Genomic DNA, 813,972 nt, shown 5'->3' on the forward strand with positions numbered 1-813,972 from the left:
GTCTTGGAAAGGTCCAGAAGATTTCCCTGGATTACCAGGCAGAGACTCTGATTGTCTTCCCTTACTTTCTCCCAAACAAACAGATTCTCTCTCTCTCTCTCTCTCTCTCTCTCTCCTCTTTTCTGAGCCAACTGGAGCTGGGGGTGGAGTGATACAAGCTCTCCTGTGGGCACCAATACAGGAACTGTGTTGGGTCAGATCTGAAGCCAGCACAGCACTGGGTCTCACCCAAGGCCTCCTGTAACTACTCCCTGGCTATCGCTTGCAAGCTCTACAATCAGCAGGTGGCAAAGTCATCTAGGTGTGTGTCCATCCTTTCATGATGGCAATTTTTTTCAGGACCTGAGTGAGTCCAGAGCTGCCATCTTGGAGCCAGGAACTAGAGTCAAAAACCTTAGAAGTCTACCAGGTATTCTATTTTACTGAGGCTAAGCTGGCACTCAAATCACAAGATGCAGTCCTTCCCACTCTTCTCTCTCTTTCTAAAGTCAGAGGAGCCTCACACCATGGCCACTACCACCACGGGCCCACAAGAAGTACTGCCAGACTACCACTGATGTTCCCTTAAGGCCCAAGGGCTCATAAGTCAGCTTATGGTGAATGCTGCCTGGCCTGGGACTCACCCTTCAAGACAGTGGGCTCCCTTCTGACCCAGGGCAGGTCCAGAAATGCCATCCAAGAGCCAAGTCTTGGAATCATGGAACCCAAGAGCCCAACTGGTGCCCTACCCTTCTGTGGCCAAGCTAGCACATAAGGTGCAAGACAAAGTCTCCTTTGCTTTTGCCTCCATTTTTCTCAAGCTGTAACCAGGGGAGGAATCTCATCATGTAACCACTACATCTGGGAATGTGCTGAGTCTCACCTGAGGCCAGCGAGTCTCAGAGGCTCACCCCCCTGATGTAGTACCTGAATGTTGCTCCTGGTCATTCAGGGCCCAAGGGCTCTTCAGTTAACAGTTGATGAATCCTTTGAAGGACTAGATCATTCCCTTCAAAGCAGCAGGTTCCCCTCTGGTGCAGCATATATCTAGAAGTATCATCCAGAAGCTGGGGCCTGGAACGGGGGGACTCACGACTCTGGCTGGTGCCCTATCCTGCTGTAGCTGAGCTAGTATCCAACATGCAAGACATAGTCTTCCCCACTCTTCCATCTCTTCTCCTTAAGGAGAGGGAAGGAGTCTTGAAACCACGAGCTGTGCAGCCTGAGGTTAGGGGAGGGGTGATGCCAGCACTCTGTTGGTTGCACCTGCCAGTGCCTCAGTAGGTTGCATGTCCCCCCAGTCCACTGGCTCTGGGCCCAGTTCCACATTAAGACTCAGCTAGGAGTTCAGGTGAGTCCTTTCAATCTTTTCAAATTGCCTTTCAAGATTATTTAGGGCCCAAGAGCACTTTAGCTCACAGTGGCAAAGCTTGTGGGCACTCAAGTTCAGACCGCTGGGATCTGCGATTCCCCTCTGGCTAGGGCTGATTGGAATGCTCTCTCTGTGGGTGGGCATCAGCTGAATTTGGTCCAGTTTTGTTTTCTGCTATAATAGGGCAGCACTGAGTCAATCCCTTTCTCAAGTGCACAGAAATGCTCTCCGCACCATGCCACCACTGCCAGAGAATGGGGAAAGAGTGGTGTTGGTGATTCAAGACTGTTTTTCCTACCTCTTCAGTACCTCTTTCAGTTATGTGAAGTTAAAGCCAGGTACTGTGAGTGCTCACCTGACTGTTCGTTCTTATGAAGGTGCTTTTTTTGTGTAGATAGTTGTTAAATTGGTGTCCTTGTTGGGGGGAGACAATCGGTGGAGCTTCTATTCTGCCATCTTGCTCCACTCCCCTCCCCTAACTCTTTATTTTTCAGTTTCTATGTCACCACCTTAAGAAAGTCCTTCCTTGAATTCCCTCTCTATAGTCACTTTCTACTTGCATCAATCTATTTGTTTATTCTGTAATACCAGATTTTTTAAACTTACTTGTTTATTGTTTACCAGCCCCCTCCCACCATCTTCACTAGAAGGATCATCCTCTGTCTTGTTCATTTCTGTGTCTCCAGCTCCTAGAGAAATATTTGACATATAGTGGGCACTCAATAAATATTTCTTAAATTAAATGAAATACAAAGCATAACTTTTTTAAGTATCTGTTTCTTTATCTATATATTGGATACAACATCTGTACTGTGAGAATCAAGAAAATAGTTGTGAGAACCCTCTATTACAGCACCATTACAAATATATAATTACAGTCTTACATAAAATATTAGAAATAGAGAATTGCTAAGTTCTTCAACAGTTATCTCCCAGGCTGTGAGTTCTTTGAGGTCAGGAACCACGTCTATTCCCCTTATCACTGTTTGCTTCATGCTTAGCCTAGTGTCTGCCATGTAAGTAAATATTTGTAGAATGAACAAATAAATCAATCAATGAGCATATCATCTCTCTGCCTCCAGAGAGACTTTCATCTACATGGAATAAGTTTAGTTGTAGTCCTTCACAAAGAATTACATCAATAGTATTGTCTTCTATTCTTCATTTACTCAGTCATAAGAATTATTGAGTACCTACTATGTGCCAGGCACTGTGCCAGGTGTTGAGAATACAATGATAAAAACCCACAAACCAACAATGTCCCTGCTCTCATGGGACCTCATAGTACCTTTGTTTTTGCCATACTCTTTAATCATTTCTACTTGTATTAAATTATGATAGAAAGATGCTTCCACTCTTTCAATGTTATGGGATTTAATTTTTTATGTTTGTAAATATATGGCCAGTTTCCATAGACTGCTACATTGGCAATGAAAACAAGTTTTATTCTGTATTCTCCATGTATATAGCTCATTTTATATTATATAAAATATATAATTTATGAATTAACATAATCCTTTTATATCTAAACATATTTTTTCCCACTTACCTTGTCATGGATGGAGGGAAGTGAAGTGTCCTGAAAGTAGTATATTTCTATCTTTCCTTCTATTTATATAATACCTGCTTTTGGACTGATGAAACTCCTTTTATTCAATACATAACTATTCCAGCTCATTATAATTTTGTAATCTGGAAGTTCTAGCACTATACAGCATCCTTCTTTGTCTTATTTAATGTATTTTGACTTGAATTCATTCTTAAACTGATATTAACTATGACCTTTGCTTTCTGTTCATATTTGCCTTTGTTCACAACTTTATATATGAGCACTTTGAATCTATTTGTATTAGTTGAGCTTGTATCATACAGGATAGAGTGAGATTTGTTTTCTGCTATGATATGACATATATATGGCCTCATTTTCCTCACAGTTTTATTTTAAATTGACAGTTTGTGTCAGAAGCCAAGATGGAATTAAACATGCAAAATGTTTTGGGGGCTAACGACTGACAGGTAATGAAGAGAAGGAGCAAGAGTAGGCAGGAAAGCCTTCAGACCATGGTATGGGTCTGAAACTTGAGAAGAGGGAGGGGAAGGAAAGGACAGTTGGGTAGAAAGATCCTCTGACTGCAGTGCAGCTCTGAAAAAGTCATGGCCAACCTTACAGGGAGCTCCAGAACAAAGATTATGCATTAGAGAAGCCTCACATTGGGCAGAGATGTGGCCTTAATATCCCTGCCCTGCTAGGCACTGGTGGAGTTGCAGGAGAGAACATGTCCTTGTCATCAATGCTGCAACACATCCTGAAAGTATGTAGGTAACTAAATGCAGGCCTGTAGCTAACTGCATGCTGCCTGCCAATCTGACTCTTGGAGGAGTATTCGAGTGAAAAATTGCCACGGCTACCACACACATTTTATAATATTTTTATTCAAGTATAATTTACATGCAGAAATGCACAGATCTTAAGCGTGTACAGTGTAACAAGTTTTGACAAATTAATAAATCCATTTATCCCATCTCAAACAAGGTACCAAACATTTCTTTCACACGAAAAATTCCCTGTGGCCCTTGGATCAAATCAAACCTCCTTCCCTCTGAACACTGGTTTTTCCTCCCCCCTACAAACTGAGGCAACCATTGTTCTGATTCTTATTACCATAGTTTATTTTGCCTGCTTTGAACTTCATATAGATGGAATCATAGTACATGTTCTGTTTTGCTTCTGGCTTCTCTCATGTAACATAATGTTTTTAATATGCGCACATGTAGCATGATCAGTAGTTTAAAATTGTTTTTTATTCCATTACGTAACTATACCATCACTTGTTTATCCATGTTCCTTTTATGGACATTTGGGTTGCTTCCAGTTGTTGACTATTATAAAGTTACCATAAACATTTATTTATTTATTTATTTATTTATTTATTTATTTATTGAGATGGAGTCTCGCTCTGTCACCAGGCTGGAGTGCAGTGGCACTATCTCAGCTCACTGCAACCTCCACCTCCCAGGTTCAAGTGATATTCTTGCCTCAGCCTCCCGAGTAGCTGGGACTATACAGGCACCCGCCACCACACCCAGCTAACTTTTTGTATTTTTAGTAGAGACAGGGTTTCACCATGTTGGCCAGGATGGTCTCAATCTCTTGACCTCATGATCCGCCCACCTTGGCCTCCCAAAGTGCTGGGATTACAGGCGTGAGCCACCGCGGCACAGCTCAGTTACCATGAACATTTTTTATCCTTCTTTTGTGTAGGCATGTATTTTCATTAATCTTTGGTAAATACCTAGTTTGGAATTACTGAATCATATTGTAAGTGTGTGTGAAATTTATGAGAAAATGACAGACAATTTTCCAAATCATTGTTCCAGGGGTTCCCAATTCCCGGGCCACAGACTGGTACCCACTGGTACTGGCACTGCACTGTTAGGAACCCGGCCACATAACCGGCGGTGAGTGGCAGGCGAGCCACCATTACTGCCTGAGCTCTTCCTCCTGTCAGATCAGCAGCAGCATTAGATTCTCATAGGAGTGCAAATCCTATGTGAACTGTGCATGCAGGGGATCTAGGTTTTGGGCTCCTAATGCCTGATGATCTGAGGTGGAACAGTTTCATCCCAAAACCATTTCCCCACATCCCCACGCCCCGTCCATGGAAAAATTGTCATCCGCGAAACCAGTTCCTGGTGCCAAAAAGGCTGGAGACTGCTGATTTGTACCATTTTTCACACAAACAACAGGCTGTCAAACAGAGGTTGTGTTTTGGTTGGCATTTAATCTAATCTGTATACCAATTTGGGGTAAACCATTTTAACAACATTGAGTCTTACAGTCAATGAACATCATACATCTATCCATTTATTTAGGTCTTTTAAATTTTTCTCTCAGAAATGTTTTGTTAACAGTGTAGAGAACATGTAACCATTTGTTAAATACACTCCTATTTGTTTTATACTTTTATGCCATTGTAAATATTATTGTTTTTAAATTTTCATTGTTCAATTATTCGTTGCTATTATACAGAAATAAAGTTAACTTTCGCACTTTGACCTTTTAGTCTGTGAACTTCCTAAAAGCATCGATCAGTTCTGGCTGTTTGTAGATTCCTTTGCATTTTATATGTCCACCATCATGTTGTCTTCCAAAGATAAAAATTTATTCCTTTCCAAACTTTATGTATTTACATGCTATTTCTTTTCCTTCCTTTATCTCCCTGGCTAGGACCTCTACTATCATGGAAGTGGTGACAGCAGACATTTTTGCCTTCTTTCCGATCTTTTAGGAGAAGCTCTTCAATATTTTAACATGAAGTGTTTTCTTCATTATGGATCACACTTTTTTGCTTCATTAAATGCCTTGTTTTAAAAATTAAATTCCCAACATTGAGTATAAGATATCAGTGGTGTCTTGTTTTATTTATTTCCCAAACAGTACAAGCTCTTTCCTTATTTGGCTGTTGGAAGAAAGGCTGTTTATTCTGACTCTTTCTAGAGTTTGAGTAGAGCTTAGGCTGGTACACAGATTATGTTAGGTTGAGTTTACCTACCCTTAGAATGGGAGCTAATATGGCTCTCTGCTTAGCCATAAATAATTCATGTCAGCCTGGGGCAGTGCCATGTGCCTGTAGTCCCAGCTACTTGGAGACTGTGGCAGGGGGATTGCTTGAGCCCAGTAGTTTGAGGCTGCAGTGCCTTATGATAATCACACCTGTGAATAGGCAGTGCACTCCAGCCTGAACAACATAGCAAGACTGTGTTGCTTAAAAAAGAAAAAAAAATTATGTTACCCTTATAGTCAGTCCATCAAGCTTTCCTTAAATTCAATACCCTCTGTAATTCCATGGGAAAGTATAATTTTTGCTTTGTCTCAGAGATTCTTGTTAACACAAACATAAAGGTCTTTTGTAGTCTTTTATATCCTAACCCATTAACATTTCATTTTATTGTTTTTCTTGCATTTGTGGGTATCTGTTGTATGTTTAAATCTTCATACTTGAGAGAGCTCAATTTTGTTCTAGTGGTAGTCTTTGTTTTCTCTTAATTTGTTTTCCTCATTGTCTATTGTTACCTGTGCTTCTTTCAATTTATTTCCATTTTTCTGATGATTTTGCTTTTGTCTTTTGCATTTCCTAAGATCCACTATCTCAGGTTTCATCTCCTCCTCCTTTTGTCTTGTCATATCTTTCCTGTGTTTTTATACTTGATCCATTTCTTTTTTATAGTCATCCTTTAAAGAAATTGTTTTACAAAAAATTTATGTTTATCACATTTTTTATCTTCTTTATGGCCACCTTTGTGTAGTCTGTTGGTAAATTTTGCTGCTCTCTTCCACATGTTTATCTTACAGTATCTATGTATTGAGGCCATGCCAGTATCCTTTATTACTAGTAATTCAATGAGTTAAATTTCCCAGACCAGCTATTTGTAGGAAGATCTTGATTAGGAGGGAGAGGCCGAGAAAATCTTCTAAGCTTTATAACTCAAAGATTCCTTCTTCTACTTCTACAAATATAGCACACCACTGTTTGTGATGCTTTGTTTAGCCCCAAGTCAGGTTCAGTAGGGTTTCTGCTGCCAGTTTTGCTTACTTAATTTTGTACACCCTTGACAATAAGCAAATTAACTCTTTTTCTTTAGAAAAAGCAGTTTTGCTGCTTTTGAGATCCGCTATTATTGAACAGTCTTGCCACTTTTTTCATTCTCTACTATGCAAATTTTCAGGTCTCATCTGCTCTTGGTAGCTCATAGATGTTCGTTAAATTTGCTTATTACATTGTTTGTAGGGGTTTTTTTAACGTCATTTTTCTCATTACTTTTGTGTGACTTCCAGAAGGGGGAAAAATCCCCACTTACACAGCTATGTTCATATCAAAGTCACCTAAAGGTGTTTTGGCAGAAATCTAAATTCTAACTCATGTCTCATAAGACAGTGTTTTATCTAGTCTCTTGGATAACATGAAATACAATTGTAAACGCAGTAGTCAAGGATTGAAAATGCTAAGTTTGCTAATTTTTCTTATCAAAGAACATATACAGAATATTTCCCAGTAGCTCCTACCAAAAGAAATTCTATTCAACTGCAATTGCTAGAGCTATTCAGCTGATTATCAAAATACTTTAATTCATCATCTAAAAACTGATTGCATAATAAAAATAAACACCTTAAAACTCCAGAAATAGCCAGAGTGAACTGTAGAGTAGCCCCCAGCTTTTCTTAGTGCACTAAGCCATGCAAGTATACCTAGTAGAGTTACATAAGCTATGAGGGGGTTATAAGTGCAAGGATATATTTCACTGTGAAATTAGAGCAGGCATTGAAGTTGAAGGATGGCTCCTAGTGAGTTGTCTTTTGGGAACACTAAGTAATCATCAGTACAAAGGTCACAGAAGTATCTTATGAAGCCAACTAACCACCTATGGCTTTCTGTGGCTGTGGAACTGATCAAGTCCAGTGAAGGCTGAGAGCATGGGGGCATGGACCAAAAAGAGAGAGAAAAACAAAGAAGAAACACACGGGGCAATAAATGTCATTTTTATATGGACATCATATTTTATAACATTATTTATTTTTAATATACCCTGAAAATGCAGAATGGTTAATAATAATGAGGAATCTTGCCTTCAGCTTCTTCCTCTATTTTATCTGACTCCATATAGTGTATTGCTCCCCAACTTTTTCCCCTCACATGAAGAAAACGATAATTGTGTCACTCTAAAGTAGACTGGAGAGGATTAGGGGTATTAGTGGGGGAAAAAATGATTACCTTTCTTTACATAATTATAAGAAAAACAAAATACAACTACTAGGGAAGATATTAAGTATAGAATTTGTATAAAATTTCAAAATAAAGTATTTTTGCAATTTTAATGAGACATTCGAGCTTGCTTTTCTGACCATAATACTTTAATAGTGGGTTTTGTGTGTGCAATGGGTACATACACTTCTTGGCTAAACTTAGGATTAAAAGAATAACAGGCAAAGTGTTTGTGACAGTGCCTAGCAAATAGTAAATGCTATTTAACTGCATATAAAATTTTTTGGAAAATTTTAGTCTTCTTTTAGAGTCATCCAAAGTTTACAGCTATTGAAAGGTCCTCCAGGTTCATCCATGTTATAGCAAATGACAGAATTTCCTTCTTTTTAAAGGCTTAATAGTATTCCATTGTGTATATGTACCACATTTTCTTTATCCATTCATCTGCTGAATGGTTGGTTTGTATTGTGGCTATTGTGAATGCTGCTGCAATAAACATGGGAGTGCAAAGATCTCTTCAATATACTTACTTCATTTCCTTTGAATATATGCCCAGTAGTAAGATTGTTGAAGCATATGGTAGTTCTATTTTTAATTTTTTGAGTAGCCTCTATACTATTTTCTATAATGACTGTACTAATTTACATTCCCACCAACAATGTACAAGGATTTCCTTTTCTCCACATCCTTTCCAAGATTTGTTATCTTTCATCTTTTTTTATAATAGCCATTCTAACAGATGTGAGGTGATAGTCACTGTGGTTTTGATTTGCATTTCCCTAATGATTAGCGATGTTGAGCATTTTTTCGTATACCTATTGGTTATTTATATGTCTTTCTTTGAGAAATGTCTATTCAGGTCCTTTGTCCATTTTTTAATCAAGTTTTTTTCTTGCTATTAATTACTTTTGGATATTAATCCCTTATGATATGTATGGTTTCCAAATGTTTTCTCCCATTCCGTAGGTTGTGTCTTCATTCTATGGATGGTTTCCTTTGTTGTCATGGTAATCACCAAGGGTTTTCTCATAGACTACTCCCCTATTACATTTAAAATGCAAGTTCACCAGCTGGGCACGGTAGCTCACACCTGTAATCCCAGCACTTTGGGAAGGTGAGGATAGACTACTCCCTTATTACATTTAAAATGCAAGTTCACCAGCTGGGCACAGTAGCTCACACCTGTAATCCCAGCACTTTGGGAGGCTGAGGGGGCAGATCAAGAAGTCAAGAGATCAAGACCATCCTAGCCAACATGGTAAAACCTCATCTCTACTAAAGATACAAAAATTAGCTGGGCGTGGTGGCACACACATGTAGTCCCAGCTACTCGGGAGGCTGAGGCAGGAGAATTGCTTGAACCCGGGAGGCGGAGGTTGCAGTGAGCCGAGATTGTGCCACTGCACTCCAGCCTGGCGACAGAGTGAGACTCCATCTCAAGAAAAAAAATATATATATATGCAAGTTCAACATATGTGTTCGTTTGTGTGCATCTGCGTGTGTGTGTGTTCCCCAAACCCCAAAGCAAAAACAGGGCAGCTTTTAAAAAATGAATCTGTTTCAATAGAGCTGAAAGGATTATTAACAGATTTAGTAGTTTCCTCAAACCAAAGGATGTTTTATAATATTTATTCTTGCGTTCTAAAAAATTTGATACATAACAATATAAAAGTCCTTAAAATTTATTGAAAGTGTAAATAATATTTTTAGAACATATGTAACTCATGTAACCAAATTCAGGCCAGAAGATAGTCTGAGAATGGAAATTTACATTCCAAACTCACACTGAAATAGAGATGCAAAAATCCTACACAAAATATTAACAAATAATATGATTGATCTCAGAAACAGTATTGAGTAAAAGAAGGAAGACGCAAACACAGACATGTACAATTCCATTCACATAAAATTCAAAATCAGACAAAACTGTGCATTTTTTAGGAATTAATACATGGGTGGTAAAGCTATCAAGAAAAGTAAGAAAAGTATTAAAAAAGTTGAAATAAAGCTAACCTTGGAGTTGAGGACTTGTGATTAAAGACGTGTTCATGAAGGATTTCTTGGATGCAAAGCAGTCTTCTATCTTTTAGGTGTGGTCTCATAAAGTAAGAAACAGGTGGGAGGACTCTTCTTTATTTTTTCTAATCTCAGGAAAGTTTGTGTAGACTTGAATTATTATTTTTTTGAATGTCTAGTAAAACCAACCATTGAACCCATCTGGGACTGACCTTCCCTATATGGAAAAATTTTAGACTACTGGTTCATTTAATGATTACAGGATTATCGTTATAGTATTCACATAACATAATACTGTCAAATTATATTTTTAAATGAATTTTCCATTTTATCTAAACTTTCAATAATATTGGCAGAAAATCGTTCATAATATTCTATTATCTTTTTAATTTTTATAGCACCTATAGTGATTCCCTTTCCAATTATGATATTAGCTAGTTGTAACTGCATTATTTCCATCAGTCTCACCACAGGTATGTCAGCTCTATTAGTATTTTCAATAAGCCAATTTTTGGATTTGTAGATCGTCTCTTCTATTCTGGTTTTATTTCATTCATTTCTGTTTTAAGTTATCCTTTCCTTCTTTCTTTTGATGTTCTATTTGATGTCATTTTCCTAACTTCTTTAGATGGGTGCATAGCTACATAATGTACAGCCTTCCTTCTTTTCTACCATAAGCATTTATGAATATAATCTCCCTCTACATGCTGCTTTAAGTGCATCTCACAAGTTTTGATGTGTAGTATGGTTTAATATCATTGACTTAAAAATATTTTCTAATTTCGTTATGTCTTACTTGACATATAGATTACTTAGAAGTGTATCTCTTCATCTGTAATCACAGCACTTTGGGAGGCTGAGGCTGGCAGTTCACTTGAGGTCAGGAGTTTGAGACCAGCATGGCCAACATGGTGAAATCCCGTCTCTACTAAAAATACAAAAATTAGCTGGGTATGGTGGCACACGCCTGTAATCCTAGCTCCTTGGGAGGCTGATGCAGGAGAATCACTTGAACCCAAGAGGCAGAGGTTGCAGTGAGCCAAGATCGTGCCACTGCACGGGTGATAGAGTGAGACTCCATCTCAAAAAACAAAAAATAAATAAGTGTATCTCTTAATTTCCGATATATAGAGATTTTCCTGTTATCTTTTTGTTGTTCATTTCTAGCCTAATTGTGTTGTGGCAAAAGAATATACTCATATGGTTTCAGTCATTTGAAATTTTATTGCATATGCTTATAGTCCAGTGCATAGTCAATTTCTATAAATGTTCCATGGATGCTTTAAAAGAATGGAGGTTCTGTGGCTGCTGAGTATATTGGTCATTCAGTATACTGTAAAAGCTGCCTTTAAGGTTTTTCTTTTTATTATTGATGTTTTGCATATTCACTATGATGTATCTCAATGTAGTTTTTTAATTTACACTGCTTGGGATTCACTGAACTTCTTAAATCTATACTTTACTGTCTTATTAGTTCCAGATAATTCTCCATGTTTTCTCTTTCTCTAGCTTCCTAACTGCATTCTATGTGTCCTCATCTATAAAATGAAAATAATAACAGTACTTATCCCACATGTAAGTACTTGTTGATAAAATACAAAATGCTTAATACACAGTACTCAATGATTGATAGCTATTGTCATTACAACACTTAAAGTGAATTTTCCCCAACTTTCCTTAAAGTTTTAGAAATATGCAGATAAATTCAGAGATAAGCAGAAATTAATCACTAGCTAGGCAAAGTGGAAAACTGAAGCACTTTCCATTAGAAATCAGTAGAGCAAAGTGGTTATCATCATGGCCTTAAAACCAAAAAAGGCCAGGTTAAACTCTCTTTACAACCTAGAGGAAGCTACTTAACTTCTTCAAGCCCTAGAATCCTCATTTGTTAAATGAGAATAGTTATCATACCTGACAGCTTGTTCTAAATTTTAAATGAAATTCTACAATGCATTTAATATTTCAATAAAAGGCAAAGATGAAACTATTACAAAAGAAAGAGCATTATAATGATACCCAATTTTAATACTCTAAACTTTCTATGAGGGGAAAGAACTATTTCAGAACTTTCTTGAGATGTGTATTCACCAAATAAATTTGCTAAGGTATATTTGCAGTATTCACTCAGCATTTTTAACCCTGTTATATGTCAGGCACTGATAGGTGCTAGAGGTATAAAGATCAATGCTCTTGAATAATTCACAGTAGATGATCCAGATATTTAATCAAATAAGTACAATACAATGTGAGCAATGAGATGGTAGAGAACTATACAAAAGGATATGAGAACACAGATTTCACAGAAAAGACATTTAATATAAGCAGAGATGTTCCAGCCAATGGGAATGGGAGGTTGAGGTGTATAACATGGGAACATCTGCTATTAGGCTGAGCATCTCTAATCTGAAAATTCAAAATCCAAAATCCTCCGAAATCCAAAACTTTTTGAGTACTGACATGATGCCACAAATGGAAAATTCCACACCTGACTTCATGTGATAGGTCACAGTCAAAATGTAGGTGCACAACACATAGTCTATTCAGTGTTCCCAAGGGAAAAATAAATTACCTTCAGGTTATGTGTATAAGGTATATATGAAACATAAATGAATTTTGTTTAGACTTGGGTCCCAACTCTAAGAGTATCTCATTATACATGTACAAATATTCCCAAATCCAAACATATCTGAAATCTGAAACTTTTAGTCCCAAACATTTTAGATAAGGGAATTCAACCTGTATTTGTGAAACAGCTGTAAGAAAGGGTATATACTATGGAGTAGTGACAGACGCCACTTGAAGATTTGGGGCCGTACTTGCAGGTGTAAACATGCTATGTTGAGGGGTTTGGACTGTTACTGCCTAGATCCTGGGAAGCTTCTGAAATGTTCTATGGCCCCAAAACAATGACATTTCTACTTTTTGGAGAATAATTGACATAGTAAACAAGATGGACTGACTAGAGTGAAAAACGAAGGCCACCCAATTAGTACATTATTATAATCATCAAAATAAAGAAGATATAAAAAATAGTCATCAAATGTTTTCAATGCATTGGGAGAATGCTCTTCCAACTTAGAATAACTGCTTCCCAGATTTGCTATTGCCTCCTAAATGTGAAAATTACATTATTATTTACATAGAATAAAAATGTATTTGATTCCTTTGCGATATTTTATAGAAAAATAAATGTTTCCTTTTGAAAATCATATGCAAAAAAATCATTTTATTATAAGCTATCATTCATTTTATTATAAGGGAATTATAAAGGTTATAGAAAAATATCCATCTTCCCTTTTTAGAAAAGAACTCTAGTCCTTTATGTTCCCCTGCCACAGGGGAGGCATTGGAAACAATGATCAGCTCAGATTAAAACCCTATTGTACTAAAAAACTCAGAATCCTGACTTAACTAGTCTAAGGAAATGCCAGTAAGGCTTATTAGAAAAGGGAGGCTTGGTATAAAAGCATAAAGAATTGAGTTCAACCCCCTCCACTCTTCACCCTATCCTGCTGCCCAAACACCCTTAGTTAAGGAGTGACCAGCTCTTTGATCTCTTCTCTTTTAAAATAACCAAATAGCTCTTGTTTTGATTCCATGGCTAAACTCCATCCTTGCAGCAGGAGTTTTATTTCTACATTGGTAGCTGAGTTTCTAACAAAAAAGACAATTTAATATATCTTATATTTTGTAATATGTTCTAAAGACTAAATTTAAATAATTTCATGGCTATTCTGACTTCTTTCCATAGTAAAATTTTTCTTTTGTAAGAGACGGCCTATGTACACAGGCAGAGTAAATTAACTCCTGCCTCAAAGTTGCTGAGAAAATGAATTGCTTAAGAAGATTAGAGTCATTTTGTTTACTTAGAGGTATTCTTGACAACCCACACTGAAATTACACAAGATTAACTCCATTAACACCATTTCTCATTCTTTAAACTAGTAGCTTTTTAGAAAGCAGCATTTAGACTGAATAGTTCAAAGCATATTTTAAGAGGAGATCTCAAGATGCTTAGAAATGCTAAATAAATATCATTTAAGGATTTAGAATGGAGTGCTGAGAGGTCAAGTAACATATTATTGGTCATACAGTGAGCTGTAAGTGAAATGAAAAGATGCTGCTTGTTTTTCTCTTTACCATTTAGTCTGCATATTCCATTTGCAAGTGGCATTTCAAATCAAATGAAAACAAGGGATATTAACACTGTTAATCCCTCAAAGAAAGGGATATTATTTATTTTTGTCTTTCCCATAGCATTTTGTACAGTACCTTTCACATATTCAAATATTTGTTGGTTATTATGCCATATATTTGACGTTACTTTGAGGCCTATTAAATATACATAAATCAGATGGCTTAGAAAAACAGATTAAAACAGTACTATAAGACAGAATCTTTCTGAAACTAGAAAGCAAAATCTATTAACACAGGCCCTAAACTTTAAACTAGTTATCCTAGCTGCCGTTGGTGCCATTAAAATGTACAATGCATAAAAATCTCTCTCTCTCAAAATGTTGTCATGAGCCAACAAAACCATTCTGAACAAATGCAATCATAACCCATTAATTCCCTTAAATTTCCCTCTTTGATCTTTATGTAATCTTCAATGTTTTTAACTGCAAAATAATACACAAATATACTCATGTTTGAAATTCAAACATCAAAAGTAAATGGAGGAAAAAAGTCCTATTTTCCTACCTCCCCATATCTTCCTCCAACCTCTTTTCCTACCCTTATATTAATGTAAAAAACTTTGCATTAAATTATATAGAGTTTCATTTTCTTTTTGTTCTCTTACTAAAGATTGCTCCCAGGTAGAAAACGTTAAGGAACACTGACCCAGACAGCTCTTAAAGATCCTAATTTGAATGAACTACTGAATCCCCAGATTTAAAAATAGTTGTTTCTACTACTAAAAAAAAAAAAACTCTAAAAATATGAATTGTAATTACTTTATGCTAAGACTAAGTCAGATCAGACCTCAGTGGAAAGTCACTAACCATTTTATTATAAAAATTTTATCAGGGAGCATAGTAACGTAATACTAACTGTAATAATACTAGCTGAAATTTACTGAGAATTTGCTAGGCACCAGACATTGTTCTTAGTGTTTCATAAGACTTGCTAAAATCAACTATCAGTAAAATTTTAAGATATAGCATGTGATCATCAATGCCTCTGCTCATAATGTCTCAAATTTGTATATATTTCATAATTTTGTTTGATGCAATACTATACTGGACTGAAAAATGATAACTAACAGTACTTCAAGTCCAAGAATTCTACAACAGAATCAGTGGGTTACTAAAGCCGCATATTAAAGCAGTGGTAGAGCCCATCTCTGATTTCAGGGATTCTCAACTGTACCAGTATATTTCCCATACTCTAATCATTCATGTATTGGTATCATAATTACTGCTATGTCTATACTATTATTTATTTAATACCTTTAAATTGATTCTACCTCTTTAAAATTAAATTTAGTTTTAAAGGAAACATAATACCATTACATAAACAGGAAGCCAGAATTGATTGCCATAAATACAAAGGAAGATAAATTCAATAAAACAATGCAATCCTATTACATTCTAGCTACATATTATATTGTTGCCTGCTGATGTTTCTGAGCCTGAGGCCTGCATAGTTGGCTAAAAAGGTAAATCAGCAAATGTTAATATATGTAAATAGTATCAATCAGCTTTCTCCTTCCCTAAACAGAATGATTGATGCGAGGACTGAAAGTATATTGAAAAAGAACAAGTTTCTCACTATGCTTTTTCAATGATGTTTGTGCCAGGTACCATCTAAAACACCTCCTATGATCTATAATGATTTTACATATTATTGTGACACAAATCCCAAAATACTTTGGGAAAACTCCAAAATGATTTGGGGATTTCCTGAAGGGATCCCCTTTACTTTATATTTTGGTCTCAGAATCTCAAAAGGTATATTGTCTCTCCCAAGACATGCCCAAATATGCCTATTAAATCTATGGCAAGTAATGTCAAGTTGGTAGAAATGGAAGTTATATTTTAATTTTTAGTTTAGGTTTTTTTTTTGAGGCAGAGCCTCGCTCTGTCACCCAGGCTGGGCAATCTCGGCTCACTGCGACCTCCACCTCCCGGGTTCAAGAGATTCTCCAGCCTCAGCCTCCCAAGTAGGCCAGCTAATTTTTGTATTTTTAGTAGAGACAGGGTTTCAGCATCTTGGCCAGGCTGGTCTTGAACTCCTGACCTCGTGATCCACTCGTCTTGGCCTCCCAAAGTGTTGGGATTACAGGCGTGAGCCACCGCGCCTGGCCTAAATGGAAGTTATTATCCAAAAACTTGTTCTCAGAAGGCAAATGTTAGGTAGATGAAAACAGTACTGATTTAGGAAGCATAATCAAGCTCAACCACATGCTATTTTGTTTGACCTTGATTAGGTTAGTAAACTACTCAGGTATGTTTCCAATCTGCAAAATAAGGGAAGATAATACCTCCACACAGGGTGGGAATATGGATTAAAGTGTGAGATACTGACATAATAGATACTCAGAAAATGTTAGTTAAATCAAAAGTTATATGACTTTCAGATTTTTACAACTCACAAAAAAAATCAAGGTGTTTTAATCTTAATATTAGTAAAAGACCTCAATTTGTTTCACCTAACCGACTCCCAGGCACTACTGCTAGCTCAGCTTCAAACAACCTTGGGAATTAAAACTAATTCAAAAATAGCAAAGAGGGAGGCATCACACTACCTGACGTCAATCTAAACTACAAGGCTATAGTAACCAAAACAGCATGGTACTGGTACAAAAAACAGACACATAGACCAATGGAACAGGTTAGAGAACCCAGAAATAAAGGCCACACACCTATAGCTACTTGATTTTTGTTAAAGTCAACAATAACAAGCAATGGGGAAAGGACTCCCTATTTAATAAATGGTGCTGGGATAACTGGTTAGCCACATCCTGAGGATTGAAACTGGACCCCTTCTTTTTACCATATACAAAAATCAACTTACATTTACGTTGGGTTAACAACGTAAATGTAAAACCTGAAACTATAAAAACCCTAGAAGAAAACCTAGGAAATACCATTCTGGACAAAAGACCTAACAAAGATATCATGACAAAGACTCCAAAAGCAACTGGAACAAAGACAATAATTGACAAGTGAAGGCTGGGCATGGTGGCTCACGCCTGTAATCCTAGCACTTTCTGAGGCTGAGGTGGGTAGATCGCTTGAGGTCAAGAGTTTGAGACCAGCCTGGCCAACATGGTGAAACCCCGTCTCTAATAAAAATACAAAAATTAGCCACCTGTAATCCCAGCTACTTGAGAGGCTGGGGTAGGAGAATGGCTTGAACCCAGGAGGTGGAGGTTGCAGTGAGCCGAGATTGCACCACTGCACTGCAGCCTGGGTAACAGAAGGAAACTCCATCTAATAAAAAAAAATTGACAAATGGGACCTAATTAAACTAAATAGCTGCTGCACAGCCAAAGAAACTATCAACAGAGTAAACTGACAATCTACAGAATGGGAGAGAATATTTTCAAAGTATGCATGAACAAAGGTCTGATATCCAGAATATATGAAGAACTTAACAAGCAAAAAATAATCCCATTAAAAATGGAAGAAAGGACATGAACATATACTTCTCAAAAGAAGACATCCATGAGCCAAAAGCATATGAAAAAGTGCTGAACATCACTAATCATTAGGGAAATGCAAATCAAAACCACAATGAGATACCATCTCACACCAGTCAGAATGGCTATTAAAAAGTCAAAAAATAACAGATGTTGGGGAGGCTGCAGAGAAAAGGGAATGCTATACACTGCTGATGGGAATATAAATTAGTTCAGCCTCTGTGGAAAGCAGTTTGAAGATTTCTCAAAGAACTTAAAGCAGACATACCATTTGACCCAGCAATCCCATTATTGGTTATATACCCAAAGGAATATAAATTGTTCTGCCATAACGACCACGCACGCATATGTTCATTACAGCACTATTGACAATAGCAAAGACATGGAACCAACCTAGATGCTCATTACAGTGGACTGGATAAAGAAAATATAGTACATATATACCAGATAATACTACACAGTCATAAAAAAGAACAAAATAATGTCTTTCCAGCAACATGGATGTAGCTGGAGGCCATTATTGTAAGCAAATTAATGCAGGAACAGAAAATCAAATACCAAATGTTCTGACTCATAAGTGGGAGCTGAACTTTGAGTACACTTGGACTCTAAGAAGGGAACAATAGGCACCAGGGCCTACTTGAGGGTGGAGGGTGGGAGAAAGATGAGGATAGAAAAACAACCTATCAGGTACTATGCTCATTATCTGGGTGATTAAATAATTTGTATGCCAAACTCCCACAAAATGCAGTTTACCCATGTAACAAACCTGCACATGTACCCCCAAACCTAAAATAAAAGTTGGAAGAAAAAATAAAAATAAAGCAAAACTTTGGAAATGGGGCTATAGAAGGTCAGCAAAGGGTGGGTTTGAGATGTTTGAGTAGGTTAAGTGGGCATTTTGATGACATAGCTTCTCCTTCGGCATGTTTAATTAGCATGTGATGTTTAACGGACATCCTTGCAGTTTAAGATGACACTTTAAAAATAAATTATCTCCTAATAATGACGTGAAGAAAAAAAAAAACTAATCCAAAGATCATGCTTATGAAGGTCTGAAATGCCCCAGCAAAACTGCAAAAACCTAAGTGACTAGTCATCAGTTGGTCCAAAGCATACTATTAATAATAAAAATCCTTAAACAAAAAAAATTTAACATGGCGTCTTATTGGCATATAAAATAATATTCCACATGAATGATATCTCAATACATTTTATGGTGATGAAATAAACTTAGTGATCCTTTATACAGTGCTGAAGTATTTACTAAATAAATAAATAAATGTCTAAAATTATAGTGCCATCTGTAGGCAAAGAAAGTAAAATCAATGATACATTTTCATGCTTTCCTATTTTCTGATTGCTATTCAAAACTTCTAAAAACTAGGATTTAATAATGTATATAACTCATTTTATGATTACATTTATAGGATATGATTTATCATATAAATAAAACATTTTTTCTAAATTTTTTTTAGTACCTAATAGAGCATCACTTCATTCTTAATATAACATTAAAATGATGGCAGTAATCCAAAGAAAATCAATGGTACTACAATATCCAATTTTGTGTATTGAGAATTATTTATTGCCAAAACATATAACAAAAAAAACTTTTTAGTATTAAAAAAAATCCAAATACTCCATCATCTTAACAGGAAGGCATTTTCATTTATTTGCTTTTCTCTTCCAAACTTGCATCTGCAGACACTTATTTAACAATAACTAAGTGCCAGGCACTTTTTAAAACTGCTTTACATATATTAACTTAGAAAATTCTCACAGTAATCCTATGAGGTAGGCAATGTTCACATGCCCATTTTACAGATGTTGAAACTGAAGCCCATGAGTTTAAATAACTTTCCCAAGGCTTCAGTGCTATACGTGGCAGTGCTCGGGTTCAAACTGGGTTAGTTTGTCTCCAATATCTGTGCTTTTAATCACTATGCTAACATGTCTCTTATTTGTGAAAGATGAATTCAGAGTATTATTGCAGTTGTAATATATGTGTTCTACTTTTAGGGGGCAACATTTTCTCATGAAACTAAATTGTTCATTGCTTTTTTAAATAACTACATATTTTACCATCAAGTTGATACATATCATTTTACTTACTTTAGTTACGTAATGCTGGACTTTGAAAACTGTTTTTAGTGTCTTTAATTGTATATGAAAATATTGCAATAAGCAAATTTTGCATTGCATATAGCTTCTCTTCCTTCTTTTGGATTTTATTTCCTTATGCTAACATTTCCCAAAATGGTTAAACTGGCTTAAGTATATATATATCACATTACTGATATATAATGCTCCATACTGCTTTTTAAATTTCATCATTATATCTTCCCAACAATGAAAGAAATGCTCAGATTTTCCTAAATCAATACATGTCTACATGCCAGTCATTCCTCCCCCACCCACCTCCACATTTAACTGATATAAAATGGTGAAGGATGATTTATAATGTGGGATAGTTAAACCAACAAAAACCAAAATTTTCAAATTGGCACAATGTTTTATTCCTCCAGCAATGGAAAATATGGAGATAATCCTATTATTTGTCATTTATGAAGTTGTAATTGTCTTGATTCTATCAGTAACCACACACACAAAAATCAACAACATACTCAAAATCACTAGTAAGTGTCAGAGCTAGAATCTAAGAATGAATCTGTCTGACTCTAACACCTGTTTTAGATAATATGAAAAAATTACGAACGGTCAAGAGGGTCAGCGTATGCCAAGATATAAAAATTGGATGAGAAATTGTATTTCAATCTTCATCAAAGGTTATTTGTCTCACAAAGAGGTAATAACTACTCCGGGGTACCTATCACAAACAGAGGTATAGCATTTCCCTTGTATATTGTTCTGATCAATAATTTCAAAAATAGGAAAGGAGGACAATAATAATTAGCAAAATGCTTCATCTATCTTTCTCTCCAACATTTGCTTCACTGTGACCTAATTTTACCAGTGTTCTAAGCAAGGAGCTGGAGGATATGAATATTCACAACTTTTTTTCTTAAACGTTATCTTGCAGTATTATATATATTCCTAATGGTTTTAAAAGACTGTAACTTTATGACACAGAATAAAGGTCACTGAAATATATAATAGAAAAAAAAAACAGGCTTTGGGGTCACATGACCCCTGACACTTACATGTCCTCTATAAAATTACAGTATCAAATCTTAACTTCTCAGGATGCTGTGAAAATTAAAAGAGATAACAATTATGAAGCTCCTAACACATGGAAGGTGCTTAAGACATTTTAGCCCCCTTTCCTTCAAAGAGTGACATATATATGGTTATACCAAGGGTATCAGTTTTAAACGTCATGCTTCATTATTTCCTTCAGACAAACGGTAGCATAGCATGAAGCATCAAGATCAAAAGAGATCAAAAGAGACAAAGCTGTTTCATCAATGTGGGAACCTTTCATTTTGACATCAATGTCATGATCTTCCATTAGTTGGTATGAGAGATTACGGGGATGTTTCAAAATCTGTCTATAGCAACCTGGTACATTCAGTTTCAGAGTAGGTACTTTAAACCTACATGTCTGTAGTCCATCACTGCTAAGTATGTCATGGTACCACTGCCCTACTTTGTTCTTTGGGTACTGAATATTGTAACCAAGTATTGGAAGAACCACCTGTGAAAGAAAAGAGGGAAAAAATATGAAAATAGCCTTCAAAAAGATACATGATCATATTTTTAATGTACTTTTATGACTGGGACCTGGATTTGTAAAAATAGTCTCAGAATATAAACATTGCAATCAGCCTAAAACATGTTTTAAATAATATGCTATGATATTTTTATGCTGCCAAAGAAAATAGCTAACTAAAATCAAGGACTCACAATAACTAAGGTAACCAACTCAAATCACATATTATTAAACAATCCACTATTTAAGAAGTTTAGGTACATTTAATTAGCTGATAAAGACTTAATCTCTATAAAATAAAGCCTTAATCTCTATAAAATAAAGCATGTACTTTCTGTAACACAAAGAGTAACCTCTACTGCTCAATCACATTACTGGTATTTTGGTGGACAATTTTAAATTTTCTTATTTCTTCCAAAACAAGAAAGCAAACACATAGCAACATATTCAATGCTTATTTTCTTAGCTGCTTGTGAGTAAACACTGCATTTTGTGGGGTATTCTTCCTTTGCTGGTGTCTTCTAGACAGTTTTCTTGAACAGTACCAAAAGGTAGTCAAGAAAGGAAGAAGGTAAAAAAATCAAATATACACAATATGAATGAATTGAAATTCACTATGCTAAGTGAAAGATGCCAGACACAAAAGGCCATATACTGTAGTATTCCATTTATATGACATTATTTCAAAGGCAAAATCACAGTGACAGAAAACCGATCAGGGGTTGCCAGGGGTGAGGGATGGGAATGGGCACAGGAAAATTTGGAGAGGGGAGGAAACTGTTCTTTATGATTGATGTTTGTGGTGTCCACACAGTCCTACATTTATCAAAAATATGTTTATCAAAGCCTATACTATTGTAAACTAAGTGAATTTAATTGTATATAAATTTTACCTTAATTTAAAAGTTGTTTAAAAAAAAAAGAGGAGGGGAACTAGTCAACATTTTGCTTTTTGGGGACAATGTCTACACTTTGATCTAAGTGATAGTAATTTTTAAGCAAATTTACCTGATGTATTGCATACATATTAGCTGATACCTCCTCTTCAGTTACCAGGTGAATCTAGTTTTAAAAAACATGAAAATATTAATGATTCCCAAATGTTCCAAATTTCCCCCACTTTCAATTTTCCCTAACTCTATTATATATAAATCAGTTCCTACACTGAATATACATAAAGCCAAACAAGATCTTATCATAATTTGTTTCTGGAGGAGTATACTACATAAAAATTAGAATGATTCTTCCTGCTTTAACCACTAATCACTGAAGTTGGATAACAGGGAGAAAGGTGGGCTGCTGAAAACTCTGAGGCAATACTTTCACCTCAATCACCAGCAATCTTTTTCTAAATCACAAAGTTTTTCTTTATTAGGCTGAATCAAAAATCTGCTTCTATAGTATCAACCCACTCCACATCCCCACTAATCTCTGTCCCCTGAAAATATAATACTCTATACAGAACTGATGTTTCTTTGGCTGGATGTGGTAGCTCACATCTGTAATTCAGTGCTTTGGGAGAATCGCTTGAGGCCAGGAGTTTGAGACCAGCATGGACAACATACGCAGATGCTGTCTTTATAAAAAAATTTTTTTTTAATTAGCCAGGTGTGGTGGCACATGCCTGTAGTGCTAGCTACATAAGAGACCCAGGCAAGAGGACTGCTTGAGCCCAGGAGCTAAAGACTGCAGTGAAACATGATGATGCCACTGCACTCCAGCCTGGGTGACAGAGCAAGACTCTGTCTTTAAAATAAAATTGAAAAAAAAAAATTAAAGAACTGGTATTTCTCAGCATTTGTTTCATAGAATGGTAACAGGTGTCGCATACAAGAGGAAAAAAACGTGCATGACAGATGAGCTCTATGAAATGTTGCTCTAGGATATCACAGAATAAGCAGTTCTGCTTTCTTTTATACATGAAGCTCAATCAGAAAGGCAGCTATTCTCTCTCCACAAGGCTTCACAACACTAACAAATTCCTAAAGCATTCATCACATGTTACAGTGACTAAAGTCCCTCTAAATCTACCTTCTTTCCCCACAACTCTCCCTAGTCTTATCAATAATGTTGCTCCTTTTTTGTTTTTAATTTGGGGTTTTTGTTTTGTTTTCTTTTTAAATTTTATTATTATCATACTTTAAGTTTTAGGGTACATGTGCACAAAGTGCAGGTTTGTTACGTATGTATACATGTGCCATGTTAGTGTGCTGCACCCATTAACTCATCATTTAGCATTAGGTATATCTACTAATGCTATCCCTCCCCCCTCCCCCCACCCCACAACAGGCCCTGGTGTGTGATGTTCCCCTTCCTGTGTCCATGTGTTCTTATTGTTCAATTCCCACCTATGAGTGAGAACATGCGGTGTTTGTTTTTTTTGTCCTTGCGATAGTTTACTGAGAATGATGATATCCAATTTCATCCATGTCCCAACAAAGGACATGAACTCATCATTTTTTATGGCTGCATAGTATTCCATGGTGTATATGTGCCACATTTTCTTAATCCAGTCTATGATTGTTGGACATTTGGGTTGGTTCCAAGTCTTTGCTATTGTGAATAGCGCCGCAATAAACAAACGCGTGCGGTCTCGAGCCAAGATGGCCAAATAGGAACAACTCTGGTCTACAGCTCCCAGCGTGAGCGATGCAGAAGAACGGTGATTTCTGCATTTCCATCTGAAGTACCGGGTTCATCTCACTAGGGAGTGCCAGACAGTGGGCACAGGACAGTGGGTGCAGCACACCGTGCGTGAGCCAAAGCAGGGTGAGGCATTGCCTCACTCGGGAAGTGCAAGGGGTCAGGGAGTTCCCTTTCCTAGTCAAAGAAAGGGGTGACAGACGGCACCTGGAAAATCAGGTCACTCCCACCCCAATACTACGCTTTTCCAATGGGCTTAAAATATGGCACACCAGGAGATTATATCCCGCACCTGGCTTGGAGGGTGCTACGCCCACGGAGTCTCACTGATTGCTAGCACAGCAGTCTGAGATCAAACTGCAAGGTGGCAGTGAGGCTGGGGGAGGGGCGCCCACCATTGCCCAGGCTTGCTTAGGTAAACAAAGCAGCCTGGAAGCTCGAACTCGGTGGAGCCCACCACAGCTCAAGGAGGCCAGCCTGCCTCTGTAGGCTCCACCTCTGGGGGCAGGGTACAGACAAACAAAAAGACAGCAGTAACCTCTGCAGACTTAAATGTCCCTGTCTGACAGCTTTGAAAAGAGCAGTGGTTCTCCCAGCATGCAGCTGGAGATCTGAGAACGGGCAGACTGCCTCCTCAAGTGGGCCCTGACCCCTAACCTCCGAGGCCTAACTGGGAGGCACCCCCCAGTAGGGACGGACTGACACCTCACACGGCCGAGTACTCCTCTGAGACAAAATTTCCAGAGGAACTATCAGACAGCAGCATTCGCGGTTCACAAGAATCTGCTATTCTGCAGCCACTGCTACTGGTACCCAGGCAAACAGGGTCTGGAGTGGACCTCCAGCAAACTCCAACAGACCTGCAGCTGAGGGTCCTGTCTGTTAGAAGGAAAACTAACAAACAGAAAGGACATCCACACCAAAAACCCATCTGTACGTCACCAACATCAAAGACCAAAGGTAGGTAAAACCACAAAGATGGGGAAAAAACAGAGCAGAAAAACTGGACACTCTAAAAATCAGAGCGCCTCTCCTCCTCCAAAGGAACGCAGCTCCTCACCAGCAACGGAACAAAGCTGGATGGAGAATGACTTTGATGAGTTGAAAGAAGAAGGCTTCAGAAGATCAAACTACTCTGAGCTAAAGAAGGAAGTTCGAACCAATGGCAAAGAAGTTAAAAACCTTCTTTGGTTTTTAACTAAACCAGACCTTCTTCGGTTTTAACTAAAAAAATTAGACAAATGGCTAACTAGAATAACCAATGCAGAGAAGTTGTTAAAGGACCTGATGGAGCTGAAAACCATGGCACGAGAACTACGAGACAAATGCACAAACCTCAGAAGCCGATGCGATCAACTGGAAGAAAGGGTATCAGTGACGGAAGACAAAATGAATGAAATGAAGCAAGAAGAGAAGTTTAGAGAAAAAAGAATAAAAAGAAATGATCAAAGCTTCCAAGAAATATGGGACTATGTGAAAAGACCAAATCTACGTCTGATTGGTGTACCTGAAAGTGACGGGGAGAATGGAACCAAGTTGGAAAACACTCAGCGGGATATTATCCAGGAGAACTTCCCCAATCTAGCAAGGCAGGCCAACATTCAGATTCAGGAAATACAGAGAATGCCACAAAGATACTCCTTGAGAAGAGCAACTCCAAGACACATAATTGTCAGATTCACCAAAGTTGAAACGAAGGAAAAAATGTGAAGGGCAGCCAGAGAGAAAGGTCGGGTTACCCTCAAAGGGAAGCCCATCAGACTAACAGTGGATCTCTCAGCAGAAACCCTACAAGCCAGAAGAGAGTGGGGGCCAATACTCAACATGCTTAAAGAAAAGAATTTTCAACCCAGAATTTCATATCCAGCCAAACTAAGCTTCATAAGTGAAGGAGAAATAAAATACTTTACAGACAAGCAAATGCTGAGAGATTTTGTCACCAACAGGCCTGCCCTAAAAGAGCTCCTGAAGGAAGCACTAAACATGAAAAGGAACAAACAGTACCAGCCACTGCAAAATCATGCCAAATTGTAAAGACCATCGAGGCTAGGAAGAAACTGCATCAACTAACGAGCAAAATAACCAGCTAACATCATAATGACAGGATCACATTCACACATAACAATATTAACTTTAAATGTAAATGGACTAAATGCTCCAATTAAAAGACACAGACTGACAAATTGGATAAAGAGTCAAGACCCATCAGTGTGCTGTATTCAGAAAACCCATCTCACATGCAGAGACACACAGGCTCAAAATAAAAGGATGGAGGAAGATCTACCAAGCAAATGGAAAACAAAAAAAGGCAGGGGTTGCAATCCTAGTCTCTGATAAAACAGACTTTAAACCAACAAAGATCAAAAGAGACAAAGAAGGCCATTACATAATGGTTAAGGGATCAATCCAACAAGAAGAGCTAACTATCCTAAATATATATGGACCCAATACAGGAGCACCCAGATTCATAAAGCAAGTCCTGAGTGACCTACAAAGAGACTTAGACTCCCACACAATAATAATGGGAGACTTTAACACCCCACTGTCAACATTAGACAGATGAATGAGACAGAAAGTTAACAAGGATACTCAGGAATTGAACTCACCTCTGCACCAAGCGGACCTAATAGACATCTACAGAACTCTCCACCCCAAATCAACAGAATATACATTTTTTTCAGCACCACACCACACCTATTCCAAAACTAACCACATAGTTGGAAGCAAAGCACTCCTCAGCAAATGTAAAAGATCAGAAATTATAACAAACTGTCTCTCAGACCACAGTGCAATCAAACTAGAACTCAGGATTAAGAATCTCACTCAAAACCGCTCAACTACATGGAAACTGAACAACCTGCTCCTGAATGACTACTGGGTACATAACGAAATGAAGGCAGAAATAAAGATGTTCTTTGAAACCAATGAGAAAAAAGACACAACATACCAGAATCTCTGGGACACATTCAAAGCAGTATGTAGAGGGAAATTTACAGCACGAAATGCCCACAAGAGAAAGCAGGAAAGATCCAAAATTGACACCCTAACATCACAATTAAAAGAACTACAAAAGCAAGAGCAAACACATTCAAAAGATAGCAGAGGCAAGAAATAACTCAAATGAGAGCAGAACTGAAGGAAATAGAGACACAAAAAACCCTTCAAAAAATTAATGAATCTAGGAGCTGGTTTTTTGAAAGGATCAACAAAATTGATAGACCGCTAGCAAGACTAATAAAGAACAAAAGAGAGAAGAATCAAAGGGACGCAATAAAAAATGATAAAGGGGATATCACCACCAATTCCACAGAAATACAAACTACCATCAGAGAATACTACAAACACTTCTACGCAAATAAACTAGAAAATCTAGAAAAAATGGATAAATTACTCGACACCCTCCCAAGAGTAAACCAGGAAGAAGTTGTATCTCTGAATAGACCAATAACAGGCTCTGAAATTGTGGCAATAATCAATAGCTTACCAACCAAAAAGAGTTCAGGACCAGATGGATTCACCGCTGAATTCTACCAGAGGTACAAGGAAGAGCTGGTACCATTCCTTCTGAAACTATTCATATCAATAGAAAAAGAGGGAATCCTCCCTAACTCATTTTATGAGGCCAGCATCATCCTCATACCAAAGCCTGGCAAAGACACAACAAAAAAAGAGAATTTTAGACCAATATCCTTGAAGAACATTGATGCAAAAATCCTCAATAAAATACTGGCAAACCGAATCCAGCAGCACATCAAAAAGCTTATCCACCATGATCAAGTGGGCTTCATCCCTGGGATGCAAGGCTGGTTCAACATACAAAAATCAATAAATGTAATCCAGCATATAAACAGAACCAAAGACAAAAACCACACGATTATCTCAATAGATGCAGAAAAGGCCTTTGACAAAATTCAACAACCCTTCATGCTAAAAACTGTCAATAAATTAGGTATTGATGGGACGTATCTCAAAATAGTAAGAGTTATCTATGACAAACCCACAGCCAATATCATACTGAATGGGCCAAAACTGGAAGCACTCCCTTTGAAAACTGGCACAAGACAGGAATGCCCTCTCTCACCACTCCTATTCAATATAGTCTTGGAAGTTCTGGCCAGGGCAATCAGGCAGGAGAAGGAAATAAAGGGTATTCAATTAGGAAAAGAGGAAGTCAAATTGTCCCTGTTTGCAGATGACATGATTGTATATCTAGAAAACCCAATCATCTCAGCCCAAAATCTCCTTAAGCTGATAAGCAACTTCAGCAAAATCTCAGGATACAAAATCAATGTGCAAAAATCAGAAGCATTCTTATACACCAATAACAGACAAACAGAGAGCCAAATCATGAGTGAACTCCCATTCACAATTGCTTCAAAGAGAATAAAATACCTAGGAATCCAACTTACAAGGGATGTGAAGGACCTCTTCAAGGAGAACTACAAACCACTGCTCAAGGAAATAAAAGAGGATACAAACAAATGGAAGAACATTCCATGCTCATGCGTAGGAAGAATCAATACCGTGAAAATGGTCATACTGCCCAAGGTAATTTATAGATTCAATGCCATCCCCATCAAGCTACCAATGACTTTCTTCACAGAATTGAAAAAAACTACTTTAAAGTTCATATGGAACCAAAAAAGAGCCAGCATCGCCAAGTCAATCCTAAGACAAAAGAACAACGCTGGAGGCATCATGCTACCTGATTTCAAACTATACTACAAGGCTACAGTAACCAAAACAGCATGGTACTGGTACCAAAACAGAGACATAGACCAAGGAAACAGAATAGAGGCCTCAGAAATAACGCCACATATCTATAGCTATCTGATCTTTGACAAACCTCAGAAAAACAAGAAATGGGGAAAGGATTCCCTATGTACTAAATGGTGCTGGGAAAACTGGCTAGCCATATGTAGAAAGCTGAAACTGGATCCCTTCCTTACACCTTATACAAAAATTAATTCAAGATGGATTAAAGACTTACAAGTTAGACCTAAAAATATAAAAACCCTAGAAGAAAACCTAGGCAATACCATTCAGGACATAGGCATGGGCAAGGACTTCATGTCTAAAACACCAAAAGCAATGGCAACAAAAGCCAAAATTGACAAATGGGATCTAATTAGACTAAAGAGCTTCTGCACAGCAAAAGAAACTACCATCAGAGTGAACAGGCAACCTACAAAATGGGAGAAAATTATCGCAGCCTACTCATCTGACAAAGGGCTAATATCCAGAATCTAAAACGAACTCAAACAAATTTACGAGAAAAAAACAAACAACCCCATCAAAAAGTGGGCAAAGGACATGAACAGACACTTCTCAAAAGAAGACATTTATGCAGCCAAAAAACACATGAAAAAATGCTCACCATCACTGGCCATCAGAGAAATGCAAATCAAAACCACAATGAGATATCATCTCACACCAATTAGAATGGCAATCATTAAAAAGTCAGGAAACAACAGGTGCTGGAGAGGATGTGGAGAAATAGGAACACTTTTACACTGTTGGTGGGACTGTAAACTAGTTCAACCCTTGTGGAAGTCAGTGTGGCGATTCCTCAGGGATCTAGAACTAGAAATACCATTTGACCCAGCCATCCAATTACTGGGTATATACCCAGAGGAATACAAATCATGCTGCTATAAGGACACATGCACACGTATGTTTATTGTCGCACTATTCACAATAGCAAAGACTTGGAACCAACCCAAATGTCCAACAATGATAGACTGGATTAAGAAAATGTGGCACATATACACCATGGAATACTATGCAGCCATAAAAAATGATGAGTTCATGTTCTTTGTAGGGACATGGATGAAATTGGAAATCATCATTCTCAGTAAAGTATCGCAAGAACAAAAAACCAAACACCGCATATTCTCACTCATAGGTGGGAATTGAACAATGAGAACACATGGACACAGGAAGGGGAACATCACACTCTCGTGACTGTTGTGAGGTGGGGGTAGGGGGTAGGGATAGCTTTAGCAGATATACCTAATGCTAAATGACGAGTTAATGGGTGCACCACAGCAGCATGGCACATGTATACATATGTAACTAACCTGCACATTGTGCACATGTACCCTAAAACTTGAAGTATATTAATAATAAACAAACCAAAAAAAAACGTGTGCATGTGTCTTTATAGCAGCATGATTTATAATCCTTTGGGTATATACCCAGTAATGGGATGGTTGGGTCAAATGGTATTTCTAGTTCTAGATCCCTGAGGAATCGCCACACTGACTTCCACAATAGTTGAACTAGTTTACAGTCCCACCAACACTGTAAAAGTGTTCCTGTTTCTCCACATCCTCTCCAGCACCTGTTGTTTCCTGACTTTTTAATGATTGCCATTCTAACTGGTGTGAGATGGTATCTCATTGTGGTTTTGATTTGCATTTCTCTGATGGCCAGTGATGATGAGCATTTTTTCATGTGTTTTCTGGCCGCATAAATGTCTTCTTTTGAGAAGTGTCTGTTTATATCCTTCGCCCACTTGTAGATGGGGTTGTTTGTTTTTTTCCTGTAAATTTGTTGGAGTTCATTGTAGATTCTGGATATTAGCCCTTTGTCAGTTGAGTAGGTTGCAAAAATTTTCTCCCATTTTGTAGGTTGCCTGTTCACTCTGATGGTAGTTTCTTTTGCTGTGCAGAAGCTCTTTAGTTTAATTAGATCTCATTTGTCAATTTTGGCTTTTGTTGCCATTGCTTTTGGTGTTTTAGACATGAAGTCCTTGCCCATGCCAGTGTCCTGAATGGTATTGCCTAGGTTTTCTTCTAGGGTTTTTACAGTATTAGGTCTAACATGTAAGTCTTTAATCCATCTTGAATTAATTTTTGTATAAGGGGTAAGGAAGGGATCCAGTTTCAGCTTTCTACATATGGCTAGCCGGTTTTCCCAGCACCATTTACTAAATAGGGAATCCTTTCCCCATTGCTTGTTTTTCTCGGGTTTGTCAAAGATCAGATAGTTGTAGATATGCGGCATTATTTCTGAGGGCTCTGTTCTGTTCCGTTGGTCTATGTCTCTGTTTTGGTACCAGTACCATGCTGTTTTGGTTACTGTAGCCTTGTAGTATAGTTTGAAGTCAGGTAGCGTGATGCCTCCAGCTTTATTCTTTTGCCTTAGGATTGACTTGGCGATGCTGGCTCTTTTTTGGTTCCATATGAACTTTAAAGTAGTTTTTTCCAATTCTGTGAAGAAAGTCATTGGTAGCTTGATGGGGATGGCATTGAATCTATAAATTACCTTGCACAGTATGGCCATTTTCATGATATTGATTCTTCCTACCCATGAGCATGGAATGTTCTTCCATTTGTTTGTATCCTCTTTTATTTCCTTGAGCAGTGGTTTGTTGTTCTCCTTGAAGAGGTCCTTCACATCCCTTGTAAGTTGGATTCCTAGGTATTTTATTCTCTTTGAAGCAATTGTGAATGGGAGTTCACTCATGATTTGGCTCTCTGTTTGTCTTTTATTGGTGTATAAGAATGCTTGTGATTTTTGTACGTTGATTTTGTATCCTGAGACTTTGCTGAAGTTGCTTATCAGCTTAAGGAGATTTTGGGCTGAGACAATGGGGTTTTCTAGATATACCATCATGTCATCTGCAAACAGGGACAATTTGACTTCCTCTTTTCCTAATTGAATACCCTTTATTTCCTTCTCCTGCCTGATTGCCCTGGCCAGAACTTCCAAGACTATGTTGAATAGGAGTGGTGAGAGAGGGCATTCCTGTCTTGTGCCAGTTTTCAAAGGGAATGCTTCCAGTTTTGGCCCATTCAGTATGATATTGGCTGTGGGTTTGTCATAGATAACTCTTATTATTTTGAGATACATCCCATCAATACCTAATTTATTGAGAATTTTTAGCATAAAGGGTTGTTGAATTTTGTCAAAGGCCTTTTATGCATCTATTGAGATAATCGTGTGGTTCTGGTCTTTGGTTCTGTTTATATGCTGGATTACATTTATTGATTTTTGTATGTTGAACCAGCCTTGCATCCCAGGGATGAAGCCCACTTGATCATGGTGGATAAGCTTTTTGATGTGCTGCTGGATTCAGTTTGCCAGTATTTTATTGAGGATTTTTGCATCAATGTTCTTCAAGGATATTGGTCTAAAATTCTCTTTTTTTGTTGTGTCTTTGCCAGGCTTTGGTATCAGGATGATGCTGGCCTCATAAAATGAGTTAGGGAGGATTCTCTCTTTTTCTATTGATTGGAATAGTTTCAGAAGGAATGGTACCAGCTCTTCCTTGTACCTCTGGTAGAATTCGGCTGTGAATTCATCTGGTCTTGGACTTTTTTTGGTTGGTAAGGTATTAATTATTGCCTCAATTTCAGAGCCTGTTATTGGTCTATTCAGAGATACAACTTCTTCCTGGTTTACTCTTGGAAGGGTGTATGTGTCTAAGAATTTATCCATTTCTTCTATATTTTCTAGTTTATTTGCGTAGAGGTGTTTATAGTATTCTCTGATGGTAGTTTGTATTTCTGTGGGATAGATGGTGATATCCCCTTTGTCATTTTTTATTGCATCTATTTGATTCTTCTCTCTTTTCTTCTTTAGTAGTCTTGCTAGCGATCAATTTTGTTGATCTTTTCAAAAAACCAGCTCCTAGATTCATTGATTTTTTGAAGGGTTTTTTGTGTCTCTATTTCCTTCAGTTCTGCTTTGATCTTAGTTATTTCTTGCCTTCTGCTAGATTTTGAATGTGTTTGCTCTTGCTTTTGTAGTTCTTTTAATTGTGATGTTAGGGTGTGAATTTTAGATCTTTCCTGCTTTCTCTTGTGGGCATTTAGTGCTATAAATTTCCCTCTACACACTGCTTTGAATGTGTCCCAGAGATCCTGGTATGTTGTGTCTTTTTTCTCATTGGTTTCAAAGAACATCTTTATTTCTGCCTTCATTTCGTTATGTACCCAGTAGTCATTCAGGAGCAGGTTGTTCAGTTTCCATGTAGTTGAGCGGTTTTGAGTGAGATTCTTAATCCTGAGTTCTAGTTTGATTGCACTGTGGTCTGAGAGACAGTTTGTGATAATTTCTGTTCTTTTACATTTGCTGAGGAGTGCTTTACTTCCAACTATGTGGTCAGTTTTGGAATAGGTGTGGTGTGGTGCTGAAAAAAATGTATATTCTGTTGATTTGGGGTGGAGAGTTCTGTAGATGTCTATTAGGTCTGCTTGGTGTAGAGCTGAGTTCAATTCCTGGGTATCCTTGTTAACTTTCTGTCTCATTCACCTGTCTAATGTTGACAGTGGGGTGTTAAAGTCTACCATTATTATTGTGTGGGAGTCTAAGTCTCTTTGTAGGTCACTCAGGACTTGCTTTATGAATCTGGGTGCTCCTGTATTGGGTCCATATATATTTAGGATAGTTAGCTCTTCTTGTTGGATTGATCCCTTTACCATTATGTAATGGCGTTCTTTGTCTCTTTTGATCTTTGTTGGTTTAAAGTCTGTTTTATCAGAGACTAGGATTGCAACCCCTGCCTTTTTTTGTTTTCCATTTGCTTGGTAGATCTTCCTCCATCCCTTTATTTTGAGCCTATGTGTGTCTCTGCACGTGAGATGGGTTTCCTGAATACAGCACACTGATGGGTCTTGACTCTTTATCCAATTTGCCAGTCTGTGTCTTTTAATTGGAGCATTTAGCCCATTTACATTTAAGGTTAATATTGTTATGTGTGAATTTGATCCTGTCATTATGATGTTAGCTGGTTATTTTGCTCGTTAGTTGATGCAGTTTCTTCCTAGCCTCGATGGTCTTTACAATTTGGCATGTTTTTGCAGTGGCTGGTACCGGTTGTTCCTTTTCATGTTTAGTGCTTCCTTCAGGAGCTCTTTTAGGGCAGGCCTGGTGGTGACAAAATCTCTCAGCATTTGCTTGTCTGTAAAGTATTTTATTTCTCCTTCCCTTAAGAAGCTTAGTTTGGCTGGATATGAAGTTCTGGGTTGAAAATTCTTTTCTTTAAGCATGTTGAATATTGGCCCCCACTCTCATCTGGCTTGTAGAGTTTCTGCCGAGAGATCAGCTGTTATTCTGATGGGCTTCCCTTTGTGGGTAACCTGACCTTTCTCTCTGGCTGCCCTTCACATTTTTTCCTTCATTTCAACTTTGGTGAATCTGACAATTATGTGTCTTAGAGTTGCTCTTCTTGAGGAATATCTGTGTGGCATTCTCTGTATTTCCTGAATCTGAATGTTGGCCTGCCTTGCTAGATTGGGGAAGTTCTCCTGGATAATATCCCGCTGAGTGTTTTCCAACTTGGTTCCATTCTCCCCGTCACTTTCAGGTACACCAATCAGACGTAGATTTGGTCTTTTCACATAGTCCCATATTTCTTGGATGCTTTGATCATTTCTTTTTATTCTTTTTTCTCTAAACTTCTCTTCTTGCTTCATTTCATTCATTTTGTCTTCCGTCACTGATACCCTTTCTTCCAGTTGATCGCATCGGCTTCTGAGGTTTGTGCATTCGTCTCGTAGTTCTCGTGCCATGGTTTTCAGCTCCATCAGGTCCTTTAACAACTTCTCTGCATTGGTTATTCTAGTTAGCCATTTGTCTAATTTTTTTAGTTAAAACCGAAGAAGGTCTGGTTTAGTTAAAAACCAAAGAAGGTTTTTAACTTCTTTGCCATTGGTTCGAACTTCCTTCTTTAGCTCAGAGTAGTTTGATCTTCTGAAGCCTTCTTCTTTCAACTCATCAAAGTCATTCTCCATCCAGCTTTGTTCCGTTGCTGGTGAGGAGCTGCGTTCCTTTGGAGGAGGAGAGGCGCTCTGATTTTTAGAGTGTCCAGTTTTTCTGCTCTGTTTTTTCCCCATCTTTGTGGTTTTACCTACCTTTGGTCTTTGATGATGGTGACATACAGATGGGTTTTTGGTGTGGATGTCCTTTCTGTTTGTTAGTTTTCCTTCTAACAGACAGGACCCTCAGCTGCAGGTCTGTTGGAGTTTGCTGGAGGTCCACTCCAGACCCTGTTTGCCTGGGTATCAGCAGCGGTGGCTGCAGAACAGCAGATATTGGTGAACTGCAAATGCTGCTGTCTGATAGTTCCTCTGGAAGTTTTGCCTCAGAGGAGTACCTGGCCGTGTGAGGTGTCAGTCTGCCCCTACTGGGGGATGCCTCCCAGTTAGGCTACTCGGGGGTCAGGTATCCACTTGAGGACGCAGTCTGCTGATTCTCAGATCTCAAGCTGTGTGCTGGGAGAGCCACTGCCCTCTTCAAAGCTGTCAGACAGGGACATTTAAGTCTGCAGAGGTTACTGCTGTCTTTTTGTTTGTCTGTGCCCTGCCCCCAGAGGTGGAACCTACAGAGGCAGGCTGGCCTCCTTGACCTGTGGTGGGCTTCACCCAGTTTAAGCTTCCCAGCCACTCTGTTTACCTACTCAAGCCTGGGCAATGGTGGGCGCCCCTCCCCAAGCCTCGCTGCCACCTTGCAGTTTGATCTCAGACTGCTGTGGTAGCAATGAGCGAGGCTCTGTGGGTGTAGGACCCTCTGAGCCAGGTGTGGGATATAATCTCCTGGTGTGCCATTTGTTGAGCCCATTGGAAAAGTGCAGTATTAGGGTGGGAGTGACCTGATTTTCCCGGTGCCATCTGTCACCCCTTTCTTTGACTAGGAAAGGGAATTCCCTGACCCCTTGCACTTCCTGGGTGAGGTGATGACTCATCCTGCTTTGGCTCACGCACGGTGCGCTGCACCCACTGTCCTGCACCCAATGTCTGGCACTCCCCAGTGAGATGAACCCGGTACCTCAGTGGGAAATGCAGAAATTACCTGTCTTCTGCATCGCTCATGCTGGGAGCTGCAGACTGGAGCTGTTCCTATTTGGTCATCTTGGCTCCACTCTTAATTTGGGGTTTTTTCGTTTACTGGTAACTAACCTCTTTCAATGACTGCCCTCAGAAACAGATACAAAGCTCCAGATGTGATCTGATCAAAATACAAGAGACAGACTACATGGAATTATGATCTCTCTTGCATCATGATTTCTAGCCTTTTCTCTTTCACAGAGTCAGAAATATACCTACATACTGTGATTTAAGTAATTTATGAAAACATTGAATAAACATGGTCAGGTATAAAACACCATGCTTTGTCTTTAGAGAATTCCCTCCAGGTTGATATCCAGCAATTCATGAACAAACATGCTTCCCTTGTATGGCTGCTCCCCAACTATAAATTCACCTGTTTTTAATTGTCTAACTCACATTTCTCCATCTTTCCCACACACACACAAAAAAAGAAAAGTTACCAAGTGATTTGAAATGTAGATACATCTGTTAGTCTAGTAATCCTATCAAAATGAGGAATCAGATTAGTTTTCTATAATTTTTAATTGTAGATGCATATTACATGCCCCATACACCATTTATTATGAATTTTATTCTTTTTCCTTTTCATATTTTATATTTTGGGCCTCTAAGTCCTGCCTTTTCTTTCCTCAGTGCTAACTAATAAAATAAGTGATCGATCTCAAAATATATAGAAACATTGTTTTTGCTGCTCATAAAAGGAAATTCTGCAAAATATGTAGGAGAAAATGTTTTCTCTTCTCCTATAGCTCCAAAAAGAAAGCAGCTAAAATTCCAATCACAAAACTATCCTTGTAAATGTTATTCTGAATGAAGAAGTCTTATAAAACTCATGCATTTCAAAAATTGTTGCTGTATCTTGTCAAAGTAATCTTTAACTTCCAAAAATCTGAATTAGAAATGGATGACCTACTAATTAGTGTGATTTCCAATATTTAAATGGACATGTTTCCTGGGAGGTGTTAAGAAATGATAATGATTTTTTATTATTTATCAAAAGGGGATCATTGACATATTTCTTCTCCCCCACATGAGGTAAAATAAAACTTATAATGCTACTAGATTTCTTTTCACACAGAGTTTGAGTCTGTATCTCAATTAAATTACCATTCTTATTAACATATGCTGCCTCCTAGTGACCATTTTCTTATCATTTCTTTCCTATTAGGTTGGAGCAAAAGTAATTGCAGTTTTTGCCTATTCATCCATTTAATGAAACAGTGAAGCTGACATCTGATGTTCTGGCTTATGCAATCCTTACTCCCTCTTTTCAAGTAGCGGCACTCTCATTTTCCAGGGGACCTCTCCCAGGCACCAGATGTGGGTTAGGGTCCCAGGAAGGAGCCCCAGGAATGCAGGTTTAATCAATCACATACTGCAGCTCACACTTTCTGGTTTGGTTCTGTACATATGATCCAGGCCACGACATTCCTAGCCACTGAGACTCAATTACACAGCTTTTGTTGACACTGTTGGGAAAGAAAAATCATTTTTCTGCAGAGAAGCAAGTCTAGAGTGGTGAGAAATAAGCCTAGAGTCATTAATAACCATCTTGTCACCAAAGGTGTAAGCTAGACTGGGAATGGGTCTAACAGAGAAAAGCAGACCTGAATGATGAAAAAAAGGAGATTGTTTAGGACACTTGTGTCCCAAATACAGCTGCACCTGAATCAATCATGGGCTTTCAGTTATGAGGGCCAATAAATTCCCGTGTTTCTTTAAATTACTGTGGGTTTGAGGTGGGTTTCTATTACTTAAAACCAAAAAACCTTAATTAATATGTCAAGAATTCTGACATTAATTTAGATAAAGTTTCCTTTATGTAGAGTTCAGAGTCTGTTTTACCTCTATTTTTGAAAAACTGGATCATGTTCTAGTTCTCACTACAGACTACTTCTCTATACTCCATGATTTTTCTGGTAGAGACCAAACAGGGCTAGGAGTTAGGCAGCTGGGTCTTTTTAATTCCACTACCTGTGTGACTCTGAATCTGTCTACTCTCCAATCTTGGACCCAATTTTCATTTCTATAAAATGGGAATTAAAAAAGAGTGTCTCTAAAATCCTTTTCTTCTCTAAAATTCAATGATTTTATTATGTTACATATGAAAGTGTTATTCAAATTTTCACTAATTTTTAAAATTTTTGAGACTGACTTATGATAAAGTTAGAGAATAATAATTTGTTCTTTTTGCATTACAGTACTATCAAATGAATTTCCTTGCATGATTTATGGAACACAGTTTCATTAGTTCAAACTGACAGAGATAAAAATAACTGGATGGCTGGGTGCAGTGGCTCATGCCTGTAATCCCAGCACTTTGGGAGGCCAAGGCGGGCGGATCACGAGGTCAGGAGATCGAGACCATCCTGCCTAACACAGTGAAACCCAGTCTCTACTAAAAATACAAAAAAATTAGCCAGGCCTGGTGGCAGGCATCTGTAGTCCCAGCTACTTGGGAGGCTGAGGCAGGAGCATGGCGTGAACCCGGGAGGCAGAGCTTGCAGTGAGCCAAGATTGTGCCACTGCACTCCAGCCTGGGCGGCAGAGCGAGACTCTGTCTCAAAAAATAATAATAATAATAACAATAAATAAATAAATAAAAATGAATAAATAAATAAACTGGACAAGGAGGAAATGGAAGCACCAAACTTTATAATATAAACTATATTATAACTTCACTAATATAAATGTCTCTAAGACATTGTTAAGAGGAAATTATGAATCATATTTAGATAAAATCACATTTCTATAAAAGAAATACACACATTACATGTTCCATATACCATTATAAAAATAATATTCTTCTCCTCTCCATATTTTAAGTTTTGAGTCTCTAAGTTCTACCTTTTCTTTTCTCAGTGTTAACTAATAGAATAAAAATAGATTTTCAATGGATATTTATGTGAAAACATACAGAAAGGTCTAGAAAGACACATAACAAACAACAGAGGTTGAGTCTCTGGAGGAAGCACAGGGAATCACATTAGGACACTAGCAGGGATGGCAGCCTCATCTATAACATTTTTATTTTTATTTTTAGGCACAGTCTCATTCTGTCACCCTGCCTGGAGTGCAGTGGCGTGATCTCGGCTCATTGCAACCTCCGCCTCCTGGGTTCAATTCTCCTGCCTCAGCCTCCTGAGTAGCTGGGATTACAGGCGTGTGCTACCACGCCTGGCTAATTTTTGTATTTTAGTAGAGATGGGGCTTTACCATGTTGGTCAGGCTGGTCTCAAACTCCTAACCTCGTGATCCGCCCGCCTTGGCCTCCCAAAGTGCTGGGATTACAGGTGTCAGCCACTACGCCTGGCCTTGATTTTTATTTTTATGGGCTGTTTTGTGCATTATTTGTGTAATCTTTTTTAAAATGGGTTTTTTAAAGGAAGCTTTACTACCTATATATCTTTCACTCCATACCACTATTTTTATCTTTCCATTTACCAACATGTGTTAAGCCTAAAGTGACAGCAGACTTGAAGCAGGAGATGAGTAAATATAAGTACAAATAAATAAATTACAGGTATGTTTAAAGTGTTTCTATAATCAGGGCTTTTGAAAATTCATGTTCTGGTATAGTAACTACTTTTGGAAAACTCTGATGGAACGATACTTACTTTACTATTTGGGAAATTCTCGTCATCAATATCTTCATCCAAACAGACCAAATCACCCTGCACCACTCTTGCTCCATAGGTTTCAAGTCTGTAAGATACCGCCTCATTCCAAATTTTGCTGGTATATGCATGAACATAGAATATGCGCATGGAATGGGGTAAAGAGAACCATGCCTGGATACAACCTTCCTCGGTCATGCCAAAGCGGTGCAATGCCTCCAGCAATGCTCTCTCGCGCACTTTGAATTCAGGCATCAATGAAAGCGTGCCTTTAGCATCCTCTGAAACAAAGGGTAAATCAGGTATAGTTAGCCACTTTTATTTAAAGGCCAGTTATAAAGGCTCTTGTTCTAATCTCAAACTGAGGCAATGAACATGGGTATTAAGATGATATTCAACTTTCAGTTAAACCTAGCTACACTTGAAGAGCTTTAAAAAAATAATAAGCATAATATGGCCCTACTTTCACTTTCCCTGCTACTAAAAAAAAAAAAGACAAGAATCCAACATTAGTAATAGCTTACTAAAGTCCCTTACCTCAGAATAGAGATAAACTAATGAAGTTATTCACAGGACTGTTAAAACAAAATCAAACAAACAAAAAACCTAAAGGATTAAATAATTTAATTGCTGAGCTAGCAGAGACTAGAGTTTTTTAAAGAGCTATTCTGGACATAAACACATTTTTTTTACTAAGAAAGGGTTGAGATCTGGAGCCTTCAGGCACACTATTATGCCTCACAAATGCACTTTGAAATGTAGATGACTGGAATCTACCACAAAGGTGCTTATTCAGGTATGGCCTTAGAATTGGCATTGAAATAGATGTACCAGGTGTTTCTTATGCACATGAATGTTTAAGAATCATTGCCATAAGGAAATTATCATCTCGGGACTCTACAACAGACACTAACAAATCACTTTGAATTTTCCTTAGTATTACTTAAATTACTCGTAAGAGTTAGAAGTGTCCACACTGTCTACACATTGTGGTGTGGTGCAAAAATACTAGTTTCCTGTGAATAGCTGCACATATGTAATATGTACATAATTAAAAATAATAAATAAATATTTGAAAACTGACATCCTTTATTTCAATGTAAGTGAAATTCAGTATGTCGGTCAGATATCTGAATGAATCTGAAATGGTGTGGTTGCTGTTTTTATTATTTAAATAAAGGTAATATTTATAATATTATAAATAATATTATTTAAATAAAGGTAATATTTATCTGTATGCAGTACACACGAGGCATTATTCCAAGGGCATATCTAAATCTCATAATACTCTTTAAGGTACTGTGATTTGCTTCAATTTACAGATAAGGAAACTAACACAATGACGTCAAATCACTTGCAGAAGATCATACGGTTGGGAAGTATTAAAGCTGAGAGTTAACCCCATGCAGTCTGACTCAAGCCATACTCATAACCACTTTTCCTTAGTGGTTTTCATCAAGCATTCTATATGTATTCCATCATATTGACCTAAAGTTTTAAAAACTGACAGGGCTAATTGGCAACTAGAATGAAAATAATGTGTAAAGTTTGGAATATCATAAATGAACTTTTATTTATTTGTGTTTGTATCTCCCCCAGCTGCAATTAATTATATTGCCATCAGTGCCAGATTAGAATTTGGAACTTCTCTCTCTTCAGAGGATTTCAGCCACAAAAAACTAAGAAACTATTTCTCCCATTGCCCCTACCCCTAGACAAGAGTTAGCATAGACAAAAAAAACTTCCAAATCTGACCAAAAACGAAGTGAGTGCCTAAGTCATGTAATAAAAGTATTCAGTATATAATATACTATAATCTATTTCTTATCACATTTATGTTACAATAAATGCTCTCCTGCTGACAGAACATTTATAGTGTGTATCTGTATCTGCATGGCTATGTACAGGATAAAGAAATGTAAATACCAGTTTGAAGAAAATACTTCTTTGCTCTATTTACAGGATCATCCAAGTCTTCTGGTGTAAGAAACAATTTTATGGCTTTCATCTTAAAAAATCAAGCAAGTAAACATGTGTTAATAAAAATGTCAAATTACTTTCTTAAAAAAAAGATGCAAATTCTCTAGCATCCTAAAAGAATAGGGATTTAATAATTATACTTGATGCTGCAATTTTCTCTTTAGGCTTGCAAAAATTAAACAGTCAATGTTAAATGTAGAAATAAGCCTTCTGCATGAAAGAATTTTATATATAGGTTTAAAATATTATGGACAGAAAAAAGTATTTCCCTATCACTTCCATAATTTTACTTTTGTCATTTTTTTAAATATTAAAGTTAAAATGTATTGACATTCTTAGCAAGGTATAAGAATTCTGAAAAGCTTAGGCTAAATGTATTAAACCTTTATTTTTAAACTGTTTCCAAAAGCAAAAAAATTAGCAGGTATTATAAATAGTAAAACTTTTTTGCAATCATTTCAGGTTCTTAACAACCCACCAGAAGAAGCACCAAGAAAACGTACCATATTTCCTAAGAGTGAAAACTGAGCCCCTTCTGGCCTAAAAATAAATATTAAATATTTCTTTAATATTTAAATAGATGTATTTGAAAATACTTAATATTTAAATGGCTAGAGTAGAAGTAAAATTAAACCAATGTTTGTATTGTTACAGAAGAAAAAAGAAAAAAAAAGCGCAAATGAAAAAGGAAGACAATGTCCAGATCAAAGAGTTAAATATGGACACAAGAAATGCAAGCAGCTGTAAAGTGAAAGATCAAGAACAACTCTGAGGGCTCAGAAGTAGAAACTAGTGAACTCAAAAAGCAACCCTCAAGGAAAAAGAAAAAAACAAGAAAGATTTTCAGTATCCAACTTACCTGAGTTAAAAAAGGGAAGAAGAAAAGAAGTAGCTCTGAAGATGTAGAATGCCTCGCTCCCAGAACAAAAGTAAAGAAAATCGCTCAGAAAGACAACATTAAAAAAAGAAGCCTCAGAAGTTTCCAAAGAAAACACAGCTATAACTTTCAGGTTAGGATTAAATGAATTAATGTTATGTTTCACCCATTTCACAGCCACAAATATCTTTTTTGTTTGTTTGTTTTTTTGAGACGGAGTCTCGCTCTGTCACCCAAGCTGGAGTGCAGTGGCGTGATCTTAGCTCACTGCAACCTCTGCCTCCCGGGTTCAACCTATTCTCCTGTCTCAGCCTCCTGAGTAGCTGGGACTACAGGCACCCACCACCATGCCCGGCTGATTTTTGTACTTTTAGTAGAGGCAGGCTTTACCATATTGGCAAGGCTGGTCTCGAACTCCTGACCTTGTGATACTCCTGCCTCACCACAAATATCTTAACTGGCTTTTTTATTTCTCAAGACTTAGAAGTCCTTGAAGAAGAAAAGGATGCTGGAAATATAAAAGATGGTTCTCCCTTAAAACCAAAAAGGATTCATAAGACAAAAGATAAAGAGAGACATAAAATTGGAGAAGAGGTTATATCGAGAGTACTATCAAAGTAAGTACACAGTATAAATTCTATTGTCATTGGCAATTGACAGACAACCTACAGTTCTGTCATCCTTTATCTCTATTATTGAGCTAAGAACACAAGGGTAAAAATAATGACATAAATTTCAGACTGGACCAACACACATGACAAAAATAGGGAAGTAGCAAGCAGAGGGGAATGGCAAGCCCTTAATTTCATTTGTGCCCTCAATTTCCTGAATTCTTTGGACTTAAAAATAATTGCCAAAATCTTAATGAAAAAGTTGCCAAATTTAATATTTTAAATCCTAAATAGATTAAAAGATGTTCCTTTTTTAAAAAATGGTATCTACTAGTTCATGTATTTTATCACTGTCTTTAGCACTGGGATTTATTTCTAAAGCACGTGTCTTAGAGTAGGAAAGGATCTCAAATAGGTGATTTGACCCAATTTCCCACTCAATTTTCTTTTACAGTATTCATTTATTCAAACAAATATCATTAGGTATCTGCCACATGCTAGGTACTGCATAGGGTATTAGGGACAGAGCACTGAGTAAAAGAGTCATGGTCTCTGTTCAACTAAAACTTTCTGCCTACTGACAAAATTAAATAAGCAATAACAATAAAATATAATAAAACTTAAGATGGGAAGCCCAAGATGATACAGGATCACAAAATAAGAGGAATTCACTTTTTCTTGGGGAGTAGAATGAGAATATTTAAACTGAGACCTAAAGAATATACAGGTTGGGGAGGGGGTGCTTCAGGCAAAGGAAAGAAGATATAGCTTTTTAGCTGCAGGAACCAGCTTCTAAGATGGCCCCCAATGCTCTCCATCACTTGGTCTTCACACATGTTGTAGTCCTCTCCCACACTTATCAGGGTTGGTCTGTGTGGCCAGAAGACAGAAGAAGTGAAAGTATGCCACTTCTGAGACTAGGTTATAAAAGACACTGTGGTATCTGTTGTCTCTCTCTCTCTCCTTTGCATCCTTTGACTTATCACTCTAGGAGAAGCCATGCCACAAATAGTCTTAAAGCAAGAAAATAAAGTCTCCTGCCAACAACCATGAGCATGAGCTTAGAAGCAGATCCACCATCCCGGTCAAGTCTTCAGAGACTACACACCCGGGCCAATTGTGTGACTGCAGCCTCACAAGAGACCCTGATCCACAGCCACTCAGCTAAGCTGCTCCCAAATTCCTGACTCTCAGAAATTGAGATAATAAATGCTTGTTGTCTTCAACCACTACGTTTTGGGGTAATTTGTTACACAGCAATAATTGATTATTACTACTAAAGCAAAATTTTTTAAAAATTCAAGAGCATGCAATATGAGGTTTGAAAGGGGTAGAGCTTTTGCTTAAATGTTATGAGAAACAGGACATTCCAGTTATTTGAACAATTGTTAAGAAAAAGTCTTTCTTATGCTGGACTATAAGTCCCTTAAATATCTAGCCCATCCCATCTATGCATGCTTGTCTGGCACTGTACTAGCTGCCTTCACAAAAGTTCTTTCATTTGATTCTCAGAAAAATCTTGTGACATATATGCTATCTCCATTTTACAGATAAGGAAACTGAGGCTTGGAAAAGTTAAGCAACTTGGAAAAGTTAAGTACCTATAGTAGCACATGTGGCAAATGGCAGAACTCAAGTAGAACATCTGCTGCATCCAACAGGCCCCAAACTATTAAGTTCTTCTTCTGTATGACAAAATTTTAAACATTTTACAAGTTAATTTTCAGAGTTTTCTAGACTGAAGAACCACTGCTGAGGTAAACATTTCTAGACTCTTTATCATATCAGTTATATTCCAGTTGCTAAAATCTCCTTTGAAATGTGAAACCCAGAACTAATTATAGATTTGCAGATGTGGTCTAAATCATCAGCTCTGAACATTTTACATATTTGATATGTAAGATGATGTTCAATGCACTAAGCTTCTCACAAAATCTTTTACTGCTTCTTTCTCTTCCACTCAAGAAATCATATTAGAACACAGGTGAGTGAACAACATACTATCATAAGAATAATCTTGCATTTGTTCAAATATATAATTTTTATAGTTTTGTAGTTTTCCTCCATTATGTGCACTCCATTTTAGTGTAAAAATATGTAATTATATATAAAAATATAAATTAAAACTAGATATACACACATATGCTTTTAATATTTCAGCAAATGCAGCTTCTTAGTTGTAACATGCATTTTTAGCTTCATTTTGAATTAGTCAGATTTTGTTCTCAAATTTGCTGCTCCCCTTTTAGTCTCTGGACTTATGTGGATTCCTATCTTTTATATGATCTGATATCTGATTTCTGGGATTGTAGGGTCAAAATTTCCTCTAAATCTTCTATTCAGTTCACTAAAATTGGAAAGTGATGGTCATTTCTGTGTCAAATCTCAAATATGTACTAACCACAAGGACACTCACACAGTTGGCTTTCTTGTAATGTGATATCAAGGACAGAGCAGCAGCTTACTAAATGTTCAGTGATGTAATATATTTGGTATGTGTGTGTTTACATGCATTTATATGCTAGAGTTAAGAAAGCAAGGAGCTGGATTATGTAGTAAGTATAATTGACAGAAACAGATAAGATTACATTTTTCAAAATCCATACCATTTCATTCTTCAGCAAAGCTAGTCCAATTTGGTCTGTGTGAACTTTCCTTCCCTTCCCAAATCTCTGTGGTCCATAGTAATTCACAAAGCCTTTTTTCTATGTATACAAAATAATCAACAAATTAAGAGTATATAAATACAATTATGTGTCAAAATACACAATTGAATTTTTCTCTTCATAATTATTTTAATAGAATAACTCTGTAATCAGCAGTAGACACATAGGGACCAAATGGTCTGAGAAATGCTGTGCCAATAAAGAAAAGGAAAGAAAACACAGAATTCGAAGTTAGAACATAAAACCAATGAAGAAAACTTTAAAAATATGTCAGCTTTCTATTCATGTTACTGAGGGATTTCCTGGGATGTGAGATTTTCAGTGCTAAAGTCAGAAAAGTTCTGGGCTTCCAAAATGAGTTGATCACCTAATACCAAGATCTGATCCCTACTCTGATGCTCTTTCTTATTTTGAGATTCTTCGGCTGTCTGGAGATGTTGGGAGTCAAGAACAGTCTTACTTTCAAACCCCACACATCCTGGCTCTTTTCTACATAACGTTTGTTCTTTAGTTCATCTTAGTTTCTTAAAGGCTGACCTGAGACAATGGAGCCACTTCAGCAGTACTCTACCGGTCCAGCTATTCCAGCACCTGGAACTCTGCATTCCAGGGGAGGAATACAGACTTTACTTCCTGCTGGAGGTGAACCCTTCAGGCCACGTTTTAAAACCGTCACATTACTCAGAAGAAATAGAAAACTGTAACATACTACTGCAACCATTAAAGAAATTGGTCAGTCTTTAAACATGTGCTCACAAAGAAAACACCAGGCCCAGACAGTTTCTGGAAAGACAACAGTCCCCCACACTTACTTTATGAGGAGAGTATGCATTTATTCAGTCAACAATTATTATTGAATACCAACTCAAGAACTTTTTAATAAAAGATGCTGAGCCAATTTGTTATCAGCATGGTACAAAAGCAACTGCAACTTTATCTCATGTCATTTAAAAAATTAATTGCAGGCCAGGCGCGGTGGCTCACACCTGTAATCCCAGCACTTTGGGAGGCCAAGGTGGGCGGATCACGAGGTCAGGAGATGGAGACCATCTTGGCTAACGCGGTGAAACCCCGTCTCTACTAAAAATACAAAAAATTAGCCGGGCATGGTGGCGGGCGCCTGTAGTCCCAGCTACTCAGGAGGCTGGGGCAGGAGAATGGAGTGAACCCGGGAAGGGGAGCTTGCAGTGAGCCGAGATCATGCCACTGCACTCCAGCCTGGGTGACAGAGCGAGACTCTGTCTCAAAAAAAAAAAAAAATTATTTAATTGCAGATAGAATAAGTACTCCCTGAATTAAATCTCATAAATATTTTTAGTTATTTCAAATTTGAAAAAATAACATCAGATGATGTCCTAGAGTAACCAGAAGAGTTTTAAATTAACCCTTCAAAGTACTTAGATATAACAAAAGGTTTATAACAGAGATATAACCCCTTGAAACAAAACTTCAAAGACTCCTTATTTTCAGGTTTTCTCAATTCCTTTCTCACATCATGAGAACTAATGGAAGTTGGCTAAAACTAAGATTGTTTCTAACGGGAATTTTGTAATAGGCAGCTGTATATTCATAAATAACAAATGAAAGACAGGGAATAAATGCTATCAGAGTTCAAAGAAACTTCTACCTTTTTAAAGATATATCATTTTAGTAAAAGCTTTTGAGGAAAAAAAGTACAATTTTAGGTGGGTCAAGGAAAACAAAGGTAAAACAACATATGATATGGTTTGGCTGTGTCCTCACCAAATTTCATCTTGAATTGTGATCCCCACAATCCCCACATGTCATGGGAAGGACCCAGTGGGAAGTAATTGAATTATGGGGTCGGTTTTACGCCATGCTGTTCTCATGATAGTGACTTCTCACGAGATCTGATGGTTTTATAAGTGGCATTTCCCCTGCTGGCATTCATTCTCTCTCCTGTCACCCTGTGAAGAGGTGCCTTCTGCCATGATTGTAAGTTTCCTGAGGCCTCCCCACCTATACGGAACTGTGAGTCAATTGAAGCACTTTTCTTCATAAATTGCCCAGTCTCGGGTATTTCTTCATAGCAGCATGAGAATGAACTAACACAACATATAAAGAGTATATAATCAGATAACTTCCATATACAGATGGAAGTGCTGGATTTAAAAGATCTTTAGTTGGAAGATATTTTCCTAACTACAAGGCAGATTAATAACCAGTTTTTGTTTGTTTCCCTGTTGGAGAGGTATAAAATTGTGTAAAAAGGTCTTTGTGGTCAGAAACTTGAATCAGTGTTTCTCGGTATTGGCTCTAAAGTAGAGTCATCTAAGAAGTTTTTAAAAAATAAGTACTAATGCCTAACCTGCATCCCCAAATGTTCTTTTTAATTGGTTCAGGAGTAGATATCAATGGGTGAAATTTTTTGAAAGCTCCTCAGGTTGAGAATTACTCATCTAGATCAGGGGTTAGCAAACTACTATAGCCCAAAAATGAAACCTGGTCCAAGACCTGTTTTTGTAAATAAAGTTTTATTGGAACACGGCCATGTTCATTCACTTATATATTGTCTGTGGCTGCTTCCATACAATGGCAGTAGATTAGCTGCAAGAGGAACCATATGTCTAAAAGGTCAAAAATATTTATTATCTGGCCCTTTACAGTATAAAGCTTGCTGATGTCTAGATGATCTAAGATGGTCTAGTCTTGAAAGCTATAGTTGTATGTGCACATTTAAATGTCTAGAAAATGTCATTTAGAAACTTATGCTAAGTAATTTTTTACTGTAAAACATAAAGTTTATGGTATGGTTTGGCTGTGTCCCCACCCAAATCTCATCTTGAACTGTAGTTTCCATAATCCCCAAGTGTCATGGGAGAGACCCAGTGGGATTGAATCATAAAGGTTGTTACTCCCATGCTATTCTCATGATAGCGAGTGAGTTCTCACAATATTTGATGGTTTTATAAGGGGCTTTTCCTCCTTTGCTTGGCACTTCTCCTTCCTGCCACCATGGGAAGAAGGATGTGTTTGTTTCCCTTTCCACCATGATTATAAGTTTCCTGAGGCCTCCCCAGCCATGCTGAACTGTGAGTCAACTAAACCTCTTTGCTTCATAAATTAACCAGTCTCAGGTATGTCCTTACTAGCAGCGTGAGAATGGACTAATACAGTGTGTGTGATTTATAATGTGTATACATCAAAATTTCCAAAAAATAAATTCCCCTGACTAAACACTACTCTACATAGCAGATACTTAAAAAAAATCTCTCTTATGAATGTAGATTGTCCCTTCTTCTCTGGAGGACACCATACCCTGCATTTTTAAAATCATGTTTACATATTTTGTTTTAAATACAAAAATGTATTAAGCTGAAAATAAAATATAAGCCAAATGGCCCTAATTATCACTTTAGAAAATAATTAATCACTTTTTAAAATCCCATAAAAAGGTACAAAAGAAAAAGAAGTTTCCCCTCTTGCCTCAATGTAGAGAAAGAGACTATGAAGATTTCCCTGGATGCTCTTTTAAAATTAAGTTTTCTTACCTTAACATTTTCTATTGCTTCCATAATTCTCTCTCTCAGGTTTGCAGAATCATTTATTTGTTTTTTTAAATTTCTAATGACAATATCAAAGTGATTTCCTTTGAGCTGACCAAGTCTCAGGGAATCATCTACAGACCGAATATTAAAGACATGCATTCTTTTCTTTTCAATTTCTTTTTCAATATTTTTCAACCTGTAATACATCATATAAACTCAGTTAAATTTTACATTTAAAAATTACTTTAAAATAAGGTTTTAAGTGGCAGTTGCCAAGCAACCCCTTATATGAGAATACTAATACAATTTTTTAAGAATATTCTGAAGTTAGTTATTTCACCAAATGTGTGCTTAATACCCATTATTATAGGATTGCATTAACAGAATTATTTTAAAAACTTGAACATATATTACTAATGTTATCACTCTTCCTATGTAGGCCTTCTGACTTCTCCTTAGCTCGAGTGACAGAACCTCCTAGCAGTTCTCCTGATCTTCCTGTCCCCAACTCTGCTCCTTTCCTTCTCAGTCTCTTTACCCAACATTACCAAGAAAAATCACTAGCACCAGAGGATCTTCCTGAAATTCTGCCCTGACCACTTCCTTATTCAAACTTTCAATTCTTCCCAGCACCTAAAGAATTAATATTTTCAATATTTTTAGAGTAACTTGTATGACCCTATAAGGGCTGATATAAAATTTCCTTTATACCCATTTTTTCCATAGTCCTTATAGGAATTATATACGTGACAGACTATTGAGTTTACTGCCCGCAAATATATCTCTAGTTTTTTGCATCTGCTAAAATCTTACTGTTACTTGAAATGTAATTAAAATTCCAGACTCATAAGCTAAATTAAAGTAATCTCTCTTCCTAAGATGGGAGCTTTCATTTTAAATACACTTTAACATCTAAAGTTCTTCTTTCTGCCCTATCCTGCACTTCTTGACCACAAAAGCAAAATCAAACACTTTTTTTTGTCCCCCATATAAGAGCTTAGAAGCACTCAGAAAAGTCTACTTGCACATAGTGGATACTTAAACATGTGTTAACTAAGAATTAATATATCGATATTACATTAATTAGGCTGAATTTTGACCCAATTATTCACATTTTGAAGTTTATCTTAAGGAAATTATAAGTTACAGATTTAAGTATAAGAATATTAATCATGGTATTATTTACAGTGAAAAGCTGGAAAGAATTTCAATTTTCAAAAACAGGGAATGTTAAACAAATTAGTCTATATGATAGACATAATTTATTTCATGATATAAATTTTCATCTAACAATATTATTTTATTTTATAAAGTAAAATATAAACTGTATATGCAGTATGATTTTCATATATATAATAAATGTTGGCTGCGTGCAGTGGCTCATGCCTGTAATCCCAGCACTTTGGGAGGCTGAGGCGGGTGGATCATCTGAAGTCAGGAGTTCGAGACCAGACTGGCCAACATGGTGAAACCCCATCTCTACTAAAAACACAAAAATTAGCCAGGCATGGTGGTGGGTGCCTGTAATCCCAGCTACTCGGGAGAGTGAGGAAGGAGAATCGCTTGAACATGGGAGGTAGAGATTGCAGTGAGCCAAGATTGTGCGTCGCACTCCAGCCTGGGCAACAAGGGCAAAAATCCATCTCAAAAAAATAATAAATAATAAATAATAAAAAAAAGTTTCCGTGTGATGTAGTCTCTGAAAAAGGTCTAGAGAGAAATAGAGAAAAATGTTATTGCAGTTATTTATTTTTGTTTATTTTTTTGAGACAGAGTCTCGCTCTGTCGCCCAGGCTGGAGTGCAGTGGCATGATCCCTGCTCACTGCAACTCCCACCTCCCTGTTCAAGCAATTCTCCTGCCTCAGCCTCCCAAGTAGCTGGGGTTACAGGCGCACGCCACCACATCCAGCTAATTTTTTATATTTTTGGTAGAGATGGGGTTTCACCATGTTGGCCAGGCTGGTCTCAAACTCCTAACCTCAAGTGATCCACCTGCCTCAGTCTCTCAAAGTACTGGGATTACAGGCGTAAGCCACTATGCCCAGCCTATTGCAGTTATTTCTGAGTAGTAGGCTTACCAGTAACTTCATTTTTAAAAAACTTTTTTCTATTTTCTATAATAAATATATGTCTTTTATAGTAACAAAAAATATTTGTAAAATTTGATTAAGCTGACGGAGGCTAAATTTGAGTACTTTACATTCTATTTCACAAGGATTTATTTTAAACGTAAGGATCCATGATAATAAAGGCATAATATAATTAATTAGGAAAACATGATTTATGAGACACTTTTCTGAATATAAATGCATATTTGAATACAGTACAGGATGTTTAGAAACAATTTAGACAATTTAAATCTTCCACTTCTCAAAGTTTCTATCCTAAAATTTCTTATATTTTCAATGTAAACTTAAGACATATCTCTATTTAGAAGATAATTATGAATATAGAATGTGCTGTTCAATAAGCATGTAATCAGTGAATATTGATAGTGAGGTTAATATGCTCCCAGTATTATTCTGAGCTTTTGATCTTATACGTATTTATTGGATGAAGTATGAAAGTAAAGTTCAGTCTTTTTCTTTTTTTTTTTTTTGAGACGGAGTCTCACTCTGTCGCCCAGGCTGGAGTGCAGTGGCGCTATCTCTGCTCACTGCAAGCTCCACTGCCTGGGTTCACGCCATTCTCCCGCCTCAGCCTCTCGAGTAGCTGGGATTACAGGCGTCTGCCACCACGCCCGGCTAATTTTGTTTTTGTATTTTTAGTAGAGATGGGGTTTCACTGTGTTAGCCAGGATGGTCTGGATCTCCTGACTTCGTGATCCACCTGCCTCGGCCTACCAAAGTGCTGGGATTACAGGTGTGAGCCACCGCGCCCGGCCAAAGTTCAGTCTTATAAAGTAATATCTTATTACCTCTCTGGAGTCACTTTTCTAACAACCATTGCTTGATAGGTGATGGCTTTCTTGTCTTTGAGGCCTGCATAACTAAAATCCGAAGGAATAACACCAAGTTTGATAGCTAAAAAACCAATTGCTTCAAACATTTCCAGGTTTTCCTTTCGTAGGGTAAAAGCTGAAACAAAAAAAAATCTTAGATCACAAAAAAAGCAGCTACCATATATCAATTACATTCTTAGCTGACTAACGGATTAGTATAATGAATCAAACTATTAATGTAAGGAGTTTTTGTTGCTGTTGTTGTTGTTGTTTTGAGATGGAGTCTCACTCTGTCACCAGGCTGTGTGCAGTGGCGCAATCTAGGCTCACTGCAACCTCTGCCTCACGGGTTCCAGTGATTCTCCTGCCTCAGCCTCCTGAGTACCTGGGACTACAGGCACACACCACTGCACCTGGCTAATTTTTGTATTTTTAGCAGGGATAGGGTTTCACCATGTTGGCCAGGATGGTCTTGATCTCTTGGCCTCATGATCCACCCGCCTCGGCCTCCCAAAGTGCTGGGATTACAGGCATGAGCCACCGTGCCCAGCCGTAAGGAGTACTTTTTAATGAAAATACAAAATCAGCATGATAGATTTCAGCTGTTATTTTTAAACTGCTGGTTGGCTCATTGAAGGCTTACAGGCAAAAAAATCCAAATTCCTTAATTTGGTATTCATATCTGGCCCAAATCCACCTTTCCTGTCTCCAAGTGCACCACTTCCCTTCACATATCCTATAACCCTGCCACAGAGAACTTCTTGTAATCCCTGGATTAACTAGAGCCTTCAACAGTTTTGTACTTTCATACATTTAAGTCCTCTGTCTAAAACATGTGTTCCCCTTGTATGTTCATTGCAGCGCTATTCAGAATACCAAAGACATAGAATCAACCTACGTGCCCAACAACAGTGGATTTGATAAAGAAAATGTAGCTGGGTACTGTGGATCATGCCTGTAATCTCAGCACTCTGGAGGCTGAGGCAGAAGGATTTCAAGAGCAAACAATCTAAGACCAGGCTGGGCAACATATGGAGACCCCATCTCTACAAAAAATTAAAAAGTTAGCCAGGTGTGGTAGCAAACACCTGTGGTCACAGCTACCTAGGAGGCTGAGGTGGGACGACTTCTTGATCCTAGGAGGTCCAGGCTGTAGCAAGCCACGATGGTGCCACTGCACTCCAGCCTGGGTGAAAGAGCGAGACTCTGTCTCAAAGAAAAAAAAGTGGTATATATACACCATGAAATACTACACAGCCATTAAAAAGAACAAAATCATGCCCTTTGCAGCAACATGGATGCAGCTAGAGGCCGTTATCCTAAGTGAATTGACAAAGGAACAGAAAACCAAACACCTCATGTTCTCACTTATAAGTAGGAGCTAAACACTGGGTACACATGGACATAAAAATGGAAACAATAGACACCGGGGTCTATACGAGGTAGAAGAGAGGAAGGGCATAGGGCTGAAAAACTACCTATTGGGTACTATGCTCACTACCTGGGTGATGGGTTCCATCGTACCCCAAATCTCAGCATCACACAATACACCCTTGTAACAAACCTGCACATGTACCCCCTGAAACTAACATAAAAATTAAAAAATAAAATGTGTTCCTTCCATTTATTATTTGTCTTACTTCTATGCATTCTTGAAGGTCCAACAGCAGCAGCCATTTGCCCTGACAATTTTGGACATGTCATTCAAAAGCTCAGCAATTTAAAAGAAATCCCCAACTTGTTTGAGATATCAGTTTGTTGCTGATAGTAGCCTAGGTGGATAAGCATTTTTTCACCCATAAAGATTTAGAATTTAGTATAGAAATATATTTAAGAGAATCAAATCCATGATATTGTATTAATATTAAACTGTATCTACATAAAAGTTTATGCACTTGAATGTTTAAGAGAATGAAACTTGTAGTTCCAATTTAAAATATTTAATTGATTTGTCTTTTTACATTGAATCTTATTTAAGTTAGTAAGCAATATGGGAACATTTACAAAATCTTAAGGGTCACTAAATTTATAAGTTTAATGTATAAGATTTATAACATTTTCTTAATTACTTGGAACAATTACATATTTAAAAACAAAGTCAATTATACTGAATTTTAAAATTCCATTTTAGAGACTTCCACTTTGAGCCATGTTGGAATAACTGATACCAGATGACCTCCCACTGTGAACAAATAGAAAACTAAACAAAACATATGAAACAGCCATTTTTAGAGACTGGCGAATAGGTACCACAAAACTGTAATCTAAAAGAAAAGAAAAACAAACGAGGGGAGTCCTAAAATACTTTAATTTTCTGCCTAGAAGTACATTCTGGAACATAGCACAGACAGAATCCAGGTAGAGCACAGGAGTTTTGCTGAGTTAAGAGGGTAGATATTGGAATTCAGGAAGGCTGAGTGGGCTGGAATTCACAGGGAGAGTACCTGATAAGACAAAGCTTTGTAGAGAAGAAGTTCCACAAATCTACATAAATGGTTCCTTGAGTTTGTTGCTGATCAGTAATTTGTGCATGTCTATGGTTAAATGCTATGTATTATTTATTGTTGTGTAACAAGTCACTTCAAATCTTAGTGGCTTACAATATTCATTCATCTCCTGTAGTTTCTGTGGATCAGGACTTCAAGAACTCTTCGGTTTGGTGGTTCCAGTTCAGGCTCTCCTGAGGTTGCATGCAGTTAGATGTGGCTAGGGCTGCAGTTATTTATTTATTTTTTTTTTTACTTTTTTATATATATATTTTTATTATACTTTTAAGTTCTAGGGTACATGTGCACAACATGCAGTTTGTTACATATGTATACATGTGCCATGCTGGTGTGCTGCAACCATTAACTTGTCATTTACATTAGGTATATCTCCTAATGCTATCCCTCCCTCCTCCCCCCACTCCACAACAGGCCCCAGTGTGTGATGTTCCCCTTCCGGTGTCCAAGTGTTCTCATTGTTCAATTCCCACCTATGAGTAAGAACATGCTGTGTTTGATTTTTTGTCCTTGTGATAGTTTGCTGAGAATGATGGTTTCCAGCTTCATCCACGTCCCTACAAAGGACATGAACTCATCATTCTTTATGGCTGCATAGTATTCCATGGTGTATATGTGCCACATTTTCTTAATCCAGTCTATCATTGTTGGACATTTGGGTTGGTTCCAAGTCTTTGCTATTGTGAGTAGTGCTGCAATAAACATAGGTGTGCATGTGTCTTTATAGCAGCATGATTTATAATCCTTTGGGTATATACCCAGTAATGGGATGGCTGGGTCAAATGGTATTTCTAGTTCTAGATCCCTGAGGAATCGCCACACTGTCTTCCACAATGGTTGAACTAGTTTACAGTCCCACCAACAGTGTAAAAGTGTTCCTATTTCTCCACATCCTCTCTAGCACCTGTTATTTCCTGACTTTTTAATGATTGCCATTCTAACTGGTATGAGATGATATCTCATTGTGGTTTTGATTTGCATTTCTCTGATGGCCAGTGATGATGAGCATTTTTTCATGTGTCTGTTGGCTGCATAAATGTCTTCTTTTGAAGAAGTGTCTGTTCATATCCTTTGCCCACTTTTTGATGGGGTTGTTTGTTTTATTCTTGTAAATTTGTTTGAGTTCTTCGTAGATTCTGGATATTAGCCCTTTGTCAGATGAGTAGATTGCAAAAGTTTTCTCCCATTCTGTAGGTTGCCTGTTCACTCTGATGGGCAGTTATTTAAAAGCCTGAAAGAAACTGGAGGATCCATTTCCAAAGGGGCTCCTGGAAGGCTGGTACTGGCTGTTGGCAGGAAGCTCTAGTTCCTGTCCAAAGGGCTGTTTGCGTATCCTCACAGTACAGCAGCTGGCTTTCCCAAGAGTGAGCAATCCAAGAACATGACAAGAAGTTTAATACTTTTATGACCTAGCCTCAGAAGTCACTTCACATCCACATTCTCCTTCAAATTCTTTCCAAGTTCCAAGGCTGAATGCTTCCAAAGCAAATATCATGTGTGCTTTACTGACCATTATATCCCATCCACTGGCAGACGAATGGGTAAACAAAATGTGGCATACACCTACCATGGGGTATTATTCAGCCTTAAAAGGGAAGGAAATTCTAACACATGCTACAACATGGATGAATCTCGACAACATACTAAGTGAAATAAGCCCATTACAAAAGGACAAATACTGTATGATTCCACTTATATGAGATACTTAGAGTTGTCTAATCCATACAGATAGAATGAAAAATGGTGGTTCCCATTTTTCAGAGCGGGAGAGGAGGAAGAATTATTTAATAAATATGGAGTTTTAGTTTGGGATGGTGAAAAAATTCTGGAGATGAATGGTGGTGAGGGATGTACAACAATGTGAATGTCCTCAATGCCACTGATACTTAAAAATGGTTAAGATGGTACATTTTATGTTATATATATTTTAACATAATTTAAAATTAAAAATAAAAAGTTTTTTGAACCATCATTCCTCTTTTAACATACGCCTCCAACTATTTACAACTTTAGAAAAATGAATTTAAACTAACATATAAAGTCCTATAACTTTTTTACTCATTAACCCAAATTAATATTGTTAGAATTTCAAGTAGAATAAGATAAATAAGAATTCCTAGAGCTGCTTAAATCACTCACCAGCAATTCCTCTTTCTACGAGTAAAACTAGTATTGTTTTTCCTTCAAAATGGATATATCTGTTAATACTTACTATATGCCTAATATTAAGTAACTATTACATAGTAAACAATTTCATTATTTCATTCAATCCTTAGAATATCATTGTGAGTCAGGCTTTCCTATTACCCCATTTTTCAAGTACAACCAAAAGTTATGAATTATTAAGTAACTTGCCCAAGGTATTATTCTTCCCATTTTTACATTTGTGAAATCAAATCTTAAAGAGGTTAAAAATTTCATAAGTCTTTTTGTGAACTAAAAGTCATAATATCAAATCAAACCCACATAGTTCCAACGTCCAAACTCTTTTCATCTGCACTTGTAGTCCCTACATGGCACCATTCTATTTCTGTGTCACTGTGCAAATTTAGGTTCCTGGTTTTATCTTAAAATACCTTGCTAAATACATTTATTAAATTATGATCATCTGAAACAGTTCTCATCCTTCAAGTAGAATTGAGGCCAATTAAACGTAGTCAGCTGGACTTTTACAGTGAGAGTTCATCAGTTCCAGCCACCCTGGGAATTAAACACAGACCCTAAAACAGTGATTCTCAAAACGTAGCAGACCAGGAAAAAACACTGCCTGGAAATCTGTGAAAGCCCCAGAATCAGAAATTGAGAATGGGGCTCTGAAATCTGTTTTAATAAGACCTTTTCATGGTTATATGCATGCTAAAGTTTCAGAACATCTTGTCTAGAAGACCAGCAGGACCAAGTTTTCAGGTTCCCTACCTTGGGTAGGGAACTATAATTTATTTTGGATTGCAAAGTATCTCTTCACTTTCCCAAGCACAGTAAATATATTCTTCTAATCTCTAAAAACTTAATTTTAATTGAGATGACTTCCAAAATATGAAATCAAGATTTACCTTCAATAAAACTTATTAAACACAAACCAACTGCTTCAACTTTATATATTTGTGAATAGGCTAATATAAATGCCCAGGTTATCAGTAAGGCTAATTTTTAAATTCAGTGTAATTTGAAAGGTTTTATCATCTTCCAGTAAGTAACAGAATAAATAAGAATTCCTAGAGTTGTTTAAATTGCTTATCAGCAATTCCTCTCCCTAAAGGTAAATCATATATTCTTTCCAATCTCTCTAGCCAAGTCTATTCAATTCATTTTCACAATTTTAAATTTAACTAAGCTTATCCAATAAAATGGATGATGATTTACTAAAGTACCTGTATATATAACTTTCCCTTCTTGGCATTCAGAAAGAGGCCTTTTCCCACGCTTGTGTGCTTTTTCCCGAAATCTTACTGTTACCACCACATTCGGATTACCAGCACTGCAATTCATTTCAGGAAAAGATTTGGTTTCCACAAGGTTTCCAAACTTTTTGTTGACAAAATGGTGGACAGCTTTTCTGTGGTCTTTGTTTGCATCAGGTTTAAAGGTAAATTTGGAATTTTCTTTCTTTGCATCCAAATATTTAAAAAAGTCAAATGCTTCCTCTTCAGATACCAAATGACAAAGTTCTTTATACTCAAGATTTGGTTTTACAACAATTTCACTGTTTTTTCCTACAGTTATTAAAAATGGAAATTTCTGCCTAATGGCACTGTGTAAACTAGCCCTCTGGTTTTTGTCAAGGATTCTGCCTATTGAGAATTCAGGAGGCAGTCCAATTAGCTCTGTTTTAGAAAGCCACTTCTCTTTTATATCACAGGCAAAATTATTCAGTAACTCATGAGTTTTTTCATCCAAAAAGGAGCTTAAAACATCAGCTTTTTCTTCACATTTGGAAGTTCCATCAACAATAGTATCTTCCTTTTCTGAACCAGACTGATGATTTTGGTCACCATCAGTGTACTTAATCAAAGTATTAACTTCTTGGTTTCTTCCATCTTCAAAGGACAGATTTTGAAGATCTAGTTTCGGTTTTTTGGGAAAATTATTTGGCTCAGGTTGTATTTCACTAATCTTGAAAACAGGCTCATCAATGGTCTTATTAACTAACTGTCCCTGTTCATCAATTTCAATAACAATAAAGTCACTTGGTGAGCTTTTTATAGTGCCATGAAATCCAACATGATCATTAAAGAAACACAAAGAACTAAACCTGATTCTATAATCTGTATCTTCTTCCATTCTTCTATAATAGTGCCTAGAAAACAAAACAAAGAGGTAGTTAGTTAACAGAAAGAGAAGTTATGGATGACCAAATAGGAACAGGTTTGCAGGATTTAGTTAATTCTGTCTCTCTTTTAATTCTGAGTCTTCTTAAATGGTATCATTAACTTAATCTATAACTATATGTACTTCCTGTGTACTTTGACTCTCCTATACCAAGCTGAATTAATAGGCAAACTATTTCTGGTATAGCTAAAGATTTGTTAACTTGTATCTTCACTCACTCCAGATTTGTACCTATTATCCAGGATTAAAATGAGTCAATTTTATCTTAAAAATATCATTTGTAGGCCCACAAGAAGAGGTGAGAACACAGGACTATAAAACAAAGATTTGTCCAAATTCCATTCCTGGAGCCTAAAATTTCCAGCTAATTCCAGAGAACACGTGGCTAAGTCTTCTTATATTATTAGTGGTTACTGACAGGAGAGGTGACAAAAAGACAATAGGAAAACTGATGGGTAAATGAAGTTCTAAATACAAATTTGTAATTTGATTATATTTCAAGGTAGGATTAAGTCAGTCCTGGGCCTTCTCTAATGCCCCCATTAGGACAAATAGAAGCTTTCAAGGTTGACCTAGAGGAAAGTTCTAACGATATAATTGGCATCAGACAGAAGAAACCCTTACAGAGCTTCCTGGGAACACTATGCAAGAGAATAGCTACTCTGATCTCTCACTTTTCACACAAACCCATGGCTACCATACCATATGGAGCTGCAGGAAAGATAAATTGCCCAGGGGCCCCACACTACTGAGTTCTGTGTTTCCTCCACATTCTCCAAGTAATTTATCACCATCTGGACCATCATCTCATACCTATAATGTATTCTACTAATCTGAACTAATTTAGCAAATCACACCTTCTCAATCCTTTCCATCATGCCATAGAGAAATCACTACAAATTCTCCATATCCTAATTTCCTAAGGAATATATAAGATATATTTACTTTCCTTAAGTACTTAATTCCCTGTACAGTTCCCTCACTTTCTTACCCTAATTGAAACCTGGCTATTTCTTCAGGCTGCTTCTTCTTTAGTCATCTCAAGTGAAGACTATTTTTTCTTTCCCACCCATCTACCTTAGGACCTGGAGGCTGTAAATATTGGTCTATGTTTGTCACTATTCCTTGCAAGCCATTTCTTCCTCTACTACCTCCAAAAACCCCAGTTCTTTTGAAGAGCCTGACATTGGGCTTTACCATCTGCTGTCATCCTCTCTCAGATCCCCAGACAATTCTGCTTCATTCACTGATCTCTGGTTCACTACCTTCTTATCCAAAATGATTTTCATGATCATCTATATGGATCATCCATTCAATGTCTTGGACCCTCAAGTCCTCAATCTCAACCTCAACCTCACACCTCTACTTCATCTTGGTCATCCACTGTCATGGTCATAACTTTGACTTTCTCATCTCCAAAAACTGCATTAACCTTAAGCATCTGATTCTTATCACTCCCAATGTCCTTTATCACACCTACTTTAATACTTCCATGCCAAAAACTTTTAGATGTTGTCAAGGTCCCTAACTCCTGCTTCTACAACTAGCCCACAAACCAGCCAGAATGGTGTCTTAAAAGGTAAATTAAATCATATCACAATCCAGTTTAAAACCCTCTAGTCTCATTTGCAATAAAATCCAAATTACTCACCCTGGCTTCCAAGGATGTGTAAGATTAGGGACCCTGTTTATTCTCCAAACTCATTTGTACCTTTACCCCATTACCCACTATATTCCAGCTACTCTGGCCTTCAACACTTTTGTGCTAACTGTTCCTGTTGTTTAAATTGTTCCCTCCCCAATCATATAGCTGCATCTTTTAGGATTCATGTCCTCAGAGAAGTTTTTCCCGACCAATAATCTACAGGAACCTGCAAGTGATTCTCTCTTTTTTTTTTTTTTTTTGAGACGAAGTCTCACTCTGTCGCCCAGGCTGGAGTGCAGTGGCATGATCTCGGCTCACTGCAACCTCCGCCTCCCTAGTTCAAGCGATTCTCCTACCTCAGCCTCCCAAGTAGCTGGGACCACAGGGGCGCGCCACCATGCCCGGCTAATTCTTGAATTTTTTTAGTAGAGACGGGGTTTCACCATATTGGCCAGGGTGGTCTTGAACTCCTGACCTCGTGATCCACCCACCTCGGCCTCCCAAAGTGCTGGGGTTACAGGCATGAGCCACCGTGCCCAGCAAGTGATTCTCTTTCACAAAACCCTATTTAATTTTCTGCATAGCAGTTCTAGGTAAAGTTTTTCTTTATTATTTATTGTCTATCTCCTCCAAAGAGAATGTTAGTTCCACGTGAGGAGTAACCTCGTCTGCCTTATTTACTACTGATGATCCCACATTTTGAACAGTGTCAAGCACATGGTAGGTCTGCAATAAATACTACTGTTAAATAAATAACTAGTACAAAATAAGAGCTGTAGGAATGAAGTGGAAGATAATTAGGAGAGGCATGATGCAAGAAGTGGCCATCTAAGTCCTCCATAGTTCAAGAGATAGAAATGAGGCAGAGACCTCACAAGTAATGTACAAACAAAACATGCAATGTGTGATAGAAAAACAAGCAGTCCAGATACAGAGCAGTGGGGATGGGAATGCAGGGAGAGTACAGTGCTGGAAAATGCAGCTGAGTTAGTACCAGATTATGGAAGATGTTGAATGCCCTGACAAGGACTTAGAATCTATTGGGTGGTCAATGGATGGCTACTGTTAGTGTTTGAGTAGAAAAGTGACACAATTCCAAAAAAAGTTTTTGGAATTGTAAGATGATTCTGATGGAAATGAGCAGGATGTATCCGATGGAATAACAGTTAGAGAAGATCAAAAACAAAACAGCATGGTCAAGAACATAGCTGTAGGGATTGGCCCCGAAAGAATAATGATCTTTTCTTTCTCCCAGAAAAAAGGAGGAAGACAGACATTCTAAGCAAGTGAAACAGGTAGGGAAACTTGGGGAGAATGTAATTCCAGCATCCTGGTAAAAGAGTGGAACCGACCTGGAGGACAGCGAAGGAGTCCACGTGGCGTTAAGCCTGAAGGTGCAGTATTCCCTCCCATTCAACAGAGACTGCTGATGACGGGGCGGGGGGGGGGAGCGGGGGGGGAGTGGGGGCGTTGGGGAGTAGTTTGCTTGGCCCGTGGTTGAGGAATTCGTTGGCTGAGGAGGGATCCTGAGAAGGTATTAGAAATACTGAACCCAGTCCTGCAGAAGCTACTTAACTTCGCAGAAAACTAGGGCGTCGTTGCCCTCCAGCACGTCCAAAGGTGTCCGCGACAAGGCCAGCAGCGCTCCCTGTTTCTTCTCCCTCCCCTAACTCTGCCTGTCCAAAGGCGCGACACTAGCCCACGTCACCTTTCTTTGGGGGCAAAGGGTATGGATCCTCAATGCCAACCTCGTCACCCCCCCCCCACATACAAGCCCACCATCGCGCAAGAAGCTCGACCCGGTCTACCTCGGTTCAGTGGAAGGCATTCATTTGCACAACGCTGTGCGCATGCCCGGAAGCCTTAAGTGTTTCAGCCTCCGACGGGGGCGTAATTAAAGGGGCAGGCGCGCACGTAAAGACGCGCCCTACGCAAGACGTGGAGTTTTTCACTTTGTGGAGCCGCCTGGAGGCGCCAAGATGAAGCCCATCAGGGAAGTGGGGCGGGGCCAACCCGACAGGCCCCGCCCCTCCGCGGCGCTTCCCAGTTCGGCTGGTTCTTCTGTCGCCGGCTTCAGCAGCCCGCGTCCGGGCAGGTAAGGCATTCCCCGCCTTCATGCCTCGGTCAGACGTCGTCCGAGGTCCGCTTCCAGGCCTCGGCACCTCTGCCCCAGGGTTGCTGGCGTAGGTTGCGGAACGGAAATCTCTTTATCATCCGTGAGAAAAGTTAGAGAGGAAGTGGGTTCCTTGGACAGAGCTTACTCCAGAAGAAAGACTTGGGTAGGTCCCCGGGAATCAAGAAGTTCGTCGGCCCTGAGGAAGAGTCTGAGGCTTGGAGGGACGTCACCCAGCTGTTCTGGGGCGCAGTCGGACCTCAAGTTTCTCAGCTCCCAGGCCCTGGATTCCGTGAACCCGATTGCGAAATGAAGTCTCTTGTCCCCAGAACCAGGAAGTCAGGCCAGCACCTGACAGATGCCTGTGGCGCGGACAGCTCGCGGAGCCTCCACACGATTGTAATTCGCTTGTTTCTCCGGCCTCCAAGCTTCCAGGGAATTAGAAAGTGGAGGAGGCTTATGGGATCAGATGAGTACATTCGCAGATGGGGGAAAAAAGTGTACTTGTCAGCTTGGAAGCCAGAGAGAGACAAAGGGGTAAAAGCAAACCCTGTCCAGGTGCGGTGGCTCATGCCTGTAATCCCAGCACTTTGGGAGGCCCAGGCGGGCGGATCACTTGAGGTCAGGAGTTCGAGACCAGCCTGGCCAACATGGTGAAACCCCGTCTCTACTAAGATACAAAAATTGGCTGGCATAGTGGCGGGCGCCCGTAATGCCAGCTACTCCGGGGGCTGAGGCAGGAGAATCGCTTGAACCCGGGAGGCGGAGGTTGCAGTGAGCCGAGATCGCGCCACTACACTCCAGCCTGGGCAACAGAGGGAGACTCCGTCTCAAAAGAAAAAAAAAAAAAGCAAACCCTGAGAAAGCGAGAAAGCACTTTGAGCATTTAGAATGGGAACAAACGGCGCTGTTAGTGCTTCAAAAACGTAACTGCCCAAGGCCCCTTGTAAGCAGAGGATATTAAACTCTGCCTTTTCCCTTTCTTGGAGTGGTCCTTGAAGAGGGCTACCGGGAAGTTCAAATATGTTCTGTTTTCGTGCAGATTGTTCATTTGAAGTTTGCCTTCTACCTCTCCAAACTGAGCTTCTGATATTCCAGGCCAAACTTGCTCCTTCCTCAGCCTTCTCCATCTCAGTAAATATCGGGAAACTTGGTTATGCCAAAAACCTTGGTGCTGTCTTCTCACTCTCCACATCAGCCCATAGTTTTCTATTGGCTCCACCTCAGACTCCTAGGACTTCTGCACTTGCTCTGCTACGACCCTGGTCCCAGCCTGCAGCACCTCCCACCTGGCTTATTGGTAGGCTCTCCTAAATGCTTCTTTCTTGCTTCTCTGTCCTTACTCCAACATCCTTTATTCCCAGCAGCCCCAGTATCCTTCTAAGACATGAGTATAGAGCATGTCTCTTTTCTCAAAACTTCCAGACTCTACATCTCACCCAGAGGTTAAACAAAGTCAATACAAAAACTCTAAGGCCCTTGGAGACCTGGCCCCTTTACCTGTCTGACCTCATCTGCTACTTGCCTGTTCCCTCCTCTGCAGTCTCACCATGTCCTTGCTGTTTCCCAGTGGGCCCACTTCCAACCTTTGCATTGACATTTCGTTTTGTCCGCAAACTTTTCCCACAGATAGTCCAGTGGCTGGCTTTCTCCTTCTTTTTGACCTTTAATCAAATGGCACCTTCTTATTGAGGCTTCCTCTGACTACCCTATTTATAATTGCAACCTTTTCTCTGTTTCGTTTTGTTCTTTCATTTCACTTGGCACCATCTAACATACTATAGAGTTTATTTATTTGCTTATTGCCTGCCTTCCTCCATTAGAATATAAACTCCATGAATTCAGGTTTTGGTTTTTGTTCTTTTTTTCTCTAATTTTCCTAATGCTTCATCTCCAGGGGCCTGGAGCAGTATCTAGCACAAAGTAGACACTCAGTAAATATTTGGTGAGTCAATGGTATTATATTTTGTTTTTTAAATATATGCAAAGCATTTTCAATTACTGCTGTGTTGGATCAATGTTCAAGAAAGATATGTTAAGTTTAATTTATGGTACACCAGCACATATCCCAGTTTGTAATAGGCAGCCCTATCTAATTTAATAGCTCTGGAAGGCCTCACCAGCTTTTGTTCATAATGATGATGTTAAAGTATCTAAAAATAAAGATTAATGGTTATACAGCATATTTTGCTAAGAATATATGGAAGTAAATAGTGTATTTTAGAAAGGATATAAATATATTAAAATTACCATGGTTGATCAAATAAGACTGCCACCATCTCAAAAGCTTAGCTATTTTCTCAGACTTGTTATTTGTATGCTTTCAGTAGATCCTCACTACTGTTCTGGAAATTGAACCTAAATACAATCTGCACATATCTTTAAAAATAATGTGACATAAGAATAATTTCTGCCAGAAAATAATAATTGCTCCTTTTTTTTGACCACCTATTATGTGACAAGATTTGGCCCTTTGCATGTGTTGATTTTAATTCCTACAGCAATTGTTAGGTATTACTATCTCTGTTTTTCAGATAAAGAAAAGCAAGGTCCAGAGAAATGTATTTACTAGCTCTGGTCACAGTTGGCTTTGGTTAGAACTTAGGCCTGTGCAACCTCAAAGTTCATCTTCCATCCACCCCTGCACAATCGTTTCCTCTGATCAAAGTGCTAATGAAGCAGTCTTAAAACTTTATTAACACATTTGACAAGAATCTTTTGCCCTCCTGTTTTGGGCACAGTACTTTGGGAAGGCATTGGATTCCATAAGCAGGTGCTGATTTTAGTATATTTCTCAATCACCACTCCACCTTTTATACTTGTCTGAGTTGCCTTATTTGAAAATATGAATGGGTTTTCTTTACTATGAGAGTTAGTGGTATGAGGAAACAGTCATGAAGGTATTTACTTATTTATTTGTAAGCAACATATCCTGTTCCACCTGTGTTAATCCTAAGTGTACTAAAGTAAATCTTGAACAGTTTGAAAGAGATGACACTTTTTTTTTTTTGCACAGTCTGTTTTCATTATTGAAAATTCAGAAAAGCAAAATGAAAACAAAACTATCATAAAAATCGTCACCAAGGGATAACCACATTAATATTTTGGCTTATGTTCTTGTAAGTATGTGGTTGGGAGTGGTATATGAATGTACATTTAAAGTAAAGTTTTAATTTTGGGGATTTTGAACGTCTGGGCACATGTGTGGAAGAGTTGCAGAAGGCCTTCTTTTTCCTAGTATCCCTACACTTATCACCTCTGCTGAAAGTCTGGGTGCAGGAGAGCTGCCAAATTTATCCCTGGCCTTTAGATAGTCTGGGTTTTTTCCTCAATTCCTTGTATTTAGCTCTAATTTATAAGACTACTAAGCAGTTCTATCTTTTCTAGCTTTGTCAATCATGTTATATACCTTACAGTAGAGAGAAATCTTAGTAAGGAAAAATAACTTGAAGAGAGCAACTGCAGAGTCTATAGGTAACCTAGATACGATTTCTTAATTAAAATTAAAAAATCATCAGCCTTTCATTCAACACAAATGTTGTGAGTCGTTGCTGAGGTGAATTTGGTTGGGTCCTAGCCCAGGAGAGCACCCATCTAACAGAGAAAGCAGACACATAAACAGTAAAACATAATTATTATTATAACAGAAGAATGACTAGGTGACATTTTGGAGCAAAAGAGATGACAATCAGGGGAAGCTAACAGTGCCTTTTGAATTGGGCTTGAAGGAATAATAGGCATTTACCAGGTGGCCTTTAAGGTACGTGGGCTATTCTTTTACCTGGCCCTAGATGACTTCACTTCCTGTTTCACAGAAAAAATAACAGTATGTGGGAACTCTTCTCCCTTCAAATATATCTGTATTTAAACCTCTGCTTCCTTCTTTCTAGATTCAAAAGAGGTTTCTCTCTATTCCAGGCTGATTTATTCACCCTATATGCTATTCATTATCCCATTTGTATTGCCAAACAGCTTAAGTCTTAAACCCTTAACACCAACAGTTCTCAAAAGTCTGGTTGGAGTCCCTAATGCTCTTTCAGGAGATTTGTAAGGTCAAAATCCTGTATAGTTAAAAGATTCATTCAGAGTGCAATGGATTTTAATGTTCCAAGTTAATTTATACAGCTTCAGATTCCACATTGCAGCTTACCTTTAGGAAGTTATTTCTTGTCAAATTTTAGTGTAGTATCAAAGAGAAATATCTACTACTTTGTGAAAAGGCTATTAAAATACACCTTTCTTTGTAACTATATGTCTGTGTGAAGCTGGATTTTCTTCATATACATCAACCAAAACAACATGCTGCAGTGGGTTGAGTGCAGAAGCAGATACAAGAATTCAGCTCTCTTCTATTAAGTTAAATATTGAAGAGATTAGCAAAACTTTAAAACAATGTTGCTCTTCAGTTTTTGAGGAAAAGGTAATTATTTTTATTAAAATATATATGCTAACATGTATATTTATGATTATTTTAAATGAATTAATAAGTAATTTTTAAGTTTCTCTGCATCAATTTATTATGGTAAATATTGGTAGATATAACCAACATAAACAAAAGCCCTTTGGGGTCTACAATTGTTTTTAAGAGGGTAAAAGGTTCTGAGACCAAATTTGAAAACTGCTACTCTCTTGCATGCCCTCCTCCCTCTCTTTCCCTACCCCTCCACCCCCGTTTTACCTCCCCTCACACTCCTCTCTCTTTCTCCTTCCCTTCATAACCAGATTTCTTGGAAAATCTGTTTTTGCCATTCACTCACTTTTTCACTATAGCTGTTCCCAAGTCACCAATGGCCTTCTGATTTCAGAGTCTAACATATCCATCAGTGTCTATTTGACCTCTCTGAGTCTTTTATACCAACCTGCCACCTTTTCTAGAAGTCTCTGGTATGCTACTGTCCTGGTTTTTTTCTTGCCTTCATGACTAAGCAGTATTTTTTAAAATTCTTCTTTCACGTCATTCCTTTCCACTCTAAGCATTCCTAATAGGCAACCTCATTTTATTGTTGCTTCAACCGTATATGTGTATATGCTCTTAATTTGTATAAGGGCATTTCAAAAAGTTTGTGGAAAAATTGAATTAAAAGATAAAAAATGTAAACTTTGGGTCAGCGCTATGGCTTATACCTGTAATCCCAGCACTTTGGGAGGCCGAGGTGGGCAGATCACCCGAGGTCAGGAGTTCAAGACCAGCCTGGCCAACATGGCGAAACCCCATCTCTACCAAAAATACAAGAATTAGCTGGGTGTGGTGGTGCACACCTGTAATCCCAGCTACTTGGGAGGCTGAGGCAGGAGAATCGCTTAAACCTGGGAGGCAGAGGTTGCAGTAAGCCAAAATTGCACCACTGCACTACAGCCTGGATGATAGAGCGAGACTCCAAAAACAAAAACAAAAACAAAACTGTAAACTTTATTTCTGAACATAAGCTCCATGAAGTTCAAGACACTTGTAAGGGATAACACCAGCCATTTGGGCCATCCCTAAAGAACTGAGAGTCCTGGGAATTTAACCATGTCCATAAAGTCTTTTTTACATTATTAACTGAAGAAAAATGGGTGCCCTATGAAGATTTTTCAAGATTAGGAAACAAAAAGAAGTCAGAAGGAGACAAATCAGGACTGTAAGGTGGATGCCTAATGATTTCCAGTTGAAACTCACAGAATTGCCCTTGTTTGATGAGAGAAAAGAGCAGGGGCATTGTTGTGATGGAGAAGGACTCTGTGGTGAAGCTTTCCCAGGTGTTTTTCTGCTAAACATTTGACTAAAGCTTTAACAGAAAAGTTTTAGTTTAGAAACACTTGGAAAAGCTACTGTTTCTCAAAACACTCTCTAATAAGCAGATGTTACCATTCTTTTTCCCTCCAGAAAGTCAACAAGCAAAATAGCTTGAGCATCCAAAAAAACCACAGCCATGCCCTTGCTTTTGACAGTTTGCTTTTGCTTTGATTGGACCGCTGCCACTTTGGGGGAGCCACTGCTTTGATTGTGCTTCAGGATCATACTCGTAAAGTCATGTTTCATCTCCTGTTACAATTTTTTGAAGAAATGCTTTAGGATCTTGATCCCACTTGTTTAAAGTTTCCATTGAAAGCTCTGCTCTCATCTGCAGCTGATCTGGGTACAACAGTTTGGGCTGCCATCAAGTGGAAAGTTTGCTCAACTTTAATTTTCAGTCAGAATTGTATAGGCTGAACTAGTTGTCTATGGTGTTCACTGTTGATTCTGCTGTTAATTATAGGTACTCTTCATTTAGGGCACAAACGAGATGAATGTTTTCCTCGAAAATCGATATGGATGGTCTGCCGCAGCAGCCTTCATCTTCAACATCATCTCATCCCTTAAAATGAGTTACTGATTTGTACACTGCTGATTTTCTGGGGGGCATTGTCCCCATAAATAAAGCATCAGTGATTTCACCATTCTTCCAACCAACCTCCACCATAAATGTGGTGTTTGTTCTTGCTTTACTTTTAGCAGAATTCATGTTGCTGTGGTAGAGGTTCTTTTCAAACTGTCTTATTCTTCTTAGTGTCTCAAACTACATCCTGTTTAGACATGAATGATAAGTTAGTATGAGTTTATTTTGGAAATATGTTTTGCAAAAAAAAAAAATGGAAATCCATGCATGGTTTTTGCACCATATGCATTTTCCATGAACGCTTTGAAAACCCCTTATATATGAGAATACTTACATAATGAGCATTCTTTGCTGAAACCTCTCTCCTAAGCTCCAGACCACATATATAAGTACTCGGTATGAAGGCTCCTAGATAGTGCCAAAGGTAGGTATTTCACATTTAACATGAGCCAAAACAAAAAATAAAAAAAAAAACTTTATTCTATCTCCCTTTCTTCTAATTGCTCATCTCTAGTGAAATTGTTTTGATTTGGCCTCCTAAATGTTTTGACGTTTTACCTCTCCATTCCCCCACCCTATACTTTTTTCCAAGCTCTCATTTCTGCTCACCTGGATTATTGCAGAAGTTTTCAAACTAATTTTCTTGCCTCAATATACATCCCTTTAATTTTTATCCACAGGAATCCACTTAACCATATAAGATTATTTAACATCCCTCCTAAAAATCCTAAAGTGGCTCTCCTGTAACTTTTAGTTTATAAGTTCAAACACTTTGTCTTAGCATATGAGGTACATGATGATCTGGCCCTGCTACCTTTCCATCCTCATCTCTTGTCACTTAATCACAGGCATCCTGTGGTCCAGCCATAGCAAGCTCTTTGCCTGAGACACACGTGCTCCTACCTTTTCCCACGCTATTCCCTCTGCCTGGAATTTTCTTTTGGGCTTATCCTCATTCCCTTTCATTCATCCTTCCAACCTCCTACTCCAAACAAATCTGTCTTGATATCCCTACTCCAGACTGCCTCTGCTTGATGCCCCTTTTCTGGGCCCCATAATACTCTTGCAGCATTTATCACTCCCTGTCACTGTTTGTGTCCCCTGGTATACTGAACAGCTTGGAAACAAAGATTTTCTCTTCTGTGTGCTCCCATTTGTTAGTACAAAGACTGACATAAATATTTGCTGAATGTATTCATGAATGAAAGGAAAGGAATGGTCTTTCTGAAATAGAGAATGGCATGAACAATGCATTGTGTTATAAAAGCAGAGTTGTACGGCGTGACTTTTGGAGTCAGACGTAATTGTAAGTCCTGAATCTCTGACTTACCACCTTTGTAAAATGGAGATGATAAAATTGTACTGCGAAATAATTTAGTTGTTCCTAAAATAAATACTGAACAACACCATTATCTACAGTATGCAAGTCACTAGGTATATATTCATGAATAAAATTAGCATGGTCCTGAACTCATGGATCTTAAAATCTAATATGGGAGACAGTAAACAGGTAAACAAATAAGTATATGATTACACATACATTGTGCAATGATGAAAGATAATTAGATGAAGGGCAGCTAGACCTATTTAGATGTGGTCAAAGAAGTCCAAAGAGAAGAAGTGAATACTAACATAGAAGCCTATGATACAGAGAAGCTTTTCGCTTTTTACTCTTTTTGATAGTTTTAGAATGTTGTTCCATATGAACACATTATTTACTCTAAAATTGTATTTTTAAAATATATATAGGGAAGCAAAAATAATTGACAGAAGAATATCTGAGTCTATTTGTCTTAATTGGAAGGAAAGATCATTTCCTATTGAGAATGAAGGACACGCAGAACAAGTAAAATCCACATAGAAAGAAGTAAAGGATGAAACAGTCACTAAGGACTATGAGAGAAGACAAGTGGAAGGATTAACGGCAGTGTTGAAGGCCCTTTGGAAAGGGGGTTACCATAAATTTGTATTCACATCAGCAACTCTGGTGTACAAGTAAAGTTGTTAGATTTATCCCTGGCTGCAGCTCTCCAGGGTGGAGTAGCAGAAGAAAAGGGGGATTGCAGAAATAAAGATTCTGTCTAGAGAGTAGTTGAAGTGGTGAAGCACAGATTTTGGCGTAGTAGCAAATGAATTGTGGTCAGGCAGATCTCATGGACTCAAAAAATGTGCAGAGGTCAAGGAAGAGCAAACTATGTGAAAAGTGGGTGGGTGGACCATATCTGTTAATGCTACACAAATCATTTCAGTACATTTTTTTTTTTTTACTTCTACCAAAGAATGTTGCATAAATTTTTAATTGTAAATAAGTACTGATTGAGAAACATATATTAAATTGAAAGGTAAATGTTTTTATTAATAGATTTGATTTCTGAATATGCTAATTCTGATAGTTTGTTGATATTACTCTTAAGAAGAATTTTTCTGGTAAGTTTTTTGCCCCTTTCTATAAATTTTACTTGGAAAATATCAGTGTCAGAAAAAAGTCTTCCGATTTTTATTGCTATTAATAGGTGGAAAAAGGAAGCAAACCCAGAGGATAATTGGACAAATGAATTACAATTTTAATTTCATCTTAGGGTATCAATGACTTGACTTTGGAATGTTTCTTTATTATGGTATAATCAGTTGCTGACATTTCATATGATATAGCAAAGTGTGATATATAAGCTTACAGATGTCATCTCTAAAAGTACTGTAAAATTTTAATGAGATTTTTCCATATTTTAGGAATAGAAGATGAACAAACCCATAACATCATCAACATATGTGCGCTGCCTCAATGTTGGACTAATTAGGAAGCTGTCAGATTTTATTGATCCTCAAGAAGGATGGAAGAAGTTAGCTGTAGCTATTAAAAAACCATCTGGTGATGATAGATACAATCAGTTTCACATAAGGTAACAGATAAAATTCTTTGTATTTTTAAATTCTTACATCACAATATGGAATGATTAATTGGTATAAGTACTGTCTAATATGGCAGTTTAGAAAGTAAACCTCTCCACTATGGAGGAGACATTGGTAGTAGGTAACCTCTTTTTGATTGTTCCTTTTGCAGTTTTGTCTTTGTCCAATATGTCAATACGGCTAATACTGTGATCTCTCAAATAAGTTTTTTGGGTTAGAATGAAGATTCCCACCTTTTCTGTGGTTCCCTGTTTGGCAAGCAAAGTGAAGTTCACTCTGCCTCACACTTCTCATTTCCAGATTAAAGGAAAATAAGAATGTTACAAGAATGTCTAGTAAAAATCTAGAGCTTAAACTTCAAAGTGTGTGAATCTCTAATGCACTCTAACAATGTATTTCGGGAGTTTTTCAATTTGATGTTTTAAAGTTGTTGCTTGCAAGTGTACACTTCTGTGCACAGAATTCTTAAATCTTAGCCAGGATTTCTCAGTGCTGTCTTCAGATAATTTCAATTTTTCCTTTTTACTCATCTCTGCTCGATTTAGTGTAAAATATGCATGCAGATTTTATTTTTGTCAGTCATTGCAGTTAAAACTTATGTCAAAATGTTTCTTTGGTAGCAAAAGGAAAAGAAGACTGTTTGTTATTTTCAGCATTAACCTGGGAAAGAACCTAAAAGCCTTGGCTCCCTTGCAGGAAATGTTTCCTCATAAGAAAAGCGAACATGTTAAATTACTTGAAAGAAGCTAAGTTTAAACTGTGTTAAGTCAATGTTTAAAGATAATTTTTTGATATTACTGTTAAAAACTTATGGAAGATAATTGGGGCAGTGGTGGCAGGAAGATAAAGCTCTTCCCTTTTTTTTCTTTTTTCGAAGACTCATTCCTGTGACAGAAAAAGCTCTTCTTTACAGAATAATACCTGCAAATAATTGTGAAAAGAATGGTAGAATGAGAAAAATACCTATTTGCAACCACCAATGAGTAACTGATTCATGCAAGGCTCATCACTGAACCTAAAAACATAAGGTGAAAGATGGTTGTTCTCAAGCATATGAGCAGGATATGCACAAGATTTTAAGTATTATAGGCTGGGCACAGTGGCTCATGCCTGTAATCCTAACACTTGTGGAGGCCGAGGTGGGCAGATTGCTTGAGCCCAGGAGTTCAAGACTAGCCTGGGCAACATGGTAAAACCCCATCTCTACAAAAAATTAGCTGGGTGTGGTAATGCACGCCTGTAGTCCCAGCTACTTGGGACGTTGAGGTGGGAGGATCACCTGAGCCCAGGAAGCCAAGGCTGCAGTGAGCCATGATCATGCCACTGCACTCCAGCCTGAGTGACAGAGCAAGATTCCCTCAATAGATAGATAAAAAGTATTATACACAAATTACTTGTGAAGTATGAAAGGGAAGGGTACATTTTTAATGAGGAAATCTGAAGTACACTTCCTTCAAGTGATCAAACTTTAGCACCAATAATAATGGTACAAAATGCCAATATGTACCCCTGGATGTGATACAATGGGAAGGGCACATTATACCTATGTAGTATTTCTACCAAAATGCTTAATCTGAATTTAATCATGAGAAAGTAGTCAGATAAATCTAGGCTGTTAGACCCATTCTATAAGACATCTGGCCCGTATTCTAAAACACACACACCCACAGACACAGATTGAAAGAGAGCATGCACAAGAGCCCAGATATGGCACAATTTTATCAATTATTCAATTGGTGAATCTAGGTGAATGGTTGTTTATTCTAGAATTTTTTCAACTTTTCTGTAAGTTTGAATTTTTTAAAATAAAATCTTTAGAGGAAAAACAGAAAAAAACAATATTGGTTAAATTTTTAAGTGTTACTTTTCAAAACTAATTTTTGATTTTAAAGAAATGGAAAGAAATGAGTTGAAAGCTGACTTTGTGATTTTTTTTCAATTTAATTGAATTACAGTTAAGATCAAAGGAATAATTTCCTAAGTTTTTGTGTGTTCTGTTTCTTTAATTAAGCAGGCGGATTTGTTAAAAATTATATAGCTATCAGATTCTTAAGTCATGTGGGAAGTAATATTTCTAGTAGATTAAGAATACACTCTTATGTCAAATGAGATCTGAATTTGTACCTCAACTTGGATACATCATATTGGCTGTGTGGCTATGGGCTGGTTACTCTACCTCTCCAAGCCTGGCTTTTTCACTAGTAAATTCATATGATAATCATAATATCTTTGAACACGCTCATGTGTGTGCATCCTATAACCCACTAAGTAAATATCCAGTAAGTACCCAGTAAATTATTATCATCATCTTTGGCATCTTTTTTCCTCCTATCTTTCCTGTCTCTTTGTAATTCTTGCTGATTCTCTTGTTGTCCCTTTTCTTTAATGTTATAGGAGATGCTGTGAGCAAAATGGGCGGGGGAGATCAACACCTATTTTCATAGGACCTCAGTTTATAAATGCTATTGTTCGAATATGTCCCCAAAAGTTCATGTGTTAGAAACTTAATACCCATTGCAACAGGGTTGAGAGGTAGGACCTTTAAAGTGTAGGTAGGCCATGAGGGCTTTGCCCTTATGAGTGGATTAATGTTGTCATGGCAGGAGTGGGTTAGTTATCTCAGGAGTGGGTTTCTGATAAAAGGATAAGTTAGGCCCTATTTTTCTTTCTCTCTCTCTCTCTTTTTTTTTTCTCTTTCACATGCACGTGTGCATGCTCTTTTGCCCTTCTGCCCTTCCACCATGAGATGATGTAGCAAGAAGGCCCTAACCAGATGCAGCCTCTCGATCTTGGACTTCCCAGCCTCCAGAACCGTGAGCCAAATTAACTATTGCTTATAAATTACCCTGTCTGTGGTATTCTATTATTGCAGCACAAAATGGACTAAGACAATAGACTAATTTTGTTTCTTTGTTACTTACTTTTAAGGAGATTTGAAGCATTACTTCAAACTGGAAAAAGTCCCACTTCTGAACTACTGTTTGACTGGGGCACCACAAATTGCACAGTTGGTGATCTTGTGGATCTTTTGATCCAAAATGAATTTTTTGCTCCTGCGAGTCTTTTGCTCCCAGGTAAACCGATTGTGACCAGGGTGTCCACAATTAGGGTGGAAAGACAAATGGCAGAAATATAAATGTTTCTTCTTACTCTTCCTTTTTTCTCATAGTAGATGAAGCTTACATTTGAGAGTCCCTTTCTTTCTTTCAGCACTCCTCAACTCTTTAAAAAGCAGCACAGACAAAGGACACTGTGGACTCTGCTGCTAAGGTGATAGAAGCTTCATAAGAGTTAGATAGTTTTGTGCCAACAGAAAGTTTAGAAGGAAAGACTTCATACATCTGGCTTAGGCTGTAAGAAAGTAATTATAATTTTGAGTTCTTGCTTTTTTTCATCTTCAACTTCTGCCCTGATGGGACTCTATAATCATAATTTTAAAAAATTGTATTCTGATGTGGTAGTGTCTAGTTGCCTTCCTTATAACCTTTCTTTTTTTCCTTTGATGCCTTTCACACCAGTGGTTCTCAACCTTTATCATGCATAAGAATCACTTAAGTTCTGGTTAAACATGTAGTTTCCTAGGGTCTGTTCCAAATCTACGTAATCAGAATTCTGGAATTGGGTTTAAGGTCTATATTCTTAAACAGGTGCTTCAGTGCCTCTGATATAGGTGGCTCATGGATCACTGTTTGAAAACACTGCCTTACTCTCTTTACCCATCTTCATTATAACTTACAGATTCTTACTAGGCAGCTTCTTGTGTGTGCTATGAGAATATGAGACCAACCTGTAGAAACCGGAATGATACTAAATGAACCAAGTTTCTAGTTTAACTTTTTCACAACCACTTTTTCTTACTGAAAAACCACTTGTATCTTACTTCATTTGTTAGATGCTGTTCCCAAAACTGCTAATACACTACCTTCTAAAGAAGCTGTAACAGTTCAGCAAAAACAGATGCCTTTCTATGACAAAGAGAGGACATTGATGACACCTGTGCAGAATCTTGAACAAAGCTATATGCCACCTGACTCCTCAAGTCCAGAAAATAAAAGTTTAGAAGTTAGTGATACACGTAAGTAACATTTTCAGTGCTTTCCACTAGTGGATTTGTCATTAAGACTACCAGTGCTTTAAAAGGAAGCTCTTGCTCTTTTGTTTGTGCAGCAATCACAGGCACACTGGCAATAGCTCTTTTGTGAGTTGTTTCCTCCTGATATATTAAGAACCATCTTCATTGTATTAATCAGTGATTACAGGCAATAGGAAATGCAAACAACCAGAGAAGCTATGAAAAAAAAAAAGTAAATATTTACATAACTTGGAAGGGTCACTTTTTAAAATAAAATATGTGACTAGAGTTTTGGGTAGGTAGACTAGACCCACTCAAATGTGTGACTAGAATTTTGGGCGGGTGACTATAGTGTTCAGAGGGTAGGATCACCAAACAGAATTCTCAAGAAAAACTTATAATTTGTATTTTAGAAATGGTTTTATCTTCTCCCATCTTGTATAATTCAAAATCATAAATATTTGCATATATGTGAAATCTTCAAATGAGAAAATATTAGAATTATTAAAACGAATTTTTAAAATTTAAGCATGTTTTTCTTATTTTGACATTACAGGTTTTCACAGTTTTTCATTTTATGAATTGAAGAATGTTACAAATAACTTTGATGAACGACCCATTTCTGTTGGTGGTAATAAAATGGGAGAGGGAGGATTTGGAGTTGTATATAAAGGCTACGTAAATAACACAACTGTGGCAGTGAAGAAGCTTGCAGCAGTAAGTTATATTTTCAGGAATAAAAAGAAAGAGTTGCTTCATAGTGTGCTCTATAATAGGTTTTAAAGTTAATCTTTAGGAAATACATTATTTCAGTATGTATTTTCTTTAAACATCATTCTAAATAGTAGTTCTTAAAATTTTAAAATCTGTTGAACACTGTGGACCCTACCCCTAGAAAAATGTGGTTATGTACATGTACACACGATCATACATAAATTTTGGGAGATTCACAAACTAAAGTTGAGAAGCCCTGCTCCACATAGTGCTTCATGTGTAATCAAGATTAAAATGGTAAGATACCAGGAAAACTATTTAAAAAAAACCTTGTTTGCATTACTTTTCCCATTTAAAAATAAAGTTTAGGGAGTATACATTAAGAAAAAACATTAAAATTTTTTTTTATCTGTGTCCTTTGTTGCCATTTCTACTGAGGTGTTCACCTTTTACTTACTGACTCGTTATATTCCAAATCTTTTGTTAGAGCCTAAAAATATCAATAGAATGCATATGTATGTGATAAAGATAGTCACTGTTTGTCATATACGTTGCAGGGCTTTTGTAGGGTTTTTTTTTTTTTCCATTTTGCACTTAAATTGCTTATGTTTTCTGTTTCCTAGAATTTTTTTCAAATTTTTTTGTGTAGTGAAATTTCATGTTATTTCATTTTGTTTCCACAACTCAGTGAAATTTATATATATTTTTCATTCCACTAACCAGCCATGGGCCTTGAGGAAATCACTAGTATTTCTAGATCTCAGTTATTCTGTAGAATTGGGAGAATAATACATTATTGTTTTAAAGAAAGGGAGATGAGCCAGCTGATCTCTTGATCCCTCTGAGCATTAAGAACCTTAGAATTGTGTAGTATTACATTGTATATTTTATTTTTTCAGATGGTTGACATTACTACTGAAGAACTGAAACAGCAGTTTGATCAAGAAATAAAAGTAATGGCAAAGTAAGTCTTAATTTGGCAGTGCGGTGTAGTGGAAAGAAAAAAGACAAGGAGTAAGGAACCTGGTTCACTCTAGAGTATGCCATGAACTAGTAATGTTTGCACATATATGAAATTAAAATAAAGTGTTTAGATTAGAGAAATTGAAAGTACTTTTGGCTCCATAATTCTATGGTTACATATACTCATATGCCTGGAGATTAAATAGCAGTCATTTTTATTTATTTATTTATTTTGAGACGGAGTCTCTCTCTTTCGCCCAAGCTGGAGTGCAGTGGCACGATCTCGGCTCACTGCAACCTCTGCCTCCCAGGTTCAAGCAATTCTCCTGCCTCAGCCTCCTGAGTAGCTGGACCTACAGGTGTGTGCCACCATGCCTGGCTAATTTTTTTTTGTATTTTTAGTAGAGATGGGGTTTCACCATGTTAGCCAGGATGGTCTCGATCTCCTGACCTTGTGATCCACCTGCCTCGGCCTCCCAAAGAGCTGGGATTACAGGCATGACCGTGCCTGGCCTCAGTCATTATTTTAAGTCACAACAAAGTTACGTGGAATTTCACTATCATGTCCTTCATTATCATGTTTTCCACTTCCAGAATTCATGAGAGATCAATTGCAGAGCTACTTAAAAAAAACTATCTATAGAGTAATAGGCCCTTACATATAAAGTAGCATCTATAGAGCAACTAGAGTCATGTTATCTGTTAGGATGCTTAGAAGGCATTGATCCTGTGTGCTGGAAAATTGTTGGACATCATCAGGAAAAGTAGGAGGGACAAAGTAGGAAATGTATTCTAATTATTATAGTGATTAATAGTGATTGATATTTGAGTGTGTGCAACATGCCAGACATTGTGCTATGTACTTTATGTGCATTGTCTGTCTAACCCTTACAACTGTTAACAACTGCCCATTTTGTTTGTTAACTGAGATTTAGAAACATTAAATAGCTTGTCCAAGATCACATAGCCAGTAAGTGTTAGAGATGGGATTGAAATCCAGATCTGTTTGATTGCAGAGCCTGAACTTTTGATCTGAATCCTAATGAGATTTACCAGATTATACCCATTAAACCCACTGCTGTAAATCACCAATCATAGTTACCTAACCTCAAGTAAGAAGAATAGACTAGAACTGATTTATGCACGGTAAAAATGATACACGCTGAAAAAAGATCAAACTTTTTTTTTCAGGATTTGTTTTCTCCACTCCTACCCCTACTCTCCAATTCTAAAAGTAACTTGTTCACAGTAGGTAATCTGGAAAATACAGGAAAATATTTTTAAAATATACAAGCCTATATGCATGCAGGGCTTAATACATAGATGATGGGTTGATAGGTGCAGCAAATCACTGTGGTACACGTTTACCTGTGTAACAAACCTGCACGTTCTGTACATGTATCCTGGAACTTAATAATACAAACCATCTCTCAAATATATCACTCAGAGATAATCACTGCTAATATTTTTATATACTTGCTTCACGATGTGTGTGTAGCATTTTCCCATGTCATTAAAAATAATTTGAAAACATTTTAAATTATTGTACAACAGTCTAGCATATGTGAAAATCATATTTTATTTAACCATAGCTAGGTTTGTTTCTAATTTTCAGTATTAAAAATAAAGGTTCTTTAAGGTTCTTTGCACATAAATCTTTAAATGCAGTTATACTTACTTTATCATCTAGGGTAAAGTCCTAGAAAAAGAATTACTAGGTAGGAATGCATGAACTTTTTAATGACTTTCTAAATACACATTCAAATGGCTTTTGAGATAAGTTACTACCAGCAATGTATTACAATTTCAAACTTTACTGGTTCCTTACCTTCATTTAATATCATTACTTTTTTTTTTTTTTGAAACGGAGTCTCGCTCTGTTGGCTAGGCTGGAATGCAGTGGTGCGATCTTGGCTCACTGCAAGCTCCGCCTCCCAGGTTCACACCATTCTCCCGCCTCAGCCTCCAGAGTAGCTGGGACTACAGGCACCCGCCACCATGCCCAGCTAATTTTGTTTTTGTATTTTTAGTAGAGACGGGATTTCACCACGTTAGCCAGGATAGTTTAGATCTCCTGATCTCGTGATCTGCCCGCCTCGGCTGGGATTACAGGCGTGAGTCACTGCGCCTGGCCTATTATTACAATTTTTAAATAAGTGCCAATCTCTGGATCTTACTAGCAGAATGAACTTGGCCAAGTTTCTTAACTTTCTATTCCTTAATTTTCTCATCTATAAAATGGGACAATAGTACTTACTTAAGTTATTGTGAGGATTAAATAAAACAGGTAAATCACTTGCCACAGTGCCTCGTATATAGTATAAACTCAGCAAATGTTAACTACTCATGTTTAAAATGTGCCCGTTTGGTGGAAAATGGGACACTTACTGCTTTAATTTGCACTTCTTCAAGTATTTATGAGACTAGGAGAAACTGATATAATGAACTGCTAGAATTGTGGATTATTTTGAATGAACAAAATGAATAAGCACTTAAATAATAAAACACTTATCATGTGCCAGATACGTTTCTAGGCTGTCATGTTTACATTTGCTCATTTAATTGTCTCAGCATCCATATTACATACTATTTTCTGCATTTAGCAGATAAAGGAGCTGAGGCTCAGTAAGGCTGTTAACTTGCTGTAGGTCACATATCCAGGAGGGGGCAGAACTAGACTTTAAATTTAGGATGTATAACTCTGAACCCTGTTTTCTTTTGTCTTACCACAGATGCTGCCACTTTATTAGACTGTAGGTCTCTTTAGTTTTATTACTCTCAAGTATATAAAGACACTCAAATTAGGTTATAAATAATCCAGTGTGATTAAAGATCAAAAACATGCAAATTAGATGTGATTCAAGATCATGTCTGTAAATCAGTGCTTTCAGTGTGTTAGAAAATTCTTGACAGTATTAGCATGAAAATTCAACGGACTTCTTGAAATCTTATTTGTGCCATCATTGAAAATTGGGCTAAAGAAAGTGAGCATCAGCCTAGTCCTTAACCAAACTTATCACAAGTTCCAATAATCTGAATTATTTAGCTTTTACTGTAAAATAGAAAGAGGTTTGGCCAGCTGTAGTGGTTCACGCCTGTAATCCCAATACTTTGGGAGGCCAAAGTGGTAGGATCACTTGAGGCCAGCAGTTTGAGACCAGTCTGGGAAATACAGTGAGACTTCATCTTTACAAAAAAATTTAAAAAGTAGCTGAGTGTGGTGTACACCAGTAGTCCAAGCTACTTGGGAGGATGAGGCAGGAGGATCACTTCAGTCCAGATGGTCGAGGCCACAGTGAGCTGTGATTACACCACTGCACTCCAGCCTGGGCAACAGAGTTAGGCCCTGTCTCAAAAAAAAAAAAAAAGAAAAAGAGGTTTTACTTCTAATGTTGATTAATATTGGCTGAAAAGAGAAGTATTTGCAGAAAATTATAAACAGTTACAATAAACATATATAAACATAAACATCAAGTTAGAAATGATATATAACATACTATTTTTTTGCTCTTTTTTTCTATTAAAACTTTGAATAACTTCCAACCTACAATTGAATATATAAGTATTTATTATAATAATTTTGCATGAAAAATTATTTGTCACAGGTGTCAACATGAAAACTTAGTAGAACTACTTGGTTTCTCAAGTGATGGAGATGACCTCTGCTTAGTATATGTTTACATGCCTAATGGTTCATTGCTAGACAGACTCTCTTGCTTGGTAAGCTATTTATTCATCAGATTGTTTGACTTTTTGTTTATATGCTGGAATATTAATATTCATTTTGTTACTGGATTATTTAAACCAAATTAACTTTCATATTTTTCCTGCTCTATGAAAATTATACAGTTGATATGTCAACAAGTGGGTTGCCATTTTATTATGTGGTAATCTTAAATGTAAAATTCAGTTAAGACTATACTAGGAAGATGCTTTTATATATTTTTATCTTCAAATAACAAATGTAAACACCCATTTGAGCTTATTTAGATATTATTTTTAATAACTTAAAAATGTAGTCCTAAATTATTAGTGCTATAACATCATCTTCAGTTGTTGCCTAGAAAAATATTCTGTGTTATATATTCCCTGTAGATTTTATATTATTCTTTCTTGTTTTTAATTTGGTTTATTTCTTTAAAAGGATGGTACTCCACCACTTTCTTGGCACATGAGATGCAAGATTGCTCAGGATGCAGCTAATGGCATCAATTTTCTACATGAAAATCATCATATTCATAGAGATATTAAAAGGTAAATGCTACTGTTTAAAAGCTTTTGGAAAGCTGTCTTTAAAGAATAATTTGCTGTCACTCTATTCACTATTCACATGCATGTCTTAACCTAGAGCATCTGGACTTTTTTCCCATCACTCCATGAAAGCTCTTCTCAATAAGGACATCTGTAATCGCCTTTATTCCAAGCCCAGTGACCTACTTCCAGTACTCATCCTACTTGACCTTTTTTGTTTGTTTTAATAGTAGTTTATTCTGTTCTTCTTGACACTTTTGCCTTATGGAAATTAGTTGTTTTCTTAGTTTATGGATCACTATTCTTTTCTGAATCACCTTCATCCTCCATGAGTACTTTTCAGTTCTCTTTCTTTCTTGTGTATTTATCTAGTTAAATATTTACCTACTATAAGTAACATATTAATATATAGAGCTCAACATCAATCAAATAATCACAAAATATAGAATGTTAATATGTACAGTACACATATATATTATATGTATTATTATATATAGTATAGCACATAGGATTAATATAAAGAAGGGTTTCCAAGAAAGTGATATTTAAGCAGAGATTCAAAGAATGAGCAGGAAATAAGTAGGCACAATTTGAGGGTAACTGTAGAGTGGATGATGGGGAGAAGAACATTCTAGGCAGAAGGAACTGCATTTGTAAGACCAGTGGTGAGACAGAATATGGGAGCATGATGAGTTACAAGAAATGAAATATGCTTTGGGAACCAAGATAGGAGGATCATTTGAGGCCAGGAGTAGCAGACCTGACTATGTTCCCTGAACAACATAGCAAGACCTCATCTCTACAAAAAAACTAGTCAAACGTGGTAGTGCATGCCTACAGTTCCAGACACTAGGGTGGCTGAGGAGGGAGGAGACTTGGGCCCAGGAGTTCAAGGTTGAAGTGAGCTATGATTGTGCCAGTGCTCTCCAGCCTGGGTAATAAAGTAAGACTCTGTCTAAAAAAAAATGAAGTAAATGCAGTATGACTGAGATGCAGAAAGTTATAGGGTGGCAGATTGGAGATAAAACTACAGAGACGTGTAGGAAGCTAAGTCCTATAGGACTTAATGGATCAAGGTAAGGCTTTTAGTTTTATCACAAGTGTAATGAGATGCCGTTGAAAATTTTAAGTAGGAATATAGCATCATATTTAAGTTTTGCAAAGATGATTTTGACTCTAGTGTAGAGAACAGTTTGTAAGAAGAGGCAGTTAGTAGGCTATCATAGGTGGCAGTTCATAAGAAGAGAGGTGAGCAGATTAGAAAGATTAAAATGGCAAAACTTGTTGATGCCTTGGCTATGCAGGGGTTCAGGAAGAGGGAAGTATCAGGAATGACTCCTGGAATAATGGCATCCAGACTTGCATTCTGGAATGATTATGGCATGATTCACTTATATAGAAAGGACTGAAAAAAGACCTGGTTAGGTTGGGGTTAGAGAGATGGTTAGAAAATGTGAATTCTCCTTTGTACATGTTGTGTTTAGGGTGCTTTTAAGATGTAGTAGTAGAGATGTTAGACAGTGTGATATACAGATTTGGAGCTGAAGGTCTGAGCTGAAGATATAAATGTGTATTACTTGCATACAGGTGATAACTGAAGTGACTGTATTCACTTGAGGGGAGATGTAGATTAAGAAAAGGTCACAAGATTAAGTCTTGAGGAACCCTAAGACTTAATGGCCAAATAGAAGAGATGATCACAAAAAGGAATCTAAGGAAGTACACATAAAGAGAAGGGTAAGATGAAAACCTGGAGAGTGTGGAGTCCCTGAAAATGAGGAAAGAAAGTGTTTCCCAAGAGGGAGTAGTCAAAAAGAGTCAAGTGCTTTAATCATTGGATTAGCATCACCATGGTCTTTGGTGACTTTATGGACACCCATTTCCAGGTAGTAGTTGGTTTAGAAATCATGTTGTAGTTGAGAGAGTAAGAGCTAGAGAACTGAGATAGGAGTATAGACAAGTCTTTTTAAGACATTTTACTAGTGAAGGGGACAGCTAGAAATAGATATGTCATTCAGGAAACTTTTTTTTTAAAATGGCAGAGATTAAACTGTGCTTATGTGCCTGTAGGAAGGATCCAGATTAAGAGGGAGAGGATACTATGGAAGACAGAAATGAGATGATGTGTTCAGTAGGGTTCCAGAGAATGTAGAAAGCACTCAAGCAGAGGAACTGACCCTAGATGAGAAAAGAAACACCATCTCCTATCCTTCATGGATTGGTACTTTCTTGTGTTCTTATATATTGTCTCTTTTCTCCCTGTATGTTCTTTTTTTTTTTGAGACGAGTTTCACTCTTGTTGCCCAGTGCAATGGCACGGTCTTGGCTCACTGCAACCTTCGCCTCCCAGGTTCAAGAGATTCTCGAGCCTCAGCCTCCTGAGTAGCTTGGATTACAGGCATCCACCACCACGCTCTGCTAATTTTGTATTTTTAGTAGAGATGGGGTTTCTCCATGTTGATCAGGTTGATCTTGAACTCCCGACCTCAGGTGATCCGCCCACCTTGGCCTCCCAAAGTGCTGGGATTACAGGCATTAGCCATCCACCCGGCCTCTCTCCGTATGTTTTTGCTGAGTAATATTATGTTGATTTTAACTGCTACTTATATGTGAGTGTCTTTTGACTCTGTATTATTAGCTTCCAATCCTGGATTTTTAGTATCCCTGTACCAAAAACACTTCATCTGGGTATCCCACAGTAGCCTTTAAGTCAGCACATCAGAAATCAAACTCATCAGCTCTTCCCAACCTAAAGTCTTACCACATTTCCTTTCTGATCCAATGAAGTCACTATTCATTCTGTCTCTCAAGCTGGAGACGTTCTCATTCTCTATATCATGCTAATTACAAAATTCTGTTGTGTGAGCCTCAAAATTTTCACTCTCCATTTATCCCATGTTATGACCATTTAAACCCTCATTGTCTCTCATTTGCTTTGTTACAAACCTTCGTAGTCAACCTAAATCCAGCCTATCAGTTCTCATCTATTCACTACCACACTACCAGGTCATGGTCCTAAAAGTTAAGTCTAATAACATCAGTTTCCTACTGTGAAAACTTTAGCTGGTATCCTGTTGCTCACAGGATAAAATTCAAATTATCTCCCTGTTTCTTGGACACTCGTTCCATGTATACCATATAATGTTTTTGTCACTTTGTACCTGTTACTCCATTTGCCTGGAGTGCCTTTCTTTCCCTCATATAACTATTAACTTCTAATAATCCTTCAATACTAAGCACACTTTTCACCCTCTGTTTGAAATTTTTCCTACTTTTTCCAGGCACATGGTTGTTCTCTCAGCATTTTGTACCTAATATTACCATTGTTTTAAAAAAGTATTTATGCCTTTGTCACAGGCAAGATTTTAAGACTCTCTCATGCCCAGCAGTGAGCTTAAATACTATACAACATAGGGAGTTCTCAATAAGATTGTGTTGAATTAAAGTATGAAAACACATAATGAATTAATTGAGATATTTTGGCCATATTTTTTTCTCTTCAAAAGCCAGATAGTACAGAACAAAAGAATAAAGAAATGCATAACTGAGATACTTTGGTTGGAAATTTGTTTTGAAATGAATTGATACATACTAAGAAAGGAATTAATAAAGGTGCCTTGGAAGACTTTGTAGTAATTTACCCTATAATAAATGATTTGTGGAATAATGAAAATATCTCTTACTAATGTAGACAGTTTTATTTCATTTTTATTCTCCTAAATGTTTTCCTCAAGAAAAATAAAAAAAGAGGACAGTTGCTTCTCTTTAGCTATAATCTGAATTCTAGGTTTATTTCTGTAAATTTTAGGCTTTTATGATGCATACTATAAAATGTTACACTCTGTAAATATGTATGTACGTATACATGTATGCATATACGTATATACATGCATACATACATACATCTAGCTAAGGAACTGTTTGACTTTTTTGGGGTGGAAAAAACATTTTTTTCTTCAAACTTTATATTTTTTTCAGTGCAAATATCTTACTAGATGAAGCTTTCACTGCTAAAATATCTGACTTTGGCCTTGCACGGGCTTCTGAGAAGTTTGCCCAGACAGTCATGACTAGCAGAATTGTAGGAACAACAGCTTATATGGCACCTGAAGCTTTGCGAGGAGAAATAACACCCAAATCTGATATTTACAGCTTTGGTGTGGTAAGTTCCATATACATAATTATTAAAAATAATCATTCTGCTATAATTGTGAAAATGAAGTAGAATATTATTTAATATACCCATCTTGTTTATCTCTCTTATGTAACAATATAAGTTTTTCACATTAACCTCTACTTACACCAGAAAGTTTATACAAACTTCTTCCAATGTGTAAAACTTTTGAGTTGATTTTTGAAATGACTACAAGAAATGATTTTCTTGCCATCTGTCTTTATGAATTAGCATGACACCTAATGCATTAAATGAATCATGTCATACAGTATATACTTTAGTCTCACATTTTTTGACATTTACTAATCTACCTGTCTATTCTCAATAACTTTTAAGATGGAGCAAGAGATAGGTGTGGGTGGTTGAAGAAACCAGGGGCTTTTTCTTCATTTTATTTTTTCATATGTGTTTCATATATGGAAATTTAACTTCATAGCACTGTGAAAATAAGGCATAGGGCTATAGAATATGCCTAATGTTTAGAAAATAATATTCTCCTAAGAGCCAGAGAAAATTATTCTTGTGAAGAATCCCCAAAAGGCAGGAAAAGGATTGGGAGTTCTCAGAACATATGTTGAGTGGGGCTGACTCTTTAGTAAGTTGCCAATAGAAAAGAGCTGCTTATGGTCATGATGGGGTCCAAGATGTCCCTGAAGGAGGGTTGGTGAGAAATGCCCAAAGCTCATGTTCTTTCCACTTTAATATCTAAAAGACATAGCTTTGTATAGAATGATTAATCAAATTTTGTAAGCAAGATTCATATTCATTCTAGTTTATTTTTGTCTTGAGTATTATATATATAATTTATTAGTATCATGTATAATATATATATTTTTTAGAGAGACAAGATCTCACTCAGTCACCCAGACTGAAGTGCAGTGGTGGAATTATGGCTCACTGCAGCCTCAACCTCCCAGGTTCTAGTGATCCTCTCACTTCAGCCTCCCAAGTAGCGGGGACTACAGGTGTGTGCCACCACACCCAGCCAATGTTTTTTTAAAATTTTTTGTAGAGACAGGGTCTCCCTGTTGCCCAGGCTGGTCGTGAAGTCCGGGGCTCAAGTTATCCTCCCACATCTGTCTCCCAAAGTGCTGGGGTTACAGGCATTAGCCACTGTGCCCAGCCTATCTTGTGTATTATATTAATGATTTTTTTTTGTCTTCATAGGTTTTACTAGAAATAATAACTGGACTCCCAGCCGTGGATGAACATCGTGAACCTCAGTTATTGGTAATTGAAATATTCGTTTTCCTCAATCCTTTTTTCTCTGCTTTTGTAGTCTAAATTTATATGGATAAATTTGACATCTAGAAATAACATTTTCTATTGGCAGTCTTTCCATTGGCTATTACACGATAGCATATGGAAAAAGCATTAAATATTTTTCATTCTCAGCTCTCCCATGAAGCATTTGTGAAACCTAGAAAAGTCACTTCTATATTATTTGTTCTGATTTCTTTGTGGGTAAAATGAGAATAGAACTAAATGATTTCTGAGGTCCTCTTTAGCTTATGTTTATTTTGTCACTTTTGGGGTGGCTACTGTTAATAACAGTGTTTCCAGCATTTTCAGAAGGGGAAAAAAAAGGCTTTCATTCAGATTTCTTTCAGAATAAAATTGCTAGTAAAAGTTATCTACTTATTTCTATCGTGGGGTATTTTATTTACAAAGTTACAATAAAAAACATACCAAATTTGCTATTGTTAGGAAAAATTAATATCATGTTTTTCCTTTGCTCTTACACCACAACAACAATCAACTCAGAAGATTTCTGTGACCAAATGTGAGTGGGGAGGGTTTCTCCCCACCAACAAGCAGGCAATCTACTTGGCAGCGGAAGTTAGCTGGATCTCCTCCAATTTAATTCTGACACTATGTTCCTGGACATAGCATCAGAGTCAGATCCCACAGGTTAAGGTCTCAGTCCCCAAGACTGCCATCTCACCAGACACCAGTCGTAAGTTTAGGCCTCCAGAACTTCTGACCAACTGCCTTCAAGTTGGAGTTCCTATGACCTCCTGTGTGGGTATGGAGGGCTCAAGATTGAACCCAGATTGATTCACTAAGTTGCAGCATATACTTTACCTAAGTTTTCCATCATTTTGCCTAAGACTTTTTCCTTCAAAATATATAAAAGCCTCAAAACTTTGGCTTGAGTAAGAATGAAATGCAGAAAAACATAAGCTCTATCTCAGTCACAAGTTTTGCGTTTCATCATATAATAGTGAAAATCATAAATCTTTGGAGAAGGTTTTACTCTTTCACCCATTCGTAAGGCTTGACTGTGGTGTGACTCTAAAGTAATAAGATTTTCATACAAACACAGTTTAAAAAAAAAATGATCATGTGAAAAACTGTTATGTCACTAGATTCTGCCATTGTCAAACATTTTCAGAATTTATCTTTGAAAGTGTTTTTGAAGAGTTTACATCCTACCTCTCATGAATAGTTTTTTTAATCTGTATTAGTTTCCTAGGACTGTTATAAAAATATACTAAAAACTGTGTGACTTAAAGCAACAGAAATTTATTTGCTCATAGTTCTGGAGGCCAGAGTCTGAAATCAAGGTATTGGCAAGACTATGCTCTCTCTGGAGGCTCCAGAGAGAATCTTGCCTTGCTCATTGGATGTAGGGCTTACCTCCAGGATTATCCATAATCCGGAATGATCTCATCTCAGGATACTTAATTACACCTAAAAGGGCCCTTCTTTTCCTAATAAGAGCACATTCACAGGTTCCAGGAATTATGACATAGACATGTTTTGGGGGACCATGATTCACCCAACTCCACTATCTTATTCCTACACTTCTCTCCCTATTAATTTTTTTTATCATGGCCTGCTCCCCATTTTTCCCCTCCTTTTTTCTCTTTGATTCAACAATCTTAGTACCCATAGAGAAGTTTGTTGGGTACAGGGAGGAGGAGTCAGGGTCCAAAAGTTGGAATTGCGCTATTAGAAGCACATCAAGAAGCAGACCACCCTGTGCTGCCCACCTAGTAAATGCTGCTAATGGGAACATATAAGCAATTAGCTCATAACGTAGATATAAAAATGGGAAGGCAAATGGGTGGAAGTATCTAGGAGGTATAAATAATTAAATATACATTTATATGTATATATATTATATGTATACATATATATGGGTGTATATATATATACACACCCATATATATACACACACACACACACCCCCAGTCATGTGTTGCCTAGTGACAGGAATACGTTCCGAGAAATGCGTTGTTAGGCAGTTTCATTGTGTGAACCTCATAGAGTGTACTTACACAAACCTAGATGATATGACCCGCTACATACCTGGGCTATATGGTATTGCTCCTAGGCTACAAACATATGCTGTACGGTATAATACTGTCCTGAATACTGTAAGCAATTGTAACACACTGGTAAGTGTTTGTGTATGTAAACATAAAAGAGGTACGGTAAAAATATGGTATTATAATCTTATGGGACCACCATCTATATGTGGTCTGTCATTGACCAATTGACCAAAATGTCATTTTGTGGTGGATGGCTGTACTAATTTACATAGGATTTGTCCTGCATGTCTTCAATTTTTTTTTTTTTTTTTTTGAGACAGAGTCTTGCTGTGTCACCCAGGCTGGAGTGGCGTCATCTCAGCTCAGTGCAACCTCTGCCTCCTGGGTTCAAACGATTCTCCTGCCAGCCTTCCGAGTAGCTAAGATTACGGGCGCGCACCACCATGCCTGGCTAATTTTTTGTATTTTTAGTAGAAACAGGGTTTCACCATGTTGCCCAGGCTGGGTCTTCAATTCTTAATAAGGTTTTAAGATAAGATAGTAAAATGAGAGTGCATGTTATTACAAAGTAGATTAATTTAAATAATTAAAATATATATTCTATTTTCTTTCACTTTGATTTGAAGCTCTTAAAGTTTTAACACTCATTTTAAAGCTAGATATTAAAGAAGAAATTGAAGATGAAGAAAAGACAATTGAAGATTATATTGATAAAAAGATGAATGATGCTGATTCCACTTCAGTTGAAGCTATGTACTCTGTTGCTAGTCAATGTCTGCATGAAAAGAAAAATAAGAGACCAGACATTAAGAAGGTATGCATTTTTTATACTTATTTAAAAAGTGAAAGGGCTGGGGTTCATCATATTTTCCAGAGTGTACATTTTAAAGCAACTGTATAATGTGGTTCTTTTGTTTTTTTCTTTCTTTTTAAAAGGTTCAACAGCTGCTGCAAGAGATGACAGCTTCTTAAAACTTTATTGGAATAGACTCTTGACTTTTTATATACACCTATCTCAACCATTTTTTTAACTAATTTTTTTCCTAAATATTCTTCTTTACCTTTAACAAGGCACAGGCTGTTGCAGGACAGTGGTTATTAAAGCATGGGTTGAACTTCCAAAATATAAAAATAGAGCCACTATATCAACACTTAGCCCTACCCATTAGTATCACCCCCAGTTCTTACAGTAATCCCTGAGAAATCTCCTTCAAGCATCACCAAACACAGTTTGAAAATTACAGGGTTAGCAAAAAGAGCCTGGGCTGTATGTAGGGTGGAAGCACTCTGATCTGAAGCCCAACTGACTCCACTACTAATTTGCTGTAAAGCTTTGGACACACACTTAGCTGCTGTGAGCCACTAATAACATTGGGCTAATATCTGCTGTGCTTCTCTGACAGGTAGTCATGAAAATCAAATGATGTAGAATATATACAAGCACTTTGTAAATTGTAAAATGATACAAAATTTAAAGTTTATAGAGCCAGTTACAAAATCCTATTAGTCATATATTTATAGATTGTGTTCACAGCAATCATTTAACCACAAATAAAATATCCCTTGATGATACTGCCATAATGATATGTCCATTATTAGATTATGTTACATGACAAAGTTGAAGGAATTTTGCAGATGCAGTTAAGGTTCCTAAACAACTCACTTTGAGACTGTTGAAAGGGCCTGACCTAATCAAGTGAACCCTTGCAAGAAGGATTCTCCTTGTAAGCCTTCAAGAAGTATGTGCGAGGGCCACATTGGCTAAACCCTAAAGGTGGCCTCTAGAAGATGAGACCTACCTTCCAGTTGTGAGCAAGCAGGAAAAAAAAAATTGGGACCTCAGTTGCAACCACAAGGAATTGAATTCTGCCAACAATCTGAGTGAACTCAGAAGAGTACTCCAAGCTTCAGGTGATAACCACAGCCTGGGCTGACACCTAGATTTCAGCTTTGCGTGATCCTCAGTATGAAAACCTATCTGTGCTATGCTGGACTTCTAATATATAGAACTGTGAGATAATGGGTCACATTGGCCAGATGTGGTGGCTCATACCTGTAAATCCTAGCACTTTGGGAGGCCGAGGCGGGCAGATCACCTGAGGTCAAGAGTTCAAGACCAGCCTGGCCAACATGGTGAAACGCTGTCTCTACTAAAAACACAAAAATTAGGTGAGCGTGGTGGTGGACGCCTGCAGTCCCAGCTACTTGGGAGGCTGAGGCAGGAGAATAGCTGGAACCGGGGAGATGGAGGTTGCAGTGAGCTGAGACCGTGCCACTCCAGCCTGGGTGGGAGTGCCACCAGGCACTCCAGCCTGGGTGACAAAGCGAGACTCCATCATAAATAAATAAATAAATAAATAAATAAATAAATAAATAGGTCACATTAAGCCTTTAAGCTTGTGGTAATTTATTATGCAGTAATAGAAAACAAATACAGATACTCTCCCATGATGTTTTTCCCATGATGATTTCCCATGATATTTATAGGTTCTGCCCACATTTGAGGGGTATGTGGAAATTATACAGAGCATGTACAGTGGGAGGCTTATAGTGTACATACTGAAATGTGGGGTTGGAGCCCTAACACAGAGACCCCAGCAGGGCACTGCCTAGTAGAGCTATGGGAAGGGTGCTGCCATCCTCCAGACTTGAGAATGGTAGAGCCACCGGCAGCTTGCACTCTGAGCTTGGAAAAGCCACAGGCACTCAACTTCAACCATGAGGGAAGCCATGCACCCTGCAAAGCCACAGGAGTGGAGCTGCCCAAGGCCTCGAGGGCCCACCCCTTGCACCAGTGTGCCAGGATGTGGGACATGGAATCAAGGAATATGTTGGGGCTTTTTTTTTTATGAGACACAGTCTTGCTCTGTCGCCCAGGCTGGAGTGCAGTGGCACGATCTCGGCTCACTGCAAGCTCCGCCTCCCAGGTTCACACCATTCTCCTGCCTCAGCCTCCCCAGTAGCTGGGACTACAGGCGCCCGCCACCACACCCGGCTAATTTTTTTGTATGTTTCGTAGAGACGGGGTTTCACCGTGTTAGCCAGGATGGTCTCGATCTCCTGACCTCGTGATCCACCCGCCTCGGCCTCCCAAAGTGCCAGGATTTAAAGTTTAATGTCTTCCCCGCTGGGTTTCAGACTTGCCTGGAGCCTGTTGCCCCTTTCTTTAGCCAATTTCTCGCTTTTGGGACAAGAATGTTTTACTCATTGCCTGTACCACCAACTGTATCTTGGAAGTAAATAACTTATATTTTATTTCAGAGGCTCATACGTGGCAGGAACTTACCTTGAGTCTCAAATGAGACTTTGGACTTTTGAGTGATGCTAGAATGAGTTAAGACTTTGAAGGACTATTGGGAAGGGATGATTATATTTTGCAATGTGAGAAAGACATGAGATTTGGGGGGCTGGGGGTAGAATGACATTGTTTGGATGTTTGTCTCCTTCAAATCTCATGTTTAAATGTAATCCCCAGTGTTGGAGGTGGAGGTGGGGCCTGATGGGAAGTGTTTGGGTCATGGTGGCAGATCCCTCATGAATGGCTTAGAGCCACTGGTGATGAGTGAGTTCTCACTCAGTTTGTGTGAGACTCTGGTGGCTTAAAAGAGTCTGCTCCCCCTTTGCCTTCCACTGTGATTGTAACCTTCCTGGGGCCTTCATCAAAGGCCAGGCAAATATTGGTGCCATGGTAGTGATGCAAAATGGGCTAACAATATGTAAATTTGTAATTTTTAAGTTATAGATTGTTTTCATTAAACACTTATGAATACTGTTTGAAGTGCTTTAATTTTTATAACAATCCTATGAATTTGGTAATAATATTCACATTTTACAGATGAGGAAATTACCCAAGATTATATAGCTAATAAGTTGCATGGCAGAAGTTAGCATCTGGCATCAGTTTGCAATCTTTACCACTAACACTATGTTTGTGCATCATATTAATCATAATCATTTTCTCTGTCATATGTTGAAAGTTATTGTGCCAAACATTGTACTAAGAGTTTTAGAAGCATGATCTGATTTGATAAATCTACAATGTAGGTTCTGTTCTTTTACTTGTTGAGGAAATTTTGAGACCCTCAATGATTAAATAACTTCTTTCCCTTGTTCATTGTATTAGACTGCAGTTCTCCACTCATTATATTTGATGCCTTTTGCAATATGGCTTTGTAATTTTTCCCATCAGGAAGTAAAGTCTATTTCCTCAACCATTAAATCTGGGCTGGCCTTGTAACTTGCTTACAGAAAAAGTGATGGTCAGTTCCAAGCCGAGGCCTCAAAAGCACTAATGCACTACTTCTCTCATTTGGAACCCTGCCACTGACATGAGAACAAGCCAAGGGTAACATGCTGCTGATGACAGACCATGCAAAACAGAGACAAGGCATCTCAGATGAGGTCATCCTTAATCAGCCCACCTGCCAGCTGATCACAAACATATATGAGACATGAGAGGTCAGCCAACTGTAGATTTGTGAGGGAGGATAGCTGTTGTTTTAAACTGCTACTTTTTTTTTTTTTTTTTTTTTTTGTAGAGTCTCACTTGGTCACTCATGCTGGAGTGCAGTAGTGTGATCATGGCTTACTGCCGCCTTGAATCTCTCAGGCTCAAGTGATCCTGCTGCCTCAGCCCCTTGAGTAGCTTGGAGTACTGGTGTGTGCTACCATGCCCAGCTAAATTTTTTTTAAATTTTTTGTAGAGACAGGCTCTCACACTATGTTGCTGAGGCTGGTCTTGAACTCCTGGATTCAAGCAATTCTCCTGCCTCAGCTTCCCAAAGTGTGAGATTACAGGTATAAGCTACCATGAAAATCACATCTGGGGGCTAGTTTGTTATGCATTAGTATGGTATGGTTTGTTATTCGTTAGAATGAAGATTACAGGTATAAGCTACCATGAAAATCACATTGAAAATCAGTTTGTTATGCATTAGTATGACTAAATCATGATTTAGTCATGTAGCCAGTAAGTGGCAGTCAGAAACACACACACACACACACCCACACACACGAGGATGTGGCCCAGCTTGTCTTATTATAAATACAGCTTGGTAATTTAGAAAACTAAGAAAGGTAATCTAACCCCCGTTCATGGCTTGCCTCTTTCCCATTAACCATCCAGAGTTCACTAAGAAACTACAGCCTGGCTGAATCCTAGCAAAAGAGGGTGGTAATGCAGCAGCACTGACAGTTGAGTAGAGGCTGGTCTCAATCTTTTTGGAGGACAGAATCAGCTGAATGAGGATCCCTACTGGAAGGGACCTGATGCTCAGGAATGGGTCAGTACTGGCATTTTGTGTGGTGGAACCCATGGCTTTCACAGGGCAAGAGATTTTGCCAGTGCTAGTGAGTTTTCCTGTGGCCAGAAATAAAATGATGGAGGCTAGATCCTCTGGTGACCTACCACTGCTGGCATGTGCTCCTTTCACAGCTGTTCTTCAAGGAAAGGTAAATTCATTTATTCATTCAACAAATTGAAAAATGCCCACTGTGTCATAGAAACTTCTAGGTGCTAAGGATGAAGCAGTGAATGAAACTAAGCTTTTTGCCCCCATTGAACTTGTATTTTAGTGGAAGAGACAATATATGCACAGATATAGAATACCTAAGTGCCATGAGGAGGAATAAAGCAGGATAAAGGTGAGAGGAACAAGGAGTACAATCAGATTGGGAAATTAGGGGAGACCTCTCTAAGGAGATGACACTGACACTTGAGCAGAGAACTGTAAGTGAGGAAGGCATGTAGATACCGGGTTAGAGTGACCCAGTGTGGGGAACACATTCAGTGCTCTTGAGGCTGTGCTTGGTCTACTAGAGGAACAGAGAGCTGTCAATGAACTGAAGCAGACTGATCAAGGAAGGTAGAGAGCCACAGGCAAACCATGTAGGAGCTACTGGGCAACAGTGAGACCTAAACTTTCTTCTATGAGATAGTGCCACTATCATAACTAGTACAGTGTAAAACTTCAGTTTGTTGGCTGAATTGGGGTGGCAGAGAGCTATAATTTATATGATTTAAGGTAAACTGTTCCCAATCATGGCTAGCCATGAATCATTTGTAGAACTATTTGATTCTGGACCCACCTACTGGGTCAAAATCTAGTATGAAGCCCAGAATTAGTATTTTATTTAAAAAAAAAATTCCAGGCCGGGTGCAGTGGCTCACACCTGTAATCCCCACACTTTGGGAGGCCGAGGTGGGTGGATCACGAGGTCAAGAGATCAAGACCATCCTGGCCAACATGGTGAAACCCCATCTCTACTAAAAATACAAAAATTAGCTGGGCGTGTTGGTGTACACCTGTAGTCCTAGCTACTCGCGAGGCTGAGGCAGGAGAATCACTTGAACCTGGGAGGTGGAGGTTGCAGTGAGCCAAGATTGTGCCACTGCACTCCAGCCTGGTGACAGAGCAAGACTCCATCTAAACAACAAAAATTCCATCCTTAAATATATGGCTCTATTTGCAAAGAAAATGTGAAAGGATATACACCAAACTGTTTACAGTACGTACCTCAGGCACATTATTTTAGCTCTGAGTAGAAATGCCTTAGCTTAAATGTTTAAGTTTTAACAATGAGCCTTTTGTTTTTTCAGACAGTCTCGCTCCGTTGCCCAGGCTGGAGTGCAGTGGCGCAATATCGGCTCACTGCAAGCTCCGCCTCCCAGGTTCACGCCATTCTCCTGCCCAGCCTGTAGCTGGGACTACAGGCGCCCGCCACCACACCCGGCTAATTTTTTGTATTTTTAGTAGAGAGGGGTTTCACTGTGTTAGCCAGGATGGTCTCGATCTCCTGACCTCGTGATCCGCCTGCCCTGGCCTCCCAAAATGCTGGGATTACAGGTGTGAGCCACCGCGCCCGGCCCAACGATGAGCCTTTCTAAAGCTATTTCAGCATCTTTTGTAAACCTGCTACCAAAGACATCCCTTTTGTCACATCTCTAATAAAAAAGATTTGAAACCAAATTGCACACAGGAGTGCATTCAACATTTTTCAGATGAATGAATACAGTGGCAAGTCTGAAAGAGTTTAGTGTCAAGTAAATCGGTACTGGGGTGCTTCTGTTACAGAAAATGAATAACTCGTGGCATTTTTATTATTGCTACAACAGTGGCAAATTTTTAATCTAAGCACTCTATGGTCACAATTATTCCTGCCTAGGTTTAAAGCTACTTAAAATCCTTTTTGGACTTAGGCAGACTAATTAACAAATAAATGAATGGGATTTCTAACCTAACACCAGGTACTGAATTATGCAAAATTACATAAACAATTAACAAAACTATAGTAGAAAAACCAACAGAACATACACAACTTAAAGAGAAAAAATTTTTATTGTGATATAAAATGCACTTATAAAATGTCCACCAGAAGGCATGTAATTCTTCACTGCTATATAAATTTACTGGGAATATGTTATTCACCATCTAGGTATGATAATGCCAACTAAAACATACTGTAAACGATGAGTTATACTCTATAACAAATGCATCACTGATTTTCAGCAATCATTGGTTTAATAATAATTAGTTTAAGACTATAATCACATCTATATTCTGGAATGTCCATTTACTTTAATGTAGTGTAGTGGAATTTAGAGTATAATTGCACATAGATGGTACAGAAAAACATTCACTTCTAAATTATTTTATACCTTCATGACAGGTAGTCTTCCTGACTGAAAATAACAGCTTCAGCTATGGTCTGCTCAAGGATTCTTAATGCAATAATTTGGGTGTATGTGTGTCTGTCTATGTGTACACCCATGGAACAACTTATATCTTTAGTAAACAAGTGCAACATTATTGTCAGTTATTTTGCATGTTTAAATACTATAGTCTGATTATTTGTAAACAAACAAAACCCCACACACTCTAAATTCTATTTTAAAAATCTGTCAACCCATAATTATTCTAATATGCTTTACTTACTTGAACACAAATTTCTGAAAGGTGCATATATTACCTTAGATAACAAGGTTTAGAAATGAGTGCTTCACACTATGAAATGTGCATTTCTGATAAGTGATTTACACAGCATAAAGTTTAGATCAAAAAATTACAAATCCTGGATCCCCACAGTTCATTTAGAAAATGCCTCAAAGTTATGGCTCTTGCAGCAGGTTTAACAGATTAAACATTAAGTGTTCTAGCTCCCTCTATTTCAAGTATCAAAGAAATATGAGGCTCAAAATCTCTCTAGGTTGTAACTGATAATGCAAAGCATTAGAAAACAGTTAAATGTGTTTTGAAATACAGTATTAACTGAGATTATTAAGGTGTTTATCTGTGTTAGCCTGTTAAGTACCAGGACTTTAAAGTAATTTTAAATCTGAGTATTTGCTTGGAAGTGATAAAGAACACAATTTGCCTATAAATGTATGGTTTTAGAGAAAAAAGTCAATTCTGATTTTTAAAACTCAACATTTTTTGTTTCCTTTTGAATGATATTAATTTAAATTTCAATCTGAACATAAATGTTTGGCCTCACAGAGCATTAGAAAGATAATTTACTAAGGCTGTTTAAAGTCTTTCAATGTCATCAGAAATCCTGCAGTATAGAAAATATCTGGTACCCTTAAAGTTTCAGAGTGAGCTGATCTGCAATTTTAATGCTATTAAAAAAAAGTCAAATATAAAAGACTGCTGCAATATAAAGCACTATTTCTAAAAGTTGCAGACATGATCCTACAGTCTGACAGAGCTAGCACAGCTACTCGAAGTAAGCAACTTCTGGCCTTTTCCGAGGCACACTAAGTTTCCAGCTTAGAAAATACTCTAGCCTGGTCCTTAACATATTCATTAAGTAATATGAATATTTTAAGGTCTTTCTGTCCCACAAGAAAGTAGTAAGTTTACCCTTTGAGACATCAGACTTTCTAGAACTGGCCCAACTGTATAAAATTTTAAGAAGTATTTGAAGTGTGGAATCAACACTATGAAAACAGTGTGACAAAATTAAACATTATGTTGAACCCTTTTCTAGCTTTAACTCAAAAATAGAAATCATGAGTCTTCTATAACATTAATTTTAAAAACACACAGAAGTGAAAAGTGCTATTTTCCAAAAAGTACAATTTTTTTTTCCCTACTTTATATCAACATGGAATGATTTCAGTTCTCCTGTACTAAAAGCTGGACTTTTAAAAAACTAGTATTGCAATGTTTAATGTGATGACTTTAATCAGTAGTAGCTTCAGTTTCCGCTGGGCCCCTAATTAGTCTTCGAATTCCTCTTTTTCCTGCAGGACCTTTTGGTTTTGCAAAACTTTGCTTGTGTGCATGCTGCTTGGGATGTACTTCTTCATAAAGGAAGTCTGCAGTCAACTCATCCCCATTGTCTATCTCGATCTGTAAAAGATAAAATTAGAAGCACAACATTCAAAACCTAATACAAGCAACAAGCTGGTTTTCAGGTATATGAATGCTCACAAATAATACCCATTCCAGTAAGGCAGAATCAAGGACCATATGTAAACAGTTTCACTTTCTTCTTTTGGGGGAAGGGGCTAAATGAGTTACTTGAATATATAATCAGCTACATTCACTACCTTCTTGGTTCTTTCTTAGTGCTCCAGTTTAAATAATGTTTAAAACTAGAAGCCACCACTATATTCTCAAGTTGCTGTGATACACTATTTACTCAAGGAACATTTACTCATGACCCTTTCATCACTTGGGTCACTTGAAAGCCCTCTACAAGAGAGGTAAACAAACCAAGGCCCAAAGGCCAAATCTTGCCCAAGGTAAGATTGTTTTACATTTTTTAAGGGTTGTTAAACAACAATAAGAATATATGACAGAGATTATATGTGGCTTGGCAAAGCCTTTACTTACTATTTGGTCCTATGTAGAAAAAATCAGCTGATCCCTGCTATAGAAGGTGCTACCCATGATAAAGTGATTGATTCTTAGGAGCTTAAAAAGCATGAAGGGTTCAGAACCTAAAAACACTGGTAGTTTTTAAGGACCTGTATTTTTATGAGTTTAAGGGCTCAAGAATATCTATCTTTCCCCATGCCTTATCTGTACTTAAAAAATTAATTTAAGAAAATTGGTAGCTTAGTTCCCAAAATTAAAATGTTTATGCTTATTCCTTCCTTCCCCCAAACTGGAAAGACTCCCAACCATCCCATAATTCAGTCATAATGGAGACTGTAATTCCTTATTAATATGGAGTAGAAATAATCGCAAGTATGTAGCTCTGGCAGCACTGTCCAATAGGACTTTTTGCACTGATGGAAATGTCCTATAAATTCTGCACTAACCAATACGGTAGCCAGTAGCCACATTTAGCTAATAAGAATTTGACATGAGGCTAGTGGAATTAAGAAACAGAACTTTAAATCTTATTTAAAGTTAAACAGCCACATGTGGCTTACTAGAAAGTACAGATATATATAGAGATGGGGATCATGATAGGTAGTCCCCAGGCACTTAGAGGAGAGCCTAAGGATTTAGGATGATAACAAGAAAAATAAATATTTTCATTTATAAATCACAGTACATTATAAACTACATAGAAATGAAAAGAAAAATTTAGCAAAAACTGAAGATTTTAAACTAGGTGGGTTACCTTTCTAATTACATCCATTTGTAGTTGTCTTTCTACAATTTCTAGCAGAGGGCTCTTGCAGCTAGAATACAGCATCCGCTCTCTTATACTGCATGTGTATCCAGGCATTGAATAAATAAAAACTGCAAGTTCAAATAATAACAAATAAAATTAGCATATCAATACATAAACTTCATAAAACTACATACATAAACTTCATAAAAACAAGTACAGAAACTTCATAAAACTACAGCTAAGCCCTCTGGGCAAGAAATAAGTAAGAATATAGGGCTGATATACCAATAAACTGAAAGTAACGTGTTAAAAACAATGTATCATATACCTATGGACTCTAAATAGTCTCCTTCATGGGAATGTTTATACAGAAAGAAATGGTAACGAGCTGAATCCTTGGGAATCCTCTTTGGCAAATCTTTCAGTTCTGTATTTGTTGTGTTGGCCAAAATTATAATTTCATTTTTTATATCTATTTCCTGCCAATAAGAAACAAAATATGTTCATTAAAACCAGATATAAGGAAATTAAGTTAAAACATATAATAAAAAGACTAAGAGATAAAGGAGGAACTTAGTTCTGGACTGTTTGACTTTTTCACAATGAACATTTACAAAATGAATTTTAGAAATCAGAAAGCTATTTAAAATGTAAAATCCATTAATAATAAACCCTATATGAGCCATAAACTACCAAAAAGAGCAGCCACTTAATAATCATTATACATCTCTTACCAACTGCACATAGTTGAGCTGTCTGTTATTCAATTTTTCCAAAGCCTGAAAGGCTTCTCGAGAAATGGGAAATGCTACTCCTTGTAGTGTTTGATGCTTAGTGTCCACACCCACGTCAGTCTGTACCTAAGTATGACAGATTTAACTTACAAGTTTAGCAGTTAGCAGTATCCTATGGCAAAAATAAGAAAACCCAACCTCTATAAAATAGTATCACTCAACCCTAGCCCAACCTATAATTAAAATTATTTTTCACATTTGTTTACGGTCCTGCTAGCATTTTGTCAACATGCAGAGTGCATGACACATCTTTACGACAATGTTGGAAGTGAACATTTGAATGAGTGTACAAAGTTAGTGGGGTTTGGGGGGGTTTGTTTTTATGTTTGGTTTGGCACAATTTCTTTAGAGTGTCATCAGATTACACCACTGATTATAAAATTTTACTTGATAGAATTTATAAACAACAATCTACATACAATATGTATAGAACTTTACTTTATTCTGTTGGACAGAAAATGCAACACAAACACCATGCACTGAATTGAAAGGAGTACAAACAGTGTACAAAGACAACACAGCTCAACAAGTTATACTACTGCAGAAGTTCCAGACTTAAGAGATTTCTTTACTAAGAACATGGTGTGCATGTACTGGAAGAGGAGAAGATAAGAAAGCATTCAATGCACATGTTTAAGATTTTTATACTTGATAAATGATAGCTAGTAGAGAGTCTCATTTGCAGTGTTGCAACAGAAAGTCCAATAGAAATTTTACTTTTAAAAAAATGAATGGAGATTCTACAGCATAAATGATATTGGTTAATGAAAACATCATAGAACATATGCGAATGCATACCCCAATATGATCCTCTGGGCTCTGATTGCAAGGAATAAAACAAACTATCAAACTTGTAAAAAAAAAAAAAAAAATCACATAAAAAGCCCTACTCAAATAATATGAATTAAAATAATATGACAGATCCTTGCTACCAGCTTAATATTAAATGATATTCAACCATTCTCCAGACTGATTCCTACTGTCTGTGACTCAGGCTAATGAACAGTGGTTTCAGCTAATGAATAGTGGTTTCAGCCACTTGTTCTTTTCTGTAAAGTCCCAGTAGAAATACAGTAGTTATTCCAGTATGTTAGAATGGCTGTAGAAAACACATTAAAAATAATGATAAACTACAAAATAATATGGCTGAAATTTATTGACTCTAATATGCTCAACAGGTACTAAAATAATAATCTTCCATATATATCTCTATTCAAGTAGAGTTCATAGAAGTTAATTTGTAGACTCTCTAGAAAGCCAACAAAACAATAATCTGCTTCAGGCAACCTTATTAGATACATTCTTTGCACTAAATGGGTAACATACACTTTTTCTCTATATAATATTCAAAGTACAAAGTTCACAACAGTTGTACTTCAAAAGGAAGATTTACTATTCTGACAGGAAGATTATAGGAAAAGCTATTTATAAAATGCATATAAAGTTTAATATTCATTTTAACTTTTTTTTTTCTGAAAAGACATTAAGCACATAGCCTTCTCTCTAAACTAAAAGTAATAAACCTAAGCTACCTAACTTCTTTAATCTCTAGTTATCCTCCCACATCTATTAAGTAAAAATACAGTATTTTCAAACACTTAAAATCTTGCAAAGACTTTGTAGTTGTAACTTACCTCATTGATTTTTATCTGTCGTAATTCTTCCTCAGCTGCAGTCAGTGGGGCAGGGGAACACTGTGACAGCAAGTATTTTTTATATCCATGTAATGATACATCTTCCTGTAAGTACAGAATAGACTATAATCAGTAATTCTCTAGAAGTAAAACGACAGTGAAGTTACTTTAGGAAAAACAAAATCATTAACAGAAAAGATTTTAAATGAAAATAAATAGCATTATGAATTTTAATATCTGTTTACTTTTCTTTAATCCTCAATTTTAAGTTTCAAAACTTTTTAAGGGGAGTACCCACTGTTCATTTTATATGAAGCTTCATAATTACTAAATATTTTGTATGAGTTTCATACTGGCAAAGTGAAATACTGAACCTGGTCATCCCGTACGTCTACAGGACAACTGTAATTAACCTTCTGGAGAAAACTGCCCAATGATTATCCAATAATCAACATATTCAGATTCTGAATACTAGGTTATAATGCTTTATATAATTTCTTTGTAATTATTCATGGAAAATTATTACAGTTTTCATGTCAAAAGAAAAAAATACTACAAAGAGGTCTACCTATCATCAAAATTTTGTGGTTTAGAAGACTGAGACTCATGAAATTGAGAAACTGGCCCACTTTACAATTAATGGTGAAGAAGCAATATATTCCCATCTAGTCTTGTGCTCTATCCACTAGATTATATGATTTTCTGAATCAGAAAAGCTCTAAACAAACAAAAAACTTCGAAAATATATTTCAGTGTTTCAATTGGTGTATATATGTGTAAATACATATATTTACCATACACTTTAGAAGAATCAGCATGTTTCAATACCACTTATTGTCGATGTCAAATAGAGACAAATGAATAAACTCAAAGTTACATATTCATTACAGCTAACTTTAATATCATATGAAATACAGTATTTCTCTTATTCTCATGTTTTCAGATTATCCATCTGAATTCGTATCAATTACCCATTACCTAGGAGTTCCTCTTTAATCATTTTAATTGCAACATATAGAATCCACATACAAATATAATACCTTTACTGTTCCAAATACTTCATCTTTAATGTGGCCACCTCCAAATTCCTTCTTCAGAGTTGCTCTTGTTGCTGCATACAACATTTTTTGACGAACCTATTCAGTTGTGAAAGTTTACTTAGTTTATAGATGAAAACATAACATTACAAAAGCAAGCACATTCTGAATGTATTAATATCCTGAATCACATTAAAAACAAAACTGAGCTAAAGTCCACCCACTATAATATGGTAAAATACGTGTGTACAAATAACCATCATTAACATGGGCATCTAAACTATCAATGGCTATTAAGATGGACTTCAATGTATAATGCCACTTTTTTTGTTTTTTGAGACGCAGATTTGCTCTTGTTGCCCAGGCTGGAGTGTAATGGCACAATCTCAGCTCACTGCAACCTCTGCCTCCCAGGTTCAAGTGATTCTCCTGCCTCAGCCTTCCGAGTAGCTGGGATTATAGGTGTGCGCCACCACACCCGGCTAATTTTTTCTATTTTTAGTACAGATGGGCTTTCACCATGTTAGTCAAGCTGGTCTCAAACTCCTGACCTCTGGTGATCCACTTGCCTCGGCTTCCCAAAGTTTAGGGATTACAGGCATGAGCCACCATGCCTGGCCACATTTTAAAGCTGAAAAAAATATAAATTGTTTAAATTCTTCACTTTTCAAACTCGTAAGTTCAAGAATAAAAAATTAAAACATGAGGAAAACTGAAATGAAGTAACTTTGATAGTGACATTCTTCTCAAAGCTGTATCAAAGATTACGAATTAAGTTGTTAAGAATCAAAATTCACGGCTTACCGATGGCACATACCACTCTAGGAGGGACACAAAGATGGAAAAAAAAATTAAAGAGTCAACTAGTATCTATGGCAAGCTACTAAAGATAACTACCAATTAACAAATAATTTCATAATCCTGCATGGTCAAACCCAGTATTTCTTTCAGATAGAACATGGGGAATTAAAGAGGAATGGAATGATCTTTTGAGAACAATATCTAGATAACTTTAAAAATAATTATTTTTTAATAAGAAAAATTCAAATTAATTTTTTAAATATTGGGCCATATTCATATATTAATTCTGTCTATTGTTCTATATAGTCAATCTACTATCAGCTTTCCTAAAATACTTGTTTGTATGCAGGCCCATCACTTGAATGGTAGCGATTAATAAATGTATGATAATACTAACAAAATTTAATATTATGTTTAATTAGCTCTCAGATTTATTACAATTATTACTCTCAGGGCCAGGCAGTTTCCTTCATTTTTCAGAGGCCCATGGAGTCATTTTAAAATTACCACAAATTAGGTTGGACACAGTGGCTCATGCCTGTAATCCCAGCACTTTGAGAGGCCCAGGTGGGTGGATCACTTAAGGCCACGAGTTTGAGACCAGCCTGGGCAACACAGTGAAATCCCGTCTCTACTAAAAATATAAAAATTAGCTGGGCGTGGTGGCACATGCCTGTAATCCCAGTTACTCAAGAGGCTGAGGCGGGAAAATCACTTGAGCCTGGGAGGCAGAGGTTGCAGTGAGCCGAGACTGCACCACTGCAGGCTGGTCTGGGCGACAGAGTGAGATTCTGCCTTAAAAAAAAAAAAAGAAAAAATTGCCATTGCCACAAATTTTTAAATCTTAAATCAGTAATAATTATTTTGATTTCAAGGGCAAAATTCCCGAATCTAAGCACATTATTCCTGATTCTCCGTTATCAATCCAAGGATTTTCCTCATGATCATTCCCTTCTATGGGAAATAATTATTGCTTTTTAACCTTTATTTGACCTAGAAATTTCAAAAACATCTTTCTAGCATTTAACGTTAAACAAACTATAAAAAAGTTACTTACATGAGAATGATCTGGAGACCATGCAATGAATATCCATTCATATCCCTGGGCATTCTGAGAATCTAACCTGAATAATATATAGCACGGTTGTTTGTCCTCCAACAGGGGTAAAACAAAGGAATCATAATCCTTATCCCAGGAATCTGAAGGCTGACTATATGATCCAATCACAAGTTGCTCTATGAAAAATTATTTTTAGAAAGATAGGTAAATGGTTTGAAATATCAAGTGGTAGTGTGAAGACTAGAAAAATAAATATATAGTCATTTCCCAGTTACTATCATTCACATCAAAAAGTTGAAAAGAAAAATGTGGCAACATAGAAAGTAATTATGACATAGAGTATTATAAAAACTGTTAACTTTTTATGAACATGGTTAAAATTTTTAAAATATACACAGCCTAAGAAAGAAACATATAAAAATGATCATAACAGTTGAACTGAATGGTCAAATAATGGGTGGTTACATTTCTATTTTCCAAAATGTCTGTGCTTATCAACAAAATATATTTAAACTACCATTCAAAAGTATAATTTCTGACATTAACATTGAATTGTACAGTAAGAAATATTAAATAAAACCAAGTTTAACTCCTTTTTATTTGGCCATAATGCTACAGATTTAAACATGTGCCTAGATGCATACACTGGTATAGCCACTTTGAAATGCTATTCGGCAGAATCAAGTAAAATTGTGAATCTACTATGCATACAGAATCTCTTATACATAAATACAAAAGTGTTCACTGCAGCACCATACAGTAACAGTGAAGACTGGAAATAGCCTCAATGTTCATCAATAAGAGAATGGAAAAATAATGTGTGGCATAGTCATATAACATTCTGTTCAGATTTAAAATGAATTATTGAGCTATCAAAACTAATTGCAAATGTAACATTTTCAGAAAAAGGAAAGATACAGAGTAAGAGGGTATCAAGCAGTTTATGTGAACTCAAAGAGCACTATATGCTATTTAGGGATACACGTAAAAACAGACTGCACAAGTATCAGAACTCCCAATTGTAGTTGCCCCAGGGGAAGGAGGTCAGAAGCAAAATTGTTTAAAGGGGATGCTCTTATACCAGAAAAACACTGAATTTTCTAAAATGCTTGAAGTAAATAAGATAAAATGTTAGCAGTTATTAATAAAGGGGAGATATAGGTATTTATGATACAATTTTAGTCTTTGGAATTTTCCTTATTTAAAAATTTTCACAAAACAAAAAAGTAAAACCAGAAAATAATAATTTAGGAAGTAGTGCCATTTTCCTTCTGTAGAGATGCTAGTTAGATTAACTTTTCCATTTTAGTTCCTTAACTAGTCACTTAGGAAGTGATGGCATTAAAAATTTTAGCTCAGTATTTTTAAAATACGCTGTTTTACAATATACACATATTCCTACAGAATGTTATATGTAAACAAATGCACATATTTTTGCAGAATACAAGTATTATTGTATTACAGAATACAGATAATCTGTATTACAGAATACAGATACAGAATATATTGCAGAATACATATATTTTGCAGAATACAAACTATTCTGGTATTTTTTATATAAGCAGAAAATAGAAAACAAATTAGATTTACTTCCAGTTTGTGAAAGAACAAGTTACTTTTCCAAAGCAAAATATTTTCAGATATTTAAGAAATTAGGCCGCTGGAATATTTTAATATATTCATTTGTGACTGAGTAGCTATAACAGTAATTGTTCAAATTCAAATCTGCCTGATTTAAAAGATTCTCCTACTCAACCAGATTCCCTGTTTACAGAATTATTTTTAAAGAATCAATTTGTAGTTTGTTATATTCTCAGAACTTTCCCAAAACAAGAAAGGGTAATGATCATTTCTGTAGCAAAGGTTGCAATCAAATGGAGAAAATGGGAGTTTGAAATCCTTTGTTTATATTTAAAAACAAACTTTATTGAATAATTCACAAGTAACTATTTTTTTTTTTTTTTGATAATCACCTGTTTAGTGATTTCCATTCCAGAGATGGAAGCACTGACATTAGAAATGGACTGTGGTGCAGAAACTAAGACACAAAAAGTAAAAGAGGAAGAAGTCACATCAAAAAACATCTTTCTGTTTCCCTGATAGTCCCATAATTCAGAATGAAATCAGGGGCCCATAGGGACCTGCACAAAATATGAGGAATCCAAGTTACCGTAAGGTAAGATTTGAACTTGCTTCACATTAATTAATAGTCCAAATCACTGACAACACACAGTAAGTTTAAAAATACAACAGCCACTAATCCAGGAACAGAAAATATTTTAAAATATTTAACTAACCATTTTCAATAGATATTTTCAGAAGTCTGTACTTTCCATTTCTGGCTCTGGCAAAGATCTCTTTAACATCTTCACTTGCTGTGGAAAAAGATAAAGAAAGTAAAATTTTTATACTTACATATAAATACTTTCCTATCTATATTGGAAAAATTAATTAGAATTCAAAGAAAAAATCTGGAGCATGTAGCATCCTTATTATCAGTATTATAAAACTTTACCGCATAAAATAATGAAGACTATACAATTAAGAAATATAAATATTAGCATTTTAGAAGTATGTTAATAATTCTAATGTTTTAGCTACATAATTCTGTGCAGAAATAACACTGGGGTGAATATACTGAAGTTACTCAAACCCAATAATGAGCAAATTACAATTTTGAAAAACTTTTCTTGCTCTTTTCAAAAATATTGAAAACCTGCTTTCATTCTCTAATTCGGTTTCAAGCTTATGACAGACACTCCTTCATAAATTCACTTTCTGTATTTTCCCGTTAAAAACAACAGTAAATATCAAATATACTAACTTGTTTAAAGAAAAAGACAATAAAATGCATTCAATCTTAATTCTGGTTATATTTTTCTAACTTGCATTTCTCAAAAGCTAGATTAAACTCATTGAATAAATATGTATTTAATAACTAACCCTTGTGTTCCTATTAAAGCTTCAATTTCGTTCTAATTTCGTTCCTGTGTTGTCTATTAGCAGCAAGAACCGCTATTAGCAGCAAGAACAAGTAGGTAGTGCTTGCTGTAAGGCTCAAGCATGAGAGTCAATAACTACATATTTATATATCGAAATTAATGCGGATAAATAAAACAACGTTTTCAGATTTGAGACTATTTTGCTTCTGCGTGCGTGCAGGGGGATGTGTGCGGTGGTGTCAAAAATCTTTACGAATAAAACATACAATTAAATGTTCATCTGGGAGAAAGACTCGCTATTAACAGTAAGAGCTTGAGTTTACACTAGAACTCGTTAAGTGATCGCGAGTAACCCGGGGATATATTATTTGATTCTTGATTAGGTGAGCACCTGCAGGCTGCCCAATTTCAAACCAGGAAATAATGGAGGTCAGATATAACTGCACATTGAACTGTCTGCACGCATTACATGCAACCATACAGATCAGTTTCCCTTGGGGAGTATCTAGGAAAAAGATCAAAACACACGCTACACTCGAGATTTCTCAGAACATAACTCTCACTTTCCTATTTGGGGAGAAAATGCGGGAGAGTTTTGGGAAGCACCCCTACTGATGTGAGAAAGATTCTGGCATGGTTCTTTTTGTAATTAAAGTCCTGTAATACTCTCCTTTGGACCATGAAAAGGAAAACTCGCCTGGCTCTCGACAGCGTAGGGAAGCCCCAGTCGCCTCCACTGTCCCAGCTCTTTCCTACGTGACCAAAAGGGGGAAAGTTGGGCTACTGTCAGGGACGGTGGAAGGCACGCCCCCTTCAACTAGGCCGCCTCGAAAGCCAATTTCCTTCGCTCCCCCGAATTTCGGATCAATCTGCAACGTGGCGGCAGCAGGGACCGGGCTAGAGGAGGACGCAGGCCGGCAGCGCCCGGGAAGCACGAGCGCGGAGAGGTGCCGAGGCCCGGCTCGCCCCGCGAGACCGACTTCCGGAGATCCCGGCCCGACTCCAGCCCTGCCAGTCCTGCAGCCCTCCCGGCTCTCCCGGCTCTCCCGGAAGCCCCTTCCTTGCGGGTCGCGCAGGGCGCCGTTACCTTGGATGCCGGTCTGGTGGGACATGGCGGCGGCCGCTAGCTCCCGGCTTCGGCGCTGAGTGCAACCAGCGGCCCCGGCCGGCGGCTCCAGGAAGTGGCTGCTCCTCCGCCGGCCCCGGCGCGTCATCCGCCCGCGACCCGCGACCGCCCCGCCCAGTGAGGTTGACTGAGTGCCCAAGCGTCCCCGCCGCCCCGCCGCCTTTCCTGGCCGCCGGGCTGCGGTCCAGCCCCCGGCCTCGCGATCCTAGCTCTCTGCTTGGGGTCCTGCTTCTGCTCTTGCCGCCGCCCCTCCTGCTTCTTCTGGGGGGGAAATGCCGCAAAATCTAGACAGCTCAGTGCTCCGACGTCTGCTCTCTGACGACCCCGCCGACGCCGCCATTCGCTGCCTGAGCAAAGGGATGCTCAAAAACGGAAGTGATCATTTTACCAAATAGGCATTTTCCAGCTTAAAAAAGATGTGCACATTATTTTTCTTGGTTTACTTTTCCTATAATCGATACCGTTTAGTGTAGATCCATTGTTTTGAAAGAATTAATATAGACTGCCTCTCATCAAATTTTCCCACGATTTTAAATTGTTAATCTCAGACTGTTAACTTTTCTTTTCAGCTGGACACATTTGGAGACTCAGTGTATCTTTCTCTTCACTCCAGAAAGAGACAGCCACTAAGAGATTAGCTGATTTGAGTATCCCTCTGTGGTCGATTATACCATTGCAAATCCTGCTCTGCTTTAGGTTGGCAGTTTATTATTTAATCCGGTAATTATTCAGAATTCACTTGGACAGATTTGTAAGGTAGCAGCAGATATTACTTAAAAATCTTTTCTTTTCCTGCTTTTACAAACATGTAGTTCCTTCCTGAAAGGTAATGTTAGTTTTGTGGGGGGTTTGGTTTTTTTGGTACTGCTTCTCTACTGCTATTTTTAGGGCCTTGAAGTGACACATACACAAAATTATAATCTGCTAATGAACAAATAATTTATTCAGGTCAATAATATAAGTGCAAGTTAATCACTGTTCAAATACTATACGATGTATTTTTCATGAGTGATTAACAGGCCTGCAATTGTTGTTCTTTACAAGGATCACAGCAAACAAGGTTATGTTCTATTCCCTGTTATCTGATCTCTGTTTTTCAGACATATTCTCATATTCAGGAATAAACTAAATCTGAGTTTTATGACTCGTATGGATTTAAGAAATGTAGGGAGGAGTTTCATTCTAGTCAAATTCTTCCTGACACAATGGTTCACCCTGATTTACCAGTTTTTGACTACATTGCTGAGCAGAGAGAAAATTGCAGAGTTGACTTGCAGTGTTTTGACTGATTCATGTCCTAGTGCTTCGGGGAAACTGCTTAAGGAAGTTGGCATTGCTCAAAAGTACAGGTGAGCAAAATATAATCCTTCCATATTCGTGCTTGGGAAAGGCCACTGTATTCTCAGTCCCGAAGAAGAGGAATGTCTAGTTAGGTTGGGACCACCCTGACAGCCACCAGAAAGTGCTTATTTACTGCCAGTACAGTAGTTTGACTTAAAAGCTGCAAGGGTCTTGGGTGCCTTGCTCTGCTGTAGCCACAAATATTTTTCCACTTTTCTTCATCTATTGTGTCTCCATTTAGTGAACATTTGCCAGAGCTGTCATGAGAATAATGCCTTAGATTTGTATGGTAGTTTACAGTTTTCAAATAATATATAATAGACTTATTTGAGTAGCAACATCATCCTGTGTGATAAGCTGAAAAAAATATCAGGTTTTATTTTTTAACTCTAAGAGGTTTGGAAATTGAACCACAGAGTTGGGAAGTCAGCAGGTTTCAAGGCTAAGACAAGTGTCTGTAAGAAACAAACCATTTGAAGACAATGTATGCAGATAAGAGGGTTTATGATAAGGATATTGGAGGATCTGATAGATCTTGACAACCTGGTTGTCACCTCTGCTTTTCTCTTCTTTTTCTCCAAATAAGATCTCTCTGCTTGTGCAGTCAAAATGGCTGAATATGGCTACCCTACACTTTCCAAATTGACAGAGTTGTAGCTGCATGCAGAGATTACATAGCTCTTCTAAGTCCAAGAAGTTCCTAAGAGAAAGCATGTGAATGACCCTGCTTGGCTTGTGTCAAATCATTCTTGGCCAAGCTGGCTGGTTTACCCAATATACACTGCCCATGAGTGAAAGGCAATTATCACAGGAGGGGAGATGGATCTTGGGTGTGGGAAACAGGTGTAGAATTCCTACTTTTTACAGTTTGGTAGAGGTAATGTTTAGAACCTAAGATGGTGGTCACAAAACACAAATGCTTATGGGGTCAGTTAAATAACATAAATGAATGAAGCTAATAAATGGAGACTGTGGCAATGAGAGGGAGCACAGGATCCATCTAAAATGAGCTACTACTAGGCCAAGTGGGATGGCTGACACCTGTAGTCCCAGCTCTCAGGAGGCTGAGGTGGGAGGATCACTTGAGCCCAGGAGGTAGAGGCTGCAATGAGCCATGATCACCCCACTACACTCCAGCCTGGGCAACAGACCCTGTCTCAAAGGGGGGGAAAAAAAAGGAGCTACTAGTACTCAATTCAATTCTGACTGCCTGATGCTCTGTGGGAATTCAAGCACAAGGTGACCAATCTTATGTTTTGCAAGTGATGTTGGAAACGGGGATTTTATGTAAAATCTCTATTTCAATTATGTAGGAAAACAAAACAAAAAGAGAACTATAACTGCAAGTCAGGTTTGACCTATGAAATGGTAGTTTAGGACTTCTGACCTAGATCATCTGTGTGGTCAATTGCCAAATAATGACATTTTAAAATCACACCCTCCATAAAGTCTTTTTACGATAGAAGAGACTATGATGTGTGCCACATTAATGTGAGCAGTATACATGTTTGTGTATAGTGCATATACACAGGAAGCTATAAAAAAATCATTCATCCATCCATCTTGTTTCTTCTCTGACTTGAAACCTTTTTGATAGATTCATTTCTTCTTTACTTGGTGAGGTAATTATAAAGAGCTGCACTATTTGCATTAGATTTTCCTGGAGAAGAAACCCTGCTGTAAAATTTTTAAAAACACATAGAAGTTGTATGACCATGAACAACATTAACCTCTGTAAGTGTCCATTTTTTCTCTTGTTATATGCCATACCCATGTCTCATGGTTGTCATCAAGATCAAGTGAAATATGATTTTATGAAGCTCTAACATGTGTGAATGCTCAATGTATGTTGGGCTTCGTATTTTGTTAGAATTAGGTCTAACACAATACATTACAATATAGTATGTTTCAAAATAAAAGGCCATTTAAAACAGAGCAAATGGAGTTAGATTGAATTTCCAAACCTCAAAAGCAGCAATCCAAAGTTGATTTCTTATATAGGTTCATAAAACCACAATATCGCTGGGCCCTGTGAACTGCTGTGTTTTGTGTAACACATCCTTAGATTTATAAAACATTAAATAAGAAAAATAACCCTTTGGGTTATAAAAAATGAGGATCAAGAATTAAGCAAGATACCTTGACTGAAATTAACTTTTATTATATGCATGTAATTATAACCCTCAACAATTCACAATAAACACCTGACAAGATTGCTAAAACTTCTCACAAAATGGAATATATAAGATAAAATTCTTTCATTCCTATTGGACTCAGTGGTGCTTCAGAAAACAGAACAGAGAGTCTGGGTTAAGGAATAGTTCAAGCAAATGATATTTCTTTATTATTTTCCCAAGTAAAATCTAGACTGAAGTAATATTAATAAATGATATGTACTTTCCAATGAAAGAAACAGGGAACACTTTGGTCAAAAGAATTGTTGATAATGATAAGGATGCATATTGGAATCAAAGTGCAGGAAAGCACAAAGCAACCAGCTTTTTGATGTATTATTTATAGTGAGATTTTCACCCTGGGTTGGAAAAGTGCCTTAGCAACAGCATCTTGAATCTCTTTCTCATTATCTCTAACATGTCATGTGGGGTAGGATGGTTTAAACGCCTAATAGGAATATTTGCAAATCACTTTGAACATACTGCTTGCTCTCTTTCTCTGTTTCTCTGTCTTTGCTAGTGATGCTAATTAACACCCAAAAACCTTCCCTAACGTTTAAATAGCATGTACAGGAGATATTATCTCATACAGAGTCCACAAACGGAGACAACCTTCCATGTCCTTTATGTATTTCTGTAATCGCTAACAGGCCACTCCAGACTTTCCATATTAGATAAATTTAGGGCTGGAATCTGCAATCTGGTGGGAAGATGGTGCAAGGGGAACTGTGAGCTGAGCTTGCATAGCAGGGTTTGTTTGTTTTGTTCAGATCTGCTGTATTTTTTAAAATAAATTCAAGAAAGGCATTCATAGCAAATTGACAAGCAGGGCGAGAGGGCAGGGATGCTCAGTGAGATTATGGGAGAGTTAAAGCCCCTTCACTTCCAGCCTAAACTACTCTTTGGAGCTGCCTGAAAATCATAGCCTCATGGTTGGGATCCAAAACAGATTAACCCTTTCACTAAGTGCTGCTCCGTAACAAATACTTAATCATAAAGCTTCAATGTATCTGTTACGTTTTTTCAGAATAGGCTAGGTCAGTATGGTGACCTTTATTTAGGGGTGTGCTAATGAAGGAGTTAATTCTTACATTTTATGTTAATAATGGGAATAGTAATATAATGAATCCCAGAAAAAGAACTGTTCAAAAGTAATTTATTAAGATAATTATATTGGCTCATATGTGTTTGTAATGCTTTAATGATAGTTTTTGGTGAGATAGACAGTTGCTACACAATAATTTTTATTCCTTAACAAAACAACTAATATTTGATGTGGCAGGGTGCTCAGCTAAAAGTTCACATTTCTACTTCCTTTGCAGCTTGATGTGGCCATGTGATTAAATTTCAACCAATGATATGAAAAATTGTTGGGTGAGTCTTCTTGAAAGGCTTCTTAAGTGGGGCTAGATAGTGGATGATCCTTTTCTATTTCCCTTCCTCACCTCCTCCTGTTTTCTGTTGGAATGAAGATGTGATGGCTGGAGTTCCAGCTGCTGTCTTGGACCTGAGGCTATCTAAATGATGAAAACCACAAATTAGGATAGTGGAAAAGAAAGACAGAAAGGAATCTTCTGCCTCCTTGTTGATTGTCACTCTCCCCTACTGGACCTGGCATGCCTCCTTCTAGAATTGTCTTACATTCTAGAAAAATAACTTCCATTCTATTTAAGCCACAGTTAATTACAGTCTGTGTTACTAGCAGCCAAATATATTTTGTAAGTGAGGCACCTTGTTTTACCAAGACTGTTATGTAAAAATATCCTTCATCATACAGTTCATTGGTTCATAGAGTGAAATCTTTCATAGCAGGTTAGTACAACAGGGATGCTGTGTTACCAAATTCATTTGATTCCTAAATTTTAGATTGCAGTTAGTGAGAATTTGAGCAGCAAAGGACACATATAGTTTTAAAGTTGAAATTACAGCAAATTAATCTACATTCTTTGCATGTAACTAGATAGTGGCAAAAGTTTCCTATAAGTTTGCTAAATAGAGAAGCAAATCAGCTGAGACCTGAAAATATTCCTTTGCATAAAAGCAGCTAAATCTGCCTTGGTTATCAGATTTAGAAATACTGTATATCTTTCAGCATGTATTTCTTTATTCTTAAAACTTTAATGAGATTCACTACTACAGTAAATGAAATCATTGTAAGAGATACATATATCTTCTGAATTTCAACATTTTTATTAAATATTGACTCATCCCAAGGTTATATAAAAATCCAAAAAGTATTCACCATCTGCAAAAAAAAAAAAAAGTTTAAGATTCTATTTGTTGAGTAGCTTTGCTAAACAGCTGAATAGTACTGCGAACAGACATCAATAGTCTCTGAATTTATGATGTAATCTTACAATTCTGGTTTGTACTTCATTCTTTGTTACCTACAGGCTTAGACTTGACACTATTCTCTCTTAAATGAGTTCTCAGAGACAGCGCCTAAAAGAAAAAACCCTCGGGAACAATTTCTCTCTGGCCTTTCATTTCAGTTATGTTTGACCTGTTTCAAGCTTGTTAGAGGATTGGGTGGGCTGGGATCAAGGAATCCACAGAAGTATGGAGCTTGACCCACCTTTTCTTTCTGTTCTTTCTCTTTACTCACTGCAATGCAGCACATTTTACTACAATTAATGTGCACCTTGGAGAGAAAGGAAAGTGAAGGATATGTTTACACACTAGTGAGAGAAATGTCAAATTCTTGTTTTTGTGCTATTCAATTATCAGGTTAGCAAAGGTTTCACAAGTTAACTGTACTCTTCCAGGTTCTTCTTGTTTCTGCTCCTGGGTCCACACTAGCCCTTGCACTTGGCAATTTTGATCAATCTTATTAAGCCAGTTGACTTTGATCCTATACTAGGCTGGGCTCTTTTTAAGAGAAGCCGAGGTCAGGTGCGGTGACTCATGCCTGTAATCGCAGGACTTTTGAGGCTGAGGAGGGAGGATTACTTGAGGGCAGGAGTTCGAGACCAGCCTGGGCAACAAAGTGAGGCCTCCCACTCCCCATCTCTACAAAAAGTACAAAAAAAAAAAAATTTGCTGGGTGCAGTGGCATGTGCCTGTAGTCCCAGCTACTTGGGAGGCTGAGGTGGGAGGGTTGCTTGAACCCAGGAGTTCAAGGCTGCAGTGAGCTATGATCATGTGCACTATACTCCTGCCTGGGCAACAGAGTGAGACCCTGTCTCCAAAAAAAAAAGCAGCAGCAGCACCAGCAGCATCTGAGTCTGCCACTCAAGTTTCCAGATTAGATTTTCCCTTCAGGCTCCCAAGAGCACTTTTCTGATTGGATTCCCCTGACTCACTGACTCCATAGGTCCATCCCACTTGCCTTCATAGTCATACTCCTACCAGCCTTATTCATGATCCTAGGTGCTATTTCATTCAGGTTTTCTGAATTGGTTTTCTCTTTTTTTTTTTTTTTTTCTGAGACAGCGTCTTGCTCTGTCGCCCAGGCTGGAATACAATGGCACAATCTCGGCTCACTGTAACCTCTGCCTCCCCAGTTCAAGCAATTCTCTTGCCTCAGCCTCCAGAGTAGCTGGGATTACAGGCGCCTGCCACCATGCCTGACTGATTTTTGTGTTTTTTAGTAGAGACAGGGTTTCACCATGTTGGTTAGGCTGGTCTCGAACTCCTGGCCTCGGCCTCCCAAAGTGCTGAGATTACAGGCGTGAGCCACCACACCCGGCCCTGAACTGGTTTTCTTTCTTACCCTTCAAATCCTGAACTCTTTTTCCCTCCCTTTCTCTGAGATAACATTACAGTTTATTTCTTCACACATTGTGCCAGCCTACATGAGTCTCATCAGTTCATTTCCCTAGGCAGTGTTTTCTACACTCTCAAAAGAAGCTCATTTTAAGGCCCTTGCTTACTCAGTGACTGTTGTTTCCTCCTGAACTGTTCTTTCACAAACAATAGCACAGGTCCAGCTAAATCACAGTTCACTTTCCCTGGCTCTAGTAGGTAACCTCCAATTCACATTAGCCTCAATTTTGTTTCATTTTAAACTCTGTTTTTCCCTCCTCCCTTCCTTTTTTTCTCTCCCTCCCTTCCTTTCTTTTACAACCATTGTCAGTGCCCTGATATTTCCTATTTATTCTAGCTCATTAACAGTGAAGTGGGGTAGAGGGCAAAGATCCCTAGTAGATTTTCAGGTATATTCATACTGTGACAGCACAGCTTAGATGTTTATAATGGAGATGGACTAACGTTGAAAAGGACACAGACCTTTCTGTTCTACAGCTCTGGTCTGGAACAGGAATATGTTTGAAATTATATGTAATTTTCATTAAAAAAAATACAACTGTAAGTGAGCTGAATTGCACTTTGAGGAATTTAAAGTTTGAGTACACATCAGAGAAGCAGTGTTTCCCCTATGGAAAAAGCTCACTTCCACGACTGCCTACTTGTGTGATGTTGAATGGGAGATGGTCAAAGGGAGAAAGAAGGGACCACGGCAGCAGGGTCATCTGAACAACAGTGTTATCCCAGAATTGGTTTTGGTGTTTCATCTTTGCTGGGCTGTTTCTTTCTATTCTCTTCCCTACCATCCTTCTAACATCATAGCATATTTGTGACTTTCTCCCCACTGGCTTCTCTAGATGTTATCTCACCTAACCCTGCTCGTCCTGGCCCTCTGTTCTGAGCTGCATCTTTCCTTTCTCCTAGTACAGCTAACTTGCCCAGACTCTCGCTTGTTCAGAATACTTGCCAGGTAACTGGAAGCCAATCTGGTAAACTAATTCACCATGAGGAGCTCATTCACTGATTCATCAAACATTTATTGAGCACTGCAGCTCCTGTGGAGGTGTGAATGGCTGACCAAGGCTGTTCTGCTGCATTACTAGTGTACAATGCAGCAACCTTGGGTTTTGGGGTCAGACAGTCCTGGGTTTGAATCTTTTTTTTTTTTTTTTTTGAGACAAAGTTTCCCTCTTGTCCCTCAGGCTGGAGTGCAATGGCGCTATCTTGGCTCACTGCAACCTCTGCCTCCCAGGTTCAAGCGATTCTGCTGCCTCAGCCTCCCGAGTAGCTAGGATTACAGGTGCCCACCACCATGCCCATTTAATTTTTGTATTTTTAGTAGAGACGGGGTTTCACCATGTTGGCCAGGCTGGTCTCGAACTCCTGACCTCAGGTGATCTGCCCGCCTCGGCCTCCCAAAGTGCTGGGATTACGAGGCGTGAGCCACCACACCCAGCCCTGGGTTTGAATCTTACCCTGTCACTTGCTAGATGTGTCGTGTAGGAAAAATTCCTTAATCTTTCCAGACGTCTCACTTTCCTCATCTGTAAACTGGGGACAATAATAACATCTTGCAGGTGATGTTGGGTTTTAAGGACAAGTATATTTAGTGGCTAGCTCCTAGTCAATGTTAAGTAAATAGTTCTTGTTATTATATTATTGGTTATCTTTCTCACTTATCATTTATGGAGACCTTTAATGCTTTTAACTTTGGATACAAATTGTCAGTGGCTTAACAGTTAAGAATTTTAAGTCTTGTGACGAGTTGGCAAGAGCCATTTAGGAAGTCAGGGAAGTTTCTGTTTGCCTCTCACCACCACCAGTTGTCTTAGTTCTGTCAATAGAATACCCCAGTATCAGTTGTCTGAGGAACTGATGCAGAGTGAATTGCTGAAGACACAGGAGAGGTGTTATAAGGATACACAGAGGTACATTTTCAAATGAGGCAGCCTGGCAATAAAATACCAGGAAACAGCAACAGCAGATCATGAAGTGAAAAGTAGGTCATTTGTTTGTAGTCAAGGTGTCAGGTAGCATACAAGGTGAAGAACCCAAAGCCGTAAACAGTAACAGGCTGTAAAAATTGCTACTGCAGCCATAAACCAAAGGGCTGCCTTTTCACATATGCTGGATGGAGAGAACTGCTGGTCATGCAGCTGTCTTTTTGCCACACTTGCACACATGCAAAACAACACCGTCAGCCATCAGTGGCATCATTTTGAACACCGATGACAATGATAAATTGAGACCCGATAGCTGGCTCTGCACAAGGGCAGGAAGGCAGTGCAAGAGAAAGGAGGATAAAACTCCATTCCTTTTGTTTGACACTCAAATGTGTTGTATTTTTCAAATGTTTAGGGCTTCAAATTTTTTGCGTTAAATTTTGGAACGTCTAAATAAAACATGCATTTGTTTGCATATTCATGTATATTGAGTAGGCTTTCTATTAGGTAGTTTTTGTTTTGTGAAGATTTTTTTAAATACTTATTTTGTGCACAAATTGTAAGGGTTCTAAGCTCAAAGTCTTTGGCTATCACTTCAAATGGCATTTGAGCAGTTATCTGGGGTTGTCAGTTTGGGGAAAGGGAGGAGGTAGACAAAATGCCATTTGGCTTGTTGGGGGTAATTGTGGGCAAGGTGTTCTGTTCTGCTTCATGATACTCCAAACCACTTCATTTCTTTCCACACCACAGTTAGCTCACTTCTGACTTTACTCACCTCCTGTCCACTACCCACGATGTTACTCATCTCCTGTCCACTACCCACAAATTTACTCACCTCCTGTCCACTACCCACAAGATTACTCACCTCCTATCCACTACCCACAACTTAACTCACCTCCTGTCCACTACCTACAACTTAACTCACCTCCTATCTACTACCCACAAATTTACTAACCTCCTGTCCACTACCCACAAGATTACTCACCTCCTATCCACTACCCACAACTTAACTCACCTCCTGTCCACTACCCACAAATTTACTCACCTCCTGTCCACTACCCACAAGATGACTCACCTCCTATCCACTACCCACAACTTAACTCACCTCCTGTCCACTACCTACAACTTAACTCACCTCCTGTCCACTACCCACAAATTTACTCACCTCCTGTCCACTACCCACAACTTAACTCACCTCCTGTCCACTACCTACAACTTAACTCACCTCCTGTCTACTACCCACAAATTTACTCACCTCCTGTCCACTACCCACAAGATGACTCACCTCCTATCCACTACCCACAACTTAACTCACCTCCTGTCCACTACCCACAAATTTACTCACCTCCTGTCCACTACCCACAAGATTACTCACCTCCTATCCACTACTCATGACTTTACTCACCTCCTGTCGGCTACCTAGTCTAAAACTCTGGAGAGATGGTTGAGTAGCTGGCAGAACAGGGATTTTGATAGGCCCTGCATTTGGAAACTAGCTGCAAAGAAAGAAGATGCTTAGCCATCATATGCCAGTGTTTCACCTCGGTGATTTGATTCAAGCAGAATCCTCCAAATTTCTCAGGCTTTTAAAATTAACTACGCTATGAACTAAACATTCTCTAAAATGAAACATCAGTATTGTTGAAGTTATTGAAAATAAACTACCTGAGACCCAAACTATAATATGATGCCAGCATTAATTTATCTGACATCTGATGTATATTAATTTTATGCAAGATGGTATAATTAACATTTCGCACAACCTGAATGCATTAGGAGTTTAGAATAAATTGAAGTTATTTGGAAACTGGGAACTGTGAAAGAATGCAGAAATATCCTAGCTGCCTAGCTCTTTCAGCCATCAAAGAGCACACTGGATTCTTCAGCATTCTGAGCAGATGTAGGGCCTTTGAAAGGCCCACATTTAAATGAATCTAAATATTGGTTTTAATATGCTCTTCTAAAAATAGAAATAAGTGACAGAATTGAGTAAAAATTCATAGGGTTTTCAATTTTCAGGAAAAACAGTTTGGGTACAAACTGTGCCTGTTAACCTACACTCAGAAAAATAACCTTTATGGATCTCTGTCAAATGTGTTGGCCTTACCTGAAGGGATAATGAGCTAGTTAGGGAAATATATTTCTGCTATAAGAGTTATGTTTTGAAAACACAGTGATTGAATAAAAACTCCTCTTGGGAGAATAATGAGGATGATTTAGGAGATATTCCCTTGATTATATGATTGAAAAGAATATATACATTTGTTTATTTCCATTTGGAGTCCTGAATTGACAAAAGCAAAACTTGAATTTATGACCTTAAATGACTGGAATGAGCTTAGGATTTTTATATATTTAGGCAGCACCTAAGAAACTCTTCCATTACTGAAGGCAGAGGAAACTATTTAAATATTTCAGAGCGGACTTACAAGGAACTACATCATTGCTTTGAGTTAAAAAAAAAAATCACCTTTTATTTTTCAGGCAATAAATTATGTAGTGTATGAACACAGTCATCCTAGAATATTTCTGAAGGTACACTTTATTAGATTAGTTGATTCCACTTAGCATCAATGCAGAAAAAATAAAAATACACTTCTTTTCTAAGCTCAGGATTAGACTATGAATTATTTCATAATTCTCCACTTGCATAAAATGTACTCATATCAGCTATATTAATGCAAGCATAAAAGCTTTATTCTTCAGAGAGGTTAGTTTTGCGAACTAAATTTAGAGTCATATCTCAGTTTATCTCATGAGTGATGAAGCTATTTTTAAAAAATATACAGAAACAAGGAGACTCCATGTCCACTTTTGACTTCTACTGCTTGAAAATATGTACTTAGTTATAGCACAGGTATATACTTGCACTTATTTAGCAGCTCTAAAATGTGGGAGAGGTTTAACTTTTCAAGGATGCCTCTCTGATGAGTTTGTAGAATGTTAAGTCCACCTTCATACTGTTATTGAAATAAAGGACTTTGATTTTTCCCCTCTCCATACACGTTAAAACTTGCAAACAAAGTTATACAAATACATTCTCACTTCTACCCATTTATATGTGATAAGCTTTAAATGTTTGAGTGCATCAAATTTCCTGTGAGAATAGAAAGTACATATAAGTAAGTACTGACATTTTTCCCTTCTATTTACTGGAAAATAAAATGAACTTTTAAACACCTTTTTTTCTAATTTATAAACAATCTGCTCCCCCCACTCCCACATCCCACCCACCTTAACCTAGTTTTCTTACTTTGAAATTTGTATCTGTTTTTTTTTTTTGAGATGGAATCTCGCTCTGTCGCCTGGACTGGAGTGTAGTGGTGCAATCTTGGCTCACTGCAACCTCCGCCTCCCGGGTTCAAGCGATTCTCCTACCTCAGCCTCCCGAGTAGCTGGGACTACAGCCGTGTGCCATTACGCCCAGCTAATTTTTGTATTTTTTTTATCTTTTTTATTATTATTATTATTATACTTTAGGTTTTATGGTATATGTGCACAATGTGCAGGTAAGTTACATATGTATACATGTGCCATGCTAGTGCGCTGCACCCACCAACTCGTCATCTAGCATTAGGTATATCTCTCAATGCTATCCCTTCCCCCTCCCCCCACCCCACAACAGTCCCCGAAGTGTGATGTTCCCCTTCCTGTGTCCATGTGCTCTCATTGTTCAATTCCCACCTATGAGTGAGAATATGCGGTGTTTGGTTTTTTGTTCTTGTGATAGTTTACTGAGAATGATGATTTCCAATTTCATCCATGTCCCTACAAAGGACATGAACTCATCATTTTTTATGGCTGCATAGTATTCCATGGTGTATATGTGCCACATTTTCTTAATCCAGTCTATCATTGTTGGACATTTGGGTTGGTTCCAAGTCTTTGCTATTGTGAATAATGCGGCAATAAACATACGTGTGCATGTGTCTTTATAGCAGCATGATTTATAGTCCTTTGGGTATATACCCAGTAATGGGATGGCTGGGTCGAATGGAATTTCTAGTTCTAGATCCCTGAGGAATCGCCACACTGACTTCCACAAGGGTTGAACTAGTTTACAATCCCACCAACAGTGTAAAAGTGTTCCTATTTCTCCACATCCTCTCCAGCACCTGTTGTTTCCTGACTTTTTAATGATTGCCATTCTAACTGGTGTGAGATGGTATCTCATTGTGGTTTTGATTTGCATTTCTCTGATGGCCAGTGATGGTGAGCATTTTTTCATGTGTTTTTTGGCTGCATAAATGTCTTCTTTTGAGAAATGTCTGTTCATGTCCTTCGCCCACTTTTTGATGGGGTTGTTTGTTCTTTTCTTGTAAATTTGTTGGAGTTCATTGTAGATTCTGGATATTAGCCCTTTGTCAGATGAGTAGGTTGCGAAAATTTTCTCCAATTTTGTAGGTTGCCTGTTCACTCTGATGGTAGTTTCTTTTGCTGTGCAGAAGCTCTTGAGTTTAATTAGATCCCATTTGTCAATTTTGGCTTTTGTTGCCATTGCTTTTGGTGTTTTAGACATGAAGTCCTCGCCCATGCCTATGTCCTGAATGGTAATGCCTAGGTTTTCTTCTAGGGTTTTTATGGTTTCAGGTCTAACATTTAAGTCTTTAATCCATCTTGAATTGATTTTTGTATAAGGTGTAAGGAAGGGATCCAGTTTCAGCTTTCTACATATGGATAGCCAGTTTTCCCAGCACCATTTATTAAATAGGGAATCCTTTCCCCATTTCTTGTTTTTGTCAGGTTTGTCAAAGATCAGATACTTGTAGATATGTGGCATTATTTCTGAGGGCTCTGTTCTGTTCCATTGATCTATATCTCTGTTTTGGTACCAGTACCATGCTGTTTTGGTTACTGTAGCCTTGTAGTATAGTTTGAAGTCAGGTAGTGTGATGCCTCCAGCTTTGTTCTTTTGGCTTAGGATTGACTTGGCGATGTGGGCTCTTTTTTGGTTCCATATGAACTTTAAAGTAGTTTTTTCCAATTCTGTGAAGAAAGTCATTGGTAGCTTGATGGGGATGGCATTGAATCTGTAAATTACCTTGGGAAGGATGGCCATTTTCATGATATTGATTCTTCCTACCCATGAGCATGGAATGTTCTTCCATTTGTTTGTATCCTCTTTTATTTCCTTGAGCAGTGGTTTGTAGTTCTCCTTGAAGAGGTCTTTCACATCCCTTGTAAGTTGGATTCCTAGGTATTTTATTCTCTTTGAAGCAATTGTGAATGGGAGTTCACTCATGATTTGGCTCTCTGTCTGTCTGTTATTGATGTATAAGAATGCTTGTGATTTTTGCACATTGATTTTGTATCCTGAGACTTTGCTGAAGTTGCTTATCAGCTTAAGGAGATTTTGGGCTGAGACAATGGGGTTTTCTAGATATACTATCATGTCATCTGCAAACAGGGACAATTTGACTTCCTCTTTTCCTAATTGAATACCCTTGATTTCCTTCTCCTGCCTAATTGCCCTGGCCAGAACTTCCAACACTATGTTGAATAGGAGTGGTGAGAGAGGGCATCCCTGTCTTGTGCCAGTTTTCAAAGGGAATGCTTCCAGTTTTTGCCCATTCAGTATGATATTGGCTGTGGGTTTGTCATAAATAGCTCTTATTATTTTGAGATACGTCCCATCAATTCCTAATTTATTGAGAGTTTTTAGCATGAAGGGTTGTTGAATTTTGTCAAAGGCCTTTTCTGCATCTATTGAGATAATCATGTGGTTTTTGTCTTTGGTTCTGTTTATATGCTGGATTACATTTATTGATTTGCGTATATTGAACCAGCCTTGCATCCCAGGGATGAAGCCCACTTGATCATGGTGGATAAGCTTTTTGATGTGCTGCTGGATTCTGTTTGCCAGTATTTTATTGAGGATTTTTGCATCAATGTTCATCAAGGATATTGGTCTAAAATTCTCTTTTTTGGTTGTGTCTCTGCCAGGCTTTGGTATCAGGATGATGCTGGCCTCATAAAATGAGTTAGGGAGGATTCCCTCTTTTTCTATTGATTGGAATAGTTTCAGAAGGAATGGTACCAGCTCATCTTTGTACCTCTGGTAGAATTCGGCTGTGAACCCATCTGGTCCTGGACTTTTTTTGGTTGGTAAGCTATTGATTATTGCCACAATTTCAGCTCCTGTTATTGGTCTATTCAGAGATTCAACTTCTTCCTGGTTTAGTCTTGGGAGGGTGTATGTGTTGAGGAATTTATCCATTTCTTCTAGATTTTCTAGTTTATTTGCATAGAGGTGTTTGTAATATTCTCTGATGGTAGTTTGTATTTCTGTGGGATCAGTGGTGATATCCCCTTTATCATTTTTTATTGCATCTATTTGATTCTTCTCTCTTTTTTTCTTTATTAATCTTGCTAGCGGTCTATCAATTTTGTTGATCCTTTCAAAAAACCAGCTCCTGGATTCATTTATTTTTTGAAGGGTTTTTTGTGTCTCTATTTCATTCAGTTCTGCTCTGATTTTAGTTATTTCTTGCCTTCTGCTAGCTTTTGAATGTGTTTGCTCTTGCTTTTCTAGTTCTTTTAATTGTGATGGTAGGGTGTCAATTTTGGATCTTTCCTGCTTTCTCTTGTGGGCATTTAGTGCTATAAATTTCCCTCTACACACTGCTTTGAATGCATCCCAGAGATTCTGGTATGTTGTGTCTTGGTTCTCGTTGGTTTCAAAGAACATCTTTATTTCTGCCTTCATTTCGTTATGTACCCAGTAGTCATTCAAGAGCAGGTTGTTCAGTTTCCATGTAGTTGAGCGGTTTTGAGTGAGATTCTTAATCCTGAGTTCTAGCTTGATTGCACTGTGATCTGAGAGACAGTTTGTTACAATTTCTGTTCTTTTACATTTATTGAGGAGAGCTTTACTTCCAAGTATATGGTCAATTTTGGAATAGGTGTGGTGTGGTGCTGAGAAAAATGTGTATTCTGTTGATTTGGGGTGGAGAGTTCCGTAGATGTCTATTAGGTCCGCTTGGTGCAGAGCTGAGTTCAATTCCTGGGTATCCTCGTTGACTTTCTGTCTCGTTGATTTGTCTAATGTTGACAGTGGGGTGTTAAAGTCTCCCATTATTAATGTGTGGGAGTCTAAGTCTCTTTGTAGGTCACTCAGGACTTGCTTTATGAATCTGGGTGCTCCTGTATTGGGTGCATATATATTTAGGATAGTTAGCTCTTCTTGTTGAATTAATCCCTTTACCATTATGTAATGGCCTTCTTTGTCTCTTTTGATCTTTGTTGGTTTAAAGTCTGTTTTATCAGAGACTAGGATTGCAACCCCTGCCTTTTTTTGTTTTCCATTTGCTTGGTAGATCTTCCTCCATCCTTTTATTTTGAGCCTATGTGTGTCTCTGCACGTGAGATGGGTTTTCTGAATACAGCACACTGATGGGTCTTGAGTCTTTATCCAATTTGCCAGTCTGTGTCTTTTAATTGGAGCATTTAGTCCATTTACATTTAAAGTTAATATTGTTATGTGTGAATTTGATCCTGTCATTATGATGTTAGCTGGATATTTTGCTCGTTAGTTGATGCAGTCTCTTCCTAGTCTCGATGGTCTTTACATTTCGGTATGATTTTGCAGTGGCTGGTACCGGTTGTGCGTTTCCATGTTTAGCGCTTCCTTCAGGAGCTCTTTTAGGGCAGGCCTGGTGGTGACAAAATCTCTCAGCATTTGCTTGTCTGTAAAGTATTTTATTTCTCCTTCACTTATGAAGCTTAGTTTGGCAGGATATGAAATTCTGGGTTGAAAATTCTTTTCTTTAAGAATGTTGAATATTGGCCCCCACTCTCTTCTGGCTTGTAGGGTTTCTGCCGAGGGGAAAAAACAGAGCAGAAAAACTGGAAACTCTAAAAACCAGAGTACCTCTCCTCCTCCAAAGGAACGCAGTTCCTCACCAGCAACGGAACAAAGCTGGACGGAGAATGACTTTGACGAGCTGAGCGAAGAAGGCTTCAGATGATCAAATTACTCCGAGCTACGGGAGGATATTCAAACCAAAGGCAAAGAAGTTGAAAACTTTGAAAAAAATTTAGAAGAATGTATAACTAGAATAACCAATACAGAGAAGTGCTTAAAGGAGCTGATGGAGCTGAAAACCAAGGCTCGAGAACTACGTGAAGAATGCAGAAGCCTCAGGAGCCGATGCGATCAAATGGAAGAAAGGGTATCAGCCCTGGAAGATGAAATGAATGAAATGAAGCAAGAAGGGAAGTTTAGAGAAAAAAGAATAAAAAGAAACGAGCAAAGCCTCCAAGAAATGTGGGACTATGTGAAAAGACCAAATCTACGTCTGATTGGTGTACCTGAAAGTGACGGGGAGAATGGAACCAAGTTGGAAAACACTCTGCAGGATATTATCCAGGAGAACTTCCCCAATCTAGCAAGGCAGGCCAACATTCAGATTCAGGAAATACAGAGAACGCCACAAAGATACTCCTCGAGAAGAGCAACTCCAAGACACATAATTGTCAGATTCACCAAAGTTGAAATGAAGGAAAAAATGTGAAGGGCAGCCAGAGAGAAAGGTCGGGTTACCATCAAAGGGAAACCCATCAGACTAATTTTTGTATTTTTAGTGGAGATGGGGTTTCACCATGTTGATTGGCCAGGATGGTCTCGATCTTTTGACCTCATGATCCGACTGCCTTGGCTTCTATAAGTGCTGGGATTACAGGCATGAGCCACTGCACCCGGCCTGTATCTGTTCTTTTAATCTTAACATTTTAATATTACCCTTATGGTCTCAGTTCAGATTTTGATACACATTTTAATGGAGTCAGAAATAGAAATTAGAGGGGTATGTACATCCATAATATTTTAAAGGAACCTCTTTCCACTTTTTATTTCTTCCTATAACTTTCTTTTTCCTTCCTTGTCACTTGTTCTTTCAATTTTAAATACATCTCAGTGCCACATCACTCTAACAAAACTGATAGGGTTCCCATAATTCTCCATGATGTGATGCATAGATTGAGAACACAGGGTTAATAAGAAACTAAAGATACAGAATTGTACGGGGTGAGGCAACATTACCCCACGGCTACGGATTAAGTCACCGAATACATGGCGGAGGGGAGGAGGGGAAGGAGGGATTTGTTGAACCAGTTGTTTGATTGTAGACCTAAAAATCCACTTTCTATGATGTACTGTAGACACAGTGTATGCCAAATTCTTACTTGCTTTCTTGCTTCTTAGCTTTGGTAAAGGAAAAAAAGAGTGAAGGCCTCCACCGGTCTTCAAGTCTTTCTATTTATTGTAGATATTTCTGATTTTTGATTCTAAAGTTTGATTGGTGGCAGATTCCACTGTAAGCTGAACTTTCCTATCTTGTTTCTCAGAAAAGTATTGCATTTCCCTTTATGGTATTTCAGAAGAGATGTCTGACCCAACAGCATTGATTTTCTCTGTTATAGTACCCATAACTGGGTGGTTAAATTGAAGCAGGCAGCTGGGCGGGATGGCTCACACCTATAATCCCAGCACTTTGGGAGGTTGAGGCGGGCGGATCATGAGGTCAAGAGGTCGAAGCCATCCTGACCAACATGGTGAAACTCCATCTCTACTAAAAATAAAAAAATTAGCTGGGCGTGGTGGCGCGCGCCTGTAGTCCCAGCTACCCTGGAGCCTGAGGCAGAAGAATCGCATGAACCCAGGAGGCGGAGGTTGCAGTGAGCCGAGATTACGTCACTGCACTCCAGCCTGGCGATAGAGCGAGACTGTCAAAAAAAGAGAGAGAGGGAGAGAGAGAGAAAGGAAGGAAGGAAGGGGCATCATTACAGTATGAAACTCTGTAGGCTGGTGCTGAATTCTACAAAAGGGTTGTATTTGGCATCCTAATTATTTTGTGGTTCTCTTCTATATGGAAAGATCTAAGCTTATATTTCCCACATAAAGGGAGTTGAATAAATATGGTAAAATTAAACTTGTAAAAAAAAAGAGAAAAGAAAACTTATTATTATCCATTGCATGTGCTTTCAGATATTCTACCTCTCTAGCTCTTAACAGGATGTAATTACAGGTGTATTGTTTTTTTGCCAGGTGGAGTGCTGTGGCGCAACCTCGGCTAACTGCAACCTCCGCCTCTGGTTCAAGCGATTCTCCTGCCTCGGGCTCCCAAGTAGCTGGGACTACAGGCGTGCGCCACCACACCCAGCTAATTTTTGTATTTTTGTTTATTATTATTTGAGATGGAGTCTCGCTCTGTCGCCCACGCTGGAGTGCAGTGGCACGGTCTCCACTCACTGCAAGCTCTGCCTCCCGGGTTCACGCCATTCTCCTGCCTCAGCCTCCTGAGTAGCTGGGACTACAGGCGCCCGTCACCACGCCCGGCTAATTTTCTGTATTTTTAGTAGAGACGACAGTTCACCGTGTTAGCCAGGGTGGTCTCGATCTCCTGACCTCGTGATCCGCCCACCTCAGCCTCCCCAAGTGCTGGGATTACAGGCGTGAGCCACCATGCCTGGCCACAGGCGTATTTTTTTTTTTTTAATAGAATCAATACATTGCTGTAGAAAAATACGTAGCAAGCATTGTTATTCTGCAGGTGTGCAATTTTATGCATTTTGCCCACTTTACTGTCCTCATAATCAAAAGACAGCAGGAAGGGCACTGCTTACTCACAAATAGAAATTAGTCTCAAACACACATAGACAAGTAATAAGTTAAATGTTTGCCAGACCCTTCTGTCTTTCTATAAGAAGCATAAAGTGGCCAGGCACGGTGGCTCACGCCTGTAATCCCAGCACTTTGGGAGGCCGAGGCGGGCGGATCACGAGGTCAGGAGATTGAGACCATCCTGGCTAACACGGTGAAACCTCGTCTCTACTAAAAATACAAAAAATTAGCCAGGTGTGTTGGTGGACACCTCCAGTCTCAGCTACTTGGGAGGCTGAGGCAGGAGAATGGCATGGACCCGGGAGGCGGAGCTTGCAGTGAGCCGAGATTGCGCCACTGCACTCCAGCCTGGGCAACAGAGCAAGACTCCCTCTCAAATTAAAAAAAAAAAAAAAAAGAAAAAAAAAGCATAAAGACACAAAATGAATAAAATTTGCATTACCACTTGATACAAATTATTTAGGACTATAGAATTTTAGGGACTAAGCAAATATTTTTTAATCCTATACCCTTATTATGTGACTGAAATCATGAAGAAATCTTCTGCCTTAGCGAAAATACACATAAGCACATGGGATGAACCTTGGGTGCCCACAGAGGTCTTAACAGGCTGGAGTGCAGTGGTGTGATCATAGCTGGCTGCAGCCTCAACCTCTTGGGTTATGCAATTCTCCTACCTCAGCTTCACAAGTAGCTGGGACTATAGGCACACACCACCAGACCTGGCTAATTTTTGTATTTTTTATAGAGACAGATTTTCACCACGTTGCCCAGGCTGGTCTCAAACTTCTGGGCTGAAGCAATCCTCCCGCCTTAGCCTCCCAAAGTGCTGGGGTTACAATTGTGAGCCACTGTGCCCAGCCAAGAAGTCTTAAGATTTTGAATATTAATTTCATATTCCCCAAAATGCCTGAATCTACTAAAGTTTATGAAAATGCATTGAGGCTCTGAAAGCACAGAGTTAAGTAACTTATCCAGGATGATACAAATCAGCAGTGGCAGAGCTGAATAAACCCATCTTTCATTATTTCCATTTGTATTCTGTTTGTGTTATACTTCAAATGTGACTATCTGCAAGGATACCAAATATTAAATCATTGTTTTGTTTTTAGTGGAGAAGGGCAGGGATTTGGTTCCTCTCAAGAAAGGTAAGTTTTTTTTTTTTCTTTTTTTTCTTTTTATTATTATTATTATTATTATTATACTTTAGGTTTTATGGTACATGTGCGCAATGTGCAGGTAAGTTACATATGTATACATGTGCCATGCTAGTGCGCTGCACCCACCAACTCGTCATCTAGCATTAGGTATATCTCCCCATGCTATCCCTCCCCCCTCCCCCCACCCCACAAGAAAGGTAAGTTTTTAAAGCATTTTTTTAAAAGTATTATTTTGTGCATTTCTAAGGTGTCAGCCATGAGGGCCTAGAACACTATGTTGGGTGAGCTAGCTGTGGGTGTGACCATGTTGTTGTGAATGTATAATTTTGCCTGTCTCTTTCACGAGGAAGCAAAAGATGATGAGTCTCAAAGAGTTTTTATAACTTTAAGAGGTCCAGACATTTGTGGACGTGGAACCGATATTCAGGATTTCAGGACTTCTCTAGGGTACTGAAGATGTATTCCAATGCATTTATGTGTATTTTTACTAAGGCACAAATGTGAGTTGACTTCAATGCGAGATTGGCTTTGGGAAGACAGTTACTTAACTCTTGCATGAGCCCAGATAATTACCCAACATCCACATTAAAATAAGATTTTTATTTTCATGTTAAATTGGACAGAGAAACTCTCAGAACACATTACAAACTTTGCTTTTGCAGACTTAAGTAAATTTGTATCATTTATTACCCTACATTAATGATTTTCCAGTAATGATTTAACATAGTTCAGTTTGGTGTCAAAATTAATTTGTGTAATTTTATAGATGGCCATAGCCTAGTATTTATAAAATCTTTAAATATCTTTTTTTTTTTTTTTTTTTTTTTTTTAGATAGAGTCTCACTTTGTCACTCTGTGAATCCTTTCATATGTCTAGGTGAAGCTGGTGGTCCAGTACTCTGTGTTCTCATGGGACACTTATTCCTCAGTTTCTACATGGTAGTATAATAAATGTTATGTTTACCAGTCTGTATTATTTTTCTATCAGATGAGCAGGGATGATGTTCTTTTAGCTGTTCCTATAGTAGACAGTAAATTTTTGCTAAGAGGATGAATGAAATATTGATTGAAATAAGTGGCAATAGCCAGGCATGGTGGTAGCTGCCTGTACTCCCAGCTACTTGGGAGGCTGAAGTAGGAGTATCACTAGAGCCCAGGAGGCAGAGGCTGCATTGCAATGACAAGGGATTATGCCACTGCACTACAGCCTGGGCAACAGAGTAAGACCCTGTCTCAAAAAAAAAAAAAGTGGTAATCTACTGAAATTTGAAAACTGTTTTCTCTCTTTAATAGAGATAATTATAACTATTAGACCTATTGTAAAAATGGAACCCACAATACACGTTTAAGGGATATCGAGTCAAAGTCATGGACCCAGAGGGTATGATGATACTTTTCCATTGAATTTATGGCAAAGCATTTATACAGAAATTTTATTATAAAAATTTGAGGACATTTATTAGGCCTATTACCCACTGGAATGAAACTTGATATATTAAGAAGGTAATAGGAGATGTGCCAGGATGTGTTTACTTATACTATTTCATTTAATCCTCACTGCAGTCCACACATTTTATATTATTAGCCAAAAATGTTAGATATGGGTATGTGTCTCAGAGAGGTTAAACAACTTGGCCAAGTTCACAGATAGAAAAAGTTGCAAAGTAGAATTTGAACCCAGGCCTAACTCCAAAAATCTACCTCCTTTCCATTATACTATAGATTTATTAAAGCTAAACGATGAGATGATCAAGAAAAGGATAACCACATTCTTTTGGTGAGGCTGAAAACAATCTCACAGTAGAGAGAACAAATTTGTGTGAGTGTAATTTCAATTTTATTTATTTATTTATTTATTTATTTTTTTGAGACGGAGTCCCACTCTGTCTCCATGCTGGAGCACAGTGGCGTGATCTTGGCTCACTGCAACTTCCGCATCCCAGGTTCAAGCCTCAGGCTCTTCTGCCTCAGGCTCCCAAGTAGCTGGGACTACAGGCACACGCCACCACACCCAGCTAATTTTTGTATTTTTAGTAGAGATGGGGTTTCACCATGTTGGCCAGGATGGTCTCGATCTGTTGACCTCGTGATCCACCCGCCTCAGCCTCCCAAAGTGCTAGGCATGAGCCACTGCGCTGGCCATGAGTGTAATTTGAAAAAAAAGCTTTGTGTGCTGATAGTGATTAAATTGAAGTACTTTCCATATCAGTTCAAATGCTAATTTCCTATTGTTTTCCTTTTTACTGTAGATAAGAAACATTTGTGCCAGCTTAATAGTTTTTAACAATAGTTTGACAAATTACTTACATTAGTATACATATACATTCTCACAGCAGGAAAACAATAAAAATTTCAGATGTCTAGCATTGATATTTTAAAAAATAATTAATTAGCTAATTAGTTAGCTAATCCATTAGCTAATATTGTGATGTAATTAAACAAAAGAGACTTGAGAAAGTTCATTACTTGAAGGAGGGGCAATTTTCTTGAATTTCTCTCACCAAGTATGTCTATCGAATTCTAGTACAGAATCCAGCCTTCCACAGTCCTTGGGAGGCTCTCTGGTCAAACAAGGTGGCATTGCTTTCTCCTGAAGAAGAGTGATTTCACTAAGGCTTGAGGGACTTGCCAGGATTCATTCTGGGAGGCCCAGGTGTCCAGCTAATTTGTGATTAGGAGGGAATCTATCCCTGTTGGTAGAATGCAGAAGTATCAGTTTTGGTGTCAGACTTCACTTGGCCTGAGGTGAGTGCTGCTTCCAGGGTAGCCGCTCTAGTTCTCTCAAGAGGACATGAGACTTTGGCAACTATGGCTCCAGGAAATGGGCTCTAGGAGAAGATAAAACCAGCAGATAAGGTGGAGCCTGTTTCATGTGATTTTCCCAAACCATTGTCACGCTTGCTCAGGGAAACCTTGAGATCTGTGACAGGAGAGGCTGGCGTGGGGCCTTGGATGCAGGATGGCAGATGCTGAGCTAAGAAAGCCCTGTGGGGCTGGGCGCAGTGGCTCACACCTGTAATCCTAGCACTTTGGGAGGCCGAGGCAGGCGGATCACAAGGTCAGGAGACCACCCTGGCTAACACAGTGAAACTCTGTCTCTACTAAAAATACAAAAAATTAGCCGGGCATGGTGGCAAGTGCCTGTAGTCCCAGCTACTGGGGAGGCTGAGGCAGAATGGTGTGAACCCGGGAGGCGAAGCTTGCAGTAAGCCAAGATTGTGCCACTACCCTCCAGCACCCCAGCCTGGGCGACAGAGCGAGACTCCGTCTCAAAACAAAACAAAACAAAACAAAAAGAAAGCCCTGTGGTAGGGTGCACTATAGTCCCCAAATGCCTTCAGAGGCCAGGCAACCAGGTGGGGAACTTAAATGACTGAAGACCTTGTTAGGCAACTGTATGCCATTCAAGAATGTAGACCCTGCAAGGCCAGTTTTTTTGGTTTTCATGAGAAGCTAAACATTCTGTTTTTGTTTAAAGTGAAATCTACTGGTTTTTAAATATTTGCAACTCAGCTAAAGTTTTAAAGTTGTATGAGGATCAAAGAAAATAATCCACAGGAAAAATTCCCACTAGTTTGCATGGGTTGGTGTAGAAGCAGCTATTTGGAACTATGGAGGGAAGGGGCCTGGCCTACCTGCTTTTAAGGAATATTGATTTCATTAGTCTGGCTGGGTGGACCCCAAGCACTGGATTATCCCAATATGCAGCAGGGGTTGATCCCTACTCACTTAAAAGGTGGTATGAAGTGACTGGATTCTAGGCACCACAGGGCCCTATCCATAAGCCTTTCCTGGCTACCTTCTTTCCTCATTCTCTCTATTCTCCTCAGGTGATTTTATCTTCATGTGAATGAATAAATCACAGATGCATCTGTCTGTGTTTGGTTGGCAAATCCAATGACCGGAATACTCCCTTTGACATAAAGAACGTGATTATATTTATTATTAAATATTATGTGATTATATTATTATTAAATATTATACTATTCAAATATAGGAAGAGCAGTAACATGAATAATTCCCTTTCTATGTGTTTCTCTGAATTAAATGTGCATAAGAGTTATTTAGGAAGTTATTACAATGAAGATTATGAAACTCCGCCTCAAGAGATTCTGGTTTAGTAGGTAGGGTTCTGGAATTTGTTTGTTAACACCCACCTGAGTTTACTGTAACACAGATGGTCTGGAGACCACACTTTGAGAAACACTGACTCATAATGGATGCTGATGGCTGGCACATCTCTTATTTCAGCCCTAGTTTCTTGCCTGAGTTGTATAAACAACTGCCTAATAGAAATCTCCACCATCTCTACCTGGATAACTTCTCATTGTCTGAATCCAAATGTATTATTTTCCTCCAAAGCCTGAACACAGACTTTTAAAAAACTCCATTGAAATGCACCATCAAAGGTACATTTCTCTTGCCCAAGCCAGAAATCTACATTTGCACCTTTGGTGGGTGGATGCCAGCAATCAGGGTGCATGCAGTATGTGGCAGGCACCAGTGTGCCCACTGAGGCTTTGCCATGGCTGCTCAGTGAGTCTACCTTGGCTTTCTAAGGGTAATCCAGTTCTTTTGGGACAAGCCAATAATAGCAACCGCTTTATTTATTGAGGTTTACTCTGTGCCAGGCACTCTTTTAAGTGTTTCACATGTATTAACTTAATCTTTTCTTGAAGCCACTGAATTCTCCGTCCAAGTTTTTGGCAGCTCAGTACCCCCTGAGGCTAGATCTACTCCCCATATTTCCAATTGCCAGCTGGGACTGCTGCTTCAAACAGATAATGTCATCTTTTTCCCACAATGAGACCACCCACCTAACTATAGACTTCTAGAGTTGGGGATTCCTGCTACCGTTTTCTGCTCATAATTCCAGGGATATTGGTGGCTGCCTAAATTGGAAGCTATGTAACATATCTGGCTAGCTATTGTAAATTGGGTTGCTGCCTACCTTAAAACAAGAGTGCTGGGGTAAGAAGAAAATTCAGAGATTGTCTAGTCCAATTTCCTTACTTTATAGACTTGGAAACTGAGGCCTACAACTAAAAAGTGATTTACTAAGTGTAAGCGAGGAGTAAGAGAGCTGAGGAGGAAAGCTCGGTTTTCTCTCTTCACATCTCATGCTGGAATGCAAGCCTCATTCTAATAGAGTTGCGTGATACTGGGGATTTTTGTCTGCGTTGATCATTTCTGTATCTGCCTGCACCTAGAATAGTGCCTGGAATGCAGTGACTGTGAAGGAATACATCACAGATGTGTTAGTCTATGGTTGGTTGACGATGCAATGACCAAAATACCCTTTTGACATAGAGGACTGTGTTTATATTACTAAACATGGTTATTTGAGTTATATTCAAATATAGAAAAAATACATTTAATCTAGTACGTGGACTACTTATTGCCTCTAGTAAGAATGCAATGGAAGAAACAGATGTAAAATAGACTTAAGTAGCAAGGAGGTCACTTAATTATTCTGCATAAATGTCACCTCAAAGGAAATCTGCCCTGACCACCCCTTCTAAAATTGTCACCCACATCCTTCTTGATGCTCTGATTCTACCTATTTTTCTTAATAGCACGTCTCATAGTCTAACATTACATCATTATGCATTTTGTATTTACTGTCTGTTCACTCATTAGAATAAGCTGTTTGAACCTTGAGCTTTATCTTTCTCACCATCAAATTGGCAGAACATTGAAGTGCCTGACACAGAAGAGCTTCCTGAAAATGATGGTTTTACATTTTGGAATGGCAGCATAGTTAACATGCAATACTTTGGCATTCAGAGGCCTAACATACCTCAGCAGATAGAAGCAAAATAAAAACCCAGGGCTGTACAATGCTGGAGTAAATGTGAGAGATGTACATAACATTGTTTGGGGGGATATTTACAAAAACACATTATCATTAAGTAAATGACTTCTTTTATGTATTTTTAGACTTCTTTCATGTATTTTTACCCCATATTGAAGAAATGACTGGTATTATAAGTAAAATTATGACATATAGATGAGGGATAGTTGCTTATTTAAAAATGTAATGTAGTGGGCTGAATAGTGTCCTGCCCCCCACCCAAAATTCATGTCCACTTGGAACCTCAGAATGTGATCTTATTTGGAAATAGGGTCTTTGCAGATGTAATTAGTTAAATCTCAAGAAGAAATCTTCCTGGATTTGGAGTGAGCCCTAAACCCAACAATGTGCCTTTCTAAGAGAAGATAGAGCTTTGAACACACAGACACAGAAGAGAGGATGTGTGAAGATGGAGGCATAAATTGGAGTGATGCGTCTGCAAGTCAAGGAATACCAGGAACCACCAGAAGCTTCAAGAGACAAGGAAGATTCTCTTCTAGAACATTCAGAGGGAATGTGATCCTACTGGCACAGATAATTTTACACTTCTAGTCCCTAGAACTGTGAGAAAATACATTTCTGTTTTTTTAAACCACCAAGTTTGTGGTAATTTGTTAGGGCAGCCTGGAAAATGAATACAGTGAGGATAGGAGATATATGCTAACTTGAGAAAAGGAGGATATGGGAATTGTACCTTAGTCTACAATATTTTGAAATATTATTATAATACCTAATGCATATGAGTGCTCACTATGAACAGATAATGTACTCTGTGAGATTCAGCTCTTTAATGGCATCCTAAAACTCAGAAGAATGGGCCAGCCAGGCCTCAGGGCTCAGCAGCTATGATGCATGAAGGGCCTCAGACATGTCTCAGGTAGCTCATTGGAAGAAGGCATTCCAGGCCCCCTACTTTATTCCTTCATATGAAATACTAGGGATAGGGGGTTGCTCCCCTTAACCCTTGAGAGGCAGAGAGACCAGCCCTTCCAGTCCATGGGGAGAGGGTGACTCTTATGTTTTTCATTTCATGGCAACTGGTACTCATAACCCTTGTCATGAAACAAAGAAATAATTTTCGTTTCTTATTATTTAAAATTCCTGGTGCCAATTATTTCCCTTGACTTCCATTTTATCCTCCTCTATCCTGAGTCCCTGCCCCCATCCCCTTACTGATAAAATGGCTGGACCTGAGAAGTCCATTCTCAACACTCTGTTTTTTCCTGCTACTACAAATGATACATTTCACTATCCCCCATGAGTCCCTGCTCTTGTGAATGGACCACAACATTCTGGCTCCTTCTGGCTTTTTTTCTTCGTCTTTCCTTACTTTCTTTCCTACCCTTTTCGCTGTCTTTCTCCCCTGCTTCAGCACTTGTTTATTGAGAGCCTTTTGGTAATTAGAGCCTTGGGCATTGGGATTTTTTATTTTTGTTTTTTAAAGAGACAGGACCTTGTTATTTTGTTGCCCAGGTTGATCTCTAACTTCTGAGCTCAAGCCTTCCCCCTGCTTCAGCCTCCTAAGTAGCTGGGACTATAAGGGCATGCTACTGTACCCAGCTATCATTACTGTTTCTGTGCTGCTCCTCATTGCCTGGAATTTCTTTCTTCCCCCATTACTGTGTATCTAAATTCTCCTTATCCTTCAATGTTTGCTTCAAACTTCTTCTGTCTGGCTTTCTACAGCAATTCTTAGGGATAGTTTTATTTTCCCATTTCAGATTTCTGTAGCCTTTATGGTCAGTACAATGCATTTAGCCCCGATCATCTCTAACCTTGTATTACTATTTATGGTGATTATAAGCCATCTATTGTCTGCTCATTTAGATGATGAGTTCCCTAAGGAAATAGGCACAATGAATTTATATTAGAAACCTCAACATTTTGAAGTGCTTGATAGACTAGTTGCTTGGAGATGTTTATTGATTGGGTGGTGTATTTGGTACTTTACATGAAGTCAAGAGCTCTCGAAAGCCAGTATACTATTGTGTTCCCCCAGATTAAGCCTCCCTTCTACCTTGGATTAGGTCTATCAAACTTGTCTGAGGTCTGTTTTGAAGAAAAAACGTTTTGAAGAAAGAAAAAGATCATTTGTTCTTGAACCAGGAAGAAAGGGAATGTCAGCTCAAAATTCCCCAAAGGCAAATTTGCCATTTAAAACCAGCAGTCACATTCCTGTTTATGAGGTCATCTAAGCACTGCACACTGGAAGTGGGAGACTCTGTGTATGTGGGAGCGAGCATGGGGCAGAAGAGAAAGCAAGAGGCAGTAAAAGGAACCGTAGGCCGGGAGCAGTGGCTCACGCCTGTAATCCCAGCACTTTGGGAGACTGAGGCGGGTGGATCACGAGGTCAGGAGTTTGAGACCAGCCTGACCAACATGGTAAAACCCTGTCTCTACCAAAAATACAAAAATTAGCTGGGCGTGGTGGCGCGCCTATAGTCCCAGCTACTCTGGAGGCTGAGGCAGGAGATGTGCTTGAACCCGGGAGGCGGATGTTGCAGTGAGCTGAGATCGCACCACTGCACTCCAGCCCGGGTGACAGAGCGAGACTCTGTCTCAAAAAAAAAAAAAAAAAAAAGGAACTGTAGGGGGGCAGGGCAGCAGCACAATTGCCCCTCTCTGTCAAGGTAGTAGAAATGGCCCTGTGAAGAAGCTGCTGCATTTATATAGATTCTGCAGGACAGCCCTGTGTATGAATCAGGAGTGATGCTGACCATCCCACGAGGCAAGTAACAGCTGTATTTTTGGTGTGACTGCTAGCCCACCCTCTGTTTGCATGACTCCTTTGCTTTGAAAACTGTTTAGAGCCAGGCGTGGTGGATCATGCCTGTAATCCCAGCACTTTGGGAGGCCGAGGCAGGTGGATCACGAGGTCAGGAGTTCAAGACCAGCCTAACCAACATGGTGAAACCCTGTCTCTACTAAAAATACAAAAAAAATTAGGCGGGCGTGGTGGTGCATGCCTGTAATTGCAGCTACTCAGGAGGCTGAGGTAGGAGAATCGCTTGAACCCAGGAGGCAGAGGTTGCAGTGAGCCGAGATCACGCCATTGCACTCCAGCCTGGGCAACAGAGCAAGACACTTGTCTCAAAAAAAAAAAAAAAAGAAAAGAAAACTGTTTAGAAAAGTACCTTTGCCCAGCCATTTATAGGGTTAAGCCAAGGCTAGGTGAACCAGTTCTTTAGTAAAAGAAACTCTGTGGACATGAAGAATATAAGCAGGGCAGGAGTGAAATGAATAATAATGATGATAAAAAAGAGCCAACATTTATGGAAAATTTAATACGTACCAGACCAAATGCTAAAAGTGTAACATTCATTTTTTAATACCTCTAAGACATGCAAAGCAGCTACTTCTAAAGTACAAAGAGGTTAATTAATCTGCTTGATATCATATTGCTACTAGTTGGCATCATGAGAATTTCAGAGCACAGGTTCTAGTATTCCAAGCAGCAGACATGTGATGGCCATCTTTTCACAAGCAAAATTCAGGATATGGGGCTTAAAATATATCAGTATGCACTGGGCTCAATGAGAATGAGCACTTGAAATTAGGATTGTTGAGGAAAATCCTAGCAGTAGAGTCATTGCCCTTTAAATACCAAAGAAAATTATGGATCATAATTTGTCTGTGTTTGGTTGGCAAATTTCTATTCTTGCCTCTTTGGCAATAAGGAAATTATGCTGTTTATATTCAGAGCATGTAATTAGCATCATCCCGACTGACCTATTGGAAGTTAAAAATAGTTTTGCTTAGAGTCCATCTAATCACTGACAAAAGCATTTCCTGATTGACTTGGTAGAGGTTACTGATGATTACACCTATACTTTCCCCTGGCTTTCAAAATGCCATTTAGAGAGGATAAATTGGTTCATAATGAAAGCTCTCACCAATTTTTGAAATGTACATTGAGCATTGATCTTGTCTTTTTCTTTTTTTTTTTTTTTTAATAAAGACTAAACTGTATTATTGAGGTACCGGGACATGTGAGGTGAACAGAAAAACATCATGTCTCATGTGGTTACTTCTGATTTTTTTTTTTTTTTTTTTTTTTTTGAGACCGAGTCTCACTCTGTCACCCAGGCTGGAGTGCAGTGGCACAATCTTGGCTCACTGCAACCTCCACCTCCCAGGTTCAAATGATTCTTCTGCCTCAGCCTTTCAAGTAGCTGGGACTATAGGTGCGCACCACCACTCCTGGCTAATTTTTGTATTTTTGGTAGAGATGGGGTTTCACCATATTGGCCAGGCTGGTCTTGAACTCCTGACCTTGTGATCTGCCCACCTCAGCTTTTTCAAAGTGCTGGCATTACAGGCGTGAGCCACCGCGCCCGGCCTTACTTCTGTTTTTTTAACTCTTGGACCAGATTTTACAAAGGAATGGTATGTAAACAACACACATTTTAAGCCTATTTGCAGGGTTGACTTCAGATGTGGAGGTGGAGTAGGCAGATGATTGGCTAGTGTGATCTGAGAGTTTTCAAAAACTATTTCTATTGTTACCCTGACACTCTGAAACTGTGGCCAATTTGCTAAACTTCTGCATATAAAAGAAATGGAGTTGTTTAGCCTAAAATATGGATGAGAGAGTGGGAGATTTATGCCCTACTATCTTGGTTTCTTTTTGGAACTTCTATCATACCCTTTGAAAGTCACTGCTGGCCAACACTGAAGAAGTGGTTAACTCTGCGTGAGTAAGCAATCACCACCTGGCTACTGGGCCAATTGATTTTGACCTAGAGGAAAGTTTTCATAGAACGGTAATGTTTGATGGGAAGGAAGAATGGCCTTTACTGAGTACTTATTACATGGCAGACACTACAGGTGTTTTATAGACGTTGGTCATTTAAAACCCCTAATAGGTCTGTGTGGTAGTGATTGGGATGGAAGGAGACTGAAGAATAGGGAGAACAGTAGCTGAAATCCTGAGTGGGATCTCTGTGAACAGATTTCAGTGACCTACTTTGAGCTCCTAAGTCCACATCCAGATCTAACATCTCACCACTTCAGTGGTGAAGAAGGAAGATCTGGAGATTCCTATTGTAATTTTTTAGTAGCAATTTGTATAACTTTATAGCGAGTAAGCAGTGGAGCCAGAATTTATACCAATATTCATTATGTCAGGTCTCCTAACCATAAAACCCACATGTCTTTTCTCTTATATGGGGAGGAAGTATTATGTAAGATGAGAGGTTAAAACGTGGGCTGACAAGCCACATTGCCTGGTTTCTGATCCTTACTCTACTACTATGGCTACTTGTGAGATCTTGAATGAACTACTCAATCTCAGTATGCCTGTCTCCTCAAAGGTAAATGTAGAGAGGGATACTCCGTGTTTAGCAGCTATCTCACAGGTCTTTAATACATGTAATGAGCTTGGTATACAATAAGCCTTCAATAAGTTGAGCTTTTGTCACTAATTGTTATTGTGATCACGCTGAGAGGGTATTCCTCTATCCGGTTCTGAAACAGGGCTGAGCTGGAGATCATGGCTGGCTACCAAGGCAAAGGGCACAGGCTTCTTGGTCAGTGGTTAAAAAGGGAACATTGATGCTGAAAACAAGCCTTGCCCATTTCAGTATTTTGCCTTGAAGTGGTCCTAGAGAACTACACTCTCTAAGCCCTGAGGCTTCTCAACAATAAATAGTAAGCATTGGTAGAGCTTATTCTTAAAATTATTATTATACGAAGAGAGATCTAAAGGTCTAAAGGTAGGCTAACAAGTTCCATGTAAGTGATGCCAGACATTTCGGTTCTGATGAACTGAAGTTCATTTTAGTAGACACTCATGTAGTTCAGTTGATTATGGAGTGGATTGAGTTCTATTTCTTAAGGAGACAGAAGACAAGCTGCTGAATGATTTTTATCCCACTATCCCCTGAAATACAATACATTTTTCAGTCTCTTTCTCAATGAAAGGGAAAGTGCCTCCTCTTTTCCTTTATTTTCCTTTATTTTGTTTTGTCTGGAGGTGACAGGGAGTTATAAATTACAGACCTCAACTGAGTGCTGTGGCTCACCCTGAAATCCCAGCTGAAGGATGGTTTGAGGCCAGGAGTTCACAATCAGGTGGGCAACGTAGACCCTGTCTCTACAGAATTAAAGAAAATTAGCTAGGTGTGGTGGTGTGCACCTGTGGTCCCAGCTACTTGGGAGGGTGAGTCAGCAGGATTGCTTGAGCCCAGGAGTTTGAAGTTGCAATGAGCTATGATTGCACCACTGCACACCAGCCTAGGTGACAGAGCAAGACTCTGCCTCTTTAAAAAAAAAAAAAAAAAAAAAGGCTGGGCACTGTGGCTCACACCTGTAACCTCAGCACTTTGAGAGGATGAGGTGGGCAGATCACTTGACCTCAGGAGTTTGAGACCAGCCTGGACAATGTGGCAAAACCCTGTCTCTACAAAAAATACAAAAATTAGCCAGGTGTGGTGGTGTGTGCCTGTTGTCCCATCTACTCTGGAGGCTGAGGTGGGAGGATCATTTGAGCCCAGCAGGTCAAGGCTGCAGTAGGCTATAATTGTGCCACTGCACTCCAGCCTGGGGGACAGAGTGAGACTCTGTCTCAAAGAAAATAGTAATAATAAAAGAAATAAATTACAGACCTCAGTATTCTGTATAATTTGTGAAGCTTTACTATTTTTCAGTTTTAACTGACTGAAGAGTCCTTGCTTTAAATGGAGATCCAAGGAAAATATAGCATATGGAACCTTTGTTAAACAGTTACCCACGTGTAACAGTTTAAAAATTCTTTAGAGAATAATACTAATTACAGTTATAAAAGCACAGTGGAATATAATGACTAATACGTGGAATTAATCCACTATCTATAAGCCATTACTATAACTTACTATGTTAGGTACTAAGGATACAATCATGAGTAAGATTTAATGTTTGCCCTTGAAGAGTTCATAGCGTAGTGGGGGGAAAAAGAAGTTGCAAAAAAGAACAACAAAAGTGTAATAGTAAAATGTACCAAGTGCTAGCATAGGCAACAACTCTTTCTGGCAAAACTTGTTAAAGCATTACAAAAGAGAACCTTACTAGTTAAGAGTTCTGTAAAATGATCACAAATGATTGACTACTATATATATAGTGGTGTGGGGATGTGGGGGTTCTATTTCTTAAGAAGACAGAAGACAAGCTGCTGAACGACATTTCGGTTCTGATGAACTGAAGTTCATTTTAGTAGACACCCATGTAGTTCAATTGATTATGCAGTGGATTGAGTTCACTCTCATATATATGAGAGGCATATATATATATATATATATATATAAAACCATATATACATGGTCATTCTTGGAAGCTAGAAAAATGTCAAATTAGTGGGAAGTGTGGCAGTGAATTCCCAATTATGCCCGTGCAGATAAGCTACCCTGTGGCACTTGGACATGGCTCTCTCCATCCCATCTTAAAATCTGCGGACACCTCAGTTCTCCCCTTTGCCATCCACCCATTCCTGAATCAGGCTACCAGTCCAGGGGAGGGCCTAGCTCTGCCTTCATAAGTTTGCTAATATGGGCATATAGAAATCCTATTTTCCATTTGATTATACACACTAGTGATAACTTCCATTACCACGAAATATTAGCATGCTGGATAGCAGCTGTTAACACATTTTCAGCAACCGGTAAACTGAGGTAGCAGTTGCTATTAGGTGTGGAAGGAAACAGAGTCCACACATACATGATGGAAAGGAGTTACATTCAGGAAGAGAGGAATTGGTCAAATGTAGTCAAAGTGTCTTCCTGCCCTATGCGGCAGAGTTATCATTTAGGTATCAGAATGACAGGCTCCGGAGAGCCTCAGACTGCAAAAAGTTTAAAAATTGTACATGAGTATGTGTGCTGATGTATATATGTGTGTATGCATGTGTATACGTGTGCTTATGTGTGTATACATATGTATGCATGAGTGTATTTGTGCATCTCTATGTGTGTATGAATGTGTGTATGTGTGCATATGTGTGTGTGTGTGTGATACCAGGCAGGTTGGAAAGTAAGTGGAAGACTTCTCATACTCCTCATGGGCTCTGCCTCTCCCCACCCCCACATCCCCACACCAGCAACAGACAAAAACAGAAATCATGTTTTGCGACCTGAGATTGCTTTCGAAAGTTTGTAGCTCTTCGAGGACATCCCAGTGGGACCCTCATTGGTTCCCTGCAGGATGGTGGATTTTCTGTCAGCCGCCCCCCAACCCCCACCAGGTTCCTGAGTCCGTTCCCCGCCTGCAGCTGCCGCTCTGCAGAGGCGGGCCGGCCCGGGCAGGCTCGGCCCGTGGCGCAGGCGGCCCGCGGGCTGGAGTCAGCCCGTGGTGCGGGAGGGAGGGCGGGGGCGGGGAGAGGCCATGCCTCCAGCTGCAGAGGTTGCACACAGCTGGCATGATCGCGGTCACCTGCGCGGCGCCGGTGCCCTTGCGCTCGCGTTGCCCGGCCCGCGGCCGCGGACTTTGCGGCTGGAGCGCGGCGCGGTGAAGAACCCGCGCGGAGGGCGCCCGGCGTAGGCGGCGGCGGGTGTGGGCCGAGCCGGTATTTATAGCTCCGTGACAGCAGCCGCGGCAGCGACGCCGCCGGCCCGTCTCGCTGCGCTTCCCAGCGAGGCCGCCGGCGCGCCGAGGGCTGTGCTCGACCGCGAATCCCGTGTTGCAGTCGCCCCGCGCCCCGCGCGACCCTTCGGGTGAGTACGTGAGCATGGGCGTTGGGCGAGCCTCCTCAGCCGCTCGGTCCAGCCGCAGCGGAGCCCACCCGGCCCTGCCGCCCGTAGCCTGGTGCCTCCTCGTCACTGCCCGCGAGTGCGGAAGCAGCCGCGGAACCCCGGCCCGGCCCCCGGATTCCCCGGCGCCTCTGCTCCTGCCTTCCTGGGGATGGCAGCCAAAGAGGCAGGGTGAAGTGTCAAGGAGGGAGGGGGGACGCGCCAGCCCTCTGGCTAAGGGCAGAGGAGACTCCCGGGCGAAAGGCTCTTGGTGGGAGTCCTCAAACTCCTGGCTCCAGGGTGCAGAGATACGGAGGGAGAGCAGACCTTGAACTTTCCTTGCTTCAGCGATTCCTAGCCTAGGAACTGAGTAAAAGCCCTATTTTTCTTAATTAAATTAACAGGTTGAAGTTCGTAGGTGTTGTTCTTGGGAAAAAAACAAAGACTTGGGTGTTTGCTAACTTCATCATGACTAAATAAAACTGTTTTTTTCATTTCTGTTTTTGAAAATGCCACAGGCCCACAAGTGTGTTCTACCCTCTGTGGAACAATGAAGTGTGTGTATGTGTGTGTGGGTGTGCGTGTGAGAGAGAGAGAGAGAGAGACATGGGAGTAAACATCACATGCTTATCAGGAACCAAAAAGGAAAAAAAAAATGAGTAAAAGTATGTTGAATATAAGGATATGTATTGCCCCCTAATTATAAATGATGTATTGTCTGAAATCCAAGGAAGGAATTCTAGGAAGCGACAGGGTTTTGTTTTGGTTTCAGAAACAAGGTCTTCCAATTTATTGAATATAAAAGTAGTTGAATCCCTGTAAACCCCATTTTTTTTTTTTTTTTGTAAAGTATTGACATTTGACCATGGATATACTTTCTTTTATCCCCCAAGTCTTCGTAGTTTAAAAGTAATTATGGATTTTGACATTTTGTCTCAGGCATTTATCCCTCCTATTCCACCCTCCATCTGATCCGTGTGATGAGAATACTGGCTCTTGTCAGTTTTATCTATGCTTGTTTAAGCTGTCATTAAAAAATAAACTTTTCACATGAATTCTATTTAATTCATTAAATGTTTTTTTCTTTGGCATTGTGTTTGGAATATGATCATGGCAATTTCTTTTCTTTAATTTCTGTCTTTCTTTCTTTCGTGGAGTCGGGCTCTGTCGCTCAGGCTGGAGTGCAGTGCCGTGATTTCCAGCTGACTGCAACCTCCGCCTCCCGGTTCAAGGGATTCTCCTGCCTCAGCCTCCTGAGTAGCTGGAATTACAGGCGCGCGCCACCATGCCTGGCTAATTTTTGTATTTTTAGTAGAGGTGGGGTTTCACCATGTTGGTCAGGCTGGTCTCGAACTCTTGACTTCGTGATCCGCCCGCCTTGGCCTCCGGAAGTGCGGACATTACAGGTTGTGAGCCACTGCTCCGGGCTCACAATTCCTTATTGCAAACAAATCACTGAAAAGGAGGTCTAACATTTTTAAAGGATATAGTAGTGATTATTTTTTAACTTTATAATGTGCTGGGCTCATAAATATTTTGCCATTTCAATGGAAAGTTGTCTCTGTTCAGAGGACCCCTAGACCTATTTTGCTTTTGGAGTTGTTGTTTTAAAAACTTGCATTGATTAAGCAATTTGTTTACCCAAGGACTGCAGGATAGGAACAAGGGAAGAAAAATCACTTAAAGGTTGAGACAATGTGAAGAGAAAATCTCGGAAGTGATTTATAGATGTAAACCTCTAAATTAGCTAAGGTACCACAGATATTATCCTGGAATCTATCAGAACCACTTATGGTGGTTTTATTGATTGACTTAAAAGGTTGCTTTTTATTTAAAAGCCCCTGTGGTCTTTTGTATTAGACTAAAAGTAAGAAGTTCTAACTTTATTTCTGTTATTATTGCTATTTGTGTTTTTTTTTTTTAACCTGTATTAGGCACTTGCATTATGTAAAATGCTGTATATAATCTTTTCTTGCCTTTTTATCTAACAATTTAAGATAATATACTCAGACCTGTCATTACCTCAGGACTGGTCTGTGTGTATGTGTACATATGTGTGTGTGTGAGACCAGGTAGGTTGGAAAGTAAGCATAAGACTTTTCATACTCCTCGTGGGCTCTGCCCCTCCCCACCCCCACATCCCCATACCACCAATAGACAAAAACAGAAATGATGTTTTGCCACCTGAGATTGCTTTTGAAAGTTTATAGCTCTTTGAGGACATTCCATATATTTGGTTTTTCACCTTTCTTCCATCTGTCCTTTTGCAGATTTGGATGTGTATTATCCAGACTCTACTCTCTCTGGAATGGAGTCTTCCAGTTTTTTTTTTTTCCTCACCCAGGCTGGTCTGTTATCTGTTATCCATACATCTGTTTATTCATTTATTCATCCATCAGCAAATATCTATTGAGGGCCTACTAGGTTCAAGTCATCACTTAGTACTTACTCTTACTTCCTTCCCATTGGAATTTTATTCTGTGTTTTGTACTTCACACAGTGGTAACTAAGAGTAATAACTTTGGGGTTATATAGAGGTAGTCGTGCCTGTTTCTGTCAGCTGGTAGCTTTATGACCCTGGACAGATCATAACCTCTCTGAATTTCTGTTTCTTCACTGGTAAATCCAAATGGCTGGTATGAGGAATAATTGAGAGAATACATGGAAAGTGCTTTCCAAGAGCCCAACCCCTAAAAGCACTAAAAAGTGTTAATTACGAGTTTGCTGTCTACATCTACTGCATCCCTCTTCATCTCGGGAAATGCATTTTCCATCTCAGGAAATGCATTTTCTATCTCAGGAGATGGCAGTTCCATTCTGGGTTTTGCCTAGGTCACGTCTACATCCAATGTATTAGTAAATCTTATTAGTTATTTTTGAATGTGTCCAGAACCAGAGTTGTTTAAACTGCCTTAATTTCTCTCTGCTTGGTTCAAGTTGCTGCATCTTTGGCAACGGCTTCCTCAGTAGCTTCCCTGCTTCTGTTCCTTGCCCTCCTTTCTTACAAAATATTTTCGACCAGGAAACAGACAGGCCCTTCTGACATATAAGTCAGATTGTGTCCCTCCTCTACTTCCTATCCCACTCAGGCTGAAAGCCCCCATAGGAGGGCTTCAAGGCCTGCTCGTGATCAGATGCTACCTCCTGTACCTAATCTCTTTCATACTCCCCTGCACCTGCTCCCCATCCAGTCATACTGCCCTCCTTAAAGATCCCTTAATTTGCTCTAAACGTGCACCCAACAATGGCCTTTCCAACTTTTGTTCTCTCTCTCTGGATCACACTTTCCCCAGATAGCTGCTGGCTTCTCTCCCTTCTTTCATGCCTGTCTTCCAATGTCACCTTATAATGAGGTCTTTAACTTCCCTCACACCTGACACTCCCTGTTAACTTTTCCTTGCTATAATTTTCTCTATGAACTTCCTTAAAAACTGTGTTTAATTTTTATCTGTTTAATATCTGTTTCCCTCAAAGAAACTATCAGATGCATGGCAACAGGACTTTGTCTGTTAGTTACCCTAGCACATAGGCCAGTGCCTGGCAAAAAATAGGCAACTGGTAAATATTGAACAAATGAATGAATGAATGAATGTTATTATGGAATTAACAAATCTGTACATCATCACTTTTAAATGTATGATTGTCTCACTCTTTTGCTCTGAAACTTTTGATAATTCTCTATTTTCAGTAAAATACAGACCAACACTTTTGGATAATCTTTGTTGTACTGGCTCCTAATTATCCTTAACTCTCACAGGGTAACTCCAAGCACCCAGTGTTCCAGCCACACAGAACTACTGATACATCTCTACATCAGTCCCAGGCGCTTTCCTTTGTGCCTTTGCACAAAATAGAAGTACTGTGATTATTTTTTTATATCAGATGGCTTTATTTTTCTAACTAACATAAAGGGTAAGATTTTAGAATTTATGTCCTTGTGTGTGGAAGACATTGCATGGAATGTTGAAGCCAGGTGGCTTGGATTTAAATTGTGGCTCTGATATAAATTAATTTTGTTATTCTTTACAAGGTACTACTGAACTCTAAGTCTCCGTTGCAATATTTGTAAAATAAGGAAAATAATATTTTCTTCATTGGGTTGCTATGAAATTTAAGAGATGCTTGTAAAGCTCATCAGCATAGTGTCTGGTATATAGTATGTGCTTAATAAATGTTAGCCTTAGAAATATTAATTTAACACCTCGTGCTGAAATGAGAGGGAGTTGAGTGGGGGTGCATTAGTATTGTTACTGGCCAAGTCATCAATGCAGTCCTTGGATTGCACTGCTTCTCTTCGCTTTGTTTGCCTTAGCGGAAGTTGAATGGCAGGTTGCTCCACCTTCTTCTCATCTCACCTAAACAATGAGGGAGCTTCTCTTTGTGAGTGTACCACTCAGCTCATCCAGTAGATGCTTACTGATCACCCAATATGAGCCCAGTATTGTGCTGTGCCCTGGCAGTAAACAGCCACTTCTCTGAGGAGCTTATGATCAAGTGAGGGAGACAAACATACACAGATAATTTCACTATAATGAGCCAGGAGCTAAGATAAAAGCTCATTCTCATTTGTGGTTATAGAAATGAATTTTTAAAAATGGAAAGGTTTTGCAGACTATGTGCCCTGTGTAACATAGTCCATTTGAACAGCCTCAAGCCTGCATTTAAATTAACAGTAGATACACCAAATGATCATACTGATTGTAAAGATGTTTTATGTGCACTACAGAGGTGAAAACAGTTTTGATTCTCTGGATAATATTGGGGTACCTAAGGAACTAGAAAGTAGGGCTCAGATGACTAGGCAAACATTTGCAGCCTGTGTACGAAGTCATGAAGTGAGGATAAGCAGAGGTTTAATTCAAATTATTATGTAAGGGTTTGAAATTTGGGACCCTCTAGAAGATATCACTTCAACTTCAGAATTATGAGGCCAGAATAAATTCCAGCCAGCTTAAATGATCAATAATGGGGTCCTGTTTTGTTCTGCTAGTTGAAACTGTTAGTGGAAATAAAGAATGAGCTGTAAGCATGATGGGAAATATCTTACTGGAAGAAACACTTCCAGCTTTGTGGTATATTAGAAAGATTAAGGGCTAGGTGTAGGTCTGGATTCAAGTCCTGGTGTTTCCACTTGTTATGTAAATTAAACAGGCAATAACTGCTCTGAGCCTTTGTTTTCTTCCCTGTAATGTGGCAGTGATAGTAGCATTCATGGCATTACTGTGGTAATTAAATAAGATCATGTACTAGTGCAGGATTATTGCTCAATGCTATAGTTCTCTTTCCCTAAATAATATAAATGCTGGAGAGAAACAGCTGTCTCAGAAATTTTTTGAATGTTCTAATTTAACTTGAGCATGTGGACATTACATAGCCCACGAAGCAAGATTCTGAAGTTAAAAACAACAAGAAAATAAGTATGTGCTAGCCTCCAAAATGCATGTATTTAAAAAAGGAATCAAGATTGTATGTATTGGAATTGATCTGGCCGTCTGCAGGAAATGGTGATCAGGCCCTGGAGTCAGCCTCAGAGGCTCAGATCACAGCTCTTCTGAGAGGTGACTTTGGGCCAGTTACAAAGTCCATGTGAGCCTCAGTTTCCTCTCTGTAAAATGAAGTGATAGGAGTGATAATGATGGTATTTCAGTAGTATTTCTAAATCCTACTGCCTTAGTTGTGTGTGCTCATGGTGGGAGGGGAGGTGGTGGTAGCAACCATATCAGAATTCTTTACTGGTGAAAGAAGCAACAGCAACCTGTAATAGCAGCTTCTTAAATAATAATCCTTTCTAGTTCCGATGGGCATATGGGAACTATTTCTTTTTCATGACTCACTGGTGACCAGTGATGAATTTTTTTTGTAGTGGTGGTCTTTGGACACTTCCAAAAGTGTTATGTGAAATTGAGTTGAAAACCAACCTATTCTGGCATTCTTACACATTGAATATCATGAAAACACATAAAAGTTCATTTTTTTGTTCTTCACTACTTGCTCTGCTCTCTTTGGTGTGAGAGTCACACATTTAAGTTTCTGCTACTATAGCAGGTGATAAACCTCATATTGAAAAATATGAAAATAAAAACAAGACTCTTGAGATAGTCACCATTCCTAGGTGGTCCAAGCTGCAGCCCCTGGGGACAGATTTCAGAGTGTTCACAAAGATAACAAGGGACTTAAAATTGCTTAGAAGGCCTATGAATCCAAGGCACAGTCACTATTTGCTTGGCTGAATTCTATTGCCAATCCTTTTGCATGTTTATATTTCTTTTGTAAAATAGTCATGACAAGTCCTCATTAACTAAGATTGTAGGTTGAATTGGCATTCGTTAGCCCAGAATATTGGATTGGGACTCGGGAACCTTGGAGGCTATCTCAGATCTTCCATTGACTTACTTCAGGCTTGTGGCATGGTCTTTGTGATTTCAGTCATGTATAAAGTGAGAATATTTATCAATGGATACTCCCGCCACCAAGTGTTCAGGGTTTATAAAGGATTCTTTCTCAACACACACACACGTGCATGCATACACACAATTTTTTTTATGCATTAGAAGTAGATATATTACAGAGTTATTATAACTGTGTCTGGAGAAGAACATGTCTCCAGAAGACATTCAAGGGATGGCATCCCTGGGACTGGGACCTGGGCCTGCTCTCTAGGCAAGGAAGGTGCAAGGAGCTGATCTGGCTGTCTGCAGAGAATGGTGATCAGCACCTGGAGTCAGCCTCAGAGGCTCAGATCAGAGCTCTCCTGCTAGGTGACTTTGGGCAAGTTACAAAATCTGTGTCAGCCCCAATTTCCACCCTGTAAAATGAAGTGACAGGAATGATAATAACAGTATTTCAGGGGGTTGTTATGACAAAAATCATAAAATGATACACGCAGACATCCAGCACAGAGCCTGGCATGCAAACTGCTGTAGGCTTTGTAAAGGACCCTCTTCCGCCTCTTCCCCCTCTTCCCTTTCTGAATTCTAACCAAATTGGGAGAGAAGAAAAATGAATTGGCAGATGGCAGTCAAATTTTTGTCTGTATTATTTTTGATATCTAAGATTTAATCAGTGTTACTGCTGAAAAACAGACATAGTTTAGTCTGAGAGCCAAATGGGCTCACGAAGGCCAAACCCCAGAATTATACATAATCATCCACTTACAAGCCCTGGTGGACCCAGACAGATCTCTTCATGTGGAAGTTACAGCTTGTGTTCTTTATGGGCAGGCTGGTTCCCAAAGAGGGAAGAATGAGGAGCTGAGCACGACTTTGGAGGTGGGCCTGAACATTTTCATTTTAAGACAGCTATGTACTTCCAGTGCACATATTCAGGTTAGGACCTACTACTGTGGGCATGTTACATATTTTGCAGTGCTCTGTGCCTTTGGATGTGCTGTAGCCACTGCTTAGAGTGGCTTGCCTTCTGTCTGTCCCTTCTTCACTAGTAAAAGAATTCTGCTAATCCTCCAACCTTAAACTTGGGGATATCCTTTATGAAATCTTCCTCTTTATTCTCATTCACCCAATGCAAAGTTGCCCAGTCCTGTCTGTGGGCTACTACTCTACTGTAGACTTAGCTATTTCATAGAACTTACTCTCTATTGAAATTATTTGATAACTAGACTGTGAACATTTTAATAAAAGTTTATTTACCTATATACATTTGTCAATGTTTAGAAGAGGATCTGAAAGTAATTACACCAAATTCGTAAGCAATCATAATTCTGAGGAGAGGGATTTGGGCAGAGGAGAGAATATTGTTTAACTTTTGTTAATATATGCTCATTTTATCTCTATATTGTTTTGATTTTGTAATAATCAAAAAGAGGAGGCCGAGTATGGTGGCTCACACCTGTAATCCCAGCACTTTGGGAACTTTAGGTGGGCAGATCATTTGAGCCCAGAAGTTCAAGACCAACATGGAGAAACCCTGTCTCTACAGAAAATACAAAAGTTAACCAGGCGTGGTGGCACATGCCTGTGGCCACAGCTACTTGGGGAGGCTGAGGTGGGAGGATCACTTGAGCCCAGGAGGTGGAGGCTGCAATGAGCCATGGTTGTGCCACCTCTGCATTTCCGCCTGGGAGGACCTCTACATGTCATCTTGGTCACCATCCCAATTTTGGACAGTGTTCTGCACTCTCACATCCCGTTGTCTCCCCATACTCTTTCATTGTTTTTCTTTCCTAAGTCCCCAAATGATCAGAGGTATGATTAGATGTTAGGGAAGGGACAGTATTCATTTTCCTCATTCTCAGACTTGTCTTGGAGCCATAAGTAGGAACAGGTATCATCTTTTCCAAATACCTTTTTATGGAACTGTTATAAACCTGAACTGATAAAAAGAAGAAAGCCACTACTTGTTTTCCTCCTCTAACCCTATCTATCTTTTCTTATACAGGTAAACTACGAACTGGGACTTTTGAAGAATGGGTAAAGACTTTCGTTACTATTTCCAGCATCCCTGGTCTCGCATGATTGTGGCTTACTTGGTGATCTTCTTTAACTTCTTAATATTTGCGGAAGACCCAGTTTCTCATAGCCAAACAGAAGCCAATGTTATTGTTGTTGGAAACTGTTTTTCATTTGTTACAAATAAATACCCTAGAGGAATTGGCTGGAGGATTTTGAAGGTGCTTCTATGGCTACTTGCCATTCTCACAGGACTAATAGCTGGCAAATTTCTGTTCCATCAGCGTTTGTTTGGTAAGTACCATGACCCATGAAATGTAATATTGCTAATTATTTAATTTCTATTCTCCAACATACAACTTTGCTATTTCTAAATGCCAATGGAGGAGGCATTTTAGTTTGTCCTCCTGCCTTAAGTTATGCATGGTTGTAACTGGGTTCTTCAACTACTCTCTGTTAATGGTTTACTTTTCCTACTGTCTAAGGAAAATTAGCATGAGGTAAAATTAGTACCAAACTTCATTAAAAAAAATAGCATTAGGCCAGGTGTGGTGGCTCACGCTGGTAATCCCACCAGTTTGGGAGGCCGAGTTGGGCAGATCACTTGAGGTCAGAAGTTCGAGATCAGCCTGGCCAACATGGTGAAACCTCATCTCTACTAAAAATACAAAAAATAGCCAGGTGTGGTGGCGCATGTTTGTAATCCCAGCTACTTGAGAGGCTGAGGTGGGAGAATTGCTTGAACCTGGGAGGCAGAGGTTGCAGTGAGCCAAGATCGCACCACTGCACTACAGCCTGGGTGACAGAACGAGACTCGGTCTTTAAAAAAAAAAAAAAAAAAAGAAAAAGCATCAGAGATAAAATAAATATATACATAGTCATTTTTTTAAAACTTTTTTATTTTTAAATTTTTTTAAAATTATACTTTAAGTTCTAGGGTACAGGTGCACAATGTGCAGGTTTGTTACATAGGTATACATGTGCCATGTTGGTTTGCTGCACCCATTAACTCAACATTTACATTAGGTATTTCTCCTAATGCTATGCCTCCCCCCACCCCCAACCCCACGACAGGCCCTGGGATGTGATGTTCCCCGCCCTGTGTCCAAGTGTTCTCATTGTTCAACTCCTACCTATGAGCAAGAACATGTGATGTTTGGTTTTCTGTCCTTGTGATAGTTTGCTCAGAATGATGGTTTCCAGCTGCATCCATGTCCCTGCAAAGGACATGAACTCATCTTTTTTTTATGGCTGCATAGTATTCCATAGTGATATATACGTAATCTTATTTAGAGAAGATATGAACATGAAAATAGCTTTTCCCCCCATAAATAGTACCGAAGTGTTGTAGAGAGTTTATAAATCATAAAGAAAATACCTCCATATCACAGCACATTTTCATTAAATATATACACATATTGTTCATTCAGGGGGTTGGAACTATAAACTTTTACTCTCTCTCTCTTTTTTTTTTGTTGAACATTGGCTTTAGGATGTTTATTTTGAGCCTATCCAACCAAAGAATAGTATATTAGTAAGGGATCTCTTGATAATGACAGAAGAAGAGACTAAATTAGTTTAAGTTAAAAAGGTAACTTACTATAAGGATGTTAGGATATTTTAGAGACTGAGGATAGAATGAAGTGACAGGGACATTGGGACATTGGGATAAATGAAACCAAGGGCTTGAAATCTGTTATGATGGTATTTGGCTCACTTTCTCTATAATATCTGCTTTATTCTTTAACACTGAAAATGAATTTTTTTATTACCTAGAGAGACTGGGTTGACTTTCCTGGTCTCAAGTTTAAACTGGCAGGGAAGAGTGTGAAGTTGTCTCAGGGTTTGGTTCCCACCTCTGAACTAACCGATTTTTGCCTGGAGGTAGGTGGTATTTATTCAATAAATGTTCATCGCTTATTACATGCCAGACACAATTCTAGACAGTGAATCAAGTAGGCAAGGTCTTTGCCTTCATAAAAACTTACTTCCTACAGGAGAGAGAAAGACTAAACAAATAAATGTATGCTCTGTATGCAGTGGGGGAAAAGAAAGTAGTTTTGAATGCTGTAACTGGGTCAATTAGGAAGAGAATGTAATAATAGAGCTTTGGACTTAGCAGTGGTAAGATAAATAGGTGACTTACTGAAGGTATTTTTGGTCTAGAGGTTGGGTTAGAAACCATGGCAGTGTTTTAAGGAATAAATTAATAAATAAATATCCATACACACACACACACACGTAGTATTATATATGTATTTTTCTCTATTCCTCAAACTATTGCCATCTGTTTCTATTACATAAATATATAAAATGTACATATTTTATATCATCTTGTGCATATATGTATAAAATGCACACATATGTATAGATGCACGTAGTTTCTAGACATTTGGTGAGAAACTAGAAGAAAGAAATGGAGAAGTGCTAAAAATGGAAGAAGGGCCAAGGGAAAATTTTGTTGTTGGTGGTGGGGCAGATAGTTTTATTTGGGGGATAAGATTAATTGACCTGCTTATATTTGTGGGAGAAGGAGCTAGATTAAAGTGGAGATAAAAAGATATAGATGAAAGACAGCATCTCTGAAGGTTTCTGTGGTCTGGGACTTAAGACACAGGTAGAAATGGTGGCTTAGAGAGGACAAGAGGAGAGACCCTGGTTTCTCAAATATAGGCATGGGTGAGATAAAGATTGGTACTATATTAGGTATGTTTGAGGTGTAGGAACAGGAAGGTATTCTTCTCTCTGTTGAACCTGATAACCTGATATCTTTTTAACCTGATAACCTCTGTTTTACTATGAAAAAGAAGATCCGACGATAAAGATGGAGGGGCTTGATGATGCAAGGGGTTTAAGGAAGTGGTCAAGGTTTAGAACAGTGGCCCTAGGGAGTTGGGAAGTGAACTGACTCAGAACAAATGAAAGGGTTGCTGATTATCTTGAAGATTTTTAGCCACTATAAATTTGAATGATACCAATCTGGATTGTTGAGCAGTGTTCTTTTTGAGAGCTCAGTCATCCAGAAGAGAATTTCAGCATGATTCATCTGGGTGGGGACTGCTCAGGCTTGCTGTATTGGAAACAAAGGATGGAAAATAAATGGAGAGTTCTAGTAAAAGCATTATTCATTTGATTGACAGGGGGTTGTGTTTGGACATGGAAAACAGGTGAGGGAGATGATGGTCTGGTATTGGGGGAACCCGCCCCCAATATTTTAACGTAGGTTCTTTCTATTTTCCATAAGTGTCGGCCAGCTGAGAAATAAAGAGAGACAGTATAAAGAGAGGAATTTTACAGCTGGGCCGCCAGGGGTGACATCACATATCAGTAGGACTGTGATGCCCGCCTGAGTCTCAGACCAGCAAGTTTTTATTAAGGGTTTCAAAAGGGGCGGGGGTGTAAGAACAGAGATAGGTACAAAGATCACATGCTTCAAAGAGCAAAAAGCAGAACCACTGATAAGGGTCTATCTAATAAAGATCACATGGCAAAGGGCAAAAGCAGAACCACTGATAAGGGTCCAACAAAGATCACAGGTCAAAGGGCAAAAGCAGAACCACTGATAAGGGTCTATGTTCAGCGGTGCACGTATTGTCTTGATAAACATCTTAAACAACAGAAAACAGGATTTGAGAGTAGAGAACCGGTCTGACCACAAATTTACCAGGGTTGAGTTTTCTCAACCCTAGTAAGCCTGAGGGTTCTGTAGGAGACCAGAGCTTATCTCAGTCCTTATCTCAACTGCACAAGACAGACATTCCCAGAGCGGCCGTTTATAGACCTCCCCCCAGGAATGCATTCTTTTCCCAGGGTATTAATATTAATATTCCTTGCTAGGAAAAGCATTTAGCGATATGTTTCCTACTTGCATGTCCATTTATAGGCTCTCTGCAAGAAGAAAATATGGCTCTTTTTGCCCAACCCCGCAGGCAGTCAGACCTTATGGTTGTCTTCCCTTGTTCCATAAAAATCGCTATTATTCTGTTCTTTTTTAAAGGTGCACTGATTTCATATTGTTCAAACACACGTTTCACCATCAATTTGTACAGTTAACACAATTATCACAGTGGTCCTGAGGTGACGTACATCCTCAGCTTACGAAGATAACAGGATTAAGAGATTGAAGACAGGCATAAGAATTATGAAAGTATTATTTGAGAACTGATAAACGTCCATATTAAGATGAAATCTTTACAATTTATGTTCCTCTGCTGCAGCTTCAGCCGCTCCCTCTGTTTGGGGTCCCTGACTTCCTGTAACAGTCTGGGAGGAGTGGGCAGGAGCCTAAAGATTTGGATGAAACTCAGCAGCTGACATGGGAGTAAGAAAAGGGAAAGGATTGGTGGGTGTGGTCACATGACATGTTGTAGCAGAAGTAAACCATTCTTTAGTAGTGATTCCCAAGTAGGGTGTGGTCTTTAGAGAGTGAGTCCTAAAGTGGAGTGCAGAGATGGGTCATTGACACAGAGAATATTTAGGAACTCAGTTGGATCATCCACCAAACATTAAACAAGCATCATGTCCTGCATAGTAATTATGTCGATAGAAGAGGATAAGGGTGGATAGTGAATGGGAGTGGGTCATTTTCCAAAAATGGATAGAGAGTGCTGGGGAGACAAAACAATAGATACCTGTTACAAGCAATGGCTAGATGTATTTGGATCCCAGTCAAGAAATTTTCTCAGCATAGGTAGCTAAGGCAAATTTAGACCAAAATATCCAGTTTGGAGAAAAGTCATCTGTCTATATTGAAGATTGATTGAGAATCACACCATTAAGCTAATGGTATTAATTATAAACAGGACATTTGGTTTTGTAATTGCTACATTTTGTTAAATTATTCTGTTGCAAACTTTTATCTCTTATACTAAAATCACATTTCAGTTATGGTTTACATTTTAATTCTCCTGGTGGTATAAGTAATCAGCCCTGAAAAAGCACTTTCAATTTCAAGTGATTTATTGAGTACAAATTATTTTAGAATAATGCAAGTGAGTTCTTTTTCTCTCTCTCTCTTTTTTTTTTTTACTTACAGTAGAAAAGATTATATGATGTAGTCAGCTTTATTTCTTCTATTTGGCAATTTCTTTCTCCTTTTTTTCCTTACTAAAAACCTATGAAATTATATGGAATATTAGAGAGGGAATCATAACCTTCTGTAAATCTTGGTGAGGACTCTTGATTTAATTTCCCGATGAACTCCGAACTTGTTCCCTCTCATTCTCTGATCCAATTTCCTAATAAACTTTGAACTTGTCTTCTTCTTCTGTCTCTGCTCATGGCAATTGAGTCTTCCTTACTTCATGAACTATTAATTATTTCCTCCTAATAGTTATCTGCTCCTCTTGTTCATTATGGATTTTGCTAGTGGAATTACTTTTTTCATTTTGCTAAATGGCTTCTACCACTGTTCTGTGGTGAGCAGGTCTGTGCAAACCTATCCCCAAAGACTGAGGAGCTAAGAGGCTGAAGAAAGAGGCTGACACATCCGTTTTCACAGGAAACAACATTTAATAGGGACTTAATAACAGAAGCCGTGTCTCAGTACCTGTGAGATGATGGATCCTTGCCCTGTTATCCTCCAGACCCAGGGCTTATACACCATAGGGAATTTGCCTAAGGGAAGGATTCATGGTAAGTAAAAATCTTAGAGGCCTTCCCAGAACTAGGGTTGATCAGAAGTCAACATGATGGATTAGCATTTAAGATGGAGTTACTTTGACCTGCAGAACCACCAACAGAATAAAATCTAAACTCCTTTGATTGATATCTGAAGCTATTTATGATCTACTCCTTCCTCACTCCAAACCTGATCTTTCACATTCCACATACTGCAGGGAAATATTTGCTAGTTCTCAAACTTGCCATGTTATCTCATGTCCCAGTGTTTTTTTGCCTATGTGCTCTCCCGTGCCCATTATGCTCCTCTCTGCTTTGTCACCTTGGCTAGTTTTCCATTTTCCTTCAAATCTCAGTTCAAGCATTGTCTCCTCTGTGACACTTTCTCTGACTCCCTCCTGTAAGACTTCAGTTGTCTTCTCTTCAGCTCCTGCTTGTGACTACTTGTACCAAAGAGTCACAGCCATGCAATGATATGGAAAATAATTAAAAATTTAATGCAAACATTAGTGTTCTTATTGGCTTGGTATATGGTAAATGTTTCTGCCCTGGTTCCCAAATAATTAGCATTTATTCATAATTCATTTTTAAAAGGACATATTTAACAATTTGTACATGCAAACTTCTGTTAGGTGATGATGATGATGATAATGATGATGATGTTGTGTGTATGTTAGGAGGAGTCGGATTGCTAATGACAAGCACAGAAATTTTTGTTACAGAAATATTGGAATGCCTTACAAAAATGATCAGAATCATTTCCTGAGATCAACTAAACAGCTTCTTTTTTATATAATTCTCTAATAAAATGCCAAATACAAATATTATATAGAATGCCACTATCCCTTTCATTTAATCAACTTGTAAGTCTTCTTCATTTATTTTGTTATGGGAAGTCTCTTAGTAGATTCCAGAAGGACAATACAGTATTGCCAATTTAAGGGATGTGTGAGAAAGAGTGAATGATTCTGTGAGCACGTGATTTAATATACTTCATTGGTTATAAATTTAATTTTTCTGTGAGACATAAATGTTATGATTTTGTGACTCTTTAGGTAGTAACATAATTCAGGAGCAATTCTGAAATCAGAATTGATATGTTTAGAATTTTTTTTAGTTAAAAATGGAATCTTTGGGTATTAGGATTTATAAAAGTTAAATTCCACTGGAATGTCAGTTTATACTCTTCCAGGACCTCTCTCTCTCATTTGCTTGGATGATTCTAGTTTTTTTTTTTTAATGTGTTTTAATAATGCATCCTAGCTTTTTGGGGGATTATACTTTAGAGATATCCATGAATAGAGACATCCAAAATTCTTATGCTGACAATTAGGACTTATCTTCAAGGAGAATTTAATTTCTTGAGCTTATTCATGAAATAATTTTTATTCCAAAAAGGAATTGAAATTATTTACAACATACATGCATAATATAGTAGAAGTAGAAAATCAGGACCACGGAAAAGGCAGGAGCAAATTTGTTTTGATTTCATGAGTTTCAAAACCTTGCTTGGTTTTGAGCTTTCTCAGAGCTGAGCACAGAGGGAAACTACATCACTGTGGTTATCAGCAGTGATGAAAATTGTAAGCTCCACAGAGGTCTTTTTCTTTGCACCAAATTGTAGAACTTCCTTGCTATAAATTTTGGTAAAGCATTTCTTTTTTCTTGTGCTTGGTACAGGAGATGCTGAATGGTGAAGTGGCAAATGCAGAAATGGATTTCATATTCTTGTGTCTTAAAGCAAACTTTCATCAAAGTGTAGAGTATAATATTTAACCAGCTGGGCGTGGTGGCTCATGTCTGTAATCCCAGCACTTTGGGAGGCCGAGATGGGCGGATCATGAGGTCAAGAGATCAAGACCATCCTGGTCAACATGGTGAAACCCTGTCTCTACTAAGAATACAAAAACTGGCTGGGCACAGTGGCTCACGCCTGTAATCCCAGCACTTTGGGAGGCCAAGTCGGGTGGATCACGAGGTCAGGAGATTGAGACCATCCTGGCTAACATGGTGAAACCCCATCTCTACTAAAAGTACAAAAAATTAGCCAGGCGTGTTGGTGGGCACCTGTAGTCCCAGCTACTGGGGTGGCTGAGGCAGAAGAATGGCGTGAACCCGGGAAGGGGAGCTTGCAGTGAGCCGAGATCACGCCACTGCACTCCAACCTGGGCAACAGTGCAAGACTCCATCTCAAAAAAAAAAAAAAAATACAAAAATTAGCTGGGTGTGGTGGCACATGCTTGTAGTCCCAGCTACTTGGGAGGCCGAGGCAGAAAAATCGCTTGAACCCAGGAGGCAGAGGTTGCAGTGAGCTGAGATTGTGCCACTGCACTCCAGCCTGGCACAGAGTGAGACTGTCTCAAAAACAAACAAACAAAATTAATCATGAAAGCAAGCCTGTGATGCTTTATTTCATGAAAACATTTCTATGAAGGGCAAAGTGATAAGGGGGTTCAAGTTACTTTGATTGAATAGCTTTATCTGAGGATGGATTTTAGAACATCAAGACTGTAATAATGTATTTCTCAGACAAACTCCTTTCCCATTATTTGCCTTCTCTCTTTTAGTTTTGTTTTCCAACATGTGCAGAGATCCTCTGTTAGTTGCCATTTTCTTTTTAACACTGCCCTTTTAACACATTGTCAGATGACCTCCACCATAAGGAGCTGTCAGTCTCTCGACAAGAATGATGTTCTTTGTATTCATTGAAGGTATTATTTAGCTGAAACTGGAGTGGTTGGAAGGCAGGCCACCTCAGAATGAGTTGGTAGGTGTAGCATCTGAAAATGATTCTAAACCCGTTAATACTGCATACTTCCTTTTCCAAACATGTGTATTTGCTTATATAGTTATTTGCATAATGTTTCATTAATGTCTGATTTCCCAGCTATATCTGAAACTCTGTGAGTGAGAGATTATGTTGATCTTGCTTACCTTTTAATTTTCAGTGCCTAAAACAATGCCTGGCACAGTAGCATTCCATACATTTGATTGAATAAATAAATTAATGTTTCTTCATCCTTTACATGTTGTCTTTGCTAGTGTTGCCTTTTTTATTTTTTGAGACAGAGTCTCACTCTGTTGCCAGGCTGGAGTGCAGTGGTGCAATCTTGGCTCACTGCAACCTCCGCTTCCCAGGTTCAAGCTATTCTCCTGCCTCAGCCTCCCAAGTAGCTGGAATTACAGGCACCTGCCACCATGCCCAACTAATTTTTGTATTTATAGTGGAGACAGGATATCACCACATTGGCCAGGATGGTCTCAATCTCCTGACCTCGTGGTCCACCTACCTCGGCCTCCCAAAGTGCTGGGATTACAGGCATGAGCCACCGTGCCTGGCCCAGTATTGCCTTTTTATTGTAAGATATACAAAGGTATTTATTTGTTCATTTATAAAAAATAAGACACGGTCTCTGATCTCAAGGAATTTAAAATCTGGTTAAAAAGACAAGATACATATGCATGAAAAATTAAACACTCTTGATGATACAAGAAAATGTGTATCGAGTATCAGGTGAATAGTATGGACTGTGAGTGCTGTGAGAATTTAGGAGAGAGGATCGTAGTGGGCCAGGACAGAGGAAGAAAGCTTTGTTGCCCATGTGGTACCTAAATTGAGTCTCAAGTGTGAGTGGGATTAAAATAGTCAGATATGATGAAAGGTATTCATTATAGATTTCAGGTCATGGGGTAGAAAGTGTGAGCAAAGATGGAGACAACTCAGCTTGTTTTTTGGAGTTGGGGGAAAAGCTGAAGAATTCATGCTCATTTTGACTGAGAACAATTTATGTTAGGAAAGAGGCGTTGCAGTGAAAAGGTAGGTTGGGCCAAAATTCTTTGGTCTTTAAATGCCAGTCTTCTATCTTTAGACTTTATCTCTTCCATTACAGTCTTTAAGTCAAGGAAAATATTTGAACAATGTGTGAGATGATGACAAGATTAATCTTGAAGCAGAATTTAAGGGGAATTGGAAAGGGAGAGATCCGGGGAGTAAAAAGGAAGTAAGAAGGTATTTTAGGGGCTGCCTGCAATAATTCTGGCTTATGTTTGTTCAGACCAGTCTAAAATAAGGGGTGGAGCAAAGGCAAGCAGATTGGGGTATGTGAGGCAATGTGAAACCTCCACACTGATGGGATATGAGTAGGCAAGAGTGAGAGTGTAATGAAAGGTAACTAGGAAGATTAGGCTGGGAGACTGGAGGAGTGATTATCCTACTGAAAGAAAAAAAGTCCATAGGATAATCCGGTTAGAGAAGAAGATAATGAGTTAAGGAAGTGATGGCAGCAGGTCATGAGCACGTAAGTGATGGCGCATTTACCTTAAACAGTTCACAGAACAGCAAAGGTGTGTGTTACTAAGCTTAGTCCAGGCACACTTTTTAAAAAATTTTTATATTTATTTATTTATTTTCATTGTTTTCTGAACCTCGCTCTGTCACCAGGCTGGAGTGCAGTGGCGCGATCTCGGCTCACTGCAACCTCTGCCTCTCAGGTTCAAGCAATTCTCCTGCCTCAGCCTCCTGAGTAGCTGGTATTACAGGCATCCACCACCACACCTGGCTAATTTTTGTATTTTTAGTAGAGACGGGGTTTCACCATGTTGGCCAAGTTGGTCTCGAACTCCTGACCTCAGGTGATCTGCCTGCCTCAGCCTCCCAAAGTGCTGGGATTACAGGTGTGAGCCACCGCTCCTGGCCCAGGCCCACCACTTCTTATCCAAAACCCCGAGGCCAGATGTGTTTCAGAATTTAGAGCATTTGCCTTTATTTAAGGTCACCCTGCTAAATACCCCATCATCAGACATGTTAATATTTCTGTATATATGTATACATATTTACATGAAGTTGGATAAGTAAAGACCACAGACAGACTCAAGTAAGTTCAGGTTAGGTTTTGCTACTAAATGGATTCAGGTTTGGTCAGGTTTCGCGAATAAATTAGTTACAAATATCAGAGTCTTTTGGATCTCGGAATTATGGAAACTGGATTGTGGACCTGTACTTGACTATGATGAGCATTTCTTTTTTTCTTTTTTTTTTTTTGAGACGGAGTTTCACTCGTGTTTCCCAGGCTGGAGTGCAGTGGCGTGATCTTGGCTCACTGCAACCTCAGCCTACCGAGTTCAAGCGATTCTCCTACCTCAGCCTCCCTGATAAGCATTTCATTCATATACATCTTTGCTTACCCCAAGATAGCCAGCTGAATAAAAATCATGATTTTTTAAAAATGCTGTAGTTAAAAGAATAATTTGATAACTAAATGGCTACAATAGATGAATACATGCTAAAGATGTACTTTTCTTGTGTTTATATTACGCAAATCATTAAGGGGTTTGCTATTTTCTATGTACCTATGTCTGTTTTAGTTTGAAACAGGAAGTTTGGGGACAAAAGCATTCTCAATATATCCAGAGATTTGGGAAGACAAATTCTAGTTTGTATATTTCATTTTACTGTAACAAAAAGGATATCTCCCATACAATACCAAGTAACTCAACAATATTTTGTCATTTAATGAATTTAATAAAGTGAAATGCCTGTTTGTCTTCTATTTTCTTAGCTTTAAGCTTAGTTTGAATTTTTTTTGGTATGTTGAACTGCACATATGATTTTATCATTTCAAAATAGAAGAGGTTAAAAGTTTCTGAAAAGCATGGTCAGGGTAGTCATGGTGATAAGGAATATCAAAACATGAAGAATTAGACATTTAGGAATAAAAAACTTATTTTAATACAATGATATGGGTATAGTTTGACTTCGTGTTAATTTGAGATCTGAATAGCTGAATAATATAAATAACCAACAAGTTATCATGGTCGTTGAGAGTATATTAAAACTGTATTTATAACTACTTAGGGTGAATGTCAACAACTGATTATTTTAATAATTGTATTATCAGAGTGCTAAGGACTTTTTTGGGGAAATTATTTGAACAGACACTGTCTATATAGCCAAATGCCATGTAGAATATCTATAGTTTTAAGCTTTGCCCCCTCAAAATGTTATATTTGATACTCATGACAAGTATTTAATGTGTCACCATCTTCATTCTCAACCAGTCTGTACTGAGTTCTGGAATCATACTTCTTCTAGGTGCTTGAATTGTCAAGACCCAGTCCTTTTTCACAGAGTTAGTAATTTTAGAGCCCAAAGTGACCAACAGAATTTAAGTTAGAGAAAAATGTTATTTCAAAGTTTGGAGTGACCTTCCGGCATAAGGAATTTAAAAAAGCAGTTCCTCATGTCTGTCACTGTGAAACAGTCCCTCATACCCATCACAATCCTCCTCCTCCCTCTCCAAACCACCCCTGTCAACTATAAATTAGTTTGCATTGTCTAGAATTTTATATAAATGGAAACATACAGTATATACTCTTTTGTGTCTGGCTTCTTTCATTCAGCATAATTTTGAAATTCATTCATGTTTTATGTATCAATACTTCATTCCTTTTTATTTCTGACTGGTATTGTGTGAATACATCAAAATTTGTTTACCCATGGTATCTGTTGATAGACATTTCTATTTTTTTCAGTTTTTATATATCACAAATCTATGAACACTCATGAAAAAAAAATAACAAAGCAGTTCCTTAAAAAGACGTGAGATAGATTAGGAAAGGTAACCTGGAAAATTATTGATATTTGATGTTTTAAAAAATTCCCAGGAACACTCTTCTTCAGAGGGAGATTTGGTGTGTTGGAGCTACTGAACTTTGTAGCCGTTTTCAAAAAGCTGATCTTGTTACTTTATGTTCCTGTTATATTCTCTCTCCCAGAACAGGAAAGGAAGGTGAGGCTGGAAATCCCAAGTACATGGCCATTTCCTCCCACATCTGCTTATTAGGTGCCTTCATTAGTTTGCAGTGCAGTCAGTTGCACATCCATTAGCGCTAAAGGGCAATGAGCTGCAGCTTTCAGTGTGATAGAATCGTCTGGCTGCTCTAGTTCCCCTAGGACAGAGGATACAAACACTGTAAAAGGATACCTCAAGGACTTAATAAACTAACTTAGGTTAGAGCAATATAATTAAGCAATTATGAACCAGGGTGCCTTTCTAGGTACTTTTTTTTTTATTGTACTTGATACAAATGAGTCATTCAGGGGCCAAGGGACTCTTTTCTTACCAGGTCCAATCATTGCCTCCATATCCTTTTCTCATTTCCTACCCATGGGAGGTAATGCTAGAAGTTTTTCACAAAGGGGGCTATCACATGGAATTACAGAAGGCAGGCTCATATACATGGTGCAGAGGGAAACCACTTCACTATTAGTGAGATGTAACCAGCCAGGGTGGAATTTGACAGCTGGCTAAATAACATACAGTAAAATTGAAAATGAAAAGTGCTTGATTACTTGATTCATTTAAAACCATATTGATAGAGGTCTTAGTTTGCTTATTCTTGAAATAAAGGGGTAATCAGTCCTGGCTGAGTGAGTACTGTGATTTGAGAGGATGCTGCCAGAATTTTCCCTGATTTATTTCCTTTTATCTTTTATTTATTTCTACAACTAGAATCATTTCTTGAAGATATTTTCACCGGGTTTAAAATATTATGCTACTTGAGAGGTGTGATGAACTAACAAGGATGTTAACAATCCCATCATAGAGAGATCTGTGCCCAAAGGATAAATAAGTGGTGGTAGGTGGGAGGAAGTAGGCGAATGTGCTGATACGGTAACTATGTTGCCCTGCACGGTTCTGGATAGAAGCACGGGTCAAAGAAAAGCTGTTAGAAGATTTAGGGATATGCAGAGGGTCAGACTGGAATAAGGGGCTTCTCCAAAGACAGGCTTTAGTTGTTTTACAGTGGTGGCCTTGACACTGTGTATCTGATTTTGAGTATCACAGGTGGTCCAAGCAGTCCTATTGTTTTTAATTTGTATTCCTATCTTGGCTGTGACCCAGAGTTATTGTTGGTGGGTAAATAGAAATGTACAGGGTTGATCTGCCTGCCTCCAAGGTCATAACAGTAGCCAGCAGTAAAATTGGAACATAAACTGAAGCCTCCTGATTCCCAGACAGGCGCCTTTTCAGGCATCCCAGATGGCGAACTGGCAGCCAGTGTGCCTTGTCTGCCTTAGGACTGGATTGTGCTAGGCCACTCCCTACAGTTTTGCTCTGCATTGCCTGTTTTCTGGCATCTTTTTCTGGCACCACCTCCTGCCTGACCAGCTCTCACTTTTGGTTAAAGAAAGTCATTCAGTTGCCCCCGCAAGAAGTTCTATAGTTTCAGGACAAAGTCTGTCATTGCTGCGGAGCCCAGAGAAACTCAGTACAATGCTTCCTGTACTTGTGGCCATCAATAACCTTATGTTCTTTGCTGGACTATACTTTTTCCCTTTAATTTCAGGGAGTGAAATCCAGATATTCTTAGGCTACTCCATGCTTGGTATGATACTTTGTGTGTCCTTGAGGATGTGGCCATTGAAATGGACAGACTAGCTAAGAGTAACCAGCAAATACACACAAACCTGAGAGAGTGAGTTGGAACTTGCTTTTCAGTATCTCAGGGAAGAGTGTTTTTTATGTCCTTTCCAATTTATTCCTGTTTGAACTGTGCTGTTTTTCAACATCATCATTGACAAATGTGTTGAATACCTGTCATTTGCGAGGGAAAGCACCAGGTGCCATGAGCCTCTGCCTTTTAGGAGGGAAAATTATCAAATATGATAATTGCCAGCACTGCAGTGGGAGTGGGAGGAACAGTCTCTTTTGAAGGGGGCAAGAAGTCAAACCCAAGAGAAATCATCAAATAAAGCTTCCTAGAGAAATAGGAGTTTGTGGGAATCATAGAATCTCAGAGTGAATGGAATTGGTGAGAGCTTCCTTCTTACATTTTCAGCCAATCTCTGAGCACTTCCAACTATGGTGACTATCCCCAAAGAAGTCTCTGTGTTTGATTACTGTTTCTGCATTTCCTGTGTGTGAATCTGAGCTTTGCCATACAACTCCAGTGGAATTCTGTTGGAGGGAGGAGGGCCTTCCAAGCTGGAGAAATGGCAAGTGCAAAGTTGTGGGGAAGGAACAGGCAAAATGGTTGCAATGTAGAGCGTGAACAGGCCAGTGTTTCTGGATCAGTAGTTTTGGGTAGACTGGCAGCAGGAAAGAGAAACTTCAGTGCAAATCGTGAAGGGTCTGGAATTCCAGATTTGGGAACTTAAAACTCATTCTGAAAATGATAGGAAGCCATGGAGCATATCCCTCCCTTCTTGATTTGTAAATGTAAAAAGTCATATAAACCTATTGTGGGGAAAAAAACAATATATGAAGTCAAAGAAGAAAAAGTTTTTGATCAAAAGGATGACAAGATCAAAACAGTATTGTAGGAAAATGCATGCAGGCTTAGCTGGCCTTGAGGCAGGGAGGTGTGCCACAGTTGCTGGGGTATACCTGACCTCAAGTGATCAAGGCTTGATTTAGAAGTGGTGGCAATGAGAATGAAATGGAGGGGAAGGAAGGAAGAGAATATGTCAGGAAGACTGATAGTGCAAGTACAGTTTTCTTCTATTCTAAATAACATCATTTTAAGGACTCCTGTTCCCTGAGTCCATTCCCATCATATACTGAACATAAGGCATAACAATCTATTTCTAAAATTGGCAACTTAAATTATCATTAGATCATCTTACTTTATTCTCCAAGTTTGCTGAAAGAAACAAATGTATGGTTCTGGTGGTTATTTGTGACACTAGAAGAGACTTTAAGAAAAAGCAGATTTATGCTCACTGATACTAAGCTATGAAGGTGTTAATGTCATTGAGTTTCTTCTTATTATTATTATACTTTAAGTTCTGGGGTACATGTGCAGAATGTGCAGTTTTGTTACATGGGTATACATGTGCCATGGTGGTTTGCTGCACCCATCAACCCATCACCTACATTAGGTATTTCTCCTAATGCTATCCCTCCCCTAGTCCCCCCACCCCCCGACAGGGCCTAGTTTGTGAAGAATTTCCTTTTCGAAGCTTAGCATTTGTTGAACTTGTGGATTATGCTCATTAATTTGTCTCATTTGCAAAGTACAGGAGCCTTAATGATATAGAACTTGATTTTGTTCATTCAATAAACACTTAGAATTTTCTAGGCCCTAGGGATCCAGCATTGAACCCAACAAGGTCCCTGCTGTGACTGAGCTTACAGTCTAGTAGGAAAAGATGGATAATAAACAAATCATTATATATTATATCAGAGGGTGATAAATGCTGTGGTGAGTAATAAAGCAGGGAGAGTCTAGGGAGGGGTCCAGAGAGTTCCCGGAATTCCCTCTCTAATGAGATGATCTGAAGAAGGTGAAGGAACAACCTATGTAGCTTTCTGGGGGAAGACATCCCAAGAAGAGGGCAGGGCAGCCCTGAAAGCCCCAAAACAGTGGTGTGTTGAGAGTGTTTGGTGAACAAGGTGGCAAGGAGGTCAGTGGCTAGAGCAGAGGGAACAGAAAAGAGAGTAGGAGGAGAAGTGGAGGGAGGCGGGACAGCCAGTCATAGGTTTTATAACAAGGCTTTATAACAAGCCTTCCCTCCTTAAGTAAAAGGGAGACACCAATAAACACATAAATCTGTATAGCTTTATTTAGTTTCTAAATTAAATATGGTATATTTAAAGTTGGTGTTTTAGTGATGCCCTTGAGCTCATTGTCTTAGTTTATTCTGAGAGAATGCAGGACCATGAGTTTTATTCTGGCAGTTCCTTTGCTCTTCTTAGCTCCCCATTATGGCTCCTTTATGGGGCTGTCCACCTCACCTCCCTTCCTCCAGTGGGACATAGAAGTGAAGGAAGATGCTTTTTAGGAAGGCTGATGTATTTAATAATTTTTAAGAGAGATTCTTCTCTGTGCCTGTTCCCCATCCCTGTCAGTAGTGGAGGCAATGCTAACTTTGTAATAGTATTTTCAGCAGTGGAGGTGGGGAGTGTGGTCCTGGAGGCAGCCATGTGGGGAAGTCACAGTTGATTGTCTTTAAAGTTCTAACTCTCAGATCCCCCCATAGAGTAAGAAAAACATCTTTCTTTCTCTAGGGATGACCAGATTTTCTGTCCATGTGGGGGAGGGGGTTGTAGAGATGGAAGTTCACAGACCTCTCAGATTTTTTCCCTGTTATAACCCCAGCCATGAGTCTGCTAGTTCAGGCACATGAAAATGACCCTGTCTGTTTTTTTTCTGGGTTGCTCCCCTGCTTCTATTTAGAGCTTAAACAGATTACTGAACTCTATGCCATCCACTGAATTTTGTAAACACAAGTGCTTAACAATGTATGTTTAAAAGAGGACAGAGAATTTGCTTAACAGCTGAATTCTAGATGACAGATCAAATTGAATATGAAAGAAGAATATTTTTACTCTTCTTTGGAACACTGGCACAGTGGGTGGAGGAAGATCTTTAGATACAATACTTTGAGCGAGTCTAGACATATTTTAGCTTTAGGTATGCAAGAAAGGGTAATAAAAGAGACGTTATACATTCATTTGAGAGATATTTCTAGTGTGCCTATTATGTGGGAGGATTGATTCTATGCACTAGGGATACAGTGGTGAATAATAATAATAACAAAACACTCAAGATTTTTGTTCTTACAAGTTGTGTATTCTGATGGGGGAAAAATATACAATTGTGGTCGGTCATTCCTGCAATTCATCAGATATTTTTGTCTCATCATGTCTGACACGTGGTGAGGTTGTACTTGTGATTAGTTATGGCTGGTTAGGTCAGAGCAGGGGTGATGTGTGGGATTTCTGAACTAGAGCATTTGATTGCACATGCCAGACTCTCCAGCTTTTTTTTCTCTTCCTTGGCTATCAGCAGTTTTCCAGACAGTTGCTTCGCTGTCTGCTCGAGTCTGCCAGAGTAGAGGCAATGTGGAGTAGGGCCCTTAACCGATCCTCAATGGACATGTAGTATGAGAAGGAAATAAACTTTTCTCTTTTTTTGAGATGGAGTCTTGTTCTTTTGCCCAGGCTGGAGTGCAGTGGCGTGATCTCGGCTCACTGCAAGCTCCACATCCGGGATTCACACCATTCTCCTGCCTCAGCCACTGGAGTAGCTGGGACTACAGGGGCCCGCCACCATGCCCAGCTAATTTTTTGCATTTTTAGTAGAGACAGGATTTCACCATGTTAGCCAGGATGGTCTCGATCTTCTGACCTCATGATCCACCCGCCTCAGCCTCCCAAAGTGCTGGGATTACAGGCGTGAGCTGCTGCACCCGGAAAATAAACGTTTATTGTTTGAAGCCACTGAGATTTTAGAGTTGGCATAACTCCAAGCATGGCATAACCTAACGTCCTGAATGCCTGACTGGGAGAAATTAAAAAGTCCTGACTGATATAGAAATTTAAAAAGTAACATTTTAGAAAAAGAAGTACTTCTAGCTAGTGATATAGTCCATAAACAAAACAAAACAGGGAGCTGTGACAGAAAATGCCTGGGGTGGAGTGCAGAGGATACTCTAACTAGAGTGGTCAGGTTAGCTCCCTCGGAGGAGGTTATATTGAAACTAAGACCTGAATGATGAGAAGGAGCTAGCCAAGTGAAAATCTGGAAGAAGTGCATTCAAACTGAAGGAATAGCACATGCAGAATATGAGTGGTGAAAACATTTGGTACATTTAAAAAACATCTGGGAGGCCAAGACAGGAGAATCGCTTGAACCCGGGAGGCGGAGGTTGCAGTGAACTGAGATTACGCACTGCACTCCGGCCTGGGTGACAGTGTGAGACTCTGTCTCAAACAAAAACAAACAAAAAAACCAAGAAACACAAAAAACATTGGCCAGGCACAGTGGCTCGCACCTGTAATTCTAGCATTTCGGGAGGCCTGTGGTGAAACCCTGCCTCTACTGAAATACAGAAAATCAGCTGGGCATGGTAGTGGGTGCCTGTAATCCCAGCTACTCAGGAGCCTGAGGCACGAGAATTGCTTGAACCCAGGAAGCAGAGGTTGCAGTGAGCCGAGATTGTGCCGCTGCACTCCAGCCTGGGCAACAAAGTGAAACTCTGTCTCAAAAACAACAACAACAACAAACAAACAAACAAAAACTTCAAGGAAGTTAGTGGAGCCTAAAGAGTAAGGAAGGAGGAGGTAGCTAGGAGTTTAGTGATGTTAGACTTGATAGATCATGGTATTTCATTTTAAGAATAAGGCATCATAGAGTTTTCAGCAGAACATGGATATGATCTGAATTAGATTTTTAGAATGACTCTTTAGGTTGCTTTGAAAAGATCAGACCATTACGCATGGGGGCATCTCTGACTCTAGAAGAAAGCCACAATTCTCTTGATTTGGGGACTCAGAGCATGGAGTTCAGGGCTGACAAAACAGTTGGAAAGTAATAGAGCAAATCCTAGAAAGGGCAGACCCACAGAGGGAAGCCCCAAATTTTATGTATAAGCTCCCCTTTAATTCTTAACTGGCCCTGAACTGTTCACACTTGAGGGAGTTTTTAAGAAGCCCAGCAAAAGCAATGGCTGAGAGGTGGTGAGAGGTGACAGCGTGCTGGCAGCTCTTGCAGCCCTCACTCGCTCTCAGTGCCTCCTTGGCCTCAGCGCCCATTCTGGCCGCACTTGAGGAGCCCTTCAGCTCACCACTTGCACTGTGGGAGCCCTTCTCTGGGCTGGCTGAGGCTGGAGCCGGTTCCCTCGGCTTGTGGGGAGGTGTGGAGGGAGAGGCATGAGTGGGAACCAGGGCTGCGCGCCGCACTTGCTGGCCAGCTTGAGTTCCGGGTGGGCATGGGCTTGATGGCCCGGCACTCGGAGCTGCCGGCTGGCTGGCCCTGGACAGTGAGGGGCTTAGCATCCGGGCCAGCAGCTGTGGAGGGTGCGCTGGGTCCGCCAGCAGTGCTGGCCCACTGGTGCTGCGCTCTATTTCTCGTGGGGCCTTAGCTGCCTCCCTGCGGGGCAGGGCTCGGGACCTGCAGCCTGCCATGCCTGAGTCTCCCCCACTCTGCGGGCAGTAGGTTCCTGTGCGACCTGAGCCTCCCCGACCAGCGCCGCCCCCTGCTCCACGCACCCAGTCCCATCCACCGCCCAAGGGCTGAGGAGTGCAGGTGCACTGCGAGGGACTGGCAGGCAGCTCTATTTGTAGCCTCAGTGGGAGATCCACTGGGTGAAGCCAGCTGGGCTCCTGAGTCTAGTGGGGACTTGGAGAACCTTTGTGTCTAGCTAAGGGATTGTAAATACACCAATCAGCACTCTGTATCTAGCTCAAGGTTTGTAAACACACCAGTCAGCACCCTGTGTCTAGCTCAGGGTTTGTGAATGCACCAATCAGCACTCTGTATCTAGCTCAAGGTTTGTAAATACACCAATCAGCACTCTGTGTCTAGCTCAGGGTTCGTAAATACACCAGTTGACACTGTATCTAGCTAATCTAGTGGGGAGGTGGAGAACTTTTGTGTCTAGCTCAGGGATTGTAAAAGCACCAATCAGCACCCTGTCAAAACAGACCAATCAGCTCTCTGTAAAACAGACCAATCGACTCTCTGTAAAATGGACCAATCAGCAGGATGTGGGTGGGGCCAGATAAGAGAATAAAAGCAGGCTGCCCCAGCCAGCAGTGGCAACCTCCTGGGGTCCCCTTCGAGGCTGTGGAAGCTTTGTTCTTTTGATTTTTGCAGTAAGTCTAGCTGCTGCTCACTGTTTGGGTCCACACTGCCTTTATGAGCTGTAACACTCACCATGAAGGTCTGCAGCTTCACTCCTGAAGCCAGCAAGACCACAAACCCACTGGGAGGAACGAACAATTCCAGACCCACCGCCTTAAGAGCTGTAACACTCACTGCTAAGGTCTGCAGCTTCACTCCTGAGCCAGTGAGACTATGAACCCACCAGAAGGAAGAAACTCCGAACACATCCGAACATCAGAAGGAACAAACTCTGGACATGCTGCCTTTGAGAACTATAACACTGACTGCGAGGGTCTGCCGCTTCATTCTTGAAGTCAGTGAGACCAAGAACCCACCAATTCCGGACACAGTGGGAAGGGTTGAACAGAGATTTTAGTGCTGTCTACTGCAGTAAAGACAGAGTTTGGGGTTTGAGTCATACAAAGTTAGAAGGATTGGTAAAGTCATGAGCATTGAAACCCCAGAAGGGTGCCCCTTAGAAATAAACAATACATCTTTGGGCTATAGGAGTTGCCGCAGGACTGTGGACAAAAACTATTGTAGATTTGGCCAGGTACAGTGGCTCAGACCTGTAATCCCAGCACTTTGGGAGGCCAAGGCGGGCAGATCACTTGAGGTCAGGAGTTTGAGACCAGCCTGGCCAGTGTGATGAAACCCCATCTCGGCTAAAAATTAGCCGGGCGTGGTGGTGCATGTCTGTAATCCCAGCTACTAGAGGGGCTGAGGCAGGAGAGATGCTTGAACCTGGGAGGTGGAGGTTGCAGTAAGCTGAGATTGCGCCACTGCACCCCAGTCTGGGTGACAGAACCGTCCCAAAAAAAGAAAAAAAAAACACAGCTAATACAGACTCGTACATACCAAGTATCAAATCAAGCCTTCACAAGTTCAAAGTGATTAGCCAGTAATTTTAAATTTAATTTAAAGTGGTTAGGCAAATCAAGCCTTCACCAGTTTGAAGTGATTAGCCAATAATTAATAATAATAATTAGTGAAATTAATACTCTTAGAGGAAGATAATAAAACAACAATGTATCATCTATAAAGTCCAATTTAAAATTAAAGTTTATTATACATACAAAAAACCGGGACAGTGTGACCCATAGTCCTGAGAAAAAGTAGTTAATAGAAATAAGCACTTAGATGATCCAGAAGTTGGCGTTAGCAAAGACTTTATAACAGTGTGCATACTTTGTTCATGGGCAAGGACGTAGAAAACCACCAACAGTTTCATAGTCAAACTGCTGAAATAAAAAAGAGAAAATTTTGAAAGCAGTCAGAACTAAGGTCACATTTCACATAGGGGAAATGATGATATGAATGATGGTTAATTTCTTATCACAAACAAGGGAGGCCAGAAGATAACGTTAAAGTACTGTAAGAAATAAAAATTTCAAGCTAAAATTCTATATCCAGCCACCATATACTTACAAAATGAAAGTAAAATAAAGACACTTTCAGGCAGGAGGATTGCTTGAGCCAAGGAGTTGGAGACCAGCCTGGGACACATAGTGAGACCTCATCTCTACAAAAAAAAAAAATGTTGTGTGAAGTGGTGCACACCTATAGTTCCAGCTACTTGGGAGACTGAGGCAGGAAGATCACCAGAGCCTGGGAAGTCGAGGCTGTAGTGAGTTGTGATTGCATCACTGCACTCCAGCCTGGGTGACAGAGCAAGATCCTGTCTCTTAAAAAATAAAAATAAATAAAAGACACTTTTCAAACAAATCAACAAGACAGTTATCTATAGCAGACCTACTCTACAAGAAATGCTAAGGAAGGTTCTTCAGGCTGCTGATCAGTGAAACTGTATAGAAATATCAAATATACAGGAAAGAATGCAGAGCACTAGAAATCATAAATATAGGGCTCAATTAGAAAGACTGTTTTTTCCTTAATTTTTTTAAAAGACAAAAATGTTTAGGCTGGCGCGGTGGCTTACGCCTGTAATCCCAACACTTTGGGAGGCTGAGGCGGGTGGATCACCTGAGGTCGGGAGGTCGAGACCAGCCTGACCAACATGGAGAAACACTGTCTCTACTAAAAATACAAAATTAGCCGGGTGTAGTGGCGCATGCCTGTAATCCCAGCTACTTGGGAGGCTGAAGCAGGAGAATCGCTTGAACCCAGGAGGCAGAGGTTGTGGTGAGCCAGATTGCGCCATTGCACTCTAGCCTGGGCAACAAGAGCAAAAACTCCTTCTCAAGGAAAAAAAAAAAGAGAAGACAACAATGTTTAAAAGGAAAATTGTAATATTGCATGTCATGATTTTGTAACATGATACTATAAAATATATGACAATAATGACAAATTGGAGGCAAATGGAATTACACTTTAGCAAGATTCTTGTATTTTATATGAAGTGGCACAGTGTTAACCCTAATTAAACTGTGATAAGTTAAAAAGTCATGTTTCAATCTTTAGAACAATCAGTGAAAAATATAAAGAAGATACATAAGAAACCTAAATAGGATGTAAATTATACTAATAAAATAATATTATGCCAAAAGAAGGCAGGAAAAGAGGAGCAGAGGAAGAGTATACAGATGAGACAAGGATAAACAGCAAAGTGGTAGACCTAAATCCAACTGTATAATTTTTTATGCAGAAAAACTAAACATTCCAATTAAAAGGCAGAGATTGTCAGACTGAATTTAAAAAGTTTGATCCAAGTATATAGTGTTTATAAATGATGTATTTTAAATATAACAACACAGAGCAGTTGAAAGCAACAGGATGGAAAATGAATATATCCTGTAAACAGTTAACGAAAGAAAACTAGTGTGAATATGTTAATATCAGACAAAGTAACCAAAAAGATGTTTTAAAATAATGAAAGGGTCAATTCATCTGCACAATAAAACAATCATATACGTATCTAGAGAATCAAAATATCTGATACTAAAACTAACAGAGAGCAAAAGGCATAATCGTAGATAATTTATTGTCCTTCTCTTACTAATTGACAGAATTAGCTATACAGAAAAATCAGTAAGAATATAGACAATTCTAGCACAACATTACTCCAGAAAAAGAATACACATTTTTTTCAAGTGCAATAGAATATTAATCAAGATAGAGCATATATTGATCCATAATAAAAATTTTCAAAAGATAAAATAATAGTATGTTCTCTGACCACAAAGGAATTAAATTAGAATTAAAAATCAAATATACACACACACAGACACACACTCTGTCTGCTGTCTCTCTCCCTCTCTCTTTCTTTCTGTCTCTCCCCTTCTCTCTGTCTCTCCCCCCACCCAACCCCCGCCCCCCGCCAATTCTCTTTCTCTCTCCAAATATTTAGAAATTAAAAAACACACTTCAGGCCATGCATGGTGGCTCATGCCTGTTATCCTAGCACTTTGGGAGGCCGAGGCGGTTGGATTGCCTGAGCTCAGAAGTTTGAGACCAGCCTGGGCAACGTGGTGAAACCCTGTCTGTACTAAAACACACACACACACACACACACACACACACACACACAACGTGGTGAAACCCTGTCTGTACTAAAACACACACACACACACACACACACACACACACACACACACACACCCACCCCCACCCAGGCATGGCGGCCCTGGGCAACATGGTGAAACCCTGTCTCTACTAAAACAAACACACACACACACACACACACACACACACGCACACAGCCAGGCATGGCAGCCCGTGCCTGTAGTCCCAGCTACTCTGGAGGCTGAGGCAGGAGAATTGCTTGAACCTGGGAGGCGGAGGTTGCAGTGAGCCGAGATAGTGCCACTGCACTCCAGCCTGGCAACACAGTGAGACACCATCTCAAAACAAACAACCCCACCTCCCCCCCCAAAAAAAAACACACTTCAAAATGCCTACGGATCAAAGAAGAATTTAGAAGATAAATTATAAAATATTTCTAACTGAATGATGATGAAGTTATATAAAAATGTACGGGATGTAACAAAACAGTGCTTAGGGTAAATTTATATTTTAAATGCTTATATTAGAAAAGAAAAAAGTTGCAAATCATTGCTCTGTTTTTATTGTAAGGGGTTGGGAAAAGAACAAATCAAATCAAAAGTAGGAAGAAGGAAATAATAAATAAGAGCAGAAATAAAAAAGGAAAAGGAAAAGGAAAAAGAAACAATAGAGAAAATTAATCAATCCACATGTTGATTATTTGAGAACATTAATAAGCCTAGAAATCTCTAGAAATATTGGTTAAGAAGCAAAGAGAGAAAACACAAATTACCAATGTCAAGAATTAAAGATGGAATTTCATTACAGATTTAAAGAGATAAAAAGTACAGGGAATGCCAGTTTATGCCAATAAATTCTAAAAAATCCACTAAAGAAATATAATAGAAAAAAATTTTTGGTAGTCATAACTTAACAAAACTGACATAAGAAGAAATCCACATAGCTATATATTTATATAAGAAATTGAGTTCGTTATCAAAAACCTCTTTAGAAAGAGATTTCTTGGCATAAATGGTTCCGTTTTTTTGTGCTGTTGGGGACTTGTAGCTGCCATCCTTCTCTTAAGCAAAAGGGAGAGTCAAGGCTTCAGTTATTTATTTACTTTATTTAATTCTATTGTAGCATTTCTGATGTGCCAGCTACTGTTCTGAGCACTTCACAAATAATAACTTACCTGTCGGAGATGTGATTCATAGTAAGGACATGAAGAGATGAAAGAAAATTTCAGGAATGTTTATTTTCTACAATATATGCAAGTAATGTGTACTTAACAGAATTGTTTTCTACCCACAGGTGACAGAAACTTGTGGGCAAATGGGAATATGCCTTTAAACATGTACTCTGATGGCAGTATCAATCAGTCAGTGGCTTACTCTCATTTTCTCTCTGTATGTCGAATAGAAAACAATTGTTAAAACCTGGAATATGAGGCTAAACTGTAATGCTTTCTGTTTCCTGTTCTTGCTGCATGATTTTCTGCCTTTCAGGCTCATGCTATTTCCTTGGATCTCTACATTTTTTTTTTTTAATTTGTTATTTCCAACTTTTTATTTTGAGTTCAGGTGTACATCTGCAGGATGTGCAGGTTTGTTACATTGGTAAATGTGTGCCATGGTGGTTTGTTACACAGATTATCCCATCACCCAGGTATTAAGCCCAGCATCCATTAACTTTTATTCCTGATCCTCTCCCTTCTCCCACCATCCCCCATACCCTCCTACAGGCCCCAGTGTGCGTTGTTCCCCTCCATGTGTCCATGTGTCTTCATCATTTAGCTCCCAGTTATAAGTGAGAACATGTGGTATTTGGTTTTCTGTTCCTCCATTAGTTTGGTGAGGATAATGGCTTCAGCTCTATCCATGTCCCTGCAAAGGATGTGATCTCATTCCTTTTTATGCTGCATAGTATTCCATGGTGTGTATGTATCATATTTTCTTTATCCAGTCAATCATGGATGGACATTTAGGTTGATTGCATGCCTTTGCTTTTGTGAATAGTGCTGCAGTGTGCATGTGTCTTTGTTTTTTTTTTTCTTTTTTAAGATGGAGTCTAGGCCTGTTGCCAGGCTGGAGTACAGTGGTGTGATCTCGGCTAACTGCAACCTCCGCCTCCTGGGTTCAAGTGATTCTCCTGCTTCAGCCTCCCGAGTAGCTGGGATTATAGGCATGCACCGCCACGCCCAGCTAATTTTGTATTTTTGGTAGAGACGGGATTTCACCATGTTGGCCAGGATGGTCTCAATCTCCTGACCTCAGGAGATCCACCCACCTCGGCCTCCCAAAGTGCTGGGTTTACAGGCGTGAGCCACCGTGCCCGGCCGTGTGCATGTGTCTTTATAATAGAACAATTTATATTCTTCTGGGTATATACCCAGTTATATACCCAGTATATACCCAGTAATGGGATTGCTGGGTTGAATGGTATTTCTGCCTCTAGGTCTTTGAGGAATTGCCACACTCTCTTCCACAATGGTTGAACTGACTTGTACTCCCACCAACAGTGTAAAAGTGTTCCTTTTTCTCCACAACCTCACCAGCATCTGTTTGCTTTCGTTTTCTGAGACGGAGTATCGCTGTTGTTGCCAGGGCTGGAGTGCAATGGTGCTATCCCCGCTCACTGCAACCTCTGTCTCCTGGGTTCAAGCGATTCTCCTGCCTCAGCCTCCCGAGTAGCTGAGATTACAGGCACCTGTCATCACACCCAGCTAGTTTTTGTATTTCTAGTAGAGACAGGGTTTCACCATGTTGGCCAAGCTGGTCTCGAACGCCTGACCTCAGGTGATCCACCCGCTTTGGCCTCTCAGAGTGCTGGGATTACAGGCATGAGCCACCGCACCCAGCCTTGTGTGTGTGTGTGTGTGTGTGTGTGTGTGTGTGTGTGTGTGTGTGTTTGAGATGGAGTCTTGCTCTGTCGCCCAGGCTGGAGTGCAGTGGCACGATCTCAGCTCTCTGCAACCTCTGCCTCCTGGGTTCAAGTGATTCTCCTGCCTCAGCCTCCTGAGTAGCTGGGATTACAGGCGTGCACCACCATACCCAGCTAATTTTTGCATTTTAGTAGAGATGGGGTTTTGCCATGTTGGTCAGGCTGGTCTTAAACTCCTGACCTCAGGTGATCTGCCTGCCTCTGCCTCCCAAAGTGCTAGGATTGCAGGCATGAGCCACTGTGCCTGGGCTTTTTGACTTTTTAATACTAGCCATTGTGACTGGTGTGAGATAGTATCTCATTGTGGTTTTGATTTGCATTTCTGTAATGATCAGTTATCTTGAGTTTTTTTCCTGTTTGCTGTCCACATGTATGTCTTCTTTTGAGAAGTGTCTGTTCATGGTTTTGTGTCTGGAAATCAACTCTGAATAAAATATCTATTAGCTGTCTCTACAACAATGACTAGTATTACAACTAGGTAAGCCATTACAGAGCAGTTTTGCAATATTTGAGAATTGGATTGACTTGTTATTGATCTGATTTGATAATTTTTGTTAATTGATGTATGCTAATAAGAAGCTAATAATGTTTCATAAAAGACTAATTGGAAGTATTTTTCAAACATTATTGAGGAATCTTTTTTCCTTTGTTCACAGCGCAGCACTAGGCCCTATTTAGTCTTCAGCAATTTTTCTAAGTATTGTTCTCATAGCAAAAAAATATACATATCAGTTGATCAGTTTTCTGGGTGCTCTCTTACCTTAAATGGTAGTTGCTCAAAGGTTATGGATGTGAGTAATCATAGCTCACTGCAGCTTTGACCCCCTGGGTTCAGGTGATCCTCCCGCCTCAGCCTCCTCAGTAGCTTGGACTATAGGAGTGAGCCACCATGCTCAGCTAATTCCTTTTTTACTTTTTAATTTGTAGAGATGGGGTCTTGCCTTGTTACTCAGGCCTGTCTTGAATTCCTGGCTTCAAGTATCCTCCTGCATTGGTCTATTCCTGCCTTTTTAGCGGAGTGAGATGTGACTAAGGCATTTCAAAGCACTCTATCTTCAGAACTACCTGCTACCTATCTCAATTGCAGGTTCATTATTTTCTATTTTTGGCTCATATCCTGTAGTAATCAAAGATTGGCTTGAAAACAATATTGGCACAGACCGTCATTATGAGCACCAATACTATTCTAAAAATAAATGAAAAAAGTGTCTATACCTCTAACCACAGAAAACCTATGATGAAGGCATTTTGACTGTTCAGCCAGTGGAACTCAGTGACACAGCAGGTATTAAGAAATAGGGAACTTTTCTGTAAGATACTTTCTTTTGGGCATCTAATTTGCTCATTTTTAGTTGAGAATTTCAAATACTTATTTTTTCAGAGCTTTTGTATGTATTTTAATGTTACCAGAGAATTAGCTTATTCAAGAATGGAAGATCATAAATCATTACATGACATATTGTACAGGAAGACATTGAGCATAATTTGTTGATAATGCCCACTCACAAAGGTATTTTTGAATCTTTCCATCTTCCAGTTATGACAGTTAAGATAATAGTGTGCTTTACCACTCTACCATCAAGTGGTGTGTCATGCCTTATGGTACAAAGAAATTGTCATGAAATAAAATTCAGCCAGTCTTTGAATTCTTAATACCTTAATAGCAATATTAAATTTCTGTAAAATCCACAGATTATAGCTTTCTTTTTCCCCTCTTGATTCTTATTTTTTGGCAAAGAGAGAAAGATAAAAAATGATGATGCAAATGAGATGTTTTATAGCACTGGAAAATATCTTGAAATAAAAGATAAGTCAGACTCTAAAATGTAGGGGCAATACGAGGATGTAGGAAGATCAGTAGAGAATTTCATCAAAGGTGCCATGAGAAATAAAATCTTAGGAAGAGGATGCTCAATAGTGATGGATGCTTGAGGAGAGACAGAGGATTTTGCAAACTGATTAAAGGTGATAGAAATAATAGTTTCTAATTAAAACTGCTTCTAATTAAAACTCCTTTTGATGGAAAGATAATACTTAGTGGATTTGAGTTCTCAAAGTACTGTCTTACAGTTTAAATATGAAAGAAAGTCTCATTTTTCTTCTAATAGGTTTAGTAGAGTATAATTAGGCACATTTAACAAGTGTTGTGCAGCATAGAGATTATTTTAAAAGTTAAGTATTTGAGAATCCACTTTAATCAAAACTAGTATGTGAGAATGTAATTACATTTTACAAATATGTTTGAAATTCTCTTTACTATATGATGAAAAGGTATCAAATTCATCCAACATTCAGAGGTTTAGTACCCTAACGACGTTCTTATTTAACACTTAATTTTAATACCAAAATGCAGTAAAACACATTTAGCTATCTTCTTGCTTGTCCTGGATATTAATAAAAATCTGAGGCTTACGCTGAGGCAGGAAAACATTCGTTAATTTTATGTCATTAAAAAAAGAAAGCTGTACTCACTTTCGTTCTAATCTTAAATTTTGTCTTCCTTTCTGTACAGTTTCTACCTATTTTTACTGTATCTTTCCAGTTAGTTTTAATTTTTTCCTTTTATTTTATTTTATTTTCTCATTTTATTTTATATGTCTCAGAATTTCATTCTGAGAGCCTTTTACCAACAAGGATCTCAGAAGAATACTTTGATAAGTTCTCTTAAAGCTTTGCTATTTTATTTTTGTCTTTTGCATTCTTTTTTCTCTACCTTAAATCTATCTGCATATACTTATTTTCTCTTTCATTTCTTTTATTCTTCCAACCACCTTTTGATAATTTATTATTAAAGCCAGTGAGTTATAATTTTTTTTGTTGTAGCTTGCTTTTAATCTGAACTGAAAAATCCATGTACTTTTTTTCATTTGTTATATTCTAGTCTTGCATTTTAACTCCCTTCTTTTCATTTCTTTATTCTGTTCTGTTTTCCTATCTTAGTTTTTCCCACATTGGTAATTATTGCTTTTTTTCTCTTTGGACTAGATAAATTTCTTACTTCAATAACATTGTAGGAAGGAATGAAAATAGTGAAGACAACAGGACATTTAACTTTTGTATTACAATAAATAGGAAGGAACTACGGAACTTTAATTTGTCTCCTCTTTTCACGGGCAAGGGGTCAGAAAGGTTTATTAAAAGCCATATTAAGGCTGGGCATGGTGTCTCATGCCTGTTATCCCAGCACTTTGGGAGGCCAAGGCGGGTGGATCACTTGAGGACAGGAGTTTGAGACCAGCCTGGTCAACATGGTGAAACCCCGTCCCTACCAAAAGTACAAAAAAAAAAAAAAAAAAAAAAATTAGCCAGGCCCGGTGGCAGGCACCTGTAATCCCAGTTACTCAGGAGGCTGAGGCAGGAGAATCGCTTGAACCCAGGAGGCGGAGGTTGCAATGAGCCGAGATCGCGCCACTGCACTCCAGCCTGGGCGACGAGAACAAGACTCCATCTCAAACAAACAAACAAACAAAAAGCCGTATTAAATCCTGGGAGATAGCCTCATATAGTCTATTTTCGCCAACCATTTTGTTAGTCTACACAGGTTCTAGGATAGTTGATCCTGCACTTTTAGCATTCTTTTTAATTTGACCTGTTTTTCAGTTTAAGTCCTATGTCAGTATAGCACAGAATGAGCACTCCGTTTGTATCAGTTGGATTAATTTGAGCTACTATCTAACGTACTGACTTCATTACCATTTAAATATGCACTGAAATCCTTCATTTCTGGAAGAGTAATGGGGATATCAAATTAGATCCGCTGGGATGAAATGAGGCCAGGGTCACTGAAATCCCTCTGGGGATGCAGGTGGGAATTACATTTTCTCACTAATAAGTAACATTTGACATTTGATAAGTATTCTTAAGTTCAGGGGAGCTGAACTTGTTCATACAAACTGTGTTAATTATCTTCCGTAAAAACAGGTTAGCCTCTATAATTTTGAGCTGCAAGTAATAGATACAAGTCGCCCAAAATTATTTTATAAATGATGTATTTGTAAGAAGTTAAATACAAACAGCTTCTTTACAGCATTAAGATTTGCTTAAACTCAGGACAGGGGGTTGAAAAGAATGGTGGGGAAGTGTGTGTGTGTGTGTGTGTGTGTGTGGTGTGAAAAGAGTCAGAATCGGGTAGGGCAACAGGATAAGTAGAAAGGGTTGTGCTAAAGGTGTGCCGGGAGCCATCTGACTTGTACAGGAAATCCACTAGCTGAATGTCTTTCACTATCAACAGTAGTGAAGGCTCAGAACGCTGAAGCAGATTTACATGATATATTTTTATTTTTATTTTTTTGAGATACCTGGAAATCCACATCTGAGCTTTTGGGATATGCTGTTGCTTTTTGCTTTCAGTAGCTTAAGCAATTCAACTTGGCTTATGTGTTTCTCATTTGTATTCTAAAAGTCATGCAGGACTGTGTCCAATAAAGTTTCTCTCATAAATTCATTTCTCTATCTCTTGATTATTTTCTTTGCCTTTTCCTCTGACTGTGACTTTGGTTGGATTGATTATCTAGCTGCTTAAAATTCAAAGAATTAAATTTGGGACAGGGCCTAGAACAAAAACCTGTTGGGCTACTTTATTTACTGTTGAAAGGAAGAATGACAAATTATCACACCATTATTGGGCCGAGCTAACAGTGAATAAGGGAAAGAAATTAGAGGCTACTTTACCTTGCCCTCATGTCCTACTCTTCTCTCTTCCCCATTATATATTACGTTTTTTTGTTTTGTTTTGTTTTGTTTTTTGTTTTTTGTTTTTTTTTTACCCCGGGATGATATGAGTCCACAAGCTTCATCTGGAAAACCTGCATTTAGTCTCACTTGGTCCACTTATTCATTTGGAATAATTCTGATGGCTTAAACTTTTAGTCTTCAAAATTGAAAACCTTGTTGGGATAGTTTTGATTGGCTTAGTTCTCTGAGTAAAATACTTAGTATCTCAGAATTCTTCTTCCTCTCCTCCAAGATGTCATCTGAAGGTACAAGAGAAAAGTGTGCCCTTCATGATCTGCATGGTATCCAGTGGCTCATCCTGTTCTCATGACTTTGTCCTTTCCTTTCCGGTTACTGTTCACCTTGCATTTATGATGAAGAACAGCAGCTGGTGTAACTCATGATTTGATTTATCTAGGATTGTTCAGGTGTGGTGGCATTCTCTGGCTGATTTTGCTCTCTGAGTCTCTGTTGTTTCCTAGAGTTGGGACACACCTTCTTGCCATGCGGGCCCCAACCAGACTGTGGGCTTTCAACTTGGTTTCCTCTGGTATTGTCTTGTCATTTCTAGGGTCATTCAGGAGCTTAGGTTGATCTTCAAGATGTGGTTTTCTAGGAAACTCAGCTCATATCTAGCTGCCAGATGGAGGATAAGAGGATGGAGGAGACATTCTTATTTGCTCAGTAATCTTAGACAATTTATAGAAATTTTGCAGTGCACTGAATATGGTAATATCTCACAGCCTTGTTAGAATGATTATACAATTTCAAATATTTTTTGAGCCTTTAACCTGTCCTGTCTACCTTCTGAAGCTCCCCTCCCCTCACCTTTTCTGGGCTTCCACTTTCTTCCTGCCTCATAGACACACAGGATAATTTTCATTAAGGTATTGCGTTTTCCAATGCTGTGCTTAGCAGTTTCTGATATATAGATACTCAGTAAATATTTGTTGAATAAATGTTGGATAAACAAGACCTATAAGTAAGTAATTATACTTAGTTTAAAATACTATATAGAAATAAGTATTACTAGTATTTTGTCATATCCTTTCCCTCAATACCCCTCTCTTTTAAATTATTTTATGACAGTGACATGTAATTAATTTTTCTTATTTTTAAACATCTTACCGTGTCAATAAGCATATATTTTCATAATGTGTGATGTATAGTATAAACCCAGTTTTAATGTCTGCTTATTGTTCCATTGAGTGTGTCTAACATAATTTATTTCATAGTTTTCTTGAATTTGGGGTGTTTTCTATTTTCCTCTTTTATAAACAGAGCTTCAAAGAATGTCCATGTACATACATACATTAAAAATTATGCTCACTTGCACAATATATTTAAGAAAAATGCCTAGAATTAGAATTTTTGAGTCAAAGAATGTGCACATTTTTCACTTGGTATATATTTCCAGGTTGTCCAATGAACTTTGATCTTCAATTTGGAGAAATATAAATTTTTGAAAAGAAACTATAATCTTTGACCCACTAGTTGAGACAATCTATCTTATAGAAATATAAGTAGTTTTGGCCGGGTGCGGTGGCTCACGCCTGTAATCCCAGCACTTTGGGACACCGAGGCAGGTGGACCACCTGAGGTCAGGAGTTCAAGACCAACCTGGCCAACATCGTGAAATCCTGTCTCTACTAAAAATACAAAAAATTAGCTGGGCATAGTGGTGGGCACCTGTCATCCTAGCTACTTGGGAGGCTGAGGCAGGAGAATCACTTGAACCTGGGAGGTGGAGGTTGCAGTGAGCAGAGATCGTGTCGCTGCACTCCAGCCCGGGCGACAGAGTGCGACTCTGTCTCAAAAAAAAAAAAAGAAAGAAATATAAGTGTTTTTATATAAACATATATGTAATATTTTGAGGGCTTGTAGCAGCTAATAGCTGAAATCAGTGTGAATGACCACATATAAGAAAAAGTTTGAATAAAATGTGGATCATTCATGTTACATAATATTATGTAGCCCTTGATTTAGATCTGTTAACTCATGGTAATGCCCATGATAATAAGTGAGAAATACCAGTTGCAAAGTAATATGGATAGTATGGTTCTTTTTTTGTAAAAACAAAACACACACACACACACACACACACACACACACACACAATAATACTTTATATATGTTTATGATTTGTTTGAATGTACAGGAAGCTGTGAAGGGATACACTCAAGTTCTTAAAACTGTATCTTAGTGTGTGCATGTATATCTTAGGATTGTTTCACGTTTTACAATGAAAAAATTTTGCTTTTATAAGAAAAAGTAAATAAGGAAGACAAAGAAAAAAATCAGGACCTTAACAAACCACTCTGACTTTTCTGCAAACTGTGCTTTCAAACTAGACAGCTTCCTGTAGTTCTCGGAGGAATTTCAGGGCTTTAAAGAGTGTGTCCTGAAGTCAGGATCACTTTTATAGATAGCTTAATTGGTATATTATTTTACACAAGATAACAGCTAAACTGTTGCGATTTCTCCAGTCATTGATGTCCTCAGAGGTAATCATCCTCAGAAAGGCTGCTGAAAATATGGTCAGCTTACATCCTGGTCTGGTTCATGTCAAACAACCAATTTTTTTAGAAGAGGAAATAGAGGATTAAATAGCAAAAATATTTCAATTTAAGAAATTGTTTTCAGAAATAATCTATACTTTTCTATTGATAAGAGGAAGGAACAATTTTTGTTGCAGCTAAAAATATAGAATAAAATAAGGTGACAACAATAGGTTGTAGCTAAATGCATGCCTTTATTAACTCATTAGATGTATGCTGTGATTTTGATTAAAATTTTGTCTTTCTGAATGAGAGAAGTAAATATTAAAAAGGAAAAACCTTGGTATGTCTTAGAAAATTTTAAGCCTAGTAGCGCTATGTAAAATCATTTTAAAATGAGAAAGTTTAGAAACTTGGAGAACAAAAGTAAAATAAACACTTTATTTAGAAAAGTAAAATTGGTTGTTGCTCATGGAAAAAATCTTGATCATTGAATGTCTCTGAACAGAGATGGTGACACAGTGAATTAAATATGGTAGGTGACCATTCATAAATGTGTACCAATGATATATTGAAAATATCTAGTGAAATAAGTTCCTGGAATACTGTATTTATACTTGATTAGCCAGTAATACTTGGGTTAAATGATAAATGCTATTCATAAATGCTGATAAATGAGTAAGTTTGTCAAGCATGATCAGATCAGGGATCTGAAAACCCTGTATGTTAATATTATTTTTAATATAGGTAGATATTGGATACACATATGAACAGTTTTATCAAAGGATATACTGAAATTGTTCTATTCCTGTGGGAGCCTCAGAATTCAAAATCAAACTATAATTTTGACATAGATCATAAATAAGTGATAAGTTAATGAATAAGGCAGATTTTATTTTATGTTTGCTAAAACTTTATCATCAAAACAGTTTAAAGCGTTGTATTCAATGTCAATGAAATTAAATACTAAAATAGAAACAAAAGTTTCCATGGGGGTCATTGGTGACCACTGTATATTTCGGTGTATAATTGCATATGCAACTCCATTGCTCCCTGTTGGTGAGGTCAGTGTGAGTGCCATATCACTCTGAAGCAAACTTTTATGTCTTCTCAGTGCAGGCCTCAAAGTAGTACGCAAATATATTTTGCTATTGGGTGAGATTAAGTGTATCAATGCATATAGCTAACCAGTAGAGGTATAAGTCGTGCCTCCTCCTAATTCTGGGTCTAATGAGGGCTATGTCATCTCCATAGTTTGATTCTAAACCATCCTACTGTGCCTGCTTGCTGTATTTTTGGAGAGCCCCAACTCCTTTCTACGTATTTCATCAATGTACATTGTATCAGCATGCATAGTTTGAAACACTAATTTATTCAAGTTTATCTAATTCAACTAACTGTTAATTTGTTTCTGCTGCCTTTGGAGTAATCTATCTCCAGGCCTTCCTGTGTTATCTTGAATAATTGAGAGTGTACTGGTAGAAAGAGCCACATTGCTGCAGAAGATGCTGCTAAGCCTCCAAGAGGTTCCCTTCACTTGAGCAAGATTGAAAGTGATTCCAGCTGGCTAGAAAAAATTACATGAAGGCTGTAATAGACCTTTAGGAAGGAAATCTGTTTCTACCAAGACAGAAGAAAAATTCATTTGTAAGGAATATAAGTTAAAGCTTTCTTCAAGTCATTGGAGTGTCTCTAATATTTTTCAGGTAGCATTTTTCATACTTCCCTATTTCATCAACTTTTAGTACGAAATTTTCCAAGCTTTAGTTTTCTCATTTATAAAATAAAGTAATAATGCCTGTCCTCAATTCTACGAATTTATGAAGATCAAATAGGGGGATGTAAAGGCTCCTATAAATTATAAATTTACCCACTATCGTAAGGCATTGTTTTATCAGGGTGGCTTTTGCTTTTTTACTACTTTTCATAACTACTTGCACTATATACTGATATTTGAATACAATAACATAAAACCAACCATGTTACATGGTTACATAACTTTTTTAAAAAAATTTCTTTCTAACTTCAATTTTTATTCCTTTTATTTTTCCTGTGCAGAAAGAAAAATCAGCCTGTCAGCTACTCATGTCTAATTTCAAAATTATCTTGCAGAATTAAGCAGTTAAGGCTTTGTAGAAATTTGGGGAGTATAAGGAATTGCAGATGAATGCCAGCTCCTCCAGGGCATGCTGTTGTTCTTAATGTAAAAGTCCGGTTTTGCGCAGCATCAATTAATGGTGCCTTGGAACTGGGTGCAGGGGTCCCTAAAGAATCTCCTGCAGGCTGAGACAGTCTTCCTTGAGCCATTTTCCACAGAGCCAGAGTGGTGTGACCTCTTGCTGCTGCAGTTTTTCAAAGTGATTGTATTTCACTGCTCTCATAAACACATCTTGTAAAAGAAACAAGGTTGTCTTTTAAACGGTGCTCTTGCTTGACAAGAAAAATAAAACCCAGTCTACTTTCAGGACCTTATGGCCTAATAAGAAGTCAACCCTTTTCATTTTTGTTAAGAATACTTTTGTATCAACTTGCCATTCTTCACGTAAAAGTACAATTTATTATGAAAGAAGAGAATCCGGATGATAAATAGGCCTTTTATGTTCTTGTTAACCTGTGATTCAGAAAATTCTAACTCACAGAGCTGGTTAAATAGAGAATTCCAAAACCGACAACAAGGAGATGCTTGTTAAATCTACTTTTTAATGCTTGTTTATTTTATTATACACATGACATGTACTATTCACTGTTCATCTTATGTATATGGGAACTTGCAATTTTTTGTCTGTTATACATGCTTATATATTTTATGTTTGGTTCTATAAGGAACACAGATATTATTAAACAAGGCTAGGATTTATTTTACTTTATATTTGTAGGTTATTGTGCAGTCCAAAGATTACAGAGATGAAGGGAAATTAGACCAATTATTTTCATATGATATATAGAGAAAAGCATTTGTGCATTCCTTTGTGTCAGTAAGCATAAGAACTCTCTGTCACTCAGGCTGGAGTGCAGTGAATACAAAGAAAATGTAAGATATTTTACTGATACTTTTTATATTGATTATGTGTTGACATGATAATATTTTAGATATATTTGATTAGGTAAAATAGGAAATTAAAATGAATTTCACTCTTGAAAGACTTTAAGGCCGGGCGTGGCAGCTCATACCTGTAATCCCAACACTTTGGGAGGCCAAGGCGGGCGGATCACCTAAGGTTGAGAGTTCGAGACCAGCCTGACCAAAATGGAGAAACCCCGTCTCTACTAAATCTACAAAATTATCCAGGTGTGGTGGTGCATGCCTGTAATCCCAGCTACTCAGGAGGCTGAGGCAGGAGAATCGCTTGAACCCAGGAGGTGGCGGTTGCAGTGAGCTGAGATGGCCCCATTGCACTCCAGTCTGGGCAACAAGAGTGAAACTCTTGTCTCAAAAAAAAAAAAAAAAAGGCCAGGCGCAGTGGCTCATGCCTGTAATCCCAGCACTTTGGGAGGGCGAGGTGGGCGGACCATCCTAGCTAACATGGTGAAACCCCATCTCTACTAAAAATACAAAAAATTAGCTGGGCATGGTGGCAAGCGCCTGTAGTCCCAGCTACTTGGGAGGCTAAGGCAGGAGAATGGTGTGAACCCAGGAGGCGGAGCTTGCAGTGAGCCGAGATCGAGCTACTGCACTCCAGCCTGGGAGACAGAGCAAAACTCTGTCTCAAAACAAACAAACAAACTAAACAACAACAACAACAACAACAAAGACTTTAAATAATAATAATAATAATAATAATAAAAAGATAAAAAAAATAAAATAAAATAAAAAAAAAATGTAGTTACTAAAAAATTTAAAATTATGTGTGAAGCTTGCGTTATATTCCTATTGCACAGTACTTCTCTAAGCAGTCTTGGCATAGAAATATTATGGAAGGCCAAGGTGGGCAGATCACCTGATGTCAGGAGTTCAAGACCATCCTGGCCAACATGGTGAAACCCCGTCTCTACTAAAAATACAAACATTAGCCAGGCTTGGTGGCAGGCACCTGTAATCCCAGCTACTCAGAGGCTGAGGCAGGAAAATTGCTTGAACCCGGGAGGCAGAAGTTGCAGCAAGCCAAGATCACACCATTGCACTCCAGCTTTGGGGACAAGAGTGAAACTTCATCTCAAAAAAAAAAAAAAAAAAAAAGAAATATTATGTTTATATCCTTTATCCTTCTTTACCAAATTACCTCACTTTACCCCATATTTTGAGGACAGTTTAAAGAGGTCTGCACATTCTGCAAGCACTAATTTCTGTTATCTCCATCAAAAATTTCATTAGAAGTACCTGAAGAGTTTGCTGTTCTCTAAGAGGTTTCATCTATAAAAAGTTGATTTTAAATTCACTTTAGTTCAATGAGCATAAATGTTGTGGAGTTTAGCTGTGCATGTATGGAAAGGAGGCTTTCTTCCTTGGGTGAGGGCACCTTCTGGTGGAAGATACTGAACACAGCAGCTTATTTGATGATCAGATGTGGATTCTAAGATTCTGGAATTGGCAAAAAGATTTATTTCAGGTGTTTGGAGGAAAAAAACTAAGATTAACAATTAAGATGTTCATTTCTCTGCAGCATCTTTTATAATTGAAGCACATTTCAGTTCTGGAACTTATTTTTCTTAGTTACACAAGGCTAAGGTTGAGACAATATAATAAGAGCATTCTGATTTGGAGTGCTTTTTAAAATTGCAAAGTTCTTATTTGAGTTTTTGGGTTATTTTTCCCAAAAGTTTCCAGTGGTGGTTTTTGTATCCATTATAAAAGGAGAAGAGTTCTATATTTTTGTTCTTTATAATGTAAAACTTGAGGATGTTTAGGTTATTTAATATATACAAGTAAGCTTCATTAGATAAATGAGGAAGAAGAGGTATAATAAATAAGCCCTATTACATTTTCTCAAGAAGTGATTTTAGTTATTTTGGAGACACGCATTTAAAAAGAGAAACATTGTTGAAAGGCTCAGGATCATGTATTTCTTGTCTTTTTCTGTTTCTTCTTGATGTATTATAGTACATATGATTATTCAAGTCATGTCTCTTCATCACCGCATTTCATATACAAAGCCTGTGGAAAATAACTATGAAATATCTGAGATCTTAAATACTGAGAACAAAATAGATTTCTCATAATTTGGAATTACATTAACCAGAAACAGTAAGACAGTTAAAATATGAGCTAACATCCAGCTATCAGCTAAATAAAGATTTCCAAAACCACTTATTGCCTTTCAGGCTGATGTAAGAATAGTTATGAGTGGTTATAAGGGAATGAATCAGTTGGATTTCCTTTTAATGTAGAGACCCTGGCAGCCCATTTCTAAAATTGTGCTTTAGTTATGCATATTACCTTCTTTGGAACCTAGTAAAAATGTGAAAAACATTCAGATGATGAAAACATAACACAAATACCATTCTTTCTTTGTATGAAAGACAAAAAAAACCCAAAAAACCCCAAAACAAGGATCTAGCCAACCAACTCTATTCTAAGGGAGGAAATATAGTAAGAGTGGCCTGTAGCCAGGCATAGTGGCTCATGCCTATAATCTCAACACTTTGGGAGGCTGAGGTCAGAGGATTGCTTGAGCCCAAGAGTATGAGACCAGCCTTGGCAACATGGCAAAACCCTGACTCTACAAGAAATACAAAAATTAGCTGGGCATGATGGCTCACACCTGTAGTCCAGCTACTCAGGAAGCTGAGGTGAGAGGCTCTCTTGAGCACAGAAGGTCAAGGCTGCAGTGAGCCATGATCACACCACTGCACTCCAGCTTGGGCAACAGAGTGATACTGTCTCAAAAAAAAAAAAAAAAAAGAAAAAGAAAAAATAAAAAAAAAGAAAGACTGGATTACTCTATTAGTGAAAGGAGCCAAAATTTACCCATATTGATAGCAGAGAGCTGAAATGACTATTTTACTTGTATGAAAATATTGTCTTTTTGCTTATTAATTAAAATGCTTTCATGAGTTGATATGTGGTAATATACTTTTAGATCAGTGTATTAAATAGTATATATTATTATATTTTATTATTTATTAGGTAAATCTCAATGGAATAAAAAAATTCATTCAAACCCATTTTCCCAAAAAGTCTATTTTTAGATTTATAGTATTTGTTTTAGTGATAACTTTTGTTCACTTCTCTCTAGCATTTCCAGAAATCTATGCTTGTTTCATGGCCTCCAGTAAAGGCTTCTGTTGATGAGGGGGTTTTGATCCCATGTCTGTCCAAAAAAGACAATTGGCTTTTTTTGGTAGGGAAGGATTCATTTAAGTGGAATCTTCCAAGCAGCTGTCTCTACCATCTCCCATATTCTTGCTCCACTCTTACTGTTTTGTTTGCCTGTTGTGGAGTCCTAATTAGGGAAAAAGACTCAGCCTGGTGGGAACAGGGGAAAGCCAAAAGAAAAAGCAGATAAGCTGTAAGTCTGCCTTTCTTCCTGGTCCAGGACATGTAGCCCTCTTGTACAAATAACTCACAATCTTCCTGCATTCAACTTACCACCAGACCCTACAAGTTAGCACACTGCATTCTTGGCATTATCAGTACTGCACAAAGCCCTCTTCGGCACAATGCACAAGCACCATCCTATAAAATTCCCAGCAAGCCTTTGTCTTTCTGCAGTCAGCTCCACTCTTGCTGACTTGCCCATGGCACCCTCGCAACGTATTTTCATACTTTCTGCTTTCTCTAATAAATCTGCCTTTCTTTACTTACTAATGTCTGGTAAATTATTCTAACTGCCTGTGCAATACAGGCCCCAGATAGTCGCTACCTGAGACACCTATCCCATCCCATTTATGAAAGTGAGGCAGCGAGCCAATAAACACTTCATGGATTCGTAGCAATCACAGTCTCTTGAGAGCAGGATGTCCACCTGACCTCTTTTGGTGTGAACAATTCAGCTTTGTGTGTATTGGTCCTAGTCAGGGCGGGCTGTGTAAGGACACTTTTGAGATCAGCGTGCCCTGTGCCTATGTAGGCTTGTTGTCAACACGTGAGTGCTTCAAAGAGAATAGAGTACAGCTTCCCTCCTGACTTATTCTCTTGCTTTCATAGAGACTTAAGGGCATCACCAATTTTCTTTTTCTTTTCTTTTTTTTTTGATATCCAGATACAGTTTATTTTCATGAGAAAGAACTCTTTAAAAAAAAAAATGTGAATTCATTGTAAAACATTGAGGAAATGCAGCCAAGAGGGAAAAAAAAGAACAGTATCTATAATTTACCATTTTGAGATGACTACTGTTAATACTTTCGGGAGTTTTCTTTTTAGGCATAAATATATACTTTTTTTTTTAATAAAGAAGCTTTATTACTTTTTGGCTTTTTGGCTAAGACCAACTGTAAATAAAAAAGCTTTAACCTTAGTGTGTGAGACAGATATGTATACAATAAATTTCACCATAATATGGTAGAAGCAGTAATACAGATATGCACAGGAAGCTCTCAGAATACAGAAGACAGACATTTACTTCAACCAGAGGTAACCAGGGAAGGCTTCCTGGAGATGGTTACACAAGAGATTAATTTGAAAGAATAGGTAGAAGTTAGCTAAGTACGGACAAGAGAACAAGCATTCCAGGTATGAGACATTTTAGTATGAAACAGTATGTTGAGCACAGGTAATTACAACTAATGAGGTATTTCTAGAATATTGAGCATAAGTTGGGATAGAGATGAAGGCAGTCACCATGACATGGGGGGAACCTTGTGTATCATATTATCTATCCCATATGCTATAGAGAGGCATTAAAAGATCTTAAGCAGTAGAGTAATAATTTAGATAGATGGTATAGATCACTTTGGCAGCAGAAAGAAGGATGAATGGTGGAAAATCCTGGAGACAAGATTAGTGATAGACAAGAAAACATCTAAGGAGGTAAAGGGAGAGGAGAACAGGGACTAAGGAATATAAGGGACATATAGAGGGCGGTGTACCTGCAAAGAAGAGGAAGAATTGCTAGAGATGGAGGAAATATCTAAGAGAGTATGGTGTCATAGGCATCAAGAGAAGAGAGTATTTCAACAACAACAACAACAAAATGGTCAAGTAGGGAAGGACTGGGATGTTTCACTTAGATTTGTATGTAGATCACTTAAGATTTTATAAAAGATAGTTCAGTGGAGTGGTGGGGATAGAAGTCAGATTGCAGTTGGTTCAGGAGTAAATAGTACTTAGGCAAATTCAAACGGCTTGCATAGCTTCAAAAATTGGGCTTTGAAGGTGAGGAAAGAGACAGCAATAATTTGAGGGGGACATAGGTTTAAGAAATGTTTTTTTTTTTCTGGCGAGGTAGCCATTTCTTTTTTTTAACTTTTATTTTAAGTTCAGGGGTACACGTGCAGGATGTGCAGGTTTGCTACATAGGTAAATGTGTGTCAAGGGGGTTTATTGTACACATTATTTCATTAGCCAGGTATTAAGCCTAGTACCCACTAATTATTTTTCCTCATCCTCTCCGTCCTCCCACCCTCCATCCCCAGAAAGGCCCCAGTGTGAATTGTTCCCCTCCATGTGTCTGTGGGCCTCACTTTTTTTTTTTTTGGAGACAGAGTCTCTCTTTGTTGTCCAGGCTGGTGTGCCGTGGCGGGATCTCGGTTCACTGCAACTTCTGCCTCCTGGGTTCAAGCAATTCTCATGCCTCAGCCTCTGGAGTAGCTGGGACTACAGGCACATGCCACCACACCCGGCTAATTTTTATATGTTTCAGTAGAGATGGGGTTTTACCATGTTGGTGAGGCTGGTCTCAAGCTCTTGACCTCAAGTGATCCGCCCCCCTAGGCCTCCCAAACTGCTGGGATTACAGGTGTGTGCCACCGTGCCTGGCCTGGGCCTCACTTATTTTCAGTGAGGGGTTGGGTGGCTGCACCTGCTGTCATTTTTACCTAAAGCAAGAAGCAGAAATACTGCTTGGGACAAAGCTAGAATCCAGTGCTCAGGAAGTTTCCTGGAATAAAATGTTATTGAGAATCTTATAAATAGCTATTCCCTGGGGAGAGTAATGATTAATGCCAGTTAAAAGTGAAGAAGGTACTTCTCTTCCTGCTGTTTTGTGCAATGTACACAAAACTGAGTAAAACAAATTATTGTAGGTTGTTGAAATAGTATCATGAAAAATTAAACAGTTGGAAGACAACCATTGTGGCATATATAGGGGCTTTTACAAGAAACTAAACTAACGATGTTCTTTAAAAGGTGCAACTGGAGTCTGCTTAGGGTTTAGTCTGGTTTGTGACCATGCCCTTCAGCCAGTGCAGACATGTGATCTCAGGACAGGTGCCCCTACTGTAGAAGACCGCCAGCACTCTGACTCCAACCGCTCTGATGCATCTCACTGCCAAGGCCTGGATGGAAAAAAATTCAGCAGAAGTTACACTTGTGACGGCAGAAAGTTCAGCAGAAGTTATACTTATTTAGGATCAGATAGAGGGCTGGGGTAGCTTCAATAGCCAGACAAGGACCAATCTACACAAGAACAACAGTGATGAGAAGACAGATTATATGGACTGGGTGTGGAAGGAAAGGGGCTGTGGCTGTAAGAGTAAATTATGTGGTTGCAGGTGAGACCATTTGTTTGTTTCATAGTGAGGATCAAATAGCAGTTACAGATCCCTTCTTTCTGTGCTATGCTGTGGAAGCTAAGATGGCTCTATGTGTTTTTGTATAGCTGGTGTGCCAAAGTTAGCCTCTATTTGGGGCAAATCTGTAGAAGAGAAGTAAAGCAAAAGAGATTCTATAGTATAATACAAAAGTTTAGGTGCAGAAAAACTAAGTTCAGATGTTGGTTGTGCCACTTACTAGATGTGTAACCTTAAATAATTTACTTCCTCTGAACATCACCAGTTTCATATCTGTGAGATAGGCACAATATCTACCTCACAGTATTGTTTCAAGGATTAAAGAAAATATAAAATGCGAAACACTCCACATTGTACTTCATATATTCTAAAGGCTCAGTAAAGACTAATTTACTATTCTGTATGTGATTCTATGTAGTATGAATAATCCTTTCCCAAACCTTATTGATCAGATATGCCATCCGTTGGCCATACAACTATTTTATAATTATATGCTCTTTGTTAGTAGGGGTTTGCATCATCAGTGTGAATGAATTGCTTATGGAAAAGCAATTGTGAACTCATGCCCCATGGATAATGAATGGAGAGAAGTTAGGGGATATTTATTGAGCCCTTATTGTGTATTTTTGTGCACATTAGTTTTTTTTTTTTTTTTTTTGAGATGGAGTCTTGCTCTGTTGCCCAGGCTGGAGTGCAGTGGCGCCATCTCGGCTCACTGCAAGCTCCGCCTCTCAGGTTCACACCATTCTCCTGCCTCAGCCTCCGAAGTAGCTGGGACTACAGGCGCCTGCCACCATGCCCAGCTAATTTTTTTGTATTTTTAGTAGAGACGGGGTTTCACCACGTTAGCCAGGATTGTCTTGATCTCCTGACCTCATGATCCGCCTGCCTTGGCCTCCCAAAGTGCTGGGATTACGGGCATGAGCCACCGCGCCCGGCCACATTAGTTAATCATTACAACAACTTAATGAGATAGATACTATTATAATTTTTTTAAATCATGAAGAAACTGAGGATCAGAGATTAAGTTGCCCAAGGTAATGTTGATCAGCGGTCCCCAACCTTTTTGGCACCGGGGTGGGTTGTGGAAGACAGTTTTTTCAGTGACCAGGTTTAGGGGAGCAGGAGATGGTTGCAGGATGAAACTTGCACTTTAGATCCTCAGGCATTGGATTCTTTTTTTTTTTTGAGATGGAGTTTTGCTCTTGTCACCCAAGCTGGAGTGCAATGGCATGATCTTGGCTCACTGCAACCTCTGCCTCCCGGATTCAAGCAATTCTCCTGCCTCAGCCTCATGAGTAGCTGGGATTACAGGCGTCTGCCACCATGCCTGGCTAATTTTTGTATTTTTAGTAAAGATGGGGTTTCACCATTTTGGCCAGGCTGGTCTTGAACTCCTGACCTCAAGTTATCCATCTGCTTTGGCCTCCCAAAGTGCTGGGATTGTAGGCATGAGCCACCGAGCCTGGCCTGGATTCTTAAAAGGAGCACACAACCTAGATCCCTCGCATGTGCAGTTCACAATAGGGTTCACACTGTTATGAGAATCTAATGCTGCCACTGATCTGACAGGAGGTGGAGCCCAGGCAGTAATGCTTGCTCTCCAGCCACTCATCTCCTGCTGTGCAGTCCAGTTCCTAACAGGCCATGGACCTGTACCAGTCTGTGACCCAGAGGATGGGGACCCCGATGTAGATAATAAATGGTGTGGTTGAAATAGTTTTGTTTGAAAGTAAGATTTATACTTTTTTTACTTTCTAACGTTGCATTTACTTATAAATAGGAGAACTGTTGAGGGACAGACTATAACCACTTTTCCGAAACTATGAAAAAAGCAAAACATAGATTTTGTCTATATTTAATTCTTAAAACAATGGATGATTCTTGCATCTTTCTTGCAGGTTCATTGGGTAGCGGACTCTGAGAAGGAGGTGCAGGAAGTTCAATGGGAAGTGCTCTTGGGAAGGGAAGAAGGCAGAGCAGGATAAAACAGAGGCAGCAGTTTGGTTGCAATATAGTCACAACAGGGTCCCTATGAGCCCTACACAGGAGCTCTGAAACTAGAATAGTCCTTCAGAGTAGGCCTGAATGGGATGAGGGCTTGGGCTTTTATATAGTCACACAGATCAGCCATTGGTTCTCCTATTTATAAGTAAATGCTGATTTGGGAAGGGAGCATGACCTTGGGAGAGGCAGCTCTCTTCAGGCAAGGGCAGTTCTTGGAGAGGGCTGAGAGCTGAGAGTTGAGATCAGTCAGCTGACAATCTTTCCAGCAGCTTGGAAAATCAGTCATTTGGTCTTGAAAGGGGTATTTGGGAAGTGCCACCCAGTATTCATGACATGTTCTGTAATATATAACTCATAAAAAGGAGAAAAGTAATATTTAATGTAGGAATATAGATTTATTTTTAGTGTTCTCTTTTTGAAGCAGTTATAAAATAAATAGAAATTTAATTTTTGGTATTTTCCTTTCAAATGTTAACAATTCTTTTTGCAACTTCTGGGTTAGGTTGACATTGTACTTTGGTCTGGACTGTAAGACCGTTAGTGAAAATCTGTCAATAAATCTCACCCCATGCAATGTAAAAGTACCTTTTCTCTCTTCATTCAAATGAGAATCATTTAGATGTCCTGTCATTCTAGATGGGTTTTGAAGACAAAAGTAGCATCTTTCTTTTTCATCAGATTTTAGGGCTAGAGAAATAATTTATCCAAGGGATATTTTCTCTTCTTTTTTATTTTTGTTTTTGAGATGGAGTTTTGCTCTTGTTGCCCAGGCTGGAGTATAGTGGTGCAATCTCGGCTCACTGCAACCTCCGCCTCCCGGGTTCAAGGGATTCTCCTGCCTCAGCCTCCCGAGTAACTGGGATTACAGGTGTCTGCCACCACACCCAGCTAATTTTTGTATTTTTAGTAGAGACGGGGTTTCACCATCTTGGCCAGGCTGGTCTTGAACTCCTGACCTCGTGATCCACCAGCCTCAGCCTCCCAAAGTGCTGGGATTACAGGTGTGAGCCACCGTGCCCAGCCCCAAGGGATATTTTCTTATGAATACTTTTAAAGAAGACATTGATTTGTCTCAGTTCACTCAGATGTCATATTATATATATTCTAAAAGTATTTTAAAAATTCATCTGACTTTTTGTTTTCTAAAGAGGAAATCTTGGCAGAAAAACAGTACTTATTTTTGTTACTTTCTTATTGATTCCTAATGATTTCCCCGGAGGTGGTCATGCATGTTTCCTATTCTGTTTAAGGGCCATCCTCCTCCACACCCACTAGCTTCTTACTTTACTGACAGATATGATATAATCATCTTTGACATCTCTCAATTTTATTCCTCCACATTTCAGGATTTATCTACTTTTAAAATAATGGCCCTTCCTTTTCCCTTAACATTTGACGAGTATTTGTTGAGTGCATACCACGTGTTAGGTATTCTTCAAGGTGCATGGAATATGCCAGTGAACAAAACACACAGAAGTACCTGCCCTCATTGAGCTTACAGTCTTAACTTTTCTAGATTCCATTTCTGTTCTTAAGACATCTTCTAACATTTCTTTTGGGAAATACCTCTTGAAATTTTTTTTTCTTTTTTTTTTTTTGAGATGGAGTCTCATTCTCTCACCCAGGCTGGAGTGCAGTGGCATGATCTCGGCTCACTGCAAGCTCCGCCTCCCAGGTTCATGCCATTCTCCTGCCTCAGCCTCCCCAGTGGCTGGGACTACAGGCGCCCACCACCATGCCTGGCTAATTTTTTTTAAATTTTTTTACTAACACGGTTTTTTTAAAACCGTGTTAGTCAGGATGGTTTCGATCCCCTGACCTCGTGATCCGCCCCCGCCTCGGCCTCCCAAAATGCTGGGATTACAGGCATGAGCCACCGTGCCCAGCCAGAAATACCTCTTGAAGTTTTAAGCTTTCTAACTGCTTTCTAGAAAACACTCATATCCTCTTATTTTATATAATTTTCTCCTTATCAGGCTACCCTAAAACTACCATACTCATATTTTTTTCCTCTATTGTTTTAAAGTAGTCTGCACTTACTCTCAGCTTCCTTAGTTCTCTGTTATTCCTTAACCTCTTGTGATCCAATGTCTTTCATTAGAAGTTTGCAAAACTGTCCTGTGGAAAATATACTTTAAAAAAATCCATTTTTTTGGCCTCCACTGCTACACTGTCAATCTCTCTCTCTTGGACCATTGTAATAGCCATTTTCCCAACTGGCCTCTTTGTCAATAATTAGTCATCAAATCTACCTTATAAGCTGCTGTCAAAATACTCCTGGTATCAGGAGGTCAAGACTACCCCTAGTTTTAATGACTCATGAGGAGAATTCACAGGCCTCAGCATATATTAGGACTCATGGCTGGGATTTATTATGGAGAAAGAATCCAAAAGAAAGTCAACTAAGGGAAAAGGTGCGTGGGGCAAAATCCTGGGGAAATTAGGCACAAACTTCCAGAATTGTTTCCCAGTGAAGGCACACAAGACACACTTAATTCCCTCAGCAAGGGACTGTGACAACACATAGGAAATGTTGCCAACCAGGAAAACTTGTTAGAGACTCATTGGCCAGGGTTCTTATTGGGTGCTGGTCATGTAGGCACCCTGTGCCTGGCGTGTAACCAAATTCCAGGCTCCCAGAAGGAAAGCAGGTGTTCAGGGTAAGCCATATCATTTGTATAAACATTTTAAGCATAATGAACCAGGCTTTTAAATTATGGAATAATAGGAACCTTCCCCAAATCCAAGTTCCCAGATGCCAGCCAAGGGCCAACTTTGCAAGCAGGCTTTTCTAAGGACAGCAACTTAGGCCTGCTATGTTAACTATTTTCTGTACACTCTTCCTAAAAGTGTAGCTCTAATCTAACTTCCTTCTTTCCTTCCGGAAATTCCAGAGGTATTTATTGGAAATCTGCAATGCATCAACCACTATTTTAGATACTGGGGCTACAGTGATAAACAAAATAGATAAAATCCTGTCATGTTTTGATCTATAAGAGAAGATAGACTATAAAGAGATAAATGAAAAATGAATAGTAAATGTCAGATGGTAGTCAAGATTATGAAATAAAGCAATTTAATAGGAAAAAGAACAAGGGATGGGGTAGGCACTATTTTAGATAAGGTCATCGGGGAAGGCTTATCTAAAAAGGTGAGATTTTATCATAGACTTAAGGGAACGTCTAGGCAGAAGGAATAGCAAGTGAAAAGCCCAGAGGTGAAATGAGCTGGATATGATGTTCCAGAAACAGCAAGAAGGACAGCGTAGCTGGAGTGCAGTGTGGAAGGTAGAGTGTGGAAGGAGATGAATTTGGTAAAATAGGCAAAAAACAGATTATGTTGGCTTTTTTAGGAGGCCACGATAAGGAGTTTGGATTTTATTTTAAGTATAATGTAAAATTCTCAAAGCATTTTGAACAAGAAGGGACATGACCTAATTTATACTTTTAATTGATTATATTAGTTGCTGGGTCAAAAACGAACTGTAAGAGAACAAGAATGGAAGCACAGAGATAAATCAAATGCTTTTCTAGAAGTCTTAAGACATCATGGAGGCTTGGACTAGGGTGAGAGCAGTGAAGAGGCGAGGATATTATGACACTTTACTGCTTAGAAACTTAAATCACTCAGTTGGCTACAGTATGTAGTTCAGATACCTTCAAGGCATTTTTTGAAACTAAGTTGCAGTCTTGCACTTATTCCCACTAAAAATTTCTCAAAATTCTGCCTTTTTCAGTGCATATTTAAATCAACCTAAATCTCTGTCCATTACTTAAGTATTCTAGACTTTCTTACCTCCATGATTGATTTTATACTCAATTCTCTTTATGAAAAATCACAGTCTCCTTTAGCTGTTTTTTCCATCCAAATGTTACCTGTTCTTCAAAACCACCTTTTCATGAACCTTTCCCTATTCTCTACTTTGAAATTAATTTTTCTTCTGTCATCCCATGTATTTGACTTATCTATTGCTGCCTAAAACCCTAACCCAGACTTACTGGTTTAGAATATCAATTTTACCTTGCTTGTGATTTTTGTGGGTTAGAAATACATGAAGGACTCGGGTGCATGGCTCATCAGCTGAAGTAGCTGGGACTAGAGGATCAATTTTCAAGATGGCTTATTCATTCACAAGTTTGGCACCTCAATGCTTCTTGGCCTTTCTCCACCTCTGCATGGCTCCTTATCCTTCTGAGCTTTGGCTTTTCTCAGCATAACAACTTCTTAAAGCCATCAGGAGACCAAGATGGAAGCTGCCATCCCTCTTAAAGATTAGGTCTGGAACTGACATACCAACACTTCCATGGTACTCTATTGGTCACTGAAATCACAGGCCAGCTCAGATTCAAGAGTGGAAAGAAAGTCTCTGCTCATTGCCGAGAGCTTGGCGTGGACATACAGGGAGAGAAGAAATTAGTGACAGCCACCTTGGAGACAGCTACCACGGCATACTCCCTTACTCACATTTCCATTTTCAAGGTGTCGGTTGGTATTAAATGTATTTTCACAGATGTCTCATCTTCCTTATTAAATTGTAAATTCTTTGAGGGAGAGAATGGTGGCTGGTTCATTTTTGCATCCCTAGTGTCACATTACAGAGTTTCTTTTTCTTTCTTTTTTTAAAAATGTAACTTTTAAGTTTGGGGGTACATGTGCAGGATGTGCAGGTTTGTTACATAGGTAAACATGTGTCATGGGGGTTGGTTGTACAGATTATTTCATCACCCAGGTATTAAGCCTGGAACGTACTAGTTATATTTCTTCCTTCTCTCCCTCCCACCCTCCACCCTCCAATAGGCCCCAGTGTATACTGCTCCCCTCTGTGTAAGTCCGTGTGTTCTCATCATTTAGCTCCCACCTAGAACAAGTGGTATTTGGTTTTCTGTTCCTGCATTAGTTTGCTAAGGATAATGGCCCCCAGCTCTATTCATGTCCCTGCAAAGGACTTGATCTCATTCTTTTTGTGGCTGCATAGTATTCCATGGTGTATATGTACATTTTCTTTATCCTGTCTGTCATTGATGGACATTCTGGTTGATTCCACATCTTTGCTGTTGACATCACAGATTTTCAATGCCCTTTTTTTGGAATAGAATTTATGTGGCAATATTCTTAGAAAATATATACAGAAATAAAAACGAACTCAGTTGAACACATAATTATTGCATATGTACTAAGTTCAATGGGTTTATTAATTGTGAGGATTGAACATTTTGCTTTTTTTAACTTTTATTTTAAGTTCAGGGCTATAAGTGCAGATTTGTTACATAGGTAAACTTGTGTCATGGGGGTTTGTTGTGCAGATTATTTCGTCACCCAGTAGTAAGCCTAGTATCCATTAGTTATTTTTCCTGATTCTCTTCCTTTTCCTACCCTCCACTCTCCAAAATACCTTAGTGTGGTGGGCTGTTCCTTTTTATGTGTCGATGTGTTCTCATCATTTAGCTCCTGCTTGTCAATAACAACATGAGGTGTTTGGTTTTCTGTTCCTGTGTAAGTTTGCTAAGGCTAATGACCTCCATCTCTATCCATGTCCTTGCAAAGGACATGATCTTGTTCTTTTTTATGGCTGCATAGTGTTCTATGGTGTATATGTACCACATTTTCTTTATCCAGTCTATCACTGATGCGCATTTAGGTTGATTCTGTGGCTTTGCTATTGTGAATAGTGCTGCAATGAACATATGCGTGCATGTGTCTTGTTATATTTGAATAGTTTTACAGTTAATAAATGAATTAAAGCCATTATACATTTACTAGGCGAAGTTCTGTGATGGGTGCTGTGGGGAATACAAAGGTGAATGACACCATCTTCAATATAACATTATTTAATTCACGTATCAAAACAACTGTCTGAAGTGGTGGAGAAAATTTGCCAGTCTCATGTTATACATGAGAAATGGTCAAGGAAACTTTTGTTAGATCTGGTGCTATAATTTAGTCTCTTTGTTTCCAGGGCAGTGATATTCCCTACACCATGCTAAAGGTCCATGCTAATGCTAATGCTAATGCTAAGTTTATATTCAAGGCCCTTAATAATATGTCCTTAAACTTACCGTTCCTTTTGTGTCTCAATAGTCTTCAAGTACTGAATATTGTTGTTTTCTAAACAGGCTCAAAACTTTCTCATAATTTTGCTGATGAAGGCTGTAAGACTCAGCAAATCTGCTATTTCATTTTCTCCTGCCTGTTTTATTCTAGCCACACTGGCAGCTGGTTAGATGGGATGGTGCCCATTCAGATTGAGGGTGGGTCTGCCTTTCCCAGTCCTCTGACTCAAATGTCAATCTCCTTTGGCAGCACCCTTAAAGACACACCCAAGAACAATACTTTGCATCCTTCAGTCCAACCAAGTTGACACATAATATTGACCATTACAATATTTAATAATAAAATACTAATATTAATTGAGCTCCTACCTTGCAGCAATAGTGTATGAGGCACTGGAGATATAAAGGTTCGTGGGAAATATTCCTTACCCTCAGGAGGTTCTCAGACTAGCAGTGGAGACTGTGTCTTCTAGATTGTGCCTTTTCCTACCCGATCTCCCTGTTTCCATCTCTTATTGAAATCTTAGTCATTTTTCAGAGCTCAGCAAAAATGTCACGTCCTCTATAAAGTCATTTGTGTTTCCTCTAGTCATCTGATCACTTTTATATGGCAGTTACATTGTTCATAGTTTGTTATTATATGGTTGTCCTCAACTTGCTTTGTCTCCTACTCTGCTGACATTTGGGAAGATGCAACATTTGAGTTCAGTCTATAGCACCTTGTACAGGGTAGGCAACCCCGTGTTTTTGAACATTGGATTAATTGTAACAGTCACTTCTAGGTTGTCTGAAATAAATACATTTTTTTTTTGTGGTCCACACTTCATATACATGCTTTTAAAATTTTTTCTCAGTCCATGGCCTTTGCTGGAGGCTTTGTTGGCCATGGTTATAGCATGTGACTCCTCCCTCACTGCAGTTGACTGGATAGGAATGTGCACATAATCCGAGGCTGGTGAACTCCATTGCTGACCCACAGCTTATCATTTTATCATATTTTCTAATCAGTTTGCATTAAGATGAGGAGGTTTCAGTTTATGGTGGGTGTTTGCCCTATAATTTAATATATTTTTTGTGTCAGGCAACCGTATTGGTCTGTGTGCAAGAAGAGGAAGCTGCTCAAGAAAAAAAATAGAGAAGATGAGATTCATCATATAAACTTCGAGAGAATGACTAGACCTAGTTGCCTGAGTCAAGTGCCTATAAGACAACTTTTTCTTTCTCTGTGAGATTGCCTCTCTGATTATTAAGTAAATTCTCCCTCACTTGAACTATATTGAGTGTTCTTTTGCAACCCAAAATGCTTTGAATTAAACATTGCCACATACAGTCTTCTCAGTCTACATTTTCCTCAGTCTCTCACCATATTCTTAAACTTCTGCTGAGAGCTGCTTTCTTGAAATGTTTCCTTGGGCTTTTGTGGCACTGAATTATTTCGATTCTTTTCTCACCTATCAGTTCCATCTATACTTTCCTTTTGTAATCGTTCTTTTTTTTTTTGAGACAGAGTCTCACATTGTCGCCTGGGCTGGGGTACAATGGCATGATCTATGATCTTGGCTCACTGCAACTTCTGCCTCCTGGGTTCAAGTGATTCTCCTGCCTCAGTCTCCCGAGTAGCTGGGACTACAGGCATGCACCACCATGGCCCAGCTAATTTTTGTATTTTTAGTAGAGATGTGGTTTCACCATGTTGGCCTGGATGGTGTCTCCATCTCTTGAACTCGTGATCCGCCCGCCTCAGCCTCCCAAAGTGCTGGAATTATAGGCATGAGCCACCGCGCCTGCACTTTTCTTTCTTTTTTTAGAGACAAAGTCTTGCTCTGTTTCCCAGGCTAGAGTGCAGTGGCATGTTACCGGCTCACTGTTGCCTCTGCCTCCTGGGTTCAAGCCATTCTCCTGCCTCAGCCTCCTGGGTAGCTGGACCACAGGCGCGTGCCACCATGCCCAGCTAATTTTTGTATATTTTTTGCAGAGGTGAGGTGTCACCATGTTGTCCAGGCTGGTCTCAAACTCTTGACCTCAAGTGATCCATTCTAGCTTTGGCCTCCCAAAATCCTGGGATTACAGGCGTGAGCCATTGTGCCTGGCCTTTGCCTTCATTTTCTTTGTCCGTGCTTTTTCTCTCATGACCCTTGTCTAATTCCCATGGCGTCGGCTGTCAAGGCTATGAATGTGACTAATATACTGCACACACATGCACATGTGTACACACACGCAAACACACACACCGATGTCCTTCATAGTTTTAGCTTCTCTCCTAATTTCTGCTCTTTACTTATTGGCATCTGAAACTTAACAGCTCAAAACAGAATTCCTTATCTTTCCCTCCAGATGAGTTTGTAGATTTGGGATGATGTTTGAAGTACTTCTTCACTCTTAATCCTATGAATCTGAGTTCTTATGACTTTATTTCCTGTTTATGGTGTAATTTTTCTCTTAGTAATCTAGCTAGACATATGAATGCCCTTTTAGGTATTTTAGTGTCAAGCTGGACTTTCAGGATATATTGTGATTAATATATATTATTAATAATATATATTAATTAATAATATATTAATTAATAAATAATACACTCCAGGGCATATTGTGATTAATAATGATTAATAATAGACCCTTTCTATTAAGAATAGATTAATAATTGACCCTACTTGAACCTCACATTTCTAGATCTATTCTAGATCTGGCTGTGGGATGGGAGGCTGTTTTCATCTCATCTGTAATCCACTTTAGATATCTAGGATACAGGAAAAAAGTGCCTTCAGTGTTCCAGGAGTGAGTTAATCTCATTGACCTATTATAGTGTCCCCTACACAGTTTTCCATGGCTGAGAGCAGCATGTGATGTCGGTGTTAAATAACTTACTTCACAATGTCCAACACAGTAGTTAGTTGTATTGTAATAGGGTGCTTCTCTTACATAATACTTTCTTGAAATTCAACTCCTGAACTGATTCATTAGCATTTGCAACAGAACCGGAGAGTCTAAGAAGATCTACTGAAAGTAGGATTGGCTCTGAGACAAAGGTGGCCTCATAAGTTGTTGAAAAAGTAACCGATCTGACAGACTTGAGAACTTCCAGATTCTTACTTCAGCCAAGAAAGACAGCGGTCATTTTCTAGTTGGGATGGAGCAGCTGTCCATCAGTGGATTTCTATCGAGTATATGTTATAGGCAGATAACCAAGCATTATGGCAAGATCAGAAAGATCTTGAGAATGCAGCCCCTGCCCTTGCACAAGAACCTTTCATACTGCTGAGAATTCAATACAAGTCCTAATCTAACCACATGAAAGTAGCTGTTTTCTGTAGATTCATATTGCTTGAAGTCTGATCCTAAAGATGTTTAATTACAAAACCCAAAATATTTTTCTTAGCTGCAATTGAAAGTGGCCTGTTAGCAATGAACTTTGTAAGGTAGTGAAAGTTGGATTATCTAGGGCTCCTTTTACTGAAAATCTTTACTGATGAGTACTGTTTATAAACCACAGTGACAATTTATGTTGATAATTTGTAAAAGATTCTGAACTTTCTTCATCGTTAAAAATATAAACTTATTTTTAGTATGTGGTAGGGGGTTTTATTGTATGTACAATGTAAAACATTGGTAGTTCATATATACATTTTTAAGTGGCAATAATAACCAGCCTCCTATCATGATCATTCTGAAGAAACAGTAATTTGCCATATTGTGAATTCTGCATATTGGAGTCCTGGGGAATTGTGCTTTGTTTCCTTAGTAAGCCACTTCAATTAACAGAAGATCTTTGAAATTCATTTCAGGTGTGTTTCCCTAAATTTTTATTTTTTTTCAAATGAGAATGTACACAAGTTACTAACTTTTAGCAATTATAAAAATGACTGCCATTTATTGAGCAGCTGCCCAATACCCACCACAGTGCAAGGTACTTTACGTACATTCTCTTTAATTGTCCTCTTTTGAATTGGCAGGATCTTTAGTCCTAAGTAGTGTATTAGAAAGAAAATGAGCTTTGGAAGCAGACAGAGCTGGATTTGCCACTACCTAGATATATGACCTTGAGCAAACTGCTTTTCTTCTCTCTGAAGAGGTTTATAATAAAGGTTTATATATACTCATTTTAATCTCATATGCGTATTACTATAAAGTGGGTCAAAATTGGTAAGCACTCAGTGAGTGTTCACACCATCCATGATCATTTCCTGCTAATGGTTTATAATTGAAGGTGGTTTATAATTGAAGGTAAGTTTTAAAGTTTGGAGCCCACTCACAACTATTTTCTCAGCTTATTCTCAAATCTGATCCTCCAAACTGCAGTAAAAATCTACTAGTGGGATTAGACTGCTGGAGTTTGCTGCAGCATATTGGATTTAAATAGGGTACTTGCATATAGGGTTTTTTGTTTTATTTGCTTGCTAACTTTTTCCTTAACATCCGCTTTAGAGATCTGCTGGGACAGTGTTCTGAGGATGGGGGCAGTCATTACACAGAGGTAGTTTAGGAAGTTACAGCAGCGACCACTGCTTTTTGGAAAATTACCCATTAATTTATTAAGGAATTAAAAAGAGAAATCAATTAGATTTTTCTTTATTATACCTGAAGAAACTCTCATGCCCTTAAATTATCTTACATTCTCGGCTGGGCACGGTGGCTCACGCCTGTAATCCCAGCATTTTGGGAGGCCGAGGTGGGTGGATCACAAGGGCAGGAGTTCGAGATCAGCCTGGACAATATGGTGAAACCCTGTCTCTACTAAAAATACAAAAATTAGCCAGGTGTGGTTGCATGTGCCTGTAATTCCAGCTACTTGGGAGGCTGAGGAAGGAGAATCGCTTGAACCCAGGAGACGGAGGTTGCAGTGAACTGAGATCACGCCACTGCACTCCAGCCGGGGAGACAGAGTGAGACTTTGTCTCAAAAAAAAAAAAAAAATTATTTTACATTCTCTGCAATTCTTTCTTTTTGGGGGAGGGGTTATTTAAAGAGCAGTGCATGCTACGTATAGAACATTAGGAAACTACAGAACAGAGAGAAAGACAGAGAGAGAGGAAGGAAGAAAAGAAAGGAAGAAGAAGAGGAAGAACAATGAAAAAGTAAAAGAATATTAAAATCACCTACTATTCAAAGACTCTTGACTAACCAGAGCACAATTTTTTTTCTGGATTTCCCTGATTTCATTAAGTATTACAGCCCATCATATAGATAGATGTACTGTAATTTATTGAACCAACCTTCATTGCTAACTTAGGTTGTTTCTATTTTTCTTTTGATATAAATGAAACATTTTTGTATATAAATCTTTGAATGAATGTCTAATTTTTTTGGAAAGACTCCTAGAAAGAGAATTATTGGGTCATAATGAGTTGACTTTTAAGAAAGCTCTGGAAACAAATTGTGCAAAGGCTTTCTGAAAAGAATGAAACAAGTTATGTTTCTGCTAGTAGCATATGAGAGTTATTTTTCTCCAAATGCTTTCTTTTTCAACAATAGATCATTCATTTGCCCCGTTTTTTGTTTGTTTGTTTTTGTTTTTGAGACTGAGTCTTGCTCTGTTGCCCAGGCTGGAGTGCAGTAGCGTAATCTCGGCTCACTGCAACCTCTGCCTCCTGGGTTCAAGCCATTCTTCTGCCTCAGCTTCCTGAGTAGCTGGGATTATAGGCATGTGCCACCACGCCTGGCTAATTTTTGTGTTTTTAGTAGAGACGGGGTTTCACCATGTTGTCCAGGCTGGTCTTGAACTCCTGACCTCAAGTGATCCACCATCTCAGCCTCTCAAATTACTGGGATTACAGGCGTGAGCCATCACACCTGGCTGGTGCTGTTTAACTTATTTACATATGTCATTTTCCTCACCAAGAAAATTCTAAAGTGAAACTGCTAGTGTACAAAATAGAGCAGAGCATCACAGCACTACTAACCAACTTTTTAGGATTATAAAGAATAGATGAAGCACCTGAAGGCATTTTTAAGATCTCTATTTCAAAAAGAAAAGAAGTAAAATATATATATTCCATGAAATTATGAATCTGTTTGCCTAATTTTTTTTCAAGAGCCTAGGAGAGAGTGGGATTTAGTATTCAGTAAATATTGTACCATTTCTTATAACAATATACAAAATCTGTACATTTTGTAGTCTATTCTGCAGTGATAATGGTGGCATATTACATAGAGAAAGTGATAATGTTAACATTTTATGGATTTGGGAAGACATTTGCTTACTCAACCTACATAAATTTTATAGGTTTATAAATCTATGAAAATACCCTGTTTGATCAATTGTGCATTCTGTTGGTGAATTTACAACTGGTTGTCTTATATTGCAAGGCAGAGTCAGACCTGATGGTGTTAACTGGAACAGAAGTGATCTAGGGAACCTGGAAGTTGGAACTAGACATGCCCTTGAGTGAGGGAGGCTGGAGATGGGTTGGGACCAGGGCATAACTATAGACACTGGGGGAAAGATTATTTCAGGAAGGTACTTTATGGTATCCAGAGAGCTGACATAATGGTTTTATCAGAACAAAGGCCCAGGCACAGAAGGAAATGAGCAAGGGACCCAGTTACCACATCTAGAGGATCAGTTGGGACTTGGTTTCAGGAAAACAAGACAGAAGCCTGTTGTTAGAACTTTGCCAAAGAGTCAGTTTTCAGAATCGAACTAATAGCAAGGTTGACTTGATATCTAGTGCTCTACATTGAGCTAAAGTTCCCTTCTCATGAGGATGCTGTTGGTCCAAAGCCTGAGATAAGATTGAACATCCAGGAAAGCTTAAGTGGCTTCCACTGCAGGGAAAGAAGGGATAGGGGTAGGAGGGTATTGGAACCAGACAGACCATGGTAGTATCACCCAAAGGTGACTATTAATGTTTTAGAAGTAAGAGGGATACATGACGACCCAGAGGAGCCAGTCCTAGATTCAATGCTATTTAACACTTCCATTTAATGGATAGATGAGAGAACAAGCCATTAGTTACTCAAGTGGCATCAAGTAAAAATAGTTACTTGCATATTAGTAAATTAGATTTCAGCATAATCTTAAAAAACTGGATAACTGATTAAAACCCAAGAGTAGCTTAACAAGGACAAATGCACGACAGAACCTTTAAATAGAAAAAAAAAATGCTACAAGTAAATTATTTTTCCTAGAATTATTGACCAAAAAATGGAAGACCTTTATTTTCTGGTTGACCTTTTTTGGAAAACTCATGAGGTATTGATGGAATTTTTAAACTGTGACATTAGTAACTTTACTCTTGCCAGTTTTAAAGTTTTCTGAAATTTACTTGATTTTTAGAGTCCAGTTATGCTTAGAAAAAGAATAAAATATTATCAGACCTCTCTTGGTGCTACTTGATATATACTTTTCAGAAGAAGTATTGTATATATTTTTTGGGTACAAGTCAAGAAAAGTGGATACCATGAAATTATGAAAAGTATAATCTGATTTTTCTAGTGCTGGATGGGAAAAGGTCACTAAGCACTACTATTTACTGCTTCTGCTGGTATTTTAATAAAAACTTTTCTAAGAAATCGAGTGTTGAGGATATAAAATCAATTGAGTCCAAGAGGAACTTATTGAATATAGAATAAAGAAAAAATACAGATTAAAGGACATTAGAATGAGTCGTCTCACATAAAAAATGGGATATCAGTACAGCAGAAAATTTTGTTAGAATGATTTTTATGTTACGTTAATAATTTACATTCAATTTCATTTAAAACTGGTTAGAATATTTTAAAAATATCTACTGAAATTGGCAGCTTTCTTTTTAGATAAAGATAAGATGAAGAGGCAGGTGATAAAGGAGCATTTATAGCCTAAGATGCGGGTTTAGGGGAACTCTGACATTAAAGAAAATATTAAAATGTTTGATATATCTGCACTTTACAAAAGAGTTTCTGCTGGTGAGCTCTTTCTCTTGGAGATTATTCAACCCAAGGAACACTTGATCTTGCAGTGCAGCTCAGCCTGGGCCATTTATATGCCTACCCATGGTTATCTGGTTATCTGACCTCTTGGAACAAGAATCCTGTCCTTTCTAATTTTCCTACCACCAAGAGTGGCTGAGCAAGTGTTTAACCCTGCCTCAATGACTCCTTTATGTACTCAAATGCCATCATTCTGATGGCTTAACTTTTTCTTCCACAAAAAGAAACAAAGCCCAATTCTTTAACTTTCATCACTATCATATTTAATGATCATGCATTCACAGAGTATTATGTTATAAGTGAATGCCTGGTCATTTTGCCAGATGGTATCATTTAAGAAAAGAAGTATTTTGATTTTTCTAAGATCAGTTTGCATGAACAACTTGACATGTTCACAAATTAAAAAGAATGATTTCTTAATTTCCTCAAAATCATACAATAAAACAGATTCATTAAATAGTTCACAAGAAGAAAGTTTATTTCCTTAAAAACAACCTTTTAGGCCAGGCACAGTGGCTCATGCCTGTAATCCCAGAACTTTGTAGGCTGATGGGGGAGGATAGCTTGAGCCCAGGAGTTCAAGGCTACAGTGAGCTATGATGGTACCACAGCACTCTAGCCTAGGGGACAGAGCAAGATCCTGTCTTTTAAAACAAACAGACAAAATGATTCCTAATGATATTAGTGTTTTAAATTCTATTTAACTTTTAATATCTATTTAAATTTTAATGTCCCCAGTCCTACCTTTCATCAGGCCGTTTCACAAAGCAGTCTTTCTCCTGAGGCCCCAGCCAGCTCTTTTGGAACAAGAATTCTGTCCTTTCTAATTTTTCTGCCACCAAGAGTGGTTGAGCAAGTGTTTAACCCTGCCTCAGTGACTCCTTTATGTACTCAATAGCACTACATTGATCCGTTGATCATTTATCACTCCCAGGTTGGTGCCTGGCTTCCATTTCCCTGGTCCTAAACATTTACATCTGGAGAAGAGAAATCAATTATAGAACGAATATTCTCTGTACGCAAGAAAACTTTTTTACATTGTTATACCAAGCAGTTTAGTCCCATGTTGTTCCAGTTTCTTCACTCCAAAATAACATTTGCATCAACATTTGCTTATCAAAAGATCTGTTTTTGGCTGGGCGTGGTGGCTCACGCCTATAATCCCAGCACTTTGGGAGGACAAGGAAGGCGGATCACCTGAGGTCGGGAGTTCGAGACCAGCCTAACCAACATGGAGAAACCCTGTCTCTACTAAAAATACAAAATTAGCTGGGCGTGGTGGTGCATACCTGTAATTCCAGCTACTTGGGAGGCTGAGGCAGGAGAATCGCTTGAACCCAGGAGGCAGAGGTTGCGGTGAGCTGAGATGGTGCCATTGCACTCCACCCTGGGCAACAAGAGCAAAACTCAGTCTCAAAAAAAAAAAAAATTGTTTTTGAGCATGTCTGTGCCTGTGTATGTCTCCCCTATCCTGAAGATTTCTAGTTCCCCTTAAGTTATGCAGAGAAAGCTTAGAAAGGGCAGCTGCAGTTGCAAGGCATCAGATGAGTTTCTTAGTACTCAATCTAGAATACTTGAATATTCTTTCTATTCATTCTCTTATTCCCAGTATGCACTCATCTGCATTTTCTAGGCACTCAGTGGGAGGGGTGATGGACAATCTTGATGGGGAGTGGGGACCAGAAGATGATCACCCTTCTTCTCCTGGCAGACCCCGTGGCTGAAGATATTCTCCCATTAGATTATATTAACTGTTAGTCAATTAACTTAGAATTTATTTTTAAATATTTATTTACTTATTTGCATTTTCACACAGACTCTTGAAACCATAATGGGTAATACCAGAAAGTTATATTTCTGGGCTCTTTGATCTGCAGCTTGAGAGTGTTAGAAATAACCTAAAGTGTTCAGATTAGAGAAGGATGGAGACTTATTTGCTCATTTAACTTAGGAAAATGATTTAGGCCTGGAGCAAGAACTTCCTTTTCTATGAATTTCTGCATGTGGCATATCTTTATATTTTTAGAGAAGGTAGGAAACTCAGTCCTGAGTCTGATGACATCCTTATTTTCTGTTTCCTCCATGTTGTGATCCTGCGCTCCCAAATCCCCCAAATCTTTCTGTAGCTTTTGCTTAGATCACATGAATAAATATAGTTTAAAAGTATACTGTATATTCTCTAAGAATTGCCGAGCACATAATATCATTACTGTTTATTTGTATGTTTTGGTTATAATAATTCTGTTCATTTTAACCAAATATTTATACCAGCATGCTAAACATACATTGTATTTTGCCATCAATAATTTTCTACCCAAACATTATTTTCTCTATAACATATTTTTTAAACTCCTACTTTATTTTTTCTATTTTATTTCTATTAACACATTCATACTTATGCAATACATTTTGGATGAGTTCAATTGTTAAACAAAGATGGCAGAATGAGACCTAGTGCGATGGCTCATGCCTGAAATTCTAGCACTTTGGGAGGCTGAGGAGAGTGGATATCTTGAGGTCTGGAGTTCGAGACCGGCCTGGCCAACATGGTGAAACCTCATCTCTACTAAAAATACAAAAATTAGCTGGGCATGGTGGTGCATGCCTGTAATCCCAGCTACACGGGAGGCTGAGGCAGGAGGATCACTTGAACCTGGATGACAGAGGTGGCAGTGAGCCGAGATTGCACTACTGCCCTTCAGCCTGGGCGAGGAAGTGAGACGCTGTCTCAAAAAAAAAAAAAAAAAAAAAAAAAAAGGCAGAATCAAAGCTCCATGTGGGCAGGGATTTTTATCTGTTTTAACTCCTATATCCTTGGCACTTTTAAGAGTGCCTGGTACATATTACACAGTCAGTAAATATGTGTTTAATGAATGAAAAAAATGGAAATATGTCTTTTTTTTCACCTTGGTTAATATTATCCTTAAAATACTGATGTTTTTATTGGTGCTTTTCCATGTGATTTTCAATTAACATATGTGTAGCCTTTAATGCATGTACCGCAAGAAAATTAGTCTCATTAATTTATAGTTATATTCATTTTATCCAAAAATAAACTACACAGTTTAGGCATCTTCCTGTTGTATCTGTCTGCCATGTTTTTGCATGACTTTAAAAATTGGAGTCCTTCTCCAAGGAAGGCTTGTCATTATTGAGATTATTCATAAAAGCTATCCTAGGCTTTGAAACATTCCAAAGGAAAAGTTCAGAAAAATGTTTTGAGCATCTGGAACTGTTTTGAGAAGTGGAATACTTTATAAGCCTCAAGGCAGTGATTCTTAACTTCATTAGGGCCACCAATCCTTTTGAGAATTTGATCTCTTTTGAACATATGGCCCTGCCAAATGCACATACCAACATGTAAACACTCTGCATTTATTTAAGGGATTCATAGGCTTCTGGAAGCTCATTCATGGACTGTCTATGGGTCCTTGGACTCCAGGTAGGAAGCCTGGCTTTAAAGGCATACCTGTCAAGCTCTAAATCCTTGAATATAGCTACTGGATCTGCTTCATTCTTCACCACAGGAAAGTGCCTCATATTTAATAAACATTGCTTGAAACAATGTCTAGTAACAAAAAAGTCATATTGTTTTATAATCATATTTTGAACTTCTTACTGTCTGTATATTCATATAGATTAATAAAGTTTGTATTAAGTATCTGTCTTGTCATGTTATGGGATAAAAGATCCTATTTACCTGAAGGAAAGGGAACTAACAGAGAGGGACTATTTTTGCCTGATAGAGGGCTGGGGCTATCTGAGTGACATCCCAGAGAAACTGGGGACAGAGAGAGGAGAAGCAGACCATGTCCAACTGGCATTCTATTTAAATCTAACATCCAGTTGTTTTCTGGGTTTATGAGTCATTCCTGTTTTTGCCACTGTGTGACAGTTGCTTTTACAGTATGCATTATATTATCTCTAGAAAATCGATACAAATTGGATTTATGCAAGGCACAGAATCACACAACATGCTTTAATGAAAGAATAAAGCAAAATTTTGGCATCTTTTAATTATTCATTTTGTTCACTTTCATCATGGCAGAATATAAGATATGTTTTATTTTTAAATTTATGTTTACAGAGAATAGAAGTATTACACGTGACCAAATATTAACTATATCATGTCAAGTAGGACAAAAGTTCTCATGGGCTTTTCCATTTATGTTGATGTATTTTAATTGACTTAGTTCTGTTATATGTTTTTGGGATATTAGGTGTAAATGCCCAGATGTGAAAGATAGAAATGCTTTATCCTTTCCATATCTCCTCTGGTGCATCTGAGGGTTGACAAAGTATCACAGGAGAAGTCTTTGGCTAAATCTAATCAATTAAATGGAAACCGTGATCCTACAACCCTATGTATACCAATGTGTGGGAGAGTCGGGGGACATGCAGCGGGTTCAGGAGGGGATGTGCTTGAAGGCTTGGTACTAGGAATGTTCATCTATGGGAAAAACCTTGAGTTACTAAACTTTTTCTGATTCTGCTTTGGTTTTGCTTCTCTTCCCTCTATTACTGCTTACTTCCTTTCTCAGACCTGCAGGTCTCCTAAGAAACTTAGCTCTAATGAACCCTCTCCTCAGTCTTCCCCTAGATTGTGATCACATTTTATTCTTCTTTATCCCTGCACTAAGTCTGATCTGGCAATTGAATGAACTAATTCGTTTCACAAATATTCGTGGTGCCCCTTCTATGTGCCAAACACTGTGCCGGGAATTCAGTGGAGAATAAGACAGACACAGGCCCTGCCAATGGAGCTTTCAGCCTCCAGTTAAATGCATGATAGACAGGATGGGAGAGAAAGACAGTGGGGAACAATGGGTTACTTTTACTGTCCCTGACTGATATGTCTGCATATAAAAGAACAGTCAGATTGGTGAGATTTCATGGTAGCCGTGCCTGCTCTTTATTCTCCTGTCTTTCTTTCATTCATGAAATAAATCAAATTTTGGATTGAGGAGCTGACCAAAAAGCATTTGGGTATGTGGAAACTTTGAGATCAAAGGGAGAGGAAGCTGAAGCCTTCAGAGGGTAGAGATTGATGGCATTTGATTTTGTTCATAGTGTAGTATGTATTAATAGTTCTGTAATATTTGGTGGTATAAGTTCTGGTACCCCCTCCTTCAGCAAATTTATATTAAAAGTCACTGTACATCTGCATATCAGAAAGTCTAGTATCTTGGGATTTTCTTCTCATCTTGATTTACCCAAGAACCCCTGAAGCTTATACTGTGAGAGGAAAATCTGGCTGCTTTCTTTCCCCATGGGAAAGCACTGATGTTTAAACAGTGTTACTGCCATTTCTTCTTTGCTTCCACATGGTGTCAGTATTGAGTGTTAGTCCTTTCCAGGCATACAGACATCTAGGTTCTCAAAATCTAGGTCTTACGTATACTCATTGGAGGGAGGCTTGGCTACCCGTCAGTGACATTTACCAAAGGTGCTCCACACTTAGACTTATCCTTCAGTTAATATTCCCATGATGAGTCATTACCTCTTAGGATCCAAGCATTGTGCCAGGTGGCTGGAAACAGAGGGGCAGACCGAAGTTAACTCTCCTCTGTGGATCTTGGACTTCCTGTCTTGAGTCTGGTTCATCAGTCATAGTTCTTCTTGCCTCAAGGTTATTTTGTTTCTAGAGCTTCATTACCCTTTCTTACCACTTGACCTTGTCCAGTCCACACCTATAACTTTCCTTAATTTCAAATATCAGTGCTTCTTATACAAACTGATCTTCATCCCCTTCAGTGACCAACTTTGCATAGCTAAATACTCTTGCTTGGTCACAGAAGGGTTTATTGCACTTAGTCCCAGGCCAGTGACTATCTGCTGGTGCTAGAATTGTCTAATTTAGAGGCCTGCTCAGGTGAGGCCTAGGAGAATAGAGAAGGCTTGTTTCTATTATTGAAAAGAAAGAGGAAGAAAAAGAAAGGGGAAGAAGGAAAGGAGGAGTGAAGAAAGAAAAAGAAAGAAAGAGGAAAAAAAATCCAATGGTGTTTACTGAGTATAGAGTTTTCAAACTAGAGGAGGAGGCAAGGATAAGGGAACACTTTTTTTATTTTTATTTTTAATATGGGAAGCTATGACCACATTTCACTGCCACTGTTGCAGATATTACAGCTTCAGCACCCCCCTCAACCTCACCTCCGAACCCCACTCTAACAACTGTCTTGTCTGATCTAGCAAAAGGACTGTTGTGGCCATTATGGTAAATAGTGGCAGGGAGAGGTTGATGGTTGGGCGAGAAAAAAGTGAGGGATAAATTCATAGTCACTACTAACTCATTCTTCTTTTTCCAGCCACATTTTGAGCCACCTTCAAATCCAACAGAAGAGGGGAGGCATGGAGGGAGAATGTTAGAAGGGGAAATGGAATGGAGAGAGGGGAGGGATTCCCTGTTCCACCTCTTTATTCTTCCTTGCCTAATATTTTTCAGTGAGTTAATGCCAGCCATGGTAACCTCTTTATTTTCTTCAAAATGTTGTTTAAATTATTAAACTAAAACAAGAACGTTGTGTAGAATTTAGAAAATGTAGCAAAGTTCAAAGAAGAAAAAATTCTCTAGTAATCTGTCATCTAGAGAACACCACCATTAACATTTTGGCAGTTTTCTTATGGATATATGTTTATAAAACATGAATTTATTCTGTGTATTCAATATTTATAATGATTCTACCCCATCTAGATTATTAAATATCATGTATAAGCACATCTTAATGGTTGCATGATTTTATCACTTTATTGTACCACCATATTTAGTTGAACACTTAGGATGTTCACAGGATGCTGCCTTTATTTTACTACTTGTATCACTCTGATATGAACATCTCAGTCCATAGATCTTTGAACATTGTCAGAAGGACAAACACAATGAAGAGTTGTTACGTTACTGTTGCTGCAGTATGAAACTGATGAGTCCTGATGGTCTTCTCTTCAGTTACTGGGACTAAAAAATTAAATGGCATCTCAAAGTTTTCCTACTTCATCCTAGGAATTGAAAGTGCTAAACATAAGCCAGGTAGATATATCTGATTTCTTGTTGGCGTGAAGTAGATCTAGGCTTCTTCTCTGATGTTAACAGTCTCACTGTTAGAGCCTATACTCCCCTCTCTACTCCTCCCAGTGGTCCATCCTTCTCCCCTGCTACAGTCAGATCCATGTTAAGGTTGCAGGCTCCTAGAGCATAATCAGATTACCTGAAGCCATTAGTTACCTTAACCATTTATTTACGACCTCCCTATGCCCAGATTTAGATGTGATGAGTTACATGCAGAGATCAAATCTGATTTATTGATATAGTGATACAATAATAGTACTATGGCTGGGCAGAGTGGCTCATGCCTATAATTCCAACACTTTTGGAGGCCAAGGAGGGAAGATTGCTTGAGGCCAGGAGTTTGAGACTAGCCTGGGCAAGATAGCGAGAGCCTCATCTCTACAAAAACAAAAAACAAAAAACAAAAACAAACAAACAAACAAAAACCAAAAGCGTGCTGTGGTGCCACGAGCCTGTAGTCCTAGCTATTCAAGAGGTCAAAGCAAGAGGATCGCTTGAGCTCAGTAGTTTGAGGCTGTAAGATCTTGTCTCTAAAATCAAACAAAGAATACTAACTCACCTTGAGTGCATGCCCTGTGTCAGGGCACTTTAGTAGGTGGTTTATGTAATTCACAATGTAATCTTCACAGCAATCTTATGAAGTGGTTACTATTATTACCCTCATTTTACATATAACCAGAAGCAGGGAGAAGTTATGTAACTGTCACCCCAGTGGGCAGTGGCAAAACCAGGAATTAAGCCTCAGCCATCTGTCTCCCAAGCCCTCACCTTTACCCATTATGCGTATCATAAACATAAACATTTTTAGCTTTTAGTAACATTTATTTTTAAAAGATCTTGGGCTGCAATATTGGGGTTCATAATTCTTACCTGAATTTTCAAACCAATTCTTTTATATGTGTCTAATGTTAGGATTCTTTTAAAGATTTTTATCAAGCAAAAGGCAAACATTTTTATGAGGATTTATAAACTCATAGAAGGTGGGAGCTGGAGTGAGTGACCTCACAATCCCCTTGTCCTGTCACCCTCTTGCACAGACTTGGGTTATACTTTTTTAGATGTTGGCCAGTTGAGGTTGGTTTAGGTTTCTATAGAAGGACTGGATCTCTATTCCAGTCACTTGGTCTACGGCATTGAGTCATCTTTACTAGTTTGTTAGATTGATTTCCTAGGGTTGTTATCTGGTAGATAGGGAAATCCTTCAGTTGCTATTTCTGCTCCACAAGAACACTCTTATCATCAGGGACATAGCCTGAGATGGAACATAACTGTCAGACACACTCACATTATTTGACAAAAATATAGCCTACAGGGTGCTGCAGACTGCCTGCAGAGTGCTGTGATTATAGCTGTTACAAGGGGGACGTCATTCTGTCGTTGCCTGGAACAGTTCTTTTTTTCTTTTCTTAATATAATTACTGACAGTACACTTTTTGTATATGCAGGCTCCATCTGGTCTAGTCTGATTAAAGTTGATGGCTATTTTTATGTCATCAGCAATCATAATTTTTTGTTTCATTTTTAGAACATCTCTTGCAGGGGTTTTGAATACTTTTTTTTGACTTGTCTTTCTTAACTTGTCACCCAGTTCTTGCCAAGGTTAACAGCAAAGTTTACAAAGGTTAACAGCCAGTCTCACCTGAGAATCACTGCCTAAACAAAAGGGTATTTCACCATGCTAGTCCTTTTGGATAGCTTTGTCTAGCTGCTTAGTTAATTAACCAATTAGAAGCTACTTCTGATATTATTTTTCAAGATACATGCTTGCTTGGCTGTAGGCCTTTTCTTTGAATTTATTTTCCTTTTTTAAAAAACATTAATTTGATGCTTCCTTCATACAGATGCTTCCAGTGGGTCTTGTTAGCCCTTAGCTCTATGCCTGCCTCTTGAACACTGGGAATTATCCTGCGTTCTACTGAGTTCCGCAGCTGTCTGCCTTACCAACACTCAAAAGCATTTTAATATTCTCACCATGCCTCTGAAAATACTTTCTTTAGTCTCAATTGACCATCACATACCAAATCCGCTTTTCTGTCTTAATTCTCTAATCTCTGTACAATTTGATACTGTAACTGCACTTGAAGTTTTCTCATTTGATTTCCATAATGAAAATTATCTACTATATACTCTGCTTTTTTGGTCTCCTTTATTGGCTCTTCTATAATTTCCAGTTTCCTACAAGTATTAAGTGAGCCACATAAGAGAGCTGCTTCCCTAGTTCAAAAACTTCGGTGTTGTATCTCCAGCCCTGCATTCTTTCTTCTCCTTTTCTCCTCATTGCATGCATCTACTCTCTTTTTAAAAATTTTATTTTATTATGGTAATAACACTGGACATGAAGTATACCCTCTTTAACAAATTTGTAAGTGTACAATACGTTATTGTTGACTCTAGGTATAGCATTGTACAGCAGGTGTCTAGGGCTGATTCATAGTTGTTTAACTGGAACTTTATGCCCATTGATTAGTATTTCCCTATTTCCCCGTCCAGAACCAGACAACCACCATTGTACTCTCTGTTCTGTGCATTTGGCTGTTGTAGATACTTCATATAAGTGGAATCATGCTGTCTTTGTCCTGTGACTGGCTTGTTTCACCTGGCATAATGTCCTGAAGGTTCATCCCTGCTGTCTCATATGGCAGGACTTCCTTCTTTATTAAGGCTGAATACTATATCATTGTGTGTATATATTCCACATTTTCTTTATCAATTTATTCTATCAATTTCTCTGTGTGTGGACATTTAGCTTGTTTATATAGCTTGGCTGTTGAAACTGCAATGAACATGGGGATGCAGATATCACTTTGAGATCCTGATTTCAGTTCTTTTGGATAAATATCCAGAAATTCAATAGCTAGATCATATGGTATCTATTTTTAATTTTTTGAGAAACCTCCACACTGACACAGTGGCAGCACCATTTTGCATTCTCATCAGTAGTGTGTAAGGATTCCAGTTTCTCCACATCCTTTCCAACACTTTTTGTTGTTGTTGTTAATTGCCATTCTGACAGGTGTGAGGTGATATCTCATTGTGGTTTTGATTTGCGTGTTCTTTCTTTTGGTGACTTTATTCTCAAGAACTGACTGATCAGCTCTAAATTGATGCAATTCGTATTTATATCTCTAGGTCCAGCATCACTCATGATATTTTCATCTCTCTTTAGGACCTCTTCATTCTGTTACTTTAATGGAAATCCAGACTCAATCTTCTCCCTGTGGCACAACCCATGTCAATAGTTAATCTCTGCAACCTCTCCTTTTTTACTGGCTTTACCATTTCCCCAGTTTCCTGCGTTTGAAACACTGAAGTTGCTCTCTGACCTCTCTCTCTTTACACTCAACAGGATAACAGCTACCAAATTTTATAGATTTTATCTCTAAAACGTCTTTGCACTCCTCTCTTTGAAAATTACTTTTTGTTGGTCAAGCGTCGTGGCTCACGCCTATAATCCCAGCACTTTGGGAGGCCAAGGCGGGCGGATCACGAGGTCAGGAGATCAAGACCACGGTGAAACCCTGTCTCTACTAAAAATACAAAAAATTAGCCGGGCGTGGTGGCAGGCACCTGTAGTCCAAGCTACTCTGGAGGCTGAGGCAGGAGAATCACTTGAACCCGGGAGGCGGAGGTTGCAGTGAGCCCAGATCACACCACTTCACTCCAGCCTGGGTGACAGACTGAGACTCAAAAAAATTACTTTTTGTCATACCAGATCAAACTTAGAGTGCCTTTTTTTTTGACAGGATCTCACTCTTTTGCCCAGGCTGGAGTGGAGTGGCATGATCACAACTCACTGCAGCCTCAAACTCCTGGGGCTCAAGGAGTGATCCATCTGCCTCAGCCTCCTGAGTAGCTGGCACCATAGGTGCACCCCCACACCTGGCTCTAAATTGCTTTTTTTTATTATTTTATTTTATTTTATTTTGTTTATTTATTTATTTATTATTATTATACTTTAGGTTTTAGGGTACATGTGCGCAATGTGCAGGTTAGTTACATATGTATACATGTGCCATGCTGGTGCGCTGCACCCACTAACTCGTCATCTAGCATTAGGTATATCTCCCAATGCTATCCCTCCCCGCTCCCCCCACCCCACAACAGTCCCCAGAATGTGATGTTCCCCTTCCTGTGTCCATGTGTTCTCATTGTTCAGTTCCCATCTGTGAGTGAGAATATGCGGTGTTTGGTTTTTTGTTCTTGCGATAGTTTACTGAGAATGATGATTTCCAATTTCATCCATGTCCCTACAAAGGACATGAACTCATCATTTTTTATGGCTGCATAGTATTCCATGGTGTATATGTGCCACATTTTCTTAATCCAGTCTATCATTGTTGGACATTTGGGTTGGTTCCAAGTCTTTGCTATTGTGAATAATGCCGCAATAAACATACGTGTGCATGTGTCTTTATAGCAGCATGATTTATAATCCTTTGGGTATATACCCATTAATGGGATGGCTGGGTCAAATGGTATTTCTAGTTCTAGATCCCTGAGGAATCGCCACACTGACTTCCACAATGGTTGAACTAGTTTACAGTCCCACCAACAGTGTAAAAGTGTTCCTATTTCTCCATATCCTCTCCAGCACCTGTTATTTCCTGATTTTTTAATGATCGCCATTCTAACTGGTGTGAGATGGTATCTCATTGTGGTTTTGATTTGCATTTCTCTGATGGCCAGTGATGGTGAGCATTTTTTCATGTTTTTTGGCTGCATAAATGTCTTCTTTTGAGAAGTGTCTGTTCATGTCCTTCGCCCACTTTTTGATGGGGTTGTTTCTTTTTTCTTCTAAATTTGTTGGAGTTCATTGTAGATTCTGGATATTAGCCCTTTGTCAGATGAGTAGGTTGCGAAAATTTTCTCCCATTTTGTACGTTGCCTGTTTACTCTGATGGTAGTTTCTTTTGCTGTGCAGAAGCTCTTGAGTTTGATTAGATCCCATTTGTCAATTTTGGCTTTTGTTGCCATTGCTTTTGGTGTTTTAGATATGAAGTCCTTGCCCATGCCTATGTCTTGAATGGTAATGCCTAGGTTTTCTTCTAGGGTTTTTATGGTTTTAGGTCTAACATTTAAGTCTTTAATCCATCTTGAATTGATTTTTGTATAAGGTGTAAGGAAGGGATCCAGTTTCAGCTTTCTCCATATGGCTAGCCAGTTTTCCCAGCACCATTTATTAAATAGGGAATCCTTTCCCCATTGCTTGTTTTTCTCAGGTTTGTCAAAGATCAGATAGTTGTAGTTAGGTGGCGTTATTTCTGAGGGCTCTGTTCTGTTCCATTGATCTATATCTCTGTTTTGGTACCAGTACCATGCTGTTTTGGTTACTGTAGCCTTGTAGTATAGTTTGAAGTCAGGTAGTGTGATGCCTCCAGCTTTGTTCTTTTGGCTTAGGATTCACTTGGCGATGTGGGCTCTTTTTTGGTTCCATATGAACTTTAAAGTAGTTTTTTCCAATTCTGTGAAGAAAGTCATTGGTAGCTTGATGGGGATGGCATTGCATCTGTAAATTACCTTGGGCAGTATGGCCATTTTCACGATATTGATTCTTCCTACCCATGAGCATGGTATGTTCTTCCATTTCTTTTTATCTTCTTTTTTTTCCTTGAGCAGTGCTTTGTAGTTCTCCTTGAAGAGGTCCTTCACATCCCTTGTAAGTTGGATTCCTAGGTATTTTATTCTCTTTGAAGCAATTGTGAATGGGAGTTCACTCATGATTTGGCTCTCTGTCTGTTGTTGGTGTATAAGAATGCTTGTGATTTTTGTACATTGATTTTGTATCCTGAGACTTTGCTGAAGTTGCTTATCAGCTTAAGGAGATTTTGGGCTGAGACAATGGGGTTTTCTAGATATACCATCATGTCATCTGCAAACAGGGACAATTTGACTTCCTCTTTTCTTAATTGAATACCCTTGATTTCCTTCTCCTGCCTAATTGCCCTGGCCAGAACTTCCAACACTATGTTGAATAGGAGTGGTGAGAGACGGCATCCCTGTCTTGTGCCAGTTTTCAAAGGGAATGCTTCCAGTTTTTGCCCATTCAGTATGATATTGGCTGTGGGTTTGTCATAGATAGCTCTTATTATTTTGAGATACGTCCCATCAATACCTAATTTATTGAGAGTTTTTAGCATGAAGGGTTGTTGAATTTTGTCAAAGGCCTTTTCTGCATCTATTGAGATAATCATGTGGTTTTTGTCTTTGGTTCTGTTTATATGCTGGATTACATTTATTGATTTGCGTATATTGAACCAGCCTTGCATCCCAGGGATGCAAGCTTATCCATGGTGGATAAGCTTTTTGATGTGCTGCTGGATTCTGTTTGCCAGTATTTTATTGAGGATTTTTGCATCAATGTTCATCAAGGATATTGGTCTAAAATTCTCTTTTTTGGTTGTGTCTCTGCCAGGCTTTGGTATCAGGATGATGCTGGCCTCATAAAATGAGTTAGGGAGGATTCCCTCTTTTTCTATTGACTGGAATAGTTTCAGAAGGAATGGTACCAGTTCCTCCTTGTACCTCTGGTAGAATTCGGCTATGAATCCATCTGGTCCTGGACTCTTTTTGGTTGGTAAGCTATTGATTATTGCCACAATTTCAGCTCCATTTATTGGTCTATTCAGAGATTCAACTTCTTCCTGGTTTAGTCTTGGGAGAGTGTATGTGTCGAGGAATTTATCCATTTCTTCTAGATTTTCTAGTTTATTTGCATAGAGGTGTTTGTAATATTCTCTGATGGTAGTTTGCATTTCTGTGGGATCGGTGGTGATATCCCCTTTATGATTTTTTATTGCATCTATTTGATTCTTCTCTCTTTTTTTCTTTATTAGTCTTGCTAGCGGTCTATTGATTTTGTTGATCCTTTCAAAAAACCAGCTCCTGGATTCATTACTTTTTTGAAGGGTTTTTTGTGTCTCTATTTCCTTCAGTTCTGCTCTGATTTTAGTTATTTCTTGCCTTCTGCTAGCTTTTGAATGTGTTTGCTCTTGCTTTTGTAGTTCTTTTAATTGTGATGTTAGGGTGTCAATTTTGGATCTTTCCTGCTTTCTCTTGTGGGCATTTAGTGCTATAAATTTCCCTCTACACACTGCTTTGAATGCATCCCAGAGATTCTGGTATGTTGTGTCTTGGTTCTCGTTGGTTTCAAAGAACATCTTTATTTCTGCCTTCATTTCGTTATGTACCCAGTAGTCATTCAGGAGCAGGTTGTTCAGTTTCCATGTAGTTGAGCGGTTTTGAGTGAGATTCTTAATCCTGAGTTCTAGCTTGATTGCACTGTGATCTGAGAGACAGTTTGTTACAATTTCTGTTCTTTTACATTTATTGAGGAGAGCTTTACTTCCAAGTATATGGTCAATTTTGGAATAGGTGTGGTGTGGTGCTGAGAAAAATGTGTATTCTGTTGATTTGGGGTGGAGAGTTCCGTAGATGTCTATTAGGTCCGCTTGGTGCAGAGCTGAGTTCAATTCCTGGGTATCCTCGTTGACTTTCTGTCTCGTTGATTTGTCTAATGTTGACAGTGGGGTGTTAAACTCTCCCATTATTATTGTGTGGGAGTCTAAGTCTCTGTGTAGGTCACTCAGGACTTGCTTTATGAATCTGGGTGCTCCTGTATTGGGTGCATATATATTTAGGATAGTTAGCTCTTCTTGTTGAATTGATCCCTTTACCATTATGTAATGGCCTTCTTTGTCTCTTTTGATCTTTGTTGGTTTAAAGTCTATTTTATCAGAGACTAGTATTGCAACCCCTGCCTTTTTCTGTTTTCCATTTGCCTGGTAGATCTTCCTCCATCCTTTTATTTTGAGCCTGTGTGTGTCTCTGCACATGAGATGGGTTTCCTGAATACAGCACACTGATGGGTCTTGACTCTTTATCCAATTTACTAGTCTGTGTCTTTTAATTGGAGCATTTAGTCCATTTAAAGTTAATATTGTTATGTGTGAATTTGATCCTGTCATTATGATGTTACCTGGCTATTTCGCTCGTTAGTTGATGCAGTCTCTTCCTAGTCTCGATGGTCTTTACATTTTGGCATGATTTTGCAGCGGCTGGTAGTGATTGTGCCTTTCCATGTTTAGCGCTTCCTTCAGGAGCTCTTTTAGGGCAGGCCTGGTGGTGACAAAATCTCTCAGCATTTGCTTGTCTGTAAAGGATTTTATTTCTCCTTCACTTATGAAGCTTAGTTTGGCTGGATATGAAATTCTGGGTTGAAAATTCTTTTCTTTAAGAATGTTGAATATTGGCCCCCACTCTCTTCTGGCTTGTAAAGTTTCTGCCGAGAGATTCACTGTTAGTCTGATGGGCTTCCCTTTGAGGGTAACCCGACCTTTCTCTCTGGCTGCCCTTCACATTTTTTCCTTCATTTCAACTTTGGTGAATCTGACAATTATGTGTCTTAGAGTTGCTCTTCTCGAGGAGTATCTGTGGCATTCTCTGTGTTTCCTGAATCTGAATGTTGGCCTGCCTTGCTAGATTGGGGAAGTTCTCCTGGATAATATTCTGCAGAGTATTTTCCAACTTGGTTCCATTCTCCCCGTCACTTTTAGGTACACCAGTCAGATGTAGATTTGGTCTTTTCACATAGTCCCATATTTCTTGGAGGCTTTGCTCGTTTCTTTTTATTCTTTTTTCTCTAAACTTCCCTTCTTGCTTCATTTCATTCGTTTCATCTTCCATTGCTGATACCCTTTCTTCCATTTGATCGCATCGGCTCCTGAGGCTTCTGCATTCTTCACGTAGTTCTCGAGCCTTGGTTTTCAGCTCCATCAGCTCCTTTAAGCACTTCCCTGTATTGGTTATTCTAGTTATACATTCTTCTAAATTTTTTTCAAAGTTTTCAACTTCTTTGCCTTTGGTTTGAATATCCTCCCGTAGCTCGGAGTAATTTGATCATCTGAAGCCTTCTTCTCTCAGCTCATTAAAGTCATTCTCCATCCAGCTTTGTTCCGTTGCTGGTGAGGAACTGCGTTCCTTTGGAGGAGGTGAGGTGCTCTGCTTTTTAGAGTTTCCAGTTTTTCTGCTCTGTTTTTTCCCCATCTTTGTGGTTTTATCTACTTTTGGTCTTTGATGATGGTGATGTACAGATGGGTTTTTGGTGTGGATGTCCTTTCTGTTTGTTAGTTTTCCTTCTAACAGACAGGACCCTCAGCTGCAGGTCTGTTGGAGTACCCGGCCGGTACCCCAACAGGTGTCAGTCTGCCCCTGCTGGGGGGGTGCCTCCCAGTTAGGCTGCTCGGGGGTCAGCGGTCAGGGACCCACTTGAGGAGGCAGGCTGCCCGTTCTCAGATCTCCAGCTGCGTGCTGGGAGAACCACTGCTCTCTTCAAAGCTGTCAGACATGGACATTTAAGTCTGCAGAAGTTACTGCTGTCTTTTTGTTTGTCTGTACCCTGCCCCCAGAGGTGGAGCCTACAGAGGCAGGCAGGCTTCCTTGAGCTGTGGTGGGCTCCACCCAGTTGGAGCTTCCCAGCTGCTTTGTTTACCTAAGCAAGCCTGGGCAATGGTGGGCGCCCCTCCCCCAGCCTCGCTGCTGCCTTGCAGTTTGATCTCAGACTGCTGTGCTAGCAATCAGCGAGACTCCGTGGGCGTAGGACCCTGTGAGCCAGGTGCGGGATGTAATCTCCTGGTGAGCCGTTTTTTAAGCCCGTTGGAAAAGTGCAGTATTGGGGTGGGAGTGACCTGATTTTCCAGGTGCCATCTGTCACCCCTTTCTTTGACTAGGAAAGGGAACTCCCTGACCCCTTGCGCTTCCCGAGTGAGGCAATGCCTCGCCCTTCTTCAGATCGTGCACGGTGCGCGCACCCACTGACCTGCGCCCACTGTCTGGCACTCCCTGGTGAGATGAACCCGGTACCTCAGATGGAAATGCAGAAATCACCCATCTTCTGCGTCGCTCACGCTGGGAGCTGTAGATGGGAGCTGTTCCTATTCGGCCATCTTGGCTCCTCTCCCTACATTGCTTTTTACTGTACTATTTCAGTGGCATTTTAAAATCCATCCTTTAAAATGTGGATTACTTCCTGTAAAGGATAATTCAGAGAGTATCTCTTCTCTGCTTGACAATCTAGTTATTTGTTATGCTCAAATTTAAGTATAATATCTTAGCCAGATATTTGAAGTCTGTCACCCTCCTGTGGTTCCCTCCCTGTATCTTACACTTCATTCACACTCCTGCTTTTTGTTAGTCCTTGATCTGCATTGTGCTTTCCTCTTCTATGCTTTTACTTATCATTTATATCTGGAGTAGCTGGTTCCTGTTCTTATAAACTTGTCTACCCTTCTTTGTTTCCTAATATGGTCCTATTGATGCTCTTAAAATAATGTGATCTTTTCTTATCTGAGCCCATGACATTTTCTCATTTTTCTTTGGTACTTTTCTTACTAAGCTCTGCATTATTTGTTGGTTTGTCTCTATCTGTCTTATCTATCTACCCACCCATCTCTAGCCTAGAAGCTTCAAAAATGTAGAAAAATATTTTTCTTTCAGATTATTTTTCCCCAGAACATGCATATACTCAGAGAGTCAATTAATATTTGGTGGATGAAGGAAAGTGTTTTGCTTGTTTTCCAGTGCTCAGTTTCCTTTACATTTTTTTTTATTAGTACCTGGTAGAGAGAGAATAAGATTTGGAGTCTACTAGATCTAGATTTAAATCCTAGGTATCCCACTTGCTAGCTGTATGACCTTAGAGAAATCGAGTAATCTCTCTGAGCTTCTACTCTCTCATCTACAAAATGGGAGCAATTATACTTAGTTGCTTATTTTGAGATTTGAAGTATTATGGTAAAGACCTTTGCAAAGAAGAAGAGCTCAGTAAGTTTGTTTCTACCTTCTCTTTCTTCCTTCTGATTTTCTCTATTCTCATATATTAAATTTGTTATACAACTCCGTTATTAATCACATTTTGTTTTAATGCTATTTACCTTTTTGTTTCTATGTATCTCATCTTCTCAACTAAATATCAAGTTTCCTGAGGGAAGGAAAAGTTTGAGTTCACAGCTGCAGTTAAGGTTAGGTTCTACATAGAGAGTCACTCTATGAATATTCATTGAATAAATGCATTCCTCCATTTGCTCAGCTGACATTCTTTCCATTCACTGACTTTCCATGTTGGTGACTTCTCCATTGCTACCTCTGTTTGGCAGCTTTCTAATTATTACCAGGTCTCCCACATGTCCACTGTCAAACTCTAAAAATGGACTTTCTTCCTGAACTCTACGATAAAAGTCCTAAAGCTTCCTTTCTCCAAATTAAACCTCCATGTAAATTGCCCACCTTAGGGCACCTTCTTGTCAGCAGAACCAGCAAAAAAGCACAATAAGGGCTCCTTAGATTTAACCAGTGAGTCAGATATGTCTTACAAACTGTGGTTTCTCTTAACACTTGTGTAGTCTCTCTTTCTGTCTCTGCTTCTCTCTGTCTCTGTCTCTCTCTCTCTGTCTTTCTTGGTATTAGAAGGCAATACGCATGCAGTGGGCTCTCTAAATAGAAAGGGATATAACATTAGAAATTGGAGCAGTAATTGAATTGTAATTATTTCTAGATTTTCAAAAATTGAATTTAAGGATACATTAAGAAATAAACCATCCCTGGTGACTTAGTGAAAGAAAGGAGAATGTTATGTGAAATTAACATATAGGTAAATGTAGCCCTTATTTGTGCTTTTGGTTTAATTATACGGAATAATGTAAATATTTGTGTGCTTTTGTAAGGCAAAAGCATTATGATGGAGTGACACATTTGGTAAATTTGGATTTTATGTTAGCATGACATAGCCTCATTAGGGTGTTCCATTTGGCTTCTCAGGTCTGTTGATGGCTAAAATCACCTTTGCTTTGAGGTTTGGTTAAACATGTTATAGTTTGCTAACTTTACACTTGATTAAGTTATTTGAATCTCTTCATTGTAACTTCAAACAACATAGGTAGTTTACAAGAGAATGAAAGTTGGACGTCATGAAAATGCTGGTTAGTGTCTGGGGTGGTTGTCTTTGATCATTTTGTAGACTATTTGGTCCTTCTCACCACTGATGTTTTTAAGTCCCTTAGGAGGCCCAAGAAGAAGTACCCCTTTTCTCAGCCTATGTTTTAAATAAAGAAAGAAAGAAGACAGAAATAAAGCTTGTGGTGACCAAAATACCACCTTTATTCCTAAAAGACTATACTGGAGAATCTGCAGGCATGGGACTTCCCAATACTAAACTCCAAAATTAAATAGATTTCCCTGGTCCCTGACAATACTGGGTTGGACACACCTCTCCTGGAGGAGCAGAGCAGAATTTGGAGTGCTCTCCCAGGAGAGACTTGGTCTCTAGAGAGAAGATGTTGACTTATATATGCCAAATTTATTCTTTCAAAATGGTCTATCAGATACGTTGCTTCTCCCCTGGAAGTGGAGAGTAGGCCATTCTTTATCTGGAAGGAAACACCTAGGACTAGGGAATAGACATTCCACATAATAGGGCCAATCCTCTTGTGTAATCTAGTTGGTAGAACAAATGAGGTGGCCCGTTATAATGGATTTATCCCAACATATTTGTTAAAAGGAACAGTCAAGATTTCAAGTAATGCTTTGCATTTAATAGCTACCTAAAAATTATTTTTCGTTTGCTAGATGTACAGACCAGGGTGGCTTCTGGTCACACATTTTTCAGTTTCACAAATGTGACAATACTCCTATAACAGGTATCACTGTTTTATCTTATGTGTTAATGATGAACCACAGTAGAATACAGTGTGTTACAGTGAGTCAGTATTTTTAATCACAAACTCATCGTGTTATTACTTCTTCCATGCGCTAATGGATAACTATTTCTAAGACTGTACAAGAGGCTAATTCAAATGATATTATATTTGGAAAGACTTTCCTACTAATCTCTCTGAAGTTGGAGGTTTGCATATTTGGTTAAGTAAAAATGTGTAAGATAATTTTCTGTCATAATTTCAAGTTAGTGTACAATAAAAATTATCAATTTCATTTTACATAGTCATGTAAAACCATTGAGTACAGACGATGCTGGAAATGGAAAGTATTGAGTAATATACTAATATTCTAACCACAGATTTTTCATGTCCTTATATGTAGAAAAATAAATGTCAGTAATAGTCAACAGTGTTTAATTCATAGATTTATTTATGAAGTTCAGGAAGGAAACACAATTTATACTATATGGATATTAAATATTGTTATGACCATCAAGTGTTAGAATAGTGGCTAAGTAAATTACTCTTTAATAAAACACAGAGCCTAGAACACAGCACTATATACATGCTTGTTAAATAGGAACCAAATAAAATAGTGAATTCTGTAGGAGTGGGATTTCAAACAAAAAATGGCACTGTGAATCTTAATGGGTTTTATATACTAATCTCTTTTCTGTAAATACAATTTCTTGGCTCTCCAGAGTGTGGTGTGGTTCCTTGTCTATTCTTTCTATAACTGAGACAAGTTACAAATCTCAGTAGATTTAAACTTGGGAGGAATATTTCCTGAATTCTTAAAGATGAAAGAACCCTAAGCATCTAAATTATAGTGCTTTATTATTCATTGTTTGCGTAGACACTGGTCATATAAAATAACTCCTATGTCTATTATTTTATTGGCAATATAGACATCAACAGTCTGAGTAAAAGGATATAAAATATGGTAAGAAAATATGATACATTATGTGAATTACAGTAGAGATAAAAAATGACATTTACTACATAAAAGTTGCCCTTTGAAATTATTTAATTATTTCAAGTATTTCGTGCTGTGAAGGTTATTTTCACAAATGTTCTTTTCCTCTATCTTAATAAAATGTCAAACATTTTAATAATGTAAAATAAGTGTTTACCCTATGAATATTGTACTTTATTTCTAGTTTGTGGTCTCACATCTCTCCTCATAAAAATTGCATTATCATATTACATTTTTATCATGTTATTTCCATGCTTCAAGTTCTCAAGTGGCTCTTATTCATTTTCAGAATAATTATAGAGCACAAAGTTATTTATTGCTGTGTAACAAACACATCTAAAACTCAGTGGCTTAAAACAAGAATAAACATTTGTGATCTCATAGTTTCTCTGCATGAGGAGTTTGGGAGCAGGTTGGCTGGTTCTGGCTTGGGATCTCTCATGAGGTTGTTGTGACTGTATCAGCCAGAGCTAATAGTCATCTGAAGGCTTGACTGGAAAGTTACCTTCCAAGATGGATGGAAGATGTTCTCTCAAATAGATGGCAGGTTGCTGTTTGCTGGATCCCTCAGTTCCTCAAGTGGAATTTTTCATAGGGCAACTTGATTGTCCTCGTGCCATAATAATTGATTTCCTCCAGAGACAGCAACTCGAGAGAGGGACCACGGTGGAAACTACGATAACTTTCACAACCTACCCTTGGAAGTTCCTCATGTCATTTCAACCATATTCTGTTGGTCACACATGGAAGGCATAATTCAGTGTGTGTGGGGGTGTCTAGCCAGAGGTGAGACTCATTGAGGGCCATCTTGTAGGCTGGCTACCACACTTTCCAAAAAAATTTTTTTTTTTTGGTTAAAAGTATTGAACTGGGTTAAATGGTCACATTTATTATATGTGCAACCCAATTTCACTGACTCTTTGTAACCTCCAATTTCTAATCTTATTTAAAATCTCAAACATTTATTTCTTATCTCCGAGTGTATCACATGGGCTTATAAAGTCGTCTGTCATAATCTGTTCTGTGCCCTCTATTGATGTTGACTTACCGGAGGCTGGTGGAGGCTAGTGCTCCGCCACGGCTGCGGGCTTTAGGACTCCACCTCATCAGTCATCCATGCCAATGGTATGGTTTCCCAGGGTTTCCACATTTATAAGCCCCCAGGCTGCTAAAATGAAGATGAATTACGTGAAATCCTTCCTATTTAAAAACCTGTGCTTATTTCCACCCAGAAGTGGGAAAAATGTTCCCTTTTCTACCTATGAATTATATATACTTATCCCCTAGTACAAGATAGTGTGCTTCTATATCTGGTGGGGCTTAGACCAGGATCCATGGGCTGAGCTTGACCCTGGTGTACCATCATGTGCTTCAGATGCAATGTTGTGTTGCCTGTTTCATTTGACATTTAGCTGGAAAGTAGACTATTGAAATTATTGGAATTCTTTCCTTTCAGTTTAGCAAGTGAGTCTGAGTCCCAGCTTTAAGCTCAAACTAGCCACTTGCCATGTATGTGCAACACAGAACATATTAAACATATATATCCCCAGTGCCATTAGTAGCTGCATAAATAATGTTTGAGGTTAATCTGTATGCTAATTAAATATATGTTTAGAAAAATTCAGTATATATCTAAATTTTGGTCTTATATATCTTGAAGTTATTCATTGCATACATCTGTCAAGGAACTTTTGTACTTTAATGGAATAATTCAATTCAAAATTGGCAGTGAAATTCTTACCTGAAATCAGTAGAAGCACGAGGGTGCTTTAGTCCTAAAACATTGGCTGGCATATCCTTTCCATTAATGGATAATTGATGTGTTCTCCCTTATATAAAGTGAAGTGCTATGCAACTGTGGATTCAACACTCTTCTCCTCTCTTCCAATCAGCTTACTGCTCCTCTTTGTAAAATCCAGGAGCTATATTGCTTAAAGTCTTCTGATAAACATTTTCATAAGCTAGGGAATATAGTCTGAGAAAAAAATAAATGGTTACATCGGAATTTCAGATTTAAATTCACATTAGTCATTCTTATAAATATCTACCCCTTTAAATTTGATTTTTTAAGTGAATTATAAAATCTTAGGGAAGAAGAGTTTGTGAAATATTGGAATTAATTGTTAACTTGAATGTTTGAAAGAACTCCTCTCAATTCATTTAGACATGGTGTTCTCTTTACTGAAAGGTGTTTGAACTACTGAATAAAATATTTTTTAGTAATAGAATAACTCAGGTTTCATACTTCTTTAATCATTTTGGCAAATAATATCTTTATCAAGGTATTTATCCATTTTTTATCTCTGCTATGTTTGTAGTTTTTCATTTCTAGTACTTTTATTACCTTATCTCTTTTTTCTTCATCAGTCATAGTAAGATATTTGTTCATAGTAAGATATTTGTTGGTTTTATAAAACTTTAATGTTTTTGGCTTTATTGATCCTCTATATTTTATTTTTGCCTTTGACTTAATTATTTTTTCATATCTTTTAATATCAACTTTCTTTTGCTTTCTATGAGTTTCTATGAGTTTTGCTTTCTATGAGTTTATTGTGTTCTTTTTCTTCTTAAGTTGGATATATAGCTTATAGATATTCAGCCTTTTGTAATCTGAACAATTGAAGACTAAGTTTCCTATTTTCAACTATTTTTGTTGCATTCCAAAACATTGAAATGTAGTCTCTTGATAATGTTTCTTAATCTCCATTGGGATTTTTGTTTTATTCATGAATTATTTTGAAATGTGTTTTTAAGTTCTGAAGTGTGACGTATAAAAATTATTTAACATTTTGTTATTAATTTCTAATTGATTACATTTGTTTGGAAATGTGGTCTGTGTGATATCTAATCTTTGAGCTTCACTGAGGTTTGTTTTGTCAATTTTAAAGCTTTCAATGCATGTTGGAAGAGAATATGTGTTCTCTAATTGTTGCATGCGGGGTTCAATATGAAGTCCATTAAATCAAGTTTTAATTGTAGTATTTAAATATACTATATCTTTGTTAATTTTTTTTTGTTTTTTTTTGGTTTGCATGACTTATTAAATGAGAGAGGAATGCTAACATCTCACACTGATTATAGATTTTGAAATTCCTTCCTGTAGTTTATCTGATTTTGTTTTACATACAGTATTTTGAATCTATCTTATTTATATAATCTATCTTATTGATCAATTTTAAAATCATTCTGTTTACCTGGATAATTTATTATTTGTTATTATGTAATGATTCTCTTTATTCCTAACATTATTTTTTAACTTAAAATCTATGTTGTGTGAAATTAATACATATTCTAGCTTTCTTTTTGTTAGTTTTATCTGGTATATAATTTTACAGCCTATTACTTCCAACACTTCTGCATTCTTACTCGTGTCTCTTGCAAACACACATCTTTGGATTTGTTTTTCTCTCAGTTTTCTGTCTTCTATCTAACAATTATTGTCTTTTAACTGGCAAGATCAATATATTAAATTTATATTAGGACTTGATTCTGCCAAGTTTTTTTGTGTTTTCTGTTAGCACAGCTTTTCCTTCTTTCTTTTTTCCCTTTTTTTTGCACAGATTGAATTTTGTTTATTCCTTTTCTCTTTCCCTCCTTCACTCCTCTACTAGGTTTAAAAATTATGTATTAAATATCTACTATTTTAGTGGCTACCCTTGATACTTTACTATGTATATTTAAAAACCTAGCTATTCTAAAGCTGATCAATATCTTAATCACCTGCTAAATAATAAAAGTTCTCTAGAACGTTTTAACTGTAATCAACCTCTTCTTACTTCCATGGGATTGCTGTTCAGAGTTCCAGTTCTTTTTTTTTTTTAACTCCACAAAGTAGATGTTAATATTATTTCATATAAACAATGTTTGTCTAGATTTGATACATTACTTACTAGTATATTTTATCACCATTTCTTTTTGCCTCAGATATTTCTTCTGAGATCACCTCTGGAATTAGGTTCATTCTCCTTGAAGTACTTTTAAATGAAGGTATATAGGAGGTATACTCTCTCAGTTTTTGCTTTTTGTTTTTTTCATTTTTAAAATCCTGTGACAAATGTCTTTTAGTGGAGTATTTAGTCCATTTGTACTTACATAACTATCAAATATTTGCATTTAAATATATCACTCTACCATGCTAGTTTTTTATTTACCTTATCTTTCTTTAGTTCTTTACTCCTTTTTGCTTTGCTTGGGATAAATAAAATGTTTTTAATATTTTATTATTACTACTACACTACCTTGTTAATTACACATACTTTTATTCATCTAGTGATTACCCTAAAGAGTAGAACACACATAGTTGACATTAAAGCCTACCTTTAATTAATATTGCCGACAATTTCCAAGAACCTTATAGCACTTAACTTTATTGACCCCTTCTGCCTTGTAGCTTATTTTTGTCACAAACTGAAATTCCACATTTTAAATTCTAAATGATATTATTACTGTTGTTTTAGCAGCATTATTGAGGTATAATTGACATATAACAAACTTCACATACTTAAGTATACAGTTTTGTAAGTTTTTGATATATGTATAACTGTAAAACCACCATGACAGTCAGGATAACCATGTCTGTGTGAGCTTTTGTAACCTGCTTCTCTTATCCTTCCATACATTCACACAATCACTGTTTATTTGCATTTTCTAGAAATTTATATAAATGGAATAATATATTATGTGCATATTTAACAGCTATTAAATCTATCCATTGGTTATTTCTTTGGTAAAATTCATTATCTTTTTATCTATTTCTTTGAACATGCTAATTGCAGTTTTCTGACTTCTACGTTATAATGCCAATCTTTGCATCATCACTGAGTCTGCTTATGTTATCAGTTTTTTCCCCTGGTTTTCAGTAATTTTTTTATGTCTTGTTTCCTTGTGTGCCTAATTTAAAAAATTGAATATTAGAGATAATATCTAAAGAATTGTAGAGGTTCATGATGATACAGTCTTCCCTAGAGAAAATTTTATTTTCTTCTGGCCTGTAGATACTGGGTTCAGGCTTTCTTTGGTTTGATCTGTTTCTGATTTGTCCTTACTCCTATGATATTGCCTTTCATATATCACATCCTAAAGCCTGAACTCTGTCCAGAATTCTTCTACTTTGATGTTCCCTGAATTCTAATTTTTGTTTACTCAGCATCATGAGACTAAAATTTATGCTTAGTTTTTTTTGCTTATCAGCAGTTCTCTGCTTGATCTTACCTCTCACCTACATAGTTTAGTAGGTGTCAGCAAATGATCTATTGGAAATTGTGTTAGAATTTTGGGTCACTTTCTGAGTTTCCTTTTTTTTTTTCTGGTATTTTGGTCCCTCATGTCCTGATTGCATTTGTAGACACGAATTTCAATTTTTATCTCTGGCCCAGTGACACTGCCTCAAGCTCTAAGCCACAGTTTTCCATATGGTCCCTATGACACTGAAAATCAGCAAATCTCCCAAGGGGAAAAAGATGCAATAAATTTGGCTCATCTAAGTGCATTTTCTTTCCTTACTGATCTTGGCCTTTCAAGTCTTGCCTGCCTTGCTTGCTTTTTGATGCCTTCAAACAGTGGCCTTCATTTGATAAATACACTTGCTAGGTACACAGCTATAGATTGATAGTTATTTCCTCTTAGCAGTTTGAGGCACTGTCTTATGACACCCATTGTTGCTGTTGGGAAGAAATCAGTATAATTATTGTTCCTTTCAAATAATCTGTCTTTATTATTGTCTGATTTTAAGATCTTTTTTGTCTTTTAAGATAAATAAGCCCTGCAGTTACTACAGCTTACTTCCTGGAGAGTTTTTTGGCCTCATTGCAGGAAGGAGGAAATCAGGCAGAGGCCAGGGTCTTCCTGAATGGAGGAGATAGAGCTGGGTGTGTGGGGAGGCCGAAACAGCTATTTCGTACATCAGAGTACCAGAGTGAAAAAGAGAGCACAGAGGAATAACCCTAGAGATCTGAAGATGCCTCTTGACTCTTCACTGAGTAATGATCACCACAGGGATGTGAGAACCCACCCCGAGCTGGGGAAAGTATCACTCAAAAGGAACACAGGAAAAATTCTTAGAGCTCACACAGGACTAAGAATAGTTTGTGTCCCTACAAGGCAAAAACACAAAACCTTGTCATTTATTTGCCATCAGGTAGAGTAGTCAGAATGGTGGAAGTGGGGCAAAATTAACCTGAGGGCTCCTGCTGCCTAATAAAGTTTAATAGAAATATTCAATAGCATCAGACTATTTCCAAGTAATTTAAATGCATCCAAGAACAAAACTCAAGAGTACTTACAGGCATACAAAAATATCCTGCACCCAAGAAGGCGAAAATTCACAATGTCTGGCATCCAATAAAAAATTACCAGACACACAAAGATGCAGTAAAATATGACCCATAATCCGGAAGAAAAATAAGTCAAAAGAAGAGCCCAGAAATGATACTGTTGATATAGTTAGTAACAATGATATCAAAAATTATAACTATGTTCCATATGTTTCAGAGGGTAGAGAAATGCCTGTGTGTTAAATTGAGACACAACAGATTTCAAATATTTTACATTTGGTTATTTCAGTATTTAAAGTTCTTGTATTGTCTAAAGTTTTATTTGCTATTTCTATCAACTCTCACTCATGGTAGCACCATGAGTTTAGTGAATTTTTATTTTGAACTGATATTTTGATAATATAACCTATCTGAATTCTGAGGATTTAGATAAAGCTTGTTTTTCTCTAGAGAGTATTCACATTCGCCAAATTTGGAATCCAAGAGATACAATAGTTTAAGGACAACTTTACATTCTTTGAAGGGTCCTGATTTATTCTGGGAGACCTAGGCTTGGCATCTCCACCTTGCAGTGTCCTTGAGCTTACACTTTTATTTTCTCAGTGTTTTTATGGGCGTTTGGTCTGAAAGTAAGTCTAGATTTTAAGTTTGCTTACTGGTACTCTTTAAATTTTAGCTGACTCTTCTTGCCTCTAGCCCTTTTGATGTACATGAAAATCTATGTTTGTTGTGTTTCCCCTATTTATCATCATATTTATAGTACACAGCACTGGCCAGGCACATACTTAGAATTAAGAATTTGCCATATGAGTTACTATCATTAATACAAAAGCCTATGGTGTTTAAAATTATATTATTTATTTCTAGATTTTTTAAATCTTAGGAGTCTAGATAAAATAGAGAAAATGACTACCTCATATAATAATTTATATAAAATAACTTAGATTTTTAATAAAAATTCTTTGGTAGTCAGATTTACTTTGCTTTGATTTCATTAAATAAGTTTTTTTTTTTCAGAACTGGATACTTTTTGTTTGAACACCTTTCAAATACCCTTTTTGATGGTGATCACCAAAGTGATTCCTGCATCCTGTTCTTTTGATTCTACTTTAACTTGGGCTTGGATAGTTATTGGAGAATTGTCCAAAAGATCTTTACGCTTGGCTTAAAAGAAATAATGATTGATAGATTTGTCCTAACTCACCTTAAAGTACATCAAAAGAGTCCTGGACTCTGCCTTCAAACTGTTGTGTGACTATTGGTGGGTTATTTGAACTAGTTACACCTCAGCTTTCTCATTTATTAATCAAAGCAGTTGAAATACATTATTCTTGGATATTACTAGGGGATTAAAAAGCATAGCAACTTATAATTAACACCTCTCTATGATACTCCTAATCTGTCATTTAAACTTGTATCTTATGAATTATTAATATATTTTAGTAAATCTATAAATGGAATGGGTAGAGACAATAGCACATTTGCAGGTACAAGACACCAGTCTGAAAGACTTAGAGAACTTGTGGAAAGTCAGGAATGAAAATCAAATCCAGGATAAAAGGGAGAGTCAGAGAGGTCTGAATGCATAGGTACAAATAATAGGAATACTGTAAATGTGGATGACATGGCAGAATCTTGGCCTTGGCATCCACCCTTTGTGATTGATCAAGATTGCTTAAGACCATGGAAATCAGCCTGCAGGGGATTATTCTTGACAATTTAACTTTTCCTTCTTAATTGCATTAATATAATGCCTGAAGTTAAAGGAAAACCTATTTTAAAATTGTTAAGTATTCTTGTTTTTTAATATTGGTATTAGTATAATGATGAAGATGTAAGAATTTAATAATGGTAGTAATATTAATTTTTTTTTTTTTTTTTTGAGATGGAGTCTCACTGTCGCCCAGGTTGGAGTGCAGTGGCGCGATCTCGTCTCACTGCAGGCTCCACCCCCCGGGGTTCACGCCATTCTCCTGCCTCAGCCTCCCGATTAGCTGGGACTACAGGCGCCCGCCACCTCGCCCACCTAATTTTTCTGTGTTTTTAGTAGAGACAGGGTTTCACCGTGTTAGCCAGGATGGTCTCGATCTCCTGACCTCGTGATCTGCCCGCCTCGGCCTCCCAAAGTGCTGGCATTACAGGCGTGAGCCACCGCGCCCAGCCAGTAATACTAATTTTTAACAATTGTGAACTATACTTTCTATCTCATTGCCCATTTCAAAATACAGAATTCCTTTTTTTTTTTTTTTGAGATGGAGTCTCACTCTGTCACCAGGCTGGGGTTCAGTGGCATGATCTCGGCTCACTGCAACCTCTGCCTCCTGGGTTCAAGCCATTCTTCTGCCTCAGCCTCCCGAGTAGCTGGAAGTACAGGCGCATGCCACCACGCCCAGCTAATTTTTGTATTTTTAGTAGAGATGGGGTTTCACCATGTTGGCCAGGATGGTCTCAAACTCTTGACCTTGTGATCTGCCCGCTTCAGCCTCCCAAAGTGCTGGGATTGCAGGCATGAGCCACCGCTCCCGGCCCAGAATTTCAACAGTGACAATCTCTAATGGTTCAGAAAATATTTTGTTTACTTTTACTTGAATTATAAAAATAGATTCAAAGAATTTTGATTATTAAATATTGAAATAATGTTTCTAAAATAATTATTTTAAACCTATGGTAGCTAGTTATGTTGTATTAAGTGATATCAAATTGCTGATATTTGATGGGTTTTGACCTTAAAAATGCTATTTGATATAATTTCACTTAGTAGTAAAATATAGGCCAAATTGATTCCGTCAAAATTAGAGAACATAATATATGTATGCATAAATTAAGTGTGCTGATAAATTTTATCTTGGGCTACAAGGTAATATGTAGTATTAATTTAGCATTCTTTTTATTTGATGGCTAACTTTTCCTTAAAAGGAAAACTAATAGATTCTAATAAATGAATACCTTTATTTCCTCTTGGAGTCACGTTTTCTCATGTTGAGCAATAAGCAATTTGATTTAGTTAAACTTGAGGATAGTTTAATGGAAAGAGCCAAATAGTAATAGTAAAATATAACATTCAGACTCTCTCAAATGGAAGGTTTATTACTGTGTTACTGAGACTAATTTATGTCAACATGTGTTTATTTAGTAATTTTACTAAACATTTATTTTAATAGGCACACTTTTGAAATTGACATTAACTTTAGTTAAATTGACATTAAACTTTAGATCTGAACACACTATTATTCATGCTGTTTCTAACCATGCTTTTATTTTCCTTTTTTTTGTAGAACCTCTTTTGAATTTCACATTGTAATCTTTGTTAGTATTATATGAGATTGTATCTCAATATTCAGTGTTTGATGTTCTGTCAGATTCAGTGAATAGCCGACATTTCTTGAGTATGCTCCTATTCCTAATAAGAGATGATAACCATCTGCTCAATGTTTTTAAATTCTCTTTGTACCCTGAAATAAGATTTGATCTGAATATTAATGTAATGGTACTCTTAGAGTACAAAAGTTTTATGATCTTACATTTATTATATAAAGCCATGTTTGTCTAACTAGACCATCCTAACCGCCCTAATGATACTCTGGTGTAGTTTGTTAGATAACTTTGTTGATGTCCCATTCATGGAATAATTCTCATATTTTAGTTATTTTTATTCTGTTACCATTTTTTATTTTTTTATTTTTTACTTTTTTGTTTGAGGCAAGGTCTCACTCTGTCACCCAGGCTGGAATGCAGTGGCATGATCATGGCTCACTGCAGCCTCAACCTCCTTGGGCTCAGTGGATTCTCCCACCTCAACCTCTGGAGTAGCTGGGACTACAGGTGCTCCACCATGCCTGGCTAATTTTTTTGTATTAGAGACGGAGTTTTGCCATGTTGCCCAGGCTTCTGTTACCAGTTTTTAGTTAGTGAATTTAAACATAAATAGTCATATCATGTTTTTATAAACTATAAATTTATACAAGCTTGTGATGAATTCTTAATATACTTATTTTAGTCTGACTGGAAGTGAATTTCAATTAATTTTCAACTGCTGTAATCAAATTTCATTTTATCTTTTATTCTCTTCTTCCAGCCATAAGAAATAGGGATTACATTTCTTGCCAAGTATTCTAATATTTAAAATGTTAAATATTAAGTTGGCCTTTAAAGAATGTTATCAGTGTGTTACTTCAGGTTCATTTTATATATTAGAGATGCATACATTGAGAGATAAAATATAAGGAGGAATACTTTTTCTTTTAGTGGGTAAGGATAATATATATAGCAGATTTTGAGCTAATCTCTCACTGACAAAGCAAATCATAAATCCCGGAATTGCTCTAGATCTTAGAAGTCATGTAATCCAGCCCTTTAAACTATGCTTGGCAAGGGCCATTTCTCCTTGTCTGCACTGAAAGGAACTTACTGCCTCCTGAGAGAGTCCATCCCATAAGCTCTTTCTATAATCCCAGATATAAAATATTAACAAAGAAGAGGATCTTCCCAGAGGAGATCATTTCTGACCTGCATTCTAGGCTTTATAGGAAGTAGAGCAGTTAGTTGAGTTATGGAGAAGGAAGGAAGATTATCCCAGGCAGAGGGTTCAGCATGAGCATAGAAAATGCAACCTGCTTAGTGTTGATGGAAACGGAGTGAAAGGATGGGAGTGGTGAGGGAGGAGAGGGAAGTATGGGTCAAATTAATTCATGCCTTGTATACCATGTTAGGGATCTTGGATTTTATATTACGGGAGAATTGTGATTATTGAAAGTTTTTTTAGTGAAGGGGTGACTTGATTTGACCACCTATGATTTTAGTCAGATCTGTTGGCTCTGTGGTGGATGGATTTGAGATGGAAAAGAGTTGGAGTAAGACAGGCCAGTTAAGAGGGCATCTCAATAGGTCTTATCAAGAGGCAGTGAGAACCTAAATTATGAGAGAAGAGTTTGGATGTAAGGACATAAAATGATAGGGCAATTGATTGAAATGGAAGGTGTGTAGGAGTAGATTTAGGTATGGGATGGGTCAAGTTGCAAATAGGGGCATATTGTATGTTGGGGCAGAGGGTAGGGATTTTGGCTTTGTTTTTGTCTGCTGAGTTTGATTTGCTGGTAGGATATCTAGGACTATAGAGGGCAGCTGACTTCCAGTGTGAAGCTCAGGAGGAAAAGTTTCTGCTGGAGATACGGGATGTTGAAACCATGGGAGAAGATTAGATCATATAGTGATATGATGAAGACAAGACTGAGGACAGACCATGGCACATCATTATTTATGGGATAATTGGAAGAAGGGATGCCTAAAATGGTGACTGAGAAAAATCAGGAAAATAGAAAAAGAATGGCATATTTGGTGTTAGGGAACCCAAGGAAGTAGTGTCAAAAGAGACGGAGAACAACTGTTAGGTCAGATGCAGCCAGGATGTCTTGCAAGTTAAAGACCAATATATTTATTCTGGATTTGGGAGTGGTGGAGGTCATTGCATTTGCCAGAACAATTTCAGTGGAATGTTTGCATGGCAAGTAAGATCTCGGTGAGTGGGTGTGATAAAGATTACTCTTTCTTGAAGTCTAGATGAGAAAACAAGGAGAATGGGTGGAAGTTCAAGGACATTATTTTTAGGATCAACTTAAGAGGCCTCAGAGGTGGAGAAAAAAGAATGAAGAGAGAGGGAGAGATCAGACATACAAAAGAGCAAAAGGATGGCTGGACCAAGTCCCCCAAGAGAGGAGGGGGTGTGGTTTTAAAAAGGCACAGGTAGGGTCTTCTTTGGGAGGAGTACTCCATCCTTTGAGGAATAAGGGAAGGAAGTTGGGATAGTCATGAAGGTAGATAAGTAGATGAATGTGAGCAGGTAGGAAGTTGAGGGAAAATAATGTTTGATGACAAGGATGTCTTCTTGAGGTTGAGACCAAAGTCATATTCTAAGAGTGAAAAGGGCTCAGTGGGAGCTTTGAGATGAAATTTGAAATAGATATTAAAGAGATCAGGAAAGAGAATTGACAAGGACGGGGAAAAGCACTGATGCATTAATGTGCAGTGCTGTGATAGCAACTAAACTCTGGATCATGATTATGTAGTGGCTTCTCAACTGTGTTGTGCAGCTTTTTTCCACAGTAGTCAAAATTGGAGAAAACAAACTGTAGCTGTACATCAGAGTTGGGTGTTTGCTGGGGATGTGTAAGACAAATATAGGGTATACAGAAATGTATGTGGTGTTGATGAAAAGGCTGATAAGGAAGCAGGAGCTTCTTGCCAAATAGGAGAGAACAGAATTTAGGAGGTGGCTTATAGATGGGGAGAAAGTTGGGGAGGAGAGCAGTTTAAAGAACTGAAGGGCTCAGAGGGCAAGTATAACAGGACCTAGATGTAGAAAGATGGGATTCCATATAGTGGAATATTACTTGTTCATTTATTTGTATAGCCTTTTTTTTTTTTTTTAATCCATTGGACAAATAACTTAAGACATACTGTGTGCCAGGTACTATGCCATGAGGACATAGTGGTAAAGAAGATCAATCTGGTCTCTACTATGCTACAGTTTATAGACAGGTGTAGCACACACATAGTAGACAAAAAGTATACATATCTTTGGGTCTCAGTGTTATAGACCATAGGCTTTTAGGCTCCCGTGTAATAGAAATTTACGTAAGGCCAAGTAGATTAGCCAGACAAGGCTTTATTTTGGGGCTTGTGCTCAAGCTCGAGGGAGACAGTGGAGGTAAAAGAAATCTCTGGCTGGCTCCCTGAAAAGAGCCCGTAGGGATTTTTTATTAGGCAATGTGCAGGAACTGACATCATGGGGAGGGTGTGCAGGCTGGACTGGGTAGAGCATGTGAGGGCTGGGGTATGCAGGACAGCATATCTGGTTGTGATGGTTTGAGGTAATGGGCCACCTAGTGGTCTGGCTGGGGGCAACAAGGCTATAAATCAGCTGTTTAGCCTTCCTTCTCAAGGTGGGACACCCCACAACCTTGGTTGGATATTTGGATGTCTTAAGGCCAGTTTCTGGAATTTTTTAAGTAAAAGGCCTTGTTAAACATTATGAGAGCACAGAAGAAAGATATAGAATGGCTATTTTCTTTGTATGACTAAAGCCTCTAGGTTAGCAGGTATAGCGTCAGCAAGGTAGTGGTGTGGGTTTTGTGATCAGTGGGACAAGAGAAGAAAAAAGAGAAAATATGTGGAGAAGGAGCTGCATCCCACTCCTACTATATCTCATTAGGACTTCTGAGGTTGAGCAGTCTGAGAGGTAAGAGTACATCATTGCCAGCAAGATGTGTTTTCTTCGTATTTTACTTGTAGAATTTTTCTTTTGGAGGACTTGAGTGCAGGTCTTAATTTTCTTTCTAGAATCTTCCCATCAGTATTTCATTCAGTAAAAATATTTTATTATGTGTTATGCTGAGAACTAGGAAGAAAGATAAAGGAAATAAAGACTTCATGTGGGCCATTTAAACGCCATTTTTTCTGCCTTCTATGGGCCTCTTTCCATCAGTCTTCTTTGATCTAGTAACATAATGGTAGCTGCAGTAATACAAATCTCCAAAATGTACAATGACTGCAGACCAGTTGAATTTCTCATTCACATAAAGTCCAAAACATGGCAGGCACCTGTGTTCTAATCAGTGATTCAAGGACCCAGAGGCCTTTTGTTTGTGACTCTCCCCTCTTCAATACCATGTTTGCCAAACTTAACTTGCATTTGGGGTCAAGGTGATGCTAGGGAACTAATTTAATCTGGCTGTAGGAGTGGAGCAGGTGGCATAGGTTTAGCTAATCCTAAGGCTTAGTTAAATTGCTTTTCATAACTCTGGCTAGGGTAATTGGTTCAGGACCCAAATGAGCCCGAATAGAATGAATCTCATAATTTTCTCTATAAGTGCTAGGGCAAAAGCGTTATCTTTTCATCCATGGACAACAATGAAGAAGCAGCCCTCAGGTTGTTATGGTCATCTTGGGACAACAAAGGGTGTGTGCGTGTGTCTTGGGAGAGAAAGTAGTGGGAGCCTGCTAGGATGAGACGCCACACTGAGGAAATGGAGCTGGGAAATAGAGATTAATCAAGCCTTGATAATATTATCTGAGTGCTGGATCAGGCTTTGCTTGAAGTCATTCTATTCCTTTAGTTAAATTAGATGTACAAAAATTTTGTTTAGAGAACAGACATGAGAAAAAAAGATGGAAAATATGAGAAGGGCCGGGCATGGTGGCTTACGCCTGTAATCCCAGCACTTTGGAAAGCCGAGGTGGATGGATACCTGAGGTCAGGAGTTCGAGACCAGCCTGGCCAACATGGTGAAACCCCATTTCTACTAAAAAATACAAAAATTAGCCAGGCACGGTGGCATATGCCTGTAATCCCAGCTACTCGGGAGGCTGAGGCAGGAGAATCACTTGAGCCCAGGAGGTGGAGGTTGCAGTGAGCCGAGATTGCGCCATTGCACTCCAGTCAGGGTGACAGAGTGAGACTCTGTCTCAAAATAAAAAAAAAAGAAAAATAAATAAAAAAAAAAAGAAAAGAAAATGTGAGAAGGAAGCCAATAAAGAATCCTTATAATTTAATCTAGTTTAAATTTAGTTTTTGTTTTCGCTTTTGTTATTTGCAACAGGAATATTCTTACTGGTATGTGGAATGCCTGCTATGCTGATTTTTTTACTATTATATCTTTTGACTCCAACAAACTAAATATACTCCTTTAAGTAACTGCAGATTCTATTTGTTTCTTGTATATATGGGTGGGCCAAATCATATATAGGTTTTAGAGCAGAAGACTTAATGGACAGTAGTGTTAATTTCAGTTTGGAGTCCTCTTGAGGAATGAATCCCTTCATTTGTCCTTTTATATTTCCTAGTCAGGATCTTATGTGTAATGCCATACTTTTTCCTCTAAATTAAATCTTACTCTGAGTTTTTGCTTACCAAGGTAAGCAGAGAGTACAATATTAATAATATTTCAAATCACCTTTTCTATCACTAAGGTTTTACAGGAGTGCCAGGGCTACATTTACTGAAAAGACTCCTTTAGCTTGTTTTTACTTCTCCATCCCTTTCTCCTACTGCTACTTCAGTAATGGTCTTCTACCATTTTGGCACAATGACTCCGTCTAAGGTGCCTGGGATCTATGCAGGTCATTGTGCACCAAATAGAGGTGGGTGGCTGCCCTAACTGACACCATTCCCCTGGGACTAGCTTAATTTGATAACTCAGACTTCCAAAGCCATGTGTATTAGTCTGTTCTCATGTTGCTAATAAAGACATACCTAAGACTGGGTAATTTATAAAGGAAAGAGATTTAATCGACTCACAATTCCAACTTGGCTGGGAAGGCCTCACAATCATGGCAGAAGGCAAAGGAGAAGCAAAGTCACATCTTGCATGGCGGCAGGCAAGAGAGAGCTTGTGTAGAGTAACTCCCATTAATAAAACCGTCAGCTCTCATGAGACTTATTCACTACCACAAGAACAGCACAGGAAAGATTTGCCTCCATGATTCAGTTACCTCTCACCAGGACCCTCCTACAACACTTGGGAATTATTACAATTCAAGGTGAGATTTGGGTGGGGACACAGAGCCATACTGTATCAACATGACCCTTGATACCTTGGCCTTGACCAACATTCATGTAGTCATCCCCGAATGAGGCTCTGCCACCTTGGAGACCTAAATCCTTGTATTCTTTATGAACCCAGAAGCCCTCAGTCTATCTGATCCCTGCTTTAACAACCTTCCAGAGATAGGGCTCCCCATGTCTCCTACCTGGAAACACAAACACTTCTCCTTCTCCTCTGAGACTCTTTAGTGTATTTCTTTGCACAGGCTCCATGTGAAAATCAGTCCTAAAGAAAAGGGACCTAGAACTCTCAATTAAAAAAGTCTAGCAGTGAGGTAGAAAGGAAATTCTTCTTTCTGTTCTTTTGGTGAAGAGAACACAGCAGCAAAAAGGCCAAGAAACCAAGTGGTTTCTCCATAATTCTCCCTGTCACAGTTGTCTACCTCTGTTTTCCACAACATGTGTTTGCTCATTTTATATATACTTTTTTTTTTTTTTTTTTCGAGACGGAGTTTTGCTCTTGTTGTGCAAGCTGGAGTGCAATGGTGCGATCTTGGCTCACTGCAACCTCCAACTCCCGGGTTCAAGTGATTCTTCTGCCTCAGCCTCCCAAGTAGCTAGAATTACAGGCGTGCACCACCACACCTGGCTAATTTTTTTTGTATTTTTAGTAAAAACGGGGTTTCACCGTGTTAGCCAGGCTGGTCTCGAACTCCTGACCTCAGGTGATCTGCCCGCCTCAGCCTCCCAAAGTGCTGGGATTACAGACATGAGCCACCGTACCTGGCCCATAATATACACTTTTAAATATGCTTTTATATCATTAATCTTGTTAGAATTTTATGACATCTTAGTGATCTTAAACCTACTGTATTTCCAGAAAAAATTCTGAAGTTCTAGGCCATTTCATCTGATTTTAGTCAACATTCATAATCATCAATCCCTGGTGCCCTCCCACCCTCTCCTTCTTCACATATACAGGTTTGTGTCCCACCTTGATGCTTTTGATTGTTCTAAGCTGTATTTTCTAATTTCTTTGACTGTATTGAAGGTGACAGTCTATATACTCCAAGATGGATCTTATTAATAACATAAATACACACTCAGATTTACAAATATTAGTATATCTGTGATTAAAATAATCATGTTTGACCATGTCAGAAATGTATCCCTCTTAGTGATATTTTCACTTCTGTTGGCCTGTAAGGATTGTTGTCACTTGGTTGTCTCCTGAAACTCCTTAAAAGCAAGTCATAAAATTCTGAATTCTGGGGCCTATAGACCTGTGGGAAAAGTGGCACATAATTTATTTTCCAAACCAGCATACCTAAGAAAGGAAGGGGTTACTATTAATACTTATGCCAGGACAACAGTTATAAACCACTACTGTCCCAGGCAAACCACATATATAGTCACCCTAAAGGGCAGAGACAGTGCATTTCCATCTGATATCCTCAGGCAGTTCCAAGGTTCTTGGTCTGATTACATTGCATGGGAGAAGTCCTTCATGAGAACAGTAAGCTGAGGGCAATCTATGTGTATACGTTTCTAACATTTGAGGGTTACTTATTGAGTTAACGTTTAAGTAGCTTATGGGAAATTTTTATGATGTGATTCGACTCAACACTGAAGTCCTTTGTGAGAACAGTAAGCTGAGGCAGTCCATGTATATATGTTTCTAACATTTGAGGGTTACTTACAGAGTTAACCTTTAAGTAGCTTATGGGAAATTTTTATAGTACAATTTGACTCAACACTTGGGTCATACTAGTTCTGGACTTAATATTTTGCAGCACTTTTATTGTTCTCTTCAAATGAATTTCCAGTCATGTTAACCTGCCATTTTGTTCTAATGACACTAATGGCTGAAATTAGTGGCAGACAATGAGCTTGGCAGTGACAGCATAAATGGTACTGCGACATCTCTCTTTTCGCTAACTTTGTATTACTTCTGCCTGTGTACAGTTAGTCCACAATGTTTTATTTGCAAAGCACTGTTAAATCACCAGCATTATTATTTGACTCTTAAAGTACATTTGTTAGTGAATGTGTTTGACATATGCTTATGTTAAGAAAGAAATTTACGTTTAAATCTTAAAGGAACTCTAATTGCCGGTCTTTGAAGTAGTTCATTATCAACTGCTGAATTAAATAAATAGGTCTTGGTCTAAAGCTGAAAGGATTTGCAGCAAAGGGACCCCTGAACAAAGAGAGCCCATGAGTCCAAAGTAAGGTCACAATTCCATTAAATACTCAAATGATAATTGACTTCAAGCACTGTACTGCATTGCTTACAGTTGAATCTCCAGCACCTAGAACTGTGTCTGGCATGTAATAGGCACACATTAAATATTTGTTCAATGAATGAATAAATATTCTTTATAGTGTAAAATATTTGTAGCATGTGGTTTTACTCTCAAGCATTCTGTGGTGAATATATTTTTATAATATTCTTGTCAGTATGTTGTGTGGAGGCTTGAAAATCCTTGGTTTTTCATAATTATTGATTAATCAGCAGGTTCTATGATCTTATAATTTGTGGGGCTAGTATCATTTGTTTTAGTAGAAGGTTTTCCACATTCTTCTTTTACTTATACAGTCACATTCTCCCTGACTTTCAGTTTTAACCTTTGCTTCTCTTGTATAGGCCAAGAATCCATGGCATGATGTAACCAAATCTCCTCCCCTCTCTTTTTTTTTACCCTTCATCTCAAGTTTTAGCTAGGATAATGTTTCTGTTAGCCTGGTTTCCAAATGAAATCTAAAGTACTATTTTCATAAAGGTGAGATATAAGGAAAAGTTCAATAGTTAAATCTTAAAATATTATTTCTTCCTATGCTCAGTGAGATATATGAGAGATACTGTTTGTCGCTAGAGAGATAATTTCCAGATAGAAATAGATACATATATTTCATAACTGACATATCATTAAAAAAGGGAATATTTTCTAATGTAAGAAATTTTAGGACGGGCATGGTGGCTCACGCCTGTAATCTCAGCACTTTGGGAGGCCGAGGAGGGCAGATCACGAGGTCAGGAGATCGAGACCATCTTGGCCAACACGGTGAAACTCCGCCTCTACTAAAAATACAAAAAATTAGCCAGGCATGGTGGCGCGTGCCTGTAATCCCAGCTACCTGGGAGGCTGAGGCAGGGGAATCACTTGAACCCGAGAGGCGGAAGTTGCGGTGAGCTGAGATCACGCCACTGCACTCCAGCCCAGCGACAGAGCAAGACTCCGTCTCAAAAAAAAGAAAAAATAAATAAAAATTTATTGTAAGATTCAGGTCTACTCTATTTTAATTGTAGTTCCTATATGCACATCATCTCCATTATTATTCTTAGGAAGGGAGGTAAGTATAATAGACATGGTTTATCTTGGGAGAAGCCAGGGTGACCTATGCTCACTTCTTTCTTACTCCCCAGGTTTTTTACCTTCCTCATCTTTCAGGGTACTGGTGCCATCATTTCTCTTTGCCATAGATCAAAACATTTCTCTGGGCGAATTCTGGTATTAGTAATTTTTACTTTAGTGTTCATCTTAATATATGTTTCTTCCTTAAAGTGTTTGCATCTTAACATTCTCTCTAACTTTAGCATTTGTCTTCATAAATGGAATTTTATCATCAGGGTGAAAATTATGTTTTGCCCGGAGCCACACCAAGCTTCATTAACACATACACTGTCACCTCTCATATGCACTTGTGTTTGTACTTGTACAGGGGCATGTGTGTTAAGAGTGAGGCTAAGCTGCGTCTTTTATAACAGAGACTTAATTTTTTCTTTCAAGTTTTCATGTACCTTAAACAATTAGACCTTGTAAGTAAGGTTGGCCTTGGTTTTATCATCTGGCCAGTATTGGGAATGGATCTATAGAAGCAAATGGAAACGATATGGGATTCATGCAACTTCTTTACCATTTGCTATGAACCAAAAACGTATTTGTAAAATAAAAAATAGCAGGTAAGTAGGGCTGTAATTCATCTTGTTTTCATGCTAGCATGATGAACTATCTCTGAACACTAGATTCTTGGATTAGTACTATTTACTCTAGGATGAAATGTGATATGAGGATTGTCTTCGACTTTATTTATGATCATTTATTTACAAAAAAGCAAAAAGAACGTTATATTGTGGCTTCACTCATAAGGCAGTCTTATGGCAAAGACTTCAGAATATAGTGAGACATTAAAAGATTCATTAAAATAAAGCAAAGATCCATGAATTTTGAGTTACAATGTACATTAATTTTTAATAATATTTGTATTTCAGGTCAGTTGCTCCGATTAAAAATGTTTCGAGAAGATCATGGGTCGTGGATGACAATGTTCTTCAGCACAATTCTCTTTCTCTTCATATTTTCTCACATATACAACACGATTCTCCTAATGGATGGGAACATGGGGTAGGTTATCTTTCTCCTTTCTACTGTGGTGAGTGTTATGTTTGAAACTCATAAGAATTTAAGAGTTTTTTAGCTTGTAGTAGTCTAAGTCTGCTTTACAAATATTCTACCCTAAGAAGAAGGAGTATTTTGTGTATTTTTCTTACCTAAGACATTAAAATTTTTTTTTCCAGGAAGCATATAGTACATTACAATATTTAGATTTTGTTCTTTATCCTTTAGGACTTTTACATAGGGTGGTGGGAGGGCAGGTACTAATTTCATTATACTGACAAGGGGGTATGAGAATCAGGAAATCTTATTGATTTGCATATATTCAAATGATTCATAGAGTGGGGCTAAGATGAAGGTTTCCAGGTTTGCAATTTCACTGGTCTACAATGTCTGGCTAAATAAAAGTGTTTGGTACAGGAGGCATTTTCTTTAACTCTCTTGACAGTCCCGAGAGAGAGAGACCTTTGTTATAAATAGGTTGTTTTAAAAGTGGGCCACAGCTGGGCATGGTGGCTCATGTTTGTAATCCCAGCACTTTGGGAGGCTGAGGCGGGCAGATCACAAGGTCAGGAGATCGAGACCATCTGGCCAACACGGTGAAACTCCATCTCTACTAAAAATATAAAAATTAGCTAGGCGTAGTGGTGCAGGCCTGTGGTCCCACCTACTCGGGAGGCTGAGGCAGGAGAATTGCTTGAACCTGGGAAGTGGAGGTTGCAGTGAGCCGAGATCGTGCCCCTGCACTCTAGCCTGGCAACAAAGCAAGACTCCGTCTCAAAAAAAAAAAAAAATAAATAAATAAAAAAAGTGGGCCACCCTGTATTAACTCCTAGCTTGTGATATGTACTTATCAAATCACTAAGGTATAAATATGTGCTAACAAGTAGTTGTATAATTTTTCTAACTTTCTTCACTTCTTTCTTTCATTATATAATGAAACACAAGGATTGGTCTTTCAGTATAATTTCCTCTTGGTTTGTTCTCAGTAAGTTTTTTTTGAGAAGGAATCTTGCTGTTGTTGGCCAGGGCTGGAGTGCAGTGACGTGATCTCGGCTCACTCACTGCAACCTCTGCCTCCCGGGTTCCAGCAATTCTCCTGCCTCAGCCTCCCGAGTAGCTGAGATTATAGGCGCCTGCCACCACACCCGGCTAATTTTTGTTATTTTTTAGTAGAGATGGGATTTCACCGTGTTGGTTCGGCTGGTCTCGAATTCCTGACCTCAGGTGATCCATCCGCTTTGGCCTCCCAAAGTGCTGGGATTACAGGCGTGAGCCACTGCGTCTGGCCTGCTCTCAGTAAGTTTTAAGGCCGGAATATAAGGAGATTGGCTTAGTATTAAAATTAGATTTGTGACAATAATAAACCATAAATAACAATAATAAACCATATATAATAAACCATAATAATAAACCATAATAATAAACCATAAATAAATAATAAATAAATAAACTTTAGCTATTTGTTGGTGTTGAAATAGTTACTGAGAAAGATTTTGATCTATTTTCCCCAATAGATCAGAAAGCTAGGTAATATCCTTTTCTTCTAAATGTAGGCTAGGCAGGATTATTGTCCAGTTCCATGGGAAACATGGAACTGTTTTGATGTTACATATAGATTTTGGCTACCATTGTTCAGTACTGAGAGGGAAGCTCATTTAGAATTTCATTGTTTTTCCCTCACCACTAAAGGAGATGACCAGCAAAGGGAAAAATACATTTCACATGTTTTAGTTTATACTAACAAGTGATAAATTCAAGAATGTGATTTTAGATAGAATGTTCAGGCTTTAGAAAGTTATTAGAATACTTTGTACTTATTTCTTGGACTTAGAGTGATAGTTTTAATACCAGATCTGTTTTGAAGGCTGTAACCTATGGCTAGTCAGAATATGTCTCAGCCTTGGAGCAGTGCCTGTAATACTAGAATGGGTAGTGATTGGAGTTAGCTAACACAGCCAAAGGTTTCTCTGTGAGTTTTTTTTGTACTCAGAGCACTGAGAGCAGAAGGAGAAGGAACCTCTGTGAAAACTACATTTTAAAAGCAATTGCTGGAAATAATATATGATATATAAAATATATCTTCAGCTCAGAAGCTGACTTTTGATATAATTCTGTTTGTTTTTTTATCTAGAGCTAATGAGATCTGTGCTAACTGGAAATGCTTATTCTGAGGAAGGGAGCAGATTTGAAAGCAATAAATTAAATGCAATAAATAATTCCTTGTACTCTGTAAAGCACTCAATAGCTGGAAATAAAATGAGAGTTAATAGTTGTTGAGCATTTACACCAGGCATGAATTATCTCAATTAAATCTCACAGTGACTCTATGGAATAGGAGTTATTACCTCCATTTTGCAGGTCAAGAAACTGAGGACTAGAGACGTTTTGCCACTTTATTGTTTAAAGAAGAACACAGGTCTGATTGATGGTTGACCCTGTTACTCATTCACCATATGCCTATTAGCCTTTCTCTGTATTTTATTATTCAAGCTGAATTTGACAATTGAAAGAAGCAGGAGATATGCTTAGGAAATAAGAGAATAGTTATCCTAGAATTTATGTGTAGCCTAACTAAAATTGAAAGTGGTCTTTTTTATTCTCAGACTAAATACAATCTTGCAGATTTTTAGGTAACTGTTGAACTCTTCACCATTATGCCTCATCTTCATAGGAAAAGCGTCTTTTACTGAGAGGATATATTAAAGGTGCCACCTTTTGGACAAATTCAAAGCAAGGGACAAATGGTTTAGCTCTGCAGAAAAAATAAATCAAGGCTGAGCATGGTGACTTATGCCTGTAATCCCAGTGCTTTGGGAGGCTGAGGCAGCAGGATCACTTAAGGCCAGAAGTTTGAGACCAGTCTGGGCAACAGAGTGAGACTTTCTTTCTTACAAAAAATAAAAAACTTAGCTGGGGGTGATGGCATGCCTTGTAGTCCTAGCTACTTGGAAAGCTGAGGTAGGAGGATTGCAAATTGTGTCACTGCACTCCAGCCTAGGTGAAACAACAAGACTCTGCCTCTAAAAAGAAAAATAATGAATAAAAATTAAATCACCATTTATAAAAGATATATTATTAACTTTTATGACACACATCATTTGATCAAGTGAGCACATTGAAATAGGAGTGTAAACTTGGAGGAAAATCAGTTCTTAGAGCAAGTAGATACAACTGTGCTATTGGGGTTGTCCTAGAAGACACCATGTTTTCTGAGGTATTGCTTCATCCCATGTAGCACAGGGAATGATGGAGCCAGAGAGTGCAGAAAGGACAGTGAGCACACAGACATCACAAGTAACTGGTTTTATGTCAGAAGATTCTTGGTAGTAGAGAGGAATTCGGGATTCTTTACACTGAATCTCATTTGCATTACACTGAATTTGTGGAGAGTCCAATGTGTCTTTGTTTATGGGTCTCTCTAGGAATACTGGCCTAGAATTATTTCCAAAAGGATTTCAAGAATATCCTATGATGGCTAGATCTGTGTTAATGTATTTTAGGATTCCTTTCCAAACTGAAGGAGTTCAGGACTAGAATGAATGGTGAGTGGCTGTAGGGTTTCCGAGGGGAAGAAGGAGTTTTCTTAGACTGGTCTGCATTTTGTGTGCATGTGTGCCAATTTTAGGAATGGTATAAATTTAATCTAAACTGGGGTCTCATGATCTCTTACTATAGAGAAAAGAATCCCTAGGTTTATCTAGACCAGAACCTCAAGAGTTTTTAGCCCAGAGTTGCCTGGCTCCTGTTTTTCTCATTACAGTGGATTCCCTGAAGTATGCACTAACTCTTATGGCTTTAGACATTTCCAGGGAGCCAAGCTGAAAGGCAGTCAGATGGAGAGGGAAAGAGGTAAGTTAGCTGGTTGAGCTAAAAAGGATCAACACTCGGACAATCCATATTTGTAGTACCACGAGGAAAAACCTTGTCCCAAATTTGACTCTCTTTCTGCACCTCTGTTCCTTATACCACTGAAATGCTGCTTATTGTAACCTCCTTTATTCTTTTTTTTTTTTTTTGAGACAGAGTCTTACTCTGTCGCCCAGGCTGGAGTGCAGTGGCATGATTTCGGCTCACTGCAAGCTCTGCCTCCCGGGTTCATGACATTCTCCTGCCTCAGCCTCCCGAGTAGCTGGGACTACAGGCGCCTGCCACCACGCCTGGCTAATTTTTTGTATTTTTAATAGAGACGGGGTTTCACCGTATTAGCCAGGATGGTCTCGATCTCCTGACCTCGTGATCCGCCCGCCTCAGCCTACCAAAGAGAACCTCCTTTATTCTTTAAGTCACCAAGATGTAACTAAACTCATCATTTTATAAATGTTGAGGGTTCTGCTGAGGAGAAGGTGCTGATCCTGGGCATAGTTTTGCATCCAGCCATTTTATGAGTAACTTCTTTTTTTTTTACAAGCTGGCAGACTAGGTAACCTGAAGCCTTGACTACTACAAAATCTTTAGAACAGCGGGAAGAGATAATGCAGCTAGGTATACTCCTTTAAAATGCATAGCTGAGTTTACCCAAAGGTCAGGAAAAATCCCAGAGGACAAAAATGCAGAAGGATCTGAAAACTCGGGAAGTAAGACTAAGAACTGATTGATACTGAGATGCTCAGTGAAGGTGACTTAGGCACTTGAATTTTAACCTTTATGTAGGGACCAGAAACAAGGATTTGGCTCATATTAATTGAAAAATTGAAAATAGAAATTTCCACACAGATGGTCCCGCAATGGGCTACAGTGGGAGGGGGAGGTGAAATGGAAAACATGTAACTGTTAGCAGCACTGAATCCATCCGATCTGCAGCAAACTGGATTTTTGCCTTGTTAGAGGAAAGAATTCAGCCAAGGGACATAAGGCAGAGTGAGAGACTGAGACAAGTTTTAGAGCAAGAGTGAGAGTTTATTAAAAAATTCTAGAGCAAGAATAAAAGGAAGTAAAGTACACTTGGAAGAGGGCCAGGTGGGCAACTTGAGAGATCCAAGTGCCCCATCTGACCTTTGACTTGGGTTTTTATACGTTGGAATGGTTCTGAGGTTTGAATTTCTTCTCCCCCGATTCGTCCCTTGGAGTGGACTGTTTGCATGCTCAGTGGCCTGCCAGCACTTGGGAGGGGCTGCATGTGCAGTGTGTTTACTGAAGTTGTGTGCATACTCATTCAAGGCATTTTTCCCTTAGCAGTCAAGTGTTCCCAGAGGAAGGTCATATACTAGTTAAACTCCACGATTTTGTCTGTTACTGCACATGCTTGAGCCCACTAGCCCAGCTTCTGAGATCTTATCGGGAAGCTGCTGATCACCAAGAGTTTGCTATCTATTGGGAGACTGCCTTTCCCTGGCACTGGCTGTGACCAATTATTATTTTGGAGAGGCTGTTTAACAACTGCCTATCACCTGATGGTAGCCTGACATTCCTGAGGAGGGCCCTCTTCTGCCCTGCTCATATCTGCCTAGCTACCTACTCCAACAAAACCACTTAGCACAGGCAAGCATCAAGGAAGCTTGTACTTAAACTGGGCTCTGGGGGAAAAATACTTCCCTGGGAACTGCTACCATAGGTGCAGTTTTGTGATTTTAATATATAGTTTCCTTTGGATTTTAGAACCTCAGAACATCCCCAGCTATTCTCTTCTCCAGTTTCGGGTTCTTACTTTTCTCTGTACACCCCTCCCCAAATAACTTGAATTCCTCTTTTTTATTATGTAGAGCAATTTAGTTTCCTTTTGCCTCAACTTCTATCCACTTTGATTTATCAAGGGCTTTTCTTTTAGTGAAAAAAATCATATTAATGCATTTTCCAATCAAAGGAACCAATACTCTGATTTGCTGCTTTCTCAGAATATGAAAGTGTTGACCTAAAAGGAAGAAACTGAGGCAAAATTAATATAAGTAGAGTTTGTTTAGGCCAATCTTGAGGACTGCAACCCAGGATCATAGATTCAAATGGCCCTGAATATATGCTTCAATTAACAGCAGTTATAAGTGTTTTGTTAAATGAAAAGAAGAGGCAGATTTTGAGCTGTTTACCAAGAATTTACATTAAAATAACACAAGCTGTTGATTGGCTATACAGCTGATCAGGAACAAAATGACTTTAAACAGTTGCTCCCAGGCATGGGGAATGGGTGTGGTGGAGGCTGGGGGTGGGGTCTTGTGGGGTTGGGGGCAATGACTGAAATTTCATACTCATGTCTTTCTGGGCCTGAGTACCTCACATAGCTCAGACTGCTCTGAACTATTTTTTTTCTCAAAAAAAAAAAGTGTACTTTTGTTAAACAGTCTCTCCAAAATAATAATTGGTCACAGCCAGTGCCAGGGAAAGGCAGTCTCCCATTAGATAGCAAATTCCTGGTGATCAGCAGCTTCCCGATAAGATCTCAGAAGTTGGGCTAGTGGGCTCAAGCATGTGCACCAACAGACAAAATTTTTTTTCTCAAAAAAAATATTTTCCTCAGTATTTTGGCTTTGTTTGTTTTAAAAGTAACAATTGTCCTTATTTTTGTAAATTCTACTATCAGTTTAATGATCTCTTGTGGAACAAAGGGAAGATGGTGGGAGGGGCCAAGATGGCCGAATAGAAACAGCTCGGGTTTGCAGCTCCCAGGGAGACCAACACAGAAGTGGGGTGGTTTCTGCATTTCCAGCTGAGGTACCCAGTTCATCCTACTGGGGCTGGCTAGGCAGTGGACGTGCCCCACGGAGAGTGAGCAGAAGCAGGGTGGGGCATTGCTTCACCCGGGAAGTGCATGGAGCCCAGAGGAGTGGGGGGACCTTGCTCCCCCAGCCAAGGGAAGTGGTGGGGGACTGTGCTACCCACCAGGGTTACTATGCTTTTCCCATGGATGTTTGCAATCCATGAATCAAGAGATTCCCTTGTGAGCCTACACCACCAGGGCCCTGGGTCTCAAGCACAAAACTGGGTGGCTGTTCAGGCAGGCACCGAGCTGCAGGAGTTTTTTACATACTCCAGTGACACTTGGAACTTCAGTGAGATGCAAGCGTCCACTCCTTTGGAAAGGGGGCTTAAGCCAGGGAGTCAAGTGGTCTTGCTCAGTGGCTCCCACTCCTGTAGAGCCCAGTAAGCTAAGAACCACTGGCTTGAAATCCCCATTACCAGCACAGCAGTCTGGAATCTACCTGGGATGACCAAGTTGCCCGGCGGGGAGGGGAAGCTGCCATTACTGTGGCTTCAGTAGGCGGTTTGGGAGGTTTGGGCTGGGCAGAATTCCCCACAGTACAGCAAAACAGCTGTGACCAGACTGCTTCTCTAGATCCTTTCTCAGCAGGCAGGGCCTCCCTGTAGAAAGTCTACCAGCTCCAGTTAGGGGCTTACAGACTGAACGCTCATCTCCCTGGGACAGAACACCTGTGGGGAGGGGTGGCCATGGTCTCAGGTTCAGCGGGCTTAATCTTTCTTGCCTGCCAGCTCTGAAGAGATTAGCTGATCCTGATGAGGGCAATTCCCTGAGCACAGCACACCAGCTCTGCTAAGGGACAGACTGCCTCCTCAAGAGGGTCCCTGACCCCATGCCTCCTGTCTGGGTGAGACCTCCAAACAGGGGTCGGCAGACACCTGATGCAGGAGAGCTCTGGCTGACATCAGGTTGGTACCCCTCTGGGATGAACCTTTCAGAGGAAGGAGCAGGCCGCAATCTTTGCTATTCTGCAGCCTCCACTGGTGATAACCCAGGTGAACAGGGTCTGGAGTGGACCCCCAGCAAACTGCAGCAGACCTGCAGAAGAGGGGCCTGACTGTTAGAAGAAAAACAAACAGAAAGCAACAGTAACAACAGCAACATCAACAAAAAAGACCCCACAAAAACCCCATCCAAAGGTCATCAGCCTCAAAGATCAAAGGTAGATAAATCCACAAAAATGAGGAAAAACCAATGCAAAAATGCTGAAAATCCCAGAAGCCAGAATGCATCTTTTCCTCCAAATGATCACAATATCTCTCTAGCAAGAGCACAGAACAGGGCTGAAGCTGAGATGGATGAACTGACAGAAGTAGGCTTTAGAGAGTGGGTTATAACTAATTTCACTGAGCCAAAGGATTATGTTCTAACCCAATTCAAAGAAGCTAAGATCCATGATAAAAGATTACAGGAGCTGTTAACTAGAATAAACAGTCTGTAGAGGAACATAAATGACCTGATGGGGCTGAAAAACACAGCAAGAGAACTTTGTGATGCAGACACAAGTATCAACAGCTGGATTGACCAAGCAGAAGAGAGAATGTCAGAGCTTGAAGACTGTCTTGCTGAAATAAGGCAGGCAGACAAGATTAGAGAATAAAGAATGTGAAAAGGAATGAACAAAACCTCCAAGAATTATGGGACTATGTAAAAAGATGGAACCTACAACTGATTGAAGCACCTGAAAGAGATGGGGAAAATGGAACTAAGTGGAAAAACACACTTCAGGATATCATCCAGGAGAACTTCGCCAGCCTAGTAAGGCAGACCAGTATTCAAATTCAGGAAATCCAGAGAACCCCAATAAGATACTCCACGAAAAGATCTACTCCAAGACACATAATCACCAGATTTTCCAAAGTTGAAATGAAGAAAAAAATGCTAAGGGCAGCAAGAGAAAAAAGCCAGGTCACCTACAAAGGGAAGCCCATCAGACTAACAACAGACCCCTAAGCAGAAACCCTGCAAGCCAGAAGAGATTGGGGGCCAATATTCAACATTCTTGAAGAAAAGAAATTCCAACCCAGAATTTCATATCCAGCCAAACTGAGCTTCAAAAGCGAAGGAGAAATAAAATCTTTTTCAGATAAAGAAATGCTGAGGGATTTTGTCATCACCAGGCCTGTCTTGCATCACCAGGCCTGTCTTCCTGAAGGAAGCACTAAATATGGATAGGAAAAACCATTACTGGCCACTACAAAAACACACTGAAGTACACAGACCAATGACACTATGAAGCAACTACATTAACAAGTCTGCAAAATTAACTAGCCACCATCATGATGACAGGATCAAATTCATACGTAATAATATTAACCTGAAATGTAAATAGGCTAAATGCCCCATTAAAAGACACAGAATGACAAGCTGGATACAAAGACAAGACCCATCGGTGTGCTGTCTTCAAGAGACACATCTCATGTGCAAAGACACACACAGACTCAAAATAAGGGGATGGAGGAAAATTTACCAAGCAAATGGAAAGCAGAAAAAAGCAGGAGTTGCAATCCTAGCTTCTGACAAAATAGACTTTAAACCAACAAAGGTCAAAAAAGACAAAAAAGGGCATTACATAATGTTAAAGGGTTCAATTCAACAAGAAGAGCTAACTATTCTAAATATATATGCACCCAATACAGGAGCACCCAGATTAATAAAACAAGTTCTTAGAGACCTACAAAGAGACTTAGACCCCCACACAGTAATAGTGGGAGACTTTAATACCCCACTGTCAGTATTAGACAGATCATTGAGACAGAAAATTAAAAAATATGTTCAGGACTTGAACTCAGCTCTAGACCAGGTGGACCTGATAGATATCTACAGAACTCTCCACCCCAAAACTACAGAATATACATTTTTTTTTTTAGCACCACATGGCACTTACTCTAAAATTGATCAAATAACTGGAAGTAAAACACTGCTCAGCGAATGCAAAAGGACTGAAATCATAACAAAAGTCTTTCAGACCACAGCGAAATCAAACTGGAACTCAAGATTTAAAAGCCCACTCAAAACCACACAACTACATGGAAATTGAACAACCTGCTCCTGAATGACTCCTGGGTAAATAATAAAATTAAGAAATCAAGAAGTTCTTTGAAACCAAAAAGAGCAAAGAAACAATGTATCAGAATTTCTAGGATGCTGCTAAAGCAGTATTAAGAGAAATGTATAGCACTAAATGCCCACATGAAAAAGCTAGAAAGATCTCAAATTGACACCCTAACATCACAACTAAAAGAACTAGAGAACCAAGAGGAAACAAATCTCATAGTTAGCAGAAGACAGGAAATAAACAAGCTCAGAGCGGAACTGAAGGAGATAGAGACATGAAAAACCCTTCAAAAAATCAATGAATCCAGGAGCTGGTTTTTTGAAAAAAATTAAGTAGATCGCTAGCGAGACTAATAAAGAAGAAGAGAAGACTCAAATAAACACAATCAGAAATGATAAGGCGGATACCACCACTGACCCCACAGAAATGCAAACAACCATCAGAGAATACTATAAGCAACTCTATGCACATAAACTGGAAAATCTAGAAGAAATGGATAAATTCCTGGACCCATAAACCCTCCTAAGACTGAACCCGGAAGTTGAATCCCTGAATAGACCAATAATAAGTTCTGAAATTGAGGGAGTAATAAATACCCTACCAACCAAAAAAAGCCCAGGTCCAGAATTCTACCAGAGGTACAAAGAGGAGCTGGTACCATTTCTTCTGAAACTATTCCAAACAATTGAAAAGGAGGGAATCCTCCATAACTCATTTTATGAGGCCAGCATCATCCTGATACAAAAACCTGGCAGAGATACAACAAAAAAAGAAAACTTCAGGCCAATATCCCTGATGAACATTCATGCAAAAATCCTCAATAAAATATTGGCAGCAGACTGAATCCAGCAGCACATCAAAAAGCTTATCCACCACGATCAAGTTGGCTTTGTCCCCAGGATGCAAGGCTGGTTCAACATATGCAAATCAATAATGCAATTCACCACATAAGCAGAACTAAAGACAAAAACCACATAATTATCTCAATAGACACAGAAAAGGCTTTTGATAAAATTCAACACCCCTTCATGTTAAAAACTCAATAAACTAGGTATTGAAGGAACATACCTCAAAATAATAGGAGCCATTTATGACAAAAAACAGTCAATAACATATCAGTAACATACCAAATGGGCAAAAACTGGAGTCATTGTACTTGAAAACTGGAACAAAACAAGGATGCCCTGTCTCACTACTCCTATTCAACATGGTGTTGGAAGTTCTGGCCAGGGCAATCAAGCAAGAGAAAGAAATAAAGAGTATTCAAGTAAGAAGAGAGGAAGTCGATTTGTCTTTGTTTGCAGATGACATTATCCTATATCTAGAAACCCTATCATCTTAGCCCAAAAGCTTCTTAAGCTGATAAACAATTTTAGTGAAGTATCAGGATACAAAGTTAATATGCAGAAATCACAAGCATTCCCATACATCTACAGGAGACAAGCAGAAACCCAAATCATGAATGAACTCGCATTCACAATTGCCACAAATAGAATAAAATATCTTGGAATACAGCTAACAAGGGAAGTGAAGGACCTGTTTAAGGAGAACTACAGACCGGTCAAGGAAATCAGAAAGGACACAGGCAGATGGAAAAACATTCCATGGTCATGGATAGGAAGACTCAATATCATGAAAATGGCCATACTGCCCAAAGCAATTTATAGATTTAATGCTATTCCCGTTAAACTACCATTGACATTCTTCACAGAATTAGAAAAATCTATTTTAAAATTCATATGGAACCAAAAAAGAGCTCGCATAGCTAAGACAGTTGTAAGCAAGAAGAACAAAGCTGGAGGTATCACGCTATGATGCCTTTAAACTTACTACAAGGCCACAGTAATCAAAATAGCATGGTACTGGCACAAAAATAGGCACATAGACCATTGGAACAGAATAGAGAACTCAGAAATAAACTTGCACATCTACAACCATATGATCTTCAACAAACATGACAAAAACAAGCAATGGGGACAGGATTTCCTATTTAATAAATGGTGCTGGGAGAACTTGCTAGCTATATGTGGAAAATTGAAACTGGATCTGTTCCTTACACCTTATACAAAAATTATCTCAAGATGGATTAAAGCCTTAAATGTAAAACCCAAAACTATAAAAACCCTAGAAGACAATCTAGGCAATACTATTCAGGACATAGGTATGGGCAAAGACTTTATGATGAAGTTGCCGAAAGCAATTGCAACAAAAGCAAAAATGGGCAAATGGCATCTAATTAAACTAAAGAGCTTCTGCACAGTGAATGAAACTATCATCAGAGTGAACAGACAATGTACGGAATGGGAGAAAATCTTTGCAATCTATCCATCTGACCAAGGTCTAATATCCAGAATCTATAAGGAACTTAAGCAAATTTACAAGGTTAAAAACAAACAACCCTGTTAAAAAGTGGGCAAAAGATATAAACAGACACTTCTCAAAAAAAAAAAAAAAAAGACATACATGCAACCAACACATGAAGAAGAGCTCAACGTTACTGATCATTAGAGAAACGCAAATCAAAACCACAATGAGATACCATCTCATGCCAGTCAGAATGGCAGTTATTACAAAGTCAGGAAACAACAGATGCTGTTGAGGTTGTAGAGAACTAGAAACACTTTTACACTGTTGGTAATGTAAATTAGTTCAACCATTGTGGAGGACAGTGTGGTGATTCCTCAAAGATTTAGAACCAGAAATACCATTTGACCCAGCAATCCCATTACTGGGTATATACCCAAAGGAATTATAAATCATTCTATTATAAAGGCACATGCACACCTATGTTCATTGCAGCACTATTCACCATAGCAAAGACATGGAATCAACCCAAATACCCATCAGTGATAGAATAGATAAAGAAAATGTGGTACATACACACCATGGAATAGTATGCAGACATAAAAAGGAATGAAATCATGTCCTTTGTAGGGACATGGATGAAGATGGAAGCCATCATCCTCAGCAAACTAATGCAGGTACAGAAAACCACATATTGCATATTCTCACTTATAAGTGGGAGTTGAACAATGAGAACACATGGACACAGGGAGGGGAACAACAGACACTGGGGCCTGTTGGGGAAGAGTGGGAGTGGGAGAGCATTAGGGAAAAGAGCTGATGCACGCTGGGCTTAATACCTAGCTGATGGGTTGATAGGTGCAGCAGACCACCATGGCATACGTTTACCTATGAAACAAACCTACTCATCCTGCACGTGTACCCCAGAACTTAAAAAAAGAAAAAGCAATAAAAAAGGGAAGATATTCAAAGAAAAAGGGGCTAGGCAATCAACTATATTAAAATGAGAATTATATAGTAAACACAGTTGAACTTTTGCAGTGACTATACAATATGCTGCATTATTTATATGTAGGAATGAAGCCTTGAGAAAATGAGACATCAATAGAAAAGAAAACTATTTTCTTCTATAGTAATGGGATTTGACTTGATTAAAAATTATTCCAAATACATTTTCTAACTTCCTCTCTTTTCAACTATGTACCCTGAACCAGTCTATTTAGAAATTATATATTTGGTATTAATAAAGAGAGGCATGCTCCCAAGTTCAGGTCAAAATCTTTACTGACTAGAAACTGAAAAGGTCACCCAGGGTTGGGAAGGATTTTTCGGTTTTGGGTACTTCAAACACTTTTTGAAGTTGTCTTTCTGAATAATTTCTTAGTAATGTAATTTTTACAGCATCCATAGTATAAAGCCCTAATTTAGGAAAGGCTTGCTTGGTCTTTTCAAATATTCCTGTTCCCTAAAGGATGATAATGTATAATGTACAAGGAAGCAAGTGGTGGGGGAAGCAGTGCTAGCACACCATGACAATCAGAATATTCTGAAAAGAGCCACTTGATGGCAGCAAAAGGCATGTTTTCAGCACTGATTGTCTCATTAATGAATCACAGGAAAAGAAGGGAATCTTCCCCCTTCTGAATTTCTGAAACTTGGTGTTGAAATATTCTCCTGCTGTGTTGTTAATGGGCTTTTTGAGGAAATCTACATAGTGAACTCTATAATAAGCACTTGTTATTTTGTGATGTGCTTGGCCCCTTTTACTTTATGTTCTAAAACAGGTTTAAATAACAGTATGTATAGATACTTATATGCTTGCATATGCATCTATATGTTTATAGACTTATTTTAATATTATAATGATAAATACTGTGTTTAGCACTGAGGGAATTAGACATTTGACTCACTGGTAAAAATCCTTCTGTGAACTGGAATGTTTCCAAAGAGTGCATACTATTTAGGGCAGAATATGAAGAAGCTGATTTTTTTAGTGTTAATCAAAAGGAAAAGTTCCATTTTTCCTGATACCAAGCCTTTTCCAGAGAATCAATTACCAATATTAATACATCACTATGTGTTAAGTATTTCAGAGAGAGAAATTGAGAAATAAGACAGAGTGATGCAGGCAATTTTGAAAATAAATGTTACTATTCATATTCAGGACCTGAACAACGTGAAGGTGTAAGTTAGGTGGTGACTGTAATGAGAATGGAATAGACTCTGTCTCTCTGTTTCCTTTCTGATAAGCTTTAGTAAGAAGTCACATGGAGAACTCATCTGGCTGGGTGTGGTGAGTACCCTCAGTAAGTGTGATCTGACCAGGACGACTGCACCAAGGGAAGTAGCAGGAGAGAATATCTGAAATGGAGACTTTCCTAAAATGTAAAATGCATGGTACTCTGTCGCCCTGGCTGGAGTGCAGTGGTGGGATCTCGGCTCACTGCAAGCTCCGCCTCCTGAGTTCACTCCATTCTCCTGCCTCAGCCTCCTGAGTAGCTGGGACTACAGGCGCCCACCACCAAGCCCGGCTAATTTTTTTGTATTTTTAGTAGAGACAAGGTTTCACCGTGTTCGCCAGGATGGTCTCGATCTCCTGACCTCGTGATCCACCCGCCTCGGCCTCCCAAAGTGCTGGCATTACAGGCGTGAGCCACCGCGCCCGGCCAAAATGCATGGTTTCTATGTACTGAGGGGGCAGCAAAAGCAAGCAAGGATGAATAGGAAAAATAAATGAGGGAGAGACTGGCATAGACTTGGAAGGAAGGCTGAAAGAAATTGTTCAAGATCTAATTAAAGTCCATGCACCAAGCTGACTTAGGCCTTAGCCTCTGGAGCTCTTACATTTATCCTGATTTTTAAAAGAATGACTAATACAGCAGTTCATAAGTATGAAAAGACTCTCTGATTTGTAGCTTCAGTTTCTATCCTCACAGTTGTAGGCTTCAGCACATTAATTTTTCTCAAGGCTGAATTATCATTTAGTGGAAAAAAATCAGGGTGAACTTTTACTTCAAGCAGTAGTTTATTTTTAATTAAAAAAATTTTTGTTAAGTTCACTATTTTCAACACCTTCAGTAATGCTTTCTGATCCCTTACACAAACTTTTTTCCTTTTCTAGTCAATAACGATTGAGTAGTAGGAGCCCAGGTGCACATTTTTACTGATAAGAACTGTGATTTTCACTTCTTATTGCTCTTCAAGTAATAAGTTGGTCAACCTGCTGCCATTGTTTACACCGGTAGCTTCCTTCCAAGGAAGGAATGTTTGTGTGTTTGCTTCTTTGTTTTACTTATTTTGGAGGTGGTATTTGTTTGTTTTGGGAGGTGGTATTTGTTTAATTTATTTTGGGAGGTGGTAAGAAAAAATTTAAATTTAATAAACTATAAGTGACCTAAACTGATGAAACTATTGAAGTACAAAGCTACCAATTGTAGCAAATTAAAAAAAGAAATACAATATGATTTCCAAAGGTATGTAGCTAAACACAGCATTTAGGGGTGGGTAAAGAATGGAGTACTGGGAAAGGGCTCAGGAGCTGGTGTGGGAAGAGAGCCGAGTTGTATGTTTTAATGAAGCCCAGAACTCCTTGATTCAATAGCTGAAAAGCTTGATTGGCTGCTCATACAAGGCTGGATGCAAATTCTGCTGGAGTGGTGCTTTAGATAATTTGTTGGGTTCACTCTTAATTAGGCTAAACATTGACTTGCTTGTACGATTAATTCACAATAATAGCACAATTAATTACTAAGGCTGGGAATAAGGGGCAGAGCTAGTTGCTGAGAATGGGCTGGTGACAAGAAAGGCTGGAAATGAATGGCTGATTCTGGTCAAGGGGTTGACCCAGGGAGGTCCTGGAGAAGGGGGTTGAGTAAGGGGAGAGAGAGAAGGAGGGAGAGGGAAGGGGGTAAGAGGGAGGAAGAAGAAAGAAAATGAGACTAGACTTATTTAGCTAGAGGAAACAGCAATAGGGCACAGTTTGCTGCTGTTAATACTATTGGTTTTGCATTACTTGGTTTTAATAGTACAAAGGTAAAATAGCACAGCATATCCAAATTATCACGAGTTTAGTTAGTGTTGTTTGAATTGGTGAAGTTTTAAAACATTAATGAAAAACATAATCAATGTTGGATCCTTGTTACTCTGTGGGAGTGCTTTATTACCTATTCAGAATGAACACTGATTTGACACACTTAAGAAGTGTTCTGTGATCATTATTCGTGGTTGTTTACTCCAGCTCTCTTATTAAATATTTTATCAGCTTGTTAGAGAGGGAAAATTCTGATTTGGCAAATAAAGTACTTGAATGTTAGCCCCATCTTAACTACATAGAGGCAAAAATAATGCGGAAAAGTTAGACAGTTTTCTCATTTTCTAGAAATGAGTTGTTATATCATTTATAATTAATGATATTAATAGTGATATTAATATTACTGTTCCTGACATCGTCATCATCATTAATCTGGGGGAAATGCATGCTTCTAAAGTGAAGAGGCAAACTAAATTTTTAAGGTCACAAAAAATCTTGGTTGTCTTTGGCTTTATTTTATGTGGGAGGCAGCGTGATATAATAGAAACAGCATGGACTTTTGTCCCGGCATTCTTTAGCCATGTGACTCTGAGTAAACTATACTTTCTGAGCCTCAATTTCCTCAAGTGTAAAATGAGGATGTTAGTACCCATTTCAGTGTTGTTGTGACAATCAAGGAAGATAATAAATGCAAAACAATTGGTATGATGCCCACCATATAATGAACTCTTGATAAATATTAGTAGCTATTATAAAAACAGAAAATATATATTTTAGTTGAAGTACTTTAGCTCTCAATAAATATTAATTGTTGTAATTAAAAACAATAAGTAATTTGGCCAATATAATGAAATGACCTAATTTATGGCAATAATATTATTACATTATCATGCAATTGTAATAATTATTATTAATTTCATACAAAATGCCCAAATGAATACCTGGCTCCAGTAGGTCTTTAATAAATATGAATGTCTTATGCCATAGTACTTAATGTGTAATCTTAAAGATACTTGTGGAGTGAAATTAGCCCATGGAATATATGACACCTGGCTTGAATGCTATTGGAATGCATCTTTATGAATGTAAATAAGCAGTTCCTTATTTGATTTTCCATAAATGAAAAGTAAATATTAAAATCTATAATATTTCATTAGGGTTCACAAGTTATATTAAGTAACTAAATGATTATTTGATAAGTCTTTTTAAAAAGAGGGAAAATTTGATACAATTATGGATGATAGCTTGGGAATTAATAACTCAGTGGCCTGTGAGTATGCACATGTTGTGTGTGAATTTGTTATCTAGAGCCCATACGATAATGAATATCTTTAGATCTATCTGAGTTCCTTCTTCCCAGTGGTGAATATGTAGGAAATAATTACTTTCCAGTCATGGAAAATTGATGTATATTGATAGCCTGAGGTTTCAAGGCTTACCAAAAGTTATATAGTCTGATTTAATAAATTAATAAGAGATCGCCCAGCACCATCTGAGAAAGTGATATTTCTGTGACAGGTTATCCTATTTGTTATTAATTCCATAGTTATTCTTGAGGAATTGATGAAAACAGTTAACAGAGTCCTATTAAGAAAATATTTTAATATTTAAATATTTCCCTCCTAAGGTAGCATCAGTGACAGTACAACTGTATACATTATCCTTGCTCTTGAGTTAGGAATGTCTACAAACTCTTCTACCGTTCTGGTACCAGGTCAGGAAGGTAATATTTTTTTTCATGGTGGTCTTAGTGAGCTGCCTGTGCTTTCTTAAGAAGAGCATCACGTTGGAATTGGTTAACTTTTCTCTATTTCATTTGCCTTTAGACTACCACCAGGGTACCCTGACACTCTACTTTTTCTTTTTTTCTGGAGAAGCAAATATGCATAACATAAGTTAGTGTCAGAAGACGTGGGATTATGGGACTTGAAAGAGCAAAATATTTGCAATAGTAAAGTTCTTTAGAATTGGGACACTCAAAGACTGATACTGATTTAAGTAACATACTAAATTAATATCCTTATTTAATTTTAAGAACCACCATTTACAATAAAAGATCAATAAAATAAAAACAAAATGTGAAGAAAGAAAGGGAAGTATTGGATTTTGATATATACTTTGTAGCCTACATAGTTTAATTCTCTCTCACTAAAATACATATTTTAAAAGATTAGGAGGGGCTGGGCGTGGTGGCGCACACCTGTAAACCCAGCACTTTGGGAGGCCGAGGTGGGCAGATCACGAGGTCGAGAGATAGAGACCATCCTGACTAACATGGAGAAATGCTGTCTCTACTAAAAATACGAAACCAAAAAAATTAGCCAGACGTGGCGGTGGGTGCCTGTAGTCCCAGCTACTCGGGAGGCTGAGGCAGGAGAATGGTGTGAACCCAGGAGGCAGAGCTTGCAGTGAGCCGAGATTGCGCCACTGCACACCAGCCTGGGTGACAGAGTGAGACTCTGAGACTCCGTCTAAAAAAAAAAAAAATTAGGAGGATAGTTCGTAGGCATATTGCAAAGCATACATTATTCAGCATCCTATGTAGTAATAGGAAATAATATATATCACATATAAGATGCTTATATTCTTTTAGCAAAAAACAATTAGTGTTTATTGCTTCAGTATTGCCTCAGATTTCAATGTTGCCTCAATATTTGATTGCTTAAATATGGTTAATACGTCTACATATGCATATTCTGTTATTTTAAATATATTATAAATTATATTTTAAATATATTACTTAATGTATTCTAGTGTACACTATATATATATCTTTATGTATATGTGTAATATCCATTATTAGGTAATAAAATCTAGTTATGAAAGCATTTTACTTTTATTAGAGAATTTGATGTACAAACTTACAGCTAAGTATCCAAAATAAATCACTGATGATAAAAAGTTATGAGTAACAAAGAGATACAGTTTGAACCCTACAGAGGCATTTTAAGTGTGTGGAGATATAGTTCGTAAAACTGAGACATCAACAACATTTCATAGAATAGATCTTAAAGGAACAACAGATGTGTTATTTCTGTTGGGATGCTGTCAAGTTAATACAGGGCTCAGCAGAAAAGAGATGAGCTAGGAAATTTCAGCTCTAGATATAGTTTAAAGACAGATTTCCCTGACATCAAACAGAGTTGGTTCAAGAAGTAGGTCATTGACACATTTTGTCATAGCCATACAATGAGTGATGATGGCTTACAAAGGCAAGGTAAGAATTTAGGACTAGAAGATGCAAGTCAAGGTTGGCATGATTGGAGATCCAAGTCATTAAGATTGTCATTTGTAGTAATAGTCTAAACTCATGGATTACTTAGGAATTAGCAATAAGGTGGAGCTAAAGTCAGGAGTTTTGGAGAATTTAATGAACTCCATGGACCCACTTCCTCCAGCCTCCCAAATTTTGTGTGCAATGTGAGAGAGTTTACAGACTCCCAGCCATTGAACTAAGTATCTCAGAATTAGGAGAGTAAACAGGAGACCTCAATGATAAGCCCTTAAAACTAATATGTATCAATCAGGATAGGTTAGATTATGCCTCAGTAACAAACAAATCCAACAACTCAGTGGTCTGAAACAACAAAGTTTATTTCTTGCTCTCACTAGATTTTCATTGTGAGTCAGCTGGAGGGCTCTGCTGCTTGTCGCTCTCTCTCTGGGATCAAGGCTGAAATAGCAGTTGTAATGTGGAAGGTTGCTAGTAGCTCTCAGGGAGGTCTCAGAGCAGTCAGTAATTGAACATTCTGCCTGGAAGTGACATAAATCACTTCTGCTCACACTCTGATAAGAACTAATTACTTGGCTCCACCTAAGCACAAGGGCATGGTAAGTGCATGGGCCTGGGAGGGGGAGAACCAGAAGCATTTTTAGGAACAACTCTACAGACTACTACATGAGACCACTCCTACTTCTCAACTAGAAAGGGATTATATACTTCCTGATCTCCTACTTCTCTTTCCTAAAATTCTTCTCCACCTTCTAACACACAATGTCTTTCTTCCTATGAAGGAAATATATAGAATATTTTTAAAATCATCCCATCTAAAATGGCTTGACATAAAAGATGTGGATGCATTTCACATCAAAATCTGGTTCTTTTTCCAATTGTACCTAGTGATACCAGTTGGCCAGTCAGGATAAGTGTGCAATAATTGAACAGAGGAGAAATCTATTTCATGAGGAAGGTAAGATGTCAGGATTAGTTAGACACTGGACTGACTGGTGGCTACTACGCTCTGGTTGAGTTCTTATCTATAATTAGTACTGTGTACATTCTGATACGGTCACTACATTCATTCTGATTGGTACTTCTTATGCCATTTGGTTCTAAATACTTCGAATGTCATCCTTAATAGAAATAAATTAGTTAAGTTATTGAATTTCAAAGAAAAGGAACAGGTCAACAGAACCTTATGGAGATATGGATAAAACATGTATAATAAGTCAGAGGAATTATAAAATGTTATACCTTCTTATGTCTACAAATTTAAAATGAGTCAAGAACACAGTTGGAATTTGATCATTTAAAATAGAGGCTCCAACTGTGGCTGAACTTTTGCACTCGTCCTGGTTGCCCTAGTAACAGGGCTCCCTTTCTGTGCTAGTAATGTTACAGTGTGAGTGAGGTAATAATTGGCAGTAGAGACATACATGTTCAAGTCAGCTCCTACTTCTGGGTAAGTTAGGAGTTTGCTGAAGGCAAAGGATGAGGTCATGAAGGGACGAATTTGAGTTAAAAAGAAAATAAGGAAAAGAATTAAGTTGAGCCTTATCTTGAAATTTTCTGAGCAGAGCCCCACACATCGCATGCATTTCTCCTGATCTTGGTTGAAGTCAGGGTAGACAGTAAGCCATGTGATTGTATATCTCTATGAGGTCTTCCATCACAGCCCAGAGGAAGCACTAGACTGGAAAATTGTAACCTGTGCAAATTGGCTTGGATTAGAGCCACCTGTGTGTGGATTACTCTGTCTCTCTTAGAGTTACCCAGAAAGGTCTCATCTGCCCAAAAGGTTCAAGAGGGAGTCAAAACAGGCTTGCTCATATTTTTCTGTAAATGTTATTTACTTTCTATTTGATATTGTCCTTAGGCATATTGTATCCTTGCCAAATGTATCTGTTCGAATTCTGCTTAATGGTCTGAGCCTTTTTTTGCTTTCGTTAAATATATGTCAGATGTACACCACTGCTTGGGCTGAGATTAGGAAGAGTAAGCAATGAGCACTTCACTGTTTTTTCTTTTTATAATTTTGACTTTTATTTTAGATTCAGGGGGTACATGTGCAGATTTGTTACATGGGTATATTGCATGACACTGAGGTTTCGGGTACGATTGATCCTGTCACCCAGGTAGTGAGCGTAGTACCCAATAGTTAGTTTTTCAACCCTAGCCCCACTCCATCTCTCCACCTGCTAGTAGTCCCTAATGTCTACTGTTGCCATCTTTATGTCCATGTATACTCAATGTTTAGCTCCCACTTAAAAGTGAGGACAAGTGGTATTTGGGTTTCTGTTCCTTCGTTAATTCGTTTAGGAGAATGGCCTCCAGCTGCACCCATGTTGCTGCAAAGGACATGATCTCATTCTTTTTTATGGCTGTGTAGTATTCCATGGTATATATGTACCACATTTTCTTTATCCAATACACCATTGATAGGCACCTAGGTTGATTGCATGTCTTTGCTATTATGAATAGCTGAGTACTTCACTCTTTCAATATCTGTTTTCTCTTTATCTAAACCTTTCCCACTAGAAAAAGAAGAGGATAAGAGGTGCTTCCTCTGTTCCACTCTTTAAAATTCCTGAAACAAAACCTAATAAAACTATAACATAAATAAATTAAAATAATACACAACATTACCTAAAAATAGGATGGTTTTTAATTTGTTATTCAAATGGGGACACCTTTGAAAGTGAAAGAAAGTACTGTTAATAATAACACAGAAGAAAAGACATAGATTATGATGTCCATGCCTAACTTAAAAATATAGTCACCATACCTAAAGCCAGTAGGAAAGAACAGAGAGATAAGGAGGGAAGGAGTATTACCTTGGGATACTCTAAGGGGAAATCTTCACCCTGATGCACACTGAGTTTTCATACTCACTTGTAACTAATTTGCAGCCAAGTTCAGTACTATTAATAATAGAGAACATGAAATTATTTTAAGATAAAAGCTCTTTTCCAGGAATAACTTGTATCAGGCTATTTGAGAATGAGTTAGTAGGCAAAAAATAAAGTCATAGAAATCCGTATTCATAGTGAAGCCTCAGAAATGGTCTTAGTAATTGACAAAAGAATTGTCAAAGTTAAGGACTAATTCACTAATTTGATTGCATTTTCTGTGCCCATGACAATAATTTAAGAAAATTAAAATGAGCTCCACTTTTCTTAAGGCAAACCTGTCATGCCCTGCCTCAGATTTCAATAGGACTAAAGAAGAGTCCCTAGAATGTGAGAAATGACTATAACTGTGTAGTGTGCAGCCTCTGAGATGGTCTCAGTGATCCCACTTCCTGGTATTAAGCCCAATCCTTTATTCTTTTCCCCTTAAGTATAGGTTGAACCCAGTGGATCCCGCTTCTAATGAATAGAATTTGATAAAAGTAATGCCATGTTACTTCTTCTTTTTCTTTTTTTTTTTTGAGTGAGGCATCATTCTGCCACCCAGGCTGGAGTGCAGTGGCACAGTCACAGCTCACTACAGCCTTGACCTCCTGCTCAAATGATCTTCTCACCTCACCCTCCTGGGTAGCTGGGATTACAGGCATGTGCCACCATGCCCAGCTAATTTTTTGTATTTTTTGTAGAAATGGGTTTCACATGTTTCCCAGGCTGGTCTTGAACTCCTGGACTCGAGCGATCCTCCCACTTGGATTCCTAAAGTGCTGGGATTACAGGCATGAGCCACTGCACCCAGCCACATGTTACTTCTGAGGTTAGGGTGGCTTGTCTTGCGTGCTCTTTCTTGCCCTCTCTCTGGGAGCCCTTACTCTGCGGGAAGCAAGCTGCCACATTGTCAGTATGTCATCCTATGGAGAGGCTTATGTGGCAAGCAACTATCTCCAGATAATAGCCAGGAAGGACCTGAGGCCTGCCAACAATCTCATGAGGGAGTGGAAGCAGTTCCTTCCCAGATCAAGCCATGAGATGATTATAGCCTCAGCCGATGTGGTGATTATAGCCTTGTGAGAGATCCTCAGCCAGAGGATCCAGCTAAATTGTGCTCTGATTCCTGACCCACAGAAACTGAGATAATGAATGCTTTCTGTTTTAAACTGATACATTTGGTGATAATTTATTCCCTAGCAGTGGATAACTAATGCACTGCATATAAAATAAAATAGTGTGTTCTGAATGATGAAAATACACAGAAACATGCATGTGCATGTGGACACGCACACATCCACAGAATGGCTACAAAATCCTTATGTGTGAAGGATAAGAGTTTTTCCTATGCTCTCCTGCATTCTCTGTGCTGATTTTATTTTTTGCCCTGTGTTTTTATGGATATTTTCTTCTATGTTTATGGTAGGGGGACTTTAAAATGGTTCCACAGAATATTAGCAAATAATAAACAGAAGACTCAGGCTCAGGCATAGAGACCACATGTGATATTATACAGCATATATTTGGGAGAAGCACTATTGATCTTTCTTATTGAATGCAAATTTTTCCTGTGAGTTTTCATAAAGAGGATTCTCTAAAATGTAGAGAACACCTTCAGTGACATTCCTAACAACATTCTTACCGTAAACAGAACAGTGAATTTTACCCAGCTGTTTCTTTTCAAGTCTGTCAGTATGGTCTTTATTTGCAGTTTTAAGGACTAGCCTAATTGTAGCACATGGCACCCAAGTGGAACTTACTAGCCTCCAAGGAGAATATCTTGCATATTTGACTTTTTCAACAGTATCAAGTGTCATGACAAAGGAGTTCATCAAATTTCTTCTGCAGACGGATGGTTGTCTTTTGGGAATGGTTTAAGTTCTACTTGTGACAAAGGTAAAAATAATTGGCAGGTAACACCTTTTTTCCGGCTATATAGTTCTGTGATTTGTGGTCTGTAACTTAACTTTTAAGTTATTTGTTCCAAAAAGGTAAATATTCAGCTTGAAAAAGCTGCTGAAGGAAGATTAAGTCCAGGCTACTTCTCATCCTATTCTGCTATAGGGATAGCTAAAACCCTTTGCGGGATTAAAAAAAAAAAAATCTCTTTAGCACAATACAAATTATTAGAGTTATCAGATTATAGGTGCCATATACCACATTAATTTAGGAATAATGGTGTAATGCTGTTTCAGTTACTTATGAGAAAGTACCTGTATTTAAAACTGTTTCCAGAGTTGGCAGTTTTTACTGCAGCCTGCACATGGGGAAATAATTCTTACTAAAATCACTTAACACTTCCTTATGAGCTTTGTATGACATGCGGATTTATGTGCATGTCCTTTTAGTAGGAAATGAGTTTGAATTTTACTTTGGGAAGTAAGATTTATATTGTAAGCGGAAATATAAAAAGATATAATAAAACTATTTCGGCTGGTAATGTCACAGTATCACTAATCAAAGAAAGCACAACAGAGCCATAGAAATATCTTTTTACTTTACAGAATGAAGTAGAAAATGCACTTTAATTGCTGTCAAGAAAAGATAGAAGCAAAATATTGTTTGTGATAGATATCTGTTAGTGTACAATACAGATTTATCAACCCTTTAAAACTTAATTTAAAATTGGCCAGGCGCGGTGGCTCATGCCTGTAATCTCAGCACTTTGGGAGGCCGAGGTGGGTGGATCACGAGGTCAGGAGTTCAAGACCAGCCTGGCCAAGATGGTGAAACCCCGTCTCTACTAAAAAAAAAAAAAAAAAAAAAAAAAAAAAAAAATTAGCCAGGCATGGGGGCGGGTGCCTGTAATCCCAGCTACTCAGAAAGCTAAGGCAGAGAATTGCTTGAACCTGGGAGATGGAAGTTGCAGTGAGCCGAGATTGTGCCACTGCACTCCAGCCTGGGTGACAGAGTGAGACTCTGTCTCAAAAAAAAAAAAAAAAATTAAAATTATATTTTCATCCTCATATGAAAACTCTTGGAGGCTTCTGGCATTCACCTTGTACTTCTTCCATTCTGTCATCTGGCAACTTGCTGAATATTCCTTCTCTCTCACTAAAAGGTTTCTGTGCCTGTCTCACAGTCTTGGTCTTTGCTTCAAGTCTTGCCATCATCTTGGGTGCTTCTAAAATTCGTACGGTCACCTAGGGACTCTGTCAAATCATCCAGTGGATGCTTCCCAGTCATTATTCTACTTAACCTCTTTCTCTCTCCATCCCTTGACACTTATCACCATTCCTTCCTCCTGGAAATACTGTATTTCCTTGGTTCCTAACACCATTCACTCTCCTCCTCTCTTTAATCTCTCCTCTAGGTATAGCAGTATCTCCTTATCCCCAGTTTTTCTTTGCAGTTTCAGTTACCTGTGGCCAACCATGATCTGAGAATATTAAATGGAAAGTTCCATAAATGAAGAATTCATAAGTTAAGTTGTGAGTCATTCTTAGTAGCTTGATGAACTCTTGTGCCATCCTGCCTGGGATGTGAATCATTCCTTTGTTCAGCATATCCACATTGGATACGCGGGAGGCAGGTCTCGGTTATCACCGTCTTGGTTATCAGATTGACTGGCAATGTACAACAGTGCTTGTGTTCAAGGAACCCTTATTTTACTTCATAATGACCTCAGTGTGCAAGAGTAATGGTGGTGGCCTGTTGTTATAATTGCCTCCTTTATTTATTTATTTTTATTATTTATTTATTTATTTTGAGATGGAGTCTTGCTCTGTTGCCCAGGCTGGAGTGCAGTGGCTCCATCTTGGCTCACTGCAAGCTCCGCCTCCTGGGTTCATGCCATTCTCCTGCCTCAGCCTCCCTAGTAGCTGGGACTACAGGCGTCTGCCACCACACCTGGCTAATATTTTATATTTTTAGTAGAGACAGGGTTTCGCTGTGTTAGCCAGGATGGTCTCAATCTCCTGACCTTGTGATCCGCCTGCCTCGGCCTCTCAAAGTGCTGGGATTACAGACATGAGCCACTGCACCCGGCCTGCTCTACTTTATTATAAAGTATTGTTGTTAAGTTCTTCCTCTGCCTAATTTAGAAATTAAACTTTATCATAAGTATGTATATATAGGAAAAAACAGTATATATACGGTTCAGTATTATCTGTGGTTTCGGGCATCCACTGGTGGACAAGAGGGGACTACTGTACTGCTTTTCAGTTTTCTTTGGGCTCTCATCACTCAGGGTTTTAATCTTGTTTTCTTACTCTAGTTAGGCTACTTGTATGGACCTACCTTTCTAGCTTGATTGACTGTCTTTATGCAGGAGATTCTAAAATATGTATGTCTACCCTTGATTTTTTTTTCAGCTGAATATCATACTAGCTACTAGAAACAGCCATTTGAATATGTCAACAGTATTCAACTTGATAGTCTAAAATTGAACTCTTCACTTCTCTCACCCTACCCTTGCCACCCTCTCTGTTCCGTATCAACAAATAGCACAGTTATGTACCCAGTAGCTAAGGCCAGACTTAGGTGTGTTGTTCATTCTTTTTTTTTCTTCTCCCTTACCTCATGCATGTAGTAAATCACAAAGCCTTATTGATTCTACCTGCTAAGTATCTCTCAAATCCATTTAATTAGTCCTACCTTACTGCTGCTCTCCTTATTATTTCTTTCTTGGATTACTGCAACAATTGCCCTTCCTAGTTCAATACGTTCATGTGGTGGTAATTCCTCTAAAACATTTATGTCCTTGCTTCTAACTCTTCACTGAACAACTTATCATTGTCTTCAAAATTAAGTCCAAGTCCTTCTCGTGACTTTTACTACTCTAAGTAATGGCCCCAGCTTATCTCATTATTCTGCTCTTTTGTTATTTTTGCCCAAAGGCTAAGTTCCATCCAAAGTGAACTTCTTTTAGTTCTATGAAGAGGACTTTCTTTTTCATACCTCTAGGTCTTGATATAAACCCCTTCAGCCCCTACCCTCCATGCCTTCACTGCCTATACCCTGGCAAGCTCATACTTATTCAGGTCTCTGCTTAGACATCACTTCCTCTGGGAAAACTTTCCTAACGCCTTAAGGTCAGGTAAAATGTTTCTTCTGTGTGTTCACATGGAACCATGTGTCACTCACATCATAACATGTAGCACACCATGTCCCTCCCACCTCCAGTACTCTAGATGAAAATTATTTTTTATGTGGCTAGAACAGTTAACATGAGATCTGTCCTCTTAACAAATTTTAAAAGATACAATGCATTATTGTTAACTGTAGGCACAATGTTGTACAGCAGATGTCTAGAACCTAATCATCTTGAATAACAAAAACTTTATACTCATTGATTAGTAACTTCTCAGTTCCCCATCCCTCCAGCCGCTGGCAACCACTACCGCACTCTCTGCTTTTATGTGTTTGAATATTTTAGATACCTCATATAAGTGGAATCAAGTTTTTTTATTTGCCAGTTCTTAATTGGATTATTGGCTTCAGGGTGGAGCCCTTGGAGGAACAGGGCCAGGATAGCATGCATTTTTAGGGCCTAATAGGCACAGCCGAAGGCAAAGACAAATCCCCAAAATTAAGGGTGCCATTTTATACTGGATCTTGGATCCCCAACAGGAAGGAGATACTATGGGAGAAGACAGCACATACCATGCATTTCATAATAAGGCAACCCAAAGCCAATCAACTTATTTTGTAATCAGCCCATCCCCCATGGGAGTCTCATCTCTCAGTGGGGGGGTGGGGATGTTTCTGTGTCCAGAGTTGGTTCCTTCCAGTGGGTTCTTGGTCTCACTGACTTCAAGAATGAAGCCGTGGACCTTTGCGGTGAGTGTTACAGCTCTTAAAGGTGGCATGGACCCAAAGAGTGAGCAGCAGCACGATTTATTGTGAAGAGTGAAAGAACAAAGATTCCACAGCATGGAAGGGGATGCAAGCGGGTTGCCGCTGGTGGCTGGGGTGGCCAGCTTTTATTTCCTTATTTGTCCCCGCTCACATCCTGCTGATTGGTCCGTTTTACAGAGTGCTGATTGGTCCATTTTACAGTGTGCTGATTGGTCCGTTTTACAAACCTCTAGGTAGCCACAGAGTTCTGATTGGTGTGTTTTTACAGAGCACAGATTGGTGGATTTTACAAACCTCTAGCTAGCTACAGAGCGCTGATGGCTGCGTTTTTACAGAGCACAGATCAGTGCATTTTACAAACCTCTAGCTAGCTACAGAGCACTGATTGGTACGTTTTACAAACCTCTTGTAAGACAGAAAAGTTCTCCAAGTCCCCACTTGACCCAAGAAGTCCAGCTGGCTTCACCTCTCATTTGCATATCTTTCAGGTGACCAAGAGCATGCTTCTGTGATTCAAATGTGCAAAGAGTTAAGTATCCTTCCTTAACTGTTAGCTATGTTTTAAAGTATATTTCCTACCTAGTTGTTACATATCAAAGCTCTCTCATAATATGAAGTAATTTGATACCCCCAAAACTAAAAACTTAGATAACACAGTGTAAAACAGAACAGAGCCTATGATTTTGAGAGGGAACTCTCTGCTTTTAATTCCTAGGGTTTCATGAAGAAAACAGGTTTTTTCCCAAAAACAGGGTCTGTGACACCTCCTTTGTTTTTCCCAAGGAGTCCCAGGCTACCAGAATTTATCTTAAGGCCTCTCATGTGTGCTTTAAGAGTGGCAAGACAAAAAATGGAGAAAAATAATTCAGTCGACTGAGAAGGAAAAAAAATTTCCCGAAAAATAAGATTCAAGAAGAGAAAAATGTAAAGGCCTTTTAAATATACTTGTAACTTGAATATCCACTTTTAATTAAGCTGAGCACTCTTTAAGAAAATCCTTTTAAATCCCTTGTTACTTGACTTTTGCCACGCCAAGCAGTTAAGATTTTCGGCTTTTGAACTTTACAAAAAGTAACCTCACAGGTGAAACCAAGAAGCCTTAATTAGGTTATGACTTAACTGCGAGCGTACAAGGAATTTTCAAAGGGGTGATAAGCAGCTTTTGAAACTGTCATTGCATTTGGTTGAAAGTGTGAGACAAGACCAGCAGCTCTTTGCAATGGCATGTAATTTCAGATTATCATATACTTACTGCTGCAAGAGCCTGGTATTCAAAGCTGCTACAGCAATTTGAGGTTCTTGGCTTCGGACTGGTTTCCCAGATGTTATAATTCTTTCTGGGACACTTATTTAGAAGTCTACTATCAAGGAAGCCACATGTGAACTTCTTTGACTATTCCTAAATCACGATCATAACCCATTTTCATATGCCACATTATAGTGACTTTAAAATCTTTTAAGTAGAAATGTTTGCTTGGGTAGTGAGACTTTTTAGAAGCAAAAAATACTATTTTGTATCTTTTTGTCAGTTTAGATTATGTTAAACAAGAAGTCTTTTGGATTATACCAGAATTTACTTGGCTCTTTCTACAGAACTTTTCTAGTCATCAGACCATAGAAAGAGGGCTTGATTAAATTGAATCAAGTAACTTTTTCTATACCCTTCAGTGATTTGACTTGAAGCCACAGTTGGAAGAGAACAGTTTCCTGCCTTTGTCAGGTTCTGGAAAGATTTATTTGTTTCACTACCTATTTCTTCACTTGACACAGAGTGGTGGCACGTTATTGTTTTTTCTTGGGGACTGCAGTGTCTAGAGAAACTCTAATTGTACTGCTCTAGTTGAATCCCAATATTAAAGGCTTTTAAGTATTTTATAAAGGCTTTTAAGTATTATAAAGGCTTTAGCATTTTAAAATCTGACTTTATTCAGAAAACTTTTCCTTTTATAGGAGAATATTAATATTTATTTAAAATTAAGGGATATATAGCTGGGAATGATCCTTTAGAAAGTATATTTTGTAAAGGACTTGTTCTATTTCTGAGTTCTTGTTTCTTTCACATGTTTTAAGAAAGTGCTGAATGATTGATTAAATAAACTTTATATTGGTTAACACCTGATAGTGAGAAGACTGCTCCTTGGAATTTCTGTTTTAATTTCTCTTTATCCTCTTGTTTAATAACTATGATAGGCAAAATTTATGATCTGTCTCTCTATCTCAACTTACCTTGTTCCAGATGTACATTTTTGATGTCTGTTATTCCAGTTGTCATGTATTTAATATAATTTCCTCAAGTTTGCTACAACATGGAAATAGGCTTTTTTACTAAAAATTATAAAGTAATTATGTCTTCTATGTTTATATTCTTAATAATATTGACATATCTGTTAATAATGTGTAATGCTAATGAATAATTTAGTTTCCTTAGTGTTAGTTTCCATGATGTTATAATTAACATCCCTACCTATGAAAATGTTGGGAGCTGTCTGAAGCCCAGGAAGGTCAGGAAGATGTTAAGAACCAGGACAATGCATTTAACCTATCACAATCAAAATGCCATTCAGCCTTTGCTCTCAATATTTGACAGCAAATGAATTTGTCATTGCCTCACAAATATCCTGGCTTGAGCTACCACTTGTCTGCCTTGTAACTCATCTTTTACATGACCTAGTTCTTAACCTGGTTTTTGTCTTTAAGTTGTCACTATAAAATCTCTAACTGGGAGATATCTTGGTTGCATTGTTCCTCTTATTAGTCTCAACACCTCATATTTATTATTATATCTTCCTGACAATTGGTCAGGAAGACAAATTGTATTTGCTAGAGGAAAAATAAAATTAGTTCTGTGTGCCCTTGACTCTATATATTTGTAGTGGTTTTGGGGTCAGACAAACTCTGCTTCAAATCCTGCTTCTGCCACTTCTCAAACTCTCTTGTCCCAGGTATAATAATTATAGATAATAGTTATCAAGACCTAACTCTTTGCCAGGTGCTTTGTTTCATGATTGATGTATATCATTTTATTTAATGCTCATGGCAGTTTAGGAGGAGAGACAGACCACTAACAGAGGTTAAATAGTTTGCTGACCATCATGTAGCTGATATCATGTCAGGCAAAGTCAGAATTCAAATGCAGGCTTTCTCGCTCCAGAGAATTGGCAGTGTTAGTCACATGGAGTTTTCCTAGGTATAAAGTAAAAATGATAATATCATATCTACTTTATAGGATTAGTGTGGTGATTAAGTCATAGAATATCTGAAAAATACATTCTCTTCTGTATAAACTTTTATTCACCAAGCATTAGCAGACTCTCAGGGAACATTGCTTTTATCCATTAAACAAAGGTGATCTTTGCTGGAAACCCAGTAGCTTTGTGATACAATTCATTATGCTGGACTAAAAAGCAGAAAGCATTATGGCTTTAGGATGACATGGAAAAACATACACTGAAAAGACTGATAGCCGGATGACCCTCCACAGTACCTAGCAGCATGCCATTGGGCTCTGGATCTGCCAGATTCCTCAGCCTATCAGTCTTTGGGATGATGGTGAGAGAAGTAGCTAAAGGAATCAGAATTACAAAAAGTATCCATAGGATGGTGTGATGGCTTGAAAGTATCAGGACTAAAATGAGAGACAACTTTAAATTCTACACTTGTATTAAGTATCTCCCCGAAAAATAGAGAAGTTTGTTTTTAGTAAAGCTCTTACACTTCTAGTCGACTGGAGGCTAAATGGGAATCACCAATGTGACATGGCTGTTAAAGGAGCTAATGAGTCATAGGTAGCACTGTTTTCTAAAATAAGGAAATTAATAGTATACTGCAGTATCAGACCTTGTTGCCGAGTCTGTCCTGCAGACTGTGGCAGAGCAACAGATGAAAGGATTTAATCTGTGGCAGAGCAACAGATGAAAGGATTTACAGGTATCCAGTAAAAGAGTGGGCTAGGGGACTGCTGGCACTAGGGTCCCAAGAGAGTTAGTAGTCCCCCTAAGCTGGCAACGCTCACATTTATTTAGTACAGATTTAATGACACAGGCTTGGAGCAAACACAATTTGTGGGTAATAAACATTGTCGACCCCCTGAATGGAGAGCATCCTGAGCACGAATGATCAAAGATTGGTTTCTGGAGACAGGAGTAAACAAATTTATCTAGATAGATTTCTTTACATTCCCTTATTATCGGCCCTCACCCTCTGCCAGGGTAAGAACAGCCGCCTTCAGCTCATTCTTCCCTGAAGCTTTGCAAAACCTCCTGGCCTTCCAAGAAGGTTTGCCTCTTTCCCTATAATTTTTATAACTTTTCCTACCACCCTGACTGATCTCCTACATCTCCCCCTTTTCTGATTTTTGCATCAGGTTTTGTTGATTGAAGAGTATAGAAGCATGCAGCAACAGGTTTGTCAGGTGCCATGGTTATAACTCATGTTCTGGCTTTGCATCCTAGAATTAGTAAATAACATAAGACAAACATGAGTGTAATCAGTAACATTCTTTTCTAATCAAGGAGTGACATGTAGTATTACTTGGCACCTCAGTTCAATGTGTGCCGTTACTAAGGAACCCCCCAATAGGGGTATGTTAACCCCTTTCAGCTAAGCAGTTATGTTATTAGAGACTGCCCAAATAACAGGGTGGAAGAAAGGCAGATCTAAGAGATGAGCCTAATAGAGTATAGCAGGTGCAGGTTGCAGGCAGAGCGAGAGCATAAAAAGGATAAATACCCTATGTGAGTTGTAATGTACAACAGAGAGTATAGCAAGGAACAGATTATCTGGAGTGAATGGTGTCTGTGTCTGGAGCAGGATTCACTCAGCCTCCTGAGTTGTCTTCTTCAGCATCTCCTAGGTAATGTCCGGGGCTTGTGTCATCCGAGGAAGCTGCATCGTCCAGGGCTGTGGGTTCTGCAGGGACATTTCCTTCATTTCTGATACCAGGTTGGGTCCTAGCCACACCATGGTATGGTTTGATGTGTTGTGCTGGAATCCACAGAGGACCTGAGGGGGTATGAACCAAGCATATTCTCTTCCCTATGTTAGCAATTTGTTTGGACCACAACATACATTACTGTTTACGTCTTTCCGTAAAACTGCGGGTTTTATGTCTAGAGAGGTTTTAGCAAAGTGCTTTTCTGTAGCTGATTGAAATTTATTATTTAAATTTAAGAAATTAAGGGTAAATAAGGCTTGTGCTAGTAGTGTTGCAGGGTCCTTACTCATATTCCCCCTTTTTTGTTTTCTGAGCATATTTTTAAGAGTGGAATGGACACATTCTACTGTGGCCTGTCCTTGAGAGTTATACGGGATGCCTGCGGAATGTTGGATGTTGCATATGTGGCAAAATTGTTGAAATCGTGAGCTGGCATAAGTCGGACCATTATCAGTTTTAATTTTTGTGGGCCACCCCATAAATGCAAAAGTTGAGAGAAGATGTTTAATAACATATTGGTTGGACTTTCCAGGAAGAGCGTGTGTGCAAATTAGGTGAGAATAGGTATCAATGGACACATGTACATATGTAGTTTTAGTTTTCTGAATTCAGGGACATGTGTAACATCTGTTTGCCATAACTGATTAGGTTCTAGTCCTCTAGGGTTAACACTCGTTGAAGGAGGGGACATGCCTGTGAGCTGGCAATCTGGGCATTGCAGGATAATTTGTTTAGCTAGTCTTTGGGTAAGTTGAAATTGTTTAGTTAAGTTCCTCCAGTTTTGGTGGAAAAATTAATGTGATTGGGTGGCTTGGTCAAGCAGTGAGGTCATAACTTTCAGGTCTGCTTGATTATTACCATAAGCTGTGGGCCAAGCAATGAGCTGTGGGCTTGAATATGTGTGATAAAAATAGGACGTGTACGTTGATCCAGCAATTGCTGAAGTTGAAGAAAAAGTGCACACAGGGTGGGCTCAAGAGTGGACTTAATGAGAGCTGTTTCAAGGTTCTGCAATAAATAGAGTAAGCAGAGTCACTAATAATATTGATAGGCTGAATGGAAAAGGTCTCCAGGGCCAATATTAAGGCTCTAACTTCAGCTCTCTGAGTGTTAGTAAGTCCAGAATGAGTAAGGGAATTAAGTGGTCTCCACCAAACAGCCACTTTTCCATTTTTACCAGAGCTGTCAGTAAAAGGTGTTAAAGCTTTAGGTATGAGGGAGTGAACTACTTTTGTAGGCACAACTACAGGAGTATGAGATAAGAGCTGAATTAGTTTGTCAGCAGGAAGGGCATGCTCTATATGGCCTGTATAATCAGAGAGTGTTATCTGAAGATCTAGAGATAGGGGCATTATTGCTTCAAATTGCTTTTTACTTAAAGTAATTCTTATGACATCAGGGTCATAACCTAGCAACTGACTGCATCATCTGTGGCCTGTATAGATGAGTTTACTGCCTAGCTGGATATAGGGAGATAGTGTTTTAGTCCAGGTATGTGAGCAAAAATCTCATTCTAGGAAGTATAGCCTTGGGGTCATCTGTCCTATTAATCTTGTTGGGGAATGTCTAGTAGGATAAACAAACAATTGGACTGAATATTTTGGGTCTGTGCAATCTAGTTGCCTCTGAGAAATAGTATGCTCTATTTCCTTAATTTCCCTTTTTGCTGCAGGAGTTAAATGCCTGGGAGAGTCTAGGGCTGTATTGCCTTTTGGGATAGAAAACAGGTTTTGTAACTTATCAGTAGTTATGTTCAAGGAGGGGTGAAGCCAATTAATATTGCCCAGTAATTTTTGATAATCATTTAAGGTGTGTAAGTTGCTAGTATTTAACCTTTTGAGGCCCTATTGACCAGGAAGTTAGTATGTATCCAAGATATTTCCAAGGAGAAGACAATTTTACTTTCTCAGGTACTATGATTAAACTTCCTAACTGTGTGTTCTTTATGACAGAGGCATATAAACTTAAAAGTACTGGCTCCATTGGGGCTGCTAGTAAAATATCATCCATAAAATGAATAATCTTGCAATTAGGAAATTTTTTTTCTACTGCGGAGCAAAGCCTGGTTTACCTGATACTGACATATGGTAGGACTGTTTAGCATTCCTTGAGGAAGTACTTTCCAATGAAATTGGCGAGCTGGCCTTTCATTATTGATAGTTGGTATTGTAAATGCAAATTTTTCTGTGTCCTGTTTTGCAAGGGGAATAGTATAAAAGCAGTCTTTTAAGTCAACAATAACTATAGGCCAATCTTGAGGAATCGCTGTGGGGGAAAGGAGGGCCTGTTGAAGGGGCCCCATAGGTTGCAAATTAGCATTGATAGCCCATAAGTCATGCAAAAGTCTCCATTTGCAAGATCTTTTGGGAATGACAAAAATGGGCGAATTCCAAAGGTTGTTTGATATTCTATATGGCCGGCTTTTAATTGCTTCTCAACTAATTCATGGGCTCGTAATTTTTCTCCCTTTAAAGGCTACTGTTCTATCCAAATAGGATTTTGAGAGAGCTATGTCAGGGGTAGGGGAGTAATAACAGTGGCCATTATTAGAAAGGGGTCTGCAGAGTGACCTCAATTAACCCTCTTGTAAATGGGCTAGTGGCTCTGTTTTCTCTAATGCTTTTTCTTATCTCTTTATAAGCGTCAAAAGAAATGGGTTCATAGACCTGATTGCCTTGTTGATCTTGCATTACTGGGCAGGCTAAGAGCTCCCCTTCTAATGACACTTGCCTAAGATAGGGTCCCACAGCTGTAGTGTATCCCTTGTCTTTTTTCCAATTTATTGGAGGAGGGGGCTTAGGCAAAACCTTCATTTCCTCTTTGTTATTTTTGCCCAGTAATGGCTTGGCTGAGGGAGAAGGAGGAGGTAGTAAGGTAGGTGATAGTTCTTTCTCCCTTTCCCATTTAGGCTCTTCTGTGTAGAGCGGGATCAAAGCAGCCCTAACTAAAGCCCATAATGTTAGAGTTGCTACTGGGACCCTTTGCCTTTGTGCATGATATTGTTTAAGATTTCTTTCCACTTGCTCCCAGAGTTCTACATCTAGCGTACGTTCTTCTAGGAGCCATGGGATATGGGATACAACAGTTTGCATTAGGTCCCTTAATTGAGCCTATGAAACTGAGGCTGTGGTAGCTTTAAGCAGCTGCTTCAATACTTTTATATACTGTTGCTCTTGAGCTGATAACTGTTGTCCCATGATGAAACCCTAGCCTGAATAATTCCCTTAAACTTGGAAATCCTGAGTGGGCACCAATGACTTACTGACTTACTGACTGCACAGTCTCTTCACTTCCATTTTAGAGGGTTCCATTGTGATCTGTTGCAGTATTCCTCACATGGGGCACCACCTGCCAAGTCTGTTCTGCAGACTCTGGCCAAGCAACAGATGAAAGACATACTCAGAAACAGGTATCCAGTGAAAGAGCAGGCTAGGGAACTGCTGGCATTAGGGGCTGAAGAGAGTTAGCAGCCCCCCAAGCCGGCGATGCTCGCATTTATTTAGTACAGATTTAATGACAAAGGCTTGGAGCAAACACAGTTTGTGGGTAACAAACATTGTTAACTACCGAGTAGAGAGCAGTCCTGAGCATGAATGATCAAAGGTTGGTTTCTGGAGACAGGAGTAAACAAATTTATCTCGATAAGTTTCTTTACATTCCCTTATTATCTGCCCTCACCCTTTGCCCCAGGGTAAGAACAGCTGCCTTCAGCTCATTCTTCCCCAAAGCTTTGCAAAGCTTCCTGGCCTTCCAAGAAAGTTTGTGTCTTTCCCTATAATTTTTATAACTTTTCCCACAACCCTGACCAATCTCCTACACCATGTCTAGCACATTTTCACCACATCTCAAGTCTATATTCTTGAAGGTTCATTGGCCATTTGATTATATTTGGAGGCCAGACCACTTGAATAAAGGCTTTTCTGACCATTTTATTTCAGGAATTGTTCAATCTGGGTTTTAGCTTGGGGAATATTATCACTATCTTCAAATACTTGAAGAGCTGTCATGTATAATTGGGTGTAGACTTAATCTGTATAGTGCTGGAGCACAGAAAGAGGAAGGATGAATGGATCATAGTTATAGAGCTTCAGTTGGGGCTTAATATAAGCAATAACTTTTTAACTGTTAGAGCCACATAAGATTTCTGCTTTGAGTGATTGGTTAAACCTTCTGACTTCTAATATGTCTACCTAGTCCAAAATTCTTTAGTATTACAAAAAAGATACAAGTGTTTGCAATAGAGCAAAGTATTGCCTCAAAATGAAATCTAAATGAAGAGAAAATGGGTTCTACTACAAAAATTACTTTTTCAAGAGGTGTTCACTCATATATGGAATTGCAAAGAAAAAAAAAATGTAGGTATCATAGAAGCAGAGAGTAGAACAGTGATTACCAGAGATAGGAAGGTGAGGGGGAGGAGAGAATGGGGAGAGGTTGGCCAAAGAGCAGAGAGTTACAATTAGATAGGAGGAGTAAGTTGTGGTGTTCTATTGCACAGTAGGGTGATGATGGTTAACAGTAAGGTATTGTATATTACACAATAGCTAGAAGGGAGCCTTTGAATGTTCTCATCACAAAGAAAGGATAAATGCGTGAGGTGATGGATACACCAAATACCCTGACTTGATTATTATGCAACATATATATGTATCAAAACACTAAATTGTACCCTGTAAATATGTAGAATTACAATATGCCAATGAAAAATTAAAAAATTTCATTTTAATGTATAAATAGGAATGTGAGTTCATTATTTTAAGGTGAGGCTACAAATGTCAGAGAAACCAGATGTGTGGGTCAGCTAAAATAGTTTCCGTGAGGAATACAAAATGATCAGAAGGGTCCAGGGTGAGTGTGAATCTGAATAAGGGAAATGGGTGCACTATTGAGTGGCTAATGACATCAGGTTCTAATGTATCCATGTTCACAAAAGGGAGATGTCTGGTAGGCAAACTCAGTCTACACACTGGCTTTACGTTAGGTACAGGAAAATATGGTTACTGCTAAGAAACCCCTATACTCTTGTTTTGTAACCATTTTTTTTTTCAAATTAAATGCATTAAAAAAGAATACCTTCTACCTTTTCTACATTATGTAATTATTTAATCTATTTCCCTACATATACTTGACAAATTATTGAGATGGCATCTTAATATTTTCCGCTTAGCTCATTCTGGGAGAAGACCTTCTTTTCCTCTTAAAAATTATCTTTTGTGCTTATCCCTTTCAGGAAAAATCACATAACAAATTCCTCAGTCACAATCTCTCCTGGGAGATAAACTGTGAATAGAATGACTCTTCTTTTACTTGTTCTGTCATACTGCCAAATAGAACACAGAGCGTATTCACATATTATGTATTTTGCTTAGAAGCTCCGCTATCAAAGACTTGAGCTATACAAATTTCCAGAGAAGGTATTTTGACCCCTTCCACATGCTACCTCATTTTCCCTGGCCAATGATATCCTTAATCTATAGCTTCTCAAGCAGATTAACAAATCTCATTTTTAAATTCTTATTATAAAGTTGAATAAATACTATGCAGTTAAAGGAGTTGCATCATAAACCGCCTCAATGTTTAGAAGCTTGAAACAGTGGCCATTTTATTTGATTGCTGATCTGTGGGCCAGCAATTCAGGCTGGGCTTAGCTGGATATTCTTTTGGCCATCTCAAGCAGCTGTTTTCTGACATGCTTTAAGATGACCTTACTCACATGTTTGGTGGTTCTGGCTGTTTGCAGGACTACAAGTCTCTGGTAGGCTTTGCAGGTTTGTTTACATGGTGGCAGCCTTCTAAAAGTAACAAGAAAGAGTTCCAGCACCAAGAGGGCAAGATCCAGTGCATGAGCAATTCTTAAACTTCTGTTTGTGTCATGTTGGCTAATACTTCTTTGGCCAAAGTAAGTCCCATGGCCAAGTTCACAGTCTGTGAGGAAGAGGACCAGGCAGGGTCATGGATACAGGGAGGTGTAATACACTAGGAGTCACTGCTGTAGCCTCTATCACAGTTTGTGCATAAATTTATAGGTTGGTGCAAAAGGAATTGTGGTTTTTGCCATTACTTCCAGTGGCAAAAACTGCAATTACTTTTGCACCAACCATATATACATATATATGGTTGGCATTTAATATTTGGCTTTGATCAACATAATATGAGGATTTACTTTATATATAAGTAACAAAGAGTAGTGTGAACAGGAGAGAATTAATCTACATTGAGAACTTATGATGTGCCAAGTATTTTACATATGTTATCTCATTTAATTTTATAAACTCAGAGTGAAAAAAACTGAGATACAAGGAAGGTAAATAACTTGTCCAAGGTCACAGTTAGCACTTTACACTCCAGTCTGTGGGACTCAAGAAGCATTAAAAAAATCAAAAAAGAACAGAATAAAAAATATCACTAATGCATATATTAATAATAGGTACTTTTTCATAAACTGTATTTGCTTTTTTGTGTTGGCTCACAATGCATAATAAAATTCTTGCCATGAATTGTTTGTTTTTGTTTTTAAACTTGAAAGCCACTGTTACCCCATATAGACTCCCATAAGCATGTGAAACCAGAATGGTCAGAACCAGAGGGGATTAAAAGTATATCATGTCTGAGTGGGGTGGCTCATGCCTGTAATCCCAGCACTTTGGGAGGCTGAGGCGGGTGGGTCACTTGAGGTCAGGAGTTTGAGGCCAGCCTGGCCAACATGGTGAAACCCCATCTCTACTAAAAGTACAAAAATTAGGTGCAGTGGTGCACGTCTGTAGTCCCAGCTACTTGGGAGGCTGAGGCATGAGAATAGCTTAAACCCGGGATGCGGAGGTTTCAGTGAGCTGAGATCACGTCACTGCACTCCAGCCTGGGCGACAGAGTGAGCCTCTGTAACAACAGCAACAACAACAGCAACAACAACAACAAAAGCATATCATTAGCTTCCCACTCCTGATTTAGCTGAAAGGTGTATCATGACTACTATTTTACATTGAGATAGTGTTTTCATCAGATGAACACCTGACTCTTTCCACTGCAGATAATCTCCTTTTATCAATATCTGCTAACATTTCTTTGTGACTTACAGAAAATCATTATAATAGGGAAAGATTTGAATTCTGGGTGGAATAAATTAGAACATCAATTTCCCCTATTGATAGACCCTTGTAGGAACCAATAACTAGTACAAGAGACACTTAAACAATTCGGATGTAAGCCTTGTGTTTGAACCAAAGCATTTATTACTCAAATATTTAGTCCAAAGAGGTAAAGGAAAAGTATTATTTTGTAATCTATTTTTTTTTGTTAATCTTATTTGTCTTCAGTCATGCAAAATGGAACGTTTGTTTTAAAATCACCCCACATACCGAAATGTCTTTTATTTGCAAAATGAAACCATGCCATTAAATGTTGGAGGAGAAAGATTCTTTTAAAGAAATATCAATGAAATGGGAGCATTTCCAATAGAAATTTCAGCTGAAATAAGTTCCTGTGTGATGGCTTTATTTGAAACTTCTCTGTTTGAGATTTTTTTTCATACTTACATAACATGCATGAAGATTGCATATTAATAAACTGGGAATCATTTGATATAAAACAATGGGAGGGAAATGTTCATAAGTTCCTACATATCACTACATGCAAAGAAGTCAAATGGTTACTTGAAATTCTCAAGAATTGTTTTATAGACTGAATAGAGATTTTTTTAAAGCCATTATCTTCTGTGCTCACCAAGTAAAGTATGGGCTAGAAAGTTATTTTAAAGTCATTTTATTGCAAGAAAAACAGCAGGATCCTGCCAAAGCCCAAAAGCTAGTAAAATTGCAATGAAACATTGAAAATTACAAGGTCAAAGCTTTATATTTATGTGAAAGTAATATTTGAACCAAAAAGTGATATACTTTTAAAAAAATTTGGCCTATTCCAAAGAAACACTGAAAAACAAAATAGCTGGGTTATTTATCATTGTATATTTTGATTGTTACCCCAAATTTAAGAAATTATTAATGAAGAGCATAACTTTTTACATATTCATTATGATAGTTATTCATTTAAAAAGTGCTTGCAAAAAATAATTTTGGATGATTATTTCTTACTGATTTTAATTTCAAATGTTTGTGTATGGAACATTGTTTTGGAAGGAAAGATTTAGCAGCATCACTCAGCTTATAATTAGTGTCAGATATGTTAATAAAAACTAATCAAGATGTTGGTAAGCAAATGCTAGAAACTGAAAATGAAGGTGATTAAAAGAAAGTGATTTCTAAAACAAGCTGGGATTAACTGAGGATGGAATCCCAACAGGATTTCTGCTTTTGTTTGTTGGCCTTGCCTGTCACTGCTGACATTAATATGTCATGCTGAAAGAACAAACCTTCAGTGAGGGGTCGGTCCAGAGGACATACTTCAAGTTGAAAGTTCTATGTTTGTTGGTTCAACAATGCTGGGTTAATTACATTTTATAATTCTGCTATACTTGAATTCTAAATTGCAGTCCCATGTCTTGTCTTAAATTGTTGTTATTATTTTTTTGGTCACACATTTTATTGGGAAAGAATCAAATTCTGAATGAATGATATTTATTCTAGTGGGCTCTGAGATGTAATACATCAGGAAAGAAAAATTACTGGTTAAAGTGAAGAAAATGACTATGAAGTTATTCTATTCAGTTGTCTTAACAAAGATGAATGTGTTTTAATTAATTTTTTTGTGTAAATGTAAACTGTTAATGTTAAAATGATAGAGGTTAAAAAATCAACTGATTACAGAAGTTTTTGAAAATACAGAAAAGTATAAAGAAGAAATAAAAATCATCTACAGTTAATGTACTTAGCAGTACTCACGATTAAGTTTTTGATATAAAGTATTTTTCTTTTCCTTTTGCATTCTCTTTTGAATGATAGTATAACTGGGTATAGAATTAGAATTTGACTATTATTTTCCTTCAGCACTTTGAAAACATTACTTTGTTGTCCTATGGCATCGATTATTGCTGATGTCTTTATGATTTTTTTCCTTCTATTACTGCTTTTAAGATCTCCTTGTATTTGAAGTTCTGCACTTCACTACAGTACATTTAAATGTGGATTTCTTTTCATTTGTCTTCCTTAGAATTTCATGGTATTCCTAAATTTTAGAATCAATATCTTTCATGACTATTGGAAAATTCTCAACCATTATCTCTTTAACTATTACCTCTCACTCACTTCTATAACATCCTTTCTGGAATTTCAGTGAGACATAAATTGAAACATCTCATGCTATTCTCAGTCTCTCTTAATCATTCTGTCTTATCCTTCACCTTTCTATTTCTCTGTGTATATTGATGTTATCCACAGGTGTGTTCCAGTTCACTAATTCTCTTTTCAGAACTCCAAACTGAACTTCTGCTGTTTAACCTACCAATTAGATTTTAAATTTAAGGCTATATTTTTTTATTTCCATAAGTTTTATTTTATTCTTTTTTAAGTCATATTTTCTCCCTTCTATACAGTTATGGGCTAAAGGGCTAAATCATGTCCCCATCTCCCAAATTCTTTTGTTGAATCCCCAGCCCCCAGTATCTCAGAATGTGATTATATTTGGCTACAGGGCCTTTAAAGAGATGATTAAGGTAAAATGAGGTCATATGGATAGGCCCCAATCCAATATGACTTGTGTCTTTATAAGAAGAGTTAAGGCACCAGACACAAGCACACATAGAGAGAAGACAGTGTGCACACACACCAAGAAGGTGGCCATCTGCCAGTCAAGGAGAGAGCCTCAGAAGAAAGCGCACCTGCCAACACCTTGATCTCAGACTTCTAGTCTCCAGAACTGTGATAAAATAAATTTCTGTTGGTTTAGTTACCCAGTACATGGGATATTTGTTATGGCACACCTCACCAAGTCGTGCACATGCTAGAGTGATTTTTTAATGTGACTTTTATCGTTTTTTGATATCTTTAATTCTGTTTAACATATTTTAATCTATTTTCTAGCTTTTTGTTTCTGTTATCTTGTCCCTATGATACTCACATTGTCTTGTTTAGAATGTACATTTTACTGTGAATTAACCTCTCAATGAAGCTTTTAGTTAGTTTTTTTTTCCCCTTGGGAGTCTTATGTGCCCTGAGTCAGTTTAAAAAATATTAATCAAATGGACAAAAAATTGAGTATTATTTTAATTTGTGTTATTTTAGTTACTAATGAGTTAGAACTTTTTCATGTGCTTGTTAGCATATGCATTTTTTCTTTTGTAAAGTTAGGAGCAGTGTTCATATTTATCCTCATAAAATAAAAACATGTACATTAATCATGGACTACATTTTGTTCTGATGATTCAGTGTTATCGATTTCTGAGCTCTGTAATATCTGCAAGTTATAAGTCTTTCTTGGCTTCCTCCAGGAAGTTAAAAATTAATATTTATTTCTATATTTGTCAGGAAAACACATGAATGTTTGAAGATGGGCTGGGATCTTGTTTTTAACTCTGTATAATATCTGCAGTTAATCATGGCAAACCACCAGTTTCAATTTGTCAGGGTATTGTTATCATATTCTAATTTTGTATCAACTAAAATAATATATTTCTTTTTGGTTGAAATGCCTTTAGAATCTTAGAACAAGCCTTAGGAAAGACATTACTGCTTATGGAAAACATGAAAATTTGAAATACTGTAATAGAAAGATTTCATTTAAATATCTTTTTATAATAGAGTAAAATAAGATACTGTGTGGTAATAAGCCTTCACAGAATTGGGCACGTTGGATTCACCTATATATTAAAAAATGTATGTATGTATTAGATGCCTGGCAGCATCTAGTAAAATGAGATCTACATGTGTGAATTTGTGTTATTTAACCCTTGGCTTAAAAGTACCACTCACAGAAGTAGAAGTGTGAGTGTTAAGGTTTAGCTTATGTCTGTATATATCACACACATTTTTCATATTTTAATGACCAGAAATTTGGCAGTGTTACAATTAAATTACATTCATATGGTAGTGCTTTATTTCTTCTCCTTCAGGAAAGCTGTTATTAAATTGCAGCAAATTAGAATGAAAGTATGTAGTCTTGAGAACATATGGACTGTAATGCATTGGAAAATTCTACAAAGAACAGCATCAAGTATTTCAATGTTTAGCAATGGGAATTGCATGGTGATAGGTTGGGGTGTGTCAGTAAGAGTTTTGTGGGTACAATGTATATTATTTGGGTGATGGATACCCTAAAAGCCTCTGATTTCACCACGCTGCAATGTATCCATGGAACAAAATTCATGTTTACCCCATAAATTTATACAAATATTAAAAAAGAAAATGTAATAAATATGAGGCTGCTCTGAATGATAGTTGGTATTTTACAAAACATTTACAAGTATGTATTTAAGTGTTTGCTAAACATAATATGTAAATAAGAAACCACTGCTTTTTAATTATAAGCACCTTTCCTTATGAGTTTCTAAGTTGTGGATAGGAAATAGCTGTCACCTCAGAACACAACTCCAGTTGATAGGTAGTGACTAAGTGGGGCAATGTTTTCAAAAGGATTCAAAAACTCTCCCTATGCTCAGTGGGAAACTATCATTTTTCAATAAGTTATGTTTACTGTGGGCAAGGGAAAAGGGAGCAGTGGTACCAGTATGAGGCATTTACTGACTCTTCTCCAAGTGCTAATAAGATAGCACATGTCATGTTCAATTTTTTATTGGTCCTGATGAAATATTTAAAAAGTAGGTTTACAAATAGATAAAACTTTATGCCTTCCAACTTTATATTTCTGGGACAGGTTTTCAGAATCTGTTCCTCTTGGGTGTGTGTTTATATTATTCATTGCTTTCTAGTCACTGTGCTTGATTCAGACCTCCCTGGAATGGGAAGTAGGCTGACAGGCAGTTTTGCAGTTATGCTTTCCTGATGACTCATTTGTATTTGAAATTTAGTTTTGGTTTCATAAATATAAGACCTAGACTCTCTCTACTGCTACATTTTTTTTTTTTAAAAAAACTGCAATCTTATTCTACCTTCTATAATTTGTTCTACCTGTGGCTGGTTTCTCTCTTTTTTCAAAGAATGGTTGATATCCGTGAAAGCAGAGTAACATTTGGATATTAGAAATTTCAACTGCAAGATTCCGATCAGAGATCGATGACCTCTTTTAATTCAAATGTATTTATTTTTCTGGACAATTCTTTTCTCTATTAGGGGATGCTGTACTTAGCTGTTTAAGCCTTATGAGAATGTCATAGCTCTTGTTAGGAATCCTAGATCCATAAAATCTGTTCCTCTTTTCCTTCAGATAATTGTTGTTAATTATTGTTATTATTTTAATTTCTGCCTAAAATTTTAGCCTTAAACAATAATCTGGAGTAATTGATCTTCATTTAAGAGCTTAGATCTTAAAATCTATCTTATCTTGTGGATCAGTGGCATTTTCTGACTCTGAAACAAATGTTTATTTCTGTGTTATTTCTTCATACCTTCCATACAATGCCTTTGAATAAGACAGTGACTGTCTTATCTACTAGCTCTCAGATGGCATTTTAGACTGTATTTCTAAAATGGGAAACATGCCCTTTGGTAAGATTTAAACTAGTACATAAATCAAGGCCAGCATTTACTAATGTGGAAGCTGATCTGCCTTAGGAAATATTAATTATAAGAAAATTGATTTAAAAAACTCTTAAAGATAGTTCTTAAAGTGGAGGATATTAGAGCAACAGATCATCATCCTTTAGTCTAGAACTCTGTCATTCCTGGCAGCTGTTAACCGTCTGCCTGCTTTTAACCCACGTGAAAAATGTAGATGAGCACAGGAATTGAGGGTCAAATGAATCTGAGGTCTTTTTTCTTGCAGTTTAAAAAATTAGACTTTACACTATTTTATTATCCAAAAATGACTTTAAGGTAACTCCAGATTTCCTTTTAAGATACTATCATGGGACAGTTCACTACCCTCTGAAGTTTTAGAAAAAAGATGGAATTGAGCACTACTGGCTTTTAATATAAAAGGAGAGGCATTTATAAAGTGATCTTGTATTTTAATGTTTTCATACCTCACACTGTAAAAGATTTTTTATATAGCTTATGATATCATGGTCCATTCCTCTGAAATATATACATTTAATAGGATTTGTGTGCCTCTTTAATTCTTTAACATTAATTAGGATTTAGTGTGCTGGATCTTTCATCCAAAGATCTCAAAGCATCTTGCCTGTCTATATTAGCTCATTATTTTTTCAGTATGTCCCTGTGAGGTAGCTGTTAAGTATTATTCCTTATTTTACAAATGAGGTACAGATGAAGCTGAGAGAGGCATAAGAGACCTGCCCAAAGTCCCAGAGCATGTTAATATTAGAAAAGCAATAAAGGCACAGTCCTCTGATTTGAGAGATTTTCAACCTTTCCTTGGAATATATCCCTAATTCCATTCTAAAATGCTACATTGTCCATGGAAATTAGCATATTATTATATGCTGGTGATTTAGGAAATTAAAGTGGACTTAAGAATTTAATAAAATATCACTGTGTCTCTATTATACTTTGATTAGGTTTTCAGGGAAATATGTGTGATCAGTGTCCTGTCACACAAAGCCAGGTATTTCCTTTTGCCCTGTCATATGGGGAGCACTGAAAGAGGGCCTCAGAAATAGTAGTCAGAGAATATGGTGACTGCAAGTGTGGGTGACACTAGTGATGATTTTCTTACTGGTGGAGAACCTTGCAAGCTCAGAGGTTTCTCTATTAATGATCAAATCATGCATCCTTTAAATTCCTCCAATTATAAAGTCATTGGAATGTTAGTATTATTAGGGGCCTTAGGATTTTCTGAGAAAAACTTCCATACGATATAGGATTTTGTTTCAAAACATCCTTGACAAATCATCACGTAGTCTCCATTTGAGCACCTTGGGAGATAAGAAATTGTCCAAGAAATTTTGTTCCACTGGATAATAATTGTAATAACCAATCCACAAATATTTATTGTTATCTATCTATCTATCTATCTCTGTCTATCTATCTGTCTAAAATGAAAGAAATATAAGATATTGTCTCTGACCTCCTCAAGGACCTCGGCCAAGTAACTTGATTTCAATCTGTTTCCTAATGTATATAATGAGGAACTGGCTTGTTTTGAGGATTAAAGGAATCAAATATAAAGCACTTAGGAAAGAGACTGCTACATAATATATGCTCGTAAATATTAGTTCTAATTATTATCTATGGACAAAATGAGAGAGAGAGAGCAAGAGCGAGAGCAAGAGAGAGATTGCTTATTACATCTTATTTTGTTTTCCATACTATCATCTTAAATGAGACCGTCATCCATTCTCATTTGAATGACGGCAGCAGCTTCCAAACTGCTCTCTCCGTTTCCAGTCTCAGCCTTTGTGACCCATTTTCCACACTGAAGCCAAACTGAACTTAATGCAAGTTTGGGAGGCCTAGGCGGATGGGTTGCTTGAGCCCAGGAGTTTGAGATCAGCCTGGGCAACGTGGTGAAACCCCATCTCTACCAAAAAATATACAAAAATTAGCTGGGAGTGGTGGCACATTCCTGTAGTCCCAGCTACTCAGGAGGCTGAGGTGGGAGGATCACTTGAGCCTGGGAGGTGGAGGTTGCAGTGAGCTGAGATCGCACCACTGCACTCCAGTATACTCCAGTCTGGGTGAATGAGTAAGATCCTGTCTCCAAAAAAAAAAAAAAAAAAAAAAGCAAGTCTGAGCATAATAACCACTATCTTAAAATTCCTTGCTCTCCATGTACTTCCGAATTAGTTTATTTTAATTTTAACTTAATTTAATTAATTTGTTTAATTTAGAGATGAGGTCTCACTGTGTTGCCCAGGTTAGAGTGTACTTGTGTGTTTCTAACTGCAGCCTCCATTTCCCAGGCTCAAGTGATCTCCCGCCTCAGCCTCCCAAGTAGCTGGGACTACAGGTGCATGCCACCCTGCCTGGCTAATTTCTTTTTTGTTTTTTAAACTTTTTGTAGACACGGGGTCTCACCCTGTTGCCCAGACTGGTTTCGAACTCCTGGGTTCAAGCAATCCTTCCATCTCAGCCTCTCAAAGTGTTGGGATTATAGGCATAAGCCACCACGCCCAACCTGCCTGCTTCTTCAGGCTTGTTTATACCACATATGTCCTCTGACTTTGTCTCCAAATTCTGAAATAGACAGTGTTCCAGCTCTCCATGCTCTCTCAGGTATGCATGTGTCCAGGTCTGGCCCAGGCCCCCAGCTTCACTTCCTGCTTGAGCTGTGGCACAAGTTGCATTATTGGACTCCATTTTGCTTCCTTTCCTCAGGCTATGTTCGACTCATCAGTCAAGGTTTGGTTTATATGCCAACTCCAAGAAGTCTTCCCTGATCCCTTAGGTGTAATAACATTTATGTCCTTCTTCATCTTTAAACCTAAGAGGCTTGAGGTCAAAGACTACGTCTTGTTCACTGGTCTTTCCTGAGTCCAAATCTTGGCACAGGGAAGATACTCACTAAATATATATTGAATGAATAAGAATACACAGCAGTGTGGAACAAATGTTCAGTAGTTCGGACAAAAAGTACAAGAAAAGCTACAGAAAGTAGACACTGCCTTGATTTTGTAGGCAGAGAAAAGGTCACATAAATGTGATACTTTAGCTGAAGTCTTTTGCTTGGTCTTTCTGGAATAAAGACATTCAAGTAAACCTCTAGGGCATCAGTTAGACAAACTGTAGTCTTTGTGCCATAATGCAATCCCAACTGAACTACTTCCTGGCTATAAAATATTGTACATCTGTGAAATGGATGTTATAGTAACACCTACTTTACAGACGTGTTGAGAGAATTTTATAGTATGAAATGTGAAACACCTGGCACAGTGCCTGGCACATAATGGATGCTTAACAACGAGTGTTTGTTACACTTATCATTATCACTTGTACTATATGCCTCAGCTCAATTCAAGGGATCCTTAACTCTTTCAAGGGACAGATTACATAGATGTAAGCATTTCCTAAGCCTAATGATTGAGCACACATATATCCCTGGTGCACTAGACTCTTGTGTTAGGGTTTGGGATTGAGAGGAGAGACTTGGAGAAGGTGGAGGGGGAGTGGAAGATGTGAGGAGAAAATGGGAGGGAGGTGAAAAAAAATCACTGTGTATCTATCTCAGGCAGGCAGCAGATATAGAATTGTTTATATTAAATTAAAAACCACCTATAATTCAGACTTTTTCTCTTTTTTCAATTTTTTTGAGACAGGGTCTCACTCTGCTGCCCTGGCTGGAGTGCAGTGGTACAATCTTGGCTCACTGCAGCCTCAACCTCCAGGGCTCAGGTGATTCTCCCAACTCAGCTTCTTGAGTAAATGGGACTACAGGCATGTGCCACCATACTCACCTAATTTTTGTATTTTTTATAGAGACAAGGTTTCGCCATGTCATACAGGCTGGTCTTGAACTCCTGGGCTCAAGTGATCCACCCACCTCAGCCTTCCATAGTGCTGGGATTATGGGCATGAGCAACTGTGTCTGGACAAGATTTTTATTTTCTTTCAAAGCTCATAAGAATGTTTTCATGAGAATGGAGATGTTAATGTAGAATATTTTGATGTTCTTAATCCTGCTAAGTCAGGGACCAACCTGAGTCCATGGAAGGCCTATAAATGTCTTCTGGTTCAGGTCAGCAATGCCAAATTTCATACTTGCAACTTGTCTGTTTTTGAGGAAAGGGACCATCGTATTAAAAGTTTCCATGCTCTAACAGAGGTAAAGAAGCATTGTTATTTTTGTGCTTTCTCCAGTCAGAACTAAGGCAGTGAGCTACATCTTTGAGGAATGGAGGCATGCTTATTAATAATAGACCCCTTAAAATATTTGGTGACTATAGAATATCATGATTCAACAAGAAAAGTCTTTATCTTAAATTCCTATTTCTCATTATAATAAAAAAGAGTTTCCTAAGTGATTTTAAGCCTAGCATTTGACGATGGCCAAAATTTTTTTCCCATAGAGTAACTTTTGTGCAATCTTTAAGCTTTGTTATTTTGGAGGATCAGAGATTAGAAAGCAAAACAAACATGCAAATAAATAACATGAACAAAACAGTAGTAAAATCCAGGATTTTGTTTATTAGCAATAGTTACATGGTCCAAACATTTTATATAGTTTTTTCTTTTTTATCTAGTAGTGTATTTTATAGCTACTATTCCTTTTCAATTAATTGAAAGAAAGGTTTATAATTATCCTTTTCTCATAGTAAATATATATGCTCAAGAGAAATCATGTTTTGCATTTATTTATTTAACATATTATGTTTGATGGAAAATGGTCTTCATTGGACTGGGAAGAGGAATTGGGATGGAAGGTGAAGGAGGAAGTGAACTTTTGATGAGTGCCTATTGTGTGCCAGAAGCACTACATGTGATAATATCATGTGTTATCTCATCCAATCCAACAGCAATCTTATATGTGAGAAGCATTATCTTTATTATACGTGAGAAAATTGAAGCTTCAGAAATTAAGGAATTTAGTCGGGCGTGGTGGCTCATGCTTGTAATCCCAGCACTTTGGGAGGCTGAGGCGGGCGGATCACGCGGTCAGGAGATCGAGATCATGCTGGCGAATGTGGTGAAACCCCATCTCTACTAAAATACAATTAGTCGGGTGTGGTGGTGCATGCCTGTAGTCCCAGTTACTCAGGAGGCTGTCGCTTGGACCCGGGAGGCGGAGGTTGCAGTGAGCTGAGATTGCACCACTGCACTCCAGCAAGGCTCTGTCTCAAAAAAAAAGGAAATTAAGGAATTTGCTAAAGGCTGCCGACCTTGCAAAACTGGCCTTTAAACTTTGACTCTGAAGCCTGTGGTTTTTTTCCCTCTGACTAGATACCTTTTGTAAAACCTGGTATCTCCTAAAGGTGATTGATTTTAGATGCCTTAGTGTTTACACAGGGATTGACACTGTTGTTACCAGATAGATTGGAACTCTCTCTCCATACTCTTTGAAGCACTGTAAAGAAGCCATCACTAGTGATTACTTGTCTTCTTGTTTTTTAAAATTTTTATTTCAATAGTTTTTGGGGAACAGGTGGTGTTTCGTTGCATGGAAAAGTTCTTAGTGGTGATTTCTGAGATTTTAGTGTACTCATCACCTGAGCAATATACACTGTACCCAATATGTAGTCTTTCATCCCTCACCTCCCTCCCATTAGATAATGCTAGCTAGTGATCTGGACTTTGTATGATCTGTGGAATACTGAATGATCGGATATCACAGGCTACAAGAAAACAGACTAATAATCCACACATTACTGAAACAATAACAGTAATATGATAAATTGCCAGATTATAAAATTAACAACCGATGTGATTTTAATGAATCATCTCTGAAAAAACTCCTTGTTCTGGAGTTCTGTCTCCAAATAAACTCATATATTCTCTGGACAACTTTCACAATTACTGTGGAAGTCACAAGAAAGCTTGTAGAACTTTGTCTCATTCCCCTGGATTTTAACTAGGGTTATGTATGAGCCTGTCTTAATGTGTTGCAGAATTTAACCTGAAACAAATGTAGGTAATATTTTTTAAAAAATGACAACAGAAATCTTTTACTGTTTCATGCTGATTGTAAAAGTAATACAAGCTTATTGAAGAAAAAAATATAGAAGAAGTAAAACATTTAGAAAAAATGAAAGTTATTCATGATTCTGTTATCCAAGATAAACACTATTAATGTTTCAGTGCATTTTCTTACAGTGATTTTGGTATATATTATACTTCCTGAAGTTGAGATTGTTTCCTAGATACAGTTTTATTTCATTTTCACTTAAAAGTTAATGAATCCATTTTCACTGAAACGTATCATTAAAATTTTAAAGAAACATTATTGGCCGGGGCCAGTGGCTCACACCTGTAATCCCAGCACTTTGGGAGGCCGAGGTGGGCAGATCACGAGGTCAGGAGATCGAGACCATCCTCGCTAACACGGTGAAACCCTATCTCTACTAAAAATACAAAAAATTAGCTGGGCATGGTGGCGGGTGCCTGTAGTCCCAGCTACTCGGGAGGCTGAGGCAGAAGAATGGCGTGAACCCGGGAGGCAGAGCTTGCAGTGAGCCAAGATCACGCCACTGCACTTCCAGCCTGGGCCACAGAGCAAGACTCCATCTCAATAAATAAATAAATAAATAAATAAATTAATTAATTAATTTAGTGAATGTCTGTGGGATTTTCTCCCAGCATGATCCTTTCTTCTGTTGTCTACTATGGTTGCTATAGGAGCAGCCATCTTCTTATATAACCATATCCCAGTGGCAATCTTTAGTTGGATCAGAGATGGGCACTTGACTCAAAATGAGCTTAGTGGAGTGCTACCTTAGGAAAAAAATTTTAACTTGGAACCTCCCTGGTAGCTGAAGCAGTGGGAACTTTCACTGGGCATATTTGTTGGTGTCAGTAAGAGGAAATTAAGTTGACGATAGAGAGAGCAGATACAAGAGTCAGAAAAAATATCCAGGCAGTGCCTATGATTCCAGTTGTTCTGGCGGCTCAGTCTTAAGCCAGTAGATTCTTTTTGTTGACACTAGTTTGAGTTGGATTTCTGTGGCATTTTACAAAATGTTCTAATACATTTGCTTTAGAAGGGTAAAGATTAAAAACCTGAGGTCCTGAGAGATTAGGTAAGCTGGAAAGTGGTAGAACTGACACAGAACCCAGATATATTTGACTCCAAAACCTGCATATGCAACCATTAAGATTCATAGTCTTGAAGCAGAGTATTTCTGGAACTTCTCTCTCCATGTGGTTCTCTCCACAGAAATAACAGCAAGAACAGGTGAAATGATGCATAGGTACCTGCTTGATTTAGTTTTGTTTCCATTTTTCTTCTTTTTTTTGGTATAGGGACAGGGGACTTAATAAGAAACAGTAAGCAGATCTTCCTCTTTTTCTACTTGAATATCTCCACTTCTACTTTCAATATATACCCTGTCCATCAAGTTCAGACTACGTATTTAACTGGGACTAGTTATCAGTTTCTTTGCTAAAGATGACTGGTTTCTTTCTGCTTCTTCCTTTGCATCCTCCAATTCTATTCCCCTCAAGTTCTAAAAATAAGAACACCTTAAGTAGAACACCATATATAGAATCTGTAATTTCTCATTTTCATTATCATCATTACCATTGTCACTGGCATTATATTTACTGAGTGCTTGCATGGGCCTGGCATGAATTGGGCAAATCAATATTATCTCATCTAAGTTTTACTATAAAGCCCTGTAGGCCCATCTCTTCTTCACCTCCTACTACCATTCTTATTATTGATGTGCCATTGTTGTTATGGTTCTCTCCATTTTATATGTGAGGAAACTGAGCCTCAGAGAGCTTTTCTGACCTTTCCCAAGATCACATACCTAGTAAGTGGTGGTGCCCAGATTTGAATCCAGTTCAATCTCGTTTTAAAGTTCATGCATGCACTCATGCTAATATTACTGCTTATGCCAGATTCTGTGATAGAGCTGGTTCTCACAACTGCATAGGGCAAGAGAGGGAGATAAACAGAGTGTCTGGCTGCTAGGCTAGAAGTTCAAATCAGTGTTTAAAGCGCTATGGAATCAACTAGGGAAGGTAAGATCTATAGCAAAAATCCCTCATAACTGATGCAATACCTAGATTATTTTGTAGATAGGATGGTGGTTCTGCCTACAAGCACAGGACTTAAATTACTGCTTGGGAATTCCAGAAACAAAATCATCCAGACATTGGCAGAAGGAAAGGCAAGGACTAGAAATGTTGTCAGGGCTCCAGCCAAGAATATAAGTTTCTTTTAATTAGTGTTAGCATAGTATATCTTTATCTATCTATTTACTTTTAATCTATATGTCTTTATATTTAAAGTGGGTTTCTTGTAGGCAACATATATTTGAGTCTTGGTTTTGGATACACCCTGATAATCTTTCTTTTAATTGGTGTTTCTAGACCATTGACATTAAAGTGACTATTGATATAGTTAGGTTAATATCTACCATATTTGTTACTGTTTTCTATTTATTTATTTTGGACATGTCACGTTTTATTTAAGAAATCAATTCCAGATGAAGTGTAAGTCTAAACTTGTAAAATAATACAACTGGAAAATTAAAACATAGGAAATTATTTTCATGATTTTGAGTAGACAGTTATTTCTTCACCAGAACTCCAACAGCACTAATAATGAAAGAAAATATTTGATAAATCAGACTACATTATGACTTGAAACTTCCCTTCATCAAGGGACATCATTAAGTGAGTGAAACAGCAAACCAGGAAGTAAGAGAAGATATTTGCAGTATATGTATCTAACAACTCAAATTTAGAATCAAACAAATCAGTAAGAAAAAAGATAGACATAGAAAGTGAAGAGACTTAACAGGCACTTCACAAGAGAATACTGAAATACCCAAACACATGAAAACATATCTTAATTGATCATCAAGGAAATACAGATTACAACCACAACACAGTACTACAATTCACTCACTAGGAAGGCTAAAATGAAAAAGACTATTTCCAATGTTGACAAGGGTAAGGAAACCCTCATACACTGTTATTTGGAATGTAAATTGGTACATTTTGAAAAACACTTTGGCAGTTTATAAAGAAGGTGAACATATATCAATATTTCAGTCATTCTACTCCTAGAATGCTAGAATGCTGCTATATGTTATTTTTCTTGATCTGGATGATAATTACAAGGATGTTCACTTAGTAACAATTCACTGAGCCTTACACTAAATACTCCTGTTTGTGTGTCATGCTTCCAAAAAGGTTTCTTTTAAAATGCATATAAATAGAAAAAACTCTCTTGTGACCAGGAGGCTGAGTGCTATGTTTCTTCTGACGGAGCTATTACAGTTATTAAATGCTTTTGATCAAACCAGAAAAATGTTATACATTTAAATAATTATGAAGAAAAATTAAAATGTATTAAAAATCCCACTTCTAATGATGTAGATGGTTTTTGTTTGTTTGAGACAGAGTCTGGCTGTGTTGCCCAGGCTGGAGTGTAGTGTTACAATCTTGGCTCACTCACTCTGCCTCCTGGGCTGAAGTGTTCCTACCACCTCAGCCTCCCAAGTAGGTGGGACTACAGGCACACGCCACCACACCCAGCTAGTATTTTTGTTATTTGTTTTTCTTTTTTTGTAGAGACGGGGTTTTCACCATGTTGCCCAACCTTGTCTCAAACTCCTGAGCTCAACCAGTCCACTTGCCGCAGCCTCCCAAAGTGCTGGGATTACAGATGTGAGCCACCGTGCCCTGCTGGATATAGATGGATTTTTGAAATTAGTTCATACCGTGAATTAATATTAGTTATTTCCAGAATAAAACTTGGCTCACCGCCAATTATATCTCTGTTTCTTATTTTCAGAGATGGTATGTTAATGGGAATGAAAAGAATTTTCTTATAATAAGGTCATTCAAAATTTTAAATTTCCTTTAGAGTTATATGGCACAAATTAAATCCTGAACTATCATCAATTTTGCCCAATGATCAGCTGACTAATTGATGAAGTCCTTCTTCAGTTCTGTTGAAAGGAAAACACAGGAAATTATTTGCTATGCAGGATTTCCTTCCCAGACTTTCCTCCTTTCCTGGGCTAGGATATTTTGAAAGCCCCTTTGGCTCCTGGGAGGCGGTAAACTCTGGGGCAATGTACCCGGGTAAGCTCAGGGAAGGAGAAAGTGGTGGAAGAGGTCAGTGAAAGGAAGGCAGGAAAGAACCTCCCTCGAGGTTTCTCTTGGATCGGTCTGGGGAAGAAGTATGTATGGAGCTGAGGATTTGAAAATAGATTCCTTTAGAATTCTTCATGCCCTCAATTCCCGGGACAGTCTTTGTGTACTCCCAGAAGCAAGTGACCCTTGTTTGAAGACAGCTGACTAAGGACTTCTCAGGAGTTGCTCCTCAGACTGCATCTCCAGAGACCTCTCTGGGTCTTAAACACGTGTGCAGCTGCTGACTTGTAGGGGCTGGGGAGCTGCAGGCCCCAGAGGTGAGGACTCTCTGAAACCACTAGAGGGAGCCCCAACTTTCTCAGAGGACTTTGGACAGGCCTGGGCAACTGGGCTGAGTCTTTCTCAGCACACTGTCAACTGTTCGTCCGGGACACTGGATGGATCTAGCCCCTGCCCACCTCCAGAATGAAGCAAGGGCTAAGAGTGCTTAGAGAAAGTTGAATCTCCCTGGAGAGAAGTAGGTCCCTGCACTTCCCTGCTATATTATTTCAGGCTTCTCTGTGACCTCTTCCTGGGTCGGTTTTCAGAGGGGACAGCGTGCAAGATGGGCTGAGTTGCAGAGGGCCAACAGGTAGCAAAGTGGAGGAGACACAGCACTAGAAAAGAGAAAAACCAGTTTGCAGAGATGATTCCTGGGTGTTTAGGTCAGTTCCACCCTTAGAGGCCACCAGATCCCAGAGGTCCTCACTGTGTATCCAGCTTTGAAGTTGTGGTGACTGATGTGCAAGGGCCTAGAAAAGCAGATGGAAGAAGTGCTAGTTCATGAGTTCCTGCTCATGGAGACGCAGAGGTCTTCGAGGAGACCAGGCTGCTGGCAGTCCCGGAGACATCAGGAAAATTAGGAAGACAGGCATTGGAAGCTTCTACATTGAGGGAACATATGGAGATTTTGTACCACTCTTAATTATTGGTGCAGATTTGCCAATTGGATGAAAATAAGGTACATATTAAGTTCACATTTAACCCTAAAATGGTCAGGCCCATCTATTCAGAGAGTGTATACAGATACCTAGCTCTGGGCCAGCCTTTGGTAGAATTACTGGGCTTCTAAGGCCACCCCTCCCCTCTGGAGAAAGTACAGGAGAGGTGCTCTAAGATAGTAGTTCTCAAAATGGGGTTACTGGAACATCAGCATACATGAGAACTTGTTAGAAATGCCATTTTTCTGGCCCTACTCCAGACCAATTGAAGTAGAAACTCTGGGATAGGGATCCACTGATAGGTGTTTAATCAAATTCTGGATTCCAGAAGCTGTTCTAAGAGGACACTATGAAGTGAGTTTGGGGGGGGCTACACAGAGGAAACAGGGTGTGATGCCGAAGAAAGGATTTGGACAGGTCGGGAGGCAATATAAGGGGCTAAAAACAAAGCATAATCGAAGACAGATTCACAGCCTGGTTCAGCATCAAGTATATGTGAGCTGGAACAGAGGAGAGAGAGTGGCTATCATCTGGGGCAAGGCGAAGTAAGGCCTTGAGGCTGAAGGAGGGAGTGGGACTTCAAGGGTGTGGGAACTTGGAGCTGTTGCAGCTTTATGAGGGAAAGAGTGACATTGTGACCATTGTATTTGAGAAAAATTACTGAATATGTGGCACAGAAATGTCAAGGTGGGATGTTTTGAGGATTCTGCCTTTCCAGGGGAATTTCCCTGTGTCCATCCTTTCCTGTGACTCTCCTGCTTCAGAATGGGTAGAGGAGGGGCAACCAGACTGTATACAGGGACAAGAAGTGCTTCTGGAGGACATGGCACCACCTGTTAACAGGCCAGCTCTTAAAGAATTCAGGAGTGAAACCTCTGCTGAGGGGATATCCTGAGAGAATAGGTTTGGAACCCTCCAAGAGGAACAACAACAAAAAGCCCAGACCATCCTAAGAAGGGATTCCTGGCCTTATAGGAGACAGCCAAGAGAACACCTGCACCAGGCTTCAACATAGAGAATGCCACCAAAATAAGGTCTTTACACTCTTGTCACTTACAGCAGAATGGGCCCAAGGTGAAGAAATAAAATTGGAATAACCCCTTTTATGGAAGCTGAGGGCCTCCCTAATGGAGGTCTGGAGATGGGCAGATACACGGGTACAACCTGAAGAGACAACCCCCTTTAGGGATGAGATCTTCTGCTACCAAACTCAGAGTCCCTCTGAAGTGTCTGCTGCAGCTCTCCGGTTGGAGTCAGTTCCTTTTTGTCATCCAAAGTCTCACCCTGAGATACCCAGAGCCTGAGGAGGGACAAGGGAAATCTTTCCAGGCATTGCCTAGCTCTTCCTCCCTACTTCATCCCTAACTCCCAGCCCTGGAGCTGGGAGTTTGCTTCCCAAAGCTGACCTGGCCTCCTTCCCTCCCTCCTTTCCCTGGGTTGTATGGATCTAAGGGTGACATTGTCCTTCTACTGCTCTCAAACATGGCTTCTGACCTCTCCCCTCATATCTCATGATTATTGATCCTTGAGGGTTTCCCTGGCTCCCTGTCCCTTCTTCCTTCTATACCAGTGTCCCTTGTCTGAACCCACAGTGATAGGAAGGAGTGGGCAGCATGGACGGAGAAGAGGAAGGCAAAGAAGACAAGAATGAGAATGGGAGGGCTTTGCTGTTGAGCCAGGGACAGGACTTTGTAGGTGGCTCCCTCCTTTATGTTCCTTCCCAACATGGTCATCGCCATGCCCACCTATCTACCGTTTACTATTTTTCAAGGAATAAAGAGTAGGTAGCAAGGAGGGCCTTTAACTTACTTGACAAAGACTAAGCCATCATTCTTTTTTGTTTATTCTTTTCTCCCCAACCGTGCCTGCCATTCTCAGTTATTGTGCCCATTCTTCTGGGAACAGTAGAACACAGTAACACTCACTAGGCCCTGCCTCTGGGCCCCTCCTCCTCTACTGCCCTGGGAAAATGGAAGTGGCAAAGTGGCAGAAGCAGGATTGGCTTGTGGCAGAGGGAACAAGGCAATGAAGGAGGAAGAGGTTTCTTGGGAGGGGAGAAAGAGCTAGAAGAAACTTTAAAAGGCCCATGGGTAGAAGCCATGTCATTGTCTGCTGGGAGGGAAAGATGGAGACCTGAGTCTAGCACAGAGTAGGCTTGACCCACTCACATGCTCTTGTGCCTCAGCCACCGCAAACAATGGCATTCTGCTCCCTGAATTCCTGACTTCCAACCTCAGGCCTCACAAATGCACACAGGTGGAAAAAGCCTGCAGTCCTCTGCTCTCACAGACCCTTTCTTGTCTTTCTCCGCTCAGCCCATCTTCTCTGGGAGACTGAAATATGAACCCACACCCCCTCACACTTGGTTCAGGTCTTCAGTTCCATCTCTGCCTGTGGGATCTGGAGTTGGAGCATTCCGCCTCTTCACTCTGTCCCATGCATGAATAATCTGTCCATTTCTCTAGTTCCTGAGCTTTTGTATGCTGTCTTTCTCTTGTGTCCTCAGAAAGGCAATGGAGTTTATGTCTCTTAGCCATGTGCTGAGGAGGTGGTGGGCAGATATGCAGTAGAATGACATCTTTCTCCTTTGTCTCATTTTGCCATTTCTTTCCTTACTGCCCATGTCTCCATGGACATATGTTTTTTCTCTTTTTCTACGATGGTAAGGAAATGACATGAGTAGTCAGGATGCATAGGGAATGTGGCCCTGGGAGACTGTATCAGAGGGGTGAAAGGGCAGACTAGGCACTAATGAGTCAGTCAGAAGCCCTGACATTCTGATCCTGTTCTACAACCTCAGGGATGAGAATATGCTTTTTCCTGGAGCCCGTGTACTCAAATGATGGTGGAGTATCTGAACTTGGAATAACAAATCTCAATTCTCTGTTCCTGCTCAGACACATCTAAATGTAATCATTTCCTGCCACCTGCCATAAATAATTGATCTCTGAAATAGAACCATGTTTCTTGCTCTCTAACCCTGCTGGTAATGATGCCAGTGTAGATGGACCTGCACGATAAGCTTTGAAGCTAACAGGGATTATAATAGGGGTAAGCAGCTTTGGGAAAATGGAGTGCTCTTTTGCTGACTTGTTTTTGGGGACTTTGCTGATTCTCATGAGGAGCAATAATTGCTGGGTCCGTTGATCTAGTACATCCTTGAATTTTTGAGTTAACTTCCTTTCTTTCTAAAAGCTACATGAATAAATTCTTTGGAATGGTGGTATGCTAGCAGCTATCCAGGATGCCAGCAAACATGGATTCATACAAAGAGAATGGAGCCCTCTGCAGGAAGTTGAATTTCCCCTTTTAATTTCAAGGGCATAATCTCAGATCATTTTAGGGAGGATGGTGGGACAGTCATAATCTTCAGCCTTTGGGAATGTAATGAGATCCTTTCCTCCCAGATCACTTCCTCCTCTTGGCTTAGCATTTTCATTCTTTTTAGTGGCCATTTTATATGATCACCTCTTTCCTCTTTCATTTCTACTTTATTGGCTTGAGGATGTACCTAATAGCATAAATACTGTCTACAAAAATTCCACCCCTAGCCATCACCTCCCCTCCATTTTCAGGAATGTCAAGTTGGGGGTTTCTAGTATATTTTGGTTTTGTTACTCATGAGCAGTATACCTAGCTGAGTTGGGACATTAGTGTATTGTTTCAGGCTGACTAGAGAGGAGCACCTCCAGAAAGAAATATCATGCAGAAGGCTACCATTCTGACCATTATTAGTGGGCCTAAATACTAGCTAGAAATGTGGGAAAACTCATTAATAAAGGATGCTTAAAAGCCAGACAAGTAGACAAAGCTTATTTTCTAATAACTAGCTGAAAGAAGAATGAAGAAAGTTCCAAATGTTTAGGAAACATCTACTGTGGCCAGTCATTGTCAGGCATGCTCACATGTGTGCATTTAATCCTCACAGTAGCCCTAGGAAGTAGGAATTATTATGCTCATTTTACAAATTTGTAAATAAGATTAGAACGGATTCTTGGTAGAAAAAATACTTGAAGACCTCTGTTTCAAATAAGTGAACATTGGCCATTTCTGGGTGATTTGGTAACAAAGTTTTGTTTAATGTCTAAATTTAACGTGAAACGTCATTTTCATTAAAAAGTACAATTGTATGAAATACTAAATATATAGAAGCCTTGGCCAACATTATAAACCAGGATCTGACATAAATCCATACCTTCCAACTTCCTTTGACATCACATTATCTTTTCATAAGAGATAGTCACATTGGCCAATAGGGTAAAGAAGAAAACCAATAACATCAGAAAACAATTCCATCCAGCCTTGCTCTGACTGGGGTCATCACTCTAGGCCACATGCCTTATTTGGTCTGACACTTCAGGATGTTTCCTACTGGTATTAGCCATGCATCAAGGCTAAGAGGTCACAGGGCTGTCCTTGCTATTCTCAATAAATCAGTTTTGCAAAATCTCCAGGCCTTCTTGCAGAGTATTCAGACAGAGAGGGTGATATAGGTGATATAGTTTTGCTGTGTCCCCACCCAAATCTTATTTTGAATTGTAACTCTCACAATGCCCACATGTTACAGGAGAGACCCAGTGGAAGGTCATTGAATAATGGGGGCGGGTCTTTACCATGCTATTCTCATGATAGTGAATAAATCTCACAAGATTTGATGATTCCATAAGAGGGAGTTTACCCTGTACAAGCTCTCTCTTTTTGCCTGCTGCCATCCGTGTCAGACATGGCTTTCTCCTCCTTACCTTCTGCCATGATTGTGAGTCATCCCCAGTTACATGCAACTGTAAGTCAATAAACCTTTTTTTCCTATATGAATTACCCAGTCTCGAGTATGTCTTTATCAGCAGCATGAAAACGGACTAATACATAGGGTTGTAGCGGATCAGATATAAAGATGGGCCTCCCTTTAGGCTCTGCAGCAGTATGGCACCAGTTTGAAAGCCTCCATCCAGTCCACATAATGAAAATCAGAAAAAGAACATTCACCGCTTATCTGTGCTTTCTACAAAGAAACAGATACCTGGGTGAGGACCAAGACTGCCTTCCTCTTCATGTCATTTTATGTCTGTGTAGACAGAGTCAGCAAGAAGAGAGATATGAAGTGCTTGCAAGGTACCTAGATCTGTCCTTGCATTCAGACATTCCCTTGCTACTTGTAATTCCTTGACAGAAGACATTGTGGTAGTGGGTACTTAGGAGAGAAGCAACTAGAATGGGGCACTTCTCCCAAGGCAAACATTGAATTATCTCTTGCTGTTACAGAGTAAAATTCCCTGAGGCCTGGGCTTGGTTTTTCATGCAGATCGAATGATAGCTTTTAATACTGTCTCTAATTTAGTAATTCTCTGTGAGCTCCCTTGAGAGGGCCCAGGTACTCTTATTTTCCATCTCTCCTCACAAAGAATCAATAATGAAACTAAGTATTGACCATTATATCTGTCAAGCACATGATACCTGAAGAATTTAGATGGCTGGGGATGGGGAAGCTTTGAATAACCAGATACATACATATAGATAGATAGGTAAAGATATCTCATAGCTCCACTTTCATTTTTTTTGTTTATAAAATACTCATTATGTGTAAGTCTTGTGCTAGGCACTGAAGACACAATGCTGAGTAAGACAGCTTAGATTCCTTTTTGTGAAGCATAAGATGTATCCCTCCCAAATGTTCTATTGTTGACAGACTTCTATCATTAGAAGCCTCATAATTTTGTATTCTTTCATCACTTCTAAGGTCAGATTTTATATGGTAACCTTCCTCAGTTTACAGACATACTTGTTTTCTTACTTTTTAGATGTTTGTCCTAGAGTTTGCAGTATACATTTACAAGTAATCCAAGTCCCCTTTCAAATAACACTATACCACTTGATGGGTAGTGCATGTACCTTATAATAACAAGATATTCCTAATTCCTCCCTCTCACCCCTTGTATAATGGATATCATTTGTTTTACTTACACAAAACTATACCTAAGCATATACACATGAACATACATAATCAAATATGTTTTTGCTCTTATTTTGAACAGATTGTCAGATTAAGAATAAGAAAAAGAAGTGTTCATTTTACGTTCATTTATTTCTTGATGATGCTCCTTTTTTCTTTATGAAGATCAGAGTTTCTGACCTGTATCATTTCCCTTGTCTCTGAAAAACTTTTTTCTAACATTTCTTGCAATATAGGTCTACTGGCAATAAATTTCCTCTTTTTTTTCTTGTCTAAGAAAGTCTTTATTTCTCTTTCACTTTTGAAAAATAATTTCACAAGACACAGAATTCTAGCTTTTTTCAAGAAAAAAAGTGAGTTTCTTTCTCTCAACCCTTTATTACAATAGTCCCTCCTATCCATAGGGGATACATTCTAAGACTTCTAGTGGATGCCTGAAACTGAGGATAGTACTAAGCCCTCTAAATAGTATTGATATGGTTTGGCTGTGTCCCCACCCAAATCTCATCTTGAATTGTAACTCCTACAATTCCCATGTGTAGTGGGAGGGACCCAGTGGGACGTAATTGAATCATGGGGGCTAGTATTTCTGGTGCTGTTCTCGTGATAGTGAATAAGTCTCATGAGATCTGATGGTTTTGTAAAGAGGAGTTCCCCTGCATAAGCTCTCTCTTTTTGTCTGCTGCCATCCATGTGAGTCATGACTTGCTCCACCTTGTCTTCTGCCATGATTGTGAGGCCTCCCCAGCCACGTGGAACTGTAAGTCCACTAAAACCTTTTTCCCGTATAAATTACCCAGTCTTGGGCATGTCTTTATCACCAGCATGAAAATGGACCAATAGAGTTGTAGCTGATCAGCCACAAATACAGGCCTCCCCTTAGGCCCTGCAGCAGTATGGCATCAGTTTGAAAGCCTGCATCCAGTCCACATAATGAAAGTCAGAAAAAGACCATTCACCACTTATCTGTGCTTCCTACAAAGAAACAGATACCTGGATGAGGACCAAGACTGCCTCCCAGATTGAATGATAGCTGTTAATACTGTTTCTAACTTAGTAATTCTCTGTGAGCTCCCTTGAGAGGGCCCAAATACTCTTACTTTCCATCTCTCCTGACAAAGAATAAAGAATGAGTCTTAACGGTTATATATCTGTCAAACACCTGATACTGGAAGAATTTAGATGACTGGGGCTGGGGAAGCTTTGAATAACCAGATACATACATATGGATAGATAGGTAAAGATATCTCATAGCTATACTTTCATTTTTTTTGTTTATAAGATACTCATTATGTATAAGTCTTGTGCTAGGCACTGAAGATGAAATGCTGAATAAGACAGCTTAGATTCCTTTTTGTGAAGCGTAAGATCTACCCCTCCCAAATGTTCTATTGATGACAGATTGCTATCATCGAATGCCTCATAATTTTGTATTCTTTCATCACTTCTAAGGTGAAGCTCTATGTGGTAACTCCTCAGTTTAGAGACATTGGACATGCCTTCCTTCTTCTGTGGCTTTTCTGGTGTCTAAGACGGCTCAACTGCCTACTAAAGTTTCTTCTGCATATGATATAAGTATAAGGCAGTTCACCTGTGTGAGTTCTCTGATGTTTAATAAGGTGGAAGTTCTAAATGAATCTTTTTCCACATTCATGACATTTAAAGGACTTCTCTCCCATATGAATTATTTGGTATGTGTGTAGATTTGTGCCATGACTAAAGCATTTCCCGCACCATGAGCATCTATATGGTTTTACTCTTTGATGTGTCGTGTAGCGCTTATTAAGATCTGAACTCCATCTAAACCTTGTGTCACATTGGTGACACTTATAGGTTTTCTGTTGAGAGTGAATTCTCTGGTACTTAATAAGATCAGAGCTAACTGAAGCTTTTCCCACATTCCTGACATTTAAAAGGTTTCTCTCCTGTGTGATGTTTCCCATGAAGACACATAAGTTTTGGAAGCTCTTGTTTACAAGCGGCAAGTTTCTTTACTTCCTTGGAAAAGTTCAATGCTGTTTCTGTACCTTGTGTATATCACCATGATTTTCCCTGCCTGTTGTTTTCTGGGCAATTTCATTCTGGTCTTTTTTGATATTTTGCATCCTAGCATTTGTATTTCTGATGCAGAAACCGATACAGGATGATCATTTCCAGTGTCATATTTTAGCTTTAACCCTAGAGAGATGACAGCTTCATAGATACTCTGCATTACAACATTGTAAAGTCTTCTCAGGAGGATGCAATAATTGACATTCTTCCTCAGAAAAATACACAGCCACTTATTCAAATGTCAACAAACTCTGGGACTCAGGCAGGATGAGCTGAGATGCCATCTTCCAGTCTTTGGTGCTTTTCTGCTCAGCACGGGCTAAAACCTGTTGAGCATGCACAACTCTTTCATACACAGGCTGGGTTTCTTTGTGAGTATTCCAGCCTAGCTGCTATTGTAGCACCCAGTATATATTCCAACATTCTTTCTGAGACACACCCTTTGGTTGGGGCTCCGCTGGTTTATACTTGAAGTCTGGGGCCACTGCTGTTCCTCCCAGGAGCACTGCCTTCTCTCCCAGCTCATGGGCTGTGACCTTATTCTTTGTTTGACCAGGTTCTCTCTGCAAGCGTTTCACCAGGACCAGAGCCTGTTTTGACATTCTGTGGATGATGCTTCTGCACCCAGTTCTGGGTATCCTTGTGCAAAATGGTCAGGAACTGCTCTAACATCAATATTTCCAAGATCTACTCTTTTGGGTGGATCTCTGGCCTCAATCACTGATGGCATAATTTCTGAAGTAAGCTGATAGCCTCCGGCGTTCCAGTTGCTTCATCGTATCAGAAGGTCTGGAAGTGCCTGTGAGTGCCCTCAGGCCGAGATACCCTATTTTTGTGGTGCATTTCTTACTGGGACTGGAGTTCTCTCTCACAGACCCATTAGTCTCCCACATAGCCCCCATCTGGGGGTTCAAGTATGCATCTGCCTTCAGCTCTCTCATCATTGTTTGCTCTAAGAACAGTTTTAACCCTGTGTGTGACACTGACACCCACCTGGGGCCACCTCTGACAAATGAGGGTGCATCAGGTTTGGTACAATATCAATGAGTAGATCTTCCTAAGAGCACTTCAGTCGGCTCTGGCTTCCCTGGAGGCCACTTTCCTCTTGCTCAGCTTGACTACCCTCTGTTGCCATGTCTCCCTGCTGCTCTGGGTATTGAAGCTCTGTTCCTGCGCCACATGGGGAAGTGGTGTCAGGAAAGCGCACTATGCCTGGAAAGTGAAGCTCCAAGATTTTGGGAGCCTTGGAAGGGGCCCTGGAAGATCAGTTTTCCCATTCTATTCCTCCACCTCCCAGAGACCTTACCCGGATTCACTATTCCTTGGTCGACGTCTGTCTATTTTCTCTTTATTACGCTTGTTCTTTGCTTCTGTTTTTGTGTTCCACGCTTTTGCTGCCTTTTGTGGTTTAAATTATTTTATATGATTTTATTTTCTCTCCTTAGAATATTACCATACTTGTTTTCTTACTTTTTAGGTGTTTGTCCTAGAGTTTACAATATACATTTATAAGTAATCCAAGTCCCCTTTCCGAAAACACTGTACTACTTGATAGGTAGTGCATGTACCTTATAATAAGATATTCCTAATTCCTCCCTCTCATCCCTTGTATAATTGCTATCATTCATTTTACTTATACAAAACTATATCTAAACATATACACATGAGCATACATAATCAGATACATTTTTGCTCTTGTTATTTTGAACAAATTGTCAGAGCAATTAAGAATAACAGAAACAAAAGTCTTTATTTTACCTTCATTTGTTCCTTCACAATGCTCTCCTTCATGAAGATTGGAAGTTTTGACCTATATCATTTCCCTTGTCTCTGAAGAACTTTTTTCTAACATTTCCTGCAAGATAGGTCTACTAGCAACAAATTTTCTCATTTTTTTCTTGCCTAAGAAAGTATTTATTTTTCTTTTGCTTTTGAAGAATAATTTCAGAGGGCACAGAATTCTAATTTTTTTTCTAGAAAAAAGAGTTCCTTTCTCTCAACCCTTTATTACAGTAGTCCCTCCTATCTGTAGGGGATACATTCTAAGACTTCTAGCGGATGCTTGAAACTGAGGATAGTACCAAGCCCCGTATATACTATTGTTATGGTTTGGCTGTGTCCCACCCAACTTTCATCTTGAATTGTAACTCCCACAATTCTCATGTGTAGTGGGAGTGACCCAAGTGGAAGTAATTGAATCATACATGGAGGTCTTTCTGTTGCTGCTCTTGTGATAGTGAATAAGTGTCATGAGATCTGATGGTTTGATAAAGAGGAGGTCTCCTGCACAAGCTCTCTCTGTTTGCCTGCTCCCGTCCATGTAAGACGTGACTTGCTTCTCCTTGCCTTCCGTCATGATTGTGAGGCCTCCCCAGCCATGTGGAATTGTAACTTAATTAAACCTCTTTTTCATCCCAGTCTTGAGTATGCCTTTATCAGCAGCATGAAAATAGAGTAATATAACTATATTCCTTACTATACATACGTACATATATATGACCAAGTTTATTTTATAAGTTAGGCATAGTAAGATATTAACAATATTAATGAAATAGAATAATTATAACAATATACTGTAATAAAAGTTATGTAAACATAGTTTCTCTCTCAGAATATCTTACGGTGTTATACCAAACTTCGTTTTGTTATCTGTTCTCTGATAAGTGAGAAGGCTATTAAGTGACTATATACATTTATAGCATATAAACATATATACACTGGACAAAGAGATGATTCACTTCCCAGGAGGGATGGAATGGGATGGTGTGAGATTTCTTCACACTACTTAGAGTGGTGTATAGTTTAAAACTTAAGAATTATTTACTTGTAGAATTTTTCATTTAATATTTTCAGACCACTGTTGACAGAGGGCAACTGAAATCGTGGAAAGCAAAACCATGGATAAGGGGGACACTGTATTTCACCCCAGTCTGTTTTTATTGCGTGGTTTCTGAGGTGAAGTTGGATATATTTCTTATCTTTTTTCCTTTATATGTAAGGTGGTTTTTTCCCTCTGGTTTTCTTTTAAGATTTTTTTCCTTGTCTTTGATTTTCTGCAGTTTGAATACAGTTTGCCCAGGTGTTATGTGCTTTTTTTGGTACTTGTTCTGCGTGGTGTTCTGTGAGCATTGTGGAGCTGTGGTTTGTTATCTAACATTAATTTGGAAAAATTCTCAGTCATTGTTGCTTCAAGTATTGTTTCTGTTTTTTTTTTTTTTTTCCTGTTGCTTCTTTTTCTGATATTCCCATTACGCATAGTTATACCTTTCATGGTTAACCCATGGTTCTTACATATTCCTTTTTATTTTCTTTTTTTTTCTCTTTGCTTTTTGGTTTTGGAGATTTCTATTGACATATTCTCAAAAAAAAAGTTCTGATATTTTTTTCCTCAGTCATGTCCAATCTATTAATGAGCCCGTCAAAGGCATTCTTCATTTCTGATCCACTTGTTTTGATCTGTAGCATTTAAAAAAATCCTTTCTTAGAATTTCATCTTTCTGCTTATGTTATCCATCTGTTCTTGAAGTTATTTTTTTCAATAAAAGCCCTTAGCATATTAATGATAGTTTTTAAACATTCCTGGTCTGACAATTCCAACATTCCTGGCATATGGGACTCTGGTTCTGATACCAGTTCAGTTTTTTCAAACTGGGGTTTTTGCTTTATAATTGTTTTCCTTGTAATTTCTTGTTGAAAGGAGGACATGATGTACTGGGTAGAAAGAAGTGCAGTAAATAGGCCTTCAGTGGTGCAGTGGTAGGGTGTGGGGGGAGGGGGGAAGTCTTTTGTACTCCTCTGATTAGGTATCACACTTTTTTTCTTTTTTCTCTTTCTTTCTTGCTTTTTTTTTTTTTTTTTTTTTAGACAGGGTCTCACTTTGTCACCCAGGCTCGTGTCCAGTAGCGGTGTGAACAGTGCTTGCTGCTGCTGCCTTAACCTCCCAGCCTTAAGGGATCCTTCCACCTCAGCCTCCAAAGTAGCTGGGTCTACAGGCACACACCACCACACCCTAGCTAATGTTTGTATTTTTTGTAGAGATGGGGTTTCGCCATGTTGCCCAGGTTGGTCTCGAACTCCTGAGGTCAAGTTATCAGCCTGTAGCCTCCCAAAGCGCTGGGATTACAGGTGTGAGTCACCGCGCCCAGTCTAGGTCTCAGACTTTTAATGAGCCTGTGGCCCTGGGCTCTGAACTTCACCAGTGCTTCACAGTTTTTCCCTAGCTTAGGCTGGATATGATGGCTAGGGTGGTCTGGAGTTAGGTATTTCCCTTCCCCCAGGTAGGTTAGGCTCTGATAACATTCCAAGAGGTTAGGCTCTGGAGGGCAGGCCTTGCAAAGAACAGAATATCCTTTCTTTCATATTTCAAATGGTTCCTCTTCCTTCCCCACTGCTGAAAGTACAGGGGAATTTTTCTCTGATAGTCGCTGTGAGGGCCTGGAGATAAGACTCACAGAAGGGTGAGGGTCCTCCGTGGCTGGGTTCCCTGGAGGTTTTAGCTCTCAGACTTGTCCACACCGAGCCTCCATCAGTTTATCAGTTGCAGCTCGGATTTCTGTACCTCAGCATTGGTTCCTGAAGAGGTTTCAGCTCATGAATTCCTCCTTTGGTAAGTTGTGATTCTCTGTATTTTCCTGTCTGTCTTTCCAATTTGTGGTGTAGGGTTTGCCCTAAGACTTCATCACTTCACTGACAGATCTAAGAAGAGTTGTTGATTTTTCAGATCACTCAGCTGTTTGCTTGCTATTAGGATGGAGTGGCAACTTTTAAGCTCCTGACATGTTGGAGTGGAAACTGGAAGTTGAAAAAGGGTTTGAAACCCAACAAACTTTCAGGGAAGGGGCACAGGGAGAACAATAGACACCTCAGATACAACTGTGGACTAGAGAAGGAAAGACTTGTGTCCTTTTCATGGTGAAGCCTGGGCAGTGGGAAGCCGTATTCAGAAGTCCCCCTGTCCCCCACAGCACAAAACAATAGAGCTGAACTGGCTGTAGGTAGGTAGGCCATTGCAGGTAGAGGGGCCATGGCAACCTTACAGAGTTCCAGTCACCCCACTGTGGTGCAGAGAATAACAGAATCATTTTCCCTTTGTCACTGAGGGTGGTATGGACATGCTCCCTCAGCAGACCTGATGAGGCCTTGGGGTTAGGATGAGGGGGATAAGATGAGATTGAAAGATGAGGCCGATGACTGTAGGCCAGGTACCTGAGGAGCTGAGTTTCTCATGACCTAACATGAAGTGTCTGCTTCCAGAGAGGATATGAGCCCGAGGTAGAAATAGCTGGGGTATGGCCTGAGAATTTCTAACACGTTCCCAGGTGATGCTGATGCTCCTAAATCTGGGATAACACTTTGAAAACCACTGCATTGTTTTATTCCAAACTTCCTAACCTCCTATTATTTGTTAAGTATAAGTAGATCTATGCATAATCAAAAGATATGTTACACTACCCAATTTCACAGGTGGTGTACTTTCTTGTACTATATAGTTAATCACCTAGATGTAGCAAGGAAAATGAACACTGGTATCTCCCATCTTTTGGTTACTGCTATTTTTTCCCCTTGATGTTGTGCTTTTATGTTGACACTTTTCTTTCTTTCTTCCTTCATTTTCTTTGTTCTCATTACTCTGATCTTTCCTTATAACCTCTATTTGTTGTACTGTTTTTTTCTATGTTCTGTGAAATACTGTGATCAGTATGTGAAAATAGTATCATTTAATTAAGCTTAAGCCACACTACTTTGCATCTAGCCTGAGAACAGCACAAGCCTCTGTAATTTCTATGATTGGCCTCACTTAGGATATTTTATTTGTTGAGAGGCACCTGAAAAACCTTAGCAAACTCGGTTCAGAAAAAAAAATGGTGGCTACAGTAATAATATATAAATCAGAGATTTGAGACACAGATGATGTAGTTACCATAGGAAATTTTTTTCCTCTTTGGCTGTTATTGTACTATCTACAAGATCTGTCCAAGAACAATGTGTCATCTAAAAGAGGGGATGCTGGACTTAGAAAAATAAGTGAAAAAGAAAATTTAAATTAGAAGTCTTAAGTCAGTCATTGTATCCATATTGATATTCTTAATTGAAAAAGAACAAAACCCAGAAAGGCTTTTATTTATCGATTCCATGAAGAACATATTTCTTTTGTGTCATGGTGATCAGTGATTTTTGATTATATATATATAATATACTCAAATAAGATTTCTTGGTATTTTTTGGACTTAAAATTTTTGAATTGTATGATTCTGAGACTTACATGCATACGTTCATCTCATAAGATGGAAAAGCTTTTGCTCAAATTTTTTTTTGTCCATGTTGAAATGAGAATTAAAACCGCTAGAGGGCACTGTGGATAAGCATTTGTAGCAAAGATACCTATAGGAGCTAGAACTTGCCAGAATTTAGTTGTACAGGAAGTCCTCAATTACCCACATGTACTGATCCAAAAATGTGCTTATAAATTAACTCTTCGGAATTCAGGATTCAGAATGTATTTTCCTAATAGAAACAATAAAATAAGTAGTAGTATAATAATTTCCCAAGTTGACCTCTAATAGTCTGTTAAATATATATATGACACAGGTTTGTTTGTTATGTGAAGGTAAGCAACAATAACAAAAACAAACATTATACACCTCATTGAGATATAATGGGATTTACCAAACAACAAATAAGACTATACAACTCATTTAGATATAATGGGATTTAAGAAAATTTTGATGTGGAGAGTTTTATTTTGGTAGGAACTGGCTTAATTACAAAAACCCACTAGCTTGGAAATATTACAGAGTTGCAATCTCTGTGTCTCAAAAACAAGAATAAAACAAAATACCCAGGAATAAACTGTTAATCTGTGGGTCACCCCCGTTGACTGGATTGACAGCACTACCCCCTCCTCCCAACTCCCTTCAGTTTTTAGTGGAGTGGGGTTCACACGGTTCTGCCTCCCCTGCACCCCACCTGGCTGCTTTGTTCTTATGTCCAATACCTCTCACTACTGCTGCTTCTCCTCCTGGTGCTGTTCAGTAGCATGTTTAGCTTCTTTCCCTTTTCTTTAAAGGCATCCAGATATCCAGCCAGTCCCAGCCTCTGGGTGAAGCCATTCCTCCTAGTTCCAAGCTAGCAAGGGTAATTTAGCACTGTTTGCTTGCAGACCTAACTTTGGGAATTCACTCAGTTCACCTCCCAGGTGGAAACGGGACCATACCTATGGCCACAGCAGAGTCTCCCTTTCTCCCTGTGTCCCAACTGCCCTAGGAATGGTTCCCCTTTCCTCTTTCTTTCTTCAGCTTTCTTCCTTCTAACTTAATTACTGTTTTGGGATTATTTAATTTTTTTTCTCTAGGGCTTTCACTACGTAAGTCTACATTTCAATCAATGAGTGTTTTAAACTAGATAAGAAACAATACATGACTTGACAGTTAATTCTTTGCCCTGATTTCTTGCCACACTTCCCTTTATTCTTTAGTGGAAATACAAAGTCACAGTTTTCTTTCATCTTTTACAAGCTAGTGGGGATGAAGGCAGAGGTCAATGGTGAACAGAGTGCCTGAAGGTTTGTGGATGATGCAAAGTATTGGGGGAGTACCCTGAGCCCCACAAACCACCTTTATAATTTAGGTTGCGTCAGTATCACCTGGGTGCCTGCCAAAAATACAGATTGTGTGAGGTGTTAGGTGGGACTCAGAAAAGTTCATATTAATTAAGTATCCTTGATGATTCTGATGAGTGTTACTCTGGCCACAGATATAAATTGATAAATTATATAATAGTCCCTCCATCCTTAAGCTTCCTTTCAGGCAAATGTGTCCTGGATTTTAGAGTGTATCTTTTGTTTATGGGTTTTTGTTTTAAGGTGGCAAATGTGTCACTATCACCAAGGAGATGGGAAAGGTATGATTAGTTTGATTTTTGGTGAGGTTGTGAAAAAATAATGTTTAGTAAAGATGAGCACCAATCTGATCTGCTCATTTAGGAGGATACATGTAGTATTTCCACCTACACTTTTCACAAAAGGAGAAAGCATTATTTATGAAGCCTTCTGTGTGTGTGTGTGTGTGTGTGTGTGTGTTTTAGGTGATAAATAATTGAAAGTAAAGGTTGACATCACTATGCCATATCAAGCTTTTCCTTTTCTTTCTTTCCTTTTTTTTTTTTTTTTTTTTTTTTTTTGGTGATGAGACAGATGGTATTTTTTTCTATAGATGCCAAAAAAGGAAAAAAACCCAAACCTACCAAGTCTCACAGTTGTGGAAAGAAATCTTATATGATTTCTAAAAGCAAGGGTCTGCTGGCCCTCCTCTTACCCCAAAGACTAGGGACGATGAATCACTTGGAAAATAGATTTGTGTATTCTGAGTGCTTGTCACTGGATTGGCTAACTAGAGGGGTTTTTAGTGAAACCAGGGCTTTCTAAGTATGCACTTGATAAGCATGTAAGAAGTAAGAACGAAATATATCCAGCTGATTAATAATGATATGTTTCAAATATACTGGTGTTTAAATGGATATTAGACACTATGTTACCCTCTCCACTACTTCAAAATATTATACCATTTTAGGCTTTATAGTCTTTCATGACATCAAAGGTAATGTTATTATTTAAATAGAATAAGGACATCTGTTTTAGAAAGAGAAAACAGGTTCTCCAATGTGTGCTTTGGCGAGGCAAATGATAGCAAAAAAAACCTCTGATGCATCATTTTTAAATAGATCATTGAAATGACAGTTTTGATTTTTTTCAATGTTCTTTTTAACATCTGACAAGTCTAAGCACTTCTATCTACATAAGTCACATACTAATTAGTAATTAACCACTGTTATTTAATTAGACTATCTAGTTGGTACATCATGCATTAATCACTCCAAATTTGTTATGTGCTGGCTGCTCTTGGTGACTAGGCCACTCTGCTGGGGTTCATTTCATGCTGTGTGTTGCAGCTGTGCCCAGACACAACCTTTTTCTGCCTTTGTCTTGAAATTAGATAAGAAACATAAAAATGTGGAGAATTGCACTAACCCTAGTTAGTCAACTAAATTTCTAAAATGGTTACAAAAGGCAAAAGTGAATTTTTTATTAACTATAGTCACTGTGATGGTACAATCACCTCTTTGCACCTAAGGTAAACTCACATACCCACTTGATGATCTGTCACTGTATATATTACATGTAATAATAAACACCTATATACATTATATATTACAATGCAATAATAATAGAAATAAAGTGGACAATAAATGTAAAAAAAAAAAAAGTGAATTTTTGCTGATTGAATGAAAAAAGGACTCTTTGATTCAAAAATTTATTTTTTTCTCCTTTTTTATGCTTCAGATTTTCTTTCAGATGATTTGATAATGATATATATGCTTTAAGGAAAAGGTCAAGATTATATTTTAGACCTACTGAATTTGCAAGTGTTCTAAGCATGCAATAAAAACAGGTAAAATCTCTACACTATATTAGATGAAACATATTTGAAGTAATTTTAATTAGAAATGGCCAAAGTAATTTAGAGACAGTTGTTTTAATAAAAATAGTACATGTCTTAGATTATGAAACTAACTTTTTGCACTGTTTATTCCATTGGTTGTTACATAAATGGAGACTTCTGCTATTATGAATTCCTTAAACCACATAGTATGTCTTAAGCAACTCCTAGGACCTTATCAATATTTTATCCGGAAAGTACTCTTGATAATTAACTCTACTGTTTTTTTTTTTCTTTTTTTTTTTAGACAGAGTCTTGCTCTGTCGCCAGTCTGGAGTGCAGTGGCACAATCTTGGCTCACTGCAACCTCCACTTCCCAGGTTAAAGCAATTCTCCTGCCTCAGCCTCCCGAGTAGCTGGGATTACAGGCACACACCACCCCACCTAGCTAATGTTTGTATTTTTAGTAGAGATGGGGTTTCACCGTGTTGGCCAGGATGGTCTTGATCCGCCTACCTCAGCCTCTCAAAGTGTTGGGATTACAGGCATGAGCCACTATGCCCGGCCAGTTAACTCTACTCTTGTAGCTGCACTCAACCCTAAGTAGACTTCACCTAAGTCAGTGGTTCTCAGCTCTGGGCAGAGGCCAGGGAAGGAGGAGATTTATGTATTCAAATTGCTTGTAGAGTTTTTTGCTTATTTAATTGTGTTTTTGTATGAAAGAATGTTGTTTGGGGTGGGGCTTTATGATGAATGGCAGCCATCTAGTGTGACCAGACCATCATTTTCCCAGGATGTGATGCATGCAAAACCCTGAGACAAAGACCATCTCGGGCAAATCCTGTACAGCAGGTTGCACACTTCCCTGAAAAGACTAGACACAGTCAATTCTCACTCCCCAGGAGACCCATTGTAGTTTCGCAGAAACACTCACTTACAGCAGCCCTGACAGAGTGGCAGAGGGAGAAACAGAAGCTTCTGGAGGGTATTGGCTCATTCAAATCTGCACCATTAATAAGCACTGGAAGTAGGACCAGGTCTCAGATCTTTAGCTTCCTGATCTGGGGTTCTCTTCTCTACACATTTCTCTCCTCTTCCTCCTCATTTTCTTCTTTCTTCTTCTTCTGGATAAAGACATTTAGGCAAATAAGTTTAATGTGCTCATTATTTCAAGTTTTATGTAATGTTATTTCATAAATGTAATTTCTGATTAATTTTCATTTATTCTAGTTGGCAGGTTCATTAATCAGTGTAAATATGTGTAGATTATGAACTATGCAGGTGGTGCCTTTAATATTACATAGCTATGTGGAAGTCCTTCCTTTTATTCTTAATTATCAAAAGATGGAATTCTGTCTCTAGAAAGTTTTGGAAGCATTCTAATAAAGGCTCTATGAACGTGAGTAATGAATCCCCCAAACTTCTTTGATTTTTCCTCATTCCACATATGATAATCCCCAATTTGAGAAAAAAGCTCTTTTAAACAGAATGAAAGGTCTGATTGTTGATACTTTGTAATAGAATCTGGTTGTTAAAAATACTCAGCAAATAGACATTCTTCCTCCCACTACCTCTGTGTAGCATAGGGAATGGTTTAGTCAGTAACGGTGTTTTCTTAGAAATTTCTAATAATTAACTGTGCATATTAAAAATAAATTTAAAATTCAGAACAAACCAGGATTAAAAAATTCCAGATTTTTTGGTCAAATTCAATGATCAGGTCTATGATATCTTTGATAAAAGAAATAACTCTTTCAATGAAAATAATATGGTCTGTGTTAGCAGTATCCAGATATTGTTATCAGTGGATCATTATTCCCTCATAGTTATTTTATGTCTTTTTTATTATATGGACCCCTATCTGACAAGGGTCAACGTTCTAAAAGTACTACATGGGGCAGTGGTTATGCCTCTTACTATCCACCTTCGATGTATTCTCTTGGTCAAAGACCAACTGTGAAGGATTTATAAAGTGGTAGCATGGCATAGTTCAAGAACTCAGTTTGAGCTAAGTAAGATTCCTGACTTCTCGTCTATTGTTGCTATCATCTACTTCTGTGTCCCTGGGACATCATTTACTCTGATCTATAAATTTAAAGGACTGCCCTAACATTATCATTTGTGCCTTTTAACCCTAAAGTTTTATGTGAGTATTTAAGCAAATATGTTGAAAACTTTGGCCTAAACTTTTGGCCTAAACACTAAACTTTTGCACTAAGGCTATGAATGCTGATTTAAACCTAGGGCTAGGGATTTTTTATGTAAATTTCAGTGATTCCATAAACATTCTTTAGTTCTTGATAGGGTATTTTATAAATATTTTAAGGAGTCAACAGTTTGCCAGAAATAGCTAACAGCCAGAACTCAGCCTACAATCTACATGTCATTTGGAGAAAATGCTAAAGACGGAATAGAGGCTACAATACATAGAAATGGCAAAATCCAAGATCCAGTTTACACATCAGTTGGTTAAGCAAATAACATATACCATGATTTGTGGTGCTGGCTGAGTTTGATGATAATAACTACAGGGCTTGCAAAACCCAGGCATTTATTTCTTTCTGCTTGTAGTGTGAAATCAGGGTAATGAAGTAGTTTGTTAAAAATATAAAGAGGAGGAAAATCCATGGATTTAACTATTGTTTTTCACTGTCTCACAGATTACCTGAAATTCAGTCAGTAGATGAGAGATTTGTGTGTGTATATACATAAATAAACTTATTTTAGGTTCGAGGGTACATGTGATGGGTTGTTACGTAGGTAAACTCATGTCATGGGGGTTTGTTGTACAGATTATTTCATCACCCAGGTATTAAGCCCAGTACCAAATAGTTATCTTTTCTGCTCCTCTTTCTCCTCCCATCCTCCACCCTCAAATAGAACCTAGTTAGTGTCTGCTGTTTCCTTCTTTGTGTTCATAAGTTGTTATTATTTAGTTCCCACTTATAAGTGAGAACATGCAATTTGGCTTTCTGTTTCTGCATTAGTTTTCTAAGGATAATAGCCTCCAGCCTCATCCATGTTCCTGCGTATAGTGTTATAGAACGGGCTAAAGAAGGCCCTGGTGTATTAGCTTGATTTGGCCTCTATGTTGTTTACTTCTTCATAGCAGGCTAGGGTGGTTAGCTAGAACCAAACTCAAATTCTTACACATCCAGTTGCTTTAAATATAGCCCAAATAAGCATATTTTTAGACACTTAGAGCTTGCCTGTTTTACATAGCTTGTGAATCTGCAGCCAGCATCTGCTAACCATAGATAAGACAAACTCCAGCAATAAAGACATGAAACCCTGCTGCCCTTTGATCCCTCTAACCCAAATAGTTTGCTGCTGAATGCCCTAACATAGGCATGTAAGCCGCCTCTCCAAGTTCTCCTCCCCTGGAGATCCCTTGCCCTATTCTCCTTCTGAGTAGTGACCACCTGCCACTGTCTCTGGAAGTACTCTTGCTGGGAGGAACTTCCTCTCTCATGCAACCATAAGTTGCAATAAAGCATGCTCTGTGGTAGTGCCTCTTGGGGTCTTGCCTTTTCTGTGGTCAACCCCCAAATCCTTGAACTTTACCACATATGTGTAATATATATCTATGAGTATGCTATTTAAAAATAATAATCCAGGTAGGTTTGCTTCTGCCTTGGCATGAAGAAAGTAAATCTACATAAAGGATGCATTAAAAATTGTTGTTCCTTCATAGCATGAAATTGTAATTTGGTTCCTGTTTTTATGTGAACATTAAAGACAACATTATATAGTGAAACACCAAAGGACTTAGAAGGCTTGAGTTTGAGCCTTGATTACTCATTAGCTGTGTGAACTTAGACAAGCCATTTAGCCTCTCTGAGCTGTAAAATAGTGATGATACTACCTATAAATATTTTTATTGACCAAACTACAATACAGAGGTGACAGAAAGGGTGTAAAAGCAATGTAATTAAAACAGTGTAATTAAGAGAGTGAACTCTCCTTTGAAATTCTGGCCTCATGACTTGGGTGTCCAAAGGGGAACCTTTTTGAACTTGTTTTTTTAACTGTCAAATGAGGATAACAATACTACCTCATTCATATAGTTACTCTAAGGATGAAAAGATGTCTCCTTTAAATGTTTCTAATGCATAGACGTGCATATTATGTGTGTGCTTCAATGGTAAAATGAAGTACAAGTATCATCTAAAGCATTTACAGGTGTCACGAGGAATGTGAGCATAATAAAGAAGCATGATGTTGAGGAGGGGGTGATATTCAGTTTTAAAAAGCCATGAAGTCTTTAGGCAGTAATTTTGTATTGATGTGAAAAGTGTGAAATATTAGGAAGGGATAACACTCAGCAATAAAAGCTTCCCCAAATGATCAAAATAATTGTTGTATGTTCCTTTCTCATGATTCACATAGATAGACTTCACACATATTATACTCAAACCACAAAAATACTACCTAAGTACAGAGATGAATTTAAAAGGAAAACAAGGAGTTTTCATTTTAATTTAATTTCCAGACAGTGGATTATATCAATGAGGTCTGGCATCTAATCAAAAACTGCAAATAAAGGAAGCAGATCAATTATCAGACTCCAGTTCAGTGGCTTCAACATGATGCCGAGTGCTTTTATTCATGTTACACAGATGAACCCAGCCGTCTTAACAGAAAAAAGCAAAGACTGCCCTTGAATGAAAACAAGGTGACTTAGTTTCCTAAAATCCAGTAGGAAAACCCATGGATTTGACTATTATTCTTTTCCATGTCACTGATTAACTGACATCTGCTCCTTCCACATGAAGACAGGAAGCCCTTTTCAGAAGACTAACATGGTAACGTGAGATCAGAAAAAACAATGAACTGTAGACATTTGCTCCTTGTGAGCCTAAGTGTAATATTGCTAAGTGCAGTGCTAAGGAGATGTGTATAGTTTGTCTTGTGCACTGCATTAGGGTGTGACGGCAAAGAAAATGTAGCTAAAATGAAGACAAGTCAATTGATATATCTACTTAGATTATATGCTGAGCAGCAGAAATGCCTTTGATGGATGATGAAGTCATAAAAGTAAGGTGACCTCAACAATGTGTAGGATAAAAATATGAGTGCTGTATGGGCAGATATGAAAGGGAGCAGTCCTCACCGTTACAGTACTTATTTCTGTGATGAGTGGTACAGAGAGCATGGATTGAGTGCATGTACTGATGAGAACAAGTTAAGAAACAAGAGCAGGGGGATTATTTAGTATCTCATAAACTTTTGGGGAAGAAAGCAGGGTATATAACTAAATAAATGAAAGAAAGAAAGGAAGAATGGAAGGAAGGAAGGGAGAAAGGAAGAATGGAAGGAAGGAAGGAAGGGAGAAAGGAAGGTAGCAAGGAAGGTGGGGTGGGAGGAAGAGAGAAGGCAGGAAGGGAGGGAGGGAGGGAGAGAGAGAAGGGAAACAGCAAATGAAAACAAAGTGGAAGGATTGTGGTGATTGAAAGTCAAATTTACCCAAACGTTTCATATTAGATTTTCTTAACATAAGGAAAAATTATTTTAATGATTAGTCAGTGTAGGTATAAAAATATTATGCCTTTGAATGTATATATACACACATATTGTGTAGATATGTATATCTACACAATATGTGTATCTACACAAATATATATGTGCACACACACATATATATACATACATATAAGTACATATACATACAGAGAGAGAGAGAGAGAGCACCTTCATCTATTTCTAAGTATAGGAAGGTTGGAGTGCTTGAATCAGGAGCTAGATTTCATGTTACAACCAAAAGGTGACTAAGTTGCTCCACCACATACATAACAGGACTCACTGTATGGTAACTGAGTGATTGACCTTAGGCAAGTAACTTGACTTTGCTAGGCTTTAGTCTGCTCCTGTATAGAATGGAGATTATAATGCTCAAATGCTTGTTTTGAGGAGTAAGTGAAGCAATGCCTGTAAAATGTTGATGTGAGTTAAAGACTCCATCTTGTATAATAATAATAATTATAACACAACAAACCAGATGTCAAGTTGAACAGATACAGTTCAGGGGTGCCTAATCACCATACGCAACGGGTGTGCAGCTGACTGGATTCATACTGACTTTAGGAAGGAATTAGATAAACTTCAGATTTGCTTAAATTAATAATTATTCATAATAGGCTTCTCCTGCTGATGTGGAAATAGAGTTTAAACTTCTGAGGAATTTTAGGAAAATAAACTATATAGGTTAATGAAAGATATGGAGGAATAGGTAAGTGTTAAAATTAAATTAACCCTATTTAAAGATAGAAAAACAAGAATGTAGAGATCTATTCCTCTTTTTTCACGGTTGTATTGATTGGTGTTGAAAGGACTTTTTATAAGTTTAGGAACATGTAGTAATGAAATGCTGGGACAATTTGTGAATTCAGCTGTTGTGTTTTCGAAAAAAAATGTTGCTGGCAGCCTGTTGGAACATCTCATTTTTTATTCTACTAAATGAGTATTAAAGAGTCTTCTTCCCTTGAGAAAAGGAACATTTGTAGAGAAAATTTTTGAAGTTTAAATATGATAACAGATGGTATTTCAAATCTTCTGTCAATTACATATGTGATAGAACTCCAAATTTAGATTCATTACACAGCTACAATTCTTGACGAAGAATTTATGAATTTCTGGTATAATCAGAGAATTACCTATCCACCCCCCCACCCATAGAGGTATGTGTATATCCTTTTGGAGGAAATTTTAGGTGGGCCAGGTCACTGTTCTTCTCATTCAAAGATGACTTTAGTTGTCAGCACAAATAATCTTTGTGCTGTGGACCAATAATCTTTTCTACCCTCGGCACTGGAAACCATACTGACTGGTTTGTGGCTATAGCAGGGACCCTGTTATATGAATTATCACATCTTGGTCTTGTGATTATTCTCATTCTTTCACTCAAATGAGAAATTTCATTTCAAAGACTTGGCTTGCTCCTTGCTGTGGTTGTTTTTTAGCCATCTGCAGTGGTATTATCTTGTTGGAACCATGTTCATATGTCCAAAATAATTCCATAGGCTGTTCTGATTTTATACTCCTGCTGCTCTGGTACCCTGCTGCCACATTTTTTTCTGTCTTTCCTTGTAAATTTAGACTGTGATTAAAAACCTGGGGACCCACTTCAAGACCTTTGCACGTGCTGGCCCAGATGCCTCTGTTGCTTTTCCCTGGGTTTCCACGTGCCTCTGAAGAGACGGGTTTTCACATGTCACCTTCTCACTGAGACAGTCCCTGACCTTTACATCAGTGGTTCCCATTAAAACCTTCCCAGTCCCATTATTTCTTAATTAAACACCGTAGGTTTTTTAATAGCATTTATCATGATTTATAATTATTTATTACATATTTTACTTGTTTCTTTATCTTTCTGTTATACTTATGAGAGTAGGACTGGAACACTTTTATTTTCCCAGATCTCTTAATTGGCAAGTACGTGTTTAATCATTTTGTTAATCTTTAATTTGAACTCATTTAGAACTTACAGAAAAGTTGTAAACGATAGTATAAAAACTTTCAAATATTCATATTTAGCAATTATCATCATATTTTAAAATCATATTTGCACTATTATTTTCTGTTTGTATATATCCCTAAATAGTTGTGTTTTCTAAGAACAAGAACATTCTTGTTTGTAAACACAAGACAATTATCAAGACATTTAACACGGATATGGTATTAATAATCTATAGACCACATAGGCATTTTGATAACTCTTTCATTAATGATTGTTCTATCAACTGTTTTACCAGCCCAAGATGCAATATGAATTGCATTTAGTAGTTAGCTAATTTCTTTGGTCTCTTTAAATCTCAAACCATTTCTTAGCCTTTTATATTTTTATTTTATTTTATTTTATTTTATTTTATTTTATTTATTTAGAGATGGAGTCTCTCTCCGCTGCCCAGGCTGGAGTGCAGTGGCACAATCTTGGCTCATTGCAACCTCCACCTCCTGGGCTCAAGCGATACCTCCCAAGTAGCTGGGATTACAAGCATTCACCACCACACCCAGCTAATGTTTGTATTTTTAGTAGAGATGGGGTTTCACCATATTGGCCAGGCTGGTCTTGAACTCCTGACCTCAAGTGATCTGCCCATGTTAGCCTCCCAAGATGCTGGGATTACAGGTATGAGCCATCGCATCTGGCCTTCTTAGCCTTTTATAACCTAGATATTTTAAAAGAGGATAGGATAGGTCAGTAATATAGTAGAATGTTCCTCCATTTGCAGTTATCTGATGTTGCTACATGATTGGATTCAGATTCTGCATTTTTATGAGGAATACTACATGAGAGATGTTTCCTTCTTACTGCATTACATGAAGAGGCACATGATGTCAGATGGTCATGTTTAAATCATATTTCTTAACAGTGACTAAATGGATGGTAGAGGGTTATATTCTAGGACTTTGGACCTATCGTTTGATTGTTAGGATACCTTACAAGTAGTATTAAATAAATTGTTTAAATACAGAGAGAAGACATGAGTATGAGTTCAGGCCTTTGGAGCCCTCGTGTTAGTCTAGAGTTAGCTGTTACACACTCTTAAGTTTTCTGTATTTGAAATATAGGCTTATTATTTACTGTCAAAAAGCTGTTTGAGGCTGGGCGCGGTGGCTCATGCCTGTAATCCCAGCACTTTGGGAGGCCGAGGTGAGCGGATCACGAGGTCAGGAGAGAGAGACCATGGTGAAACCCCATCTCTACTAAAAATACAAAAAGTTAGCTGGGCGTGGTGGTGGGCACCTGTAGTCCCAGCTACTCGGGAGGCTGAGGCAGAAGAATGGTGTGAATCTGGGAGGTGGAGCGTGCAGTGAGCCAAGATCGCACCACTGCACTCCAGCCTGGGTGACAGAGCGAGACTCCATCTCAAAAAAAAAAAAAAAGCTGTTTGACTGAGTGTAGATTTTTTTTTTTAAGGTATTACACCACTTCCATCATTCCAGTATCTAGAACAAAGGCACGCGATGAATGAATGAATGAATGAATGAGCAAATCATTGTTTAAGCTTAATGTTATTTTGTCAGAGGCATGTGAACCAGAGCAATTCCATTTTGAATAGGAGCTGGGTAAAATAAGGCTGAGACCTACTGGGCTGCATTCCCAGATGGTTAAGGCATTCTAAGTCACACAATGAGATCAAAGGTTGGCACAAAATACAGGTCATAAAGACTTTGCTAATAAAACAGGTTGCAGTAAAGAAGCGGGCCAAAGCCCACCAAAACCAAGATGGCCACTAGAGTGGCCTCTGGTCACCTTACTGCTACACTGTCAGCAGTGCCATGACAGTTTACAAATGCCATGGCAGCGTCAGGAAGTTACCCTATATGGTCTAAAAAGGGGAAGCATGAATGATCCACACCTTGATTAGCATATCATCAAGAAATAACCATAAAAATGGGCAACTAGCAGCCCTTGGGACTGCTTTGCCTATGGACTAGTCATTCTTTTATTCCTCTGCCTTCTTCATAAACTTGCCTTCACTTCGTACTGTGGACTCACCCTGAATTCTTTCTTGCACAAGATCCAAGAATAGAGTCTGGATTGGAACTCCTTTCTTGTAACATCTTTCTGGTGACCATGGAAGGGACTATAGTGCGGAAACCCCTGACCCAAATGCTAACTTTGGGTAAGTGGTGGGGTCCAGTAACTTCTTTCTGGCAAACCCCGAAGGGATGATACTGAGAGACCTCTCACCCAAAGGAAATAGACAGCACTTTGGATGACTTTGGGTATATGCATACCCAGGAAAAGAATGGAATTAAGTTAGAGGCTTAACTCAGGGGAGTTACAGTGTCTCCTAAGACAGAGAGGGTTAAAGACTTCTCTCAATAAAAGGCAAGGAAGCTTGACTGACCTTGTGTTAGAAGCCTGACTTAGGAGGGTTGGAGTTCCTTCCAAGATTTAGGAGGTTAGAGACCCCTCTTAGTAAAGTCCCTCTTGGTAGAGTCCTTCTCCTTTAAGTCCTTCTCGGCTAGGAATAGGTTTGGCACTATGGGATGTTAACTGCTATTCTCTTTGGAATAATCTGCTTTGCACTCTTTGCTTATGACTATGGTAAGCCTAATCCTTAGGCATGTACAGGCATGTACAGGATTAGGCATGTTCAGGATCATGGGACATGGGGAGCTTTTTCCTCCCTAAATGGGGAAACTTGAGAGCTATTAGGACTGCTGGAAAAGATTCCTTCACTACTGACAAGCGGCTGCCTGAACTTTTCAGTGTCGGCTGCAATGGGGGGTCTTTCTCTGGCCTCCCTGAGTGCCTCGCTTTCCCTGCTCTGCCACAGGCAATGCTCCTCTGTCTCTCTTTTTCTGCAGACTGGTTGAATGAATGGTAAAAATCATTGTTTATTAAAGTTTTGATTAATGGGAAAAAGGATTTGCGAGGCTAATCTTACGCTGTTGTGAATTTGGTGTGTGTGTCTTTCTGTGTTCTATAATGGAGAGGGGTACCTTAGGATAGAACATGGGCTTAGGACACCTATAAGCCCGCTTTTCAAGATAGCCCAGCAAACTGGTCAGTTAAAAACTTTGCTGCAGTTCCCTGAAAAAACTGGATGAGGTTTCCTTCTTGTATGTCCTTGGGAGCTTGACCTTGTAACCATGTGGCCATGCTTTCTCTTTTCACAATGGAGGCCTGCGTTTAGGGTTCACTTCCTGGTTTAGAGATGAGTCCTTTATCTTCTGTCAGTATGTATATGTATATATGTTGTGTGTGTGATATAAAAGAGCTTTGATTAATTGGCTTAAAAATAAGAGCTTAAATATTTTGTTAGAAAAGTAAAAAGTGTAATACTTTTTAGTTCATGTGACTTAAGTAATCTTTAGGAAATACAGACAGTTTTAAAGATTATTGGTAAAATAAAAATATCTTCAAAAATGTAAACATTTGGTCTAAGTTATACAGGTTCGATATTGGGTTTGCTAAATGCTTTAAGGTCATAAACTGCTACTTTGACTTTTGAAAATTGTTCAATTTACCTACCTTGGAGCATTAAATTCTAGATAAAGCCTGGGGACATGTGGAGTTAGCCACGCTGTCTAGCTATGCTGGAGTCAGCCCTTATCTGCACTTCTGCCTGGTGTGTCCTAGGATAGGCTCCACACCTAGTACATAATTAAAATTGCTTACTAACCAGGATTTTCACCAAAAGTAAAAGTCACTTAAGAGTTAACAGTGTAACGTGTATTTGAGACTACTAAAGAAACAGTTTTACATGCAAAGTGTGTAAGAAAAGTGAAATGTGTTTTTGGAAACGATCATAGAAAGGCATGGGAATGTGGATTTTTCTTGCCTAAATTAAAGGGTTAAAGGATTGTTTTAACCTATATATGCCTAGTGTTCCATTATTGGAACGCTGAGCTTGTGGCAGTTATTTATATCTTACTGCTCAAGGTCAACACCAAGGTCTGATTTTCCCCCCAAAATTTGTAACCTCCAGCATAGATGGGTTAAGTTAAATAGGATCAAGCTGAAGGTTTAAGCAAGTTATAGAAGGCTTGTGAGAAGTTAATATAAAAGAAATTGTGTGTGTGAATATATTGACTAAAGTTAAAGTGCCATTATTCAGTGTTTCTGTATATTGAATTTTGCAATAAAAGCACAACAGGTTTTTCTTAAAGCAAAAACCTGCTTATAATCTGCTCTTTAACAAAACTTATAAAGGGTTATAAAAGGTTTATGAGAATCTTACCTTAGGGTCAAACTAATTAAGATTAAATACATTTGTCTATAAGGTTTTATTAAGAATTGGGTTTGACATCAATAATGCATTAATGCAACAGTGACATTTGGCTTATTTGGTATAAAAATCATGCAGGTATCATTGTCAAATGTAAAATAGTGTTTGCTTTCTTTGGGCTGTATTTGTATAAATGTACTATTGATATGTGGTGAAAATTATAGGAAACTCCTATAATTCTGATATAACTTAGTGTATATTAATAATTATAATTGTTACATAAAATCATTGTGTGCCACAGAGGTAACCAAAATTTGTCAATCGTGTTTTTGACTGGGGCTGTCCTAGAACATTTTGCCATCCACAGACAATTGTTGTCTTGTTTTGGTCCTCTTTACAAGATGGTTTATAGTCAGGTATAGGACTTCGACAGGTGCATTTAAATGCAGGTTTCTGATAACTTTGGAAATTGTGACATTAGAATAAAGGAAACAACTTTCAGGGCTCTCATTGATAGCTGAAATGTTCATGAATATCAAACAGGAGTTAAATACATAAACTAAAGAAATCTGAAGTAATCTTTTTACCTTTTTGCTTAAAATGCTGCTGGTACTTTGTTCTGTTTTTCAGAGTTGAGAAAACTTTTCTTTTGAGCTATTCACAGCTTGTAGCAATTGAGTAAAGTATACTCAAGAACAAAATTTGGAGCATATTTGTTTCTCTCTACCTGATTTGTCCATAATTTAGAAACTATTTGTGAGTGTCCTTAATTTATGGCAATGTAGTTATTTGCATAAGTGCAATAAGAATCTGATTCCTTTTGTAACAGGATACAATAGGAAAAACTGGGTATTTTACCAAGGCTTTGGCTGGAATGGCATGCTTTCCTTTAAGGAATCAAATTTGACTTGTAGAGCCAATAAAAGCCCTTTGGGGAAATGTCTCATACCTTGTCTCCACAGTTCCTGTACAGGGTTTCTGACCTGTGTTAAGTAAAGAATGCCACTTTCTAACAAGTCCAGGAGCCCAAAGTTATCCTGGGACCTCATAAGGAGAGGAATTTACTCAGCTCATAGGTATTTGATGGTACAAACCCATGGCTGTGCTCAGCTTTAAAAAAGTCTTAATTGAGATTGCTTCTATGGAACAGAGTTCCATCAAAGCCAATTTAAAAAGAGCTTATGTGAAAAATAATTATTCTTGCTACACTTTATGCAAATAGAATGGCCAAGTGTAATAAAGCAAATCAATCTTACTGTGATTCGTCTTTAGCAAAGATGGAAAACTGGAGATAGAAATATTATGTTTCAAGAACTATGGTACACATTATTAAATTCTAGTCTCATCAGTTGATTTTAAGTTTGTTTCTTCAATTTAGGCTAATGTTACTTATTCCTGTGAACCATCCAGTAATCTCTGAAATCAGCTCAAAAGAAACAAGAGAGATGGGTAATGTAAAAATCTGGATCAGTATTCTAATCATGGGCACATATTGGAATCATGTAGCAACCCAATATCAGCTTGGTTCCCACAGTTGTCCAGTTCATGGAAAGCCTTCTAGTTTATTTGAGATAATTTTACTTATTTCCCTTTACTGTTGTGGAATATTTTGCTGTTGTATTCTTGGTGTAGGAATGCAGGACATGCTTATTAAATGTTTTCTTAAACACTTACTAATCTTTCATATAGCACCTTTTGTCAAAACTCAGAGTTATGAATGACCCTCACCATACTGATGCTTTCTGACTGAGCTCCTCTCTACCTTGAATACAAGAGACCCTAGTAGTGAGGTAGGAATATCATTGCCCCTGTTCAGCCTGAAGAAGTTACAGAAGATGGATCTTCGTCCCTCTGCAACCCTTAGGATTAAGGGTTCTCTTATAAAAGGGAGGGGAGGAATGTCAGAGGCGTGTGAACCAGAACAACTCCATCTTGAATAAGGGCAGGTTAAAATGAAGCTGGGACCTACTGGGCTGCATTCTCAAATAGTTATGGCATTCTATAACTATATATAGATAGAAGGTTGGCACAAAATACAGGCCATAAAGACCTTGCTGATAAAATGAGTTGCAGTAAAGAAACCAGCCAAAACCCACCAAAACCAAGATGCTGACAAGAGTGACCCTCTGGTTGTCCTCACTGCTACACACTCACCAGTGCCAAGACAGTTTACAGATGCCTTGGCAACATCAGAAAATTACCCTGTATGGTCTGAAAAGGGGAAACATGAATAATCTACCCCTTGATTAGAATATCATCAAGAAATAACCATAAAAATGAGCAACTAGCAGCCCTCTGGGCTGCTCTGTCTATGGAGTAGCCATTCTTTTATTCCTTTACTCTCTTAATAAACTTGCTTTCACTTTATGGGCTCACTCTGAATTCTTTCTTGCATGAGATCCAAGAACCCTCTCTGGGAGCCTGGATCAGGTGGGACCCCTTTCCTATAACAATTTTATAATAATGTGCCAGTTTTGAAAACCGATCCTTTATCTCCATAATATGTCCTTGATAGAGTCATAATATGTCCTAGCTGGAAAGCCAACAAGCTCAGCTAATAGATTAAATAAGAGGCCCAGGATTATGGAGTGATTTGCCAAAGGTCACACACATGATGTGATTTGGATCTAAACATTTCCTCAATGATGGTCATCAGGCTTTTGGATAATCATCTTAATCCCTTCAGTAGAAAAAATTTTCTAAGTGTAGAAGCACATTTTGACATCATCTTCAAAGTTTTTTCTCTCTCCTTCAAGGATGACTGAGTACAATCTAATAAAAATGCTTTTAATATAATGTGCCTTGATTGGAGATGGATAATGGACTAGACAAAGTGTTCTGCCACTGGACGTTACTCATCCTGCCTTCAGCTTAAAGATGCTGGTGATCTTTTCAGAGCAGAATCAAAGACCATTAATGGAGTTTGATGTTTTCTTCAGTTCAGTGGAGGTGGAGATGTAGTGACTGTTTCTTGTGATTCTTGTCTACCTAGTCAATGGCAAAGATCATGTGTATCATTCTTGTGGTATCCATTTACTCTTGATACTGTTAATTTCGTAGAGCATTTTATACATTTCTAAGTCCCTCAACAAAAGCAGGATGAGAAAAACATGGAGATGGAAAACAATTTCTTTCTTAGGCAACAGGTTAAAATTCCTTTAATTACACTGTGATAGATTTTACATCTGAAAAAACCCTCCTGCTACCAACATACAGAAATGCTAGGTTGGCTACAACAAACATCCTTTTATATTAGTAGCCAGGAAAGTAAAGGAAATTCACAGAGGATAAACTATGAAAAAAGAGAAATGTAAACAGGGCAGTGAGGGGCTCTATCCTCGGGTTCTTATGGCCTCATAGGGAAATCAGTAACATTTATCTTTGCATGGTATAGCATTGGTATTAGATATAAATAATTGATATTAACAGTATAAATAATAGTGGTTAAATTAGTCCAAATAGATTAAAATATATGTGTGATGTTTAATGCAATTAAGTCCATGGTGATTACTCCTAAAGTCATGTTAGAATTCTGCAAATGTAGAATTTACAATTTTTGGTAGCTATTTTTAGACTGCAGTCTTGAATTCAGAGTGGGCTCACAAGCTGTCCACTCAATAAATCAAAGTCAAATGAAATTAAAATTGGAGAAAATGAAAATTCAAAATGAATGATTCTTTTACATTTTGAAAAACCTGTATTCTGTAGGAAGGTAATGCTATTATGAAGTACCTTTTAACATTGTGACAGTTTTATGCATCAGCTTGAATGGCCACAGGATGCCCAGATTAATTATCAGTTCTGGGTGTGTCTGTAAGGATGTTTTTAGATGAGATTAGCACTTGAATCAGTGGACTCAGTAAAGTAGATTGCCCTCTCCAGTGTAAGCAGGCACCAATCTTTCGAGGTCCTAAAAAGAACAAAATGGAGAGAAAGGAGGAATTTGCCCCTGTTGCTTCTCGCCTTAAGCTGGAACATCTCATCTCATCTCATCTCATCTTCTCTGGTCCTCAAACTGGAATTTCCACCATCAGCTCCCATGGTTGTCAGGCTTTCAGACCTGGACTGAATTACAGTGCTGGCTTTCTGAGTCTCGTGCTTGCAGATGGCAGATTGTGGGACTTCTCAGGCTTCACAATTGTGTGAGCCAATTCCACTATAATAAATCTCCGTGTGTGTATCTCCTACTGGCTCTGTTTCTATTGAGTTCTCTGATTAGTACAGTAAGGATGCAAATGAAACAACCCTGTAGACGTTTTGAGAAATCTGAATGGTCTCATTTTTCTCACCTGTGAAGCAAAGGAATAGAGTAGGTGTCTGCTTATGTATTCTGTGATTATATCTTTATTCATTCATTTATTTAATATTTATTGAGTGTTACTATATGCCCAATGCTGGACATTTGAAGACGAATAAAATACATTTCCTTTGCTCAAAAAACGTATGTTGTAGTGAGAGAAACAATAGTAAGCAAGTAATTAACCCAATATGTTATTTAACTGGATGTATATGTAGAATTGACTGACTGAATAAACTTGAAGCCTAGGGTTAACATTGAACGTTGATTCTTTCTATTCATTGCTGTTTACCTTAATCTAGGTTGTTAAATTTAGTGTACTCTTTTCTTAAAGTCTATAATCTTTATTAATGTATTGAATCTGGCTTGGATTTTAGATGACTTTTACCTGCTGACAGTGCTGAAGTGTTGCGGTCTTGCAATTAGCTAAATAGGTTATGCGTGATAACAAATTGATGTGAGGTTACACCAGGGAGAGAATGGGACCATGAATTTTCTGTCATTTGATTCAAGATGAAAATGATGGGAATCACACCTGAAGAGAAGGGAAGGCAGCTGCAGGACTGTTGAGGGCCCCTGAGTTTTCTTAGTATCCTTTATCAAATGGAAGATATGGCAGGTGTTTTATGACATGATAGAAGGACATATCTCATTCTTTCCCACTAAGTGTTTTCTAGCTCTTTGTTCTCTGATATTTAGCTCTGTGCTTTTCTACACAGTTTTGGGGCACTAATAATATAAAGTAGAAAGGTAGAAAGTTTCTAGATCACAGAGATCATTACAGATCTCAGTGGTTGTCATCTCACATTGCATTAAAAATAAATCTCTCCCACTGAAGTTGCTATATACATTATCCTGTTTAACAATGATATATGCATTTTGCAATATATAAAGTAAATATAGAAAGAAGTATATAATAGTGAAAGGAACAGTCTTCTACCTACCACTCAGCTTAAGCAACTGATGTCCTGAAGCCTTCTATGGACATCTCTCTGATCTTCTCCCACTCCCTTACTGCCTCCTTCCAGTGGAAACTTGTATAATTAATTATGTGTTTGTAATTATTTGCCTTTCTTCATATTTTATCAGGTATAAATGCATTCAATTAATATCTTATTTTTCATTTGTGGAACCTGATCTCATACTCATATAATATACACTGCCAAGACTTGCTTTTTTCACTCAACTTTATTTTTCTGAGATATAGCAATGTTGCTGTTTATGACTAAGGTATTTGCTTTTATTACCGTATTCTGTTGAAGGAAAATAACATAAAAAATCTTTTTTTGTTCTTAGCGGAAATTCTTGTTGTTTGTAGTTTTCTTGCCATTTCAAGTATTGTTGCTAAGAACATTCTTGTAATATGTCTCTTTGGGTACAAATTTACAGATAACAAATATACCTAGGATTCAAATTGTAAGGTTATATGTTATGTGTATCTTCAACTTTGTTACATAATGCCAAATGATTATCTAGGTTGGTTGTACCAGTTTATACTCTTATCAGCTGCAGGTCCATTCTTATTATGTAACAGACTACAATTTTTACCCATCTATGTAATATGTTATCTCTTCATGGTTTTAATTTTAATTTCCCCGATTACAAATGAGGTTGAAATATCTTTTCATATTTATTGGTCTTTCATATTGATGGCAGCAGCGGCCCACCTGGAGTGACTGCTGCAAACACACTGGCTACAGTGGGGGACGTGTGGCCAGGGCTGCAGCTCCATGGAGCTGGTGGGAGCTGGAAACAGGTGGAAGGCCCGCTCCCTTCCAAGTGGGCAGGTTAGGAGCCTTGCACTTCCCGGGTGAAGCTGCAGCCACCCAAGCCGTGGCTGCAGACTCAGGCATCCCTGTGCTCTTGGGGGCTGGAAGCAGGCAGGAGCCCTGCTGTCCTGGGGTACAGCTATAGCCATCCAGCCACAGCTGCAGTCCAGGCATCTTTGTGTTCTTGATGGCCTGGGAAGCCCCCCTTCCCTGCAGCTTGGAAGTGCCTGCTCCTGCTGCCTGGCCTCTCCCCACTCCTGATGTTCATTCCCATCTTCAAGCAAAGTTGAGGCTGAGCGTGGGTGCTGTCACAACCCAGCCACTTGGGGCAATGCTAACATGCTAGACTCCTGCCGCCTCGGCCCCTCCAGACGCTGGGCACTGACAAGCATGGGAGGGAGGCTAAGGGTGGCTGCCAGGGCCTGCAGGCACTCCTTGTCACAAAGAGCCTGGGCAATGACAGGAGGCAGATAGGCTCCTAGGCAGAAAGGGGTAGGTCCCCTGTGAAGCCCCATCTTCAAACCAGGGAGGGCCTGAAGCCTGGGGGCCTGGCTGACGGACAAGAATGGGAACATACGATGCTTTTTCTGGGCCCACCCATGGCCACCCATGAACCAATTAGTACGTACTTCCTCTTCTTTGAAGCCCATGAAAACTCTGAACTCAGCCAGACTCAAGTAGATGACTGCATGACCTGCCTGTGGAGAGGAGTGACCCACTCCAGGGTCTCTTCTCTGCTGAGATTTGGGCAGACGTCAGGACTACCAGCTGCAGAGAGGAGCTACCCACTACAGGGTCTCCTCTCTGCTGAGAGAGGAGCACTCCAGGATCTCCTCTCTGCTGAGAGAGGAGCACTCCAGGGTCTCCTCTGCTGAGAGTTGGGCAGATATTGGGAGTACCAGCTGCAGAGAGGAGCTACCCCTGGGGGTCTCCTCTCCACTGAGAGCTCAATACTTGTCAGGATGCCCTGCCTGCAGATGGGAGCTACCCACTGAGGGTCTCCTCTTAGCTGTTCTGTCACTCGCTAAAGCCCCTCTTTATCTTGCTCACCTTCCACTTGTCTGCATACCTCATTTTTCCTGGACACAGGACGAGAACTCAGGACCTGCCAAATGGTGGGGCTAAAAGAGCAATAACACAGACAGGGCTGAAGCATGCCCCTTGCTTGCCATGTTGCAGGTGACAAGAGGGAGAGAAGAGAGAAGGAGAGAAAAGCTGTGGCCCCTTGGGGAGCCTATACCTAGGAGCTCACCAAGCCAGGGCTGTGACACCCTCTCTGGGGCTCTGCAGTTCCTGGCAGCTTCAAGCTTCTGGGTGCCATTGTGTTCCCCAGTGCCAGCTGTGGAAGCTGATTGTGGTACACCTGGTCCAGTCACAGCCTCACAGGGAGCCGGCACCCTTCTCAGAACCCGGAGCTAAGCACCCCACCACAGCCAGTGTGCATGGCTGTGCGCAGTGACTGGACCCCATACTTTATTGCTCACACACCGCTCACCACTCGCTCCTGGCTTGCCCTTGACAGGCATGAGAGTCAGACCAGTAGTGTGAGCTGAGCGCAGTCTGCCAGTCTGAGTGGGTGGAATGAGCCCAGCAGGCTCGAGTAAAACCTTGGGCAAAGGTGCCCCTGGTCACAGAGGTTTCCAGCTGGCGAATCAACACCTGAAGGATCCTGTGACAATATTCCTCCTGTGTAGAAAACATATTTATATCTGGTGGCCATTTTCTTTTCTACTGAATCCTTTTTTTCTTATTAACATTTTAGGAGTTGTTTAAATGCTTTGAATATTAGTCTTTTTTTCAGTATGTGTTGTGAATGTTTTCTGCAAATTGTGGCCGTTTCAAACACATGTAAAAGCAGATAGAATAGTGGTACCCACTGCTCAGCTACAACAGTATCCATTTCATCAATTCATGGTTACTCTTATTTCATCAAACAGGTACTCACAATTCACCACCTCCCCGCCAAGCAGATGCCAGACATCATATAATTTTACTGTGGCTTGTTTTTCATTTCTTCAATGTTTCTTTTGATAAACAAAAGTTTGTAATTTTAGTGCGGTTGAATTCCTAAGTTTCTTTCCTCTATGGATTGTGTGTTTCTTATTTAAGAAATATAATAAACCTGCACACATATCCTTGAACTTAAAATAAAACTTAAATTTAAAAAAAAAGAGAGAAGGACGGAGGGAAGGGAGATAAAAGAAAGGAAAGAAGGAAAATCAGACAAAAGGAGGAAATAAATAAATATAGCATGTTCAAATTCTTAAAAATAATTATGTATATAAGTATCATTATATGATTGAATAGAGATTTATGAATAATAAATATTTTAAAACAAACAAAAAAAAGAAATTCTTCTGTAAAAGGTTGTGGAGATATTTTCCTAAGTTTATGTCTAACTGTTTTAAAGCTTTACCTAGACACTAGTTATAATAGCCTTTCCCCATTCTTTCACAGATTTCTTATGCTATCTCTGGCATATCAATTTTACAAATCTGTGAGATCTGTTTCTGGGCTCTGTACTCATGCTAATACCATATTTTATTAATCACTATACCCTTATAATAAATTAATACTATATATCATTGTATCTATAGTATTCTTATATATTATTGTATATATAACTATATTAATAATTATTAGGGCAGGAGTTCCCAACTTTGCTCTTCAGAAACTGACTATTCTTGGGCTTTTGTTCTTTCATGTAAATTTTAGAATTAGATGATGAAGTTCTACCAAAAACTTTTGGGATTTTGACTGGAAATCCATGTATAGATAAATTTGTGATAAAGTTACAGATTTTATGAAATGCAAAAGTATAACACATTCACAGATTAAAATTCCCCAAATTTGAAATATTTTGGGGTTTTAATCTGTGAATGTGTTGTACTTTTCAATTTATTTAGCTTTATTCCTCTTTTTATTTAGGTTTTTAATTGGCTTTTTCCTTCTCAATGAAATCTTTACCATCCAGACTATTTAAAAAGAAACCCCACCCTCTTCTAGAATATTTCTATTTTACTACCATAGTTCTTAACCTCATATTACATGTTGCTTCTCCTTGATATAAATGATAACAAAGAGTTTTATCTGCCTGATTATTTCCTGGAATAGTCCCTGGTATATAGTAGGTGCTCAATAAATTAATTTTTAATAATTTTTTTCCATAAAGGTCTTTTAAATCTTGTGATAGATTTGTTCTTTGGTTTGGTGATGTTCCAGTAAATGTTTAACAATAGGTTACCTGGGGAGTGGGAGAAGCAGAACAAGTTGTAGATTTGCTGATTTCCATGCTGTAAATTCTCCTGCCATGGCCAATATCAAGTTATTGACATGACATCATGGAATGGGGGAGTTGAGTAGAGATGTGGAGTAGTGTGCCATTATATAGTGTTCCCACTAAACAGAAACAATAGATGCCAGTAACCTCAACAATGTAAATAATTACAAAATGTAATAATAATTATTAGTAATTATAAGTTTATATAATTTAATTTTTAATTATGATCATATTTAACAACTGGCTCACAAAATTCTTAAAAATTTAACAGCAACTTCTTGCAAGCTGTACAAACTGGCTCCAGAATTCCACTGTTTGGTTTCCTTATGTTTTCGTGCGACTGTTATAAATATATTTCCTTATATAAGTTTTCTAACAATTTCTTCTTGATTTATACGAATGCAGCTGACTTTTATATTTGTTCTTACATCTGGCAAACAGGCTAAAATTTCTTCATAATTTGAGTAATTTGTATGTACATCTTTCCAGGTTTCTTTGTGGAGTGTTCTATCATGTGAAGAATGACAGCTTTGTTTCTTCACTTCCAATCCTTATATATTTTATATCTTATTGCTGTATTATTGCATTGACATGAACTTCCAGTATAATGTTGAATGTTAGTGGTAATGAAAAGCATCCTTGTATTGCTTCTGATTTTAAATGAGTGCTTTAAGATTTTATGTTTCTTTTTGATATTGTCCTTGTTGGACAAAGTAAGTTTTCTTTTATTTATAGTTAGATAAAAATTTGTTTTTATTATTCATGAGTGGGTGTCGGATTTCATAGCATGATTATTCTCTATTCATTGAGATGGTCATATACTATATAACAAAGATGTTCAACATACCAGGAATAGTTTATGGCATGCTTAATAACATAGTGTCAAAATGCAAAAAGCAATGATTGACAGAAGTAAATGGCAAATAAAAAAATAAGCACATGGAAAAAAGAAATACATGTGAACTACATGACTAGCTACTTGATCTACTGCAAAAGTACAGAACACTCCAGTGAATGCAAAAATACATAGTATTCTTTTTTTTAATTATACTTTAAGTTTTAGGGTACATGTGTACAACGTGCAGGTTTGTTACATATGTATACATGTGCCATGTTGGTGTGCTGCACCCATTAACTCGTCATTTAGCATTAGATATATCTCCTAATGCTATCCCTCCCCCCTCCCCCACCCCACAACAGGCCCCAGTGTGTGATGTTCCCCTTCCTGTGTCCATGTGTTCTCAGTATTCTTGAGCTACATTAATTCTTTACAAAAATTAACCATTTAGCAGATCAGCTATAAAGCAATTTTCATCAAATTTCAAAGAATCTGTATCATGCATGCAATGTTCTCTGACCACAATTAAGCTGCTTGCACTACCTCTCAGTAATGTTTTCATATATGTTTTTCCTTTCCTTCCAACTTTTATTCTAGGCTTAGGAGGTACATATGCAGGTTTGTTACATGGATAAATTGCATCTGGGGTTTGGTGTACACATTATTTCATTACCCAGATTGTCAGCATAGCACCCAATAGTCTTCCGATCCTCAGCCTCCTGTGCCAACATCATTCTGATACCAAAACCTGACAGAGACACAGTGAAAAAAGAAAACTTCAGACCAATATCCCTGATGAACATAGATAAAAAATTCCTCAAAAAATATTAGCGAATTGAGTCCAGGAGCACAGCAAAAAGCCAATCCACCATGATGAAATAGGGTTTATTCCTGGGATGTAAGGTTGGTTCATACAAATCAATAAATGTGATCCGTCCCATAAACAGAACTAAAAACAAAAAACCACATGATCATCTCAGTAGTCACAGAAAAGGCTATCAATAAAATTCAACATCCCTTCATGTTGAAAACCCTCAACAAACTAGGCATTCAAGGAACATAACTCAAAATAGTAAGAGCCATCTATGACAAACCCGCATTCAACGTCATACTGAAAGGGCAAAAGCTGGAAGCATTTTCCTTGAGAACTGGAACAAGACAAGGATACTCACTCTCATTACTCCAATTCAGCATTTCTGGTAGTCCTAGCCAGAGCAGTCAGGCAAGAGCGAGAAATAAAAAAGTCATCCACGTTGAAAGGAATTAAGTCAAACTTCTCTCTTACAGATGATATGATTCTATACCTAGAAAACCCCATAATCTCTGCCCAAAGGCTCATAGATCTGATGTACAACTTCAGCAAAGTTTCAAGATACAAGATCAGTGTTTTAATATTCATATTTCATTTCATAAATTCCCTTTTCAGCTATGTATAATCTGCCTTTTATCCTATTCATTTTTTTCATGTTTGATAATTACAGTTTTCAGTGTCTGAAGTTGTATTATGTTTTTGGTTTTTTTTTTTTAATCTCCTGGGATTTACTTATTTATTTAAAAAAATTCTTAAAATCTTAATTTTTTTTCAAATATTATTAAGCATAGTTATTGTGATGGTTAACATTGAGTGTCAACTTGACTGGATTGAAGGATACAAAGTATTGATCCTGGATGTGTCTGAGTGGGTGTTGCCAAAAGAGATTAACATTTGAGTCAGTGGGCTGGGGAAGGCAGACCCACCCTTAATCTGGTGGGCACCATCTAATCAGCTTCCAGTGAATATAAAGGAGGCAGAAAAATGTGAAAAGGAGAGACTGGCCTAGGCTCCCAGCTTACATCTTTCTCCCATGCTGGATGCTTCCTGCCCTCCAACATCAGACTCCAGGTTCTTCAGTTTTGGGACTCGGACTGGCTCTCCTTGCTCCTCAACTTGTAGGCAGCCTATTGTGGGACCTTGTGATTGTGTAAGTTAATCCTTAATAAACTACACACACACACACACACACACACACACATACACACACGTTTATTAGTTCTGTCCCTCTAGGGAATCCTGAATAATATTGATTTTGGTACCAGGAGTAGTTGTAGAGGAACAGAATATTAAGGATGGAGTTCTTTCATTGGTTTTGGGTTTCTGGAGTTGGCTTCTTAATATGATTAGACCCCAAAATGCTAAGGACTCTACTTCTAATAGTATGGAGAACACTGATTAGTCCTCAATGTGAATTGTTTAGAGAGTTATGCAAAATAAATGCATTTGACACTTTTCTTTCACCGCTTGTGAGAGGCAAGGAGTTTAGTGACTCCTTGACCGTATGTGGAGAACCAAGGAGCATAATGAAGCTGGTGGTTGCTCCTAAGTTTAGTGGACAAAGTGATGAAAGAAAATGATGAAGTCAGGGATTTTGTTTCCTGGCTTCAGAAGCAGATACTAAGCCTCAAATCTGCTAAGATTGTCCCCAGTGAGTTTTATCTTCTGTAGAGAAAGAGCTGAAATTGTGGAAAAACAGATACAAGTTCTTATCATGTGAGTGGCTGACCTGCAACGAAAGATGGATGCACAGCCTCACAAGGTGTCTGCTGTTAAAGTGAGGTCATTGATTGGAAAAGAATGGGACCCTGAAACTTGGAATGGGGACATGTGGGAGGACCCTGATGAAGCTGGGGGCACTGAGTTTGTAAACGCTGATAAAACATTTTTTGCCATAAGGAACAGCTGCCCCATCCTCCGTAGTGGCAACATCCACTTCCCGACCCATGCTGCCATCAGCCTTTCCACTTTTGAGGAGATAAACCTTGCACTGCCTGAGACAACAGTGATGGCCTCCCCGAGCCTGTTTCCAGGCAAAATAATGTTGATTCTCCTCAGAAGTCACCCCCAACACCCCTATTTGCTTCTGGACCTATAACTAGACTAACGTCCCAACGGGCCCCTGAAAGTGAGGTTGAGAGTATGACCCATGAGGAGGAGCACTACACTTGAAAATAACTTTGAGTTCTCTAGTTTATATAAACAGAAATCTGGAGAACAGGCATGGGAATGGATATTAAGGGTATGGAATAATGGTGGAAGGAACATAGAGTTGGATCGGGCTGAATTTATTGATTTGGGCCCACTAAGTAGGGACTCTGCATTTAGTGTTGCAGCTCAGGGAGTTAAAAAAGGTTCTAATAGTTTACTTTGTTAGCTGAAAAGATGGCCTGCTGTGAGTGAGGTGGAAATGCCTGACCTCCCTTGGTTTAATGTAGAGGAAGGGATCCAAAGGCTTAGGGAGATTGGGATAGTGGAGTGGATTAATCACTTTAAACGTGCTCATCCCAACTGGGAAAGTCCAGAAGATATACTGTTGACCAATGCCTTGTGAAACAGATTTGTGAGAGCAGCACCTGTGTCTTTGAAGAGCCCTGTAATTGCTCTTCTTGAGGTGTCAGTGGCAGATAGGGATGCTGTTTGGAGCCTTTGGCAGGCCCCCACAGGTGAATCACACCAGTATCCTCTAGGATTTTGGAGCAAGGCCCTGCCATTCTTCTGCAGATAACTACTCTCCTTTTGAGAGACAGCTCTTGGCCTGTTTCTGGGCTTTGGTGGAAACTGAACGTTTGACCATGGATCATCAAGTCACCATGCAACCTGAATGAACTGGGTGCTTTCTGACCCATCCGGCCATAATGTGGGGAATGCGCAGCAGCATTCCACCATCAAATGGAAGTGGTATATACATGATAGGGCTCGAGTAGGTCCTGAAGGCACAAGTAAGTTACATGAGGAAGTGGCTCAAATGCCCATGGGTGTCCACTCCTGCCACCCTGCCTTCTCTCCCCCAGCCTGCACAGATGGCCTCATGGGGAGTTCTCTATGATCAGTTGACAGAGGAAGAGAAGACGGGGGCTGACTCACAGATGGCTTTGCACGATACACAGGCACCACCTGAAAGTGGACAGCTGCAGCACTACAGCCCCTTTCTAGTACATCCCTGAAGGTCAACAGTGAAGGGAAATCTTCCCAGTGGGCAGAATTTTGAGCAGTGCACCTGGTTGTGCACTTTGCATGAAAGGAGAAATGGCCAGATGTGCAGTTATATACTGATTCATGGGCTGTAGCCAATGGTTTAGAACTTGGAAGAAGCATGGTCAGGGACTGGGAGGAAGCATGATTGGAAAATTGGTGACAGAGAAATTTGGGGAAGCGATATGTGGATGGACCTCTCTGAGTGGTTAGAAACTGTGAAGATATTTGCATCCCATGTGAGTACTCACCAACAGGTGACCTCAGCAGAGGAGGATTTTAATAATGAAGTGGCTAGGATGACCCATTCTGTGGACACCACTCAACCTCTTTCCCCAGTCACCCCTGTCATTGCCCAATGGGTCCATGAACAAAGTGGCCATGATAGCAGGGATGGAGGTTACACATGGGCTCAGCAACAATGACTTCCCTCACCAAGGCTGACCTGGCTACAGCCACTGCCGAGTGCCCAATTTGCCAGCAGTAGAGACCAACACTGAGCCCTCGATATGGCACCATTCCTCAGAGTGATCAGCCAGCTAGTTACCTGGTAGTAGATTGACTATATTGGACCTCTTTCATCATGGAAAGGTTTGTCCTCGCTGGAATAGACACTTACTCTGGATATGGGTTTACCTATCCTGCATGCAGTGCTCCAATACTACCATCCGTGGACTCACAGAATGCCTTATCCACCATCATGGTATTCCACACAGCATTGCCTCTGACCAAGGTACTCACTTTACGGCTAAAGAAGTACAGCAGTGGCCGGGCATGGTGATTCACGCCTGTAATCTCAGGACTTCAGGAGGCTTGAGGCGGGTGGATCACGAGGTCAGGAGTTCAAGACCAGCCTGGCCAACATGGTGAAACCCTGTCTCTGCTAAAAATAGAAAGATTAGCCAACCATGGTGGCGGGCACCTGTAATCCCAGCCACTAGGGAGGCTGAGGCAGGAGAATCCCTTGAACCTGAGAGGCGGAAATTGCAGTGAGCCGAGATCGTGCCTCTGCACTCCAGCCTGGGCAACCATGCAAGACTCAAAAAGTGCAGCAGTGAACTCATGCTAGTAGAATTCACTGGTCTTACCATGTTCCCCATCATCCTAAAGCAGCTGGATTGATAGAACAATGGAATGGCTTTTGATTGATAGAACGGTGGAATGGCCTTTGAGGTCAGAATTACAACATGAACTAGGTGACGATAATTTGCAGGGGTGGTGCAAAGTTCTCCAGAAGGCCAAGTATGCTCTGAATCAGCATTCAATATATGGTACTATTTCTCCCATATCCCTGAATAACAGGTCCAGGAATCAAGGGGTGGAAGTGGAAGTGGCACCACTCACTGTCACCCCTAGTGATTCACTTGCAAAATTTTTGCTCCCTGTTCAAGTTACATTCTGCTGGGCTAGAGATCTGAGTTCCAGAGGGAGGAACACTGCCACCAGGAGACACAACAATTCCATTAAACTGCAAGTTAAGATTGCCAGCTGGACACTTTGGGCTCCTCCTGCCTTTAAGTCAACAGACTAACAAGGGAGTTTCAGTGTTGGCTGGGGTGATTGACCTGGACTATCAAGATGAAATCAGTCTACCACTCCATATCGGAGGTAAGGAAGAGCATGCATGGAATATAGGTGATCCATTAGGGCGTCTGTTAGTATTACCATGCCCTGTGATTAAGGTCAATGGGAAACTAAAACAGCCCAAATCAGGCAGGACTACAAATGACCCAGACCCTTCAGGAATGGAGGTTTGGGTCACTCCACCAGGGAAAAAAAACACGACCTGCCGAGGTGCTTGCTGAAGGCAAAGGGAATACAGAATGGGTAGTAGAAGAAGGTAGTCATCAATACCAGCTATGACCATGTGACCAGCTACAGAAATGAGGACTGTAACTGTCATGAGTTTATTTCCTCCTTTTTTTTGTTAAAAACGTGTTTGTGCGTGTATAGACTTGCACTAAGAAAATATATTCATTTTATTTCCTTTTCCTTTATCATGTGACATAAGATTTATTGACTTTATATCAGCATTTAAGTATCACCACCTTTATGTAATAGTATTTTTGGGGTGGAGATTGGTGTGTTTCCAGTTGTATGAAGGATAATTGTATTATATTAGGCATAATTATGACCTCATTATTGTCTTTATTTGAAGATTATGTATGATCTTAAGAGATGTGTATGGATCCAAGTTGACACGGGGGTGAACTTGTGATGGTTAATACTGAGTATCAACTTGATTGGATTGAGGGATACAAAGTATTAATCTTGGATGTGTCTGTATGGGTGTTGCCAAAATAGATTAATATTTTAGTGTATATATATGTGTGTATATATATATATAGTTCTATTGGTTCTGTCCCTCTAGATTGCCCTGACTAATACAGTTATATTAGATATCTGCTAAATGCAGTGTCAGCAGTCTTTGATTCTGTTATTTTCTGCTCTCTGCATTCTGGTTGCTTATTTCCTCATGTGTTTGATCGTATTTACATTTGAGCTCATAATCCGTGGGATTTTATCTGTCAGAATTCTTTGAACTTCACATTTAAAGTGCTTTACTGCAGAGAGAATTTGAGTTTGCTTTGTCTAAAACTGTAGGCTGTGGCAACCTTGGATTACTAGATATTAATATTTTGGCTTAGATTTTTTTGACCACACAGATCCTGTGAATTTAGCCCCCAAATCACCTACCTCCATCCATATTCAAGACAAAGAGATTGTTTTTCTCTTAGTTTGTTCTGTAGGGTGTATTTGATTTTCTAGTTCACTATTTCATAGAAGGTATTGCTTTTTAAAAAATTCTTGCTTTGTAAGGAGTCAATAATTTTACCAGCTAAATTGAGTAGTCCATAGACTTTGCATCTAATCCTTTATATGATTGTAGACCATAAAACCCAAAATGGTAGGCCCTCAGAGAAAAATCCCCAATTGGTCAAGATGTATCATTTGTTTTATGTATTACTGGATGTAGCTGGTTGATATTTTGTTTAGGATTTTTGCATTTATGTTCATAAGTGAAACTGAGTAGAAATTTTCCTTTTGCACCAATTTATTGTTAGAATGTAATACCAAGGTTATACTGACCTAAAATAAGTTGAGAAAAGTTCCCTTTATCTGTTCACTGGAAGAGTGTACAAAGTTGGCTTTGTTTTTCCTGTTAAATATTTGATAGTATTTTCCAGTGAAGCTACCTGGGCCTGAAATTTTTTGGGAAAAATTTTAAAATCACAGATTCACTTTATAAAATTATTAAAACTATTGAAATTATTGAAATTTTTTGTTTCTTATGTCAATTTTGTTGTATTTTAGAAATTTATCCATTTTCTTTACATTTTCAAATTTCTTATCACACGTTACAGTACACTCTTATAGTTATAGATTTTGTAGTGATGTCCCTCTTTCATTTCTAACATTATTACTTTTCTTTTTCCCTTTTATTCTTCATTCATCTTGCCAAGGGATTATCAATTTTACAGTCATTTTCAAGATCCAATTTTTAGCTTCATTAATCCTTTCTAAGTTTTGTTTGTTTTCTATTTCTTTAATTTCTGCTCTTATCTTTGCCACCTCTCTTTTTTCACTTTATTTGCATTTGTTTTACTGTTATTTTTGTAAATTTTTGGGATGGATTTAGCTCATTAATTTTCAAGTTTTTCTTCCATTCCATTGTATTAAAGGTTAAACATTTTCCTATATACTTCAATAACAGCTTTAGCTGAATCTGGTAAATTTTTCTGTGTACTATCATATGCAAATTTTTTTTGGCTACTATGGATCAAAATGGTTTGCAGTACACAAAATAAAGGGCAGAACTGAGGCTATAGCTAAATAAATAGTGTATGTTTCAGAGTATGTTCAACTCCTAGTAAGTTAGCATATCCATTGCCTGAGAGTATTTTTAGCGTGATAGAGTAATACCGTTGGCCAAGACAGCGTGGGTGTATTTGTCACACTAGGTGTCATTGACTGTGAATATATGTGAGTATTCAGAACATGAGAAATACAAACACGTACTGGACAGAGTATTTCTTTTAAGATAAAAGAAAGCTTTTGGAAATATAGTATTATAACAAATCAGTACTTCAAGGGAGTGGCATTTAATGCTGTAATCATTTTTGTCATTATATAACTATAATTCTCACTACTTTTTTATATAGCAGGTATTAGGAAATATGTCTGAAATGTTGGATAATTCTATCCTGGTTTAAAAGGTGGTCAAGAAATGCCTGGGTCACAGCAATTCCATTACTGGGTATATACCCAAAGGAATATAAATCATTCTACTGCAAAGACACATGCACACGTATGTTTACTGCAGCACTATTTACATTAGCAGAGTCACAGAACCAACCCAAATGCCCATCAATGATAGACTAGATAAAGCAGATATGGTACATATACACCATGGAATACTACGCAACCATAAAAAGGTATGAGATCATGTCCTTTGCAGGGACATGGATGAAGCTGGAAGCCATCATCCTCAGCAAACTAACACAGGAACAGAAAACCAAACACCACATGTTCTCGCTCATAAGTGGGAGTTGAACGATGAGAACACATGGACACGGTGGGGGGAACATCACACACCCAGGGCCTGTTGGGGGGTGGGGAACGAGGGGAAGGAACTTAGAGGATGGGTCAATAGGTACTGCAGACCACCAAGGCACAGGTGTACCTACGTAACAAACCTGCACATTCTGCACATGTATCCCAGAACTTCAAGTAAAATAAAAAACGTTAAAAAAAAAAAAAAAAGAAATGCCTGGTTTAGTCCCTATATATGCATTTATTTCCTTGCATGTGGGACATTATGTGAGAGCACCAAAAGACAAGTTTATGGTATATTTATGTGTTAAGATAATGATTTTTCATTAATTACAAAATCTTTTATCTAAAATTATAATAGTCTATAAACTATTTTTATACACAAGACAAATGGGTTCAATCATTTTAAAAAGTGACATCAAGCATAATAATTTTTGCCCTTAAAATAAAGGGCTGGGTTAATAATGGTTTTTCAATTGGAGAGAATGGCCCAAGGAATTAACTTTAGATTCCACCACTTTGCAAATAACAGCTTTCCTAGAGCAAATAATGATTGATACTTAGTAATGAAGTTTTATTTTATTTGACAAATTTTACAGAAAAGCTAGCTGCAGTTAGTGTTTGATTCTGATTAGCCTGGGGGATTGAGGGACAGATAAGGCAAAACAATCAATAATTCACAATTCTATAGCAGAATGAAGGGAAATGAGGTAGGGCCTCTGGAAGGGTAGGAGCTCAACACGTGAGCAAAGCTATTGGGTAGTGGGAAATCCAGACTACAGTCTTTGTTTGCTGGATTGGATGTTCAGAATAGCAGAGCTTCTTTGTTTTTGAGACAGAGTCTCATTCTGTCGCCCAGGCTGGAGTGCAGTGGCACAATCTTGGCTCACTGCAACCTCTGCCTCCTGGGCTTAAGTGATCCTCCTGCCCCAGCCTCCCAAGTAGCTGGGATTACAAGCGTGCACCTGGCATGCCTGGCTAATTTTTGCATTTTTAGAAGAGACGGTGTTTCACCATGCTGGCCAGGCTGGTCTCGAATGCCTGACCTCAAGTGATCCGCCTGCCTCAGCCTCCCAAAGTTCTGGGATTACAGACGTGAGACACTGTGCCCGGCTAGAATAGCAGAGATTCTTAAGCAGGTCAGAACTTTAAGGGTGATGAGCAACTTCTAGGCACTGAGAAGTTGATATGGAGATGAATCTCTTTCCTCATCAGCTCTCTCAACTCTGCCTCAGTCTCTTTCTCTGCCTTGCCTTTAAAAATAAAATCTAACATTGATGAAACAAACATATGTTGTGGCATTGTGCTTGTTAGGTACATGATCTTAAGGAACTTTCAATCTGGTAAAAGAACACTTAGGAGATCTATTGCTAATATAGTTCTAAAGAGTGATTTCTTAAACCATTTTTTTCTGTCACCTTTTGTTTCACAAAGAATGTCTTATATTCCCTTGAGTTAGGAATTTACATCAGTAAAGACTGAAGATTTAATCTTACTGACAGCCCCGAGGACATGCAAGGGCAATATCGCCCATGTCCTAGGAAGTTTAGGAGTAAGACTGATGGCAGATATTAAGGATATTCAGATTGCAGCTCCTTCTAAATGAAAATTTATTATTTCATTATTCCTAAGACTTCATTTATTACGATCCTTGGGATTTGAGATAATTGAAGACAACAATAATAATCTCTTTATGTGTTACATAGTATGGAGTCATTCATTTTGAAACATTCCCAAGTGTGTTGCCCACTGCATATAAAATTCAGAGTGGGAAGCTCAGGAATGGTGAAGGAAATTTGTATAGACATACACATGGATGCCCTTGAAGTCCTGAGAGGACCTTGTGGCCTCAAAATATGATAAATCCTGTAGAATGTTTGACATGTTGTAAACCCTCCTCCAATTCATAGTAGCCATGGTAATTTGATGTAAGAGGGAGGATACTAATAATAATAATGACTAATAATAATAGATGATATCCACATCTGTTCTACTGAACAACAGTAGCAAAAACTATACTATGTATGTATGCAAGAAATGTCAGACTTCCTTTCATTTCTCAAGAATAAATGAATAATAAAATATACTTGAAGCCCAAAGGTATATAATTAAAAATTATTGTAAAACTAGGTTCTGACAAGACTAATGTTGTAAGGGAAATTGTACATTATATATTCTTTCACTAAATATTTCCTCACCTGTCAAATGGTAAATCAGGCAACCATTTAAAGGCATCTATTTAAATTAGCCATGATCAAGTTATATGACGGTGGAAATCACACCATCTTGATAAAGAAATTGAGATGCATGAAATGGTAACAAGGCTGTGTGAATAGGGGCAGTGCTCAGACAGAGGTGGGAATTCGTCTTCTCAATGGCCATGTCTCACATGCACCCTGTTCATTATTGAAAGTTACCCCACTCATTATTCGAAGTACAAGCGAATGAACTTAAGTATATAATAACAACTTCAAAAGGAATCATATGGGCTTAACCATCATTATGCAATTGGTCAATATGATTTTAAAAACCTATATGCAGTGGACAAGTCAACATGATGCATTAAATAAGGGCACTATCTCTGGGTCAATGAGATCTGGGTTCAGATACCAGCTCTATTCCTCCGTCATGTGCAATATTGGTAAGCTATTTCATTTCTTTAAGTTTTAGTTTTCTTATCAAATACAAAGATGATAATAGTACCTATAGTTGATAGGGTTATCATGTAGATTAAATATGTGCAGCACATAATAAAACAATACATATTAGCAATGCTGAAAAATTTGAGGAAGATCTTTATCTCATTGAATAACTAGGTTTCTTCAAAGTATTCTATTTTTAGCTTCAGTACTGTTGGGCTTGTTCGCCCCTTCCCACCTTCTTTGACCAAAAAGAGGCCACATCTCATGACTTTTCTGACATCTTTTAGGTATAAATACATTTATTTATTTGGTTACTTTTAGTGCCCCCAGAGCAGTCTCAATCCAGTCCAGGGCAATAATCCAGCCTCCCAATGCACTGGCTCCTGCAGAAAAGAAAGAACAAGGAGGTAAGGAACAGGAGAAGTCATAATTGAGTGTAGCAGTCACGGACAGCCCCTCAGGGACACTCCAGGCAGTTGTGGGTGTTTTTGTGGGTTATTTGGAGACCTTCTGTAGTGTTGCTGGGAATCTCTCCCCTGAGTTCCGTGATGTGGGTGAATAAACCTCTTTGGCTGGTCACTTATGTTTCTACCCTCATTTCCCAGACACTGCTGGTATCTCTACCCTGTCTCAAGGACCCTCGGGCAGCATTTAAGACAAAACTGCCGGCCCTCTCAAGTGTGGCCCACGTCTGACCCAGGGGAAATAGTCCCATGCCCTTTGCCCCACACATTCTGTAATTGCATTCTTCCCCCAGTGCAGGGACCCTCTTGGCAATGTTGTCAGAGCAGGTTGCCAGGCAGTCTCTTCCGCTTTAGATTTCTCAGGTGTGGGCTCACTTTCATTCTAGGAGACACATATGAATCTCTCTGATATCCCTTTCCTTGGGCATGAGGTGCAGAAAATCACTCCCTGCCCCCCAAGGAATACCACGAACTGTTATAACTTCACACCTCTCCTCCCAGTCTCTCCAACCTTAGAGGTGCTGTCCAGGTCAGGGTTGCAAAAGAAGTTCTTGATCACCTCCTTTAAGGTCTTTTTGGTGGTCCCTGACACCAACTGGGTGTCCTACAATTCAGTTCACTTCTGACACTACTGTGAGTTTGTGCAGACACCACAGGTTCAGAAGCTCAGTCTCATATACTTGCCTTACCTTCAGATGCGAGCTGGACATCCTGGGTCCCCATGCTACCTGCTCTTCTGCTCAATTTGACTATAAATATGGAAGTTCCCATCAGGTTCAAAAATTTGTTATAATTAATTCAAGACTTAAGAAGGCGCTATAGTTACTATAGTTAAAATGACATTTTATTATAAAGGATACAGATGACCAGCCAGATGAAGGGATACTCAGGGCAGCAAGGTCTGGAGGGGTCCTGGGTACAGAGCTTCTGTGCCATCTCCAACTGGTCTTTCTAACATATCAATATGTTCACCAACCAGGAAGCTCCAAGCCTTGTTGCTGAGAGTTTTTATCTAGGTTTCATTTTATGGATATAATTGATTAAATCATTGGCCATGTGATTGATCTCAATCTCTAGTCCCCTTCCTCTGCCCAGAGATTGGGAAGGTGAAAGTTCCAACCCCCTAATTACATAATTGGTTTTTCTGGCAGCTAGCCTCCCCACCCCACATCCATGAACCACCTTGCTGGCATAAATTCAGGTATGGTCCAAAGGGGTTTGTATGAATAACAAAAGACACTCTTATCATTCAGGAAATTCCAAGAGTTTGTGAAACACTGTGCCAAGAACTCGGGACAAAGACCAAATGTACTTTTAAAAATTATACCACAAACATGGAATTTGGGAGTGGTTGGTACCTATCCAAGGGCCTTAGTCAAAAGTGAGAGGAAGAATATTATTTTAACATCTTATTACAGAATGAAAATGCAACAGAACTATTGCAACATGAATGTTAATTCAGATAGGGCAAATACAACTTTTAAATTTGGGTGTGATTAGTTTTAAATGTTCTTGGAAGTTTTTTGCACCAGGTTAGGTAATTGTAAGTGAAAAGAAGTGACACAGATCAAAGAACTTGTTGAAAAATTGCATCCCTGATAACTAGTGACATATTTTTAATGTTAGTTATATACACCCTGGAGGTACTGCCTTTAGTGAACCAATTTAGTTGGAGATCCCCTGCGTATCAAAGCCATAAGAGCAATGGCGTATATTGAGAAGGATATTTTCCTATCTTGGAAGGTTTGTACTTAGAATCTATGTGCTTATAAATCTTAATCGAGGATTGGAAAGGAATAACTTATCTGGTAATTTCTAAATTTTCAGAAATGTTTGAGGGAACTAAAATGCTTTGAATTTGAAGAACACCTTGGGGTCGTATTGAGACTTCTTGAAAGGCTGCTCTTTTTCATAATCTGGAAATAGATTATATTGCAAATCTCCCTGAATATATGAACAATTGGTTTTGAAATTCAACTGAACTGTGTCACAGTGTTAGTTATGATCATTGTGAAAGCTGCACGGAGAGGTTATCTTAAAACCCACATGGCACATTTCAAAACAGATGTCTCATAAATAAAATTTGAAAACTTTAGATTTTTTGCAAACTGTGTTTTAAATATCAGAAGTACATTGTTCTCATTTGGAGCACAACTTTCCTTTAGGTTTTTGCCTTATTTGTTAGGTTGTGTGTGACAATGATACGTTCCTTATGGATACCAATAGGATTATTATTTTTTTTTCAATTTTATTTTTTTTCTTCCTCATCTTCATTTTCTTTTTTTTTTAAATTATACTTTAAGTTCTAGGTTACATGTGCACAACGTGCAGGTTTGTTACATATGTATACATGTGCCATGTTGGTATGTTGCACCCATTAACTCATCATTTACATTAGGCATATCTCCTAATGCTATCCCTCCCCCCTTCCCCCACCCTACGACAGGCCCCAGTGTATAGACTGGTCTTATTCTAAAAGAATGTCCATGTCCCCAAATACTGGAATAGTATCAGACTAGCCACGGCCATAAACTCACCTCAGTGTTAATCCTACTCAGAATTTTTTAGATTTATTACATGTTTATTACTGTCTTTCTTTATAATAGGTAGGCAATGGATGATCACAATTAAACTGTTAACCTAGAAAACATTTTAGATAAGAAAAGTATAAAAGTTCTGTGATGCAAACTCTATATTATTTTAAAAAACTCTGTAAAAACTAACCATGGAATACTATGCAGCCATAAAAAATGATGAGTTCACGTCCTTTGTAGGGACATGGATGAAATTGGAAATCATCATTCTCAGTAAACTATCGCAAGAACAAAAAACCAAACACCGCATATTCTCACTCATAGGTGGGAATTGAACAATGAGAACACACGGACACAGGGAGGGGAACATCACACTCTGGGGATTGTTGTGGGGTGGGGGGAGGGGGGAGGGATAGCATTGGAAGATATACCTAATGCTAGATGACGAGTTGGTGGGTGCAGCGCACCAGCATGGCACATGTATACATATGTAACTTACCTGCACATTGCGCACATGTACCCTAAAACCTAAAGTATAATAATAATAATAATAAAAAAAAAAAAAACTATATAATTAGCAGGAAGCTCCTTTTTCTGTTAAAGCTAAGAAGAGATAGGAGAATGCAGATTAGATAAAATTATATTAAATAAAAATTTTGTACATCTGAACTGATTATTTATATTTAGGACATTTTTCATGAAAATAAAAACATGCTATGGCAAGAAAAAAACATGTAGCTGTTGGAAACAGTTACCCAGGAAATGTTCTTTTAAAATATATATCTCTCACAATACACTTAAAATCACTTTGATTATAATGAAAATAATACAAATTCACTGTAGCATATTAAACATATGGATAGGCAAAAATCAACCTTAGGAAAAATAATCAGTGAATAAAAGCATGGACTGTGGAGCCAGAATACTTGAGTTCAAGTCCTGATATGTCCATTTACTAGCTGTGTGGCATCAGGTAGGTGTGCTGCTCTTTTTGTGCCTCCATTTTCCTCATTTGTAAAGTGGTAATAATAATAATACTAATATCATTTTCTTATAGGGTTAAAATCGAGATTAAATTAGTTAATATTTGTAAAGTGCTTAGAACAGTATCTTAAACATATTGAATACTATACAGATGTATTGTGAATAAGATATACACAGTCTCTTTAAGTAAAAATTTTACCCTATACGTCTTGCACCTATTTTTTTAACTTTGTATATTATAATTATTTTCCACATCTTTAACATTTTATTTATTATTAAAAGCTTAAAACATTTTATTGTATATTTCTACCAACAATTATATAAACTGTTACACTTTCAGCTTGTTTTTAGCTTTTTATTCTTTTAAACAGTCAGCATAATTGTTATATCTAAGTTAGTAGCAGTTATAATTTTAGAATAAATTACAAGAAGTGGAATTACAAGTATATAGATGTATACATATTTTTTAATTAAAATTTTACATTTATATTGAACAGTTTTCTCTTCTTTTCCTTTTTTTTCTTTTTTAATTTAGAGATACGTTCTTGCTCTGTCACCCAGCCTGGAGTTCAGTGGCATAATCATAGCTTACTGCAGCCTTGAACTCCTGGGCTCTTCCTGAGTAGCTGAGACCATAGGCACACACCACTGCACTCCGTTGTATACACATTTGAAAGCATTTTTTTAATATATTAACCAATTGCTTTTTGTAATGTGCCACTGATGTTCTTCCTAGCATCAGAGGATGAGGGACATTGACACACTTTTCCAAACCTCTTTCCTCAAACTACTTGTTTATATCATGTTGGGAAAGGTGTTCCCAATAAAAACTTTCCCATTTGTCAAATTAACATTTTAACTTTTATTTTAATCTCTTTTCTAGAGAGTAAGTGTTTTAAAGTTTTAATTATACATACTTGAACAGAGTTTTGAAAGGAGTTTTGTAAAATTAATAGTAATTATGGGTGTTAGAATATAGCTCTGAAAAAATGTGTCAACTTTAGAAGGTAGCAAGAACTTGACTCTCTCTTTTGTATTTTAATATAAATTATACATTTGTGGGAAAGTGGGTGACTTGGGAGGAAAAACCAGTAATAGGCTGCCCATTACACCTGATAACAATTACTACTATGAACCCTCTGTACTAGGCACTGTGATAGTGTGTGTATCTCTCTCTGTCTCTCTGTGTCTGTCTTTCTCTGTGTATAACATATATTTTATGTATTTTCAAATCTTCGTATTGATATATTAACCTTATGAGACAGGCTATATTATTACCCAGTTTTACAGATGAAGAAACTGAGGCACAGAGAGGCCTTTTATTCAGAACAGATGTGAGCAGGCACCCACCTATATGTAGGGTAAAGAAATGGTTACCTGAGCTCTGATCACAGCAAGTCTCACGCCTTTGAGTTGTCACTGACTCTCTCAGAGAAAGCCAGAGATCTCCACCTTATTTGTGCTTAATGACCTTCAGAAAGAAACTGCTTTGAGTGATGGCTGTCTTCCATTGTGTAACTTTAAAAGTTATATTTTACTTTGAGGTGTTGAATCTGAGAGGTGGCTATGTTTTGTGAACTTCCGCTCCCTTTAGAAAAGGAAGCAGTGTATCTAAATTGCCCAGTTGGTAAGCGGGTCTTACGAATGAGTCATTTATTCAGGAAAAATGTCTTGATCACCTACTATGTGCCAGTCATGGTCCCATGAATTTCTGGGGTTACATGATTAAGATAGCAGCCCTGCCTTTAAGGAACTTGTAGTGGGAGGCAAATAATATACAAACATGTAAAATAATGACAGACTGGGTATAAATGCTATGAGGAGATAGCAGCATGGTATGATAGAGTAACTGTTCTGTGAATACCCAAAAACTGCAAGCACATACCATTTCTGTCTCCGAAAGGGAATGGAAGGTTTGTCTCTCTGAGTTAGCATATAGTGGCAGAACATTTTACAGAGGTCCTGAGAGAAAATTTGCCATAGAAAGTCTGTGCTATGATTTTTTTGAAAAAAAAATATAGGAAGTATGTGGCCAGCTAATTGATAAGAAAACAATATTTCTCAAAAAAAGAATATGTCAATTGTTATTTAAATTATTGAGGGACAAGCCAAAGAACACCATTCAAAGTTTCTGTCTAGATTCTGGCTTTGTTCTGCCACATTGATAAGCTGTTTGGCTCTGGGGGAACCGTATACTTCTGTTGCTTGATTTATTTATCTAGAAATAGAAAAAATATGTATGTCAGGATATAACTTAATAACAAACCCTGTGTAAAGCTGATTTCTTCTGTATGAAATGGTGTTTATGTGTAAAGCACTGGTGATTATATCCAGTTACCTAATGCCTGTACAGGCTTCAATTCACAAAGTCAGGATTTCACCAGTTTTCCCAATTTTATTTAACCAATAGTATTCTCTGTAAAAGTGAATTATTGCTGAAGCATTTTTAAATTCCAGCATGTTAATAAGAAGCCATTTGAGAGCAGCTGTGCTTCATTATTTATTTTTATTCAATATTTAATTTGGAAAAATAATAGATGTAGAAAATAGAGATTTTTTTTTTCTGGGACAATCATCATACATGTTATTGACATCAGAGAGTGGGCAATTTAACCTTCTCAAAAATAATATATTCGCTAAGAATCTCAGCAGCCTCAAGTCAAAAATGAAAGCTTACGTATACCACAATGGATAGTCAAATCAGTATGAAAAAGTCTGAAACCTGTATTTTCTGGCTGAACATGATCTTCTGTAATCACAATAGAAAGCTATTTCACCAAGTGTTACCCAGGAAGGGATTGGTAGGTGATATTACCTGGATCAATTTTTCTATGCTGTGAATACCAATGTAATCATTTTCTCAGGTTTTTGTATTTTTCTTCAATATCCATTTAAAAGTGAACTAAATACTGCTTCTTGTTCTACTGTAGTTCTTCCATGGCACTGTTTCAAGCAGTTAACAAATTTCATATACTGAAGGAGTAAAAGTTATCTTGGTGACTTAAGAAAATACCCATACAGACATACTCATTCTTAAAAGGGTTTCTTCTGTGGGAAGGAAGTGGCTTCTACAACATAACATGTAATTACTACAGTAAATTGTATTGTGAATATGAAGAAGATGAAATCTGAGCCCTATAGACTCATGGATTTTGCTATTACGTTTTGTCTTCAGTTTCTTTTTTTATTCACTCTGTTGTCAAAGTACTTTGTACATTCTTCTCTGTGAACTTTGCAGATCAGAGAAATCAACTGAAAGAAGGAAATGATATGTTTTAGTTTATTCAAAGGATCTATAGCAGCGGTCCGCAACCTTTTTGGTGCCAGGGACCGGTTTTATGGAAGTCAATTTTTCCATGGATCGGGGGATGGGTGGAGGTGGGCATATGGTTTAGGGAAGAAACTTTCACCTTAGATCATCAAGCATTAGTTAGATTCTCATAGGAGCATGCAACCTAGATTGGTCACATGCACAGTTCACTATGGGGTTCATGCTTCTATGAGAATGTAATGCCACTGCTGATCTGACAGGAGGTGGAGCTCAGGTGGTAATGCTCGTTGGCGTGCAGCTCACCTCCTGCTTTGTGGCCTGGTTCCTAACAGGCAGCAGTATCGGTCTGCAGCTCAGGGATTGGGGACCTCTGATGTATGGTATAGAAATAAATTAGGATAATGTATAGATTTATAAAAAGTGGCTTAGAGGTACCCACTTTCTTGTCACTTTATTAAAATCCCTTTAAGATAAAAAGAAAATGTGTAAATAATTGTGAAAGAATTATATATCACTTTTTCCCCAGAATCTCCATTGTTACAAGGAGAGAAGCTTAGTTTTTGAGAGAATTCTGCCAACATTTGCTGTAGCAGATGTATTTTAGTTGTTTAAGAATGTGTGATAATCTCACTCTTTCATTTTGGGGTGGTCTTTATTTTAAAAATAAGTGTAAATGGATTATGGCATCCATTTTGTAAGTCATTTACAAAAGTTTACACCATTCTACCTCTTGTGACATTGAAGAAATAAGGCATAATTTTCATTTTGTCAGCAAATCTCTCTGACAGGCAAGGGCTTACATAGTGTATACAGCAACATTCTCTAATGGATTGCAGGTCCCATATGAGAATGTTTAGTGTGCTCATTAAAATTACAGCAGCAGAAAAAGCAGAATAAATTGCCACCAAGTATTTAACTATGACATTTATATGTATTTCTTTTTGACATGCCTATGGGCATGTCACTGTAAATTGTCCATGAGGATTGTTGTGACAGCTTTATGGACTAAAGTTAGGGACCCAGCCTCTCACTTGGCTAAAGGATGACAGCCTAAATAAGAAGAATATCGTGAAAATAGCTTATGAATAGCTGTATGATTCTGCTATGATGAAGTTTAGGTAAAAACTATCCCAAGTACCTTGGGAATTTGGAACAAAAAATGAGAAAGCAAGTATCATCGAACGATTTCCAAATATGAGAAATATGAAGGCTCTATCCCTGGAAGAATTTAACATGCAACAGGAGTATCTACCTCTCAGAACTATTGGGAAGATTAGTGAAAGCTGCTAGCCCAGTGACTAGGATACGTGGGAAGTTTCATAGATGTTTAATTTTTTCTTCTCGTCTTCTGGCATTGTCTTTCTTTTCTTTTACCAAACCATCTAAGGAAGTAAATGGGAAAAGAGCAGGTGTTATAGCAACAATAATCATTGCGAATTTTCTGGGGAAAGTTTGGGGCAACTGTAGAAGGATTCAGGAAGAGGTGGAATTTGTCTAGTCTTTGAAGGAACTTAGAATTTAAGTTAAAGTTGCGGGAAACTGGGAGAGTATTCTTGGCAAGAGGGCCCTCAAGAACAGAGGCTCAGCAGCAGAGTTTAACCTGGTGTTTCTGGGGAACAATGCAGGAAACAGCTAAGGTTGGAGGCTGATTGTGGAGGGCTTCAACATGAGAGCTCAGGAGCCTGTGGACTTCATCTTCTAAGCTTTGGGGGAAGTTGTTGAGTAATTTTACTTACTAGAACAATGACAACATTTATAGAGAAAAGTATGTCTGGAGAGGAGCAGGTTTCAGACACAAGATTTATTTTTAGACATATAGAAATTTTAAGAGATGAGAAAGTCACAAAAGCACGGGAGGAAGGTTAGAGCTGTATATGTTGAAGCCACAAAATTGGTGAGTTTTCTGAGAGAGAGACAACGAGGAGAAGGGGGAGGAACAGGAGGAAGTATGAACTCTTAGCTAACTTTGGCATATGCTTATATTTTGTAGATGGGAGAGACAAAACAAGCAAGAAACAGAGTTAAAGGAACGGTCACTGAGAGAAAAGGAGACGTTAACTGTGAAGATAGTCATGTTTGGTGGGGGAGAGTTACTTTTCTTTATTGCCTCTCAGATTTAGGCACTGTTTGGTGGCTTTATGTGTTTTAACTCATTTTATTTTTATAACAACCCAATTAAGTAGACAGTATTTTCACCAAATTATGGAACAGAAAAGTGGGCTTTTGTCATTAAATAGGGCCATGCAAATTTTAAGTGGCAATTGAGTTGAAAATATTTATTGCAGGGGGTTAGGGAGTTGGTGATTAGAAAACAGCAGAGGACATATATTTTCTGGAGAAATTTTGCAGTGTGAAAAAATGTTACAACGGTAGATCTCTGGTATCTGGCATCAGAGGAGATTTTCAGACTGTGATATGAAGAAGATTTTATCTTCTTTGCAACTCATGAGAATTTCTTTGTAGGATGGGAAGAACATTTCTGAGAAGACAGTAAGAGGGAGCTGTTGGAGCTTAGCTGAGCTATGTTTTACATGGAAGCCAAAAATTTTACTCTGCAAGAAAAATAAGTGAGAAAGAGAAAAGACTGGTTTCAGCACTCTGTAGTGGGAGGATTGTGAGGTGAGATATGTTGACTAGGGATCAAGGAGAGAGACTGGAAAGGAGATGTGTTTAATGGGGATTTTTCTGAGTGAAACTCTATGCTTCATGGGACATGACACCTCCTGTTATCCCCACACATTTCTGTAACACTACAAAATCCAGGATGTACTTGGTATGATCACATTTTTTTTCGTGATTGCCTGTAAGGAAGATGAGATTTATATCAATGTTAGTGAAGTACTAAAACAGTCATTCCATATGGAGGAAGACCCATATTCATGGGAATTTAATTTGTCATTGTTGTTTTATATTGGTTTAAGATTAGGATAGTTGAGGTAATAAATTCATGGGGTGGGAGAAGAAAACAGTAGGGAGTGAGAGACTAAAGGTTCAAAAGTGAGATTAGATGGACTCAAAAATAGGTTTATAGGCCACGAATAAGAAGTGGTTATCTTTTCCTCAGAGGCAGAGGAAAAAAGAGAAGGTTGGGGAAAATAGAAGGGCATTTTTAAAGTGAATTGGTGGTTGTGCCTGTGATAATTTTGGGAGAGACACTCAAGATGAGGAGTTATGCCAAGATCAACTTCATCATATCAATCTCTCTATCAAGCAGGGAGCAGTATCATTTTGGGGGATGAGGAAGCAGCATTAAAAATAAGATTTAAAGAAGGCAAATGTTTTGGGCCATCTGATTGAACAATGAATAAAATGATTGCCTAGAGCAAGAAAGGGTTTGAATGCTATCAGATTCATTTTATAAATTTTTCCAGGAATATTGCCACTTGCATTAGAAGTAAATAAAGTTGAAGGATATATTTTGGTAGGAAGAACTAGCTATGCTTCAACTTATATCAGAAGGGTTGTTCCCCACTTTCTTTGTAAGAGGCGGTTAGGTATGCACCAGTTTTCTTAAAAGAGACAGTCCGCCTAACTAAATTTATATGTCTCAGGGTATCTAATTAAAGTATGTATATAGATGTCCATACCGTCTATGAAATAGCTCAGTATTTTGCCTCCAAGACTGTAACCTTGGTGGAATAGTCCAAATATGATTAATTTTCCCATTAACTGGTTCAGAATTTTGCTGATGATGGGCTAAATCAGATATGTTTCATGGCATTTCTCTACCCTTTGTTCCTTGTGAGAAGGACTTTTTTGATTAAAGTTCCCACTGAAGAGATACACCTGGGAGCCATGGTCTTAACCAAATGATCCTAGTTTTCCCTAGACCACAGTGGATTGGAATATGGGAGTCTCCTGACAAAAGAGCTAAGCAGTAGTTACAGACTTATGAACCATTGCCTGGCAAGAAAAGGTGAGGTAGGCCAATACAATTCTCCCTTTCAGGAATCTGATTTGATAAGTGCTAAGACAAGAAACTGCAAGTGATCACTGAAATGGAAAGGTCCTGAAGTCTAATTGTGGCCATAATGGTGGGTTAGTTATGAGTCCAGGTCCAGTTTCTAAAATGACTTTAAAATGTAAACCTAAAAATGTAATGTTAAAAGTTTGTTTTTGAAGAGCATTAACTCTCGGCCTCATGGGTGAAATGATGTCATGCACCTGCTGTACGGAGACACATGATGTCTTCTCAGTTGAACAGTCTGAACGTTTAGAAACAGCACCCTTCCTCCTCCTGCAGAATGTGACTGCTCAGAGAACTCGTAGAGACACCAAGACTGAAAATCCTATCTCCCAAGAATCTTTTATCATCTTCTTTCCTAAAACATGAAGACTGTATATGCGTATTTCTTCAATGTAGAATTATTTCTGTTTTGAAGCTAGAAGATGTTTTTAAAGAGTACAAAAGAATGCTGTGGAACCATTAAATCCCTCATTGATAGTTTGTATTCTCTGCATAACCTTGAATATCTTATTAGCAATGTCAGTTTGCTTTTTGAAATGCAATCTCACTGCTCAAAGTAACCTCCAACACACTTGCCAGTTGAAAGAAGAAAGTTCCTATGTGGTTAAATAGAATCCAAATTTGTCAATCCTAGGTTTGTTTCTTTTTTATTATTATTATACTTTAAGTTCTAGGGTACATGTGCACAACGTGCAGGTTTGTTACATATGTATACATGTGCCATGTTGGTGTGCTGCACTCATTAACTCATCATTTACATTAGGTATATCTCCTAATGCTATTCCTCCCCCCTCCCCCCACCCCACAACAGGCCCCGGTGTGTGATGTCCCCCTTCCTGTGTCCAAGTGTTCTCATTGTTCAATTCCCACCTATGAGTGAGAACATGCGACGTTTGGTATTTTGTCCTTGCCTCTGTGCATTGTTCTTATTTCATTTCATACTTAGAAGATGTTATAAAGCCAATTAAAATTATATGCAGTTTTCTGATGATATAAAAGAATGCATGGCTCTGAGGGAGAGAAGTGGCTAAAGGTGGTTGCTAGGGGCAACCACCGAAGGAGCTGTAAATTAATAGGCTTGTTCCTTTCAGATATGGCATTAATCAGAAGCAAGGAGGGAAATTTAAAATAATTTCTTAGAGCAAAAACCTCTTCCAGTATTAGGGAGATTCTAAACATGTTTTTATGCTAGGCGAATTTATGGGCCTCCTGGGGAGTCTCCTTGAAGGGATTACTGAGAACCAGTTCTGGAGAGAGACCTGCATCTGGCAGGATCAAAAAAGACAACCACAGAGAAAGAGATGATTCCCTAAAAAGAGAGATGATGACGGACTTCAGGAATCAAACCAAAATTAAGCACGTCAGGGAGGAGATGCTTTCTCATTAAAAGCCATAAGAACAGTGTGAATCAGTTGACATTATTTCTATTTTGTTTTTTAAAAAGTTTAAAAGTTTCTGCTTAAATGTTGCTGTTTAAGTTCATTTAAACTTCAGCTATTTGCAATATGTATATATGTATTTTGTTTTTAATTGGAAAAGGGTTTGGAAGCTCATACTAATTTATTACTTCAATAAAGTTTAGGAATTGCAATTTAGACCAAAATTGAATCTTTGATTCTGCCACTAACTGGTGCTAAAGTTATTCAGATTGAAAGGATATTTTATCAGGTGGCTCTTTGAAGGAGTTTGTGTGTGTGCTTTGTCCGTTTGTTAGCTTTGTTAGTCAAGACTTCTATGAAATGTTTTGCAGTGTCATTAGCATAATGACTCGTGATTATTTTTTAAAAATCTGTTTTTTTTAAAGAAAAAAACTTTCTCTCCTGAATGGTATGATTACCAATGTGATATGATAAATTTTTGTTTCTATCCTTGGTTTTGAACACTAGGAATTGTATGCATAATTTAGCGTTCAATAACAATAGCCCTATAATGGAGAGATGTAGGTCAAAGGTTATATAAAGTTGTATATGTATAGGATGAATAAGTCTAAAGCTATGATGTACAGCAGACCATAATTAATAATATTGTATTGTGTTTGTGATAATTGCTAAGAGTAGATTTTAGGTGCTCTTACCACATACAAAAAAGTGGGGGGGAACTATGTGTGATGATAGGTTTTATTTGCTTGACTATAGTAACCATTTCACTGCATATCAAAATATTATGTGGTATGCCTTGCATACATAAAATAAAAATACAATAGCCCTTTTAGTTTAATTTTAGTAATATCATCTGATAAAATAAAGATAAAATTAATATGAAAGAATAATAGTAAACTGGCTGGGCATGGTGGCTCACACCTGTAATCACAGCACTTTGGGAGGCTGAGGCAGGCAGATCACTTGAGACATTCAAGATCAGCTGGCCAACATGGTGAAACCCTGTTTCTACTAAAAATACAAAAATTTGCCGGGAGTTGTGGTGGGCACCTGTAATCCCAGCTGAGGAGGAAAATTGGGAGGCTGAGGCAGGAGAATTGCTTGAACCCAAGAGGCGGAGGTTGCAGTGAGCTGAGATCACACCACTGCACTCCAGCCTGGGCAACAGAGTGAGACTCTGTCTCAAATAAAAAGAAAAAAAAAGAATAATAGTAAACTATAAACTCCCTGAAATGGAGGCTTTGGTCATACCTTAGTACCTAGTACATTACATATCCTTAGTATCTAGTACAGTTTCTGGGACATATTTAGAGTTCATTACATATTTCTTAAAAACAATCAGTAGTTCATAGGGAATTGTGAATATGATTGTAGGATTATATTTTTTATTTGGCAAAATAAAAACTCCACCAAATCACAAATTTTATTTGGTAAAAATCCATGTAAAGCAGTTGTGCTTGAGGGCTTTCTAAAAAGTGCTGAACTTAAATTGTCCTGATAGACAAGAAAGGGAGAATGAGTTCATATGGTGAGCAGCAGAGATGAGATGAAGAATCCCACTCGTGTACAGATAAACATACCTAGCTAATGTTCAGCAAAGTGGGGTAGAGGGCTACATTAAAGTTACCCTTATAATGTGATTCCTCTCTCTACGTTAATGATGCATAAGGAGAATATCATTTGCAGATGAAGTAAATAGGTTTGATGGTGTTAAGAGAAAAACCTTAGTTTAAATTTAGCAGAGTTTAATTGAGTAAAGAATGATTTGTGAATCAGGCTGACTCCTGAACCAGAATAGTCTCAGAGACTAGTGTAGCAGTGGTACAAGAAAAGTTATGGACAGAAAAAGGAAAGCGGCATACAGAAGATAGAAATGAGGTACAGAAACAGTGCCTTATTTGATACAATTTGAACAGTTAGGCCCTTGATTACTTGGTGATTGGCACGAGAGTAGGTTACAGTCTGTTTACACATCCAGTCAGTTACAGTTTCATGTGTACAGAGAAACCTTTGGGCTGAACTTAAAATAGGTAAGGAGGCAACTTTAGGCCAAACTTAATTTAACAAGGGATAACTATAGGTGAGGTGATGGGAGGGGCTTTGGCTTTAGAAGCAATAGACAGTATACTAAGCATTCTCTGGAACTGTTTGTAGAGTTGTTGAATTTCCTGTTGACTTTGTGAGCCATAGTAAACAAGCTAAATGTTTTGGGTTACCTGTGTCACCTGTTGAATTCTGAAGCTATTGCTTGACTGGAGGAACCCCTTCCTTGGGAGATATGCAGGTTCGGTTCTAGACTTCCAAAATAAAGCAAATATTTCAATAAAGCGAGTCACATGAATTTCTTGGTTTCCCAATGCGTATAAAAGCTATATGTACACTATGCTGTAGTCTAGTGTGCAGTAGTCTAGTAAGTGTGCAGTAGGATTATGTCTAAAAGATGTGCATAACTCAGTTAAAAAAACTTAATTGCTAAAAAATGCTACTGATCATTTGAGCTGTCAGCGAATTGTAATCTTTGCTGGTGGAGAGTGTTGCCTTGATGATAATGGCTGCTGACTGATCATGAAGGTGGTTTCTGAAGGTTGAGAGAGCTATGGTAATTTCTTGAAATAAAAATGAAGTTTACTGTATCAATTGACGCTTCTTTTCATGAAAGACTTCTCTGTAGCATGTGATGCTGTTTGGTAGCCTTATACCCACAGTAGAACTTCTTTCAAAACTGGAGTCAGTTCTCTCAAATTCTGCTACTTCTTTGTCAACTAAGTTTATGTAAAATTCTAAATCCTTTGTTGTAATTTTAATAGTGTTCTCAGCATCTTCACCAGGAGTAGGTTCCATCTCAAGAAAATACTTTCTTTGCTCATTTATAAGAAGCAACTCATCATCTGTTAGTTTTATCATGAGACCTGCAGCAATTTAGTCACCTCTTCAGGCTCTACTTCTAATTCTAGTTCTCTTGCTGTTTCCATAATATCTGCAGTTGCTTTTTTAACTGAAATCTTGAGCCCCTCAAAGCCATCCACAAGAGTTGGAGTCAACTTCTTCCAAACTCCTGTTAATGTTGATATTTTTACCTCCTCCCATGAATCACAAATGTTCTTAACGTCATCTAGAATGGTGAATCCTTTCCAGACTATTTTCAATTTACTTTGCCCAGATACATCAGAGGAATCACTATCTATGGCTGCTATAGCCTTATGAAATGTCTGTCTTAAATAGTAAGACTTCACAGTTGAAGTTACTCCTTGATCCATGGGTTGCAGAATGGATGCTATGTTGATAGGCATGAAAATCTCCTTGTACATCTCCATCAGAGCTCTTGGGTGACCAAGATTGTCATTGTCAATGATATTTCATAATATTATAGTGGTAATATTTTGAAAGGAATATTTTTTTCTGAACAGTAGGTCTCAACAGTGGGCTTAAAATATTCAGCAAACCATGCTGTAAACAAATGTGCTGTCATCCAGGCTTTGTTGTTTCATTTATAGAGCACAGGCAGAGTAGGTATAGCATAATTCTTAAGGGCCCAAGGATTTTTGAAATGGTAAATCAGCATTGGTTTCAACCCAAAGTCACCAACTACATTAGCCCCTAACAAGAGAGTCAACCTGTCCTTTGAAGCCAGGCATTTACTTCTCTTCTTGAGCTATGAAAGTCTTAGATGGCATCTTCTTCCAATAGAAGGCCATTTTATTTCCATTGAAAATCTGTTGTTTACTGTAGCCATTTTCATCAGTGATCTGAGCTGGATCTTCTGGATAGCTTACTGCAGCTTCTCCATCAGCACTTGCTTCTTCACCTGGCACTTTTATGTTGTAGAGGTGACTTCTTTCCTTAAACTGCATGATCCAACCTCTGCTAACTTCAGACATTTCTTCTGCAGCTTCGTCACTTTTTTCAGCCTTCACAGAACTGAAGAGAGTTAGGGCCTTGTTCTCGATTAGGCTTTGATTTAGGGGAGTGTTGTGCCTGGTTTGATGTTCTATCCAGACCGCTAAAACTTTCTCCGAATCAGCAAGAGGCTATTTTGCTATCTTATCATTAGTGTGTTCACTGTAGTAGCACTTTTAATTTCCTTCAAGAACATTTTCTTTGCTTTCACAACTTGGCTAACTGGTGCTAAGGGCCTAGCTTTTGGCCTATCCTGGCTTTTGACATGTCTTCTTCACTAAGCTTAATCATTTCTAGCTTTTGATTTAAAGTGAGAGATGTGAAACTCTTCCCTTCACTTGAACATTTAGAGGACATTGTAGCATTATTAGTTGGCCTAATTTCACTATTGTTGTGTCTCAGGGAATTGGGAGACCTGAGGAGAGAGAGAAAAGGGGAACAGCTGGTTGGTAGGGCAGTCAGAAGACACACAACATTCATCAATTAAGTTCACTTTCTTAAATAGGTGTGGTTCATGGTGCTCCAAAATAATTGCAAGAGTAATGTCCAAGATCACTGATCACAGATTACTATAACAGATATAATAATAATGATAAAGTTTAAAATATTGTGACAATTACCAAAATGTGATACAGAGACACGAAGTGAGCCCATGCTGTTGGAAAAATAGCGCTGACAGATTGCTTGATTCAGGGTTGCCACAAACCTTCTATTTGTGAAAAACACAGTATCTGTGTAGCACAGTAAAGCACAATAAAATGAGTCATGCCTGTATTTACTTAGTATAGGTACTTCTGTAATTGCCATCTCTAGCAATGATGGCAGCCAGTTGTCATAGTTAATTATTTTTTCCTGGGTCTTACCAAGGAGTTTGAGCCCACTCAAAGAGCTTAGAGTAAATACAAAGGAGAATCACCATTAAAATCTTTATTCTTTATGGTTTTTAGTTATGTTTATTTAGGTAATGACTGACTATGCATATCGCTTGTTTTGTAAGGTACTTCAGATCTCTCTTGGTAGTTGCCCTGACATAAATAATAAAATGTTTCTTAAATTGTTACATTTTTATGGTTCTGAAAAAAATAAACCCTCAAGTCTTAAATCAGCTTTTTATGTAAAACCTATACTTTGCAGGATATATATGGGATTTGTATTAATTAAAAAGGTTATAGACTAGTAAAACAGTGCTGGGGGCTGGGGAGGTAGTCTGATAGAGGGTGAAATAAAGACCTCACTGAGAAGTGACATTTCAGCAAAGTCCTGGCAGTAGAGAGGGAGAGGGTGGTAAATATCTAAGGGAGGAGTGTTCCAAATTGAAGAAACAGTAAAAATGAAAAGACTCAAGGCAGGAGTGTGCCTGGTGTGTTGATTCAAGACCAAGAAGCTTATTTTGGCTGGAATGGACCATGTCTGGGAAGATAGCAGGAGATGAGGTCAGAAAGTTCACAAGGGGGCCTGATTGAGTAGGGCTTTAGGGTCTTGGAAAGGCTGACGTTACCCTGTGTGAGGTGGGAAACCACTGTAATGTTTTAAAGCAGAGGAGGAACATGATCTGATTTAGGCTTTAAAATGATTATTCTGGCTTCTATCTCTATTTCAGGAATATATTTGGCTGTAAGCAACAAAATATCTGACTAATAGTAATTTAAACAAACAGAGAATTGCTTTTCTTATTGTTTTCTTTGATGCGGGTTTCTGAAATTGATTCAGCCTTTCCATGATGAAATCAGGGATTCAGGCTCTTTTGTTGTTGTTGTTGTTTTTTTCTGTTTGAGACAGGGGACAGAGTCTGGCTCTGTTGCTTAGGCTGGCGTGCAATGGCACGGGCTTGGCTCACTGCAACCTCTGCCTCCCAGGCTCAAGTGATCCTCCCACCTCACCTTCCTGAGTAGCTGGGACTACAGACACATGCCACCATGCTTGGCTAATTATTTGTATTTTTTGTAGAGATAGGGTCTTGCCACGTTGTTCAGGCTGGTTTTAAACTCCTGGACTCAAGTAATCCACCTACCTTGGCCTCCCAAAATGCTGGGATTACAGGCGTGAGCCACCGCACCCAGCCCCCAGACTCCTTTTATCTTTTTTCTCCACCATCCTCCACATGTTGGCTGTCCACATTGTACTTTTTGTTTCATGGTTATAGGATGGCTGCTGCAGCTCCAGACATCACATCCTTGTTGAAGGCAGAAAGGAGGGAAAGACAGCACTAGCCACATCTACTTGGAAAGCTTTACCTCTGTGTTAGAGGCTATCTGGATCTGTAAGGAAAGATGAAACAGTTAAAATATTTTCATTCTTAGCTCCTATAGAAATGGCAGTTAAGAAATGGAGAAGTTGGGGGTGGACATTGGGTCAGTCAACCTGCAGTGTCTGACAGTCATGATTCATGATACTTGTTTTAGTTTATCATTTTACCAGGCTCTTCATGTACATTTTCTCATTTGGGTCCTGCAGTGATCCTCTGGGGGAGAGCAAGGAAGAGATAGCAAGCTTCATTTTAGAGATGAGAAAGCCAAGGCCCAGAGGGAAAGTGACTGCCTCACAGGTCTTTTGATGACAGGGCAGAGACTAACACAGATGTCACTAACTCTCATTTATTATATCCTGGGACCTAACTTTAGCATTATATGAATACCTTGTATGAGGCATTACCAATTGCATTCAGCCTCCTCCAGTAAATGAGAGAAGCCACCTGGTCTCTGCAAGGGTTTAGAGACTATGATTACTTTGTGGCTTTTCTCTAGTTGCCCCAGAGCTGAGCTTCCACAGGCAATGAAGAAAGCCAAGGAGTAAGGAAAATCATTACTCTCTGGAGGGAAGAGGCAGATTCATCTTTCTGGCCTGTAACACAGTGGAAAAGTTCCTGAGAATTCATGGGTAGAATATGTTTCTTATAGAAAAACATTTAAAATGCACCAGAAGAGCTCTGTCTGTAAAGAAAGTATATTTCATAAGTTTTATAAATTGCATAATTCTTTTATCAAGATAACAATGGACCTTTGTTTTTTAACTAACCCTGTGGTTTCTTCATAAGATTTGCTTAAAGCTGGGTTTCCAAATAGCTCTGGGAAGCAGAACAGCTGCGCTCATGCCAGACGGGTGTTTTTCCTCCTGCCTGAGTGGATGCAGCTGGGAGACACTGCTCTTCAGATCCATCTTGTGTCCAGGTGTGTGTTCACCCTTCCCTTGCACATGACTGATGCTGTTTTATCCAACAGACCTTGGGATTGAAATAATGAATGACCCAAGGCTCCAAAATGGCTATGAAAGAATATAGAAAGCCCCTAGGTTTAGGCATAAATAATAACATTAAAGGGAATGGGAATTTTAATCTATGATGCTGAAAATGTAAACTACATTTAATCTTTATAACAACGTGTGAAAGATGTTACTATTTTATTACAATGTCTATTTTACAGATAAAGAAACTGAAATTTAGAGCTATAATTAAACTACTTACAGTTACAATCAGTATTCAACCAAAAACAGATTTGAATCTAGTTGTGTTCTGCTTATGTAGCTGCTAACAGCTTTCTGTAGTGTCCTGGGCACCCTAGCAAAACTCGAGGGAAAAATGAGAAACGGTGATGAAATTCTGGGGCATCTCAGAACCTTAATTTCACAGATAGGTAATATCACATGTATCCTATAAATGGCATGTGTTGTGGCCTGGTTCAAGTCCAGTGATTGATTCTCAAATTCCTGTGTGCTTAAAATTCATCTAAGGAGTGTTATAAAATGTAGGTTTCTAGGTTTCAATCCGGAGGTTCTGGTTAAGCAGGGGTGGTGACAAGCCTGGGAATCTGTAGTTTAGTAAGCATCCAGGCTTCTTTGTTGTAGATTTTCTGCAAATGACATTTCAAGAAATATTGGTTTAATTGAAATTTAATAGCCAGAATGGCACTAGGCATTCAGGAGGCTTCCAGCTTCACATCCAGGAGTTGGTAGATTGATGCACTTCTCACTAATAAAGATAAACAAGTTATCTCCAATGGAGAGTTTTTCCCATTTATTCCAGTTTGGCATTGAGAACTTTGAGGAGATATTGAAAAATCACAGTAGCTCTTTTCTAGGTAATAACAGAGAAACAAACAAACAAAAATATTAAGAGGCAACATACAGCATGCTTTATTTACTCTTTCCCTTTACTTTGGATCTGGAATTTTTTTATTTCTTTTACCTAGCCAGACACACCAGAGGAGATTCTCAGAGGATGCTAAAAATATTGCTCTTGTCACTACAGGCTTCACGTTCCCATTGCTCTCTCTCTGCCTGAATCCTCAGTAGAAAAGATGGCTTTTCTCTTTTGTCTCTTTCTGACAAGAATTAGGTCCCTGGGTTCTGAGTTACTTTTGTGATAAGTTCTTGCTTCTCTGGCCAGACACACTAAGTCCACATTGAGGTCAAGCGTTTAGGTCTCAGGAAGTCATAGGACCCTATATGGGGCCCAGGCTGGGCAAGGCTTTTGTTTCAAATAGGGAGCTCAGTCTGGTAATGAAAAGAAGAAAATAAAACAAACAAAAAACCTCCTGAATACAGCCTGAATATCACAAATAACCTGAATATAAGTTTGTTTCTCCATTCCACAAATGTTTATTGAGTGGCTGCTGTTTGTTAGATATGTGTCAAGGACCAATCAGGTAAATAATTTATGATTAAAAGAAGCGATTTAGAAAACCACATTGTCGGCCAGGCGCTGTGGCTCACGCATGTAATCCCAGCACTTTGGGAGGCCGAGGTGGGTGGATCACGAAGTCAAGAGATCGAGACCATCCTGGCCAACATGGTGAAACCCCATCTCTACTTAAAACACAAAAATTAGCTGGGCATGGTGGTGCATGCCTGTAGTCCCAGCTACTCGAAAGGCTGAGGCAGGAGAATCATTTGAACCCACGAGGCAGAGGTTGCAGTGAGCTGAGGTCGTACCACTGCACTCCAGCCTGGCGACAGAGCGAGACTGTCCCCCGCCCCCCCCAAAAAAAAACCCACACTGTCTTTTGTTTTCTGTTGAAAACCTTTAGCATTTGCTTCCCTATTCTATATTACAAGCTTTTAAAACATTAATAAGTAAATCATTTTTGAACACTTATTGTGCCTGATGCCCAGATAACGCTATTTTCAGGCCATGTAAAGAATATCAGAGCATGGATTTAAGAGGCAACCAACTGTGGGTCACACTTTGCTTCTGCTTTCCTTCCTATTGGCTGGGTGAACTCGGGCAAGTTACTTTGCCCCCACCCCCAATACCCCATCAAGCATTTTTTTTTTAAATGGTGATATAATACCTTCAAGTATGTTTCTAAAGATTAAATAACTAAAGAATGTAAAGCATTTGGCATACATTTAGTGTTTAATGAATTTCAATTAATACTATTATTGAGGTTTTCCAACTGCTCTCAAGGAGACTTTAGTACAGCTGGGAACACAGATACGTCCTTATTTAAAAGTGTATTGAAAGTCAATGTGGCAAGTTTCAGATCAATCGAAGCTGGAGACTGGAGGTCGTTGGAGTGCTGTTGGAGGAAGTACTGTTGGAGGTTGGAGCAAGGAGAACAGTTGTTGGAAGGAACTTGTTAGAAGAGCCACTCTCGAAGATATGGTGTAGACAAAGCCTGAAGCTGCAGGCTTTGGACATTTGGACATCCTGATTATAGTTTTTATTTATTAAATCCCTCCTCATTAGTCTTTTATTAGTTAATACCAGAAACAAATTAATAGCTCCTATGGAAATTAAATTTACAAAGTCTCAGTCATGCAAATGCTATAAGAAAAGTTAAGGGATTAAAATAAAATGAATAAATAAAAGTTAATATTTATTGAATGCTTATTTGCTAAGGGATTATATCTCTCAATTATAGATATAAAGCTCAGAGAGATACATAACTTCCGTAAGGTTCTGTTGCTAGTAAGTAATAGAGAAGAATGAAGCTTTAATTCTAGATTTGTCTGACTTGGGACTTTATCAGAATATACATTTGACTGTTCTGGTCTAAAGCAGAAAGATGTTTAATAACTGTGTTTAAGTAAAAATTGCAATTCTTACAAAAAATTAATGATGTCTCAGAAACAGAGAATTTCAGAGGAGGAGGCAAATTCAACCTTTTCATGAGAGGTGTGATCTTGTTTCCTAGAATCCTTAAGAACATGCTAGCATCTCTTGCTTTGTGGTAATTTAGACAAAATTGAGAAAGGGATGTAAACCCCACTCTTTATACACTAATGCATTAGTGTAACCCATGTACACGAATGCATTATTTTTTCTTGTCATTTTCTCCTCCATGTTAGAGGCTCATTCAGTTTTCTCAGAAGTTGAGTTTTTTCAACATATGAAGAAGCCCTGTGCTTTCTCCTTGGTGGTAAATGCTGATTTTTTTGGACTGGCTTACTCATAACTTTGTCTACATGTAAGAGACTAGACCAGGGTTATTTTGTGATTCCCACCTTAAACCTGAGCTATGCTCTCCTCTTAGGTTTTGGCCAAGACTGGGTACATCTGAAGGATGGTGGGGATGTTGTATTAGGAACAGAGCACCTGGTGGCTTCAAATCTAGGAGCTGGAATCAGCCCTCAGTGTTCAAATCCTGATTCAGGCATGCAGTAGCTGTGTGGTCTTGGGTAAGTTACTTCATTTCTTTGTGCAGAGTTGGCTTCATGAGGATGTGATCTGCATAGTTGCATGGCGCCCTGGTCAGGAGGGCCTGCACTTGATTTAATGTTCTGTAGTTGCTATCTTGAAATGTGTAATATTTTTTGAACAAGGAGATCCATATTTTCCTTTTGCACTTGGTCTAAAAAATTAAGTAGCTGATTCTGTTTCTTAGCCTTAGATTTTTTACTTGTAAAACAGGTATAGTAATATTTTCTTCATCTTTGTGTACATAGGATCCTCCTAGGAAAGGATATGCCAGTGGTAAGGTCGAGTCAGGAAGTGAGTTTAATCTAATTTATTTAAAAAGGAAGGTTGAACTTGGCTATTATATGGTGTCCACCTCTCATGTTGTTTTTTTAGCTTATCTTGCTGTAGACTTGTGCCTTTGGGTATGGGGGGAAATTATAGTACTCTTTTACATGAGAATATCTAGGAGACATTAGGAGCAAACGCAGCCTTGTTTTGAAACTGTGGCCAGGTAGTATCATATGAAGATGGTGGGGAGGGTCTCTTTTCTTCAGTAAAACTGGGCTTTGGTACCACAATTTTGGGATAGCATCAGTGCCATAACTTGGTAGACTGGCATTGTCTGAGTCCTAGCAGTGCTGACAACAATGGGGCCAAAGTTCCCTATTAGGTTTTTGAGGACTTCGGAGACCCAATCAGCTGATGCAATCACTGCCATTACCACCACCTAAATGAACTGACTTTTTCGTAAGAGGAAAATGGCAGATGCCAGGTAGTACCTCAGGCATTGCATTAAAAACATACGTGAGAAATTGCCTTCATTCTCTAAGAAATAATTGGAATGGATTTTGTAAAGCGCTGGAAGTACTTTAAAAATTAGTGAGGAAATGACATCAGAGAAATGTGAGTTATTGATAACATTAAGAACTATATTGTATTGTGAGTGTCTGTGGCCTGTGACACAAAAGTTACCTTGATATATGAGCCTCTTTTTCTTCTATTAATTAATGACAGGAAGAATTGGATTTCAATGACATATATAGCAACATAACATTCAAGCAAATCATACTTGAACACCAAAGGCAAGGAAGAAACAATCTTTAATGAAAAGGTTACTAATTCATCTCTTCTTTATAAAAACTAATAATGGATCATTATCGTGGTGTTAGAAAGGTTTTCATTTCTTGCTCACACCTCCCAGCTCATGAAGTTAAGAGCTGTTTGGCATGTAAGTGAGATATTCTGTTCATGATTCTACATTTATACTGTAGATTTAAATATGGATAGCAAATCAGCACATATCTCCAATTAACCACTGCTGATATATATTTGAGTAATCAGTATCCACAGCAATATGGTAATTTCTGATTATGCATGGATAAACATAGTTGTCCTCTTAGTCGTTGAACTTTACTATAATAAATATAGCCCTTTGAGAATGGTAGTAGATAATGAACTAATGGGGGATTTATTGCAGCAGGCTGTAAAATAGCCCAATGGAAGATATGAAAAAATCAAAACACCAACCATTTCCAGGAGCAGTAGTAGACAGGCCTTAAACTATTGATTTGACAGTTTGGGCCATTAGAATAAAGGCCCAACTAAGAAGCAGATTTCCCAGTCTGCAGAGCCTGCCATGGAGAAGAAATATGCCATTTAACAAGTACCTTGCCCAGGTGTTTTTGCTTCTACCAGCTGGCAACTACAGAATGTGGTACAGTCTCATACTCACCAGGAGACATTACAACAAGTTCCTGGGGAGTTAACAAATAGAAAATACCCAGGCAGGCTCAGCAGGAAAAAGCTTTAATATTCTTAACCTGCTGAAGGCGGTGAAAAGCGCTCATTAGAACAGTTACTCAAATGAGTCACATTTCTATCGCCTTCCAAGCCTGTGTTTCTTTACTAGATGCTACTTTGAAGCTGGCATTTCCACAGGTACAACTTGCTGCAAACAGGTCAAGAACTCTGCTCTAAAGTTGTGCAGAATTTGAAGATCTTTATTTTCATTTAATGTTAGATTCATTTCAGTTTATAGCCTATGTGAGAATATTTGCCAAAAGGAACTCTTTTTTTGTTACTTTGGTCTGATCTAAATTTATTACTTAGAAACATTGAGCTGAATTTATTACTTAGAAACATAAACAATGGCTTGAACTACTACATTTTCCAGCCCTTTAACGTGGCCAAACGTCATGTAACATGTCAGCCCTGAGCTTGGTTAATTTATTGCACCTTTCTGTTGATTAGAAGGGCATGAGTCCTAGAAGATTTTGCTTTCATTTTGAAATACCATCTGCTAAATTGCTAAATTACATTCTAATCACTTATGTTTATATGAAGGGGTTCCTTTCTAAGAACAGCTTAGAAACATTAAGATAATTTCACCTGCAATTGTGACCTTGAAAAAGATGCAAAATGTTACTGCTTCATTCTTTTGACGTAGTCCTTCAAACCAAACAAAGGATTCCAACAGCATAATTTTATTATTCCTTTTGCTGACAGTTCAGGTTCTTCATTCATACTTTATATTTTCTTATTTATAGAAAACATTTTCCTCTCAAAGACATAGCTTTAGAAATTCCCTGATACCAAAATATGTTGTTGTACTTATATTTTACAAACTCAAAGAGAAGGAGGAAAGATACCAGTATTTTTTTTGACATTTCCTACAAGCAAGTAACTCAAAAAAATGCAAAAAACCAGAGACAGAATTCAGAAAGGCAAATTACAGGAATTAAGTAATCATAACTTCTGTGTTGATAAAAACTCAGAAAAAGTAAATGACATAATTATCCAAAATGTTTAATTTTGAGAAATGGAACACCATTTACGTAAAAGACATCTTCATATTATTGGCACTTTTGTTCCCCTCAACTAGTGTTTTGAAGGATCACGCCTTCAGATCAGAGAGATATGCCAACGACAGAAATATTTAAGATTCCACAGAATTTTAGTTGATTTGTTGTTGGAGTTAACAATAAAACCATATCAAGTGATTTGAACTGGATAAGTTGGTTGAGGATAGATGTCAAGCAACATACATGACACAGCTCTTTAACGTTCTAGGAAAGTGGCTGTCTGTCCCCAGCTGGATACAGCATTTCGACAGCATGTGTGCAAACATAGCTGGTTTATCCTTGGTGAGTCATTTGCAGCCACAAGTATACTCTGCAGGCGACACAAGAAACAATGCATGATTGGATGAACCACAGAGGAGGCACTTTGGTGCTCAACTTTCAATATATTCTGTTTTTACGTGTTTACATTTCAATTATTTTTTTCCTGAGGATACTCAGTTTTAATATCTTCTATTTGAGGTGCCTTACAATTGTGTAAAATTCTTAGGTATTATTATTATTTTGTTTGTTTGTTTTTGTTTTGTTTTTATTTATTTATTTTTATTATACTTTAAGTTCTGGGATACATGTGAAGAATGTGCAGGTTTGTTATATAGGTATACATATGCCATGGTGGTTTGCTGCACCCATCAACCCGTCACCTACATTAGGTATTTCTTCTAATGCTATCCCTCTCCTAGCCCCCCCACCCCCCAACAGGCCCCAGTATGTGATGTTCCTCTCCCTGTTTTCATGTATTCTCATTGTTCAGCTCCCACTTATAAGTGAGAACACGTGGAGTTTGGTTTTCTGTTCTTGTGTTAGTTTGTTGAGAATGATGGTTTCCAGCTTCATCTAGGTCCCTGCAAAGGACATGAACTCATCATTTTTTTATGTCTGCATAGTATCCCATGGTGTATATGTGCCACATTTTCCTTATCCAGCCTATCATTGATGGACATTTGGGTTGGTTTCAAGTCTTTGCTATTGTGAATAGTGCTGCAATAAACATATGTGTGCATGGTCTTTATAGTAGAATGATTTATAATCCTTTGGGTATATACCCGGTAATGGGATTGCTGGGTCAAATGGTATTTCTAGTTCTAGATCCTTGAGGAATCGCCACACCGTCTTCCACAATGGTTGAACTAATTTACACTCCCACCAACAGTGTAAAAGCATTCCTATTTCTCCACATCCTCTCCAGCATCTGTTGTTTTCTGACTTCTTAATGATCGCCATTCTAACTGGCATGAGATGGTATCTCATTGTGGTTTTGATTTTCATTTCTCTAATGACCAGTGATGATGAGCTTTTTTTCATATGTTTATTGACTTCATAAATGTCTTCTTTTGAGAAGTGTCTGTTCATATCCTTTGCCCACTTTTTGATGGGATTGTTTGTTTTTTTCTTGTAAATTTGTTTAAGTTACATTTCAATATGTAAAGATATCTCAAGATATTTTAGATAAGGCAGATCTGATTATCTCAACATAAGATTTTATGAGACTAAGGGGAAGCAAACCAAAAAATTGTTTATCTCCAGAGAGGTACTATTTTAAAGGAATTAAAAATGAGGGCCAGGTGCAGTGGCTCATGCCTGATATCCAGAACTTTGGGAGGCCAAGGCAGGTGGATCACCTGAGGTCAGGAGTTTGAGACCAGCCTGGCCAACATGGTGAAAGCTCATCTCTACTAAAAATACAAAAAAATTAGCTAGGCGTGGTGGCAGGTGCCTGTAATCCCAGCTACTCAAGAGGCTGAGGTGAGAGGATCACTTGAACCCAGGGGACACAGGTTGCAGTGCACCGAGATGATGCCATTGCATTCCAACCTGGGCGACAGAGTGAAACTCCATCTCAAAAAAAAAAAAAAAAAAAAAAGAGTGCATATGGGAGTCTTTCTCTACATATACTGAGGTTTGACAGTTCTGTTCAGAGTACCATTGTAGAACCTTTAAAACCATATGAGAAATGCAAAATTCTTTTCTCATGTTGTAGTAGTCTGTTCTCACACTGCTACTAAAGACATACCCAAGACTGGGTAATTTATAGAGGAAAGAGATTTAGTTGACTCACAGTTCAGCATGGCTGAGGAGGCCTCAGGAAACTTACAATCATGGCGGAAGGGGAAGCAAACATGTCCCTCTTCACATGGTGACAGCAAGGAGAAATGCCAAGCAAAAGGGGGAAAAGCCCCTTATAAAACCATCAGATCTCATGAGAACTCACTGTCGTGAGAACAGCATGAGGGAAACTGCCCCCATAATTAAATTACCTCCCACTGGGTCCCTCCCATGACACGTGGAGATTATGGGAACTAAAATTCAAGATGAGTTTTGGGTGGGGAAACAGCCAAACCATACCACATGTTACGTATAAAGATGATGTTTTTAAGAAAGGGACTTTTCTTAAAGAGGATAGTTTTATGTTCTAAGTCAGGGTCAGCAAACTGTGGCTCACAGGCCACATCTCGCCTCCTACCTGTTTTGGCATGGTCTGTGAACTAAGGATGATTTTCACGTTTTTAAATGGTTGAAAAAAAATCAAAAGAAGAAGAATATTTTATGACCCAATGAAGATGATATAAAATGTAAATTTCAGTTTCCATAAGTAAAGTTTTATTGGAACACAGTCATATTCATTCATTTATGTATTGTCTGTTACATATGGCTACTTTTGTGCTTCCATGGCAGAATAGAGTTGTAACAGAGACTATCTCACCTACAAAGCCTAAAATATTCACTATCTATCCCTTTGCAGAAAAAGTTTGCCAACTTCTGTTCTGAATTACTTATCTTCTGATTTTGATACAAGATTGCATAATGAAAATAAGTGTTTTTATAGTTAAATGGGAATTTATGTTATAATTACTTTTGGACTAATATTATGAACAAATAATTATAACAGATTTAATTAAACCATAGTATTATTTTCCATTGGCATTTGCATGGCATGAAATAGGTCCCCAATAAGTATTTTTTGAAGAAATAGATAAATAAATTGACACATGAAGCAGAAAAATATTGGTACTAAAAGAATAATCCATTTTAGCTACTTACTTTTTCTTCTGATTTAAATTCTGTTTTTGAAAACTTGTTTAATTTAGTAATGTTTGTCATGTCTCTGAAGTAATCAGTTGCCATAAATTTGAAAATGATACAGTTGTGGAATCACAAACTATATTTGTGTCTGATTTAATTCAGCTAAATGTGATCCTAATTAGATGCATGGTGTTCCAGCTTTTTGTGTTCCTCAGTTCATTTTTTGTGGTTTCTTTGTGCAGGCAGTATTAAACATATATGCAAATCTCTACAATTATTCACACTGAGAGACAGAAGCGTCTGTGTTCTGTGATCATCCATTTATACATTAAAAAACCTTATTTGTAGGGAATCAATAATTAGATGGCCTTGGAATATAAATCTGAGATTTCTGCTGTACATTGATTTCTTTCTGGTAGAGTCTTAAGTTCTGAGTTTGAAGCTTCCGTGATTATTGATTATAATTATTTTTAAAGTTGATGACTCCTTTGGGGATTTGAGACTGAAGTAAGTCCAACATGCAAAACTTCTAAGTTAGTAAACAAAGAAATCTCCAATCTCATCAAGCAAGTTATTTACTGGAAGCCTTGTAAATTAGACACATGGTGCCCCACAATTCCATTAATAAAATCTCATCAGCATAATTTAATGTCACATGTACAGTATTAGGTTTTAGAGCCAGAACCACAATTACTATGAGAGAGAGTTAACTGTATAAATCTTAATGGAAAAACTTTCAAAACAATTTAGAACAGACAGGTATAACAGAAAAACTCCCCTAGGTAAATAATATTAAACTATTATTTAATTTATATTTATGAAATTATCAGCCAAATAATTGTGATTTATAAGATCGTTTCAACAAAAAGGACAGCAACTATTGCTCATCTGTAAAATAGAATAATTCTATTAGAATGACATTGATACTATATTAATCTTTATTTACACAGTTTGATATAAAATCAAAATTGTACGCATGTTATTTATAAGCATGAAATCTATGGACGTGTAGAAAATTTCCCTATGAGTTAGAGAAGAACTTAACGATTAAAAATTTTAAGAATTTCTTAGTCCAAATTCAACATTTTTTCTCTACGAATGTATGAAACTTAATTGATACTACTGAGTATTTTAACTGACTTCTAATTGTGTTTGAAGGATGTATTATCTATGGGTTCTATAACTACTGTTTTCTATAGGTTTCTGTTCTAAGTCAGTGTATCTATAGGGATATAGACATAGATATAGATATTACTAAATATTTTTCTCATAAACAAAACAGTAAATATCCTTACTTTTTCTTCTTATGGTTTTTAAAACACATATAAATGATTGATCAATAAAATAGAATTGAGAAAAATATGTTACATAAAAGTACTTTCTAGAAAGTAAAGGAGAAAAATTGGAAATAATTACAAATATCAAATAATAATTATGTAACAGTTTTACATATAAGCCTTTAAAGACATTAAAATATACCAATTTATAAATATAATTCATGCAACATGAAAGTATGTTATGCAACACAACAATATAATGAACTCTACCACTCAAATCAGGAATCGGGACACTACTAGTATCCTTACCCTGGATCCCTTCACAAATAGTGATTATTTTGCATTTTGGCTTTATTTCTCCCATGCGTTTATTTTAAAATAGTTTTATGTCATATGTATATGTGTATATGTGTGGGTGTATGTGTGTGTATGTGTATATATAGCCAAAAGTAGGTTGCCTGATGTTGCTTATCTTTGAACTTCTTTTTGTAATTTGTTTTTTTCATCTTTGATGTTGTGACTATAGTTTATTAATTTTCTCATAGTAAAACATTCCATTGTGTGAGTATACCACAAGTTATTTATCCATTTTTCTATTGTTGGACATTGGACCACTTCCAGTTTTCTTCCCAATTTTATATGTGCTGCTATGAATATTAGTGTAAACATCTTCCTTTAAGCATATGCAAAAGTTTTTCTAGGCATACAATGAAGAGCAGAGTTGCAAGACCATGGTTTATCCAGATGTTCAACTTGGATATTGAACATTTATGTTCAGTAACATAAATAACATACTCAATTATCATATAATGACAAATTGTTTTCAAAAATGTTTGTGCCAGTTTACACTATCCCTGGCAATATTACCCTTGATCCATATCCTCACTTAAATTTATATTGGGTATTGTTAGATTTTTTTTTTTTTTTTTTTAGACATGGTTTCACTCTGTTGCCCAGGCTAGGGTTCAGTAGTGGGGTCTTGGCTCACTGCAACCTCCGCTTCCTGGGCTCAAGGTATCACTCCTGTCTCAGTCTCTTGGATAGCTGGGAGTACAGGCATGCACCACCACGCCGGGCTAATTTTTTGTATTTTTTGTAGATACAGGTTTTCGCCATGTTACTCAGGTTGCTCTTGAACTCCTGGGCTCAAGCGATTCACCCGCCTTGGCCTCCTAAAGCCCTGTTTATACCTGGTTTACAGGTATAAACCACTGCACCTGGCCAGATTTCATAATTCGTGCTAATCTCTTGGGTGTAAAATGATCTCATTGTGGTCTTAATTTTCATTTGCTTGATTACTAATGAGAGTGATCATCTTTTTATATTTTTATTACTATTACTTTTTTTGTGTGTGAAATATCTTTTGCTTGTTACATGTTTTGTTCAGTTTTTCCTCCCAGTTAGGTTGTTTGTCTTTTTTCCTATTTATTTGTATTAAATTAATTTTCCTAAATTAAATTCAGTTTCCTAAAAATACAACAAAAAACATAAGCAAAATGTTTTGAGCACAACTGTTTCAAAATGTTATGTGAATTCTCTAAAGCAGTACGTTTTATTTATTGAAATGTTCTCCAACAAGAAAATGTCTAACTGGTTAAATATTGGTTTAAAGGTAGATGACAGACTAAATCATATATATAGATAGGTAGAAATATGTTTGTATTTTTTCAGCCCCAAACTAAGAGTGATCCTTTATTCTAAAGCCTTTAGATTCTAACATATTTATTATTGGAACAAGGGGAATACTAAATTTGGGTCTGACATTTTTATATTATTTAAACATCATTTATATTATACTTGTACTTTGAAAAGTCTTCCAATATCCATGGAACAAAAAAGTTCAGCATGATAACTACCTAAGCCATTACTACCATATCTGTAGATTTTTTAAGCCTTTGTCAGTAGTCTATCATTATGCCATTATTAATATAACATACTATCGATAAAAACGTACTTAAATATCATTATACTAATTATTTTAATTATTTAAAATACAACTTTAAAATCCAATTGTGTCCTAAAGTGATATTTCACAGTAAGAAGCAAATGTATTATATGAAGCATGAGCTTTCCCTGTTGTGTCTTTCATTCTTTCCTTCATCTGTATCAGAAAAGGTCACAGTCTGGGGATAATTATTCACTTCACCTTTTCTACCTGGTGAGATGGCTTGAATTCCCAAGATCTGTCCTTTTCAGGGCTTCATACTGGGATCTCAGGCCCCCATGCTAAGCCTAATTTACTTACTGACTTCATGTATTTATAGTGGCATAACAATGGCCATGTGGATTTTCTGCTAAATATACTCTTACGTTGTTGCTTCCTTATAAAAAAGCACTCAATCCTACTGGTACCATCAGACCAGTGCTCCCCAGGTGGTGTGAAAGTTTATCTGAAATCCAGTTTCTGAAGAATAAGTAAACTTTATATGGGAGGACTTCTCTGAAATGCTTGCTTCTCTGTACCATCTAATATAAGCAGAATTTCTGAAAACTACATTCAGCTAGGGTTGCTATGAAGATTCAATAACAGCACCTGATATATAGGAAGTTTTCATTAAATGTTACCAGTGAGGAAAATGATGTTGATTTTGTATCGTTAGAAATCTTGACACATTTGGCATCATCCATGTTTTGCTATTAATTCGTAAGACTACCTCATTAAACCTTTAGTTTGAATGTACAAACATTTCTCATTTGTAGTCTTTGGAGGCCTACTTTTACACGTGTTTTATTTCCATAATTACTTAAAGATAATTTGACAGGCACTTTGTCTCATTTTTTTTTCTACTATAGTGTCTAGAAACGTGCTTTACATAGTGCTCAATAAATGTTTGATTAAATTAAAACATGGTTACCAGGGCATCTGCATATTATAACCACAGATTAAGAAATGTAGATACAGAACATATATTCATTTGAACTTCAAAGTACGAATCCAAATAATAAAGCTGGTATCAAGGTGGCTAGGGGTTTTGGGGCTCTGGTATAATCACTCTGTCTGGTTTGCTATCACCAAATTATCAATAGGGAGCTTGATCTGAGAACACATGCAAAAGCAGATCACCTTCAGCTCCCCTCTACAGGGGTTCAAGAGTCCATTTTCAGCAATGCAGAAAATAGATTGAGAAGCATATGTTTAGGGGAAAGCAAAATGGTGTTTTCTCACCTGCGAAAGGTAGTTGCTAGTAATGCATTTTAGCTCTTGTATGCCATCTCACTGAATCTGTACTACTTTGAAATTATAGAACATGTTTTCTTCCTGGAAGACAGAAATTATCTTCTTTATCCCCATGCCTGATCATTACTGAACATAACAATTACAAAATGTATAGAAACACTGTCTCTTTGGGCTCCTTCTTTAGCTATTTTTTTTCTAGAGAAGAAAAAGAATAAATAAAGCAGAGCTTCTTTCAAAATTACAGTTTCTTCTGGAATCACAGTTTCAGAAAAAAGAGAAGAGGATGAAGAGTATGAGAAAGGAGAGAGAGAGGGAAGGATACAGAGAATAGCACAGGGTTTTAAATGAATTAATTATTCTCCTTTACTAAGGTTTCTTGCTATAAGTCATCTAAGGTCAATTTACTCCCAACATCAGTTTTAACAAAGAAAAGTGAACAAGAAAGCTAACAACAATGGAAAATGGTGCTAGACTTTGCCAGAGCTTTTATTTCAACAGGATATTGAGTATTAAAATGCTTTGGCTTGGAGAATCTTGGATGTTGCTTCCAAGCCTTTTTTTTTTTTTTTTTTTTTTTTTTTTTGAGATGGAGTCTTGCTCTGTTGCCAGGCTGGAGTGCAGCGGCATGATCTCAGCTCACTGCAGGCTGTGCCTCCCTGGTTCCAGCGATTCCCCTGCCTCAGCCTCCTGAGTAAGTGTTGTGACTACAGGTGTGTGCCACCACTCCCAGCTAATTTTTTTTTCTGTTTTAGTAGAGATGGGGTTTTACCATGTTGGGCAGGATGGTCTCGATCTCCTGACCTCGTGATCCGCTCCCCTCGGCCTCCCAAAGTGCTGGGATTACAGGCGTGAGCTACTGCATCCGACCACAACTCTTGATTCCTGCCTCCATTGTACTTTGGTCCTGTTTTCCATTCCAGATCTAGGTTTGGTCTGCATGCTGGCCTTCAACTTTGTTTCTATTCAAATCCAGACCTGCTTTGCTTTCTCAGTTTCTGGCTCAAGTCCCAAGCAAAATTCTATCTGGATAGATCAGAGATTCCAATGGTCGAGGGCCATTTGCAAGCAGCTGTGCTGTTGCATTTGAGGTTTTGGTAGGCTCTTTCACTATCAAACAAAATATGGAAGCCTAGTTTTTAGAAACAGTTTTTACTTTTAGCCATGAAATGCATGAACATAGTACATGAGGTCCAACAATACTTATGGCTTATATTACAACAACCAGGGTGACTTCCCTTGGTCTTGTTTCCGTCGGACAACAACTGTGATCTCGTTTTAATTAAATTCATTGTCATTATTTACATTATCGTGACTTTATAATTAATGTTGTCTGCAGAACCTAGCCGAAGAGTATGATACCTTTTTTTCTTATGCCTCTTATACACACTGTCATAGATCTATTCCTATCCTAGTTGTTTTTACTTTTGATCTGTGCCACAAAATTAGTACACTTTAGTTCCAAATTATATACAATTATATTATTAATTTTACAAAATAAAATAGCTCAGTCAGAATTTTAATCAATATTCATATTGCCCTAAAAATACTCTTTTATTCACTAATTACTTCAAGGTACTTTGAGTAGGAAGTGTGTTGGATTTTTCTTGTGTGTGCCTTACAACAATGTGCTAAACATACAAAAAGTATTCAATAAGTACCTTAGTTGATATAACTGAATTTGCAGTGTTTTTTCTTACCATTCTTTCTATGTGTGTGTGTGTGTGTGTATGTATGTATGTTGAGACAGAGTCTCACTCTTGTTAATCAGGTTGGAGTGCAGTGGCATGATCACGGCTCACTGTAGCCTCAATCTCCCCGGGCTCTGGTGATGCCCCCACCTCAGCCTGCCGAGCAGCTGCGACTATAGGTGTGTGCCCCCACGCCCGACCAATTTCCCTATTTTATGTAGGGATGGGGTGTTGCCATGTTGCCCAGGCTGGTCTCAAACTCCCGGGCTCAAGTGATCCACCCTCCTCGGCTTTCCAAAGTGCTAGGATTACAGGCATGAACCACCACAGCTGGCCTTCTTATTATTTTTAAATTGCTAAGTTCACAAATGTATAGCATTCAAAAATGTTTTTCTCTGCCTCTCTAATCTTGACATGTATTTACCAAAGGAACATATAATCTGTGCATTATTTGTTTATAAAGTACAAAAGGAGCTCTAAACTGATATAAAATAGTGGTTCTCAAACTTTTTGATATCAGAAGTCTTTTACATTCTTAAAATTTATTGAGCACCCCAAACATTTACCTTAGAAAATTCTGGAAAATACAAATGTACACAAGCACAGCATTCTGTCAGCTGATAGCATGATGATATCATATGTCTCTTAGCCTCTGGAACACTTCACTGTAGCTTTAGATAGTTAAGAGTGAAAAAGTCAAATAACAGCTTAGTTCTGTTACAAAAACAGTTTTGTTGTTGCAGAACTCAAAGGGTCTTGGTGTCTCCAGGGCTTCCCAGCAACACTTTAGGAATTTCTGTATAAATATGAAGTGGTAATAGTAAATATTTTCAGAACAGCTTAAAGTTTACAATGTAGTTTCACAAGTGTTTTCTCTTTGATTTCCCCCATAACACTGTGAGATTAATTAATATAGTCATGACAATATTATATAAGTTTACAGGTAAGAAAAAATTATATTCAGGGAAATTAAGTGATTGTCTCAGGGGGACTCAACTAATAAAATTAACTAAGATCTTCTAATTTCAGAGCTTGTGATTTTTCCATTATATTGTATTTCCTCTTAAAAAATTTCCATGAAACAAGGTTAGTTGAGTTAAATCTAGTTCTATCACAGCCTCTGGAGCATGAGGCTGATTTGAATTAGAATTGATGTCTCCATTTAGATTATGAGTGATCTTGTGAAATCTAATGTGGTCCTGGGTGACACCTGAAAGTTTAATTTGGTTCAAGGTTAACCTGAAGATGTGGGGAGACTTCTTAGATGGATCTTAGGTAGTTCTGGGAATACACCTATCATGAACCTATAATTCTGCTGCAGAATTTACCTGGACTCTTAAGCACAAATGGTTGACAACTGAGCTATACCACTCAGGGTCACTGGATACTTGAACAGACTTGCCAAATCTTCCTGGGCTGAACTGTTGCCTCCAGCACTAGACTAGAATGGCCAACAGCCAGGAGCAAAAGTATCAAATACTATATGCCTGGGAGCTGGCCCTGGTGTATTTATTTCTTTGGAGGACTGCACTTTCTATACTGTTTTTAAGTTTTAACCTTTGGGCAAATCAAAATGACAGCACCTGTACACCCTGTACATCAAAAGGGACCTGGTTAAATGTCATTCTTTTTCTCTGTTGCTGCTCAAGGCTTTGATTCTTCAAGTATTAAACATGAAGGCAATATGGATCATAGGTATAAGGGACACAAATATGTGCTGGGTAAGAAACTATAAATAACAATGTTAAATATTCTTTGAAATGAATGAAAAGGAAGGATGAATTTATAGAAGTAGTATAAAAAACTCCTTGACAATCTTTGCTCTGCAGCAAACTGAACTAGTTAGAAGAAATATAATAAATGCTTTATTGAAATACAAAAATGGTAATATCTTCTAAACTGTATCTTTGGTGTTTTACTTAGCTGCTAAAATAAAGCAAAATAAATAAAGCCACCACCCCAACAACCACAAAGCTCCCCTCTGTTGACTAGGAGGAGAAAGTCTGTGTTTCTTCACTTGACATTTAGGTGCTTTTTGTCAGTCTTGTGCCATTCTCAAAACCACCTTTTCCACTTGGTCTCCTCTTCCCCAAAAATGGGCCCTACCACCTTAAGCCAGGTTGGCTTCTGTATTGTCCCACCCCACAGATTTTCACCTCTGCACTTTTGCTCATGTGACTCTCAGCATAAGAGAGTCACATGAGAATACACTTATCATGAATCTGTAATTCACCTGTAACACCTTTCCTCACTGATTTCTACCCATTCTTCAAGCCATTCTTTCCCAGTCCGGTGAATAGCAATTTCTTCTTCCTCTAACCTTTTACAGTAGAGGATAGCAAACTTTTTCTTAAAGACAGTAAGTATTTTAGCCTTGGTGGGCCATAGGTTTCAGTTGCAATATTGAGTTATCTTGTTGTAAATAAAAACAGCCATAGACAATTCTTAAACAAATAGGTGTGGCTGTGTTCCAACAAATTATCTACAAATAATTTGTAATAATTATTTTTATTTTATTTTATTTTATTATTATTATACTTTAAGTTTTAGGGTACATGTGCACAATGCGCAGGTTTGTTACATATGTATACGTGTGCCATGCTGGTGTGCTGCACCCATTAAGTCATCATTTAGCATTAGGTATATCTCCTAATGTTATCCCTCCCCCCCCCTCCCCCCACCCCACAACAGTCCCCGGAGTGTGATGTTCCCCTTCCTGTGTCCATGTGTTCTCATTGTTCAATTCCCACCTATGAGTGAGAACATGCAGTATTTGGTTTTTTGTCCTTGCGATAGTTTACTGAGAATGATGATTTCCAGTATCATCCATGTCCCTACAAAGGACATGAACTCATCATTTTTTATGGCTGCATAGTATTCCATGGTGTATGTGTGCCACATTTTCTTAATCCAGTCTATCATTGTTGGACATTTGAGTTGGTTCCAAGTCTTTGCTATTGTGAATAGTGCGGCAATAAACATACGTGTGCATGTGTCTTTATAGCAGCATGATTTATAGTCCTTTGGGTATATACCCAGTAATGGGATGGCTGGGTCAAAGGTATTTCTAGTTCTAGATCCCTGAGGAATCGCCACACTGACTAACAAAGGAGCTATATTTTGCCAACCCTTCTTCTAGAGCATCTGTTGTGATTAGCAATACTTACCACATAATGTCTTCTTTTCTTATTGTCTTATGTATTTATCCCATACTTGATCAACTAGACTATAAATTTCACGAGGACAACCATAGCATTTTTTCTGTTCCACACATCAATTCTGATACATTAAACATGGTATGTATTCAGACATAGAGATATTTGTGATTGATTTAACCACCTTTAAACAATTTTTTTAATTTAAATTTTATTTTAGATTTGGGGGTACATGTGCAGGATTGTTATGTGTGTGATGCTGAGGTTTGGGCTTCTAATTATCTTGTCACTCAAGTAGTGAACATAGCCTCTGATAGGTGGTTTTTCAACCCTTGCTCCCTTCCCACTTTTGGATTCTCCAGGGTTTATTGTTCCTGTCTTTGAGTGCAGGGCCCCTTTTATTTTTATTTTATTATTTATTTATTTATTTATTTATTTTGAGACTGAGTCTCACTCTGTCACCCAGGGTGGAGTGCGATGGCACAATCTCTGCTCACTGCAACTTCTGCCTCCTGGGCTCAGACAGTTCTACTGCCTCGGCCTCCCGAGTAGCTGGGATTACAGGCATGTGCCACCATACCCAGCTAATTTTTGTAGTTTTAGTAGAGATGTAGTTTCACCATGTTGCTCAGGCTGGTCTCAAACCCCTGATGTCCTAAGGTGATCCACCCGCCTCGGCCTCCCAAAGTGCTGGGACTACAGGCATGAGCCAACACCCTCAGCCCAGAACACCTTTTAAAGACAAGGAAAACACTTAATTCCTCTTTACTTCCATTCTTGTGCCTTTTTGTTTGTGTGCTAATTCTTAATCTTGTATTTATGTGTTGGTTTTTTTTTTTTTTTTTTTTTTTTTTCTGAGTGCAGGCATCACCTCTTGCTGATAGAGTGTATTACCTCTGATAGAGTGTATTACCTCTCTATGTTAAGGTATACAAAGATACATATTAAAACAGATCAAGATAAATGCTCTAAGTTATATCCTCAGAAAAATATTTTGTGACTTATGTATTAGTCCATTTTCATGCTGCTGATAACGAAGAGATTTAATTGGATTTACAGTTCCATGTGGCTGAGGAGGCCTCAGAATCACGGTGGGAGGTGAAAGGCACTTCTTACATGGTGGCGGCAGGAGAAAAAGAGAATGATGCAAAAGCGGAAACCCCTGATAAACCCATCAGACCTCAGGAGACTTATTCGCTATCACGAGAGTAACACAGGAAAGACCAGCCCCCATGATTCAATTACCTCCCCCTGGGTCCCTCCCACAACATGTGGGAATTCTGGGAGCTACAATTCAAGTTGAGATTTCGGTGGGGATACAGCCAAACCATATCAACTTACTTGTTGGCAGAATGATTAGGATGAGGCCTCATGCTTAGCCTGCCAACATAGCACTCATTTCTGAGGAGAACAAAGTACCATAGGTTGGGCTCCTGATAGAAAGCCTGTTGAGTTTTGCCATTTAATAAAATAGAGTGCACAGTGTAATTTGTACAATGTCAAACTTCAAAGAACAATTTATAACAATAATGTTTCTATTTACAGCATGCCACTAAGGAAGGGATAATAAAATGTCAAGTTTGACAGTGTCTAGTGATTGATATTAAGGTCAGAAGGGGGAAATATTTCTATTCTCAGCATTTTATAGTCAGTTGACACAACAGAGGGCAGAATACAATCAACTTTGCATTCTTTTCAAAGTTCAAGGCTTTGGAAAGGACAGTATTCTAGATGTTATATTTACCCAAGGGAAACTGGAGTGTAAAAACAGAAACAATTTAAAACTGCATGTTTCTAGTTGTTTCTTTTTTCTGTTAGCCTTGAGAAGAATTCTGATAAATGTAGTCCAGTCATAGATTTTTATTCATGCTGTATTGTAACCATATATTTGGATATGTTAGCTGTTCATTTCAAATACTACACCCACATTTTCTGGTGACATAGATGGGGTCAGAGTAGATTAATGATAAGCCATATGATTTGTAGAACTGATGAGGGGGGAAAAAGTATAGCCATCCCATGTGACACAGGAAGATACTCAGCTCAGATGTCTCATCTTGGAATATGAATTAGCATGGTTCACTGGTAACAAAGAATGGTTATGCTGATCATAGTGAAGAATCTGATATGTATCAGCTGCATCTCTTTATAATAAAATAACACAGAGCTAAGTATAGAAATAAGTCATTCTCTTGCCACTGTGTGGGATTAAATGCTTAACTTTGTGTAGGCATTTATTACCTTCTAGATTCTTCACATGTTGCTAAAATCATAGAATTTCTGAAAGCATATTTCCACTCATATCCTCTGAGAGGGTGTTGCTTTCAAAAAGCAGAGCAGTGTTTGGCTGAGCTCAGTACAGTGGGCTAGGTACTGATGGGTACCAATCAGAGCTTGACATTTAGAACTAGGGGCTTTCCTAAGTGCAGTGCAGTGAGATCATCTTGCCTAGGAGGTAGGAGATGAAATGCTTTAATGCTAGCTTGTGTAGAAGACGTTACTTTTATTACCATCTAGGGACCATCCAGAGGCATATTGAAATAACATCACCTCTCACCCACACATAGGAGTGACTTTGCCAATGGAATAGCTGTTCTTGAAGCTAACTCATGGGAATAAAAATGCTGAACTCCTTCAAAAGCAGCCACACACTATAGAAAACCAGACATCTACCCAGAGAACTCAAGTGGCATGGAAAAGCGTCAGCAGTCTCCATGTAGATCCTAAGAGGCTAAGAACTATTCATTCTTTCACTAGTAGTTTTTGAGCTCCAACTCTCTGCCAGGGGGTGGACCATACAAGACAGACATAACTCCTGTGAACACAGAGCATATATTATGACCACATAATTTTGTGAATACAGTTTTCTTAAATTCAATAAAGGAGGAAGAGTACAAAGTATTCTGCACTTCTGCAGTACAGGAAATTAACTTGACCTAGTTTGGAGTGGGGTTTGGAGCAGAAAAATTCCCTTGAAGCAGTGACATTTAAGTTGCAAACATAAGGATGACTAGAAATTAGACTGAAATGGGGATGGGAGGAAGGAGAAGTGTTTCAGAGATAGGGAATAAGACTGTGAAAGTTTGAGATGAGCATAGTAATACTCTGAATCTATAAGAACACTAATTGGGCTTGGAGTTGGATTAGGCTAAATCCTATTTTTTTTCAGTGTCTGGTCAAGGGAGATTTTTTTTTCTGAAGAAAGAATAACATGCCAGAATTACTAACATTATTCAAACTAAATTATATATTCACAGCTCCCCAGAATATAAAGCTAAAGACTTTATCTCTCTAACTTTGTTATTTCTAATTGATACTGTTTTCATCAATCCCAGTTTGATAATTATTAATATAATTGTATGACTTTTTAAGTTTCTGAAATGTTTTTAACCTGTTTTACATATATCATTTCATTCAGTTCTCACAATTAATATGAACAAGAATCACAGTGTCCAGGATCCCTCTCTGGGGGATGGAGGACATTGGCACAAACCTCAAAGTTTTGTATTAGACCAATTCTAATGTTTACAATGAAAATCCGATGATGGATGTTAACAAAAAACCATGTTTGATTTCTCAATCCAACCATGGGAAGTTTCTTTTTCTTATTTCTAGGAAGTTATAAACCAACTATCCCAATGAAATCATCTTTTTTTCATTGAATAGCATTACATAGATCTTTTAAGAAATATTTACTCATTACTTTTTCTTAGATGCTACTAAGAGACAGAATAATCTAAGGGACAGAGGTGGAATGTGAGGAAATTGATCTTTCTTGGAGGAAGGCAGATAGACTGGATGACCACTTAAGATTTCTTTAGCTGTGTGTTTCAGTGGCTTAAGAATTCTTCTGTTTAAAGAAATATGAACTGGTTTGCATATCATTGTGCATGATTTAGTATTGCTGTGGCTCATACAGGGATGATTTAATATTGTTAATTTACTAACAGAGTATATTAATCAACTAATAGTATTTAAAGAGTTAGTGTATGAAAAATCAAGCAGAATGAAAAGCAAAACATGGAAGAATCTACTTTAGCTGTGTCCCTTATGATGTATTATGGCCCTTGTTTGATACATGACTATAGTAAAGCATTGCCATTCAATTAGAGTAAGTTAACTTTAAAATTAATATTGTGCCTATGTTTGATTCAATTTAAAGGGCTGAAGAAAGGGAAGAGAATTTTGAACCATTCACTATGCATTAGCTCCAATGACAGAATATAAATCATAGTGAGTCATGGACTTCTGCCCAGTTCTGATCTCTGTGTGGTGCATGTCAATGTCAAACTTAAAAAATGTGCACTTTGGTTAGAGCGGCATGCATTTGGTTATTGGACAGAAGTGAGTGTAATGAATTGGAGGTTAAACTCTAGCCCTTTGGAAATGTTTTGACACTTTACCCAGAAGCTTGCATTTATTAATAGTAATGGTTCCTAAATTTTTATTTTGGCTGGCTTTCTGATTATATTGAAAGACCCAGAAGGAGTGATGAAAGAAATGCATTAGTGAAAAGTATTAAAAAATTACCTTTGACATCTCTAGCACATGGAGCAAGTCCAGATGGTTGATAAAAGAGCGTAAATCAATCAACACGAATATTCCCTTAAATCTTGTCTTTCATGTCCAATATTTAATTCTTCCCATTCCTAGTATGAAGATAGGAATTCCATTATCGCTAAGAAAATCCACTCTGGGCATCCAAGTCGATGTTTCTAAAAATTCACTCACTATTAATTAATGAATAGAGCAAATTAGGGAAATAACTTGCATATGTGTTAGTGTGTGTTTAGTGGGAATGCTCAACTAAAAAGGGGAGAGAGAAATTAAAATGTAAGTTCTTACTGTGTGCCAAGGACTTTGTTAGACACTTTTTCTAATTTATAAACAACTGGTAAATATTATTTGTCTGAAAGTATTTGGCATTGTTTCATACGTATGTACCATCATATTTTTACATTGGTAATGTGATCCTACAAGAGTAATTAGTTAAGATATTACCATGTTGGTCAACATTTTTTGTCAGGGGTGGGATCAGGGCAAAAAAAATTGTCTGAGCATTAAAAAGATGCATGATATACTACAACTTGTTCTTGCTGCTTCTATAGTGAAAAAGCACTGTAAGGGAAAGGACATTTGTCTGTGCCGTACATGCACATGACCCATGTACAATGCATATTGCACAAGCATATACTAGCAGTTGAGTGAAAGTCTGATCCTGAAGCATTAACACTTGTTAACATTTTTATTTGCTTTATTAAGTTTAATATTCTTAATTCCTTTTGGCTTTTTGTATGTGGAATCCTCAAAACAGATAAGTTTTTGGCAAAAACTTTGAGGGAAATAAGTAAATTCATTCAACGAGTACGATTGGGAAGCCATTTTGCATGAATCTTATGTTGAGAATGGATTTGAATAGAAATCTAAATTTCTGCAAATAGAAATTTGATGGGACCACTGGGAAGTAAATAGCAAAGTGGGGAAAGAAATGGAAGATATGTGTTAGTTTAGTGGAATGGAGGCTGGATAGTGAGTGTGTATCAGTACAGAAGTGGGAAGAAAAAATGAAAGTAGGCCTTTAGATTTAAGAGAAAGTTGCCGAGAAAAAGCCTGGAAGATGAATAGGAGAGAGAGAAGAAAAGCCTCGGTTCAAAGTTGTCACTTATTTTCAGGTTAGGTATTCATTTTCATGACTCAAAGATATAATAGCTTCCAAATCTTCACCAGTGGCCAAGTTGGAATTATATGAGTTGGAAATACAGTAATCTGGAATAGGTCAAAATAAGTGTTGCTGGTGCTTGGAGACAGTTCAGATAGGCATCCATAATGAATTTTGAAATAGGAATATAGGATGACTCTTCTAAGAGTCCAAATCAATAAGTTAGAGCAGAGATGGATAAGGTCAGCTGTTGTATAAAATGGCCCCAGGGTCAGTAGGGTCTATAGTAACTGGATTGAACATTTAACATATTTGAAAATAGAATATGCATTGGTCAGCATTGCAAACATAGAAAAAGATGAGTTGAATTCATTCAGGCAAACAAATATATATTGAATGCCTTCTGGGTGCCAGACAGAGGCTATAGTGATGAACAAGACAGGCAATGTCCCTGACACCTCAGAGGTCTTACAGTCGTAGAGGTCAGTGATGGCATGATGTGGCTGAGCATTGTCCGGGAGAGAGGCTGCCAGTGATACTGTTCTCCACTTTCCAGAACACCTCTGCTTTGAAGACAGAGACAGCAGGCATTTTTGCCTATTATTACAGACTTAAATCATCTCACAAATGCCCTTTTTTTTTTCTGAGACCATGCTAACTCTACAAGTTTCTGATCATAATTTGGATTCTTAGATGTGTCTGCCTATTGAGAATGAATACCAGAGTCAAGCAAATATGAGGGCTTTGGTCCTGGTGATGTTTACATTTCTCTTTAAAAATATGGCCATTTGTATTCTCTGTGTTACATCAGTCTACTGAGGGTATATCCCTAAGGGCTAAACCCCTTCTTAGACTTCTGCCAAAGTCAGATTTTTGAGTCTTGAAGGCTGGGAGCCAGATCCTATACTATCATAACTTTCTTGAGAAATAGCCAGCTGGGCTCATTGGTGACACTCAAAATCTGTGTTAGCTGTTCTTGTTTTGCCTTAACATTTCTAAAAGGAATAGGTCTTAGTCTCTCCAAATAATATTGAACATATATCTGAGAGATACTGCTTTCAAAGGAGTGATGGAATAGATACGTTTATCTTTTCTTGTTTCCTTATAGTGGTTCCCTTGTGTCATTTCTTGATCTCATGGCAGGCATCTCTTGCCTCAGGTATGGCTGGCAAAGGGCCAGCCCATAATCTTATGGGATGTCTTTCAACTGTTCAGGGGATGGAGCAGTCTCATGATATGTTAATTTGCTTTTGACATCTGGTTCTTATCCATCTGCTTAGAAGTCTGCTGTTATTATTTGATTACTGGCAAAGCCAACCTCAGGCTTTTTTTTTTTTTTTTTAAAGTCAACCTGAAGTTATTTCCACTATTCTAAAGTGATCTTAATAATCAAAAGCTAATTATTCTTTAACAAAATAGCAACCTCTGTGCTTTGCAACCTCGGCCTTTTCTTGGTATCAGCATTTTTCTTTTTTTATTTTTTTAAAAAACAATTATTCCATACAAATTACTCAAATAGATTTCTGGCAGGTGACCATTGCCCTTTGCAGATCTCTGTGATGTTTTGATTTTCATGCCCTAAATGGTATGCCACAATGGACTTGGTTGAAGAAATTAATAGTAACACTATACTTTTAACGCTTTTCCATAAGATGGTAAAAATACTTGGTTATATGTGGAAGTTTAATTATTTACATTTTTTTTAAAATGGTGACATAGTAGGGTGTCTAAAACTTTAAAACTTTTTGTTTTTTTCAAACTTTTTTAAAATTAATTAATTATTATTATACTTTACGTTTTAGGGTACATGCGCGCAATGTGCAGGTTAGTTACATATGTATACATGTACCATGCTGGTGCACTGCACCCACTAACTCGTCATCTAGCATTAGGTATATCTCCCAATGCTATCCCTCCCCCCTCCCCCATCCCACAACAGTCCCCAGAGTGTGATGTTCCCCTTCCTGTGTCCATGTGTTCTTATTGTTCAATTCCAATCTATGAGTGAGAATATGCAGTTTTTGGTTTTTTGTTCTTGCAATAGTTTACTGAGAATGATGATTTCCAATTTCATCCATGTCCCTACAAAGGACATGATCTCATCATTTTTTATGGCTGCATAGTATTCCATGGTGTATATGTGCCACATTTTCTTAATCCAGTCTATCATTGTTGGACATTTGGGTTGGTTCCAAGTCTTTGCTATTGTGAATAATGCTGCAATAAACATATGTGTGCATGTGTCTTTATAGCAGCATGATTTATAGTCCTTTGGGTATATACCCAGTAATGGGATGGCTGGGTCAAATGGAATTTCTAGTTCTAGATCCCTGAGGAATCGCCACACTGACTTCCACAAGGGTTGAACTAGTTTACAGTCCCACCAACAGTGTAAAAGTGTTCCTATTTCTCCACATCCTCTCCAGCACCTGTTGTTTCCTGACTTTTTAATGATTGCCATTCTAACTGGTGTGAGATGGTATCTCACTGTGGTTTTGATTTGCATTTCTCTGATGGCCAGTGATGGTAAGCATTTCTTCATGTGTTTTTTGGCTGCATAAATGTCTTCTTTTGAGAAGTGTCTGTTCATGTCCTTCGCCCACTTTTTGATGGGGTTGTTTGTCTTTTTCTTGTAAATTTGTTGGAGTTCATTGTAGATTCTGGATATTAGCCCTTTGTCAGATGAGTAGGTTGCGAAAATTTTCTCCCATTTTGTAGGTTGCCTGTTCACTCTGATGGTAGTTTCTTTTGCTGTGCAGAAGCTCTTTAGTTTAATTAGATCCCATTTGTCAATTTTGGCTTTTGTTGCCATTGCTTTTGGTGTTTTAGACATGAAGTCCTTGCCCATGCCTATGTCCTGAATGGTAATGCCTAGGTTTTCTTCTAGGGTTTTTATGGTTTTAGGTCTAACGTTTAAGTCTTTAATCCATCTTGAATTGATTTTTGTATAAGGTGTAAGGAAGGGATCCAGTTTCAGCTTTCTCCATATGGCTAGCCAGTTTTCCCAGCACCGTTTATTAAATAGGGAATCCTTTCCCCATTTCTTGTTTTTCTCAGGTTTGTCAAAGATCAGATAGTTGAAGATATGCGGCGTTATTTCTGAGGGCTCTGTCCTGTTCCATTGATCTATATCTCTGTTTTGGTACCAGTACCATGCTGTTTTGGTTACTGTAGCCTTGTAGTATAGTTTGAAGTCAGGTAGTGTGATGCCTTCAGCTTTGTTCTTTTGGCTTAGGAGTGACTTGGCGATGCGGGCTCTTTTTTGGTTCCATATGAACTTTAAAGTAGTTTTTTCCAATTCTGTGAAGAAAGTCATTGGTAGCTTGATGGGGATGGCATTGAATCTGTAAATTACCTTGGGCAGTATGGCCATTTTCACGATATTGATTCTTCCTACCCATGAGCATGGAATGTTCTTCCATTTGTTTGTATCCTCTTTAATTTCCTTGAGCAGTGGTTTGTAGTTCTCCTTGAAGAGGTCCTTCACGTCCCTTGTAAGTTGGATTCCTAGGTATTTTATTCTCTTTGAAGCAATTGTGAATGGGAGTTCACTCATGATTTGGCTCTCTGTTTGTCTGTTGTTGGTGTGTAAGAATGCTTGTGATTTTTGTACATTGATTTTGTATCCTGAGACTTTGCTGAAGTTGCTTATCAGCTTAAGGAGATTTTGGGCTGAGACAATGGGGTTTTCTAGATGTACAATCATGTTGTCTGCAAACAGGACAATTTGACTTCCTCTTTTCCTAATTGAATACCCTTTATTTCCTTCTCCTTCCTAATTGCCCTGGCCAGAACTTCCAACACCATGTTGAATAGTAGTGGTGAGAGAGGGCATCCCTGTCAAACTTTTGGTTTAGCAGTACAATGTTGTTTTCAGATAAAATATAAAGAACCAGATATAGTAAAGTGATAAAACTAGAGGTAGTCTAGATGCAGCCTGAATGCATCGGTGAATTGGGTGGAGTCCTGGCTTAGAACTGCATAAAACATTACTTCAAAATCTAGAGTTTAGAATTTCAATATCAAATGTTACTAATGAGGAGGAGCATGAGAGAGAAACAGAATAAGAAGAAATAAACAGAATAAGAATAATAATAAGAGGAATAATAAGAATAATAAGAAAGAAACAGAATAAGAAGCAGAACAGAATATTATTTTGCCATATATATGTGGAGGAGCACTTTGAGAAGTCCACCAAAACAAGTGGGATATTAGTAAAAAGGCTAAAATGAGCCTAGAAGCTATAGCAGATTGGTAGCTGAGCAAGCCATGTAGTGGTGAGGACATTAAGAATGATGACCTGATATTGCTTTAATGGGAATTCTAGTTACAAATTGCAGAGGAACAGTAATATCAGACTAAAAAAAGCCTTTGGGGGTGTTTCAAATTGTATTAAAATTAGAATGATTCTTTTAGAGCAAAGGAATCAGGCATATCAGGACTCCAAAAATAATGACAAAGTTTAATTCAGTTCATTTATCCTCTATAATGGGCTAGACATGGTGCTAGGTATGTTTATATTATGTAGTGCACTGAAAATAATGCTGAAGCTAAAAACTGAAAACACGGGTTATTTTATGCCCCATAAACATACCAGATAGGAATCACTAGCATTCTAGTATCTACTAATATGTGGGATAAAGATGCAAAGTGACATTATATATATAAAAGAATTGAGATTTATTCTTTTCGTTTGGAATACTGGTCATTTTTTTATGGGCAGTACTAACAGAGAGTTTGGAATATATATATAGATATCTATGCATGCGGAGACCAATAAATTCTGTTAAACATCCTAATTGTCTCTTAGATTTACTGCACACGTTAATGCCTAATGCTTCATATCATGGGAATATTTAATGCCAGGTTCTTTCTATTTTTATGTAAAGCTTACTCATTGTCAAGTGATGATGTGTTTTCACCCATAAAATATAATACTTGATGATACTTTGCTCATATTGTGCTTATTCTCTTTTGTCTATAATATCCCCCAAAGCAAAACTCCTCTCTGCCTCTTAAATTTTCCACAAGTTATTGCTTTATCTTGTTTCTCATCATCACCATAAAATTTCTAGTAATAATAGTTTCTATCACTCAGTATTTACTTCTCAATGCACTGCAGGTTTTCTTCTGCATCTCCAGTGCTTAATAAAAGTACTCACTTCAGAGCCATTATTGGTGACCTGCTAAACACCAGCTCTGAAGTGTCTTTGCAGCCTCTCTGCTACTGCTTGTCCAACTGTCAGTTTGGTGCTTGTCTTGGTCCATTGCAGTATTTTGCTGTAATAAAATATGACACACTGGGTGGATTATAAACAATAGAAATTTATTACTCACAGTTCTGGAGGTGTGAAGTTCAAGATTAAGGTACTTGCAGATTCGGTGCCTGTTGAGGACCATCTTCTGGTTCCTAGAAGGTGTCTTCCTGCTGCATCCTTAGTAAAAGGAAAAGGCAGCTCTCTGGGGACTCCTTTAGAAGAGCACTAATCCCATTCAGGAGAACTCTGAATCAGATTCCAAAGGCCCCACCTCCTAATACCACCAAATTAGAGATTAGGTTTCAACTTATGAATATGTTGAACATATGCTTAATACATATGTTCAACATATTCATATGTTGAAACCTAGTCAACATATTAGGTTGGTGATGGTGCCTTCGAGTGACACAAACATTGAGTCCATGGCAGTGCTATTTGCCTTAAGTGTCACTCTCCCGATCTGCTTTCTCCTTCTTTGGCTATTTCCTTTCAGTCTCTTTCATGGACTGTCCTTCCTCTGTCCATTAACGTTCCCTGAATGTGGGTCCAAATCTTCAGTCTTTATAGTTTTTGCCTTAGTTTGGGACTCATCACCTCTCACCTGGTTTACTTCCGGAGACTCCCAATATCCTCATAGCTTGTTGGGCATAAGCCTCTCCCACCCGTTCCACATCATACTACATACTGTGGGAAGAGCAGCTGTCCATTAAAACAAGCCTGGTCTTTCACTAGATTACTTAAAACATCCATTGCCCAGTGGATCAAATGAAAAAATTCTTGCATGGCATGCAAACCCCCTCAGAGACCGGCTGTCATTTTCTGTTTCTGTCTTATGTCCTTCCACTCTCCTCCCTACACCAGCTGTAATGGCTGCCTCTGCACTTGTGTTCCTGAGCATGTGGCTGTCCTCCTTTCTCTTTCTAGCAATATCTAAGGTGTTTAATCCCTGCATGCCTTTTTCTTTTTGATACAGCAAGGGTAACTCTAATGTCTGTATTAAGGGAAGATTGTGATGGTCAAAGGAAATAGGGCCTATGTAACTGCTTTATTTTCTACAGGCATCATAAACTGATCTGTACACATTTATGTGGTTCTTGTTTTTAGATCACTTTGAGGTGGGCTTGGGGGAATTTGTGGAGGATACTCAGGAAACCAATAAAGATAATTAAAAGTTTAAAAATTAGAATAATGAAGAACAGGAAAAGGAACAATTATTCAGCCAGGAGAAGAAAAAGCCTGAAGGGAGATATAAGAAAGAAAAATTATTTCCTAGAGGACAGACTTAGACCATCCTCCATTAATATTGAGAAGAAAGCACAGCAAAGTATGTAGGATTTATGCTTGCTGTAAGGAACATTTCCCACATTAAGGGAATTGGCTATCTAGAATAATTTATTCATTAAACTCCCCAAATCTGTTCATCTATAGATCTAAAAAGATATATTTTCTTCTGTCTAACCCATGTAGGTATGAAGAGGCCTGAATGTGGAGAAGTGAGTTAGGTGATTTCTTGCAGTTCTTTTTTTTCCCCTCAGTAAGTCATTCTTTCATTCTCTGTCTCTCTCTGTCTCTATCCATCTCTCTATTCATCTCTCTGGCTTTCTTTCTCTTCGTCTCTGTAATACTATTTCTCCCTCTCCTTTTTCTTCTATTTGTTCTCTTACCTTTCTCTCACCATTCCTGAATACTTTCTCATTTGAGCTCCTATCCTCCGAGCCCTACAGTACGGTACAAACAGAAGGTTTCAGAAATAGTCCAAACACCACTATTCTACCCTTTTTTTGGTCTTAAGTTCCTCATAATTTTTGGTTGGCATTGTAAATATTTTGGATAAGAGGATGATATGGTTTGACTGTGTCCCTACTCAAATCTCATCTTAAACTGTAGTTTCCATAATCCCCACTTGTTGTGGGAGGGGCCCAGTGGGAGGTAATTGAATCATGGGAGTGGTTACCTCCATGCTGTTCTTGTGATAGTGAGTGACTTCTCACGAGATCTGATGGTTTTATAAGGAGATTTTCCCTCCTTTGCTGTGCACTTTTCCTTGCCACTGCCATGTGAAGAAGGACATCTTTGCTTCCCCTTCCGCCATGATTGTAAGTTTCCTGAGGCCTCCCCAGCCATGCTGAACTGGGAGTCAATTAAACCTCTTTCCTTTATAAATTACCCAGTCCTGGAATGTCTTTATTAGCAGTGTGAGAATAGACTAATACAAAGGAAAATTTTTATTTCTGTAGAGTTAAGGAGAGAGGCACTGTTATGATCACTTACTTTATATTATTTTATGAGGTCTTCTTTCTTCTGCACTTTTCTCATCATAACTCCGTATCTTTTTTTTTTTGAGAGGAATTTTTCCTGTAACTTATGGACAACACATTTTGCCAGTTAACTATAAAGTTCCTTCATTACATGATATTGTAATGAAGTCTGAGGGAAGAGGACATTAATCAGTACCATTACTCTGGGGAGCAAGAAGCACCACAGAATGCCCTGCTGAACTTTGAGGTATATATTTGTAGGTTCAATTTCTAACCATTGCATTTAGTAGGTTGTACTTGTTTCTTATGTTATCTTTCTACTTATGTGTGTACTTCCTGCCTTTCTTTTGATGATGTTGGTGGCAATCTGTCTCTCATTAACTTTGCTTCCTATTTCTCCTCTATTACTTTTTTTCAGTTCTTCTCATTCCTTTTTAATGTTTAGCCTTTTGGGGGCAGATTTCATCATTTACTGAGATTGGCTCCTCAAGGATGCAGTCCTGTAACTTGGCATGCTGATGGATCCCAGCACTTGCTACTGGAATCCACACAACTATGAGGTGACAAATGTTAAACTTGTATTATTTGTGGGAAAGTCCCATGGCTGAATCGATGTCATCATTTTTCTTTTCTCTTGAGCAGCTACAATATCTCATCTTTGACTTTTTATCTAGTCTTCACTAGATTTTCCCCTCAAGCACTTTTAAAACATAATTGAATTTTGTTCCTGTTTTTTTTCTCACTAACTTTCATGTCATAATTGAAGAGAACCGTGTAATGTTCATTATCGCAATTTCATTGTGAATCAACAAACCCCTGAATTAAAACTTTACAGTATAAACTCTAATAAGAAGAGTGAAATTGGCACTTCTGGAAAGCAAGAGAGAGGAGTAGTGGTCATTATAAGCAAGATATGGAGTTAACAGTTTGTAAATGATCACTCGTTACTACTATTCAACAGATGCTGTTAAATGGAAGCTATCCTGGAAAACTTATTTGGAACTGAGTGTAAATATTGTTGCTATAAAGTAGAATGATTAATTAATATATTAACTATAACAGGAATATAAGGTCATTTAAATTATAGCGTTGGGTTTCCTCCCTCCCTTCATCTCTCCATTCTTCTTTTTTCTCTTTCCACTCCTCCTTCCCTTTATTTTTTTAACTAATATTTTGAGCATACACAATCTGATCAATCAAAATTATATCAAGCTTAAATGTTTCAGTCAACTGGTAATTAGGGTTTTTTTTTTTTTTTCCTGTCGTATGTATTGAGCACCTACCATTTGCTCGCTTGGTGAGTTAGTAAATTACCTTATTTATGTAAACTTACATAAGTCCCACAAAGGTCCTGTGACTGGTGTTATTATCTCCAATTTTCCTTAACTTATTTTCCTTCTCCAACACTTTTCCTTTATGTGGCTCTGAGTTTCTGACCTGTATACTTTTTCTTCTCTCTGAAGAACAACTTTTAACATTTCTTGCAAGGCAGGTCTACTGGCAACAAATTCCCTCCATTTTTGTTCATCTGTGAATGTCTTTATTCTCATTCACTTTTGAAGAATAACTTTGCAGGGTACAGAATTCTAGACTGGTGTTATTTTTTCTCTCTCAATGCTTTTAACATTTCACTCCACTGTCTTCTTGCTGTATGGCTTCTGAGGAGAAGTTAGATGTAATTCTTATCTTTACACCTCTGTAGGTAAGGTATTTTTTTCCCCTGAGTTCTTTCAAGATTTTTTAAAAATATATTTTCTATAGTTTGAATATGATATGCCTAGATTTGGCTTTTTGGCATTGATCCTGCTTGGTGTTTTCTGAGCTTCCTGAATCTGTGGTTTGGTGTCTGACATTAATTTGGGAAAATTCTCCATCATTATTGCTTCATATATTTCTTCTGTTCCTTTCTCTCTTTCTCTTTCTGGTAGTCCCACTAAGCTTACATTGCACCTTTTATAGTTGTTCCATAGTTTTTGGATGTTCTGTTTGATTTTTTTTCAGTCTTTTTTCCCTTTGATTTTCAATATGGTAAGTTTCTATTGACATAGCCTCAAGCACGGAGAGTCTTTCCTCAAGTGTTCCTAGTTTACTAAGGAGCTCATCACAGGCAGTCATCATTTCTGTTACACTGTTTTTGATCTCTAGAATTTTTAAATTATTTCTATCTCTCTGCTTACATTACACATTTATTCTTGCATGTTGTCTACTTTCTCTATTAGAATCTTTAGAATATTAATCAAAGTTCTTAAAGAAAATTTCTGGCTTGATAATTCCAACGTTCCTGCCATATTTGACTCTGATTCTGATGCTTGTTCATTTCTTCAAAGTGTGTTTCTTTTTGCTTTTTAGTATACCTGGTAATCATGCATTGGATAAGAGAAACTGCGTAAATCGGCCTTTACTGATATGGTAGTAAGGTGTGGGAAGAGGGGAAATGTGCTACAGCCCTATGGTTAGGTCTCAGTGTTTTAGCCCTTGGCCTGTGAACTTGAAAAGTGCTTTTTAGTATCCTTCACCAACCTCCTGGCCCCTGGGTGGGACAGGATGGGTGGAGGGGTCTAGAGTTGGGTATTTCCCTTCCCCGGGTCAGATAGGCCCTGATCAAATCCCAATAAGGTTAGGCATCATAAAACAGTTTCTCTTGAGAGCAGGTCTCGTGAAGAGCAGAGTGCTCTGTCATATTCCGAAAGGAGTGTTTTCCCCTGTTGAAAGTATAAGGGTATTTTAAAGCAATTTTCACTCTGAGAACCTGGTAGAGTTCCAAGAAGTAAAACTTCTAAATTTTGGGACCTTTCTATGACTTGCTCCCTGTGGAGATTTTAACTCTCAGATGTGTCCATACTGAGCCTCTAGCAATTTATCAATTACAGTTCAGGTTTTTCTGTCCTGACGCTGGTTCCCTGAGAGGTTTCTACTTAAGGGTTTCTTCTCTTTTAAGTTGCAATTTTCTGTATTCACCTGTCTATCTTTCCAGTTTTGGGGGCAGCAGCTTGCACTTCTCTGACAAACCCAAGAAGAGTTGTTGATTTCTTGGCTTGTTCACCTTTTTTTACTTGCTGTTAGGATGGCTTAATGACTTCCCAGCTCCAATCTGAAAGAGGAGCCTGGTGAACTGAAAACCTTGTCTATTTTTTATATTTAAATATATGAAAGCAAGCAGTTTTCAACAAGGCTGAGTAACTTGCTTGAGGTCAAACACAAATATAAGGGATGGAATCTAAAATTTAAAAAAATTGAACTCCAATTAAAAAATGTATTTTAGCTGTTACAATTGGTCTTTTGCTTTGAGTGACAATTATATATTGTTATTACTTTGAATTATATATCTGGGTGCCTATTGGTACAAAGAGTATTAAGTTTCAGTTAAACAGGAGAAATAAATTTTTGAGATCTATTGCACAGCATAGTAACTATATTTAACAATAATATATTGTATACATATAACATCACTTTGTACTCCATAAATATATATGAATATAATTTGTCAATTTTTAATAAAAAATTAAACAAAATTACGTATCTGGGAAAATACATTTGAATCACGGAAAAATTCTTCTATAGATTACATAATCTAAATTAATAATTGATACCACAGAGTTACAGATATTGAGTATTTCACATGTGGAATAAAAGATGAATTCCAATTACAGTGAATAGTACATTGAATATTTCTTTCTTATTTTTGAGCTTAGTTTCTTTCATGGAAATGTATACATATATTTCCTATGTAAAACAGAGTTTATAAAGTACCTTATTTTTTAATCTCTTTTCTGTTTTGTTGCTATTATACTACTAACATTGCATTCATAAGAGGTCATCCTTCAGATGGCAGTGAGGATGAATGATTATTTGGCTGTCCGTCAGTAAAGTTGATGATGGTATAATTTTAAAAACGAACAACAATGCTCAATTTATTGAGTACTTAGTAGGGGTCCGGCACAAAGTTTAAGTGCTTTACAATAAATTATCTCACTTAGTTCTCAAAATAACCTTATATATAAACTATCATCAATTTCTACTGTAAAACTAAGAAAATTGAAGTTAAAAATTAACTTCCTCTTATTTCCCAGGATTGGTAAGATATGGGGCAAGGATTTGAACCTAGCCTCCTTGGCTCCAGGGCTCACAGTGTTAAAAATAACTCCATGTATATTTGTCCAATTAACACATTCTCTTTTAAGAAACATTTATTTGTGACGAGCATCAAAAGAGGGGAAAAATTTGTCTCAAGTTTACATTATCTACTTTTTTAGAAGAGAAATAAAAATTCACCTAGAACCTCGACTCTTCGTGTTTTATTGCACAGTGGTTTGAGAGCATTGTCACATTTAATTAAAGACTCATTCACTGTGTCGCTGTATTTTAATGTGAGTTGACATGGAGATAGGAAACATAGATATAAGTTTAGTATTAAAAATTAACATATAGTAGTGAAGGGTAAACAGCACAGACTGAATTTTTAATTTTTTGACTATTTCTAATGAAGAATATTTAAAATATTTCAATGGTATTTAATCAGCCTCCAATTATGAATTTACATAATATTTACTCCACAAGAAACATTATTTTCCTTCTTTCATGATCATTTTAAAATGTACAATTTTCAAATCAACTTTTCAGAAAACAACTTTGTTTTCTTTGTGGATAGATGGCAAAAATTATATCCACAAAACTTTTTGTTTTCATATTCTGGAAAAGTAGTATGTGGAACAGGGCTTTTAAAAGTTGCACATGTCCTGCACTGAAGCAATTGAATAACACAGCAAAAGAGCCACTAGTGTCTGACCTGGCTTCTACAGACCAAATAAACCCTTTGTATGTTTGTTTATTTTCATCTGTAACTTTGTTTGCTTATTTTTCATTCTGACACTTTTTAGTAAAATGAGTAAAATCTTCTCAACAGTTTAGACTATACTTCCACAGATCTGTTGACATTTGATGAGCACATCCGCTAAATTGAATTTAAAAGGATAGTTTACTTCATCTCTTTCTTTACCTGTGCCACTAATCACTTGTACCAAATTTAAATAAGTTTAAATTTTTATTTTAAAGAAAAATGACAACTTTTTACTCCTTTATATCTATCTTGTGCCTGTTCATAATGGCAACCAAAAATGAGTGAATGGCTATGGAAATAAAACTATTTTATAACTAGATATACGTAAAACTAAGGTGCTCACCTCTGCATTTAGGACTGTATTTTAGCTTAGTATTGGATGAATGGTAAAATTCAGGGGTACTGAACCCAGATCTCAAGAGAACCTTTTTCTGTACAGCTCTGGGATGGCTGAGGAAATGCCTAAATCAAGCCTTCCATCTGCTTGGCCAAAGAAAGATTTCCACATCCATTTCTAGTTTGCTCAGTAGCCTCTGAAAAAGTAATTTATTCTCTCTGTGCTTTGTTTTCTCCATCTAGTCAGTGAGGCCAATCATACTTACCACCAACCTCCATCAAGACCAACTTCTGAGAGAAAAGAATCTCATTGAGCGTCAGGGATTCTGAAAAGTCACCACATAAGTATTAGTAGAAGTATAAGGGGTGAGGGTGGGAGAATACATTATTCTTCTGTGCGTTTAGCTAATAGAACAAACACTACTATTTCCTATAAAAATGCTACTACTTCCACATTTCCTGTATGTGGACTCTATTCTAGACATTCTAGTTTGGTGTTTATAAAAAAAATCAGATACAGGCTATGAATAAAATATCTCTTTAATCTTAAATCCAATTTACTGTAGAATATCTTTAAAAACTTAATTATGAATGAATTTTCAGAAAAAGACCATAAATCATATATAATTTTTTATCTTTAAGAGCTGTATACATGAACTATTTCAGGACTGGCAAATATGTAGCATATGCATCATCTGTTCCTCCTTCTGCATGCATGGCAGACATTGCCAATCCTTTAATATCCTCTACTCTATTGAATAAAGACAGAGCTGCATAATTCTCTGCACTGTGTTTCAGGAAGCTATGACCAACCCATCAGAGTTGAGGATGAGTTAAAACCCTCATAGGTGGGAATTGAACAATGAGAACACTTGGACACAGAAAGGGGAACATCATATACCGGGGCCTGTTGTGGGGTGGGGAGAAGGGAGAGGGATAGCATTAGGAGATATATCTAATGTAAATGTCGACTTAATGGGTGCAGCACACCAACATGGCACATGTATACATATGTAACAAACCTGCACGTTATACACATGTACCCTAGAACTTAAAGTACAATAAAAAAAAAAAACCTTCTATGCCATTCCTGATCAACTCTGACTTTCTTATTTACAGATAAAGAATCTAAGACTCAAATACTGTGGGATTTTTTTTTACTGAAGTCATATAACTTGTTATTTTTGTTATTATTTGAATGAAAAGCCAGATGTGCATGTTCCCACCATAGTTTTATTCTGTGACATCAGGCTGTTTCTAAAATTTTCAAGCCTGTCTGCATTCATTATAGTCATTATATTTTTCATATTCTTTCTGATTGGTCAACTCATTCATTTACTCTTTGATTAAGTAGCATTTATGGAACAGCTACTATGTGTACTATGCCTGGACTAATGTCTCTGCACTCAAGAAACTTAGAGTTAAATAGAGAAATCAAGTCTTTACAAAACTAGCCCTCATACATGATAAAGTGCCTTCTGGATCAGTTTCATCTATTAGAAACACGATCGTGTTTTTCTCATTGCTTAAGCCTATGTTGCCCAGTTATTGGTGTATCTTTCTGTCCCTTTCCAGCCAAGCTTCACATTAAAATAAATGGCTACAGTTATGGTTTTTATCTCCTTTCTTTCTATATATGACCCAACTGACTGCACATTAGTATTTTTCTCTTCTCAATCACTGAAAATATTCTTGCTGAAGTCAATAATCATCTACATGTTAAATTTAACATATATTTCAATTCTTAATTTTCTCTATTTAAGCATTTCATGCTGTCAATCATTTCTTGAATTTCTTATTATGTTCTGTTTTCTTGTATTCTTTGTTATATCGCTTTACAATACTCTCCTAATTTGTTCTCATTTCTCTGAAGCTGCCTTCTCTTTAAACAGTGTGGGTTCTTTTTCTTCTTCCAATTCCTTTGAGGTTGGTTTCCCTGGGATTATGACCTCAATTTCCTTTTCTTCTCTCTGTGGAATTTCACCTTACTATTAAAACTACAAACTGCAAACTGCACTTCTAGCCTGAATATTCTTGTATCTTTCTCTCAATCTCAGATTATGGCCTCAATTTCCTTTCCTTCTCTGTGTGGAATTTCACCTACTTTTAAAACTACAAACTGCAAACTGCACTTCTAGCCTGAAAATTCTTGTATCTTTCTCTTGATCCCAGTGCAGACTAGTATTTCAACTACTTACTGGGCATGTCCTTGTGTTCCACAGGCATGTAAAACTCAACTTTTCCAAAATTGAATGTATCTCCTCTCTTCAAACCTCCCTCACTTCCTGTATTTGCTAATTTGGTGCATGGCAGCACCACTGGTTCACCAGTTGCTGAAGCAGAGATACTGAATTTCTTTTAACCCCATCTTTTTTCTTACCATCCTCATCCTACAAATTCTGTTCTTTCTCATCCCTTAAAAGACTTTAACTGTGTCCCCACCTCCTCATAACTGCTGCTAGTTCCTTAGTTAGGCTCTTGTCTTTCCTTGACTCTCTTCAGTAGCCTCCTAACTGATCTAATTTCATCTCATCATAACCTTATGAATCTCCATGTTGTTGTCAGCTGAGTGTTAATAAAACACAAACTGTATCATCTGGCATCCAAGCTTAGAATCATTGAAAACTCTTTTTAGATTCTGGAGTGAACTCTCTCCCTTGTACTTGGCTCTTGAGGATCAGTTCCCACCTACATTTCCATTTTTTGTTACTCATCACTCTAACTCCCTAGTTTTCCATCAACTGACCCCTTAGTTTTGACTTCAGTTTCAGCATATTTTAAGTGCCTTGAGTTCATCATCATCTCTCTTGCCTCCTTACTTTTGCATATATTGTTTCTTCTACCTGAAATGTTCCCACCTCTCTTTTCTTAGCTATACTGACTCATCTTTTAAATGTCAATTCTGATGCCATTTGCACAAGGAAGCTTTATCTAATCCATAGCATACTGGTTTTTTTTTTCTTTAATTGTAGCATTTTCTTCAGGGCGTTGAAGTTGTCCTCTTTGATCTTTAGCTATTGCAATGCCTTTCACTATTTGCAGGATGTATTGGTCGAATCAGTTACATCATGATTGGTCTTGTCCCCAGAGTCTACCCATTCTGTCCTGGGGCTCTGGACATGACCTTGGCACAGTTCCTCTGCTTGGGTTTGTCACTGCATTGGCTCATGGTGAGCAATATGCAATAGCTTGATCCTGAAGTCATCAGGGGTTTTGAGAATGAAACTAGGCCATATCTTGTTTTTGACCAGTGAAGGGGAAAGAAATAAAGTAATTCTAGAACAACCTACCACTTACTTTAGAGCTTCACTTTTATATCATCTGTATTTGGCATGGAAACCATCTGTGTTTTGTTTTCTTTGTAGTCAGCCATTATTGTTTGTTTTGCCATGATATATGTCGGAATATTATTTGACTCTCCTTTAAGTACCTCCTGCTTCTTTGAGTAAGGAGATCCTACCAGTAAAACTCCTTTCTGTATCTTTGTGTTACAAATTTATTGAGATATATGGACTATCAATTGTTTTGTTTGTAAATAATTTTATTTTTGTAAATTGTGATCTATCTACCTAATTATCTATTAATATCATCTGTCTAAATCTTCTGCCGCATTTTATCCTGATACACATCTTGACTTCTTTATTAAAAAAAAAACATGTACAGAAAATATATTGGAAGGAAATTGCGGCAGTTGTTCTGAGTGATGGAATATCAGGTGACGTTTTCCTTCCAATCTTTAATGCTTTTTATAGATTAATGAAATTTTTAAACTTTCATGGTTAAAAAGCTTTTTAAAAGAAAAAAGGCAAATAAATAAAAGGAAAATGTTTTCATGGGAAATAATTTTATGTTGAGGTCAACCCCTTTCTCATTGAGTAATGATCCAAATTTGATTTGAAGAGAATGACATGCATTTAACCAAAAGAATTCTATTAGGTACCTTCGTTAACTGTGGTTTAGAAGAGGTAGAAATCCATTTCAGCTTTAGAAAGCAGGGGAAGGATGGAAAGAAGAGGAAGTGATATTGGAGCTTTATTTTAAAAGAGAAGCAAGGGTCGACTGCTGAAAATGATAAAGGAAGGTATTCCAAACATAGGGAACAGCAATTGTATAATAACCTCAGAGATATAGCAAAGCAAGGGCAGCTCAGAATGGCTGGATATTACTATGTTTATGAGATGACAAGAAGTAGAGAGATTGTATGTCATGTTATTGGCTGATCCCTAAAGCTTTAGTAGGAATTGGTGAAAGTAAGGATTTTTGTGTGTGTGTTTTTGATGAGCTCTTTAAGTATTACACGATATCTTATTTTATTAAAATCAATACACATTGCAATTTTTCTTTAGCCTCTACTTTTCATGCAGAGGTATTTTTTCACTTCTTTAAACTTAACGCAGTTTATTTTTTATAACACCCTTTAATCAATGAAATCCTGTTACCCTTTGTCACGAGTAGGTTTATTTGCATCTCTGGTTTAAAACACATTTCTTGCATTTTACTTTCTAGTTCTCAGGTGTCATTTGGGAATATGATGCAGCCATTAGCTAACAGACTTTCCCCCAATTCCTAAATAACCTAAAGTAATATGAAACTGTATTTTAGCTCATCTGTACTCATAATTCAAGTTTTACTGTCAATTTTTTTTTCGGAAAGCTGACTCCAAAGTGAACAAAAGTAGCTTGTGTGGAATTATTTTTACTTATGCTCCACTTTGAATGCAATGTGTGCCAAGCACATCACCTTATGATGACAGCTTGTTGCAGCCAGAAGGTCTCTAATTTAAATAAATTCTGGTTGTGTTAATCACCAAAGATATAATTATGTCATCATATGCTGTGTGCTTTTTAAATAAATGATTCTGAAACAGACTGTTCTTTGATAGTTTCATCATTTTTTCATGAGCTTGCAGAGGAAATTTATGTAGTGAAAAGCTGACCACCTCAGCACACTGTAAATGCCTCCTGATGGCAGGAAGCTCACGGTTCTTCTGAATGAGATTAACTATTAATCTAGTGAACACTCAACTGAATGAATAAATGAAGCCATTTGTTGGAAGTCAGGAGAGTGTAAATGTTTTGTTTTCATGAGCCCCAGCCTTGATCATTCCTATCTATCCAAAGGTACTTGCTTGTTTCATTTTAGCGCTTAGGATTCTTACAGTGCTTTTGATTCTTATTGCAGTGGTCCTTTGTAGTGACTTCTGAGACCCTTTGTGGCTTAGTGTGGTGACTCACACCCCAGATTGTCTTCCTGACTACCTGACTACCTGGGGCTGTGTGTAGAAGCTTTAGCCACGTCAGTGACTCCCCAGTCTGACCGTGTGTTAGCATCACCAGGAGGTTAAAAAAAAATGCTGATGCATTTGCTTTTCATCAGCTTAATTAAGTCAGAACCTCTTAGGAAGCCAGCTAGGCAATAGTGCCTCTTTAAAGTGCCCTAAGGTGAATCTAATGTGTAACCAGGATTGAGAATGAGTAGAACATGGATCAGGACTGAGAGGTCTGTGGGACATGCTCACTGTGGGCAGTGGTGAAGGATGCTCAGGAGTCTAGGAAGTAGTATCTTGGAGAAGTGGCAAAGAAAAATCCTGATAGGCTTTTAAAAGATGTTACTTAAAGTCAGTAGAATGGGAACTTTAGGCCTTGAAGAGAGAGAAGACTCAAAGGAGAGGATAGACATGGGGCCTGGAGGTAGCACCTGGGCAGTTGTCTGGTGCCCATGAAGGTGTGTGCCCAGAGAAGGTAAAATCATATTGTGAAGAGGAAATGACAGAATAAAGGGGATGATTTAACTAAGTTGACAAAAAAAAAATACTTCAAATTAGTAGGAATTATCATTTTCCCGATGGCTGTCTTCTATTCTTAATTTTGGGTGCTGCTGATTTGCATGTGTATTGTTAGGCCAACTAAGGCCACTAAAAATTTATCAAAGCAATGTTAATTAAAAAGGTGCTGTCTACCTATTTTTTCCTGCATTATATACTCATAGCTTGACTATAATAATAGTATAAGGTTCACCAGGTACAGACATGGGTATTTATCTAAAGGCCTCCTGTAGGCTTATTCTTCTGCCCATTTTAAACTCTTCTAGCATGCCCTTGCTCACAGCTCCAGGAGCTGGGTAAAAAGCTAGCCATGTGTATAACCAGAGGGCCTGCTTTTCAGCTCAGGAGTTGCTACTAGCTTCCCCTGTGCCCGCCTGTAGACATTGTCTGATTTTATACCCTGATGTCCACATTTCTAGTAAATTTCCTCCCTAGATTTGGTGATTTGACTTTTTCTGTTGGCTGAGCAGCTCTAGCTTGGCCTCATTTATCTGCTGACCCTTACATGCAGGATCACAGTTCAGACTCTGATTGCTTAGGACCTCTTCCTGGTTTCTGGGTGTTGGAACACAGACATTTAAAAGCAACCATAGTTAAGAGGTCCTACTGTGTGTTCCCCATCCCCTTCATCTGTGGAGGCCACCTGTTCACAAGTAATGAGTCATTTCAATTAAAGATTTTATGAAGATGTCTTTATTAGTCCATTTTCATGCTGCTGATACAGACATACCCAAGACTGGGCAATTTACAAAAGAAAGAGGTTTATTGGACTTACAGTTCCACGTGGCTGGAGAGGCCCCACAATCATGGTGGAAGGTGAGAGGCACGTATTACATGGTGGCAGACAAGAGAAGAGAGCTTGTGCAGGGAACCTCCTGTTTTAAAACCATCAGATCTTGTGAGACTTATTCACTATCATGAGAACATCATGGGAAAGACCTGCCTCCATGATTCCATTTTCTCCCACTGGGTCCCTCCTACAACACATGGGAATTATGGGAGTACAAGATGAGACTTTTGGGGGAGGAGTCACAGAGCCAAACCATATCAATGTCTAAAAGTATCTTTTTGAGTATGAGTAAAACTAAAATCTGTAATAAATATGGTTAACCATTGAACAACATGGGTTTGAACTGTATCAATCCTCTTATGCAAACTTTATCCCACCTGTGCCACCCCTGATACTGCAAGGCCAACTCCTCCTCTTATTCCTCCTCCTCAGCCAAGTCAGCGTAAAGATGATGGGGATGAAGACCTTTATAATTATCCATTTCCACTTAGTGAATAGTAAATATATTTTCCTTATGATTTTCTTAATAACATTTTCTTTTCTCTAGCTTAACATATTGTACAAATGTAGTATGTAATACATATAACAGGTGAATTACGTATTAATTGTTTATGTTATCGGTTTGGCTTCCAGGCAACAGTAGACTATTAGTAGGTAAGTTTTAGGGGAGTCAAAATTATACACAGATTATTTTTTTCTTTCCAATTTTTATTTTAGGTTCAGTGGATACATGTGCAGGTTTGTTGTATGGGTAAATTGTGTGTTGTGACAGTTTGGTGTACAGGTTATTTTATCATCCAGGTAATAAGCATAGTACCCAATAGTAATTTTTTTATCTTCATCCTCCTCCTACCCTTACCTCAAGTATGCCCTGGTGCCTCTTGTTCTCTTCTTTGTGTCCATGTGTACTCAATATTTAGCTCCCACTTGTAAGTGAGAGCATGCAGTATTTGGTTTTCTGTTCCTGTGTTAATTCACTTAGGGTAATAGCCTCCAACTCCGTCCATGTTGCAGCAAAGGACATGATTTCATTCTTTTCTTTCTTTTTTTTTTTTGAGACAGTCTCACTCTGTTGCCCAGGCTGGAGTGCAGTGGCACAATCTCCACTCACTGCAACCTCTGCCTCCCAGGTTCAAGCAATTCTCCTACCTCAGCCTCCCAAGTGGCTGGGATTACAGGCACCCACCACCATGTGTAGCTAATTTTTTGTATTTTTAGTAGAGATGGGGTTTCACCGTGTTAGCCAGGATGGTCTCGATCTCCTGACCTCGTGATCTGCCCGCTTCGGCCTCCCAAAGTGTTGGGATTACAGGCATGAGCCACCACGCCCAGCCTCTTTTTCTTTTTTGTGGCTATGTAGTATTTCATGGTTCTATATGTAGCACATATTCTTTTTTATTGCAACTTTTAAGTTCAGGGGTACAGGTGCAGGATGTGAAGGTTTATTACATAGACAAACATGTGCCATGGTGGCTTGCTGCACAGATCATCCCGTCACTCAGATATTAAGCCCAGCATCCATTAGCTATTCTTCTTGATGCTTTTTCTTCTCCCACCTCCCACCTTCTGAGAGGCCCCAGTGCATGTTGTTCCCCGCCATGTGTCCACGCATTCTCATCATTCAGCTCCCACTTAGTAAGTGAGAACACGCAGTATTTGGTTTTCTGTTCCTGCGTTAGTTTGCTGAGGATAATGGCCTCCAGCTCCATCCATGTCCCTGCAAAGGACATGATCTCATTCCTTTTTATGGTGGCATAGTATCATGGTGTATATGTACCATACTTTCTTTATCCAGCCTATAATTGATGGGCATTTAGGTTGATTCCATGTCTTTGCTTTTGTGAATAATGCTGCAGTGAACATATGTGCACATGTATCCTTAAAATAGAACAATTGGTATCCCTTTTGGTATGTACCCAGTAATGAGACTGCTGGTCAAATGCTATTTCTGCCTCTAGGTCTTTGAGGAATTGCCACATTGTCTTCCACAATGGTTGAACTAATTTATACTCCCACCAACAGTGTAAAAGTGTTCCTTTTTCTCCACAACCTCACCAGCCTCTGTTGTTTTTTGACTTTTTAGTTAATAGCCATTCTAACTGGCATGAGATAGTATCTCATTGTGGTTTTGATTTGCATTTCTCTAATAATCATTGTTGTTGAGCTTTTTTTCATGTTTGTTGGCTGTATGTATTTCTTCTTTTGAGAAGTGTCTGTCCTTTGCCCACTTTTTAATGGGGTTGTTTTTTATTTTCTTGTAAATTTGTTTAAGTTACGTATTGTTGCTGAATATTAGATGTTTGATGTTTGTCAGACGGATAGATTGCAAAAATTTTCTCCCATTCTGTGGGTTGTCTGTTTACTCTGATGATCATTTCCTTTGCTGTACAGAAAAGCTCTTCATTAGTTTAATTAGATCCCATTTGTCAATTTTTGCTGTCATTGCAATTGCTTTTTGCATTTTTGTCATGAAATCTTTGCCCATGCCTATGTCCTGAATGGTATTGCCTAGATTTCCTCCTAGGGTTTTTATAGCTTTGGGTTTTACATTTAAGTCTTTAATCCATCTTGAGTTTATTTTTGTCTATGGTGTAAGGAAGGGGTCCAGTTTCAATTTTCTGCATATGGCTAGCCAGTTCTCCCAACATCATTTACTAAATAGGGAATCCTTTCTCCATTGCTTGTTTTTGTCAGGTTTGTTGAAGATCAGGTGGTTGTAGGTGTGTGGTCTTATTTCTGGGTTTTCTATTCTGTTACATTGGTCTATGTGTCTGTTTTTGTACTGGTACCATGCTGTTTTGGTTACTGTAGCCCTGTATTATAGTTTGAAGTCAGGTAGCGTAATGCCTCCAGCTTTGTTCTTTTTGCTTAGGATTGCCTTGGCTAGTCATGATCTTTTTTGGTTTTATATGAACTTTAAAATTGTTTTTTTCTAATTCTGTGAATAATGTCCATGGTAATTTAATGGGAATGGAATTTAATCTATAAATTGTTTTGGGCAGTATGGCCATTTTAACAATGTTGATTCTTTCTATCCATGAGCGTGGAATTTTTTTTTCCATTTGTTTTAGTCATCTCTGATTTCTTTGAGCAGTAGTTTGTAGTTCTCCGTGAAGAGGTTCTTCACTTCCCTTGTTAGCTGTATTCGTAAGTATTTTATTCTTTTTGTGACAATTGTGAATGGGAGTTCATTTGTGATTCAGCTCTCCACTTGCATGTTGGTGGTGTATAGGAGTGCTAGCAATTTTTCACATTGATTTTGTATCCTGAGACTTTGCTGAAGTTGCTTATGAGCTTAAAAAGATTTGGGGCTGAGATGATGGGGTTTTCTAGATATAGGATCATGTCATCTGCAAGCAAAGACAATTTGACTTCCTCTCTTTCTGTTTGAATACCCTTTATTTATTTCTCTTGCTTGACTGCCCTGGCCAGAACATTCCATACTATGTTGAATAGGAGTGATGAGAGAGGGCAACCTTGTCTTATGCCAGTTTTCAAGGGGAATGCTTACGGTTTTTGCCCATTCAGTATGATATTGGCTGTGGGTTTGTCATAAATGGCTCTTATTATTTTGAGGTATGTTCCTTTAATACCTAGTTTATTGAGAGTTTTTAACATGAAGAAATGTTGAATTTTATTAAAGGCCTTTTCTGCATCTATTGAGATAATCATGTGGTTGTCTTTAGTTGTGTTTATGTGATGAATCACATTTATTGATTTGCATATGTTGAACCAGCCTTGCATCCCAGGGATGAAGCCTGCTTGATCATGGTGGATAAGCTTTTTATGTGCTGCTAGATTCGGTTTGTCAATATTTTGTTGAGGATTTTTGCATCAATGTTCACCAAGGATATGGGCCTGAGGTTTTCTTTTTTTGTTGTATCTCTGCCAGATTTTGATATCTTGAGGCCAGAATGATGCTGGCCTCAGGATGAGTTAGGGAGGAGCCCCTCCTTTTCAAATTTTTGGGAACAGTTTTAGTAGGAATGGTACCAGCTCTTTTTTATACCTCTGGTAGAATTCAGCTGTGAATCTGTCTGTCCTGGGCTTTTTTGTTTGATAGGCTATTTATTACTGCCTAAATTTCAGAAGTCGTTATTGGTCTATTATGGGATTAAATTTTTTCTTTTTTCTTGTTTTTTTTTTTTTTTTTTTTTTTGAGATGGAGTCTCGCTCTTTCACCTAGGCTGGAGTGCAGTGGTGCAATCTCCACTCACCGCAATCCCCGCCTCCCGGGTTCACACCATTCTCCTGCCTCAGCCTCCTGAGTAGCTGGGACTACAGGCGCCTGCCACTATGCCCAGCTAATTTTTTGTATTTTTTTTTTAGTAGAGACGGGGTTTCACCATGTTAGCCAGGATGGTCTCGATCTCCTGACCTTGTGATCTGCCCGCCTCGGCCTCCCAAAGTGCTGGGATTACAGGCGTGAGCCACTGCGCCTGGCCTGGGATTCGGTTTCCTCCTGGTTCAGTCTTGGGAAGATGTGTAGTCCAGGAATTTATCCATTTTTTTCCTAGATTTTCTAGTTTATGTGTTAGAAGTATTTATTTGTAGTATTCTCTGATGGTTGTTTGTATTTTTGTGGGGTCGGTGGTGACATTCCCCCTTATCATTTCTGATTGTATTTATTTGAATCTTCTCTCTTTTCTCTTTTATTAGTCTGGCTAGTGGTCTATCTGTTTTATTAATTTTTTTCAGAAAACCAGCTCCTGGATTCATTTATTTTTTGAAGTTCTTTTTCTGTCTCTGTCTCCTTCAGTTCAGCTCTGATCTTGGTTATTTCTTGTCTTCTGGTTGCTTTGCGATTTGTTTGCTCTTGGTTCTCTAATTCTTTTAGTTATGATGTTAGGTTGTTAACCTGAGATCTTTCTAGTTTTTTTCATGTGGTCATTTAGTGCTATAAATTTGTCTCTTAACAGTGCTTTAGCTGTATCACAGAGATTCTCCTACATTGTAGCTTTGTTCTCATTAGCTTCAAAGATCTTCTTGATTTGTAGCTTAATTTCATTATTTACCCAAAAGTCATTTAGGAGAAGGTTGTTCAGTTTCCATGTAGTATATGGTTTGAGTGAATTTCTTAATCTTGACTTCTAATTTGATTGCACCGTAATCTGAGAGACTGTTATGACTTCGGGGTTTTTTTTCTTTGCATTTGCTAAGGAATGTTTTAGTTCTAATTGTGTATCACATATTTATCCAGTCCACCATTAATAGGCATTTAGGTTGATTTCATGTCTTTGCTATTGTGAATAGTGCTGCGATTAACATATGAATGCATGTACACAGATTTTTGAAACTGTTAGATTTTTGCAGTGTCTCTAACTCCTCCATTGTTCAAAGGTCAACTGTATGTGCTTTTGTATCAAATAACTGAGTATAAATGTATACAATGCTTGGTTTAGTTTGATATCAAGTTCCAAATTCTTCTTCACTCATTTAACTGTAGAAGGTGGAATTTCTCTCCCTCCTTTTTAGATTTAACAAATATTCTCTAGACATCTACAGCATTAGGCAATGTGTCAGATTCTACCTGTGTTCTTCTACCTGTATTCATATAATGCCTTGAAACTATCAGGATTTCAGAAATGGTTTCTGACCTTCAAAGTTCCAACAGTTGGTGATTTCATATGATATTAACATTGTACAGTGTTTCTCATAGGCTGATGACTGTTTAGTATACAGTGTGCCAGTTGCAGTATTTGGCTGTGTTCAAGGAATAGTCTATTTTTAATGGGAAAAAATAGGTCATTTGGTAAAAACACCCAACATAAACATGACCTCTATTCTCAAGAGGACTTTAAAGTGAACACCTTGTGGTTTCAGAGGAACACTTTTTAGGTTGGACATGCATGTAATTTACCTGTTATCTGCAGCTGTTAACATGCAAGCAGAAAGTTGATGCTTGACAGCACAAATAATTCTAGTGTAGGAACTTCAAAAAGGAGCCAGAAGAAGAAGAGAGCCATATTGTTCTGTGTTGCAACAAAACTCATGGATTAAGGCACAGGTATGAACTCATGGAAACTGAGTTAAAATTTCAGAAATATTGTGAAATCCCACAGTTTAAATGATAAAATATTCAGGTATGAGTAAGTCTGTTGACTTCTCAATGATAATATTGATGAGAAGCACCATTTCTACTTGATGAGGTAGCTAGGGAAAGTGGAGGCAATTTTACAGGATTTGTGTGTTGAATTCTAAAATTAGGATCATAGAGATTTTAAAATATTGTGTCATATGTTCATAGGCATATTTTTGGATGTAAAAACAACTGTATCTTTAAATGTAAATTATTAACGTGATTTCTATGATAGTTTTATGTATCAACTTGGCTAGGCTATAGTACCCAGTTATTTAATCAAATACAAATCTAGGTGGTGTTGTGAAGGTATTTTGTAGATATAGTCGACATCTCCAATAAAATGACTAAGTAAGGCCGGTCGCGGTGACTCACACCTGTTACTCCAGAGCTTTGGGAGGCCGAGGGGAGCAGATCACCTGAGGTCAAGAGTTTGAGACCAGCCTGACCAACATGGAGAAACCCCGTCTCTACTAAAAATACAAAATTAGCTGGGTGTGTTGGTGCATGCATGTAATCCCAGCTATTCGGGAGGCTCAGGCGGGAGAATTGCTTTAACATGGGAGGCTGAGGTTGTGCTGAGCTGAGATCGTGCCATTGCACTCCAGCCTGGGCAACAAAAGCAAAACTCTGTCTCAAAAAAAAAAAAATGACTAAGTAAAATAGTTTCTTCTTGATAATGTGGGTGGGCCTTACCCAATCCGTTGGAAGGCTGCAGAAGCAAAAATTGATGTTTCCCAGAGAAAGAAGGAATTCTTCCTGAATTTTTTCAATATCAGCTTCTTCCTAAGAAATTCTAGCCTGGTTGCCAGATCCACAGTTGCATAAGCCAGTTCCTTGAAATAAATCTCTATTTATGTGTATGCCTATGTCTGTCTGTCTGTCTGTCTATCTATCTACTTCATCATCTGCTGGTTCTGTTTCTCTGGAGAACTCTGACTGATGCCATTTCCTAAATGGAAAGTCTTTTAAAGATATGAAATAAATAATATTAGGTAGATGTTAGGATAGAGGTTTATGCTTCTAATGTTCCCATTTCAGTTATCATTTCAAGCGTTGTTAAGGCTGTGCAAAGCCTGCTGGGACATATCCTCTGCCTCTCCAGCCTGCCTGCCTGCTGCACCGGACATTCCAGCAGCAGCCCTGAGCTGCCCTCTCCGCTCCTCTCATGCCCTGCTGCTTCCGGCCTTCTCTTCCTTTGTCTGTCTGTTTTCTTCTACTTTAAACACTTTTGCCCTCCTCTGCCCTTCTCTGTAAAGCCTTCTCTTCTCTCTGCCCCCTTCTCTTCACACCAGAAGAATTAGGCTTCTTTCATCCACGCTTCCTCTCTCATGCACAACATTTTACACAGAGGGCTCTGTTGAATTGTTTGCAAGTCTTTTTTCATTTGCTAAATGGTAATGAGTATGTCTTATTCATCTTGGTATTCCCAGCACCTAGCACAGTTCCTGGAATCTAGGAGGTGTTCAATCAATATTGTTGAAAGAATGAATAAATAGCTGACCCTCTCCTTCAGGGATAAGCAGCTGCCTGTAAGTTCCATTGCAGACGGCTGGGAGGCATCCTAAGTGGCTATTCTTTCAGGGCTGGGTATGCTCCTAAGCTTCTTGTTCCTGAGTTGCTTGAAGAGAAATTCCCAGGCAAACAGACCTTTAATTACCACCAAAGGCCTATGCTTTCAGTATTTGTGAGGGATTATATGTATGCCCAGCAGATTTAAGCTGATTGTGTAGAAATATCTGGCATCATATATTGGTGGCATGAATGCTTTGCAAAATGAGTATAAATTTGGGCTGATATATTTTAACCTTTTAATTAACGTCTTGAAGTCTTACTTGCATTCATTAGCAAGGAATCCAATATCCCTTTTGAAGTTATACCCACCCAGTCAACTTTAAACTTGATGCTTTGCCCAGTCCTATGTAGGGTCACTAGGGTCTGTGTTCTTCAAATACCAGCTATAGAAAAAGCTGTGCCATTCTGATTATTCTTCTACTTCATGTGTGTCTTACTGTTACTCTGCTACATGGTGTCATTGTTGAAGCTTGCTCCTGCATAGTTCCACAGACTTCTGTCTACTTAGCATGAGTGTTGTCCCTGGCCCAGACCCTGCATGGGCCACAGCGCTGTTTCTACCCCAGAAGGGTGAGTTCAGAAGAGCTTCCATTAGTCATACTGGGGGCTGAAAACAGCTCTCCTACACATGCCATTTAGTGAGCAGCCCAAGTCAGCAGTGTGGCCATCCACTTTCCCCGCAGTTTTTGTTTGGAGACGTCTCATCATTCTTCTTTAGCACTGGGCCTGTCAGGTCTTTCACAATAAGCCTCTGTGCTTCCCATCTTGGGGAGCAGATCTCCTCTTTTCCTCCCTGGTGATCAGCTCTGCATGTCAGTGTCTTGCAGAGCTTTACTAGAGTCACAGAAGTTTATTACACTCTTTCCCATTCCCCTTCCTCAGTAACTTTCTTATCTTAACCCAGAGAACTACCGGGAAATTACCCAAGTGATTCCTCATGGAACCCAGGGAACATTTGCTTTGAGGTGACTTCCTGCCTCCCTGTCTTGAAATAAATGAAGCAAATATAAATTTTTATGGGTCTTTCAAATGGCACTAGATTTAAGGTCTACCTTGTCAGGCATTATGTATGTAAAAATGGTAGCCCTTTCATTCAGCTATACCATCACTTTCCCCTTAAGAGGTACCAAGAAGCTTGGTCAATTAGAATGCAGAAAGATATTTAAACTGTAGCAACTTATGGAAGAAACTCAAACAATCTAGTTTCCAAATGTGTATTGTTCACATACTTTAAAATATAGGCTAAATTACATTGTAGGCACTCATTACAATACCCTTCACTATATCATTAATTTTCAGCTTCATCGTTTATTATTTTTTTTACCTTGCCCTTGTTCTAGCCAGGATATTTCACTAATTGCACAGCCTCGATCATATTTCAGGAATCTTTGTTCTTCTACTTCCTTTTGTGGCACCATCCGATCCAACATAAAAATAATTTTCTCCCAAAGCTATGTTGATCTTTTACTATCCCAGTGTTTCTCCCATAAAAAAAAATAATAGTTACCATTTGTTGAAACTTTACTATACTAATTGGTTCTTTATATTTTTGATAATTTTTAAAATGTGGAAATAATCTACCTGCATAAAAGTGAAGGCCGATTGCACACAGGTATATCTTAATTATTGTGGAGTAAATTGTTATAAAATATTATTAAGTGAACACTCACGTTGCTCATGTTATTATCACTGATGTCAATCAAAGGAGTATTGTCAGGATCCCAGAAGCTGCCCTCTGGCTGTCCTAGTGATAAACCTCTCCCTTCCCTCCAAAGTAACAACTATCATGTTTTAGGCCCTTTGCTTTCTTACTTTGCTAAATAGTTTTACCACTTATACGACTTCTCTAACACCATAGCTTAGTTTTGGCTATTTCTGAGTTTTATGTATTTGTAATTATATAATGTTTATGGTGAGGCGGTTTTGACTTCTTTTCTGTGACAGTTTCTGAGAACTATCCAGGCTTCAATTAGTAGTAGTTTTCATTGTTGAACAGTCTCCATTATAGGACTGTACTATAATATGCTCATCCATTCTTCTGTTGATAGGCATTTGGGTAGTTTCCCATTCCAGATTATTATAAATAATGATGCTATAAACATTCCTGTACCTTTCTCTTGGTGCCCATGTGCACATCTGGGCCTGGATTTTTCTTGTGGGAATGTTTCTAATTATAGATAGAATTTTGTGAATAGTTACAGATCTACTTTTTATTCCTATGTACATTTTGGTAATTTGTAAATGGTTTTTTTTTCTAGAAACTTATTGATTTCACCTAAATTTTCATTTTTAGTTTGCATATCATTTAAAAAAATGAGCTGATTATTTGTTTAATCTCTGAAGAGTCTATAGCAATGCCCCTATTTCATTTCTGACATTGTGCTATTTCTGTATATTTTGATCAGTCTTGCCAGGGACTGATTAATTTTACATCTTTTCATAGGACTAGCTGTGTTGGTCTATTGTATAATTCCTTTTTTCTTTACTACTTATTTAATTGAAGTCTTTAAAAAATTTATATATTTCTCTCTTTGTGGTTAGTTTTGCTGTTTCTTCTCTAATTCCTTGACAAGGATTTTTAATCATTCAGTTTTAGCATTTCTTATTTTCCAATATATTTATTCAAAATTAAAAGTTTAAGCATGGTGTTAGCTGTTTCTCACAGTGCTTTCGTTATTATCCTGTTCAAAATATTTACTCTGCCTCATTGAGGTTTCTATTTTGACTCATTATTATTATTTGAAAGTGTCTCTCTTAGTTTCCAATGACCTGGGAGTTCTCAAATTATATGTTACTGATGTATAGTTTAGTTATATTATGGACAAAGAATATCCTATGTATGATTTAGTCATTTTAATTTTTTTGAGACTTGTTTATGGCCCTGCTGATGATCAATATTTCTAAGTGTTCTCTGTTGCATTAAAAGAATGTGCATTCTGTAGTTGTGGGGTGAGTTTTTCTCTATATATCCGTTAGGCAGAGTTTGCTCATCCTCTTATTTAAATCCTTTATATCCTTACTAGTTTTTGTCTGCTTGTTCCATTGATTATTGAGAAAAATACGTTATTTCACATTTTCTATGGGAATTTATTTTTCCTTAATGTTTTGCCAATTTTAATTTATATATTTTGATAGCACACTGTATCTTCCTGATAAGTTGACCCTGTTATCATTTGTAAGAATCCATCTTAATTTATAATAATACTATTCACCTTTAAAATTGAGATTAATATAGCTATACCAAATTTTATTTTGTTGTTATTTGCATGTTATCTTTTCCCACTATTTTCAACCTTTATGTAGCCTTAGTTTTAGGTATTTTTATAGCAGCATATAATTGAATTTTTACTTTGCAGGTCTGAAAAATATCTTTATTCTGTTCTCACTTTTTCTGTTTTCTGCATTGTCTGTTTTGTTCCTTGTTTTTATTTCATTTTGAGCTTTTTATTTTCCTTGTTAGAGATTTTCTTCAAATATATGATAATACCTGAAGTCTATCCATATTTAAGGCTGAGCAATAAAAAGATGACTGGGAAGTCTCTGTGCATGGATAGGCTCATTGATGGATAAGAATGAGGGAGAGGGAGGCTGTGTAGGAATTTGGCCATTTCACTGGGAGACCCTCAATTGTTAATAAGCCTTTTTTAAGTGGGAGGGGCTGCTCAGATTTTTTTTTTTTTAGATGAAACTTCTGTCTTTAACCTAGACAAACAATATTGTGGATAATGGGACTCATATGTGTATGTACACAGACACACACACACACACACACACACACACACACACCCTTTGTATTTTAAGGCTCCTTCTCGTTAAGGTACCTCATTCCAGGCTTGAATTCCTTAATGTAGCAAATATCCCATCTAAGTTAGGTGGGATGAAAGTCATTTCCAGGTTTCATTGCATCAGGGAAGATACCTGGTGGCCTAACAACTCATTGTGAAAGATTTCTACTGATCCTCCATTGGAGGATCATTTTCTCTTTCATTCCTCTTCTCCCTTGCCTTCAGAAATCCTGAGCTTCTCATCCCTGAGCATTATTGGGATCCAGAGGTAGAGTTTAGCTTCCTTCTTGTTACGTGCTCCAGAAAAAGTCAATACAACAAAGAAAGCTGAAACTATGACCATCCCCGTTCCTCAATCTGCTTTCTAAAATTGCATTAAAAATTTCTCATGTTCTGTCATTTCTTCTCCTACTCTGCAGTTTTTTTAAAATTCCTACATTGTCATTGTAGTAGATTTTGAAAGAGGGAAACATAATTTCTCACTCCACCAAGTTTACGTGTAATCTTACTTCTAGGGTGCTGTTTACATGTGGCACCAAAAGGCCTAAAAAATAACATCTAAGAGACAGTTGAAGCAGGGGTATCTAGTTCAAAGACACTGGGCAGGTGTTGAAAAAGAAAGGATTATTGTGAATAAAGCACAGCGTATTTTACTCGTGGTCCCAACTACTCACACCTGAATCAGATGGTAAGAGAAAGTACAAGAACAAGTAAAAGTGAAAAGTGACTTTTCCTTAATCTCTTTGGGAATTTGAGACTGCAGGGCGTCAGTGTCCCTGTTGCTATTGGCTTGTGGTAGCACAGGCATGGTACAATGATGTGGGTGTATTTGTTGACTGATTACAGACATTATAAGGGAGGCATCTGTTGTAATAACAGAATTTGCAAAGTTGTCTGCATTGTCCTTGGCACAGACATGAGTACCTTGGTCTTGGTGCACATGTTGACAACATGAGTGGCAGTAGCAGGCTCTTTGGTGGGCATCAGTTGAAGAGAGGGTATCTCTGGAACCACTTTTGGCATTGGAATCAACTAGCCTTCATGACAGTGAGTGGGAAGAAGAGGAAAATAGCACTGTAATAGCTGACAGTACTGCTTCCAACAGCACAAAGGAAACTCTCAGAAAACTTACTGAGTTATATGGAGGAACTCGGTGGGTCTGAAATGTTCACAAGATGGGTGGAATTGTGGCTTTTCTTCTCTCCTCTCTTTTCCTTTTTCTTTTTTCTTTTTTGACCATGGTCTGATAGCTGGTGTGGTGCCGCTTTTGAAACACACATTTCAAAAGCAGAGCATGAAATTCTTGGTGGTTAAGTCAAGAGAAACTATATAATTAGTAAAATTATGAAACAAATTTATGGGGCAATGAGAACTAATTCACTTCTAATTTGAAGGGCATTTGATGATAATGAGGCTTTGTGAGGCTAAAGAGATGTCCCTTGGGCTTTAGAGTTCTTCATGGAAGGTCCAAGTTCAGGTATGGCCAAGCACAAATGGGGAAAGTGCTTCAAAATCCTTTATCTGATACGCCACTTCTGTATTATTGGCAAACTCAATTCCAGGGCCCCTCTCCCAAACTCCTGTGTTGCTCTCTCCAGCTCTATTCTACACTACTAAATGATGTCTGCTTAATATTATCTTCTTGTTACCTTTTTCTGACACTTTGTAAGAGACCTATAAAATACCTTTGGTCTTCAGAAATGCAGCCTCCACTCTCTCCAAGTTACACATTATCTGCCCTTATTTTATCTTTTGTCAACACTTTATATTCAAAATCAGTCTCCCTTTATATTAGCTAGCTAAGTGATGTCAAATCTAACTTTTCATCTATTCAGTGCACAGATATTCCCTCACTTATTGTGACTCAGTTGATACACTCACCGTTTGTCCCACATCTCTCAAAACGGAGACACGTTGGTCTTTTGGGGTTTTTGTTTTTGTGTTTTTGAGACAGGTTATCACATTGTTGCCCAGGCTTGAGTACAGTGGTGCGATCGAGGCTTGCTCACTGTAGCCTTGACTTCCTGGGCTCAAGCAATCCTCCTACCTCAGCCTCTAAGTAGCTTGATCTGCAGGTACGCACCACCAAGCCTGGCTAATTTTTTGGTTTTGTAGAGATGTGGTGCACTATGTTGCCCAGGCTTAACAGATTGGTCTTAACTGGAACATATATCGCATTTTTTAACTGGAGAGAGAGGGGAGTGCTATTCTAAACTTCAGGACACCTGTGAAATTTGTATGCGGAAACAGTACATTAGATTTAAACATAAGTTTTCCCCATTTCCTAGAGCAGTGCCACAAAGTGTGGGCACATCTGTTTATCTTTGTTCTAATTAGGAATAATTTGAGAACAAACCTCAGTCTACCAACTACACTGATGGCTTTTTTCTTATAGCCAATTTAGTGTCATTTATTTCTAAAAGGCTAGAAGAATTGTTGCACAGTTAAAATTGAACAAACTACTCAGAACCACAATTTTAGACTCTACCCTCTTTCCTGGGTGAATAATTACAATGCTTTTCGTTGCAATGAATATAATCTCAGTGAAGTTAGCTCAAGAACAAAGATAAGGTAGGGAACAGTGATTCTTAGGAAGCAACATGGATGTCCCATGGAATCCAAAGTGCTGGTATGCATGTCCCAGGAAGGCATTGGAATTAGACTGCCACACCACCCATGTTTTTTCCTGTCTTCTCTCCTTCTTTGCATATGTCAGCCAGCTTTCATCCTCTGCCTGCCCTCTCACTCTCTGCCACTCTGTCTTTCCTTCTCTTGCTTTGTCTGCAGATTACAGGGGATAAAACTGTGGTCTCCAATAATCACTGGGTTGTTTTCTCATCTAATCTCCAGGAAAGATATTTCCTTCTTTCTCTCTTTTTGTATTGGTTCTAAATTACCAGAAAAGGAAACAATAGCAGAGTTGGGCATTATTATATATGTCTCCATAAGCTTACCCCAATGGCAGGAAGAAATTACTAGAAAAGAGGCACTGAGTGATAATCCAAGATGGGACCACTAGCTCTGGGGTGCTATTTTCTTCCCCTTGAAAATTTATGAGTTTACAAGTATCAGGGTCATGGTCTAGCATGTAGTGAGACATCAGTAATTATTTGTTTAATGAGTAAATGAATATAAATTAAGATAGGTGCTTATCCAATATAAATTTACATGCTGCAATAAGGTTCCTGGGTAAAAAGACAGTTCCCTTTTTCCTTCCCCATATCACTGGAGCCTAAAATTTTTTCAACAGGAATATGGAGTAAATCATTGGGAAATAGTGTTGAGTAGCTACAGGGAAGAGAAAAAGAGGTGGTTGAATTCATATCCGGAGGAAGATGGACAAGAAGAAGAAAGAGAAGAAGGAGGAGGGGAGAGAAGAGAAAGAAAAGAAATTGTCACAATTGCTTTGAATTTGAAAATTTTGTAGGAAATACAAGAACAGTCTCATTTTTCACATTTCTTCATTTTATTATATACAGTGGACAAATTATAGTTCCTGGCAAATGTTAATTATTGTATTTATGTCCCATTGTTTTTATTCCATTATTTTGATCATTTACAACCATGAACACTTGCCTCCACTGACACATACCCATTAAAATTGAACTTGGTTTTTGTTCTACTTTGAACAGCATCAAAATCTTTGCAAAACTTGTTATTTTATGCTCTTCCAATTAGTTTAGATAGAAGCATCATTATATAGGGTAAATTAATGAATGCCATTCTGGCTTAGCTTACAGTTCCCTTTTACAATAATAAAAATTTATGGCAATGCATTGTATATATTTTACTTGAATAGTTCTAAACACTAAATTTTATTTAACATTAAAATGTGACTAAATTAATTATGAAATTACTTTCAGGTAATTTGTGACTCTCTGGATTCCTTTGGGGATTTATTGGGGTTCTCTTAGCAACAAGCTCAGGATTTTAAAGCTTGGTTATCTGTATCATTTTTCTAATAACTTTAATGAAGATAAATGAAGTCTCTTTGTTGTATTTGTTTACTTCATTAGTGGTAGAAGACAGAACTATTCAGAGTATCAAATTAGATTGCATATTCCTGGAATGTTTGGGAAGTTGATAAAAGAAAAAAATTAAACTATGAAAGAAACTTGGGATATAACCACACAAAATCTGGAACTTTAGAATTAGTTTTGAGGCTATATTGTTTTTTAACCTTATAGACCTCTATATTTTGACTTTAAAGGACACACAACAAATGTAGTTTTACAGTATCCATTTGAAGGGCAGTGGAATACATTTTGTTTCCTTTTTTTCACATGGATAAAATAAATGTGTTTTACTATGTAGCTCTGGTATTGTTTGTGCCAGCAAATTGGTGCACTAAATCATGTATTGATAAGTAATCCCATTTAAAAAATGCTTTAATATGATTAAGTAGATTTTCAATATTTTACTTTTTAAATTATTCAACTGATGTTCAAAGTAAGTAAATTTACAGCATGTGTTGCAGAAAGTCAAAGATATGTTCTTTATTTTGATTTATTTATATTCTAGCCTCTAGCTTTTTATTCCAGAAGAGGTAATAAAAATGATACAATAACACTCTATTCTAACTTTGTTAGAGCATCATAATTACATGGCACACAATTTGTCTTTGATGTTTGCTTTTATTTTATCTTGTATTGCAAATCCTTGTTTTTACCTTTTATGCTTTTATACTCATCCTACTTTGGCCCTGATGTCAAATGATTTAAGTAATTTACTACTTAATTCATTTACTTATTTATTGCATTCCTAAAACATACTATACCCTGGGCCAAGAATTTCATTTGCCAAAAAAAAAAAAAGATACATATTTTTTACCCTTGATGAAGTAAATCTTATGGGAGAGGGGGCAATGTAAGAAAATCATTAAAATACTCTGGGAAAATGATTTAACATAGAGGTATAGTCAAAGTATTATGACAACTCTAGAGAAGCAATAACTTTCAAAAGTAACGGCAGTAGATTTCTCAGTGGACAGACTGAGTTAGTAATCTCAAGCCAGAAGACAGGGAATGGCATGGGACAAAGAGAGCATTCTGGGCAGCCATGATAAGTGTATTATGAAATGGTGGTGTATTGGTGAGATTGATTTCCTAGTAGGAGGAGGGCCTGAAAGAAGGAGATTCTGAAATGTAAGGAGATGAGTCTAAAAATGAAGATGCCTTCCAGAGTGGCGGTTCTTCTTATCCATGTTGTCTTAGTCCATTTTCACGCTGCTGATAAAGACATACCTGATACTTGGAAGAAACAGAGGTTTAATGGACTTACAGTTCCACATGGTTTGGGAGGCATCACAATCATGGCAGAAAGCAAGGAGGAGCAAGTCACATCTTACATGGATGGCGGCCAGCAAAGAGAGAGTTTGTGCAGGGGAACTCCTCTATTTAAAACCATCAGATCTCATGAGACCCACTCACCATTGCAAGAGGAGCACAAGAAAGACCCGTCCCACTTATTCAACTACCTACCACTGGGTCCCTCCCACAACATGTGGGAACTGTGGAAGTTACAATCCAAGATGAGATTTGGGTAGGGACACAGCCAAACCATATCACACGCTTTATCCCATGACATTGGGGACCACAATATTATTTTGAAAAATGGAAGCCAGTAGGCCAGAAGTTTACCTTTTTTTACATGCATATTATGAAATAGTTGTACTAGAAGCTTTGCATACTTTATATCACGTGTTCCCCAATAAACCCCTGTGAAGGAAAGATATTTTTATTCCCACTATATAGATAAGGAAATGGATGATATCAAAGTTGATCATTTGTCCCAAGTCATGGGGGTATGGGGTGGGTTGCAAACTTAATATTTTCTGGTTCCAGGACTTCTGCTTCTCCAGTATGCCCTGTTTCTTCCCTAGAAATCCCCATAGTGTCAATAAAGAATTTACTATGGGTGGAAATAGTTACAAAAGAATAGGAAATCATTACTTTAGTTTCAGATTAGAGATTATTATGGACAGAATTTAGATATTGATAGTGGTGATGACAGAAAAAACAGCATAGATTTGAGAGCCTTTCAGAAGTAACATTAGTGATTAATCACTAATGTTGAGAGTAAAGGAAAGGGAGAAATTGATGTGATACTAATGTTTCTGTATACAGCACAAATGAATTTCACTGAATGGGCTGAAGTAAGGCAAGGAATGAAAGAAAGAATTGATGTATGCTGGATATATTCACAGTGAGGGTGGGCTTGGTTAATGATACTCTGTCTCCAGTCTTCTTAGATATGTCTTCCTTATAGAACTTAGAGGGAATTAATGGCTAAAGTTAGGAAATTTGAGTTGGAATTTTATCAGTGACCAGTGTTAGGTTCAGATGCAATTTTAATCATTACAGGCCACAGCTAACAATTGTCTGCAGGTTTTTTGTGACATTCCAGGGGATCTTGCCCCATAGCTTCAAACTATAGGTCTGGCCTGGAAGGTCCTTACACATGTATTGAGCTCCATCAAAGTATTTTAAATCAAGAACTAGAGATTTTGAGCAAATATACTAAAATCTGGTTATTTGGATAATAGTCGAGTAAGTGACTAGAGTCATTAATCTAGTTAATCATGTCATTACAAACACAAAATGATTGAGGAAAGGTTAATTTTAAAAATCTAGGTTTAGTTCCTGGCATTTTGTAGTGACAAATTTTCATTTTAATGCCTTAAGAATACTTAGAGCTTTTGCTTTAGTTTTAGTGTGTTTAATGCAGGCCTGTACTCATGCAAGTCAACTCCTTGCCCATGATTTACTTGTGTGTGAAGCCCCCAATCTTATTTATGTTGCCCAAACATGGCTGAGAGAGACAGCTGTGACATTATGAATCCAACTGGCCACAGATGGGTTTTCAGTGAAGCATGGATCCATATTGGTTTGGTGATCTGTGTGTACTGCCTCCTGTTAAAATTCAGACTCAACCACTAAATCACCTGGCATTGACTGCAACCACTTATGTATGACTAATAGACTGAAGTGAACTGGAACTTTCGTTGCTAGTGATCAAGACCCTTACTGTAAGACCAATTCACTATATTATAGTTTTATCGACTATTTTGCTCACGTTAGAGTCTGTTTAGTTTAGTCATTTTGCAACAGTTTTTAATAGCCTTGGATCTCATGTTGTCAAGATGTTACGATAATTAGCCTTTTCCAGATCTTGTTTATTGAAATCTCCACATGTTTGTTATGGATTTGATGGTTAAGGTTTAAATCTCGAGGAAAAAATAATTGGAATTAGAGGCTGAGAAAAAATTTATTTAGGATCTTAAAAGCCTATATCAATGATCAATAGTTACTTAGAAGGCTGGTAGAACTGCAAGATTTTCTATATAGTGGAAAAAAGAAAACAAATAAAACATAAAAGAAAACAAAGGATGTATGAGTTGTTAAAATAATCAGCTAATGCACCAAACAAAATAAATTTAATTGCGCCTCTTAGCAAATAAAATTTAATTCTGAATTACTTGCCCAAATCATTAGGTATATGAAACCCCACAATTTCACTTTTCTAGAGTCCAATGTGATATTCAAACTGGCTAAAATTGCTGATATAAATATATGCCTGTCTTGTTCTTTACAATCCAATCAGGAAATTTTGTTAAATTGTTAATAGATATGCAAATGAGTGAAATAGTAGCTGAAAATTTTTATGACAAGTCTGCATATTTGTAACGTTTCTTCATATTTATCCAAAGCAGCAAAAATAAGAATAATTACTGAATAATGACTAGTCTTTATATATTATTCTTCATTTTTAAGTATATTAGTTATTCCATAAGTTGTCAGTGCTATCTCATCTGCATTGTTATAGCATCTAGCACTTACCATATGTCCACAGCCACAGGCAAGGATACTTTATTTTGTGCTGATATATTACTCTGGGTGAATACAGGACAGTTATCTTCCAGTCAGTCAAGAAGCTATAAAAGTAGCTGGGGAGATAAAGTGAACACGCAAAACAATTTTTAGAAGTTTTTAATATTTTCCTCTGTGGAAAAGTTTTTCATGATTCAATCTCATTTTATTGCTGTTTCTAGGATTTAATGTATGGAGATCTACCCATGCCATATATAAATAAATATGAATGATTTGGGTCACTTTATTAAATCATAATTTAAACAAATATTTATTAATTCTCCACTGGAGAATCAACAGTAGACAAGATAGCCAAAATAGCTTCCTATTCTTCTGGACAGTTTTTTCTCTTGGTTTTCAGTGATAGGAGCTTGTTTCTTGACATCCTAGTAATTTTTGAATGATGGACAGATATTATATATAAAAGTATGTAGAGGATAAAACAAAATTTTATTTTTCCACAAAACGTTTACTTTTTCCTTTGTTAAGTGGAGAGAGTAGAAGCTGATCACCACAATCCGGTCATCAAATGGACTGGGTAAGGGCTGGTTTACACTTTGATCAAGGATTCATCCATCTCGGTTTTCTGTAGCCCTCCAGAGGGCTGTATTCTCTTGGACCGCATTCTCTGGCTGGTTCTGAACTCTGAGTCCTCAGCATGAGGAAGTTGCCAAACCTCCCTAATGCTTTTTAGAGATTTTATTTAGTCTTTTAGTCTCCTTCCTTTACAAGTTCAGAAAGGTTTGGCAAGTGTCTTGAAAGGCAACCAGCTGTGTGTCATGCTGTCTTCTGGGTTTCTCATTCCTCACTAGGATCTTGGCTCCTTAAATTTCCATGTTGTCTCTTCTTCACAGTTCTAACTTTCCACAGTTCTTTCTAATCTGGTATCTTGATTTTTCTAGTCTTCATTGCCTCATCAATTTTAATTTTTTGATTATTTAAACAGTGTTAACACTTTTGATTAACATATATTCAAATTGTATACACAGGCACAGTAGAACCACATCATTAAAACTCCTTTTGTCAATAACCTCCATGATACCAAATTTGTGACATTTTTTGCATTTTTGAAAAACTTTTAAGTTCAGGAGTACATGTGCAGTTTAGCTATATAGATAATATCGTGTCATAGGGGTTTGTTTTACAGATTGTTTCATCACTCAGGTATTAAGCCTAGTACCCATTAGTTATTTTTCCTGATCCTCTCTCTCCACCTACCCTTTTCCCTCTGAAAAGCCCCAGAGTGTGGTGGTGGTTTTTTTTTTTTTTTTTTTTTTTCAGTTCTTAGCTGGATGATTGATCTGTTGGAAGTGTATCCAGCCACCTGTCTCTATTTTTAGATAGTAAAATAAAAGAATGATACCTTCTCTTATACACATCTATGCAATTACAGGGAATATACCCTAAAATTTCCACTCTACCCCAAGATATTCTAGAACTAATTGGAAAAGTGGACAGGTGGGGCATTGAACAAGTTGTTCAAATTAGGTATCACTGAAAGAGCTGGGCAATTACCAGAGCTAATCCTTTATAGTAATGTTGAGTTCACTGACCAAGAACTGTTCAGTGATCGTGGTACTGAATGGTGCTACACCAAGTTGTCCAAGTGAATAACTTGGGGGCTTTCAAGTGGACGCCACTTCGATTGGTGAATTCAACATGAATTGAAACTCAAGATTTGATGGTTGCTCTAGAGAGCTAAAGGTTCTGCATACTATTCTTGACTTCTTATTAGGATTTATCTTAAAGGGAAATAAGTCTTAATTTTTATCATCTACTAAGCTACTTGTGGAAAGAGTAGATATTTGTTGTGTTTTATATCTTCATTAACACTTATAAGAAGGTGTTGCTTAGTGGTTAAATTTCTGCGTTTGTGAGTCAATCAAGTTTAGAGTTAAATCCTGTCCATTTACCAGATGCTTGACCTTAAGGAAGTTGCAAAAACTCTGTAAATCTCAATTTCATATTGTGAATTGGGAATAATAATACATTTTATTGTACCAGTGTGAGAGTTGATGTATACACTGTATTTAAAGTGGTAATAACTATCTTTGGCATCTTATAAGCATGCAATTTATGGTAGCTATAAATTTTGGGCTACTATCAAAGTCCATGGAATTGGAGATCCAGAATTTTGGGGTTAGTCCTTAAAACACTTACCCAGAGCCTCCAAGGTAGGTGAATGAAGTCTGTTGAAAAAGAGTTATGTTAAGGATTTTTAAGTTTGCTTTTGTTGTTAAATAAAACTAGTTAAATATCTGTTTATTTTATGGATAACAGAACCATCTGAAATAACTCCAGAAAAGAAAAAACTGAATTGGAGACAGTTTACCTCTCAGTGACTTCAAAAACATGTTTCTTCATAATTTCAGTAGATAAATAATGAACAATCATTATCTATTGGATGTATTTTAAAATTAAGAAGAATTAAGTTTTACCAATACTCTAAATTGTACAGGTATTATTATGTATAAGAAAAGGAGCAAAATTTAAGATAAAAATAGTTAAGTGATCAAGAACTTAAGAGTAAAATAAAAACTAAAAGATGGAGAGAGAAATTTGTCACCTAGCTACCTTCGTTAGTTATATGATATGAATAGGGCAAGTTATGTGATCTGAGTCCCAGGTTTTTCAGAGAAATTGCAAAATTAGAAAAATAATAATTAGTATTTTCTTGAATATTAAATGAAAAAGCAGAAATGAAAATGCCTGATGAACAGTAAGCATGGTCTTAATGCTAATATATAATGATGAGTGGAAATAGGAATTAGCTGTACAAAAAGTAAATGGTATAATTACATTTTCTTATTTATATTTCAGTAATAATTTAAATCACACATTTGGATCAAATTTCATACTGCTTTATTATGCATGGAAATTTTTCTTAAATCTTGATATTATTCTGAACATTATTCAGGTATGATGTTATATCTAAAGCCTAATCCCAGTATTTTTCCAATTGTTTTGATTTGATGGAACTGAAGGAAAGATAGCTCTTCTCTCCTCTTTCAAGTTGCTCCAATTTGGGAAGTGTTTCTGCTCTGCTCATACTTGAGTGAGCATGCAATAATACCTTTGCTGAGTATTTCTGTTCGATTTTTCAAATCTGTCATTAGTCTTACAGCTCAAATATGAAGTGCACATGGTAATTGGTGGAGCCACATTCAGTCTTCAAGTGTAATTGAAAGTGACCCAGACACCCTGAGAGCTCTTCTTAGACTTCCAGATTTGTAAGCATATGTGATGGAACAAGAGCAAGACAGCTTGTTGAGAGTGGGAAAAGTCTCTTTGCCTGTTGCTGAACCAGAAAGCCTTAACTGTATGACTCTCTGAGTCCGGACAATGTCTTGTGTGTTTGTTTCCACAGAGCATATATCATTACAGACTATATGGGCATCCGAAATGAAAGTTTCATGAAATTAGCTGCAGTAGGGACCTGGATGGGGGACTTTGTCACAGCTTGGATGGTAAGAAAATTTTAACTTCACCCATTTCAACCATCAAATGGAAGACATGTTCACAGTGTTGGACAGACACTGCTTTTGATGGTGTAGACTAAAATAATTACCTCTCTTTGAGTGAAACAAATTTGTGAGTAAAGATAATTCCAGAGATTATATCTAATATCTGTGGACCTCAGAAAAAAAATCAATGCAATTAGAATATAAGTAATGGCACTCCACCAGAATCTGTCGATCGATCTATCTATTATCTATATATCTATCTAAACACACATGTATGTTTGAGCATATAAACATATACAGTCATAACATTAATAGAAATTCTCCCTATGAAGTTATAAATAACTTTGTCTAAATAATTTTGGCTTTTTTTTAAGGCATGTACAATTTTCAGGTAAGGAATGTGGTCTGGCCTGTCTCAGAAGACCATATGAAATTTTTTTTTAGCAATTTAAGAAATAGTTTTCTACATTTGTTTTCCTCATTGGAACTACTAATATAATGGTAACTGAGTTCTGAGTATTATCTCTTTTAATCTCTTTTGTATTTTCTTACTCCTTGTTACTATAAGCCTGGAACAAACAAACAAACATGTCTCCTGCTGAGCTCATCTGTCAAGAAAGTATCTTCTGTTTTTATCATTGGGTTAAAATTTAAAGATAGCATGTTTCTAGAAGGCTCTGGGTTCTATAAATTTATGAGAGACTCACAGAATGCAAAGAGTATAACTCACATAAAAATGGAGCACTTCATTAACACCGTTCATAAATGCAGTTGATTCTAATTACCTTTGTCAGTCTATTCACTTGAAAATGAGGAGATATACCAGAAGGCAGATAATGCCTGACTCAAACAAGACTTGGCATGGACATGTCCCTGCAGATATGTCCCAGATATTGTAGGTAGATATTGTAGGTAGGAACAAAAGAGTTCCTGCCATTTCTATTGATCGCTTCTTACCTGGAACAGGTGCTTTCCAGGATCAGGAAGCAGTTGTAGCTTAACTGCTCCTACTGAGAACATCCGGGAAGAGTATCAAGTAACTACCAAAGGGTTTGTATGGCCTGTTTTTTGAGCCTCCACGTACCTCTGTTGATTTTTAGAATGTTAACAGAACAGATTACTGTATGGATTCTATTCCATTAACTTTAAAATGTAAACTTGAAAAATGATTTATTTGTAATCTCTAGAAATAGCAATTAGAATAAGCTAGACACTGAGAACAGGCTGCCTCACATGAAAAATTTCTTTTTTCCGGGCTGGGCGCAGTGGCTCACGCCTGTAATACCAGCACTTTGGGAGGCCGAGGCGGGCGAGGTCTGATCACGAGGTCAGGAGATCGAGACCATCCTGGCTAACACGGTGAAACTCTGTCTCTACTAAAAATGCAAAAATTTAGCCAGGCATGGGGGCGGGCGCCTGCAGTCCCAGCTACTCCGGAGGCTGAGGCACGAGAATGGCGTGAACCTGGGAGGCGGAGCTTGCAGTGAGCCGAGATTGGGCCACTGAACTCCAGCCTGGGCGACAGAGCGAGACTCCATCTCAAAAAGAAAAAAAAAAGAAAAATTTCTTTTTTCTATTGGAAAAAGCTTTTTAGGAGGAGATACATAAACTTTGAAAAACGTAATTTCCTTGAAATTTGAGGGGATGTTTAAAAAAAATTTTCGACATTAATTATGCATCGTGATTTTGACACCGCTTTGTGGCAAATCTGCTTAATAAGATGGAAAATATAACAAGATTGAGAGTCCAGGAATTTGAATTATCTGACCTGACCACCTGTGGTTCGACCTTCCACAAATAATAAACAGTTCTCAGAGGCTCAGTTTGCAGATTTATCAAATAGGATTAACAGTTCCTTCCTGTGTTACATATTTTCTGTAAAGCTTAAATGTGTGTCCCTGTGATGTGACTTAAAATGCTAAAGTATAAGGTAGACATAAGCGCTTCATTGTGCACATTGTGGGGCTTCTCATCACTTTAGCTTGGCTCAGTCCTTTGAGGTGATGGCAAGGGCCAAGTCATTGATCCAAACCTCAGGATGCCTAGACTTCCTGAGCCTCAAGTGTGAGCAGCCCACCTTATCCCAGGCCTGGGGTCCAGAGTGTCTGGAGTTTATTTCAATCGCCAATGCTACAGTAGGCTAACATGATATGGTACATTGCTTCCTGACTTTTGTCTTATACTGAACCTGACAAAAGTTAGAGGAGAAACAATGAACCAGCAGGACCTAGGAGCTCAAGTTTGCAGGCTCATGCCAGCCATTTATTACATAAATCATTTTCTTTTCCACTATGGCAACATTGTTTGTTTCTAACCCAGTTCTATCCAATTCCTCTCCAGCCATTTCTTCAAGATGGCACTTTCTGTATCGTATACAGCTCTGCCTCTCTTTATTGGTTCATTATTATTATTTTTTAAATTAGCATTTTTTCTTTTTTAACCATAGGGAGGGGTCCAATTGCTACAGCACCCTTAGGAGGAAAATGCATGGTAGAGTTTTGACCAAAGACCTTTAACCCCTCCTGGTTGGATTTCTATTCTGCACTTGTCTGCCCCTCTCATCTGGCTAAGGGGAGTACAAATAATTCCACAGTTCAGCCTGTGATCTTTGTCTCCTTCCAAAGTCTGGCTGACCTTCATAGTTTCTTCTAATTTTACTGTTTTGATGTCTTATATTTCTACTAGCTAACCTGAAAACTTCACTTTTTTCTATACGAAAGATTACTGCTACGTCACAGAACTAAGACTGGATTGAGAGTCAAGAAAACTGTGTTCTAGGTTGAACCTCACAATGTGATCTTAAGTCATCTAACCCCCTGGGGCCTTTCTGTAAGCTAGAAGGGAATCCAAAGTCTGTTTATGCTATGCTATATGAAACATTGACCTTTCCACATTAGACACAGGGATAGAAATAGCAAAGGAAATACCCAGCGCTCCTGATTTTAAAATATAATCACACAGGGAGGATTCCCAAAGCACATCATTTCTATTCCCATTTCTATTCACTGATCGGGCAGTGAGTTTCTGTATAAATATTTATATGTCTACATATGTGTATATTGATAACATTAAAAAAATAATATTTTCCCTCATGAGAGAAGTCTAAGGTAGCCTTGACCTTCATCTGTCTATAGGATTCTCATCATGAAATGAATATCAATGATGAGGGTGACTGTCATGGAAAAGCAACTATTTACATTGACAATCGAAGTGTGTCTTTTATATATTTCTGAAATGGAGGATTTTTCTTTTATGGAAATAATTCAAAACTTTTTCATAGTTTTAAAAGGCATATCAGTATTGATGTGTTCCAAAGATAAGGATGGTGTCAACCAATGTGAGAAATATCTTTGGCCCTCACATTACAGAGCTTCGAGCTGTACTGGGTCCAATTTCTTAGGCAGCTCTGACTTTTCCTGGCTCTGTGGTACTCCCCATGCAGAGGACAAGAGATACATGACACAGGGTTAAGGGTACTAATTCTTTTGTCAAATAGGTTTTTAAAATAGGTTAATATGTAAGAAATACATAAAGTGCTGAGCGACGTAATCCGCATTGAGTTGGGTCTTTGCTATGGGCAGGATCAGAGAAAAGCTCTGTCATGAAGATGTAAATAAAACAACATGGGGTGTCTCATGAGACACCATTTCCAGGTATCCACCTATGTGCCCATGCACTGTGCCATTAAGTCAGAAGCTGGAGGAGAGTTGGCCAGTTCCATATCACATTACCCCAGTTTTGCCATTGCTGCTTCAGCTTCTGATGAGGTCTAAGGTGGCAGGGGATTCCAAGGACATCATGATGGCACTTGCTTCTGCCCTTAATTTAATACCAGAGAGAAGAAGCACTTCTGCTGATCTATACCTAATAATCCCCTGTTCTAGCCCCTGGTACATCCTGTTCTAGTTGCTTCCATCTTACAGAAGTAAATGGTATGACTCACAATAGAATCAGGGCATCAGACTCTAGGTTTGAGGTTCTTGTTGGGGTGAAGGGTACAGATAAGGTAAAACTGAGCCATGACCTAAGAAGATAATTCTGCACCGGGCGAGGTGGCTCACACCTGTAACCCCAGCACTTGGGAGGCTGAGACGGGTGGATCACTTGAGGTCAGGGGTTCACTAGCCTGGCCAACATGGGGAAACCCCGTCTCTACTAAAAATACAAAAATTAGCTTGGTGTAGTGGCACATGCCTGCAATCCCAGCTACTCAGGAGGCTGAAGCAGCAGAATGGCTTGAACCTGGGAGGCGGAGGTTGCAGTAAGCTGAGATTGTGCCACTGCACTCCAGCCTGGGTGATAGAGCGAGACTCTGTCTCAAAAAAAAAAAAAAAAAAAAAAAAAGACAATTCTGTTAGCCAACACTGAAGCACTGAAGTCATCATAAAGCATCCTTCATCCTGAAAACCATATGCTGTGTATATCAACTTCTAATAGTCACAGGACATTGCATGGCTTTAACATAGTAGCCCTAGGATTATCTGTCAGAATTTATATATATGTGCCACTACTAGCAAAGGCTTTACCATAAAGTGATGTCGTAGACACATAAAATAGGAAAAAGTCAGTTTAGTTGTTTGCTAGTTGGCTTTACTTTTATTTAAGGCATTTATAGTGACCATCTGTTTATAAAATTATCTGTGTTTTTTAACGGACTTTTTTTCCCCTTGAAAGTTGGAGTTTCATTAGAGCCAGACAAGCTTAACCATTAAAGGTACTTTTGGATTAATAAAACATAGCCTTTGTAGTTGGAATATAGTAAGAAATAAGTTGTAATTTTTGCTGAATTATTTCTCTCTGTTGAGGATCTAGCAAGGATATGATTTTAGAAAAAAGGTGTTCATTTTAGAAGAAAGGTGTTTTTTAGAAATATATTTTACCTTTCTATTTTAACTGTGCCTATTTTATGTATAAGTACTACAATATCTGTCTAAATATTTGAGTGACAATTTTTGCTATCTTATTTTTCATACACTTTGTAGTTTTTCAGAGATTTTATAATTAATATTTATACTGCTATAATCTTTGCTTCAAAATACTGTTTATAATAGTTAAGAGAAAAAGTTGAAAACTTCCTTACTTGACTAGAAGCTTCTTGAGGGGAGTTACAATGTCAATCATATTTATAATTATATTCCTAACACCCAACACAGAACCAGGTATAAAATAGGTGCTCAAGAAATATTTATTTAAAGAATAAATAGATCATAACAGCACATAAGCACTGTTTGATTTCTTTTTTCTAGTTCAGTTTTGTGACTTATTATTGTAAAATGAGCATTCTAGAATCCTATAAAGGTGGAAGGAGGTCAGCTATATTGTTCAGGGTATCATATATATTAACCCTGCTTTGCTCCTCTCCCTACCCCACCTCAACCAGGCTATGTACTTCTTCACACTAAATTTGTTCCCAGAACCACAAGGACACATGCTTGTGAACACTCTTGAATGGAAGTGATGAATTGCCAGTGTAAGTCTCCCAAAATGGTGATGTCATTCTTCAGTATAAATGGCAAAGAGTATAAAGAAAATATTAAGCTCTACAGATCCTGCCAGTGCATTCTTCGAATGGTCATTACTGCTCTCAGTGGCACTGTGTTGCTCCCAGCTCTGGGGCAGAAGGAAGCTGGGTTGAGATATGTCCCTCGAGTCATGTGAGCAAGAAGAGATTACTATATAAGACAGAAAATTGGTTAAATTTCAGTGGACAGAGAGAATTAAAGAACGGCATATACTTGAGAGTAAATACCATTACATCAAGGGTTAATATTCATTTACAAATCTAGAACAGAATAGAGGGAGGAAATATTTCTGCAGTGTTTGAGCATAAAGTATTCCTTCTAGCTTAAATATAGATAATGTGAAATAAAATTTATAATTATATAAAGATACAACCTAAAATGTGGTGATTTTTAATTGTTATTTTATGCTTATTGCACACTTATTTAGGAAAGGAGTTAACTGTATTATTTTCATTTTATCAAGTTAAAAATAGTTGAGTTCAAAATTTTCTAGTTTATACATGTCACTATTTTGTGGACTATTTCACAAACACTAAGTGTGTGAATGAACAGTAACCTGGAATATAACCAACATCTAGCTTGTTATTCTGTCTGGAATTGAGTTTGACAATTCATATTATAATCAGTGCCAATTTTCTAATTATTTCTCTTTTACTGATGTTTCAAAATGACAGAATAAAAAGCATAATTGAATTTGATTTAGCACTTGAAATAAAGTAGCAATAACAGTTTTATTGAACTTCATAATAGAAAAAAAATTTAAGCCATGAAACTTGGAATAGAAGGCCAGGGTGAGCAAACTCATTGAACACATGTATATGAGAAATGGAAGAGTGCAAACCAGATATTTAGCCATGGGAGCTGGACCTAAGAGCCGAACATTCCTCTGGGTCTTTCTCTTTTGCTGTCTTTCTCTGCCTGTTCATTGGAACCATTTTGACCTCAATCTACCCCTGATTAGTTAACCTCATGTTTGGTACATTCGTATGTTCCGTTTCATTACTTATACAGTGAAAATACAAACTGGATCAAGCATTTAATTAATACACTATCTTTCTATAAAGATTTCGTGTCATGTGAGGTTCTCTAAGAAAAAAAGCAGGCATCAGGGATTTAGCGGCACAAGATTTAAAGAGGAAGTACTCTTGGGGAATCTGTAAGAGATGAGAGAAACAGGAGAGAGAAAGAGAAGGAGGCAAGCAAAGATATAGTTACGTGGTGTCAGATAAAGTCTGCCCTCAGCCTGATCTCCTGGGCCTGTGCTCTTGGGGAATGGAGTGCTCCAGTAGGTCAAGAGGATGTGAGTGGGGCACCAAAATGGACCATCACACAGACAAAACCCAAGGACAGCAGATTTAATGGCACCCATACTTGCCAAAAAAAAATTAATAATAATCAGTTTGTTTGATCATTTGATTGAAGCAAAGAGCATAAAAGGGAAATTATTTTTTGCATTTCCTTTTTGCTCATTAGGAAGTTTAGAGGGAAGTAAATGTGGTCATTTTGCTTTTGCATGTATAAATATTTTAATGTCTCTATAAATATTTCAGCTTTGTGTTTCATGTTCCTTCAAAATAATAAGTTCCAGCTAAAAAATTAATAAGGCAGGAGAGTCTAACTTCCTGTGTTCAGATAGCATCATAAGTGATGATCAAGAGTCTTTTAATTTTCAGGACTTTTGGAATTAAAAAAATAGAATATGACCTGGAATAAAAAAGGATTTCTGGGTAAAAAAGATTGTACTATAATGTATAGATATTTAAGAACAGAGGCACAAATTCTGGCTTTCACTGTAAGTCTCCTAATGCCAATGCCCATCAAAATATCAAATAATTCTATCGTATGTGATAGGTATATTGTGTGCAATTTATATTCATTTATTAAAAATTTATAGAATATAAATTTTATATTCATATTCACGAAGAATATGAAAGGCACCTAGGAAAATTCACCTAGGTATTGAATTGAACTACATTAAGATATGAAAGAAACTGAGGACATCTCTTATAGAAAGACATTCCCACCAGAGACAAGGGATGCTCATTTTTCATCTTTTTCATCCCCAACTTAGTTTCAGCTTCTTCCAATTCCATTATACTTTATTTCTATTACTTAGTTTATACTTCCTCTAGGTGGGTACCTCCTTTGTCCACATATTCTTTATGATTTTTCTAACGTAAAGTTCCACACCTTTTAAAGCACTATTTATCCACCATTTACCTGAAGAACTTTGAATAAAGCCCAGGAGGCCTTGATACTTGATTTTTTCCTCTTTGAAAGTCAATGATATAATGAAATGAGTGCTGGCTGTTAATATAGGCTCATATTAGAACTTGAAAAAAGAAGCTATGTGCTTTTTTGTAGTACGTTTAGAAGGAGTTGGATGGCTCCCTTAACATTTCTTTCACCTTTTGTTTGGTGCCTCTTGTGGGCCGAGAACTATTCTAAATACACATATTTAGAATAATGTTTATATATAAACATTATATATAATAATAGTATATAATATATAATATTATATATAATATAAATATAAATATATTTATATATAAACATTATAAATATAAATATATTTATATATAAACATTATAAATATAATATATAATATATATTTAAATATATAATATATATTTATATATAATATAAATATGGTATCACATAAATATAATATATGCATTATGTTTATATAAATATAATGTATATATTGTATTTATATAAATACAATATATTTATATATTGTATTTATATATTGTATTTATATAAATACAATATATACATTATATTTATGGAACCATTTTGACCTCAACCTACCCCTGATTCGTTAGATTCTTAAGTATATATTTATATATACTTAATAGTGCATACACACACACACACACACACACACACACACATATTTTAGAATCATGCTGGGCCTGCAGGAGGTGCTAACTAAAAGGTAAAATAAATGATCAGGGGAGTCATTCGACTAATTCCAGAAGTACTACAAAAGAAGCACATAGCTTCATATTTCAAGTTCTAATCTCAGCTAATATTAATGAGTACTCATTTTATTGTATCATTAACTTTATATCAGATACATACTGATTTTCCATTCATAAAAACCCTGAAACAGGTGGAGACACTGAAGCTTGGGAGGTTAAGTGTCTTGCCCTTGCCGAAGGTCATGCAGATATGGCAGTATGAATGGCAGAACTTGGAATATAACCCAGGCAATCTGGTTCCAAAGTTTTTATTGTTCCACATACTATTCTGACAAACTGAATAATTTTCTTGCAAATATTTAATAGTAGATCTTAATCCAATATGGCATATAGACATAGATTTTGGTTCAATTTTTTTTTTCTGCTTACATGTCAATAGAATTTGTTGAATTTTGTCATCAGATGGGTGAAGTGAGTATCTTTTTAGGCATGAAATGATATAACCATCACGTCTCAGCCAAACTGTTGCTTTTCAACTTTAGAAAATTCCAAAATTCCTATATTCCTATTCCCTTTTGATAAAGATGGTGGAAAGCATCTTATTTCTGGAACGGGAAGAAAGTGAAAGAATAAGTTTTATCTCATTATTGTTTAAGATAGATATTGCAGTTCCTGGTTACTTAAGTGCTAAGTGTTTTTATGAAATTGCTGTTCTTTAGCAGTTGTTTGCTCCACAGATTTTTAGAGCAGTAAAGTTTTTTATATTCATAGAGTATGCCACATTTTTAGTTAAATGTGTTTTATCCATATTTAGTTAAACATCAGAAAGAGATTTATAGCAATGAAGTATCTTGTATTTATGCTTTATTGTTGTTGCTTCATAAAAGCTTCATTATGTTTCATGAGATTAAAGTATTTGAGTGAACACAGAGAATACAATATTTGATAAGAAATGGTTAAGTAAGAGTTTTCCTAAAACTAAGTTTGGGATATATTCTTCTCTTATATATCTGAAAGCTGATTATGAAATAAATAACTTCTTTTTTCCCTGGCTGACAAAATATGTTAAGCTTTATCTCAGACCTGGACCTGCCTCCACAATCCTTCACTAGTCTACCAAATTGCTCAGTGAAACATGTTAAGTAGCTTTTGGAACACGATATTGCATAAGGAGTCAATTAAGCATGCAATAGCATTAGAAATTACTGGTCAAGTGTAAGATCAAATAAATATCTCTGCCATTTCCAAAGATATCAGTTAAAACAGAAGAAAAAGTCCACATCAACAGTTTCTTAAATGCTATAGACAAGGACTCACAAAAAGAAAGTAGGACACCACGTGGGCCATGTTAAGAATTCCAGATTGTTCTTGACTACTGACCAGAGGATATATGAGAAGTAATGCCTATGAGTCAAGTGAGTGAGATGAAACAGAAAACCTAGAGAGAAGCCATCTGTTTTCATTGAAAGAACAGCACCTCTAGTAAAGGTTTTAAAATACATCATAAAAATACTATGAACCTGTAGCTATTGAAGAAAAAGGAAACCTAATAATTTTCAAAACCCAAGTGCTTTTTTTCTTATGTTGTAGTTATCCTAATTTCTCTTTGGCATTTTCAGTTTGAACGAAAAATAATAGAATCAAGGAAGATTTTTGGCAAATCTAAGTTGCAGGTTTGAAAAAAAGGCATTTTATTTTACTTAAATAAAATTTAGCAAAGTGAACCAGTTTTCCCCCAAACAATATGCTGTGTATCTAAAAAATAACCCCTTGTTTTGATTATATGATTTTTTTAAAACATAAGCAGAATAATTATTCCTGGTACTTTTGCATACTTTACTTTCTCAGCCCTACAAGTCTCTATTGTAATGCCATTGCTATCTTTCTAAAATTGGTGACACCTTCAATTGACTATCTCTGTAGACCATAATATCTTTGAGAAAATGTTTTCTCTGGTGTCAAGGGATTTGTGAAGTGCAGAGCTTATTCAACTAAATGAGGAATAGTCCAAATTTATTTTTGCTACTGTTTTTGTCCAAATATTTCTTAAGATAATCATCTTTTTCCTCCATTCAGCCACCTTTTTGCAACAAACATTTTGAGATAACAAAACTCATGAAATAAGGTGTTTGATACACTCTCCCAAGACTAAACCAGGAAGAAGTTGAATCTCTGAATAGACCAATAACGATCTGAAATTGTGGCAATAATCAATAGCTTACCAATCAAAAAGAGTCCAGGACCAGATGGATTCACAGCGGAATTCTACCAGAGGTACAAGGAGGAACTGGTACCATTCCTTCTGAAACTATTCCAATCGATAGAAAAAGAGGGAATCCTCCCTAACTCATTTTATGAGGCCAGCATCATCCGGTTACCACAGCCGGGCAGAGACACAACCAAAAAAGAGAATTTTAGACCAATATCCTTGATGAACATTGATGCAAAAATCCTCAATAAAATACTAGCAAACCGAATCCAGCAGCACATCAAAAAGCTTATCCACCATGATCAAGTGGGCTTCATCCCTGGGATGCAAGGCTGGTTCAATATACACAAATCAATAAATGTAATCCAGCATATAAACAGAACCAAAGACAAAAACCACATGATTATCTCAATAGATGCAGAAAAGGCCTTTGACAAAATTCAACAACCCTTCATGCTAAAAACTCTCAATCAATTAGGTATTGATGGGACGTATCTCAAAATAATAAGAGCTATATATGACAGACCCACAGCCAATATCATACTGAATGGGCAAAAACTGGAAGCATTCCCTTTGAAAACGGGCACAAGACAGGGATGCCCTCTCTCACCACTCCTATTCAGCATAGTGTTGGAAGTTCCGGCCAGGGCAATTAGGCAGGAGAAGGAAATCAAGGGTATTCAATTAGGAAAAGAGGAAGTCAAATTGTCCCTGTTGCAGACGACATGATTGTATATCTAGAAAAGCCCATTGTCTCAGCCCAAAATCTCCTTAAGCTGATAAGCAACTTCAGCAAAGTCTCAGGATACGAAATCACTGTACAAAAATCACAAGCATTCTTATACACCAATAACAGACAAACAGAGAGCCAAATCATGAGTGAACTCCCATTCACAATTGCTTCAAAGAGAATAAAATACCTAGGAATCCAACTTACAAGGGACGTGAAGGACCTCTTCAAGGAGAACTACAAACCACTGCTCAAGGAAATTAAAGAGGATACAAACAAATGGAAGAACATTCCATGCTCATGGGTTGGAAAAATCAATATTGTGAAAATGACCATACTGCCCAAGGTAATTTACAGATTCAATGCCATCCCCATCAAGCTACCAATGACTTTCTTCACAGAATTGGAGAAAACTACTTTAAAGTTCATATGGAACCAAAAAAGAGCCCACATCGCCAAGTCAATCCTAAGCCAAAAGAACAAAGCTGGAGACATCACACTACCTGACTTCAAACTATACTACAAGGCTACAGTAACCAAAACAGCATGGTACTGGTACCAAAACAGACATATAGATCAATGGAACAGAACAGAGCCCTCAGAAATAACGCCGCATATCTACAACTATCTGATCTTTGACAAACCTGAGAAAAACAAGAAATGGGGAAAGGATTCCCTATTTAATAAATGGTGCTGGGAAAACTGGCTAGTCATATATAGAAAGCTGAAACTGGATCCCTTTCTTACACCTTATACAAAAATCAATTCAAGATGGATTAAAGACTTAAACGTTAGACCTAAAACCATAAAAACCCTAGAAGAAAACCTAGGCATTACCATTCAGGACATAGGCATGGGCAAGGACTTCATGTCTAAAACACCAAAAGCAATGGCAACAAAAGCCAAAATTGACAAATGGGATCTAATTAAACTAAAGAGCTTCTGCACAGCAAAAGAAACTACCATCAGAGTGAACAGGCAACCTACAAAATGGGAGAAAATTTTCGCAGCCTACTCATCTGACAAAGGGCTAATATCCAGAATCTACAATGAACTCCAACAAATTTACAAGAAAAAAACAAACAACCCCATCAAAAAGTGGGCAAAGGATATGAACAGACACTTCTCAAAAGAAAACATTTATGCAGCCAAAAGACACATGAAAAAATGCTCATCATCACTGGCCATCAGAGAAATGCAAATCAAAACCACAATGAGATACCATCTCACACCAGTTAGAATGGCGATCATTAAAAAGCCAGGAAACAACAGGTGCTGGAGAGGATGTGGAGAAATAGGAACACTTTTACACTGTTGGTGGGACTGTAAACTAGTTCAACCATTGTGGAAGTCAGTGTGGCGATTCCTCAAGGATCTAGAACTAGAAATACCATTTGACCCAGCCATCCCATTACTGGGTATATACCCAAAGGACTATAAATCATGCTGCTATAAAGACACATGCACACATATGTTTATTGCGGCACTATTCACAATAGCAAAGACTTGGAACCAACCCAAATGTCCAACAATTATTATAGACTGGATTAAGAAAATGTGGCATATATACACCATGGAATACTATGCAGCCATAAAAAATGTTGAGTTCATGTCCTTTGTAGGGACATGGATGATACTGGAAATCATCATTCTCAGTAAACTATCGCAAGGACAAAAAACCAAACACTACATGTTCTCACTCATAGATGGGAATTGAATAATGAGAACATATGGACACAGGAAGGGGAACATCACACTCTGGGGACTGTTGTGGGGTGGGGGGAGGGGGGAGGGATAGCATTAGGAGATATACCTAATGCTAAATGATGAGTTAATGGGTGCAGCACACCAGCATGGCACATGTATACATATGTAACAAACCTGCACATTGTGCACATGTACCCTAAAACTTAAAGTATAATAAAAAAAAACGAAATAAGGTGTTTGTATACATAGTTTTTTAATATTTTATCAAATTTTGATGTTGCAAAATTACAGGCCTTTAGTATTCCAAAACCCCTCTGAGGGTCTCTCTTACTTCTTCATGAATCTATTCACTTAACAAATATATACGTAACACATGTAAAGTCATAACAAATTAGTAAGGAGTAAACATTAGACTGTATTAAGTATGGTAAAAATTGAGTCAAAATACCATTGCATTTGAAGTTAACTTTCTCTTATTAATCTCTCAATGGTCTTGTTCCAGCCAGCCCCTCCCTAGACTTGCTGGTTTGGCAAATGGTCATGCTGTGTATAATTTGTTCTGCAATGCCTTTTGGTCTGTTCAAATCTTACCAACCATGTTTCAGTAGCTTAAGTCATCAGTTTGTGATGAGGTCTTAATGAGTGACAGTGGCTTTCTCTGTTAAACTTGCATAAATAATAAATACCAGCATTGCAAATTCAAATGCCCTCAAGGCCAGGCTGATCTAGTACAAGTGTGAAACATCTGGTATGAGATAAAAGGGTCTGTGAGGAGTTGAGGGGAGCTGTGTTGAATCAGAGATCGTGTTTCTTGTAAAGAAGTATTAAAATTCAGTTTACAACAAAAATATCACTAATGCAAAGTACGATATAATTTCAGCAGAAATTCTTCCCCTTGGTCACCTGACAGGGAGTCCTGCTTTGTGCTTTTTAAACAGGGCACATTAATCTGGAAACTGACTATGGCATGAATGTTGCAAGAACAGCACAGCACAGGGCATGAGTTTGGGACAGGTGCCATGTTGTAATGTCTCTATCACCTATCACACCCTTAAACTTATCCATCCTGTAAAAGGTTGGTTCTCCCTGTTCTGTCCACTGAAATTCAGGGGAGACAAGGACTCTCTGCATGTTAATCATAGCTGATAAGAACAACCGGAATCTTTGTACTGCTTAGCACTAATTCCACCCAAACATTTAAGGCTGAAGTAGGCAAAAGGCATTTTCATAATAACACTTACTGAAGTGTTAATTAAATGCTTGTTATAGTAGTCAGGTTAGCCCTTACCAGCATGGATGCAGAGAGACCTCAAGTTCATGCTGTATTTGTTGACTAACTTACTAGCTTTAGTTTATCATCAGGAAATTGTGTGCAGATGGGTACTTAATATGCATTGTGGAAATCTTAAATGAATACAAATATCATTAAGCTGTCAATATTTGTAAATCTCTTAAGCAGTTTATATATAGATTTAGGGAACAGAGCTTATTGTTTAGTTGGGTGCTCTAATCAGTTTTTACCTGAATTTCATAAGGCTATGATTCCCAAACTTGTCTGCATACTGGAATCACCTGGGAAGTTTCAAAGACTACTGATGCCTGTGTCTCACTCTGGGATAGTGATTTAACTTGTCTGCATGTAGTCTGTGTGTTGGAATGTTCAAGAGATTCCTAGAGATTCTAAAATGCAGAAAAATGCGAGGACTGTTTCTCTAAGGTAGTTCCAGGAAGTTTGGCATGGGAATATTTGGACATATTCTGTGTCAAAATCAGATATTTTGGGGTCATACTTACCAGATATTAAGGTTGAAGAGAAACCAAGAGGAAGAATCTTTTGGTGCTGGAAGACTATACAACAAGCAGGCACGAGGGAAAGATGGATATGAAGAGGGTTGGCTTTCTTTTGGGGTTGCAGCACCCCAAGGGCCTGTACATTGCCACAAGGCAATATAAGTGCTCAGTAAATGTTACCTAGCCTCCAGAGTTAAGTCTAGAACTTACTGTGGGATTCTTACAGAGCAACTTTGACTCTGGGTTCCTTTAGATGCTCACAGTGGATTCCCTTTTCCCAAGGCTGGATTCTACCATCCTTCATGGAAAACCTGATAGATGTTACTATGCCCAGGCTTTGGCTCAGATAGTATTTAAGTTTTCCTCTCTCTAGTTATCAGGACAAGCACTGCCAGCCCCTCGCTTTCAGTTCATAATATGAAGAACAATCCTTTTATAATTTTGCCTATTGCAATAAAGTGTCATCTACATAAACTTTCTTCTGATTTACCTGCCCACCGGCAAATGACCTGCTCCGCCAATTCTTCATGTGCTTTAATTTGATTCTTTACTTCTTATTAAACATTAGTAGGTATTGTTGCCATTTGCTCAGGCGGTGGCTTATTTTTAGTAATTATTACTTAGAGGATATGGCTGTGAACTGCTGTGAGATAAAAGATAAAGCATGTGGAATTATGACTGCTAATATTGTTAGTGTTACTTAATTTAAAAAATTACAGTGTTTCATACATTAGAACATCTTAAAATATTGTTCTCAATTTGGATTTTCTGAATGAAGACTTTTTACTAATTTTAACATCTTTTTATTGTTGCTCTAGTGTCATTTCCAAAGCTTAGCCAAACAGGAACTGATACCAAGACTGTATAATCACTATTTTACATAGCAGCCTTTTTAAAAAAATAATGAGGTCAGCTGTAAGTAGGTCACTCTGAATTATAAATATACCTGATGTTAGTGTTAAGTCATTTTACATTTTTCTCTGCTTATAGAAATTAAAATATGAATTATATGAATTATGTGATGAAAACACACAATAAAAAGTTTGTGTTCTGTAAGGAAGGCTTATATGTTAGGTATACTTTTCAAAAGATGGTAAGAGTCTTGAGCAGGCAAATCATTGTCCCATTTATTAAAATAAGTGACTAAAAAGAAGTATTGAGAAATTCAAAACTTTAAAATATAATCTTGACTCAAAGTAGACAATTTGAGTTTTGCCATAAAACTTTGTCTCATAATTTTCTATCCTGATGAGTTCTGCGTTCTAAAGTCTATGAGTATTTGAGGCAAAAATTAGATACTTATCCAAATAGTTTTCTTGTGTATACTTTTAGTCCTGCTTATTTTAGTAGAGTCCAAGTAGCAGATTTTATTAAAGTATGAATGCTATATTCTCTAAAATGGATTATATGCAGAAAAACATGAAGGAAAGGGAGTTTGGGCCAGATATGTAATTCAGGAAGCAAATTTGGGAAGCAGCTGAGTAAAGATGGTATTTTCCTAGTCAGTGACAATTATCAGGACCTCTCCTCTGCATTATGTTTCCACAACATTTCATTGACTTGTCTATAAAAGTAAAGCTTGGAGTCAATTCAGGTGTGACAACAAAATAATTCAATAGTAAACCCAGGGGAATCATAAAGGCAAGTGCAGATTTTAATTCGAAAGTTTTGACAAAACAGCTGCTCAAGGACAACTTTTGATGTGAAGTGGATCCTGACAGAAGCTCAGATCCCTGATATTTCAGTCCTGTTCATTTGTCAACATAAAGGCGAGATAGTGTCTTATGGGATTAAGCAAACTCCATGGCTAAAAATATAGTTTGACATTTCTTGAAAGCACTTGACAAGACTCCACACAAAATTATATTAGTATTCTTTTCAGCTGAGAGACAATTTTTAAGGGAGTCTGAGTTCTATTATTCAAATTCAAATTTAATCTTTGGTTGCCATGGCATCTTAAAAAATTTAATCATATATTGTTGGGGTTTAAATGTTGGGTCTAGGGTGTTTTAGTACAGTTGGAAAATAACAAACTCTAGAAATATTGCAAAAATTAAATTGCATTTGGGAACTTTTAAAAAAAATAGCAGCCTTGAAAAAGTCAGTTACAAAGATTTTACACAATAGGAATTCTACACAATAGGAAAGTGATTATTGACCATGTTGTCAGTAGCCATCAGTGTCTGCCCTGGTCTTTGGCATCCTTGCTGTGGTACAGCTGGCTGGCAGATTGTAGCTAATGTGCAAGTAGAGAAGAAAGGTGAGGAGGAGCAAGGGTTGCAGAATACAAGACGCCAGCAGCCTCAGAGACTGGGGTGATGCACGTTTGATGTTTAGTACTGGGAGGAAGAAATCTGCAGAGAATTTCTGTGGTACTGGGCTGATTGGAGATTGGGGCAGCAAATGGAAAATATTTTATGGGTAGGTAATTATATTGGTTCTAAGATAATATTTCAGCAGCAGAAATGGTGAATGGCAATCCTTAATCACCAAATGTTGCAGCCATGGGAAGTGGAAGGCTGAGTTTGAAAGTGTTAAGTCCTCTTCAGATGGAATATCTGTTACTACCTTAAAATCTCTGTCTTCTTAGCATATCCTTTCCTTTGAAAAAACATTATTTGCCAGCTTGTTGGACTCTAGCTCTTGTTCTGTTTACCTACAGGGAAAACAGACTGCCGTGTCCAATAGCATTATTTACTCTTTAAAGACTTTTTTTTTTTTTAAACCAAAAACTGCAGATGGTTTAGTTTTCTAAAACAAATGCAAAGGTGTGAATGGTTAATCAAGTTGAAACAATTGCAGAGCTGTGCTTTTGAAAGCTTACCAAATGCCAGCCTCACTTTTGATGTTAGCATTTTTTTTTCCTAAACAGTATGTCCATAATTTCTAATGAAGGCTTTGCCCATTCATGCTTGAAATTCATGATAATAATGTGCAGCCAGATAATCACAAGATTTGGTGTCAAACTGTGGGGCATATAATTTCTGCATGCCTGTGAATTAGCACTGATACCCTAAACATAAGTATATTTATGGTTCTCCGTAAACATGCCATTAAAAGTTAAAATGCTGATAAAATCATTAATTACTTTGTAACTTTGTTGAAAACATCAGCAGAATGAACTTAATTCAGATGGTTCTTGATAATACTAAAAAATAATTTTAATAAAGAATCTAAGCTACCAGATGCCTGGTGAGAAACAAAGTGCTGGTGTGGAAATGACAGAGAAGGCACAGGAACAAATGTAGGCAATTCAGGATAATGCTCATCTCCACCCAGGTTCCTAGTTTCAAATCAGAGACAGGATGAAAGCACAAAGGCCCTGGCCAAAGGAGGGCTCAGAGAGAAGTGGCAGATTGTAAATTAGCAGGACCCTGCTACTAGCCTGGAAAGCAACATGACATTCCCTGAAGGTATTCCAAGGATAAAAATAAGTACTGAGAATGTGTAGATGTCCAATCCACAGAGAAAGGCTTATGTATTTGTAAACTGCATTAGCCCTTTTAGATCACCAAGTCAATTCAGTGGTGTTATATTGAGCATCTAAATTATTTTGTTCATGCATTAAGTAAATTACATACACATACATATATATATATACATACACAGACATATAACTCACAGAAAAGTTAATATATATCCAAATTTCTCTACTTTACCATTTTAAAAGATAAGTGACAAAAGGAAATTACTAGTTAGAGTGCAGTACAATCCACCAATGAAGCTTATTTTCAGCAAGAATGCTATTTACTTCATTAAAAATTTGATTTGTATATAATTTTTCAGGAATGTAACTATTGAATAATGTTGGATTTCCTTATACCGTTTAAAAAATTAACTGAGTGTGGTAACTCACACCTGTGATTTCATCACTTTGGGAGGCTGAGGTGGGAGGATTGCTTGAAGCCAGGAGTTTAAAACCAGCCTCACAACATAGCAAGACACTGTCTCCACAAAAAATTTAAAATTAGCTGGGCTCTGTGGTGCATACCTGTAATCCTAGCTACTAGGGAGGCTGAGGTGAGAGGATCGCTTGTGCCTAGGAGTTTGAGGCTGCAGTGAGCTATGGTTGGTCCACTGCACGCCAGCCTGGGCAACATAGTGAGATCCTGTTTCTGAAAAAAAGATTACCCTATCAATGCCTTGATCCATGTTGATGATTTGAAATGAATTATTGTAGCTGCCATAGTAATTATAATAGTAATATACAAAATTTGAATCCATGTGCTAAAGCCTGTTCTAAATGTTTTAAACCTATTGATTTATTTAGAGCCAAATGGTATTAGGTATATTATGATTATTTCTATTTTATAGCTGAGGAAGTAGAGGCATTTTGAGTCAAAGTTACACAGCCACTAATTGGCTATAATCATGAAGTACAGTGAGCACTGGGCAATAGGGTTTTCAGGGATATTGAGTAACATCTCATTTATTTGACATCAAAATACATATTTCTCTTTACTCAATAGTTAACATAAACACAAATTAAACCCTGGAAGTTTGTGACTATAATTGTGTTTTGATGAAATTTTTCTGAAAATTTTTGCATCTGTTCCTATCTTAATAAACAGAAAATTATAAAGATAACCTATTATATTAATAGTGGAAAGAATGATGAATTTGCGTACAGTTGGGTTTCAATCTCAATTCTGGTACCTACTAATTATATGACCTGGGTCTTAATTTCCTTATTGGTAAGGTGAACTGATCCCTACATCCTTGTAAGTCACTTAGCATGGAACTTACGTCATGATAGGCTCTCATAAATGCTAACTATTGCTATTAATTTTATTGCCCCTATTTCCTTAAAAGGAAAGTGAGGGACTAATGCTCACCTTGTAGGAGTTTTGCTAATTAAACGAATGGAATTTATATATGCCATTTGTAAATGCATATGTGTGTGTGACACACCCTAGCACAGTTCTTAGTAATTATCATTCAGTAAGCATATAGTTTACATGAATTAATGCAGGCAGAGCACTTAGAAGATGCCTGGCATTTAGGAAGGACTTATTACATGTTATCTATTATTATTACCATATAATCATTTTGTTTCTACTGAAACAAATGTTGGTTGTCCTATTATACTTATTCCCTATTCTTGGTTTATGGTAGTGGCAAATTAATTAATTAATTAATTTTTGTTACATGGATAGGTGTACCAAGTGACAAGTTGACACTGATCACAAAATCCATAATTCAGGAAGGTGAGAATAATGTGGTGAGAGAGGTAGTGAGGTCAGATATATATGTTTGTTGAGGCATCTATGAAATATCAAGGTAGAGGAGTATGGTCAGCAATCAGATACAGAAAATAAATTGGACTTTATGCAGTCATTTGGGAAGCATCAGAATATGCCTGTTATTAGAAACTACTAAAGTGAGTTTAAAGAATGAGATGTCATATGGAGCTCCAGAGAACGTGAACATTTTAGAGAACTCCCCAAAAATAAAGATAATGATATATATTTGGAGACACAGAAGAGAACCACAGCAACTTTGGGCACTGTATGTGGACAGAGAATTTGTGGTCTACCCCAGTCTTTAAATGCCTATTCACTTCTACAACAGTTGACATAGTGTCCCTTCTTTAGGCCCTCATACAAAGTTTGGGGTGGGTGCCACTTCTTGGCCTTACTGGTCTCAGCTTCCTCAATATTCTTCTGCATGAAACCATGCCCTCAGGGTGCATTTTCTGTCCCTCCCCAGGCAGAGCTGAATGGTGTTAGACAAAGTAACTCATCTCTGATCTTTTCCAGTAAAACTACTCCCTCATCTGTCACTCAACCTGTCTCTTAGCCCTTCATGCTCTGACCTAATGCATATCCATTAACTGGCTGCTTGGGTTTTCTTGGTTTAGAAGCTTATATAGTCAAAACCTAACGCTTTTACAAAGAGTCATTATATCTTGTCCTTTTTCTCCCTCTTCCTTCCAGATGTATCTGTTTACTGTAGCATTAAGACTGAATGAATGAATACATAAATAAGGTTGTAATAGTTATGAGACTGAATGAATACTGATGATGCAGTGGCCTTTGCACTTGTTCCATTGAAAATGTCTCTGATGTTGTCTTGCCTCCATTTCATAAAAGTAGATTAATAACACATGTAGTTGTGTGACCTTTGGAATAGGTATTGCATGATGACCTTTCTCAAAATTAATTATTAAATCAAAGATTTTTTAAAAATAGCCTTTTCAAGTGATTTTTGCTCCCTAGGAAAAATCCTAAGACATGTGATCAGTGTATTTTGATCAGTCACCAACATTGGAAAAATGCATATGCAAAATTCCTACAACACTAACAGGAAGATCAGGCCTTCTGGTCAGCCTTGGTTCTTTCTTCTGCCTCACTTAAGTGTCTGTTGAAGAGTCTTAAATAAGGGATTTGCCATTTGAAGAAATTGAGCTAGAAAACTTTAGAGATGGCTTGCTGCAAAGCTTGCACATTCTTCGGTGGAAGAAAGAATGGTTTAGCAAATCCATAAGATTAGCATTTTAACAGCTATTTCTAGGTATGAGCCACATTTAAGAAATAAGATTAAAATTCTTCAGTAGTGACTGCATTAGTTTTAAATTGCTCACTGAGGCTTTTCAGACCTTCTTAATACCTTTTGTCTACAAGATGATCTCATGACATAACATTTAGGGACATGGAGAACTTTAAAATGCTGTAAAACCTGTTTTATTTTATTTTATTTTTCCAGAACGAGTTCAACATTTATTTAGTAATAATATAAATTTTCTATCTTTAGCTAAGTCTGCATTTCTGAAATGATCTTTTACTGAAGGTATGGAAAGAATCAGGTGGCAAACTTACCTAATGTTAACCAAACTTACCTAAGCATACTTTGCCTTAGAAGCAATAGGTAAATGTGTGACACTTTGGAAAGCACTGTAATAAAGATTTCCTTTAATCATCATCAATTTTATTTATGGGACAAAAGAGAATTTGGCCTTGTTTCACTACAGCCAGAATGATGATTGGAAAAATTATTTCACTGAGTCTTCCTAGGATAAAAATGTGAACATCACCAAAATGTACTAATTTTAAGAGCATTGTTGGATTGCCATTGACTAGCCAGTGTCACAAATGTGACTTCTAAAATATAACATCCTAGGTAGCACCCTGGTTACTTTTTATATTTTAAGACAAACATTGAACCTGCTAATGGCATTTAGAGATTATTGAAGCCACTCATCATAATATGTCAGGTCAACTGGATTTTCCCAAGGTATTTTCTATTTTCATCTAGCATTGAGCCCTATATTGGCAAAACCTCTTTTTTCTCCCTTCCCAGATGAAAGAGATCCTAAAATAAATGGATTGGATCCAAGTGGATCCTGGGGGCCTGGTGCAGGAGCTAGGGTGGGATTGGGATTGGACAAAGCTTTCTCCATCCCCAGTGGTCTTGGAATGAGAAGACTATACAGTGGAATAAGAGAAACTTGAGAGACAGCATAAAGGGGTTGAGACATAAGCCAAAGTCAGAAAAACATACTTCTTTTTTTCTTCAATGAATTTATTAATATCTTATTTTATTTTTAAATTTATTTAAATAGTTTTTGGGGTAAAGTGGTTTTTGGTTATATGGATAAGTTCTTTAGTGGTGATTTCTGGATTTTGGTGCACCCATCACCCAAGCAGTGTACACTGTACCCAATATGTAGTCTTTTATCCATCACCACCATCCCACCCCTTCCCCTGAGTCCCCAAAGTTCATTTTATCATTCTTATGCCTTTTCATCCTCATAACTTAGCCCCGACTTATAAGTGGTAACATATGATGTTTGGTTTTCCATTCCTGAGTTACTTCAATTAGTTTAATGGCCTCCAGCTCCATTCAAGTTGTTACAAAGGCCATTACAGAAACTATACTTTCGTGAGGGGCTGGAAAAAAAACCCTTGTAAAAGGCAACAGCATGGAAATACAGGAACATGAATTTTGAAATGAAAAGAATAGGCTATGAAGATTCTGTAAACTCTGGGATATAATAAGAGGATTTCTGAATTATGGGGCTACAATCTTTGTCTTGATAGAGAGGGCAGTTGAGGCAGAAGGTGTGACACAGTGAGCCTGTCAGTACTCTGAGAATCACTTAAACCATGATCTGGATGGTATATTTTGTATTGATATACAATATTTGTACATACTTATGGATACATGTGATATTTTGATACATGCATGCAATGTGTAATGATTAAATCAGGGTATTTAGGATATCCAGCACCTCTAACATTTATCATTTCTTTGTGTTGGGAACAGCTCAAATCTTCTGTTCTAGCTAGTTTGAAATATACAATATATTGTTAACCATAGCCACCTTACTGTTCTGTGAAACACTAGAACTTATTTCTTCTATCTGTACGTTTGTACCCATTAACCAACCTCTCTCTGTCACTACCCCCTACCACCGCCTTCACCCCACACTCTTCTCAGCCTCTGGTAAGCATCATTCTTCTCTCTACCTTCATGAGATCAACTTTTTTAGCTCCACATATGAGTGACAACATGGTATGAACACACAAAAGTTTAAAAACTCACTGATTGAGCAGACACACAAATATCAAAGAGACAGGAATCAAATGTTGCCACTACAGAAAACCACCAAATCACAATAAACAATGAGTGAAGGAAAGGAATAGATGATACATAAAACAACCAGAAAACAATTAACAAAATGATAGAAGTAAGACCTCCCTTATCAGTAAACTTCAATCTGTTTACAAAACAGATTAATTTCCCCACTTAAAAAATATAGATTGGCTGAATGGATGAAAAAATAATAACATGACCAAACTATATGCAGCTTAAAGAAATTTATTTCACCTGTAAAGACTCATATACACTGAAAGCAAAGTGATGGAAAAAGATACTCCACACAAATGAAAACTAAACACTGACAGGAGTAGCTATACTTAAATAAAACAGACTTTAAGTCAAAAACAGTCAAAAGAGACATAGAAGGTCATTACATAATGATAAAGGGGTCAATTGAGCAAGAGGACATAACAATTCTAATTACATATGCACCTAACACTAGAGCATCCAGATACATAAAGCGATTATTATTAGATATAAAGGGAGAGGCAGGCTTCAATACAATAATAGTTGGGGACTTTAACACCCCACTCTCAGCATTGGACAGATCATCTAGACAGAAAATCAACAAAGAAACGTTGGATTTAAACTGCACTTTAGACCAAATGGACCTAACAGACTTTTATGGAACATTTTATTCAACAGCTGCAGAATATACATTCTTCTCATCAGCACATGAAGCATTCTCTATGATAGACCATATATTAGGCCACAAAACAAGTCTCAACAAATTTTTAAAATTCGAAATCCTATCAACTATCTTCTTGGCTCACAATGGAATAAAACTGGAAATCAATAACATGAACTTTACAAACTGTACAAATACAAGGAAAATAAAAGCGTGCTCCTGAATGACCATTGGGTTGAAGAAGAAATTAAGAAGGAAATAAAAATATTTCTTGAAACAAATGAAAATGGAAACACAACATACCAAAACCTATGAGATAGAGCAAAAGCAGTGCTAAGATGGAAGTTTATAGCAATAAATACCTATGTCAAAAAAGTAGAAAGATTTCAAATAAACAGGCCAGTGACATCCTCTCAAGGAACTGGATGGTATAGCTTAGCCACACATGTTTAGTAGTGCTAACATCTTTAGTTGAGTTAATTAAAAAGGTGAATCTATAACAATGAATTTTGTTGGAGGGTATTAAAAATAGGTTTTGTGAAAGAAATGAAGTTTCACATTGTGTTTGGACCAAATATGCTAAAAAACAACTTGATTTCCTTCATACAAACATTTTAGAGGGAGAGTCAGTATAAAAATTAAAAATATTTGCAATTTCGCAAGAAGTTCAGTCTTTATGGGGTGAATTACACAAGATTGCTCTGTTTCTAAGTGGACAAATAAAATTTTCTAAAATAAACATGTTTTACTACTTAAATGATCATGCTGCTACAAGCCTTGCAGGAAAATGATTATATTTATTAGTCCTCTAGTCAAACTCCTATCTATGTTCACCTGAATTTAAGCATCCTGCAAAATCTTCCTTTGTGAATGGATAAGAGCAATTTCAGCACAGAATTTTAAATTCTCCAAGTATTCCTGTCTCTGAAATTAGCCTCTCTACCCAAATTTACAAGGCTTGTTATCAAATATGAAAATATACCAGTCTGTCAAAATTTAAAACCTATAATTTTTGGTTCCACACTAGTATTGTATGTAGCTCAGTGTTATTCCTTAATAAATATTTGTTGAATGAACAAACTAATTTTGCAATAATTTGTCAAATATGCTCTTTCTTAAAGGATTTCCAGTCTCTTGTGGGATTATTACATCTTTTTTCCACTTGAGTTTCACAGAAGTGTAGGATACATGCGCTAAGATGGCCCCTAGAATATGTATTTTTTCCTGAAATTATATGCAATAAAACATCCTCCATTCTACTTGAGCATAATTTGTTATATACCATATCGAACGTCTCCACAGATGGTTTTGCTGTCAAATCCTTGAGTTTAAATGATTCTGAATGTATTGTAGTCCTGTTGGACATAGAGAGGTTGCCTTCCATTAAATGCCCCCCAGGGATCAATATAATTATTCCAGTGCCCACTGCAATCCTTTTGCCCCAAGTTGAATACACTGGAGACTTGCAGTATAGAAAGAATATAAGCTGTAGGCTGGGCGTGGTGGCTCACGCCTGTAATCCCAGCACTTTGGGAGGCCGAGGCGGGCAGATGAAGAGGCCAGGAGATCGAGACCATCCTGGCTAACATGGTGAAACCCCGTCTCTACTAAAAATACAAAAAATTAGCTGGGCATGGTGGCACGTGCCTGTAGTCCAGCTACTCGGGAGGCTGAGGCAGGAGAATCGCTTGAACCCAGGAGGCAGAAGTTGCAGTGAGCTGAGATTGCACCACTGCACTCCAGCTTGGGCGACAGAGCGAGACTCTGTCTCAAAAAAAAGAACATAAGCTGTAGAATCAGAGGGGTTCTGGTTTCAGCTCTGCCATTTCAATAGATAAGTAAGTTGCTTAGCTTTGTTGAGTCTTAGTTTCTGCCCTAGAAGAGTAGAGGAAATAATGTCTATAGGTTCACAGTTCTGAGGTCTGCATTACATAGTGAAGCTCTAGTGTGTAATTCAGTGCCCAGCACAGTCAGAACTACAAGAAGTTATTTATTCTCCTCTTGAAAATTCCATATAGTCCTGTTATTTCCTACGTGCCCATATTCAGATAGGCCAAGAAGAAAAATCCTGGATTTGGTCAGGCGCAGGGGCTCACGCCTGTAATCCCAGCACTTTGGAAGGCTGATGCGGGCGGATCACGAGGTCAGGAGTTCGAGACCAGCCTGGCCAATACGGTGAAACCCCATCTCTACTAAAAATACAAAAATTAGCTGGGTGTGGTGGTGCGTGCCTGTAGTCCCAGCTACTCGGGAGGCTGAGGCAGAAGAATCCTTGAACCCGGGAGGTGGAGGTTGCAGGGAGCTGAGATGGCACCACTGTACTCCAGCCTGAGCAACAGAGTGAGACTCCATCTCAAAAAAAAAAAAAAGAAAAGAAAAATCCTGGATCTGTAGGATTGATGGCTACCTTGGAGAACCTACTGCTGTTTCCCTCCCCCAAATATTGTTTTATTGAAGCAATAGAAAATATTTCTAGCACAGTGTGAAAACCCATGGTTAACTTGTGATTTATTTTCTTTACAACTTGTTATGCATTTGTACATTATTTTATGACAGTATAATAACATAAGCATTTACTCGTTTTTATTAAAATCTTCTTAATGACTGTATCATAACTCTGTGTGGTCATAACCTACTTTAATTAACCATTCTTTTATTGTTGGACATTTAAGCTCTTTCTAGTGTTGGGCTATTCTAAATAATGATACATCTTGTACAGGAAGCTTTTTTGATTTTTTCATGTTATTTTCTTGATAAAGGTTCCAAAAATTAGAACTGCTGAGCTAAAATATATTTTTTTATTGTGATAAAATGTACATAACATAAAATTTACTATTTTAAACATTTTTAAGTGTAGAGTCTGGTGACGCTGGTTATTCACCTTGTGTGGAACCGGAACCACCATTCATCTCCAGAACTTTTCCCACTTTTCAAGCTGAAACTCTGTTTCATAACAATAATTCCTCTTTTTCTCCTCCCCTCAGCCACTGCCAGCTAGCATTCTACTTTCCATCTCTAGGAATTTGACTACACTAGGCACCTTATGTAGTTGAAATCATACATTTGTCCTTTTGTGTTGACTCATGTTACTAAATAAATGTCTTCAGGTTTCATCCATGTAGAATATGTCAGAATTTCCTTCCTTTTTAAGGCTCGTATTCTGTTTTGTATGTATACTAAATTTTGTTTGTTCATTCGTCCATTGAAGGATATTTGGATTACTTTACCTTTTGGCTATTGTAAATAAGTCTGCTGTGAACATTGGTGTACATTATCTCTTCAAGTCTCTGTTTTCACTTCCTTTGAGTACATACCCTGAAGTGGAATTGCTGGATCATATGGTAATTCTGTGTTTAATTTTTTGAGGAACTGCCATTTTGTTTTCCACTGCTTCCACAATTGCTACCAGCAATGCACAAGGATTCCAGTTTCTCTATGTTCTCACCAACAGTTATTTTCTTTCTTTCTTTTTAAAAATAATGGTCATTCTATCAGGTGTGAAGTCGTATCTCTTCATGGTTTTGATTTGCATTTCTCTAATGATTAGTGATGGTAATTATCTTTTCATGTACTTATTGTCCATCTGTTTATCTTTTGAGTATATTATTTGACTGTTAAGGTTCTTTTCCCATTTTTTAACGGACTTGTTTTCTTTTGTTAAGTTTTAGGAGTTATTTATATATTCTGGACATTAATCCCCATCAAATATAAGATTTACAAAAATTTTCTTCCATTCCATGGTTGCCTTTTCATCCTGTGGATGGTGTTCTTTGATACACAAAAGTTTCTAACTTTGAAATTCAATTTATTTTTTGTTTTATTGCATGTGCTTTTGGTAGTATATCAAGAAATCACACCAGTTAGAATGGCGATCATTAAAAAGTCAGGAAACAACAGGTGCTGGAGAGGATGTGGAGAAACAGGAATGCTTTTACACTGTTGGTGGGACTGTAAACTAGTTCAACCATTGTGGAAGACAGTGTGGCCATTCCTCAAGGATCTAGAACCAGAAATACCCTTTGACCCAGCCATCCCATTACTGGGCATATACCCAAAGGATTATAAATTATGCTGCTATAAAGACACATGCACACATATGTTTATTGCAGCACTATTCACAATAGCAAAGACTTGGAACTAACCCAAATGCCCATCAATGATAGACTGGATTAAGAAAATGTGGTACGTATACATCATGGAATACTATGCAGCCATAAAAAAGGATGAGTTCATGTCCTTTATAGGGACATGGATGAAGCTGGAAACCATCATTCTCAGCAAACTATCTCAAGGACAAAAAACCAAACACTGCATATTCTCACTCATAGGTGGGAATTGAACAATGAGAACACATGGACACAGGGTGGGGAACATCAGACACTGGGGCCTGCTGGGGGGTGGGGGGAGGTGGGAGGGATAGCATTAGGAGGTATATCTAACGTAAATGACGAGTTAACGGGTGCAGCACACCAACATGGCACATGTATACATATGTAACAAATCTGCACGTTGTGCACATGTACCCTAGAACTTAAAATAAAAAAAATTTATAATTTTTTAAATAAAAAAAAAGAAATCATTACCAATTCCAATGTCATGAAGCTTTTCCCTGCTTTGTAGTAAGTTTTGAAATTAGAAAATGTGAGACCTCCAACTTTATTTTTCTTTTCTGGATGAACTTTTTTAAAGCCTGCATTTTCAGTACAGACATACATGCATTCAGTGTAGGCCAAGCAAGGTCTAAATAACCAAGCAAGTTTCTTTCTACCTCCTGGAGGCAGAACCAGTGAATTTTACATCTTGATGGATCAATGTTCTCTTTTTCCTGTGACTTTTTAAAATTAATTTTTAAATTTTTAACTTTTTATTTTGAAATAATTTTATTCTGACAAAACAGTTGCAAAAATGATGTAGAGTACCTTGTACCCTTCAACAAGTTTCCCTTAATATTAATGCTTTACATAATCACAATTCAATTATGCAGTCAGGAAATTGACATTTGTGCAAAGACAAAACTAGAGATCTTATTCAAATTTTGCCGATTTTTCCAGCAACATGTTTTTCTGTCCTGAGATCTGATCTAGTATTCTGTATTTTCTCTTTTTATTAATAAATATCTTGAGGGAGATAACTTTGAGACTTACACAAATATCCTATTTCTCCTCAACTTTTGCCCATTAATCTTAGCATCCATTAGTGGATCTTATCAGCAATAATTATTACTGTGGTGTTTGCCTAATGGTGATACTGTATTTCCCTCTTTCCTTTGACATTCATTGACTGGAATTCTTTTGAAATGAAAAACTGTTCCTTTTCCCCCATTTTTTTCTTAGAACATATTTTTGAAGCCTCTGAATACATTGAGCCAAATGTATTCCTGAAAGATTTCTCCCAAGTTATGCTTCTCAGCAATAGTATTTAATATCATAGTAAAATGGTTTTACCCATTCAGTGGTCCAACATGTCAAGAGGCTGTCCCTAATTACCCCATCTAAGTTAGACTCCTCTTAACTATGCTATTTTCTATGGCAGAAACTGATTACCATAATAGGAAATATCAAGACTGGGAGAGGGGACGGTAACTTTAGAGATGATTAAGGAATGCCTCTTGAGAAAGTAACATTTTTCCTGAGAAGAAGAGAAGCGTGAGAAGGAGCCAAGCGAGAGAAAGTGGAGGGAAGAGTGTTCCAGGCATAGGGAACAGCATGTGCAAAGCCCCAAGACAGCCAAGGCATTTGCCTTAGCTCAAGGGAACTAACATCCCTGAGGAACTCAAAGATGGCCAGAATAAAACATAGTGGGTGAGGCAGCAGTGCTTGGGAGATGAAGTTTGGTTGTAAGTAGTGGCCACATCAGGTAAAAGTCTTGAAGGCTTTGTTAAGATGAATGGATTTTACGTGGAAAGCCACTGGAGAGGATTTTTCATAGGTTCTTTTAGGATTGCACATTCTGTTATTTACTGTCTATATTAGATTCCTATGGCTGCCATAACCAAGTACCATTAAATAAGAGGCTTAAAACAACAGAAATGTATTCTCTCCCAGTTCTGAGGCTAGCGGTCTGAAACCAAGGTGTTGGCAGGGCCATGCTTCCTCTAAGCCACTAGAGGAGGATCCTTTCTTGCCTCTTTAGCTTCTGGTAGCTTGAGACATTCTTTGGATTGTGGTATCGTAATTCACTCCTCTGCCTCCATCTTGATTCACATGGCTTTCTTCTCGCTGTGTGTCTCTGTGTCTTTACATAGCAGTTATTCTTTCTGAATCGCTCTCCTTTTTCTATTAGGACACCAGTCATATTGGATTAAGGGCTCACCTATTCCAGTATGACATCTTAACTAATCAAATCTAAAATGACCCTGTTTCCAAATAAGGTCACATTCTGTGGGAGCTAGGATTTCAATATATACTTTTCAGGAACACAGTTAAACCCGTAACACTGCCTCTGTTGTGTGCATGTGTTTTGAATTTCAGCACACCTACTTATATGGTAGTTTTCTTTGCAAAATCTTTCTCTTTTTTTTTGAGACTGAGTTTCACTGTGTCACCCAGGCTGGAGTGCAGTGGTGCAATCTCAGCTCACTGCAACCTCTGTCTCCTGGGTTCAAGTGATTCTCCTGCCTCAGACTCCCGAGTAGCTAGGATTACAGGCACATGCCACCATGCCCAGCTAATTTTTGTATTTTTAGTAGAGATGGGGTTTCACCATGTTGGCCAGGCTGGTCTTGAACTCCTGACCTCATGTGATCCACCCACGGCCTCCAGAATTGCCGGGATTACAGGCGTGGGCCACTGCGCCCAGCCGCAAAATCTTTCGTTTTCAAGTTATAACTTTTTAAAGCCGCCTGTTTTTGTTTTGTTTTTTGTTTTTAAGATGAGGTCTTACTCTGTCACCCAGGTTGGAGTGCAGTAGTGAAATGTTGATTCACTGCAACCTCTGCCTCCCAGGGTCAAGCGATCCTCCCACCTCACCCTCCCAAGTAGTGGGGACCACAGGTGTGTGCCAGCATGCCTGGCTAATTTTTTGTATTTTTAGTAGAGACAAGGTTTTATCATGTTTCCCAGGCTGGTCTCAAACTCCTGAGCTCAGGTAATCCATCCACCTCGTCCTCCCAAAGTGCTGGAATTATAGACGTGAACCACCGTGCCTGGCAACCTGTTCTTATTTTATCAATTTAATAACTTTCTTCATTTTACAGAGGATATAAAGTAAAATTGTGTTTTCAATGAATTTTTACAGTTGGGAGCCATTTGCCTTGGTGTTTAACTTGATTGCCTTTTGAGTTTGGATGTGGATGGTTTTCATATGTTTGTGAGATGTGTGTAGTTTCATGAATTGCCTGTTTGACATTTTTTTATTCTTTAGTTGCTGAAAACACTAGAATCTTTCTTATTACCAATAGATTCTTAATATAGATAATATATTAATGTTTCTCTATCAGATTTTCTGCATAAAACATCCCAGGTTGTTTTGGGTACTTTAAATACTTATTTTCATAAAATATTTGATTGCAATATTATGTATTTTAGTTTTTTTCTTTGAAATTTATTTCATAAATTTTAATAATAGAAGTTTATCAGTAAGTCAAATAAATGTTTCCCACATATTTTCTTCTAGTTATTTAAATACCTTTAATGCTTATTTTCCCCTAATTATTAAAATGATGAATTATTTATTTCTAAATATAAAACAAATGGTTAATGTCTAAGAAAGTTCAGAAAAGTTCAAAGAGAAATCAATTCTCCATACATTCATGACCCACTGGTAATTGCTTTTAACTTTTTTTTAAAGTTTTTAAGCTTTTTCCATGCAAATATTTTAACCATATTAATTTAACTCTCTGTGTAATATTTGGAGAACCCCAGATTTCTTTTCTTGACATTATAATCTAAGCATATTATAGAACATACTTTGTGAATATCTTTTTTTTAACCAAATGTACTATCATATGAACATTTAATGAAGAGATCAGAGAACTATGACCCTTGGGCCATATCCAGCCTACCATTGTTTTTTGTAAATAAAGTTTACTGGAACACAGCCACAATCATTTGTTAACATATTGTGCATAGTTCGTTTTGGGATAAAATAGCCAGTTGAGAAGTTATGACAGAGAGACACTGTGGCCCCAAAAGCCAAAAATATTTACTATCCAATTATTTACAGAAAAAGGTTGCCAATCCCTGCTCACTATACTTAACTATTTTTTTGAGTTTTGTGCTTTGGGTAGTTTAATTTTTTTGTTTTAATATATAACATGATGATGAAATTTTATCAATTATATTTGTTACTTATCTTGAGTTTTCTTAGGCCGGAACTTTGAATACCTTTAATAAAGTCATTCATTTATTTATTTCTTCTTTTATTCAACAAAAACGTACTGAATACCTATCTCATAACTAGCACTGTGTTAGTTTCTAAAATATGCTTGTAAATAAGATACACAGAGTTCTTACTTTTAGGAAGTTTACAATTTGGCAGGGAAAACAAGTATACTTAAATGTGTTGAGCATTTGATGAACATTCTGTACAGAGTTTATCTAGTGAGATTATCACACAACAGAAAATCCTGACTTAAAAGAAGGAGGTCAAGTAAGACCTCTCGAAAAAAGTGGTGATGCCTGAAGAGTGAAACTCAGCCAGCAGGTTGAAGAGAGGCAGTGGCAATGGGCACGGAGTCTCCTGGAGAAGGATCAGAGTGTTTGAAGCTCCAAAGAGAAAGAGATTCCTAGAAATACCAGGACCTTGAAATTGTATGATTCTGGCTGAAGTTGCATGAGTGAGGAAAAGAGCTGGAGAGGTTGAAGGACCAGGCTTTAAATATTTTAAAGTATGGTAAATATTTTGAATTCTAAGGATATAAGAAACTATTGAAGCAGATTTTATCACTGCTTTGGCTAGGAAATAGGGAATTTTTTTGAGGACAAAGAGTTGCTGCTGAGATTTCAGTTAGGAGTTTAGGCCAGAGAAGATGGAGCTTAAGGTGTTGATGGTGGAGAAGAGAGAAGAGGACATATTTGACAGATATTTTGGAGGTTGAGCTGGTGAGATTTTGTGATACTAGTGGTGGGAGTTGAAAATGGGGAGGAAGCAAGGATGACCCCAGGCTTATAAAACTGGGTTGGTGTCATTCACTGGGTTGTGTCATTCACTGAGTGAGGGAGCACTAGAAGAAGAGCAGTTTGTTTAGAGTAGGATGGGAATAATGATGTTGAGTTTGAGATGGCTGAAAGATGTATGAATGGAAATGTCAAATAAGGGGTGAACTAGATCAGCTCAAGCATGAGGGCACATAACTTGGGGGAGAATACAATTGGATATACATAGTCAAAAGTCTTTTGCCCACAGATGATTATAGAGGTTATGGGAGTTACCTGAGCAGAGAGTATGGAATTAGGTGACATGATGGCCAAGGTAAAGACCCAATGAATACCACCATTTAGTTATTTATTTTTTTGTCAAATGAAGAAGGTAGAGCTGGAAAAGGTAGATTGACAGAGATGGAGGAGGGGCAGCAGATAAGAACAGTATCACAAATCAAAGGAATGAGAACTGTAAAAGGGGGCAGTGGTCAACTGTAACAAATGCTGCTGGAAAGTCAGGTATATAAAATCCTGGACAAATGTTTATTGGTTTAATTGAAATTAATGAATGGTTTTTGTTGATATGTAGGAAGTCAGTTCAGTAGATGTTATGATGTAGAAATAATTTGGAGACAGGTTAAGTGGGAGGTGAAGATAAAGAACAGCAAGTATAGATGATTTATTCAAGAAGTTTGTAATGGAAGAAAAAATAGAAGCTCAAGGGGGAGATGGGAATAAGGAAGGTGTATTATTTGTTTGTCTGATTTTTAAGAAAGAAGTTTAATCTTCTACATATTTCAAAATTTCTTCTCAAACATTATTACTAATACTATGAAGAATAACACCATCTACACATGAAAGTGCTTGCCTCACTTAGGGTTGACTAGACTGGAACATTCTCATTTTTAGTAGAACTTAAGCTCTGCTAGGGCAAGGATTTTTTTTTCTCTTTCATTCTTTGTTTTATACCCAGTGCCTAGAATGGTGCTTGGCACATAGTACATGCCCAATAAATACCTGTGGAATGAACGAGTGAATAATACATCTCTGTTAATATGAAGTATAGAAGTGCTATCTCAGTATTGCTTTAGTGTGCAAGTCTTTGTTAACTAGTAATCTCATGTATAGAGATCCCTATCAAACTGAATTCCTCAGTGGTAAGAGCTATGATTTGTTTATTCATGGATCCCCATGAAGTTGTATAGAGTTTAGCACTTAGGCTGTCAAACATAGTTGTGCCAGATAACTATTTTTTTGCCTTACATATGGAGAGAAGGATGAGAGTTCAAATAACTTAACCTAGAGTCCAAGGGAAATTGGCCATAGAGCTTGCTTTCAGCTCTCAATTAATCAGCTCTTTAATTAAACCAAAAGGAAATATTTTTCCCTTTGAAAATATTTATTTTCAAATAAATATTTGAAAATATATAGAATTGTGGAGAATAAAATCTGGTGGCTCTCACTTGACTATAACCATTTCATTCTCTGCATTGTGAGGTGTTTCTAGTACTATGGAATTGCTACTGGTGATGGAAAGAATGCTCTCTCTCTATATATAAATGTCCTTAAAATGCTATCCTCACAGAATTTTATAAAACAACACAAGAAGAGAGTAACAGTATTAAGAATATAAAAAATGAAGTTTAGTACAGTATAATATCATGGAGGACTAGCTCAGGAAGAAAGGGGTAAAGTTCTGCATGACTGTAAAATACCCAAGCCAGTCATGTTACTCATATTGATAAACTACTGTCCCAGTTGCATTTTTCAAATTAACAAAAATCAAGCTACAAACCATTAAAGAAATATAAGAGACATTTCTTACTGGTTTCATGTAGGGGCATTCAATTTATGGTGCAGTACCTATCACTTCAGGAAAGAAACATTGCTTTAGAAAAGAAAGATATTTCTAACTATTTTGGACTAAATGGTCAAGTCTCTAAGTATGTAAATTTCACTAGATAAAAAAAAAATTGTATGTGCTGGGCAAAATATTATTGAGCATCCATTTTCCTTCTTTACACAAAAAAATTTACTGTTATAGCTCATTGAAGGCTCAATGCAAAATGAAAAAGCTCTTTGCAATCCTGTCACCCGAGTCTTATAAACAATTAGCTCTTTCCACACACATAATCATAAACACAGACTATAATTGGGATATTTATTTATTTATAGCTTATTTGTGTTCTATGTTTATTTGTGGCTGTGCCTCTGCAGGTGGAGTGAAGTGGATTGTTCAAAATTCAGTTAATGGTGGTGAGCTGGGTATACAAAGGCTGAAACGCTGCATATTTCTTTTTTTATTAGATTTTTGTCTCATTGTATTCACCATGCTTCAGGAAAGTTATTAATAACTCAATCTTCACAACTTATAAAGTGGTTACTGATTTGGGTATGAACTGATTAAAATTTAGCTATAAATCATCCATTTAATTGTAGTTTCTCAGTTTGGGAGGAGAATTTCATGATTATTTTGTTAATTTCAGCATTGGATTATTCTTGCAAAAGAATTGTCTAGACTATGCTTCGATGCCTCCAGTAATGGAAATCTCATTGCCTCACAGGAAAGCCCCTTCCAGCTTTTGACAAGTCTCAGTATTTGAAAGTGTCTCCTTACAGTGACACCCAAATCACTTTTCCTGAGCTTACATTCTGTGATTATTGTTCCAACTGTTGAGGTTATACCAAAACTTTCTCTTCCATATGACAAACTGTTATATAATTAAAGACACGTAATGTAATTCACCTAAGTATTTTTTTTCAGGACAAGCATCTACAACATCTTGTTATTTCTTAATTGACTTGAATTCAAGATGCTTCCGTATCTTGGACACTTACCAATCTTTTTCTTAAAATGTGGAGTTCTGCTGTTACCTCTCATGTTTTAGATACACTGTTAATTTAGCCCAATATTACATTTGTCTCTGATAATCACATCAATTTATTGACCCATATTGAATGCACTGACAACTAAACTTTGTCATATAACTCTTGTCACTACTAAGCCATGCCACTCCCATTCTGTACCTATCTAATTTGTTTATTGGCTATGGTAACAGAAACTTATATTTAACCTTATTTACTTTTAATTTGTAAGACCCCAGTCATTTCTGCATTCTTTTAATAGATGTTTTGATCCTTTTCTCTCATGTAGTCTACTTATCTCTGTCAGCTCCCTGTCACCTGCAGGTTTGATATGTAGAACCGTATATCTTCATCCAGTTCATTGATTGATATATTAAACCTCAGCATTCCCTCTAGGTGGGCATCATTTCATTAATCAGGCTCTTTGGATAAGGTCATTCTATCAATTTCAAACCTGTAAATACCACATTGTAGTTAAGAGTTTGGGTTGAAAAGAGATCCTAGACATGGTTCTCAAATCTATTTTGTAAAAGTTACAATATTTTAATTACCCTTGATAAATTATGCAATTGTCTACATTATGGGTTTTTTTTTTCCCTTTAAAAGGAGATAACATATCTACTTCTGAGAGTCTGGGATACACTTTAAATGGGATAATGTATATAAATTGCTTAGCATAATACTTGACACATAGTAAGTAGTTGTATTAGTCAGAGTTCTCCAGAGAGACAGAACCAAGAGGATATATGTAAAAACTGCTTTATATGTCTGGGTGCAATGGCTTATGCCTGTAATCCCAGCACTTTGGAAGGCCGAGGCGGGTGGATCACCTGAGATCAGGAGTTCGAGACCAGCCTGGCCAAAATAGGAAAACCTCATCTCTACTGAAAGTACAAAAATTAGCCTGGTGTGGTGGTGGGTGCCTGTAATCCCAGCTACTCAGGAGGCTGAGGTGGAAAAATCACTTGAACCCGGGAGGTGGAAGCCGCAGTGAGCCGAGATCACGCCACTGCCCTCCAGCCTGGGCAACAAGAGCAAGACTCTGTCTCAAAAAAACAAAACAAAACAAAAAAAACTGCTTTTTATATATATATACATGAAGGGAATTTATTAGGGAGAATTGGCTTACACAGTTGGCTCACATAATTACAAGGCAAAGTCCCATCATAAGTCATCTGCAAGCCGGGGAAATAGAGAAGCCAGTAGTGTGGCTCAGTCCAAGTCCAAAAGCCTCAAAACCAGGGAAGCTGACAATGCAACCATCAGTCTGAGGCTGAAGGCCCGAGAGCTTCTGGGAGTCTGCTGGTGCGAATCCTAGAGTTCAAAAGGCCAAGGAACCTGGAGTCTGATGTTGAAGACCAGGAAGAGAGGAAGACAAGTGTCCAACATGGCAAGGGAAGAGTGAGAGTGGGAAGACTCAGCAGCAAGCTGCTTATCTCCCTTCTTCTACCTGCTTTGTTCCAGCCTTGCTGGCAGCCAGTTGGATGGTGCCCACCAATTGGTGGGTCTTTCTTCACAGTCCACTGACTCAAATGCCAATCTCACCTGGCAGTACCCTCGCAGACACACCCAGGAACAATGCTTCTTCAGCCACCTGGGCATCCCTCAATCCAGTCAAGTTGACACCTAATATTAACCATCACAGTGGTCTATTATTACTGACTATCTTTATCATTGTGTTAGTTTGGGAAATACTAGCTGTAATAACAAATAACCCAAATATTTCAGTGCTATATAACAATCCATTGTGGGCTGTCCTGGTTGGCAGATGGCTTTCTTCCATGTTGTGATTCAGTGGTGCAGGCTCTTTTTATTTGGTAGCTCAGCCATCCCTTAGGGCCTCAGTGTCTTCTTTATCTAGGCAGAAGAAAATAAAAAAGAAGGTTTATAACTAACACCACCTAGAAGTGAAGTAAATCACTTCAACTCACATTCCATTGAGGAGCACTAATCATGTGGCCTCACCTAGTTTCAAAAAAGGCATCAAAAAATGTGGCCCCTGACTGGGCAGCCAATTCCCAGTGTTAACAGTTGGTGAGAGCACACATTTATGGTAGACAGTGTATCTCTGCTGTGATCACCATCACCATCATCATCATCATCATCAGTACTCCCTCATTAAGCCACATGCAGCTCATGTTCCTCTATCTTGTCCAGTGAGATTTTGTGAACAACCATGTAAAAGAACTACCTGACATCTTATCATATCTCTCTACATACTTAAAGGTTTTGAGCCATTGTAGAATTGTTATGAAAGCTCAGAAAAAAAAGCCTAGTGGATAATTCAGACATATATCCCCTGCCATATCTAGAGTTAACCTGAATTTCAGCAAGTGGATGCAGGTACCTCATAGCTTAGTTGTACTGAGTGGCAAAAGTGTGATGAGTCGGTCAGTAGCACCTCCATCTTGTATGCAGAAATAACTTCATTTGATGTGTAGTTAAACAAAAAACCCTTTTAATCCAAACTGTTACTTTAAAATAACTTTCTACATCTATTAGTTGCCTTCTCTATCTTAGTACGTACCTTTACTTGATTTTTTCATATTTAAGGATAATACAGTAATCCAATGAACATCATTATAATCATTTATAACCAGCAATTGTTTTGTTTTTCTTTCACACATGCATACAGAGGCATATATGTAAAATCATTTTGGATTTAGAAAATTTAGAAATTTATAAAGCAATAAAAAATTGCCAATAATCCTCAGCTAGAGATAATTACAGTAAAAATTTTGGTGTATTTCTAATATTTCCCATTCATATAGGATAATTATTATCTAATGACCATATTTAATAGGGATATAAAAATGCCATTGTTTATTTAGACATTCCCTATTATTGTATGTATGTCAATATAATTGTTGCATGTGTGAGAGTACACTGTGGTGTGATCTTAGTAAATGCATTGCTCTCTTAATTTTGGATACTTATTTACTTTGCATAGCTGTTAATTGAGAATACTTACATTTTTAGGTGACATGAAGCTGGGTGTGATTAATTATAAAGTGCTTTATAAAGTACCTTAGCTATACTAAAGGTATGTGCTTAACATGTTTTTGCCTGGTTCCTGCACAATTATCACTATATTGTTTGGTGTAAACATTACCTGGACAATCTTAGAGAGTGCGATGTTGTGGCCTTCATTAAGGGGGCTGGGAAAACTTATTTTAGAGACCAGTAGCAAGCCTAGAGAACACACAGAATGATTTTGTGCAAGTGAAAGTGGGTTTTAAAAATAGGATCAAAGGCAAGCTGCATAAGGAATAAGGTCTCAAAGGATTAATATGCAACTGAGTAGCCTAGTGTGCTGAGAGAAGAGGTGGGAAAGGGGGCGGGACTGCATGTTTGGCCTGGGTGTATCACATAAAACAGTGAGGGAGTTGATAGCTAATAGCCCATTTGATAGAATCCCTCTTTTCTACGTATGCATTGATTGACTACTACCGTCACATTTCACACTCAGCAAGACCTTCCCAAGCCAAGGCCTAAAAGCCACATCCCTGCAGTAGGTAGAATTCTAAACATGTCCCCCAGCATTCCTGTCCCCTGGTTCTTCAACCAAACACCAATCTAAATACTGCTGGGAAGGGACTTTGCAGATGGAATTCAGGTTACTAATCAGCTGACCTTAAAGCAGAGAAACTAGGCCTGGGTGCAGTGGCTTCCACCTGTAATCCCAGCACTTTGGGAGGCTGAGGTGGGCGGATCACTTGAGGTCAGGAGTTCAAGAACAGCCTGGCTAACATGGCGAAATCCCATCTCTACTAAAAATACAAAAATTAGCCCAGTGTGGTGACGGGTGCCTGTAATCCCAGCTACTTGGGAAGCTGAGGCAGGAGAATGACTTGAACCCGGGAGATGGAGGCTGCAAGAGCAAAGATCATGCCACTGCACTCCAGACTGGGTGACAGAACGGGACTCCATTTCAAAAATAAAGTAAAATAAAAAATAGAGAAATTAGCCTGGATTGTTTGGATGAGCCACTGTGATCACATAAGCCCTGAAATGCAGCAGAAAAAGGCAGAAGAGTTAGGGAGATGCAGCAGGAGATATGGGGCAGATGGGGAGGGGAGCCCAGGGAGATGCAAAGCATGAAAGGGAGTTGGCTTATCGTGACGTGCCTTGAAGATGGTAGAAGGGGACCAAGCAGGCAGCCTCTAGAAGCAGAGAAAAACCCCAGCTAACAGCTTACCAGGAAATGGGGACCTCAGTCCTACAGCTGCACGGGACTGAATTCTGCTAACAACCAGAATGTCTTGAAAGCAGATCCTTTCCTAGAGCCTCCAGAAAGGAACTCAGCTCTGCTTATACCCTGTTTCACTTTGTGGCTTTCCTGGTTTTCTGTTCCTGGGTTTTATAATTTACCTCATTTTCTGACTACACAACTGTGAGCTAGTAAATGCATGTTGTTTTAAGCCATTTAATTTGTGGTAATTTGTTCCAGAAACAATAGAAAACTAATGCAATCTCAAATATATGTAAGCATAACTTCCTATGCCAAGTACTCATACCTTTTTGCTTGTACGCCTCCCTCTGCCTAGATGGTGCTTTTGTTATTCCTTAAGGTAACCCCTACTCAGTCTTTGAAATAACCATGTCACCTCTTTCAGGAAGCTTCCCTCAATAGGGTTGAGTGTAATTTAGGTGCTCTTACTCTGCACTGCAATGGAAACCTATTTATAGCTCGATCTTTGAATTTATATACAGGTAATCATTGATTTATTTGTCTGTATTCCCCTTCAGCCTTAAATGCCTTTTGATAAGAGCTGACATCTTGTCTTACTTTGCATTATCAGTGACTATTCTAGTATCTAGTCCTGGTAGTAACACAAAGCATGATTGCCGAAACAATGATTGAAGGAACAATGGTTTCTAAGCTAAGGTCATGAGCTGAATCAAAATGTTCCATCACGAAAATTAGATAAAGATTTTTTCCTATTTGTAGAAAAAATACAGTAATAAAAATTCCCAATTTCAAACCTTTGTCCTATAAGTTATATTTCAGATTTTGCCACCTGCTGTTGCATATCTTCTAAGAAGTGCTAGTCTATAAAAAGCAGAACAGAAAAGCGAGTTATTAAAAATAACAAAACAAAGCAAAAATCATTAGGAAAAGACATTGGTGCTTAAAAAAAGCCTTTGTTTTTTTAAATGAACTCCTATTTATGGTTGTGAATTTATATTGTATACATATTATTTAGTCATGTTTTACTAGTTGGTAAAATTATTCCTAGTTTTCATGATACAAATATTCCAGTATTTCACCATGTGCAATGAATAGCACTGACTTAGTGGTGCTCTGTTCTCTGAATCAAGTAGATGGTCTTTGCTCTATCATGGATTTGGGGTCTTTTTTTAGTAGTTTGTTACTTCTTTTTAACATGATGCTCAAGAAAATATAGTCTGGTTAACGCTTAAGATGAAACAGTTTATATAGTTCTGCTCATTTTCAGACCTAAAAGACATATATATATATATGTGTGTGTATATATATACACACCACACACACATGTGCTCCTACTTTCTTATAGTGTTATTATTAGTGCCTTTTCTCACATGCATTCTACCACCCATTCTAACACAAAGCAGCACTTTTGAAACAGGTAATCAGAATGTTCTGTAGCAATATGTGACAGAAAATAATAACATATCCAATAGAAATTCCTAAGAGTGTTTCAGCAGGTGGAATGCAGAATGATCAGCAGATGATTTGGCTAGAACCTCTGCCAAAACCTCCACTTTTGTGAAAAGGGCCACTGGGAGTCCTGATAATGAGATGTGGTTGGGATTTTGACATCTGCTCTTAAAGATATTACTGGAAGCCCTTCCAGGACCAATACTGACAGCTCAGGAACTCCTTTTGACTTGCCTTTCCAAGGAATCTTATGTCTCAAAGAAAGTAATCAGAAGATTTGTTTCCTCCAGAAAGCCAGGGTTGGCAAACCAAGCAAGACTGGTCTAGGGAGCGTGATATCCTTCATTCTACAACTTGTTTGTTTAATTGATAGCCAACTTTGCAAATTCTCTCTGAGCTGTTAAAGGCACATGGAAAGATGCAGAGAGGGCAGCATACATGTGTGAATTACTGCCAAACATCTCCATATGTTGTGGCACACGTAACCAGTTTTCCTATGGGAAGGGATAGGTGAAAATGAGAATGATTTACTCTCACAATAGCCTATTTTTGCAAGGAGCATATGTTTAAAAAATCTAGTAATAGTCATAACTCTGCTCAGTTTCATGTAACTGAGTTACCCCATGGTATATCCTGGAAGACTAATTTTACTGTGCCTAATATTAGGACTACCTTAGCACTCTTCACTTTATAACGATCCTGTGGAAGAAAAAAAGGAATGAAAGTTAATAATTTATACATAAAAATTTAGACCATAATGACACTAAAAAAGCAAAATGGATTTTGTCTCCATTCTCCCAAAGCATCGTTATCCTGTGCATGTGTTCTTAGTGCTTTGGAAGCACATTAACATTTAAATTCTTGAGAGGTTACTTGGTAGTGATTCCCTGAAGCAGTTACCCTACCTTTAAGCAGGCCTACCCTATTCCTTGGGAGTCATTTCAACAGTAGGAGAACCTGGGAGTATGTATAAAATAATCTTATGCTAAACCAGCAGTAATTTTATATTTAGCCATCCTTACTTAATTCTCAAGGCAGACAAGTTTTCTACTACGTATTAGTTTCTTGCACAGATGGACTCTCACTAGGGAGGTTTCTTAAAACTGTTTAATGTATATGTGCTTTTAAATTATATCCAGACTTATATTTGCTTATTTATTTCCTCCATATCAGTCTAATCCAGATGGACAAATGTAAATAGGAAAAAAATCAAGGTCATCATGATCTTTTCATCTATATGCTTATCAAAACAAAATTTTTATTTCTCTATTTTTAAAAAGTATACTATTTTATATTATTCCCTGTAAGCATAGCTCTGACTGTATAGTTCTTATTATGCCTTTTAGAACTTGTGCTGTTAGCCTGATATTCACTTGTTAATTTAATCACTTATCAAATATTTGAAAGTCCCTGAGGGACAACAGCTATATATTTGTAATGCTTAGCACTCAGTAATGTTTTTGCATTAATACTATGTGCTAAGGAAATTCAGATTGAATAAGATGGGATCTCTAACCTGGAGGAATTTCATAGTCTAATGGAGACAATGGATATGTCGCATTTGTGCTGGGTCTTGAGTTATAAACAGGATTAAATCAAGGAAGCAGCCACTTCTCAGGCAAAGCACCGTGTCCTAATGTTTCAGTCATCTCCTGAAATAACCCTTTTGGCCACCAGTATTTGTTTTTTTAGGTGGCTGCTTCAGGTAAGGGGTATAGTACACACTCTGTAATATCTCTTAGGATATTAGAGACCCTCTGTGATATCCTAAGTGACTCATATGGAGCTGTCACCAATGATTTACTTACCATTGATCTATCTATTCACTACCTCTAAGGAAGAATGGATACAGCAGACTTTCTATTTCAAGAGCATTTGATGAAATTAAAGCTTTTTTCAGGTGGCTCTGAGAATGGATTAAGAGAATCCAACCTGGTATTTGTAAGGAGAAGATGTACCTAGAGCCTCTTCTAGGGACACATTTGAAAGGGGGATATAAAATACAATAAAATAGTTGTAGATAACCTTAATGAGGCAGAAAGGCATAAACACAAGCCTTAAAGATCACATTAAATAAGCTGGCCAGTGTGAGCTACTTACATGTCCATATCTATTATCTATTGCTGATTTGGGGTTCTCTTTTGGGCCTGCAATTCTGTTTTCTCTTTCAGTGACTTTGATCATCTTCTATCTGAACATCCAATAAGTGATTTTGGCTTTGCCTTTCTGCTTATCTTTTGCAGCTAATCCTGATCCATGTTTCCTTATTGTTTTTCTGGTACCAATTTTAGTCTTGCTACATCTTATTGCTTAACTGTTTCAAGGGGCCCATAACTTGATAATGAGACAGGATCCGAGAGTACTGGAAGATTATTGTGGTTTCTAGAGTAAGTCAGCCCTAACTATGCCATTCCTGGGTGCCAGAGGGCAAAGGAGGTTCTTGTCAGGCACAAGTTATATCTTATCTCTTATCTTCAGAGGTCAGTGGATAGATAGAGATAATCAACGCACTTTAGTAACAAGCTTCCTTGCTCCTACTGCTCTGTTTTTTGTATATAATATCTCCCACCTGCTGTCCATTTTGCTCAAATGTCGTCTTCTCAATGAATCTTAGCCTTACCACCCCAGGTACAATTGCAACCATCCCACTCCTCTGCTCCCACCTCCCACAGCACTCCCATTTGTCTTACCAGGCTTAATTTTTTTTCTTTTTTTTCATGTCATTTGTTGCCTTGTAACATATTATGGAACTTATTTATTGTGTTTACTGTTTAAGTATTTTCTTCCCACTAGAATGTAAACTCTGTAATTTTTGTTTGTTTTTATTGATGTAGCCCAAGAGTCTAGAAAAGTGCTTTAGCATGTAACAAATTAATTTTTTATTGGTACATAATAGATGTACATATTTTCAGGGTACACATGATAATTGGATACATTCATATAATGTGTAAAGATCAAATCAGGGTAATTGGGATATATGCCACCTTAAATATTTATCTTTTCTTTATGCTAGGAATATTTGAATTATTCTCTTCTAGCTATTTTGAAATGTACACTAGATTATTATTAACTATAGTCCCCCTATTGATCTGTCAAACAATATGTCTTATTTCTTTTAACTATATGTTTAATTTTTAATACTTATTAAATATATGAATGAGTAACTCCAATATCCACATCATTGCCATCATTCAGAATAGACTTATTTTGCATTCTTAATTCTTATTTCAACTATATATGTTTGCTAAGAATCTTTCTTTTAATCCAGTGTTACTGCAGAAAATGGTATTTCTCTGTTCAGTATGAGAGGATTAGCTATCACAGTGAAAAAGAATATAAAGATATGTGAGAATGGCTTTGAGAAGCTAGAGATGCTAAAAGAATGTTAGATTTGCTTCTATACAATAGTACCCTCCAGGCAATAAAAGTATTTACCTTAGGCTCATGTTATCATGAGTATGAATTTTATTAACTTACTTTTCGTGTACAAAAGGAGATGACAGCATGCTATATCTGAAAGAAAAAATAAACTATTGCCTTGTGTCTCTTCCAGAACAAAACAAAAACCTCAGTAACTTGCAGAGCTTAAAGATCATTTACGTAAAAGGGAAAGAAAAAAGGTTCAGAAACCTTAAACAGGCAAAGTGAAGCAGCAATATATTGCCATTCCTCAGTACTTAAGGAGAGAGCTTAGAAGTCCTGTAAAATCAACTTTTCTGCATCACTCCAAGGAGATACAGTAGTGATTTTAGAAAAAAAATAGTTTTATAAATACAAATACATAGTTTAAGTCATTTCTTCTAAATTCTTGGAAATTATATGCTAGATGAGATGGCTGAAAAATTATATGAAATTGTGGAGTTACCTGTTTTTACGTGACTAGTAACCAAGCATGATTTTTTGACAAAGGTTCACAGGCCTATGCCAAAAGCTGATTAAATTGCTCAATTAAGTAAGAAGAGATGACAAACAAGAACAGCTGTAGGCCAAGGATTGGTCCACATGAGCTGTGCACACAGTATGGATTCAGAGTATGGAAGTATCCATCTAGGGAAAGTAATAATGAAAATAGTCACTGAAAGAATGGCCATTTTCATTCTCTCACTTTTGTAATAGCCTAATATTTTTTAGTAGCACTCAAAATGCTAAGGTTTTGGGAAAGGCAACTTTGGATTTGGAGAGTGGTTAATTTTACACGAAATAATCTTGTTTGTTGAATTTCTTATGCTATTAAGCCACATAGCTGTAAAGCAAAAATAAATTTTAGTATATTGTCTCTTCAAGCTATGCTTCTCAATGAAGGGTGTATAGCAAATCATCTGTAGGAATTTAGAAAAAATACAGAGTTCTGGGTTCTACTTCATAGAACCCAAATGCCCTGGGGTGAAGCTCAGCAACTGTGTGCCAGGAGCATTGCTCAGGTGATTCTGATGCCTGTTGCTGAGTTGTAGTTGCTACAGAAAGAGAACTCACTTAACTTCAGGTCTAGATAAATGGAAAATGTGGAGAAGAAAATAGAGGATAAGTAATTGTGTCAGTTAAACACACTTCTGAGATTTACAGCTCCTTATTCCCAATTCTGAAATCTTGAAAGCGTTGAAAGCCAAAAAAGAAAAAAATACGGCTTCATGAAACCTGCGCAGCCCTCGTCAGTTTCTGGCACAACCAGATCTGAACTGACATGAGGCTTTTCATGATCTGTATTTATCCCAACAAGTGTGAGGAGATATGTGTTTTGTTACAGAAGCATGAATGTACTTCTTATGGAAGTTTTACCTGATAAACTGTATATGTGCTCTCTCTCTCTCTCTCTCTCTCTCTCTCTATATATATATATATATATATATATAAAGAGTATATATGTAATATATATACTAGTAATATATATACTATATATAGGAGTCTATGCTTATATATATATATATATATAAAATATATATATTAGTCTATTCTTACACTGCTAATAAAGACATAACCTGAGACTGGGTAATTTATAAAGGAAAGAGGTTTAATTAACTCACAACTCAGCGTGACTAGGGAGGCCTCAGGAAACTTACAATCATGGTGGAAGGGGAAGCAAACACGTCCTTCTTCACATGATGGCAGGAAGAAGGAGTGCCCAGCAGAGGGGGAAGCCTCTTATAAAATCCATCAGATATCTTGAGAATTAACTCACTGTCACGAGAACAGGATGGGAGAAACCACCCCTATGATTCAATTATCTCTGACTGGTCCCTCCCATGGCATGTAGGGATTATAGGAACTACAATTCAAGATAAAATTCGGGTAGGGTCACAGCCAAACCATGTCTATGTATCTGTCTATCTATCTATCTATGTATCAATCATTTATCTATCTATAAACTATATACATATAGCTGTATATATACCATTTTCTCTTCTAGAATCTAAAGAGTTTTAGATCTTCAAGGGTATCTGGTCTCAATAAGTTTTGAATAAGAGATGGTAGAATTGTAGTAATGGCTTCAGTTGACATTTTGTTCTGTCCTACTCAAATGATTTGAATATATTTTACTGATTCTAAATTTTTTGAGGGCAGAAACTCTGTATGCTCACCTTATATAATAATGACCCTACATATTGGGTCATTTGAAGTAGTACCTCATCCAGGGCTCACAACAATCACGTCACGAATGCAGGGCTCACTGTTCCAAGGATGAACAGCCCGAGGTGAGTCAATGAGCTGTCACAGCGCTTAGTGGAGAGGCACAGAATTAATAATCCGTGAGTATTTAGTAAACTGAATATTGTTTTAAATTGAATTGAACTACTACTTTTTTTTCTGTAAGTAATAGAATACATTCAATGTGTGCTGGTCAAAAAGACCTTAAATGGGAAAACATTTAATAAATACTTTTATAAAATATATAGACATTTTGTAAATCCCATGAGCAAATGTAAAAGGGTCAAGGGATACAAATTTTATTGATGTATGTATGATCAGAGTCAGCTTTAGGCATTAAATTTAATGTATAAGGGTAGGATTGATACTAATCACACTTATTTTGATAAACACTTATTTTTATAAACTTCCCTCTAATGGTATATACTCAATCTTAGAGGAGTATACCAGGAATGTGGGAAGTGGGTTTGGGATAAAGCGTGCAGGGTGGTCAAATGTCAGCCTCACTCCCTCTCCATCAGTGAGGTCTTCAGCAGCCAAGCCAGTGGTCCACTCCCAGAACCCAAGGTCCTCTGCACCTGAAGCTTAACCATGTGATTCCTGCTCTGATTGCACTGCCTTTCAGGACCTACTGGATGCTTACTGTTTTCGGTGTTTGCATAAGGAGATTACCATTTTCCAAATGCTAGTATAAGCAAAGGGGGAAGACCAAATAAAATGGGCTAATTTGGCTGCAGTGCTAAATTGTTCTGTGCAAATCATGAAACTTCTCTGTGCCTGCTTCACCATTTGTGAAATAAAGATTGTCAGACTGGTGTGACACTAAATGGTGATGAGTACAAATGAACTGAAGTTTCCAAGAGTCCTTTGAAAATTATTGTATATTTAATATAGGTGAAGTATTGGTTGAATGCATTGAATAAATAAAATGTTTTTACAAAAAATCTGAAAATATAAAATAATTAGTTTGAAAAAATATTACTTCATTAAATATTGTTAACATTAGTGAAATAGACACATAATCCATTTGCTAAGAGCTTGGACTTTGGGATCAGGCATGATTGTATTTAATCTGCATCCTGGCTCTGCTGTACTGTGACATTGAACCAGCTATCAAGCCTCTCCAAGCTGTATGGTTATATTTTCCTGTTCTATAAAATTGGGAACATAGTAATGCCTGGATCATGGAAAAATATGTTAATTAGTTGTCAATAAATATATTGTAGGTCCTAAAAGGTACAAAGTGAAAACTTGATTAGCCTTTCCCTTCTTCAGAGAAATAAAGGTAGAATTGAGGTATGTGTTGGGAGGGGAGACACTTCTCAAGTATAACCAGACTTAGGATCTGTAGGGCTTATTTGGCTGTGCACCTTTGAAAATCATTAAATGTCTTTATTCTTTCTATAATTAATTATTCCTGGACTTTAAGAATATCTTTCTAGGACTAATGATGAAAACTTGAATTCTTTGTTAAAACATCTTGTGTTCTACAATGCTAAAATGAGGGTGAGAGAAAGAATATGGACAAATTGAACTGTTCCTAAGAATACAGTGGACAAGATAACCAGGAAAAAGCAACAGCAACAATTTCCCAATACAAAACACTTTAGCTATATAATTTTTAAAAATAAAACAGACATAAGAAAAACAGCAATCTTTTCAAAACCATGGTCTTTTGTACAAAAGTAAAGGATATCTTTAGAGACCAAAAATAAAGTGTGACTCAAACCCAGACAGGTAATGAGTGGGACTGTGACTTGCTTGAGGGCACCTGCCAATGCTAGTGACTTAGAGCACTTGTTTTTTCACTCATGTGAAACAAAACCCAAGGGCTCAGACAAAGCATGTTGTCAAATCAGAAGCAACCAATATAAGGCCAGGAACCTTGAATAGCTACACTCTCACTGAAAAATAAAAAAACTACCTTAAATAAAAAGGGTGCTTTGGAAACTTGGTTGTCTTGTCAGAGATCCTAGAGAGAGGAAAACATAATGTATCCCCTGAGAATTCATAATATTCTGTTCCTCAAGTGAGTTGATGGCCCAAAGTCTCACTACCTGTAGGCTTAAAACACTCCACATAAAAATTTATTTTGGAGAGATCCCAGGTTGGAAGTTTCCTTAGTCCCTTCACAGAATGAAGCAAAAATTCTCTCTGAGGGAACACACTAACAAATCAGTCCTTAAAATATCTCCACAAATAAATTACTGTAAACATGACTGCATAATCAAAAATTACAAAACACAGAAAGAAACAAGTGTCATGAGAAACAGCAGTAAATACAACTAGCAGAATCAGACCCACAAAGATTTTAATTATTAGAATTATCTATATAGAACGTAAAGTAATATATGCAAATAAATAAAGAGGAAATTGAAAATATGGGTGAGGAATGAAAGACTGAACCATTTGAAAATGACCCAAACAGCACTTTTAGGAATAAAAATTTTAAATGATTGAAATGAAAAGTTCAGTTGTGGGTTAAAGAGCATGTCAGAAAAAGATAGAGAATATGTTTAATATGTTTTTAAATGTAAGCAAACATTTATCATATTAAACAGCTACCATAGTGATTTCTTTCTGAAAAAGCTTAAGCAAGTGTTAATAAAAGTCAAATGGAACTGAAATTCTGGAAAAATTTCCATAACATTTGGGAAGGAGAGTTAAATCATCACAAATTTTTCAAATTGGTGGAAGTAGAATGGTGATATTGATTAGTTCAGTTTCGCTAATTTAAGTATGCAAAGTGAAATTTCTAGGACAACTTCCTAGTGAATAGAAATTCAAACCAATACAGAAGAAAGGAAGAAATGAAATGAAAATAAAATCTCAGGGCTGGGTGTGGTATAATCCCAGCACTTAATCCACTTAATCCCAGCCTGTAATCACAGCATTTTGGGAGGCTGAGGCAGGCAGATTGCTCGAGCTCAGGAGTTCAAGAACAGCCCGGGCAACATGGGGAAACCCTGTCTCTACAAAAAATACAAATATTATTCGGGCATGGTGGCATGGCACACACCTGTAGTCCCAGCTATTTGGGAGGCTGAGGCAGGAGGGTCACTTGAGCCCAGGAGGCAGAGGTTGCAGTGAGCCAGGATTGAGCCACTGCACTCCAGCCTGGGTGACAGAGGAAGACCCTGTCAAAAATAAAATAAAATCTCAATTAATCTGAAAGAAAGCACAAAGAAAAGTTTGAGCACAGGAGCATATAAAATGAAGTGGTAGAAAAAATCATGTTAGTAAGAACAATTAATGTAATTTTTCGTTAAAGAGCAAAGATTAGCAGGCTAGTTTAAAACATTTCCATCTATATGCTGTGCATTAGTTTTCTGCTGCTGCATAACAAGTTACCATAAACTTAACAGCATTAAACAAGACACATTTGATAGCTCACTCTTCTGTAGGTCAAGTCTATGTGGGCTCCACTGGGTTCTCTACTTAGGTTCTCATAAATCTGAAATCAATTACTGGCCAGACTTGGCTCTTTTCCTGGAGGAGCCAGGGGAGAACCTGATTCCCAGCTCATTCAGCTTGTTGGCAGAATTCAGTTCCTTTTGCTTGTAGGGCTGAGGTCCCTGTTTCCTTTCTGGAAATGGCCCTGGCCACCCTAGGTCTTTTCAAATTGTCTCTTCCATGTCAGCAAAGGAGAGCATCCCTGCATTGAATCCCTCTCTAGCTTCCAATATCGCTGACTTCTACTGCTTTTTAAAGGACTCATATAAGTAAATTAGTAGCACTCAATAATCTTTCTTTTGCTGCTCATCATAGTCACAGGTTCCACCCAGAACTAAAGGGAAGGGGATTACACAAGAGCAAGGGCCATAGGATGTCATTCTCAGAATTCCATCTCACATATACTGTTCTCAGAGTCATGTTTAAAACGTAAAGTAATAATGCCTGGAAAACATATACCAGGAAAATACAACCTAAAACAAAGTTAATATAGTTATATTGCTATCTAGCAAAAATAGACTTTTGACAGGAAACAAAGCATTTTTAGGATTAAAAAAAGATACTACATAATGAACATGTAACAATTTTAAACTTGTATATACCATGTAACATACTTTCAAAATTTTTAAAGAATAAATTAGGCTGGATGTGGTAGCTCGTGCCTGTAATCTCAACTACCAGGGAGGCTGAGGCAGTAGGATCACTTGAGGCCAGGAGTTCAAGACCAGCCTGTGTAACATAGCAAGACCCTGTCTCTAAAATAAATAAATAAATAAATAAATAATTAACTGGGCATGGTGACACACACTTGTAGTCCAAGCTACTTGGAAGGCTTAGGCAGAAGAATTGCTTGAGCCCAGGAATTCGAGGCTGCAGTGAGCTGTGATTTGTGCCACTGCACTCCAGCCTGGGCAACAGAGCAAACCTATGTCTCTTAAAAAAAAAAAGAAAAGAAAGAATAAGTTGACAGAATTTGCTAATTGTTAAATCCACCATCATAGTGCTTATGGTGGAAAAGAAAAAGCACTGAAGATGTAAGCATTAAGCATTAAGAATTTAGAAAAATAAAAGAACAGGTAAATCAGTCAAAAATATATTAGGAAGCAAATAAAGATATGAGCAGAATTAATAAAAATAAAGGTACTATATAGAGGATCGAAATATACAAAATTTGTTATCTGAAAGGCTAATAAAACTAACAAATATAAGATTAATCAAGATTAAATGAGTACAAATAAACCATGTGAAAAAAATAAACTATCAACAGATGCAGCAGAGATCAAAGATGTAACCAATGATTCAATATAGAAAAATATCAGAAAAGTAAAATTAAAATATCTTGGATATGTAATTACATCGGATATATTAACAAAACAACAGAAAATGAAATGGTTTGACTAAAACAGTTTTACTTGGTGTAATCTTAAAAATATGTTCTAAAGCCGATATTTCACTTATATTTAAAATAAAAATATTTGGCTTTATTTTTAGACACTGAATGCTAAGTAGGATTTCTTTTTACAAAGGTACACATTTAGGTCATTGCTTTTAAATTTCTAAGTTTTCTATTATGAATATCACTGAAACACTCATCCCGTAACATTATAATTATATTTGCTTTCAAGCAACAATAAAATATAGAAACAATGCTTACTCAAACTTAGAAACCATGTTACTGGATAGTTCCCTTACTTCTTAATCTTTCAAATTCTGAAAATGGTTATGGTTATGTCAGATGGTTGAGTTACCAGTCTTTTCTTGGACTTGCCATTTCCTAACATTAGAAACAAACATCAAGCCTATAGTTATCTTCCGCACATTAGCCTACAGATTTGGGTTTGTCACCCTATAGAGCTGGCTGAACCATTTTGATAAGTGGTATTATGCAAACAATATGGCAGCCTACCTAGTGGTGCAGGACCTGGGAGACTGAGCTAACTCTTTTGGCTCCATCATTAGGGATAGCATGTAGTAGGCATTTCATTTAGAAAACTGGAATGCTGAGGATCTTTAAGATGAGATTTATTTTCCCTTTGAGAAAATATTTGCTTTTTTGTGTGTTCCAAGGGCTCCTTTTTGGATAATATTTTTTATGATCACATTTCTGAAAACATCCTTTATTTTTCTTTCTATTAGCTCTCCATCCCTGTATGTATTTTCAGAGCCATTATATTATGGTATATTGTACTTAATTACTTCTCTAGTAATGATCAGTTATCCATGTTAACAAAGCAGAGAAGGTATGCATCCTGAAAGCTACTCATTCTTTCAGGCAAAAATAAATGCTCAATCGTATAATATTGGGCTAATATTGTTTGATAATTTAGCCACCCATAAGGAATGGCATGCTAGAAGATGGTGTAAATATTTTTTTTTCTGCTGGCTTCTTGCTCAGCAAAACCAGTGATCATTCTCATTTTTTCCATTTATTCTAAATTACAGTTCAATGTGGTGGAAAGCAAATCGTACTGGGGCACATCATATTTATTTTGTATTTGTTAACACACTTTTTGAAACTCTGCAGAACTTGCCTGGAAAGGTACTTTTTGATTGTGTATATTTCTGTATTCAGATGATTCAGGTGTCTTTCTCTAAATGCTTCTTTATTCTGAGACATGCCCAATTTCCTTACTTAATAATAAAACAGTCCATCACTCATTGTAAATCAGTAGGGATCCAGCAATAAGGTGCAATACATCATAAAAGCAGGGCAGGCTATCATTGAGATAATAAGCAGATGCATTAATATTCATGCATTATGAAATCCTGGTTGTACCTCTAAAAAGCTGTAGAATACATTCCAGGTTTAATGTTCACCAGTAGATGTTTGCCAGTGATTTTAAGATACTTCTTGTGGCAATTTATTCAAGGCATCACTAGGTGATTTAGGAAACTTTCATCTGCAGTTTCCATTCACTTAACTGTATACTCAGGTAATGTTCCTTAGTAAGTATGCATAATCCTTTCTGGTTAGCCTTTGGGTTGTTCTTTGTCTCAGTTGGAAGTGATGTTGTGTAAGACGGGTCATATACGTATGTCTGTGTATGTGATGTGCTGTGTATGGTTAGAATAGGAAGGGCAGCAAAAGGGGGGTAAGACTACATACATACATCCTATATAGTACAGTATTTACATAGTGTCAAAGACATGAAATTTAGACTTTGTTTCCATCTCAGAGTAATTTAAGCGCATGCATAAGAAAATAATGCTATGCTACAGTGGATGCAAAATTACCAACAAAGCAGGGCCACCACAGAGGATGCTTGTATTGCCTATTCCATAAGAAAAGTTAGGACCTCAAATAATAAATTAGAAAAATTAACCAGAAACTCTTTACCTGCCATAATGATGTTGGGTTTATTACTGTTGTTAACATTTTGTATACATAGGATGGACACACACCCAAAATTCATTCAGATGTTGGGACCAGTGATGTCAGACTTACCCCAAGAGGATATAAAAAGATTTATTTCATAAGTAGTGAGGCTTTCTGGGGAGAGCATGGAGGCTCCCAGGCAAATCTGAAAATAACTTGAGCCAGGGCCAAGAAAGGAACCTGGTTTGGAATTTTTATGGTGTACTTGGAGTGAAACCAGGGTGAGAGTTTCCATACATGGTTTAAACTTCCTGCTGGTACCAAAGGAAGGGGCACCATAGTTTTCTTATCAGTTTTCTCAAGTGTCAGGCAGAAAGGGAAGAAGGAGGGGTGAGGCTTAAACGTTGTAAGCAATCAAACATCAAAAAAATGGAGTCATTTTTCATACTACAGTTATGATGATGTTGGGAGAAACTTTGGGAAATATGACTGTAGTGTACTTAGGACTTTATATCAATATGCTTAGAAGCAGAGAAGTAAAATGAACAACTTGAAGAAATACTGGAGCCCTGTTGTTCACCTCACCTCCTCTCCAATTTAAATTCTGACATTTTCTGGTTGGTAACCAGTGTCTCATCACTCCTAGTCAGTGCTCATGTCCTTCATCATGATGAAGAGTCTTTCCTCTTGGCCTGTGTATGTGAAGATGTTCTCATTTTGATGTTGGCTTTGGCTATTGGTAAATCAGTATATCCTGAACCATATTCCATGGGCAGTAAAAGTTCTCAAACATTAGATCTGCTTTTACAAATTAAAAGAAATTCATTATCTTTCCATCCTGTCACTGAATGAACCACCATAGGGAATTTCAAAGCATATGTTAAATTATGGGTTTTCTTAATATTGAAAGCTTGGCATTAATTGGCTATACATACTGAGAAAGTGCCAAATGCTTGCTTATAATTTCACCTAAAGTATTGTTCTTGATGTGAACCAGTATATGACCACAATATACTGACCAATATATGACCACATTTTCCTCAATGAAATTGAATAAAATGATATCAACCAAGTCAGGAAAAGAATATTTCAGTGATGGGGAAATTCTTCCCTAATTGTCTCAATTGACTTTCTTAGTTGCACAAGGAACTAAAAGAATGTTGGCCATGATAACAATTATACCAGGACCTTTATTGAAGTATTTAAAAGATAATTAAGGAAATCTATGAAAATCCTATTTCTAGTGGCGTATTTTGCTGTAATTTTCATGAGATGGGAGACACTACCAATGTGGGACTATGGTATTACTATTATCTTCAAGAGAAGAGATGAAAAATCTACCTACTAAATGCTGTTAAAGAATACTTAGCAGCCGGGCATGGTGGCTCACGCCTGTAATACCAGCACATTGGGAGGCCAAGGCGGGTGGATCACCTGAGGTCAGGAGTTCGAGACCAGCCTGGTCAACATGGTGAAATCCCACCTCTACTAAAAATACAAAAATCAGCGGGGTGTGGTGGCATACACCTGTAATCCCAGCTACACGGGAGGCTGAGAGAGGAGAATCGGCTTGAAACCTGGAGGTGGAGGTTGCAGTGAGCCAAGATCGTGCCACTGCACTCTGGCCTGGGCATTACAGTGAGACTTCATCTCAAAAAACACACAAACAAACAAACAAACAAAAAAAAAGAAACAAAAAAAAACCCTTAGCATTCCATTTATGAAACACTTTTCATGTTTCATTTATGTCATAAAAATAGGTAGTCAGATAAACCCAATGTTTAGTTTACCACATATACTGAATATTAAACAAAACGTTTCTTCAAAATTATCTCTCAAAAGAGCTGAAACGGTTTTATGTTCAAATTCCTACAGAATCTCCTATTACATTTATTTTATTTTGAACAAAGTTGTATTTGGGGAAGACATTAATAGAAAACATTGTTAATTAAAAACTGACTTTAAATGTTATTTAGGTCATCTGATGGATACTGTTAAAAAAGGAAACAAGCCTCTCATGGAAATACTAATTATTTTGGGTGATATATGCTCAAATTCGCCAAAAATTTGTGTTATTGTAAATGGGCCTCTTAGAAATCACTTTAAATAACAATTCAGAAATTTTGTTTTAAAATAGAGAAGTTTTGGCAATCAACCTAAAGAACACAGAGAACAGGAATCAAGACTAAGTGACATATCTAACTCTGAATCAGTCTGTAATGGAGGGTTCCCAAATGCAGTGACGGTCAACTATGTTTCAAGACAATGAAAAGAGGAAACATGATGGTTACTGATCAAAGGCAAAGTTGGTAAAGGACAGTTCTTCAACATAGGTGCCAGACTCTAAAAGCCCTGGCACAATGCGGGTAGAGTGTGCTGGCTGAGTGGGTCCTGCCACGCCTCAACATGAGCCTCTTGGATACAGAAAGTCTGGAAAAAAATCACATCATTCAGATGTCAATCAGTCCCAAAGGAACTAGTGTGAGAATTTTGTCACCAAGAAGAAAAAAGGAAGAAAATAATAGGAAAATCCAGCAGAAGTTGGAAGAGTCCTCCACCAGAAAATGCTACCAAGGACCAGAGGAAAATGGTGACCAAACATATTATATTGAATTTTTTTAAATTAGGGAAGTAATTGCCTTTTAAAATGAGGTTTCAAAGCAATGAGGTTTCAAAGCAATGGCATAAGAATTCAGAGAGGATAATGTGAGACAATAGAAGATGAAACAAGAGATGGTGGACTCAGGAAAGAAACATGGCAGAAAGAAAATTAGATAAATAAAGGTCAAATTGAAATCTCTACAAATATTACTTGACACACTCCAAAATCCTCAGTATAGATCCTAACTCAATGAGCAAAATTGAAAGGTAATAAGGAATGTAGACATAGAGGACAGAGAAAACCAGCATATACATAATTGTTGTCCCTAAAAAATATAACTAAAGTAATGGAAAATAAAAGTCTTGGATTAGGATAAGATTCCAAAAAGACTGAACAGAACAAAGGAAAACTTTGTTCAATCTAAGATGACGAATTCTTAGATTGAAAGGGTAAATCATGCCTAGAAAATTGACACAAGTCAGTAAACTTAGCAAAATTATTCTACTCAAACTATAAAAAGAATACTTTATGAAACTAATTTACCTGGAAAGATGGAAAAAAATAATTTCAGGTTCAGTTTTCTCACTTCTTAGCATCAACAATGTTAAGGCAATAAAGGAATGCCTCCAGTTTCTTAGGGAAAAAATGTGACCCAATAATTTTAAACTCAGCCTAATTATTGGCCAAGTATTTTAAAAATAAACAGGTTGGTTGTAGGCTATATCGTTGTCTTGCCAATTTAGTTTTAGGGTCAAGTTTAAAAGAAATACATAACATCCAATTATAAAGCAGAATGTAGAAATATTCCCAAACCCTAAGAACATAAAAATTAAATATAGTGTAAGAAAGTAAAATATTTTTATTTTCTCATTTTTTATAGATGAGGGGAGAAGATATCATTAAAGATGATAAATAAAATAGGAATATAAGATATTCAAAGAGTTAAATATGTTGATAGGAAAAATAATAAAATAGGGTAGTGAAAGGGAAGAAGACAAAAGGGGAGGAAGCAGAAATAAAATTTTCTTGTCCATGCTCATAGTAGGGAGTAAGTAAAATCTAAACAAATAGAAAATATTAATATATGCCTAAATGAAGTCTAATTATAAAGATAATAATTAGAACAAAATAGAAACCTTTCATATTTTAGAAGAATGCACATAAAAAGCTATGATGGTTCTTTGATGCCTAGTTTGGTTATTTTTAATGTGAAGGCATGTTGGATTTTATCAAAAGCTATTTCTGCATCTATTAAGATGATCATGTGGTACCTGTTTTTAATTCTGTTCATGAGTTCCAGTAAATGGATCATATTTATTGATTAGCATATAATGAACCAAACTTGCATCCTAGGAATAAAGCCTACTTGATTGTGGCGGATTAGCTTTTTGATATTCTGCTGGATTTGTTTGCTAGTATTTTGTTGAAGATGTTTGTGTGTATGTTCATCAGGGATACTGGCCTGCAGTTTTCTTTTTTCACTGTGACTCTTCAAGGTTTTGGTGTCACAATGATGCTGGCCTCACAGAATGAGTTATGGAGATATTCCTCTTCCTTGATTTTTGGAATAATTTCAGTAGGATTGGTACTAGCTCTTCTTGTATGTCTGATAGAATTTGGCTGTGAATCCATCTGGTCCAGGACTCTTTTGGAAGTGGTAGCATTTTTTTTTTTTTTTTTAGATGGAGTTTTACTGTGTCACCCAGGCTAGAGTGCAGTGTCGCCATCTCCGCTCACTGCAACCTCTGCCTCCAGGGTTCAAGCAATTCTCCTGCCTCAGCCTCCCGAGTAACTGAGATTGCAGGTGTGTACCACCACGCCTGGATTTTTTTCTTTTTCATATTTTTAGTAGAGACAGGGTTTTGGTATGGTGGCCACGCTTGTCTCAAACTTTTGATCTCAGGTGATCTGACCATCTTGGCCTCCCAAAGTGCTGGGATTACAGGGGTGAGCCACCACACATGGCCTTTGTTGTTGTTGTTACTGATTTGATGTTGAAATTTGTTTTGGTCTTTTCAGGATTTCAGTTTCTTCCCGGTTCAATCTTGGGAAGTTATATGTTTCCAGGAATTTATCCGTTTCTTCAAGTGTTTCTAATTTTTATACATAGAAATGCTTACAACAGTCTGTAAGGTTTTTCTGTATTTCTGTGGGGTCAGTGATAATGTCCCTTTTGTCATTTCTAATTGTGTTGATTTAAATCTCTCTTTTTAACTTAATCTGGGTAGCACTCTATCAATCTTGTTTACTCTCTTGAAGAACCAACTTTTTGTTTCGTTCATCTTCTGTATGAATTTTCATGTCTCAAATTTGTTCATTACAGCTCTGGTTTTGGTTACTTCATTTCTTCTGCTAGCTTTGGGGTTGGTTTGCTCTTGTTTTTCTAGTCCTCTAGGTGTGATGTTAGGTTGTTAATCTGAGATCCTTTTAACTTGATGTAGGTGATTAGCACTATGAAATTTCCAGTTAACACTGCTTTAGTTTTGTCCTAGAGATTCTGGTATGCTCTTTCTTTGTCTTCATCTGTTTCATAGAACTTTTTATTTGTGCCTTAATTTCATTCTGTACCCAAATGTCATTCAGGAGCAGATTGTTTAATTTTCATTTAATTCTATGGTTTTGATACGTCTTCTTGATATTGATTTCTATTTGTATAATGTTGTGGTTTGAGAGTGTAGTTGGTATGATTTTTCTTTTTTTGAATTTGTTGAGAATAGCTTTATGGCCAAGCATATGGTTGATATTAGAGTATGTGTCATGTGCAGCTGAGAATAATGTATATTCTGTAATAAGAGCCATCTATGGCAAACCCACAGCTAACTTCATGCTTAAGGGGCAAAATGTGGATGCATTCCCCCTGAGAACAAGAACAAGACGAGGATACCCACTCTCACGACTGCTATTCAAAATAGTACTGGAATTCCTAGCCAAAGCAATCAGTGGAGAGAAAGAAATGAAAGACACCCAAATAGGAAGAGAGGAAGTCAAATTCTCTCTCTTCACAGACAATATGATTCTATACTTAGAAAATCCTAAAAGGCTCCTAAACTGATAAACAACTTCTGTAAAGTTTCAGGATACAAAATCAGTGTACAAAAATCAGCAGCATTTCTGTATGTCAATAATGTCCAAGCTGAGAGCCAAATCGAGAACACAATCTCATTCACAATAGCCTCAAAAAGAAAAAAATACATAGGAATACAGCTAACCAGGCAGGTGGAAGATGTATCTACAATGAGAATTAGAAAACACTTTTGAAAGAAATCAGAGATGACACAAATGAGTGGATAAACATTCTATGTTCATGAATAGGAAGAATCAATATTATTAAAATTGCCATATTTTCTGCAGCAATTTACAGATTCAGTGCTATTTCTACCATTTTTCACAGAATTACCCATAGTCTATTCTAAAATTCGTACAGAACAGTAAAAGAGCCCAAATAGCCAAAGCAATCCTAAGCAAACAGCACAAAATCAGAGGCATCACACTACGTGACTTCAAACTACACTACAAATCTACTGTAACCAAAACAGCATATTGGCACAAAAACGAATACAGAGACCAATGGAACAGGTTAGGGAACCCAGAAATAAAACCATACACCTACAACCATCTGATCTTCAACAAAGTTGATAATAACAAACAATGGGGAAGGGACTCCCTATTCAATAAATCGTGCTGGGATAACTGGCTAGCCATATGCAGAAGAATGAAACTGGCCCCTTCCTTTCACCATATACAAAAACCAACTCAGGATGGATTAAAGACTTAAATGTAAGATCTAAAACTATAAAAACCCTAGAAGAGGTTGGAGGAGCCAAGATGGCCAAATAGGAACAGCTCCGGTCTACAGCTCCCAGCATGAGTGACACAGAAGACGGGTGATCTCTGCATTTCCATCTGAGGTACCCTGTTCATCTCACTAGGGAGTGCCAGACAGTGGGCGCAGGTCAGTGGGTGAGTGCACCGTGCGCCAGCCGAAGCAGGGGCAAGGCATTGCCTCACTCGGGAAGCACAAGCGGTCAGGGAGTTCCCTTTCCGGGGTGACAGACAGCACCTGGAAAATCGGGCCACTCCCACCCGAATACTGTGCTTTTCCGACGGGCTTAGGAAACGGTGCACCAGGAGATTATAGCCCGCACCTGGCTCAGAGGATCCTACGCCCATGGAGTCTCGCTGATTGCTAGCACAGCAGTCTGAGATCAAACAGCAAGTCAGCAGCGAGGCTGGGGGAGGGGCGCCCGCCATTGCCAAGGCTCACTTAGGTAAACAAAGCAGCCGGGAAGCTCGAACTGGGTGGAGCCCACCACAGCTCAAGGAGGCCTGCCTGACTCTGTAGGCTCCACCTCTGGGGGCAGGGCACAGACAAACAAAAAGACAGCAGTAACCTCTGCAGACTTAAATGTCCCTGTCTGACAGCTTTGAGGAGAGCAGTGGTTCTCCCAGCACGCAGCTGGAGATCTGAGGACGGGCAGACTGCCTCCTCAAGTGGGTCCCTGACCCCTGACCCCCGAGCAGCCTAACTGGGAGGCACCCCCCAGCAGGGGCAGACTGACACCTCACACGGCCGGCCAGGTACTCCAACAGACCTGCAGCTGAGGGTCCTGTCTGTTAGAAGGAAAACTAACAGAAAGGACATCCACACCAAAAACCCATCTGTACATCACCATCATCAAAGACCAAAAGTAGATAAAACCACAAAGATGGGGAAAAAACAGAGCAGAAAAACTGGAAACTCTAAAAAGCAGAGCGCCTCTCCTCCTCCAAAGGAACGCAGTTCCTCACCAGCAACGGAACAAAGCTGGATGGAGAATGACTTTGACGAGCTGAGAGAAGAAGGCTTCAGACGATCAAATTACTCCGAGCTACGGGAGGATATTCAAACCAAAGGCAAAGAAGTTGAAAACTTTGAAAAAAATTTAGAAGAATGTATAACTAGAATAACCAATACAGAGAAGTGCTTAAAGGAGCTGATGGAGCTGAAAACCAAGGCTCGAGAACTACGTGAAGAATGCAGAAGCCTCAGGAGCCGATGTGATCAAATGGAAGAAAGGGTATCAGCCCTGGAAGATGAAATGAATGAAATGAAGCAAGAAGGGAAGTTTAGAGAAAAAAGAATAAAAAGAAACGAGCAAAGCCTCCAAGAAATGTGGGACTGTGTGAAAAGACCAAATCTACGTCTGATTGGTGTACCTGAAAGTGACGGGGAGAATGGAACCAAGCTGGAAAACACTCTGCAGGATATTATCCAGGAGAACTTCCCCAATCTAGCAAAGCAGGCGAACATTCAGATTCAGGAAACACAGAGAACGCCACAAAGATACTCCTCGAGAAGAGCAACTCCAACACACATAATTGTCAGATTCACCAAAGTTGAAATGAAGGAAAAAATGTTAAGGGCAGCCAGAGAGAAAGGTCGGGTTACCATCAAAGGGAAGCCCATCAGACTAACAGCGGATCTTTCGGCAGAAACCCTACAAGCCAGAAGAGAGTGGGGGCCAATATTCAACATTCTTAAAGAAAAGAATTTTCAACCCAGAATTTCATATCCAGCCAAACTAAGCTTCATAAGTGAAGGAGAAATAAAATACTTTACAGACAAGCAAATGCTGAGAGATTTTGTCACCACCAGGCCTGCCCTAAAAGAGCTCCTGAAGGAAGCGCTAAACATGGAAAGGCACAACCGGTACCAGCCACTGCAAAATCATGCCAAAATGTAAAGACCATCGAGACTAGGAAGAGACTGCATCAACTAATGAGCAAAATAACCAGCTAACATCATAATGACAGGATCAAATTCACACATAACAATATTAACTTTAAATGTAAATGGACTAAATGCTCCAATTAAAAGACACAGACTGGCAAATTGGATAAAGACTCAACACCCATCAGTGTGCTGTATTCAGGAAACCCATCTCACATGCAGAGACACACATAGGCTCAAAATAAAAGGATGGAGGAAGATCTACCAAGCAAATGGAAAACAAAAAAAGGCAGGGGTTGCAATCCTAGCCTCTGATAAAACAGACTTTAAACCAACAAAGATCAAAAGAGACAAAGAAGGCCATTACATAATGGTAAAGGGATTAATTCAACAAGAAGAGCTAACTATCCTAAATATATATGCACCCAATACAGGAGCACCCAGATTCATAAAGCAAGTCCTGAGTGACCTACAAAGAGACTTAGACTCCCACACATTAATAATGGGAGACTTTAACACCCCACTGTCAACATTAGACAGATCAATGAGACAGAAAGTCAACAAGGATACCCAGGAATTGAACTCAGCTCTACACTAAGCAGACCTAATAGACATCTACAGAACTCTCCACCCCAAATCAACAGAATATACATTTTTTTCAGCACCACACCAAACCGATTCCAAAATTGACCATATACTTGGAAGTAAAGCTCTCCTCAGCAAATGTAAAAGAACAGAAATTATAACAAACTATCTCTCAGATCACAGTGCAATCAAGCTAGAACTCAGGATTAAGAATCTCACTCAAAACCGCTCAACTACATGGAAACTGAACAACCTGCTCCTGAATGACTACTGGGTACATAACGAAATCAAGGCAGAAATAAAGATGTTCTTTAAAACCAACGAGAACAAAGACACAACATACCAGAATCTCTGGGACACATTCAAAGCAGTGTGTAGGGGAAATTTATAGCACTAAATGCCCATAAGAGAAAGCAGGAAAGATCCAAAATTGACACCCTAACATCACAATTAAAAGAACCAGAAAAGCAAGAGCAAACACATTCAAAAGCTAGCAGAAGGCAAGAAATAACTAAAATCAGAGCAGAACTGAAGGACATAGAGACACAAAAAACCCTTCAAAAAATAAATGAATCCAGGAACTGGTTTTTTGAAAGGATCAACAAAATTGATAGACCACTAGCAAGATTAATAAAGAAAAAAAGAGAGAAGAATCAAATAGATGCAATAAAAAATGATAAAGGGGATATCACCACCGATCCCACAGAAATACAAACTACCATCAGAGAATACTACAAACACCTCTACGCAAATAAACTAGAAAATCTAGAAGAAATGGATAAATTCCTCAACACATACACCCTCCCAAGACTAAACCAGGAAGAAGTTGAATCTCTGAATAGACCAATAACAGGAGCTGAAATTGTGGCAATAATCAATAGCTTACCAACCAAAAAAAGTCCAGGACCAGATGGGTTCACAGCCGAATTCTACCAGAGGTACAAGGAGGAGCTGGTACCATTCCTTCTGAAACTATTCCAATCAATAGAAAAAGAGGGAATCCTCCCTAACTCATTTTATGAGGCCAGCATCATCCTGATACCAAAGCCGGGCAGAGACACAACCAAAAAAGAGAATTTTAGACCAATATCCTTGATGAACATTGATGCAAAAATCCTCAATAAAATACTGGCAAACAGAATCCAGCAACACATCAAAAAGCTTATCCACCATGATCAAGTGGGCTTCATCCCTGGGATGCAAGGCTGGTTCAATATACGCAAATCAATAAATGTAATCCAGCATATAAACAGAACCAAAGACAAAAACCACATGATTATCTCAATAGATGCAGAAAAGGCCTTTGACAAAATTCAACAACGCTTCATGCTAAAAACTCTCAATCAATTAGGTATTGATGGGACGTATCTCAAAATAATAAGAGCTATCTATGACAAACCCACAGCCAATATCATACTGAATGGGCAAAAACTGGAAGCATTCCCTTTGAAAACTGGCACAAGACAGGGATGCCCTCTCTCACCACTTCTATTCAACATAGTGTTGGAAGTTCTGGCCAGGGCAATTAGGCAGGAGAAGGAAATAAAGGGTATTCAATTAGGAAAAGAGGAAGTCAAATTGTCCCTGTTTGCAGACGACATGATTGTATATCTAGAAAAGCCCATTGTCTCAGCCCAAAATCTCCTTAAGCTGATAAGCAACTTCAGCAAAGTCTCAGGATACAAAATCAATGTACAAAAATCACAAGCATTCTTATACACCAATAACAGACAAACAGAGAGCCAAATCATGAGTGAACTCCCATTCACAATTGCTTCAAAGAGAATAAAATACCTAGGAATCCAACTTACAAGGGATGTGAAGGACCTCTTCAAGGAGAACTACAAACCACTGCTCAAGGAAATTAAAGAGGATACAAACAAATGGAAGAACATTCCATGCTCATGGGTAGGAAGAATCAATATCGTGAAAATGGCCATACTTCCCAAGGTAATTTACAGATTCAATGTCATCCCCATCAAGCTAGCAATGACTTTCTTCACAGAATTGGAAAAAACTACTTTAAAGTTCATATGGAACCAAAAAAGAGCCCACATCGCCAAGTCAATCCTAAGCCAAAAGAACAAAGCTGGAGGCATCACACTACCTGACTTCAAACTATACTACAAGGCTACAGTAACCAAAACAGCATGGTACTGGTACCAAAACAGAGATATAGATCAGTGGAACAGAACAGAGCCGTCAGAAATAACGCCACATATCTACAACTATCTGATCTTTGACAAACCTGAGAAAAACAAGAAATGGGGAAAGGATTCCCTATTTAACAAATGGTGCTGGGAAAACTGGCTAGCCATATGGAGAAAGCTGAAACTGGATCCCTTCCTTACACCTTATACAAAAATCAATTCAAGATGGATTAAAGACTTAAACGTTAGACCTAAAACCATAAAAACCCTAGAAGAAAACCTAGGCATTACCATTCAGGACATAGGCATGGGCAAGGACTTCATGACTAAAACACCAAAAGCAGTGGCAACAAAAGCCAAAATTGACAAATGGGATCTAATTAAACTAAAGAGCTTCTGCACAGCAAAGGAAACTACCATCGGAGGGAACAGGCAACCTACAAAATGGGAGAAAATTTTCACAACCTACTCATCTGGCAAAGGGTAATATCCAGAATCTACAATGAACTCCAACAAATTTACAAGAAAAAAACAACCCCATCAAAAATTGGGCGAAGGACATGAACAGACACTTCTCAAAAGAAGACATTTATGCAGCCAAAAAACATGAAAAAATGCTCACCATCACTGGCCATCAGAGAAATGCAAATCAAAACCACAATGAGATACCATCTCACACCAGTTAGAATGGCAATCAGTAAAAAGTCAGGAAACAGGTGCTGGAGAGGATGTGGAGAAATAGGAACACTTTTACACTGTTGGTGGGAGTGTAAACTAGTTCAACCCTTGTGGAAGTCAGTGTGGCAATTCCTCAGGGATCTAGAACTGGAAATTCCATTTGACCCAGCCATCCCATTAGTGGGTATATACCCAAAGGACTATAAATCATGCTGCTATAAAGACACATGCACATGTATGTTTATTGCAGCATTATTCACAATAGCAAAGACTTGGAACCAACCCAAGTGTCCAACAATGATAGACTGGATTAAGAAAATGTGGCACATATACACCATGGAATACTATGCAGCCATAAAAAATGATGAGTTCATGTCCTTTGTAGGGACATGGATGAAATTGGAAATCATCATTCTCAGTAAACTATTGCAAGAACAAAAAACCAAACACCGCATATTCTCACTCATAGGTGGGAATTGAACAATGAGAACACATGGACACAGGAAGGGGAACATCACACTTCAGGGACTGTTGTGGGGTGGGGGGAGGGGGGAGAGATAGCATTGGGAGATATACCTAATGCTAGATGATGAGTTGGTGGGTGCAGTGCACCAGCATGGCACATGTATATATATGTAACTTACCTGCACATTGCGCACATGTACCATAAAACCTAAAGTATAATAATAACAATAATAATAATAATAAAATTTAAAAAAAAAGAAAAGCCTAGAAGAAAATATAGGAAACACCATTGTAAACATAGGCATTATAAAAATTTTATGATGAAGTTCCCATAAGCAATTGCAACAAAAACAAAAATGGACACGTGGGACATAATTAAACTAAAGAACTTCTGCCCAGCAAAATAAACTATCAGTGGAGTAAATGAACAGCCTACATGATATGGTTTTGCTGTGTGCCCACCCAAATTTCACCTTGAATTGTAATAACCATCACATGTCAAGGGAGGTGCCAGTGGAGATAATTAGTCATGGGGGCAGTTTCCCCCATACCGTTCTTGTGGTAGTGAATAAGACTCATGAGATCTGATGGTTTTATAAATGGGAGTTCCTCTGTACAAGCTCTCTTGTTTGTTACTATGTAAGTCATACTTTTGCTTCTCCTTTGCCTTCTGCCATGATTGTGAGACCTCCCCAGCCATGTGTAACTGTGAGTCCATTAAACCTCTTCCTTTATAAATTACCCAGTCTTGGGCATGTCTTTATTAGCAGTGTGAGAACAGATGAATACAATACAGAATAGGATAAAATATTTGCATAATATCCATCTGACAAAGGTCTGATAGCCAGAATTTATAGGGAACTTAAATAAATCAACAAGCAAGAAAACAAATATATAATCTCATTAAAAAATGGGCGAAGGACATGAACAGACACTTATCAAAGGAAGACATACACATGGCTAACAAGCATATGAAAAAAAAAAAGCTCAACATCACTAATCATTAGAGAAATGCAAATCAAACCACAACAAGATACCATCTCACACTAGTTAGAATGGCTATTAAAAAGAAAAAAAATGACAGATGCCAGCTAGGCTGCAGAGAAAAATGAATGTCTATACGCTGCTGGTGGGAATGTAAATGAGTTCAGCCACTGTGAGAAGCAGTTTGGAGATTTCACAAAGAACTTAAAATAGAACTAATATTTGACCCACCAATCCCATTAATGGGCATATGCTGAGACCAGCTCTGTCGTGGAGACCCTAACTCAGTGAAGCTAGAGGAATTAAGACAAAGACACAGAAATAGAGTGCAAAGTGGGAATCACGGGGCTGACAGCCTTCAGAGCTGAGAGCCACGAACAAAGTTTGACCCACATATTTATTGACAGCAAGCCAATAATAAGCATTATTTCTTTTTATTTTATTTTATTTTGTTATTATTATTTTTTCATTATACTTTAAGTTCTAGGGTACATGTGCACAACATTAGATTAGCTAAAAGCATTCCTTATGGGAAACAAAGGGACAGGCTCTGCCTTGTTATCTGCAGCAGGAACATGTCCTTAAGGCATAGCTCGCTCATGCTATTGTTTGTGGTTTAGGAATGCCTTGAGCAGTTTTCTGCCCTGGGTGGGCCAGGTTTTCCTTGCCCTCATTCTGGTAAACCAACAACCTCCAGCGTGGGCATCATAACCATCATGAGCATGTCACAGTGCTGCAGAGATTTTGTTTATGGCCAGTTTCTCATGGCCTGTTTATGGCCAGATTTGGGGGCCTGTTCCCAGCAGGCATATGCCTAAAGGATATAAATTGTTGTACCATAAAGACAAATGCACATGGATGTTTATTGCAGCACTATTCACAATAGCAAGATGTGGAATCAACCTAAATGCCTATCAGTGGTGGACTGGATAAAGAAAATATAGTACATAAATACCATCAAGTACTATGCAGCCATAAAAAATGATGAAATCATGTTCTTTGCAGCAACATGGATGCAGCTGGAGACCATTATCCTAAGCAAATTAATAAAGGAACAGAAAACCAAATACTGCATATTCTCACTTATAAGTGGGATCTAAACATTGATATATGGAGGCACAATGGTGGGAACAACAGACACAAGGGCCTACTTGAGTGGGGAGGGTGAGGACCAAAAACTTCCACCTATCAGATACTATGCTCACCACCTGAGTGATGAAATCACTTGTACAGCAAACCCCAGTGACACACAACCTACCCATGCAACAAACCTGCACATGTACTCCCTGAACCTAAAATAAAAGTCAAAAAAATTTTTAAAAAGGTATGATGGACAATTAAAGCAAGAAGAAACTATCTAAACAGCTTTGTATGTGCTAATATTGAATGAAGTCAGTATATTGTTAAGTAGAAATAAATAAAATGACATACTATCAAATAAAATTTTATCTATTATATTCATTAATATCCTTTATGTATATGCTTGTTTATTGATAGAATGACATTTGTTTATCTTAAATGATGCTCCACCAATTAGTGGCTACCTCAAGAGCAACACTACATAGCCATAGTTATTTTTCTATTTTGGCTTTGTATCCCTAATAAATCAATATTTTACATGAATATCACATGCTTAGCATACAACTATATCAAATATGACTTTAGATATAGTATATGTAGTACCTGCATGGGAATTAGCTTGTAATCAGGCTAAGAAGATAAGAATGGCAAAAGTAGAGAATCATACAGAATGTCAATTAATACTCAGTTTTGTCACACAAATATTTTATGAAGCCCTGTTAGATGACTGCAGCCTTCAGTGACCTCCTTCCCTCTGATTTTTAATAGCAATTATAGACTGTATCATAGTTTAACATTAAATTATGTCTTTGTCATTTTCTAATAGTTCAGTATATGATAGTCTTGTCTTTATAGAAAAGATTGATTGTCAAATCCTTTGACTCTAAATCCATTTGTGTGTTGTATTATTGATGTGAAGCAAAGTGATTGGATAGAAATCTCAGATACAAACAATAACACACCAATAATTATTATACCACCTGCTAATATACATATTTTGTGCTCATAAGTGATTAATAAGAAAACAAGGTGCAGAGAGGTTAATTACCTTGCCTTAAATTTAAAAAAAAAAAAAACCTACTAAGAAATATATTTAGGGTTAGAACCCAGGCAGGCTGGCTCTGGAAATAGTGCACATAATGGTATAATAGATGTGTGACCTTGCTCTGTTATTTAACCTCATTGACTTCTCTTCCTCCATTGCTGAAAGGTGGAAAATAATGACTTACTTTACAAAGTTGCTGTGACTCTTAATAAGAAAAATCCATTAAGAGCTTTGTAATCCATGAAGCTGTATAGCAAATGTGAAGTATAACTCTCATCATTGCTATTTTCATGCTGTTGTTGCCTGGCATCATATAGGCTCACCTCAAAGGAAAGCAAAGATTTCACTTAGATTTCTGTAGAGATAATTTTTTTTTACAACCATTTACTGACTTTTAAACCTCAAAATGCATGTTTTTGCTCAGATTGCACAATATGTATTCTAAAATAAGTTATATTCTACTGAAAAAGATTATCTGACAAGCCATGATGCGGTGAGTGCCGTAATGAGGTTCTGAGTTCTATACAGAGACCTAGTAGAGAGGAAAAGGGAAGGGAAGGATTCTGAGACACAAAGAGTTAAGCACATTTCTCCCAGCATAGAAAGATTTGCAATTTCAAATTCTAATACCTGCCTGTGAGAGAGGTATTCACAGGTTTTGTGTATTTATGCTACACAGAAACCTCATGGCGTTGTCTTTAGTCTCCCTTTCTGGCATCTTTTCCCACAAAGACTGTCCTTGACCAACATCAGAAATGAATTTGATTTCTCTAATGCAGGAGATAATTGGATTTTTCTTTATGGAATGCATCCCTTTAATGACTGTCTCTGCTTCTGCCAATTTAGCTGCAAGTGACCTGACATTAATCTGATGATATGACTTAAAGAGTTCGAGCTGGAGGTGGCAAAAATCAGCTGCCTGGCATCAGAAAGATTTTTTTTTTTTTTTTTTTGCTTCATCTAACCATTTTCCTGAGAAAATCCTTTATCCTTGAATGTCATTTTTACAAAACATGCAGCTGTAGTAATTGGTCATACAGCAGCAGTTTGTCTCCTTCTAGAAAATATAATAAGTATTTCCCAGAAAGTGCCCTGGAGAAAACATTGAAAATTGAATAAAACCCACCCAGTAATCATTCTGTTCCTTGGAAATATTTATTACCACGTTGATTCTTTCTGGAACAGGATAAATATTGCCTAAGAGAATTAATTAAATCTTTTAAAAGTCTGATGCAACAAGAAATATTTATTTACGTATTTATTCATGTAACCTTTAGATTTTGCTAAAATATTTGACACTAGACCTGTTATTAAAGAAGGTTATAAAGGAACGGTGGCTGAAATTGTTGTATTTGGAAAAAACAGCAATTTCTTCCTCAAGAGAAGTTATGATATAAAACTCTTTTTATACCTAAGAGTATGTGAGATTTAAATTTCTCTATTTTCACCTTTATTCTTTTTTTCCATTAACAATGTAATTCACTTGATTCATGGTTAATTTTTATTCTATCATCTTCCCCTTACTCCTTTTGATAAGTATCATGAATCATTTTGATGGAAAATACAATCCATGGGCATTAGTTTGAGTGAGAAAATATAATTCTGTAATTTAAAAGGATCAAGAAGAAAATAAACAGTTGAAAAAATCATCGATGAACTAGTTTCTCTTTAAAAATAAGCAAAAAGTGTTTTCCTTTTTGAATTCTTAATATTAGTTGCATTCAAATTTATATAGTGATTGACAGTTTAAAGAGAAATGAACTGAAAGTTTATATTAAAACCACACATGATTGTTGAAATCATTTTTGATTCAACAATGAAGCCACAAATTATTGTAGGCCCTATGTTAGATAAAGCCTGCATAAATTTGTAGTGTTACTCAGTGAAAGGGAATGGACTAACTTTGGTTCTCATCAACCAAGAGAATCTTGGGAACTCTATTCCTAGAAATGACATTGAGAAATAATATGAAGAATTAAAATCAGATCTTTCCTGGAAACTGGAATCCTTATCCACCATTCTGATCGTGTCACTTAAGTGAGCATGTGAAGCAGTGACATGCCGGTGAATGTTTCCAGAGACCATTTTGGATGACCCTGCTTGAGAATTGATGTGCCTTCCACAGGAAGTCCAGTACTATTGAAGGGGTCACTGATCTAAAAGGACTCCCACTGAATCACAATCTTTCATCATAAATGATTAAATTTCACCCATTTCAAGGCCACTGTTGAAAGCTATACTTAAATGCAATGATAAAGCTTTAAGCACAAGAGAAAAATTTATTTTAGTGGATGACGAAAATTCTCTCTTACTCAATGCAGTAAACCTCATTTCGTTTCTGTTTTCATAATTTTGAATCTGTCTTGTCTGGATTTGAACATTATTAATTAAAATCATAAGTAATGGAATAGTGTTCTCTTCTCTTGAAGGGAAGGCAGATTTTCTGGAAATGGGAAAAGTGTGCATGTGTATAACATACACACAAATTTATGTAACACTTTTTTAAAGGAAATTTATTCTCCATCCTCATTGGATTTTTAAAATACCTTTCTAATAGATTAACTATTTATAATACTTTGGGCTTCTGCTGAAACCATTAATATGTGATGTGGTAGATGAGCAATGTACTTTGTTAATGGATCTTTAAAAACAGGCATTTATATCTTAATTTATTTTATCATTTCTTCTTGAACAAGTATTTTGGTCTAGTATATAAAAATCCCTTTGACATTAGAAGGGATAGAAAGATCTTCACCGTCAAGGATTTCAATGCCTAATGAAGAGAGAAAAAAGCATATGAGTAAGTAAAAGAGAAGGTAGAAGGTGATACATGACATGAGAAGGATGGGTCAAGAACCACAAGTTTTCTATAAGTGGGAGAGAACAGTGAAGACATCACAATAGTAATATGACTTAGGCCTCAGAAGATGGGCAGAATCTGTGCAGGTGAGGAAAAGAGGAAGAACATTTTTAGATGAAGGCATAGAATTGTGGGTGAGAGAATGCTAGCTAATTAAAATAAATATGCTATAGAACTGGGTACGAGTACTTTACCACACATATAAGACGTAAGGAAGGAAAAGAGAAGATAATATTTTGATTAATGATATCACTAAAAATCTAGACATCAGGGAATGCTTGAGTTTTGGATTTAGACAAACTTTAAAAGAATATAGTATTTTATTTGTTACATATGCTTTGTTTCTATGGTACCATCTTATATCCGGTAATCTTAATATTTAAAAAATTCTTAATATCTGACATGTTGAATGACTTTAAATGTGCTTATTCCCTATGTACAGTCAAAGAAACTATTAAAGTTTTTAATTGAATGAAGTATATCCTAATTTTTGTTTCTGCATATGTTATAATGTTAAAACGTGTACTTATTCTATTCTCAATAGAATGTAAATTATAGGCTTATAGTTAAATCTGATTTTAAGATTTCTGAAAGTGCTGAATAAGTTCCTTTCATTGCTTCAGGTCACTGATATGATGCTTCAGGACAAACCCTATCCTGACTGGGGAAAATCAGCAAGAGCTTTCTGGAAGAAAGGAAATGTTAGGATCACTTTATTCTGGTAGGAAATTGTTTCACTTATTTATTTCTGCCTTGCCTCATTCACTAAAGGACTTGAGTTGGGTGTAATTTTCCTTACAGATATAGAATTCTAACTAGCCGGACATTTTTGGTGGCTACTATGCTCCATTAAAACCATTATCCTAATTATTTTATGAATTAATTTCTTCTTACATATTGTGTATGTTCACATTTATAAAAGAGAAGTTTTGCTAATATAGTGATAGAATTAAGACTTGACCAGAGGTAAGTTCTTGACTCAGCAAAAACAAGCTGTAATTTTCATCAGTGAAATCTGATAGATGAAACTGTCTCCTATAAATACTAAATTGCCTAGTATATTTGACAGGATATGATTTTGCTCTGAGAAGTGATAAAGAAAAGGAACCTCTTTACAAATCACATCTTCTACATTGGCATTTCTTCTTTACGTAGTTTCCTTTAGCTCTGCAGCCCAATCTTTGCAATTAAAAAACAATCCATGTCTTATGGAACTTTGTTTTTTGTGAAGTCACCATTATTTATGTGTATGTGAACAAGTTCAAACAGAAAAGATAGGAATGGAGAGGCAGCAAGAAGGGCACTTTCACATGGCTGTGGGACACTCCCCAAGCACATGATTCTATGTGATATAATATACAGTTGAATAATTATATAATCCCAAGAAAAGTTATGTAAACTAACACTTATAAATGTTCTACAGTATTTCCCCCTTATGTATGGTTTTGCTTTCCCTGGTTTCAGTTACCCTTGGTCGACTGCCGTCTGAAAATATTAAATGGAATGTTCCAGAAATAAACCATACATACATTTTAAATTGTGTGCTGTTCTGAGTAGTGTGATGAAGCCTCATACCCTCCCGGGAGATCAGTCGTCTCTTTGTCTAGCGTCTATCCATGCTGTCGATGCTACCTGCCCTTTAGTTACTTAGTAGCTATCTCACTTGTCAGATCTATTGTTAAGGTAGTGCAGTGTTATGTCCAAGTGATCCTTATTTTAGTTAATGATGGCCCCAAAGCACAAGAGTATTGATGCTGGCAATTTGGGTTAAGCCGAAGAGAAGTGATGTGGCTTCCTTTAAGTGAGAAGGTGAAAGTTCTCTACTTAATAAGGAAAGAAAAATAATCATACACTGAGGTTAACATATCATATGCTGAGAAATATGGTAAGAATGGATCTTCTGTCCCTGCAATTGTAAAGAAGGAAAAATACGTTTGTGCATAGGATATATAGGGTTTAATACTATCCAGGACTTCAAGTATCCACTGGGGATCTTGGAATGTACGCCCGCCAGATAAGGGGGACTACTGTAATTGAGTATAGCTTGCTGTGGCATATATTATCCTGTATACCTGCCTTTTGAAACAGAAGAGAAAAAAATCTGTTTATTCTTGGATTTAATTCTGGCAGTTGATTTTTTTTTTAAATGCAAAAGCTTCAAAAATCATAGTAACTAAGTACTTGAGGAAAATATACACTCTATGTTATCTTTTGTGCCTTAGTACTATCATTAAATGTTGCTGGAGATATATGACATTTTGAACTCAATTCTTAGCAGGTAAACAAAAGTGGATTTTCAATACTGTTAGGAAAATGAATATGATTTTTTAGATGTGTATTCACACCTCATCTTCATGGGTCACATGTGGCCTATGGCACTATTTAACCTCCATCTTTTTTCCTATTTGTAAACTTCCCATATAGCTTTTCTGAATAATATATAATTTAATGATTATAAGAAATATTTATTGATAGTATGTTTTGCTTGAGGCAGCAGGCCAAAGACTTTACATCCTGTATCTTTATTTAGTTAATCATGACAATTCCATAAGATAGGTGCTATTGTTATAGGCATAGGTCTCTGACTCCAGAGCCCTAGTTTGTAATTATTACACTAGGACTACCTCTAGGAGAACAAAAGATACATCAGTGTGTAAATTTCCAAATGATTAATGTTAATTCTTGTTTAGGTAAGGTGCTAAAGAAGAACATACAGTTCTTGGGAGCCCTCTTCCCTACAAAATTCCCTACATGGGTTTTAAAAGTCAGAATTTGAAAGAAGGTAAACTAATATCAAATGTGTTTATAGATGGTCTCTCTTAAAACAATATTTATTTACTATGTTTACACATTTCTTATTAGTGTACTGATACTATCTCACTCTATGTCCCCACCCAAATCTCATCTTGAATTGTAGTTCCCATAATCCCCACTTGTCATGGGAGGGACCCAGTGGGAGGTAATTGAATCGGGGGGGTCACCCCCTTGCTGTTCTCATGATAGTGAGTTCTCAAGAGATCTGATGGTTTTATAAGGGGCTTTTCCACATTTGTTTGGGACTTCTGTCTCCTGCTGCCACGTGAAGAAGGACGTGTTTGCTTCCCCTTCAGCTGTGATTGTAAGTTTTCTGACGCCTTCCCAGCCATGTGGAATGGTGGGTCATTTAAACCTCTTTTCTTTATAAATTACCCATTCTTGGGTATTTCTTCACAGCAGCATGAGAATGGAGTAATACATGTATCTTCAAAGGTAGCTGATTGATGACTGTTCTCTGCTAGTTATCAAGGTCACATGTATACTATTTGCAAGGGTAAGCCATGTATTCTATAGGCCCCTATGATTGTTGTCATTAGCTGTTCTTAATCATGATTGCTGTTTCAGAGGAGAGAAATCCATTAATATGATTTTTTTCTTTGAACATTATCACTCAGGTCTGTATATCGCCAATGTCTTACAAAGTTTTTTTTTAATTTTTTTATTTTCATTATTATTATTTTTTAGACAGAATCTCACTCTGTAGCCCAGGTTGGAGTGCAGTGGTGCAGTCTCGGCTCACTGCAGCCTCTGCCTCCCAGGTTCTAGTGATTCTCCTGCCTCAGCCTCCAGAGTAGCTGGGATTACAGGCACACACCACCACGCCCGGCTACTTTTTGTTTGTTTGTTTTTTGTTTTTGTATTTTTGGTAGAGACAGGGTTTTGCCATGTTGGCCAGGCTGGTCTCAAACTCCTGACCACAGGTGATCCACCTACTTTGGGCTCCCAAAGTGCTGGGATTACAGGTGTGAGCCACCACACCCGGCCTCAAATGGGTTTATTTTTAATATATGTGATAACATAGCCCAGTGGGTATTCTAAAACATAGTTTAAATCTTGTAAAAATGATAATTTAATTAGTCACTGGCAAATAGATAATATTCTTAAATAGAGAGCAAACTAAAATTCACATTTTTTTGTAGTTATTCTTTCTGTAAAATTATTAATAATTAGGCAATATATTAGAGAGATTGTTTTCACTGTTATATTTCAAAAGTAGTATTTCAAATCATTGCATAAAGTAACTGAAGAACAATTTAAATGCCACTTTAAAAATTTTTTCCATTTTATCCATTTCTATACATTTAGATTATCTTGACAATGATATTCATGGTTGTAAAAAAGGAAAAGCTGATGGAAAAAGTTGAATATAGAAATTATGTGGGAAGCAAAGAAATCTTCCTTTTTGTTCATACTTTTCACATAAAAGGGATTTAGCAAGTAAAAAGGGCATTTGGGGTTTTGTTTTGTTTTGTTTTTTTGGCCCTAGGAGATAAAATACAAAACTCATTGGCAAGGTTTTAGATTAAATAAAAGACAGTATTTATATACTTTATGTCGCCCACTCAAAAATGGGTATTTTCCTTTGATTTTGCTTTAGTTAAGGAAAGAGATTAGTGTGAAAAAAAAGTATGGTGGAGAAAAAATTTTGCAAAGGAAATCTTTCTTAACTTGCAGTGTGACTATGCACGGCAGTTTGAGCAGCACAACATGTAATTTTGTTCTAGTAAACATATCTCTTACCTACTTGTAGCTGCTTTAACTCACAAACACCTGTCAGAAACTGAGTTCTTCCTTAATTTTTTCAGTGATAGGTGTCTCTACGTTGAAGAAAATGGTTCCTATTTCTTTCTGCAGTTGTGCAAAGATGAGGCTGCTGTAGCACCTGGGCTTTCATATTGCAAGGGAGCCTAAATAGTGGCAATATTTGAAAGGTGGAAAGGGAGGAATATTTATAGATCTCTTCCAAAGCCCTTTTCCTAGTCCTTTTGATAATTAAAAAGAGTAAAGATCTAAGAATCTAAATGCTATGTGTGAATGCCTTATGCTCTTCTATTTCTCAGAGGCGCTACCAACAACCATTTTCACTGACTTGTGTCTGAAGTAAAAGAACAGCTACATAAAGAACAAGTAATATGATATTCATGTTAGCTTCTATCCCCCTGATTTGTATACTCTCTAGAGACACAATTTGTATGCTTTTGAAGGGAAGAGTTTTAGGATGATATTTCCCAAAGGCTTAGCTCTTTTTTTTTTTTTTAAAAAAAAAAAGACAAAATAGACTTCTATGATTAGTAGAGGAATTGGTGGAAGAAGGGATTGGGAGATGTAGTGGTCATTAGGGCTTCACAAATACTCCAGGTCTTCACCTTCCAGACACGTAAGAGGATTTCACCTTTCTCCCCCCTCTGATTACATGACTTGCCTTGATCAAGGCAAATGTGAATAAAATTAACATGTGCCATATCTAGGTGGAAATATTTAATATTCAATGAGATGCACTGAAAGGAGCTCCTTTCTTTCTTTCTTTCTTTTTTTTTTTTTTTTTTTTTTTTTGAGACGGAGTCTTGCTCTGTCGCCCAGGCTGGAGTACAGTGGCACAATCTTGGCTCACTGCAACCTCTGCCTCCTGGGTGCAAGAGATTCTCCTGCCTCAGCCTCCTGAGTAGCTGGGATTACAAGCACGCACCACCACGCCCGGCTAATTTTTCTATTTTTAGAAGAGAGCAGGTTTCACCATGTTGGTCAGGCTGGTCTTGAACCCCTGACCTCGTGATCTGCCCACCTTGGCCTCCCAAAGTTCTGGGATTACAGGCATGAGCCACCGCTCTCAGCCAAAAGGAGCTCTCTTTTCAGTTGCAATTGTGGAAGCCTGTGTCTAGCTGGAGCACTTGTCATTTGGATTCCCTGAATGACCAGGATAAAACAAGCATCCTTGATAACACTGCAGACTTGTAGTTTGAGAGAGAAATAATCAACTGAGATTTAAGGACTGTTTGATACTGTAGCATAAAATAACCCATTCTGATGTTTACAAAAAGTCATCCCTAGAAATGGGGCGCTGCCATAACGGAAAGCTGAAATTTGTGTATTAAGGGCTGGGCAGCAAATGGCAAGGAAATTGATGCTGGAAACTGGAAAGATGGTAATCTGAGTATTACTGAGTATTATAGTGGCAAGTGTTATAGTATTTGAGTATTATAGTGGCAAAGCAGTTGGTAAAAACTGTGGTCTGTGATGACTTGGAAACTCCAGGAGAAGTTGGAAAGCAAAATGTTCATAGTGTGTTGCTGTGTGTATCTGTGTACAGCAGTTGTGTACTCTGTTCCATCCTGGTACATAGGATTAAATTTTATGTTTCCTCTTTTGGATGTGCAATGTTGTATATTTTTTAAAGTACTTTCTCTACCAGTGTAATGGTTTGGATGGGGTATCTCTTAATCATAATTATCTTAATTCTTAACTGGGAAACAAATGTAGCAGCTGATATTTTTCCTGCTTTGAATATCATAGTTATTAAAGTCTAACAAAAGGAACTTAGTTGTTTACCTCTGACCAGAGAAGAGTTAATCAACAAATGATTATTATCTTAATATACATTAAATATGGTATGGAGAGTAACATAATAATCATAAAAATACAATAAGGTAATAAAAAGACCTAAGAATCGGGAAATATCAGGTAGAAGAGTTTTGGTAATAGTATTAGTAACTAGTAGTTTGATGTCCTCTACAGAGCAACTCATTTACCATTATTAAGTGAAAGTGAATTATTATTTGTTTTATGAGCCATGGTTCAAAACTAAGGGATGTGGAGAGGGCAGGGAAGGGTTCATCTGAGACAAGTTGAGACCTGTGAGAGTCCCCATTGATGAGCAGTCTTTTTCTGGGATTAGACTGCTGCCATTGCCCAGATCCAGCATGAATTCCCCTCAGCAGTGCTGGTTACATAGTGCCAGCTCTTGTTTTCAAAATATCTTTTTTCTTCATTTCCCCTGCTGTCCAGAGCTCCCTTTGTGTGTGCCTTCTTTCTTTAGAATAAGGGATAAATGCATTAAATATATTGAAGTTTGAAATGCTTTGATGTTTGTTTTTGCACCAAGGAAGTTTTCTGAGAAACTAGAGGTAGAATCTATAGGCAGGTGTCACAGGTCAGATGAGTCAATATCTGAATTAGTTCTCACAAAAGTTAAATAAAACCTGATTATAATGGCTGGGTGTATGAGTGACTCATATTCCAGAAACCAAAGAGGAACCAATGTCTCTATGTGTAAGCTGGACAAAGCTTTGCTATTAAGTCAGAGAAAAATACATGCTTACCTTATTTATATATTTGTTCATATTTATATCTTTCAATTGTGTTAGTCCTTCTGGGACTGCAATAGGGAACAAGAAACATACACCCTGATGAACAGAGATGCAACAATTGTTTAAAAATACTAGCAAACCAGGCTGGGGTGCGGTGGCTCATGCCTGTAATCCCAGCACTTTGGGAGGATGAGGTGGGCAGATCTCTTGAGTTCAGGAGTTCGAGACTAGACTGACCAACATGGTGAAACCCCATCTCTACTAAAAATACAAAAATTGGCTGGACGTGGTGGCACATGCCTGTAATCCCATCTACTCAGGAGGCTGAGGCAGGAGAATTGCTTGAACCTGGGAGGCAGAGGTTGCAGTGAGCCGAGATTGCACCACTTCACTCCAGCCTGGGCTATAGAGTAAGGCTCCGTAAAAAAAAAAAAAAAAAAAAAAAAACGAAACAAAAAACTAGCAAACCAAATTCAACAGCACATTAAAAAGATCATGCACCATGACCAAGTGGGGGGATGGGGGGATTTATCTCTGGGATACAAGGGTGATTCAACATATGTAAATCAATCAATGTAATTATACCACATTAGAGTAACAGAATGAAGAATAAAAACCACAGTTATCCCAATAGTATAGAAAAAGCATTTGACAAAAGTCAACATCTTTTCATGATGAAAACTCTACAAACTTGGTATAGAAGGAATGTACCCTCAACACGATAAAGGTCATACATGAAAAGCCCACAGCTAACATCATTCTCAATGGTAAAACCTGAAAGCTTCTCCTCTGAACTTGCCAAGGTTGCTCACTCTCCCCCACTTCTTTTCAACATAGTACTAGAAGTCTTAGAGTAATTAGGCAAGAAAAGGGAAACAAACAAGTCCAAATTGTTGCACCCAGACATAGAAAGACATTTAACCTATCAGACATATGAGACATATTACCTATCAGTCATTACCTCTGTATTGAAATCTCCTTATAATTCTATTCTAGAGCAACTGTCATTGAGTGCTTCCTGTATTCCTGGTACTGGGCTTTTCACATTCGTTGTTTCCTTTAATCCACACTGCCGCTCTTCATGGTAATTATCATTTTTAGCTGTATTTTAAAGACAAAAACCTGCTGTTTAAGTTGCATAGCTAGTGAACCTGGGAATCCAGTGTGGGCAGAGCTTGCACAGTACTGCACTGAATGGCTACAGTTATTCTAAGATTTTAAGATATTTAACATATTTAAAAAATGATTAATCATATTTTCAACAAATATATTTACTATAACCCTTTCTTTCTCCTTGCAAATGAATTTGGGTTATGTAAAGAAAGACAAAATATCCAGGAAACCCTTGGAGTTTATCTACTTATGTTCTATTACCCTTTTATTATTGACAAAGAAATTGAAACAAAAATAAGTTACTTGTCTAAGCACAAAATTAACGTTTCTGTGGCAGTGAGCACCCAGGACTACTGATTCCTGGTCTAGCAGACTTTTGACTGTTTCACATTACCTCCGTATATTCTTTGTTTTTGTTGTTTGTATGAAAGAGTCAATAAAATTGAAACTAAAAGAATTTGCTGATGATTAGATATATTGAGATAACAACTCTTTTAAGTCAGCAGTAACAATGAGAACATTCTGTGTAGTTTAACTTGATATAATTGTATATCATTTTCTCTCAATTATGGAGGTTAAGCAAGAAAAAGATATATAGTATATAGTTTAATTTGCCAGTAAAACATGATGTATTACCAGAAACTTCACTTAATTTCACATATAAAAAGCCAATTGCTGTTATTTTTATTTTGTTTATCTTCAGGGTTTTCAAGGGCTTAATTTCTTTAAAACATATTTGCAAGGTTGAAATTAAATATTACAGTTGATGTCCTAAATGTTGGCTATATTAAGCACAACAAAAGCCCAGCATTCTATTGGGGGACACTAGAAGTAATAAGATACTACACATTATAGCTACTCAAATAATAACTCTACTCCTTGGAAAATAATAAGTTCATTGTTCCTGCCAAAAGCATCTACTAAGGAGATAACATTCCAGCATTGGTTGCAAGAACAGTTGGTATCTAAAGTTCTTTGCATTCTAAAATAATATAATTCTGGGTAGTCTATTTCCTTGTCTAAGGTCATCTATGTGTTCAGACAAACATGAAGTCTTCAGTATAATGATTAAAACAACTCAAAGTAATATCCTAAGAAAATGTTAAATTAGTTTTAGCATGCTCATTCCATAGAACACAATCTAGCCACTATCTTTCCACTATCTTTGGAAAGATATTTAATGACATGGGAGGTGGAGAAAAAAAGATACTAATGTAGGTATCTTTAGAAAACAGTGTGTTGACTGGGAATTTTAAGAATTAATACAAAGGGAACTAGACATGCACAACTGTATTCTAGCTGGTAGAGTTATTTCTCATGGGGTTACCAGTTAACACCTCTGAGCTTGCTTTAAATGTTTGCTGGAATTGATTGATGAGTAAATGAATGGTAGATGACAGAATCCAGATTTCTCACTGTCAAAGACTGAAGTTAACAGAGAAGCAAGGGGTTGGGGACAGGCTATAATCAACAATGTGGTACTGGATTAGAGTCAGAGACATCAGTATGAATTCATGTTTAGCTTAATACATAGAAAGATGGATAGTTACAAGGATAATTTTAGCTATGTTTGTATATAGCTCATTCTAACATAGAAAGATGGATAGTTACAAGGATAATTTTAGCTATGTTTGTATATAGCTCACTCTATCTGCTGAGAGAGCTTAGATAGAATGATACCTCAGTGGTAATGAGCACGCCCACTACCCAGATCTTGGTTTCTGACATTATTCTCCAATAAAAGGAACCAGGACTCCTTGGATAAATGACTGATTCTAAATCTGGGGTAGAGAATATAGAAGATGATCCTGCAGCATCGTGTCATGCCAGAAAGTAAGGAAGTGTTCAAAAAACAGAATGATGGAGCATTTCAAAGGGATGCAAGAGTCAACCCAAAAGAAGTCTCAATGGCCAAAGCTAGAGAAATTTGGTCAACAAAATGAATTACATAGTATTAGATTATAACCCAAACTATCAAGTACTCATGAGTTCATACTTAGATAAAAATGATTAAATAAATAAGTAAATTGGAAAGAAGAGACAAATCTCCTGTACAGAAGAATTTACATAATTTATGTAGATATTCCTGTCCTCAAGATGGTGAAGCTTAATTCCCCACCCCTTGAGTATGAACTGAACTTTGTGACTTGCTTCCAAAAAATAGACTATGGAAAGTGGCGGAAAGTAGCTTTACAGTAGAGAAATCTGACAAACATTACCTTGACCTTGTGATGAAACTTAAAGTTATCAGTGATAAGTCATGTTGATAGAATGTAGGTTATACATCTGTACCATAAAAATGCTGTACCATTATAAATATTTTATATCTATTTGGGCCCAATTTTTAAGATACTATATCCTAGTTAGAATAGAAAGATAAAAGAGAAGGCCATCTAAGGGGCCTTCTCCCAAATTATTCATTAATGTTCAGTTGTTTATAGCAGAAGATTTTGTTGTTGCCTACTTATGCATAAACCTCAAGGCTGTAGCAACCACTCTCTTATAGCCAGTGTGTTTGCCCTAGCATAAGCTTCTAACTATGGACTATTTCTTTACTGATATCATTCAGTATAGGGATAAATCAAATGTGCAAAAAGTTAGAATAAATTTGTGATCTATAGTTGATCATGTCTTCCTCATGAGCATCCACCTAGCTGCTATAATATGGGATAAAGGGGTTCATCACAAAATTTTAAATTAGTAATTAATGATATCTGTGAAACTTTTGTCTAAATGGTATCTTTCAGAGAACTCAGTCTTATTTGGTTAAGTCTATTTTGAATAAATGTTTAGTTTTTTAGATCTCCTTCTTTCTGTTTTTTTTTTTTGAGACAGAGTCTCACTCTGTCAACCAGGCTGGAGTACAGTGGCATGATCTCAGCTCACTGCAACCTCTGTCTCCCAGGCTCAAGCAATTCTCCTTCCTCAGCCTCCTGAGTAGCTGCGATTACAGGCATGTGCCACCACGCCCAGCTAATTTTTGTATTTTTAGTAGAGACGGGGTTTCACTGTGTTGGCCAGGCTGGTCTCGAACTCCTGACCTCAGGTAATCCATCCGCCTTGGCCTCCCAAAGTGTTGGGATTACAGGTGTGAGCCACCGTGCCTGGCCGATCTCCCTCTTTCACTCCATCTTCTTGACTTCTTTACCTTACTTTATAATGATGGAGGAGGGGAAGTCTGTGTATCTTTGATGGTCTCAACTGTTCATTTAGCCTTACTCATGGACAGTGATGGTTGAAGTCCAGCTTCCTGTTTGATCTTTTAATTCCTAGCCTTGTGTCTCTGGTCATGAATTCCACTCACCTACCCCTCCCTTCAGGTCCCCACAGTCCAGGGACTTAGTCTTGGACTGTTGGGACCTAAAGGGTCTTTGAGTCCAGGCCTTTGCAGTCTTCTCATCACCTTTGTATCCTCTTAGTGAATGCAGGAACTTCTGGGTCATCTGCAGGACTTTGTGGCATTGGCAGAGAGAAAAGGAGGGCATCCGGAGCTTTCTCAGTCTCCTGTGCCTACCTATATCCATTTACAAATGCCCTAGACTGTGATAATCATTCTTTTATAGGAAAGGCCTGCCATCTCCCTTGGGCTACAGTCAGAGAAGCCCTGATGCACCTTGGGTGCCTTCATGTGAATCTTGTCACTTCTACATATCACCACTCCCTCCTTAAAGTAGATGCTGGTGGTATAGGGGAATAAGATCCTTGCTGTCTGGCTTTCTCACTCTTCTATCCCTCTTTTGCTGCCTCTAGGTGGAAGGGAAGATTTCCTCCATTTTCATGGGCAGGAGTTTCTTTTACATTGTGTCCATCCTGCCTATTCTCTCCACCTCTGTGGTCAGGTCAGTCAGGCCTCTTCATATAGTAGCTCTGAGATGTTAGAAATTACGAACTACCGAGGAATAATGTATTGGCTTCATAGTTCCAAAACAGAAACCCCATTACATCTCTATAGCAAGTAGTGCTATAATGCCACAAACTAGGCTTTCTAGTAATATACATCTTTCCAGAATGCTACATTCTCTAAATCACATGTTTTGGTGGTTGTAGATCCAAGAAGGTGTTGAAACTATTTAATAGTAAGTGTGAACCTTGATAAAAAGTCATAAACCAAGAATTCAAAAACTTTTCCTTTTTTTTTTTTTAGTGCTAGTCTTCTTCTTTTAACTTTTATTTTAAGTTCAGGGGTACAAGTGCAGGTTTGTTACATAGGTAAACTTGTTTCATGGGGGTTTGTTGTACAGATTATTTCAGTCACCTAGCTATTAAGCGTAGTATCCATTAGTTATTTTTCCTGCTCTCTCCCTCCTCCTACCCTCCACCCTGCAAAATGCCCCAGTGTGTGAACACATGGATGCATAGAAGGGAAAGATTTTTTTTTTTTAACCTTTCTTTTCAGTCCTCAGTTCTTGGGCCATTCCAAATGAATTTCTTTACACAAAGTTCTCCTTTTTCAGCATTATCATTCCAGTGTTTCTGTAGATGACTTGAGCCTTTCCCCCATACCAGACCTTACTCAACCCCCATACTCAACCCCCTAGACCTTACTCAACCCCCATACCAGACCTTCTCCCTTCATGGTGGCTTCTACCCAAATCATCATTTGGAACCAGATCCCTCAGTTTGTATGACTATTTGATTGAGCCTCTTTTTTACCCCCAAAGTAGAAATTTACTTATTTTGTACACATGGTTTCAAAACAAAGGCTATTAAGAGTATTCTGCTTTTCTCCAAATTGGCACTTCCATTGCTCCTAAGAATAGGCTGCTCACATTTTAAACCAAAGCACCCTCTTCTTTATAAACTATGAGTTTTTCCAAGTTTTAGGGTCCTGTTTCCTGCTATTCAGATTGGAGTTTCACCTCAGTTAACTAACTCAGCCAGCCAGAGCTTATACAGGCTGACTTGTGAGGTCCTAAAGCAAACCAATGCAAAAAACAGAAATTCAGGTCAATGATAAGCAAAAATACCAAAGCTGCCAAGAGAAGCTTCTGAAAAGTATAATTGTTTGCCTCGTTCTGCCAATTGGCTTGGCCCTTACAGAAGATAAAGAATTTCTGGGATGTGATCCATCATCCTGGCTGTCAATCTACTGCTCTTCCATATTTTATTAACTCTGTGTGGGCTTTTACTGTACTCTCCTTTTTTGGTAAACATTCTTCCCCACCATGTCCTAGCCCTTATAGCTTCCCTTCTAATGTGAAGAAAAGACCTTCAACTTCATTCTCATTCCATGTTTACCTGTCTCTGCCTTGATTCTCTTACACACACCCACACACACACGTACAACCTCGTATATGCACACACCCAAGCATGCACACACAAACATATATTGGATTGGTTATAAGCCTTGGTTCACTACAGTTTTAGTATTAGCCCATGCAAGACCGTCTTTTATCTATACATCTTTGTACCAATATTAGGCGTTAGAGACTTTATTTGTTAATCTGCCCAAGAACCCAAAATATACAAGTTCTTTAAATTAGACCTTTTTGTCCCATCTATACTTAATCTGCAGATTCATTGATGACTCTTCTCTACATCCTTTATCTGTGCCAACTCTAGCACAAAGGGGAACCAGGGATGAGTAATGATTTTTTTTTTTTAGTTTTTCTTTGCTTTCTTTGTCTTCTTCTCCTTCTCCTCCTTCCCTTCCTCCTCCTTCTCCTCCTTCTCTTCCTCCTCCTCCTCCTTCTTCGTGTTGATATAAAAGTAAATTACCTTTGGCAAAATGCCAAGTATTGGAAAGCATATGAAGCATGATGTGAAAGTCACTGGGAGCTTAATTTTTGTCTCTGAAACTCTATCACCATTTAAGTGTGGTCCCCCAGTCGCTTGATCTGTAAAGCAGTTCTGGCTTTTGAATACCCTTTTAGTAAATAAACTACCCCAGAGGCAATGAGATTTTGCTATAATAAATCAGTGAGTGCAGCTGTCATTGTGGGGTAAACTGGTAATTTAAAAAAATCACCATAGTTTTGCTCTCCCCAAGCCCGTTCATTTCAGTCTTCCTCAGCCCTCCTCCCAACCTCCCCAAAGCCGTGTCTGAAAAGCCTGGGGTAGAGAGACCACAATAACTCCAGCCTGCTATGCAGCATCTGCCCTTTTCCCCTTCCATAAGGAATGAGAATGCTGAGCTCAGTGCCTCTAGATATGCATGATTTATTCATACCTGCAGTCTTAATGAGAATCACTGAATGCTGCATTTTCTTGGTACAGTATTTTTATGTGTCTTCATGTTAGAGTGGCAATTTGGGGTAAAGAGAGGAACAAAGACTATATGTCAAAGAAAAATACTTAGTATACTTTATTCAGTTGAGAAAGAACATACAACTTTTAGGTTTCCCCTCACACTTCTAAAATATAGTGGGCTGGGATTCTCTTGTAATATACCATGAAGTAACATAGTGCTTAATGAAATGAAATTTGAGTATCTCAGAGAGGAAATGATGAGCCAAGAAACTGCCATGAAACTACATTAAAATGTACTTGGCATACATCTGAATTACCCCAGTTGCATTGCAAAAATAGTGCAGTGATACAGTTTCTGGAATTAAAAGAACAGCATGTTGCCAAGGTTGAAACTATCAAAGGCAATTTAGTATGTTTTTTTCTCTATGAATAAATGAACGGATTTTTTTCCTTTTAGCATAAGATGATTACATATAGAATCATATAATCTGAATTCTAATTTCACACCTACATTATATGAAGATACTTTTATCATTTTTCCCATTAAACAATTTTAGTATATAAACATCTTAATCAGTGACTTTACCACAGTATATTTTTTAATGTAAAATATGGTAATGCCAACTGCAGGTCTCTGAGGTTAATGAATTGGACACTTAGCGTCATTGCTTCTTATAAATCCATCCTCGCTGTAGCAGATTCCAGTTAAGCTGCCCATGATTTTCTGCACTATGGAAGTATTATTTAACAAATTTGTGTCCACAGTGGATTAAAGTTATTGGACTGGGTTTGGAGAAGGAAGAAGGATACTAACATGTCTGAGACTCTCTACTAAGGCTGGTGCCTTAAATATATACTCACACTTAACTTGTAACAGCCCTGTGAGATAGATATTACAATCACTGTTGTATGAGGAAGAAACTCAGTTTATCTGACTAACATCACAAAAACAGTTTTAAACACCCATACACATGTTCATTTCACCCCATCATGCAGCTTATAGACTCTACATTTACATGGTGCTCTAACTGTTTAATAAAATAAATAGCAAAAATTAATACAGCTCCTGAGGAAAGCATTTTCCCCCTTTGGGGGAACCACCATGATTTCTTAGAGAACCAGGCAGAATTACTACCACTATTTATTTAGAAATTTTTCTTCTTGCACCTGTTTCACAATCTGTTCAGGTCCCATGGCCATCTTTTCCATGTAAGTGGTTATTGACTGAGAAGTCATCTCTCTGGATAAGAATGGGATCACTGGGGCAGAGATAAAGGTCACCAGAAATGCCCTTGGAATAGCGTGGTGATAAAATTAATTATTTCTTTTAAATAAGGTATAATAACCATTAGACCTCTGGGTTCAGTATCATAGCTTCTCATCTATCCTGAAGTAGGGAGAGTTTACCTCATTTATATCCCAATAAACTATAAATATAAATATGTGTGTGTGTGTGTGTGTGTGTGTGTGTGTGTACGTATATAATATACATGTTGTTATGGGCTACATTTATATCCCCCAAATTCACATGTTGAAGTCCTAATGCCTCAGAATGTACTTGTATTTGGAGATTGGGACTTCAAAGAGGTGATAAGGTAAAATGAAGCCATTAGAGTGGGCCCTAGTCTGATATGACTGGTGTCCATATAAGAAGGTGAAATTAGGATACAGACACACACAGAGTGTAGATTATGTGAGGACACAGGGCAAAGACAGCCATCTACAAGCCAGGGAGAGAGGCCTCAGAAGAAGCCAACCCTGCCAACACCTTGATTTGAGGCTTCTAGCCCCTCGAATGGAGAGAAAATAAAGATCTGTTGTTTAGGCGTCTAGTCTGTGGTACTTTGTCATAGCAGCCCTAGCAGGCTCATATACATGTGTAATATAAATATAATAAAAATTGGCCCAATTAATCCCAATCCCCAAAGCAACTAATTTTTTTTTTTAAATAAAGAGTCAAGAAATACAAACGCAACTTTATTTCATGGATTTTCACAAAGGCAGTTTCTAGGACCTGCATGCCTTTGGCTCAAGACATGGCTTAGGATTGGACTTGTTATGCTCTAATTCCCACATATTCACTATTTGCATTACAGGGTCATAGCAGTAACTTGATTTGCAAAAACATGACCCTGGGAACTTTATTATTTGCAGTCATGAAAGAAAAGATTCACCCAGTACTTTGGGAGGCCAAGGCAGTCAGATTGCTTGCGCTCAGGAGTTTGAGACCAGCCTGGACAACATGGCAAAACCCCATCTCTACAGAAATTAGCCAGGCATGGTGGCATGTACCTGTAGTCCCAACTACTTGGGAGGCTGAGGTGAGGGGATCACTTGAGCCTTGGAGGTTGAGGCTGAAATCATGCCACTGCACTCCAGCCTAGGTGACAGACAGACCCTGTCTCAAAAAAGATTCAGTCATATGTAGTCTATTACACTTACAAAAGCAAGAAAATGGATTATTTGACTTTACTTGCAAGTTGGAACAAAATGGGTTTTGGGGTTGGCTAGACAGCTCTTTCTGCCTAATCATGTGGTAAGGCAGAACAAACTTTACTGAAAAGAAATCTCATACTTCTATATTTGAACAATAATTGTATTTTATATATGTCGCATTTTCATAGTGCTTTACAATGTAGAAAGGTCCTTTTTGAGCATTGTCTCTGCTTCTGTGAAGCCTTCCCAGGCTCCTCCAATAGACTCAGCACCATTTGATTTCAAGTCCCTGTCTTATAGCATTCATGGCACTGTAATTGTTTATTTCTCATGTTGATCTCCTCAAGGGCAGTGACTAAGCCTGTTTAGATTTCTGTTCCCAAGGCCCAGGATAGATTCGGCCACACAGCATGTGTCTACTAAATGTTTGTGGAGCATCTTATGCCTTTCCAGAACTACTATTGTTATAGCTGAAGAACGTGAGATCCAGAAAGTTTAATTGACAAGATGGCTTAGAGAGAGACACAAAACCTGGAGGTTAAGGGTAGGGTGGGTTTGGGAGGGAGGGAGTGATAGGGGAGAGTTGGCAGCAGTCAGAGGTTAGATCATCTCAGGTGAAAAAATTTTGTTCTAAGAGAGATAGGAAGTCATGGACAGTTTTAAATAGAAGCACAATATGATTTCATTTACATTTTTAAAGATTGTTCTGGCTGCTGAGGGAAGCAAGGAGACCAATTAGGAAAGAGGACTTTGCAGTCACCCCTGAGAGAGATCATGGTGACTTGAACTATAAAGGAAACAGAGGAGATGGAAAAAAAGTAGATAGATTCTAGAAATGTTTTGGAAAGAAAACTTTGCTGACATTTTGTGTGTGAGGGGCCTAATTATAAATTTGACAAATGGTTTTTACCTGTTAGGTGTCAGTGACTATTTTAGGTATCGAACATATGTGGAAAAAACAGATAAAGTACCTTCTGTCAGGATCTGCAGTTTACATTCTGGTGGAGTTATACAGACCTAAATAAATAAAAGATCACCAGTCAATCAATCAATCCCATAATGGCATATGTCATAAAGAAGATAAAGCAATGTGGTGATCTGAAGAGACCACTTCAAATTATGAGCCAGGAAAATTCCCATGGATACCTAATCAGAGAACTGAATGACTGAAAGGAATGAGCCATGTGAAGGTCTAGGACAAAGCATCCCATGTGCAGTATATAGTTAATGCAAAGGCTCTGGGTGGGGATATGCTTGGCATGTTCCAAGAAAAGAAAAAAGGCCAGCATATCCTATAGGAAGTGAAAAAGGTGGAGGGTCATTTGAGATATGGTCAGTCCAAGAAGTAGTGGGCAAGATGTGGTGTGGAGCCTATGGGCCACACACAGAGTGTAGCAGAAAGCCATTGTGAAATTTTAGGCAACTTTATAAAATGATTGCTCTAGTTGCTGTATGGAGAATGGATTATAGGAAGGCAGTACAATAAACAGGGATCTGGGCAAGACATGGATGTTGGCTTGAACGAAAGTGGCAGTGGTACAGGTGGAGAGATGTACATAGATTCGGAACATGTCTTACAGGGAAAATAGACATGAGGAGAAATGGAAAGAGGCTGTCTCCAAAGATGACTTAACCTGTGGCCTTAAGCATCTAGTAATAGTGCCATTTAGAGATTTAAAAACTGGTGGAGGAGCAGGTTGGGAGAAGAGAATCAAGATTTCTCTTTGGACAGATGTCTGCTAGGCACCCAAGTTATGATGCCAAATTAGCCTATTACCAGAGAATGAAATGGGGAGAAATGTTTGAGCTTCAAGGCTTCTGGTCCCAGCAATGAAATGTTACATGTTAGATTGAGATGCCTATTAAACATCACGTTAGAGATATTAATGAAGTGTCCTAGCTTAGTTAAGACCATTTTTACCTTAGAGTCACCCCACTATGACCTCCCACTGGTTGAGATGTGATCACAGTTCCACAGTAGCTGCCAGAGGGGAACATGTGCTCATGGGGTCCAGGTAAATGTACCATGCTACAGGAAAAGACACACAGCACAGCTTATGTGCATTGCCCAGGGATTTTGGAACAATTCACTTCTAGATTCTCTTTGCCCCATTTCTCACTTTTCTAGAAACCATCTTTTGACTTCTTCTAATCCCTGGAAGACTTTCCCTCTCATTTGCCGCCTTGCTTTGTAAAGCTGGTAGAGACAATAGATATGCTTGTATTTCCACCAATTCTCCTGTTTAAGATATCTTTTGGGAGCCATAATTAATCTGTAGCATTTAACAAGTGTTAGCCTTAACTACATTGGAAGAAAATTTGTTATAGATTACATGCATGGGCTTTGGGGAAAAATGTTTCTCTTTATTCCAATAATTTTAATATAGAACTTCATTAAGCACACATATCAGTGGGAACATTTGCTTATAAAAATAACATAAACCGAACTAACTTTGCATTTTAAAAATCCTCTTGTTCAGTTTTGTGAGCTCTGCAGTCACATTTCTGATGTGTATGCTAATGGTGTGTTTTCTCACACGTTATGTAAAAGCAACCTATTATCTTCATTTCAGATTCAGATTCCTGAGTCAACCCCTATTATGACCTCAGTATGGTTTTTTTTTTTTTTTTTTTACTGACTCGTTTAATCAGAGCATGAACTTTGTGAAATAATACTGTTTTCCCAGTTTTATACATAAGGAAACAGGCTTACAGTGGTCCGTGACTTGCTGAATATTATGTAGTCAGTCAGTAGAGGGGCTGACCCCTCGATATTTTCTATTTCCTGCTTTTGAAGGGTGATCAAATTAGCTTGGTTTGAAAATACATACCCAAAAGGGAACTCTATTTTCCTCTCAGTTCTGCTTTTCCCTCTTCCCCTCCACCTCTCTGTCTCTGAAATGGCAATGTCATTCATTCATTTAACTTTGTTTTCCATTCTTCACCTCTACATCCAATCAGGTCCTTAAAACTCTTCCTTTCTTTCTTTTCATTACTATGGAATCAGCTATTTGCTATTCTCCCTGCCATTTCCTTGTTCAGATTCTCACCCTCTTTCTCCTGAAGAACATCAACAGCCAACTTACTCATCATCCTGCCTACATCCTTTCTTCCTCTTAGTAAAGTCTCTTCTGTTCTTCACTAAAAGACAGATCACGATGTCTTAAACACAAATTTTATTTTGGTACTTCCCTATTTACAATCATTGATTGGCTCCCCTGTGCTCTTATAACTTCCAAACATTTTAATAGAATCTCAAAGCTGATATTATGCATTTTTCTTGGGCCTTTAGCTTCATTCCTTGTCACTTTCCACCTACAATTCTCTTTGACATTCTTTGCTCTAGAGATAATAGATTTCTTTAATTCCTAGATGGCTGGACATTGTCACTTGCCTTTGGTTCTTTGGATATTTTATCCCTCCTCCCTGAAGCACTTACAAGCGTTCTTTTTGAAAATCATGAAATAAAACACACATACAGAAAAAGATTTAAACACAATGTACTATATAATGAGTAATTACAGAGCGAACCCCTGTGTATCCTCTACTGCCAAGAAATAAAATATCATCAACATTCCAGATTCCTCCAATTCTCTTTATATTACATTCTTCTTATCCCCTTTCTTCCACTCCAAGGACTATCCAGACTTTGTGGTGATCATTTCCTTGCTTTTCTTTCTCATTTCACGAATTGCACATGCATTCCCAAGCAATACAGTTCAGTTCTTCCTCTTTTTGAAATAAATAGCCACACTCTATGTTTTCCTTCTTTCACTCATAATAACGTTTGTAATGTTTATACATGTTTTAGAGTGTATCTCTAGTTTCATCGTTTTCATTATTGCATTGTATTACATTGTATGAACGTAGCCTTTAAAAAAATCCATTCTCCTCTCGATGGGCATTTTAGCTATTTCCCATTTTTAGCTATTAGAAATAATGTCTTCAGGATCATTCTTGCATACATGTCTCTTGGATGATGGGTATCCCCATAACTCTAGAATATGTATATTCAGGAGTAAAGGAGAGATACGTATTTTCACCTTCACTAGATAATCTTTACAGCTTTCTGGAATATCACTTTACACCCCCACAATTAGTGTATGAAAGTTGTCTTTGTTCTACCCGTTTCCTTCACCTAATGTTTGTAGACTTACATTTTAGCCAATCCGGTGGTTGTTCAGTAACATCTCATTATGGCTTCAATTTGTATTCCCCTGATTATTGTATTGACCATTAAAAATCTTTGTTTCTGAAGTGCCTGTTCAAGTTTCTTGCCCATGTTTCCATTGGTTTATATGTATTTTCATAATAGAAGAGTTTTAAAATATTTTCTGCATGCTAATTCCTTGTCAGTTGTATATGTTGCTCATTCGGTACCTGGTCTTTTTACACTTCTTATGAGTTAAAGCATAAGCTTTGATGGAAAATTGTCTGATTCAAATAATGGCTCTATCTCCCTTAACAATTTGAACTTTGGTAAGTCATTAAACTTCTCCATGCCTCTTCTGTAAAAATGAGAATAATGGTAGTCCTACCTCACGTGGTTGTTGGTTAACCTATATAAAGCAGTAAAAAGGGTGCCTGAAACCTAGGAAGTATTATGTAAATAAACATTTGCTCTTTATTTTTATTTTTTGATTGTGATTTCTTAATTATAATATAGTCAACTTTTTAAACTTTAGTAACTTTTAGTGTTTTATTAAGAACAAAAAGGTTCTAAAGTTATAAAGATATTCTTTGTATTATTTTCCAAGCTTACTGCTTTGCTTTTTAAGTCTACAATCCAACTGGTGTTAAGTGGTTGCAGCAGAAGTAAACTTCTATTTTTTCTTTTATAGATAAACCATTGTCCCACAACCATTTATGGAAAAGTTTATTTTTTTTCCACTGGTCTGCAGTGCTACCTTTGCCATAGAATGTACATTTACTTGTGGGTCCATTTTTTAATTGGCCTAGTTACTCGGTACCAATATCACATTCTGTTAATTACTGCACATTTATTATTGATATATGTTGAAGTAGTTCCTGCCACTTTGCTCTACTTCTTCAGGATTATCTTCATAATTCTTTGGTTCTTTAATTTTAACTTTAAGAATTTTTCCATTTAACTTTATGAATCAGCATGTCAACTTCCACAATAAAATTGGAATTTTGACTACAATTTTATTGAGACTATAGATCAATTTGTGAAGAATTCACATTTTAAGAATTATGAACCTTCCAATCTCTGAATATTGATACATATTCCTTTATTTGTGTCTTCTTTAATGTTTCTCAGTAAACAATATCATGTTCTCAATTACATATTCCTTTGTGTCTTCTTTACTGTTTCTCAGTAAACGATATCATGTTCTCAATAGATGTGTTTGAAATATTACTAGCACTTGGTATTTTTAAATACTATTGTGAGTTATAGTCTTTTTTAATAGTTTTCTTTCTTACTTTTGTACATAAGAATCAACTCAAATTTCACATATTGATTTTGTAGTCAGCAAGCTTATTAAATTATTTTACTAATTTTAATGATTTATATGCAGTTTATTTTTGATCTTATTAATATCATATCTCTTGTGAATGACAGCTTTGTTTTCACTGTTTTCAGTTCTTATATCTTTTCTCTCTCTGTCTTGCCTTATTGTGATGGTTAAAACCACCCAAACAACACTTGAAATGAGGAGAGTTGAGTTGTTACTTATTTCAATGAAGTCTTTATTAAGTATGATGTTTGCAGAGACTTCATAGTTTACCTTTATCAGCTTAATGTTGTCTCCATTTCTAGTTTGCTTAGAATTTTATTATGTATGGATGTTGAATTTCATACAATGATTTTCTGCATCTGTGGAAATAATCATATGAGCATATATATTTCAGTTAATGTAGTAAATCACATTTATTTATTTTCTTGTTTTCTTTTTCTTAATTTTTTTTTGAAACTCAAGTAGACAGAATTAGATTAATCATAATCCTTGATTCAGGAAGCTGTTTCTTCTCTAGTTCATTCATGGTCACGTTTAATTATGTGGTTAACTATTTCCAATAATATGTTAAATATTTATGGCACTAACATGCAAAACAATAGCTACATCACTGACAATAATTGACATTTACCTTCATTCCCTGCCTACCAAAGCAAAAATCATCCTGAAATATTTATTTTTCTTTAAAAATATTTTATTGTATCTTTCATCTTTATTTATCTTTATGAAAAGGCATCATAGTGGCATTTTCTTTTCCACATGATATTATATTGCCAAATTTTATCACATTAGTGTCTTTGTCTATAATTAATTGATTTTGACTGCTGAATAAAATTCTGTTAGGTGAATATATGCAAGTTATTTGTTCTCATTTTGAAGAGCATGTAGTATGCTTTCAAGTTTTTGTGATTATTAACAGTGCATTTATGAACATTCTTGTATGTTAATTAATTTCCTAATATTAAAATAACCTACATAATCTGGTATAAACAGAATTTAGTAATCTTGCGTCTTACTCTCCATATATTGCTGTATTCAATTGCCAATATTTCTTAAGAGTTTTTGCCTCTAGGTTCGTATATGATATTGGCCTCTATTTTTCTTTTCTTGCACTATCCTTGTATCTCTTTCCAGATTATGCTGGCATCATAAAATCAGTTGGGGAGTGTATACTCTTTTCCTTCTCAGGAAGGGTTTGTATAAAAATAGTTATTTATTTCTTGAATATTTGGTATAACTCAATGAAGGCATTTGGGACAAGAGCTTTTTCTATGAGAAAATTTTCTTTATTAATTATTCATTTTCTTTAGTTGTTAGAGATGATATATAGTCATATTCTATTTCTGTCTTCAGTTTGTTTTGATGAATTATACCTTTTTCAGCATTTGTCCAGTTTTTTCTACATTTTCAAATTTATTGCATGAAGTTGTTCTTAATTTTCTCTTAATATCTTTAGAGTCTGCAGGATTTGTAGTGATGGCTTTTTTATCATTCCTAATATTGGTTATGTGTGCTTCTTTTCTTCATTATTATTTTCTATAGTTTTTCAAATTAATTAGTAATTTTAAATAAACTAATCTTGGTCTTTGCTGATTAATTTTATTGCATTTTCTTTATTTTCTTAATTTCTGCTCTTTTTTAATTCTCCTTATTTCCTACATTTTTTTTTGCTGTTTCTTTTCATAATACCTTGAAGTGAATACTGAAATAATTACTTCACAGACATACTTTCTTTTTCATGTATGCATTTCAGGATCTAAGTATTACTTTAGTTACATATCAGCATTGTTTACTTATCTATTATTTATTTCTGGCATAGTTAAATTGTGTTAGATTATATACTGTGTGTAATTTCAACATTTTGAAATTTGTCAAGACATACTTTATACCTCTTTATATATCACCACTTTTTGAAAATCTCCTGATATGTTTAAAAATGTGTATTCTGTATTTTGGAAGTACATGTTTTCTATGTATCCATTAGGTTATGTTTATTAACTGTGTTCAATTCATCTATATTTTTACCATTTTTATGTATCTATTTCTTTTAGTTACTGAGAGCTACGTATAAGTGTATTAAAACCCTCAAATAGTAATGGAGTCCATTTTTTCTTATTATGCTAATAATTTTTCTTAGTATTTTGAGGACATCTTAAGTGGTGCATAGAATTTGTAAGCCATCATTTTTTGTCATTTTGAAGTGATTCTCTTCGTACTCTCTCTAGATATATTTTTTTGACTTTAAAGTCTGTTTTGTCTGATATTAATATATAAACACCTTTTTTCTTTTGTTGTCATGGGTATCATTTTGCCTACTCTTTTACTTTCAATCATTTAGGATATTTATGTTTTAAATGTTTCCTCTTAAATGCACAGTTAGATTTTTAGAAACAATCTAAAAATCTTTTTTTTTTTTGGACTGGGACATTTGGCCCATGTACATTTAATGTAAACACTGATATACTTGGATTTAAATCTATCATCTAAATTTGTACTTTAATTTTTACCTTTTTTGATGTTTTGATTGGATCAGTGTTTTTCCACACTTGCATTTTATACTCCCCTATCAGTATAAAAGTTATAAACTCTGCTTTAATATAAGAATTTTTAAAAATGTATCCTTAACTTATTAAAGTCTTACATTCACTTATTTTCCCTTCTTCCAGTTTGCTTTCTTTTATTTTAATTCTGTTCTTCATCCATTAACTTCTCTCTGGGATCATTTTCCATCATTCCTTCTGCTTGAAGTAAGTTCTTTATTATGCCTTAAAGTACAGGTCTGTTAGTTACAAATTCCCAGGTATTGTTTCCTTGAAAATGTCTTACTTTAATCTTATAGTCTATAGTCATTCCAAGGTAGTCTGTATCTGAGAATTCTAATCTTGAAGAATATTGCTGACTATAGTATTCTAACTTGAAATTCTTTTTTGCATTAAACATATTGAATATACATTTCAAATACATCATTTCACTCTCTTCTGGTTTCCATTGTTTCTGTTAAGGAGATGGCCGCTTAGTCTGTCCTTTCTCTGTAGCTGCTTTTGACATTTACTCTCTGTTTTTGGTGTTTCTCTTTTATAATGGCATGCCTAGATGTGAATTTTCTGAAAATTTTATTTATCATTCTTGTGATTTCTTGGGATTATTGAAATAGTAGATTGGTTTTCATTCCTCAGTTTTAGAAATGTTTTAGTTTCTAGCATATACATATATATATATATAGAGAGAGAGAGAGAGAGAGAGAGAGAGAGAGAGAGCCATTGTGCCATTCTCTTCTATTTTTCTATCTGAGATGCCAGTTAAATACATATTAAGCCTTCTTCGTGTATGCCCTATTCTCTGACACTCTCCTTTCATTTCTCCTCTCTTAACATTTTGTCTCTCCATGCTATGCTTTTAATAGGTTCTCCTAGGCTATTTCTAGTTAGTTTTCTTTTCTTCTCTTAATCCTGTTCTTAATTTCAGCCATTGTTGTTTACTTCTAGAATTTCTATTTGTGTTTTTGTCAAAGCTGCCACATCCTTTAAAAAGTTTTATCTCCTTGAAATTTTAAAACTGAATTTTTATTTCTTGACTTTCTTTCTTAGAATATAATAAGTGTGGTTGTTTAAATAGTTTGTCTGCAAATTCTAATATTTGAACATTTTGAATGAATGTTTCTATTGGTTCTCAGTGTTGATATTTTGTTTTCTTGCATGCCCAGTTATCACTGGCCCTATAATAGGCAGTTTATATTTTAAAAACACTTTATAGGGGTAATTTCAGGCATAAGAGGATAGCTGCTTTTTCAGAGTAGATTTTTGTTTCTTTTGCTAGATGCTACAGATCTTCGTCAATACAAGTTCAAGGCTTGAGGTATCAGGAACAACCCAGAATGAAGTAATAAAGCTGGGATGGGAGTTCACACAAGGGCCACTTTATTCAAAGTTCACCTGTCATAAGGATGTAGCCTTTCATGCTCCCAACTTAAAGTCAGGAAGGAATTATCAGAGCCTCTACCCTTGTGGATAACTAGGCTTTCATTTTGAATCATGAGCTGTTCAAGGCTGCTAAAATCAGAGTTAGCAGGTCCCTTCCAAGCAGAACTAGGCTTCCTTGCAAGGCCAGTAATACCTCACTACCATGTTAGCTCTTTGATGCTTTTAAAGAATATTCTTTCCATATGTTATGCAGGCTTTTTAGTTTTTCAGCAAGGGGTTTGATCTGTTTCCTAGTTCCCCATTACTTGAAGCAGAAGTTTCAAGATACATCTGATTAAAACAGTCACATTTCATCCGCTTCGTTTTTCTTATTCTTCGAGACATGACAGACATCATGTCTTCAGTAAAGGCTTCTGAAGCCCCCAGACATTGTTCAAATAGGTTTTTTTTTTTTACCTTCATAGAATATCATTCTTTTCTATTACAGCACATATTCTACATTGTAATTTATACTTGTTTATATACCCCCCATTAGTCTGCAAGCTCCTTTAAGACAGGGACTATAGGCCAGGCGTGGTGGCTCACGTCTGTAATCCCAGCACTGAGAAGCCGAGGCAGGCAGATCACTTGAACTCAGTTCAAGACCAGCTTGGCCAACATGGTGAAATACCATCTCTACTAAAAATACAAAAATTTGCTGGGCATGGTGGCGTGCACCTGTAATCCCAGCTACTTGGGAGGCTGAGTCAGGAGAATTGCTTGAACCCAGAAGGTGGAGGTTGATGTGAGCTGAGATCCCACCACCGCACTCCCACCTGGGAGAGAGAGTGAGACCTTGTCTCAATTAAAAAAAAAAAAAACACTGGGACTATAGCTATTTTTGATTGTTTAATCATCATTATCTGATATAATTCATGGCATATAATAGGTATTAGATACATATCTGTTGAATAAGTGAATGAATGCCCTATTACATCAGGGCACAGATGAAATAGTATCAGTTGAAAATAAGTTAAGGCATTTGCATTATGCATGTAGAGAAATATTATTTTTGTATGCATTGAGAATGTACTCAATAAAACAGTTATATCTGCAGACATTTATTCAGCACTGCTGTGTGAAGAGTTTTAGGACACTAAAACTCATTAATAGAATCATGAGAGAAAAGAGCCATGGAAATAATTCTTTCTTACATATCATCATGGCTTTGACTTCACCATTGAAATGATTAAATTCTCACATCTCTTAAAAAATGTGAGGAAATTACAGATAAGAAGTGTCTGTGTGTGTCTGTGTGTTTTGCAACAAAACAACAAAAAATTTATTAGAAAAGTTAAAAGAGTTGAGCATAGGAAAGAGGGTGAAGCATTACTTAATGAACCAGTTTCGTGTGAAGTATCTTTACAAATATTTTAAGTACATAAGGAGAAGAGCTTTCAAACTGATTTTTGTATGTTAAATGTTGGTTTAGTTGTACATAATAGTAAACTCTCAGTAAAACTTTATGGAAGGAAAAATAGAAGGAAGGAGGGAGGGGAGAACCAGGCTACTAATGTGTTTCATTTTTACTAAATTGAGGGATTTTATACATACATTGCTATGAAAAAACTCAGCCTACCTGGGCACAGTGATGTGTGCCTGTAGTCCCAGCTACTTGGGAGGGTGAGGCAGGAGGATGGCTTGAAACCAGGAGTTCAAGACTTGTGTGCAATGATCATGCTTGTGAATAGCCACTACACTCCAGCCTAGGGAACATAACAAGACCCTGTCTCTAAACAACAACAACAACAACAAAACTCAACCCAGTTGCAACTCCCTTCTTAACGGGAATTCTTATAGCATGTAAAGACAAAGGTATTTTTCTTTTAACCATCTGTGGAGTCCAAAGAAACAGTTCAATCCTGGATTCTACTAACAAACTCAACTGGTTTCAACTAGTTGATTAAAAATTTTTATCAACTTATCTTTTAAGACAAATGCACTCTATTGATCATGGTATACCACATGTGATCTTTCCTTCTTCTTTTCTTCATTATCTTTTGTGCTTGATACTGTATTTCTTTGAATTCTGCCTGAAGTTGCTTTAGATTATTGTGACAATCATGACACATTGTGCATTTAAATTGAGCTTATTGTTAGAAATATCTGCATTAATATAGGTTTCTCCATTTTTCAATCCCAGTGTAGGGTTTTAAATTTGCCTTTGTTAAATATATTTCCTTATTTATTCTAGTTTCAGACTATAATTTCTAGCTTGTCACAATCTGTTTTGTGATTTTGTCTTTCACGGTATTATGTTTCTCAACTTTTTATTAGTCACAAATTTCATAAGCATATCTTCTCAGTATGTATTCAAATAATGGGTGAAAATGTTGAGCAGAACAAGGTTGAGCACAGATCTGGCAACTTATTAGTTCTCCCAGCAAGTATACAGCATAACTTACTGTTTGTTACTTTTTGGGAATGGTAATTCAACAAGCTACAACTGTACCTGTGGCATTAAGGATTGTTCTATTAGAAAATTTTATCAAATACACTGAAATTAAGATGTTCCTGTCACAAATATTACTCTTATTTATCAAGGTTAAACCTTTTAGCAGCACAGAAATTGTTATTTTTGTATGCCTTTCTCTTCTTAAACCCATGTTGGTTCTTAGTGATCTCCATATTCATTCAAAATAGTCCAAATTTGTTCAGTATTCAGTTATAGAAACTTTCTAATGGGAAGTATCAAATTTACCAGAATATTGTTTTCAGAAGTATGCAATGGAAATTAGGACATTTGATGCTTTTCACGCCTGTAGCATCTTTTCTATTGTCCATAATGTCCTATCAACACTTGTCAATGGTACCAGTATGACAATTTATATGCCAGATATTTAATATCACAGGATATAGTCATATGCCCACATGCACACATACACATGCTCTCATACACTAAAGAGTGTTATAAAAAAAAAGATAGTTGCTATTTTCCTCTTTATCTTTACAAGTGGCTGAGATATTACCTCATATGCCTTTTTTTTTAATTTCAGTTTTAAAGATCATTTTTTATATATACCAAATAAATACTGGTGATTTATGCTTTCCATTTGATAAAGTAACATATTCTATTATTTAATAACTTACAGAAATGACTTTTGAATAGAAAATGCATGCAGATGAAAAAAGATCAGATGAAATTAAAAGGTATTTGGGCAAAAGTGACTGCCCTGCTATATTAGGATTCCATTTAACTGAGAGTGACAGAAACCTATCAGCAACAGTGACCTTTAAAAAGTTCAGAATTGGGCCATGTATTCTGCTGCATGATTTATAGGTTCCCAACCTCCTTATATTTTGCTGTACTGCTATCTTTGCCATTCTAATTTATGGGTCACAGTAGATGCTTGAAATCCAGTTTGAATCTTCACATTCCAGGTTGTAGGAAGAAGGAAGGTGATTATGAAAGGAACATGTCTCTTTCTCCTTTTAAGGCCATTTCCCAAAAGTTGCACATATGACTTTCATTTATACCGTGTTGGCTCAAATCTAGTCACATGCTTGACCTTGGTGTGACTGCCACGCACTTATTGAATAATCAAGTGTTCTGTTCTAAGGAAGAAGAGGGAACAGATATTGCAACAACTGGTGGTCTTTGCCATCCTCTCCTTATCTCCCAGTTACCCACTACTTCCCAGAACCTGTGGCTAATTTCTTTTGTATCACTTAAGAAATCGGTATGTATATGTTTGTGTGTGTATGTATATGGGTATTTATAGACATATGTATATGTTAATGCTTTTTTATTTCTTGTATATAAATATGGGAGTATATCATAGAGACTGTTTTGCACAACTCTTTTCATTTAATGATATATTTTGGAGATCTTTCCACATTTTATAGAAAAAAACATAATTTATTAAGCCACTTCCCTATTAATACCAATTTAAGTTGTTTTCAAATGTTTGCAGTGAATATCAATTTACATATATTATTTCACAGTTGAATGAAGCTATATGTATGTTCCTAGAAATTTAGTTCTTGGGCCAAAGGGATATGCATTTTTAATTTTGATAGGTGTTGACAAATTGCTTTTCTAAGTTATACCAAATCTCCCCACTACCAAATCATGCATTGGATTAGAGTCTTCCCTTGTTATCTGTGTGAATTGGTTTCAGAGCCCTTGTGGATACCAAAATCCATGAATGATCAAGTCGCTTGTATAAAATGCCCTAGTATTTGCATATAACCCATGCACATCCTCCCTTACACTCTGAATCATCTCTAGATTATGTATAATATCTAATACAATGTAAAACGCAGTATAAGCAGTTGTTATACTTTATTGGTTTTTTAGATGTACTATTTTTTATTGTGTTGTTTTTTATGCTTTTTTTCCAAATATTTTTGATCTGATTTTAATTGTATCCACAGATGTGGAGCCTGCACATAAGAAGGGCTGACCATATCTGATAATTTATGCTTTTTCAGACACTTTTACCAAAACAGTATAATATCAAAATTTTTAATCCTTGTCTTTGATAGATTAAAAAGACATAGTGATTCCTTGTTGTTTTGATTTGTATTTTTCTTACTTTGAATGAGATTGATAATTTTCTTATTATTTGGTGATAGTGGACAATTTTTTGCCATGCAGAAATATTTTCTTTTTATGTGATCAAATCTATCAACCTTTCTGTTGATGACTTCGAGAATTTGTTATTATTAGAGCGCTCTCCTACTCCAAGATTTTGAAAAACATTTTCTCTTTGGCTTCTTTTGGTAGTTTTGTGCCTTTATTTTTGTGTGTTGAGGCCTCTGATCCATCTGGAATTTGTCATATGGTATGAGATAAGAAACATGTCATGATATTTTAAAGCTGGCAAAACAGTAGTCCCACAACAATTTGTTGAATGATTCATCTTCCCCCACAGTTTTGATATATCATTGGCATTATATACTAATCTCTGGACTTCCTAGTCTTCTCTATAGATCCATTTTTAAAAATCTTTCTATGCATACTAAATTGTTTTAATCAGTGGAACTTTATAAAATATTTTAACATCTGGAGGATTGGTCCCCATTTATTTTTTCTTTTTCAGAATTTGCTTGGCTATTCTTCTCTTTCCTGTTTAAATCTGAGAATAAGTTTATGTTACTTACAAAATAAGGTTGACATGGCTCTGTTTCTTCCTTCTTGCTCTGCATGGAGTTCAGAAATCTCTTTGTGAATATTTAACATTCTCCTCAAGTCTCATCACGTTTTCCAGTCAACTCCCAGATAATTTGTCTTTTTTTTTTTTAAACTTTTATTTTAGATTCGAGGGTACATGTGCAAGTTTGTTATATAGTTAAACTCGTGTCATGGAGGTTTGTTGTACAGATTTTTTCATCACCCAGGTATTAAGCCTAGTACCCAATAATTATTTTTTTCTACTCCACATCCTCCTCCTACCCTCCACCTTCAAGTAGACCCCAGTGTCTTGTTCCCTTCTTTGTGTTCATGAGTTCTTATCATTTAGCTCTCACTTGTAAGTGAGAATATGTGGTATTGGGTTTTCTGTTCCTGAGTTAGTTTGCTAAGGATAATGGACTCCAGCTCCATCCACATCCCTGCAAAGGACATGATCTCATTCTTTTTTTATGGCTACATAGTATTCCATGGTGTATGTGTACCACATTTTCTTTATTCAATCTGTCATTGATGGGCATTTAGGTTGATTCCATGCCTTTGCCATTGTGAGTAGTGCTGCAGTTAACATTTGTGTGTATGTGTCTTTATGATAGAATGAATTATATTCTATCTATATATATTATATTATATCTATATATAGATATCTATAAATATTATATCTATATATAGATATCTATACATATTATATCTATATATAGATATCTATACATATTATATCTATATATAGATATCTATACATATAGATATATTCTATCTATATATTATATTCTATATTCTATATTCTATATATGGGATTGCTGGGTCAAATGGTAGTTTCATTTTTAGCTCTTTGAGGAATCACCATACTGCTTTCCATAATGGTTGAACTAATTTACACTCCCACCAACAGTGTCTAAGTGTTCCCTTTTTTGTGCAACCTCGTGAGCATCTGTTGTTTACTTTTTATTAACAGCCATTCTGACTTGTGTGATATCTCACTGTGGTTTTGATGTGTGTTTCTCTAATGATCAGTGATATTGAGCATTTTTTCATATCCTTGTTGGCCACATGTATGTCTTCTTTTGAAAAATGTCTGTTCATGTCCTTTGCCCACTTTTTAATGGGGTTGTTTGTTTTTCTCTTGTAAATTTGTTTAAGTTCCTTATAGATGCTGGATATTATACCTTCGTCAAATGCCTAGTTCACAGATATTTTCTCCTGTTCTGTAGGTTGCCTGTTTACTGATCTTTGATTTTTGAATCTCTCTTGTATTTCTTTATATGTTACCTTTTCAATGATAGCATTATCAGATTTAGGTCAGAATAGAACTAATGTCTTTATAGAATATCTAGAAATGGGTCAATAGGTCATTAGCTTGTATACTTTAACAACAGACTCAATTAGAAAGCTATACCTGAGAGTTTACACACTCCTGAAATATTTAAAAATTAGATTAAATACTAATTTTAAATAAATAATTACTAAAGTATAAATGCATTCAAACCAGTTATCCTTTTTAAAAATTTTGTTTAATTGACAAATAATAATTATATATATTTATGGGGTACAATGTGGTGCTATGATACACACGTATATCATAGAATCATTAAATCAGGCAAATTAACATATCTATTATTTCACACATTTATTTCTTTGTGATGAGAACACTTAAAATCTCCTTCAGCAAATTTTGAAATATAAAATATGTTATTATTAACTATAGTCACTGTGCTGTGCCATTCTGATTGCTAAAACTAATTCCTCCTAACTGAAAGTTTGAACTTTTTGACTAACATCTTCTCTTTCCCCATACACCCCCCACTCTCCCACCTCTGGCAACAATCTTCTACTCTCTACTTCTATACATTCAACTTTTTAAGATTCCACACATAAGTGAGACCATGCAGTACTTGTCTTTCTGCGCCTGACTTATTTCACTTAGCATAGTGTTCTCCAGATTCATCCATGTTGTCAAGTGACAGAATTTCTTTCATTTTTAAGGCCGAATAGTATTCTGCTGTATGTATATACATTTCCTTTACCCATTCATCCATCGATGGGCACTTAGGTTTATTTCTTAACTATTGTGAATAATGCTACAATAAACATGGGAGTGACATATACCTTTGAAAAACTAATTTCAATGCTCTTGTATATATATCCAGACTTGGAATTGCTGGATCATGTGGTAATTATATTTTTAGTGTTTTGAGGAACTTTCACATGGTTTTTCAAAATGGCTGCACGAATTTGCATTCCCACCAACAGTGTCCAAGGGCTCCCTTTTCTCTACATCTTCACCAACACTTATCTTTTGTCTACTTGGTAATAGCTATTCTAACAGGTGTGAGGTGATGTCTCACTGTGGTTTTAATTTGCATTTCCCTGATGATTAGTGATTTTAAGCGTTTTTCTTGTATATCTGTTGGCCATTCGTATGTATTTTCTCCCCCCCATAAATCCAATAATTTTTATTCTAGAAACACAAAACAGTTCAACATTAGGCAAACTAATTTGTTTGTCTTTTTTGGATAAATGTCTGTTCAGGTCCTTTGCCCATTTTTAATCAGATTTTTTTTTCTTAATATTGAATAGTTTGAGTTCTTTATATACTTTAGACGTTAACCCCTTATCAAATATATTGATTTCAAATATATTCTTCCATTACATAGATTGTCTTTTAATTCTGTTGATTATTTCCTTGGCTATGCAGTAGGCTTTTCATTTGATGTCATCTTATTTGTCTATTTTGTCTTTAGGCAACTGGTGATCGTATACAAAAAATCATTGCCCAGACCAATGTCATGGATCTTTTCCTCAGTGTTTTCTTCTAATCGTTTTATAGTTTTAGGTCTTAGGTTTAAGTCTTTAACTCACTCTGTGTTGATTTTTGTATATGAGGTGAGATAAAGGTCCAATTTTATTCTTCTGTATTTTGGTATCAGTTTCCTCAGCACCACTTACGAAGATACTGCATTTCCTTATTGTGTGTTCTTGGCTTCTTTGTCAAAAATCAATTGACTATAAATTGGTTGGCTTATTCCTAGGCTGTCTGTTCTGTTCCATTGGTTGGTGTGTTTGTCTTTATGTTAGTATCATGCTATTTTGATTATTATAACTTTGTAATGTATTTTGAAATCAGGTAGTGTGATACCTCTAGCTTTGTTCTTTTGGATCAAGACTGCTTTGACTATTCAGAGTCTTTTGTGATTCCACACACATTTTAGAGTTGTTTTTTTCTCTTTCTGTGAAGAATGCCATTGGAATTATAGTAGCAATTGCCTTGACTCTGTAGATTGTTTTGGGAGGTATGGAAATTATAACTATGTTAATTATTCCAGTCCATGAACACTGGATATCTTTCCATTTATTTGTCTTTTCTTCAGTTTCTTTCATCAATATTTTATAGTTTTCAACATACAAATTTTTCACCTTCCTGGTTAAATTTACTTCTAAGTATTTTAATTTTTGATGCTATTGTAAATGGGATTGTTTTTTAAAATATTTTTCAGATAGTTTGTTTTTAGCATGCAGAAATGTTACTAATGTTTATATTGATTTTATGTCCTGCAACTTAACTGAATTCATTTATCAGTTCTAACGGTTTTTTTGTTGGAGTCTTTAATATTTTCTGTATATAATATCAATTCATCAGCAGAGACAGTTTCACTTCTTCCTTTCCTATTTGGATACCTTTTATTTCTTTCAATGTACTTATTTAAGGAAAAAGCTTAGGGAGCAACTAACAAAATGCTGCTGAGAACTCTGGATAGTATAGTAAGATGACTAAAGAGAGTGCTTGTGGTGGATATTAGAATGATTGTTAGGAAAAAATCAGTCAGGAAAACAGAACTTTCTGTAATCCCAAATTAGCCTACAGTTATTGGTTGGAAATGACCATTTAAAAGAAATGCATTTTATATACAATGTACATAGCATCAAAATAACTCCATATGGGAATTATCCAAAACAATTATTATATGCATCATTTTTTAAAAACTACTTTTACTTGTTCTAAATTAGGTTAGAGCATTAAGAATTTTAATTTGATCAGCATCTGCAGACTAACAAAGAGATAAATAAATATGAGAATTATAAGCTCAGTTTCTCAAGCTGAGTCATATTACATTAACATTACTTAGGTATATCTAATTTTTATGAACTATGCATAAAGGTAGGAGTTTTATTTTTGCAAGTACAGTAATGGACACTTTACTATTTTGATATATGTTTGTAAAAGATCTTAAGGAACATTTAGTTTTCCCTCCCTAGTAGAACTAAATAATAAGATATTCTGGGTTTTACTTTTCTGTAATAGAGTAAAATAAATTTATATGTTTTCTTACAATAAATACATTAACCACAAGGAGAATTGGAAGCTGCCAGAATAAGCTATTAATATGTCCACAAATGTTTATGCTCTTCTTAAAGAAGACTGTTTCCTTTTGCATTGAAAAATGTATTTTTCACTACTTTTTTCCAGCATTGTAACTTAATTTGCTGCACACTGTATTTTAAAAAGCCAATTCAGATAAGATGTTTAGTGTCATCATTTAGACATGCCACTTTCTCCTGCTACAAGGAATTTAAGTGACAGCAATATATGTTGAACATTTTCTGAAAACACACTTTTTCTTTTAATATATACACAAACTCAATTAGCGTTCAGGTCAGTCAGTGGAAAGGCATTTATAGAATCAATCATTTTGGGTTAAGAAGTAGACACCCTGCAAGCTTACTAATGGAATGGAAATAATGCCTGGAACCTCTCCAAACAGTAACAGTCTCAATTGAGCAATTAAATATGTATGAAGAATGTTTGCTGAGAAGTTCGAACACATCAACCTGGGGTTTATATTTGTGGTTTAATTTATTCAGCACCTTCCAGTGAGCCGATGCTTGATGGTCTAAAAACATTGCTGGGCCCTGCATCTATTGCATCCTGCACAGAGTTTTGAGTGACAGTCACTCAGAAGCAGTGGTTATTTTTAATCATCTCAAGAAGTACAGGCAGAGGGGGGAGAATGGGAGTTTTTGATTTGCATTTAGATATCCAACACTGCCTCATTAATAAATTTGGCACTCTTAAGAGTATGTCAGGCAATCTTCAGTCCATTTAATAGAAAGTATTGGCATAGGCAAAACTCCTATTTCTGCTCACAGCAGTGGTATTTAGGCCTTCAAATTACAATTCACTTGTATTATTGCTGCAATCTGTATCTTCAGATCATTACTTTTCTCTCTCAAAAGCGAAGTCTGTATGGTAGTAACTAGCTGAACTTTATACTGTTAGGAAATAATGGTGCTGCTGTGTTATAATACCACTGATTAAATTATGGAAAAATTTCAGGGGGAGATAGCAACAGGATGAGATGGCAACATTTTCTTTTATGCTCAAGCTTTGTTTTTAAATGCCAGAGAAACAAGGATATATTTTTTCTTGTTTTATTTTTAAATTTATAATTGATATAACAATTGTACATATTTATGGTGTGCAATGCTATATTTCAATGCATTTATACATCATATTATGATCAATTGGAGTACTTACCATATCCATCACTTTAAACATTTATCCTTTCTTTGTGGTGACAACATTCAGAATCTTCTAAGTATCTTGAAATATACATTACACTGTTTTTTGCTAAATGGCAAACAGATGTATGAAACCATGTTCAGCATCACTAATCATCAGAGCAGCGCAAACCTTGACCTCTTAATAGGCCCTTTATCATCACCTATGCCCCAACTCCATGCCAGGGGGCAGTATTTCACAGGAAAGAACTTTCAGAGGAGCCAACTCTGCCTGGACCAGTCGTTGAAGAGGTTAGTCCTGGGGAGAGGGTGCTGTGATAGCCTGGGGTCTGATACTCACCAGAGGGTTGGGCTGGCAGCAGAATGCTCTCTCTCCCACCCCCTTGCCTGTGGAACCTCTTATGCCAGGCTGGTCTGGAGGAAATGAGTTCTAGCTTCCATTTGGGGCTTGAGGGCAAGGGAAAGATGGGGTTTGAGATGAGAATGAGGACTTGGGTTATGCTAACAGCTTCCAGTTTGGGTCTCAGATTCTGACTCAGAAGCCAAGTATGAGGATATAGCCCCCAGTTGGGCGGGGAGACAGGATCACAGGGTTTGGGATGGGTGGACTCCTCTCAGTCATGTTGATCAGGGAACAAACCCTGAGCAACTAGACCCAGATGGGTGAATTTCTGGAGAATTTGATGCCATTGCCATCACTATCGGCCCCCAGGCTTCCATTATACCCAGTCTTGGGGAGGGTGCACCATTTACATAGACCAAACATGAATGATGCTTCCTGGAGTTGGCTAATTGACCGATCTGTACCCTGAACTTTCCTTCCTATGGCAGACATTGCTCATCAAACACAGTCTATGTTCAGTTTAGATAAGGACTAGAGTCCTTCTCCACATGGGGCTGCAGACAAGCCCTGCCAATTCCTCAAGATCTCCAGCTCGAGAGTCAACGGTTGGCCATCACTCTATAACAAACCTTGACGAGCCCCCAGGAAACACAGAGGCACCTCCAGTAGTCCTGGATGATGCAGACAGCATTGAGGATGTGGCATTAGCGCTGGCAGATGTGGCACATGTGGGCTAGGGACTGCAGTGTGACTGCTGCCCACTCCTCCTGTGAGAAGTCCTCCAATGCTGCCCACTGCCTCATCTCCAGAATCCTGGACAGTATCAACCACCATCAGCACTGAATGATCCAGGTGCTGAGGGCTGTGTGCCACAGTGCCTGATGCACCAGGGTGCCCCACCACCAGGCTTGGATCTTGATGACTGCCATATCTTTGTCAGAGAGCTTCTTTTGGTTTTCTGGGGGTTTTCCGAATTTCTCATTGGCATTATCCACTATTTGTGTCTTAACCAGAGCCAGAGTTTTGGCCTCTGCCTTCAACTTTATGGTCCCAAAGAAAAATGGGCCAGCATGTCCTTCTGCTGAGGCTCATCTTTTGTGTGTGTGGGTTTATTCATTTTTTAGGCTGCTTTTTATTAGTTCTGTTCTGCAAGTTGTACAGGAAGCAAGGTGCTGACAATCTGCACAGTTTCTGAAGAGGCCTCAAGGACCTTTTACTCATGGCAGAAGGTGAAGCAGAACAGGCATCTCACATAGCAGAGCAGGAGCAAGAGAGGAAATAAAGATATTTAATGTAGGGAAAGGTTGGGAGGGTTTGTGTGTGTGTGTGTGTGTGTGTGTGTGTTTCTAGGGGTTTGTATTCAAATGTATGTGGTATACAACTACTAATATCTTATCAAAGTTACATGTTTATTATTCTAGGCTGAGGTCTGCAGGAGATAGAATTAGCAAACAACTAGAATCCATACAATGGGTAAAATTCCAAATATGGTCAAGATTTTGAGAGGGTTCCATGGATAGGAAGTATCAATATCATGAAAATGGCCATACTCTCCAAAGTAATTTATAGATTCAGTGCTACTGCCATCCAAACTACCATTGAAATTCTTCACAGAATTAGAAAAAACTACTTTAAATTTCATATGGAACCAAAAAAGAGCCCGTGTAGCCAATACAATCCTAAGCAAAAAGAACAAAGCTGGAGGCATCACACTACCTGGCTTCAAACTATACTACAAGGCTATAGTAACTAAAACACCATGGTACTGGTACCAAAAGAAACATATAGATCAATGGAACTGAACAAAGACCTCAGAAGTAACACTACACATCTACAACCACCTAATCTTCAACAAACCATACAAAAGCAAGCAATGGGGAAAGGATTGTCTATTTAATAAATGGTGCTGGGAAAACTGGCTAGCCATATGCAGAAAACAGAAACTGGACCCCTTCCTTACACCTTATACAAAAATTAACTCAAGATGGATTAAAGACTTAATTGTAGGACTTAAAACCATAAAAACCCTAGAAGAAAACCTAGGCAATACCATTCAGGACGTGGGCATGGGCAAAGACTTCATGACTAAAATACCAAAAACAATTGCAATAAAAGCCAAAATTCACAAATGGGATCTAATTAAACTAAAGAGCCTCTGCACAGCAAATGAAACTATCGTCAGAGTGAAAAGACAACCTACAGAATGGGAGAAAATTTTTGCAATCTACTCATCTGACAAAGGTTCAATATTCAGAAACTACAAGGAACTTAAACAAATTTACAAGAAAAAAATAACCCCATCAAAAAGTGGGCAAAGGATATGAACAGACACTTCTCAAAAGAAGACATTTATGTGGCCAACAAACATATGAAAAAAAGCTCAGCATCACTAATCATTAGAGAAATGCGAATCAAAACCACAATGAAATACCAGCTCGCACCAGTCACAATGGCTATTATTAAAAAGTTGGGAAACAGTAGATACTGGAGAGGCTGTGGAGAAATAGGAACGCTTTTACACTGCTGATGGGAATGTAAATTAGTTCAACCATTGTGGAATACAATGTGGCAATTCCTCAAGGATCTAGAACCAGAAATACCATTTGACCCAGCAATCCCATTACTGGGTGTATACCCAAAGGAATATAAATCATTCTGCTATAAAGACACACACACACATATGTTTATTGCAGCAGTATTTACAATAGCAAAGACTTGGAACCAACCCAAATGCCCATCAATGATAGACTGGATAAATAAAATGTGGTACATATACACCATGGAATACTATGCAGCCATGAAAAGGAATGAGATCATGTCCTTTGCAGGGATATGGATGAAGCTGGAAGCCATCATTCTCAACAAACTAACGCAGGAACAGAAAACCAAACACTGCATGTTCTCGCTCCTAAGTGGGAGTTGAACAATGAGAACACATGGACACAGAGGGGAACAACACACACTGGGGCCAGTGTGGGCGGTGGGGGGCGAGGGGAGGGATAGCATTAGGACAAATAGTTAATGCATGTGGGGCTTAAAACCTGGAAGACAGGTTGATAGGTGCAGCAAACCACCATGGCACATGTATACCTATGTAACAAACCTACATGTTCTGCGCTTGTATCCCAGATCTTAAAGTAAAATAAAATAAAAATAAAAATAAAGATTTTGAGAGGGTTCTTGGTGACATGATTGCTCTGGTGCACGTCTTCACTCAGCATTACATATCGTCTTGTCCGAGATGCAGTGGTGTCATAAGGTTGAGGGCTGATACTCCAGAGTGAATAACACCTCTGATGGATGCACTACAAAGCCCAGGGATTCATCTTTGAATTAGATTTACAACATTATTAAAGGAAAAAGCTGAAGTATCATCATAATTTAATGGGATACAAAATGAAAACAGGTCTTCTAAAATGGAAACTTGAAATCCCAGGGAGGCATTTAAAGTGTGGTTACTGACAGATCTGTCATGCCAATTTATGAGCTGTGAAAGCTTGTTGCTTTCAAAGCCTCTTTCAGGACACTGGTATTTAAGGCCTCTGAGGCCATCGGTTGGATGCTTTTTTTATATTGACGAAATCCTAAGAGTAGCTTATAAGATGATAGATTTAGCTTCACTGAGAAACGGCGTTTAATCATCTGTGATAGCAACATGAGGCCAAGTGTAGTTTGACCACTGTCCTACATCACTGAGGACACATTTTACAGCTCATTACTTTATGTGTAAGATGGATTTTTAAAAAGTATATATTGGATTAATTTATAACCTAAACCACAGAATAATTGGAAATATCAAATAATCTTATTAGCTGACACTGAATCTACCAACAGTCCTAACTAGTCTTTGAGTTAGTAACTCTATACCATGGGTGGTCAAAGAAAATATTTAAAATCATTTATTTACCTCTACATATGTCAAACAAAAATTTCAGAGGCCACAAAGAAATAAGCAACAAACAAAAACATTCAGCATTAGCTTCTTAAAATGTGGATTGGGTCAGATCACTCTTAGAAACTATTACTACCTTAGTGGTAACTTCCTACCCAGAGATCACCCCACCCCTCCTTCACTACTCCCTTACTGCAGATTCCTTACTTACAGGCGAAAAAAGAAAAAAATTGCATACTTCTTAGCATAATGTTCAAGGCTTTACAGCATCTAGCTCATCCTTCATTGCTAGCCTTTTTTCGTCTCTTGACGTATCAGTACTTCACTTTATCTACAGTCTTCTCCCAGTTTCACAAGCTTGCTGCATGCTTCGTCTCTGGTGACTCTGATCATGCTCTACCCTTGCCTACAAGGCCTTTCTCATTTTTTTCCACGTATTAAACTTTATCCATATGCAAAGATTCAGCCTGTGGCCAGGCCCAGTGGCTCATACCTGTAATCCCAGCACTTTGGGAGGCTGAGGTAGGCGGATCACTTAAGCCCAGAGTTTGAGACCATCCTGAGCAACATAGCAAAACCCCGTCCTATTAAAAATACAAAAATTAGCCAGGTGTGGCAGCACACACTTGTTAACCCTGCTGCTTAGGAGGCTGAGGCAGGAGAATCGCTTGAATGTGGGAGGCGGAGGTTGCAGTGAGCTGAGATCGCATTGCTGCACTCCAACATGGGTCACAGAGTGAGACTCTGTCTCAAAAATAAACAAACAAACAAAAAACAAACGAAAAGCAAAGATTCAGCTTGAATGCCATTTTTTATGACGTCTGCTCCCAATCCCTATTATGTAATCAGGGCTCCATCCTCTTCATTTGCACATCCCTTGGTTAAGTCTTATAGAATAGTTGTCTAGGATTTGGCTTTGATGTTTACACAGGTTTGATTTATACTGGGATGGAATCCCTTTATCAGTTACATAACCTGGAGCACCTTATTGAACCCTCTAAGCTTCACTCGTTTTCCCCACAGGACTGTGGAAAGTACCTAGCAGGCTATTTTTGACACAGAGGAGGCGTTAAAGGGGCAGTATGGACATGTCAGTCCCACTCCTGTCCAGGAAAAATTTCACTACAGAAAAAATGAGGATAATAAAGCTTCTGAAGTAAAATTTTATGGTTGTGGTTATTAATTATTTAGCAAAGGAAAGAAGAGGTCGGAAAAAGAGGAGGAACAGAAAGGAGAAAGAGGAGAAAAAAAGAAAAGGAAAAAAGCAACCCTCTAACTAAGAAATATTACTGCTGTGTGAAACACAATTGTCTATAAACCAAGTGAATTTTTGGTCTGTGGTTTAAAATGATATGTTTCTAACATTGTCTTTCTACTTAATGTGTAATCACCTGTCAAAACACAGGAAAAGAATAACTAATTACATTAATGAATAGGGGGAGTGCGTGTGGGAGGGAGCACATATTTAACCTGTTAGATTTATTTTTTAAATTATACGATGGAAAATTAAAACATTATGGTATCGGTCCAAGAATCAAGAGACAGGATAAATACTGCTAAAATTTTCACCATATTTGAAGGGATGTTCAGGATGATGAACTTAAAATGTGGTCTTTTATGATTTATGCAAAGTTCAGTCTATCCTAAGGGAACACCTTAAAAGGAGATCAGTAATCCACTCAAAATACTAAAGCTGAGGTCGACAGAGGGTAAGAAAAGACCCGATATGAGCCTCCCCAAATTGAAAGCCACAGGGCAGAGATGCTGAATTTCAGTTGTGGGTTATAAGGAGCTCCCTTTTCCCACAGCCAAATCTAGAGATTAGAATCCAGGATTGCTTGATTGGGTCAATTAACTCAGCAGGTGAGCTGGTGCTCTCCAGGTTCCTTGTGTGCTTAGTTTATGCCATTTTCACATTATAGTGAAGCTGACATTATTGTTATCCATGCTTTACACTTAGAAATTGTGGGCATACAGAGATCATTTGTTCAAGGTGATGCACTAGTAAGTGGTAAAGCCAGTTATAAATCCAATGTGACTTCAGAACTTGCATAAAAGCTACTGTGCTATATTGATAATTCCTAAACACACACACACACACACACACACATTCTCTCTCTCTCTCTCTCTCTCTCTCTCTCTCTCTCTCAAAGAAACAATACAAAACTGCAGAGAACATTTCTATCTTCAGTAGAGAAACTTGGAAAATTATCTGTTTGGAAAAAAGTCAAGTTTGATCATCATTTTTTTTCCCTTCACCTCATTTGACCAAAAAAAAAAAAATAGAAGGAGGCTAACCAACTCAATGACAACAATAACCACTGTGAAGCAAAAAATAAAAAATAAATATAGATTACAATGGCATATGTGTGAGGAGTTAAGTTGAGAACTGTGAAAGATTTCTAAGCATAAAAGGAAAAATCACACGTAAAAAGATTTATATATTGAACTACATAAAATATATATATTCTTGACAGAAAATAGTTATCAACAAAATTGAAAATGACTTACATGCTAGAAAGTTGTTTTTAATTAGTATGAAGAGGATTAATAGTCTCAGTAGATAAGAATCAATCAATTAGAAGAACACTATGAAGTAGACAGTTTACAGAAAAATGCATAGAAATGACTTCTAAATATACAAAATGAAAACCTCATTATTGATCACACAAAATGAAATGAAAACTCTAAGTACCATTTTCATCTATCAAATTAGCCCAGATTTTTTAAGTTTTTACTAGAAAAGATAAAAGTAAACATTCTCATACTCTACTGCTAGAGTGTAATTTGAATCATCCTTTCAAAAAATAAATTTTATAATATGGAAAATATCCATAAAATAGTCATACCCTTGATTCAGTAATTATTCTGCTTCTAGGGGCGTGTCTTAAGAAAGTACCAGATTTTTTTTTATTATACTTTAAGTTTTAGGGTACATGTGCACAGTGTGCAGGTTTGTTACATATGTATACATGTGCCATGTTGGTGTGCTGCACCTATTAACTCGTCATTTAGCATTAGGTATATCTCCTAATGCTATCCCTCCCCCTTTCCGCAACCCCACAACAGTCCCCGGTGTGTGATGTTCCCCTTCCTGTGTCCATGTGTTCTCATTGTTCAATTCCCACCTATGAGTGAGAACATGCGGTGTTTGGTTTTTTGTCCTTGCAATAGTTTGCTGAGAATGATGGTTTCCAGTTTCATCCATGTCCCTACAAAGGACATGAACTCTTCACTTTTTATGGCTGCATAATATTCCATGGTGTATATGTGCCACAATTGCTTAATCCAGTCTATCGTTGTTGGACATTTGGGTTGGTTCCAAGTCTTTGCTATTGTGAATAGTGCCGCAATAAACATAGGTGTGCATGTGTCTTTATAGCAGCATGATTTATAATCCTTTGGGTATATACCCAGTAATGGAATGGCTGGGTCAAATGGTATTTCTAGTTCTAGATCCCTGAGGAATCGCCACACTGACTTCCAGAATGGTTGAACTAGTTTACAGTCTCAAACAAATTTACAAGAAAAAAACAAACAACCTCATGAAAAAGTGGGCAAAGGATATGAACAGACACTTCTCAAAAGAAGACATTTATGCAGCCAAAAAACACATGAAAAAATGCTCATCATCACTGGCCATCAGAGAAATGCAAATCGAAAGTACCAGATATTAACTAGGATTTATAATACTGACATATAATACTGACATATATGACATATGGTAACTAAATGTCTAATAATGAGTCCAAGTAAGTTAGATAAATTTATATCATGGAATATTACACAGCTATGTAAGATAGCGTGTTTGAATGATAGTGTGTTTGATTTTTCTTAAAAATATCCACAATGTAAGCAGTTAATTGTAAAAGCAGGATATAAACTTGGACATGGTAGGATCACAATTTGGTAACACAGACACATGCATACACATATACATGCATAGCTATAGAGAAAATACAGGAAGAAAATACAGCCAAAGAATAACAAAATACTGGCAAAAAATCAACCACTGCATTACTGGAGGGATAATTTCATTTTCCACTATACCCTTTTCTGTGTTTTTCTATTAGCATTTAAAAAATATTTTTTAACATGGAAAATATGTTTTGGAAAACAATCCTCATATTTCAGAAAGAGAATGTCATTACTGGACACTGATGATAACTATAGGATTGTTGTTCAGTGAAGCAAATTATTAATAACCTGACTCAGAAAGCCAATCCAGACCATTCCTCATATCCTCAAGCAGATTTTATATTAAATTATTTATGTAAGTCATTTATAACTCGTTGTATTACTAAAAACACTAGTTAGGAACATCATTTGTGGTCAGCATTTTTGTAAAACTTTAAATTAAAAATAAACATAAACACATATATACATACTATGTGCACACATCTACACATACATACCCACAGAATAAGGATATATATAAATTTATGTATACCTAAATTTATATAAAAATTTTATATTAACACATATGTGCATATAAAACAACGTATGTATGTTGAAAGGAACAAGACTTTTGCCTGCTTTTTTATTGCATTGGTCAGATATATGGAATCTCATTATTATACTTAAACTACTTACTATTGAATGTGGACCCAAAATGTCATGTTTTAACCTTTTAAATATGAAGGAAGGAAGAAATATGCAATCACATATTTCAATAAAGTTAAATTCCGTTTCAGGTTTCATCTCATTATTTATAATTTGATCAGATTCACAAGATGAAATTACTCTTATAAATAATACATGGACGTTTCATGTGAATTTTGATGTAGATTTATACAATGTGGAATTTTACTGCTATAGATTACTGTGCATTCTTGAGTTTTATGATGAAAGATATAGCCAGTAGTAATATAATGCAATAGGAATTGATATGATGTCACAAACCCTAAAAAGTGTTTGCAGATGCAATTAAAATGCATAAAATAACATGGGCTTTCATCTTACTTGATTTCTGTTTCTCAGAATAGCATTATTTAGGATAATCAAAGAAATGTTTGTTTTAAAAAATCAATACCCTTAAAGCATCATCATTATTTTTAAAAATGTGCAATTGTTTCTACAGGTTATCGATTTTACCTGTCTCAGTATATAGTGATTGTCTGGTTTTAAGTCTTTTCTAAAAGGGTTTGTAACTTGGCCATTATTTACACATATATGTTCTATGGTTAGTGCCTTCTCTTTTCCTAGTCTGTGACTGGTCCCCTGCTGACCCTGACAAATGACTTTTTTATTTCTCCTAGTTAACCCTTCTTCACATAAAGGAAGAAAGGATTTATGAAATATCTATTGCATACTAGATGTTTATTTGTATGTGACTTGATTGAATCCTCAAATAGCTGATATGCTAGGTCATTGGAGAACACATCACTCAAGCAAAGAAGAAGGAGGCAGAGAGAAGGAGAAGTTGCACACCCATGGGAAGAGTTTTCCTCTTATGGTGGTTTAGAAGTAGTCCTGCTGCCCTGGGCTCAATATTATGTGCTTGAGCGGAGCCCTAGGCATCTGCACTCCTATCCATTTGCTGATTCTTCTCACCCTTTTTGACATGTTGACTCTCTCTCTATATATAGGTGTCCACTCCATTTGTTGTTTGTCTTTACCATTCTGTTTTGGGATTGGAGCTCTGTCTCGAATCCAGATCTCGACACAATGTCTAGTCCTTTTAGCCATCTCCAGTAGAGGAAGGGCCTTGCCTGTCATATCCTCAACTACTTGCTAGGGTTGTGTCTTCAAAGGACTGGTAGCTTGGAACAATATTTGCTACTAATATCTGATTTCAAGTTTCTCCTCTACATAAAACCTTTTCTCCTGACCAGAATTTTCACTGGTATTGGGGCAAATTGCCTTATAGATTTCATTGTAAATCACTACCTTTGGCATCCTACAGCCAAATCAACTACTCCAACATAGATCCCACTTGACACCCATGTCTCTGGTGCTACACCCTGAATAAAACACGTTATACGGGAGACACAGCTTATTTTACATTTTCCTCTTGGAACAAAAATATATCATGTGCAATAAGGAGGAAATTTCTGAGAAAATATGGTGTTTCTATTTTTAAATAAAGTATATATTATGCACATATGTTTTTGGATTTTGCCAGAATTATTTTTGACATAATCTTTCTGAACTCATTGCTATTAAGTCATAACTGTGTTAATTTCAGTAGTATTCTTTAGAATAATGTTAATCCAGTATATTTAAAATAAATAGATTAGGAAACCTGGAGATTATTAATATTTATTACCTTTATGAGAAGACAGAACATAGTTTGAAAATTACCTTTTTCATAATAGAGATTTAATTATCTTTTTCCAAGGAATTTCTTTATCTTGGCTTAGCTTTGAATTCAACTCAGTAGCTACCAAAGCATTAGGTGGGCATTTATCAACAAAATGCATTTTTTATATAATTTTTGATGCTAGACAGTACAAACCCCTCCAAAGCATAAATGAACCTCCCTATTCATTCTATTACATTTAAAAATGTTTTTATATATTTTTGACATTAGTTCCTCTTACCTTAGGTAATTACTGTCTATGTATAATGAGCAGCCGTGGCCTCATTGAATAATGGCTGTTCTCAAGAGTTTAAAAGACTTGTAGCTCATATGGCTGATTATGAAGTTTCATTCACTTATGGAAAACATTTTTTCTTCTTCCCTCATGACATATGGTGTGTATTCTAGAGAAATATTTTTAACATTAAAGCATCACCAGGAAAAAAAAAGATTAGAGTGTTTTGACATTTCTGTTATTTAAATTCTTAACAGAAGAAAAATCAACCTTGTTAAGTGAAAGAATCTATATTTATTCAAACTCTTTTGAAAAAACATTAAAGATTGGTTCAAAACATTTGTAATTACATTTTATTTTGGAAAGTTTTTCACAATTCAGTAGTCAGGGTTTCTTTTAAGTCATCTCAGTGGAGAATATAGCTATCCTTGAGAATCACATATAAACTTTACAGAATTAGCAAATGTGTAGTTGTGGCTGTGTCCAGAGACTGCTGGAACATTGAGATGAATATTGATAAATTCAGCCAGATGTTCATTAATGTTCATTTTCTAATACAGGAGCCATTAGCTACATATAGCTACTGAGCACTTGAAATTTGTCTGAACTGAGATGTGCTGTAAGCATAAAGTCACCATGGATGTCAAGAATTCATTAAGAAAAAAATATAAACTATCAAATTCATAATTTTAAATTGATTTTATTGATTTGTGGCTTGTGTTGTATTTCTGCCTTTGTATACAAAACATTTGAGTAAAATATAAAAATGTACTTCACTTTTCATATTAGTGTTCTTTTATCCCTTTAGCATTTCCCAAGTCATTGTTTCTTACTAAACTGCATAGGAGGTACAGCACCTCCTCTACTGGAGTGAGCTCTCTTGGTATTGAGGTGGCCAGCATTATACTGAATGTTCCAGCTATATAGCAACCTACAATATGAGTCCCTACAATGTGCTGTGTGAATGACATAAATTGTCTCACATACTCTTCACCATACTCTATGATGTGGTTATTATAACTGTAGTTTTAAGATGAGGAAACTGAATCTCAGATGATTCAAAAACGTGTTTAATATGATTATTACAAAGCTTACTAAAGGGACGGAGTCAGGATTCAAAGCAAAGTTTGTCAGTCTTTATAGTCTCACTGAGCAAATACTTTTCTTTCTATCTTAAGACTTTCCAGGAAATTCATGAAGATATGGACTTCTTTCAAGGAGTTATGTTAAATTGATCTTTGGGAATGATGATGGTCATTAGGATGATGTCGGTAAAAGTTACACAAGACTTCTCCAACCTTAGTAGGTAATTAAGTATGTTCCACAAAGAATAGTAAGTGATGGCGTTCACTGAAATAGGCACTTTATCTAAATGTTTCCATGCATCCTTATTGTTATAATGAGTAAATAATAACAGTGGCCATATTAAAAATAGAATTACCCTTTTTGAATTAAAATTATGTATTTGAATTAGAAAAAAAGCATTTGAAACATGTATTTTTAAAAAGCAATAAAAACTCATTATAAAATTATTTGTAACCTGGCCCACATTTAGCACTACTGCTATTTGATGAGTTGAAGAATGAAGGACATCAGTTTATGTAATAATTTTTAGTTAAGAACCAATCGTTTCTTATTTTAAAAACCACCATGAAAAATTTTGAAGATTTATATGATATCTGAGAACATTAAAACACCATGTGAAACCTCCCTTGACTAGGTTCTGCTGATTGGTTTCACTGGTCAGAATTGGCTGTGGACATTTTCCCTACTGCTCCCAGGCCAATGTAGGGACTGATGATACAAGAAGCATCTTTCCATGACACTTAGCTCTTTTGTCCGGAAGACCTGCCTTGGCCACTAAGGCCATTATTCCCACGTTATCCCCTGCAGATTCCCAGATATCTGCAGGTTAGAGAAAGGTGAGAAAGCGCGTTCTTAAGCAATTTGAGTTACCACCATATTTACAGTGGTAATTTTTATGGTAATGAGATTGTGTCTTACAGACTCACTTGTGATTTTTTGACTTGCCCTCTGGCTAAGTGGAGTCTAAACCTTTCCTCATATGCTGCTTCAGCCATCAGGTGCACAAGTACAAAGACTCCTTTCATGATGAGAAGCTGTGTGATTTCAAATGAAATTGTACCTAAAGGATGCTGTAATTCATACTTACAAAGAAAAAGTACTTACTAGTAAATAACTTTCCATTTTCTAATATCCTCTATTTTTAATCCATTGGTAATATCATCTATTATTAACCTCTATGGTAAATACAAAAACAAATAGAAACATACAGTATTTATTATTTGGTAATATAAGGGAAAATTGCTCTAGTCATAAAATTATTTTAAAGTTGGTTACTTTGGTTATCATTTGCCCCAGCATGTACTTCAGACTACATGAGTTTAGAAGGAAAAAACAAATATCTGTTTACGGATAGAGATCAGTTTTGTTTTGTCTTGTTTAAAACCATCCTCCACCCCTTCCCACGCCAACTAGTTTCACAGTGGAAAACCATGTGCAAATCATAGATCCTGGCAGCAAGAGGAGAGGCAGATGGGCATAAATCTTGAGATTTAAGTATCTTAATCAGACTCCACAAGTAAAAAGAGAGACAAATTTTTTTAGCAAGCTGCTTTTAAAATATTCTATTTTGTAATTGTGAGTGGCACATTGAACTTTATATAGCATGTTTCTTCTATAATAATCTCTATTAACTGATAACTATGTCCTTTATAGGACATTATCCAATTATGTCTTGGATTTTTAAAATAGATTTTAAAATTGTGAGTATATACAAGTTACATTAATACATATTGGATCTTTGGTCCATCTTAAAACATATTTTTTTAAAAAATCAATAAAAACAATAATGCCTATAAAACAAATTATTTATGGAGCAATCTTATAGGCACTTCGCATGATTAACTCAGTAAATAACTGAAGGGTGGATTATCGCTATCTCAGATGAAGAAGCTAAGGCTCAAAAAAGGTAAATAGCTTGCTTTTATTATTGCTTAATTAGTAAATAGTAAAGATTCAAACACGACTCTGCCTAACTGGAAAACTAATGTTCTCACATGCTATCTGATTTAAAATATCAAACGATAATGTGGAAAATGCAAAACAATTCTGAAATTTTGGTATTTATGAAATCAGTAGTCTGGATTTTTTTGCACAATGGATAAAAAGCTTTTTGATATTACTGAGGATTTGGGCTGTCTTGGTACTGCTTTGGCTTCAAGGCTTATATTTAAAAAAAACTTGATGCTACAGATTCTTATCAATAGTATCGCTATGGGGAGAAGTCATATTAAAAAAATAAAGCTTAAGGAAACACTCCAATTTGAATAATAGGAACATAGATGGAAGGTACGATGGTGTTGAATAATCCTGCTGTTGCTATTAGGACATTTCGCTTATAAAGAACACCACAGTAATTTTCCCAGTTTAGTGGTAAATTGAGAAATAGGAGTCTCTGAGAAACCTTCACATGCGCAGCATTTTGAATGGTGTTTGGAACAAAGCACTGGAGTGAAATTCAATTAAAGCAAGTCAGGAAGCCCTTCTGAATGAAGTTCTGAACTAGCTTTTCCTTTACACCCTGCAAGATTCATCTTATTGTAATTCTCTATTGATTTGAGTATGAATTACAAGTTAATGACCTTTGTTCAAAGGTGTGGAATTACCTTGTTTAATGAAATGGAATGGAAACAGCCAATGTTTTTGATATTAAAAGGAAATCCATGTGGAGTTTTTATAAAAGAAATACCTGTAAGGATTAATGTAGGTGTGAACCAGCTTCTCCAGAGCCTTTCCTGAATATTTTATGCAAAAAGTAAGTCCTGCCTTTAAAATAAGGAGAAAAAAATGTAAAAGGTTATGCTGACTATAGTCAACAGGCTAAAATTTTGATAGTACCACAAATTTTTCAGTTTGTACACACACACTATGTGGTATGTATGTACATGTGTGAATTCCAGTGTCTCGTATATACTATACTCATACATTGTTTAGTTTTAGGAAACTATGTAATATAAATATAGCAAGAAAACTTTATTTTCCCTTGGCAGAAAGTAGAAAACTGAAGCAGAGAGTTAAAACATGACCAAGGATCCTGTGGTTACTCTGGTAGAACCAGTAAAACAGAGAAGTCTGTTCATTCGTGTTGCTTCCACAAACCCACGTGTTTGATGGAAATGAAGGAGGTTATCTTGTCCAAACTATAAAAGTAATCATTAGATACAAAGACCTTCATACTAAGATAGCCACCAGAGTGAAAGTTTCATGTGATTTGCTGTCATATAATTCTATAGCAGTTAAATTAATGTGATCTACCATGATTTTCATTGCATGAGGTTCATTTACTTATTTATTTATTTTTGAGATGGAGTCTCGCTCTGCCTGCTGGGTTCAAGCGATTCTCCTGCCTCAGCCTCCTGAGTAGCTGGGATTACAGGTGTGTGCCACCACGCCTGGCTAATATTTTTGTATTTTTAGTAGAGATGGGGTTTCACCATGTTAGCCAAGATGGTCTCGATCTCCTGACTTCGTGATCCGCCCGCCTCGGCCTCCCAAAGTGCTGGGATTACAGGCGTGATCCACTGCGCCCCGCCGAGGTTCATTTTTAATATTGCTCTCTTACTAAAATGAAGCAGTTACTTTAAGAATGGAAACTAAGTAAGAAAAATTCTCACAACCAGACTTTGTTTTAATCTCTGCTCTATTTTTTATGCAATAATTATTTATTGAAATTGTGCTTTTTATAAGGCTGTGACTTTTGCTATGTCACAGACAGGCAATGACATTTATAAGTTAACACTTCAAATAGGCTGGTGTTTGAAATAGCATTTTCACTTTGAAAAGTTAATAATATGGTGAAATAAATTCTGTTGCTTTTATCTATAACGAAGTTTTCTCAGAAATCTGCTTCTCTGTGTTTCTTTAATGTGGTCAACAAACATATGAAAAAAAGCTCATCATCACTGATCATTAGAGAGATGCAAATCAAAACCACAATGAGATACCATCTCATGCCAGTTAGAATGGTGATCATTAAAAAGTCAGGAAACAACAGATTCTGGGGAGAGGATGTGGAGAAATAGGAATGCTTTTACACTGTTGGTGGGAGTGTAAATTAGTTCAACCATTGTGGAAGACAGTGTGGTGATTCCTCAAGGATCTAGAATCAGAAATACCATTTGACCCAGCAATCCCATTGCTGGGTATATACCCGAAGGATTATAAATCATTCTACCATAAAGACACACGCACACGTATATTTATTGTAGCACTATTCACAATAGCAAAGACTTGGAACCAACCCAAATGCCTATCAGTGATAGACTGGTTCCTTACAGAATTGTTTTTAAAAAGTGAAATTACTTCTTCATTTGTTATTTTAATCACCTTTAAAGCAAGATAATGCCACTTAGATAAGAGGGGTAATTAGCCATTTGATTGACCTGCCATAATAATGCTACCCATTCTTTGGAATTATTTGTCATTATGCCTCTCATAAGAAAAGATAATGGAAGAACAGACCACTGTGCGTGGAAAACATAAATATAAAATATACAATCTCTTCACTTTGTAAGATAAAATAATCAAGAATACTTTTAGTTCATAATTTATTTCAGTGAAGGTGCATTTATATCCTGGAGGATCATATTAATATTTTCAGAGCAATAGAATTGTGTAATGTTTTACAACAGTTCTACTCAATTAGAATCCCTGTTTTATGCTTTAAAATGTTGCTATGTCAGTTTCATGGTTTTCTAAAGACTTTAGAGTTCTCAGTATACCTACAAATAGCAATGACTGTCTACATATACAAAAGATTCAGTGAATATGGTAAAACTATAAGTTGATGAGTATTTGGGAGATAACCTATTGTTTTCTGACAAGTTTGTTTTTCTGTCTATTTATTTGATCATTGTTTTTCATCTTTGTTGTCTACCTGGATGATCTCCCACTAGCTGGAAATTCAAAATCCATTTCTCAGTGTGCCCTCTCACTTCCTTGATTTTATAACTATTACTGAAGCTTCACCCTAAGACAGTTACTTTTCCCTTACCAAGCACAAATGTGAATGTGGTGTTGTACCTTCAGAATCCCCTATCAGCTATGCTAGTCCCCTCCATATCTGTTACCTTAACTCTGTGGCTCTCAGGACACTGGAGCCAGTGTTTCTGTGAGGTGGGTATTTGTGAAGGAATGTGTAGACTGGAGAAAGCTACTCACAGATCCCTCAGATAAGAAGGATGTTGATGGGAAGCTCTTAGGGAAGGGATAAGGACAGCAGAGATGTCCCACCTAATTGCTGCAAGGGAAGTAAAGGGCTGAGCAACTTTTATTATTTTGATAGTGTATGTATGTCAGAAGGATGAAAAACTGCTCACAGAACCGTAGAAATCTGAAAAAACAGATGCTTTTTCTAGGTAACATAAAACCAACAGAAAAAGAGAAAAATATAAAGATGTGGTTTGAATTTATGAAAATCATACCAAATGTCATCATTTATATGGATGATCACTAAAAGAATTGAAAATAAATAATAATAATAACTAGCATACACTACAGCTTTGTAGCATTTACTAAAGTTTAAAGCATTCTATAAAAATTACCACATCTAAGCTTCACAACAACCTTATGAATTATGTACAGATAATATAATTTGTCCCAAAAGTGACAGAGCTGGGGTTAGAAACCTAGCAGTATGATTCCAAAATATGTGCTCTGGGGATAGTAGATGATAAAGAAACGAATGAGAAACAAACAAGCCAAAGAAAATACCAGCTTTGAAGATGCTTGTCAAGAAGTAAAATACTATGATAAAAAGAAACGAGTGTTTAGGTGGCTACTTTTGCCTGGGAGTTTAGAGAACTCTCTGAGGTTTAAGCAGAACACTATTTAACGAGAAGCCAGTAAAGGAAAGAGACCAACTAATCCAAAGGCTGCACAGCAGAAAGGAGGCTGGTATGATCCAGAAACAAAGGAAGGGCCAGAGTGAAAATGGTACGACACGACTTCGGAGAAGGGAACAAGGTATAGATCATGTAGTGGGGCTAAGGTAGGGTATTCGGATTTCATTCTAAGTGCAATGACACACTACTGGAAGAAATGAGGGATAAGATCTGGTTTAAGTTTAAAAGGTCATTTTTGACTGCTCTGTGGAGCATGTATCATAGAGAGGCAAAACTAAAAGCAGTAATTCCAGTTAGAAGGCTATGTCAGTCGTTTGGGTGAGAGAGGGCAGAGCTTTGACTAGAATGTGAATAGTGAAGATGGAGACAAGTGAACCCGTTTGGGAAATAGTTTCTTTTTTCCAGCCTTTATTTGTTTATTGAGGTGAAACTGACATAACATAAAATTAACCATTTTAAACCATACAATTTAGTAGCATTTAGGGCTTTCATACTACTGTACAACCACTCTCTATCTGATTCTGAAACATTTTCATCACTCCAAAAGAAACCCCCTACCCATTATGCAGTTGCTTCCCATTCTCCCCTTCCCCAGGCCCTGGAAAACACCAGTCCGTGTTCTCTATTTATTTACCTATTCTGGATATTTCAATAAATAGAATAATACACTATGTGGTATTTTTAGCTAGTCTTTCACTTAGCATAATGCTTTCAAGATTTGTCCATTATAGAGCATTTATTAATCATGCATTACTTTTTATTCACAAGTAATATTCCATTGTATGGATAAAGCAAATTTTACTTACCCGTTCATCACTTGATAGATATTTGGGTTGTTTCTACTTTGGGGCTATTAGCAATAATGCTGCTATGAACATTCACATACTTTATCTACGGATATATGTTTTTATTTCTCTTGGGTGTATAGCTAGAAGTGAAATTGCTGAATAGTATGGTAAACCTATAACATTTTGAAAACACTCCTGGGTAATATAGTAACATTTAACATTTTGAAGAACTACCAAACTGCTTACCAAACTGGCTATAGCAGTTTGTAATCCTACCAGCAATGAATGATGGTTCTAATTGCTCTCTATCTTCTTAAACATTTATTATCGTCTGTCACTTTTATTGTAACCATCCTAGTGGGTGTGAACTGCTATCTCATTGTGGGTTTGATTTGCATTTTCCTAATGACTATATTGAGCATCTTTTTATGTGCTTACTGGTCATTTTTATATCTTTCCTGGAGAAATGTCTATTTAAAATATTTACCCATTTTTAAATTCAGTTATTTGTCTTTTTATGGCTGAGTTGTAAGAGTTCTTTATATATTCTACATATAAGGCACATATCTGATAAGTGATTTGCACGTATTTTCTCCTAGTTTGTGGCTTGCATTTTCACTTTCTTTTGATGTCCTTTGAAACACATATGTTTTTAATTTTGTTGAAGTTCAATTTATCTATATTTTCTTTGGTCGGACTTCAGGTATCACATTTAAGAAACAGTTGTCTAGCTCAAGTTGACAAAGGTTTATTCCTATAATTTCTTCTATGAGTTTTATAGCTTTAGCTCTTATATTTAGGTTGTTGATCCATTTTGAGTTATTATGTATGGCACAGGGTATTATCCAACTTCATTATTTTGCATGTGATTTTTCAGTTGTCCCAACACCATTTGTTGGAAAGATTATTCTTTTCCCCATTGTATAGTGTTGCCAGCCTTGTCAGAAATCAGTTGACCATGGATGTATATATATGGGTTGCTTTTTGGATTCTCAATTCTGTTTTGCCTATATATATATATCTTTCTTTATGCCAAGGGTCCCTTGCATTTCCATATGAATTTTAGGATTAGCTTGTCAATTTCTGCCAATAAAGCAGCTGAGATTTTGGTAGGGATTATATTTAATACGTATATCAATCTGAAGAGTATTTCCATCTTAACAGTGTTAAATATTTCAATACATGAACATAAAATATATTTCTATTTATTTTTGTCTTCTTTAATTTTTTCAACTATATTTCGTAATTTTCAGTGTATGAGCCTTGACTTATTATGTTACATTTATTTTTAACTATTTAGTTCTTTTTGATGTTATCATAAATGAAATCTTTTTCTTAATTGCATTTTTAGATTGTTCATTACTAGTGTATAAGAAATAAAATTGATTATTTAAAAATACTCAAGGTATGATTGACATACAAAAAGTTGTACATATTTAATATATACAACTTAATGAATTTGGAAATAAGTATACGCTGTGAAACCATCACCACAATCTATGCCATGAACTTGTTCATCCCCTCTAAAAGTTTGCTCCCAATTTCTTTATTATTATTTGTATGATAAGAATAATTAACATAAGATTTACTTTGTTAGCAAAATTGTAAGTTTACAACACAATGTTGTTAATTATAGGCACTATGCTCTCCAGTAGATCTCTAGGACTTACACACCTCGTATAATCAAAATTTATAGCTTTTGACCCTCCTTTCTCCCTCCAAGTCCCTAGCAACCATTCCATTCATTGCTTCTATGAGTTTGACAATTTTAGATTCATCTTATAATTGGTATCATGTAGTATTTGTCCTTTTGTGTCTGGCTTACTTTATTCAACATAAGCCTGAATACCTTAAAAAAGAAGGAAACCCTGTGATTTTTGACAACATGGATGAAGCTGGAGGACATTATGTATGCCATGTTTTCCTCATCCGTTATTCATCAATGGGCGTTTAGGTTGTTTCTATGTCTCAGCTATTATGAATAATGCTGCATTGAACATGGATGTGCAGATAGCTCTTTAACATACTGATTTCATTTTCTTTGGATATATACCCAGTAGTGGGATTCCTTGATCATATGGTAGTTCTATTTTTAATTCTTAATAATTTTTATAAAGGTTATGGGTCTGTAATTTTCTTTTGTTATAGTTTCTTTGAAAAAAATTCTACTTGATCATGACATCATTTTTTTTTTTTTTTTTTTTTTGAGACAGAGTCTTGCTCTGTCACCCAAGTTGGAGTGCAATGGCGCGATCTCAGCTCACTGTAACTTCTGCCTCCTGGGTTCAAGCAATTCTTCTGCCTCAGGCTCCCAAGTAGCTGGGACTAAGACATGCACCGCCATGCCTGGCTGATTTTTTTTTTTTCAATACTTTTAGTAGAGATGGGGTTTCACCATGTTTCCCAGGCTGGTCTCGAACTCCTGACCTCAGGTGATCCACCCGCCTCGGCCTCTTAAGGTCTTGGGATTACAGGCGTGAGCCACAGCACCTGGCCCTGTGGTGTCTTTTGTTCAGGGGAGAAATGAAGTCATTTTTTAAAATTATGAGAAATATTACATATGTATGAATTTATTATATATAGAAGAGTATATTATAAATATATTTGTTACATCTTACATATGTATGCGTTTATTATTTATAGAAGAGAATATTATAAATATATTTGTTACATATATGTATACTATAAACTATATGTATATATGTTTAATACAGGTATACTAACAACTCTCACATTGTTGGCAAACTGTTAGGTGTATGCAAGTATATCTTTGTGGTTTAAATTTTAATTTCCTTGAAATATAATAAGTATGAGCACTATTTTATATTGAAATTGGCCCATAGTCTTCTTTTTCTAATAAGTGTCAAGTACCCACCACTCAGGTCAAGAAATAGACAGGTATAGGGACCCCAAAAACCTGTATTGTTTCCCTCCCAGATCACAGTTCCTTCCTCCCTTAAGATAGCCATAATTTGTGCTTTGTAATAATCAGTTACTTGGTTTCCCTTAGTTTTACCAACCTTACCTGCATCCCTAAATAATATAGTCTGATTATCCATTTCTGAATTTTATCTAAATAAATACATACTTTTATCTCTTGCTTTTTTTCACTCAACATTACATTTAAGAGATTCATCTCTGTTATTTTCATACCTGTATCTGATATCTAAGGCAAGTTTTCTCCTTTCTCTATTGTCTGACATTCAAACTAGATTGCTTTTGGGTTAGCTATGTGATAATTGTATTACTCTATAAGTAATACATGCAAATGATAAAAACAAAAATAAAAATTCAAGTAACACCAAAAGGCATAAATTTAAAAGGAAAACACTACCACCCAATCCACACTCCTTAATGACTACTCGACTTTTCCTGTAATTGACTCTTTTTGTTTTAAAATCCTAAATTATTCTATTATGCTAATTTTAAAAATTTATCAGTTTCACACAGTAATTATTAACAACACACAATCAGTGATAGGAAATTTACTGTCTTATATTACTACCCTCTACTTTTTGCAATTATTCTTATTTTTTTTTTTAGTTTTGTTTTTTCTATTCTTATCTTTAAATAATGGCTCCATGTTTCTCTCTACCTCGTCTCCCTTCCTCATCCTCTACATTTTTATGAGCTATGTTGTTTTTACATTGTTAAAATTAAACATTCTCTCATTGGAATTATAATTACCTTCGATTTTGTTTATTGATTCAGCCCAACATTTGTAAATCCACTAATTATATTTGTATTATGTTACATTTTTCAATTTGATGAATGATACTTTCCAAGTCCTCATTGGGTCAAAACAGATATTTATGTTTCTATATCAGCATATGCTTCTTATCACTTAATACTACCAAACAAAGCAGAGAAAATTATTGTCAATAAGAAATCTGGTTTTGTGGATTACAGATATCATCTCTGGATAAAAAGAAAACTTAACAGCTTATAATTTGAAAGAAAATTTCCCCAGCTACTTGTTAGTGAGATAATTTGTAGTAGCTTTATCTTGGAATACCTGTGAAATAACCTGGAAAAAGAAGACTAAAGAATGACTAAATTGTTGTCTTTTAAGTGCAATAATAACAAAAATATTTTTCAGTGTTATTTCACATTCATTATTTCATTTAACCTTCACAACAAAACCGTGATTAGGCACATCCAAATAGCACAGTGGCTAAGAGCTTTGGTGTTGGAGTCATAGAGATTAGGGTTTAAATTTAAACTCCATATTTAATAACGTTGTAATGTTAAACAGGCTACTTAATCTCTCAAAGTATAATGCTCCTTACACAGAAAGAGGTTGTTAATAGTTTCTTTCAGCCGTGTTTTGTAGTTTTCCCTGTAGAGGATTTTCACCTCCTTGGTTAGATACATTCCTAAGAATTATTTATTTATTTATTTGCAGCTATTGTAAAAAGGGGTCGTGTTCTTGATTTGATTTTCAGCTTGGTCGCTGTTGGTATACAGCAGAGCTACTGATTTGTGTGCATTAATTTTGTATCCTGAAACTTTGCTGAATTCATTTACCAGTTCTGTAGCTTTTTGGAGGAATCTTTAGGATTTTCCAGGTATACGATCATATCATCGGCAAAGAGTGACAGTTTTACTTCCCCTTTACTGACTTGGATGCCCTTCATTTCTTTCTCATGTCTGATTGCTCTGGCTGGGACTTCCAGTACTATTTTGAATAGAAGTGGTGAGAGTGGGCATCCTTGTCATGTTCCAGTTCTCAAAGGGAATGCTTTGAACTTTTCCCCATTCAGTATTATATTTGCTGTGGGTTTGTCATAAACAACTTTTATTACATTAAACTATGTCCCTTCTATCCCAATTGTGCTGAGGGTTTTTAATCATAAAGAGTTGCTGGATTTTGTCAGATGCTTTTTCTGCATCTATTGAGATGATCATGTGATTTTTGTTTATAATTATGTTTATCTAATTTTTGTTTTTAATTCTGTTTATGTTAATTCTGTTTTAATTCACATTAAACAATATATTAAAAAGATCACTTGTGTTTGTTAAACCATCCCTGTTTCCAGGGTAATGAAACCCACTTGACCATGGTGGATTATCTTTTTGATATGCTGTTGGATTTGGTTAGCTAGTATTTTGTTGAGGATTTGTGCATCTATGTTCATCAGGGATAGTGGTCTGTAGTTTTCTCTTTTTTGTTATATCCTTTCCTGGTTTTGGTATTAAGGTGATACTGGCTTCATAAAATGATAGTATTTACCTCATAGGATGTGTTTGAGAAGTGAGTATATGGATATAGTAATATAATTTTAACTACCTAATAAATTTTAGCTTTTATAATCATTGTCTCCTTCTGCCCATTCTGCTTTTTCTTCTTCTCCTTCTTCATTTCATAGATTAAGAAATTAGGCCTGAGAGCATAACTGTCTTTTCCAAGTACACATAAACAGTACAAAAAATATACATATAGGCCACTGGAACAGAATAGGGAGCCCAGAAAGAAATCCATCTATTTATGGTCAATCAATTTTTGACAAAGATGCCAAGAAAATACAATAGGGAAACAATCATCTTTTCAATATGTGATGCTAGAAAAACTGACAGTCCACATACTGAAGAATGGTATTTGATCCTCCACTCATATCATATTCAAAAATCCACTTAAAATTGATTAAGGTCTTAAAGATAAGACCTGAAACTATAAAACTACTAGAAGAAAACATAGGGAAATGTTCCATTATATTCTGGGATAATACTCAAGGTGATCAAAACACAGGCAACAAAAGCAAAAATAGACAAATGGGATTACATCAAGCTAAAAAATCTTCTGCACAGCAAATAATCAATAGAGAATAAATAACTCATAGAATGAGGGAGTATATTTCCAAATGGAATATGTGATAAGGGGTTAATATATGAAATATATAAGAAACTCACACAGCTAAATAGCACAAAAACAAATAGACTGTTAAAGAAATGGACAAAGGACCTAAATAGACATTTCTCAAAAGAAGACATATAGAAATCCAACACATATATGAAAAAATGCCCAACATCTCTAATCATCAGGGAAATGCAAATAAAAACCATGAGCTATCACCTCATACTCGTTAGAGTGGCTGCAATCAAAAAGATGAAAGATAAGTATTGGTAAGAATGTGGAAAAAAGTGGAACTTTGTTCACTGTTGGTGGTATGTATATTGGCACAACCATTTTGGAACACATTATGGAGGTTCCTTAAAAAATTAAAAATAGGAAATCCAAAACCTAAACAGACTCAATAACAAGTAACAAGATCAAAGCCATAATAAAAGTCTCCCCATAAAGAAAACCCCAGGACCTGACCACTTCACCACTGAATTCTATCAGACATTTAAAGAACTAATACCAAAACACCAAAAGCAATGGCAACAAAAGCCAAAATTGACAAATGGGATCTAATTAAACTAAAGAGCTTCTGCACAGCAAAAGAAACTACCATCAGAGTGAACACGCAGCCTACAGAATGGGAGAAAATTTTCACAACCTACTCATCTGACAAAGGGCTAATATCCAGAATCTACAAAGAACTCAAACAAATTTACAAGAAAAAAACAATCCCATCAACAAGTGGGCAAAGGATATGAACAGACGCTTCTCAAAAGAAGACGTTTTTGCAGCCAACAGACATGAAAAAATGCTCATCATCACTGGCCATCAGAGAAATGCAAATCAAAACCACAATGAGATACCGTCTCACACCAGTTAGAATGGCAATCATTAAAAAGTCAGGAAACAACAGGTGCTGGAGAGGATGTGGAGAAATAGGAACACTTTTACACTGTTGGTGGGACTTTAAACTAGTTCAACCATTGCGGAAGACAGTGCGGCAATCCTTCAGGGATCTAGAACTAGAAATACCATTTGACCCAGCCATCCCATTACTGGGTATATACCCAAAGGATTATAAATCATGCTGCTATAAAGACACATGCACACCTATGTTTATTGTGGCACTATTCACAATAGCAAAGACTTGGAACTAACCCAAATGTCCAGCAATGATAGACTGAATTAAGAAAATGTGGCACATATACACCATGGAATACTATGCAGACATAAAAAATAATGAGTTCATGTCCTTTGTAGGGACATGGGTGAAGCTGGAAACCATCATTCTCAGCAAACTATCGCAAGGACAGAAAACCAAACACCACATGTTCTCACTCAGGTGAGAACTGAACAATGAGAACACTTGGACACAGGAAGGGGAACATCACACATCGGGGCCTGTTGTGGGGTGGGGGGAGGGGGGAGGAATAGCATTAGGAGATATACCTAATGTAAATGATGAGTTAATGGGTGCAGCACACCAACATGGCACATGAATACATATGTAACAAACCTGCACATTGTGCACATGTACCCTAGAACTTAAAGTATAATAAATAAATATATATATATTTAAAAAGAACTAATACCAATAGTACTCAAATTATTCTGATAAATAGAGGAGGAAGGAATACTTCCAAACTCATTCTACAAGGGCAGTATTACCCTGACACCAAAATCAGACAAGAACACATCATAAAAAGAAAACTACAAGCCAGTATATCTGATGAATATTGATGCAAAAATTCTCAACATAATACTAGCAAACCAAATTCAACAATAAATTAAAAAGATCATTCATCATGACCAAGTGGGATTTAGCCCTGGGATGCCAGGATGGTTCAACATATGCAAATCAATCAGTGTGATATATCATATCAACAGAATGAAGGACAAAATCATATGATCATTTCAATTGATGCTGAAAATGCATTTGATAAAATTCAACATTCCTTTATGATAAAAAATGGAATCCTCAAAAAACTGGGTATAAAAGGAACACACCTCAGCATAATAAAAGCTATCCAAACAGACCCCAAACTAGTATCATACTGAATGGGGAAAAACTGAAAGCCTTTCCTCTAAGATCTGGAATGTGACAAGAATGCCCACTTTCAGCACTGTTGGTCAACATAGTACTGGAAGTCCAGGAAATCAGACAAGAAAGAAATAAAGCGTATCCAAATTGGAATGGAATAAGTCGAATTATCCTTTTTTGCAGATGATATGATCTTATATTTTGAAAAACCTAAAGACTCCACAAAAAAAACTGTTAGAAATGATAAATTCAGTAAAGTTGCAGGATATGAAATCAACATACAAAAATCAGTAGCATTTTTATATGCCAACAGTGAACCATGTGAAATAGAAATTTTAAAAAGTAATCCCAGTGGCCACACACAAAGGGAAGTGAACAATGAGAACACATGGACACAGGAAGGGGAACATCACACTCTGGGGACTGTTGTGAGGTGGGGGGAGGGGGGAGGGATAGCATTGGGAGATATACCTAAAGTATAATAATGATAAATTAAAAAAAAAATAAAATAAATACCTAGCAATAAACTTTACCAAAGAAGTGAAAGATCTTGATAATGAAAACTATAAAACACTAATGAAAGAAATTGAAGAGGGCACCAAAAAATGGAAAGAGAGTCCATGTTTATGGATTAGAAGAATCAATATTGTTTAAATGTGCACAGTACCCAAAGCAATCTACATATTCAATGCAATCTCTATCAAAATAATAATGACATTCTTCACAGAAGTAGGAAAAGCAATTCTAAAAATATATGTAACCACAAGAGACCCAGAACAGCCAAAGCTATATTAAGCAAAAAGAACTAAACTGGAGTAGTCGCATTACCTGTCTTCAAATTAGGCTATAGAGCTATAGTAACCAAAACAGCATACTACTGGCATAAACACAGGCACATAGACCAATGGAACAGAATAGAGAACCCAGAAACAAATTCATACAGCTACAGTGTACTCATTTTTAACAGACGTGCGAAGAACATACATGTTGGAAAAGATAGTCTCTTCAATAAATTATGCTAGGAAAACTGGATATAAATATGCAGAAGAATGAAATTAGAGCCCTATCTCTCACCACATTAAAATCATATCAAAATGGATTAAAGATTTAAATCCAAGACTTCCACCTATGATACTACTAATAAGGAAACATTGGGGAAACTCTCCAGAACATTGGTCTGGGAAAAAGTTTTCTGGAGTAATACCCCAGAAGCAAAGGCAACCAAAGCAAAAGTTGGCAAATCGGATCACATGAAGTTAAAAAGCTTCTGCACAGCAGTGGAAACAATCAACAAAGTAAAAAACCCACAGAATGGGAGGAAATGTTTACAAACTACCCATCTGACAATGGACGAATGACTAGAATATGTAAGGAGTTCAAACCACTCTATAGAAAAAAAGTTGAATAACCCAATCAAAAAATGGGCAAAAGTTTTGAGTAGACATTTCTCAAAAGAAGACATGCAAATGGCAAACTGGCAGATGAAAAGGTGTTAAACATCATTGATCATCAGAGAAATGCAAATCAGAACTGCAGTGAGATGTCATCTCACCCCAGTTAAAATGGTTTCTATCCAAATGACAGACAATAACAAATAATGAAGATGTGGATCAAAGGGAACCCTCATACACTGTTGGTGGCAATGTAAATTAGTGCAACCGTTATGGAGAATAGTTTGGAGGTTCTTCAGAAAACTAAAAATAGAGCTACCATATGATCAAGCAATCCCACTACTAGGTGTATATCCAAAAGAAAGGAAATCAGTATATCAAAGAGATATCTGCAGTCCCATATTTGTTGCAGCACTGTTCATGATAGCCACGATTTGGAAGCAATGTAAGTGTTCATCAACAGATGAACAGATGAAGAAAATGTGGTGCATATATATAATGGAGTACTATTTAGCCATAAAAAAGAATGAGATCCTGTCATTTGCAATGACATGGATGGAACTAGAGCTCATTATATTAAGTGAAATAAGCCAAGCACACAAATATGAACATCGCATGTTTTCACTTATTTGTGGGATCTAAAAATCAAAGCAATTGAACTCATGGACATAGAGAGTAGAAGGATGGTTACCAGAGGCTGGAAAGCCTAGTGGGGGCAGGGAGTTGGGAATGGTTAATGGGTACAATAAAGATAGTTAGGAAGAATGAATAAGACCTACTATTTTATAGCACAAAAGGGTAACTATAGTCAACAATAATTATACATTTAAAAATAACTTATATAGTATAATTGCATTGTTCATAACACAAGGCATAAATGCTTGAGGGGATGGATAGTTCAATTTTTATGATGTGATTATTATGCATTGCATGTCTGTATCAAAACATCTTATGTACCCCATAAATATATACACCTAGTATGTACCCACAAAAATTAAAAATAGAACTATCATGTGATCAAGCAATCCCTCTACTGGGTATATATCCAAAGGATATGAAATGAGCATGTCAAAAAGATATCTGCACTGCCATGTTCATTGCAGTAGTGTTCATTACACACACTAGCCAAGATATGGAATCAACTTAAGTGTCCATCAGTGGATGAATGGATAAGAAAATGTGGCATGTATATAGAACAGAATAGTATTCAAGTTTTAAAAAGAAGGAAATCCTATCATTTGCAACAATATGTATAAAGTTGGAGGACAATGTGTTAAGTGAAATAATCTAGGCACAGTAATACAAATACAGCATGATCTCACTTATAAGTGAAATCTAAAAACTTGAACTCATAGAAAAAGAGAATAAAATGGGTATCAGCAGCTGGGGGTGAGGGGACTGGGGAGATGTTGGTCAAAGGACAAAAAGTTTCAGTTAGGCAGGAGGAAGAAGTTTAATAGATCTATTGTATACCATGGTACCTATAGTTAATAACAATATGTTGTATACTTGAAAATTTCTAAGAGAGTAGGTTAAATGATGTCACCACAAAAAATAAGTCTGAGAGATAATGCATATGTCAAATAGCTGGATTAAGCCATTCTACATTGTATTATAAACATATATCAAAGCATCATGTTATATACCATAAAGATATATAATTTTTTTATTATACTTTAAGTTTTAGGGTACATGTGCACAATGTGCAGGTTAGTTACATACGTATACATGTGCCATGCTGGTGTGCTGCACCCATTAACTCGTCATTTAGCATTAGGTATATCTCCTGATGCTATCCCTCCCCACTCCCCCCACCCCACAACAGTCCCCAGAGTGTGATGTTCTCCTTCCTGTGTCCATGTGTTCTCATTGTTCAATTCCCACCTGTGAGTGAGAACATGTGGTGTTTGGTTTTTTGTCCTTGCGATAGTTTACTGAGAATGATGATTTCCAATTTCATCCATGTCCCTACAAAGGACATGAACTCATCATTTTTTATGGCTGCATAGTATTCCATGGTGTATATGTGCCACGTTTTCTTAATCCAGTCTATCATTGTTGGACATTTGGGTTAGTTCCAAGTCTTTGCTATTGTGAATAGTGCCAAAATAAACATATGTGTGCATGTGTCTTTATAGCAGCATGATTTATAGTCCTTTGGGTATATACCCAGTAATGGGATGGATGGGTCAAATGGTATTTCTAGTTCTAGATCCCTGAGGAATCGCCACACTGACTTCCACAATGGTTGAACTAGTTTACAGTCCCACCAACAGTGTAAAAGTGTTCCTATTTCTCCACATCCTCTCCAGCACCTGTTGTTTCCTGACTTTTTAATGATTGCCATTCTAACTGGTGTGAGACGATATCTCATTGTGGTTTTGATTTGCATTTCTCTGATGGCCAGTGATGATGAGCATTTTTTCATGTCTTTTGGCTGCATAAATGTCTTCTTTTGAGAAGTGTCTGTTCATATCCTTTGCCCACTTTTTGATGGGGTTGTTTGTTTTTTTCTTGTAAATTTGTTGGAGTTCATTAAAGCAAATAAATAAAATAAATAAATCCAATTTAAAAATTAATTAGCGTGAGCCATGTCTATTAGCTAGACCTGTTTTTTTCCTTTGAGAATTTGTTCTTTTTAAATACATGAAAAGTTTGTGTGTGTGTGTGTGTGTGTGTGGAACTGGGGAACAGATCCTGGCTAGTAATCTTCTAGGGCTGTGGTGGTTAAATTTAGCTAAGAGAAATTGCATTTAGATATTAGGTAGCATTTTAATATGCCTGGATGGGTTTTGAAGGCATTATTCTTTCTTGTGAAATTTTGGGAAAAGAGGTAGATACAGCCTTCCTTGAACAATTATTTATAAATTTGAAGACAAGTAGCTGGACAAGATTTTCTTTCAATGCTAATTTTTGTTTTCTAATTCAATGATCATTTTCCTGTGAATACATGTTTTTGCTTAAGCCGAGGTTTATTTTCCAGTTTGTGTAGGTAATCCTTCTTAGTTGATCTTAGTTATAGCTGTCGAGAGCTAAACACTTCTTTTCTACATCTGGACTAGGAAATGTTTCCAATGAACAATCATTTTAGGATCCCAAGTATCCTAAATTTCTAAAGCTGTATTAGTTTTCTATTACTGCATAACAAATTACAAGAATTTTGATATCTTAAAAAAAAGACCCATTTATTATTTCACAGTTCTGTAGGTCAAAAGTTTGTTGAGACATGGCTGGGTCTTCTGTTTTGGCTTAAGTAAAATTGTTTTCTGACTATTTATCTTGAGCTTGGGGCTCTTTACAAACTCTTTTCTATTGTTGGCTGAACTCAGTTCCTTGCACTTATAGAACTGAAGTCCCCATTTTCTTATTGTCTGTCTCGTAGGGCTGCTGTCAGCTCCCAGGGTCACTCTCAAATTTAAGCCCCATGATTTCCACCCATTTCAGCAACAGAGAACTTCCCTCCCATGCTGCATCTACTGCCACTAGCCAGACAAAACTCTGAGCTTTTTTTTTTTTTTTTTTTTTTTTTGGACAGAGTCTTACTCTGTCACCAAGGCTAGAGTGCAGTGGTGTGATCTTGGCTCACTGCAACCTCCACCTTCCGGGTTCAAGCAATTCTCCTGCCTCAGCCTCTGAGTAGCTGGGATTACAGGCGCATGCTACCACGCCCAGCTAATTTTTGTATTTTTAGTAGAGATGGGGTTTCACCACGTTGGTCAGGCTGGTCTCGAACTCCTGATCTTGTGATCTGCCTGCCTCGGCCTCCTAAAGTGCTGGGATTACAGGCGTGAGCCACTGCGCCTGGCCAAAACTCTGAGCTTTTAAGGGGCTCATGTGATTGGGTTAGGCCCATACAGATAATCTCCCTTTTGATGAACCCAAGGTTATCTGATTAGAAATCTTAATTAACGCTGCAAAAATCCCTTTGCCATGTAAGGTAACATAATCATGAGAGTGATGCCTCATCATATTCATAAGTTGTACTCAGGATTAAAAAGAGAAGATTACATGAGAGCAAGCATCATTGGAGATCATCTTAGAGTTTTGCCTACTAAAAAGTACTAGTATGTGGGGCAAGCAACATAGGTTTCTGAGGCTATCTGAATATCTGTCTTATAGTTTTCTATTCTCAAACAAGCTTTCTTTCCAAATTCCCTGTTTCTGTAAGTGTCATCCAAGTTTAGTAATAAGTTTCATTAACTTTCCTTTCAAAAATATTTTATATTTGTTCTTTATATCATTACTATTTAGCTGTAAGCATGCCATTCATATATTGCTGCAGCAGTCTACTTTCTGCTCTTCCTCAATGTGAGTTCTGTCTTCCCTCCGTGACAGAATCCATCCTGAAAAACAATGATGTTAAAGAATATTATACTACTTAAAAATCAGTCAATGGGATCTCTTTTATGTAACATTAAAATAAGTCTTCATTGAACAATTTTAAGAATTTAAGAATTTTAAGTCCATCAGAAATATGGTTTTGCCCATAAATATCTAACCTTATTTTGCTTGGATAAGCATGGATCTAACCCAGTCCATATCCCCTATCCTTTTTCTTGTCTAGGTAGATGTATCCACTTCCTCACAACACAATGGTGTTAATTCCTGCTAATTTTATCCCAAGATATAACACGATCCTTTCTCTTGATTTTATTTGCTCTTTCTTCAAGGCAATGGATAATTTTAGTGCCTTCTTGAGACTTTCCTTTATTCTTCATTACAGTTAGAAGTACATGATAGTCTTCTCTAATAGCCCATTTTCCAAATTATGTTATAAAGTGCTTGAGAGTAGATATATTTGTATCTTATAATTTTGTGCCTATATATAATTGTTCCTCAAAATATTAATGCCAACTACTTTCTCTTAATAAGGAAATGATAAAGTCAAAGTTAAAAGCTATGACTGAGAAATGTGTTTCTACAAAGTGGAATGACTTGATATTAGGTAGCATTTTAATATGCCTGGATGAGCTTTGAATGCCCTTCTCCATTCATGAACATAATGGAAAATTAAAGTACTAAATACCTTTGCTTCCGATATTTGGGTAAACTCTAATAAAGTTGTCAATTACTTGGCCAGTTGCAGCCAAACTGTTTTAAATAAATTATCCAAATAATGTTTTTTCCTCTTCACCCTTGCCAAGAGAGACCCTGGGAGCAGAACACAAATTAAGCCCATATCAGAATTTAGAAGGAAAATATCTGAAACTATATTTACATCCAAGTTTGCCATTTTCTTTTCTTTTCTTTCTTTTTTTTTTTTTTTTTTTTTTTTTTGAGATGGAGTCTTGCTCTGTTGCACAGGCTGTAGTACAGTAGCATAATCTCGGCTCACTGCAACCTCTGCATCCCAGGTTCAAGCCATTCTCCTGCCTCAGCCTCCTGAGAAGCTGAGATTACAGGCGCATGCCACCACACCCGCGTAATTTTTTGTATTTTAGTAGAAACGGGGTTTCACTGTGTTGCCCAGGCTGGTCTTGAACTCCTGGGCTCAGGTGATCCGCCCACCCTGGCCTCCCAAAGTGCTGGGATTACAGGCATGAGCCAGCACACCCGGCCTACAATTTTCAAAGCAATCTTGTGTTGAAGAAGGAAATGTCTTCAACAGTGGTCCATCTTCAGTCTTTATCCTATAAAACCTCTATGTGGTTTTTGGAGTTTTGGGCCACTAGTTTGTTCCTGAAATTCTCTCCTTCCCTAGCTTTTTACTGGTTTTCTCTGGATTTCTTAAGCTATCTCTGGCTACACCTTACTAGTCTCAATCTGTCTCTGAATACACCGTAAAAAGCAGTAATATTCAAGGTTCTATTTTTGTTTTTCCCTATATATACTTTTTATTTTTATTTTTTGTACCTGAAAAAATTCGTTCATCACTGTGACTTTAACTTTTATTTGAAGGATTCAAAATTCAGGCCCTGACCTTTTCTTGGTCTAGATTCCTATCTCCAGCTGACTGTTGTTAATCCCTATATAGATGTCCTGCCAGTTCAAAAATTTAACAATCAGTGCAAAACCAAATTCATATTTCATTTCTATTTTCTTTCCTATTTCTCAGTTGAGTTAATGGTTTCATAGTTCTTTTATTCACATAGTCTAGAAACTGTGGAAGTATCTGCCATTTTTCTCCCATGTTATACTACCCACCCACTACAATTTCAGCATTTCCTTTCAAATTTGTCTTCCTGCCTGCAGTATCCTTTCTACTGTGGAAATTGATTTATCTTTTAGGTCCAATTTCATCAGAACTCTTAGCCACCCTTCACACATGGATAAAAATCAATCAGATATTCTTAGAAACTTCTATAGCATCTTTTTTTTCCTGAGGTATGATTATTTGTGTACATATTGGCATCCTTCAATAGGCAGCAAGTTACTTAAGGGCAGAGGTCATTCCCATGTCTCTATATTTTAGCTCTGTGTCTTTATCATGGTGGTTGCTCAAAAACTGTTTCCTGAATTCTCTGTGCCCTTGCCTACATGACAATATAACTTTCAAATTCAAAAAGCAATCCTATTTTCCAATCTTTTACATTACCTGAAGTAACATTTTCGGTTAAGAGAATTTCCAAATTTTGATGAAATTATACTTTTTATATAGCTTTAAAATTCTCCACTGGGTTTACCAAACAAGGTTGATTATTTGCCTTTAAAACGCCAACAATCAATTGTTAATTCAGTCACACTGATGAGTGGGTCCCCCGATCACGAGTGCTATCATGCATTTTCCTTATTTTTGAGTGAAGTATGGTTGTTTTCCCAGTTTTTCCTGAATTAGTCTTAAATAAGTCAGAGTCTTCACAAGTTCCCAAGAGAAATTAAGTATATTTCTACAGTAATAAAGCATTAGATGCTTTAAAAAATCTTTCCCCTTAGAATTTAAGAGTGAAATGTGTCTTACATGAATCCTAATATTAATTTTTTGATCTTTCATTGTGACATGACATTACATCCTTTAAATATTTGCGTATAATTTCAGGTAATTTTTGTGTTACTTTTATTTTACAGTTTTCTTTCACAACAGAAAATTATTTTATGTTTATAATATCTGCCTTCCTAGCCATTATGTCATTCAGCCCTTATCATGGAAAACATTGTCTCTTTTAGGGGTTCTTTTGGGGAGTTATCAAAATATGTTTCTTGGTGGAAAGTCTCATGATGATACATCCTCTTCAAGAGATGTTTGAGATGCAACTCAAACATACTCTTGTTCTTAGCCTTGATTTATGTAAACACTTTGTCTTCATCAAAGTCACAAAATTTTATCAGAACCTTATTTTTAACCCAGTATATAAATTCATCCTATTTAGAAATCAAATAAAACATGCTTTTGTCCTGTTCACTGCCATTTGACGGCATCCTACTTTTTCTTTTCTTTTTTAAAAGTACTTTTAACAACAGGTAAAAGATGCAACTTGATACAGTTAGTTAAGAAAATTCTACTTTGCATTTTTTAAAAGTTGAGACAATGTTTGGAGTACTGTATTTTCACTACATGAATAATAATGGATATAGTTCTTCCTGGCATTGTCTGTATTAACGGGCATTAATCTATTGCCATATCTTTATTATGACTTTCATTACCAATCTTGCAGTAATATTTTATGCCTGGGGTAATGATTAATAGATAATATTTTGTGTATTTCTGATATGATTTGGCTGTGTCCCCACCCAAATGTCAACTTGAATTGTAGCTCCTAGAATTCCCACATGTTGTAGGAGGGATCCAAGGGGAGGTAATTGAATCATGGGGCTGGTCTTTCCCTTGCTATTCTTATCACAGTGAATAAGTTTCACAAGAACTGATGGGTTTATCAGGGGTTTCCACTTTTGCTGCTTTCTCATTTTTCTCTTGTTGCCACCATGTAAGAAGTGCCTTTCACCTCCCACCATGATTCTGAGGCCTCCCTAGCCATGTGGAACTGTAAGTCCAATTAAACATCTTTTTCTTCCCCGTCTCAGGTATGTCAGTATCAGACTAATACAGTAAATTGGTACCATTAGAGTGGGACGTTGCTGAAAAGATACCCAAAAATGTGCAAGTGACTTTGGAACTGGGTAACAGGCAGAGGTTGGAAGAGTTTGGAGGGCTCAGAAGAAGACAGGAAAATATGGGAAAGTTTGGAACTTCTTAGCGACTTATTGAATGGCTTTGCCCAAAATGCTGATAGCGATATGGACAATAAGGTCCAGGTGGAGGTGAGGAACTTGTTGGGAACTGGAGTAAAGGTGACTCTTGTTATGTTTTAGCAAAGAGACTAGCGGCATTTTGCCCCTGCCCTAGAGATCTGTGGAACTTTAAACTTGAGAAAGATTATTTAGGGTATCTGCAGAAGAAATTTCTAAGCAGTAAAGCATTCAAGAGGTGACTTGGCATTCAGTTTTATAAGGGAAGCAGAGCACAAAAGTTTGGAATATTTGCAGCCTATGTGACAGAAAAGAAAAATCCATTTTCTGGGGAGAAATTCAAGCCAGCTGCAGAAATTTACATAAGTAGCATGGATCCCAATGTGAATCCCCAAGACCATGTGTAAAATATCTCCAGGCTGTGTCAGAGACCTTCACAGCAGCATCCCCATCACAGGTCCAGAAGCCCAGGAGGAAAGTGGTTTCGTGGGCTAGGCCCAGGGTCCTCGTGCTGTGTGAAGCCTAGGGACTTGGTGCCCTGTGACCCAGCCACTCCAGCCATGGCTGAAAGAGGCCAATGTCCAGCTCAGGCTGTGGCTTCAGAGGGTGGAAGTCCCAAACTTTGGCAGCTCCCACGTGGTGTTGAGCCTGTGGGTACACAGAAGTCAAGAATTGAGGTTTGGGAACCTCCACCTAGATTTCAGAAGATGTATGGAAATGCCTGGATTCCCAGGCAAAAGTTTGCTGCAGGGGCGAGGCCCTCATGGAGAACCTTTGCTAGGGCAGTGCAGAAGGGAAATGTGGGGTCAGAGCCTGCACACGGAGTCCCTATTGGGGCACTGCCTTGTGGAGCTGTGAGAAGAGGGCCACCGTCCTTCAGTCCCCAGAATGGTAGACCCACTGAGAGCTTGTACCGTGCACCTGGAAAAGCCACAGACACTCAACGCCAGCCCATGAAAGCAGCCAAGAGGGAGTCTGTCCACTGCAAAGCCACAGGGGCGGAGCTGCCCAAGACCATGGGAACCCACCTCTTGCATCAGCGTGACCTGATTTTGAGACTTGGAGTCAAAGGAGATCATTCTGGAGCTTTAAAATTTGACTGCCCCACTGGATTTCAGATTTGCATGGGCTCTGCAACCCCTCTGTTTTGGCCAATTTCTCCCATTTCGAACAGCTGTATTTACCCAATACCTGTACCCGCATTGTATCTAGGAAGTAACTAGCTTGCTTTTGATTTTACAGGCTCATAGACGGAAGGGACTTGCCTTGTCTCAGATGAGACTTTAGACTGTGGACTTTTGGGTTAATGCTGAAATGAGTTAAGACTTTGGGAGACTGTTGGGAAGGCATGATTGGTTTTGAAATGTGAGGACATGAGATTTGGAGGAGCCAGGGGCAGAATGATATGGTTTGGCTGTGTCCCCACCCAAATCTCAACTTGAATTGTAGCTCCTAGAATTCCCACGTGTTGTGGGAGAGACTCAGGGGGAGGTAATTGAATGATGGGAGCTGGTCTTTCCTGTGCTACTCTTATGATAGGGTGAATACGTCTCACGAGATCTGATGTGTTTATCAGGGTTTCCACTTCTGTGTCTTTCTCATTTTTCTCTTGCTGCTGCCATCTAAGAAGTGCCTTTTGGCCGGGTGCAGTGGCTCATATCTGTAATCCCAGCACTTTGGGAGGCCAAGGCGGGCAGACCATGAAGTCAAGAGATGGAGACCATTCTGGCCAACATGGTGAAACCCCATCTCTACTGAAAATACAAAAATTAGCTGGGCATGGTGGCTCAGCCTGTAGTCCCAGCTACTCAGGAGGCTGAGGCAGGAGACTTGCTTGAACCCAAGAGGTAGAGGTTTCAGTGAGCCAAGATCATGCCACTGCACTCCAGCCTGGTGACACAGTGAGACTCTGTCTCAAAAAAAAAACAAAAAACAAAAAAAAGTGCCTTTCACCTCCCACCATGATTCTGAAGCCTCCCCAGCCATGTGGAACTGTAAATCCAATTAAATCTCTTTTTCTTCCCAGTCTCGGGTATGTCTTTAGTAGCATTGTGAAAACAGACTAATACAATTTCCCTCTGTTGAAATGGTGAATTATTTAGCATGTACAAGGTAATTCAGTAGTAAGAAAAATGGGGCTGGTGAGTTTACTAAGAGACACACAGGATTAACATGCCCATTAGGTCCATCCAACCTAATTTTGCAATGCACAGGCCTCTTTGCTTTGTAAAGAGGAATGTACCATTATTTGCAGTAGCATCTCAGCTTGGTGGATGATAAAGGATGAACATTTTCCACCTCAGGTCAAATAGATGAATTTATTTATTCTACTAGTTATTAAGCAGCAGCAATGTAGCAGTCATTGTTAATCAATAATAAATGGCATAGGCCATCTCCTAATGGCTTTGCAGTCTACTAGGTATTTTTTTTCTATTTTTTATTCTACACCCTGCAACTGTGAAACACAGAGAAACTAAAATGGTTCTTCCTAACCAAGATTAACTATGTTCTATACCAATAAGCTACTTTTAAGTGCCTCTCAGTAAACTAACATCCTTCAGATATAGGTAGAGGAATTCAAGCCACTACAATAAATACAATTATTTCAATAACCACTTTTTATATGGAGATTGCCAATGTGCAGGGTCCAACATAGTTGCAGTGGCTGGGCACTGCAGAACTCCAGGGGACATTGTTTACGTAGATTAGGATGCTGGGACGCTGCTCACATACATTACAATCGGAGTGACCAAATGCTCCAACCCAGAGGTATCTTTTTCAGCCACCTCTTTTATGGTCTGTCAAGAACAAGCGTTACCAAGTTGTTCCTTCATTTTATTTTGTTTACACTTTTGAGGTGCTGCTGTGCTCAGGGTTCTTTTCTTGTTGAAGTAAAGAGATATACCAAGATAAATAACACGTAAATGTGTACTTTAATGGACAACATTAGAGTCTAGTAATTTCCTTTACAGACTCCAGATCTCAATGGATCCACAAACAAGATAAGTTCGTAACTGTATCTCCGTTCTCAAGGATGCTATCTTAACAAATGTGTTCAGGTTGGCCAAAAACCAGCAGCAGCATTTACTTACTGAAAGCCATATGGAAAAGCTGTACTCTTTCACCAGGTCACTTGGCAAATATTACCTTTGTGCTCCCTCGACGTTTCCTGATATCAAGAGTAGGAAACCAGAAGGGAACCAAATCACTTCCTTCCCCACTTCCTAAAGAGCAACGTTGACCTTATCAGCTGGGCTTCAGGATTCAGTAAACCCACGTATTTCAGGATAAACTGGCTTGAGTACATGAGTGGTGATTGCTCTTGTTACAGAGTTGAGGTGACAATATTGATCATTAAAACAAGCAAAATGAAAAGTGTTGGCATTCTTTCATGGCCATCTGTGACTTCAGTGTGCTGGTACTTAGTGTTGACAGGCAACTGAATGTTTGAACTGGTTCTTGGTTTTGCAGTGAAAAATGAAGGAAAGCATTCTTCTCCTTTTGCCTGTTTATTTTTTTCTCATGAACAACATGGTTAGAAATTATGACATTTAATTGTTTTAAATTCCATTGTCATGCCATATTTTGTTTCATGTATTTAGCGTTTTCATATGTGACACTATATCATAATTTAATTGTAAATTTAAGTTTGCTATCCCACTTCACTTTAAACCTTTCCATTTAATAAGGTTCACAGATTTTTATTTTTCTGTAAGAAACTGATACATTATTTGACTTTTTTGGTTGCATTCCAACATTTTAACATTAGTGTTGTAAAAAGAAATAAAAGTTATTTTTATTTCCTTTAAGATTTTATAATAACTGTGCAGCATGAACATAAGGAATATGATACTCATGACTGGAATCAAAGATTATAAACATTTAGAACATGAATAATAGTTAATGTATTAAAACACATAGTTTTTTATATATAATATATATAAACATAATAAATGTTTTATTTATTACGTTGAATCATGTGAAGTTTCTATTTTTGATAGAAAAAAATCATCAAATTTTGGCAATCAGCTTATATTAGGTAATTCTGCACATTTTTGCTACCAGTTTAATGAAAATTAAATTGCGTGATAGTTAACCACCATAAATGAGTCAGCCCTTTATGGATTGTCTAAACCTAATACCACTTCCTCTCTCTTTTGATTTAATGACTGCTTTCAGGCTGACTACTCAAGAAGTCTGTCTTAAGTGGTAATGAATGAAAGAAAACAATATCCATAAATTTAGATACCTAAAGTAAAAGTTCTATATTTTATAAAACCCAGGAGTTAGAATAAAGGAGCAGTTAAGACTATGAATTAAATCTTGTTTTGGGAGAATATCTGGATTTATTTACATGTGCTACCATGTCTCTAATCCCATATATAATAAACAATTGAGTAGGCTCTAAAATGCATGTTTCCAACAAATGATATCAAGATGATATTATATTTTTGAGAATTTGTGCAGATTTTTACTTGAACAGAAAAAAAGGTGGTCTACTACAAAACTTGAACTCTACTACAAAGCAAATCCTTAGTGTCAGTAGATATAAATTCTCATCAGTTCTGTCACTGGCAGCCTCTGTGACACAAGCAGGTGGCCTAACCTCTATGGAAGCAGTTTATTTGTTCACTTTACCGAGATCTTAGTGCACATATGCATTCACACTTCTTTAACAACTCTGTGATTCTCAGGAGCCCACCCCAGAGGTTAGGAACCATTGGACTATGAAAGCTCTGTTAACCCTTCTTAGTCTCACATTCTAATTTCTATTAACCTGAGAGGTATTAGCAACAATTGAAGAAAAGGAAATAGACTAACTGGAAATGTGGAATCATTATAATGAAGATTCCAGCCACTCAAGCTGATAATTATGTATGAGTTCTTTCCATTTGACTAGCGGCCAGAAACCAGAGAGGGTGGAATTGATGAGCCAGTGTGTCATGCTGGCAGTGGCTGCAGCCTGAAAGGAAAGTAATACAGATAATTGTTTAATTGGATACTACTTAAAAAGAGAAGTTGAAACCCCCCAAGAAGTATGGTCCAGATTAAACATCTTTTCCACCATATTGGTTAAATAAAAACCCAAGGATGGTGCATTGATGGCCAACATCCATGAGGTTCCATTTTCACTGCCATGAAATTTCCTTTTAACTGTTCCCTGCTGGTCCTTGACAGTCTCTATCAGCTTTACTTTTCAATGTTAAGTACTTCTGGATGATGATTTTACAATAGTGGACTTATAATGAAAAATGAAAATGAATGAAATCCTAGCTACAAACATAATAACAGGAGGGTAATATTCAAGTGCTTCCTATGAAAGGCATTGCAGTGCAGTGCTTATGACAAAAACTATCATGAGTCAGCCTGGACTTGAACCATCTTATATCATTTCTATCTTATATGTTATATAATTTATAAAATATGTGTTATAAGTTTGGTTTAGTTATTGAAACTTTCTGTGATTCAGTTTCAGCACTTTTAAATTGGGTGGGATGGTATTGGGGTAGTAGTAAACATTACATAAGTTAATTTGTGGTTAATTTGTATAAAGACCTTATACTAGTGCTTGGCTTAAGTACCATATGTCTGAAACAGTAATTTGCTATTATTACTATTTCCTTCATGGCAGTTTTACAGAAAAGTGACTCTTTTTATATGACCTAACTAACTCAGCCCTGGCTCTTTCAAAGTAATGGTTTTGGCTGAGTTATCATAGCGTGGTAAAGTCTATCAATTTTACAAGAAGTGGCTCAGAAAAACAAATGGCATGCAATACATTTGCATCTGCAGTTATATCTACATAAGACACTGAGCATAATTTTGGAGATGATATGACCAATTAAAGTATTTTGCTCCCTCTTTTCTTTTTTCCATTCTCTTGAGATTTTATTTTTAGGTCTTTTTCTCTGAGCTGTATGCATTGATATTTAATGATTGCCATTTTTATTCCTTTTGGAGAATTAAATATTAAATATCAGGCAGAATACCTCCTTTAATTTCCCTTTGGAGTAATAAGATGGTACCAGTAACTGTTTCCTGAGATCTGTAGCAATACCCTTTGTCAAAAGGGAAGTACATTATAAAGCCAGAAAACCACTTATCAAGAGCTCTTAGAAAGAGTGTTTTATATTATATAAATATGTCAAATAACGAAAACATCCAAGAGGTGAATTGGTGCTGATTTGGCCTCAGGAATCTCTCACACAAAATGTTACAATAAATTCTAATTACCAAAGTACTTGTCAAATTATAAAAAAGTTTTAATTACTACTTTTAATTACTTTACTCACAATGACATAATTAGCATGAATAAGATTTACTCCCTTTTTCAGCTTTATTGAGGTATAATTAACAAAATTGTATATGCTTAAAGTGCACAACATGATTTGATATACATATGCATATATCAACACAATCAAATTAATGAACATATTCATCATACATAGTTAACCATTGTGTGTGTATGGATGTATGCATGTGGTGAAGACACTCGATACCTACCTTCCTAGTGAATTGCAAGTAAAACTTCAGTATTATTAATTATAGTCACCATGCTGTACATTAGATCCTCAGAACCTATTCACTTATAACTGAAAGTTTGTACACTTCAAACATCTCCCAGTTTTCCCCACTCGTAATCTCTGAAAACTGTTCTTCTACTCTTTGCTTCTATGAGTTCTACTTTTTCAGATATCACATATAAGTGATACCATACGATATGGGTATTTCTATATCTGGCTTATTTTATTTAGCATAATGTTCTTTAGGTGCATCCATGTTGTTGCAAATGGTAGGATTTCATCTCTTTTAAGGCTGAATACTATCCCATTTTGTGTGTGTGTGTGTGTGTGTGTGTGTGTGTGTGTGTGTAACATTTTCTTTCTTCATTCATCCATTAATAGGTACTCAGGTTGGTCTATATCTTGGCTGTTGTGAATAATGATGATATGAACAAGAGAGTGCAGATATCTCATCAAGATACTGACTTAATTGCCTTTAGATATATATTCAGAAGTGGATTTGCTGGATTGTATAGTAGTTCTATTTTTAATTTTTTGAAGAACTTCCTTACTGTCTGCCATACTTGCTGAATCAATTTACATTACCATTCCCACTAACAATGTACAAGGGATCTGTTTTCTTTTCTTTTTTTTTTTTTTTTTTTGAGGTGGAGTCTCACTCTGTTGCCTAGGCTGGAGTGCAGTGGCACAATCTCAGCTCACTGCAACCTCCGCCATTCAGGTTCAAGTGATTCTCCTGCCTCAGCCTCCCGAGTAACTGGGATTGCAGGCGCCCGCCACCATGCCTGGCTAATTTTTTGTATTTTTAGTAGAGACAGGGTTTCACTATGTTGGCCAGGATGGTCTCGAACTCCTTCCTGATCCGCCCGCCTCAGCTTCCCAAAGTGCTGGGATTACAGCCACTGCACTGAGTCTAGGGATCCCTTTTCTTAACACCATCACCAACACTCGTTATCCCTTGTCTTTTTGATAATAGCCATTCTAACAGCGATATGTCATTGTAGTTTTAATTTGCATTTCCTGGATGATTAGTGAGATAAAGCACCTTTTAATACACCTGTTGGGCATTTGTATGTTTTCTTTGGAAGAATGTTAATTCACACCACTTGCCCATTTTCTAACCAGGTTATTTCATGTTTTGCTATTAACTTGTATGAGTTCCTTATATATTTTTAATATTAACCCCTTCTCAGATACAAGGTTTGCAAAACTATCTCCCATTTCATAGCTTGCCTTTTTATTTTGTTGATTGTTTCTTTTGCAGTACATAAGCTTCTTACTTTGATGTTATCCCATTTGCTTATTTTTTTTTTTTGCCTCTGCTTTTGGTGTCATATGCAAAAAATCATTGCCAATACGAATGTCAAGGAGCTTTTTCCCTGTTTTCTTATAAGAGTTTTATGATTTCAGGCCTTACATTTAAGTCTTTAATCCATTTTGAGTTAATATTTGTGTATGATGTAGGAGTCTAATTTCTTTCTTTTGCATGTGGATATTCATTTATTGCAATGCCATTCTCTTCGTATTCTTAGTGCTTTTGTCAAAGATTAGTTGACTGTCTATGTATGGGTTTATTTCTGGCTCTCTATTCTATTGGTCTATGTATCTCATTTTTATGCCAGTAGCATACTGTTTTGATTACTATACCTTTGTAACATAATTTGAAATCAGAAGGTGTGACAGCTCCAGTTTTGTTCTTTTTTATTTTTTAAGGACAAGTGTCTCTCTCTGTCACCTGGGCTGCAGTGCAATGGCTTAGTCATAGCTCACTGCAAACTCAAACTCCTGGACCCAAGCAATCCTCCCACCTCAGCTTCTGGAGTTGCTGGGGCTATAAGCATGCACCATCAGACCCAGCCTAGTTATTAATTTATTATATATAAAAACGAGGTCTCACTATGTTACTCAGGGTGGTCTGGAACTTCCAGTCTCAAGAGATCCTCCTACCTTGGTCTCCCAAAGCACTGATATTTTAGGCATGAGCTACTGTACCTGGCCCTGCTGTACTTTCCCAAGATTCATTTGGCTATTCACCATCTTCTGTAGTTTTATATTAATTTTAGAAATGTTTTTCTGACTTCTTTGAAAAAATGCCCTTGGAATTCTTATAGGGATTACATTGAATCTGTAGATTTATTTGGGTAATATGGACATTTTAACAGTATTAATTATTCCCATCTCTGAAGATAGGAAGTATTCCATTTATTTGTCTCTTCAGTTTCTTTCATCAACATCTTACAATTTTCAGTGTACAGATCTTTCACCTCTGGTTAAATTTATTCCGAAGAATTTTATTCTTTATTATTCTTTTGTAAATGGGATTGTTTTGATTCTTTTTTAGATGGTTTATTATTAGTATGTAGAAACACAGCTTACTTTTGTATGTTGATTTTTTTTGTCCTACAACTTTTCTCAATTTGTTTATTAATTCTAACAGTATTTTGTGTTTTTTTTTTGGTGGAGTCTTTAGGGCTTCCTATATGTAAGATCATGTTATCTGCAATCAGAAACAGTTTTTCTTCCTTTCTGATTTGGATATCTTTTATTTCATTTTCTTGCCTAATTGCTCTGGCTAGACGTTCAGTACCATGTTAAATAGAAATGATGAGAGTGGGCATCTTTTCTTGTTCCTGATCTTAAAGTAAAAGCTTTCATCTTTTCATTGTTAAGTATGATGTTGGTTGAGAGGTTGTTATATATAGCCCTAGTTCTTTTGAGGTACAATTCTTCTGTACCTAATTAGTTGAGAATTTTTATCATGGAATAAGGTTGAATTTTATCAAATGCTTTCTCTGCATTTGAGATGATCATATGATTTGTATCCTTTATTCTGTTAATGTGATGCATCACATTTATTGATTTGTGTAAGCTAACATATCCTTGCTTCCCAGGATAAATGTCATTTGATCATGGTATTCTTTTAAAGTGCTATTAATTTGGTTTGATAACATTTTCTTAAAAATGTTTGTATTTATATTCATTAGGAATATTGACCTATGATTTTCTTTTTTTATAGTATCCGTATCTGGCTTTAGTATCAGAATAATGCTAGCTTCTTAAAATGAGTTTGGAGGTATCCTCTCCTTCTGAATTTTTAGAAGAATTTGAGAAGGATTGATACTAATTCCTCTTTAAATCTGTGATATAATTCACTTGTGAAGCTATCAGGTTTTGGGCTTTTCTTTAGAGGTTTTTACTCATGATTGGTCTATTCAGGTTTTCTACTTCTTCATTATTCAGTCTTGGTAACTTGCATGTTTCTAGGAATTTATCCTTATTCCGGGTTACCCAATTTGTTGGAATATTATTATTCAGAGTAGTCTCTTATGACCCTTTGTATTTCTGTGGTATCTGTTGTAATGTCTTCCCTTTTATTTATAATTTTATTTGAGTCTCTTCTTTTTTTCTTGGTTGGTATGGCTAAAGGTTTATCAATTTTGTTTATATTTTCAAAAAAACAAGTTTTAGCTTTGTTGGTATTTCATTGTTTTATTAGTCTCTATTTGATTTAGTTTTGCTCTGATCTTTGTTACATCCTATCTTCTACTAACTTTGGCATTAGTTTAGTTTGTTCTTCTTTTCCTAGTTCCTTGAGGTATAAAATTTAGTGTTTTATTTGGGATCTTTCTTTATTCTTATTATAGGCAGTTATGATTATAAACTTCCGTCTTAGAACTGTATTTGCTGCATCCTATCAGTTTGGGTACGTTCTGTTTTTATTTTTTGTGGTCTCAAGATACTTTCTGATTTCCCTTTTGATTTCTTCTTTGACCCATTGGTTGTTCAGGTAGCATGTTGTTTAATTTTCATATGCTTGTGAATTTTACAAAATCTTCCTGTTACTGATTTCTAGTTTCATACCATTGTGGTCAGAAAAGATAAAGAGCTGTTTTGTGGCTTAACATATGATCTTATCCTGAAGAATGTTGCATGTGTGCTGGAAAAGGAGGTTCATTTTGCTGCTTCAGATGGAATGTTTTGAATATATTTGTTAGTCATTTGGTGTATGGTGTTATTCAAGTCCATTGTTTCTTTGTTGATTTTGATCTGTATGATCTATTCATTGTTGCAAATAGAAACTGAAGTCCACTGTTATTATTGTATTGCTGTCTCTTTTTTTCAGTTCTGTTAGTAGTTGCCTTGTATGTTTAGGTGCCCTGGTACTGGATACATATATATTCAAAATTGTTACATTCTCTTTATATATTGACCCTTTGTTATTATATAATGACCATCTTTGTTTCTTGTAACAGATTTTGACTGAAAGTCCATTCTGTCTAATTTAAATATATCTACCCCTGCTGTCTTTTGGTTACCATTTGATTGGAATATCTTTTCCCATTCCTGCATTTCAGTATATGTGTGTCCTTAAGAGTAAAATGATTCTCTTATAGGCAACTTATAATGGGCCCTTGTTTTTGCTTTTTGAATCTATTCAGCCACTCTGCATTTTTAGATTAAAGAATGTAATCCATTTACATTTAAACTAATTATTGATAGGTAAAGACTTATGACTTCCACTTTTTAAAATGTTTTGCTATTCTTCTGTTCCTTTCTTTTTCTCCTGCTGTCTTTCTTTGTATTTTGATGATTTCCTATAATCTTATATTTTTAATTCCTTTCTTTTTGTCTTTTGTGTATCTACTAGAGGTTTTTTCTTTGTGGTTACAATGAGGCTTGCGTAAAAGATCTTATAACATTCCATTTTAAGTTGATAAGAAGTTGACTTCAGTTGCATACAAACACTCTACACTTTTACTCCCCAGTCAACATTTTATGCTATTGATGTCACACTGTGCATTTCTTTATATTGTATATCTTTAACAAACTAGGGTATCTATAGTTATTTTTAATACTTCTGTTTTTTTAACTTTTACTCTAAAGTTACAAGTAGTTTATACATACCTATTACAATATTCTGAACTTGATTATATTTTTAACTTTACTAGTGAATTTTATACATTCAGATATTTTTATTTTGTTAATTAGCATCTTTTCAGTTCTATTTAGCATTAAGTTCTACCTTCAGCATTCTTTTAAAAGTCAGAAAAAAAATAAAATAAAATAAAATAAAAGTCAGATCTAGTGGCAATGAATTCCGTTAGTCTTAGCTTCTGTGGAAAAGCCCTTCTCTCTCCTACATTTCTGAAAGACAGTCTTGTTGGATATACTATTCTTTTATAACTCTTCGTTTCCTGAACACTTTGAATATATCATTCCACTCTCTCCTGGTTTTCAAGGTTTTTTTATGGAGATGTTCACCAATAGTTTTATCAGGGTACCCTTCTTTGTGATGAGTCTCTTTTCTCTTGCTGCTTTAAAGTTTCCCTCTTTGTTGAAGACTTTTGTCAATTTGATCATAAAGTATTCCCTCTCTATCTGTGAGGAATACATTCTAAGATCCCCAGTTGATGCCTGAAACTGTGGATAGTACTGAATCCAATTGCTATCAGTTGGAACCTGTTTCTGTTCATGTCTTCTACAAACAAACTTAATGCCTTTTCCATCTTTGCTTATCACACATTGTGACCATAACTTCTGCAGTCTGAGGTGCAACAGCAAATGGAAACTAGTATGAATTTCCATTTTTTCTTCTCAATTTCATGTGTAGAAGATTTGTTCTTACCATGGATCTTGGGAAACTCAGCATACCATTTTTTTTTTCTTTATTAAGTCAAGAGCTTTCACCTTTCCACTTGATGGCTTCTCTTTGGCATATCCAAATTGCCAGCATCACTACTCTTGTGCTTGGTAGCCATTATTAAGTAAAATAAGTATTACTTGAACACAAACTGCAATACCACCACAGTCAATCTGATAACAGATGGCTACTAAGTGACTAAATAACTGTTAGCATACCCAGTGTCATATGCTGGAAAAAGGGATAATCCACATCCTGGACAAGAAAGAGCAGGATAGAGTAAGATTTCATCACTCTGCTCGGAACAGAATGCAATTTAAAGCTTGTGAATTGTTTATTTCTGGAATTTTCCATTTAGTATTTTCAAACTGTGCTTGACTGACTGTAGGTAAATGAAAGCATTGAAAGTGAAACCACAGATAAAGGGGAACTACTGTAATGTGTCTCAGAAAAATATTCTCTGGGTGGGTCCTTCTTTAGATTCTTTGAGCTTCATGAATCTGGATGTCTATATCCCTCTGGGAAGTTTTCAGACATTATTTCTTTAAGCCTTCTCTTTCTTTCTTTCTCTCTTCTCCTGTGACTTTCATAAATCGCATATTATCTTGATGGTACCCATAGGTTAGTATGCTCTCTTTCTATATATATTGTATTTATTTATTTGTTTATTTGAGACAGGGTCTTGCTCTGTCACCCAGACTGGAGTTTAGTGGTGTGATCTTGGCTCACTGCAACCTTTGCCTCCCGGGCTCAAGTGATTCTCCTGCCTCAGCCTCCCGAGTAGCTGGGACTGCAGGCACAGGCCACTATGCCTGGCTGATTTTTCTTTTTTTTTTTTTTTAAGAGACAGGGTTTCACTGTGTTGCCCAGGCTGGTCTCGAACTCCTGACCTCAAGCAATCCACCTGCTTTGGCCTCCCAAAGCCCTGGGATTACAGGCATGAGCCACTACGCTCGGCCTAGTATGCTGTCTTTACTCTTTTTTAATTGTCGTTCTTCTAACTGGCTAATTTCATGTGACTTGTCTTTAAGTTTGATATTTTTTTCTTCTGCATGATTAAATATGATATTGTAGCTCTCTTTGAATTTTTCAGTTCTGTTATTGTATTCTTCAATCCAGGATTTCTGGGTTTTTTTATGGTTTCTATTTTTTATTAACTTCTGATTTTGTTCATGCATTGTTTTTCTGATTTCATTTAGTTGTCTCTCCTCTTCCATCCCATTGATCTTCTTTAATATGATTGTTTTGAATTCTTTGTCAGACAGTTCATAAATCTCCATTTCTTTGGGGTTGTTACTGGCACTTATTAGTTTCCTTTTGTGGTGTCATGTTTATCTGATTCTTTATTATCTGTGTAGCTTTGCATTTGTGTCTGCATTTGAAGGAACAAATACCTGTTCAAGTCTTTACAGATTGGCTTTGGCAGATATTGACCTTCTCCTGTAGGGTTCCCAGCCTGTTAGGATTGGTTCTGGGACCACAGTTGACTGGAATTTTAACTGGGTCACTAGACTTTTGCTGGTTCTTACGAGGAGAAGAGTGTATATGGATCCTGTCTAGTCTCAAGACAGATTGGACTTTGGGCAATAGAACAGACACTAGGGCAATGGTGTGCTTTAGATTCTACAGTTGGCTCCACAGATGGTAGGCCTATTACCAGGTATACTATTTGGTGTCTTTCTCTCCAGGTTCTTAGGAGGGCTCCCACTAGGTCACTAGGTGGATCCTTGGTCAGGCAGAACAGGTCTTGGACTATGGCTGAGAGGGGCTAGAACTGAGTTACAGAGTGTGCTTCAGGGTCCACAGCTGAGTTCAGTGTTTTTAGGTCTCTCTCCAGGGTCACAGACAAATGTACCTCCCGCCAGGTTCTTGATTGGGCAAGACTGCCCCTGACTGCAGCCGAGCAGGGCTGGAGCAGGGTCACAGGTCTACTTCAGGATCTACATTCAGCCTGAGGCCTATTTCTGGGAGCATGGATGAGCATGTTTTCTATAAAGTCTCTTGGTGGGCAGAACTGCTCTCAGATCACAGCTGAGAGGAGCTGGAACCAACTTAAAGGGCTCTTTCAGCATCTACAGTGGGACCAAAGTTGGTGGGACTGCCACCAGGGCATGAATGGGCATATCTCCTGGCAGGTCCCTGTGTGGGCAGAAATGTTCTCAGACTACAGGTGAGAATGGCTAGAGCTGAATTACAGGGCCTCTTTAGGGTCCACAGCTGGGGCTGAGATCAGCCGGTCTGTTGTACAAAGTGCATGTGGGCATGACTCCTCCCTCATTCCTTGGTGGATGATTTTGGTGGCAGGAGGAAGGCCAAATGGAGTTGTAGCCAAGTTCATAGGGGGATAAGGCTGTTTCTGGGTCTGTATCCAGGACCACTGTTCATAAGCCTGGCGACTGGGTACAAGCCTGCCCTCTCAGACAGCCCTGATCAGTCTTGGACTTCGTATCTGAATCCTAAAGCTCGAAAAAGGCACTTTTGTCCATAGATAGCTGCCAAATTATTGTTCTGTGGGAGGATATGAGTAGAGGATCTCCTATTCTGCTATCTTGCTGACTCCCGGAATAGTTCCTTTATAAATATTGTAATAGATGAGGTTTCTAATTTCTCAGCAGACACTTATTCCAAACTCCTAGACTTTCACACCCAAAAATGTGCCTCTGAATAAATATTTAATTTTACAGTATCAGTTTACATTTTTAGACCTATGAAGTAACATTAGAGTATTAATTCTTCTTAATCAACTGTCTTTACTAAAGGGGGTTCCAGGTGAAAATACAGTAATGATATTAAAAATACCACAGAGCCGATGGACTACAGGCTCTGACCAATAGAATAGACACTGACTACAGAACTAGAGTGAGGTACTAGAGTACCCTTGTTTGACCAGAGGTTAACCAGACAGTGCTGGATAACAGGGAGGTGAGAGGCTCTGTGAAGGAGGCTGGGGAGAAAAAGAAAGTGGGACATGAGAAAATTGGAGCCCCAACTATTTACCAACCTATACAGCCATATGAGTGCATCCTGTAAAGTGTATATATTTATAGCATCCTTGTGGGAAATGCATTTGAAAAGCCAAGAATGGTAAGAAAATACCCTTATTACCAAAAGACTTTGAATAATAATCAATATTTATTCTTCATCAAGGTTGTTATATTCCTTCTTGAAAAAAGAAATTGTGGTGATTTCATTCAGAGTTGTTTGAGGTTTCTCAAGCTCAAGAAAACAAAATCAAAAACACATAGACTTAACCTTGAGAAAATTTTGCTTAAGTCCCACTATTCTTATTATATAATACTTGCAATTTCTATCTATTGAGTTATAATTAGTTAGAACTTCTCCCATACTTATTTAATTCATTTGAATTTCTGTGATCAAAGTTACTGTACACCATAGCAGGAGACAATCTGTACTTTATATTTTAGAGGTCGTGAGTCAAATTCTTTTGAAAGTTTGCAATTTTAATAAAATAATGAGGTTGAATAAGAATGTTTATTTTCTAAAATTTTAAAAAATAATGTATTTTTCCATTCATGAGGAGAAAAAAATATAACAAGTGTTTCTTTATATCCATTATATTAAAGTATAACTTACCTCAAATAAGAAATTGTGAAAAGGAAAACCAAATTTTTGACTTAGAGATTTACACTATGTACAATTGAAAAGAGAATTCTATGAAGATTCATATTATTTTTTATGAGTTTCAATTATTATAAGACATTAGAGGGCAAAAATGGTTTTGTTAATTGCCAAAATGAGTATGTGTTCTACAATGTTATTTCACCTCTATGTTTTTTCTTCTGTTTTCCTTTATTTCCCTTTTCTTTCTTGCATTTTTATCTGTTAAATTTATTTCAAATAATTGGTTTTTTTCTTCTTATAATTCTAAACAATATCTAGTCACCAATATAGCCCTGAAAAGCACAGGCTTAACTACATTATGGACAATTCTCTGGCAGATTAAATTTTCATCACCCACATTTCAGATCTACTTTAAAAGTCAGCATTAAAGACTAATTTGAGTAGTTTTCCTGATTTTTAAAAATGCTTTAGTTTCAACTAACCCTCGTTGAACTCCATCTGTGTATACTTATGCAAGATTTTATGGGGGCTACAAAGATATATAAGAGAAAATGTCAGGCTCCTAGTATCTTATCTAGCAGGGAGCAGATGCTCTGACATGGAGAGAGGTCACTAGACCACAAGCCATGGATGATATATGTCCTATGAGAACAGGCTACATTATTGGCTTTTAGAGGTGGTCCCTGTATGGAGCTTATCAAGTCTTAGAAATGGTGATGAGTCTGGTCTAACTATCCCTCTCTTTTGTAGAAGGATAATGGAATCCAAAGATTTCCTCACCCATTCACCATCTGCCTTATCTTCTTACATTGCCTGTCCACTACCCTTGGTAAACAATGTACAGGTTTACTAAGAGCTACACACCAATGTTTTCTTGGGACACTTACTGCACTAACCAAAGTCATTTTTAATATTATTGTTGTGAATTATTTGTTCCATAATTATCTTAATGTTCTTTAGGGAAAATTGCTTTTGAAAGAAGGCATTTAATTTTTTTTTTTTTTTTGAGATGGAGTCCCGCTCTGTCACCCAGGCTGGAGTGCAGTGGCACAATCTCGGCTCACTGAAAACTCCGCCTCCCAGGTTCAAGCGATTCTCCAGCCTCAGCCTCCCAAGTAGCCGGGACTACAGGCACACACCACTGCGTCTGGCTAATTTTTTTGTATTTTTAGTAGAGACAGGGCTTCACCATGTTGGACAGGCTTGTCTCGAACTCCTGACCTCAGGTAATCTACCCGCCTTGGGCTCCGAAAGTGCTGGGACTACAGGCATGAGCCACCATGCCCGGCCAATTTTTTTCATCTTCCTTTTGGCTAATATACCTTAGGGTAGGTACTTGCCAAGGGGCAGACATTTAATACAGCACAGATAACACGCACTCTCTAGTATCTATATTTTATGTCTTATGTTCTTTAATGAGTGTCTTGTTCCTTACAGGACAGTTCTTTTTACTCTGACGTCTGTGGTTGTACTTGTGATTACAACGGACTGGATCAGCTGGGACAAGCTGAATCGGGGATTTTTGCCCAGTGATGAAGTTTCCAGAGCATTCCTTGCTTCTTTTATCTTGGTCTTTGACCTCCTTATTGTGATGCAGGTAAGTGTATTTCCCTCCCCTCACCGAAGCTGCTGCATGCTCTGTTCCCAGTATAATAAACAGGATATGGCAACAGGCTCCATAAATCTACATAAGTACAGCGTTTACAGTTACTATTGATGGGGCCTTCTCTGTTTATATTTTCAGCTATTATACTGGGAGGGAAAGCCAATTGGACTTTTATAAGAGGGGCACCAAAAATGTATTTCATGAACATTGCAAGGTGGGCCCCTAGAAACCATATAGCACGTTGGTATTTTCTGCCTAGGCTTTGGGGGAAAAAAAAACACACTCAGAAACAAAAACCAAAAAACCCTGTCATTTAGTAAATGGAAAGCTGCAGACATGAGGATGATATAAAAGCAGCAAAGCAGGGAAAAGCAATTGTCAAAGCAGCTCAGGGTTTTATAGCAGTTGAAATGGAGTGATGTAAAAATTCTTTTTCTGGTTATGGAAATTGTTACTTTCTTTCAGTATTCACCAGAGATCATTCCATTTTCATGTAAACCATATTTCTGTCCTGCTTAGCAACAGATTTTTCATACAGTAGCATCACACTAACCAGTGTTACTCATGTAATCTGGTGTGACTGTTTGGGGTTTTAGGACTATTCTTTTGAATGGGGCAGAAAGAGACACTAGCTATTTCTTGCTCGTTAAATATCCATCCATTTGTTAGACATTTTCTTATTGCTTTCATAAGGCAATTTTTTTTTTCCCTCCTGAGGCACTGTAGGTCACCAGACCAAAGACTATGGTTACTGAAGGAATACTCCATTGTATTCTGAATTTATGTGAGATTTCACAGGATAGCATATTGGTTTTCTCATTTCTAGAGGCAAAAACAGGCCTTTGTGAGAGATATTCAGTGTTGTCTCAAAAGAGAATAGCAGTTTATTTATTGATTTTTTTTTTAATTTGTTAAATAATATATCTTGGGCATTAGGTTCAAGATGGTTCTTTGAGTATATTACTATTTTAATGGATAATATTTTAAAATACACTATCATTTTTAAAAATTATTTAAAGAGATAAAACGGAATATTTTTGTCGCATTTGAAAATTGATAAATTTCTTATTTCCTGAAATAGCAATGGAAAAACTTTCCAATCTGACTTTGAGTCAGACAGCATTGGCAGGTTCTAGATCTGCCTCGCACTAAGCTGTAGGACGTCCCATGGATAGCTACAGAATTGAATTTTTAACACTTATGCAATAATGTATCATGCATTACTTATATAAAGGATATTTTTATCTTCCTCTATTTCCTAACTAATAGAATTTCTCTTGTAAAATGTCCACATTGCCCAAATGGCCTACTGATACCTCTCTGAACCCATATTAAAGTCAATGGTATTAGTAGCCAAGTAGACTGTTGTCTAATTGAATTTGCTTACATTCATATATTTGAGAGCATAAATTCTTTGATTGTCCATTACCATCCTCATGCTTCTACTCTATTTGTGTAAGTTTTAAGTATTCTTCCAATAAGTTCACTAAAATCAAGGACTTCAAGTGGGAAAATATAACACTGTAATTTACAGATATTATGAATTCACCCAAAAACTGCTTAATAAAGACAGATGGAAGAAAGAAAGGATAGTCAGGATTTACATAGGCAGAGTCAGCAAAGGGGAAGGGAAAGACATTCTAGATGAAAAAATATCATAACAATGTAAAATGTCAATAACTTTCTGGGTTGAAAATTCTTTTCTTTAAGAATGTTCTATATTGGCCCCCACTCTCTTCTGGCCTGTAGGGTTTCTGCCGAGAGATCTGCTGTTAGTCTGATGGGCTTCCCTTTGAGGGTAACCCGACCTTTCTCTCTGGCTGCTCTTAACATTTTTTCCTTCATTTCAACTTTGGTGAATCTGACAATTATGTGTCTTGGAGTTGCTCTTCTCGAGGAGTATCTTTGTGGCGTTCTCTATATTTCCTGAATTTGAATGTTGGCCTGCCTTGCTAGATTGGGGAAGTTCTCCTGGATAATATCCTGCAGAGTGTTTTCCAACTTGCTTCCATTCTCCCCGTCACTTTCAGGTACACCAATCAGATGTAGATTTGGTCTTTTCACATAGTCCCACATTTCTTGGAGGCTTTGCTCGTTTCTTTTTATTCTTTTTTCTCTAAACTTCCCTTCTCGCTTCATTTCATTCATTTCATCTTCCAGGGCTGATACCCTTTCTTCCATTTGATCGCATCGACTCCTGAGGCTTCTGCATTCTTCACGTAGTTCTCGAGCCTTGGTTTTCAGCTCCATCAGCTCCTTTAAGCACTTCTCTGTATTGGTTATTCTAGTTATACATTCTTCTAAATTTTTTTCAAAGTTTTCAACTTCTTTCCCTTTGGTTTGAATATCCTCCCGTAGCTCGGAGTAATTTGATCGTCTGAAGCCTTCTTCTCTCAGCTCGTCAAAGTCATTCTCCGTCCAGCTTTGTTCTGTTGCTGGTGAGGAACTGCGTTCCTTTGGAGGAGGAGAGGCGCTCTGCTTTTTAGAGTTTCCAGTTTTTCTGTTCTGTTTTTTCCCATCTTTGTGGTTTTATCTACTTTTGGTCTTTGATGATGGTGATGTACAGATGGGTTTTTGGTGTGGATGTCCTTTCTGTTAGTTTTCCTTCTAACAGACAGGACCCTCAGCTGCAGGTCTGTTGGAGTACCCGGCTGGTACCCCAACAGGTGTCAGTCTGCCCCTGCTGGGGGGGTGCCTCCCAGTTAGGCTGCTCACGGGTCAGGGGTCAGGGACCCACTTGAGGAGGCAGTCTGCCCGTTCTCAGATCTCCAGCTGCGTGCTGGGAGAACCACTGCTCTCCTCAAAGCTGTCAGACAAGGACATTTAAGTCTGCAGAGGTTACTGCTGTCTTTTTGTTTCTCTGTGCCCTGCCCCCAGAGGTGGAGCCTACAGAGGCAGGCAGGCCTCCTTGAGCTGTGGTGGGCTCCACCCAGTTCAAGCTTCCCGGCTGCTTTGTTTACCTAAGCGAGCCTGGGCAATGGTGGGCACCCCTCCCCCAGCCTTGCTGCCGCTTTGCTGTTTGATCTCAGACTGCTGTGCTAGCTATCAGCGAGACTCCGTGGGCGTAGGACCCTCTGAGCCAGGTGCGGGCTATAATCTCCTGGTGCACCGTTTCCTAAGCCCGTCGGAAAAGCAAAGTATTCGGGTGGGAGTGGCCCGATTTTCCAGGTGCCGTCTGTCACCCCTGGAAAGGGAACTCCCTAACCCCTTGCACTTCCCGAGTGAGGCAATGCCTCGCCCCTGCTTCGGCTGGCACACGGTGCACTCACCCACTGACCTGCGCCCACTGTCTGGCACTCCCTAGTGAGATGAACACGGTACCTCAGATGGAAATGCAGAAATCACCCATCTGCGTCACTCACGCTGGGAGCTGTAGACCAGAGCTGTTCCTATTCGGCCATCTTGGCCCATAAGAGAAAGCAGGAAAGATCCAAAATTGACACCCTGACATCACAATTAAAATAACTAGAAAAGCAAGAGCAAACACATTCAAAAGCTAGCAGAAGGCAAGAAGTAACTAAAATCAGAGCAGAACTGAAGGAAATAGAGACACAAAAAACCCTTCAAAAAATTAATGAATCCAGGAGCTGGTTTTTTGAAAGGATCAACAAAATTGATAGACCGCTAGCAAGATTAATAAAGAAAAAAAGAGAGAAGAATCAAATAGATGCAATAAAAAATGATAAAGGGGATATCAACCACTGATCCCACAGAAATACAAACTACCATCAGAGAATACTACAAACACCTCTATGCAAATAAACTAGAAAATCTAGAAGAAATGGATAAATTCCTCAACACATACACCCTCCCAAGACTAAACCAGGAAGAAGTTGAATCTCTGAATAGACCAATAACAGGAGCTGAAATTGTGGCAATAATCAATAGCTTACCAACCAAAAACAGTCCAGGACCAGATGGATTCACAGCCGAATTCTACCAGAGGTACAAGGAGGAACTGGTACCATTCCTTCTGAAACTATTCCAATCAATAGAAAAAGAGGGAATCCTCCCTAACTCATTTTATGAGGCCAGCATCATCCTGATACCAAAGTCGGGCAGAGACACAACCAAAAAAGAGAATTTTAGACCAATATCCTTGATGAACATTGATGCAAAAATCCTCAATAAAATACTGGCAAACTGAATCCAGCAGCACATCAAAAAGCTTATCCACCATGATCAAGTGGGCTTCATCCCTGGGATGCAAGGCTGGTTCAATATACGCAAATCAATAAATGTAATCCAGCATATAAACAGAACCAAAGACAAAAACCACATGATTATCTCAATAGATGCAGAAAAGGCCTTTGACAAAATTCAACAACCCTTCATGCTAAAAACTCTCAATCAATTAGGTATTGATGGGACGTATCTCAAAATAATAAGAGCTATCTATGACAAACCCACAGCCAATATCATGCTGAATGGGCAAAAACTGGAAGCATTCCCTTTGAAAACTGGCACAAGACAGGGATGCCCTCTCTCACCACTTCTATTCAACATAGTGTTGGAAGTTCTGGCCAGGGCAATTAGGCAGGAGAAGGAAATAAAGGGTATTCAATTAGGAAAAGAGGAAGTCAAATTGTCCCTGTTTGCAGACGACATGATTGTATATCTAGAAAAGCCCATTGTCTCAGCCCAAAATCTCCTTAAGCTGATAAGCAACTTCAGCAAAGTCTCAGGATACAAAATCAATGTACAAAAATCACAAGCATTCTTATACACCAATAACAGACAAACAGAGAGCCAAATCATGAGTGAACTCCCATTCACAATTGCTTCAAAGAGAATAAAATACCTAGGAATCCAACTTACAAGGGATGTGAAGGACCTCTTCAAGGAGAACTACAAACCACTGCTCAAGGAAATAAAAGAGGATACAAACAAATGGAAGAACATTCCATGCTCATGGGTAGGAAGAATCAATATCGTGAAAATGGCCATACTGCCCAAGGTAATTTACAGATTCAATGCCATCCCCATCAAGCTACCAATGACTTTCTTCACAGAATTGGAAAAAACTACTTTAAAGTTCATATGGAACCAAAAAAGAGCCTGCATTGCCAAGTCAATCCTAAGCCAAAAGAACAAAGCTGGAGGCATCACACTACCTGACTTCAAACTATACTACAAGGCTACAGTAACCAAAACAGCATGGTACTGGTACCAAAACAGAGATATAGATCAATGGAACAGAACAGAGCCCTCAGAAATAACGCCGCATATCTACAACTATCTGATCTTTGACAAACCTGACAAAAACAAGAAATGGGGAAAGGATTCCCTATTTAATAAATGGTTCTGGGAAAACTGGCTAGCCATATGTAGAAAGCTGAAACTGGATCCCTTCCTTACACCTTATACAAAAATCAATTCAAGATGGATTAAAGACTTAAACGTTAGACCTAAAACCATAAAAACCCTAGAAGAAAACCTAGGCATTACCATTCAGGACATAGGCATGGGCAAGGACTTCATGTCTAAAACACCAAAAGCAATGGCAACAAAAGCCAAAATTGACAAATGAGATCTAATTAAACTAAAGAGCTTCTGCACAGCAAAGGAAACTACCATCAGAGTGAACAGGCAACCTACAAAATGGGAGAAAATTTTCACAACCTACTCATCTGACAAAGGGCTAATATCCAGAATCTACAATGAACTCCAACAAATTTACAAGAAAAAAACAAACAACCCCATCAAAAAGTGGGCAAAGGACATGAACAGACATTTCTCAAAAGAAGACATTTATGCAGCCAAAAAACACATGAAAAAATGCTCACCGTCACTGGCCATCAGAGAAATGCAAATCAAAACCACAATGAGATACCATCTCACACCAGTTAGAATGGCAATCATTAAAAAGTCAGGAAACAACAGGTGCTGGAGAGGATGTGGAGAAATAGGAACACTTTTACACTGTTGGTGGGACTGTAAACTAGTTCAACCCTTGTGGAAGTCAGTGTGGCGATTCCTCAGGGATCTAGAACTAGAAATTCCATTTGACCCAGCCATCCCATTAGTGGGTATATACCCAAAGGACTATAAATCATGCTGCTATAAAGACACATGCACACGTATGTTTATTGCGGCACTATTCACAATAGCAAAGACTTGGAACCAACCCAAATGTCCAACAATGATAGACTGGATTAAGAAAATGTGGCACATATACACCATGGAATACTATGCAGCCATAAAAAATGATGAGTTCGTGTCCTTTGTAGGGACATGGATGAAATTGGAAATCATCATTCTCAGTAAACTATCGCAAGAACAAAAAACCAAACATCGCATATTCTCACTCATAGGTGGGAATTGAACAATGAGAACACATGGACACAGGAAGGGGAACATCACACTTCGGGGACTGTTGTGGGGTGGGGGGAGGGGGGAGGGATAGCATTGGGAGATATACCTAATGCTAGATGACGAGTTAATGGGTGCAGCGCACCAGCATGGCACATGTATACATATGTAACTAACCTGCACATTGCGCACATGTACCATAAAACCTAAAGTATAATAATAATAAAAAAAAAGAAAGAAAAAAATGTCAATAACATGCTGAAGTGTTCAGAGAGTAGTCAGAGCACCAAATGACCAACGATGAAGAGTTTATGGTGAGGAATATTTAAGTTTGGACCATTTTGGCTACAAGTAGCAATAACCCTGCCAAGCTAATTTAATCAAAGGAGGAATGTATTGCTGCATTTTAGGGATATCCTACCCAATTCAAGAGGAGGGATGTAGTTGCCTCTAGGGACACATGAAAGCAGAGACCAGGGTGTAACAGGGAATCCAGACCTAGCCTTTATTTTCCATCTCTTATCTTTTTTGTTTTTGCCTTCTCTTTTTTTTTCTCTCTTGTTGTAAAGCAGCCTTTCCAGGTTTCTCATTCAAATAGAAGAAAATGGCTACTGCTGACACCTCAGAGGGCAATCACCCTCTAGCTGTCAGGCCTGATTCCATATTTCCTAGGAAGGAATTGGAGAAACTCATGGGCTTAGCGTGGGAGGCTATGGTGATGAGGTCATCTGAAAGAAAAGGGGAGAGAGGTTGGGCTATAACTCCAAATTAATAGGTTTCTAATATAAAGATGAGTAAAAAATTAGCCCCCAAATTTAGGAAATTTAGGTCTCTTCTTCTTTTCTCTCTCCCCTAATACTAAGTCAGCTAGCCAGGGCTACTGATTTATCTTTCTCTATGCCTTTAATATCATTCTTCTTTCTCATTTCCTTGCCACCATTCCAGTCTTGACTCCTCTCTATACTATTGTAATCTCCTATGTATCTTCTGCCACCACACATCCACGTCCCTTCATACCATATGCCCTATGCAGCTCTTCTTCATAACCTTCCAGTTGGAAATGTCATGTTGTACACTTCTCAGCCCTAGATATTGTCCGTGACTCCTCATTGTCCAAGAGGAGAGTCCAGCCTCTGGGAGCTCTCTGAGTGCCCTCCATGGTCTGGCCCTGACTCTGTATTCTCCCACGTCTTCTATGCTCTAGTTCCACCCAGATCAACGTATTTGCTGCTGGGCATTTGTCCACAGCATACTTATTCCCCAGTGTCAGGAGTCTTTTGTTCCTCTACAGATTGTGCCTTTTCTGTTCTGTTCATTTAGATCCTACAATTGGAGACCATTTCAACTCTCTCTTCATTAAAGCCATGTGATCACTTCCTCTTCAGAACTCCTGTAGCACTTTTTACCTGAACTGCAAATCAACATGTCACTTTTTCCTTATAACTCTTCATATCCCTGGAGCTTCCCAAGCAAAGTGCCTTACATGGCAGGAGTAGGCCCAGAGTAATAACTGCTTGATGAGAATAAAGAAGTGACAGCTCAGCACTGAGTCTTGTGCAAACTGTATCCCTCTTTGTGAGCATCATGTAGAAGTTGTAAGAACTAGTACATGTGGTAAGAGAGTTAATTTAAGGAAACAGAGCCCCAGAAAGCATATGTACTCAAGACATTTGAAAATATATAAGACAAATATCCTAACAAGTTCACAGCCAACTAAACTGTCTTCTAATTCATCCCATATTTACATATTTCAGATGAAAGAAAAATAAAGAAGTTAAATTAGTGTCACAAAACACCTGTCCTTATTAGAATTATTTAAATGATTTGAAAGCAGTCGATCCTAGGTTTTCTATTGGTAGGAAAATTCCACTTATACTATAGAAAGGTATTGTAATTTTTTTTTTTTCTGAGACGGAGTTTCACTCTTGTTGCCCAGGCTGGAGTGCAATGGCGTGATCTCGGCTCACTGCAACCTCCACCTCCCGGGTTCAAGCGATTCTCCTGCCTCAGCCTCCCGAGTAGCTGGGATTACAGGCATGCGCCACCATACCTGGCTAATTTTGTATTTTTTTTTTTTAGTAGAGATGGGGTTTCTTCATGTTGGTCAGGCTGGTCTCAAACTCCCAACCTCGGGTGATCCACCCACCTCGGCCTCCCAAAGTGCTGGGATTACAGGCGTGAGCCACCGTGCCCGGCTGGTATTGTAATTTTTTTTAAAAAGAAACCATTAGAATGTGGTGCCACTTTTGTAAAGTTCTTTTTATTATTTTTAATAAAATTAGCAGGCCAGTTCTGAATACTTTTAGAGAAAGTAAATCATTAATTTTTATAGATATTTACTACATAGGATTTTTCTACCTTTATTGTTGTATCACATTTTTCTGTGGTTTTAGTAAACTCACTAGAACTAGGGCATAAACAGACACCAGCAAAATGTAACCTGACTCACACGTGCTACGTACAGGACACGAGAAATAAATTGTAGAGAAAACATTCCTCTATGGAAAACTTTATCTCAGTTTCTATTAAGTATTTGTAATTATGTCATTTGATTTATATATATCCCTTTATTTCTTTGCATAAGTATATGACTTGTAGCATACCCCACCCACCTACCTTCTTTGCTAGGTTAAGGAAAAGATTCAGGTAATGGATACCCTAAAAGTGCTGACTTCACCACTACACAGTCTATCCATGTATGAAAATTACACTTGTACCCCATAAATTTACACAGTTTTTTTTTTAAAAAGAGTTAAAATGTATGTAAACAAAGGAAAAAAGTGGGACAAATGGAGCAAAATATCCAAATAGAACCTTCCAGTGATCGTCCCCCTATAGGAGCATGAAATTTAACAACAATTCATATAAGAAAGCACCTCCATAAGAACCAAAAATCAGATGACTGATCACAGTGCTTGGTTTTAACATTATATTAGGAAAGAGGCACTGAAGAGGGTAGGAGAGACAGTCTTGAATTGCTAATACCTCTCTTCCCCCATCCCCCAGCAGTTGGCCACATGGCACAGAATCTATGTGCTTAGGGGAGGGAGGAGAGCACAGTGACTGTGGGACTTTGCATTGGAACTTAGTGCTGCCTGTCATAGCAGAATGCAACACAGGGCAAAATTCAGCTGGCACACATAGAGAGCATCTAGACCAGCCCTAGCCAGAGGGGAATTTCTGGTAGCCTCCCAACTGCAGACTAAAGTGCTTTGGGATCCCAAATAAATTTGAAAGGCAGTCTAGGCCACAAGGACTTGGAATTTCTTGGCTAGTCCTTGTGCTGTGCTGAGCTTGGAGGCAGTAGACTGTCATGCGACCTAGTGAGACACCAGCCAGGGTGGCCAAGGGAGTACTTGAACCACTCCTTCTTCAATCCCTAGTAGTGCAGCTCACAGCTCCAGGACAGACTCCTTTCCTCTGCTTCAGGAGAGGAGAGGAGACAGTAAAGAGGACTTTGTCTTGCAACTTGGATACTGGCTTACCACAGTAGAATAGGGCACCAGGCAGAGTCCTGAGGCCCCTATTTCAGGTTCTACCTCTGGACAACATTTCTGGGCCAGAAGTGAACCCACTGACTTGAAGGGAAGGACTCAGTCCTGGCAAGATTAATCACCCACTGTCTAAAGGGCCCTTGGGCCTTAAATGAACATAAGGAGTAGCTAGGCAGTACTCACTGCAGCCTTGAGTGACATCCAGAGCCATGCTGGTTTCAGGTGAAACCCAAACACCCCCACCTGTGGTGGCCATGGCGAGATATTCCTTCTACTTGAGGAAAGCAGAGTAAAGAGTAAAGGGGACTTTGTCTTGCAGCTTGGGTACCAGCTCACCCACAGTGGGGTAGAGCACAAAGTTGGCTCCTGAGTTTCCTGACTCCAGGCCTTGGCTCCTAGATGGCACTTCTGGACTCATCCTGGGCCAGAGGGGAGCCCATTCCTGAAAGGAGAGAGCCAGGCCTGGCAGCATTTACCATAAGCTGACTAAACAGCCATTGGATCTTGTGTGAGCATTAGCAGTAGCCAGGCAGTACTTGCCATGGGCCTGGGGCAGTGGTAACGACGAGGAAAGACTCTTCCTTTTTGACATTGGCTTTGGCAAAGAATTTATGACTAAGTCCCCAAAAGCAATTGCAACAAAAACAAAAATTGACAAGTGAGACCTAATTAAACAAAAGAGCTTTTGTACAGAAAAAGAAATAGGAGAGTAAAAAGACAACCCACAGTATTGGAGAAAATATCTGCAAACTATGCATCCAACAGAGGTCTGATATCTAGAATTTAAAAGATACTTAAACAACTCAACAAGCAAAAAACAGATAATCCCATCTAAAATTGGGCAAAAGAACATGAACAGACACTTCCCCCCCCAAAAAAAAAAGACAATCAAGCAGCCAACAAGCATATGAAAAAATGCTCATCATCACTAATCATCAGATAAATGCAAATCAAAACTGGAATAACATACCATCTCACAGCTGTCAGTCTAACCTATTATAAAAAAGATTAAAAAGAGTAACAGATTCTGGCGAGGCTGCAGAGAAAAGGGAATGCTTATGCACTAATGGTGGGAATGTAAATTGTTCGACCACTGTGGAAAGCAGTTTGGAGATCTCTCAAACAGCTTAAACAGAACTACCATTCAACCCAGCAATCCCATTACTGAGTATATACCCAAAGGAAAAGAAGTTGTTCTACCAAAAAGACACATGCACACATATGTTCATCCAGCCTAGGTGCCCATCAACAGTGGATCAGATAAAGAAAATGTGGTACCTGAATACCATGGCATACTATACAGCCATGAAAAAGAATGAAATGATGTCCTTTGCAGCAACATGGATTCATCTGGAGACCATCATCCTAAGTGAATTAACAGAGGAACAGAAAACCAAATACCGCATGTTCTCATTTATAAATGAAAGCTAAACATTGAGTACAGGTGAACATAAAAACGGGTACTACAGACACTGGGGACTACTGGAGAGGGCAGAAGGGGAGAGGGGAATGGACCAAAAAACTACCCATCAGGTACTATGCTGTCTCCTGGGCAACAGGGCCATCCATACCCCAATTCTTAGCATCACATAATATACCCATGTAACAAACCTGTACTTGGACCCCCTGAGTCTATAATAAAATTGGAAATTATTTAAAAAAGAAAAAGAAAAAAATGGAAAGTAGATGATAAACCTAGCAGAAATCTACTCATATTTCTATATCAATAAATACAAATATATGTGTGTCTATATGCATAGATATATATGTGCAGGTGTGTGTGTAATATTTAGATTTATGTGCATCAAGTTCATAACAGAAGCTGAATAGAGGAGAGACTATTAAAAAGAAGAAGAAAGTTTCAAAGATCAAGTTTTGGATCCTTATACTATTGATATCTTTCAACACTTCTCTCTCTTGTAATTTATCTAAGTACTTGCTTGTTACCTGTGTACATACATACCTCCTATAATGTGTAAGCTCCTTGAGGAGTGGAAATGTTTTATCAATTTTTTCATTCCTACAGCATGGTTAGTGCATTGCAGTTTTACCATAAATATTTTGCTTTGTGAAAGAATAAAGGAATTAATGTAACGTTATTTCACATGCGCCAAATAATGTGATTTTTCAAGAGGTGAAATACCAACAGCAGGAGAATGAACTATCAATAATATCACATTTGGTCATTTTCACTGAAGTATGATCTTATAGTAATTAACTATCTAAATATAAATCTGAAAAAATTGCAGTTAGGTGTTAAAAAGCACTCTTTGGTATAGTCAAAAGGCACTTGGAGAGAAGTGATATTTCCTGAAAAGCAATTCTTAATGCACTGAAAAAATAATCATGAAAATTGCATTCCACAAACATTTCACCATGTAACAGATTTAAAGTGTGTCTGTATTCTGTTTTGTGAGTGGCTCTAAGAAGTAGGTTGACTACTTTAAAAACAGACATTGTGACTCTTGGTAGACTTTATTTAAAAACCCCATTGACCTGACGTTAGTAGAGCATTTCTTTTGAGGTCACAGTTGTGGAAAGTGGGTTCAGTCATTTCAGAGCATATGGCAGAGCAACAAGCATAAACCTATGTTAATTAAATAGTCATGGTGTTTTAACAAGTTGGAATATATTTTCAAGATAAGTTATTCCAACTGGTTACATTTACAGGCTACTTAGAAAGAAAGATTTGTTTAAATGTTTGTCCACTAGATTTAACATCTCCTTGAGCTTTGGGAATATTTTCTGTAACTTCTTCAAAGTATTTTAAGTTCCTCTTTACATGTGTTTAACATCTTCATTTTTCCTTACTAAAGGAAAAATACTATTTGAAAACACAATAGTGCTGGCTTCTGTTATAGGGTCCCAAGTGGTGACGTGGAATAAAGGGCTTATCACTTAGGTAATACCTGGATTAACCATAAATGCCTACTTTCCTCATGGTATGTGCTTAAGGGATTAAATCTCAACTTTATTTACTCTCACCATTTTTCCCTTCCCTCATTACTGCTAGGACAGTGGTGAGACAGACTGTTCAGGGAGAATCACGGAGGGGGACTGTATTATGTTTATTAGCAGTCCAGGCAACAGATCTCCAAATAGAAGACAAACTTAACATGGTGAGTTTGTCCATACAGAAGGAAGGAGTCCAGCCAAGTGGGTCGTCTGCATGAAGTGCCAAGGAGGATGTCCTAACAGGTGGCCCGTGGTATCAGAGGAATTTGGCAGAAGGTAATAGTGAGCTGGAAGCATTGGATTTATCAGGCAAAAACTTTTAGGATTCAATCATTGGTACTAGACAAACGCATTCACTTGAAAATGAAACTAATAGTCTGGTTAGCATATGATATAGGTGACAGTTGAAACTGATAGTAAATTCTGTGAGGGATTATCATGAGCGGGAGAGACCACTCGGGTTTTTATGTATAACATGGAAAGAATGTAGTTTGAAGGAATTATAAGATTTGGTTAAGTAAGTGGAAAATAGAGACATTCAACTTTTATCCCAATTTAAAGTAAAATGCTTCAGTCCCTGAGGTATTCGTTTAAAAGAGAGCTAGAACATGATTTAAAAAAACTGGAAAGATATAAATTCTATACTACTGCAGATGGGCAGGAATTTTTTCAAAGCCATCCTGAAGCAGCAAGATATAACTCATTTGCATTTGTATTTTTCCAATGAATGTGCTTTTTCTTATAATTAGAGCTTGACCATCACTCTGAAAAGAATATTTCAGCCCTATCCCTCACTCTCATCTTTGTATGTGTGTCAAGGTTGGCCCTGGAAGTCCTGTGTAGTAGTTGCTACTTGTCATCGTCTCACTTGTACCCAGTAAAAAAAAGTGCAGCATTGAAGACTGACACATTCAGCCATGCTATTGGCATCCAAACTCAGAGCATGGCTGTACTTCAGAATTGTATAGGTGATGTTAAATGCAAGCTATGGTGCAAGCTTTTCTCAGATCTGATGGACTGATTCTTTGTAACTTTTTTGTTTTTTTGAGACAGAGTCTTGCTCTGTCGCCCAGGCTGGAGTGCAGTGGCGCTATCTCGGCTCACTGGCAAGCTCTGCCTCCCAGGTTCACGCCATTCTCCTGCCTCAGGCTTCCGAGTAGTTGGGACTACAGGCGCCCGCCACCGTGCCTGGCTAATTGTTTGTATTTTTAGTAGAGACGGGGTTTCACCGTGTTAGCCAGGATGGTCTCGAGCTCCTGACGTTGTGATCCGCCCACCTCGGCCTCCCAAAGTGCTGCGATTATAGACGCCAGCCACCAGGTCCGGCCTGTAACTATTTTTAATGGATGGTGTCAGGGATATGAAGTATTTCTATGGGCTCCTCTATGAACTTTTTAAGTTACAATGATAAAGCTAAGGAACAAATTACAAAAGAACTTTGTAGGCAATGGAATCATGGAAGCCAGTATAGCAATCCTCTATAATTCAGAGCATTCATTTTAAACTCATGCCTAAAATAAGAGATGAAAAAGAGCTATTGTTAGACTGACAAGTTCATTAATATCATGAAGTCATGACATTTTAGAGCAGGAGGAAAATTTAGGATCACTTTTTCACATCTTGAGTTTTACAGCTGAAGCCCAGGGAGGTTCTTTAATTTACCTGAGGTCATAAAGTCAGTGGCAGGACCTGATGTAGAAGCTGGGTCTTCTGAACCCCTACCCACTACCCCAACGGGCAGTTTCTAAGTCAAGGTTTATTAACTCTAGAGTTGGACGTGAAGAGGCACGTTGGAGAATGTTGTCCAAGAGGCTCAGTGTCAAGTCTAGTTAGATTAAATATGAAATCCAGTAACAGGAGACCATAATGAGAACACTGCACAGTGAAATGAGGAACAAGCTACTAAGATGGGCAGAATGGTGCAATGAAAACACTACTGGACTAAAAATAAGACAGGAGTTGAGGGAGAGAAGAAGGCAGAAAAACTAAAAGGCCAACATTCATTGAGCACTTAGTATGTACTGGGCACTGTCCTGGATGCTTGGATGTACTTTATTTCATTTAATCTTACAAAACCTTCCAATAAGGATAATATTATTAATATTATTTATAATTTTACAAATGGGAAGAAAATGGGAATTTCCTAAGGCACACAGATACAGTCTGGATTCAGCAGAATGAGAATTAAAAAAAAAAAAAAAAGATCTGTCTGACTTCAAAGACCATACTTTTTTTCATAACTTGTTGTACTGTTGTGCATATAAAATGAAATAATATGCTGTATACAGTGTTGAAAACAAAGCACATTGCAGGTGATAGGAAGTTTAGTGAATGACGGGAACACTCTTGCAATACTAAAGTCAGGGCTGCATAGTTCTTAGTGGCAGTGTGACCTTAGTTAAGTCAGCTTTTTTCTAGGAATCCACTTTTCTCATTGATAGCATGACAGTTTTTTCCTTCCTCTTGTTACAAGATTTTTTTGTGATGGTCAATTTTTTTTTAAATGCTTGAATTATGATGTTTTTGCATGTCGAAAGTACATAATATGGATAGAAGAAAATTAATTTAGTTGAAAAATGTTTCAGTTATTCTTTGAATTACAATTGATCATTCAGACCTTTGGTTTTAATTAAGAAAAACTATAGTAATATGACGGTATATAAAGAATTTGGAGTAGGAGAAACAATGTAGCCATAACCTACAAATAGAGGCATACTCTAAGGCGTGATTCTCACTGTTACCTGATCATAAGAATCACTGGGGGCAGAGCACAGTGGCTCATGCCTCTAATCCCAGCACTTTGGGAGGCCGAGGTGGGTGGATCACCTGAGGTCGGGAGTTCAAGACCAGCATGATCAAAATGGAGAAACCCCAGCTCTACTAAAAATACAAAATTAGCCAGGCGTGGTGGCATATGCCTATAATTCCAGCTACTCTGGAGGCTGAGGCAGGAGAATAGTTTGAACTCTGGAGGCGGAGGTTGGGGTGAGCTGAGATTGTGCCATTGCACTCCAGCCTGAGCAACAAGAGCAAAACTCTGTCTCTCACAGACACACAAAATAATCACCAGAACCTTTACAGAGATGTGAGTTCTCTGGATCAGAAGAGCTCCAGAAGTTTCTTGTTTAGTAAGTGGGTAATGGTACCTGGGATATATGTTTTTTTAAATCATTACAGATGATTCTTGCAATCATAGTTACCTGCATTGGAATCACCTGGGTTCTGCTTAAAAATGCAGATTCTTGGGTCTTCCTCTTACATCTAGTAGTATGAGAATCACTAGGGGATTCTGCCTGGAAATATGAGTTTAAAATTAGACTATGATTTCTCAGCTCTCATGTAACTCTGGTAATAAGTGAATGTTTGCTCTTGCTTTGATCAGATGGCTGTACATGATAGAACTGCAAGAAAATTCTAAACTGCTAGATGACAGTCTCAGTTTATTGCATTTGAAGATGTTTGGGGAGTTGTTCAGAATTTTGAATTTCTCCTATAAAACTATATCACTACTGTTGTGTATTTCTGGAAAGCTGAAAAATAAAACAATATATTCTTGATACATTTTTCTCTAATTTTTATGTGTGTGTGTGTATATATATGTATATACATATATGTATGCTGAAAACAATATTTATATCTGAGAGATTACCATTTGTTCAACCTTTGTTTGATTTCAGTAGCTGAGTACATTCATTTGGCAAGTCGAATAAGGTCTAAAGCAGAGAAACAGCAGGAAATCAGGGAGGTACATATATCTCAGTTTTATAACAAAATAAATTTACACACAAAAATGTGTCTAGAAAAAAGATAAGTAGTTGTTTATAATCCCTTCCTGGGCCTTCTAAAGAGGGTGAATGCCAAGGAAGATCTTTTGTTTTAATGAATAGGGTGGTGGGTGTAGATGCAAACTGGAGAAGCTCAGGAATCTAGTTGAGTATTCCTGCCTATGCAGAAGGTTGAGAAGACTTATTACGGGGAAAGAAAGAGGGAGGACATAGAGATGACAGCTGCCACAGCCAACAGAAATTGTAACAATGAGGATTTTCAAAACACTTTTGCTGTATTGTACATAGTGTTACATCTTACATCCAGCTTCAGCTTCCCAATAAATTTTCAGTTAATATTAAATATATATATACATATATACATATATGTATATACACATATATACGCATATATGTATATACACATATATACGCATATATGTATATACACATATATACGCATATATGTATATACACATATATACGCATATATGTATATACACATATGTATATACACATATATGTATAGACACATATACACATATGTATATACACATATATACACATATGTATATACACATATATACACATATGTGTCTATACATATATACACATATGTGTATATACATATATACACATGTGTATATACATATATACATATATACATATATGTATAGACACATATATGTGTATATATGTGTATGTATGTGTATATATACACATATGTGTATGTATGTGTATATACACATGTGTATGTATGTGTATATACACATGTGTATGTATGTGTATATACACATGTGTATGTATGTATATACACATGTGTATGTGTGTGTATATACACATGTGTATGTGTGTGTATATACACATGTGTATGTGTGTATATACACATATGTGTATGTGTGTGTATGTATATACACATATGTGTATGTGTGTGTATGTATATACACATATGTGTATGTGTGTGTATATATATACACATATGTGTATGTGTGTGTATATATATACACATATGTGTATGTGTGTATATATATACACACACACACATACACACACATGTATATATATATTTTTTTCCTCCCATTCTTTTGGCATTTGATGGCCAGGTCAATCCTCTTCTTTACATGCCAGATGGGTTTCTGAGCAAGAGCCAAGGGAAGGAAAAGTTCATGGAGGCCAAGGTACATTCTTTTTTTTAATAATTTCAACTTTTATTTTAGATTCAGGAGGTACTTGTGCAGGTTTATTACATGAGTATATTGTGTGATGCTGATGTTGATGAATGATCCTATGAATGATCATAGAATGATGATCCTATCACCTATGGTGTGCATCATCTTATCACCTAGGTAGTGAGCATAGTACTCAATAAGTAGTTTTTCAGTTTTTCAGCCCTTTTCCATTCCCTTCCCTCTCTAGTAATACCCAGTATCTCTTGTTGCCATCTTTATGTCCATATGTACCCAATGTTTAGCTCCCACTTATAAGTGAGAGCATGCAGGATTTGGTTTTCTGTTCCTATGTTAATTTAGTTAGGATGACGGCCTTCAGATGAATCTATGTTGCTGCAAAGGGCATGATTTTGTTCTTTTTCATGGCTGTGTAATATTCCAGGGTATACATGCATCACATATTCTTTATCCAATCCACTGCTGATGGGCCCTTAGATTGAGTCCATGTCTTTTGCTATTGTGAATAGCTCTGTGATACACATGTGAGTGCACATGTCTTTTTGGTGGTGGAATGATTTATTTTTTATTGGGTATATACCCAGTGATACGATTGCTGAGTTGAATGGTAGTTCTGTTTAAGTTCCTTGAGAAATCTCCAAACTGCTTTCCAAAGGGGCTGAACTAATTTACATTCCTACCATCAGTACATAAACTTTCCCTTTTCTCTGCAGCCTCATCAGCACCTGTTATTTATTTTTATACTAGCCATTCTGACAGGTGTGAGATGGTATCTCATTGTGGTTTTGATTTGCAATTCTCTGATGATTAGTGATGATGAGTATTTTTTCATATGCTTGTTGGCTCCTTGTATGTCTTTTTTTTTGAGAAGTGTCTGTTCATGTTCTGTTGCCCACTGTTAGATGAGATTATATGTGTTTTGCTTGTTAAGTTGTTTAATTAAGTATATTACAGATTCTGGATATTAGACCTCTGTTGGATGCATAGTTTGCAGATATTCTCTCCAATACTGTGAGCTGTCTGTTTACTCTGCTTTCTATTTTGCTGTACAAAGGCTCTTTATTTAATTAGGTCTCACTTGTCAATTTTTGGCTTTGTTGCAGTTGCTTTTGAGGACTTAGTCATAAGTTCTTTGCCAATCCTGTTATCTACAATGTTATTTTCTAGGTTTTCTTTTATGATTTTTATAGCTTGAGATTTTACATTTAAATCTTTAATCCCATCTTGAGATAGTTTTTCTATATAGTGAAAAGTAGGGGGACAGTTTCATTCTTCTGCATATGACTATCCAGTTATCTCAGCACCATTTATTAAATATGGAGTTCTTTCCTTATTGCTTATTTTTGTTGACTTTGTCAAAGGTCAGATGGTTGTAGGTGCGCAGCTTGTTTCTGGGTTCACTTTTCAGATCTATTATTCTATCCGTCTGTTTTTGTACCAATATCATGCTGTTTTGATTACTGTGGCCATGTAGTGTAGTTTGAAGTCAGATAGTGTGATGCCTCTGGCTTTGTTCTTTTTGTTTAGCATTGCTTTGGCTATTCAGGCTCTCTTTTGGTTCAATATGAATTTTAGAATAATTTTTTATAATTCTGTGAAAAAAGACATTGATAGTTTGAAGGAATAGTGTTGAATCTGCAGATTACTTTGAGCAGTATGGACATTTTAATGACATTAATTCTTCCAGTCTGTGAGCATGGAATGTTTTTCCATTTGTGTCATCTCTGATTTTTTTCAGCAGTGTTTTGTAGTTCTCCTTGTAGAGATATTTTATATCCTTGGTTGTATTCCTAGGTACTTTTTTGTGTGGGTGGGTATTGTAAGTGAGATTATGTTCTTGATTTGGCTCTCAGCTTGAACCTTATTGGCGTATAGAAATGGTACTGATTTTTATATGCTGATTTTGTGTCCTGAAACTTTACTAAAGTTGTTTATCTGGTCTAGGAGCCTTTGGCAGAGGCTTTAGGGTTTTGTAGGCATAGAATCATATTGTCTGCAAACAGAGATAGTTTGACTTGCTCTTTTCCTATTGATGCGTTTTATTCTTTCTCTTGCCTGATTGCTCTGGCTAGGACTTCCAATACTATGTTGAATAGGGTTGGTAACAGCATCCTTGTCTTGTTCCAGTTCTCATGGGGAATACTTCCAGCTTTTGCCCAGTCAGAATGATGTCGACTGTAGATTTTTTATAGATGACTCTTATTTTTTTGATGTATGTTCCTTCAAGGGCTTGCTTGTTGAGGGTTTTATAATGAAGGGAGGTTGGATTTTATCAAAAGCCTTTTATACTTCTATTAAGATGATCATACAGTTTTGGTTTTTAATTCTGGTTTTGTGATGAATCACATTTATTTAGTTTTGTGTGTTGAACCACCTGGCATCTCAGGAATAAAGCCTACTTGATCATGGTGACTTAACTTTTTGATATGCTGCTGGATTTCATTTGGCAGTTTTTCTTCTTTTTTTGAGGATTTTTGTGTCTATGTTTATCAGGGATATTGGCATGTAGTTTCTTCTTCTTCTTCCTTTTTTTTTTTTTTTAAGACAAAGTCTCACTCTGTCGCCGAGGTTGGAGTGCAGTGGCGCGATCTCAGCTCACTGCAACCTCCGCCTCCCAGGTTCAAGGGATTCTCCTGCCTCAGCCCCCTGAGTAACTGGGACTACAGGCTAGTTTTCTTTTTACATTGTGCCTTTATCAGTTTATGGTATCAGGGTGATACTAGCTTCATAAAATGAGTTAGGCAGGAGCCCATCCTCCTCCATTTTTTGAAATAGTTTCAATAGAACTAGTATCAGCTCTTCTCTGTGCATGTAGTAAAATTCAGCTGTGAATCCATCTGATCCAGAGCTTTTTTGGTATGTAGGTTTTTTTGACTAATTCAATTTTGTAACTCGGTATTGGTATGTTCAATGTTTCAATTTCTTCTTGATTCAATGTTGGGGCTTATGTGTTTCCAGGAATTTATCCATTTCTTCTAGAGTTTCTAGTTTGTGTGCATAGAGGTGTTCATAATATTCTCTGAGAATCTTTTGTGTTTCTATGGGATTGTTTGTAATATCACCTTTGTTGTTTCAAATTGCACTTTTTTGGATCTTCTCTTTTTTTTGTTAATCTAGCTAGCAGTCTATTTGTCTTGTTTCCTCTTTCAAAGAGCCAACTTTTGGGTTCATTGATGCTTTGTATGGATTTTTGGGTCTGAATTTCATTCAATTCTGCTCTTATTTTAATAATTTCTTCTGCTAGCTTTGGAGTTAGTTTATTCTTATTTTTCTAGTTCCCCTAGATGTGATACTAAATTGTAAATTTGAGATCTTCCTAACTTCCTGATGTAGATGTTTAGAGCTATAAATTTTCCTGTCAACACTGTTTTTACTTCATCCAAGAGATTTTGCTATGTTGTGTTGTCTGTTCGTTTCTTTCAAAGAATTTTTTTAATTTCTGCCTTAAATTCATTGTTTAACCAAAACTTGTTCAGAAAAAAGTAGTTTAATTTCCAAGTAATTGTGTGGTTTTCAGATACCTTCTTGGTTTTGATTTTATTTGTATTCCACTGTGGTCAGAGCATATGGTGGGTATGATTTCTATTTTTTCTCATCTGTTGAGACATGCTTTATGGCTGAGCACTATTGTGTGGTGATCTAAGGCTTTTCATAGGTATAGGAGTACTTGTATTATTAATCTGGGTGCTCCAATGTTGGGTGCACATATACTTAGGATTATTAAGTCTTCTTGTTGAATTGAACCTTTCATCATTATATAATGTCCTTCTTTTTCCTATTTTGTTATTGCTGGCTTAAAGTCTGTTTTGTCTGATATAAAAATAGCAATGATATAAAAACAGCAACCCCTGTTCTTTTTTGTTTTCCATTTTCATGATAGATCTTTCTTTCTCCAGTTCTTTACTTTGAGCCTGTAAGTGTCATTTCCTGTGAGAGGGGTCTCTGGAAGACAGGAGACAGATGGGTGTTACTTTTTATCCAGTTTACCACTCTCTGTGTCTTCTTAGTGAAGCATTTAGACTATTTTCACTCAAGGTTAATATTGTCATGTGTGGTTTTAATCCTATGGTGAAGTTATTAGCTGGTTGCTTTGTAGTTCCTGTTATATAATTGCTCTATAGGATCTGTGAACTATGGACTTACATGTATTTTTGTGGTAGCAGGTATTGTTATTTTGTTTCCATTTTAAAATTCCCTTAAGGACCTCCTTTAAGCCTGGTCTAATGGAGATACATTCTCTTAGCGTGTTTTTTTTGTGTGTGTGGGGGGGGGTGTCTGGAAAACATTGTATTTCTCCTTTGCTTATAAAGCTTAGTTTGATGGGATATGGAATTCTTGGTTGAAATTTCTTTCCCTTAAGGTTGCTGAAAATAGGCCCCCAATCTCTTTTGGCTTGTAATATTTCAGCTGAGACATATGCTTTTAAACTGATGGGATTCCATTTGTGCATGGTCTGAACTTTTTCTCTAGCTGCCTTTAAGATTTTTTCTTTAGCATTGTTCTTGGGCAGTTTGATGACTATATGCCTTGGTGATGTTCTTTTTGTATGGTATCTCACAGGTGTTCTCTGGATTTCTTGTTCCTGGGTGTCTACCTCTTTAAAAATACTAGGAACACTCTTTGTACTATTGCTTCAAATATGTTTTCCAGATTGTTTACTTTTTCTCCTCCTCTCTCAGGAATGCTGGTAATTTATAAATTTGTTTGCTTTACATAATCCTGTATTTTTCAGACTTTGTTCATTAAAATTTTTTTTCTTTATTTTAGTGTGACTTGATTAATTCAAAAGACTAGTCTTCTAGCTCTGTAATTATTTTTTCTGTTTGGTGTAGTATATTGATAAAACCTTCAATTGTATTTTGAAATTCTTTAACTGAATTTTTCAATCCTGGAAGCTCGACTGATTTTCTTTGAAGATGTTTATCTCCTTCTTCATTTCCTGGATTGCTTTAGAAATTTCTTTTTTTTTTTTTTTTTTTGGCTTTCATCCTTGTCTTGAATCTTGTTGAGCCTCCTTGCAATCCAAGCTTTCATTCTTAATCTGTCATTTCTGAGTGTCTGTTTTAGTCAGGGAGCATTGCTGGAGATCTAGTGTGATCCTTTGGTGGAGTCACAATATTCAGATTTTTCTTGGTATGAGAAAAGTTGCACTGGTTCTTTCTTATCTGGAGACACTGGCACTTCTAATTTTTGTAATTATTAATATTTTCATGTGAATAGGATTTTCCCCTTTCTTTCTTTCCCTAATATATATATATATATATATATATTTTTTTTTTTAATTTTTCTTTGTTTTTCTCCCTAGTGGGTATAACTGTAAAGAATGTTGGCTAGGGTCTTTTGGCTTTGCTTCATTTTTTTGTTTTTGTTTTTGTTTTTGAGACAAAGTTTCACACTTGTTGCCCAGGCTGGAGTGCAAATGGCGCAATCTCAGCTTACTGCAACCTGCCTCCAGGGTGCAAGCAATCCTCCTGCCTCAGCCTCCCAAGTAGGTGGGATTACAGGTGTCTGCCACTACACCTGACTAATTTTTTTGTATTTTTAGTAGAGACAGGATTTCACCATGTTGGCCAGGCTGGTCTCGAACTCCTGACCTCAGGTGATCCACCAGCCTGGCCTTGGCTTTGCTTCTATAGCCCTATGCACTTCTGTCAGCTGGTTTTATGTTGGACTGTGTGGTTCTACCTACAGGCCAGTAGATGGCACTTATGGGTAAAAGTCAGCTCTGGCCAACGTGAATGGGTATATATTTCAACCTTGTTTACTGGGAGGTCTCCGTTGCTGCAGGCAATGGGCTGAACTGTTTAGTACACAGTGGTCTTAGCTCCCTACTCACCACCACATGAGGGAACCAAGAGAGTAGGGCTTGGACTGGGCAGGCTCACCTACAGCCACTCAATGGCAGGTACTAGCACCAGCACCTAATGCGTGGCCACCTAGCACCCAGAGGTATGTCTAGGCATGGAGCTTGGTAACCTGCTTGGCCCTAAGTTCTCTGCATGGGGAGGGGTGACTGCCCGAACTCCTAATCCAGTAGAGCGGATGCACCTGGAGATCTTCCTGGGCATGGAGCATAGGGGGCCACACTGCACCACAGTCTCTCCACAGGAAGTGTGGGGCAACTCAGGCCACTGACCCAAGCAAGGGGGTACTTCAGATGCCTGGAGATATGCCTAAGCATGGAGTGGAGAGGGTCCTGTTACACCACAATCTATGCACAGGAGGGGTGGGAGACTCAGGCTGCTGGTCCATGATAGGAAGTGCTCTGATTGTCTGCAGATCTGCCTGCATGCGTGGAACAGAAGAGGCCCTGCTACACTCTAAACTATGTACGTGAAGGTGAGATGGCTCAGGCTACTAGTCCAGGAGAGTAGGTGCTCTGAATACCTGGAGTTCTGCCTGGATGTGTAGCAGAGAGGGCCCTGCTACACCCTAATCTATCCACAGGAAAGGTAGGGTGGCTAAGGTTGCTGATCCAGGCAACAGGGTGCTCCATCTGCATGGAGATTTACCTGGGCATGAAGTGGAGAGAATCCTGCTACAAGCCAATTTATGCACAGGAAAGGTGGGGTGGCTCAGGCTGGTAATCCAGAAGAGCAGGTGTTCTGAATGGCCAGAAATCTGCCAGGGTGTGGAGTAGAGGGGACCCCACTGCATCCCAGTCTATGCACAGGAAGGGTGGGGCAGCTCAGGCTACTGATCCAGGAGAGTGGGTGCTCTGACTGCCTAGGCATGGAGCAGAGAGGTCCCTGCTGCACCACAATCTAGGCACAGGGAGGATGGGATGACTCAGGATGCAAATTCATGTAAGTGGGTGCTCCGAATGCCTGGAAATCTGCCTAGGCATGGAGCAGAGTGTCCCCTGCACCATGAACTCAGGTGAGCAGGATGGAGCTCCCAGCAAGGTCACACACAGGCCAGTTCCAGGTCGCCAAGCTAGGCCTGGCTACTAGTCTCATTGCTCAAGAGAAACTGTCGCTGTAGCAGCTCCCCTCTCACCCTAGAACTACACAGGGGGAGCACAATTCCAGCACCTGCAACTGGGGCACTGTCCACACGCATCATTCAATTCTGGCTATGGAGGCCCCAACTTAGCACCAGAGCAAGCTCTGCAATCTCTGATCCAAGACTATAATGCCTGCATGGCCACGCTGCTGGGTTGTCAAAGAATTACTGACTTTGTATGCACCTGGATTAAAAATGGCATCCTGCTCTCCATCCTGAATCTGGGAAAATGCCTGCAGGAATTCCTGGTATCTTTTCCTCTCAATGTCCCCAAGCCTCACCCCAAGTTAGTCCCAAGGCTTGGGAGAAACAAAATGCTCTTTCTTGTCCTGGGTTGCATGGAGCCCCATTGGACAAGTGACTCACAGAGGGAGGCTCTCTGCCCACCCCCGTTCTGAGTCTTCACTCACTTTTATTTACCAAATGCCTTCTCAGGGGCTGCTTGCCCACCTTCTCCTCCCTGGGGTCTGGGACGTCCTTCACTGTCTTAATGGGTTCCCGTTTTCCTTTTTGAATTAAAATTCATGCATTTGAATTAAAATGTATGATTTTGCTGTTTCCAAGTGGCTAAGACACACTGCAAGCTTCTAATCTGCTGTCTTGGAAGAAAAATAATGCATTTTCTGATGACATAAATACAAAAGTGCTAAGTTCTTACATGTATTAAATGAGTGTAGAAATAAGATCTGGTGGCTGCATTCACTTTATCTTCTGACTACCAGTTAATTCAATATTTAAAATTCATTCTTCTTTGGTTTTCATAAAATTACCTATTTTTTTCTTGGCTCAAAACCTAACTATATGTCTCTTTCTTTCCAGTCCAGTTTGTCAAATTTCCTTCCTCTAGCTGTCCATTATACATACTCTGTGATTCTGCCCTGTGTTTCCTTATCTTCTCATCCAAGTTATTTTTTAAGGCAGTTCTGTTCACTGCCGTGGCCTAACAGCCTCCCAATAGGCTAGTGTTTCTCAAATCTTCCTCAAGCCCTAAGACTGCTGCTGAATTTCAGACCCGGATATCTAACTGGCAACCAGCTCTATCCACCCGAATATTTACATGGGCATCTCTGGTTCATCATGTCTAAAACCAGCTATTATCAACCCTTCAAACAGTTATCTATCCAGTCACTCACACCAAAAAACCTTTAAAAAATCCAAGATTTCTCTTTCCTACTTATCTTCCAGTCAGCCATCGTGCCTATATATTCTTCTTGCCAAATATCTTTTGAATCTGCGCCTCCTTTAGACTCTTATCACCTGTACCTTATAGTTCATGTTACCATCAACTTTCGCCTATGTTAGTACAAAGCCCTTTCTCTTCTTTTGGTCTTACTCCATTATTCCAAAGTAATCTTTTTAACACCAAAATCTGATCTTCAAAATTCTTTAAATAATAATTCATTTGCATGTCATCTATACAAGGCCTTTTATCATCTAGCTCATGCCTAGCTTCTGACCTTCTCTTCCTGGTCATTATCACCACCTTCTCTCTCTTACCCCCACCTCTTGCATTTTATACTCTATTAAATTTTGAAATACTTGTTGATTACCGAATTCTGCCTTTTTAAAATAGTGCAGACCTTTGCATGTGCAATACAAGGGCATCTCCCCAGTGTGCATGCTTCACTGCCCTCAGCCATCCAACCCTCAGCTTATATGCTATCCTCTCTGTGAAGATTCATCTGCCTCTCTCAGATAAACTTTAGTGCTTCTTTTATTATTTGTTCATGGCAATTTTTAGATATTTCAATTAGAGTTATTTTACTGTTCCATTTAAATTTGTTTGGATGTATTTAATTGTTTACTAAAAAGTTGTAAGAATTGCTTAGAATCGTTCATGTGAGACACAGAGAATATTCAACAGATGTTGGCTGAATTTAGGCCAGCACCTAAACTAGTTCCTTTCAGGTCATTGGGACTCAATATTCACATTTTAAAGGAAAGATTTTAGAGTATTGTCAACTGGGAGCAATTTTATTTTTTCATTTCTTTAGAATTTCAGATCAATGTACTTGTATGAGCTATTTTTAAGATAAATTTTCTATGTGATAACTGTATTTGAATTGATCAGAAACTGAAAGATTTGTTTTACAGGGATTGTTTAAAGCCTGTTGACATTAGACAATTCCTGCATTAAATTTACTGTAGGCTGTAGGAGTGTTTATGATGTAATTCACTTTTCATAGTATTTTACAAAGCACAATCATCATAGACCCAGAGTAGATTGTTTGTGCTGACTCTTTTATACATCTCTGAGCGCAGCTTTTCTTCTGGTAACTCTTTCAGTTGAAATTGGTATCCTCTATGCGTGCCATTGGCATATCTCGTAGAGACAGCTGCAAAGAGTAGCAAAATTGGGGAGTATGATTGTTCTTCCCTGTATTATGAAGCAAGCTAGGAAAATTCTGAATGCAAAGTCACCAGGAAGAGATTCTGAACATGGCAGACCCCATGTTGTCTTTGCTAATCCCTAGAAGAAGGAAAAGAGGTAAAAATATTATGATAAAATCTGGATTCATTTTGCTACTGCCGACAGGGATGAATCTGGTGACTCCCACCCAGCGGTGCTTCCTTGAGAATGGAGTGATGGAAAATTGCAATCACAGACTTTCACATTAGGAGTAAAAACTTATATTATGATGGGTGAAAAAACTATGCCTAACGAAGTACAACTTTAAGAGCTCATAAATCTTAAGCTCAGTCATAGATTATTAATTTAGAAAAATAACAACTATGTATTCTCAACTGCAAACTACTCAATATTAATAACGTTAGTGTGTGTTGTATATCCAGATAGAGAATCACTAAAGGTTTCAAGCTTAGTGGCAAATGTATCTTTAAATATGTATTTACTATGCTCTCTGTAATAAAATGAAAATCATGGTTTATTTGATGGAAAGAGAATGATAGTTTGTAGGCTTTCACAATAAAATGAGAGAACTTGAAACAGGGATTCTCATAAAATGAGATTTTTTTCTAAACTGGAAAATTCTCTAGCCATAATGACCTGGGTAGGGATGGGAGGAAGAGAATGAAGTATAACAAGGGCGTAATTTCATTTGAATAAAAGGAATTGGCGACTTATGTCAGAGAAGCTATGTTAGAGATATCTAACTGCCAACCAGCTCTATCCATGGATATTTACCCAGATATTGTTACTTCATAGCATGGTTCGGGTATTAGTTCTCTCTGCATCTGCATGGTGAGTAGCTCTGAGACATATTCTTTTGACCTCTAGGATTCCTTAGGTCATAAAGTGTGTATTTTCTGACCTAATGAGGCAAAAATGTAAATGAATGATAGAACATCTTTTTAAAATTGATTCCCAGAGATCTAGAGTGTTTATACACCCTCTCTGTTTTCTTCTCAGAGTTGCAGAAAGCTTCATTTCACTACTAAAAGGTTTCCTGATTCTCTTATCTATCAGTAAGAGTAAGCCCAATTCTAAAAAATGTTTTTAGAAAATTACTTTCATCTCTGCATGGCCTGGAATTTGCTTGAGGACACCATGAATAGTAGGTCATCACCACTACATTTCAGGAAAGAGAGCCAATGTAAATATTTTTGACACGTCTTTGAGATATGGTTTAAAACTATGCTATAAAAAGGAACTTGCAAATCTAATTAATATTTAATTTTAGTCTCACGATGCAAAGTAACCTACATGGACATTTTAATGCCAAACTGCCAGATAGGTTGTAAGAATATACTGTACACTCCCACCAATAGTGACTGGAAATACCTGGTATAGTAGGCAGAATAATGTGCTCCCCGCTGGCCGGCCCCCCACCAAAAAAGATACTCATACCCTACTCCCAGGATCCTGCAAATATGTTAAGTTGCATGGCAAAGGGAAATTCAGGTTATACTAGAATTAGGTTTGCTAATCAGCTGACTTTAAAATGGGAGATTTCCTTAAATTTCCTTATCCAGGAGGGCCCAATATAATCACAGGAGTCTTTAAAAGAGGAAGAGGGAAGCAGAAGAGAACCAGAGAGATAGCAGTGTGAGAAGGACTTGGCCCTACATTGCTGGCTTTTAAGGTAGGGGTGAAGGCCATAAGCCAGAGACTGTAGGTGATCTCTACAATCAATAAAAGGCAAAGAAACACATTCTTCCTTAGAGCCTCCAGAAGGAACACAGCCCTGTCAACAACTTGATTTCAGACTAGTGAGACCCATTTTGAACTTTTGTCCTCTAGATATTTAAAATAATAAAGTTCTGTTGTTTTCAGGCACTAAGTTTGTGGTACTTGGTTACAGCAGGAATAGGAAACGAATACACTTGATTTTCTCCACATCTTTGCCAACACTGAGTGTTACTGATTTTTTAAATCTTTTGCTAGGCAATAGTCAAACATACCCTATTGCTCTTTTTTATTATTATTAGTTAGATTGAGCTTATTTCCTCTATTAGATGCTTGATGAATATTCATATTGTTTTATGAACATCCAGCTCATGGGCTCATCCTATTTCTTTATTGAGGTTTTAGGGTTTTTTCTTACCCATTTGACCATTTAGTATCACTTTTGCTGTTGGTACCTGCTAAAACATTAAGAAAATAACTTATTGTTTTATCAGGAATTTATGATGAATTTTATAGAGCACCTTTTTACATTCTAGGTAATTTTATGTGCTTTCTTTAAGTATGTTTTCTACTTTGAACTTTTAATGTAACAAACTATAAGAATAGATTTCTTACGTTATCCCAAACTTACATTACTAGGGTATGTCCCACTTTGTGGTACTGCATTATTCTTTTAAGATACTTCTGAATCCAGTTTTGCATCTATATTTATAAATGAGGTGTGTGTATTCTTTTTTTCCTGCAATTTTTTTTTATCATGGTTATGTTAGTCTTATAAATAAGCTGAAGCCCTTCTGTCTTTTGCTGTGCTCTAGAACCATTTACATATATAGGAGCTATTTGTGGTATACTCTATTTTTTTCCTGCCTCACTACTGATCCTCTTTCTTCACCTCGTTTTGACATCATTTCAATAATTTTAATGGTATTTAGAGAGAAAAGAGAAGTAAATATAGTATCTCAAACTGTTATTTTGAGATAGAACCTGCCCCATCTTTTAAAATCAGAAAGCTTTTGCATTCTTGAGCCATTCTCATATAATTATAGAAGGAAAAGGAGGTGAGACATATGAAAGGATTGCTCTGGAGAGTTGTTGGCAAGGTGACTTCTGCTTGCCTGTAATTTCATTAATTTCTTTTCTTTCCCCTTCTTTTCCTATAATGATGCTATTATTAGTAGTACTATTTTCACCATCATCAGTATTATTACTATGCTCTATATTATAACATATTAGAGCCTGTTTACACTGCATTAAATTATAAATAGTTAATCCTTTATACTGTAAACTTGGGCTGTATTAACAGAAGTGTCCAGGGTAAGGGAAATGATAACTTCATGTTACTTTGTCATGGTCAGAATATTTCAGCAGAATTATGTTGAGTTCAGGGTACTACATTAAAAATGTGTTGACATTTTAAGTAACAAAAACATTACAGGTTCTTTGGAAAAAAATTTGAAAGACTAAATAGTAAAAAGGAAACAAAAACGACCCTGATATAACCTTACAGATAAATCTATCATTCTAGGCCTCAATCTGTACACATAATTCATATATATTTTTACAAAAATAGAATCATCTTCTATGTTACTGTTTTGCAAACCTGCTTTTTCAGGTCACAATATGTTGCTAATATTTTTATGTCATTAACTATTCTTTCCCAAGATCATTTTAATGAATGCATTGTAATTTTATCTGTAACTGTATTAACAGATTCTCTATTGTTAAATATTTGTTTCCATTTTATTACTATTTATGGTGCGGCAATGAACAAGATACGGTGATTATTTTCTTGAGATAAATTCCTGGAAGTGGAATTGTTGGTTGAACATTATGACTTATAATATGCTAAGCCAAATTTTTCTCTAGTGGTTATTTCATCTCTCATTCCATAGTAAGAGTAAAAAGGCAACCATTCCTTAAACCAACAAAGAGGACTGTATTTATATTAGTAGTTTCCAATTTGATTGACAAAAAAGAATATTTCATTTTGACGTGCATTTCTTTAATTACATATGTCCATGATCTCTAGTTCAATGATTCTTTTTTTTTTTTTCACTTTTTAAAAACATTTAATTGTGGGAAACATCTCAACAAACACAAAAGTAGATAGTTTAGTATAATGAGCATCCATATATCCATCAGCCAGCTTCAATAATTATTAACTCACAACGAATCTTGCTTGATCTGTGCCTCACCTATTTTACCTCCCATAATATTTTGGAGCAAATCTCAGGTATCATGTCATTTTATTTGTATATATAATATTAAATAAGCTTTTTGACAGTACTGTGTACCTGTTCTTAATTGCCCTAGGCACCTGAATCCATCCTGCAATAGTCAGGAGGCACCTACCTAGTCCAAACATCTCCATATTCATGACCATATCCATTACTACATGTATATTTTTCATACTATACAGTTTACATCTGTATGCATGTATCTGTATCTATCTGCATCCATAACTATATCTCATCTCTATAGGTTTATGTCTATATACCAAGAGGTTTATAACCAAAAGATGTGTTAACAAGCTAGACCGCTATTATGGAATGAGAAGACATATTCTACTATACATCCAGCACAAGCATGATTCGATATTACTAATGACATACGTTCTACTGACTTGTCACTGATTACCTGTTACCCTTGGAGTGATTGCTCTACATGTCTCACTGGAGCCCACGTTAAAATGAACTCTGAGGTCTCTGGCCAGCCACTTCTTTTTCATCTGTTTGTTTTCTGCAAACGTACTGTCTTTTTCCTGCAAACGTACTGTCTTTTTCTTTTTTTTTTTTTTCTTTTTAACTTTTTCTTTTATTATTATTATTATTATTATTATACTTTAGGTTTTATGGTACATGTGTGCAATGTGCAGGTAAGTTACATATGTATACATGTGCCATGCTGGTGCGCTGCACCCACCAACTCGTCATCTAGCATTAGGTATATCTCCCAATGCTATCCCTCCCCCCTGCCCCCACCCCACAACAGTCCCCGAAGTGTGATGTTCACCTTCCTGTGTCCATGTGTTCTCATTGTTCAATTCCCACCTATGAGTGAGAATATGCGGTGTTTGGTTTTTTGTTCTTGCGATAGTTTACTGAGAATGATGATTTCCAATTTCATCCATGTCCCTACAAAGGACATGAACTCATCATTTTTTATGGCTGCTACAATGAACTCCAACAAATTTACAAGAAAAAAACAAACAACCCCATCAAAAAGTGGGCAAAGGACATGAACAGACACTTCTCAAAAGAAGACATTTATGCAGCCAAAAAACACATGAAAAAATGCTCACCATCACTGGCCATCAGAGAAATGCAAATCAAAACCACAATGAGATACCATCTCACACCAGTTAGAATGGCAATCATTAAAAAGTCAGGAAACAACAGGTGCTGGAGAGGATGTGGAGAAATAGGAACACTTTTACACTGTTGGTGGGACTGTAAACTAGTTCAACCCTTGTGGAAGTCAGTGTGGCGATTCCTCAGGGATCTAGAACTAGAAATTCCATTTGACCCAGCCATCCCATTAGTGGGTATATACCCAAAGGACTATAAATCATGCTGCTTTAAAGACACATGCACACGTATGTTTATTGCCGCATTATTCACAATAGCAAAGACTTGGAACCAACCCAAATGTCCAACAATGATAGACTGGATTAAGAAAATGTGGCACATATACACCATAGTTCAATGATTCTTTTAAAATTTGGATTTTGTTTAGATTTTTAGCAAGGTAATATAGAACTGTATATTGTACAACCACCTCAGGGGACCTGAGATTTAAAAGCTTTAAACAAACAAGCCCCTTCATCCTTCTACAGTGAAAACTATGAATATCCACACTAAGTGGGGGCAGACATTGGCCATTCATATTCTCCCTTATTATCAGGTTTTGCCATCAGGTCCAGCTCAGTTTTGCTGCTGAATGAATGATGAAAAATCTTTATTTTCAGAGCTTTTCTATTTCAAAATTGAGGACAAGGGTTGAAAGATGTGCAGTGGAGATTTTTTTTTTTCTTAACTCTATTGGCTATTTATATTTATTCTTTTTGTGAATTGGTTGTTCACATCCTTTACGTAATTTTATCTTAGGATGGTTAATATTTTTCTCATTGTCTTGTAATAGCTCCTTGCACATTAAAGAAATTACCCCTTTTCCTGTTATATATGTTACACATATTTGTTCTCAGTTTTATTTGTTGAGATTGTTTACAACAGTTGTTTTCAAGATTGAATCTACCCAAGAATCACCTGATATGTGTGTGTGTATGTCTGTATGTGGTGTGGAGTGGGTGTGTCCATGCATGTATACAAATTCTTGAACACTGCTCATAGAAAATTTTATATAAAACATATATAAAAGGTCAGGATAGAACTCTGACATCTGAAGGCTGGGTGCAGTGGCTCATGCCTATAATTCCAGCACTCTGGGAGTCCAAGGGGGGCAGATCCACTTGAGGTCAGGGATACAAGACCAGTCTGGCCAACATGGTGAAACCCCATCTCTACCAAAAAATACAAAAATTAGCCGAGTGTGGTGGCATGCGCCTGGAATCCCAGCTCCTCCAGAGGCTGAGGTGGGAGAATTGCTTGAACCTGGGAGGCAGAGGTTGCAGTGAGCCAAAATCCTGCCAAACTGCACTTCAGCAGCCTGGGTGGGCAACAGAGTGAGACCCTGGTTTTGTTTTTGTTTTTGTTTTTGTTTTTGTTTTTTGTTTTTTATTTTAAAAAAAGAACCCTGGCTTCTGAATCTTAGAAAGCCCAAATATGTTATTAATGCAGAAATCCATATTTTAATTTATGAGAGGGTGTGTTCAACATACAGTTGTTTTAAATGTATCAATCTTTTTCTTTGTGATATCTGCTTTTTATGTTAAGCTGAATGTTCTGTGTTTCAAATGAGACAGTGAAGAACTAGAAAGTGTGTCCAGAGGCCAACATCCACGATCTTGAGAGACCTAGAGAATGATATTAGAGGACTGATGGAGGAAAGGGAGGTGTTTAGCTTGAAGCATAGACTTTCAGTAGGAACATGCTCTCTACCCTCATGTATTTGAAAGACTGTCATATGGAAAAGAGAATGTAGCTATTCTGTGTTGCATCAGATCATATGAAGAGCAGTGTGCTGAAATTCAGGGCGTCAAATCCATCTTCCACTGTGAGTTTTCCTTTATAAAACAGCTCTGATCATATCACTCCCCTATTTGGAAAACTTATGTGGCTTTTGTTGTCTTTAAAACATTCAGTGTCCTACAAGGCCCTTTGCAATCCAGGCCTCATTGGGGAATTTCACCACACTATTCACCAAATGTGTCGCCCAAATGAATGGTTCGATGTTTCTTAAAATTCAATAGGTTCACACTTTCCTCCTTTTCAAACTGTAGAGTTTCACAGGCTACCTATATACTGAAGCCTCCTTCTTTCTAGCCTGAGCCGTATGTTAAGCTCTAGTCAAGGCAGAGGCCTTGGAAGTCAGTTTCTCATCAGCCTCTCTGCAGAATGTCACCAATTTGACCTAATACAAAAGATAAGTCATTAAAAAACTTGATAAAGTACTTATATTTGTATATATTTACCTGTATTTTTGTGTATTTAATATTTATTAGCTATACTGTAGGTACTGGGGCTACAAATGTTATTAAATACATATCCTCTCTTCTAAGAACCTTAACATCTCAAAAAAACAATGAAAATTCAATAGGAAAGATTAGTGAATATTTAAAAATTGAAGAGATGATTACAACTCTGTAATTCACATTTCAGCCATTATTGAAATTTGAATGAATTTATAGTACATTCAGGTATAAAACTATCTCTGGTAATACAATGTTTAGGAGGATAAATAAAAGGAAAAGAATTAAACTTGTTTGAGTTGTGTAGAGGAATAACAGGATTGTGTTTGGAATCGAAATGCATAATTTTTGCCAAGATGATTAAGTGGAAGATGTTTATGATTCTGTTGAAAATTTGATTGGTGTTATACAGTATGTTAACTAAAAGACACACTCATTTTTACTTGCTCAGGGATCCTTATAATGTTCATTAAAGTGCCTGCATGTTTTTGCATAACAAAAGAGAATGTGCATAGTTAACCACTGAACATCTTGGGATAATAAACATTTTATATATTTTAACATCTGTTATATTTATGTTTCATTCTGGCCATTAACGGATAGTTTTAACTTCCATGACATTTTTTTCTTATTGTTACATAGAAATATGAAGCAGGATTTCTAGTTTTTCTAGCAATCAGTTACTCAGGTGTATTGCGTATTGCATTTAGAGTCAGTCCTTTCAGATATAAGTGTGCTGTGCAGGAAAAGTTCTGAGTCAGTAAGAACTCCAGAATTGCCAAGATCAGAAGCCCCTAATATTTTAATTCCATATCTCCACACTTCCTGAGCTGGCTAGTGAGCTGTCATGGAATGCGCATTAAGGAAAATGCGTCCCGCCACATTACATACTGTGACTTAAACGTTCAGACCCAGGCCTGAACTTCTGTGACAGATTACAAATGTGTTTTTCTCTATGGAGCAGTGAGCCAGTTAAGTAATTTGTAAATAGTGAACTTGTCAACCAAATGTGGCTCGGTGTTATCTCTAGTTGATCAAAAACCCTAGCTTTTTCTCCAGTTGATTAATGACCCTTTTATTCTTTCACTATAGAACATTCTAAGAGTTGATACGAATTGTATTAGTTATGGCTGATTTCCTTCGGAAGTTCTAAAACAGTGCATAACCCTCTAGAATATGAACTCCTTGAAGGCACAGCCATCATACATATCTTAGTATCACCACCATTTGGCCAGTGTATTGCAGTTAAGAGTTTTCATAAATGTGCGCTGACTCAAATGGAATTGAATTAACTTCATTTGCCATGGAAGATAAAAACTATTAAGAATTTCAGCACTGTTAACATTCTTAGTTCTGTGTAGGGGTTGAAGATTTACAGAAACAGTGCATTTTATTCTGCCAGTAAGTAAATAACTCTACAAGAAAACTGCTAGCTTTTATAGTTCCTTCGTTCAGCTACTTTTAGAAAATTAGTGTCACGGATCAGCCACAGCAGCAAATTCTAGCCAGACAAAGCACGTGTTACAATCAGTGATATAATTTATAACTAAAAGATATCTTTGGTTGGAATTTAGATGTTTTCCCCAAATTTAAAATTTTTCAAATCTTTACCTTTTTCTACCATTTCAATTTGCTTGTTTCTACAGAATTCTAGAATCTTCTTGTAGCAGAAAGATCTTTTCATTACCAGGAAAGTCAGATACCATTCAAAAAAACCAATGTAATGCAGAAAAGAGAATGTCGTAAATAGTTCTTAAATGTAGATTTTATCAATAAACAAGTCTCTTGTTACATCAGTGATTCCTGGAATCAGGGTGAGATGCTTTAAACGTTTAGGGACCTGATATAATACCAGAAATAAAACAAGTCTTGGATAGCTCAAGACAAATTATACTTCTCAGAACCCTAACTTCCACAGAGATGCCACATGGGTCACAGAAGGGACAAGCAGAGGCCATGAAGTGAGTGGTGGATGGGAGATGGACTATCCCACCACAACCAGAACACCTTCCATCTTATTGCAGATTCCTATAAAACATCTCTCAGGGTTTCACTGTGTAAAGTATTTTGACTGCTACAGCTCTATAACAGTGGCCCAAATGTAATATGAAATTACATAGGAAGAATGTAAGGGTTCTGAGTAATCACAGTGCAAACATACAGAATAGAGGCTTAGCAGCAATAGGTGTGAAAATATCCTGTGGCACAGTATCAACCAATACCATGATATGGCTGCCCCCCTACACACACATACCAAAACTGATAAGAACTGGAGCTGTATTAAAAGAAATAAGGAATTTAAAGCAGTGGAGGTGAGCACTAGTCTGAACTGGTCAACTTCCCTTAGCCAGAATAGTCTTCAGAAAGATGTACATGAAACTGTAATTCCCAGCTGTCTGTACAGTATTTGGTGTTTAACCCAATCTTTCTTCCTGTTGTGATAATGTTGACATCTATCACAATGGTCTGAATAAAGTCTTCCTTACCATTTTAAAAAGCGTCAGAATATTATTTTCTTCAACACAACTACCACCTCAGGATGCATCTCCAGAAATTTTTTATCTTGTGACTCTGAAACTCTGTGTCCACTAAACAGTAACTCCCCATTCCTTTTTCCCGTTGTGCCTGAGCAACCACTCTTCCACTTTCTGTCTTTATAAATTTGACTACTCTATGTACCTCGTACAAGAGCAATCACATAGCATTTATCCTATTGTATCTGGCTTATTTCACTTAGCATAATGTCTTTAAGGTTTATCTCTGTCATAGCAGGTGTCAGAATTTCCTTTCTTTTTAGGGCTAATTACTATGTCTTTGTATGTGTATACCGTATTTTGTTTATCCATTGATCTATCCATGGACACTTGGGTTGCTTCCATCTTTTGTGAATAATGCTGCTATGAACATTTGTATGATGGGCATAGAAATGTCTGTTCAAATTCCTACTTTCAGGGTTTTTTTTGGAAATATACTCAAAAGTAGAATTCCTGGATCATTTGGTAATTCTATTTTTAATTTTTTGAGGAATTGCCGTACCATTTACATTCCCACTGTCAACGCACACGGGTTCCAATTTCTCCACATCCTCTCCAACACTGTTGTTTTCTGAATTTTTCAGGATTGTAGCCATCTTACTGAATGTGAGGTGGTATCTCATTGTGGTTTTGATTGCATTTTTTAATGAGGAACCTTTTTTAAAAAAGTTATTAACTTTTTTATGTAAGTTAAAATAAAACCTTTATTTCTAAGTTATTTGGGGCTGTTCCTCCTAATAACCCTAGAAGCCTCCTGACTGTGCTCTAAGGCAGCTCTGTCCAATGGAAATACATTGTGAATTACATGTGTAATGGTAAGTTTTCTAGCAGCCACATTAAAAAAGGAACATGTAACATTAATTTTAATAACATCTTTATTTAACCCAATATATTTAAAATACTATAATTTTACCTGTAATCAATATAAAATTACTGATGAGATATTTTACATTTTTTCATACTAAGTTGTTAGTGTGCATTTTATACTTATAGCACATCTCATTTCTACCTGTCCACATTTCAAGTGTTTAATAGCCACATGTAGCTAGTGACTACCATATTGGACAAGTCCAAGATTTTGATTCTAATTGAATACTCACTAATCCTGTTGACAAATTGGAAGGCAAAAGCAACCAATTATCATATGTGATTTGTAGAAATCGTATGTCCATAGGCAGCTTGTGCATGGAGGTAATGTTTCCACCTCACCAACATCCACACATTGACCATGTGTATGCACACTCACACATGGAAGGAAACCTCCTTCTGGATAGAAGTAGCAACAGGGTCTCACTATTTTGTTATATTACTATAAGGTAATGGCATTGTTTTATACTATTTTTCATTTTTAATTAAAAACTGAGAGTATTTCAGCTAAACTATAAGTTTAAAAACATTGTTTAGCAAGTCTGGGAACCTAACCCCAAATTATTTGATTTCCCAGGAATCAATATGTAAACAAAGTCTAGAATCACAACATTTATGATTTGGTCAATTTCTGTGTAGAGGTGACCACTGAATATTTGATTTAGATCGCCAATAAGGGCTTTTAATTCCGCTCTAGTATTTCTTCTAGTGGGACCTTTTTTAAAAAAAAAAAGAAATCTTTTTTTCTCTTTTTTTTTTTTGTTGGCAGCAGGTGAGCCACCTTAGTAGTACTATTTAAACTCTTTGATCATCTAAGTGACTTTTTAAGTTAAGGCACTACACTACAAAGTAAATAAAGCAACATGGGTGTCAAATCAGACATTGTCACAAGAGAGGTAAGATCCTCTGAGAGCTTTGTCAGCTTTCATAACCATGGTGTTTCATAAGCTGAGAGTTGTCTTCAGGGCCCAGCTGCCACCAAAAAGCCCATGATGGTGTTTCTTGGGCTGGCATATTTATTTCCTCTGTGCACAGCCTCCACACTCAAGAGTTGAAGAGCTTTCAAATGATTAAGAAGGAACTGTTTATCAATTTAAGCTTAAATGTTGACTGTTTAGATAGCAGGGTGATTGTTCATGAATTAATGATGCAGTAAAGTTCATTTACATTTAATGGACAATATTGACTATCTTTCCAAGCTTCCTATAGAATTCAACAATTTTTTACTGCTTAAAGTTTTGAATACCCTTTCTTGTCCACTGGAAATTTTTCCCTTCCTCTAGGGAGTAGATACCTGGAAACCGAATCCATGCCTGCTACTAGCCTTCAGTACCCCAAGCACCCAACTTCACAGCAGTACTTTGTGACACTTGCTAATTCATTGACTGATGAAGAAAACTTCATTCTTGTCACCTTGGGCACATAGGTTTTATCTGTGCTGCCAAAAATAAATTTAATTAATTAAGACAAGATTTATTAATAATGTGTGAGTGCCTACCAATCATCAACTCTGTGCTAGAGATATCACCCTTATTAATCAATTTATCACATATCTGAGGCACATGTAGATGGAACAGCCACTTTTTCCATTACATGTATGCAAACCAAGTCCCAGAGAAGACACATCTTGACTGCATCTGTTACCAGCTCTGGTACACTGGCTATATTTAACCTCTCTGGATTCCAGTTTCCCATATCTATAAAATGGGAGTAATAAAACTAAGTGTTGCTATAAGAAATAAATTGCGTAGTTTTATTTTAATAGCTTTCCTTCTTCACTTTGCAAGAATGGAATAAGTTTGTGCAGAGCATTTCACTTCTTACTAGAAGGTGGAAAAAATATCTTCTTATGTAGAATAACAAAGCCAGTCTTTGGGTTATGCCAAATTGGTCTGTATCAGACAAAGAACTGGACCAAAGGAAAAGAAAACCAAGTGGGCTTATTTAAGCCTACCTTTGAATATTTTATAATAATATGACCACTGATAAAATTGTTCTAGATCCCTGTTGTAATCTAAGTTAAAAGTTATAATCCTGGCATAATTAATGTCTAAATTCTCAAGCACTGTGAGAGTTCTATCAATTCTAGAATTTCATAGAATTAGGAGACGTATGGAATTTATTATAGAATTTTCATAATTCTATGAAATTTATTTTTCAGAGCCAGCTTCCAGCTAGGAGCTTATAAAAACAAATTAAACTACTGTTACTACACACACACACACACACACACACACACACACACACCCCTACACAAGAGAAATTCTTGACTAGAAATAAAATGTCCTAAATTGAATATCAGCATTTCCCAGCATTTTCATAGTAAGGATAATTCTCTGTGTATGTGTATACAGTTTTAATTAATGTAGAGGACTGAAAATATCCATATCTTTAAGATCTCTTTTACTTTAAAATAATTTATATAAAGCTACACCGATTCTGTTGCAACTGACATTAAGAGATTTTAAATGTCTTTGTACATTGACAGTTTCTTAACACATTACATATTTTTATTACAATTTGATAAGATGTAAATGATTACTGGAGAGTGTTCCTTAATATTTCAAAACTGATGGCAATTGTGTTGTCAAAACCACCCAAACAATTTACAGATCTCTCACCACTTTGAGACTGTATTGTTCTTACTGGAAGTGCCTTTGATCAACAGCTCCAGGTTTCTTGCTTCAGAATGCATGGAGTAAGTGTACTGCATGGAGTAGTGTCATTTATTTGATAAGAGCTTTTTAAACACAAACAATATGCCAGGCCCTGGGCATAAAATATGGTGGATAAAACTGGAACTGCCCTTTTGGAGCCTGGAATCTTGTGATAGAAGTACATATTAACTAATGAATTATAGAAATAAATACATATTAATATGGTTTGGCTGTGTCCCCACCCAAATCTCATCTTGAATTGTAGTTCCCATAAGCCCGACTTGTTGTGGGAGGGACATGGTGGGCGGAAATTGGATCATGGGGGCAGTTACCCCCATGCTGTAATCATGATAGTGAGTTCTCACGAGATCTGATGGTTTTATAAGGGGCTTTCCGCCTTTGCTGGGCACTTCTCTTTCCTGCCACCATGTGAAGAGGGACATGTTTGCTTCCCCTTCCTCCATGATTGTAAGTTTCCTGAGGCCTCCCCAGCCCTGTGGAACTGTGAGTCAATTAAACCTCTTTCCTTTATAAATTACCCAGTCTTGGACAGTTTTTGATAGCAGCAAGAGAACAGACTAATACACATAGGTACAAGTTATGGTGATTTGTATTATGGAGAAGTAAAGAGAGATAGAAAAACAGTGAAAAGGGGAGAGACATGGCATGGTCTGGGGAGCCTGGTTAGAGTTTACCTATCTGACTGATCAACCCCATGAAGAGGGTGATGAAAGGAAAGAACTGGGTTTTAAATGGATATGAGCTTGGGTTTCAAATCTGTCTGCTGTATCCTGAGGGAAGATGCTAAACCTCTCTGAAACCTCTGTTTTCTCATTTATAAAATGAATTATTGTATTTACCTCAATAGAATTTTTAGAGACTTTAAAATAGATTTCCTGGTGGCTGACACATAGTGTGCATTTAGTAAACAATAATGTTCTTTCTTGGACTTCTCTTTTGATGACAAACTTTCGCTTCATGCCTAATAAGATTGTGTTCTTCTTCTTAGGTATGATTTCAAATCCTATTCATGACAAAGACTGTCAAGACAAGTAATTATGACATAAAATTGTATCTGCTGTGGAAATACTTATATTCAATGTAGGGCTTTTTATTTCAGGTCAAGTATTTGGTAATATAATTAAGGGAATGGATTGATTGACTTTAGGAAAATAGCATTCATCCTGCATATCGTTAGATTGGCTAAGCAAAGCTATGTGACTTAATGGAAAAGCTACCTTACCAAGAATTAGGAGTTCATGATTGTCACTGAGGCTCTTGAAAAGGCATGGTGCAGCTCTGGGCCTTGGGTGAACCCTAAGTCTTTTTTAATCACCTTGGAAAGCTGAAGAATGTGGTTGGTGCACATTTCACCTGGATGATTCTTATTCTTTCTGAGATTTTTAGCTTGAGAGTCACCTCTTCTGAGACACATGGCATGATTACTTAAGGTTTGGCTTATGTGGCACTGGGCTTCAGAAAGGAGGTTCCATTAAGAGAACCTCCTTTACTTAACGCCTGGGTGTAGGACGGAATCCTCCACCACATGATGCTCTCCACAAGGAGTGGAATAGTGGCCACCATGCTCCTCAACTCTTGGCACAGAGACATTTAAAAAGTACTGTTTCATGAGTATCTGATTCATGATCTAAGAAAAAAAATCAGTTATATGCTCAACACTATAAAAATCTTCTGAAAAAGTATATAGAATGACCTTTCACTATGAGATTATAATTTCACAAGAAGAGCAAGCCAAAACACAAACAAAAAATCAGAGAATGTAAGGGGGGCATTATAACATGAGGTATATTCTGTATGTTCTTCATAGGTTCTAGAGATTGTCATGGAAAATTTGGGACTTTGAAGACTAGAAGAGAATTCACTAAGTAGAAAAGCAGACATGGTATATTGGGAGCACCGTAGGTGAGATATGGAACATTATGGTGATAGGCTTGAGAAGAGCAACAGAGTCCATGATAACTGACAGTGGAAACTAGCACTGGATACGTGGCCTGAAGTCAGATTATGGAAACACTTGAAAATTCAGAGGAGTGTAGAAAGGTGGGGTCAGAAATATGGAGACGTTAGTAGCTTTTAGCATGAAACTAACATGCTTAGAATAAAATATTTAGGTTAGATTACAACAGGTGAACTAAGTCTAAACAGAATAAGTCTCTGAGTAAAATCATTTTAAAATAATACTTTATATGAAAATAGTATTTTTTAATTCACTCTCATTGCTTTTTTCTCATTGATCATCATAGCAGTTCAATCAGGTAAGATGATACTTGTATCTATTTTACAAAGGAAGAAGTACATGCTCAGAGAGGTTAAGTTGTATGTTCAGGGTCATCTAGTTAATTAATGGCAGAGCCAGAATTATCAGAAAAACATCCTGAATTTCAACTGTCTATCATTAAAGTTAAAATGTATCTAATGGTAATAACTATGTAGTCATGATTTTCATATATATTGTCTAAAAACATAATCTTGGTAAAAACATGTAGAGATTTTTGTTGGTGAAGCTTTTCACTTTTTTGTTAAAAATATATGCCTGTTTGTAAATCTGCACAACAGCATTGAAGAGAATCAAACAGATTTTGCTGCATTAACCCAAATTTATAATACTCAAGTACCATAATACTTAAACAGTAGAATATGTTAATTGTCTTATGTATCAGCAATCAGTGACAATTCTTGCCACTAAAACTACATACACTACAATCTAAAGGGGGAAATGTTTGAACTATAAGAAATAAAACCAGAAATATGGATTTGTTGCAAAGATGAGTTTTTCTGTAGAAGAGACGTGATATACCTTCCATAAACAGTCAATTTAGGATGTGGCAAGTACCATGTTTAACTTTTAATTTCGTGAGTGCAGCTATTTGATTCATACTTTGGGCCACATAATAATACATTTGATAATTTATTGCAGAATGTTTTGATGGAAAGCCATATAGTACTGTGTTTAAAAGGACAGATTCTAAAGTCAGCTTTGCTGAGGTACAAATCCTAGTCCCAGCATTTACTCACCCTGTGATCTTATGCAAGTTTGTAAGCCTTATTGTCTTTATCTGTAAAATGAAGAGAATAATAATTCAGTAAATTTTATCTATGATTGTTTTTAAAATAGGAAAATAAAAAAGAAGTGAATTGATGGTAATGAGTAAAAAGGTTCTCATGCCAGCAAAACCACCATTATGCATGTATTTCATACATAGACACATACATATATATATTTTCTATTTGCCATGAACTACTAATTTGTATTCTAGAACATGTCTAACCCATTCAGTTTTCCAACCCTTTACTATAGAAGTGTCAGCATTAGATTTGCAGGAAAATGGAAAGCAAGCTTTTATGACATTTTACTGATTTTTAGTGATCTGTGGTGATTAATGAAGCTTTATGGGAAACCAGAAACAAATAATTCCTGGATTCCTGGTTTTATGTTTTAGAGAAATCCATTAGGCATTGGAAAAGTGCCTGAAGGTTGCATTTAAAGGCTTTTTACAAAAAAAAACCATAGGGTTTTTTTTGGAAAGCTATATATGTAAAACATGATATCACTCATAGAGCAAGCACTTTATAAATGATAAAGTCTAGATTGTTCTTCCTTTCCCTTTTGTCCACTCAAGCTACAATCTACATCTTTTACAATTATTCATTCAAACTGATGTGAGTAAACATCAATCAGACCTACTGTCAGCTAGAGCAATTCCTAAAAAGTAATAATAATTGATGCTGCTGACGGGAGAAGTATTATGAAGTTAAACGTGTAAGAAATAAGACTGATCTTTTAAAAGTGTTTGAAACTCAGTGTCTTCGGTATCTTTTATTCTCTTTTGTGTGTAATATTCCTTTGCAGTTGGGGAAGCTTATAGAAGAAGCTGTCTTAGTCCATTTGTGCTGCCATAACAAAATACCTGAGGCTAGGCAATTAATAAGAACAAAAATATTTCCTTACAGTTAGGGAGGCTGGGACGTTCAAGATCAATGCACTCACAGTCTTGGTGTCCAGTGAGGGCTGCTCTCTGCTTCCAAGATGGCATGTTGTTGCTATATCTTCCAGAGAGCATGAAGGCTGTATCCTCATGTAGTAGAAGGAGCAGAAGAACTGACCCTTTTATAAGGGATGGATTTTATAATCCATTCATGAGGACTATAGCTTCATGACTTAATCACCTCCTAAAAGTGAGGTGATTAATAGTATGACATTGTTGACTAAGTTTCAACAAATTAATTTGGGAAACACATTCAGGTTCTAGCAATACCTGGTTACATTGGTCAGGTAAGAATGTCACAGAGCTGCTTTGTGGGGAGAAAGAGATCCCAGGAGATGAACAGGTGATCCTGCTTCCAGTGACCCACGCCCTTCATCCTTCAGGGACATCTTTCCAATAGACTGACAATCTGACTCCATATTTGCAAAGGACTAAGTCATATAGCTGTGAGAGGAAAATAAACAAATGATGTACCTTCTGATAGAGATGCGGATAACCAACCTTGAAAGAGCTCCTTGGGGGTTAGTGTGACAGCATGCAATCCATTCTCAAACACATATTTTCACATTAAAATGCATATCATAGTCAGTAGTTCAAAGTACTTTGGCATTAATTGAATTAGGGAATGTAGAATATTTGGGGGAAAATGTATAAATCAAGTGCTGATGAAGAAAAATGTAGCCTAACTGTTTCTTTCCATTGCAAACTGTACAACAGAGGGAGCAGCCGTGAATGATTAAGAGCCACTGACCTACATGGGGAAATGCTGACTGAATGTTTAAAGTAGAAGGAAAAGCACTATTAATTTCTGATTTTATGGATCTTATAGGCTTTACATTAGAGCTAAAGCTTTCAGAATCTTGTTTTAAAATATTTTATAAGAAGTATTTTTAAAGATTCATTAAAGCAGAATATTTTTAAAAACAGACCTTGACCCTCTTGGCAATTGATGAATTATTTGAGAAGTTTAACACAATGTCCTGATTTAAATTAAGATAATGTGGGTAAAGATAAAGAAAAAATAAGTATAATTTGGTGGATTTGAAACTGATTAAAGATTGTACCTAAAAATGTTAATAAATAAATCTATGTCAGTCTATAAAGTGATTTGTAAAGGTTTGCAGGAGTTTTTATTTTTAGACCTATCCTGTTTAACTTTTTGTTTTAAATAAATTATATAAATTTGTATTCTGGTCAGATTTACAAATAAAACAAAGCTGGAAGGTATAGGTAATACACTGCATTATGAAATTCTAGGCCAAATCCTTTACACACACATATGCACATACACACACACACGCACGAAAAAGATGGAGGAAAATAGTCCTAAAAGTAACATGTGTAAAACATTTTAAAAATAGTGCATGTCCATATAAATGTGCTATTACAATGGGAAATTAAGGAATCCAAAGATTAAAAAAGAAAAATTAGAAATGAGAAGCGTAAACATCCATGAATATAAAGGAAATTAAAGGAATAATTTCAGAAGTATTTTTAAAATTTCATGCAGATATATTTATACACACACATATTCAAAAACCAGCATCATACTTAGTGATGAAATATTAGAATTATCAATATATTTTCTTTAAAGTTAGGAGCAAGATAATTATGTTTTATCATTAGAGTTTGTGGCAGACAACAGAAACCAATCTAGCTAGTTTAAGCAGAAAGGGCCATGTGGCAAAATTGATTTTGAAATTGTTGGAAAAGTTGGTGGAGCAAGCTCTGGGCATAGCTTCCAGGTATGTCTTATAGAACACCTGCCAAGAGAGCTGCTGCATCAGCTGTGATTATGAAGCTACGGAATCTTGAAGCCACTGCCCAACTGTTGGCTCTATGACCACACCATCTCAGGGAAGACCTACAGTAGCAAAATGACTACCCTACCCACTGCTTCTCAACACCTACAAAACTAGGCATTAAACACTGGTATCTATGCTGTGGTTAAGAAAACTCCAGAAACTCTCTGACCATGTTCTTGGTTTGCCTAATCAATAGAACAGAAGCACAGCCCAATCTGCTTCATTTCTACCCTCCAAATTTCATGGGTAAACATCTGCTTGCTAGATTGCAGGTAGAATCCAAGCTCAAAGAAATCCTGAGAAACGTGATTTTTCATTTTCCAGCTTCTAGCAGACTAAAGTCATACTAAAAAAGAAATGACATGGCTCTGATTGCAATGATCTACAACATCCACCATATTATATCCCCTACACCTGACATTTATCTGAAGTAGTAGCCAATGGAATTAAATTAGAGATATAAAGCAGGATGCAAGATCATCATGCTTGCTGTTAACATGATCCTATACTCAGAAAACCAAGAGAATCAGCACAAATATTATTAGAAAAATTAGGTTTCAGAAAGGTAATGGTTATAACATTAAAATACTATACAGAAATCAAATAGCTTTTCTATAATCAGTAGCTAATTAGAAAATACAATGAAAGATGTTATCTCATTTATAAGCAATCAAAAAAGATACAATAGCTGGCATAAAGTTTAAAAATATGTCGATTTTATTGTGAAGAAGCCCTTAAAAATTTCTGCTGAGGTATATAAGAAAAAATATATAAAAAGTACTTTGCTTTGAATTGGAGGATTCAATATTATCAATATTTTTAATTTTCCCTAAATTACTCATATATGATTTTTATATATAATATATCCAATATACATATATTAACATATCCAAATCAAGAAGTCTTTTCCGAACCTGACAATTCTACATTTAAAGTGAAGAAATACATATGCAAAGTTAGCTATGGAAAGCCTGCAATGCACTGCCAGGTATTAAAATGTTGTAATGAAGCCACAGCTAAAATAGTTTTTGCATTAAAAAGAAATAGAAGTTCACTGGATTAGGATAGAGATTTAGAACATAACTACATATAGAAATAATTTAATATAAAATGAAGGTGGTATTTTACATCAGTCAGGGAGAGGTAAATTATTCAGCAACCTTTGAGACACTGGCTAGGCGTTTGGGAAAAAAAAATGTTGGATCACAACCTAACTCCTTACACCAAAGGAACAAAGATGACGTAAATGAAGCAAATGCATGAAGGTAAAAAGTGAGTAAAGACTATAAAGAGAAAGTTGATTAATATAAATGGCTAATACATTTCCCAAGAAAGGCTCAACCTCATTTATGATTAAAGGAAAACCAATCAAAACAGGGAAGTACTACTTCTTACCTATCAAATCTAAAGGCCACAGGATTGCGTTTATAAACACTGATTTGGCTATGCTTTCTACTTTCCTGAAAAAGTTTGCCAGCATTACCACAGTTCAGTTCTCAGTAACATCTGTGGTGCCTGCCTGCTCTTTTCAGCCAGTCTCCAGCTACAGAGGCCCTTTCTTCTTAAAAATATGTGAGGCTTGGGGAAGAAACAGCTGAGTCTCCCATGCCAAACCATCTAACTACTTAGCTATGCACATCAAGAATTTATTTACTAAAAGAATATCTAGTAGTTGCCTTTACAAGAAGGAGATGGAGCTGGAGGTTGTGGAGGGGGATAGATCATTGATTTTGTGTTATAAGCATCTATATGCTTATAGGGCATGTTTGAATTTCTGATCATGTGAACATTTTTTACATTGTACACATATTTTTAATTTGCATCAATTTATGGCGTACAAGTGCATTCCTGCTACAAGCATAGCACAGTGGCTAAGTCAGGGCTTCTATGGTACCCATCACCTGAATAATGTACATTGCATCTATTAAGTAATTTCTCACCATCCACCCACCTCCCATCTCTCACCCTTCCAAGTCTTCATTGTCTATCATTCCATTCTCTGTGTCCAAGTGTACACATTTTTTTAGACAGGATTTTACTCTGTTACTCAGGGTGGAGTGCAGTGGCATGATCACAGCTCACTGCACTCTGGACCTATTGGGCTCAAGCAATCCTCTTACCTCAGCCTCCCAAGTAACTGGGACTACAGGTGCACACCACCATGCCCAGCTAATTAGAAAAAAAAAATTTTTTTAAGTCAGAGTCTCACCATGTTGCCTGGATTGGTCAGGAACTCCTGGACTCAAGCAATGCTCCCACCTCAGCCTCCCAAATTGCTGAGATTACAGACATGAGGCACCATGCCCAGCCCAAGTGTGCAGTGCCCAGCCCAAGTATACACATTGTTTAGCTTCCACTTATGGGTAAGGACCTGTGGTATTTCCCTGTGTCTAACTTAGTTCACTTAAGATAATGACCTCCAGTTCCATTCATGTTGCTGTAAAAGACAAGGTTTCATTCTTTTTTATGGCTGAATAGTATTCCACTGTGTATATATGCTGCATTCTCTTTAATCATCCATTGATGGACTGTCCAGTTGATTCTGTATCTTTGTTACTGTGAATAGTGCTGCAATAAACATGGGAGTGTAGGGTTGGTGTTAGTCTTGCTCTGCTCTGAGGTGGTCAGCCTGGCCTTTGACTGTGTTTGGGTCTCTAAATCAACTAGAACATGTTAGGAGAAACAACCATGGCATGAGAGAATTTTCAGTCACACCAGATGACAAAGGATCCAAGCATTTGATTGGCTTATATAGCTGGGAAAGGAATAACAGATAGAAATTATAGCAGCGTTCATGGATATCGAATCTAGAAGAGTCAGTAAACATGTTAGCCATGGGCTCAGAGAATATGTTAAAGGAAACAGTTTTGGATTGGTGAAACAGAACGCTAAGCAGTGAGGCACTCCAACAGAGGCTGACATGGCAAGTGAGTTCTCTCATCATGAAAACTGTTCAGAACTAAGCGTATTGTCAGATCGAATAAGGGACAGAGATCAAACCCTGGAATTCTTAGAGGCTACCATAATCTTACTTGTACTTCATAGGAGTTCTCAGATATTTTAAAAGACAAAAAAAAAAATAGTTCCATATAATAAAACAAACTTGAAGTATATTGTAAAACTACAAGTCAGCTATCTAGCTTCTCAGGAACAATTCCAGTGTACTGGCTTTTGAAAGCAGAGCTACAGAAGGTCGTTTGTCATGTCTAAAGGCCATAGGATCACTTTTATTACCTTTTCGATTTAGCTTTGCTCTCTACTTTTATCTGAAGTTAGCCAGCTTTACTACATCTCTGCTTCCAGGAAAATCTAGGGAATCAGCCCTCCCTCTTTTCAGCCAGCTTCCAGCTGATGGATTCTGGGCAACTGCTTAGAGAGAGCAAAAGTATACATGACCTTGGGAGAAGGTGGTAAAGCAGCTTTGGTCTGACCTTTCCTTCCTCACAGACCACCAAGTCCTGAAAGTGAATGTTTAATACCCCTGGCAAGATTGCTGGCCTCTGTTCCAAACAATTACTGAACTAATCTAAATTATACAAACACAAACCATTTATCAAGGTCAGCCTGCAACAATTTGCATATGTAGGCAGAGTGTTCCCAGTACAAAGGGTGAACTGAGGAGAGGTAAAACAGAAATGAGTTGCTGATTAGTCAAAAAAAAAAAAAAAGACTCATTAAATATCTAACAGTGGGCAAGTTTGCAGGTTTGGTTACCTAAATTATTGTCTTCTTATCATGAGACAAAAATGCATATTTTTCTTCTTTACTAATAACTTTTAAAAAGACCATCTGGCAAATGTAGATTGAGACATTTGACCTCACAGGTTTTTAACATTCTTCCTGATAAATAAGAATAAAAGGAAAAAGAGAATGGTTTGCTTTTGTTTTTGTTTCTGAGACGGTCTCACTCTGTTGCCCAGACTGGAATGCAGTGGCACAATCTCTGCTCACTGCAACCTCTGCCCCCCACCTCCTTCACCTGCTTCAAGTGATTCTCGTGGCTCGGGTATCTCAGCCTCCCGAATAGCTGGGTTTACAGGTGCCCACCACCATACCCAGCTAATTTTTTTTGTATTTTTAGTACAGATGCCCACCACCATGCCCAGTTATTTTTTTTTTATTTTTTGTATGTTTAGTACAGACGGGGTTTCGCCATGTTGGCCAGGCTGGTTTCAAACTCCTGACCTCAAGTGATCACCCACGTTGGCCTCCCAAAGTGCTGGGATTATAGGCATGAGCCACCTCACCCAGCCGGAAAAGAGACTTTGCCTGGGGGAAGTGGTGATGAGAATATTTCCAACCCAGGGAACAGATCCAACTCTCCCTTTCAGTTGTTATTTCCTATGGGAATGAGCAAATTCCCTAAAACTTACTGGTTGTCTATTAATGCCCCTAAAGGGACTTGCTTCCAGTTCTCCACACTCACCTGAAAAATTTACATCAAAAGTTAAATAATGCAGTCACAAAAAGAGAAATACTGTATGATTCCACTTTTATGAGATACCTAGAGTAGTTGAATTTATAGAGACAAAAAGTGAAATGGTGGTTGCCAGGGGCCTGGGGGACAGGGGACATGGGGACTTGTTTAATGGGCATGAAGTTTAAGTTTGAGACAATTAAAAAAGTTGTAGAGATAGATGGTAATCAGGTTGACAAAATTTAAATGTCCTCAACACTATTAAGTTATACACTTAAAAATTATTAAGATGGTAAATTTTATGTTATGTGTATTTTATCACTGTTTAAAATGTTAAAATCAATCAATTATATTCATAGATGAAGGAATATTACAGTGACTGAACTTTAAAAATCCAGTTTTACATCCTCAGTGTCAGAGTCTCCACTGGACTATTTCAAGCCTGGGGAGCTTGGTAACGAGCTGATCATCTTTGACTATGTTTGGCTGGCACTGAAGTGGACCATAATATTGAGTTTATGGTCTTGCTCATGGCAAGGAGCCAGAAGCCGGAAGCTGGGGTAGATCAGACAGGTGGGGGCAGCTCATAGTGGTAGGTTGCCTGGCTTGTTCAGTGCTGAGCACAAAGGTAATGGGTGGTAAATATCAAAGCTGGTCTTAAATTGTTGAGAAATAAGTAGGGAGAGCAGGCTTGCATTTAAAACCACAACTACAATGTCAGGGAAATATAGGTAACCTATTAACATCACCTGAGAACTGTAAGGTCTGATGAAAAGCAAACATCTGCTGCTTTACATAGTTTTGATAATAGAGTCATCATATGTTTTTTTATCCCTAGAGGAGAGGCAACTAGGAGTATGGTTTTCACCAAGTAAAGACTGAACAGACACCCAGGGCTAGGTTTATAAGTATGCCACTTGTGCAGTTACACTGCTTCCCATGCTCTGAAGAACTTTGTACTTAGTTTAATTTGTTGCCTTCTTCATATTTGTAATACCTTTTGAACAAGGGGCTCCATGTTTTCATTTCTGCTAGGCCTCTCAAATCATGTACCTGGTCCAGTTGGCACCAATAAGAATATCAAACTACTGTCCAGGTGGTCACGCAAGGAGGTGATGCACAAGCCTAATTTGGGCAGATATGGAGTGTTAAAGAAAGGACCTGGGGTTGGTCTAGATATTATTTGGGAATCTGGGTGGAGATACTATTTCGGAATCTTGGTGGAGTCGAAGAAAAAACACAGATGGAGAAATATGTAGTATTGCATCAATTTGTGACTCTAAGCTTGCCTGTCAGTAAACTGTTGGGGACAGAGTCCTGTGTCCAGTCAGCATCATTGTCCAGTCACATAGTTACATGTCTGCAATGCTCCTCTCCTTTTCTACTCATGCTGTCATTGCTACATAGAGGAGATCCTGGATAGGAAAAGGTCAAGGTTCTGTCTCCTGTTGTGCCCAGTGAGTAGGATTGCAGGGTCTCTTATGCCTTCTATTGGGACATCTGATTGTTTGCATTGCTTCTCCTGCCCTTGCTATCATCTTTCATCTTTATCCCCTCAATAGAGTGGGCCTACCAAGAGAAGGTGCATTAAACCAGTCATCAGGAATCACAACAGGGATTTCAGCTAACTGGGGACTGGGAAGAAGAATGAGATTTCCAAGCTACAGGCTGGGCTGGACTTGGGGGCTTGTGTGGAGGAGCAGAGACTGGCCCAGAAGAGAAGGAGTAGGGCTCCTTTGGTGAGATAACATGTTGGAAAGGAGGTTCCATCCATGCCAGTGGGACTCACTGTCAGAAGGACTGTTTTCCAGGCAAAGTCATCAGAGCTGAGTTGTCTGGAGGGAATATTGAGGGTATTGTGTTGGCTCTGAATTTCTGATTATTTCATCAGCTCCTATTTCTTCAGGGCATATTCCCCTCAGTTCCTTTATCATGTGGAATAGCAGCACCTTGATTTCAGTCTGACACAGATTCAATTTCTAGAATTGTCACTGTATAGATGGGGGAGACCTTAGGTAGGTTACTTTACCTCTCTGAGATGAGTGCATATTTTCTCATTTTATAAAACAGATAAAACACATATTCATAGTATTACTGTGATGATTAAATAAGAAAATATGTAAAATGTGGAGCACAAAATAGATCCCAAATGATTTGGATCTATTATTACTATAATCAGCATTATAACTGTTATTCAAACAGGGAAAAGCTAAAGATATACCAAACAGACTAATACAAAAATCCGTGGAGATTAAGTTAAAAAGAAAGCTAATTGCTATTCATTTACATAGTCAACGTATCATTGTTATTTATTTACTTATTTCCTGGTTGTTATTTTTATTTTGTATGTACAGATGTAATTAATTCTACAGTTTAAAATTGAACATATATATCTGAATAGTGAGCCCTGGAGCTATTAGATTATCTTTCAGGGTTCTGTAAATAGGATTATAATTAGGGACAGTGTAATCTCTTATCCTCCACAAAGGCTGCTTATTTTACATCTATAGAAACAGAATCTTCTGGACCTGCAAGAAATCTTACAGATCATCTACTAAAATTCCCTCTTTTAAAAAATGAAGAAATTGTGATCTGTTAAACTGTATCTTTTAAAGTATTGAATTATTTTCCCCTGAAGTTTTATCAGTTCGATACAAATAAAATCATTTTATTTGTTTAATTTGGTTACCTTTAAGTAAGTTGACTTAAATCATTTCAGTCTAAGTCTTAGCTGGGAAACAAGACTTCTATTATTGTATCCACTGCTTTCCTTTTATTAAGCTCTTGAAATGATTATTTTGAACAAAATGCTTGGTACTATATTTAATTTATAAATGGTGTGTTGCTTTCCACTGCAGTGTTCTACAAAGGTGGATTGAATTAATTTACCTATACAACTTTCTGTTGCTGAATAATGATGCTTTTTCTGTGTGAGCTGTTCATAAATCAGATAAATGTGGTTTTTCATCCTGCTTCAAAATATACAATGTGGTTGCTCATAATCTTCTCAAAAATACACAGGAAACATGCAGCACACACAGTACTCAACGAAGAGTCTTTCTCTCTCTCACTCTTGTTTTTGCTCTCATTCTCACCCTCTTTTTCCTTTTCCCAGTAGGAAAAGTACTCAATGGGTCTATTTGTCTTTCAGACTCTTGCACGTACTGTGCGATCCTATGGTATAGGCAGCAGGACATGCTTTGTTCCTTGTTCCCCAGACTGTGTCACTTCAGCATATGTTGCCAAGTTGTACCTCGTTGTTTCAAATGCTGCTTGACCAATTCCCTTCAGAACACAATTTGAGTCAGCAGAGTGATTTCAGAGTTGAGTGCTTCCTCTGAATGTGGGTTTTAACTGATGAATTTTCCAGCACAGGGGAAAAGATGCCATAGGCCAAAATATCAGTAAAATCTTCAGCTCACTGAAGTGGCATAATGGTTGTCTCTTTGCAAGTGGTTGTATTAAGTAAGCATATTATTGAAAATAATGCTCTTCTGAGGGATGCACTATGAGAAAAGATAATTTTTCTAGGCCAATGAATTAGTTTTAATCACTTTTTTCCTGATAAGGACATTTATTTTTTATTTGTTTAGACAACTGAATATAATTCATTTGTGAATCTTCTCCCCTATAATTTCTATTCCAATCTGCCTTTACACACACACACACACACACACACACACACACGTAGAGCAAATTAGTTAAAAACATTCTTTTTCCCATTGTCTAATCTTCTACTTAAATCAATCCTACATATATTGTAACCTTTTATTCCATGGTGAATATTTTTCTAGATTAAAAGTTTGGAGTTTTTCCCACAGGTAACAGATTCTGGAAGGACTTCAAATGCCATGCATTTTTAACCTCTACTTAGGGTACATAGATGTAGAAATAAATATGAGTGCCAGAAAATTCACAACCTGTGATAGAATCATACAAATCTCAAGTATGTTCTCAAGAATACTCTAGGGTTGAAGGGTACTTAAGTTTTAAGAATTCACAGAGGGCAAAGGTATTAGTTTCCCTGAATGATTCCTATCTTTCAACATAACCTTACAGTTTCAATGGTATATATGTGTTTTGTTATGTAGGAAACTTCCTCACATTATAAACACCAAATCTTTCATACATGAGCATAGGAGCTCTCTGGAGAGACAATCATCAAGATCATTTATGAATTTTCTTATATCTGACACTGTTCCCCCAATAATTTAAGATGATAACAATCTTCAGTGCAGCTGTCCCTTCTCTCTTGGGAAGCTTTGTGTTTGGCTTACTAACAGAGGTGATTTTCTTACAAGAGTTAGTAATCAAGGGGTCAAAATGAGAGGACAGCATATTTTTAAAAACTCAGAGAAATAGTCAAACACTGCTAACTGTACCCTGTCATCAGAATTTTTCCTCTCTTCTTTACTCAGCTCTTAAGTTTCAAATCTGGCTGCATGTTATCATTTTGGGACTTTTAAAAAACTTCTATGCGCTGGCCTTGCTGTCGAGCAATTGAAGTGACTGAAGGTGGAACCCAGTGAGTCAGGATTGAGCACCATGACCTTATAGCATGAAGTATGTGCTGAAGAGAGTTAATCACAAATAGTGACCAATGGAGTAACAGAAACTACTGCTAGTTAGAGTCCTACCTGGACATCATCATAAAAAGAAGCTGAGGGACCTTTAAGGGTAGATTGTGTTTCTCTTCAGGAGGATGTGAAAGTTTTATCACAGAGCTCAACATAAAGTAGGAACATCACGTAACATAAAGAACATCTCAGAAATTAACCAAGGTTGACTTTAAAACAGAACACATTCTGGTTTAAGATATAAAGGAATAATATCTTTGACAAGGGCAATACTCTTTAAGAATGAAAAAAAAAAAGAGAGAGCTATAGAGAAATATACTCTGGCGGGAAAAGGGACCCATTCTAATGATCCCAACTCTTCACCCTCAAACTTCTAACTATGTCTTGGGGTTTTATTATTTTGACCCTTCCTGTCATCATCACCCTTTACCCCAAGGTACCAATACCCCCTTTTCTTAGGTACCAATACCCCCTAGTCCAAAGACAAGAGCCACAAATGAAGCAATATGCCCAAAACACATTCTGATAATACGTTCTTAGTGCCCAGCAGGTGATGGCATAATTTGCTATTTCAGAACTATGCATTTTAACAATTTTTTAAAAAATTTTGTGTTTATAGCTCTTGCAATTTTTCTTAAATTTTCTTTAGAAAGTTAATGCTAGACCTTGTTATATTAAAAAGAATAATGGGAAGGTCATTTTGTTTCATTTGTGGGTTTTGTCTTTGGTCTAAGAAAAGGGGATATTGGTACCTTTGGGTAATGGGTAGTGATGGCAAGTAGGATCAAACTAATAAAACCTCAAGACATAGATAGAAGTGTAAGGGTGAAGAGTTGGGACCATTAGAACGGGCCCCTTTTCCCAAAAGAGTTTGTTTTTCTTAACAGGTCTTATTCTTTTTTCATTCTGAAAGAGTATTGATTGAATGTCAATCAGAGAGGTGATTGTCAGAGAGATGATTCCTTTATAGCTTAGCCTGTATCTCCAGGCTTGAAGTTCTACACCAGTGAGATAATTAAAACAACATGCTTTGGTTGAAAGCCTTTCCCAACCACAGTGAGTACTGAAACTATATTTTTATTAATCAAGCATAAATTTCTAACAAAGATCCACTGGTACAGGAATTCAAACAAATTGCATTTTTGCCCCTCTTAAAATACTATAGGCTGTTATCAATGATAACATTTTCAAAGGCATAGATTGTAAAGTTTGATGGAGTGTGCCTCTTCAAACTTTCAGAGATGTGTGTTTAATTCTTTTCTGTGAAAGTTAACAGCTAATAGACCCATTTAACTCATTCTCCAGGGCTTCTGTTATACAATGATTTTCTATTGTTTAAACAAACAATACGTCAGTTTCTTTACAATAGCCACATGTTGAAAGAAAGCCACCCATTCAGTAAAATATGAATGAGGTAGTTATTTTAACAGCTATGAAAACTTGAATCAAGTTGCCTGGGTACTTCAGCTGAATTGATAATGGAGGAAATTAGGCAGTGCAAGCTGCTCTTTTCTGAGTGCCTGTACTGTCCATCCATTATTAATCACAACATGGCCATTGACATTCCTATCAGATCCACTTCAGAGTGCTGATTGCTGGTCTGTGTCACTCCATGTGAGAATACATTCTGGAACCTGCATTTTATGTTCCCAGAGAAGTGCTGAGCATTCTGTTGGAAGTAGCATCCTTCTTTCCCTGAGGGCTTAATCTGTCAACTTTTCCCAATTTAGGAAAGTGCAGCTGCCTTATGGAATAGAAAGTCATTCATTCATCCACTCACTTACTCATTCCTTTAACAATTTTTTACACATTTGCTATGTTCCAAACACTGTACCATATATCAGAAACATAAAAGATGACTGAGACCTAGTCCTTGCCTTCAAGTTACTCCAATCTAGCAGAAGAGAAAGACAAGTATCAGCCAATTTGCCACATGCAAAGTATACCTGATGCAGCCAGGAAAGGCAAAGGTGGCTTATTTGCAAATGTCAGTTTGAGGAAGTGAGATACAGAATGGGTCCTCAGAGAAGTGGCCAGTTAATGGACTGTGTTTTCAATGGATTCAGTTCTTATCCAAAGCATATGCCCATATCATTGATATTTTCTTAAATTATCTTCCAATTATTTTCTCTCTTTCAGAAGTAATTAATTTCTGGGAACAGCCTGTCTTCACTAGGAAAAGCTTGTCTTACATACTCTTTAATTTTTAATTTTTGTGAGTACATACTAGGTATATATCTTTATCACAATCTAGCAGAGGAGAAAGACAGAAATCAGCCAACTTGCCATATGCAAAGTATATATATTATGGGGTACATGAGATTTTTTGATACAGGCATGCAATGTATAATAATCATATCATGGAAATTGGATTATCTGTGCCCCCAAGCATTTATCCTTTGTTTTAAACACAATCCAATTATATTTTTTAGTTATTTCAAAATGTACAATTAAATTATTATTGACTATAATTACCCTGTTTTGCTGTCAAACTAGTTCTTATTCATTCTTTCTAACTATTTTTTGTTGTATCCATTATCCTTCCCATTCTCTGGTAACCATTCTTCCACTCTTCTATCTTCATGAGTTCAACTGTTTTGATTTTTGGATCCCACAAATAATTGAGAACATGCAATGTTTGTCTTACTGTGCCTGGCTTATTTCACTTAACATAAAGACCCCCAGTTCCATCCATGTTGTTGCAGATGACAGGATCTCATTGTTTTATGGCTGAATAGTACTCTATTGTGTATATGTGCCACATTTTCTTCATCCATTCATCTGCTAATGGACACATAAGTTGCTTCCAAATCTTGGCTGCTGTGAATAGTGCTGCAACAAACATGAGAGTGCAGATATCTCTTTGATATACTGATTTCCATTCTTTTGGGTGTGTAACCAGCAGTGGGATTCCTGGATCATATAGTAGCTCTATTAGATTTTGAGGAACCTCCAAACTGTTCTCCATAGTGGTTGTACTACTTTACATTCCCACCAACAGTGTACAAGGGTTCCCCTAGTCTCCACATCTTCTCCAGTATTTGCTATCACTTCTCTTTTGGATAAAAACCATTTTTAACTGGAGTGAGATAATATCTCATTTTAATTTTGATTTGCATTTCTCTGATGATCAGTGATGTTTTCATATGCCTGTTTGTCACTCATATGTCTTCTTTTGAGAAATGTCTATACAAATCTTTTGTCTATTTTTTATTGGATTATTAAATTTTTTCCTGTAGAGTTATTTGAGCTCTTTATATATTTTGGTTATTAATCCCTTGTCAGACGGGCATTTTGCAAATATTTTCTCACAGTCTATGAGTTGTCTCTTCACTTTGTTGATTATTCCCTTTGCTGTGCAGAAGCTTTTTAAATTGATGTGATCCCTTCTATTTTTGCTTTGGTTTCCTGTGTTTGCAGGGTATTGCTCAAGAAAATTTTTCCCAGACCAATGTCTTGGTCATTTTCCCCAGTGTTTTCTTGTATTAGTTTCATAGTTTGAGGTCTTAGATTTAAGCCTTTAATTCATTTTGATTTGATTTTTGTATGTAGTGAGAGATAGGGGTCTAGTTTCATTCTTCTGCATATGGACATCCAGTTGTCCCAGCACCATTTATTGAATAGACTATCTTTTCCCCAGTGTATGTTCTTGGCACATACTCTTCTGTTCATTCAAGGCCTACATATATATTCTGACTGATATAGAAATCCAATTTGAGTTGCACAGAGAAAATTTCATTACATTTTGCTTGTGGATGTTTGACTTAAAAATGATTTAAAAACCCAAACCTATTGTGTCTGTCAAAATCCAAGTGATTTACAGCAATTAGAATATGGTTCAGAATATTTTTGACAACTCTTCCTGAGTGATTTTTGAAAACTGAAATGCTTCCGGGATGAAGTTCCCATTCTTTACACAGCATTGGCATTAGTAGATATATCACCGTGACGTACCTTAAAAAAAAGCTGAAATTGCATTTCCCAGCAATCGCCCTCAGTACAGCCTTTATGCATTAGGGTCAGATATGAGGCTGATGACTAAATTTATCTTCCTTTATTTTTATTCACTTTTCTTGCCTTTTTCTCTTTTGTTTCTTCTTTAAGACAGACATATATGCATGGTAAGTAAAAGTTGTAAAAAGATAAATACTTGAGGGGATGGACACCCCATTTTTCATTATGTGATTATTAGGCATTGCATGCCTGTATCAAAACATCTCATGTACCCCATAAATATATACACCTACTATGTACCCACAAACATTTTAAAAAATAATTTTGTTTTGTTTTGTTTTTGTTTTTGTTTTTTTAATTTTATTATTCTACTTTAAGTTTTAGGGTACATGTGCACAACGTGCAGGTTTGTTACATATGTATACATGTGCCATGCTGGTGTGCTGCACCCATTAACTCGTCATTTAGCATTAGGTATATCTCCTAATGCTATCCCTCCCCACTTCCTCCACCCCACAACAGTCCCCAGAGTGTGATGTTCCCCTTCCTGTGTCCATGTGTTCTCATTGTTCAATTCCCACCTATGAGTGAGAACATGTGGTGTTTGGTTTTTTGTCCCTGCGATAGTTTGCTGAGAATGATGGTTTCCGGCTTCATCCATGTCCCTACAAAGGACATGAACTCATCATTTTTTATGGCTGCATAGTATTCTATGGTGTATATGTGCCACATTTTCTTAATCCAGTCTATCATTGTTGGACATTTGGGTTGGTTCCAAGTCTTTGCTATTGTGAATAGTGCTGCAATAAACATACATGTGTATGTGTCTTTATAGCACCATGATTTATAATCCTTTGGGTATATATCCAGTAATTGGATGGCTGGGTCAGATGGTATTTCTAGTTCTAGATCCCTGAGGAATCGCCACACTGACTTCCACAATGGTTGAACTAGTTTACAGTCCCACCAACAGTGTAAAAGTGTTCCTATTTCTCCACATCCTCTCCAGCACCTGTTGTTTCCTGACTTTTTAATGATTGCCATTCTAACTGGTGTGAGATGGTATCTCATTGTGATTTTGATTTGCATTTCTCTGATAGCTAGTGATGATAAGCATTTTTTCATGTGTTTTTTGGCTGCATAAATGTCTTCTTTTGAGAAGTGTCTGTTCATATCCTTTGCCCACTTTTTGGTGGGGTTGTTTGTTTTTTTCTTGTAAATTTGTTGGAGTTCATTATAGATTCTGGATATTAGCTCTTTGTCAGATGAGTAGGTTGCAAAAATTTTCTCCCATTCTGTAGGTTGCCTGTTCACTCTGATGGTAGTTTCTTTTGCTGTGCAGAAGCTCTTTAGTTTAATTAGATCCCATTTGTCAATTTTGGCTTTTGTTGCCATTGCTTTTGGTGTTTTAGACATGAAGTCCTTGCCCATGCCTATGTCCTGAATGGTATTGCCTAGGTTTTCTTCTAGGGTTTTTATGGTTTTAGGTCTAACATGTAAGTCTTTAATCCATCTTGAATTAATTTTTGTATAAGGTGTAAGGAAGGGATCCAGTTTCAGCTTTCTACATATGGCTAGCCAGTTTTCCCAGCACCATTTATTAAATAGGGAATCATTTCCCCATTTCTTGTTTTTGTCAGGTTTGTCAAAGATCAGATAGTTGTAGATACGCAGCATTATTTCTGAGGGCTCTGTTCTGTTCCGTTGATCTATATGTCTGTTTTGGTACCAGTACCATGCTGTTTTGGTTACTGTAGCCTTGTAGTATAGTTTGAAGTCAGGTAGTGTGATGCCTCCAGCTTTGTTCTTTTGACTTAGGATTGACTTGGCGATGCGGGCTCTTTTTTGGTTCCATGTGAACTTTAAAGTAGTTTTTTCCAATTCTGTGAAGAAAGTCATTGATAGCTTGATGGGGATGGCATTGAATCTATAAATTACCTTGGGCAGTATGACCATTTTCACAATATTGATTCTTCCTACCCATGAGCATGGAATGTTCTTCCATTTGTTTGTATCCTCTTTTATTTCATTGAGCAGTGGTTTGTAGTTCTCCTTGAAGAGGTCCTTCATGTGGAGAAATAGGAACACTTTTACACTGTTGGTGGGACTGTAAACTAGTTCAACCATTGTGTAAGTCAGTGTGGCAATTCCTCAGGGATCTAGAACTAGAAATACCATTTGACCCAGCCATCCCATTACTGGGTATATACCCAAAGGACTATAAATCATGCTGCTATAAAGACACATGCACACGTATGTTTATTGCCGCAGTATTCACAATAGCAAAGACTTGGAACCAACCCAAATGTCCAACAATGATAGACTGGATTAAGAAAATGTGGCACATATACACCATGGAATACTATGCAGCCATAAAAAATGATGAGTTCATGTCCTTTGTAGGGACATGGATGGTATTGGAAATCATCATTCTCAGTAAACTATCGTAAGGACAAAAAACCAAACACCACATGTTCTCAGTGATAGGTGGGAGCTGAACAATGAGAACACATGGACACAGGAAGGGAAACATTACACTCTGGGGACTGTTGTGGGGTGGGGAGAGGGGGGAGGGAGAGCATTAGGAGATACACCTAATGCTAAATGACGAGTTAATGGGTGCAGCACACCAGCATGGCACATGTATACATATGTAACTAACCTGCACATTGTGCACATGTACTCTAAAACTTAAAGTATAATAATAATAAAATAAATAAAGCAAACTGGAATAAAAAAAAAGAAAATTCTATGCAGAACCATAATCACTGGGGAAAGCTTACAGTTAGAATTAATCTGACCAGCATACTCATAATAAATAACTTTTTATTAATATTAAAACTAATAAAGTTAGCAGACCCAAAGTAAGTGGATATATGATATCCTGTTTTTATTATTATTTCCAAAGGCTAAGGTAGCTAAACTTTCATGTGTGATGTTGTAAAAATTAAATGATGCACAGTCATTTGAAAAATGGATTTTCCTTGGACAAGTTGGCCTTTTCAGCTCTATATATTTGCTTAGAAATATATCTGTCTTCTGGCTGATATTGCTTTAGACTGATCAAATTTCTGTTTGAATATAATAATGGGATAGTGTTTTGAGTTTCTCAAAATAAATGTCTGAGAGATAGCATTAGTTCTTTTTGATTTGACACTTCCTTTCCATTGCCTATTTAGAGGTTACATAGACTTTATCCTGGTTATTCTACTTGAGATACACAGCATAACACATGATCACCCAATCAGTATTTACCTTGAGTCAGGTATGATTAGATGCCTCTGGAGAGTCTTAGAGGACGGGCCTGCCAGGAGCCCATTTGCATGATGGACTGAAGAGTCTTTTAGGAAGTAGTCCATCCTATGGCAATAGAGAGTTGACATAGAGAAACTTGATATAAATTCAATGCTTTGAGAGTAGAAGGAACCAAACCATGGAAGTTGCATGGTTCATTCTGCCACCCTCTGAAATGTAGGCTTGAGTGTGTTGATGATCAAAGCATCCTTTACCAAATTTTTGAACAATTTTGGAAACACCGAAGACTCCTGCTTTGTATTCTATATATAGCACCAGAATGAGCAGGGGTACACAGAACTAAAACAACGACTGCAGCAAGAGGCTGGAGCAGCCTGCTACCTGACGCAATGAAGAAGTAGGACAGGAGACATCTTTGGCGGCAGTGGTTAGCTGGAGGCAAAGCCAGCACAGGAGACATCTTTGGTGGCAGTGATTAGCTGGAGGCAAAGCCAGCCTTGCTAGCACTGGAGGGAGACTATTTCATAAAGATTGGTGGCTAACTCAGTGGCTTTCCAGTATCTTCCAAGCAGGTTTATGGACATTGTCTTCTGCAGTAGATATCTGTTTAGAGTCAGGAAAAAAAAAAAGAAAAAAAGGCAGATGCCACATGGTAAAAGAGAACTGGGTTTATGTGCAATTTTGAGACCCATTGGTCACTTCTCAGAACTTGTGTGTGTGAAGGACCTTATTTTAAGAATATAAGGTCCTGAAATGCCTTAAAGTACTTTTCCTCAAGAAGATGTCTTGGGGAAGATAGAAAAGTCTGATATGATAAGAATGACAAATTACAATACGACCTGTAAAACAGATAAATGAACTGCATTTGTTGCAAACTACAAAACTAAGCCAAATGCAGAATTGTAAAGGAGCAAACCGTTAAGCTCTTTTCATCCATTTTGTTTATATTACTGTCTTCTGAATGAGTTCATAGTGTCAACAGCATCTTTGGCAAAAATAATGGAATTAACAGAATAAGAGAGGTCAGAGTAATACCTCACTAGGTATTCAGCTGAGTTCCTTTGAACTGTTTTGTTCTGCTTATTTTGTCTGGGGTTTTTCTTTCAGTTTATTTCCAACTTTGACAAGCTGCAGATCCACGTTTCCAGCTGTCTTCTGTATATTCCCACCTGAAGATGTTATTACCTTATAATTATTCCCCAAATCTTCTGCCCTCTGTATTTTGCTGTTGATGTTGTTGTTAATGATGTCACCATCCCTTTAGTCTCTCGAGTAAGGAAAATATATTTACTTTTTCCTTCTCCCACTCCTTTGGTTCCCTTATCCAATATGTTAACGTTGGTGCCATTAGTAACTTCTCAAATCTCACTCCTATCTTTCTACCACTGGAGTATAGGTCTTCACCATGTCTGGTCTGGACTTCTGCAATAGCTTCTTAACACAAGACTCTCCCCACTGTAGTCAATACTCTACCTTCGTTATTATAGTCATCTTCCTAAGGACAAATCTGATCATTTCATTTGCTCTTCATAATCCCTGTTAGCTTCATTGCATGGGGCATAAAGCCTAATTTGTAAGCACTGAAAATAAAACCCTTCACACACTGGCTCCTTCAGCTTCATCCCTATCACCCAGATTCAGCCATATTGGACTTCTCACTGTCATTTGCATAAAACTGGCCCATTCACATTTGTTCGTATGCAGAATTCTTTCATAAAATGTCTTCAGTTGGCAAAATCTTAGTCATCTTTTCAACAGAGAACAAAATCACCTTCTCTTGGATTTTGAGCTTTCCTGAATGCTCTCGGGGCAGAAATAGTTTCTCCCTCTTTTCTGTTCCTTGGCACTTTCCTTCCTAACCACAGCATGGCATCTGCCACAATTATGATCATTTCTCTATCTTGATGTCTGTGTCCCCACTAAACTGTGTGATCCTCTAGAACAGAAAGTTGTCAGTAATTCTCTTTGTGTCCCCAGAGCCTCACGTGGGACTACACCATGGGTATAGAATAAGTGTTGACAGAGTGAATGAAAAAGAAGCACAGCAAAGTGACTAAGTCAGAGGAGGGACACTTAGATCAGCTTCAGAAAGCAGAACTACAAGTGGATAGAGTGTGGCTATATGTAGAGTAGAACATTCTAAGTGTCAGAGCTTTTAAAAATGGTAGCGTTTCCATGTTACTAATCATCAGAGACATGCAAATCAAAACCACAACAAGATACCATCACACCAGTCAGAATGGCTATTACTGAAAAGTAAAAAATTAACAGATACTGGCAAGACTGCAGAGGAAAGAGAATGCTTGTACACTGTTGGTAGGAATGCAAATGAATCCAGCCCCTGTGGAAAGTAGTTTGGAGATTGCTCAAGAAACTAAAAATAGAACTGCCATTTGACCCAGAAATTCCATTACTGGGTGTGTATATTCAAAATAAAGTAAATTGTTTTTCCAGAAAGACACATGCACCCATATGTTCATCACAGCACTATTCACAATAGCAAAGACATGGAATCAACCTAGGTGCTCATCAGTGGTGGATTGGATAAAGAAAATGTGGTACATTTACACCATGGAATACTATGCAGCCATAACAAAGAACAAAATCATGTCCTTTTCAGCAAATGGATGCCACTGGAGGCCATTATCCTAAGTGAATTAACACAGGAACAGGAAACCAAATACCACATGTTGTCACTTATAAGTGGGAGCTAAACAGTGGATAAACATGGACATAAAGCAACAAAAGACACTATGGATTACTAGAGGCAGGGAGGGAAGGAGGCAGTTAAAGGTTGAAAAACTAACTATTGGGCACTATGCTCAGTACTATGGTGACAGGATCAATCATACCGCAAACCTAGCATCACACAATATATCCAGGTAATGAACCTGTACATATAACCCATGAATATAAAAGTTGAAATTAATTTTAAAATGAAATAAAATAAAATTGAAAGAAATGAAATAAAGAAGTAGCAAGTGTTCTTTAATTAGAAATTCTCAGAGGATGGTTGGCCACTTGCGAACAAATGGATGAGTGATGTATATCAGGTAGTTGTTGGCTATGCTAAATGACCTCTAATTCTACTCAGAGATTGTGTTACTCTTCATTAATACACAATCCCTTGTGTCACCTGATAATTTCCAGTAGTCAGTGATATCTGCCTTTAACCCTGGCTGTGTAAGTTTATCTTCCATAAATAGATTGGAAATGTATTCAGTTGGAACTAAGCCAGGGGAAGGGGGAGAGAATGAAAATGAGAGTATCAAGTAAACATAAATGACATACTATGGTTTTTTTAAAGATGGTACATGAAAACTGAAATGTTCTGTTTGTAACATTGAGAAGAGCGGAGGCTTTGCATTTTTGGTACTGCAAGTGCCAGGAGGGAGAAGCAGCAACCTCCTCCCACTCCTGGGAGTTTTGTGTAAAGGGACATGGCCCAGCCTGCAACTAACTTGGAGTTAGTCCAACCCATCTACTTGTGCTAAATTGTAGCTCTAATATCTCTGTGGGTTTTGTAATAACATATATAATTATGATGCATTGTTTTTATATAGCACCTTTCTCTAAGGAGCATAAAGTGCTGTGTGGACATTATCTCATTAAGTCTCACAGCACTCTGGGGACATTGAAAGAAGGCAGGTGATATTATATCCCCTTTGAACCCAGAGCTGAAAAGGAATTTCTCCAACCAAAAGTAAATAAAAGCAAGACGGAATGAAAGCAAGATTTATAAGAGGATATAAGGTTAGAGTTTAAAGGAAGATATTGACTATGTTGGAATTAAAGAAAGATTGAAGGCAAAAAAAAAGAAGTAAAAGAATTGCTGTGAGAAAATGAGAAAGTGTCTAGAGTGTGTATATATATATAAGTGTGTGCACAAAATTAAAATAATATACAAATACTTTCAAAATTTGAAAAGCAAGTTATTTTAAAACCATCTATAATTTTACTACAATAATAAAACTAATTTGATATATTACTTTATGTCTTTTTGTTTTGCTTTTACTGTGCGTCTGTGATTTTCCGCATAAAATTATACCATATATTCAATTTTGTATTATGTGTCTTTCACTTAACTATATATCATAAAGTTTGCATACTTATAATTCTGAGTAGCTGTATAATTTTCCATGGAATGATAAACCATAATTTGTTTTACTCTTTTCTCTCAAAAGGCAGTTTCCACACTTTCACCATAATAAATAACAATAGATTGAAAATCTATCTTTAGGCATATGGATTTTTTATTTTTTAAATTATTTCCTTAGCAGAGAAAATTTCCAGGGGTAGAATTGCCAGATTAATATGGATATGTAAGTACATTTAAACATGACTGCATAAACATACTCTCAAATTAACATGTAAGTGAAAAAAAGGAATAAGAAAATTATCTAAAAACCAACTATATTTACGTTACAAACTATGTTTACAAGTTTCCAAGGCAGCTATTTTAAAAGTAAAAGTGTTAGCAATTATTTTTGTCTGTGCGCAAACAAGTAGTTTGATTTTATTTTTATCACATCGTCATTCAATTCAATTTCTTTGATAGTATGAAACCAGATTAAAAATAAAAAGTTGAATCTCAAAGAAAACATAAATTTGTACCTGATTTTTTTTTTCTTTTATTATTATTATTATTATACTTTAGGTTTTATGGTACATGTGCGCAATGTGCAGATAAGTTACATATGTATACATGTGCCATGCTGGTGCGCTGCACCCACCAACTCGTCATCTAGCATTAGGTATATCTCCCAATGCTATCGCTCCCCCCTCCCCCCACCCCACAACAGTCCCCGAAGTGTGATGTTCCCCTTCCTGTGTCCATGTGTTCTCGTTGTTCAATTCCCTGATTTGTAAAAGTAGATTTACTTGGTTGGAACATGTAATTTCTCTGTATTCTTAATTTTAATTTACATGGTTAAATGTTCTATGAAAATAATTAGGAAAGTGTGTATGTGTGTATACTAATACCTAAAGCCCCATTTTAAGAAAGTAAATATAATTGTAAATTTTTCTTATTAATTATGGAAGCATTGGAGAAAATGATATGTGTGTATTACTGTTTTTGGTGACAGGTTGTTACATGGTATCATGTACCAACATGATTACCTCAAGAGTCAAAGATTAGGGTGGGCGCAGTGGCTCATGCCTGTAATCCCAGAACTTTGGGAGGCCGAGGTGGAAGGATCACCTGAAGTCAGGCATTTTAGACCAGCCAACATAATGAAGCCCCATCTCTGCTAAAAATACAAAAATTAGCCGGGTGTGGTGGTGTACACCTGTAGTCCCAGCTACTCGGGAGGCTGAGACAGGAGAATTGCCTAAACTCCAGGGGTGAAGGTTGCAGTGAGTCGAGATCACACCACTGCGCTCCAGCCTGGGTGACAGCGTGAGACTCTGTCTCAAAAAAAAAAAAAAAAGTCGAAGATTAAAAACACTGGCTTTTAAAAACATTTAAAACACATTAAAAACATATTGATATGTAAGGTAAATACTGACCAAGGAAACTGTCAGGCCAGTGTTTTTCCAAATGGCAATCAATCTAAATGATGTCAAGAATATGAAGTCAAAACCAGCTTTGATATGAATGAGGCATACAGCCTTAACCATGGACTTGAGAATCTTGTTTTAATCATTGTTCTCAATAATATTCTTGCTGATCTGAAGTCACATACCCCTTTTTATCTATTTTATGGTTTTAAGTAATGTTGCAAATTGACCGAAGTTAACATGGGACACCAAAACATTTCTACTAGCTGACAGAAATTTTGCAAACCATCCTCATTTTTATGGCTTTAGCAATAGTGTTCAAAGATATGAACTGAGCATTGAAGTAGTGCTAGAGATTGCATTTTCTATTTCACTGCACAGTCTAACAAGCAGGGTCTGTCTTGGGAAAAATGGACTTAAAGTATTATAAGAAAGACATTTTTTCACAGACTCTGAAAGACAATTAATCTAAAGTTAGGTAAATTAAAGCTACCCACTGAGAAAAGTTCATTTGGTCTCTGTTTAAAACTAAAAACTCCACGCTATAATTTGTTTTCAAATTATAGCAAAGATGAGCAATTTATACAGCTACATCCTACTCCTGTAATACAGTGATGAGCTACATACTCTCAACAACCTGTGGTCACCAAGAAAATGGAAGATAGAGAATGATTGGTTAATTTACTCATTCTCTCAGAGCTTGAATGAGGAATTTATTCCCCAACGGGTTCATAGGGAACTTCTTTCAAGACTCTATTATTAATACAATGCTTCCATGTTATCCTATAAGTATTGTTTAACTTGTTTGCCTCTTCCACTAGAGGATGAGCTTTCTTGGAGGCAAGAATTTTGATTGATGTCTTTGGTATTACAAGGCCTTGCACAGTTTCTGGCACATAGTAAACACTTATTAAATATTGGTGAATAATCAAACAACCAAATGGTTTTTACTTCCTACCACACATCTACTATTGTGCTAAGGACTGAGAGAGACATAAAGAAGTGTACCTTCAAGGAATGTATAATTAATACATAAATGTGAAGTTAATGAACACCACACAGTAGTCTGTTGTGAAGCTGTAATAGAAGATTCTTTGGTGCTGGCACTAGGAAAATAGTCAAGAAGAGTTACATATACAAAAAAAAAAAATTGTGCCGTTGTGATAGGTGAGTGATAGATAGGCATGACTGTACAGGTTAACTGAGAAGTACTAAGGTCTATTTCCATTGTTGTTTGATTAGTGTTCAACTCCCTTTCTAGACTCTGCTCTAAAAAGTCAGAGTGCACATGGGTTTTCATTCACCATTGTATTTCTAAGATCTAGCAGAGCACTGGCATGAAGTAGGCAATTGAGCACTTGCTTTGCTCAATATTCTGTACTTTTTCAAAGGCTAGATCATTCTCATCCTCATCTCCCAGCTCAGGTGTCCTTTCTTCCAAGATGCCTCACAGAGTGCCCTCTGTGTTATTTCTTTTCTCAATCCCTAGTTTATTTCCTTTGCAAAACATATCACCACTTATTTGGCTCTTTACTCATTCTTTTACCTGTCACTCCCACCAGACCTGATGGTAAACCTCTGTCCATCTGTTTTGGTCCTGGTTGCAACCATAGCACATATCACAGCACCTGGTACCCTTTCCTTGCAGAGGCTCTTACCTCATAGAGGTCTTTTCTTACCCTATCTAACGTAGCTTCTCCCAATCCTTATCGTGGTTTATTTTCTCTCTAGCACTAATATTTTCTGAAATTATTCTGTGTATGTAGTTATGCCATATTCAAACTATAAACCCCATGAGGACAGAGCCTAGAGCCATTTCTACCTGATTCATTGCTGTATCAAGGCTTAGTAGGGGGACTGACACAAACAGTTCTTGAATGTGTAAATATTTAGCAAATAAAAGGTGATGGCACAAATAAGACAAAATAATGTTTTTTTTAAAAAAAAAAAGCAAAGGAAAGAGATTAATTGTTAACTAGGATAGCAAAACAATTGTTAGCTTAGAATTGTGATGGTAAAAGCAAGATCTATTTTCAATGAAAAATAATGGTGGAAATCAAAGATAGTTAGAGCAAAGAGAAGTGACAAGGATTAAACCAGAAGAGCAATCTGAAGACTTTATCTCGACACAACTGTGGGCAAACATCTCTACACAATTTGGCAGCTTTTTTCTTTTTTTCTTTTATTTTCTTTTTTGTTTGTTTGTTTGTTTTGAGATAGAGTCTCCCTCTGTCGCCCAGGCTGGAGTTGCAGCGGTGCGATCTTGGCTCACTGCAACCTCTGCCGCCCAGGTTCAAGTGATTCTCCATCCTCAGCCTCCCGAGTAGCTGGGACTACAGGTGCGTGCCACCACACCCAGCTGTGGTTTAATGAGAGACACAAATGAAACAATAGTTAGACCAAGACAGTAATGTAAGGTCATTTAGAACCAAGACAAGTTGAATTACTTGCCATCATACAAAAACACTCATGGGACTGGACAGACCTAGGTTTGGCTTTTACTCTTCTATTTATAGCTGTATTACAGTGGGTAAGGCAGGTGCCTTCTGTGAGCCACAGTGTCTCCAACTTCAAAATGAGAAAAATAAAACCTGCCCTGTAGTATCATTTTTAAAATAGAACAAAGAAATATATGTAAAAGGCTGCACCTAGTACAGAATCTACTTCATGTGGGAGATCATTGAATAGTGGTCATTGTTAGAACAGTGCATCAATTACAGTACCCACCTAGAAGGGTGGCAAGCAAAATATTTAATCATATTAGTAAAGGAAGATGTATTTCCTTTCATTTAAGTAACTTTAAAGGACATCTCTTTATTTTAGATTATTGCATGAGCAACCAATTTATCATAATATATAATTGTCAGTAAGGGCATGATTAATCATAAACTACTGACTTGAAAAAGAAAAATCATTAATTATGATAATTATTATTCTTTCTCATTGTAAATAATTGAGGCTTAGGAAGTAAAATTGAAAAAAATCTTTCACTGATTCTGACTTAATTAGCATACCTTGTAGGTATTTACATTAAAACACCCAAATGTTCTTCCTGTGTTTTGTTCTAAAAGAAGAGATTTGAAGAGCTCTCCATTTCAGGCTAAGGCTAATTGAAAGGCACATGATACATGATTAGTTGAGGTATTTGTTTTGAGTGTGTAGTTGTTAGAGTGAATTTTTCATTTGAAGATATATATAGTATTAAAAGTCTAGGAATCTCTGAGTTGGGAATTAGGGGCAGAGAACAGTTAACAAATCATATATTTGTAAAATAATTTGGAACCTTCTTCAGAGAACTGATTTCTGAATAGTCTGTCACCTAAACAATTTCATAATGATGCTGATTTGCCAGCTTCTCCTCCAGCAAGAGGCAATAAATCAAGCATACCTGGGTTTATATGGGGAAAAACATATTAATTGATTTATGCATATAACATTGCAGATATCCATAAAGCAAAGCCTTTGGCAACTGGCAAATGTAATAATTTCACATTTACTTATGGCTCACCAAGTACAATCCACTGCTTGAAGGCAAAACTTTATGTTTTATGTTTAGTTTTTACGATTGCTTCCATATAGTCTCTCTGTGCATTAAAAGTCCATTTTCAGAACCATGGGTTTACCAATTTTTATGAGTAAAAATTTTATGAGATATTATACTGAGGTAGCATAAAATTATTTTCTGATAATTTTTACCACCTTCAGAACTCCACTGTTACTTTGTTTCCACATATACCTAAGGATATAATTTGTAATACTTTTAAATATGACACATTTCATTAGAAATATGATATATTGCAGAGATATTATATGCAGCTTCAACCTCATAATAACATTACAGATTAGTTTTTAATGTTGGTTACATTGACAATTCTATTTAAAATCAAATATAAAGAAGGATATTTAATAAAATGATTAATGATTTTTATACTTATAGGCAATGTGTCATCTTCTGATCATAATTATGAGCAAAAAGAATTAATCCTTTAAGTGAAGTGCTTCTTGTAACACAGTAACTTAAACACTCCATTGATATACAAACAAGGAAGACTTAAGATAAAATAGTTTGTTAGGTTTCTATGCCAAAAAATGTTATTGTTACCCATATAGATCTTGTGTATTTGCACTGCCTTAAGTCATATACGTAATATAAAAGTTTTACCATTTAATGATATGCACAGCCGCAGTGTGTTGGGAGTACAAATCTTAACCATCACATAAGTTCCAAAGAAACATAAAAGCTGTGTCTTTTTAGCAAGCTGTGAAGTTTGATAGCCATCACTAGTGGGCTCTAAATCATCTCAAAAGCCATTCTGTTTGTCCACGCAGTGATATAGGAATCTGACATCAGAGTGCCTATACATGATGAAAAATATCCTCAGGTGAGAAAAGCAAAGTGCAGAGAAGTTAGGGAGATAGTATTCATTACTAGAAATATGATAAGTTTAGAGCCAAATCTATGCATTGGCAGTAAAAATTCTAAGATGGCCATAAACCATCTAGAGTTAAATGCATATCTCAGCCTGCATATTTTGTAGGCTTTGTCAATGACTCGCAGGATAAACATAGGACCACTTCCATTCCTTCACTTTGCAGTGTGTGTTAGACAGGATTCCCTCCCCAGGTGCTCCAGGTAGCAAAAAATTCTGAGAAAATATTATTTCAAGATCAGCTGCAACATACCACTGAAAGTCAACCTTTCATTACAGATATAATTTAGCATCAAACAGAAGGACATATCGGCATGATAGTTGGGCTTAAAGTGGGTAGATACTTGCAGTATTAGGCCTGATGGGGGAAAATGTCATGAAAAATCTTACTATGGTAAACAAAAGAAGTCTTTTCAATCAGACTGTCCTGGGTACAGATCCTTTTGGTATCAATTGTGCAGCATTGGAAAAGCTATGTAACTGCTCTCTGAGCCTCAGTTTACTCCCATGTAAATTAAGAAAAATCCTACCTACCATATATATTTGCGTGTGGTTTACAATAGATTAAATATATCAAATGCCTGGCACAGAGCAAATTCATGACAAATGTTTGTTTGCTTAGTCTGAATTGAATATGAAAATACAGTCAATCTCCTATATAGGATTTTCTTTTTTTATTATTATTATTATACTTTCAGTTCTAGGGTACATGTGCACAACATGCAGCTTTGTCACATATGTATACATGTGCCATGTTGGTGTGCTGCGAAGAGTCCTTAGTAATGTGAAGGGAAATGTATTGGAATATAGTTCGGGGGCTACTTATTGAATTTCATCTGGTCTCTACCAATAATCTGTTGGATGATATGGGAGGATTCCTGTAACCTCATTAACTGTCATTGTCTGTAACTATAAAAGGAAGAGTTCAATTTGATTCTTTATCAATGTTATTTTATATTCTTTGAGAATAGATGCTTTGCATCTAGTGAGCATTGAATAACTGTTGAATTAGTTCAATAATAGTGTGATGCCCTCCTATGGGGAACTTGAGTATATCATTGGGAACTTCTGTGAGAAATGTAGATGTCACAGTCACTCTATTCATGCTATGTGGAATCTATAAAACAGATTTGCTGTAGCCACCTCAGGCTTTGAATGGATCGTGTCGGTATAAAGATAGGCAACTGCTAACAAGCGTGTAAGATTCTTTACCCCAGCATGTGGACTTGTTTTCCAAAAAGACCCTGAGGATGATAGAATCTCTCTCCCATAGGTGTCCAACAAGGAAAGTAATGTATTTTAGACTTTTCTTGGCCATTGACCTCTGGACTAACAATAGTTTCAGAAAATTTTTCAATTCACTGAGGGAATAATTCTCCAACAACAAAATGTATTTTATTCTTTCCTTCCCTCTAACCTGCTCCAGTGTATCTTGTTTTCCTAGTCTTTCCTCTCTTACATGAGGATGGATAATTTTTCTCTAGAGCTCGGAGGATGAACACTCTTGACCTAACACTCATTGAAGAAAGGCATGGAAAGCCTGCCAGTTCAAATCCATTGCTCTAAAGGTTTTACTTTCTGTTACATATTATCATTGGGTGGTCCATAGGGGTCAGAGATGGAGGTTGTTTCAGAACCTGAAGTCTTTACTAAAAAAGATGAAAACAGAAAGAAACCACACTGGGTACAGAGCAGTGAGGATCCAGCCTATGGTTTCCAAAAGCCCGCTACATTCAAGACACAGTGAACTTAACCCAGTTTTGTTTTGTTTTTTAGAAGAACAGCCATCTTGACTTCACAAAGAGTGAGGGTCAGAATATTTAACTACTGGTACAGCAGCGGTACTGACCAAAGAGAATAGATATTGCCCAATCAGAATGGACACCAGCTGTAAACAACCAGTGTATCCATATTGGTGCACACTGGCTTTTAACATTTGCCCTTGAAAAAACTACTGAAAATATTAAAAGGGAATCTCACATGTCAGAGTCCTCTGTTCTACCAAAATTCAACTTATTTTATGCTAACAAAATTATTTGAAACTAATCTAATCATAGTCTCTCTCCAGTTACTGCCTCTTCGCCCTACTCCGACTAACAGCAAAGCTCCTCATTAGAGTTCTTTCTTTATTTCCTCTACTTCTCACCTCCCATTTTCTCTTGAACCAACTCCAATCAGGCCTTTGTCCCCAAAGTCAGCTTCCTCAGGAGCTCAAAGGTCTTATCAATATCAACAACCCCCATATTGCCAAATCTGATGGTTAATATTCAGTCTTTTTATTACTTAAACCTTCAGGGGCATTTGACACAAGTTGATCATGCCTTCCCTTTTGAAACACTTTTTTACCTGGCTTCTAGGACACCACTTTCTCTTGTTCTTCTTCTAATGCATGCCATTTCTTTTCAGTTTTCTTTATGGGATTCTCTTCCAGCTTATAAATGAGGGAGTGCCTCAGTCAGTCCCTGGCCTCTTCTCTTGGCTTTCTATGCTCTCTTTCTAAATGATTATATCCTATTCTGTGGCCTTAGATCAATAGACTGGTGAGTCCACATCTATATCTCCAGCCTTGTGCTCTCCCCGAAGATTCCCAACTGCCTACATAATATACCTCCACTTGGATGTCTAATAAGTCCTTCTATATTAGCATATTCTGAGCTCTCTGGATTTCTTACCCACTTCTCTATTTTCTGCAAGTGTATTGGTTCCCCAGTGTCTCCCTTCTCAGCAAATGCTATTACCATTTACCAGTTGCTCCAGCCATTCATAAATTCAGTTGGTGATGCCTTCAAAATACACCTTGATCTGACCACCTGGCCACCTTTATTTAAATCACTGTCATTTCACACCTAAACTACTGCAACAGTTTCCTAATAGATTTTTACACCTCCTACAGTCAGTTTATAACTGTCCACATCACTCACACTGCCATGACCATTGTTACCTTGCTGTTTCTTCAATACAATTGTCTCATTTCCTGTTCAGGGCCTTTGTACTTACTCTTTCCTCTAGCTGATATGATCCTCCTCCAGAGCTTCTCAGGCCTTTCTCTTTCATATCAATCAGTACTCCACACAAAGGTCATCCTCAGAGAGGTTTTCTTTTTAATAATTAAAATAGAAGCCACGCCCAACTCACTATTCTCCATCCCCTTTCTCTGCTTTATTTGCTTCAGAGCACTTATCACTATTTGACATCACATTATCTTGCTATTTTCTGATTGGTCTGTTTCCCCAAATAGAATATATGCTCCATAAGACATTCCAGAAAAAACATATAATCATAGAACTAAAACCATTGTGAAGAACTCTGGAGGTCATTCACCTCTACCTACCATCTAATATTTAGATCAACCTTGTACTCTCTCCATTATTTGTAAAGTGAATATTTTTATATTGAATCACATTTTCCCACTGATCTCCATCATCGTTATTTTTTCATGGAGAAAAATGACCTCAATATTAAATAAAAATGTTACCAAGGACAATAATACCTACTCTTGACAGTATGCAATTAATTTTCCTATATAGCCCATAGAAGAAATTAGTCATTCAGACGACTGAATGTGACCATTCCTGGCAGCATGTGTGGAGCCAGAACAGATACTGGAGCAGTGACATTTTGTACCAAATATGCAAATATAATAAAGCACCAAATAAGTAGGAGCTATGTGCTATTGAACTGTAGCCAGAGCCTGAACAAGAACACAAATATGTTGTCTAATAACTTTGTTCCACTAGATTTCATTCATTCCTTATTGGAGGAACACTCATTTGAGTAAGAAATATGCCAATTTATATAGTTAACTTTCATTCTTCTTAAGAACTGCTAACTAGATCAAGTTGTTTGATAACTGATGAAGATGATCCAAGATGACTTATCATTGAGTGTGTTTCTTTAGACTTTGCACTAACTTTAGTTATCAGCAACTCTTCAGAGCCAGTTATTTGTACCCCCTTTCCCCTTTTATTGGTGTCTTTAAGATGTTAAGCATTCTTTCCTGTGTACTGGTTAACTATATCTGCCTAGTGAGGGAGTACTGATTTTCCATTATTCCTAGATGCTACATTTCTATTAGTTGTAAACACTTATAAGACTGACTTATATTTTGTCCTTCATCACATCAGTCTGCCAGGGCAGGACGTCTTTAAATGAGGCCCAGTGCATTTCATCAGACACGTTTCTACCTTGGCACTTAAAGAAATGATGTTTTCAAGGTGTCTAGGTGTAATGAAGTTTGTTTTAAAAACCTGCTGCTATCTTGCCAGAGCCTCAAGGCAAGGCCTCTGAAAAGTAACAGACTATACTTACTTTTCAGGCCTCTTCTGGGCTTGACTTATTTGCTTTTTCTATCGGCTCTAAACTATTACTTATATTTCATTTATATATGTTGACTTCAGAATTTTCCAGAAAAATTCATATTGGCCTTTGCAAGTAAGAAAAATGATTGATGAATAAAAAATATTAAACAATCCTATAAAACAGATCCTTAGGATAATTAAATTGAGCAACAACAATTTTGAGAGTTCATTGGTATTTTAGAATACACAAAAACACATAAAAAAGTGAAGTTTTTAACAACATTTCAAGTAAGGGTTTACAGTTTGACTTGGATCTGTTTTAATGTTGAATGAGGTCTGCCATCTTTACTACTTGTTGAAAAAAGCCTACTTGAACCAGAAAATCTAGATTTTTCTCCACAGATTTTAAATTCTTTAAATAGCATAAGTTCCTCCTGAGAGAAAACTCCAAAGAGTTATAGAATTAATTTGCCCTTGAAGGGAAAAACAACAGTGAATATTAAGAGAAAGTGAGAATACAACATATGAGAAAAGGGGAGTTGTCAAAGGACATCTAGGAAGTAACCTCCTGCAATGTCTCTATTGTTCATCCTTCAAATTTACAGCAGGGCATCTCTTAACATTCAGCCTTGCCTTAATGCTCCTCCTGCTGTCATCCGCTATGTGAAATGATCCCCCGACCTTTAAAATCACATGTTGGTTTACATTCTCTTTCCTTGTTCTCTCACTTGGTTAGACGTGTCTCATGAACTTCTTTGTATTTACATGATAACTAAAAGGGTGACTTGGATCAACCCAACAAACATTTTTAACCAACTCTCCAAACATTTGCTGCCTCTTCTCACAATATTTACAATGACTTCCACTCTCTCTAATTTTCCACTCCTTTCCTCTGTGATCAGTGACAAATAGCTCAATCTTTGTTTCACTCTCTGTATAATTCCAGTATACCTAGTTTATAGGGAAAAAAATAAGACAACCACTTTTTTTTTTAATTTAATTTTATTTTATTTTATTTATTTATTTATTTATTATTTTTAAAAAAAAAATTTTTTTTCTTTTTATTATCATTATTATTATTATACTTTAGGCTCTAACAACCACTTTTTAATAATAATTAATGTAAGATGGTGTATAATGTTTATTTACAAAAACAAGTATTTATTGTGTTGTTTCTGTTTACTTATATCCATCCTGTGTTTCCATTTACGTGAAACCACAGAGATTCTTTTTTTTTTTTTTTTTTTTTTTTTGAGAGAGTCTCACTGTGTCACCCAGGCTGGACAGGCTGGAGTGCAGTAGTGCAATCTCGGCTGACTGCAACCTCCGCCTCCTGGGTTCAAGCGATTCTCCTATCTCAGCCTCCCAAGTAGCTGGGACTGCAGGCATGAGCCACCGTGCCCGGCTAATTTTTGTATTTTTAGTAGAGACGGGTTTCCGTCACATTGGCCAGGGTGGTCTCGAACTCCTGAACTCAAGTGATCTGCCCACCTTGGCCTCCCAAAGTGCTGGGATTACAGGTGGGGATTGTTATATATCTTTAAACTTCAGAGAGCTCCATTCATCAATTCAACAAATATTTGAGTTCTTACTATATACTGAGCATTATTTCAGCCATAGAAAATACAGCAGTGAACAAAACAGAAAGAAATTCCTCTAAGCTCCCTGGAGCTTACATTAATAAACAAATAAATAAGCAAAATCTACTATATGTCAAGGTTTCCAGGGATTTATTCGGCCAAGTGATACTAGGGCAACTTTGCCAATTAGAAGAAGTACAGTGTTGCTGAAAGAAATCAGGCGCTCAAGTTTCTTAATAAGAAACAAAAATATCACCCAAAGCCTGAGTACAATTCTTCAGGCCACCACTGCTCACTGTCATCTGAAATTCGGTTGCTAGGACACTGCTAAGCATAGCAAAGCTAAGGACACTTTACAAGCTGGGGAAATTTTTGGTAGAATGATGTTATGATATTCATAGATCTAAATTCAGTTATGAAATACGGGGCATAGAGATTAACATAGAAAGAAATAAATATATCTGTAAAGTTGACTTTTGATATCATTCAAGCTTAATAATCTAATGCCTATAAAAAGAAGATATACAAATTATTACATTGAAAAACTGTTGGTATTTTATAGTAACATTTAAGAATTTATAGCTTTTCACTAAAATCTAATCTATCTCTTAATTTCCTCATAAATCCGGTGGCTAATTTTTAGCCTAGAAAATACAACTTTTGTTCTGATACTATGGCTTTAGTTTTGCAGGGTAGGGTAATCAGTGTCATTACATTTTTATCCTCTAACGCTTCTCTAAATAGAAATGAGATCTCTTCATTTAATTTGGGAAAATGAATGCCAGTCAGGGAATTCAAAACAGTGTTGGTTTCAAGCTTGAGTTCCCCTGAATAGTACCAAATTATTTTCCTTGACCCTGAGGCATGGGTCTCAATGAGAAAACATAGGGAAATTATGAATCCAAGATATCCTGAGACGATCTTGCCTACATATTTAACAGTGAACTGAAATTTTGTGTCTATTGTGACTCATGAATAATAGGGATCAGTAACTGATTTTCATTGCATAGGCAAAAGTAAACCATCCATATATGTAAAAAATAAGATTAGATATATGTCATCACACTGTCCTTTTATTTTTATATGGGAAATGCACCCATATGAATAAAAATTAACTGTTCGTCATATATGAAGCAAGATGCAAAGTTGGAAGTCTGTTCACACTGTGTACATTACCTTGAACTGATGAGAACTGGAGTAGCATAATACCTTGTGCCTAAGTAATTCTCACATCACTGAACCACAAATCTGATAGACCTCTGCAGTTATTGTAAGATTTAATAGCAGAGAACGATAAGAAAGCTTTGAATTACTAAACACTGATAACACTTCTTAAAGAACAAAATAAATGAATATTTCATAATATACAATCCCAGGATTAGCCTCTCTACCATGGGCTTTGTAGCTGAACACCTCTTGCCTTGTCATTCCCTTAATTCAACATTTTTATCTTGTGTTCAGAATATATATTTCACATTTATGTAGAAGGAAAGAAAGCCACGACTCTCATAACACTTCTATACAATCTGTATGTAAAACTGGCTATACATCCATAGTTATGATGCCAAGAGAATCTCAGTGTTTGCTATGAATCACCCATTAGTCAAATGTCTCCACTCATCAGAGTCCGATTAGAAGCCAGCTATCCCTGGGGCAGTTGTTTCTTGAAGTAAATGTTAAAGTTGGTCTTCTTGTTTACATCCGGGTAGTATAAATCAAATGACATCCCTGTGATGAAAAAAAAAAAAAGAAAGAAAGAAAATAGTTTAAAGCCTGTCATGGAACTGGCTTTTGGTGATGACTGCCTTCAGTGATTCTCAATTAGAACACATAGAGCAGGTAAAAATGATTCTAGTTCTGAATTAAAAGCAGGAAATGATGTCACTTTCCATAGTTAAAGGCAGCATGACCTAGCAGAAAGTATGTATTCTTTGGAGCCAGATAAAACCTCACCTCTGCTGCATGGCACCTATGTCACTTTGGACAAGTGACAGCTTCCCTGAGGCAGATGTTCACATCTGCAGGTGGATGTGTTAATTAGCTTGATTGTGGTTATCATTTTATAGTGTATGCATATATCAAGACATCACATTGTGACCTTAAATATATGTAATTTTTATTTGTCAATTATACTTCAATAAAAAATGGGCTAATAATAGCAAGTAGGATGGTTTTGTATGTAAGTATATACATGAATATACAGCCTAAGATAATAATAGAATGTTGCAGGTGCTCCATAATTTGTAACCCAAATGTCCACAGATTTCCTCTGCCATCGGTTACACGTGTTGCTGGCTCTCCCTCCCACCTGCATAGCAGCAGTGTCTCCCTCACACTGTTAAAGTCTTTCACACACAGTGTGACCCACATTGCACAAGAAACCAGTAAGCTCCTGTTCTTCTGTCTTCATGAAGCTAATGCTTACATGTCTCTGAGGGAGGTGCCCTTCTCAACAGCCCTGTTCCAGGCGCCCTCTGGGAGGACTGTGCTCTGGCCCACGTCCTGGGCAAAGGCCCCAGGGGGCCAGTGCTCTGCAATGGATAAGGGCAGAAAGGAGAACACGACTTTCTTCCTTTTTCTCCTGGACCTTGAAACAGCCAATGTGTGACCCTCCTGGAAACATACCTATCTACTTCCTTTGCTTCACTGTCAGGATAAACTTGACCTTGAAATTATGCCAGGAAATAAACCATTTTTGTTGGACATTCACCTGTCTTTCACCTCTGTCTCCAGCAATGTGCTAGTGTTATCTCCTCCTCCCAGGGAACTTGTGAGGCTGACATGTTTAACACCAATTTATAGATGAAGAGACTGGAACCTAGATAGATTCAGAATACCATCCCCACTCTCTCTGCTTTCTACCTCCTTTAAATACCTGAGGTTTCACCAGCCTAGGATGTCCATTTCCTTTTTTTTTTTTTTTTTTTTTTTTTTTGAGATGGAGTCTCACTCTGTCACCCAGGCTGGAGTACAATGGTGCGATCTCAGCTCACTGCAACCTCTGTCTCCTGGGTTCAAGCAATTCTCCTGCCTCAGCCTCCAGAGTAGCTGGGATTTTAGGCACATGCCTCCATACTTGGCTAATTTTTGTATTTTTAGTAGAGATGGGGTTTCACCATGTTAGCTAGGCTGGTCTCAAACTCCTGATCTCAGGTAATCTGCCCACCTCCGTCTCCCAAAGTGCTGGGATTACAGGGGTAAGCCAACACTCCTGGCTGGGATGTTCATTTTCTATTAAATGAGCACCACATGTTCTGCAAAATGTTAGCAATTATCATTATTACTTTTCTGCTCCAAGTCAAATTAGGCCAGAGTTTACACTCACTCAAGACTGATGAGTCTGAAGAGGTATCTAGAGTAGGAATTGAAATGTAAAAATCAGAGTAGTAGAGAGAGAGAAAGGAGGCAAGCCTTTAAGAGATTAAGTAAAAGAGGTTTGGGAAAACAAAATCTTGATTATACAAAGTAAAATAGAAAGGATGGATATGAAAGACTTTATGAATGAGTCATCATCTATTTTATTTATCTTCTTTTAAAAAATTCTTACATGGCACCAGCTGCTTCTGTCACACTTCACACCCCCAGGCTCAAACTGCCTTCTCTGAGCCCTTTCTTTAAAAAAAGACAAAAAAGTAAAGTAATCTTCCAGGTAAAAACTAAGACTTGTTCTTCCCCCTCTTTCCTTTACCCTCCATTTCCGTAACTTATCTTTCTCTGTGAAAGTACAGGTGGGAAATAATCAAGGAACTATTTGTGTGTTTGTGTGTGTGTGTGTGTGTGTGTGTGTGTATGAGATTTTGATCATAGTCTACAAGAAATCTCTAGAGATTGCTTTCAAACTAAAACCAATTTCATACCCAATAGAAAACTTTAGTTTCATTGAAGGAAAAGCTAAATGGGAGCATTCAAAAGTGTCTTTCTAAAAAGAAGCCGGTTCTGAATACACTTGCCCAATTACTACCAAGAAATCTTCTCTTCCTTAAACCCAGAAATAAAAAGAGAAGTGCTCTATTGATAACGCTTCATGTCATTTATCCAGGGCAAGTGAAAGATATTCTGGTTATCAGTCATTTTCTTTGTCAAGCATAATTTTTCATGAGTTATATTTTAGCAAAATACTAAATTCAATGTCAATTATTACTATTATTATTATTATCATTATTATTGCAAACGTCTTCCAAGCAACATAGAAAGAACAAAGGTGGCATTAGTGGAAAATAAAAGGCAAATGCACGTTAACCTCAGCAATAGTTCACATGTGTTATCACCGATGCATCTTCTACTAATATTTTAGATCAAAATGTGCCAAATTAATTCAGCTCTTGTGCTTTGGGTTTTATGAACTTCCCAAATTACATGTCTATTTGCTGCTGATGTCTGAAAGACAAGTGGAGGTGAGACCAACAAGAGATTTACATGTACACTGATAGAAAGGGATAATGTTGAATCGTTCTGTTTTACTTCTTGTATATTTATTTCTTTTTAGCAGCTTGAAATGATCCATAGATCCGTAAACTGGTAGACATTGCAGGCTTTCCTGGTTACTGCCACTCACATATTATCTTCTTCAAGGCCCATTCTCTCTTAACCAGAACTCCCAACAGAGAGGACAGTGGAATGGACATGGAAACCTCTAAAAAGTTTAGGCACTATATTACTAGCACATCCCTCTCAGCTGCATATATAAAAGTCTCAAATAGACTTAATTTCTTTATATTGATGTAATAGATTAAAATCTCAAATTAGTATTTTGTTTCTGACTTCTTCATATTCAAATTCTTTAAAGAATATTAACTAAATATAGGACTGATTATTTGGTGATTATTTAGGTGTTACAAGTGAAAATGTGTATACTAATGTCTATGGATCTATCTCAAATGTTTCTTCAACTTTTGTGTATTCTTTCTTCACATGCTAGTTTTGAACTTTAATTTGGTGCCTCTATCTGAAAACCAAGAGGAGGTGAGACACCTAAAAATATCCTCATTTGCATCTGTTTCCCTTCCTTCGGAGAAGGAGGGTTGGCCCACCAAGTTTTGCCTTGACAACCAGGAAATAACTAATGACAATTTGGGAATTAATTCACTGTTGGTCTCTCATGCTACCATGTCAGGTCTTCCATTATTTGGCTCAAACTGATGCTGAATTGCAAGAAAGCAGGACACAAGCCTGTCATTTTTACATTCCGGATGGTTGCCAGCAGACATGATTAATAAAAGTCACTTGATATGAATCAAAGAACTTGGTTAAGTGAATCAGATCCTCTTTACTTTGTCTTCTTACAGAAAACATGCTATAAGGTTCATATTTTTTAAAAGTCATGAAACAAAATATAACAAATTTACCCCATATTTATTAAATACAGATCACTTCCTTCCTAAAAACATTTAAGTTAAGTTCTCCAGAATGAAAGAGATAAACATGTATAGATGCAAATCAATTCTGTATTGGTTTCTTATTACCACATTAAAAAGAAAATCTGAAGATATAAGTTACGACTTAATTTTGATTTTGAATGCATACTGCTACCTAATGTACATAAAATAACCATCACAGAATGAAACTGATATATCCAACAGCTGGCTGCATTTAAATCATTTTAAAGTAAGTGCTTATAAAAAGTCAATTTTTGGTGTTTTGCTGCTTAGTAATGAAACGAATCACAAATATGTTTTTATTTGATTTTCTCTGACAGGACTGGGAATTCCCACATTTCATGGGAGATGTTGATGTAAATCTCCCTGGTTTGCACACCCCTCACATGCAGTTCAAGATTCCTTTCTTCCAGAAAATCTTCAAGGAGGAATATCGTATTCACATAACAGGTGTGTTATATCTTTGAAAACAATTTGATTATCTTCGTACATTAGTTAAGGTAATGCTAGTTGCTGTAAAAAGCAAGCCATAATATTTGAGAGGTATAAATACAATGTTATTTCTCATTCATTTAACAGTGCAAGGTGGTTTTCAGATCAACAAAGGGCTCTGTACTATCATTCTAGGAACTAAGTTACTGGTGGCTTTGACAATTTCAGTGTTAGCATCCAGCAGGCAGATAGAAATAAAGAGAATGGGGAAAGTGATTAAGAAGGCTTGTCTGTTCCTTAACTTCTTGGGCTTGGAAAAGAAATATGTCACCTTTCCTCATGTTCCATTGATGAAAACTGGTACATAGCCCTACTTAGAGTCAGGGAGAGCAAGGAAATATAGTCCTTAGCTGAGCAGCCACTTCTGGTGTCAGAGCTAGTATTCTAGTATAGGATTATCAAAGAGGGAAGACAAATCTTTGATGTGGAGAGCCATTTCTGCCATACTCCATATGCCACTCTACCTTGACCTTGTTCATTGGATGGATTTATTTTTCACCACATAGAACTCAGTATCTATTTTCAATGTTATATTCTTTATGCTCTTGTTCTTCATTTGTTGCTGAAATTAAAACAATGGTATCCTAGAGCCCCAATCAGAACATATGCTTTTAGGGAGTTAGGCCACTTCTCATTTGATTTTCTAAAAACCTACTTCTGTGGCAAAGCTCAGGTTCGTCTTAAGGGATTCTCTTGTGGATCTTCAGATTATTTTATTTTCAGATATTTTCTGCTTTTGAAATGGCTAAAATATGATTTATTGTAATATCCTTTCATGACATATCAGTCATTCTCATCTAAAAAGGGCTTCCCAGAGCTATGTTTTATATCTCTCTTTCTTTATGACAAGAAGCAGACAGCTGAATGATCACAGATAAAAGATGGCATTAGTTCCAAAGCTTTTCAAATGCAGGTAATGAATGTGTGTCTGTTTTAAGGACAATGGCCTAGGATCCCACACCTGCTATAATAAAATCTGCTGAAGAAATCTGTGCTTACACTACCGTCTGTGCTGCCAAATAAAAATAGTCTGAGCCCAGAAAACATTAACATCTGAGTACTGCAAAAAACCTTTGCTTCCCAGCTAGGAGGCTGTTTTTTGCTTTGAGCATGAGGCAACCTTCTTAAATTGGAGAATGAGCTCATGAATAGGGAAGATGCAGCAGGTTTCTTTTCCTATTCAAAATGAATGAGACCCATCTATTAAATTCACTGGGTAAATCAATCAATTTGAGTTCAGGTCACATAGTCTGGTTTCAGAGTCCCCACTTAATCTCTGCAGCATGCTACCCTCTTGGACTTCTAAAACAGCTATCACACACATGGCATCATCATATCCCTTTGGGGGGGCTTTTGCGTAGACCATCTGTTCTTGCTACCAGCTCTTGTCCCAGGCCATCATTACACTAATATTGTCTCTGACTATCAGAATGCCTTGTCAAAAATATCCTGCTTAAGTACAGAACTTCAGGTTAGAAAAGGAAAAAAAAAATGGAGAGCTGGTTGGTAAGAAAAAAAATGAGCTGCTAAAAATATTTAATTTAGGATTATTTTGTATAACTTTATAATTTACATTATCATTTATAGATGACAGATTTCAGAGTTCAGATTTGTGGTGTCCAGAGTTTACACAATGTGGAATACTCTATTTAAGAAGATGTATATAAAATTACATCTCAGAATTATATTCAGTGCCTCGGAAGGGGGCTGTGCATGCAGAGTCCCTAAAGCTTCAGTGTTATTAACTTTGAGGTAAAGCCTACTGTGCATTTAGATAGAAGCAGATACATGACTTCCATTTGAACTAAAACCCTTTTCCCATCAAGAATTATTTTCTGAAAACCTAAAAGGATGAAAGACGAGTTAAACTTTGGTAGCAGAGACTGCATATTAATCTGGTTTGCCCGAAGGTGGTAATGTATTTTAATTAAGGCTTTGGTGCAGTGTTTGCCATATGATGCTGATGGCCAAGTCATCAGGGAACTTTATAAATACACAGATTGTTGGGTTTCATTCCTAATGTTTTGATCCAGTAGGTCTGGGTGAGGGCCAGAGAATCGAACTTTGGAAAAGCTCCCCCAAGTGATGTTGATCATTGGGGATGTCTCCTTTCTGATTGAGAGACGACAGATGAGATCAGAGTGTCTCCCAGAAATGCGCCATGCAAACAATTGGGTGTCTGGACTTGCCAAAAGTGCTTTTGAGGATTCTGGAGCTTAAATTCAAAATATGAATAAAATACGGGGCTGAACGTGGTGGCTCACACCTATAGTCCTGGCACTTTGGGAGGCCAAGGCAGGAGGATCACTTGAACTCAGGAGTTTGAGACACCCTGGGCAACATAGGGAAACCTCATCTCTAAAAAAAATTAGAAAGAAAGGAAGAAAGAGAAGGAGGGAAGGAAGAAAGGAAGGAGGGAGGGAGGGAAGGAAGAAAGGAAGGAAGGAAGAAAGGAAGGAAGGAAGGAAGGAAGTTAGCTTGGCATGATGGCACACACCTGTGGTCCTAGCCACTTGGGAGGCTGAGGTGGGAGGATTTCTTGAGCCCAGGAGGTCAAGGCTGCAGTAAGCCATGATGGCACCACTGCACTCCAGCCTGGGCAACAGAGCCAGTTCCTGTCTCAAAAAATAACCTAAAATAGAGTAGGTGAGGACTTTGGAGTGAAGGGCTCCACCATAAACAAATTAAATCCAATTTGTGGTAAACCCAGTTTGTTCACATGCATCCACATAGCCATGATAAAAATACCTGGGAAAATGGCACAGGTTTGGAGGTTGCAGCAGTCTGAGCTTTTCTCTCTTGCTTTTGTTCTGTTTCTTTTACTCTCTCTGTTTTGTTAATTGACTGAAGAGATTGCTGAGGCCACCCCAGAGTAGCATCTAGTCTTCTGTGAAGGGGGCTTTATATTTTACCTGACTACATTTGTAAGACAGTTGTTTCTGTGGAAACCTAGGTAAAATTTCCAAAATACTATGCTACATGCTGCATTTCAATATTCTCAATAGTTAGTAGCCTACAAATTTCCATGTGAACTACAAATTCTAGCTTGCTGATCAGCTCCTCCAAGCCCTGGTACTTTTTTTATGGAGACTTCAGTGCTTTCCTTGATAACTAAATATAGTGTCACCACTGGGGTTATTAAGCATAAAACCCTCTAGATCTGTCAGGGGATGACAAACGTTAATGTGTATTGGAATCACCTGGAGACCTTATTTAAAAGACAGCTGCATTAGCCACACCTCCAGAATCTGATGCCTGAGGTATGCAGCAGACTTGGAATCCACCCTTCTGTCAAGCATGGCAAGTGACACGTCTGCTGGCTGGCAGAGGACTGCTCTTTGAGACACACTGCTGCTGAGAGACATTTTCTATAGTTAGAATTCCTCTTATCTCAGCTTTGTTTTCATATGCAACTGTTAAAATCAAAAGCCAAGGGGTAGAATGCAAATTCAGTAGCAGTGGGATGACCAGGGAGAAAGGCACCTGGTAGAATCCTCCTAGGAGCTGAAATTTTAGAACTGGGGCCAGCAGAGGAGACTATGATTGGGGAAAGGTGCTGGTCTGAGTGACCACAGAGGAGGCTGGAGCCAGGGATGGGAAGGGAACCTGTAGAACCCCAGATGGCTCCCTCTTTTGCTTTATCTGCTTTGTATGTTCTGCACTAGAAGAGCCTGGACAAGTACCGTGAAGGGTCTCCTGAGTCAAAAGTTGATTCCACTTGGCCCCAATCTACCATGTCCCTATGATTTAGAAAAGACATCCAGCATACACTGAAGCAATGGAGCAAAGAGGTTGGATACATGGGCTCTAGCTTTGCTACTTACTGGTGGTGTGGTCCTCATGGAGTTCCTTAGCCCTTCAGAGACTCAGTTTCTCGTCTATTTAATGGGCACAGTAATAATACTTATCCCATAGGGTTGTTGTGAGAATTAAATTAATACATGTAAGGCACTTATGACGCTGCCTGCCATGGCATTCAGTAAGCTTTCACTGTTTTTTACTTAAAGCTTTTCCTTTCATCTGGCCAGAGATTGTCTTTCCTATTTAATTCAGAAATGTTGGGTAGCTTGAGAGGGTGCCCTCTTGCCACTTACCCACTATTCTGAGTTTTCTACTGTTATCTGCTGTCCTGAGTCCTTAAAAAGGAGAAAGCTAAGAATGCAAAATTCTCTCTCCCAATGAAATACTCTGTATGTAGAGGGTTATGACACTGATGAGTTCCCATTGACATTTTAAAAGCATTTAGGATTTGAGTATTTTTTTAAATCCTGATTCCAAGCTAGTTTTATTTATGCATGTCAGAAATAACTTGAATTGTTGCATCTGTTTAGCTCATCTGGATCCCCCTTGACAGATGGCTTGCTGCAGTATGTATGAGCTTTCATTTTATAAGCTGGGCTACAGCTTATAAAAATAAATCATTTCTATCCAAGAGTGTTTTAAAATATATTTTTTCTTAGAATATGGACTTCAGTAACAAAGGGAATAAATGGTTAGTGATTAAGTCACACTGGTACTTTTAGCCCAAGTTCATTGTTCTCCTCCTAAAAGTAAACGCCAAAAGCAACTGTATAATGATCTTCTCTGCCCTATTCCCCTTTACCTATAAGGTAAGTGCATAGATGGATTGAAAATGCGATACTAAATCTCTGGAGGAGAGAGAGGAATGGCCTCTCAATTCAGTCTCGGAAGCTCCTCTGAGTCCTATTAATGCCAATCCCGGTGGAAGCTCTGCCATCTGTCATCGCAGCCAGACAAAGGAAGTGTCCCATTGGTGGCCATCATCTGAGTAAATTAGGAGGGGGTTGGGCAAAAGGCCAGAAGGAAGGCCTGTGCAGCCTTGAGAAGAGAATTCACACTGTTGGCACGATGATGCCTATGGGAACGCTTTCGGCAAAAATGGAACATGTAGAAGTAAACGAGCCTGTGTAGTGTCTGTTCTATTCCAGTTTCCTGTGTTGTGTGAGGGTACAGGTGTTTTACAATGGTGAGAATGTGGAAAATAATGAGTAAAAATGAAGGATTTTATTTTCATAGGTGCATGATTTCTAGCAAATGAGTTCCCAGAGACTGGTTTTTTTTTTAAAGAGCTCTCCTGTATGAATCAGGCCATGAGAAGGCTGGGGAGGGGACGGCCAGTGGTTCCTCCAGCAGAATGTTCTGTCTGGCAAAATTAGCAAGGGACTTGTTATAAGGAAATGTGATGCATCCTGTATACAAAGAAAGTCCCCAAAGATCATGAATTTATCCAAAGTACACAAAGACCTCTTGCTCCTCTCTCAGTTGTGAATTTTTCCAAACCTCTCCTCAAGCAATTTTCATTTTCAGCTCTTAAGAGTTAACTATGTTTACTTCTATATAAAGCAGCAATTCCTTTTATTTGTCCAAAACTCATCTTCTTCAGGGCCATCATTTTGCCCATGGCCTGTCAGTTCTTGCTGGCCCTGAGTTTCTGCCCTGCCCACCCTGAGGTATCCTGTCTTCATTTGTACATACATGAGCACCTTTGTAATAAAACTTACATGCCCTTTAGGAATTGTCTCCAGAGCCAGAGGAAGGACTTGAAGTATATAATTACTCATAGTCCTTGAAACATGAACATTTTGCTTTTCACAGTTTTTCAGATTATATCCAATTTTAGCTATATCGTGGAATTCATCAGATAATTATGACACATGCATTTTATTTGAAATGCTAAAACTTCTCTTTTCGTATTTTTCTGGGCACATTGTCTCAGAGTTTACAAGTTGGTTAACAGATATTTTTCTGAGTTAATATGTGTCAAAAACTAGTTGGTATCTGGAGAACACAGAAATGAACATGACACAGTTCCCAGTCTCAAGAAAGTCATAGTCTAATGGTCATCTAATTCAGTATAACCACTTCTCTTCTTCTGTCTATGCTTATGATCACATGTTCCTACCTGTACTCATCACATGGGATTGCTTCCTAAGAAATAGTCTCCCACTTAGGAAGTAACAATGACAAGAGAGGCACTTTGAGAAGTTGTATCAGTTTGTTTTTAAGTCTTAAGAAGGTACTTTGATAACTCAAATAATTATGACTACTTCATAAATTAATAAGTAAATATTTTCAGTTTACTAAATGGCCTCCTCATAACCCAAGCACTTAATGTGGTTTCTAGATATCCCTAAATTGCCTAGGGAGAGACATGAAGAGATGCTAACTCGTGAGCCCTGTTTTTACCGCTCACATCTGGAATGAGGGGAGATTAGGATGGATGACCAAGAAGACTGATATAGCAAATTGCATATTTCTTTTACTTATCCAAAATTCATCTTCTTCAAGGCCATGGTTTTGTGCTGTCCCATGGTGGTTGCTGAATGACTTTGGGGAGCATAACTGCACATCCATACACCTGCACTAGATGTCAAAGTCTGGCCAAGTAATCACACCCATGTGGTAGAGAGGGCCCACAGCACAGCTCAACCACAATGCTAACTGGCACCTCTGCAGAGTAAAAGATTAAGAATATTATATTTGCATATTTCAGCCATGAAAAGTTCATTATATGGTGGAATTATCAGTACCTTATAGTCTTTTTCCTTAGTTGAAAAAAATAACACTTTCCTTCAAATTGTTGTCATTTGCTATTTAAGTGAGGGTGATATTTAATGAAGAATCCTTTTAAATTGACCTATCCTCAGATTCTGTAAACTCCCACAAAGTAAAAAGATAAAATTTTCATTATAATATCATCTCTGACAACCAGTAAGATTCATTAAAAGCCCAAAAACCAAAAAAGAGGTAATCCCACCAACACCACGCAGTGATTTCTCATTAGAGGAGATAGTGAAGTATTTCAACAAGAAGATTAATAGAAAGAATGTATGGATTCTTACCCTACCTCCTTGCTGATTTACATTATGCTATGTAGTTGAAACAACAGGGGAAAATGCAAAAGCTCTCATATGATTAATGCTGAAATACCAACCCTCTGGTTACTGTCGATTGTATATTCACAACAACACACTTGGGAAAATGGCTATAGAAGCACTTTCTATTCTGTTCTTTTTTGTCTTAAATCCTTTCTATCTGGGTCATTTCAGGGACTCAAATTTATTTTTTATGGTAAACACTGTTTCTCAGAAGATACAATTTTTTTTCAGAAAACCTTTTTCCTTCTAAAATTGTATATTCCATCTTCTTTGCTCTAATGTTGAGATTTCCTGGCCCAGCATAAAACACTAAGATTTAGGCAATGTTTATTTCACAGACTCATCAAAGAAACTTTTAGGGCTGGGAAGAAATCTCAAGGATTATCTAGCTCAACTCCCTCACTTTATAGACAAGAACACAGGGGTTGGGTTGCCCTGCCTGACTTCACCTTCTGCTTTGCCACATCTGATAGGGCAAAAGGAATTTTTTAAGGAGGAGAAAGCATTACCAAGGTAACGGCACAGTGTGTGGGAAAAATGGAAAGATGGATGACAGAGAAAGATGAACATCCTTCCTCTGTAAACAGATAAATGAACTAGAGGTCATGTCAGATGGGCAGAAACAAACAAAAATAATAAAAAGGGCCATTTTTTCTACCATTTTAGCAGCTTCAAGTTTCAGCTGAGTGAGAGAAGGACGCTGCTGCATCCGCAGGAGGGAGAAGAAGGGAAATGTGATATGAATAGGCAGCCTGGCTCACTGCATCCCTTCCCCTCTGCACTTCCCCACCCCTACATGGCCCTTCTGTGGGGCAGAGGTAGGGACACAATCCTCTGTTTTTTAGCCTCAAAATTCATAGATATAAAAGGTCTTTCCTCAGGGCCAATACTACTGCAAGCAGTAGACAAACTACTAATTGCTAAGGATTTTTAACATGTTAAATATGCTGATTCACAAAGCATATTTACATAGAGCCACACACACAGTCCTCTTGGATAACTGGTCCCATGTCATCTTCCTATTATTGTTGGTATTTAGTAATGCATACTGTTTTATTCCAACAGAAAAATTAGATAACGTGATCACTTTTAGGGTATATCTTTGTTACAATCCTTATGTGTCCTTCTCTCCCTCTATTCCATCACCAAGATCCTATATTGTCTGGATTGAAGAAGTAGAGAAATAAATTAGAGAAATAATACCACCCTACATTTTCGGCAAACAATATATTTCAGAGAATGTTCCAACACAACATCTCATTTTATCCTCACAAATAATCCTTTGAGGTAGTTACACTGGTATTATTCTCCATTTCACAGAATAAAAAATTGGATTCTATACACGACCAATAAGTAGACAGATTTGGGGGAGAAGGGCAGAATTATGGAACTGGAAGGCATCTAGTTCAGTTTTCTCAATTTGAAAATAGAATAACCGTGGTCTAGAGAGGTTAAACAGGTTACCCAAGGTCATATGCTTTAAGTTCAGTGTTGGGATGAGATGCCCATCTGCTGATTTCCAGCCTGCAGCTTTGTTGCTATGGTGCTCCCTTTTACAAACCAGTAAAGATGTGTTGGAGTAGGTGATGATATCCGTTAACTGATGTTAGGCCATACAGTTTTCATTTGCTCCTTCTCCACCCCATCTAAATGTTCAGACATCAGGACACATGAGAAATAATAAAAAGTGATCCTTGGGTGTGCAAGTTTAGTGGTCAAACTGACCCAGCACTATTCACTTGGTAGAAAAATAATTGAATAGTGCTGGAAAAAGTTCTTCGGGAGAAAGAAACCTTTGGGAGTCAAGAAAGTAGTGGGAGCCAGGTATGGTGACTTGAGCTTGTAGTTCTAGCTACTTGGGAGGCTGAGGCAGGAGGATTGCTTGTGTCTAGGAGTTCAAAGCTGCAGTGAGCTATAATTGCACCACTGTGCTCCAGCCTTTCAACAGAGTGAGACACTGTCTCAAAAAGAAAATAAAAATGTTAAAAGGAGATGGAGATCAGTCATACAAGCACAAGGGCCTCCTCCCCCACCATCTGGTCTGGCTTTGTAACATGTACAGTTTACAGCAAGAGAATAAATATAAAGCTCCTACAACAGAGGAGAACCCTCCTTCAACTTGCTTTCTGTCATGGAATCTACAGATTAGTGTCTCCTTAATACTGGATAAGAATCTCTGAACTTTTTCATTTCTCCTGTTTCTCATCCCTTTCCTGCCTTTTTCTACAATAATCTCCACTCTTTTCCTTTTCTCTCCCCTCAGCCTCTTTCTTCCATGTCATCTCATCTTTTTATATATGCTGTTCTATCTACAACATACTGAAAGCATAAACGAAAATAAACACAAAATTTTCCAAACTGTTTTCTGTCCTGTTTGTTCTTCAAGGACCACATGAATTGTTCCTTCCTCAAAATCTTTCCTGCAGAAAGTATCCTTCAGTTTTTTTTCCATTTCCTCAATATTTACAGCATTTATGGTGTGTATCACTCATTTCGCACCTCTCAGATGTAGCCTCTCACTATTTATTTGTTGATCTCTGTCCTGTTCCCCTAACGAGATGATGAAATCCTTTCTGAAAGGCAGAGACATATGTCTTCAGCATCTACCAGTGTGTTCTACACAGAGTCTGTTATGGTTGATCCTTAGTATGAACCTGGTTTAGTTTTGAAGATCTCATGAGTGGTTTGAGCTTAACAGCACCAGATGCTATAAATATTTTATCATATCTGAGACAACATTCCCAATGTTCAAAATTACTTTCCAGTTGGGTATGCCCAAAAAAAATCATTCAGGCAAGAGTTTTCATTTCAAATATTATAAACTCTTTTTTTTTTCTTTCTTTTTTTTTTATAGTTAATGTAAAAGTAACTTTATTTTTTTCTTTATTATTATTATTATTATTATTATTATTATACTTTAGGTTTTATGGTACATGTGCGCAATGTGCAGGTAAGTTACATATGTATACATGTGCCATGCTGGTGCGCTGCACCCACCAACTCGTCATCTAGCATTAGGTATATCTCCCAATGCTATCCCTCCCCCCTCCCCCCACCCCACAACAGTCCCCGAAGTGTGATGTTCCCCTTCCTGTGTCCATGTGTTCTCATTGTTCAATTCCCACCTATGAGTGAGAATATGCGGTGTTTGGTTTTTTGTTCTTGCGATAGTTTACTGAGAATGATGATTTCCAATTTCATCCATGTCCCTACAAAGGACATGAACTCATCATTTTTTATGGCTGCATAGTATTCCATGGTGTATATGTGCCACATTTTCTTAATCCAGATATATAGCTGAACAATGTCAGGACAAGCAGAGTTACTATTTCCCTTCATATAGTTTAGGTAAGCTCTCTTCATAGAGGAGCAAGTTGCACCTTCTCATGCAAATAAAAAAATTATCATGGTTTAGGCAAGGCTTTCGTGATGATAATTATAGCAATTACTGGGCCCCTGTTATGTACCAGGCACTGTCCTTAGCATCTAGTAATCGCATGAAATTCTGACAACTTTAGTAAATACTATTATTTTCTGCATGTAAAGAAACTGGGCTTTAGAGAATTTAACAACTGTCTCAAGATCACACAGCTAGTAATTTTGGAGCCAGGATTAAAAGTATTTAGCCTTACATATAATAGGAGCTTTAATAAAATATGTAATTATGATGATAAAATACTTCCCTAAACTCCTTGCAGTTATGTCTTTTATATTTTTATGTAGCTAGATATTTTGTTAGATTGTATATTGCCAAATACATAATCATATGAAGCAGTAACAATAACGTTAAATAATGTTACTTCAAATACAAAAGAAAACAGTTTTGGCATAATACATAAAATTATTATAACTAAAGCTTCTGGAACCTGGTACATACATCCCCTAACTTGCTACAGCAAACCTATGAGGCAGGTATTACTGTATTATTATAATATACATGATGCTGTAAAACTTGCAATAATTTATAATAAAAAATTAGAATCTAGTATCACTTGAAAGTTTTTTCACCTTTTGTCCATTTGTAGAAATCATAATAAAAATTATAATGGACTCTAGTATACCTGAAAAGTTTTTCCACATTCTTTCCATTTGCAAATGTAAAAATATCATTTGATAATAGATCATTAAATATTGTATTTATATAAGATTTTAAATATTAAAAAAAGAAATAGTAGTTGCAATCTCTTCAAATATATCTTTTCAAGCAGTTCATAAGGTATGGTTACATTTATGTCTGATAAATGCATTTTGTTCAATGAGAATTTGATGCAATTATTTTTGAAGTGTTGAAATGAATGCTCAAGGATTATTGATCTGAATCACATCAACTAATTGTTTAATCAACAGGTCACCTACAAACAGCAATATGAATTCATTTGATATACTGCTGTGCTTGCATTGCAAAATGATTTATTTCTTGCCCAGACATAATTATAAAACTGTAAGAGATGTTCAGTCATACATTGAACTTTTCTAAGAATTTCATTAGACTTTGTTTTTTCACATTAATTGAAATGTTCTAGAGGATAACCTACGTGGAACCAAATTTGAGTATAGCTGTGGTGCCTATAAAACAAGGAGACTTAATCTTGTTAATACAAATGCCATAATTTACTGGCTCAGGGACCTACAGTTGTGTTTTCATATGCCCAGAATCCATTTAGTAAATTCCCTTTGCCAATTCACTTAATGGCAGCACAGCACCCTCAAAAAATTAATTGTTAACCAGTCTAAAACATTAACAATTGATGCTATTATACCATTATCCTCATTTTATTGTAGAAAACCTTATTGCAATTTTATGGCCCTTTGATTAATGCAGTATTTCTTTTTTAATGCAGGCAAATGGTTTAACTATGGAATTATCTTCCTCGTCTTGATTTTGGATCTTAATATGTGGAAGAACCAAATATTTTATAAACCTCATGAATATGGGCAATATATCGGCCCAGGGCAGAAGATATATACAGTGAAAGACTCAGAAAGTTTAAAAGATTTGAACAGAACCAAGCTATCCTGGGAATGGAGGTCCAATCACACTAACCCTCGGACTAATAAAACATATGTTGAGGGAGACATGTTCTTACACAGCAGGTTCATAGGAGCCAGTCTTGATGTCAAGTGTCTGGCCTTTGTTCCAAGCCTGATAGCCTTTGTGTGGTTTGGATTCTTTATCTGGTTCTTTGGACGATTTTTGAAAAATGAGCCACGCATGGAGAATCAAGACAAAACTTACACTCGCATGAAAAGAAAATCTCCATCAGAACATAGCAAAGACATGGGAATCACTCGAGAAAACACCCAGGCTTCAGTAGAAGACCCCTTGAATGACCCTTCTTTGGTTTGCATCAGGTCTGACTTCAATGAGATCGTCTACAAGTCTTCCCACCTAACCTCGGAAAACTTGAGCTCACAGTTGAACGAATCTGCTAGTGCAACAGAAGCTGATCAAGACCCAATGACTTCTAAAAGTACACCCACGAACTAGACTCGGAGATAGACTTGGAGATAGCACAAAAAGCAACCTTGAGTGTAACTTTAAAAATTTAGTCTTTCCTTTTGTATATGTAAGGTTTACGTAGTGTGAGGTAAAAATATGAACAATGCCACGACGGTGCTCAACATGCTTTTTCTAGGATTCATTGTTTTCTATTTGTATTATAATACACGTGCCTACTGTATACTTAACAGTCCTCTAGAGATTGCTTTTCACAATTGCACAAGCTATTACTGACTTTACAGCATAGTAGAAGATTAGCTGATGACCCATGTATCTGATGTTCAACCATAGTGGTGCCTTGAGACATTAAACTGTTTTTAACTGTACCAGAAATGAAGTGTGGAACAGTTACCTAACCTATTTCACATGGGTGTTTTGTATACAATTATTTTGATCTACACTTGATGTCTGAGCAGAAAACAGAAATAGCTAAATGTGACTCAGGAAGTATCTCTTGGTTTCTTATTCAGCAGCAGAGTTGGTGACTTTGACAACTGGACTGCAGAGAAACATGGTGATCACCTTTTAATTTTTATTGGCTGTCCGCCAAATATAAATACAGATGCAAAATTCAGTAATAGGAGATCTATAACCCAACATGGGTCACTACTCGTGAAATGTGACTTTCTCCCACCAGTAATTGCAATTAGGTGATAATACCTAATTATGTTTTCCTAATTAAAGATAAATTGCTACTTGATTAAAAATCCTGCCCTTCACCTTTGGGAACAAAGGTTAAGAGACACAGTTGGGTGAACTCTCAAATTTACTGGCATTTACACAAAGCCCCAGACAACCAAGGAACTGAAGTTTTCATCGTATGAGAGCAGCACAGCCCACCATTTACAATATTCGTATATCTTTCTGCAGATATGGTTCTGGATAGTGAAAATTGAAAAACATATGCCAACCCTGAGCAAGGGAACTCCTCAAAAAATCATGCAGCGGAACCTTGTCAGGTAGAGAAGCCGTGCATGAAAGAATTTGTTTAATGTCTTGTTTTGCTTGTGTGTTTTTTGTTTTTGTTTTTTAAGAACTAAATATTGCACATTAATAAATAAGAATTATACAGCAGTGATTATGTGATGTAGTTTTTTGTTTAATTGTATCTTGGCTTAAGAAAAGTCCATTTACAGGGGATTTTTAAAGCTTGATGCCAGGCAAGTTAAGAAAAGGCACACTGCCAACTTGCTTTCAATTTTGTTCCATAAATTGTGGTTACGTTTCTTGAGGGGGTGAGGGAGATCACTTTTAAGGAAAAATTATTTTCCTGTCACACACTGATGTAGCTGCATTTTTTCTTTATGATTTTTTAATCTCTCTTGTTTTGATCTATCTACTTTTAAGCTTGCAGCATACTGAATTTAGCATGCATAATAGAACTATGCATTTATCTGCCACTTGAGAGCCAGCTTTAATAAACATCTTTACTAAGCATTTGGAACCATGCCCCTGCTGTTACTTTTACCTTTAATAGCCATGCATGGTGCTACTTAGAATCATAAACATATCTGACACACACACACACACAAATGCAGAGATCAAGCTCACTATAGTAACCCATTGCCCATACTATCTAAAGGAACTTACCATGTTATGTCTGATAGGTGGCAACACTAGCTATTACTAAATTTTGGCAGCCTAGAACATTCAACTTTTAGCTCTGGGACATGTAAATAATAACACCTAGTACCACATTTTTATTTATTCTGAAAGTCATTGTCTTGTAGAATGATGAAAGAAGTTGATTTAGAAAGTAGATGTTTATTATCAATATGCATGTCTTATAAAAATATTATTTCAGAATTTGTACATGGGTATTAATGGAAAATGTTTTAATGAGAAAATCTAATTAGCAGAAGTAAGACAGAAAAAAATAACAAACCTAGAACAACATGTTTATGTGTTTCTAGGGATTAGCTAGAAAAACTATTAAAAAAATGAAAATATATATTTAAAGTTTTCATAAATTTAGTAACAAATGGAATAATTTCCAAGGACATTTTAATAGTCAAACAAGACTTCAGCCTTCTAAGGCTTCCACTGTTGAATTGTATATACTGATAGTGACCTTTTCTTACCTACATATGGATCTACTTTCTTCTTTTGCTGCCTCTTTTGGGTATTGCATTTATACCAAGTAAAGATACTAAAATGAAATAAAGTAAAAATTAAATCCATTCACATTCAGTCTTAAATCCTGAGTCATATCAATAGACTGAGACTCTACAGAGCTTTTTGAATACCAAACCTTTTAAACTATCAAGGACATTTTTAAAAGAGATGTGTAGCAATCTCAGAAATTGAGGTTAAAAAAAGGGATTTAAAAAATTACTAAGCACAGATTCTAAAGAAAGCTTAACAAATGTGATGTCTTAATTGCAGTGATGCTTAAGTACTATAAACAATTATATTTCTACTGTTCAGTAATTACAGTACTTTCTTCCACACAGTGCAGAATTTGAACTAATTTGACATAATTTTAGTATCCTACATTTATAAAGTACTTCATTAGTAGTTTAAATGGAAAATTAAATAAACACTATGAATTTGTGCCTGATAATATACACTTAGACATAAATCTCATCACCACATGTCTATTTGTATTGTATAATCATAATTAGTTACCCCATTTTCTCCCCATGGTAGCTACTTATGTTACCTTATCTTTTAGCATAGCTGAGATCTCTAGCAAATTCTATTTAAAATGTTAAGAATTATTTCTTCTCCATCTGCCCTAAGAGTCAACCAGGTACAAATTTTTTTTTATTTTTGTAGCATCAGATTTCACACAAGTAATGTCCAAAAACACTGCGCCACTGGCTGACAGTACAGTGGAAAGAAGTCCAACACAGGCATTCAGATTTGAAGGAGGGAGTCAATACATGGCAGCTCACCACTGGGCTCCATAAGCAATTTTATCACATTATTTGGCTTCCCCATGGGTCACCAACACAGCCCAATATGAAATATGAGAAGGATAATGCTAATAAATCCTAACCGTCTCTATAACTGATAATTCGGGAGGTCAACTGGATTATCTGACATTCAGCTAAGACCTCAGTACCCTGCCATTGTTTCTCATCTGTCTTCACTCTGAACTGACCCTTATTTTAAATTTCAACTCATGCTTAGGCAGCTACAAGTAGGGTATTATGCTTATATTGGTTTTTCCCTCTGAGACTGACTTGGCTCACTACTCTATCTGGCCTGATTTCTTCGAGCTTTGTCCCTCAGAACCCAACTCTGACCTATTAGCCAGCCCGTACCTTTAAGAGAGCAAGAGCAACTCAATTAATTCTGAAGCAGATAAACTGGCACTTTCCTCATTTATCCCCATTTAGACATTTAAACATGTTTGTGTGCATAGAGTTGTAATTAGTGAGTATAAATATAGGTAACAGAGTCAAGCTCAGAAACGTTTGGGTTGCTTCCATTTAGACTGGCCTAGAACTGTCTTATTTGAACAACTAGGGAAGTTTAGATGTAGTATTTATAACTCACAAGTCACTCTTGTTGAAGAAACTAGAAAAAGAGGTGGATATTTATAATGAAAAGAGAAGGTTAGGCAGATGGTGGAGAACAAGTGGAGGTTTCAGCAATGAAATCTTAGAAATAAAAACAGCAATTTTACTTTAAACAGGCTTTAAAACTGCAGGGAGAGAATAGAAGCCTCTATGAAAGGAACTTTACCATAAAATTCTCATTAGGGTAGTACTCTTACGTGTCGTGTAGAGGACTCAAAAGTTATGTTCAACATAGCTGAGTGAGGGTATTACATAAAAGGCTGGTTGGTTGGTTGGTTGGCTGGTTAGCTGGCTTTTTTTTAATTATTATACTTTAAGTTTTAGGGTACATGTGCACAACGTGCAGGTTAGTTACATGTGTATACATGTGCCATGTTGGTGTGCTGCACCCATTAACTCATCATTTAACATTAGGTATATCTCCTAATGCTATCCCTCCCCCCTCCCCCCACCCCACGACAGGCCCCAGGGTGTGATGTTCCCCTTCCTGTGTCCATATGTTCTCGTTGTTCAATTCCCACCTATGAGTGAGAACACACGGCTTCTTAAACATTCTAGCATTGAAATTACTCTATATCTGCCCCAGGGAGCATGATGAGACCTGGGAGGGGAGAAATGTTACTGTGAAAGAAACTACAGTAGGCAACATGAGAAGAGAAAGAAAAATCACATCAATTTAGAGAGACTGGAACATCCTTGATGGAAGAGCAAACATCGGGGCAAATTTGGCTTGTAAGCATATTATCAGCATATAAAAGCTGATATCCTGTAAATGAAAATATCTTCCAGGTACTTTCTCCTAGAGAGAGATTCTGAAAAAATTTAATGAGAAACAAATTTGGAAAGTATTACTGATTTGATATGTATAAAATACTACTGATAATATTTTAATTTAGTGTGAGTTATCAATTATTTTACTTTAGTGAATATAAAACATATATTTCACAGGTTTATATGTCTACCTCCAACATAAGCTCTCCTAAGGTCTAAATTCCTTAATACCAACTGTACTATTGGGCTTTTTAAGGACTTACATAACTGAGAAGGACCACGATAATTTATAATTGAGAATTACAGTAACAAAACAAATTTATAGATACTCCTTACTCTAATAAACTTTTTCACCCTATCCAGATCTTTGCTCAATTCTCATATTAATGATACTACCATTTTGAATATTTTCTATGTGAAAATAAATATTCCATTCAATACTCACATTAACCTTAACAATTGAAGGTAAGTATGGTTAATTTCACTATACAGATGGTGAACCTCAGGCTTAGAGAGGTTTTTTTGACTTGCCCGAGGACTGAAAGCTAGCCAAATGCAAAGTCAAGATTGGAATTCAGGCTTGTCTGACTCCAGTTTTCCATCACAAACATCTATAAACACCCATCAAAACCAGAATATCTGTATCAAATGGGATCTTTGGTAAGGATAACCTGGGAAATGGTTGTAAAGCCATAAATATGCTTAACTTCTAGCAATTCTTACCGCTCAAGAATCTAAGTTAAATATTAATTTCTAATAGCTGCCTGGATGCAATTTACAATTTAAAGCATATGATTGAAACAGATAAGTTCAAATTAAATGGCAAAAGCAGTCAGTTCATTGCCCAGTGTTTTGATTTAAGCTACATTTTTAAAACCACAACACAGATTTGTCTCAATACAATTCCTAGCACTGGAATTTGTTTCTTTTGTCATTTCACTTTCTTTGGGGAAGGGACACTGGAGCTCTGCATGTTTTGAACACATCCCCAGGAGAATGTTAGAGGAAGAACTGGTAGTTATGAATATTAAAACAAGGGAAAAAAAGATTAGCTAATGGCCAGTTCTAGGAAGCATAATTTGAATATGGCCTCTAGAGACAACCATATTTTGAAAACCATATTTTGAAATGATGACTCCAAATTTATTATTTTTAAGAATCCTTATCCAGGTATCAAAACTGGCCATGAAGATGTTTCCCTTGACATGATGAGCCCTATTCTCATCCCTGGAATGGAAATTCCTCACAGGGTTTTGAAGAGGACCAAAGAAGACTGTATATATGTGAAAGTATGCAGGTAGCTGCAACAAGTCATGAAGATGTGAGGTGAATATGACAGGCATGGGCTACAGTCCCCTCTAGTGCCCAGCTTTCAACAGAACCCCCTCGGCTTCTTCCAAGCTGATGCTGCCATTAAACATGGTTAGGCCATTTGCTCCCAATTTTCTGTCCCTGTCGGTTGCTTTGAACTCTACAAGCTGCAATGTAATCCCTTTTCACTTTTAACAGAAGTTCAGATCCCTTAGTTTAAAGCAAGCAGCTATATTGTCTGAAATCAATGGTCATAATCCCTTGGAGCCGCTGGGCCAAACTTATTCCTCAAGGTTTCCTAGGCTCTAGAGTTCTAAATTACTTTCCTCCTTTTATGATTGCTTTACTAGCTTCTCTTATCAGGACACTCTCATCTTGCTAGTAATCCACCACCTTTCATAAATCCTGAAGTGAAAGTGCTTGTGTCTTCAGCATTTAAAGAAAGCTGACACATACACCTGAGCCCCTGCACTTTAGGATCTTCCAGCTGTATTTGGATGCAGTTGAGGTAGCCACTTCTGAATTGGGATGTCACTCTAGCCTTGCCTTTTAGAAAGCTCACCTTGGTAGTCTGTGGAATCAGGGCAACACTTCAGCCAAGCCACAGTGCGTTGTAGAATAAAATTTTAAAACAGTGTCAGGGTTTTCCATTCACCATATAGACTTATTTGCTTTGAATACATCATTTTATCTGGGTAGCAGTTGACTTCAACCAAACCACACTAGAAAAGATCTGCACTTAAAAACAGTTACTCTTGACTGAAACAAAATGTGTAAGATGAGACAAAGAGCAATGGCCATATCAGGAAAGATAACTCTAACAATTACTCTTTAAGCTTGATAACCATGAAATTACTATAAAATTATCTTTGAACAAATTATAATGTTTTTGCATTTGAAGCACAACGTGTTGAACTTCAAATACACTAGAAAACTCAGAGGCTGTCATTTACATATCCAAATGGTCTCCAAAATGAATAGATTTTATTTACTTCTGTCTCCTATAATTGGTCCACTATCCTATTCTCCATCATTATCACTACTGCCATGCTGCAATCTCATATTCTATTCCGAAGATGACTGCAATTAATCTTAATTGGTCTTCCTGGCTGTCACCTTTTCCAGTGCTATCTATTCTCCACACTTGTACCAGAATAATATTTCTGAAGTGTAAATCCGATTGTAACACTTCACACTTTCAGTAGCCAGTTATTGCCCAGCAGTGGTTTTCAAAAGTATTGTGTACGAGTCCAAAATCCCACTGGCTTAACGCAATAAAAGTCAATTCCTTGCTCATATGGCCACTGAACTGGGTGTTCACTGGGTGGCCTTAAATACAATGACTCAGGGACTCAGACATGTTTCAGCAATAGGTTCTTTGACTTTCTATGGTCTTATGGTCTTCGGCATATTCAGCAGGCTGGTGATGAAGGAGAGCAGGTGAGGAAGATGCTGTAAGAATTTTCAGGAATAGACTTGGAAGTGGCATATATCACTTCTTGCATTCCATTGGCCAGAACTCAGTTACAGTGTCTGCCTAACTGCAAGGAATGCTAGGAAATGCTGTTCAGCTCTATGCCCACAAAGGACAGGGAACAAGCTTCGGGAGTTTCTGGTTAGAAGAGCATTTACAAAATATGCCCAGCCATGTCTCACACTTGTAAGTACATTCAGTGGGTTTGGGATGGAGCTGGAGCTGAGCTGAGTTTTTAAAGTTCCGTAGGTGATTCTCTTACAAACATCAATTTGAGAACCACTAATACAATGCAGATTACTGCCTGGCACTCAAGACTGTGTGCCAGCTTCTCTGGTTTTCTCTCCCCTGTCCAGTGACTTCTAACCCTGCAGCCATGTTGAACTACTGACAGCTGTCCATTGCATCACTTGTACCACTCAACTCTGCTTTTGCTCAGTGTCTTCTGTTTGGAATCCCCTTTTCCACCATAACCACCAAGACCAATTCAAGTATCATCTGTTTTATTAAGTCTTTCTTCATCTTACAAAATAAAATGTACTGCCCCTCTATTGTGTTCCTATATGATCTACCTTTTATCTATTATAGTATCTTTAGCATTTCTTCCACTATATGTTTATATATCTGTGTCTCCTATTAGATTATAAATATTTTGATCCTGCCTATAATGATGACTTGGTGTGGGGGGAGGAATTATACATTAATTAGCTTTTATAGTTTCTGACTCAATAAAATTTGACTGAATAACTACATATTAAGTGAAATAATGTACTTAGAATTGATTCATTTAGGCCGGGTGCGGTGGCTCAAGCCTGTAATCCCAGCAATTTTGGAGGCCAAGGCAGGCAGATCACTTAAGGTCAGGAGTTCGAGACCAGCCTAGCCAACATGGTGAAACTCTGTCTCTACTAAAAATACAAAAATTAGCCTGGTGTGGTGGCGGGCACCTGTAATCCCAGATACTCAGGAGGCTGAGGCAGGAGAATCACTTGAACCAGGGAGGTGGAGGTTGCAGTGAGCCGAGATTGTGCCTTTGCACTCCAGCCTGGGCAACAGAGTGAGACTCCAAAAAAAAAAAAAAAGAAAAAGAAAAGAAAAAAAGAATTGACTCATTTATGTAGCATAATATTCTCAAATTATCTGATCCTCTCCATGATAGATGTTGTAAGGGAGTGGACTCTGCCAGTCAAATCCTTTCAGTTAAGAGGAAGGCACGATTATTTCTTACATTCAATATGGGAAATGAGGGGTAAGAATAGCAAATTTAAAAAATCCAATTTAAAGCGAGTATCCCAGTTGAGCCAGAAAAACTTGAACGAAACTATCAAGTAAGGGAGGCCCATGGTAGGGAGTGAGAGCAAACCAGGACAAAGCATGAGAGAGTTAAAACAAAGAGCAACAAGTCAGAGGGGGCAGCTAGAAGTCCCCTGCACTAATTTCTGAAACAAGTGCAATATCCTCACCTGACTCTTCAGTTTCTTCTTCTACTAGAGCTTTTCATGAGTGAATTGACTGTGATTGATGGGAAGGCAGTTATGTGATGACTGACTCTGTATCTTGAGATGCCAGTCTTTTAAAAGAAAGGAAATATAATGTCCCCAATCTTATGTTTTTCTACAGTTTGTATCTCTGAGTGCAGACCCATAGCACTTAGTAAGTTTACAAGCAGGACCAGACAGAATGAAATTGAGATGATGAAACAGGTTTGCATTTTACATGTTGCTCTCTGAAAGCCACAACTGGAAAACAAACACAAGTCGGAAGCTCTAAAACTCAGACGAACTGTGATTATAGCTGTACTTTTATAACTGGTATCTCAGAACTCCCTAGAAGCTTATTTACATGTTGAAAACATCAATTATTCCTCCCATTTGAAATACATAGTTCTTGTAATCAATTGCTTTGAGTCAATGTTTAGAATTATTCATGAAAGAGTTATATTTTAATGGCATTTGATGAGAACCAGCAGCAGCATCCATTAATTTGATTAGTTGTTTATGGGCTGGAAGAGAAGCCTGGCACCTAGCCCTAAGCAAATCAATAGTGTGAGGTCTAAGTGTAAGTATCCATCCAAGCCAGCCTTGCCAGCCAGGATTCTACACAGAGTGACAACAGTGGGGGGGAGGGCAAAACGTTAGACAAGAAGTGTCTTACGGCCCCTCTTTCTGCCTGCTTGGCATTTTACCATCAGTTACCTCTTATCTAAAGGCAGGGAGTGTAAGCTGTTTTTCTACTCCATCCTACTCCAGTCCCACACCCTGTTGTCCTTTCTTAAGGACAGAGTAGAGGGATTTTTGTGGGTGGTTGTTTTTTTTTGTTTTGGTTTGGTTTTTTTGAAACCTAAGGACTTAAATATGTATCATCATCCAAGCCTGAAAACAAATAAATCTGGACATTGAAGAAAACAGGAGCAAGAGCCAGGGGGCCCAATTCCGCTGCAGCGTTCCTCTATTTGAAAGGGTTGAGGAGTACCTGCCAAAGAAGGCAGAAGAGCCCCTGATGCAAGGGATCCAATATGGAGGGAAGTGTGGCAGCAGACACTGCTGGAGCTGGCAGGGTGTTGTCATTGTTCCAGAGAAATCTGTCCAGTTTGACGCAGGAAGCATTCCTGGGAGAAGCCAAAGGAGAGGCATACAGACAGCCCAAGCTGGGACGTCAACCAGTTTGCATTTTGTGATTGACCAGTCACTTGGCCTCCAATCAAATGGTCTCGGGTTTTGGGCAGAGTACCAGTAGAAAATGGACTGCAGACAAGAGACCAGGCTGTATTCTAGTCCCAACCACCAGACACACCATATGGGGGAAAGTAACACCTCAGTGCCCACCCCATCCCCACACAGGAGGAGCTGGTTCCTGAGAACAGAACTAACTGCTGGGGGCAGGCTGCTGGGACACCACTGGATTTTGGTAGGAGTCACTCAGTGACTGAACAAAGCCGAATCCACAGACGTAAGGATGCTCCTGCACAAAAAACCAACTGAAATAATGCCAAAGAATAATGCTTTGCTAAGGCAGGAAAGATTGCATTTGTTTTTATAACAGTCTACCTTCAAAAAAAGGTAGTCCTTTCTATAGCTATAATTAAATCATTATTTGTGTCATTATGTGTTTTAAGTGTATCTTTCCCTCTAGTTTTTTGTATGGCTCAATCCTGTATATCTAGCGCCTCTCTCAGGATATATGATAAATATTTGTGAGGATGGATATGTTAATTAGCTTGATTTAATTATTCCACATTTGTATTACAAAATCATAGCATCATTTTGTACTCTATAAATACATACAACTATAACTTGTCTATTTACAATAAACTTTTTTTATAACAAGGATATGCCGAGATGGGAGAGGTGAGCAGGGTTCAGATCATGCTTGGGCCTCATTGACCATGTTGAGGACTACTTTGTACTTTCTTCTGAAGATAGCGGGAAACCACTAAAGAATTTGGAGCAGAAAATGGCATTATTAGCTATAGCATACTTAAAAAAATACTCTGACCAAGAAAAGATTTCAAGGCCCCATCAATACAATAAAATAATTAAATCAATTTTGGCTTGATTTTGGTGTCTCAAGATTCCCTCTCCACAACTGGATGAAATTACTCACCACCTGCTTGTAGGAGGATGGCACACCAAACTGGCTCCAGGGATTCTTTTTCCATGTACTCGCTCTAGGCAGCAGGGCCATGGTGACAGATGATGGTTGGGCCACCCAGCTGAAGGACCTCAGAAAAGGCTCTTGTAAGTCAAGTCTTTATAAGGACAAGAAGGATTACCTGCAAAGATTTCATTTCATATACTAAAGTGAAATATATTCTGTTCTTCAAAAAGTTAACCTAAGCCTAGACATACGGAAGAAATAGGCAGATATATCTGGGTTTATATGTACAAATAATATACAAAAGTAGAAAGGTACTCATAATGTCCCAGTTCTAGCTCCTTAAATCAAAACAAAACAAAAGAAAAACTTCAGATCTGCAAAGAGTTCTCACAAAACAGCAAGAATACCAATACAAACCCTCTTAATCACTTGTGGTAGACATGGAGATGTGCTGCCCCAGATCCCTTACAAAGCACTTTCTGTTCAGCAGCAGGGGATATACTCAGTGAAAATAGCTTCCAGGTGTCAGCTCCTTTAGGGTCTTCCTCAGCTGTAGAGAGCCACCTTGCCCAGGGACACAGTCTCCCTGGAGCAACACACATCCTGTCATGGAGCTATGACATAGGCCAGAAGAGCCACTGGATGATTAAGCTCCACAGGAAGGCCCAGGAGATGAACACAGACCAAGAACAAATAAACGTATTGGTAAGAAAGGCAATGGCATCATCTAAACGTAGACAACCACATACTTAACCCAACAGTAGGTCCAATCACAGCTGCTGTGCCAGATGCAGTATTTTTGTTAGAACAGCGGTAGCTCTAGCAACCACCAGAGCTAGAGTGGGCCACAGCTGATGGTGACAAAGTTTGCTATTTACTTGACTTATAGCAGTGGAGTTGATAACACCCTAAAACAATTGAGGCCATGTGGTGGTGCTTAAATAATGGAATCCAAGGTGTGGTGATTAATTGTGATTCCCGGCAAGGTTAGAGTGGCTTCCAGTGGGCAGATCTATAGAAAATATAGGAGATGTGTCTTTACAGGCAAAGTAAATGGGCAGTGGACTAGGGTAATACTCAGCCTGCTGCAGCAAAAGAAATTAAGTACAGAGGATCAGCAAACTAAGCATAATCACCCTAATAAGTCATTACTCTTGTTCAGTTTCTAGACCTGAGCCAATTTAAGACCTGAAGCCTGTTGATTAAAGAGAGAACTGGGTCCTCAGGAAGAAAGATCCTAAAACACCATAGCATGTACTATGGCAATGATTCTACCAAACTTTCACATTTTACACACTTACCTGAGTAAATGGCTATAGATCCATCTGGAGGAAAGTATGGGAAGTATAAGGACATGGTGCCTCCTTCTGATGAGAGCATTCTTTCTGTGCCATAACATGGCAGAGGGTATTACATGGTGAGAGGGCAAGAGTGTGTCAGCTCAGATCTGTCTTCCTCTTCCTATAAAGCCATCAGGTTTCCATCATGGGGCTCTACCTTGATGACCTTGTCTAATCCTAATAACCTCCAAAGGCCACACCTCCAATCAACATATGAATTTCAGGATTAAGTTTCAACATGTTAAATTTGGGGATATGTTCAAACTACAACAGTGTCATAATAGTCTGTCGTTATATTGAGGAGCACTCAGAAACCAAGTTATAAATGGAGTCCTGGCCAAAATCCGGCTTGCAATAAGTTCACTGGCAATAAGTTCATGGACCTGCTCTGTAGTCATTTCTCTCATCCCAGAATGTATAGTTGAGATTGATACACTTAACACCTGAGGTAAGCTCCACATTTTGTCCTTGGCCTATAGACTGAAAGCTATCATAGTGAAGAAGGCCAAGCAGAAGTCTCTAAAACCAATCATCTATGCCCAGCCAAGATAGCAAATTAAAAAATACTGCACCAAGTGGAGAAGGGTGGAAATTAATGCCACTCCTGAAGACCTCTAGATCCCAGGGTAGTCATCCTTATCATATATCTGCTTATTTTACCAGTCTGACCTCTGGAAAAAGTAGGTGGGTCCTGAAGGTAGACTACTACCACAAATTCAACCAAATTATAGTTCCAACCACAGCAGCTGTGCCAAATTCAATATTTTTGCTAGAGAAGATTAATATGTCCTCAAGTACAGCATATGCAGTGATTAATTTATCAGATAAATTCTTTTCTATCTTAATCAAAAAAGATTATTGGAAACCACTGGCATTTACATGAATCAGGCAAAAATATACATGTATAGTTTTACCCAAGGATAACTTTCCTACTGCCTTCACAATATAGTCCAAAGAAACCTGGACCATGTAGATATCCTAGAGAACTTCACATTGATCAATATCATCAATGTTACTATAGTTATAGGGGCAAATAAGCAAGAGATAGCTAGCATACAGGAGGTCTTGGTAGTAGATATATGCCCAACAGGGTAGGATGTGGACCCTGAGAAAATTGTGGGGCCTGAAACATTTATAAAATTTCAGGGGCCCCTGTGGTCAGTAACATGCTGACATCCCTTCCAAATTAGTGTACCTTGCACTTCCTGCCACCAAAAAGTAAAATAAAACAAAAAGAAGCATAATGCCTAACGAGCTACTGTATTAGTTCATTTTCATGCTGCTGATAAAGACATACCAAAGACTGGGCAATTTACAAAAGAAAGAGGTTTAATGGACTCACAGTTCCACTTGGCTGGGGAGGCCTCACAATCATGGCAGAAAGTGAAAGGCACGTCTCGCATGGTGGCAGACAAGAGAAGAGAACTTGTGCAGGGAAATTCCCCTTTTTAAAACCATCAGATCTCATGAGACTTGTTCACTGTCATGGGAACAGCACCGGAAAGACCTGCCTCCATGATTCAATTACCTCCCACCAGGTCCCTCCCACAGCACATGGGAATTCAAGATGAGATTTGGGTGGGGACACAGCCAAACCATATCATTTACATTACACACAAAAAATACTTCTCCAGTTGATACACTGGGCAATGGGAAAGGCTTCCAGGTTTTAGTGGGATTGTTAAGTCTAGAACAGAAGAGGACTCTACAGCAAGTCCAAGATGCACAGCAAGCAACTCTGCCACCACTTGGGCCATAGACAGGTAAACCCAATGGTGTTGGAGGTATCAATGGTGAGAAAAGAGGCCAGTGGAGCCTGTGTCATGCCCCAGTGGGCGATCACAACACAGGTGTCTGGGTTTCTGAAGCAAGGCCATACCTGCTGTGATGTACAGCAGGTAATTACATGTTTTTTGAAAAACAACTTCTGACATAGTACTGGCCCCTGCTAGAGATGGGGTACCTTACCATGGCACAACACATGACTATACAATTCAGTTGCTCATCATGGGCTGGGTCCTATCAGTCCTAGTCATAAGGTTGGGCAGGACCAGCAATAGTTCATCATAAGATGGAAGTGGTACATCCAGCATCAATCACAAGCAGGACCAGAGAAGACAAGTAAGCTGCATAAGCAGGTAGTCCAAGTCCAGGCACCCAGAGCTTCCCCCTTTATTATAATAGCATTCCTTTTTCAATTCACACCTCTGGACATATGCTGGACACCAACTGACCAACCACTAGAAAGGAAAAAAAATTAACCTTGGTTTATGGATGTCTTGGCTTTGTATGCAGACATCAACAGAAAATGGACAGCAACCATAGCATATTCAGGGATGACACTGAAAAACATTGAAAAGGGGTATTCTTCCCAATGATCAATGCTTTGTTTACCTGGTCATATCCTTTGTGTGGAGAGAAAAGTAACCCAAAGTTGGAATATATATGAATTTATGGACTGTGATAAGTGGCCTAGTTGGCTGGTCAGGGGTTGTGGAAGAATACAAATGGACATAAGTGAGTGATCACAAAATATGAAGATCCTTACAACACATGTTAATGCCTGCAAGAAAGCATTCACTACAAAGAGGAATTAAACAACCAACAGACAAAATGACTCAGCAGTGGATATCAATATCTGTCATCAGAAAATGCTAAGGCTGAGTCATAATAGCAAAAAATTAACTAGGAACAAACTGCATTCGGCAAGCTAGACTGTCAGCCCCTACATGAAGAAACCAGAGCAGCCCACTAAAGACGTATCATGTTGTGAAAGATGGTTTGTCTGTTATAATCCAGAGAGATTTTTCCGCAAAATCAGTTAATTTGTGCTCGTTAAGACAGCAAAAACAATCTGTCAACCTGACCCTCTCCATGATCTTTCTGGGAGCCTTGGGGCTGTCTGGAAGCTATGGGGAGAACTGCCTGCTTGACAGCTGGTTAGAATACTTCCACGAGATGCTGCCATGAATAGGAATTTTTAAATAAGTGCGGTGAGGTTTTTTTCTCATTCTGCCTAGGTATTCAAAGACCATCTAAGGATATTGGAATGATTTTTCAAAGCTTACATTAATTAAGGAATATTGGATCAGATGCCCTCTTGCATCCAAAAAGCATGTTTATTCTATCATCTTGGGACCAAAAAGCAAATATGGAAGATTAGCAAAGGAAAAAGATAGCAGATCCAGATGCAGTCCTACTTTAATTGTACTGTTAATAAATACCTTTGTTGAACAGATGCAGAAATATATGATAATCCATGACAGATGGGAATTCATCTATTCTAGACTCATAAGGGCTAAGGTGGGTGTTCATTACTTGGTGACAAGAAAAGCTGTCTTCATCAGTATCTCTTCTGATGTGGTCAGTTTATGTTTGTCATCAGAAGAAAAGACAATCGGGGCTTCATGGGAGCCAGATCTGATACTGAATTGCAAAAATGCATGTCTCCATTGACAGACGAGGGAGAGCCCACCAGAGCATGCTTTCTGAGGTTTTCTTCTCCAAGTACTGGTAGGTTTTGGAAACTTTATATTGTTTTGCAAAACAAACTTTCACACCAAATAGCAGTCACCACACTAAAACTAGGCAAAGACTGGCATATTTTGTCATTCTGAGAATCTGTAAACACAAATGCTTGTATACACACACACCCCACACACACACATACACACATACACAGAGTGAAACATTTAGCACATATAGTAAGGTGATGGCTAGGCTTTTCTGAGTATACAATGTTTTATTGGCAAAATAGTAACAAATCAACTGGAATGATAGTCCTTCATGCATTATCCCATTAAACATGTCTCCCTGATATGATTATTGGCCACTTGGCAACTAAAACCATGACTTATAAAGCTCTCTGTTTTAAACAGCACCTGTAAAAATGCAAGTTGATGGGTGAATTAAGGAAGGAGTAAAGGAATGAATGAATGGATAGATGGATGCATGAATACAATGTAAGTAGTATGGTAGCTTTGCATAATACGTGGCCTTATCACTTGTATTTTCTTAACTAATCTCTTAAAATTTGCTTCCCCATATTACCCAGAATCCAATAATACCTCCCTGAGGTGCTCTCATTTCAACTATTAACCCTGTGGATCACTCAGCCCCATGGGCATTTAAGAGCAATTGTAAGTCTGCTCAGTCCATCATTGTTATTGATTCCTTCATTGCCATACGTGGTTACTGTTGGAAATTGGTCCCTTGTAGTCACATGGGTTGTTGGACACTGCTGACTAATCTCAAATTATGGGAGTTCACCATAGAGTTTCTGATAATATTGAACATCAAAATAGGTGACAAAGGTCTCTCTTACTCTAAGGAGGCTTTTTGGCCCCCATATGCCAATTTACTCACCTTTATATAGCAGGGGATGTTGACAGGGACCTCCCTTGTCAGGCTACCAAATGTTCTGCTCTTTCTTCCTCAAAGGAAATCAGCCTTACTTTCACCTAACAAGTACTATACTGCTCAACTGATTCCTGCCTGAATACAGAAAACCTGAGGCAAGGTAAAATGTGAGTCTACCCAATGAAGAAAATACAAAAGCTAGTTCTTTCGCAAAAACAATTTAGAGTTCTCACTCACCCAATACTATCCTGCAATGGTCTCATTAACATATACTAAGTACCATGTTCCAGCCCTTTGTTAAGCACCTCACATGCATTAACTCCTGTAATCCCCACACAATTTCCATGACAGGCACAATTCTTACCTCCTTTTTACAGAATGGAAAACTGGGTCAAGTAATTTCAGGACCTTGGACTTGCAGAACCAGTTAAGGGTGAAACCAGATTCAAATAAAGAGCATCTAGCTTGTGTGACAGCCCTGTCCTGTGCTGTCCAACTATGCTTTGTGCAAGCAGCAGAGTGGGCAGGCAGCAGGAGGCATGGAAGGGAGAGATCAAAGATAGGCTACTGGTGCAGGTCGGGTCATTCTGTCTTTTTTGCCATCATGATCCCTTGCCATGGCTCTACAGACAGAATTATTTTTCATGTACCCTCTGAAGCTCCTCATTGAATTTAAGGTGAAGAAGTCTCAGTCTCACTGAATCAAATTGGATTACAGACATATTGCATACTTTCATTTTCTGAGCATTCTATGAGAATCAACACATTTAAAATCCATACATGTTGGAATATGTTGTTTCTCTGGCCAGTCTTTGTTCTGATATAACTTTGCCTTATTGCTTGTTTAGAAAAACCAATTTTCTCAAATGCAGAACCTAGGAAAAAAATTGCTGGTGGAATGGCCACTTTTAGCTTTTGCTGTATTCTTCTATTGGCAGAGGATTTTACATGGTGCCAAAGATAAGCAAAGAACAAGTAGATTTGAAAAGAGATTTTTTTTAATGGTCAAAAAATCTCCTATTATGGGTAGTTGTATATTTTTGTAGAATGTCAGGATTTACATAAGCAAATTATTCTTCTTTCTTTGAAATCATTTCTTTCCTTGAATCCCAGATCTTGGTCTACCGTGTATGCAACTTACTTTAAAATACTTCACCCTAGACCGAGTGACGTAAATATGTGCATGTTTGTTTAAAGAACACTCTAGGGAAGTCAGCTATCCTAATAGGAACTATCATTTCTTGGATGGTCAATTAGAAAGCTACCATCATATCAGAAAGGCGACACTCTAAAGTACCTTCTATACTGTTCTAGCTATGTTGGCCTTGGATATGATATTGTTATGTAGTATAATGAATTTCAGAAACAAGACCTCCTTGGTGAAATTAATGATAGTTAAGATTTGAGGATACTTTAAGGATACCTCTAATTCTTGCATAAGCCTGGAATAAGTGTTCTAACAAGCCCTTTGGTTCCACTTTAGAAAAGACACTCAAAGGCCGGGTGCGGTGGCTCATGCCTGTAATCCCAGCACTTTGGGAGGCCGAGACGGGTGGATCACGAGGTCAGGAGATCGAGACCATCCTGGCTAACACGGTGAAACCCCGTCTCTACTAAAAATACAAAAAAAATTAGCCGGGCATGGTGGTGGGTGCCTGTAGTCCCAGCTACTTGGGAGGCTGAGGCAGGAGAATGGCATGAACCTGGGAGGAGGAGCTTTCAGTGAGCCAAGATCACACCACTGCACTCCAGCCTGGGCGACAGAGTGAGACTCTGTCTCAAAAAAAAAAAAGAAAAGACACTCAAGACTTGATCCCTAGAGGGCCCCCTGTGTCCAGCCACTGAATCAGAGGATCCAAGTTTCCCGACTGTTAATAAAAAGGTGCCTGAATCCTGCCTCTGTTATTCAGTCAGCCTCAAATGAACATTTAATGTAAGCTTGGGTCAGTTACTTAAAGGACAGACAAATGGGATGTCAACAAGGTTACAAGACAGGTTGTATGCACTATTTTATACCCACTTAGAAAATATTTAATAAATGTCTAAATGTGTGGCACAATTTGATCTGAGAGCTGCTTTCATTATACATTCTATCCTTATTGCATAATAGCTAAACTTCATCACCTCAAATTTTTCGAGGCTACATTTATCTACAAAAGCACCTAAGATGGGTACACCTTCCAATAGACTTGAGTCTATTTATACTTGCTTATTGTCACCACTCATCCACTTACACAAACTAGAAACCTGAATCAACTTCAACATTACCCTATTTCTTTTTAAGAGGCAGGATCTCTCTCTTTCTCTCTGTCACCCAGGTTAGAGAGCAGTGGCACAATCGTAGCTCATTGTAGCCTCAAACTCTTGGGCTCAAGTGATCCTCCTGCCTCAGCCTCCTAAGTAGCTAAGTCTACAGGCAAATGCCACTACACCCAGCTGATTTTTTTTTTTTTAAGGACAAGGTCTCACTGTGTTGCCCAGGCTGGTTGCAAACTCCTGGCTTTAAGTGATCCTCCTACTTTGGCATCCCAAAGTGCTGGGATTATAGGCATGAGCCACCGTGCTTGTAGTACGCCTTTTTTTTTTTTTTTTTTTGGTAATAAATTGGACCATGCAGCAAATCTAAAACTTTCTAGTATACTTCAGATTCCCTCTTCTCTGCCTCCACTGCTGCACAGATTAGCTTTTTGTTACGGCAGCAATGTGAAAGGAAAGACTAAGGTGAAAGACAGTTGGGGGCTGTTGCCACAGCCCCCAACTGTCTTTCACCTTAGTCTTTCCTTTCACATTGCTGCCGTAATATTTCTCAAGGGTAACCATGTCATCCACTGTTCAGAAACCTTCAATAACCATTCCCCTCTTTAATAACAGAATAAAGCAGAATTCCTGCAGTTGGAATTCAAGCACTGTCATAGCCGCAGTTTACTTTTTGGCTTCATCTCTTCCTCTTAGTTCTCCTACATTTGCCACACAACATGCCAGTCATTGCCAAGGTCTTTGCTGTTGCTCCTGGGGCTTCCTCTGCCTAGAATGCACACCTTTCCTTCTGCATGCCTCAGAGCTTAATGTAAATGTCACCTTCTCCACTAATCTTTCCTGATCCCCTTAAGTAGAAGTAATCCTTGCTGATTCTATTACTACATGTCTCTAAATTTGATGAGTATTATAATTAGATGTTTTATCCTATCTCCCCTAGTAAATTGTGTTTTGAAGGCATTGATCATATATATCCTTCCTTTTATGTTCTTTACAACACAATAGTATTCAGTTAATACTTTTGAATTGTACAGTATGCATGCATACTCAGTCTAACTTAGTGGTTTCTTAAATGTCTACTCCAAGAGCAGTAGGATTCAAATTTAAGTGAATATGAGAACCCATGGTGGTTGTGGTGGTGGAGTAGGAGCAAAAGGGATTTATATTCACAGATTCTGACACCCGACATCCTAAGATCTTGACTCAGTTCTAGGACATGAACTTTTAAACACACATCCCAGGTAATCCTGAAACAGATGGTCCCAAGACCACATGCTAGTCTATGAGTCAATGGCAGAGCATGAACAAGGAAATACTAACGTGAATTGGGAGAACTTGCTGGCACTGGCAAAGGAAGCTAGTGGGCAGAGCAAATAGCTCTCTGGGTTCTGTGTCCTGGAATCATGCCAATCAACCCAAATTAGTGTCCTAGGGTTTCACTGTTTTTCAAACTGATCTACAAAAGCATTCATACTTTTGAACTACACTTAAAGAGCACCTGCAGGAATTCATCAATGGTGATTGTTTCCTTACTTTGAACATAACATACTTGAAGTTGTCAAATAGAATGTAATATTTGGGCTGGGAAGTGGGAGATGGGGTGGAACGGTAGAAAGAAAGCCTAATAGAATCCTGTCTCTGAAGGCTAAAACAATTTGCAACAATCAGTGATCGTCCTTCTGTTATCACTAATTCAACTGATTAAATGCAATTGCAGGCTGGGCATGGTGGCTCACTCCTATAATCCCAGCACTTTGGGAGGCTGAGGCGGGTAGATCGTCTAATGTCAGGAATTCGAGACCAGGCTGGCCAACATGGCTAAACCCTGCCTCTACTAAAAATACAAAAAAAAAAAAAAAAAAAAATTAACCAGGCATAGTCCCAGCTACTTAGGAGGCTGAAGCAGGAGAATCGCTTGAACCCGGGAGATGGAGGGTACAGTAAGCTGAGATCACGCCACTGCACTCCAGTCTGGGCAACAGAGCAAGACTCCATCTCAATAAATAAATTAATTAATCAGTAAATAAAGCAATTGCATTATACTAAACAAATGGAAAGTTGATCATCAAAATGTATAAAACACCTTCAGTTTCAACTACAACATGTCAAAAGTTTGGAAGTCATTACTTCCATCCTTATAAGAAAAAGCCCAACGTATTGAAAATCAATGACTTTCCTTCAATTCATCAGAGAATTGAGTTCAGGGGAAAAACTGTGCCCCTGAAATTTAGAAAAATAGATGAATACATAGAATTATGGCCGAACTCAGAGAATCATAGCCAAATACAGAGAATCACAGCTGAGATTAGCTTATCTGCTGCAGAAGCCACAAGAGCTATAAACTGGTAGAAACACTTTAATGATTATTTTGATGAATTGCTAGAGGCCAAGTGTAAACTGGCTTAGAGTAAGACTTCCTGGGCACCCAGTCCTAGAGGGGTTCTCACAATTTTCTGAGTTTTATCTCCAGGAATCCTCAGGTTCTCATGGTAAACAAGCCATGGAAATTAAAAACAAAAAAATTCTTATTTTTGGTAGGAGGAGGGGAAAATAAATCATTTTGAGAGAAACCCAAAACATGCTCTATGACAAAAGCCTAATCTCTAGGAGAAACAGTTTTACCAAATGCTTATAACACCAGTGAGAAAGGTGTTTATCCAATCCCAGTTTCCGACAGCCTTTCCATTTCACCTAAGGAGAGAATAAACAAGTTTAGAAACACTGTAAAAGTCGCAGTGCAGACACACAGACCCACTAAAACACTGAGATACCATCATAAAATTATAGAATATTTCTCCTCTTGTACCTTATCACCAACAGGGCTTCAGTATAATAAGAGCGGAGCACTGCAAGACACTGATTCTATTTAAGGAGTAGCTCCTTGGGAAGCCAAATACAAGAGGGGAGACATAAATGAGGAAAGTGAAGGCTTTGGCAACTACATCTGCCATAAACATGAAAATAGCCCAACCCCCAGCTGGATAAGCATAAAACCTTATACTAAAGGCCTATTTCCCTCAGTTCCTGTTATTCAATACATGTCCAGATTTCAACAAAATACTACGAGTCATGCTAAAAGTCAAGAAAAAAAAAATAGAACCTAATGAGATAAAGCAATATAATAACAAAATTCAGATATGACATAGGTTTGGGGATTATTAGACAGGAATTTTAAACATTATGATTATTATGTTAAAGTCTCTAGTATAAATGTAGACATGTAAGAACATATGGGTTTGTAAGCAGAGAGACAGAAACTCTAATAAAGAGTGAACAGGAAATGCTAGTCAAAAACACTGTAATAGAAATGAAGAATGACTTTGATGGGCTCATCAGGAGACTGATCAGGAGACTGATCGGGAGACTGGGCATGGACAAAAAAAGAATCAGTGGACTTGAAAATATGGTAACACAAACTTCCAAACAGAGATACAAAGAGAAAATACAAAAGATAATAACAATTTTAAAAATAGAGCATCCAGGAACTGTGGGGCAATTTCAAAAGGTACAACATTCACGTATTTGGAATGACAAAAAAAAAAAGAAGAAGGAGAGGAGAACGGAAGAAATATTAAAAGTAATAATGTCTGGGATTTTCAAAAGTTAGTGACAGACACCAAATCAAAATAAAGGAAGCTTAGAAAACACCAAGCAGGATAAATATGAAATAATCAACACCTTGGCATATCACATTAAAACTGCAGAGAGAGAGAGAGATCGAGAGGTTTTTTTTAAAGCCGGAGGGAAAAAAATATGTCACTTCACCTATAGAAAAATAAGGATGAAAATTACATTGGACTTCTCCTCAGAAACCATGCAAATCAGAAGAGAGTGAAGTGAAATATTTAAAGTATTAAAAGAAAAACAATACCACCAGCCTAGAATGTTATACCCAACAAAATTATTTTCAAAAAAGGAAAAATAAGGTTTTCTCAGATAAATAAAAACTGAAGTGGTTTATTGTAAGTAGGCCTTCTCTGTAAGAAAGATTAGAATTTCTTCAGAGAAAAGAAAAATTACGTAAGTCAGAATTTTGATCTACATAAAAAGGAAGAGTGTCAGAGGAGGAATAAAGAGGAAATCAAATAAAATACTAAGAAAATGGAATTATATTGAATGCTCAATCAAAGCCAGCCAGAGAAGGTAGAAAAAGAGAGCAATATATTTTTAAATGCAACCAATAGAAAACAGTTACACACATAGTAGTTATTAAACCAGTTAAATCACCGTATCGGTCTTATTTGGGCTACTATAACAAAATAGCATATACTGGATAGGTTAAACAGCAGAAATTTGTTTTCTCACAGTTTAGGAGTCTATAATTATATGTGGTCAACAAGAAACCCCTTTGACACATACAAACACACATGCGTGCACACACACACATACATATATATAAAGGAATGGAATGCTGATGCTAATCAAGTGAATGCTAGAATACCTATATTAATTTCAGACAAACTTGACTTCAGAATAATGAAAATTATCAGGGATAAAGAAGGACATTACATAATAATAAAAGGACTAACTCTTCAAGAAGATATAGCAATCCCTAATGTGTATGCCATGAACAACAGGGCATCAAAATACATGAGGCAAAAGTTGATAGGGCTGAAAGGAGAAACAGATAAATTCACTCCTATGGTTGGAGAATCTCATACCTCTTTTTCAGTAATTGAAAATGATTCAGCAGGCAGAGAATCAATAAGGATATAATCAAAATAAACAATACCATCAATCAACTTGAACTAATTGACATATGTAGAATATTTTTATGCTTCCCAAGCTCAAGTGGAACATTTAGCAAGATAGACTACATATGAGCAATAAGTAAAATGCAACTTAACATATTTAAAAGAATATAAATTATACAGAATATGTTCTCAATCACAATGAAATTAAATAACAATAACAGAAAGATAACTGAAAAATCCAAAAACACAAATACATCTCTAAAAAAGGGTCAAAAATAGTCTTAGACATTTAAAAGTATTTAGAAATACATAAAAATTAAAATACAATTTATCAAAATTTGTGGAATGTAGCAAAAGCAGAACTTAAGGAAACAACAGCAGTAGCTGCACATATTAGAAAAGAAGAAATATTTATAATCAAGAATGTACGCTTACACCTTAGGAAACTATAGAAAGAATATAAATTTAAGCCCAAATCAAGCACAAAATAATAAAATAATAAAAACTAGAAAAGGAATTGATGTCATCGAAAACAGGGAATCAATAGAAAAAAATCAACAACAGCAAATTCTGGCTTTTGGAAAAGAACAATAAAATTGATAAACTGCTAGCCAGATGTCTTAGTCCACTTTGCTTCTACAACAGAATACTTGAGACTGGGTAAATTATAATGAACAGAAATTTATTTTGCACACTTTAGGAGGCTGGGAAGTCTAAAATTGAGGGGCCAGATGATGGAAGGTAGAAGGGCAACACTGGACAAGATGCAGCGAGGGTAGACAAACTTCTCCCTTTTTAACAAACTCACTCTGACATTAATTGAATAATGAGGGAAGAGCCCTTATGGCCTAATCACCTCTTAAAGGTCCTACCTCTTAATACTGTTATAATGGCAATTAAATTTCAACATAAATTTTGGAAGGGACAAAGATTCAAATCATAGTACCAGGCCAACAAAGAAAAGAAAAGATGATAAAAATTGCCAGTATTAGAAATGAAAGAGGAGTCATCATTACTGATCTCGTGGTCATCAAAAGGAGAATAAAAATATATTATGAACAACTCTCTCTCCACAGATTTGATAACTTAGATGAAGTGGACCAATTTTTTAAAGACACAAGCTACCCAATTCATACAAGGAGGAAAAGATAATCTAAAAGAATCCACATCTCTGAAAGAAATTGAATCAATAATAAACTTCTAAAACAGAAAGTACCAGGGCCAGACAGTTTTGCTAGTAAATTCTACCAGACATTCAAAGAGAGAATACCAATTTTCTATAATATGATCCAGAAAATAGAAACAGAGGAAATTCTTTCTAACTTATTCTATAAATCTAGCATTACCCTAACAGCAAAACTACATAAAGGCATCACAAGAAAGAAAAACTATAGACCAATATCCCTCACAAACATAGATATAAAAATATTAACAATCAACTCCAACAATGTATCAAAAAAATTATACACCATGAGCAGGTGGGACTTATAGGTATGCAATGCTGGCTCAACATTAGAAAATCAATTAATGTAATCTGCCACATAAATAGGCTAAAATAAATTATATGGGCAATTGATAAAGAAAAAGCATTTGACAAAATCTAACATATACTTAACGATAAAATCTCTCAGCAACGTAAGATAAGAGGAGGACTTCCTCAACCTGATAAACAACACTTACAAAAAACCCTGAAACTACATAATACTTGATGTTAAGAAACTGGCCGCTGTCCCCCTAAGATCAGGAACAAAGCAATTATATCCCCTCTTACCACCTCTATTCAACATTGTACTGGAAGCCCAGCTATGCAATAAGACAAAAAAATTAAAAAGGGACTTAAAAGTTTACATTTCGTATACTGCAGCAGGCCAAGAGCTGTTTCTCAAAGGAGCATAGTTATCTTTATTAAGAACACCACCATTTGTAATAGCACAAAAATGAATTAAACACTTAGGTATAAATCTGAGAAAATTCACATAAGATCTATATGTAGGAAACTACAAAATTCTGATGAAAGATATCAAAGAAGATATAAGCAAATGGAGAGATATTCCATGTTCAAGGATTGGAAGACTCGATATTGTTAAGATGCCTATTCTTCCCAACTTGATATGCAGACTCAACTCAATCCCAATAAAAAGTCCAGCAAATTATGTTTTGTGGATGTCAACAAACTAATTTGGACTCTAGTTTGTGTGGAAAGGCGAAAGACCTAGAATTGCCAACACAATACTGAAGAGGAAGAACAAAGTTGGAGGGCTGACATTACTGAGCTTCCAGACCATGTAGTTATATACTTATAGTTATTATATAGTTAATCAAGCTCATTAGTGGAAAACACAGACACACAGATCAATGTAACAGAATAGAGAGCCAAGAAATATACCCACAAAAGCAGCCAATCAATCTTTGACAAAAGAGCAAAGGCAACCAAATGGAGAAAGGATAGCATTTTCAACAAATGGTGCTGGAAAGATCGGACATACTTATGCAAAAAAAAAAATCTAGACACAGACCACATACCTTTCACAAAAGTAAATGAAAAATGAGTCATAAACTTACATGTAAAGTGAACAATTAAAAATAAATATTTAATATTTATTAAAGAAAACAGAAGAATGTAGACCTTGGGTTTAGAGATGAGTTTTTAGACACAACACCAAAAATATGATTCATGAAAAAAAATTGATAAGTGAAACTTTGTTAACATTAAAAACTTCTGTTTTGCTAAAGACACTGTTAAGAAAATAAAAAGATGAGCCACATACTGAGAGAAAATATTTGCAAAACATCTCTGATAAAGAACAGATGTGAAAATATATAAAGAACTCTTGATTTTTCAACTTTAATTTTAGGTTTAGGGGTACATGTGCAGATTTGTTACATGGGTAAATTGCAAGTCACTTTGGTTTGGGGTACAAATGATTTCATCCCTCAGGTAGTGAGTATAGCGCATAATAGGTAATTTTTTGATCCTCACCCTCCTTCCACTCTCCATCCTCAAGTAGGCCCCAGTGTCTACTGTTCCCCTTTTTGTGTGCAGGTGTACTCAATGTTTAGCTCCCACCTACAAGTGAGAACATGTAGTATTTGATTTTCTGTTTCTTCACTAGTTCACTTAGGACAACGGCCTCCTGCTCCATCCATGTTGCTGCAAAGGACGTGATCTCATTTTTTTTGTGGCTGCATAGTATTCTATGCTGTATATGTACCACATTTTCTTTATTTAGTTCACCGTTGATGGTCATCTATGTTGATTCCACCTTTTTTTCTATTGTTTATTATTATTTTTTGCTATTATTTATTGCTACAATAAACTACTATAGCAATAAATAATGCTGCTACAATACAATAAATAGGCATGCATGTGTCTTTATAATGAATAATTTATATTCCTTTGGGTATATACCAGGTAATGGAATTGCTTGGTTGAATGGTAGTTCTGTTTTAAGTTCTTTTGAGAAATCTTCAAACTACTTTTCCTGGTGGCTGAACTCATTTACATTCCCACCAGCAGTGTATAAGTGTTCCCTTTTCTCCATAGCCTCACCATAATCTGCTGTATTTTGATATTTTAGTAATAGCCATTCTGGCCATTATGAGTTCTTGTCTCATTGTGGTTTTTATTTGCATTTCTCTGATTAGTGATGTTGAACATTTTAAAATAGACTTGTTGGCTGTTTTTGTATCAGTGTCATGCTGTTTTGGTTACTGTAGCCTTATAGTGTAGTTTGAAGTCAGTAGTATGATATCTCTGGCTTTGTTCTTTTTGCTTAGGATTCCTTTGGCTATTTGGGCTCTTTTTTGGTTCTGTATAAATTTTAGAAGATTTTTCTAATTCTGTGGAAAATGACACTAATCGTTCGATAGAAATAGTATTGAATCCATAAATAGCTATGGGCAATATGGCCATTTTAACAATATTGATTCTTTCTATCTTGAGAGTGGAATGTTTTTCTATTTGTTTGTGTAATGTCTGATTTATTGCAGCAGTGTTTTGTAATTTGTAATTCTCCTTGTAGACATCTTACACCTCCCTGGCAAGCTGTATTCCTAAGTATTTTGTTCTTTTTGTGAATATTGTAAATGGGATTTTGTTCCTGATTTGGCTTTCAGCTTGGATGTTATTGGCATATATAAATGCCAAAATACCCATTTTTGATCATATCCTTTGCAGGGACATGGATAAAGCTGGAAACCGTCATCCTCAGCAAACTAACACAGGGACAGAAAACCAAACACTGCATGTTCTTAATCATAAGTGGGAGTTCAACAATGAGAAAACACGGATACAGGGAGGGGCACATCACACACCAGGGCCTGTCAGGAGGGTGGGGGGAAAGGGGAAAGACAGCATTAGGACAAATACCTAATGCACGTGGGGCTCAAAACCTAGATGACAGGTTGACAGGTGCAGCAAACCACCATGGCACATATATACCGATGTAACAAACTTGCATGTTCAGCACATGTATCCCAGAACTTAAAGTAAAATAAAATTAAAAAGAAAGAAAAAGAAATGCTACTCATTTTTGTACATTGATTTTTATATCCTGAAACTTTACTGAAGTTGTTTGTCATTTCTAGGAGGCTTTGGGTACAGATTACGGGGTTTTCAAGGTACAGAATTATATTGTCTGCAAAGGGAGATGGTTTGACTTCCTCTCTTCCTATTTGGATGTCTTTTATTTCTTTCTCTTATCTGATTGCTCTTGCTAGGACTTCCAGGACTTTGGTGAATAGGAGTGGTGAGAATGAGTATCCTTGTCTTCTTCCAGTTCTCAAGGGAAATTCTTCCAGCTTTTGCCTGTTCAGTGTTATGTGGGCTGGGTGTTTGTCATACATGGCTTTTATTTGAAGTATGTTCCTTCAATGCCCAGTTTGCTAAGGGTTTTTAACATGAAGACATGTTGAATTTTATCGAAAGTTTTTTCTACGTCTATTGAGATGATCATGTGGTTTTACATATTAGTTGTTTATGTGATCAGTCACATTTATTGATTTGCACATGTTGAACCAACCTTGCATCACAGGAATAAAGTCTACTTGATCATAGTGAATTATCTTTTGGATGTGCTACTGGGTTAGGTTTGATAGTATTTTATTGATGATTTTTGTGCCTATATTTATTTGGGATATTGACCTGAAGTTTTCTTTTTTCATGTGTCTTTGTCAGATTTTGGTATCAGAGCAATACTGGCTTCATAGAATGAGTTAGGGCGGAGTCTCTCCTCCTTGATTCCTTGGAATAATTTCAGTAGTATTGTTACCAGCTCTTCTTTATATGTCTGGTAGAATTCAGCTGTGAATCCATCTGGTTCAAGGTTTTTTTCTGGTTTTTCAAGGTTTTTTTTGGTAAGTTTCTCATTACTGATTCAATTTCAGAACTTGTTATTGGTTTGGATTTCTTTCTTCTTCGTTCAGTCTTGGGAGGTGATATGTTTCCAGGAATTTATCCATTTCTTCTAGTCTTTCTCGTTTGTGTGCACAGAAGTGTTCATAATAGTCTGTGAAGGACTTTTGAATTTATGTGGGTTGGTGGTAATATCCGCTTTGTCATTTCTAATTGTGTTTTTTTTTTTAACTTTTATTTTAGGTTCAGGGGTACATGTGCGGGTTTGTTATATAGGTAAATTGTGTGTTGCAGGGGTTTGGTATACAGATTATTTTGTCATCCAGGTGTGCACATAAGCACTTGATAGGTAGTTTTTCAATCCTCTCCCTCCTCCCAGCCTCCGCCCTCAAATAGGTCCAGTGTCTGTTGTTCCCTTCTTTGTGTCCATATGTACTCAAAATTTAGCTCCCACTTATAAAACAGACATGTGGTATTTGATATTCTGTGCTAGTTTGCTTAGAATAATGGCCTCCAACTCCATCCATGTTGCTGCAAAGGACATGATCTTGTTCTTTTTATGGCTGCATAATATTCCATGGTGTATATGTATCACATTTTCTTTATATAGTCCACTGCTGATAGGCATCAAAGTTGACTCCACATCTCTGCTGTTATGAATAGTGCTGTGATGAACCTATGTATGCATGTGTCCTTATGGTAGAATAATTTATATTCTTTTGGGTATATACCCAATAATGGGACAGTTGGGTCAAATGGTAATTCTGATTTAATTTATTTGAGAAATCACCAAACTGTTTTCCCCAATGGCTGAACTAATTTACATTTACACCAGCAGTGTAAAAGTGTTCCCTTTTTTCAACAACCTCACCAACATTTGTTAATTTTTTGAGTTCTTAATAATAGCCATTCTGGTGTGTGAGATGGTATTTCACTGCGGTTTTGATTTGCATTTCTCTAATGATTAGAGATGTTGAGTATTTTTCCACAGATTCATTGGCCATCTGTATGCCTTCTTCTGAAAAGTGTCTGTTCATACCCTTTGCCCACTAGGTCGATCTTATTTATTCTTTCAAAGAAACAACTTTTTTGGACCCGTTGATCTTTTGTATAGATTTTCATATCTCAATTTTGTTCAGTTCACCTCTGATTTTTGTTATTTATTTTCTTCTGCTAGCTTTGGGGTTGGTTTACCCTTGCTTTTCTAGTCCTATGTGTGATGTTAGGGTGTTAATTTGAGATCTTTGTCTTTTTGATGTAGGCATTTAGCTATAAACTTTCCTCTAAACATGCTGTAACTATTTCCTAGAGATTCTGGCATATAATATCTTTGTTTTCATTAGTTTCAAATAATTTTGTGATTTCTGCTTATTTTCGCTCTTTACCCAAAAGTCATTCAAGAGCAAACTTTTAAAATTTTCATGTCATTGTATGGTATTGAGAGATCATCCTGATATTGATTGCTATTTTTATTGTGCTGTTGTCTGAGAGTGTAGTTGTTGATTCCAGTTTTTTTAATTTGTTGAGAATTGCTTTATGACCAAGTATGTGGTTGATATTGGAGTAAGTGGCATGTGAAGATGAGAAGAATAAGTATTCTGTTGTTGGGTGGACTATTCTGTAGATGTCTGTTAGGTCCATCTGGTCAAGTGTTGAGTTTAGGTCTCAAATATCTATTAGTTTTCTGCCTCAGTGATCTGTCTAATAGCATCTGTGGGTTGTTGAAATCTCCCAATATTATTGTGTGGTTATCTAAATATCTTCATAGGTCTAAGAACTTGTTTTATGAATCTGGGTGGTCCAACACTGGGTGCATACATATGTAGGATAATTAAATCTTCTTGTTGATTTGAACCTTTCTTCATATGTAATGCCCTTCTGTGTCCTTTTTGATCATTGTTGAGTTTTTGGTAGATTTTTCTCCATCCCTTTACTTTGAACCTTTGGGTGTCATTGCATGTGAGATGAGTATCTTGAAGATAACAGACAGTTGGGTCTTGCTTCTTTATCCAACTTGCCACTCTGTCTTTTAAGTGGTGCATTTAGCCTGTTTACATTCAAAGTTAATATTGACATGTGAGGATTTGATTCTTCTATCATCTTTTTTAGGTTGGTTGTTATATAGACTATACATAAAAAATAAATATCCTCCCCATACTCCATGAGCAATAGAAAATGGAGCCCACTCTAATGATGATCATCACAATGAAAACAAAGCCTTCAGAAATGGTAAACAACCCTGACCACTTCCATTTCCTGAAGTTTCAAGATATTTAAAAAATAAGGATGGATCAAAACAGTACCACAAAAAGTTGTGTGATCCAAAGAACCACCTTAAGGAGGAAATGCACCACACTGCCCCATAGCCTATGTCTGACTCTAGCAAAAACACCATTTGAATTTGCTGTCTGTTTTGCACGAATAATTCACAACTGTGGCCCGCTGCTGCTGCTCGTGTAGGCTATTCTTCCCTACCTGGTGGCCCCAGGAGATCTCCAAATTCGTTTCAGGACCTCATATGGCAGAGAGAAGTCACTTAGCTCTCCAGAGAGGTACAGTCAGTGAGGACATTTGCCCTGCAGTCCATGGGAAAGAGTTATGCAAATATTGTTCCTCACAGTTGCCTGACCCCGCTGAGGAGCCAAACATCCAATTCCCCTCATGGAGGAGAGAAAAGGGAGCATCCCATTTCTGGAATTCCCTGACTCTGATTACTGGCGCAGATTGTGCTCCCTTTCAACCTACAGCTCGGAAGTGCTGCTTCCCAGTGACCACATTATTTAATTAAGAAGCTTCCTTTAACTCTAACACTGAGGTGGGTCTTACAGGAAGCAACAAAATATTTCCATAGTTTTTATTTAGTGGCAGTAACCCGACTTTCTATTTTAAAAATAAAGAAAACCGGCTAGGCACTGTGGCTCACGCCTGTATTCCCAGCACTTTGGGAGGCCGAGACGGGCGGATCACGAGGTCAGGAAATCAAGACCATCCTGGCTAACACGGTGAAACCCCGTCTGTACTGAAAATACAAACAATTAACCGGGCGTGGTGGCGGGTGCCTGTAGTCCCAGCTACTCAGGAGGCTGAGGGCAGGAGAATGGAGTGAACCCGGGAGGCGGAGCTTGCAGTGAGCCAAGATTGTGCCACTGCACTCCAGCCTGGGCGACAGAGCGAGACTCTGTCTCAAATAAATAAATAAATAAATAAATAAAAATACAAAATAAAATAAAGAAAACCTCCGCATTTCACTCATCTAGTAAAACAAACTAATAATAAGATTTTATTTTCCTTTTAGTGATGAAAGTCCCAGGTGCTGTATTGTGTGTGTGTGTGTGTGTGTGTGTGTGTGTGTGATCTTGGACAAGTTACTTAACCTATTTGTGCCTTGGTTTCCTTTTCTATATAAATGGAATAACAACAATACCTACCTCACAGGGTTATTGTGAGGATTAAATAAGTTAATACATGCAACTAGAGTGGCTACTATGATACTATCCATGAGAAAAAGAAATCAAGCAATCTACCCAGGGTAATTATGCAAACAAATTTCTAATTATATGTATACTGACTGCCCAAGCCACTTAAATTGCCACTCTTTTTGATCTATGCCTTTTGTATAAATAATGACTAATTCTACATTTTTGAGCCCTCTCTCTTGAACTTTAAATTTAAATATGCAAATACCCACTAAACATATAAACTTGGACTCCACTGGCATTTTATATTTAGTGTATGTAGAACTTTCTGACAGACTTACCTGATATATTGGTAATTCGTTTTAAAAATATTTCTTATTTCTGTATAAGCGGTGTGAAGTAAGTTTAAATTTTAAACAGTTGTACAGATTAATCCTAAAAAAATGCCTGGGGGAAGGCAGGTGGGGGTAATTAGGAAGTATTTGAAGTACTCCATCAGTAATCAATGCTCCAAAGATGGTTACTAAACATTTGAATTACCATTATCAAAATCTGAGACCCTAGAGTTTGTAATTATCTTTAAAATATTAGCAATATTTTAATAATAAAATAATTAAAAAATTATTAAGTAAATGAATGTGTTTAAGAAAGGTGACTGGCTAGGAATGTTCTACAGGCTCCACTACCCTTGCAGGAACACAATGGTTCCATGGTTCAGCATTCCCCAGCCAACCCCCGACTGCCACTCCCCAGCACAAGCCACCCCTGACTCCACAAAGGACCTTGTAACCCAACTCAACCAAAAAGTTGTCTGGCCCTTCATTCACAAAGTCCTGGAATCAGTTCTCACTAGCCTTTACTGCAAGGTGCTGGTCAGGTGCCTAGTGCAGAGTGTGGCACTGGTTTTGTGCCTTTTTACTAATCATTTTTGGGACTTGCTTTCAGGATAACACCCCATCTTGTTACAAGTTGTGGGGAAAAGGAAGCATAGACCACACCTACTTCTGCCCCATCACTGGCTACTGTATTTACCGAATAATCTGGCATCTTCTGATCTGCTAAATTAGCTTTAGAACAGTTTCCGTGAATTTCCTGTCTGATGGTTGGCCCTATGGTTCACCCAGATGTCTAAATCAGACCTGTAGAATTTATCCTAGATTATTTTCTTTTCTTCACCTCACCCATTCCCATAGTTGACATACTTACAGTCTCTCCAGGGCATCTCTTTGAGTAAATCCTTATTAACTGTACCCTAGTTCAGACCCTCTGTCTTCTTCCTGGAACACTAAAAATGCTTTCTAACTGTCCCTCCCCCTCATCTTGCTATACCTTCTAACACCTTCCATATTGCAGTCACAGTAATATATCCACAAGTATAACCTTATTCCTATTCCTCTGCCTAAAAGCTTTTGAAAATTTGCACTATCAACATAGTGAAGTCTGAACACTTTGCTTACATCCATCATTTTTTCTTCCACCTGGGAAGTCTCTGTCCCTGGTCAGATCTTGCTCCTATGTTCTAGACTTACAGAACCTCTTGGTAATTTGCTCTCATTCGTCTCTTTATCATCAACCACCAGAGGGTAGCTCAATTCAAATTTGCTAGAAGAAAGAGAAACACAGTAGTTGTCTGAGTGACTACTTGGAATAGAATTCAATATAATAGCTAACAATTTTTGAGTACAGTAATTACTATGTGCCAGACACTATTCATAAGCACTCCACATGAATTAATTCATTCACTTCTCAGAACACTATAAGGTAGTATTGTAACCATTCCATTTTTACAAATGGGAAAACTGAAGCACAGAGAGGTTAAATACCAATGCCACACTGGTTGTAGTTAACAGAACCAGGATTCAAACTGGCAGTCAGGCCCCAGTGGTGATATTTCTAACCATTACACTCTGCAGTCTTTTGCAGCCTTTGGGACAGATGGAATTCATGGTTAACAGAATTTTGAATCAGATACTTCACATCTATGAACCTGATTCTCATTCAATACGTGGAGGTATTTGTGCCTCACAGAGTTCTATGAGAACTACATGAGATGATTCCTTATAAAATCACAGCATTTTTCTCTGTGCTCTGCTTATTATATTGTCGCCTTCTACTTCCTCTGCCCTGGCTGTCTCTGCTCTAGTCCCTGGCCTCCTTGCATTTCCTCCAACACACCTCACAGGCATGTGCATGCTTTAGGACATTTGCATAGGATATTCCCTCCTGTCCTTCCAGATGCCCACGTGGCCAGCCCTGTAGCCATCTGCAAATCTTTGCTTGCATATTGCCTCCTCAGCAAAGCCAAACCTGAGAACTGTATTTGAAATGGCAACACTACCTTCCTTTCCTGCACTACTGAGACTTCTTACCTTGCTCTGTTTTGCTCATCTTTCTAGGTCACGGGTCATCTTCTAGCAACTATATAATTTATTTATTATGTGTTGATTGTCTGTCTCCCCCGGAGGGACTGTAAGTTCCATATCTGGTTTATTTAGAGATTTAGCCCAACCACCTAAAACAGTGTCTCACATGGAGACGCACTCAACAAATACTTGTTTAATGAATGAAAGCTCTTTTCCATCACCTATCTTCATACATTTTAGCCCCTTCTTATCCTCCAACTTCAGTTTAGCTTCACTTTTGCAAGGAAACCTCTGACAACCCCACTCCACTCCTAGCCCAAGACTATGTAGTCCCCTGGTTATTTTTTCTCCTTAGCACTAAGTACGATTTATCGATGTTTATGTTTATGAGTACTTGATAAATGTGTTTATCCAGCAGGTGATAATGTCTGTGAGGATGGGAATTGTTTTGCTCATCATTTTATCCCCAGGCCAAGCACACTGGTGGGTATGTGAAAGGCCTGGAATACAAATGGATAATGAAAGATTGGAGATAAAGGAATGAGTATCCCCTTATATTCAGCAGGCAGTAAATAGGTAAGGCTCATATGAACTCCACATATGAATATCTTAGAGTCATGTGATGCTTTAATTTACTTAGCAAGTTTATCTACTATGATGGATAATTTTGTGTGTCAGCTGACTAGGCCACAGTGTACCCAGATAATTCGTCAGACATCAATATTATCTGGTGTTTCTGTGAGGGTGTCCTTGGATAAGGTTAACATTGACACTAGTAGACTTGGTAAGGCAGATAGCCCTCTCTAATGTGCACAGACCTCATCCAATCAGCTAAAGGTTTGAGTAGAATAAAAAGGTTGACTTCCATGAGTAAGAGGGATGGAACTCCTCCTGACTGGCTGTTTTGAGCTGGGACATTGGTCTTTTCTTGAAATATTGGCTCTTCCTGGATCTTAAGCCTATAGCCCATCAGACTAGTCCTACACCATAAGCTCTTCCGGGTCTCCAACTTGCCAACTGGAGAGCTTTGGAATTGACAGCTTCCATTATTGTGTGAACTAATTTCTCTTTCCCCTCTTGGTTCTGTTCTTCTGGAGAACCTTAACTAATATACCTCCCTTATTTGGCTTAATTCTCATCACAACTTTGAAGTACAGGAGGGATAGATGGTTTGATATGAAGTCACATATCTTCAATGTGGTCAAACCAGAAACAGAACCCAAGTCAGAAGACTCTACAAAGTCCTATTTTAGCGCCCTCTTGCTAACCACTTCAGACATTTAGTAGAATTTTGTCTAATATTTGCTTTCAGAGTAACATACCAACTGGTAGCAAGATTGTTGGATGGCTTTTTAAAGGTTGTGTACTCTTCAAATGTGCCTAAAGATTTCCTTGGCATCAGACTCAAAAGCTCCCAAACCAACCCCTCCAGCCCTGTCTCAGTCCTGCCTCCATTTATCATTTTGCCCAAAATCTGCAAGAAGAAGGACAACTACTCAATTAATTCCTTCTTAGTCATTGTTGCCTATGGCTAGGAGCTACCAATTAAAAATATAAGTATATACAATTTTAATTTAAGATACATAAAAATACAAAACATATTTCAAGAGTCACGGAAGGCACAAGTAAGAAAAAGAAGTATGTGTAACTGCATAATTCAAATTTAACATTGGAAATGTAAAATGTATAATGGATTTTAAAACCAAATCTATCGAACTCTGTTACCTGTGAGACAAACAAAAATCTCACCTCTTTTGTGAAGCCTTAGCAATCTGGTCCCCAAAGAAGCAATTTCCTTTGACTCTGCATCCTTTTCTCTGTAGAAAAATGTCATTCTCATATCAATTATCATACACAATTGCAATTATTTCTTTACATGTCCTTCTTTCCCCTAGACTGAGGGTTTTGCATTTGTTTGTTTTGTTTTGTTTTGTTGAAAGAAGGGCAGTGTTATCCTAGTAGCTCAAGTCTTGACCATAGTGCCTACCATCTTCTAGTTGCTCTATAAAGTTTCATGTGCACCTCCCAATTTCCCCACCCTCACCAAACCAGACACTCTTCTGTTTTAAAGGAATGTTCAGAGAGAGAAAACAAAAGAATATATATCCATTAGCCAGAACATTTTCTGACATCAAGCTGTCACCACTTTAACCGAAAATAACTAGACATTTGTCACTTTTTTCTGGTTGCCTTGATGATGTTGGAGTGAAGGGGACACAGCTCTTTAGACCTGTTATTGGATAAATGAGAGGAGAAAAGTGCTTACCAAGGTGCAACTACCAAAGCTTATGCTAAAAACTTAAGCTAATGTTGTTCAGGAAGAAAAAATTTCTGATGAATTTCTGCTGCTTAATTCACACACAGAGAAATAAAGAAGAGCAGCCACTCTAATTAGCAAGCGGTTCCTCCAGCAACAGGATTTACACCTGGACATAAACATGTTCACTCAGGTTGGGATGAACATTTCCTAAGGCAAACACTTTTTAAAAATTGTAAAGCTAATGATCTTGCACTGACAGCATAACCTTGAGCTTGTTGACAAATAGAATGCCAAGAGTAAACATTTAATGAAAGGAAAAAAAGCTGCAGTAATGATCCTTCTTGTGACCCCAAGCTCAGCAACTCTGAGTGTTTTTGAAAAGCTCAGTGAAGACATTTTTCTATTTGCTGGTACTTTTTCATGCAGTTTTATGTATTTTATTATCTGACTTGATATGGATGAGATGCATTTCATCAGTTAGAGCAAGATGCAACAACTGCATCTCTTCCTCTAATTTCTTATCCCCAGAAGAGGAAATAATCAGCCCTGAACTTTAGTAAGGGTCAGTCATTATTTTGAAATATTGGTAAGGGCCATAGGTAAAAATCCTTAAGGCTTATTCTGTGGATTGGGGACATTTGTGTAATTTATCATATATGGGGGTGGGGAACTGGAGCCATGTGTTGGTTGATGAGAACACAATAAACTTCTCATTATTTAAAATCCCAGTAACTAAACCTCTCTATTAATTGGAGAATGGCCTTGTGAAAGAAACATAGGACATAGAATAAAAGCGCTTGGGTATCAATCCTGTTATCCAACCTCAAACAAGTTAAATAATCACTCTGAACTTCCAATTATCTTATCTCAAAAAAAAGATGGATGGTAATTTAGGGGTTATATGATTGTTATAAGGATAAAATGGGATAATATATGTGTAACTGGCTGGTACAGTGCCTGGAACAAAGGGCTCAATATATATTATTAGGTAAATATGAACTAATAGAAAGTATCTATACTTTAATATATCTATATTGTACTATTTTTTTCTATATTTTTGCCTCCTCAAAATCCAATTTCTCCCTCACATCACATTATTAAAATCCAATTTCCCCAAAATCCAATTTCCCCCAATCCATTTTCTCCCTCACACTCATCAAAATGGACAATTTATTACATATATTACAAAATGGACAATGTATTACATATATGTAATAAATTTATATATACATATATTACATGTATGTAATAAATTTATATATACAAAATGGACAATTTATTACATATATGCAATGGGGAGTTGCATATATAAATTGTCCATTTTGATGAGTATAGAAGCCAAATAAAGACATACACCCTCTACTTACTTCAGAGAAACCAGGACTGGGTATATAGTTATATAATATATTTCACTTATTTATCATATTTATTTTTATTATATTTCTTTTCTCCAATACTATAAGCTTCATAAAGACAGGCATTTTAATCTATTTTGTTAATTAATATATTTTCAGCATCTAGAACACTGCCTGACACTAAAAGAGATAATCAAGAAATATATGTTGAATAAATTTGATACTGCTCTCCAAAATATTGAGTTGTGAACAAAAAATGCAAAAATTAAGAGAGAGTTCAAATTCACTCTAGCTGGCAGACAATAATAGTTGAGATGCATGCTGACAGAACCATTGAGTACTAAGAGATGAAGCATCATGCCAGGATCTTCCTGTCTTTTAGACTCCAGAGCCCTCTTGATTTCTGCTTGTTTCCCAAAACTGCTTTTGCAGATTCCCCCAAATCTTGCAAGCTACCTGACACCCTTTGTATATGTTCATTTATTTCTTTAAACAGGTCTGGTTTCTGTTTTTGCAACTATGTGGCTGATGTTGAATTGATGTTTGTTCAGTGCCTGTAGAAGAGAGTAACTGCTAAACTCAGAGCTAGTGGGAACATTATGACAGATGCAATCTCATTTTGATGGTGTCACATATGGCTTGAGCTAACCACCTATATGCTTAATCATCAACTAAACAACTGGAAAGGCAATTAGATGCATTAAAATCATACTTTTTCAGCTGTAATAACCGTAAGTTCAACAATCATATAACATCACTGGAGACACCTGTGAGCAATTCCTTGATCAGAGATAATCCTTGCCTTTAAAATGGTGAGATTGGAAAAAGAAAAAAAACCTTTTTATGTCATAAAAAATACTAACAAATGAGAAAATGATTTAAATTTCTGCTCTTTAAAATATAATTTTAAGAAAATGAAAAGGCAAGCAACAATGGGAGAAAATATTTGTAATTTCTAACAAAGGACTTATATCCAGAATATATAAAGAATAGATACACATATATAATTATGAATTTATGTCAATATAAAGAATATATAAAGAACTCTTACAACTCAATAAAAAGAAGACAAAAAAGCCAATTGTAAATATGGGCAAAAGTCTTACATAGTACTTTTACAAAAGAAGACATACGAATGCCACTAAGTACATGAAAAGGTCATAAAGTCATCAGGGAAATGCTAAATAAATTCTCATACCTTGCTAGTAGGCTTGCAAATTACACAGTCACTTTCAAAAACATGTTATCAAGTTTTATAAAGATATTATTATAAAGCTCACTGCTTCTACTCTTAGGTATGTACCCCAAATAAATAAAAGTATGTGTCTACAAAAGGCATACACAAAAATGTTCACTGCAGCTGTATTCAACATAGTCCAAGCTGAAAACGACCAAATGGTTTACTAACAGGTAAATGGATACACAAATTGTAGTGTATCTATGTGGTGGAATACTACCTAGCAATAAAAATGGAACTACTGATACTAAAATAACATGGATAAATTTCAAAACGTTATGCTGAGTAAAAGAAACCAAATGCAAAAGAGTTTGTGCTATACAATTCATTCTAGTCCTAGAATCAGCAAAACTAACCTGTAGTGGTGGAAATGGGATTTTGGTTGCCTGATGCAGGAATCAGTAGGGCAAGAAAGGGCTGACTGCAAAAAACATGGCAGAAATCTCTGTGTTGGTGGAAATAATGAATAACTTGACTGGGTTAGTGATTAGACGAAGTATATATTTGTCAAGCTCCTAAAATGTAAACTTGGAATGTGTGTGCTTTATTATATGCAAATAATACCCATCTCAATAAAGTTGATAAAGAAGCAGATAGATTGTTTGAATACAAAAAGCATGAGGCAGAATGTGGTAGATGCTACTCAATGACTGATAGAAAGTTACATGGAAATGGAGGAAAGAAATTATTTTTATCTGGGGAAGTCAGCAAAAGCCTCATGGGAAACATGGTGTTTGAGCAGAGGCTCAGGTCTGGATGGCATTTCAATAGAAGATGATGGAAAGAGTGCAGATAGAGTGTGTATAGGGGATAACAAAGAATCAAGTATGGCTGGGGTGCATCCTAAATTCCTTAATTGATTCAGCAAATATTTTACTGATAGCCTGCTAGAAGCAGGCACTCCCTTAAGAGACAAAATGAAGTAACTGTTTCCGTGGCTCTTGTATTCTAATGTGGAGAGACATATGAGAAATAAACATAAAATATCAGCTAGTGCACTATTAACCTGGGCAAAGGGGAGAGAACATACAGGGATGGGTGTGGGATAGCTCTGTTAGATAAGGTAGTCAGCAAAGTTCTCTCTGAGAGGGTGACATTTGAGCAGAATCAGGAGTAAAGTAAGACCAAGCACTGCAGATATCTGGAGAAAGTACATTTCAGATGAAGGAAAAGCACAAGCCTTGAAGAGGGAGCATGACTAGTGTATTTGGGGAACTGCAGTGAGCAAGGGAGGATGTAGTGGCTCCAGAGCAGGAACAAGGAGAAGGCAACACATCTGGAAAGTAGTGGGGATTGTAGGGGAAGGCAGAACTCATAGGGTGGTGCTTCTTATTAGCATGTAACGTGAACCACCTGGGGATCTTATTCATCTGCAAAGTTGACTCAGCAGATCTGGGAGTAGGGCCTGAGATTTTGCATTTTTAACAAGCTCACAGGCAATGTAATGCTTGCTGGCCCACAAAGCACTTTTTATGTAGACAGAGTGTAAGGCCTTGGAGGATACCTTAAGGATTAGCATCATCTGGTAGCTCTGTCTAGGGTAGCAAGGCAGAGTAGGGGAAAACGGGAGGCTATCGACATACATTCAAGAGATTATAGTGGTTTGGACTAGGATGGCTATGGAGGATGTAACAAGAAAATGTTAAAATTTTGATATATTTTAAAAATGAAGCTGAGTGGGCTTTTCCAACAAATTAAATTTGCCATATAAGAGTAAGAGAGAGGTCAAGAATTACACCAAGGATTTGATTCTAGCAAGTGAAATATTATATGAGTCTACAGTTCAGGGAAAAGATCCAAGGTTGGGATATAAATTTAGGGCAGTGAGGGTATGGATGCTACTTGTTGCCATGAAATGAGATGAGATCACAAACTGAGGGTAGAGAGGAGATGTCCTAACACTAACCCTGGGCGAACTCTGAAATTTAGGAGATTAGGTGGAACCAGTAAAGGAGACTGAGTATAAGTGGCCAGTGAGGTGTGTGAATCAAGTGCATGGTGTCCCAGATGCCAAATCATGATAGTTTTTCAAGAAAAGAGTGATGATTGTGTGGAATCTACCAATAAGTTGATGAAGATGGACCTGAAAATGCTCAATGGATTTGGCAAGGTAGGGAGGGACCACTGGTGACCTTGACATGTACTGTTTTGCTAGAATAGTGGGTATGAAAGACTGATTAGAATGAGTTTTAGAAAGAATAAGAGAGGAGGAAGTGGAAACAGTGAGCTCCTACAGCTCTTTGGTGGAGCTTTGCTATAATAAAGAGCAGAGACATGAGATGTAGACAAAAGCAAGATCATGGAAATAATTTTTATAATGGGAATTATTAATGTAAGGTGTATGTCAATAGCCATGATTTAGTGGAGAGTGAAAGATAAGGGATAATTGCAGGGTGAGGTTCTTGAAGAGGTGAGAGAGCAAAGTATTCAGGACACAGGTAGAGAGAGTGGCCTCAGAGTCACAGGAGCAGGTGGGAAGGTAGGATTTAGATCTAGCAAAGTGGTAGATGGGATGTGAGCTTGTGGAAGTTCTCACTGGTTCAATTTTTTTTTTTTTTTCAGTGAAGGAGGAAACAGGATCATCAGCTAAGAATAGGGAAAAAGATGCTAGAGGTCTGAAGTACATTGTGACATAGTTGTTCCAGAGGATAGGAGGAAGGCTATACCAGTGAAATGCTATCAGATTGGCAGGCAACACAGAGGTAAGTTTGAGATTTAGAGAGAGAAAAGTTAAGATCATTTTTGTCTTTTTCTCTAAACATGAAATAAACTGTGTGAGTGTAGGTTGAGAATAGGCTGTGAGTTTGAGTTAAACTGCGTTTTGCCAGACAAATATGATTCAGGGAGAGAAAGGCATAGAAGATGAACATATATGAAAAGAAGAATTAAAGTGATAAGATACTGAGAATAAGTAGATAAGAAGGAAAGAGAAGACATTTGAAAAATTGAGAGATAATGTCAAGGTGATTATTTGATTGTATTTGTCTCTGTGAATATGGTCAAAGAAGTTTTGAAATTTAGATAATAACAAACTGATTAATAGGAGGTTGTAATTACAGACAAGAAAGGCTAGAATTCATATCATGGAGGTTGTCTGGTTATCAATACTAGTGTGTCCTAGGGTTTGCTATGAGAGAAGGCATTCTTTCAGTACCGATGAAGGTGAAATTATTGCAGAGGAGGTTAAGGGGCTGAGATACCGAGATATTGGAGGGATCATCTATATAGACATTGAAATCACCAGAGTTAGGATAAAAGGAAGGAAAATCTCTAGTTTGGGAACTTACTAGTGTGTGTGTGTGTGTGTGTGTGTGTGTATATATATATAGATATTATATGTATTATATATTATACACGTGCCATGGCACGTGTATACCTACGTGACAAACCTGCACATTCTGCACATGTATCCCAGAACTTAAAGTACATATATTATACATATATGGCACGTGTATACCTACGTAACAAACCTGCACATACCTATGTAACAAAACTGCACATTCTGCACGTGTATCCCAGAACTTAAAGTACATATATATGTATACATAATGTATATATGTATAATATATAATACATATATAATATATATACAGTATTAATTTCCTATTACTGCTGCAACAAATAACCACAAACTTAGTGACTTAAAACAAAGCATACTTATTATTTTAGAGCTCTGTTGGCTAGGGTTCAACATGGATTTCACTGGGTTAAAATCGGGGTGTCAGTAGACATATGTTTCTGGAGCTCTAGGGGAGCATTTGTTTCCTTGCTTTTTTCAGTTTCTAGAGGCCTCCTGCATTCATTGGCTCATGCTTCTTTCTTCTTTTACAAAGCCAGCAACATTTCATCTTTCTTATCACACTTCTGTAGTCAAATTTCCCACTGACCGTGCTTGGGAAAGCTTCTATGCCTTTAAGAACTCATATGATAAGAATAACCCCACACAGATGATCGAACATAATCTCCCCATCTCCAGGTTCATGATTTAGTCACATTTGCAAAGTCCCTTTGTCACATACCATAGCACATTCGTAGGTTCCTGGAAACAGGCTGTGGACTTCTTTTTGTGGGGGTGCATTATTCGCCCCACCACACCTGGCTGAGGTGCCCTGAGCGACGCAGTCTCTTAGAGATTGTCCTGATTGCTGTGCATCTCTTCTTTCTAATTATTATTTAGCATTCCTTTTGCATAGTCCCAATCACTTTATCATTATATTATCCATTTAAATTTAACTATACAAGGAGCAGAATTACTGGCATGTAACCAATGTCTATCATTTCCTTCTACTGCTGATAGTGAAGTTTCTGTTCCGTTTCATTTAGTATGTCTTTCTCATAATATGAGTGTTTTTCTCTGACATAATTTCTCATAAGTGATTCCTCACAAATAAGTGTTTTGCTTAGACAAGATAGTAGCATAGATATTATGTGAATTCTTGCACGTTCTCAAATATCTTTCATCCTAACTGATAAAGAATATTCTCCCAAGATATGAAATTCTTAGGCTGCAGTTCTTTTTTTCCATCAGTCTGTAGGGTTTTTTTGAGTATCTAGTTTTTATTGTCACTACTGAAAGCTCTGATACAAAACTGTTTTTCCTTTTTAAGTCATTTTTATTCCTCCTGGTAATTTGTAAGTGTTCTTCCTCTTATTCTTAGAGTTCAGAAATGTTATCTAGATAAGCCTAGTTTTGTATCTTTCTTTTTAATTTATTTCTCTCTGGATTCCAGCAAACCCTCTAATCTGCAGATTCAGATTCCAGTTATCCTTTAACTTAGATAAATGTCCTTGTCTTTACAAAAATTATAGCCTCTCTTACATATAGTCTTTTTACTTCTTTTGGAATTCTTATTATTTGTAAGTTATATCAATTAGACCTGCATCCTAAGCTTTTTATATATTCCATGATGGTCTTATCTGTTTGTATTTTTTTCTCTATATTTTCAAATATTTCTTCCATTTAATCATTTGGACTTCAAATTTGAGCCTTAATAGTGGTAATTATTTTTAAAAGTTAATTTATTAAATGTTTTAGGTTGAAGATCAGTCCTTTGAGGAGTTATAATTGAATGTTTTTAAAGACACTTGAGTTCCCTCAGAGGATTATTCTAGTTTGTTGCCCACACATAGATTTATCACTGGGGCTCAAAATGTGCTTCTGATACTCCTGGACATCAGCATTCCCTTGGGTGCTGGTGAAGATATAGCAGTTTCTGTTCTTGTGGGCTAATTTGGAAAATTGTCAGTTCCCTACTGGGACTCCGGGAAAAAAACTCTGCTTTGCTGCCTATCAAGGTATAAAGCCAACTGGTCTCCCCACTTCAGAGAAAGACCGTGCTCAGCCCACTATGGAACTCTCCTGAAATGCCTTAGAAGACAAGGACGCCAGCAGGTCCTCAAAGAACAGTCAAGCAGAATGGTACCACTGTTGCTTTGTTCTGTGTTGTTTTGTCTTTTTTTTTTATTATTATACTTTAGGTTTTATGGTACATGTGCGCAATGTGCAGGTTAGTTACATATGTATACATGTGCCATGCTGGTGCGCTGCACCCGCTAACTTGTCATCTAGCATTAGGTACATCTCCCAATGCTATCCCTCCCCCCTCCCCCCTGTCTATGGATATCTATGGGCCAAACTCAATCCAGTATCCAAAAGCCTCACTTTCTCCCTCTAAAATGGGAATAAGATTTCTGATAGAAGAAAATGATGTATGCCAAATGCAAAAATAAAAGTAAATGCTGTGAGAAAAGTATTGGTAGTTGTAATTTCTCTTCTTATTCTCAGATTAAAATGTTAAAAACATTTAATCTTCTAGCTTGAGACAGACAAATTTATACAATTTTATGTCTATTAATTTATTTAATTTCCATAAAACAGACTTAAAGCAAGTATTATTCTTTATAGATAAGAAAAATGTTGCTCAGAGAACTCAGTAAACTTTTACAAAGTCCCCAAAAGTTGTAGGACCAGGATTCAAATCCAGGCCTTTGAACTCTAGTTCCAATGTGCTTTCCACTATTCCACAGAGTTGCCCTTACAATGTGATACTATGTCCTCAGGCTTTACAGAGTATCAATTCAAGAGCCATCCATGCTCACAGCATTATTTATCTATTGAAACTATAGATTCAGGGGTGTATGTGCAGGTTTGTTACATGGGTATATTGTACAATGCTGGGTTTGGCCTTTAGGGAACCCTTCATCCAAATAGTGAAGGTATTATCCAATACGTAGTTTTTCAGCCCCTGCCCCCATCCTTTCCTCCCTCTTAACTTTTGGAGTCCCAGTGTCTAGTGTTTTCATCTTTATATCCACATGTGTACCCAGTGTTTAGCTCTCACTTATAAGTGAGAACATGTGGTATTTCATTTTCTGTTTCTGTGTTATTTCACTTAGGATAATGGCCTACAGCTGCAGTAATGTTGCTGCAAACTAGCAGCACTTAAGCATCTTTTGAAAGTCATAGCATCTTATTTAATGACTCATACAATAAATTCATGTTTGGATTTAGTTTATGAAAGAAGTTTCTCTACTAACAAATTTGAATGTTTTCTTCTGCCAGAAAGTTAATGCTTCATAACTCACATCTTCTTTCTTTTCTTTACTGCCAGGAAATTTAATTCAGCTAAATTTAAGACCTTATTATCGTAATCAAATCATCTTGGGTAACTGATAACACTGAATTCCTTTACTTCTGAAATGTAAGGGATTGTCTTCTTTTTATAACTTTTTTTTCTAAAAGTATCATCAAATAATTTTGAATAAATAGTATAAATTGACAATAAATAAAAATCAGTTGCTATGTTCTGCACTTTTTAACAGGTATTAAGGGGTTCTGAATCTAGAAACAACTTACCAGGGATGGGTAAGAAGAAAGGCAGAGAGTTAACCTGCTCTCCTGAAGCAATTCAGGAGAATTTGGAAGGTTGGGAAGGATATCATTTGGGGAGGAGAGACAAAGGATGGGAGATTGAAAGAAAGAGAAAGCAGTACACCAATGCTGGGCATAGAGAGCTCACACAGAAGAGATGACTGGCGAAGATCCCTCAAGAGATCTCGATGCAGAGCCCAGGAACTGATGTGCATTGTGCACTCTCAATTGACTCCTGTGATTCTCCCTAAGCTCCTCTCCCTTGCCCTTTACTACTGGTCACATCAAAACAGCCCCAGTACAGCTACCTCCCCTAGCATTCATCTGGAATGTGGAAACTCATGCCTTCTTGCTCCCTCATGCCTCCTTGCTTTTGAATCCCAGTTAAGGCAGGCTGGTTGAACCTCCTTTCTACCTTTAGGCTTCTCTAAAAATAAAGAATTCAGCAAAATAATGTATGTCCCCAATATTAGACGATGGTTGATATAGTTTGGATGTTCCCTCCAAATCTCATATTGAAATGTGATCCCTAATATTGGAGGTGAGGCATGGTAGGGGGTGTTTGGGTCATGAAACAGATCCTTCATGAATGACTTGGTGCCCTCCCCATGCTAATGAGTTGCCATGAGATCTGATTGTTAAAGAGTCTGAGACCTCTCTCATCTCTCTCTTGCTTCCTCTCTCACCATGTGCCATGTCTGCTCCCCTCTTCACATTCTGCCATGAGTGAAAGCTCCCTGAGGCCTCATCAGAAGCCAAGATGCTGGCACCATGCTTGTACCATAAACCTGTACCTGAGAGAAGGGCATAGGCCTATAGAAGTAAAGTCAAAAGACCCTACCCAACATTCTCTATAGTCACATCTACTAGGGATGCTGTGTAGAAAATGGAATGTTTATACACTGCTGGTGGGAATGTAAATTAGCTCAGCCACTGTGGAAAGCAATCTGGAGATTTCTCAAAGAACGTAAAACAGAACTACCATTTGCCCAGCAATCCCATTACTGGATATATATCCAAAAGAAAACCAGTCAGTGTACCAAAAAGACACATGTACTTGCATGCTCATTGCAGCACTATTCACAATAGCAAAGACATGGAATCAACCTAGGTGCCCATCAGTGGTGGACTGGGCAAAGAAAACATGGTACATATACACCATAGAATACTATGCAGCCACCAAAAAGAACAAATTCATGTCCTTTACAGCAACATGGATGTAGCTAGAGGCCATTATCCTAAGCCAATTAGCACAGGATCAGAAAACCAAATACCACGTGTTCTCACTTATAAGAATCGGACGCTAAACAATGGATACTCATGGATATAAGGGTGACAGCGATAGACACTGGGAACTACTAGAGTGAGGAGGCAGGAAGCGGGGCAAGGTTGGAAAACTAACTGTTGGGTATTATGCTAGTACCTGGGTGACAGGATCATTTATACCCTAAATCTCAGCATCACGCAATATATCCAGGTAACAAATCTGCACATATACCCCCTGAATCTAAAATATAAGCTGAAAAAAAAATCAAATGCCATAGCTTAAAAATAATAAAAATAAAAATAACTACAAGAGTATAATTGTAACATTTGTAACACAAATAAATGATAGATTCTAGAGGTGATGACTACCCCATTTTCCCAATGTGATTATTGCACATTATATTCTTATATCAAAATATCTCATGTACCCCACAAATTTATATGCTTACCATGTACCCATAAAAGTTAAAAATAAAAATAAATGAAAAATGTAAAAAAATTTGTTGAATTCCTCAGATATTCTTTAGAAGATGCAAAACATTCTGTAAATGATTATTAAAACACTTTAATGTCTGTACCCCTAAAGAAGAAGAGTTTAGTGGGAAGGGGTGTGTACCTGATTAAAATGAAAAAGCTCTAGAAATTAAAAAAAAAAAAAAAGGCAGTATGGAAGCGTAGATGGCATTCTTCTTGGGAAGGTGTGAGTGGGCAGTGAAACCAAGAAGTAAAGTCTGGTTCTTCTTGGATTTGCTTATTGCCATCAGTGTTCATTTGAATGACATTCCAGATCATGACTATTCTTACTATTTCTCTGTAGGAGTCATGATTTTTAATAAAGATGCATCCTACTATAATAAGTAGTATAAAAAATAACAGAGTTTTTGTTCAGGTAATTTTCCACTAGTGTGTTCTAAAAAGTAGCAATAGCCATAAACCCATAAGAATATATGTATGAATTAATTATGTTCAAGGGCACAAAAGTGGCTTCCAGCTCTGAATAAATCAACTTGCCACCATTTCTTTCTCTAAAGGTCAGCAAAACAAAGTAGGTTACAGTTTGCTATGATTTGAATGTGGTTTGTCCCCACCAAAAGTCATGTTGAAAGTCTATTCCCAGTGTGGCAGTGTTGGGTGCGGTTGTTTGGGTTTGGGGGGCAGATCCCTCATGAACAGATTAGCATCATCTCTCAGAAGTGAGTGGGTTATTACTCTTTCAGGAATTGATTAATTCTGGTGAAAACTGATTGTTATAAAGTGACGTTCCCACTTGTGTTTGGTCCTTTTTCATACAGGCCACTTCCCCTTTGACCTTTGGTCATGTTATGATGCAACAGGAAAGCCCTCACCAGAGGTCCAGCAGATGCTGGCACCATGCTCTTCAAATTTCCAGCCACCAGAATCATGAGGCAAATAAACTCATTTCTTTACAAATTACCCAGTCTCAGGTATTCTGTTATAGCAACACAAATGGACTAAAACACAGTCCCTGCTACCTTTGATAGGTATTTAAAATGGAAAAAAAAATCACACTATACTTGTACCTTTCAGCATATAGAAATTGTTCAGACTAGTTCAAACACCACCATCTGGCTTTAGAGGTGATTAACAGCTTTCTTCCAGTTACTTAACCAGGCTTAACATTTATTGAGCACATTCAAAGATAGAAAGCTCTTATGGAATTAAACTTGGAGGAAAAGGGTGGTTATAAATACACTCACAGCACATTCAGTAAGACTTTAAGGAGACACTGTGACAGATCTGACTTCAGGAAGTTCTGCCAAACCGTCAGTTGCTGCTTGTACACCGTGCAGCTTGGAACAAGAAAAACATGTATTACCTTGTCAGGAGGATGCAAAACTTGACTGAAACTCTTCTGGGCTTATCCATCTCACCTGATGTTAAAAATGAGCAATTGATTTCCCTCATACCATACAATCTGTCGAGGATACTAGCAAAGGTACAATCTCAGGAAGAAGTAGGCCAATGTTACTATGCTATAAAAATGAGATGTTGGAAAAGTTTTGATAACACATAGAACTAATTAGAAAGCACCACTCAAAAAACAAGGCAAGTTACCATTATATAAAACATTCAAAGGTTGGTGGCCCAAAACTCATCTCAGGTTATTCTGTCATTAGCGATGCTGGACTGGCATGCTAACTATTAATAGTGCCTCCTTCTCTGCAAATAAATGATGTCTTTGGAAATATATTCTTCCAGAAAATCACTAAAGACAGATCATTTCAGAGGCACTGATGTATTACTCATTAGAAAAGAAGCAGTGTCATGATGCAAAAAAAAAAAAAAAAATTAAGTGAATAGGAAGCAACTTTTGGATCTAAAATGTCACAATAAAAGATTCATCTTTCTCTGTTTCTAAATCAGAAAACTAAGTCTTTTGTTCACTAAGGAGCAAGTAAAACTGTGAGAGGCCCCAGTGCTGAGGAGAGTGGCTGGTACATGGTGGAAAGTCAATAAATTATTCTGCAGTGAAGAAATAAATTGTTTTTTTTGTTGTTTTTGATTTGTCAGATCACAATATTTATTGCAATACATCTGTTTACATCTCACAAATAGGCAACTTTTATTAATTGGCATGAATTTAAAAGCTCATAGTGCAATGGATACAATCTCTTCTAGAGGACAAGGGTGACATATTTTCAAATTCCAGAAGAGAAACCACAGTATAGATTAGATTTCTCTCATGGCTAGCTCATTGGATTGTTCTGAAAAAAATCCTTATTTTGTTATAAAGACCTTAAAACCCTTGAAAGTTATGTTTTCTTTGGGTCTATCTGGTACATAAGGGTATCTTTACAAATGCTTTCTTACAAAATCATTAGTCCTACAGGCAAGTGTATTTAACCCATTAATTTAGCATTGTCCCATCCTCCTTGGCCTTCTTAATCATGAATGAGGAATATTATACTGCGGTGGATAAAAGCATGAACTATGTTTTCAGATTGCTGAGCTTGAACGTTGGCTTTGCCCACTTAATAGCTGTGATATCTCATGAAGATCATTTTAGTTGGTTGTGATTCAGTTTTACTGCCTGTACCATGGGCCTAATGATAGCACTGCTATAAGAAATAAATTAGTAAATTTAATTTGTTAATTAAGTTGGTTACTACACGTGAAGCATCTAGAAAGTAGAATATAGTAAGCAATACATAAATATTAATTATTTTATTACTCATTATTATTTTAACACAGAAAATAATTTGTTTCTTACAGGCACAGATAATCATAAAAGCGAAATAAACAATGGGAAGACAAATCCAAATGTAGTATGTTAATTCATGATCTGTTACTTGATTTTGGTCAGTTCCATCTTTTGGTTTCCATATTACCAGTTTTGAAGTCTCTGCGACTGATTCTGGATAAGAAATTATTTTGAAGATAATTTTATTATATTCCAGAATGATCAATACTGGTATCTTTATGAGGTCATTTGTGTCAATGGTTTATCAATTTTTTGAATTTATAAGGAGTTGCTTTTACTTTCCTTAATTATAGAAAATAGTAAACGGTACATCCAACTGCCCAGAAATGAGCTTGATTCCATCCTTTTCTCATCTTCCACATCAAATCCGTAAGTTCTTATAGTTCTATGTTTCTGATTCATCCACTTTCCTGTATCTCCAGAACCACTATCCTAGTCCAAGCTGACATTATCTCTTTCTCCTTTATCTTAAGCCAAATCTGCCCTCTATGCTCTTTAGATATTTGGAGCTTTTGCATTTGCTGTTCTTGTGTCTGAAATGATTTCAACCTAAGCATCACACAAGATTGCTACTTTCTCAGCTCTCATCTCTCAGCTCAGCTAGCTCTTCCTCAGAGAGTTCTCTGTTATCCTAAAGTTTCTCATCTACCCCAGTACTCTCTATTACATCACCCTATTTATTTCTGCTATGGACTGAATTGCGTCCTGTCAAAATGCTTATGTTAAAGCTCTAATCTCTAATGTGATAGTATTTGGAGATGGCGTATTTGGTAGGTAATTATATTGAGATGAGGGAATGAGGGTAGCAACTTCATGTTGGAATTAGTGTCCTTATAGTCAGAGACTATAGAGCTTGTTCTCTCTCTACTATGTGAGGACACAGAGGGAGATACTCATCTGCAAGCGAGGAAGACAGACCTCACCAGAACTGAACTCTAGCAGAAATTTATCTTGGATTTTCCAGTCTCTAGAACTATGAGAAATAAATTTATCTTGTTTAAGCCACCCAGTCTGTGGTATTTTGTTATGGTAGCCCAAGCCAACACAATTTCCTATATAGCATGTAGTGCAATCTGGATTGCTCTTATTTCTTTATTTAACTCCATAAGAGCCAGGACTTTGCCATCTTGTTTTAATTCCTTAAGGGCCAGGATGTTGTCATCTTGTTCATTGCCATAACCCAGAAACTGGAACACTGACTGACACATGTATAGTAGATACTCACTAGCAATTTCTGAATAAATGAGCAATGATGCACAGATGAGACACTTTTTCCAGATGTGATTTTTTTTTTTAAAGAACATTACCTGCAGGATGAAATGCTAAAGTTTTAGTAGAAATTCAGTTTATAGTCCACTGATTGAATCACAGATTCTGCTCCATCTCATTTCTAAGCAAAAATAAATATACCTTCTCAGACAACTAGTTGCATACTTTTCTTTAAAAAATACCGTGAAGTATAGAATCTATGTGTCACTGCCAATACTTTATGCTAGGATATTATTCTTAAAGCAGGAGAACTCCATTTGGCAACATATGTCTCTTTTATTTCACTTGAATTCAGACTTGACTAAATACTTCTAGAAGACTAATGGAAATAGGTATGCCATCAGCTTATTTGCTTTAGGGACTGAGGGTGTGGACCTGTGGAGGGTGAAGTTAATCTAAAGAATAAAGGACTGAGGTTCATAAGTTTGAACAAAGGGAAATGGACCATTTTAGGGAGCAAACTAATTACAAAAGGGAAGAGCAATTTTCAATGGAACACAAAGTTTCTTACCCCTGTCCCTGAAAGGAGAAGGGACTACATCAAAAAATCCAAAGGCACCCTAAAGGGCTATTTTACTGTGATCTGTGGAGACAGCTGGGGTAGAAGCAACTCTTCTCTGTAGTCTGGGAGGAGTGCAGACCACAGGACAGCAAACGAGGGTTTCCAATTTGCCATTCCTGTTGGAGCACAGTGTGGACCCAGAGTCCCAGCAGCAAACCAGAACAATGACATCTGGAATGGAGATACCACAGGGGAGGACATCTTATCTTTGTGACTTTATTCACCTCTGGCTTCTATGGTAGCAAGTCATTATGTCAATGGAGAATAGGACATGTCAGCCAAGAAATATCCCCCCAAAGACTCCTGAAATTATATGGGTTTAATTAAGGTGATCTGCTAAGAAAGGAATTGATTCTATTGTTGAAATTTTAATTTTTAGTTCCAGGCTGGTGTACTAGGTCATAGGCATTGCATCCCTAATATATAACTTCAGTGTTCATTGGGACTTTTGTCCTTAGTATTAGCAATAAATGCTGCTTAATGAATCAGCTCTGAATTTTGCCTCATATGATGACTACTCTAACAATATTCATACAGTTCTTTACAGTGTACACAACCAAACCATTTCAGCAACTCAATAATGAGAGTAAAGTTTGGGTCCTAGGGAAAGAGCTCAGTGAACTCTGAGGGAAGTCATGTACTTTCACTTTAATTCTTCATTCTTCTTAGTCAGACTGAGAAATTCAGTGCAAAGCTTGCTTCTCACAGTGCTTAGCATGTACAAATAATTTCGCTCTTACCTTTCCTCCACTGTGGTAGGGTACTATTAAAGCCCCAAGAGAAAGGAAAGAAAAATTCAATATGATGCAGCCAGCACTGATGGGACCCTTTCTTCTCCCTTTCTATCCAGGCCTGGCCCCTGAACAACCTTGAGAAAACTGCAACTAGGTTAGGAGGACTCACATCAAAAGGAGCCTCGGTCCAGGCTGTCTTATCCTAATTTATAGAAGTGACATAATTGTAAAATATTAAAATACCCTGCTCATGATATTCATGCATTACAAAGAGTGTTCTACAAAAGATTTTTAAAATCACACATTAAAAAATATAATATATATATATTCACTAATTAAAAAGAAGGTGAAAAATATTATATGGTTTTTTATCCAAGGAGGAGGAGTATAACACCTAAGTCCACAATTTTCTCCATTTTCTGTTAGGACTTTCCATTTCACAGATGAGAAAATTAAAGATCTAAGAGATTTAATGACAAATAGGTAGTAAAACCAAACCTCCATCTCCAGAATTGTCTTCCTCATTTTTTTTTTGTTTTTTTTTGGTCAATTTTGAAACTTCAAGAGGACTCTTGATACATAGCATTGACTCAGGCTCCTTTACTCAAATGAGTTTTGTGCATTAAGTTGCTTTCCTCTGAATTTATCATTAGTTTTTACATTTTTTGAATGAAACTTCAGAGTATCAACTGATCTTTAAGTTCTGCTAGTCTATAAACGTGTTCTTATTTCTGCAGCAAGGATTTCATCTTTAGTACAATCTATGTCTTCTGCTGACATTCTGATTCATCTAGAAAACTTTGGTATGGCCCCAACTCAAGTCTCTTTTGACAGGGACTGAGAAGCCTCCTGGAAAAAGAGTTCACCTAAAGGGAAGAAGGAACGAGGAATGCACATTTATAACAAAGTCTTTGTCATTGAAAGGGAATAAGAAATTTCAGCATAACATAGTGGCCATCACTCAAATACATGTCTCACCCAGATGCATGTCTAGAATGAGAAAAAATTTAACTAAAATAGAAAGAGCAGTTTTACACAAAAGCTCCGAAAGTGTTATTGTAGAGGCAGTGCTGCTTGGTGATCTCTCGGACAAATTATAATACAAAGGGAAGAAAGGCATGCTACCTTTCCCCATTTATCCACTGTGAGACTTGAGCACATATTAATTGATGCCTGGGGGAGCAGTGGGAGAGCCTGCTAGAAGATTATGGTGCCCAAGGGAATCTTTGAAAGCTAATGGAGCAATAGCAGAGTCCCAAAAGGGCATAACTGTTTATGAGAACACATTAGGAACCCTTTTGGGTTTTGTGGAAATACTTGGTGGTGAACATTGCAAAGGCTAGGGAGCTTGAATGTATAAGTAGGTGTAAGATCCAATGAAATGTATTTATAATAATATTATTTAGTTTTAATATTATGAATAATAAATTATAAAATTATAAATAATAAACAATAACCTCATCTGTAGCCTTATATCAGAAACTCAGATTGGATTTTACCCTTCTTCAGCTTCTGTCAATTGAATGTGTAGGACTACAGAGGGTGGGATAGGGATGAGGCAGGAATAAGTTGGCAACATCTTCCCATGCTCCAGTATAGTAAGGTTATTTAATTGTAATGTAATTGTAATTGATGTCAGTATAATATATGCAGCAGCCTACATCCAGTAATTGTCAATGCAATTTCAGCATTCTGTCATATATTCCAGTTCCTGTGCCCATTTCTACTAGGGCTTTAGCCAATTGCAGAGAGACGACAAAATGTAAATGTAACAGTAAAGCAGGTAGGAGCCTCACTCAAAACATTTCATCTTCAGCTAATCTGTGACAAAGTAAATCAGTCTCTCTCTCTGTTTCTACATATATATATATATATATTTTTTTTTTTCTCTACCTAAGGAATAATGAGGTAGAGTATTTCTGGTGTATGTATATATGTTATTTGTGTAAAAACTACATGTATATATATATTCAACATTTTATATTTTATTGTATAGGTACATGTTTACATATATTTTACTTATATGTACATATGTACATATATATAAGTAGGTATTTTTGCTTCACATGCCTTATTTTCTTTATCAGCTCTTCAGTAGTGACTGTATTTGATTTTTCATAAATATTTCCATGGAATATTGTTGTTGATTTTTCTTCTTAAATGGATGAGCCACTTTTGTCCAAGGTTAATGGAGGACGTGTTGTCCTACTGGTCATTTTTTAAAATTCATAAATCTATCCAGTTAGAAAATTTTAATGTTTTCAGAAAGGTTACAGGAAGAGATGTAGAGATCATGTGCTTATTAAAGAAAATTGCTTTAGACATTTTAAAAATGAAAAATGCTATTTCTGGGCATTTACACAACTACAAATGTAAAATTATAATGGGCAAGGTGACTCTGGTTCAACATAGGTACATTAACCAAAACCACAAGTCACAGTTGCATCCAGATTGCATGACCCTTTTGTCTAGTTTCATGGAAAAAGCATTAGATAAGGACCCAGGTCTTATAGGAAACATAAAAAGTAGTCTTGACCTAGGGCCAAAAAGGGCATTTGCAGGCAAAATTAGTGAGTGAGAAGACCATTTAAAATATTCCAAGTACTGCAGATTGTATTTCAGAGGACTCCGTGTTTGGAGAGCAAAACTGGTCGGGGGGAGTCTAAGTTTACTTGATGTGGAGGGAGGCTGGTATTCTCTTAGCTTTAGAAGACAGACAGACAGAATATTTGCACATAGTTCAGGTTCTGCCATATGCCTGTGTATCATAACCATAAAACATTTCATAGATACTAATATTTTACTCTAATTTTATGGCACATAAAATTGGTCAATATCGTGAGTGTGTTATAATGATAGCAATTCCATTGCTTACTAATTGTTGATCTTAAGTCTAATACTTTGCTTTTCTTAGACTTAGTTTCCCATCTGTAAAAGGGAAAAAAATAGTTTTTTTTATAAACATCTTAGAATTGTGAAGATTAAAAGAGAAAATATTCATGCAAGTTCCATATAAATGTAAAGTATCTTTGATGAACATTACATTTAACAAACACTTACTTGATCAGTGTGTCCCCATGTACAAATAAACATAAAGATCCAGAAACTTCTTGCAAAGTAGCAGTAAAAAAGGAAGGGATAGAGGGAGGGAGGGAAGAGGAAAGGGAAGGGAAAGAATAAATCAGCCAATCTATTTAAGACACATTTTCTCTAAAAAAAAAATAAAACCTTGGATTTAGTCCTATTGACTCTTGTGAATAGACATCATGGTCTCCACTGATGAGCTCCTATTAGAAGTACTAAACCAAACAAAACATAAGAAAACACTACTAATTCACTTGCCATAGGCTTAGAATTTGTAAAAGCAGAGAAATACTGTTTTATAGTCGTGTTTTACTCTCCGTGAATATGTATCAAGCTAAGAAAATTCACATATGTAAATAAGATTATAGGTAGAAAGAAAGTTTAAAGCTCTTGAAAATAAACTTTTCAAGATGCCCTCAGGCCCTTTAACAATATAATTTGCATATAAATAATTGACACCTAATTATAAATCATTTTGATCTGTTAATCAAAGCAGGTTCCAAAGGACTGCTGGTAAGCAGGGCTTTGTGTGCCTAGTTCCAATTACTGTATTAATTAAAATTTAATTGAACAAGCAAGCTTAATTAATTAATTAACTAAATAACATAATAGAAAATGAACAGTAAAAACAGTGCGATTTTTCCAATTATGACTGCTAGTATCAGATTAGCTTCCCCAGGACATATGAATTACTGCAGTCTTCATGCAGTTGCATTTACTTTCATTTTTTAACTCTTTAATTCTCAAATGTTTCACACTTGTAACCTTTGAACTTCCTATCTCCTAACTCTGTCAAGTGCAGTCTTGACATGTTTGTCTTTAGCTTTCACATCCAAGCTCCAAGGTGGGTTTGTTCAGCCAGCTTAGTCATAAATATTTGAACTTCACCAAAGTGTGTAGTTTTGGCTGAATAATTTACGACAGAGACAGAGAAGGTGGTGTGACATTATGACTCATAGTCACAGCTCTGGTTTTAAGACTTAGGAAAATGCCAGCTACTCAGGAAACTGAGGCAGGAGAATCGCTTGAACCAGGGAGTTGGAGGTTGCAGTGAGCCGACATCGTGCCACTGCATTCCAGCCTGGTGACAGAGCGAGACTCCGTCTCAAAAAACAAAAACAAACAAAAAGACTTAGGAAAAACTAATACGAGAAGCTTGATTAATTTTCACAGCATTTTGTTAGTCTGCTTAATTTTCGAATTCTCTTTCGTACTTAGAAAATGTGCTTGGCCTAGTAGTTCCTTTCTTTAGGATTGTTAGCAATTCCTGGAAAGGGTCTAGGGAGTAAGCAAGGTTACTGAGTTGGAAGTTTTTCCGTTCTCCCTCAGCATTTAAATAAAGCCTCTGATCTAGAAAATTGGTGAGAGCAGTGCTGTGTCTTGACTTTGGCCCCATTACAGACGGCTGCTGATTCATCTGAGCAGAACTCTCACTGTACTTTGCTTGGTCATAGGCAGAAGAGAGGTGAGGTAGGAGTCTCATCCTGGGAGTGGACATGCAATACAAAGGGAAAATATTAAAAGAGAAGCTGAGACTCAGGGTCACTGTACCTGTCAGTTTCCTTGCCCACCCCATGTCCAACCAGCACAGCCGAAAACTATCCTCCCAATGTGCCAAATCTTTCTCACTCTCTTTCCCGCTTCATGACACATTGAGCAAATGATCACCTCTTGTTACCATGAAGCCTCCATTATTTTTTGACCCACTGCAAATGTGTTTGGGCAGTAGAACAAATAAAACACCTTTCTGATTGTGTTTGGAAAGTTTTTAGAGTAATAGTATATTAAGCAGTTGCCAGGCATGGACACTATAATGGGAGGACAGGAACCATGGCTTTCTTTTTAAATTTTTGCTTCCTGCCTGTAGCATCCACTATCATACCTGGCATACCACAGGGTTCTAATAAATGTTTGGATAAGTGGCAATGGATAAATAATCTTAAAGCCACTGCAGAAACAAGTCTTGTCCTTTGGGTCTGATTTGCCAGGCTTCATTGTTCTATTTCTCTCTTTTTGCTTTTTCACAAGTCCTGTTGTTTTGATAAGTGGGTGCTATAAAAACAATTTAAATTACCACAAGGTTAATTCTTACATTGTATTGTAGTCAAAATGATGCAGATTCATAGGAAATTAAGACTGACTTGCATGAAAGTTTAAATGTATTCTGTATCAGTCTAAAACTGAGGACGCACTTGGCTGAACTCCGGAGATATAGAATGTAGTATTTCATTGACATTTCCTGGTAGCTTTCAAAATGTTATCCAGAGCTCAGACAACAGTCCAGGATTCCTGCTATGACTAATTTAAAATCCGCCAAAGTCAATGGTCATTCTTCTGAAGTTAGAAAAAAAAAAATCAATGTCAGTTCAACATTGTGGTTTTCAAGACTTCCGCATCCAGTAATGATGGACTGCGTAATTTGGAGCAACCCTGTCACTGAGGACAACTAGAAAATATGGACAAGAGATAAAAAATCATCCACTTGAGGACATCAGAGAGATAACAGAACAATGAGGAATATCGGGCCAAGACTGGAAAAAGAAAAGGACTCCTACCCTAATGATGTTAACCCAGCAATTGGGGCTGGTTTTGCCCTGGGAACATTTGCTGATCCAGATGAGGCTGCTAAGACTAACTAGAGTTTTCACAACCTTAAAAAGGGTACAGGGCTGAACACTGAGTTTGGTAAACCACCTTTATCTTGGATTGGGACTCAAAGCGCTATGCTTCAGGAGTAAGGGTAACTCAGAAGTAAACTAGCCTTCTCCCTAGCTCTAGCCTGGCCCAGATCACCTAGAACAATCTCACCCTGAAATTGGATTAAAATAATCCTTGTTGGCCTGGTGCTGTGGCTCATGCCTGTAATCCCAGCACTTTGGGAGGCTGAGGCATGAGGATCACCTTAGCTCAGGAGTTTGAGGCCAGCTTGGGCAACATGGAAAATCCCAGTCTCTACCAAGAAATTAAAAAAAAAATTGCCAGGCATGGTGGTGCGCACCTGTGGTCTCATCTACTCAGGAGGTTTGAGAGGATCGCTTGAGCCTGGGAGGCTGAGGTTGTAGCGAGCCAAAATCATGCCACTGTACTCCAGTCTGAGTGACATAGTGAGAACCCCTGTTAAAAAAAATCCTTGTTTATTAATGCTCCCCAGGTAACTACAGAAGCAAATAAAAATTATCCTAGAGGAATATAATATTATTCTATGCCTCAAATTATATCTAGGAATGTTTTTTTCAAACCAAAGTCCTGCACACAGTCAATGATATAACCAAGCCCATGAGGAGATAAGACAACATGAATGAGAACCAGCAGAAAAATGTAGATGACAGAAAACATCCAGAAGCTGCAGACATCATGTAGGAATTATTAGATTTCAAAGTCACTAAAAATAATTTAAAATTAATTTTATTTCAACTAGAATTTATCTAGTACTAGTCTAGATAAATTCAAGGATACAAATACAAATAGGTTATAATCTCTACTTTCAGGAAAATTAGAGTAAAGACATAGAAAATATGTATGCAGTTTTCCTCTTTTATTTATTATGCTTTTATGCAAGGACTGGTAGAACAAAAGAGCGAAGAAAGAAAAAGGTAAAGGAAATTTCTATCCCCATTAGCTTCCAAGCAAGCATGAGAAAGAGGCATTTAGAGGCAAATATCACTATAAATATTAGAAATAGGGAAAATTGACCAAGGTGATGGAAGGAATGGCTCATCTGAGAAAGTAATGATTGGGCTAAGAACAAAGCGTAGGATTTTACTGGTGTTATCTTCTAAATAATAGCTTGAATACATGACTCCTTGACTTCAAACCTGTAGTGACTCTGTATCCACTATATGATGATGTCTGTGTAACAGGCTTATTAAATTTACTGAATCAGAAGGTACAATCATTTTTTCAGCTAGATGTAGAATTAAATTAAATTAATTAAGTCTAAATTAATACTTTAATTTACCATCCAATTTAAAGCCAGGGGTTCCTGCACCAAGGAAGTGATATGGAAGCGTGGTCTGGTTTTCTTTTCTCTGATTCCCCCTCTCAATCTCTTGCCCCTAGCTTTTAGGATCTGAGCTAGAGAAGAAAAAAAGACTAAGAAAAGAAGAGGTAGTCATTTAACCAGATGGGGCTGCATCAACTTCTCTCTTAGCCACAAGTGATCTTCCAACAGCTGCATTCAAGTCCTAGCTTCCTTGTGGAGCACATTTGTGAGCTCCTTAGGAGCATTTCTGCACTGTACAATCCATGCTGTGGGTGAAGTATTCTCTGGTGAGTCTGTTTTGGACCCTTCCACAGCTCCCATGCCATGCAACCACTTCTGCCTCAGGAACACAACCCACTGTGTCTTGTCCCTGAGGCACTCTTACCCTGAAGGCAGTTCTTTGGTGGCCATCCAGGAGGCACACTTGGCCACCATAAGGCTGAGAGAGGAAACTGCCCTGTTGCTGCCCTGTTTCCCAGCCTTGCTGCTCCTACTCCTAGTGTAGCTCTTGACTCAGCTTCCCACCTTCAGGATTCTCTGGTCAAGAAATACATACAACTCCCAGGTCCATATGTGTTTCCCAGGGATTCCCTCACTGCCTTCCATTCTTGCAGCTCTACTGGGAAGAACACAAGAGTTTCTACAGCTGAACAAGCATGAACTCAGGGGTGAAATGCTGGCTTTGCCTCTTTGCAGGCACTCTCAGTTTCTCTGAATGTCTTGTTCTCTCTCTCTCTTTCTCTCCCAATTTCTTCCTCTCTCTCTCCCCGCTCATTCTAAGTTCTCCTGTCACCTCTTGACTTAGAAAGAGGAAGGAAAGTAATGTGAAATGCAAAGTATTTTTCCTCAAGCATAAGATTCACCACCTCTATTAATCTCCTCTTTAACAAACTGAATTCTTATATAAGCCAGAAGGAAGGGTGAAGAGAAGAGGAAAAAGATGTTTTGGATTGTTCTTGATAAGACTTAATGAGGTGTGTGTTGTACCTCTTAAAAGAAATTGTCCTTAACTTTGAGTTTTTAGACAAATTTATAAAGAACAAGAAGAATTGTGTTCAATATCCTGGCACATTTGATTTCCTAATTATGCCAAAAGACATTCATGGTATGACTCCTGATTGATTACCTCTCATGCCTTTCCCCATACTTGGAACACATTCCAAGTGTTCTTAACTACTTGCAACATCTCAAACATGTCTTGTTATTTCATGTCTCTCCTAAACTCCTTCAAATCTCGGTTGTTCCCCACTTGGTTTTCCAAATACCCATCCATTTCTCCAAACAAAAGCAAACATCTCTTCTGTGGAAACATTTTTCCTTCATTATCCCATTGCTTCTTTGTATGTGTTTATCACAAAAGATACTAAATTGAAAGGTAAATATTGAATTCAATCAAAATGTACTGAGTATCTTCCAAGAGATGAAAATTATTCTCATTATTCTAGGAGCTCCAAGAGGCCAGAGGGTATGCCTTATTTACATTATGTTCCCAGACCAACGTAAACTTCTGTAGGAAACAAGACAATGTCACCCCAAAATATGAAGGATTGTTGAGTTGAAAGCAATTAAAAAGAAACAGATACAGGAAAGTTCTCTGCCCTCCCTCTACCTAAAAGCAGGACACACATTTACAAAGGCAAAATGTTTTCTGCCCCCTCCTCCTACCACAGAGAACATAGGTCAATCACTGAAGACAACTTTAGACCCTTATCATCTAGAGATGATACTGTCAGGCTTCTGAGTCCAAGCTAAGCCATCATAGCCCCTGTGGCCTGCATGTACACATCCAGATGGTCAGTTCCTGCCTTAACTGATGACATTCTACCACAAAAGAAGTGAAAATGGCCTATTCCTGCCTTAAGTGATGACATTATCTTGTGAAATTCCTTCTCCTGGCTCATCCTGGCTCAAAAGCTCCCTACTGAGCACCTTGTGACCCCAGAGAACACCTGCCCACCAGAGAACAACCTCCCTTTGACTGTAATTTTCCTTTACCTACCCAAATCTTATAAAATGGCCCCACCCCTATCTCCCTTTGCTGTCTTTTTGGACTCAGCCCACCTACACCTGGGTGAAATAAAGAGCCTTGTTGCTCACACAAAGCCTGTTTGGTGGTCTCTTCACACAGATGCACATGAAATTTGGTGCCATGACTTAAATCGGGGGACCTCCTTTGGGAGATCAATCCCCTGTCCTCCTGCTCTTTGCTCAGTGAGAAACATCCACCTACAACCTTGGGTCCTCAGACTGACCAGCCCAAGGAACATCTCACCAATTTCAAATCCGGTAAGCAGCCTTGTTCTACTCTTTTCTCCAACCTCCCTCACTATCCCTCAACCTCTTTCTCCTTTCAGTCTTGGTGCCACACTTCAATCTCTCCCTTCTCTTAATTTCAATTCCTTTCATTTTCTGGTAGAGACAAAGGAGACACATTTTATCTGTGGACCCAAAACTCTGGCGCCAGTCATGGACTCAGGAAGGCAGCCTTCCCTTGGTGTTTAACCATTGCGGGGATGCCTCTCTGATTATTCACCCACGTTCCATTGGTGTCTGATCTCTGCGGGGATGCCTGCCTTGATCATTCACCCACGTTCCCTTGGTGGCAAATCAGTGGTGGGGATGCCTGCTTTGGCTGCTCACCCACGTTGGAGCCCAGGGCTGCTCCCCACCCCCTTCTCCATGTCTCTACCCTTCTCTTTAAACTTGCCTCCTTCACTATAGGCAAACTTCCACCCTCCATTCCTCCTTCTTCCCCCTTAGCCTGTGTTCTTAAGAACTTAAAACCTCTTCAACTCTCACCTGACCTAAAATCTAAGCATCTTATTTTCTTCTGCAATGCCACTTGACCCCAATACAAAATCTACAGTAGTTCCAAATAGCCAGAAAATGGCACTTTCAATTTTTCCATCCTACAAGATCTAAATAATTATTGTTGTAAAATAGGCAAATGGTCTGAGGTGCCTGACGTCCAGGCATTCTTTTACACATTGGTTCCTCTCTAGTCTCTGTTCCCAATGCAACTCATCCCAAATCTTCCTTCCCTCCCACCTGTCCCCTCAGTCCCAACCCCAAGCATCACTGAGTCTTTCTAATCTTCCTTTTCTACAGACCCATCTGACCTCTCCCCTCCTTGCCAGGCTGAGCTAAGTCCCAATTGTTCCTCAGCCTCTGCTCCTCCACCCTATAATCCTTTCATCACCTCCCCTCCTCACACCTGGTCTGACTTATAGTTTCGTTCTGTGACTAGCCCTCCCCCATCTGCCCAGCAATTTCCTGTTAAAAAGGTGGCTGAAGCTAAAGACATAGTCAAGGTTAATGCTCCTTTTTCTTTATCCCAAATCAGATAGTGTTTAGGCTCTTTTTCATCGAATGTAAAAACCCAGCCCAGTTCATGGCTCATTTGGCAGCAACCCTGAGATGCTTTACAGCCCTAGACCCTAAAAGGTCAAGAGGCTGTCTTATTCTCAATATACATTTTATTACCCAATCTGCTCCTGACATTAAATAAAACTCCAAAAATTAAATTCCAGTCCTGAAAACCCACAACAGGGCTTAATTAACCTTGCCTTCAAAGTGTACAATAATAGAGTAGAGACAGCCAATTAGCAACATATTTCTGAGTTGCAATTCCTTGCTTCCACTGTGAGACAAACCCCAGTCACATCTCCAGCACACAAGAACTTCCAAACGCCTAAACTGCAGTGGCCAGGCATTCCTTCAGGCCTGCCTCCCCCAGGAGCTTGCTACAAGTGCCAGAAATCTGGCCACAAGGCCAAGGAATGCCCACAGCCTGGGATTCCTCCTAAGCCATGTCCCATCTGTGTGGGACCCCACTGGAAATTGGACTGTCCAACTCACCTGGCAGCCACTCCCAGAACCCCTGTAATTCTGGCCCAAGGCTCTCTGACTGACCTTCCCAAATCTTCTCAGCTTAGCTGCTGAAGACTGACACTGCCCGATCACCTCGGAAGCCCCCTAGACCATCACAGACACCGAGCTTCGAGTAACTCTCACAGTGGAAAGTAAGTCCTTCCCCTTCTTAATCAATATGGAGGCTACCCACTCCACATTACCTTCTTTTCAAAGGTCTGTTTCCCTTGCTTCCATAACCGTTGTGGGTATTGACAGCCAGGCTTCTAAACCTCTTAAAACTCCCCAACTCTGGTACCAACTTAGACAGTACTTTTTTAAGCACTCCTTTTTAGTTATCCCCACCTGCCCAGTTCCCTTATTAGGCTGAGACACTTTAAATTATCTGCTTCCCCAACTATTCCTGGACTACAGCCACATCTCATTGCTGCCCTTCTTCCCAATCCAAAGCCTCCTTTGCATCCTCCTCTTGTATCATCCAACCTTAACCCACAAGTATAGGATACCTCTACTCCCTCCTTGGTGACGGATCATAAACCCCTTACCATCTCATTAAAACCTAATCACCCTTACCCCACTCAATGCCAATATCCCATCCCACAGCAAGCTTTAAAAAGATTAAAGCCTGTTATCACTCATCTGCTACAGCATGGCCTTTTAAAGCCTATAAACTCTCCTTACAATTCCCCCATTTTACCTTTCCTAAAACCAGACAAGCCTTACAAGTTAGTTCAGGATCTGCGCCTTATCAACCAAATTGTTTTGCCTATCCACCCCATAGTGCCAAACCCATATACTCTCCTATCCTCAATACCTCCCTCCACAATCCATTATTCTGTTCTGGATCTCAAACATGCTTTCTTTACTATTCTTTTGCACCCTTCATCCCAGCCTCCCTTTGCTTTCACTTGGACTGACCCTGACACCCATCAGGCTCAGCAAATTATCTATGCTGTACTGCCACAAGGCTTCACAGATAGCCCCCATTACTTCAGTCAAGCCCAAATTTCATCCTCATCTATTACCTATCTCGGCATAATTCTCATAAAAACACACATGCTCTCCCTGCTAATCGTGTTTGACTAATCTCCCAAACCTCAATCCCTTCTACAAAACAACAACTCCTTTCCTTCCTAGGCGTGGTTAGTGCAGTCAGAATTCTTACACAGGAGCCAAGACCACACCCTGTAGCCTTTCTGTCCAAACAACTTGACCTTACTGTTTTAGCCTAGCCCTCATGTCTGCATGCAGTGGCTGCCACTGCTTTAATACTTTTAGAGGCCCTAAAAATCACAAACTATGCTCAACTCACTCTCTACAGTTCTCATAACTTCCAAAATCTATTTTCCTCCTCATACCTGATGTGTATACTTTCTGCTTCCTGGCTCCTTCAGTCACTCCTTGTTGAGTCTCCCACAATTACCATTGTTCCCAGCATGGACTTCAGTCTGGCCTCCCACATTATTCTGGATATTACACCTGACCCTCATGACTGTATCTCTCTGATCCACCTGACTTTCACCCCATTTCCCCATATTTCTTTATTTCCTGTTCTTCACCCTGATCATATTTAGTTTATTGATGGCAGTTCCACCAGGCCTAATTGCCACTCACCAGAGAAGGCAGGCTATGCTATAGTATCTTCCACATCTATCATTGAGGCTACCGCTCTGCCCCCCTCCACTACCTCTCAGCAAGCCGAACTAGTTGCCTTAACTCAAGCCCTCACTCTTGCAAAAGGACTACGCATCAATATTTACACTGACTCTAAATATGCATTTCATATTCTGTACCACCATGCTGTTATATAGACTGAAAGAGGTTCCCTCACTGCACAAAGGTCCTCCATCATTAATGCCTATTTGATAAAAACTCTGCTCAAGGCCACTTTACTTCCAAAGGAAACTGGAGTCATTTACTGCAAAGGCCATCAGAAAGCATCAGATCCCATTGCTCTAGGCAACACTTATGCTGATAAGGTGGCTAGACAAGCAGCTAGCTTTCCAACTTCTGTCCCTCATGGCCAGTTTCTCTCCTACACATCGGTCACTCCCACCTACTAGCCCACTGAAACTTCACCTATCAATCTCTTCCCACACAAGGCAAATAGTTCTTAGACCAAGGAAAATATCTCCTTCCAGCCTCACAGGCCCATTCTATTCTGTCATCATTTCATAACCTCTTCCTTGTAAGTTACAAGCTGCAAGCCCATCTCTTAGGACCTCTCATTTCCTTTCCATCCTGGAAATCTATCCTCAAAGAAATCACTTCTCAGTGTTCCATCTACTATTCTACCACCCCTCAGGGATTGTTCAGGCCTCCTCCTTTTCCTACACATCAAACTCGAGGATTTGCCCCTGCCCAAGACCGGCAAATTGACTTTACTCACATGCCCCTAGTCAGAAAACTAAAATACCTCTTAGGCTAGGTAGACACTTTCACTGGATAGGTAGAGGCCTTTCCTACAGTGTCTGAGAACGCCACTGTGGTCATTTCTTCCCTTCTGTCAGACATAATTCCTTGGTTTGGCCTTCCCACCTCTATACAGTCTGATAGCAGACCAGCCTTTATTAGTCAAATCAGCCAAGCATTTTTTCAAGCTCTTAGTATTCAGTGAAACCTATATCTCTTACAGTCCTCAGTCTTCAGGAAAAGTAGAACAGACTAATAGTCTTTTAAAAACATACCTCACCAAGCTCAGCCACCAACTTAAAAATGACTAGACAATACTTTTACTACTTTCCCTTCTCAGAATTCAGGACTGTCCTCAGAATGCTACAGGGTACAGCCCATTTGAGCTCCTATATAGACCTCCTTTTTATTAGGCCCCAGTCTCATTCCAGACACCAGACCAACTTGGACTGTGCCCCAAAAAACTTGTCATCCCTACTATCTTCTGTCTAGTCGTACTCCTATTCACTGTTCTCAACTACTCATACATGCCCTGCTCTTGTTTACACTGTGCTCTTGTTTACACTGCCGGTTTACACTGTTTCTCCAAGCCATCACAGCTGATATCTCCTGGTGCTATCCCCAAACTGCCACTCTTAACTCTTAAAGTAAATAAATAATCTTTGCTGGCAGGACTATGCTGAATCTCCTTAGGCACTCTCTAATTAAATGTCCTAGGTCCTCCCAATTCTTAGACCTTTAATACCTGTTTTTCTCCTTCTCTTATTCTGTTTAGTTTTTCAATTCATGCAAAACTGTATCCAGGCCATCACCAATAATTCTAAATGACAAATATTTATTCTAACAACCCCACAGTATCGCCCCTTACCACAAAATCTTCCTTTAGCTTAATCTCTCCCACTGTAGGTTCCCACACCACTCCTAATCCCGCTCGAAGCAGCCCTGAGAAACATCGCCCATTATCTTTCCATACCACCTCCAAAAATTTTCACCATCCCAGCATTTTACCACTATTTCATTTTATTTTTCTTATTAATATAAGAAGACAGGAATGTCAGGCCTCTGAGGCCAAGCTAAGCCATCATATCCCCTGTGACCTGCACGTACACATCCAGATGGCCAGTTCCTGCCTTAACTGATAACATTTCACCACAAAAGGAGTGAAAATGGCCTGTTCCTGCCTTAACTGATGACATTATCTTGTGAAATTCCTTCTCCTGGCTCATCTTGCTCAAAAGCTCCCATACTGAGCAACTTGTGACCCCCACATCTGCCCACCAGAGAACAACCCCCCTTTGACTGTAATTTTCCTTTACCTATACAAATCTTATAAAACAGCCCTACCCCTGTCTCCCTTCACTGACTCTCTTTTCAGACTCAGCCTGCCTGCACCCAGGTGAAATAAACATCCTTGTTGCTCACACAAAGCCTGTTTGGTGGTCTCTTCACATGGATGCCCATGAAAGATACCAGAGGAATCTACATGAACAAGCTGTACTAATGAGCCTTTATCTGCCATTTATTTTTCTACTCACAAGTTCTCATCCCTAGAACTCAAAGTCCTTTTCCTTAGTTTTATCACTTCTCTAAAATTTGCGTTCATTGTTGGAGATGCTATATAAGCTGAAATTTGAAGCCACCTCTTGGAGGACTACATATTCCCTGGTCATCTCCATGTATATGTGAAATTAAACTTCTGTATTCCTCTTGCTGATCTGTCTTTTATTATAGGGCCCATTCCAACTAAGGCCCTATTGTTGATGAAAGAAAATGTTATTCTGCTCTACGAACCCATAGGTATTGAAGAGTAAATGAATAAGTTAGTGAAATAAGTATTGTAAAAGGAAAAATATGGATATAAATCCAGCACCATGAAAACAAAGAAGAAAAAGGGACTCCAACTAAAAGTATCAAGAAAAGCATTTTGGAGAAGGTGATATTTTCTCTAGACTTTGAAGGAAGGTGCTATGAGGTGAATTGTGCCCCCCTAAATCCATATATTGAAGTTCTAATCCCCAGTACCTCAGAATGTGACCTTATTTAGAAATAGGGCCATTGCAGATGCAATTAGTTAAGATGAAGTCATACTGAGTAGAACGAGACCCTAATCCAGAAGACTGGTGTCTGTTAAAAAAGGAGAAATTTCAGAGAATGCCACATGAAGATGGGGCAAAGGCCAAGGAATGTCAAAGATTGCCAGCAAAACGCCAAAGCTAGGAGGGAGAAGCACGAAGCAAATTCTTCCTTGCAGCCCTCAGGAAGAACCAACCCCACTGACACCTGATTTCAGACACATAGCCTGCAGAATGGAGAGATAATAAATCCCTCTTGTTGAAGCCACCAGTCTGTGGCACTTTGGTATGGCAGCCTATTTAGCTAATATGGAAGGGTAAGAATTCATCAGGAAAACATTGGGAAGCACAATACAGCCTGAACAAAGGGAAGAAGGGTGAGTGAGCCCTGGGAGCAGTCCATGCACCTCAGGAGTGGAAAAGATGCTGCATGGGCTAGGGGCAAATATATGGCAGAAGTTAAGATGATATGAAAAGCTTTGAGCCTGATTATAAAGAGTTCTCACCTGTCTTGCTGAAAAGCTAGGATTTTTGTTCTAAGTAACAGGGACATTTCCCACCTTGTTAAGCTATGGAGAATATTATCAGTCATGATTCAATCATTTATTTAATCAACAAATACTGTGTAACTGCTTCATTGTTCTAGGCATTGAGGGTAAAGTAGGGGGTGGGAGACAATAAACACATAAAATAAACAAATGAATTTTATATTGCAATGATTGTTGTGGAGGAAAAGAGTGAGGGTAATAACTGGGGAAGATAGAGAAATAAATATGTGTCAAATAATGATATCAATTGAAGAAAAATAAACCAGGCAGGTTGAGGAGACAGAGAGTTCAACAGAGGGGAAGGGAGCAGAGCGGGATGTGTTATTTGAGGAGGGTGATCAGGGAAGGTGTCTCTTTTAAGTGTCATTTGAGATCAGCAGGAATCCAGGAGTAAGCCTTGAAGTATTTCCAGGATTAGCAGTTCTGGCCCCAGGGGTGGGGGTGGTGGGAATGGTGTTTGCCTTATGGTGTTTGAGGGAACAAGAAGGAAGTCATTGCAGCTGTCTTGCAGTGAGCAACAGGGAGAGTTTGAGGAGATGAAAGAGTTTGCCAGGAGGTGGGAGATAACAGGGTATGACAATGAGAAATAATTAGAATTGCTAACTCTGGGTTCTTTTCTCTTGGGATTGCACAAGAAAAGGTGAGGCCACCTCAAGATGACCACTATGAAGTCCGTCAAGAGCCAGGTGTACATTCCCAAGGCCAAGGAGTTGGACAGCTACCTTGAATGCTAGCACACAGCTTTTAGCACACCCGAATAAATGAAAGATCTGATGACACAGCCAGCTCTTCCAGTGAAAAAAAGCAATTTCAACATTGTTGGGTGTGTGGATAATGCTTCTAAATGTAAGTGCTGGATTTTTCACCTTGGAAGAATGATGAATTATTGAAAAGCACTCAGCTTCATTCTTCTTTCCCCATAACACATATTTTCTCATAACATTTAATGTACAGGAGCCGGGAAACTTCACCAAATATTATGTATAGAAAATGTTCTATCATCTTAAGAGTCAAGTCAGCAAGAGAGGTGACTGAAATATTTACATAATTAGAAAGCATGGTCAGAATTTAAATAAATCATTATAGGCAGTCTCCATGAAAAGCCCTAAAGCTCCCACCTAGCTCCAAATTAATGCAAAAGGAAGAATGGCACCAAATTACACACCAAACTCAAGTTATGGTAATTACTCAGACCTCAGTCAATAACCTGGCCAATTTTACACTACAGAGAAACCATACTTTGCAAGTATCCATGCCTATCATTTTATTAACATTTATAAACAAAAATGAGTTCTAACAGCTCTCTGGAGAGGCATGAAATATTTTATTTTTCTTTATTTGGAGGCAGAGACATTTGCAAGAGTCATATTATGTACCTTTCTTAATGACTGCACCAAAAATCAAGGCTAAAACAGAAAATCAAACTTGGTCCTATGCTCTGGTTGAGAGGACAATAGTCATTTCCAACTTCCCGGAGGTTTGAATTCTAGCCATTGTGGGAAGACTGACAAACCTTATCTAAATTGCCATTTTTCAAAAGCTTGCTGAAAATGTGGTAGGGAAAATCATTCCCCTCCCCATTCTCACTCTTATATAAATAGAACATAGCCTCATTAGGATTTCATTTTAGATTCATTGGAAAGGACTGGGTTTTCACTTCTGAAGTTTCTATCTAACCAGGTAGAAAGAATACCCATGGAGAATCTGAAAACATTTTTGAAAAAAAAAATAGAAACAACACTGCCTCAGTCTAGGTAACATTCAATTATGCTTCTCTTTTTCTTTTTTGAAGGTATTCCCTTGAATATAGTAAAAGCAAATGATTTTAAACTCACGACCACCACTATCTGCTATTTAGAAGGCAGGATTCATCAGGTTGAATTAGAAAAATGGCACAACTGGAAAGGAATTTAGAGCTGATATAGTTTAACCTCATCCCTTTAAGAACGAATGCCCAAAGGGTTAAATAATTTGACCTAAGTGGCATAGTAAAAAAGCATTGCCCTGAAATTAAATATGAGTTTGAGATTCTGATTTGAAGTCTTCTCTTTGAAATGAAATATTTAAGCTTTTAGGGAATGAACTAAATTTCAAAACTCTCAATCCTGGTTTACTGCAGTTTAATGGTTTTCATGAAGTAGGATAATCATTCATCCAAAAGATCATGTATGAAATGTGTTTGGCATGTAAGTGCTTAATAAACATTAGTTATTATTGTTATGAAATAATTTTCAGCTCTTCTCAAACATTAGACATCTCTAATATGCTTGGACTTTTATGACAGAAACACCTTCCAAAGCTCAGTGCCTCAACAAGGACAATTGCTTAACTGTGAAGCCACAGGGAAATTTAAGGACACTGGGAATGTGAGGCAACTATGCAACCCCATCATCTTTTACTGACATTAAAATAAGAGCATCTGCCATCACAGACATCTTTGCAGGCCTATTTTAGGGTACCTGAGATTCCGACTAAGAGTATGTTGCCAGGAGCTTCCCTGGGGAATGAGGCAATCTCAAAGTGGCTCAACACATGCATGCTCAGTAGGAACACTAGATTGAACTCATCACACGTTTTTCTAGAGGCTTTGGTCTGTGTCTGAGCTGCCATCAAGTACAACCTGATTTATGCAAACACTGACAATACCACACCCTACTCTTCAAATCTCACCCAATAATGCCACATGTGGCATACCTGTCTGAAGAAGGAGGGAGATGAAAGAGAAGGGAGACTATTTCTGGATCTGGAATTTTTTCCACTCATTAGATTCTGCATGGTTGCCCCTTCATCTTTGTTGCATCTTCACATCATGAAGGTTGTTAAGTAATCATTTACTTAAAGTCTATTCCTGTGAGTTTACCAAGAATGAGGACCATGCCTGTTTGGTTTATTGCTATTTCTCAGTGTGTAGCATGGTGTCTGATATGTAGCAGACACCCAGGAAATCCTGTTGAACAAATGAACGCACACTTGCATTCTTTCTGATCAGAAATGGAGTAGCCTCAGATCTTTGCACACAGGGGATGCAGGCGGGTTGGAAGAGGCAAGTGAATTAATATTTATTGAGTATCTCCTTTGTTCAGGGCATTTTCACATGTTATTTTAGGAAATCACTCCTCAAGAAGGATGGGCAAGAAAACAGGCCAGCTGCTTGTCTGACTAACAGCCATGTGCATTTCACTTCGAGGCATTACATTTGTTTCCTGCTTGTTTTTCCTACTGTTCATCTGGGAGTGCTCAAATTTGGAGTCAGTTTAGTTAAGCACTAATTAACCAATTAGCAATTGTCAAATTTTTTTCTCTTTCTTTTTAAAGAAAAGGATTCATGGATTCATTTCTATGTTACATTTCTGTCTAGGAATTGGCTTATGCATGTGGAAATGCTATATTTGTAAATAAAATATAGATGTAAAATTCTATTTCCTCCTGCTCCCTAAAATCATAGACTCTGACTGAGTCCCAAAGCCCTAGTCCATCTTGTAGGTGATAGTATTTGCTCCCTTCAAAAGTTTCCCTGACCTCAAGAGAAAAAATATAGGTGTGGATAAACTGTTTAAGTAAATGGATATAGATGTAATAGGTAGAGACACAATTTCTAGTTTCTGTTCTGTTTCTAGTTTATGATATATTTCAATTGCTGATAAAATGTAGTTCAAAGACAATTGAACTAAAATAAAAGTGGCAGCAGCCCTTTCTTTGTAGCACAGAGTAGATCACATGTTTAAGGAATTATCCCATTTGCTGGCAACTTTACCACTTATTAGCTCTATGACACTGAAAAATTTCTGTTGCCTCATTTGTAAAATAAGGATAATAACTGTGACATTTAAGTTAGATAATACATATAAATTGTTCTTCACAGTGCCTGGTGCATAGCTACATACCAAATAAAAAGTATCCCCTACTAGTAGTCACTCAAGAAACATTTATTGAGCATTCATATATAGTAGGCATGAAGGTCAGTGCTGGAGATTTGAAGTCCATTTGAAGTTATTGAAAGTTAATTTTTGTTACTTGCAACCAAAAATCGTAGCAAATATTATTGTCTTCCATTTGACTGGGTAACATAAAACTGAGATAGTTCATGGTGTTTTTGCTGTAATCTGAAACTGAAGAGAGATATCTTTTCTCCCCCAGGAAAAATGTAGGCCTGGAGAAGAAGCGCTTGGCTTGCTGCAGAAAACATTTGAATGGTTGTAGAAGACACTTGTGGTAAGTGCAGGAAGAAAGAAAGAAGAAAGAAAGAAGGAAAGAAAGAAAGAGAAAGAAAGAAAGAAAGAAAGACAGACAGACAGACAGAAAGAAAGAAAGAAAGAAAGAAAGAAAGAGAGAAAGAAAGAGAGAAAGGAAGGAAGGAAAGAAAAGAAGGAAGGAAGAGAGAGAAAGGAAGGAAGGAAGAAAGAAAGGAAGAAAGAAAGAAAGAAAGAAAGAAAGAAAGAAAGAAAGAAAGAAAGAAAGAAAGAAAGAAAGAAAGAAAGAAAGAGCAAGCAAGCAAACAAGAAAGAAAGAAAGAAAGAAAAAAAAGTTTGATTAAGGATAGTAAGAGTGTCCTAGGACCTACCCTGATATTTTTAGGCCTGGAGTCCGAAGCAGTGATTTTGTTTTTATGTCAGCTCTGACAACTTTGGGGCATAAAAATGACTCTGCTTTAAAAACATACATATATACTCACACACTAGGAAAGGACTCCAGGAAATATTTCATTAGTTCTTAATATATTTAAATTATAAAGCATAAATGAATAGTTAAATGAAAATATAATTATATAAATTACTAGCCAGTGACAGCCATTAGCAGGAATGCAGACATCACATTTAAAGTTTAGTCTCAATCTTACTCTGTCTATTCTATTATAGGGAATGGAAAAATGCCAGAATATGAATTTTATTATTTCAAGGCCAAGGTTAGTAAGATGAAGGAAATGAGGGGTCCTTAGTCAGCTGATATAGTTTGTGTATTTGTTGCTGCCCACATTTCCTGTTCAGAAGGTATAAATACGCTTCAAATTGGATCCAGCTAGGCATCAGTTCTTCAGCTCATCTCCAAAGATAAGCATGAGTCACTGTGCAGTGTTATGCAGGTTATCTATCCTAAATGCAGACCTAGGGAAAATGAATAAATTCATTGAAAATGTTTTGTAGGAGGATTAAATGAGATGTATATGAAAGGCATGTTAGAAAGGTTTTTGGAAACATGGCTGCCTGAATGCAGCCTCTTTCCTCTCCTCAACAACTGCAAGGTGATTTGCTATCTGGAATCAAGCAGCTGCTGTGATTTATTGGTTATTTAACCAATAAATATTATTTATTGGTTATTTGAAATAACCAATAAAGTTAAAAGGGAGAAATAAAATCAAGTATACAGGTTATTCTGCTACATGTACATGAAAAATTTAAAGACAGAAACTGTCATATTTTCCTGAAAACAGAGCAAAAAGACTTCTATATTGCTCATAAGTAACCTGCACAAAATAATTAATAATGAAATTCTTATTTAAAAAGAATACTGATAGATAAAAACCACTAGGCAAATGCAAACAAAAAGTAAGTGAGAACATCAATATTAAAATCAGTCAAAATGGAAGTTAGGGTTAAAGGCACTAAACAGGCTAGAGAAAAGCATTGTATGATGGAGGGAGTTTCTGTAGGAAAGAAGAAAGAGAATAGAGACAATATTTTAATAGATAAGAAATAAAAATTTTCCAAAGTTGATGAAAGACATCAAGCTACTGATTCAAGAACTGCTACAAACCCCAATCAGAATAAACAGTAAAAACAGGTACTTCATAGTGAAACTGCTTAAAAACAAAAATGAGAGGAAAGCATTAAGACAGCCAGAAGAAATAGGACTATTGTAATATAGCAGAGCAATGACAAAAGTCAGAGGATATTGGAATGATACCTTTCACAAAAGAGAATAACACAAAAAATGGGAGGGGAGGGTGAATAAAAGTTCTGCAGTTCTAAATTGCTAGGGAAATGGGAAAAGTAATCATTTTTATTATACCATAATAAGTCATTACACTGGATATAAAGGGAAAAAGAAAGTATATGTGGCTTACCAGAATCATGCATTAAAAATAAGATTAAAAACCAAAGATAGAGAAAAGACCTATAATACACACATTTTAAGAAAAATTAAGGCATCACCATGAGGCAATGTAAGACTGTAAGGAAAACAGTATTATTTGAGATAAAGAGACATCCTATAAGGATAAAATATTAATCTACTAAGAATACCTTACAACTTTAAATCTATATGAATTCAATGATATAATGAGAACAGGCAACTGCCTTTTCTGATTGAGAACTTGGCTGGAAACCCTCACTAACTAGAAACTGCTGTTGGAACCACGATCAAGGACAGGTATGGCAGTCTTATCACTGGTAGTCCCTGATCCTCTCTGCCCTTTTAATATGCGTGACCTTTGATGTCTGGGAAGTAGGTAAAGATTATTGTTATTTTTATTTTATTTTGTTTTTAGACTATTTCTCACTAGATAGATGTCCTGCATGCTGACTCACACTAGGTAGCAAGATTTTAAATTGTATCCAGACCATCCGATTTCTGGCAAAGGATATGGCCCATGGTTGTAGAGCTCACATGAAAATATCTTCCTTGCCTTCAAACAACATTTACTCTGGGGAAGACCAACCTTTAAAAGTGACTAAAATACAAGGCGTGGTATGATAAATGTGGTAAGAATGGTAGAAACAAAAAATGTATAAAAGGCATAAGATGTTATATAGTCTAAAGAAAGTTAGAAATAAAGGCAAAACTCAAGTATGAAAAAAATGAATTCAAAGTTGCTAACTCAAATGCAACATGAGAGTAAGTCAGAATTTTACTTTCCATTCAGTGCCAGAATCGCCACAAAGATAAAATGCAACAATAAGAATATCAGATCTCCACGGGTCCTACTAGTCAGGCATCCCGTCCTCTCAATATTTGCATTTAAGTATAGTTTAGATCTACTTTTAAAATTATGATTTAACATAAAAAGATGTAGAGGATCAAAATGTAAAAACGCGAAGGTGCCTATGAGACCCTTGCCTCACACAACTTTCCATGGGAACTGGCTTGCTTGGCCGAGGAGTCTGATTTCTACGTTCTCTGCTGAGCCTTCAGTAAGTGTGCATCTCTTTGGAGGGAATACAGAGAGCTCTCACCGTCTTCAAAGGGCTGCCATGCTGAGTCAACTCAATAGGACAAAAAGAACAAAGTGAGACAAGCTGCAGCCTTCCAAATAGCATCCTGCAAGCCCCTCCACCTGAAAGTTGCAGGGCAGAATTCTAAAAAAAAAAAAAAAGAAAAGAAAACAAGAGAGTTCAGAGAATTGTCTGTTTAATTTTCATCATCCCTAATGTAAACTGGGCTAAAGTGGTCATAGGCCAGGCCCAGCAGACTCCAGCATCCCTTTTTTTTCATGCACTTGAACATAAGCTGAACCACAGCTCTGGGTTTAAGACCTAGCCTTATATTCCTTGCATAAATGACAGGCCAATTGAAACTCACTTATAGTGAACAGCATGTCCGAAATAGGACCAAGAGGCAAAACTAAGTTCTTTTAATGTTACTCTTTAATTCTGCATATTGCCCTTGTCTGCTTACCCAGAGAAAATAGAGATTTGGAGTAAGAATCAGAAAAGATTCTTGATGTTGTTTACTCTACATCTGTGTGTCTATAGAGAGAGGAAGAGTTTAATTAATTAGCTTAGTTACATAAGCAAGGTATGTTTTTAAACTATGGATTCTGGTCTCTCTCTCCCTCTCTGTGTGTGTGTGTATGTGTATACACACACATACACACCCATACACACATGGAGAGGAAGATGTGTCACAATGAACACAACAAAATTTCTGACCTCTAGGAACTTAATTTCTAGTTGAAAACAGTAAGCAGATAAGTTGATAATATATAATATGTTGGGAGTGATCCATGCTATAAAGAAACAATAAAAAAGAGTAATAGAGATTGAGAGTGACAGACAGTGAGGTAGTTACTATTTTTACATAAAGAGATTGTCAGAGAAGGCCCCATTGATAAAGTGAGATTTGAAGAGTCGTGAAGAAAATGAAGGAACCAACCATTAGGATATCTGTAGACATAGCAAAGGACCAGAAGTCCAGCAGAGGGCATAATAAGTGAAAATGAGGTGAAGTATGTTTAGTGTGTGTAAGGAACAATGAAAAAGCCACCAGGGCTAGCCAGAGTGAAATGATAAAGGGAGAGATAAGAAGGAAAGAGAGAATGTCTCAGAGTGATACAGAGGAATAATCACAAGGTGCCTTGGAGTCCATGGTAAAAACGTCAGCTCTTATTCCGTCTGAGTCCATTCGTGGATTTTGAATGAGAAGTGACATGATATGATGTACATTTTAAAACGATCAACCTGGTTGCCCAATAGAAAACAGACAAAATTGGAACAAGAGCTAAAGCTGGGAGATCAGAAATGTAGAAGGCTATTGTAATAATCCAGGCAAGTGGTGATGGTAGCTTAAACTAGTGTGATAACATGTTGTGACCACTTCAGACAAACGAGATGTTCTTCCACCCAAAGTTTCATTTAGATATTGAGACTGATGTTGACACACACTCATACAAACAGGGCATAAAAAGATTTATTACTCGCATATTAAGGCTTGAGGGAAAACAAGGCAAGCATCCCAAGTTGGTCCAAAGAGGGCCAAATCTGCCCTTGAGAGAGAGCAGGGAAAGCAGACTGACTTGGAGTTTTGATGGTAGTTAGAAATTGGGGATGGATTGAGAGTTCCCACACATGCTTTGAACTTCCTACTACTGCCAAAGGAGGGAGTATCTAGGACTTTCTTATCAGCTTCTCTGATGTAGAGCAGAAGGCAAACAGTGAGGGGTGAGGCTTCAAAATATCAACAAATGAAGCCAGACTATTATACAATGGCAGAGAAAACAAGAGGTATCAGATTCTGGAACTATTTTTTTTAAGAAAGAGGTATAATATTTATAACTGGAATGGGATTTGGGGGGTAAGAGAGGTAGAAGTTAAGGATAATTCCCCATTTCACTATAGCTTAGCAAATAAAAAAATGTAAAATAATAAAAATGTAAAAAATTAATCAAAAAGCTACTTTATTTGTTCTTGGATTTCCCCCACTTTTAGATTGAAGATTTTATTGAAATATAAGAATGAAATCCTTTACTTCTCTTTAGTCCTCTCTAACTTCTCCAACAATTTTCCCTGGGAACAAAGACAGTGCTTTGCAAATAGGAATGTACAAAAGGGGTTTGTTGATTGAAAGGATGTGTAACAATTTAGTCACGTGTCACTTAACAGGGATACTTTTCCAAGAAATCAGTCATTAGGCAATTTCATTGTTGTACAAATATCAGAGTGTACTTACAGAAGCCTATGTGGTATAGCCTACTCTACACCTAGGCTAGATGGCATAGCCTATTGCTGCTATGCTACAAATTGGTATAGCAAGTGATATGGTTTGGATTTGTATTCTTACCCAAATCTCATGTCAAATTGTAATCTCCATTGTTGGAGGTGAGGCTTCAGGGGAGGTGACTGGATTATGGAGGAAGTTTCTCATGGTTTAACGCCATCCTCCTTGGTGCTGTTGTTGCAATAGTGAGTTCTTGTGAGATCTGATTGTTTAAAAGTGTGTAGGTCCTCACCCTTTCTCTCTTGCTCCTACTCCAGCCATGTAAGATATGCCTGCTTCCCCTTTATCTTCTACCATGATTGTATGGTTTCTGAGGCCTCCCCAGAAGTTGAGCAGATGCCAGCACCATCTTTCTGTACAGCCTGCAGAACCATGAGCCAATTATACCTCTTTTCTTTATAAATTACCCAGTCTCAGGTATTTCTTTATAGCAGTGTGAGAACTATTACAGAATTGGTAGCAAGGAGTGGGTCATTGTTATAAAGGTACCTACAAATGTTTAAGTGACTTTGAAATTAGGTAATGGACAGAGATTGGAAGAGTTTAGAAGGTTCAGAAGAAGAGAGACAGATGATAAAAATTTAGAACTTACTAGAGGTTCAATGGTTCAATGGTTGTGACCAAAATGGTGATAGTGATATGGGCAGTGAAGACCAGGCTGAAGAGGTCTCAGATGGAAATGAGGAAACTATTGGGAACTGGAGTAAAGATCACTTTTGCTACACCTTAGCAAACAGCCTGGCTGCGTTGTGCCCCTGCTCTAGGGATATGCGGACTTTGGACTTGAGAGTGATAATTTAGGGTATCTGGCAGAAGAAATTTCTAAGGAGCAAAGGGTTCAAGATGTAGCCTTGCTGCTTCTATAAACCTATAAACCTATGCTCATATGCATGAGCAAAGAAATGATCTGAAACTGGAAGTTATATTTAAAAGGGAAGCAGAAAGTAAAAAGTTTAAAAAAATTGTAGCATGGCCATGTGGTAGACAATAAAAACCAATTTTCAGGAGGAAGAATTCAAGCAGACTGCAGAAATTTGCTTAAGTCAAAAGGAGCCAAGTTCTAATAGCCATGACGATGGGGAAAAGGCCTAGAAGGCATTTCAGGGACGTTTGCAGTGGCTGCTCCCATCACAGTCCCAGATGCCTAGGAGGGAAAAATGGTTTTATGGGCCAGGCCTAGGGACACTGCTCTTCATATCCCAGTCACTCCAGACATGGCTTACACAGGCCCAAGTACAGCTCAGGCTGCTGCTTTAGAGGGTGCAAGCTGTAAACCTTGGTGGCTGCCACATGATGTTAAGTCTACAGGTACATAAGAGTGTAAGAGTTGAGGCTTGGGAGCCTCTGCCTAGATTTCAGAGGATGTACAGAAAAGCCTGGGTGTCCAGAAATAATTCTGCTTCAGGGGCAGAGGCTTCATGGAGAACCTCTTCTAGAACAGTGTGGAGGGGAAATGTGAGGTTGGAGCCCCCAGGCAGAGTTCTCATTGCTGCACTGTCTAATAGAACTGTGAGAAGAGGGCCATCGTCCTCCAGACTCCAGAATGGTAGATCCACCAGCAGTAGAACAGTAGATCCACCCTGCACCTGGAACAGCCACAGGTGCTCAACAATACCATGAGAGCAGCCACAGAGGCTGAACCCTACAAAGCCACAGGGCAGAGCTTCCCAAGGCCTTGGGAACTCAACTCTGACACCAGTGTACCCTGGATGTGGGAAATGGAGTCAAAGAAGATTATTTTGGAGCTTTAAGATTCAGTGACTGCCCTACTGGGTTTTGGACTTGCATGAGGATTATAGCCACTTTCCTTTGGCCAATTTCTCCCTTTTGGAACAGGAATATTTACTCAGTGCTTTTATCCCCATTGCATCACGGAAGTAACTAACTTGTTTTTTATTTTACAGGTTCAAAGTAGGAAGGGACTAACCTTGTGTCAGATGAGACTTTGACATTTGGACTTTTGAGTTAATGCTGAAATGAGATAAGACTCTGGGCGACTGTTGGGAATGCATGATAGTGTTTTGAAATGTGAGAAGAACAAGAGATTTAGGAGGAGAAGACGACAGAATGATATGGTTTGGAGCCATGCTCCAGTGCAAATTTCACGTCAAATTGTAATCCCCAATATTGGAGGTAGGGGCTTGTGAGAGGGGACTGGATCATAGAAGCAGTTTCTCGTGGTTTAACACCATCTGCCTTGGTGCTTTTCTTGCAATAGTGAGTTCTTATTAGATCTGGTTGTTTAAAAGTATAGCACTTCCCCCATCTCTTGTTGCTGCTCAGGCCATGTAAGATGTGGCTGCTTCCCCTTAGCCTTCTGCCATAATTTTAAGTTCCCTGAGGCCTCCCCAGAAGCCCAGAAGATGCCAACATCATGCTGTACAGCTTGCAGAAATGTGAGCCAGTCACACCTCTTTTCTTTATAAATCACCTGGTCTCAGGCATTTCTTTATAGCAATGTGAGAACTGATTATTATAGCATGTTACTGTACTGAATACTGTAGGCCATTATAACACAATAGTAAGTATTTGCATATCTAAACATAGAAGAGGTATGGTAAAAATATAATATTATAATGTCACGGGACTACTACCATTGTATATGTATTCTGCTTGACCTAAAGGTCATTATGTGGCATATGACTGTATATAGTACAGCACTATATTGACTTAAAACTACATGCCACCTTGCTTATAGCTCAAGCTGAACACTGACCTTAAGTGAAAATTTCTTAAATGCTCTCAATTATGAAACTGGTATTTCATAGCACTATTTATTACAGATATATTTAAATATTTGGGGTATAATAAAGAATCTTTTACTTACAACTTTAATTTCAAAAGTGACCTTTTATTATTTTATAGCTAATTAAGAAGGCAGCTGTGCTATAATGAAAGTGTCCTAAAATAGGAACCTAAAATTCTGTTTCTTATTCTCATTTTTGCCATAAACTAAGTGAGTGTATGGTCCTGGGTACCTCAGTTCTCTTCTCTGAGTCTCATTAGTGAAATGAGGGAACTGGATTCACTAAATCTCGGGATTATTTTCTCAGTGAAACTGTGCAAGTACTGACAGCAAATGCAAATGTTTCAAGAACATTTGAACAATTGTGTGGATTCACACAGTTACTTCTAATAAGATCCATTACTTTTCTCTGTCTTGTCAAATACAAGGGAAAAGGTTTTATGATTAGTTATATTCAGAGGACACATGTAGTCCCCAAGTTAGAAATTTTATGAGAATTATTTTAAAGAATTTTTTTTAAATGAAACCATAAATGTCTATTGTAGTATATAAGAAAAATGATAAACAGTATATAAGAATATTTAATAAAAATGAATAGAATTGGCTGTGTCCTGCAATTCCTGATTTCTTGTGATTTAGAAATAGTAAGGTAAATGGAACCTGTATGTTATTAAAATTTAACATTCAAATACTTTGTATACTTATAGTCAAGTGTTTTTTAAAAGTCAGTAAATCAGAGTTTGAAAAATAAAAGTTAATGGATGAGGCTGGAAGCCATCATCCTCAGCAAACTAACACAAGAACAGAAAACCAAACACCACATGTTCTCACTCATAAGTGGGAGTTGAACAATGAGAACACATGGACACAAGGAAAGCGAATAACACAAACCAGGGCCTGTGGGTGGGGGTTGGCAAGAGGAAGGACAGCATCAGGACAAATAGCTAATGCATGTGAGGCTTAAAACCTAGATGACAGGTTGATAGGTGCAGCAAACCACCATGACACACATATACCTATGTAACAAACCTGCACGTTCTGCGCATGTATCCCACAACTTAAAGTAATATATATATATACACACACACATATATATGTGTGCATATATATATACACACATATATGTATAGGTATATATGCACGTATATATGTATATATATACATGTATATATACATATGTATACATATATATGTATATGTGACTTTTAGGTAGTCTTACCTTTCAGCAGGTCAAACACACACACACACACACACACACATATATATGTGGCATATATATATATATATATATATGACTTTTAGTTTTGCCTTTCAGCAGGTCAAAAACAAATTAATGGATGAAAAAGATTTTAATCTTTCTCTCAATGTGTGCAACGATCTCCTCAAAATGATTACTGCTATAGTTGAAAAAGAGTGTATACCAGCACAAAGTTAAAATTTGTACTGGTACAAAGTTCTACTTTTGTACAAAGCAGAAAATTACTAGTGCGTACCAAAGAAAAGAATAGGAAATTCCTGTTTTTCCCGAGAGAACTTGTTCCCATATACCATTAATATTATTCAATGTAGCAGAATTTTTTTGGGTAAGTGTTCCATTATATGTGTACTAGTTACATACAATAAAGACTTACAACTATACTAGAAATAAAAAATAATATAATATGAAACTATAACTCTGTCTTTGTTTTTTGGGTCCATAGTGCAAATTAAGTATGATTTTTTTTGTTGATTTTCTGTCTGGAAGATCTGTCTAATGCTGAAAGTGGGGTGTTGAAGTCTCCAGAGAATATTTTATTGGCATCTCTCTCTTTAGCTCTAATAATATTTGCTTTATATATCTGGGTGCTTCAGTGTTGGGCCCATATACATTTAAAATTGTTATGTTCTCTTGCTGAATTGACCCCTTTATTATTACACAGTAACCTTTAATTACCTTTTTTGTCCCTTCTTATAGTTTTTGTATTGAAATCTACTTTGGTATAGATATGGCTATTTCAGCTCTTTTTTGGCATAAATTTTTATTTCACATTCAGCTACTCTATGTCTTTTGATTAAAGAGTTTAGTCCATTTACATTCAATGTTATTATTGATAAGTAATAACTTACTCCTGCCATTTCATTATGTGTTTTCTGGTTGTTTTGTGGTCTTCTCTTCCTGCTTTCCTTCCTGTCTTCCATTTAGTGAAGGTGATTTACTCTGGTGATATGACTTAGTTTCTTGCTTTTTATTTTGTGTGTATCCATTGTATGTTTTGTGGTTTGAGGTCACCATGGGCCTTGTAAATATTATCTTATAACTCATTATTTCAAGCTAATAACAGCTTAACAATGTTTGCATAAACAAACAGGCAAAAAGAAAACTAATAAAAATGCTACACCTAACCTTAATCCTCCCTCTTTCTAATGTTTTATTGTTTCTTTTCTGTTGTAACTTTTAAGTTTGGGGGCGTATGTGCAGGTTTGTTATATAGGTAAACTCTGGTCATGGAGGTTTGTTGTACAGATTATTTAGTCACCTAGGTATTAAGCCTAGTACCAATTAGTCATTTTTCTTAATTCTATCCTCCCTGCCACCCTCCACCCTCCAGCAGGCCCCAGTGTCTGTCATTCCCCTCTATGTGTCCATGTGTTCTCATCATGTATCTCCTACTTATAAGTGAGAACATTCAGTATTCGGTTTTCTGTTCCTGTATTAGTTTGCTAAGATTAATGGTCTCCAGCTCCACCCATGTTTCTGCAAAGGACATTATCTTGTTCTTTTTTATGAAGGCATAGCATTCCATGGTGTGTATATACCACATTTTCTTTATCCAATCTACTTCTGATGGGCATTCACATTGATTCCATGTCTTTGCTATTGTGAATAGTGCTGCAATGAACATATTTGTACATGTGTCTTTGTGATAGAATACTTTATATTCTTTTGCGTATTATTCCAGTAATGGGATTGCTGGGTTAAATGACAGTTCTTTTTTTAGGTCTTCAGGGAATCACCACACTACTTTCTACAACCTCACCAGCACCTGTTATTTTTTGACTTTTGAATAATAGCCATTCTGACTGGTGTGAGAGGGTATCTCATTGTAGTTCTGATTTGCCAGGTCCATTTGATCCAATGTTGAGTTCAGGTCCTTAATATCTTTGTTACTTTTCCATATTAATAATCTGTCTAATACTGTCAGTGGAGTGTTGAATTCTCCCATTATTATTGTGCAGGAGTCTAAGTCTCTTGGAAGGTCTCTAAGAACTTGCTCTATGAATCTTGGTGCTCCTGTGTTGGGTACATATATATTTATGATAGGTCTTCTTGTTGAATTGAACCCTTTACCATTATGTAATGCCCTTCTTTGTCTTTTAAAAAATCTCTGTTGATTTAAAGCTTGTCTTTTCTAAAATTAGGATTGCAACCCCTGCCTTTTTCTGTTTTCCATTTTCTTGGTAGACTGTCCTCCATCCCTTTATTTTGAACCTATGGATGTCATTGCATGGGAGATTGGTATCTTGAAAACAGCATGCCAAGGGTCTTGGTTCTTTATCCAGCTTGCCACTCTGTGCCATTCAATTGGGGGCATTTAGCCCATTTACATCCAAGGATAGTATTGATATGTGTAGATTTCATCCTGTCATCATGATGTTAGCTGGTTATTATGGAGACTTGTTTGTGTGGTTGCTTTATAGTGTCACTAGTCAGTGTAGTTTAGTATGTTTTTGTGGTGGCTAATAATCTTTCCTTTCCATGTTTAGTGCTTCTTTCAGGAGCTCTTGTAAGGCAGGTCTGGTGATGATGAACTCCCTCAGCATTTGCTTGTCTGGGAAGGATATTATTTCTTTTTCACTTATGTAGCTTAGCTTGGACAGATACGAAATTCTGTGTTGGGATTTCTTTCTTTAAGAATGTTGAATATTGGCTCCCAATCTCTTCTGGCTTGTAGGATTTCTGCTGAGAGGTCTGCTGTTAGTCTGATGGGCTTCCCTTTGTAGGCAACCTGACCTTTCTCTCTTCCTATCTTTAATTTTTTTTTCATTTTGACTTTGGAGAATGTGATAATTATGTGTATAATAATCCCATAATTCTTGAAGGTTTTGTTTACTCCTTTCTATTCTTTTTTCTCTATTCTTGTTTGACTGTCTTATTTTAGAAATCCAGTCTGTAAAGTTTGAGATTGTTTCCTCAGCTTGGTCTATTCTGCTATTAATATTTGTGATCACATTACGAAATTGATGTAGTGTATTTTTCAGCACTGTCAGGTCTTTTTAATTTTTGTTGTTTCTATTTATATCTTATTGTACTGTCTATGTCTTGAAAAGTTATAATTATATATTATTTTTTATTGTTTTGTTGTTTATTATTTTTAATTAGAGTAAGGATAGTTTACACACCACAGTTACAGTGTTATAATAGTCTATGTTTCTCTATGTACTTACTATTACCAGTGAGTTTTTTTACCTTCAGATGATTTCTCATTGCTCATTAATGTCGTTTTCTTTCTGATTGAAGTACTCCCTTTAGCATTTCTTGTAGGATAAGTCTGGTGTTGCTGAAGTCTATCAGTTTTTGTTTGTCTGGGAAAGTTTTTATTTTTCCTTTAAGCTTGAAGAATATTTTTGCTGGATATACTATTCTAAGGTTAAAGTTTTTTTTTCTTTTACCTTAGTATGTCATGCCATTCTTTCCTGGCCTGTAAGGTTTCCACTTAAAAGCCTGCTCCATTGTATGTTATTTATTTCTTTTTTCTTTCTGTGAGTTCTTGGCTCACTGCAATCTCTGCCTCTCCAGTTCAAGCAGTTATCCTGCCTCAGCCTCTTGAGTAGCTGGGATTACAGGTGCATGCCACCACCTGGCTAATGTGTTTGTATTTTTAGTAGAGATGGGGTTTCACCAAGTTGGCCAGGCTGGTCTTGAACTCCTGACCTCAGGATCTGCCTGCCTTGGCCTCCCAAAGTGCTGGTATTACAGGTGTGAGCCACTGCACTTGGCCATATGTTATTTCTTTACTTTTGCTGCTTTTAGCATCCTTTCTTTATCCTTGACCTTTGGGAGTTTGATTATTATGCCTTGATGTAGTCTTATTTGGGTTAAATCTGCTTAGTGTTCTATTACCTTCTTGTACTTGGATATTTATATCTTTCACTAGCTTTGGAAAGTTCTCTTCCCTTTGAATTGTTATTAGCCCTTTGCATAAACTTTCTACCCTGTCTCTTTCTTTACTTCTTTAAGGTAAGTAACTCTTAGAGTTCCCCATTTGAAGCTATTTTATAGATCCTGTAGACTTCATTGTTTTCTATTCTTTTTTTTTCTTTTGTCTCCTCTGACTGTGTATTTCAAATAGCCTATCTTCAAGCTGACTAATTCTTTCGTCTCCTTGCTTGACTCTGCTATTAAAAGACTCTGATGCATTCTTCAGTATGCCAATTGAATTTTTCAGCTCCAGAATTTCTGCTTGATTCTTTTTAATTATTTAAATCTCTTTGTTAAATTTATCCAGAATTCTCTGGATTATCAGGCAGAGACTCTTGTCCTCTTTCCTTCCTTTTTTCAAAATATATAGTCTCCCTCTCTGTCTTGAGCCACCTAAAACTAGGGATGGAGTGATGCAGGCACCCCTGCGGCCACCAGCACTATGACTGTATTTGTCATATTGGTCAGAGCTAAAGCCAGCACAGTACTGAGTCTCACCCAAGGGCTGTGGTAATAACTCCCTGACTACCAGGGAATATATCTATGTTCCATCAGGGACCTGGTGCCTTACAATTAGCAGGTGGCAAAGCCAGCCAGGTCTGTGTCCTTCTTTTCAGGGCAGTGAGGACCCCAAGGCCTTGAGTGGGTCCAGAAGTGCCATCCAGAAGTCAGGGACTAGAGTCAAAAACCTTAGATGTCTACTTGGTTTTCTATTGTATTGCAGCTGAGCTGACACTCAACCTACAAGATGCAGTCATTCCTACACTTCCCTCCCCTTTCCAAAGGCTGAGGAGCCTCACCCTATAGCTACTGCCACCACAGGCTTACAGGGAGTACTGTCAGATGACCACTAATGTTTCCTTAAGGACCAAGGACTCTTCTATTCCCTTTGATATCGGAATTAAGAAGTAATCACTTAGGCAGATAGTAAGAGAATGGGAATCTTGGTAAGGCTTTACTTTTTAATAAAAAGCAGCTCCAAACCATTTTCTAACAAAAGCAGCCTGTAAAGTCAAGCTGCAGACATAGACAAGCAAGCTAGGAACTTGCACAGGTGAATGCCAGCAGGAACTATGGACTAGACATGTTCAAGATGGCGGCTCCATCTTCCCTTCCCTGCCAGCCATATATACAGTAAGGAGCAGATAAAAATGGCACTGGCCAAAGAAAGTTTATTTGCATAATAAGATTAGGAGGGGCAACTAGCCTTCCCTGCACACTATGTAAATGTCATACCTGATCAAACCAATCTGCAAGCCCTACATAAATCAGACACTGCCTTCTCAAGCTGAACTATAAAATCCAACATATCTACCACCATCTGGTCTTCTTCACTCAGAGGACACCTCTCTCTCTACAGAGAGAGCTGTTTTCCTTTCTCTTTTCTTCTGCCTATTAAACTTATGCTCCTAAACTCATCATGTGTGTCTGTGTCCTAACTTTTCCTGGCATGAGATGATGAAACCCAGATATGTACCCCAGACAACATAGCTGCTTCATATTTAGGACCTCATCCAGGATACCAAGGTACAACATTCATTGAAATGGTGAGTAGAGGAGCAGACTCAAACTCTGTCCTTTGATTTCAGGGCTCTCACCTCCATTTTAGAATGACATAAAATCAGTAACAGGCATTCATCAGCCAGTTAAAAACAGCATGGCTGCTGTTTTTGAAGACTCAAATGTGAGGCTCACTGGGGAGAACATGGAGAATCCCACAGCACCTACAGGTTGTTGGACATATTGGCCATATTTTAAGCTTCCTTAGCTGTCAAATGGGGCTGGAAGAGGTTTTGAAGCAACTGAGGATTTCTGGCTGGGGATACCCCCCAATGTTATCTGAAGGCTTCTGGACTGACTCCAGCCTCCAACTGCCCAATGGGGTGTTGGCAACAAGATCTCCAAATTTTGTATCATAATTTCCTCCTTTTCTTTTCATGACCACCATACCTCCTGTCCTCTCTCTGTATGCAATGTACAGGAAGTTTTACAGTTAAGTGAAGTAATCTTGTTTGGCAAGATCAGGAAATGTTATAGTAACCAGAAATATAGTTCAAGGGAAGGCGTCTTTGTGATTTTCTAGGAACACAGGGTCCCCGGCCCACAGTGAGTGTCACTCTCTGCCCTTGGCCTGGAGAGCATATGACATTTCCAGGTCTCTCTCTGTCCTTGGTCTGGAGAGTACATGGCACTTCCAGGTCACCCTCTGCCCTTGGTTTGGAGAGAACATGGCATTTCCAGGTCTCTCTGCCCTTGGTCTGGAGAGCATATGACATTTCAAGGTCAACAGTGCCACCCAGGGGATCCTCTCCACGTGGTGCTTTGTTGGTCCTCTACCAAAACACTCTAGCTTCCCAATTCTCCCTTTTTGTGCCTCTGTACTTGAACCCAGGCTTCATGCTGCTTCTGTAAATGGGAAAATTCTACCTTCAACAACTAGGAGTAAAATATCCTCAGAAGTGAAATTTTAGCATCAATTCTGTCTTACCAGTAGGAAAATGGCCATTTGGTCCCTCCATTCTTTAAAGGCACCTATTGTGCTTCCAATTAGAATGGTACTTAATTAGTGAGTGGATTTTAAGTTCAGAAGTTAACCGGAACAATTCTCCAAGGGTAAACGTTTTAGTATGGGCCATAATAGCAAGATATAGAGCTCAAACCAGCACAATTTCTCCATTAAGGAGGGAAGTGGAAAAGTTGCCCAAATGCAACTGTCACATAGTCTCTCCTGAGATCTATTTTTTGGGGAGCCAGGCAGGTCACACAAATCTAGGAAGTCAAAGGGCAATCACAGGCAGAGGACTATAGTCACGTGGGTAAGTATGACTAATTCCAATTGCTTAGTTCTTCTGGTTCCATGTCTGGGGGTCAAGCCTGCAACCATGGGTGGCACGTTCAACAAGGTGCCAGGACCCAGGAACCATGGAGTGAATACAGCAGAGGGGATGCCCCCACTGTCTTCCCCTCCACTTTGTGTCACATCAAAAGGAAGGAAACTAAATAGACACCTTTTTCTCACATCTGTTTCTAAATGGGTAACAGACTATCTTCAGCTTGCACACCTCTGGAGTGCATTCTCAAGCACAAGGACTCCTTTGACCCTGAAACTTTAAAGAAAAAGTGGCTCATTTGCTTTTGCACAAGAACATGACCTTCTTACTAGACCATCGCAAGTGTTGCACAGTCAACCCAGCTCTTTTAGCAGTCACGTCAGGCAGGCCTATAGAGAATGATTATCCCAAGTTAGAGAAGCAACTTCCAGGGGAACAATCTGTGAATCCCCCTTATTCAGTTCCCTAACTCCTCTAGTCCCCTAATTATTGCAGGACCTTAGACAAGTAAAGAGATTAGGTTGATTTTCTGATGGCCCTGATAGATATATAGAAGCCTTCTGAAATTTAACTCAGTTATTTGACCTCTCATGGAGATATGTTATACTGCTCCTAAGCCAAACTCTAATTGCAGCTGAGAAGCAGGCAGCTCTGCAGGCAGCAGAGAGATTCAGAAATAGTAATATGTCTCCTACAGTAGGCCTGAAAGGAAAAGGGGAAATACGGAAGGCCAAGAAATAATGGAAACACCATTCCCAATAGGAAGGGAAGCAGTTTCTCTTGAAAACCCTAATTGGAACCCCAATGATGCTACAGGTGAATGGAAAAGGAAACATTTTTAAATGTGCATATTGGAGGGCCTACTAAGAACTAGGGCCAAACCTCTTAATTACTCTAAAATGTCCATGATAGACCAAAAGCTGGATGAGAGTCCAGCAGCTTTTATGGAAAGACTGAGAGAGGCTAATAAATCACACTTACCTATCCCCTGAATCAATGGAGGGACAGCTCATCCTAAAGGACAAGTTTATTATACAGAGAGCTCCTGATATTAGAAGGAAACTACAGAAGCAGGCTATAGGACCAGATAGCACCTTAGAGAACCTCCTGAATGTGGCCACTTCAGTCTTTTATAATAGGGACCAGGAGGAGGCCCAGGAGAAAGAGAGGAAGCAAAAGAGAAGGACAGAGGCTCCAGTAGCTGCTTTGCACACTTGCAAAATCCAGGATCCCTGAGGTGCATCCACTAGTTGCTATTGGTGTGGCACATCAGGGCACTTTAAGGAGTGCCCAGGCAGCAAGAAGAAATCACCATGACCCTGTCCAGCATGTGGCAAGGGACCACTGGAAATTGGACTATCCCCAGAAACAAAAGTCACCAGGTTCAGAATCAGTCTTTCAGATAGTACAACCGGACTGATGCATCCTGGGGCTCAGATCCCCAGCTCCAGTGGCTCATACTGCCATTACAGCACAGGAGCCCTGGGTGATTCTGGAAATTGAAGTAAGGCAGGTGGATCTCCTTCTGGACACTGGAGTCAGCTTCTCTCTGCTCCTCTCCAATACAGGCCTTCCCTCTTCCTATAGCACAACCATGAGGGGAGTCTCAGGAAAGACTCAAATTTGATATACTTTTTTCAACCCATTAGTTGCAGATGGGGAAACCTACTATTTACACATGCCTTTTTAATCATGCTAGAAAACCTTATTAGGTTTTTATTTTTACCTTTATCAGGTAGAGACATTTTAGCTTACATGGGGGCCCATATCTTTACAGCCCCAGGACAATCTTTTTTGTCTCCCCCTGGTGGAAGCTAATATCAATCCAGAAGTGTGGGTAACTCAAGGAAGAATAGGTTGAGCTGTAACTGTTAGGCAAATCCAAATTCATCTTAAAGACCTCACTTTTTTTCCTAACCAAAAACATTATCCTCTAGAGCCAGAGGCTAGGAAAAAGCTAGAAGCCATTATTAATAACCTAAAGATACAGGGCCTCTGCAAACCCTGCAACAGCCCCTGCAACACCCCAGTATTAGGAGACTGCAAAAACCCAATGAGGAATGGAGACTAGTTCAGGACCTCCATCTCATTAATAAAGCTGTAGTCCCAATCCATCCAATAGTACCTAATCCCTATACCTTGCTGACCCAAATACTTGAAGGAACTAAATGGCTTATAGTCCTAGATTTAAAGGATGACTCAGGGGTTTTGAGATAGCCCTGATTTGTTTGGATAGGCATTGTCAAAAGACCTCTCTGAGTTTTCCCATGTTCAGGCCAAGGTTTTGCAATACATGGACAGTATTTTTTAGGCTATGGATACCTGGGTATGGTGAGATAGCTCATACTCTGTATCATCACATAAGAGAAACTCAAGTGGCTAAAACTCATCTCCTAGCCTGGGAACCTGAAGCTCAAAAGGCCTTTATCCAGCTAATGCAGGCCCTACTTAAGGAACCAGCTCTCTGCCTTCCTGTAGGAAGGGCCTTCAATCTTTATGTATCAGAAAGGAAGGGAAAGGCTCTGGGAGTCTTAACACAGGCCCAAGGACCAGTTCAATAGCCAGTGGGTTACTTGAGTAAGGAACTTGATCTGGTGGTTAAGGGATGGCCAGCATGTCTCCAAACCATTGCCACAGTGGCCCTACTGGTCTCAGAAACATCCAAATTAACCCTGAGAAATGACTTAACTGTTTATACCCCACATAATATGGTGGGATTACTGTCCTCTAAGGGAAGCCTTTGGTTAACACACAGCAGGCTCCTTAAGTATGAAGTTCTACTGTTAGAGGGTTCCACAATCCAGTTAAAAACTTGCTCTCACTTAAATCCAGCTACTTTCATCCCTGAGGGAGCTGGGGAACTTGAACATGACCATGAACAAGTTGTGGTACAGACCTATGTGGCCAGGAAGATCTCAAGGAAACTAACCTAGAAAATCCAGATTGGACCTTCTTCACAGATGGAAGCTCCTTTGTAGACTAAGGAGTCTGTAAGGCAGGATATGCAGTAGTCACTCTGAATAATGTTATTGAAAGTGCATCTCTCTTTCCAGGCACAAGTGCCCAACTAGTCCAATTGATAGCTCTTACAAGAGCATTTGAATTAAGCAAGGGAAAAGTGGCTAACATTTACACTGACTCCAAGTGTGCTTTCCTAGTTCTTCATGCTCATGCTACTATTTGGAAGGAAAGGCATTTTCTTACTACCCACCGCCAATGGATCTCCTATAAAGTACCATCAGGAAATTAACAGGTTATTATCCTTAGTTTTTCTTCCATGAGAAGTAGCAGTGATGCATTGTAAGGGACTTCAGAAGGGAGTAGATTAAATAGCAAAAGGAAACAAGTTAGGTGGTCAGGCAGCCAAGTCAGCAACAAGGAAGCCTCATGACATCAACACACTTGAAGCTCCTCTAATGTGGGAAGGCTCCACAACAGAAATCAAGGCTCAGTACTCTCCTGCAGAAATAGAATGGGCCACTTCTCAAGGGTACACCTTCCAGCCCTCTGGATGGCTGTAGTCAGAGGATGGCAAGCTTCCCTTGCCAGCCTATAGCCAGTGGAAAGTACTTAAATTCCTTCACCAAGCTTTTCACTTGGAAAAGAATAAAACTTAACAATGTGCCCAGAGATTGTTTTCAGGAAAGAACTTACTAAGAACAGTAAAACAGTTTGTTATGCTTGTGAAGTCTGTCTTAAAAATAATCTCCTGAGAAGATGGCTCCTTCCTCCTCAAACCCAAAGGATGGAAAGCTATCCAGGGAAGGACTGGCAGATAGACTTCATTCACATGGCAAAGACAAAGGGCATCCAATACCTCCTGGTATGGGTAGATACTTCCACTAACTGGGTGGAAGCATTTCTATGCCATGTAGAAAAGACCTCTGAGGTAGTAAAGGTATTAGTTAATGAAATTATTCCCCGTTTTGTCTTCTTAAGTACCTCCAAAGTGACAACTACCCCTGATTTAAGGCAGCCATTTTACAGGGAATCTCAAAGGCACTAGGCATACAGTATCATCTCCATTGTGCTTGGAGACCCCAGTTCTCAGGAAAAGAGGAGAAGACAAACAATATCATCAAAAGATATCTCAGAAAACTGTCCCAAGAAACTCACCTTCCTTGGGTTATCCTTCTTTCCATGGCTTTACTGTGAGTAATAAACACCCCTTCAAAGTTAGGTCTAAGCCCTTCTGAGATACTGTATGGATGGCCTTTTCTCACTAATGATTTCTTATTAGACCAAGAAATCTAATAAGAAAGGGGTTCTTGCAACTCTGACCAGTGCCCTATCCTGCTGTGGCTAAGCTGATATACAAGATGCAAGACAAAGTCCTCTCCACTCTTCTCTCTTCTCTCTTCAAGCGGGAAGAAGTGGTCTCTTTTGGAGCCATGAGTTGTTTTCCTGGGGTTAGAGAAGGGGTGATGTCAGCACTCCTTTAGCTATCCCAGCTTGTACCTCACTAGGTCATATGTCAGCCCAGTTCAGCGCTAGGACTTGCCTAGAAAATGCAGTCCATGTGGCCTAGAATGTCTTTACTTAGGGCCCCATCTCACTTTAGCCTGTGGTAGTGAGGCTTGCAGGAACTCAAGTTCCAACTGCTGGAATTAGTGATTCTCCTCTGGCTAGGGCTGGTTTAAAGACTCCCTCTGTGGATGGGCATTAGCTGAGTTTGGTCCAATTTTGCTTTCTGCTGTAACAGAGCAGCACTGAGTTCAATGCATTACAATTTCTGCACTCTCCCTCTCCTCAGCACACAGAAGCTCTCTCCACACCATGCTGTAGCCACCAGGGGCTGGAGATCAATGGCTTCAGTGATTCAAGAATGTTTTTTCTATCTTAGTGCCTCTTTCAGCAATATGAAGTTAAAACCAGGTGATGTGAATGCTCACCTTATTTTTGGTTCTTTTGAAGGTACTTTTGGTGCATGTACGTATTTGTTAAATTGGTGTTCTTGTGGGGAAGGGGGGAATGATTGGCAAAGCTTTCCATTCTGCCATCTTTTTCTGCTCCTCCTATCTAACCTTTTTTTCTTTTTTTTTGACAAGTAAGGAAGGACCTTTAGAATTGATGTAATCTGGTTGAGAAAAAAGGTATATCTCACAGACAGTATAATCCAATCTGTATTAGTCTGTTCATACACTGCTAATAAAGACATTCCTGAGACTGGCTAATTTATAAAAGAAAGAGGTTTAATGGACTCACAGTTCAGCGTGGCTGGAGAGGCCTCAGGAAACTTACAATCATGATGGAAGGGGAAGCAAACACGTCCTTCTTCACATGGTGGCAGCAAGAAGAAGTGCAGAATGAAGACAGTGAAAGTCCTTTATAAAACCATCAGATCTCATGAGAACTCACTCAATCTCACCAGAACAGAAAGGAGGTAACTGTCCTCATGGTTCAATTACTTCCCACCGGGTCCCTCCCGTGACATATGAGGATTATGGGAACTAAAATTCAAGATGAGATTTGGACACAAAGCCAAACTACATCATTCTGCCCCTGGCCCCTCCCAAATCTCATGTCCTCACATTTCCAAACACAAAATGCCTTCCCAACAGTTCCCTAAAGTCTTAATTCATTCTAGCATTAACTCAAAAGTCCATAGTCCAAAGTCTCATCAGAGACAAGTCAACTCCCTTATGCCTATGAACCTGCAAAATCAAAAGCAAGTTAGTTACTTCCTAGATACAATGCAGGTACAGGCATTGGGCAAATACAACCTTTCCATATGGGAGAAATTGGCCAAACAAAGGGGCCACAGGCCCCATGCAAGTCCAATATTCAATAGGGCAGTAATTAAACCCTAAAGTTCCAAAATGACCTCTTTTGGCTCCATGTCTCACATCCTGGGCAAATTTATATAAGAAATGGGCTTCCATGGCCTTGGGCAGCTCCACCTTTGTGGTTTGGCAGGGTATAGCCCCCTCCTGGCTGTTTTTGCAGGCTGGCATCGAGTGTCTATGGCTTTTCCAGGTGCTCAGTGCAACGCATTTGTGGATCTACCATTCTGGGGTCTGGAGGACAATGGTCCTTTTCTCACAGCTCCACTAGGCAGTGTCCCAGTAGGGACTCTGTATGGGGGTGCAACCTCACATTTCCCTTCTGCAGTGCCCTAGCAGAGGTTCTCCATGAGGGATCTGCCCCTGCAGCAAACTTCTGCCTGGACATTCAGGCATTTCCATATATAATCTGAAATCTAGGCAAAGGTTCCCCAACCTCAATTCTTGTCCCCTGTGTACCCACAGGACCAACACCACATGAAAGCTGCCGAGGCTTGAAGCTTGCACCCTCTGAAGCAACAGTCTGAGCTGTACCTTGGCTCATTTCAGTCATGGCTGGAGTAGTTGAGATGCAGTTCTGAGGCTGCACACAGCAGCGGGGCCCTGGACCTGGCCCAGAAAACCGTTTTTCCCTTCTAGGCCTCTGGGCCTGTGAGAGGGGCTGGCAGGAATGTCCCTGACATGCCCAGGAGACGTTTTCCCCAATGTCTTGGTGATTAACATTTGAGTCCTCATTACTTATGCAAATTTCTGTAGCTGGATTGAATTTATCCCCAGAAAATGACTTTTTCTTTTGTATCACATCATCAGTTTGGAAATTTTCCAAACTTTTATGCTCTGCTTCTTCTTGAATGCTTTGCCACTTAGAAATTTCTTCCACCAGATACCCTAAATAATCTCTCTCAAGTTCAAAAAGTTCCACAGATCTCAAGGGCAGAGGCAAAATGCCACCGATCTCTTTGCTAAAGCATAGCAACAGTCACCTTTACTTCACTTTCCAAGAAGTTGCTTATCTTTATCTGAGACCACCTCAGCCTGGAATTCATTGTTCATATCACTATCAGCATTTTGGTTAAAGCCATTCAACAAGTCTCCAGGAAGTTCCAAACATTCCCACAGCTTCCTGTCTTTTGAGTTCTCCAAGTCTCTAGGAAGTTCTAAATTTTCCCACATTTTTTTCTGTCTTCTTCTGAGCCCTCCAAACTGTTCCAGCCTCTGCCTGTTAACCAGTTCCAAAGTTAATTTCACATTTTTGGGTATCTTTATTGCAGCACCCCACTACCCAGTACCAATTTACTGTATTAGTTCATTCTCATGCTGCTAATAATGACATACCTGAGACTGGGTAATTTATAAAAGAAAGGTTTAATTGACTCATAGTTCAGCATGGCTGGGGAGGCCTCAGGAGAGGCCTCTTACAATCATCGCAGAAGGGGAAGCAAACACATCCTTCTTCACATGGCTGCAGCAAGGAGAAGTGCAGAGTGAAGGTGGGGAAGCTCCTTATAAAACCATTAGATCTTGTGAGAATGCACTCACTATCACAAGAACAACATGGAAGTAACTGTCCCCATGATTCATTTACCTCCCACTGGGTCCCTCCCATGACACAAAATTATGGGAACTAAATTTCAAGATGAGATTTGGGTGGGAGCACAAAGCTAAATCATATCACAGTTCAACTAAGACTACTCTCTTAAATGACTCCAGGGGCTATTTGCTATATTGGATGAATCCCAACCTTCATTTTTCTCAATGCTTGATCAATGAAGTGCTCACTTTGATAATTCCATTTTATAGTTCAGTTCAAGTTATATCATGCTTTGCAATCTAGTTGATATTTTGTGGACCTATCCATGGTACCACACACAGGTTTTTGAAAGGGAAGGCAGTGACTGTTCTTCTTTGTATGCCTAGAACCTTGCACAGTGCTTAATACATGAGAGGCTTTCCATATATGTTTGCTATATTAAATAAATGAGTTTCTGTACAAAGTTCAAGCAGTTATTGAAGAATAAATAATCAAAATACAATTTTGTCTTTTGCTCTAATGTCAGCTAAATGATTTAGATTTGGTGATTTAGAAACACTATTTGAGTTGTGGGAGAGCAATTTCAATATACACTGGAATAGAAGATATTTCAGTATAAGAGACAAGGTTGGGAAATTTATCAGTAAATTTGAGACAGAGTTAAGATGGCACCTGTCTCATGGAAATAGGCAAAAATCAAAGAGGGCTGAAAGCCAGGCTAGAAACAGGTGATAATGTATAAGGTCTTTGTGGATACTAGAAAGGAGTTTTTATAGGATTGTAGCTATTCTTAGGAAATGAATGTTCATGCTGTTTATATATTACTGTTTAATGTTATATACTTTACAACCACTGGCAATTTAAAAAAATTCTCACATAGCTCAGTTATGCTGAAGGTTAATAATGTTAATATTTTTTCCCATTATTGGATCAGTTCTAAAGAGTGAATAGTGGCAATAATAATGAAAGTGAGAGAATCCTGCAGAAAGGTACCAACCATGAGTTTGACAAAATACTGTTTGAGTATTGTCTCCCCAGAGCTTCCACCTTTTCAAACATTAGGAATTTCCTGTTTGATTACAAAGATCAGCAAGTGATATGAATGAATAACATAAAATTTCCCTCAGCAGAGTTTATCTTAACTTATATAAATGACTCCTCATAGCTCTTACAGCTTGATGTCTACCACCAGTCATCAACTCTTTCAAAATTTCTGGGACCAATCTTGACTGTAGGAAGGGACATGTACATAATATCAGCCTAGTGCCTTGGGGCTCAACTTTAAGCCACCTTATGATTACTTGGCTTTACATGTGACTGATAATTTTGATAACTTAGACTTTGCTTCTATTACTAAGACACAGCTTTCACCTCAGCACCCAGTTTTGTAAGGGGTTAGAAAATCAAGGAAGTGCAAGGCTAGGCTCTGCATTCTAAGGGGAAATAGCAGAGTTGTTTCTAGGGCATAATTTGAGGGTCTAGTTGTAGACAAGTATTAGCTGAGAAGAACATGTGAGAGCACAACATGGGGTCACAGAGTGGCCTGCCCAGTCAACAGAGCATAAAGATAAGAATCATAGTATTCAGAAATGTAGGTGTTGGTTGGCAAAGTTTCAGACCATTTAGAGCCTATCCTTGTTTCTAGACCTTGGAAACTTTTTAAAAAAATGTCTTAATATCCCATTCTACCCCTGAGGCAGCACATAGCTATGGAAGCCTTAACTTACTAAGAAGTGATAATTTCTTTAGGTTATCCTAGGTTAATTCATCATTCAAAACATTTTTACTGTTTGTTAAATGTGTTAAGTAATAATAATTGATTGTCAGGCATTGTCCTGGGTTTTGTAATTGTAGCATTGAAGAGAAAAATGAAAACAAGCAAAAGCATCTATGCTCATGAAATTTGCAGTCTGGTAGATCCCGTCTCTCAACAAACACATGCTTTCAGCCCTACCAGGGGGGCTTTGTGGTCCCAGCCTGAGGATGCTTCCACCTGGAGAAGCAGTGATTAAACACTTTCTGTGATCCTTGTCTTTTGATGTGTGTGTGGTAGGGGCAAGGGATGAGGTAGGATAGCAGTGGGCAAGCATACTTGCTGTCCAAGCATCAATCAAGGAAATTCAAGGGTATCTTGATACTGTTACTGATTTTTTCTCACAAACACATTCCTATATGATGAGGAAAGAATAGGTTTCAAGAGGTACAAATGATGGTACTGCTCTAGAGCCCACTGCTGTATCATGTTATCATTGGTGTCACATCCTTATTAGTTACAGTTCAGTTTAATAAACAGAAACCACTCTATTTTAAGCAGGAATTGACATGATATTGGGAATTAGGTGCTTACAAAATAGTTGGAAGTTATTTTAAAAGTTTATTTCCTCTCTGAACCTCCAGGAACAATTTTAGAACAATAGGTAATAACTGTAACTATGCCAGAAAAAAAGGACTACTTCTACTTCTAAAACAGCCGCTGTTTAGCACACAGAAAACTGGATCATGCACACTAAAACCTTACTTGAGAAAATTCATGACCATAACCATGCTAAAGCAGACATAGCCAAAAAGAGGGCAAAAAGATGGCTTCCACCCTGTTTTGTCTTCCATGTTTCCCACAAGTGCATCTAGTTAACAGAATTAATTTGCATCCAGAACCCTAGCTGCAAGGGAGTCTAAGAAGGCAGAAAAGAGGTTAAATTAGCCAGTTCCTGATATCTAGCATACATTCTAACTTTCAAAGTGAATATTTTAACCTCCAAGGTGAATTGGTGAAAGTGCAGACTCTTTGTCCCTCACTACACTTAATGAATCTGATTCTGGGATATGAGAACCAGCATGTTAACAATCACCTCCTCACCCTAAGTAATTCTCATACTTGGGAACATTTAGAAAACATTGCTTAAGATGATCAAAGTGTGATCTGGGATACACTGTCATATAGGTATCCAGAAAATATTTTTAAAATGTAATTAAAAAAAATTAAAACTGGGCCACACTTATTTAATTTTATAGACCTGATTCTACTCAGAATCAGAAAGTGAAATGCTTTTCACTTCAGGTAATTTTTCACTCTATAATGCCAAATAGGAGAACATTTCTCTCCTTAGTGTTTTGCTTTCTGTAGTTCTTCATGCAATTGGGACAAATTTTGGCAATTTGATGACTGCATTTTATTATAGGAGTTTTTTAAATGTTCTCTCTGTGGGTATTTCAAAGTAATGTCCAATTCAGACCTTGAAATTTATTCTTTTCTAATTTGCCAGTGGAAAGCAGCATAGTATCATTCTAAAGACAAGAGAAATTCCTCTTTTAGGAAAGCAAAAATACATGTTCTTTGTCTTAGTAAAGACTTTCATTGAACAAATGATTGCATGGGGCTTCTACAATTTATTGACTTAATAATAAATACATTTAATTACTCAATTTAAAAAGAAGTGGAAACTTCTAACTTCAAAGAAAAATATCAAATCAACCTTGCATACTGCCTTAATCACAGTGCCTCAAAAGAATGTTGGCTGAATTAACAAAAACCAAATTATGCTGATTTACTTTGCTAAGGTAATGTATCTGTAGCCATTTCCTGAAGTGACAGTTTTTCGTGGAAATACTTGTGGTTTCTGAGATTTCCTGAAATGTGAATTTCAGTCATGTAATTAAGAGGTTGTTTTAGTCATGGTAAATAATACTGGCTGCTGTAACAAACAACCTACAACCTTGTTAGCGGCTTACCGCAACAAGGGTTAATTTCTCACTTGTGTTGTGATTCAGTGGGATGTTTGGTAATCAGCCTCCCACATAGTGATTAGAAATACAGTCCCCTTATGTCTAATGGCTCCCTCCACCATCTGCTAGAGCAGGGATCAGAAAATTTTTTTTGTAAAGGCTGGATAGTAAATATTTTAGGCCTGCCAGCCAATAGACAAAATCAAATATATTATCTGGGTACTTATGTAACAAGAGAGAAAACAAATTTTGGCAAGTATTATTTTGATGAAATTAAAAATATAATAACAATGAAATTCTCTGTAATACAAGTGTACTAATGAGAAAAATTGTATAGTTCTTTTGGGGGGATACACTGGCTTAATTGGGATTCAAAATTAGTTTCCTTATCATCAAAATGATTGCAAATGTTCATTGGATAATGCTGATCTGTATACAATTTTATATATTTTATCTTTCGTATGTCTTTTTTTTTTTTTTTGAGACAGAGTCTCCCTCTGTTGCCCAGGCTGGAGTGCAGTGACACGATCTCGGCTCACTGCAAGCTCCACCTCCTGGGTTCACACCATTCTCCTTCCTCAGCCTCCCGAGTAGCTGGGACTACAGGCGCCCGCCACTGTGCCCAGCTAATTTTTTGTATTTTTAGTGGAGACGGGGTTTCGCCGTGGTCTCAATCTCCTGACCTCGTGATCCACCCGCCTCGGCCTCCCAAAGTGCTGGGATTACAGGTATATGTCTTTTTAAATAGATAAGTTCTGCTCAATATTGATATCAATCTGTGAGCATACAAATTTAATTGACCATATTCATCTCTTAGAAAACATTTGCAGGAGGCCGGGCACGGTGGCTCACGCCTGTAATCCCAGCACTTTGGGAGGCCAAGGCGGGCGGATCACAAAGTCAGGAGATCAAGACCATCCTGGCTAACAAGGTGAAACCCCGTTTCTACTAAAAAAATACAAAAAGTTAGACGGGTGTGGTGGCACGCACCTGTAGTCCCAGCTACTCAGGATGCTGAGGAAGGAGAATGGCGTGAACCTGGGAGGTGGAGCTTGCAGTGAGCTGAGATTGCGTCACCGCATTCTAGCCTGGGTGACAGAGCTAGACTCCGTCTCAAAATAAATAAATAAATAAATAAATAAATAAATAAAATAAAAAAGAAAACATTTGCAGGATTCTATTAGATTCTTCTCTTGTCTTGTAACATGTCATTGCATTGCAGGCTAATCACTTTTAATTGAAGATTAAGAGGAAGCTCCTCAATAGAACAGTTTTGAAATATGGAAGTAAGTATAGGTTTTTATAAATGGGAAATTCTTTTGCACTTGTGTTGAGGTACCAAAAACATTGCTGCAAATTTGTGTGGAAATGGAGATTTTTTTTCTTCCTTTAAATTTACAGAACAGAAAGTGTGTAAAGCAGCTTGACATGACTTGTGAGTCAAGTTGTTATGAAAATATCTCTATAAAATTTTACTTGTAAGTGCTATTTTACCTCAAATTTTTAGGTTGGATTTCTTAAACACGATCAATTCTGTGGAAAAAGCTGTTTTCCAAAGCTATTTAGTGTTTGCTAATCACAGCTGAGTGAAATTTTCCTTGTTCAGAAAAATTTCAATTTTGACCAGAAGCTCAAAAAAAAAAACAAAAAAATTTTACTACTGCCAGGCCGTTGATCTCCTGTGGGGTAAAACAAGTCAAGATATCTAGCTTCTATTCCTGACCAAAATTCATGGAATTGATGATAAGTAAGTCCATGAGAGCAAATGAAGTTTACTGTTGATGACTCTGGTTCAATAACACGTGGTAGAGTAAAATTTTTTCTGCAAAGTACCTGATGATGATCACAGGCTTTAAATACCTCATTTTTTCACTACCATTATGAATTTGTCCAACTAAATCTTTTTCTGCTGTACACGTATTTTTACCACCATCAGTTGAAACACATCTTAGCAGATCCCACTTCAGGTTGTACTGAATTAAAGTTTTCTCAACTTCTTTGAAAATAAGCTCACCTGTAGTTGTTCCACACAGATTATTCAGTAACTTCAAACTCAGCATTGAATAAACGATAACAATGAGCAGTACATATAACATCTACTGATAAAGAACTAAGACAAACCATTCAAAATCATTTGCCTTATTTTTTTGTTGCCAATTGATATCGCTGTCATATCCTTAACTCTTTGAGCAACTTCTTTGCATCAAAAGGCTAATAGTTTTAGATTCATTTTCTCTGGGTACATTTCTTCTACTACTACAGTCAAATACGATTTAATTAACTCATCATCAGGTAATGGCTTTCTTTGCTTGGCTAACAAGCCACTTGGAAGCTTACTGAGGATGCAGCCTCATTTTCATTTTTTACTTTTTTGAAGAAATTTTACTATGAGATATTTTGTTTTAAATTTTCTAATTTTTCTGGACATTGCTTTCCTATGAGTTGAGAATGTTGTGATGAGGGCTTAGTTTGATAATACCCATGTGTATTGTCTTACTTTCCTATTTTTGCTGTAACAAATGTAGGGACTTAACACAAATTTATTTTCTTATAATTCTGGAGGATAGAATACCCCAAAAGGGATATTACTGGGTTAAAACCAAAGCATTCCGGAGGATCTAAGGAATAATCTGTTTTGTTGTTTGTTTGTTTTGCTTTTCCCAGATTCTATAGTTTCTGAACCCCTTGACTTATAGGCTCCAGTCAGCAATCACCTCGTTCCAATCTTTGCTTCCATTTTCCAGTTTTCTCTTCTGACTCTAACTCTCCTGCCTCCCTTTTATAAGGACCACTGTAATTACATTGAGACCACTAGAAAAATCTTATCTCAAGATCCTTTACTTAATCACATCTGAAAACTCCCTTTTGGGATGTAAGGTAACATATTCACAGATTTCACAGGTCTTGATTTGGATATTTTTGGGAGGCCATTATTTTGTCTACCACAAGTATACTGTCATTTCATAAAAAACATAATGTTTTGCTACCTAATTTGATAACAAAATAATCCACATTTTACTCTACCTTACAAGTGTGCCATTTAAAGTCCTATTCTCTCTGCCTTTCTTCGTCTTCTTTTTTTTTTTTTTTAACCTGATGGGCATGCACTGATAGAAAAAAAATACTTACATGTAAAATGCCATGGTACAATAATATACGTGGCTCAAATGCTGTCAAATTATAATAACATCATTGCAGTGTGTAGTGTATTGAGTCAGCATGTTACAGCAATGAGATTGTCATACATGCTGTCTATTGCACCAGTTCAACTCTGCCATTGCAGTATAAGAGTAGACATAGACAATAAAAATGAATGTGAACATGAATGTTTTTAATAAAGCTTTATTTGTGATATTGAAATTTAAATTTTATGTAGTTTTACATGTCATAAAATATTATTCCAATAATTTTTTAAAAAATGCAAAACCATTTTATTTGTGGACTACACAAACATAGTCAGTGAGCCAGATGTGTGCTGTAGTATTCTAACCTTTCTAGGACTCTCAGAGTCCTCCATTGCAGAAGACTTTGCACGTTATACCTAGAATTAGGATACACTTCTGCCCACATTCCCTTAACTGGAATCTAATCACTTGACCATATCTAATTGCAAGAGAGGCTGGAAAATATAGTTTTTCTGTGTTTCCAAGAAAAGGGAACATGGATGTTGGTGAACACTAGCATTTCTACCATAATCTACTCCTCCTGGTAACCAAATTTTCAGTTTCTTCTTTTTTTTCCACACATAGATTACACTCATTTTCAAAATCTTGCTCAAAGTCTTGGGCCTCAATATGTCCTCTATATCATCATATCACACATAGTTCCACATAGTCCTATGACTTGTAAACTTAGTATCTGTCCCTGATATCTACCATATCAAACAGTCCCATTTGGTAAGGACGAAAAAAAGAGACACAGCAGTTACTGTTTAAGGGTAATTCAAACCCTGTGAAGGCTGTCAGTCCCGAGAGCAGAGGAAGATCCTTGATTCTTCCTTGGATCTGCTCTCTGTAAGGAACTCCTTTACACATTATTCTCTATGGCTCCCCGACTCTACCCTCTGTGAGGGACCTCCTTATCATGCCTTCCTTGGCATATCTGAAGTGATTGAAGACTTCCTTAGGGCTGTGGAGCTTTGCCAGTGCACTGCCCACCTAAAGGTTTTTAAAATGTTCTTTAGTTACAAATTCCTTTAGACCACGCTCCTGGTTTTATCTGCCATGCAGTTTCCACAAAGTTTCAGATGTGTTTGCTTGCAATCAATACCATGTGCCTGTAACCACACCCAAGTTGCTTTCTAGACATTGGTCTCTAATCAGCTTGATTTTATTGCTTAATTTCCCTATTTTTCTTTTTCTTAATTTAAGGTGGCTAAAACACCTGAAATGATTTTAAGGTGGCTAAAACTGGTGATTAATGTGGTATTTGATGCTAGGTTTAGTCACTTTAACCCACAGAAGTTTTTTGGTTACCCAAAGTCTCTTCCAATAGCATCACTTACTGTTTGGGATCCAGAAGCTGTAGTCATAGATGTTTCCAACCTGTTCATGGCCCAAATTTTTAGACTTTTTTGGGTTTGTCTCATTTCTGCTTGCAACATGGACAACTCTTTCCTGAGCTCATCTCTTTCTTCTAACACCCTGACAAATGCAGACAACACTAGCTAGCATATACTACTATCATTGTTTTCCAACCTCTTGTCCTAGAGGTATAATTCAGTAGGCACATGACCTGCCTACCAAATTATTGTTGGCAACACATTTTTTTTGCAAATGTATTTTCCATAGAATAACACTTTTTTGATTTTCAGCCTGCTGACCACCTTCCTACTTAGAAGCCAGAATCTCCAATATCAATTGGAAAATCTAGATACAGGCTAAGTGCTGTAGCAAACAACACTAAAATCTCAGTAGCTTAATACAATTACATTTCACTTCTCATTCATGCCTTAGTTCATTTTGATGTTCATTGAGAAGCTTGCTATGCAATGATTCAGAATCTAGTCTTTGAGAGGGGACTTTAAAAAGTAATTTAAGGTTCCAAATCTAAAGATTCTGGGAATATACTATAGGGAATAAAATAGGAATTTAGGTATTAGAAGACCATTAGAGCAACTTAGGAAACAGTAAACCAAATATTAGAACCAGATGAAGAGCAAGAATCACTAGAAGCCCAGTCCCAGTGAACTGGGTTAAAGCTCTTAAAGTGTTTCCTGGGGTTCTCCCATGACTAGGATTGATCAAGAAAGCCCAATCAGCAGGTAGGCATATATTGGCCTCTGCTGTAGGAGCCAGAGAAAGGCAGAAAGAGGACACCAGGCAGATGTTATACCCTTCCTCCTAAGGGCACCCAGCATGGCATATGAAATAACTAGGACCTAGGGAGAGCTCCTACTTTCACAGTGGGAGTCGTCACTATTTCTTTATATTGATCATCACTTTCATTGTAATTTTGGGAATTGGTTTAAAGCTCAGGAGTAACTTTTCAACTTCTTTGGTTTTGTTTTGGACCCCACAAAATTATTTATATCAGGGTTTGTTGTGTATTCCAATTTGTGATTAACCTTCTTTGGATTTATTTATTTTCCAGTTAAAGCCACTAGTCTCAATGACTAAATAAATATAACTAACTAAATAAAAGAATGTAATTTCTTAGATAATTTTATATGTTAGACATTATTAATAAAATACACTATGTGTTAGGATATATATATACATTTTTTAGAAAACGAAATTCACCAAGACTAAGTTAGTAAGTGACAGAGCAGGGGTGTAAAGATGTTTAAAAACACATTCCTTGTTTCTAAAAACTTTCAAATGTTTCAGAATGTTTTGGGAAATTTTGGATAATTAATATTGATATCCCTCCAATAATCCAAAGACACAGATATTTTTGGTGGCTCAGACTAAAAAAAATGCCTGTAAACTCTGGCATTGTCTTGAGTTGAAGTAAAGGCTTGGGATCCTATATTGAACCAGCCAGATGGAGCATGGACCACTTCAGGGGGCAGTGAGTAGAAGTGGCCCCAACTAGCTGTATTAGTCCATTTTCTCACTGCTATGAAAAAATACCTAAGACTGGGTAATTTATAAAGAAAAAAGCTTTAATCGGCTCATAGTTCCACATACTGTACAGGAAGCATGATGCTGGCATCTGCTGGGCTTCTAGGGAGGCCTCAGGAAACTTACAATCGTGGTGGAAGGCAGAAGGGGAGCAAGCACTTCAGATGGCTGGAGCAGGAGGAAGAGAGAGAGTGAGCGGGTGCTACACATTTTTAAACAACCAGATCTCACGAGAACTCACTCGCTATCACGAGAACAGCACCAAGGGGGTGGTGTTAAACCATTCATGAGAAGCTGCTCCCATGATCCAATTGAAAGAAGGAAAGTTCTCTTATCCCTGTCACAGGGTGTGTGATGGGGGTGTGGCTTGCTTCTTTGGTGTCCCGCTGCTCAAACCTCTGGGGAGCATGCAGATGGTCAGGTTGTGAGGCTTCGACCCTACAGCAGTGTCTACAGGTGAATGTTTACAGCTGAAACTTCAGTCGGTATGTGTTAGAATGTGCTCTTTCAGTTTAGCCGTCCATAGGCAGCTTGTGTTTATCAGCTCAATTGGCCCCGCTGCCTTATCATAAGGACAGAGGGCTTTCTGTATCCTCGGTTCTTGCCTCGGTGTGCCTGAAAAATAGGATCACACATGGGCTTCGAGGATGGATGCAAGGTTTTTTATTGAGTGGTGGTAGCTCTCAGCAAATGCAGGAGCCAGAAAGGGGGTGGAGTGGGAAGGTGGTTTTCCCCTGGAGTTGGGCTGACCAGTGGCCAGGTTCTCCTCCAACTGCCCTGGCCAAAATCCATGTTGTTCCACCAGCTGGCCTGCCAGCATCTGCTGGTGTCTGCCAGTGTGTTCTTCTGCTGGTGTGCCCCTCTCAGTGTCCTCCTGACGTCCAGCTGCTTGTGTGTTCTTCCACTGGTGTGTTCCTCTTGATGTCCAGCTGCTTGTGGACATGCCCGCTAGGGTCTCAGGGTTTTTATAGGCACAGGATGGGGGCATGGTGGGCCAGGGTGGTCTTGGAAAATTCAACATTTGGGCACAAAAACACAAATGCCTGTCCTCACCTAGGTCAGTGGGCACAGGTCCGCTGGTGGAGCCCTAGACAGGGACCTGCCCTTCTCTACACAGCACTTCCTTGTCCCCCTTCACAATCACCTCCTACCAGGCCTTGCCTCCAACCATTAGATTACAACTGAACATGAGGTTGAGTAGGGACACAGATACAAACCATATCAATAGGCAATATTATTCAGCATTTGTATATACCTATACTAACATAGGTTATATATATACCTATGTTATATATATACCTATACTAACATAGCATTTGTATATACCTATACTAACATAGATTGATATCTGTCTATATGCTTCTCTGTCAATCTCTCTACATATCCTTTTGCTCCAAATGAAGATAAATTCTGATGCTACTTTTAGAGATCTCACAAAGTCTAAATCTATTCCTCTATTACAGTTTCGGTGGTTAGAAAAGAAATCAGATTGCTTTTACAATTTTCCCCAAACTTTTCTGAACTGATGCCTCATATTTCTCTGCAGGGTTTGAGCTAAAGAAGCTTTCATGAGAAAGCCCCCTGATACAGCTACAGTGAATTCAGAGATGCTAGGACAAGACTGGATTTCCTAGATCCCTGATGAGCTAGATTTTTTGGCTGCCTCTAGGTTCAGAAGGAAAGAGT

General features: G+C 37.7%; 4 protein-coding genes and 1 pseudogene across 33 annotated transcripts; 2 read left to right on the forward strand and 3 right to left on the reverse strand.

Moving 5' to 3' along the window:
* Positions 1 to 19,424: 19,424 nt before the first annotated feature.
* On the reverse strand, positions 19,425 to 62,712 carry PUS7L (pseudouridine synthase 7 like). Of its 6 annotated transcripts, none has more exons than XM_024257418.3 (9): positions 62,415 to 62,712; positions 58,004 to 58,929; positions 52,105 to 52,264; positions 49,190 to 49,382; positions 45,618 to 45,716; positions 41,470 to 41,551; positions 39,544 to 39,824; positions 22,455 to 22,508; positions 19,425 to 21,431 (listed from the first exon to the last, which is right to left on the reverse strand). In XM_024257418.3, exons 1-9 carry the CDS (start codon positions 62,432 to 62,434, stop codon positions 21,105 to 21,107), a joined length of 2,142 nt encoding a protein of 713 aa, XP_024113186.1. In that variant the 5' UTR covers positions 62,435 to 62,712; the 3' UTR covers positions 19,425 to 21,104. The 6 variants fall into 6 exon arrangements, with proteins under 6 accessions (XP_024113186.1, XP_054383132.1, XP_024113187.1 ...); XM_054527157.2 differs by having other exon boundaries at positions 58,885 to 58,929; positions 62,415 to 62,470; XM_024257419.3 differs by having other exon boundaries at positions 62,386 to 62,440.
* IRAK4 (interleukin 1 receptor associated kinase 4) lies at positions 62,547 to 93,212 on the forward strand. 18 transcript variants are annotated; one of them, XM_063712122.1, is made up of 16 exons: positions 62,667 to 63,118; positions 63,762 to 64,019; positions 64,617 to 64,664; positions 65,736 to 65,838; positions 66,985 to 67,139; positions 71,809 to 71,978; positions 74,917 to 75,062; positions 75,881 to 76,063; positions 76,617 to 76,777; positions 77,674 to 77,738; positions 81,343 to 81,457; positions 81,882 to 81,991; positions 85,967 to 86,150; positions 87,330 to 87,392; positions 90,096 to 90,254; positions 90,377 to 93,212. In XM_063712122.1, the coding sequence occupies exons 6-16, from the start codon at positions 71,818 to 71,820 to the stop codon at positions 90,410 to 90,412; spliced, it is 1,383 nt and encodes a 460-aa protein (XP_063568192.1). In that variant the 5' UTR covers positions 62,667 to 63,118; positions 63,762 to 64,019; positions 64,617 to 64,664; positions 65,736 to 65,838; positions 66,985 to 67,139; positions 71,809 to 71,817; the 3' UTR covers positions 90,413 to 93,212. The 18 variants fall into 18 exon arrangements, with proteins under 18 accessions (XP_024112427.1, XP_063568197.1, XP_054383138.1 ...); XM_054527163.2 differs by lacking the exon at positions 63,762 to 64,019 and having other exon boundaries at positions 62,606 to 62,701; XM_054527158.2 differs by lacking the exon at positions 62,667 to 63,118 and having other exon boundaries at positions 63,163 to 64,019.
* Positions 93,213 to 96,758: 3,546 nt separating this feature from the next.
* Positions 96,759 to 109,434, reverse strand: TWF1 (twinfilin actin binding protein 1). 2 transcript variants are annotated; one of them, XM_054526454.1, is made up of 9 exons: positions 108,978 to 109,032; positions 107,636 to 107,713; positions 105,336 to 105,514; positions 103,481 to 103,576; positions 102,441 to 102,545; positions 100,747 to 100,872; positions 100,341 to 100,491; positions 100,019 to 100,140; positions 96,759 to 98,793 (listed from the first exon to the last, which is right to left on the reverse strand). In XM_054526454.1, the coding sequence occupies exons 4-9, from the start codon at positions 103,562 to 103,564 to the stop codon at positions 98,623 to 98,625; spliced, it is 759 nt and encodes a 252-aa protein (XP_054382429.1). In that variant the 5' UTR covers positions 103,565 to 103,576; positions 105,336 to 105,514; positions 107,636 to 107,713; positions 108,978 to 109,032; the 3' UTR covers positions 96,759 to 98,622.
* A 305-nt stretch (positions 109,435 to 109,739) lies between these two features.
* On the forward strand, positions 109,740 to 706,867 carry TMEM117 (transmembrane protein 117). 7 transcript variants are annotated; one of them, XM_054527171.2, is made up of 9 exons: positions 109,740 to 110,755; positions 114,244 to 114,295; positions 153,334 to 153,638; positions 253,572 to 253,704; positions 446,703 to 446,802; positions 519,692 to 519,789; positions 609,085 to 609,244; positions 693,223 to 693,352; positions 705,135 to 706,867. In XM_054527171.2, the coding sequence occupies exons 3-9, from the start codon at positions 153,362 to 153,364 to the stop codon at positions 705,779 to 705,781; spliced, it is 1,545 nt and encodes a 514-aa protein (XP_054383146.1). In that variant the 5' UTR covers positions 109,740 to 110,755; positions 114,244 to 114,295; positions 153,334 to 153,361; the 3' UTR covers positions 705,782 to 706,867. The 7 variants fall into 7 exon arrangements, with proteins under 7 accessions (XP_054383146.1, XP_054383149.1, XP_054383148.1 ...); XM_054527174.2 differs by lacking the exon at positions 446,703 to 446,802; XM_054527173.2 differs by lacking the exon at positions 114,244 to 114,295.
* LOC103892017 (zinc finger protein 75D-like) lies at positions 317,694 to 319,211 on the reverse strand (annotated as a pseudogene).
* Positions 706,868 to 813,972: the final 107,105 nt, after the last annotated feature.

Source organism: Pongo abelii, chromosome 10, assembly GCF_028885655.2.
Source record: "Pongo abelii isolate AG06213 chromosome 10, NHGRI_mPonAbe1-v2.0_pri, whole genome shotgun sequence".
In the NCBI taxonomy this organism is placed as follows: Eukaryota; Metazoa; Chordata; class Mammalia; order Primates; family Hominidae; genus Pongo; species Pongo abelii.

What these genes read in the sequence shown, in the direction of transcription:
- TWF1 (XM_054526454.1), bottom strand. Translation starts at nt 103,564, where the DNA reads ATGTTGTATGCAGCAACAAGAGCAACTCTGAAGAAGGAATTTGGAGGT. An exon ending in AAGTATTTGGAACAGTAAAG is followed by an intron (nt 102,546 to 103,480) that starts GTATTATATTTG and finishes CTGTACTTACAG; the next exon opens with GAAGATGTATCATTACATGG. An exon ending in AGCTCAACTATGTGCAGTTG is followed by an intron (nt 100,492 to 100,746) that starts GTAAGAGATGTA and finishes TCTTATTGGCAG; the next exon opens with GAAATAGATATAAAAAATGA.
- PUS7L (XM_024257418.3), bottom strand. Translation starts at nt 62,434, where the DNA reads ATGCCTTCCACTGAACCGAG. An exon ending in CTTTGCTGAAGAATGAAATG is followed by an intron (nt 41,552 to 45,617) that starts GTATGGATTTTG and finishes TGATTTTTTAAG; the next exon opens with ATGAAAGCCATAAAATTGTT. An exon ending in ATATGTATGCAATACATCAG is followed by an intron (nt 21,432 to 22,454) that starts GTAAATTTGCTT and finishes TTTCTTTCACAG; the next exon opens with GTGGTTCTTCCAATACTTGG.
- IRAK4 (XM_024256659.3), top strand. Translation starts at nt 71,818, where the DNA reads ATGAACAAACCCATAACATCATCAACATATGTGCGCTGCCTCAATGTT. An exon ending in TACAATCAGTTTCACATAAG is followed by an intron (nt 71,979 to 74,916) that starts GTAACAGATAAA and finishes CTTACTTTTAAG; the next exon opens with GAGATTTGAAGCATTACTTC. An exon ending in CAGTGAAGAAGCTTGCAGCA is followed by an intron (nt 76,778 to 77,673) that starts GTAAGTTATATT and finishes TTATTTTTTCAG; the next exon opens with ATGGTTGACATTACTACTGA.
- TMEM117 (XM_054527171.2), top strand. Translation starts at nt 153,362, where the DNA reads ATGGGTAAAGACTTTCGTTACTATTTCCAGCATCCCTGGTCTCGCATG. An exon ending in GTTAGGATCACTTTATTCTG is followed by an intron (nt 519,790 to 609,084) that starts GTAGGAAATTGT and finishes TGTTCCTTACAG; the next exon opens with GACAGTTCTTTTTACTCTGA. An exon ending in ACCTCCTTATTGTGATGCAG is followed by an intron (nt 609,245 to 693,222) that starts GTAAGTGTATTT and finishes TTTCTCTGACAG; the next exon opens with GACTGGGAATTCCCACATTT.